The sequence below is a fragment of the Typopeltis vanoorti genome, chromosome 26 (genome assembly GCF_054136105.1).
Source record: "Typopeltis vanoorti isolate ZY-2024b chromosome 26, IOZ_Tvanoo_1.0, whole genome shotgun sequence".
Lineage (NCBI taxonomy): Eukaryota > Metazoa > Arthropoda > Arachnida > Uropygi > Thelyphonidae > Typopeltis > Typopeltis vanoorti.
The window spans coordinates 19,600,912-20,750,033 of NC_143574.1; the positions used below are offsets into that span (position 1 = coordinate 19,600,912).

The following is a 1,149,122-nucleotide window of genomic DNA, read 5'->3' on the forward strand; positions in this document are numbered from 1 at the left end:
TATTATCGGTATAATTATCTGGCCAATATTGTGTTACCGGCTGCTGCGATGTGTGTGTATGCATATGAACCTGAACATGGCAATGCCATAATACATATCACTGTATGGCCAGAATAGGGTGCACGTCGGTAACATAAGCATAATGCAATTTCCCGTAGAAGGAGTTATCAATTATTATTATACGGAGTCAGAATGATTCATAGTCTTTGAATTCCATGCAGTCAAAAGACTCATCGCTGGAGACCCTCGCCAGCCATTATTCGCAAAATACCTATTATACCTCTCCTTAAACTCATGCACTGTCGAATGACTCACAACTACCTCTGGCAATCCATTCCGTCCGTTCACCATTCTCCAAGCAAAAAAATCTTGTCCACACACCCTTAACTTCCAGGGAGTACTCACTATTTTCTCTCCCTATTCGTCATGTATTGTAAAATTTCTTTTGTGTGAATGTAAAGAATTCCTTTACTAACTCATAAATTTTTATCACGTCCCCTCTTTTCCGCCTTTTAACTAAATTCTTCAACCCACACACATTCAATTATCCTCATAGGGAGAATTCCATAGACTCACCAGCTTGGTTACTTGTATCTGGTTCCTTCCTCACCACCTCAAATAGTAAATGCTTTGTGTGTAGAATATACGGTCAAGTTTCAACAGTGCTAACTCTGGTACAGGATTATTAGTTACTGGCTTTAGTTACGTACATATATACGGATGTGATAGTAGCGCCAAGAGGAATCAAATGCATTGGCTATTTGGTAATTAATTTCTTCTGGCGTTATGTGCCGTTTTCAGAGGAAACTCGACTTCATAATCGGACGATGTGAAATGTTCGATGATTCGTCATAATATACTGTGCATAAATGTTTTGAATTTGAAGTGGGGATTTCGCTCGTTGACATTACAACCCCGACAGAAGAAACAAAATACCGCTCTACAATATATGTTTACGATACACTTATACGTAGATAGCTGACAACAATCTGCAAAATGTACCTCGCCAGTCATTTTGCACAGTAAACAAATAGCTTATCTTTTATAGTAAACTTAGTGTAAATTTTGATTTTTTCAAAGAGATATGTTTTAGCCGGTGAATGATGTGTTTTTAGAAACAGAGTGAAAAATAATAATTTACAAGCTGTGTAGTATGCGGACTTGGCACGAAGTAAAATATTCATTCTCTCATAATAATCAAAATTAGAGACCAAAAACTATATGTAGTCGCGCTGGAGTGTTGATTTTTTCATTCAAGAAAATGTAATTAGTGGTGTGGTAAGCGAGATTTTACCTTGCATTGATTCCCACTTTCCTCTTTTTACATCATGTAATGTGCAAAGCAAAGTATGTACATTTGACAGATAGCTCATGTTGATTTGAGGCATTAACTATAGGTTTGACACCGGGTGTAATAAAATCGGCGACCCCTAAATACGAGATGAGCATTCTTTTTAAAATACAAGTATTCTAAAATATGTATTTTTATCGGAATTTTGGCACCGTTTCTCTGCCCGTATATAATGCAGAAAGGCAATTACAAATATTTGCTAGATGATCATTAGTAAAATACGGGATAAGGTTAGCACAAAACGATATATAATATACATTTCATAATGTCGTATCTAAAATTCCTTGTTAACTGAAAATGCAATAAAAATAATTAAAATGAATATAATAATATCGTGAGAGGGCCAGATCGTGCCTTAAGGCACGGTTCACGTTTCTGTATTCACCACATTTTCAGGCAATGCATTCCACTCACCAATCACTCTGCATGCAAAGAATCTGCTTCTCACTGTACCCTTTCACACCATTTTTATAGCTCCAAGGGAGGGCCTCTTGTCCTACCCTTCTTTCCCTCTACTTTATGAAAAATACCTCCTCCACATTAAACTGGTAACAATCCTTCACCATCTTGTATGTCAAAATCAATTTTCCCTTTTCTTCTATTCACAAATCATTGCAAACTGCATTCCATAACCCGACAGAATAGAATTTTGAGAATGAAGGTATATGATACTAATACCATTATAACTTTATACCATATAACCAAAAATAATGAATTTTAAATAAACAATAGAAGCAAAATGGACAGCTTTTAATGATATTATATATAGAGTAGCAAAAGAAGCATTGGAAGAAAAATAGTATAAAAACTAATTAAAGATGATGCTGTGGTATAAAGAAGTAAAACAGCTTCATGGGAAAACAAATTTGCATTTAATAACTGTTTACAAGATCAAATCCATCAGTATATGAAGAATATGAAATGATACAACATAGATAAAGAATATTAAACAGTAATGCTGGAATAGCTTGCATGGTTGGCCAGTGAATAGCATTCTTTCTCTCTGACCCAAAAGGTGTGGGATCAAATCATACCAGGGGCATGGATTTTTATGATTCTCCTACTAATTCTGTGTGGAAAAGAAGTTGCAACTCTACCATGTTTTCTTCTAGCAGTGACTTCATTCCAAAAACACTAGGAGTGAACAAATGTCATCCAGAGGATAGATGTGTGACTTATCTACTGCGCACATATTCATTATGAATACTGGAATAACTACTCCAAGCACAAAGACCATTAAAATCATTAAAGTATATATTATTATAATATATATGGGTACCTCCAGTGCATTCTATGCTCATTGTGGAAGGCCCACTAACATCAACACCAACCATCATTTACACAATACCTTTGTGCAAATGATTTAACTACCATTTGGTTAGTTAAATCATTAACTCATTAACTAACACTTACAACTAACTCTGTCAACCAATTCCACTTATTCATCACTCTCCGAGCAAAAAAATAGTCTTGCACCCTTGCTGATTGCACTCTTGCTTAATTTTCAGGGATGACTCCTTGTTTTTCCCATGCTAGTCATGTCATGTACTGAAAAATATACTCTATATCATTCCTGTAAAACTCACTAACAACTTGTATATCTCTGTCCTCTCTCTCTCCCATTGTCTGCCTATCAACCAGCCTCTATAATCCACAAATCTTTAATCTTTCTTCATATGAGCCCTGCTACCATCTTGGTCACTTGGCCCTAAATCAATTCCAAGAAACCCAGCTGATCAGATCTGTGCACAATAGTCCATATGGGACCATATCAAGTCATTTTGAAGAAGTATAATAACCTCTTTATCTCTGCTCGTCGGTAATCTTATTAGCTACTTTAGCCACTTTTACAATATAACCTCTGAAAGTGGATTTTAACTAAAAATCCACTAGCATCCCACTAAATTCCTAGCTTTATTAATTTCATGCAGCCCAGTTCCATCAATGTTGTAAACTACTGGGAATCTTTTCATCCCAGAAGGCATAGTCTTACAATTTACTGCATTAAATTGGCAACTATTCTTCTTTGCCCTTACTGTCATTCTACCCAGATAATGTAAGACTGGGTAGAGACCGAGTTTTACATTATCAGTATATAACTGAATATTTCCTTTTAGATCTTTTACTGTACCATTAGTATAGAAATTAAATAGCAGTTGCCTGAATACAGAGCTATGTGATATATACTTTTTTTCTCCCAGACTCTGCTCCTCCATAAACTACTTTCTGATGTTTGTCTGTTAGCCACCCTCTTATTCATTTTACAAGTCTCATATCCAAACTCATTTGCTCCAATTTATTTAACAGAGTTCTATGTGATTATGCTGTGAAATGTAAGCAGTATCATCATGTAGCTATTTACCTTATCTAGTTCAGCTGTCACTTTATTATAAAAAGTGAGTAAATTACTGAGGCATTACATACACCAGCCTGGCTGGCTGAGTGGTTAGTGTATCCGCTCTCCAGCCAAAAGGCTGTGGGTTCAAATCCCGCCGTGGGCATGGATGTTTGTGATTGTCTGTGGAAATACTAGTGGTGATGGTCGGTAGTAGATGGCTTTGGTGTAGTTAGTGGATTGAGTGGTGGAGACAGAGTTGTACAGCAAGTGCCCTCCCTCGATGAGTCTTTGAACTCCCTGGAGGTGTCAAATAATAATAATAATAAAAAAAATACTCTACATAAAATCGCGCCCCACCTCCCATTCACACGGCATTCCATTCCTGAATTTTGTCTTTAACTGCCTTTACAATACCTTAACCGTGTGTTGAGGCTTAAGTGCTCTGAAGAATTCATTTTGGAGGTTTAATGGAATATTAACAGCACTGAGAAAGGATTAAAACTAATTTTAATACTTCCAATATTTCATCTGTGTCACAGAGACATCTTCAGGGATTACAAAAAACTTTTTGTAACAACACACACACACACACACACACACACACACACACACACACACACACACACACACACACACACACACAATACAATACACTAGTGAGTGAACCTATATGCACCTTCTTACATCTCTCCCAAGCTCTTCAAGGAAGACTGATGGTTTGTCAGGTAAGTGTCGATGTACTGACAGTAAAAAAAGAAAATATGATTGAAATCTGATGCCAAAGAACAAGAGAAAAGACTCATGATGGCTTGGACATTGCCAGTCAAACAAGGTCCACGTCCCCGATCGAGCAATCAGGGTTGGATCGAAAAATCATGTACTGAAAACAAAGAACTCAAACCTGTAAAGGATGTCAATATGGAATATCAATAGGTACATGAAATGTCCGTACACTATGGGCAACTGGAAAATTGCAGTTGCTTCAAGAAGAAATGAAGAAATACAGATGCGACATCTTGGGTATTTCAGGAATGAGATGAACAGGAGAAACAAATGGTGGAAGAGTTCTCTGGTCAGGAAATGAAACAAGGAGTTCTCTGGGCAGGAAATGAAAGTAAGCATGAAGCAGGCATAGATTTTCTGCTAAGTAACAAGGCCTGTCAGGCAATGATAGGATACAAACCAGTTAGGGAAGGAGTAATGGTTGCAAGATTCAGTGCCCAACCATTTAATATCACAACCATTCAAGTATATGCACTCACTGAAGAGAGTACGGATGAAGACATTGAGAGATTTTACAGAGATCTACAACTAGAAATTAATGAGTTGCCAAAGCAGGATATACTCATCATTGGAGGAGACTGGAATGCAAAGATTGGCAGAAATAACACAGGATGGGAAAAGGTTATGGGAAAATTTGGATATGGAGAAAGAAATGAACGTGGAGAGAATTTGCCATTGATAAATAACAACCTGATGATTTATAATACAAATTCCAACAAAAAGATTGTCATAAATGGACATGGCACTCCTTCGATGGCAGGTACAGGAATATGATTTACCTGATATTAATAGACCAGAAATAGAGAACATCAATTCAACTGTGCAGATCATTCCAAGGAGCTGATATTGATTTGGACCACAGCTTAGTGATTGCAAATATAAGACTAAAACTGAAACAGAAGTACAAAGGAAAGTTCCAAAAGCTAGAGGCATCTCAAGATTAAATGAAGACAGGCTAAGAACATCTTATCAGAACATACTGGAAACCAAGCTTAAGACCACAAGTGAAGAATAAAATATAAACACAAGAGCAGAATGACTAACTACAGTACTAAAAAAAGCGGTAGAGGAAATAATTCATGAAAGAAAAAAGATCAACAAGAAATGGATAACTCAGGAAGCCCTGAAATTAGTACAAGAGAAAAGAGAACTGAAACTTAAAAGACATAATTCAGAGGTAGCAGATTAGTTATACCGTCAAAAATGCAATGAAGTACAGAAAGCAGCAAGATCTGATAAAGCGAAATGGCTGGAGGACCAATGCAAAGATATTGAACAATTGCTATGGAGAATGCAAAAGTAGAGAGGTCTATAAACTTATAAGAAATGTCAATAGGAAGTGGCAAACACGATCAGTAGCAGTCAAAGATGAAGATGGTAAAGTATTGATAGACAAGACTGAAATCATATACAGATGGACAAGATATTACAGCGAACTATATAAAAATGAACTAAATAAATCAAAGAACTAAAAGCAATCTCTCCTCCAGAAGAGATCTTTGAAAATGACATCTTTGAAGAGGAGGTGAGTAAGGCTATAAAACATCTCAAGAACAACAAGAGTCGCGGAAATGACAGTATAATAGGCAAGATGCTAAAATATAGGATAAAATAAGGGAGGTCATGTTTTAGTAATCTACTTACTTATTACAATAAAGTGACTGCTTCCTTGGACAGAGGAGAAGGATACACAGTAATATACTTGGATTTCACAAAAGCTTTTGATACAGTACCTCATGATAAGTTGACAGTCAAACTAGAGCAGATGGGGTTGGATATTAGATTAGTGCATTGGATTGGAGACTGGCTATCTGATAGGTATCAACAAGTTGTGTATGGGGGTGCGATATCCAGGAAAAGGAAAGTCACTAGTGGAGTGCCTGAGGGGTCTGTTTTAGGGCCATTACTATTTAACTTGTATATTAATGATATTGGGGAAGATTTGGATGGAGATATTCAATTGTTTGCAGATGATGCAAAGTTGGGACAAACCATAAAGAGTAGTGAAGATGTTGTTGCCTTGCAAGAAGACTTGAATAGATTGAGTGATTGGGCACGGAAATGGGGATGAGTTCAATGTTGCAAAATGTAAGGTTTTAAATTTTGGAAAACAAAGATGGGATGCAGAATTTATGCTTGGTGAGATTATATTATTAGAGGTAAAGGAAATAAGAGATCTGGGGGTGATAGTGGATAAGGATCTAAAATTCAGGGGACACATTGCCAAAATTGTGAAGACAACACAAAGACTTCTGGGAATGATGAGGAGGACACTGACGTGTAGAAGTAGGGAGATTCTTGTTCTGTTGTATAAAGCTTTGATTAGGCCACACATCGACTATTGTGCCCAGATTTGGTCACCGGGTTTTCAGAAGGATGAAGAGATCTTGGAAAGGGTCCAAAGGCGACTGACTAAGGTAGTTTCTGACCTCTGGAATGTTGAGTATGAGGAAAGATTGAGAAAATGTAATTTGCAGAGTCTGGTGGAGAGGAGGTGGAGGGGAGATATGATAGAGACCTACAAGTGTTGGTAAGGGGTTGTTATAAGAACAATGGTGGAGAAGTTCTACAGAGAATAGTTGGAGATCAGAGGAGAACCAGAGGTCATCCCTAGAAACTGTATAAAGAGGGTGTGAGTAGGGGAGTGAGAGGTGGGTTTTTTCCGTGCAGAGTTGTGAATGATTGGAATGCCTTGCCTGAGAGTGTGGTGTCTGCAAGGAGTTTGAGTGTGTTTAAGGCTCGGTATGATGAGATGTGTGTGTGTGTGATAAAAGGACCTCCCAGATGAGTCTTTGACTCCATGAGGTCTTGGGGTAATAATAATAATAATAATATGGGGGGAGAACTGGTTGTAAAAGAAATGCATAAGCTATATAATGAAATATGGAGATCAGGGTATGCCCCTGAAGAGTGGGAAAAAAATCGGTCTTAGTTGTTCTTCATAAGAAAGGCAGTTCTTTAGAATGCACCAATTACAGAACTATTACACTAATGAGTCATCTTGGCAAAGTGCTGATGAAAATACTTACAGAATGCCCGAAGGGTCATATGGAGGCACACATCTTCCTGATGAGAAAACAGGATTTCGAAAAGATCGAGGTACAGTTCAACAAATACTCGCACTAAGACTAATAGCAGAGAAAGCTCGAAGAAAGAACAAAAGGATATACTGCTGTTTCATGGACTTCCAAAAAGCATTTGATAATATTGACCAAAATATAACATGGGCTGTCTTGGAATCCTATGGGTGGACAATAAATTGTTCTGCCTGTTTGAAAAAGATAAACAGCCAAGCACAAGGAAGAGTTCAGGATAGCTGGTGTGAATGGAGATTGGTTGCCACTAGTCAAGGCACAAGACAAGGGGACCTAATATCACCAGTCATCTTCATCACACATCTGGGAAGAACACTAGATAAGATTAAAGAAGAAGGTGGAGGCATTTCAATAAATTATTATTATTATTATTATTATTGTTCCGGGAAACTCCAAAGAGTCGACAGACTCATCGAGGGAGGCCCTAACATCATGTCAAGAACAACTATTCAACATTCACACAGTATCTATCATACCTTGCCTTGAACTCATTCACGGTCGTAGCAACCATAACAGACTCTGGAAGCTTATTCCACTCATTTACCACTCTCCAAGTAAAGAACCTAGCTCTAACACCCTTGTCAACCACGCTCTTGCCCAGCTTCCATGCATGGCCCCTAGTCCTCCCACCACCAGTCATATTTTCAAAAATATCTTCTGGATCAATCTTATAAAAACCCTTCAGTAATATGAATGTCTCAATCATATCACCCCTCCTTCGCCTATCATCCAATTTCTGCAACCCACAAATCTTCAACCTATTCTCATAAGGTTCATTCCACAGACCTGCTATCATCTTGGTCACTCGTCTCTGGACCCTCTCCACTTCCTACCCATCACAAAGAAACCCTGGTGCCCATAGCTGGGCACAGAAGTCCAGATGGGGTCTTATCAAGGCTTGATACAGAGGAACAACAACTTGTTCGTCTCTGCATGTTAAAGTATTTTTCAGAAGCCAAGTGATTTGGTGAGCTGTTTTAGTTACTTTTGCAATGTGCCCCCTAAACTTCAACTCCCTATCCACCAACACTCCCAAATCCCTGGCCTCATCAATCTCCTGGAGTATGGTTCCACCAATGCGATATACTGCTGCTATTCTTTTCACCCCAAAGTGCATAACCTTACACTTTGCCACATTAAATTGACATCCATTTTTCCTAGCCCAGTCCTCCAAACTATCCAAATCATCCTGTAAAATTTTGACATCCTGTGCACTCACAATTGCTCTACCCAACTTTGCATCATCAGCAAACAAGTGAACACTTCCTCTCAGATCCTTTCCAATATCATTGATGAACAAATTGAAAAGCAGTGGTTCAAGAACAGAGCCCTGTGGCACTCCACTAGTCACAAGACGTCTTTTAGACTCCACTCCTGAATAAACCACTCTTTGATATCTCTCCTTCAACCACCCTCTTATCCATCTCACCAACCCTATATCTATACCCATCTGCTCCAGTTTACTGATTAGGGTTCCATGTGGTATCCTATCAAAGGCGCCTTGGCAAGGTCCAGTAGTATCACTGTAAACCCATTACCCCTATCCAGTTCAGCCGTCACTGTGTTATAAAACGTGAGCAAGTTACTGAGGCATGATCTACCCTTCACAAAACCATGTTGTCCCCCATACAATATCCCATTTTCATCTATCCAATCCTGTATTCTTTTCTTGACTAATTTCTCTAAGACCTTGACAATGATTCCTGATATGCTAATCGGTCGGTAATTTACAACAGCAGTCTTGGAACCACCTTTACGCAGTGGAACTATTTTCTCCTCTTTCCACCCGCTCGGGACTAACCCAGACCCGAGACACAAATTAAACAAAATGGTCAAGGGTACTGACAATTCTTTAGCTGCTTCTCGTACAACACGAGCTAGTATACCATCCAATCCCACAGATGTATTGACATTGAGGTTATGCAATAGACTACTCACCTCCACTTCATTAACCACAATTCCCGTATAATCTACTGGTTTATTCCTTTCTGCAATGTTGCCACCTGGATGATATACTTTTGCAAAGTGCTCACTCAGTAACTCAACTATCTCAACTGATTCAGTTACCTCCCTACCATCGGCATTCTTTAAAATCATTCTGCCATGTACATTTTTCCTTTTACTTGCTACATATCTAAAAAACTGTTTAGGATTCTCTTTAGCTTGCATGGCCAATGTTCTTTCGTAATCCTTTTTTGCTTTTCTTACCACACTCGTCACCCTTCTGGCCTGCGCTTTATACCGTTCATGTGCCTGCCGGTCACCCTTCTCCTTAAATTCCCTCCATAGTTTTTTTTTTGCAACTCAAGCTTAATGGTATTATTCATCCATTTAACCCCTACTTGATTTATTATTCGGACTCTAGGTATACAGTCAGCCATTGCTTCATGCAAGCACTTCTTAACTACCTCCCATGCACTATCAACTTCTAGTCCTTGCAGTTGTACATGCCATGGCACTGAACCAATCAAACTCCTAAGCTTGTCATACTTTCCAGCCCGATAATTCCACATGTACCCTGTCTTAATTGAAAATTCTACACCTTTAGCCACCTCCCAAGTTAAGACTATGATCACTCTCACCGATTGGTGGCAATGTGGTCATATTTGTTACAGCCAAATCCTCAGATGTAATTACTAGGTCAAGCACTCTCTGACCCCTAGTATTTTCCATTACATGCTGTCGCAGATAGTTATCCCTTAATAACTGCATAAAATCCAGTTCCTTCCTCCCGTGTGTCCTCTCCTCACTCCAATCAATGCGACCATAGTTGAAATCTCCCATAATAATCACCCTCCTTCCACCCATTTCTTCTATTTGCTTGTGCATACTGTCACCACCATCTTTTCCATCACCTGGTCTATAGCAGCACCCAATTGTATATTTGAGTTCTGCTAGCCACAATCTCACACCAAATGGCCTCAAATGTGCTCTTTTCTCTATCCTGCAATTCAACTTCTATTCTCCTTGGCTGGAGCTCATTAGCTATCATCAACAATACTCCTCCCCCATTTTATTCTCTCTGTCATTCCTTAACACACTATACCCATCACATTCAATCCCACTAGTTATATCATCTACAGTCAGCCATGTTTCACTAATACCTATAACCTGTGGTCTGGAAGTGCCAACCATGGCCAAAAACTCTTCCTTCTTGTTCCTAATACTCTTAGTATTAGTGTACATGAATTTAAGACCCCCATTAGCCCCAACCCTACCTTGATGCCTTATACTAACTATCCCACTCAGATTTGTTGTCCTTATTTGCTCTGGCATATTATATTCATTCTTACATTCAACTGCCTCCATAAGGACTGTATCTCTACTCCCCCCTTAACAAATCTAGTTTCCCTGAATTTGCACATCCACTACATTCAGCAACACTTTCTCAAGTCTTCTTACACCGTAACCATTCAAATGCAAGCCATCCATCTTATATAGATCCTTTCGCCCATCAAACTCACTCCACACATCCACAGATTCCACACCACTCGTCATACATAACCCACGCATAAAGTCATTCGCAATTATAGCCCTCCTTTTAAACATTTCACTGTCATACCGTGGCAAAAGACTAATCATTCTAACTCTCTCACTCTTTTCTTTTGCTACCTCAAACAATTCATTCAGGTCTTCTATCATTTCCATTTTATCTCCTTTCAAATCATTCGTACCTGCCACAACAATCATTTCTTTCACCCTTTCCTTTTGCTCTCTAATAAACTCAGTTACGTCCTTTATGGTCGCACCAGGTTGGTACGATTTTGTCAAATCCTCTACTAACACACCTCGTACTAACGAGTCTCCATACAGCACTCTATCCTTCATTTTGTTCATGTTCACATTCATACATCTATTTTTCCTGTCATACCTTTTATTATTGGTTGGTTCATTCAGTCTACTTTTGTTCATGCACTCTAGCTGCTGTTTTGCTCTTTCTATCGCACTATTCAACAACGTGATCTCACTCAATGCATCTATCTCATCTTTTTTGTTCTCTGAGAAACCATTTATACTATCATTCACACTTTCTACATTCACACTCTCACAATTTTCATGTACAACCTTGCCGTTTCTTGTCATATCCCTATTTCCTTCATTCTGAAGGTTGACAAAAATATCACCCTCACGATCCGAAATACACTTCAATTCCTCATTCTCCCTACATTTTCTACACACATTCAATCCTTTATTATCATCTAACCACACTCCGACCGCACTCCGCAAAGCGTACATTTCACAGCTAGTACACTGACTCATTTCTTTTATGCTACCGTTCTTTGATAACGATGGCGAACCTTCATTACTGGCCGCCATTTTCCTTCGCACAGGTGCCATACTTATTTGCAACATGTTTTGTCAAATTATACGTTATAACACACCAAAAATAGACGCACTAAAATACGCAAGGCAAACAAAACAAAACTACACAATATTAAGTAATTTGTATCGATAACTGAAAATGATACTTATCTTATCTGGAGCTTGCACGAACATTACACATTACGAATTCATCTAGCGGCGACTTCCCGACATAGATTATGTTATAAAACACGTTAGTACACTAACCACGCTAATAAAGCTCCAATAATATACCAAAATTACACACTTAAGTCCATTAAATTGAATCCAAAACATCAATGCATGAGAATAAACTACCAAAAGAAATGGCATGAGAATAAACTACCTCTGCTTTGCAGATGACATCATCCTGATTGAAAGACAGAACAAGGCCGGAACAGACATTGCAAACACTATATGCAGAAGGAAAAAGATATGGACTAAATATCAATTTTGAAAAAATATATTCGGACAACAGAAGTTACTGAACAAAGTTGCCATAGACTGGAAAATGTGGAACACTTCACATATCTTGGATACCACAAGATGCATGACTTGGACCCAAAAAAAGAGGTAAAAATTAGAATAGCTAGAGCAACAACTATCTTAAAAGCCATGGAAAAAATATGGAAGAGCCGAGCTAAGGATACACACTGAACTGCATATTGTAGAAACCAGTATCTACAGCAGCATGCTCTATGGATGTGAGGCCTGAGTACTCCTGAAAGAATCTGAAAGGAGGATATTATCATTCGAGAGGAAGTACTATAGAAAGATTTTGAGAATAAGCTGGATCCAGAAAGTGAACAATGAGGAAATCTATAGATAAATACAACCAAAAGAAAACCTGATTATTTCTGATCCTTTTGATTATTTTCTGGATCAGAAAATAATCAAAAGGAAACTACGTCTATTTGGCCATATGTGTAGAATGAATGATGAGAGGAAACTAAAAATACTGCTGTTTGGGATAATTGAAGGAAAGAACAAAAGAGGAAGACCAAACAGAGAATGGGGCGATGACATTGTCAAATGGTGCCGAAACTCTGTACATAAACTGAGTCATCTTGCACAAATAGAATGCAATGGAAGAATCATATCAAGATGGCATCAGACACCTACTGGCATTGAACCCATGGTGGTTGATTGAATTTAGGACTCACAATTTTACAGGTTATAGCTAAATGAAAAAAAGGCAACATTTATATGAGAAATATTACATTAGCACATACGTTGAGTCTGAGACTGGAAATTTGTGCACAAATGTTTTTTCATGGGCACATGAGCAGCAAAAATTAGAGGTAACATTTCTGGGCATCTTTCCTATATCCAGACTCTCATTGAACAGCCGAGTCAACAGAGCTGTCAGTTCTTGAGCACATTCTCCCTAAAGAAGTGGCACTCATCCACACACTCTCCTCATGCACTTCTAAACTTTGAACCCTCTCCATTCTTCTAGTAATAAAACCTACATTTCCTGGATGAAATACCCTAATAAAGTGATAATGATGCAACTCTGTTATGAATTTTGCATCAGTCACTCCCATTTTCATCTAACAATGCTATTCTTCCACAATCATTTCTCTTCTCCTACTGACCACATAAAGAAAGAATCCTTTGGATTTTCTTTGGATCTCAGGGTTCTCTTCTCTCCCACCCCCTCATTTTTAAATATTGCCTTCTTTACCATGCTGTTTATATTCCTGGCCTGCTTATATTGTTCATGCATCTGCCCCCCCCCCCCCCCCCTCTTTCCTCATACTTCCATAATCCCATTTTCTTCTGCAGCTCCTGTTTGATATCATTTGCTATCGACTATACCAAATTTTGTTCTCCTTTTCATTCGAGATGTAAAAATAAGTATTTCTTCACTAATTACGTAATCAAAGTGGATATTAGATCTAGCATTATTTCAAAGCTTAATGTAGAAACTATGAAAGTTTTGTAAGTTGCGGGAATACATTCCTTGGCATCCCCGAGTTGCCTTAGTGTAGACTACTTAAAAGACGTAGGTGCTGCCCAAGCATATATATATTCACCTTTTATTAGTGTATTTTGGTAAAGTTTCACTTGCCTGACAGCTGTTTCGAACTGGGTGGTTCTCTTCAGAGACCACTCAGAAACCTTAAGAGAGCAAAACCTCTCTTTCAGTACTAAGGAATTTGAAATGTCTGAGAAATGAATTTTTCATAAGTGAACTCTTGGTTTGTGCTTAAAAGTGATTACTAAAATCAAGAACCAAAAAAAGCTTCACTTCAGCAATGCAAAATTACATAAGCAAAGCTTTGCATAAAATTACATAAGCTTTGCTTTTTAATTTTGTATTGCCGAACTGAAGCCTTTTGGCTTTTTATTTTAGTAATTTCTTCACTAATTTCCATGCATTGGTGTGATATCTTGCCCCTTCTAATTCTTCCGTTCATGGAACTTTCCAAGCTGATTGCTAAGATTATTATTTTCACCTGCCTTATAATCCTACATAAATTCCTGTCTCATTGATACTTCTGCATGTTGGTGAATGACCATGTAGTCAAGACTGCATGGTCACTCCAACTGGGGACAGAGATGACATTTAATTATAATCAGATCATCCGATGCTGAAACCAAATCCCAAACTCTTAATCCTTTTGTTCCTTCTACTATATGTTGCTTCTCAAGAATTCCAGAAATTCCATTCCTTTTGCTGTTTCCTCTTCCCAGTTGATATTGTGGTAGTTAAAATCTCGTTTTACACTTGCCAAACTCATCTGTCTAAACATTTTCTGCTCTTCACCCTTGCTCTTCACCCTGGCCTATAGCAACATCCCATTAAATATCCTGTCCTGCCTGCCCCTACCTCTCCCCATATACGTTCAAAACCATTAGTGCCATTTCCCTCAAAATCTTCCACTATGAGAGGACACAACTTCTCACTTATCATAAGGAATACTTCACCACTATGTTAGCCCTTTCTATTCTGCTGAAATATGCTATACCATGCTACTTCTACTCCTGTCAATATATCATCTTCAGTCAACTGATCCTAATAATTTTTGGGACAATTCATCTCTTTTGTTTCTAATACTCCTGGCATTCCTTTTGCCAAAAAACATTAGCAATGCATTTTCAGTGTTTCTATATCTGTTATTATTCCCTCCAGACTCCATTGGACTCTGCATTACACCATATATGTTTGCTCCTTGCTCCCAGTGAATATTCTCACAAGAGGCTGTCCCCTGCTACAGTCTACCCTGACAATTCTAGTTTCCCTTCATTAACATACTCACTTGCTCTGAGAACAATATTCTCTTCAGATACCCACATCTTTCCTCATTCAAATGTGGTCTGTCTCTTGCTTACAGATCTCTACTGTCCTCAAATATACTCCAGGTTTCCACATAATCCAAGCCTCTTGTTTGATACATTCTCGCTATTGTGCCATTCATTATTAATGCTCTTCTCCTCAGCTATGCATTATCGTATCTAGTAACACACACTATCTTCCCTCTCACACTTTCTGGTGTACAATCTCATAGCATAACCTCAGATCTTTTGCTACCTGATTCACACTACCTCTCAGATCACTCACACAATTGCAATCCACACTTTCACCTTTTTAATTGCTATAGTCACACTGTCTATTATTCCTCCAGGTAAGCTCTCCTTTGGCATTCTATTTTGCACTCCACAAATCATTAAATCTCTATACATCACACCTTTCATTTCTCCATTCATTCCTTGCTCACTTGCATCTCCCCCCCCCAATACTCTTTCTCCTTGCATTCCACTTACCTACTTTTGTCATCTCTCCATCTCTAGCTCCTGCACTGTCTTATTGCCTTCCTCTTATTTCCACTCTTCTGCTGGTTCTACTATGTCTCCCTCTCTCTCTCTCTCTCTCTCTCTCTCTTTTGTTCGCTTCTTCTTCTTTCACACAATTTCCTTCACTCCCTCTCTTGTTTGCTTCATACTAGTTAGCCTTCCAGGTCTCCACAACCTCCCAATCTCCAAGGAATCCAGGTGACCAGACCCGAGCACAGTAATCCAAATGTGGAAGTATCAACACCTTATAATGGGGAACAACTGCCTCTTTATCTCTGGATATTAGTGTGTTCTTCAATAACCAAGTAATCCTATGTGCAATCTTGGACACCTTAGCAATGTGCCCTCTGCTAAGGTACCAACACCCCCAAGTCCATAGCCTCATCAATCTCTTGGAGTGCCATTCCCTCAATGTAGTACACAGTTGGTAATCTTTTAATCCCAAAATGCATAACTTTACAGTTTTCCACATTTAACTGACATTCTTTACCATTTGCCCATTTTGCCAGCTTATTTAAATCATCAAACTCTCAACATCAGCTTAATTTTTTATTGCACTACCCAACTTTGCATCATCAGCAAACAACTGAATATCTCCCTTCAAGCCATTTCCTATATCATTTATGTACAAATTAAACAATAACTCCCAAGCACAGAGCCCCGAGGCACACACACACCACTGGTCACCTGCCTCATCCTGGACTCTGCTCCTCCATATACTTTCTGGTATCTCTCAAGGAGCGATTCTCTAATCCTTATCACCAGTTTAGTATTCATCCTCATCTGCTCTAATTTGAGAAACAGTATTTCATGGGATATCCTGTCAAAAGCCTTATCAAAATTATTATTATTATTATTGTTATTATTCCTGATATCTCCAAGGAGTCCGAAGACTCATCGAGGGAGGACACCTACAACTGTCTCAACCACTACACCGAACCTCTACTACGGATCATCTCCATCAATGCCATCTACCGCCCACCTCCACAACTAGTATTTTTTGTCTGTAAATTGCGTGTGTCTGAAGGGCCGATTTGTCTGTATGTGGGATGAAAAACCCGGGAGAAAAAACCCTGCTATCTCCATATCAGATCGGCTAACTCACCTTCAATTGAAATCGTCCAGATAAAGATTCCTCCCGTTGCGACGAGAATTGAACTTATGCCTATTCCAATTGAAAGGTGCAATATACCGTCATTCTTCCAACTGCACTACGGAGGCTGTGTAGCCATTACCCTTGTCCAACTCATATGCCATTTTATTGTAAAAAGTTAATAAATGATAAGGCAGGATCAACCTTTAATAAAACAATGTTGGCCCCTACAGAATATCATATTCTGATCCACCCATTCTTGAATTCTGTCCTTAACCAACTTTTTCAATACTCTTACCACCACTCCCGAGAGATGGTGATCGACCTATAATTAACTACCGCAGTCTTAGAGCCTCCTTTATGCAAAGGAACCCTTTGGCTTCCTTCCACTCCCTAGAGACCATGCCAGAGTTCAAACTTAAGTTAAATAACCAAGTAAGAGGTGTTGACAATTCCTTTGCACATTCAAGCAACATCTGAACTGATATTCCATCCAAACCAACAGCAGTGTTTGCATTTAAATTCTGCAATATACCGAGTACCTGTGATTTCTTAACTTCAATTCTCACATTAGTTATTGTTAGAGGTACAGAGATATCCTCACTTGGGTGATAGACTTTTGAAAAGAGATCACTCAGTAACTTTACTATACATCTGAATTGGTCACCTCAACACCATCAGCACCCACTATTGTTATCCTTTCGAAGTCGTTCTTCCTTTTACTTGCCACATAACAGAAGAACTCTTTGGGATTACCCTTGATCTCCTTGGCTCAGGTCTTCTCATAATCTGATTTAGCTTTTTTTACTATGCTGGTAACCTTCCTAGCTTGAGTCTTGTACTGCTCATGGGTGTACTGCTTGCCCTTCTCCTTGTAAATTCTCCATAACATTTTCTTTTTTTGCAGATCAAGCCTGATACTACTACTACTCATCCATCTAATGCCTATCTTGTTTGTCTTCCTGACCATGGGAATACATTCTGATATTGCCTTCCTCAGACATCCACTGATTATATCCCATCCACTGCTAACATCTTTCCCCTGCAATATGCTCTGCCATGGGATGGCTGTAAGCTCACTCTGAAGCTTGTTATAATTACCTAACATGTAGTTCTGCCCCTTAAGAGAGAAATCCAAAAATTTTGCTAACTCTCAAGTCAATACCACATGATCGCTTTCACCAGTTGGAGGTAACGAGGACACCATACTTATGCATATATCCTCTGAACCTATGACCAGATCTAACACTCTCACGCTACGAGTCCCTTCAGTTATGTGCTGTTTCAAGTAATTATCTCTTAGGTGTATGAATTCCATTTACTTTTTGCCACATGATATTTCCTCCTTCCAGTTGATATCACCATAATTAAAATCCCCCAAAATAATCACTAATCCTGCACTCATTGCACTAATTTGCTGATGTATGAATTCAATATCATCCCCTGTACTCCCTGGCCTATAGCAGCAACCAACTGTATATTTGGTTGCATTGGTCACTATTTCACACTGCCTCACATGAACCATCATTCAAACATCTATCCTATTGATATACTACTTTCTTTGGCTGCAACTCATCAGCTACCATCAACAGTACCCCCCCCCCCCCCCCCGTTCTATCTTCCCTGAAAATACTGTACCAATCACATTCAATTCTAGTAACCACATCTTCTGCTCACAGCCAAGTATCACTAATGCCTACTACTTTTGGTGAGATTGCACTGACTAATACCAAAAATTCTTCCTTCTTATTTTGAATGCTTCTTGCATTAGTATACAAAAATTGTAGATTTCCTTTAGTTCTTGTACCAGCTTTAGAACTGATATATATGTCACTAATTTCAGTAGTAACATGCTGATTTTTATTACCCAATCTTTTCGATTTTAGTTTCCCTGCCTAATTACTTCAACTTGTTCAGAAAACAGTAACTTCTTCAATCGCTTATGACCTTCCATGTTCAAATGCAGCCCATCTCTTGCATACAGCTGTCTTTTTCCTTCAAATACACTCCAGATATCAACAAATTCCAGACCTCTTTTCTTGCAGTTATATCATTCATTATCATCGTTCATCTCCTTACCTCATAACTGGCAAAATGAGGCAGCACAAACACACGATCCTCCCATTGACACTTTTCTTCTTCACGATATCTAACAATGTGGGGTGTTGCTACAGACCCAGGAGCACAGAGGGTGGGGACCAGGAAATGTTTAGACTGTTGATTTTGGCAAGTGCAAGAAGAGTGATTGTTATGGAAGATTTTAACTACAGTAGTATAAACTGGGGAGAGGAAAATGCATGTAGCAATTGGGGAATGGAATTTCTAGAATTCTTGAGGGACAAATGTCTTAGGCAACATGTAATAGAGGGAACAAGAGGTTCAAGAGTTTTGGATTTGGTTATAGCATCAGAAGAGTTGATAATAACTGAGATGACATCTCTCCCACCAGTTGGAGAGAGTGACCATATTGTTTTGACTTGGAAAATGAATAGGCATGCAGAAGTATCAAAGAGAAGGGAACATATGTGGAATTATAAGGCAGGTGATTATTATAGTCTAAGACGTCAACTTTGGGAAGTTTCATGGAGGGAGGAAATGGAAGGCCGGGATATCATTAGTGCATGGAAAATTATGAAAGAATATTTGTTAGCAGTAATGGTAAGTTGCATACCACAAGTAAACAAGAGAACACAATTTGGAGTAAAGTGGATGACAAACAATATTAAACAGGAACTGCATGCACAAAAAAGAGGCTATGGAAGAGATATAAGGAGACAGGTGAAGAGAAGATGCATGAAGAGTATAAGACACAGGCCAGAAGAGTGACTAGTATGGTAAGGAAGACGAAACTGGAATACGAGAGGAGATTGGTCCTAAGTTCCAAAGAAAATCCTAGGGAATTTTTTAGATATGTGGCCAGTAGGAGGAGAAATGACTGTGGAAGAATGATATTGTGTGATAAAAATGGGAATAGAGTGACTGATGCAGAGGACATTGTGGAATTGTTCAATGAACACTTTATTGGGTATTTCATCCTGGAGGAATCAGTTTTAATGCTAGAGGGATTGGGCAGGTTCGAGGTTTGGAGGTACAGGAGGAGAGTGTGTTTCAAATACTGAGTACTCTGGATATTATTTCACCATGAGTTTTGAGAGAATGTGCTAAGGAACTGACATTGCCTTTGACCTGACTTTTCAATAAAAGTCTGGCTATGGGAAAGGTGCCCATGGAATGGAAGGAAGGTGAGATAGTGTCATTGCATAAGGACGGTAGCAGACTGGAAGTGTCTAATTATAGGCCAGTTTGTGTGTCATCAGTAGTTGTTAAGATCTTGGAGAAAGTAATGAAAGACTGTATACAGCATTGGGCAGATGTGGGTAATGTTATCTATGAGAGTCAACATGGATTTGTGAAGGGGTGCTCTTGTTTTAGCAATATGCTAGCCTTTTATGATAAAGTTACAAGAGCATTAGATGAGGGAAAGGCATATACTGCCATTTTCTTAGACTTAGCGAAGGCATTTGACAGGGTGCCACATGATATGCTGATATTCAAGTTGCAGCACATGGGTCTGGATGTCAGATTGGTCAAGTGGATTCAGGATTGGCTGTCTGATTGGTATCAGAGAGTTGTGTATGGTGGAGCAGTTTCAAGGAAGCAGAGAGTTATAAGTGGGGTCCCACAGGGCTCAGTACTGGGCCCTATATTGTTAAACCTTTATATCAGTGACATTATCATGGATTGCAAGGGGATATTCAGTTGTTTGCAGATGATGCATAGCTGGGAAGGAATATTAGTAATATTGCAGTTGCGGCAGCCCTGCAAGAGTATTTGAATAAGCTAGACAGATGGGCAAATGAATGGGGATGTTGGTTTAATGCAGCAAAATGTAAGGGCTTGAGGTTTTGGACACATCAATGGGACACTGTACTCTATTGGAGAAGCTATACTGGAGAAAATAGGGGAGAGAAGAGAGCTGGGGTTGATGATTGGTAAAAACCTGAAATTTAGGGGACATATTGCAAAGGTGGTGAAGATAACACAGAGGATTGCTGTAATGAGAAGGACACTGACTTGGAGATAAAAGTGTTATCATTCCATTGTGTAAGACTCTGATCAGACCAAACGTAGACTGTTGTTCTCAGATTTGGTCCCCAGGATTTTAAAGGGATAAATTAACTGTGGCAAGTCTACAAAGGCAGATAAAAAGATGGTTTCATGACTGTACAATGTTAGTTATGAGGATTGGCTGAGGGAATGCGGACTGCAGAGTTTGGTGGATAGAAGAAGGAAGGTGATATGATTGAAACTTTTAAACTGTTGAGAGGTGGTTACAGGGTTGACACTGGGGAGTTCTTTCACTTGATTGAACAGTGGGAAGGAGTGATGACAAGGAGCCATCCCTGGAAGTGACGAAAGGAAACTGTGAGGTGAGCAAGAGGATAATAGTGGTTTCTTTGCATGGAGGGTGGTTGAATCATGGAATGCATTGTCTGATAGAGTGGTGAGAGTGAGAACGGTCAATTAGTTTAAGGAGTGGTATGATAGACATTGTGTTTCCTAGGAGGGACCTCCCACATGAGTCTTGGTAGACTTTATGTTTCTTAGGAAGGACCTCCCATGATGAGTCTTTTGACTCCATGGAGGCCTGAATTATAATAATAATAATAAAAGTCATTTTATGCTTACTAATATGATGTTAAAACCTAAAATGACTGTTTTTTGTAATTTTTTTATTTGCATTCCACATTTTTTCCACAGTGCTTTAATATATACAGAACAAAGATAGACTGAAGAAATTAAAGTAATTATCCATAGTGATTCATTAAATCCCATATTTAATAATGATAGATGAAATAATAAAAGAAGTAAACACGGTGGGAAAATGTTGAATACAAATAAAAAAAATGACAAGAAAAATCAGATATGATGATGATGATATCATTTTCTGCTTCCTCTTTGAGTGCTATCTCCTATTGGAGGTCAGCAATGATCTTGGCTAGTTTTGAGTGATCCTCAGCTACTCTCATATTGGATGATTTGGTGGCAAGAGCAGGTTTGGTGGGGAAATCACAACCAACAAGTGTCTTGGGTAGGACTGGTTATAGACCTAAACATGAACTGCTGTGTTTATTTACCAATGCCAGAAGTATCAGAAATAAGGGAGATGAAATTATTATTATTATTATTACGGGTATCTCCATTGAGTCAGTAGACTCATCGCAGGAGACCCAAACTAGCAAAACAATATCTGTCATATCTCTTCTTAATTCATTTACAGACGAAGAGCTCACAACTAAGTCAGGCAATGAATACCACTCATTCACCACCCTCCAAGCAAAAAACCTTGTTCTGACACCCTTGTTAACCACACTCTTCTTTAATTTCCAGGGATGACCTCTTGTTCTTCCATCACTATCACACAGCTGAAACATTTCCCCTGCATCAATCCTATAAAAACCTTTCAGTAATTTAAATGTTTCTATCATATCCCCTCTTCTTTGCCTATCAACCAATCTCTGCAATCCACAAGTTCTCAATCTATCAATGTAGAGAGCATTTTTTACATCACTCACCAACTTGGTCACTCTTCTCTGAACCCTCTCCACAGCCTCCTCATCTCCAAGGAATCCAGGTGACCAGACCTGAGCACAGTAATCCAAATGTGGAAGTATCAATGCTTTATACAGGGGAATAATAACCTCTTTATCTCTGGATGTCAGTGTGTTCCTCAACAACCAAGTAATCCTATGTGCAATCTTGGACACCTTAGCAATGTGTCCTCTGAACTTCATCTCCCTATCTACCAACACCCCCTAAGTCCCTAGCCTCATCAATCTCTTGGAGTACCTTTCCATCAATGTAGTACACAGCTGGTAATCTTTTAATCCCAAAATGCATGACTTTACACTTTTCCACATTGAACTGACATCCATTATCTTTTGTCCATTTTACCAGCTTATTTAAATCATCCTGCAAACTTTCAACATCAGCTTGATTTTTTATTGTGCTACCCAACTTTGCATCATCAGCAATCAACTGAATATCTCCCTTTAAGCCATTTCCTATAACATTTATATACAAATTAAACAACAATGGCCCAAGCACAGAGCAAATATATACAAATTGTTTCACTGATTGAGTTTATTTGCCCCAAAATCATTCGAATAAGTGAAATATATTTGAATGAAGATATCCTAATGGGAATAGAAATGGAAGGATAATTGAATATCTCAACAGTGTCTTCTGCAGCAGTTACCATTCTACCCTTTACATCCATTAACATCAGCAGGGGAATTATGTCAGCATGAAAGAGGGAAATAGTGTTAACAGTAATGAGGAGGTGTGGTATAAAGTGGAGTTGACAAGAAGACATATTTAGTTGGATGTTGCTATAGGCCAGGGAATGTGGAGGGTGGTAAGGAAGAAATGTATAAACAACTTTGATTAGTGAACAAAGGGAGGGTAATTATTATGGGCAATTTTAATTATGGAGGTATAAATTGGAGTGAAGACTGTCCATGGAAGCAGTCACCTTATTGTGATAAGTAAGTAGATTACTAAAACATGACATCCCTTTAGCAAATCCATGCTGTCCATCAAAGATAATACCATTGTTGTCAACCCAACTCTGGATCCTAGTTCTCACAAGCTTCTCCAACAATTTAACCACAATACCTGACCCACAGATAGACCTATAGTTTGATGCTTGAGTTCGATCACCTCCTTTATGAAGTGGCACAATCTTACCTTCCTTCCATTCCTTAGGAACTTGACCGAGTGCAAGACTCATATTAAAAAAATATGTCAAGGCAGGTGTCAACTCCCTGGCACATTCCTTCAGATTATGTGGTGATATATTATCAAGTCCCACAGCCTTATTAACATCTAGTTTACTCAACTCCCCATACACCTTTTGCTCACTTACAGTCAGTCTCTCCTCCCTATCATCAACTGCTCTCAATCTCTCCATGAAGTCACAATCACAAGATTGAAAGACCTTTATGAACTGCTCATTAAGTATCTCCACTACACCTTCTGCAACAGCTGTCTTTATACCATTTTCTCCAATCAATGTCATCCTTCCATAATCATTCTTTCTTTTGCTGGCTATATATCGAAAGAACTCCTTAGGATTCTTTTTGGCTTCATTAGCTAACTGCTGTTCATAACTCTCTTTAACTACCCTCACCAACCAAGCCACCCTCTTTGCCTGGTCATTGTAGACCTCATGGAATTGGTTATTTCTGCTTCTTCTGCTGCCTCCACAATGTCCTTTTTCTCTGTATCACATGCTTAATCTCTTTATTCATCCATCTCACACCTACCTTATTTAACCTTCTCATCCTTGGAATACATTTAGACATTGCATCTACTAGACCAGGTGTTCCCTACCCTATAGGCGCCCGTCAACCAATTTGTGTGTGCCCGCAGCTGTTCAACAGTATGCCATATAGTTTGAAATAATCACGTGCACATCACGCAACAATTCATGGCATGCTATATGACACATGTATTAATGACACATGACGAGTATTAAATGCATACAACGTAAGGTAGATGCGCATTCGACGTTGTTCATTATCTGTTGTTAGTTATATGCGCATAATTTTAACGGTGTTTGGTACTTAAATTTTTGAAATATTTTGATTTTTAATCCTAAAATGAGTGAATCAAGTAAAAGATAACGAACTTATAATTTTAACACTGACTGGGAGGAAACATTTTGTTTCATTAATTTTAAAGATAATTGTGTTTGTTTGTTGTGCAACAGTAGCATTGCAATTTTGAAAAAACATAATGTTGAATGTCACTTCCAGACAATGCATGCCACTTTCCACATAGCAAAAGAACAGAACTCTAGGATTTCTTTTGGCCTTATCAGCTAGCTTTCTGTCATAATTAGCTTTGGCCTTGCTTACCCTTCTTGCATGTGCCATGTACTTCTCATGGGCATGCGGATCACGTTTTCCTTTATATTCCATCCAAACTTTTTCTTTGTTTGCAACTCCTGCCTAATGATGCTATTCATTCATCTAACTTCTGCCCAATTTATCATCCAGACTCTGAGTATACATTCTGATACTGCTTTCTTTCTTCACACATCCCTTGACCACTTCTCATGCACTACCAACATCTCTGCTCTCCAAATTCTTATGCCAAGGCCCTTCTGAAAGCTGACTCAGTTTTTCATAATCACCTACTTTGTAATTCCACATATATCCCTTCTTAACAGAAAATTCTGCATGTTAGCAATCTCAGATGTCAAAATTACATTATCACTTTTGCCAAGCAGAGGCTGCATAACTAGATTGTTAATGTTAAGTTCTCAGATTCTCTGATCAGATTCAATATTCTTGAAATTCACCTGCAATTACATGCTGCCTCAGGTAATTATCTCTTGAAAGTCGTATAAATTCCTTCCCTGTGACCAATTGAAATTCCCTTTGACCTGCACTCATTGTGCTAATTTGCCAGTGCATACCATTTGCCTTTTTACTTATATCCTCTGGATTATAGCAGCAGTCAGTTACATATTTTGTGTTGTTAGCCTCTATCTCACAGCAGATAGCCTCAAATGAACTGTCCTCTGTATCCCTGTCCACCTGTTATGCTTCTGCTCTTTTTTGGTTTTGATTCTTCTGCTATCATTAGCAAAGCCCCCTCCCATACCCATCCCCATCCTGTTCCTTCTCTCTTCTCTGAACATACTATATCCTTTGCATTCTATTCTTATACCATTTTTGATAAACCAAGTCTCACTAATGCCTATAACATTTGGCCTAGTTGAGCTAAGCAATGCCAAAAACTCCTTGCCCTTATTTTGAATACTTCTAGTAATAGTATACATAAACTGCAATACCCCACTTCATCCTACCACCTCCCTTACATTTTGTGTCGCTTATCTCACTAAAGTTAAGAACCTGGGGTGCTACATTTAGCATCATGTGATCACTCTCCATTTACTAACCTCTTGATTTCCTGGACCCACATTCACCTACTTCTACTCTAAACATTCTATTTTTTCTGACTCTGTACTTCTGAACTTTCATTGAACAACACTTTCTCAAGACTCCTGACTCCAAAGCCATTCAAATGCAAGTGTCCACTTTATGTAAATTTTTTCTTCCATCAAACTCACATCTACACATCTACAAACTCCACTTATCATTGTGATTGAATATCATCAAGCTGATTTGCATTCTGTTATGTATTTTATAAATGATGTGGTGCAATATATATAAGGGAGACAAGTATTATGAAGAATTGAAAGTGAAAGAATCAGGTGTATCAGGTGTTGATTGGGTTAGACGTTAATAAGGATATGGGAATGGATGACACAATCACCACATATTCTTAAGGAATGTGCACCAGAGTTAGCTATGCTCTTGACCTGGTTATGTAATGAAAGTCTTGCAGTGGGTAGGGTTACTAAGGTGTGGAAAGAAGGCAAAATAGTACCACTCTACAAGCATGGTTCTAGGACAGATGTCTCCAATTATAGACCAGTCTGTAATGTAATGTAAAAAAGGTAACAAATGTGTTAGATAAGGAAAAATCATATACAGTGATATTCTTGGACTTTGCAAAAGCATTTGATAGATTACCACATGATAAGTTGGCATACAAGCTGCAAAAGATAGAAATAGATAGCACATTGGTTGGATAGGAGATTGGCTCTCTGAATGATACCAGCAGGTTGTGAATGATGGAGCAGTGTCTCAAAAAAAAGGAGGGTAACTAATGGTGTATCCCAGGGTTCTGTTCTTGGGCTCCTGCTGTTTAACTTGTTTGTAAATGATACACTGACTGGGGATCTTCGGTTGTTTGCTGATGATCCACAGTTGGGAGGAATTTTAAGTAGCACTGCTGATGTTAATTCCCTTCAGGAAATTTGAATAGACTCTTTACTTAAACAAAGGAGTAGGGTTGTAGTTTAATATCAATAAGTGCAAGGTGTTGCATTTTGGAGTGCAGAAATATGAGGCTGTGTACTATATCGATAGTGCCGTACTGCAGGAAGTGGACGAGATTAGAGATTTGGGAATGATGGTTGACAGTAGACTGAAGTTTAGAGGGCATATTGTTAGTGTTGCAAAGGTTGCACATCATAGTGCTGCTATGATAAGAAATACTCTAACATGTAGGGATAAGGAAGTGGTTGTGCCACTATATAAGGCACTGGTCAGACCACACTTGGACTATTGTGCTCAAAACTGGTCACCTGGTTATCAATGTGATGTGGAGACATTGGAGAGGTCCAGAGACGAGTGATTAAGACAATGTCGGGACTTTGGAAATGCTGGCTATGGAGAGAGGTTGAAGAAATGTGGATTGCAGAGTTTGGTGGATAGGAGGAAGAGAGGTGATATGATAGAGACGTCTAAGTTAGTGAGAGGATTTTATCAGATTAATCCCGAGAGGATTATAAAAAGAGTAGAAGGTGAGAGGGGAAGAACTAGAGGTCATTCCTGAAAGTTATGTAAGAGTATGGTGAAGAAGGGTGTGAGGAGTAGATTTTTTACATGGAGAATTGTCAGTGAATGGAATGCATTACCAGAATGTGATGTTAATGCAGGAGTGTTAAGGATTTTAAGATTCGGTATGATAAATATGTTGTCAGTTGAATGAACCTCCCACGATGAGTCTTCTGACTTCATGGAGGATGCAGTAATAATAATAATAATAAATGTGTTTTATATTGCCAGTAATAAGCTAGTGGGTCATTAATTTTATATATTTTCCTTTTCATCTTTTTCTGTACATAATTATTCACTCAAAAATAGTTGGAATAAGTGAAACATGGTTGGATAAGAATGATATTTTGATGAGGGATGATGAGGATAGGGAAGGCAAAGAGATAGGAGAGTGTTACCAATGATAGTAAGGAAATTATTATTATTATTATTACTACATAACACCTCCAAGGAGTCCAAAAACTCATCGAGCGAGGGCACCTACTCTACAACTCTCTGTCTTCACCACTTCATCCACTAAAACCACTACAACCATCATCATCATCTACACCAATGCCATCTACTGGCCACCTCCACCAGTATTTTCACAGACAATCACAAACACCCATGCCTATGGCAAGATCCGAACTTGTCTTACTATGGTCAGACAGGAAGATCTGTCAATAAATGTATCTCTGAACATCAGGACCACATCCAGCTAATCAAGTCTCACAAATCTGGCCTGGCACAACATGCGATTGAAAACAATAGCCGCAGGATCCAGTGGGAAAACACCAATCTGCTATATAAATCCACATATAAACATTAACGTTTATACAAAGAAAGTGCTGCAGCCCTACTTCATCGACCTAGTTTCAATTGTAATGACTGTCTTACTATTCCTAAAGTGTGGGAAATGGTCATCCTCAACTGTATGAATTTAATAAATTTGTAATATTAGGTTGTTGTTTTTTTAACTCATCTATTTTTATTTATTTTCAGCCCAATAGTTTTAACCTATGAACATGTGACTGTATGACTTAGAGGGTTTCTAATTTAAGGTATGTGCTCTGCTGTTTCTTTATTCAAATTCCTTATTGTTGTTCACTGTGTGTACTGATGATGTCCTATGATACAGAAGATGAAATACCTGTATAATAAATTTAATTTTTATTGTGGAACACGTGTGTTTCTATGGGTATAGGCAAATTGGCTTAGTTAGCAGGAGCAGGGTGATAATTATCGATGATTTTAATTATTGCAATATTGATTGAAAAGAAGAGATTTCATGAGGGAATAAGGAGACAGACTTTCTTGAGTTCTTAAGGACAGCTCTCTTAGGCAGTATTTAATAGGGAATATGCAAGGGTCGAGAGTTTAGATTTCATCATATTATCAGATGATGTGATTGTGAATGGAGTGTCTAGTCTTCCTCCAGTATAGCCTACTATATGAGAACTTCTGTGAGGAAGGGATATATGTGTTACTATAAGGCTGATGATTATGAAACCTTAGAAGACAGCGCTGGGAGTTATAGCATGGAAAGAAGACTTGAAAGGAGACAGTTGCTGCTTGGGCACTGATCAAGGTATATTTAGCAGTACTAACATCTGTGTGTATTCCAAATGTGAAGAGGCTAAATAAGACAAGAGTAAATCGAGTAAAATTGATTTCATGCTTAATTACTTCATAATTAAGGCCTGGTTGGACAAGTGGTTAGCATATCCACTCTCCAGCCAAAAGGCTGCGGGTTCGAATCCTGCCATGGGCAAGGATGTTTGTGATTGTCTGTGAAAATACTAGTGGTGGGCAGTAGATGGCATTGGTGTAGATGATGATTGTAGTTGCGGTTCATTGTTGGAGAATTGGGTGGAGATAGAGTTGTAAAGTAGGTACCCTCCCTTCCTCGATGAGTCTTTGGACTCCCTGGAAGTGTCACGTAATAATAATAATAATAATAATAATAATTAAGCATGAAATCTAGAAATAGAAGAAAGTACTGTGGAGGAAACACGAGATGATTATTGGTAATAATTAGTCATAGAGAGCACAAAGAGCAGCTCAGTGAGGTGCCTCAGTTTGTAAAGACAGCCTGTGAACAGAAATTAGCCAATTGAGCTAAGAAAAATCCCGTGAGTTATTTCAATATGTGACAAGTACAGGAAAGAATGACTATGGGAGGATGATATTAGTAGATGACAATGGTAGATTGGTAACTGTTGCAAAGGATATTGTTGAGGACGTGGGGTTTCTGAGTCTCGGCTCTTTTTTTGTTCCTGGACTCACGACAATTCTTTTCCTAGTCCCAGAAATTCCTGAGACTATACAATTTTTCTCATAAAAATATTTTAAAATATATTTATTATATATATTTTTTTAAATGTGTCGCAAATTGCTAAATGAATGGCAGAGTTAGTTTTCAATTGAGCGTTCGTCAAAATTTCTGCATTACCCTCACTTTATTTGTCATTATAGAAAAAAAGGTGTTTCAAAATTATTCCAAATTCTTACATTCTTAAGTTATTTTGAGTATCAGTTGGTAAACATTTTTTGCAGTAAAAAAAAAAAAAAATCAGCTAACGCCTTTTTATTCCCTATATATAGGGAATAAAAAATAAAATAAAGGGAATAAAAAATGATAAAATGGCAAGGCCATTTTAAGCCCTGTCTAACTTTTGGAGACTGAGTGGGCAGTTCAATCTCCACTGGTACCCAATCAGAGATAGCTGGCCCAAGGCTATCACTAATTAAGCGGCATGCAGTGAAGAGGGACGGCTCTACAGGTGCTGCCATCTCGTGGTCCCTAACTCTAACACTCGTATTTAATGTCTGAAATGATGTGGGTTCTATGGTCGATTTTCTTGAGTTTACGGGACGAAAAACCCGAGTTTCCGGGAGGAAAAATCCACTTGCCCATGCCAGAGATCGACTAACTTGGGAACCGGTCGAAAAAAGGCTTAGAAAAATTTTCTCTAGTCACCGACTAGACTCGAAACCAAGTCTTCCTTCGTGCGACCAAGCGCCGTGGTGTGCAAATGCCGCATCCACTGAGCTACACAGGCTTTTTTTTTGGGTATACATACTAATTCTAATTTTAAAAATATTGCATCATATGAATGAACACAATAATGAAATACCTTATTTTCAATACTGGTCCACTCATCCAAAGTGAGACTAAAATGGTGATCCAGTTCTGTTAATTCTTTAATTTTTAATATATGCTCTTCTTTTTTATGCCCATAGATGTTCAAAACTAAATTTAATATATCTGACTGGACTGGTTTTTGGTTATACATAATTCCATTTTGGAATTGAGTTGCATATAAAAGAACTAGTAGCAAGGCTTATACGTTGGTCATACATAACTGGTAATTAGCTTACGGAATTAACAACACATATAAAGGATATTAATTAAAGGCAACTTTAATGAATAACAACAAGATTGACAAGTTATTCATTAAAGTTGCCATTAATTAATAATCAACCTAGATACAATCTCACTTTATTACTTATTTTACTAAACTTGGACATTGACTGATCTGCTTTAACTTTCTTTTTGAGTTACTTGAAGGCTCTGTATTTTTATGATTCATGCTTTCTTCTTCTTCTTGTGCCTTATTCCCATCTATTTGGGATTGACTTTTTACATGATGCGACTTTACACACACGATCCCAACCAACTTGTCACAGAGCCTGACATTGGGGGAAGGGGAGTATCTGTAGAAGTATGTGTTCACAGGGCCTGTTTGCCTGTTCTGAGGGAAGAAAAACCTGAGTTTCTGGGAGAAAAAACCCTCCACCTCCATATGAGACCAGCTAACTCACGTCACGGATGGGAATCAAACCCAGGTATATCAACTGAGCTATGGAGGCTCATTGTCATGATTCATGCATGTGTTCTATATGTCTTATCAGTCCACTAGTGTTTGATCCCTCACATGAAATCTGCTTGTGCAGTAACTGCACTGAGCCACTTCCTCATTTTCCACATTTTGTTTCCAAACTTTGGATTGATTGATTTTCATTTGGAAGCCTTTTTGATAACTGTCTGTTAGCCATCAACTTATCCAAGTTGAGAGTTTATATTTCAAACTCATGTTTTCCACTTTATATAACAGCCTTTCATGTGGTATCCTATCAAATGCCTTGCATTTGATAGGATATACACAATGATGCTATCTAACAGCATCATTGTGTATCCATTTCCTTTATCCAAAATTATAAAATTAAGAAAATTAAAATTAACAGGTGCATGAGGCTCTAGCTGGGTCCCCCCCACAAATTTGGGCCCCAAACAATGAGGGGCCCTGGAGCACTCTAGCACTGTGGACCCTACCCATCTTGGGAAAAATGTAAGTACGGCCCTGAATATAAATAATAATTTTGATTTTACCAACAGGTTATCGAATATGATCCAAATTTAAAAAATAAACATGAAAAAAAAATTGACCATACATTAGAGCATGAAAGTCCATTGGTAACTAGTAATGGTCTTTTGTTTTTCTAACGAACTGACTTTGGCCTAGTTAAAATTTTTTTTTTCAATAGGCGAGGTTTGCATCCCACCATAGGAATGAGCATCGATGTTTATCATTGTTTTACTAATTTTATGTGAAATGGTAGCTGCGACCCTACCATTTATTCACTCCCAAAACTCTATGGGGTATGAGAGTCAGGTATCCAACAAAAGAGTGTCAAATGAAAATCTAACAAATAATCTGTTAAGAATGGTAATTTTGTGAACAAACTGAATTGAGCAGCTAAGTGTAATAAAAAATGTCTTATGTTTCTTTTATTGTATTTATAATGATATTATTGTATCATATTTAAAAGAAATACAACTAAAAATATAAAATAATGAATAACATATTTATTGCAGTTGTTAAATAGTTTCATTAATTAATGGAATTTTAATCATTGTCTCTATAATCTATATGATAAAATACTCATTTTACTAAAATTAAAAATGATAAAAATTTGTAATAAATTCAACACTTTTATGTTTCAGATTTGTACATTTAAATTTATAAAATATCTCGAGTCTCGAGCTGTATTTTCCAGGATTTGAGACAAGAAAGATTCAAAAATTTCCCTGAAATTTTGCCCCAGGTATTCTTAGGGACAGAAACCCAAGTTGTATATTCAATGAGCAATTTATCAGGGTATTTCATCCTCAGGAATGCGACCTCATGAGAAGCTTGAGTGCAGAGGGTGTTGGGGAGTTGAAACTGACAATGAGTGAGGAGGTATATGAAGAATTAAGTGAATTTGATTAATAAGGCAGTAAGAATTGACGATATATCATTGCATGTCTGGAAGAAATGCTCCAAAAAATTAACGGCACTCTTGGCACACCTTGCTAGCACCTTGTCTTGCAACAGGGCAAGTCCCAAAGGAGTGGAAAGAGGGTAAAATTATTCCACTTCCCAAATGAGGGGGCCTTATGGTGCTGCTGTGCAATCTTAAATCTTGTTGCTAAAATTAAATCTTTTAAATCAAAAATAATGATGATGGATGAAGTTCATTTTGAGCTATTGACCTTCTTAATAAGCAAAATTTCAGATTCTCAAGAATGGGAAACCCAGAAAAACTCCCAGAATAAGGGAGAGGAATTGGTGGTGCAGATAGCATCAGCCTGGCCAAAAATTATTGGGATCACTGAGACGTGGTTGACAGAAGGGGATATAATAACAGGAATAGAAGTCGCTGGGTACAGCATTTTTTGGCAGGATAGGAGGGGAAAGTGTGGTGGGGTACTGCTTATGATAAGTGATGACCTATGTCCTCTAAGAGTGGAGGCTTTGGAAGGAAGTGAGACAAATGATTTTGAGAGCATGTGGTATGAGGTAGAGGTAGGCAAGACAGGATATTTAGTGGGGTGTTGCTACAGACCCAGGAGCACAGAGGGTGGGGACCAGGATATATTTAGACAGTTGAGTTTGGCAAGTGCAAGAAGAATGATTGTTATGGGAGATTTTAACTACAGTAGTATAAATTGGAGAGAGGAAGATGCATGTAGCAATAGGGGAATGGAATTTCTAGAATTCTAGAGGAACAAATGTCTTAGGCAACATGTAACAGAGGGAACAAGAGGTTCAAGAGTTTTGGATTTGGTTATAGCATCAGAAGAGTTGATAATAACTGAGATGGCATCTCTCCCACCAGTTGGAGAGAGTGACCATATGGTTTTGACTTGGAAAATGAATAGACATTCAGGAGTATCAAAGAGATGGGAACTTATGTGGAATTATAAAGCAGGTGATTATAATAGTCTTAGATGTCAACTTCGGGAAGTTTCATGGAGGGAGGAATTGGAAGGCCGGGATATCATTAATGCGTGGGAAATTGTGAAAGAATATTTGTTAGCAGCAATGGTAAGTTGTATACCACGAGTAAAGAAGAGGACACAATTTGGAATAAAGTGGATGACAAACAATATTAAATAGGAATTGCATGCGAAAAAGAGGCTATGGAAGAGATATAAGGAGACAGGTGAAGAGAAGATGCATGAAGAATATAAGACACAGGCCAGAAGAGTGACTAGTGTGGTAAGGAAAGCGAAACTGGAATATGAAAGGAGATTGGCCCTAAGATCCAAAGAAAATCCTAGGGAATTTTTTAGCTATGTGGCCAGTAGGAGGAGAAATGACTGTGAAAGAATGATATTGTCGGATAAAAATGGGAATAGAGTGACTGATGCAGAGGACATAGTGGAAATGTTCAATGAACACTTTATTGGAGTATTTCATCTTAGAGGAGTCAGTTTTAATGCTAGAGGGATAGGGCAGGTTCGAGGTTTAGAGGTACAGGAGGAGAGTGTGTTTCAGATACTGAGTACTCTGGATGTCAGTAAAGCTTTGGGACTGGATGGTATTTCACCATGAGTTTTGAGAGAATGTGCTACGGAACTGACAGTGCCTTTAACCTGGCTTTTCAATGAAAGTCTGGCTGCGGGAAAGGTGCCCATGGAATGGAAGGAAGGTAAGATAGTGCCATTGCATAAGGGTGGTAACAGACTGGAAGTGTCTAATTATAGGCCAGTGTGTGTGTGTCATCAGTAGTTGTTAAGATCTTGGAGAAAGTAGTGAGGGACTGTATACGGTATTGGGCAGATGATGGTAATGTTATCTGAGAGAGTCAACATGGATTTGTGAAAGGGCGCTCTTGTTTTAGCAATATGCTAGCCTTTTATAATAAAGTTACAAGAACATTAGATGAGGGAAAGGCATATACGGCAATTTTTTTAGGCTTAGCGAAGGCATTTGACAGGGTGCCACATGATAAGCTAATATTTAAGTTGCAGCACATGGGTCTGGATGTCAGATTGGTCAACTGGATTCAGGATTGGCTGTCTGATAGGTATCAGAGAGTTGTGTATGGTGGAGCAGTTTCAAGGAGGCAGAGGGTTACTGTGGGGTCCCACAGGGCTCAGTACTAGGACCTATATTGTTTAACCTTTATATCAATGACATTGCAAGCGGATATTCAGTTGTTTGCAGATGATGCGAAGCTGGGAAGGATGATCAGTAATAGTGCAGCTGTGGTAGCCCTGCAAGAGGATTTGAATAAGCTAGATAGATGGGCAAATGAATGCGGGTGTCAGTTTAATGCAGCAAAATTTAAGGTCTTGAGGTTTGGGAAACATCGATGTGATGCTGCATACTCTGGGAGGAGTTATACTGGAGGAAGTAGGGGAGGCAAGAGGTTGATGATTGATATAAATCTGGGGGTTGATGATTGATATAAACCTGAAATTTAGGGGACATATTGCAAAGGTGGTGAAGGTAACACAGAGGATTGCTGCAATTATGAGAAGGACACTGACCTGCAGAAATAAAAGGGTTATCATTCCGTTGTATAAGTCTCTGATCAGACCACACTTAGACTATTGTTCTCAGATTTGGTCCCCAGGATTTGACGGGGATAAATTTACTGTGGAAAGGGTACAAAGATGGATGACAAAGATGGTTTCAGGACTGTACAATTTTGGTTATGAGGATCGGCTGAGGGAATGTGGACTGCAGAGATTGGTGGATAGAAGAAGAAGAGGTGATATGATTGAGACTTTTAAACTGTTGAGAGGTGGTTACAGGGTTGACACAGGCGAGTTCTTTTGCTTGATTGAACAGTGGGAAGGAGCGATGGCAAGGGGCCATCCCTGGAAGTGTCGAAAGGAAACTGTGAGGTGAGCAGGAGGGCGAGGAGTGGTTTCTTTGCATGGAGGGTGGTTGAAGCTTGGAATGCATTGCCTGATGGAGTGGTGAGAGCGAGAACAGTCAATGAGTTTAAGGAGTGGTATGATAGACTTTGTGTTTCTTAGGGGCAACCTCCCCTCGATGAGTCTTGATCGACTTTGTGTTTCTTAGGTAGGACCTCCCACGATGAGTCTTTTGACTCCATGGAGACCTGAATAATAATAATAATAATAATAATAATAATAATAAAAAATCTATTCTTGGCCACTGAATTCATAAAGGGGAAAAAAGTCATGATTAAAGTGTAGTGTGATGACTGAAAATGTGATTGAGTCATCTTTTTTAAAAATGATGAAGGAAATCTGTTACTTTAAGTGGTAATAACTACATAGCAATGATAGCAATGATTTTTTTTGGTGCCAGAGTTGGAGTAGTTAGGGCTAGAGATCATGTGGTTTCAACAGAATGGTACTATGGTATGCACACTACTTGAGAAATGATGACCATTTTGAGATAGATTTTTCCAAACTGCATAATCTCAAAATATAGAATTTGAGTTATCCTGTGTGCTCTTCTGATTTGCCAGTACCTTACTTTTTATTACTGTTATTATTATTTTTCTCAGGCATCTCCATGGAGGGAAACAATTCGTTGAGGGAGGCTCATACTAACATTATTTACACAATACTTATCATACTTCTCCTCGAACTCATTCACTGACAAAGCACTCACAACTTCCTGTAGCAGTCAGTTTCACCCATTCACAAAAAAGTCATGCTGAGACACTATAAGCAAAAAATCTAGTCCACACCCTTGTAAACTACACTCTTACGTAATTTACAACTTGTTCTCTCACTTCTTGCCATATATACTGAAAAAGAAAAGTTTTTTTTTTTTTCATTCCTATAAACTCCTTTAATAACTTACATGTTTCTATCATATCTCATCTTTTCTTCTTATTAACAAGCCTTTGTAATCCACAAATCTTCAGTCTATCCTCTCCACCATTCCCTACATTCAGTCACCTGTATTCACTAACCCATATGTGGCCTTATTAAAATCTTCTAAAGAGGAATAATAATCTCCCTTTCCCTACTTATTAAGTGTATTCTTCATCATCCAATTAACTTGATGAGTTACTTCAAAACCACACTAGCAAGCAAGGATAGAGAGATTACACTACTACTACACTGAAAGTTCAGTCAGTGCAGTGATCTCTTCTTCCAGAAGATGAAAACCATTTACTTGAAAAGAATTTCCTACATCATTGATGTACAAATTAAATAACTGCCCCATGTACAGAGACTTACATCATACCACTAAGTCTCCTGTCTTCTCATAGCATTCCTCTCATATCAGGAGAGTGATTAGTATGGTAAGGAAGGCAAAACTAGAATATGAGAAGAGATTGGCCCTAAGATCCAAAGAAAATTCTAGGGAATTTTTTAGCTATGTGGCCAGTAGGAGGAGAAATGACTGTGGAAGAATAACATTGTGGGATAAAAATGGGAATAGAGTGACTGATGCAGAGGACATATTGGAATTGTTCAATGAACAATTCCACTATGGAATTGTTCATTGAACCTGGAAACAACAATAGCCGGGCCTCAGTTAAAACTTCATTGTCTACAGTATTGCCACAACTACTTCTGCACAAAAGCACATCAGTGGGATCCAGACCCAGAGGTGGTGATACTAAGGCAGAAGTAATGGAGAAGTCATACTTCCATATACGAGTTGCCAAAAGGTGTCACACCTTATTATTAAAATTCTCTGGATTAGAGATAGTTGATGGAAGTTTTTTCAGTCCTCAAAATACTCCAGGTGCAAACTTTGTTTGCCTACACTTGTATAAAGGATTAAACCAAATATATAATTGGTAGCATATCCAAGTGAAAACCACCACCTCTGGGTCTGGCTCCCACTGATGAGACCTCAATAAAGGTCGAAACCGGTCTGGGTAGTGACCCCTTCCTTAATGCACAGCATTATACATGTCTGCAAGGAGATGTGCTTTGCATTATGAGATGCTAAGGCAAGTGATGAGAAGTTATATCACCTTTGCCATGACTTGCCCCAGTCTTGAAAATATTTCAGGTGCAAACTTTGTTTGTCTACACTTGGATGAAGGATTAAACTAATGAAAAAACTTCCATCAACTATCTCTAATCCAGAGAATTTTAATAATAAGGTGTGACACCTTTTGGCAACTCGTATATGGAGATATGACTTCTCCATTACTCCCACCTTAGTATCACCACCTCTGGGTCTGGATCCCACTGATGTGCTTTTGTGCAGAAGTGGTTGTGGCAATACTGTAGACAATGAAGTTTTAACTGAGGCTCAGCTATTGTTGTTTCCAGGTCTGGCTCTCTCATGGATGCACTTTTGTGCTGAAGTGGTTGTGACAATGCTGTAGCCAATGAAAGTTTTAGAGGCTTGGCTATTGCTGTTTCTGGGTCTGGCTCTCATGGATGTGCTTTTACGTAGAAGGGATGGTGCTTTGCCTGAGGTATGAGTGGCTCTGCGTGAGGGTAGGGTTTTGCCTGCAATCCGTAAGTGGGTCCACCACTGACATTATGGCTCTACTTAGTGGTGGGGTGAGCCAACTCTGAGTTAAATGATCACTCAGGTCGCTTGTTGTTGGGTGATCGCACGAGTTTTTGGAGAGGTAACCCTGCACTTAAACAGGGAAACCGGTCTGGGTAGTGACCCTTCTCTTAGTGCATAGCATTATACATGTCTGCAAGGAGAGATGTGCTTTGCATTATGGGATACTAAGGCAAGTAATGAGAAGTTATACCACCTTTGTCACGATTGCTCCAGTCCTGAAAATACTTTAGGTGCAAACCTTGCTTACCTACACTTGGATAAAGGATTAAACCAAATATATAATTGGTAGTATAGCCAAGTGAAAAAACTTCCATTTACCGAGTGGTAATTAAGGTATTGGATAAGTTGGTGAAAGATAGAATTGAGGACTGGGTCAATAGAAATATGATATTTTATAGAAGACAGAAGTCTTCAACTATAGGCCAGTCTGTATAACTGCAGTTGGTGTCAAGGTGTTGGAGAGATTGGTAAGAAATAGAATACAGGATTGGGTTGATGGACATAGCATTCTCTATGATGGTCAGCATGGATTTGTAAAGGGTCCTGTTTAGTAATTTACTTGCATTTTATGATAAGGTGACAAGTGTGTTAGATAAGGGAGAATCATATACAGTGATATTCTTAGACTTGGCAAAAGTATTTGCAGGCAGACAAGCTGCAGAGGATAGGAATACATAGTATATTGGTTAGATAGATCAGAGATTGGCTCTCTGAATGATACCAGCAGGTTGTGTATGATGGAGCAGTGTCTCAAAAAAAGGAGGGTAACCAGTGGCATGCCCCAGGGTTCTGTTCTTGGGCCCTTGCTATATGTTTGTAAACAATATATCATGTGGACTGATATCTTCAGTTATTTGCTGATGATGCAAAGTTAGGAAGAATTATAAATAGCACTGCTGATGTTAATTCTCTTCAGGAAGATTTGAATAGACTTTTTACTTGGACAAATGAGTGGGGTTGTAGTTTTAATATCAATAAGTGCAAGGTGTTGCATTTTGGAGGGCAGAAATATAAGGCTGTGTACTATATCAATGGTGCCATACTGCAGGAGGTGGATGAGATTTGAGATTTGGGAGTGATGGTTGACAGTAGCTGAAGTTTAGAGGACATTTGCTAGTGTTGCAAAAGCTGCACATCGTAGTGCTGTTATGATAAGAAGTACACTAACATGTAGGGATAAGGAAGTGGTTGTGCCACTGTATAAGGCACTGGTCAGACCACACTTGGACTATTGTGCTCAGATCTGGTCACCTGGTTTTCAATATGATGTGGAGACATTGGAGAGGGTCCAGAGATGAGTGACTAAGACAATATCGGGACTTTGGAAATGCTGGCTATGGAGAGAGGTTGAAGAAATGTGGATTGCAGAGTTTGGTGGATAGGAGGAAGAGAGGTGATATGATAGAGACGTTTAAGTTAGTGAGAGGATTTTATCAGATTAATCCCGAGAGGATTATAAAAAGAGTAGAAGGTGAGAGGGGAAGAACCAGAGGTCATTCCTGGAAGTTATGTAAGAGTGTGGTGAAGAAGAGTGTGAGGAGTAGATTTTTACATGGAGAATTGTCAGTGAATGGAATGCATTACCAGAATATGTTATTAATGCAAGGAGTGTTAAGGACTTTAAGATTCTATATGATAAATATGTTGTCAGTTGAATGAGCCTCCCATGATGAGTCTGTCGACTCCGTGGAGGGTGTAATAATAATAATAGGGAAATATTACGACATTATTTCTTTCAATTAATTTGTTTTTAATCTCGCAGCACACCTGAAGACCTTAGCATATGCCGTTTATAGTCTTTAAAACTTCATTATGCCGAAACATGACAATACAAAAGTAAATGACTGATTTCGCTTTTTTTAAATTAATTTTTTTTTTTTTATTGATTACTCATTTCGTTCTCAGTTGAAAATCGCTGGCTTAGAGTGTAAATATATGAAATGTAAAATATTTATATATGAAATATTTACACTTCCAGTGAAACATTAAAATGCAAAATCTGTTTTTTTTTTAAATCTATGAAAAAAAAAAATTTTTTATAATATGAAATATATGTAATGTATTTCTTCTTACTATCACTAGTCAGAAATCATTGAGTCAGAAAACTTGTGTGAGATTGTCACTATCAGATACCATATTTATCAAACTTGCTTGCTGTTTTTACAATTTTAGGCAATTTCATTTCACTCTCCGAGCAAAAAACCTACCCCTTGCTACTCCCTTCATGAAGATTTCTTGCTTTTCTCCCTATCTCCTCCAACTCTCTGAAAAATCTCTTCTGCATTGATATAATGTAAATAGCCCCAGACTAATATTTATCTGTCATTAAATTAAACACAATACTTCATTGTTAATTATTGTGTTTATTTCAATGTCTACACATGTTTCTCTTCTTTGCAATATGTCTCAATCATATCACCCTTTCTCCTCCTACCCACCAGATGAAATCTTAACTTAACATTTTTTTCTGGATAACCTGATTTAGTATATGTCTTAAATGATAAAATATGATTGAAAAAAATATTATCTTCTTCTTGTTTTGTTGTAGGCAGTTAAGAAATATACTTCAGTAAGTGAAAGTGTCAGAAAATATGGCAAAACGACCTGAAGATTTTAACTTTCCAAATACAGCAATTGAAAAAATTTTGAAAGATGCTGTAAGTAGCTGCTGGTTTTCATTATGTAATGTGAAGAAAAATAGCATGCAAATACAGGCATACCCTAGTCATACGATACATTATGTTCCAGACCACCATCATATAGCAAATCACTACTTTTTTTTTCACTTATAGATGCATGTAATAGTTTAATAACGTTTTTAAACAGTCACATGTGTGTGTAACTGCTATAAATAAAATTTATTAAAAAGTTTTTCCATTTCTATAATAAGATTGTCACATTAATGGATAACTGTGGTATTAACTGGCATTATGCTCTTTTCACTTCACTAAGAACTTTCTCTGTGTTTTAAACAACTGTAACAATAGTTGTTTAAAGTGAGGTCAGTTTAGCCTGTGGCCTATCTCTGTGTTTGATACACCATCATCACTAAATTTAATCATTTTAATTTTAGTAGCTAATATAATAAGTTTATGTATCTTCTTCTTTTCACTGGAGCAATAGCACCCTTACCTTTCAGTTTTATTTGGCATTATTAACAACAATAAAATAATAGTTAGAACCAGTATATAATTCACAGTGAAATGCTAAAACACAGAGAGGTAGCAAGCAATGACATTGTAAATAAACTAAGTGCTGAGTTCATGAATACTACACGTTGGATTCATGGCAGTGTCATGTTGCTAAAACCATCATATGAGTGAATGCTGCATCATACAAAATAAATAGGCACTGGTCATAATTGAAAAGTGTTATATGAGTTGATTGTCATAAAGCAAAGTGTCGTAAGGTGGGGTGTTACTGTATCTTTTTATTAATTGAATAGCAGTTTCAGTTTTCAATAGTTATTATTATTTGACTTAATAGCTGCACGATTAAAAAAGTATTGTGTCTTTTATTTGTTTGTATGTATGTTTACTATTATTACTATAGCAGGTGTTTTCAAAGAGTGGAGATTCTTCATTCTACAAACTTGCATTTTTTGCGAAGGGGTGGATGTCAGTCAATTAAGGGTAAGGGGACATAGCTATAGCTGAAAGAGGAGACTACACCATTTCTAAAATTTTGATTTGTCAAAAATAAATACAAAATTAACAGCTTCAACACAACTATACAAAATGTCACTGTATAATAATCAATAATGCCAGCCTGGTTGGCCGAGTGGTTAGTGTATCTGCTCTCCAGCCAAAAGGCTGCGGGTTTGAATCTCACTGTGGGCATGGATGTTTGTGATTGTGTGTGAAAATACTAGGGGGTGGTGGTCGGCAGCAGATGGCATTGGTATAGATGATAAAAGTAGTTTGTGGATGTGGTGGAAACGGAGAGGTGGTGTAGGTGCCCTCCCTCGATGAGTCTTTAGACTCCCTGGAGGTGTAATAATAATAATAACTATATTTGCCACAACTTTACGAGCTTAAGAATGTTAAATGTGGGGCTATACACACTTTTTTCTCTTCTACCCAATCATTGTTTCGAAAATTAAAGTCATCCATAATGATCACTCATTTGGTACCCATAAGGCTAAATTGGTAATGCATTTCTTCATCCCCTGCAACTGAGCTGCCAGGTCTGTAGCAACACCCTACCATATATTTCATTCTGTTAACCTCCACTTCACACAAGATAGACTCAAATTCACCATTACGTGGGACATTGTTACCATCGTTTTCTTTTGTTTCTACCCTAACTGGACTTAAGTCACCTGATATCATTAGTAGCACTCCTCCTTCTCTCTCTCTCTTATCTCTCTTGGCATTCCTAAAAATAGTATACCCATTGCGCTCAATCCCAGTTACCATTTCTGATTCTGATAGCCAGGTTTCACGAATACCAACAACCTATTCTTATAATTAGATATTAGATATGTAATCTATTTGGTCTTGTTCTAGAACTCTCTTTTCACTCCCCAGACATACTCAAAAGGTCCAAACCCAAAGCATATTTTTCCACCCCTTCGTCACATACATAACCATGTTTGAAGACATTCATATTGTTAAAATTTTTATATGTAGGTATTGTAAATTGTTTGATTTGTTAAACTTCTCTTATTGTACTTGTTAAGTGATTATACTTAATACTTAATATGTTTTCTCGAGCTTGTTTCTTCCTTTCCTATCTCTATCATTTCCAATTAACTTCTAACTACTTTGTGGCCACTACTATAATTGCTTGCGTGTGCAAACTCGGTAGACAAAGAAATTGCCCCAGGCTAGAACCAAATTTCTTTCTTACAATTCTGGAATTAACTCCGTATCAGAATTTGGAAACATTTATTTGTTGAAGCTGTGCCATCCAAATTCTTAGACAAGAGAAGCTTCTTTGCCAAGGAGTTAATTCTCAGAATGACACACTTATTGATAATCAAGCAATCAATATTTCCAATTACAAAACCTTATATGTCTTAATTTTTACCTTACGGCAGTCATAGCTATCCCTGACTATTGATTCGCTCAGGTTCTATTTTAATGAGTGGTGCATTGCAATTTCAGATCAGGCATTTTTTTAGGTAAAAAAAGGTTTATTCATCACACTACTACAATACATAATTACTAAAGGTTACTTAATTAAGCTGAATCTCTCCTACAAGTTAAATGGGTTAAACAGACATAACCTTAATATTCCTAATCTTTCTCAACATTAGACAATATCTACAACTAATATAAATTACTGACTCCTTCCTACAACATTTGACAATCCTATACAAGCATTTTCAAGATATACTAGGCTATGACATACATTAGTACATTAACTCTGCACTATACAATATCTCATTCTCAGACATGACACAATTTACAGATTGGTTAGATTCTAAAGTCCTGTTTCAATTCATGTAAGTCCAATCACTGAGCATATCCACACATTATTGCTTTCTAACTCTTTCTAGTATACAAACGAATTAAAAAAGTTCCTACATTACCGAGTAACTGGATCTCTCTGGTCCTTTCTCTCAATCTTTCATTAAATTCACACAGCTTGTTACCTTCTCCTACGGTTTGCAGTCTTCAGGACAAACTGGTGATTACGATCATGAATCACCTTCTCCGATGTGGGCGAAGCTGCTCTGCCGGGATCGGTCCACGCGGTTCCGCATGTTGTTTCAGTCTGCGCTGACTTTTCTGCTGTGCCGATGATTATGCTTGCACTGGATCGCTATCTGGCCACATAGTTGCCACTGAACATCGTTCTTCTCGACTGCACTCACGTACTCCTCCTCTGGGAACGACTGGAACAGGAATCCCAGGAAAAAAAAGAAAAAACCCCCTTGTTGGCGTTGCCAAGCTCTCTCTCTCTCTCTCTCTCTATATATATATATATAATGCTTCCTGAGCTGTTCTCCCTACTACATCACCTTTTTCGGCTGGCACCTAAATCTCTTGCACTCGGTACTATTCTTTCCTCGCTGAGTTCTCCATGCGCAACTTAGTCTTCGAGTATGTGACTGCCTCGGGTCATATTTATAAGACGATTATCTCGTTGTATATGTCGATCTAACTTTCTTATGCTAACATAATTTTCACTGAATTTTAAAACTGAAAAAAAAAAAAATTGAAATTAAAGTAAAGCTTTAATTTCAATTTTCTAAACTGCTATTTTTCTTGCTTTTCTATTAGCAAAATCGTCGATGACATTGGCGAAGTCTATTTCATAGTAATGTAGGTAATTTGTAATCAAATTTAATTTAAAACGCTTATAGCAATTGCGAGGAAAATTCGCAGTGGTATTACAATATTTGGAACTTAGTTCTCAAGACTGTATTTTAGAATTAACTACAAAGTTCAAAAAGGTTCAAAGTGCCGCCCGGGGCAGAGCACCCCCTCCGCACTCCCCCCGTAGCTACACCACTGGCTTCGTCTACACCAACTGAGCTACAAAGGCTCTTATTTACTTATTACAATAAGGTGACAACAACAATGGACATGGAAGATGGATACACAGTTATATATTTAGACTTTTGCAAAGGCTTCAGATAGAGTACTGCATGATAAGTTGATAGTCAAACTAGAGCAGATAGAATTGGATATTACACTAGCGCATTAAGTTGGAGACCAGCTGTCAGATAGGTATCAACAAGTTGTATGGGGAAGCAACATCCCAGAAGAGGAAGGTCACTAGTCGTGTACTTCAGGGGGTCTGTTTTAGGGCCATTGCTGTTTAATCTGTACGATATTGGAGAAGATTTGAATTGGGATATACAGTTGTTTGTAGATGATGCAAGGATGAACTATGAGGAGTAGAGTGGGTTGTGGCCTTACAAGAAGACTTGAATAGACTGAGTGAATGGGCACAGGAATGGGGATGCCAGTTCAATGTTGCAAAATGTAAGTTTTAAAATTTGGAAAGCAAAGATGGGATGTAGAATTTAATTTTGGTGGGGCTATATTGTTGGAGGTGAAGGAAATAGTTCTTAGGGTAATGGTGGATAAGGATCTGAAATTCAGAGGACATGCCAAAATTGTGAGGAAATACAATGAATCCTGGGAATGATGTGGAGGACACTGACTTGTAGAAGTAAGAAGATTTTGGTTCCATTGTATAATGCTCTGATTAGGTCACATATGGACTACTGTGCACAGTTTGGTCACCTGGTTTTCATAAGGATGAAGAGATGTTGGAAAGAGTCCAGAGGCGATTGACCAAAATAGTTTCTGATCTCTGGAATGTTGAATATGACTCCTTCACAACTCTCCATGCAGGTTTTTGCATGGAGAGTTTTGAAGGAGTGGAATTCACAACCTGAGATTAGCTCTGCTCACACACTCCAAAATGCTAACAATGAAGTGCCATCCTAATATCCTCATTTTTAATATGACTCTGCAATTGATGGCATCTGTTCACTCTCCCTAATCTTTCTCATAACTCTCATATCTGTCTCCAGTGTTTGAAAAAGTGTTTTATTTCTGACCCAGCATTCAGATCCATAAGTTAAAACTGATTTGAACATTGTTTTATATACAGCTAGTTTAGTGTTTTGATTAATTTCTCTTATTCCATATCAATTTATTCAGTTAATCTCTTACTATACCATATTTGCCAATTCAGTTGTCTATTTCTATATTAATTTGCCATCTTCGGTAAAAAGTGTACCTAAATTGCTTAACTTGATTCTAATTCAGAATACAGCTGATGTTTTTATTTCTAATTTTCATACCAAATTTATTACAGCATTTACTCAATTTAGTTAGATAATCATATAGACTGGTTCTGGATTTATTTAGGAGTATACCATCATCTGAATAAAGTAAAGAGATGTGATACTCATAAATGATGAATAACAGTGGTGATAATGTGCACCTTTGTCTCACATCAGCAAATTCCACTCTGAACTTGCTGACTATACTTTGGACACCCACTATGAGATACACTGGAAGAATGCCACTCTACAGCAAATACAAATATGAGAGTCTACTCTTTGAATCTGCCCTAAGAAACTTTCCAAACATCAACAAATTTGGGTGCATGAAACTGCTGAAAATTTGGAAAGCACTCATCCTCAGATCTTCAGACCAACAGCTAAGACCATCCAATTTAGTTCACTAGGGAATACCATTCAGGACAAGTTTGATTGCCTTTCTTCAGCATCATTTACCCAGTGTAAGTGCCATTCTGTGATCCCTGATGATGGCCATTTGACTTTGTGAAAATATCAAAAGTATTAATTAAAGTTATTTTAATCAATATTCAGCATATGTTGTAATTTCCTGAAAAACAATAGTTAAGAGTTTAATTAAGGTACATTTTAAGTTTGAATCCTTCAGAAATACAATACAGTATTACCTCAATGTGCAGTAATACATTGACAGTACACCATGCCTACAGGAAGAACAGCAAACTTTCTTGAAAGATGGAATACCTTTCAAGTATAGCAAATGTTTAGAACAACTCTTGAAGTCATCACTTATAGAATGAAAGCACTATGGTGAATATAATTTTATGGTCAACTCAAGATGGACTTGATTGACTTGTTTCTTGATAGTTGTATTCAACAAGGTAAAGGAAAGAAACACTTGCTGTTTGTTAATAATGATCATATCAAACAAATATATATCTCCGTTGTTGTTATATGCAATCCAGTCATTTTTGACTTATGATCTTGTAAACAAAAACTCTTCATTCAGCTTAGCCTCTTGTCTTTTCTTTTAGCAATTTTAAGTGCAAGTTGGTAAGTTCCTTTATGCTGTCCACCCAACTCTTTTGGGGTGTTCCTTTCTTTCACGTGCCCTCAATCTTCCCCAACATAACTGCCTTTTCCAATGAATCGTCTGCTCACATAATATGTCCAAAATACATTCACTTCAGTTTAGTGACCATTGCTTCCAAGGAGCATTCTGTCTTTATATATTCAATCTATATAAAACCTTCTTATTAGTCATTCAGTAGTCTCCTCCATGCCCAAAATTCAAACGAATCAATTCGCTTACAGTCTTTCTTCTTAATAATCCAGCTTTCACACCCATTCGTTATTACTGGAAATACCATTGATTTGACAATTCTAACTTTTGTGGCCTTACTCACACCTCTATCTTTCATAATTTTTGTCAGGTTTAACAAAGCCTTTTTTTCCCCCATGACTGTCCTTCTTTTAATTTCATTTTCACATTTACTCATTTCTTATTCTGGATTCCAGTAAATCATAACTTTCAATGATCTCTATTTTATCTCTCTCTATCATAAATTCATCTAAATAGCCACATGCCATCACTTTTGTTTTGGTAATGTTTAAAATAAGCCCAGCTTTGTTACTTTCCCTCTTAACCAATAGAATCAACTGCTTCAGATATTCCTTAGTTCTGCTATAATGGTTGTATCATCTGCATATTTTAATTATTTATTTTTTTGCACACCAATCTTAATTCCAGATGGGTCTCTGTCTAAGTTAATCATTCTCATAATGCATACTGTATCTCTAGCCATATATCATATATCTCTAGCCAGTGGCGTAGCTAGAGCAGTTGCTGCCCAGGGCAGTCCCTGAGTTTGTTGCCCCTTTCAATACACCAGAAATACTACAAAAAGTCAAAATGACGTATAGGGAAATAAATTAAAACACTATGTTTATTTTTGAAGTAAAACTTTAATTTCAACATTCTAAAATGTTATTTTTCTTGCTTTTCTGTTAGCAAAATCGTTGATGACATTTCATAGTAATGTAGGTAATTCTTAATCAAATTTATTTAAAAAACTCCTCTCACAACTAGCAACACTTACAGCAGTTGTGAGGAAAATTCGCAGTAGTATTACAATATTTGGAAATGAGTTCTCGAGACTGTATTTTAGAATTAACTGCAAAAGTTCAAAAAGGTTCAAAGTGCCGTCTGGGTCAGACCACCCCCTCCGCACCCCCCTAGCTACACCACTGCCTGACTCTCTGCATTAGGTCTCATACAAAGAAGTAATTTTTACAGGCTCCTGATGCCAAATGAATTTAAGTGCAGGCCATCCCTCTTATTCAAGTCTTTCCTTCCATCCTCACTCCACACATCCTAAACCTCGCATCCATTTCTTCTACACAGCCTGTATGTGAAATCATTTGCTATCATCACCCTCCTTCTTAACTTGGTACTGTCATATCTGGGTAGCAAAACCTACAAGGTCTGAAGTAGTAGCTTTAAAAAAGTTCCATATTTGGAGTTTAGAGAAGATTTTTTCCAGATTATCTAACCCTTAAATAATGAAATATAATTATTATATTCTATCATATTCAATAGAATATCATTATCTTCTATTGAATTATTATCTTTTATTAAATTCCATATTATATTAAATTCAATATAATTATTATCATAATAAACTTTATAGGGAGTCAACATGTGGATTGTGCAAGGTATCACTCAGTCAGCAACACATGTATTATGTTGAGCATTTAATGTTGGATAAAAAAAGCTAATCTGTTTTTGCAAATGAGCAGTTTCTTTTTTTTTCTTTTTTCAACTAAACTAAAAGAAATAAAATTAAGTGAAGTTTTGATTAAAGGATATTAATTTGACAACTTGTTTGAGTATTTTTTGAAGGTAAAGATAGTGAGTAACTTGGTACAAGACTTGATTATATCTGAGACAGTATATAATTAAATGTGGGAGAGCTTAAGATACAGGTAACTAAGTGTAGAAATACATTCAGATAGTTGAAAAACATGAATACAGCCAATAACGAAAATCAATACTGAAACAATGAATTATGCAAGCTATGAATTTAAAAGAACTAAAAAAAAAAATTGTTATATACATAGTAAGCCAGCGATATACATGACAGGTGCTGGCTATTTTGTTTAAAATGTGATCAGATGTAGATAGTAGAAAATTAACTGTGAGTAAGCTGCATAGTTTTTATAAAATGTATTAGGAGGAACTTTGTTGATCCAAGAGTATTTGGGCATTGAGCTAGTTTGAGAGCAGAGGGAAGTAATTTATAGGGTAATCATTATTAAAGTATTCCTGTTTAAGGCCTCTTGGAGCAACAAATTATCCAAATGCTGTGAAACTTTGCAGGAATATGTTGAGTGTCATGTGGAAGTGATATCTGAGAAAGAAAAAAAGTAGTTCCAAAATTCAACACCAGGAACATTGTAAACACCAACTATTAGAGATAGTTGTTGGCCATAACTATATCTCATCAGTAGCCCCCTCAGCTTCTAAAAAAACTTCTGATTTTTTTATTTATTTTCACATAATCTGGAAATCTTGCCTTAGAAACCAAACATGGAACTGTCTATAATCCAGAGTATTTTAATAATAAGGTGTGACACCTTTTGGTTACTTGTATATGAAAATATGACGTCTGCATTACTTCAACCTTAGTATCATACCTGGGTTTGGCAACCACTGAAGAGACCTCAATAAAGGTCGAAGCCCGGGTAGTGACCCTTCCCATAATGCATAGCATTATACATGTCTGCAAGGATATGTGCTTTGCATTATGGGACACTAAGGCAAGTGATGTTAAGTTATTATATTCTGTATACAAGTTGCCTCAGTCCTGAAATTACTTCAGGTGCAAACTTTGTTTGCTTACACTTGGATAAAGGATTAAACCAAGTATATAATTTCCTGGTAACTTTAATTTATAGTATAATCAAGTGGAAAAACTTCCAACAATAATTAAACATAGTGTTGCATAATAACTAACTGCGCAAGCTAAATATCACAATAAAAATGAATATGGTAAAGTTAAAATAGAACTGATTGAGACAAGATAAGCATATTTACTTTCATTTGTATTATTATTATTACCCAAGACCCCATGGAGTCAGAGACTCATCTAGGAGGTCCTTTTATCAAACACACAGCTCATCATACCATGCTTTAAACACACTTAAATTCTCTGCAGACATCACACTCTCAGGCAAGGTATTCCAATCATTCACAACTCTGCAATAAAAAATCTGCCTCTCACTTCCCTACTTACACCCTCTTTATATTGTTTACAGGGATGACCTCTGGTTCTCCCCTGATCTCTCTATTTTCTGTAGAACCTCTCCAGCATTGATCCTATAATAATCCCTTAATAACTTATAGGTCTCTATCATATCTCCCCTCCTCCTCTTGTCCACCAGACTCTGCAAATTACATCTTCTCAATCTTTCCTCATACTCAACATCCCAGAGATCAGAAACTGCCTTAGTCAGTTTCCTTTGGACCCTTTCCAACATCTCTTCATCATCCTTCTGAAAACCCGGTGACCAAATCTGGGCACAATAGTCCATGTGTGGCCTAATCAAAGCCTTATACAATGGAACAAGAATCGCCCTACTTCTACAAGTCAGTGTCCTCTGCATCATTCCCAGTAGCCTTTGTGTTGTCTTCACAATTTTGGCTATGTTCCCTAAATTTCAGATCCTTATCCACTATCACCCCCAGATCTCTTATTTCCTCTACTTCCAACAATATATCCTCACCAAGCATCTGTATTCTATCCCATTTTTGTTTTCCAAATTTTAAAACCTTACATTTTGCAACATTGAACTCACATCCCCATTCCCAATCACTCAATTTATTTAAGTCTTCTTGTAAGGCTACAACATACTCTCTGCTCTTCATGGTTTGTCCCAACTTTGCATCATCTGCAAACACCTGAATATCTCCATCCAAATCGTCACCAATATCATTAATGTACAAGTTAAATAGCAATGGCCCTAAACAGACCCCTGAGGCACACCACTAGTAACTTTTCTTTTCCTCTTTTCCTGGATATCGCTCCCCCATACTATCTGATAGGTGTGCCTGGCTGGCTGACTGACTGAGACTGGCTATCTGATAGGTATCAACAACTTGTTGATACCTATCAGATAGCCAGTCTCTAATCCAATCTAATATCCGACCAAATCCACTCCAGTTTGACTATCAACTTATCATGTGATAATCTATCAGAAGCCTTTGCAAAATCTAAGTATGTTACTGTGTATCCTTCTCATCTGTCCATGGAAGCAGTCACCTTATTGTAATAAGTAGATTACTAAAACATGACATCCCTTTAGCAAATCCATGCTGTCCATCAAAGATAATACTATTGTTGTCAACCTAATTCTGGATCCTAGTTCTCACAAATTTCTCCAACAACTTAACTACAACACCTGACACACAGATAGGCCTATAGTTTGATGCTTGAATTCAATCACCTCCTTTATGAAGTGGCACAATCTTGCCCTCCTTCCACTCCTTAGGAACTTGACCCAGTGCAAGATTCATATTAAAAAATATGTCAAGGCCGGCATCAACTCCCTGGCACATTCCTTCAGAATGCGTTGATATATTATCAAGTCCCACAGCCTTATTTACATCTAGTTTGCTCATCTCCCCATACACCTCTTGCTCACTTACAGTCAGTCTCTCCTCCCCATCATCAACTGCTCTCAATCTCTCCATGAAGTCACATTCACAAGATTGAAAGACCTTTATGAACTGCACATTAAGTATCTCCAACACACCTTCTGCAACAGCTGTCTTTATACCATTTTCTCCAATCAGTGTCATCCTTCCATAATCATTCTTTCTTTTGCTGGCTACATACTTAGGATTCTTTTTGGCTTCATTAGCTAACTGCTGTTCATAACTCTCTTTAGCTACCCTCATATTAAAGCAACTCACCAACCAAGTCACCTGCCTTGCCTGGTCTTTGTAGTCCTCATGGAATTGGTTATTTCCACTTCTCTTATGCTGTCTCCATAATGTCATTTTTCTCTGTATCACATGCTTAATCTCTTTATTCATCCATTTCACACCTACCTTATTTATTATTATTATTATTATTCAGGCCTCCATGGAGTCAAAAGACTCATCATGGGCGGTCCTTCCTAAGAACATAAAGTCTGTCAAGACTCATCGAGGGGAGGTCCCCCCCTAAGAAACACAAAGTCTATCATACCACTCTTTAAACTCATTGACCATTCTCACTCCCACCACTCCATCAGGCAATGCATTCCACAGTTCAACCACCCTCCACGCAAAGAAACCACTCCTTACCCTCTTGCTCACAGTTTCCTTTCATAACTTCCAGGGATGACCTGGAAGTAACAATAATAAATTTAGTTTAATCCTTTATCCAAGTGTAAGTAAACAAAGTTTGCCCCTGAAAATATCTTCAGGACTGAGGTAAGGTGGTACATCCCCTGGCAGCTCGGAGCAAAGGTGGATTAAGCTCTCAACACTCCTTGTCTTAGTATCTCCCATAATGCAAAGCACATCTCCTTGTGGACATGTATACTGCTATGCATTAAGGGAAGGGCATTAAGGCCACTACCCATTTAACCTTCTCACCCTTGGAATACATTTAGACATTGCATTTACTAGATAGTTTTTGAAAATCCCCCAAGCTGCATTGATCTCTTTTTCAGCTAATTCTTCATTCCATGCTACCTGCAAGCTGTCTCCTGAGCTCTTCATAATCACATCCCTTATATGATACTTCCAAGGAGTCCAAGAACTCATCATAGGAGGGCACTCTACTCTGCTCTGAGCACATCTCTCTAGTTCCCCCTACTGCTTAATTCTCTAAATACACACACAATAACAGTACTACTACTACTACTACTACCATCCCATCTACCACCCATCATCACCAACAACAGTATTTTTTGTCTGTAAATTATGAATTTCCTTTATGTGACTTCCACCCACAAAAAGTTGAAAACTTATATTAATTCTGTAGGAGGGCTAAAGTCTTCCCTTCCCCTAAGGAAAATGTAAACTTTTCTTAGATCATTTTGAAAATGTAAAGAAATGGCTAAAATTTGTTATACAACCTGAAATTTAATTTATTGATTAGTAAGTTTTATTCTTTTGTAATTATATCTATCAATTTTATATATTTTTTGTCCTTTTATTTAGTTTTTATAGGTTTAAAATTTTTTTTTTAAAGTGTGGTCCACTTTAGATGTTTAGCTGTAACTATATTGTCCACATACAGTACTGCTATGCTGTGGATATTGTAGCCTTTCTAATGTGGCGTGTAATTGAATTTAAAAAAAAAATTAAAATTCTGCAGTATTCTTATAAGATTACCATCTGCAGTCAATTTTCATAACAAATTCACTTACTATAACAAACTACTGAAAAGTCCATAAATTAAAGATGCCAAGAAATTATATTCATCGGTTCATCCTTTATCCAAGTGTAAGCAAACAAAGTTTGCACATGAAGTAACTTCATGACAGGGCAACTCGTATATAGAGACTAATGATTTCACATCAATTGCCTTAGTATCCCATAATGCAATGAACATATCCTTATAGGCATGTATAATGGTATGCATTATGGGAAGGGTCACTACCCAGACCAATTTCAATCTTTATTGAGGTCTCATTAGTGGGAGCCAGACCCAGAACAACCTGCATTACTTCAATCTTCAACAAGGTTGAAGTAATGCAGAAGTCATATTTCCATATGCAAGTAGCCAAAAGGTGTCACACTTTATTATTAAAATACGCTGGATTAGATATAGATATGGACAGTTTTTCCATTTGGTTAATCTTCATTAAGGATGCCAAGAAATTATATTCTTGGTTTCATCCTTTATGAAGTGTAAGCATTACTTCAACCTTGGTATCACTTCTGGGTCTGGCTCCCACTGATGAGACCTCAATAAAGTTTGAAATCAGTCTGGGTAGTGGCCCTCCCCTTAATGCATAGCATTATACATGTCTGTAAGGATGTGTGCATTGCATTATGGGATACTAAGGCAATTCATATGAAGTCATTAGTTTTTATATTTGAGTTGCCCTGTCATTAAGTTACTTCATGTGCAAACTTTGTTTGCTTACACTTGGATAAAGGATGAAATCATGAATATAATTTCTTGGCATCTTTAATTTATAATATAGCCAAGTGGAAAAACTTTGAACTTACTGAAAAGTCGCAACCAGAGACCTCCACCTCCATAGACACAATTCTAAAGGCAATTCACTATAACAAGTTATTTTTCTGGTTCCCATTGAGTTCTTTATAGTGATTGTTAACAGTTCACTCTACAGTCTGCCTCTCTGTAATGAGAGGTAACTGTGCTTTCATTATCTCCAACTTCCAGTTGAAAATGTAAAAAATGGCTAAAATTTGTTATGTCACTTGAATTTTCATGTATTGATTAGCAAAGTTATAATCTTCTGTAATTATTTTGCATAAAATTGTTATTTTGTTAAGAACAATGAAGTGCAATAAAATAGAGATATTCTTCTTCTTCTGTGGAAGGCATAAAAAGCCAAAGTATTCAAATTCATCCATCATTTTAGTCATTGGATATGTTAATTTTTTAGTGTTCAATTTTCATTTTTGCATTAAGGGAGCAGAGAAACACTGGAGAAGTTCCAGAACTAAGCAGAGCTTGTAATCAGAATAATATTGAAATTATGGAAAGTTAGCTATGATAATAGACTTGAGAGGAATATTAAGTTATAGAGTTGGATAAATAGGAGGACAAGAGGATATACAGGGTGTTCGGGATAAATTTGACATATTTATAATTAATTATATTTTTCTGTAAGTTACATGTATTAACACACACTTCTCTTCATTTAAAAGTTTGGACCCTTCTTCATTCATATACAAGATGTCAGAAAGGATGGATAGCTGGAACCCACCTGAATCATGGAAGAGAATAACTTGTATCATGATGATTCGTGCCCGCCATCAAAATAAGGATATTACGACTGCTGCCCAATGCTCCCTGAATACAGTAAAAACAATCAGGCATGAACTAGAGACTTGCAATGGTGACTACAAGGATGTAGCAAGAAGAAAGATCCCTAGCAGACGATCTGATTGCGTTCGTACAGCAGAATTCCTCGCAAATTTGCAGGAACAGGTGTTGAAGAACCCTGGCATTGGAATTCGGGCTTTGTTCGTGGAGTTGCTAACTGTAGTCAAGCCCTGGATAACAAGGGTAGCCAATGGTAGGCCGTATGTATGGCAGCAGGATTCGGCCCCTTGCCACACCTCTGGGAAAAGTCAAAAATGGTTGTCTGAAAATTTCTACGACTTCACCAGTCCAAATGTTTGGCCTCCAAACTCCCCAGACCTTAACCCCATGGATTATTTTGTATGGGGTGCAGTTGAAAAAGACACCAATCGCACTTCCAGTAATACAAAAGCCCAGTTAATGGATAAAATTAAAACAGTTTTTGCGGCCCTTCCCAGGGAGACTGTAGCATCAGCTTGTTCGAGGTTCCGAAGCAGAATTGAAGCTGTGATCGATGCTAATGGTGGTTATTTTGAGTAAATCTTGTTGATAGTATTGTAATTAACTCTGCCTGTAATGTTTTTTTGTCAATTCATTAAATTTAATAGATACAAAGAAGATTTTCTTTTTCCTTACGAAACTGTCAAATTTATCCTGAACACCCTGTATATAGCAGAGCGATAAGTTGGTGAGTAGTTATTATTGAATGGAAGCAAAGATTTTTCATAGTAGGAGGAAGGAGTGGGTGAAAGCAAAAATGTGGTAAACAAGGATAAGTTTTGCATACTTACTCTTTAAGCATACTTACTCTCCAACACCAAAAGCTGAGGATTCGACCACTGTAGGTATGGGTCTATGTGATTTTTTTTAGTTGGGAGATGAATTTCATTGTCTGGTGTGACCATCACCCTGCTTTTGAGGCTTGAAGGTGGCTTGAAAAAGTTTCATGTTTGGTCTCTACAGCAGAGTTTCTGGACTATGTAAAAAATTAATTTAAAATACAAAAAATATATAAAATTGATAAAAATAGAAAATAAATATCCTTAGCCCACCCACAGTACAAAATGCACTGTAGGTTTGCAAATACTTGTTCGTGGGTGAGAGCAACATTAAAAAAAAAAAGAAAGAAAGAAAGAAAAGTAGGAGAGTCCCTTTATATGGAAAGTGATGTGAGAATGGATATCTTTGCCAAAGAGGGCATTATTACTACTCTTTATTTCAATTACTTGATGGAGTTAAAGTGTCCGGTGATGCCAAAACAGCATTGCTCAAAGCAGTAAGTTTTTTTTTTTTTTAATTGTATCCCACCTCATAATAATATGAGGGGGGGGGGACTGGAAAGTTCTGATAAACACCTGGAACAAAAATGATATTAAAGCAGCCGATATAACCACAAGAACGAACATATGAGAATATATGAATATAGAACATAAGTTACCTTCATAACTCTGATACTGGTATGTTGTTTCTTATAGTTATATCAGTTGCTTTAATATCATTTTTGTTCTAGGTATTTATCAGAACCCCCCCCCCTTGTAATTGAATTGGATCTCTTGGCTTAAAGTCTTTGAGCTCCATGAAGGTATACCTGTACATTATTATTATTATTAATAATAATAATAAATATGAATGGTTGGGACAGTTGGAACAGACTTCTCATTAATCACAATAATTTAAGATTACTGTGATTCCATGGAAGGCAGGTGATATTGATAATCATAATAATTACTGCTACTCTTTATTTCAGTTACCTGATGGAGTTAAGGTGTCCACTGGAGCCAAAACAGCATTATCTAAAGCAGCAAGTGTTTTTGTATTGTATGCTACCTCATGGTAAGAATTTAATTGTATTAGAAAAGTGTATAAATAAATGCAAAACATTGAAGAATATTTATTACCAGTAAGGTGTATGACATGCCGTACCTGCATGCCATAAGATGGTTTGAATCATTATATGATTTTTTTTCATTATTACTTTCTTTAAACTAGCCTGTTGTCATGTTTTATGAGGATAGATTGCTTTCTTTCCAAAATATTCTTTCCAAAATATCTGACATTTAAATGATAGATAATACACTCAAATGGACAAAATATTAAAGATACCTATCTAGTAGCATGTCAGTTCTCCTCCTCTAGTGTGAATAACAGCTTGTACTCTCCAAGGCATTGACTCCACTAGATGCCAGATGATTGCTAGAGGTAATTCCAGCCATGCTTGTTGCCGTATTGTCCAAAACTGCACCTTAGATGTCAGTCCTGGATACATGGATCTGACTTGACTTGGTTTGACTTGCTCAACGGCATTCCAGAAAGATTCAGTTTGGGGACCTTGGGGACCTTGAGGCCACTGGATCATCCCAAACTCAGAAGAGTGTTCCTCAAGCCATGCCTGGGTGGTTGCAGCATATACTCTAATAACAGCTTGTACTCTCCGAGGCACTGACTCCACCAGATGCCAGAGGATTGCTAGAGGTAATTCCAGCTATACAGAGTCGACCTAGCATGACATGGCCTTATGCTGTCAATGCCAAACTTGCATCCTCTTGTCAGCTCAGTACAACTTATGGCAGGATTCTCTGACCACATAACTCTGGTCCACTCCGCAGAAGTCCAATTTTGATGGTCCTGACACCAGGTGAGGCACAGTGCCCGATGACGAGCCATTAACAGTGGTATACGATAAGAGCATTGGCTTCTGTAGCTCATGGTATGGCATACCATTCTCTCGCCGATGCTGCTTGGACTTTCAACATTGAAACTGAATATGATTTGTGATGCCATTGCCATGCAGTTGGTCTGTACAAGTCTGGGCAGTCTATGTTGACTCTGGTCATCAAAGGTATGTGGTCAGCCATTACTTGCTCACCGGACACTGGTACATCCGTTGAAGGCAAATTCACAGTAGATACTTGATATGGTTGTGCTCGAAAATCCTAGGGCTCTTACACTTGGACAATAGAATGATCCATCTGTCTTATACCAAGAATACATCCATGATCAAAGTTGCTAAGACCTCCACATGTACCCATGTTTGTTGATTGTGATACACTGTTGGGAAGCCCTGATGCATACCTGTTTACCATCTGCATTCAGTTTGGATATGTTTCACTCTGTGCAGGGGATGCAGTGTCAACTTCCCATAACCCCTATCTGTAATGTCTTGCCTATTGATTGTATTTTACTACAATCATATATGCATATATGATTGTACAAACATATGTGCATATGTTTCTATGTTCCTGTGAGGTTATTAAAGCATCCTTATAATTTGTGTTGTATTAGTATGCAGAAAGAGAGAGAGAGAAATTTTAGTGAGGTGCTTGGTGTGCACACAGCAGTTTGACTTTTTTACATATTGTTTCTTAATAGTAATATTTTGTAAAGATAGAAGATTGTTCGTACCATGAATGGGCTAGTGAGCCAGCCTTGCTCTCAAAACCAAAAGTGATCTTTTCATGTCACTTTAGATGGGTAAAATAGCTCTAATTTTTTTATGACTTATATATACAAGGGTGGTTTGAAAAGTTCTCAGCTTAACAATGAAAAAACGAATTTATAATTCAATCTTATTTTTATTTTTCAACATAATCTCCCTTAAGACTAATACATTTATTCCAGCAATGCTTCAGCGCCATTATATCATACCTATAATGGTTCTCAGTAAGATCTGCAAATACCCCTCTACAGCTGCAAACACCTCTTGATTTGAAGAAAAACACTGACCAGCAAGAAAGAGTTTTAGTTATGAGAAGGGATAGAAGTCAGAGGGAGCCAAATCTGGAGAATAAGGTAGATGTTCCAACAATTCATAGTGCAGATCCCTTAATTTTTCCATTGCCAAAATATCTTTGTGGGCAGGTGCATTGTCCTGATGAAAGATGTTTTTTTTTTTCCTGCAAACTGGGTCTTTTCTCACTAATTTTTTCATCTAGTCTGGTTAAAAGATCAGAATAATATTCCCCGGTTATTGTTTTACCCTTTTCAAGATAATTAATAAACAGAATTCCTTTAGCATCCCAAAACATCAATGCCATGACCTTTCCTGCTGATGGAACTGACTTTGTCTTCTTTGGCATTGAACAACCGGCTTCTGTCCACTGTTTTGACTTCTGTTTGGATTCTGGTGTGTAATGGTGAATCCAAGTCTCATCCATAGTAATAAATTGACACACAAAATCAGTTTTATTCTTGTTAAAATGCTCCAAGCAGTGTTCAGAGATTTTCATGTGAGTGTGTTTTTGATCTGCTGTGAGCAAGCATGGCACCCATCTTGTGCAAAGCTTTTTCATTTGCAATTCTTCATGCAAAATGTATCCTACATGTTCTTTTGAAATGCCTATAGTCTCAGCAATTTCACACACTTTGATTCGCCGGTCATCCAATACCATATCGTGCACTTGATCAATGATTGCTGGTGTTGTTACACTTTTGGACATCCTTCTCTTGGATCATCTTCAAGGCTGGTATGACCACGTTTAAACTCGGCAGTCCATTTTTTAATTGTCAAAAACAAAGGAGAAGAGTGCCCATAAACTTTTATGAACTTGGAATGAATTTCTTTTGCAGTTAAGCCTTCTTTTACAAAGAATTTTATAACTGCACGATACCTAATTTTATCCATTCAAGGGATACAGACACACTTTTGCTTCAGACAGCTATAAAAACAAACTAAACAAACTACTTGATAGAATGACTTGCAGTTTTACATGGATGCTTATGACAGATGTACCAACTTAGAAAAAAAAAAAATTTTGCCGATAGTGTTGCTATCTATGGTCGAGGCCAAGAACTTTTCAGACCACCCTCGTATGTCATATCAACATCATCATTTTAAGGTACAGTTCCTGTTGTTATGGAGTGAGTTCTCACCTCCAGGTCATCCTATTTCCAGCTTTCCTCTTTGTAGTTTACAACCCCTTCCAATTAATTTAAACACCTCCTTTAAGAATATATATTTCGACTATCTTTTTCTTCTTTTCTATGGAATTCAATTTATATTTCGACTATCCTTTTCTTCTTTTCTATGGAATTCAATTTATATTTCGACTATCCTTTTCTTCTTTTCTATGGATTTAGGGACACCAAACATATGTGTTGAAATGATTATTTTACTTATTATTAATAAAATAACACTTGTCGTTTCAATCCCTGTATTGAGGTCATCATCAGAAAGATACATGTATATAGGAAACCAAGCTATGCTCTTGCACTCTATAAAGGTAAATTAAATCTATGCTGTATATAAAGAATGCAATTAAATTAATAAAAGAAAGAATGAACAGAGTAACTCTAAGTGAAATGCAGATACGTATGATATGCTTTGCCGTAGTAGCTGAGAATGAACAGGATTTAAAACAAACAGACATTATCTATGATGGATGATGTTTTATCTAATTATAGACTTAAAATAAATGCGGCAAAAAATAAAATAATGGTGACAAGTTCAAAAGAATAAAATAAGATACATAAAACAGTAATCAGAGGTAAAAATAATGACACCAACTAAAATCGTTCATATATCTTGGGGTAACCATTCAAAAAGACAGAAGATATCCTGGTGTGGGCATGGATGTTTGTGATTGTCTGTGAAAATACTGGTGGTGGTGGTGAACAGTAGATGGCATTGGTGTAGTTGCAGTTCATTGGTGAAGATTGTGAATAGTCTATTACAAAACTTCAATGTCAATATATCTGTGGGATTGAATGGTATATAGTTCGCCCACCGATTAGAGGTCCCTCGACACTTCTGCGCATGTCAGAAAAAGGAGAATCCATTCCGATAATAGAGTAATCAGTCTGTCTTCTGGGATGTAATAATAATTTCCGACCTGTAATAATAAACAAACTGAGTTTGTTTATTATTACAAGTCAGAAAATTTAGCTTTTCTTTTATGAACATTGCTGTTTTTAAAGTGTAACTATTTTGCTTGTATAACAGTTGGAAAAATGTACGTAGAGTGTTAATAAAATTAAAAAAGGTATAGCATAAAACAAAAATGTAACTAAGTTTATTTTTAAAAAAGTTTTCTATAAAATAAAAATAATTATACAGAAAAACAGAAATTATTTCAAATGAACTTAGATATTCTAAACTTACAGTTGAGAGAACTGAGACACTTTAATGTCCTAAACTGATTAATTATTTATGACTTGTTGTGACTCTCACTAGCATGCAAAAAAAATGTTGGAAAAAATACCATTGTCAAATTCTTTTAATCTTCAGAGTCATCTGAATCGGTGTCCGAATCGCCATCACTTTCACTTAAACTGATCACCAAAGTTTCGCACAATTCTTCGATAATTCCGTCTATATCCCAATATATATTTTCCAATGAGGTAACATGAGAGCAATATTTTCCCCACTTTTGAACTGTAATACTTTCAATCGCCTGTTCTGAAAGCTTAAAAAGTTTCGACATGTCAATATCCCCAGTTACGTTGCGATGGCGAATGAAACTTTTCACTTCTGCCCAAACATACTCACTAGCATTAATATCACAATGATATGGTGGTAGCCTCAAAGCTAGAAATCCATGCTCTTTGAGCATCGTGTCGAATTTAAATAGTTTAGTTGTGGGCGAGTTTCTTTTGACTAAATTAAGCAATTTAATTTTTCGCATATCTGGGGAATGAGAAATGTTATTTGCAGAGAGCCAATCCATAAGAACTTGCTTCTTATTAGACCAATTTGGAACTTTGTTTAATCGAATAGAGTGATATGAAGTGTTATCAATTATAACAACAGCATTTTTAGGAAAGTTTGAAATCAGTTTTTCTTCTGCCCACTTTTCGAAGATCGTAGAATTCATTTGCCTATGGTAATCTCCAATAGTTGAATTGGCTTTGTATAGTAAGTTTGAATTCGCTAAAAAACCCATTTCTCCACCCACACACAAAATTATTATGCACTGCGAGGCATTTCCGTTTGTAGCACTCCACATTCTTTAGACTGCCAACATTTTCCATACGTTAAATTACTATCAATCCAAGTTTCATCTAGATACACAATCGGTCTTTTCACCTCCCTGAAACGTCTTATTGCTCTCAAATACTGCGTTCTACATAAAACAATGTCACTTCACTCCATGATAAGTTTCCTTTTATTCTGGGACTTTTTAAAACAAAATCGGATTTCATGAAGTATTTTCATTAAAGTTTCTCTTTTCCAAAGAAAATTAATTTTTTCTTTAGCACAGGAATCAATTTCGGAACAGTTGGCACTCTTTTCTCGACCACGTAAAAATCGTGAATAGTTCTTCTTATAACATCTACATCAAAATCATTCAAAGCTACGGTTTCGATGGTTTTCTTTCTCTGGCGCTTTCTTTTAGGAGATTTAAATTTTGGCTTACCTTCACCTTTTTGATTCCCTACGAATTCTTTTAACAGTTAACCCCGATACGCCCGCAATTGCACTTGCACATTTTATGACTCGAGAAAGGGGAACAAGAAGACGGCCTTCTGACGATTCTTTTTCGCAGAATGTCAGCACATTATTCAATATTCTTTTGCAAGAGCTACTGAAACGTGTAACGACAGAACTTGTTGACTGTACTGGATCCATCATACAAATTAATAATAAAAAAATAATGCAAAAAAGGAACAACAAAAATCAAGCTAGTACTAGTACAGCGACAGACAAGAAAGCACGTGATTTCATGTTTGCGACCAATTCGTACATCCTTCATTTCTTTCTCCCCTTCAGCATGAATTGACTATTCTTGGTACCAAGCCAAGAAGGGATCTATAAGAGCTTGTGTCGTACATGAAGCGACTAAAGAATTGTCAGTGCCCTTGACCATTTTGTTTAATTTGAGTCTCGGGTCTGGGTTAGTCCTGAGGGGGTGGAAAGAGGGGAAAATAGTTCCACTGCAAAAAGGAGGTTCCAAGACTGCTGTTGTAAATTACCGACTGATCAGCATATCAAGGTCGTGGAGAATATAATGAAGAGGAAAATACAGGATTGGATAGATGAAAATGGGATACTGTATGGGAGACAGCATGGTTTTGTGAAAGGCAGATCATGCCTCGGTAACTTGCTCACGTTTTATAACACAGTGACGGCTGAACTGGATAAGGGTAATGGGTTTACAGTGATTCTACTGGACCTTGCTAAGGCCTTTGACAGGATACCACATGGAACCCTAATCAGTAAACTGCAGCATATGGAGATGGATATAGGACTGGTGAGATGGATAGGAGGATGGATGATGGAGAGATATCAGAAAGTGGTTTATTCAGGAGTAGAGTCCAAAAGATGGCATGTGACTAGTAGTGTGCCACAGGGTTCTGTTCTTGGACCACTACTGTTCAATTTCTTCATTAATAATATAGGAAAGGATCTGAGAGGAACTGTTCACTTGTTTGCTGATGATGCAAAGTTGGGTAGAGCAATAGTGAGTACACAGGATGTCAAAATTTTGCAGGATGATTTGGATAGTTTGGAGGACTGGGCTAAGGAGAATAGATGTCAATTTAATGTGGCAAAATGTAAGGTTATGCATTTTAGGGTGAAAAGATTAGCAGCAGTATATTACATTGGTGGAATTGTACTCCAGGAGATTGACGAGGCCAGGGGATTTGGGAGTGTTGGTGGATAGGGAGTTAAAGTTTAGGGGCACATTGCAAAAGTGGCTAAATCAGCTCATCAAATCACTTAGTTGCTGAGAAATACTTTAACAAGCAGAGACAAGCAAGTTATTGTTCCTCTGTATCGAGCCTTGATGACCGCATCTAGACTACTGTGCCCAGATATGGGTGCCAGGGTTTCTTCTTGATGGGGAGGAGGCGGAGAGGATCCAGAGACGAGTGACCAAGATGATAGCAGGTCTATGGAATGAACCTTATGAGAACAGGTTGAAGATTTGTGGGTTGCAGAAATTGGTTGATAGGCAGAAAAGGGGTGATATGATTGAGACATTCAAATTACTGAAGGGTTTCTATAAGATTAATTCAGAAGATATTTTTGAGAATAGGACTGGTGGTGGGAGGACTAGAGGCCATACATGGAAGCTGGGCAAGAGTGTGGTTAGCAATGGTGTTAGAACTAGGTTTTTTACTTGGAGAGTGAATGAGTGGAATAAGCTGCCAGAGTCTGTTGTAAGGCGAAGTATGATAGATACTGTGTGAATGTCGAATAGTTGTCTTGACATGATGTTAGGGCCTCCTTCGATGAGTCTATGGACTCCTTGGAATTTCCCATAATAATAATAATAATAATAAATAAAAAGATATGTAGAGCAGGTGCCCTTCCTCAATGAGTCTCTGGACTCTCTGGAGGTAGTAATAATATAAGTTGGAAATATGAAGAATTACTATGGCAAAAGAAGTATTAAAGAAAAAGAGGTATTTTATTAAAAGTGAGATTATTAAAAACATATGGAAAAGATTTATAAAAACATTTGTTTGGAGGATATTCTTATATGATTAACTGAATCATTTGAAATGTACCAATGGAAACTATTGCTAGAAGTAAATTGGAGACAAAGAAAAACCAATTAAGAAGTCTTGCATGAAATAAAAGAGAACAGAACCAAGTATTGAAGAAGGCAACAATAGAAAGAAATATGAAATTTCTGCAATATAACAAATGGAGTAAAAATGTATTAGAAGGGAAGATACCATAGAAAATAACTCTTTCTTTTAAGGTTACACAGTGATCAGCATTCATATAACGAATTTAGGGACACCAAACACATGTGTTGAAATGATTATTTTATTTATTATTAATAAAATAACACTTGTCGTTTCAATCCCTGTATTGAGGTCATCATCAGAAAGATACATGTGTATAGGAAACCAAGCTGCATGCTTTTGCACTCTATAAAGGTAAATTAAATCTATGTTGTTAATTAATCTTTCTCTTTAGCCTGACCTCTAGTGATAAAAAAAATAAATAAAAATAATAAAAATAAAAAATAAATAATTAATAAATAAAACTAACAAAAAACTACAATAAACCTCTGCTAAAGTTCTCCTGCACTAAGATTCTTCTGGATTTGTACAGTTCAGATTGTTATACTACAATTTTCTTCTGGAAGTTCAAGTGGCTATTGAATGTTACGAGGGGAAAAAAAAACACTTCACCAAGTCTTCTTGTATTGGGATTTTTCTTTGGCTTGTTCTGGTTGCTATAAAGGATGCAAATGGGTCCTCCACATTCTTGGAATGATTAAGCCATCCTTTTTGTTCAGATTTGGATTATGTTTGAGCATTTCACATGCGTCTTTAAATTTCCTCTCAAACCAGGTTTTGGTGCAGTGTAGGGACTTGGTACCTTTCCAATCAATTCTGTGGTATGTTTGAGTGCGTGGTCAGAAAGGTCAGTTTTTCCAAAATGGAGGTATTTAATGTGTCGTTTGTGTTCGTCCTTCCTAATTGGGATGGTTCACCCTGTTTCCCCTATATATGGTAGGTTAGATGTGCATTGTATTTTTTAAACCCCTGGGTGAGCTAGGTGTTGAAGAGGATCTTTGGAAGAACTGAGTAGGTGTCTTAATTTTGTCGGGGGTTTAAAGGTGGTTTTGATGTTGTATTTGTGTAGTGTTCTGTCAATTTTTTTGGAAATGCCCCTAACATATGGTACGGCAATAGCATTCTTGAAATCTTTTTTGTTTTTACTAGTATCACTGTGGAGGATCTTGTGAATAGTTTTTTTATTGTATCCATTTTTTATAAATGTATGGTTGATGATCTTGTATTCCTGGTTTAGAGCTTGTTCATTTGAACAAATAGTTTGAGCTCTGTGTTTCAGGGTGATTATGACCCATTGTTTTTGTGTTGGGTGGTGATAAAATTTTTGTGTATGTACTGTCCTGTGTGTGTAAGTTTGCGGTAGACTGAGACAGAGAGACAGCCAGAGGGAAGACTTGTGATGAGTTTATCTAGGAATGGAAGAGAGTTGTTTTTTCCCATTTCAATGGTGAATTGGATGCGTTTTTTTTGGGATACATGTGTTGTTTGTTTAGGTGGCTAAGGAATGTATTTAGTGCTTCGTGGCTGTAGGGCCAAATTGCGAAAATATTGTCGACGTATCTGAGCCAAATTTTGGGCTTTAGCCACGCTGACTCTACAGCTCATTGCTCAAAGTCTTCCATATAAAAGTTAGCTATTGCGGGAGAGGAAAGTGGTGAGCCCATAGCTGTACCCTCTTTTTGAAGGTAAAAATTGTTTTGCCACACGAAATATCTGGAGCAGGGTATGTGGGCAAAGAGGGCCGTGATGTTGTGTGGAAATATGTTCTGTAGGGGCAAGATAGTATCATTGATTGAAACATTGGTGAAAAGGGAAGTTATGTCAAAGCTGACTAATAAATCTTGGTCGTTGAGTGTAATGTTTTTAATTTTGTTTATGAAATGTGTATTTTTTATGTAGGAAGGAGACTGACCTACCAATTCCTTGAGTGTGGCTGCTAATTTTTTGGCTAAGTGGTAATTTGAGCTGTCGATTCCTTCAACAATGGGACATAGTAGTGTGTCTGTTTTGTGTATTTTTTGCAGGCCATAAATTCTGGCACCGCGGGCATAATGAGGCATTATTTTTTTAATTGTTTCTTTTGGGCATGTGTTAACGGATTTAATTAATTTAGTTGTTTTCTTTTTGATGCATTTCGTGGGGTCGTAGTTTACCATTTGGTAGGTGTTGTGGTCTAATACAAAATGGTTCATTTTTTCTATGTAAGTTGTCCGATTTAAAACATCAGCATCTACCCAAGCCAAAGTTCTACAAATAAAATTAGAGCTATCCAGCTATGTTAATCCAGAAATTTGGGATATTTTAGACAGGATCACAGACGACTCGGCCAAGCACCTATTACTCAAAAATAAGGAAAAATTAATAATGAAGTTTCAAACACTACAGCATGAAAACACAAGACAATCAGGATGCCATAACGAAAGGAGCAGCCAATTACAAACCGACATCACAAGGAGCAGCCAATCAACCACAAACGAAGTTAGAAGCAACCACCATCAGACCACGGCTTGGTTATCAACCAATCAAACTACAATCCCACCCAAGTGAACTCTCACGGCTGGAGAAAGGTCTAAACTATGCCATTGCGCAGAGGTCGGTAAACAAACTTGATATCATTTATCACATCGAGAGAGGTTTAAGATAGATTCCTCCCCGCCAATCTAGCTGACAAAATACGCATGGAAACATCTTGTATACTAAATTCAAACAAAAAACTAACCTAAACAAAATGGAAAAACTGGGGGATTTAACCCTAAAAAATAACCAAGACATTATAATCACAAAAGCAGATAAAGGGAATGCCACTGTTGTTTTAGATCGGACAACTTGCATAGAAAAAATGAACCATTTGATATCGGACCACAACACATACCAAAAAAGAAAGCTGGATGCAAAGGATACACTTGGCAGGGAAACTTTAAAGGAGGTAGAGGAGATGAGAGATCTGGGTGTGGTGGTGGACAAGGACCTGAAATTCAGGGGCTACATTGCACCAGTTGTGAAGACAACACATTGGATAATGGCAGTGATGTGGAGACCCTTACATGCAGAAATAAGGAGGTTATAATGTCATTGTATAAGGCCTTGATCAGGCCTCATATGGATTATTGTGCACAGATTTGGTCACTGGGTGTTCATAGTGATGATGGTATGTTAGAAAGGGTCCAGAGAAGATTCACAAAGGTGGCCAGTGGTCCTTGGAATGTGGAGTATGAAAAAAGATTGAGAGAATGTAAATTGCAAATCCTCATGAATAAGAGAAGGAGGGGGATGCGATTGAGACAAATATGCTAGTCAGGGGTTTGTCGTGGAAGAGATTTTTCATAGAATGGGAGAGGGGAGGGGGTAGAACAAGAGGCTATCCATGGAAACTGTATAAGGACGGTGTGAGCAGAGGAAGCATGGAGAACATGCTTCACAGAACATGTGAAGCATGTTCTTCACATGTTCTCCATGTAAAGAACATGCCACTCTCCATGTTCTTTACATGGAGAGTGGCAATGCATTCCACTCACCACCATGGTGAGTGGAATGCATTGCCTGAGTGAGTTGTGAATGTAGATACATTGAATCAATTTAAGGCATGATTGAATGAGTGTTTTGTATGTGATAGTGTGTACCTCCCATGATGAGTATTTGACTCCTCTGACTCTATGGAGGACTGACATTCATAATAATAATAATATTTGCCACCTGTCAAATAATTATTTTCTATATTCTTACCAAAGTCTTCCGTTCACTTTTCTTTAGGTAGTTTTACAGGTGGCAAATATTATTATTATTATTTTTTATGAGTTTTCGATTTTTTATGTTTTTCTCTATATTCTCTAAGAGCACAAGCTGACTTACTTGACAGGAACTTTCAATATGCTTTCCTCTTTTTTGTGGACTGCTTCTTTAACTTCCTTCCCGAGTCCACCATGAGTTTCAGTTTTTCTACCCTTACAGACAACATGGAATGATTTAGCCACATGCCTCCTTGGCTAAATCGTTCAATTTTTTCTTCATGGTTTGTCACTAAATTCTCCAAGGTTTGGTTTTTGTTTTCAAACTGTTTCATTTTTTCTTCAATATTAGAGTATTAGAGTCTATAGTTCACTTCAGAAAGCTGCTCAGCTTTGATTCATTTTAAAACTTTCTTACACATCCTTCTTTTCAATATGACATTCATTATCCTGTTCAAAACTAAATAGTGATCACTTTCTTTTTCAAATCCTATGTAGGCAAACATTGCATCAACTATAACATAGTCAATGAAACTTTTCTTATTTCTTGCATCTTCTCTCCATGTGAATTTCTGCACATTTTTATGTTGAAACATGATGTTAGTAATAACTAATCCATGTCCAGAACAGAAATCCAGCAGGCACTTACCATTATCATCTTTCCTCTTTTTCTTCAAATTTTCCCAAAATATTTCTGTATATCTGGTAATATTTTCACTCTGCTGTTTAGATCTCTAACAAGGACCAACTTTTCATTTTTCATTGTGCTCCAGCTTCTTTCTCTAATGCCTCGAAAAAATTCCTCTATTTCTTCCTAGAACCTTCTGTGGACCCATAAGAAGCACAAGTAAGTCTCATTGTCCAGTTCCCCATTCTGATAATTGCCTACATCACGCTACTTGATGTTGCCTGCCATTCAAAAAATTTTCTTCATATTTAGTGTGGAATACTATAGCTACTCCCTTTTTTCCATGGTTGTTATTACTTGAATATATATAAACATTTTGTATTTGTTACTCAGAAAGATCTCACCTGTTTTTTTGAACAGCACAAAGTCACCAATAGCTGACTTTGTGCTGTTCACCCTAGTTTCCTGAAAAAAGCAATGGCAGCCTTGTTTAACTGGGTGACACCCTGGCTGGCATGAAATTCTGTCACGTTGTATCATCATTTTTCATCGTAGTTTAACCTCTCTACCGGCTGAGGTGGATGAAATAGTGAGACCAACTTGCATTTCTTATCCATGTTATTCAATAGGTGTTACAGAATCGTATCCAGATTTATCTGGATGTATATATATGTCCTGGGCGGGTTGGGGTTAAGTCAAAAGAATACAGTTTGGTTGGCTAAATAGCAAACTACCAGCCCATCAGTATCTGGGTAGATACTTAACAGGGTGGACCACAAAAAAAGGTGAGGATTGGATGTTAGGTCAGAAGCCCCGGTTAGAATGCTATGTGGAGATGTTGTCCTCCTAGTTATACAGCTTTGTATAACTAGGAGGACACCCTTAACACCCTTTTTCTTGTTCATAAGAGCAGAAAAACTCATTTCTAAAACTGAAACGTGATGATCCATAAAATGGTATTTTGCAAGGAAAGAAAAAAAAAAGTTCATATTTATTTCAGTAAAGTTATTTGAAAACGTTTATTAATATTTAAAATAATGATTTTATAAATAGCCTGGAAATACTTTTTGCAATATTGTCATCAGAATGAAAGAACATAAATTGTCTTATTCTATTTTATTCATGAAAAGAAGAGATGGAATGAGAGAGAGTTATGAGAATGATAGAAGAGGAAAGAATAGAGACAGTACAAGACAGGGAATGAGGGAGAGTTATGGGAATGATAGAAGAGGAGAGAATAGAAACAGTAGAAGAGGGGAAATGAGAGAGAGAGAGAGAGAGAGAGAGTTATGGGAATGATAGAAGAAGAGAGAGAGAAAGGAAACAGTTGGAGAGAGGGAATGAGAAGAATGCGAGAGAGTGCTGGAACCAGGGATAGAGTTATGTCAGGACCGCAAGTAAGTAAGGGAACACAGAGAGAAAGGATTAGAGGAGAGAAAGTGAGGGATGCAGGTGAGCAATCAAGGAACAGAGTGGTAGGAAGTATGATGTATGGAGACTCGATGATCTGTGATGTGCAAGATAGGATGCCAGAGGAGTGTTTGCCTGGTGGAATGATAGAAAGTGTGGCTATGACAATTAAACGGTGTGAAAGCATTGATGAGATGATTATGATGGTGGAGACAAATGACTTGAGAGGCAGTGTAAATCGGGTGGAGAGAGAGATCTGAGACTCATGCTTGAGGTTGTACAAAAGAAGCAGAGAGGACAGATAGTGTGTGTGTGTGTGTGTGTGTGTGTGTGTGTGTGTGTGTGTGTTACCCAGGTATGATAATGACAAGCTGAGCAGAAGATCAGTAATAATGAATAGCATAATAGATAGAATGTGTCAGAAGAGAGGATTGGAATATGTGGATGCTTGGAGGGCATTTGAGGACAGAAAGGAGCTGTATGTGAGAGACTGCTTGCATTTGAATGAGGTAGACATCTGGAGAGGTTGCTGTTTTCTGAATGAATCGGTGCGTCAATGCAAGGGCAACTGGAATTCCCAGGGTGGATGGTAGCAGGGGTGGCCTCTTGTTAGAATGGATACTTAGGAGAAGGGGGACAACATCAGGTAACACTGAGTCCATTGGAGTCTAGAGGGGATAATGATAGGTATAAAAGCAGTGACATTTTTCTGCGTTATACTAATGCCAGGAGCATCCGGAATAAAGGAGAGGAATTGGTGGCGTTGATAGTATCAGCCTGGCAAAAGATTGTTGGGATCTCTGAGACATGGCTGATGGAAGATGATGTAATAACAGGAATACAAGTAGCAGGGTATAGCATTTTTTGGCAGGATAGGAAGGGAAAACACAGTGGTGGAGTACTGCTTATGAAGTAATGAGTTATGTCCTCTAAGAGTAGATGCTTTGGAAAGCAGTGACACTAATGGTTTTGAAAGCATATGGTGTGAGGTAGAGGTGGTCAAGACAGTATATTTAGGGGGATGTTGCTACAAGGCAAGGAGCACAGAGGACGGGGAGCAGGAGATGTTTCGGCAGTTTAGCTTGGCAAGTGCAAGAAGAATGATTGTTATGGAAGGTTTTAACTACAGCAGTATAAGTTGGTAAGAGGAAAATTCATGTAGTAATACGGGAATGGAATTTATGGAATTCTTGAGGGACAGATGTCTTAGCCAACATGCAATAGAGGGAACAAGAGGTTCAAGAGTTTTGGATTTGGTCATTGTATCAGAAGAGCTGATAATAACCGAGATGACCTCTTTCCCCACTGTTGGAGAGAGAGAGAGAGAGAGAGAGAGTGTGACCATGTGGTTTTGACTTGGAAGATGAATAGATATGCAGGAGCATCAACGAAAAGGGAACATATGTGGAATTATAAGGCAGGTGATTATAATAGTCTTAGATATCAATTTGGGCAGTTCCATGGAATGCAGAATTGGTAGGCTGAGATATCATTAGTGCATGAGAAATTGTGAAGAAATATTTGTTGGCAGCAATAGTAAGCGGTATTCCACAAGTGAAGAAGAGGATACAATTTGGTGTAACGTGGATGACAAACAATATTAAACAGGAACTGCAGGTGAAAAAGAGTTTATGGAAGAGATATAAGGAGAGAGGCAGAGAGCAGATGCGTGAAGAATATAAGACTCAGGCCAGGAGCGTGACTAATATGGTAGAAGGCAAAACTAGAATATGAGAAGAGATTGGCACTAAGATCCAAATAGCAAATTTTTTAGCTATGTGGCCAGTAGGAGGAGAAATGATTGTGGAAGAATAACATTGTGGGTTAAAAATGGAAATAGAGTGACTGATGCAGAGGACATTGTGGAGTTGTTCAATAAACACTTTATTGGAGTATTTCATCCTGGAAAAGTAAATTTTAATACTAGAGGGATAAGGCAGGTTCGAGGTTTAGAGGAGCAGGAGGAGAGTGTGTTCCAAATTCTGAGTACTCTGGATGTCAGTAAAGCTGTGAGACTGGATGGTATTTCACCATGGGTTTTGAGAGAATGTGCTAAAGAACTGAAAGCTACGTTGACCTGGCTTTTTAATGAAAGTCTGGCCAATGGAAAGGTACCCAGGGGATGGAAGGAAGGTAAGATTGTTCCATTGCATAAGGGTGGTAGCAGACTGGATGTTTCTAACTATAGGCCAGTTTGTGTATCATCAGTAGTTGTTAAGATCTTGGAGAAATCAATACAAAATAAATAACGGAAAAAACTCACGTAGAAAGATTATTTAATAGTATAATTTTTGCCTGTGTGTCACAGGCATCTTCAGTACATTAAGCTCAAAATTAAACACTAACTGACAATTCCAAAAAGCGCCACCTAAGTAGCTGGTGTAAGATAACTAAAAAGGTCATGGAATTGGAATTGTCAGTTAGTGTTTAATTTTGAGCTTAATGTACTGAAGATGCCTGTGACACACAGGTGAAAATTATACTATTAAATAATCTTTCTACGTGAGTTTTTTCCGTTATTTATTTTGTATCGATATGTCTACTCACGGTATACCTCTTTTAAAACTTATTGGAGAAATCAAGTTACAAGAGCTGTTGATGAGGGAAAGGCATATACTGCCATTTTCTTGGATTTAGCGAATGCATTTGACAGGGTTCCACATGATAAGCTGATATTTAAGTTGCAGCACATGGGTTTGGATGGCAGGTTGGTCAACTGGACTCAAGATTGGCTGTCTGATAGGTATCAGAGAGTTGTGTATGGTAGGGCAGTTTCAAGGAGGCAGAAAGTTACAAGCAGGGTCCCACAGGGGTCAGTACTGGGACCTATATTGTTTAACCTTTATATCAATGACATTGTCAGTGGGTTGCAGGGGATATTCAGTTGTTTGCAGATGATATTAAGCTGGAAAAGGTTATTAGTAATAGTGCAGATGTGGTAGCCCTGTAAGATGATTTCAATAAACTAGACAGATGGGCAAATAAATGGGGTTTGGTTTTAGGCAGCAAAATGTAGTCTTGAAGTTTGGGATAATTGATGGGAGGCTGTACTTGATTGGAGGAGCTGTACTGGAGGAAGTAGAGGAGACAAGAGATCTGGGGGTGATGGTTGATAGAAAACTGAAATTCTGGGAGCATATTGCAAAGGTGGTGAAAGTAACCCAGAGGATGCTGACGTGCAGAGATAAAAGAGTTATCGTTCCATTGTATAAGACCCTGTTCAGACTACACTTAGACTATTGTTCTCAAATTTGGTCTCCAGGATTTGAAGGGGATAAATTAACTGTGGAAAGGGTAGAGAGACAGATAACAAAGATGGTTTCAGGACTGTACAATGTTAGTTATTAGGATCAGCTGCAGAGTTTGGTAGATAGAAGGAGAGGTGATATGATTGAGACTTTTGACACTTGGGAGGTCTTTTGCTTTGTGGAAACACAGGAAGGAGCAATGACGAGGGACCATCCCTGGAAGTTGCAAAAGGAAACTGGTTGAATCATGGAATGCATTGCCTGATGGAGTGGTGAGAGCAAGAACGGTCAATGAGTTCAAGGAGTGGTATGACAGACTTTGTGTTTCCTAGGAAGGACCTCCCACGATGAGTCTTTTGACTCCGTGGAGGCCTGAATAATAATAATAATAATGATAATAAAAAGAATAAAAGACAGCAAATTTACTGCTATTAAATAAATTCATTGCTAAAGTGATCTGTTGACACATTTCAATGTAATTTATTTATTTTGATATGTCAAATTCATTTTTATTTTGGGAATAGACACAATAAATAAATTGTGCATCAAGAATTTCAAATATCGAAGGACAGTGAAAGAAATTCCAAGTAACACAATGTACTTTTAAGTCAAGGGACACAAAGGTCACTCAGTTACAGATAATCCACTGATGACTCTACATTCACAGTTAAGAGATTAACAGCAGAGGAGCATAATTACACGATAAAAGACATAATGCCAATGATGTTTTGATCCATGAAAAATCCTAAAAGGGGGGGGGGGGGACTGAATATTTCTTCTACTTTGGCAGGCTGAAAGGTTAAAGCTGAATGACAATATGACTTTTAAGAATCATTTGTAGGTTATAGCTACCCCCACATATATGTATGCAGTTATGATAACTGACACAGTGCGGTCAGTCCTGCAGAAGTAGTTCCTTTAAGTGTTGCTTGAAAGACATATTCATGGCATTGTGAGACATATTGAAGATTGTCATTTACAGAACACTGAAACACAGTGTTCTGTCTTTACAGAACACTGTGCACTAATGCTGTCTTGAATGTTGCAATTTAGATGGTTAAGAATAAACTTTTGTAGACTCAATAAACTACTCGTTTTCATTTTGATTTGTGGATGAGCTTTGAGCTTGATACTTTTCCATTCGATGAGTGATATACTTCAATAGCATATCGAAATGTTTGATTTTAGAGATTCATGTCATGTGCAGAAATAGGTTTAAAAATGATTTAATTTGCAATAATGGCTCCACTGTTTTACTTGCATATTGCAAGCATCCTCCATGACCAACATATTTTTAAGTGATATTGACAAATAGTAACAAGAAGCAATTTTTCCATTTATCAGGCCTTGGACTGTTTTTGCAGACCAGGGCAGTTTAATTTCTGGTAGATTCCCAAACAGGTTAGCAAAATTTAATATCATGAGATTGAGGTATTGTAATCTGCAAAGCCTGTAAATAGGAGAAGAAGAAGAAGAAAATGTGATTTGAGAACATGTTTTTATTAAGATTTAACTGTTATGTAGGGATTTTTCAAAGGGCAAAAGGAGAGGCTGAAGATTAGTGAACGAATTCAAGATGCACTGTGTGGGCAAACATAATAAAAGGTTAAACTTATTAAAATTATTATTATTATTATTCCTGATACCTCCAAGGAGTCTGAGGACTCATCGCGGGAGGACACCTACAACTGTCTCAACCACTACACCGAGCCTCTACTACGAATCATCTCCATCAACACCATCTACCACCCACCTCCACCACAACTAGTATTTTTTGTCTGTAAATTGCGTGTGTTCTTAAGGGCCGATTTGTCTGTATGTGGGATGAAAAACCCGAGTTTCTGGGAGAAAAAACCCTGCTACCTCCATATGAGATTAACATGATGACTAATAAATAAGCAAATTGTAGCATTTTAAGAAAGTATTTTTTTATCTTTTTTTTCCAGTGCCAATAACTTTGCTATCAACAATAACAGAAGAACTTTGAAGGCTACAGATGTTTTAGAAGCAATAGAAGATTTAGAATTTCCTGAATTGGCTAAGACATTAATGCATATATTGTCTGGTAATTTGCTTTTATCCTTTCTTCTTATTTATTTATTTATTTTTTTGCTTTAGCACAATGTTTCAAAAGCTTATGTTATTTTCCATATTGCTTCAATTTGCACTGCCTTACATTTCCCTTATAGATACATAGAATATTCACAGAATATCAGATTCTTTCTTAAAGCATTTAGCGAGTGCACTGCATACACCTTGATTCCCCCCCCCCACACACATCTGAATTCATTGAATTTGGTTACCACTTTGTTTTTATCCTTTTTACTATTTTAATAGTTTTTTTCCCTTTGCTGAAATAGATTTTGTTACTGTGCTTTATATCAATATTAATACTTTAAATATATCAATAAGTAGGTTAAAGATTTCTAAATGAAACCAGCAGAATGTCTAAATGAAAGATTTCTAAATGGAAGCATTCCTTGAAAACATTCAAGGAATGCAATCATAAGTACTTATCAATACTATGAAAGAGCCATCAACAACCTGAAATGTGGAATGGTAGCTTGAATGAATGATATTCGACCAGAAATGCTCAAATATAGAAGTAAAAAATTTTTTCAGTAACTCTGCATAATTTAGAAGGCCTGGTCAGAGGATTGATTTCCAGAAGATTTGTGTAGATCTCTCATAGTATCCATATATAAAAAAAAAAAAAGATAAATAAAACTATATGTGAGAATTACAGAGAAATTTCTCTACTGTGAGTGTTCCTGGTGAGATTTATGCAAGCATACTTAGAAAAGGCTAAGAAAAATTGTGGAAGGGAAACTTGGAGAAGAACAAGCTGGGTCAGGCCCAATAAAAGTTGTCAAGATCAGATTTTCATTTTACAATAGATAAATAGTTGAGAAATCATGGGAATATAACAAGGATCTAGTTATATTAAGTGGTATTAAGTTTTGTAGATCTGGAAAAGTCATATGCCGAGAGAAAAGCTTACCAAAAAAAAAAAATAATAATAATATATATATATAGTTATATGAGGTATAAATAGAACATTATACAGAGCAATATACAATCTATATAATCTACAGTTATAAGTCAGCAGTTAGAACTGAAAAAGGTACAGGAAGATGGTTTGATGTAAAATTAGGTGTGAGACAAGAGTACTCATTATCTGTTATTCATCATCTATATGGATCACATTATGAAGGAAAGTGGTATTAGGCCTTATATCAAAATTGGAACTGTTTATCTAAGCTCTTTACTTTATGAAGATGATATTATACTCGTACAAGTTTGTTCAGCAATAGAAAGAACAAAACTCTGAAAATAGGCCAGAACATAAAAACTTCAACTACATTCTGCATGGAGAATATATAGAAAAAAAAGTAAAATATTTCAGCTATTTAGGCACAATTTTTAGTGGATGTTAAATTAAAATTTGAAATAGACAACAGAATTAGCAAAACCAGTATGATTGGGCAAAAATGAATAAATTTATATGGAATAACAGAGGAAATTAGGGCACTAAACTAGCAGAATATAAGACAATGTTCAAACCAGTTTTGACTTATGGATCTGAGATGTAGGTTAGAAATAAAACACTTGATCAAAGAATGGGAAGCAGAGATAATATTAAGAGTGAGAATATTAGGAAATAACTAGACATTGTTAGCATTCAAGAATGTGTGCACAGAGCTAATTTGAGTTGATATAGTCACTTAAACAGAATGGGAGAGGAACAGTTAACAAAACAATGATGATAGAAAAGACCTAAGTGAAGACCAAGATCTAGGTGGATTGATTCAGTAAAAATTGTCTTTGAAGTCTGAAATATAAAATCTTGACAATATTGGAAAGCAGATAGATAACAGATAAATTTGCAGGAAAATTATGAAAAGGAAGTTAGCAATGATGTAAATTTTTCATGCAGTACTATCATAAGATCCTGTACCCCTTCAGAGGGTACATATCAGGAATTTGATGGTGATGATGATAAGTAGGTTAAATCAGGTTCCTTTCTAATATCTTCATTTCTAATATGATTCTTTCATTGATGTCATCTGTATCAGTTGTATACAAGTATACAACTGATTTAATGTTTTCACTAATTTCTTTCATATTCCATATAAATTTATTCAGCTGACTTATCCATGTTATTCTTTGTTATTCTGTTGTCTATTTTACTTTACTATCTTCACTAAAATATGATGCTTAAATAGCTGAAATATTTCGCTTGTTCTGTAAGTTCTCCATTCACAATGCAGTTAATATTTTCACCGTCTTGCTGATTTTCATGCAGATTTGTTATAAATTTTTTCAGCAGTTATTCACTTTTAGTTAAGGAATCTGCAGACCTGTGCTAGAATTATTTAACAGGATAGTATTATTTGTATAATCAACAGCAGTATCGTTTAACAGCAGCAGTATCAGAGTGTATTCCAAAGGTGAAAAGGCTAAATGAGGTAGAAGTAATATTGATGTTGAGTAATTATTGGTTACACAAGAAGTACAAAGAGCAGTCCAAGAAGGTTGATTTAGTACATTATGAAAATTATGGATACAACTACCATGTTAGAGTAAAACTTTATTATAAGCCAAAATTTAATATAAGCTAAAATATACACTCGACGTTTCGACCTTCACATTAAGGTCATCTTCTGGAGTATATATACAAAGAAACAAGCTGCACTACAAAATACATGGCATGCTAAAGTTACTGATCAACCATTAAAATTATTTGCCTGACCTCTGGCTAAAAAAAAAAAAATGTCAACACTCAAGGAGTTGGTAAGTCATTCCCCCTCCTATATTATTATTATTATTATTACACGACACATACAGGGAGTCCAAAATCTACTGCTGACCACCACCACTACTATTTTCACAGACCATCACAAACATCCATGCCCACAACGGGATTTGAACCTGCAGCCTTTTGGCTGGAGAGCGGATACGCTAACCACTCGGCCAACCAGGCCGGCTTATAAAGAACACACACTTCATAAACAAAATTAAAAACATAACACTTGGCAAAGATGATTTATTAGTCAGTTTTGATGTTTCTGCCCTTTTCACAAATGTCCTAATCAATGACACAATTCTTCTTCTACAGAACAAATTTCTGCCTGATATTATGGCTCTCTTTGTCCATGTGCTATGTTCCGGTTACTTCATGTGGTAAAATAAAGTTTACCCCTACAAAAAGAAGGTACGGCCATAGGCTGATCACTAACCCCCCCCCAATTGCTAATTTTTATATGGAAGCTTTTGAGCAACGTGCTCTTGATTCCTTTACACTAAAACGTATAGTTTGGCTTAGATACGTTGAAGATGTTTTCTTTATCTGGCCACACAGCTGCCAAATGTTAAACACATTCCTTAGCCACCTGAACAAACAACATGAGCGCATATAATTTACTATTGAAATTGAAAATCAGAACTCGCTGCTGTTCCTGGATACATTAGTCACACATCTTCCCTCAGGCAGTCTATCCTTCACTGTTTACCATAAGCCTACACACACACACACCGGCCAATATATACATGCTTACTTATATCACCACCCTTCACAAAAATTTGGAGTCATCAACACCCTCAAAAACAAAGCTACAATAATTTGGTCTAATGAACAGTGGCGGCTCATGGCTTGAAATCGTGGGGGTGCTGCAACTTTCGAAATATACATACACGCTGTAAGTACAGTATATGCATGTTTGGATAAAATATCAAAATTATGATAAAATTAAAAAAAAATTAAACATGAAAATATATTGCTTATTATCAATAAAATTATACAGTTTGGTATAATTCAAAATTACTTAAAAATAAAATATATTCTTCTTGTTTTGTTTCATGAAAAAATATTGTTTATTATCGATAAAATTATATAGTTTAGTATAATTCAGAATTACTTAAAAATAAATAATATTGTTTATTATCGATAAAATTATATAGTTTAGTATAATTCAGAATTACTTAAAAATAAAATCCATTCCTTTAATTGTAATTAAAGGAATGGATTTACAATTTTTGGACATTACAATTAAGTCCTTTAATTGTAAGTATTTAAAATATTATCCAAATATTTAAAGAGACAGAGTAAACACGATAAGCACTACGAACACTCTACTACTGGTGCAAACTGCATATAAACAACAGCAGAACTGCGCGACAGACAGTGCCGCATTATGCTAATAGCTTGCATCTCACTATGACGTGCATATGCTTGCGTGCATAGTAATATGACACTGTAGTAAACACAGTGCTGCTAGCGTCCTTTGCCCTCCTAAGTGCTACTGCAAGATGGATTTTTATTATTTTTTATACAAAAATAAGAGAATTGTATAGGATTGTTGAGGATAAAATTAAATATTACAAGCAAATATAAATAAATTAATAAATATATTTATATATCGACAAAAATTGGTGATGCTGCAGTTCCGCTGTGCCTACGCACGAGCTGCCCCTGCTAATGAACAAGCTCTTAAACAAGAATTAAAAATTATTAGCAATACATTTATAAATAACAGATATAGCAAATATACTATTAATAAAATTCTTCATAAAACTTCATCAAAAAGTAATATATAGTACAGTAAAACCATTTATTTATTTATTTACGCATATGGCTTTGTTAAACTGGTAAGTGAAATGTACAATCACAATCTCCAGAAACAAATGATGAAAATCTTAACAATTAAAAGTTTTTATTTAAAAAAAAAAAAAGGAAAAGTAATTTGTTGTAATCAAGTCAGGAAAAATTGTCATCCTACTGCACTAAATATAACAAGACTGCATGTTCTCTCAACACATCACAATACAAATGTAGCTGTATCCAAGGTTTTATTAGAGAGCAGTTGTGACATGTGAAAATCTTGATCCATTAGAGAAAACCCATTTTACTTTGCATCATCATCATCATCTTCTACCATGAGGAGGAGTTCTGCCGATACCTCAACGAGGGCTGTGAGAGTGGCTACGAGAATAACGTCTTCGTGGTGAATGGGACCTTGATCTTCTATTTCCTCCATAACCACCACCATACCAACTACAGGTCAATGTCCAGACTGGAAAGCCAATCCAAGGCCTCATCTGTCACTTTGTGGATGTCCTGTAGGCCACCACCGTGAAATTGACGCCTTGGCAGTCGTTCACAATATGAGTAATCGTCTGAGCCATGGGAGAACAATCACAATAAGGGTGGTCCGACAGCCTCCCATTTATGTAGTAGGTAGCCACATCTGCCCTGGTTAGTTCTGATCCTGTTGATTGATGACCAAATCTTCCTAGGAAGAGCAAAACCAGGCTGCAGAGCACAGGGATCTTCTACGAGGAAGTCGTTTGTTGGGAGATTGTTGGACCAGTATTCTCTCCCCATGTCAGTTGTTGATGGCAGGGTAGCTGAAGAGAGTTCGTCCATGGCCCAGAGAGGCTGTCTAGATTTTAGACAAAGACTAGGTTGATTTATGAGTCTGGTGCAGGGTCAGGAGTGGGTTGCTCATTGCTTTATTAAATTCTTTAAATGGGGCTTGTCTTCTTCATATGTTTGGTGGGGCAATGTTAGATAGGACAGGCAGCCAGGAGAGAGGGTGCTTCTCATTGTCCCACTAATTGTGTGCATGGTAGAGTTTAGCTGAGTGTCTATAATGTTGGTGTGAGCACTTCTTTCCCAGACAGGGGCACAATATTCTGCTGCAGAGAATGCGAGGGCTAGTGCAGACAATCTTAGGACTTCTGCACCACAATCCCAGGTTGTTCCAGAAAGCCTTAAAATGATATTATTCCTTGTTTTAATTTTATTGGACAGGTTGGTGATGTGCCTTTTATAGGTTAGGCTTCTGTGCAGGCTCACTCCAAGATATTTCGGGTGAGGCTCGTGTTCTACCATTTTTCCACAGAAAGAAAGGTTGAGATGTCTATTCGCTTCTGCGTTGTTCAGATGAAATACCGTGGACACAGTTTTTGTCGGGTTTGGCTTCAAGTACCACTGCTTGAAGTACTCTTCCAGGATGTTCATGTCTGTATTCAAGGTTGATTCCACGTTGGCAAAGGAGGTAGATTGATGTAGGGTCACTAGGTCATCAGTGTGCATATGCTTGCTTGAGCTGGTGTGTGTGGTAAGTTGTACACATAGATGTTAAAAAGTAAAGGGGATAGCACAGAGCCCTGAGGGAGACCATTGTGAAGGAATCTGGGCTTGCTCTTTTTTCCGCCAATATGGACCCAGATCTTTCTGTTGGAGAGAATGGATTCAAAAAGCTGGAAAGTTTTTTGTACCTTATAATATTTCCTAGCTTCAGGAGAAGGCCCCTGATCCAGACTGTGTTATAAGCTGATGTTAGGTCAATGAAAGTGGCTCCAGATTTAAGTTTCTTCTGGAAGCCTGCTTCAATCTGTGTTGTCAGGGCCAGGACCTAGTCACAGCAACTTCTTCTTGGCCTGAAGCCAGCTTGTTCAATCAGAGTGCTCTTTCGATGAGTGGTGAAATTCTTTTAAGGAGAATTCTTTCAAAAAGCTTAAAGGTGGAGCAAAGCAAGGAGATAGGTCATAGATTTTTCACATCATTTGGATCTTTTCCTGGTTTGATCACGGCAATTATTTTGGTTTCCTGCCGCAGAATTGGTAGTTTACCAGTCATTATAATTTTTGAGAAAAGGGTGGCCAGCTATGTTTGGCCTTGTTGACCAAGATGTTTTAGAAACTCAGGGAGGATTCCATCCACTCCTGCAGCCTTGCCAGACTTAGTGAGTTTTAAGGCTACCTGTACCTCTTCCTGAGATATTGGGTGTACAAGTACAGGAAGCTTGGGTCCCATCTTCAGGATTTGTCTGATGGAAGATTGTACAGCAATTTTCCTGATAGGGCTGGGATGTATCTTGGAAGTTTTCAATAAATTATTAGCCATTTGATCAGGAGTTATCTCTGTCGTTTTGTGTATTGTTGGTTCTGCTCCACCTAATTTTTGCAGAAGTGACCAGCTTTTCTGGCTAGATGTAGTGAAATCGAGTTCATGGATGGTTGAGATCCATCTTTCCTTTCTATTTTTATCCAGGGTTGCTATGAGCTCCTTAGCAACAGTTGGGTCTTCTGTTTCCTCGTATTTGGCTAAAAGTTTTGCAGTTTCTCTACTCCAGCATGGAATGTATAGTTTTCTATAGCCTCTAGGAATAGAGGTGTTGTCTGCAGTTTTGATAAGTGTAACAAATCTAGGATAGCAATTAGGAGTGGGTGGAATTGCTCTAATGGTTTGCTCGATTTGTTTCTGAAATGCATTCCATTTGGATCTGCAAAGGTTCCATTTAACGATTGGTGTTCCATAAAAACCATAACACTCCCATACATTAAAGGGTTATCAGAAAAAATTAATAGAATCCTACATCATTATAATCTTAATGCCACTTTTAAACTAAAATTAAAAAACATATTCAACACCTCTATCCCCCATTGGTATACCCTGGAGTTTATTGCATCTATTGCACCTATAACTTACCTTATGTTGTGGAAACTGGATGTACAATCCCTATCCATAAAAAAAAGAACACAAACGACACATTAAATATAATAATTTTGGTGACACAGGCCTCTCAGATCATGCTCTTAACACCCTACATCGAATTGATTGAAAAGTACTTGTTCTTTGCATCATACAAAAACAACACTAAAACTTGGTATGAATGGAAATTTAAAGAAGCTTGTAAAATTTTTATTAATCACCCTAATCTTAATAATAATGGGGACTTAAAAATCCCAAGAATTTGGATGATACACATTCAGCCCATTTAGTTTCTAGCAAACTCTGACTTTAGGACTCTTAAGCAATTTTTCAGTTTTATTGGCCACTATCCATACCAGTTGCAATTTATATGTATACTTATATAAGTAATTTTATTTTCTGTTTATTTATTTATCTATTATTTTCTGTATGAACATGTTACTCTCCAGCTTAATTTAATTTTGTAACCTAATAGATAATAATAATAACAGAACTCTAGCTTTTATGTAGTGAGTTTTTTTTTTTTTTTTTTTAAGCACTAGAGGTTCAGGCAAATAGTTTTTTAACTGTTGGTCAGTAACTTGAGGCATGGCATGTAGATTGTAGTGCAGCTTGTTTCTTTGTATATATACGGATATTCCAAAAGATGACCTTAACGTTAAGGTTGAAACGTTGAGTGTATATTTTGGTTTATATTAAACTCAAGTTTTACTCTAACACAGTGGTTGTATCCATAATTTTCATAATGTATTCTGATCACAGTGTAAGCATGAAAGAAAGGTTGATTTAGTTGTTATGGACAGCAAAAGTGCAGTATGAGCAGAAATTAGCTAATCAAGCCAAAAAAAAAATCATGGTGTTCTTTTGACATGTTGCAAGTAGAAGAAAGAAAGAATGATTATAGGTAGATGTATGTTAGCAATGAAAATGGTAGATTGGTAACTGCTACAGAGGATGTAGTTGAGGTATTCAGTGAGCAGTTTATCGGGTATTTCATCCTCATGAAAGCATAACATCATGAGGATCTTGAATGTAGAGGATGTGATAGAGAAGAAAATGACAGTGAGCTAGCCAGAGGTATATGAGGAATTAAGTAAACTTGATGTTAATAAGGCTGTAGGACTTGAAGGAATTTGAAGGAATGCTGTGGGGTGGGTTAATAGCACTCTTGTCATGAGTCTTGCACCAGGGCAAGTCCCAAGGAGTCAAAAGAGGTTAAAATGTTCCACCTCACAAATGGGGAGGTAAGACTGAGACTACAAATTATATGTTAGTCTGTGTATCTGGGATTGTGGTTAAGGTGTTGGAGAAGCTGGTGAGTGCTAGGATTCAGAATTAAGTTTATAATAGCAGTAATCTCTGTGGTGTTCAGCATGGATTTGTTAAGAAGAGGTCATGTTTTAGCACTCTGCTTGTGCACTAAAACAGGGTGATGAATTCACTGGTTAAGGGAGATGCCTATATCGTGGTACATCTCCTCAAGGGCTCACTTTAATGAGTACGGGAGTGGCAAATCTAATGTACCTGATGCTATAACATGCTTTATTTCATGTAATATACATCTGTTATATTATTTGTACACTGGTCCCTGTCCCTGTTCCCAATACTATTAGAGTATTTATAGAGGATGAGAAGAGAATTAGAAGAACTAGATAGAAGTAAAGAAATAATAGAAGAAATAATAGAAGAAATAATAGAAGAAGTAAAGCTTTTTGCTTTCTTCTTGTTGCTTTACTTAGCATCTGCTAAGTAAAGCAACAAGAAAGAAATATTGTAAATGGCTGTTCAGAAGAAGCTATTCAAATAGCAGAAGAAAAAAGAATAATGAAACATCAGAAAGAGTTAGACAACTGAGTGCAGATTTCTAAAAACAGGCTAAGAATGATAAAGAAAAACATTTAAACAAAAGATGCAAGAAAATTGAAGAAAGTAACATTATAAGTAATACCAGGTTGTAAAGAGTTGTAAAAAGTAATTCTGGAAAAAGTTTGGAATAAAAAGAAGTGGTAAAAAAAAGTTGGAAAGAGTATCTAGAAGATTTACAAGAGAGATTAATATTGAAGGAAAATTTGGAAGGAGAGAATTTGTTGAAAACCCATGATAATGAAAATTGAAGTTATTTCTGTATATTTCTGTTCCACTAACACTCCTGGAGCTGATGGAGTGTTAGTGGAATTATTGAGAGCAACTGGAGATGAAGTAGTGAATATATTAACGGAAATTTGTCAACAGGTTTGGAAGAAAATATACCGGCCTAGCGATCGGAAAACATCAATATCCATCCTAATTCCAAAAAAAAAAGCAAAAAAAACAAAAATCAAAAAAAAAAATTTGAGAATTACAGACCCATTGCTTTAATTTCACATGCAAGTAAAGTTATGCTGAAATTATTGAAAGTTTTATCACTTGGTTATATTATAAATTAAAGATGCCAAGAAATTTTATTCTTGGTTTAATCCTCTATCCAAATGTAAGCAAACAATGTTTGAGTATGAAGTATCTTCACGACCCAGCTACTTGTATATGGAGCTACTTGTATGTGACTTCACATCAATTGCCCTAGTATTCCATAATGCAAAGCACACCTTTTCAGATGTATATAATGCAGTGCATTATGGGAAGGGCCACTACCCAGATGATTTATTTAGATCTAATGAAATTATTATTATTACATGACACCTCCAAGGAGTCCAAAGACTCATCGAGGGAGGGTACCTGCTCTACGACACTCTGTCTCTACCAATCAGTCCACCAACTATAGCAAACTGCATCATCTATACCAATGCCATCTACTGGCTACCACCACTATTACTGGTGTTTTTGCAGACAATCATGAACATCCATGCCCACGGTGGGATTCGACCCCGCAGCCTATTGGCTGGAGAGCGGATACGTTAACCACTCAGCCAACCAGGCCCAAATCAATGGTAAGATTAATGAATCCAAGAAAAACCCCTAGAGAAGACAGGATAACTATTGATATACCTCTAAGAACATTTCTGGAATTCCCAAATTTATAACAAGACATCCAGAAGAGATACCAAGGTTGAAGTAATAAGCTGTGACACCTTTTGAATACTTGTATATGGGTAAGGTACGACGTCTGCATTACTTCAACCTTGGTGTCTCTTCTGGGTCTGGCTTTGATTGCTGAGACCTCAATAAAGGTAAGCATATGAGGACTTCACAACTCAGTTAGGAGCTGTAGAGAAACTTATGCTGCACCACATCATCTTGCCACCATTCCTCCAAAAGGCAAAACAAATACTGTCCCTGCTGTATTGGATGTTTTTGAGACATAAATGGTTTAAGAAAGAATAAGAATAAGGTAGTTCTTATTCTTTCTAATATCAAGAGACTCAGAAGGTTGAATTTTGACAGTTTACTGGAAATATCAAGAAGCATTAAACAGTAAAACAGTTATTGGTATATTATTATTATTAATATTATTATTATTACATGACACCTCCAGGGAGTCCAAGGGACTCATCGAGGGAGGGCACCTACTCCATAACTCTGTCTCCACCACCCAATCCACCAACTACAATGAACTGCAACTATCATCATCATCATTCACACCAATACCATCTACTGACCACCACCACTGGTATTTTCACACTCACAAACATCCATGCCCATGGCAGGATTCAAACCTGCAGCCTTTTGGCTGGAAAGCTGACATACAATAACCACTCAGCCAACCAGGCTGGCATTTGTATGATGGACTGCCTCATCATCATTGCTGTTGAAGACTAGGGTACTGTATATTAAAAATACCTGCATTAGATAAAATAGGAAATGACCCTGGAAACAGAAAATCAGGATATACACAGTTAAAAATGTCTTAATATCAAGATTTAACCTTAACCTCCAGGCTTAAATTTACATGAATCAAGGTATTGGTTTCTGGCTTGAGTCAGTTTATATCTTCCCTTCTCTCGTAAAGAGAGTAATTCAGATCTTGACATCAATATGTCAGATTTTAAGCGAATCTTGCTTTATTTCTACTGTATTTTAAAAGTATTGATCAGTTCAGTCCTGTTGAGCTCCTGCCAGATTTCCCATTCATCTTTTCAGCCAGACTCCAGATATCTATTTATGTTTGAATATCACTTGGGATGAATGGTATATATGATCAGAATTCATTGAAGCAGTAAAGCAAAACCTTATTCAGTTAGGAGAAGAAATATACCTTCCTGAAAAGGAACAAGTTAAAAGACCTTTATGAAAAACAATTTTTTTCCTCCTAGAAACTGAAGTTTTTTTTATCCCACTAACAGGCAAATTGATCACAGAACTCACAATTTACTGACAAAAAATACTATTTGTGAGTGGTAGATGGTGTTGAGTGTAGATAAAGGATTAAATAGTGGCATGCCCTCTTGACAACCTACATATAATGAATACTTTCTTTCAACATCCAAAGTGCAGACTATTATTATTATTATTATTATTCAGGCCTCCATGGAATCAATGACCATTGTCCTTTACACCATGGTCATTGATTCTGAATCGAAGGACCATGGAGGTCCTTCCTAGGAAATACAAAGTCTATCAAGACTCATCGCGGAGGTCCATCCTAGGAAACACAAAGTCTATCATACTACTCCTTGAACTCCTTGATCGTTATTGCTCTCACTACTCTATCAGGCAATGCATTCAATGGCTCAACCACTGTCCATGCAAAGAAACCACTCCTCACCCTCTTGCTCACAGTTTCCTTCCGTAACTTCCAGGGATGGCCCCTTGTCATCACTCCTTCCTGCTGTTCAACCAAGCGAAAGAACTTCCCAGTGTCAACCCTGTAACCACCTCTCAACATTTAAAAGTCTCAATCATATCACCTCTCCTCCTTCTATCTACCAAACTCTGCAGTCCACATTCCCTCAGCCGATCCTCATAACTATCATTGTATAGTCCTGAACCATCTTTGTTATCCGCCTTTGTACCCTTTCCACAGTTAATTTATCCCCTTCAAATCCTGGGAACCAAATCTGAGAACAGTAGTCTAAGTATGGTCTGATCAGAGTTTTATACAATGGAATGATAACCATTTTATCTCTGCAGGTTAGCGTCTTCCTCAGAATCGCAGCAATCCTCTGTGTTACCTTCACCATCTTTGCAAGTCCCCTGAATTTCAGGTTTCTATCAGTCATCAACCCCAGATCTCTTGTCTCCCCTATTCCTCTAGTACGACTCCTCCAATAGAGTATGAAGTGTCCCATCGATGTGCCTGAAACCTCAAGACCTTACATTTTGCTGCATTAAACTGATACTCCCATTCATTTGCCCATCTGTCTAGTTTATTTTAATCTCTTGCAGAGCTACCACATCTGCACTATTACTAATAACCGTTTACAGCTTCACATCATCCACAAACAACTGAATATTCCCCACTTGTAACCTTCTGCCTCCTTGAAACTGCCCTACCATACACAACTCTCTCGGACAGCCAATCCTGAATCCAATTGACCAACCTGACATCCAAACCCATGTGCTGCAACTTAAATATCAGCTTATCATGTGGTACCCTGTGAAATGCGTTTGCTAAATTCAAGAAAATGGCAGTATATGCCTTTCCCTCATCAACTGCTCTTGTAACTTTATTATAAAAGGCTAGCAAATTACTAAAACAAGAGCACCCCCTTAACAAATCCATGTTGACTCTCACAGATAACATTACCCTCAACTGCCCAATGCTGTATATGGTCTCTCACTAATTTCTCCAAGATCTTAACAACTACTGATGACACACAAACTAGCCTATAATCTTACCTTCCTTCCATTCCAGGGGCACCTTTCCCCATAGCCAGACTTTCATTGAAAAGCCAGGTCAAAGGAGCTGTCAGTTCATTAGCACATTCTCTCAAAACTCATGGTGAAATACCATCCAGTCCCACAGCTTTACTAACATCCAGAGTACTCAGTATTTGGAACACACTCTCCTCCTTCACCTCTAAACCTCGAACCTGCCTTATCCCTCTAGTATTAAAATTTACTTTTCCAGGATGAAATACTCCAATAAAGTGTTTATTGAACAACTCCACAATGTCCTCTGCATCAGTCACTCTATTTCCATTTTTAACCCACAATGTCATTCTTCCACAATCATTTCTCCTCCTACTGGCCACATAGCTAAAAAATTCCCTAGGATTTTCTTTGTATCTTAGAACCAGTCTGTTCTCATATTCCAGTTCCTTACCATACTAGTCATTCTCCTGACCTGTGTCTTATATTCTTCGTGCATCTTCCATAGCCTGTTTTCATATGCAGTTCCTGTTTTATATTGTTTGTCATCCACTTTACACCAAATTTTGTCCTCTTCTTCACTTGTGGAATACAGCTTACTATTGCTGCTAACAAATATTCCTTTACAATTTCTCAAGCATTAATGATATCCTGGCCTTCCAATTCCTCCCTCCATGAAACTTCCCCAAGTTGACATCTTAGACTATTATAATCACCTGCCTTATAATTCCACATATGTTCCCTTCTCTTTGATACTTCTGCATGCCTATTCATTTTCCAAGTCAAAACTATATGGTCACTCTCTCCAACTGGGTGGGAGAGATGTCATCTCAGTTATTATCAACTCTTCTGATGCTATAACCAAATCCAAAACTCTTGAACCTCTTGTTCCCTCTATTACATGTTGCCTAAGACATTTGTCCCTCAAGAATTCTAGAAATTCCATTCCCCAATTGCTACATGCATCTTCCTCTCCCCAATTTACTGCTGTAGTTAAAATCTCCCATAACAATCATTCTTCTTACACTTGCCAAGCTCAACTGTCTAAACATCTCCTGGTCCCCACCCTCTGTGCTCCTTGGTTTGTAGCAACACCCCACTAAATATCCCGTCTTGCCTATCTCTACCTCACACCATATGCTTTCAAACTCATTAGTGTCACTGCCTTCCAAAGCCTCCACTCTTAGAGGACATAAGTCGTCACTTATCATAAGCAGTACTGCAACACCACACTTTTCCTTCCTATCCTGCTGAAAAATGGTGTACCCTGCTACTTCTATTCCTGTTATTATATCCTCTTCTGTCAACTATGTCTCAGTGATCTCAATAATTTTTGGGCAGGCTGATGCTATCAGCACCACCAATTCCTCTCCTTTATTCCAGATACTCCTGGCATTAGTATAAAGCATAAAAATGCCACTGTTTCTATACCTAGCATTATCCCCTCTAGACTCCACTGGGCTCAGTGTTACCTGATGTCATTCACTTTTTCCAAGCACCCATTCCCACAAAAGGCCACCCCTGCTACCATCCACCTTGGGTATTCTAGTTTCCCTACATCAACACATCGACTCGTTCAGAAAACAGCAATTTCTCCAGATGCCTATGTCCTTCCTCACTCAAACGCAAGTGGTCTCTCGCATACAATTCCTTTCTGTCCTCAAACATCCTCCTGTCATCCACATATTCCAATCCTCTCTTTTGATACATTCTAGCTATTATGTTATTCAGTATTATTGCTCTTCTGCTCAGCTAGTCACTATCATACCTAGGCAACACGTACACCATCTTTCTTCTCTGTGTTTTCTTTTGTACAACTTGGACAAACTCTATAAGAAATCTAATATATTTTATAATGATAAATAATAGATTCAAAAATAATATAACCAACATTAAAACATATCCAGGTGCTTCAGACCATAACCCTGTTGTCTCTACTTTAAAGATTAAACTCATGGTTTAATCTTTAAAGTATTAAAACTAAAAAAAAATTTCTAAAAACAATCATACTGAAAGACCTGACTTGACAGCTCTGAATATACCTGACAACATAATAGTGTTTAACTCAGAAATTAGAAAAAATTAGATCAAGTAGGCCAGTGGTGTTCAACCTTTTTTACTACGCGAGCTACTTTTCTATAAAAAGTTATTCGGCGATCTACTCTCTTATATATAAGTTATTCGGTGATCTACTCTCTTATATAGATCACGTTCCCCCAACCTGATATCTGATTACGCACAAATAAACAACTAAAAATACACAACTAAAAAACTTTATTTGTGTATTTAAAATTTTTTTATCATATTAATACAACATAATACAATATAATACAATATTTTAATACAACAAATATTTTAATACAACAAAAAAAAACCAAATATATTGGAATGAAATATTTATTTCTCTATTTTGGAAAACCAAACTTAGAAAAAACAACAGATTGATTACAAACTCACAAGTTACAGGAAATGCTGGTTGATTTAAAAAAAAAAAAGTTAATATGAAATTTGGCATTGTTTGGGCCTCGCAATATTTTCATAGTCAAGTTGATATGAAGAAGTGGCCAATCGCAGACAGTCATCCAAATGATCATTTGTAATTTGGTTTCTTAATTGATTTTTTATGACGGTCATATTTGAAAAAGCAGATTCTGACAAGTATGTCGATCCAAAACACGACCGAATTTTTCGCACAATATCAGTTAATATTGGGAATTTTTCACGTGCATACTTCCAAATGACTTCATTTTTTATTGATTTTAAATGTAAACTATTCTGAATGTTTATTATCTCAAGTTCTACTTCAGCTTGGTTTATATCAAACAGCCGACTGATTTTATTTGAAATTTCTGTGATGTTCAAGTTTTCTTGAAATGGATTATTGATAAAAGATACAATCATTTCCGTTTTATTAAATTCTTTAAATCTTGAATTTATTTCTTCCTCAACTAATTCTATTTCACAAATAAATTCTTTTAAGTCATAGCGAAGCATTTCTTGATTTTGTTCAAAAAATTTTAATAAATATGGGAGATATTCGTGGTCATTTATATTTTTCTTTAATAAAAGTAAGTATTGTTGGAAAGCTTTTATTGAACTTAATATGTCAATTAAATTTTTATCTCTACCTTGTAACTCCAAATTTAAATTGCTTAATTTCGTATAGAAATCTACTAAAAATGATAAGCGTAACAACCATCTTTTATCACTCAATTGTGGATAAATATCTCCTTTTTCATCAAGAAAATTTTTTATATCGTTAATTAATACAAGAAATCTTTCTAAAAATTGACTTCTGCTGAGCCAGCGAACATTATTGTACAACAGAAGTTCCCTATCATCATCTGCCTGTAATTTAAATAGCCACCGTTGCAGGGCTTTTCCTTGAACAGAATTTACAATTTTAAATTTTTTAAAATTATAAATTCTGTTTAATTTTTTACTACACAGTTCTTGTTGGTGAATAATACAGTGGTACGTTAAAAAATCTGGAATATTTGTCATCGTTTTTACATAATGAAATGAAGCCTGATTTATTACCTATCATTGCAGGAGCACCATCAGTAGTAATAGACACAAGTTTAAAAAGCGGAGGTTTGTGTTGTTTCATAAATTCATCAAATGCCGAAAAAATGTCTTCTCTCCTAGTCCTTCTCAATAATGGTATAATTTTCAAAAGTTCTTCTTTACTTGAATAATCTTGAAATACCATGTGAATAAATACCATTAACTGAGCAATATCAGTGAAGTCGTTTGATTCATCAAATTGTAATGAAAATCCAACACACTGGTGAATGTCTGACATTAACCTGGCCTGGAAACTTTTCTCCGGCAATTGGAACTCTTCCTTTCGGCAATTTGAAACCTTGTCTGCAACCTAAAGTAGTCTCTCTCTAGCGATGTCTCAAACCGAGACGCTCCTTTCTGGAAGTGGGAAACTCCTCTCTCAAGCAACGTGGATCCAGGCAGTCTCTCTGAACGGTGACTCTGGACTGGGCGGCCTCTTCTGACAGCAATTCTGGAACCGGAACCCCTCCTGCTTGCTTCAGTCCCTTTTTATTAGCCCTCCTTTGAGACCTCACATGAAGTTTGGCAACCCCCAAAGTTAATTCCTCTCCCTTATTCCACTCCACCAATTCCTCTCACTTATTCCGGATACTCCTGGCATTAGTATAAAAAGAATATAAATGCCGTTGTTTCTATACCCAGCATTATCTCCTCTAGACTCCACTGGGCTCAGTGTTACCCGATGTCGTCCCCCTTCTCTTAAGTATCCATTCCCACAAAAGGCCACCCCTGCTACCATCCTCCCTGGGACACACTGACTTGTTCAGAACAGTAATCTCTCCAGATGCCTACGTCCTTCCTCATTCAAATGTAAGCGGTCTCTCGCATACAATTCCTCACTGTCTTCAAACGCACTCCAAGCATCCACATATTACAGTCCTCTCTTGTCACACATTCTAGCTATTATGTCATTCACTATCACTGCTCTTCTGCTCAGTTTGTCATCATACCTAGGCAACAAACACACGATCTTTCCTCTCTGTGTCTGCTTTCGTACAACCTCAAGCAAGAATCTCATATCTCTCATTGCCCTATTTACACCATCACTCAAGTCATTTGTTCCCACCATCACAGTCATCTCATCCACCCCTTCATCTCTCTTAACTGCCAAAGCCACACTTTCTATCGTTCCTCCTGGCAAACACTTCTCACACATCCTATCTTGAACACCACGGATCATTGTGTCCCCATACATTATACCTCTTACCATTCCCTCTCTCCTATTGTTTCCATTTTCTCATCTTCTTTCATTCCCATACCTCTCTCTCATTCCCTCTCTCCTACTGTTTCCATTCTCTTCTCTTCTAGCACTCCCATACCTCTCTCTCCTACTGTTTCCATTCTCTCCTCTTCTAGTACTCCCAAACCTCTCTCTCATTCCCTCTCCTACTGTTTCCATTCTCTCCATTTCCATTTCCACATCCAATTCCCTTCTCTCCTCTCTTATCATTCCCAAATTTCTCTCCTCTCCTGTCATTCCCAAAACTCTCTCTCTCCCCTACTCCAATTTGCCTTGCATTTATCTCTTCCATTCTCCTAATCTCATCTTTCATACTTATCATACTTCTCCCAAGACATTCCACCTCCTCTTTCAGCTCCTCTATCTCCCTCTGCAGGTCAGTCACTCTTAATCGAAATTCACTCTCCCAAACAAAACCATCTCCTAAACTTTCATAGTCACTCATGCCTTCTACACTATTAACTATTATTTTCTCATTCATATTTTTTTCTTCGTTCTCTCCTATCACACTACTCATTTTCCTATATTCATTTCCCGTTCCTAGAGCAACAAGGTCGGTTATTGAGATATCTACCGCATTTATTTCCTCCCACTGCCTGCACTTTACGCACACACGCATCCCCCCCTCTCTCACAAGCCAGATATCCAATTCCCGAGATATGCATACATACCGCAAGTACTGCATGCCACAAACTCCCTTATTATATTGCTTATAATAGAGTTCTTAAATGGCAGAGGACTTGTCGATACGCCATTTGCGACTGCAGCTGAATCAGCCATCATTCGTTACTGCCGAGGGACTACTAGCGTAATCGTTAATTATTCAAAATAGTGTCGCTAATTAGTGTAAAAAATAAATGCTAAATAAGTATTAGGTGGTATAAATAAATAAGAAAAATACAAACAATTACAAGCAAAACAAAACATTAAGTACACTAAATAAAATGAAATAAAACTAAATACAGTAATGAAAACTTAGCTTCGTCTTGTCTTCCACCATTATGCATCCCCAATCTTATGTTATGTTATTATCATAAACATTTTACTTATTTCTATATACTTGAAAATAAAATTCTGCTTATTAAACCATGTGTTATGTACTTAATTTGCTGTTCATGTTCCAAAACCTATCACACTGTGAGATAACATACCAATAAATAATTTTTTAGTTTTCTTTTCATATCCCTTTAATTTTCAATTTTTCCTGCTAACAAAGAAATTTATAAATGAAACATTGAAAAACATCAAACCCTGCAACTTTCTTTTCTTCCAAAACCACCGCACTTAAAACCATAATCGTCCCTACTCAGCTATACATAATTGATATTTTATATATCACCAGAGCCAAAGCATATCAGTTGTACAATAAACCCTAGAGTTTATTTATTGGTCCATCTGATCCAAAGAAGTGGAAGGTAATTCCTTCAACTACCAAAGGAGGCTTTAGGTTGCTATATAAGTAACACAGCACAGCCTCAGAAATCTATAAAATATTATAAGTCATACATGTACAGACCTTCTCTAGTACTACCTAGAATTTAATTTCTCGCTCGTTTGAGTAGATGACTACAGTGAATCAAGGGCCAAGTTTGTTCTGAAACACAGCTTTCTGTGTCTAACCTCTGACACTGCTCCATCCAATATTCTATTCATTCATTCTATTCGTACCATCAGAAACTGGTATGTGAAAACATACTAGTTTCTGATGGTATGTGTTTCCATATTCCAACAGAACAATGGTGGAAAATGTTAAAACATTCGACCTTTCCCCCCACAAATTTCCACAATTGGCCACTAAAACTGATACTATTTTAACAGCTTAATGAAGTTTCATGTTTGCTGGTCAATTGTGTATTGGAGAATTATGAATGGTCACCTTTCAATAAATGCCATCAGATGAAGGTACAGTAAATTACTGTTTATTCAACCACATCAGGAAGGCATTTTGCCATTCTGATAATTGAAGTACAATGCTGGCCTGGTTGGTGAGTGGTTAGCATACCTGAACCTGATTTCCAACCAGCAAGCTGCAGATTCGAATCAAAACACAGACATGGATGTTTGTGATTGGCTTTAGGTGGGAGATGAATTTCATTATCCAGTGCAAGACCACTAGCCACTTATCAAAGGTCTAAATTTGCTTGAAAAAGTTCCATGTTTGGTCTCTAGAGCAGTGTTTCTGGACTATGTAAAAATAAGCAAAAATTCCAATATATATATATATATATATCATATATATATATATATATATATATATATCAGCTACTTAGGCACAATTTTTACTGAAGATGGTAAACTAAATATAGAAATAGACAACAGAATCAGCAAAGCTGGTATCGTGGGAAGTCAATTGAATAAATTCATATGGAATAAGAAAGAAATTAGTCGGAACACTAAATTAGCTGTATACAAGACTGTGTTCAAACCAATTTTAACTTATGGATCTGAGAGCTGGGTCAGAAGTAAAACACTTGACCAAAGACTAGAGACCGCAGATATGAGAGTCCTGAGAAAGATTAGAGGTGTGAACAGATGGCATCAATGGCAATATCATATTAAAAATGAGGATATTAGGAAAGAACTTGACATTGTAAGCATCCAGGAATGCGTTAGCAGAGCTAATCTCAGATGGTATGGTCACTTAAATAGAATGGGAGAGGAAAGATTAGCAAAACAAGTGTTCTCTGCCAGGTTGGCAGGAAAACGACCCAGAGGAAGACCAAGATATAGGTGGATTGATACGGTACAAAGTGCCTTAGACGATAGAAATATAAGATCTGATAATGTTGGAGTCTTGACAAGTAACAGACTGATTTGGAGGAAAATTGTAGATAGGAAGTTAGTAATGATGTAATTTTTTCATGTAGTACTGTCATATCCTGTACACCCCTTGAGGGTACATGGCAGGAATTTGATGATGATGATGATGATGATGATATATACACACATTGACTGACTGAGGCCGAGAAACAGACAACAAGTTAATTTTATGAAGCACAGGACATGTTTCATCAAAAATGAATTCTTCAGATGTGGGAACACTTAATGCAAATGAAATAACCATAAAAACACTGTGCCATTATAATAACAGACTTATAAACTGAAGTTAAGTTTGAATTGTATATATATATATATATGTGTGTGTGTGTGTGTGTAGAAAGTTTTTTTACCTTGGGTATACTATACGTTAACAATACTAAGCAGGTTTATAAACTTGGTTTTAATCCTTTTTCCCGAGTAAGCAAACAAGTAGGTAAGTCAAGTTTTTCCAAGTATTTTCAGGTTTGAGGCAACTCGTGGTAAAGGTGGAGTAAGCTCTGATCACTTTCCTTAGTATCTCCTCTAATGCAAAGCACATCTCCTTGCAGACATGTATGATGCTATGCATTAAGGGAAGAGTCACTACCCAGACCGGTTTCGACCTTTATTGAGGTCTCATCAGTGGGAACCTTGGCTTCTCAGGGTCTGGCTCCCACTGATGAGATCTCAATAAAGGTCAAAGTAATGGCCCTTCCTTAATGCATAGCATCATACATGTATGCAAGGAGATGTGCTTTGCATTAGGAGAGATACTAAGGAAAGTGATCAGAGCTTATTCCACCTTTACCATGAGCTGCCTCAGACCTGAAAATACTTCAGGTGCAAACTTGACTTACCTACTTGTTTGCTTACTTGGGAAAAAGGATTAAAACCAAGTTTATAATATTGCTTGATATCTTTATATATATATATATATATATATATATAACTGGAAAAAAAAATCCTTAACCATCCACAGTACAAAATGTACTATAGATTTGCAAATAACCTTTTATGGATGGGGGCAGCATAAAAAAAATTACATGGTACTGTACCAGAAGTTGGTTACCTTGCAACAGTAATTTAATTGAAGGTTCATTGTTTTGAAGGTTGGATAAAGGCTAGGTTATTGTACTTTAACATCAGAGATCAAATCTTTGACATATTTTATAGAGTGGAAATATAGAACGTATTCTACAGCTGTCCCATTGCACTGTGTCTTTGGAACAAACTAGATAATGTTCTGGGCATTTCATTACTCAAAGTAGAAGTCCTTATGCAACCTTTCATAATAGGACTAAGTATTCTGCCTATTTCTGTTATGAAAGGTTGCTCACATTGTTTCATCCCCTTCATTATGGTCTTATGGTCAACTGAGGGATGAATCCCAGGCAGTGAAGGCCAAGTTAAATATAAATGGTTAACTTATAAATACTTACCACCTGGGTACTAATCATTTCTGCATTTTGTTATTTTGGATGTCCAGCTGCCTGATTTTTTGGCTGTCTGATCTTATGATTCTGGAGAAAAGAAAAAGATATCCTTTGGCTTCATGATGCAATACAAAAAAGAAACTGAGGTATTTCTCTCTCGCACACAATTGATTTATTTTTTCTTATCCCTAATGCTATCAAATCCAATGCTACTTTCAGCTTATGATGGATACCTCTTCACTTTTTCACCTCAATGAAGATCACACTTGTCTTGGTAGTGATGAAAGGAAGTATAAAGCACAGCACACATCAGAAAAGAAGTGCTGTGCATTATAGGATATTGGCTTCATGATGTGATATAAAGGAGCTGAGGCCTTTTCTCTGTATGATAACTTTAGACTATTTCCATTGGATCCTGTAGCCACTATTTAATACACATGGTCGACCAAACTTGAATTTGACACGAATAAAATATCAATTTTTTACAAGGTTGGCAAAGAAACTTCTAAGTTTCAATAGATGATTCATAGAGCTATGCAACTTTATAGAGGATACACTTTCTTGTGGTTATTTTTAGTACTTTTGATTAATTTTTCATTGTGATAAATTCTTCAGAGATCTTGTCTTATGAGTAGTGCTGAGCCTCCATAGCTCAATCAGTATAGACAAAGTCCTTTGGTCAGAAAGACCTGTTCGATTTCTGTCCATGATGTAAGGAACCTTTATCTGGTCTCTTTCGATGAAAGGTGAGTTAGCCAGTCTCATATGGAGGTAGGGGATTTTGTCAACCAGAAACTCAGATTTTTCGTTCCCCAGAATAGGCAAACCGGCCCTGTGAACACACACAAATTACAGTCAGGAATACTTAAGACCCAGCCATAGGCCTATTCATCAGCTATGCTGGTCCTGAGCTCAGATAAAATTAGGGGGATTGAGATGGTGGTGCACCTCTCCATAAAAGGGGCTCACAGTCATTGTTATCATCATACGAAATAAATAAAAAATAATGAGTAGTGCAATATCAAGGTAACTCACACAGAATGTTATATAAGGTATCATTATGCCATTACTTTGAAACTTCTAAAATGTTTGAAAGTAATGGTACAGTATAATGACTGTTTAATACAACAAAAAGTGTAGAAGTTTTTAGTGCAAACATCATTTTGAATATTGAATGCAGAATATCTGCATTTTAACCTGTTGAAGAATTTCATCATCAAGATGAAGCTTTTGAAGGCACTTCCTTTCTTTAATAAAAATTTCTTTCTTTCTTTCTTTTAGAATATCCAAAAACATGTTGCTTTATATCATTTAAAGTTTTTTTTTTTTAAGTTTCTTCAATATAGCCTTGATGTCATCATTCCTAATATTTTCTTGTCTATCCATATTGCTGTTTATATTTTCTTTAATGTCATTTTAAACTCCTTGTGGATTTGGTAATTTATCAATATCAAATTTATGTCTATTAGCATAAAGATCTATTCATTTTGAAATAATAAACAGAGAGAAAGAGTTAAATGTTTTCTCCTCTTTATTTTTTTTACAATACATAGCTTCAATTATTAGATGATCTAATGCAGGAAAAACATCGTACTGCTATCAGTAGAAAATATCATCTAATGATATTTTCCTGCATTTGCAATATGATATTTTGATATTTGGTGACTTTCTGTAATCTTTTGTTTTTGAAGATCATGCCACCTGTTACCAAATTATATTTACCACATATTTCTACCAATAATTCAGCATTAATGTTTCCCTCTCTCAGACCATACTTATCCATGATATTCTCCAGCTTCCCTCATTATTTGTACTAACTTTACTATTACAGTTACCCACAAGAAGTGTACAGTGTTTATTATGTGCCATCATCAAAGTCTATCAACTAAACTAAAAACTTTTCTTTTTCTTCAGAAGATGCATTCTCAGTTGGAGCATGTCACTGGACAATTTGTAACCACCTACCTTCTTGACTAAATGCCAAATTACAGCTGCAACAAGTACAGTCCATCTCAACTTTCCAAATTACACCCTGTATGATTCCTTCTGCCCAAGGGTAGTATATGTGCTTTTGTATTGTTTGATATTCTTTTGGCAGAGGATTCAAAATCTTCTTCTCTGGCTTAAGGTTTCCTTGAATATACCTGGATATCTTGGAGTTAGGGATGAATCAAATATATAGTACTTAGTTTAAAAGTGTGCCAAAAAATAGTATGAGATTGGAAAAAAATATATGTGGAAGATAAGGACCATTAAGTATGCATGAAAATGTGAAAGAGCAGAAATGAAACAAATAAATGAACAAATTAAAAAACAAAGAATCAAACTATGAATTATGAAAAAAGTAAGAAATTAAAATTAAGAGCAAGTAATATACATTACAAGTCTAGTTATTCACTCTTCTCTTTAATCAAAGTATATTTTTAAATTTAATGTATATATGGATAATCTATCAAAGGGGCAAAAAAAAGACAACATATCATATGTGAAGGAATTGAATTATTATTAAAAAAAAGCCAAAGCATTAAACAAACTGTTGAACATTAAACAGACTGTTGTACAAAGGCATCTTGATCAATGCATCAGTGGTGAATAAAACTAGAATTAAGGCAGTTTTGGAGAACTTCTAATTCATCTGTAAGACATTATTAGTAATTCGACACTTCTTTAACTAATGAATATCTACACTGAGTGGCCACTTTATTAGAATTACCTCCAACTTTCATAAATGGAGTGGTATTCTTAATAAAGTGCCACTCAGTGTATTTATTTTTCTCTAATTGCTTATTGGTTAGTCCATTGTGTGCAGTGTCAAAGCTTTTTTTGTTCATGAGAAGGGAAGCCATATGGTTCAAATCCAAAACTGAGTTCGGTGGGGAGAAAGAAAGAAAGATATCCAAAGAAAGCCAGAAATAATCCCTTGATATCCAGTTGTATTGAAAAATCAGTTTCTTGCCCGATATTTATAATAAATATAATTAAATATATAATAATAATAATAATAATAAATATTTCAGTGTATAGTTAACTAAGGGTACAGTTCATTGTTAATTAGTTTTTCATGAAGTGCTACTATGATGTTTAGAATTACACAATATTTTCTTCTTTTTGAATAATCAGATTCCTGACATGTACCCTCAGGTGTTGTACCGGACATTATGATGATAATACTGCATGAAAAAGTTACATAATTACTAACTTTCTGTCTGTCAATAATTTCCCTCCAAATTAATCTGTTCTCTGTCAAGATTCCAATATTATCAGATTTTATTAGAAGGATAAAAGAGAATAGTGTGACAGGAAGGGTAGTTAGCATGTTGCCTAGGTATGACTGTTGTGAAATGAGACAGAGAGCAAGGATTATGAATGATATGCTGGCTGAAATGTGTGCGGAGACGGGAGTACAGTTTGTTCATGTGTGGAATGAGTGAGGGACGAAGTGAGCTGTATGGGAGCGATGGACTGCATTTGAGTGGTTATGGTGGGAGTTGCTTGGAGAGACTGCTGCTGGAAGGTAGAGAAGTGAATAGAGAGAATGAATCAGATCAAGTGGGAAGTGATGTGGAAGAGCGGGAGAGTAAGACAGGAGAGATTGAAGAGGTGGTTATGAATGGGGGAAGTGAGTGGTATGAGTATAGAAAATGAGAGAATGGGTGTGCAAGAGGAGTAAGGAAATGGGGAGGCTCAGGGTGGACAGGGGTACACAGCATGAGAAAGGCGGATGCTTCAAGAGGAGGTGAGCATGTGTATGCAGGAAAGGAATGACCAAGGATCAAGAGGAAATAGTTGGAATTAAAAAAGGTTTTAAAATGAAGAAGCAGAAAAGGAAATGGCCCCAGTCGAGCATGGAGAGATCATATCAAGTGAGTGGTAGTATCAGTGGAACTAGCTGCAGATCCAGAAATGAGCTGTTGTGTTTGTATACAAATGCTAGAAGTATAAGAAACAAGGCAGATGAAATGGTTGCACTAATTGCGTCTGTTCACCCAAAGATTGTCGGAATAAGTGAGGCATGGTTGGAAGAGGATGACATCCTGACAGGAATAGAGATGGAAGGGTACGATGTGTTTCGTGAGGACAGAGGGGGTAAAAAGGGAGGGGGAGTGCTATTGATGATAGAGAAAGGTTATATCAATATAAAGTGGAGATGCAAGAGGGAAATAGTGACAGCGGTTTTGAGGCAGTATGGTGTGAGATAGAGGTGAATGGAATCAAATACTTGGTGGAATGTTGTTATAGACCAGGTAATGTGGATGGTGGTGATAATGAAATGTACAATCAAATTAGCCAAGTAAATAAGAAAAGGGTGATCATTATGGCTAATTTTAATTATGGCAATATAGACTGGAATGATGAGATAGCAACTGGAAGTAAAGAAAATGAGTTTCTTGAGTTTTTGAGGGATAACTACCTCAGACAGTATCTAACAGGGGGCACATGAGGATTGAGGGTCTTGGATTTGGTCATCTCATCAGAGGATGTAATTGTAAATGAGGTGTCAAATCATCCACCAATTGGCTGGCAACCACCCAGGTAATCAACCATGAGTTGATTACCTGGGTGGTTGCCAGCAGTGTGAGGACCTCTGTGAGAAAAGGGTATATGTGGAACTACAAGGGGGATGAGTATGAAGAGCTCAGGAGACAGCTTGAGTGTGTAGCATGGAATGAGGAGTTAGCTGGAAAAGAGATCAATGCAGCTTGGGGGATTTTCAAAAACTGTTTAGTAGATGCAATGTCTAAATGTATTCCAAGGGTGAGAAGGTTAAATAAGGTAGGTGGATGGATGAATAAAGAGATTAAGCATGCGATACAGAGAAAAAGGGCATTGTGGAGGCAGCATAAGAGAAGTGGAAATAACAAATTCCATGAGGTCTACAAAGACCAAGCAAGGAGGGTGACTTGGTTGATGAGGATAGCCAAAGAGAGGTATGAACAGCAGTTGGCTAATGAAACCAAAATGAATCCTAAGGAATTCTTTCGATATGTATCCAGCAAAAGAAAGAATAATTATGGAAGGATGACATTGATTGGAGAAAATGGTATAATGACAGCTAATGCAGAATGTGTGGTGGAGATCCTTAATGAGTAGTTCATAAAGATCTTTCAATCTTGTGATTGTGACTTCATGGAGGCATTAAAAGCAGTTGATGATGGGGAGGAGAGACTGACTGTAAGTGAGCAAAAGGTGTATGGAGAGTTGAGTAAACTAGATGTTAATAAGTCTGTGGGACTTGATAGTATATCACCACATATTCTGAAAGAATGTGCCAGGGAGTTGACGCCTTCCTTGACATATTTTTTTAATATGAGTCTTGCACTCGGTGGAGTTCCTAAGGAGTGGAAGGAGGGCAAGATTGTGCCACTTCATAAAGGAGGTGATCGAACTCAAGCATCAAATTATAAGCCTATCTGTGCGTCAGGTGTTGTGGTTAAGTTGTTGGAGAAGCTTGTGAGAACTAGGATACAGAGTTGGGTTGACAACAATGGTATCATCTTTGATGGACAGCATGGATTTGCTAAAGGGAGGCAGTTAGTGATCTGCTTACTTATTACAATAAAGTGACTGCTTCCTTGGACATTGGAGAAGGATAGACAGTAATATACTTAAATTTTGCAAAGGCCTTTGAAAAAGTACCTCATGATAAATTGATAGTCAAACTAGAGCAGATGCGGTTGGATATTAGATTAGTACATTGGATTGGAGATTGGCTATGTGATAGGTATCAACGTTGTGTATTAGGGAGCGATATCCAGGAAAGTCACTAGTGGAGTGCCTCAGGGGTCTGTTTTAGGGCCATTTGTATATTAATGATATAGGTGAAGATTTGGATGGAGATATTCAGTTGTTTGCAGATGATGCAAAGTTGGGACAAACCATGAAGAGTAGTGAAGATGTGGCCTTGCAGGAAGACTTGAATAAATTGAGTGATTGGGCACGGAAATGGGGATGTGAGTTCAGTGTTGCAAAATGTAAGGTTTTAAAATTTGGAAAACAAAGATGGGATGCAGAATTTATGCTTGGTGAGAATATATTGTTGGAGGTAGAGGAAATAAGAGATCTGGGGGTGATAGTGGATAAGGATCTAAAATTTAGGGGATACATCACCAAAATTGTGAAGACAACACAAAGGCTTCTGGGAATGATTCAGAGGACACTGACGAGTAGAAGTAGAGAGATTCTTGTTCCTTTGTATAAGGCTTTGATTAGGCCACACATGGACTATTATGCCCAGATTTGGTCACTGGGTTTTCAGAAGGATGAATAGATGTTGGCAAATGTCCAAAGGCGACTGACTAAGGTAGTTTCTGACCTCTGGAATGTCGAGTATGAGGAAAGATTGAGAAGATGTAATTTGCAGAGTCTGGTGGACAGGAGGAAGAGGAGAGATATGATAGAGACCTACAAGTTGGTAAGGTGTTGTTATAGGATCAATGCTGGAGAAGTTTTACAGAGAATAGTGGGAGATCAGGGGAGAACCAGAGGTCATCCCTGGAAACTGCATAAAGAGGGTGTGAGTAGGGGAGTGAGAGGCAGGTTTTTTTCATGCAGAGTTGTGAATGATTGGAATGCCTTGCCTGAGAATGTGGTGTCTGCAAAGAGTTTGAATGTTTTTAAAACACGGTATGATGAGCTGTGTGTGTGTGTGTGATAAAAGAACTTACCGGATGAGTCTTTGACTCCATGAGGTCTTGGGGTGGTAATAATAATAATAATAATTATATTTCTGTCTTCTTTTTACTGTATCTTTTGTATTGAAGGAAAAAGATCTCTAGATCTTTTTTCCTGCCATTCTGGCAAAGAACACTTATTTTGCTAACCTTCTCTCTTCCACTCTGTTAAAGTGATTAGCTCTGCTAACACATTCCTAAATACTAACAATGTCAAGTTCTTTCCTAATTTCCTCGTTTTAAAAAAGATACTGTGATTGATGCCATATGTTCTTTCCCCTAATCTTTCTCAGAACTCTCGTATCTGTAGTCTCAAGTCTTTGATCAGGTGTTTTATTTCCAACCCAGCTATTTGATTTGAACACTGTCTTTGAACATGGCTAATTTAGTATTTTGACTAATTTTTCTCTTATTCCATATAAATTTATTTAGTTTATTTCCTGTCATACCATCTTTGTCAATTCTGTTGTCTATTTGGAGAAGCTGGTGAGAACTAGGATCCAGAATTGGGTTGACAACAATGGTATTATCTTTGATGGACAGCATGGATTTGCTAAAGGGAGGTCATATTTTAATAATCTCCTTATTTATTACAATAAGATGATGGTCTCCTTGGACAGAGGAGAGGGATATACAGTGCAAAGGCTTTTGATAGACGACCGCATGATAAGTTGATAGTCAAAGCAGATGGGGCTGGAAATTAGATTAATGCACTGGATCAGAGATTGGCTATTAAATAGCAAGTTGTGTATATGGGGGGGGGGGAGCAATATCCTGGAAGAGGAAAGTCACTAGTGGTGTGCCTCAGGGGTCTGTTTTAGGGCCATTGCTGTTTAACCTGTTTGTTAATGATGTTGGCAAAGATTTGGATGGGGATATTCAGTTGTTTGCATATGATGCAAAGTTAGGATGAACTATGGAGAGTAGAGAAGATGTTGTGGCCTCACAAGAAGACTTGAATAGATTGAGTGAATGGGCATGGGAATGACAGTTCAATATTGCAAAACGTAAGGTTTTAAAATTTGGAAAACAAAGATGGGATGTAAAACTTACACTTGGTGGGGATATATTGATGGATGTGGAGGAAATAGGAGATCTTGGGATGATGCTGGATGGGGATCTGAAATTTGGGGACACACTGCCAAAATTATGAAGACAACACAAAGAATTCTGGGAATGATGAGGAGGACTTATAGAGGTAAGGAGATTCTTGTTCCATTGTATAAGGCTCTGATTAGGCCACACATGCATGGACTACTGTGCACTAATTTGGTCACCTGGTTTTCAAAAGGACAAAGAGATGTTGGAAAGGGTCCAGAGGCAACTGACTAAGGCAGGTTCTGATCTCCAGAATGTCAAATATGAGGAAAGGTCGACAAGATGCAATTTACAGTCTAGCAGATAGGAGGAAGAGGGGGTGATATGATAGAGACCTACAAGTTAGTAAGGGGGGGTGTTGTTATAAGATCAATATTGAAGAGGTTTTACAGAAAATGGTGGGAGATCAGGGAAGAACCAGAGGTCATCCCTGGAAGCTGCATAAGAGGGTGTGAGCAGGGGAGCGAGAAGCAGGTTTTTTTGCATGCAGAGTTGTGGGTGATTGGAATGCCCTGCCTGATTGGGTGTTGTCTGCAGAGAATTTGAGTGTGTTTAAGGTGCAATATGATGAACTGTGCGTGTGTGACAAAAGGACCTCCTAGATGAGTCTTTGACTCCATGGGGTTTTAGAATAATAATAATAATAATTTCTATACTTAATTTGCCATCCACTTTTTAATTTGTCATCTTCATGTTTTACTTGTTCATCTATATTTAATTTGTCATCTTCATGTTTTACTTGTTCATCTATATTTAATTTGTCATCTTGTTTTACTTGTTCATCTATATTTGTGTCATCTTCGTGTTTTACTTGTTGTAGGCTCTCAATTCAGGATGCAGTCAACGTTTTCAATATTTCTTCCTAGTTTTATTGTCTTTGTCTTTCTATTGCTGACTTTTATACCAAATTTATTATAGCAGTTATTCAATTTAGTCAGAGAATCCTGCAGACTTATACTTGATTTATTCAGAAGTATAATATCATCTGCATAAAGTAAAGAGCTGAGATTAAAATATCCAATTTTGATATTAGGTTTAATACGAATTCCCTTCATATTGTGATCCATATAGGTTATGTGCACTCTTGTCTCACACCTGATTTAGCATCAAACCATCTTCCTATACTTCCTTCAGTTCTAACTGCTGATTTACACCTGATATATATGCTATCTACTCAATTTAATTTCCCATTGACATATAATTCTAGTATATTGAAGAGTTTCCTCTTGACACCTTGTCATATACATTTTTCAGATCTACAAAACTTAAATACAAATCCTTGCTATATTCCCAAGATTTTTTTAACTGTTTGTCTTAAAGTGAAAATTTGATCCTGACAACCCCTATTTAGCCTGAATCCAGCTTTTCTTATTCTTCATCCCCTTCACACTTTTTCTTGCTGTTTCTCAAATATACTTGCATAAATCTTACCAGGAATACTCAGTAGGAAACTTCCTCTGTAATTGTCACATTCAGTTTTATTTCCCTTTTTAAAGATGCATACTATGAGAGCTCTATTCCAATCCTCTGGAATTTGATCCTCTTGACGAGGCCCAAATTATTCAGTGGAGTCACTGTAAAAGCTTTATACCTCAAATTTTGAGCATTTCAGGTTGCATATCATTTACTTCAGTACTTTTCCACATTTCAGTCTTTTGATGGCTTTTTTTCTACTTCAAGCATTGATATGTATATATATATATATATTCCTGGTCAGTGTTTTTTTTTTCTCACACCTTACTATTACTTTTGTTTCGTTATTATTATTATTATTATTACGTGACACCTCCAGGGAGCACAAAGACTCATCGAAGGAGGGCACCCACTCCACAACTCTCTTCCTCCACCACTCAATCCACCAACTACAGCGAACCTCTTCATCTACACCAACGGCATCTACTGCGCTAGTATTTTCACAGACAATCGCAAACATCCATGCCCATCGTGGGATTTGAACCCGCAGCCTTTTGGCTGTAGAGCAGATATTCTAACCACTCGGATAACCAGGCTAGCTTTTATTATTATTATTAAATACCAGACCTTCATGGAGGCAAAGACTCATCACAGGATGCACGCAGTCTTACACACAAAACCTATCAAAATGTTCAAGTTCTTTGCATGGAGAGGAGTTCCTTATGCCCCTGCTCACATCTTCCTTACTCGACTTCCAGGGATATCACTTTGTTCTACCCCTTCCCCTATTCTATGAAAAAATCTATTCCACATTACCCTGGTAACAACCCTTTGCTAACTTAAATGTCTCAATCATATCCCCCTCTGTTTCTCTTATTTACAAAGCTTTGCAAACTGCATTCCCTCAATCTGACTTCATATTCCATTCCAAAGATCAGTTACTGCCTTAGTCAATCTCCTTTGGAGCCTTTCTAATATATTCTCATCATCATGGAAACCAGAGGACCAAATCTGTGCTCAATAATCCATATAAGGCCTGATCACAACCTTATATAATGGAACTAGAACCTCATTTTTTCTGCATGTTAAGGTTTTCTGAATCATTGCCATAATCTGATGTGATGACTTCATAACTTGTGCAATGTGACCGCTGAACTTCAGATCCTTGTTCACCACCACTTCAAGGTTTCTTCTATCCTTCATTTAGCAACCTTTCAAAGTAATTACTCCAGACATCTAGAATATCTTCAGTTTTCATCTCTGCTTCTTTTTATAATGCTCCTTCCTCTATTTCTGAGCTTTTTTTCAGTCTCCAGAATATTTTGCAGAAGCACATTTTTGAAGGATAATATTTTATACAATGGCATCTCACCAACAGACCCTATAGCAGTCTGCATTGCTGCACATCTAAGTGTTTTTTTTTTCTTTTCTTGAAATATCTTTTTCTGAAGATATTTCAAGAAAAGATATCAGAATGCCAGGTGCCCTATATTACTAGGAGGGTTTTATAGTGTAGATACAGAAAATATTTTTTGCTACCTGATAGGCTGGAGAGAACAAGGAATCACTTCTCCAAGTTTCATAAGAGTGTAGTTATCAAAGCTATGAAGGCTAGACATTTTTGCTCAGAGAGTGGTGAGTTTTCAGAATGGACTGCCAGAGATGGTCATGAGGCACAGCTGTTGCTGTTACCCCTCGGATGAGATATGAGCAAATGAGCGGCTCTGCTCAATGGTGGGGTGAGCCTGCCACGGTGTAGAGCCAACTGGTTCTGAGAGTTCTTCTCAGTGGCAGGGTGAGCCTGTTACTGAGGGGAACAACGCTGAGATTTTGGAGTTTGACCTGTACTTGAACAGTCAATAAAGGTCGAAACTGGGTAGTGGCCCTTCCCTTAATACATAGCATTATATATGTCCCCAAGGAGATGTGTTTTGCATTACGGAAGATACTAAGACAAGGAGTGATGAGAGCTAGGTTCACCTTTACCACGAGTTGCCTTAGTCCTGAAGATACTTCAGGTGCAAAGTTTGTTTGCTTACATTTGGATAACGGATTAAACTAAATTTATTATATCCAACTAGCAAGTCATGAATTTGAATTCTGTTTTGAGCTTGGATCTGATCTTGGATTCTGTTTTGAGCTTTGAAATTGATCTGTCTTCAGGTGACAGATCAATTTCATTGCCTAGTGTGAGACTACCACCTTTTTATCAATGACTCAAAGTGTCTGAAAAACTTCCATGTTTGATCTCTAGAACAGGAGTTTTATAATGATTACTGTATTATTTTTGGTATTCTACCAGAAGACAAATTCATCTTAGGTTGGCAACAGTGTGAACTGAAATTCATATTTATACCTGAATATAAATGTTAACTACTATTACTACTGAATATGATGAACAGTAAATATTTATGTCTGTGAGGGGAAATGCTGGAGCACCTGGTTGGTTTTCCTCTCACTCATTTTCATTCATTCATTCTTTCACTTTTTTAAAATATTTTCTTAATGTTTTCATTACATATGTATATAACAGACTCACAACAATACCATCTTGTTTAACACTACCAAATTCTTCTTCTTATTATTATTATGTGACATCTCCAAGTCTTCATCAAGGAAGAGCACTCTACAACTGCCCATCTTCACCATTTAATCCACCAACTACACAAAACTGCTACTACAATCATCGTCTACATACAGCGCTATCTATTACCCACCACCACCACTAGTATTTTTTGTCTGTAAATGGTGTGTGTTTTCAAGGCCAATTTTTCTGTAAAAATTAAATAATCATTATACATAAATATTAATTAGCCTATCCTCAAACTGTGACAAATATAACATCTAAGATGTATATGGCAAAGCTTCTTTAACTGGAGTGGAGTGGAATGGAGCTCCTCTTTTATGTTAAAATGGTAGGATGTTTATATATAAAGATAATAAAATAAAAATAAATGAAAAGTTGTCTGAAAAACAATCTATAAACCAAGGAGTAAGACAGGGATGCCCTCTGTCTCCAACACTTTTCAATATTTCTATTAATGAAATATTAATACAGTGGAACACCTTAAACAATCAAGGTATAGAAATTTCCTGGAATAATAAAATAAATACACTGTTATTTGCAGATGATCAGGTAATGATATCAGATAAGGAAGACAATTTACAAAGAGTGATATATAATTTAAACATTATAGTAGAACAGTTTGGAATGAAAATTTCCATAGATAAAACTAAAACAATGGCATTTTGTGGACAAATTCCAGTTAGAAGCAAAATAGTTATTAATAATAAAATAATAGAACAGATAAATACTTTCAGTTATCTTGGATGTGAAATATCATATGAAGGATAAAAAGACATATAATTAAAAACTTCAAAATTTTTACAGATTATAGGCCTGATAAAAGAAAACTCAACCCAAATATAGTACAAAAAGAAACACGCTTGAAAATATATAATACTTTAGCAGTGCCCACATTATTATATGGCAGTGAAATTTGGCAATAAATAAAGAATAAAAACAAGTGAAATGAGATTTATGAGAAGAACTGCAAAATACACATTATTAGATCAAAAAAGGAACAAAAGACATTTTAAAAGATCTAAAAACAAAATCAATAGAAGAAAAACTAAACAATTATAAACAAAGTGGATTGAACATGTAAACCGAATGGCCAACACCCAACATCCTAAACAAATACTAAAATATAAGCCAATTGGAAAGAGAAAGCAAGGTAGACCTCAAAAAAGGATATTGGATGGATAATGAGACAGGAACAGACCAATATGGTCTATACCTGTATTTAGTGTTATGATGATGATGATGTTTAAATGGGTTAATAAGTATAAATTACTAAAAAAAAAAGTAGTCATTCATGAAATAAATATTATATATACTCCTCCTATATATTATATATTGGAGGAGTATGAAAGTTTAGATACCTGGATTTTTTTGCAGACAGAGATGGTGATGTTAAATTCAGTATGGAATTTGATAATGGTGCTGAAAAACAATATTAAATTTGAAATAACATAAAAATATAGGACTAGTGAATAAGATGTAATGACACACTGAAGACACAAATGAATGAAAAAGATGACTTAAAAATTATGGATATAAAAAGATAAAGGGTAGAAAAAATAAATTTTGGTAATTTATAGCTCGATTCCAGTTAAATAAGCATTGCTACGTACATTTTAATATCTAATTTTGGAGCATCATGAAATAATTTCAGAACTCTTTTTGATATCTGCTGGATAGATATCAAAAAGTGGTATATGGAGGGGGGGGATCAAGGTGAAAACAGGTGACTAATGGTGTGCTACAAGGCTTACTGAGACCACTAATGTTAATTTGTACATAAATGATACAGGAAATAACCTGAAAGGAAATCTTCGGTTGTTTGCTGATGATGCTAAATTAGGTAGAGTAATAATTAATCAAGGTGATGTGAGAACTTGTAGGACGATTTAAATAGGCTGTCAGTATGGGCAAAAGATAATGGGTATCAGTTTAATGTGGAGAAATGTAAAGTTATGCATTTTAAGATAAATAGATTACAAGCTGTGTACCACACTGATGGAACTAGACTCCAGGAAATAGATGAAGCTAGAGATTTAGGGATGGTGGTAGACATTGAGATAAAGTTTAGAAGACATATTGCTAAGGTTGCTATAGTAGCTCATAAGACTACTTGGCTATTGAAGAACACACAAGTAGAGATAGGTAAGTTATTTCATTTATAAGGTCTTGATATATCCACATCTGTATTACTGTGCTCAAGTCTGGTCTCCTTGGTTTCTTAGGGATGAGGGAAGTGGTGGAGAAGACTCGATGTCAAGTGACCAAAATTGTGAGTGGTCTTTGGAATGTTTCCTATGAGGATAGATTGAGGGTGTCTGGATTGCAGAAGTTGATTGATAGAAGAAAAAGGAAGAATATGATAGAAACATTTAAGTTTCTTAAAGGATTTTATGGGATTGATGCAGGGGAAATGTTTCAGCACTTGGCTAGAGGAGTCAGAACAAGAGGTCATCCTTGGAAGTTGCATAAAGTTGTGGTTAGTAGGGGCATGAAGACTAAATTTTTTGCTTGGAGAGTTATGAGTGGAATGGATTGCCAGAATCATTTGTGAGTGCTTTGTCTGTTAATGGGTTCAAGGAGAGGTATGATAGATTGTGTAGATAGTTTGGGTCTCCCATGATGAGTCTTCAGACTCCATGGGGGTGTCTGTACAATAATAATAATAATAATATTCTTGAAATTGCTTAAACTTGCTGTTCAATAACCCATTGCTAAAGGTAATTCCATGTATTTTCTATCCTAATATGGACTCTGTATATATTTGTTCTCACTCTCTTTTTGTAATGCTCTCTGGTAGAGCATACTTCAGCCAAATGCAACCACTCCTACTTTCTATCTTATGTATGTCCTGAACTAACTTATAAACTTCAATTAAATTTTCCCCTCCATCTCCTATTAGATAAAATTAGATTATAACTAACCAACCAATTCTCTTAACTATCATGATAAGATCTTAAGTATAAAGAGCTAATAAGCTTCATTTCGGCAATGAAAACATTACTAAAATTAAGGGGATATTAAATCCCACATAGTTTTAAGACCGAATAAGAAACTCAAAGATAGGAATCAGAGAGTTTCTTGCCGAATAAGTAAACTATAAAGTATCGGCAAACACTAGCGTTAGCCAATGCAAGTGATCCTAGTACGTAGTACAATCTCGGGCAACTCATTGCAAAGGTGAGTAAAGTTCAGATCGCTATTCTTAGGTATTTTCAATAATGTAAAAACACATTTCCTAGGAAATGTATGCTGTTATTACATTATGGAGGGAGGTCACTACCCAGACCGGTTTCAGCCTTTTTTGAGGCTTCATCAGTGAGTAGTCCCATTCTCACCTTCAGCATGAGTTTATTATTATTATTTTTTATATGGGTACTCCATGGAGTCAAAAGACTCATCGCAGGAGACCCACACTATCCATTAACATGATATTTATCATACATCTCTTTAAACGTCTTCACTGTTGGAGCACTCACAACCACCTTTGGCAATTCATTCTATTCATTCATCACTCTCAAAGTAAAGAACTTGGAGAGTAAAGGGTGTCTGTACACCCTTAATAACCACACTCTTGGACAACTTCCAAGTGTTACCTTTTGTTTTCCTCCTACTCCCTATGTATTGAAAACTTTCTTTTGTGTCAATCTTGTAGCATTAAGTTACCTTTAGTAGCTTATAAGTTTCTATCATATCCCCTCTCCTCTGCCTGTCAGTTAAACTCTGCAACCCGCACATCTTCAATCTGTCCTCATAGGGAACATTTCACACACCTGTCATGAGCTTGGTCACTTGTCTCTGAATCCTCTCTACCACCTCCCTGTTTCCTAGAAACTCAGGTGACCCAAATCTGTACACAGTAGTCAACATGTTGCCAAATCATAGCCTCATAACATCCCTATCTTTACTTGTCAATGTGTTCTTCAACATCCAAGTAATCCTCTGAACTATTCTGCCAACTCTTGCAATATGTTCTCTGAATTTCAAATCTCTATTCACCATCACCCACAGATCCATAACTTCATCAATTTCCTGTAATCTGGTACCATCAAGATGATACAAAGTATATAACCCTTTCATTTCAAAGTGCAGCAAAAGTTTGCAACTCACACACCTTCAATCTGTCCTCACGTTTTTAATATATATGCTTCCATACATTTCACTGAGAACATGTAAATCACCATATGTTGCTTAAAAAAAAAATATATATATATATTTATATATATATATATATATATATATATATATATTTATTTATGTGTGTGTGTGTTTATACTTTGCATATTCCAGACTACCACCAAGAAAAGTCACAAAAGAATGCTAAAAAGAAAGCCAAAAAAGAAGAACCAGAAGTTATTGTGATTGATGATGAAGATGAAGAAAAGGATAACGAAGAAGAAGAAGAACCACCACCAGTAATAGAAATAGATGATACCGGCAGCAGTAGCAGTGATAACAGCAGCTGCAATGGTAGTAGTTGCATGGAATAATTATTTGATGTAATAGAAGTTTCATGAGGAAAGAATACAGAGAAGTTATGTTGTAATCTTAATTTTTATCTTGTAAATTTTATTCCACAGACTGATTTGCTATTGAACTCATTGAAATTTGTATTTTCTAATATAACTTTCATTACATGTTAATCATAATTTACTGTTCTTGTTACTACATTCTCTTAGTTTTTGTTGTGATCATGCTGGTTTACTTATATTTTATCTTCATATTTACCTTATGCAGTATAATTGGTATTGTTTTTGCAGTTCATTTATGTGTCTAGAGGAAAGAAAAGTTAATAGAAGTTTAGTTGAAATGTGAAAAGAATATTAAATATTCTTTTATCATTTTACAAAGTAAAATGTTAATGTGTTCCTAATTATAAATAAATTGGGATATTCATAAAAATCAGATGTAAAACAGTCGCATAATAATAATAATAAAGAAAATAAAAATACAGAATAACTAAACAGCTATAATACGTTTTTTTTTAATTATCATATTCCTGTAAAATTTATACTAACAGTGAAATAATTCATAACAAGGTGGTCTTAAATATAAACTACATAGTATTTTTTAATCAGTAAGAATAAAAAAAAAACTATATAGTTTATATTTATGAAATATTATTGCATCCAGAGAAACTGGCATAATGTGGTAATTTTAAATTATATATATATATATATATATATACACACACACACACACACACATACACACAGCAGATTCCAGTTAATTGAGCCATATTGGGAATAGCATAATTTGGGCCAATTAAGTGGCTGTCCAAATTTAACAAAGTTGCACATTATGAGTTTAAAAGATGTATGTACATAAGTAAAATACAAGCTTAGACAAATTTTTCGTTTATTGCGTAGCAAAGTTACTGACATATAGATAAACTTAAACATTTGGATTTAATTCAAGTAAAATATTTTCCGTAATAGCAGTTAATGACATAGGAACTGATTGAGCATAGCCTTTAATTTTTTTTTTTTTGATTAACAGCAATTAAACAAAATCAGTGCAGTTATTTAATGCACATGTATCATTGCCTTCCTGCATAAAATAAAGCGGTCGTAATAAATTTTCTGGCATCCTAGGTAGTCACTCGTTCAAGCTCAAGAGTGTTATTCACATTATGTTCTTTTTCTTCTAATGTCCTGTGATGTTTTGCTTCAGTTTCCTCCTCAAAATCTGCATCTTCATTGTAGTATTGAAGATGGCCATTAATGGATGCGAATGCTTCATAATTTCTGATGTAGTTCACGTCTAATGGGAAATGTCATTTACACTATTGGCCATATCCAGCATATTATTATTATTATTATTGTTCCGGGCAACTCCAAGGAGTTGACAGACTCATTGAGGGAGGCCCTAACATCATGTCAAGAAGAACTATTCGATATCCATGATTGAATACTTAAAACCAGTAAGCAAAATAGTTTTAAATCGTTTTGTTGCTTATTCCTCACCAGCTATTGGGTATAAACTGCACTGCTAGTAAAAGATTAACTTTTGTGCTTACCTCCTTAGCAAATGTCACGAACCAGTAAAATTTTTCTTGATTTCTGTTGTAATTCAATGTCCCAACTCATAAGCCAATTCTTAAAAAAATCTGATGTCATCCATACATTTTTATTAGCATGGTACTGAACTTGTACACTCTCCATTCTAATCCCGTTAAAGCATCAAGGCTTGGCACTTTTCTCAATAACTAACAGCTTTTATACATCAGTTCCTGACATGTTTGAATAGCATGACACTATTACATGATCCATAGTTTTCTTTGATTTGAACAGTATAGCATGTTCATAACACAGTGAACCATCTGAATGGGCACGATAAAATATCCATCTTTCGTCAGTATTGCAGGTGTCATCAGCACTAAATTTTTGAATCAAGATTATACAATTTTTCTACCACTCCAGGTGGTAGAGGTTACTGGATGGCTCAGTTAAATGCAGTATGTCTCCAATAAATAAAGCAAATTCTTACTATATTTTCATTTTGTTCTTCCAGACTTGTCCCAATAAAATGACTGTCCTAGTTAAGCGGTGGATCAATTAACCAGAATGTACTGTGCATGGTACTGTGTATGTGTGTGCACACATGCACACACACGAGCCCAAAACATTATGACTACCTACCTGGTGGTGTGTTGGGCCTTCTTTGGCTGAGATATCTCAGATAACTGAGATAACATAATAATGACTTGGGAGATTGCAAAACATGAGAAATATTCTGTCAAGAAGGGGCTATATGTTGAACTACAAGTCAGATGATTATGACAAGCTTAGAAAAAAGCTTGGAGCTGCACCATGGCATAAAGTCCTACAAGAAAAGGATGTTAAAAGTGCATGGGCGATAGTTAAGGGGTATCTAGAAGAAGCAATATTAAATTGTATAACTAAGGTGAGGAGGCTAAATCAGGTAGGATTTAGATGGATAAGCAGTATCATTAAGCATGAGCTGCAAAAAAAAAATAATAATAAATTGTTGTGTGAAGGGTATATAAGGAGAAAGGTGACCAGCAAGCTCATGAACAGTACACACGTCAGGCAAGAAAGGTGACCAGCATGGTAAGGAAGGCAAAATCAGATTATGAGAAGACATTAGCCTAAGTAGGCCAAAGGAAATCACAAAGTGTTCTTTCGTTACGTAGCAAGTAAGAGGGAGAATAACTAATGAGCACTGATGGTGACAAGGTGACAGAAGCAGATAAAATTGTTGAGTTGCTGAGTGACCACTTTGCACAGGTATATCATCCAAGTCAGGTTACTGCTGTGACATGTGACAGAGATTGAGGTGGGAACAGAGGCGAATGAATTAGAGATTCTTAGAATATTGCAGAATATCAATGTAAATACAGCTGTTTGATTAGATAGGATATCAGCTTGTGTTTTGCAAGACTGCCAATGCTTCTTACTAGGCTTTTTAATTTAAGTCTCAATTCTGGTAAAGTTCCAAGAGATTGGATAAAGGCCAAAATAATTCCTTTGCATAAGGAAGATTCTAAGATGGCAGTAGCAAATTATAGACCAAATCAATATCTCAGAAATGGTGGTACAAATATTGGAATAATTGGTCAAAAAGAGAATTCAAGAATAAGATACTCTGTGTGGGGACAACATGGCTTTTTGAAGGGTCGGTCATGCCTTAGTAATTACTAACTTTTTATTATAGTGTCAGCTGAGATAGATAAAGGAAATGGCTACACAACAATGATTCTGCTGGATTTTGCAAAGGCATTTGACAGAATACTACATGGATCTCTGTTACACAAATTAGAACAAATGTGGATGGGCATGGCTTTGTGAAGGGTCGGTCATGCCTTAGTAATTTACTAACTTTTTATTGGTTATTAGCCTAGTAGGCCAAAGAAAATCCCAAAGAGTTCTTTCTTTATTGGTTATTAGTTAGACACTGGTTATCCGGAAAACATGGTAGCTGCTGGACAGATATCAAAAAAGTGATATATGGAGGAGAAGAATCCAGGAGAAAGCAGGTGAACAGTGGTGTGCTGCAAAGTATAGTGCTAGTACCACTGCTGTTTAATTTGTACATAAATGATATAGAAAATAATTTGAGAGCATTTATGATTTAATGATGTGAGAGCTTACAGGATGATTTAAATAGGCTGTCAGTATAGGGAAAAGATAATAGGTGTCAGTTTAATGTGGAAAAATGTAACGTTATGCATTTTGGAATAAATCAGTTACACGCTGTGTACCACATTGATGGAACTGTACTCCAGGAAATAGATAATGCTAGGGATTTAGGGGTGAGGATAGACAGAGAAAGTTGAAGTTGAGAGGTCATTTTGCTAAGGTTAATAAAGTATCTCCTATTTGGCTATTGAAGGGCATACCAACAAGTAAAGATAAGGAAGTTGTTATTCCTCTGTATAAGGCCTTGTAATGATATGCCTGCAGTAATGTGGGCATATCAAAATTACTGTGCTCAGGTCTAGTCACCTGGGGATAAGGAAGTGGTGGACAGGATTCAGAGGGGGAGAAACTAGATGGTGAGTGGTGGTCTTTGGAATGTCCTATGAGGATAGATTGAGGGTGTGTGGATTGCAGAAGTTAGTTAATAGGAGAAACAGAGGGGTATATGAGAGAAACATTTAAGTTAAAGGATTTTATGAATGTAATAGGTTGCCAGTGTCAGTTATGAGCATTTGTCTGTTAATGGGTTGAAGGAGAGGTATGTGAGATTGTATGGATAGTTTAGGTCTTTCGCGATGAGTCTGGACTCTATAGAGGTGCTTGTATAATAATAATAACTGCTTGTTAACTGTCTTGGCATTGAATTCACTAGACGATGAGAGGTGTCCTGAGATATTCTGAACCAAGTAGACAGAATGACATCCCAGTTGGCAGCAATTGAGCGAGGCACTAGCATTGACTTGCATATGCTGCATTTTTACATGATCCAAAAATTGGATTCAAATAAGGAAGTTGTTATTCACACATTTACACAGTGCAAAGCAGTGTGTAAGCCTTGTGACTTAGGACAAAAGTTTATAGCAATGGGGATGAGTAGACCCACTGATTCCCATGAGAACAACAATTCTCATACTAGGATACTGCCCTGTTTCTTGCCAGTTGTGCATTATGGTTGGTCATAATGTTTTGGCTTTGTGTGTGTGTGTGTGTGTGTGTGTGTGTGAGAAGTATATATTTCATGTTTATTAACATGAACAGTTCTTTATAGCAAAATAGTTTAGTCTAAAGTAGTTTAAGTGTTTTATTTACTTTTTTGACTAAATTATTTTTGTATATATTTTTTCATTAAAACTTACTGCTTTAATGCCATTACTAAGCACTATTCTCTGTTTTGTTGCTGAAATTTATTATTCAACAGTGCATTATTTTTTTGCATAACGTTTGATTATTTCTTTTTCTCCTCCTCCCTCTTGTAATCAATTTGTAATCAATTTTTATGGAAGTTTCTAGTTCATATAGCTTTGTTGTATTATCTGTGTTAAGCAGTAATCTTGGTTTTCTACTCTAGGGTGCAGATAACACAATTTTTTTTGGACATGGTAGTCAGTATGATTTGGCAGCAGCAGTAATTAAATGCACTAGAAACTGTCTTAATAAAAAGTTAATGCTAATTCACATAAACTTCAGTGCCTGTGCAGTGGCATCATCAACACATTATGGTTGGAGGGTTGAAAAATCTTTTTGTATCACATATAATTATTTTAGTAGTGATGCCTATATTAAAATAAATATTTATTAGTATGTATTTCTCAGTAGGACATCGAGACTTTGCAAATACTACTCAGTCTTGGCGATGTCAGTGAGTTTGTGTGTGTGTGTTGTATGCTGGGTGGAAGTGATGATAAAGTTTGACGTGGAAACATTTAGGTAGGCAGGTTACTAAGAAGATGGAGTAATTTTTTTTCCATTGTAAGCAAAATATGTACTAAAGTGAATCTATACTATGTTGTCTAAGTACTTGAATGCCCAAACAGAAATGCACATAATGCAAAAACAAACAAACAAAAAAAAAAAAACATGCATATAGTTACTATGCAAATGATGATAGATGGTGGAGAAGTATAGGCACCATTCATGTGAACCAAATAGCACATGGATGGCTTAAGATTTCAAACATGATGAGTTCATGCTCAGCAATATTCTAGTGGTGTTTAAGCTTAAAACTTAAGTTGCAGTATTTCTCATGTGTTGCACATCTGGTTGTAGCTTACTTGACTTTATAAATGGGTCCATTCTGCTTTGGATGGGTGGGGACATCCTCATACACATTTGGCAATATGTAATGACACCAATTTCAGTTTATTTATTTTTTTTTTGGGAATTTTCATGTTAAACTAGTATTTGTGAACTATCTTTATGGTATTCCTATACTTTTAGAAATTTAAAAATACAAGTAATTATATAGTTCATGCATATTTAGCATTATGTATGAAACCAATTTCAATTTTTTTTTTTTTTTTTGGCAGAATTTTCATGTAAAAGCAGGACTATACTGTTCCAAATGTAAAGCATAATGTGCAAGTATTTTTCATGATATTGAATTGATCCACTGATTTTTTTTTATTGATATTACCATGATGAAAGGTATATCTCCTCATTCTGGATAATGCTGTGTATGTTCTCTTAGTTTTTATTGCTATTTCTGTATAACTTTTCTCAGTATTACTGTATTAAAAAAAAAGAGAGCATCCTTTTCTTTTTTAATCATACTGAGTTTGTATCATGTTTAGGAAATGCATAAACATGCAACTTATATTAGAATAAAAAAAAATTGTGAGTCTTGACTATTTAAATTTAAAAAATTAAATGATTTATTTACAAAATAATTAACATCACTGTGTGTGTGTGTGTGTGTGTGTGTGTGTGTGTGTGTGTGTGTGTGTGTGTGTGTGTGTGTGTGTTAGGAAGTAACATCTTAAACTTTTGAATGTACTCTAGGCAACAATATGTTTAAAGCAATGTTGATAAAAATCAACTAAGTAAAAAAAAATAGTATCATACAAAAGAATTCTTCTCTTCAAGAAATTTTCCTCAAGTAGGCAACTTCCATACAGTTAATAGCTAACAAAAAAAAAAAAAAATAGAGAAAATATATACTACTTCAGAAAAACAGCAAGAGGAATATATAAAAATATTTTGTTTTATTGTATAAGTGAAGACCTGCCAAAAATTCATCAGTAGAATATAAATTAATGCATATGCATGTTAGTAATGATTCATAATAATCTTCTAGGACTAAATTTGTACAGTTACTTAGTGTGTAGATATCTAGTGTTTCTTCCAGATCATGCCTGGGGGGGGCGGGGGAGACTGGGTCAGTGGTATGCTGGGAGCACTGTCCAAGACCACACTTGGACTGGAGTCTGGGCACTCCCTGTTGTATGTGTGTGTGTGTTTTCCCTCAAGATTTCCTTATCTCACTTTACAGCCTTCATTTGCTGCCTTTACTGCTCCTCTAACTCTGACACCCATGCTGCCTTTTTTGACTACCTATTACTAAAAATTAATTTCATACAAAGTAAGTACTCAAATTATGAGATTATCTTTCTGTGGGACTTGAATGCCCATAACACAAACTGGTTCCCCTACTCCCACTTCACAGATCAAGCCAGAAGGGAAGCTAAATCATTTGCCATCCGTCATGACATAACACAAACAGTTAATCTACCAATCAGAATATCAGACAATCCTCATTATTTTTCCAACACTCTGAATGTTTTCTTAACTAGCTATCCCTCCAAATACACTGTGGATGTCTTCTCTTCCCTTGGCAATTCTAACCACAATCTTATTAAAGTTTTCTTCTCTACAGTTTGTCCTCCTCCCAGCCAATCTCAGCCTCTTACCCTATGGCACTACAGTTCTGCTAACTGGGATGATCTCCAGAATTTTTATGCCTCTATTCAATGGTCAGATTACTACTTTAACTCTCCTGATCCAAATATCTATAGTGAATTAATAACTGAAATAATCACCTTCATTCCCCACTCCACTGCAAACCCCAACCCATATCCAAGCCCTGCTTCCTGAAAAAATGTGCCTCTGCAGTCTATGATAAAAATGCAGCTTATATTCAATGACTTAAATTAAAAGCTCCAGCTTCTCATTCAGCTTACACAACAGCCTGAAATAGGTTTAAGAAAGTTATCAATGATTCCAAAGCAGACTTCACAAGAGTGAAATGCAATAAACTTGCCTCCTGCTCAACTAGCAGTTGAGCCTTTTGTTTCCTTGCTAAGACTGTTGGGCATAACTTCTGTCCTTCCCTGTTTCCACTTCTCTTGCATCATGATGCAAGAGACTGGCCACTGCATGCCTCCTCCAAACTTTTGCCAGAATGACATTAAATAAACATTGATTAATCTCAATCCTAATAAGGCCCATGGCCCAGATGGTATTCCTCCAATTATGCTCAAAATGTGTGCTCCCAAATTATCGCCTATATAAGCTATTATATTTTACTGGAATCTACCCAACAGCATGGAATCAAGCCTACATCCAGCCTGTACCCAAACAAGGAAATATAAGAGTCAGCCATTTAATTATCAACCCAACCTATTGCTCTCACCTCAGTACTTTTAAAAGTGATGGAGAAGGTAACCAGCAATCAGTTTCTTCATTACCTGGAGACTCAGTTAATTAATAATCACCAATATGGATTCTGCCATTCTCGTTCTACCTAGCTAATTCCACCTACCTTTGGACACAGGCTGTAGAAAGATTTGGAGAAACCCATGCTATCACTTTCGATATTTCAAAGGCATTTGATCACATTTGGCATCGAGGCCTCCTGGACAAGCTACTATCTTATGGCCTCACTCCTGCACACTGTGATTGGATTGTCAGTTCCTCACTGGTCATTCATTGCATGTCATGGTGGATGGTTTTCTTTCATCAGATTTTTCCATCAATGATGAAGTACCCTGAGGTTCTGTATTCTCACCCATATTCCTCCTTTACATCAATGACCTTCATTTCTCTTCTCCATTTGAGAAATCCTGTAGTACTCTAATGATAGATGCCTCAAGATCTTCCATAACCAGTGACTTAAACACTGAACTCATCATCCTCAAATGGGGTTAAGACAACTTAGTAAATTTCAATGCCAAAAAAACCTCTCAAGCCTGCCTTTTACCTGCAAGAAAGAATTTACTTTCAAACAGTTTACTTTCAAAATTAATTTCTCTTCTTAGGTTGACTCTCACATCCAGTTTATCCTGGCATAAACATATTACATACAAGGTGGCCATAATTAAAGAGGTGTTCAGAGCCCTGTAGCAAAAAATGTATTGGACAAAATTCAACCAAACTTGGTGTAAATTTTGGAACATGCATTGCTAGCATGTTCTAGTAGCTAGTTAAGCTTTAGTATTGACAATGCGGTAAGGATAATTCCGTGCTTTGAGGTGTTTGAAGGATAGGAGAAAAGGTACAATGACAATAACAAATCTTAGAAAAATGATTTTATGATTTGAAAGTAGCAGATCTTTAGCAGTGAGGCCAGGATAAGGGCACAAACGCATTATTCCTCAACAAGTTGACGAAGTTGCAACTGCTGTCGTGGAACACGGAATGAATAATGCACAAGTGTCCAGCTGTGCTCAGGCAATATCAAGGCAACTGGACATGTCATACTCAAATATGTGGAAAATCCTGCATTAAATGCTGAGGTTTTTCCCCTAAAAGATCTACCATACTCAAGCCTTGTTTCATGGTAATGCAGAAACTCGACTGCAGTTTGCCCTGATGTTCTTAGCTGGAATGGAAGTGGATGATCTTGTGGAATGACAAGGTACATTTTTATCTAAATGGTAGTGTTACCTCATGCAATGGCCTCATTTGGGTTGTGAATAATCCTCATTTGTTCCATCAGACCCCTTTACACTCACTGAAAGTCACAATGTGGTGTGGTTTCACTGTATCATTTATTATCGGTCTGCACTTTTTTACGAAGAACTTCACCTGACAGGACCAGCAACTTGTACTGTTTCTGATGTTAGGTATTGAGAGATGCTGGGCAACTTTGTTGTTCTGCATCTGCAGCAGCAAAGATGCCTTGACTCTACCATATTCATGCAGGATGGAGCACCAGCTCACATTGGATTGTTGTACAGTGAATATTAAGAAAACACTTCACAGAACACAAGAGTGATCAGTCATGCATGGCCACCTTGTTCACCTGATCTCAACCCCTGTGCCTTTTGGTTTGGGAGCCATCTGAAACATGTGGTGTATGAAGGACATGTTCCTGATTTAGCAACCTTGAAAGACAGAATAACACAACATGTGAGGCAAATCAGTGCACATCTGTTGCGTTTTGCTGTAGAAAATGTCATTCACAGAATGCAGTTCTTAGAAAATCTGAAAGGAGAACATATTGAACCACATCTGTAAGCTATGTGAACACAAAAATTGATTTGTTGTGTCTCTTCTAGCCATTACTGTTTAATTAATTCCAAACTACATATAGTGCCAAATGTCTCCTAGTGGCAGAATATTGTACTATATTTTTTATCTTCTGTAAATCAAAACCCCATGTTCCAGAGCGTGCTTACATCAAGTTTGGTTGAATTTCGTCCAATACATTTTTTGCTACAGGACTCTGAACACCTCATTTTGAATTATAGCCATCCTGTACATAGCCTCCTCAGTGTTCTCTTCTGTTCAAAATGTTACTTCTCTTCCTCTCATCTCCTAACACTTTATAAGTATTAGATCCAACTAATCTTGGCATATTGTTATATTGTTCTTCCCACATTTGGGGTGGTGCGCCCAAGACCTCTCTAAGAATTCTTGATGATATTCAGAAGAGGATAATCTGCTGAATAGATGACTCTTTCCTTACAGACTCCCTTCAGTCACTTTCCCATAGGTTCTCTGTTTCTGCACTGTGCCTTTTCTATAGGTATTCTCATGGATCCTTCTCTGAATTGAGCACTACCATTCCTCTGCTTTCTTCTAACAATGAAAACAGAAGCCACTGGCCAACACTCATAGACTGTCCAACTCCAAATATACCAAACAAGTTTCTCATAATCTTTCTGTCTATCTCTATTCTTTGGAATAATCTCCCTCATACTGTTTTTCCCACTGAGTAAAATCTCTAACTCTTTAAGAAACATCTATAGGCATTTTTTTTTTTTTTTTTTTTAATATCCTTAACCACTTACATGCACATGACACTATAGTGTTTTATAGGTCCTGTGATGCTCATATATTCAGCTCACACACACAAAAAAAATTTTATGAGCTGAACATATGAGCACCTGGTATAGGAAGAAAGAAAAAATAGCACTAATAAGCACAGGCAAATCAATCTTCATTACATTTTATTATACCATATATGTTGACAAAATAATTTGATAGGCATCTCTAAACAAGGGGTGAACATATAGTAAGGAAACCTGGTTTCACAAAATTCATTTAATCCATCTTCACAAAAAATTGTGCCTAAATAGTTAACATGTTTAACCTGTTCTAATGCATTATTGAAAACTGTGTATTCTGCTTTTAGTACTGCAGTAAGAGAACTTAGCCAGTCATGCCAAGAACAATACTAGGTATTCTTTGGATTTTGGGGCAGTAAAAGAAATAATGAGGATTATGCATATTAGTTGATATAAATGAGGAAGATTATATTAGTTCATGGAAGCAGTAGATAAGTAGCCACTGCAGAGGATATAGTTGGAAGTATACTGATTTCCATAAAATAAAGAATAAGAGAAAAATCATGATAACTCTGGGGGAAAGAGTTTAAAATATATAAAAGTTGGATACAGTATGTAAAAAATTGATGCTATTGTAAAGAAATGAGTAGTGCTGTCAGTGATATATGCAAATGAGCCACGGCATAAAAGTCAGCATTTTGGAGTGGTTTTCCATTTCCTGTCTGTAGTGAGAACAAGATATTTATTATTATTATTATTATTACACCAAGACCTCATGGATTCAAAGACTCATCTGGGAGGTCCTTTTATCACACACACAGTTCATCATACCGTGCCTTGAACACATTCAAACTCCCTGCAGAAACCACACTCTCAGACAAGGCATTTTAATCATTTACAACTCTGCACGAAAAAAACCTGCCTCTCACTCCCCTACTCACACCTTCTTTATAGTTTCCAGGGATGACCTCTGGTTCTTCCCCGATCTCCCATATTTTCTGTAGAACTTCTCCAGCACTGATCCTATAACAACCCCTTACCAACTTGTAGGTCTCTATCATATATCCCCTCTTCCTCCTGTCCACCAGACTCTGCAAATTACATCTTCTCAATCTTTCCTCATACTCGACATTCCAGAGGTCAGAAACTACCTTAGTCAGTCACCTTTGGACCCTTTCCAACATATCGTCATCGTTCTGAAAACCAGGTGACCAAATCTGGGCACAATAATCCATGTGTAGCCTAATCAAAGCCTTATACAAAGGAACAAGAATCTCCCTACTTCTACATGTAGTGTCCTCCGCATCATTCCCAGAAGCCTTTGTGTTGTCTTCACAAGTTTGGCTATGTGTCCCCTAAACAGATCCTTATCCACTATCACCCCCAGATCTCTTATTTCTATCACCTCAACAATATATCCTCACCAAGCATAAATTCTGCATCCCATCTTTGTTTTCCTTTAAAACCTTACATTTTGCAACATTAAACTCACATCCCCATTTCCATGCCCAATCACTCAATCTATTCAAGTCTTCCTGCAAGGCCACAACATCTTCACTACACTTCATGGTTTGTCCCAACTTTGCATCATCTGCAAACAACTGAATATCTCCATCCAAATCTTCACCTATATCATTAATATACAAGTTAAACAGCACTGGACCTAAAACAGACTCCTGAGGCACTCCAGTAGTGACTTTCCTTTTCCTGGATATCACTCCCCCATACACAACTTGTTGATACCTATCAGATAGCCAATCTCCAATCCAATGCACTAATTATCCAACCCCATCTGCTCTAGTTTGACTATCAATTTATCATGAGGTACTTTTTCAAAAGCTTTTGCAAAATTTAAGTATATTACTGTGTATCCTTCTCCTCTGTCCAAGGAAGCAGTCACTTTTATTGTAATAAGTAAGTAGATCACTAACTGCCTCCCTGTAGCAAATCCATGCTGTCCATCAAAGATGATACCGTTGTTGTCAACCCAACTCTGGATCCTAGTTCTCACAAGCTTCAACAACTTAACCACAACACCTGACACACAGAAAGGCCTATAATTTGATGCTTGAGTTCGATCACCTCATTTATGAAGTGGCACAATCTTGCCCTCCTTCCACTCCTTAGGAACTTGACCCAGTGCAAGACTCGTATTAAAAAAATATGTCAAGGCAGGTGTCAACTCCCTGGCACATCCCTTCAGAATACGTGGTGATATATTATCAAGTCCCACAGCCTTATTAACACCTAGTTTACTCAACTGTCCATACACCTCTTGCTCACTTACAGTCAGTCTCTCCTTCCCATCATCTACTGCTCTCAATCTCTCCATGTATTCACATTCACAAGATTGAAAGATCTTTATGAACTGCTCATTAAGTATCTCCACCACACATTCTGCAACAGCTGTCTTTATACCATTTTCTCCTATCAGTGTCATCCTTCCATAATCATTCTTTCTTTTGCTGGCTACATATTGAAAGAACTCCTTAGCATTATTTTTGGCTTCATTAGCTAACTGCTGTTCATACCTCTCTTTAGCTACCCTTACCAACCAAGTCATCCTCCTTGCCTGGTCTTTGTAGATCTCATGGAATTGGTTATTTCCACTTCGCTTATGCTGCCTCCACAATGCCCTCTTTCTCTGAATCGCAGAATTAATATCTTTATTCATCCATCTCACACATAACTTATTTAACTTTCTCACCCTTGGAATACATTTATACATTGCATCTACTAGATAGTTTTTGAAAATTCCCCAAGCTGCATTGATCTCTTTTCCAGCTAACTCCTCATTCCACGCTACACTCACAAGCTGTCTCCTGAGCTCTTCATGATCAACCCCCTTGTAGTTCCACATATACCCTTTTCCCACAGAGGTCCTCGCACTGCTGGCAACCAACCAGGTAATCACCTCATGGTCACTCTCACCAATTGGTAGATGATTTGACACCCCATTTATAATTACATCCTCTGATGAGATGACCAAATCCAAGACCCTTAATCCTCATGTGCCCTCTGTTACATACTGTCTGAGGTAGTTATCCCTCAAAAACTCAAGAAACTCATTTTCTTTACTTCCAGTTGCTATCTCATCATTCCAGTCTATATTGCCATAATTAAAATCACCCATAATGATCACTCTTTTCTTATTTGTTTGGCTAATTTGACTATACATTTCACTATCACCACCATCCACATTACCTGGTCTATAACAACATTCCACCAAGTATTTGATTCCATTCACCTCTATCTCACACCATACTGCCTCAAAACCACTGGCACTATTTCCCTCTTGCATCTCTACTTTGTATGGACATAACTCTTTCTCTATCATCAATAGCACTCCCCCCCCATTCCTTTTTATCCTCACGAAACACATCATACCCTTCCATTTCTGTTCCTGTCAGGATGTCATCCTCTTTCAACCATGTCTCACTTATTCTGACAATCTTTGGGTGAGCAGACACAATTAGTGCAACCATTTCATCTGCCTTGTTTCTTATACTTCTAGCATTTGTATACAAACACAACAGCTCATTTCTGGATCTACAGCTAGTTCCACTGATACTACCACTCACTCGATGTGATCTCTCTATGCTCGACTGGGGCCATTTCCCTTTCTGCTTCTTCATTTTAAAACCCTTTTCAATTCTGTTTCTTCATGATACCTGGTCATGCCATTCCTTTCCTGCCTACACATGCTCACCTCCTCTTGGAGCATCACCCTTTCTCATGCTGTGTACCCTGTCCATCCTGAGCCTCCCCATTTCCCTGCTCCTGTTGCACACCCATTCTCTCATTTTCTATACTCATACACTCACTTCCCGATTCACAACTACCTTTTCAATCTGTCCTATCTTACTCTCCTGCTCTTCCACATCCCACTCGATCTGATTCATTCTCTCTATTCACTTCTCTACCTTCCAGCAGCAGTCTCTCCAAGCGACTCACACCATAACTACTCAAATGCAGTCCATCACCCCCATACAGCTCACTTCGTCCCTCAAACTCATTCCACACATTAACAAACTGTACTCCCATCTCCTCACACATTTCAGCCAGCATATCATTCATAATCTTTGCTCTCCACCTCATTTCACCACAGTCATACCTAGGCAACATGCTAACTACCCTTCCTGTCACACTGTTCTCTTTTATCCTTCCAAGCAGCCTCCTGATATCCATTCTGACATGCTCATTGTCCTCTTAAATCATTTGTACCAATTAATACTATTAACTCTTTTGCTCACTCCCGCCTCATATCCAATGCCTCAATCACTCTACTCATTTTACCGCCTGGAAAACATACCTTGTGCATTCTAACCTCTAGCACACATTTAATAATGGAGTCGCCATACAACGCCACTCACTCATCTCATTCATGCCATCATGATTTATTTTAATAGTTTTGACCTGAATTCTCTTAATTTCATTCCTCATCCAATCCAATTCAACTTCCGAATCTTGCGACACATCTCTCTATCATTCAATCTTTCTAACTCTCGACCCCCTCTTCTCACTTTCACTCTCATTCATCCTTCGTTTCCATACTTTCGGTCCAACATACATCCAACTTTCACTATCATTCTTCTCCCTTTCACTCTCATTCATCTTTCTTTGTTTCCGTACTTTCAGTCCAACATGCATCCAACTTTCACCATCATTCATTCTTTTTTTGCTATCATTCATTCTTTTGATTTTTTTCACTTTCAATTTCTGCGTCACACCATTTCTAGTTTCATTCGTTCTCTCAATTTCGTTTCCTTCCGCCACTCTCGCCTCACTTTCGTCCGCTTTGAAAAATTTGAAAAAAGCGATTTGAAAACCGTAACATCTGTTACGGTTTTCAAATCGCTCTTTTAAAGATTTATTTATAACATGGTTGTAAAGTCTATAATTTCTAAAATGAATGCTGATCACCGTGCAACACTAAAAGAACGATTACATACATGGGATTTAGCAGTTGTATTTAAATGGATATTTCCATATATAGAGCCTGCCCAAAGCCTAATACATGGAAACCTTTACCTCCTTATTATTTCAGTTCAATGTCCTGTATGTCATTGACATAATGTAAAGATTTTTCATTTGGTTAGAAACTATATTATACTTTATAAGAAATTATATATATATATGTTAAAGATACCAACCAATTTTTTAAACTTGGTTTTAATCCTTTTTTCCAAAGTAAGCAAACAGACAAGTAAGTCAAGTTTGTGTCTGAACATAGCTCAGGTCTGAGGCAACTCGTGAAGGTGGAGTAAGCTCTGATCACTTCCCTTAGTATTTCCCCTAACGCAAAGCACATTCGCTTGCAGAGATGTATGATGTTATGCATTAAAGGCAAGGGCCACTACCCGGACTGGTTTCGACCTTTATTGAGGTCTCGTCAGTGGGAGCCAGACCCCAAAATGCCAAGGTTGAAGTAATGCAGAGCTTATAAATTTTACCTAAACAAGTTGTTACAAGGTGCTTTGACCTTATTAAATGAAAATCTCAGGATGAGAGAAAGATGTGGAAAGTTTTTCACCTTGGGTATACTATATGTTAAATATACCAACAATTTTTTAAACTTGGTTTTAATCCTTTTTCCCAAGTAAGCAAACAGACAAGTAAGTCAAGTTTGCACCTGAACATAGTTCAGGTCTGAGGCAACTCGTGGTAAAGGTGGAGTAAACTCTGATCACTTTCTTTAGTATTTCCCCTAATGCAAAGCACATCCCCTTGTGGAGATGTATGATGCTATGCATTAAAGGCAAGGGCCACTACCCGGACTGGTTTCGACCTTTATTGAGGTCTCGTCAGTGGGAGCCAGACCCCAAAATGCCAAGGTTGAAGTAATGCAGAGCTTATAAATTTTACCTAAACAAGTTGTTACAAGGTGCTTTGACCTTATTAAATAAAGATTTGAGGATGATAGAAAGCTGTATAAAGATTTAGGTAAAATTTAAAGCTCTGCATTACTTCAACCTTGGCATTTTTGGGTCTGGCTCCCACTGACAAGACCTCAATAAAGGTCGAAACCGGTCTGGGTAGTGGCCCTTGTCTTTAATGCATAGCATCATACATCTCCGCAAGGGGATGAGCTTTGCATTAGGGGAAATACTAAGGAAAGTGATCAGAGCTTACTCTACCTTTACCACAAGTTGCCTCAGACATGAACCTAGTTCAAGTGCAAACTTGACTTACTTGTCTGTTTGCTTACTTGGGAAAAAGGATTAAAACCAAGTTAAAAAATTGCTTGTTATCTTTAACATACCGAGAATGAAAAAGAATAAGGTTTAATGTTAAAATACCAGTTTTGTTGAATAAATCAACTTCTTCAGGTATCACAGGCAAAGAATTATATAAAATAACAGAGATATGATAAAATTACATCAACAGATATAGTATAAAAGACAATAGTACATTTTAAAAACAGGAATGCGTGCTGGAGTTCCAATTGAAGTTGACTACGTGCTTGAGCTGTCACGAGCGCGCCAATACTAGACAGTGTGTGCATCAGAAAGATTGTAGCTAAGGATGTTGTTAATATGGGATGAATCAAGGGATATTTCTCTAGATTCAATAATCTTTCTATCGAGTTCATCATAACACACATGGATATTAGAAGTTTGTGGCCAATCTACGAGGTGTTGGCGGCCTTCATCCGAGTTAATAGAGAAGAGAATGTGGCTAGAGAGAGCACTGGCCTTGGTCCCATTGTAGGATATGTCTCTTCGGTGTTCTTCCATATGGCCGTAATATGGTTTGCCATATTCACACAAAATCTTGTAGACTCCTGGATACTGAATAGGGAGATGTTTCACTTTAGGTCTACTTCGTATGGAGCGAAGTTTTGGAAACGTAGTGAAGCAAGTTCTAATGTTGAATTTCTTTGGGGAGAGAGAGAGCTGATGTATGGCAATGATACAAAAGCTCTTGGGGGAGAAGAATCTTCAATAGCAGTTGAGCGATGGAAAGAGAAAAATTGATCAATCTTTTTAAGAGAGAAACCATTGTTCACAAAAGTCCCTTTTAGTAAATGGAGTTCATTTTCAATTTCTGTTTCATCTGTTAGTAAAGATCTGGCTCGATGTGCCAGGGTTGAAATAATACCAAATTTTTGTGGAGGGTAGTGATGGGAAGAAGCATGAAGGTATCTGTGTGTGTGTGGGTTTTCCAAAAATGGAGATTTTGATATTTTCAGTGCATCTTGTAAATTTTAAGTCCAGAAAAGGGAGGCAGTCATTGGATTCCAGTTCGTAGGTAAAATTGATTTTCTCATGAAACTTGTTGAGGTGGTCTAGAAAAAATTGAGGTTGTTGACACTGTGTTCCCAGATGAGGAATACATCGTCTATATAATGATACCATATTTTGGGTTTAAGAGTTGAGGAATTAATTGCTTTTTCTTCAAAATCCTTAAGAAATATATCTGCAAGAATCGGAGAGCAGACTGCCCATAGTCAATTCTGAGTTCTGTTTGTAAATCTTGTTTTTGAATTTGAAGTATCCTGAATTTACATAGTGAGAGAGTAAGGAAAAGAATTTCTTGGATAGTTTGTTCTGGAGAAGGTGGAGGACTTCTTGAGTAGATACATTCGTGAAGAGAGAAATTATATCGAAACTTGCCATTAAATCCGATTTGTTGAGTTTGATGTCTTTAATTTTGGACACAAAATCAGCTGAATTTTTCATATGAGAAAAGGAATTTCCAGATAGGCTTTTTAAAAAGGATGCGAGGTATTTAGATAGGTTGTAAGTAGGGGAGTTCATGCCTTCAACGATTAGTCTGAGTGGAGAGTTTAATTTATGGATCTTTGGGAGTCCATATAATCGTGAGATTAGCAGATGAATTGACCTGAGGGAAAGACAGATGTTTCTTGGTAACTCTGAGGTGGTTTTCAATAAATTGTTGGTCCAAAATTCTCGGTATATAGTCATTCAAACTAATTTTTTATAACATTATCTACAGTAAATATGAACGATATATATGTATAAAATCGGTTGCAGTGTTTTATTCCACAAATGGAGTAGTTAAGGCCATTTAGCTCTAACCAATCTCTGGAAAAGTTGGGGGGGAAGCCAATCACAAATAGCTGTCCCAAGACAATCTGTACTTGGCAGAAATTGCTGCTATTTCATGATCTCTAATCCTTTATTGTCTCAAATAGTGTGGGTTTTCTGTAGTTGGTTTTCTTGAGTTGCGAGTTTAAAAATTCGAGTTTCTGGTAGAGGAAATCCTACTTGTGCCAGAGATTTACTGACTCAGGACCCAGTTGAAGAAAGCATAGAAAAAGTTCCTCTAGTTGGCAACTAGAATCAAACTTAGAACAGCCTTTCTCCAGATAGCTGTTCTAAGCTTTCTCCTTATTGCTATGGATGCAAATGCCATTTCCACAGAGCTGCACAGGCCAAGAAATTTTATTCTTGTTTTAATTCTCACAGCTAATCTGCTTGTATATAGAGGCTATTGACTTCACATCAGTTCTCAATATTCAGTAATGCAAATGGTCACTACCCAGATCAGTTTTGACTTTTATTTTTGATCTCACCAGTGGGAGTTAGACCCAGGAAGATATGAAGGCTGTTGCAAGTTTTTCCACTTGGTTATACTATAAAATATATACTATACTATATCCTTTATCCAAGTGTAAGCAAACAAAGTTTGTGCATGAAGTAACTTCATGACTGGGTAACTTGTATATAGAGGCTAATGACTTCATATCACTTGCCTTGGTATCCCATAATGCAAGCACGCAGTCATTATCTTCTTTATATGAGTTACCCAGTCGTGAAGTAAAAAAAAAAATACAAAAATACTATTTTTTGGAAAGAGGCTTACCGCCTCTTTCCAAAAAAACTTATTCAGCAGCCCCCTGGAAACTACTTTCTAAGACCCGACTAGCTCTACCTGGTACATATAAAAGAAAATTGTATGAAAATCAGATTGGAAGTTCTCGAGTTTTAAGCAAACAAACAAATTGACACAAAAACAAATTTGTGTTTTATTATGCATCTAGTAGAGATTTTTTTGAAGTTTGGAAATAAGACACCCTGGAACTGAAATTTTAACACTATTTATTTATTGAAATCAACAAAAGAAACATGAACTGCATGTAAACATAGGACAAGTTGGGGCTAAAAAATAAATAACACTATTAAAATTAAGAAAACAAATATAAATTGCACATATAAAATAGTAAATAACGATCAGTAATATTAAAAACAATCCTAATGAGAAGGATAAGTCTGGTGTGCTGCTACCAATTTATTGATATTTGGCTCTATATTTGTCAGCAGCATTCTTAAATCACCATGATCAGCTATTTGCAGTTGGTTTCTTTTTTAGTTAAAAGATTTGTGTCTACACCGAACCCACCTTCCACTAAATATAATGATGGTAATGCAATTAAAAACTATTTTACTACAGTCCACAATCCAGGATAAAGTTTGGGCATCTGCTTTTGCAACCAGAACTGTTAGTACCTGTTTTTTTTTATTATTATTTTAATTTCAGTTCCCTAAGTTTCGTTTGAACAGGACAAGTTTTGACACAAACACAGAAATAATAGTTTTTGTTTTTATTAAATTCAGCTCATCTCCTTGGAACTGTAGATTTGTTTCATTACATTTGTTAAACAAGTTGGGGAAAATAAGCTATGTCACTTTTGAAATGAATCAAGTTGGCTCGTAAAGAATCATCGTTTTCTAAAAGCTGCAGCACTGAGTCAAAGAGTTTATAAAATCGATTCCAACAGGCACCCTTTGACAACCAACAAACTTCTGTATGGAGCAGCAAGTGATTGCATTCTTCATCATTTTCAATACAAAGTTGTCCAAACAATCTGTCATTCGATGAATGACATTTGATTTTGTTGGCTGCTGTAATTACATAACGTAATGATCTGTGTAGGTGATCACTCAGCTATTTGGCAACTAAATGTTGACGATGAATCACACAGTGTACAGTGAATACATCTGTCACTGCCTCTTTGAAATATGCAATAAAACTGCGATAGCACCCTACTATCGCTGAAGCACAGCACCATTAGTAGCAACTGACAAGATATTATTCAGAGGGATTTCTTTTTCTTTAAAACACTCTCCCAATGCATGAAATATCGATTCTCCTTTGGTGTCAGTTAGCAAATAATAATTCTTGGCAAATTTCTTCTTCTTCTTTTATGTATCATACATATGCTAAAAGTAAGGCTTCATTTCCTGGTAAAGCAGACTTATCAAGTTGCGTAGAGATCTGGGTTGTTTTAAATACCCACATAATGAGTCTTCAACATTCTGGGCCATTTCATCAATTCTTCGTTGCACTGTATTATTGCTCAAAGGAATTTTCTTGATAATATGAGAGGTTGGCTTGTGCAGTACAGTATGTATGACCTCGCTAACAGCTGGTAGGATTAGTTCTTCACCAACATTATGCAGTTTTTCCGATTTAGCAATCAGTAAGGAAATGTTGTAAGAGGCATGCAACCCATCATCATCTAGTTCGAATGCTGCTGAAAACTTACCTGCCAATGTTGGTTGTTTCAAAAATTTTCATTAAAGTGCTTGAAAATATAAATCCTTATCTTTTTTTATCAGCATGAACTTTTGTGAAATGTTCTGCTCTTGAAGGCTTCATACATTTATTTGAAAAAAAACTTTTGACAAATCAGGCATATTGGTAATGTTTTGTTTGTAGGCGACTGAATAAAGCCTTATTTCAAATATTCAATATTATATTGTCTACATTTCTTCTTGGGTTCAACCATGATATTATCTATTAAAAAAAAAAGTTAAATTTACAAAATTGCTAGAATGCAATTTCTCATGTACCTAAACCAAATTATTTTTACAAGAAAAGGTATAAAAATACTCATGTGAAACCTACTGTTTTATTGGAAAAACAATACTTTGCTTTGTGTGTAATCTGTGTAAGTAAGGTGCCGACTAGGTATCGAATATGCACTAAACTTTTTATGCACTACATCAAATTGCTAACTGCTTGTCACACAATTCAGAAACAATCTAAAACTGATTTCATGTCTCGTGTATTTATAGCATTATACAGTGAGCAAGTTATAACATGCACATGTTCCTGATGATGTGTACTGGACTTGTAAAATCCTGATCGCTTGAAAGTGCGCGCCTGCACCAACTTTGCTTGTTAAGACCTGTCATTGGACTTCAATGCCGATTGGCTGTAACAGGCATTTTGTACATTTCCCTGGAAAAATGAAGCAACCATTACAACCTTTACTTACGTTATAGAACAGTTATATCATCAAAATAAATTTTTGATGATAAATTTTTTTTCAGGTCTGCGTGGTTAGCCTAGTGGCTGTGCGCTTCGCAACCATATGCCTGGGGAAGGAGTGTCCTATTTTCAATTCTCCTTGGTGACGTGAGGAGCTGAAGGATCTTCCTCAGCCATAGCCAAGTTAGCCAGTCTTGAGCATGGACAGTAGGGTTTTTTCCCCAGTTTATCCTAGGGTTTTTCATCCTGCAAAGCAGGCAAACCGGCCTTGAGAACTCAACATTACCGACATAGGATACACTGGGATGTAGGGCTGACCACCTTATCCTGCGAACGGTTTTGAGGTTTTAGGTACTGAAAAAAGTACCTAAAAAATTAGGTACTTTTTTCAGTACTTAATTTTTGTCCTTTATGCTTTCACCACCCCTTGCTTCAATTCAATGCCCTCTTTTGCTCATGAGGTCACTACTGCCCCTCTGGATCATTCCAGCACCCCCAAGGGGGTGGTACTGTCCACTTTCGGAACCACTGGATTAAACCAAGAATATAATTTCTTTCTATCTTTAATTTATAGATATGAAGGCTGTTGGTAAATGGCGTATCACCATATTATTAAATACTCTGGATCAGAGATAGTTGTGGAAGGTCTGTGTATACAAGTAGACTAGTCATGAAGGGGTTTCATGTGCAAACTTTGCTTGCTTACACTTGAACATAAGATTAAAACCAGAATATAATTTCTTGTCAAGTAAAATATACTTTGCAACCAAGCAGAAAACTTTCTATGACTATTCTGCCATCATGAGTATTTAACAATATGGTGATGTATCATTTTATTACTTGTATATTGAAAATATGACTTATGCATTGATTTAACCTTGGTATCTTGCATTTTAAAACAAAACTAGTCTATGGAATGTTGTAACCTACCAATTACTAAATTATGACCCACTCACATGCAGATTACAACCATCCATAGACTACTAAAAATGTTACTTCCTGATCAGCAAGACATAACCAACAAACTAAAACCCTACAATTCCAGACCCTCCCAGATTTATGGACTTCCAAATATCCATAAAGAGGATGTACCTTTACACCCAATTGTAGATGGTATAGACTTACCCTCTTACAAACTAGCTAAACATTGAGCCAGAGTGCTTTCCTATACAACTGGTATTGCTTGTCATATATAAAAAATTCAGCCCATTTTAAGTCCAGTATACAAGACCTCACAGTCCAGCACACTGACTTAATGTCAGTTTCGATATCTCCTTATTCACAAATGTCCCACTTAAAGACACCTTGGCACTTATCCAAGCAGAATTTCTTCTCGATATCTCAGCCCTTTTATCAGTTCACTATGAAGGTAAAGCCGTGGGCTCCTTCTCCCCATTTCACCATTATCTCCCCTCCCCCAATAAAATAAAAAAAAAAAAGAGATTTTTCCTGTTTATACAACATAGACTATATCTTAAAAACTGAACAATGATCCTAAAACTGACTGTTGTTTTCTTCAATCATGCAATTATTATTAACAATCAAGATGTATGTAGTCTCTAAATTCCTGTTATTTAATTTCACCTCGTGTGCATAATGTTATTTTTAATTTAAAAAATTATCTATTTATCAGTATTCCATTCATAATAGTATTGATTCCTCCTTTTACTTGAAACATACCAAGAGGACTCTTTGGCCTGTACTGCTAATTTCTTTTCATACTCTGCTTTTGCCTTTCTTACCACACTGATTATCCTTCAGGCCTGTGCTTTGTACTGCTCATATGCCTGCTGGTCACCTTTCTTCTTGAATTCTCTCTACAATTTTTTCTTTTTTTGTAGCTCCAGCTTAATGTTGATATTCATCGATTTATCCATCTCCCACTTGATTTATTCTCCTGACTCTATGTATAGATTCTGCTATTACTTTCCTCAAACGTTCCTTACCACTTCCCATGTATTATCAACACTCATCCCTTGCAGTTTCACATGCTATGGCACTGATCAAAACAGTCTCCTACACTTGTCATACTTGCAATTCCACCTATGTATAGATTCTGCTATTACTTTCCTCAAACGTTTCTTTACCACTTCCCATGTATTATCAACACTCATCCCTTGCAGTTTCACATGCTATGGCACTGATCAAAACAGTCTCCTACACTTGTCATACTTGCAATTCCACATATATCCCCCCTTAACTGAAAATTCCATACATTTAGCCATCTTCCAGGTCAAGACCATGTGATCATTCTCGCCAGCTGATGAAAATACGGTCATATTTGTTAAAGACAAATTTCTCTGGTGCAATTACTAGTTCTAGCACTCTCAAACTGCTAGTATATCACATGCCGGCTCAGGTAATTTCTTAGTAACTGCATAAATTTCATTTTCTTTCACCAATGTATCCTCTCCTCCTTTCAATCTATGTTCCATAGTTGAAGCTCTCAATAATAATTACCTATTCTCCACTTATTGAGCTTATTTGCCAATGCACACTATCACCATCATCCTTTAGATCCCTGGTCTACAGAAGCATCCAACTGTATAATTTGTTCTGCTGGCCACTATCTCACACCAGATGGCCTCAAATGTGCTGTTTTCAATGGAATGCAATTGAATTTCTCTTTGATTGCAGTTCAGCCATTCTTTTCTCTCTATCCTCCCTGAATACACTATACCTTTCACATTCTATCCCACTAATTATATCATCATCTGTCAGCCAGCCATGTCTCACTAATGCCATTCACTTTTGGCATTAGTGAGACATGGCTGGCAATCACTTTTGGCAATGAACTAACCAACGTCAACCCCCCCCCCCCATTTCAAATGCTTCTGACATTAGTGTACATAAAATGCAAAAGTCTCTTAAGCCTAACACTGTCCTGATGCTTTATACTATCCCATTCTGGTTTGTTACCTGCAGTACTAACTTAGGCATCTTATGCATGTTCTTACATTCAACTGTTTCATTGCCATCTGTGTACCAGCTCAACAGTTTCCTCTCCTAAAAGCTCTACTTTCCCTGATTATGCACATCCACTTTCAGTCACTTCCATTCAACAACACTTTTCCAGACTCTGAACACCAAATCCATCCAGATGCAAACCATCCTTCTTGTATAAGTCCTTTTGACTCAAGTTGAAATATCCTAATACCATTGACATATATCGAAGTGCCAGTTCTGAGCACTGGAAATCCCAACTGCAACTATCCTTTTATTTGATACTGCTTCCTCATACACAACTCTGATATTTATCAGACAGCCAATTTCCAATCTAGTTCACTAACCTGAATGCAAACAGTTCCATTTGTTGCAACTTAAATATCAACTTTTCATGGGGCATCCTGTTAAATGAATTTTTCTCATCAACCACTCATTACTTTGTTATAAAAATAAAAAGCAAGCAAATTTCTGAAACAAGGGTGTTCCTTAACAAATACATGATGACTTTCACATAATATTGCTTTCATCTGCCCCATATTGTATACAATCTCTCACTAATTTCTCCAAAATCTTATTAACCACAGAAATACAAACTAGTCAATCTATAGTTTGATGCCTGTATTCTACCACTGTCTTTATGCAATGGCAATATTTACCCTCCTTCCACTCTTTTGGCATTTCTCCAGTAGTCAGACTCAATGAACAGCCAGATCAATGGAACTGTCAGTTCTTAGCACAGTCTCTTAAAACACAAAATCCCCAGTCTCATTACCTTATTGGCTCCAGAGACCTAGTGTTTGAAACACATTCTCCTCATTTCTAAACCTTCAATCCTTCTATTCCTCCAAGATTTTTAATCCTAAAGTGATCCTTAAATAGCTCCATTATGTCATCTGTATTGGTCACTTGACCACCCATTTCCATCTAAAAGGGTCATACATTCTTGCACCTCCTCATAATGAAATAATTCATTAGGATTTTCCTTGGACTGCTGTGCTAGTCACTTCTCGTATATCATTTATGTCTTCTTAACTATGCTAGTCATTTTTCTGGCTTGAACCTTATATTCCTTATGCAACTGCTCTTCACCTCTCTTTCTCCTTTTTTCCATAATCTCTTTTTCAGCTGCAATTCTTGTTTGATTTTATTAGTCGCTTTATACTAAACAATTTTTTTTTCACTTGAGGCATGCAATTTGCCATTGAGGTTGATAATTACTTTTTTTAACTAGCTCCTATGCATTGTTGATATCTCTCCTTTTCATATGAAACTGCACCTAGCTAATTTCTAAGATACTTATTGTCACCTGCCTTATAATTCCACATAAATGTCTTTCTCTTTGATACTTCATGTCTGTTCAGTCTCCAAACCAAGACTATATGGTCACTCTCACCATTCAGCAACACTACTGGAATCTCAATTACAATCAGGTCCTCCGTAGCATCTTCTGATACTAGAACTAAATCCAAAATTCCTGATTCTGTATTCTTCTACCACCTCACGTTGCATGAGACATTTATTCCTCAAGAATTTCAGAGGTTCCATTTCATTACTACTGTATGTGTTTCCTTTGTCCAATTTATACTTCTAGTTAAAATCTCACATAATGATCAATTTTTTTGCACTTGCCAAACTTACTTGGCCTATAGCAACATCCCACAAAATATCCCATCCTCTCCATCTCACACTATAAGCTGTTAAAACTATTAGTGTCTTCCTTTCAGATTCTCTACTCTGAGTAGAAACAACTCATCCCTTACCATAAGTAATGCTCCACCATCCCATATGCCTTTCTACTCTGCCAAAATATGGTATACATACCCTTCTACTATTCTCCATCTCTGGCAATCATTTACTTCGTATTATAGATGAAAAGAGAATTTTAACACTGTTCATTTAAACAAGAAGCATTTTGATCAATATTGTTTATTCATATAAATAACATAATTATGGTGTATAACAATCAATTTTATTGGTGTATAAAATACAGCATGTAAAGTTGACACAATTTTTTTAACGTGAATTACACAGGAAAAATTGCACATTAGGAACACATTAAAAAACCAGTATTATTGTGGCATTTCTTAAAGAGAACAGAAATAAGCAGCTATATTTCATATAAGTTACATAAATAAGATCATATGTATGTGTATATATATATATATATATATATATATACCCCAAAAAATGAAAATCAGTTTTTACATTCTCCTTATGTTACATGGGCTTTATCATTATTATTATCATCATCTGACCTCCATGGGGTCAGAGACTCATTGTGGGAATAATTTTAAAATCATTAAAATGTCTAAATTCCAGTGTTTACTGTCAGGTATTTATACTGTCAATTAGTATAAATACCTAATTGGTTTTATCTTCATATATACAATCCAAAACTTCATTTATATTTTGCAAGGAATGAAATTTTGGCATTATACCATAAAGCACTTTATAAGACACTAATAAGAAAATATGGTATTGCCTATATATATATATATTCCTTCAGAATATTTCATATGTTTACAACTTAAAATAATCACAATATTTCAATTAATTTAAATATTATGTAATTCAGTACTATACATGTGTATATAAAACATACAGGAGTAATAAAAAAGTATAAAGAGATGTCATTTCTTATTCATTAGACTGTTATGGATGCCATCATTGAAAATGTATAACAATACATGTTTTGAAAGATTACAGTTCAAAATAACTAAATGGAAGGAGAAAAATGGAATACAAAATGAAGCTGTCAAAGTAGATTGAGAACGTTCTTCAGGTTAGTAAAAGAAAGAATAAGCACATTGAACAGAGTGCTAGGTGACAAAATCAGAAGATATAGTGAAAATATTCAATTATTATTTAAAATTAGCAGGAAAAGATAGTAAATTGATAAGCATAGATTACACATTTTACTGTGTAGACAATTTTTAGTAAAGATTACAAAAATATTGGAATAAATAAGATTTATATGAAAATGTCAGAAAAAATCAGCCTAAAGTCTGTTAGTTGTATACTGCATAGCATTAAAACCAATTTTAACAGAGAAAGAGACTGGAGAGTTAAACTATAAATAAAACAGTTGATCAAAGATTGGAGAACAAAGAAGAAAGTTTAGAAAAACTGGAATGATGACATAGTAACTTAAACAGAATGGGCACTGAAAAATGAGCAAATATACGTGGGAGCACAAAGGCAGGCACGAATCAAAAATAGATTTACAAGGACGGGAATCTCTACAGAGGGTCAAACCAGTTTATTAACATTTCATAAGATAGCAACTGTACGGGATAGAAGAGGTGCACATATAGCAATTTTTATCTAATGCATTTGATAACATCCCACACAAATAGATACCGAAACTGAGAGGAACAGAAATTGATACGAGATTTGTTTGGATATATAGGGATGGTTGGCTAATAGATATTAACAAGTAGCATGTGGAGAGTAATATCTCAAAGGAAAAGTGACAATTTTTTTTTTTTTAAATATATATTATCCTCTCACACAGTAGGTTGTAAAATTAATAGCACATTGGTGTCATGCATCACGAAAGAGGCTAAGGGGAAAGAAGAAATCTGTTGATGTGTTTCTCAAATAGCTACAGGTATTTGGAGAAAACTGAATGAAAGAGATTTTATTATATTGTGACCTATAAATCAGGAAGGGAATTAAACATTTAATAAATTTTTTATTTATTATTTTTTTTTTATTCTTTGTTATAATGAAATACAGAACCTGGGGATTTTTTTAAATTAGATATGATAAACCACATCACAACATAAATGACTTCAATTTTTGGCTTCTCATAGTTGGGTCCTTTCTGCTGCTGTTCCATGACAGCGATTAATGTTTCTGGCTGCAGCACCCTAATTTCTGCACGAATGCTTTTATTATTATTATTATGTAACACCTCCAGGGAGTCCGAAGACTCATTGAGGGAGGGAACCTACTCTACAACTTTCCATTTCCACCACTCTGCCAACCCCAACTACCCTCATCATCTATGCCAATGCCATCTACTACTACCACTAGTATCTTCACAGACAATCACAAACATCCATGCTCATGGTGGGATCCGAACCTGCAGTCTTTTTGTTGGAGAGCGAATACACTAACCACTCGGCCAAACACACTGGCATGCTGGATTGTCTGGGACTTGTTCACATACACCTTTTCATTCAGGTAACTCCACAAAAAGAAGTGGAGAGTCATCAGATCTGGAGAATGTGATCAATTAATTGCAGATCTATGCAAAATTTTTGATATTAAAATGGTGGCATTATGCTCTTTGTATTAGAATAATCAAATGCAAAATTTTCAAAATAAAATTGCACAATTTTGTTTCGTTATTGGGTTAAAGTAAATAAATTTACTTTCCTGTATGTGTGTGTGTGTGTGTGTATATATATATATATATATATATATATAATGTGTCTGTGTGTATACACACACACTTTTTTTAGGGGGGAGATTTGGTTTTTAGTGTTATAGCTTTTGGCCTAATAAAGGCTACCAGGCACTGGTATAAGGCACACACACTGATCAGGACAATTGTCATAGATGTAGTCTCCTCAATATTTAGGAAATGCTGGAATTTCAAATCTATCCTAAGGATAGTGAGAAGAGCTGATTAGATTGATGTGCAGGCAGCTGATCATGGAAGAATAAGTTGAAAGCTGTATAATAGAAAGAAATCTGAAACTTTACTTGCACATATGTTTGTAAACTAAGAAATTTAATGTGTGAGAGAGAGGATAGCTCATATTGTTGGCAAGCTAGTTAGTTCAGTGCTGTACAATATTGTATATATTTTTATGGTTTATTTAAAAGTTTTTTTTGTGATAATTATGGTTCTCATCTCTTAAGTTTAGCAGTTAGTTGCCAAAGCCGCTGGGGTTATGAGATGAGTATTATTTCCGTAAATTACATATTGTTGGGCTTGTGTGAATGTTATGAAAAGCTCTTATTTTTCATTAAGACATGTTCAGTTAAACTGTAATTAATTAACTTGAATATATTTTAAGATAGAACTTGATGCAATGAATTTTAAAACATCATTAATTTATACATGTGGAGTGGGCATCATGAAGGCACAACAAAATGTGACATTGTAATGCATGGATTTATTATTAAAGTTATGGAAACAACCACTATGTTATAGTAAAACTTTAGTTTAATATAGACTAAAACAATCATGATCTACATTGTATATACTAAAGTTAAGTAATTTGGTCATTAAAACTACTGGCCTGACCTCTAGTGAAAAAAAGAAACCTTACTACATCAAAGCTAGAGAGCAACATACTTTCACATAATTACTTATAAATTAGAACAGAACAGGATGCCAATAAGAGCTGAAATTATCGCTTAGAGTCCTAAAGTAAGGATTTGAAAACTTTAACTTAAGTGGGCTGAATGTGTGCCATCCGAATTCTTAGGATTTTTATGCCACCATTATTGTTAAGATTAGGATGTTTTATCAAAATTTTGCAAGCTTCTTTAAATTTGCATTAATATCAGGCTTTTGTATGATGTAACAAACAGGTACTTTTCCAGTCAATTTGGTGTAGGGTATTAAGAGCGTGATCTGAGAGGCCTGCATCACCAAAATTACTAAATTTAATGTGTCATTTGTGTTCATTTAATGTGAGAGAGAAAGGGAAGCTCTTATTGTTGATAAGCTAGTTTGTTCAATTTGCTGTACAATATTGTATATATTTTTATGTATATTTGTATGTACAATTCCTATCCATAAAAAAACAATACATTAAATTTAACATTTTTGATGAAGCAGACCTCTCAGATCATGCTCTTAAAACACTACACCAAATTGATTGGAAAAGTACCTGTTCTTTACATCATACAAAACCTGGCATGAATACAAATTTAAAGAAGCCTGTGAAATTTTGATCAACCATTCTAATCTTAACAATAATGGTGGCATAAAAATACCAAGAATTTGTATGGAAGTAGCTCTAAGCAATAATTTCAGCTCTTATTGAAAGTTTATTTTTCACTTGGTTAGAGTATAATAAATTTAGTTTAATCCTTTATCCAAGTGTGAGCAAACAAAGTTTGCGCCTGAAAATATCTTCAGGACTGGGGTAAGGTGGTACAACACCAGGGCACTCCTTGCAAAGGCGGAGCAAGCTACCAACACTCCTATCTCAGTATCTCCCATAATGTAAAACACATCTCCTTGCGGATATGTCTAATGTTAATGCATTAAGGGAAGGGCCACAACTCAGACTAGTTTCGACCTTTATTTAGGTCTCTTCAGTGGGAGCCAGGCCCAAGTGGAGATACCAGGCAGAAGCATTAGCAGGTCATCTCCACCTATAGGAGTTGCCAAATGGTGTGCCACCCTTTTTTAATAAATTACTCTGGATCCCTTCCCTTAATGCATTAACATTAGACATATCTGCAAGGAGATGTGTTTTGCATTATGGGAGATACTGAGATAGAGAGTTGGTAGCTTGCTCCACCTTTGCAAGGAGTGCCCTGGTGCTGTACCACCTTACCCCAGTCCTGAAGATACTTTCAGGTGCAAACTTTGTTTGCTCACACTTGGATAAAGGATTAAACTAAATTTATTATACTCTAACCAAGTGAAAAATAAACTTTCAACATCTTTCTCTAAATCCAGAGTAATTTATTAAAAAAAGGGTGGCACACCATTTAGCAACTCCTATAGGTAGAAATGACCTGCTAATGCTTCTGCCTGGTATCTCCACTTGCACCTGGCTCCCACTGAAGAGACCTCAATAAAGGTCGAAACTAGTCTGGGTTGTGGCCCTTCCCTTAATGCATTAACATTAGACATATCTGCAAGGAGATGTGTTTTGCATTATGGGAGATACTGAGATAGGAGTGTTGGTATCTTGCTCCACCTTTGCAAGGAGTGCCCTAGTGTTGTACCACCTTACCCCAGTCCTGAAGATACTTTCAGGCGCAAACTTTGCTGACACTTGGATAAAGGATTAAACTAAATTTATTATTCAGCTCTTATTGGCCACCATCTATACTGTTTTGCTCTAATTCATATAAGTAATTATGTGAGAGCCTGTTGCTCTCTAGCTTAATATCTCCTAATGATTTATAACCAAACAGATAATAATAATAATAACAAAACTCTAGCTTTGATGTAATAAGCTTTTTATTTTTACTAGAAATCAGTCAAGCCAGTAGTTTAACGGTTGACCAAATTACTGTAACTTTAACATACCATGTAGATTATAATGTAGCTTGTTTCTTTGTATATACGTGTATACTCCAGATGATGACCTTGATATGAAGGTCAAAACATGACCTTCATATCAAGTGATTATTTTGTTTATATTAAAATGAAGTTTTAACATGGTAGTTGTTTCCATAATTTTAAGTAATGAATGCTGATCACCATGTAACCATGAAGGAAAGTAATGCATGGATGTTGTATAAAGTGGAGAAGAAAATGAAGTACAGGCTGGTGGAATTTCCCAATCATAGGTTGCTGACTAACTCACAGAGTAGAATATGGAGATGTGATGTCTAAAGAGAATCAGGGTGCCAAAAGTGTGCATAAGGCTCTGTCTCATTGCTGGAAGATAAATGATTCAATTTTGATGTGGGAAATGGTCAGATAGGACTGACTGGAATTAGAAATGAAACAATCAAAGCTGTCACTGTATGATATCTATTAAATGTGTCTGTTCTCTGTGCAGTTTGTCTGTTTATTGGGATGAAAACAGCACCAAGTTTCTAGGAGCAAAGCGCTGCAACTGCATGAGGCCATTTCAGTTGTTAATAATAGCACTTCATAATATAAACAACACCAGAAGAAATATAAATAAATCCAGCGAAATATTAAGTTCATAAATTATTTATTTTCTTTTGGTGTTTTTTCATACTGTGAAGTGCTGTTATGAATAACCCCAAACATTTAATACATATCTTCAGCTAAAAACTCTTTAGAAAGGTTTCTCACATCCTACACAAGATTCCAGTCCCAGTCTTTCTAGTTGAAGGTCATATGTTATTATATTCTTTTCTTATGGTTGCACTACAGAGATGCTGCCAGAGAGATAGAAGCGTAGTGAGAAGAGAGGGTATTGTGGAACTATATAGCAGAATCCTAGATCATCACAAAAGAGAGCAGATGTGAAGTGGATGAATAATGAAATCAGACAGGGAATATGGATGTAGCTGTTATTATTATGGTGATAACAGCTACATCCATATTCCCTCTCAACAGCCAATATATATATAAAGCACACTGATGTGTGTGTGATGAGGAAGGAGCAGAAATGGTAGTACTGAGCATGATCGAGTGATGATGGAATAGTTTCAACAATGTTGGAGTGATAGAGTGGACTTAGATAGCATGTTAATGAAGAAGACTATTATTACATAAAGAACTTAAACTAGAATGCGAATGCAACATAGTGAATGATGGCTTCAAAGTTTTAAAGACATCATGGAATTTGTATCCATAAAGTATATTGTGAAAAATGGTCTACAAATCATAGTAGATAATGAGATGTGAATGAATTTTCTAAACTTGTAGCTGATGAGCTTCTCATTTCCAAGCAAGTGTGTAATGCTGATGAAACTGCATTATACTGGCAATGGACACCATGAAGGACATTAACAGCAGAAAATGAAGAAAAGTCCATAGGATTCACATAATCTGAGGATAGAATTACTGTCCTAGGATGTTCAAATGCAGCAGGCATGCACATTTTATAAACTTCTGGTGATAGAAAAAATACACCATGCAAATCAAAATGACTATATAACCACTGATGTTGTATTAGATGGTTTGAAAAATTTTGTGCTTGAAACCTGAGCACATCTGTAAGGCCATTGGAAGACTGCAAAATTCTTCTCATTCTGGACAACTGTTCAGCTCATTCTAGAGTTGAACTCCTATGTAAGAAAAATGATTAAACTGTGTGTGTTTACTAGTGAACTATACATCCTTTGAGAACCTCCATAGCTCAGTTGGTATGGACGAAATTCTTTGGTCAGAAAGACCTGGGGTTTGATTGCCATCCATGGCATGAAGGACCTTTATCTGGTCTCTTTCGACTAAAGGTGAGTTAGCCAGTCTCATATGGTGGTAGAGGGTTTTTCACCCATAAACTTGAATTTTACATCCTTCAGAACAGGCAAACCGGTACGTGAACACACAGATATAACCATGAATACTTACAACAATGTGGAAAAGATAGGGTCCTTACCACATTCTCCTTACACCTGTAGTCAATCATGAGTCACATCATGCTAGTCAACCTCCTGGATGGAGACGACACATGATGATGATACATCCCTCATCCAGCTGCAAGATAAAGGAATATTATGCTCTTTAAAGACTGAGTGTTTCAAGAAATGTTTGTTAGACAATTGCTAGCAAACCTGTGGACATTTATTAAAGAATTTAACATGAAGTGGTTGGTTGTTTGCTAGTGCTGGAAAGAAGGTATAAACACCCAGACTTTAGGATGGCATATTGTCTGTCTTGATGTTTGATAATTCTCTCGATGAAAATATTGCAATGGCTTTATAAAGTTTAATGTATTAAAGAAGTTATTTATGAGTTGCACGAGTATGCCAGAAGTATTATGGAACCTGCTGCTGAGGGTAGAGCAGATAGGCTTAATTAAGAAAATCTGGCTGAATGATGAACTTTGACAAGAAATGCCTTCTCTTCTGACTCTAAAGTGATAAACATTATATTGTTCTGAATCATGATAAAAACACTGAGGGTCGTGAAGATGACAGTGATGAAAGCAAAACAGATGTAGGCTTGCTATTGATAAGTTGTGTTCATGGGTAGATTAATTAAAGGGCTAGAGCAATGCACCTTAGTGATGGAACAAGAGCTAATGAATTTTCATTTGATGTCTGAAAAATTACAGGGAAAGATCAAAGCTCAATAAACTATTTCTCTTCAAGATGTTCTGTTTGCCTTGTAACATCAAAGATGCATGATGAATTCATTAAGCTAAGCAGGGAAGTCCTCAACTTCAAGACTTTTGTGATCAGGTTTACAATCCTAGTAAACAAATCTAACTTTTGCCACTTTTAGAGCAATTATTGTAACATTCTTTGTAAGCATGGCAAATTAATAAATTTGTTTTTTTTTTAAACCATAACTGTAATCTGTTGATAAACCTATTTCATTTCTACCAGTTCTTATGTATCTCATTAAATTATTTAATTCACACTTAATTAATAATCCCATTTAATTGCCATTAACAAACTTGTACTTCATCATCATCCTTTCAGGGATTTAGGTCCAGTGGCCTGTTCCAGTCTCTTTCCACCTTTTCCTTGGTCATCCTGATTTATATACCCTCCAAATGGATGGTACTGGAGTATTATTATTTTTTTTTGAGTAGTCTTGAAATGCCCATTATTTCAGATGATCAAATAATCATAGCAAGAAGTGAAGATGAAATCCAAAAATCAATATATGCCTTCAACATAAGTGGGAAAAAAAATTGGAATGCAAATATCAGTAGACAAAACAAAAATCATGGCTTTTAAAGGACTGTTTCCAATCAGAAGTAAAATCATGATTGAAAATAAAATTTTAGAACAAATTAACTGTTTCAAATACCTTAGATGTGCTGTATCATATACATTGAAGCTGACAATGACATCAAAATTTCAAATTTTCTGAAGATAACAAGAATGATCAATAATATTTTGATCATTCTTGATAAGACTTTCTCTACTCTACAGAAGTGAATTATGGACCATAAAAACTGCAGAAGAAAAAAAGAACAGAAACTGGAGAAATGAAATTCCTGTGAAAGACAGCAGGCTATACTCTCTGGGATAAAAGAAGCCGCACAGAAATATGTAAAGAACTAAAAAAATAGACTTGTACTGTATCATTTATATAAACTAATGTATTTCATTTAATCACTTAATTTATATTTAATATTTAAGTTTTTAGTGACTCATGGTGCTTTAGAGAAATCAGAGGTGTACGGATGAAATATGTGACCTCTGTTGGTTCAGCAACATTTCTAATCCAGCAAGGATCTAGGACCAAGGGTGCTATTAAATTGGTGCTGTGCTTGTACCATAATTAAAATCATCCATGATTTTAATCACTAACCCAAGTTACTTATACATTTTTTCTTTAGGTACTTATTTTTCATTAGGTGAAAATAAATGACAGAATAAAAAGAAACTCGTGTTATGCTATATATCAGTAATAATAATAATAATAATAATAATAAGAATAATATATTTTTCTGCTCAAAATCCTAAGTTGAAAACAGCTTAGCAAATTTGTTATTATGACATGGGAATATTCATGGAATCCAAAGATTTATTGTAGGAGATCCACCCTATCAACACAATATCTATCATACACCATGTTGAATGCACTGACTAACAAATCACTCACAACAGAATCTGGAAATCCACTCCACAAAATTTTTTTTCACCAAATGAAAAAAATTTAATCCTCACTCCCATGCTAAGTAGTACACTCTTTACTCCATTTCCTGAAATGATCCCTTGTTCTTTCCTGTGTAGTCAAGTAATAATATATCCTCTACATCCATTCTATAAAACCTTTTTAGTAACTTAAATGTTTCTATTGCATCCTCTCTGTCTTCCATCTGTCAGTTAACTTTTGCAACTTACAATCCCTCAATTGTAATAAGGAGAATTCTAGACATCTGAACACTTGATCATTTGCCTCTGGATTTTCTCCACTTCCTCATCCCTCAGAAACTCTGGTGAGAAGACCTGTGCACATTAATCCAGATGTGACAGTGTGAAGAAATAAAAATTAATGATATAATGTTCTTATCTCTAGTTAGTGCATTCTTCCATAAGTAATGATCTCCCTTGGCCTTCTTTACAATATGTCCTTTGAACTTCAACTTCCTGTATTTGCAATTTTTTATATGACCTTTGAACTCCAACTTTCTATCCACCTTACTCCAAGATCTCCAGATTTGTCAGCTACTCCAAACATAATCCTACCAATATGATATACTGTTGGGTATCGCATCACGCTAAAGTGTAAGTAAGTAACTTTACACTTACTTAATAGCCGTTATTGTTTGTCCACACTTCTAGCCTATTCAAATCATCCTGTAAATGTATTAGCAGCATCTGGTTGCCCTGCCTATCTTTGTATCTTCAACAAACAGTAGATCTTCTGTCAGGCTCTTTCCAATATCATTAATGTACAAATAACAACAATGGTCCGAGGACCATTCCCTGGGGCACACCACTGGGCACCTTATATCTATCATATACCCACTTTCTGATACTTATCCATCAACCCACTTATCCAAGCCAATAGTTCATATTTCAATCCCATATCTTCTAGTTCATGCAAGAGCTTTCTCAAGTCGTATCCTATCAAATGCCTTAGCAAAGTCCAACAGTATCATAGTATATCCATTCCCTTTATCCAACTCAGCCATAACATTATAAAATATGAAAAAACTGCTCAGATTGGAAGAGATATAAGGAGACAGGTGAAGAGAAGATGCATGAAGAGTATAAGACACAGGCCAAAAGAGTGACTAGTGTGGTAAGGAAGACGAAACTGGAATATGAGACGAGATTGGCCCTAAGATCCAAAGAAAATCTTAGGGAATTTTTTAGATATGTGGCCAGTAGGAGGAGAAATGAGTGTGGAAGAATGATATTGTGGGATAAAAATGGGAATAGAGTGACTGATGCAGAGGACATAGTGGAATTGTTCCATGAACACTTTATATTAGTGTTTCATCCTGGAGGAGTCAGTTTTAATGCTAGAGGGATAGGGCAGGTTCGAGGTTTAGAGGTACATGAGGAGAGTGTGTTTCAAATACTGAGTACTCTGGATGTCAGTAAAGCTGAGGGACTGGATGGTATTTCACCACGAGTTTTGAGAGAATGTGCTAGGGAACTGACAGTGCTTTTGACCTGGCTTTTCAATGAAAGTCTGGCTGCAGGAAAGGTGCCCATGGAATGGAAGGTAGGTAAGATAGTGCCATTGTATAAGGGCAGTAGCAGACTGGAAGTGTCTAATTATAAGCCAGTTTGTGTATCAACAGTAGTTAGTAAGATCTTGGAGAAAGTATTCAAGGACTGTATATAGCATTGGGCAGATGAGGGTAATGTTATCTGTGAGAGTCAACATGGATTTGTGAAGGGGTGCTCTTTTAACAATATGCTAGCCTTTTATGATAAAGTTACAAGAGCATTAGATGAGGGAAAGGCATATACTGCCATTTTCTTAGACTTAGTTAATATATGTTAAGAGAGAGGCTTAGGTGTTGTTCATTATCCATAATAAAGTTTAATGGTATTACTAACACCAAAAGGAAAAAATACATTTATTAAACTCACTAATATTTTCAGCATCATCATCAGAGCACAACGATAACTATGACAGGCACATAACATTAAAGTAAGTAATTGTAGAAACAATTTACAAACTTAAACTTAAAAAAAAAATTAAACCTTATCATGTCCAACCACCCTGAATATACAGGGTTCCTAAAATTCACAAACCCAATACCCCACCTTCAGCCAATAGTAGACAGCATAGACAATCCCATCTACAAACTGGCTAAACATTTATCTAAATCACTTTCCTCTCTTACAGGCAACTCTCCCTCATCTATTAAATATTCTTTACACCTTAAAACATTAATAAAAAATTTAACTCTGACATATTCTGACATCATGGTTAGTTTTGATATCACCTCACTTTTCACTAATGTACCATTGACAGAGACCCTTGACCTTATTAAGCCACATTTCTCCCCTGATAAAATTGGATTATTCAGATTCACCATACATACAGGCTATTTCCTGTGGAAAGGAAAAATATACAAGCAGCTAGATGGGACTGCTATAGATTCCCTTCTCCCCCACCCACTTTACTAATTTCTATATGGATCATTTTGAAAAACACCAAGCTCTCAACACAGCCACACACACACACAAACCAACTATTTGGCTCCACTATGTTGATGATGTGTTTGGTCTCATGGTCCAGATGCATTAGATAGATTTTTGGCTCATCTTAACAGCCAACATCCTACAATAAACATCACCAGAGAAAAAGAAAATTACAATAGTCTCCCTTTTTTAGATACACTAGTGACACGCCTTCCCATTGGTTCATTATCTTTCTCTATCTACAGAAAACCTACTCACAGTGGTAGATATTTACATAAATAAACAATCACACCACCACCCTTTGCACCAGTATGACATCCTCAAAACTCTTACTAAGCCAGGACTATTTATTCAAATAGCACAGCCCTTGAAACTGAGCTTAAGGACCTTTGCAACACCTTTTCAGCTAGCAGCTAGAGTCCATATAAAACAGATGAAATATTACATGCACTCCTACACCCAACACACAGGATCATAGCAAACCATTCCATATGTTAAAAGTACATCAGAAAAAATAGCCCAAGTTCTTTGACTACTCACAAAATAATAATAATTATTATTATGGGTATCTCCATGGAGTCAGTAGACTCATCGCAGGAGACCCAAACTAGCAAAACAATATCTGTCATATCTCTTCTTGAATTCATTTATAGACGAAGAGCTCACAACTGAGTCAGGCAATGAATTCCACTCATTTACCACCCTCCAGGCAAAAAACCTTGTTCTGACACCTTTGTTAACCACACTCTTTAATTTCCAGAGATGACCTCTTGTTCTTCCATCACTTTCACACAGCTGAAACATTTCCCCTGCATCAATCCTATAAAAAACTTTCAGTAATTTAAATGTTTCTATCATATCCCCTCTTCTCCGCCTATCAACCAACCTCTACAATCCACAAGCTCCCAATCTATCAATGCAGAGAGCATTTTTTACATCACTCACCAACTTAGTCACTCTTCTCTGAACCCTCTCCACAGCCTCCTCATCTCTAAGGAATCCAGGTGACCAGACCTGAACACAGTAATCCAAATGTGGAAGTATCAATGCTTTATAAAGGGGAATAATAACCTATTTATCTCTGGATGTCAGTTTGTTCCTCAACAACCAAGTAATCCTATGTGCAATCTTGGACACTTTAGCAATGTGTCCCCCGAACTTCATCTCCCTAGCCTCATCAATCTCTTGGAGTACTGTTCCATCAATGTAGTACACAGCTGGTAATCTTTTAATCCCAAAATGCATGACTTTACACTTTTCCACATTGAACTGACATCCATTACCTTTTGTCCATTCTACCAGTTTATTTAAATCATCCTGCAAACTTTCAACATCAGCTTGATTTTTTATTGTGCTACCCAACTTTGCATCATCAGCAAACAACTGAACATCTCCCTGTAAGCCATTTCCTATATCATTTATATACAAATTAAACAACAATGGCCGAAGCACAAAGCCCTGAGGCACGCCACTGGTCACCCGCCTCATCCTGGACTCGGCTCCTCCATACGCCACCTTCTGGTATCTCTCCCTGAGCCATTCTCCTATCTATATCACCAATTTAGTATCCATTCCCATCTGCTCCAATTTGCATAACAGTGTTCCATGGGGTATCCTGTCAAAAGCCTTAGAAAAATTCAGAAGTACCACTCTGTAGCCAGTTCCTTTGTCCAACTCAGATGTCATTCTATTATGAAAAGTTAATAGATTGCTAAGGCAGGATCTATCTTTAACAAAACCATGTTGGCCTCTATAGAGTATCATATCCTGATCCACCCATTCTTGAATTTTGTCTTTAACCAACTTTTTCAATACTTTTACCACTACTCCTGAGATGGTGATTGGTCTGTAATTAACTACTGCAGTTTTAGAGCCACCCTTATGCAAAGGAACCACTTTGCCTAACTTCCACTCTCTAGGGACCATACCAGAGTATACCAGAGTTCAAACTTAAATTAAATATCCAAGTAAGAGGGGTTGACAATTCATTTGCACATTCATGCAACACCCGAGCTGATATTCCATCTAAGCCTACAGCAGTGTTTGCATTTAAATTTTGCAATATATTAAATACCTCTGATTTCTTAGCTTCAATTCTCACATTAGTTATTGCTACAGGTACAGAGATATCCTCATTTGGGTGATAAAAGTGATCACTCAGTAACTCGACTATTACATCTGATTTTGTCACCTCAATACCATCAGCACCTACTAATGTCATCATTCCGAAGTCATTCTTCCTTTTACTTGCCACATAGCGGAAGAACTCTTTGGGATTATTCTTGATCTCCTTGGCTAAGGTCTTCTCATAATCTGATTTAGCTTTTATTACTATGCTGGTAACCTTCCTAGCTTGAGCCTTGTACTGCTCATGGGTGTACTGATTACCTTTCTCCTTGTAAATTCTCTATAGCATTTTCTTTTTTTGCAGATCAAGCTTGATACTACTGCTCATCCATCTAACGCCTGCCTTGTTTGACTTCCTGACCATGGGGACACAATCTGATATTGCTTTCCTCAGATACCCACTGATTTTATCTCATGCACTGCTAACATCTATCCCCTGCAATATGTTCTGCCATGGGATGGCTGCAAGCTCACTCCGAAGCTTGTTATAATTGCCTAACCTGTAGTTCCATATATACCCCTTCTTAACAGAAAAATCCACAGATTTTGCAACCTCTCAAGTCAATACCACATTGATCGCTTTCACCAATTGAAGGTAACGAGGACACCTTACTTATGCATATATGCTCTGAACCAATAACCAGGTCCAACACTCTCACACCACGTGTCCCTTTAGTTATGTGCTGTTTCAAGTAATTATCTCGTAGAAGATGTATGAACTCTATTTCCTTTTTGCTACGTGATATTTCCTCCTTCCAGTTGATATCACCATAATTAAAATCCCCCATAATAATCACTAAACCTGCACTCATTGCACTAATTTGCTGATGCATGAATTCAATATCTCCCCCTGTACTCCCTGGCCTATAGCAGCATCCAACTGTATATTTGATTGCATTGGTCACTATTTCGCACCAGACTGCCTTAAATGAACTCTCGTTCACGTCTATCATCTTGATATACTACTTTCTTTGGCTGCAACACATCAGCTATCATCAACAGTACTCCCCCCCTGTTCTATCTTCTCTATCCTCCCTGAAAATACTGTACTCATCACATTCAATTCCAGTGACCACATCTTCTACTGACAGCCAAGTTTCACTAATGCCTACAACTTTTGGCGAGATTGCACTGACTAATGCCAAAAATTTTTCTCTCTTATTTCGAATGCTTCTTGCATTGGTATACAAAAATTGCAGAATCCCTCTAGATCTTGTACTGGCTTTAGAACTGATATATAAGTCACTAATTTCAGTAGTCCCATGCCGATTTTTATCCCCTCTCTTCTGCAATTTATTCTGCGAATAAGGATCAATAAATATACAATGAAATATTTATTTCAGAAATGTGATCTTTATACCACTTTCAAACCTTCTTTCATTCAGCTAGCTACTTTTATATGTTCTAAAGATTGACTATATCCTCTTAAACATCCGAGAGTATATAAAGTTCCTTGTGCCTAAAATTAGTCAACTTTGGACAGACTGAGATCAGTTAACATATGCCTTGAAGAATATAAAAATTACATCCAAGATCATCTGTATGGCAAGTTGGAATTGGCAGACCATGCTCTGGATACTCCTTTACATAGAATCAGATGGAGAAAAACATTTTTATTACACAGAAGTCATTACAAGTCTGAGAGGCTATTCTTAGAATCAGCATCAGTTATGAAGCACTCTCCCAACCTTAACAAGTATGGTTGCATTAATTTAGCAAATAGCTGGAATTCTCTGAATTAACTTTGTAGTTATCTGACAGTTAGAAGGCACCATGTAAGGATATTAGGTGTCAGTTACGATTTAAAATGTTTTTACAATTACTTAGTTTAGTGCTGTATACTTTTCACAGTTATCATTATGCTCTGATGATGCTAGATAGAAAAAAAATGAAATATTAGTGAGGAAAGTATTTTTAACTTGGGTATAGTTATGTTAAATGGAGTAAAACCAGGTTTAAAATTGCTTGGTATCTTTAACAGAAATATTAGTGAGTTTAATGAATGTATTTTTTCCTCTTAGTATTAGTAATACCGTTAAGCTTTATTATCGATGAGAAAAGTTATTCTGCATTGATTCTTTTCTTTTATAGAGCATAATGATAAAATTCTTTTGAGTTGCCATTAGCTTGTGTGGCCAATTTCTTTTCATATTAAAATAAGTTTCATGGCTTATACATGTAACAAAAATATGTAGATTTATTCAACCCTCCAATATATTTCATCCAACATTATATGGACATCGTCAGGGAGATTGACTATTAACTGCATTCAAAAGGTGACTCAAAATAATGAGTCATAAATAATGCATATATTAGCTTGTAACTTGGTTGCAGCTGAAGCATGTGATATTGCACTATTAAAGCTCAAGAAGCAGTTATAGCAAGTTGCATAGATTAAAAAAAAATTATGAATTAATAGTGATCACTTCAAAAAACTTGGATATTGGCATAGTCTGATCAATTCAGGTTTGGGTGATTTCTTAGCGTTTAACATGTTTCAAGGAAAACACAATTGAAATTGAACTTTCTATATCCTTGATCTTATCTATATTACATAATCCAGTCTAATTATTTCATTATTATCACTCTCTACATCTGCAAACCTTTAACATCATACTAATATCTCATCCTGTCTACCTCTGTTTCACATGAAGTAACATTCCTTATCACACCAAGTGTGATAAAGGTCCTTAAAACAATGTAATACAGAAATAGTAACATTAGTTACTATTTTCCTATTACATTCTGTTCCATTCTGAGCAGGTAATTCCTTTGCTATCATAACACACCTTTCTATTCTCATCAAAATAACATACTTCTCTGTTTCTATTTCTGTTGGTATGATGTCTGCAGCCAACCAAGTTTCATTTATATGAACAAGTTTTTTTGGGTATACAGGTAGAATTCCTTAATTTCCCTTTATTCCTTATACTCCTAGTGTTTATAAACAAACATAGTAATTTGTTTTGGGTTTTATATCTTCTGAGATATATCTCTTCACCAGACTTCAACCTCTCATGCTCTTTCCCAACCAAACTGCTTTATGCCTGCCAGGTTATCCCATCTCCTCTATGAGACCACTCTTCACATTCACTCCTGATTGAAATCTCTATTCTGTGTATGCCATATTTCCCTTTCACCACTGTTTCTTTCATTTCCTTGTTCCTCTTGCATACCTAGTCTTGTTTCTCACTCTCTCCTCATCATCTACACCTTTGGTTCCCTTATCCTTGCTTGTCTACTCTTATATATCCACTCTTACTTCTGCACATCTCAGGCACCTTTAATGTTCCTATTAATGGTTTTCTTAATAGCCCCTCTGGATGCATCACACTAAACACATTCGACTGCAAACCAATTCCTTATATGCAATTCCATATACTAATCAAATCTCACATATTTACAAGCTGCAGCCTCTTATCCCATAGCTCTGCCATGTAGCATTCAATATCTTTGCTTGCTGTTTCAACTCACTGTTATATTTGGATAGCACAATAATCACTAATCTTATTACATTATCATCTTTCATTCCTTCATGACATTTTACTTCTTGCAATTTAATCTCAGGTTCCCATTATCTCAGTCACTCTCCTCATCTTTTTTTCCTGGAAAGAAAAAACAAACCTTTTTGCACTCTCTCTCTCTCATTCAAAACAAATGATTCTCTATTCAATATGGGAATAATGAAGAATGACTCAATCTTGAGTCATTCTTCACTTTTTTGCCTCCATACTATCTTGCAGACGATTCATTTTTCACATGTTTACTTTGATCCACATCATATAATTTCATGATGTATGCAGTTCAATTCCTCTCTCAACCTCAATAACTATACTTTTAATTCTTGCAACTTGTTACTTGCAGGTTGCAAAAAAAAAGAACTAGTAAATACTTTATTTAACAGTTTATATTCCTTTTTTTTTGTTGAATTTTAAACAGTTTACAGTCTGTTAATATTGTGAGCATTTTTTTAATGCAATTCTGAGAGCCTATGACAAGCATGACATTTTTTTCATCCATTCAAGTGATAACCATATTGTATTTTTTTTTCAAATCATGAAGTACTACTAACTCTGCTGGGGGTTTAAATCCTACTATGGCATGGGTGTTTGTGGAGATGGTTTCATTGCCTGAAGTGGAGACCACTGATCAGTTTACTGGGGACCTAAAGTAGACCTTAAAACAATACTATGTTTGTAAATTAAAGATACCAAGAAATTACATACTTGGTTTAATCCCTTATCCAAGTGTAAGCAAGCAAAGTTTGCACCTGAACTATTTTCAGGACTGGGCAGCTTGTATAAAGAAGCTAATGACTTCACATCACTTGCCTTAGTATCCCATCATGCAAAGCACATATCCTTCAGACATGTATAATGCTGTGTATTATGGGAAGGGTCACTACCTAGACTGGTTTTGACCTTTATTGAGGTCTCATCAGAGGGAGCCAGACCCAGAGGTAGAGCATTATACATGTCTGCAAGGATATGTGCTTTGCATTATGGGATACTAAGGCAAGTGATGTGAAGTCATTAGCTTCTTTATACAAGCTGCCCAGTTCTGAAAATAGTTCAGGTGCAAACTTTGTTTGCTTAAACTTGGATAAAGGATTAAACCAAGTATGTAATTTCTTGTTTATCTTTAATTTATAGTATAACCAAGTGGAAAAACTTCCAACAAATGCAATGTTTGGCCAAAGCAGAATTTCCAGATTATCTAATCCTTAGCTCTTCTATGGTACAAATGTGCAGGTTTACAATTTTCATTGCTGAGATTGTTATACGATTCATGCAGTGAACAGTTTAGGACAAGGATGAACAACCTGCAGCTAATGAGTTACACGAGATTAACTATCTCTGAATGTGGAGTAATTTTGTGCAATTTGACTACCACAAGGGTTCAGATTCTGCAAATGTGCAACCGTTGATCTAGAGAAATGATACAGGTTTTAGTACTAAGGCATGAGCTACTTTTAAAAAAAAAATTTTTTTACCATAGCAGTACATTTGAAATCCTAATTATCCACGATATTCCCCAAGATTTCATTGAATGTAATAAATCTGAAAGATTCACAAATTTGGCACTTTATACTTACAATTTGGCTCACTTATATGGCATTAAATGTAGCTATCTGATATTGGCAATAGTATTTTGTTGATGCTTCATTATAATGATTATGTTCGTTACTAGTTTGTGCATCCCAACTTGCTGTTTATCTGCAGTCTGACAACTACGATGATGAGTATAATACCTTAGGCTCCCACTTTTCTATATTTTTAAACATCAATGTTGTGGTTTTTAAAGCCATGTTAGTGACAACAGTGTCTGAGAACAGGATGTGTAGTAATGTTTCTTTCTGTAGGAAACTTGCTATGGATATTAGTTTAACCACACTAATGGCCATACGGAGGAAATATACGAAATAATTTAACCTTCATTTTCATTTATCCTTCATGCTATTTCAATGTTATTTCCATTTCAATGGACACTTTGCATCCATGTATTTACTGACATGTAAATATGTCAAGGCTGGTAAGGCAGTTAAATGTAATCAAAGATAAGATTACATTTAATTGCCTCAGAGATAAGAGCAGATTAAATGTTCAGCTTAAATGTATGTCTTTATAGTGGACATATTGTGAATGCAGACAAACACTTCATAATTTAGTTCAGGATAAAGTGCTACTATTCTAGATAAATTCAAACCAGTCTTTTTAACCGCTTCTAAGAACAACATATTATGCATCCTAAGATAATTGTTAAGTATTAGCAAGGGCTGATTAATGTATTTCAAAATAAAGACAAACTAACATGACAGTTCTTCTTTATTATTCTGGCCAAGAGCTAGGATAATAAAGAACTCAGCACTAAAGAAGGATATATGGTTTTTTTTAGTTGAAGGTAAGTTAGCCAATCTCATACAGAGGTAGCAGGGTTTTTTTTTTAACCCAGAAAGTTTTTCATCCTGCATACAGACAAACCAGCCTTTAGGACACATGCAATTTACAGACAAAAAAAAAAAAAATTCTAGTGGTAGCTGTGGTGAGCAGTAGATGTATTGGTGTAGATGATGGAGACAGAGTTGTAGAGTAGGTGCCATGAAATAATAAATAATAATAAAAAAATCAGCACCAAAAATTGTAACTATTAATAAATAAATCCCTTGTTAAGCATAGATTTTGTTTTTCTAAACAAAAAAAAAAGTTGATTACAAAGTTTTTTGTATTTCCTAATCAGAAATGACGATGATACATGATTGTTGATTTTTTGTGTTTACGTAACTTTCATAGCTTACACATGTAACAAAAATTCAATCTATAGACTTCTTTCAAACCATCTTAGAAAATGTCTTCTTTTCTATCATCTACAAGGATACATTACGACTTCTTTCCTTACCAGGTGTCTATATCAAGTACCCTACTTGTGTCATTTTTGTTATTTTAGAAGACTGGCTGTTCTATCGTGATTAGAATTAAAGAACATTAAGACTATATTACATTTTTGGAATCTAACAAGTTTGGTCTTCCTTCTTACACTATTGACATTAGGCACAAAGTTCTTTGGAAACAGACAAAATTTCATTCCAGCAAGTTCAAATTTTATTGTCTCTTCCATGAAACATGTGGAATGCTACAAAATCATCCAAACCTCAACCGATTGGACTGCATGCCAATATCCAAATTTTGGGAAGTGATCACTATTAATTGTTCATAAGTTTTTAAAAAAAAATTATTTTTTTATCTACACAACTTTCTACAATTGTTCCTTTGAACTCTAATAGTGTATCATCATATACTTCAGCTGCAACTGAAACACAAAGTAATATATGCACGATTTATGACTCATTATTGTGATTCATGTTTTAAATGTAGTTAACAGTCTGTCTCCCTGATGACGTCCACATAATGTTGGATGAATATACTGGAGTTTTTTAATAAAATTCTATATTATTTTTGTTATACGTGCAAGCCATGAAAGCTATTTAAATATGTGTAGTGCACATGAGTGTTATTTTGTATGAAGTCATCAACAAACAAGAAGTTCACACATTGTAAATGGCTATACTTGATGAAGAAAAAAAAAAGTTGTTTTCAGATGTAGTGCACTTCGTTGAAAATGCAAATAAAAGCACAGCACACTGCTAAAGCCTAAACTTTTACTGAAATGAAGTAACATATAGTGTACACCAGCTCTTCCTCCTGCTTTCTCCATACTACAGGGGGATTTCAACTATGGGGATACAGACTGGGAAGAAGAATGTCCACAGGTAGGGAAGGAAATGGAATTTACACAACTGAGAGATAATTAACTGAGGAAACATGTAATGGAGGGGACACGAGTTTCAAGAGTGCTGGATATGATCATTGCATCAGAAAACTTAACTGACCAGTCTAGCTACACTGTCTCTGCTTGGAGAAAGTGATGCACTTTGGGAAGCAATCACAAGCTGTATACTATATTGATGGAAGTAAACTGTGCAGGAAACTGATGAGGCCAGGGACTTGGGTGTCATTGTGGACAGGAAGTTGAAGTTTAGTGAGAATGTTGCAGAAGTAGCCAAAACAGCACATCAGATTATGTGGTGGTTGAAGAATGGACTAACAGTCAGGGGATAGAGAAGTTATTGTTCTCCTATATAATGCTTTAATAAAGCCATATCTGGACTACTGCACACAGATCTGGGCTCCCAAAGTGATGAAGTTGTGGAGAGACTACAGAGACAAGTGACAAAGATTGTGGCAAGTCTGTGGAATGCACCTTATGAGAATAGATTGATGGTCTGAAGGCTTCAAAAAAAAAAAAAACAGCTGATGATAGATGAAAAAGGGGAGACATGATATGATAGAAGCATTTCAGTTATTAACGGGGTTTTATAGGATTAACACTGAAGACTTGTTTAAGTACATGACAGTAAGGGAGAGAACAAGGCTTTACCAGTGGAAATTGTATAAAAGTGTGGCTAGCAATGGTATTAGGACTAGGTTTTTTGCTTGGAGAGTGGTGAATGGGTGGAATGGGTTGCCAGAGGTGGTTGCAGGTGCTTCAACAGTGAATGAGTTTAGGGAGAAGTATGATACATATCCATAAAAACCCTTGCCAATTATCCAAGATAAAATTCAGTATGTTTCAAATTACTCGGGTTAAAAAAAAAAAAACAGCTTTGTATTCAGCCTACGCTACAGTGGAGCCCACAACATTTGATCAAAAAGAATTAGAAAATCCAAATTGGACTCAAAGGAGTAAATGCAGAAAACTTGCCTTCTGCTCAAATGGTAGTATGGCAGAAGCAGAATCACAGGATTTGTCATGATGTTCAATATAGGTTTGTAAAAAGCTGCTCTTGGTGGTCTGGATAAGAAAAAGGATTCATAAATGGTGATATTTTTGGACTTTGCAAACACATTTGACTGAGTATCACATGGCAAGTATCACTTTGTCAAAAAGTTGAGAGAAAAGGGGATGAATATTAGGTTAGCAAAATAAACAGGAGATTGGTTATCTGAAATATATTAGTAAGCAGTGTATTGTGGGGTGTGGTAATATATTATCATAAGACTAATGGAATGCCACAGAGTTCTGTGTTTTTAAGCAACAATAGCAGCAAATTAGTTATTAAATAATATTTCATCTAGGCTGACAGGGGATGTTTAGTTGTTTGCTGATGGTGTAAAGTTGGGAAGAACAGTTAAAAAGAGTGATGCTGATGTCAAGTCTCATCCTGAAGATTTTTAAAAATAGACTTCTGCAGTTGAGTGAGGTTGCTGTTTTAATATTAAGTGCAAAAATGCAAGGCTGTATACTGCATCAGCAGAAAGGAAGTGGATGAGAAGAATCATCTTGGAAAGAGTGGGGGGGGGGCAACAATCATACCTTAAGTTCAAAGAAAACACTGCATGAGTTGTGAAGACTATACAGGCCTTTGCTGCTATGATAAAGAAGGCAATGACAAGTAGCATTAAGGAGGTTGTACTAGTATATATAAGGATTCGATCAAACTAGAAATGAATTATTGTGTAAACTTTTGTTATGATAGAGATGGTTTAGAAACAAATAATTAAGGCAATATCAGGATTCTAGAACATAGAATATAAAGAGAAGTTGGGGGTAATGCAAATTGCTGAGCTTAAGGATAAGTGAAGAAGAGATGATATGATAGAAACTTAACTTTGTGAGGGAGAGGGTATTACCAGACTAAATAGAGGATCTTACATATATAGCCGCAATTGGAAGAACAGCCGAACATCGCACCCTTTGATTGGAAAAGACCTGGTTTGATTGTTGTTGTGACAATGGTATCCTTATATGGGCTTTTTCAATTGAAGGTAAGTTAGCTGATCTCATATGGTGGTAGTAGGTGTTTTTTCTCTCGGAAACTCTGGGTTTTTCATCCAGCATACAGACAAATTGGCCTTCAGAACACACAAACTTACAGACAAAAAATACTGTTGTTGGTGATGATGGGCAGTAGATGGCATTAATGGTAGTAGTGTCATAGTAGGAGAATTAAGTAGTAGTGGAGAGGATGAGATGTCTTTAGCAAAGTAGAATAGAGTATCCTCCCATGCTGGATCCTTGGACTACCTGGAGGTGTCATGTAAATAATATAGAGTGGATTTAGGGGGGAGGAACAAGAGGACATCCCTGGAAGTTGTATATGAGTGTGGTTAACAAGGGCGTGAGGAGCAGATTGTTTCCATGTGGAAATGGGATGCATTGCTGGTATGAATATGAGGAGACTGTGAATGAGTTTAAGGTATTGTATGGTGGATATTTTGCTGGTTCAGTGACACCTCCTGATAAGGTCATTGACTTTGTGGTAGCCTATTAACAAAAATAACAGTATATGCTCCACTACAGCGCTTTTCCTATATGAAAAACATTATAAATTAACACCATATCAACTGAAATAAAGGTATTATTTCAAGGTCTTTATGGAGTCACTAGAACTAGTTGCAGGAGGTCCCTATCTAAATGCAACAATGCCTATTATACTTTACTGTGTTTCATAATTTATTTAATGGCTAATTTAGGAATATATTAGATGTTGGATTGCCTATACATCTTATTATCATCATCACAGAACAGAACATTAAGTTTACAAAGCTCCATAATGAATATATAAACTTGTATTTCAAGTTCCATGAAGTAGATACATTGCAATAAAATATTTATGTGGTGAAATGAAACATCAAGTGTAAAGTTGTTCAAGAACATCTTTAGCAATAGTTTTTTTTCATTTTTAAAGATGCAATTTATTATAACTATAATATCTAATATATTTAAAATTAGCAAAAATGTTTACTAAGTAAACTGATACTACACCTCTTAAAAATGATTCTATAAACACTTCAGTAAATATTATTTTATTTAATATGTTTAAATCATCTCAAGTTATCATTCCTGAAAATGTTGAGAGAGAGAGAGAGAAATGAAGTATAATTCGATATCCTGCACTACAGAGACAATACTCCTATTATTAATATTTTGAACAGTTAAAAATAAGAAACATTTTTATTTCTTATTAAAAATGCTACAAAATAGTATTTTTTTAAATTTTTATTAAATATTTATGGCAATGTCTTTAATTACATTATACAAGATGCATAGTCTGGTTTTGTTTTACAAAATAATTTAAAATATGCTGTTATTTGAATTTTTACTTTTTGAAAAAAGGAATGACTTTCTTTTTGACAAAATGACATATAAATATAGGCATATGCTTATGCTTCACAAACAACTTGTTTCTTTTGTACACTGATTTACAGAAAGTTGTTCAAATAAATTATGTATCAAGATTGTATACTAATTACAAAGAAGTCATAATATATGATATATAAATCACAGCAAAACCGTAAGAAAATGTTGCTAAGGCGCAACCAATGCATAGGCATTAGTGCATGGACTTAGTAAAACTGGCAGAATGACTAGTGTTTACCAGAAAAAAAGCAGGTCACTAGGAGGACACTGCAAGAATGAATTTCGTTGAAACTGTAGAACGGCACATCGGACAAGAGGTTAGAGCCTGCCCACACGACCAACAGCAACATATATGTCCACAAGGAAGGAATACAGCAGAACTCTGGGAGGAAAAAAATATATATATTATCTACACTTTAGAATGAGTAATTTTTTTTTTTAAAATCAGAATTATTATTATTTTATTTTTTTTAAGAAACAGTTATCAGGTTGATTTTAATTTTTGGACTTTGTTACAGCTGCACACAAAAATTGCTAATACAGCTTATGCTTTATGCTTATAACAATAATATAATATCTTGTCTCATATAAATCACTTTGCAAATGAAGCAGAAAAAATTTTTAGAACTACTCTGATCCAGAGAATTTTAGTAATATGCTGATGCACTATTTTACTACTCATATTAAAATATTAAAAAAATATGCCTATTGCAATGATTTAACTTCAGTATTGATTATTATAGTTCGCCCACCGATTTGAGGTCCCTCGAAACTACTGTGCATGTCAGAAAAAGGAGAATCCATTCCGATAATAGGGTAATCAGTCTGTCTTCTGGGATGTAATAATAAACAAACTGAGTTTGTTTATTATTACAGGTCGGAAAATTTAGCTTTTCTTTTACGAACATTGTTGTTTTTAAAGTGTAACTATTTTGCTTGTATAACAGTTGGAAAAATGTACGTAGAGTGTTAATACGTGCAAATACTGCGTTCTACATAAAACAATGTCACTTCGCTCCATGATAAGTTTCCTTTTATTCTGGGACTTTTTAAAACAAAATCCGATTTTATGAAGTATTTTCCTTAAAGTTTCTCTTTTCCAAGGAAAGTTAATTTTTTCTTTAAGCACAGGAATCAATTTCGGAACAGTTGGCACTCTTTTCTCGAATACGTAAAACTCGTGCATAGCTCTTCTTATAACGTCTACATCAAAATCATTCAAAGCTACGGTTTCGATGGTTTTCTTTACTCTGGCGCTTTTTTTTTTTTTTAGGAGATTTAAATTTTGGCTTACCTTCACCTTTTGATTCCCTACGAATCTTTTAACAGTCGACCCCGATACGCCTGCAATTGCACTTGCACGTTTTATGACTTGAGAAAGGGGAACAAGAAGACGGCCTTCTGACGATTCTTTTTCGCAGAATGTCAGCACATTATTCAATATTCTTTTGCAAGAGCTACTGAAACGCGTAACAATAGAACTTGTTGACTGTACTGGATCCATCATACAAATTAATAATAAAAAAATAATGCAAAAAGAGAACAACAAAAATCAAGCAAGTACTAGTACAGCGACAGACAAGAAAGCACGTGATTTCGCATGTTGGCGACCAATTCGTACATCCTTCATTTCTTTCTCCCCTTCAGCATGAATCGACTATTCTTGGCACAAAGCCAAGAAGGGATCTAGAAATGGTGGGCGAACTATATCTTGGATTGACATTCTTAAGGTGACTCATCATCAGATGACTTACTGAGAATTATTCATCTTATCTTTAGTAACTTTGGATTTGAGGCTTCTCCAGAGGTAAGTACTAGCTAGTTGCTAGATTTATTTTGTTCTTTCTTTCTTTCTTTTTTTTTTTTTAATCTCTTCTCTTTACTTAGAATTTAAGATTGCTCTACGAATTTTAAATGGGCACTCCTCAGTGAGAAAGCCTACAGTTCGAGCAGGCATTTGCATAATTCAGATGTTTTTATGACTTCTTGCAAACAAAATGGCCTGATCGACTCTAGGTTGAGCTTGAGAAGCCAACAACCACTCCAATCATCACCAAAAGACCAGAGTCACAGTCTATATACTCACAATCTGGCTCATATTTAACTCAGGAAACTGCTGAGGAATAAGACAGGCTGCTCTGTGAAGAAAGAAGGAAAAACGATACAATAAACCAAATCAAATGAAACTGCAATCCTCCATGGAAGCAGAAACAAACTAATGTAAGGAAAGAGTTCTTCCTGTTATCCTGCGAGTCAAGGAACATGGATAGAAGTGGCCCCCCAGCCCTCAAAAACCATAAAATAAATTTTGCGAAAGCCAGGAACAGGGATGAAGGGATCCAAATATAGCCAGAGACAATAGCTGGTACGATGCACTCATTAAACTTTTAGACGATAAAAACATCCAATACCACACATTTACTTTCAAAAGTGAAAAAAAAAAAAAAAAAAAAAAAAAACCTTCAAAGTGGTACTATGTGGTATTACAACTCACAAGAAACCAAAATCTGCAGACTAAATTCTATTAAAGGTAGCCATATGCTCCTAGAGGATAAATGGTCATTGCCTCTTGTCCTAGTGGAAATCAGCAAAATACTGAGAAATCTACAACCTAAAAACAGTTTGCAACCTCACTATAAAACCAGAACTATTACAGCAGAAGGGATCAACTGGACAGTACCGCTGATGTCAAAAATTCAGCAATTCACAATGCTACTGCATTAAATGCAGAGAAAACCTCGCAGCAGCTTAAAAAAAAAAAACAGGCAACCGTGGCAGAGCACACCAACCAGAGGGTACAAACAATACTTAGACGCCAAAAAATCAAAAAGAAAACCTAAGAGCTCCATCAACAACTGCATGGGCACTCACAGCAAATGCAGATACCCCCCCCCCTCCAATGGCACAATAAACCACCCAAGCATGTGCCATGTACACAGAGGTGGTGGCTTCAAAACATGCAGGAAAAAATGAATCCCAATGCCCAACCAAATCCAGCAATGCTGCAGTCATAGCAGTCACTCTGGGTAAAACGTTGAGTTAGCAAAGCAAACCTCAGCCAGGACTTCACAAACAAGTTTCTGAGACATACACGAACTATCTTTACTGCACTAGTCATTGGCTAACAAGCATAGAAGGCCAAACTCTTACAGATTGTGTTCTGGAATGCCAATGGTCTAGGAAACAATATGTACAAACTACAAGAATTTACGATAGTTCACACTATAGTGCTGAGGTAATCCTTGTAAACAAAATGCACCTTTGACCAGCCAAAGCTCAGGAATTATGTTCTATACTGAAATGACAGACCCAATGCTGGAAAGTGGGAAGGAGGGTGGAACAGCCATATTTGTCAAGCTCAATACAGAACACAATGAAATTGTAAATCCTTCCACTACCAACATATAAATCATGGGAGTAGAGATCCAAACTGCAAATGTGGGTCACCTGAAAATATACTCTGTATACAACTCTCAAAACAAACAGTTACTGGAAGCAACTGTTTGTTTTGAGAACCCTCAAGGACTTTTCTGCCACCAGGAACACAGTGATCATAGGCCCCAGAACCCATGTCCTACAATGTGGCAGGACCTCCTGATGCCCTCGACATAGTGATACTACAAAATATCATGCATCAATACCAAATAAGTGTGATAGCACCTCAACTCAACCACAATCCAGTTTTACTCAAACTGGGCTTGCAAACTGGGCTTCCAGTTGACAGTTGAAACCCAGTTTGGGTCTCAACTGTCAACTGGACAAAAAATAATGACTGCCTTTACACAAATCTGTTGGTCCAGCTCCAGCATTGATTTGAAGAAAAAGAATTGATGACTCAATTTTGAGTCTAGAAAAGCAGATAACTGCACATTAACAGCTGCCACACACAAACTCCGACTTCTGGATGAGATTAAAAACCTGATCCATGAAAAGAACAGAGCCAAGTGCTAATAGCATAGCATGCTGGCCCCAAAACACTGACAAGCACTTAATAGGGCTATAAAGGAAATTCAATATGTGCTTAGAAACTATCAAAAATCAACACTGGGAGACAAAACTTCAGTCCCTAAAACAGAGAGGACTAGATGCTTTGGAAAATGAACAAAGCGCTATGCACAGACTGTAAACTTCTCCCACTACTACATAGTGAATGTGGTCTGGTTTATCATGACATACACAAAGTTGAAGCCTTAGCTGACAGCCTAGAGAAGCAATGTAGTCCAAACTACACCCATGTGGATCTGGACTTCATCAGTAAAGTATACAAAAAAGCTCACCCACATGGAGTTACACAATGGATTCAAATGTTAGGAATCTACAAACAATCATTTGTAAGAAACATACAGCTTCATTGAGAAGCTGGTATCCCTGAGATCAAAAAACTTTCCTGTGAAAATGCTACAAAATTCTTTGCAAATGCTGCTATCCACCCTAACCCACTAATCCACCAAGTGGTAGACTACAGTGAGCATGATCCTGCAAAACATAAACACCCCAAAACTAAACTGAAAAGGTAAGTTTTTTTTTTTTTTTTAAATCGACTGCCAGAAGCCGTTGTGTGAGACAAGGGCTCAATAATATTCGAAGCCCATTATGGCGGTTGACTAAAACAAATATTTCAGGACAAACATTCCAAAAACTCTACTGAACAAGTAGTTTTTTTGCTGTTTGTTTTCTTATAAAAAAGAAAAGAAAAAATATAAATAAAGACTCCCTGATAATTAATAGCCCACTATGGGTGAGCCATGTGTTCAATAATCCTTAATCCAGAAATTTCATTGCAAATCCAATAAAGGGATAAAGGACCACCAGTCCAATCAATCCATGCCAGAACAGTTAACTTCAGGAGGGCAAAGTCTGACTGTCACCTCCTCGTGGTGCCCTCTGGATGATCCAACGACAGCAGCATTTCTTTTTTCCCCATCATGGAGACAAATTCCAGTGATTTTATCTATGCTACGGCATATGGGGCAGCCAACACGACTCTTGATTTGGAAATGATGTCAGAATTGAGAAATGAGCAAATCATTCCACCCTTTACAAGAAATATTAATATCATTCAATGTAATTTAAATGGTATCGTTACTCCAGCAAGCAAAGAAAAAATAAATGAACTATTACTACTACCTGACAAACACAATGCTGATATTATCTGCATCCAGGAAACCAAACTTCAACAAACCAGCAGACTAAATATTAAAAACTATAATACGACAAGATAGGCCTACTGACCAAAATGGAGGAGGGCTTCTGACACTAATCCGAAACTTGTCATACAAAGTTGTTCAACTAGACATAGTAGCAGAAGGAACTGAAATACAAGGAATCCAAATACTGGAACCAAGTAAAAAGACATTAAACATATTCGATTGTTATCATCCTCCTGACAAACCTGGACCAAATATTTCCAGCCTATCCCATCTCATTGAGGAAAACTCCATTATCTTAGGAGACATGAATAGCAAAAACACCTGTTATGGGGTTCTGAGGAAATAAACCCAAGAGGAGAAAACCTGAGTAATTTCTTAGATGAAACAGGACTAATAACTTTTAACACTGGAGAACCCACTTATCTGTCTCATTCTTATGGCACAAAAGATTCCCTAGATATTACTGCAGTGTCTCCAGATCTTCACGACAAAGCTCTTTGGTCGGTTTTGGAACCAGTAGGAAAATGACCATACCCCAATATTAATCAATCTGAACCCAAAAATTACTAGACCCACCCAAAAATGAAAATATCATTGGAACTTCCAGAAGGCAAATTGGGAGAAATACAAGGATGAAGTAAGTCAAATGCTGAAAAATCACACATACCATGATGACTTAGACAAAGACTAGATAACTTGGAAGAATACTATCCTATATGCAGCAAAGAAAAGTATTCCAAAGGGCTAAGGAGAAAAGTTATTTCAAACTACACAAAGGTTCATCAAGAACTTGATAGTAAAATAACAAAATGAATTATTTATCATCTTAAAAATTGGAAGCACTCAAGAAACCAGGATCGAGTACAACAAGATAAATGCTGAAATTAAACAAAAATATAACATATTACAAAGAACTAGGTGGCAAGAATTTTGCCACAACTTAAATCCAAACACTTCTGATACAAAACTTTGGAAACTGACTGCTAATTTACAAAGAGGCCTACCAAAGGCAGGTGAGACTAACACACTAAAAGATCTGGATGGAAATATCAAAATTGGAGACAGGGAGATCGCAAATACCTTGGCCTTTCATTCTCAAAACATAAGCAAACTAGAGATGAATACTAGGAAAGACCACGAAATATCAAAACAGGCTCAACAGCAGAAAAACGCTGCAAATTCCCCAAAAATATAAAAACAAATTATTCTGGGATCCATTTACAATCTCTGAATTGAGTGATGCCTTGGAGAGACTAGATATAAATAAATGATGTGGACCAGATAACATACAAGGAATTATGATCAAACATCTTCCTTCCCTAGCCCTAGATTGGCTATTTCGCCTATACAACAATAGCCTAAAACAAGGAAAGCTCCAAAAGACTGGAAGACAGCCACAATCATACCAATCCCAAAGCCTAACAAACCTCAGGACCAACCCGGAAGTTATAGACCAATTTCACTGACTTCAATTCCAGGCAACCGATGGAAAAAACGATATTCCAACGTTTGAATTACTATCTAAACAAAAATAGTATAACTGATCAAGTTTTCTACTTAACCCAGATAATTCAAGATAACTTTCCAGACCAAACCCACCATTGCAGCTTTTATAGATTTTAGCAATGCCTTTGACAAGGTGTGGCAGCAGAAACTCTTTTCCAAACTTTGTGACATTGGAATAGAAGGGAAAGTTCTAAACTGGATTTATGACTTTCTAAGAAATAGAACAATTCAAGTTAGAATAAATAATACCTTTTCCAAGAAAGTGAAAATAAAACAGGGACTCCCTCAAGGCAGCATTTTGAGCCCACTCCTTTTTTCCATCTACTTACAAACGACTTAGAAAAAAATATAAATAAAGAAACAAAGATAGCTATGTTTGCTAATGATTTGGTCCTATTCTCAGCTCACAACAACCTAGAAACAGCAGAAGGTCACTTAAACAAAGCCATTGAAAGTTTATTTACATACCGTGAAAACCAAAAAATCAAAATTAATCCTATTAAATCAGAAATTTGTGTATTCACCATTAATAACCACCTTAGAAAGTGGAGACTGAAGATTAAGCTAAACAGTCAACTAATTACATTTAATGAATACCCCAAATACCTTGGAGTCACTCTGGATCCATCACTAAGCTTCAATAAACGTATCAACAATGTTGCAGTCAGAGCAAAAAGAAGACTAAATATCATGAAAAGTATCTCAGGTAAAGAGTGGGGAGCCGATGCTAAAACCTTAAAAGTCACATACACCTCTATTATTCGACCTGTAATGGAATATGCTTCACCTATCTGGATGCAAACATCACAAACCAGTTTAGACAAACTTATAAAAATTCAGAAAAATGCAGCTAGAATCATATGTGGACTAAGGAATACAACTCCTGGAAAAATAGCAGAATTCGAATCCAACTTTTATTCCCTTAAAAATTAGGTGGCAAGAAAATCTTACTAAATTTGTAGAAAAAAGAGCCAACCTTGCACATCATAGAACAAGTGAACTTTTTAAAAATTGGCAACCAACAAACAGAATAAAGAAAAAATCAACAATGCATGAAATCATGGAAATAAAATTCCCTTGGATTGTCCAAATAAAATAGCCAACTACCCAGAATTTCCCTCAAATCAAGACAGAAAAATATAGTTATCAATTTTGAAATAGGGAAACATGAGAAAAAAGCCTAGAAAATCCTGAAATCTTGAGATCATTAGCTCTTTTACAAAAAATGGAATATGGACCTTACTCAATAAAGAGCTACACAGATGGCTCCAAAAATCAAAATGGCAATTCTGGAAGAGGTGTGCTCATCTATGGCTCTCAAAATACAGAACTAAAAACAACTAACAGTATAAGATGCAATTCATACCATGCAGAATTAATAGACATTAACACAGCACTGCAACATTTGGATAAACAAAACCCAAAGGAATTTATATTCTTCACAGATTCCTTAGCAGCCCTTCAAGCTATTAAGAACTGTTATACTAGCCATCAAGAAATACTTAGACATAGCAAAAAACATAAATAAACTACACAAGGATCCCGAAATAATTTTCCAATGGATTCCATCTCACGTGGGATTAAAGGGAAATGAAACTGCAGATGAAGTAGCAAAAATGGCTGCAACATCAAGTGATACCACAGATTTTGATCTTTTTAAAACCACTCAAAAAGAAAACATAAAAAGAATGATTCTCCAGGACATGACTCACCACTGGTATTCAGCAGAAAAACCAGGAGCTACCATCAACTCCAAGTTTAATTGCTGTGCCACTACTATGATCTCCCACCTCAAGACTGGCCACACAAGACCAATCCAGTTTAACAATGACTTTTATGCCATTGTTAAACTTGATTGGTCTTGTCATCATTGCAAAATCTGTAACATCGAGGAAGCACTGCCAATGCATTTACTAAATTGTATGAATATTTCAAAATGTGAACTTTATAACAACCCAGAAATGGTGCTGTATGAAATACATGAATTTGACCTCTATTATCTGGTGTAATAATACCATGGGATAATAATAATTAAAAAACAGTTAACTTCAATATCTTCCTGAGTTACCTTCTCACTGATGTGAAAGTGTTTTCCTCCATCTGAAACTCTCTCTGTTCTTGTGGTTTTTATACCCATGGCAACTTAAATTTCCTGGCTTTCCATCTTGCGCTCTTGAAATATCTACTCTTGGCTTTGTAAGTTTTTTCTCACTTTATTGTTACTAGCCGGTTGGCTGAGTGGTTAGTGTATCCACTCTCCAGCCCAAAGGCTGTGGGTTCAAATTCCACTGTGGGTATGGATGTTTGTGATGGCCTGTGAAAATACTAGTGGTGCTGGTGGGCAGTAGATGGCGTTGGTATAAATGATGCAGTTCGCTGTAGTTGGTGGATTGAGTGGTGGAGACAGAGTTGTAGAGTAGGTGCCCTCCCTTGATATAAATCTTTGGACTCCTTGCAGGTGTCACGTAATAATAGTAATAATAATTGTGGGGTCACGAACTGAGTGCCTCATGAATGTTTTGTGGCCCATTGGCTTCAGCTAAGGCATCTCGCCCTCAAGGTTGTCTAATCATTGCACACTTACTTTCACTCTGGCTCACTTTGTGTGTGGAGTGGGTGAGCCATTCTTTCATTGTTAATTTTCTATCTATACTTACAGACTCGTTCTTTGTGCAGGATTTTTCTTCCTTTGTTGGCACTCATACTGCAATAAAAAAGATCCCACACTGTGCAGGATCTTTTTAGGCTTCACTACAGGATTTGTCATTAGACCAAGAGAAAATTTTTCCTTTATTCAAAGCAGATTAAAATTAACTCCCCACTCCCTCCCAATCTAAAAACCCTTGGATTTAATATCGATGAACATGAAATTAGAAATATTCTTTGGACTTTATAAGAAATAGCTGGAGTAGCAAATATATGTGCCTTGCTACCTTTTTGGTAGTGGTTGATGCCACTACCAAAAAGGTAGGTAGTTATTTACTCTTAATAATGTTTGGAAGTCAGGAACATTCAATAACAGCACAGTACTAGTACTGTATACTAATGGCAAATAGTACATAGCTAGCATTGTTGTTAGAGTACAGAGTGAATTCTGATAAGATTATTTATACAAAGTTTTCACAAAATGGGGTACAGATAAAGACATAAAAGAAGAATGTCAAAAAGCAGAAGAGTGGGAACAGGAAAGGCATTTTCTTTTCTATGCAAATGTAGCAGCAAGCCCTTAATTTGGTGTATATAGGGTCAGTCAGATTGGGAGTCAAACTCCAGAATTCACTGGCATTGTCTGTAACTGTTTAGGAGTATGCCATATTTCAGAACATTACCCTGCAGAGTCCAGTGGCAAACAGTATTACCTAAATATCCATCAGGAACCTACACAGAGAAGATTGGAGATACAATTGAATTAATCTGCACAGCTAAAGATGGTAGATGAGCTGTAGATGAATTTACTGACTTGTAGAAGTTAAAACTGCATCTATCTAAACATTGTAAGGCATCTGTTTATGACTATTATTAGAGAGGATTAATTTCCTTAACTCTGGTGTCAACCACCTATTCTCTGGGAACAGAACAACTAATAAAATTGTGATTTTTTATATGAATTCTTCTGTTAATAGTGCTATTCCCCCATCCATGTGATCTCAGGTTCCTGAGGGTTTTATTATTACTATTATTTTCATGTCAGAATAACTTTCAGTTAATCAACAAGGAAGCAGAAAAACTTTTCAATGAGGCTTGAGGTTAAAAGGGAAAGAGGTGATAACAGTTAAATGATTTACTATTAGGGGGGGAAGCCAGAGCCTAATGGTCAATAGTACATAGCAATATATGCACCAGAAAGAAAGCATGCTTTTGCATTATGGGATGCTGAGGCAGTTGATGTGAGTCAACAAACATCATAGTGCGAGGAATACAGCCCACCTTAATAAGATGGAGGACCTCCTTTCACTGAGATGACTGCAGCAATCCTATGGTGCATACTTTCCACAAGCGTATGATAGCGATCAATGGGAATTTTGGACCATTCTTCTGTAGGTAATGAGCTCCTGGACTGTTGTGTGGTAGACATCCCTTCACCTCACCTGATATTCAATAGGGTTGAGATCAGGGCTCTGTGGAGGCCAATCCAGTGTGGTGACGTTCATACCCACACACAGTACAGCAGAAGTCTTATGACATTGTGCATTGTTTTGCTGAAAGAGACAATGCTCAGTTCCGTAGAAATGCCACAAACTAGAAAACATTGTACTTCAGATGTTCAGCTTCCTCTCGGAGTTCAATGTTCATGGCATCACAAACAGCAGTCCACAGTCCTAGGTAGACCTAGCTATAACCTGAGTATTATCTAGGTCTACCTACTCACTGATGAGACCTCAATAAAGGTCGAAACTGGTCTGGGTAGTGACCTTCCACCATAATGTAAAACATCATGCATCTCCTAGGAGATGTGTTTTACATTATGAGAAATACTAAGAATAGTGATCAGAACTTTACCCATCTTCGTTACGAGTTGCCTTAGTGTTGAACTACGTGTTTTAGCTTACGCTACAATCCGCTGAAACTTTTATAGTTTGCTATACTCGGCATGAAACTCTTTGATTCCTATCTTTGAGTTTCTTATTCGGCTTTAAAATAATGTAGAATTTAATATCCCCTTAATTTAAATAATGTTACATCGCCAAAGTGAAGCCTATTGGCTGTTTATTTAAGTAATTAAAATTAGTTTTTAATCTTATTCTGGTGCTGTCAATACTCCATTAAATCTCTAACATGATGTCTTCCCACCACTTAAGCCTTAACACAAGGATTTGTCAAACAGATAGGCCTGCTAGGTGACATTCTATCACAATGCATCTTTCAAACTCCGTCAGTTGCCTTCTCACAGCCATTTTACTCAAACATAGTTGCACTGACTTGGAAGCATCATATTCCTCCAATTTGTACCAGCTACAAACCTCGCCCATGGGGGGGGGGGCCTCCAGTGACTTCTTTCCAATATATCTGAAAGGAAGCATGCTTTGCATTATGGGATGTTGAGGAAGTTTATGTAAGTCAGTAGTCTCTATATACAAATAGCCTAGTTGTCAGGATATCTCAATGCAAACTTTGTTTGCTCATGTTTGAATAAAGGATTAAAACAAAAATATAACTTGTTGTCTAGTATAATTTGCTTTGTAATCATGTAGAAAAACTTTCTACAGATATAGTGAGATTTGACTGATAGAGACAACATGGCCTTCACTTGAGTGATAATGTAGTCTTAATTTGGGAGGCAGCCAGGCACACAGGCAGAAGGAAAAGGAATTTATTTAGTACGGATAATTATCTCAAACAGCATGGGAAACAGTCAAGAAGTGTGAGAGGCAATGGTAGACTACAAGAGGAAGATACACTATTGGTCTACATTTGGATACAATTATGGATGCCAATTCTCCTGGGTGTAGCGACTTTTCACTAAATGCTTATAAATAGACAGATATTTTGGTTAATTCATCCAACAAAATGACAGTCAATTTCCATAATGAACTGCATGTGATAGAAGAAAGAATTCTTCTATCACAAGGCTATTCCAAAGAGGAGGTATATAGATCTTAAAGATCGAATTATTTGACCATGGTAAGAGTTTGCAAAATGAAGAAGAGGAATAGACGCTACTGCTATCAGTGAACCAAGGATAGGATATGAAAATATAGTGAGAAGGTTATTAATATATATATGAGAAAGAGTATGAGCAAAATCACAGGGTTTTGGAGTATTCCAAACATTGACAGATAAATCCAAAGAGGTGAATCATCGACCATGACATTCAGTGAATGACTAGAGAGGAGGCTGGCAACCAATTCCTGTTACAGGAGGCAAAGTTTTTGTAGTTTTGAAGTCTGATTTAGATTTGATGTTTAAGAGTACTGCACACTGTAGGCTGCAATTACAAGAACAGATAAAAGAAATATCATGGATATTCCAGAATCTACCACTTACAAATGTGAAGCAGATGATGTTCTCTGAGAATGTAATACCAATGTAGCCAGAGGAAGGAATCCCACTAACAATACACTTAAGTTAAATAATCTACTGCACAGCATCATCTCTCTCTCAACCATATACTATTCAAAAACTTAAAACTTATACAACCATTCAGAATTTGTGGTCTACCCAGACTACATAAATTTGGACATCCTCTTAGACCAACTCAAAATTAAAGAACTTGATTCTGATTACCTAATGGCTGTTTAATATCAATTCTCTCTCACTTCATTGTTCCTTTTATAACATCCTTGACTTTTCTATCTTCTAAATACCAATTAAAAATTTGTAGATATCTTTAAGTTGGCCGTGAATTCTGGATATTTTAATTGGAAAGGCAAACTCTAAAGACAAATAGAAGAACTGCAACAAGTTCTACACCATTTCCAATTCTGGCCAACTTTTATTTAAAACATTAGAAGAAGAAAAACTTCTCTTCAGATTTGATATATGGATCATATTTATAGTACAAAAAATAGAGACATAAGAATAAGACATAAATAATGACAAGATTAATTACATAATAACAACATCTATGTAAGGAAAATTTTTGTTTAATACATACAGAAATTTTGGCTAAGTTTCATAGCCATTGTTAATGCATACGTATAAAAAGAGATAATCAACTTCGAATAATATTTAACAACTAAGTGTGTGTGTCACTATATGATATTCACTACAGGATGATAACTTTATCTATAATTATTAGAATTCAAAGAAATAATTTTTTTAAAAAATAATTCATTAGACACAAGAATGAAGAGTATTAGTTAAAATGACTTCCCAAAATAGAGAAGTTTGAAATAGTTATTCTTGTTAAGATCTAGGAAGGAATTTTATTTCTAAACTTCGAGTTTCTTTCTAGGAAAGAAACTTGAAGGCTGATCTAGTGAAAAGTCTTATCAGTTCTTTCTGACACTCTCTTCACATGTTAAATTAAAATTCTAGAAGTTCTAAAGGAGGATTTGATTGAAAGCTATAATTGTTATTGATGATTTTGGTGTTGTACCCATTGGATATGAATGCAGCTCTGATAATGGACTGTTCCTTATTTAAAAGAGAACAAGCTGAACATAGTTTATGAGTATGATAAACTAAAGTTTTAATAATGCCATATTTCTGACAAAGGTGATGATATAATGCAAAATTGATGCACTTTCCAGTATGAGTTGCTTTTTTGTAAACAGGGAACTGTAGACCACCATGGCTGTTGAAAATAAGGCCATCTAGAAATGGGAGGCAATTGTTTTCTTCTACTCCAAGGGTCAATTCAAAAACTACTTGTTTTTGAATTGACCCTTGTCATTGAATTAACTAAACATTTACCACCTATATACTATATTTAGCAACAATTATGTAATTAGAGACACCTGGAATGACACATCATAACAAAAACACTCCTCTTCCACAAAAACACAGCACAGAACAGACACTGTGCTGCATGCATGCAAAACAGAAATTTATTGTTGCACTAAACACAGTATCTAACTAAACAAATTTGTCTTCAAATCCTCTTTCATATTTTTAGCTGTAGAAAATAGGTGTAACAGCTGTTAAAAATGCAGTCATTGGGTACAGAAAACACACAATTTATGTAAAGCAAAGATTCATATGTGTATCTAAGCATCTTTTTGTCAGTGGCTCTTCTGTCTTATTAATAACAGATATCTTGCATATTCTATTATTTTGTTGACGATAAACAGACATCAAATCTAACTTGAAATCATTTCAAATTGCATTTGAGATTTTCAATATCATTAAGACATTTCACAAATGCTAATTTTACATAAATTCTACTGAAGAAGTTGCAATGAACATGCTGTATGAGTTTTGTGAAAATGTGACTGCTCGATGTGGAAGCGACATATATACATACATTAAAGCTAGTTGCTACCCAGTTTCCATACATGCAGACACTGCCCAGCATGAACATGTTAATGTAACTAAAATGATCACTTCTCTGTAGTACGAATACAATGTACATTTTTAGTGTGTGAAACTATACTACTTCTGTTCCTTAGTCAGGTATTGGAGATCCAGTTAAACAAAATTTTTTGCACATGTAGTTTTCCTTCAACATTTGTAACAGCAGGCCTTCAAAAGGCTTTCACCCATCAAGCATTGGTTCTATTCCACAAACATATCTGGTTGCATTATGAATACAAGTCCAATTTTTATAAAAATTTAATTTTGTGAAAGTACTCCAGACTGCTATGGTAGTCTAGAGCAGTGTTTCCCAAACTGTGGTCTGCGGACCCCAGTATTGCATTGTCATAAACGACACATTTAGTGTTGTAGAATTGTAATTTATTTCTTCATCTTTATGATATGTAAAATATAAAAAATTTCCATTTTGGATTTTATGGGGGGCTGCAGTGAATTAACATTTGCTACGGGGGGGGATCCGCGACATATTAACATTCGCTACATGGGGATCTGCGACATCAAAAAGGTTGGGAAACACTGGTCTAGAGTATTATCTCAGGATCTGCACAGTCTTAAATGTCGGCATGTAATGTGACTTAGGAAGCACACTACTGCTATCATTAACAAGTCACATCTGGTTTCAAAACTGTTGACATTGGTGATTTATGGTGGTATTGCAAGAATTTTATAAAAATAATTTAAAAGAGCATTAATATCAGTAAAAATTTCTTGTGTTAATTTCACCTGTTTATCAAGGCATACAACACATTCAATTTGACACCACAATTTCACTTCAGAGTCTGGTGACAGTATTGGAGCAGATGGTGTTAACAATTCCACATGTCTGTCTTCTTCTTCTTCTTCCTCTTCTGGAGATGGTGCTGATGGTGTAGGCAGATCTTCTGGTGTCAGCACCTCTTTCATTAAACTGAAGAAGAAAGAAAATTTTCTTAAGCAATCTTGTATGTAAAAAATTACATGATTCGCTTGCGCACATGCACGCACGCACACACACACATCACGTCAGCAATTAAGTTGTCAAGCCTCTGTCAAAAGGGAATGGATGCTAATACAAAAATCTTTGTGAGTATGAAAATTTATCTCAGTTGTCCAAAAATGCAGTAAATGATTTTCCTAAGTTAGTATGACATTACAGATTTTCTTAATAAAGGCTTAAAGTTGTAATGATGGACAATCTATTATCACCTAGATCAATAATAAAAGGCATCAAGTATTAGGTACATTTCCTTAGGTACAATTCTGCAGGGCAATGAGTTCTAAAATATTCTGGATACTCAATATCTGGTTGTTTACAAACCAGTCATCTCTGTGACCAGTTACTTGATGCACTAATATCTAGAAGTTAGAGATCTTGTTAGTAGGTGTCAAGATATCAACTTCAGCTACCAGTAGAGATAAGAAGTATGTAGCATCCCAGATATTGAGTGGGTAGATAGTGCATGAATATTTATTATTATTATATGAGTATCTCCATGGAGTCAAAAGACTCATTGCAGGAGCCCCCCCCCCTCCCCACCAACCATTATTCCCACAACACTTATCATACCAGTCTTTAAACTTGTTCACTATTGGGGCTCATAACTATCTCAGGCAACCCATTCCACTCATTCACCACTCTCCAAACAAAAACCTAGTCTGACATACCTTTACTAATCACACTCTTTCACAACTTCCAGGGGTTGTGCTCATCCTACTACTCATGCATTGAAAAATTTCTTTGTATGAAGCTAATAGAATCTAGTAACTTATAAGTTTCTATCATGTGCCCTCTACTCTGTCCATTAACCTAATTCTATAACCTACATACCCTCAATCTTCAACCTACACAATTTCAATCCTAACAGGTCAGCATTCTACAGACCTGTCACTAGCTTGGTCACTCATCACTGAATTCTCTTCACCATTTCCTCCTGATCTCCAAGAAACCCAGGTGACCAAATCTGTGCACAGTAGTCAAGATATGGTCAAATCATGGCCTTCAAAGAGGGATGATAACCTCCTATCTTTGCTTGTCAATGTGTTCTTCAACATCCAAGTAATCCTCTGAGCTATTTTGCCAACCTTGCAATATATTACGCCTCCATAGCACAATTGGAAGAATGATGGTACATTGCGCCCTTCGATTGGAATAGGCCTAAGTTCAATTCTTATCGTGATGGGAGGAATCTTTACGTGGACTTTTTCAATCGAAGTTGAGTTAGCCGATCTCATACGGAGGTAGCAGGGTTTTTCCTCCTGGAAACTCGGGTTTTTCATCTTGCATACAGACAAATCAGACCTTCAGAGCACGCAATTTACAGACAAAAAATACTAGTTGTGGTGGGCGGTAAATGGCATTGATCAAAATGATTGGTAGTAGAGGTGGAGAGGTGTCCTTCCATGATGAGTCTTCGGACTCCTTGGAGGTGTAACGAATAATAATAATAATAATAATAAATCCTCTGAACTTCAAATGTCTATATACCATCACCCCTAGATCCCCAACCTCATCAATTTCCTATAATCTGGTATCATCAATATGATACAGATATGTAATTTTTTCATTCTGGACATGTATTATCTTACATTTTGCAACATTAAATTGAGAACCAATGTCCTTTGCCCACACTGCCAAATTTATTTAAATCATCTTATATGATATCTACATCACCTTATCAACTACTGTCCTTCCCAGTTTTGCATCACCAGCAAACAGCTGATAATGCTCTTAAATCTTCTGTTATATCATTAATATACATATTAAAGAGTAGCAGTCCTAGTACAGAGTCTTGGGGCACTCCACTAGTCATTTTGCATGAAAAACCAAATCATTCCTCTGAAAGACTCTGATAATAGAACTATGAACTAGAATCTCACATGGAATGTTTGCAAAAGTCTTTTAGTAAATCACCTTTCTCTTCTTCCTGGCAGTTTCTGGTACTTCCTTTAGGTGAGTAAGGTGACAAGATATATGACAGTTAAGGAATTCAACAAGATTCTTTAAAATTCATTACAGTAAAACGATGAAAACTGCTACCGTGTTATAAATAAATTCGATTTCCTGGTAATAGCTCCATAATTTTAAAGATTATTTACAACATTATTAATATTATTATATCAGTATTTCCATGGAGTCAGAAGACATCATAGGAGATTCAATATGAATAATAGTTAGTCACACAATACCTATCAAACTGCTCCTTTCATTCACCATCAGGACAATCAGAACTATCCCCCCCCAAGCAATCCATTTCAGCCATTCACCACTCTAGTCTGTACACCCTTACTAACCACACTCTTACACAACTTCCAGTGGTTGCCCTAGTTTTTCTCTCTCTCTCTCTCTCTCTCTCTCTACTTATCATGTATTGAAAAAATTTCTATCACATTACTTAGAAATTTCTATCACGTATTCTCTTTTCTACCTGTCAACTGAACTTTGCAACCTATACATCTTCAATTTATTTTCATAGGGAGTGTTCCACAGACCTCTCACCAGCTTGGTCATTCATCTCTGAATCCTTTTCACCACTTCTTCATTCACAAGAAATCCAGATGACCAAATCTGCACACAGTAGTCCATATGCAGCTTTATCGTAGGCTTATAAAGTGGGAGAATAATCTCTCTGTCTCTATTTGTCAGTGTTCTTTACTGCCAACTTCTGCAATATGGCTTCTGAACTTCAAATCTCTGTCCATCATCATCCCTAAATCCCGAGCCTAATCAATTTCCTGTAATCCATAATTGTAATACATAGTATGTAATATTTTCATCCCAAAGAGCATAACCTTTTGTATAATAATAAGCTGAGAACCATTATCCTTCATCCATTCTACTAGTTTATTAAAATCACACCTTTATCAACTATTGTTCTCCTCAAGTTTTGCATCTTCAGCAAACAGCTGAATATTTCCATATCATTAATATACAAAGTAAACAGTAGTGCCCTAGTACAAAAAAGTTCGACACTCTGCAAGTCAACCAAGAGTCCACACCACAATATATTCCTCTCTCATGCTTGTCTGTCTGTCAGCCACTCCCCCCCCCTCTCCCATCCATGCTACCAGCTTCATATCCATTCCTATATTTCATAGCGTATTCTGTCAAATGCCTTTACAAAGTCCAGCAGTAGCATGGTGAAACCATTTCCTTTATCTAATTCTACTGTCACTCTGTTATAAAATGTGAGTAAATTACTAATTCATAATAACCTTTTACAAAGCCATGCTGCCCACCAATGAGTATTGCATTCCTTTCCACCTGCTACTGGAATTTAACCAAATTTTCCAATACTGGAACTGTCTTACCCTCTTTCAATCCTTTGGAACCTTGCCAGGGCTAAGATTTAGATTGAGCCATCAGAGGCATTGTCAATTCTCTTGCACATTCGCATAGCACACAGCTGACATGCCATCAATCTCACTGCTGTATTCACATTGATATTTTTCAACTGTTCATCTACCTCATTTCTGACATCAGTCTCTATTGCATCAGCAACTGCAAAATCCCTACCTGGATGATGCACCTTTGCAAAATGATAACTTAGTAACAACTATTTTTTCTTAATTTCATTTTCCTCCTCCTTCATTGCAGGGATGAAGGAGGAGGAAAAGAAACTTGATTAAAGGTATTCTTCCATAGTCATTCTTCCTCTTACAAACTACACAGTGAAAAAAATTCTTTAGCCATGATCTAATCAACTGATTTTTCTCTCATAATTTTAGCCTTCCATACCATGATAATAATCCCTGTCTGTGCTATGTATTTCCTCATGAGCATGTTGATCTATTTTTTTTCCATAATTTTTTTTTTCAGCTTCTGCTTTATATTGCTACTCATTAATTTATATCTCACTTAATTTATCCTGCGGATCCTGGGTATGCAAGCTTGATGCCACTTCTCTCAAACAATCCCTAACAACTTCACATGCAATACTGACATTCTTTGCTTGTAGCTTCTTATGCCATGCCACATAGCTCCTCAGTTTGTCATAATCACCAGCTTTATAGGCCCACATAAACCTTTTTTGACTGAGAATTTTACATATTTAGCAACCTTGAAGAATAAGACTGCATGGTCATTTTCCCTGATTGAAGGCAGAGTGGCTACTGTGGTTATTGGCTGGCTCAACAAATATGCTTGTCCACTCACCCATGGTGAGTACATTGAGCAAAATCACGAATATTTACTACGAGCTGTGCAGAAAAGATGTTGGCAGTGCATGGAAATTCATAAAACAGTATCTGACACATGAAATGTATAACTGCATACCAAGGATTAGGCAAGTATATAGAGTAGGAGTGAAATGGATGAACAGTCAAATCAAGCAAGCTGTGTTGGAAAAAAAAGGTTATAGAGGTGGTACAAGACATTTGGTGGCAATCAGATACATGAAGAGTATAAACTACGGACTAAGAAAGTGAAGAGCTTGGTAAAGAAGGAAAATGTGCATATGAGAGGAGATTGGCTGGTCAGGCCAAGGTTAATTCAAGGGAACTGTTCTGCTATATGGCAAACAGAAGGAAAAATAATTATGGCAGGTTGACACTTTTTTTTTTTTAATGTTGAGCCCATACACGAGAATTTGGTTGATCAACCTATAGTACATTAGTACCGTGTATGGGTAGTGGGTTGGGAAAGGAGGTTTAAGCTTGACTTAAATGACTGTAAATTGTATTCCTTGGGAAACACAACAGGAGGGAGACTGTTCCACAATACAGCAATTGCAGGGATGAAGGAGGAGGAAAAGAAACTTGATCTGCTTGTTTCTAGGTGCACTGTGAAGGGATGTTGAGCAGCAGCCGCACATGTTCCAATGAGCTTAGCACTAAGTGGGGGAATTATTGATCCTATTTCAGACGAACATTTTCCATGGAAATATTTGTAGAATACACATAATGTAGAGACTGATCATCTGAGTTGATAAGAAATGGGTCATTAATAAGTGATTGCTCTCTTCTGTATTGAGTCAAGCATTTTGAGGGAGCTTTTGGGGCCCCACCCCATATGTGAGAGCAGTATTCAATGGTTGGGTGGATTTGTGATTTGTATAAGGTTAACAGCAGTTCAGGGGTGAAGTAACGTCTTGAGTGAAAGAGAAATCCTAGTTTTTTAGAAGCTGAGGATGCAATAGTTGTGACGTGTTTATGCCAGGAGAGGCTTGATGTCAAGGCAATTCTGAGAAGAGAAATATCAACTTCTTTGGAAATTTGGGTGTTGTCAAAAATAATACTGGGAAAAAATGGTTCTTTTTTTTATGGGAAATAGGACAGAACCGAGTTTTATTAGCACTGAAATTGATGAGGTTATCCGAACCCCATTGGAGGATGGCTTCGAGATTAGAATTGAGGGGGGGTTTGATGTCCTGTAGGTTGAGGCGAGTTGTGTAGGGTAATGTTTATCAAATGAAAGGGAAGAAAGGAATGTAATGTGCTGTCATCTGAAAAACTGCATATTGAGTTGGAGGTCAATTGAAGTAGCTCATTGATATATATAGCAGGAAAAGGGTTGGTGAGAGGACAGAACCTTGTGGAACCCCAGCATAAGTTGAATGGTGAGAGCATAGGGAACCATCTACCATCACACAGTGTGTGTCCAGATAGAAAGCTGGCAATCCAACTACAGAAGTCCTGGGACAGATCAAATGATGGCAGTTTGCTTAGTAAGCCTTTGTGCCAGTCCCGGTCAAACGTTTTGGAGATATTGAGTGTAACCACAAACTTCTCCATGGCATTTGTCCAGAGATGGTGACATATGTGAGCAGATCTCCTGTCGTTCAGCAGTGACGGAATCCATAATGGCAGTTGTTTATTAGGTGGGTACCTTCAAGGTAATGTAGTGTTAAATTGTGAATGAAGATATTTATAAGTAATAATACTTCATTCATAATTAACATCATCTACCATATCATAAGCAGGACTTATTTAAATTTATTTTGTTAGTTTCTTGCTTATAAAATGTTATTCATGTAATTCCTTTTTAGTTTTGTTAGTAAATTTTATTTATGTAATTTTTAAATATATTATAGACATGAAAAGCCTCTATATTAAAGTGTCATTTATTTTTTTTGCTTTATTCTTTTAATAATAATATTAGAAACTGTAATGTATGTAATTTTAATTTATCCAGAAGATTCTTTGTGATATCATTTGATTGGTTGTTGTGAGAAAACATGCAAATTTCTCCTAGTGCGTGTTGAAGCGTGAACTACTATAATAGTTCACGCTTCATATAATAGAACTACTATAATAGAACCAAACGAAATAGCCTGAGTTCACAATGAACTCAGGCTATTTCGTTTGGCAAGGAAAGTTCTACAAACAGATAGAGGGGACAGCCATGGGTTCACCACTTTCCCCGCCCTTGGCCAATTTCTTTATGGAGACATTGGAAGAGAAAGCCTTAAACTCCGCCCCACAAAAACCCACTACTTGGCTTCGTTATGTAGATGATGTGTTTGCTATTTGGCCACATGGCTCAGACACACTCCACTCCTTCCTAACACACTTAAACAACCAACATCCCAGAATCCAGTTCACCTTAGAAAAAGAGGAAAACAACACCCTCCCCTTCCTAGACACTTTAATCACCCACCAGCTTGATGGATCTTTGGGTTTCTCTGTTTACAGAAAACCCACCCACACTGGCAGATACATTCACCAGCAATCCCCCCCCCCTCACAACAATATGGGGTGATAAAAACACTATATAACAGGGCAAAATTAATCTGCTCAGATGACAAGGCCCTGACTATGGAACTAAACCACATCCTCAACACTTTCTTAGCCAATGGCTATAACCCCAAAAAAATCCCCAAAATACTAAAACCTGTAAACCACAACCCCCCTCCCCCCCTCCAGAATAAAGACTACACCAAGTCTATCACTATCCCCTACATCCAGGGCACCTCTGAAAAAATAACTAATATCCTCAAAAAATATGACCTTACTTCCTGTTACAGACCATATAAAAAGTTGGCATCCCTTATCCGCTCTACCAAAGACCAACCACTTCCCCTAGACCTACCTGGTGTATACCAGGTCCCTTGCAGCTGCAAATTGTCCTACTTTGGCCAAACAGGCAGAACAACAAATATCAGGATTTCAGAACACCAAGACTACATCCGATTTCACCAGTACAGCCGCTCTGGGTTGGCAGACCATGCCTTAGATACCCACCATAAAATTCGTTGGAAGAAAACAAAAATAATCCATCGCAGCAAGTTTAAATACGAAAGATTATTCAAAGAATCTTCAGCAGCTCTAAAAAACGTTCCTAACCTCAACAAATTTGGGTGCATGAAACTGCCCCAAATTTGGGAGACTTTCATTATGAGAACTTCAGCCCAACTGCCAAGACTACCAAATTAGCCCGCAAGAGGGCACTATTAGGACTTTAGGAACAAAATTAGTTTCTTACATTCTTCCTCATTTGCTTTGTTAGTTCCTTAGTGCACGTACCATATCTTTATGTTCCTAAAGATGGCAATGTGACATTGCTGAAATATAGAAGTGATTCATTAAAGTTATCTTTAATTAAATACTTCATATGCGTTGTTAATTCCGTAAATTAATTACCAGTTATGTCTAACCAACGTATAAGTCTTACTACTAGAATCAAGTGCATAAAGATTATATTCTCCCAAGTCTATAAATCATTTGCGGAAATGGAAGATTCTTTTAAGTTTGTGTTACTACATAGTGAAAGTCAGCAAGGACTTAAAAATTGTTGTTCGATCTACTTATGATGTGTTGAAGCTATATCCTGGTAAGATTATCTTTACTATACTTAGCGAGAAGTAACGAAAATTAATTCCTCCAAAAGTAAATTGTTCCTAGTTGCAGTATTCAGCGAGTCAAGATTTAATATGTGATGTGCTAAGACTTTTTCCTCTTCAAATGATAAATGCTATGTTATTTAATTAAATGTTCATTAAATGAATGAGAATACTGTGAAGCCTATTTGTTGTAATTTAGGAATCTCGAATTTACATGAACTAAAATTGATTAACTGAGCCTAGAGAATTACAAACGAATGTCTGAATGTTCATGAGTTGTATTCTTCTGAATATCTTGAACTGATTTGATATTTAAAAATGTTTTGAAATGTAACCTTAATCAGAGTAGAGTTATGATATAAGTTCTTTGTAATAAGAAGGATAAGATCTGTTAAATATAATCTTTAATTATAAAGTTTAAGCTCAGTTGAGTAGTATATTAGTGACTTAATGAGAGCTTTATATTTGTTCAATCATAATGTCCCTGTTGAAATACTGTGTTATGATGTAATATTTGTGACACTGCATTAAATAATTTTATTTGAATTGAATCTTGTATTTGCCTGATTGTTTCATTGCACCGCTCATTAAAATAATACGAATCTTAGCGGGAACCCTATGTAGTAAGAATAAAAACCTCGGCCTAAAATCAGCTTATGATAACCTAATACATTTGAGGGTTGATTTATCTAAATTGCTCTTGCAATTCAGAATATGTAGTGGCACAGTATAATATAAATTTTCTTCATATTCGATTGATATATCAGCCTACAACTAGTTAAATACTAAAGAGAGAGAATCGTAAGATGATAAAACGTGATTTAGAAGAAGTTGCGATCCAACAGTAGGAGTTGGGAATTGATGATTTTTTCCATTACTTTAGACAGGACTGAGGTAAGCGAGATAAGGCAGTAGTTGGATGGCAGTGACTTGTCACCCTTCTTGGGAATGGGTTGAATATACGCCAATTTCCAGGTTGTGGGATAGATTCTAGTGGAGTATATATAAGTGACATAGGATAGGAGTCAGTCCTGGTGCACAAACTTTCAGGACAACTAGGGGAATGCCATTAGGGCCAGGAGACTTTTTTGTGTTTAATTTGGACAATCTTTTTTTGTTTCTGATCTCATCCTGGCAAAAGGATATAGGGGCATTGTATATTGGATGTCTGGAATGGTTGGGGGACATTACCATTGTCAGTTATGCATGTTGGAAGCAAAGTGAGAAGCCAGAAGACTGGCTTTTTCTGTGGGTGATGATGCAATAGAGCCATCTGGGTATGATAAGGGTGGGAATAGTGTTGGGCAGAAGCTACGGCCAATTGCTTTGGTGAGAGAGACCAATATTTTTGGACTTTGCAAAAGCATTCGATGGACTACCACATGATAAGTGGCGTAAAGTTGCAGACAATGAGAACAGTGATAGAGCAATATCTCGAAAAAGGAGGGTAACTAGTGGTGCCCTAGGTTTCTGTTATTGAGCCTCTGCTGTCTGCTGCTCAACTGGTTTGTGAATAATATATCATGTGGACTGACTGGGGATCTTCAGATGTTTGCTGATGATGGAAAGTTGGAGAGAATTATAAGCAGCACTGCTGAAATTAATTTCCTTCAGGAAATTTTGAATAGATTTTGACCTGGACAAAGGATTGAGGATATAATTTTAATATTAATACATGCAACGTGTTGCATTTTGGAGTGCAGAAATATTGATAGTATCTCTGTCTATATTGATATATATCTCTGTACTATATTGATAGTGCTGTACCGCTGGAAATAGATGAGATTCAAGGCTGCACATCATAGTGCTGCTCTGATAAGAAGTACACTAACATGTAGGTATAAGAAGGCGGTTGTACCACTGTATAAAGCACTGATCAGACCATGCTTGAACTAATGTTATCACTTTTGGTCACCTGGTTTTCATTGTGATGCAGAAACATTGGAGAGGGTTCAGAGATGAGTAACTAAGAAAAATATCAGGACTCTGGAATGTTGGCTATGGAGAGAGAGGTTGAAGGAATGTGGATTGCAGAGTGTGATGGATAGGAGGAAAAGAGGTGATATGATAGAGGTGTTTTAGTTAATGAGTTGATTTTATCAGATTAATCCAGAGGGGATTATACAAAGAGTAGAAAGTGAGAAGGGAAGAACCAGAGGCTATCCCTAGAAGTTACATATGTAAGAGTGTGGTGAAGTAGTGTGTGTGCGAAGTAGATTTTTTACATAGAGAATTGTGAGTGAATGGAATGTACTACCGGAATATGTTGTTAATGCAAGGAGTGTTAAGGATTTTAAGATTCAGTATGATAAATTTGTTGTCAGTTGAATGAACCTCCCACAAAGGATCTGCCAACTTCCATGGAGGGTGTTATTAGTTAACTTTGGATATTTTTCACATAAAAGCATTTGTTAAAAAAAAAAGCATTTTGTATGTGTGTGTGTGTGTGTGTGTGTGTAAAGCATACTTTGACTCACTTTTCTTGATATACACCAAAATTTCTTCTGTCTTTGAATTACAATTGAATCAACTAAAGTTATGAAACTAGTCTATTATGTCTGTTAATTGTATGTGTTTGTCTGGCTAGTTTGTCTGTTGCAAGATTTATGAAAAATCTAAGTTTCAGGAAGGAAAAGTCCTACCACTTCCAAATCAGACACCTTTCTTAGTAAACTCTTCCGCATTATATGATAATATGAATAAAGTATTTTGGACTATTCTTCCTTTATTTTCTGGCCAGATGTTCTAATTTATCTCAAAGGTTCTGAGACTGGAAGTATGTATATACCAATCAAATTTTTTTCGGATAACTTTCTGTTTCATAAAACTGATGAAATATGGGAAGCACTGCATTATCCAGAAATGTCACATATCCTTAGCAGAATAATCAGCTCCAGATCATAATATCTTTATCACCAACTTTACAGCCGAGATACAGTAATCAATAAGATATTCATGACACTAACACTTATTGGTGTTCCAAAGCCTTTACTGTAAATGCATAAGCAATTAGAGCTACTGTGATAACAAAATTGACAGCACTTCAATTTTTTTTCCTTTTTTCATTACTTTGCTACAGGGTGGCCTATAAGTAACAAAGGAGTTACTTATACGCCTTGTAAATGAAGATCTGTAATTAACTGGTTATCATGCTCTCCAGATCTGATGGTTCCCAACTTCTTCCTATGGAGTTATCTGAATGAAAAAGTGTATGTGAACAAGCCTCAACAATCCAACAGTTGAAAGAGAAAATTCATGTAGAAATTAGAACGCTGCAGCCAGAAACATTAACAGTTGTCATGGAACATGCCATAGAAAGGGCCAAGTCTTTGTGAAGCCAAAAAATGGAAGGTATTTGCATGATGTGGTTTTTCATAACAAACAATCTCCAGGCTCTATATTTCATTATAAAAAAAAAAAAAATTAACAAATAAAAAAAGTGATAAAGTGTTTAAATCCCTTCATGACTTATGTACCACCCTGTAAAATACAGTAGTGGTATTCATTGCTTTCTAGTAAGCAGATTTGCTGGACTGCTAGAAGTTTTTTTTTTAAAGTACAATTATTTCTAGATTTTCTTAAACAATTTTTTGTGTAAAGTGTATAACAGGGAATGCATATGCAATAATGAAAAATGTAAATAAAGTTATTACTAAACTACTGGAGACTTTCATTTTATGAAAATGATTCCACAAAAATCATATGGCTTCATATACTTTAGCAAGAGGAATGGAGATGGGAAACTCCCGCTTATATTCACTAAATAAATGCATTACGTTAAATTCTACAATTAATGATGCCAAGAAATTATATTCTTAGTTTAATTCTTTATCCAAGTGTAAGCAAACAAAGTTTGCATGAAGTATATTCATGACAGGGGTACAAGTAGCCCTGTCATGAAGATACTTAATGTGTAAACTTTGTTTACTTACACTTAGATAAAGGATTTAACCAAGAATATCATTTCTTGGCATCTTTAATTTATATCATAACCAAGGGGGAAAACTTTCAACATCTGTTAAATTCACTAAACTACAAGATTCCAGTTTTATCATTTACCTTAAATTTAAAATGATACATAACTACCAAGTGTTTGCTAACATTTGGATAAAGGATAAAACCCGATATATAGTTAGTAGCATAGCCAAATGAAAAAACTTCCATAGATATAATTTTAAATTTGCTCCTAATTGAAATTAAATGGTTAATGGGAATGAATTTTGTGCATGAATTAGAAATTAAAATAAACCACTTTCTAAAAGTACCTATATGCAACTCATGATCATAATTCACTCAAGAATAATGCATCAGTGAATATTCTGTCCCCCTCTTCCCCCCCCTCATTTTAAGAGTGATGATGTCACATGCAGTCGGAAGTTAGCAGATATTCAGTTTACATTGATGTGCTGGAAATGATAGCTTACTCTGAAAATTTTTGAGATCAATCTCTGCAAGGTATAAAATGCTTTAATAGAAAATAATCAAGAAATATGTGTTTTCTGAGTAGTTCTGATGCTGTGAACTTTGAATTAATAGAAAAATAAACATTAACTGAGAAAGCACAATTTTTGTTCATATTAAGACTTACTCAGGAAGTCTCTTGTGACTTTTGTGAAAGACAGAGCTATATGCCCTGGAGGCATCTAACATAGCTACCAAGGTTTCTCCAAATTGCTCCATTACATTGGGCCTACAGCAGTGACATAAACAAGGTCATATGAAGAGCTACTGTGGTAGAATCCATACTCACATAACCTGAGAAGTGGGGAGGAGGAAGAAATACTTTGAAGTAGTTATAGAAGTTGATTGTCGATGGATTTCTCCATTATTTTATAATGGTCTGATCTGACATCATTATGTGTGTAAGTATGATACAGGTCCCCCCCCTTTTTTTTTATTGTGTAATAGGCTAAAAATGGACTAATTTGCTAGAGTAAATGATAGTGAATAGCAAAAAATCCAGGAGACCAAGGTTTGATTTGGATTGTAAAGCTATAAGAAGATGGCAGTGGAATACAAGAGTATAAACATGTAACATAAATGATCAGAGGACTTTCTGATCAAGATATTCCTGATCTCTCAACCAATGAAGGCACAAGGAAAAGCACTAGATGTGAAATATTGTCTAGTAGTAACAGAAAGGGTGGATTTTTCTTTGTTATTGATGTAAAAGTTTGGGATGAAATAATAGAAGTCTGCTTTGTCTTTTGGTATTGTTCCATCCATCTGTTCAATGGAGATCAACAGATGCTCAGTGATGTGCTACACCAGTACTCGCCATGTGGTCCTGTTGTATGCTTTTTTGGAGGCTTCAACTCTCTGAAAATCTAACTCCAGACACACCATCCATCCATCCATCTCATTGATGGTTTACCCCTTACTCTTTTCAGGAACTTTACCTTCTATTACTGTGTTGAGAAGTTCTCCTTCAATCCTTTCAATCTATCCAAAGTATTTCAACTTTCTTCAGTCAATATCCTTAAGGAGCCTTAAAGTTCTACTGATCCTTTCTAGCATCCATCCATTTGTCTGCCTTTAAAATGCTTGGCATCGTTATAGGAGATAAATATGGTATAGAAAACGTGGAGGGGAATCATAGCCAATGGACAGAAACTATATTATTGCATGTGCAAAATTACTATTATTATAAGAGAAAAATCCTTACCTTGCTTCAATATCAAGTTCAAGTGATTCTTTTCCAGTTTGTGTTGTATAATAATCCTTTGTTTTTTCAAGGATAGCAATACATGCTTCATCACAAATGACACCAATCTGTAAATATTTAAGTACACATTAATATGAGGTTGATGTTATGATCATCATCTTACTTAATTCAACAATTACTATACCAATTTTTTGACTAGCCTCACTTTTATCAGATATATCAAGGTTATTTATTAAAATAACAGCAAAGGGAGGAGGAAGAATAGGTTACACAATATAATTGTGTACTATTATTTATTTCTCATAAATTAAGGTTAGAGTTTAGGAAGAATACCTGAATACCAAAATCTGAACCCACATACATTTTAACCATATATCCACATAGTGAGTGTGAAACTTAACACTGTAATATATCAAATTAGACTCAAGCCATTTGTGAAAAATGACAATGCAAAAATTAATTTTTGTGACATCATGGAGAGTTTGAAGGCAATGGAATGATGATGATGATGAGGAGGAGAAACTGAATGAGTGAGCAAGAGAAATTGAGGAATATGGGGAATTGAGCAAACTTGATGTTACTAAGGCTGTAGGATTTGATGATACACTATCTACCAATAATTGTCCAGATGCTTTAGCAATTTACAATTGATACCAGTAGCCAGATACTAATATCAGGTATGTCTGCCTATGGCTTTGATCACCTCCTGCACCCTTTGAGGGAAAGTTTCCACCAATGTTTCCATTAAAGCAGCACTAAGTTCAGCAACAGATTGAGGATATGCTGCTCTGGACCTCAATTGCAGCTCCAATTCATCCCACAGGTGTTCAAAGGGGTTGATGTCAGGACTGCACAGGCCAGGGCAGTTGTCTTACACCCATCTCTTCATATCATTCCATAACAGCTGCAGCTTTGTGGCATGGAGCATTGTCGTCGTCATAGTAACATGGGTTCTTTCCATAAAAACTCTGCAGAGTAGGCAGCACCTGATTATCTAGAATATCAAGGTACTAAGCTGCAGTACCTTCATGGAACCACAGACAACAACCAGTGGTCTCACTCCAAACCAGCTGAATGCACCCCACACCATTACTCTTCTACCACTAAACTTTACTGTGGGTACAATACACTGTGGTAACAAGCATTCACCAGGCTGCCTCCACACCCTGCCATCAGACTGGAAACAGGTGAACCTTGATTCATCACTCCAGAGTACCATTTTCCACTGGTCAATTGTCAAGTTCACATGCTCATTGCAGCAGGCCAGATGTGCTGCCTTGTTTGCTGTTGTGATGTTCAGCTTGTGTGCCACTGCTCTTCTGTGAAAACCCAGTAAATGAAGTTCTTTTCATACAGTATTAGTGCTCATTATGGTGTTACTGGTGCTCTGGAACTCATCACTGATGGTCTGTGCTGATTATAGGCGGTTTTTGCATGCCACCCATTTTAAGACCATCCTGTCCCTAACAGTCATTTTTGGCAGTCACCCTAGGTGTTTCCTGCCCTAGTGATGTCAGAAGATCTCCGTTTGTTTATCACCTCACCAACCATTGAATTTAGATGCTCCAGTTGAGCAGCAATGGCATGTATGGACATGCCACCAATGTTACAGCCCACGATAACACCTCTCTCGAAGTCACTGAGTTCACATAGTGTTGCCATACTACCAGAATTCAACTGCTATGATGAAACACTGTTTCTTACCATCTGTACACTGGTTTTAATGTTAGTAACAAACCTGGAATGTTCTATAACTTCAAATAACAGGGTTGTCCCGACAATTATTGGTAGATAATATATATCAGCATGTATAAGATATAAGCTACATGACACCGCACTATACAAAAGTAAGATGAATTTAAATGCTTGTTAATCATTTAACCTAGCCTGACCTCTTGTGGAAAAAAAAATTTAAATAAAATAAAATAATATAATTTTATTTTATTTTTTTAAAATAAAAATAAACTATAAACGGAACTACATTAAACATTTCTAAAGTCCTCTCGTATTGAGATTTTCTTCTGTTTGGGCTTGTTCTGATTGCTATACGGATTGCCGATGGGTCCTCCAACATTCTTGGAATGATTAATCCATCATTTTTGTTCAGGTCTGGATAATGTTTCAGCATTTCACAAGCTTCTTTGAATTTTATTTCACACCAGGTTTTGGTGCGGTGTAGGGACTTGGTGCCTTTCCAGTCAATTCTGTGGCATGTTTGGAGTGCGTGGTTTGATAGGCCTGTTTTACGTAGCAGAGGTACTTAATGTGTCATTTGTGTTCATCTTTTCTGACTGGGATGGTTCATCCTGTTTCCCCTAGGAATGAATTTCATGTTTTGGCCACAAAACATTAAATTCATTCCTAAGCCACCTGAACAAACAACACAAACATATACAATTCACATCGAAATTGAAAGCAACCCTCTTCTTTTTCTAGACACAATCATCTTGTCTGCATTAATAGTTAATCCACTGTGTTTGCTGAATTTTTCCAAAATACCAAAAAATGTATATATCGCATCATTATCCTTCAAAGTTCCCACTACATCATTGGCACATGCTAATACCTTATTTTCCTTTATAGTTGAAGGAACTGTTATTCCTCACACAGCATGTGTATTGTCGACTTCCTGTAAGAAAGGTTCAAGAACCAATGCAAAGAACAGTGGACTAAGAGGGGAAACCTTGCTTGACTCCTTTTCAAATTTTTACAGGGTCTGACAGGAACCCATTAACTAGGAGGCAGGTAGATGAACTGGCATCGGCTCCTTTTATAACTGATAGCAGCTTTTTACCTACACCAATTTGCTGGAGGATGTGGAACAGAAAGGGATGCCAGACATTATGAAATGCTTGAGTGTGGTCTACTAATAGCACTGCCATTGACTGCTTTTTTGTATTAACTAACCAGATTAGATCACATAGCAGAAATAGATTAAATTCTACTGCTCAACCTGGTACTTCATATATCTCATTCCCACTTTGAGCCTGTTATTGATAACGTGAAAAAATACCTTGTAGTCAAGTATTAGAAAAATAGGTCTCCAGCTGCTGATTAAAGTGTGATCACTATTAAGTTTTGGAATGAGGACAGTATGGCTTGCTACAAATTCACTTGGTATGTATCCTGATGAGAGAAAAGAATTAAACAGTGTAACTACAATGGGAAGAATAAAATCCCAGGCCTTACGATAAAGTTCTATCCCTAGGGATTTTATTGTATGGCATTCTTTATAGGTTGTGGTAACTTCACATGCTGTAATGGGTCTGGCAAGCCCATCTTGGATATGAACAGGAAAGCCATTAATGTACCAAAAGTTATAATTTCCAACAGTACTATTGTCTTGAAACAGATTTTTATAGTTTTTGAAAGGAGTCAAGGATGTCTTGAGTGGTGGAAACAGTATTATTGTCTTCAAACAGACTTTTATAGTGTTTTTGAAAGGAGTCAAGGATGTCCTGAGTGGTGGACATGTCTTCTCCATCAATGCAGGTTTGAGTGATAGTCCTTTCTTTGCAAAATTTTGTGAATTGTCTATTGAAGAATGCAGCTGAAGGGCTATCTGCTAAGTGTTCCTGTATTTTTATCTTAAAATTTCTTTCTTCTATTTGTTTCTGCCTTTCCACTTCTATCTCTATGTTAATGTTTCTAATAATGTTGCTACATTCCATACCATTACGTTGGTTTGTTATGAACCAGCTTCTCTCTTTATACAGGTCTTTCAACTTTTTCCTTTTGAGGAAAGCCTGTTCAATAATAAATAATAATAATAAATTTATAAAATAAATAAATAAACTTAGATTATAATTACAGCTATTATGGTGAGTATAGAAGGCAATTAAGGTAGAATAAAAGAGGTGGAAAAATTTGGTACATACCTTTAATGATTCTATGATGTCTTCCACTTCCATGATCTTGCTGAGGGTTGTTTACAAGCGGGGGAAGAGAGGGGTGGAAGCATGAAGGTGTGTTTAGACGCGGGAAAAATAAGTTTGGATAACCGGGGTTAATATTAATAATAATCATCATCATCATCAAATTCCTGCCATGTACCCTCAAGGGGTGTACAGGATATGACAGTACTACATGAAAAAATTACATCATTACTAACTTCCTATCTACAATTTTCCTCCAAATCAGTCTGTTACTTGTCAAGACTCCAACATTATCAGATCTTATATTTCTATCGTCTAAGGCACTTTGTACCGTATCAATCCACCTATATCTTGGTCTTCCTCTGGGTCGTTTTCCTGCCAACCTGGCAGAGAACACTTGTTTTGCTAATCTTTCCTCTCCCATTCTATTTAAGTGACCATACCACCTGAGATTAGCTCTGCTAATGCATTCCTGGATGCTGACAATGTCAAGTTCTTTCCTAATATCCTCATTTTTAATATGATATTGCCATTGATGCCATCTGTTCACACCTCTAATCTTTCTCAGGACTCTCATATCTGCGGTCTCTAGTCTTTGGTCAAGTGTTTTACTTCTAACCCAGCTCTCAGATCCATAAGTTAAAACTGGTTTGAACACTGTCTTGTATACAGCTAATTTAGTGTTCCGACTAATTTCTTTCTTATTCCATATGAATTTATTCAATTGACTTCCCACCATACCAGCTTTGTTGATTCTGTTGTCTATTTCTATATTTAATTTACCATCTTCAGTAAAAATCATGCCTAAGTAGCTGAAATGTTTTATTTGTTCCACAGGTTCTCCATTCACAATGCAGTTGACATTTTCAATGATTCTGCCTATTTTCATTGTCTTTGTCTTTTTATTGCTGAACTTCATACCATATCTATTACAACAGCTATTCAATTTAGTCAGAGAATCTTGCAGACTTGTAGCGGATTTATTTAGAAGTATAACATCATCCGCATAAAGCAAAGAGCTGACATTAACATCTCCAATTTTGATATCAGGTTCAATACCACATTCCTTCATAATGTGATCCATATAGATAATGAATAACAGAGGGGATAATGTACATCCTTGTCTCACACCAGATTTAACATTAAACCATCTTCCTGTACTTCCTTCAATTCTAACTGCTGACTTACAACTCAAATAAAGACTAAGTATTGCTTGATATAATGCCCCATTGACACCACATAACTGCAGCGTATTGAATAGCTTCTCTCTTGGCACCTTGTCATATGCCTTTTCCAAATCGACAAAACTTAAATACAGATCTTTGTTATATTCCCATGCTTTCTCGACTATTTGTCGTAAAGTGAAGATCTGATCCTGACAGCCTCTATTTGGCCTGAATCCAGCTTGTTCTTCACCAAGCTTTTCTTCCACAATTCTTCTCAACTGTTTCTCAAGTATACTTGCATAGATCTTGCCAGGAACACTCAGTAGGGAAATACCTCTGTAATTCTCACATTTAGTTTTATTTCCCTTTTTATATATGGGTACTATGAGAGCTCTACTCCAATCATCGGGAATTCGTCCCTCTGTCCAGGCTTACTGAACTATGCAGTGCAGCCACTGTAAGACTCTTATACCACCATACTTCAGCATTTCTGGTCAAATATCATCTACTCCTGCTGCCTTTCCACATATCAAGCCTTTAATAGCTTTTTCTACTTCAAGTATGGATATGTATTCCTGCCTGCATGCCTGGTCAGTGTTTTTTTTATCACTGTGCTGTAATCACTGCTTGTTTCATTTAGCAGTTTTTCAAAGTAATTACTCCATACTTCAAGGATATCTTTTTCTCCTGTTTTCATGTCACCTTTATCATCTCTAATTCCTTTTACAGCACTCTTTCCTCTATTCCTAAGCTTCTTCAACAACCTCCAGAATATTTTGCCACCTTCTTGATATTTATTTTCTATATTCTTGCCAAAGTCCTCCCATGACTTTTGTTTAGCTAGTTTTACATACTGTTTAGCTTTCTTACATTTGTCTCTGTATTCTGTAAGAGTAAAAGCTGACTTATTTGCCAGGAACTTTTGATATGCTTTCTTCTTTTCCTTCACTGCCTCTTTAACTTCCTGTGTCCACCAGGGAGTTCTGATTTTTTTATCCTTGCACACAACCTCACCACATGCCTCTCTGGCAGAATCAATCAATGTTTTCTTCAGAGTTTGCCACTGAATCTCCAAGGTTTGATTCCTGTTCTCAAACTCTTTCATTTTCTTTTCAATAATATTTCTGTATTTTAGTCTACAGTTCACATCTGAGAGCTGCTCAACTTTTATTCGCTTTAAAACTTTCTTATATGTTATTCTTGTCAATATGAAATTCAATTTTATCCTGCTCAAGACTAAATAGTGATCACTCCCAATTTCAAATCCTCTGTACACTCTGGTGTCCTGCACCAGGGAGAAAACATCACTATCAACAATAACATAGTCAATGATACTTTTCTTATTCCTAGCCTCTTCTCTCCATGTGAATTTGTGCACATTTTTATGTTGGAACATGGTGTTAGTAATAACCAGTCCATGTCCTGAGCAGAAATCCAACAGGTATTTGCCATTATTATTAGCTTTGCTCTTTTCTCCAAATTTTCCCAAAATATTTTTGTATGTCTCACAATCATTTCCTACTCTGCTATTTAGATCCCCAACAAGGACCAACTTTTCCTTTTTCATTGTGTCAGTTGCTTTTTCTAAAGCCTCAAAAAATTCCTCCACTTCTACTTTAGTAGAAGTGGGACCATAGGCACAAATAAGTCTCATTGTCCAGTTCCCCATTCTCATATTTGCCCACATTACTCTGCTTGAGACTGACTGCCATTCAAGAAGATTAGCCTCGTATTTTGTGTTGAATACTATGGCTACTCCTTCTTTTCCTTGATTGTCATTGCCTGAATATAACATTTTGTATTTATTGCTCAGAAAGATCTCACCAGTTTTGGTCTTTTTTGTTTCAGTCACCCCTATTATGTCGATCTGGTACTTATCGAATTCCTCCGCTAGCTCCATTTCTTTGCCATTCAGGCTTCTTATGTTGATAGTACTGATCTTTAACTCTGGTGATGTTGAGTTGGGGTTTGTTTTCAGATTTGTTCCAGTAGCTGACTTTTCGCTGTTCGCCCTGGTTCCCTGGCGAAAACAACGGGGGCCTTGTTTAACCGGGTGACGCCCCAGCCAGCATGAAATTTTGTCATGTTGTACCATCACTTTTTATTTTGGTTTAACCAATAAGAATACAATTTGGTCGGCTAAATTCCAAATTGCCAGCCCATCCTCGTTTGTTCAGTATCAAAGTAGATACCCAACAGGGTGCACCACGAGAAGGTGAGGATTGGACATTAGGTCAGAAGCCCTGGTTGGTTCTCCGCATTCCTTTAAAGGCTATGTGGAGGGCTCCTCTCGGAAATGAGTGTAGGGCAAACCCTACACTCATTTCCGACAAAATTCCGAGGATGGTCACACGACCGAAACGGTTCCACACCCCGTTAACCCTGCCCCATTTGCCACAATAGTCTTTACCCTTCCTCCCCCCCACAAGAATGCGCCCTAATTCAAAATAATATATGTATAATTTATATATATATTATTAATATTAACCCAGGTTATCCAAACTTATTTTTCCCGCGTCTAAACACACCCCCACGCTTCCCCCCGCTTGTAAACAACCCTCAGCGAGATCATGGAAGTGGAAGACATCATAGAATCATTAAAGGTGTGTACCAAATTTTTCCACATCTTTTATTCTACCTTAATTGCCTTCTATACTCACTAATAATGCCCTAAATATATATACCCCTTTGAGTATTGATAGCCAATGTATTTAAATAAGGGTCACTCCTAAACAAAAACAGGCTATAATAGCCTTAATTATAATAATAGTATTTAAGAGGAGTAACATGGGATTTTTCCCAGAGATTATACTTAAACTTAGATTAATTTTTCCCCTATTAAAAACTGCCCGACACGTCAGCAACTCAATTTGTAAATTTTTGGCACGCGCACATAAAAAGGTTCGCCACCACTGGGCTAGATGTTAATAAGGTAGTAGAGCCAGATAAATCAGCACCATGTCATTATCTAAGACACTAAGGCATTAATAGTATCCTTGATGTGGTATTCAATGACAGTATTATAGCCATTACAATCCCAACCATGTAAAGGTTTGGGAAACAAGGGGACATCATGCAAAAGGACAGTGCAAAAATCAGACCACTTTATACTTATAGAGGGATGGCTCTAGATCAGAGAGGTTTGCTTTAATGAATGCAAGCAACTGGATAGTTAAAGGCATTGTTTTCTATGGAGGTTAGTAGGAACTGGGCATAAGCAATCTAGTTATATTTTATAATAATGGATAATTAATGATGGTGACCAAAGATAAAAGCTAAAGATAAAAATCATTAATTCAAAGAATTCTGAAATAATTTGGACACATAACAAGAAAAAGAAATAATAACAGTGAGAAAATCATCCCATGGTGGAAGGAAAACAGAAGAGGAAGATCTAAATTAAACTTGGATAAGAATTACTGATTAATTAATGACTGGAAGACGTCAGTTTTCATACCACTACACAAGAAAGGTGATATGAAGGCATGCAAGAATTATAGAACTATTAGTTTGATATCTCTTGCAAGCAAAATTTTATTAAAGATCATGCTAAATAGGATTGAGGCCAAAGTTGAGGCAGAGATGCCCGAGGAACAAGCAGGTTTTAGGAAAGGTAGGGGCACCAGAGATCAGATCCTTTGCCTTAGACAGATCATAGAAAAATATAAAGAATTCAGACTCCCTCTGGTAATGTGTTTCTTAGACTACTCTAAAGCTTTTGACTGTGTTGAGCATGTGAAACTGTGAGAAGTAATGAAAAGAATGGGTTTTCCTCAATACACTATCAGGTTGATAGCCAACTTGTATAAGGAGCAAGAAGCCAAGGTAAGAACAGGTGTTGGATTGACTGACTGGCTTCAAGTTGGAAAAGGAGTTAGACAAGGATGTTTACTTTCTCCTCACTTGTTTAGTATATATGCAGAGGACATCATGCGTGAAGCATTGGATGAGCTCAGGACAGGAATTACGATAGGAGGTAGATTGATCAGTAATCTGAGGTATGCTGATGATACAGTACTCCTTTGTAATGACATGGAAGAACTAAGACTAATTCTTGACAAAGTTAACAACATCAGTAATAACAGAGGACTTCAACTCAATTCTAGCAAGACAAAGATCATGGTTCTCAAAGGAAAAACAAACAGAGAAGCTCTTGAGAAACAAGTGTATCTTAATGGAGAAAGAATTGAGGAAGTCAGCAAGTTTGAGTACCTGGGATCCATTATTAATGTGAATAATTGCTGTTCAGAAGACGTCAGAAAAAGGTTAGGAATGGCTAAAACAACAGTCAGAGACCAGTCTAAAATCTGGAAGGATGGATCTATCTCCATGGAACAAAGTTGAGGATTTTAGATGCAGTTGTTTTTCCAACAGCGACTTATGGATGCGAGACTTGGAACCTAAAGAAGTCAGATAAGAAATGGATATCTGCTTTTGAGATGTGATGTTACAGAAGGCTGTTGAGGATATCATATACTGGGTGTTAGAAAAGATTTGTAGAATTTTAAGGCTCCTTAAGGATATTGACAGAAGAAAGTTAAAATATTTTGGACACATAGAAAGGATGGAAGTAGGACTTCTCAGAATAGTAATAGAAGGTAAAGTTCCTGGAAAAAGAGGCAGGGGTAGACCATCAACGAGATGGATGGATGGATGGATGGCATGTGTGGAGTGACTGATCTTCAGAGAGTTGAGGCTGCCAGAAAAGCAAACAACAGGACTACATGGCGAGGCCTGGTGTGGAACATCGCCGAGCATCGGAGTGACCATACGGCATCTGTAGATGCCCAGTGAACATAGAGAGAGAAGAATTATTCATAAAGTCATGACTCTTCAGCCATGAAGAGATCAAACAAGAAATGGCAACAAAAGGAAATGTATTATACTACGATATTTCCAGATTCTGAATTGTGCAAATGAGGTATTTCTTGTAGAAAGCCTTATATGTTGGTAACACATAACTATTAAATTATTTAAGGTATTTGCAACGTATACTGGAATATTAATTCCAGTATTCCGAAATATAGGAAGTATTCATTAAAGTTTCTTTTAATTAATATTCCAGTATATGTTGCAAATTCCTTAAATAATTTAATAGCAAATGAGGTATAATAACTGATTAGTAGATCTGCTGTGAGACTCGCCATCTCAAACAGCAGTTCTATTCAGAAGCAGTGTATAAAAGGAGGGAGGTGATAAGTGAGCTCTGTAGGGCTTTCAAATGAGACAACTAGTGATTGACATTATATGTTAATAATATCGTTTAGAGTGAAATATTTAGTAGCTTGGATGTAAATGAGGCAGGCAAAGTTGGAGAAGGTTAACAAGAATGATGTTAATGTTGTGATCCTTGAGGAGAATTTGAAAAGACTGGTATTGCAGGGTGAATAAAGTACTGTATATGTTAGTTCAACACAGCTGACATAAAGTTTTGCATTCTGCAATTCAGAAAGAGAAGGTTGGATATTATTATTATTATTCAGGCCTCCATGGAGTCGAAATACTCATCGTGGGAGGTCTTTTCTAAGAAACAGAAGTCTATCAAGACTCGTCGAGGGAGGTCCCTCCTAGGAAACACAGTCTATCATACCACTCCTTAAATGTATTGACCGTTCTCGCTCTCACCACTCCATCAGAATATGCATTCCATGGTTCAACCACCCTCCATGCAAAGAAACCACTCCTCACCCTCTTTCTCACAGTTTCCTTTCGTAACTTCCAGGGATGGCCCCTTGTAATGACTCCTTCACGCTGCTCAACCAAGCGAAAGAACTTCCCAGTGTCAACCCTGTAACCACCTCTTAACATTTAAAAGTCTCAATCATATTACCCCTCCTTCTTCTATCCACCAAACTCTACAGTCCACACTCCATCAGCCGATCCTCATAACTAACATTGTACAGTCCCGACACCATCTTTGTTATCCGCCTTTGTACCCTTTCCACAGTTAATTTATCCCCTTCAAATCCTGGGAACCAGATCTGAGAACAATAGTCTAAGTGTGGTCTGATCAGAGTCTTATATAAGGGAATGATAACCATTTTATCTCTGCAGATCAGTGTCCTTCTCATTATTGCAGCAATCCTCTGTGTTACCTTCACTACCTTTGCAATATGCCCCCTAAATTTCAGGTTTCTATCAATCATCAAACCCAGATCACGTCTCTCCTACTTCCTCCAGTTTAACTCCTCCCATAGAGTCAAACCTCAAACCTCATCAAACCCAGATCACGTCTCTCCTACTTCCTCCAGTTTAACTCCTCCCATAGAGTCAAACCTCAAAACCCTTACATTTTGCTGCATTAAACCGACACCCCCATTCATTTGCCCATCTATCTAGTTTATTCAAATCCTCTTGCAGAGCTACCGCATCTGCACTATTACTAATAAGGCATCATCCGCAAACAACCGAATATCCACTTGCAATCCATGGACAATGTCACTGATATAAAGGTTAAACAATATAGGTCCCGGTACTGAGCCCTGTGGAACCCCACTTGTAACCTTCTGCCTCTTTGATATTGCTCCACCATACACAACTCTCTGATTCCTATCGGACAGTCAATCCTGAATCCAGTTGACCAATCTGACATCCAGACCCATGTGCTGCAACTTGAATATCAGCTTATCATGTGGCACCCTGTCAAATGCCTTTGCTAAGTCAAGGAAAATGGCAGTATATGCCTTTCCCTCATCTAATGCTCTTGTAACTTTATCATAAAAGGCTAGCATATTGCTAAAACAAGAGCACCCCTTCACAAATCCATGTTGACTCTCACTGATGACATTACCCTCATCTGCCCAATGCTCTATATGGTCCGTCACTACTAAGATCTTGGACAAACATACGTTTACTTCAATATCAATTTCAGATAAATCATAACACTCAGTCTCTCTAATTCTATCTTAACAAGCTTAGGTATTAGTTCCACATGGCACTCGAACAAAGGCTAATGACTCAACACTATTAAGATTAACTCTGTCATGCACTAACTTCAATGTCAATCTCAGATAAAATATATGCACTCAATTTCTCTAATTCTATCTTAACAAGCATAGGTATCAAATCCACATAACACTCCAACAAATACAAAGATTAATGACACAATTCTATTAAAGTTATGCACTTCACAGATGTTCAGGACATACTCTAATTTATACATTCATGTCTTGGAATTTAGTCTGTCTTCTAAACTAGGTTTCTAGAGTCCTTACGTGAAATCACAATATTCTAGACTTAAACGTTCTATTAAAAGTTATAAACACTCTTTCTGTACATTTTCATTGAACAAAGAAAAGGTTTCTATGTTACCACCCAGTTGGGAACTGCTAGAAAATCATACACATCTGGATACAGCTTCACCTTCAGATTTGTTGCTGGTTCCATTCGACCTGCTGTTTCCTTCTCGTCAGATTCGGGCTAGATGAATCTCGGACACTGAAGACATGTGCTTGCTGTTCACTAGGTTTAAGCAAAGCTCGGCTGTCTATACTGCATACCAGACCTCAGCTCCGCTGGAAGAACTTTCTATCGGCAGATTCTCAAGGACTGCTTGGCATTCTTTCCTCACTTGTGGCTCGATGCTTCGTCCAAAAAACTGGGACGAACATCGGGGCACGAAGAGTATGACTCCCACAAGAGCAGACGACTGACTGTCAAGGGACTCTGGCAGATGATCCGACGAACGAGAGAAAAAGCCCCGGTCTGGCGCTGTGTTGCCTTTTTAAATTACGTGCCCCGACACTTCCATACTCTACGTCATATCCTTTTCCTTCCCTCCTCACTTCAAAGTACAACTCCCTTCACTAGCGCCACATTCTCCCTTAGTAATCTCTTTGGTGGTGGTGGTGGTGGTGGGGGGTTTAGTCACATGCCTTCCCTTCACAGTCAAGGCGTAATCTGCCGCACGTGCATTGCCTCTGGCAATTGATCTTTGATCTGTTAGACCTTCACTCAGTAGTGCACAAACACTCATGCTATTTTTAGCAAAGCTTAGGCAGTGGATTTAATCACAACAAAAGATATTATAATATTAAGGGATAAATAACAGAATTATAAAAATTTCTAATTTGTCTGGTACCTTTACATTTAATTTTACCTGCTTGACATATCAGTATGTGCAAAGATTTAAGATGCATGTTAAGCTCTGAAGAAATTATAAGTTAAACACTTTTAGTTTTATTCAGAACTTAACAATATGGAGGTAGGGTTTTTTTTTCACCTGGAAACTCTTTTTTTTTTCGTCTCCCAGAACAGGCAAACTGGCCCATGAACACACACATCTACAGACATAGGACACACTGGGAGGCATAGGGCTAAACAACACCTTATCCTTGAGTTATGGTTGCGAAGTCCAAGAATAACTGGAAAGGTCATGGGTGCTTAAGTGCCTGTTAATACCACTGATAGGATAAGGTAGGAATTTTACCACCATTTAAAGTGAATTTTACCTAAAGGTTAGTGCAGCAGTAGAAGGAAATGAAGATCTCAAGAAAACTGTAACTACAGTGAACTTTCCAATAAAAAGATGTTTTCCACTTTAATCATCAGTCAAGTGAGTGCTCATGCACTCACTTGGCTGATGATTAAATATGTGTAGATATGCCTGCAGCACTAAGCAAACATGTTAGCTACAAAGTCAAGTGCATTATCCTTCATCATCCTTCCAGACCGCTTATCTCCTCTATCTCCAGCAAGATTTCTCAACCAGTTCTATACTTCGCATCCCATCATTGTTTTCCAGTTTTAAAACCTTATGCCTTATAACATTAAACTAGTAATTCACTTGCCAGCTTTCTTTCATACTGTCTATTCAAAATTCTTCTGTAAAGTCAGTATCTGCTCTGCTCCTCATAGTTTTTCTCCCAGCTTGGAAATATCAAAACAACCAAATATTATTACTTCCAAGGCATCTCCATGGAGGCAAAGACTCATTTTGGGAGAGCAATATATCTTGCCATGTAAAATACCTATTTTACGCAAAATAGGTATTTGTATAAAGTATATACCCATATTGTTCATAAAATGCCTATCATACCTTTCAACCTCTCCTAAACTCTTTTCACCAATGAAGCACTCTCACAGCATCTTTGGCAAATCATTCCACCCATTTACTACCCTCCAAGCAAAAATCTAGTCCTAACACCCTTGCATGGTCTGGACTCAGTCACAGCGTGACTCGGTCACCAGAGTACCGTTTCGTTGGAACAGGCTGTACCACATGAAGGTGAGGATTGACATTTGGCTAGGAGAGGTGTTATACTTTACAACCAAAGTATAACAATATAGAAAAAACTATTTATTTTGAATACACAACTAAAAGGTTTCATCAAGTGCATATCATAGATGTGATAATAAAAGAGAAATACAAAATATACATTACTAGAGAACAACAGCTATAAATTAAGTTACAAATGGAGTGCTGCCATTGAAGACATTCTGGATCATTCCACAGAGCATGTTTGCATGGGCATGAACTCATATGCTACAGTTAAATGGCTGAGGAGTAACAATTAGAGGTTATAGCTTAGGTTAGTATTAAGGTGGACCAGATCGAGGGAAATTTCTGTTGATTCAACAGTTTTTCTTTCAAGCTCATCATAGCATCTAAAAATGTTTTCTGATTTGTCTTAGATCACAGGGTGAGTGCTAGAATCATCATTATCAGGGTTAACAGAATTAAGAATGTGATTAGATAGAGCAGTGGCTCTAGCTCTGCCATAGGTGATGTCTCTCACATTCCTCTATACGTAATCTAATACATTTTTCTATCTTACCAAAATATAGTATCTTACAGTTGTCATGTTTTGGTTTTTCAGTATGAAGCAAGGACCAAAGTTTGGTTAGAGGAATGAAAAAAGTATAGATCTTAAACTTTTTGAGAATTTTGGCTACCATTAGTCAAGCGGAGCTGATATATGGAAGATAAATAAAATCTTTTACATTATTATCATTATTATTTTACAGTGAGCAGGTGGATTAATAGGAGCTTATTAATAGTCTGCTTACACCATTCTTCTGATAGGCTGTCAGAAAAAAACTTTAGTTATTTGGTGATCTCTTCTTCTTCATTATTGAGGATGTGAGCATGTTTACCTAATGTAGAAATTATGCCAAACATTTGGGGGTGGAAATAAGATTTCTCATGAAGGTATCTGTTGGTATATGTGGATTTCCTGTAAATAGAAATCTCCAGTTTTTTTTTTTTTTTTTTTTTTTTTTACACATGTAAGTTTGATATCCAAGAATGAGAGAGGACCATTAACTTCCAACTCCACAGCAAATTGTTTTCTTGGGTGTTGCTTGTTGAAATGATCCAAAAACTCTTGGAACAAATATAGACTATAGCTCTGAATTAAGAAAGCACCATCTTTTCCATAATCTTGGTTTCCATGGGTAGTAACTGATTGAGGATTTAACCCTTCAGTCATGTCCGACTCTTGGTAACTTTGTAGGCAAGTGTTTTTGCCACAAAGTGTTTCCGGTGAGATTTTTACAGGGTAGTTTACCATGGCTTCTAAATATATATATTTGCCAATAAAGGATTGACCATGGCCAAGCCAAAGTTGAAAATAGTGCTTTTAAATAGGAAGTAACCATAATTTATGCAGTAGGTCGGGAGTGACATAAATTGTTTAGATAACCTATCTTTTAAAAGAACTAATACCTCTGTGGGCAGAGGTATTAGAGGTAATAATGTGCCCCAAATGTTTGGCACATTAATACAGAGGGACATCACACCAGAACCAGCCATAATTTCATCTCTGGTGGCTTTAATAATTAAAACAAAGTATTCGGAATTCTTGATGAAGGAGGTGGTCAAACCTGTTAAACCTTTTATAACTTTGGTTGATTGTTTTGAAAGCTTATGTGTAGGAAAATTAATACCTTCCACAGTAGAGTGTTTAAGATCTATGCTTTCTTAGTGGAGTATTTTCCTTGTGTATTTTAGTGGCACCACAAAATCGAGGAATGACAGGATGAAATGACCATAGAGATAATCTTATACATCTTATACTCTAGGAAATTCTATAGTAGTTGTGAGGAGATTGTTAGTACAATTGTGAAGTTAACAAGTTGGATCTCTTTCAAGAATCGAATAAGCATCTCTAAAAACACAAGTATTAACCACAGTGATAACTTTTAATATTTAAATATTTCATCCCAAGTATCTTGGGACATCATCGGTACAGTAATTCAAACAATACTAGGAATAACATACAGTTAGGGTGCATGATTACAATATGCGTGTAGTAGCATGTTATAGAAGTAAATTAAAATATAGTTGAACAAAAAAAAAAAAAAATATATATATATATATATATATATAAAGATTATTTTACACAATTTTGTATGACTTTAGGAATAGTAAGAAAGTGTTTAAATTTGGTCTGTGTAGTAGGGCTTCAGCACTTTCTTTATATAAACGTTCATGTTTATATAAAGATCTATGTAAAAGTTTCAACTTTTCCCAATGGATCCTATGGTTTGGATTTTCAACTCCATGTTGAGAGAGACCAGATTTCTGCAGTTTGAAAAGAAGAATGTAGTCTTGATGTTCCGAGATGCATTTCTGAACAGATCTACCTGTCTGTCCAAAGTAAGACAATTTGCAGGAGCATGGGATCTCATAAATGCCAGGTAACATCAGAGGTGAGAGGAGAAAGTAACAAGTTATAGATTTGGTTGATGAGTTTGTAAGTAGTGGCAAAATTGTATTTCTTCATAATTTTTGAAAGACGTTCGGAGATGCCTTTGACGTAAGGCATGGGAATGCTATGGACTTCTTGTCTGGGTTGATGTGTGAGGAAGTGACTGATGATTTTTTGAGTTGTTTTAAGATTACATCCATTTAGTATGGCTGTATTTTTGATTATTTCTAGTTCTTGGTTTAGAGATTCTTCAGAGGAGCAGAATTTGTGCGCTCCAGAAACTAGTGATTTAATGATGCCAAATTTCTGGGATGGATGGATGATGAGCGGAAGAATTGTGAATTAACGTATTTGATAAGCCTGTTTCTAGATTATTTGTTGCCAATTCATGCTTAGAAACTCTTAACTGATTAAGTAGTAAGGAATGGCTTGCTTTCTGATAGATTTTTTATCAGAAAGCAAGATAAAATTCATTAAATTTTTAACAAATATGTTAAATCAAGATCTGCTACAATTGATTATAAGTGTCTCAAAGAATTCAGGGATAAAAGCTTTTGATAAAAGCAATATTAATCTACATAATAAATATCTTAACCTGCTAAATCGATCTAAGAAGATCCCTAACAAATTACCGATGGAAAAATGGGTAGTCAACTTATCTAACCATCCACTAACAACAGACGAATTAAATGTTCTAGCAAGAAGTCAAATTTGCAATTTCACCTAAATGTTTCCCATATTTAGATTTCATACATAACATAGAGAGAAACATCGGCCATCTTTCCAGTACTAAAGCCAAAAGACTTCGTTTTGAGGTAGCAAAAGTAATCTATGATGCCAAACCTTCGGACTTAAATATCCCACCATCAGAATTGAAACCTCTCACCTCCTTAAAACATAATCATTACCAGAGCTGACAAAGGAAATAGCACTGTGGTTCTTGATACCAATTCATATGACCAAAAAATGAATTTATTACTCCAAGATCGTAATACTTACACCAAACTGGATTATGATCCTACAAAACGTCAACTCAGGAAATTAAATAAGTTACTTGATGGAACCTACTCCTTAGATGAAGAAACACTTAAAAAAACTCAAGACATACCATGCTAGACCGCCTAAAATTTATGGCTTACCTAAGCTTCACAAGATTAATGTTCCACTCAGACCCGTCGTAGATTCTATTAGTAATCCGACTTACAAGTTATCAAGATTCTTATCTAACCTTCTCCGTCTTCACATAGGCCATTCAGCCTCTTCAATCAAAAATTCCACAGAGTTTCATGCAAAAATAAGACATTCAACTGTTAAAAACTAACTTGTTAATTAGCTTCGACATTGTCTCCCTCTTCATGAACATTCCCCATAAAGAAACAGTAGAATTATTAACTCAAAAATTTCCATCTGATATAATTGAATTATTCAAATTTGTTATTACATCTGGTTACTTCACCTGGAAAGGTAAAATTTACAAGCAAGAAGGAACAGCAATGGGATCTCCTTTATCACCAAACTTAGCAAACCTGTTTCTAGAACATCTGGAAGAAAAATTTTCACTTTTGAACCTAAACCAAAAATTTGGCTACGATATGTTGATGACGTCTTTGCAGTTTGGGATCATCCCGAACAGGAATTATAACAGTTTCTAGATAAAATAAACCTTCTTTGCCCTCGCATCAACTTTACGCTAGAAAAAGAATCTCCACAGGATATCTCCTTTCTGGATTTACACATTCAAAGAAAAGAAGACAGTTCCATCGTAAGCCAACATTTTCAGGTCGCTACATTCACAATTCTTCCGTTCGTCATCCATCTCAGAAATTTGGCATCATGAAATCACTAGTTTCCAGAGCACACAAATTCTGCTCCTCTGAAGGATCTTTAAACCAAGAACTAGAAATAATCAAAAATACAGCCATACTAAATGGCTGTATTTTTGTTATTTTATATATTTTGTATATATGTTATTTTTTATTTTAATTTTTATTTTTTTGTTCAGCTATATTTTAATTTACTTCTATAACACGTTACTGCACGCATATTGAGATTCCATTGTAATTATGAACCCTAACTGTATGTTATCCCTAGTATTGTTTGAATTACTGTACTGATGATGTCCCAAGATACTTGGGATGAAATATTTAAGTATTAAAAGTTATCACTGTGGTTAGTACGTGTGTTTTTAGTGATGAATTCACCACAGGTCTCGTTATATAAGAATAAGTATCTGTCTGCAATAATTGTAGCATTTTGTTGTTGTTGTTGTTGTTGTATTCTTCAGTATCTAAGATAACAATTGCATTTCCTTTGTCTGCTGAGAGAATTATGATATCATTTCATAATATCATGATGTTCTGCCATAGTAGCATTATCTATTGGAGGTTTTGCATTGTTAATTGCAAAGAGGGATTCCTTTCAAAGTAAATTAGCTTCTTGATGGAAGGAATGAAGTTGCTTTTTCTGTTTTTTCAAGTTCTTTTGGAATTGACTGCAGAGATAGAGCAAAGTTAAATCCTTTACTTAATATCATTTTCAATGTTAGGTAGATGGTAATTAGATTTATTAATTATGATCTTATTGAGAGGAAGCCAATATTTAGGTTTGGACAATTTTTGTTGTTTTATTTTTAAAACCTTATATTTTCTAATTCATTTAAATTTACAAAAATAGAAAAAGCAACTTCATTCCTACTTGCTAATATCCTTTAAGACACCCTCAGAGAAGCAGAGGAAATTCTGAGAAAGGTTGGTGTGTAGAATTTTTTTAAAGATTTAAGCTTATTTAGTATATAACACTAAAAGCTTATTTAAGCTCTCAGTGTTTTTAGAAAACCTGAAATGGCAAGTTTCATTGCATTTTGCTTAGTGGTTATCATTCACAGAACCACTAAGGTTATACATATATATGGCCACATTATTCCATAAATTGTAGTTCTTTGTCTTTTAATGAATCGAATAACTTGGGGATGGGAGATAGATAAGTCACCTTTTCCTCATTTAAAAATTTTAACTTGCTAATCAAGCAGTCTGTTTCACATTCATTGTGTTAAACAGTTTAAGTTTCATTATTCTGTTATCCTTAGTTGTATTCTAAAAAATGCGCTTCTTCCTTTTTCCCTCTTTTACTTTGCAGTATCAAGGGTTTTCTATTCATTTAACCGCAACTGTACTCAAGGATAAGATGGTTAGTCCTATGCTTTCCAGTGTATCTTATGTCTGTAGCGTGTTGAGTTCTCAAGGCCGGTTTGCCTGCTTGAATGATGAAAACCCCCATAAAAACTGGTGAGAAAAACCCTGCACTCCACACCCAAGACTGGCTATGTCTAAGGAGTGGAAAGAAAGCCAAATAGTACCACTCCAAAAGCATTGTTCTAGAACAGATGTTTATTATTATACATCAGTCTGTATATCTGCAGTTGTGTAAGGTATTGGAGAAACTGGTTAGGAGTAGAATGTGTTGGATAAGGCAGATTTATATACAGCAGTATTCTTAAACTTTGCAAAGGTATTTGATAGATTATGACATGACAAGTTTGTGTGTAAGCTGCAGAAAATGGATTGGATAACAGGATGGTTAGATGAAGCAGTGTCTCAAAAAGAAAGTGCTAGTGGCATGCCTCCAGGTTCTGTTTTAGGTTCCTGCTGTTAAGCTTATTTGTTAATGATATCTTATATAGATTGACTGGGGATCTTCAAATGTTTGCTATCAATGCAAAGTCAGGTAGAATTCTCAGAAGTATTGCTGATGTTAATTCTCTACAGGAAGATTCGAGTAGACTTTTAGCTTGGACAAATCAGTGGGGGTTGTAATTTTAATATTAAAAGAATGCATGGTGCTGCACTTTGGGGTATAGAGATATAAGACTGCATACTGTATTGAGAGAGCTGTGCTTCAGGAAGTGGATGAGATTCAAGATCTTGGGTTGATAATAGACAGTAGACTAAAGTTCCAAGGGATCATTGCAGATGTTGCAAAGACTTCACATTGCTGCCTGATTGGCCGAGTGGTTAACTTATCTGCTCTCCAGCATAAAGGTTGCGAGTTTAAAGCCAGCCATGATCATGGATGTTTATGATCGTCTCTGAAAATACTAGTCGTCGTGGTGGGCAGTAGATAGCACTGGTGTAGATGATGATGGTAGCTGCTGTTTCTGTAGTTGTTGAACGTAGTTGGTGAAGATGGAGAGTTGTGGAGTAAGTGTCCTCCCTCGATGAGTCTTTGAACTCCCTGGAGGTGTCACATAATAATAATAATAATAATAATAATGAAAAATTATGGAGACAACTACCATGTTAGAGCAAAACTTTAGTTTAATATAAACCAAAATGAACACTCAATGTTTCGACCTTCATATCAAGGTCATCATCTGGAGCATACACATATATACAAAGAAATAAGCACTACAATCTACATGGTTTGCTAAAATTATTACTGACCAACCGTTACAACAATGATTGGCCTGACCTCTGGTGAGAAAAAAAACATTTACTACATCAAAGCTAGAGTCCTATTATTATTATCTATTAGGTTACAAAATTAATTTGGGCTGGCGAGCAACATGTTTACATGTATATATCTACCCTATAGATACAGGGTGTTCGGGATAAATTTGACAGTTTCGTAAGGAAAAAGAAAATCTTCTTTGTATCTATTAAATTTAATGAATTGACAAAAAAACATTACAGGCAGAGTTAATTACAATACTATCAACAAGATTTACTCAAAATAACCACCATTAGCATCGATCACAGCTTCAATTCTGCTTCGGAACCTCGAACAAGCTGATGCTACAGTCTCCCTGGGAAGGGCCGCAAAAACTGTTTTAATTTTATCCATTAACTGGGCTTTTGTATTACTATTACTAGAAGTGCGATTGGTGTCTTTTTCAACTGCGCCCCATACAAAATAATCCATGGGGTTAAGGTCTGGGGAGTTTGGAGGCCAAACATTTGGACTGGTGAAGTCGTAGAAATTTTCAGACAACCATTTTTGACTTTTCCCAGAGGTGTGGCAAGGGGCCGAATCCTGCTGCCATACATACGGCCTACCATTGGCTACCCTTGTTATCCAGGGCTTGACTACAGTTAGCAACTCCACGAACAAAGCCCGAATTCCAATGCCAGGGTTCTTCAACACCTGTTCCTGCAGATTTGCGAGGAATTCTGCTGTACGAACGCAATCAGATCGTCTGCTAGGGATCTTTCTTCTTGCTACATCCTCGTAGTCACCATTGCAAGTCTCTAGTTCATGCCTGATTGTTTTTACTGTATTCAGGGAGCATTGGGCAGCAGTCGTAATATCCTTATTTTGATGGCGGGCATGAATCATCATGATAAAAGTTATTCTCTTCCATGATTCAGGTGGGTTCCAGCTATCCATCCTTTCTGACATCTTGTATATGAATGAAGAAGGGTCCAAACTTTTAAATGAAGAGAAGTGTGTGTTAATACATGTAACTTACGGAAAAATATAATTAATTATAAATATGTCAAATTTATCCCGAACACCCTGTATAAAATGATAAGCATTTTTATGCAACATTTTTTGTCCAGCTTCTTAATATAATATATATTTAATAGTAATTAATAATAATTTGGTGTAGGTAGTGTAATTATTTTTATATAAAAAATTTGAGGAAAATAATACATTTGTTTTTTTTTAAATAGAAAAATATTAAAAGTTGCACTATTTTTATAGATATATAAGACAAAGCTAATACTGAACAAAAATGGCCGTTTTCAAGTCTTAGCAAGTAGTACAACAACAAGGTGACTCGGAAGTAGTGCAAGAGGCAACTCACGGCAAAGGTGGAGCAAGATCCGAGCATCTGATCCAAAAATAACCGGCTTACCAGCCCAGAACTGGGGGGTTGGGCGCTGCAGGCGCCAGGGAGGGGGGGGGGGGACGGAACTCCCCTTTTGAGTCATCAGAATTCAAGAAGAACCGGCCTACCAGTCCAGAATAAGGGGGGGGGTTGGGCACCGTAGGTGGCATAGCCCCCTAGTATATATATATATATATATATATATATATAAACTATGTGATTATACATATAAATTTCAAGCAATTGGTATGGAATCGTTTCCATAACAAGCTGAACATTGCTTAAAGTCCTAAAGTATGCCGGAAACTAAGCAGGCTGAATATGTGCCATCAAAATTCTTGGAATTTTTATGCCACCGTTATTGTTGAGATTAAGGTAGTTAATTAGAATTTCACAGGCTTCTTTAAATTTTCTTTCATACCAGGTTTTTGTATGACGTAAAGAGCAGGTACTTTTCCAATTAATTTGGTGTAGGGTGCTGAGAGTGTGATCTGAGAGGCCTGCTTCACCAAAATTGTTATATTTAATGTGTCTTTTGTGTTCTTTTTTTTTATGTATACAGATTGTAAGTCCAGTTTCACCAATATAAGGTAAGTTCCAAGTGCAGTAGATGCAATAAACTCCAGGATGTGCCAATGGGAGGAGAGGATCCTTAGAGGAGTTGAATATGTTTTTTAATTTTAAAGGTAGTTTAAAAGTGGTATTAAGATTATAATGGTGTAGGATTCTATTGATTTTTTCTGATAACCCTTTAATGTATGGGATGGCTATGGTTTTATTGTAATCTATATTCTTTTTTGATGAAGTTTTATGAAGAACTTTATTAATAGTATTTTTGTTATAGCCATTATTTATAAATGTGTTGCTAATAATCTTTAATTCTTGTTTAAGAGCTTGTTGATTAGAGCAAATTGTTATTTTTAAGGGTGTTAATGACTCCAAATTTTTTCAACAGGTAGTGATAATGAGTTAGCATGTATATATTGGCCAGTATATGTGTCGGTTTGCAGTAAACCGTGAAGGATAGATTGCCTGAGGGAAGATGTGTGACCAGTGTATCCAGGAATGGGAGCGAGTTCTGATTTTCAATTTCAATAGAAAATTGTATGCATTCATGTTGTTTGTTCAGGTGGCTAAGGAATGTGTTTAAAGTTTGTCGACCATGTGGCCAGATAACCAAAACATCGTCAACGTATCTAAGCCACACTGTAGGTTTTAGAGTAAAGGAATCAAGAGCACTTTGCTCAAAAGCTTCCATATAAAAGTTAAGCAATTGGGGGGGGGGGGGTATAGTGGTGAGCCCATAGCCGTACCTTCTTCTTGTAGGTAAAATTTAGGTAAAATGTAAGTAAAAATAAATTTTACCTACAAAAATTATAGTTGTAAGTATAGTATAGTTAATTAAAAAGTATAATTGATTATAAAAAGAAGGATGTTATTTGGTATGGTGACTATCATAAAACATGCTATTTACGAGCGGGTTATAAAGTCAAGTTTTCCAGAACAAACATTCAAAATATAATGCCAGCAAATCAAAAACAGAAAAGAAAAGTAAAAAAGACCATAATTGTAGTAGGTACTAATGACTTAACTAGTGGTAAGTTCAGAATGAGAGAAGACATGAAAGGATTGTTGGAAGAGGCAAGAGTGAAGAGTGAGAAAGTGAAAATAGTAAGTATATTACCTCAATATGATAAAAATGAATTAAGAAGGGCTATAATGGCAAATGATTTGATGCATAGCTGTGCAGAAGAAATGGATGCGAGTTTTTGGATGTCTGGAGTGAGTTTTGAGGGAAGATTGGATTTGTATAAGAGGGGACAGCCTATACTTGAATGCATTTGGCATCAGGAATCTTGAAAAATTATTAACAGATATAAGATCTAACACAGAGAGTCAAGAAAACTGAATTCTGATGGGAGGAACTGTGAGAATCCATGTGTAAAAGTGACAATGTTAGGCAGCTGTGTTAATGATGGGAATGGTTATTATTATAGAAATGATAATGAAGAGAGAATGATTCTGTTGTTAACAATTGTGTTCATCTGGTTTAAATCTATCAAGCATGTGTAACGATGTCTACACAGAAAGAATTAGAAACAAACTACATAAGATCAGAGATCTGCAAGTTGTCAAACTGTGTCATGCAGACCACAGACAAGTGTATGCAAAAAGGCATGCAGGTAATTTATTATATCTGTACACAAATGCTAGGAGAATTAGAAACAAAGAAGTAGTTTATTGCCTTGGTTAATATATTAGGACCTCATATTGTAGGTGTTAGTGAGACTTGGCAATCAGAAGCGCATATACTAATTGGCATTGAGTGCAGAGGATACAATATTTTTAGGAAGGATAGACAGGAGAGGAGAGGCATGCTACTAATGATATCAGATGTCTTGAATCCAGTTAGAGTTGTTGAAATCCATGACTGCAATACTAGTAACAATTTTTCATGTGGCAGTGAGTTCGAAACATCTGGTGTGAGGTGGAGTATAACAAGATTAAACACACAGTGGGGTGTTGTTAAAGACCTGGTGGACCTGATACTAGTGATGAAGAAATACATGAACAAATAAATATGATGGGTGGGAAAAGGGAAATCATAATGGGGGACTTTAATTATCCAAATATTGATAGGGTAGCTATGAAATCGCATGAGAAGAATGAAATTGAATTTATTCAGCTTTTGCGAGACAACTTCCTTAAGCAGCATATGACAGAAGGAAAAGGTCAAAAAGTGTTAGATCTGATTATAGTGTCAGAGGAGGTTTCAGTTAAAGATGTAATTATTCTGCCTCTGATTGGTGGCGGTGATCATGCATTACTCACTTGGGAAGTGGCTAAGATTATGAATGTTCCATTCAGAAAATGTTACATGCTGAACTACAAAGCAGGAAATTATGACCACCTGAGAGATATGCTGGGTTCTGTGCCATGGTATCAGTTATTAAATGGGAAAGATATCGACGGTGCATGGGAAGTGTTTAAAAAATATTTAAATGATGCGATATCAGAACGTGCCCATAGAGTTCAAAGAATAAATAGAGGAGTGAAATCGATGTGTAATCTAATTAAGCAAGAGGTTCGTAATAAAAAAATGATGTGGAAGGAATAGTATGTGCATAAGGATGATGTCAGTTATGACATCATCCTTATGTTCTAATTTCCATGCAACACTTGTGACTCAAATGTTGCATGGAATGCTGAATCCAAGTACAAAAAGAAACTGGCTCTGCAAGTTAAAGACAATCCAAAAGAATTTAATTGTTATGCTGCAAGTAAAAGAAAGAATGGATTTGAAAGAATAACTCTACTGAATGCAGATGGTATACAGATGACTGATGTAGAAGTGATTGTTGCCATTTTGCTAAAAGCTATCAACCAGGTATATGTAACATTGAACTCACAGGTACCTCTTTCTCATACTAGGAAACTCATGTGGATGAGGAGGAAGTACTAGAGCTGTTGCACAAATTTAATAAGAATTCTTCAATAGGAACTGAAGGGATATCAGCAAAGATGCTAAAAGAGCGTTAAGCTGAACTGGTTATTCCCTTGACCAAGCTATATAATTTGAGCCTCAGAACAGGGAAAATTTCACAGGAGTGGAAAGAATGTATGGTAATCCTATTGCACAAGGGTAGTGCAAAGAGTGATGTATCTAACTATCGACCAATCAGTATCTCAGGAGTGGTGATGAAGATTTTGGAAAAGTTGATTAGGGCTTGCATTCAGAAATGGGTTTGACAGAGAAACTCTACTTTGCAATGAACAGCATGAGTTTACTAAGGGAAGGTCATGTTTTAGCAACTTGCTCACATTCTATAATAATATTGTCACTGAGTTAGACAAGACAAATGGATACACCATGGTACTTTTGGATTTTGCTAAGGCTTTTGTTTTGACAGAATACAGCATGGAAGACTGTTTCATAAATTGGAGAATATGGGATTGGATTATAAACTATTGGCATGGATAAGAGGATGAATGACTGACAGATATCAAAAAGTTGTGTATGGAGTGGGGGGGGGTGAATCTGCAAAATTCAAGGTAACCAGTGGTGTGCCTCAAGGATCATTCGTTGGTCTATTGTTATTCAATCTGTACATTAATGACATTGGGAAGGATTTGACAGATGGCATACAGCTATAAACATAGGTAGGGAAATGAGGAGTACTGCTGATATGCAGTGCTTGTAGAATATTTAAATAGGCTGAAATTGTGGGCATGTGAAAGCGGCTGTCATTTCAATGTTAATAAATGTAAGGTTATGCACTTTGGTATGATTAGATATCCAATGTCGTATTATATTGGTGGGATTATGCTTGAAGAAACTGATGAGAGTCAGGAATCTTGAAGTTTTAGCAGGCATGAAGTTCAAGGGTCATATAGCAAAAATTGTAAATACAACTCAGAGAATAAAAGCTGAAATGTACCTTGACATGTAAAGATAGGAAGTCATTTTGCCTCTTTACAAAGCCTTGATAAGACCTCACTTGGACTACTGCATGCAGTTCTGGTCTCATCCAGCCAGATCTCACTTATGCATGGCAGAAAGAAATATGACAGAGTGGACTATTCAACCTATTCCTAAAAAGGAAAACAAATCAATACCCTCAAACTACTGCCCAATTTCTCTTACTCCAGTTCTTTCCAAAGTAATGGCAAGAGCAATCAACACTCAACTGCTATGCTATCTTAAACATGACTGCCAGTACAGGTTCTATCATTGTTGGTACATCTACTTACATACTTATGTCACCAACATCAAGACAAATGCCATTGAATATTGCTCCCATATCTGGGGATGGTGGCCCCAAGCATTCCCTAAAGATCACAGAAGAAATTTTTCCTCCTCTTTGCCATTCCCTTCCACTACTGCCTTCTGGAACAGTCTGGCATCTTATGTGTTTTGCAAGGAATACAAATCCACAGCTTTTCAAGATAAATGTGAATAAGTTCCTTCTTGTCCATCCATGGTACTAGTGTACTATAGGTTGACCAACCTTTCATAGATGGCTTCCCCATAAAAAAACAGACACTAATATCAATAAACTGAAAAGACTGGAATGAGAGTTTAATCATGAGTATCATTAGGCATGTTACATGTAATCTCTACATTGTTGTGTAAGCTCTGTATGTGATTACTGGCAAGGGAGAGGTCTTGAATGTTACACATAATAATTAACAACTTCCAAATGTCACTCACCTTAAAAATAATGGGAACAAAAAAATTAACTTGGTGCACATATCCTCAAAGAACATTGGAGGGCAAATCGACAAACATCCTTCATGCCCTACTTAGAAGAGAATTACTTTGGCAGGTTGTTCAAGATTATTCCTTGGTTTGTACTTAGCGTGCCTTTTGAGTGAATGACCTTGGAGGATTCCTTGAACAACCTGTCAAAGTAATTCTCTTTTACGTAGGGCATGGAGGATGCTTGTCAATTTGCCGTGCAATGGTCTTTAAGGATATGTGAGATGAGTCCATTTTTTTCTTCCCTCTTTAAATTTTTTTTTTTTGTGAAGATAAATTATATATGGAAATAGGTAATAATATAAAAATATAGCTCATGTGGTGAGACACCCCTCCTTTTTTTTTAATGCAAATTGCACCCACCTAAGATTGCAAACCTGTTGCACGTTTAGTACTGTGATGTGCAACAGGTTTGCAATCAGAGTACAAAATGTGCAAGATTGCAAGCCTGTTGCACATTTAGTACTGTGATGGGATAAGGATTAAATCATCTGGAAATTCTGCACAGAGATCAAATGCAGAACTTTTTAAACTCATCTTAACCAGGATGGTGGTCTCACATCAGGCAACAAAATGCATTTATCAACTAAAAACATTTTCAAATGTTCACTGCTCATAGTGGCGAATTTCCAGCCAGTTGGTTGGAGAGCAAATACACTATTTACTTAGCTAATCAGACCACCAATAGTTGAATAAGATAGAAATTAGTCAAAACACCTGATTTGATATTAATGACAGAATGATATTAAAAATGAAGCTATCACTAAAAGTTAACAGTGCACAGTAGAAATGATTATATATATATATATATATATATATTTTTTTTTTTTTATGAAGAATTGAATGACTAGAACCGAGATTTAAGTAAAAAAGGTTTTAATATAAAAACACGACTAGTTTCGGCCTGTAACGAAACTAGTCGTATCTTTCTTTTATAACGTCATCAGGTGACATTATAAAAGAAAGAAAAAACACTAAACACTGAAGGTTAAAAGACTATGAATACCATAGAGAGTCTCTATACATAATTAGCATGAAAACGTAGTAGTTGTATTTAAAACTGTTCTTTCGTTTGTTGCATTGTTGGGAGAGTGCGTGCTTGCAGCATCAAGTGAATGGCAGTACATGATTACAGCTGAATGACTATCTGGGAGGTTGTAGCTCAAGTTATTATTTAGATCAACAGGATTGAAGATGATTTCTCTAGATTCCACGATTTTTCTCTCTAGTTCATCACTGCAATGGAAGATGTTAGTAGATTTTTCCCAGCAGACTTTGTGACTTTGGATTTCATCATTAGGATTAGCCGAGAAAAGGATATGACTTGATAATGCACTCGCTCGCTGTCTCTTGTAAGTAATGTCCTTCATGTGGTCTTCTATACGCAATTCGACAGATTTGTCTGTCTGCCCAAAATAAGGAATATCACAATCACACAATATTTTATATACACCAGGGTATTTGAGTTGATGATGACAAGGTTTTGTGTGACTTATTAAGAAACGGATCTTTGGAAGTGGAGTGAACAAGGTTCTGATATTGTATTTTCTTAGAACTTTTGCTAATTTATGTGAAACTGTACTTGTGTAAGGAATAGATATATTGCCTTTGAATCTATTTGTTTCTTCTGAGTGCTGTCTAGGAGGATTAAGAAGGAATTTTTCAATGATTCTCTTGGAATATCCATTAACTTTGAAAAGTTTTCAGATGATTTATTTCTGTAAGAAGTTCATCCAGAAGAGAATGGGCTCTATGTCCCAAGGTGGAAATTATTCCAAGCTTATGAGGAGGGAAGTGATGGGACTGACTATGCAGATATCTGTTGGTATGTGTGGGCTTTCTATATATCGATATTTTGAGTTTACCAGAAGTACAATCTTTCAAAATATCTTGCCAAATACCTAGATTTTTCAGGCAAGTCACCATCCTTTATCAAGAACACTACAGAATTTGTTACATACATCAAGGATATTACAGTTAATGAAGATGACATCATGGCTAGCTTGGACATAACTTCTTTGTTCACTAACGTCCCAACAGATGAAGTCGTAATATTACTCAAGGACAAGTTATCCAAAAAAATGTTAGCCTTGCTTATACATTGCATCAGGTCCGGTTAATACTTCAAATTTCAAGATAATATATATATACAAACAAAATCATGGACTGGCTAAGGGTAATCCTTTATCCCCTGTACTCACAAATATTTACTTAGAGGATTTTGAAACCAAGGCTATCTCTTCCTTTATTTTAACACCTAAAGTTTGGAAACGCTATGTAGATGATGTCTTCATTATTTGGAGCCATGGACATGAATCCCTTATGGTTTTCCTCGAACATCTCAATAGCTGACATCAAAGTATTAAGTTTACTGCCGAGCTTGAAACGGATAATTCCTTGCCTTTTCTTGATGTCAAACTGACTCGCTCTTCTGGTAAACTCAAAATATCGATATATAGAAAGCCCACACACATACCAACAGATATCTGCATAGTCAGTCCCATCACTTTCCTCCTCATAAGCTTGGAATAATTTCCACCTTGGGACATAGCCCGTTCTCTTCTGGATGAACTTCTTACAGAAATAAACTATCTGAAAACTTCTTTCAAAGTTAATGGATATTCCAAGAGAAACAAGTACAGTTTCACATAAATTAGCAAAAGTTCTAAGAAAATATAATATCAGAACCTTGTTCACTTCCATTTCCAAAGATCCGTTTCTTAATAAGCCACTCAAAACCTTGTCATCATCAACTCAAATACCCTGCTGTATATAAAATATTGTGTGATTGCGATATTCCTTATTTTGGGCAGACAGACAAATCTGTCGAATTGCGTATGGAAGAACACGAGGGACATTACTTACAAGAGACAGCGAGCCAGTGCATTAACAAGTCATATCCTTTTCTCGGCTAATCCTAATGATGAAAACCAAAGTCACAAAGTCTGCTGGGAAAAATCTACTAACATCTTCTGTTGCGATGATGAACTAGAGAGAAAAATCGTGGAATCTAGAAAAATCATCTTCAATCCTGTTCATCTAAATAACAACTTGAGCTACAACCTCCCAGATAGTCATTCAGCTGTAATCATGTACTGGCATTCATGTGATGCTGCAAGCACGCACTCTCCCAACAATGCAACAAATGAAAGAACAGCTTTAAATACAACTACTACGTTTTCATGCTAATTATGTATAGAGACTCTCTATGTTTTTCAAAGTCTTTTAACCTTTGGTGTTTAGTGTTTTTTTTTTCTTTTATAATGTCACCTGATGAAGGCTGTTACAGGCCGAAACTAGTCGTGTTTTTATATTAAAACCTTTTTACTTAAATCTCGATTCTAGTCATTCAATTCTTCATAAAAATATGTATGTTAACCGAGTTAATGATCATTCTTTCATATATATATATATATATATATATATATATATATATATGATGCATGCCTAGACATACAGATATGGGAATGTAAATATATGCAAATACAAAATTTACCCTTTTTAAATCTTTCATTGTCATTGCTAACAACTGAGGCAGCATCACCATCTTGGCAGCAAATAATGGCAAGTATTCATCTGCGTTAGCCTCAAAAATAATTGCTCTTACTACTGGGTCCATAGTGAGTTCCTAAATAAGACAAATTCGTCCATATAAATACCTTTTAAAAATACTGTAATGCATTTACATAAGTCAACATCTAATCATTAATTAAAATAAAAGTAACTTTAAATGAATATCAATTGATGGTTGTAGTTTTAGAATCAGGAAAGCAAATTTTCTTTTAGCTTTTTCTTTCACCTAGAAACAGAATGCAGGAAAAAAATGCTATCCGATGATTCATAAATATATTAAAATTTATACCTGAAAACCTTTTCTGACTTTAAGATTTAAACTATTTTTATTATCATCATCACATGCATTCTATAAACATAAAAATATACATATCAATGGTGTGCAGCAAGAGGGAAAAACAATTCTAGACTATTTTATAACAAATGAGAAGCAGCAAGCCTCTTCTTAGAAATGTTAAAGTCAGAAAAGGACTAGAATTAGGTACAGATCATTATTTATGAAGGCAAAATTAAGGTTTTTTTTTTTTTGAAACCAAATCAGTTACAAAAAAAAAAAAGAAAGAAAGAAAGTTCTTCTTTGGAACTACAGACCCATGTAGGGCCTTGGCCTCCCATTTTTGAGTTTCATAACTCACTACGAGGTGGGGTCATTACCCCCATGCTCAACCATGTGAAATTGTTTGTGAAGCATTGTGTTCTTAAGACCGGTTTGCCTATTTTTCAGGAGGAAAACTTCCAGATAAACTGGGAAGAAAAACCCTGCAGTTCACGCCCAAGACGGGCTAACTTGGCTATGTCTGAGAAAGATCCTTAGCTCTTCATGTCAGCGACGAGAATTGAACGCAGGACACTCCTTTCCCGGGCATATGGTTGCAGAGACATAACCACTCAGCTAACTGCACGGACAAAGAAAGATAGAGAAACAAAATCTAATTATAAAGCAAGATTACTAAATGATTTAAGAAATTTATATGAACAGAGAATTAATAACTATTTAGAAAAAAAAATGGAAATAAAGACAGAGAAAGAATGGAATAATATGAATACAGTTATACAGTTGTTAAGGAGGCAACTTCATGAAATATGTTATAGAGGAGACAAGGGGTTTGAGAGTGTTGGATCTGATAGCCAACTGAGTTTCTACCTTGGTTATATCCATAACCAAGGTAAAAACTCTGCCTCCAACTGGGGGAAAGCGATCATGCAGTTTTGTTTTGGAAAGTTGCCAAACATGTAGAATTCTCTGTCAAAAAGGGTTTATGTTAAACTATAAAGATGGTAATTACAGCAGATTTAGGAGTCATCTTGGAGCAGTACCATGGCTTGAGAAGTTACAAGGAAAGAGTGTCAGTAATGCATGGGAAGTGGTCAGAGATTATTTGAGAGAAGCAGTATCAGAGCGCATACCCAAGGTCAAGAGAATAAACCAAGTGGGAATTAAGTGGATGAGTAGAGATAAAGCAAGAAGCATAAAAAAAAGAACACAATGTGGAGGGAATATTAAGAAAAAGGTGATCATACTCATGAGCAGTACAAAGTGCAGGAAAGAAAGATGACTAGTTTAATAAAAAAAAGCCAAATCAGATTATGAGAGAAAATTAGCTAAGCTGGCCAAAGTAAATGCAAAAGAGTTTTTTCATTATATAGCAAGTAAGAGAAAAAATGACTATAGCATGAAGGTGACAGAGGTGAAGGAAATAGTTGCATTGCTAAGTAATCATTTTGTAAAAGTGCATAAATCCAGGTGGAGATTTTACAGTTGCTGATGTGACAGAGACGCATATCAAAATTGAGGTAGACAGATAGGAAGTGTTCAGCATATTGAAAATTGTGAATCTCAACACAGCAGTGGGACTGAATGGCATGTCAGCCTTTGTAGTATGTGAATGTACAATAGATTGGCATTGCCTCTGATCAAGTTGTTCAATCTAAGTATCAGCTCTGAGCAGATTAGGAGAGTAGAGAGAGAGGGTAAGATAATTCCATAGTACAAAGATGGCTCCAAGATAGAGGTAGCAAACTACAGACCAATTAATATATCAGGAGTGGTTGTAAAGTATTTGAAAAGTTGATTAAAGGTAAAATTCAATAGTAGGTGGATAGTGATGCGATACTGTATAGTGGGGAGCATGGATTAGTCAAGTGTAGGTCACGTCTTGATAATTATTCACATTTTTTAATAAATGTGACAGTAGAATTGCATAAAGGAAATGGACACCATGATACTGCTGGACTTTGCAAAGGCATTTGACAAAATACCACACAGAAAATAATTACAAAAGTTGGAACAAATGGGAATGGATATGAAGTTAGTAGAATGGAAAGCAGAGTGGTTGAAGACAGACACTAGAGAGTAGTATATGGTGGAGTGGAATCTAGGAGAATAAGGGGAAGGGTGAGGGGGACAAGAGACCAGTAATTGGTGGTGAACAAGTATCTGAAGTTTAGAGGTCATATGAAGTCTTTTTTCTCCATGGAGGTCTGGTGTTAAAAATAATAAGAAAAGAATAAATAGATAATACACTCAAAATTATGGTGAGTGGGCCATTTTGAAAGTGGAACCATCTTCAGAATACAGGAAGAGCAGTCTCCTAAAGAAATCAATGAAAAAGTGAAATACTGGAGTACACTTAATAGTTTACATCAAATTCTAAGTCACCTAGTTATTCATTGGAACTTGGGCATAATTTTCTAAGTGTACGACAGGCAATGTATGTTTATAGAAAAGTTACTGGTCCTTATTGTTGCTTATTGCTTTGGTTTAGGAAATACAGAATTTAATTTTGTCAATTTGGAAATCTAGGGTGACAAGTTTTTTGGATCTGGGAGATGTGGTTTTTCTCTAAGTGTGTTTGCAATTTTAGTCCCCCCCCCCCCCCCAAGTCTTACATTTTGGTTTCGGATACTATTATTAAGGTGCCATGGAACGGGAATATTGCAATCACAAAAGTGTTCTTGTAGGTGCGATGACAGCAATTTATTGAAAACTTGTATAATGGACATCACAGTCTTGGGTGACAAGATAACCTGTATACAGTATTTGAATGTTTCCTTATTAATATGAATTTTGGTAGGTTTTAAGAAAGTGGCTTGTAGTATGTATGTTTAAATATACATTTAAATGTTTTGAGTATATTTTGGATATATGCCAGTTTTAATGTTTCATCCCAAATTCCACAAATTAAGGAAAACTGAAAATTCTCATTTCTAACTCTGGAATTCTTGCTTTGCACTCTTCTCAGCTTTGCTAATCTCAACATTTCTGAAATCTTTCAATTTTGGACTTTGTCCTGCGAAGGACTACACAAAAGCGCACCATTTCCCTATTGAGTTTTCTTTATTCTTCTGACCTTCGACCATGGCACATTCAACATTAATTCCAATGTTAAAATTTTTCAGTCTCATTCCCTTTCAAGATAATATACTTATTTCAAACTTGCTCACCAGTTTTTCTCTCCTTCCATAAATACTTCAACTTTCACAATGACTCTCTCCCACATATAATAAAAATTAAATCAACAGTAGTGAAATTTCTTAAATTAAACTGAAGTTTCAAGTGCATTTGCATTATTTTTCAACTTATTTAATGAATGCTCTATATAGTTACAATACATACCATATCAATCATTTCTTGTGGCTTTCGATCCATCAGTTTTTGATACTGTATTAACCAGAAATCTTTCATTTCTTCTAATCTATGTTGTTCCATTTCTTGCTGTGAACATGTAAATTAAAATGACAAAGGAAATTTCTCAGAAATTGCATAAAAACTTTTATTTGTTATCACTGTTATCTAAATAATAAAGAAAAAAAAATTAATCCTAAGAATAATTATTTGCTTGATAAGCAAATAAGAAAGTAGTTTAAATTTAATTATTATTATCATATTCAAGTGATTTGCATGAATTCTCTCAAAATCATTGTGATTTCATAAGAAAGCTTACACAATCTTCATATCGCAGTACTAATAGGCTAGGCCACTATTTTTAAATTCAGCAATTCTTGTATAATTGTGGCATTTGGTAGATCTAGTATATTTAGGGAATCAAAGATTTGTTTCCAAGTGATAAATTATGTATTGAAACATTTGTATTTGGAATTGATAAATGTTATATTTAAAGCCACCCAACACGGCTTTCTTAATTTATCAAAAATTTAGGAGATATCTGGTCACAATAAAACCACCTTCTATTCAACAGCAGTGTATTATTTCACAATCCTAGAGAATGCCTTTGATGAATATTCCAGAATTACTTAATTTTAGCAGATTTTCTTCTGTGACAAAGGATACTGGTTTAAAATCCAGCAAAATATCAGCAGCTTAATAAATTCTTTATGTTCTCACATATTATACATTTCACTTTTGAAGTAATTCATCCTGACCAGCACAATCATCTCTTCCACTTGCTCTAAGTGGTTGCATATACCATCAAGTCAGCATTGAAGTCTTCACACTAGCCAACACATTCATTACTCATCCTGCATACCCTTAATTCTGGAATCACCTTATCACTATATCAGTTTTTACTATCTGGAATTTCATTAAGGAATTTCTGGAATTTCATTCACAACTAGGTTATCACTTTATTTTCCTCTCACATTTCATAAAGAAAATTATATGTGACAAGAAATTGTATTTTTGCTTTTACCCTTTACCTAAGTGCAAACAAACCTAAATTAACACATGAAGTATCTTCATGATTACAATACTCGTACATAGAGGGAGTTGACTTCACATTAAATTGCTGCAGTATCCCATAATGCAATGACACTTCATTTTGGGAAGGGTCGCTATCCAGATAAGTTTCAACCTTTATCAAGGTCTCGTCAATGATAGCTAGACCTTTTGAGGTGATGAGAACAACATCATTGGTAAATCTATTTCCATATATATGAAACAAAATAGTGTGTCACCATATTATTAAAATACTCTGGAGGAGAGAGAGTTGGAAGAAGTTTTTTCACTGTCAGAAAGTAAATTATACTTGAAAAGAAAGTATATTCATGTTTTTTACCTTTACCCATGAGTGAATAAGCAGAATTTTGCACATGAAGTATCTTAACAACTAGGTTATTTGTATACAAATGCCACTGATTTCACATCACACTGTCCCAATATCCTAGGCTAAAACGCTCTCATATTTTATCTTCTTTCTTTTCAATTTCTTGTCTTTCATCAAGTGCTTTTCCAACTCATTTACTCATCTAAAGTTGAAATTTTGTTTGTCAATAATTAACATTCTACATTCTCTTTTAGCTCTTCTTCTTTCTTATCCTCTTTCACTTCATTGCTACTCTTTACCTTTTTCTTTCTTTTCCATATGTAAGGAGGCTGTTCAATAAGTTATAAGACTATATTTATACAGAAAACAGATTACCTTTAATCATCATCATTTACATGGTCTTTTTCAAAGTAACTACCATAAGACGTGATGCATTTGTCCCAACGTTGCGTCCACTTCTTAAACACATGTGAAGTGGCATCTTAGTGGTTTCTTGAGCTGAGGAAACAGCCAGAAATCGCACTGTGCGAGATCAGGACTGTATGGACGGTGTGGTAGGATATCTATGTTGTTGTTCTGCAAAACATCCACTACACCACCAGCAATATGTGGCCTTGCTTTATCATGGTGCAATAAGAAGCCATTCTTCAGCAATGGACGCTTCCTTTTGATGTACTGTGCCATTGTCCATAAAACATCCACATAGTATGAGCCGTTTACAGTATTCCCGGGTTCTACAGCGTGTTGGTAAACAATGCCTTTGTAGTCAAAAAACATTATGGTCATAACTTTACCAGCTGATTTTACAGTTTTTGCTTTCTTGGGGGTAGGCAAAGACAGATGCTTCCATTCACTGCTTTGTTGTTTCATTGTAGGGTCATAGTGATACAACCAAGCTTCATCTGCTGTAATGATGCATTTTAAGAAGTTGTCGCCTTCTTGTTCCAGTCTTTCTTTCCATTCTGTGCACACATCCATTCGATGCTGCATTTGCTCTGGTGTCAAGAGTTTGGGAATCCATCGGGTGCAAACACGTTTCAGTCCCAAATGTTCAGCCATGATTGAGCGAACACTTCTCACAGAAATATTCAGGACAACATGCAGCTGGGGTACTGTAATTCTGCGATCCTCCTTGATGATAATCGCTGCTGCTGCTGTGTTGATCATTGTCTCTGTGATGGACATTGGAGGTCTTCCCTCACGTTCAAGATCTTCCACATTTTGCCTTCCTTCCTTAAAAGTTTTATGCCAGCGAAAAACACTTGCCCTCGACATTGCTTCATCGTGGAAAGCTTCACGTATCATGTTAAAAGTGTCCGATGCCAATTTTTGCAAACGCACACAAAATTTAATCGCATAATGCTGTTCCAAGGACGTTTCCATTTCGACGACTGGTCGCAGCTCATAGGCGCACCGAAACAAGCTTGCGTTTAGTCACGTGACACTCTGGCACATCAGCTCATATACGCCATCTATCAACCTCTTTTGTTAATACAGACAACGACATTTCTTTATTCCACAGAAATTAATATTGTGATAAGTGGTTTTGCGACAGTAAAATTAGTCTTATTACTTATTGAACAGCCCTGGTATATAAATGCACCTCCATTGTATTCACATCCCCCCCCCCCAACTCATCCATATCTCAAAAGATAATAGCAAGAACCTTCCCTGCTGACTTTTGGTTTCGAAACTTCTTTGGGCATGGAGAACCTCTGTGTCTCCACTCCACTGACTGTTGTTTATTCTCTGGGTTATAGTAATAAAGCCAGGTTGTTTCATCAATAATCACAATACAAACCAAAACATTTGCATCCAATTAATCAACATGACACCCCAAATCCCTTGAGACGACAGTACACATTCTCTCTTTTGGTCGGCATTCAAACATTTGAGTACCCACTTTGCTGAGAGCCTCTGCATGTCCAGATGTTGGTGTGATTGTTGTGTAAGGCCTTCCTCACCTGGGGACATCTATTGTCTCATCCGCACGGTTAGCCTAGTGGCTTTGCGCTTCACAACCATGTGCCTGGGGAAGGAGTGTCCTAGGTTCACTTCCTGTCAATGATGTAAGGAGCTCAAGGATCTTCCTCAGCCATAGCCAAGTTAGCCGGTCTTGGGCGTGGACAGCAGGTTTTTTTCCACTAGTTTATCTGGCGTTTTTCATCCAGCAAGCAGGCAAACCAGTCCGAGGACACACACAGATTACAGTCAGGAATAGTGACCCATCAGCCTATGCCAGTTCCAGATCCCGGATAAAATTTGGGGGGACTAGATGGTACCGTGAACTCCCATATAAAGGGGGAACGCGCATCATCACACGGAATTTATTTATCTATTGTCTTTGGATGCCCAGCTTTAAACTTGGTCACATGCTTGGCAAATGTCGGATATGGTGGAGAACAGTTCCATAAAGTCTCACACAAAGTTTGGTGAATCTCAGTTGTGGACTTTTTTTGCAGCACAAAGAACTTGATGATGACCTACACCTCTGTGTCTTCGAATTTCTTCAAACCTCTGACAGGTCTTCTTATATATCCTCAAAGAAAAATAACAAATTATTACAATTTGATGAAATACATGGGTTAGAGAGCTTTAAGTTATGTTATTTCTTGTGGCTGTATCAGTTGCTTAAATATAATTTTTGTTCAAGGTGTTTATCAGAACTTTTCAGCCCTCCATCCCCCTCATAAGTGGAAGTACAAGGCTGGTGATTATAACAAGGTGATTATAGACAGCTTGGAGCTAGCATGGAAAGAGAAGTTGAGCTATGAGTACAAGGAAATAAATGTTGCTTGGGAATTGACAAAGAAATACATAACAGCATCAATGAGTGAATGTATTCTGAAGGCCAAAAGACTGAATAAAGTAGATGTAAAATGGATGAATGAGGGACTTAAGCATGAAATCTGGAAGAAGGCAGTATAAGATGGATAATGGTAATAATCAGTTACATGAAGAGTATAAAGAACAAGCAAGAAGAGCGACTCAGAACAACAGAAGTGTAGTATGAGCAGAAAATGGCAAACTAGGCGAAGAAAAATCCTAGACAGTTTGTGACAAGTAGAAGGAAGAATGATTATGTCAATACCTTCCATAATGCTATGCATTAAGGAAAGTATTGACCCTTTCCTTAATGCATAGCATTATACATGTCCACTAGGAGAGGTGCTTTGTATTATAGGATACTAAGGCAAGTGATGAGAAGTTATACCACCTTTGCCACGAGTTACCCCAGTCCTGAAAATACTTAAGGCAAAAACTTACACTTGGATAAAGGATTAAACCAAATATATAAATGATGTTAATGGTTGAAAAAGGGTAGAATGGGAAGTGCTGCAAAAGACATTGTTGGGGGATTCAGTGATCATCGGGGTGGAATCATGAGGAACTTAAATGTAGAGGATGGCTTAATTGTGAGTGAGCAGGAGGAGGTATCTGAGGAAATAAATAACCTTGATGTCAATAAGCAATGGGATTTGATGATGTATCACCATGTGTCTTAAGAGAATATTCCAGGGAATTGGCAGTAGTATTCGCATGCCTATTTAATAAGTCTTACAGCAGCACAGTTTCCAAGGGAGTGTAAGGGAGACAAAATTATACTGTATAAAGGTGGGTGATAAGGCTGTGGCTACAAATAGGCCAATCTGTATATCTGGAGGTATTAGAGACATTGTGAGAAGCAGGATAAATAAATGGGTTGATAACAGAAGAATTCTCTGTGGCTATCAGAATGGGTTTGTTAACCCCTTAATGCACTCAACCGAGTTAACTCGGGTCCAAGAAACTGAATTTTTTCTGCGCACCCAAGTTAATACATGTGACCGTGAATTTTGGTTTCACATATAAATACAACCGAATATGCATGCTAGACAATTTTTACGTTATATTTATTACCCTATTGTGGATAGTGATCAAGACTGGTTATTTAGTTCAGAAGATGAAAGCAGGAAATGTTTCGAGGACATAAAACAATTTCTACATTTTTCAAATAATGATGAATTTGATCCAGAAAATCACCCTTGCCCAAAGGAAACTGGCAGAAAAACGAACGCTTTCTGATTTTTAATTGGTGTGTTAAGGGGTGATAATGTATTACTAACTTATTTATGTATTATAACAAGGTGACAAATAACTTGGACAGGGGAGATGCATATACAATGGCGTCGCAAAAGCTTTTGATAGACTGCCAGAAAGAAGTGGTTAAATAAATTGAAATGGATGGGATTGGATAACAGACTTCTGAGTTGGATCAGTGACTGGCTGTCAGATAGGTATCAGAAAGTTGTATATGGGGGTGCTTGTTTTATTCTGAAAGAGGAAGGTCAATAGTGGTGTGTTGCAGGGGTCAGTTTAGGGATCATGGTTGTTCAATTTGTATATTAATGATATTGGGATGGGTTTAACTATAACTGATGTAAAACTGGGGAGAGCAATGCAGAGTCAAGCAGATGTTATGGCTTTACAGGAGGACTTAATAGATTGCAAGAATGAGCAAGTAAGTGGAACTGTCAGTTCAATGTTGCAAAGTACAAGGTTTTGAAATTTGGTAAGCAATGATGAGATGCAAAGTATACACTTGGTGGGACAACTTTAATGGAGATAGAGGAGATAAGTGGTCTGGGAGTGATGGTAGACAAGGACCTTAAATTCAGGGGCCACATTGCACCATTTGTGAAGACGGCACATCAATGATGCAGAGGACCCTGACATGCAGAAAGGAGGTTATAGGTTATTATGCCATTGTATAAGTCTTGAGCAGGCCTCATATGGATTATTGTGTGCATATTTGGTCATTGGATTTTCATGGTGATGAGGATATGGTGGAAAAGGTTCAGCGAAGATTCACAAAGGTGGTCAGTGGTCTTTGGAATGTGGAGTATGAAAATGGATTGAGAGAATGTAAATTGCAAAGCCTCGTGAATAGGAGAATGAGGGGGGGGGATATGATTGAGACAAATTAGTCAGGGGTTGTTGTTAGGTTGAAATGGAAGTGATTTTCAATAGAATGGGAGATGGGGGGGGATAGAACGAGAGGCCATTGCTGGAAACTGTATAAGGAGGGTGTAAGCAGAGGAGTAAGTAGCAGGTTCTTTGAAGAATGGTTGGTGAGTGGAATGCATTACTTGGGTGTGTTGTGAATGTAGGCACACTGAATCAGTTTAATGCATGGTTGGATGAGCATAGCATGCGATAGTGTGCACCTCCCATGATAAGTCGGTGATTCTGTGGAAGTCACATGTTAGTAAATAATAATAATGATAATTATGAATGGCATGATACTTTGGCTGTACAGGAAGACAGGCCTTCAGTATGTGGGTGTATGATATAATTTTGAAGGTAGAAAAGAGCTGTTTACTAGAGATGGTTGGCATTTGAGTGAGTGGAATAGTATGGAGTAGGGTAGACTGATGTCGAGAGAAGAAGAGTGCATGTTCATCAGGGAAATGACAATTAGATGGTGAGGTTTTGAGTAAACTATCTGGACAGGTATGAGACGTTGTTACCACTGAAGAAAATGGAAGGTGTAAAGTTAAATGTTTTGTCCAATGACAGGATGAGGAATGGTTGGAAGAACAGGAGACCAAAGGAAAGCTATTATGCTTATACACCAATGCAATAGAGTACTAGGAACAAAGGGAGGACAGAGTTTGAAGCACTGATAAAATTAGCAATTCCAGAAATCACTGGTGTAAGTGAGACATGATTGACAGAGAATGATATACTAAAAGGAACAGAACATGAAGAGCATTTTTTGGGAAGATAGAGTAAAAGAGGACAGAAGAGTTGTGAACTGTGGGACTTCAAGGAATCAGTGATAATGTCTCAGGCCATTTCATTTGAGGCTGAGGCAAGCAGCAATTCCAGACGTTTTGTTCAGTGATCCCAGAACACATTCAAACTCATTGTCAGCAGAGTTCAAAATTGGTACTATCAAAGTAAGAAGCATCAATGACAAAGTAATGAAACTAGCAGAAGAACTGGATAAGTACCAGATTGATGTAATAGGCACGACTGAAACAAAGAAGACAGAAGCAGGTGAGCTCTTTCTAAGCAACAAATATAAAATATTATATTCAGGCAATAACAATCAGGGAAAAGAGGGAGTAGCCACAGTATTCAACACTGTGGTGCACTATTACTATATGAGAATAATCTTAAATGACAGGCAATATCAAGTAGAGTGATGTGCCAAGGAAGAAATAGAGGAATTTTTTTGAGGCATTAGAGAAGGCAGCAGGCACAATGAAAAAGGAAGAGTTAGTCCTTGCAGGAGATCTAAACAGCGGAGTAGGAAATGATTACCAGACACATAGAAATGTTTTTGGGAAAATTTGGAGAAAAGCACAAACCTAATAATAATAGTAATTTACCATTATTATTAGTTTTGTGGATTTCTGATACCCCCATTCATTTGCCCATCTGTCCAGTTTATTCAAATCCTCTTGCAGGGCTACTACATCTGCACTATTACTAATAACTCTTCCAAGCTTCACAATCCATTGACAACGTCATTGATATAAAAGTTAAAGAAAACAGGTCCCAGTACTGAGTCCTTTCGGTCTCCACTTGTAACTTTCTGCCTCTTGATATTGCTCCCATACACAACTCCCTGATACCTATCAGATAGCCAATCCAGAATACAGTTCATTAACCTGACATCTAAATCCATGTGGTGCAACTTAAATATCAGCTTATCATGCAGTACCCTGTCGAATGACTTTTAACATCCAAAAAAAAAAAAAGGGGGGGTGGGGGCAGAATATGCTTTTTCCTCATTAACTGCTCTTGTGACTTTATTAAAAAAAAAAAAAAAGGCAATCGTATTACTAAAACAAGAGCATCCCCTTAACAAATCCATGCTGACTCTCACAGATAACATTATCCTCATCTACTCAATGCTGCAAATGATCCCTTACTAATTTCTCTAAGATCTTAACTACTGATGAAATACAAACTGGTCTATAGTTGGACACTTTCAACCTGCTACCACCCTTATGCAATGCCACTATCTTGCCCTCCTATTCCTTGGGTGCCTTTCCTATGGCCAAACTTTTATTGAAAAGTCAGTTCAATGGAGCTGTCAGTTCTTTAGCACATTCTCTCAAAACCAGTGGAAAAATATCATCCAGACCCATTGCTTTATTGACATGCAGAGTACTTAGTATTTGAATCACATCACACTCTCTTCTTGCAATTATAAACCTTGAACTTGCCCTATCCCTCTAGTGTTAAACCCTCCTTCTCCATGATGTAATACCCCAATAAAGTGTTCATGAATAACTCCACTATGTCCTCTGCATTTTTATCCAACAGTGTTATTCTTCCATTAACATTTCTTCTCTTACAGGCCACATTGCAAAAAATTCCTTAGGATCTCAGGGCCAATCTCTTCTCATATACCAGTGTTGCTTTCCTTACCACACTAGTTACTCTCCTGGCCTGAGTTGTATATTCTTCATGCATCTGCTCTCCACCCCTCTCCTTATATCTCTCTTCCATAACCTCTTTTTAACCTGCAGTTCCCATTTGATATTGTTTGCATCTACTTTACACCAAATTGTGCTCTTGTCTTCAATCACAGTATATAGCTTGATACTGATGCTAATAAATATTCCTTCATAAGCATTGATGATATCTTGCTCTTCCAATTCCTCCCTCCATAGAACTGCCCAAAGTTGATATCTAAGACTGTTATAATCACCTGCCTTATAATTCCACATACATTCCTTTTGTTTTGATACTCTTGCATGTCTATTCATCTTCCAAGTCAAAACCACATGGGCACCCCTACAAACTGGTGACAGAGATGCCATCTCAGTTATAATCAGCTCTTCTGATATTATGACTAAATTTAAAACTCTTGAACCTTGTGTTCCTTCTACTACATGTTGCCTAAGACATTATCTCCCTCAAGAATTCCAGAAATTCCATTCCTTTATTACTACATGTAATTTCCTCTTCCCAATTTATACTGCTGTTGTTAAAATCTCCCATATCATTATGCACTTGCCTAAACATTTCCTGCTCTTCATCTTCTGCTCCCTGGCTTGTCCTGGAAAATCCACCATGTCTCAGAGATCCCAATAATCTTTGGCCAGGATGATGCTATTAGCCTCCCAGCAATTCATCTCCTTTATTCCAGATACTCCTGGCATTAGTATAAAGAATAGAGGCAGTGTCACTGTTTCTATACCTATCATTATCCCCTGCAGAATCCACTGGATTCAGCATTATCTGATATATTCCCACTTCTTCCAAGCACCTATTCCTACAAGAGGTCAACCCTGCTACCATCCACCCTGATAATTCTAGCATCCCTGCATTGACACACTGACTTGTTCAGAGAAGTCTTCTCTCCAGATGCCTATGTCCTTCCTCATTCAAATACCAGCCATCTCTCATATACAGCTCCTCTCTGTCCTCAAATACCCTTCAAGCATCCACATATTCCAAGCCTCTCTTTCAACATATTCTGGCTATTATACTATTTATTATTGATGCTCTTCTCTGAAGTTCATACCTGGGGAACACATTCACTATCTTCCCTATCTGTCTTCTTCTATACAACCTCAGATTTCTTGCCATCCGATTCACACTGCCTCTCAAGTCATTTGTGCCAGCCATCATCTAATCAAATCCTTGCTTAATTGCCATGGTTCCACTATCATTCCTCCATCCAGGCAAACACTCCTCAGGCATTCTATCTTGTACATCATGGATCATTGAGTCTCCATACTTCATTTTACCACTCTATTTCTTCCTTGCTCACCTGCATCCTTTCCTCTCTCTCTCCTCTAACACTTTCTTTGTTCCCCCACTTACCTGTTGTCCTGTCATCTCTCCATCCTTGGTTCCAACACTGTCTCACATTTGTTTCATTCCTTCTCTTTTAATGGTTATTCTATTCTCTCCCCTTCCATCATTCCCATAACTCTCTCTCTCTCTCATTTCTACTCTGATTCACTTTGCATTTGTTTTTTGCAGTCACCTAATCTCTTCTTTCACACTTCTCACCTCATTCCCAAGACATTCCACTTCTTCTTTTAGCACATCTCTCTTTCTCTCTCTCTCTCTCTCTCTGCAAGCTACCTACTCTTACTTGCCATTAACACCATCCTCAAAAACTTCAAACATACCATGCTGCCTACTTTTATTTTTTCATCCACATTCTGCTCGTTATCCTCACCCTTGATCATGTTACTTGTCTCTCTTGGTTGACATTCTCCTGTTTCTGAAGTAATGCTTCCAAGGTCCGTTATACTAATCTCAAATCAAAATTCTTCCCATTTTCCACATATATGCACTCCTTGATCTCTCACCTGCCACATATCTAACTGTTGGGATGCATATATGCTGCAAGCATTGCATACCACAAAAACTGGTATGCTGCAATATGTAGTTCTTAAATGGGGAAGGGGAGAAATTGGTGATAAACTATTGGCAAACTGAGCTATGTCTGTCGCAATTATTCAAATAGTGCACAAGAACTAAAGCATTAAGAACTACTACAAACTATGTTAAAATATTACATAGTATTATTAACATAGTTAAAATAATAAGTACCAATTTGCTTAGTGCAAATTACCCACAGACTATATATTGTATCTAGCTAAGATTATGTGTACTTTAAAGTAAAAAACTAATAAAAATAACAAAAACTTATCCTTTTTTTTGCTGCTACCTCTTTACACGTGCGACTCTGACCTCGCCCTCTAGTAGACATTCTCGTAACACACAAGCTGGTATACCAGACAGACCCATTGCTGTATTTACACTGATATTTTTCAATCTACTGAGTACCTCAAATCTACCTCAAAGCTGATATCAGTCTCTGTCATTTCAATAATTGCAAAATCACTTGCCTTAATGATATATCCTTGAAAAGTGATCACAATGTAACTGAACTATTTCTTCTGCTTCTGTCATTTTCCTATCAACAGCATTGACTCAAGTTATCTTTCCATAATCATTCTTTCTCTTACTTGCTACATAGCAAAAAAACTTGTTTTGATTTACACTTTGGCCTGTTTAGCTAATTTTCTCTCAAAATCTGATTTAGCATTCCTTACCATACTTGTTACCTTCTTGCTTGTGCTTCATACTGCTCAATGGACATGCTGATCACCTAGTTGTTGTTTATATTCCTTCCATTATGCTTTTTTTTTTTTTTTTTGCAGCTCCTGCTTTATATTGCTAGTCATCCACTTAATCCCTACTCAGTTTATTCTCGTGACTCTGGGCACTGCCTCGCTCAAATAATCCTTGTCCACTTCCCATGCATTAATGACATTCATTTCATGTAGTTTTTTATCCCATGGCACTGCTTTAAGTTGCCTTCTTAGTTTGTCATAATTGTCTGCTTTGTAGTTCTGCATAAACCCTTTCTTGACTGAAATTTCCACATGTTGAGCAACCTCTACCCCTCCAAGACAAGACTGCATGGTTACATTCCATGATCATAGGTAGAGTTACTGTTGCAGTTATAGATAAATCTTCTGATGCTATTACCAGATCCAACACACTTAAACTCCTGGTCTTTGCCATCGCATACTGTTTCAGCTAATTATCCTCTGCAACTATAAATTCCATTTCCATTTGGCCTTCCAATCTATATCACCATTGTTGAAGTTTGCACAGCCTGCATTTTTTTTTGCTAATCTGCTGATGCATGTCATCCGTATTGTCTTCTGGACATCCCCCCCCCCAGGTCTATAACAATCAACAATATATTTTGTCCTACTGGCTTCTATCTCACACCATTTAGCCTTCTTTTTTAGTTGGTTGGAAGTTTTTCACCTATCATTAATAATACCCCTCCTCCTCCTGTCCTGTTTCTTCTATCCCTGTTAACTACTTCATTCTTTGAAAAACAGGTCTCGCTGATGCCAATAACGTTTGGCCAAGCTGAGCTGAACAATGCTAAAATCTCTTCTCCTTTATATTTCTGATACTTTGGGCATTTGTGTACATGCATTTCATCATCCCTTGGGTCCACACTTACCCAATATTGTCATTACCTGCCTATTCAGATTCAAAGCTGGGAAACTACACCCAGCTCTTTACGATCATTCCTTCACTCATACTTATATATCGCAGGGGTGGCTATTTCTGCACAGTCATTCCTGCACTCACATTTATTTGTCCCAGGTGCAGCTAGACATATGCTTCCCCCCCCCTCCTCCCAATATCTCTAGTTTCCTAGGATTTGAACTTGCATCCTCTCACTGAACAATGCTTTCTCTAAGCACCTAACTCAAAGTGCAGTCCATCAGGCATATACAGGTCATTCACGCCCATCAAATTCACTCCACACACCTATGAACTATATGCCATTTCTCCAGCACAATCTTCTCATTGACTCATTGCTAATCATGGCCCTTCTTCTCAATTCTGTCCTATCACACTGAGGTAGCAGACTTACAATCTTTACGTTGTTACTCTTTATTTTTACTTCTTTTAATAGCCCTTTTGTATCTTTTCTCATTGCATATTTCTCAACTTTCAAATCATTTGTGCCTGCCAAAACAAATAACTCATTCACTTCTTTCTTCTGCAAACTTAAAGCTTCACTAACTTCCTCTATCTTTGCACCTGGAAAACATGCTTTCATCACTTTTTCATTAAGTAAATCTCTTATCATAGAATCCCCATACAATGCTATGTTTTCTCCCAGTTTCTTGCACTTTTATGCTTTTCCATTTCACTCTTTCATTCTTTGTCCTAATGAACCACATACCAACTGTTTCTCCAGTCACTCAAGCTTATGTTTTGTCTTGTGAAGGAGTCTGCATTAGCATGCAATTTCTTTCCTCACTGGCATCTCATTATCTACATTATCACTTTCAACCACTTCCTTCAAACTCTCATTCATATTTCATTCACTGCTTCTGCTACATTCTCCACAACACTTTGGCAATCTTGCCTTATATCCAAAATATCAGTCCCTTCATTCTTTCACTCCTGACATGACTTGCATTTCTTATACTCACAAAACATTCCTAACAAATATTCTCTCCATTCTCACATTCAAACTACAAACCATTCACTCTCAGCAATGATGCTAAATTCTGCATGCTGATATCCGTCAGAATTTATGCCTTGGCTGCAATTTTTCTCGCACACATCGGTGCCACAATGAACACTGTTTTTAAAAGAATATTGCATAATAATAGTTGATTAAACACCACTACTTAACAACACAAAAGAAAATAAACAAAATACCACCAATTATATATCTCTTGACTGAATCCAGACAACTTTAGGATGTTAGCTTGAATATTTTACATTAATTCTGCACTGTGTGGGCCTTTGTGATCACATTACGAATGTTCTTAGCAACTGGAGATGAAATATTGGTAATCATGCATTTTCTTCTTTTATCTGTTGTCTTAAGCCTTTAATTTCTCATAGTAATATGAAATTTCTTTAGAAACAGTTTATAAACATCAATCACACAAACATCCACTGTATATGAATAAAAATTTACTCTGGATTTAGAGAAAGATGTTGAAAGTTTATTTTTCACTTGGTTAGAGTATAATAAATTTAGTTTAATCCTTTATCCAAGTGTGAGCAAATTTTTCTAAATTTCTCTATTTCTCTATTTCTAAATTTCTCTAAATCCAGAGTAAATTATTAAAAAAGGGTGGCACACCAATTGGCAATTCCTATAGGTAGAGATGTCCTGCTAATGCTTCTGCCTGATATCTCCACTTGGGCCTGGCTCCCACTGAAGAGACCTCAATAAAGGTCGAAACTAGTCTGGGTAGTGGCCCTTCCCTTAATGCATAACATTAGACATATCCGTAAGGAGATGTGTTTTGCATTATAGGAGATACTGAGATAGGAGTGTTGGTATCTTGCTCCACCTTTGCAATGAGTTGCCCTGGTGTGTACCACCTTAACCCAGTCCTGAAGATACTTTCAGGCGCAAACTTTGTTTGCTCACACTTGGATAAAGGATTAAACTAAATTTATTATGTATATGAATAATTTTACCTTTTGTGATTTTTTTCCCCAAAGGGAAATTAAAAAAAAAAAAAGTAACGTACTTATACATGAGGAAATCCATTTTCAAATTTAAAAACATCTACAAAATACTCTGCAAAGGTTATTATTGATGAACATATTTTACGGCGATAATCTGAATGGCTAAGCCAAATAAACTAATAATAAGTTACTTCCTCACTCATTTTTCACTTACCAACTCAGTCAAATCATGTTGACATAAATATAAAAATACACTGAATAGAGAAAAATAAAAGAAAGTAAATGATTCAGGCAGGTTTGCATTAGTAATTTTACAGAGAAAAAAATTCTAAATCTGAGTAAATGGTGTTCTCAATTTAGTCTATCTCCCTGAAATTTACTTGTTTATAGCATCACAAATTTCTTTTTCTTCTGAGGATAAACTTACCAGTCTTTTTTTTAATTCCTCTTCTCGATTTTCTTTTTCTTCTAACAAATCAGATAGGAGCAGAGCCAGTGCAGATCTCCTCTCTGCCAAAATATTCTGTGGAATACCAATAAATAAAAATAAAAATTTTTAAAAATGAATGAAGTCCTCTAACATGTTATGAAATATATATATTAAAAATGAAATGATTCAAATCAAAGTTGGATTTAGTGTTGAATATTATAGCGACCCTTTCCTTTTCCTGATAACTATTAATATTCAATAAAATCATCTCACAGATTAGAAGTATTCACAGTTTAGATTTCTTTGGTTCAGTAACAATAATTATGTCAATATAGTGCTTGTTAGTAAATTAATCATTTAAGAAGTGTATACTGGTTCAACACAGAATACATTTCTCACATCTCAGGTAATGTCCCTAAGAGAACCCTGAATATTCTATATTTAGTGCAGAAGAATGCTATTAGGCTGATTAATAACTTATTTCTTAACAAATCATTGAATTTGAGATGTATGCTAACCATCTATACCAAGCGGTGTTTGTGATTATTTGTAAGTAGAAGGTGAGTTTCATTGCCTGTGATATGATCTCCAAGCTTAGTGGAGACATGAAGTGGCTTGAAAAAGTTTCATGTCTGGTCTCTAGAGCAGGGTTTCTAGATTATGTAAAAATAAATAAAATAGAAAAGATATATAAAATATAAAATTTATTGACAAACTTTATGTCATGTATAGCACACCATCAAAAAATGACACAGAAATGAGTGTGCATAAACTCTATTCATACTGAAGTATTAAAAACTGGAAGAATTTTAAGCACACAATGAGTAACATGAATTTCAGTATGTTTTGGCTGTTGGAATAACTATGAGAGGTAAGTTCTTCAAGAGCAGACTTGAATGTGGACTTTTAGAAATGATAGATCTGTGCAGGGGGGGGGGGAGTTGTACACCTTTTTCATGAACAAAGAATATTGCATTCCCATACAAAATTGCAAAGATGCTGCCAAAAATCTATGATATGACATCTGGTGAGAGTGAAGCTGGAAAATGGTTAATTAAGCTTCAGTTAAATGGATTCATGGAGTCTGGAAATACCTAAATGAACAGATGGTTTCAGAAAAACTGGAACGTCTGATGAATACTCTGCGTATGATACTGATTTCACTAAGTGAATATGAATGAGGATTTTCACAAATGAAATTGACTGTCAGTCCAAAGAGATTTGTTAATAGCCAAAATTTCTTTGCCACTATCTCTATTAAAGCTGTAGGTCTACCACAGATAGGCTTTGATTGAGCAAAATATATTGAAAATCGTGGCTGCTTGGGAAACATGTTAGAAACTTAATGGAGTGAAAGAGCACTGAGAAAGGATTCAAATATTATTTATTTATTCCAACATTTCGTCTCAGTCACTGAGACATTGTTAGAGAATACAATATGAGACTTGTAGCATGCAAACAAAGGCGACACAAAACTAAGTGAAACATGTGGATGAAAAACTGGAGTCCTAACTAGGTGGAGTACCCTCTGCAGACACCTGTTGGCAGCCTAGGATGTAAACTGGGATCCTGAAGTATTAGTTGTTCCCTATATTTTGGGAAGAGCCTGTATAGCTCTTCCCAAAATATACGGAACAACTATAGTTGGTATAGATGAAGCCCTTTGGTTGGAAAGACTTGGGTTCGATACCTGTCCATGATTGTGCTCACTTCCAAAAACACACAACACTTCATAAACATCATCAAAGACATTACATTCGAAAAAGATGATTTATTAGTCAGTTTTGATGTCTCTGAAAGACGAATTTAAAGTGATCAGCAATACTTTCCAAAAAAAATGGGTACAGCCAAAACACTATTAACAAAATTCTCTACAAGACCTCAATAAAAAATAAAGACAAACCAGACTACAACAAAACTATAACCATTCCCTACATTAAAGGGACATCAGACAAAATAAACAGAGTACTACAAAAATACAACCTCAAAGCCACTTTTAAACCTCCTGCAAAATTAAAAAGCTTACTCAACTATTCCAAAGACCCACCATATTCATTGCACCTGTAACATACCACATATAGGAAAAACAGGACGTACAATTCCTATCAGACAAAAAGAACATAAACAACACATTAAATATAATAATTATGGTGAAGCTGGTCTTTCTGATCATGCCCTGAACACCTTACATAGAATTGACTGGAAAAGCACTAGTTGTCTACATCACACCAAAATGGTATGAATGCAAATTTAAGGAAGCCTGTAAGATCATTATCAACTGCCCACTGAACAATAATTAAGGTCTGAAAATCCCATACATATGGAAGGCATATATTCGACCCACGGAACCTTCCTCTCTAAGAACAACTATAAACAGGACTGTAGTAAATCCAGGATCCTAAATCAAAAATAACAATTGTAATACTAAAAATAGGAAATCATTGTTACTGAAAGAAAACTATCTATAAGAAAAAATGTTTATTCATATTATCTTAAATTAAATCTGGCTTGATGTAATTTATAATTTTTTTTTTTTTTTTTTTTTCACTAGAGGTCATGCCAGCAGAATAACATGTGATCAAATCATTGTTTTTCTAGCTTACGGTTTGTAATGTAACTCAGCTTATCTTGTATATTTGTGTATGCTCCAGATGATGATCTTGAGATGAAGATCGAAACGTCGGGATAATAAAAAGAGTTAGTTATAATACGGTTGCAAAATCCATAATTTCGAAAATGAATGCTGATCACCGTGTAACACTAAAAGAAAAGAAACGATGATGATTGTGTTCACAATCTATAATCATAAATATTTTCCCTTAGAGAATGCAGCAGAGGAGTGATGATTCGGCTACATTAATTCGTCTACCTCCCCCCTTATTAGGGGACTCAACCTGTCCTAAGGGATGGATGAGAAGGAAATGAAGGAAGGATATTTTGGGAAGTTTTATGCAACTATATTTATTTAAATTAGGCTGATTTCTGAAAGCAACTGCAGAATCCAAAAATAGTATTTCTCTTCTAAATTTACTGTGATGGAACATGATGGTCTTTTTCCAACTGAGTGGGTGAGTGTTAGAGCCGTATCTAAAGCATGTTCTGCAAGGCCAGATTGACCATGACTGTGGATGAATTTTTTGTATATACAGATGTTGGCTGATCTTCTTGACTGCCCATAGTAGGCCAACCTACAGGAACAGGGCACTTTATATACTCTAAGCACACAGAGAGAGAGAGAGAGAGAGAAGGGAATTCATCTTTAGTGGAAAATATAAGGTTAGCAAGCTTTCAGTCAGGTTTGAAAGCCGTGCAGAGATTGTATTTCATTAAGATTCTGGCTATTTTTTCTGAAATACCTCAGACACAGGGATGATGATGATAGCATTGTTAAAATATTTCTGAAAAGAAGGTAAAGGATTGAGAGGGGAAGGATTTATTAATTTTTTTGATACTGTGGGATTTGTAGCCATTAGATAAGAAAGTGTGGTGATATGATTAGGTTCTTCTGTAAGGGAGGACCCAGTGGAACCAATAAAGCATATAACCTTTATTATAGGCTCTAGTGGTTAGTGTTTTAATGATATCATATTGCTGAGATGGGGTTACAGGGGGTGATGGGAAAGTTTGTGAACAGACCTGCCTGTGTGGGTGGGCTTCCTGTATACTAAAAAAGGTTACCAATGGATGGGAGTGTTACCAAGGTGTTTAGAAAGGCTAAACTCTTATTAGTTTCTTTTTCCATGGTAAACTAGATTTAAGGTAAAGACTATAAGAGAGAAGCATCTAATGTGTCTGTGCCATGAAGCCAAATGGAGAACACATCAGCCATACATCTCAACCAGATAGAAGGTTTGAGAGGGGCTGAGTCAAGAGCCTGTTTTTCAAAATGTTTCATAAAAAACTGATGGGGGGGGGTGAGAGGGGAGAACCCATAGATGCATCCTCTATCTGTTTATAAATTTTGTGCTTTCAAGAGAAATATCCAGAATGGATAGCAAAGGAAAACGCATCAGTAATATCAGAAGGAACAACTTGATTTATGAGTGATAAGGTATCATTTAAGGGACTGTTGGTGAACAGCGAGGTGATATCAGAGCTAATCAAAATATCTGTATTATTTAAGTTAAATTCTCAATAGAAGTTTTAAAATGGATATAATTTTAATTTTGAATTTAGAATTTTAAAATGGGATGCTTAAGGGTCAAAGCTGTATAACTTAGATGAAACCTCCACATAGCCTTTAAAGGAATGCAGATAAATGACCAAGGCTTCTGACCTAATGTCCATTCTTCACCTTCTCATGTTACACCCTGTTAGGTATCGGCCTGGATACTGAACGAATGAGGATGGACTGACAATTTGGGATTTAGCTGACCAAATTGTATTCTTATTGGCTTAAACCACAATATAAAATGATGGTACAACATGACAGAATTTCATGCTTGGTTGGGGCGTCACCCAGTTATCCTAAAACACACCCCAACTCAACATCACCAGAGTTCAAGATTAGTACTATTAACATAAGAAGCCTGAATGGCAAAGAAATGGAGCTAGTTGAGGAATTGGATAAATACCAGATCAACATAATAGGGGAGACTAAAACAAAAAAGACAAAAGCTGGTTAGATCTTTCTGAGCAATAAATACAAAATGTTATATTCAGGCAATGACAATCAAGGAAAAGAAGGAGCAGCCAGTATTCAACACTAAATACAAGGCTAACCTTCTTGACTGGCAGGCAGTCTCGAGTAGAGTGATGTGGGCAAATATCAGAATGGGGAACTGGACAATGAGACTTATTTGTGCCTATGGTCCCATAGAAGGTTCTACTAAGGTAGAAGTGGAGGAATTTTTTGAGGCTTTAGAGAAAGCAACAGACACAATCAAAAAGGAAAAGTTGGTCCTTGTTGGGGATCTAAATAGCAGACTAGGATATGATTGTCAGACAAACAAGCATATTTTGGGAAAATTTGGAGAAAAGAGCAGATCTAATAATAAGAGCAAATACCTGTTGGATTTCTGCTCAGAACATAAACTGGTTATTACTAACACAATTTTCCAAGATAAAAATGTGCACAAGTTTGGAAAGAGGGGAAGATAGTTCCATTGCATAAACGAGGTTCCAAGACTGCTGTTGTAAATTACTGACCAATCAGGAATTGTTGTCAAGGTTTTGGAGATATTAGTCAAGAGCAAAATACAGGAATGGATAGATGAAAATGGGATACTGTATGGAGGACAGCATAGTTTTGTGAAGGGTAGATCATGCCTCAGTAACTTGCTCATGTTTTATAATACAGTGACAGCTGAACTGGATAAGGGTAATGGATTTACAGTGATAGTGTTGGAGTTTGCTAGGGCCTTTGAAAGGATACCACATGGAATATTCTAATCTGTAAACTGCAGCACATGGGAATGGATATAGGGTTGGTGAGATGGATAGGAGGGCAGATGATAGAGAGATATCAGAGAGTAGTTTATTCAGGAGTGGAGTCCAAAAGAAGGCCTGTTACTAGTACTGTGCTGCAGGGTTCTGTTCTTGTACCACTGCTATTTAATTTGTTCATTAATGATATAGGAAAGGATCTGCCTTTCCTATATCATTTTTGACACATGATGTCAAAATTTTGCAAGATGATTTGGATAGATTGGGGAACTGGGCTAAGGAGAATGGATGTCAATTTAATGTGGCAAAGTGTAAGGTTATGCATTTTGGGGTGAAAAGATTAGCAGCAGTATATCACATTGGTGGAACTATACTCCAGGAGGTTGACGAAGCCAGAGATTTGGGTGTGTTGGTGGACAGGGAGTTGAAGTTTAGGGGGCACATAGCAAAAGTGGCTAAATCAGCTCATCAGATCACTTGGTTACTGAAGAATACTTTGACGAACAGAGATAAGCAAGTTATTGTTCCTCTTTATCAAGCTTGATAAGACCCCATCTTGACTACTGTGCCCAGATCTGGGCCCTGGGTTTCTTCTTGATGTGGAGGAGGTAGAGAGGATGCAGAGGCGAGTGACCAAGATGATAGCTACCTATGGAATGAGCCTTACGAGAACAGGTTGAAGATCTGTGGGTTACAGAAATTGGTTGACAGGCAGAAAAGGGGTGATATGATTGAGACATTCAAATTACTGAAAGGTTTTTACAAGATTATTTTAGACTAAATTTTTCAGAATAGGTCTAGTGATGGGAAAACTAGGGGCCATCCTTGGAAACTGAGCAAAAATGTAGTTAGCAAGGGTGTTAGAACTAGGTTTTTTACTTGGAGAGAGGTGAATGAGTGGAATAAGCTGTCAGAGTTTGTTGTGGGTGCCATGACTGTAAATGAATTGAAAGCAAAGTATGATAGATACTGTGTGAATGCCGAATAGTTGTTCTTGATATAATGTTTAGGGCCTCCCTCAATGTGTCTAAGGACCTTTGGAGCTGCCCATAATAATAATATGCCTGTCTTCAATTCTGTTAAGTGAAAGTCACTTAACAGAATTGAATACCCTGTTGAAAACAGCAGGGCCTTATATAACTGGGCAATGTTTACTAGTTGGACACTTACTATCATGAATAAACTAATGGCTTGAATGAAAAGGTTCTATGTTTGGTCTCTAAAGTAGGATTTCTAGACTAGGTAAAAATATTTTAAAAAATAATAATAGAAAACCTCTTTACCTGCACTCAGTACTAATATACTATAGGTCTACAATCTTTTTGTGGGTGGAATTCACATAAAAAAAAAAAAAAAAATATGCAGCAGCCGATACAGAATATTATTCATCAGTTAAGTCGATAACTGCCAATTCAATCCATTGGTGTGTTCAGCATCCAGATGTTGCCAGGTAATGGAACATACCACAGAAACCCAAGGTTGATGGCACCTCACCTGGAAGTTCAGTTTCCATCCCTTTGGAATTTCTGATTCTTCCATTCATTGGAAGGAGCAGAAGAATTCTGTTTCTTAGCAATGCTGCTTCACAACAGTAATGCCAAGATACAGGTTTCAAATTATAAGCAGAAATCTGCAACTGTGGTAAAGGTACTAAAATACAAGACTGTGTCAATAGGCATAAGGTTTTCTATTAAAGTCAGCCTGGATCTGTAGAGCAAAGGTGTTTTTTTTTTTTTTTCAGCAATTTACATGCATTTAATAACAGTCTGAAAATGGGAGGTGGGGAAAATTATATGAATCTCACAATCTCACCCCATATTAATACAGTACATTATCATGGCAGATGAACTGAGGATTAGATAATGTGGAAACTGTTATTATTACCCCAAGACCTCATGGAGTCAAAGACTCATCTAGGAGGTCCTTTTATCACACACACACACAGCTCATCATACCATGCCTTGAACACATTCAAACTCCTTGCAGACACCACATTCTCGAGCAAGGCATTCCAATCATTTACAACTCTGCACGAGAAAAACCTGCCTTTCACTCCATTACTCACACCTTCTTTATACAGTTTCCAGGGATGACCTCTGATTCTCCCCCGATCTCCCACCATTTTCTGTAGAACTTCTCCATCATTGATCCTATAACAACCCCTTACCAACTTGCAGGTCTCTATCATATTTCCCCTCTTCCTCCTGTTCACCAGACTCTGCAAATTGCATCTTCTCAATCTTTCCTCATACTCGACATTCAATAGGTCAGAAACTACCTTAGTCAGTTGCCTTTGGACCCTTTCCAACATATCTTCATCCTTCTGAAAACCAGGTGACCAAATCTGGGCAAAATAATCCATGTGTGGCCTAATCAAAGCCTTATACAAAGGAACAAGAATCTCCCTACTTCTACATGCCAGTGTCCTCCGCATCATTCCCAGAAGTCTTTGTGTTGTTTTCACAATTTTGGCTATGTGTCCCCTAAATTTCAGATCCTTATCCACTATCACCCCCAGATCTCTTATTTCTTCCACCTCCAACAATATATCCTCACCAAGCATAAACTCTGCATCCTATCTTTGTTTACCAAATTTTAAAATCTTACATTTTGCAACATTGAAATCGCATCCCCATTTCCGTGCCCAATCACTCAATCTATTCAAGTCTTCCTGTAAGGCCACAACATCTTCACTACACTTCATGGTTCATCCCAACTTTGCATCATCTGCAAACAACTGAATATCTCCATCCAAATCTTCACCCATATCATTAATATACAAGTTAAACAGTAATGGCCCTAAAACAGACCCCTGAGGCACTCCACTAGTGACTTTCCTTTTCCTGGATATCGCTCACCCATACACAACTTGTTGATACCTATCAGATAGCCAGTCTCCAATCCAATCCACCAATCTAATATCCAACCCCATCTGCTCTAGTTTGACTGTCAACCTATCATGAGGTACTCTATCAAAAGCCTTTGCGAAATCCAAGTATATTACTACGTATCCTTTTCCTCTGTCCAAGGACGCAGTCACTTTATTGTAATAAGTAAGTAGATTACTAAAACATGACCTCCCTTTAGCAAATCCATGCTGTCCATCAAAGATAATACCATTGTTGTCAACTCAACTCTGGATCCTAGTTCTCACAAGCTTCTCCAACAACTTAGCCACAACACCTGACACACAGATAGGCCTATAGTTTGATGCTTGAGTTCGATCACCTCCTTTATGAAGTGGCACAATCTTGCCCACTCCTTAGGAACTGGACCGAGTGCAAGACTCATATTAAAAAAATATGTCAAGGCAGGTGTCGTGTCAACTCTCTGGAACATTCTTTCAGAATACGTAGTGATATATTATCAAGTCCCACAGCCTTATTAACATCTAGTTTACTCAACTCCCCATACACCTTTTGCTCACTTACAGTCAGTCTCTCCTCCCCATCATCTACTGCTCTCAATCTCTTCATGTAGTCACATTCACAAGATTGAAAGACCTTTATGAACTGATCATTAAGTATCTCCACCACACAAGTATCTCTGCAACAGTTGTCTTTATACCATTTTCTTCTATCAACATCATCCTTCCATAATCATTCTTTCTTTTGCTGGCTGCATATCGAAAGAACTCCTTAGGATTCTTTTTGGCTTCATTAGCTAACTGCTGTTCATACCTCTCTTTAGCTATCCTCACCAACAAAGTCACCCTCCTTGCCTGGTCTTTGTAGACCTCGTGGAATTGGTTATTTCCACTTCTCTTATGCTGCCTCCACAATGCCCTCTTTCTCTGTATCGCAGAATTAATATCTTTATTCATCCATCTCACACATAACTTATTTAACTTTCTCACCCTTGGAATACATTTATACATTGCATCTACTAGATAGTTTTTGAAAATCCCCCAAGCTGCATTGATCTCTTTTCCAGCTAACTCCTTATTCCATGTTATACCCACAAGCTGTCTCCTGAGCTTTTCATAAAGACCCTCAATCCTCATATGCCCTCTGTTACATACTGTCTGAGGTAGTTATCCCTCAAAAACTCAAGAAACTCATTTTCTTAACTTCCAGTTGCTATCTCATCATTTCAGTCTACATTGCCATAATTAAAATCGCCTATAATGATAACTCTTTTCTTAGTTGCTTGACTAATTTGATTATACATTTCATTATTCCCACCATCCATATTACCTGGTCTATAACAACATCCAACCAAGTATTTGATTCCATTCTCTTTTATCCTTCTAAGCAGTCTCCTGATATCCATTCTGATGCTCCTCTGTCAATTCATTCATACCAATCAAAACCATTAACTCCTTTGCTCGCATTCTCCTCATATCCAATGCATTATAGTGACAAACAGCCTTTTCACATCACTAAGCCTCTAATAAGTAGGGTGGTGGTCTCACACTAATTAATGAATATTATCTACAATAAAAAGACTTTCAGAAATGCCCACACCCATAGTGGAATTCAAAGACAGTCTGTTTGCCCAGAGAACAGGAGCATGTTAAACATTTAACATGCTAAGTTGGTGTATGAGTTGAGAAGACAGAAATAAATAATACACTAGTAAGATGGATAGGACAATGGCTGTTCTATCCATCTTACTAGTTGGTATAATGGACAGAAGCTGTTCAAGAGAAATAGTATCCCAAAGTAGGTAACTACAATGTATTTGTGGAATCAATACACTAAATGTAAAGAAGGACCACTGCATGAATCATGGGCAATGCAAAAATACTCCATTATGATTGGTGGTCATCCCAGCTATTAATGTGAAGGAAAGAAGCTGGTAACTCACATAAGAGCAATCACACCATTTTCTAAGTTAGTTTATTTTCAGCCACTGTCTCATCTAGGAAAATAGACTTACAGTGCTGTCATATGGTCCTATTTTCAGGCTTGTACTGCTTAACTTATTTGATAATATTTCATATAGTTTGAAAGGAAATATTCAGTAATTTGCTAATCATGCAGTGTGAGAAGGACTTATATGACACAATGCTAGTGTCAAAATTTCGTTAAGAGGATTTAAATAAAATTAGTGAACTAATAACATAGATAATTAGACTTCCTTTTAATGTTACAAAATGGGAATTATAGGTTTCGTACTCTAGAAAACTATCTCTTCAAGCCAAAGGGAGAGTTTGCTAGAGTCAGTAAGATTATACATATGCAATGAAGAATAAGGAGGTGGTTGTACCACTACAAGACACTGAGCAGACAATACCTGGACCATGTACCATTTCGCCTGATTTCTGTATGATCAAGAAATTCTGAAGAGGATCTGGAGAGGGGAACTAAGGAAATACAAGGACTTTGGAATGTTAGTTATAAGAAGAGGTTGAAGGAATGTAAATCGCAGAATTTGGTGGATAAGTGGAAAAGTGATATGACAGATATTTAAGTTGGTGAGGATGTTACTAATTAATATGAACTGGATTATTCATAGATAGAGAAGAAAAGTGAAGGAACAACATGCTATCACTGAAAGTTGTGCAAGAGCATGGTGAGGAAGGGAGTGAAGATTAGAGTTTTTTTTTTTTTTTTTAATATATGGAGAGTGATAGATGTTGGGGGTCCTACTCTCCCAAAAGGTAGGAAAGTAGGATCCCCAACTTTCCAATAACATTAATAACACAGTATATTTTAAAAAATGTAGCATCTTTCTCTCACCATTTCTAGGTTAATTTTCAGATCTTTCTTCTTTAATTCAGCAAATGTTAATTTGGAAAGTTCCTTTTCAATTAACTTGATCTGAAAAGATATCAATTTGATTCAGAGTTGTATAAAATTTAATTTGAAACAGACTATTATATATTATTATAGTAGATGTACCAATTTAAGATACAGTTAAGGATATACTGTGATTAAAATTAAAATAAGCTGATTAATTTTAATATATAAACACAATAATAAAAATTTACTTTTACCAATTTCGGAAGCTTGCAATGAATGAAGACAAAATGCAAAATGGAGGCACTAACAAAATTAGCACACAGCATAAAAATCAAATATAATGCTGTGAATTTTTTCAGACTGGTTCAATGTTGTGAGTGCAGCATATATATATATATATATATATATATATATATATATAGCATAATGTGAAGAATGCTGACAGTGTGATTTCTGTTGTACTACGAGTGACTGGTAAATGCAAAAATGAATGATGGAATGAAAGTAAGTGAGACTGGAAGTGAGAGAGAGTATAGATGATGAAACAAAAACAAATGATAATGGAAGTGAAGGAAAGTAAGAATGAGGAAGGAAAGGAAATTAAAGACAGACTGACAAAAAAGTGTAAGTGCCAGGATACAAGACTTGAAAGACAAGTTGATCAGAATGAGAAATGAGATGAAAAATATGCACACTGAGATTAGAAGCTTGATAAATAAGAATGAAAGAGTAAAAAATGATGATAGAATGAAGGAAAGCAGAAAAAAAGTGATGATGAATGACTTGAGAGTAGTGATGTATGGAGATTCTATTATTAGAGTTGTGGAAAATTAGCAGGATAACTGATACATTGGATATGAAAATTACACTAATAAGAGAGTGAAAGACAACAGTCTAGTAAGAAAAATAATCAGTGTGCTGCCAAGGTATGATAGTGACAAGTTGAGATGGAAAGCAAAAATCATGAATATCATCCTAGCAGACCAGTGTGAGGAGATGAGAGTGGAGCTTGTAAATCGGTGAGATGCATTTAAGAGAAGGATAGATTTGTACAAAAGTCACCACTTACATTTAAATGGATTTAGTATGAATCAGCTGGAGAATTTACTGCTAGAAGGAAGTGCAATGATGATTGAATGATGTGAGCAAGAGATCAGAGGAAGCAAAAGGTGAAATGAGAGATTGGGAGGGGAGGAAATGATGAGAGTGAGGTGTTTGCAAATTGGAATAGTAATAGTATGACAGATGATGATGAGAGAACAAGAGTGCAAGATGGGCAAGGAAACGGGGAGAAGAAGAGATATATAAAGTATGTGGTGATAGATGTGACTGGACATGGGCAGGTGTGGGGAAATCACATTCAACAATTTTTGGGTGAAGAAACTCATTCAGCGAAACTATTTCATCTCCCTTAATTTTACTAATACTCCCAGTATTAGTAAATAAACATAGTATTTCACTTTTAAGTCTATAACCAGTTCTACCTATGCATGTCAAGTAGATATTGTGGACTTACAGGAGGATATGAATAGATTGTATGAGTGGGCAGGTAAGTAGAACTATCAGTTCAATGTTGAAAGTGTTATGTTCTGAAATTGGTAAGTAGTGATGGGATGTGAAGTATACACTTGGTGGGGAAACTCTGAGGGAGGTACAGGGGGTGAGAGATCTAGGACTAGTGGTGGACAAGGACCTGAAATCAGGAGTCACAATGCATAAGTTGTGAAGTCGTCACATTGGATTATGGCAATGATGCAGAGGATTCTAACATGCAGAAATAAAGAGATTATGGTTTCACTGTATAAGGCCTGCTTATGGATTATTGTGCATAGATTTCATCACATGGTTTTCATGTTGATGAGGATATGTTAGAAAGGATCCAGAGATGCTTCTGAGAGGTGGTAATTAGTTTTTGGAATGTGGGATATGAAGACAGATTAAGGGAATGCAGTTTGAAAAGCCTCATGAATAGAAGGAGACATGACTTAGACATATAAGTTGGTCAGAAATTGTTACCAGGTTAATGTGGAAGAAATTTTTCATAAATTGGGAGAGAAGGGTAGAACTCGAAACCATTCCTGAAACTGTGCAAGGAGAGTGAGAGCATCACATCAAAGAGGTGAGGAGCAGGGTATTTGCATGAAGAGTGTGGCAAATTTGGATACATTGAATAAGTTTAAGGCACGTTTTGATGAGCTTTGTATGTAATAGTATGTACTTCGAGCAATGAGTCAGACTCCATGGAGGTCTAACAATAACAATAAAAACATTTCTTTAATTCTCTCAGGATTCTAAATATAAATGTGCTAGTATGGGATTTCCATGGCTAATCCAAAGTTCTGTTTGTAAATAGTGTCTTTAAACTGGAAATAACCAAAACAAATGCAATGAGTTAATAAAGAGATCACTTTTTTGATAATTTATCGATTATTCGATAATTAAAAGAGAGAGCTTCTTCTATAGGCACATTTGTAGGGAAATGACATCAAACCTAGCCATAATTTCCCCTTTTTGAATATGTAAGTCTTTGTCACTCAAAACAAAATCTATGGAATTCTTGAGGAAAGAGGAGGTTGAGCAAAATAAACATTTTAGAGTTTTGGCCAAACACTTTGAGAGCTTATATGTAGGAGAATCAATGCCTTCTGGCAATTTATATTTAGAATCTCTTGAGGAAAAAAAGCTATCTCTTCATTACCATTGAAACCTAGGTTGTGGAAAAGATATACAGATGACATCTTCTTAATCTGGAGTCATGGACCTGATTCCTTAAAGAATTTCCTAGACCATCTCAACAGTCAACACCTGAAAATTAAATTTACTTTGGAATTAGAGATTGATGGCTCTAAACTTACTCGTATATCTGAAAAATTGAGAATCTCCATTTCTAGAAAACCCACTCACACCAATAGATATCTCTATGCACAGTCCCATCACTATCTGCCTCAAAAACTTAGCATTATCACTATGCTAGGCAGATGTGCTCGCTTGCTCCCTCCTCTGTTAAGAAGATATCAACAAAGACCTTCAGTTTCTTCTTACAATCTTTCAGCAAAATGGTTATTCAAAACAAACAGAAAACTAAGTTTTTAATCCACCTCTTCACCATATTGAACAGAAATAATGAAAAAGACTACATATCTCTACCATATACCAGTTCTGTTTCACCTAAGTTAGCTAAAAGTCTACAAAAAAACTTTAACATCCAGACTTCTTTCACTTCTCTACCCAAGCTCAGTTCCTTACTCAGTATGCCAAAACAAAAGCATCATAAGTTAAAATATCATGGTGTTTACCAAGTTTGGTGCAACTGCAACATGCCTTATTTTGGCCAGAATGAAAAATCCATTGAGTTACATCTAGAAGAACATAAGAGAGACATCACATATGGCAGAAGTAGAACCAGAGCTCTTTCTAATCATGTCCAAAATTCTGCTGATGCTAACGACAAAAATTATCACTCACCCACTCATATGGAACAAATCAGAAAACATTGTTCGATGCTATGACAAACAGGAAAGAAAAATTGTGGAATCTAAAGAAATCATCCTCAATTCAGTACATCTCAACACTAACCTAAGTTATAATTTTTCAGATTGTTGCTATCCAACTTTGACATTCATGAGATTCTGAACACATGCATGCACCCAACAATGAAGTGATACACAGAAAGAATGCCTTCAATATGCTATATGTTAGTTTCTTAATGTTTAGATATTCTCTCGCAATGGTTGTTTGTAATTCTCCCATGTAATGCACTTAATGAAGTCTTCTAAGAATTATACGTTTGGTTTAATCCTTTATCCGAGTGTAAGCAAACGAAGTTCGTGCCTGAAGTATTTTCAGGACTGGGACAACTCATGGTAAAGGTGGTATAATTTCCGATCACTTGCCTTAGTAACCCATAAAGCAAAGCACATCTCCTTGCAGACATGTATAATGCTATGCATTAAGGGAAGGGTCACTACCCAGACTGGTTTCAACCTTTATCGAGGTCACATGAGTGGGAGCCAGACCCAGAGGTGGTGATACTAAGGTGGAAGTAATGCAGAAGTCATATCACCAGATTACTTCCACCTTAGTATCACCACCTCTGGGTCTGGCTCCCACTGATGAGACCTCAATAAAGGTCGAAACCGGTCTGACATTTGGGAAACAAAGATGGAATAGAAATTTGGGAAAAAAGATGCAGAATTTATGCTTGGTGGGTATATATATATATCGTCTGAGTTGGAGGAAATAAGAGATCTCGGGGTGATGGTGAATAACGATTTAAAATTTAGAGGACAAAGTTCCCAAACTGTGCGGAAAATACAATGAATTCTGGCAATGATGTGGAGGACACTGATTGTATAAGTAAAGAGATTCTGGTTCCATTGTGTACGACCTTAATTAGGCCACATATAGGCTACTGTGCACAGATTTGGTCACCTGGTTTTCAAAAGGATGAAGAGGTGTTTGAAAGGGTCTAGAAGCGATTACCTAGAGTAGTTTCTGATTTCCAGAATGTAGAATGTGAGGATGGGATTGAGGGGATGAAATTTGCAGTCTACTGGATAGGAGGAAGAGGAGTAATGTGATGAAGATGTATAGATTGGTAGAGGATTTTTATAGGTCATCCCTAGAAGCTGTATAGGGAGACTGTGAGCAGGGGAGTGAGAGACAGGTTTTTGCATGCAAAGCTGGGAATGGTTGGGGTGCCTTGCCTGAGAGTGTGGTATCTGCAGAGAATTTGAACGTGTTTAAGGCAAAGTATGATGAGCTGTGTGTGCATGACAAAGAGACCTCCTAGATGAGTATTTTACTCCATGGGGTCTTATGATAATAATATGGACCAAAGAAAGCAATAATGCAAAAAAAAAAAGTTAAAAATCATCATACCTCTGATTATCAGTCATGGAACTGTCAGATCAGAATTCTGGTAATAGGAATGGTTCTCAGATATTGAATCCAATATTGCAACTAATGTATAATACTGGTTCTGAACAGTGATGAATTACTGGAGAATATTTTTATGTGAAAGCATTGTTAACATATGATCTCTATATGTCCAATACCATTAACAGATATGGGCTACTGTTACAGAAAGTAAGGAAAATATGAAAATTTTCCTTATTCCTGTCTACTACTGATGGGAGATCTCATACTTGTTCCTTCTATCTGCTTGTACATTTTGTTTTGACAACTGCAGTATCCTTATTATTATTATTAAGGGCAACTCCAGGGAGTCCTTAGACTCATGTCCACGCAACTATATGACATTCTCACAGTATCTATCATACCTTGCCTTGAACTCAATCACTGTCATAGCACCCACAACAGACTCTGGCAGCTTATTCCACTCATTTACCACTCTAAAATTAAAGAACCCAGCTCTAACACCCATGCTAACCACACTCTTGCCCAGCTTCCATAGGTGTCCTCTAGTTCTCCCACCACCAGTCCTGATCTCAAAATTATCCTCTGAATTAATCCTATAGAATCCCTTTAGCAATTTGAATGTCTCAATCATATCTCCCCTCCTCCGCCTATCAACTAGTTTCTGCAACCCACAAATCTTCAACCTGTTCTCATAAGGTTCACAATCCTTAATTAATGAAAAAATCAGATAACTTTACAATTTCAAGAGGAAAATCATTATGTAGTAATTCAACTGTATTAACCAGAGGAATGTTTGTGAAGAGTGAAACTACATCAAAACTGATCAAAAGAGCTGGTGGGTTGTAAGGAAAATCCTGAAATTTTCATCTCTTGAAATCTACTGAATTTTTAATGAAAGAGGTAGAATTTCTTGTAAATACAGATAGAATATTAGATAGATGCCTTGAGAGTTTATAAGTTGGACAACCTATGATGTTCACTATAGGTCTTATCAGAATGTTTTCTTTATGCAACTCGGGACCATAAAGTCTGGGAGATAAAGTATGATGAATTCAGCTTTTTAATAGTTTATTCATTCCAGGAATGAATTTCATCCAGAGGTTAATGAGTTTATTAATTTGTGATTCAGTTGGGCCTTTGTCAATGCATCTGTAAGTGATATGATCTCTAAGTAGAAGACTTAGTTTCCAAAAGTAATTATTTTTATCATGAACAACAACTGCGTGAAACCTGCGTGATACTGATTTAACCAGGTGCTGGTGAGGTGGGAAAATGTAACAAAAGTGGTAAGGTGGGGTCCCATAGACCCACCCAAATAATGTAGTGTATTATAGAAATCCATATCTTTATAATCAATATTAGTGGATTCTCTGTGGATTCTTCCTCTGAAGATTATTCCTCACAGTTTTCTGTTCTATGTGACTCATGGTTACTGACTAATTCTAAATCAATTTCACTATCATCTCCGCTAAATAGCTCCTCATCTGTTAAAGCGTCATCTATAAGTTGACATAACCTCAGTTCTTCCTGCTCGTAACTCATATGGTAAAAAAAAGATATTATTCTCAAAATATCCGCTAAATATTTACAAAAACGTATTTGCTTATAGTTGGTATGTAAAAATATAGAAGACACAGCAGTAACGATAATATTTCAGTAGAATATACATGAAAACTACTTATGTTTTGGAAGTAAATATAGTCACACTTTTGGTAAGGTGGGGTCTGGTGGACCATAGCACACTTTACACCTCGGCACACTAAACTTGCTTGTGTGCAACAGCGTGTTGGGGAAGCTATACTGAAGCATGACTCACTGCCATGCGTTGTTAAAAAGTTATAGTCAATTTAAAATCTTTGGGATCTGTGACACCCCCACCTTATTAAATAAAAATTAAATAAAACCAGGTTAAATAAAACATACACTGCTAAAATCTAATTTTATTAGCTAAGGAATACAGGAGGTTGCAAAGCTGTTTATCTATACTAAACATAAAGTCCATAATAGGAACAGTTTTTGGAGCTACAGCATAATCTAACCCTTTTGAAAATATTGAGATTCATCATTGGATAAAGGATAGCCTGAAATTCTACTTATTCAAAAGAGGTTGAAATTTCTGAATATGATGTTGTTTAACTATCATGAAAACTTCTGTAGAAGAAAATATTTTCTGAGTCAGAAGAAATCTTATAAATGGTATCACATTCCTTAACAGATAAAACATTAGATAATTCTGTTGTAATGGAATCAACACTGTGATTGATAAAAAAACAGTTGCTTTTTTTTTGCTTCACAAATATGATTAATCAGTAAAGAAAATTTTGCATACTTTATATGCAATGTGCTTGGAGACAATGAAAAACTTTTTTAATTCTGCAGCAAGTTGGAATTAAATGTGCCCTCCAGCAGTGATTCAAAAAAAGGTTCTTCTAATACATTCAGTCCTTTTCAATAGTTCTTTTCCTAATGCAGATGTTTTTTGAAAATATGCTCTCCATAAAGCATACAAAGAGATTTGAAAATCAAGATGTACGTGATATAATACAAGTGACATAGAGATACCACTTACATGAATTTTCTTTTTGTAGAATTTTCAGCTATGTTTCTTAGCCATTTTCAATATAAGAAGAAAAGATAAACATAAAAACAAACAACAATTGAAAGCGCATGATATTAAATGCACTATCAACTCCAGGAAGATAACTTCATCTGCATTATTAGATTTCAAGTAATAAAATACAAATAAAATTTCAATTTCAAATACACATGAATGATGAGTAGTATTTTGCATATAATATCATGTACTTTAAATTTAATTGCTCATTTTTGTGTTTATCTTTTCTTACTGTAATGAAAATGGCTATGAAACAGCTGAAAATTCTACAATAATAATAATAATAATAATAAAAATAATAAAAAAAATAATAAATTAACATAAGTGACATTTGTATTTATCTATTGCTATTCTTATGTATGAAGACTATTCCATTATAGATTATCTTTAAAGACAACCAGATTCAAATCCAGGGAATACAGCTTATAATAAATTTAGTTTAATCCTTTATCCAAGTGTAAGCAAACAAAGTTTGCATCTGAAAATATCTTCAGGACTGAGGTAAGGTAGTGCAATAACAGGCAACTCCGAACAAAGGTGGACCAAACTCTCATCACTCCTTGTCTCAGTATCTCCCATAATGCAAAGCACACCTCCTTACGGACATGTATACTGCTATGCATTAAGGGAAGGGCCACTACCCAGACCAGTTTCAACCTTTATTGATGTCTCGTCGGTGGGAGGTAGACCCAAATGTGGAGATACTAAGGCAGAAGCAATAGGAGAGGTCATATTTACCTACAGGAGTTGCCAACCAGTGTACCATCTTATTATTGAATTACTCTGGATTTAGAGAAAGATGTTGGAATTTTATTTTGCACTTAGTTAGACTATAATAAATTTAGTTTAATCCTTTATCCAAGTGTAAGCAAACAAAATTTGTGCCTAAACTAAATTTATTATAGTCTAACCAAGTGAAAAATATACTTCCAACATCTTTCTCTAAATCCAGAGTAATTCAATAATAAGGGTACACTGGTTGGCAACTCCTATAGGTAAATATGACCTCTCCTATTGCTTCTGCCTTAGTATCTCCATGTTTGGGTCTGCCTTCCACTGACGAGACCTCAATAAAGGTTGAAACCGGTCTGGGTAGTGGCCCTTCCCTTAATGCATAGCAGTATACATGTCCGCAAGGAGATGTGCTTTGCATTATGGGAGATACTGAGACAAGGAGTGATGAGAGCTTGGTCCGCCTTCGCTCGGAGTTGCCTAGTGTTGAACTACCTTACCTGAGTTGCACTACCTTACTGAAGATATTTTCAGGCACAAACTTTGTTTGCTTACACTTGGATAAAGGATTGAACTAAATTTATTATAGTCTAACCAAGTGAAAAATAAACTTCCAACAGGATACAGCTTACTTAGAATGAAGATATGAAAATTCACAGGATACTAATTTGAGATGATTTATCACATAAAGGAGGGAGAAACAGTTAGTAAATAATAAAACACCAAGTAACAAATTTCTTATTAATTAGAAATTACAACTAGTAATATACACATATACCTGATAACTTATTTCTCTATGCCTCTGGTCTTTTTCTAACTGTAGGGCTTCAAAAGCTTCTCTTTGGTATGCTTCCTAAATAGAGAAGATTAGTTTCAAATTGGATATAACATGCCAAAGGAAAGCAAAATTAGTTCATAAAATTCCATAGGTCTATCCATAAACACTTGGCACATGTACTTTTATTTTATTGTTGTGTGTGTGTGTAGGGGGACATTTGTGAGGCTTTTGTGCAAACTTTAAAAATATAAAACAAGTGCATCAATATTTCCTCATATTTATTCATTTAACTTAATAATAAAAAAAGATATTTTATATAATTCTGAATAAAACTGAACCACGAAGCAAAAGAATAAAAAATATTACTTAGATATAAAAAAAAAATATTTAGAATCCCATATATTTTTTGAAGAAAATCTTTCTGATTTATCTTCTGATGACCATTTTCTTAATGATCACAAATGTATTCCAAAGGTGTCAGGAAATTAAATAAGATAGATATAATGTAGTCAGAAAAAGACATGATTATTAAAGAACATTCATTGATATGGCGCAGTAGCACACGTAGATGGATTCAACGAGTGATGTGAGCTGTTAAAAAAAAGATAAGTATTGGTAATAAGAAAAGATATGTGTTTATTTCATGATAATACTGGTATTTAAGTTTGCATTATTCAAATTGATGATTTATTTATTTATTTTTCTATAAGTGTATGGTATTTGTTTGGTATTTAGTTAGTATTGTCTCGACATGTAATGATTATATTCGACATGGTGGCTGCCAGTTTTGGTACCAGCCCAAGCCTTCCCCCATTTGAAAACTATGGTATTCATAAAATAATTGAAGAGTTTGTAGCTTGCTATGCATGTGGCATTTACGCTTCCTGTTGTTTAAGAATGTGGAAGATGGGAGACAGGAATATGTATGTGTACATGAAATTCAGGCAATGGAAGGCAACGGAAGACATAAGTGTATTTGATCTCTGAATTTAGCAGCGGAGTAGATAGTGCTTCGGAAATGGGCGATTTTCAGTTTGTGGATGCCAGTACTTTGGAGGATGGAAAGAATGTTAAAGATGTACATACTGATTTAGCCTTGTGTGGTTTAGTGGATGGAGATGGTTTGTATGATGACCACGATAGTGTGTGTGTGTGTGTGTGTGTGTGTGTGTGTGTGTGTGTGTGTGTGTGTGTGTGTGTGAATGGCAATTGAAAGCAGAATGTGTGGAGAAAGAAACAGAACTACTGAGAAAAGATGCAGAAGGAATTGAGGAGGGTGAATGAAGATCTTGGGAGGATAGATAGGTTGGCTAAGGTGAGAGGAATGAGAGTAGATATAACAGAACAGCATCAGAGAGTAAGGAAAGAGAAGGGTGAAAGAAGGGGAGAGACAGTAGAAGAGAGGAAATTGCAGAAAGATGAGAGGTGAGAGAGATTGGAAACTGCAAAAGTCAGGGATGCCAGTGACAGAAGGATGAATGAATCTATTCGGAGTGTCATATATGGAGTTTCAATGATTCAGGGGTGTGCAGAGTAGAGTAGAGTGCCAGAGAAGTGCTTTCCTGGTGGAATGATAGAGTATGATAATGGCAGTGAAGAGAAGTGAAAGTGTAGAGGAGATGATAGCAATGGTTGGGACGAATGACTTGAGAGGTAGCATGAATCGTATAGCTCAAGAGTTAGGTTGATGTGAACATTTTGCCTCATATGATAATGCGGAGTGGAGGAGAACAGCAGTGATGATGAATAAGATGATAGCGAGATTGTGCAGGAAAAGATATCTGGAATATGTGGATGCATGGAGTACTTTTGAGGATAAAAGGGAGTGGTGTGCAACAGATGGATTGTATTTGAATGCAGAAAGGTGCAGGCATTTGGAGACTGTTGCTTTCTGGGTGTGTTGGGACAGGGAAACTAGAAATGCACAGGTGGAATGTTGAAGGAATGGCCTCGTGGGATAGTTTATGGCTTGAGAAATGAGGGGTGTACACTATATTACAGAGCAAGGGAGTATGAAGGGATTAATAATGGCTATAAGAAGGCTGGCAACATACTGGTTTTTCTACATACAAATGCTAAGAGCATTAGGAATAAAACGAATGAATTTGTGGCATATTGACTCACTCTCTCTAAAGATTGTTAGTATCAGTGAAACTTGTTTAATGGAAAGGATGTTCTAACTGGGATAGAAATTGAAAGGTGTAGCAGATTTTGGCAGGACAGGGAAGGTAAGATTGGTGGTGGAGCGTTACTTATGATAAAAGATGAACTGTGTACTCTCAGGGTGGAGAATATCAGTGGAGATAACACTAATGGCTTTGAGAATATAGGATGTGAGATGGATATTTATAGGACAAGATATTTAGTAGGATGTTGCTACAGACCAGGGAATATAGATGGTGATTAGTAGGAAATGTTTAAACAAATTACTTTGGTAAGCACAAAGTGAGCAATTATTATGAGGGACTTCAACTATAGTGATATAAACTAGGCAGAGGAGATATCATACACTATTAAGGAAACTGAATTTTTGGATTTCTTGAGGGACAACTATCTTAGGCGGTATGTAGGTGGAGGGAACACAAGGAACGAGAGTTCTGGATTTGGTCATATCATCAGATGATCTGATTGTGACTGAGATGGTATACATGCTCCTCATTGGTTAGAGTGATCATGTAGTCCTGACTTGGAGGATGAATAGGCATGGGGGGGGGGTATCAAAACAGAAATAAGTTTTGTATAATTTTAAGGCAGGTGACTATCATAGACTTAGAAACAAGCATGCTGCAGTGCATCTAATGAAAGAATTTAAAGGAAGAGAATCGTTAGTGCATGGGAGATACTTAAGAAAAAATTGTTGACATCATTGGCAAATTGTATACCTCCAGTGAAGAAGATCAAGCAATTTTGAATTAAATGGATGATAAAAGGAATAAAAGGTGAAGTGCAGAAGAAAAAGAGATTATAAAAGGCATATAAAGAGAGAGGTGGAGAGCAGTTGAATGAGGAAAATATAAGGCTCAGGCTAGGAAAGTGACTAGTATTGTAAGGAGAGAAAAATTAGAATATGAAAGAAGACTGCCACTGCAATCCAAGAAGAATCCCATATGTGACAAGTAGGAGGAAAAATGATAGTGGACAGATTATCTTGCTGGGGGGGGAAACAGGTGGCCAAAGCTGATGACATAGTTGAGCTATTTAATGATCACTTCATGTGACTCATCTATCCTGGTGTTACAGGATTTATTCCTAGAAGGATAATGTGTGGTGAAGTATTAGAAGTGAATGATGATAATGATGATGTATTCCGAATACTGAGTACACTAAATGTCAATAAGGCAGGGGGACCAAATGGAATTTCACCATGTGCTTTACGGGAATATGCTATGGAACTGACTGTGCTGCTAACTTGGCTATTTAATGAGTCTTGCAATAAGGCAGGTTCCTAGAATGGGAGTGTCAAAATATAGGCCTGTTTATATTTCTTCTGTAGTTATTAAGATTTTGGAGAAATCAGTAAGGACACATATACAGAATTAGGCAGACGAGGGTAATATTTATGCAGGCCAGCATGGATTTGTTAAAGGATACTCTTGTTTTAGTAATCTGGTTATCTTTTACAATAGAGTAACAAGAGCAGTAGGCGAAGGTAAAGAATATAGTCATTTTTTATTTATATATATTTTTTTTCAAGGCATATGACAGGGTGCCACATCACAAGTTGATTTTTCAGTTGCATCATATGGGTTTGGATATCATGCTAGTGGAATGGTTTGGTGATTGGCTCACTGATGAATATGAAAGAATTGTATATGGGAGAGCAGTATCAAGGAGTAGGAAGGTTACAAGTGGAGTTTCACAGGTTTAGTCCTGGGACCATTGCTATTCAATCTTTATGTCAGTGATATTGTCACAGGACTACAGGGAGATGTTCAGTTGTTTCCAGATGATGTGAAGCTTGGGAGGGTTATTTATAATAGTGTTAATGTTTTGGCTCTTGAAAAGGATTTGAATAAGCTGGAAGGGTAGGCAAATGCATGGGGATGTCAATTTAATGCAACTAAATGTAAGGCTTTAAATTTGCAATCCACTTCATACTCACTTGGTGGAGTTATACTGGAAGAAGTGGAGAAAGCAAAGGAGATCTTTTGGTGATTGTGGATACAGATTTAAAATTCCAGGGACCTATTGCAAAGATAGTGAAAATATCTCAGAGAATTATAGCAATGTTGAGGAGAAAATTGTCCACAAGAGATAAAAGTGTGCTGGTCCCATTGTATAAAGCTTTGATCAAACAACATCAGGATTTCTATGCTCAGATCTAGTCACCGGGATTTGAAGGGAGATGAAGTAACCTTGGAAGGGTGAAGAGACGGTTTTAGCAATCCACTCAGGAATTTCCACAGGTGACAAATGTACAGGATAAGGGTGATGCATGTACAATTTCTACTTAAATTTAAAAAATGTCTTTGAGGGATTACTACATTACAAGATCTATTTAAATTTAGATGACTGGAGCCAGATAACTGATAAGTGAAATGGAAAAAAGTTTGGCAAGCTGATAAGTTCAGCACTTGTGCATGGGGTAGCAGTACTCTGAATGAGGTAAATTGAGGCTATGTGGATTGAAGCTATGCTAGATTGAGGGCATGTGGACTGCAAAGTTTGGTGGATAGAAGACAAAGGAGGAGATATGATCAAGACATTTAAGTTGTTGAAGAGTTATTATCATATTAACACTAAGGAGATTTTTCATTTTCTCTCATTCTACCATATGGTAGAATGAGAGAAAAGAAACAAGGACAAGAGGCCATAACTGGAAGTTGCAACAGGAGGTGGTGAGTAAAAAGGTAAGAAGCAAGTTTTTTTTGCATGGAGATTGATAGGTAAATGGAATGCATTTTCTAAGATGGTGGTGAACATGCAGACTGTGGATGATTTTAAGGAGTGGTATGATAGACTGTGTTCACTAGTACTGACCTGCTGCAATGAGTCTTATGACTCCATGGGGCCAAGAAAATAATAATAATAATAATAATAACAGAAGAATATTAATTGATATTATCATCAGCTAGTATTAATATTAGCTGATGAAAATATTATTATTATTTGACACCTCCAGGGAGTCCAAGACTCATCGAGGGAGAGTACCTACTCTACAACTCTCTGTCTCCACCAGTCAACCTCATCCACCAACCATATTGTTAAATTGTGAATGAAGAATTTTATGATTATTAATACTTCATACATGATTTAACATGAATTGCATTTCCTGAGCTAAGTTTGCTCCTAAGTAAATTGTAATTTAAAACACTTATTGTTTTTTGTTCATTGAAATAATAATTGTAATTTTTTTTATATAAATTCTTTATATTAACTTGTAAATGTATCCTAAGCGAAAAGTATTTCTAAGGGACTCTGTTAATGTGATTTGATTGGCTACTGTCAGAAAACTAAGTTATTTTGAGATAGCGCATGCCTTAGCGTTGGGAACTGTACAATGATCACGTGGGAATTTCGTTATAAACTGAAAGAGGGAGAAAAACAAGTCTGGGTGGGAAAGGGAGAGAGGATTTATGAGATATAGGAAGAAGGAACCAAAAGGAAATTGGAGAGAATGTGGGAAGGTCGTGAGATGTGATCTAACCTGGGATCGTACGATGTAACAAAGATTTGGAAACTTGTTTCGATTTTAATGAATCTTACTTCGAATTCATATTTATTTATAGTTTCCTGTCACCTTGTAAAGGAATTTACCCGAGTGAAAGGATAATAATATGATCAAGATTTATCGTAAGATAAGTTATTACGAGCAAGAAATTACATTTTCCAGTCTTAACAAATAAGTTATTGAACTCAGGGATACTATAAGTTTGTGTTGCCTATAGTGGAAAATTATCGAGTGCCTAGAAGTGTTGTAAGAGTTTTCCATAATGTGCAAGCTATGATGATCATACCGGTAAGAATATCTATTCTATTACTAACAAGTGGTAGTGTTGCTTGTGTCTGGAGAACTTGGTCAAATTTCGTGTTGCTGGAGCCAGCTAGTCAAGCTTGAATGAGTGATGTCATAAAACATTTTCCTTGTGAAACTAATGTTTCACAAGTCATTGAAGAATTAGTTCTGTTTGAATGTGTTATCTCACAACATATATGTAAATGCAAGACTGAGCCTTTTAAGAACTATTTTAATCCTCTGATAGATATTGATGATGCCAACTAAGTGTTTGATAAAATTGAAGTTTGTGATTATTCTATGAGACTAAAAAGAATTACTTTTTAAGTGTTTTGCTGAATATTGTTGTTGTTTAAGGTGAAACTAAGTTGAAATCCTAGCGGATGAGAATTGTGAAAGCCTTATATTTCCTAGTTCTAGCAGTAAATGATGCACTCAGCTGAGTAGAATCTAAATACTTTATAGAATGCATAAATTATTTTCTAATTGTATTGATCTTAATAGAGTACTTGTTTCTTATGTAAAAATAATTTTGTGAGAGAATTAAATATCTTGTTTAACTTGATTCTTGTGCTTGCCTAATTTCAGTTTCATTGCACAGCTCATTAAAATACAAATCTTGCAGGAAACCCTACGTATAAGAAAGAAAATTTAGGCCTATAGTAAGTTCACGTTGCTGTTGTGCTATTTGATGCTTGATTCCTTCACAATAATTGTGTGATTTCAAACATAGAGTGGCGCAGTATAATAAAAAATTTCTTTATGTTTGAATGTAGTCTCAACCATCAACTAGCAAATATAAGGTTGGATGAAAGACAAAACCAACAATATCATCTATACCAACGCCATCTACTGTCCACTGCAACCACTAGTATTTTCCCAGACAATCACAAACATCCGGTGGGATTCAAACCTGCAACCTTTTGGCTGGAGAGTGAATATGCTAACCACTCAGCCAGCCACAGCACAGGATATTGTTAAAATACTTAATAAACGATTCATTAAGATATTTCACCTATATAAACATGATAGCATGCCAAGTTTGAGTGAGAAACAAATGGAAGTGGAAGGACATGTAATGAGTGAGCAGGAGCTATGTGAGGAATTAAAATGAAATGTTAATATGGCAACAGAACTCAATAATACATCACCATCTGTTTTATGGGAATATCTGAGAGAATTAACAGCAGCTTTGACATATTTTTATAACAATAGCCTTTGAATGGACAGTCCCAAAGGAGTGAAGGGAATGAAAGAATTGTTCTGCTTTAGAAAGAGAGTGATAAGATATGGTTCTAATTACAGACCAACCTATGTGCATCTAGAGTTGTGGTTAATGTGTCAGCAAGGATGGTAAGGGCTAAGACAGAATTCAAGACAGGGTTTTTTCATGGAGAGTTATGAATGATTGTCTGAGAGTGTGGTATCTGCAGAGGATTCGAATGTGTTTAAGGCAGGTATGATGAGCTGTGTGTATGACAATGGCCTCCTTAGAATAAGTCTTTGATTCCATGGGGAGTCTTAGGGTAATAATAATTTGTAAAATAATAGTGCTATTTTCTAACTAATACAAAAAAGTCGAAAGCTAATATTTACCTCTTCAAGCAACTTATTAATCAACAACTGCTGGTCTTGTGCACGCCCACAAAGCACATTCAACAGTTTCTGGTCATTATCATTTGAGCTGCAAAGAAAGGTAATAAAATATATTTAGTTTTTTTAACACCATAAAAATCAAGAAATTTAATTATTATATTCATTAAAAAATCTTTTGACAAATATTACTGTTAGACCTCCACTTATTAGTATTATGTATAGAGAATGTGTACATAATACTAATAAGCGTTAGTATTGAAATATTGAGAAGTTGATAAAATGTGGGTACAAGGAAAAAAGAGATGAGAGAAGGGAGAGGGAGAAAGTATACGCGTGTGTGTGAGAAAGAGAGAAGCAGCAGCAGAAAAGATGTGATTAATGAAAGAGTAAATGGAGCTGTGAGGAGTGTGATGTATGAAGATTCAATGACTAGTGGTGTGTGCAGTGTAACGTTACACAGGTGCTTGCCTGGAGACACGACAGAATGTGGCAATGCAGTAAAATGAAAATGTGAAAACATGATAATGATGGCTGGTATGAATGACCTAAGAGGTAGTGTGAATCGCATAGCGAGAGATCTGAGACTAACATGAAGGACTCAGAAGCAGAAAAATGTGTTGCTTCAGCTCTATGATAATGAATGATGTGCTAGTGATGATGTGTAGGAAGAGTAGCTAGTCTAGAATACATGGATGCTTGGAGTACATTTGAAGACAGAAGGGAGCTATATATGCAAGAGATGGATTGCATCTGAACACAGAAAGAAGCAGGCATTTGGGGAAACTGCTGGGAGCAGTAAATGGTCTCATGTGGAGATAGAAGCTTGAAAATGAGAGTGTGTATACTATATTGCAGAGCCAAGTAAAATCTGCAGGAGTAAAAATAGCTTTGTGGAAAGCGACAATGAAATGGTCTCTATATAGAAATGCAAAGCATTACAAATGAAGGCAATGGGTTTGTGGCATTGACTGACTCAGTCTCTATGAGTCTCAGTCTCCTAACTATGGCTTCAGGTAGGGGCATATACCTAAATGACTGAGATCTCTTTGTTTATGAGTTTTGTTTTCAGGATTGCAATTCTTTCCAAGTATACTTGGAATTGTACTATATATTGTTTCCATTTATATTTTATTATGAATCCCACACCAGCGTTTCTTTCAAGAATCTGTTCAAATAGGCACCTGACTTCTGATATTCCAATTATATCCCATTTTATAAATTTAAGGGCTTCTTCCAGTTCTAAATTCATTGGTGGTTTCCTCAGAAAGGTATATGTTGGTGGTTTTCTCATTTTTTGAACAAAAGAAATTGTTTGCTTCATAACACCAGCAAATAGCACACATATTACAGCTTACTTGAAGAATTCTTTCACACTGGATGCTTTGATATTTAAACTTAAATATTTAAGGTGATTAAGGATCAAACTTGTATAACTGGGAGGAGACCTCCACATAGCTTTTTAAGGAATGCACAGAAGTCACCAATCTGGATTGGCTCAGCATGGGATAGAAACTAACCACAACATCATTTGGTCAAAAACTCACCTCTTACATAGATCCTGCTATAAATTTGAACATTTATTCAAAGAAAGCATATAGGCCTTACTCCATCGTCCTAACCTGAATCGGAATGACTGTATATCTGTATCAAAAATCTGGGAAAGTCTAATCAGGAAACTCATTAATTCATATTAATTTTATGTTATTTAAAATTATTGAAATTATTAATTAATATTTTTAATTCATTCATGTCTCTGCTTAAAAATATTTCTCTTTAATACTTAGTGATATAACATCATGCAGCTTGTTCTATTTATAAATCATCTATTGTTAGTATTCCACTTTGTATTTTAAAACCGTTCTCGTATTGCCACTGAAGATGGTCTGCAATTTTCAGACCAAAATATTTGGCTAATTAAATATCTTTCTTATGTGTATGTGCTTATATTATACAATTATTATTATTATCTCAAGACCTCATGGAGTCAAAGACTGTGTGTGTGTGTGTGTGTGTGTGATAAAAGGAGGTCCTTTTATCACACACACACACAGCTCATCATACCATGTCTTAAACACACTCAAACTCCTTGCAGACACCACACTCTCAGGCAAGGCATTCCAATCATTTACAACTCTGCACGAAAAAAACCTGCCTCTCACTCCCCTACTCACACCCTCTTTATACAGTTTCCATGGATGACCTCTGGTTCTCCCCGAACTCTCACTATTTCCTGTAGAACTTCTCCAGCATTGATCCTATAGCAACACCTTACAAATTTGTAGGTCTCTATCATATCTCCCCTCTTCCTCCTGTCCACCAGACTCTGCAAATTGCATCTTCTCAATCTTTCCTCGTACTTGACATTCGAGAGGTCAGAAACTACCTTAGTCAGTCTTCAGTTGGACCCTTTCCAACATCTCTTCATCCTTCTGAAAACCAGGTGACCAGATCTGAGCACAATAGTCCACATGTGGCCTAATCAAAGCCTTATACAAAGGAACAAGAATCTCCCTACTTCTACAAGTCAGTGTCCTCTGTATCATTCCCAGAAGCCTTTGTGTTTTCTTCACAATTTTGGCTGTCTCCCCCCTAAATTTCAGATCCTTATCCATTATCATCCCCAGATCTCTTATTTCCTCCACCTCTAACAATATATCCTCACCAAGCATAAATTCTGCATCCCATCTTTGTTTTCCAAATTATAAAACCTTACACTTTGCAACATTGAATATACAAACATCATTGAAGAAAAATGAAACAGGTTTAAAATAAGAACCAAACCTTGGAGATTCAGTGGCAAACCACCCTGAAGAAAACACTGACTAACTTAGCTAGAGAGGCATGTGGTGAAGTTGTGTGCAAGGATAGAATAATCACAACTCCATGCTGGGCTCACGAAGTTAAATAGGCAGTAAATGAAAAGAAGAAAGCATATCAAAAGTTCCAGACAAATAAGTCATCTTGTGCTCTTGGAGAATATAGAGAAAATGTAAGAAAGCAAAGCACTGTGTGACACTAGCACTCGGAGACATTCGTCCTGCATCTACTACCATCTATATTAACATAATTAAAGAGGCAAATAATTCCAACTAAGAGAACAAAACTGAGAAGGAATCTAGCTCATGTAAGGGGAAGACTAAAGATCAAGGGGACAGTAAGGGAGAAAGAGAAAGGTCAGTCAACACTAATAAAGTGACTGAAAATGAATTGAACATCACAAAACAAGTAGGGCTAACAAACATGGAAGTAAGTTCTATATGTTGTTTATTATTTTAACGGTATAATAGAACACAGAAACTAAGTAAATAATTGATTTATTAACTTGATGCTGATATTTCGCTGGTATTATAACCAGCATCTTCAGAGCACAAAAACACTGTTTGTCACAATACGCGAGACTAAAACAACATGGTGTACATTAACAAAATTGTAGCAGCAACACAAAGACTAGAGTCCTGATTTTGGCGCCCTCTATCTGAAAAAAAAAAAAAAAAGAAAAAAAAAAAAAAAAACGCTATCATATATTGCTAGAGTCCTAGAAAAGTGCTAGTTTTTCCTTAATATGACTGTCTCCCAGATCTTCGGCAAGTTAATACAGCCATATTTGTTGAGATTTGGAGTGTGTTTTAGGGCTTCTGTCGCCTCTAAGAACAATCTCTCTGATTTATATGGGTTTCTGTGTAGTACTTTTGTGTTTTTCCAGTTGATCCTGTGTGCAGGGGTATCCAGAGCATGGTCTGCTAGGCCCGACTTCCCATAATGATATTTCCGGACGTATCGTTTATGTTCGCTGATGCGGATATTCACAGTTCTTCCTGTTTGACCGTAGTAGGCTTGATTGCATGAGCAGGGTACTTGGTAGACTCCTGGATGTGATAAAGGAGGAATGCTGTCCTTGGGTGAGCGGATGAGGGTGGCTAATTTGCTACATGGTCTGAATGTAGTGCGTAGTTTATGTTTAATGAGAATTCTTGAGATCTTTTCGGATGTGCCTTTAATGTAAGGGATGGTGACTGTTTTGTTGTAGTTCTCTGTGGTGGATGGTGGGAGGGGTTTCTTAGGAGTGTTTAGTATTTTGTTTATTTTTTGTGGATTGTAGCCGTTGGCCAAGAAGGTGTGGCGTAAGTGAGTCAGTTCAGCAGTAAGAGCCTTGTCATTTGAACAGATTGCTCTCGCTCTATGGGTTAGCGTTTTTAATATGCCATATTGTTGAGAAGGATGATGGTGTGATTGTTTGTGTAAGTATCTGCCTGTATGTGTGGGTTTTCTGAAAACTGAAAATGATAAGGAACCATCTGGGAGACGTGTGATGAGTGTATCCAGGAAGGGCAGACAGTTGTTGGCTTCCGGTTCCATAGTAAAGTGGATTTTTGGGTGTTGGCTATTTAAATGTGCTAAGAATGTTTTCAATGTCTCAGGGCCATGTGGCCAAATGGCAAGCACATCATCAACATAGCATAGCCAAAGTGTTGGTTTGAGAGTGGCTGTATTGATTGCTTGTTTTTCCAGGTGTTCTATGTAAAAGTTGGCTAGGGGGGGAGAAAGGGGGGAGCCCATGGCTGTCCCATCAATTTGTTTGTATATTTTCCCTTTCCATGTGAAATATCCTGCATGTATTGTGAATTTGAATAGTTCAAATATATCAGGGGGGAAGTGTGACTTCAGTAGATTGAGGGTTTCTATTAGTGGTACATTTGTGAATAGTGAAGTGATGTCAAAGCTTACTATTAGGTCTGAGCTTTTTAGGGTGAGGTGTTGTAAGATGCTTTTTAGGTGTGCTGAATTTTTGATAAAGGAGGGAGAATTGTTAGTGAGAGTGGCTAGTAGCTTTGCTAAATGTCTAGCCAGTTTGTATGTGGGACTATTTATACTGTCCACAATTGGGCGTAGGGGTGTGCCTGGTTTGTGAATTTTTGGTGATCCATAGATCCTCGGTGTTCTAACATGGAAGGGTTTGAGTTTGTTAACTGTGTCTTTGGGCCAGGAAGTGACTTTTTTTAATAATTTTCGTGCCTTATTCTTTTGTGTGTTGGTGGGATTGCGATCTATAATTTTGTATGTTGACTGATCTTGTAATAGTGTGTGCATTTTGTTTTCATATTCAGTTGTGTCCATCACCACGGTTGCATTTCCTTTGTCTGCTTTTGTTATGGTAATCTGGCTGTTGTTGTGTAGCTCTTTTATAGCAATGAATTCCTTATGTGGGATATTACTTTTTGGAGGCTTGGACTTGATTAGGATGTTGGCCACATCTAAACGTATGTTGTTAGCTATTGTTGGAGGCAGGTCGTAAATTCCTCGTTCGATGGACGCCATTATTTCGGCTTTTGGAACTTGCTTGGGAGTTATGGCAAAGTTGTGCCCTCGACTTAAAACAGTTGTGGCTTCTTTGCTTAAGGTGAGTGACGATAGATTCACAACGACGAGGTCTTGTTGTAATTGCGGTCGTTGTATGGTGTTCCGTTGTTGTAGATTTTCGAACTTCTTTTGGTGCCGGTTTTTAACTCTGTCGAATTCTTTTTTTGCCGTTGCGTCGGTGATGTTCTCTAAGATCTGCCAAAGTTCAGTATTTAGAATATTATGCAGTGATTCTCGTAATGCGCTGATGGTTGTATTTGCTTGTGCTAATTCCCGGTGAGTGGTGTTAATTTGTTCGCGTAAAAGCGCTACACTCGCTCGTTTATAGATGCGTTGGGCTTTGGCCGAGTGGAACTTGTTTTTGATTTTAAAACAGTTCGGTATTAATTTGGTGTCTCGGCACCTCTTTAAGAAGGCTAACCTGTTTAGTTGCCGCGCCAATTTCAACTTCCACTTACAAGAAATATCAGCATCAAGTTAATAAATCAATTATTTACTTAGTTTCTGTGTTCTATTATACCGTTAAAATAATAAACAACATGTTCGACGAACACATAAGTCTGTCCACACGTTTAAGTTCTATAGTTAAACAAGAAGTTGAACTATTTCAACAGCCCATAATGGACCGTCTTGATGCTTTACTGAAACAGCTGGCGGCAGTCACAGATAAGACTTTGAAATCAGCTATCCCTCAACCAGACAAGACTAATGAATTAATCAGACTAGAAGTAGAAAGATTTCAACAGCCTATGTTGAACCATCTGAATGATGTAATGCAAAAGTTGGCGGCAGTGAGAGAATGGAAATCCGAGGAATAATGAGCAAGGAGACAAAAGGGAGCCTCCTAGATGTTTTAATTGTAACAAGACTGGGCATTTAGCTCGTAATTGTTTTAGTAATAGGAGACCCTCCATAAAAAATAATAGAAATGAATCGAAGTTTGGGCAAACTCCTCATAATTATGAAGGTAAACAAAGAAATCACAAACAACAAGGAAGGTCAAAAATGATAATTAAGGGTAAGATTCAAGGATGGCATTGTGACATATTGTTAGATACTAGTTCCAAGGCCTCTGTCATAACAGAAGATTATTTTCAAGGAATAAAATCCCGTGTATGGCGAGGGATTTCTAATCTAAGGAGACTGGTCAGATTATCGGGGTTATGGACATCTAAAGTTTGTGCAATAAAAAGGATTAGAGTAAAATTATACTTAACTGAGTTTAACATGTGTGTTTGGCAGGAGTTGTTGGTCCTCCCTAGGACATCTCACCCACACGTTCAGATAATTTTAGGAACTAACTTTCTAGAGAAAAACACGTTCTCTTGCAACTTCTCTAGAAATGAGATAATCCTAATGGGAAATAAACGGTTTAGTAGAGGGAACGAAAAATTTTAAAGTAGAAATAGAAATGAGAGATCTCGTGAAGAAAGAATGCAGAGAAAAGGGAATGTCGTGCCAACTGATAGAGTTAATGAAGTGTCTCAAGATATCCAGATTGATTCTGAATTAGCTTCAACTTCAGAATTGAACAGTCAATCTGAGACTTACCAAATATCAAGCGTAAAATTAGCAAATGACCAAGGTATTACAGAAGAAAATTTAGGGGAGGATTGTCCGAGAACAATCGTGGTAAACTACATTGAAATAATTAATAGATCTAGAAATTCCTATAACAGACCGAGACGGAACAAGTACAGAAAACATGAAGTTAGTATACAACATCAGCAGCAGTTTGATTATGCAAACTTCCTCTGTTTTCTTTTTATGCTTAGAAAAGCTATAAGTGCTTTATTGTGTGGGAATTTAGCAATTGCTACAAAGGGTGCACACTTACTAAATGATTGTGCAAGCTTTATAAATAAAAATAATGGAGAATTAAGTAGGTCCAAAACGTTAAAAGAAGCACCGAATATACATCATGGGAATGAGCAAACTCAGTCATATCATTAGGAAACAATCCAGTCACCTGAGCCGAGATACACACTGAGGCTTAGAAAGAATGGAAGGTTCATGCCCAGAGAATTGAGGGAGAAGCAAAAAGAGTTTTTCTAGAAAATTAGAAAAAGTTTTTTTATAAAGGGGGGGGGGGACTTTGTTAGATCCTGAATGAAGGAAAGCAAAGAAATCATTCATTCAGGATTTAACATACTAAATATCATTAATTAAGGAGATACCTGCACATCAACATATAATTATGAAGATTTTCTTGTGTTATGTGATAATGTGTAGTCCATATGTGTCATATATTGAAATTTATTCCTGTATAATTGAAATGAGAAGCAGAGAATTTTGTGTCCGAGTAGTAAGAATTATGTAAGGGAATTGTTAAGTTATTTGTAAATCCCATTAAGCTGTCTAGTACATTATGAAATTTCCAGAAAGATAATTAGTAGTAATCCGTGTATAATCTGTATGAGTCGAGCATAGCAATGGAGGCTGTACCTATGCAGAAAGTGACGTCGACTACCTGGAATAGGGTAACCTAACAAATTAGGGAGAGTGTAGGATCACCCAAGGGGCATGAACGATGGGGTTCGTGGGTAAAAAACACATCGAATAGAGGGCGCCTGAAAGGGTGAATAAATGACGATGTGCACCATATTATGGGACTTTTTCTTCTTTGGTTCCTGGATTCGCGTTTTAGGGATTTTGTCAAGGGATTCGTGAAAGAGCGGTGGGTTGACTACTGTGATGTCGGATGATAAGGCGTATTCTTGAGGTGAACGCTTGAGGATTTCCAAATGAAGCTGATCGTGTTACGACGGCCTATGCAGAATTGAGCCTTCGAATAAAGTCCCATCGATGAGAATGGAGAAAATTTCCTGCAGAGCGGTAGACAGCACGCCACAGTCCAGAAATGATTCAAAGAAAAGTGTAGTGCATCACCAGGTGCAAAGACGACAATACTATACAGTAAGGTAATCCAGATCTACATGAAATGGCGGCATGAAATCAGAAAGGATCCAGTAATGTAAAGAATTTCATTCTATGTTAAAAATCATTTAGAAGAATAAGAAATTTTTGTATATACTGTAAAAGTACTGTAAAACTAAGGACACTAATAGAGGATTTTTAAGTGAGAATTTGATTGAATTAGTTAAGACCACGTGGAACAAAGAAGAATTGTTGATAGACAGTATTTTGATTGAGAATGGCTAGGCTTGACTAATGGAATTTAGAATTAACATTAGAATTAACACCTAATGTTATCCTTTCATAATTGGATTTAGCTTACTCAAATTCACTGTTGTGATATAGTATGATCCTTAACTTAGAGTGAGTTTTGTTCTATTGAGTATTTGAATTTTCTTAACTGTAAATGTTTTATTCTTTTCCAATAAACATGTTTTGTACCTTATGCCTGATTATGAATTCAAACCACCACTTATGAAATAGAACCTTTTGGTGGGAAGGAATTAGATATTATTGGTTAAGTGAGATTCAGGTCATGACTGCTAACTGAATCTGCACAGTGCTAGCGTAAGATTAATGATTGTGCGTATCCCTTTAGAATTTAGAAATATTTCCCTGAACAAATCTCTTCTGTTATAGGATATTGGCTGTCACAGCATAAAAATAAATTCTGCCAGTATCCGAAAAGGAAATAGTACTGAATTAATATTTTAAGGGCACAACAGTAAATTAGAAAGCGGGCTATTTAGAGGTAGAACAAGGTATAATATAGAGAAAACAACGAAGTAACAATGTGTATATATTGGCCAGTATGTGTCAGCTTCCAGTACACAGTGTAGGAAAGACTGCCAGAAGGAAGACGTGTGACAAGTGTATTTAGAAACGGAAGTGTGTTTTGTTTTTCAATCTCAATTGTGAACTATATGCATTTGTGTTGTTTAGGTGGCTAAGGAAAGTGTTTATTGTCTGGCGGCCAGACAATAAACACCGTCAATGTATCTAAGCCAGACTTTGGGTTTTAAAGGAGAGGAATCTAGAGCATGTTGCTCAAAATGTTCCATATAAAAGTCAGCAATTGGGGGGGGGGGGAGAAGAATAATGGTTAATGGGAAGAATAATGGGAAGAATAATAGGTAGAAAGTGTTTTGCCAAACAAAATAACCCGAATGTAATACATGCACAAAGAGCGCTGTGATATCTGGAGGGAATTAGTTTTTAGGTGACAGTGGTGACTACCAATAAATTCTTGGGCTAAATTCTATAGTCTCAGAATGAGGAATATTTGGGTAAATGGGAAACAATGCCAAAATTCACCATCATATTTTAAGATGCCAGTTTTGTCTTATTTTTTGCAAGAAATTCTGTGGATATTTATTTATTTATTTAATGAAAAAACTAATTGACCAAAAGAGGACAAAGAAGATTAGACAAAAATTTTAAGATTTTATAAGTGTAACTCTATGAAATCCACAATAGGATTAAGTGGAGTACTATTTTTAGCTGCACTGTATATTCTAGGTCATGAATGATAGGTTCTGCATTTTTTAATATTTTCTTGATAAATGGATGTCATTTTATCCAATAACTTGTTAAGTTCATTAAATTAAATTGTGGTAGGGTTCCTACTAATTAGAGAGTGTATTCTGATCCCAAAGGAGCGATTTCATTTCATCATTAAGATTTTGAACCCAAAACTACATTGATGAGTTTGTAATCACTATGTTGTTACTGCATTTTAAGGACTTCAGGGCTTTTAATTGAGAAGTTAGAAAATCCAGTTCTGATGGTTGGGCATCATAAAGAAATGTGGCAATCTCAAAATGAAGTCTATCAGCCTCATCACTAGAAAAATAAAGTCCTAAATAAATTCCTTATCTAGACTTTCTGCGAAACATTGAAAAGAACATCAACCATCTTTCTCCCGTGGAATGACTGAAAATTTTTTACATCCATACATCTCATTGATTCCCAGCATAATCTGACATTTTTTAATCACAGCAATTTTAGTTCTTTAATTGCATCTCAAGCACACAGTCTGCTCTACTTCATCCACATTGGTTTATGACTATATAATTCTGAGATTCTTTTCATTTTGCTGTAGATCTGTCAGATTGACCATAATAATATGGAAGTTTACAGTGCAATGTGTCCAGTGATACTGGGTAAACTTTGTCTTTTGGAGGCTGAACACAGAACTATTTTCAAGTCATTTCGGGCCTCCAATAAGTGAGGCAATGGTCTGGCAAAGCAATGAAATTCATCTCACACCTAAACACACTCACAAACATCCATGCCCAATAATTTGAACCCAAAACCTGTTAGTTTCAGAGCATATACACTATCCACTTGGCCAACAAGCCCAATAATTCATATCTGTATTTTTTTTAAATTATTTTTCAGATACTCTTTTAATACAGGAAACTATAAACATTTTGGAGTGATTTTTAAATGATTCTATATTAGTTTGTCTCCTATCAGCTTCTCAGTAGTTCTGGTAAAAATACTAGAAGATGGTTAAATGAAAAATTTAGGAATGGGTGTATTGGAATAAGATACTATACTGGGGGAAGCATGGCTTTGTGAAGGGAAGGTCATGTCTCAGTAAATTACACATACTTTTTATAATGAAGTGAGAGCTGAGTTGATTTGACAGGATATAGCATGGAATCTTACATTTTAAATTGGAGCAAATGGCAATGGATATGAAGCTGACAATGTGCATAAGAGGGTGGCTGATGGAAAGACATCAGAAAGTGGAGGAGAGACTCCAAAGAAGGTCTGAGATCACCAGAGTGCAGGGGGACTCTATACTTGAGTCACTGCTATCTGATTTGTACATTAATGATATAGGAAATGGTCAGAGAGGAAATATTCTATCATTTGCTGATGATGCAAAACTGGGTAAATCAATAATTACTGATCTACCCAGTTTTCTATCCTGTCATCCTTATTAATTATAATTAACAAAGATGATAGGATGATTTAAATAGACTGACGGTATGGGCAAAGGAGAATGACTATCAGTTTATTGTGACAGTGTAACATTATGCATTTTGGAATGAAAAGATTGCCAGCTGCACTACATTAATGGAACTGGACTACAGGAAACTGATGAGGCTAAGAAATTCACAATTCTAGTGGACTATAAGTCCACCAGCACTAAAAAAGCATACTTGTTCAGAAGGCATACTGCAAAAGTGGCTTAAATAGCTCAGAGGATTACCTGGTTATTGAAGCACCCAGAGGTAAGGAAGTTATTACAAGGGTGTGCTGAAAGTTGAGATAATCACTATGAAGGAACTGCGGTAGAACTATATAACTTACACATTATTCTACATATTCCCCATGAAATGTCATACACTTGTTACAATGCCGCTGTATCACTTGCAATCTCTAAGACAAAGGTCTTTCCCTTGTTAAACAAACTAATCCGCAGCTGCAGATATGACTTCTTCGTATGTGGTAAATTTTGTTCCTTTCAAGTGTCTCTTTAAATTTGGGAATAGGAAATAGTCAGATTGAGGCAGGGCTGATGAATAGGGTGGGTGAGGCAGACATTGAAAGCTCAAGTTGTGTATTGTCTGTTGGATTTCATGAGCAGTGTGAGCAGGTGCATTGTCCTGCAAAAGCAACATGTCTCTGCTCAGCTTCCCATGGCATTTTTGCTTCAGTACCTTCTTCAATTCCTTTATAGCTGCTGGATAAACTGCTGCAAAAGTTTCACATTTTTTGAGGTACTTAGTAATGATTACACTATCCATATCCCAAAAGACGATGGCAAGAACCTTCCCTGATGACTTTTGGGTTTAGAACTTCTTTAGCTGTGGAAATCCTTTGAGTCTCCACTCCACTGACTGTGTTTGGTCTCTGGATCATAGTGATGAAGCCATATTTCATCAATAGTCACAATATAAACCAAAATATCTGCCTGATTTCTCAAAATGATCAAAATCCCTTGAGATGACAGAACACATTCTCTCTTTTGGTCGGCAATCAAACATTTAGAAACTCACTTCCATGAGAGCTTCTGCATTTCCACATCTGGAAATGCAGAATATGGATAATGACCACTGTTCCCTGGCTATCAGTCTTTGAAATGTTTTTGGCTGGTATTTGTCTATCATCAGGATCATGGCATGCACTGAATCAATATTTTCAAGTGTGATTGTTGTGGAAAGTCTTCCCTGACCTGGGGACATCGTTGTCTCTGGATACCCAGTTTTTAACTTGGACACCCATCGGATATGCTGGGACACAGTCCCCTAAAGTATCATACAAAGATTGGTGAATCTCAGTTGCAGAAGTTTTTTGCAGCATGCAAAACTTGTTGATGGCCAGCACCTCTGACATGTCTTCTTATATATCCCAAATGAAAAAGAACAAATTAATGAAACATGGAGGTTGAAGTGTTTTAAGTTATGTTCTTTCTTGTGGTTATATCAGTCACTTTAATATCATTTTTGCTCTAGGTGTTTATTAGAACTTTTCAGCCTCCCTTACTGCCATTATTGACTATGGGTGGGGGGGGGGGGAATGAGATATTCTTAAAATGGACAACTATACATGGGTCTGGTCATCTGAGTTTCTTGGAGATGACAAAGAGGTGGAGAGAATCCATCCAGATGCGAGTGCCTAAGATGGTGTAACAGGTCTATGGAATGCTCCTTATGTGGATAAGTTGAAGATACAGTATGTGGGTTACAGACTGCTTGTAGGAGGTAAAGGAGAGGTGTGATAGAGATAAGTAACTTAAAAGTTTTTATAGGATTAATATAGCGGAAACTACATGACTAATTGGGAAGGTGAAAGAACTAGCATTCATCCCTGTGAAACCAAGCAAGGGCACGAGGATCTTTTTTTGTTGTTGCATGTGGGGTAAGGGGGAAATGAATTTCTAAAGTTAGTTATGAGTGCTCGTTGGTGAATGAGTTCATTATAAAGTATGACAAGTATTCTGCAAATTGATGAAGTGTTTGACTTTAGACTCCATAGAGATTCTCATGTAATAATAATAAGAAGAAAATATACATTTCAAATGTGTATTTAGGCTATTTGTTCTTGCAACTTATCATATTATGGTCAAACTGGGAAATCTGCTAACATTATCACCACAACTATGGTCAGTCAGGTCTAGCTGACCACGCCTTGGATACCGTGCACAGGATCAGGTAGAATAAAAATATTATGCTTGATCACAGCAAATACAAGCTTGACTCTTTTTAGAATCAGCAGATTAAAAAAAAAAAAAAAAAAGGCCCCATATTAATTATTAATAAATATGTTAAAATTCCCAACATTTGGGAAACTTTAATTCTTAGGTATTGAGCTCAACAGGCTAGCCAACAGCACCCACAGAGGGTACCCCTCATAGGACTTAAGACTTTAAAAAGTCTAATTTCTTGTACTTATTGTTTTGTTTATGTGCATTGTATTCCTGAAGATGTTTCTGTGATTGACAAAATATCAGAATAATTAAACCAGCTATTTAATTATTTCTCCTTGTAATGTATTCATTCCATTAAATTTTTAGTATTAGCATATACATTTCACTATGAGTATAATATAAAAATAAACACAAATTTAATGTTACCTTTTCTTTTAAATTTCAACATTTGTAACTCTTGTTATGCTATAGGTGACAGACAATCTTTGTTAATTCGGTATCTAGATAAAAACAGTCTAAGGTGGTGCATGGTGATACAATGAAGATGGAACAATTGTGAACTTCCAAATGGATTTCAAACCTCTAATCAGTTTTTCTTTCCTTCATACTACTTATGCCAAAATATGAGTTGGGAAATTGAATTGCAACATAACTAGGGATATGTAAATTACAGAGTTACAGTCCAAAAGTTTTCTCAGTTACAAAGTCAGGATAAATTTCATTTCATAATTAAAACCTGAAATGAAATCATTAAGGAAAAGAATAATAATGTTCAATAAATACTTTCTAGGTTTGAGCTAATACTATGTTCAAATATTGCAGAAAACTTGAAAAGATAAGGTGCAGTTATATTTATTCAATCTGTCTCTTAAAACCACTTGTAGTTTATTGCATTTGTTATCCATATTATCAGGGAAAAAAAAATTACCTTTCTTGCAAATATTTTACAATTTCTCTGCGACCCGCCTCATATTCTCTTTGTCTTTCTTCTGCCTGTAACATTTCTTTCATTGCAGCTAAAGTTATAAATGGCAAAAAGCAGAAGTAAATCTTAATTCTTTCAGTCCAGCAAGGGTGAAAAATCATAATTAATATTCATTTAGAATTTTCTAAATGATAAGATTTTACTTCAATGAATTAAATTTCTTATTAAAAGAAAGTTATCAAAATATATAATTTCACCATATTTTATATCCTTGCATTGATGCAAAAACAATTTCACCAAAAGGAAAACAGATGGTTTTCACAAATTTTATAAGACTCCAAGTACTCAAGTTCAGTAAAATCCATTCATCTAGTGTCAGAAAAATAACTTGCATATTGGATTGGACAAAATAATTCTAATAGATAAGAGTACACATTTCACAAAACACATTTAACTGGCTGTAGTGTCAAAATATGTAAGTGCAATGTGTGATGCAAGCAAGACATCAGAAGTAAGAGGTGAAGTAAAAGATCAGGAAAATGGCATGGAAGAGATAGAAGTGCTTGGCAGTGGAAACAGTAGTGTGAGAGATGAAGAGAGAACAGCAATGCAAGAGGAACGGGAAAAGTGGGGGGGGGGCAGGAAACATGGCATAGGGAGAGTGGATGGTGGAAGTAGTAGTGAAAGTATGTATGGGGATGATCAGCATAGAAATGGAATAGATCAGGATGTGAGTGGAGAAGTTGAGAGTGAGCATATATATGTGGTAAGCGGTGATAAAGGTGTCATTGGGCAAGTGCAGTAGGGAAATCACAACCAGCAAGTGGCTTGGGTAGGACTGGTTATAGACCTAATAGTGAACTGCTGTGTTTATTTACAAATGCTGAAAGCATCAGAAATAAGGGAGATGAAATGGTTTTACTGATTGAGTTTATCTGTCCCAAAATTGGTGGAATAAGTGAACATTGGTTAAATGAAGATGATATCCTAATGGGAATAGAAATGGAAGGATACAGTGTTTTTCGTGAAGATAGAAAGGACAAGGGAAGGGGGGAAGATGCTGATGATAGCATTGGAATTATGTCCACATGAGGTAGATATGAAAGAGAGAAATAGTGGCGATGGTTATGAGGCAGTATGGTGTGAGGTGGAGAATGACAGGAAGACATATTTAGTTGGATGTTGCTATAGAGAGAATGTGGAAGGTGGTGATGAAGAAATGTATAAGCAACTAAGGTTAGTGAACAAGGGAAGGGCAATTATTATGGGAGATTTTAATTATGGCAGTATAGATTGGAATGAAGAGATAGCATTTGGGAATAATGAAAATGAATTTCTCAAGTTCTTGAGAGATGACTATCTCAGGCAGCATGTAAATTAAGAGCACGAGAAAATTGAGATTTTAGCTTGATCATTTCATCAGAGGATGTAATTTTGAGTGGGGGTTTCACACTTTCCTCCATTTGGTTAGAGTGATCACCTGGGTTTGCAGTTAGCCATATGCAGACTTCTGTGAAGAAAGGATATATGGAAGTTCAAGGCTGGTGATTATGACAAGCTTAAGAGAGAGCTTGGAGCTGAAGAATGGAATGAGGAATTGAGCAGTAAGGAAATAAATGTTACTTGGGAACTGATGAAGAAATACATAACAGTATCAATGTGTGAATGTATTTCTGAAGGAAAAGGGCGAAGCCTGCAGGAGCCAAATCTGGCAAGTAGGGTGGGTGTGGAAATGAGATCATATTGTTTCTGGCGAGAAACTCACGTGTGAGGCGAGCGCGGCGACAAGGTGCATTGTCATCGTGGAGCATCCGGTTTTTCGCGTGCCACAGATCTGGTCGCTTTTGCCAAATGTCCTCCCTCAGATGCCTTAAAACCTGGCAGTAAAACTCGCTATTGACGGTCTGGCCCCTGAGGATGAATTCTCGATGTATAATGTTGCAAATGTCGAAAAAGATGATGAGCATGCACTTGGTCGAGCTGCAGACCTGCCTCGCCTTTTTCGGTTCATGGAGATGATGGGCTCTTCTACTGTGAAGACTGTTGCTTCGTCTCAGAGCTGTACCAGTACACCCAAGTTTCGTCACAGGTAATGATCGTCGAATTTCACGTTTTTTCAAACGTGAATTTCACGTTTGCTCTTTGTTCTAACTTGCTGTTGATGATGAAATTGCAGATGTGGTAATGCAGGTGGTCAGAATAGCATCAGTTGCACAGCTCCCGATATACACAGGATGATGTCTTTTGGCACACTGACTTATGAAGGTAGGTGCTCCCTGTGACTGCGTGTGCACCCTTGTGCTGCCATCTGTTGGCGTGTTACAAACCTCGTCTCGAAACTTTTTGATACCACCTCGTATAATTTTTTTTTTATCCCTGATAATGGCAATGCAACATTGCCAAAATATAGGAAAGTAAAAATTATAAAGTCTTTTATAATTAATATTTTAGTATTTGTTATTTCCTGAAAAATTAATAGTTATTAGTTGGAATGGATTATGGAAGCGATGAGGAAAACTAAATAAGAAATAAAGTGGTTATCATCTGACTATATATCTATCACAATATCAATCTGTAAGCAATTTAGTCACCATTTTATTGAGGAGATAAAGAGATTTTAGAACTAAGGCAATGGCATGAAGATTTATGTAAAATTGAAAACTTTAATTCAGACTATTTCATTGCCATTTTCAGCACATAATACCACTGTAATGGTTAAAAAGAAAACAGAATTAAAACAGAAGGATATTACAAGCATGAAGAGAACTTCCTTCCCAAGGTATGCTTCTCATTTCTGCTTTCCTGAGTCCAACAGCTGCTCTTACCAAATACTGAAATAATTCTTGCTCAGAATGAAGGTTTTCATCAACTATTCCACTCGAGACCATCGACCATCCAGCTTTGGTGCTCCAGCAGATGTGCAAAGGCATTCTTAACAAGCATTTCAATATACTAGAATATGCTCAAGACAAAATGTCCTGATTCACACTCAGCTTATGATAAGTATACGACATATTAAAAAAAAAAAAAAAAAATTCAAAATCCAAATTGCAAAGCCAAGTACACAAAACTTGCCTCCTACTTTTTTTTTTTTTTTATGTTGCTCCCACCCATGAAACTATTTGCAAACCTATAATACATTTTGTACTGTGGGCAAGCTAGGGATATTTTTTTCATTTTCATAAATTCTATATATATTTTTTGTATTTTTCATTTCATTTTTGCATGGTCTGGAAACCCTGCTCTAGTGACTGAACATGGAACTTTTTCAAGTTACTTCATGCCTCCAATAAGCGGGTTGGTAGTCTCACACCAGGTGATGACATTTATCTCCCGCCTAATGACAATCACAAATATCAATACTCATGGCAGGATTTAAACCTACAGTCTGTTGGTTGGAGAGTAAGTATTGTAACCACTTGCCCAACCAAGCTCTCAAATAAAAATCAGGCATAGAGATCTACTTACTAACCAGCATCTTAGTATTTGATGGATCTAAAAATCAGTCATATATTTTACAAAAGTGTTTTGCTAATGAGGAAAAGACTTCTACCTATTTGCTCCTGCATTCCTTTAACATCTAAATGACACAAAATTGTAAAATTACCCAAACATAGTTTTATTTGTTTCCTCCAAGTCATGCATAAATAACTAAGGCAAATCACCTCCCATTATACCAGGAAGAAATCACTACATGCCCTCACTGATCTTTTGGATACAGCAAGTCTTCTGATGCAGTCCTGCTCCCAACTGTTTTCAAATCTTGTGCTCCAGAATTACCTCCACCACATATCATCTTTACAGGCTATCATACTCATTCAATAACTAACAAAAACATGGAAGCAAAGTTTCTTTTCAACCCATCTGAAAAATTGGATAAACTCAAATTTCATCAAACTTAATGGAAAGGACATCAGTAAACTTCTCCACCATCCAAAGGCCAGCCAATTAATTAGTATTACCAACATGAGAACATTTGGAGAAACATAGTTGCTGTTGATATTTCTAGGACATCCAATTGATTCAGGCAGAGAGGCCTACTTACTAAATCAGCATCTTAGTATTTGTTGGATCTAATGTAGGATTACTTCTCTGGTCTCACTAGAGCCATAGCTTCTTCTATGGTTTCCCAACAATGCCTGAATACTTCATAGCTCCAATATACGCTTCCTCCTATGGAAAAATGACCTTCTCTGACTGATTAACCTCAAATCCTCTTCATAATTCCATTCCATTCCTCTTCATTTGACAAATCTTTGTGTTCAAATATTGGCCACAGGAAATTCCAAATTAATATCTTAAATATTGATTTTCCTCTATTCTTCAGTGGTATGATAATTCTTCAACTTTTAAGACCTCACTTTACCTTCCTTCCTCAATAAAATCAGATTTCTCTTCTCACTTTCTCAGGTTCACTTACACCTCTATCTCCTTGATACAAAATAAATGCATCAGATCCATTGCTTGCTAAAACTTAACGTCCTTTTTTTTGGTAGCAACAAACTATTTAAAGGTTCAAAATCTTACTGCTTGTTTGAAAGCAAGACATGAAATTTCATTTTTTTTTTTGATACACGGCATTTCCTCGGAACAGACAATTACATCAACTGCTAGAAAGAAGGTTCTATCATTATTATTACTGCCAAATAACAATCACAGAGTGAAAGTTTCAATGAAAAAAATCCTGATTGTCACAAACAAAAGTCACTGAACAATGTCTTAAATATATTTACTGTTTAAGACTTTGCCAACTATTCCTTCAGCATGCAACAAACTAACTTTTTAATTAATTTTTAATAAATTAAAAATTAGCTTTCAGGGATGGAATTTTGTTCTATCCATCTCCCTTCAATCTATGAAATATATTGTTCACATTAATCTGGAAATAACTCCTTACATGTCTCACTCAACCAGCCTGGTTGGGTGAGGTAGTTACTATATGCTCTCTACCCCAACAGGCTGAGGATTTAAATCCCACCATGGGCATGAATGTTTGTGATTGTCTTTAAGTGAGAAAGAAATTTCATTGCCTGATGTGAGACTACTGTCCCATTTACTGATGGCCTAAGTCTCTTGAAAAAGTTCCGTGTTTCTGGCACATATACACTCATCTCCATCCACTAATAACTTTAATTTTTCCTGAGGAAGGTTTATAATTTTCATGGGTGTAAATCAAATGCACATTCTTTCTTCTACCAGATTCTGCAATGCATTTCCTCAATTTATCCTTAAACACAACATTCCAGAGATGTGATTTTTTTTTTCTAATATAATACATTTCCACACACAAGAGGTCACAAGGCTTATAGCAACACTTGCTCACCTCATGGATAACACATGCACACTCAGCTCCATCCAATCTAATAGCTTTAATTTGTTCATGACTGTGGAAGTGAACAAAGCACTCTAGACACATAACACTGAATCCATTTAAGTGGATTTAAATAAGTCAAAATATAAGTCCTTCCATCTCAAATTCAGTCCACAGGTCAACAAACTCTACACGATTCCTTCTGCATAACCTGCACATTGATTCATTTGCAATTATTTCCCTCCTCCTCAATTTGCCTCTATCATAGCATGGCAGCAAAATTATAATCTTCACCGTTTAACTCTTCTTTTTTGCTTCTTCCAACAATTCTTTCATATTTTCTCTCATACATTATTTTTCACCTTTCAAATCATTAGTGACAGCAAAAAACAATGAATTCTGGCATCCTCACAGCTTTGCTATTATTAATTTTTGCACCAGGGAAACAAGATTTAGTCATGCTTTCATTAAGTACTCCTCTTATCATAAAATTACATGAAAAATTTTTCTCTTTAACCTCTTTCTCTCATTTACTCATATGATCTTGTTACTAATCTCACACTTTCGCTTTTTTCTTTTCTCAGCTCTACTAATCTCTTGACATTTCTTCAATCTTTCAATTTTGCAACTTGTCTTGTGAAGGACTACATGTAAATGCACTATTTCCTCCTCAAGGTCCTCTTCATTCTCCTGATGTCCCACCACTGCACTTTTGATATTATCGCCAATATTAACATTTTCTGGACTTCTGTGAATATTATCTACTTGTTTTACTCTCTTCACCAAACTGTCATTCATTCTTAAAATGCTTTCCACATATTTGCTCATCTAGAGATGTACGGTCTCACTTTCCTTACAAACAAACATTTATCCCATACATGTTGCACTAAACAAAATCTTGCACATTCAACTCACCCAACAAAGACATCTTGGTTGTCTTGTTCTATTACTCATTTGGCACAATACAGGGCAATATCTATTTTAACACAATTATAAAAGTTTTTCTTAAATTTCTATAAGCATCTATCACAGATGCTTATGAAACAAACAGCTACAATAAATTAATTTAATATTATTACATAAAAATTTGTAAGATTTTACTTAACTTTCACTCAAGCCAACAAACCACTGAGGATAGTTTATTGTCTTTAGCACAGTATGTATGTGCAGAGAAATGTGGAGGATGTGTGTTGGTGGAGAGACTGAAGAGCGAGACAGAATGGATGAACAGAAAGTGTGACATTTTGAAGGACTGTGAGGCATCAGTAAATGAGAGCAGGGAACAAGGAGTGCATGTCATACAAAGATCAGATGGCAGTGAGAAACCTAAGGTTGTTGACTGGATTAACCAGAAGTGTGACATGTAATATCGAGTATGAAAGAAAACTTAACTATGGGAATGAAAGTGTATGATTGATGGAACAAAAGCAATCATGGCTGTATACCTAAGAGGAATGAAAGAGAGAGCAATTTCCAGAATGCAAGAGAGCAAGTGTGACGTGAAAGGAAGGCAAGATTGATGAATGAGTATGAAATGAGCATGATTTGAAGAATATGAATGAAAGGGTGTGAAAAAATAGAAGAAAATTCATTTTAGAAATTATGGACTTTACACCTGGGTTATAAATAACTATTTTAATTTCTTGACATTTCGACCTTCATATTGCGGTCATCATCTAGAGTATATACAAATATACAAGGACAAGCTGAGTTACATTTCACACAGTAAACTACAGAAATAATGATTTGATCACCGGTTATTCTACTGGCATAACCTCTAGTGAAAAAAATAAATAAATACAGATAAAATTACAGATTAATTAATTATTTAAAAACTACATCAAAGGTAAATTCTATTTAAGATAACTTGAGAGAAACATTCTTTCTTATAGATAGTTTTCTTACAGTAACAATGATGTCCTATTTTTAACATTACAATTGTTATATTAGATTTAGGATTCTGGATTATCTACAGTCTTGTTTATAGTTAACTCTTAGGGAGAAAGGTTTCGTGGGTAGAATATGTGCCTTCGATATACTTGGGATTTTTAGACCATCATTATTGTTCAGATTTGGGTGGTTCATAAGAATCTCACAGGCTTCCTTGAATTTGTGTTCATACCATGTTTTGGTGTGATGTAAACAACTGGTGCTTTTCCAGTCAATTCTATGTAAAGTGTTCAGGGCAGGATCAGAAAGGCCAGCTTCACCATAGTTATCATATTTAATGTCATTTATGTTCCTTTTGTCTGATAGGAATTGTGTGTCCTGTTTCCCCTATATGTGGTAGATTACAGGTGCAGTAAATACTGTATACTCCAGGGTGGGCCAGTGGAGAGAGTGGGTCTTTGGATGAGTTGAGTAAGATTTTTAATTTTACAGGAGGTTTAAAGATGGCTTTGAGGTTGTATTTCTGTAGTATTCTATTTATTTTATCTGATGTTCCTTTAATGTAAGGAATAGTTACAGTTTTATCGTAGTCTGGTTTATCTTTGTTTTTTATTGAGGTCTTGTAGAGAATTTTGTTAATAGTGTTTTGGCTGTAACCATTTTTCAGAAAAGTATTGCTGATAACTTTAAATTCGTTCTTTCAGCACTTGTTCAATAGAGCAGATCTTCAAAGCCCTGTTTTTTAGAGTATTAATAACATCTAGTTTTTGTGTTGGGTGGTGGTAGGAGTTTATGTGTATATGTTGGCCAGTATGTGTCACTTTCTGGTAAACAGTGAAGGAAAGACTGCCAGAAGGAAGACATGCGAGAAGTGTATCTAGAAACGGAAATGTATTCTGTTTTTTAATCACATTGTGAACTGAATGTGTTTGTGTTGTTTGTTTAGGTGGCTAAGGAAAATGCCTAGTGTCTGGCAGACATTAGGCCAGATTGCGAAAACATCATCAACGTATCTAAGCCAGACTTTGGGTTTTAAAGGAGAGGAATGTAGAGCATGTTGCTCAAAATGTTCCATATAAAAGTTAGCAATAGGGAAGAGGGAGATAATGGCGAGCCCATGGCTGTGCCTTCTTTTTGTGGGTAGAAAGCATTTTGCCATACAAAATAACCAGACCGTAATGCATGCGCAAAGAGTGCTGTGATAGCTGGAGGGGAATTTGTTCTGTAAAAGAAGGATTGTGTCATTGATTGGGACATTCGTAAAGAGGACAGAGACATCAAAACTGAATAATAAATCATCTCTGGCTAATATATACACAAACTCCTACCACAACCCAACCTAAAAACTAGGTGTTATTAATACTCTAAATAACAGGGCTTTGAAGATCTACTCCAATGAACAAGCGCTGAAAGATGAATTTAAAGTTATCAGCAATACTTTTCTAAAAAATGGTTACAGCCAAAACACTATTAACAAAATTCTCTACAAGACCTCAATAAAAAACAACGATAAGCCAGACTACGATAAAACTATAACCATTCCTTACATTAAAGGGACATCAGATAAAATAAACAGAATACTACAGAAATACAACCTCAAAGACACCTTTAAACCTCCTACAAAATTAAAAAGCTTACTCAACTCATCCAAAGACCCTCTCCTTCCACTGGACCACCCTGGAATATACGGTATTTACTGCACCTGTAATCTACCACATATAGGGGAAACAGGACACACAATTCCTATCAGACAAAAGGAACATAAACGACATTAAATATAATAACTATGGTGAAGCTGGCCTTTCTGATCATGCCCTGAACACTTTACATAGAATTGACTGGAAAAGCACCAGTTGTTTACATCACACCAAAAGACGGTATGAACGCAAATTTAAGGAAGCCTGTGAGATTTTTATCAACCACCCTAATCTGAACAATAATGATGGTCTAAAAATCCCAAGCATATGGAAGACATATTCTACTCACGGAACATTTCTCCCTAAGAGTTAACTATAAACAGGACTGTACATAATCCAGAATCTAATATAACAATTGTAATGTTAAAAATAGGACATCATTGTTACTGTAAGAAAACTATCTATAAGAAAGAATGTTTCTCTCAAGTTATCTTAAATAGAATTTAGCTTTGATGTAGTTTCTAAATAATTAATTAATTTGTAATTTTATCTGTATTTTTTTTTTCATTAGAGATCATGCCAGTAGAATTACAGGTGATCAAATCATTGTTTCTTTAGTTTACTGTATGATATGTAACTCTTTGAAATGTAGCTTGTCCTTGTATATTTGTATATACTCCAGATGACCTTAATATGAAGGTCGAAACATCGGGAAATTAAAATAGTTATTTATAACACGGGTGTAAAGTCCATAATTTTTAAAATGAATGCTGATCACCATGCAACACTAAAAGAAAGGGAACATAAAGAAAAGAAGTGGTGAATAATGGAGTTTCCATTATTAAAGGTATGGCGAATGAGGAGGAGCACAAGATAAACTTTTGAAGAGGGACGATGAACACAGTGATTGATGCTTTAGCAAGAGATTTTTTATTCTTATTCTTATTATTATTCAGACCTCAATGGAGTCAAAAGACTTATCACGGGAGGTCCTTCCTAGGAAACACAAAGTCTATCAAGACTCATCGCGGGAGGCCCTTTCTAGGAAATGCAAAGTCTATCAAACCACTCCTTAAACTCATTGACCGTTCTCGCCACTCTATCAGGCAATGCATTTAATGGTTTGACCATCCTCAATGCAAAGAAACCACTCCTCACCCTCTTGCTCACAGTTTTCTTTCGTAACTTTTAGAGATGGCCCTTGTCATCACTCCTTCCCACTGTTCAATCAAACTGAAAGAATTCCCCAGTGTCAACCCTGTAACCACCTCTCACACAGCTTACACATGCTGTCAGCTACTTCTTCATGTATGTATAGAATATATCATGATGCCTTATAATCCACACCACCCATTCTCAAAAAACACTTACACACTGAGAGAGGACAATTTGTTCAAAGTAGCCTATGAAACACAGCTCAGGTACTTTTGCAATACTTTTTAGCCAAGAGCTAAAACCTCTATAAAACATAATATACTGCATGCACCCCTGAAGTTCTATGTGAATATTATCTCTGTGCTACTTTCAAACCACTCATTCAGCTGGCTACCTTCATTCACTCTCTAAAGATAAACTTCATTCTGTGGCACATTCTGGAATGTGTAAAGTTCATTTTACCTGCAGTTTAGCCTACTTTAGACATATGGTAGATCAGTTAGCATCCATCTTGAAAAACACAAAAATTATGCAATCATCTGTATGGTAAGTCTGGACTAACAGACCATGCTCTGGATACTCCTTCACACAGGATTAAATGGAACAAGAAGACATTGGTATTACATAGAAATGTTACAGGTCTGAGAGACTATTTTTAGAATCAGCATCAGCTATAAGCACACTCTCTCAACCTCAAGTACCATTGCATTAATCTGCCAAGGATCTGAAAGACAGTCATTCTGAGACCATAGACTGGCATCTCCAAATTAGCTTTATGGTTATCTGGCCCATAGAGGACACTTGGCAGATTAATGCAATGGTACTTGAGGTTGAGGGAGTGTGCTTATAGCTGATGCTGATTCTAAAAATAGTCTCTCGGACCTGTAACATTTCTATGTAATACCAATGTCTTCTTGTTCCATTTAATCCTGTGTGAAGGAGTATCCAGAGCATGGTCTGTTAGTCCATGTTAGTCTGTTAGGACATAGTCTATTTCAGTTACAATTTTGTAGAAACAATTTCTTTAATTGTTTCTACAGAAGTTTAGTTGTGTGTGCACTTGTCCAAGCTGTAATTTTTGCTCTGAAGATATAATGGATAGAAAACCAGTGAAATATTAAGTTCAATAAATTAATTATATTTTTTCTTCTTTTGGTGTTGTTTATCCCATGAAGCATTATTATGAATACCTCTCTACATATTCAACCATTACATGCAAGTATTTGTCATATCTGAGCAAAAGTTTTTGTATCCCCTCATCAAAGTAGTTTGCTGCCAATGTTTTGATACAATCCTTCAAAAGCTATCTCCATACCATCATTGCTGTTCAAATGTTGAGCTGCTAAAAATCTCTACAATGAAGAAAAAGATGGCAGCCACTGGATGCAAAGGGTTATAGGTTCAGTGCTGAAGGATTCTGCAGTTGAGCTGTTCAAGGCAGTTGGGCATGTTTGAGGAGCAGTGTAGGGCCATGAATCAAACAACTCCATAGCCGAGGAGGCCTTGTCTTTTGTTTTGAATAGACAACCGCAATTTTTTTTAGTATCTCACAGTAAACATCGGTGTTTATTATCATTTCTTAAGGCATAAAATCAATCAGCAAAATTATGATGTTTATCCTAAAACGTGGCACATGTGATCTTCCAGAAGGGATGTATCTACTTGAATTTCTTTGCCTTTGGAAATCTGCTATGCTGCCATTGCAATGATTACTGCTTACTCTCTGGTGTTGTGTGAGAAATCCGGGTTTCATCTCCTGTCACAACATGGCTGAAAAATTCATCATCTTTATTGTGATACTGCTCCATAAAGTTTAGTGCAATTACTGTATGTTTTGTTTTGCAATCATCAGTGAGCATTTAAGGCATCCATCTCGAAAATAATTTGCAATATCGTAGGTCAAGAATTTGCAATTCTTGACCATGCAAAATGACAATTTTGCATGGTCAAGAACTAAAAATGTGCAGGAAATGTATGGTCAACTCAGAAATGATGAATCTTCCATTTTCTCAAATCTTATTCACCTGGTGGTTTCATTTCCCACCATTTATTTAGAGAGATGAATTTCATTGCCCAGTGTGAGACCACCACCCAGCTTATTGGAGGCCTGAAATGGCTTCAAAATGTTAAATGTTTAGTCTCTAGAGCAGGGCTTCTGGACTATGTAAAAATAAATTTTAATAGAAAAGATATATAAAAAATATTTTAAAAAATCCTTAACCAACCCACAGTACAAAGTGTACTTAGGTTAGCAAATAACCTTTTGTGATTGTGAGGAACATAAAAAAAAATAAATAAATAAAAAATAATAAAAACAAAAAAACAAAAACCTATGAATGTGAATGATGAATATCAAACAGGCCAGCTGGCATTAATCACTATTCATCATTCACATTCATCCTTCTTCACTGAACATCATACATCACCTCACCATTTCCTCGATCACAGCATTTTCTCTCTCTCTCTCTCTCTCTCTCTCTCTCTATATATATATATATATATTAGATGTGAGAAATACTTAGATCTTAGTTTCTGAGTATGTCTCACATTAAGTATTATTATTAAATTCAACAACATTATGTTGAACATTTTTAGAGTTAAGGAATCCATAATATACATACTAAGAACATCCTTTTTCCTCAGCTGTTCAAGTTCATCTTGTTTAATAGTAAACAATTCTTCACATTCTTGCCTTAAAAAATGAGAGTTTGTTAACATAAAAACCAAATATAACACAATAAAATATAAGTTAGCTAAGAGTCAGAATTAAAGCATATTCATAATAATAATCAGATAGTAAAGCACTTAAGGCTTTTTATTATGTCATTGAATTCATATTTTAATCCAATGAAAAAGCTATAATTAAATTATTTAATACCACTTTGACAGATTATTTCATATCATCATCATAAGACCTGGATGAAATTAAAAGATACATTGTGGAATGCCCCCCCCCCTCCCCACAGGTCATCAAACTATGCTTTAAATTCACTCACAGTTAATGACAAACTACTTAGACACTGCATTCCGCTCACCAGCCATGCAAAACGTGCTCCTCACTTCCCTGCTCAAACTCTCCTTATATAGCTTCCAGAGATGGCCCCTCATTTTACTCTTATTACTCTTCATTCTATGAAAAATCTCTTCCACATTAATCAAGCAATAATCCTTTATTAACTTATATGTCTCAATCACATTCCTCTCTCCTGCAATTTCTCAGTCTTTCTTCATACCACCATTCCAGAGACCATAAACCAGTTTAATCAACCATCTCTGTACCCCTTCCTATATCTTGTCTTGAAATACATCCTGTTGAAAACTAGATGATTGAATCTACACAGAGTAAATACATGTGTGACATGATAGTGACCTTATATCAAGGGCACCATAGCAATATTTCCATAATCTGTTGCAACGTTTTCACAATTTTAGCAATGCACTGTAACTTTTAAATACTTATTCTAGTATCCAAGATCCCCGATATCCCCACTAAATGTATAATCTGCATCATATCCTTACTCTATGACTTTTAAAACTTTATGCTGAACAACAGTGAACTGGAAACTCTCTCACTTGCTACTCATGAAGTCTATTCAAATCTTCTTGTAAAGTCACAAGAATGCAAGTAACTGAATATCCATATTTAAACCTCTACCAGTATCATGAAGCAGTAATCCCAAAACAAATAATCTCTAGGACACCACAAGTAACTATCTTCTTAGAATAGTCCTTCTACATACATAACTTACTGCTACCTACCAGACAGGTAATTACCTATATAACTCAGTAATGTGTTCTAGTTTAATAATGAAGGCCACCAGGTAGTAAGTAGAAGAAGACAGTAGTTGTGGGGGACTTAGTAAGATATGTTATATTCTTAAGATATGTTATATATGGTAAGATGTTATAATTATGTGTTATAATTTATATTTACTGAATGATAATACTGAATAGTTTTAGATTGGCTGCTGCTGTGTAATAGCTATGGTTAGCACATTGTGTAAGTAAATATGCAAGATTGACAGCGAAAAGAGTGCGACTGATGATAAGATAATGTGCAAGACTGATGGGAAGAAAAAAAGAGTGCAACTTGCAGTAAGATAACATGCAAGAATGATAGCAAAGAAAAAGAGTGTGACTGACAATAAGAAAGCATGTGTTACTGAAGGCAAGATAAGTGAAGGAAAGCAAGAAAGTGATTCAAGATTTGAAAGCAGAGTTGGCAAAGGTGATGCAAGAGATGAAGAGTATGAAGAGTGATATGAAGAGAATTGTAGCTATGCATGGAAGAGTGAAAAGGAATGAAATGAAAGATGAGCATATGAAAGACGTAACAAATGATTTGTGAGTAATAAAGTATGAAGATTCAATCATTAGAGGTGGGACAAATAATAATGACAATGCTGGTCTGGTTGGTCGAGTGGTTAGCATATCTGCTCTCCAGCCAAAAGGCTGCAGGTTCGAATCTCACCCTTCACATGAATGTTTGTGATTGTCTGTGAAAATACGAATGGTGGTGGTAGATGGTGTTGGTGGAGACTGAGAGCTGTAGAATGGGTGCCCTACCTTGATGAGTTTTTGGACTCCTTGGAATTATCGTAATAATAATAATAAAATTGGTTTTCCTGGAATAGAATGAGCAATAATTGAGACACTGGATATGAAAAGTAAATGAGCAAAGGAGTTGGTCAATGTAACAGAAATTAATGATTTGGTTGGAAACAAGAATTGGAGAATGGACATCAAGAGCATGCTTAGGAGTGTAAAGGATAATACAGTGGTAGTGTGTTGCCCAGGTATGACAGAAATGAGTTCAGATGGAGAATAAAGATCTTTATTCTCCAGAGACATGCGAGAAGAAAGAAGTGCAGTTAGTGAATGTGGAACAAGTTTAAGGGACAAATGGAACCATATAAGAGTTGCCATATATTGCATTGAGAGAACCATATATTGCATTTAAATGGTTTTGGGAAGTTGTTGCTGGAAGAGAAAGTAATGACTGCAGAGAATAGATATTAAGAGAATGTGGAAAGCAGAAAAGTAAAGCAGGAAAGATTAATGGAGGGCAGGGGCTCATCAATGAGAGATGAGTAGCATAAGCGAGAAGGATGGAGAACAGATGTGCAAGACAGACAGGGAAATGGGACAGGATCAGGATGCAGAGGAAGATATACCATGAGAAGGGTTGGTATGGTTTTTGGTTTAATGGTGCAAGGATAACTAGGGTCATGCTGCTCCAGTACATGTCTCAGCAGTACACTGGGAAATAAATACATAGTAAATACATAAAAGAGCATAAACTGGTATAAAAATCAGTCTATAAAAGCAAATTTTTAAAACAATTCATAAAAATACAAGTGTGTTAAATATAAAAACATAGGTGCTAAAAGCTTATAAATTACACTGAACTAATAAAACGGACATATACAATAGATACATAATTTATATATGGTGATAAAGATTAATGCTCTGCAAAAATTTAAAAACAGAAATAATACTTGATGAATCTAATAAAATCTGCCTGAGTATATAAGGCTAAGAGAGATTATGAATATATGTACAAATGTGACCGCATTCATTGACAAAATGTGAGAAGTCAATTAAAATAACTATGCAGTTAGTCTAGTACCACAAAACTCATATATAGGCATGTCATTACCCCTCAGTAGGATGGAATGTAGGATGAGTGACTTATGCAGAGCCAAGCAAGAACAACTTCCTCCTTTTGATCCTGTGCAGACTGAATTGGCCACATTTTGATTTCAGGCTTAATTTGATAGTTTATTGTTCGTTTCTCTATTCCATGATGACTGCCACTGGGATAAAAGTTTCTGTATGATGATCCTTTGCTCCACTGGTACAGTGCATTGATTAGATTGATACTTTATTGTGGATCAAAGTCAGTGCTTTTACCAGAAACTGCATGTTGCAATGGTTAGACCGAACTGTCATCAAGCCTTAAGAAATGCAACTGGAGCATTTCAAACTTCACTGATTCCTAGTCTCTATGTTGAGACAAATGAACCACCCTTATTGTGTGATGGCCAATATTCTGTTATACACTACCAAAATAAATCCCTGCCAGATCTTATTAGATGGCCAACTATTTTTTGTAGGGGATAGAAAGATCATGAAAGCTTGAGAAATAATCTGACCTACCTGCAGAGTCTTCAGTCTCATTTCCTTAATCCGATATGGAATGGTATTCAACAGAAGTGCAGAGATGTAGATCCAAATGTAGATTCCATAAATGAGAGAGGACATGCTGAATACAAGAGAGTCCTAGATGTATTTGCAACTCTATGCTTCTTATCATCTGTAAGGAGTTCTGTGAATCGAGATATATAAGGAACTTTGGTAATGTTACAATCTTATATAGTTTAAAGCAAGATCTATGGCATACAGCTCAGCAGTGAAGTTATATTCTAGTGGGATCTGATCAGAAGCAGATATTATGCTGTCTAGAAAGACAGCAGAAGATCTGAAGACAAAAAAATCAGAGCATTCCATTCTATGGGCTCGAAAGAGCTGCTGGCAGACAATAGGACAGATGGAATTTGGTTAGCTTGTTGGATAAAAAAGCTGCATTGTCACATATATGAATATGAATGCCATGGCAATAGTATATTTAAGAGCATCTGTGCAATACTGCCTGCCTGTTATAATATCTAGAGCTTCTAGGTGCTTTTGTTCCCAAACTTAGGGGCAGTATAGCAGTCTGATTAGCGTTGTACAGATTCTCCAAGTGTGGGCAAAAATTAGTTGGCCATGTAAGAAGATCTGGCAGGGATTTATTTTGGTAGTGTATAACAGAATATTGGCTGTCACAGCAATAAGGGTAGTTCATTTGCCTCAACACAGAGACAGTCTGTCTCTATAACAGTCTGTCCAAGTAATTACTCTAGACATCTAGGATATTCTTATCTTCAGTTTTCACATTGCCTTTATCATCATTGATTTCTTTTATTGTACTCTTTCCTCCATTTTTAAGTTTTTTTCAATAGCTTCCAGAACATTTTGCAACCTTCTAGATATTTATTTTCTAGGAGAGCAGCAAAATGTTCTGGAGGGAGAGCTTAGAAATGTAGGACAGAGAACTGTAAATAAATGAAGAAATACTGAAATAAGAGAGCCAAAAGGCTTCACTTTGGCATGCACAATTATTCAAATTAAGTGAATGAATCCAACATTATTTCAAAGTGGAATAGACAAACTACAAGAGTTTCGTGCCAAATATAGAAACTATAAAAGTTTTGGTGGATCCAAGATTAAGCAAACCTTTCATGACAGGGGCAACTCATAGTAAAGGTGGAGTTAGCTCCGATCATTATCCTTAGTATTTCCCATAATGTAAAACTGCTCTGGGTAGTGACCCTCCCCCCAATAATGTATAACATCATACATGTCTGGTAGGAGATGTGTTTTACATTATGGGAAATACTAAGGATAATGATCAGAGCTTACTCCACCTTTACTAAGAATTGCTCCTGTCATGAAAGGTTTGCTTATGCTTGTATCTGCCAAAACTTTTATAGTTTCTATATTCAGCTTTGAAATAATGATGGATTCAATATCTACTTAATTTGAATAATTGTGCATCACCGAAGTTAAGCCTTTCGGCTCTCTTATTTCAGTAATTCTTGGTGCCTTTTGTGATGTGACACCTTTTTTGGCAACTTGTATGGTAAAGTATATAAGTTCTGTATCACTACAACCAGAGTATTTACATTGAGACCTCAACAAAGGTCAAAACCAGATAGTGATCCCCCCCATAATGTATAACATTATACATGACCACAAGGAGATGTGTTTTTTACATTATGGGAAATATTAAGGATAGTGATCGAATCTTACTCCACCTTTACTACAAGTTGTCCCTGTCATGAAAGGTTTGCTTATGCTTGGATCCGCCAAAACTTTTATAGTTTCTATATTCGGCACAAAACTCTTGTAGTTTCTCTATTTGGCTTTGAAATAATGTTGGATTCAATATCCACTTAATTTGAATAAATGAAGAAAGAAAACTACCTCAACTTTACCTTTATTTTTTCATGAACGATTTGGCTAAATCATCCATGATAGTCATCATCATCATCAAATTCCTGCCATGTATCCTCAAGGGGTGTACAGGATATGATAGTACTACATGAAAAATTTACATCACTACTAACTTCCTATCTACAATTTTCCTCCAAATCAGTCTGTTACTTGTCAAGACTCCAACATTATCAGAACTTATATTTCTATCGTCTAAGGCACTTTGTACCATATGAATCCACCTATATCTTGGTCTTCCTCTGGGTCATTTTTCCAGCCAACCTGGCAGAGAACACTTGTTTTGCTAATCTTTCCTCTACCATTCTGTTTAAGTGACCATACCACATGAGATTAGCTCTGTTAACGCATTCCTGGATGCTGACAATGTCAAGTTCTTTCCTAACATCTTCATTTTTAATATCATATTGTCATTGATTACATTTGTTCATGCCCCTAATCTTTATCAGGACTCTCATATCTGTGATCTCTAGTCTTTAATCAAGTATTTTACTTTTGACCCAGCTCTCAGATCCATAAGTTAAACTTGGTTTGAACATTGTCTTGTATACAGCTAATTTAGTGATTTGATTAATTTCTCTCTTATTCCATATAAATTTATTTAGTTGACTTCCTACCATACCAGTTTTGTTGATTCTGTTGTCTATTTCCAGATTTAATGTACCGTCTTCACTAAATATCGTGCCTAAGTAGCTGAAATGTTCTACTTGTTCTCTAGGTTCTCCATTCACAATGCAGTTGATATTTCCAGTGCTTCTGCCTATTTTCATTGTCTTTGTCTTGTTATTGCTGACCTTTATACCATATCTATTACAACAGTTATTCAATTTAGTCAGGGAATCTTGCAGAATTGTAGCAAATTTATTTAAAAGTATAACATCATCTGCATAAAGCAAAGAGCTGAGATTAACATCTCCAATTTTGATATCAGGTTTAATACCACTTTCCTGCATAATGTGATTCATATAGATAATGTACATCCTTGTCTCACATCAAATTTAACATTAAACCATCTTCCTGTACTTGCTTCAATTCTAACTGCTGACTTATAACTCAAATAAAGACTAAGTATTGCTTGATATAATGCCCCATTGACACCATATAACTGTAGCGTACTGAATAGCTTCTCTCTTGACACCCTGTCATATGCCCTTTCCAGATCAACAAAACTTAAATACAGATCTTTGTTATGTTCCCATGATTTTTCAACTATTTGTCATAAAGTGAAGATCTGATCCTGACAGCCTCTATTTGGCCTGAATCCAGCTTGTTCTTCGCCAAGCTTTTTTTCTACAATTCTTCTCAACCGTTTCTCAAGTATGCCTGCATAAATCTTGAGAAACGGTTGAGAAGAATTGTAAGGAACACTCAGTAGGAAAATATTTCTGTAATTCTCACATTTCACATTTCAAGCCTTTGATGGCTTTTTCTACTTCAAGTATGCACATGTATTCCTGACTGTATGCCTGTTGAGTATTTTTTTAACACTGTGCTGTCATCACTGCTTGTTTCATTTAGCAATTTTTTGAAGTAATTACTTCATACTTCAAGAATATCTTTTTCTCCCATTTTCATGTCACCTTTATCATCTCTAACTCCTTTTATAGCACTCTTTCCTCCATGTATGCCTGCATAAATCTTGAGAAACGGTTGAGAAGAATTGTAAGGAACACTCAGTAGGAAAATATTTCTGTAATTCTCACATTTCACATTTTCACATTTCCACATTTCAAGCCTTTGATGGCTTTTTCTACTTCAAGTATGCACATGTATTCCTGACTGTATGCCTGTTGAGTATTTTTTTAACACTGTGCTGTCATCACTGCTTGTTTCATTTAGCAATTTTTTGAAGTAATTACTTCATACTTCAAGAATATCTTTTTCTCCCATTTTCATGTCACCTTTATCATCTCTAACTCCTTTTATAGCACTCTTTCCTCCATCAAAGAGTAGTTTATTCAGGAGTAGAGTCCAAAAAACGGCCTGTGACTAGTGGTGTGCCACAGGGTTCTGTTCTTGGACCACTGCTGTTTAATCTGTTCATTAACGATATAGGGAAGGGTCTAAGTGGGACAGTTCATTTGTTCGCTGATGATGCAAAGTTGGGTAGGGCGATAGTGAATGCAGAAGATGTCAAAGTCTTGCAAGATGACTTAGATAGATTGGAGTTCTGGACTAAGGAGAATGGATGTCAATTTAATGTGACAAAATGTAGGGTTATGCATTTCGGAGTGAAAAGATTAGCAGCAGTATACCACATTGGTGGAACTGTACTCCAAGAGATTGATGAGGCCAGGGACTTGGGAGTGTTGGTGGATAGGGAGATGAAGTTTAGGGGGCACATTGCGAACGTAGCTAAATCAGCTCATCAACTCACTTGATTGTTGAAAAATACCTTGACGAGCAGAGAAAAACAAGTTATTGTACCTCTGTACCGAGCCCTGATAAGACCTCATCTCGACTACTTTGACCAGATTTGGTCACCTCGGTTCCTTCTTGATGGGGAGGAGGTGAAGAGGATCCAGAGGCGAGTGACTAAGATGATAGCAGGTCTATGGAATGAACCATATGAGAACAGGTTGAAGATTTGTGGGTTGCAGAAACTAGTTGATAGGCGGAAAAGGGGAGACATGATTGAGACATTCAAATTGCTAAAAGGATTCTATAGGATTAATTCAGATGATATCTTTGAGATCAGGAGTGGTGGTGGGAGAACTAGGGGACACCCATGGAAGCTGGGCAAGAGCGTGGTTAGCAGGGGTGTTAGAGCTGGGTTCTTTACTTTTAGAGTGGTAAATGAGTGGAATAAGCTGCCAGAGTCTGTTGTGGGTGCTATGACAGTGAGCGAGTTCAAGGCAAGGTATGATAGATACTGTGAGAATGTTGAACAGCTGCGTGAACATGATGTTTAGGGCCTCCCTCGATGAGTCTAAGGACTCCTGGAGTAGCCCGTGGTAATAATAATAATAATAATAATTTCTAAAATTCCCCTTTCCTTAATTTCTCCATTTCCTACACTTCAACAACCTGCAGAATATTTTGCCACTTCTTGATATTTATTTTCTATGTTCTTGTCAAAGTCCTCCCATGACTTTTGTTTAGCTAGTTTTACACAGTGTTTAGCTTTCTTACATTTGTCTCTGTATTCTCTAAGAGCACAAGCTGACTTATTTGCCATGAACTTTTGACATGCTTTCTTCTTTTCCTTCACTGCCTCTTTAACTTCCTGTGTCCACCACCATGGCGTTCTGATTTTTCTATCTTTGCAGACAACCTCACCACATGCCTCTTTGGCTGATTCAATCAATGTTTTCTTCAGGGCTTTCCACTGAATCTCCAAGGTTTGGATCCTGTTCTCAAACTTTTTCATTTTTTCTTGAATAATGTTTGTGTATTTTAGTCTACACTTTACATCTGAGAGCTGTTTAAGTTTTATTCACTTTAAAACTTTCTTATATGTTCTTCTTTTCAATATAAAATTTAATTTTATCATGCTCAAGACTAAATAGTAATCACTTTCAATTTCAAATCCTCTCATTTTCTTATTCCTTGCGTCTTCTCTCCATGTGGATTTGTGCACATTTTTATGTTGGAACATGGTGTTAGTAATAACCAGTCCATATCCTGAGCAGAAATCCAACAGGTATTTGCCATTATTATTAGTTTTGCTCTTTTCTCCAAATTTTTTCGAAACATTTTTGTATGTCTGACAATCATTTCCTACTGTGCTATTTAGATCCCCAACAAGGACCAACTTTTCCTTTTTCACTGTATCAGTTGCTTTCTCTAAAGCCTCAAAAAATTCCTCCACTTCTACCTTAGTAGAACCTTCTGTGGAATCATAGGCACAAATAAATCTCATTGTCCAGTTTCCCATTCTCATATTTGCCCACATCACTCTACTTGAGACTGCCTGCCATTCAAGAAGATTAACCTCGTATTTGTTGAATACCATGGCTACTCCTTTTTCTTGATCGTCATTGGCTGAATATAGCATTTTGTATTTATTGCTCAGAAAGATCTCGCCGGTTTTTGTGTTTTTTGTTTCAGTCACCCCTATTATGTCGATCTGGTACTTATCTAATTCCTCAGCTAACTCCATTTTTTTGCTATTCAGGCTTCTTATGTTGATAGTACCGATCTTTAACTCTGGTGATGTTGAGTTGGGGTATGTTTCAGATTTGTTCCAGTAGCTGACTTTTCGCTGTTCACCCTGGTTCCCTGGTGAAAACAATGGAGACCTTGTTTAACTGGGCGACACCCCAGCCGGCATGAAATTTTGTCATGTTGTACCATCATTTTGCATTTTTGGTTGGCTAAATCCCAAATTGCCAGCCCATCCTTGTTCATTCAGTATCCAGGTAGATACCCAACAGGGCGTGCCACGAGAAGGTGAGGATTGGACATTAGGTCAGAAGCCCAGGTCGGTTCTCTGCATTCCTTTAAAGTATATGTGGAGGTCTCCTCTCAGTTATACAGCTTTGACCCTTAAGCACCCCATTCATGAAAGTTTATATTCATAATACTTAGACTAATTTTTCATATCTATATTCTTGTTTATGCTTTTACTTTTCACATATCACATGATTTAAAAACCTGAACAGAACAAAACAACATTATTTTATTTTTAAAGTTTTTTTTTTTTTGCTATATATTTACAAAACATTTAAATGTATTCCATTTACTATTTATTGTTTATGTTAAATCCTAATTTATTATTATTATATTACTATTATGCAGTTATCTACAAGGAGTCAAAAGATCATTGTGAGAGAATAACACTTATTATTATTCACACAATGCTCATCAATACCACTCTTGAAACTTGTTAGTGTTGGGGTAATTACAACTACCTTAGGCAACCCATTCCACTCATTCAGCACTGTCCAAGCAAGAACCTAGCCTGACACACCCTTACTATAAATTACAGATGCCAAGAAATTATAATTTTTGGTTTAATCCTTTATCCAAGTGTAAGCAAACAAAGTTTGTGTCTGAACTATTTTCAGGACTGGGCAATTCATACATAGAAGCTGAAGACTTCATATCACTTACCTTAGAGTCCCATAATGCAAAGCACATATCCTTGCAAACATGTATAATGCTATGTATTATGGGAAGGATCACTACCCAGACCAATTTCGACCCCTATTGATGTCTCATCAGTGGGAGCCAGACCCAGAAGTGATATCAAAGTTGAAGTAATGCAGAAGTCATATTTCCATATATGAGTAGCCAAAAGGTGTCACACCTTATTATTAAAATACTCTGGATTAGAGACAATTCTTGGAATAATATGTGCTTTGCATTATGGGATACTAAGGCAAGTGAAGTCATTAGCTTCTATATACGAGTTGCCCAGTCCTAAAAATAGTTCAGGCACAAACTTTGTTTGCTTACACTTGGATAAAGGATAATACCAAGAATATAATTTCTTGGCATCTACACAACTTTCAGGGGTGGCCTCTTGTGCTCGTTCTAATATTCATATATTGAAAAATTTCTTTTGTGTCAATTTTATATAATTCCTTTAGTAACTTATAATCAACATATCCACTCTACTCTGTCTGTCAACCAAACCCTGCAGTCCATACGCCCTTAATCTATCCTCACAGGAAACGTTTCACAGACCTGTCACCAGCTTGGTCAGTTGTCTCTTGAATCTTCTCCACCACCTGCTGATCTCCAAGAAACCCAGGTGACAAAATCTGTGCACGAAAGTCAAGATGGTGGTCAAATCATATGTGATGGAGATTCAGAGACAAGTAACAAAGCTGGTGACAGGTCTGTGGAACGTTTCCTGTGAGGATAAATTAAGGGTGTATGGGTTGCAGGGTTTGGTTGACAGAGTAGAGTGGATATGATAGAGACTTATAAGTTACTAAAGGGATTGTATAAAATTGACACAATAGTAATTTTTCAATACATGAATAGTAGAATGAGAACAAGAGGTCACCTCCTGAAAGATGTGTGACAGTGTGATTAATAAGGGTATGTCAGACTAGGTTCTTGTTTGGAGAGTGCTGAATGAGTGGAATGAGTTGCCTGAGGTAGTTGTAAGTACCCCCAACACTAAACAAGTTAAAGGAATGGTATTGTTGGACACTGTGTGAATAATGATTAATGTGGTTCTCTCAAGATGAGTCTTTGACTCCATGGAGATACCTGTATAATAGTAATATAATAATAATAAATTAGGAATTAGTAGTTAACAAACAATAAATAGTAAATGGAATTCATTTAAATGTGTTTTGTAAATATATAGCAAAAAAAAAACCTTAAAAAAATGTTCTTATTTTTTTAAGAAACATTAAAAAATAATGTTTTTTTTAATTCTTAAATTAATAGATAATTAATATTGGCCTCCCATTTTTGGGTTTCATAACTCACTACGAGCTGGGGTCGTTACCCCCACCCTCAACCACGTGTAATTGTCTGTGAAGCATTGTGTTCTTAAGACCGGTTTGCTTGCTTTGCAGGAGGAAAAAACCCAGATAAACTAGGGAGAAAAACCCTGCAGTTCATGCCCATGACCGGCTAACTTGGCTATGTCTAAGAAAGATCCTTTGATCGTCACGTCAGTGACGAGAATCAAACGCAGGACACTCCTTTCCCAGGCATATGGTTGCGGAGCATGTAACCACACAGCTAACTGCACGGACAGTCTAAGCATGTAAACTTTCATGAATGATTTAGCAAAATCATTCATGAAAAAAGTAAACTTGAGGTTCATTTCTTTATTTACAGTACTCTGTCCTACATTTCTAAGAATTTTCAACAGCCTCCAGAACATTCTGCTACTCTCATAGAAATTAAATATCTAGAAGATGGCAAATTGTTCTGGAAGCTATTGAAAAAAAACTTAGAAATGGAGGAAAGAGTACCATAAAGAGGGACAATAACCTCCCTATCTTTACTTATAAGTGAGTTCTTCAATGTCCAAATAATCCTCTGAACAATTTTGCAAATCCTTTCAGTATGTCCTCTGAACTTCAAATCTCTATCCACCATCACCTCCAGACAGCCAACCCCTAGCCTCATGAATATCATACAAAGTATATGTAATCTTTTCATCCTGAAGTGCATTACCTTACATTTTGCAACATTAAAATGATAGCCATTGTCCTTTTCTCACACTTCCAATTTATCTAAATCATCTTGTAGGATATGCACATCGCCTTTATCAACTATTGCCCTCGCAGTTTTTGCATCATCAGCAAACAACTGAATATCCCCTGTTAAATCTTCCACTACATCATTAATATATAAATTAAAGAGCAGTGGTCCTAGTACAGCCTTTGGGCACTCCACTACTCACTCTCATTTACCTTGATTTCACTCCATTATACACCATCCCTTGATGTCTGTCAGCCACACCTATACCACCAGATTCATATCCATTCCCATTTGCTCCAACTTATGGAATAGTTTTCCATGAAGTATTCTGTCAAATGCCTCGTATAGCTATTTTCCTTGATCTAATTCCACTGTCACTTTATTATCAGATGTGAATAAATTATTGAGGCAGGACCTATCTTTTACAAAAAGCCATGCTGTCCCTTATAGAGTTTCTTATTCCTCACCTATTCCTGAATTTTATTTTTAATGTTTTCCAATACTTGAACCACTACTCCAGAGATACTAATTGGTCTATAATTTGCTACTTCCATTTTTGAGCCACCTTTATTTTGATGCATGGCATCCATATCCTCCTCTGGATCCCCCAGATTGGTAAATGTATTGTCAATAGGACAAACATACAATCCTCCTTAACTTCTACTTTTATTGGTTAAAGTTATTCAGCTATTATTAATAATAATACTCCTCTTCCTGCCCTATTCCCTCCATCTTCTCTGAAAATACAATATCCCTTACCTATCACAGTAACTAAATCATTCACTGTCAACTAGGTCTCATTGATACTGATCATTTTTGATCAAGTCGAGCTGAAAATTCCAAAAACTCCCCTCCTTGATTTCTGATACTCATGTATTCATATACATGCATTTCAACATCCCCTTGACATTAAAGTTACCCTTGCATAATGTTATTACCAGCCCATTTAGATTCAAAAGCTGGGAAACTGCAGCCAGCTGTTCATGGTCATTTCGGCATCATATTCATTTATTCCAGGGGTGACTATTTCTGCATGATTATTCCTGCACTTACACTCATTTGCCCCATAGGTAAGCCAGACAAATGCTTGATTGCATGCCCACAATATGCCTAGTTTTGCACTTCTAAACTCAATAAACATTTTCTCCAAACATCTAACTCAAAGCCATTCAAAGGTAGTCCAGAGGCATATATCAATTCTTTGGCTCATCAAATTCACTCCACAGATCTATAAACTGCATGCCATTCCTCCTGCACAATCTTCTCATGACTCATTAGCAATCAATGCCCTGCTTCTCAACTCTGTACTATCATACTATTGGCAACAGACTCACAATATTTACTTCTTTCCTCTTCATTTTCACTTCTTTCAACAATGCTTTCATATCCTCTCTCTCATCATATATTTCTTACCTTTCAAACCATTTGTGCTTAGAAAAACAACCTTTTCAATGCTCCCTTCTGCAAACTAAAAGCTTCATTAACATCCTTGATCTCTACACCTGGGAAACATGCTTTCATCACTTTCTCATTAAATACACCTCTTATCATTGAATTTACATACAACACTTTCTCTTTACTCCTAGTTTCTTGCACTTCTATATATTTCCCATTCACTTTTTCTTTTATTCTCCCTCCTGCTGTACCACACGCCAATGGTTTCTCCAGTCGCTTGAGTTCATGTTTTGTCCTGTGAAGGAGTCTGTGTAAGGGTGCTATTTCTCTCCACACATTCACCTCATCACCTACATCATTACTTTCATTCACACTCTTTCTCATATTTTGCTTACTGCATCCACTGCATTCTCTGCAACACTTTCACAATCCTGCCTTACATCCATATCAGCTATTTCATTCTCTAGCTTTTAACACGACTAATTTCTTTCAATTACAAAACAATTCCGACACACACACACATATTCTCCACTTACGCTTGTACCACAAACCATTGACTCTTGGCTACAAATTTATACTTTGAAGTTCTCTTGCAATACCTCAAAACCAGTTCGATATTCCAATTTCTGCTTCTTTATCATTCCTCTAAACATTAATGTCTCCATGATTATTATATGATCAGTACTACATACGCTCTAGGACACCAGTATGTCTATTCTTAATTCCATTAAGATTATTATGAAATCCAAGATCTTCAAAGTCCCTAGTTTGTTCATATACATGTTGCTTTTAAAAATCAAAACTTGAATTAACTAAAACTATCTTCTGGTGTTGGAAGATAGTTTCAGTTACCTTTTTACATGTTACTTCAAACCACCATCCTGCTGAAATGCAATGTGTCATAATGATGCTAAAAATATAACACACACACACCATATCAAGTAACAACAATAACAAAAGGAAACAAGAAATTGATTACTTCAGGTTAGTACTCCTAAAGAATGGCTATTATCTTAAAACTGTCAATAAATTTTACAAAGGCCATCAAATATTTCATAAGAAAACATAGGCTGCAAAGATGGTTTCTTTACTTACAAAAAAAAAAAAAAAAAAAAAAAAAAAACCCGTCATGGATAAGACTGCTAATATGGCATAACTGAAAGTTACCTTCATGCTGATGGCAAAAGTATCAATGATGTTGAGGTCACTAAAATAACCTCAATACACTACTTAAGAGACCCGGTTCGGTTATATTGGACAGATATGAAGCTTGGAAGAGATTTATATGATGGAATGCATTAAAGATTTAAAGAAAAGGCAAGTGTACAAATCTGGCCTAGCTTTTCATACTGACAATGAAAAAGCATCAGATAATGTGGCACCTCACAAGAATGGCATATGCTGAATTCCATAGCTATGTTCACAAATTCAAAGTCAGTAAAATGGATCAAACATAGTACAACAAAAATCAAGGCATATTTTAAACCAACTATTGCCAGCATACATAAAAGACCTAAATTGAAAACTAGGTTATGGTAGACATACATGTTTGAAATCTCAGCATGATAACCATAGGCACCATGTATTTAATGACAATTCCATACACATCAGTTGATGTTTTAGGAATCAATCTGTTAATATAAGTTTTTTCAAATTAAAGTATTTTATTTCTGATGAAATATGCCACAGAGCATAAGAAACTTGTTGAATAAACAATTCTTACTTAGCTTTTCTTCTTGTGGTTCACATAACAAAAATAATACAATGGACAATATAATTATTCTGGTTTTGAGACCACATGTTTATTAAAGAAAACTGTTTTTAAAACTAAACAACTACTAAAAACAACACAACACCATACAAGTTTCGTCGTTAAACTAACATCTTCAGGGGTAAAAAGAACTAAGAGTTTAAGCACAAACTACTAGAAATTACGAAAATTAGTTCATTTGTTGTAGTTTGTGCTTTAAACTTTTAGTTCTCTTTACCCTTGAAGATGTTAGTCTGACGACTAAAGAAACTTGTTAGGCGTTGTTTTAAGTACTTGTTTAGTTTTAAAAACAGTTTTCTTTAATAAATGTGTGGTCACAAAACCAGAATAATTATATTGAACTTTTAAACACAGAAACCTCTGCAGGAATACTATGGACAATTCCAACCGCCAAAACTTAAATGTTTTGGTAGTTGGAATTTGGAGTTTTAAGGCAGAAATAGGCAGGAAGTGGGGGGCGGGGGGTGAAAACATTGGTTATATTTCTGAACTGAACCTATATTTATATCAAGTTCATTACAGAAATGTAACCACTATTTCCATTTTTTTTCTGCTTATTTACAGTTTTAGTCTTTTCATTGTTGATTTTTATATAATATTTTTCACAGTAAAGACTTAATTTGGCTAAAGGCTCATAGTAGATTAAATCTACTATAAAAATTCTATAAATTCTCCATAAATTTGGTGTCCTTCTTTTCAGATACTCCTTTTCACTTGTACAATTCTGAACACTATATAAATCCTAAATTAAATGAATGTTGGAATCCTGTTGTCACATTTGAGATGGTGTCTCAAAAATCTCTAAAAATGCTTGCTGCTATCCAGAAGGGAACAGCCAGCTTAATTGATGACGTCTTTCACAGACTAACTTCAATATCTTGCAAACTTTCCTAATAGATGCTATTTCTGCACACATTATCTCTTTCTGAGCACTATTTCACTGAACTGGTAGCCATGATTCCTCCACTTTTCTCTAAACATGTGTGGAAAACTACAAACAACTGCTGATCAATATTCATAAGCAATTCAGCTTCGAATTTTTTTGAATCACCTCTGATATTTCTTTTATTTCATCTACTCATGTTCTTTGAAAATAAGTGGATGGAATGAAAGAACACAAACAGATTGAATAAAAGAGGAATATCATCTACTTGTTTTCTTTGAAAGCCTTCTTCACACTGTTTTTTCTGAGGATTACAACCTTTAAGCAATGCATCGATGGCTTTCTTCTTTTGCCTTAACCATTTACTGACACTCAACACTCTTTATATTATAGGTGTGTGATCACTCATGTCTGGATTAATATTAAAAAAATGCATGTGCATTACATACCAAAATATCAGAATGTTTTAAAGTTATTACTCATTAGAAGATACTTTTCCATTTTGATGGATCCTAAAATTCTATAATGGTAGGTTAGATGGGAAGAATGAGAGGCCATCCACAAAAATTGTGTAAAGATGTTGTGAAGAAGGGTGTAAGGAATAGATTTTTTACCTGGAGAGTGAGTGGAATGCACTGGAATGTGGAATGTAAATGATGTCAAGGTTCAATATGATAAACAGGTTGCTAGTTAAGTGAACCTTCCACAAATACGTCTACCAATACCATGGAGATTACTATAACAATAATAATAAAGGAATATCTGAAGTTTTAATAGGATTTCAACATTAATTTTTTGTACAAAAATTTTAGCATACCTATATTACTTTCATTTGATGTTGAACACAACTATGTTTGTATTCTCTTCCTCCACAAAAATCTTCACAATTTTCCACAACTAGAGGCATAGGATGTACTTAAGCTTAAAGGCTAGTTAAAACTCACACTGCCCATTTGATGGAATGAGAAGAGTACAGAGGAATGAATTAAACATTTAAATTTTTAAAACATAAAAATTTAAAACCTCCAATATTTCATCACTGTCACAGAAAAACTTCTAGTGCTCACAGTGACTAGTTAGACCTCTAGAGATTAAGTCTATTTGATTCCATTTTATTTTGTGCTTTTGCTCAGTGAAGAAAGTTTGAAACAGCCGTAAGCAGCATTTTTCAAATCTTACACTGCTTCTTCTCACATGTACTGATTCCATGTAAACATGAAGCATTACATCACATCTGTCTCATATGAATATTGGAAAAACAACATATTGCCAGCTGTGCACAAGGCAAAATAAGCATTTTACCAATTTGCAGTTTTGCTCTTTGAGCAGTTTCAGTAGTTGTCCAGATAAAATTGACATGAAAATTAGAAACTCAACAAAATACTCCCTTTTTTTTTAAAATAAACTAAATAATATTGTAATTTCTCAAACTTGAAACTAGTAAAAATGGAATATAGTAAAATTAGCTTTTAAAAGACACACTTAAGACAAAAATTCCACGATGTTTGTCATACAAGAAAATGTTAAAAATTAAAGCAGTGAACTTACTTATCCTTTTCCATAGCTTCAAGAAGAGCATTTGTGTTCTTGATTTTTTCATTCAAATTCATAAGGTGCTCGATCAACTTGGCAGAATGATCTTCTACTACAAAAAATAAGAATAAAACTAATTAATGATTTATCAATTAATTCATAAACAAAAGTTAAATGAATTGATCTGGTAAGTTATATTACAAAACTGAAATTGGCTGAATTTTAAAATTACAAGCATTAATTAAAATGTTATATAACTAAAATCTGACCTTCAGGCAGAAGAAGTATGCAACAAATTACATCTACAGTGTTCATTATACACCTTTCGTTCAAGGCTGACACTCTCTAGGCGATGTATGTGCAAAAAGAATTGCATTATATTATTATTACATGACACCTCCAAGGACTTATTGTGGAAGGGGCACTCTACTCTACTCCACTACACTGCTAGTGGAGTAGAGTACACAAACACATCTCACTGTCTTCTCTACTATTTAATTCTTCAAATACACATGAAACTACTATTACCATCATCATCAACCACCCATCACCATCAAAAACAGTATTTTGTCTGTAAATTACGGGTGTTCTCATGGCCAGTTTGCTTGTAAGTGGGATGAAAAACCTGAGTTTCCAAGAGAGAAAAAAACCCTGCTACCTACATATGAGATAAGCTAGCTCATCTTCAATTGAAGAAGCCCATATAAAGATTCCTCTCATCATGACGAGAATTGAATGCAGGTCTTTTCCAATTAATGATATTGCGATAGTTTAACTAGTGATATACAACTGTTTGGAGAAAATGCAAACTGGTGAGAGTGATGAGGAATCAAGCAGATGTTGCAGCCTCACAGAAGGACTTGAACAGATTATATGAGTGGGACTGTTAATTCAATGTTGCAAAGTGAAGGTTCTAAAATTTGGTAGGGAAACAGCATTACACTAAGTATGCACTTAGCAGGGAAATTTTGAAGGACTTTGAAAAGATAAGACCTTAGAGTAGTTGTGGGGGACAAGGATCTGAAGTTCAGAGGTCACATTGCACAAGTTGTGAAGACAAGACATCAGATTATGGCAATGATGCAGAGGACCTTAACTTGTAGAAATAAAGAAATTCTTGTTCCATTGTATAAGGCCATGATCAGACCTCATATGGATTATTGTGCACAGATTTCGACCCCTGGTTTTCATGGTGATGAGGATATGTTGGAAAGGTTCCAGAGAAGACTGACTAAGTTCATAACTGGTTTTTGGGATATGAGGCCAGATTAAAGGAATACAGTTTACAAAGCCTTGTGAACAGGAGGAAAAGAGGGGGGATATGACTGAAACATTCAAGTTAGTAAAGGGGCATTACCAGGTAAATGTGGAAGAAATTTTTCATATATTAAGAGAACAGAGTAGAACAAGGAGACATACCTGGAAGCTGTATAAGGAGGGTGTGAGCAATGGCATACAAAGCAGGTTCTTTGCATGGAGAATGGCTGGTGAGTGGAATGCACTGCCTAACAATGTGGTGAATGTGGATATATTGAATGAATTTAAACCATGGTTTTGTAAAAATAATCCTAATTTATAATTAATCTTTTTACAACTGCTTCTGTAAATTAGAATTTTATTAGTTTTAACGATATAACACATACGATTGGCACATGCGATGTGCCTGATGAGAAATGATGATATTCATGTTAAAAAATGTAAAGTATTTTAGATTATTATCATCATCTGAGACTTACTAGAGTTAATAGAACTTACTAGTTATTTGACAGTTGTAATAATTATAATGGTTCTCTATTGTAGTGAAAAAAAAACTCCTTCACTTCCATATGAGACTGGCTAATTCACCTTTAGTTGTAAGAGACTAGATAAAGGTTTCTCACATCATGGATGGGAATCGAACCTGGGCTTTCCAACCAAAGGGCTTCATCTATACGAACTGAGCTACAGAGGCTCTTATAGTTCTGGTTGAAAGACAAAAAAATGTAATACTTGTAAACTTCTTCTGATTCTATTTCAACTTCTTAGTTAAATCCTTCTCATTACAAAGTACCTATATAGCTACATCTATCATTAAAGTTCTCTAAACTTGTTTTTTACACAGAGACAAAATGCATGAGTCATTGCTTATAGAGTTTAATCTTAATTGTGTAGTTGTTTGGTGAATGTCTAAGTATAAATATGGGAAGACAAAAGAAGACATTATTGTGCAAATTATAGACTTTTAACTCAAAAGACTCATTCAAAATTAAAATGCAAGCAACTGAAATGAAATGTTAAGCTAGTTGGAAGCAATGCAGGAAATATGAGACATCATTTACAAAGGTATCATCCATAAATTTTCAATAGCTTTTTAATAGAAGACAAGATAATGAAATGGACCATCTTATTGCGCATTCTACTGAGAAAAAGCAATTGATTCATATTGAAATGTGGTTAGTTGCTAATGAAGATGTGCCTTTCAAATTGTTAGATTCCTCTGAGTTTCAGATTCTAGCTCAACCTGTATGAGGCATTAAAATGCCTATTATTAATTCTCATAATATTGTCAAGTATTTAAATGATGCAGGTGCAAAAGATTGAAGAAATATAAATAAATAAATAAATATATATATATATATATATATATATATATATATATATATAAAGCTGTAGCTAAAACTTAACACTGAAAATCAACTGTGCCACTAGACAAGAAAGAGGCATTTTAGGAATAAACCAACAATATATGAAATTTGGCCATTGTTTAAATGAAGGAAGAGAATATGAATGACTATGTGAAATTGAAAATACTGGAAGTATTGTCAAATTACAACATTAACATTACACAAGTTTTTAGTATAAATAATAAATTACATGATAATCACAATAATTAACTTTAATGAAATGAAAGTACAGATATTTCGTACTGAAAATAACAGTACATCATCAGTGTGTGGAAACAAGCAACTTAAAGGAACCAGATTACAAAGTACATACAGTAGTCAGTGGTTTACCTATTAAAAACTGTTTTGCTGCATGCTAGAAATTAGTATTAATAAATAATATTATTAAACAACTATTTTTGATGGTTACATAAGATAAGAATCTCCCAAACTTTTGGGGGGGGAGAGAGAGGACAATCGTTCCAATTCAGATTTGGCTGATGTAAAAGGGCTTCACAACTTTCTTTGAAAAGATGTTCATATTTAAACCTGCATCTATGGAGAAGACAAACTTTATCCCACTGGATATTGTGTTTATTGTCAATACTATTTTGCGCCAGACCAGACTTTTGAGGTTTCATGTATTTGATATAATACTGATATTCTTTAATTCTTTTTTCTACAGAATGGCCTGTTTGTCCAAAGTATGTTAGATTACATTCACATGGTATCTGGTAAATGCCCAGCCAATGACAGAGGTTTTTCGGTTTGTCTTTTGTAGATGGCAACAGATAAGAAATTTTGTTGATTGGAAAATATGTGGGAATGAGATGATGATACTTCAAAATTCTACCAATCGGTTCCAAGATGCCAGAAATATAAGGGATTAGAATTCTGTGGTCTGTTGAAGACTCCTGAGGTGTTGGAACATAGGAGTCCATTATCTGCTGGATTTGATTATGGTATTAGCCATTAAATTTTTCATAGTGAGAATTTCTTGTTGTAAGCTTGAAGGAGAGGAGCACACCTTATGTGCTCTATTAATTAAGGACTTGATAACACCAATTTTTTGAGAGGTGCGATGAGCTGACTTTTGATGGATGTATCTGCCAGTGAAGGTAGATTGTCGATAAACACTGGTTTATAAATTACCAGAGGCTGTGCATGTTAGGCTGATGTCCAAGAATGGTAAACTGCCAGCCTTTTCTTTTTCCATGGTGAACTGAATGCATGGGTGAAGGCTATTGATCTATTGTAGGAAAGAGGTAAGTTCATTTTCAGAATGAGGCCAAATAGCAAAGACATCATCAACATAACAAAACCAATGAGAGGGTTGGGGATGAATGGATGAGAACAAGGTATCTTCTAGATGGTTCAAAAACTAGTTTGCCAAAGGTGGAGACAGAAGGCTACCCATGGCAGTACCTTCAACTTGTCTATAGATCTTGTTTTTCCAGCTGAAATATCCTGATTGTATAACAAATTCAGAAATCTTTGCAATATCAGGAGGGTAATCATTATATAGTAAATTATCCATTATCTGACACTATTAATTTACTATATGATGATTACCCTCCTAATATTGTAAAGATTTTTGTATTTGTTATACAATCAGGATATTTCAGATGGAAAAACAAGCTTATATCACAAGAGAATATCAAACTTTTTATTAAAAACAAGAGAATATCAAACTTTGCCAGCTTTGCTGGCAAGTGGTTAGTGTACCTGTTCTCCAACCAACAGGTTTGCCAGTTCTAATACTGCTGTGGGCATGGATGTTTATGATTGTCTCTAGGTGTGAGACCACATCCCCACTTATTGGAGACCTGAAGTGGCTTGAAAACGTTCTATGTTTGGTCTCAAGAACAGGGTTTCCAGCTCATGTAAAAATAAATAAAAATTATAAAAAATATATAAAATTGATAAAAATTGAAAAACAAAAATCCTTAGCCTACCCATGGTACACACAATGTACTATAAGTTTACTAATAACCTTTTGTGGTTAGGAACCACATTAAAAAAAGCTCCGGACTCCGATAGATAAGCAATACTAGATGTTCAAACAAGATAGAAATCATTGTATAACATGATTCAATGTATGACATCATGACAGGCTAAATGAGATAAGAATTTTTAACACAGAAACAAGAAAATCATATCATTTTGGGTATTATTTTTTTGAGGTTTTCAAGCCTGTAAGAAACACTACAGTTCTTCCCAAGACATCCATCATGACAGTTGGCAATTTATATAAACAGCAGATGGAAATGAAACAGACTTAATACTTTCAGTGAGGATAACATCTTGGCAAAAAGTTTAATCAATACTATGGAAAGATGCAAGTCTGATTCATTAGAAAATAAACTATTTTTGCATGGCTTATATTTAGACCCAAGGTTTAACTATTATCTTTCATGATTGTGAAGAGACACTGATAGCAAGAAAACATGCTGAGAGAAACTGCAGAAAAATTTGTGAGAATTCAGAATGATTCAGGCCAGATGACTGAAATGAATGGGAAAGCCTTGTCAGTCACTTCTGTCTTCCTGTGTATGTTCCCAGACCTTTACATAAATCAACCTTTGTTGCATCAATGTCTACTAAAAGCACCACTTCAACCCTGCTCAAAAGTTTTCTATCAGTTGAATTTAGTGAAACTTCATCTGCAGAATGTGAACTTGAACCATGTTTGGAAGAATTTTTTATAGAAAATACAAAACTACAGAGAACAAAGAGGATGGCATTACATACAAATGTTCTGAACATTTGGGATGGAAGAAGACAGATCCATGGTTATCAGATCCTTACTGTGATTGTAAATATAATTATTGCTGTTCCTGTAACACAAGGAAGCATTGAGAGGTGCTTTTCACCATTAGAACTAATTCCGACAGGCTAGAGAATAAAATTAACATAAGAAAATTTGGAAAACCTTTTACAGATTAAATAATGATCAATGATGTTAGGAGTGCTTAGAATATTTTTTTTTTTTTCAGAGGATATTTTTTTAATTTAATTATTATTATTATTAATCTGTGTGAGAAGTGCTTGGTTTTCAAAAAGTTTATAATAGTGGAAAACTATTCACCTCTGTACAATATCAATCAGAATAAGCTGTGCTTAAAATCCATGATTTTAAGTACAGCTTAAAACCACACAAACACACTGCTTCTATCTTCTCTATAAATAAAACTTTTCTTTTATTTCCATTCTGTATTTCACTAAATTTAAATTGTCAATATTCTTTTTCCTTGTTAACAGTAACAATAAATAAAGAAATACTATTTTTGCAGCATCGCATTTTTTTTACACTAGCATAATTCTTAAATTAATCCTGGATAGTCAATGAATGTAATAAGTGTGTGTATTTACATATATATATATGGGGGAGGGTTCCCCACATAGCATATTATTTTCTGTGAGTGAAATTTTTTTCCCCAAACTAGAGGGGAAAAAAAGTTTCTCTCCTCTGCATTAAATCCTCAAAGATAGATATCCTAGAAACAAATATCATTTGTTTCAGTAAAAAAGAAATATATTTCCAAAAAAATATTTTGTTCCTCTCCAGAATAACTGTCTCAGGATCAAAAAGGATTCATTCATTGGATATTTATTTCAAACCACTGATATATGGAATTGTTATGTGCAGAGCTTGTGTGTTTTACATAGTGAAAACCAAGGTAATTCCAATGTCAAAAGTTGTATTATCAAGCTCTGTGGTCTCCGTTTTTGAAACTTTCTAAGTGTCTACACATTCAGCTACGAAATAAGAATGGATTTATAGTATCCTCTATTTCTGTTCATTTCCATCACTAAAATGAAGCATTTTAAAGTATCTTTTTCAATAATCTATATTTGTTATTCCATTTAACTTGGGTATCTAGAACATCTTCAAAAAAAAATAAGGTTCTTATCATAACACTTCCTGTTTTATTTTGTACCTCACTCCCACATACTGACAGAAATAAACGAGTATGTACAGAAATGATAATGCAAAGGTGAATGCAATATCGTGGGTTTCAAATCTGAATGAGGAGTTTTGGGCATTGGTCAACTCGACTTAGCTAAAAATTATAGACATCAGAGAGACCTGGTAGTCAGAAAATTATATAGTTACTAGAATAGAATTTGAAGGGTACAGGAATATGAGAGTAGGTGGAGTATTGCTAATGATATATGAAGATCTTCAACTAGCAAAATTAGATGTTTAAGAGGATTTTAGGTCTGGGGAAGATGGTTCTTTTGGGGCTACCTGGTATAACCATTGTGACTACTGACCAATTCAGACAAGCTCATTAGTCAAGCGATCTTGGCCAGGCCATCCAAGAATTCCCATCTTAACAAAGAAGAAGCCAAAGTAATGCACAGTTACCAGATCCTCACTTTTCAGATGTCTACAGGTCACACACCTATGGTTAAACAGGGAGGCAGGATAGTAAATCCCAGTGATGGTAGTCTGATAACAGGATAGCAAAAAACACTCAGGAAATTGAGTAAGGATTATGGGAAGAAAAAAACCAAAGAAAAATTGGAACATTTAAAGGAACCATTACCAGTACCCCTCCACCACAAGCAGGCACACCACATAGAGAAGAAAAGTGACAGAAAATATTTAAAAGGAATACATTCAGGAGAATATACATCAATACTTGAGGTAGAAAAAGCCATCAAAATGAAAGGGCAGCTCAAGCAGATAATAATCAATGTCCAAATATTATTATTATTATTATTATTACTACTACTACGGGCAACTCCAGGGAGTCCGTAGACTCATCGAGGGAGGCCCTAAACATGTTCACACAACTGTTCAACATTCTCACAGTATCTATCATACCTTGCCTTGAACTCGCTCACTGTCATGGCACCCATAACAGACTCTGGCAGCTTATTCTACTCATTTACCACTCTAAAAGTAAAGAACCCAGCTCTAACACTCCTGCCCAGCTTCCATGGGTGTCCCCTAGTTCTCCCACCACCAGTCCTGATCTCAAAAATATCCTCTGAATTAATCCTATAGAATCCTTTTAGCAATTTGAATGTCTCAATCATATCTCCCCTTTTCCACCTATCAACTAGTTTCTGCAACCCACAAATCTTCAACCTGTTCTCATATGGTTCATTCCATAGACCTGCTATCATCTTAGTCACTCGCCTCTGGATCCTCTCCACCTCCTCCCCATCAAGAAGGAACCGAGGTGACCAAATCTGGGCACAGTAGTCGAGATGAGGTCTTATCAGGGCTCGGTACAGAGGTACAATAACTTGCTTGTCTCTGCTCGTCAAGGTATTTTTCAACAACCAAGTGAGTTGATGAGCTGATTTAACTACTTTCGCAATGTGCCCCCTAAACTTCATCTCCCTATCCACCAACACTCCCAAGTCCCTGGCCTCATCAATCTCTTGGAGTACAGTTCCACCAATGTGGTATACTGCTGCTAATCTTTTCACTCCGAAATGCATAACCTTACATTTTGTCACATTAAATTGACATCTATTCTCCTTAGTCCAGAACTCCAATCGATCTAAGTCATCTTGCAAGACTTTGACATCTTCTGCATTCACTATCGCCCTACCCAACTTTGCATCATTAGCGAACAAATGAACTGTCCCACTTAGACCCTTCCCCATATCGTTAATGAACAGATTAAACAGCAGTGGTCCAAGAACAGAACCCTGTGGCACACCACTAGTCACAGGCCATCTTTTGGACTCTACTCCTGAATAAACTACTCTTTGATATCTCTCCATCAACCACCCAGCTATCCATCTCACCAACCCTATATCCATTCCCATATGTTGTAGTTTACGGATTAGAATTCCATGTGGTATCCTGTCAAACGCCTTTGCCAGGTCCAGCAGTATCACTGTAAACCCATTTCCCTTATCCAGTTCAGCCGTCGCCTTGTTATAAAACTTGAGCAAGTTACTGAGGCATGATCTACCCTTCACAAAGCCATGCTGTCCTCTGTACAGTATCTCATTTTCATCAATCAATTCCTGTATTTTTCCCTTGACTACTTTCTCCAAGACCTTGACAACGACTCCTGATATGCTGATCGGTCGGTAATTTGCAACCGTAGTCTTGGATCCTCCTTTATGCAGTGAAACTATTTTCCCCCTCTTTCCACGCCTTCGGGACTAAGCCAGACCCGAGACTCAGATTAAACAACATGGTCAAGGGCACTGATAATTCCTTAGCCGCTTCATGCAAGACCCGTGCCGGTATACCATCCAATCCCACAGATGTATTCACATTAAGGTTCTGTAATAGACTATTCACCTCCACTTCATTCATCACAATTCCCATATAAACTAATGGTTCCTTCATTTTTTCAACGTCACCACTTGTATGATATACTTTTGCAAAGTGCGCGCTCAGTAACTCCAGTATATCGACTGGTTCAGCGAACTCTTTACCATCGTCATTCCTTAAAATCATTTTGCCATGTACAGTTTTTTTCTTGCTTGCAGCATATTGAAAGAACTGTTTGGGATTCTCTTTTGCTTGCATAGCTAGTTTCCTTTCATAATCGGCTTTTGCTGTTTTTACCACACTCGTTACCCTTCTGGCCTGCACTTTATACCGTTCGTGTGCCTGCAGGTCACCCCTTTCTTTAAATTGCCTCCATAGTTGTTTCTTTTTTTGCAGCTCAAGCTTAATGGTGTTATTCATCCATTTAACCCCTACTTGTTTCACTATTCGGACCTTAGGTATACAATCAGCCATAACCTCCTGTAAATGCTCTTTGACCACTTCCCATGCTCTAGCGACGTTCAGCCCTTGCAGTTGTACATGCCATGGCACTGATCCAAGCAATCTCCTAAGCTTGTCATACTTGCCAGCACGGTAATTCCACATATACCCTGTCTTAATCACAAATTGCCCACCTTTAGCCACCTCCCAGGTCAAGACCTTATGATCACTCTCACCAATAGGTGGCAACATGGTCATATTCATTACAGTCAAATTTTGAGATGCAATTACCAGGTCAAGCACTCTCACACCTTAGTTTTTTCAATTACATGCTGTTTCAGATAGTTATCCCTTAATAACTGAATAAAATCCATTTCCTTCCTCACATGTGTCCTCTCCTCCTTCCAATCAATGTTACCATAGTTGAAATCCCCCATAATAATTACCCTCCTTCCACTCATTTCATCAATTTGTTTATGCATACCATCTCCACCATCTATTCCATCACCTGGTCTATAGCAGCACCCAACTGTATATTTTATTCTGCCAGTGTCAATCTCACACCAAATAGCCTCAAATGAGCTCCTTTCACTATCCTGCAATACTTCAATTCTCCTTGGCTGCAGTTCATCAGCTATCATCAATAACACCCCTCCCCCAATTTTATTCTCTCTGTCCCTCCTAAACATACTATAACCTACACATTCTATCCCACTAACTATATCATCTTCCATCAGCCATGTTTCACTAATGCCAATAACCTGTGGCCAGGAAGAGCCAATCAAGGCCAAAAATTCTTCCTTCTTGTTCCTAATACTCCTGGCATTAGTATACATGAATTGCAGTGATCCCTTTGTCCCACCCCTATCTTGATGCGTTATTCTAAATGTCCCATTCCCATTTTTTGTCCTTAGTGTTGGCTCAGGTACATTATATACATTTTTACACTCTACTGTCTCACTGATGTCTGGATATCCACTTTCCCCCCTCCTTGGTAGTTCTAGTTTCCCTGGTTCTGCACATCCATTTTCACTTCATTCGGCAACACTTTTTCCAGTCTTCTGATTCCTCCAAACAAAGCAAGCAAAAATGCTTCTGCAATAACTTAAAAAAAAACAAAAAATAAAATAAATTATTTCAGATGAATTAAAAGGTGGAAAGCTAAAGTGCTTCCTGAAAATAAACTTGTGGATATTCATGCTTCAATAATCAACAATCTTACAAGTCTTACAAGTGTACAGAAATTTTATTAGAAAACAAGCCTTTCAAAAACATGGTTATAGCAAGACAACACGCTGATTCATGTGTCCTGCACCTCCATGAGTTACTTAAGAGTGTGTTTCATGGCAGCTGATTTCAAAGGAATTATAGCCACCAAAGTCTCCAGATCTTAGCCCACCTGATTTTTATGGAGCTTTTTAAGGAACACAGTATATTAAAAATCATCCTCATACACTGGAAGCACTCCTACACTTCTGCATACAGTAGACAGCATATCGTTGGGTCTTAAGAAATGTGTTTATTAACATGACTTATGTTCACTTGTATGCAAGTCATCTATGGAGAAAGAAAAACAATCCATGGGTGACGCATGTTTATTAGTAAATTACAAAAATTGTTGAATCTGTTGGGCATTGCTTCAAAAATATTTTCAACACTATGTGGGTGTTCAGAAAGAAACCCACACACTGAATGATCTCTATAGATGATGTTTCAGCTACAGGTATTAATCAAGTTAAATAAGGAACCTCTTATTCCATACTCCTCTAAAGCTCAAACTGGAGTGTATTAGAATGCAATTAAACATAAATGGGCAAAGTCTGACAGAAGGAATGTAAATAGCATGTGTTATTTATCTACATGCTAGCAAATAAGGCCTATTAGATATTGCACCATTATTTATATGGCTAAATTTTGTTTTGAGAAAAATTTAAGAGCAAGAGAAGCAATGCATAATTCTGATATATCCAGAATTTGGACTCTATACCATTGCCTAATAGATTTTCATGCACACACAACTCTAATCCTTCAAAAGTTAGACCTAAATCATCACTGCAATATATTTTGCAGACATGCTTATTTTTTTTTTTTTTTTAATGATGCAACCTTCCTGAGATGAATAAAAACATTTATTCAGGATTCAAGACAAATCCTCAGTAACCCAAGGTTTCTATCAAATAATTGAGAATTAATGTCAAGAATTGCAGCTTTTTAACTCACTGCTAATTTGCTGACTATAATTTTTAAGTTCAGGATTATGTATCTATTATTCACTTCATTCACATGGCAAAGTTTTGGGTATGTAATGTTGCCTATTTTTAGTGTAATGGCTTTATGTAGAGTTCTATGTAGGAAACAACTTTATAGTCTGTATATATAAATATGCAAAAGTATATTACTCACTAACTACATTACCAATAATTTAATTACATTCAATATAATGATATCATATTGCCTTGCTTACAGTTAAAAAGAATGGCTACAAGACTCTGATGTTCTTTATCTTTCTTATTTTGTATTTGCAATATTTCTCCATCCACCCGCAGCTGTTCCTAAAAAATTTAAAACACATTAAATGTATATTATGAAAATAAACTATGACTTTAATATAACAAGCCCAACACCAGAAAAATGCAGGAGCTAATAATCATACAGTATAATGCCAAATGATATTTTTCTTAGTCATTCTCCTATTCTGTGCATTTAAAATAAATATATCTACATGTGAATAACTCTTTGAAAATTGAGCTTTTGCATATTTGTCATTAAATTTATTATATTATCATAGGAATGTAAGCTTTAATTATAACTTACAATAACAAAATTTGTATGCAACAGAAATTACGATATTTCGATTTCTGATGAATACGTAGCTTTTTGACCAGTAAAATCAAATAAGAAGGAATACAGTGAGTTTATTTAGCTGTATTAATACAATTAAATGAACACAGACTAGTTCTACCACATATACTTGTGGTTTCTTCTGGGTTAGGATTAGGATGAACAAAAAATTACAATAAAGAGCTGACATGAACCATAACAATACTAAAATACTGAAACATATAGGAACTGTTATAATATGCTAGAACTGTTATAATATGGAAAAAATCAACAGAATCTTACAACATTATAATCTCAATGCCAACTTTCAACCATATTATATAGTATATCCATGGAGTCCAGAGACTAATCACAGAAGAGACCTGAACTAAATATTTTTACATATAAAACCTATCATACCTCTCCTTAAATGCATTCACTGTCAGGGAACTCAACTAATTCTGGCAATGCATTTCACTCATTCACCACTCTCCATGCATGAAATCTAGTTAGCACATCCTTACTAACCACTCTTATACAACTTCCACAGATAAACTCTTGTTCTCTGATTGTCATATATTGAAAATTTTCCTTTGCATCAATTTTTCATTAAGTATACTCCTTATCACCAAATTTCCATACAATATCCTCTCCTCATTTCCTGTTTCTCACATTTTAATATTTTCCCCATTCACTTTTTCTTTCATTCTCCCACCTGCTGCACCACACAACAATCATGTCTTGAGTTGCTCTAGCTCCAGTTTTGTCCTGTGAAGGACATTGTGTAAATGTGGTGTTTTTTACTCCATACCATCACCTCATTATCCACATTATTTTCAGCCATTTTTTTCATACACTAGTATTCACTACTTCCACATTCTCCTGAACACTTTCGCAATCTTTCCTTACATCGTTAATATTCATCACTCCATTTTCCTACTTTCCACACTATTCACTTTTCTTGCACATTAAACATTTATGACAGACTCTCTCCACTCTCGGTTTTGTGCCATAACTCATTTAATCTTGGCAATGAATACATAGAGAATGCACTACATTGTACAAAATCCCGGATGTTAAACTTAGTGAATAAGATAGCATTAGCAAGATGAAAAAACACTTTCTAAACAATATCCCATATTGAATTTCTAAAACAAATGCATGCATTCAACTTTACATATTAAAGTATATAAGATATAACCAATTCTGTCATGTTGCAACATCATTTGAAATTTTGGTGTTAAACCTGATATCAAAATTGGAGGTGTTAATCTCAGCTCTTTGCTTTATGCAGATGATGTTATACTTCTAAATAAATCTGCTACAAGTCTGCAAGATTCCCTGACTAAATTGAATAGCTGTTGTAATAGATATGGTATGAAGGTCAGCATTAAAAAGACAAAGACAATGAAAATAGGTAGAATTGTTGAAAATGTCAATTGTGTTGTGAACGGGGAACCTGTTGAACAAATAAAACGCTTCAGATACTTAGGCATGATTTTTACTGATGATGGTAAATTAAATATGGAAATAGACAACAGAATCAACAAAGCTGGTATGGTAGGAAGTCAATTAAATAAATCCATATGGAATAAGAGAGAAATTAGTAGGAACACTAAATTAGCTGTATATAAGACAGTGTTCAAACCAGTTTTAACTTATGGATCTGAGAGCTGGGTCAGAAGTAAAACACTTGACCAAAGACTAGAGACCGCAGATATGAGAGTCCTGAGAAAGATTAGAGGCGTGAACAGATGGCATCAATAACAATATCATATTAAAAACGAGGAGATTAGGAAAGAACTTGATATTGTCAGCATCCAGGAATGCATTAGAAGAGCTAATCTCAGGTGGTATGGTCACTTAAGCAGAATGGGAGAGGAAAGATTACCAAAACAAGTGTTTTCTACCAGGTTGGCAGGAAAAAGACTCAGAGGAAGACCAAGATATAGGTGGATTGATACAATAAAAAGTGCCTTAGAAGACAGAAATATAAGAGCTGATAATATTGAAGTCTTGACATTTAACAGACTGATCTGGAGGAAAATTGTAGATAGGAAGTTAGTAATGATGTAAATTTTTCATGTAGTACTATCATATCCTGTACATCCCTTGATATATATATCAGGAATTTGATGATGATGATGAGATATAACCAAAAATAATTACTAAAATCACTAAAATAAGATTTATCTAGAGGAATCGTGCAACACCTCTTCTACTTTAACACTATGCTAGATGGGGGACAGCAGGGTATTAATGTTGTTTGTGAATGGTACAAACACTTAAAATAAATAACTTACTTTATTTATTTTAGGATAAATAAAATAAAATAAAAATAAGAAGACAGTGCATTTAGGGTGCTAGTTGCTTTGCAGCTTTGCCTACACAACAATATTCCTGCAGTGACTGAGACAATTCACATTGGCCATCATCTCAATCAGCAGCTACAGATGAAACTAAATAACCAACTGAAAAATACAGGAAAACACACCATGAAAAGATGCTGATCAATTAAGGTTCAAAGTCAGAATACTGGGAGGAGACCAGTGTTGGATTCTGATTATATAGAGATTGGAGTAATTATTATTTGTTTCAGAATCCAACATGATCTCCCATCACATAGGCTAGACTTGTAAATATTATTTAATGTAAACAACTTATTTACAATCTAATATTCATATAACTACTTTAATTTTGTCTAATATTTAATTATTTAATCAAGATATATGTATTAATAATGAAAAGACTGTATTAAATATTATTAAGCTATTTTAATTATTACTATGTTAATATTATAAGAGTTTGTATTTGATAATTTAACTGCGCATTATTGAAATGTAAATATTCTCTATTTATTCCTGTTTGTAGAAATTTAATGTTACGTAATAGCTCAATTTTATTATATTTTGTTTTGTTGTCATGGAAACGTATGTAGGTGAGCGAGCACATTTTGGAACACCACGTGAGGTTTATTGAAAAGTGTTTTAGAAAGAAATGACGTGAGCAATTTAGGGGGAAAAACAGATATATAAGTGACGAATGCTGGAATTATTAATTAATTAGAGCATTAGAGATTTATTAGAGAAGGATTGGCATTAGGTTGGAATCGGGCATTCGGCAATCACAGTGCGATAATAGCGAGTCGGCAAGTCACTCAAGCAACTAAATAAAGTCTACAAGTTGAGAAGCAGTTAGCTAATAAGTTTCTGAATAGCAAATAAAGCAACGGAAGATAGCTGAGTGACTACTGAATGACTAGCGATATTTTAGTTGAGATTTATTTTCAGGGCTGACCTTTCAAGGACACACTGAAATGTGAAGCATAGTAAGAAGTAACTAGAGAATAAATAGAGGCAACAGGGTTGTGTTTAATGATAGCGGTGTTTAGAATTATAGTGCCTAAAGAATTATTTGCATGCCGGAGGAATGAACATCTGTACATATAAAACCCCAAGCTAAAGAATTATTGTGTATTGCCCTAATTCAAGAGTAATCAGTAGTGCTTCATACAAGAACATCTGATTATATGTATTGTGCCCGCAAATTAATTCAGTTAATGCTAGAAGATTTATTTTAATGAGTGCTGTTTATTGTTAAAAGTGTTTACAGTTATAAAAAGTGTTTGTGTGTATGTTGATGAAGGAAGAAGATTAACAGTAAGATTATTCCAACTTTAATATTTCTGTTCAGAGAAGTGTGCGAGTTTCATCTTAGAATTCCCTGATGTTAACAGTAACTATCACGGAGAATTAAAAGAAGCGTAAAATTAAAGGTGTCTGTTTATGAAGAGGTATTACTGCAATTTTTATTGTATTTGGAACTTAAGGAACTATGAAAAGACTGTGATATAGAGATAACAGATTTATCTTATCAGAGTTTGATTGTACTTATCGGAGAAGCTGAAGTGATTGTGATATCTTGATTACTGATTTGAAGTTAAGTGTAAAATTTATGATTTTAAAATTAAATGTTTGTTTTTGTTAATGAAAAGTTGTATTTTGCCTGAATCTCTTTTACTGCACCATTCATAAAATATTCGAACCAAAGCGGGAAAATTAAGTAAGTTAAATATACTCGGCCAGTATATATAATAACATCATATAAAAGAGGATAGTTGTGAGTTGATTTTTCTTCAATTCTTGAACTAATTCAGATATAGAGTGGCGCAGTCTATAAATATAAATTTTCTCTATATTGAATTAGAAATCAACTAGCAACTTATAATTTTGTTTAAGAACATCATAGTGACTAACATGTCGGATCCAAAGTATAAATTAAGAAGTAGGATACAACAAAATGGCGCAGCCGACAGGATTTGAATTCACTAATAAAGATTGTAATATTAAGTATTAAATTTTATTAAGAGTATCAAAAAAAAAAAAAAAAACGGTGATCCGAAGAACTTTTAAAGTAAATTGAGTGAATCAAGTGAATTGGTTGTAAACTAGAATCACGCAAACATAGAAGTTATTTTAGGATTCTGATTTCTTTTAAAGTTGTTGTTAATAGATTAATATGGCAGTTTCATCAAGTTCTAAAATGGAAGATAGTGAATTTTTTTCGTACAGTGAACCCACAACAGGTTTTTCCCCAGTTTTCAGGTGAAGAATCAGATAATGTACTGTTTTTTTTTACTTATGTTGAAAAACTTAGAAAAATAGCAAATTGGACGGATTTTCAACTTTTAATTTTACTCAGAAGTAAATTAGTAGGCAAAGCTAAAACATATTTTAACTCATCTCCAATTCTCAAGGATACATTTGATTATCAAATATTTAAGGACAATCTTATTTCTCAGTTCTCAAAATTAAGAAGTATTGGCCCAAATTTATGGAAGTTACAGAGAGTGTTACAAAGTGTGTGAGTTTCATCTTAGAATGCCCTGATACTAACAGTAACTATTGTGGAGAATTAGCCGAAGTATAAAATTAAAAGTGATTGTTTGTGGAGAAGTGTTACTGAAAATTTTATTGTATTTAGAACTTAAGGAACTGTGAGAAGACTGTAAAGTAGAGATAGCAGAATTACCATTGTCTGTATTGCCAGGAAGGCTGAAGTGTTTCTAATAACTTAATTAGTGATTTGAAGTTAAGTGTATAATTTGTGATTATAAAATTAAATGTTTGTTTTGTTAATCTAATGTTGTATTTTGCCTGAATCTCTTTTACTGCACCATTCATAAAATATTCGAACCAAAGCGGGAGAGATAAGTAAATCAAATATACTCGGCCAGTATTTATAATATTAACACCTAAAAGGAGAGATAGTTGTGAGTTGGTTTATCTTCAATTCTTGAACTAATTCAGATATAAAGTGGCGCAGTCTCTAAATATAAATTTTCTTTATATTTGAATTAGAAATCAACTAGCAACCTTCTATTTTTGTTAAGAACATCATAATAAATAACATGTCGGATCCAGAGTATAGATTAAGAAGAAGTAGGATATCCAAAACCAGTATTCTGGCTTTAAGAAAAACAAAGAACTGACTAGGGCTTCTGACCTAATGTCTTACTCTCTCCTTCACATCGTCTGCCTACTAATAGGTATCCACTGAATACTAAATGAATAAGGATAACCAACTAAATTGCATTCTGTATTGACTTAAATTAGAATTGACTTAAAATTAAACGTTTTAGTAACAGTGACCGAGGAAAGGCAGGAGTAGTCATAGTATTCAACATCACACAATTTAAACATGGTCCCTACATTTTTATCAGAAAATAGGGACGAAAAGTGTGAAGTCAGCTACAGTGACAAAGTCAACATCAGCAGAATCCAAGATAAGCACCATCGACTTAAGAAGTGTCAATGAAATAGAATTCAAACTGGCAGAAGAACTAAAGAAGTACTAAGTAGGCATAACAGCCTCTAAGAAAAGAGGCTAAAACAGGTGAGATCCTGCTAAAATAATATATTAAAGATGTCACGTTTTAGTAACAGTGACCGAGGAAAGGCAAGAGTAGTCATAGTATTCAACACTAAACATGAGATAAACTTTTGGACAGCAGGCAATTTCACGTAGAGTCATGTTTCAAAATGGGGAATTGCAAAATTAAACTTATCTGTACATATGGTCCTGTAGAAGGTTGTCAAAAGGAACAAGTGGAGGAATTTCTTAAGACATTAGAGAAGGTAGCAAACAAAGAAAATGGAAAAGCTAGTACTAATTGGAGATCTAAATGGAAGAGTGAGAAATTAATCCCATCAGGAATATAGAAATATTTTGGAAAAATTTTGAAGAAGGCAGAGATAATAATAATATTATCTCTGCCTCCTTCAAAGAATTCAGGTAATTGCCTGCTGGATTTCTGTTCAAGAAGCTGACTTGCCATCACTGAATACTAGATTTCAACATAAAAAGGTGCATAAATTAACATACAGAAAAGTTTAAGAAAAACGAAAAGTCTTAAGGAATGTATTATTGTCAATAGTAATAGCTTCACACTAGTGCAAAATAAATGTGTACAAAAGGTTTTAAATTGGAAGCGATCGTCATGTGGTTTTAAGCAAGATAAATACTGATATGAAAATATGTAAATATTTTAAAAAGAATTAAAGTATGACAGTTTTTTGCAGGCAAACCTGTAAGGCACAACTATATAAATATTATTGAAAAAAAAAAAGTTTGAAAACACTACCAAACCTTAGCATCTCAATGGCAAAATCTGAAAAAAACATTGACTGATTCCACTGTGGAGGGCATTGGTGAAGTATCTACAAGGATATCAAAATCTAAAATTCAATATAAACAAAAGAGGTTTAAGAATCAGTCCTGGAAAAGAAGACAGCATATCTAAAGTTCCCAGAAAGTATGCGAGCATGTGCTCTGGGAGAATAGAAAAAAATGTAAGAGAGTTAAGCTATGTGTAAAAGTTGCTAAACACATGTCATGGAAAGACATTGGTAAGAATATAGAATATCTGTATTTAAGTTTTGCAGGTATGTAAAAAGCATAAGGAAGGTGCCAAGAGAAATGCTTTTCAAAATGCTACAATTGGATAGTTGTAACATTATACAGAAGATATATATCCTCTATATTTAAAATGCAAGTCAGCAGTTAAAACAGAAGGAGGTACTGGAAGATGGTTTGATGTAAAATCATGTGTGAGGAAAATTTATCTTTCTTCACTCTTAAACATCATCTTTGTGGATCAAAATAAACTTGATTCCAGAAATGGCAATATCAAACTTAGTACTTAGTTTTATGCAGATAACATAAGCAAAAAAATCTCCTAAACAAATCCAGTGCAGGCCTCCATGATATTTTAACTAAACTCAATAATGATAGTAACAAAGTTGGCATGAAAATTAGCAATAAAAAAAAGGGCAAAAACTATGAAAACATTATTACATCTTGAATGGAAATCTACAAAACAAGTAAACCATTTCAGCTATTTAGTGAACTGCAATTTTTAGTGAAGGTGGCAAATTAAATATAGAAATAGACAACAACATTAGCAAAGCTGGTATAATGGGGATGCAGATGAATAATTTTTTTTGAAATAAGAGAAAAATTAGTCATAACACTAAACTAGTAGTATACAGAACAACGTTCAAACCAATTTTAACTTGTGGAGCTGAGAGTTGGGTTAGAAATAAAACTTGATCAAGGACTTAATCAAGGAGTTTGACAGTGTTAGCATTCAAGAAAGGTTAGACAACCATTTTTTTTTTTTTTTTTTTTTGCCAGGATGACACAGAGTAAGATCCAGATCTAGTTGGATTGATATAGTACAAAGTGCCATAGAAGATCAAAATATAAGATCTGACAGTTAACAAGGATATTATTATTATTACTAACAACAGACCTCCATGTAGCCAGAGACTTATTGTGGGAGATACACTCTGTTATACACACAAAACTCATCAAACCATGCTTTAAACTTATTCAATGTATCTGCATTCATCACAATTCAGGCAATACATTACACTTGTCACCCAATTTCCATGCAAAGAACCTAATCCTTATTACTTGCTCACACTCTCCTTATACAGTTTCCAGGGATACCTCCTCTTGTTCTGTCCCTTTCTTCCATTGTATGAAAAAAATTTTCTACATTAACAACCGTTTTCTAACTTAAATGTCTCAATTATGTTTAAAAACCTGATTTATTTCCACCAATATAAACATGAATTATACATTACCTGACAGGAAAACTGTCAGATATTCAGGCACTTTACTTTATGAATGCACTTCCTGTAATATGACATGCATCAAAACAATAGTGTATTTCTTGCCAGACTCCTTGTAACTAGTCAACAGTTACTGAATTCACTGCTGCTACCATTCAATGCCAAAGTGCTTGCAATGTGGTGGGTAGGGGTGGCATGTAAATGGTATCTTTAACGAATCCCCAAAAATAAAAATCACATGGGTTCAAGGTCTCGGATCCTGGGCGGCCACTTGCGCAGCCCAAGATCGTTTGTCTCACTTCTTCCCATCCAGCAGTTAGGAAGAATTGCATTCAGATAATTGTACATACAGTATGATGCAAAAAAAAATACTGAATGGAATAAATGGGTTTATTAACAAAGATTCTTGGTCAAATAGAGCATTAACGACAGTCAATTATGTGCTCAGAATAGGCACTTTGTCTTTGAAGACAGGTTTTGTATTGCATGTGAAAGTTCTCTGTCATATTGGAGAACAAGGGTTGGGACATCTGCTGGACATTGAATAATATAAGCATGTAAACACAAGAAAGATATTTAATTAGCCAAATATTTCAGTCTGAAAATTGCAAACCATCTTCAGTAGCACTACAAGAACAGTTTTAAAAAATACAAGGTGGAATACTAACAATAGATCGTTTAAAAATAGAACAAGCCACATGATGTTATATCACACGGCTTGTTCTATTTTTAAAGGGAATTTTATTAAGCAGAGACATGATTGAAATAAAGATATTAATTAATAATATTAAATAAAATTAATATGAATTAATGAGTTATCCTGATTAGACTTTCCCAGATTTTTGATACAGATATACAGTCATTCCGATTCAGGTTAGGACGATGGAGTAATGCCTCTACGCTTTCTTTGAATAAACATTCAAATTTATAGCGGGGTCTATGTAAGAGGCGAGTTTTTGACCAAAGGATGTTGTGGTTAGTTTCATGGACATATCAAGTAATTTTATCCCTTAGTTCATCAAGGTTTGAAGGCAGTTCATGGTGGAATATCCATTCCTTCAACATACCTCAAACGAAGGCACCAAGTGATGTGAGATCAGGAGAACATGAAGGATACAGGAATTCTGTGTATCTCGAAATGAGCCTCTCAGGGAAGTGTTCTGATAAATAGGCTCTAAAACTACATGATGTGTGACAGGTTGCTCCATCCTGTTGGAATACCTGTGCACAAAATGGCATGTTTTATGCATGATACATCCTAGGTGAACAGAACCAACACCTTCTCAATGTAGTGTTTGCTATTCAAGGTCATGATTACACCACCCTCCTGAATTAAGTACGGCACAATTATGCCATGACTGGAAATTGCACATCATGTGGTGACATTCTCGATGTGAAGAGGTTTCTCTTGGTCAACTTCAGGTCTTGAGAAACCTTGAAAATCTTAAGAAAACTTGAGAAGACCTGACTTAAATGCGCTTCGTCTGAGAACCAGAAATTATGGAGGAAGGATGGCTCTCCATAGACACTGGCCAGCATGCATGCAGAGTATTCTTACCATGCAGTTAATCTGTTGCTGTTAAACACTGATCCACCTAAATGATGTATAAAAAAGGCACCCAGCTGCTTAAGGATTCTCTGCAGTGACTGCTTCGGTATCCCAAGTTTTACCACTGTTTGACGTTGACTGCATTTTGGAGACTAACACTTGCTCCAGCACATGTCCATGATTCTCATTTGTGTTAACAGTTCTGGTTTCCCTGAATGCCTATGGCATTGTGGCAGAACACTCCTGATACATCAAAACCTCTCAATTAAGGCAATGATGACATTATTGCTTGGGCATGCTTGCAAAATTGGTGGACAAACTATTCACAAACATACATGATTAGATTATTTGCTCTAACAACTCCATATGAACAAAAATAAGGCTCAACAATAAACATCTTTTCTGTTAACACCATTGAGTTAGCTAAATATAATAGCACTGACTCTACACCTGCTCTTCTATTAATGTGCATGCAGTTGAACAAAATATCTCATAATGTGTATACTGAAAACGGATGCCAAAGTTCAGTATTGTTTTTTTTTTCCCCCATACCACATATTATGGTGAAAGTGAGGCAGCACCCCATCTTGCATGAAGTCAGAGTTGCCTTCAAGTTGAACAACCAGATTTGTAACATATTGTTAAACTGTGAATGAAATTATTTTGTATGTTTTGTTATTCATTCACATTTAACATAATCTACCATATACTAAGCAAGACTTGCTTATATATATTATTTGTTACCTTGCTTAAGAGTTATTATTCATGTATTTTTTCCTTGAAGTGCTAATAATAATTAATTAATTAATCAAAGATATATGTATTAATAATGAAAAGACTGTATTAAATATTATTAAGCTATTTTAATTATTACTATGTTAATATTATAAGAATTTGTATTTGATAATTTAACTGCGCATTAATTGAAATGTAAATATTCTCTATTTATTCCTACTTGTAGAAGTTTAATGTTATGCAATAGCTCAATTTTATTATATTTTGTTTTGTTGTCATGGAGACGTAAGTAAGTAAGTAAGCGAGCACGAGTTTGGAACAGTGCGTGGGGAGAATGTTAAAAAAGTTTATTGAAAAGAGTTTTAGAAAGAGATCACTTGAACAATTTAGGCGGGAAGAATGGATATAAAGAAATGCTGGAAAAAAGATAGCATTAGAGATTTATTAGAGAGAGATTGGCATTCGGTTGGAATCGGAATATTCAGCATTCGGGGAATCAGAGTGCGATATTAGAGAGTCGGCAAGTCACTCAAGCAGCTAATTTAAGTCTACTAGTGGAGAAGCAGTTAGCTAATAAGTTGTAGAATAACAATTATAGCTACGGAAAACAGCTGAGATACTATTATATAGACTAGCGATACTTGAGTTGAAATTTAATTTCAGCGCCGACTTTTCAAGGATATACGGAACCTTGAAGCAAAGCACGAAGTTACTAGAGAATAGTAGAGGCTGTAAGGTTGAAGTTTACCATTAGCTGTGTTTAGAATTATAGTGCCTAAAGAATTAATTGAATGCCGGAGGAATGAACAACTGTGCATATAAAACCTCAAGTTAAGAATTATTGTGTATTGCCTTAATTCATGAGTGATCAGTAGCGCTTCATGCAAGAACGTCTGATTATGTGTATTGTGACCGTGAATTAATTCAGTTATTGCTTAGAAGATTTATTTTAATGAGTGCCGTTTACTGTTAAAAGTGTTTAGAGTTATAAAAAGTGTTTGTGTGTAAGTTGATGAAGGAAGAAGATTATCGGTAAGAACATTCTAGCCATTAATATTCCTATACAGAGATGTGAGTGTGTTTCATCCTAGAATTTCCTTATGTTAACAGTAACTATTGCGAAGATTAACTGAAGTGTAAATTTAAAAGTGTTTGCTTGTAAAGAGGTGTTACTGCGATTTTATTGTATTTGGAACTTAAGGAACTGTGAGAAGATTGTATTAGAGATAACAAATTTACCATTGTCTGAGTTAGTATGACAGTATTAGGAGATTGGCTGAAGTGTTTATAATATCTTAATTAGTGATTTGATCTTAAGTGTAAAATTTGTGATTTTAAAATTAAATGTTTTTTTTGTTAATGAAAAGTTGTATTTTGCCTGAATCTCTTTTACTGCACCATTCATAAAATATTCGAACCAAAGCGGGTAAATTAAGTAAGTTAAATATACTCGACCAGTATATATATTAATAACATGTTAAAAGAGAATTAGTTGAGAACTGGTTTTTCTTCAATACTTGAACTAATACAAATATAGAGTGGCGCAGTCTATAAATATAAATTTTCTCTATATTCGGATTAGAAATCAACTTGCATTTTTAAGAATATCGTAATAACTATATATCGGATCCAAAGTATAAATTGAGAAGAAGTAGGATCCAACAATATCAAGGTATGACATCACAGTTACTGTTGGCTTGGCAAAGGAAAAAAGGCCCATAAATTTTCCTGCAAGAAATGGCACAAAACACATTCACTTTTGGTGAGTTTTCCTCGTTTTCAATGTTTGCACATGGATGTTCTGTCCCCCAAATTCTCATGTTATGATGATTCACTTCACCACTTAAGTGGCAAGTTGAATCATCAGTGAGTTGTGCTACAAAGGCATCATCCTCTATGTTATCCAACATTTTTAAACAAAAGTAACCTTTTTTCCCTTTGTCCCCAGGGTGAAGTGCCTACATAGCTGAAACTTGTAGCCTTTCATATGCAATTGTTTCCTGAGAACAGGCCATACTATTGTTTGAGGAATTTCTAATTCCTTGCTTTTGTGGCTTGTGGATTTTTTTGAGCTGCATATGAATGTTTGTTGAATTCTTTCAATATTAACTTCAGAAACATGTGGACAACAGACTTTTTCCTCTACAGATGCATTCCTCTTCAGGAAATTTTTTTGTACCATGAAGTGGCGGTTCTTTCTTAAACTAGTGTGGAATTTATGTTGAACTATAATTACGGAATTACATTTTGCAAATTCGATAATACAAAATGCTTTTTCCTGCAGAGATGATATTTTTGTTAACTCTTTGAGCAAGATATTGAAGGATCTTTTTTTTTTCTTCAAGTGCTTACAAGTGTACTCTAGCAGCAAGAGCCTGATACTAGAATGTATGGTACTGATAGAATGGTAGTTTGGTGAGTAGGCCCCTGTGCCAAAAGAGATCAAATGCCTATGAAATGTCAAAGAAAATCATATGAGTTTCTCTAAATTTCTTCATAGCCTGAGTCCATAGGTGGGTGGTGAAAGCAAGAATATCAGCTGTAGATTGCAAGTGGCAGAATCCACACTGCTGGTCACTGATTAGTTGGTATGTCTCTAGGTGGTTCAAGAGTTAAGAGTTTATTGTTGATGACCTTCTCCATAATTTTTGAGAGAACAGAAGTGAGAGCAATTAGACAGTAGTTCGTTGGTTGACTTTTATCGCCATTCTTTGGGATGGGCTGAATGTGGACATGTTTTTATGTTTTTGGGTAGATGCCAGTTGATTAGGATAGAATGAAGAGGCGATAGGTGTCAGTTCTAGGGCACAATTTCTCAAAATAATAGGTAGAAGACCATCAGGGCAGATGCCTTGTTTGTCTTCAGGTTATTAAGGATTCTTCGGATTTATTTTTGTTGTAAGACTATGGGAGACATGAAGGGAGCCATTCTCTGTGGAGTGGAGAAAACTTTGCCCAGGTAATCAATGCAGGAATTGGAAGAAAAGAGTGATGCAAGTAAGTTGGCCTTGTCTTTTGGTGAGGTGACTATGGCACCATATCGAAGTGAGAGTGATGGAAACTTGGGTGGGCAGAAGTTGCACCAATGGCTTTGGCAAAGGACCAGAAAGAGCAACTGCCATTGGGCAAGAGGCAAGTTTGCAGCATTTGGTTCTTTCAAAGTCAGACGTGGACTTGGTGATGATTCTTTTGCAACTGCTGCAAGCTGCAACAGGCAGAGCAGCTGCAGTTTTAGTCTTGAGCCACCATCCAAGCTTTGGTTCTCAAAGCTTGGATGGTGGATGAGAATTTGGAGTGGAATAGAGGATGAACGCCTTTATTCCTGTGAGAGTGATTTCCGTTATTTGGTCTGAGCAAGTGTTTTGATCAGTATTCAGACAGTGGAAAGGAGGAGCTATACAGGAGTCTCCCTGTAGTCTATACACCATTGTTAAAATCACCAACATACCATATTTCAGATTATGTATACTTTGTCATGTTAATACCTCTCAACTCAGTCTCAACTCATCTGCCGTATTACTCATTCAACTGCCACTGGAGATTTCTACTTTGGTGGGACTTAATTCTTCAGCAATCATTAATAGTACTCTCCCCCCTTTATGTTTTGTTCTTCTTAAATAAATTGAACCCATTACATTTTTTTCCCCTCTAAGAATATCACCCTGTCAACCAAGTCTCTCTAATGTCTATAATTTTGGTTTCATTACATCTATCGATGCTAATAACTCCAAGCATTTATTCATGGCAGCAAACTACTAGGCTAATGAATAGAATCTTGAACCAAATCCCTACCTATTTCCACATTTTTTTTTTTTTACTTTTCTTTAATGAAAAAACTATTCCTGAATTTCCTAGGATTATTACTAACAAGCTATCATACTCTTTCTCTCTCACTTTGCCATAATGCATTTCTCACTCAATTTAATAAATGTGTTCCCACTTTCATGTAATTAACCACCCAGATATATCTATCCTGAAAATTCACATCCACTCTTTCACTAAATGACAATTTCTCCATGCAGCCCTAAATTATTCAAGCTTGCAACCTTCTTGCAAGTACAAATCCTTTTAATTAAAAATGCTAAGAAGTTATACTCTTGGTTTAATCCTTTGTCCAAGTGTAAGCAACAAGTGTAAACAAACAAACTCTACATGTGGACAAAGGATTAAACCAAGAATATCATTTCTTTAATTTATAGTTTAACCAAGTGGAAAAACCGGGACAGAGCTGACTACTACCGGGTGCGTCCCCAGGTGGTGGATCGGGGAACAGCCTTCAGATATGGAGGCTAGCTGCGATATAAGCAGAGCAATCTGGCGAATAAGCAGCCGTGGACCAACAGCGACTGAGCTATCAGGGCGTGGGGGAGCAGAAGTGGCAATTCTGTCTCACTTAAAACCTCACAAAGCCCAATGACAACTCGGTGACATGGTGAGTAGTGCCGCCATTAAATAAGTACCTGCTGGGGTCACTGCCCCTGACATTGGGAAGCAGCATTGTCAGTACTGACACAAGGTTGAAGCCAAATGATGACGGAAAAGCTTGTGATAAGAGATTTGCAGATGGCAATATGATTATATTGTGTACGTCTGTAATACTGCGGAGCAGAAAGCAAACAGAGAAACTATTGCTCTACCATATCTCCAGAACAACCACCATGGCGAGCAAACCCTTACAATTGGCCCCAAGTTCCCGGCGTCCCTTAAATGGAACAGGGGTGCGAAGAATCTCCGGGATCAAAATGGTGTCCACTTTTAAAATTGCAACTTGGAATGTCAGAACTCTGTATGAAGCTGGCAAATTAAGAAATGCCACAAGAGAAATGAAGAGGCTGGGCATCCGGATTTTGGGAATTTGCGAGACAAGATGGCCAGGATCTGGAAAGTGTCAACAAGATAATACAACAATGTATTACTCTGGGAATGATGAGAACAAACATCGACATGGTGTAGCTGTAATAGTAGATGAAGAAATCAATAAATCAGTACTAAATTGGATTCCATTTTCTGAAAGGATAATGCTGTTACAACTTAAGGGAAACCCCATTAACATAAATATCATCCAAGCTTATGCACCCACAGCTGACAAAAGTGAAGAAGATGTTGAAGAGTTTTATGAACACCTAAAAGAGATTAAAAACCTAACAAAGAAAGATGATATAAACATAGTGATGGGTGACTTCAATGCAAAAGTAGGAAGAGGGGGTGATGGAGAAATTGTTGCCGAACATGGCTTAGGCACCAGAAATGACAGAGGAGATCGCCTAGTCCAGTTCTGTCAGGAAGAAGATCTAACAATAGCAAATACCTGGTTTAAACTTCCACCCAGAAGACTGTACACTTGGAAATTGCCTCAAGATAACCAACATAACATTGTCCGAAATCAAATTGATTATATACTGATAAATAAAAGATTCCACAGTAGTATAAAGAGTGCAAAGACTTATCCTGGAGCAGATATCTCATCAGACCAGAATCCCATAGTTGCAGAAGTACGTCTTAGATTAAAATCAGCTAAAAAATCACAAAAGAAGAAAAAGAAAATTGATGTAGAAAAACTGAAAGACCCGAACATAAATAAAAGTGCCAAGACACAGCTTAACCTGCGATTACAACAGATTAACATAGAAGAAAATAAAAGTGTGGAATCTCTTTGGAATAGCTTAAAGAATGCCATCGTAACAACAAGTATTGAAGAAGTAGGTTATGTGAATAATATAAAACAACAGGAATGGATGACAGATGAGATTCTTTCTCTTATTGATACAAGAAGAATGTACAAAAACAAAGACCTAGCCAGGTATACAGAAACACATAACGTCATCAAGAAAAAAATAAAAGAAGCCAAGGAAAATTGGATGAAAAATTTATGTACTGAGATTGAACTGCTTCAGAAGAAACATGATAATTTCAATCTGCATAAGAAAATCAACGAAATATCCAGAAAACTGAGGAAAAAGCAAATAGTGTCTCTAAGAGACAAAAATGGAAAAATAGTTCTAGAAGAAGAGAATAAAGCACAGATTTGGATAAAATATGTAACAGAACTTTTCAATGATACTAGAGAGAAGCCTATAAATATAAAAGATAACATTCAAGGACCAGCAATCATGAAATGCGAAATAGAGAATGCTATACGAACAAGTAAAACAGGAAAAGCCAGTGGACCAGATGGTGTGCAAACAGAATTTTTAAAATTAATAGAACCAGATAACATCAAACTTCTTGAAAAACTATTTAATGAAATATATGAAAGTGATGAATTTCCATCGGATTGGCTCAAATCTACATTTATCACTATCCCAAAGAAACCCAGAGCGAATTCCTGTGGTGACTTCCGACTTATTAGTCTAATGAGCCAAACATTAAAAATATTTTTGAAAGTAATCCAGAATCGCATTTATAGAAAAAGTGAAGAAACTCTAAGTGAAACACAATTCGGCTTTCGGAATGGTTTTGGTACTAGAGAGGCCCTTTTCTGTACCCAAATATTGATACAAAAATGCATAGAAAAACAGAAATCTGTCTTTATGTGTTTCATAGATTTTGAAAAAGCATTAGACAAAGTCAGACACACTAACTTAATAGAAGTCCTTCAACAAACAAGGCTTGACGAACAAGACATAAGACTAATAACAAATCTGTATTGGAATCAGTCAGCTACCGTTCAATTAGACAACATTACCACCAGTGATATTAACATCAAAAGAGGAGTGAGACAAGGATGTGTGCTCTCACCACTCCTGTTCAACATATACGCAGAGGTAATCTTTAAAAAAGCATTGGAAGAATGTCCAGAGGGAATCACAATAAATGGAAAGATTGTTAACAACCTACGATATGCAGATGATACCGTGCTAATTGCAGATAACATTATGGATCTCCAAAAACTCATTGACAGAGTATACATAGAAAGCCAAAGAATGGGAATAAATATAAAGATCAACAAGACAAAATACATGCTCATCAGCAAACATCCAGCCTCATCAATGAAACTGACACTCGATGGGAAAAATATTGATCAAGTGTCAAGATATAAATATCTTGGTTGTTGGCTTAATGAACAGTGGGATCCAGAAATAGATATAAAGACAAGGATTGAAGTTGCATGGCAGTCCTTCATGAAAATGAGAACACTATTCTGCAATAAAGACCTAAACATGGAAGTCAGATGCCGAATGCTGAAATGTTACGTGTGGTCTATTCTGCTCTATGGAGTTGAAACATGGACATTGAAGGCGACAACCATCAAGAAAATCGAAGCTTTTGAGATGTGGCTATACAGAAGAATGCTAAAGATATCATGGACAGAAAAAATTACCAATGAAAAGGTCTTAAAATCCATTGGCAAAGCTAAACATCTTGTACAAATAATCAAGAAACGAAAAACATCATATCTTGGCCACATCATGAGAAACAGCAAATACCAACTTCTACAAACTATTTTGGTAGGAAGAATTGATGGCAAAGGAACTAGAGGAAGAAAAAGAATATCATGGTTTGACAACATCAAGACGTGGACAGGAAAGAGCAGTGCACAACTGCTCAGATTAGCACAAGACCGCAGTTTGTTCGCCAAGATGGTCGCTGACCTTCGATAGAAGATAGCACAATAAGAAGAAGTGGAAAAAACTTTCAAGAAATCCTTTTGTCTAACACGGTGATCTCATACATCTATATACTGCAACAACATTTCTCCTAAACTAGCTACTCACTAAACATTTAAAAATCACAGCTCCTTAGCTCACTCCTGTCACATTGAGACAACAGATTGACAATCCTTACTCTTTTACTCTTATTTTTTTGCCTTACTCAACTTTTTCATATCTTCTCTAAAACAATATAACATGGATCATTATTCAGGCTTTCATTACACAAAAAGATACTCATAAAACTCATAATAATAGTTCTGTGAACTGCTAACTATAATATAAGTTTAGATAACTATCATAATATCATAAATAAATAAAGTATTTGATTTAATATGAGACATACATGGGCAACATCTTCCAGCAGTCTCTGCCTCCTAAGAAGAGCATCAGCTGCTACTTGTGCATGACTTTCTTGATTGTCTCTCAAAGCTTCTTCTAGCTGACACAGTTCTTGTCTTCTCCTTTCCTAAAAATAAACAGTTTACTGTTCACATCATTGGAAAGCAAGTACTTGACAAACCTGTAAGGAAGCAACACTGCTTGATAAAAATTATGTCGATAGTTCATCTGCTGATGAACATCAATAAAAATGATCTAATGATTGAATTATTATTCTTGAATGAGGATAATAAAAATAAATAGCTCTTGTAATCAAGCAATAAATCCACTAGGAGAGATCAAAAGAAAGAAAAGAAACTGCCTGAGAGAGGGTTATAAAATACTGAATGACTCATCTGATACTGCCAAGTAATTCAGGTTGTACAGTTCACTAATAAAAGATTACTATCAACTGACTGATTATTTTTTTAATGTAATTAGCCTCAAACAGATTCAGCAGACTTTACCATCTAAGGCAGTCACAGAATGTTCTACTGCATAAGACCTTTATCAGACCTACAGGAAACAGAATTGGTAACCAGATTTTCTTAACTGTTAGTTACATTAGTTTTATAAATCAAGAGGATATTAAATTCAGTATTATTTCAAAGCTGAATGCAGAAACTATAAACATTTCGTATGAAATTTGACCAGAGAGCTTACAGGAATACACTTGCCAGCATTTACAAGTTGCCCTAGTGCAGACCTTATAGGAGACATGATCGCTTGCCCAAGCATCCATATATTCACTGGCCAAATATATGGATGCTTGGGCAAAGTGATCATGTCTCCTATAAGGTCTGTGCTAGGGCAACTCGTAAATGCCAGCAAGTGTATTCCCATAAGCTCGCTGGTCAAATTTCATACAAAATGTTCATAGTTTCTGCATTCGGCTTTGAACTAATGCTGGATTTAATATCCACTTGATTTATATAATTTTGCATTGCCAGAATGAAGCCTTTTGGCTCTTTATTTTAGTAAATTTTAGTTATGAAGAAAGAACCAGAATGGTTTTTTCTTCAAACAACTTCAAAGAAACAGAATGGAAGGATATGCTGAGTTGTGCAGGGAAATCTCAACATTCTCAGTTGCTTGTCTCTACCAGTGAGGACAAGAGAAAGCATAGTCAATTTTTGTCACACTGATATTTAGGCATCAAACTTAAAAAATTATTCACTGCAAGAAAAAAACCAGTCACTGAATAAATATCCAAACAAAGAGATATATCCTCTAAATAAAAAAAAATTAAAAAAAAATAAATCCTATAAATGTCTTTTTTATTCCCCAAAAAGAATAGGCAGAGTTCCTTTGGCTCTAACTTTTTGAAGACAGAGGCAGTCACAGTTTCTATCCTTCAGACTCACTGATAGTGAATCCTAAGCCATAATGAACCAATTTCTTTATTTTTTTTTTTAGAGGAGGAGAGAGGAAAAAAAGACAAAGTGATCAAAAAAAAATAATAATAATAAAATAATAATATATATAAAAGCAACTACCATCATGCCATGGTCCTACATCTCAATATTCATATTACTGCCTCTAATAGTGTTATATAAAACTATTAATTCTAAATTTCTTAAGATCATTACTATGAATAATGCAAATTATTCATAACATGCAAATTAATTGCATATTAATATATACAATTAATTAATGTATGAATTGGGGTGAATTAATATACATTAGTTATATACACCAACCAACAATACAAAAATAGAAAAAAAATTAATTTCATAGCATGTTACAAAAAAGTAAGAGATGATACAAACCTAAAAGAGTAATGGGAGATATAAAAGAAAGGCAGAATACACATGGGAAATGGTCAGGGATTGTTTGAGAGAAGCAGTATATCAGACAACAAATTCACAGTTCAGGAGAATAAACAAAGTGGATGAGAAGATATATATACCAACTTCACTGCCTCCTCTTTCATTCCATCTACTTTTGTCCTCTGAAACAGTCTATATATATATATCTGATCCATACATGAAATGATCACAAGACCTACAGCACAGTGCCATGTGTGGGCAAGAGGAATAGAAGAGAGGAGGAATCTGTTCACATTTTCATTGAATAGCTGAAGGTTGTAACCTTTGGGGAAAGCACAGTGGAGGAGGCTGTTTCAGAGGACAAAAGTAGATGGAATGAAAGCGGAGGCAGTGAAGTTCACTCAGTGAGTTTCAAGATGGACTGTAAAAGGGTGTAGGTGAGCAGTGGCTCTTGTTTTAATTATTTTGAAGGAGAGTGGAGGAATAATAGTAGCCAATTCAGCAGCACTGTCCATGTATCTGTATAGAGGCACAAGGCAGAAACAAAATGGCTCAGAGAGGGATGAAATAGGTTTGTGAGAGAGGGACCATTAATTAGCTGCACTGCCCTCTTCTGGATAGAATCAAGCAATCTTAGAGAGGATTTTGGTGCACCACCCCAGATATGGGAGCCATATCTCTATCCTGAAGGATAGGGATGTGAAAAGAGAAAGGGTTTCTGTTAATGATTGCAGAGGAATTATGTCCACAAAGTGTGGACAGTGCATACACAGATTTTGAATCTGTGTGGTGTGAAGTTGAAATAAACAGATTAGTATATCTGATAGGAATTCCGTTATAGGCCAGGTAACGCAGCGAATACTGATTGTGAAAATTTAGGCAAATTAGAAAATTTAAGCATGTAAAAAGAAGGTGATTCTGATGGGAGACTTTAATTACAGGAATATAGACTGGAAGGAGGAGATAGTGTATGGGAACAAGGAGAGCGAGTTTGTGGAATTTCTGAGAGATAAGTATCTTAAGCAGCAATTGATTGTAGCAACTAGAGGCTTTAATGTTTTGGATTTGGTGATAATGTCACAAGATGTGGTTGTTAATGAAGCGTTGGCACTGATACTGGTTAGTGGGAGTGAACATGAGGTACTTATTTGGGAAGTAATGAAACAAGGAAAGATCACTGCCAAAAATGGATACATGTGGAAATATAAAGCAGCTAATTATAAGAAGCTCTGTAGTCAGTTAGCATCAGTATGTTGGGTAGATGAGCTGACCGAAAAAGATGTTGACAATGCATGGAACTCACAAGGCAGTATCTGACAAAAGCAATGTATGACTGCATACCAAAGGTTAAGCAAGTAAATAGAGTGGAAGTGAAATGGATGAACAGCAAAATCAAACAAGCTGTGCTGGAAAAGAAAATGTTATGGAGGAGGTACAAGAAAGTTGGTGGTGATGATCAGATCCATGAAGAGTATAAAGTGCATGCTAGAAAGGTGACAAGCATGGCAAAGAAAGAAAAAGTTCAGTATGAGAGGAGATTGGCTGGTCAGGCCAAGGTTAACTCAAGGAATTTTTCCACTACAAGCAAGCAAGAGAGAGAATAATTATGGCAGACTAACATTGGTGGATGGTCATGACAGCAGACTAAGTACTGCAAATGATATAGTGGAATTATTGAATGAGCACTTTATCAGCGTATTCCATACTGGTATAAATGATCCAGTAGAATATATAGTGTTAGGAGAAGTGGAAGTGAAAGAAACAGAATTGCATTTGCCGGTTGGGGTAGATGTGAATAAGGCTGTGGGAATGGATGACATATCTCTATGTATTCTTAAGGAATGTGCACCACAGTTGGTTATTCCATTGATCTGGTTATTTAATGAAAGACTTCCAGTGGTTAGGGTTCCTAAGGAGTGGAAAGAAGGTAAAATAGTATCACTCCAGAAGCATGGTTCTCAGACAGAAGTCTCCAAATATAGGCCAGTTTGTATAACTGCAGTTGTGGTTAAGGTGTTGGAGAGATTGGTAAGGAATAGAATACAGAATTGGGTTGATGGACATAGCATTCTTTATGATGATCAGCATGGATTTGTAAAGGATAGGTCCTGTAGGTCCTGTTTTAGTAATTTACTTGCATTTTATGATAAGGTGACGAGTGTGTTAGATAAGGGAGAATCATACAGTGATATTCTTAGACTTTGCAAAAGCATTTGATAGATTACCACATGATAAGTTGGTGTACAAGCTGCAGAGGATGGGAATAGATAGTATATTGGTTAGATGGATCAGAGATTGGCTCTCTGAATGATGGAGCAATGTCTCAAAAAAAGAAGTGTAACCAGTGGCATGCCCCAGGGTTCTGTTCATGGACCACTGCTGTTTAACTTGTTTGTAAATGATATATCACGTGGACTGAATGGGGATCTTCAGTTACTTACTGATGATGCAAAGTTGGGAAGAATTATAAGTAGCACTGCTGATGCTGACTCCCTTCAGGAAGATTTTAATAGACTTTTTACTTGAACAAAAAAGTGCAGTTGTAGTTTTAATATCAATAAATGCAAGGTGTTGCATTTTGGAGTGCAGAAATATAAGGCTGTGTACTATATCGATAGTGCTGTACTGCAGGAAGTGGATGAGATTAGAGATTTGGGAGTGATGGTTGACAGTAGACTGAAGTTTAGAAGGCATACTGTTAGTGTTGCAAAGGTTGCACATCACAGTGCTGCTATGATAAGAAATACTCTAACATGCAAGGATAAAGAAGTGATGTGCCACTGTATACAGCACTGGTCAGACCACACTTGGACTATTGTGCTCAGATCTGGTCACTTGGTTTTCAATTGTGATGTGGAGACATTGCAGAGGGTCCAGAGATGAGTGACTAAGACAATATCAGGAGTTTGGAATGTTGATTATGGAGAGAGGTTGAAGAAATGTGGATTACTGAGTTTGGTGGATAGGAGGAGGATATTTGATATGATAGAGATGTTTAAGTTAGTCAGAGGATTTCATCAGATTAATCCAGAGTGGATTATAAAAAGAGTAGAAGGCGAGAGGGGAAAAACCAGAGATCATTCCTGGAAGTTATGTAAAAGTGTGGTGAAGAAGGGTATAAGGAGCAGATATTTTACATGGAGAATCGTCAGTGAATGGACTGCATTACCAGAATGTGTTGTTAATGCAAGGAGTGTTAAGGACTTCAAGATTCTATATGATAAATATGTTGCCAGTTAAATGAACCTCCCACAATGAGGCTGTTGACTCCATGGAGGGTGTGTAATAATAATAATAAATATTCCATGGCAGGATGAATTTGGGCTTTGTATAGAGTTAGCAGGTGTGAAGTAGTGTCTTGTGCAAAAAAGTACACCAAATTTTTTAGCAGCTGCAGAGGCTATAGTTGAAATGTGTTGTTCCAGGAAAGATGGGAAGTGCAAGTCAGTCCAAGAAGAGAAATCTGATCATGTTTGGATATCACAGTATTACTGAAGGTAAGGAGAAGGGAAGTGAACTCTTTCTTGCAACAAACAAACAGAACTGAGTTTTGGAATGTTGTCCTTGCATCACTGAAATATAGCTAGGAGATCTGAGTTCAGGTTCCTGGTTGTGGTAGATCTTGAGGATTCTAATACTTGAGCACTACAAGGTTTGTCAAATGAAAAAGAGGAATGGAGTGTACTATCATCATCAAAGATATGGATAGGAATGGAAGTCTGTGAGAACAGGTCATTCATATACAAGAGGAAAAGAGCGGGTGAAAGAACAGACCCTGGGGCACTCCTGCATTGGCGACAGAATCTGAGGAGAAATCTTATAGGAGAAATGTCTGATTGTGTGTTAGGAATGTCAGCCACAAATACATTATTAGAGAGTGTGTTTTCTTTATTAAACACATTTTCGACCAATGAAAGGAACCAGTTGTCTGTTGAAACTGTACAGGCAATATTAACAACAAAAACATGTTGGAAGTTTAATGCAGTATACACAAGTGCTGGGTCTTTCCATTAAAATCTGCATCATGTCCTCCCAGCACTTAAGCCTCAATACATGAATAACGAATACTTTAATGACATTTCTGGTACAGACTTTTACAATTTCATAAATAGTTTGGAGGGCTGGGCTAAGGAGAATGGATGTAAATTTAATGTGGCAAAATGTAAGGTTATGCATTTTGGGGTGAAAAGATTAGCAGCAGTTTACCACATTGGTGGAACTGTACTCCAGGAGATTTGGGAATGTTAGTGGATAGGGAGTTGAAGTTTAGGGGAGCACATCGCAAAAGTGGCTAAATCAGCTCATCAAATCACTTGGTTGCTGAAAAATACTTTGACAAGCAGAGACAAATAGGTTATTGTTCCTCTGTATTGAGCCTTGATAAAACCCTATCTAGACTACTATGGCCAGGCACAGTAGTCTAGATAGGGCACCAGGGTTTCTTCTAATGGTGGGGAGGAGGCGGAGAGGATCCAGAGACGAGTGACCAAGATAATAGCAGGTCTATGGAATGAACCTTATGAGAACAGGGTGAAGATTTGTGGGTTGCAGAAATTGGCTGATAGGCAGAAAAGGGGTGATATGATTGAGACATTCAAATTACTAAAGGGTTTCTATAAGATTAATTCAGAAGATATTTTTGAGAATAGGACTGGTGGTGGGAGGACTAGGGGCCATCCATGGAAGCTGCGCAAGAGTATGGTTACCAAGGGTGTTAGAGTTAGAGCTAGGTTTTTTACTTGGAGAGTGGTGAATGAGTGAAATAAGCTGCCAGAGTCTGTTGTGGGTGCCATGACTGTAAATGAGTTCAAGGTGAAGTATGATAGATACTGTGTGAATGTTGAATAGTTGTCTTGACATGATGTTAGGACCTTCCTTGATGAGTCTAAGGACTCCTTGGAGTTGCCCGTTCTAATAATAATAATAAAGGAACAGCCAAATATTTTGGAAAAAATTCAGTCATCTAAAAAATACAAGGATATTACTAGTGTATGTCCTGGACCATCTGCTCAATAAAGATTAGTGCAATTTGATAATGCTAATGTGGAACTAAAACTGCAATAAATATGTAAGTAACCCATGTTAATTTTAATTCAGCTAAACAGTTATTGCTGGTTGGCATGAAACAAGTACAGGAGGATCGTTTTAATTAGTATGACAATTGATTCATGTCAACCTGCCAAGAGTGTCCTGTTTTGTAAATCTGGTCACCATAGCCTAGCCCCATTATACAAATTGTCCAGAATCACTAGACACTGTGGATCAGGATGATCTCTACTTCACTTCAAGCAGCATTTTATAAAATTTGCTCATTACAGTTGATGATAAAAATAAGTTCTTATCAATCTGTTATAATAATGAGCATTGGATCAATGGCAAGAAATGTTATACACAGCTTCTGTAGTTTATTCTGAACTCTTGAATTTGAGTAAAACATTTAAAACTAAATTCAACCAAGAGAATGAATATTCTTGCAACACTTAGATCATGCATGTCAAATTATAGGAACTTTGGAAGGAAAAATAAAATAAAAACCACTGTATTTCCAATATTCTGTAATATCAGGTGATCACCTATTTAGAAGTTTACAAACTGTTTCAGCAGAAAAGAACAGAAGTTTCAAAAAACAGTGAAAAGTGTCCTGTCTGCATTCTTTACTTCAGAGCCAAATGGATTTTACAAACATGACCTGCTCTGTAGGATGGTGGTAAAAATTAGCAAGATATAGCAACTGATTAAAACTTGATTTGAGGTGGCAGTATGTTTATATTTAAAAATTATAGAAAAAATTGTTATGGGATAATGAAGATATGACAAAAATTAGAAAAAAAATTAGTGAAAAGACCAAATATCATTAACATTTTTTCATCATATCTATCAGTTAAAAAAAAAAAAAAAAGGGGAGGGGGGAGATAATAAATAGGAAAGAATCATTCTGTTATATGTGAGATGACAGTAATATGACAAATACAGAGGAGAGAAGAAAATTTAATACCCACCAAAGCCAGAATATTTTATATTGGAGAAACAGATTGTATATTAGCAAGAGGAAGAAGTGAGAGAATGGAGCAATAAGGAACTGACTGACTTTGGTTAATGACAGATAAGCAAGTAAGAACATACCAAATTAGCTTCAAGATGACAGAGTATCACCATAAACAGTGGGCTGAAAGAAACACAAAAGCAAAGATCAATATGTATTTTTGTGTATGATCATTAAGGTTTTGGAAAAGTTATAAAATAGGATGTAAGCCTGGACAGATAAGGATATGATTTCCTATGAAAACCAGCACAGATTTGTTAAGCTGAATGTTATTTTCTATAGCAGTTTATTTTATTATTAAGTAACAACAGTAGTTAAAAAGGGAAAGTTCCTTTATATAAATTAATTCAGAATAAATAAAAACATTTTTTACAATATGACAAATTTTGAAATTTATTACCATAATATTACCTTTATGGCATAAAAGGGACTCATTTTAAGGAGTACACCTAATACCCATAAATATTTACATCAGTAAAGCATAACTTTTAATCAATCTCTCATCATCATCATAAATTTCCTGAAGTATAAACCTCCAAAGCTGTACAGAATACAATGACATACCACATGATTATGTTTACATTATTATTAATCCCCTATTAGCAATTTTCCTCCAAATAGTTGATCACTTGTCAGTACTCAAATATTCTCATATCTCATTCCTGTCTTTTAGTGCACTTTTGACTGAATCAATCCATCTAGAATCTTGGTCCTCCTCTGGGTATTTTTCCTGACAGCTTGGAATCAAACACCTGTCCTGCTAACCTTTTCTCTCCCATTCAGTTTAAGTGACCATACCATCTTAGATTAGCTCTGCTTACACATTCTTGAATGCTAACAAATTCAAGTTACTTTCTAATCGCTTCATTTTTAATATGATTATTCTGCCATTGATGCCATCTGTTCACTCCCCTAATTTTTCTCAGAACTCTCATATGTCGTCTCTAATTGTTGATCAAATACTTTATTTCTAACTCAACTCTCAGATGCATAACTTAAAACTGGTTTGAACACTGTCTTGCATTAGTTTGTTTTAGCTAATTTATTCAGCTGGCCCCCTCAGAATAACTGCTTTGATTATTTGTCTCTCTTATTAGAATCACAATTTTCAGGTATTAAATTGCTCCCAAAAAATTCAAAAATATGTTTTAATTCTACTTCTTCGTGAAAAAAATTCATTAGGAAATAGCAGGAATAAATTAAAAAAAAAAAACTATAGTATTTTTATTTATTTTGCTATTTTCTGATGACGTTTTTTCATGAAACCAGTAGAATTAAAAAAATTTCTTTTTCGACTTCTTAATACATGACCTTTCTCCACTATTTGGTTGTCTATTTTCATATTTAACTTGCCATCTCTTTAAAAATTATGACTAAATAGCTGAAGTATTTTACTTGTTCTGCATTCTCAAATTTGAGAATGCAGTTGAAGTTTTCTTTGTTCATATTGTTGCTATTGTTTGTTCATCATCATGCGTATCAAGGATTTAGGCCTAGCATAGCCTGTTCCTTAGAAGTCATCGTTGAATCTTTTAAGAGGACGTCCCGGTTTTCTTTTTCCTAATAGCTTGTACTTAAAGGCTTGTTTTGGTAATCTTTCTGTTTTCATTCTTTGAACGTGTTCCATCCATTTATGTTTATATTTTTTAATTTTTTCTATTACTGGTTATTGGCTTAATTCTTTCATAATATCTTCGTTTCTTTTGTGATCAAATAGGGTATACTTTGCAGTTTTTCTCATAAACTTCATTTCTGCTGTTAATCTTTGTCTTTTTGTTTTATTGTCCAGATTTCGCTTCCATACATTAAGACTGGTAGTGCTAATGTATTGTATCCTTTTAGCCTGGTTTGTTTTTAAACTAGGTTTGGTTTAAATAGAGTTAATTACATCTGTTATTTTTAAATATTTTGCAATTTTTATGTTTATATCTTTTTCATTTTCATATGTGATCGTACATCCTAGGTAGTTAAATGAATTCACCTGTTCTAAGATCTTGTTATCTATTACTATTTTAGTTCTTGCTGGATCTTGTCCTTTAAAGGCCATAGTTTTTGATTTTTCCATTGATATTATCATACCATAATCTTTGGATATCTCATTTAGATCTAAAATAGCTTTCTGTAAGTTATCTTCAGCATTTGTAATTATTATTTGGTCGCTGGCAAAGAGGAGAGTGTTTAAGTTAACTGTAGGTGAAAGTTTAATTCCTTGATGTAAATTTTTATTCTATTTTATTATTATTTCATTTAATAAGTGGATATCAAAAAGAGTTGCTGAGAGGGGGCATCCCTGTCGGACCCCTTGGTTTATCTCTCTCGTATATGATAGCTCGTGATTTAATCTTATTTGTATTTGATTATTTTCATATATACTTGTGATAGCTTTTAGGATATTATTTGGTATTTGTCTTTCTTTTAATATGTTAAATAATATGTTTCTTTTAACTTTGTCAAATGCTTTTTCAAAGTAATAAATGCAATATGTGTTTCTAAATTATATTCTCTTCTTTTCTCTATTATTTATTTTAGGCAAAAGGCCAGGTCTATACATGATCATCCTTTTCTAAATCCATTCTGTACTTCTAGAATAAAGAGTTTGGAATATTTCATTAATTTGTTATTTAAGATTCTGCTATATATTTTGTGACAGGAATTTAGTATACTGATACCTCTGTAGTTTTTAGTTTCATCTCTATTACCTTTCTTAAAGATAGGAATCACAATTGCTTTTTTCCATTCTATTGGGAGGATACCAGTTGAGTAAATTTTATTTAAAAATAATAAGAGTCTTTCTTTGAATCCTGTTCCTAGATATTTATATAGTTCTGAACCTAGCTTATCTTCTCCAGGTGATTTTCCGTTTCTTGTTTCTTTCAGGCTGATTTCTAATTCTTCTTCAGTTATTTCCTTTTCATTTTCGTTAATTGTTTGCCAGTTATCTTTTTTAAAATATTTGTCTGTCCACAGTTCTGTGTAGTAATTTAGAAATTCTTCTAATTTCAATTCAGTGTTTAATTTTATGTTTTCTTTGGTATCTGCATTTAAGTGTTTCAAAATCTTATATACATTGAATCTTATTTTATATAAATCATGTTCTAAATTAGAAACAAATTTATTCCATGATTCTCTATGTCTTTTTCTGACTTCTCTTTTAGCTATGGCTTTTATTCTTTTATATTCTATTTCATCTTCTAATCTTTTACTGCTTAACCATTTGTGATAGGCTTCTTTTTTCTTTTTGATTATTTCTTTGATTGTATCATCCCATTTTGATTGTACCATAGTTTGTTCATATTGTTGCTGTTGTTTGTTGCAGCAGTAATATAAAATTTGTTACAACTGTTATTCAATTTAGTTAAAGAATCCTGGAGATCTACACTGGATTTGTTTAGGAGTACATCATTTATTATATATCAATGCATATATCAAATAGCTAAGTTTGATTTCTCCCATTCTGATATAAGGATTAATGCCACTTTCATAATGGGATCCATATAGATGATGAATAAGAACAGAGATAATATGTATCTTTGTATAATGCTCCATTTACTCCATATAATTAGTGCATTTTGAAAACCTTTTCTCATAGAACACTGTTGTATACTTTTTCCAGATCTACAAAACTTTAGTAGAGATCCTTGTTATACTCTCATGATTTCTCAACCCTTTGTCAGAAAATGAAAATCTGATTCTGACCCCCTCTATTTGGCCCAAACCCAGCTTTTTTTTTTTTTTTTTTCATTTCTCATCAACTGTTTTTCTTAGTCTTTTTTCAAGTATTCTTTCTTTTAAAGTTACACGGTGATTAGCACTAATATTTGTAAATTTAGGGACACAAAAACACACATGTTGAACAGATTATTTTATTAATTACTAATAAAATAAAACTTGACATTTCGACCCCTGTATCGAGGTCATCATCGGAAGAATACGAGGGCTAATGGGGTCTTAAATTCATGTACACTAATGCTAGGAGTATTAGGAACAAGAAGGAAGAGTTTTTGGCCATGGTTGGCACTTCCAGACCACAGGTTATTGGTATTAGTGAATCATGGCTGACTGTAGATGATATAGCTAGTGGGATTGAATACGATGGATATAGTGCATTCAGGAATGACAGGGAGAATAAAATGGGGGGAGGAGTATTGTTGATGATAGCTGATGAGCTACAGCCAAGGAGAATAGAAGTTGAATTGCAGGATAAAGAAAAGAGCACATTTGAGGCCATTTGGTGTGAGATTGTGGCTAGCAGAACTAAATATACAATTGGGTGCTGCTATAGACCAGGTGATGGAAAAGATGGTGGTGACAGTATGCACAAGCAAATAGAGGAAATGAGTGGAAGGAGGGTAATTATTATGGGAGATTTCAACTATGGTCGCATTGATTGGAGTGAGGAGAGGACACACAGGAGGAAGGAACTGGATTTTATGTGGTTATTAAGGGATAACTATCTGCGACAGCATGTAATGGAAAATACTACGGGTCAGAGAGTGCTTGACCTAGTAATTACATCTGAGGATTTGGCTGTAACAAATATGGCCACATTGCCACCAATTGGTGAGAGTGATCATAGGGTCTTGACTTGGGAGGTGGCTAAAGGTGTGGAATTTTCAATTAAGACAGTGTACATGTGGAATTATCAGACTGGAAAGTATGACAAGCTTAGGAGTTTGATTGGTTCAGTGATATGGCATGTACAACTGCAAGGACTAGAAGTTGATAGTGCATGGGAGGTAGTTAAGAAGTGTTTGCATGAACAATGGCTGACTGTATATAGAGTCCGAATAGTAAATCAAGTAGGGGTTAAATGGATGAATAACACCATTAATCTTGAGCTGCAAAAAAAGAAACAACTATGGTGGGAATTTAAGGAGAAAGGTGACCGGCAGGCGCATGAATGGTATAAAGCGCAGGCCAGAAGGGTAACGAGTGTGGTAAGAAAAGCAAAAAAGGATTACGAAAGAACATTGGCCATGCAGGCTAAAGAGAATCCTAAACAGTTTTTTAGATATGTAGCAAGTAAAAGGAAAAATGTACATGGCAGAATGATTTTAAAGAATGCTGATGGTAGGGAGGTAATTGAATCAGTTGATATAGTTGAGTTACTGAGTGAGCACTTTGCAAGTATATATCAACCAGGTGATGACATTGCAGAAACGAATAAGCCAGTAGATTATACGGGAATTGTGGTGAATGAAGTGGAGGTGAGTAGTCTATTGCATAACCTCAATGTCAATACATCAGTGGGATTGGATGGTATACCAGCTCGTATCATACGAGAAGCAGCTAAAGAATTGTCAGTACCCTTGACCATTTTGTTTAATTTGAGTCTCGGGTCTGGGTTAGTCCCGAGGGGGGTGGAAAGAGGGGAAAATAGTTCCACTGCATAAAGGAAGTTCCAAGACTGCTGTTGTAAATTATCGACCGATTAGCATATCAGGAATCATTGTCAAGGTCTTAGAGAAATTAGTCAAGAAAAGAATACAGGATTGGATAGATGAAAATGGGATATTGTATGGGGGACAACATGGTTTTGTGAAGGGTAGATCATGCCTCAGTAACTTGCTCACGTTTTATAACACAGTGACGCTGAACTGGATAGGGGTAATGGGTTTACAGTGATACTACTGGACCTTGCCAAGGCCTTTGACAGGATACCACATGGAACCCTAATCAGTAAACTGGAGCAGATGGGGATAGATATAGGGTTGGTGAGATGGATAGGAGGGTGGTTGAAGGAGAGATACCAGAGAGTGGTTTATTCAGGAGTGGAGTCTAAAAGACGGCTTGTGACTAGTGGTGTGCAGCAGGGCTCTGTTCTTGGACCACTGCTTTTCAATTTGTTTGTCAATGATATAGGAAAGGATTTGAGAGGAAGTGTTCACTTGTTTGCTGATGATGCAAAGTTGGGTAGAGCAATTGTGTAGAACAACTTTGCTCTACCCAAAGTTGGGTAGAGCAAAGTTGGGTAGAGCAATTTGACATCCTGTGCAAAAGTGCACAGGATGTCAAAATTTTACAGGATGATTTGGATAATTTGGAGGACTGGGCTAGGAAAAATGGATGTCAATTTAATGTGGCAAAGTGTAAGGTTATGCACTTTGGGATGAAAAGAATAGCAGCAGTATATCGTATTGGTGGAACCGTACTCCAGGAGATTGATGAGGCCAGGGATTTGGGAGTTGGTGGATAAGGAATTGAAGTTTAGGGGGGGGGCACATTGCAAAAGTGACTAAATCAGCTCATCAAATCACTTGGATTTTGAAAAATACTTCAACATGCAGAGACAAACAAGTTGTTGTTCCTCTGTATTGAGCAGCCTTGATAAGACCCCAACTGGACTACTGTGCCCAGTTATGGTCACCAGGGTTTCTTCGTGATGGGGAGGAAGTGGAGAGGATCCAGAGACGAGTGACCAAGATGACAGCAGGTCTGTGAAATGATTGGATGATAGGCAGAGGAGGGATGATATGATTGAGACATTCAAATTACTGAAGGGTTTCTATAAGATTGATCCAGAAGATATTTTTGAAAATATGACTGGTGGTGGGAGGACTAGGGGCCATGCATGGAAGCTGGGCAAGAGCATGGTTGACAAGGGTGTTAGAGCTAGGTTTTTTACTTGGCGAGTGGTGAATGAGTGGAATAAGCTTCCAGAGTCTGTTGTGGGTGCTACGACCATGAATGAGTACAAGGCAAGGTATGATAGATACTGTGTCAATGTCGAATAGTTGTTCTTGACATGATGTTAGGGCCTCCCTCGATGAGTCTGTCAACTCCTTGGAGTTGCCCGGAACAACAATAATAATAATAATAATATGGAACCAAGCTACGTGCTCATGCCCTGTATACCGGTAAATTAAATCTACGTAGTTAATTAATCCTTTTCCCTAGCCTGACCTCTAGTGATTAAAAAAATAAATAAATAAATAAATAAAATAAAATAAAAAAATAAATTAAATAAAAAATAAATAAATAAAATAAAATATAAAAAAAAATAAATAAATACAACTACAATAAACTGCTAAAGTCCTCATGTATTAATATTCTTCTGGATAGTTCTGATTTTTATAATATGATTTCTTTCAATTGCTGTTGAATGTTACAAACACTTCACCAGGTTGTCTTCTTGTAGTGGGATTTTTCTATGGCTAGTTTATACAGGTTGTAGATGGGTCCTCCACATTCTTGAAATGGTTAGGCCATCATTTTTGTTGAGATTTGGGTTGTGTTTGAGCACTTCACATAACTCTTTAAATTTTCTCTCAAACCAGGTTTTGGTGCGGTGTAGGGACTTGGAATTTTTCCAATCAATTCTGTGGTATGTTTGGAGTGCATAGTCAGAAAGGCTGGTTTTTCCAAAATGGAGGTATTCAATGTGTCGTTTGTGTTCGTCTTGTCTGATTGGGATAATTCACCCTGTTTCCCCTATGTATGGTATGTTGCATGTGCATTGTATTTTGTATACCCCTGGGTGGGCTAGGTGTGGAAGGGGATCTTTAGAAGAACTGAGTAGGTGTCTTAACTTATTTGGGGGTTTAAAGGTGTTTTTTTAATCACTAGAGGTCAGGTTAGGGAAAAGGATTAATTAACTACGTAGATTACCGGTATACAGGGCATGAGCATGTAGCTTGGTTCCGTATACACTTCCGATGATGACCTCGATACAGGGGTCAAAACATCAAATTTTATTTTATTAGTAATTAATAAAATAATCTGTTCAATACGTGTGTTTTTGTGTCCCTAAATTTTTTCAAGTATGCTTCTATAAATCTTACCTGGAACTCTTAGGAGAGAAATTCCTCTGTAATTCTCATAAGTTTTATGAGAATTACAGAGGAATTGTAAAATTGTTTTTATAGGTGGGAATTATAACTCTACTCTAGCTGCCTTCCACATTTTAGGTTTCTGAGGATCTTTTCTGCCTCAAGTATTGATATGTACTCAAGTTTACATTCCCCTAAATATTTTCTACCACCATTCTATCACTGCTTGTTTCATTTAACAGCCTTTAAAAGTAATTACTCTTTCATAATTTCATCACTATGATCTGTTATAATTTCATTACTATGATATGACTTTAAATTCATTCACCATTCATATGCTCTCTTTCTCTAGCAACAGATTCCACATACTTGCAAATCTCCATTCAAAAAAATTGGACTCCTTATTTCCTTTCTTACCACTCTCTTATACAACTTCCATTGATGGCCCTTGTTCTATATTATTATTATTCAGGCCTCCAAGGAGTCAAAAGACTCATCGAGGGGAGGTCCCCCCTAAGAAACACAAAGTCTATCATACCACTCCTTAAACTCATTGACCGTTCTCACCCTCACCACTCTTTCAGGCAATGCATTCCACGGCTCAACCACCCTCCATGCAAAGAAACCACTCCTCACCTTCTTGCTCACAGTTTCCTTTCGCAACTTCCAGGGATGGCCTCTTGTCATTACTCCTTCCCACTGTACGACCAAGTGAAAGAACTCCCCAGTGTCAACCCTGTAACCACCTCTCAACAGTTTAAAAGTCTCAATTATATCACCTCTCCTTCTTCTATCCGCCAAACTCTGCAGTCCACATTCCCTCAGCCAAGGGAATCACTTCCATGATTCTTTATCTCTCACTCCATTTCCTGCAATACAGCCTATATCCATCCCTTCTTCTTCTGCTCTCTGGAGGAGCCCAGAAGTATTCATCCAGTGCTTCTTTCACAATGTGTGTCTCTCAATCCGATTACCTCTCTTCCCACTTTTTTTCTACTTATTAACTTTGTATACTACATTCTCTCACTCTATTCTCACTTATGACAGTCCATCAACCTGATAATCCCTCAGTTCCTATGATGCAAATGACTGAATATGTATCAAGTAGTCTAGATGTGGTCTGATTAACACATTATTCAATGGGACCACAACCTTCCTGTCTCAACATTTTTGTTACCAGTTTAGCAATTCTCTGTTGTGTGTAAATTATATCTACTGAAATTCTATCTAAAATTCCATCAGCTACAGCTATCACTTCCATGATTCTTTATCTCTCACTCCATTTCCTGCAATACAGCCCACCAATATAGCATGCAATGCTCTAACTCTAAATAATTCCAAAGTGAAAGGCTGTGCATGACACAGTGAACTAATATACCAAGTCATCTAGATGTATAACTATTCAGATCTCCTTCAAATTCTCTATACAACTCATCCAATTTTTGATGTCTACCAACAACGGAATAACTCTACACAAAACAATTCTAAATATCACACATATTTTTGCTACTTATATATGAAAAATACGACTTCTGAATTAATTCAGCCTTGCTATCTTCCAGGATCTGGCTCGCACAGTATTATTTAAGTAAGCATTAATAAGACTGCTGGTAGTGCAGATAGTTAATATCTGCACTAGGAGATTTCTTTCAGCACATCAAGGCCATAATTTTACAGTAGCTCAGCTATTTGCTCATACTAAATGGGTTCTATATCACAGGATTATTTTAATTTCAGTTTTATGATTTAGGGTTTTATTTATAATTAAATGCAGAGTTTTTAGTTTTTTCTGAGATAATGATACCAATTCCTCCATGGGTACTAAACTCTAGGAATTAGAATTCCAAGATGTGAAGACTATCTTAAAACTAGGAATTAGAGTTTTAAGATTAGAGACAGTAGGGTTAATAAGATTTACTCCTTCACATTGAATGCTAGAGGGAAATATTTAGTTGTAGTTAAAGATGGGGAAACCAGGGATAAACTATTATATCCCTGGTTTCCCCATCGGAAGCCAGGTTAGAACAGTAAAAATTAAGGAATTTCCAAAGAATTCCAATATATAGAAAAAATTAGATTTCCAATATAGTGATGAAATTCTTATCCAGTTATTCTCAAAATGGAGTAAAATCAGTAATGTAAAAGGGGATAGCTCAAGCAACGATTCCATAGATGTCAACTTCACAATGAACATGAAAGCAGCCATATCAAATTTTATCAATAATGATACAATTCAAATTATGGTGAACTATCTGCAGGTAAAGAGGCAGTGCCTGCAGGATCATGCTGCTGTGTTTTAACAGTGCAGAGATCAGATTTATTGCCAGTCAGTCCCAAACCTTGCCATTCCATTACTCCTTGTCACAAGACATATATATCCCACCACAGAATACATCCTTGACTCCTTTCAGATGGAGTCAAGGATGAACACTATGAACATCTGTATGAAGACAAACTCAAAAGACTCATGACAGCAGCTGAAGTTACTATAGCCTAAAAGGAATGCCTAACAAGAAAATTTCCAGGACCTGATGATATAAAGATAAAACTTTACCATGAGGGCTGGGATTCTCTTCCCATTCTAGTTATAATTCTATATAACTAGATTTATAATAACTTTTTTCTACTTATGATTCTAGTCTTTAATTCTTTTCACTCTACACATTAAAGATGCCAAGAAATTTTATTTTTGGCTTAATCCTTTATCCAAGCATAAGCAAACAAAGTTTGCACATGAAGTAATTCCATGTATAATGCTATGCATTCATGTCCATGTAGTTACGTGCTTTGCATTATGGGATACTAAGGCAAGTGATGTGAAGTCATTAGCTTCTATATACAAGTTGCCCAGTCCTGAAATTACTTCAGGCACAAACTTTGTTTGCTTACACTTGAATAAAGGATTAAACCAAGAATATAATTTCTTGGCATTTTTAATTTATAGTATAACCAAGTAGAAAAACTTCCAACATTTCTTTCTACAGGCCACATACCAAGTATATCTGTAGCCAGCCAAACCATTCTTATTTCAAAATCTAACAACTGGCCTATTTCTCTATCTACTTCAAACTACAAGATTTTTTTGGCAATATAAACAATAGGATCAAAGTAAGAATGAGATACATAATCAAAAGCACAGAGTTGTTTTAAGTTTCAGGATGATCAGTGGAATTTAATCTGATTCTGCTATGTGATCTACTCTGAATAGTTAATATGAAAAAGTAGCCAATGAAGTACTCTCAGTGGATTTTACTCAGGCATTTGATAATGTCTGTTATCCCTCTCTGGCAAATCCTCAAGCAAACTAAGGTGTGCAAAAGGCTACTATCCATCATTAAAGGGATTGCAAGGTTGACATCTTAGTCCCTTGTGTTTAGAAATTTCAAGTATGAAGGCAAATAAAGTATTAGTATATGAGGATGATGTAGGAGGCACTTTGAGAGATAATGATTCAACATACAGTTTTAGTATTTTAGAAAAATTCAGCAAAATCAGTGGACTAACTACCAATGTTGACAAGATGAAATTAAGTTTTTTCGGAAGATGGGAACATTCTTGCAGGCATTTCCTTTGACCAACTCTTAAGGGAGAACCTCTCACTACACTTGGAATTTTCTTCTCCACCTGACCAATATTACCAGTTCATGAATTTATACAAAAAACAATGAAACCTTAGAAGACTAGAAAATTGAGCCACTTTTCTTCTAATGCCATAGTACTTAAAACCACAATATTTCCTATCAGCTGAACATAATATCACAGATGTTACAGCAGCTGAAATACTATATTGTAAGTCTGTGCAATTTTTATGGTTCCAGCTGATACCAGGAAGTTAGAAAGGAATTTCTTCAACTACAAACAAGAATGGATGCTAAGGACCTCCAGTGTTAAAATTCTGCTATTTATAGCAATACAGCCTCAAAAATCCATAAGGTTTTTACAAACTAATCATACATGTGTAGAGTTCCTCCAGTATTTGAATCTTCAGCTATTTGGAATAAATTATTACAAGAGTTAAATTTTTTCCTAAATACTATACTACAGCAATCTGTGCATAACTCTAAGACTGCAACACAGTGGTGTAGCTAGAGCTTTTGCTGCCCAGGGTGGTCCCTGAGTTTGCCGCCCCTCTCATCACACACCAAAAATACTATGAAAAGTCAAAATGATGTACAGAGAAATAAATTAAAACACTATGTTTATTTTTGAAGTAAAGCTTTAATTTCAACATTCTAAAATGTTATTTTTCTTGCTTTTCTGTTAGCAAAATCGATGACATTGGCGAAGTCTATTTCATAGTAATGTAGGTAATTCTTAATCAATTATATTTAAAAAAAACTCCTCTCACAACTAGCAAACTTACAGCAATTGTGAGGAAAATTCGCAGTAATATTACAATATCTGGAAATGAGTTCTCGAGACTGTATTTTAGAATTAACTGCAAAAGTTCAAAAAGGTTTAAAGTGCCGCCCAGGGCAGACCGCTGTGCTAAACCCATGTGCTGCAACTTAAATATCAGCTTATCATGTGGTACTCTGTCAAATGCCTTTGTAAAATCAAAAAATAAAATAAAATTGCAGAATATGCCTTTCCCTCATCAACCGTGCTTGTCAATTTATTATAAAAGGCTTAACAAATCCATGCTGACTCTCACAGATAACATTACACTTTTGATTGGAAGTGTCAAATCTGCTACCACCCTTATGCAATGGCACTGCTTTACTCTCCTTCCACTCCTTATGTACCTTTCCCTTGAAAAATTGAAAATTAAAAGGCAATGAAAAAAGAAAAAAAAAACGGTATTTTTACTTCATAGTATGATAATGTTGTTTCCGTGCAGTTAGCCTAGTGGCTATACGCTTCGCAACCATATGCATGGGAAAGGCGTGTTCTAGGTTCGATTTCCGTCGATGACGTGAGGAGCTTAAGGATCTTCCTCAAGCATAGCCAAGTTAGCCGGTCTTGGGCGTGGGTAGCAGGGTTTTCCCCCCAGTTTATCTGGGGTTTTTCATCTCACAAGCAGGCAAACTGACCCCGTGAACACAGGCTGCTACAGTCAAAAATACATTTCCCCCTCAGTGGCAGGCTCGGCGACAGGCTGGCTGGGGGTTGTACTAACAAAAGTTGTATCTACGTAACACGCAGACCCTGCAATGGAAGCAGGAAAATGAGCAGCAGAAGAAGTGTGATAATGTTGTTGAAATAAGAACTGCATTAAGAATGTATACAATCAGCGCCAGCACCTAGTATTTTTCTTATGTGTGCGATTAATGTTCGGCACCTTTCCAAAAAAGTTTTTTTTTTGAATAAAGTGTGAATAAAACGAACAGGAAATGAAAAACAAATGAAAACCGCTTTACAATATAATGTTACCTACGGATTAGTCCTGCTTATACAATATTTTTTTACACAGAACTCAACAATTAATCATAAGTTGATTTATGATACATCAAAAAATAAAGCAGAACTATTTTAGGTATATTTTCGTAAATTTTAATCAAAAATTACAGTGATATAATTGGGTCCAGGATACAATTTCAGAATTTTATTTGTTCGTTTCCAGGAAGATCCGAAGGGGGCCCAAACGGAAGACGGCATAATTATATAATCATTATGTCGTCTTCCGTATTTACCATTCTGTAAATATAATTTATCGCTCACGAAACCAATGAAAATGTCCGAAAACTGATTGACTCAATAGATGGGAGAAAAAGGGAAAATATTCTGGCAGTCATCAGAAGAAGACAGATGAAATGGTTCGGACATGTGGAGAGGGCTAATGGCATTCCAAAGCAAACCCTAGAAGGAATCGTTCTGGGATCAAGGGTTAGGGGCCGACCTCGATTAAAATGGACTGATAACATCAAAAAATGGACAAATTCCTCCCTTTCTCAATTGACATCAAGAACAAGAGACCGAGACGATTGGAGGAGGCTAGCAAAGAGTATCGCCTACCAGCCATGAATGACCCAACGGTTCATTTAGGACTATGGGAGAAGAAGAAGAAGAAGAAATATAATTATGATTATATTTACAGAATGGTAAATATAATCATAATTATATGTACCATTCTGTACCATTCATTGTTCGTTTAAACTCTTATCTCATATTTTTTTTTTGACATCTTTTAGGCGCCTTTTCTTCTGCGGCGCCTGTGTATATTGCACACACCACCAGCCGGGTCTGTATACAATATGCAGTTTATTAAGCGTAAATTTATTGACCAAGTATATAAAAAAAATAAGTAAAATGTATACAATAATTTTGTATGTTATTTAATGAAAATGTAGTTTTCATTAAATAACTAAGTGGCCGAGTGGTTAGCATATCTGCTCTCCAGTCAAAGGCTGCAGGTTTGAATCCCGTCATGGGCATAGATGTTTGTGATTGTCTGTGAAAATATTAATGGTGGTGGTGGTCGGTTATCTCATATTTTTTTTTGACATCTTTTAGGTGCCTTTTCTTCTGCGGCGCCTGTGTATATTGCACACACCACCAGCCGGGTCTGTATACAATATGCAGTTTATTAAGCGTAAATTTATTGACCAAGTATATAAAAAAAATAAGTAAAATGTATACAATAATTTTTAATAAAAATTTTATACAGTAAATATCTTAACAATAAATGTAGTGAAAAATATAGTTTTCATTAAATAACTAAGTGGCCGAGTGGTTAGCATATCTGCTCTCCAGTCAAAGGCTGTAGGTTTGAATCCCATCATGGGCATAGATGTTTGTGATTGTCTGTGAAAATATTAATGGTGGTGGTCGGCAGTAGATAGTGTTAGTGTAGATGATGGAGGTAGTTGTGGGTGGTGGATTGGTGGAGATGGAGAGTTGTAGAGTAGGTGCCCTCCCTCGATGAGTCTTTGGACTCCCTGGAAATGTTACGTAATAATAATAATAATAATAATAATAATAAATATCTAAAAATATTACTCAATATAAAAATTTCTAAATATACTGCATTACATGTTACCATTAATAAAGGTGTCAATATGCTATACCATTGCATCCCATCACAAAAGCAGTGCCCTTATAAATATAATTTATCCTAATAAAGTGCACAAACAGCAAAATAAACACAGAATTCTACAAGAATAAACATACACATACAAAAAAAATAAAAAATTAAGTTAATCCCATTTTAGGTAAACAAATGCTAGATAACTCATATATGTTTTTCTTGTAATTAAAAATAAAATCATACATATCACTGAGATCCTATCTCATTCCTATAGTACTGTATATTTGGAATACGACAACAAATATCTTTTAATATATCTTTGAAACATATCTATATATGCAGTTCTTTTCTATTTGTACTATTTCTATTGATTCTAAGAAATATAGATCAAAGATAATTTTAAAGTTAATTTTTTTTTCCTGGAAACTCCATTATCCTTGAGCATAAAAATGCTCATTTACTGTTCTTGTTTAAAACATTAAACCAGAAAAAGTCTGCTGATCAATGTATTTTAAATTTATTTTAAGAAACCGTCCATTATTTTGAATAAACTGCATTATCTCTTCTTAAGAGTTTTATCCTCATTTTCAACTTAGCATTCCTTTGGAAGTAAATTCATCTCTCAATTCTGAAAAACTATTTGCTTTGCTCTTATGCTCCTCCTTGATTTAAAAAAATGTCCTTTCCTTATACTATATTTCTCCACAAAACTTCCATCTCCTCTTGAATCTATCCTATTTTTAATCAAGAACTGTTAAACAAGAACTTCCTGTTTGGAAAATTGTATAATCTTTGCACAAGTGAAAAGATTATGCAATTTTAAAAAGGTACCTCAAGGTGCAGAAAAATAACATGGCAGTAAAAATTAGTTTTTGGTGGTTGAAAACAGAATACAGTTCTTCAATTGTATAAAAAATAAAATCAGTTGGAAAATTGATTTTGTTCTTCTGTCAAGGTTTAAAGTTCAGAAATAAAAGGAATTCAGGTGATTTTTTTTCTTTCTTAACATCAATAAATATCATAATTGAATAGTTCATAATAGGCTATAGCTAGAAATAAAAATTGCTTTTAAGAACATTATAATATAATATTTGCATAAAAGTCTAAAATTTAATAAAAGTGCCTCTGTAGCATGATGGAAGAATGATAACATACTGTGCCCTTCAAGACCTGTTGATTTCCCATCATGACAAGATCTTTATATCGGCTTTATATATGTGTATGAGTTAGCCCATTCATCATTATTATTATTATTCTAAGATCCCATGGAGTCAAAGACTCATCTAGGAGGTCCTTTGTTATACACACACAACTCATCATACCATACTTTTAACACATTCAAATTCTCTTCTAACACCATGCTCTCAGGCAATGCATTCCAAACATTCACAACTCTCCATGCAAAAAAACATGCTTCTCAGTCCTTGCTCACACCCTTCTTATACATCTCTGAGGAATGACCTCTCTTTCATCCCTCCCCCCATCCTTCACCATTTTATGAAAAACCTCTTCAACAGTAATTCTATAACAATCCCTTACCAACTTGTACATCTCAATCATATCACTCCTCTTTCTCCTATCCACTAGACTACATGGAGAGAGAGCAGATGTTTTGATCCCAAAAACTAAGGCTTTTTCATCCCCAAATGCAGGCAAAATTGGGCCAGAGAAAACATACCATTTACAGATAAAACATAATTTAAGAATTTACAAAACAAAAAAAGAAATGTGTAATAATAATAATAAACACTGCTAAAGAAATACTAATTAAAAAGAATAAAGTACTGCATTTTTAGTGAAATGTTTATGTATAAAATATGACTTATGTATAAAATTTTTGCTTTAATTTTGTAAAAAAATTGGTCATCATTACTTTTAAATGATGTAAAAAAAATCTAATATTCCTAAATAGCAGATATTTTACAATGGACAAAGGAAGATTAGTACAGAGACCACCTCATTTTTCTCCTAATGTGGCCTTAATCATAAGATACAATTTTTTTTTAAAAATAGCCAAGGAAAGATTTTTTTAACTAGTTTTTGTTTTTTATATACCATAGAAGATTTTCTTGCTACTATAAATATAAATCAATATTTACATTAATATGTGTGTTTCAACCATGTTTCATAAAAGATGTACATAGATTCACACGGGGAGAGAAGACCTAGAAAAAGTCTTATTGACTATATTATTCTTGACATAGTTCATGACATAAGACTTGTTCATGATATAAGACTATAGAGGGAATTTAAAACTGGAAGACTTCACTTAGTTTTAATCATCAATTTCATGATATGTACCCTCCCCCAAAGGGTGTTTTCAGGTTACTATAATAGCACTACATGATTAAGTTTACATTATTATTAATCAACAATTTTCCTCCAAAACAATCCATTACCTGTAAGTAGGTTCAAATATAATTGTCTATTTTCTCGTTGTAAAACCGTGTGAAACTCCACAATACTCTCCTAATCTTAATCAAATGAACTGAATGCGTACCTGAAAATTTTGGGAAGTGATTACCGTTATCTGTTTATAACTTTTTTATTAATTAATTATACATTGTACCCACATCTCTAAACTCTAACAGTTTCCTCCTACTGTTAGAGTAGGAGGAAATTGTATACGTGATATTATATACATGCTGTATGACTCGTTCTTGAATTCAGAATTTAAATGTTATTGCCAGTACTTCTGCCTTCTCCTTGAATGAAGCTCATGACATACTGAGCAAAATATATAGAAGTAATAAATTCTATTTAGTTTTCTCTTACACATGTGAAGCCATTATTTAAAAATAATACTGTTTTTTTTTTAAAAAAAAGGGGGGGGAGAGAGAACACAGACAGAAAATAAAAGATGGAAAAGCTATAAAACCCTGAAAAGAGAGAGCTGGAGTCAATGATATTCAACCAAAAATGCTCAAATATGGTGGTATGAAAGTTTTACAGTGGCTAAACTGCATGATTCAGAAAGCCTGTTTTGAAGTTTGAATTCCAGATGACTGGAGTAGGGCACTAAGGTGCCCATATGTAAAAAGGGAAATAAAACAGAATGTAAGAATTACAGAGGAATTTCTCCAGTAAGTGTTTCAAGTAAGATTTATGCAAATATACTTGAGATGAAACTAAGAAAAATTGTGAAAGAGGAAATTGGAGAAGAAAAAAACTTGGTTTAGCCAAAAAATTATTGTCAAGATCAGATTTTCACACATTTGTTGGAATATACAGGAAATGGTATTTAAGTTTCACCATAAAAAAAAAAAAAAAAAAAATATATATATATATATATATATAACAATGCACAAAGAGAAATGCTCTTCAGAACATTGCAATTATTGGAATAAACGTAGGCTGTCAGTCAACTGTCAGTCAGTTGTCGGTTAGGATGGAAGGCAGTACAGAAAGGCAATTTGATGTAAAATCAGGTATTAGTCAAAAGCACACTATCTACACTCTTATTCATTATGGATCACATTGTGAAAAAAATAAAGTGGCATTACACCTGATATCAGAATTGGAGACACTGAACTACTACTACTTCTTTTCAGCCATTTTCTATCCACTGCTGGACAAAGGCCTCCTCCATTTCTCTGTTCTTTGCAGTGGTTGACCAATTTTCCCCAACAAAATTTGACAATTCATCACTCCACCTTCTTTAAGGACATCCTCGTTTTCCTTCTTTTGAAATCCAGTTGGTTAGTATGGTGGTCCATCACTCATCTTCTCTTCTGAATAGATGTCCAGCCCATTTCCATTTTAGTCGCTTATGGTGAAGAATGATGTCAGTGATATGAGTCTGGCTTCTTATCCAGGCCAGGTGTTTTGCTTCTAATCTTCTAACCTCTCCATTTTTCTTTGAGAGTTGCTAGTTTATTTGCCAGTGCTTTTGTTACAGACCAAGTTTCACAACCATATGTGATGAGTGGAAGTATATACTGGTTAAATGTCTTCCTTTTTAAACAGAGTGAGACATCATTGTTCCACACTGGTCATCTCATTGATCTAAACTGTGTAGTCCACAGTTTAGATCACTGAAATGACCTAAGTATGTATATGAAGAGACTCTTTCTAAGAAATTGTTTTCTACTATTATGTTTTTTGTTTAATCATGTTTAATCATTTTTACAAAATGATTAAACATGATTTTAGTTTTCTCTCTGTTTATTTTTAGACCGACTTTTCTGCTTTCATGATATAGCTCTTCTATCATTATATTAAGGTCTTCTGAAGTGTTTGCAAAAATTATATCATATGCATATCTTAAGTGTGTTAAGTTTCTGTTATTAATTTTTATACCAAGGTTTGTCCAGTTTATATTATTAAATATTTCTTGAAGGAGTGCTGTAAAGATTTTGGGTAATAGAGAGTCTCCTTGTCGGACACCTTTTTCAACTGATATTTTATTGCTACTCGTGTGAAGTTAGATTGTTGCTGTTGCAGTGTGGTATATTTAGTGGAGGAAATCCATATATTCTCCAGGAACTCTGTGATTCTGGAGTGCTTTGATTATTGCATTAGTTTTGATGGAATCAAATGCTTTTTCATGATCAATAAAGGCTAAACAGAGAGGCAATTGGTTTACTTCTGCTTTTTCTATTATCTGTTTTACTGCATGAATATGATCAATTGTGTTAAAGCCTTTATGGAATCCTGCTTGTTCTACTGGTTGATTGAACTTAGTTCTCTTTTTATGCAGCTATTGTGTTCCTATCTTTACAAGTCTCCAGAACTTTTTGACTAAATTAAATAACACTAACAAATTTGGCATGAAAATTAGTAATAAGAAGATCAAAACTGTGAAAACAGCAGGAACATTCTCAATAGAGAACCTACAGAAAAAGTAAAACATTGCAGCTATTTAGTATTCATATAACCTTCATTGTGTTGTACTGTCATAGTTTGCTGCATACCTGTCGAGGGTACATATCAGGCAACTGATGATGAATTAATATTTCACACATATTCAAATAAACTATGTATATTTAATATATACCTATATACAAACCAAGACCAACATTTTGCAATACTAACTACGCTGGTCATGCTCTTGCTCAATCCTCTCCTTCTCTCAGTTCCATGAAAAATTCTCCTCTGTGTTAGTTTTATATAGCTGTTTTTTTTTCAACATTTATTTTACACTGCACTTATTTCTTTGTGAAATAAAAATAATTTGTAAAATCAACATCACACAATTTCTGTGATTTCACATAATTTCACAATTCCACACAAACCAGATCATTTCTGGTTCGGTCTATAAAATATTTAAAATAAAAATATTTTATCTAAGAAAAATTTGATTTACAAAGATATGCAAATACACTAAAAATATGAATCTGAATATGTAACCATACCTACCTACACACACACACACTCAAAATTAAAAAAATTATAGTTTATTATGAAGTAACTACTTGAAAATATCAAAATATAATAAAGATCTAGCCAAAATAAAAAAGAACATGCCAAAGTATCAGAAATAAAAAAAAGATAAAAGGAAAAGAAAGAAGCATCTACATGCCTTTGTTGTCTGATAGGCGTTGTAGGAATCCTAGGACAACAATAAAAATATATTTAGTACAACAATTAAAAAAAATATCACAGCTAATTATCATGCAATGGTCTTTCAATATTGAAAATTGGTAAAAACTAAACTTCAGATTCTAAAGTGTGGGTGATATATGACTTCCCACTGTTATACTGTAGATAAATTTATAATTCAATAATTAATTACATACAATCCACAGGAGTGAGATATTACTGACATGCATAAAATATTAGGCTATATATATGAATATGCTATGACACACACGCACACACATCCATTTATGTATGTTATCATGCATACAAGATTTATGCTGTACATGCTTATGTGCAAACTACTGCTCATTCTAAACGTTGCATTGTAACCTCCCTATATAGCTGACTCTCACTATAGTGAACTTGTAGGGACTATAGGAAATATTAGTTATAGTGAATTTCTTTAAGCATCCCATTGTTATCTGTGGAGCCTCAGTCAGTAGGAAGTCTACCGTAATGTTTCCCCTCAATCATAAACATTAACAATATCTTGCATAAATGGCTAAATGGAAAAAAATGCAGTTCTTGAGACACAGTGAAGATAAGGAAAAAAGGATGTACCAGAATGTGATCTTTACAAATTAGTACTGTACATTTACACCACCTTTAATTTAAAAAATAATTTTTTTTCATGAAAATAGACTTTATCAAACAGAAGCCAATGTCAGCATTGCACATGTCTTGTGAAACCATTAAAATAAAAACTGAAGGTGCTTTCATTTATAAGTAATCTACTTAATAGTAATAGATATTATTTATTAAATATTCGTTCTAGTTTGGTAAACTATAAGATAATTTTGCAAAGCAAACCAACTTTCTGAAATTTATTTAAAATATGACTGACATACAATACTATTAAAGACAAATAGTGTATTAAATTATACTACCATAAAGTAGAGAATTTAGTTCATTTATTAATTATTTGAGGTTGCAGTTGACTATTCCTTAGAACTACAGACACATTTTATAAACAATATAATAAATTTAGTTTAATCCTTTATCCAAGTGTGAGCAAACAAAGTTTGCACCTGAAAATATCTTCAGGACTGAGGTAAGATAGTACAACACCGGGCAACTCGTAGCAAAGGTGAACCAAGATAACATCACTCCTATCTCAGTATCTCCCATAATGCAAAACACATCTCCTTGCAGATATGTATAATGTTATGCATTAAGGAAAGGGCCACTAACCAGACTAGTTTCGACCTTTATTGAGGTCTCTTCAGTGGGAGCAAGGCCCAAGTGGAGATACCAGCCAGAAGCATTAGCAGGTCATCTCTACCTATAGGAATTGCCAATTGGTGTGCCGCCTTTTTAAATTACTCTGGATTTAGAGAAAGATGTTGAAAGTTTATTTTTCACTTGGTTAGAATATAATAAATTTAGTTTAATCCTTTATCCAAGTGTGAGCAAACAAAGTTTGCGCCTGAAAGTATCTTCAGGACTGGGGTAAGGTGGTACAACACCAGGACAACTCCTTTCAAAGGTGGAGCAAGCTACCAAGATAGGAGATAGGAGTGTTGGTAGCTTGCTCCACCTTTGCAAGGAGTCGTCCTGGTGTTGTACCACCTTACCCCAGTCCTGAAGATACTTTCAGGTGCAAACTTTGTTTGCTCACACTTGGATAAAGGATTAAACTAAATTTATTATATTCTAACCATGTGAAAAAGAAACTTTCATTTTATAAACAAGTTTAAATAACATCAGTGTAACAAACAAAATATGAAAAAGAGATTCACAACTTCACTGAAAAATGTAAGCTTTCATCTGGTTGATGATGAATTGGAAGATCTAAAGAGGCTAATCGGTTATTTACTTCTTCTAAGGTGAATTGGATCTTAGGATAACGTGCATTTAATCTGTAAAGAAACTACTGTAACTCAGAGGAAGAGCCATTCCAAATTGCAAAAATATCATCCACAAATCTGTACCAATGTTCAGGTGAATTGGTGTAGGATCCAATTCATCTTAGAAGTAAATAATCAATAAACCTTTTTAGATCATCTAATTCTTCGTCAACCAGATGGAATCTTACATTTTTCAGAAGATTCGTACAGGCTGTTTTACCCATGCTGAATCTTACCATCATCCTAGTCAAAAGGCTGGAACTATTAAGACTTTAGTACATTGTACTTGTTCTTTATGTTCTTCAAGCAAACTTTTACAGAAAGAATGACCACATATTAAACCCACCTTTTTATCCAATAATTTTAAGGATTTTTTCATCAAAAAAAAAAGCTTTTAACAGTTATGGTATGTATGTCTATTTCTTCGACCACAGAAGAAATAACTCTCATTCTTATCCCTTATGTTCAATATTTCTGAAGGTATTTCTGAATGTGTGACGAAAGTTTTAAAACTACTGAATATTTTTGGTGCCTTTTACCCCATCAGAAAAATCTTTACCTTTCTTGTTTCTCCAAGGACAAGCTTCCAACTCCACCAAGTTTCCCAAGTGTCTATCAGATTCCTTGCTCTTGTGGGTTATATTATTTTGTCCAAAATAATATAACCCACAAACTGGAATATCTGCTTTTATTAGTCTAAAAGAACACGTCTTATATCAAATACCATGAACTTGAAAGTCTCAACTTGCTGAGAATGCTAATGACATGAACCATAGTAAATTGGAACGAGACAAGAGTCCTCTATAAAAGTTGTTTCCTCACAGAATGTCTTTATAAAGAAATGTGTGAAACTTTACTTCACTGTCCTAACTTAAACAGATCCGATGGTCTATGTCCTTATGGGAGATGGTACTTTTTTAAATCTGCTAATCTTTCCTAACTTTATGTATGTATGTATGTATATATATGTATATATATATATATATATATATAAAATATCCATATATATATATATATTTTTTTTTTTAAAGTTGTGTAATTATTGACCTTATTTAGTTATCTTACATTGGCTACTTAGGTGATGCTTTTTAGAACTGTCTGGTATTAATTCCCATTCTATGATCTACTGGTGATGCTTATGACACTTATGCAAAAATTTCACATCAAAAAAGTTTCTTTATGTGAGTTTTCCTCTCTTTATATATTTCTTTCGATTATGTAAGCTCATGGCATTCCATTATTGAAACAAATATATAGCAGCTAATGACTTCACATTAATTGCCTTTGTATTATATAGCCTGAAAAAAACATAACATAAATTAAAGATACCAAGAAATTATATACTTGCTTTAATCCATTATCCAAGTGTAAGCAAACAAAGTTTACACCCGAAGTATCTTTCAGGACTGGGGCGACTCGTAGCAAAGGTGGTATAACTTCTCATCACTTGCCTCAGTATCCCATAATGCAAAGCACATCTCTTTGCAGACATGTATAATGTTATACAAGTGTAATGATAACATACATTCTTTGGTGCACAGCTGATTTAACATCAAACCATCTTCCTGTAACTTTTTCAATTCTAATTGTCGACTTACAGCTAAAACATGAAGTATTGCTTGATATAATGTCCCATTTATGCAACATAACTGTAGCATTTTAAATAGCTTTATTCTTGGCACCTTGTTATAGGCCTGTTCCAGATCTATGAAACTTAAATACAGATCCTTGTTATATTATATGAACAACAACAACCAAGCAGAAACAAGAAATAACAGGAGCCACCAATCACCCACAGGTATCGATAACATAGTCAACCTATCTAACCACGCTCTAAACAAAGACGAAATCGCTATACTTAACAAAGGTTTAAATTTTGCTATAGCACCAAAATCGATAAACAAACTTGAATTTATGTGTAATATTGAAAGAGGCCTAAGATTCATCCCTAATAACATAGCAGACAAAATACGTTTAGAAACTGCCAACGTTTTAAATCATAGCAAAACAATAACAAGCTACATTACTAAACATGAATTAACAGCGATAAAATCACTTAAAACAAATCCGAACATAGTAATAACCAGAGCCAATAAAGGAAATGGCACCGTTATTTTAAACCATACCACTTATGTAGAAAAAAATGAATCTGCTGGTCTCTGACAATAACACATACAAATTAATTAACTACAACCCAACCAACCAACAGAATAAAAAACAAAACAGAGAAACTACTTAAGTCAATTACCACCTGGCCCAAAGATATGGTCAAAAAACAATTTCCTCACGACACATGCTCCCCAAGAATTTACGGGCTACCGAAAATTCACAAAGGAAACACACCGTTAATACTTATAGTTGAAAGAATTGATATAAAAAATTAGCAGCAACACTCAAGGAGTTAGTAGGTCATTCCCTCTCCTATATCAAAAACACACAACACCTCATAAACACCATCAAAGACATTACATTAGAAAAAGATGATTTATTAGTCAGTTTTTATGTCTCTGCCCTCTTCACGAATGTCGCAATCAATGACACAATCCTTCTCCTACAGAACAAATTCCCTCCAGCTATCATGATGCTCTTTGCGCATGTATTATGGTTGTTAAATTGTGAATGAAACTATGTTGTGTAATTTATTTTTTTTCATTCACATTTAACATTGCTTATTATGTATTAATCATAATTTGTATAAAGATTATTTATTGTTCCTTAATTAAGGATTACTATTTATATATTTATTGTAAACTTAACCTACTATTAATTTATTAAATAATAATATGTGTAGAAATTTATGATAACTAAAAATATATATGTAAAGTAACGAAAAGTGTTATTATAAATAATTGTATACGTAATGAAAGAGCTGATTAAGTAGCTCAAATATTCTGTTTATTCTTATTTGTAAAATTTAACGTTATGTAATCACTTATGTAGTAGTAGAGCGTTGTATTACATTAGCGAAATGTTTGCGTTCATGCGTTGTCATAGAGACGCATGAAATAAACAAGCACGAGTCGAAGAGTGCGTGACCTTGGAACAAAAGAAGGAGAAAGAAGAGGGCAATAAGAATTTTAATGGGAGAAAAGGGAAGAGTTTTGCGGAGCCTGAAGGAAAGTAGGATATAAGCAAGAAAGTGAAAAAAAATTGTAAATTCTTTAGGGCAGAAATTCAAGAGCATAGTGTTTAGAAGTAAGCAAGAAACGTAGTGAATCTTATACTCAGCTGCAAGTGAAATCAGCTGTTGTTATAGAAGAAAATTGATGTCGTAATCGGATAAATAAAGAACTGGACATTCAATGGGAAATTCTGATTAGTTCCAGTTAATTTAGGATTACGTCTTAATTCTATGTTGCCCTGAGAAGAATTATAATGAATTTAACTAGTTGCAGGAAAGTAAACAAGGATATCAGTACCTTATTGCTGTTTTTTTTAGAGTAGTGAAGCGCGATTAACAGTAGTTCAGTTAAAGCGTTGGAGAATTTTATTTAATGTGTTCCGCTAGCTCAAATAAGTTAATTCATAAGTGTGCTCGCAATAAATTGATGTATTGAAGATTGTATCTGGTAAGAGTAGTCATACATGTTTGTTTATTCTAACATTAACTATAGCGTATCTTCGAAGTTCAAGGTCCGAAATAAGTTTGCTTGGAATAATGTCTACCTTGATTAGTGCCTGCTGTGAATTTAAACATTAAGTACAACTGATAGATGTGTGCAGACTGATCAAATGAGAAGTTTTGTTTTATTAACTTGAATTAAGAAAATTTATAATTTTGAAGCAGTGAATTGTATGTTAAAGTTTAGAACATTGAATTGGAATGAGTGACTTAGCAAGATGTATTAAGTTATTTGTATTGTTTCATTTAAAAGTAGAATTCATGTATTTGCTATATATCGTATATTAAATGTTTTATTTTGTTAATCTAAATATTGTGTTTGCCTGAACTCCCTTTTATTGCACCGTTCATAAAAAATTCGAATCTTGCGGGTGCCCCAAGTAGAATAATAATAAATGATTCGGCCTAATGAGAAGACTGCTAACTTAATTAAGAATTGATCCTACTATTTTATATAGACTAATCTAAAAATAGGGTGGCGCAGTATAATTATAAATTTCCCTACTTTTGGATTGGTGATCAATTCACAATTAGTTATTTTATTTATAAGAGTGACTTGAAACTAGATGGTAAATTAGAACACAACATGAAAATAGAACGTCACGACATGGTCAGGTTATTTTGTATGGCAAAATGTCTTCTACTTACAAAAAGAAGGCACAGCCATGGGATCGCCATTATCCCCCCCCCCCATTGCTAACTTTTACATGGAACATTTTGAGCAACTTGCCTTAGGTTCCTCCCCTTTAAAACCCAAAGTCTGGCTTAGATACGTTGACTATGTTTTCGCGATCTGGTCCCACCTAAACAAACAACACAAACGCATACAATTTACAATTGAAATTGAAAAACAAAACATATTTCCATTTCTGGATACACTTGTCATACATCTTCCCTCTGGCAATCTTTCCTTCACTGTTTACTGGAAACCGACACATACAAGACAATATATACACATAAACTCCCACCACCACCCAACACAAAAACTAGGTGTCATCAACACGCTAAAAAACAGGATGCAGACAATCTTTTCCAACGAATAGGCACTAAAACATGAATTTAAAATTATCTTTAATACTTTCCAAAAAAACAGATACAGCCAAAACACTGTTAACAAAATTCTCTACAAAACCTCAATAAGAAACAAAGACAAACCAGACTACAGTAAAACTATAACCATTCCCTACATTAAAGGAACATCAGCCAAAATAAACAGAAGACTACGAAAATGCAACCTCAAAGCCACCTTTAAACCTCCTGCAAAATTTAAAAGCTTACTCAACTCATTCAAAGATCCACTCCCTCCACTAACCCACCCTGGAGTATACCAGATTTATTGTACTTGCAACATACCATATATAGGAGAAACAGGATGCACAATTCCTATCAGACAAAAAGAACATAAACGACACATTAAATTTAATAATTATGGTGTAGCTGGCCTTTCTGATCATGCCCTAAATTCCTTGCACAGAGTTGACTGGAAAAGCACTAGCTGTCTACATCGCACTAAAGCATGGTTATCTTAAAAGTAAAAATAAGAATTGTAATACTAATAGTAGGACATCATTGTTTCTGAAAGAATGTTTATAAAATTTAAGGAAGCATGTGAGATTATTATCAACCACCCAATCTGAACAATAATGATGGTCTAAAAATCCCAAACATATGGAAGGTATATATTCGACCCACGGAACGTTCCTCACCAAGAACAACTATAAACAGGACTATAGAAAATCCAGTATCTTAAAAGTAAAAATAAGAATTGTAATACTAATAGTAGGACATCATTGTTTCTGAAAGAAAACCATCTGAAAGAATGTTTATTCCTGTCATCGTAAATAGAATTTAGCTCGATGTAAAATTTTTTTTAATTTTTATTTTTATTTTTTTCAGTAGAGGTCATGCCAGTAGAATAAGATGTGATCAAATCATTGTTTCTTTAGCTTACAGTTAATAATGTAAGCTCAGCTTGTCTTGTATATTGATGTATGCTCCAGATGATTATCTTGATGTAAAGATCGAAACGAAACGTCTGGATAATAAAAAAGTTTTTTTTTTTAACACGGTTGTAAATTCCATAAATTTTTAAAATGAATGCTGATCACCGTGTAACTCTAAAAGAAAGTTTCCCAACATTGTGATTTGGCACTGCACTCATCATTTACACTTAGCATTAGACAATGCAATAAAAAACATTAAAGAAATAAATCATTTTGAAATATTTATGGATAAATTAAAATGCTTTTTATCATCAATCACCAAAAAATCAACAAGAATTAAATACGATTGCAAAAGAACTTGGTATCGAAATTTTAAAGATCGGCCATGTGTTTGGACCATGATGGGCAGCTTGCAGTTTACGAACGGCTCTTGCTGTATGGGGAAATTACCTAGCTTTATGCAAACATTTTGCATCAAAATAAATATGGCTTTTTAAACCGACTACTCAATTTGGAATTTTTTAAAGATCTAGCATTAACGATTGATATCCTACAGGAATTATTATATGTCAGAAGCTCTACAAAGTCGCAATATAAGTGTTATAAGGGCTGAGTTAGGTCTTTTTTTTTTTTTTTTTTTTTTTTGATCGACGATGTGAGCCCTTTGTTAAAATTTCTGTAGCTTACCACTGGCTATGACTCATAAGCAAACTGTGATTACTGTTTAAATTATATATTAATAACATTGGAAGGGCTTCAAATAAGAATACGTCTTTCTTTGACACAAAGTTTGGTGGGACTGTAATGAGTAGAGCACATGCGTTGGCCTTACAGGAGTATCTGAACAGGCTCTGAATGGACAAGTGATTGGGTCTACCTCAATGTTACAAATTGCTAGATTCTGAAATTTGGTAGGCAAAGATGGAATGCAGAGAATTCATCTAGTGAGATATCATGAAGGATAGCTCCCTAATGTAAGTCCTTGATCAAAATGCATGAGGATTATTGTACATAGATTTCATTACATGGGTTGCAGTGAGATGAGTATACTGGTGTAGAACTACAGAAGAGAACTAAAGTGGGCATCTATTCACTAAATTATTAGATATGAGTATGTATTGCAGGAGTGCCATTTATGGAGCCTCATAGGGTAAGAAGGGTGATGTGATTGAGACATACAAGTTAGTAAGGGCTGTTACAAGATTAATGTGGAGAAAATTTTCAGAGAATGGAGACAGAAGGGGGGGGGGGGGGTACCAAAACAGTGAACAAGTTTAAGGCATGATTCTATGCATCTGGTAAATGAAGCGAGGATCTGTCATGGTTAGTCATGACTGCAAGGAGGTCTAATAAATATAATAGCAGACTTAAATTTAAAAAATGAATTACTGATCTGTTAGACATTTTCTATTTAACTTTCTTTATCCAATCATTATCAGACTTGTGTCCACAGGCATTAAAATAGCATCAAATGGGATAAGCTTTAAAATTTATAATCTTTTTCTTGGGCTATCTACTGTTACTACAGATCACTCTCCAATCTGTGGTTTTCCAACAGGCATGCCAAGACAACAAAAGAAAAGAATGCTGCATATCACAAATTACTCAAAATCAAAACTCCAGCATCCTATTCAGCCTATATAAGAGGATGCTATAAAAAAAAAAAAAAAAAGACCATCAGCAAAACTATGTCAGACTTTGCAAGGGCCAAAGGCAAACAAAAAAAAACTTGCTTCCTACTCAAATGGCAGTCAAGCCTTCTGCCCCTCAATACTGTGCATAGATTTCCTCACGTGGGTTTCAGTGGGATGAGGATATACTGGAGTAGGCCTGCAGAAGATGACTAAGGTGGACATCTATTCAGAAAATAGATGTCCACCTTAGTCATCTTCTGCACTAGTCAGGAAACATCGAATCCAGAATAGCTTTGATACCAACAAGCCTTCCAAGTCTTGATGGCATTTCTCCAATTGTGCTCATGAATTAAAGTGCATCTTATATTGTCTTTACAAACTTTCACACTCTTCTGGCTATCCTACAGCATGGAAACAAGCCTATATTCAACCCATCCCAAAGAATGGAGATGAAAGCCAGCCATCACATTATTGTTCCATTGCATTCACATCAGTTCTATTGAAAATAATGTTAATGGTCAACTTCTCCACCACCTGGAAGATCACCCACAACAGAATTTCTTCCTAAACATCACTCATTTATGGAAATGTTAGTGAAACCCATGTGGTTAATGTTGACACTTTCAGGGCATTTGACTAAGTTCTGTGAAAGTCCTACTTGCCAAATTACCATCTTATGATTTATTGGACATACTCTGCAACTGGATTGAAACTTCCTCTGGTCATTCACATGTCATGGTGGATAGTTTCCTTTCTTCAGATTTTAAAAAACGCAGGAGTTAATTCTAAAAATGCAGGAGTTCCTCAATGCTCTGTACTTTCAGCCACGCTTTCTCCTATTCATAAATGACCTTCTGTAACAACCTCAAATCCTACCCATAATTTTTCTAAGGACACTACTCTCTCCACTCTTCTGCTTTCATTTGATAAACTTTGCAGTGCTCACGTATCCCAAGCTACAAGGATCTTCCATAATCAGTGCCTTAAACTCTGCTCTCCTAGCCATATTTCAACAGAGAGAGGACAACTTGGTCAATACCATAAAAATACAATCCTGTTGTATTTCATGAAGAAAAGCCACACTTTATCTCACCAGTGATAATACTGATGTCTCCAGTAATTTCTTCTTGGACTGGCTTATATTTTTAGCTCTCCTGGAATAAGGGTATTGCATCCATAATGTTCTCTGCCTCCAGAAAAAGTATCCTTTACATTCAAGATATTAGTTCTCACCACTTGTATGCCTCCAGGTACTGTATAAATCCGAAATCCATCCTACCTTAGAACTGCTGCCCAGAATATGGAGTAGTACACCAAAATCATTCTAAAATGCTTAATGCTAACTAGAAGAGGGCTATCTAGCTAATTTATGACCTTTTGCTTGGATACTCACGCCAGTCAGTCATCTGTTTTTGTTTTATACAGTTTTTTCATGGACACTGTTCAGCTGAACTGGCTGTCTTCCTTCTTCTTCTACATTTCCTAAGCTTGTAAATATAGGAGCAACTGCCAGTCAAATGTCCATTTATAGTACAGCTGCAAACATACTAAACCAACTTCTGCTTCACCTCTTTGCTTTGATACAGTCTTTCCATACCGATTTTCATCATACAACTTCCAGTTGTTCAAAAACCATATCAACAGGTTCCCTTCTTTTTTCTTGTCTACTTGCTAATACAGGTTAAGGGTTAGATAATCTGAAAACTCTGCTGTCGAAACTAAACATGGAACTTTTTTAAGTGACTTCATGTTTCCTATAAGCGAAGTGGTAGTCTCAACATAGATGACGAAATTCATTTTCCACTTAAAAGCATGCACATATCATCTGTGCCCATGATGGAACATGAACTCACAGCCTGTTGGCTGGAGAAAAAATATGCTAACCACTCAGCTGACCAAGTTGGCTTGTACATCAAAATATAATGACAATACCTGGAGTCAACTTAATCCATTAAATTAATATTTACATCTCTAAGCCATAGGCCTAAAAACTATTTTGGTTATCGGAAAATTTATTTTCTGTGCAATTTTCATTATTTTTATTTATTTTCTTTTTCAGAAAAGACCAGATTATGCATGGAATTTTCACATTTCTTTTATTAGGTAGAACATAAACAAAGATGTCTCAGAATGATGTCTGAAAATGTGAATCAAAAGACAATCCACTTGTAATCTTGAAGAAGACATATAGTACTACACATATCTTCTATAGACAGATTCTATTAGAAATGAAATTTAAGAATTAATAAGTATTAATAACATATAAGAAAATATACCACTGCCACATTTCTTTTTTAATTCAGGTGCAACATAAGCACAAATAATTGATTTTGTAAAGACTTGCTCAGATCTCACCTCACGTTTTGTGATGTTATACAGTTCAGTTTCTGAGATATCAAATTATCATCTACTAGGAAGACACATATACACACAAATATCAGAAATAAGAAGATTGCACTATATATAAATACAGATCTAAAAGTAAGATTTCATACCCATGGATCAGAAAATTAAAGAAAAAAAATCCTAGCAATAAACATGTTTATTTCAAATCCTTCATGTTTGTTCTTTAAGTTATTATGATACATGAATACAAATATATAAATATTACATCAAAAACAACTTATTAAATAAGTACAGAAATGATCTAAAAATCATAAAAATGATGCATTTTATAAGCATATTCTCGTATGGTATGTTAATCACTGCCACAAAAATTGATTTATTATAGTTTATGACTTAGGCATCTTAGATAGTACATTTTGTGATTTTACCATTATAGAATGTCCCGAATGGAACCAAAACCGAAGTGATTAATCGATTCTATATAATAAATATTACTATCATTCATCCTATTGCTATTCATTCAGCCAGAGAAGAAAGAATTACTGTACTTTAATCATTTTTGAAATGTCAAATTTTGATACTAAAATTGGATGATTGAAACTAAAATAGAGATAGCTTTCCCAAATTTTAGGGATCCATCCTAAACACTAAATTCCATTAAATTCATCCAGCTAGAGCTGCTGAATAAAATAAATATAGATAGACAAAATGAACCCAACTGATGTGCATTTTGTCAAATAATCTAAAAAGTCAGTGTTTAATTAGAAAATCGATTTTATTTTAATTTTTTTTTTTATTCTGAAGAGGATTTTTTCCATTTTGCCATATTTTTGATATAAATCAGAAAAATGCAGCAAGTATTTTTGTTTAAAAGTTATACTTAATTGCCAACTGCCATATTCATTTCAAGTTACAGAAAAGTTCTATATTAAAAGTATAAAAAAATTCAATTCATACGACATCTCTCAAGCTTTAAAAAGATGAAAAAATTACAGGAATGCCTGCATCTGCTAAAAGAGCAATATTGCTGTCATTAATGTCATCAACATCAAGCTGTCCATCAGATTCATTTGGAGCAATATATTCTTTTCCACATTCTGAAAAACAAAACATTTAATATGGAACAAACTGATAAAATATACATACTGAATATATAAAAGATAGCTTTATAATGTACATAAAATAGAGTAGTGGAGTGCCAGTCAGATTTACCCAGTAAGGTGGGGTGTCACATACCCCAAAGATATACAGGGTGTCCCAAAATTCATGCAAGATTTAAATTTAGTGCCATTTGTGCGGTAAAGTGTTGCCAACGAGAAAAAAAAGACAGCTGACAGTTCAGGGTTATTAAAAATGGAGCGCTACACGAAAGAACAACGCATTTTCATTGTTGAGCAATATTTTAAAAATAATGATGGTTTGGCAACTACAGTTTGCAATTTTCGTACAAAATATGGTCGGAATAGTGATTTAACTTCATCAACTGTGAAAAGATTAATTAAAAAATTCAAGGAAACTGGATCAATTAGTGATCTTATACACTCTGGCTGTCTTTCAAAAAGTCGTTCAGCAGAAAACATCGAAGCAGTTCGTGAGAGTGTTGCTGAGAGTCCAGGAACATCAATTCAGCAACATGGTCTTGAATTGGGTATTTTGAGAAGCTCTCTACAGCGTATTCTCACGAAAGATTTGCATCTTTATGCATACAAAGTTCAACTGACTCAAGAACTGAAGCCTACTAACCACACACAGCGAAGAGAGTTCGTTGAATCGATTATGGAACAACAACAAGTGGATGCTTATTTTTCGTACAAAATCATCTTCAACGATGAGGCTCATTTTCATCTTAATGGCTTCGAGAAAATTGTCGCATTTGGGGGTTCAAAAAATCCACGAGTGATTGTTGAGAAACCAATGCATCCACAACGTGTCACTGTTTGGTGCAAATTTTGAGCTGGAGGCATCATCGGTCCATTCTTCTTCTTCGAAATGCGGCTGGTAAGGCAATAACAGTTAATGGTGCTCGCTATCGCGACATGATAATCCAGTTTTTTGTGCCTAAATTGCAAGATATGGATGTGGACGACATGTGGTTTCAACAAGATGGTGCCACATGCCATACAGCCCGAGAAACAATTCAATTATTGCATGAGTCATTTCCTGGTCATGTAATTTCCCGCTTTGGTGATCAGAATTGGCCACCCAGATCACGTGACTTAACGGCGTTGGACTTTTTTCTTTGGGATTTTTTGAAGTCTAAGGTTTATGCCAAGAAGCCCACGACCACCCACGCCTTGAAGGAGAAAATTGAGCGCTGTATCAACAAAATTCAGCCACATTTATGCAAAACAGTCATGGAAAATTTCGACAAAAGAGTGCATATGTGCCAGCCGTGGAGGCCATTTACCTGATATGTCATTCCATGCATAACCCTATACTGTATACTTTATGAATCAATAAGAAATTACAATTTTTAATTAAAAACCTGTGTTTTCTATCAAAATTGCTTCTTGGGTGAATTTTGGGACACCCTTTAGAAAGAAACAACTGTGACACCCTACCTTACTAATGTCAGGTTAATAAATGCATATTTTAAAATTATTGAAAATAGCAATAGAATTTAATAGTAAAAACAGAAAATTACTGTAATACTTCACATGCTGAGAAATAATAATAGTATTAATACTTCTATGCCTCCGTGGAATCAGAAGGCCAATCTCTCTACAAATCACAATGCTTATCATATCTTGGCATTGTAGGATATCTCCTGCAAATCAAAAATCAATAAAAATATTAATAAGGCATTTTATAAAAGTAATTTAAAGGTTTATTTTTGCATGTTTTGAGCAAGATGTTTTGCAATGTCATTCTTTTTTTCAGTTACTGAAGTCTTGCTTAGATATAAGCTTGACTATATAAGCTGGATATCAGAGCTTAATTGTAATTTTGTATGAGTTGTCAAGTGTTTGTAATATTGGTACAGATTATAACTAGGCAAACATTGTTTACAAAATTATGAAGGCATTAGCCTCCTCAGTATTCCAAGTAAAGTTTTTACGAAAGTACTCCAAAAACAAATTAAGCCACATATAGAACTAGCATTAGGAGAAGAACAAGCAGGTTTCAGACCAGGATGAAGCACAAATGATCAATTATTCACCTTAAGACAACTAATAGAAAAGATGCTAGAGTACAACCAAAGTTGCTATATAAATTTCATAGACTTTGTCAGGCATTTAATTCAATCCATAGAAGAGAACTATGGGAAACTATGAAAGAATTTGGAATTCCCAACAAAACTATAAGAATAATAAAGAATCTATATGAGAAATCTGAAAGTGCAGTATGAGTGGAGGCCAACTTAACCAATGTTCCATACAGAGAGTGGAGTACGACAGGGATGCAATCTGTCACTAGACCTGTTCAATTTTACACTGGAAGAAACAACTAGTAAGGCCTTAAACAAAGACAACTCCAGAAACAAAATATATGGGAAAAATATAACAAACTTAAAATTTGCAGATGACATTGCATTACTTCAAGCATGGAAGAAGACCTACAATGAATTTTTGATAAAATGAAGAAAGAATGTATGAAATTTGGATTAAACCTAAATATAGACAAAATAAAAATTAGAAATAGGAAAAAGAAACACCAAACTGAAAATTGAAATTGAGAGTAACAATCTTGAGCAGGTAGAAAACTTCACCTACCTTGAAGGAGTAAATGAGTACAATGGTGAAATTACAAAAGATAAAAACAGATGAATTAGCCACACATCGCAAACTTTTGGATGACTAAATAAACTTTTGTTACTTGTTTGATGTCAAGAGACATCAAACAAGTAACAAAAGTAAGAATCTATGAGACAATGGTCCTCCCAATACTTCTCTACTGAAATGGGTTGGCTAAGATGATTACTTGGGGTATCTCTGCTGGATAGACTAAGAAACGAAGACATAAGAAAATTAATAAAACAAGAAATAACAATAATAGACAAAATTCAAGAAAGAAGACTGTGATGGTTTGGCCATGTGACCAGAATGGGAATAGATATTACCAACTAAACTCCTATATGCAATGATGGAAGGTAAAAGATCCAAAGGACGGCCCAGAATTAGATGGATAGACAAAATAAAAGAGGACCTGAAAACCAAATCACAACAAGCGACACCAAACTGCTGGACAGAATTGTTCGGACTCGAAAGGGATAGACAGAAGTGGAAAGAGTTCATTTGGCCTCATCATCATCTACACAGATGATGGAAAAGAGAAGAAGATAAGTGCAATAAATACAATAAACTCCAGGGTGAGCCCATGGAGAGAGAGGATCCTCAGAGGAGTTGAATATAATTTTTAGCTTTATAGGTGGTTTAAAAGTGGCATTAAGATTATAATGGTATAGAATTCTATTAACTGTTTTCTGATAACCCTTTAATGTATGGGATAGCTATAGTTTTACTGTAATCTGTATTATTTTTTGATGAAGTTTTATGAAGAATTTTATTAATAATATTTTTGCTATAGCCATTATTTATAAGTGTATTGCTAATAGTTTGTAATTCTTGTTTAAGAGATTGTTTATTGGAGTAAATTGTTATAGCTCTGTTTTTGAGGGTGTTAATGACTCCAAGTTTTTGTGAAGGGTGGTGATATGAGTCAGCATGTATATACTGGCCAGTATGTGTAGGCTTGCAGTAAACAGTGAAAGAAAGATTACCTGATGGAAGACGTTTCACCAGGATATCTAGGAAAGGAAGCGATTTTTGATTTTCAATTTCGGTGGTAAATTGTATGGGCTCATGTTGTTTGTTCAGGTGGCTATGGAATGTGTTTAATGTTTGGCAGCCATGTGGCCAAGTTCAAGTTTTCCAGCAAGCCCTGATGTGGATGGTGGCTTTTATTGGCCACCATCCACATACTGGTTTGTTCTAATTTATACGTATAGTTATATAAGTAAAATTTTTTTTTGTGTAATATATGATATTACACAAAATAATAACAGGACTAACAATATATAATGTATGATAATAACAGGACTAACAATATATAATGTATGATAATAACAGGACTCTAGCTTTGATGTAGCAAGTTTGTTTTTTTTTCACCAGAGGTCAGGCCAGTAGTTTTAATACCATGTAGATTGTAGTGTAGTGTAGCTTGTTTCTTTGTATATATGTGTATACTCCAGATGATGACCTTAATGTGAAAGTCGAACATCAAGTACTTATTTTGGTTTATGTTAAACTGAAGTTTTTACTCTAACACGGTAGTCATTTCCATAATTTTTGAAGATGTATTCTGATCACCGTGTAAATATGAAAGAAAGAATAATTAAATGAACTTAATGATTGAAATGAACTGTTATAAATTCTAGTTGTTTCATAATTAAATAAACTTTTCTGCAATGTGAAGAAAGAACTTCATTTCAAGTACAGAGCTGAAAGCAATCGTGATGCACAATACTGGAGTAGAGCAGAAGTTGCTCAGATGAATTTCTGATCACGGATGGAAGCAAAAAAGAATGTTATTGAAGTTTGCAAGTATTCACTATGAGGGAGTAAGAAAGGAACACAGCCGAAGAAAACTATGGATTTTCTGTGTCTTCAATAGTGAAGACAGGAAACAGCAAAGTAGAAGAAAAGTTAGAAAGATTAGACTGAAAGAGAATATTCTTGTTTGAAAGTTTATTTTTTACTTGGTTAGACTATAATAAATTTAGTTCAATCCTTTATCCAACTGTGAGCAAACAAAGTTTGCGCTTGAAAATATCTTCAAGACTGAGGTAAGGTAGTACAACACCAAGTAACTCGCAGCAAAGGTGGATCAAACTCTCGACTCCTTGTCTCAGTATCTCCCATAATGCACAGCGCATCTTCTTGCGGACATGTATACTGCTATGCATTAAAAGAAGGGCCACTACCCATACCGGTTTCAACCTTCATTGAGGTCTCGTCAGTGGGAGCCAGGCCCAGAGTGGAGATACTAAGGCAGAAGCAATAGGAGAGGTCATCCTTACCTATAGGAGTTGCCAAACGGTGTGCCACCTTATCATTAAATTACTCTGGATTTAGAGAAAGATGTTTGAAAGTTTATTTTTCACTTGGTTAGACTATAATAAATTTAGTTTAATCCTTTATCCAAGTGTGAGCAAACAAAGTTTGCACCTGAAAATATCTTCAGGACTGAGGTAAGGTAGTACAACACCAAGCAACTCGCAGCAAAGGTGGATCAAGCTCTCAACTCCTTGTCTCAGTATCTCCCATAATGCACAGCACATCTGATGAGACCTCAATAAAGGTCGAAACCGGTATGGGTAGTGGCCCTTCCCTTAATGCATAGCAGTATACATGTCCACAAGGAGATGTGCTGTGCATTATGGGAGATACTGAGACAAGGAGTTAAGAGCTTGATCCACCTTTGCTGTGAGTTGGTTGGTATTGTACTACATTTCCTCAGTCCTGAAGATATTTTCAGGTGCAAACTTTGTTTGCTCACACATGGATAAAGGATTAAACTAAATTTATTATAGGATACTCTTGTCATAAAGAGATAAGTGTAAAATTTGTTGCAATCATTAATCCATATAAGATTTATTTCAGTTAAAGCCGAAAAAAAAAAAAAAAACTATTGATTTTCAACTCACATAGAAATGGGTACAGTAAAATTTGTTTATTTAGAATTCTCAGTCTGATATGTGATTTCTAACAGTTGATATTATCATAGATAGTTATAAGTAACCAATATATTAGCCTATTATTTTTCCAGAAATAACAATGTATACCAAAATATTAATTCTAAAAAATTTAATTAATACTTTTCTATATTTGGGCAATTTATTTATTCATATGGAGTTTCCTCCCTTTTCTCTCCCGTCTCCATTGGGGCGAGTTGAACCCCCTCATGGGAGGTGAAGTATTTATGACTGTAGATCTGTCATAAATACTTAACCTCCCACGATGGAGGTTAAGTATTTATGACAGATCACGGGGCCGGTTTGCCTGCTTGCAGGATGAAAAACCAATATAAACTGGGGGGGGGGGGACCCTGCTGTCCACGCCCAAGACCGGCTAACTTGGCTATGGCTGAGGAAGATCCTTGAGCTCCTCACATTGGCAACGGGAATTGAACCCAGGACTCCCTACCCAGGCATATGGTTGCAAAGTGCATAGCCACTAGGCTAACCGTGCTGACATTTTAGTAATGTTACATTGCCATCATCAGGGATCACAAAAAACAATGATATGTGCATGCAGGTACTACCACAATTTAAGGTAGGATTCATCCTACCTTAAAAGTTATGAATTCACCAACACTGGTAGATGTCTTAAGCTTTGAGGGCATCAGAATAAAAGCAACTTTTTTTTTAATTAATTAATTACAGATTAGGCATGGTTTCATAGAAAATGTTATGCGCCATCCAGTTATTTTTGACTCTCGGTGATCTTGTGAACAAAAGCTCCATTCCCACTTGGTCTCTCGTCTTTTCTTTCAGCAATTGTAAGTTCAAGTTGGTATGTTCTTTTATGTTGTCCATCCAACTCTTTTGTGGTCTTCCTCTCCTCCTCATGCTCTCAATCTTCCCCAAAATATCTTCCTTTTCAATGATTCATCTGCTCACATAATATGTTCAAAGTACATCAACTTCTGTTTAGCAGTCACTGCCTCCAAGGAGCATGCTGTCTTTATATTCTCCAAAACCTTCTTATTAGTCATTCTTGCAGTTCATGTTATTCTTGAGTCTCCTCATCAATGTCCATAATTTAAAAAATGAATCAAGTCACTTTATGTCTTTCTTAATAATCTAGCTTTCACAACCACACATCATTATTGAAAATATCATTATTTTGATAATTCTAACTTTTGTGCCCTTACTCACCTCACTACAGGAAATACACAAAATTAAATAATTTGCACAACTTTTCTTTATAGATTTCATTAAAAAGGGTCAATCAATGCCTCAAAAGTTTCAGTATCATTTTTAACTGACACTTATCTCTCTATTTGATCATATATTCACAAGAAAACTCATAATTTTCTTTTTTCAAAAATAAACCTAATTCAGCATAAACTATATATTACAAAACCTATAGGTTTTGACTAATAAATAACACTAAATATATAACAGCTCAGTTGTCAAGCGATCGATATGTAAACTCATAAGCTCTATGGATAATGAGTGGGAATTAGATAGTGGATGATGAATTAAAGCTATTGCAAGATAATAATTCTATTAGAGAGATGGGATTTGATGGGATATCAGCATAGGTATAGATGGAATGGGTAAAAGAATTAATAACCCTGATTTGGTTTTTCAACTTGCCTCAGCATGAGCACTGTTGCAGAGAGTAGACGGATAATAATTCTATTACAAAAGGGTGGCCTTAGGCTTGATACAACTAATTACATGCCAATCAGTACCTTGAGAGTGGTCGTTAAAGTATTGAAGAGGCTGGTCCAGTGGTGGGTAGAATTTGACCATTTACAAAACTCTCTTCTATAAAGGAATGATCTTTATTGAAGGTTGAGCTTCCTTTTGTGGTCTGTTCACATTTCCATCATAGAGCAACAGAAGTGTTGGATAAGAGAAATGGATATACTATAATACTTCTGCATTCTGTCAAGGCATTTGACAAGATTTCATATCGAAGGTTTTTATATACACTCAGAGAGAGGTATATGCAATGCATGTGACATGGAATTGAAAATGGCTGACTAAGAAGTAATAGAAAATGATGTGGAGATGCTGAGTCTAAGAGAGGAGTAACTAAGTGTACTACAGTGATCTGTATGATTAACTTGCATAACTCAAAACCTTACAAGTTAAACAGCCATTGTTGTTAAACTTGTATATCAATCATATCTGGGATGATTGAGAGTGAGACCAGGAAAGCTCTGATTTGAAGAGACTTGTTCTATAGCAAAGGAAAATGAATATCAGTTCAATGTTGATAGAAGTAAAGTAATGCATTTCTAAGGAGTGATGATGGACAGAGTTAAGGTTTAAGGACCACATTAATAAGGCAGCTAAGCTATCATATGAGTAACTGCACACAGAGATAACTTATTATTTCTGTGTTAAGGCTTAAGTGCTGGATAAAAATAAATGTTACAGGCTTAATGGAGTGACACAGCACTTATAAAATATTAAAAGGGATATTTAATACTTCCAATATTTCACTACAGTCACAGAGACATCTTGAAGGAGTACAATATGAGATTTGTAACACACACACACACAAAACCAAGTGAAACACAGGGACAAAAGACTACTAACTAGTTGGAGTGCCCTATGCAGGTACCGGTAGGCAACTTAGGATGTAAGCCGAGAAGTATTAGTATTCCATAATCAATGAGTCTTTGGACTCCCTGGAGGTATCTAATAATAATAATAAAAATAATTTGGGAAGTTCTATACAACCATATTTATTCAAATTAGGTTGATTTTTGAGAGCAGCTACAGATTCTAAAAACATCTTTCTCTTCTAAATTTACTGCTATGGAGCATGGTGGTCTTTTTTCCAATTGATTCTATGAGCCATATCCAAAGCATGCTCTACAAGGCCTAACTGACCACATTCATGTCTGCAGATGTTTTTTTTTTTTTATGTTCTTCCATGCAGATGGTGGCTGATCTTCCTATCTGTCCATAGTAGGCCAACTTGCAGGGACAGTAAAGTCTATATAGACCAGGAAATGAGAAAGGAGGGAGTTGATCCTCAGTGTAATGGATAAGGGTAGCTATCCATTAGTATAGTTTCAAGTGGGGCTTGAATGCTATGCAGAGATTGTATAAGATTCTGATTATTTATTCTGATGTGCCTTGGACACAGTATTTAAAAAAACTATGGGAAATGCAGTTATTAGATAAAAAGGTGTGGTATATGATTAAGTTTTGCTGTGAGAGAGACCTCATTGGAACAAAAATTATAGGCTCTATTGGTTAGTGTTTCAATGCTACCATATTGTTCTTTTAGAAATATTCTTTCCATAAGGTTTTTTCAATTCACATGAAAACACAATGAAAAGAGTGAATAATATTTATTCAAATGCCATAGATTTATGACCTGATAATTACAGGTCATCATCAGTGGCTATCATCGTGTAATCTGTAATCCCCCCCCCCCGAGAAACACAAACTCTATCATACCACTCCATCAGGCAATGCATTCCATGATTCAACCACCCTCCATGCAAAGAAACCACTCCTCACCCTCTTGCAAACAGTTTCCTTTCGTAACTTCTAGGGATGGCCTCTTTGGCCTCTTGTCATCACTCCTTCCTGCTGTTCAACCAAGCGAATGAACTCCCCAGTGTCAACCCTGTAACAACCTCTCAACAGTTTAAAAGTCTCAATCATATCACCTCTCCTTCTCTATCCACCAAACTCTGCAGTCCACATTCCCTCAGCTGATCCTCATAACTAACATGTGTGGACAGACTTATGTGTTCGTCGAACATGTTGTTTATTATTTTAACGGTATAATAGAACACAGAAACTAAGTAAATAATTAATTTATTAACTTGATGCTGATATTTCGCTGGTATTATAACCAGCATCTTCAGAGCACAAAAACACTATTTGTCACAATACGCAAGACTAAAACAATATGGTGTACTTAAAATTGTAGCAGCAATACAAAGACGAGAGTCCTGATTTTGGCGCCCTCTATCTGAAAAAAAAAAAAAAAAAAAAAAAAACCGCTATCATATATTACTAGAGTCCTAGAAAAGTGCTAGTTTTTTCTTAATATGACTGTCTCCCAGATCTTCGGCAAGTTAATACAGCCATATTTGTTGAGATTTGGAGTATGCTTTAGGGTTTCTGTCGCCTCTAAGAACAATCTCTCTGATTTATATGGGTTTCTGTGTAGTACTTTTGTGTTTTTCCAGTTGATCCTGTGTGCAGGGGTATCCAGAGCATGGTCTGCTAGGCCCGACTTCCCATAATGATATTTCCGGACGTATCGTTTATGTTCGCTGATGCGGATATTCACAGTTCTTCCTGTTTGACCGTAGTAGGCTTGATTGCATGAGCAGGGTACTTGGTAGACTCCTGGATGTGATAAAGGAGGAATGCTGTCCTTGTTTTAACATGGAAGGGTTTGAGTTTGTTAACTGTGTCTTTGGGCCAGGAAGTGACTTTTTTTAATAATTTTCGGGCCTTATTCTTTTGTGTGTTGGTGGGATTGCGATCTATAATTTTTAATTATAATTTAATTTAATAATTTAATAATAATTTAATTTAATATAATTTATAATTATAATGCGATCTATAAAAAGAATAAGGCCCGAAAATTATTAAAAAAAGTCACTTCCTGGCCCAAAGACACAGTTAACAAACTCAAACCCTTCCATGTTAAAACACCGAGGATATATGGGTCACCAAAAATTCACAAACCAGGCACACCCCTACGCCCAATTGTGGACAGTATAAATAGTCCCACATACAAACTGGCTAGACATTTAGCGAAGCTACTAGCCACTCTCACTAACAATTCTCCCTCCTTTATCAAAAATTCAGCACACCTAAAAAGCATCTTACAACACCTCACCCTAAAAAGCTCAGACTTAATAGTAAGCTTTGACATCACTTCACTATTCACAAATGTACCACTAATAGAAACCCTCAATCTACTGAAGTCTCACTTCCCCCCTGATATATTTGAACTATTCAAATTCACAATACATGCAGGATATTTCACATGGAAAGGGAAAATATACAAACAAATTGATGGGACAGCCATGGGCTCCCCCCTTTCTCCCCCCCTAGCCAACTTTTACATAGAACACCTGGAAAAACAAGCAATCAATACAGCCACTCTCAAACCAACACTTTGGCTACGCTATGTTGATGATGTGCTTGCTATTTGGCCACATGGCCCTGAGACATTGAAAACATTCTTAGCACATTTAAATAGCCAACATCCAAAAATCCACTTTACTATGGAACTGGAAGCCAACAACTGTCTGCCCTTCCTGGATACACTCATCACACGTCTCCCAGATGGTTCCTTAGAATTTTCAGTTTTCAGAAAACCCACACATACAGGCAGATACTTACACAAACAATCACACCATCATCCTTCTCAACAATATGGCATATTAAAAACGCTAACCCATAGAGCGAGAGCAATCTGTTCAAATGACAAGGCTCTTACTGCTGAACTCACTCACTTACGCCACACCTTCTTGGCCAACGGCTACAATCCACAAAAAATAAACAAAATACTAAACACTCCCAAGAAACCCCTCCCACCATCCACCACAGAGAACTACAACAAAACAGTCACCATCCCCTACATTAAAGGCACATCCGAAAAGATCTCAAGAATTCTCAATAAACATAAACTATGCACTACATTCAGACCATATAGCAAATTAGCCACCCTCATCCGCTCACCCAAGGACAGCATTCCTCCTTTATCACATCCAGGAGTCTACCAATCCGCATCAGCGAACATAAACGATACGTCCGGAAATATCATTATGGGAAGTCGGGCCTAGCAGACCATGCTCTGGATACCCCTGCACACAGGATCAACTGGAAAAACACAAAAGTACTACACAGAAACCCATATAAATCAGAGAGATTGTTCTTAGAGGCGACAGAAACCCTAAAACATACTCCAAATCTCAACAAATATGGCTGTATTAACTTGCCGAAGATCTGGGAGACAGTCATATTAAGAAAAAACTAGCACTTTTCTAGGACTCTAGTAATATATGATAGCGGTTTTTTTTTTTTTTTTTTTTTTTTTTTTTCAGATAGAGGGCGCCAAAATCAGGACTCTAGTCTTTGTATTGCTGCTACAATTTTAAGTACATCATGTTGTTTTAGTCTTGCGTATTGTGACAAATAGTGTTTTTGTGCTCTGAAGATGCTGGTTATAATACCAGCGAAATATCAGCATCAAGTTAATAAATTAATTATTTACTTAGTTTCTGTGTTCTATTATACCGTTAAAATAATAAACAACATAACTAACATGGTACAGTCCTGAAACCATCTTTGTCATCCGCCTTTGTACCCTTTACACAATTAATTTATCCCCTTCAAATCCTGGGGAACAAATCTGAGAACAATAGTCTAAGTGTGGTTTGATCAGAGACTTATGCAACAAAATGATAACCCTTTTATCTCTGCAGGTCAGTGTCCTCATTATTGCAGCAATCCTCTATGTTATCTTCACCACCTTTGCAATATGTCCCCTAAATTTCAGGTTTCTATCAATCATCAACCCCTGATCTCATCTCCCCTACTTCCTCCAGTATAACTTCTCCCATAGAGTGTGCAGCATCCCATCGATGTTTCCCAAACCTCAAGACCTTACATTTTGCTGCATTAAACCGACACACCCATTCATTTGCCCATCTATCTAGCTTATTCAAATCCTCTTGCAGGGCTACCACATCTGCACTATTATTAATAATCCTTTCCAGCTTTGCATCATCCACAAACAACTGAATATCCCCTTGCAATCCACTGACAATGTCATTGATATAAAGGTTAAACAATATAGGTCCCAGTACTGAGCCTGGGGACCCCACTTGTACCCTCTGCCCCTTGAAACTGTTCCACCATACACAACTCTCTGATACCTATCGGACAGCCAATCCTGAATCCAGTTGACCAATCTGACATCCAGACCCATGTGCTGCAACTTAAATATCAGCTTATCATGTGGCACCGTCAAATGCTTTCGCTAAGTCTAAGAAAATGGCAGTACTGTATATGCCTTTCCCTCATCCAATGTTCATGTAACTTTATTATAAAAGGCTAGCATATTGCTAAAACAAGAGCACCCCTTCACAAATCCATGTTGACTCTCACGGATAACACCACCATCATCTGCCCAATGCTGTATATGATCCCTCACTACTTTTTCCAAGAACTTAACAACTACTGATGACATGCAAACTGGCCTATAATTAGACACTTCCAGTCTGCTACTACCCTTATGCAATGGCACTATCTTACCTTCCTTCCATTCCATGAGCACCTTTCCTGCAGCCAGACTTCCATTGAAAAGCCAGATCAAAGGCAATGGCAGTTCCCTAGCACATTCTTACAAAACTCATGGTGAAATACCATCCAGTCTCACACACACTCTCCTCCTGTACCTCACTCTCTAAACTTTGAACCTGCCCTATCCCTCCAGTATTAAAACCGACTCCTCCAGGATGAAATACTCCAATAAAGTGTTCATTGAGCAATTCGATTATGTCCTCTGCATCAGTCACTCTATTCCCATTTTTATCCCGCAATATCATTCTTCCACAGTCATTTCTCCTCCTACTGGCCACATAGCTAAAAAATTACCTAGGATTTTCTTTGGATCTTAGGGCCAATCTCTTCTCATATTCCAGTTTCGCCTTCCTTACCATACTATTCACTCTCCTGGATGTCTCTTATATTCTTCATGCATCTGCTCTTCACCTGTCTCCTTATATCTCTTTCATAGACTCTTTTTCACATGCAGTTCCTGTTTAACATTGTTTGTCATCCACTTTATACCAAATTGTGCCCTCTTCTTCACTTGTGGAATACAGCTGACTATTGCTGCTAACAAATATTCCTTCACAATTTCCCAAGCACTAATGATACCCCTGCCTTCCAATTCCTCCCTCCATGAAAATTCCCCAAGTTTATATCTAAGACTATTATAATCACCTGCCTTATAATTCCATATACGTTCCCATCTCTTTGATACTCCTGCATGTCTATTCATTTTCCAAGTCAAAGCCATATGGTCACTCTCTCCAACTAGTGGGAGAGATGTCATCTCAGTTATTATAAACTATTCTGATGCTATGACCAAATCCAAAACTCTTGAACCTCTTGTTCCCTCTATTACATGTTGCCTAAGACATTTGTCCCTCAAGAATTCTAGAAATTCCATTCCCTTATTGCTACATGCATCTTCCTCTCCCCAGTTTATACTATTGTAGTTAAAATCTCCCATAATAATCATTCTTCTTGCACTTGCCAAACTCAACTGTTTAAACATCTCCTGCTCCCCACCCTCTGTGCTCCTGGGTCTGTAGCAACACTCCACTAAATATCCTGTCTTGCCCACCTCTACCTCACACTATATGCTTTCAAAATCATTAGTGTCACTGTCTTCCAAAGCCTCCACTCTTAGAGGACATAGGTCGTCACTTATCATAAGCAGTACTCCACCACTATGCTTTCCCTTCATATCCTGCCGAAAAATGCTGTACCCAGCGACTTCTATTCCTGTTATTATATCCTCTTCTGTCAATCACATCTCAGTGATCCCAATAATTTTTAGCCAGGCTGATGCTATCTGCGCAACCAATTCCTCTCCCTTATTCCGGATACTCACGGTATTAATATAAAGCATATAAATGCCATTGTTTCTATACCCAGCATTATCCCCTCTAGACTCCACTGGGTTCAGTGTTACCTGATGTTGTTCCCCTTCTCCTAAGTACCCATTTCCACAAGAGGCCAACCGTGCTACTATCCTCCCTGGGACACACTGACTCGTTCAGAATAGCAATCTCTCCAGATACCTACATCCTTCCTCATTCAAATGTAAGCGATCTCTCTCTCTCTCTCTCGCATACAATTCCTCTCTGTCCTCAAATGCACTCCAATCCGCATATTCCAGTCCTCTCTTGTCACACATTCTAGCTATTATGTCATTCAATATTACTGCTCTTTTGCTCAGCTCGTCATTATCATACCGAGGCAACATGCACACTATCTTTTCTCTCTCTGTCTTCTTAGGTACAGCCTCGAGCAAAAATCTCATATCTCTCGCTGCCTGACTTACATTACCACTCAAGTCATTTGTTCCTGCCATCACAATCATCTGTTTCTATCGTTCCTCTTGGAAAACACTCCTCACGCATCCTATCTTGAACACCATGGATCATTGAGTCCCCATACATTATACCTCTTACCATTCCCTCTCTCCTGTTGTTTCCATTCTCTCCTCTTCTTTCATTCCCATACATCTCTCTCATCCCCTCTACATATTTCCAATTACAAAACCTTATATGTCTAAATTTTTCCCTCACTGCAGTCGTAGCTATCCCCAACTATTAATACGCTCAGGTTCTATTTTAATGAGTGGAGCATTGCGATTTCAGATAAGGCAATTTATGAGGTAAAGAAAATGGTTTATTCATCACACTAATACAATACACAATAAAATTAATTAAGCTAAATCTCTCCTACAAGTTAAATGGTTTAAACAGACATAACCTTAATATTCCTAATCTTTCTCAACATTAGACAATATCTGCAACTAATTTAAATTACTGACTCCTTCCTACAACATTTGACAATCCTATACAAGCATTTACCTTATTTAATTTCAAGAAATACTAATCTATGACATACATTAGTACATTAACTCTATACTATACAATATCTCATTCTCAGACATGACACAATTTACAGGTTGGTTAGATTTTAAAGTCCTGTTTCAAATCATGTAAGTCCAACCACTGAGCATATCCACACACTATTGCATTCTAACTCTTTCTAGTATACAAGGAATTAAAAAGTTCCTACATTACAGAGTAACTGGATCTCTCTGGTCCTTTCTCTCGATCTTTCATTAAATTCACATGGCTCGTTACCTTCTCCTACGGTTTTCTGACTTCAGGACAAACTGGCAATTACGATCATGAATTACCTTCTTCGATGTGGGCAAAGCTGCTCTGCCAGGATCGGTCCACGTGGTTCTGCATGTTGTTTCGGTCTGCGCTGACTTTTCCGCCATACTGATGATTATGCTTGCACTGGATTGCTATCTGGCAGCATAGCTGCCACCGGACATCGTTCTTCTCGACCGTGCTCACGTACTCTTCCTCTGGGAATGACTGGAACAGGAATCCAAGGGAGAAAAAGGCAAAAAGCCCTGAGTTGGCGTCGCCAAGCTCTATATATATCACTTCCTGAATTGTTCTCCCTACTACATAACCTTTTTCGGCCGGCACCTAAATCTCTTGCACTCAGTACCATCCTCTCCTCGCTGAGTTCTCCATGGGGACTTCCCATGTGCAACTTGGTCTTCGAGTACGTGACTGCCTCGGTCATATTTATAAGCCGATTATCTCGTTGTATATGTCGATCTAACTTTCTCATGCTAACATAATTTCAAACCCTTGTCGGTTTTACAAGGACACATAACAATATAATACATAGGAGAATTTGCAATTAAAAGACTATTTCGTTTTTTTATCAAATTTCACCTATACCTATATAGAAGTATTTATCCGGAAATTTTTGTTACCTGTTAGATCCGAATGAAATATTTTTACAATAAAATTAAACCTTTCATTCAGGATTTAACTACACAAATATATACTTAGCTTGTACCTATCCCATCTCATGGAAACTAATATATATCCAACCCATTCAAAAAAAAAGAGACAAGCCTACCATCCAACTACTGACCAACTGCCATCATCCCAATCCTCTCCACAATAATGGAGAAAGTTATCAGTAGTCAACTTCTTCACTAACTAAAAGCTTACCGTAATCAGAAACTACCAGTATTGGATTCTGCCAATCCAGATCTACAACTGATATCTTAGCCTACATCACTCACCACTGGAAATGTTCACAGAAACGTGTACTGTCACCTTTGACATTTCAAAGGCTTTCGACTGCAACTGGATAGCCAGCTTCATCTCTGGTCATTCATTACATGTCATGATGGACAGCATCCTCTCTATGAAATTTGCTGCTAATACAAGAGTGCTTCAGTGCTCCGTTCTCTCACCTACTCTCTTTCTCGTATACATAAATGACCTTCTCTCAATCACTACGAATCCTATCCATAGCTTTGCCAATGATAACACTTTCTGCTCATCCTATTCCTTTGACAAACCACACAGTTCCCAGATATCCCTTACATCAAAATCATCTACAAGAAGTGCTAAAACACTGATCTTCATATCATCCTTGATGGTATGAAAATCAGTGTTTAAGTCACTTTCAATGCCAACAAAATGAAGTCCTGCCTTTTCTCTTGCAAAAGGAATCTTAGCTCATCTTTCCTCATCTTCTGTGATACACACATTACCAGATAGGATGCTCTCTCTCTCTCTCTCTCTTCTTGGACTGACATTTCCCTCCAACCTCTCTTGGCACATACACATTACATTAATAGCTTTCTCAGCTTCTAAAAATTAGACATTTTTTTCTGCTTAAGCACTATTTTACACCTACCCAGCTGCTAATCTTATATGAATCCCAAATCTGCCCATACATAGAATACTGTTCACACATTTGGGATGGTGCACCTAAAACTTCCTTAAAATTTCTTGAGGCTGTCCAGAGGAGATCAATTTGGGTCATTAATGACCTTTCCCCTCACAGGTTCACTTCAACCTCTATCTCACAGATGCAGTGTTTCAACTCTCTCTCTTCTACAGATACTTTCATGGTCATTGCTCTAGTGAATTGGCAAACAACATTGCTCCACTTGCTGTTAGGGCTGTTAACCCTGCAGAGGTCATGGCTGATCTGACAGATACAAAGAAATTGTTTAATATAAATATTCTTATAGATATCCAGTGTATAGCTTGGAGGTTATGACTAGCTGCGATGCATATATTACGAGTGATATTCCACATTGTTTATGCAGTCAGTTTTGGTTTCACACAAGTTATGTAAAGGTTTGTGATATTTTATAGTAAATTCTATCTGAGAGATACTATGAATTCTGATGTCAGTATAGTATTGGTTTAGGTTTTTTATTTTGTTTATTTACTGTTGAAAATGGCTGGAAAATATATCGATTGGATAATCCATCAGATGTTGAAGAGATTCAGCGAATGTTACTCGAGTCCGATGATGAGAATGCTAGAGTCGAATGCAAAGATGAAAGTGATTTAAATGATGATGATTATGTGAAAGTTCATTCAGAAGATTTGGATACAAACAAGATATTTCTAGTGAAGAAAGTGAAGATGAATTAGACATGAATGAAGAGTATTTTCTTGGAAAGGATAAAGAATCAAAATGGAGGAAATATCAAATAAGAAGACAAATTAGAAGACAGCTGCAGAATATTGTGTGTCAAATTCAGTTAGTTCAGCCAAATGCAAAAAAATGCCAAAACAGAACTTGAAACTGCTTTATCAAAGATGATATTTTAGATCTAATCTTAGTATATACAAATAAATACATCGACGGGGTGCTTAAGGGTCAAAGCTGTTTAACTGAGAGGAGACCTCCACATAGCCTTTAAAGGAATGCGGAGAACCGACCAGGGCTTCTGACCAAATGTCCAATCCTCACCTTCTCGTGGTGCACCCTGTTGGGTATCTACTTTGATACTGAACGAACGAGGATGGGCTGGCAATTTGGGATTTAGCCGACCAAATTGTATTCTTATTGGTTAAACCAAAATAAAAAATGATGGTACAACATGACAAAATTTCATGCCGGCTGGGGCGTCGCCCGGTTAAACAAGGCCCCCGTTGTTTTCGCCAGGGAACCAGGGCGAACAGCGAAAAGTCAGCTACTGGAACAAATCTGAAAACAAACCCCAACTCAACATCACCAGAGTTAAAGATCGGTACTATCAACATAAGAAGCCTCAATGGCAAAGAAATGGAGCTAGCTGAGGAATTAGATAAGTACCAGATCGACATAATAGGGGTGACTGAAACAAAAAAGACCAAAACTGGTGAGATCTTTCTGAGCAATAAATACAAAATGTTATATTCAGGCAATAACAATCAAGGAAAAGAAGGAGTAGCCATAGTATTCAACACAAAATACGAGGCTAATCTTCTTGAATGGCAGTCAGTCTCAAGTAGAGTAATGTGGGCAAATATGAGAATGGGGAACTGGACAATGAGACTTATTTGTGCCTATGGTCCCACAGAAGGTTCTACTAAGGTAGAAGTGGAGGAATTTTTTGAGGCTTTAGAAAAAGCAACTGACACAATGAAAAAGGAAAAGTTGGTCCTTGTTGGGGATCTAAATAGTAGAGTAGGAAATGATTGTGAGACATACAAAAATATTTTGGGAAAATTTGGAGAAAAGAGCAAAGCTAATAATAATGGCAAATATCTGTTAGATTTCTGCTCAGGACATGGACTGGTTATTACTAACACCATGTTCCAACATAAAAATGTGCACAAATTCACATGGAGAGAAGAGGCTAGGAATAAGAAAAGTCTCATTGACTATGTTATTGTTGATAGTGATGTTTTCTCCCTGGTGCAGGACACCAGAGTGTACAGAGGATTTGAAATTGGAAGTGATCACTATTTAGTCTTGAGCAGGATAAAATTGAATTTCATATTGAAAAGAATAACATGTAAGAAAGTTTTAAAGCGAATAAAAGTTGAGCAGCTCTCAGATGTAAACTGTAGACTAAAATACAGAAATATTATTGAAAAGAAAATGAAAGAGTTTGAGAACAGGAATCAAACCTTGGAGATTCAGTGGCAAACTCTGAAGGAAACATTGATTGATTCTGCCAGAGAGGCATGTGGTGAGGTTGTCTGTAAGGATAAAAAAATCAGAACTCCCTGGTGGACATAGGAAGTTAAAGAGGCAGTGAAGGAAAAGAAGAAAGCATATCAAAAGTTCCTGGCAAATAAGTCAGCTTTTACTCTTACAGAATACAGAGACAAATGTAAGAAAGCTAAACAGTGTGTAAAACTAGCTAAACAAAAGTCATGGGAGGACGTTGGCAAGAATATAGAAAATAAATATCAAGAAGGTGGCAAAATATTCTGGAGGTTGTTGAAGAAGCTTAGGAATGGAGGAAAGAGTGCTGTAAAAGGAATTAGAGATGATAAAGGTGAAATGAAAACAGGAGAAAAAGATGTCCTTGAAGTATGGGGTAATTACTTTGAAAAACTGCTAAATGAAACAAGCAGTGATGACAGCACAGTGATAAAAAACACTGACCAGGCATGCAGTCAGGAATACATATCCATACTTGAAGTAGAAAAAGCCATCAAAGGCTTGAAATGTGGAAAGGCAGCAGGAGTAGATGATATTCGACCAGAAATGCTGAAGTATGGTGGTATAAGAGTCTTACAGTGGCTGCACTGCATAGTTCAGAAAGCCTGGACAGAGGGACGAATTCCCGATGATTGGAGTAGAGCTCTCATAGTACCCACATTTAAAAAGGGAAATAAAACTGAATGTGAGAATTACAGAGGTATTTCCCTACTAAGTGTTCCTGGCAAGATCTATGCAAGTATACTTGAGAAACGGTTGAGAAGAATTGTGGAAGAAAAGCTTGGTGAAGAACAAGCTGGATTCAGGCCAAATAGAGGCTGTCAGGATCAGATCTTCACTTTACGACAAATAGTCGAGAAAGCATGGGAATATAACAAAGATCTGTATTTAAGTTTTGTCGATTTGGAAAAGGCATATGACAAGGTTCCAAGAGAGAAGCTATTCAATACGCTGCAGTTATATGGTGTCAATGGGGCATTATATCAAGCAATACTTAGTCTTTATTTGAGTTGTGAGTCAGCAGTTAGAATTGAAGGAAGTACAGGAAGATGGTTTAATGTTAAATCTGGTGTGAGACAAGGATGTACATTATCCCCTCTGTTATTCATTATCTATATGGATCACATTATGAAGGAATGTGGTATTAAACCTGATATCAAAATTGGAGATGTTAATGTCAGCTCTTTGCTTTATGCGGATGATGTTATACTTCTAAATAAATCCGCTACAAGTCTGCAAGATTCACTGACTAAATTGAATAGCTGTTGTAATAGATATGGTATGAAGGTCAGCAATAAAAAGACAAAGACAATGAAAATAGGCAGAATCATTGAAAATGTCAACTGTGTTGTGAATGGAGAACCTGTGGAACAAGTAAAACATTTCAGCTACTTAGGCACAATTTTTACTGAAGATGGTAAACTAAATATAGAAATAGACAACAGAATCAGCAAAGCTGGTATCGTGGGAAGTCAATTGAATAAATTCATATGGAATAAGAAAGAAATTAGTTGGAACACTAAATTAGCTGTATACAAGACTGTGTTCAAACCAATTTTAACTTATGGATCTGAGAGCTGGGTCAGAAGTAAAACACTTGACCAAAGACTAGAGACCGCAGATATGAGAGTCCTGAGAAAGATTAGAGGCGTGAACAGATGGCATCAATGGCAATATCATATTAACAATGAGGATATTAGGAAAGAACTTGACATTGTCAGCATCCAGGAATGCGTTAGCAGAGCTAATCTCAGATGGTATGGTCACTTAAATAGAATGGGAGAGGAAAGATTAGCAAAACAAGTGTTCTCTGCCAGGTTGGCAGGAAAACGACCCAGAGGAAGACCAAGATATAGGTGGATTGATACGGTACAAAGTGCCTTAGACGACAGATATATAAGATCTGATAATGTTGGAGTCTTGACAAGTAACAGACTGATTTGGAGGAAAATTGTAGATAGGAAGTTAGTAATGATGTAATTTTTTCATGTAGTACTGTCATATCCTGTACACCCCTTGAGGGTACATGGCAGGAATTTGATGATGATGATGATGATGATGAAATACATCGATTCTACTTTGAACCAGTATTCAAGAGAAAGAGATGCTAAACGAATAGACAAAATAGAATGAAAGCATTTTTAGGCTTATTATATCTAGATGGTTCATTACATCACAACAACTGGCTAAATTTTTATTCTTCATTCGATAATTTCTAGATTGTAACTGAAAATAAATAAACCATCATGTATTATATTTGCAGTGTTTTTTTTTAAGTTTTATCGCATTTTAGCACACACTAGTAATGAATGTATTTCTCAGATACACGCGACCTGAGATGCAATTTTTTCGACTGCAACCTCTGCACTGTTAAAACAAGAGCAGCAGCTGTCCATCATCTCTTTACAGTACAATTGCAAACTCATTGAACTTAAGTCTTCTCTTCCTTATCTATTCCATCTACCTCTGTCTTCTGGAATACCTTCCCCAAGATGTGTTTCCCAACAAATTCAACATACAACGCTTTAAGAATGTCAACAGGATTCTTCTTTCTCAACTCTTATCTGCATCTCATGCTGATGTGCTTCAGGTTCTTGTACCTCTCACGTGTGGGATAAATATAAAAAAAAATTAAAAAATATAAAAGATATATGAGTTCCCTGTTTCTGAAAGTTGGCCTACTATGGAAAGATTAGTCACCATCTTTATGGAAAAACATAAAACATACATTTGCAGTGGTAACTGCCTAATTCATATGCACTGTTCATATGAATTAGGCAAACATATGACTGCAGATGAATTGGGCATTGCAGACCATATTTTTTATATGGTTCATAAAATCAATTGGAAGAAACTGCTATCCTTCATTGCAGTAAATTTAGTAAATTTACTGCAATGATTTAGTAAATGCAGTAAATTTGCTCTCAAAAATCAGCCTAATTTGAATAAATATGGTTGCATAAAACTTCTCAAATTATAGGAAACCAATATTTCAATATCCCGGTTTACATCCTAAGTCACCTACAGGTACTAACAGAGGGTACATTTACTGCACTGAAAAGTAATATTTATTTGAATAAATATGGTTGCATAAAACTTCTCAAATTATAGGAAATCAATATTTCAATATCCCGGTTTACATCCTAAGTCACCTACAGGTACTAACAGAGGGTACATTTACTGCACTGAAAAGTAATATTTAATACTTTAATATTTTGTCTCAGTTAGACATCTTCAGAGAGCACAATACGAGACTTGTAACACACACAACAAAATAAAACTAAGCATAACTTGTGAATAAAAGAGTACACACGTACTCACCTAGTCTTAACTAGGTGAGTACGTGTGTGTGTGTTACAAGTCTCATATTGTGCTGTCTGACTGAGACAAAATATTGATAGTATTAAATATTATTTTTCATCCTTTCTCAATGCTGCTTCACTCCATTAAGCTCTAACACGAACTGTTATTATTACATGACACCTCTGATGAGTTCAAGGACTCATTGAAGGTGGAATATGTCCTCCTGTGATGAATCCTTGAACTCTCCTCAGGAGTGTCATATAATAATAACAGTTATTCACATAATGTTTAGATACATTATTGAAGGTTAAGGATTGAAGTTTGATTGGTCATTAAGTTTTAACGCTATCCATCAGGACTCCCATCATAGAATATCACCAGTACTTAATCCACACAAAAGCACTATATACCACCTACAGCTCACCAATAGTATTTTTTGTCTGTACTATTTTCTGGCCAAGTTGCCTGTATTATGCAGAATAATAAACTCTATTTTCCTGAAGAAAAAAAAAAAAATTCTGCTATCTCTATACAAGGTCAGTGAACTCACCTTCCACTGAAAAAGCTCTTATAAAAATTCATCTCATCATAACAAGAATCAAACTGAGATATATATTTCAATTATGTCCCTTCTGTTATCCTTCCAACTGCATTATATCCTTCCAATTGCTTTGGTTAAGGAACTGTTGAAGGAAGCACTAAATTATAAGAATAAGGAAGGCATTCTGCAAATTTACAAGACAGATAAGACTACATTCTAATTTGCTCATATGCAGTCATCTGAGTTCCACCAGAATGAGAAAATAATTGATAAGCTCCAGTGGAGGATGACAAGAGGATATGTATCAATCCTCATCAGATATATGATTTGATATCTAGATTATCAAATGGAATTATGCATATGATGATAGACTGAAGAAATCTGTGTTCTTTAAGTTTAGGAAACAGCAAATGAGAGGGGACATCACTGAAATATAGGTATCCCTCGATTAAAGCAGTTAATTAATCCCTCGATGTTACCGCATATATCAAATGTAATAATCAATGGTAAAAAAGTACAATTCATCCATGATCAATTACTGTATTAATAGTTTATTTTACATGGTACTTTTTTTAGGAAAGATAAAAAATGAATGCAAAGTAAATGTTTAATCAATACTGCAATTTTTTTTTATCAAAAGAAGTTATCAAGAGTCGTTTGAGCAGTTTTAATTTTTTTCTTATTGGCATAAATTCTATGATAACAATCAAATTGTTTCTCTAGACTTCGGCAAACAAGCATTCTTCAATTAACATTTAGATCCATTACTTGCCTTAAGCGATTCTAAACTGCAAAATATTCCATCCAGTTCTTTGATTGTTATCTTCATATGTGCGTTGTTGTTGTTCAATTTCAAGAAGATTGTGATCACTGAAATCTTCTGAATTTGAATCTAATAATTCTTTAACATCTTCTGCATCAACACCATCAAAACCAATGTCTTCACCAACTGCAACAATTTCTTCGACCACATTAGTCACAGGATTTTGAAAACCACCTAAGCCATTAGTGCATTCTGGCAAAAGGTTTTTCCAAACAGCTTTCATGCAGCTAGAAGACACTTGCTCCCATGAGTCACGAATGTTTTCAATTTTCAATTGCGTGTTTAATGTTAAATTTTTTCCAAAATTCTTGGAGTGTAATAGCATTTTCTCCCATTGTTGTTTCTACTGCCTTTGAGAATGTCTTTTTAAAAAAATAGCTTTTGAAAGTTGCAATGAAGCCCATGTCCATAGTAGCAATGATGTTGTATTTGGTGGGAAAAATAAAACTTTCCCATTCTCAGACAGATCATTAAGAGAATTTAGATGACCATGTGCGTTATCTAAAAGCAAAAGAGCTTTGAAAGCTAAGTTATTTCTCTCAATAAGCTTCAACTGCAGGGGCAAAAATAAGACTTAAACCAATCTTCGAATAGATTTTGGGTAACCCAAGCCTTCTGATTCGCCCACCAAATTACATGTAAAGAGTTCTTGTTACATCATTTTAAAGTCCTTGGGTTCTGAGTTCGATAGACAAGCAGCAGCTTCAATTTAAAATCTCCATTAGCAATCCCTCTAAGCATAACAGTTAAGCGTTCTTTTGATACTTTATAGCCAAGGCTGCACTGCCTTCTTTTTTTGATATAAAAGTTCTAGATGGCAGTTTTTTCCAATAGAAGCCAGTTTCATCTACATTGAAAATTTGGTGGTAATCCTAATAATTTTCGTCGATAATTTTCTGCAACTTGGCAGGAAATGTGGATGCAGAAAATCTTCATCGGCACTTGCAGCTTCACCTGTTATTTTTACTTCTTTAATCCAGCCCTAGATTTAAAATTTTCAAGCCAGCCTTTGCTAGCTCCGAACTTTGAATTGTCTTCTTTATATTTAGTCTCTTTAAGTGTTGAAAACAGGCTTAGAACTTTGGCCGTGATATTATAAGCATTAAATGGAATTCTCTTTTGATTGAGGTCTTCAAGCCAAATAATCAACAGATCTTTCATTTCATCTATTATAGCACTCTGGTTATGTGTGCATTGCATACTTGCAGATGTAGACGCAACTTTTCCTTGCTCGCAATACTCATCAGCTTTGGATAAAATAGTCTGCATTGTAGACTAAATTCGCTTCCGATCTCACTTTTACCATGTTTAAACCTTTTAATTATATCAAGTTTTGTATCTAAGGTAATTACTTTCCTCTTCTTTTTTTTCACTTAATGACCCGGTTGTGAGATTGCTCTTATTCTTCGACATGATTAATGGCTGTAAAATTTATGCAAAACGTAACTTGTAAATACATACAGCAAAACAACTGGATCTTGTAATACACCCACTCTTAATGCTGGCTGTGAAGTAATTGGCTGCCACTCAGGTTCTGAGAGCATGAATGAGTGAGAGGAATGATGTCATCATGCTCATGCCATGCGGCTTACATGGTTTTGCATGGTAAATTTAAAGTGGTGTTAAAGAGCTAAGCAACTGATCACATCAGTACAATTCGTAAGTACCCATAGTCCATTAAATCTGCTATATTTTACAACTAAAAAACAGCCATGTGAAAGCACTATGCCTACCATGCAAAGTAAACATGGTGGCAAAAAACGCCAACAACGGAAGATTACCTCGAGTCCCGTCAGTGTAGTGTCACCGATCATCACCAACAAACCGAACGACATTATAAAGTGCCACAGGTGTGAAACCGAAGTCAAAGAAAAGAAAAAAGGTATATTAAGCGATTTCTGTTGCAACTGGCTACATATGCCCTGCGCAAAAATAAATGAATTGCCGCACAAGCTTTTCACCAATCTAAACCAGCCCTACTTCTTTACGACGTGCCTCCCTTCCATAAGACAAATACTAAACTTAGGCAAAAGAGTCAATAACCTCGAGCAACAGTTTAATACCATGATCGATATCTTCTCCTCCAAAATCGGAAAGTTGGAAACTAAGCTCAAGACGCTCAATGACTAGCACCCGACCACAAGTGCGCCCGTGCCTGCTAACAAACTTCATGAACTAATCACAGAATTGGTACACAAGTCGCTTGAGGCCGAAAATAGAAAATTCAACGCTGTTATCGTGAACTTTCTGACAGAAAATGGTAGAAGACGTCAGCAAACTTGCAGGAGAATGCAATTTTGATCCTAGAAACAACATCAAATGCCATCATATCGGACCCATAAACAAAAGAAAGGATGGAACAAACTTTCCACGTCTCGTGAAAGTGACGTGCGACTCACCAATAAACACAACCAAATTAATAACAGCAATAAACAACAAGCTAAAGGACAGTTACCCCCCCAGTCGCTCATATGTGCTCGACCTGATTTAACCTTTGCCCAGAGAGAAAAAAAGATGCCAACTCCGAAGACGACTAGAAGAAAAATGCCAAAATGGAGACAACAGTTGGGTGATAGACTACAAACAATCCAAACTAGTACAAAAACCAAGTGACGCCACTAGCAGCCACCAAGGACACCAGCATGCAGGCACTGCATAGGAAACGTGCAAGACCCCTTGAGGTCAAATCCATGCCTCACAGAACCTTGCATATCCACTTCACCAACATCTGTGGCCTCAACTCCAACCGTAATAGCATCCACTACCATCTACAGTCCACCAAACTCCACCTACTCTTTTTAACAGAAATTCAAATCTCACCTCCCCCCCCCCAGCACTATTCATCTCAATCTTTCTAACTATACACTATTTAACTCCTTTCAATCCAAGGGTGGCATCTGTGCATATATCTGCTCTGACATACCCTGCCAGAGAGCAACTAACTTAGAATTGCCCGACTTCGGCCTTCTTTGGCTGAAGATATCCCTTCCACACTCAGTCAGATTCATCTACTGTCTATCGCTCTCCTAATACCACCAATCATCACTCTGAGCTCTTTCATTTCCTCTCTTTAAAAGTTGATTTTCTCCAGCCCAACTCTCCTAACAGCAAAATCATCCTCCTGGGTGATTTCAACGTCCACAACACCAATTGGCTTCCACTTATACAGATCCTGCAGGCAGAGATGCTGAAACATTTGCAGTCACCAATGAACTCACACAAATTGTTCAAAAACCGACCAGAATACCAGATACCGACCAGAATACCACTCCCCAAATACCCTAGATCTCTTCCTTACTAATGACCCCTCAAAATATGCAGTAAATGTAGTGAGCCCCCTGGGCAATTCAGACCACAACTTAGTGCTCATCTCCTCCCCCATGCAACAATGCTTACACAGTCACTCTGACACAAGAGTAGTTTGGCATTATAACAGTACCAAATAGGACAGTCTCCGAGACTACCATGCTTCATTCCCAGGGTTGGACTATTGTTTCCAGTCTTCCAGTCCAAGCATATGCACTGAACGTATCACCAAAGTGCTCCTCACTGGCATGAAAACATATATTCTCCACACTACTCAGACCTGCCGTCTCCTAACTAAACCCTGGTTCTCCAAAAAATGTGCTAAGACTGTACAAATGAAAAATCAGGCATACCACAACTGGCTCTCAAATCAAGAATCCCCATCCTCATTCAATGCCTATACTGAAACCCGTAACAAATGCAAGAAAACTATCAATACTTCCAAAACACAATTTGAACGGGCCGAAAGCAGGAAGCTTGCAGCCTGTCCAAATGCCAGCCGTGCCTTTTGGTCTCTTGCCAAGGCAATTCGCTGTAACTTTTGCCCTACTATTCCCACCTCTATCATACCCAGATGGCTCAATTGCAATATTACCCATAGAAAAAGCTAATCTCCTGGCATCACACTTTGCCTTCAATGCACATAACTGACAATGGCAAATGCCTTCCAGTCATTCCAACTGCCCACCATACAATGCTCCCTGTATCTTTTTGTCAAAAAAGACATCACAAACCTGTTGTCTAAATTAGACACAAAAAAGTGTCCTGGCCCTGGTGTCATCCCTCCAATTATCCTGAAGGTCTGTGCATCAGAACTGACTCCTACCCCATGTCACCTGTACACACTCTCTTACTCCACCAGTATATATCCCAAAACCTTGAAACTGGCCTATATTCAACCCATTCCTAAAAAGGGTGACAAATCACTGCCATCTAACTACCGCGCTATCTCACTCACTCACTTCAGTCCCATCTAAACTAATGGAGAAAATTATCAACTCCCAACTCCTAATCTACCTTGAAGGTATCTGACCACCAGTACGGATTCCACCAAAGCCGTTCAACAGGAGATCTACTCTCATACATCACCCATCACTGGACAAATGCCACGGAGAAATTTGGTGAAACCCAAGTAGTTGCACTTGATATCTCCAAAACCTTTGATCGAGTCTGGCACAAAGGCTTACTAAGCAAACTACCATCATTTGGACTGCCTCGGGACTTCTGCAGATGGATTGCCAGCTTCCTGTCTGGACGCACACCATGTGTGATGGTAGGCGGCTCCCTATCCTCTCACCATCCAACTAATGCTGGGGTCCCAGAAGGTTCAGTTCTCTCACTGACCCTCTTCCTTCTATATATCAATGACCTACTTCAGTTGACTTCTAACCCAATACACAGTTTTGCAGATGACAGCACATTACATTCCTCCCTTTCATTTAACAAACCCTACTCTACACAACTCACCTCAACCCACAGAACATCAACCACCACTGCCCTTAATTCTGACTTCCAAGCCATCCGCCAATGGGGCTCAGATAACCTTGTCAACTTCAACGCTAGTAAAACACAGTTCTGTCTTATTTCTCACAAAAAAGAACCATTTTCCCCCAGCATTGTTTTCAATAACACTCATATTCTCAGACAAGATGAAATTTCTCTTCTCGGAATTACCTTGACATCAATCCTCTCCTGGCATAAACACATCACAACCATTGCATCCTCAGCTTCCAAAAAACTAGGTTTTCTCTTTCGCTCAAGATGCTACTTCACCTCTAAAGAGCTGTTAACACTATACAAGTCACAAATCAGCCCAGCTCTAGAATACATCTGGAGTGGGGCTCCAAAAAGCTCCCTCAAAATGCTTGACTCAATACAGAGGAGAGCAATTAGACTAATAAATGACCCATCCTTCACCAACTCACTCCCCCCACTTTCACATAGACGCTTGGTCTCTGCAATCTGTATATTCTATAAATATTTCCATGGGAAATGTTCATCTGAAACAGCATCAATAATTCCCCTACCCTGTAAGCCCATTTTAACACATACAGCTGCTGCCCAACATCCTTTCACATTACACCTCAAAACCCACAGAACAAGTTTCTTTTCCTCCTCATTCATCCCTGCTACTGCAGCACTGTGGAACAGTCTTCCCCCAGACGTATTTTCCAAGGAATACAACATACAGGCATTCAAATCAAATGTGAACAAGTTTCTCCTTTTGCAATGCACCACCCATATATGGTACTAACGCACTATGGGTTGACCAACAAACCTCCTGTATATGGGCCCAACACAAAAAAAAAAAAAAAAACTCTTACTCCATATATTAAGGATTGCAGCAATAAATTTCGCCGTGTTAATCAAATCCTGCGTTAAGCAAAGGATACTTGTATATATGTTGGTAGGAGGATTTTACAGTAGAGATATAAAGAAAAATTTAAAGCTCATGGCAGCTTATCTGCATATTTCATCCAGCTTATGACAAATGGGGAAAAAGTTAGTGTTATCTCTAGAAAATGAGTAAATATGGGGCCAGATTGCATAGGAGATAAAGGTCCATCTTATGGTGTGTATGTGTGAAATATGCTACCAATGAATGACGTAAATGTAATTAGGTCAACATTTTTAAGGAAAGATGCAAGATATTTAGGCTTATATTAACAGAAAAACCCTTCCTCAAAAAGTTTTTGAACTCCATGAAGAAACCTGCACAGCAATAATAAAAATGCAGAAAAACATAAAAAATATTCACATATGGAACTTAATTTTCCCACAAATGTACATTTTTTTCCTACATAACTTTTTCTTCCAGTTCCCAGCATCTTTTTATCTATTTTTTTATTTTAATCTTATGGGAGTTCACTGCAAAATTGCATCAAAAGTCATTTCCTTCGGCAGATATGGATAATTGTTGTGGTTTCTTTCTGCAATAGCTCTGCCTTATAAAACTTTACTTAGCAACATTATTTTAGTCATATTTTAACATAAGTTTCAGATGCATAAATACATTATGCTTACCTGAACATAAAAATCTCATTATGGCCTCAGTACTTTCAGAGCAAATTTCTAAAAAAAGAAAAAAAAACATCAATGTTTGGTTAGACATATGATACCAGAATAAAGTTTTAAAAACAAACTACAAATATTTCAATAAGATATTAGTGTAATTTCATAATGATGCCAGCTATATTGATAAAACACTGTAATACACATTTAACAAAATGAATATGAACAACGTTTCTGCAATATAATATCAAAAGAACTCTCCAGAGAATTCTGGAGAGTTCTTTTGATATATGATAAGATATATTGTATGTATATTTTGATATATGCTGGAAGCAAAATGATTATGAGAAGACAATGTTAATGAAAATTGTAGATTGGTAGCTGATTCATCAGGGTATTCAATCCTCATGAGAATAAAAAGCTTTAGTAGATGGACAGACTGTTAGTGAGTTAGAAGGAGATATAAGGAATAAGGCATCAGGTATACTTAATTCTTTGATGTTTCTTAAGACCAATGGTGCAATTGGTCTTAAGAGAATGTTCAGGGGAGTTAATGGCAAGCTTAGCATACCTGTTTAACAATAGTCTTGCAACAGGACAATTCTCAAAGGAGTGGAAAGAGAGTAAAATTGTTCCACTTTAGAAAGGGGATAAGATAGGCTACAAATTATAGGCCAATCTCTGCATCTAGAGTTAAAGTGTGGTTAAGATGATGTAGAAACTAGTGAGGGCTAGGATACAAAATTGTTGAGAACAGCAGTGTTCATTAATATGGTCAGCATAGTTTGTGAAAGGGACGTCATGTTTTTACCAATCTTACGTACTTATGTATTTCAACAGTGACAAATATATTGGACATAAGGCATATAAAGTGGTATACACAAATTTTGCAAAGGCTATTATTCATACATTTTTGTATGACAAGTTAGCAACTAAACTGGAATGACAGTAGATTATTGAGTTAGATAGGTGATTAGCTGTCATATAGGTATCAGCAAATTGTGTATGTGGAGAGCAGTATCCCAAAACAAGAACACCAGATGGGATGCAAAGTATAAAATTAATGGAGAAATTCTGAAGAAGGAAGAGAGATGAAAGATTTGAGAGCAGTCATGAACTGGGTCCTGAAGTTTAAGAGTCACTCTGCTAAAACTATGAAGTCATCACATTAGATAATGCAATGATGATGATGAAGACCTTGATATGCAAGAATAAAGAGGTGATGGTTCCTTTGTATAAGGACTTGATGAGGATGAATATGGGTCACTGTGAGAAGATTTGGTCACTTGATTTTCATAGGGAATGAGGATATATATTAGGAAGGGGCTAGAGACTATATTGACTAAGGTGGTTTTTAGTCTGTGGAATATGAAGATAGAATGAGAGAAAGTCATTTTCAGATTCTCATGAATAGGAGGATAAAGACATAAGTTGGTAAAAGTTATTACCATATTAATGTGGAAGTGGTTTTTTATAAAGCAGAGGATGTTCTTGAGGCCATTCCTGGCAGTTTATTATTCTTATTATTATTATGTGACACCTCCAAGGAGTCCTTGGACTCATCATGGGAGGACACATCGCTCCACTACTTAACAACTTACCATCTCAACTTGAGTTTTTTCATCCAACAAGGATGAAAAACTCTGCTGCATTCATATGAGATTTGCTAACTCACCTTCAACTGAAAAAGCCCCCATATAAAGATTCCTCTTGGCATGATGAGAGTCAAACTTGGGTCTTTTCCGTCAAAGGACACAATGTTCCATTTTTCTTCTAGTTGTATCATGGAGGTACTAAGGATGGCGTGAGAAGTAGGACAAAGAGCAGGTTCTTAGTGGGTAGAATGCATTGTTTGAGTGCTGAACCTGTAAAAATGGTGAATGAGTTTAAGGCAGAGTTCAATAAGGTGTGTGGGGTGTGTGTGTGTGTGTGCAGGGCCGTCGCCAGATTAGATTGTGCCATGAGGCAAAAAATTAAATATCACCCCTGATGGATTATAAGACAAAAATATAAGAAAATCTCTAATTGATATTTTCTTTTTATTACAAGAGAAACATTAATGCAAAACGATTACATAATAATATTAATGAAATGTTTGCTCTACTGGGATATCGCACAATAAAATTGTTTATAAACTATTTTAAATTTAAATTATAGCTACATCCACCTCTATTGATATAGTTGCTAGACCAACCAATCTTTCTTGGGTTCATTGCTTTTCACAAATAATTTTTAATCAGTTTAAGCTTCGAAAAACTTCTTTCCACACTTGCTAACAGAAATTGTTAGCGTGCTCTGCCGCCTACTGCAATATGGCTGAATGAGCGCCCTTATTAAGCCGCACAAAGAACCAGGCTGACTCTATGCTACACCCTGTCGATGGTACTGTATATGTGTGTGTGTGTGAGAGAGAGAGAGATGGATAATAATCATCAAAAATAATAATGGAAAGCATCTGATGGTTTTCTGCTCAAGATATGGACTAGTAATTACTAACACCATTTTCCAACAAAATGTGCAAACATTCACATGGAGAGAAGACATAAGAAGTAAGAAAAGCCTCAATGACTATGTCATGGATGATAGTGATATCTTTATGCTGGTTCAGGATCTTCTTTTAATCTTTTTATAGTCACTTCTGGCTATAGGTTTCTCCCAATTCCCTCCATCTGTTTATATCCTGGGCTTGTTAGTGCCAAAGATTTCCAATTGGTTTTCTTATATCATCTGACCATTCTTTCAGGTCTTCCAGCTGATCTTTTGCCTTCATGTGGCTGCCACTCCAGTAACACATTTGTCCATCTACTGTCCTTATGTCTTGTGATGCGACCCACCCATTTCCATTTCTTTCGAAGTATGTTTTCTCCAATATCTAAAAATTTTGTTTTAGCTCTTATTTCTTCATTTCTGAGTCTTATGTTTAACAGACATCTTTTCATTCTTCTTTCTGTTTTTTTGCATTTTATCTATAATTTTGTTTTCCTTTTTGGTTCAGGATACAAGAGTGTAAAGAGAATTTGAAACGAGGAGTGACCACAACTTAGTTTTAAGTAGGATAAAAATGAATATCCCATTGAAAAGAACAGTATGTAAGAAAGTTTTAAGAAGAATTAAAGTTGAGTAGTTTTTACATGTGAACTGTACACTCAGCCATACAAAGATTATTGAATTAAAAATAAAACAATTTGAAAACTAGAACAAAACCTTGGAAATTCAGTGGCAAACAGAAAATATTGAATAATCAGCTAGGAAGGAATACAGTGAAGTTGTCTGCAAGATAGTTGTCTTGCAGAAAAATATCTTGTGTCCACCATAGTGGACGCAAGATGCTAAAGAAGCAGTCCAAGAAGAAGAAAGCATACTGAAGGTTCTTAGCAAACAAGCTGGCAGATGTCCTAAAAGAATACAGAGGAAAATGTAAAACAACTAAGCTACATGTAAAAGTAGGTAAACAAAAGTCATGGGAAGACTTCAGGAAAGTACAGCAAAAAGAATCAAAGATGATAAAGGCAACATGAAAACTGAAGATAAGGATATCCTAGATGACTGGAGTAATTACTTCAAAAGACTTAAATGACAGAATAGTTCGTAAAAATTTTTCAAGAGGAATGCAAACAAGAGCATAACAATATTTGAGGTAGAAAAAGCTGTCGAAAACTTGAAAGGTGAAAAGGCAGTAAGGATAGATTACATTTGACCAGAATTATTCAAATATGGAGGCATAAAAGTTCTGCAGTGGATGCACTGCTTAATTCAGAAGGCCTGGTCAGGAGGTTGAATTCCAGATGACTAGAATAGAGCACTTATAGTTCTCATCTGTAAAAAAAGAAATAAAGCTGAATGTGAGAATTACAGAGGAATTTCTCTAAGTGTGTCAGGCAAGATTTATGCAAGCATAACTGAAAAAAAAAATATCTTAATGTAAAAAAAAAAAAAAACGAAAAAGAGATCTGAATGTAAACTTAGAAAAATTGTGGAATAGAAACTTGGGAAGAACAAACAGGGTTCACGTCAAACAGAGGTAATCAACTTCAGATTTTCACTTTACAAAACAGTTGAGAAATCATGAGAATATGACAAAGATCTGTAAAGACATATAGCAAGGAATCCAGAGAAAAGCTTTTCAAAACACAATTATGCAGGTAATCTCCATTTCACGCAGGGGATGTGTTCCAAGAAATCTGCAAAAAATATATTTCCACATTAAACAGGGAGATACTGTTATTTTCAATGTTTTTATTTATTGATTGATTTTCCTATTTTTTTTTTACAGACTGAGATAGTCTTGTTTGTTATTATTTGCATATGGTGTGGATTTTTTTTATTTAAATCTTCGATTCAAGCAATTAACAATTTTTTTAAGCGCTCAGACGGTTTCACTTTGAGAATGAGTGATTTTCTTTGCTGAGAAGGGAATGGCATTTTCATCTGTTTCTTTAATTTTATTCTTATCTTTAAAGACTTTCTTATTGCTGATTCAATTAATTTAAATTCATGCATGACCTCAACAACCTAAAAACTGGATTTGAGTTTTTTTTTATGATTTTTAACTTTGAATTCAAAGTGATATGCCTCTTTTTAAAAATCAGTGTATCCTCACTGTTGTGACTTTCCTTCACTGGCCTTAGTAACATGCTTAATAAGGGTACAAATTCAATCTGTAATAAATTAGATACATGTAAAAACAATAGTATCAGAAGTGTATTGAACCAACATTTATGAACTTCTGTTTTCAAAGTTCCTCTTCAAACCAGCAATGAATTTTGAATTTGCAGACATGGGATGACGTCCTAGGTAGTGTGCTGTGCACAAAGCAGATACACAGAAGTGCATAACAATGCAGACACAGCAACATAACATATAAGTATACAGTGGCAAGAAAACACCAAGTAAAAGCAAAGTTGAGTAAATCAGGGGTTATCTGTATGGGGTAAATGGAACATTATATACATAGTAATATATAGTCAATATTTAAGTTGTAAAGTCAGCAGTTAGAAATTAAGGAAATACAGAAAGATGGTTTGATGTAAAATTAGGTGTAAGACAAATGCACATTATCTCCACTCTAATTCATCATCTATGTGGATAGCATTATGAAAGAAAGCGGCATTAAATTTGATATTAAAACGGAAGATATCAAACTCAGTTCTTTGCTTTATGCAGTTGTTGTTGTTCTAATAAACACATCCAGTGCAAGTCTTGAGGATTCTCTAACTAAACTGAATAACAGCTGTAACAAATCTGGCATAAAAATCAGTAATAAAAAGACAATGAAAATAGACAAGAATGTTAAAAACATCAACTGTATCCTGAAAGGAGAACATATAGAACAAATAAAACATCTCAGCTATGCAATTTTTAGTGAAGATGGCAAATTAAATATGAAAGTAGATAACAGAATTAGCAGAGCTCATATGGTAGGAAGTTAACTAAATAAATTTATCTGGAATAAGAGAGAAATTAGTCAAAACACTAAATTAGCTGTATATGAGACAGTGTTCAAACCAATTTTAACTTATGGATAAAAATAAAACACTTGATCAAAAAGTGGAGACCTCTGAAATGCGAGTTCTCAGAAAGATTAGTGGAGTGAACAGATGGCATCAATGATGATATTAAAAAAGAACCTGACATTGTTAGCATTCAAGAATATGTTAGCAGAGCTAATCTCAGATGGAATGGTCAATTCCATTCAATGAAATGAATGGAAGAGGAAAGATTAGCTAAACTTACTTGCATAATTGATAATTGAAAGATTAGCATAATTTATGTCAATAAATTATGAATATTTAAGGATGTGTGCCAAGTGCGATCTGAATGTAAACTTGATTGGCAGCAAGGTATCGGTAACTGAAGGTGTAAGTAGCAAGAATGCCACGAGAAGGATGAGTGGAGTGCTCAATAGTGCTCCACCTCCATTTTTAGGGAGGTGGAGTGCTATTAATGATAGAGAAAGAGTTATGTTCATACAAGGTAGAGATGCAAGAGGGAAATAGTGCCAGTGGTTTTGAGGCAGTATGGTGTGAGACAGAGTCGAATAGAATGAAATACTTAGATGTTACTAGACCTGGTAATGTAGATGATAGTGACAATGAAATGTACATTAAAATTAGCTAAGCAAATAGCAAAAGGGTGATCATTACGGACAATTTAAATTATTGCAATATTATGAAAATTACAGTATTAACTATATCATCATCATCATCAAATTCCTGCCATGTACCCTCAAGGGGTGTAGAGGATATAATAGTACTACTTGAAAAAATTACATCATTACTAACTTCCTATCTACAATTTTCCTCCAAATCAGTCTGTTACTTGTCAAGACTCCAACACCATCAGATATCGTCTAAGGCACTTTGTACCGTATCACTCCATCTATATCTTGGTCTTCCTCTGGGTCGTTTTCCTGCCAACCTGGCAGAGAACACTTGTTTTCCTAATCTTTCTTCACCCATTCTTTTAGTGACCATACCACCTGAGATTAGCTCTGCTAACGCATTCCTGGATGCTGACAATGTCAAATTCTTTTCTAATATCCTCATTTTTAATATGATATTGCCATTGATGCCATCTGTTTACGCCCCTAATCTTTCTCAGGACTCTCATATCTGTGGTCTCTAGTCTTTGGTCAAGTGTTTTACTTCTGACCCAGCTCTCAGATCCATAAGTTAAAACTGGTTTGAACACTGTCTTGTATATAGCTAATTTAGTGTTCCGACTAATTTCTCTCATATTCTATATGAATTTATTCAACTGACTTCCCACCATACCAGCTTTGCTGACTCCGTTGTCTATTTCTATATTAAATTTACCATCTTCACTAAAAATCATGCCTAAGTAGCTGAAATATTTTACTTGTTCCACAGGTTCTCCAATCACAACACAATTGACATTTTTAATGATTCTGCCTATTTTCATTGTCTTTGTCTTTTTATTGATGACTTTCATACCATATCTATTACAACAGTCATTCAATTTAGTCAGAGAATCTTGCACACTTGTAGCAGATTTATTTAGAAGTATAACATCATCCGCATAAAGCAAAGAGCTGACATCAACATCTCCAATTTTGATATCATGTTTAATACCACTTTCCTTCAAGGACAAGGATATTGTACTCTTCTTTCCTTGAGTACTTCTTCTAATGTATTGTCCTTCAGGAAAGGATACTTACCTGAAGGAAATCTTCCTGTAATTCCTTCAATTCTAACTGCTGACTTACAACTCAAATAAAGACTAAATATTGCTTGATATAATGCCCCATTGACACCATATAACTGCAGCGTATTGAATAGCTTCTCTCTTGGCACCTTGTCATATGCCTTTTCCAAATCGACAAAACTTAAATACAGATCTTTGTTATATTCCCATGCTTTCTCGACTATTTGTCGTAAAGTGAAGATTTGATGCTGACAGCCTCTATTTGGCCTAAATCCAGCTTATTCTTCACCCAACTTTTCTTCCACAATTCTTCTCAATCATTTCTCAAATATACTTGCATAGATCTTGCCAGGAACACTTAGTAGGGAAATACCTCTGTAATTTTCACATTCAGTTTTATTTCCCTTTTTATATATGGGTACTATGAGAGCTCTACTCCAATCATTGGTAATTCGTCCCTCTGTCCAAGCTTTCTGACCTATGCAGTGCAGCCACCGTAAGACTTTTATACCACCATACTTCAGCATTTCTGGTCGAATATCATCTACTCCTGCTGCCTTTCCACATTTTAAGCCTTTGAAGTCTTTTTCTACTTCAAGTATGGATATGTATTCCTGACTGCATGCCTGGTCAGTGTTTTTAACTACTGTGCTGTCATCACTGCTTGTTTCATTTAGCAGTTTTTCAAAGTAATTACTCCATACCTCAAGGATATCTTTTTCTTCTGCTTTCATGTCACCTTTATCATCTCTAACCTCCTTTTACAGCATTCTTTCCTCCGTTCCTAAGCTTCTTCAACAACCTCCAGAATATTTTGCAAACTTCTTGATATTTATTTTTTATATTCTTGCCAAAGTCCTCCCATGACTTTTGTTTAGCTAGTTTTACAAAGTACTTAGCATTCTTGCATTTGTCTCTGTATTCTCTAAGAGCACAAGCTGACTTATTTGCCAGGAACTTTTAATATGCTTTCTTCTTTTCCTTCACTGCCTGTTTAACTTCCTGTGTCCACCACGGAGTTCTGATTTTTCTACCCTTGCAGACAACTTCACTACATGCCTCAATAGCTGAATCAATCAGGGATTTCTTCAAGGCTTGCCACTGAATCTCCAAGGTTTCATTCCTGTTCTCAAACTCTTTCATTTTTTCTTCAATAATCTTTGTGTATTTTAGTCTACAGTTCACATCTGAGAGCTGCTCAACTTTTATTCGCTTTAAAACTTTCTTACATGTTATTATTTTCAATATGAAATTCAGTTTTATCCTGCTCAAGACTAAATAGTGATCACTTCCAATTTCAAATCCTCTGTACACTCTAGTGTCCTGCATCAAGGAGAAAACATCACTATCAACAATAACATAGTCAATGAGACTTTTCTTATTCCTTGCCTCTTCTCTCCATGTGAATTTGTGCACATTTTTATGTTGGAACATGGTGTTAGTAGTAACTAGTCCATGTCTTGAGCAGAAATCCAACAGATATTTGCCATTATTATTAGCTTTGCTCTTTTCTCCAAATTTTCCCAAAATATTTTTGTATGTCTCACAATCATTTCCTACTCTGCTATTTAGATCCCCAACAAGGACCAACTTTTCCTTTTTCATTGTGTCAGTTGCTTTTTCTAAAGCATCAAAAAATTCCTCCACTTCTACCTTAGTAGAACTTTCTGTGGGACCATAGGCACAAATAGGTCTCATTGTCCAGTTCCCCATTCTCATATTTGCCCACATTACTCTACTTGAGACTGCCTGCCATTCAAGAAGATTAGCCTCGTATTTTGTGTTGAATACTATGGCTACTCCTTTTCCTTGATTGTCATTGCCTGAATATAATATTTTATATTTATTGCTCAGAAAGATCTCACCAGTTTTTGTCTTTTTTGTTTCAGTCACCCCTATTATGTCGATCTGGTACTTATCTAATTCCTCAGCTAGCTCCATTTCTTTGCTATTCAGGCTTCTTATGTTTATAGTACCGATCTTTAACTCTGGTGATGTTGAGTTGAGGTGTGTTTTCAGATTTGTTCCAGTAGTTGACTTTTCGCTGTGCACCCTGGTTCCCTGGCGAATACAACGGGGGCCTTGTTTAACCGAGCGACGCCCCAGCCGGCATGAAATTTTGTCATGTTGTACCATCATTTTTTATTTTGATTTACCAATAAGAATACAATTTGGTCGGCTAAATCCCAAATTGCCATCCCATCCTCGTTCGTTCAGTATCCAAATAGATACCCAACAGGGTGCACCACGAGAAGGTGAGGATTGGACATTAGGTCAGAAGCCCTGGTCAGTTCTCTGCATTCCTTTAAAGGTTATGTGGAGGTCTCCTCTCAGTTATACAGCTTTGTCCCTTAAGCACCCCTATTAACTATATTAGAGGATAAAATAATAAAAATCAATTGCTTAAATTTTTATTTAATGTCTAAACATTTGATTGAGCTACTTTTCTACAAAAAAAATTATGTAAGGATGTTTGAATGATGCTCAACTGTTTCATCTTGTCATGCAATTTGTGATAGCTGGTGATCACTTTATGAAGATTTCAGCAGACTTCAAAGCTTCATTCATATCAGGATCAGCATCGAACAAATATCATTAGCATACTCAATGCGATTGAAAACTAGCTCAAGTTCTTTTGCAGTTAGCTTCTTAGTCATAACATTCTCTTCTTGTTCGCACTTCTTATCTTCTTCTTCTTCATGTGCATGGCTGAACAGCACACACGTTTCTTTAGTCGATGTCCAGCTGAATCAAACTGAGGATAATCTCTGGAGCTTTCAGATCTACTACTGGCTACTGGCTCCCAACTCTCAGTAATATAGCCCCTCCCTTGCTCTGCAAGACTCAAGCCTCAAGCAAACTATGGACAAAAATAATTGGAAACAGTTCCTTGCCTATCCACCAAGACATTTCCTTCCATACGTCACAAAGACTGAAATCCAGGCACCCTGCATGGAGGAGTGCAATACAAACAAACGACCAGAACTTCGACCTATGCGAGTCATGTAGAGAGTATTGGTTTCAACATATCCAATCTTCAAACATCCATTTCAAATCCGATATCTCGTCTGGAGGGCCTCAATCTCCCCAGACATGTATGGACAACTTTAAATTGGATCAGAACAGGATATGGGAGATGTAAGCATCTCCTGCATAAATGGAACTGGTCCGATACTCCAAACTCTGAATGCGGAAGAGGGATCCAGCCTATCAATCACATTGTGCTTGAGTGCCCTATCTACTAATTCTCGGGACTTTTTTAAACTGATCCCAGAATCCCTGGAGTGGATCTGGGATTTAAGGATTAAGCTCTGACTCCTGATTCTTAATTTTGATGTTTAATCATTTCAGCCTAGTGTACCCCTTTTAATATGATTTTTACAATTGTTTATATGCTGTTTTATGGAATTTGTATATATTATTCTGAGACCTGTACATCATATGCTAAATAAAAATTCTCACTTAAATGTTCTGAATGGGAATCGAGAAAGTTTCTCACATCTTTATTATCTTCTTCGAGTATTCTGCAATTGAACAGGTTCTTCTCTTAGTAGCAAAAACTTTCCTTCCACTCTCTTCTGTTCTGAGCTTGTCTTTCAAGGATGTGTACCTGTCTCCATTCAGCATGTCATCTAGCATTGTTTTCCTTACTCTTCCTCTGGGTCTTTTTCCATATATTTTTCCTTCGATGGCATCTCTGATGATTCCATTCCCCTCTCAGAATATGTCCGATCCAATTTCCCTTTCTTCTTTTTATCCTCCTTAACAGACTTCTCTCTTCTTCTACTCTTTTTTAAGACCTCTTCATTAGTTATTTTATCTGTCCATTTGATTTTTTCCATCCTTCTCCAAATCCACATCTCAAAGCTTTCCAAAATCTTAATTTCTTCTTTCTTCAATGTCTAAGTTTCAGCTGCATAGAGGGCAACACTCCACACATAACATTATATTAGTCTTTTCTTTAGATTTCTATCCATTTTACTTCTGAATAAATTCCATTTTCTATTAAAGACATCTCTTCCCATCACTATTCTTGCTTTTATGTCACTTTTACATCTTCCATCACTGCTAATCACACTTCCTAGATATTTAAATGTCTCTTTACTTGATTCAATTTTCTCCCATTTATTCTGATATCCATATTTGCCTCTTTCCTTGCTATTTTCATTACCTTTGTTTTTCTTATGTTAATTTTCATTCCATAATACAGGATTCCAGTAATCTGTTCAACAGATGTTGTAGTCCTGTTTCAGTATTTGATAATAATGCCTTGTCATCTGCATATCTTATTGCAAATATTTGTCTATCTCCAATCTTTATTCCTTCTTTCGAATTCTCCAGTGCTTCTTTTAACATTGCTTCGGAATACATATTAAACAAAATTGGTGACAGAGAACAGCTTGGTCTTACTCCTCGTCCAATGTAACCTGGTTCTGTTGTATCATATATGTCTCTCACCATGGCAGTTTGTCCCATATATAGTGATATAATTACCCATCTGTCTTTCCAATCTATACCAATCTTTTCCATTACTTCCACCATCTTATCCATTTTTACAAAGTCAAAAGTTTTTGACTTTGTCGAAAAAAGGTAGTGATCACTACCCAGATCACTACCGGTCTGGGTAGTGATCCTTCCCTTAATGCGTAGCATTATACATGTCAGTAAGGAGTTGTGCTTTGCATTATGGGATACTAAGGCAAGTGATGAGAACTTATACCACCTTTGCCACAAGTTTCCCCAGTCCTGAAAATACTTCAGGTGCCAACTTTGTTTGCTTACACTTGGATAAAGGAGTAAACTAAATATATAATTGGTAGCATAGCCAAGTGAAAAAAACTTCCATCAATTCCAATGGTTTCTGATATTGGTTGGGGGATTGTTGAGGACCGTTGATGAACAAGAGGATGAAAAATTATTTTCTCTCAGGATGAAGTTGGTTGAGCACCAGAGCTCACCCACCCAGTATGAAGCCAAGCCACATATGGACACCACGCTCCAGCAAGCAATGACTGCACGCAGGTGTGAAACACTAGAGCTACCCTGGACACTATACTGGCATCACCTCTTCACCAAAAATCAGTATCTCACATGGGAAGGGGGGGGGGATAGAAGGCTTGAGAGCACATTTTTCAAAATCTTCTATAAGGGGTAAATGAGTGCAAGAATCCACATCAGTACTCTGTCTATAAATTATGTTCTTCCAAGAGAAATAGCCAGTGTACATGGCAAGGAAAAGAGATCAGTAACATTAAGAGGAAAAACATTTTTAAAAAAGTAATTAGGTGGCACTCAAGGGAATATTGGTCAACTGTGAAGTGATATCAAAGCTAACCAATATGTATCAGTATTATTTATAATTCAATTTTCAACAGAAATTTTAAAATGTTTTTATTTTAAGTAAGCTTTGGTATAGCCAGTGGAGGAGGAGAAGAGATTTCATTGTTTGACTAATTTACAGTAGGTGGTCAAGTCTAAAATGAAAACTGCATTTGTTGATTTAAGGTAAACCATATCTAGTCATTTTTCCATATGTCTCACTTCGTTTTGTGTTTCTTAAATATGTTGCTGGGATTGAGACAAAATATTTGAAATAAATAGTTTTTTTTTTTTTTTTTTAAATCCTTTCTCAGTGCTGTTTTTTACTCCATCCAGCATATAGTAGCTAATAAATTAATCCAAACAAGACAAATTTTTGCCAAGTTTTTGGTTTGGTTTTTGTTTCAGTTCACAATAATTCTGGATTTGGTTTTAGTTTATGATTTTGGTTGAGTGGTGTGTGTTTTAACTGTCTCTATAATGTTTAGTGATAGAGTTGTGTATTTTTAACAGTCTCTATAATGTTTAGTGATAGAGTTGTGTATTTTTAACAGTGTAAAGAAGTTGTGTTTTATTTTGTGTAGCTACAAGATGGATACATCTCCAAGAAAGCATTCAAAAATATGTACTCTTTCTCAGCACACATCCATAATTCAAAGACAAATTGCCATGTGGTGTGGTGTTGGTTTGGATGCTGTTAATGCGATCTTAAAGAGGTTTAGGGAGACAGGTTACCTTTTCTCCTCAAAAAAATGGAAAATTGGCAAAAAAGGAAAACTATACTTACTCAAGATCATTTACTAGTTAGGAAAAGCAACATGAATTTGGGAGGACTGCCCACAGACCAAAAAAGAAACAACTGTTGATGAAGGCTATGCAGAAAAGGTTGAGTGGGCAAAACTGTAAAATGGACTGGACTGTTGAGAAGTGGAAGAAGGTCATATTCTCAGATGAGTGCTATTTCTTTGTCAAAGGAGAGCAGCACCCCATGTTTGCAAATCAGCAGCGAGAAGATCTCCTACTATCTTCAACAAACTCCTAAACACCCAGCTAAAAGAGATTCTGGGGTTGTTTTACACATAATGATTCCAGGATACTTGTGCCTGTTGACAGTATGATGAAAAGTGACCAATACATAAAAATAGGAGAAAAGAGTGGTCCCACAGATCCAGAAAGATGAAGAACTCATCTTCTAACAGGGTCTTGCTCCATGCTTCACAAAAAAAAAAAATAGTGAAAGAGTTCCTCAAAAATCACAACATCCAACTGCTTCAGTGGCTGGGTAACTCTCCTGACATTAACCCAATAGAAAATTTACAGGCCACAGTAAAAAAAAAAAAAGAGAGACCGGAAAATTAAATTTTGATACAAAGGATAATTTCAAAAGATATATTATATATATAAAGATATATTATATATATATAGATATATTATTACAGATATAAAACGTTGAGTAACGTTTTATATCTGTATTCTGTTGTTTGAGTTTATGAATAGCCAGACGGTTATGATTTGTAGTTATTAATTTCTCTTGTTTAAACTTTAAGTTTTACTATTTACCCCCTGAAGATGTAAAATTCTACGATTTACGAAACTTGTCGAGAACTATTATTTCAGTATTTTGTATAACTGAATAATAAAAAATGTGGTGTAATCACTGGAATATATCTTTTGACCCAATTAGCCACAGAAGTCTACACCTGCAAAAGATAACTTATTACAATCCATTATGGTTTTGAGATGCAGAAAAAAGAAAAATGTGTTCTACATCGATAGAGTTCATACCTAAGTGAATTAATGAACTTATTAGGAAAAGAGGAGCACATAAATTATTAGGTACAGTTGGAGTTTAATTTTTGTACTTATTTTCTTGTGAAATTAAAACTTTTATTTAAAATGTGTTTGGATTAATTTTTTCACTATAAGTTCCTCTCAAGCACCTAAGCCTTAACACACAATTACTTACTTTGTACTAATCAAGCAAATAATCATTGATGGTTGATCTTTACTGCCCTCTGGCCTATAGCAGCAACCAACCATATATTTTGTCCTACTAGCTTCTATCTAACACTAGACAGACATAGATGTACTGACTCCCAACACCACTCATCCATATTCCTTTCCATACATCAAAAAATTAATGTATTGAAAGAAAGCTGAAATGAAAAGCTAAAAAGCATTTTTTTCTCTTACCTTTGGAGGGATAGTTGACTCTTTCTGAATCTAAGTTAAGATTCTGCAAAGATGTCATGTTGCACATATCTTTAGGCAGCTTAGCAATTTTTTCATTATCACTTATGTCTAGTGATTTTAATTTACTAAGTAAACAAAGTATAACGGGAAAATCTCGAAATCTGTTTCCTAAAAAAGAAAAAATTTCTTACAGTCTTAGAGTCAGCATGAATAACCATTTGTTAAGGGGACAATATCAATACATATATACATGCACACAAACTTTAAAAAAAGTTTTAACTAAGCTTTAATAAGTTTACTAACAACATTATGAATCATTATAAGATACATTAATTAACTACCAAAGTTCCATAGTATTACTACTAAATTTTTACCAAAGAAAGATAATTGGAGGTGGGGAGAAGAGAGATGTGAACTTCCCTTTGATGATAAAGCCAGTTTAAGTATTCACCTGGTTACTGACATATAAGAATGCACTACTAATCTGAAACTTGACCAACTTTTGCCATCCTGGCTGGCAAACTTTTCATACTAGCTCTCTCAGTACTGTGGGTTCAAATCCCACAATGACAGGAACGTTTGTGAAAGTCTTTAGATGGTAGACAATTTTTGTGACCCCAGGATGCACTCACCAACCTACCTATTAGGAGTCTAAACTGGCTCAAAAAAGTAATATGTTTATTCAATAAAATAGGATCCTGGATTATCTAAGATATTAAACAAGAATAAGGGAAAACACAAAAAAAGCTATTAGAATAACTTCAACAAAACTGAATTATTCAGGCAATAATGATCAAAGAAAGGAATACAAAGTACCTATTTTCAAGCATGAAATTAAATACTATATATTCACATTAGTCTTTTCAATTTGAAAAGACTAATGTGAATTGCATTTTGCATGATGCACCGTAAGGCTGAGATCTGTTTCTTCCAGATACCTATCTTATGCCACTAATTCTGTTTGTCTCCACTCTCCCAAGCCATTATTCTTTCCTTTTCTGTCATTCTCTGCAAAGTTTATTTAGGCCTTCCCCTTTTCTTTTTTCCCCTTCAAGGATCCATGTCAAAGTTATTCTTAGAATCTCCATACACATCCAATCTATTTCCATCTGCATTTTTACCCCTTCAGTGCATTTATATAGTTCAGCATTTGTTATAAGTTGGGGCCAAAATACTTCTAATTTATGCAAATATTTTTTTTGAAAGATATAAATGTTTTTTCTCATCTCATTTTTCTTTCTTTACCTTGAGGTAAAGAGGGTTTATTAATTATCCGTCCTCAAACTGTTCACAAGATAAGGTGGTCAGCCCTATGCCCCGGTGTATCCTATGTTCTGTAGTGTTGAGTTCCCAAGGCCAGTTTCCCTGCTTTGCAGGATGAAAAACCCTATTGTCCACGCCCAAGACCGGCTAACTTGGCTATGGCTAAGAAGATGTTTTAAATGTTTTTTCCTCCCATAATTTTACAGATTCTATCTCCAGGCGTATATATATCTGGTATTTTATGCTACATACTTGAAAACGAAGTTCTTTATATTTATTATACATATACAAGGGGAGGGGATCTGAAAAGTTCTGATAAATACCTAGAACACAAATGATATTAAAGAAACTGATATAACCACAAGAAAGAACATATCTTAAAACCTTTGAACTCCCATGCTCCATCAAATTGTAATAATTTGTTCTTTTTCTTTTAGGATATATAAGAAGACATAAAATTACTTTTTGTTTTAGGTGTTTATCAGAACTTTCCAGATTCCCTAGTATATAAAAGCAAAGAGAGAGAGAGAGAGAGAGTGTGAGTGAGAGAGAGAGAGAGAGAGAGAGAGAGTGTGTAAACCAAACATATTAAAGAAAATTACGGTGGTCCTTCTCATTCACATATGCATTCGAAACCTTAAAAACTGGATATTAATTACAAGATGCCTGCAAATGCAGAAGTTAACATATTTCTGTCAGAGAATCAAACAGACATGATAAAAATCAGGTGAGGGAAGAGCCCTGTGGCTAATTCTGCTCTTGAAACTCCGAACACATCTTCCACATAAATTCTTGATTATTTTGAGTTAATGAATAGTCTCAAAGGGAAATCTAAATCTCAGCAACAAATCTGCTTCCACACAATTACACAAGAAACTTCATTCTTCATCCTATAATGAAGATCCAGAGATTTCACCTGTTATATTTGAATAATTATTCATTTTCTGAATCATTTAAATATACCACTATTAAAAATTATTCTTAAGATTCAATTTCTTAAATACTTAATAAAGATTCTATTATTAACATTGTTGAGTGGTAACAACCTGGTACTAACCTCTCACCAACTTGTCTAAATAATACCCCCTACACCTATGAAAAACACTCTGCAAGTTGCATTCCCACAATATGTCCCCATATCCTGCATTTCATAGACCTGACTTGACTTAGTAAACCTACTCTCAACCCTCTCTAAGACATCTTCATCCCTCTTTGAAAACCAGACAAATCTTTGCACAGCAGTCCATCCTGATATAAGAATATTGTCAGCTGCTTTTAAAATCGTATACTCTGATCCACCAAACTTAACAACAACACATTACAGAAGAATATAAGTAAATAATGTTTTTGCTTTCACTTTTTAATCACTAATTTATTCAAATATAGAATAGCCAATTTTTCAAATTCACCACAAGGAATTAAAACTGCAATTCTGCTTACTATACTGCAAGCTTTTCACATCTCTAGTCTTTGCTGTGTGTGTGTGTGTGTGAGAGAGAGAGAAAATCTTTAGTAAATTAAAATTAATGCACAATTATTTATGATCAATTAAGTGATAAGAATGTTCAGCCAATTTCCATAATTTCAATATAATATGAAATGGCAAAATTTATTATGACGATATCATCGATGAATTTCCTGAAATGAAAGCAAAAAAATTACAATTAAAATTATTATGTTTATTTATTATTGAGAGAGACCACCAGGAAGTCAACAACTCATTAAGAGACCACATATTGCCTGAATCAGCTATCAAACTTGTTCTGAACATTCGCACTACTGCACTCACCACTCCCAATAGCAATTCATTCCAATCAAACACCACTCAATGAGAGAAAAATCAAGCTATAACCTACTTCTCAATAACATTCTCAAGTTCCAAGGATGCCCCCTGCCTCTCATCCCTTCCCTGCCCTCCAGAAAATGAAAAATTCCATCTACTGATATCCTGTATGACCCTTGAAGTTTGTGATCTCAATCATATCACCACCACCCTTTCTCCTGTTTGCTAGTGATCTTCATAATCTATATTCCACGATCCTGATATAATTTTTTACACACACTCTCTCTCCACTGTATCAGAATCACCGTGAAAATAGAGACCAGACCTGCGCACAATAGTCCAAGCAAGGTATAATGAAGGCCCTTTAAAGAGTCAAAATGATTTCTTTATCTTTACATATCAAGGTTCATCTCAGGATTGCAATTATTCTCTGAGTTGTATTTATATTAATCATATCAAGATGGCAGCAGACACCTACAGGCATTGGACTTATGGTTGTTGATGATGATGTATTTACAATCTTTGCTATATGATCCTTTCACTTTAACTTTCTATCTATTAACTCTCCAAGATCACTAGCCTAATATTTTCTTGTAGCATAATTCCACCGATATAACACAAAACTGGATATCTAATCACATCAAACTACGTTACATTTATCAGCACTGAAATGACGGCCATTTTCACATGCCCACAATTCCAGCCTATTCAAATCAATCTGCAAGTACTGCATATCAGTAATCAGTAGTGGAGTGCAATTCACCTGCCTATCTTTGCATCATCAGCAAATAGCTGTATGTCTCCTGTCAAATCCTTCCTAATGTCATTAATGTACAGATATTGAATAACAGTGGAACAAGGACTGATCCTTGTGATACACCACTAGTTACCTTAAATCTTGCAGATTCACATCCCCTTTATACCACTTTTTGTCAGCCATCCTCTTATTCATGCTAATATTTTATAATAAAAACTCATATTCTCCAATTTATGCAACAGTCTTCCAAGCTGTATTCTGTCAAAAGCCTTAGCAAAATCCCCAAGTATTATGGTGTATACTTGGGGATTTTGCTAAGGCTATCCCCAGTCTAGCTCAATAGTCACATTATTATAGAATGTGAGCAACTTGCTCAAACATGACATTCCCTTAGTAAACCCATGCTATTCATTGCAAAATATAGTTCCTCTGCCAACCCATTTCTGTATGCAAGATCTATTCTAAAATCTTCACCATCACTCCTCAGATACTGATTGGTCAACATCTGGATATATCAATCTTTGCACCCTTGTGCAATGAGATTACCATACATTCTTTCTTCTCCTGCAGAATCTTCCCTGTTCTCTGAGACTCAAATTATATAGCCTGATCAAAGGAATAGTCAGTTCAGCTGAACACTTTTTTAGCATCCATGCTGATATCCCATCAATCCCTACTGCAGAATTCTTATTCAGTTTGTGCAACAGTTCTGAGTTTCTTCATCCAGTGAAATGGCAGCAGTGAGCTGAAGTTGCACACACCAAGTTGATAACTTTTAGCAAAATAGGCACTCATTTGTTGAACAATCTCTTCTGCATTTGTCACCCTCATACCATCTGCATTCAGTAGTCATTCTTTCTTTTACTTGCAGTAACAGAATTATTTTGGGTTGTCTTTAGCTTGCAATGCAAGATTCTTTTCATACTCAGACTTTGTTTTCTGTACACAGCAGCTGTAACTCTTCTGGCTGGTCTGCTCCATATTGAATCATTCCAAATCTTAATGCTACTTAAAAATATTCCTCACTCTTCTGGTTTCAAATTATCTACATCATGTGAATTAAGTTTTAGTAAATCAAAATTAAAGAATTACATTTAATAATTTAATTCAATAACTGCATTTATTAATGCATTTAATATTTTTTATTTTCATTTAAAACTATTATATATCTGCAATATTAATAAACAAAATATTAATATATATATAATTTATTAATAAACTTTACTGCTATGGCATATTTTCATTATTTCAAAAAAAAAAAAAAAAAAAAAAAAAAGAGAGACCTAAAATCAAAACCTTGTGCAAAAGAAAGGTTAGTTATAGCTCTGCATCCTCCACATTCCCAAGCCCATAGCAACACTGAACTACCTTATCCTATCAACCTCCACAATAACATATTATACTGCTTCCAAACAATGGCCACTATCTTCTCATTGTATCTCAATCTTGTGTTAAACATATTTCTCTCACCATCATCATCAACACCCCCTCCTTCCTTGCCCTTTCTCTCCTGATGATTAACATCATATCTTACCATATCCATTCTCAATTAACCATGTTTGACTTATTCCAACTATTTTCAGGCAAATAAATTTAATCAAAGGAACAATTTCATCTCCCTTACTGCTGATACTCCTGGCATTCATAAATGAGCACAGCAATTCATTTCTTGGTCCATAACCAGCCTTAACAATGTCATCCCTCATTTCTGGCTTCTCCACACTTGCTCTTATCTGCTTACCTTTGTGCCATATATCTACTAAGATTCAACTGCTCACCATGCATCCCAGGCCATCCCATTCCTATGCTGACCATCCCTATAAATAGTTTCATTACTGCTTCCAGAATCCATTATACTGTATCTCCCTGGTTACTGCTATTTTTCCTTCAAAGATTGCATTCCTGTTTTCACACTCTGCTTCATCTCCATTCACAAATCCTTTGGTTTCACAAAGGTTTTGCGAGACCAAACCCTTTGATCTCATGCTTGACTTTCCAGCTTATTTAAATCGCTTCTAATTTCTGCTGATACCTTGTTCACACCATGCTTCTTTCTAGCAACAATCTCTCAGGATGATTCATAACAAATACATTTAAATGTAATTCATCTCTTTTATACAACTCCATTTGTCCCTCGTATGCATTTCGCACATCAATAAACTGCACCCCTTTTTCCTCACACAGCTTCGCTAGCATATTACTTGTGACTTTTGTTTGCTGTGTTAACTCATCATTGCTATATCTGGACAACACACCAACAACACATAACTTTCTATCCCACTGCCATCTTTCACTTCCCTCAATAAACTCCCTATGCATAATGATTCATTCCTACAACTCCCTTGCATGGCTACTTCTCATATTCAGGGCATCAATCACCCTGTTCATCCTCCCTTCTGGAAAATATCCTCTCATCAATTAATAACAGAATCACTGTTTGCCACTTCTTTTTTCTCCACTATCTTTAATTTAATTATTTCATACTCATCCATTCATATCCACTAAATGTCAAATCTAATTTTGCATATGCATCATCTTCATTTCTCATCTTAATCATTTCATTCTTGAACTCTTGCATTCCAGCAATCATTCTCACTTTCATATCAGTAATTGCTCCTGCTGTTGTTCTGTCAGTGAGGCTTTCTTCCATTCTACTGTCATGGTAGCTTTTGCTCCATCAGACTCACTTTTGTTCACTTCTATTCAATCGACCATGCTTGTTTTTGTTTATCCAGTAACTTCTGTATTCAGTCACATTCTGTGCATGCCTATTCCCTTACAGTTGATACTGTTCTCCATCTTACTCTTGACACTGCCTTCTGGCCTTTCATCTAACATTCACTTCAATAAATTTAGTTTAATCCTTTATCCAAGTGTAAGCAAACAAAGTTTGAACCTGAAGTATCTTCAGGACTGAGGCAACTCATGGCAAAGGTGGACCAAGCTCTCATCACTAATTGTCTTAGTATCTCCAATAATGCAAAGCACATCTCCTTGCAGACATGTATAATGCTATGCATTAAGGAAAGGGCCACTACGCAAATCATTATTGAAGGTTTTGACCATTATTGAAGTCTAGCCAGTGAGAGCCAGACCCAGAGGTGGTAATACTACGGTGGAAGCAATGGAGAAGTCATATTTACCTATACGAGTTGCCAAAAGGTGTCTCACCTTATTATTAAATTACTCTGGATTTAGAGAAAGATGTTGAAAGTTTTTTCCACTTGGTTAGACTATAATAAATTTAGTTTAATCCTTTATCCAAGTGTAAGCAAACAAAGTTTGCGTCCGAAGTATCTTCAGGACTGAGGCAACTTGTGGTAAAGGTGGACCAAGCTCTCATCACTAATTGTCTTAGTATCTCCCATAATGCAAAGCACATCTCCTTGCAGAAATGTATAATGCTATGCATTAAGGGAAGGGCCTTAATAAGGTGAGACACCTTTTGGCAACTATTATATGTAAATATGACTTTTCCATTGCTTCCACCTCAGTATCACCACCTCTGGGTCTGGCTCCCACTGACAAGACCTCAATAAAGGTCGAACCTGGTCTGGGTAGTGGCCTTTCCCTTAATGCATAGCGCTATACATGTCTGCAAGGAGATGTGCTTTGCATTATGGGAGATACTAAGATAATTAGTGATGAGAGCTTGGTCCACCTTTACCACTAGTTGCCTCAGTCCTGAAGATACTTCAGGTGCAAACTTTGTTTGCTTACACTTGGATAAAGGAGTAAACTAAATTTGTTAGTCTAACCAAGTGGGAAAAAACTTCTAACATTCACTTCCCATTTTCAAATTTCATTTAAATCACCACAGTAGATCCCTCTCACTTCTTTTGTTCAATCTCTCAAACAGATCTTCCACATTCTCCCATGCATACATATTATGCTACCAACAATAACAAACCATCTGAGAAAAATTCACAGTGCTCACCATGTTAGATTTTTGCAATGCATGTTTGGTTGTTTTAGTTCTAATACCATTTTACCTTAATCAAAAAGTAACTATATTACTCAAAATTCACTACAATACCTACTAACAACCTCGATAATTATTATGCATGCACTTAGACTCAGTTTCACTAATAAATAAATTTTGTGAAATACATACAATGTTTCAAAATATTATAAAAAATAAAATTTATCTATGCTTGAACCATTCTACTAACTTTTGTGAAGTAAAAAGACTTATATTGAATTGGTCTTTACACTATTATAGTGGAAGGACCAAAACTAACTACTATTATAATATCTATCATAACTGTCCTGCAACTTTTTAACTAACAAAATACTCACCGCTGGCTCAGGCAATCCACACCTGTTCACCATTCTTCAAGCCAAAAATCTAGTCCTCATATAGTTGCTTATCACACAGTACAAGAGCTGTCTCCAGCCCTTGTACTCTTCCTTCTTGTCATGTAAAAAAAAAAAACTCTTCTATTTCAAGATCTCCATCTTTTGTTTCAAGATCTCACATTCAGTCAGACCTCTCAATGAGAAAAAAACGTGCAATTATTGTCCATGATAAAAATAACTATTTTAGACGCCTTATCTTCTACTTCAGGATTGTTCATTTATAGACATCTGCAGCCATCCAATTCAACAAACTATGTTTTGGATGAAGTTCAATCGTGGAATGAAGACACTTAAAAAATCAAGAGTTCACTAAGATAGAGCTCCCTGCCTTTATGGCCTTCCTAAGATTCATAAAGAAAATGTTCTTTTAAGAGTGACTGTAAATTTTATAGGTTGCTGAATTACAAACTCATGAAGCATTTGTCTAAGTTTCTCTCCTCTTGTACTGGGAATTCCTCCTTTATTAAAAATTCTGAGGATTTCAAGAATAAAGTCTCAGATCTTTTAATTAGTTTTGATGTGGTTTCACTCTTCAGAAACATCGTTGTTGACAGACTACGAATTAATAAGTAATGACTTTCCTCTTGTTATAAGATTATTAGATTTTGTCATAAACAACAGTCATTTTTCTTGTCAAAACAAACTTTATAAACAGATAGAAAGAACTGCTATGTGTTCTCCTATTTCTCCAGCTCTTGCCATCTATTATGTGTACAAAATTCTGAACAAAAGATGATTAATAATTTTTCTCCAAAGTCTTTGATTTGCTATTTGAAACTGTTGTGAGAGCTTCATGAATTTCCAGCGAAAATTAATTTGGTACACTAAGAATTAAAATATCCTTGAAGTAGAAGAAAACAAGTGTCTCCCATTTCTGGATGTCCTCATTTTATAACAACCTGATGCCAGTTGTCTGTTTATAGTTCTACAGTTCTGTGTTTACAGAAAACCAATTCCTAATGATAAGTACATCAATGATAGATCACATCATCACCGGTTCTAGGAAAATTCACCGAAAACATTTACACGCCGTAAAACATTTTCAGCATAAGACATTTTGCATTAATTTTTTAACATTGATTATAAATAATCAATGGATGATAAAGGATGTTATAAAATCATTAAAAAGGCAAATCTTTATTAAGATGAATGCCAGTGATGCATAACATAATGAAATCATTTAAAGATTGTGGAAAGTAAAAGAGATGCTGCATAAATAATTAACTTTTTGCTGCGGATCGTAAATTCAACAAATCCATCAGTAACATTGCTCATTGGAAGAAATACTAATGCTGTGAAGCATTTAATTTTCCTGTTGAATTCAGCATCTGTTTGATAGTGTAACTTCAAACCAATGGCAACAATTTAGCGATAAAGATTTTGTGCCATATGAAATAAACAATCTATTATAGTTGTTGATGTAAATATGTTAGAAAAAGCACTGATAGTTGCTTTCTTGAAGTCAACCATTAATGTTTCAGGATCTAATGATGAACATAAGTCCTTTAAGGCACTGGATAATATGCTGTAAATTAATTCTGATTTGCCAGGAAGCAAAGCAAAAACCGCCATGGAATCCTTAGGGGTCTCATGTCAGTCCCAAGCCTGGATAAATGAAGAGGATTGATCAGATGAATGTCGATGCTCTGCCTGTAAAGAAAAAACACGACTGTTATCTGATGCCTATATGATCAACAGCTACAACATGCTGGCTTGGACGTCGCCCAGATCAACAAGGGCCGTGATACCAATCGAGCAATCAGGATTGGATTGAAAAGTGGGATACCGAAAAGAAACAGAAACTAACGGAACTATTATCAGCAGGAACATGGAATGTATGGACACTTTGAATGTCAGGAAAACTAGAATTACTTTGTGAGGAAATTAAGAGATATCAGTGTGATATACTAGGACTGCCGGAGATGCAATGGACATCATCAGGAGAGATAAATGAATGCAAAGTCATATGGTCAGGGCATGAAACAAAGCACAAAGCAGGAGTTGGCTTCCTTCTTAACAAAGGAGCCAGAGAGGCAGTTAGGCTACAAACCAGTCAATGAACGAATCATAGCAGCAAGATTTCAAGCAAACCATTGAACACATCAATAGTCCAGATATATGCACCCACATCTGACAGCACAGGTGAGGATAATGACTTATTTTACAAAGATCTGACAGAGACAACAGAAACAATACCAAAGCAAGATATACTAATTATTGAAGGAGACTGGAATGCCAAAGTCGGAATATGTAAATAATGATGGTTGGGAAAGAGTCATGGGAAAATATGGTTTCAGAGAAAGAAATGAACGAGTGAAAAAATGTTAGAATTTGCTGTGGATCACGAGATGATGATCTGTAACACAAGATTCCAGCAAAAGGAATGTAGAAAATGGACGTGGCAATCAAATGATGGGAAAACCAAGAACATTATTGATAGGATTAAGATTAAAAGAAAATGGATAACATCAGTACAGCAGTGTCGAACTTTTCAAGGAGCAGATATCTCAGATCATAGTTCAGTGATTGCAAACTCAAGTTGAAATTAAAAAGAAAATATAAACCCCATCATTAAAAATGAAGAGATACAGCAAGAATAAGTGAAGCAGAAATAGGAAGAGGATACAGAACAGTGTTAGAGGAGAAACTTAAAAGTGTGGACAAAGAAAAAAATTCAAATCTAAGAGTGAAAGGAGTAATGAAGGCGATAGAAGATGCAGTTGAAGAAACAGTACCAGAAGAAGAGAAGATCAAGAAGTATTGGATTAGACAAGAAACACTAAACAGTAGAGGAGAAAAGAATGTTGAAGATAAGAAGCGATACATCAGAACAAATAGAGGAGCAACATAGAAGAAAGCGATGAGATGAAAAAAGCAGTCAGAATGGATAAGATGAAATGGTTAGAAGCCCAATGCAATAATATAGAACAGTACTAAATACAAAATTAATGATGGAAAAACTCATGTAAAAAGATTCTTTAATAGTATAATTTTCGTCTGTGTCACAGGCATCTTCAGTACATTTTAAGCTCAAATTAAACAATAACTGACAATTCCAAAAAGAGCCACCTAAGGAGATAGTGTAAGATAACTAAAAAGGTCAATAAAATTTCCTAACAAAAAAAAAAAAAAACTATATATACAATAAAAAGTTAGGAAAGATTAGTTGATTTGTAAAGCACTATCTCCCATAAAGAGGATAGACATAAACCATCGGATCTGTTTAAGTTAGGAGAGTGAAGTAAAGTTTCACGTTTCTTTATAAAGCCGTTCTATGAGGAACTGACTTTTCTGAAGGACTCTTGCGTTTTTCCAATGAACTCTATGTCTGGTTAAGATGGCATGTTCTGCAAGTCCAGACTGTTCAGGTTTAAGGTACTGAAAATAAAACTGGTGTTCTTCTAGTTGAATAGACTAGAACACCAGGTTTTTTTTTTTTTTTTTTTTTTTTTGTTAGGAAATTTTATTGATCTTTTTAGATATCTTACACTAGATACTTAGGTGGTGATTTTTTGGAATTGTCAGTTATTGTTTAATTTGAGCTTAAAATGTACTGAAGATGCCTGTGACACACAAGCGAAAATTATACTATTAAAAAATCTTTTCACGTGAGTTTTACTGTCATTAATTTATTTATATGTCTACTCACGGTATTTCCTTATTAAAAGTTATTGCAAGACTTTACAGAGAGTCTATTTCCAAACAATCTGCTAGATACGGTTTTGGTAAAGAAGGCTAAATGCATTAACAGAATAATTTTCCTAAAGCGATGTAAGATGGCTCAGGTTATTCCTGCCTGCTGTAAAATAAAAGAAGTTTTCAGGTCCCCAAAAGCTCATTGGATCTATGTAAAAGCTAGTAAGTCTCTTTTAAATTATCAGCTACATGAAGCTAAAAAGTCTCTAGCCCTCTTAAATAGAGAAATTATGGACATCAAGAACACCCTAGAATCTGTTTTAATGGTTGAAACTATTAACACTATATTACGTATATCTTTGAATTCTTACCTAAAGGTCTTTAATGATTCTCGTGATAAGTTAAAAAGCAAGTCTGAATCTCTGGTCAGCCTACCTAGACCCAGTAATAATGTTATTGATACAGATAAAGTAGTTATCAATGTTTCTGGACGTCCTCTAACAGACAGTGAACGTTTTGTTTTATCAAAAGGTTATGATTTCGCCATTGTTCCTAATAAGGTTCCCCTTATGGATTTTTTTCACAACATAGACAAAGGTATTCGATCCTTATCCCAAAAAATAGCCAACAGGTTACGTTTTGAATGTGCGAAAATTCTCTTTAATACCAAGCCTCCTCGTCCTAATCTTTCTTACTCTGAATTGAAATCACTGAAGAATAACAATAATTTAATTATTACAAAATCTGATAAAGGGAAGGCTGTAGTTATTCAAGATAGGAAGGAATATGAGAGAAAAATGTCTCTTACTTTGTGACTATTCAACTTATATGCCTCTTACATCAGATCCAACTGGGAGTCAATTGAATAGACTTAATTCTCTTATAGATAATGTATCGACTTGGAATGAAGATCAAAAGAAAAAACTTAGCCTTCTTCGGTCATCCACCTAGATTGTATGGTCTTCCGAAAGTTCATAAACCAGGCATTCCATTTAAGCCAGTTGTAGATGTATAGGTTGTCCCACTTACAAAATTTCTATCAAATTTACTCACTTCCTCAACTAGAAGAACTGATACTTATATAAAAAATACTTTAGATTTCAAAAATAAAATTTCAGATCTTCATTTGGACGTTTCTGATATCATGATCAGTTTAGATGTTGTTTCTTTATTTACAAATGTTCCTTTATCTGATATTGAATTACTGCAACAGGAATTTCCTTCAGACATTGTAAAAGTATCTGATTAATTTTAATACATTCTGGCTATTTTTCCTTTAAAAATAAGTTGTATCAACAAATTGAAGGAACAGCAATGGGCAATCCTCTTTCTCCTGCTATCTCCAACTTCTTTATGGAACATTTTGAAAAATGTATCTTTGACAACATTTCTCCCAGACCAACTCATTGGTTTAGATATGGGGATGACATTTTTGCTATTTGGAATGGCTCTTCTGATGAACTTCAAGTTTCTCACTAAGTTAAATGCACTTCATCCAAGAATCCAGTTTACCCTAGAAATAGAATCAAATAAGCAGTTAGCCTTTTTAGATCTTCTAATTCTCTGCCAACCAGATGGTAACCTACATTTCTCAGTCTATAGAAAGAAGACTCATACTGGCCATGATATCCATACTGAATCTCATCACCATCCCAGTCAAAAGGCAGGAACTATTAAAAAACTGGTTCATCGGGCCCACTCCTTTTGTTCTTCAGACAATCTATTACAGAAAGAATTGCAATATATTACTTCTTCCTTTCTATCTAATGGATACAAGAATTCCTTCATCAAAAGAGCTTTGAGTAGTTTTAATATATCTTCCTCTTCAAATAAAGAAGAAATAACGTGCATTCCTATCCCTTATGTACACGGCATTAGTGAATGTATAGCAAAAGTTTTAAAACCACTGAATATTTTTGTTGCCTTTCGACCAGTCAGAAAAATCTCCACTTTCTCACTTCTCCCAAGGACAAGCTTCCACATCTTAATTATCCAGGTGTCTACCAGATTCCTTGCTCTTGTGAATTCTCTTATTTCAGACAAACAGGAAGATCTGCCTCTATTCGACTAGAAGAACACCAGTTTTATATTCAGTACCTTAAACCTGAACAGTCTGGACTTGCAGAACATGCCATCTTAACCAGGTATAGAGTTCATTGGAAAAAGACAAGAGTCCAGAAAAGTTGGTTTCTCATAGAATGGCTTTATAAAGAAACATGTGAAACTTTACTCCACTCTCCTAACTTAAACAGATCCGATGGTTTACATTTATCCCCTTTATGGGAGAAGCACTTTACAAATCAGCTAATCTTTCCTAACTTTTTATTGTATATATAGTTTTTTTTTTTTTTTTGTTAGGAAATTTTATTGACCTTTTCAGTTATCTTATGCTAGCTCCTTAGGTGGCACCTTTTGGAATTGTTAGTTATTGTTCAATTTGAGCTTAAAATGTACTTAAGATTCCTGTAACATAGGTGAAAATTATACTATTAAAAATCTTTTTAAGTGAGTTTTTCCATCATTAATTTTGTATTTATATGTCTACTCACGGTATTCCCTTATTAAAAGTTAGAGAACAGTACTATGGAGAGCATAAAACTAGGGAGACATAAAATTATTAGAACCATTAATAGAAGGTGGTAATACTTTGCCTTTTTCATTAATAAATGAAAAAGGCAAAGTATTGATGAAACTGTACAGCAATGGACAAGATACTGTAGTGAGTTATATGAAAAAAAAAATAGATTTAGATAATGTCGGGAAACTGACTGAGGAATTGAAGCAGATATCACCACCAGGTAATGAGTATGATATGGAATCGATCGATTGATATCACGGACTTCAATGATCTGGGCGCCATCCATGTTGGCATGTTGTAGCTGTTGATCATACAGACATCAGATAACAATCGTGTTTTTTCTTTATGGTCAGAGCACTGACACTTATCTGACCAACCCTCCTCATTTATCCAGGTTTGGGACTGGCATGAGACCCCTAAGGATTCCACGGCAGCTTTTTGCTTTGCTTCCTGGCAAATCAGAATTAATTTACAGCAGATTATTCAGTGCCTTAAAGGGCTTATGTTGATCATTAAATCCTGAAACATTAATGGTTGACTTCGAGAAAGCAACTATATTTACATCAACAACTATAACAGGTTGTTTATTTCATATGGCAGAAAATCTTTATCGCAAAATTGTTGCCATTGGTTTGAAGTTACACTATCAAACAGACGCTGAATTCAACAGGAAAATTAAATGCTTCACAGTATTAGCATTTCTTCCAATGAGCAATGTTACTGATGGATTTGTTGAATTTACAATCCACAGCAAAAAGTTAATTATCTATGCAGCATCTCTTTTAATTTCTTTTTAATTTTAATCTCTTTTAATTTTTAAATGATTTCATTATGTTATGCATCACTGGCATTCATCTTAATAAAGATTTGCCTTTTTAATGATTTTATAATATCCTTTATCATCCATTGATTATTTACAAAAGTTAATGCAAAATGTCTTGTGCTGAAAATCTCTTACGATGAAAATGTTTACGGCAAATTTTCCTACGCCAAAAATGTTTACCACAAATTTTTTAGCCATGATCATCACTCTTCCCAGAATTATGCTGTTATTAAAACTTTCTTTATGCTGTTATTAAAACTCTTCCCAGAATTATGCTGTTATTAAAATTTTCTTCCATCATGCACATAAACTTGACACCTGAATACCAAAAAATATAGGATGAATGATTACATTGACATAAAAACTGAAAAGAAGGATATTATGGATGTCTGGAGCAATTACTTGGAAAGAAGATTGTAGCAGACATGTAGCAGTTCTCAAGAGAAACGCTATTGGACATTTCAATGTTTGAAGTAAGAAACAACCATCAGAAACCTGAAATGTGGCAATTGATAACAATTTATAATTATCAGACTCCATGAAGTCAAAAAAAAAAAAAAAAAAAATTTCATTGTAGGTGGTTTTGCTATATCTCTCCACTCTATGCAAAAAAATCTGCTTCTCACTTCCATTCTCACACCCTTCTTTCATAAAATTTTATATTTCATAAAATGCTCTCATTTTATGAAAAAATTTCCTCCACATCAATCTAGTAACACCTCCCCCCCCTTCACAACTCATATTTCAAGCATATCTCAACATAATCCAAAAGACTCCCCAAATTATATTTCCTCAATCTTTCTTCATATCCAAAGTTCTGAAACTATATGACACCTAATTCAATCTTCGATAGACTATTTCCAATATGTTCTCATTCCCTTGAAAACTAGTGAGCAAATCTATTTGCAGTAATCCATAAGAAGACTAATCACAGCTTAATTCAAGTGACATAATCTGTAGAACAGCTACATATCAATGTTGTCTGCATAGCTGTCATAATTTGTTGTGATGTCCTCACAATTTTAGCAACTCCTAAATTTCAAGTTCTTGTCTGCCATCACTCTCATATCCCTTATTTGCTCCACTTCTTGCAAGATATCCAACCAACTGTATATTCTATATATCATCCATACCTTCCAAATTACAAAACCTTACACTTTTTTTGAAGTAAGAAATTACTTCAATATTTGAAGTAAGAAAAAGTCATTGGCAATTTGAAATATAGAAATTGAAGTATGTGATAATGTATAATTATCATCCAACTCCATGGAGCGAAAAGATTCGCTGTAAAAGGTTCTCATAGTTTTTTCCAACTTCACACCATCTACAAAGAATAGCATATTGGAAGAGATTCAAATTTCTCTCAATGGCTTACAAGGTATTATTACTAAACAAACACAGTGTAGTAATAACTTAGGTGACAAATATGGGATACCAGTATGAGTGGTGAAGGAATGTGTAAGAGAGTTAGCAATGTCCCTAACATGTTTTAACAACTTGAGTATTAGCACATGCATGATTCTGGATGTGTGGAATGAGAACAAAAAAATTTCATTATATAAGGGTCAAGCTAGGACCTATGTAACAAATTATAGACCAGTCAGTACATTTGGTGTGATCATTCAATTACAGGAGAGGACAGTTAGGAATCACATTCAAAGGTGGGTAGACAGCAATACGATCATCTACAGAGGAGACAGCATAGGATTCTTAAAGGCAGATTTGCTGCAATCTTCTCATGTTTTAAAACAGAAAAACAGGACAGTTGGATAAGGGAAATGGATATACCACAATACTTTTGGAATTTTGTGACATGGTTAGGATAGTGACTAATTGGAACGCATCAGAAAGTGATGTGTGGAGGGTGCTGAGGCTACAGAAAGAAAGGTGCCTAGTGCTGTACCACAGGGTTCTGTACTTTGACTACTGTTGATGATGGGATAGTATGGAGAGTGATATCCACTTCTTTACTGATGATATTACATTAGAGAGAATGATAAAGGAGACAAATGATACAGAATCCCTACAAAATGACTTCTATTCTTGTGAGACACTTGTGACATTAAATTAAAAATTATAAACATGTTAACACAAGAATATTTTAATGTTTGCTGAATATTTCAGTCTGAAACTAACAGACTATCCTCAGTGGCTTGATAGGAATAGTTTTTACAAGGTGGAATACAAACAATACAATACAAACATACATACATACAATACAAAAGGTCTCAGCACTCTCTTTGAATAGGCATTCGAATTTATAGTGACATCTGTGTAGAAGGCAGATCTTGGATCAGAGAATATTGTGGCTTGTCTCTATCCAGTGCTGTGCCAATTCAGACTTATCGGATTTGTTGTGAAGAATGTATGATTGATGTTCTTGTATTCTTTTTTTCTATAGAGCATCCTGTTTGTCCAAAGTACGACAGATTGCAGTTACAAGGAACTTGATATACACCAAGCAGAGACATAGTTGAGCGTTTATCTTTAGAAGAGGGGAAATAGGTGGATATTTTGTTAATAGGGATATAAGTGCCTGTTAAATCAAATTTCTTCAGAATTCTTGAAATTGGTTCTGAAATCATGGAAATATATGGAAGTGGAACTCGACATATTGAGTCTTTGTTGTTTTGGATTGGAATGTAGGAATCTAACAGATGTTATGTAATTTTTTTGGGAGAAGCCATTTAATTTCATATTTCAGACTGAACAGACTTGCTGTATGAAAATTTGAGGCTGCAAAGAAGTATGAAAAAGAAACTTAGGAAAGAATAAGCCAGGCTCAGGACAAATAATGGTTGTAAGGACCATATGAAATAGGAAAATATGGAAAAAAAGAAATCATGAAAATATTACAAGGATCTATACTGAAGTTTTGAAAAAAAAAAAAAAAAAAGTTCTGGAAAAGACATGTTAAGTTACCAAAAGAGCAGCTAATCAAACACTACAATTATATAGTGCAAATGGGAGATTATATTGCATAATATAGTTTACACCTAAGTTTTAATTCAGCTGTGAGAACTCAAGTAAGAGAAAATGGTTTCACATAAAATCAAATATAAGACAAAGATGCATTAAACCTATAATGTGATCATTCTACATATATCACATAATAATGAAGGAAAGTGGCATTAAACCTGATATTAAAATTGGAGAAATGATGTATGAAAATGTTGTATTTGTAAATAAATCCAGTACAAATTTTCAGGACTCTTTAAACGAATAACTGTAACAAATTTGGTATGAGAATCATTTTCAAACCAAAGGAAGAGGAGATCAAGTAAAACATTTCAGTTATTTAGGAACAATTTTTAGTTCCTAAATAACTGAAATTGGAACTAAATCTCAAATAGATCTCCTATCTACATCATTAGTGAGGTAGATAGGAGAATGACTGATTGAGAGATGTCAGAGAGTAGTTTATTCAGAAGTAGAGTCCAAAAGAAGGCCTGTGACTAATAGCGTGCCGCAGGGTTCAGTTCTTGGACCCTGTATACAAGACACTGTTCAAAGCGATTTAAAACTTATGAATCTGAAAGCTGGGTTAGAAATAAAACACTTGGTCAAAGACTGGAGCCAACAGATATGAGAGTTCAAAGAAAAATTAAAAGAAATGATGGCATCGATGGCAGAATGATATTAAAAATGACCTTGGCAATGTTAGTATTCAAGAATGTGTGAGCAGGGCTAATATAGGATGCATGATTACTTTAACAGAATGGGACTGGTTAGCAAAACAAGTGTTTCAGGCCTGGATGATAGGAAAAAGTCACATGAAGACCAAATTCTAGGTAGACTGATGCAGTAAGTGCAAGATCTGACAATATTGGAGACCTAACAAATAACAGACTGAACTAGAAGAAAATTATTGATAGGAAGATACTACTAATGTAAACTTCTTATACTATACCACCCCTTGAAAATACTCAAGAAATGATGAAGTTTGATAAACGGAAATACATAAGTTAGTGAGTGAAGAGTTGTAGTACGAGAGAGATTTTTCAATTCATTGTAGGTAAAAAGAGAACATGAGGTCATTAATAGAAGTGAAGTAGTGGAATGAGCAATAGTATGTGAGATCTGGGTTTATCTCATTGCATATAATAATGAATACAATAAGTTGCCAGTGGACATTGTACTTCTTCAACTATATTCAAGATGAAAACAGCTATTTCAGTATGCAAGTTAGAGGACATCCTTGTGAACATGCTTTGTATTTATAAAAAAAAATAGAAATAGTCATCAACTAACTTCTTCTCTAAACTATTCCTTTCTTTTAGTATTACACTGAGATCAGCATTCATTTTTGAAATTATGGATTCTACAACCGTGTTAAAATAACTCTTTTTATTATCCCGACGTTTCGATCTTCATATCAAGATCATCATCTGGAGCATACATTACATAAATATACAAGACAAGCTGCGTTACATTTCAAATTGTAAGCTAGAGAAAACAATGATTTATTGTCCCCAAATCATTGTTTCTCTAGCTTACGGTTTGAAATGTAATGCAGCTTGTCTTGTATATTTATGTATGCTCCAGATGATAATCTTGATATGAAGATCGAAATGTCGGGATAATAAAAAGAGTTATTTTAACACAGTTGTATAATCTGTAAACTACTGTTTGCATATGTCAGATTAGGAGTGAATTATAAGATGTATATGGGATAAAATAGAGAATTAAGAATATAATTCCTTGTGAAGTGAAATGCTAATTAATACAAGGAAGAAACTTTTCACATGAACAAAGCAACTCAGTTCTAACTTTTTTTTAAACTGTTTCCTATTTTCTGTATAACTATTTGATGTGTGTGATACATTAGTTAATTATATATCCTCTTTATACCCCATGCTACACATAGTCATGATCCATTTCTTCCAGATACCTCTATCTAGTGCCAATAATTCTGCTGCTCTCCACCTCTCCCAAAAAGCCATTCTTCTTTCCTTTTCTGTCATTCTCTGTCAAGTTAATTTAGGCCTTCACCTTTTTCTTTCTCTTTCCACAATCCACATCAAAGCCATTCTTGGAATCTCTCTCTCTCTACTATCCACTTCTGGTACATGTCCAATCTATTTCCATCTATTTTTCACTGGTGAAATTAAAAAAAAAAATGCAGACTTACATTTCATCGACTGTTATATATTGGGACCAAAATATTTTTAAGGTTATATGCAAACATACTGTTAGAAAACTGTTTAATTTAGCTTCCTGTTTTTTGGTCAATTTCCATGTCTCTGATCCATATAATATTACTATTGAAGATTTGATACATTAACACTTAAAAACTATATTTACAAATATGTAAAAAAAAATAGATAAAAGAATCCAGATGAAAGATTCATGCTTACCTTTCAGATTTAAAGTTTCCAATCTTGTGAGTTTATTAAAGGAATGTGGTAGCATTTTTAGTCTATTATTTTGTAAATTCAAAACCTGGAACATGCATGCAAATAAAAATAAAATCACGATGTATCACAATTTTGCATGAAGTTTAGTTTGTATATGCTTGAGTATAACATGCAATAAAAATATAATTTCCTATAAAATATAACATACTATTTAATGCTTTGATCCTTAAGCACCCTTAAGGGGTGCTTAAGGGTCAAAGCTGTATAACTGAGAGGAGACCTCCACATAGCCTTTAAAGGAATGTGGAGAACCGACCAGGGCTTCTGACCTAATGTCCAATCCTCACCTTCTCGTGGTGCACCCTGTTGGGTATCTATTTTGATACTGAATGAACGAGGATGGGCTGGCAATTTGGGATTTAGCCGACCAAATTGTATTATTATTGGTTAAACCAAAATAAAAAATGATAGTACAACATGACAAAATTTCATGCCGGCTGGGGCGTCGCCTGGATAAACAAGGCCCCCGTTGTTTTCGCCAGGTAACGAGGGCGAACAGCGAAAAGTCAGCTACTGGAACAAATCTGAAAACAAACCCCAACTCAACATCACCAGAGTTAAAGATCGGTACTATCAACGTAAGAAGCCTGAATGGCAAAGAAATGGAGCTAGCTGAGGAATTAGATAAGTACCAGATCGACATAATAGGGGTGACTGAAACAAAAAAAATCAAAACTGGTGAGATCTTTCTGAGCAATAAATACAAAATGTTATATTCAGGCAATGACAATCAAGGAAAAGAAGGAGTAGCCATAGTATTCAACACAAAATACGAGGCTAATTTTCTTGAATGGCAGTCAGTCTCAAGTAGAGTAATGTGGGCAAATATGAGAATGGGAAACTGGACAATGAGACTTATTTGTGCCTATGGTCCCACAAAAGGTTCTAAGGTAGAAGTGGAGGAATTTTTTGATGCTTTAGAAAAAGCAACTGACACAATGAAAAAGGAAAAGTTGGTCCTTATTGGGGATCTAAATAGCAGAGTAGGAAATGACTGTGAGACATACAAAAATATTTTGGGAAAATTTGGAGAAAAGAGCAAAGTTAATAATAATGGCAAATATCTGTTGGATTTCTGCTCAGGTCATGGACTGGTTATTACTAACACCATGTTCCAACATAAAAATGTGCACAAATTCACATGGAGAGAAGAGGCTAGGAATAAGAAAAGTCTCATTGACTATGTTATTGTTGATAGTGATGTTTTCTCCCTGGTGCAGGACACCAGAGTGTACAGAGGATTTGAAATTGGAAATGATCACTATTTGGTCTTGATCAGGATAAAATTAAATTTCATATTGAAAAGAATAACATGTAAGAAAGTACTAAAGCGAATAAAAGTTGAGCAGCTCTCAGATGTGAACTGTAGACTAAAATACACAAAGATTATTGAAAAGAAAATGAAAGAGTTTGAGAACAGGAATCAAACCTTGGAGATTCAGTGGCAAACTCTGAAGAAAACATTGATTGATTCTGCCAGAGAGGCATGTGGTGAGGTTGTGTGCAAGGATAGAAAAATCAGAACTCCTTGGTGGACACAGGAAGTTAAAGAGGCGGTGAAGGAAAAGAAGAAAGCATATCAAAAGTTCCTGGCAAATAAGTCAGCTTTTACTCTTACAGAATACAGAGACAAATGTAAGAAAGCTAAACAGTGTGTAAAACTGGCTAAACAAAAGTCATGAGAGGACTTTGGCAAGAATATAGAAAATAAATATCAAGAAGGTGGCAAAATATTCTGGAGGTTGTTGAAGAAGCTTAGGAATGGAGGAAAGAGTGCTGTAAGAGGAGTTAGAGATGATAAAGGTAACATGAAAACAAGAGAAAAAGATATCCTTCAAGTATGGAGTAATTACTTTGAAAAACTGCTAAATGTAACAAGCAGTGATGACAGCACAGTGGTAAAAAACACTGACCAGGCATGCAGTCAGGAATACATATCCATAATTGAAGTAGAAAAAGCCATCAAAGGCTTGAAATGTGGAAAGGCAGCAGGAGTAGATGATATTCGACCAGAAATGCTGAAGTATGGTGGTATAAAAGTCTTACAGTGGCTGCACTGCATAGTTCAAAAAGCCTGGACAGAGGGACGAATTCCTGATGATTGGAGTAGAGCTCTCATAGTACCCATATATAAAAAGGGAAATAAAACTGAATGTGAGAATTACAGAGGTATTTCCCTACTGAGTGTTCCTGGTAAGATATATGCAGGTATAGTATACTTGAGAAATGGTTGAGAAGAATTGTGGAAGAAAAGCTTGGGGAAGAACAAGCTGGATTCAGGCCAAATAGAGGCTGTCAGGATCAGATCTGCACTTTACGACAAACAGTCGAGAAAGCATGGGAATATAACAAAGATCTGTATTTAAGTTTTGTCAATTTGGAAAAGGCATATGACAAGGTGCCAAGATAGAAGCTATTCAATACGCTGCAGTTATATGGTGTCAATGGTATATTATATCAAGCAATACTTAGTCTTTATTTGAGTTGTAAGTCAGCAGTTAGAATTGAAGGAAGTACAGGAAGATGGTTTAATGTTAAATCTGGTGTGAGACAAGGATATACATTATCCCCTCTGTTATTCATATGGATCACATTATGAAGGAAAGTGGTATTAAACATGATATCAAAATTGGAGATGTTAATGTCAGTTCTTTGCTTTATGCGGATGATGTTATACTTCTAAATAAATCTGCTACAAGTCTTCAAGATTCTCTGACTAAATTGAATAGTTAATGAAAATTAATGACAATGAAAATAGGCAGAATCACTGAAAATGTCAACTGTGTTGTGAATGGAGAACCTGTGGAACAAGTAAAACATTTCAGCTATTTAGGCACGATTTTTACTGAAGATGGTAAATTAAATATAGAAATAGACAACAGAATCAGCAAAGCTGGTATGGTGGGAAGTCAATTGAATAAATTCATATGGAATAAGAGAGAAATTAGTCGGAACACTAAATTAGCTCTATACAAGACAGTGTTCAAACCAGTTTTAACTTATGGATCTGAGAGCTGGGTCAGAAGTAAAACACTTGACCAAAGACTAGAGACCACAGATATGAGAGTCCTGAGAAAGATTATAGGCATGAACAGATGGCATCAATGGCAATATCATATTAAAAACGAGGATATTAGGAAAGAACTTGACATTGTCAGCATCCAGGAATGTGTTAGCAGAGCTAATCTCAGGTGGTACGGTCACTTAAACAGAATGGGCGAGGAAAGATTAGCAAAACAATTGTTCTCTGCCAGGTTGGCAGCAAAACGACCCAGAGGAAGACCAAGATATAGGTGGATTGATATGGTACAAAGTGCTTTAGATGATAGAAATATAAGATCTGATAATGTTGGAGTCTTAACAAGTAACAGACTGATTTGGAGGAAAATTGTAGATAGGAAATTAATAATGATGTAATTTTTTTTTTCATGTAGTACTATCATATACTGTATACCCATTGAGGGTACATGGCAGGAATTTGATGATGATGATGATATTTGATTTGTCATCTTCACTAAAAATCACAGCTAAATAGTTAAATTGTGTAACCTGTTATATGAGTTCATTAAGTTCATTATAGTATTCAAAACTGGTTTTGAATTCTGAAAAATGGTTACCCTATTTTGGTTATCCTGTTGATTTTTTGTACTGACCCCTACATAGGGGAAACAGGGCACACCATACCAATAAGAAAAGAGAAACATAAACACTGTATTAAATTCCTCCACTATTGTAAAACAGGCCTGTTAGACCATGCACCTTCAAACATCTCACAGAATCAACTGGAAAGGCACCAAGTCCTTACACTGTCCCACAACCTAGTTTGAAAGAAAGTTCAAGGAAGCTTGTGAGATGCTCAAACATCATCCAAATATAAACAAGAATGATGGATTAGTAATTCCAAGAATCTAGAAGACCCATCTGCAACCCATCTAGCATCCAGAACATGATGGCAGAACCCTAACATAAGAAAATCTTAATATAACAGGACTGTAGAGATGTGCTTAATGTGGTTCCAATTTAAAACTTTATTTAAAAATTTTTTTCTATAATGATATATATATAAACAATTTATTTCATTTTGTTAATTAATTAATTTTTTTATGTATTTATTTATTTATTTATTTTTTTTTCCAGAGGACAGGCTAGGGTAAATGATTAACAAAGCATTTAAATTTATCTTACTTTAAATGTAGTCATGTAGCTTGTGTCCTGTGCATATGTATGTTTTCCTGATGATCGATGACCTGAGAGTAATTTTCATAATTATAATTACTCCAACATGTATGTGTTTGTCTCCATAAATTCTTCACTATGAATGCTTATTAGAAATCATTATATAATTTAGATGAACAGCTCAGTGGATAGTGTTTCTGCTTTCCAAACAATAGCCACAGTTCAAATTCCACTACAGGTATGTTTCTTTAACTTTTTTCTTTTTAATGTGAATTTCACCCACAAAAAAAGGCTGTTAGAATAAGGAACAATATTAGTCTCCCTTAGGCCCAGACAAGTGGATGTCATTATCCAGTGTGAAACTTCCAAATTGCTTATTAGAAATAAGCAAGTTGGAGGGTTCACACTGGATAATGATATCCAAAACATCTACCGAATGATACTGACAAAAGATCCACGATGTGATTCAAACCCATAAGCTGCTGGTTTAGAAAGCAGATATGCTAATCATTTTGTCAACTAGGCCAGTAATGTGTAAGTGAATTTCAACTATCTGATGTGAATCACCACAAAGTTCCATGTTTCTGAGAGTAATATACTTCCGGATTTTACCTACAGAATCCATGTTGCTGATGTATGATAAGATTCCATCTGTTTGTAGGGGTAAGATATGCATTAAAAAAGAAGATAGTGCTATCTGCATAGAATAAAAAACTAATCTTAATATCAAGTTCAATAACACTTTCCTTAACAAAACAGTTCATATAGAATATAAATAACAGTGGAGATAACATAAGACTGTTTTATGCCAGATGTAACATAATATCTTATAAAGTTTATATTCCTATGGATTGTAGTATTCATAATTATTAAATTAATACTGGCAAAATACCATATAAAAAAGTAAAACAATTGAACAAATTGATGACAACATTATTGTGTACATCTTCAGATTGATACAATAAACACAAATACAAGTGTACCACTGATTTTTTCAGCAACAGATGATTTGGCACACCTTAAGTCTGGACAAAATTATAACGGTTTACTTGAAATTTCTGCAATAACAGACTAGTTCACTGGACAGCCACAGATGCATTCAACTTGTGCACACACCTCTTTAATTATTTATATCTGCACTTAATGGAGATTGCTTGATTTTGAGTGATTCTTAGCTTATTTGCATACATTTAACCCTGGCAAAAGCTTCTGAGCAAGGAACAGTTTATAGTGGCAGTGATGTCAAGAGTAAGCATGAGTCCACATCGACTTTTATGATGCATATTGTTGAGAGAGAGATAATGGGAAAGTTTGTGAATGAATCTCCTATATATACTGAAAAGGACAGCTTACCGTTAGGTAGGCAGGTGACCAAGGCATCTAGAAAGGCTAGATCTTTTCCATCACTTTCCTCTCAACAATATGGTGTCATAAAAACATTAACCCATAGAGCTTATAACCTTTGTTCCAATTAGACCTCTCTTTTAAGAGAACTCAATCATATATGCCATACTTTTTTTAATCTAATGGCTACAGCTCTACAATATTAAAAATATATATAATAATAATTAAAAGAAACACATATTAACCACAGTGAAATTTATTTATGGTGTTTATTTATAAAATAAAGAAAATTAGAAGAGAAAGGCTGTTTATAGTTTCTCCTATTGCTGCTCTTAAAATTCAGCCTAATTTTAATAAATAATTTATAATTATTTATAAAATAATTTTCACTTTGGTTAATGTGTGTGTTTCTTTTAATTATGATCTCACCACAGGTTTCGTTATTTAAAAAAATAAATAATAAATAATAATCAATCCTTCCCCAATCCATGACGTTCACTTCAGAAAAAATTTAGTAATGCTATCACCATCCCTTATGTCTGAGACATATCAGAAAAAATATCCAGAATCTTAAAGAAATACAATCTTTGCACAACTTTCAAGCCCCATTTAAAACTAGCTATTCTTATTTGCTAAACTAAAGACTCCCTCCCCTTCTCAGTTCTAGTTGTATATAGAATTCCTTGTTCCAGAAAATTGGCCTACTATGGACAGACAGGAAGATCAGCTACCATCCAAATGGAAGAACATAAAATATGCCTGCAGTCATGACTACAGTCAGTCTGCCCTTGCAGACCATGCTTTGGATACAGCTCACAGAATCAACTGGAAAAAGACCATTATGCTCCATCACAGTAAATTTAGAAGAGAAAGGCTGTTTATAGAATCTGCTGTTGCTGTTCTTAAAATTCAGCCTAATTTTAATAAATATGGTTGCACAAAAAGTTCCCAAAATATGGGAAACACTAATACTTCAAGATCCCAGTTTACATCCTAGGTCACCGACAGATGTACAGAGAGGGTGCCCCACCTAGTTAGGACTAGTCTTTTATCTACATGTTTCAGTTATAGTTTTGTGCTATCTTTGTATGTGTTACAAGTCTCATTCTGTATTTCCTGATGATGTCTCTGTAACTGAGATGAAATAATGTAAGTATTAAATACTATTTTTAATCATTTCTTAATGCCGTTTTGCTTCATTAAGCTTTTATCATGAGTTTTCCCCAGCACTTAAGCCACTTAGAATGAAGAATCATTTCAGAACAAAAGAATCCAATACAATTTACAAAAGAAATTCTTTAACACTGCTGCAAGAAAGAATTTCCAACATCCAATTTGTATTATCAGAAACAGACAAAAAAAACTATATGAATATTATGTGCAACAGTGGATTCATTTGGCACCAGTATTACAGCGTAAACATAAGCTGACCTACTGGCATTTTTCTTACCCTCAAGTTCTTGCATAGATGAGCAAGGTAAATCACTTCCTACCATATCAGAAACAGTACATCATTTTTCTATGATCTTTCTGGAAAAAGACATCAGATTAATCTTAAATTTTTAATCAGTTCTTCTTCTGGGCACACTATTCAGGTGACCTCTTGCTCTTGGTAATTCAAATCATAACATTCTGTGGGAGAAGAGGAAGCTTGCATAAGATAATGACCTGATTTACAGAAAGATAAGACTTCTACAATATACTTGAATGGAGATCTGATTAAGAAAAGGTAAAGGGAATTTGGGCAAGTAGAGGATTATTTGGTATTTGGGCTGGTAGATGGATGATTTGTGTTAAATTATTACTTATAACAAATACTTAAAACATTGTTTCCAGATTGGGTGGCTGAAATGGAAGCCAGCTGGAGTTTGAACACTGAGGTTGCATAGGAAGATGACTTCACAATTTGGGTAATTGAACTGAAGAAAATCTAGTTTCATGGAAAACACATTGAAGAGGTCAAAATGATTTTCAGAATGTTGAGAGCAGTAAATACAACAGATGAAGATGACTGCATGGGACAATGAAAACCGTAAGTTAGAAGAAATCAAAAGCAGCAAATTCTAGACTGGGAATTCTCTGGTAAGAGAATGCCAAATCTAGAAAGCTTGTGACTATGATCTCACAAAATCATTTTTTTTTTTTTTTTAAGAGATGGAGGTCTTTGGGGAATACCTCATGAAGAAGGCTATTCCACAGACCAGAGATTAGATGGAATGAACGATAAATGGGATTAGTAGGTCTGATAAGTAGCAAATTCACCAGTAAATATACAATGGACAGCTGCTACTGGTGATATTCTGAGTTAGCAAAAGGGGGAAATACATTGGATGCCAGAACAGAGCACAACATTGAAATATATGTAGAAAAGATACACTACGGAAACCAACCATCTGTGAGTAGCAAGCGTGGCCATCAATTCACTAATCTCCTCTGTTCTGAATAGTATGAACAATTTTTAGATGCATCGCTCCAAATTCCAAGCTTTCAGTTTTGTAGCAGTATTCCAAGTTTGGGTGGATTTGGGATTTATACAGTCAGTAGCTAAACATCACAACAACAACAACAACAACAACAAAAAGACTATTTATTTGTAGCCAAGGCTTTTATAATGTGGTTATGTCAGGAAAATCTGAGATACATGTCAGTCAGAGAAGCAAGATCAAGTCTTGACTGTTGAAATGAGCATTATCAAAGATTGGAAAGGATGAATTAAGATCTGCTTTTTGCAATGAAAAGGCAAAATTGTGTTTTGGAAGCAGTGAAAGTGAGGTTTTTATCACACTGTTGAAGGTTGGTGTACAAATCAGTGTTTAGATTCCTTATTGTAGATCTTGAAATGTTTGAGCACCAGAAGGTTTGTCATATGAATAAGAGGAAAGGAGAGTGCAAAACTGTGGGTAGGATTTGAGGGTGGCAGGAGAAAGTAATTTATGTATATGAGGAAGAGAGTGGGTGAAATAACAGAGCCAGAAGGAATATATCCACCTCAGCACATTCCTGCCATGCTGTGGCAAAACAGATCTGCAATATAGATTCTCTTCTTCTTCTTTTTCACTCCACAAAAACTTTTCATATCATCTCTTATCCATACTTATCTCCTTTTAAATCAATTTCTGACAAGCAATCCTATCAATGACTCATTCTGCTTGTGACAGCCTTATAGCCTTAGTCACATTATGAATTTTTGCATCTGAAAACATGCTTTGGTTTCTCATTTCATTCAGTACCCTCCTAATTATAAAATCAAACATAGATAGATACATTTTTGGCCTATTCTAGTTATTATACCTTGTTCTCTTCAAGCATTTTTCTAGTCTAATTTCCTGTTGGCATGGCATGAATATTACATAGAAGATCATGTACTTAAGATTATAAAAATGATTTACACCAAACAGAAAATGCAGCTGTTTAACTCCGAGACTTCTTTAGTGAAAATAAAAAGAAGAGTTAGACAAGGTTGTATCCTTTCACCAAATCTATTTAATATCTTTAGTGATGAAAAAGATTGAAAAACAAAAAATAGGAATTAGTATGAATGGTACAAAATACAATAATCTTAGATATGCTGATGATACCATTCTAATAGCAGAAAACAGAAACAAATTAATCAAATTACTACAGCTACTAATTGAAGAAGGTAAAGAATTTGGATTAGATATAAATGCAAAAAAGACCAAATTAATGAAAATCTCAAAAGAAAACAGATCCAAGCCAGAAATATTCATGAACAATATGAAAATTGAACATACAACAGGATACAAATATTTAGGCATCTACTTTACTGCAGATGGAAAGCAAAATAAAGAAATAAAAAGAACAGCCATAGCTAAAGATGCACTCTGGAAAAATAAAGATCTGCTCAGAAGTTCTGTGAGTATCGAGACAAAGAAAAGAATGACAAGAACATTAGTGTGGCCAATTTTCACATATGGAAGTGAGACATGGATATTCAAGAATAGAGTAAGGCAACAGATAATAGCCTTTGGAATGTGGTGCTATAGGAGAACTCTGAAAATCTCATGGACAGAACATGTGACAAATACAGATTCCTACAGAGAATGAGAACACAGAGATCTTTATTACAAGAAATGATCTAGAGAAAGATGAGATTGGTGGGACATGTACTGAGAGGTTCAGCAGGATAGAGGATACTAACAGTTTTAGAAGGAAAAATTATAGGAAAAGGATCAAGAGGCAAAAACAAAGGAAATGGCTTGAAGATATAAGATCATGGACAGGATCACAAGGCTATACAGAAACAAAAAGGAAAGCCACCACCAGTGAGAGAACTAGAAAGAAATGTAGCTGCACTCTCTCACTGAGGAAGCTACATGAAGAATTCCTGTTGTGATGCAGCACTCATTGAAACCTCAAAATTTCGAGCATTACACTGAACAATATTCATGTCATTTACTCTCTCAAATTCTCTCACATTCAAAACTCCATGTTTTTGATTTGTCTCATCAGCACACATCCGCTTCCAATGTCATATCCATGTACACTTTATCAATATATATAAATAACTATAAAGTAAAAACTTAACTATGCACACAATTAATTTAAAATGCACTCAGGTTAATTATCAATTTAAAAACGCACTCAAAGAAAGCGAGTTATTTAAGAAAAACAGCTTCTGCAGCAACCACCAACTACAACACATAGCATTCAGCATCAAGCTTTCCAGCCATTAAAGAGTTGCTTATCATTTCCCGTGAAACATACATGTGGTTATCCATGCCTTGCAAGTGTAACACAGTGCAATCCTATACGATTGGTCCTGAAGATTTGAATTTTCAAAATCTCTCATACATTTAAACTTCTAGAATTTTGAGAAAAAACAATGTTTGCTTACTTGGCTATAAGTAAGCAAACATTGTTTGCTTACTTATAGCCATGTAAGCAAATTTTGTTTAATATTTAATTAAACAAGAATAACAACACTTGTTATTCTTCTTGTTTAATTAAGAATTCAGTATATGTTTTTCTAGAATAACAATCAATACAATGTTAAAGAATACCTTTAAATTCACTAAACATCCTAGTCCTTCGGGAAGAGTTGAAAATTTATTGGAGTGTAAATCAAGTACCTACAAAAAAGCAAATACATTTGTGGCTAAATATTATCTATAACAAATTTATGAAATCTAATTTACAAAAATTAATATTGCATATAATTATCTATTTCAGATGCCCACATTGTGACTAAAGAGGAAATTCCAACACTAAAAATAAGTGTTTGATAATGTTTGTTTAGGCTTAGGACATGATATTAAATTACACTGGACAATACACAATTTGCCTCTGAAATGAAAATAGTGATTCTTTACTAATTATGATGTGTGGAACATGAAAATGACAAAATCTGTCAACTGGCTGTTGTTTAGGAGAACTCAGTCTGCATTGCATACATAGGTATCATTTGGCAATGCTGTATTTCAATCTCCTGATTGCAATGTATTGCATCAGCCAATCATACACAACATCCCTAGGAACTATTGCATCATTGGCTGATGCAATGCAGCAGAGTCATGATACTGTTGTCGTAAGATGCAATCATTAGTATAAAGTGAAGTCTCATAGGGGGAGCAAGCGTTTGTGTAACTCCTGGGCTACACTCCCATTTACTCCTGGGTCATAAGTACTACACAAGTAATCCTGGCAGTGTAAATCCAGCAGTAGTGATGCCTCGTACTTGTGTTAATAGTGCAAATAACTTTTGTTACATGTGCAGGGAAGTGACGTTTGCAACCAGAAAAAGGCAGTAAAGTGTCAATGCTGTTCCTATGATTTGGAGGAAGCCAAGCAGTCATGCAAATGACTGCTACTTCTGCATGGTATCACCTGTTTTGGAAGGCATCATGAGGAAGAAAGATGATCAGGGATAATCCTGAACACCTATACAAGCGACAGGCAAAGTGACATTGGACATAGACGTAAACATTTACTGGTATATGTGAAAAGTACATATTGCTCTATTATAGAAATTATTGCAGATCTCTTACAAACCATAGCCAATTTTGCATTTTCATTGTCATATTTATGTTTAGCACCTCGAATTCTATAAAAAATTACTAAATTAATCGGGGCATGACTTTTGTAAAATTTTGTTGTCCAATGTTATCAGTCAATGCTCTAGCACTAATCCTAGAAGGTCTGCTTCATGACCTCAAAGTTGTGGAGGCAAGTGTTTCTTAAATAAAATAAATAACCATAATATAATTAGATATAAACTAGAAAATAAATTGCCTAAGTGATCAAAAAATAAACAACAGAATTAATACTTTTTAGCCAAAAACAGCTTAGCTTTTTCATTCATATTTTAAATAACAATATATTTTAAACAATATATTTAACTTAATAACCAGATTTTAACTTCTAGGTGTTTTTTTTTTTTTTTTATTAACACTCAATATAAACACTTATATAAAATAACTTCAGGAAGTTATTTTATATAAGCTAAAAACAACAACAAAAAATATCTAATATTTTCCAACAGTCATATTTATAAATTGACAAAGACTGGAATGATAGTTTAATCATGTGTATCATTAGGCATATTATGTGTAGTCTCTATTGTGTAAACTCTGAGTGTGATTGCTGGCATAAGAGAGGTCACAAATGTTATATTAATTAATGACTTCAAATGCCATGAAGCATCTAATCACCCAGCCAGCCAGCTGAGTGGTTAGATGCTTGAGCAGTTGGCACGTTTGAGCAGCAGTGTGCTGGTCAAGTGTTGTCATGAATCAAAACAACTTCTGAGGAAGTCTCATCTTTTGAAAAGATCACCAAAATTTTTAGTCTCATAATGAATGTGTGTTTACTGTTGTTCCTTGAAAAATAAAGTCAACGAGTAAAACATGGTACAATATGATCTTCCTGGAGGAAAGTGTCTGCTTTATCTGTGGAGCCACTATGCCACCACTGCATTGATTGCTACCTATTCTCTGGTGTCACATGAAAAATCCAGGTTCCATTTCCCTATTGCCAATGTGATGCTGTTCCAAAAAAATTCAGTGCTGCCATTATTGTTTGTGATCATCAGTGAGCATTTCTGAAACCAATATTGCACACTATTTGCAACACAATAAGAGTATTGTGGTGATTTTGTGTAATAAAGAATGAGAAATAAGTGGAAAATGTGTACTCAAACTTTGAAATAGTGAATCCTCTGTTTTTTTTGCATCTTCTCACAACCTGGTCAAACACAGACTGAGAAATGACAATATATATGTCATATACTCCTTGATTCCTGTGACAACAATGAATAGGTGCATTCCCAACTTCTACCACTTGCACTACCTACTAGTACCTCACAATCAGAACTCAGTTTCTGGAGATGCCTTTTATTCAAGCCTAAAAACATACATTTCAAAATTATATAAAAAACGTACACCAGTGTGTGTGCTTACATAATGACTTTTAAACATATTTTCTTATACATATTTTAGGGTTGGCTGAAACTCACTGGAAAGAACATGGTCATTTTACAACACAGGGAAACAAGGTGTTTTTTTCTCTGGTCGAGACCATAACAGTGAAAAGGGAGTTGCCATCATTGTTAATAAAAACATAAGCATAAAAACATATGTGCAATCTTTATATTGTTGTGTAAACTCTGAGTGTAAAGTAGTAAAAGAATACAACCCAGTCAGTGACAGAATCATAACAGTAAGATTAAACACCAACCCAATTCCAACAATGCTGATACAAGTTTATGCACCCACATAATGCAGAAGATGAAGTAAGTGAGGAATTCTACAAAGACCTAAATGAAACTATGGATACAATACCAAGAAAGGATATTCGAATAGTTCTAGGAGACTTCAATGCTAAGGTGGGATTCAATGCACACGATGATCACTTAAATGGAATCATTGGAAAATATGGACTGGGAATAAGAAACAAACAAGGAGAAAAAATATTGGAGTTCTGCATTGAAAGGGAATTAGCAATCACTAACACTATGCACAAACAGCACAATAGGAGACCATACATATGGGTAGCACCTGGGAATCGATATAAGAATCAAATTGACTACATTTTAATTGACAGAAGATGGAGGACACTAAATCAATACCAACAAAGTACTGCAAGGTGCATACTGTGGATTAGACCATCAATTATTAATCTCTAATTTAAAGATCCATCTGAAAGCAAACAATAACAACAGCAACAAAAGATATGACTTTTCACAAATGGACAACAAATTTACAATGGACATTGAATCAGAGCTCAAGAAACAAAAAAGCACACCTCAGGAACAAAGAATTGAATCATATTGGACACACCTAAAACAAACCATTGCAAAATCTGCAGCCAAAAACATCCCAATAAAAAAGAAGAATGATAGTCAATGGATTACAAAAGAAACCCCTAGAACTAATTGAAAAAACAAAACAACAGATTGGCAAAACCGAAATAACCTGAACAAAACTATTAAGAAATCTTGTCAAAAATATAAAAATAGCTATATCCAAAACATCTGTAAAGAAATAGAAAGACACTCCAACTCTAATGAAACAACAGATTTATTCAAGAAGATTAAGGATATAACCAAAAAATATTCAAACCAAAACTTAATATAATTGCAGAGGAAAACGGCAAGATCTTAAAATGACACTAATGACATAGCCAGAAGATGGAAAGAGTATTGCGCCGAGCTTTAAAAGGACACAGCTATTCAACAAGATGATGAAAGAGCTATGGAAAACATGGAAACAGAACCAGAGATCCTCAAAAGTGAAGCAGAACAAGTAATCAAAAAATTAAGGAAAAACAAAGCCCCAGGTCCTAATTCAATACTAGCTGAAATGCTGAAAAACCTTGGAGAGAATGCAGTCAACTGGATACATGATTTATGCAACAAAATCTGGAAGATGGCCAAATGACTGGACTAGTTCCACCATTATCCCAATCTACAAAAAAAGGCAATCACAACAACCAAAAACTACTGCACCATTGCCCTTATCTCACATACCAGTAAGATTTTACTACACATTATTAAGGAGAGATTACAAAGTTTTATAGACCATCAGATCCCAAAAGAACAAGCAGGATTCAGAAAAGGTTGAGGGACTAGAGATCATGTATCTAACATCAGACAAATAATTGAAAAAGCAAGGGAATTCAACTTAAGCCTTTATCTATACTTTATAGATTACTCCAAGGCCTTTGATTGCATGAGGTGGGATATCATGCAAGAATCAGGAATACCAAACCATTTAATAACCCTCATAAAAAACTTATATCAAGGAAATCAAGCAATAATAAGAATTAAAAACTCGTTGTCCCCTGCATTCCAATTTGAAAAAGGATCAAGACAAGGATGCATACTCTCACCATTACTATTCAACCTTCATAGCGAAACTATAATGAAAGGATCTCTATAAAAGTGGAATGGAGGCATTGAATTAGGTGGGCAAACAATTACTAACCTACGATATGCAGATGACACAGTGATAATAGCAATAAGTGAACAGGAATTGAAATCCATCCTAAATCAATTAGAATGAAAAAGCTTAAGCCACAGTTTATGAATAAATCAAGATAAAACCAAAATAATGATTTTTAACAATGCAGAAGAGATAGATGCAGAAGGAATTAAAATTGTCTACAATTTCAATTACCTTGGAGTGATAATAACAAAAAAAAGATGGATGCAAAAAAGAGATAAGAAGAAGAACAGCACTAGCTAAGAAAGTGATGACTGATTTAACTAAGATCTGGAAAGGCAGGCACATCTCCAAAAAGACCAAAATTAAGCTTGTGGAAACCTTAGTTTTTTTCAATCTTTCTCTATGCTTCTGAGTCTTGGACAATGACAAAAGATGATATAAGAAGAATTGAGGCGTTCGAACTCTGGTACTGGAGAAGATTGTTAAGAGTGTCTTGGACAAAAAAGTGAACAAACAAAAGTATTCTAGAACTGATTATTCACACAAGACTTATAAACATAATTGAAAAGAGAATGCTGCAATATTTTGGACACGCATATGTAGAAAAGAAGGCAACTGCCTGGAAAAAATAATCATCCAGGGTAAACCATGTGGGAAAAGAAAGAGAGGAAACCCTCCAACAGGTGGATTGACCAAATATCAAGAATCACTGGACTTAAACTAGAACAAGCAACAAGAGAAGCACGAAGGAGAAAGAAATAGCAAAGCATCATCAGGAAGGTCATCCCACTCATTATTATTAATTTCATGCTATTATCAACAATCTTAAGTGGATCACTCAGTACAAACAAAAGTTGTAATGCTTACTCCACTTTTGCTCCACTCTTGTTCCTGACAAATGCTCTAACACTTTCATTTCAGACAAATCATGGAGACTACAACCATGTTAGAAATAATTATTTTAATTTCCCAACATTTTGACCTTCATATTAAGGTATACACATACATACACACACACACACATATATATATATATATATATATATACAGAGACAAGCTATATTACATTTCACACAAGGTATACCAAAGAGACAATGATTAGATCAATGGTTATTCTACTAGACTGACCTCTAATGAAAAAAAAAAAAATTAAATAAAATAACTACATCAAAGCTATATTCTATTTATGACAACATCAGAGAACAATTTCATATTGCCAGCCTGGTTGGCCGAGTGGTTAGCATATCCGCTCTCCAGCCAAAAGGCTGTGGGTTCGAATCCCACTGTGGGCATGGATGTCTGTGGAAATACTAGTGGTGGTTGACGGTAGATGCTGTTGGTGTAGTCGCGGTTCATTGTAGTTGGTGGATTGAGCGGTGGAGACAGAGAGTTGTAGAGTAGGTGCCTTCCCTCGATGAGTCTTCGGACTCCCTGGAGGTGTCATGTAATAATAATGTAATAACATAGTTTTACTACAGCAAAAGAGATGTCCTAATTTAACATGAGAGTTGTTATATTAGAGTTAAGATCCTGGATTACCTATAATCATATTTATAATCGACTCTTAGGCACAAAGGTTATGTAGCTAGAATATGTGCCTTCCATATTCTTGGAATTTTTAGAATATTCATTATTGTTAAGATTAGGGTGATTGATAAGAATTTCACATGCCTCCTTAAATTTATGTTCATACCACGTTTTGGTGTGATGTAAAGTGCCTTTCCAGTTAATTCTATTTAGATTATTCTGGGCATGATCAGAAAGGTTCTTTTACTATAGTTATTAAATTTAATGTGCCGTTTATGTTCCTTTTTTTCAGATAGGAATTGTGTGTCCTGTTTCTCCTATATAGGGCAAATTACAGGTGCAATGAATACGGTAAACTCCACGGTGGGCCAGTGGAGGAAGTGGATCCTTGGATGAGTTGAGTAAGTTCTTTAATTTTGCAGGAGGGTTAAAGGTAGCTTTAAAGTTGTATTTCTGTAGTATATTCTGTTTATTTTACCTGATATCCCTTTATTGTATGGAATGGCTACAGTTTTATTGTAGTCTAGTTTATTTTTGTTTTTACATGAAGTCTTGTGAAGAATTTTGTTGTTGATAGTATTTTGGCTGTAGCCATTTTTAGGAAGGTATTGTTAATAACTTTTAATTCATCTTTAAGTGCTTGTTCATTGGGGCAAATCTTCAAAGCCCTGTTTTTTAGCGTGTTAATAACACCTAGTTTTTATGTTGGGGTGGTGCCCAAGGCACAGCCATAGGCTTACCATTACCCCCCCCCCCCCATTGCTAACTTTTACATGGAATATTCTGAGCAACATGCTCTCGATTCCTCTCCTTTAAAATCCAAATTCTGGCTTAGATACATTGACGATGTTTTCGCGATCTGGCCCGATGTCCGCCAGACACTTTCCTTAGCCACCTAAACAAACAACACAAACACATACAGTTCACAACTGAGATTGAAAAACAGAACACACTTCCATTTCCAGATACACTTCTCACACATCTTCCTTTTGGCAGTCTTTCCTTCACTGTTTACCAGAAACCGACACATAAACTCCTACCACCATCCAACACAAAAACTAGGTGTCATTAATACCCTAAAAAACAGGGCTTTGAAGATCTGCTCCAATGAACAAGTAATGAAACACGAATTTAAAGTTATCAGCAATACTTTTCTAAAAATGGTTACAGCCAAACACCATTAACAAAATTCTCCACAAGACCTCAATAAAAAACAAAATAAACCAGACTACAATAAAACTATAACCATTCCTTACATTAAAGGGACATCAGATAAAATAAACAGAATACTACAGAAATACAACTTTAAAGCCACCTTTAAATCTCCTGCAAAATTAAAAAGCTTACACAACTCATCCAAACACCCACTCCCTCTGCTGGCCTACCCTGGAGTATACCATATTTATTGCACCTGTAATCTACCATATATAGGGAAAAGATGCACAATTCCTATCAGACAAAAGGAACATAACACATTAAATATAATAACTATGGTGAAGCTGGCCTTTCTGATCATGCCCTGAACTTTACATAGAATTGACTGGAAAAGCACCAGTTGTTTACATCACACCAAAACATGGTATGAACGCAAAGTTAAGGAAGCCTGTGAGATTCTTATCAACCACCCCAATCTGAACAATAATGATGGTCTAAAAATCCCAAGCATCCCAGGACTGTAGATAATCCAGAATCTTAAATCTAGTGTCATGTTAAAAACAAGACATCATTGTTACTGTAAGAAAACTATCAATATGAAAGAATGTTTCTCCCATGTTATCTTAAATAGAATTTAGCATTGATATAGTTTCTAAATATTTAGAAATATTTCCTAAATTAAAATTAATTAAATAGATAAATTAAATTAATCTAAATAAAATTAATTTTTAATTTTATTTGTATAGTACGCTCACAGATTCGAGACCCTTCGACACTTCTGTGCATGTCAACATAAGGAGAATTCATTCCGATAATAGGGTAATCAATCCGTCTTGTGGAGCGAGTTGTTTATTATTACAGGAAAATTAACTTTTCTTTTATGATCATTGTAGTTTTTAAAGTGTTAACTATGTTGCTAGTATAACAGTTGGAAAATTTTACCTAAAAAGCACGTGATTTCACGTGTTAGCGACCAATTCGTATGTCCTTCATTTCTTTCTCCCCTTCAGCATGAATCGACTATTCTTGGCAAGGCTCCAAAGCGAAGCTCTCTAAAGTGTGGGCGTGCTTCTTTTTTTTTTTCCCTGCTAGAGGTCATGCCAGTAGAATAACTGGTGATCAAATCATTGTGTCTTTAACTTACTGTGTGAAATGTAACTCAGTTGGTCCTTTGTATATTTGTATATACTCCAGATGATACGAAGGTCGATAATGACCTTGATATGAAGGTCGAAACGTCGGGAAATTAAAAATAGTTGTTTATAACACGATTGTAAAGTCCATAATTTCCAAAATGAGTGAGATTAAGTGGTTGGAGAAATGCCTGGCAGATGGTGTGACACATGAGCAAAAGAAAGAGGAGAGAAAGCATAGCATGAAAGAGCAAAAGTGTGAAAATAAAGATCAAATTTCGTATGCTGATTCATTGATATGTGGAGTCCTTGAAGAGAGTGTGACAATCGTGTTTTCCTGGAACTAAGATAAAGAATGTCAGTGACGCTGTAAAGATGCAAAGAGTTAAGGTGAAAGATGTTTATATTGGCTGGTACAAATGATTTAGCAGGTGACAAGCAATATGTGAGAAGACATGAAAGAGTTGCTAGTGCATGAGAAAAAGAAGAGTGAGAAAGTAAAAGTTGCGAGTCTGTTGCCACTGTATGATAGAGGGGAGCTGAGATGGACAGCTATGATCATGAATGAGTTAGTGTGCAGATTGTATACAGGAGGAATGGTGTGGAGTTTGTGGAGTGAATTTGAAGGATTTTTATATGGTGGGTGGCCTGTATATAAAATGGATTTGGTGTCAGTAGTTTTGAGAAAATGTTGCTTAGTGAGAGTTTGAAAGTACAGTCTGGGAAACTAGGGGATGTTAGGGGGGGGGGGGGATGTAGGTGAGTGTGGATCTAGGCAACCTAGAGATTAGTAAGTGGGAGAGTGATCACATGATGCAAAATATAGCAACCCAGGTTAACTTTAGTCAGCTAAGTAATAGAAGGTGTAAGGGAGGTTGTGGAATGAAAGGGGGGGGGGGGGTACAGTTTACGTATACTAATGCCAGAAGTATTTGAAATAAGGTTGAGGAGTCTTTGGCATTGGTTGGCACAACTTATCCAAAAGTTACAGACATTAGTGAGATGTGGTTGACCGAGAATAAATCATAAAAATGGAATCAAGGGATATAGTGACTTAAGAAAGAACATGGGGAGGGGGTTTTGCTAATGATAGAAGAATTAAAGCCAAAAAGAGTAGAAGTACATCATGGGAACGAAGATTCAGAGGACAGTTCATTTGAGAGTATCTGGTATGAGACAGAGGCTAACAAGACTAAATATGTAATTGGCTGCTATAATCCAACAATGGCCACAGGCAGGGAAGGAAATGGAATTTATACAGCTGCTGAGAAATAATTACCTGAGGCAACAAGTAATGGAGGAGACACAAGGTTTAAGAGTACTGGATCTGATCACTGCACCAGAACTCAATATTAACAAAGCTAGCTATGCTGCCTCTGCTTGGAGAAAGTGATCGTGTAGTCTTGACCTGGAAGATTGTCAGACAAGCAGAATTCTCTGCTTGTCACCAACTACAAAGCAGGTGATTATGACAAGCCGAGGAGACTAGTTTCAGCAGAGAAATGGCATAAGAATTTTGAGGGGGAAATGATGATGTTGGTGCATGGGAGGTGGTCGCAAGGTGGTTCAAGAAAACAGCATCAGAATGTATACCTAGAGTCAGAAGGATAAATCATGTGAGAGTTAGATGTATGAGTAGTTTCAAAGGTTGTGGAGAGATTATAAAGAAAAAAGTGATCAGTATACCCATGAGCAGTATAAGGTGCAGGCAAGAAGGGTGACCGGTATGGCAAGGAAGGCCAAAGTCTTTTCTTTTGGCCTTCCTTGCTATACCAGTCTTTGGCCTGATGAGGCCAAAAGAAACCCTAAGGGATTCTTTTGCTATGTGCAAGAAAAGGGAGGAATGACTATGGAACAATGACTTTAAAAAGTGCTGATGGTGGGGAGGTAACAGAACTAACCCAAATAGTTGAATTACTGAGTGAGCATTTTGCATGGGAGTACCATTTAGGTGATGACATTGCAGTGCCAGATGTGACATTGACTGATAGGAGAATAGAGGCTGAAGAAATAGAGATGTTTAAAATATTGTAGAACCTCAATACAAACACAGCCATGGGATTACATATTGACACATGTATTCATAATACATATTGACACATGTATTATGGGAATGTTCAAAGGAATTATCAACTCCTCTGACCAAGCTGTTTAATTTAAGCTTCAGTAGTGAGAAGGTGCCAATGCAGTGGAAAGAAGGCTCCAAGAGTAACAAATAGAAGTAGCAAATTATAGATTGATCACCATCTCAGGAGTGGTGGTTAAGGTATTGGAGAAATTTGCGAAAGAGAGAATTGAGTTAGTAACCCGCTTATTTTTTTTTATAATCAAGTGACAATGGACTTGGATAAAGGAAATGGCTACTCAGTGATACTGCTAGACTTCACGAAAGCATCTGACAAGATTCCACATAGAACTCTATTGAACAAATTGAAGCAAATGGGGGATAGATATGAATCTGGTGATTTGCATTGGAGGGAGTGGCTGATGGACAGATATCAAAGAGTGGTTTATGAAGGAGTTAGTCCAGGAGAAGGCAAGTGCCCAATGGTATACTGCTGGACTCAGTTCTTGGTCTTCTGTTGTTTAATTTGTATATCAATGATAAAGGAAATGATTTGACAGGAAATATTCAGTTGTTTGCTGATGATATTAAACTAGGAAGAGCAATGGTAAATGAAGATGATGCAGAGATTCTGAAGGAAGACAAATAAACTAGAAGTATGTAAAAAGGTAAATATGTGTAAAAATGTGTACTATATTGATGGAACTGAACTGCAGGAAACTGATGAGGCCAAGAACTTGGGTGTGATTATGGATGGGGAATTGAAGTTTAGAAGGCATATTGCAAAAGTAACCACAAGAGCACAACAGATTATATGGTAGTTGAAGAATACTCTAAAAGCAGGGATGGAGAGGTTATTGTTCCTCTATATAAGGCTTTAATTTAATAAGGACTACTGTGCACAGATCCTGACTCCTGGATTCCATGGTGAGAAAGTTGTGGAGAGGATCCAGAGGTGAACGACAAAAATTATGGGAGGTCTGTGGAATGCTCCCTATGAGAATAGGTTGATGGTGCGTAAGGTTCAAAAATTAGCTGATAGAGGAAAAAGAGGAGACATGATAGAAGTATTTAAGTTATTAAAGCGGTTTTATAGGATTGACACTGAAGACAATTTTCAGTACATGGCAAGAGGGGAGGGGAACAGGGGGTCACCGGTGAAAGTTATGTAACAGTGTGGTTAGCAAAGGTGTTAAACTAGTTTTTTGCTTGGAGGGTGGTGAATGAATGGGTGGAATGGGTTGCTAGAGGTGGTTGTGGGTGCTTCATCAGTGAATGAATTTAGGGAAAGGTATGATAGGTATTGTGTGAATGATTACTTACTGTGTGAATGAGTGTTCCAACTCCATGGAGATACTTACATAATAATAATAAAAAATAGAAGGAACTCCATAGTGTCTCCATTGTCTCCAATCTCACGCCTTCATTTTGAATCCATTATGTGGATGATGCCGGTCTGGTTAGCCAAGTGGTTAGCATATCTGATCTCCAGCCAAGAGGCTACGGGTTCGAATCCCGCCTAGGCATGGATGCTTGTGATTGTCTTTCACTTTCATACATTCATTCACACAAATGAATAAATACTCTCCTTGGGTCTACTTCTCCCTCTATTGCAGAGGGGAGAAGTAGACCCAATCTCCCCTCTGCAATAGAGGGAGGCTTTCACCCTGTAGTGGGTAGAAAACAGGCTGAACATCATCATGAGGATGACATCTTGGCTATCTGGAATCACACACAGCAAGGTACTATATGTCTTCTTGGCAAAAAATTAATAACTCCCATAACCAAATTTATTTGCGAAGTCAAATGAATCTTTACCCTTTCTAAGCATTCTTATCAAGAGAGATGCAGATGGTGCTCATCAGTATACTGTAAGCTACCTTTTCAGGTCATTACATATAAGGGAGACCGGAAAGTAATCAGTTATTTTTAATAGGTCATTTTTAGCCAATTGTTTTTTCTTAAATAACACATAAATTATTAAATTTGATTTTTATTTAAATATTAGCATTACTTTTCTATTTAAAAAAATATGTTTTTTTTTTTTATTTTAGATTTTTTTTTTAATATGGCGGACTTTAAAGTTGAAGAGCACCATTTACATCATTGTATGCTGTTTTTGTTTCACCAAGGAAAGAATGCTACCGAGGCTACCAAAATCATTTGCTCAACTTATGGAGACGTATTGAAGGTTAACAAATGTCAGCGATGGTTTAGAAGATTTGCAGAAAAAAATTTTGATCTCTCTCTCTCTGATCATCCTCGATCTGGAAGACCTCTTACTCTAGATGATGATGCTCTTAAGACTCTCATTGAATCAGATCCAAAACAAACCATACAAGAATTAGCAGAGAAACTTAATTCATCATGGTTAACTGTCCAAGAGCACTTACATAAGAGTGGCAAGGTTCTTAAACAGGGTGTATGGGTTTTGCATGAACTGTCAGAAAACAATAAAGCACAGAGACGGGCGATTTGCAATTCATTGTTGACCAGACAACAAAATGACCCCTTTTTGGAACGAGTCGTAACTGGTGACGAAAAATGGGTGCTGCATAAGAATAATAAACGCAAAAAACAGTGGCTTTCTCCAAATCAAACTCCAATTCCAACACCAAAAGATGGACTTCGTCCACAAATGAAGTTTGTGGATGTGCGTTCGGTGGGATATTCATGGAATTATTCATTGCGAACTCATGGACAAAGTAAGACTATCACAGCAGCCATCTACTGTGAACAATTAGAGCAACTACATCAAGCATTGTTAATCAAATGTCCTGTGCTTGTCAATCGAAAAGGGGTAATTTTGCAACAAGATAATGCAAAACCACATTCTGCAAGAATGACTCAAGAAAAAATTAGGCAGTTAGGATGGGAACTTCTACCACATCCTCCATATTCGCCAGATATTGCCCCTCGTGACTATCATTTATTCAGGTCCTTAGAACACAACATAAGAAATAAAACCTTCCATTCACAAGATGATGTTCAAAGGAGTTTGATATCATTTTTTGCCTCCAAAGAAAAAACATTTTTCAAAAAAGGAATTCTAAACTCAGTAGATCATTGGAATAAAGTTATAATTAACGATGCTGATTATAGAATTGAATAATGTTAATTTGTTTTTTAATAAAATTTATATTAAAAATGTAGTTAAAAAAATTGATTACTTTCTGGTCCCCCTTATAGATCATATGGACATGTCATCCTTCTAAAAATATGGCATAATCAAATCTCTGTTGTCAACAGTCTATATCATCTCTTCAATAAGAAATTTGTATTATCAAGCAAGCCTCTGCTCTAAATGGTTTAGAACTCAAAAATCAAAAATCCAGTGGATTTGCGAATCCACTCTCCAGCCAAAAGGCTGTGGGTTCGAATCCTGCCATGGGCATGAATGTTTGCGATTGTCTGTGGAAATGTTAGAGATAGTGGTAGGTGGTAGATGCCGTTGATGGAAACAGAGTTGTAGAGTAGATGATCTCCCTTGATGAGTCTTTGGACTCCCTGGATGTGTCATGTAATAATAATAATAATAATAATTTCTCTCTTAATTCTACAAGAGGAGAGGATGTCTAAAGAATTCCAATCCCATATATTAAGAGTACTTCTGCAGATGCATCTCCCAATTCTCAAAATATTTCCACTTTTGCCATACATGTCAATAACCAAATCAGCCAAATTTTACCATCTTCTAAAGAAAAAAATTCTTCAGATGTTGCTACATTTCATCTATTCAATTCCAGGTAACTGCAGCTTATCCTATAGGACAAAAGGGACAATCATTTTAAAATGTATTTCAAGATACTGAATCTTATATTCAACTGATTAACCATAACAAATCTGGCACTGCAGAACATGGGATTAACAACCTCAGCCACAGAATCCTTTGAAAGGATGCAAAGCTGCTACAGAGAATCGTCTATAATTCAAACAACTCTTCAAAGCAGATGCTGAGGTTCTTGTATATTGTCCCACCTAAATCTTAATGACTGCCCATGCCCAAAATTTGGGAGACTGTTATTTAGCACTATGTTAATTTTTTAAAAGGATTCTAATAGCATAACAGTTTGCAACTAAGCACTATCAAAACACAGGTGAGAAGATAACCATTGTTTATTCTATGCTGATGACAGTTAATAATATACAAATTGAAAAACTGCATTATACAGTATAATCTTATTAAAATATCTTTACTGTGGTCACATGTATTTTCTTATATACTTGATCCATATATAACTTGCAAATTAACCAACAGTAATTCCAAAACAGAAACCTGTACTTCACTTGTCACATTTTTTTTTTTTTTTTTTTTTTTTTTTTTTTGGAATATTGCACTCCATACGCAACTTAATGGATCCTATCAACCAACCAGCCATGTAACTAGGCTACCATTTGATAATCCATCCCCATTCCACTTGCTTTCAGTATAGTAGCTTGTCATGTAGTATTTAGCAGATGTTTTAAAAAAATCACTATAAATATATATATGTAAAAAGTTTTTTACCTTGGGTATAATATACATTAAAAATACCAAGCTATTTTAAATATAAATAAACCTGGTTTTAATCCATTTCCCAAGTAAGCAAACAGACAAGTCAGTCAAGTTTGCTCCTGCAAGTAGGGGTGACCCTGTACGTAGTGCAACTCGTGGTAAAGGTGGAATAAGCTCTGATCACTATTCTTAATATTAAGAATAGTGATCTTATTCTTAATATTAAGAATAGTGATCAGAGCTTATTCGACCTTTACCATGAGTTGCACTACGTACGGGGTCACCCCTACTTGCAGGAGCAAACTTGACTGACTTGTCTGTTTGCTTACTCTTGGGAAATGGATTAAAACCAGGTTTATTTATATTTAAAATAGCTTGGTATCTTTAACATATATATATATATATATATATATATATATATTCACTCCTCTTCTCCAATATGTCTGTCACCTATTATAAAATGCAACCAAATTATTGAAGACTTGCAATTAACACAAGAGCTGCTCGCTCAAAAAATTTCTATTCATCAATCCAATGTGAATTATATTTCTAACCAGCCTTTCTAACCACCTTCAAACACTAATATACATAATGGCCTCTATAGCTGGACACTAATAACATAGATTTTCCACTGTACAGTGGCAGTACTTTCCAACCCTTCCCATTCTTGTCACTTGTGTGAAACTGTTCCCACTATAAAATCTTTCACGATAAATTTTTTAATTAAATTTCTAAGATGTACATGCCAATATCCTATCCAGTCCCATAACCATGCTGACATCATGCTAGCAAAATTCAAAACATATCACATCCCTAAACAGTCTTCTGTCCTCTTCCCCACTGCTATTCAACACTTCTCCAATCACTCAACATGAAATACACTGAAAAAAAAATAATCAATGAATATTTCCAATACATCTTTCATGGATGACCCATGTTCCACTTCCAGAAGCTAAAGTTAGCCCATATTCATCTTCTTCTATTAACCTGTAAAATTTCAGATTTTGCTTTACTACTGCAGCCAAACTCCTTTCATGCCAATTACTCCTCCCTTATTACATGCCACCTTAATGAATACAATCAGATAATGTCAGTAGTAACTGATCTTGAACAGAGTCCTAGGCATTAGTGATTTCACCTGATCAATCATAGCATGTCACTAGTCTGTTTCCTTATTCTTGTTTTGTAATCCACATATCTCTTTTATTCAGCAAGGCCAAATCTGCCTCAATTGTCATGTACTGAAAAATTTACGCTATATCAATCTTGAAAAAAAAAAAAAAAACTTCTACTTTGTATTACAGTAATACTCCACTGAAATATGATAGAGACATATCATCCTTTTTCCAACTATCAATCAATTTTTGTAACCTCAAATCTCAGACTTATCCTTATCCTCATGAGAAACATTAAATACACCTGCCACCATCTTGTTCACTTACCTATGGATCCTCTCCACTTTTTCCTCATCCCATAGGAAACCAAAGTGACTAGTCAGTGCAGAGTGGTCCAGATGGGGCTCTTATCAATAAGTGCAATAATCTCCTTATAACTCTGCTTGTCAGGCTGTTCTTCAATAACTGGGTAATCCAATGAACTATTGGGTTGTTGCAAATGAAATGGCCGTTGAATGACTGTCAGGTTTCTACTGGTTACAGAAGAAAGCAAGCGCTGAGGTATATGCAAATTTTTTATGTCATGTGACAGCGTCATGCGTGGGTGATGCAATTGTAGTATTTGTTTCGTTCAACGAACATTAAACATTGAATACTACCAACATCAAGTCAATCATGGAACCCAGCTTTATACCTTTACGTGTTCAAATTGGGAAATTCTGCAGTGGCTGAACAACTAATGAGAGATCCACTCGCCGTTGGTTTGCAAAATTTCGCTCAGGAGATTTGAGGCTACAAAACGAACCCCGTAGCCATCGTCTCCTTCCTCCATTGATTTAAATGAATTAAAGGATTTAATCGAATCAGATCCACGACAAACTGTACGAGAGATCGCCCAGACACTAAATGTACACTTCTCAACTGTTTCATGGCACTTGGCAATAATAGGAAATGTAAGGAAGCTCAACAAGTGGGTGCCTCACGAACTCACTGATGAAAACAAAGCATGGCGTTTGGAAGTGTGCTCTTCTCTCTTAAGTAAAGAAGAAAGGTTCCTACAATGAATTGTGACTGTGGATGAAAAGTGGATATTCTACAACAATCATACATGTTCGTTGCAGTGGTTGGGAGTGAAAGAAGCTCCAGGAAGGACTCCAAAGGCACCTCTGCATCCAATGAAGATGTTGTTTACTATATGGTGGTCTTCTGCTGGTGTTATTCACTACGCATTCCTTCCATGAGGTGAAACGATAAATGCAGCTCGATATTGTACAGATATTGGCAAATGCATGACAAATTGGGCCTTAAGCAACCAGCACCTGTGAATAGACATGGAGTCCTATTGTTTCAGGATAACACCCGACCACATATGGCAGTGTCAACCATACAGCAAATCAACAATTTGGGATATGAAATTGTGCCTCATCCTCCATACTCTCCTGACATTTCCACAACAGATTACCATTTTTTCAGGCACCTGAGCCATTTTTTGTCCAAGAAATGCTTTGCCAACGATGCATCAATTTATCGGGCAGTGGAGGACTTCATCACTTCCAGAGACACTGATTTTTACAAATGTGGTATGAATGACTTTGCCGCGTGTTGGCAACAATGCATTGATGCTGCTGGAGATTACTCTGATTAAACAGGAATTCTTCTTCTTTTTATTATCTTCTTTTTCATTGTCCTTCATTTCAGCCATTTCATTTGCAACAACCCAATATTTCCACTTTTGCAACAGGGCTGCTGATGGATAGAAACTTCAACTTCCTATCCATTAACCTCAAAATCTTTAGTTTTTTCATCAATTTTGTGGGGTACAGTTCCATCAATTAATGTAAAGATTAAAAATCAGTCTCGAATACAGAGTCACTGCTATAGACTTTCTATATTAATGGAGGACACCTCTAGTCACAGGTTTTCTGCTGGACTCTATGCCATTGCTCTCCAGCCACTCTCTTATCCACATCACCAGCTTCATATCAATATCCATTTGCTGTAATTTATGCAACATAATCCCAAGCATAATTCCGTCAAATAACACTGCAAAGTCTAGCATATCCACATGTAATCATTGTTTATTCAATTCAGCTGTCACTTGATTATATAAAAAAAAAGTAACTAAGTGACTGATGTTAATCTACTCTTCATAAAGCCATATAGAATCTATCCATTCATTCCTGGATTTTTCTCTACCAACTTCTCCAATACCTTGACCACCACTCTTAGATGCTAATCAGTTGGTTGCTACCTCAGTCTTATAGCCTTCTTTATGCAGTGGAACTAATTTTTTCTTTCCACTTCCTGAAGACCCACCCAGAGCTGAGACTTAAACAATCTGGTCAAAGTCACTGCCACTTCACTAACACATCATCATGATCAAATTCCTGCCATGTACCCTCAAGGGGGAGTGTACAGGATATGATAGTACTACATGAAAAATTTACATCATTACTATGCATGGATAGGCTTATGTGTTCGTCAGACATGTTGTAATAGATTTAACGGTATTGATAACACAGATGGATAAGAAAATAACTATTTATTATTAACTTAAAAGCTAATATTTCGCTGGTATTATATCCAGCATCTTCAGAGCACACTACACAAAGTTTGTTACAAATGCAAGACGACCACAATTCGGTGTAACAGTGGGGCTAGTATAAGTAATTGCAGCATGCAACACAAGACTAAAGTCCTAATAAGGCACCATCTAGGTTAAAAAAAAATATATAAAAAAAAGTAGTTCAAGGTTTTGAAATATTAGTCCAAATAATAGTCATAGAAAGTTTGAAAAAAATAAAAATAAAATAATTAAAGTAATAAATATTAATTTGGTCTTAGGATGACTGTCTCCCAAATCTTTGGTAGATTTATACAGCCATACTTGTTAAGGTTTGGAGTATGTTACAAGGCTTCTGTTGATTCCAGGAATAATCACTCTGACTTCTAGAAGCTTCTGTGCATTACTTTTGTTTTTTTTTCAATTGATCCTGTATGCTGGGGTATCCAAAGCATCGTCTGCCAGACTCGACTTGCCATAGCGAAAGTGTTGGATATATTTTTTGTGTTCACTGAGGCAGATGTCCATAGTTCTTCCTGTCTATCTATAGTAGGCTTGATGGCAAGAACAGGGCACTTCAAATATTAGCTTTTAAGTTAATAAATAGTTATTTTCTTATCCATCTGTGTTCATATCAATACCGTTAAATCTATTACAACATTACAATCATTACTAACTTCCAATCTACAATTTTCCTCAAAATCAGTCTGTTACTTGTCAAGACTCCAACATTATCAGATCTTATATTTCTATAGTCTAAGGCACATTGTACCGTATAAATCCACCTATATCTTGGTCTTCCTCTGGGTCGTTTTCCTGCAAACCTAGCAGAGAACACTTGTTTTGCTAATCTTTCCTCGAAATGACCATAAAACCTGAGATTAGCTCTCCTAACGCATTCCTGGATACTGAAAATATCAAGTTCTTTCCTAATATCCTTGTTTTTAATATGATATTGATGCCATCTATTTACACCTCTAATCTTTCTCAGGACTCTCATATCTGCAGCCTCTAGTCTTTGGTCAAGTGTTTACTTCTAAACCAGCTCTCAGATCCATAAGTTAAAATTGGTTTGAACACTGTCTTATATACAGCTAATTTAGTGTTCCGACTAATTTCTCTCTTATTCCATATGAATTTATTCAATTGACTTCCTACCATACCAACTTTGTTGATTCTGTTGTCTATTTCCATATATAATTTACCATCTTCACTAAAAAGGTAACTGCCTAAGTAACTGAAAAGTTTTACTTGTTCCACAGGTTCTCGGTTCACAAGGCAGTTGACATTTTCAACGATTCTGCCTATTTTCATTGTCTTTGTCTTTTTATTGATGACCTTCATACCATATCAATTACAACAGTTATTCAATTTAGTCAGAGAATCTTGCAGACTTGTAGCAGATTTATTTAGAAGTATAACATCATCTGCATAAAGCAAAGAGCTGCCATTAACATCTCCAATTTTGATATCATGTTTAAAACCACTTTCCATCATAATGTGATCCATATAGATAATGAATAACACAGGGGATAATGTACATCCTTGTCTCACACCAGATTTAACATTAAACTATCTTCCTGTACTTCCTTCAATTCTAACTGCTGACTTACAATTCAAATAAAGACTAAGTATTGCTTGATAAAGCCCCATTGACACCACATAACTGTAGCATGTTGAATAGCTTCTCTCTTGGCACCTTGTCATATGCCTTTTCTAGATCGAAAAAACTTAAATACAGATCTTTGTCATATTCCCATAATTTCTCCACTATTTGTTGTAAAGTGAAGATCTGATCCTGACAGCCTCTGTTTGGCCTGAATCCAGCTTGTCCTTAACCAAGCTTTTCTTTCACAATTCTTCTCTACCGTTTCTCAAGTATACTGGCATAAATCTTACCAGGAACACTCAGTAGAGAAATACCTCTGTAATTCTCACATTCAGTTTTATATATGGGTACTATGAGAGCTCTACTCCAATCATCAGGAATTTGCCCCTCTGTTCAGGCTTTCTGAACTATGCAGTGCAGCCACAGTAAGACTTTTATACCACCATACTTCAGCATTTCTGGTTGAATATCATCTACTCCTGCTGCCTTTCCACATTTCAAGCCTTTGATGACGTTTTCTACTTCAAGTATGGATATGTACTCCTAACTGTATGCCTGTTGAGCGTTTTTTACCATTGTACTACCACTTCTTGTTTCATTTAGCAATTTTTCGAAGTAATTACTCCACACTTCAAGAATATCTTTTTCTCCCATATTCATGTCACCTTTATCACCTCTAACTCCTTTTACAGTACTCTTTCCTCAATTTCTAAGCTTCTTCAATAACCTCCAGAATATTTTGCCACCTTCTTGATATTTATTTTCTATGTTCTTGCCAAAATCCTGTATGACTTTTGTTTAGCTAGTTTTACAAAGTGTTTAGCTTTCTTACATTTGTCTCTGTATTTTCTAAGAACACAAGCTGATTTATTTGCCAGGAACTTTTGATATGCTTTCTTCTTTTCCTTCACTGCCTCTTCAACTTCCTGTGTCCACCATGGAGTTCTGATTTTTCTATCCTTGCAGACAACCTCACCACATGCCTCTCTAGCTGAATCAACCAGGGTTTTCTTCAAGGACTGCCACTGAATATCCAAGGTTTCATTCCTGTTCTCAAACTCTTTCATTTTTTCTTCAATCATGTTTGTATATTTTAGTATGCAGTTCAGATCTGAGAGTTGCTCAATTTTTATTCATTTTGAAACTTTCTTACATGTCATTCTTTTCCATATGAAATTCAATTATATCCTGCTCAAGACTAAATGGTGATCAGTTCCAATTTCAAATCCTCTGTATACTCTGGTGTCCTGCACCAGTGGGAAAACACTATCAACAATAACATGGTCAATGAGACTTTTCTTATTCCTTACCTCTTCTCTCCATGTGAATTTGTGCATATTTTTATGTTGGAACATTATGTTAGTAATAACCAGTCCATGTCCTGAGCAGAAATCCAACAGGTATTTGCCATTATTATTAGATTTTCTCTTTTCTCCAAATTTTCACAAAGTATTTTTGTATGTCTCACAATCATTTCCTACTCTGCTATTTAGATCCCCAACAAGGACCAACTTTTCTTTTCTCATTGTGTCAGTTGCTTTATCTAAAGCCTCAAAAAATTCCTCCACTTCTACCTTAGTAGAACCTTCTGTGGGACAATATGCACAAATAATCTCATTGTCCAGTTCCCCATTCTCATATTTGCCTTTATCACGCTACTTGAGACTGCTGGCCATTCAAGAAGATTAGTCTCGTATTTATGTTGAATACTATGGCTACTCCTTCTTTTCCTTGATTATGACGTCATTGCCTGAATATAACATTTTGTATTTATTGCTCAAAAAGATCTAACCAGTTTTTGTCTTTTATGTTTCAGTCACCCCTATTATGTCGATCTGGTACTTATCTAATTCCTCAGCTAGCTCCATTTCTTTGCCATTCAGGTTTCTTATGTTGATAGTACCGATCTTTAACTCTGGTGATGTTGAGTTGGAGTGTGTTTTCAGATTTGTTCCAGTAGCTGACTTTTCGCTGTTTGCCCTGGTTCCCTGGCGAAAACAACGGGGGGCCTTGTTTAACCAGGCGACACCCCAGCCGGCATGAAATTTTGTCATGTTGTACCATAATTTTGTATTTTGGTTTAAGTCAATAAGAATACAATTTGGTCAGCTAAATCCCACATTGCCAGCCCATCCTTGTTCGTTCAGTATCCAGGTAGATACCCAACAGGGTGCATCTTCTTGTGGTGCACCATGTTGGTGAGGTGAGGATTGGACATTAGGTCAGAAGCTCTGGACAGTTCTCCGCATTCCTTTAAAGGCTATGTGGAGGTCTCCTCTCAGTTATACAGCTTTGACCCTTAAGCACCCCAACACATATTCTCATAATATAAGTTGATATACTATCTGATTCCATAGATGTATTCACATCAAGGGTCTGCAATATTCTATGCACCTCTGGTTCACCTATCTCTTTCCACTTCAGCCCCTGCCAACCTAGGTACTGTAATATCCCCATAACTGGATGATAGACCATTGTAAAGAGATTGCTCACAAATTCAAATATTTTGACTGCTTCAGTTCTCTCTCTCTTCCACTGACATGAACTAAAATTATTCAACTATAATTCTTTATTTTACTTGCCATACAACAAAAGAACTCTTTGGGAATGCCTATGACTTGCATGGCTAATATCCTCTCATACCCTGATTTTGTCTTCCTTATCACAGTGGTCATGATTGGATCAGGTGTGGAACTTCATCCTATTCGAGGGCCAATATATGATGAGTGGTAGCGTCACAGGCTGCACACTTTTAGACAGAACATAAATAAAAATAAACTCTGCTTTTTTTTTCAAGCAATAGTTATATGTACTTATTTATTTAATTATGCTTATGGCTACGTGAAACTGGTAAGTGAAAAGTACAATCACAATTTCCAGTGACAAATGATGAAAATCTTAATATATAAAAGTTCATTACATAAAAGGCACAACCAGCTTTCTAAGTCTTTCCTTTTTTTTTTTCTTTTTTTTTTTTTAAATAAAGCAAAAATAACTTGTCATAATCAAGCCAGGGACAATTATCGTCCTTCTGTAACAAATATGACAAGGCTGCATGTTCTCACAGCACTTCACAACATAAATGTATCTATATCCTAGGTTTAATTAGAGAGCAGTTGTGACTTGTGTGAGAAAACTTGATCCATTAGAGGGGGCCCATTTCACATTACATTATCATCTTCTAACATGAGGAGGAGTTCTGTTGATACCATGATGAGGACTATGAGAATAACGTTTTCGTGGTGAGACATGGCCGTGATCTTCTGTTTCCTCCATAACCACCACCACATGAGGCCTTGAATTGGCTGGAAAGCCAATTCAAGGCCTCATCTGTCACTTTGTGGATGTCCTGTAGACCACCACCATGAAATTGGCACCTTGGGCAGTCATACACAATATGAGTAATCGTCTGAGCCACAGGAGAACAATCACAATAAGGGTCTGATATAATAATCTGATAATCTGACAGCCCCCATTTATGTAGAAGGTAGCCACATCTGCCCTGACTAGTTCTGATCCTGTTTATTGATGACCAAGTCTTCCTAGGAAGATCAAAACCAGGCTGCAGAGCACAGGGCTCTTCTACCAGGAAGCCGTTTGTTGGTAGATTGTTGGACCAGTGTTCTCTCCATACGTCAGATATTGATGGCAGTGCAGCTGAACAGAGTTCATCCATGGACCAGAGAGGCTTTCTAGATTTGAGGCGTAGACTAGGTGGGTTTATGAGAGTCTGATGTAGGGGCAGGATTGGGTTGCTCGCCACTTTATTAAATTCCTTAATCAAGGCTTGTCTTCTCCGTATGTGTGTGGTGGAGCAATGTTAGATAGAACAGGCAGCCAGGAGAGAGAGGGGTGCTTCTCACTGTCCAACTAATTGTGTGCATGATAGAGTTTAGCTGGGTGTCAAAATTAGTGTGTGCATACTTCTTTCCCAGACAGGGGCACAATATTCTGCTGCAGAGAATGCGAGGGCTAGTGCAGACGACTTTAGGACTTCTGCATCACAACCGCAGGTTGTTCCAGCAAGCTTTGAAATGATATTATTTCTGGTTTTAATTTTATTGGAGAGGTTGATGATGTGCCTTTTATAGCTTCTGTCCAGGCTCACCCCAAGGTATTTTGGATAAGGCTCATGTTCTACCATTTTTCCACAGAAAGAAAGGTTGAATTGTCGATTCACATCTGCATTGTGCAGGTGGAATACTGAGGACACAGTTTTCGTTGGATTTGGCTTCAAGTACCACTGATTAAAGTACTCATCCAGGGTGTTCAGGTCTGTACTAAGGGTTGATTCTAGGATGGTAAAGGAGGTGGATCGATGTGATGTAAGATTGCTAGGTCATCAGCATACATATACTTGCTTGATCTGGTATGAGGTAGATCATACACATAGGTGTTAAAAAGTACAGTGGATAACACAGAGCCCTGAGGAAGACTGTTGTGAAGGAATCTGGGCCTGCTCTTTTTTCTGCCAATATGGACCCAGATCTTTCTGTTGGAGAGAATAGAATCAAAAAGTTGGAAAGTTTTTTACACTTTATAATATTTCCTAGTTTTAGGAGGAGGCCCCTGATTCAGACAGTGTCATAAGCAGATGTAAGGTCAATGAAAGTGGCTCAAGATTTAAGTTTCTTCTGGAAGCCTGCATCAATTTGCGTGGTCAGGGCCAGGACCTGGTTACAGCAACTTCTTCCTGGCCTGAAGCCAGCTTGTTCAGTCGGCAGTGCTCTTTCAATGAGGGGTGAAATTCTTTTAAGGAGAATTCTTTCAAAGATCTTAAAGGTGGTGCAAAGCAAGGAGACAGGTCACAGGTTTTTTACATAATTTGGGTCTTTCCCTGGTTTGGACATGACAATTATTTTGGCTTCCCACTACAGCATTGGTAGTTTACCAGTTATGATGATTTCTGAGAAAAGGGCAGCCAGCCATGTTTGGCCATATTGACCAAGATGTTTTAGGAACTCAGGGAGTATACCATCCACTCCTGCAGCTTTGCCATTCTTGGTAAGTTTTAAGGTTATTTGTACCTCTTCCCGAGATACTGGGTGTACGAATTCCATCTTCAGGATTTGTCTGGTGGAAGCTTGTACAGCAATTTTCCTGGTAGAACTGGGATGAATCTTGGAGGTTTCAATAAATGGTTAGCTATTTGATCAGGAGTTATCTCTGTTGTTTTGTGTGTTGTTGGCTCTGTATATGTTATATGTACTGAATTACTATATTTGTTAAATCTACTTGATTGAATGATTGATACTTGATTTATTTAAATATCATCATCATCATCAAATTTCTGCCATGTACCCTCAAGTGTACAGGATATGATAGTACTACACGAAAAAAATTACATCATTACTAACTTCCTATCTACAATTTTCCTCCAAATCAGTCTGTTACTTGTCAAGACTCCAACATTATCAGATCTTATATTTCTATTGTCTAAGACACTTTGTACCATATCAATCCACCTATATCTTGGTCTTCCTCTGGGTTGTTTTCCTGCCAACCTGGCAGAGAACACTTGTTTTGCTAATCTTTCTTCGCCCATTCTGTTTAAGTGACCATACCACCTGAGATTACCTCTGCTAACGCATTCCTGGATGCAGACAATGTCTAGTTCTTTCCTAATATCCTCGTTTTTAATATGATATTGCCATTGATGCCATCTGTTCACGCCTATAATCTTTCTCAGGACTCTCATACTGTGGTCTCTAGTCTTTGGTCAAGTGTTTTGCTTCTGACCCAGCTCTCAGATCCATAAGTTAAAACTGGTTTGAACACTGTCTTGTATACAGCTAATTTAGTGTTCCGACTAAATTTCTCTCTTATTCCATATGAATTTATTCAATTGACTTCCCACCATACCAGCTTTGCTGATTCTGTTGTCTATTTCTATATTTAATTTACCATCTTCAGTAAAAATCGTGCCTAAGTAGCTGAAATGTTTCACTTGTTCCACAGGTTCTCCATTCACAACACAGTTGACATTGTCAATGATTCTGCCTATTTTCATTGTCTTTGTCTTTTTATTGCTGACCTTCATACCATATCTATTACAACAGTTATTCAATTTAGTCAGAGAATCTTGCAGACTTGTAGCGGATTTATTTAGAAGTATAACATCGTCCGCATAAAGCAAAGAGCTGACATTAACATCTCCAATTTTGATATCGTGTTTAATACCATTTTCCTTCATAATGTGATCCATATAGATAATGAAGAACAGAGGGGATAATGTACATCCTTGTCTCACACCAGATTTAACATTAAAACATCTTCCTGTACTTTCATAATTAGAAGAAACACATGTATAAACCACAGTGAAATTTTTTTTTTTTTTTTTGTACTACTTTAGCACGTTATGCACGTTTTCATGAGATTCTATTGTAATCATGTGCCCTAACTGTATGTTATTCCTAATTTTTGTTTAAATACTGTACTGATGATGTCCTAAGATACTTAGGATGAAATATTTACAATTAAATAATTTTCACTGTGGTTTATACGTGTGTTTCTTCTAATTATAGCCTCTATTTGGCCTGAATCCAGCTCGTTCTTCACCAAGCTTTCCTTCCACAATTCTTCTCAACCGTTTGTCAAGTATACTTGCATAAATCTTACCAGGAACACTCAGTAGGAAAACACGTCTGTAATTCTCACATTCAGTTTTATTTCCCTTTTTTATATATGGGTACTATGTGAGCTCTACTCCAATCATCAGGAATTCATCCCTCTGTTCAGGCTTTCTGAGCTATGCTGTGCAGCCACTGTAAGACTTTTATACCACCATACTTCAGCATTTCTGGTTGAATATCATTTACTCCTGCTGCCTTTCCACATTTCAAACCTTTGATGGCTTTTTCTACTTCAAGTATGGATATGTATTCCTGACTGCATGCCTGGTCAGTGTTTTTTACCACTGTGCTGTCATCACAGCATGTTTTTCATTTAGCAGTTTTTCAAAGTAATTAATCCATACTTCAAGGATATCTTTTTCTCCCGTTTTGATGTCACCTTTATCATCTCTAACTCCTTTTACAGCATTCTTTCCTCCATTCCTAAGCTTCTTCAACAACCTCCAGAATATTTTGCCACCTTCTTGATATTTATTTTCTATATTCTTGCCAAAGTCCTCCCATGACTTTTGTTTAGCTAGTTTTACACTGTGTTTAGCATTCTTGCATTTGTCTCTATATTCTCTAAGAGCACAAGCTGACTTATTTGCCAGGAACTTTTGATATGCTTTCTTCTTTTCCTTCACTGCCTCTTTAACTTTTCTCCCTGGTGTCCTGCACCAGGGAGAAAACATCACTATCAACAATAACATAGTCAATGAGACTTTTCTTATTCCTTGACTCCTCTCTCCATGTGAATTTATGCACATTTTTATGTTGGAACATGGTGTTAGTAATAACCAGTCCATGTCCTGAGCAGAAATCCAACAGATATTTCCCATTATTAGCTTTGCTCTTTTCTTCAAATTTTCCCAAAATATTTTTGTATGTCTCACAATCATTTCCTACACTGCTATTTAGATCCCCAACTTTTCCTTTTTCATTGTGTCGACTGCTTTTTCTAAAGCATCAAAAAATTCCTCCACTTCTACCTTAGTAGAACCTTCTGTGGGACAATATGCACAAAGAAGTCTCATTGTCCAGTTCCCCATTCTCATATTTGCCCACATTATTCTACTTGAGACTGACTGCCATTCAAGAAGATTAACCTCGTATTTTGTGTTGAATACTATGGCTACTTCTCCTTTTCCTTGATTGTCATTGCCTGGATATAACATTTTGTATTTATTGCTCAGAAAGATCTCACCAGTTTTTGTCTTTTTTGTTTCAGTCATCCCTATTATGTCGATCTGGTACTTATCTAATTCCTCAGCTAGCTCCATTTCTTTGCCATTCAGGCTTCTTATGTTGATAGTACCGATCTTTAACTCTGGTGATGTTGAGTTGGGGTTTGTTTTCAGATTTGTTCCAGTAGTTGACTTTTTGCTATTCGCCCTGGTTCCCTGGCGAAAACAATGGGGGCCTTGTTTAACCGGGCGACGCCACAGCCAGCATGAAATTTTGTCGTGTAGTACCATCATTTTTTATTTTGGTTTAACCAATAAGAATACTATTTGGTTGGCTAAATTCCAAATTGCCAGCCCATCCTCGTTCATTCAGTATCCAAGTAGATATCCAACAGGGTGCACCACGAGAAGGTGAGGATTGGACATTAGGTCAGAAGCATGGTTGGTTCTCCGCATTCCTTTAAAGGCTATGTGGAGGTCTCCTCTCAGTTATACAGCTTTGACCCTTAAGCACCCCTGATTTAAATATTAGTTGTTAAATTAAATTTAATTACATATTTCTTTTTTTTTTTTTTTTTACATGTAACACAACTTAATGAGAACAGTGTGGGCATTCATGTGTGGCAACAAGTTCATCAAAGTCGATTTTCAATGATGATGATATTTGTAACAAATCCTGAAGGTGGTCATTCCGTGTTGAGAATATAAATTGTTTCCATCATCAGAAATAGTATATCGATCAGAAAATCTGCAGTCGAAACTAATAGCTAAATTGATGCATATAATTTAATATAGTTTTTATTAAATTTAATTTAATAAAAATTAAAATTAATTTTTAAAAAATTCTGCCACGGGCCACACAAAATCACATAATGGGCTGAATGCAGCCTGCAGGCCTACTGTTGGCCACCTATGATCTACATGATCACTCTCCCAGCTGATGGCATCATGGCAATATCTTCTACTATCAGTTGTATGAGATAACATTATTAAATTCAACATGCCTGTCCTACATGGTGCATCAACTACATGCTGTGTAAAGTCATTAGAATTGAATTAATTGAATTATCTCAATTAATTCAATCTCCTTTCTCTCAAATTCACATTATTTCCAACTTCAAGTCAATACCTCCATAGTTCAAGTCATCCATTATTATCATCTTCCTGTCATTTATCAGTCTCATTTGCCTCAACATTTCAGAATTCTCTATATTTTCTGGCCTGTACAAGAACTCCAAATATTTAAAATTCTTGATAACCTCAACCTCATAGCAAATGGCCTCAAAGTCATTATCACTACTGCTTCCTTGAAGTTACATGTGAAAGGGACAATTCTCCTGAGATTATTAGTAATACTCCACTTTTATCCTTTGTCCTTTTGGAAAATGCTATAACCATTATTCTAATTATTCTTTGTCAACTATGTCTCACTGAACAGGAATGATATGTGAACTGGCTAATGTTATCAAGAATATATAAGCTGACAAGAAACCACATTTTAAAGAAAGTCACTCTGTCTCATTAAGTACTCTGGCTTAACAACATACTTATTTCTTGCTGTCAATGGAGAATGTGCGGTGCATCATAAGGTATGAGCATACTCCAGTTAGGCATGTACAGTCAGTGACTATATTTTACATTTCATTTGCAAATACAAATTTACCTAAATAAAATTACATAAAAGAATATTGTGTACACATAAAAGGCTGGGTAAAATAAAGAAAGAGTGCAACATTTATCATGTCATTACTGTGATATCTATAAATAAATACTGTTACCTTAAGTAATGATAGGTCTTGTAAGGAACCCCCTCCTTTTAATGAAGAGAGATGATTTACTTGTAACAGCAATACCTAGGATTAAAAGAAATCACATATAACATTATAAGATAATTATAAATATTTTATTATATCATATAATTAATAACTTACTAGGAATTTAATGGGTGTTGAAAGTTTTTTCACTTGGTTATACTATATTAAAGATGCCAAGAAATTACATTCTTGGTCTAATCCTTTATCCAAGGGTAAGCAAACAAAGTTTGCATGTGAAGTAACTTCAGTGCAATACTTCAACCTTGGCATCAGGTTTCTGGGTCTGGCTCCCACTGATGAGACCTCAATAAAGGTAAAAACCAGTCTGGATAGTGGCCCTTCCCATAATGCATAGCATTATACATGCCCATAAGGATATATGCTTTGCATTATGGGATATTAAGGTAAGTGATGTGAAGTCATTGGCCTCTATATACAAGTAGCCCAGTCGTAAAGTTACTTCACACACAACTTCGTTTGCTTTCACTTGGATAAAGGATTAAACCAAGAATATAATTTCTTAGCATCTTTAATTCATAGAATTTAATGAATATCATAAATAGCACTATATGATTAATAAATGGTTTCCACAAAAGAATGACAGTATGTTAAATGCAAATATTTAAGGTTAGAGTTCAATAGTAATTAAGCAGGCAAACATAATTGGTAAAAAGTAACAATAATACTTGATTTTTAACAGAATCACTTCTGAAAATGAGAATGCATTAGAAACTTATTCTTTATTTAAATTTGATTTATGCAGCACAGACACACAGTTCTCTCTTCATAGTAGTCTTTCCATTAAGAATCAGCTTTTGTGAAAGACTTTGGTTTTATTATTTTTAACCTCAGACCTCAATGGAGTCAAAGATTCATCATGGGAGGTTTTTCTCTGTCATACACAACTTATAACATGCCTTAAATACATTCAAATTCTCTGCAGACAACACTCTCAAGCAATGCATTCCAATCATTCATCACTCTTCACATAGAAAACCTACTTCTCATTATTTTACTCAACCCCTCCTTAAACAGCTTCCAGGGAGGACTCTCACCATTCTATGAAAAACCCCGTTGATGCTAATCTTATAAGAATCCATTACCAACTTGTCCTCTCTATCAATATCATTCTCCTCCTATCCACTATATATGTAAATATCTTGAGTATGCATAGACTTTCTATAAATGGAAAAATATAATGAATCAATTGAAAGAATTGTGACTAATGAATCTATGAAGGAGGAGAGACAGTTATTTGATTTTTTTTTCACTATGAAGTGGATTTTAGAATGTTGGCTATTTAAATAGCCAAATCCTCAAATCCACTTCTCAATGGAAAAAAAAATCAAATAACTGTCTCATTCCCAGACACACTTCCTAAAATTTACTGATAGCTCTTCCATTATATACATGAGTTACAATTAGATTATTTCTTCAGAGAAAGAAACATGTTGACCTGGTCCTTCAATAAAAGTCTGGCTGCGGGAAAGGTACCCAAGGAATGGAAGGAAGATAAGATAGTGCCGCTGCACAAGGGCGGTAGCAGACTGGAAGTGTCTAATTATAGGCCAGTTTCTGTGTCATCATTAGTTGTTAAGGTCTTGGAGAAATTAGTGAGGGACTACATATAGCATTGGGCAGATGAGGGTAATGTTATCTGTGAGAATCCACATGGATTTGTTAAGGGGCACTCTTGCTTTAGTAATATGATTGCCTTTTATAATAAAGTGACAAGAGCAGTTGATGAGGGAAAGGGATATACTGACATTCTTTTTGAAATTTTCAAAGGCGTTTGACAGGGTGCCACATGATAAGCTGATATTTAAGTTGCAGCAAATGGGTTTAAATGACGGGTTAGTCAAATGGACTCAGGATTAGCTGTCTGATAGGTATCAGAGAGTTGTGTATGGTGGGGAAATATCTAGGAAGCAGAAGGTTACAAGTGGGGTTCCACAGGGCTCAGTACTGGAACATGTATTGGATTGCAAGGGGATATTCAGTTATTTGCAGATGATGATGCAAAGCTGGGAAGGGTTATCAGTAATAGTGCAGATGTGGCAGTCCTGTAAGAGGATTTGAATAAACTAGACAGATGGGCAAATGAATGGGGGTTGTTGGTTTAATTCAGCAAAATGTAAGATCTTGAAGTTTGGGACACATTAATGGGACACTTCATACTCTATTGGAGTATTAAGTATTTATTGGAGTCATACAAGAGGAAGTAGGGGAGACAAGAGATCTGGGGTTGATGATTGATAGAAACCTGAAATTCAGGGAACATATTGCAAAGGTGGTGAAGGTAACCCAGAGGATTGCTGCAATACTGAGAAGGATGCTGACCTGCAGAGATAAAAGAGTTATCATTCTGTTGTATAAGACCCTGATCAGACCACACTTGGACTACTGTTCTCAAATTTGGTTACCAGGATTTGAAGGAGATAAATTAACTGTGGAAAGGGGTACAGAGGCAGATAACAAAGATGGTTTCAGGACTGTACAATGTTAGTTATGAGGATCAACTGAGGGAATGTGGACTGCAGAGTTTGGTGGATACAAGAGGGAGAGGTGATATGATCGAGACTTTTAAACTGTTGAGAGGCAGTTACAGGGCAGACAATGGGGAGTTCTTTCACTTGGTGGAATGGCGGGAAGAAGTGGTGACAAGGGGCCATCCCTGGAGGTTGCGAAAGGAGGCTGTGAGCAGGAGGGTGAGAAGTGGTTTCTTTGTGTGGAGGGTGGTTGAGCCATGGAATGCATTGCCTGAGAGAGAGAGAGAGTGGTTAGAGCAAGAACAAGTCAATGAGTGGTATGACAGACTTTGTGTTTCCTAAGAACGCCCTTCCGCGATGAGTCTTTTGACTCCATGGAGGCCTGGATAATAATAATAATAATAATAAAAATTCACACTATACATAAAATATAACTTGAAAAGACATTTTGCTAGGAATATTATAATGTATGTTTTGCAATTCTCTTTGATGTTATAAAAGACCTCAGTAAGAGGAATCTGCTTTTAGTGAGCACAATTTTTTTTTCCTTCTTATGCAATTAGTTAATAAAAAGCTGTGCTAATATAGATCCAACGAGCTTTTTTAGACATCAAAATATGCTTATTTAAATAGAACAAAAAATAAAGACATGCAGACAACCTAATGATAAAAATGTAATGAAATAATAACATTTATGCAAGAAAAATTTAGCTGGCCTGGTTGGCCAAGTGGTTAGCATATCCACTCTTCAGCCAAAGCTGTGGGTTTGAATCCTGCCATGGGCAGGGATGTTTGTGATTGTCGGTGAAAAAACTAGTGGTGGTGGTGAGGCTCACTGTAGTTGGTGGAGACTGAGAGTTGTAGAGTAGGTCCCTCCCTGAATGAGTATTTGGACTACCTGATGGTGTCACGTAATAATAATAAGAAAATATTTCTTAATACATATAGAATTTTCAGCAAAGTTTCATAGCTATTGTCAGTACATACAAATGAAAAGAGATAAACAAATCAGAATAACACTTGAAGCTTGTGTGACAACAAACGTTTTTTTGGCTAACCAAAAAAAAGTTTGTTGTTTTTCATAACAAAAATTAAACTGTAGAAATTTTAATAAAATGTTTTATTCATTAAAAGCATCTTCACAATCTACAACTCTTTCCCAATGAGATACAAGTTTGTAAATTTTGCTTTGATAAAATGTTTTGTCTTTCGAAGTAATGAATCTAGCATACACTTCAATCTGTGGGTTTTATTGCAGAACTGTTTATCTCGCTTCTAGTGCCAAAAGGTGATCATCGCTTGGAGAAATGTCAGGCAAATATGGAGGATGAGAAATTATCTCCCACTCTAAAGCATAAAACTTCTCATTGATAAGTTTTGCAATATGAGGTTTTGCATTGTCCTGTAAGAATAGCACTTTCTTCTGATTAACTAGTGTCCTGGCTGTTTCTGCATACGAAGGAAGCAGCTGCCACATAGTCTCAACAGCTGCCTTGATGCTTCTGTTCTAGTGGCCTCATTGCCACTTGAATTAGCACCTCAATTTCTTTCTCAAATATTTGACCAAGCACACGATTTCTTGTTCCCAACTTAATCTAACTTACATACTACCTTAATTCTAGCTTACATTTAGCATCAAGATTCCCATCTACTCCTATCAGGGAACTTCAAAAATAACATATTCATTTCACAGAGTAACTCATTATTGGTCCTGTCGACTCAGTGAGTCCCACAATCTAAAAACCACTGAGAACACCAATGCTGGTGAGAAGAATAAACTTCCCTACGGTGTATGTGTGCATACGGCAGGAGCCTTTAAGGGCACTCCTACTTCCTTCCGACACTGAATTTTGGTCTTAATTCCCCGTGATGCACACAGGTACGCCAGGATGGGCGACCAACTCCACATTAAAGACAGCATGTAGGCCTGATCCTTCTCGGACCTGCAACTAGGCCCAGGCATATCTCTTCAGGTTCCTTGTAAGGCCCCCAAACCTAATATAACGAAAGTAGTCACTAGGAATTACTTTCAGTAGTTATCAACAAGCTCCTCTGATGATGTATTCTACTGATAAACTTATATAAATACTTATTATTATCCTGTTATATCCTCAGAAATTGCTCACAAAAGAGTTTCAAGAATTGTGCTTTCAGCACACATCAGGCTTCCCCTAATGAATTATACCAATAGAAATGTTTACTCCCGCCAATTACCCATGATCTTCATTGATATTCTTTCACTTAAACATTCAGATCACTGGGCAGAAATCCCATTGGCATCAATATCTCTCAAAAGAAATCACAATTTGCTTTGTTTTAATTAGACAGTCGGATTCCCTTGGTCCGTGCCAATTCTGAGTTGGCTATTAGTTGCTGACCGAAAGTAACTAGTATTAATGATTCTAAGGTAGTACAACACCATATTCAGTCCTGAAGATATTTTCAGGACTGAATATGGTGTTGATATTTTCAGGTGCAAACTTTGTTTGCTCACACTTGGATAAAGGATTAAACTAAATTTATTATAGTCTAACCAAGTGAAAAAATAAACTTTCAACATCTTTCTCGAAATCCAGAGTAATTTAATAAAAAAAGGTGGTACACCTTTTGGCAACTCCTATAGGTAAAGATGACCTCGCTATTGCCTCTGCCTGGTATCTCCACCTCTGGGCCTGGCTCCCACTGAAGAGACCTCAATAAAGGTCGAAACTAGTCTGGGTAGTGGCCAATCCATTAATGCATAACATTATACATATCTACAAGGAGATGTGTTTTGCATTATGGGAGATAATGGGATAGGAGTGTTATTAGCTTGGTCCACCTTTGCTACGAGTTGCCCGATGTTGTACTACCTTACCCCGGTAAGGTAGTACAACACCATATTCAGTCCTGAAGATATTTTCAGGTGCAAACTTTGTTTGCTCACACTTGGATAAAGGATTAAACTAAATTTATTATAATAATTCTAATCTTTAAAGGTACCTGTGGCATGACTGTAAATAATAATCGTGTAATTATCGGTTATTGTTTAATTTATTGTTTATAGTATTAATGATATAAGGCAGGATAATGAAAGTGTAGAATATGCAACATAAGGAGTGAGCAAGAGTGAATGAAACATGAATCAGAATATGAAAGAAGAAACTAAAGATAATGTGGATGATGAGATGACAGTGAAAAGAGAAATAGTGCACTTACATGAAGTCCTTCACAGGACTAAATGTAAGCTAGAACGACTGGAGAAACAGTACAATTAAAATAGAACGATGGAATTATGGTATTTTCTGAAGGGAGTGGACAGCATGGCTTTGTAAAGGTAGGTCCTGCCTTAATTTACTATTTCTATAATAAAGTGATAGCAGAAAGAGATAAAGGAAAGGCTCTACCATGATAATGCTGGACTTTGCAAAAGGCATTTGAAAGAATACAACATGGAAAATATGGCTTATTACATAAGTTGGAGCAAATGGGAATGAATATGAAACTGGTAGCATGGATAGCTTTTTTTTTGGGGGGGGGGGGGGGGTAACAGATATCAGAGAGTAACATATGGTGGGGTGGAATCTATGAGAATGAGAGTAACTAGTAGAGTGCTGGAAGGCTCTGCATTAGGCTCACTACTCTTTGCTTTGTATAATAGTGATGTTGGGAATGATTTAAGGGAATTTATTTGGGGGGGGGGAAGATATTCAGTTGTTTCTGATGATGCAGAACTGGGGAGAACTAGTTGATAAAAGTAATGTAGATATCCTGCAAGATGATTTAAATAAATAGGTACTGTGGATGAAGGATAATGGATATCAATTTAATGTTGCATAACCTTTTCAGAAATCCAGTATTACAGAGCACGAAGATAGATTTTTGGTTATAACAGCAAAACAAAATCGACACACCACAGCAGGTGAGCTTGCAAGTTGACTCCATTCAAACACAGGTATGCAGATATCTCAACAAATTGTAGCAAGACGTCTGGGGCAAGTAGGCCTAGTCTGCATCCCTTTATCCACTGCTCATCAAATAGCATGTTGCATGTTTTCATGGTGTTGTATCTGTAAAAATTGAACAAGACACCAATAGGCTAACGCACTCTTTACAGATGAGAGTCATTTTAGTTTATCCTCTGATTCTAGACGACACTTGATCTGCCATGAAAGTAGTACCATTGCAAGAATGTTCTTGAAGGGGATAGACATGATGGTGCTGAGGTCATTGTGTGAGGAGGCATTATGCTTAATAGATGCACTGAGCTACAAGTGCTGGAAAAAGAGACTGACAGGTGAACAATATAGCAACCGAAGTTCTTCAACATCATGTACGATTGTTCCATGGTGGAGTAGGCAAAGAATTCTTTTTTTTTTTTTATGGATGACAATGTCACACCACATTGCATACAAGCAGTGGAGATACTTCTGGAGACTGAGAATATTATTCAAATTAAGTGGCTAACATGCTCCCCAGATCTCAAACCCATAGAATATGTTTAGTACACAATAGGAAGATGCATAATTAGAAGAAACACACGTATAAACCACAGTGAAAATTATTTAATTGTGAATATTTCATCCTAAGTATCTTAGGACATCATCAGTACAGTATTTAAACAAAATTAGGAATAACATACAGTTAGGGCGCATGATTACAATAGAATCTCATGAAAACGTATTTCATGAGATTCTATTGTAATGATTAAATTTTTGTTAGGTTTTAAGGAAATAATAGCTTTCAATTCCGACGGTGAGATATTTAATTCTGAAGGTTTGGCATTGTAGATCACTTTAGCTACTTCGAAACGAAGTTTGTTGGCTTCAATACTGGAGAGATGCTTGATGTTTCTTTCTATATTATGTATAAAGTCTAAATATGGGAAACACTTCGGAGAAATCGCAAATTTATGGCCTCTTGCTAGAACATTTAATTCATCTTTTGTTAGTTGACTACCCATTTTTCCGTTGGTAATTTGTTAGTGATCTTTTTTGATCGATTTAATAGATTAAGGTATTTAATATGTAGAGCACTATTGCTTTTATCAAAAGCTTTTTTTCCCGAATTCTTTGAGACAGTTATAATTAATTGTAGCAATTCTTGATTTAACGTATTTGACAAATCTGTTTCTAGTTCTGTAATATTTAAATTGTTTGTTGCTAGTTCATGCTTAGACACTCGTAACTGATTGAGTAGTAAGGAATGACTTGCTTTTTGATAGATTTTATGGGCACCTGGAGATTTGATGTTTCTTTCAGTTTTGCAAAGGTTGGAATAAGATTATCACGTCTGCACTTTTTTAAAAAAGATATTCTAGCTCGTAGCTTACCCTGTTTTAATTGCAGTTTTCCTAGTAAGTTTGTCTTCTGCGCTGTCATTTCCCCGTGAAGGAATAAAACTTTATTAAATAACGAAACCTGTGGTGCGTTCATAATTAGAAGAAACACACATATAAACCACAGTGAAAATTATTTAATTGTAAATATTTCATCCTAAGTATCTTAGGATATCATTAGTACAATATTTAAACAAAATTAGGAATAACATACAGTTAGGGCGCATGATTACAATAGAATCTCATGAAAACGTGCATAACGTGCTAAAGTAGTACAAAAAAAAAAAAAAAAACGTTAATTATTTAACACAATTTTGTATGATAATTTCCCATACTTTAGGAATAGTAAGAACGTCGTTGCGGTTTAGGTTTGGTCTGTGTAGTAGGGCTTCAGAACTTTCTTTGTATAAACATTCATGTTTAAATAAAGATGGATGTAAAAGTTTAGCCTTTTCCCAATGGATCCTATGGTTTGGATTTTCAATTCCGTGTTGAGAGAGGCCAGATTTCTGCGGTTTAAGAAGACGAATGTGGTCTTGATGTTCCGAGCTGCGTTTCTGAACAGACCTACCTGTCTGTCCAAAGTAAGATAATTTGCATGAGCATGGAATCTCATAAACACCAGGTAACATCAAGGGTGAGAATTTGTCCTTAGGAGAAGGTAATAAGTTGTAAATTTGGTTGATAGGTTTGTAAGTAGTGGCAAAATTGTATTTCTTCATAATTTTAGAAAGACGTTCTGAGATGCCTTTAACGTAAGGTATGGGAATCCTATGCACTTCTTCCTGTCTGGTTTGATGTATGCAGAAGTGACTGATGATTTTTTGAGTTGTTTTGGGATTATATCCATTTAGGATCGCTGTATTTTTGATAACTTCTAATTCCTGGTTTAAAGATTCTTCAGAGGAGCAGAATTTGTGTGCTCTGGAAACTAGTGATTTAATAATGCCAGATTTCTGAGATGGATGATGAGCAGAAGAATTGCTAGCTTCAATCAAAAATTCTACTGAGTTTCACATAAAAATTAAAGACATTCAACTATCAAAAACTGACTTGTTAATCTGCTTCGACATTGTCTCCCTCTTCACAAACATTCCCCATAAAGAAACAATAGAATTACTAACTCAAAAATTTCCGTCTGATATAGTTGAATTGTTCAAGTTTGTTATTGCATCAGGTTTCTTCACCTGGAAAGGTCAAATTTACAAGCAAGAGGAAGGAACAGCAATGGGATCGCCTTTATCACCAAACCTAGTAAATTTGTTTCTAGAACACCTTGAGGAAAAAATATTCACTTTTGAACCCAAACCAAAAATTTGGCTAAGATATGTCGATGACGTATTTGCAGTCTGGAATCATCCCGAACCTGAATTACAACTGTTTCTAGATAAAATTAACCTTCTTCATCGTCGCATCAACTTTACGTTAGAAAAAGAATCTCCACAGGGTATCTCTTTTTTGGATTTACACATCCAAAGAAAAGAAGACGGTTCCATCGCCACGTCCGTCTTTCGCAAGCCTACATTCTCAGGTCGCTACATTCACAATTCTTCTGCTCATCATCCATCTCAGAAATCTGGCATTATTAAATCACTAGTTTCCAGAGCACACAAATTCTGCTCCTCTGAAGAATCTTTAAACCAGGAATTAGAAGTTATCAAAAATACAGCCATCCTAAATGGATATAATCCGAAAACAACTCAAAAAATTATCAGTCACTTCTGCATACATCAAACCAGACAGGAAGAAGTGCATAGGATTCCCATACCGTACGTTAAAGGCATCTCAGAACGTCTTTCTAAAATTATGAAGAAATACAATTTTGCCACTACTTACAAACCTATCAACCAAATTTACAACTTATTACCTTCTCCTAAGGACAAATTCTCACCCTTGATGTTACCTGGTGTTTATGAGATTCCATGCTCATGCAAATTATCTTACTTTGGACAGACAGGTAGGTCTGTTCAGAAACGCAGCTCGGAACATCAAGACCACATTCGTCTTCTTAAACCGCAGAAATCTGGCCTCTCTCAACATGGAATTGAAAATCCAAACCATAGGATCCATTGGGAAAAGGCTAAACTTTTACATCCATCTTTATTTAAACATGAATGTTTATACAAAGAAAGTTCTGAAGCCCTACTACACAGACCAAACCTAAACCGCAACGACGTTCTTACTATTCCTAAAGTATGGGAAATTATCATACAAAATTGTGTTAAATAATTAATGTTTTTTTTTTTTTTTGTACTACTTTAGCATGTTATGCACGTTTTCATGAGATTTTATTGTAATCATGCGCCCTAACTGTATGTTATTCCTAATTTTGTTTAAATACTGTACTGATGATGTCCTAAGATACTTAGGATGAAATATTTACAATTAAATAATTTTCACTGTGGTTTATACGTGTGTTTCTTCTAATTATGCATCTTCCTATTGTGTACTAAATATATTCTATGGGTTTGAGATCTGGGGAGCATGTTAGCCACTTAATTTGAATAATATTCTCAGTCTCCAGAAGTATCTCCACTGCTTGTATGCAATGTGGTGTGACATTGTCATCCATAAAAAAAAAAAGAATTCTTTGCCTACTCCACCATGGAACAATCGTACATGATGTTGAAGAACTTCGGTTGCTATATCGTTCACCTGTCAGTCTCTTTTTCCAGCACTTGTAGCTCAGTGCATCTATTAAGCATAATGCCTCCTCACACAATGACCCCAGCACCATCATGTCTATCCCCTTCAAGAACATTCTTGCAATGGTACGTGTGTTTCTTCTAATTATGCATTACTCAGGATGAAATATTTACAATTAAATAATTTCCACTGTGGTTTATACGTGTGTTTCTTCTAATTATGAATGCACCACAGGTTTCGTTATTTAAAAAAGGAAGATGCATTGCTGCTCGAAATTCCCCTCCAGAAAACAAACTTATTTTTGTTGGCATATAAATTTATGTCCATGTTTAGCTGTAAACATGAAATTTTTTTCATATACAGGTAAAAATGTAATTCATCCTTAGCTTTTGGACACCAGTGTAGATGTGTGAGCGAGAGAGCTAAGGGTCATCTCTAGAAGTCGTGTAAGAGCGAGTTTAGTATGATGTGCAGGCTCAATTTTTTGCTTGGAGAGTGGTGAATGAGGGAAATGGATTGCTAGCAGTAATAGCAGTAGTAGTGAGCATCCTGACAGTGAATGAGTTTAATGAGAGGTAACATAGGTATTGTGTATATAAAAGTTAGTGTGGGTCTCCTGCAATGGAGTCTTCTCACTCCATTGAGATATCCATATAATAACACAAAGGAGTCTACGATTGATGTTTCACATTATAGGCCAATTGATATCTATCTCAGTAGTGATGGTTACAGTACTGAAAAAATAGGTTTATAGCAGAATACAGGAATGGGTGAATAAGAATATAAGATAAATAATAAATTACATGATAACCACAGTAATTAACTTTAATGAAATAAAGTTAATTTCAGTACAAATATTTCATACTGAAATTAACAGTACATCATCAGTGTAAAAAACAAGCAGTTCAAAGGAATGGAATACAAAGTACATAACAGTCGGTGGAAAACCAATTAAAAACTATTGCCGTGTGCTAGAAATTAATATTAATAAAATATTATTAAATAATTCTTAAAAACTATTTCTTTGATAGTTACATAAGATAAGAACCTCCCAAACTTTTGGGAGCGAGAGACAATCATTTCGATTCAGACTTGGGCAATGTAAAAGTGCTTCACAACTTTCTTTGAAAAGGTCTTTGTATTTAAACTTGCATCTATGGAGAAGAAGAGCTTTATCCCACTGGATATTGTGTTTAGTGTCAATACTATGTTGTGCCAGACCAGACTTTTGAGGTTTCATGTATTCGATATAATACTGATGTTCATTCATTCTTTTTTCCACAAAACGGCCTGTTTGTCCAAAGTATATGTTAAATTACATTCACACGGTATCTGGAAAACACCAGCTAATGATAGAGCTGCCAGTTTGTCTCTTGTAGATGGCAAGAGATGAGAAATTTTGTTGATAGGAAAATATGTGGGAATGAGATGATACTTCTTCAAAATTCTGCCAATCGGTTCTGAGATCCCAGAAATATAAGAGATTAGAACCCTTCGGTCTGTTGAAGAATCCTGAGGTGTTGGAACATAGGAATCAATTATCTGCTGGATTTGATTAGGGTTGTAACCATTAAATTCCATTAACTAAAGATAAGAATATAAGAATTGGTCTTGTCATGGTAATTTACTTACTTTCTACAATCAAGTGACAACTGAGTTCAATAAGGAAAATGATTACACAGCGATACTGTTGCACTTTGCAAAGGTATTTGACAAGATACTTGAAGCCCATTTAAGTAAGGTGAAATGAATGGGAACATGAAGCTGGTGACTTGGATAAAAGGGTGGCTGATATAAGGACACCAGCGAACAGTATGTGGTCATATGGAAGAAATCTTTCAAATAATTTATGCTTCACATCCATCTTATTTTAGTAATATCCAAATATTATTTCAATTTCAATGGACACTTCACATTGATGTCTTACTAGTATGATAGTTGAAGAGAAGAGTCAAGTGCCTCAAGAATTTGAACTCTGGCCACAGCTGTTCATTTTGTCATCAGTGATACTGGAGGGAATTTGATGGGAATAAATATCCAGTTGTTTGCCAATGCTAAAATAGAAAGAGCAAGAGTTAATAAAACTTATATAGAGAGATTCTGCAGGGTGATTTAAGCAGAATGGTAGTTTGACACGTTGAATTGACTGCTATTATCCCCTCTCCAAAGTGTAAAATTAACACTTTGCAATGAAAAAAAAATTACAGGCTGTATTTTTAGGTGATTCACTAGAAGTAGATTTATATCAACTTCAATAATTAAACCAGGCTGGACTCATAAGATATACAACAAAAACAAAAAACTCAAACATTTCCCGCACAGTTGCTATTTCTTTAAATTGAAAAAATTCTGGATTAATAGTTTAATCAAGTGTATCATTACACATCATTCAGAGTCTATACATTGTTGCATAAACTCTGGCATAGGAGAGGTTGTGAATGTTACATATACTAATGAAGTACTGGTCTTTGGTTTCTATTTAGTGCGCTTTATGGCGAATGGCCTCGAAAACTCCTTGAACTATACCTGATGAAATTATGCTCTTCTACGTAAGGCATGGAGGAAGCTTGCCAATTTACTGTGTGACCTTCTGTGAGGATATGCACTGCATCTGCTTTTTCTTTTCTCTCTTGTTTTCAATATCATTTACATGTTCTTTAGTACAATACGTACCATGGGCAGGGCATTTTTATCAATTTTTATTCATTTTTGTTGTATTTTTTTAATTTTTATTTGGTCCAGAAATCCTGCTCTAGAGACCAGACATGAAAGTTTTTTAAAGCCACTTCAGGTGTCCCAATAAGCAGCCTGATGGTCTTACACTGATTGAGGAAATTCATCTACTATCTAAAGATAATCGCATACATCCATGGCAGGATTCAAACCCACAGCCTGTTGGTTGGAGAGCAGATATGCTAGCCAATCAACCAACCAGGCCAGCATGACTGATATGACTAAGTCTGGGCTATCATGTAGATTTGGTTGCCTGGGTTTCTTGGGAATGTGAAAGTAGTGAGCAGGATTCAGAAGCACATGAACAAAATGGTGACTGGATTTGTGAAGTGCTCTTTTGGAAGATAGGATGAACATTTGTGTGTTACAAATGTTTAGCTAATAGGTTGAAAAGAGGTGATACGATAGAAACACAAAAGTAGCTGAAGGAGTTTAAAGAGTAGATGCTAAGAAAAAAAAAATTCTCAATATACGACTAGACAACAGAGAATAAGGGGTCATCTCAGGGAAGTTTTGTAAGAATATGGTTAGCAAGGGTGTAGGACACAATTTATTTTGCTTGGAAAATGGTAAATCACTCAAGTAAATGAAAACGCATTCAAGAAAAGATATGACAGCTTTACGTGAAATAATTTAGTAAATTTTACATAAATTTTTAATTTACTAAATTTAGTAAAATTACCATATTTTACATAAAATAATATTTTATGCGAATTAATTCCATTATTATAATTTTAAGTAATATTTCCTTACTGAAATTTCCTTACAGTATTTCCTTACTGAAACTGACACAATGCCTGTCATATCTCTTCACTACATAAAAAGTCGTGACTTTAGCTACCTTCATGCTCTTAGCCACTCCCAAGAACTGAATTCTGCTCTTGAGCCACTACTGTTCAAAGCATGATGATCTGATAAATAATAGCCAACTGTTTGCTAATGATGCAAAGCTGAAATGCTAATACAATGATCGGTGAAGAATGATGAATATCATTTCAATGTCATCAGGTGCAAGGTACCCACTTTGGACCAAGCAGACTACAGACTGAATATTATACTGATGTGAATTTGCAACAATTGGCTGATGAGACTAGAGACCTAGTAGCAACAGTGAACAGGGAGTTGAAGTTTGCAGGTAATATTGTTAAAGTGGTAAGAGAATATAACTTGTAGAGAAAATAAAGTTACTCTCTCTCTCTCTCTTTCTCTCTCCTTTACTAAACTGATATGACCTCTGGACTGATATGAGCAGATGTACTAGGGACAATGAAGAATATTTAGAAGCAGGTATAAGATTCTCTTATGGAATATTGCACATGAGGGTTAACTGAGGGAATGTGGGGCTTCAAAGTTAAAATAAATAGAAAAGAGGAAATATGATAGAAACATGCAAGTTAGGAAGGATACTATATAATATTAAATAAACCTGAGATTTTTCAATTCAAGAGGAATATGGAGAAAACAAGATTTGTCAATAATGCTGAGTTGAAGTGTGGTCAAGAAGAATGAGACCAGGTTTCTCATATGGCATATGATAAGTAACTGAATGGAATAAGTTGCTCTAGGGAGCTGAGTGCTTCTTTGGTGAATGAGTATTTCAAGGAGAGTTATGCACATGAGAGCTAGGGAACCCCCTCCTTGAACATGACCAAGACCACATTGAGGAAGGTACCCTTGTCCCTGGAGGTACTGTGTAGGCTTAATATGAAATTAAAACACAGCCTAAGTCTTATAGAACCAATGCTATTTGAAACTCCCTATTACAAAAAAGTAAAGTTCAAACTTTCATAATAGTTAACGGAATTTCCTAGAAATTAATATCACAATCAGCAAACAGAGGAAATCACACATTGATTAAGAACAATGTTTATATGTGGCAGGAAATAGAATATAAGTAATTGTAGAAAATAGAACAAAAGAAATCATGGAAAAAATCATACATTACAGGAGAGAGAGATTGACTTCTATTTGGGTTTATATAGGTCAAATTTATTTCAAACTAAATTAGAAAATACCGACAGGTTTTGCCAACTTTAGCTGTTTGGCTTCATCAGGGTAAAGTTGGCGAAAAACTTGTCGGTATTTTCTAACTTACTTTGAAATAAATTTGACCTATATAAAGCCAAATAGAAGTTAATCTCTCCTATAGTTCTTGTGGTCAAAAATAACCTTTTTATCATTATAAAATCATACATTGTTAACAGAATACAAAATAAACAGTATAAACAATAATGGGACACATAAGAAAGAAAAGAGAATGAAATTATAAAAATTAAAATGCACAATTAATGTTTAAATTTTAAAATGTTATATTAGCAAATTAATATCATTTACCTGCAATCTTCATAATCAACTAAACATGTGCAGACTGGAGCATTAAAATCAAAAATTCTAATCCAGAATAGTTTTTTAACCTTATAATAAAGAATTTTTTAAACACAAAATGAGCTGTTACCCACAGAACAAACAGTTATCCAGGAGTTTTTCTTAGGATAACCGTCTCCCAAATTTTTGGCAAATTAATGCAACCATATTTGTTAAGGTTGGGAGAATTCTTCAAAGCCATTGCTGACTCAAAAAATAATCTTTCAGATCTATAACGACTCCTAAATAGCACATTCGTTTTCCTCCATCTAATCCTGTGTGAGGGAGTGTCCAAAGAGTGGTCTGCCAGTCCCGACTTGCCATAGTAATAGTAGCGAACGTATCTTTCATGTTCTTCCAGGCAGATGTTCACTGATCTTCCTGTTTGCCCATAATAGGCCAAGTCACAGTCACATAGAACTTCATACACTCCTGGGTGTGCTAAAAGGTGAAGTTTATCCTTAGGCGAGCGGATCAGAGTTGCCAGCTTGACATGAGGTTTGAAGGTGGTGCGAAGGCCATGTTTCAACAATACTTTGGCTATTTTTTCCGATGTACCTCTGATATAGGGAATAGAAATGGTCATGTTGTATTCTTGTGTATTAGGGGAGGGCAGAGTAATGGGCCTATGTAATACTTTATCTATTTTGTAGGGATTGTAGCTGTTGGCTAAGAATGTATGGCGCAGGTACTGGAGTTCGGTGGTCAGAGCTGTATCGTTAGAACAAATGGCTTTGGCTCTGTGTGTAAGTGTTTTTAAAATGCCGTATGTTGGACTGGATGATGATGTGATTGTTTATGTAGGTATCTTCCTGTGTGTGTAGGCTTTCTGTAAATAGAAAAAGATAGTGATCCATTTGAAAGGCGGGTGACTAATGTGTCAAGAAATGGTAAACAGTTATTTGATTCTTTTTCTACTGTGAAGTGAATTTTGAGGTGTTGGCTGTTTAGGTAGGTGACAAAAGCATCCAAAGTGTCTTGTCCATGGGGCCAGATGGCAAACACATCATCTACATAGCGCAACCACACTTGTGGCTTGTATGTAGCTGTGGTAAGTACTTTGTTTTCAAAGTGTTCCATGTAAAAATTTGCTAATGGGGAAGAGAGGGGGGAACCCATAGCAGTACCATTAATCTGTTTGTAGAATTCCCCCCCCCCCCATGTAAAGTTTTTTTCATTAGAGGGCGCCAAAAATAGGACTTTAGATCTTTTGTCTTTTGCAATTATATTGTTTCACTCACTCACTGTCGAGTTTACATGTGTGTTGTGCTCTGATGATGCTGAGTTGAAAATCAGCGAAATATAAGCATTAATAAAACATCTTTGTTGATAAAAGTGTTTGTGGTGTTGTTAATACCGTGAAAAATAAGTCATGAATAACCATCAACACCTAAGCTTATCTGTAAGACCCACAAAACAACGATAATACTGTGCCATATTTCTTTAATTTTTTGAATCTTTGCCCAGTTAGGAAGCTGACTTGTTTACATCACTTTTTCATGTCCCCTCTAGATAACAAATGAAGACTGACTACTGCTGAGTAATGTACTTGTCTTCATTTACCTTTCCGTATTGAGACCACGTGTTTCTCAACATAAAACAGGTTTATTCAAATAAATAATATAACCTAACAAGTTTCATAAGTCGTCAGGCCGGCATCAGGGGTACAAAACATGTATAAAAAAGACATGAAAATCCTTTTTATATTTAAATCCTTTATCTGTTCAATAAAATGAAAGCTATTCCTCACATATGATTCCATCTTTCCTGTGTGTGGAGCTGCTAGGCTTGACAAATTTGAGGTCTGGGAATCTCTTGTATACAATAGGATATAATGGAACATCAATGTTTGTGGATTTTTGGTGCACCATAAATTCTTGAAACTTAAGGATGCTTTGATGTTAGAGATTTTTTTTAAATTCTTCTGGCCAACTGAGTAACTTTTTAATTAAGTTAATTTTATTGTGTGTGTGTGTGTGCACGCGCGCGTGTGTGCCACATGGGATCCCAATCTAAGGCTATGTAGGTACTGGAATTTTATGTAGTCACAAGAAGAAAAAGACTGATCTTTTAAGTATACAGAAAACCAACCACAATTATAAGATTCTTACATTCCTCTTCTCACCACCATCCATTACAAAAGATAAAAAACATTAAAGGACAGAGCCTACATTTCCAGTAGGTCTAAAAAAAAAAAAGGAATACAACTGCATTAAACTGAGGCATACTCTTGTCCTCAATGAGTACAAATTGAAGACAATTACAAAATTCTTGATATATCTTCAACCGCTCCTTTAAATAAACATTTCAAAAATACAATTACATTAATTACCTTATATCAAGAATGTTTACAGACAAACTTGCAAAACTGATTCATGATTACAATGTTTGTAGTTTTTTTTTTTTTTTTTTCATGTACAAGACTGAGGTTCTTACATCCACCAAACCTCCACATCCTCTGGGACATTAAAATGCCAGTTGTATACAAAATTCATCGTTCTTGTGACATCTGCTATGCAGGCCAGAGAGGATGGTTTACAGATACACATTTGAGCATGTAAAAGATGTTGAGGAAAAAAGAAAGCACAGATCAGGATTAGTCTTCCACACAACAAATACATGCTGCTAAGTAGATTGGCAAGAAACAGATATGCCATACATTGATAATAATAACTGTTTTAAAATAAAATCACAAATGCTCTTTACCTCCACACAAGGTCTGATCCTACACCAAGTTTGGTTTGCAATTATCAAAAATCTAACAACCACGGAAGTGGAATATAATGTGTTATGGCACAGAATATAATACCAACAACTAGCATTGTTCCAATGTTTGCATATTAGTTAACAGAACAGGCATTTTTTCCCCACTTAATTTATATGTACTAGTGATGAAATTCTGATAACATCTTCTGTGTGTAATTAATTTTTTCTTGTCTTTTTTTTATATGTCTTGTACCCCCAGATGATGCAAGTTGGAAGACTTACAAAACTTATCATTATAATGTTTCTTTTAATAAACCTGTTTTATATTTAGAAACATGTGGTCTCGATACCACAAATTAAATCAAGGTTAGATTTAATTTAATTAAACCTTAGAAACATTCATGTTAATGCAGACAGATTCATCACTTGCATCCTCTCCCTCTTTGAAAGTGGAGATGACCAATTATAAAGTTGTACTGACTGCTGAAGCTGTTGGGTTATTTTTTGACTTAATGGTACAGATTGTGCATATTTAGTTTATGAAATTTCAAGTAAGAGCCATTAATTTAAGCTAATGGTATGGTAACATTTTAAAATACTCTTTCAGTTCTTACTTATATCTTTCCCGTTATTGTTTACATCTGTAGTTTATCATCCCCTACCTGATATTTGTATTCTATTATCAATATATGCTTTGATCATAGAATTTCCTGTCTGCTTTCCATGATTTCCCACCATTTCCTCTGTTCTGTGGAAATGGAGTGGAAGAGAAATTAATATTTTTTCCATAAATTCAGTATAGCAAACAATGTGCTATGGTGAACTATTTCTCTAGTCCTAGGGGTTCATTAAAGCAAATGCCTATAGCACCAGGTTATTATTATACAGATTTATAAGTTAGGAGTAATGTCAAATGAAGTCTTTTATAGATGTTTATTAATAACAAATTCAACTGCCAATTAAGTGCTTATTGTGAACTACATAACTTTTAGATATGAATTTCTAAAAGAGAAAATCTATTCTGAAGGTTACATACATTCCACATATAACAGTATGCCAGGAATTATTTTTCAAAACAATGATGTTTAACAGTATAAATCCCGGTTTGCCTATTTGGCTAAAATGCATATATAAATAATTTTCTCTCTCCTTAAAGAGACATTAAACTTTTAAGTTAAAAATCTTTTTTATTACTTATTTATTTTTATTATTTTTTTTTTGTGAAACATCATTTTCAACATATCACTACAACTCAATGTTCAATTGTTCACCTGAGAACATACAATTAAATTTTGTGTGTTTCAGGACTCGCACATTAGAAGTTATTATTTGGGGGGGGGGGGGGATGGTTAGACATGTGTAGTGGAGCAGAGTAGAGTAGAGTAGAGTGCCCTCCCATGATGAGTCCTTAGAGGTATCACATAATAATAAATTTTAACTATGTATTTATATACATAGCTGGCCTGGTTGGCCGAGTGGTTAGCGTATCTGCTCTCCAGCCAAAAGGCTGCGGGTTCGAATCCCGCCGTGGGCATGGATGTTTGTGATTGTATGTGGAAATGCTAGTGTTGGTCAGCAGTAGATGGCATTGGTGTAGTTGCGGTTAGTGCAGTGGATTGAGTAGTGGAGACGGAGCTGTAGAGCAAGTGTGCTCCCTCAATGAGTCTTTGAACTCCCTGGAGGCGTCAAATAATAATAATAATATATGATATTCATTGACCAATACAAGATATCAGTGCATTAAAAAACTGGTATTCATTAATTATGCTCACCTCTTTGCGAAAGACGCGACACATTGAAAATACGCCTGGTGGAACCTAGAGATTATAAGAAATATGACAGGTTACAAGTTAGAAAACAGGTGCAAAACATATCACATCAAATATTTTCCAATAAACAAAAATGCCAGTAGGCATAATGAAAAGAAATTAAAATAATAAAATGAATGTGAAATGATTATTATTACAATTAACATCAGATCCCCAAGGAGTCAAAAGACCATACCTTAAATCCATTCCATTTCTGTACTTGCCACACTCTCAGACAATGCATTCCAATCAACCATTCTCTTTGCTAAAAAAACCTGCTCTTAACCTGTTGTGCACACCCTCCTACAGTTCCTAAAGATGGCCTCTTGTTCTACCCTTCACTTGACCTATTCTAGGAAAAACTTCCTCTGCATTAATCTGGTAACAATCCCTTAGCAATTAGCACCATCTCCATTATATCCCTTCTCCTTCTATTCACAAGGATCTGCAAATTGCATTCCCTCAATCTGTCTTCATGTCAAACATTTCAGCAGCACAAACTGACTTAGTAAATCTTCTTTGGACCCTATCAGAAATATCCTCATTCCTCTCAAAAACTCACAATCAATCCTGTGCAAAGCAGTCCATATTCAGCCTGATCAATGTCACAGTCCATATTCAGCCTGATCACTGCAGTCTTATATAACAAATCCATAATCTCTTTGCTTCTGCATGCCAAAGTCTATGTCATCATTGCCATAATCCATTGTGATGTTCTCATTGTTTGAGCAATGTGACTCCTAAACTTCAAGTCTATCACCCTGACACAAAGCTCTGATTTCTTCTACCTCCTTTAAAATTTTCCCATTAATTACATACTTGCATCCAATCCTTGCCTAACAAATTTCAAAACCTTATACTTTGCAACAATAAATGGGCAGCTCCACTCCCTTGCCTACTCACAGTCTATTCAGATCCTCTAAGGACACAAAATCTGCCCTTTTTCCTCATAGTTCTTCCCAACTTTGCATCAAATTTATTTAATTCCTCATATGCCTCCTGCTCACTAACTATTCATTCCTCCTCTACACTGCAGCTTCTCATGATGTCACCTTCACATGGAAGAAATACCCTGATAAACTGCTCATTGTATATCTTCTGTATCAGTTACCAATCTACACTGTCATCAACTAACATCATCCTTCCACCGTCCTTTCTTCTACTTACATGTCAAAAGAACTCACTAGATTTTTTTTTTGCTTGAATGGCTAATTTCTGCTCAAAAGTCACTTTTGTTGTCTTTACCAATACTTACTTTCTTGGCCTGTTGTCTGCTCTTCGCAATCTTCATGTAACTGATTATTACCAACATTCATCTTGTGTTATCTGCACAGTGCCTGTTCCTATATTTCATGCTTAATTCCTTCCGTCATCTATTTTACTCCTACCTTAATTTACCCTTTTCACATTTGGAACACACTCAGACATTGCTACTGTTACATAGCTCTAGATCAGGAGTTGACAAAATTTTTTAGACCATCGACCCCTTCATGGAATCCTTGATTCCTCATTGACTCCAACCATGTTAAATAAATGAATAAATGTCACCAATAATAAATTTCTCAATTTAAAAATAAACTGTTTGTTTGTTCATTGTTTCATTAGTAAATGATGATATAAATCCAAATATTAAATACTTTTACAAATGCTGTTGGCACTTCTTACTATTATGGGCTGCCATTATGGACACTATAACTTTATAAAAAAAAAAAATCACACAGTAAATTCAAAGTTATCAGATCACTGAACACCACTCTGATAGCTATGGGTGATAAATGCGCACTAGCCCTGATTGTCTCTGTTCTAGATGTCTTAATCGGGGAGAGCATGCGCTTCTCCCTTGTTGGCTCAGCTAATCAACCAGTTGCCATTGCATGTTTACTAGATGTTACTCAAAATCGTTTTAGGTGTCTACTGACTCCCTTTTGACTCCTAGACCCCTTGGATAGCTGACATCGACCCACAGGGGTCGATACCAACCACTTTGCCAACCCCTGCTCTAGATCAATACCCAAGCAACATCTTTCCTTTTCACTCAACTCCTCTTTCCATGCTCTAGTTCCTAGTCGCCAAAGCTTTCCATAATCACCAGCCCTGTAATTCCACACATATTCCTTCTTCAGAGATGTTTTCATATGACTGATGAAAATGATTGATCACCTGGTGACAAACCAGGTGATCAATCATTGTTCAAGAGTCTTGAATCCCTTGCATGCCCTCTACTCTATATCACCTAAGTTAGCTGTCCCTTAAGAACTTAAAAAATGTATTTTCCTTGCTCTCTGATGCTGTCTCTTTGTTCTAATCAATATTGCCATAATTAAAATAGCCCATAATGATCACAATTTTTTTTTTTTTTTTTTTGGTCACTGGATCCAAAAACAAAGAAAAATGGAAAAATCATATAGAAAGAATGTAAGATAACAGATGAGCAAAGAAAGTAAAGAAATGAATACAAAGAGGAAGACCAAGAAAAAGCTGCCAGGATGGTCTTTGAAAACACAGGCACTACAAGCATTTGTGCACAATAGTGAAAAGAAGAAGATAATGATCATCCTTCTCTTACTTACTAAGCCAATTTGACTACACATTTGGTTCCATTCAAAACATTCTATGGCCTATAGTAACCTTTAACTAAATATCTCATCTTATCAACCTCCACCTCACACATACTGCTTCGGCCTTGTGTAGACAATTTCCTCACTATCAGTAGCAGCACTTCTGCCCTTCCCTTTTATTCTTCCTATCTTCATTAAAAACACCATATCCTTCCATTTTTATTCTCATCAGGATATCATTCTCATCCAACCATGTTTCACTTATTCCAAATATTTTTGGGTGAATAAACTTCAATCGACACCACAATTTCACCTCCCTTATTTCTGATTCTCCTGTTTGCCTCCTTTCCGATGCTGGCCTGGTTGGCCGAGTGGTTAGCATGTTTGCTCTCCAGCCAAGAGGCTGCAGGTTCAAAATCCTGCAGTGGGCATGGATGATTGTCCTACAAACTTTGTGTGGAAAGGGAATCTGTGACCCTTCCACTTATTTTCTAGCAGAAGACATCATTGCCAAAACTACGTGAGGTACGGCAGTGACCATACAGATTCTATGGACATCAAATGTGAAAAGAAAAAAAAAAAATTATTTCTGATAGTCTTAGCATTCATAAATAAGTACTACAATTCTATAACTACCAGCACTACAACTAATTTATAACTACCAATGTTACCTCTCACATGTGACTTCTTCACACTTACTCCTGTCTGCCCACCTTTACTATTTCTTCCACATATCTCCTCAGACTCAACTATTTACCATGAATCCCAGGCCATCCCATTCCTATGCTGACTATTCCCATATGTGTATTTGTAATTGCTTCTAGAATCCATTTTGTGCACACTCTCTCTCTGACAACACTAAAATCCCCCTCCCCTATTTCACTGTATCTTGTGTTTCTCTTCTCATGTTCTCATCTCTCACACTACTCTCCTCTCCATTCACAAACGCTTCGGTCTCACCTGTTCCACTCCCCTGCTCACTCACATTACCTATGACCTCGTGTCCACTTCATTCATACTTTCTTCTAAGAATAGGTCTTCAGGTGATTTACTCCAAATCCATTCTAATGTAATCCATCTTTTATACAATTCCATTTATCTCTAGAATGCACTGCACATCAGACTGCAATCCCATTCTCCTCATACAGCTGTTACTATATCATTCATGATTTTTTCTCTGTCCCAACTTATCATTGACATACCTGGGCAACACATCAACTACTTTCTACTATACTGTTACCTTTCACTCTACTCGATAATCACCTGATATCCATTCACATTCTTCCTCTATCATACATTCCATCAGCATTAAATTCCTTTCAGATTTACTTTTCATATTAAAAGCATTAATAACCCTGTTCATCCTCCTTTCTGAAAAATGTATCTTTTGCACACTCTCATTCACCACACCTTTAATAAAGAATCTTGACATAGTGCCTCTCTTGAATCATTTGTCACTTCTTTTTTTCCCCAATCTTTCATTTTGTTCCTCCATGCTATTACATTCATATCTATCAAATGTTTGATCTCCTTTGGCATTCTTCAATCTTGTATTCTGGAAATCATGCTATCTTTCAATATTAGCATTCACTCTCACTTTCATTCATATAATTTATCTTGTTTTTGCTCCATCCATCACACTCTCTTCCAATCCTGCAATCACACATGCCTTTATGTTCCTTCAGCCTCCGTCGGTATAGACGAAGCCCTTTGGTCGGAAAGACCTTGGTTTGATTCCTGTAATTGATGCGAGGGACCTTTATCAAATCTTTATGACTAAAGGTGTTAGCTTGTCTCATATGGAGATGGAAAGGTTTTTTACCTGGAAACTCAAGTTTTTCATCCCTCAAAACAGGGCAAACTGGCCTGTGAACATACACATATGCAGTCATAAAATACTTACTGGACAAGAAAGGCAACAGATCAACTTGTTGCAGAATTGTTTCCTTGGTTAAGTAGCATACTGCTACACTACCAACCAATAGGTTGATAATGACTACACAATAACGACTACACAACAACACAACGTGCTCTCTCTCTCTTCTGGTCTCACAGTTATATATTATACTTGGTTTTGCTCTTACAGTCTCATCCATATTCACAATACTCTCTTCATTACACACACATATATATATATATATATATATTTTTTTTTTTTTTTTTTTTTACAATCAAGATAAGTCCTATAAACTCAAAGAGCTATCATGCTCGTCTAGAGCAAGCTTTTACTAACATCCATGCTCAAGGTAGAATTCGAATCCGACCACATCTTGTTGGTTGGAGAGTGGGTATGCTATCCACTCAACCAACCAGGCCAGCCATTTTCTCACTCATCCTTCTGGCTGATACCATTATCAGTATTACACATCTCACTACCTTCTTGCTTTGTCTAATATTCACTTATCATTCTTGACTCTCATTTAATATCTCACAGTCCATTAAAAATCACATTTTCAATGGATCCATACCTCTCTTCTTTTGTTAAACACATCTTCCACATTTTCTAATGCATACATACTACACTCCCAACATAAACCATCCTTGAAAAATCTAAGTCACTCAACACATTTAATTTTTGGGCTACATCTCTCGTTTCTTTTCTAACCACCATTTTATCTTCATTTACCATAAGCTGTATTACACAAAAATCATGAATCAGAATAACAACCTTGACCTGCATCTCCAATACAGAATGGCAATCAAACAATATCAGCCAACTGTGTTACCCAATGGGATATACTGGAAGAAGGCCACTCTACTTCACTGCAGCAAATATAAATATGGAAAACTATTCCTTGAATCTGTTTCTGCCTTAAGAAACTATGCAAACCTCAACAAATTAGTTGCATCCTGAGGATGAGAACATAGGAAGTTCTCATCCTCAGGATTTCAGCCCAATAGCCCAGAGGCACCCATTTTAGCACACTGCTTAGGACGTTAGGCATATTTTTATGATTGCCATGCTTCAGCCTCATTGCTCAATGCAGTGCCTGCATGCACATATCATTGTATTGTGCTCCCTGATGATGTCAATTTAACTTTGCCAAATACTGAAAATATTATTTATCCTAATTAATATTAGTCTATGTTGTAATTTCTTTAAAAACTACATTTATGAATAGCAAATATATAAACTTATCACTAGACTAGTAGAAGAAAGGGTAAATATGGAAGACACTGGTTGCCAGATCATGGGTCACAGCTACAGAAGATATAGTGGAAATGTTCAATAAGTATTTTGCTAGTGGATTTCATGTAGGTGGGTGGGGGTAGTGTTGAAAAATAACAACATAAAAAAAAAAAAAAATAGAAGATGAATAGTTCAGGAATGTGAAGTGTTTAGAATTCAAAGCAAACTTTATATTAATAAAGTAATAGGGCTGTATAGATTTCACCACCTATATTGCAGGAATGTACAAAAGAACTGGTAGCCCATTGACTTGGTTGCAGGGGCCTGGGAAGCAGAAACAGTTCCAGAAGAATAGAAAGAAGGAAAAATAGTGCTAGTACATACAGGAAAATCCAAGTCAGTAGTGTTCAACTATAGGAAAGGGTGTATATCAAGTATAGTTGTGGAGGTGTCAGAGAGGCTGATTAGAGACAGAATACAAACTTGGATTGATGAGAATGGAAATCTTCTGTGTGTGCGTGTGTGTGAGAGAGAGAGCAGCAAGAGTTATTGGGAGGTCAAGCTTTAGTAATGTGGTTATATTTTATAATAGAGTTACTAGTGTATTGGACAGAGAAGATACTTTATACATTGATTATCTTGATTTTGCTAAAGCATTTGACAGAATACTACATGATAATTACTGTTGAAACTGAGCAAGTTGGTGATGGATAGTCATTTGATGGCTTGGTTAAGAAAATGGGTGACTGATAGAAGACAGTGAGCTGTGTGTTATTTCTTTAAAAACTACATTAATGAATAGCAAATATATAAACTTATCACTAGACTAGTAGAAGAAAGGGTAAATATGGAAGACACTGGTTGCCAGATCATGGGTCACAGCTACAGAAGATATAGTGGAAATGTTCAATAAGTATTTTGCTAGTGGATTTCATGTAGGTGGGTGGGGGTAGTGTTGAAAAATAACAACATAAAAAAAAAAAAAAATAGAAGATGAATAGTTCAGGAATGTGAAGTGTTTAGAATTCAAAGCAAACTTTATATTAATAAAGTAATAGGGCTGTATAGATTTCACCACCTATATTGCAGGAATGTACAAAAGAACTGGTAGCCCATTGACTTGGTTGCAGGGGCCTGGGAAGCAGAAACAGTTCCAGAAGAATAGAAAGAAGGAAAAATAGTGCTAGTACATACAGGAAAATCCAAGTCAGTAGTGTTCAACTATAGGAAAGGGTGTATATCAAGTATAGTTGTGGAGGTGTCAGAGAGGCTGATTAGAGACAGAATACAAACTTGGATTGATGAGAATGGAAATCTTCTGTGTGTGCGTGTGTGTGAGAGAGAGAGCAGCAAGAGTTATTGGGAGGTCAAGCTTTAGTAATGTGGTTATATTTTATAATAGAGTTACTAGTGTATTGGACAGAGAAGATACTTTATACATTGATTATCTTGATTTTGCTAAAGCATTTGACAGAATACTACATGATAATTACTGTTGAAACTGAGCAAGTTGGTGATGGATAGTCATTTGATGGCTTGGTTAAGAAAATGGGTGACTGATAGAAGACAGTGAGCTGTGTGTTGGATGCAGTGTCCTAAAAAAAAAAAAAGGAAGATAACAAGTGGGGGGTACCACAGGGTTTTGTTCTGGGATCACTATTGTTTACATATAAATGATATGGTTCAGGGTGTTAGAGGAGATATTCAGTTGTTTGCTGATTTTGCTAAATTAGGAAGAGTACTGTCAAGAAGTTCTTGAAGAAAACTTGAATAGGTTGGTGATTTGGGCTAAAGAATGGGATTTATCATATTGGAGGAACTTTGCTTCAGAAAGCAGAGGAGGTAAGGGATCTGAGGATCTTGATAGATAAGGAACTGATTCAGGAGGTTATAGCAGCAATTTTCTGGGTAACCCAGAAAATTTCTGGTATAATACAAAGAGCCCCTAACAAGTAATGATAAGGAGGTGATAGTTCCACTGTATAATGCTGATTTGGATTTTTTTGTGTACTGATTTAATCTTATATTGGCAATAAGGAAACAGAGATGGTGCAGAGGCACTACCTAGTAATGCCCTTGACAGAGGCGAATAACCATTTCAAGACTTTAGAATGTCTTGAGATGGTTATGAGGACAGATTGAGATGATGTGGTCTGCAGAGCTAGGTATATAGAAGGAGAGGCAATGTGATTTAGACATGTTGTTGGTGAGAGGAAACCTATCAATTAAATATAGTGGAATTACTGCACATGGTAATGTTTGATTGGAGAATGAGAGGTCATCCTTAAAACTTTACAAATGCCATATGAGTAAGAAAGTGAAAAAGACATTTTTTATTGCATGGCAGGTTATGAATAAGTGGAATGGACTGCCAGAGTGGGTGGTGAGTACTCCAATGCTTGATATCTTCAAAGCAAGATATGAGAGTTATTGTGGTCTGTGAGTGTGATGAGTCTTTGAACTCAGTGCAGGCATGGAAATAATATTAATACTACTAATAATGAAATTGCAAAGTGGGTTCTCTCTCTTTCTGTATATGTTTATATATACACTGCTTGACAAAATTAACAAAATTATTTTAATGAATATTTGATTTTTAACAGCAACTCCAAAGGCAAATCTGATATAACAGACATTCTGGAATGCAAATTACAAGTATTCAATAAAAACTGATCTACTACTCAATAGGTCTATGCAAAATTCAAATTACTCATGCTAATAAAACCACAGGTGGAGACTACTCCTCCCCACCTTTTTTTTTTTTGTAATTCTTTCAGTGGGTTAGCCACATCTAAAGTACCTACAAAATTATCATCGTTTGGATGATTCTTTGAAATTGGTAGGTGACTTGAAGCTGGGCAGTTGGTGGCAAAGCTGGCTTAATGTGACAAGGTTTCATCATGGCATCAGATGCAATTTCAAGAGACAGGAATCAAGAAGAACTGGCCAAGGTTGCCCAAGGGCTACATCACCCAAAACAAACTGCTACCTTGCTTTAATACCAAGATGGAACACTGCAAAGCTACACTGTTCTGGCACTGACTTTCTCTTGAGGTTGCAGTGGCCACAGGTGAAAACATTACAAACCAGACAATGCTAAGAAGGTTCAATTCAAGTGGGATCTATGCAATGAAGCCAGTGGTGTGTATCTCATTAACCACAAACTATTGCAGAGTTTATTGAACTAGTGGCATGAACATGTGACTTGGAGCCCTAATAAATGGAGATATTACAGTTCTGGTCTGTGATGAGTTCAGTTTTAGCTGTTAAACAGATTCCAAATGTTTTCTGGAGAGAACAAGGAATGCAGTACATTCCCTCCAACATCACAAAAAGGGAGACACAATGAAAGCAATGTTCCCATATGGGACAGAATACTGATCAACAACAACTGCACCTCTTCTTTTTGATAGGGATATCATAATGCAGAGATAGTGAGCACAGATCCTTGAACCCTATGTGTGGATTTGTAGGAGTGTGATTGTCCCAGATTTTTTGGTACAGTCATATCTCTACTTCATTATGTTTTCCTTATCATAGTAAATGTGTTGTGTGGTTTTCACAGCTGTTGCAAGGTACCCTGTGAAATTCATGCCCCTGTTTGACCATTACCCTCAGATATCAAATCTCATTCTCTTTTCCAGAGCACATCTGCATCACTTTTCAGTATATAGTCTTACGCTTCTTCACTTTGATGTGTAGCATCTTTCTTTTATCTTTTATTCACATTAAAGTAATAACTTCACTCATCCTTCTAAGATATTTAAATTTATTTATGTTGCAACTTATGTTGAGAAAACATATGTTGCAGAGTTTAAAAGTGACAAGCAGAAAAGGGTTGATATGATCAAGATGTTTAAGCTGGCAAGGCAATTTTATAGGATTAATATAGAAAGAATTAAACATAGAATGGATGGGAAGAGAATCAGATCAAGTCTATTGCAAAAAGTTGTATAAGAGTATGGAGAAGAAAGGAATGAGGAGCATATTATTTTTATATAGAAAGTGGTATGTGAGTTGAATGTTGGCTAAGTGTTTTGTGAATGCTAGGAGAATGAATGTGTTAAAAGCTAAAAATTATATAGTTATTATTATTATTACCCCAAGACCTCATGGAGTCAAAGACTCATCTGGGATATCCTTTTATCACACACACATCTCATCATACCGTGTTTTAAACACACTCAAACTCCTTGCAGACACCACACTCTCAGGCAAGGCATTCCAATCATTCACAACTCTGCACGAAAAAAACCTGCCTCTCACTCCCCTACTCACACCCCCTTTATACAATTTCCAGGGATGACCTCTGGTTCTCCCCTGATCTCCCACTATTCTCTGTAGAACTTCTCCACCATTGATCCTATAACAACCCCTTACCAACTTGTAGGTCTCTATCATATCTCCCCTCTTCCTCCTGTCCACCAGACACTGCAAATTACATCTTCTCAATCTTTCCTCATACTCGACATTCCAGAGGTCAGAAACTACCTTAGTCAGTTCGCCTTTGGACCCTTTCCAACATCTCTTCATCCTTCTGAAAATCCGGTGACCAAATCTGGGCACAATAGTCCATGTGTGGCCTAATCAAAGCCATATACAACGGAACAAGAATCTCCCTACTTCTACACGTCAGTGTCCTCTGCATCATTCCCTGAAGCCTTTGTGTTGTCTTCAAAATTTTGGCGATGTGTCCCCTACATTTTAGATCCTTATCCACTATCACCCCCAGATCTCTTATTTCCTCTACCTCCAACAATATATTCTCACCAAGCATAAATTCTGCATCCCATCTTTGTTTTCCAAATTTTAAAACCTCATATTTTGCAACATTGAACTCACATCCCCATTTCCGTGTCCAATCACTCAATTTATCAAGTCTTCTTGTAAGGCCACAACATCTTCACTACTCTTTATGGTTCGTCCCAACTTTGCATCATATGCAAACAACTAAATATCTCCATCCAAATCTTCGCCAATATCATTAATATACAAGTTAAACAGTAATGACCCTAAAACAGACCCCTGAGGCACTCCACTAGTGACTTTCCTTTTCCTGGATATTGCACCCCCATACACAACTTGTTGATATCTATCAGATAGCCAGACTCCAATCCAATGCACTAACCTAATATCCAACCCCATCTGCTCTAGTTTCACTGTCAACTTATCATGAGGTAAGTTGACAGTGAGATATCTATCAAAAGCCTTTGCGAAATCCAAGTATATTACTGTGTATCCTTCTCCTCTGTCCAAGGAAGCAGTCACTTTAGAATAATAAGTAAGTAGATTACTAAAACATGACCTCCCTTTATCAAATCCATGCTGTCCATCAAAGATAATACTATTGTTGTCAATCCAACTCTGGATCCTAGTTCTCACAAGCAGTGCCACGCCATGGGTAGGAGGCACCCTTGTGCAAAACGTTTTTCAGCGCCCCCATAAAATAAGTTTCCATGAAAAATTTTATTTTGTTAAAAGTACAAAACAGTTTATACACATTTATAAAAATAAATTTTATTTAACAGTAGCAGAACATTGTAATCACTGAAATTCATAAATAAGAAATTTTTAATAATAAACATTTTCAAAAATATTTATTCCTTAATATATAAATACAACAGAATATATATAAATAAACAAAAATTACTTTTATTTTAATATAAAGCGAAATATTACATAACGAAGATAATTTGGATTCATGCTTTTAACTATATAACAATTAGTATAAATATAGATTTATTTTACATTTTATCCATCTTGCTTTGGCCACCACAAAATTTTTAATATCTTTAATGTCTAATGAATCCATAATATTATTTTCAATTGATATAATTGATAAATCCATTAGACGCTCTCCAGACATTGTTGACCGCAAATAATTTTTTATTAGTTTCAGTTTTGAAAAACTTCTTTCCCCTGATGCTACGGATATTGGTAATGTTAAATAAATACGCATCACAATCTCAGTATTCGGAAACGTATCAGTTAATTTATTTTTGTATATATAATTTAAAACATCCTGAGGATTCGACTCTTTTTTAATAAAACATTGCAAAGTCTTTAATTCCTAAAATAAAGTCATACCATCAATATCGCGATTGTCGGGATCTTGATTGTCGCTCAGTTTTAAGTGCAAATCTTTACAATGTTTCATTAAATCTTCATTGCTCCAATCTTTTAATTTGCTAATGTCTCTTATAACTTTAAAGTCTTCGCTATGTTGTTTTAAGAGTATGAATCTTTCCGTGACTGAAATTATTGTCGTGTCTAAAATCGCAAAGAAAAAAATTATTTTAAAATTTTGTTTAGGATCATGCATTGTCTCATCTGATGCTTTGTAACCAAACATTTTTGTTTTTGTTCTTTTGCGAATGTCTGGAAAAATAGGATCAATATTAAGATTGCTTGCTACTTCTTTTGCAGTTCTAATAATATTTTCAAAATATTGGTCTGTTTGGCAAGTATTTAATTCTTGTATAACATAATCAAGATTTCTGTAATTTTTCCTATATCAAATGTCAGATTCTGCATTATTTTGCTTGCAACATTTACGAGACTTAAGATTTCATACCAAAACATGAACAGAGCAAATAAATTTAAACGAATAAATCTTTGAAATTGAGTTGTCTGCCTGAACTCTAGAATCGATATCTTTAGTTTCATCTTCTGTAATATCAAAAAGAGCCTGGTAAATTTCCTTGATATTATTTTTAAGTGGCTTTATTGCTTCTACTCTACTTTCCCACGTAGTAGCAGAAAGTGGTTTCAAATTTAAAACACAAATATGTTTTTTTAATATAGCCCAACGTTTCACAGATATTGAAAAATAATTATATAATTCCTGTATTACCCCAAAAAATTTACAGTTTCACAGGATATCTTAGCTGCATCATTAACTACCAAATTTAATGAATGAGCAGCACACGGAATAAAAAAAAAGCCCTTGAATTTATTTCAAGGATTTTTTTCTGCAGTCCATTATGTTTGCCTCGCATATTTGAACCGTTAATCCGAAATCTTAATATTCAATAATTTTAAATAATTTTTTATAAATTGAAATAGTCCTTTCCCAGTGATATCTTCTACAAATTGAAAGCCCAAAAAATGTTCATGAATTTCTGCTATATTTGTATCTTTATTATGATTAACAAATCTAATAACAATAGATAATTGTTCTGTGTGGCTTATATCCGGAGTAGTGTCAAGAATTAATGAATAATATTTCGCTTCTTTAACCATTTCTAAAATTTTTTGTTTTATAGCTTCAGAAATTATACAGATGATTTCATTTTGTATTTTATCACCTAAATAATGAGCAATGTTCTTTTTTGTGATGTTTGGATGCGATGCAAGTGTTCTGTCATTATCGAATCAAATTTAGCGACAGTTTCTACTAACTTTAAAAAATTGCCATTATCATTTTCAAAAAGTTTTTGTGAAGAACCGTTAAAAAGCTATATACTGTCTTGATAAATATTGTATTATGTAGATTAACTGTTCTATAACAGAGTGCCAATATTTTTTCTCAGTTTCGTATAATCTTTGTTGTGTGCAATCAATAGTGCATTTCTCAATCAATGACGTTTTAAGTTCGCTGTATTTTGAACAGTTTTTAATGTGCGCGGAACTTGTCTCGTGTATTTTTAGTATATGACTCAAATGTTGCCAATCGTTACAACCGTATTCATTAGTAAGTTGGGAATTTTGACTACCAAATATTTTACAATAATAACAGAAAACCGAATTTTGCGATTCTGAATAAACTAAATAACTTCATAAGTTTTTCTCCATTTGCTAAAGTTCGATAATAGTATGAATCGGAAAACTTGCGGCCCGATTCATCTTTGGGAAATTCTTTATTAACTACTTGACGCTGGCAATGCTCAACTAAACAATCACTAACTTTGGTAGTTATATGATTCGGCCAAGTATTAGATCATTAACATTAAAATTTGAAGTTTCATGTTTCTCTGAATCGGAATCCAATGTTTCTTCTGCTGCAACTTCTGTAGACAGTCCAGTTTTATTTTCGCATGTAACATTTGTTTCTTCATAGTTACCCTGTGTCCTCTCTTTTTCTGAAGTAGAGCTACACAAAGTACTTGCTTCATCAGAACTTTCTGTTCTTCGTTTTTTTATGTGGTCCTGAAGTTAAAAATTTATTCAGCGATCCAGCCAGTTTATGTTCCAGTTGTACTCGTTGCAATTGTCTTTTCCTTTTTGTGCACCAGATAACTTCTTTGGCTTTTTTTCCAACATCTAAGGGTTAACACACTTGGTTAGAGTTTAAAATAAGAAGAGTGTTAAAAGTTGTTCACCAAAATAAATAATTTCTGAAATTTTCCCTTCAACTTATTTTTTAACCCCTTAACCGACTATTATTTTTAAGGTGAATGACCCAAGACTGACTATTTTTTTTTAATTACAGAATTTGAATTTTCAGATGTTTTGAATAATAAATATGCTTACATTTTAGGCATTTTTTGAAAATTAACATGTAGAGATATTAGCCACTGATTGATTTCTCAGTGATATTTATTTAATATTTTTTACATTCTGGTAATTGTTTAATAATTAAGAAATTTCTAGAATATTAAAATTATTTATTAAAGAAATCAGTAAAAGGACCCCGACCCCAATGTCTTCCAACCAGAACAAGAACAAATATATAAATAAATCTTTTATTGAAAATTATTTATTTTCTAGACGTCTACCCAACATAACATAAAAATCTTTTGTTTTCAAAATAAGATAATTAAAATTAAACAATTTAACTGATTTTCAAACTTAGCAAAAATATAATAGATGTACTTACTTTACGTGAAAAATAATCCAAATTCACAAAAAATTTACTAAACAACCATAAATATATTTTATAAAACAAAAGGCAACTGCACAGTAACACTGTTAGTGTAACGCACAAAATGAAATGATGCAAAAATACACCAAAAATTATCAAGAAAGGGCCAATTGCAGTATGTGTAAACAAAGCTCATCTCAAGGGTTTTATAGCTCATAAATAACCTATGTTTATTAATTTAATTCGAGCCGCGTCAGCCTGATGCGCCGATAGTCTATCCCACATATACACGGGATTTTTAGCTAAAGTTCCTCAGCTGATTAATATGTTTATAATTTATAAACTATTATCTTTAAAATTTTATTTGTCTATCAAAAATCTAAAAATAAGTACACAATTAAATTCAAAGTCAAATTGTCCAAAGTCACTTAAACACAGAATACACAATACACTCCATATGTTTCACATTCAAAATTGAAATGACTCCAAAAAAAATGTAAGTGCATGTTTGGATAGATGCCATTTCGTCTATTCAAATTCAAAGCGGAATTTAAGAAAACGAACATCGTAATGTACATCTATGTTTCAGACTAAATATTTTTGGATAGATCAGTGTTTCTGAAACTTCAGATATCCGTGTACCCTTCTTTAATTTTCATTATTACCAAGTACCTTTTCAAAATACCCTTATCAAAATAATAATAATAATAATAATAATAAATAAATAAATAAATAAAAATATATTTCATTGTAACTGTGTTTTATTTGAATTTAGATGTACATTTAAACAAAAAAAACATGATTTATTTTTAATAGAACAAAATTTATAAAGATACTAATCATTTTTACTTAATATAAATAATTTATCATCAATGAGAGGAGTGAAATTGCTTATTTCTATATCTGCTATATTGCTCTCTTTTGTGCGTTTTATAAATCCAGTCTTTAACCAATGATCCATACTTAACAATTTGAAAGCTAAAAAAATTACCGTATTTACTCGACTATAACTCGCACTTTTTTCCCAAAATTAAAGCTAAAAAATCGTGCTGCAAGATATATGTGGGGATTTTCGGAAACTGAAGTTTTCAGAAAAAAAAACTGAAAATGGGTATGACTTACCAAGAATCTTCTATTCTCCATCACTTCTTCTGTCCTCAAGAGTGGTTTCCTTGTGTGCAATCAGTTATCTACCCAAATAGAGTCATCTTCTTTCCCATTATATCAAGCAAAAATTACCAGTAATTTAAGACTTGAGATATGTAATGAACAATCCTTGACAAATTACTAATGAGAAGTGAAAGATGTGCGCGATTGTAGGCCAGTATAATAGAGAAAAAGCCACTATTAAGAAGTGCATATGATTGGCGCGGTATTAACAAAAGATCGATCTACCCAAACAAAACAAGCTGACAATTGAATTGAAATACTAATTCTCTTAAACCGATTTCCATAATATCTGAAATGCATTCACTATATATTTCTTAGTTTTAACACGTTCATGACGGGGTACTGTCAAGCAAAACCATATATTGCACCTGCTGTATATAGCAGTTTCTGTAGGAGTGAAGATGTCATTCATTAGTTAGTGTTTATATTCCCAGTTGTCTGTAATTGCACTATTTGTTGAGAAATATATTTTGATAAATATATATTAGTCTGCAAATGATGTCTGTGAACCTTATCCAGTGACATGATAAAACTAATTGTTTTTAGTGTTTCTGCAGTATAATGGCTGTTGGGGATAGCGTATTGTTTATTGCAGGGAGCGAATTATCGCTCAAATGTGAAATTCGGGGAGATAGAAACCCGCAGTTTGAGTAGGAGAATTCATTCATAATATAATTTAATAGATATATATTTATATATAGACTATAAAAGTTTATGAAATTCACATCGTATGATACTTTATAGGTTGTTTATGGCACCACTATCTTCAAGCGCCCTTGTGCGGCACACAATCTGCACAACCGCATGGCTCAGCCCTGCTCACAAGCTTCTCCAACAACTTAACCACAACATCTGACACACAGATAGGCCTATAGCTTGATGCATGAGTTCGATCACCTCCTTTATGAAATGGCACAATCTTGCCCTCCTTAGGAACTTGACCAAGTGCAAGACTCGTATTAAAAAAATATGTCAAGGCAGGTGTCAACTCCCTGGCACATCCCTTCAGAATACATGGTGATATATTATCAAGTCCCACAGCCTTATTTACATCTAGTTTACTCAACTCCCCAAACACCTCTTGCTCACTTACAGTCAGTCAACAACTGCTCTCAATCTCTCCATGAAGTCACATTCACAAGATTGAAAGATCTTTATGAACTGCTCATTAAGTATCTCCACTGCACATTCTGCAACAGCTGTCTTTATACCATTTTCTCCAATCACTTTATTGTAATATGGTGCTTTTTAAGTCAGAACTTCCATGATGAGTATGATTATTAGCAAACCTCCATGTTGACTCCATGGAGGTTTGTTATAATTCAAAAATATAGAAAATAATTAGTTTTCTGTTTTATTTATTTTTTTTATGCGAGGACATTAGTACTGTGTGTGTGAGAGAGACTAATAGAAGTCACATAATCCAAAAACCATGTGCTAGAGCCAAACATGATATTTATCAAGCCACTTCATGACACTATAAGTCTCACTGGACAACAAAAATCATCTACAAACCTAAATTAATGTTTTATTGCTGCACATTTAATAGAAAATTCATGCCACTTTTCTTCTCTAATATTTCAGAACTCATTCAGATATACAGATCTAGATATATACATAGATAGATCATTCTACTTCTCAAAAAAACATGAACTATCTAATTTTTGTTATACTTGGGCCAAAATGGCAAACAGAACCTGCCCCTTCGTTCTCTTGTAAATAAGGAGAGTGGATGTTGCATATAGTGCAATAAAGGAAAACACTACAAATAACTTGACTCCCACTGGGTGAAATTTAATAAAACCATCTTATAATTCTGATAATGTTTTACACACACACACACACACACACACACACACTAGGTTTTCACGGTTATACATGTTTTAAGGACAATAACTGACTATAGAGCCGATTGTAAAATAGAAAATAATCTATTTTTAAAGGCACTACTAGTTTCATCTTTCTAGAAGACTTCATCATGTGCATAATACATAGAATAAAAAAAAAAGAGATACATAAAAAAACATTACTTTGGTACATCAAAGTTTTAAATTATTACCAGATCATTCACATTAGAATGAATTTGCAGACTAGCTACATTGTTGGTCTCGTGTACGAGGACGTGGTCTCAAGACCTCCTTAGCTGAATAGCAGAGGAGTAACAATCAGAAAGGCTGTAGCTGAGGTTGACATTAAGGTGAACAACATTAAGGTGTAATTTCTGTAGATTTTCCTTTCAAGTTCATCATAGCATTTGTAAATAATTTCAGATCTATTCCAGTTTACTGAATGTATAGTAGTGGACTGATGGTCATTAGGATCAGAAGAATTAAGCACATGATTGGATAAGGCTGTGGCTCTACCATAGGTGATATATCGCCTAGATGCTCTTCAATACGAAGCTTGATTGATTTTTCTGTTAGTCCATAATATGGAGAATTACAGCCACACTAAAGACAGTTCAATACTTCAAACTGTGATGCTTGGGTTTTACTAATCAAAGCCAGAATAGAAGCTTTCTTAAAGGGGGGGGGGGTATTAATCCTATATTTCTCAAGGATTTTTGCCAATTTGTTAGAAATAGAACTGATATATGAACCCTCTTCGATACTATGTAGGAGGATTAAAAAGAGTTTAGAAATTGACTGTTTAGAAAAACAATCAATTTCTTCTGAAAAACTGATAAAATTAGCTTTAATTCTTTGGCAATCTCTTCTTCATTGTACTAGTAAATATCTACTTAGAAGCTTTCAAAGAAAAAGCAATAAATTTCGTTACATTGAAACCAAGATTGTGGAAAAGATATATAGATGTTTTCTTTATTTGGAGCCTTAGTTTAGATTCACTCGAAGAGTACAAGCACAGGTTCCTAAAGTAGAAATAATACCAAACTTTTGAGGTGGATAATGATGGGACTGAACATGAAGATATCTGTTGGTATGTGTAGGCTTTCTGTAGATGAAATTTTGTTTTTCAAATGAACGAATAAGTTTTGCACCAAGAAAAGGAAGCGAACTGTTAACTTTTAGTTCTGCTGTAAATTTTATCCTAGGATGTTGGTTGTTAAGATGATTCAAAAACTCTTGGAGTGAATCTAAACTATTGCTCCAAATAAAGAAAACATCTATATATCTTTTCCACAATCTTGGTTTCAATGTAAAGAAGTTCATTGCTTTTTCTTTGAAAGCTTCTAAGTAGAGAGGATTATATATATATATATAAAATCCTCTCTACTTATATATATATATGTATATATATAAGTAGAGAGGATTTTATATATGTTAAATATATAAAATTATTATATATTTAACATATATATATATATATATATATATATATGTTAAAGATACCAAGCAATTTTATAAGCTTGGTATCTTTAACATAGTATATGACTAAGATAAAAAAACTTTCCACACACACACACACACACACACACACACACACACACATATATATATATATTCAGAATTCGTTTTTACTCGGTTGGAATATTATGAAAAAGCTTTAATGACTGATACTGAGAGAGAAAAAAAGATGACATGGTATATTTGAAAAGATACTACTAGTTTCGTTGAATAGATCAACATCTTCAGGTATCACAATCAAAGAAATATATAAAGAATTACACAGACTTAAAATTGTAATAACAGAACAAGTACAAAAAAGACAGTAACGTGTTTGAAAACAAAAAGTGAGCTTGAGTTCCAAACAAACGTATACTACGCGGTCACGAGTGCGCCAATACTGAACAGAGGCAACATGTGCATCAGAGAGATTGAAACTTAGGCTGTTATTGATATGAGAAGAATCTAGAGAAATTTCTCTAGATTCGACGATCTTTCTCTCGAATTCATCATAGCACACATGGATATTAGAAGTTTGAGTCCAGTTCACAATGTGTTGGTGGCCTTCATCTGAGTTAGCTGAAAAGAGAACATGGCTAGAGAGAGAGAGAGAGAGAGCGCTGGCTCTAGTCCTGTTATAGGAGATATCTTAACGGTGTTCTTCTAAACGTAGAAGGATGGATTTAGCAGTCTGGCCATACTATGGCTTTCCACAATCACATAAAATCTTGTACACTCCTGGAAACTGAGTTGGAAGATGTTTCTCTTTAGGTTTACTAAGTATTGAACGAAGTTTTGGGAGCATGGTGAAGCAAGTTTTGAAGTTAAACTTCTTGAGAATTTTTTCCAGTTTTGGTGAAAGAGAGCTGATGTAAGGCAAAGAGATGAAGGCTCTGGGATAAAGAGGGATCTTCAGAAGTAATTGAGTGACTGGGGGAAAGAAATTTGTCAATTTTCTTAGGAGAGAAACCAATATTAATAAATTTTTTTTTAAGATAAAGGAGTTCATTTTCAATTTCTGTTTCTTCTGTAAGTAAAGAATTTGCTCGGTGAGCTAAGGTGGAAATAATACCAAATTTTTGTGGGGGATAGTGATGGGAGGAAGCATGAAGGTATCTATCAGTATGAGTAGGCTTTCTAAAAATTGAGATTTTAATACTCTCAGCACATCTGGTAAGTTTCAGGTCTAAAAAGGGGAGGCAGTCATCGGATTCCAGTTCGAACGTAAAAGAGATTTTTTCATGACACTTGTTTAGGTAGTCTAAAAATAAATTGAGGTTATTGACACCATCTTCCCAGGTGAGGAAAATATCATCAATATACCAGAATTTTGGTTTAAGGTGGAAGGAGTTAATAGCTTTTTCTTCAAAATACTGTCTTTTTTGTACTTGTTCTGTTATTACAATTTTAAGTCTCTGTAATTCTTTATATATTTCTTTGATTGTGATACCTGAAGATGTTGATCTATTCAACGAAACTAGTAAACTAGTAGTATCTTTTCAAATATACCATGTCATCTTTTTTTCTCTCGGTATCAGCCATGATATGAGAATTAGGAGTGAACAGATGGCATCATTCGCAGAATCATATTAAATATGAAAATGTTAGTAAGGAACTTGACATTGTTAGCATTCAAGAAAGTGTGAGCATGACTAATCTAAGGTCACTTAAACAGAAATGGAGAGGAAAGATTAGCAAGACAAGTGTTTGATTCCAAGATGTCAGAAAAAGATCCAGATGAAGACCACAGTCTAAGGCGGATTGATTCAGTCAGAATGCCTTAGAAGAACAAAATGTTGTATACAACAGTGGCATGCTGACAAGTGACAGACTAATTTGGAAGAAAACTGTCGAAAGGAGATTATTGATAATGTAAACTTGTTCATGTAATGCTGTCATAGTAGCCTGAACACCCCCCTTGAAGGCATACATCAGGAAATTGATGGTAATTCGATAAACTGATGTTTATATATATATATATTCAGATGATAATTATGATAAAAAAGTTTCTTACAATAATTTTGTCATTGTATAATTATGTGCTGCAAAGACATCAGTATGTTTCAGTACATATTGGGTTATTATTTCTCAGGCATCTCAGACATCACAGGAGACCCACTCTAACCATTGTTCACACAATTATCATACCTCTCATTGAAGTCATTCACTGACAAAACACTCGCAACTGTTATGACCAGTTTTTATTTAGTGGTGTTTACATACCGTTTATTCTTATTACTTCCTTGTTAAACTTATCTCTTATTCCCGTATATAACTTTCAATTTTAAGACATACTACACATATTCCGTTCTTTATTTAAATCTCCCCCTTTTAATTAAGCAGTCCTATTGGCCTCTCTATAGTTTAACCACGTGTAGGTTACTTAGTGTTTAGGGCTTTGTCCTTGTGTGGGAGGTGACCATTTACACATCATTTTAAGACAGTCCACCCGATAAGCATTGACAAATTTATATTATAACTGCACCAGCCAATACCGAGGATAGATGGGATTTTTATCCAGGATGGCTCTCTCAGAATGATACACAATAATTAAACTATAATAAAATTTTATCCCAGTTCACTAATTTCTTATATGCAGTCGTGGCCCACTTTGTTAATCATACTCGTGGGTTCTTCTCGCTAAGTTCGTCAATATTTTTATGAGTGGCTGTTTGAATTCATATATTAACAACAAGTCAGGCAGGTACTAAGAAACATGTTTAATAAAATAGAGAAATCATACAAGTAAGCATTAGTACTAATTGATCTGAATTATTCTCAAGTAAGATCCTTGGTTCAATACTAACATACAAAACATATAAATAAACTTGCTTAGACCACCATTATAAGTAACTAAACATTATCTCATTAACACATCACACTTTCTACACTCAAGTGGTCATTGGTTATTTCATTCTACACATTTACTATTAATTCCTGCAGAATAACATGGCCTTGTTAGACAGACAATTCTCAAACAAATGGGCCTGTGCCAAGTTGTAGTCAGTTCTTAAAGTTCCATAAAATTAGTCCACTTCACAAAAGTTCTTAGGGAAACACACTCTTTCTTAACTGGAAATCACAATACAAAAGTCTACTTTACCGTCTCTGTATTGATACTATGTCCTTCTTCTTGCCTTGTCTGGGCATCAAGGCTTCTTCACTCTGCTTTTCGTCTGATCACCTTCGATAAACTATATGGTTAGAACCTCAGCGGGAAAGGCAATATGGCTCGGGAGCACGGCCAGAACGGACGGCATCTGCTTGGTTCCTCTGTCGCATGACATCGCACAGCTATCCTAGTCTTAGGAAATAGCTTGGCCCTTTTCAAACGTTGCGACAGATGAACCAATGCCTTCCACGGCCAGCCAGGAACTTCTCTGTCAGAGCGGACTGGACCTACGTCCGAGAGAGGTCAGGAAACAGGAACTCAAAAAAAGCCTTGATTGGGGGTCTGCTTGGCCTTTTTGTTTTCTTTCTCTTCTCGGTGTTTCTTGGCTATCACGATGGCCGCCAATGCAGTCACGTGTGTTTACGTCATGGCGTCCAGCTCCTGCTATTACATCGCATGTGAGCTTGTTGTGTTCTTCCTGGAAAGCGCTTTAGTTTCTCTTTCCTATAACTACCTTCCCCCTTTTTTTTTCTATGCATAACACAGGATGGTTAAAGGTGACCCTTGGACTCTGGCTTGCAGGCTTTGTCACTTTATAATACATGAAATGGGGTTCTTAAATAGATTTAACAGCACTTACTTAAATTAAGGGGATATTAAATCCCACATAGTTTTAAAACTGAATAAGAAACTCAAAGATTGGAATCAGAGAGTTTCTTGCCGAATATAGTAAACTATAAAGTATCGGCGAACACTTAGCGTGAGCTAATGCAAGTGACCCTAGTACGTAGTACAATACCGGACGACTCGTTGCAAAGGTGGGGAAAGTTCAGATCACTATTCTTAGGTATTTTCCATAATGTAAAAACACATTTCCTAGGAAATGTATGCTGTTATTACATTATGGAGGGAGGTCACTACCCAGACCGGTTTCAGCCTTTTTTGAGGCTTCATCAGTGAGTAGCTAGACCTAATACCAAAGTGTATAGCGAAAAGAACTTATATACTCTGCGAACGAGTTTTCCAAACAGGCGCAACCATTAAGTTACTTAAGTATAAAGAGCTAATAAGCTTCATTTCGGCACAAAAATTTATGCAATGCATTTTCATTATATACACATATGTACATTCAACACCGTCGCCAGATTAGATGGTGTTGAATGTACATATGTGTATATAATGAAAATGCATTGCATAAATTTTTGTAACTTTATGCATATGGTAACCTGGACGAGCTGTTGCTCTTAGGTTACATATATGATTGTTCAACATTTTGTACTATAATATGAAGCTTACAAAATAAAATGTCAAATGAAGACCTCAAGAGTCAGCAGTCAGAAGAACGGCTATTTGATTTGCAATTTTATAGATTTTAAAAAAATCCTAGAGCAAAATACAAAATCAAATCATTTTGTAAATCTCATAACCTAGCTAGGTTCAAAAACATGGAAATTTTCTAAACCGTTTATTCTAATACCCTGAAGCAAATAGTTAAATATCGCCCTGATGGATCATAAGACAAAAATATAAGAAAATATCCAAATGCTATATTGGTTTTATTACAAAAGAAACATTAATACAAAACAATTACATAATAATATTAATTAAATGTTTGCTCTATCACACAATAAAACTGTTTATAAACTCTTCTAAATTTAAAGTATAAGCTATGTCCGCCTCTGTCGATATAGTAATATGCGGTTTTCAGCTCAAATTACTATTAATTTTTAATCCCAAGTAAGTTATTACACTGACTTTTTCTATTTCCTCGCAGTTTCAATTTGAATTTGTCCTGCAATTCCAATCATGCAAAATTTATTGTGCAGTGTAGCTCTTTATACTTAAGTTAAGATTTAACAGCTTTAATTAATTTCTATATCTGACCCACATGCATTACAGGTTAGGTCTTACATATTTTCTTTCATTTTTATACAATTTCTTGCTCTTAATTTTGATTTATATATATAAAGTTATCTTTCTAATCTATAGCCAACCTGCCACATTCTCTGCCTATGTTTAAACAAATTTTTGTCCTGAATAATTCGTGTTAAAACATTTCTTAGTTTATTCAGGACACAGCACAACCACTTCTGGCAATCATCCAGTCACTCATTTACCAACCTCCAAGCAAAAAATCTAGTTTTAATACCCTTAATAACCACACTTTTCTGCAATTTCCATGGTGACCCATTTGTTCTCTCTCTTCCTGCCATGTATTGAAAAGTCTTCAATGTTAATTCTATAAAACCGCTTTAAGAAATTATGTTTCTATCATGTCTCCTCTTTTTTGCCTATTAGCTAGTTTTTGATATTCACAGCCTTATTCTCATAAGGGGCATTCTATACATCTCAAACAATCTTGGTTGCTCAACCTTTGGATCCTTTTGGTCACCTCTTCATCCTCACAGAATCCAGGCAACCAGACCTGCATACAGTAGTCCAAATATGGTAGTCCCATTAAAGCCTTATAAAAAGAAATAATAATCTTATCCCTAATTTAATCCTTGAAACTTCAACTCTCTGTCCATAATGACTTCCAAATCCAATCTCATCAACTTCTTACAGTTCAGTTCCATCAATATAAAACACAGCTTGTTATGTCTTCTTCACAAAGTAGATCACTTTACACTTGGCTATGTTAAACTGGCAGCTGTATGCTCACAATGCTAGTTTATTTAAGCCATCCTGCAGAATTTCTACATAATCATCACTTCCTAGGTTTCATCAGCAAACAACTGAATATTTCTAATTATATATGCCAAAGGGTGTCAACCTATTATTAAAATTCCATAAACTTTTCTTAAATTCTTAAACTTAAATTCCATAAACTTATCTCTAATCTCTGGATTAGAGATAAGTTTATGGAAGTTTTTTCACTTGGCTATGCTACTAATTACATATTGGATTTTATGCTTTATCCAAGTTATCTTTATCTTTATCCAAGTTAGCAAACAAAGTTTGCATGCTTTAAGTACTTTCAGGACTAGGGCAACTCGTGGTAAAGGTGGTATAAGTTCTCATCACAAAGGATAAAACCCAATATATAATTAGTAGCATAGCCAAGTAAAAAAACTTCCATAAACTTATCTCTAATCCAGAGAATTTTAATAATAGGGTGTGACACACTTTGGCAATTATTATATGTAAATATGACTTCTCCATTACTTCCACCTTAGTATCACCACCTCTGGGTCTGGCTCCCACTGATGAGACCTCAATAAAAGTTGAATCTGGTCTAGGTAGTGGCCCTTCCCTTAATGCATAGCATTATACATGTCTGCAAGGAGATGTATAATGGGAAATACTACAGCAAGTAATGAGAACCTATACCACCTTTACCACGGGTTGCCCCAGTCCTGAAAGTACTTCAGGCGCGAACTTTGTTTGCTAACACTTGGATAAAGGATAAAATCAAATATATAATTAGTAGCATAGCCAAGTGAAAAAACTTCCATAAACTGAATATTTCCTTTAAATCATTTCTTACTGATCCTTCTTTCCTTCCTAATATTACTGATACACAAATTAAACAGCAGAGGACCAAACACTGAGCTCTGCAATGCAACATTAATCACCTGCCTTCACCCAGACAACTTCCTCTCTCATACAATACTGATATTTGTCCATTAGCCTTTTTATCCAAATCACCAGCTTCATATCTATCCAATTTATTGCTCATCTAATTTACGCAACAGAGTTCCATGTTGGATCCTGTCAAATGTCTTTACAAAGTATAGTAGCATTACTGAGTAGCATTCCTGTTATCCAACTCAAATGTTACTTTATTATAAAAAGCAAACAAATTACTAAGGCAAGACCTGCCTTTTGTAAAACCATGTTTCTCCTATAAGGTATCACATTCCTCTCCATCCAGTTCTGAATGCTATCTTTTGCCAACTTACCCAATACCTTAACCACCACTCCTGAGATATTGACTGGCTTATAATTTGCTATTCTGTCTTGGAGCATCCTTTATGCAATGGAATTATTTTATTATTCTCTGTTAGCATCTTCCCAAAACTGAAGATTAAATTAAACAGCTTGGTCAGAGGATATACCAATTCCATTTCTCATTAAGGTTCTGCAATATCATACACATTTCCAATTCATCTACCTCTATTCTCACAACGGTCAATGTCACATCTGGCACCCAACTGGATGGTACACCATTGCAAAATTATCTCAATAACTCAACTATTCCATTTGTTTCTGTTTCCTGCCATCGGCTCTTAGTAATCTTCCTTCCATAGTCATTCTACCTTTTACTCATCACATAAAATAAATCTTTAGGATTTCTTTTGGCCTTATCAACTATCATTCTCTCATAATTAGCTTTAGTCTTCCTTACCAAACAAGTAATCCTTTTTGCTTGTGCCTTGTACTGCTCATGGACTTGCTGATCACCTTTATATTCTTTCCAAAATATTTTATTTTTTTGCAACTCCTGCTATTCATCCATCCAACTCCTACATGATTTATCCTTCTGAGTGTGTATGCAGTGTGATACTGCTTTCTTCAAATACTCCTTGCCCATCTCCCATGCACTGCTAACATCACTCCCCCTTCAAATTCTTATGCCATGGCATTGTTCTAACTTTATTCTCAAGAAGAACAGTGGTTCTTCTCAAAGTGGTATATGTGGAATATACCACTTCTATTGCTAGATATATATACAGAAACTTCTGAATATATATCTAGCAATCTCCCAGGCCAAGACCACATGACTACTTTCCTCAAATGGAGGTAGTGTGACTACATTGGTTAATGTTCTCTGATGTCATGACAAGATCTAGTACTCTCAAACCTTGAGTCCCCTCCATTATATGTCATCACATGTAATTATCTCTTAGCAGCTGTTTAAAGTGCATTTCCTTCCCTTCTCTCTGTGATCATTCCTCCTACCAACAAACAACCACATAGTTGAAGTCCTCTATAATAATTACTCATCCTACACTCATTTGTGCTAATTTACCAATGCATGCCATCGACATTCTCCCTTATACTATCTAGCCTATCGCAGCAACAGTGAAATATTTCATCCTTTGGCCTCTAATTTCACACCAGATAATGCAACTGAACTGCCCTCTGCAGCTCTGTCTTCCTTATGCACTTATACTTTCAATTATTCTGCTATAATTAGCAAACCCACCCCCTCTTCCCATTCTGTTCCCTCTGAAAATATCATACTCCTTGTATTTCATCCCTATGACTAATATCATCCTCTATCAACCTCAATAATGCCTATAGCTTTTGAATAAGTGAGAATTTTTGGTAACTCTTCTTCTCAGCTCATATCTATCATACCATGGCCCTCACAAGTTTTAGTTTCCCAATCTTCTTATTCACTTGTATCAGTAACTCTTCATACCATACTTGTCATCTGCTAGATCATCAGTAGCAGTCAAAATAATCATCTCTTGCACTTTCCTCCCTCCCTCTCTCTCTGCATCCTTACAGTATTGAAACCTCCCTAATCTTGTCCTCAGAGAAATATGATTATTCCTAGCACTACTCTTATCAATATGATTACATTTGAGGGTATCCTCGTTCTTATTTTCCATTTTCATTATTCTCCATTTATCACTCTTTGATACACTGCTTCCCTCTTCTCCTCACATCTCCCCTTCTTTTGCATCTCTGCCATACCACCCACCATGAATTTCTATTCTATCTCACATGTTGTTCTATGAAGAACTCTATATATATATATATATAAGTGCACGCTCTCTCTCTCATTTTCATCTGTTCATTTTCTTCACCTTCCATTGTTTCATTCTTGCTATCACTGATACCGCATGCACCTTCATTCATTTCCAACAACCAACACTTTACTTACAACAACAACACCGGTGACATTCCCACTTGCATTTTATCATCTTTAGTCATTCAGTTTCTGGCACTCGCTCTCAAAACACTTTTGGTTAAATGATAATTTCTAACAAGGTAGAATTAATGAATTTTGATATTTGTTAACAGATAATTAATGAAGACATAAAAGATAATACAATAACATAAAGAAACAGAACAGTTTATCATTATTACTATTTGTCATTCTGACATTCACAGTTAGCTATTTGTTTCTCCTACATTTTCTTTCCAATCCCTTCTCTTTCACATTAAAATTCACATTAAAGAGCACTTTTCATTAAAAAAAAAAAAACTTGATGCATATATAACAGCAGAAGAAAGTCATCCCTAGATATGCAAAGGTGATTCGAAAGAGAATGGCAAGTGAATGCAATAATGGTCAGAGAAGTACTAAGTACATTATGCTGAATAAATTTAAGGTACTGTATGTTGGATCCCTACAAATGAAATGTAGGACAGCTACTGTGACTCCCATCAATCAGTTGGACAAGAGGTGATGACAACACTTTTTTTTTTTAATAGCATAGCAATTACAAAAATAAGTAATACTTACTTCAGCCAGATTGCAATCTGCTAAATCAAAGGTAGGCTCAGGTATTTCTTTGGCCTATTTTAGAGAATATTTAAGAAAAAAAATAAGATTCCCATGAAACTATCAAACTATTACAACAAAATTATCTCAAAGAGAATTTAAACACAATGCCAAAATAATCTGCCATATACATATTATTTATTCTAGCTCTCAACATTTGTAAGAGATGTTAAATCAACTAATATGGAATTAATGAAAGATTTTTTTATGTGACTTCTACCCACAAAAGGTTGTAAACATGTAGCACATTAGTACCTTGGATGGGATAAAGATGTTTTTCTATTGTCATTAATTATATACGATGGGAATGGGAAGTGGGGTTGTCTGAAAGGTTCTAATAAAAACTTAGAACAAAAATTAATTAGTTTTATGTCTTCTTATATATCCTAAAAGAATCCCCAGTGTGCGTGTGTGTTTTTTTTGTATGATTATGTGAAAACCAAAAGCCCTGAGACCAAACATGAAACTTCAACAACTTCAGGCCTCAGTAAGGACAGCAGCCACACTGGTCAATAAAAAATTCTTCTCTCACCTAAAGACAATCACAGACATCTATGCCCATGGCAGGGTTCAAACCAACAGCCTGTTGGTTAGCGAAAAGATATACTAACCAGACAACTTGGCTATGTAAGCCAATTGTTGGCTTGCATAGCCAACAGGAGAGATACAGCCCGGCCTAAAGTCTTATGATTACACCACCTATAATTACATCACTGGCTTTGATCGTGTGTTCTTGGCTGTTGAGCTGAATGTTGGCAGATGAGGGTTTCCCCATATGAAAATATGGGAAAGAAAGGCAGTTTGAACAACCATATTTGTTTAGGTTGGGATAACTGGTAAGAGCTGCAGCAGATTCAAGTGAAAGCCTCTTAAATTTGCTTCAGTGGAGTAAGGCAACTTTTTTCCCAATGGATCCTGTCCTACAGGAAAATTAAAGTCTATTAAAAAACCATCTTCCTGGCCTCCTGACATTACAAGAAAAAAAAAAAAACTTACACCCTTCAGTTCTTCTTTACATCCTCTCCCCAAAATATGGTTTACCAAAAATCCACAAACTCAATTAACCCCCCCCACACACACACATACACACAAGACCTATGCCACTTATTCCCCATGCCATAAATTATCTAAACATTTAGCAAGTTCTCTTCTCTGTCCCCTTCACTGGGCATACCACATCCTACATTAAAACTCTACTTATTTTAAAACTTCAGATGAGAATTTTAATTGAAATAATACAGATATATTGTTTTAGCTTTGATGCCATCTCATTGTTTACCAATATTTCCTTGAATGATATCGTAACACTCTTAAAAAATGTCTTTCCTTCTGACATCATAGATCTCTTTTCCTTTGCCATCCATTCTGGATATTTTACTTGGAAGAACAAATTTACAGATAGAAGGAACTGCTATGGATTCCAACTCCCACTTGCCAATTTTCACTTGGGAAAATTTTGAAACAAACAAGCTCTTGACTCAACAATTTCATTGCTTCCATCTTCATTTGTTCTCACTATTTCCAAGTTATTCTTGCCCTTTTTTTTCACTTATATCACACTTTCTACATGAATAAATATAGCATCTGTTTTCTATATACACTCAACAACATCCAGTGTTAATTGCATGTGTTGCATGGAGATCTCGGTAATAAACATCACATTGTGCAAGATATTTATTATAGTGAGTTAACTTATAATTTAATTACTTGTTAATCTCACCCTTATATATCTTCACTGATCATTTTCTTTATGAAAATGATCAATGAAGCTAAACTGTGTAAAAAGACAAAACATCATGAATAATTTTTCATTAAACGAAAATTACACAAAACGGTTATTTAGGATCAAACAGAAGCAACTTAAGTTATAAGCTATGTTGCCTGATATCTGCACTTCTTCTCTGGGCAGTTTGTACTGCAGGAGGAAAAATACTTATCACCTTCACACAAAGTCTGCTAATTTATCTTCAGCTGAAAATATCTCATAAATGTTCTATGGGTCTTAGACAGAATAAAAATGCCTAAAAGAACATCCCATCTGCTATGATCGGCTATGCTATGAAACAGTTGCTGATCATAGCAGATTAGAAACATGCAAGAAACACTTGCATGTTTCTAATGCAAGTGTCAAGTTAGAAATGAATGAAGGAGCATTTAATTGACATGATAAGATTAGGAAACACTCATGGAAGGGTGCTTAAAGTGAAATGGAGTATTAAAAATGAATTATGCTTTTATAGGTAGTGCTATAGGTAGCGTAAAGTAGAGAGGTGTTGTCTGAGTAGGTGAATGCAGCTAAGTGCAGGAACTATGCAGTATACACTTTTCTGAAAGGAATTATCCTCGAGATCATAATAACTTATAGTAAAAAAAAAAAACGATGACACTTTACTATTAGAGCTGATTCTCACTATAGTAAGCATTGGAATAACAAAATACTGAAAAGTTTCATCAAAGCCCCACCACAGATACAGTATTATTCTAATGAAAATTTACTATAGCAAGCTATGCCTATGGTTCCTACAAGTCTGCTATAGCAAGAGCCAACTGTATAAAACATAAAATAATAAGTATACATAGTTGCTGATCTACACTTACCAAACACATTTTATGTTCTAGTCTTGCTCTATAATTTACCCCTTTGTTAGAAAACATCCAGTCAAAGAAAGGCATTCTAATTATGCTAGGACAAGTTGATATTTGCTGCTAGACCTATAAATACAATAAAACAATATTCAGTACTTTACTTTGTTTTTTCAATAGTTAATGTAATATGTTCTAATTATCAGTATTATTAAATGTATTTCTGTCTGTTAAATGCATACATTCAGAGAGCAGTTTACTACTGGATTAAGCTGAAGTTTCCAAGAGAAAAATTCCTGCTACCTCCATAAGAGACTAGCTAACTAATCGCTAAATAAAAAAACATTCATATAAATGTTTCTTTTGTCAAAACAATATTTAAACACAGGTACAAAGAGCACATACTAGATCACACACTTCAGGATGTGACACAGAGATACTTCTTGAGATAAGCCCTGAAGCTCTACAGAGAAGCAAAGGAATAATAATAATACTTGTTAATTTCTTTTTACACATTTTTTCAAAACAATCAGTAGTGATGATGCTCTCTTGTTGAAAATATTGGTTAAATGGAATTTGGTCTAAGAAGTGCAAACCTGGTTGGTCATATGGATACCACCTCTGCTCTCCAACCAACGGACTATGGGTAATGTCACCATTGCATGAATGATCGTGAATCATAGGTGGTAAATAATATTCGAAACTAGTGTGAAACCACTGCTCCTCACTCCCACATATACTGGAAGCTAGCAATGGTTGGAAAAAGCATGATGTTTAATTTCTAAGGTAGGCTTCCATCTAACCCTTACCCTGCCTACAGCACTTAATGTATAACAGGTTTAGAACACTTCCTGGATAAGATTCACATAAAAAAAAAATTCAGGAATTTTCAAATGAAGGTGAGTTAGCCCATCTGAAATAAATGTGGCAGGGTTGCTTCCCGAAAAGCATACATCCCTGACTTAAGACAAAGAAAAGTGGAATGATGAGTTTCATTTATTCACTACTATTTTCTTTTAGTAAATTATATTTGATATATTCAAATCCTCTTATGGTATCCAGATTCAGCACTCTCAACCACCCCTCCCACCAAATTCCTTTCATCATATGTCACCAGCTTCATATCCACAGGAGTCCACAGAGAGAAGCAACGTGGCACTTGCCCTCCCCCCCCAGGATTGAGTAAAAAATTCCACAAATTATAATCGTAAAAGTGATTGAGATATGTAACCTTACATCCTTGACCATGGGGACACTTTGTCCGTCTTGAAATTTTATTACAGGTTAGCTAGTTTCGGTCCTCAGCAGGGTAACCATAGTATTTGTGTTTCATCTATTGTTTAAATTAAATTAAAAACAGGAACACAATAAAAAATGTGTTCCTGTTTTTAATTCATCTTTTTCTGAATTGTGAAAAAAATATTCATTACTGTTGTGAACCGCGACCAGTTCATTTTCCCTCTGTGTCTAGTGAGTCACTGAGTGAAGTGTGAATTGTAAATTTACAGTGAAACAAATTTAAAAAGAAAAATACATTTTTAAAAGGTAAGTGTATGTAATTCTATAATCCACTTATAAAAAAAATTAAATAATTAAATAAAAATTGATTAATGAAATTATTTGTCTCCAAGCTTCCCCCCCCCCCCCCAGAAAATTTTCTGCAGATGTCCATGGCCTTCGGATACACAAGTTGATCTGATTCCTGGAACATTGATTCAAAATGACTCTGTCGAGTCAATTTCATCAAATAATTCATTAGAATATGATATTGGTTCTTACGTTGGAGTTTCCGTTATAACACCAACTTTAAAATTTGAAATCCTTTCTAATACTTATGTTCCCAACAAGGACTATGATTTCAAAAAAGATTCTTCTGGAAAGAGACAGTTTAGATTTGCTTGGTTAGAGAAATACTCACCATGGTTGTGTTATTCAAAACTGCAAAAATATGCATTTTGCAAATATTGCATTTTATTTATACCAAAAGTACACTGGGGCTGTCAAGGCACATTTATAAAAACTCCATTTATAAAATATAAAGATTTTAACCAAACCGCCAGAAATCACATGTTATCTCAATGCCACAAAGAAGCTGCTATTGATGCAAAGAATTTTATAATGATCCACAAACATCCAGAAAAAGCTAAAATTCGTCAAATTGATAAATCAATACAAAAAACTATAGAGTCCAATAGAATTAAATTAGGTTCTATTTTATCAGCCATTGTATTTTGTACCACACAATTTGCCATTACGGGGGAAAAGAAGTGATTCTGGAAATTTACATGATTTATTTCAATTTCAGATTGAAGTGGGAGACTTAATTTTAAAAGACCATTTGATGAAAGCTCCTGCAAATGGTCGGTACACTTCTGTAAGAACTGAACATCAACTAATAGAACTTTTTGAAATTGAAATACGAGAGAGCATTGTAACTGCTGCAAATACATCTATTGGATTTTCAATGTTAGCTGACGAAACTACAGATATTGCTAGGCCACAGCAGCTTTCATTGGTATTAGGTTTGTTGATGAAAATAAAAATATAAGGGAAGAATTTTTAGGATTTACAAAACTCAATGATATGGAGTTATTTTATTTTTTTTTAATTATTTATTTTTAATTTATTAATTTAGTTTAATTATTATTTATTGATGTAATTATTTGTCTTCAAGCTTTGTCTCCCCCCCCCCTGGAAAATTTAACATTTTCTGCAGGCACTCATATTCATACCCATTCACTCCAATTCATGAGTTTTATGCAATATCCTCTTAAGTGCCTTTGCAAAATTCAACAATGCAGTGCATCAACTAAACTGAGTATATATTACTAAGGCAAGGCATGACCTTTATAAAGACATGCTGTCTTTCATAAAGTATCATATTCCTATCTACCCATTCCTGAACTTGAGTCTTAGTTAACTTTTCCCCTACTTTAACCAAATTGTGAATGGTATACAATTTTTTTGTTTCTGTCTTGGATTCTACTTTATGTCATGGTACTATCTTGTATGCTTTTCTCTACCTGAAAAGCCTAAATAGTGCTGAGAATAAATTGAGCAAGCTTCTTCTTTGGCTTGCTGAACCTTAAGGCTCTTTGCTGCATGTACCAGCTTCTTCCATTCCAATTCCCATCTCAGCTGTCTTTCTGGATATTATCTCCCCACTACATCTGCAATCCACCTCTAGGTCTCTTTCCATCAGGCTTCATCTTGAATGCATGTTTAGCTATTCTGTTCTCACCCATTCTTTCCATGTCCAAGCCATCTCAATCTGCATGCACTAATTTCACCAGCTAGTAGTGAGGATATAGAGAGTTCATATAGTTCTTGTCCGTGTGGTTAGCCTAGTGGCTATGCACTTCGCAACCATATGGCTGGGGAAGGAGTGTCCTAGGTTTGATTCCTGTTGATGTCAGGAGCATAACGATCTTCCTCAGTCATAGCCAAGTTAGCCGGTCTTGCACGTGGACAGCAGGGTTTATCTCCCAATTTATCTGGGGGTTTTCATACCGCAAACCGGCCCCGTGAACACACATGGATAGTCAGGAATACTTAAGACAATCCCTCCAGCCATAGGTCTGAATTGTCATTTATGCCGATCTAGAGCCCGGATAAAAATAGGGGGGATTGAGGTGGTGCCGTACCTCCCTGTAAAAGGGGTTCACGGCCGTTGAATCACCATACGAAATGAATGAATATAGTTCTTCATTATGTCTTCTTCTCCATTCATCTATTCTGCTATCTCTTACAGGTCCATTGACTTTTCTGAGGATTTTCTTTTCAAAGATCTGCAACACTTTTGCATCATGGTCTGTTATTATGCTCCAGAACAATATGGTCTAATGATTTGCTTGTATATTTCTGTTTTAGCTTTGATTGATAGAATTTTGGAAGATAGTACATAAGGTAGTGAATGATCTCTTGGCAGCATGTATTCTAGCTTTTATTTCTGTACTAATTTCATTGATATAATGAAATTAGTACAAAATAACATTTTTTTTTTTTATCAATGGTAAACTGGTTATTTTCTGCTTGATTGTGATTTCTGCATATATTTAAATATTCAGTTTCATTTCAGAGAATGATCAATGAGTTCAAGGAGTTGTATGATAGACTTTGTGTTTCTTGGGGGGGGGGGGGGAGACCTCCCACGATGAGTCTTTTGACTCCATGGAGGCCTGAATAATAATAATCCTAGTTGAATTGTAATCCTGGTGTTTCAGCAGCAATTTTGATTTTTCTAAACATTTTTTTCAGCATCTTCTCCAACCAGGAATAAATCACCTGCATATCCTAATAATTACTATTCTCTTTGTGTTATCTTTTACGGTTTCTTGAATAAATTTTTTTAATGCTTTTTCTCTAATTTTTCTGCCATTAAAAAGGATGGGTGAAATGGCATCTCTTTGCTTCAATCCTGTCTTAATATCAAAAAAGGTTCTGATCTAATTGCATTAGCTAATATCATGCTTCAGCTGTCAGTAGTGCAAATTTTGATTAAATGTATTATCTTACAAGGCATTCCTAGTTGTTCTAATATTCCTCAAAGGTCCTCTCTATAAATGCTATCATATGCTTTTCTGAAATCTATAAATAAAATATAGACCTTAAGATTATATTCCCTTTTTTTTTTTCAGTATAAGTAAAAATTTGGTCTACTGCCAATCTATTTCTTGAGAATCCTGCTTGATGTTCACCTACATTTTCTTCAGCACAAGGCAAGATTCTTTTTAGTAAAATATTATATAATATTAGTCAAGTTTGTTCACAGTCAAGAAAGGGATAAGAGCTAGGTTTTTCTCTCACAGAGCAATGAGTGAGTGGAATTAGTTTGCCTTTAGAGGCAGTGAGTGCATCTAGTACGAATGAATTTAAGGGAAGGTATGACAACTGGTTTGGATTATGTATATCCATCCATGATGAGTCCTTGACTCCCTAGACGTCTCAGATGATGATTATAATAATAAAATTAGATAAAATTTTGTGGTCTGCTGACCAGCAATATCCTCCTGTAATTTTCAGATTTATTTTTGTTTCTCTTTTTATATATTGGAATGATTAGCAATCCTTTCCATTCTGCAGGTATCTATTCTTTTTCCCATATTAAATTTACCAGCTTATGTATAAGTGTGTTTAATTCATTGCCCATATGTATCTTGTGGTCTTTGAGCTATTCTATACTTACCTCTACTTCAGCTAGTGAAGATTTAAATATTACCGGGTGACAAGTAAGATAAGTATTCTGTTTAAAAGATTCAGCAGGTTCATCATAATTTAGGAGTTTGTTAAAGTACTTTCTGCACCTGTTTGGCTATTTCATCTCCAGTGGCTAGTGATTATCCACTACTGTTTTCCTATGCAGGCCAGTTTTTTTTTTGGTTCTTAATTTAAAAGAAAAAAATTTTTCTAGGGTTATTTACTGTAAAGTATTTCTGGATTTCTTCAATCTGTTCATGTAAAAATCTTTTCTGTTGTCTTATTATTTTATTGGCTTCCTTGCTGATCTTTTTGTATCTCTGAGCGGTATGCATATCAGTTGTTCTATTAAGCCAAATGCTTCTATCTTTTTTCTTTCTTTACTGACAATTCACATTCGTCATTAAACGATTTTTTATGCTGTATTTCACTTTGAATACTAACTGAATTTTCTGTTACTACTTTTATGCTATCCTTGATATGATTTCCAGATGTTTTCAATATTTTTATTCTCTTCCTGCTGCATATTTTTCAATTTCTCTTTTAATTCACGCTCATATTTTCTTCTCTCTTCTGTTATATCTAGTTTGTAAATATTGTATCTCAGTTGATTTGCATGTGCTGAAAAATATTTACTGCTGTTTTGCATATTTGCATGTGCTGTTTATTTTAGCCTTAAGAATAGTACCTTAAGAATTTTAACCTTAAGAATTAGAAAATGGTCACTATTACATTCAGCTCCTCTGAAGCTCTGGATATTTTGATATGGTCTATTTGAGAATGCTATGTCCATGAGGAGATTTCCATGTTTGTTTGTGTATATTCTTCCTCATAAACATAGTGCTGCTTATTATTAAATTTCTGGGTGCAGCCAAATTAATTAATCTTTCTCCATTAATATTTGTCTCTTCACGAAGACTTTGGTCTTCAATAATTTTTAATATATTTCTTCTTTTCCAATCTTTGCAATGAATCTCCTAATAAATCGATTATATCCTGTCTTGGAATTTTTCAAGGGTTAGTTCCAGTTTTTCACAGAATTACTTTTATTCCCTCCTCTGCAGCATGTGTGTGCATATACATTAATAAAAGTTATCTTGAATTATTTTGCTTGTACTCTTAGTTTGCTTATTCTTTCATTAAAAGCTTCAAATTCTATTAGAGATGACCACAATTTTTTCTAATAATGAAACCTGTTCCAAATTCATCTTTATCAGATTTGTTTCCACCATAAAGTAGCAAAAGGTTCTCTTTCTTCAAATTATCTTCTGCTCTCTATCATGTCTCTTATGTTGCTACTATATCCATTTATTTAATTCAGGCATGATTTCTTGAAATGCTCTAGCTCTGTACAAGCTTCTCACATTCCAAGAACCTATTCGAAAACTGTTATTCCAAGACTTAGGTTAATATCCATCTAAGTCTGTCCACCAAAGATTATTTGGTACATGTTTAGTGACTAGCAGATTTTTTTTATGAGAAGCCCTACTAGTAGCAATTTTTATATTATTAACAAAATGTTACCAACAACATACATGTGCTAATATTATCAAATCCTATTGCTGGATTCATACTGAGATTCTGCAATATCCTAAACACCCACAGTTTACATACCTCTATTCTCATCACATCAGTCACTGTATTATCTTCATCGTAATGACACACATACCGAGACAAAATGTTTGCATTTGTGCCCAAAACTCCTACCTTTAATTCCTGGTAGTACTGACATTATTTATGAACATTGAACCATCACTTTGTAACTGCTTTGCTCATTTTCATTCTCCGATATACTATCACTTAACTCAACTGTGTCTGTAATCAGCCTCTAATAATCCCAGTATAGCATCTCTCATATCCCTGACTGCTTTATTACAGATTAACAAGCTTTCAAAATGCTTAACTCCAAATCCATTTAAATATAATTCAAAATGCTGATAAAATTTCTTTCACTCATTCCATACATTGATATATCGCAGCGATTCTCACATTTATCATACCATACCACGACAAACTCGCAATCTTTCCTCTTAACTCTTCTTTTTCACTCGTGCAAGCAACTGTCTATCTTCCCCTCATTTACTGTTTTTCAAGTCATTCCATGAAATTTGGATGAATGACTAGTACAATACTAACACAATCACCTCCATCATATACTTTATTTCTTTCTCTCTGAGGTGTGTGTGTGTGTTCTCATAGCCTTGCAGTCACATCAGAAATTTTGTTGTTAGGAAAGAGATTTCATAACACAGAGCTAAAAGAAATTATCATTATTATTACTGCACCCTCCATGGAGTCAGCAGACTGATTGTGGGAGGTTCATTCAACTGACAACGTATTTATCATACCAAATATTAAAATCCTTAAAACTCCTTGCATTAACAACAGATTCTGGTAGCGCATTCCATTCACTGACAATAATCTATGTAAAAAATCTACTCCTCACACCCCTGACACTTTTCTGTCAACCATCACTCCCAAATTACTAATCTCATCCACTTCTTGAGGTATGGCACCATCGATATAGTATAATTCTTATATTTCTGCCTTATATATTTCTGCACTCCAAAATGCAACGCCTTGCACTTATTGATATTAAAACTACAACCTCACTCCATTGTCTAAGTAAAAAGTCTATTCACATCTTCCTGAAGAGAATTAACATCAGCAATGATACTTATAATTCTTCCCAACTTTGCATCACCAGCAAACAACTGAAGATCCCCCAGTCAGTCCACATGATATATCGTTTACAAACAAGTTAAACAGCAAGGGGGGGGGGGTGCAAGAATAGAACAGAAAACTGGGTCATGCCGCTGGTTACTCTCCTTTTTTGAGACAATGCTCCATCATACAAAACCTGCTAGTACTGTTCAGAAAGCCAATGGCATCCATCTAACCAATATACTATTCATTCCCATCCTCTCCTGCTCGTAAACTTATTTGGTTGAAATTTGGTAAGCAATGATGGGATGCAAAGTATACACTTGGTAGGGAAACTTTGAAAGAGGTAGAGGGAATGAGAGATCTGGGAGTGGTGGTGGACAAGGACCTGAAATTCAGGGGCTACATTGCACAAGAGGCCATCGCTGGAAACTGTATAAAGGAGGATGTGAGCAGAAGAGTGAGGAGTAGGTTCTTTGCACGGACAGTGGTTGATGAGCAGAATGTATTGCCTGAGTGTGTTGTGAATGTAGACACATTGAATCGTTTTAAGGCATGTTTGAATGAGCATTGTGTGCAATATTGTGTACCTCCCACAATGAGTCTCTGACTCCTTGGAGGTCAGATGTTGTTAATAATAATTTTAACTTTTAATGCTAACAATTCAAACCACGCAACTAGAATGAAATCATTACATGCCACGAGACATATTTTACTTAAAATTCCATAACACAGAGCTAAAAGAAATTATCATTATTATTATTGCTTATAATACTTCCTTTAGAAACTTTAAAAACTTCCTTTAGATTTTTTAGATATTGAAAAATTCAGAATAGACTGCACTTATCAACAGTATCGCAAGAAAAATATAAAAGTAAAAAAAAATAGTAAACAAAATTTTAAAAAGTGCCCTCAAAAGCACTAAAGACCTTTCATACCACACTTTGGAAAACACTGTTCTACAGGATAACCACAATATCCTATGCTCATTGTATAATATTTTGAGACTTTCTGGAGACCCATCTGACTGTTTTAACAGATTTTCTGACTCATTGTGAGTGGCCAAATTCTCTAGAGACATATCACATCTCAAAAACATTCAGCACTGAGCAGTTTTAACACTCACTCCAGCAATATATTTCACTCATTCCTCTCACCCAAAATGTCAAGGCTATATAGAGCATATTCCCCTAATTTTTCCTCACACTCAACAGTGCAGAATTCTGAAAAAGTCTCAATCCTTGCCTGTATACTCACAGTCTCTTTAATGTTTCCTTATCACCCAGATATATTGGTGACCAGATTGAATAAAAATCAGATGTATATTATGACCTTATATTGTAGTACTATCACCTCCTTACTTCTCTGATTTGATCTAGTGTGATTCTAAGGAACTCATATTCAGTGATGATGCAACAGTAAAAAGGTGAGATAGTTATGTTAATGTCCCTTTAATTTTTTTTTTTTTTTTACTGCTACCATTCAGTGTAAGAGGGATTTTCACTGAATGTTGTGGTATACTTCCTCAACTGTTGATAAGGAATGTTGTGCTCTGTCTTGATCTTTTTTATTCTCTTTCTCATCCAACCATCTTTAGCATTCTAGGGAATATGCTAAATATTCTCACTTGCAATTAGTATATTTGTGTGTTTCACAATCGTAATCTTTGTTTTCATGCTCTTACTAGCACATCAGACAAAGATAACAAAGCTATGATAAGCAACCTGAACATGACATTTTAGGCACTAAAAAGCAGTGCAAAGAATTTGGGATAGAGAGTAGAAGAGAGAAGTTGAGACACCTTGCTTTCACAGATGGAGGTTTTGCAGTATTAAATTGTAAGGATGATATATTCCTGGTTGATACCAGGAATATCCATAGACACGAGAATATTGTTATGGGGTTTTGCTCCTTGACCTTTTACTTCAAAGAAAATCTCCTCATCAGGAGCAGGAGGAGATCTCACTCTAATATTACATAGGAAAAGTTCAAAAAATTTTATGAAGAGGTTACCATAACTGGTATTCCTCCAAATAATGCTCTATGGAGTAGATGATGTCAATGCTTCTGATAAGATGCTTCAACTAAAACATCTCAAACAGAATTTAAGAGATTGTTCCCAACATTTTCCCCAATAGAACATTCACTGTTGAATGAATAATGTAGAAAGACAGGATATTAGCAACTGTCTCATATGTTCCTGCTTTTTGTTGCTGCTGTTGATTGATGTGGAAACTATTTCTAAAACTGGTTGACAACTGATATACTTATATGAATGACTCAATCAAAAGAATGATTCAGTGCCAGATCTCCCTATCTACCATAGATGCCTACTATCCAGCAAGCAATGACTACTTGTGAAGTGGAACACCATGGCTACTCTGGATGCTACACTGACATGGAAGCCGTAAACCCTTCCCCAGATCATAGGGAAAGGAAACTTACATCAACATTGCTGACTGTTGTAGCCAAGCTCACTAATCAAAGGATCCAGACTGAGACATCCAGGACCATCCCTCATGCCAAACCAGGGTACTGAAGGTCGAAATGGACAGCCAACATAGTAGAAGGGAATTGATTCCTTGTGATGGCAGTCTGCAAGTTAGAAAAAATTTTTATGGAGAAGACTACAGAGAAGTGGCATGAAAAATGTGGGAAGGAGAAAAAAAATGAAGCAGATGAAAAATGAAAAAGACCACTGACAGAAAGGCCCCTCCACCATGAATAGGTGCCCCAATTGGAGGAGATATAAGAGACAGTGGCTTCATTGTATAATTCACTGTTAGTTCATATGAATAAATTCATATGAACTAACAGTATACAACACAGCATTAAAAAAAGTTGATCAAGGACAAGGGACCTCAAGATATGAGATTTTTGGAAAAATTAAGAGAATGAACAGAAAGAATCAATGGCAGCATCATATTTAAAAACGAAGATGTTGGGAAGGAATATGGCATTATTAGTAATAAAGGTGTGAGCTGAGATAATCTAAGGTGGTAAGTCACTTAAACAGAATGGGAAAGGAAAGATTAGCATAATAGCTGTCTGATGCTAGGATAGGAGGGGAAAAGACTCAAAGGAAGACCAAGATCTACATGTGGACTGCATCAGGAGACCAAAACTTTAAGATCTGATAATAATGAAATCCTGACAAATGACTACATTGGAAGAGACTTGTAGATATGAAATTAATAATAATGTAAATTAATCACATAGTACTATCATAATAACTTGTTCATCCTTCAGAGTACATATCAGGAATCTGATGATGATGGTAGACAGCAGATGAAAGATTATATGAATGCAACATTTAAGTTGCTGAAAAGTATTTCTTGGGAGATTTTTTCAAATGACAGAGTAAAGGAAAGAGACAAGGGGGCCATCCCTGGAAGTTGTGATGTAGGAAGCATGGGAAGTAGTAATAGGTGACATACACTGACTAAAAGGATTCTGAAAGCAGAGAGTAAAGAATACGCAGTATAACAGACTTCCTGTAACAAGTTGAGTAGGGTAAGAGTTAGGTAAATGATTAGATATACATGCTGGATAGAAGAAATGAATCTGAATTTTTGGATATATAAAGCAAGTTGAGTAAAAAAAGATGTGTATAAGAGAAACCTACACTTAAATGGATTTGGCATCAGAAGGCTGGAGAAATTAATGGGGTTAGGCCTAATTCAGATTCAGGAAAACTAGATCATAATTGGAGAAATGAGTAAGTTCAGCTAAGATATGCAATATGATAATGATATGAATGTCGATAAGCATAGTTATCAATCACATGAAGGAGTGGGCTTGCATGCTTTGATTATGGATGTTTTGAAGTATATGTAAAGAATGCGAAAGAGAAAGTTGCCCAACTGAATGAAGTAGACTGCAGATGTAAGTATTCAATAAAGCCTGTAGGTAACTTATGTCTATACATAAATTCTAGAAACATCAGTAAAAAATAAGCAGAGTTTTTTGCCTTGGCAAATAAATTATGACCAAAGATTGTTGACATTAATGAAGTCTGACTGTCAGTCAGATGTAGCTGGAATTGTGTGTAATGGGAATGGTAATTTTAAGCACAAGAGAAGAAAGAAGGTGGAGTATCATTATTACTTTTACTGTTTTCATGAAATTCATGAAAGTAATAATGTTCCATGTAAGAGTAAGTTTGAGGCTACTAGTTTGTAGTGGAGTCTAACAAGATGAAATATACGGTGGAGTGCTGCTATAAACTTAGCAGCACTCCACACTCATCCTCAGCACTCAGTTGCTGAGGATGAAGAAATACATCACCAAATTACCAAAACAGTAATCATAATAGGAAACTTAAATTATCCAAACACTGATGGGGTAGAGGAGAAAAACTCATGTTAAGAAAATGAATGAGAATTGACTGAGCTGTTGTGCAACAACTTTCTCAAGTGGTATATGTGAAATCAAAAGCTTGAGGTCAAAGAGCATAAGATTGGATCATTGTATCATAAGGTATCTCAATAAAGGATGTGGCTGTTTTCTTCTTATTATTATCTGACCTCCATGGAGTCAAAGGACTCATTGTGGGAAGTCTATAATTGTTCATGCCAAAGATCATCTAACAATGCCTTCAACCCATTCACAGTTTCCACACTCACCACACTTTCAGGCAATGTATTCCACCACTCATCAATCACTCTCCACTCAAAAAACCTGCTCCACTCCCCCCCCCCCCCCCGCTCACATCCTCCTTATACAGCTTCCATTGATGACCTCTAGTTCTACCCTTGCCATCCTCTACTCTATGAAATATCTTAGAGCCTCTCACAAACCTATGTCTCAATCATAATCTCTCTTCTTCTATTCACAATACTAAGTTGCATTCTCTCAATCTCTCCTCATATCTGACATCCCACAGACATGAAACTAACTTAGTAAACCTTTTCTGGACCCTCTACAATATATCTTCATCCCATGAAAACTAGATGACCAAATATGTGCACAGTAATCCATATGTGGCCTGATCAAAGCCTTATACAGGGGAACCATAACCTCTTTGCCTCGGCATGTCAATGTCCTCCTCATTATTGCCATAATCCACTTTAGGATATTCTTTCAATTTTAGCAATATGACCATTAAACTTCAAGTCTCTGTCCACCATCACTCCCAGATCTCTCATCTCCTTCAAAATTTCTCCATTAATTGTATACTCTGCATCCCAACCTTGCCTACCAAATTTCAAGACCTCCCACTTTGCAACATTAAAGTGACAGCTCCAATCACTTGCCCACTCGCACTGTCTATTCAGTTTTGCTGGTCCCAATGTCATTAACATAATATCCATATTATGGATATTATTCTCCGAGATCACACTACCTACATCCTACTAGAGCACAATCCTACAAAAATGCAAGTTAAAATATTAAAAAACTTACTTTAAAAGTATCCTCCTGGCTGCCAGACATTACAAAAAAACTCAAATCTTTCAGTTCTCCTTCCCTCTGCAGGATATATGGTTTACCTAAAATCCACAAACCTACCCCCCCCCTTAAGACCTATAGTAGATGCCACTGATGCACTATGCTACAAACGGTCAAAGCAGCTGGCTAACTCTCTTACCCCAATCACTGGACTTACTACATCCTATACAAAAAACTCTACCCATTTAAAACCTTTATTGAAAATCTAACTTTAAATAATACACACACACACATATATATTGGTAAGCTTTAACATCACCTCACTGTTTACCAATATTCCCTTAAATGATACCTTAACACTCTTAAAAACGTTTTTCCTTTTGATATCTTAATTTCTTTTTCTTTGCCATCAATTCTGGTTATTTTTCTTGAAAGAACAAAATTTACAAACAGATAGAGGGGAACTGCTATGCCAATTATTACATGGAAAATTCTGAAAAATGAGCCATAGACTCAGTCCCTCTCAAACCTTCTATCTGACTAAGATATGTAGATATGTCTATTTGGCCTCATGGCCCAGTCATGAGGCCAAATAGACATATAGGCTATTTGGATGTAGGCTATTGAGTCACCTCAATAGCCTACATCCAAGAATCCAGTTTACGATGGAAAAGGAAAATAACAATAATTTACCCTTTCTAGACACCTTAGTAACATGCTTTCCTAATGGCAACATTTCCTTCACTGTATATAGAAAACCCACTCACACAGGCAGATACATTCACAAACTTTCTCACCACCACCCCTCTCAACAATATGGCATTATTAAAATTCAAACCAATAGAGCCCACAATCTTTGTTCCAGTGGAACCTCCCTTTCAACTGAACTCAACCACATACACAACACCTTCCTTTCAATGGTTACAGCGATTACAGAATTAAAAAAATAATCAGTTCCTCTCCCATTCTCTGGACATCTCTTCGGAAGGATTTCAGAAATGCCATCACCATCCTCTACATCCATGGCACATCAGAAAAAATAGCCAGTTCCTTAAAAAAGTACAACCTGTACACAGCTTTTAAGCCCCACCATAAACTTGTTATCCTTATCCGTTCTACCAAAGATCAGCTACCTCTTCTCTCAGTGCCTGGAGTATACAGTACCCTGTTCCTGCAAGCTGGCTTACTTTGGACAGGCAGGTCGATCAGCAATCATCCATTTAGAAGAACAGAAATCATACATCTGCAATTACAACTATAGCCAATTTGGCCTTGCAGACCATGTTTCAGATAGAATCCACTGGATCTCCTGGAGAAAAACCACCATGCACCACCACAGTACATTCAAAAAAGACTGTTTTTAGAATCTGTGGCAACTCTCAGAAATCAACCAAATTTAAATAAATACGGTTACATAAACCTTTCCAAAATTTTTGAAACATTAATTATCAAAGATCCCACTTTACATCCTAGGCCACCTACAAATGCCCAAAGAGGGTGCACCACCTAGATAGGACTTTAGAATCACCCATATGTTTCACTTAATATTGTGTTGTATTTGAGTGTGTGTTACAAGAGTTATTTGTAATCCCTGAAGATGTCTCAGTGACTGAGACAAAATATTGGAAGCATTTTAATCCTTTCCTAGTGCTGTAAATATTCCATTAAACCTCCAACTTGATGTCCTCCCAGTACTTAAGCCTCAACACATGTACAGGACAAACTAATAGGATTGGCTAGAACTTTGGGCAAATAATAATGGCAATCAATTCAATGTTAGCAAGTGTAAAGTAATGCACTTTGAAATGAGATTGCCAGTAGCATATTACATTAGTGGGATTATACTTAGAGAAACTGATGAGCCTAGAGAATTTGGAGTTATGGTGGATAGGAAGTTGAAGTGCAAAGGTCACATAACAGAAATTGAAAATTTAACTCTGTGGTTAATTGTGATACTGAAATGAGCATTGAAATACAAAGATAAGGAAGCTATTTTGCTTTTACGAGGCCATGATATGAACCATACTTGGACTACTGTGTACAGATTTGGTTCCTTAGGTTCTTAGATGATAAAGATGCTGTGGAAGGGCAATGAAGAAGAGTTGAAAAAGAGAATACAGGAATTAAGAATGTAGATTATGTGGACAGCAAACACTAGTAAACAAACGAAAGATGTGTGACTTGACAGACTACACACTTCTGAAAGGGCATTATAAGATATCATTTGACGAAATTTTTCAATATACAGAAGGTGGGGAAAAGACAAAAGCAACATCCCTGAAGGTTAAATTTGTGTGAAGTTTAGAAAGCAGTGAGAGCAAGAATTTTCTTTGAGAGCAGATAGTAAAGAGAACAGTTTGACTGTAGAAATGGTAAGTGAATCTAGCATGACTAAGTTTAAGAAAAGGTGTGACAGCTGGTGTGAGTGACTATGTTTTTCATCCCTCAATGAGTCCTTGATTTTGTGGTGATCTCTGAGGATAATAATGATAGTAATAATTCAGACATTGTGCTCTTACTTTATGATTAATAACAAATATGCTTCTGAAGATGGTCTCTCCACAGAGGCTGGGATGCAGTTTATCAATTTGAACTAAATTTACATTTTATTTGACAGAAAATTATATTCTTGTTTTTATCCATATTATGTATGCTTTACTTTGGGCAAGTATACCTAACAGTTTGCATATGAAATATTCTCACATTTGGTTAATTGCATAATGAGAGCACTGACTTTACTACTGGATGCCTGCATCCCATGATAAGGGTACATTTTCTAGGATGCATACAGCCTCTGTAAATTATTGTGGCATCTCCATAGCAATCATAGGAAATCACTCAACTATTCCACTTAAACTAATCTACTACTCTACACCTATCTACCGCATGTGGCTATTCCACCAATCTACATTATGACCTCTCCATACATTAATCTACCTACACGTGGTGTGAGAGTGTTGGACCTGGTTATTGGTTCAGAGGTTATATGCATAAGAAAGGTGTCCTCGTTATCTCCAATTGGTGAAAGCGATCATGTGGTATTGACTTGGGAGGTTGCAAAATCTGTGGATTTTTCTGTTAAAAGGGGTATATCCAGAACTACAGGTTAGGCAATTATTTTCCCCTGCAATATGTTCTGCCATGGGATGGCTGCAAGCTCCAGAGTGAGCTTGCAGCCATCCCATGGCAGAACATATTGTAGGGGAAAGATGTTAGCAGTGCATGGGATAAAATCAGTGGGTATCTGAGGAAAGCAATATCAGATTGTGTCCCCATGGTCAGGAGGTCACACAAGGCAGGTGTTAGATGGATGAGCAGTAGTATCAAGCTTGATCTGCAAAAAAAGAAAATGTTATGGAGAATTTACAAGGAGAAAGGCGATCAGTACACCCATGAGCAGTACAAGGCTCAAGCTAGGAAGGTTACCAGCATAGTAAGAAAATCTAAATCAGATTATGAGAAGACCTTAGCCAAAGAGATCAAGGGTAATCCCAAAGAGTTCTTCAGCTATGTAGCAAGTAAGAGGAAGAATGGCTTCGGAAGGATAACTTTAGTGGGTGCTGATGGTATTGAGGTGACAAAATCAGATGTAATAGTCGAGTTACTGAGTGATCACTTTTCAAGTCTATCACCCAAGTGAGGATATCTCTATACCTGTAGCAATAACTAATGTGAGAATTGAAGATAAAAAATCAGAGGTATTTAATATATTACAAAATTTAAATGCAAACACTGCTGTAGGCTAAGATGGAATATCAGCTCGGGTGTTGCGTGAATGTGCAAATGAATTGTCAACCCCTTTTACTTGGATATTTAATTTAAGTTTGAACTCTGGTATGGTCCCTAGGGAGCGGAAGTTAGGCAAAGTGGTTCCTTTGCATAAGGGTGGCTCTAAAACTGCAGTAGTTAATTACAGACCAATCACCATCTCAGGAGTAGTGGCAAAAGTATTGGAAAAGTTGGTTAAAGACAAAATTCAAGAATGGGTGGATCAGGATATGATACTCTATAGAAGCCAACATGGTATTGTTAAAGATAGATCCTGCCTTAGCAATCTATTAACTTTTCATAACAGAATATCTGAGTTGGACAAAGGAACTGGCTACACAGTGGCACTTCTGGATTTTGCTAAGGCTATTGACAGGATACCCCATAGAACACTGTTACGCAAATTGGAGCAGATGGGAATGGATACTAAATTGATGATATGGATAGGAGAATGGCTCAGGGAGAGATACCATAAGGTGGTGTATGGAGGAGCAGAGTCCAGAATGAGGCAGGTGACCAGTGGTGTGCCTCGGGGCTCTGTTCTTGGGCCATTGTTGTTTAATTTGTATATAAATGATATAGGAAATGAATTAAAGGGAGATGTTCAGTTGTTTGCTGATGATGCATTGGGTAGCACAATAAAAAATCAAGCTGATGTTGAAAGTTTGCAGGATGATTTAAATAAGTTGGTAAAATGGGCAAAAGATAATGGATGTTAGTTCAATGTGGAAAAGTGTAAAGTCATGCATTTTGGGATTAAAAGATTACCATCTGTGTACTACATTGATGGAAAGGTACTCCAAGAGATTGATGAGGTTATGGACTTAGGGGTGTTGATAGATAGGGAGAGGAAGTTCAGAGGACACATTGCTAAGGTGTCCAAGATTGCACATAGGATTACTTGGTTGTTGAGGAACACACTGACATCCAGAGATAAAGAGGTTATTATTCCCCTTTATAAAGCGTTGATACTTCCACATTTGGATTACTGTGCTCAGGTCTGGTCACCTGGATTCCTTGGAGATGAGGAGGCTGTGGAGAGGGTTCAGAGAAGAGTGACCAAGTTGGTGAGTGATGTAAAAAATGCTCCCTACATTGATAGATTGTGGATTGCAGAGATTGGTTGATAGGCAAAGAAGAGGGGATATGATAGAAACATTTAAATTACTGAAAGGTTTTTACAGGATTGATGCAGGGGAAATGTTTCAGCTGTGTGATAGTGATGGAAGAACAAAAGTTCATCCCTGGAAATTAAACAAGAGTGTGGTTAAGAAAGGTGTCAGAACAAGGTTTTTTGCCTGGAGGGTGGTGTATGAGTGGAATTCATTGCCTGACTTAGTTGTGAGCTCTTCATCCGTAAATGAATTCAAGAAGAGATATGACAGATATTGTTTTGCTAGTTTGGGTCTCCCACGATGAGTCTACTGACTCCATGGAGATACCCGTAATAATAATAATAATAACTTACAAATGTATTTCTAAAACTATAGGTAAATAACTTTTTTTATTATGTAGATATTTTGTCTTATGTATCATAAGACATCATCATCAAACAACAATCTAGAGTAAATTAAAAATAAGGTGGTACACCTTTTGGCAACTCGTATAAGTAAATATGACCTTTCCATTGCTTCTGCCTTAGTATCACCACTTCTGGGTCTGCCTCCCACTGACGAGACCTCAATAAAGGTCGAAACCGGTCTGGGTAATGGTCCATGTGTGATAGTGATGGAAGAACAAAAGGTCATCCCTGGAAATTAAAAAAGAGTGTGGTTAACAAAGGTGTCAGAACAAGGTTTTTTGCCTGGAGGGTGGTGTATGAGTGGAATTCATTGCCTGACTTAGTTGTGAGCTCTTCGTCTGTAAATGAATTCAAGAAGAGATATGACAGATATTGTTTTGCTAGTTTGGGTCTCCCACGATGAGTCTACTGACTCCATGGAGATACCCGTAATAATAATAATAACTCACAAATGTATTTCTAAAACTATAGGTAAATAACTTTTTTTATTATGTAGATATTTTGTCTTATGTATCATAAGACATCATCATCAAACAACAATCTAGAGTAAATTAAAAATAAGGTGGTACACCTTTTGGCAACTCATATAAGTAAATATGACCTCTCCATTGCTTCTGCCTTAGTATCACCACTTCTGGGTCTGCCTCCCACTGACGAGACCTCAATAAAGGTCGAAACCGGTCTGGGTAATGGTCCTTCCCTTAATGTATAGCTTTATACATGTCCGCAAGGAGATGTGCTTTGCATTATGGGAGATACTGAGACAAGACAAGGAGTGATGAGAGCTTGGTCCACCTTTACTACAAGTTGCCTCAGTCCTGAACTACTTCAGGCATAAACTTTGTTTGCCTACACTTGGGTAAAGGATTAAACTAAATTTATTATATCAAACAACAATAGGAATTGAATTTAAAAAAAAAAAAAACAGTGGTGCACATGCTTAAATTGGAATCCCTTTACATATTATTTTTCGAATCCCTCTATGCACTATGCCAACAAAATGAATTCCAACCAGCTAGCCTGGTTGGCCAAGTGGTTAGTGTATCCACTCCCCCTAGCCAAAAGGAAAGGCTGTTGGTTCGAATCCAAGTGCAGGCATAGATGTTTGTAATTGTCTGTGAAAATGCTAGTGGTGGTGGGCAGTAGATGGCATTGGTGTAGATGATGCATTCGCTGTATTTGGTGGAGTGAGTGGTGGAGATGGAGAGTTGTAGAGTAGGTGCCCTCCCTCGATGAGTCTTTGGACTCCTTGGAGGTGTCACATAATAATAATAGTAGTAGTATACAGTCACGTGTTCATGGATTAAAACTACTGGGCTGAAATTTATATTAATTAAATTAAATTAAAATAAAATTAAAATATAGCAGACAAATTATTGAATACAATTGAGAAAAACAATTTTCCACACTTTCAGAATAGTGAGACAGTCATTCCGATTAAGAATAGGTCTATGAAGAGGCTTCAGCGCTTTCTTTATATAAATGTTCATGTTTATATATGGATCTATGTTGTAGCTTAGCATTTTGCCATTCGATCCTGTGGTTAGCATTTTCAATTCCATGTTGTGCAAGGCCAGATTTATGGTTTGATAAGATGGATGTGGTCTTGATGTTCAGAGATACATTTATTTATAGATCTTAATGTTTGTCCATAGCAAGACAAGTTATATGAACATGATACTCCATATATGCCAGGTAGCATTATTGGTGACAGTTTGTCTTTTGGAAAAGGTGGCAAGTTGTGAATTTGGTTGATGGGTTTATTTGAATAATTCCACTATATCCGATAGAAATTTTTGGGTTAAAAATTTTATTGTTTCTTTGTGAGGGATATTAGTGAAGAGAGAGAGAGACACAATGTCAAAGCATACTAACATGTCTGTATCTGCTAGTTTAATATATTTTATTCCTGTATAAAAGAATATGGAATTTTTTTTATATTCCACTATGTCCTCATTGGCCACCAGAAGCTGAGTGGCCAATGAGGACATAGTGGAATTATTCAAATTTGCAATCACATCAGGTTATTACTTCACATGGAAAGATAAAATATATAAACAAGACGAAGGAACAGCAATGGGCTCACCCTTATCACCTTGAACACCTAGATGATAGAATTTTTGGTCTTGACCCAAAACCAACAATTTGGCTATGCTATGTTCATAATGTCTTTGCAGTTTGGAGTTACACAGAACCAGAACACTCATTTATACAAGAAATCAACACCCTGCATCCTCATATCAAGTTCACACTAGAAAAAGAATCATCAAAAGGTATTTCCTTTCTTGATGTATACATCCAGCATAAAAAAAAAAAAGATGGATCCATTTTCCAATTGTCTACCAAAAACCCACTTTTTTAGGTGGTTATATCCATAATACATCAGCTCACCATTCCTCTCACAAATATGAGATCATAAAATCTTTAGTATCCAGCGCACACAAGATTTTTTCTTCGGAAGAATCTCTAAAACAAGAATTGATAATTATCAAAAAAAACAGCCATACTAAATGAATATAATACAATAACAACCTAAAAAATAATTAACCACTCTCCTACAAATCAACCGAGACAAGAAGAAGCCCACAGGACTCCTATACCATACATTAAAGACATCTCTGATGTGTGGCAAATATTATGAGAAAATATCAACTCATTGTTACCTACAAACCCATCAACCAAATTCACAACTTGATACCTACTCCAAAAGAAACTCTCACCAATGATGCTACCTGGTGTATACGAAGTACCATGTTCGTGTAACTTGTCTTACTATGGCCAAACAGGAAGATCCATAAATAAACGCATCTCTGAATATCAAGACCACATCCACTTTATCAAACCTCAAATCTGGCCTTGCACAACATAGAATCGAAAATGCTAATCGCAGGATCCAATGGCAAAATGTTAAGCTACTGCATAGATCCATATATAAATATAAACATGAATGCTTATATAAAGAAAGTGCTGAAGCCTCTTCATAAACCTAATCTTAATCAGAATGGCTGTCTCACTATTCCAAAAGTTTGCGAAATTGTTATCCTCAATTCTATTGAATAATTTATCCACTATATTTTAATTTAATTTAAGTAATTTTAATATCAGAATAGAAGTTATTAATCTATGAACACACGACTATATACGTAGAGGGACTCCAATTTAAGCATGTGCACTATTGTTTTTTTGAACTCAATTCCTATTGTTCATTAGTTGTACTGATGATGTCTTATGATACATAAGATGAAATATTTACATAATAAAGTTATTTACTGTAGCAAATGTGTTATTCTATAGTTATGGATGCCTTTCACTATATTAAAAAAAAATGTATTTCTGGCCTTGCATTTGTTTTCAGATCAGTGCACCTGCACTGATCTGAAAACAAATAGCAGGAAAAAACTCTTTCACCTCCAAATGTGAGACCAAATAATTTATCTTCAAGTGAAAAGTCTTATAAAGATTCTTTACATCCTTGATAGAATTCAAACTATGTGTTTCCAACCGAAGGGCATTATTGTTATTGACTTAGCTACAATGGCTCTAATACTTATTACGAAGAGGGATTATTTATTTAATATGCTAGTAACATTCATTATTGATATCTTATGTGGGAAGCTGTGAACATATTGACACTAAGCCAATAGCAGAAGTCATATTTTAGCCATATAAGTTATAGCAAAATCGTATATTACCCAATTTTTTTCTACAATGGAGACATAACACAATATATAAATTTTTTCCACTGGAATGAACAATATATTAAACTTCCCAAGAAATTATACTCTTGTTTTCATCCAGATTTTATATTGTTTGCTTAAACTAAGATAAATTATGGAAGAAAACAGAAGGTAATTTCTTCTCAAACATAATATATTATCCAACATATCTAAACATAATATATTATCCAACATATCTTACATTCGCTGAGGGCCGAATTCCATTCAACATACGCAATGAAGGTACATTTCAGAAAATCATAATTAAATACATTTGAAAATATAAATGCCTTTTTCTAAAAAAATATCTAAGCATTCCATTTTAAAACAGTGTCTGCAGGCAACACACGAAGCTCGGGTCTAATTCTGAAAATAAAAAATCATTTAAAAAATATTATTTATTTATTTTGCCTTTTTTTCCCCACTAAAAACATTTCGATAGACAGGAAAATGTTATTATGCATATATTATATCACATTGTTAAGGCCTTTTTGGGAAAGTCGTCATCAGTTTATTTTGATGATGGGTTTCCTGAAATGGCCTTACTTCACCCTGTAAATTGATTTTATCTCTCATCATATATTTTTACTTCCATGACATTTAAATTCATCTTTTCTCATTCATTACAGTTTTTAAGTTCTAGATTTTAATCACTGAATATTTTTCACTTTTAATTTTTACAAGTTTTATAGCATGTTTACAATTAATATCACATCACTCATTACTGAACTCATTCTCATCTACATTCCATCATATTAATACTTTAAACTTATATCTCAGATTTTAAATTTTTTAAATTAATGGAGCTCCCTTTTACTATTCTGCTTATCATTAATATCATATTTGCTAATCACCATCTACAATCTCCACTCCAAGTTTCAAAGATCATAATTGCCAAAATACAGCAAAGGTAAATACCTACAGACAACCATTTCATTTTTTTTTTCTTTAAATTTAAAAAGAATTGCAGTTAAAAGACGCATTCTGATCCAAGGGTGCTCCATAAAAATAAAAGCTTTGCTTATCTCTTTATATCAAGATTACAAAAAGGAGCAACATGAACCATATATTCAGAGATAATATAAAGTCCTCAGAAGTGATATTTTATATATGCTATATATATTAACATAGTCACTTTTAGAAAATACAGAGAAAATGAAAAAAGCTATATGTACTATCATTTTATATTATAGTTACTGAAACAAAAAAGCCAAAAACTGGTGAGATCTTTCAGGCAATGACAATCAAGGAAAGAAGTAGTAGATACATTATTCAACACTAAATCTGAGGCTAATTTTCTTGAATGGCAGACGATATCAAGTAGAGTGATGTAGGCAATATCAGAATAGAGAACTGGACAACAAGACTTATTTTTGTCTATGGTCGCACAGAAGGTTCTACTATAGTAGAAGTGGAGGAATTTCTTGAGGCTTTAGAGAAAGCAACTGACACAATGAAAAATGAAAAGTTGGTCATTGTTGGGGATCTAAATAGTAGAGTAGGTTTGTAGTAGATTAGAGTAGAGTATGTTTCCCAAAAATATTTTGGGAAAATTTGAAGAAAGGAGCAAAGCTAATAATATGGCAAATACCTGTTGGATTTCTGCTAAGGACATGGACTGGTTATTACTAACACCATGTTCCAACATAAAAATGTGCATAAATTCACATGGAGAGAAGCAAGGAATAAGAAAAGTCTCATCGACTATGTTATTGCTGATAGTGATGTTTTCTCCCTGGTGCAGGATACCAGAGCGTACAGAGGATTTGAAATTGGAAGTGATCACTATTTAGTCTTGAGCAGGATAAAATTGAATTTTATATTCAAAAGAAGAACATCTAAGAAAGTTTTAAAGCAAATAAAAGTTAAGAAACTCTCAGATGTGAACTGCAGACTAAAATTGTTATGTTCCATCGAGTCATTTGACTCGTGGTGATTCTATGAACATACACACTCTGCATTAAGATCTGTCCCTGGCCATATCTTTCCAAATTTCCAAGCATATTCCAGTTGCTTCTTTAACTCCATCCACCCATCAAATTCTTGGTCTTCCTCTTCTCCTACTTCCATCAACTTTAGCAAGCATCATTATCTTCACCAGACTGTCATTTGCTCATATAATATGTCTTGATGATCATAGCTTCAAGGGAGCAATCTGGGTTTATTCTGTTGATCACTGATTTATTGGTTTGCTTTGCAATCCATGGTATTCTTAGTAAGCATCTCCAAACTCATAGTTAAAATGCATCTATCTTCCTTCTTTCGCTCTTTCTCAGAGTTCAACTTTCACATCCATACAGTACCACAGAAAATTCCATTGCTTTCACGATTCTGATCTAGTTGAGCAGCTCTCATATGTGAACTATAAACTAAAATTCTTGTTGTTGTTATGTTCCATCCAGTCGTTTTCGACTCCTGGTGATTCTATGAACACACACTCCATTCAGATCTGTCCCTGGTCATATAAGAATAAGAAAAGGAATAAGAAAAGTCTCAGTGACAATGTTATTGTTGATGTGATGTTTTCTCACAGGTGCAGGACACTAGAGTGTACAGAGGATTTGAAATTGGAAGTGATCACCATTCAGTCTTGAGTAGGATAAAATTGATATTGAAAAGATGAACATGTAAGAAAGTTTTAAAGTGAATAAAAGTTGAGCAGATCTCAGATGTGAACTGTACACTAAAATGCACAAACATTATTGAAGAAAAAATGAAAGAGTTTGAGAACAGGAACCAAACCTTGGAGATTCAGTGGCAAGCCCTGAAGAAAACATTGATCGATTCAGCCAAAGAGGCATGTGGTGAGGTTGTCTTCAAGGATAAAAAAAAATCAGAACTCCATAGTGGACACAGGAAGTTAAATAGGTAGTGAAGGAAAAGAAGAAAGCAAATCAAAAGTTGCTGGCAAATAAGTCAGCTGGTGCTCTTAGGGAATACAGAGACAAATGTAAAAAAGCTAAATACTGTGTAAAACTAGCTAAACAAAAGTCATGGGAAGACTTTGGTAAGAACATAGAAAATAAATATCAAGAAGGTGGCAAGATATTCTGGAGGCAACTGAAAAAGTTCAGAAATGGAGGAAAAAGTGCTGTAAAGGGCGTTAGAGATGATAAAGGTGACATGAAAACTGGAGAAAAAGATATCCATGATGTAGGATCAATTTTTTTGAAAAATTGCTAAATGAAACAAGCAGTGAGCACAGTGGTAAAAAACACTCAACAGACATGCAATCAGGAATACATATCCATACTTGAAGTAGAAAAAACCATCAAAAGCCCGAAATGTGGAAAGGCAGCAGGAGTAGATGATATTTGACCAGAAATACTAAGTATGGAGGTATAAATCTTATAGTAATTGCACTACATAGTTCAGAAGGCATGGACAGAGGGATGAATTCCAAATGATTTGAGTAGAGCTCGCACAGTACCTATATAAAGGGTGGTTCAAAATTCCACAAACAAACTTTGAAGGGAGATAGAGAACATCAAATTCAACCATATTCACACAGGAAAGCAGGACTGGAAATGCCACCCGAAAGTGATAGGTGGTGCTCCAGGTGAGCAATATGGGCTTCCTCATTCAAGCTTTTGACGTCGTACGAAGAACATGCGTCGTTTTACAAACACTAAGATGAGAGACATGCACTTCGTTTATGGGTTAGGTGACGTAACGGATGAGCCGCTGTACGAATGTATCACGAAAGGTACCCAAACAGATGTGTACTGCATCACCAAATGTTTGCGCATTTGCATCATAATTTTTGGGATTATGAATCATTCATGATTGACACGAAATCCCGCAATGGAAGAGGAAGTGTTCCATGCAATGGACAATAATCCAGAGACAAGCACATGTGCCATTACCTCTGCTATAGGAGTATCGTGATCAGGTGAAGATAATCCTTGACGTGTGGAATTCGTGCAGTGGTTTCTTCAGAAAAGTGCAACAGATCCAGATTTTCCAACTTGTGTTTTGTTCACGGATGAAGCTTCATTTACCTGCGAAGGGGTCTTCAATCACCACAATGCTCATGTGTGGGCCGATGAGAACCCACACGCTGTGCGATCACATTCTGCACAACAACACTTCGCCATTAATGTATGGGCAGGTATCGTCGCTGACTGTTTAGTCGGCCCATACCTGTTCCCACCCCGACTGGACTTCCAGAAGTATCAGACCTTTCTGGAAGAAGTTCTGCCGGATTTACTGAACAATGTTCCAATCACTGCGTGTTGGCAGATGTGGTTCCAACACGAATGGGCTCCAGTCCATTTTGGCATTTCTATGTGTCAGTATTTGGACAGGTCCTTTGGGAATCGATGGATTGGGCGTGGTGGACCCATCGCATGGCTCCCACGCTCATTTAATTTATTGCGTATTGATTTCTTTCTGTGGGGGACCCTTAAAGTCATGGTGTACAAAACACCTGTTGCCTCTGACATGGACCTCGTGGCAAGAATCGCCATCGCCGCTGCTAATATCCGGGAAACTCTAGGTATTTTCGAAAATGTGTGGCGGTGTCAGGCATACATCACTGCTAATGGTCGGAACTTTGAGCACCTGATGTGAAACCATATTATGTATCCAACTTTTATTGAACTGTTCAGTTAGCCTAATAAAGTTTTTTACACTACTTACTGCCTTGTGTTATTTCTGTATCTTTGAGTCCCTGTTAGTATCTTCCTTTGGGGATGAATATGTTTAATTTTGATGTTCTTTACATCCACTCAAAGTTTGTACATTGGAATTTTGAACCATCCTGTATAAAAATGGAAAAAAAACTGAATGTGAGAATAATGCAGGTATTTCCCTACTAAATGTTCCTGGTAAGAATTATTAAGAAGTATTATGGAAGGAAAGCTTGGTGAAGAACAATCTGGATTCATGGCAAATGGAGGCAGTCAGGAACAGATTTTCACTTTACAACAAATAGTTCAGAAATCGTGGGAATATAACAAAGATTTGTATTTAAGTTTTGTAGATCTGATAAAGGCATATGACAAGGTGCTAAGATAAAAGCTATTAAAATGCTACAGCTGCATGGTGTTAATGGGGCATTATATTAAGCAATATTTAGTCTTTATATGAGTTGTAAGTCAGAAGATAGAATTACACATGGAATTGAAGGAAGTAAGGGTCAAAGCTGTATAACTGAGAGGAGACCCCAACATAGCCTTTAAAGGAATGCGGAGAACCGACCAGGGCTTCTGACCTAATGTCCAATCCTCACCTTCTCGTGGTGCACCCTGTTGGGTATCTACTTGGATACTGAACGAATGAGGATGGGCTGGAAATTTGGCATTTAGCCGACCAAATTGTATTCTTATTGGTTAAACCAAAATAAAAAATGATGGTACAACATGACAAAATTACATGCCAGCTGGGGCGTCGCCCGGTTAAACAAGGCCCTCGTTGTTTTCGCCAGGGAACCAGGGCAAACAGCGATAAGTCAGCTACTGGAACAAATCTGAAAACAAACCCCAACTCAACATCACCAGAGTTAAAGATTGGTACTATCAACGAAAGAAGCCTGAATGACAAAGAAATGGAGCTAGCTGAGGAATTAGATAAGTACCAGATCGACATAATAGGGGTGACTGAAACAAAAAAGACCAAAACTGGTGAGATCTTTCTAAGCAATAAATACAAAATGTTATATTCAGGCAATGACAATCCAGGAAAAAAAGGAGTGGCCATAGTATTCAACACAAAATACGAGGCTAATCTTCTTGAATGGCAGCCAGTCTCAAGTGGAGTAATGTGGGCAAATATGAGAATGGGGAACTGGACAATGAGACTTATTTGTGCCTATGGTCCCAGAGAAGGTTCTACTAAGGTAGAAGTGGAGGAATTTTTTGATGCTTTAGAAAAAGCAACTGACACAATGAAAAAGGAAACGTTGGTCCTTGTTGGGGATCTAAATAGCAGTGTAGGAAATGATTGTGAGACATACAAAAATATTTTGGGAAAATTTGGAGAAAAGAGCAAAGCTAATAATAATGGCAAATATCTGTTGGATTTCTGCTCAGGACATGGACTGGTTATTATTAACACCATGTTCCAGCATAAAAATATGCACAAATTCACATGGAGAGAAGAGGCTAGGAATAAGAAAAGTCTCATTGACTATGTTATTGTTGATAGTGATGTTTTCTCCCTGGTGCAGGACACCAGAGTGTACAGAGGATTTGAAATTGGAAGTGATCACTATTTAGTCTTGAGCAGGATAAAATTGAATTTCATATTGAAAAGAATAACATGTAAGAAAGTTTTAAAGCGAATAAAAGTTGAGCAGCTCTCAGATGTGAACTGTAGACTAAAATACACAAAGATTATTGAAGAAAAAATGAAAGAGTTTGAGAACAGGAATCAAACCTTAGAGATTCTGTGGCAAACACTGCAGAAAACATTGATTGATTCTGCCAGAGAGGCATGTGGTGAGGTTGTCTGCAAGGACAAAAAAATCAGAACTCCCTGGTGGACACAGGAAGTTAGAGAGGTAGTGAAGGAGAAGAAGAAAGCATATCAATAGTTCCTGTCAAATAAGTCAGCTTGTGCTCTTAGAGAATATAGAGATAAATGCAAGAATGCTAAACGCTGTGTAAAGCATTCTTGTAAAGAATGCTTTACACAGTGTAAAGCATAAATGCACTGTGTAAAGCATAAATGCTAAACACTGTCTAGCTAAACAAAAGTCATTGGAGGACTTTGGCAAGAATATAGAAAATAAATATCAAGAAGGTGGCAAAATATTCTGGAGGTTGTTAAAGAAGCTTAGGAATGGAGGAAAGAGTGCTGTAAAAGGAGTTAGAGATGATAAAGGTGACATGAAAACTGGAGAAAAAGATATCATTGAAGTATGGAGTAATTACTTTGAAAAACTGCTAAATGAAACAAGCAGTGATGACAGCACAGTGGTAAAAAACACTGACCAGGCATGCAGTCAGGAATACATATCCATACTTGAAGTAGAAAAAGCCATCAAAGGCTTGAAATGTGGAAAGGCAGCTGGAGTAGATGATATTCGACGAGAAATGCTGAAGTATGGTGGTATAAGAGTCTTACAGAGGCTGCACTGCATAGTTCAGAAAGCCTGGACAGAGGGACGAATTCCCTCTGTCCAGGCTTTGAGACTATGAGAGCTCTACTCCAATCATTGGAGTAGAGCTCTCATAGTACCCATATATAAAAAGGAAAATAAAACTGAATGTGAAAATTACAGAGGTATTTCCCTACTGAGTGTTCCTGGCAAGATCTATGCAAGTATACTTGAGAAACGGTTGAGAAGAATTGTGGAAGACAAGCTTGGTGAAGAACAAGCTGGATTCAGGCCAAACAGAGGCTGTCAGGATCAGATCTTCACTTTACGACAAATAGTCGAGAAAGCATGGGAATATAACAAAGATCTGTATTTAAGTTTTGTCGATTTGGAAAAAGGCATATAAGGTGCCAGGAGAGAAGCTATTCAATACGCTGCAGTTATATGGTGTCAATGGGGCATTATATCAAGCAATACTTAGTCTTTATTTGAGTTGTAAGTCAGCAGTTAGAATTGAAAGAAGTACAGGAAGATGGTTTAATGTTAAATCTGGTGTGAGACAAGGATGTACGTTATCCCCTCTGTTATTCATTATCTATATGGATCATATTATGAAGGAAAGTGGTATTAAACATGATATCAAAATTGGAGATGTTAATGTCAGCTCTTTGCTTTATGCAGATGATGTTATACTTCTAAATAAATCTGCTACAAGTCTGCAAGATTGTCTGACTAAATTGAATAGTTGCTGTAATAGATATGGTATGAAGGTCAGCAATAAAAAGACAAAGACAATGAAAATAGGCAGAATCATTGAAAATGTCAGCTGTGTTGTGAATGGAGAACCTGTGGAACGAGTAAAACATTTCAGCTACTTAGGCACAATTTTTACTGAAGATGGTAAATTAAATATAGAAATAGACAACAGAATCAGCAAAGCTGATATGGTGGGAAGTCAATTGAATAAGTTGATATTGAATAAGAGAGAAATTAGTCGGAACACTAAATTAGCCGTATACAAGAAAGTGTTCAAACCAGTTTTAACTTATGGATCTGAGAGCTGGGTGAGAAGTAAAACAGTTGACCAAAGACTAGAGACCGCAGATATGAGAGTCCTGAGAAAGATTATAGGTGTGAACAGATGGCCTCAATGGCAATATCATATTAAAAACGAGGATATTAGGAAAGAACTTGACATTGTCAGCATCCAGGAATGTTTTAGCAGAGCTAATCTCAGGTGGTATGGTCACCTAAACAGAATGGGCAAGGAAAGATTAGCAAAACAAGCGTTCTCTGCCAGGTTGGAAGCAAAACGACCCAGAGGAAGACCAAGATATAGGTGGATTGATATGGTATAAAGTGCCTTAGACGATAAAATATATGATCTAATAATGTTGGAGTCTTGACAAGTAACAGACTGATTTGGAGGAAAATTGTAGATAGGAAGTTAGTAATGATATAATTTTTTCATGTAGTACTATCATATCCTGTACACCCCTTGTGGGTACATGGCAGGAATTTGATGATGATGATTGAAGGAAGTACAGGAAGATGGTTTAATGTTAAATCTGGTGTCAGACAAGGGTGCACATTATCCCCTCTGTTATTCATTATCTATATGGATCACATTATGAAGGAAAGTGGTATTTAACCTAATATCAAAATTGAAGATGTTAATCTCAGCTCTTTACTTTATGAAGATGATGTTATACTTCTAAATAAATCCAGTACAAGTCTGCAAAATTCCCTGACTAAATTGAATAACTGTTGTTATTAAATTTAAGATATGGTATTAAGGTCAGCAATAACAAAACAAAGAAAATGAAAATAGGCAGAAGCATTAAAAATATCAACTGCATTGTGAACGGAGAACCTATAGAACAAGTAAAACATTTCAGCTACTTAGGCACAATTTTTAGTGAAGATGGCAAATTAAATATGGAAATAGACAACAGAATCAACAAAGCTGGTATGGTAGGAAGTCAATTGAATAAATTTATATGGAATAGGAGAAAAATGAGTCAAAGCACTAAATGAGCTGTATACAGGAACACTTGACCAAAAACTAGAAACTGCAGATGAGTCATGAGAAAGATTAGGGGCATAAACAGATGGCATCAGTGGCAATATCATAATAAAAATGAGGATATTAGAAAAAACTTGCATTGTCAGCATCCAGGAATGTGTTAGTAGAGCTAATCTCAGATGGTATGGTCATTTACTCAGAATGGGAAAGCAAAGATTAGCAAACAAGAGTTTTCTGCCAGTCTGGCAGGAAAAAGACCCAGAGGAAGACCAAGATATAGGTAGACTGATACTGTAATAAGTGCCTTAGAAGATAAAAATATAGGATCTGATAATGTTCGAGGCTTGACAGGAAACAGACTGATTTGGAGGAAAATTGTAAATAGAAAGTTAGTAATGATGTAAATTTTTCATGTAGTACTATCATATCTTGTACACCCCTTGAGGTTACATGGCAGGAATTTGATGATGATGATGATCTAATTTTTTAATTTACTTGCTTTAAAGTAAAAACCTGATCTTCTCAATCCCTACCCAAAATGCAGCATGTTCTTTGCCAGTTTTCTCTACAATGATTTTTCCTTAGTCTTTGTTCATGTATGTTTGCAAAAAGCATTCCTGGAACATTTCATGAAGAAATCACTCTATAATTCTTATTGGTTTTTTTAATTGACAGAATAAGACCTCTACTCCATTCACCTGTGAATGGCTTTTCTGAATTGTGCTGCACAGCACTGTAGAACTTTTATATCGCCATTTGAACAGAGAGCATGCAGAACTTCTATACCTCTATTTGAGTATGGAAGTATAAAAGTACTATAGAATTGTGCTTCATAACTATATAACTACAGTTATGAAGCACAATTCAGAAAGATGAATCATGGGTGAATGAAGCAGAGTTATCATTCAGTTAATTTATAAAAATATAAATAAAACTAATAAGATTTAGTAATTTCTCTAAAAAATGTTCCAGGAAAGCTTTATGTAAGCATACTTGAAAAAATCATTGTAGGGAAAGCTGGTGAAGAACATGCTGCATTTTGTATAAGGGGTTGAAAAAAATCAGATTTTTACTTTAAAGCAAATAAATTTAAAAAATCAGGGAATTTAATTTGAATCTTTAATCTTTTTTATAAGCATATAATAAGGAACCCATGGCAGAAAAAAAAAAAAACATGTTCAAAGCATTAAATAAATATGGGGTAAAAGAACCCTTAACACAGTGATATGCATCTTACATATAAAATACAAATCTGCATAGTTGAAGGATATGCAGGACAGTTTAATGTTAAATCAGATATAAAGCTGAGTTATACCAAAGTGATACTGAATATGATGTGTAAAATGGGAGATAATGTAGATACCATTATTATAAGACATCTCCATGAAATTAATAGGTGCAACCTGGAGGGGTCTCACTCAGAGAGCAAACACTATCCACTAAAATAAATCTCCTTGCAAGGCCCTATAACCAAATTACTGTTAGAAATTTCATATGAAAATCAGCAAAAAATAAAATGAAGGAATGTTTGTTGATGGGATTTCATAAGATTTTAATTTACAGCTTGTAGATCAGAAAGCAGTTATGCTTTCGATTGGTCCACTTGGCCTTCAAATGTTTTTTGTGAAGATAAAAAAAAACTGAATGCACAAATAAATAACTAAATAAGGATTATATGGAATATTTCAGTTACAATGGGATAATTTTATCCCATTGTAACTGAAAAAAAAAAAAAAAAAACAGACCACTCTAGTAGTGTATAATGCTGTTCAAGGATGATATGTTTATCAGCTTATTATAACACACAAATTAGACAGGTGAGTTAGAAATTCAAGAACTGATTAAAAAACTGAATGCATCAGATATATAAGAAAGTTTAAGTCAGCAAACAGATGGTACCAATAGTAGAAACATGCTAGAAATGAAGATATCAAAAAAGAACTTGATATTAATATTCAAAAATAAGTAACAACAGCTAATCTAAGATTTTGTCACTTAAAAACCAGAGTGACAGAAATGCAATGACAATCATTTTCATGCTTCTACCTCTTCCACATTTGATACCTCTTATTGAAAGCCATATGGTCACTCCCATACCTTATAAGATAGATTCTTAGGTGCAAACTTTGTTTGCTTACACTTGGATAAAGGATTAAACTAAATTTATTATAGTCTAACCAAGTGGAAAATAAACTTCCAACATCTTTCTCTAAATCCAGAGTAATTTAATAATAAGGTGGTACACCTTTTGCCAACTCGTATATGTAAATATGACCTCTCCATTGCTTCTGCCTTAGTATCACCACTTCTGGGTCTGGCTCCCACCGATGAGACCTCAATAAAGGTCGAAACCGGTCTGGGTAGTGGCCCTTCCGTTAATGCATTATACATGTCCGCAAGGAGATGTGCTTTCATTATGGGAGATACTAAGACAAGGAGTGATGAGAGCTTGGTCCACCTTTACTACAAGTTGCCTTAGTCCTGAAGATACTTCAGGTGCAAACTTTGTTTGCTTACACTTGGATAAAGAATTAAACTAAATTTATTATAGTCTAACCAAGTGGAAAATAAACTTCCAATACCTCATAGGACTTTGGGAGTGAAGTCTCAGAATTATTAAACCTCCAGGGGGTCAAAGACTTTGAGAGAGGCCATACACATCAGCTTTCATATCTTATCTTAAACTCACTAATACTAGATGCACTAGCTACTTCAACAGGCAAACTGGTTCACTCATTCACGGTTCTGTGAGAGAAAAATCTAGCTCTTATGCCTTTCTTAACCACATACACACTTAACTTCCACAGATATCCCTTTGTCCTCTCCATAACTTCAATATAATGAAAAATTTTATCAACCAATATTCTATAATGTCCTCTCAAATGTTTATAGACCTCTATCATATTGCTCCGTTCTCCTGTCTACCAGTGTCTTCAGTCTATGTATTCTCAACTTATTCTTATAAAGAATTAGTAACGCAATTAGAAATTTCCAGACCCAGAGTTGGTTTTGAACCCACGACATATTGATTAATGAATGGGTATGCTATCAACTTGGTCAACCTGACCAAGTTCAAGCTTTAGATGAGAGAAAAATGAGAACTAATTAAAGCAGAGAGAGAGCTGCTAATTAACAGACCACTCTGGAACGAAATTACTGATAGGAAGCTAGTAACTAGAGACCACGACACTAGGGTAGTGTCTAAGACAATGAAAATCATTATCTTGCATGAGAAAAATAACAAATCCAAGCCATGAGATTCGGGAAACTGTACAGTGTGATAATATCACAAAAAGTACTGTATTATTCTGACTGGAAGATTGCCAGGTCTTGCTTTATCAGCCACAATTCTACTGTCCAGAGATGACAGGGAAACAAATGTTCCATAAGACAGAGCACACTTACCATATTAAAATAACATTTATTGTTAGTTTTCAAAACTTCATACGTATTCGGACTGCACCAGAATAACTTAAATAAACCCTTCTCGGTTTGTATTTCAGTATTCCATGTAGAATATTGCAAATCTAAAATGGAATTCTAAGGAACTGAATGGTGGAGGGAGGGATGTCGTATATCCAATCCTCTCAATTTTAAATTACGATATCAGAAATTACACCTTAACAACACCATTAATGAATCACCCAAACAAACAAACTCTATGACAACCCACAAAAACTATATTCATTACGTAAAGACCGATCAGGTGATACACCATATGATTTTCGCAACGCCCTGTAGTGGCAGCAATCTCAGCGAGAATTTTTCCATATCACTAATATCGATAATCCCTACACTATCTTTTTTTTTTTTTTTAAACCAAGAACTTCACAATTATACAGTATATAATACTTAATGGATACAGCAGTGCAGTATTAAATAAAAATAAGGTGCTTCTCCCCACCCTTCACTAGTGACATATCAAAAATTAAATAAATCCACTAACGCATTTCACTCTTGAAATGGAGAAAAGAGAAACCATTTAGCCTAACTAATTTTTGAAGACAAGACTGATATTTTAAATTGTTATGTTTAGATTTTGCTGAACTAACAAGTAACAGAATTAGGTTAGAAGAGTGAAGTGCAGATTTTATATTTTTTGAGAATTCTGTCTGACTTTAGTTAAACGCAGGTGATATACAGAACAGATATAAAAACCTTTTATTTTATATCATTATCTTCAATACGGTTGGTGAGATCTTATTAAAACAAGAGCTTATTAATAGCCAAAGAACGCCAACCGTTATTAGAAGAAACTTTAGTTCTTTTGTGGTCTCTTCTTCTTCACTGAGAAGGGAGCGAGCACGTTTACTTATGTAGACAACTTTTAGGCTTAAAAATGAAGAGAAAAAGATTTTAGGAAAATTTTCTAGTGTTTTTTCTTTTTCTTTGGGGGGGATCCAAGGCCCCTTGTCCCCCTCTGGGTGTACCACTGAGTGCCATAATACCACATCTTAATCTAGAAAAGCTGAAAAAAACTGGAGGTAGTGATGCGTGGTATTATTGAATTAGTGACAAGAAATGGCGTTTGATCTCCAGAATTACGGACGACAGCCCATCAAAATAAGTCAAATTCGGAGAGCTAACAATCGGCCAATGCTGCTTATGCTATTAGAAATGAGTAAAGAACGGCGCGAGATATTTGACCTCACGACTGTCTGCAACTGACCTTATTTCATTCACATCGTTTTTTAGAATGCAAATGGTCTTGGAAACAATGTGCAGGAGATACGTATTGTTTCCTAGACCGTATTATGCTTATCAAGAATTCATGATGCCAAATTAATGCTGTTAAACGAAACGGCTACTGCAACAGCCTCCAAAAATAATCCCATTCACAGGACTGCTGTAAGGCGAGTGTTTCATTGCGGCATGTTTGGCCAAGTGAATAGCGTATCCGCTCTCCAGCCAAAGGGCTGGGGGTTCGAATCCCGCCGTGGGCATGGGTGTTTGTGATTATCTGTGGAAATACCAGTGGTGGTAGGCGGTAGATGGCGTTGGTGTAGTTGTGGTCAGTTGTGATTGAATGGTGGAGACGGAGTTGTAGACCTGGTGCCCTCCCTCAATGAGTCCTTGGATTCCCTGGTGGTGTCAAATAATATTAATAATAATAATAATAATAATAATAATTTCCATAATGCAGAACTAACGCTGCTGAACGAAGGGCAGTTTTATTGAGTCGAGTGAAAGAATATGGAACGGTCTAGGAAACAAAATTCAAGAGCTTCAAGAATTCATGATGCCGACCAAATGCTGATAAAACGCATCTCTGTCAACCCACAATCCAATGCTTAGAAACTATATTTCATATCGTGATGACACGCCCAACGCCAGGTAAAGCAGAAAGGTTTTGTCATCAAATAGAACATTTAGTAAAGCCAGAAAATCATCAACTAGACACGAATTGAGCAGCATTAGTAGCACGCGACTTAAACGTCAAGCAATTAGCCTGAAATAGCAAGATCTTTAATCAGAACAATAGAATGCTGGACGATTTTTACCGTCATCACAAGGAATATTTCGATTGTGAGACCTCTAGAATAGCATGATAGGATGTCCAGAAATTTTAGATATTGCCATTTAACTAAAGGTCCATCAATATACACCTCACTTGTGTAAGCTGTATGCCTTGAATAACTTCACATCCTACTACAACCCAGTACTATTTCAGTTAGGCATAGAACAGGAACTTACTCTTGACCATCTATTAATAAACAACTAAGGAAAGCTACCTAACACTACTCGAATTTATAGGTCTACTCCTACTCTTAACTATCAAATCTGAAGAAAAAATTAACACCTTCAATAAATAACCTGGAAAAAAGAGATAACTACAGCACACCCCTATGTTACCTCCGAAATGCTATGCTCAAACACCGCCCGCCAGAATAAATCAAGAATCTCATTCGCGAGAATAGTATCACAGGACACAAGCCCCTGAAAACAGACCGACAAACCCTCAATAGAGTTACTTATTTAGTCCTAAAAGTGTATGTCCATTGGAACAAAAATGGGAAATGAAACTGCTGTTCCTAAACACGGCTGATCACTTACTATGAAAGATGACAAACGCTCTCAGAACCTGCCGCATATCTCACTCACAAATCCATTGTGAAACAGCTCTTGTCTACAATGATGAAGAGAAAGCAGATGCATTTATAGACATTTTAGAAAAACATTTCAGCCCAAACTACAAGCTTGCAGACCTAGATAGATTCCTTCACGAACGTTCACACCAACGTTCATTGCATCATAAAACACGCATCTATCCAAAAAGACACCCAACAAGGAAACCCACTGAAATATAAGAAATAGTCAAGAAAATTCCGGTGTCTTTGGCCGAGTGGTTAGCATATCCGCTCTCCAGCTAAAAGGCTGCAGGCTCGAATCCTGCAGTGGACATGGATATTATGATTGTCTGTGAAAATACTATTGGTGATGGTGGGCAGTTGATGGCGTTGGTGTAGTTGAGGTTCGTTGTAATTGGTGCATTGAGTGCTGGAGACAGAAATGTAGAGAAAGTGTCCTCCTCGCATAAGTCTTTGAACTCCCTGGAAGTGTCACATAGCAATATTAATAATAAATATAGAACAGAAAAGCAGTAATCCTAGTCATCATTTCGAACAAGATCATAAAACAACTACAAAGCCATTATGTACTTTGTGCAATCATTAATGCAATGCTAAGATTTCACTACTTTCCGACATGCTGGAAAGCAATTGATCTGTTCCTAATCCAGAAAATGGGGAAAGTAGAGTATTTTCCTCAGAACTACTGACCAATCATCCTGCTCTGTTGCATAGGAAAGAAAAATGCCGAACCAATGATACTGAAATCAAAAAAAAAAAAAAAAAAAAATCAGCTAACGCCTTTTTATTCCCGTATATACGGGAGTAGGCGAGGCCATTTAGCCCTATTGTCAAAAAACATTAGGGAAAAAAAAAAAACACATACCCGATTATCAGTTTTGCTTCTGGGAGTATCACTCCACTGTACAACTCATCATTAGAGTGGAACAAATCAGAGTAGGATACGAGTGAAGACAGCATGGTGGTGACACCTTTCTCGAGGTTGCAGAAGCTTCGACAAAGTCTATCATAGAGGAATTAATCTCTGTAAATTTATCGACGTTAAATTCCCTTTGGTCTTGATCATACTTATTGGTTTATTTGTTGAGGATTGGATCCTTTGTGTGAAACTGTAATGAATCAGATCATTCGAATTCGAACGCAAGATTACAAAAGGAGTACCAAGTGCTACCCCAATATCACCATTACTCTTCGTCAGGGCGATATTCCCACAAGGCCACCATAACAGTGACGACATTACAATACTGGTCCAATCGCTAAAGCTGACTTTAGTACCCGAAAACCTGAAGACCATTATCTCAGAATTAGGGCAGTGGTTCATGGGATGACACATCGATCTCAAAGCAGAGAAATCTGTCGATGTCCTCTTTACGAGGAAATTGTACGTCCCCAAAGTGACGTCATAATGTTTGATACCTGGCAGCCAGTCGGCAAATATTTAGGGATGCTGCTAGGCACCGAAAACAAGTTACGCTTATACGAAAGGATGATTAGATCTATATTGACGTACGGATCTCCAAGCTGCGAACTCAACACGAACGTCAAAAAAAAAATAAATAAAAAATAAGTGCATCTGCATGTTCAATGCTTCATGAGGAATGTACAGCTTCTTCATGCCAATCTATTCTTCCTCATCTTCCTATGCGAAACTGTACCCAAAGTTTTTAACGAATGCAGCCACGCACCCAGAACCTATTATATGCCAAGCAATGGACTTCGACAAAAACAAGTCTTGAAGACACAAACAGCACTGTGCAGATAAGGATGAAATACAATGCTATTCAGCCCAGAATGAGAGAGCAAAGTGTTCACTAAACAGATTTAATTTTCATTTTTTTAAAAAATTCGGATATCGATAAAGGATAAAATAAATCATATGTTGAGTCCATATTGCGAGAAGATATATCCCATAAAATAATACGAAAATATTTTTTTAAAAATAAATAAATATTTACTGATATTTTGCTTTATAGCGTGATGATGTTTCTTAAATAAGAACATCAAATTAAATACCAACAGCGTTTCTTAAGCATAAATGTATTGACCAAGTATATAAAAATCAAGGAAAATATATACGATAATTTTTAATGAAATTTGTAAGAAAAAAAATCAAAAATCAGCTAAAGCCTTTTTGTTCCCGTATAGGGAGTAGACGAGGCCGTTTTACCCCTATCTAATTTTTGGAGACTGAGTAGGCAGTTCACTCAGCATTGGTAGCCAATCTGAGATAGCTGGTCCAAGGCTATCACTAATTAATCGGTACACAGTGGAGAGGGCGGTTATCAAGTGTCGCCATCTCGTGGTCCCTAACCCTAACACAATATTTTTCATATTTGAAAATAGTGTGGGATCGACGGCACGTAGCAAATATTTTTTTAAAAATGCATTGAAAATGTATCTTTCCTTACTATTTAACTAGTAAATTGTTAATAAAAATAAAATAAAATAAATAAGCAGGCTAATGCCTTATATTCCCTTATATGGAGTAGGCAAGGCCTTTATACCCTATCTTGCCTTTGTACACTGAGTGGGCAGTTCAATCTCCACCGGTAACTAATCAGAAATTGCTGGCCTATGTCTAGGACTATTATAGGTGCATTGATGAAGAGGGGGGGGCAAACAAGTACTGCCATTTCTTGGTACCTAACTCCAACAGGATATGTTACTGTCTGAAATAATGTTGGTACTGCGGTCGATTTTCTTGAGTTTACAGGATAAAAAACCTGAGTTTCGGGTAGGAAAAATCCACTTGCCTTTGCCAGAGATCGACTAAATATCAAAGATTTCTAAATTTATAACATTTCTAAATGTTCTGCATTCGTCACGAGTTTCTGTTCATGAAGGTACTGGTACACCCTAGTGTTATATACTATAAAAAAATTCAGCATCGTATATATTAGGTTAATTCAGTAACAGCTCTTTCGATAGAAGCCGTCAGGTCAGGCGAATCAAATTTGCCTATTTCTTTCTGTCCTCCCAAATTCTTCCTTCATGAACACTATTCCAGTTCGGTTTCTCTTATCTGGTCTCTCCACCTTTTGTGTGGTCTTCGTCATGGTCTCTTGCGTTCAAATTTCATTTCATACATTCTTAATATTCTGAGTTCACTCTCGTTACATGTCCAAATCACTTCTGAACTACTCGAGTTCATAAACATTTTGAGCACTTTTTAACCGAAAATTATACGTAATGCACACAATTTTTATTTTGTTTTTCCTTCATTTTGTCAACATTGTCCTTAAAACTTCCATTTCCTTTTCATGTATTATAATCGTATCTCTTTTATTAATCTCTATATCTCTGCTGCATAATTCGGCAAAAAATTGAGTTTTATTAATAAAACGTTTGCACCTAACTGGGTAGCTCACTGTCCCAATGTAGACTATTTACGCTGTTTAAAAAATTTGATCTAGCGAAATCTTTTTCATTTTCACTTGGTCTAAATTTCGATTACTAGAATGTACACCTTAGTTTTTTTTTTTTTTTCAATAGTCAAATTTGTAGCTCAGTGGATGTGGCGTTTGTACACCACAACGCTTGACAGCACGAAGGAAGACTTCTTGATTTCGATTCTAGTCGGCGACAAGAGGAAATTTTTCTAAGCCTTTTTTCGACTAGTTCCCGAGTTAGGCGATCTCTGGCACGAGCAAGCGGGTTTTTTCTCCCCGAAAATGAAGAAAATCGACCGTAGAACCCACATTATTTCAGACATTAAATTCGGACATTAGGGACCACGAAATGGCAGTACTTGTTGAGCCGTCTCTCTTCACTGTGTGCTGCTTAATTAGTGATAGCCTTGGGCCAGCTATCTCTGATTGGCTACCGGTGGAGATTAAACTGCCCACTCAGGCTCCAAAAGTCAGATAGGGCTAAACGGCCTCGCCTCCTCCCTATATACGGAAACAAAAAGGCGTTAGCTGAATTTTTTTTTTTTGCTAAGCCAAATCTAACCCACTGAGTCTATCTTCACTGATGTTTTTATTTCCACTAGATTTTAAAACCATTCGCTCAGTTTTTCAACAAATAGTATGCAATCAATAGTTTCATTACACTGTTCCATTTGTCCAGTTCTTCTGTAGTGCTACTTCTGAATTTGCCCACATCACCTGCAAAGATAGCTATTTCTCCTTTCTGGTTATTTTCAATATATTGGACACGATTTATCACCGCAATGAACAGCATTGGAGATAACGCATTTTATTCTCTCAGTCAATTTTTAAGTGTAAAACACTGCGAATTATAAAAAATTTTCTTTTTTTATGCCTACCTTGGAAAAACTTTCCCGATCGTTGTCCCCGTTCAACTTAATCAAATGCAGTATCCAAAACAAGAAATACTATCGACAGGCTTTTTCCAATTTCCCAGTGTCTTTCTATAATTTCTCTTACAGCAAAAATCAGATCAACAATTCTTCACATAATCAAATAATAATTCTGTCGGTTCAAGTAACATCTCTTTTTTCAGTCAGTCTAAAGATGTCACATAACATTTGAACTCTGTACTACATAACTCTCTGATCAAGGCAAACCATCCGTCGAAGGTTTTCCTTTCTTTATCTTATTTAATGTTTCTTCAACCTCTGTCAGACTAATTTCTTTATTATCTCTCTCCCCACTGCGCTCCTTCCAGTTCACTTCAGTATGTCTCATTTCTTAACAGATTTCTAAAATAACTTTTGCACGTCATCCTAATATCTTTTCCAGTAGTCACTGAATTTCCATCTCCATTTATAAAAACCTGGCTTCTCATTTCTTCTTCTTTCATTGGTCCATATAACATTTATCTTTGTTCCCATTAACATCTACTTCCAACTTATGTGTAAATTCAGTCCAAGCTTTTACCTTTTCCTCTTCAATTATATATATATATATTTTTTTTTGGATCGCATTTCCTCTGATTATAAACAACAAAAAAAATCAGCTAATGCTTTTTGTTCTCCCTTATAGGGAGTAGGCGAGGCCTTTTAATCCGATTCAGCTTTTGCAGACTGAGAGAAGTCCAGTCTTCACTGGTACCAGTGCGGCTTGTGGCTTGAAATCGTGGGGGTGCTGTAACTTTCGAAATATACATACACACTGTAAGTATAGTGTATATGTGTTTGGAAAAAATATCAAAATTATGGTAAAAATTAAAAAAAAATTTAACATGAAAAAATATTGTTTATTATCGATAAAATTATACAGTTTAGTATAAATCAAAATTATTTAAAATAAAATTCATTCCTTTAACTGTAATTAAAGGAATGGATTTACAATCTTTGGACATTACTATTAAATCCTTTAATTATAATGTTCAAAAATTTAAAGAGACGGAGTAAACATGATAAGCACTACGAACACTCTACTACTGACGCAAACTGCTTATAAACAACGGTGGAAAACTCTGTGATGGACAGTGCTGCATTACGCTAATAGCTTGCATCTCATTATGATGTGCATGTGCTTGAGCGCGTAGCAATATGACACTATAAACACATTGCTGCTAGCGTCCTTCACCCTCCTAAGTGCTACAAGATGGATTTTTATTATTTTTTTATACAAAATAAGAGAATTGTATAGGATTGTTGATGATAAAATTAAACATTACAAGCAAATATAAATAAATTAATAAAATATTCATATATCGAGAAAAATTCATGGTGATGAAGTTCTGCAGTGCCAATGCACCAGCTGCCACTGACTGCTATGCAGTCAGAGATAGAGGATCCAAGACTATCACTTATTATAAGCGGCAACCAGGCAAATGAAGAGACGAGAAACAAGTGATGCCATAATCCTAACAAGATATATTTTTGTTTGAAATAATGTGGTTTCTATGGTCCATTATTTTAGTTTACAGGACGAAAACCCGAGTTTTTTTTTTCAAAAAAAAAACCTGTTTGCCGGTGGTAGTAATCGAATAACTCGAACACCAGTCGAAGAACGGCTTAGAACATACAGACAAATTGGCCTTCAGAACACACCTATACAGACAGACAAATCAGCCTTCAGAACACACCCAGTTTGCAGACAAATAATACTAGTGGTAATGGTGAACAGTAAATGGCATTGCTGTAGATGATGATGGTAGTAGAGATTTAATATAGTGGTAGAGAAGGAGAGTTGTAGAGTAGGTGGCCTCCCTCTATGAATCTTCGGACTCTTGGAGGTGTCACGAATAATAATAAGTTTCTCAATTCAGCGACTACACTTGAACTTGAGCCTATCTTCAAGCGTCTCAGTGCAGAGGATTCAAGCGCCTTTCATTCAGCTATATAGGCCTATCTATTATCATTTGATCTTGTCTTAACAAATTTCCAAAAAGCTTTATATTTTAACCCTCTAATTCCACTAGCCTGCTTGTTTTCCTTTTCTTCTTTCACAAACACGTTTTCTCCTGTTCTACCATTACATCACGAAATTTTTCTGATTCGCATTTACATTATCTGCATGTAAATCATGGACCTTGGATATGATCCGAGGCTCAAATTTTTGCTTTACTTCAGAATGTTTCAACATCCATACCTTTAGCCTGGTATCTCTTATTTTATTTCAACAAACTTGTTAACAGTGGCTACAAGCAGCCTGTGATTTCCATGTAAAGCAACCGAAGTCAAAAGTTTGATGACATCTTTCTCCATTCTTTATCAAGGATGAAATAATTTATAACTGATTTTTGCTCACAGTCTCAGCTATATGTTTTAATTCTGTGGCATTGCCTTTTCTGAAACCAGCTGATTTCGAGATACAAATATCTAATAACTATTGTTCTTCCTCATTTCTTTGACCCAAATTAATGGGCTCATTTCTTTTCTACACCTGTTCTTTATTATTTCAACCTCTGCATTGAAATCTTCTAAAAATCTGAATAACGTCCTCTAACTGTTCCTTAACTAATATGTGTTCTTCTATTCTAAACCTTGTTGTGGTGCCTATACCTAGATAATTGAGATTTGATTTCCATTACTTTCAAATAGAGGGCTCATTATTCTATCACTAATTTCTTCACATTTTATGAGTGTTATTTACTTCTTACTAATGATAAAATAGACACCAAGGTTTGTTTGGTCATATTCTCTTTTCCAAAGCAATACAGTCTTCTCTTAAATTCTTCCTCTCTTGTTTTTCCATTTTGTCTCGCTCAAATCAAAAACATCTAATTTTCTCTCAATCATAACATTCACTAATTCCTCCTATTTTCCTCAAGAGTTTATTTTACTGAGTTCAAGAGGTACGAAACCGAGGTACCTGATGCTGGTGTATACTTTACTTCATTTAGGTCCATACTCATGCACTGGCGCAAGAGAAGACCCAAAAATTAGTGATAATTTAAGGGCTTCCAAACAATGAAGGAATGGGGCCCTGGAGCACTATGGCACAACAGGAAAAGTGTAAGTTAACCGTGACTTCATGTAATATACATGCATTATATTATTTATAGACTGGTCTCTACAATTCTTTGTTTTCTTCTTTCCTATTTTCCTTTATTTTATTTATTTTTTCATCTCTTGCAGAGCGATTGTGTCTTCTTTCCTCTGGCTACAATATTACAATGTCCATCACCGTCTAAAAAAAAGCTGAACCATATTAGGATTGCAATAAACTTATTAAAGAATAATCTTTTTTATTCCATTTATCTACATCATTTATAACGTTTTTATGAAAACTAAATTCACTTTAACAAATGGTTTCGTGTCTGCTTCAAAATGCATTTTATCCTGTTCATCATTTGAATTGTGCAGTATCAGTTTTAAGTTTAAATGAAAATAATAATATTAAACAATAAACGTAAAATTATTATGCTATTAGAGTACTCGAGGGCCATGGGGTCTTTTCATTTCCGGTCTTATAACTATGTCCTCTCTATAATCCTTACTATAATTCTTCTATAATCTACTCTTCTCACCTTCAATAAACCCTATTCCTCCTATGGGTTTAAATTCGGAAGAAGGCTAGTTCAAAAGCCTTAAATTAGCAGTCCTACCACTGAACAATTCCATTCAGGCTAGTCCCCTGACATGGGGAACATTATTCTACTTGTAAGCTGACAGAAAAAGATAATCGGATTGAATCTGTGGAAAACGATCCTGGAATGGAAAAGGTGAAACAAAAATGGAAACGAAAAATATAATACACATAGCAAACTGGAATATAAGAGGAATAGCATATAAAGAAATAGAGTCAGATCAAATATTAAATGAAAGAAATTTTAAAATAGCAGTAATCACTGGAACAAAAAAAAAATTAAAAGGAACTATGAGAACCGAAATTTTTAATGATATACAGTGGAGTCGACAGAGACCAAAGAGCACAAGCAGCAGTCATGATTTGGATTCATAACTCCCTTTCAAAACAGTTAAAACATTATAATTTATGGAATGAAAGAACAATAGAAGCTAGAATAAAAATAAAAAGAGGCTATTTAACAACAATTGGTTTATATACCCCAGAAGAAGGAAGAGAACAGGGTAATAATGATTTTTATAATCAGTTACAAAACTTATATAATAAAATAAATAAAAATGATTACATAATTTTAGCAGGAGACTTAAATGCAAGAATTGGAAACACGAAAATTAATAATAATATAGGAATACCTGGAGAACATACTCTAAACAGGAATGGTAAAAAATTGATTGATTTTTTGTTCATAATAATAAAAATAGTGAATTCCTTCTATAAAATAAAGACATACAAAATATACTTGGGCAGCAAGAGGATGGAAATCAATATTAGATTATTTTATATTAAATGAAAAGACATCAGAATTTTTACTAGATGTTAGAGTTCACAGAGGATATGAAATAAGCAGTGACCACTTCCTTGTTAAAATAAAATTAAGATTACCACCTAAATGGCTACTAGTAACAAGAACACAAAGAAAATTTGAAACATTTGTTTATAAAACTAGACTATTGAATCACACAAATGTACAATGGCTATATGAACAAAGAATTAACCAATATCTAGACAAAATAAAACAAAATGAAGAAATAGGAATAGAATGGCTTAATATAAAAATGATGCTAAATTCAGCAGCAAATGAAAGCTTAGGAAAGACCAAAAAATTCAATAAAAGGAAAAAACTGAAAATTTGGGATGATACAATCAAAGAAATAGTCAAAAAGAAAAAAGAAGCCTATCACAAATGGTTAAGCAGTAAAAGATTAGAAGATGAAATAGAATATAAAAGAATAAGAGGTCATATGTTTGGTCATATTCTCTTTTCCAAAGCAATACAGTCTTCTCTTAAATTCTTCCTCCCTAGCTAAAAGAGAAGTCAGAAAAAGACATAGAGAATCATGAAACAAATTTGTTTCTAATTTAGAACATGATTTATATAAAATAAGACCCAATGTATATAAAATTTTGCAACACTTAAATGCATATACCAAAGAAAACATAAAATTAAACACTGAATTGAAATTAGAAGAATTTCTAAATTACTACACAGAATTGTGGACAGACAAATATTTTAAAGAAGACAACTGGCAAACAATTAACGAAAATGAAAAAGAAATAACTAAAGAAGAATTAGAAATCAGCCTGAAAGAAAGAACAAACGGAAAATCACCTGGAGAAGATAAGCTAGGTTGAGAACTATAAAAATACGCAGGAACAAGATTCAAAGAAAGACTCTTATTATTTTTAAATAAAATTTATTCAACTAGTATCCCCCCCCCCAATAGAATGGAAAAAAGCAATTGTGATTCCAATCTTTAAAAAAGGTAATAGAGATGACCCTAAAACTATATAGAGGTATCAGTATACTAAATTCCTGTTACAAAATATATAGCAGAATCATAAATAGCAAACTAATGAAATATTCCGAAAACTTTATTTTAGAAGTACAGAATGGATTTAGAAAAGGACGATCATGTATAGACCCGGCCTTTTGCCTAAAATTAATAATAGAGAAAAGAAGAGAATACAATTTAGAAACACATATTATTATTATTATTATTATTATTATTATTATTATTATTATTATTATTATTATTATTATTATTCCTGGAGCCTGTGTAGCTCAGTGGATGTGACGTTTGCACACCACGGCGCATGATGGCATGAAGGAAGACTTGGTTTCGAGTCTAGTCGGCGACTAGAGGAAATTTTTCTAAGCCTTTTTTCTACCGGTTCCCGAGTTAATCGACTCTGGCATGGGCAAGCGGGTTTTTCGTCCCATAAACTCAAGAAAATCGACCGTAGAACCCACATTATTTCAGACATTAAATATATTGTGTTAGGGTTAGGGACCACGAGATGGCTGCACATTTGAGCCGTCTCTCTTCACTGTGTACCGCTTAATTAGTGATAGCCTTGGGCCATCTATCTCTGATTGGTACCAGTGGAGATTGAACTGCCCACTCAGTCTCCAAAAAGTTAGATAGGGCTAAATGGCCTAGCCTACTCTCCGTATACGGGAATAAAAAGGCGTTAGCTGATTTTTTTATGATTTTTTATTATTCCTGACACCTCCAAGGAGTCCGAAGACTCATCATGGGAGGACACCTACAACTGTCTCAACCACTACACCGAACCTCTACTACGAATCATTTCCATCAACGCCATCTACCGCCCACCACCACACCTCGTTTTTTTGTCTGTAAATTGCGTGTGTTCTGAAGCGCCGATTTGTCTGTATACAGGATGAAAAAACAGACTTTCCATTTATATTGCATTTATTAACTTTGAAAAAGCATTTGACAAATTTAAAAGAAACTTATTATTTAACATATTAAAAGAAAGACAAATACCAAATAATATCCTAAAAGCTATCACAAGTGTATATGAAAATAATCAAACATATAATAAGATTAAATTACGAGCTATCATATACAAGAGAGATAAACCAAGGGGTCCGACAGGGATGTCCCCTCTCAACAACACTTTTTAATATTCACTTAAATGAAATAATAATAAAATGGAATAAAAATTTACATCAAGGAAATAAACTTTCTCCTACAGTAAACTTAAACACTCTCCTTTTTGCCGACGACCAAATAATAATTACAAATTCTGAAGATAACTTACAGTAAGCTATTTTAGATCTAAATGAGATTGCCAAAGATTATGGTATGATAATATCAACAGAAAAATCAAAAACTATGGCTTTTAAAGGACAAGATCCAGCAAGAACTAAAATAGTAATAGATAACAAGATCATAGAACAGGTGAATTCATTTAACTACCCAGGATGTACGATCACATATGAAAAAGATATAAACGTGAAAATTGCAAAATATTTAAAAATAACAGGTGTAATTAACTCTATATTTAAACCAAACCTAGTTCAAAAACAAATCTGACTAAAAGTATACAATACATTAGCCCTATTAGTCTTAATGTATGGAAGCGAAATCTGGATAATAAAACAAAAAGACAAACAAAGATTAATAAAGCAGAAATGAAGTTTATGAGAAAAACTGCAAAGTATACTCTATTTTATCACAAAAGAAACGAAGAAATTATGAAAGAATTAAACCAAGAACCAGTAATAAAAAAATTAAAATATAATCATAAATGGATGGAACACGTTCAAAGAATGAAAACAGAAAGATTACCAAAACAAGCCTTAAAGTACAAGCCATTAGGAAAAAGAAAACCAGGCCGTCCTCTTAAGCGATTCAACGATGACTTCTAAGGCCGGAACAGGCCAGGCTAGGCCTAAATCCTTGATACGCATGATGATGTTGAAACGTAAAATTTGAGCTTTTTTCAAAACTTGCACTTATAATTTATTTAAAATTTTTTTAAAGGTTTATTTTGGTTCAGTTCTCTTGACTAGGTACAGATAACGCATAACTAGAATCTCTCTGCTAACGGTACGGACTATACAGTAATATCCTATCGATGATTTCTTATTAATATATTTGTTTTATCTTTGAAACTGACAGTTGGTTTTGGCTTTCGTTTCTAATGTTATATTACAAAACAAGAATAAAAAAAAAAGAAATTGTACATTTGCCGATATTCGAATAAAAACCCATTTACTTAAGGTGAAGTGGTGCCATCGTAAACAATTTCCCTCTTACATCGGAATCAGCTGCTTTGATAACAAGCCAGTTGTTTTGTTCAGTATGTTCCATGACTACGATTCCGTAATGTCACATAGTTAGGAGTTATTGAGACCGAGAGTATCCTTTCCTTCAGTCCGGAAGAGAAAGTGTCAAGATGGCTGTCATTGGTTTTCATCGGTGAATGAATTCAGTGAATCATCATATGAATGTGAAATAAATGAATTGGAGAGGGATGTGGATATGAATAATTAAAATGAAGATAAGCTTTAAAATTTCAAAGCAGTTGAATCAATATAGCTAATGTGCAAGTACAAATTAGGCCTTGGCTGAGCCGTTGGTTAAGGCTTATGTGCGGAGGTAATGGGGGCCCAACAGGGCAAAGAAAATCGGGGTAGCAGTTCATCTGTAGGCAGTGGTAGTCATGGAGGCAAGGCAAGTAAACATAACAAGTCTAAAACTAAAGATTCGCGGATTTCTTCTGGACCTGGAAATATTTTTACCGAGCATAATGGTATGTTTTTTTTTCTTTCTTTCTTGATGGGCTAATTGTTTACATTTCGCATAACGTGTGTGTGCATATATATATCCACCCACCCTTTTAGGTCAAACTTTTTTGCATCATGATCGGTAAATATGTTATTACTGTTAATATTGTCATGATTTAAATACTGTCGGTAAACACATCGATAAATGCCATTAAGTATAACAGCTAGCGAAACGAACATTAGATTCAGAAAATTCTAAAATGAATTTGTGATTTAACTAAGTTATCAAGCAACGTATTACATATGGTTTAACCGAATGTTTCGAAAATCGCGAAGATTTTCTGCTTTGCTGAATTAAAGCAGATTTCCATTTTTGTTTTTCTTCAGCATTCTCATCCTCAACCGAACTTCAGATATGCTACCACAAATGACATGGACAAGTTCTCTTAAATGATTGTATAAATGATTCTCTTCTCTGTACCGGTATTAAATTTCAGATGCATTTTTACATTTTACTAATTTGCAAGCAGCTCACTACGAACTTCTGTGAGTAATAATTAAACTGATAATTGCCCTAGTCATCAAGCCATAATGATGACACCTCTTCATAAACCTTATGTTGAATGAGTGTTTATACCAAAGATCATAGTACCGTACTTATCCTCATCTCACAGTTGAGGATAATTGTTATGAACAGATTTGTATATGCACCATATATTATTTATCTACAAATATCTGGTGCATATGAATGGGAATTATGCAGCGACTATGAGCTGTTAAAGATAAATCTGGAAAACTTTGTATCATGCGTAGAGTTAAAATGCAGTACTTTTACTGCATTATATGTTACATGATTCGGTAGAAGTTACAAATATAAGAGCTGAGGAATTTTTAACCCCAGGAAGTGTCAGAATTGGAGAGAGTTTGGCATCTGACAATGTGCAGTCAAAGATTAAAAGAATAAATGCGATTTGGTCATATATAAACCTTTATATATATGTGTGTGTGTGTGTGTGTGTGTGTATAATTTTATCATATATTATTATTATATATAAAGGTGTTTTGAGTGGAGTATGGTAGCCATAGTACTTTTAGGGAGATATTTTGCTGATGCTGGAATGTTTAATCCATTGGAATGCATGAAAAGGATTTCCACCAGTAGTTTTGATATACTTCAGAAAGCCATAGTGGGTGGTAGTTTTGTAGTTGCCAGTTGAGGGGCTGTTTGGAAATTGAAAATGTAAGGCCAAATTTAGGTTTAAGAAATTGTGCACATCATGTAGGAGTTAAAACCACAGATGCCTGATGTTTAAATGTTTTGTTTGGTGGGATTTTTTTTTCTTATTAGAGTTTTGCTGTTTTTTATTTTTATTTTTTTATCTGCAGTATTATCAGAATTATGATGGCTTGAATGTTGCAGAGAAGTTAAAGACACTTATACCATGTAGGGTTTTGTTCTGTTAGTCTATATATGTTGTCAATGTTTAAGAAGATATGTGGAGTTGTTTACAGATGATAAATAAGGAAGCTGAATAGCAGAATGTTCTGATGTTATGGTGCTATAAAAGGATTTGTATAGATTGATTCTTTCAGCCCTATGATACTTCTCCTTTAACTCATTCACTATCAGGGCATCACTCACAACTACTGGAAATCTATTCCACTCATTCACCACTCTCCAAGCAAAAAAAGTTGAGTCCATACATACTAACTTTATGCATACTCTTACACAACTTCCAGAGGCAACTCATAGTTCTCTATTTGTTATTTATTGAAAATTTTCTTTTGTGTCCATCTTATAGAATTCCCTTAGTAACTTATAAGTTTCTATCATGTGCCCTATTTTCTGCCTATTAACTAAACTGCCCCCCCCCACACACACACTTTCAATCTATACTCATAGGGAATATTCCATAAACCTGTCACCGGCTTGGTCAACCATTTTGGATCCTCTGTACCACTATCTGATATTATTAACATACTTTGGATTAGAGATAGTTGTTGGAAGTTTTTCTGCTTGGTTATACTATGAATTAAAGATGCCAAGAAATTATATTTTTGGTTTAATCCTTTATCCTAGTGTAAGCAAACAAAGTTTGCACCTGAACTATTTTCAGGACTGGGCAACTCATATAAAGAAGCTAATGACTTCACATCACTTGCCTTAGTATCCCATAATGCATTGTATAAAAAAGCTAATGCATTGTGGAATACTAAGGCAAGTAATGTGAAGGCATAATATGAGTTGCCCAGTCTTGAAAATAGTTCAGGTGCAAACTTTGTTTGTTTATACTTGTATAAAGGATTAAACCAAGAATATAATTTCTTGGCAAAGCTTTGCACAGTATTCAGGATGTTGCTGAATCTGGCCTTATAAAGAAGGACAATAATCTTCCTATTGTGTTAGTATGTTTTTCATCATCTAAGTAACCGTTGAGCTGTTTTGCCAACTTTTGCAATATACCCTCTGAACTTCAACTCCATAGGCTCATCAACTTCCTGCAATCCAATACAACAGTATGATACAAAGTATGTAATTTTTTCATCCAGAAGTGCATAATCTTACATTTTGGAACATGAATTGACACCTATTATCTTTTTCCAACAATGCCAGTTTATTTTAATCATTCTGCAGGATATCTCCATTGCTTTTATCAACTATCCAGTTTTGCATCACCAGCAAACAACTGAATATCCCTTCTCAACACATTCCCTATATTACTCTTATACAAATTAAAGAGTAGTGGTCCTAGTACAGAGCATTGAGGCACTCTTCTAGTCACCTTCATTCTTCTAGATTCCATTCTGCTATATACTGTGGTGTCTGTCCATACCACTAGCTTGATATTTCCTATTAGCTCTAAATTATGTAATAGTTTTGCATTCAATATTCTGAATGGAAACTATTACACAATTTGGAGCTAATTCTGCTCCAAATTATAAAATGTGACTCTTATAAAATGTGAGTAAATTACCAAGGCTGTGTTTCGCCCCTCATAGGGTATCATATTCCTGCCTACTCATTTGTGGATTTTATCTTTAACCAATTTTTCCAGTACTTTAACTACCACCCTTGTTTTCTCTAATTGCTATTTCTATCTTTTATATAATTGGCCAGCTTTATGTAATGGAACTATCTATCTTCCCATTTTTTATACTCCCTTGGAACCTTGTCACAGCTGAGACTAAAACAGCTTCATCAGAAGCACTTCTGGTTCTTTTGCTCATTCTCATAGCACACATGGACTGACATGCCACCCATTCTCACTGGTTTTTTTCACATTTATATTTTTCAATATGCTGAGCACCTTTAGTTCATCTGCCTCAATTCACACATTAGTTTGTTACATCAGCAACTGCACAATCTCCACCTAGATGAAAACTTGACTATTTTTTCTGCTTCTGTTACCTTCCTATTATTGGAACTGATTAAAGTTTATCTTTCTATAATCATTCTTCCTCTTACTACATAAGAAAAAAACTCTTAGCTACTTTGTTCTGCTTAGCTAATTTTTTTCTCATATTCTGATTTAACCTTACCTACCATACTAATCACCCTTTCTTGCCTGCACTTTGTGCTGCTCATGAGTATACTGATCACTTTTTTCTTTATATACCGTCTACAATGTTTTGTTTTTCAGCCCCCCTGCTTTATATCAAGTATAAAGTGATCCATTGGCCAGAAGGGGGGAAAAAATTGCATTCTATTAGTGGAATTTCACTTGAGGAGGTGAAAGATTGGGGCAGATAGTCGCTCGTTGCAAAAGTTGTAAAGGTTACTCATAAAATCACTGATATAATGTGAAGAACATCAACAAGGAAGTGCAGCTGTTTATGGCACTGATCAGTACATTTGCAAACAACAGAAAAAATAATCCCAAAGGGTGAGCAATCAAGACTATCTTGGGATTGTGTTAATGTTGGGTATGAGAATAGACTGAAGACATATGCTCTGCAGGTAGAAGGAATGACATGATTGAGACATAAGTTGGAAGAGGAGCATATTAGGAAGATACAGGGAAATTATTACATAGAATAATAGGAAGTGGGGATGTAGAAAGAGAGAGACATCATCCCTGAAAGCTATATGAGATAGAAGTAGATAGAAAGATATACAGAGCATAGAGAGAGATAGACAAATGAGTGTAATGCATTGCCGGAATGGGTTGGTGCATTTAATATGACACCAAGTACAGCATATATTGTGATGGACATGACTCATCTTTTTGAATTATTAGCATTTCAAAATACATTTTAATTAATACTCATCCTCAGTTGTATATGAAGTGCCAATGAACTATCAAACAGCGATCTTTACTGCTTATACAACTACATAAGTCCCAAAGCCAGTACATAATAGTTGCTCTATAAGACATTATAAGGTGTATGTTACCATTCATACTGTTTCTTCTCTGTTAACAGAAAATATTCAAATACAGCAAACCTTGGGCAGCTGCATTTTGTAACTATTACATGTAAGCATCACTCTGTGCAGATTGATGCACATAACACAAGTAAATATAGTATTAGTATATGGTATATTCATGACCCCTTGCCCACTTAAAAGAATGATTAGTCTGCACTATCAGAGAGCACAGTGTGGTTTTTTTCCTTTTGATATGAAAACTCTGGAGAATGATCAAGAGAAGAATGTCTGAAACATTCCAGACTCTGAAGTTTAGGTTTATAGAGTGGCGATTGAAGAAATGTAAATTAGTTTGGTGGATAGGAAATATGTGACTAAAAAAGAGGTGATAAGATAGGCTTTAAGTTTTGGTTGAGGATAATTTTACAGGAGTTGATACAAAAGGGATTATGCATGGAATGGAGGATGAGAGAGAGAGAGAGAGAAAGACATAAAGATAGAAAATGAGTGGTCATCTGTGATTTGTGTAATGTTGTGAAGAGGACTTCTTACATGGAATATGGTTTGGTGAGTAGAATTCATTTCTGGAATGTGATAAAAGTGCTAGGAGTGTGAATGAGTTTATGACTCAGTGTGGATTAGTTATGTTGCTTGTTGAGTGAGTCCTCCCATGATGAGTCTGACTCACTGGTGATCTTTTAATAATAAAAATATTTTCCTAGTGTTGAATTCAAGCTCAATTTTCATACAAGTTAACTTTGAAGAAATAATGCCAGTTGTTCACAGAAAATTGTATCTAAGACATAACATGTTACGAGATCCATAAAATATTTTGGCATAGCAGTATAACAAAGACGATTGATATGTAAGGAAGTGATTGAAGACAGTCAGCAGAAAAGGTAATGACATTCATTATCCATAGTAATTAAATGTCAAGTAGTTTGAGCATATCCTACTATAGACAATTTCATTTTGCATAATTTTGCCATTAGAATCATTCATTTGAAATGCTAAATTTTAATTTAGCATTTTGCACTAAATTTTAAAGCCAAGGATCTCCTTGACTTATTTTTATTTTTTTTGAAAAAATAACTTATTTGACCAGTCCTGAAAATTTTGTTTATTGCTTAAACTCAGTTTCATTTCTCTCTCTTAATCCTACTTGCTACCTCAGTTTGGTGAGAGAGCGTGAATGGGCAATGTATACTGGTAGCATAAACTACCAGGATCATCATAGGTATTTTCATTTCACTCTCCTGATGAGGTGTATGTACATGATAATGTACATAATGCTAGTAGAGATTTAAACTCATTAAAGTAATTGGTCAACAAACAAAGATGTTTCTCTGTGGAATTTTTACCAAGCTTAAATTTCATCTAGCCAGAGCAAAGTTATTGCAGTATATAATTTCAACACGTTTTGTCTATCCCAAAACAGTCTGATTAAACAAAAATTGTAATAGCTGATTAAATTTTTGTTCATATCCAGATTAATTAATTAGCATATGATGATACCATGGTCATGAGTCCCATAAGGGCAATACCGCACCATCTTATGAAACCAGTTTCAAGAAGCTATTGGTTATAAATATATTTTTTTTGCATGTGTTCTCCTGACTGGTTTGCTGTTTTAGGAATGAAAAACTAGTTTCCAAGAAAATAAAACCCTCTTCCTCCTCTGCATGAGACTGGCTAACGACCATTTGATTGAAAACACTTGATGAAGGTTCTTCACATCATGGATGGGATTAGAACCCAAGTCCTCCCAACCAAAGAGCTCATCTATACCAACTGAGCTATATCAGATACCAGAATTCATTGAAATCCACCTAGCCAGAGTTCCAGAATAAATTGTATGCAAATAAACAGAGAAAATGAAGATAATATGTTCTTCTTGTACATTTTGAAGAGCCCATCTAGCTATGGGAACATTTTGATTTTGAGTATCTCTTCCATACTGTTAGTATCAGACAATAGATGTTAGATATAAGATAGGTAATAGAAAATTTTTCAGTTATTTTTATTTTATTGCTGATACCAGTGATAAAACAGGAATGTATAATTCTGAAGTATAATTTTCCAGTATTCATATGTAGAATAACTGGAATACATGTCCTACATGTTATGCAAAGAAATCTTGGCTCTTAAAGAAAAGCCGGAAACAGAACTCACAGCCTTCATTTTAACAGTTTTATCATAAAACATCGATAATTATTAATGTAAATTAATATTCATTTTGATGTGTATCACTTAATGTAAGTGAAGGTTCAGGGGTGGCTCGTGCATAGGCACTGCGGAACTGCATCATCCCCAATTTTTCTCGATATATAAATATATTTATTAATTTATTTATATTTGCTTGTAATATTTAATTTTATCATCAACAATTCTATACAATTCTCTTATTTTGTATAAAAATAATAAAAATCCATCTTGTAGCACTTAGGAGGGCGAAGGACGCTAGCAGCACTGTGTTTACCACAGTGTCATATTTCTACACGCGCAAACATATGCATGTCATAGTGAGATGCGAGCTATTAGTGTAATGCGGCACTGTCCGTTGCGCAGTTCCACTGTTGTTTATATGCAGTTTGTGCCGGTAGTAGAGTGTTCATAGTGCTTATTGTGTTTACTCCGTCTCTTTAAATATTTGGACATTACAATTAAAGGAATGGATTTTATTTTTAAGTAATTTTGAATTATACTAAACTGTATAATTTTATCAATAATAAACAATATTTTTTCATGTAAAATTTTTTACCATAATTTTGATATTTTATCCAAACACGTATACACTGTACTTACAGTTACATGTATATTTCGAAAGTTGCAGCACCCCATGATTTCATGCCACAAGCCACCACTACAAAGGTTTCTTTGGGTAAGCAGTTCTGGAGATAGTTTTCGGTATTGAGACCAAGTTTATTAAACAATAAAAAAGAAAAGTGTTAAAAAACCTGACAAGTTTCGTTCATCATAAGATTTATGTCATCAGGGGTAATGGTGTATAAAAGTTAAACACAACAACCAAATTAAATAGTCAATTTAATTTTGACTTCACAACTGTTCATTAATTGAGAACCCTAATACAAAATGATACATTCGTTACTGTATGCTAGTTGTTGCCACGTTCTGTGACTCATGCATGTTATATCCGAGGTCCAAGGCAGTTAAATTTTTGATAAAGGCAGACCAGACTTGATGTAAAATCAAGTCTTGCTTTTTATTGCATTGTGTAGGGATTCTAAGCATTTTTGCAGCTTCTTTAAATTTTCTTGTGAAACAATTCTTATCAACATATGACATGTTTGTCTGTTGCCAGAGTACTTGATGACCAGTAGTAGTTGTGTGGAATGCTAAGCCTGATTTGTGTTTCCTTCTTTTTTTTCGACGTCTTTTATATGCAATATATAATATATCATACGATATGTCCAGCACAGAGATGAAGCGAAATGAAAAATTACACTACCTGACACAGAACCTCACACTTAATAGTTTTGAACCAAAGACGATTAAAAAAAATTCTTAATACAGCTCTTGCAACTTACCTTTATCAAAACAAGATTTCAAGACTCAATCACGCTGCCGTACATCAAGAATGTCGTGGACAAATTGGCTATGTTGCTCCGCAAGTGCAGCATAAAATTGGCCTTTACAAAAAAATATCAAGATTCTTACATCCACCAAACCTCTGCATCATCCCATGAAAAAACCAGGCGTTTATCAGGTTCACTGTTCTTGTGGCATCTGTTACGTAGGTCAGATGGGAAGGTCAGGAGAGATATCCGCATGGCTGAACATGAATAAAAGATGATCTTGAAGCAAACCAGGCTTGATTTTACATCTAGTCTGGTTTGCCTTTATCAAAAATTTAACTACCTCGGATATGGCACGCATGAGCCACAGAATGTGGCAACAACTAGCATCGTTCCAAGAAGCATACAGTAACGAATGTATCATTTTGTATATTCAGGTTCTCAATTAATGAACAGTTGTGAAGTCAAAAAGACATCTAATTGACTATTTAATTTGGTTGTTGTGTTCATCTTTTAGTCACCATTACCCTTGATGATGTAAGTCTTATGACGAACGAAACTGGTCGAGTTTTTTACTCTTTTTTATTGTTTTTATTGAATGTGGCAACAACTAGCATCGTTCCAAGAAGCATACAGTAACGAATGTATCATTTTGTATATTCAGGTTCTCAATTAATGAACAGTTGTGAAGTCAAAAAGACATCTAATTGACTATTTAATTTGGTTGTTGTGTTCATCTTTTAGTCACCATTACCCTTGATGATGTAAGTCTTATGACGAACGAAACTGGTCGAGTTTTTTACTCTTTTTTATTGTTTAATAAATACGTGGTCTCAATACCAAAATATCTCCAGTGTATCACTTAAGTTCAATATGGTGTTACAGCAATAGATGACCAACAGTATTAATTTTATTATTCCTAAAATTCTTTCTCTCTTTTCTTCTCTAGTGAAGGAATACTGTGGCGATCACTGTTCAGGGGACTTATTACTGATGATCTTGAAACCTGATGTTTGAGCACTACAATCATCAGCAAAACTATTAATAGAGTTTGCATTTAATATGAGAGCAGTTATTTATATAAATCAGAAAGAAAGTGGATGAAATGACAGAGCCTTGAAGGACATCTACTTTAGCAGGAAAATCTGAAGACCTCTCCACCATTACGTTAGTGAATGACCAGAGAGAAAAGTGGCAATTTAATTACAAAAGGGAGGAGGGGAGACCATAAGATAGCAATTTGCCAAGAAGCTTTCAATGCTTGACCCTAATGAATGCCTCCAAACTTTTCTATGACGCATGTCCTGAAGTGTAGGTGAAGTAGGCTAGGAGATCCACTGTGGATCTAGATTTGCAAAATTCATACCAGTAGTCACTAATTAGCTGACAGTTTTCCAGCTTCAGAAGTTGACTGTTGTTAACCTTATTAGTTTTGGACCAAACTGAAGTGAGAACAATAGGTCAGTAGCTAAATGGGTAGATTTTTATCTAGTTTTAGGAATTGAGTTTGCTTCCATTCTGTAGAGTGGATGCCATTTGAGTACAGTGTATAGTTGATGAAGAAAACAAATGTTAGTTCAGGAGCACATTACTTGAGCACGGTAGGTGGGATTTCATCAGGACAAGTTGCCTTTTTTTTTCGGCAACCAGGATTTTCAAGATTCTTCTGACATCTTTTTGGCAGAAGGTCACAGGAGGCATGTGATGCAATGTTCTTGGTATAGGAGGAGTTGTTTTGCCTTTGTCATCATCTGTGGGGAAGTTGGAAGAGAATAATGAGGCCAGGACATCAACTTTATCTTTAGGTGATAGTATCCAGAGATCCAAAAGGTTGAGTAGTGAAAGGGATTGTTGGGAATTGTGGTAGGAGGATGAATGATTTATTTTAGATCTTTGCTTATAATAGAAATCCCTACTTTTCCTTTAGCTTGGTCAGGGAAAATGGAGAAAGGGAGCCAATTAGAGTTGTGAACATTAGTCATTATGAAAGATGACTTCACTGTTAAGGAATTTGGATTGAATGAAATTGAACTTCAAAGATAAGAAGTCAAAGAGGTCAGAATGACTTTCAGAAAATGGTAGCAAAGAGAGCAGAGAATGATACAAATGCAATGAAATTTAGCCACAGAATGTCAAAAAGGAGGAGATTCCAGATTAGGCTTCCTTTGGTAAGGAACATCCAACTGCACAAAGGCACAATCACCTCCTTTATGGCAGAAGGGAGTTCATCTTCAAACTTATATAACCAATCTCAAGGTTTTATATTCCTCAAAAAAAAGTATATATTAAGGTATCTGTGATCCAAACAGTTAAGGTATCATGGATCAGTGGTCAGAACACTAAATCTGTGATGTGTGACATGGGTTGGAAGTTGCTAATGTTGTTATAGTGTATATGGACTATATTATTAAGGAAAGTAATATCAAAACTGATTTCCAGATTTCTTACTCCGTGCAGATAATATATTAATTAAATATGCTACAAGTCTTCAAGAATGGTTGGCATATCTGCTCTCCAGCCAAAAGTCTGCCAGTTTGAATCCTGCCATGGGCATGGATGTTTGTGATTGTCTGTGAAAATACTAGTGGTGGGCAGTAGATGGCATTGGTGTAGATGATGCGGTTCACTGTAGTTGGTGGAGACGGAGAGTTGTAGAGTAAGTGTCCTCCCTTGACAAGTCTTTGGACTCCTTAGAGGTGTCATGTAATAATTAAATAAAATGCTGTGACAGTTTTAGCATGTGAAACTCCACCATGAAAAGATGAACTGTAAACACATAGGTAGAGATTAAAAAAAAAATCAGTTCATCAACTGCATTTTCAGTATTAAAATAGGTAGCACATTTTTAACAGTTTCAGCATGATTGCTGGCTTCTGTTGCTCATTTGTTATCAATGAATCCCTTTGGCTGGAAAGATCTGTGTTTGAATTCCATCTGCGATGTAACAAAAAATTTTTTATACAAAGGTGAGTTAGCTATTCTAACTCAGGCTGTGCAGGGTTTTTCAACTTTCAAAATAACCAAATTGGCCAGACAAACATGCAATTAACAGACAATATACTGGCTTTATAGGTTCAGTTGTTCTTCCAAACAGCTGCAACTACTTAAATAGATAATAGAATTTATATGGAACAAAGGAAATCACCCAAAGCTTCAAATAGATACTGTGAACAAATTGAAAGTGGCCTGGACAATTATAATTATATTAAAATAATAATTGTATATTAAATTTCCATTTACATACAATATTTTACTTGAAATAGTTGTTTTATTACATAGGCACAATGTAATATGTGAAGGTTGCTTTCATTACTTTATTATCATTATTTACAGCATCTCCATGGAGTCCGGAGACTCATCGTGAGAAACCCAAATCAACCAACATACACACACATTCTGTCATACCCCTCCTTGAATCCATTCACCATCAGGAAACTCGCAACCAATTCTGGCAATCCATTCCACCTCGTTTACCACTCTCCATTCAAAAAATCTGGTCTGCACACCCATACTAACCACACTCTTACACAACTTCCATGGATGGCCCTAGTTCTCTGTTTGTCATATATTGAAAATTTCACTTGCATCAATTTTATAAAAACCCTTTAATATCTTAAAAGTTTCTATCATGTCTCCCCTTTTCTGCCTGTGAACTAAGCTTTGTGGCCCATAAACCTTCAACCTATCTTCATAGGTGGCATTCCACAGACCATCTTGCTCACTCATCTTTGAATCTTTTAGACCTCCTCCTGGTCCCCAAGAAACCCAAATGATTAAATCTGGGCACAGAGTCAAGATATGGCTGAATCATAGCCTTATAAAGAGAGATAATAACTTCCTTATCTTTATTTGTTAGTGTTTTTCAACATTCAAGTAATTCGTTGAGCAATTTCATCAACTTTTACAATACCATCAATATGATACATCATATGCAACCTTTTCAACCTAAAGTGCATAACCTTACATTTTGCAACATTAAATTGACAATCATTATCCTTTGCCCACAATGCCAATTTATTTAAATCATTCTGCAGGATATCTACATCACCTATTGCTGTTTATCAACTATTGCTCTCCCCAGCTTTTTCATCATCAGCAAACAACTGAATACTCCCTCTTAAATCTTCCCCTTCCCTGTCATTGATATACAAATTAAAGAGTAGTCGCCCTGGTACTGAACCCTGAGGTACTCCACTAGTCACCATTCTTCTACACTCCACCCCACCATATAGTACTCTCTGGTGTTTCTCCATCAGCCATCCTCATATCCATCCTATCTTCTCCAGTTTTTGTAATAGTTTCCTCATGTAATATTTTGTCAAATGCCTTGGCAACGTCGAGCGGTATCTTAGTGTTGCGATTACCTTTATCCAGTTCTGCTGTCACTTTATTATAAAATGTGAGTAAGTTACTAAGACAGAGCCTACCCTTTACAAAGCCCAGGGTCAGCCCTAGGAATTTTGCCCCCCCCCCCCCTCCAGGTTAGGCTTCCACATGTCTGATCATAAATTCTAAATAGTAGCATTAGCTAATGAAAAATTATCATAAACTATATTTTTTACAGAAAGAGAGATAATTAACGGTGGAATTTTGTTCTGAAGATGTGCATCTGCATGGATAATTAAAATCAAGCGAAGAAGAGTATACTCATCAAATGCAGAGTAAATGCACCTGCTAAATTTTAATTTAATTATAACAAAGTGGAAATTATTAAAAGTTAGTTTATTTGAAAAATCCATAATTTTATTGCTCCAGAATTCATTAATATCAAAAAATACTATCAACACAGCCTAAAAAATATTGTTTTTATAATGTATTACTATTAACTTACATGTAAGTAATGCTCATCACATCATGGAATGAAGAACTGCTAAATCACGAACATGTAACTATGGTAAATATAATTTTTTTAGATTTTAGAACACGTGTCATGTCTTAACATAAGCTAATTTAACATTCTTATTGTTAAAATGTAATGTAAACCTACTGTTTAAAACCAAATGTTTCTCTTGCTTTCATATTTGCAAAATCACAGATAAGGCCAGCTTAGTCTAATTTGACTGATTTCATTCAATTGAAATCATGGCACGACCTTGCAATTGAGTTTTGGCCATTGTAGAACGTAAATAAGTTTTAATTAACTTTAGTTTTGAGAGACTATGCTCACTGCTTGCAACTGTTACTGCAAATGACAGTAATATTCTTAAGGCTACTGCAACATTAGGAGCAAAGTTAATTTCAACTATATGATGTAGCACTTCAGTTGGTGGCATATTTTCTGGTACTAAGTGGGAAACTAACTTTCATTTTCATCAAATAGCTCAATGTCTATTTTCTTGATGCGTTAGAATACTTTCTAGATTTTTGCATTTGTTTGAAAACTCATTTGTCCCCTTAGATTTCAATTTAGGGATATTATATAAAAGCGAAAAATGTGAACTTTGGTATTCCAGTTGCCCAAATATTTTGTGAATAGAACTTGTTGCTGCATTAATAATAAGAAAGAAAAACTCAATTTTAAATTTAGTTTTGGGATCACAAATAGGTTCATCTTTTGCTTCATAATCATGTTGTTTTTTCTGCCAATGCACTCTAGTATTTACAAATGTTGCTACTTTCAAATTAGGATCAGCGGCAACTTTTTCAGCTAATGTTGTATTATCTACAAGAAAATTTTGAAATGATTCATCATTTCAGATATTCTCAAGGCTTTGGAGAACATTTCTTAAAATAGATATGGCAGTAAACAATTCCATTTTTATGCTTTGCAATAATTTACTATCAACATTAATTTCATTTAAAACATAGTGCCATATAACCAAACAACGTAAAAATTTAAAATCTCTGAGCTTAAGGACAAGAGTTTGAGTTTTGTGTCCTGCCATTTTGTCCACTGACTCGTCATCAGCAATTTCTATCCAAGCATCATAAAATTTGTAATATATCTTAAAGGATGAATGGTTTCGCTTGGGAGTTAGAGTTGTAATATGTTTTATTAAGGATTCTTCAATGCAAGTTGATGCTGAGAAAAACACATATAATGTCCGAACTGTTTCAAAGAATGAAATCCCTTCACTAGATAACATCGCAGCATCATTGACAACTGAGTTCAGAGAATGAGAAGAGCAAGGTATAAAAAAAGCTCTCGAGTTCAAATCCCTAATGCGTTGTTGAACTCCTAAATGTTTTCCTTTCAAGTTTGATCCCTTGTCATAACCCTGGCCATACATGTTTGTGGTAGGAATATTCATATCTGACAATTTTTTTAAGAATACATTCAGTTAAAACTGAGCCTGTAGTGGCTTCTACAGGAATGAAACCAACAAATGCTCATGGATATTGATATCTATATTAACAAATCTTACAGTAAGTGTTAATTATTCAATATGACTTACTTCGGGAGTACAGTCTGCAACTTGTAATATTCAGCATTCTTCGCCATAGAAATTATTTTCCTTTTTTATGGTCCCAGAGAGGAGAGAAATCAATTCATTTTGAATGTTTTTCCGGAGATAATGTTGGGGCCGATCCACAAGATACTCTCAGTAAATGTTCAGACATAGCATTATCGAATCTGGCAATTAATTCAACAATCTTCAAAAAATTGCAGTTATTATGAATATACAATTTATCAGATGTTCCTCCGAAAGGGCAAACATTGAGCTAAAAATTGAACAGTGGCAATTAGGCTTTCTATTATGTTACTCCAGTGCCAAGCCTCTGCATTTAACAATTTTTGTTGTGTTGAATCAATTGTCTTCTAATTTAAGCCTAGACAACAACTCAGCCCACTTCTTATGGGACTCCAAGTGGTTTTTAGATTTTTCGTGTTCATTAAAATACAGATGTAAATGCCCCCAGTTGTTACATCTGTCAGCGGGGAGAGAAATTTTATTACTGGAAAACAACTTGCAACAGAAACAAAATACAGGTAACCATCATATAACGCGGATGTTAGGTTCCATAGAAATGCCATTATATAAATCACGTTATGCGAGACTCAGATCACATAGAAAAAGTAGGGTTATGTTCTGAAATAGTTTTTTTTTTTTAATTATACAAACAACAATGACAACCAACAAAAATATATTTTTATTTAATTCAGATAATTCATGTAAATTAAGAAAACATATAAACTATGCAACAAATGCATAGTATAAAATTATAAAAATTACAAATTGTATGTAAACTTCATTGCACATAATGCAATAAATGTTTTAGGCAAAATAAAATAAAGTGCATATTTTAATCGTTATCACTATCTTCAAAACTAACATTTCGTAGATGTTGTTTATTTACGAGTGGCCGGACGTCGTCATCACTTGAAATCTCTTGGTCATCATTTGTATAATTCTCATTGCATACTTTGGCTGGTTTAGTTATCAAGAAGTCAGTAATAGGATCTTGCTTACCACTATGCTGCAATTTTTTTATTAAGTTCATAATATGGCGCTAAACAAATATCCAAATGTCTCGTGAATTTTCCGGTGCGCTCCACTGAGGGATCATTATCCGTAAAATAACTTCCTAACTTTCTTGCCAAGTCTAATCCTTCTACTAATTTCTTTCAAACTGAATTCTTTACCGATTCATCACAATCAGAGTCTTCGGCAGAACTTCCCACGCCATTTGGTTTGACATCATCATCTATTAATTGTACCAGTTCCTCCTCATTTAAATCTGTTTCCCTATCAAGTAATTCACTAATTTCGTTTTCAAAAGTCCTCTTCACCAAAAATGTGTATGACGTTTATTATATGACTTAGCTCTTCATCCACTGGAGGCACTAAATTTTGTTCAAGAACACTTCAGGCCATATTTCTTTCCAGCAGGCATTCAGTGTAGAGGGTTGTAATTCCTTAATGGACAGAGAAATAATTTTCACACAATTCAATATTGAAAACTCTTTCCACGCTTGAAGCAGTGCCATGTTTGGATTAGATTTCATTTTTTCCAAAATTAATTAGAATGTTCGACGAATATGACTTAAATGTTGATATTATTCCTTGGTTGAGTGGGTGAATACGTGAAGTAGTATTAGGTGGCAAAAAACTTATTTTGATATTCGGATGGCTTAATTTTGATAGGTGGTGCGTTATCTAAAATTAGTAGAATTTTGATGTCGATATTCTTTTTCTTTGTGTAACTTTCTATGTCGGCTACAAAACACTTGAAAAACCAAATATAAATTCCTAATATAAATTTGCTACTTATAACTACGTGCGCAATACGGGCAGACAAAAATTCACTGAAGATAAAATTTGATTTTTAAGTCACATGGTGAAAAATATATGAAAATATAAAGGGTCACTACAATTTGTAGACTGTGTTATATCGAGACCGCGTTTTGATATAACACGGTCTACGAGGGTTACCTGTACAGAATCGTTTTCTTTAGAATACACTAACCATGACTGATTAATGTTCTCCATTGCTTAGTTCCCTAGTGTAATGATGTAATGAAAATTTCCAACCATTAGAGCTGCATGTAAAAACGAAATCTCTTTTTTGGTCTTGCAGGCAGACCTTTCATTACAATTTCCAGTCTTTCAGCATCACTTAAAGAGGGATTCATTCCATCTTGCTAGATCAATGTCCATTATAAGTTCATCACTTAATTTTTTTTGAAGAGGAAAATGTTAAATCAGTTTCATTTTTGCACTAATTGTTATTAATATTGACATTAATGGGATCGCAATTAGAAATACCGTGTATAAGACTAACCCTACTTTTTCGAACCCAAAATTAAGAAATCAATATTTTAAACATAAAACAGTACACATTTGATATTTTTTTAAATATTGAAAATATATTTAGTAATTAGGTAATATTTTTAAGATACATAATAAGATGCATTTTATGGGCTAACTTGGTTTGTTTTCTCATGGCCAACCCTTCTCTCTTAGAACTTGAAAGTGGAATAAAATTACCTTTTCTAGACATATTAATAACAAAACAAATGGATGGCAATATTGATTTAAAGGTTTTAACTGCAAGTTGGCCAACACTGGCTGTTACCTACATTTTTCTTCATACTATATTTCACAAAAGTACTATTCATATGCTGAAAAACAGGGTAGTTTGTATCATAAGAGATGACAAAGTTTTAACTGACAAATTAGATCTCATCTTCAAAACTTTAACAAACAATGGTTATCTGAAAAAATTGGTAAATAAGATTCTTTTCTCCAACCCCTCCCTACAGCAAACTCAAGAAACTACTACAGGTCTTCCATTTCCATTCTTTTTGCTGGCACAGTTTCACAGAATATTGCAAACCTGCTAAGACCTTATGAGATCCGAGTGGCCTTCAAACCAATAAAGACAGTTCACAACTTGTTACGGTTACCTAAGGACAAGATTGCTTTCTATTAACATCCTGGAGTATACAACATCCCCTGCTCTTGCAGTTTAAATTACATAGGACAAACATCTAGAAGTTTAGAGATAAGAAGAAAAAAAAACACGTCAGGGACGTCAACAACAGAACAAACAATTCCAGTTTAGATCTCCATTTTTCTAATACCAATCTCAACATTGAATGGGATAAAAATACTATGTCGTACTTAGAAGAAGACTTTCATACCCATAACATCAAAGAAGCTGCAGTAGTGATCCATTCAAGAGGCAACCTTAACAGAAACCAAAGAATGGTTCTTGGTGACATCTGGAAAACACTCGTAAGATCACTCAACACATCGGAGTTCAACTTTGCAACCAATTAGAGAATGCACCTGCATAACAATGACTGCTAACATACACACCCCATGCGTCTGATGTAACGTTTCATTTGAATTTTGATAATATTTAGCATTCGGTTATGTTTTAATCTGATACTTTAGCTCGTTTGTGTTTTAAGTTGTTTTCGTTGCTTTTTTGTGTGCCCAGACGAAGCCAACAGTAAAGTCGGCAAAACTAGTAGGCTATATCTCCAACCAATTAAAACATCTAAAACCCAGTTTTATATGTTTACTTGTTTTTTTGTCCTATTTGTGTCTATCCAACACCAAACAGCCTCAAATGAACCATCTCCCTCAGACCTTAATATCCTCTTTAATGTCTGATTTTGTTGATTGTAATTCTGTAGCTATCATCAGCAATACCCCACGTCCTCTCTTGTTTCTTCTATTCTCCCTGAAAATACAGTACCCTTTACATTCTATCTCTGTAACGATATCATTTTTAGTCAACTAGGTCTCAGTGATGCCTATATTTTTATATAATATTTTTATTGTTAATAGTCATATGAAACTATCAAGGACATTTTACTTTTGAGGATTCAGTTTGTATTCTGACATTGATACTATATAAACCTTTGCTTTTTTTTGTATTGAATTTCATATTTCTTGATTTCTTGTAGTGGATTGCATTTTAGTAGCCTTGGTTGGCCAAATAGTTAGCATATCTGGCAGGCTGCCAGTTTGAATTCCCCTACAGATATGCATTTTTTGTGATTGTCTTCAAGTGGAAGATGAATTTTATTGCCAGGTGAGGCCACTGCCCTGCTTATCGGAAGCATCAAGAAGCTTCAGAAAGTTCCATGCTGAGTTTCTAGAGCTGGACATCCAGAATTATGTAAAAATAAATAAAACAGAATAAAAAAAAATCCTTAGCTACCCATCACACTGATATACTATAGGTTTACTACCTTTTGTGGGTTGGAGTCACATAAAAAAAAAGAATACTAACTAATTCAGGGTGTTGGTTTTAAGTGGCGTTAAGAAACTATCAGCCATGAGGCAAACAAAATACCTCAGATGTCAGCAGTGGTATACTTGAGCTAGACTTCTGATTATAAAGAGTGGGAATTTAGAAGTATCTGCTTAAATAATTCCATAATAATTATCCTTTCCTTCATGCTTACACATGTTTCCATGTGTAAGCATGAAGCAAATCATGGATCTTCATGTGTAAGCATGAAGCGAAGCAAATCATAAACATCTGCAAATCAAGGAAACAACTACCATGTTAGAGTAAAACTTAAGTTTAATATAAAGCAAAATAAACACTCGACGTTTCGACCTCCATATTAAGGTCATCGTCTGGAGTATACACATATACAAAGAAACAAGCTGCACTACAATCTACATGGCATGCTAAACTGACCAACCATTACAACTATTGGCCTGACCTCTGGTGGAAAAAAAACCTTACTTCATCAAAGCTAGAGTAGTAAGGTTTTTTTTTTTTTTTCACGAGAGGTCAGGCCAATAGTTGTAACAGTTGGTCAGTAACTTTAGCATGCCATGTAGATTGTAGTGCAGCTTGTTTCTCTATATATTTTGTGTATACTCCAGATGATGACCTTAATGTGAAGGTCAAAATGTCAAGTGTCTATTTTGGTTTATATTAAACTAAACTAAAGTTTTACTCTAACACGGTAGTTGTTTGCATAATGTATCCATAATAATTAATGTATGCATCAATGTACCCTTGTTTTGCAAGTAAAATTCATCTTCATTTTAAGGACTATGAAAAAAAAAAAAAAAGTCACATTTGATGCCATATGGTCACTCCCGTACCTCACAGGGGTTTTGGGAGTGAAGTCTTCTGCTAGAATAAATGGTAGGATTCCCTTTCCACACAGAGTTTGTAGGACAATCACAAACATCCGTGCCCATGGCAGATTCCAACCTGCAGCCTCTTGACTGGAGAGCAGGCACGCTAACCACTCGGCCAACCTGACCAGCTTAAGGATTATGTACAGAATATATATAGTGTAAGAACTCATGAAGAAAGTTTATTAAATGAAGGTGAACCAAGTTGCTTTGTTATGTGTCAAATGGTAAATGTCAGATAGCACCCAGGCCTCATCTTCAAAAAGAATTTTGCTCATATATCACCAAATTTCCTTTCCTTCATGGCTACATGGTGATCAGAATCATTATAAAAATTATGGAAACAACTACCATGTTAGAGTAAATTATTTTGGTTTATTATATTATATATAGTAATTATATTAAACTAAAGTTTTACTTTAACACAGTAGTTGTTTCCATAATTTTTGTAATATCATCAAATTTGTTTTATTGGCTTTCCTGTGTGTCCATGTGCTGGTCTGTAAGTAGCAAGAGTACTGAACATAGATGAGTGGGGGGGGTCTAAGTTGGTGTCCCAACATCTCATTTGACTCTTCTTAATTGTTTCTATTAGAGGTCTAAAGATCTGTGACAGCATTCTGGAGTCCTAATATTACTATATTTCACCTGTCTCTGGACTTTCTTCAAAGCACAAATCTGGTTATCATGATGAAAATTGGCTATTATATTTGCTCGATAGTTCGTTTGTAGTCCTTGTGTAGCAATACAGCCACAACGCTGCTTCTTGTCAGTGTATTTTTGTCATATAGGGGAAATGGATGTGCAACCTTATTAAGTAAGCGATCCATAAGAAGATGACATGGAAGGAATATCACGAGAATAAGTGAAAAGACTTAAGAAATATATAGAGTGCATGCCAGAAAAGTGTATTATTGTATAGAAAGCTAAATTGGAGTATGAAAAGAAATTGGCTGTGCAGGCTAAATTAATCTAGAAGAATTTTATTGTTATGCTGCAGGTGAAATAAAGAATGAATGTGGAAGAATAATTTTGCTGAATGCAGATGGCACCCTTGTGTCAGAAGCAAATGCGGTTGTTCAAATAATGAATGAGCACTTTACTAAGATCTGTCGACCAGATTTATGTAACATAGCACTGTGTGCCATGTTGCATACATATGTCAATCACATGTATGTAACATGGTATACAGTGCTACCACTGCATTGGATGAAGAGATAGGGGTGCATGAGAAGGAGATTCAACAGTTGTTGCATAAGAATTTAGTAATAGGGAAAGATGGGATATCGGCATTTTCTTGTATAACAAAACCTGTGGGATGGGATATCCATTATTATAGAATCATGTAAAAAAATGAGTGTGGACAGATAAATGCAGATAACAAATAAAAGTTGTTGTGGGCAGATGAATGGAGATCTTTCATCCACAGTAATCTGCCCAAGACAAACTACGGCTACACTCTGGTTCGACATGCGACATATGGTTAGTTTATAATGATTTCTGATTTCATTGAGTGCAAAAGAAGTACTTTCCTTACTTTTTTTCATTATAAACTAACCTAACCTAAGCTGTTATAATTTCTATGGAGAATGAAAACCTATATATAAAACCTATAAACATGTTTTTATTACATTTACCAGACTCCTCTAGGAATTATTCACTTTAACCAGGAATTATTAATAATAACCGGATTTATCACTTTAACCATAACATATATATATGTATATATATACATACACACACAGTTACATGTACGTTGTTTACAAACTACTGGGCTGAAAATAAAATTAAATTGGATCATTTTGAGTTTAAAAAACCTTAAGAATACAATTCTTTAATATAGTTAAGGATGAAATTTTCCTACACTTTAGGAATGGTGAGGCAGTCAATGGAAAAATGTGGCTGGGGTTTTCAATCCCATGTTGTGTTAGGTCAGATTTATAAGGTTTGATGAGCCAGATGTGGGCTTAATGTTTATGGATGTTTATTATTGCATTTTAAGGAACTCTGAGTTATCAGCCTCGTTTCTCACATCAGACACTACTCCCCCCCTTCCCCATCATTTCTGCCATAACAATATCTTCATTTAGATGATGATGTATCCTTGCGAAATGGTCACTCTATCTCAACAATCTTCTCATAATCTGATTTTGTCTTCCTTGCTATGCTGGTCACCTTTTTTGCCTGATCCTCGTACTGTTCATTAGGTTTCTGATCATCTTTCTCCTTATATACCCTCCACATCATTTTCTTTTTCTTCGCCTCATGCTTAATGTTACTATTCATCTATCTGACTCCTACCTGATTTACCTTCCTGACAGTGTGATATTGCTTCCTCCAGATAGATAACCTTTGACTATTCCTCCCCCTTCTCCATGCACTGTGAAACATCATTCCCTTGCAGATCTCTGTTTCAAGCTGCCTCCTAAGTGTATCATGATCACCTACCTTATAGTTCCACATATATCTCTTAACTAGAATTTGCACGTTTTGCTACCTTCCGAGTCAGTAACACATGATCACTTCCCCCAATTGGGGACAGTGTAGCAATCTTATGGACAGTTCTTCTAACTGTATATCAAGATCTAATGCTCGTACCCCAAGTTCCCTCAGTCACATTCTGCTTTAAGTAATTATTTATCGGTAAGTGTATAAATTCCATTTCCTTCTACTATGTGATCTTTTTGCTTTCCAACCTGTCTCCATAGTTGAACTTCCTATAATAATTACAACTTGCACTCATTGTAGTAATGTTCTCATGCATGTCTTCATCATCACCCCCTCGCTTATGGCAACAACTAATTTTATATTTTGTCCTATTGATCTCAATTTCAAACCAGATCGACTCAAAGATCTGCCATTTGCCTGACTGACTCCTAATCTTGTTAGCTGCAATTCATCTGTTATGATCAGCAGTACCCCCCACCACCTGTCCTGTCTACTCTACTATCCTCTGAAAATGCTGAATTCATCACATCATATAAGCATTAGTCTCACTAATGCCTATTACTTTATAACGGTTGCACTAATATGCCCCAAACTCTTTTCTCTTATTCCTGATGCTTCTAGAATTCTAGTTCCAAAATGCCTCCTAATAGTAAGTAATACCAGCACAACGATTGTTTGTCAAGATAACATGGGATTCTAAGGTTGTGGAACTGCACACAAGACCAACATCAGCAAGGGCAATGCCTAGCTTTGGGTGGAGTAGTGTAAAGCTCACTGTCATAGGGCTCTAAAGTGATGCATCGTGCTTCACCTTCTGGCAATTTGATTGACAAATCTGAGTTAGGCAGATGCCAGGAGAATTCTACCTGCCTGAATGTGTTGTGCAAACGATGAAGTTGATGCAGGCGGTATCATTGTTAGGGAAGGTTTATCATATTCAGGCTTCCCCCTAGTTTCAGCGATGGGAAATCTTGACAATGCCGTAGCATATAATGACATAGAAAATTCTAGAAGGCCCTTTCATTGTGGATGAGAGACAATGCTCTCATCTAAATGCTAAACCTGAACGGTAGAATTTTAGAAAACTTATTAACAACGCATTTTTTTTATCCTAATTAGTGTTATAACAGTAGTTTGCAATCTTACATCCTCATGATTGCGCGTTAAAAGATAATACGTGTTTATATCACGTAGTTTTAACTTGTACTTGAATTTTTCATTCTTATTCTATATAGGAATTATGATGTGTGAACCGAAATATTTGTGTTTTACAGTTTAATCTTATTAAAATATCTTTAGTGTAGTTTACGTGAAGCGAAGTTTTCATACGGCATCTTATGACGCCTAGTGAATTATAGATGAGTTGTTGCGTGTGTTTTGCTAGTTATACCGAGATTAAAGTATCCTTTGGATGTCTTTTTTTTATTATTATAGATAGGTAATCTATAATTATATAATAGGTAATCTAAAAACAGCGCATGCTGCGCTAACAGGTGTTTCACGGCTTAGCCATTATAGTAGCTCTAAAAGCATTAGAACCGAATTTATTGTAGAAGTTATAGACCGTAAATTATTATTACCTGTGTGATGGGACAAAAACGTAAAAATACATATACTATAGCAAATATGAGATAATTTTTAAGTCCCTTTGCTATGGAATTAAAATTATCGAATGAACATAAACGAATTTCTTAGCAAGTGTTAAACATATGTTTTTTTTTCTTTATAAAAATTTTGCTATTTCAAGATTGAGATATTAAGCCAGATTCCAGGATTTTAGACCCTCCCTGTTGCCGTATATTCATTTAAACAGGGACATACTGCAAATACATTCCACTGGATGGATTTACAACCGAGTGATGATATGTCAAGTTCAGATCCGTGCTCTGTTTTAGCCACTGTAATGTGAAGAGAATAACGCTATTTTCTTCAAACCGCGTATTTATAGTTATTGCTTTGAGACATGAAGCGTTATTACTGGAATGTGTAATAAATGGTCAGTAGCATTCATTACACATTGAATTGCCACAAGCAGCAGGCACACAGTTGTCCAGGACGCTGTTGGATCTAGCAGCATCATTTCTTGCTCCGCACTTCATTATACGGTCATCTCCATTTAGGATAGATACTGCTTATGCTTTTTTTTTTTTTTTTAAATTCTCCTGATAGTCCTTATTCATACACGCCTGTGTAGGAGAAGCGGTCATTCTGGTTTGTCACTCCACAGGACCCATTTGCGTCGCTCTGCAGTTCTGTTTTGTTGAACCATGTCAATCGATGTATATTCGTTGTTGTTAAAGGCTTCTGGGCATGCCTTCCTTGAAAATTCTTGGCATAATAGTTGTGCGTCTAGTGGACACACAGTTTATAATTGTCTGTTGCTGCTAACATTCAGTAAATTCATCTTGCTAAGAAATTGTTCTTATTTATCCCTTTATCCAATTGTAAGCAAACAAACTTTTGCTCATGTTAACACTCTTAAATTTACTCATTTCCCTTCACTGGTTTATAATATGCTACAGTCCTATTCTATCTCTGTTTAAGTCCTCAGATCTTGAATTACTCACAATTCATTCACATTAATTAACAAGAAAGCCTTAGTGATCCATAATGCAAAACGCACACTTCTGAAAGCCAAATGTTGTGAAGTCATTAGCGTGTGTGTATATATATTTATATATATATACACACACATACGCGCGCGCGAGGGTGGGTGGTCTGAAAAGTTCTCGGCCTAACAATGATAAAACGAATTTATAAATTCAAAATTATTTTTATTTTTCAACATAATCTCCCTTAAGACTAATACAGCCGGCAAAGGTTGGTTGATTGGTAGAGCCTCTGCTACTAATGGCTCAGTTAAGTAAGTTTGAGCGCGGTTAGTAGTTGGAGGGGACCAATCGTTCGATGCTGTTGGCACACTCTCCCTCGATAAGTCTTTGGACTCCACGGAGGTGTCAAATATTAATAATAATAACATTTGTTCCAGCGCCATTATCTCGTCCCTGTAGTGGTTCTCGGTAAGATCTTCAAATTCCCCTCTACAGCTGCAATCACCTCTTGATTCGAAGAAAAATGCTGACCAACGAGGAAGAGTTTTTAGTTTTGGGAAGAGATAGAAGTCAGAGGGAGCCAAATCTGGGGAATAGGGTGGATGTTCCAACAATTCATAGTGCAGATCCCTTAATTTTGCTATTGTCAAAACATCTTTGTGGGTAGGTGCTGATGAAAGGTGATTTTTTTTCCCTGCAAACTGGGTCTTTTCTCACGAATTTTTTCATCTAGTTTGGTTAAAATTTCGGAATAATATTCCCCGATTATTGTTTTACCCTTTTCAAGATAATTAATAAACAAAAATGCCTTTAGCATCCCAAAACACCGATGCCATGAACTTTCCTGCTGATGGAACAGACTTTGTCTTCTTTGGCGCTGAACAACCGGCTTCTCTCCATTGTTTTGACTGCTATTTGGATTCTGGTGGGTAATGGTGAATCCAAGCCTCATCCATAGTAATAAATCGATGCACAGAATCCGTTTTATTCTTGTTAAAACGCTCCAACCACTGTTTAGAGATTTTCATGCGAGTGCGCTTTTGATCTGCTGTGAGCAAGCGCGGCGCCCATCTTGTGCAAAGCTTTTTCATTTGCAATCCTTCATGCAAAATATATGTTACATGTTTTTGCCTATAGTCTCAGCAAATTCAACACTTTGGCTCGCCGGTCATCCAGTATCATATCGTGCACTTGATCCATGATTTCTGGTGTTGTTACTTTTTCGACGTCCTTCACATGGATCATCTTCAAGGCTGTTACGGCCACGTTTAAACTCGACAGCCCATTTCTTAATTGTTGAAAACGAAGGAGAAGAGTGCCCATAAACTTTTATGAATTTCTTTTGGCGTTAAACCTTCTTTTACAAAGAATTTTATAACCACACGATACTCAATTTTATCCATTTCAAGGGATACAGACAACACTTTGCTTCAGAAATTTCTTTGGCAATTTCACACGGATGCTTATGACTAGCATCCATTACCAACTTAGAAAAAAAAAATGTTGCCGATAGTGTTGCCATCTAGGGTTGAGACCGAGATCTTTTCAGACCATCCTCGTACAAGTATTCTAGACGTGAAAATGATTCATTAGCAAACTTTGTTTGCTTATAATTTGATTAAAAGGATTAAACAAGAGTATAACTTCTTGGCAAGTTTAAGTTACTTTCTAACCAAATGTGTGTGGGAGGGGGACATTCTGTATTTTAAGCCTGCCTATTAATCATGGGCTCACTGTTACTGGTGAGGATTTTTTCATCATGTTGCTAGTTATAGACTTAGGAATGCTTAACCGCATTATATACCACGAACAGCCATTTCTTCCTAAATGTCGTCTGACTGGCATTCTTCTCCTGAAGTCTTTCTGTGCTGGAACTCTCGTTTCCGTTATAGACCACAAAAAGTTGTACTGTGTTCGTATTCATTTCCGTACAGTCGGAGAGACGTCCCAGAACTTTTGGTAGGATCAAGTAATGCATTTCTTTAGTTCAATCCACAGTATGACTATCCTGTATATAATAATTAACTTTGGTAAACCATCTTATTACCAAAGTTAATTATTGACAGTATATTTTGACATTTGTTGTATTACGGATTGTATACAATATTTGTCACTTTGAACCTTTATGCTTAATTGCTATTAGTTAAATCCCTTACAGTCTCTTGAAGAGGAAACATTTGGAAGTTATTTCCTGATTATAATAGATAATTAGACTTTCAGGGGCATAGCTACTTGGGAAACCTTTTGGAAGTTAGTACGCAGGAGCATCATTTGTCTCGTATTGTAGATCGCATGATAAGCTCTAACGGAGGAAGTGAAGGAAGGTCTGATTAGTTACTTCCTGATACTCCGTTCCTTTCCCTTTTTGTACAAGGTCATGGCCTAATGCGATGCGGTTCGGTTGTATTAATAATGGACGGTGGTTAGACCTGTAAATGTATGGTTTTCACTTCATTCAGCATTGATTTGGTGAACTCTAATTTAATGTAATTACTGGACGCAGTTTTTAAATTAAATCCTGGGTTTTACTGCACTAAATCGGAAAACACGTAATCATTAATATTATGGAAGTTGCACGCCTTTTTCTTTTCTTTTAATTACTAATTATTATTATTTTTGTGAAAAATTATAGGTTTTTCGTATGCAGCTTTTATTAGTATACCTCATGTTGTCTCATTTGTATATCTGTTTTTATGGTGGCATTTTATGTGACGGTAGCAAGCTTTTATTAGGTGAGTAGGTTGACTGAAGTTCTAATTTGCAGTACTGTTTTTTAGTTGTTCGTTTTATTGTCCAACTTGCGCGAAAGTTATTCCTGGTTGGGGTTGAGCCATCTCAATTTTTGTTTCATTTTGTTAAAACTTTACAAAATGTGTTAATTTTTATTGCAATAACTCCGTTCGGTTTTGGTGGAATCTAATATTTAGGATGTACACTAGAACATGTCCAAATGGATGGATTTAGTTTTCAGATGGATAATTTTTTTATCAGCAAATTTTTATAAAAACATTTGAAATAGTAATAGTTTCTCACTGAATGGCTGGATTTTTTAATGCAAATCTCACCCACGAAAAGTTGCGAACCTTACTGAGAGGAGAATATGGTTAGATAATTCTAAAATCCTGCTTTTAGAAACTAAATGCGGAACGTTTTCAAGCCACTCCATGTTTTCAGGATTCCAGTATGCGAGGTCTCGCACCGGAAGCGGCAATTCATCTTCTATCTTGAAGACATTCTATTCGACTTTGGATTTGCACCTATGACCAGTTCCTGGTGATTGGAGTAGCAGAAGCTCTATCCACTTGGCCAACCCAGCAGTACTAAATTTAATGAAATTGAGTATTTAAAACCTCTTTGAAATGACGTGATTATTTATAGTGGCGAAATTAAGTAAAACAGAATTGTCCATTTATTTTATCCACAATCAATCGAGTTTCACGAAGCTCCAACTTTTTGATACACTCGTCGATGTTCACAAATGTAAGACCCTCCATGAATATTATAATGCTTTCAACTGATATCATGGTAGTTCTAAGTAATATGACCAAAGATGTTTATGAAGAAAATAACATTATGTTTTTAATAACAACAACAACAAAAAAGATATTGGATAAAAAAAAAACTTAAAAAAAGAAAAAAAAATCGGTGGAATAGATACAAAGTGGACTATTAAAATATGGGTGGAAAAATTAACAGTGATGTTATATCATTAAGGAAAGAAAAATACCAAATGAATGGCGAAAGAGCATTGCAAAGCCACTTAAAAATAAAAAGGAGGGGGAAAATCCAGAAAACTATAGAGGAATAAGTTTGCTTTTTCCAATATTAAAATTATGTACAAAATAGTTTAACTAAATTATCTCGCAAGAATTTTTGTAAATACTTTTGGATAAATCTAATATGGATTTAGAGAAAAAAAATACGATACATGCAATAGTTTGAAGCAAATAACAATGAAATCAATTTCTCTGCTGCATCCCTCTAGGAGTAAGTATTTTATGTCTGTAGAACTGTAAGTGTTCATGGAACATTTGTTCTGAGGAACGAAAAAGGGGTTGTGAAGAGCAGGTGGGGGTAAAAAAAAAAGGCTCTCACCATTTGATTGAAATGACCTGAAAGAGGTTCATCACCTCGTAAACGGAATCGAACCCGGGATAAGCAAATATGCTTTTACAGTGATTACTCTGTGTTAAATAAGCAGAAATGAAAAAATATGAAGATATTGAAGTGTGGAAATCAAAGAGAAAATAATTAAAACATTAGTATAAGATAAAATATTTAGGAATAGATATATACGGCATCACACAAGAGAAAAATAATAAGCGTTAAAAGCTAGTAGAATATTTGGTTGTCTTAACAACTATATCTGAAAAAAATTATAATAAGAATCTGTAAAGCAGTTGTCAGACCAGTACATACTCGTATACACCATAAATTATAAAAATGAGACCAATAAGCGAAACATTAAGAAAAAGCATAAGCTTAACAGTATTAAATAAAATTGGAACACAACCAATCAGAGAATATTGTAATATATACAGTCAATAAATGATAGGATCCGAAAAGGAGAAGAGTGGAAAAACCATTTAGAGAGAGAGAGAGAGAAAATGCAGGATGATTGATTAAAAAAACAAACTGGATATCGAAGAGAAAGAGTTCGATGAAAGGGGGGGGAACTGTCTAGAAAATACCAACACCATAACGATCTAAGCTAAACAGTGAAAATAAAATCATGCCAACTCTTGCGAAAACAGCATATACAGTATCTGAAAAATTGAACTCTGAATTCAATGAAATTTGGTCCTCTATTTAAGATTTCCGTTAAAATTTGATGAATTCGTTCTCTTGGCCCATTTTAATAATTAAGCAAAATAAACGTATGTCTAAAATACATGTACCAAGAAGTTTTAGGTTCATTATATAATGAATGTTGTGTTACTCTGTAGAACGCTGTTCTGAAATTCACATTGTTTATGATTGACCTGTTAAAATGATAAGAACATTTTAAAATGCTTAATTAGTTATCTGTGCACTTTGAATTAGTTGACTAAGTTAGTAAGTACACATGTTCACTTAATTAAAAAAAGGTTCGCATATTAAAAATATATCCCCCATTCAAAAATTTTGAACTCGTTCCTCATCCATAGACGTCTCCAAAGAACTTATATAGATGGGGAGAGTTGAATGAGTAACTTATCATTCATTATAAAGCATCTCTAGTAATGCAGGGAAAAACTGATTATAATTAATAAAGTAAAACAAAAAAAATGCTAGAGTACAACTTACAGCTTCGCAAAGAAACCGATAGACAATTACAACAAGATGATAGAGGAACGGCATCTCCCCCTTACAATCCATCATAGATCTCTAAGATCCGTGGTGGATCAGTAGTCTCAAAATATTGCGACAATAAGGAAAAAAGCGATATTCTCCCGGTTAAAATCAAGTTTTCGTTCTTCGAAGCCTCCCCATTCACGATTTGGTATACCATAAAAGACTAGGGATAACAAAATCAATTTTTCGTGTGGAATTTCGCTATCGGAACATACACTGCTTGGAAAGAAGTCAATGGAATCCATAGTGTGAGAAACAAACGGTCATGGCACCCGCCTTAATAAGTTGAAGGACCTCCTTTGCTATGATAACTGTAGCAGTCTTACGAGGCGTACTTTCCACAAACAGAACAGTGATCAATGGGAATTTTGGACCATTCTTCCTGTACGCACGTAACGAGGTAGTGGAACCGATGTCCCATAACCCCACACGGCCTTCTAGTTCAGTGCTTCCCAAACTTCTGGATGTCAAGGCCCCCTTTGAAAAAATTAAAATATTTCACGCCCCCCCCCCCACTCGAAAAAAAATCGTAATAGAGAGATATATTATTATAATATTTATTGTATTTATATTCAATACAAAACATACACAGCGAATATTGCAAAAATCAAATGCATATATTCCATTTTTTGCCTCTTACCGTTTGGTTCTGAAGACGATGCGGGCTGTTCTGGTAAAATATGAAATACTGTCCTTTTTTTTTTTTTTTTTTTTTAATCTGTTTCTGATTGTTCGCGGGAATTTTTTATTTTTTATCAGCCACTTATCCATCTCAGGGTTAAATTTTTTAACGTAGAATAGATCAAATAATATCGCCGCTTATCGATACTGGCACACCACAGACTGATAACATGAAATTAGGGAATATTACCTGAATAAGGGAATCCCGGACCAGGAACATTTTTCTCTTTTGTGACTTTTCTCCCTTTACGGTAATTAAGCCTAACGCGAAACAGACAGCAAAGGCAGGTTATTAAAACGTGCATATGCTTGGTGTGGTATTAACAAAAGATCGTGCAACCGAAAGATAATATAGCTGACAATTGAGTTGAAATGCTAACTCTCTTCTACCGAATTCCATATGTGAACATTCATTATATATATATATATATATTAATTAGTTTTAACAATTTTACGAATTTTAACACGTTCGGTTGAATTTTATTGCTGCCTTGGGAAATCGAACTCACACACACATCTAATTAATAACAATAGTTTTTAGTTAGATACTGTGTTTGCCCATGCAACATATGGTTTTGTTTCAGTCTATACAGCATATTTTCTGTATGGGGGGGGGACATGTGATTCATTAATTAGTGTGTATTTATCCCAGTTGTCTATAATTGCACTATTTGTTGAGAAATATATTACACAGACTCCTCATACCTTATTCACTGGCATAATAAAAGTACTTGATTTTATTGCCTCTGCAGTATAGTGGCTGTTAGGAAGGGCGTATTGTTTGCAGTTACTATCTCCCCACATGAACTTGTTTAAGCTTTTTTTTTTTTTTTTTTTTTTTTTTTTTTTTTGTGTGTGTGTGTGTGTGTGTGTGTGAAGTATATGCGAAACTTTTATTGGTAACAGAAAACCTAGCTCGGATGACAGTGATAATATAAAACGAGTTTCGATATGTATATAAAGTCAATATCAACAGTCCTTGATTACGAACGCGTGATGAAAGGGACAGGAAGATTTGGAGCTTCCCTGGAGATCATTCGAAGTAAATACAATTAACCATTGCTTTGAAATGAAGCATATGAATAAGCAATATTTACTAATATTCATTAAGCGCCCAAATACGCAGGAAACAAAGTTTGTGAACCAACAGCAATGTGTGAATTTTTCCATTAAAATATAAAAAAATAACAAAAAAAAGAAATAATAAAAGTTAAATACGTTTCTTTTAAAATAAAAAAATCTACTTAGTCTTAAAACATTTTAAATTTGTTTTCATTATTTCACGCGCCCCCTCAACAAAACCTACGGCCCCCAAGGGGGTCGCGGCCAACAGTTTGGGAAGCGCTGTTCTAGTTCATCCCACAGATGTTCAGTAGGGTTGAGATCAGGGCTCCGTGGAAGCCAGTGCAGTGTGGTGACGTTTATGTCCACAAAGCACGCAGTTACAGCAACAGCCTTATGACGTGGTACATTGTCTCGCTGTAAGAGACAATGGTCATTTCCATAGAAACGCCACAAAGTAGGAATCATTGCATTGTCCAGAATATGCCTCACGTCCCAAGTTATCATGAATCATGCACCCGCAACAGTTTTGGTCTGCTTTTAAATGTTACCGTTTGCTTGTTAAACATAATTATTCTAATAACAAGTCATTTTCTTTGTCTTGAAGAAGTGTGCTATAATACACACAAAATTAATTCAGGTTATACATAATAAATTGTAATTAATTTTTACGACAGAAGTAATTTTGTTCCAGATATGGGGTACAACTCTGTCAGACATTAAAGTTCTCTGACATCCAAATTCAAAGTATAAGATATTCCAACTGATAATTCATCACTTCAAGTAATAACTTGTGTTGTGAAAAACAAGATTAATTGTAAAAAAGACACTTTTTTTTTAGTATAAAAAAAAATCCATCTATCGCCTTTTATTCCCTTATAGGAAGTGGGCGAGGCCATTTTAGCTCTACAGTATTTCATGTAAATGGCGACATTGTGTTCAGTACACCTGAAATTGCGAAATTGTAAAAAAAAAAAAAAAAAAAAAAAAAAAAAAAAAAAAAAAACCACTCCTGTTGCGAAAGATGATGGTACTATTTCCGGAAACAATTGATAAGCAGTTTTCGGTCTTCAACACTACCATAACTGAGTTAATGTTGAAAATATTATCAAAGGTAAATGAAAAATTTGGAAAATAGCATTGGATGTATATGCTCTTGCATATCTGTGGAAATATCAAATAGTCAAATATCACTTAGTACGTTTTTCATTTCCTGCTAGAGCTGAAGCTGTTCAAAAAATTTTTTTCTGCGACACTAGTGATTCATCGACTTCCACCCATGGGCTTCCAGTAATTTACTCCCCAAGCTCATAAATAAATAAAATTCTGCAGTGCATAGCAAATAGCGACCAAACTACATTTGTGGAAAAGCCAACTCGTGATTATTTATATCTTTCCTCGATGCTATGACAGTGTTGATTGTACACATATTGATACAGTGTATCTACAGGCTCAAGTTATAAGCAAATCTGGCAAAACCGGAGAATATATTCCTAGAGCAAAACAGCCAATCTGTCGCTAAGAGCTAAGTGCTGAAAGTTGCAGCCAAACAGCAAGTAAAGATACTGCTAACTATATTTTCACATTTGATAGTTCCTCACAGACAGCTTCATTAAGTAAGTACTAGTGAAAAACAGAATTGTGGAAACATTTTCAGTCAAAATTTAGAGGCGGTTGTGCATATGGCCAATCGGGCATAGAAGTCGGCAAATAAGTCCTTTGTTAACCGTTATTTTAATTCTTCAGGGTTGCGAACTAGAGAACTCTGAGACTTCGCCAAAGAAAATGGTTGAAACCTTTCTTTACCACGGTTTGAAGTGCGATGGATGGAATTTTCCTTTGATCTCGCAAATGCTGTATTTCATTCTCTGGGGCTTTTTATATATGCACTGTTGTCAAGAAGCGCGTGGTTATGTTTCTCCTTAGTCTAGACCAGGGGGCGGGACCGGCGGCTCTTTTATATTGAATTAACAGATACATAATTAATACAAACAACTAAATATTGTTTTTTGATACGGTCTGTTCGTGGCGCTAGATACTATGCATGTGACGTGTGTTACGCAAATATGTTACATTTGAAATACCGCTAAATGTTAACCCTGCCTAAGGTAACTAGCTCCACTGCAAAAATTTGAACTAATTGATCAGCTGTCCTGTCAAACACCACGGTTTTTAGATACATATGAATTTTAACTGTCAAAATAAATATTCTATTAGTTAAATTATTTATTGTGGTACTAAGCTTGCGTTTAATTTAGTGTTAGGTAATATTATGCACAAATTAATTTTTATTATGTTGAATTTGTGTTTTTTCTTTCTGGTAAATTTGTGATAATAACCCTCCTAATATGAATTCAAGAAAAAAATAATAATAGAAGAAAACAGAGGATTCAATGAAATGTGGATAGAGAAATTTGCATATATAGAAGTAAATGGAAATCTACAATGTTTAATTTGCCATCTACGACTTCAAAATAACTAATCAAGTAATGTCGAACGACATTTTCGAGGAAAACATTTAGACTTCAGTAAAAAATATCCTGAGGGTGATAATAGAAAAAAAGCTATTGAAGAATTACAAAAGAAAACAAAGAAATTTGTCAACTTGGACGAAATCTTCGTCGAATACTACTGAAGCAAGTTTTTTGTTATCACTTGAAATAGCAAAAGCGGGAAAACCTTTTACCGATGGTGAATTTCTAAAAAATTGCATGTATAATGTCTCTGAAACTCTATTTAAGAATATGAAAAATAAGGACGAGATACGTAAAAAAAAATTAAAGATTTACCTCTTTCGGCTAGAACTGTCAAGGAACGGATTGTAACAATTTCTGCAGAAGTTTCAAATATGCAAATTATGGATATTAATTCTGCCGATTTTATATCTATTGGGGTTGATGAATCAAATGATATTTCCGATATGACACAATGCTGCGTGATGGTTAAATATATCACATCTTCCGGTATTCGAGAAGAACTTCTTGATTTGCTGACACTTAAAGACACACTACAGGTCAAGATATTTGAGAAAAACCTTCTAACAAGTTTACAGAATAAAAATATAAATATTAATAATATAGTATGCATTGCGACCGATGGCGCGCCTTCTATGATTGCGAAAAATAAGGGGTTTATTAAATTATTCTCCACTGCATTTTGCATCAAGAAGCTTTAGTTGCAAATTCTTTGGGATTATTACCACAACTAAAAGGAGTGATGGATGTTGTGCCAGTGATCAATTTCAGGCGTTGAATCACAGACTTTTGGACACATTTTAGAGGAACTAGGTAGTCAACATAAAGATTTAGTGACATTTACATCTGTACGATGGTTATCAAGAGGAAAAACATTAAAACGTTTTTTTCAGTGCTTAAAAGAAGTAACAGTTTTCTTAATCACTAAAAATAATAATGTAAATCATGTGGACCTTCTCAGTAATCCCGAATGGATACAAAATTTTTGTTTTTGCTTGATATGACAGAACATTTTAATAAGCTAAATTTAAAGTTGCAAGGGAAGGGAAACACAGCCTTGCAATTACTAGAGGAAGTCCTTACCTTTGAACAGAAACTAAGAGTGTTTTTCGAAGATGTTACTGAAGAAAAATTTATATATTTTGAAAATCTAAAAAATTATAGATTGAATTTAAATCAAGAAAAAGTTGATTGCAAAATATTCGCTGAAATGATTACTGTAATTTTAGATTCATTTACTAGCAGATTTCAGGATTTTAAAAAACATCAGGAGATGATGAAATTTATATTACATCCGTTAAATTGCAATTTAAAATTAATAGATATTGAAGCTTTTCCCGGAATATCAATTGCAGAACTACAAATGGAGCTTCTGGAAATTCAGAATAAAAGTATCTGGGTACAAAAACTTCAGGAAAAACACCACAGGAAATTATATTTAAATGTTGGAATTCTTTCCCAACTAATTATTCAAATGCCAGGCGACTTGCGTTTGGGGTTTTGACTCTTTTCGGTTCAACGTATAATTGCGAACAATTTTTTCTCTTTCATGAATTTCATTAAAAATAAGTATGAGAACAAATTGACTGATGAAAGTTTAAAAGCCGAATTACTATTATAGTGCACTACATACAATCCAGATTTAAGTAAATTGGCTGAGATGATGATGATGCAAAATCAAAAGCCTCATTAGTGAGTTTTAAATTAAAACAATCAAATATCTATTAAAATACATAATATTGTGTTTTTGTTCGGACTAATTCTTTTTGCAATACAAATTCGGACTTTTTTTGCAATATTATACTTAAACATGTGTTGTGATTAAAAACTTAATCAAACTTAATGTTGTTTTATTTATTGAACATATGAAAAATTTATATGCAAAAACATAAAAGTGGTATTTGATATCTGGAAGTACTGAATTAAAAACAAATTTACCTAAGTTTGAACTAAGTCACCAGGAAAAATCTAATTGAAGTTGCGGCTCCCAAACTTTTAATTAATTTTTTGGTGGAATGGCTCTTTGGTTCAAAAAGGTTCCCGACCCTTGGTCTAGACAATCTTCGCCTGCTTGCTTTTGGCTGATGTCCTAACTATAACAGATTGTGGAAGGGGTTACAATACGGCACTCATAAAGAATTTCTGTAAAGTCAAAACTTCACATTTTAAGAGAATAGCTTTTTTTTGCAAGGATGGATTAAAGCCCTTAACGAACTCGTTGGGCAGCTAGATGGAAATTTTTTTTTTAGAAATATTAGAAAGCTGTTTCATCGGAGCGACTTAAAAAAAAATCACATATATCTCAAAAGCGATTAATTTCGCTAATGTTATACACAGAATTAGTCAATTCGTTTGTGAATTTTTAAAACAAAAACTAAAAAAATTTCATTACGATTAAGAATTTGTACGAAAGTTAAAAAAAGAAGTGAGGCAACTGTCTGAAATGAGTACTGTAGACCCAATTATTAAGTAAAAAAAAATGAAAGTCCGAAAACAAGAATCAAACCTTGCAGGTGGGTGGGGAAATTTAAACAAAATTGAATTTTTTTTTTTTTTTTTTTTTTTTTTTTTTTTTTTTTTTGCGACCTGGGATCATTTAATTGCGCTTTATGCAGAATGCAAATACGCGGTCCGCTGCTGTTTACATTGTCTAGCAAATGGTGTATTTTACAATGCTGTAAAGTACACTATCTGGAAATAATCCTACAAGCGATGGTTCTTGGTAAGATTAAAAGGAAAAGTATTTGCTTGGATGTGAGACCTAAGTCTTAAGGTGTTTGGGAGCTGTGAGCGTCCGTTGATGTGGGTCTTTCTTGCAGTGTCCACGATAACAATTATAAACAAATGACAAGCTCCTGCATCTGCGACATCGAAATTGTCAGCAACAACAGTGTAGTTTAAGAAGAATCTTCAACATACTCAAGAATAAAAAGGAGAATAGGTCAGAAACGTTTACAGAGTTCGGTTTGATAGAAAAGCCCACTAACCTACATTGACCCACTAATGTACATATCACTAGTGCGGATACAAAGACAACTCAGAAATTTCCTGTACCTCTGTCACGAGTGAAGCAACTCTCCTCCTAAATTGTCCTTAACGTGAATGAAGCGGACTGCCGCTAAAGAGAGGATGCATTCTGCTATTTTTATCTCCAGCGAAGAAAATATGCAAGAGGAAACAACACTGAATGTGATCACGTAAATTGTGGACAGTTATTGGATAACGATCCTGATTATGAGAGAAGCTCAGTAAAGAGAACTGTTCTTGAAAAGAAATACAAGTTTTAGCATCCACATAATCGAGAACAGGTTCGGGGAAGACCCACAGTCCCGTTCATCATCCAAAACATAATACGTAGGGGTAGCATAAAGTAATACCTCAGGTTAGTGCATAGGATACGTACCTAAAATCCATGGGTTCGAATCCATGCCTGCAGCAAGATTCGAACCCGCGACCTGTGGGTTGGAGAGCGGGTACGCCAAATAGGCCGGTCAGATTTGGCCAAACTAACGATATTGGTATGGGGCCGGTAGATTCAGGACACAGACTAGTCATCACTAGCACCATGTTTCAACATATGCACAAATTCACGTGGAGATAAAACACAAAAAAAAAGTTTTTATTGGTGTATTATTGTCGATATTTTCAATCCGGTTCAGGACGTAAGGAGTAATTTTGGATTTGAAATAGGACGGGATCACCATTTAGTTTTGAGCAGATAAAAGATGAATATCATATTGAAAAGAAGAATTTGTACGAAAGTTAAAAAAAAAAAAGGAAGTGAAGCAGCTGTCAGAGATGAGCACTGTAGACCCAAATATTAATCAAAAAAATGAGAGTACGAAAACAAGAATCAAACCTTGCAGTCTTTGTGGCAAATTCATGGAAACATTAATTCAACTCGAGAGGCATAGTGAAATCTTCAAGGAGACAGAAAACTCAGAACTTCTGTTTAACTTCTTGCATCCATGGTGGATGCAAGAAGTTAAACAGGCAGTCCTGGAAAAGAAGAAAGCATATTAACATTCCCAATAAGTCGGCAGATGCCCTTAGATAATACAGAGGGGGAAAAAAAGTCATGGCTGGAATACAGATGTATGGAAGAGTACCATGAAAGGAATCACAAATAATAAAGGTGACATGAAATGTGATTGAAGATTAAGATATTCTAGATGTATAGTAGTAATTACTTGAAAAGATAAGCAGTGGCAGAAGCTATTTAAGAGGAATGCCGTCGTGAGATAGCGTATCAATATTTGTGGCAGATAAAGGTATCAAAAGACAAATGTGAAAGGGAGTTGGAATAAATGATATTCGACCGGAAATGCAAAAATATGGAGGTATAAAAGTTTTACAGTGGTTGCAGCATAATTGGGTTATTTTGTGTTCCCGGTAAGATTTATTCAAGTATACTTCAGAAAAATTGTGGATTCGCTTTGATCCTGAATGATATTCTATGAGGGCACTCTATCTCCTTTACTTAATCATCCAGCTACTACCTCAACGTAACACCTCCACGTTAAAAGGTTTTTTGGAAAAGATAAGCGCATTTCCTTTAAAAAAATAAAACGACTTTAAAACTATTTTAGATCACCATTTCTCTTTACTCGTATATTGAAAATCACTTACTTCATTCTCATTGCTAATATATTAGCATTAAGAATATTGTTGATATTTGCATCATACGTACCGATGTTCGATGTTTTGCTGGGAGACGAGCACTTGAGGTAACCAAGCATTCATCTCTGCATTTACAGGTTACTTATATATTAAACCACGCTGGAAATGACGTTGTAAATTTAGTTTCTTTTTCATCCACAATATATGTCATTATCATCTTCAATCATTTTCTATCCACTGCTGGACGAAGGCCTCTATTCAGTCCTATTCTGAGCTCTCCTGTGCCACTGAGTTTTAGCCATCTCTTTAACTTCATCCTCCCACCGTGTCTTTGGTCTCTATGTAGCTCTTTCCATCTGTGAGGTATTATTCAGATGTCAACCTTGTCCATTTTTGAGTATTTTGGTCAGAGCTCTTAGTCTGAGCGCTGACCCAATCTGCACATTCTCTCTAGAATGGTAATATCGAGTAATGATCGTACTATTTTCCTCTGGGTAATACTAAAATTTGCTAGCCAATTTTTTTATATACAGTCATCCCACGACTTACGTCTGGATTACGTTCCATCCTGCTGGACGTAAATCGGTACATTAAATCAACAGAGTGATAGGGGTTAGGGACTTAACAATAATAATAAGAATACTGTCATTTTAATTTTTAAACACCCAAATATTCATTTTATAATCACCCAAATCTTCCTCCACAATCGCATCAAAAAACAAAACAACGTTTTGTTTTTTGATGAAAATGTTCGATGTGCTTTGCTTATTCCTCTTCTTCTTTTTATCATAAATTTGTTTATAGCAAACAAATTTATGATAAAAAGTATCATGTACTTTCCTTTCTACTAATAATTAGCGTTCAACATTGGGGTCCATGTTTTCAGCTATTTTGAGAACATTGCAAACTTTAGAGAACATTTCTGCAAGACCCTTCACTGTGAATTGTTTAACTACTACTTCTTGTTTCTCTTCCTCTTCCTTTTCTCGTTCTTCCTCTTCTGCAACATGTTTCCCCCAGTTCGACCAATTCTTCGTTGGTCAACTCTTCACGGGCACTTTCTATGAGTTGATAGATAATAAGCCTTGCACGCGGCAAGAACTCCCTGATCCATCGGTGGAATCAATGAAGTAGTGTTTGGAGGGAGGAACATGACCTTGAACTTGGTGAAGATCACCGATATAAGACATGACCTGGAGCATTATCTAGAATTAATAAAATTTTTAATTCTACATTTTCTTTCACACAATAGTTTTCCATTTCAATCGCATAACAGTTGATTAAGGCATCCTCAAACAATTTTTCATCATCCTCAACTTACCCAGTCCCATTACCCCCTAAGAGAATTAAGATGGTCTTTAAGAGCTTTAACACCAGGCATAGATTTTAGCTTTATTGTGGATGAATTGTCTGCTTGGGCAGTTTTTTTTCCGAAACAAGGTGGTGTCATCCATATTAAATGTTTGCTGTGGCAAATAATTTTCCTCCGTAATAATTTTATCCAATTTCTCCACAAACTCTTCGGCAGCCTTCTCATCGGAACTTGCAGATTCACCATACATTTTCACATTATGCAGCGCAAAACGCTGCTTGAATCTCATGAATCAACCGGAAGAAACGTTGAATTCGTAGTCATAATCGGTCCCTGCTTTCTCCTTCAGCATATTGAAGAGACTTAGTGCCTTAGCGGTTATGAGCATAGTGCTAAGGGGCATGCTCTTTTGGTTCAGGTCCTCTATCCATGATGCAAGTAATTTTTGCATATCGGCGATATGCAAAATCGTCAGTATCGTATGTAATGGAAGCAGATCCTTTCCCAGCCTCTACGATTTTATTCTTATTTTACAAACTGGCCGTCACTGTAGAATGAAAGTATCCGAAGCCATGTGCAGTCACATTGACGGGCTTACCAGCTTCATGTTGCTTTATAACTTGCAAACTTCATTTCAAGATCAATGGGCGTGTAGAGGCCATGTTGAACAAAATTTCGCTACATATTTAACCCTAAACACACAGATAACCTATTTCTCAAAACAAAAATCAACAGAGGAACTGTTGAAGATATGTGCCGATTGAACTTGCCGCTGAATGCGCCGTTGTCACTGCGCATGATGCATTGTTGCTAACTAGAATTTTTTTACTTTACGCTCGCTTACATCGTGTTCGAAAGTATAGTCGAAAATGTTATTTATTCCTTTATGGGATCACGGGCGTAAGTCGAGGGATGACTGTGTGTGTATATGTTCAAATATTCAAACAGTGGTGCACTCAAGATTTAATCTTAGGAGTAAGCGAGTTGAGTAGACAATTTGAGAATTGACACATTGCATACGACCTATGACTGAGCATCTGCAGTGATCGCCAATACATGATACCCGTGATCTCCACTGCTCCGGTTCGGGTAAACGAAGTAGCGCTTGGTCCGCCCGAGCACTACTTCGTTTTGTTTTCACAGTGGCCGTGATTCCCGAGAGCTATAGGGTATTCCCACCTTATGTAACCGCTAATTCATAAGTAGTATAGAAATAGAAGACACGACACAATATAAATTTAAAAAAAAAAAATGAATTTTAATTAGGAAAAGATTTTTGGAAATTTTTCTAGTGTTTTTTTTTTTTTTTTCTTTTTTTTGGGGGTCACGGCCACTGGTCTTCCCCCCCCCCCCGGGAATTTTCTAGTGTTTTTTTTTTTTTTTTTTTTTTTTTTTTTTTTTTTTTTCCCCCCTCGGGGTCACGACCCCTGGGTGCGCCACTGTATTCAAACTCCACGTTCTGCTTCCATATGTCATGACTGAAAATATACACCTCTATCGAATGTATGTCGAGTTTTTTTTTTCCTTTCTTTCTCCTTTGCATCTCTTTCTGCGTATTTGCTTTTAATTCTAAATTTATCTGAACTTCGTATTATGCTTCAAGATTTCGAATAATCATACGTGTAACCCAAGAGCAACAGCTCGTCCAGGTTACTATATACATATAGTTACATTTATGTAATGTATCATCATTAGATACACATATTCACACAGACAGGGGGGGGGTAACATGCTAATACAGAAAGAAAATTGAATGCAACATTGTTTTATTTTGTTCCAAAACCTAATTGAAGTAGTTAAATACCATTGAAATTTTACACGCGAGCCCGGATCTTTGAACATAGATTATACAGAAATTATTACCTAAAACCTAATTTACACATTAATTTTGAACAGAGATTCCTTATTTCTGTAGAAAAATATTCTTTGATGAGCATTTTGTATTTGTTTGGGTTGGTTTCATTTCTTATTGATGAAGGTAGTGTGTTGAATATTTTTTGCGCTAAATAAGTATAATGTTTGTGTATTATTTCTTCTTTTTATGTCTACTAAAGAAAATATCTTGTTTGATATTTAGGTGTTCGTTATCGTTTATTATGAATCACAGTGACCTATAAATATCTAAGGGGTTGTTCCATATTTCGCCGTTCTCTATGGAATCTGTCAAATATACTTTTATCTTTCAACAAGGATGGAACATTGTGCCCCTTGATTGGAAAAGACCTGGGTTTGGTTCTTTATATGGGAATCTTCAATTGAAGGTGAGCTAGCTGATTTCATATGGACAGGGTTTTTTCTCCTTCAAACTAAGTTTTTTTATCCCGCATAAAGACATCGGCCAGAGAACACATGCAATTTACAGGCAAAAAAATAAATTTGCTATTGGTAAAAATAAATTTACCATTGTGCGTATGCGGTGAATTACTGCATTTACTTGAATATAACTCGCCCTCGCATATATCTCGCACCCCGGATTTTACTTTACGAAAAAAAAAAATGAAAACGTTTCACATATAGTTGGCACACCAAAAAAAGTTTAAAACTTTAAGAAATAGATAGTGAATGTTGTTATGGCAATGTTAGATATTTTGGAATTCGGTTGAAGAGAATCAACATTTCCACTCAACAATCGTGGGCTTGCCAATCATATCAATCTCTATGCATATGAAACACTTTAGTTTCCAAAAATCCTCACATATATCTCGCACCACATTTTTGGGAAAAAAATTGCGAATTATATTCGAGTAAATGCGGTAAGTAGTAGAGATGGTGTGGAATTCCCCTCCCCCCCAGCTACGCCACTGGGGGGGGTGTCCTCCCCGGGCGGCACTTTGAACTTTTGCAGTTAATTCTAAAATGCAGTCTCGATAACTCATTTCCAAATATTGTAATACTACTGCGAATTTTCCTCACAATTGCTGTAAGTTTTGCTAGTTGTGAGAGGAGTTTTTCTAAATAAAATTGATTAAGAATTACTTACTTTACTATGAAACAGACTTCGCCAATGTCATCGACGATTTCGCTAACAGAAAAGCAAGAAAAATAACATTTTAGAATGTTGAAATTAAAATTTTATTTAAAAAATAAACAGTGTTTTAATTTATTTCCCTATACATCGTTTTGACTTTTTGTCGTGTATTGAGAGGGGCGACAAAAACTCTTGCTATACCACTGCCCCTCCCCCACAATAAGTCCTTAGAAGTGTTACTCAACAATAATAAGAATGACATTATACACAAATAACTATCTCACCATATTGTTGATAAAGATATATATTCCCTGTATTTGAAAGATACTATCTTTTAGAAAACAGAAGTGTATGAGATTTTGTGATTGTATTTGGTAATTTTGAGCATGTAATGTTAGTCCCATCATTTAGAGTACTCCTATGCAGAGTTCATCACTGAAAATAATGGATCGAAACACAATCATTGACTGTCAAAAACGTTTCAGGAATGAAATTTCCAAGTTTTTTTCAGAACTTCGTTTTTTTGTGCTTTTCCAAATTCATCTTCTCATTAACCGATCTCATTCTATCTTTTCCAGTTCATTAGATTCACAAAAATTTCCCTCCAATTGAGCTGTTATAAAAATCAATTATTTACTCAAAATTATTCAAATCAGCCTATTGCAACATGTTTGAATCTAAATCTTTCTTGTCTTATGTTACACAGCCTGTACAATTTTTCAGTTTGTTCAAATGACATACTTCAGTGAAATCTGAATAAAACTTGCTCGAAAATTGCATTTGAAGGCTCTGAATGTTAAGCACGAACTTTAAGTGGTGTTTTAAATAGAAAATATTGAAAAGTACCGGTGTCGATATCACGTTTAAATATATTTAATATGGTTACAAAGACTTTTACGTTATTACCCATCGACTGCTAGACTGCAGTAATTTAGTATTAAAGTTATTTAAATGTGACCGGGGAGAAAGTATACAATATCATTTAATTCTTGACAAGAAATTTTTCATTCATCAGAAGCAGACGAGTTTCATCCATACAGATTGCTTGAGAATGGAACCTCGACTAAGCCAGCGAACATTATTGTATATTAAGTGGTTCATTGTACACTGAGTTCACGTTTCTATTAAATTATAAATTGTTTTTTGTTCAATGCTATCATCATCAATTATATATTAATAGGAAAATATATAAAGAAATATTCATATAATAACTCATGCAGAGAGTGTTGAATGAAAGCGAGTCAAGTTCTGTTTTTGTACCGATGATAAATGTCAAATGGTTCATGAGTTTCATCTTCAAAAAGAAGTTTGCTTATGTAATTCCAGAACTTTTTTGTCTTCAATTTCCTTGTGTCCATTAGTTGGTCTGTAGTGACCAAAAGCACTGAGCGTAGGTGAAGGTGGATTTGTAAGTCGGTATCCCAACTACTTCAAGCTGACTTTTATGAATTGTTTGTTTTATTAAGGATCTTTACTGGCCTTTTATGTATTTTTAAATTAAGAATAACAGTATTTGGGATGTGAACTTGCCATGTTTATCCTAGGATTGATCGAAGGCATATTGTCCCAAAGCTATAGGGACAATATGCCTTCGTAAAATGATCACTTGTTGAGTAGTGATGTTCCATCTCTGGAAACCATATATACACCCTCTGTCCAAAAGGAAACCGAACTTTTCGAAAATAGAAGAAACTAGTGGCGCCACCGTTGTATGTTTTTGTTGTCGCAAGCGGCAGCCTTCATTAGTGTTGTGTCAACTGTTTATGACATTTGTTTCATTAGAAGCCGAGTTATAGTGCCAAGAGGGACGGTATGTTTTGATGAACGGTCGATCGTCACGATATTCATGCCGTACGCGACGAATTCTCGTTATCAATCGCTTCAAAACTTCGAGATAAAACTCATCATTGACTGTTTGGCAAGGCGGAACAAATTCTTTGTGAAGCCCTTTGAATCGTATAAAACAAATCAGCATTGTCTTTACTTTTGACTTCTCGAAGCGACTTTTTTTCGGATGCCCCTCTTCTGGTGGTCTCCACTCAGCACTCTGGCGCTTTGTTTCGGGCTCATACTCAAAACACCACGTTTCGTCACCAGTAACGATCGTTTCAAGGAAGTTTGAATCCTTGCAGTGTTCAATTCGATACATTTTTTGGTCATCGTCAACTTGTGGGGAACAAATCGTGAATTCAGTTTACGAAGGCCCAAACTCTTGGTCAAAATGTTGTGCACGGCTGATTTTGAAATCCCTAATTCATCTTCAATCAATCTCACTGACGATTTCGGGTTTTCTTTGAAATCATGCACTATTTGAATAAGTCTTTTGTACGGCCCAGCTTTTCGTCGTCCTCACAACCACTTTGAAATCGCTTAAACCACTCGTAAACTTGAGTACAGGATAAGCATTCATCGCTGTATGCTTTTTGAAGCATTTGATGCGTTTCGGTAAAACTTTTACCAAGTTTAACACAAAAGTCAATCGCAGATCTCTGTTTGAATCTCATTTTCCGACCGTTTGTCAAAACACACTGTCACTATAACTCGGCTTCTAACGAAACAAATGTCATGAACAGTTGACACGACACTAATGAAGGTTGCCGTTTTCGACAACAAAAGATGCAACAGGTGGCGCCACTAGTTTCTTTTTGGACAGAGGGTGTAAATTGATAATTTTAGTAGCTTTTGTCACATCTTCAAGTTGAGGCCAACTTTAGCACACGATTTGTAAATAAATTTACAGATCTCCCATTATAACAATTTTGTTTACCTTCATTTACCAGAAACTATTTTTTTTTTTTTTGTTGAAGTCACTTTGTTTATTAGATAGTTAATTTACTATTACTTTGCATATTTTAGACCCTATGCGTTGTTATGCAGGGTGTCCCATAAGTCATGGAACATGCCACGGACCGTCTTTGGGTAGCAATTGCATAAGTTTTTTTTTTTTTTAACATCAATTTTTTTAAAAAAAAATTAGTTATGAAAAGCTACATCAAGTAACTTCCTTTCATTTTTAGCTTTACAAAGACGCTTTATACGTAATGTTCTATGACTTATGAGCCATCCTGTAGTTACGAGATTAATGAATTGTTAGCATATTTCACCATGCTTACAAAATCCAGGAATAATGGCTAGCCCAACTATTGAAAAAGCTCATCAGAACAAATAGAAAGGAATATTAACGATCCACTATCTTTTATCTGCTCTTCTGCATTTGTTTCAATGTTTAATATTTTGTATTGTACAGTTTTTCTACGAATTGACCAATTATTAAAACAATGAATATCCCCTCTCCTTTCCTGAAAAAAAAACTATCAGAAACTGGCAGCCACTATGTTAGAATTACCTGAAATAAATTTCTGCTAAATATTCCAGTTCATTTTTTGATTGTTGAGTTTTCAAGAAACATGTCATAAAATACTATTTCATAATACCGTTTTTCGGAAGTTCTACAGAGACCACTGATTCTGAACAAACGAATACATAATTCATTATAATCATGTTTGATCATACTTTATTCATCTCTTTCGTTCCACTATTCTTGGAAATCTCTACTGCTGCTTCCTTCGTACGAACGAAAACATTTGCTTCGTAGTTCTCGATTAATCAGCCGCTGTAATTGAATTGGAAATATTTTTGCCAGGCCAGGTTTTTTTTTACCGAAGCAGAGTGGATTACTATATTTTACAAAAGACTGCCAACAAATACAGTTGCTTCGGTCATTGGAACCGATACCATGATTATTGATTCATAAATATGATTCAAGACGGCATACAAAACTATATACACCCTTTGTCCAAAAAGAAACCGAACTTTTCGAAAATAGAAGAAACTAGTGGCGCCACCTGTTGTATCTTTTTGTTGTCGAAAGCGGCAACCTTCATTGGTGTTGTGTCAACTGTTTATGACATTTATTTCATTAGAAGTCAAGTTATAGTGCCAAGAGTGACTGTGTTTTGACGAACGGTCAGTCGTCACGATATTCATGCCGTACGCGACGAATTCTCGCTATCAATCACTTCGAAATAAAACTCACTGTGGACCTTTTGGCCGAGCGGAACGAATTAAATTTGTGGATTATGCCCTTGGAATCGTAGAAACAAATCAGCATTGTTTTTACTTTTGACTTCTCGAAACGACTTTTTTTCGTATGCCCCTTTTCTGGTGGTCTCCAATCAGCACTCTGGAGCTTTGTTTCGGGCTCATACCCAAAACGCCACGTTTCGTCAACAGTAACGATCGTTTCAAGGGGGTTTGAGTCCTCAGCGGTTTTAATGAGGTCCTTGCAGTGTTCAATTCGATACATTTTTTGGTCGTCGGTCAACTTGTGGGGAACAAATCGCGAATTCAATTTACGAAGGCCCAAACTCTCGATCAAAATGTTGTGCACAGTTGATTTTGGAATCCCCAGTTCATCTTCGATCAATCTCACGGACGATTTCGGGTTTTCTTTAATGAAATCATGCACTTTTTGGATGTTAACTTCGTTCAGATCAGTTTTTGGACGGCCCGGCTTTTCGTCGTTCTCAAGCGTCTCACGACCACTTTGAAATCGCTTAAACCACTCGTAAACTTGAGCATGGGATAAGCATTCATCACTGTATACTTTTTACGCGTTTCGGTAATACTTTTACCAAGTTTAACACAAAATTCAATCCCAGCTTGAAACTCATTTTCCGACCGTTCGTGAAAACACGGTGTCACGCTTGGCACTATAATTCGGCTTCTAATGAAATAAATGTCATAAACAGTTGACACAACACTAATGAATGTGCCGCTTTCGACAACAGAAAGATACAACAGGTGGCACTACTAGTTTCTTCTACTTTCGAATAGTTCAGTTTCTTTTTGGACAGAGGGTGTATTTAAACACAGATTTGCCATTTATTAATTATTTAACACATTTAAAACATTTTTAAATATCACATTGTAAGTATCAATTCTAGTATACATTATTATAATATTCTTTGAACCTTTAAAGTACTGTGTAATTTTTTTTTTGTTTGTTTATGTTTAAAAGCATCACTCACAACAACATGCAAGTCGGCGCTTAACACACACACACACACACAAATTGACTACTGCTCATTCCTGTTACTAGTTAAATACTAATGCTTTTAGCTATGCATGCTGCTTGCTTAGTATAAAAGAAACTAAGTTTCTTTTTTACCAGGTTAAAAAGTGTACTCTAAATTCCCATAGGTTTGCCAGTCCTGTAGTAGGCGCATCATAGGCCAGCAGTTGAGAAGAATAAAAATAATAAAAACACATTGCATTTCTTAGAAACCATTTAGAAACACAACACGTTCCAAATGCTGGGTTTTCTTAGTTTAGTTATAAAGCATGAATTAATTTTCTTTAAGAATATGAAATTTTTAAATTTAATTTGAAGTATCCCATACCAGAATGCTTGAAATTTACTAATCTGAAGTCTTTTCATCCTTCAGATCAGTAAATGGAATTTTCCCTCTTATATAATTGGATTGAGTGGATGGTGAATTTTTTTAAAAAAAATTAAACTTTAATTAAAAAAATTAATGTGAACAAATGGAAGTATATATAGTAAGATGCTAGCGTTTCAGAAATATAACTTCGAAAGGGTCAGAATTTACAGTTAATGAATACCAGTATTTGAAGATTTGGGTTGATAAGTAGTTTAAGTTGAGGAATCCTATTGGTAAAGTTTAGTCGACTATGCTTAATGGAAAGAAACTTCAATATACAGGAGAAAGAAATTATGATACCCGTGATGCAAGTGTAGTCAGACTAGTATTGGATTACCGCCCCTCATCTAGGTCGACAGTTCCAGAGCCTCTCCTCTTGGTCGAAGAAAGCCTGACTAAATATAGTTGGTAGTGCTTGGCTTCCTCGACCAGTTCGTTTTCTTTCCCTGTCAGAGAAAAGATATTCCAGTTGCCTAAAGCTATAGTCTGGTGCCGTTTCCATCCTTTTGCAGAACCATTTCTTTCTGCTGCCCCTAAACACTTCCCCAAACAGGTAGTGGGCCCATTGATGGAGTTTCGTCTAGCAGAGTGCTGAGGAATGGTGTCTAAGGGAGACTGTATCATATTTTTCGAACGGGTCCCTCTGCTTAAAACCCAAACGCTTCCCTTAGTAACCCGCGCGACGGACGATGCGGTATGACCATTATATGATGACCTGATCATGTTACAGTGTTTGGTAGTGCCTTATTAGCACTAACGCCTCAGTTCGGGTAATAAAGATATATTTTTCAAAAATATCAACAGTATCATCAATGGCAAAATAATCCTCAAATCTAATATTTCATTCTTTCTCTCACAAGCCATAAAAAAATCTAGAAAATAATCTAAGTATTAATATAATTTTTAAATATTAATGTTAAATGTTAGAGAAAACTAAATATAATTTATCACTCCTATATATTTCACTCAATATGTTATAAGCTTCTTTCTAGGAGAAGGCAAAAGAACTGGTAATAAGATTTAAATTCTGAATATCAGAACAAGTCATACAACTTGCGTATAATATCACTTGTATCAATCGCAGCTGTCCAGTAGCAGGAAACACTATTAGAGTTCAGAGACATGGGAATAGATGCATAATTAATTTTTTTTAACAATAATAATATTATAAACAATTACAGCGATCATTTCCCAAAATTTAGAGATAGGCATATAGTCAATTAAGATTAGGATGGTGGTATAAGGCTTCACCCAGCTTAAAATAAATAAATTAATTAAATGCATGAAATTAAATTAAATAGACAATAATCAAATTTGAACCTACTGTAGTGTACCATCTTGGTATTGTTCCAGTGAAATTCTTATGTCTACTGTCTATGGCATGAGAAGCAAGACTTGAACCTTCAAATTCCAAAAATCTTATGTACTTTCGATGGGCTTCGATTCCAATAGTAACTTCAATTCCAACGGCCAGTGTGCCCAAAGTAGCAAAAATGACAAGAATAGGGTATTCGATAAGCACCAGGCAAAGATAGAGGTGATAATGTATTTTTGATAGATGGTAAGAAAAATGGCAACTTCCAGGCTGGTTTGAAGGTGGTATACAAATCTGCAAAGTGGCCTTGCTATTTGTTCAGATGTTCCTTTAATGTAGGGTATTATTATTATTATGTGACGGAGTCCAAAGACTCATCGAGGAGAGTGTGCCAACAGCATCGAACGATTTATTTCTTCCAACTCCTAACCGCTCAAACTTGTATAACTTTTTGAACGAGCCATTAGTAACAGAAGCGCTACCAATCAACCAACCTTTTTGGCTGATCCTTTTAACATCAAATTGCAATCTGGACGAGTGATGATAATTATCAAATATTTTCTGTATTAAGGTCTCGCTGTATGCATTCTAATAGAAGTGACCCGGAAGGAAACAAATTGTGCGTATTCGGTGTACAAGGCTTTTGATAATAACTATCTTTTGTGAAGGATGATGATATCAAGATATCTGCCTCTAAAGGTTTGCTTCCTGTAAACGGAAAATTTAATACTACTAGCAGAGTTACGATGTATTAAACTATCCAAATTTCATAACACCCCAACTCAACCACCAGAGTTAAAGATCGGTACTATCTGAGGAATTAGATAAGTACCAGATCGACATAATAGGGATGACTGAAACATAAAAGACAGGTGAGATCTTTCTGAGCAATAAATACAAAATGTTATATTCAGGCAATGAAAATCAAGGAAAAGAATTTAGTGTTGAATACTATGTGGCCATAGTATTCAACACTAAATATGAGGCTAATATTCTTGAATGGCAGGCACTCTCAAGTAGAGTTATTAAATCGATGTCTTTCGTTATTTATTCTTTCTTCTCTTACTTGAATCTTATTTTTATATCTAGGATTGTTTCCTCTTCGGATACTGGCAAATTTATATTTTGCTGCACCAGCCAGTATCCTATAGCAGAAAAGATCCTTGCTCAGGGATACAATACTAGATTCTTAGCTTTCTTACACAATATCTTATTTAAACTGCCGTATAGATTCAGATTATTGCAGTCTTGACCTAAATCTATATTTTATATTCACTCTATAAATCCTTTCCGCCAAAATAGGTTCTATTTTTTATAAGTGGTAATTTGGAATCGTAATCAGGCATGACTCAGTTTCAGGTAAATATGACATGTTTATTGGAATATCTAATACACAATTCAAACTCATGCACTTAATTATGCTCAATACTAAATAAAACTCGAACTAAGAGATTAACACATTCGAACTAATTAAAACTTATAAGGCTAACTAAACACAGTAATTACACATTGGGATATAAAGTAAACAATGTTAAGTTAAGCACATTCCTTTCAGTAGTATTACTCATAAGAACAAAACTAACAACTATTCAAATGTTACTGAGATACTAAATTCTACTTTTCTTGTCGCATCCAGTTAATCCTATCACATACAAAATTACAAAAAGATCTCTTCTAACAATTCTTCTTACTCACAAACAAGGTTAACTTTCTGATTAGAGACTGTTCACAGAGTTCCTTAGAATAAAGTTCTAAATTTCACAGTCGTAAACAATCTTCTTTCTTCTAATGAACATTCACACAAAATTAGAGCAATTACACCTTACTGATTTTTTCCGCATTGTTCTGCACCAAGTGTTTGTCTGGATATTTCTCATCTATTTTGGCTGTCTATACACCAACGTAGGGGTTATGCTATCTTCATTCTTTCTGCTAGAAACGGACTCAAAATCTTTGCGTTTTAGGAACAACTCGATGGGGCTTTTCACTGATGGCTTGATTCCGTTAGGACTGGAATTTTTACCCTCAACTTTGCATAGAATCCAGCTTCATTTCTTTATGAACGCTCGCAGCCCGACATCACAGACTTCACCCCCCTATGCGAAACCGCCCGCCAACTTCCGAATCACTCAACAGGAAAACGATACGACAAGAGATCAAGAGAATGCCCGATGTTCCAGGCTTAATCCCCTTTTATACTCCTATAGAGTGCCCTCTTTTTCAGCCCCTTTATGCACACAATCCTTACTAATTTCACCCTTTGGCTTATCCTTTGTTTCTACGACGCTGATATACTCGGATTCATGGAATACATGTTTACGTGATTTTCCGAATAAGCTATACCCGCCAGTGTTACGCTGTACACGTGTAGCTTTAGGCCTTCCAGGAATTAATACTTAACAGCTTTATGATGACTCGCAATAGATTTTACATAGCTTAAGTAAGGCTTAAATTTAATTCACATTATCCCTCTTTTTTAAGACATACATAATGAAATCTCAAATTAATCACAGTAGCTTAAATATAAGGTGCTTAAATAAAGAATACAGATTTTTACATAAAGTGAGGAAATTTCACTTTTAATTACAACTGATGTGCAGGTATTTCTCTGTGTTTGCAATTTTTATATATTAGCCCCTAAATGAATGATTTCTTTCCAAGATTCCTAAATGAATTTTTTGAGACTTTAGAGAAAGCAACTGACACAATGAAAAAGGAAACGTTGGTCCTTGTTGGGGGATCTAAATAGCAGACTAGAAAATGGTTGTCAGACATATATAGAAATATTTTGGAAAATTCGGAGAAAAGTGCAAAGCTAATAATGATGGCAAATACCTGTTGGATTTCTGCTCAGGACATGGCCTGGTTATTACTAACACCATGTTCCAACATAAAAACGTGCACAAATTCACATGGAGAGAACAGGCTAGAAATAAGAAAAGTCTTATTGACTATGTTATTGTTGATAGTGATGTTCTCTCCCTGGTGCAGGACACCAGAGTGTACAGAGGATTTGAAATTGGAAGTGATCACTATTTAGTCTTGAGCAGGATAAAATTGAATTTCATATCGAAAAGAAAAACATGTAAGAAAGTTTTAAAGCGAATAAAAGTTGAGCAGCTCTCAGATGTGAACTGTAGACTAAAATACACAAAGATTATTGAAGAAAAAATGAAAGAGTTTGAGAACAGGAATCAAACCTTGGAGATTCAGTGGCAAACTCTGAAGAAAACATTGATTGATTCTGCCAGAGGGGCATGTGGTGAGGTTGTCTGCAAGGATAAAAAAATCAGAACTCCCTGGTAGACACAGGAAGTTAAAGAGGCAGTGAAGGAAAAGAAGAAAGCACATCAAAAGTTCCTGTCAAATAAGTCAGCTTGTGCTCTTAGAGAATACAGAGACAAATGTAAGAAAGCTAAACACTGTGTAAAACTAGCTAAACAAAAGTCATGGGAGGACTTTGGCAAGAACATAGAAAATAAATATCAAGATGGTGGCAAAATATTCTGGAGGTTGTTGAAGAAGCTTAGAAATGGAGGACAGAGTGTGTAAAAGGAGTTAGAGATGATAAAGGTGACATGAAAACAGGAAAAAAAGATATCCTTGAAGTATGGAGTAATTACTTCAAAAAATTGCTAAATGAAACAAACATTGATAGCACAGTGGTAAAAAACACTCAATAGGCATACAGTCAGGAATACATATCCGTACTTGTAGTAGAAAAAGCTATCAAAGGCTTGAAATGTGAAAAGGCAGCAGGAGTAGATGATATTCGACCAGAAATGCTGAGGTGTGGTGGTATAAAAGTCATACAGTGGCTGCACTGCATAGTTGAGAAGGCCTGGATAGAAGAACGAATTCCTGATGAGTTGAGTAGAGCACTAATAGTACCCATATACAAAAAAGGAAATAAAACTGAATGCGAGTATTATAGAGGTATTTCCGTACTGAGTGTTCTGGGCAAGATTTATGCCAGTATACTTGAGAAACGGTTGAGAAGAATTGTGGAAGAAAAGCTTGGTGAAGAACAAGGTGGATTTAGCCCAAATAGAGGCTGTCAGGATCAGATTTTCACTTTATGACAAATAGTTGAGAAAGCATGGGAATATAACAAAGATCTGTATTTAAGTTTTCTCGATCTGGAAAAGGCATATGACAAGGTGCCAAGAGAGAAGCTATTCAATACATTACAGTTATGTGGTGTCAATGGGGCATTATATCAAGCAATACTTAGTCTTTATTTGAGTTGCAAGTCATCATCAAATTCCTGACATGTACCCTCAAGGGGTGTACAGGATATGACAGTACTTCATGAAAAATTTACCTCATTACTAACTTCCTATCTACAAATTATATCCCAGTATACAAAATGATGGAGTTGCAAATGAGCAGTTAGAATTGAAGGAAGTACAGGAAGATGGTTTAATGTTATATCTGGTGTGAGACAAGGATGTTTAATATCTGCTCTGTTATTCATTATCTCCATGGATCACATTGTGAAGGAAAGTAGTATTAAACATGATATTAGAATTGGAGATGTTAATGTTAACTCTTTGCTTTATGTGGACAATGTTATACTTCTAAATAAATTTGCTACAAGTTTGCAAGATTCCCTGACTAATTTGAATAACTGTTGTAATAGATATGGTATGAAGGTCAGCAATAAAAAGGCAAAGACAATGAAAATAGGTAGAATCATTGAAAATCTCAACTGTGTTTTGAACGGAGAACCTGTGGAACAAGTAAAACTTTTCAGCTACTTAAGCACGATTTTTAGTTAAGATGGTAAATTAAATATGGAAATAGACAACAGAATCAACAAAGCTGGTATGGTAGGAAGTCAATTGAATAAATTCATATGGAATAAGAGAGGAATTAGTTGGAACACTAAGCTTGCTGTATACAAGCCAGTGTTCAAACCAGTTTTAACTTATGGATCTGAGAGCTGGGTCAGAAGTAAAACACCTGACTAAAGACTAGAGACCGCAGATATGAGAGTCCTGAGAAAGATTAGAGGTGTGAACAGATAGCGTCAATGGCAATATCATATTAAAAACGAGGATATTAGGAAACAACTTGACATTGTCAGCATCCAGGAATGCATTAGCAGAACTAATCTCAGGTGGTATGGTCACTTAAACAGAATGGGCAAGGAAAGATTAGCAAAACAAGTGCTCTCTACCAGTTTGGCAGGAAAACAACCCAGAGGAAAACCAAGATATAGGTGGATTGATACTGTACAAAGCACCTTAGACTATAGAAATATAAGATCTGATAATGTTGGAACGTGACAAGTAACGGACTGATTTGGAGGAAAATTGTAGATAAGAAGTTAGTAACGACGTAAATTTTTCATGTCGTACTATCATATCCTGTACACCCCTTGAGGGTACATGTCAGTAATTTGATGATGAATTTCATAACAAAATGGTAGATGTCCTCAATGATTCCAATATATACTTAAATACTAAATATATAAGTGGTAGCCACAAGACTGTAACTCATGCAACAAATTGCACGTTAATTTGATAGTATGATTGTATTTTTATTGATGTATGAAAGTTTTGAGTGTATAGCGCTTCAGTGCTCATCTTAATTGATCCAATGCAATTAATTGTAGGATAACTTTGACTACTTTAATTTTTAATTTTTCAGTTAATATGATTTTAAATATGGAAAGCATAAAGCTCAAATAAACAATATCTATGCTTTATGAGTGCCATTTATGTGAGAAGTATAAATAGTTTATGCTTCGTGGTGAGATTATATGATCATTGGCAAATACTAGAGTGAGACACGAATAATTTTAATTTTGATATGATTTTTAAATACAACCATATCGGAAAAAAGTAATCACTTGAGAAATTATAATTTTTCCAGATTGAACCAAAGAAAAGGTGAAATGACTCGTTTTATTTACCATATTTACTTGAATATGACTTGCATTTTTTTCTTCAAAATTAAAGTTAAAAAATCGTGGTACAAGATATATGCAGAGATTTTTGGAAACTAAAGTTTTTCAGGAAAAAGTTAAATTGACGTTTATCAAATTCTCAGTATTCATAATTTATAATTGCTCACATTATTTATAAAATGAATGTATTTAAATTTTAATTATCAACATTACGTACATGATCGGCCGCTCATCTTCATCACACGACATAGTTGAATCTTTGGTGACAATGCTTCTATAATTAAATTAAAATAAACAGTGTCATTATTGCTTGACCTTTTATCATTTAGCAATCATAAGATAACCATGATTTAAAAAAAAAACTGAAAATGGGTATTACTTATCACGAATCTACTATTCGCTATCGCTACTACCGGTCTCGCATGTGATTGGTGCGATATTAACAAAAGATCGCGTGACTCAACAACAAATGGAAGCTGCCGATTGTAGAATTGAAATGCTAATGCTCTTCAAGTGAATTCCAAAATATCTAAAACTGTCATAATAACATTCACTATTTCATAAAGTTTTAAACTCTTTTCATATGCGAGATATATGCAAAACTTTTTAATTTCTTTTTTCATAAAGTAAAATTAGGAGAACGAGTGTTCGAACTTGTGTACAGTACTTTTACACAAGTTCCATCCTCTTTTGACTATAATCATACAATCCACAATGCTTTGGCAGAAAACGGGACATTCAGTACATTGTCAACACTTTCCCATTGTAAATATGTAAATATTGGGAGAAAAATTATTTATAGAATTATAAATATATATTAATAACTTGTCTATATCACTGTCATAAACACGTCAGCTCACATTTCATGCATGCAAAACAGATGAAACTCAGAAAACAAAAACAGCAACTCATGACAAATGACAACGCTCAATTGTTTATTGAACAATAGCCAATCACAGCCACTAACAACTTCTGGGTGCTAGTGTCTCAACAACCACCCTGCCTCACCTTCTGGCCTATTTAAAACCACTGAAACACTAAGAATTCGACACTTCACCATCTGCATGTCTGTTTAAGTGGCTCAGAGGTTTCAATATTTATGACCATATATACGACATAAGGAAATCTATTACATAGTTAAATAAGATATTCTTATTACATAAAGATAATTGGAATGGATTATCGGAAAGCAAATCGAAATGGATATGAAGCTGGCAGCATAGGTAGGAGGTGACTAATAGATATCAGAGGGTAGTGTATGGCAGAGTGGAGTCTAGGAGAATGAAGGTGACTAGTGGAGTGCCTCGGAGCTTTTCTAGGGCCATTTCTCTTCACGTGTATATTAATGATATAGGGCATGATTTAAGTGGAGTTTTCAGTTTGCTGATAATGCTAAGCTGGACAGGAAAATGGTTGCTAAGGGTGATGTAGTTATTTTGCAAAATGATTTAAATAGATTGGCATTGTGGGCACAGGATAATGGTTGTCAATTTAATTTTGCAAGATATAACATAATGTACTTGGGAATAAAGAGAAATTTCCTGCAATCCAGTTGTGTCGATGGTTGTATTGCAGGAAATTGGTGAAGCTAGGGATCTGGGTACTATGGGGGACAGAGAGTTGGAAGTCAGAGGTCATATTACAAATGTTAACAGATAGCTTATAAAATCACTTGGTTGTTGAAGAACATACTGATAAGTAAAGATAGGAAAGTCATTTTACCTCTTTATAAGGCAATGATTTGGCTGTATCTTGATAACTGTGTCCAGATTTGGTCACTTGGATTTCTCGTGGATCAGAAGGTGGTGAAGAGGAACCAGGGATGAGTGACCAAGTTTGTGACAGGTCTGTAGACCCCATGATGATAGACTCAAGGTTGCCAGGGTGCAAAGTCACATTGATAGGCACATTAAAGAGAGGATAGGATAGACTTTTAAGTTATTAAAGGGGTTCTATAAGATTGAAACAAAAGAGTTCAATACAAGTAGATCAAACTGGGTCACCCTTTGAAGTTGTTGTGGTTAGTAAGGGTGTATAGACTAGATTTTTTGCTTGAAGAGTGTGAATGATTGGAATGTATTGCTAGAGGCATTTGTGAATGCCCTTGCATTGAATGAGTTTAATGCAGGGTATGGTAGGTCTTATGTGAATATCAGTTGGTGTAGGGTCTCCCATGATTAGTCCTCTGACTCTATGGTGACACCTGGAATAATAATTAGCTTCATGCCAGCAATTTTCTTTTAAATTAATACGTTGTTTTTTTAAGTCTTCAATGTTTACTATTTGCATTATTAACTGCATCAGTTCACCTAGATTTTCCTCCTCTGGGTCTTTTTACTGCCATCCTATAATCAGCACCTGTTTTGCTAACATTTCCTTGCTTTGCTCACACAAAATTTCATTTAATATCTTTATGATTCTGCCATTGAGGCCATCTCTTTTTGCTGACCAATTTATTTCACTACTCTCATATCTCTAGTCATTAATCAACTGTTTCATTTCTGAACAAACTCTCAGATCCCAAAGTGAAAACTAGTTTCAATACTGTATACTGCTACTTTAGTGTTTTGGATAATTTCTCTCTTCACTATGAATCTGTTCTATATCAGTTTATTAGCTGGCAAGTTTTGCTTATTCTATTAACTTTTTATATTTAATTTACCATACTTAGTAAAAAATTGTGCCTAAATAGCCGATATATTTTACTTGTTCTGTAGGTTCTCTGTTGGGAATACTATTGATATTTTCTGTGTTGCTGCATATTTTCATAGTTTTTTTTTTTTTTTTTTTTAATTGCTAATTTTCATGCCAAATTGTTAAAGAAGTTATTCTCTTAACTTAGCCCAGATGACTTGTAGTGGATTATTTAGGAGTGTAGCATTATCTGCATAAAAATAAAGAGCTGAATTTAATATCTTCGATTATTACCAACCGAAAACAGTCGAAGAAATCAGATTGAATGCCATTTTCATGCATGTGATGAATAACAATCGAAATAATGTGCACCCTTGTCTAACATCTAATTTTGCATTATACTTTCTTTATGTATGGGGTGGGGGGGCTGAAAAGTTCTGATAAACACCTAGAACAAAAATTATATTTTATGATATGTTCTTCTTTCTTGTAGTTGTACAGGAGTACCTCGCTTAATGCGAATTCGATATTCTTGATAATCAGTTAGTGTGATTGAGTGAAATGATACTATTTCCCACTTTAAGCATGTGATTTTTCAGTTAACGCAATTTTTTTATGTTATGTGATATTTTACATTGCGCAAAGTTTTTTGACTCCAATCTGCAGCAAGTGGAAAAACTGGAAGTCATTAAGAGACATGAAAGTGGCGCTAGTAATACAATGCTTGTGCAAGACCTAGGATACAGCGAGTATACATTTCTAGTTTGGACTGTATACAAATAAGAGCAAAGAACACAATGATCAAGGAAAAGTTGCTACTACTACTTAAAGCATGCAGATCACCCGAAATAGAAGCCATTTAGGATTGAGATGGAGCATTTTCTATTGCTGTGGATTGAGGATTTATAACCAAGAAAGAATACCTCTTAATACAGGGAATATTCAAGCAAAAGCTCTCAATATTTTTACCTCATTGAAAGAGACCAAATTTCAAGAGGAATGTGAAAGCTTTACTACGAGTTTAGGATGGTTTTGGTGTTTTAAAAATTGAACTAAACTGCATAATGTAAGAATAACTGGGGAATCTGCTAGTGCTGATAAAGATCCTGCAGCCAAGTTTCCTGAAGAACTGCAAATGATAATTCAGGAGGGTGATTATGACGAACAGCAAATATTCAATGTCGAGAAATTGGTCTCTTTTGGAAGCGTATGGCAACAAAAACTTTCCTAGCTAAAATCGAAGCATCTCAACTAGGATACTAAGTATATAAAGATCGTCTTAGGCTTTTATTAGAGGGCAATGCAGATTACTTTAGGTTATTTTAGGCACAATAAACAATTAGGTTAGTTTATTGTGCACAAAATCCAAGATCTGACTTTATTGAAGAAATCAGCACAAATGGAAAGGAACTTGGATATAATGAACTGGATAATGAAAATGTAAGAAACTTGCTCGATTCCCACTCAGAACATTATGCGAGAATGATCTTCAACTAGAAGAACAGCCTGCATATGAAGAAAATAAGGAGTACGAACAAGAAGAGAATGTTATGACTAAGAAGCTAACTGCAAAAGAACTTGAGCTAGTTTTCAAACACATTCAGTATACTAAGGAAATTTTGTTTGATGCTGATCCTGATATGGTACGAATGTTCGAAGTCTGCTGAAATCTTGATAAAGTGATCGCCAGCTATCGCAAATTGCATGACAAGATGAAAAAGTCGAGCGTGATTCAAACATCTTTATTTAATTTTTTTTAGAAAAGTAGCTCGATCAGATGTTTAGACATAAATAAAAATTTAAGCAATTGATTTTTATCCTCTAATATAGCTTATACTGTAATTTTTTCCCCCAAATTAAACTGATGGATGAATTATAATTATCCCTATTGTTTATTGCATTTGCTTAATGCGAATTTGCTTAGCGCACATTAATTGATAGATTAATTAATCGCGTTAAGTGAGCTTTTCCTGTATCAGTTGCTTTAATATAATTTTTGTTCTAGGTGTTTATCAGAACTCCCCCCCCCCCCCCCCCAACTCTTATAAATCCTTCACTTCTAATGGCTGATCTATAGGCTGTATGCTGCTCAGTGTAATGTACACCATACAATTCTAGTATTTTGAACAGCTGTCTTGTAACTTTATCATATGCCTATAGATCCCTGTTATATTCCCATTGATTTCTTGGCAATTTGTTTTAATGTGAAACTGGTCTTGGCATCCTCTTCTTGGTATGAACACAACTTGCTCTTCCCTCCCTTTCTCTTTCAAATATGCTTGCATAAATGCTATTTGAAATGCCCAGGAAATTACTGTATAATTCTCATATTTTTTTATTTCCCTTTTTTATAGATTGGCACTCGACATCAATCATCTGGCATTCAGCTGTCTGACCAGGCATTTTGAGTTATGTATTGTAGCATAAAACGTTTATATCTCCATATTGAAATACTTCAGTTCGATTATCATCCACACCAGTTGCCTTTCAAATGTATTACTACTAATAATATACTAATTTAAATATACTAATATTACTTCAGGGTAATATTAGTATATTACCATATACTAATATTACCCTTCCTTCTGATGGAGCTCAAAAAAACAACAACAAAAAAAAATAATCTGAAAACTAGAACCAAACCTTAGAGATCCTATGGTAAATGTGAAGAAAACATTGATTAATATAGGGAGGGAAGCATGTGAGTCTGCATAGGCAAAAAAATCAGAAATTAATGGTGAACCAAAAAAATTCAGAGGGAGTGTTGAAAAAGAAATCATATTGCCCATTACTTGTAAGCAAATCAGCATTGTGCCCTAAAAGTAAGGTATGTGTCATGGGAAGACTAGTAAGAATACAGAAAATAAATATCATGAGGGTGTTATGAAAAGGAATAAGAGATGATAAAGGCTATATAAAATTGAAGATGTTCTCAAGAGAAATGTATATCATGATTCATATACATTTTTGTTGAATTATTTATTGTTTAACTACAGAAATGCATATGAATTATGATATACATTTCTCTTGAGTATTTTCTGTGATACCCCTGTCCTCCCTGTTATCTAGCAAACAAACCTCCACATATTATCTTACCTTAAAATTTTAAAGTAGGTATAATTGATTTCATTTCATAATCATTTTTTATTACTATCAATATGAATTGAATTAATTTTATGTTATCATACTGGGGAGCAATGTATAGCCCAGTTTTATGGGAAAGAGCTTATTTATAAATAATGAAATAAATAATAATACAAAAATAAAAGTTTTATAGTTTTCAGTGCACACTCATTGATTCTATCCTGTTGTTTATTGCGAAGTCTCATTTACATTTCCATTTGGGTTATTTATTAGTCTGCAATCTCACAAGTGGCTATCTGTTAACACTAAACTTTGAATGGACTACGAATCATAAGTTTGGAATGTGATTTGAGTAATATGAATTTTTTATACATATCCTGTCTAGTTTTAGATCCAGACTCATTCCTGTTATCTAATAAACAATATAAACATTTCTCAGTGGGATGTAAACATTTGCACTTTAATGTATTTGCAGTGAGTGATTGATGAGGACTTGTAAATGTGTTAAATACTGCGGAGTAGGCATTGAAGTTTATACGGTGGTCAGTAAAGAAAAAATATGGTCACATTTTTCATTCATAATGGATGGTAGTTGAGTGTTTAAAAATCATATTGTTGGAGAAACATACTTTCATTTTGCAGACTAAAGAAATGATCCTTTCTTTTAAGGTTACACGGTGATCAGCACTCATATTTGTAAATTTAGGGACACAAAAACACACGTGTTGAACAGATTATTTTATTAATTACTAACAAAATAAAACTTGACGTTTCGGCCCCTGTATCGAGATCATCTTCGGAAGAATACAAGTGTATAAGGAACCAAGCTACATGCTCATGCCCTGTGTACCGGTAAACTAAATCTACGTAGTTAATTAATCCTTTTCCCTAGCCTGACCTCTAGTGATAAAAAAAAAAAAAAAAATTAATACATAAAAAATAAAATAAAATAAATAAAAAATAATTAAATAACTAATTAAATACAACTACAATAAACTGCTAACGTCCCCATGTATTAATAATATTCTTCTGGATAGTTCTGATTGTTATATGATTTCTTTCAGTTGTTGTAGGATGTTACAAACACTTCACCAGGTTGTCTTCTTGTAGTGGGATTTTTTATGGCTAGTTTAGGTTGTTATACAGATTGTAGCTGAGTCCTCCACATTCTTGAAATGGTTAGGCCATCATTTTTGTTGAGATTTGGGTTGTGTTTGAGCATTTCACATGACTCTTTAAATTTTCTCTCAAACCAGGTTTTGGTGCATAGTAGGGACTTAGCATTTTTTCAATCAATTCTGTGGCATGTTTGGAGTGTGTGGTCAGAAAGACTGGCTTTTCCAAAATGGAGGTATTTAATGTGTCGTTTGTGTTCGTCTTGTCTGATTGAGATAGTTTGCCCTGTTTCCCCTATGTATGGTATGTTACATGTGCATTGTATTTTGTATACCTCTGGGTGGGCTAGGTGTGGAAGAGGATCTTTAGAAGAACTGAGTAGGTGTCTTAACTTATTTGGGATTTTAAAGGTGGTTTTAATGTTGTATTTGCGTAGTGTTCTGTCTTTTTCAGAAATGCCTCTAACATAAGGAATGGCAATCACATTCCTGAAATCTTTTTTGCTGTTACTGGTATCTTTAAGGAGGATCTTGTGAATAATTTTTTTACTGTATCCATTTTTTATAAATATTTGGTTGATGATTTTGTATTCCTGGTTTAGAGCTTGTTCATTAGAACAAATGACACCCTAGTTTTTGTGTTGGGTGGTGGTAAGAATTTTTGTGTATGTATTGGCCTGTGTGTGTAGGTTTGCAGTAAACTGAGTAGGAGAGACAGCCAGAGGGAAGACGTGTGACAAGTGTGTCTAGGAAAGGATGAGAGTTGTTTTTTCCCATTTCAATGGTGAATTGGATACGTTCGTGTTTGTTTAGGTAGCTAAGGAATGTATTTAGAGCTTCTTGGCCGTGGGGCCAAATGGTGAAAATACGTTATTCCAGAAATTTGGGAGATTTTAGATAGGATCACAGACGACTCGGCCAAGCACTTATTTCTGAAAAACAAAGAAAAATTAGTAATGAAATTTAAATCAAGCCCTACAACAACAGAAAAGCACAAGACCATCAAGATGCCATAACGAACGGAACAGCTAATCACAAACCGACATCATAAGGAGTAGCCAATCGCCCACAAGCGAAGTTAGGAGCAGCCAACCACCATCGGACCACTGCCTGGTTATCAACCAATCAAACCACAATCTCATCCAAGGTGAACTCTTGCATGTAAAAAAAAGTTTGAACTACTCCATTGCTCCGAGGTCAGTGAACAAACTTGATATTGTGTATCATATCGAGAGAGGTTTAAGATCCCTCCCCACCATTTTGGCTGATAAAATACGAATGGAAACATCGTGTATACTAAATTCAAACAAAAATCTAAGCACTAACTTAAACAAAACCGAAAATCTAGCCCTTAAATCCTTAAAAAAATAACCAAGACATTATAATCACGAAAGCAGATAAAGGCAATGCCACTGTCCTTTTAGACCGTACAACATACATCGTAAAAATGTACCATTTGATATCGGACCACAACACCTACCAAATGTTAAACTACAACCCCACAAAACGTAACAAAAAGAAAACAACTGAATTAATCAAATCTGTCCAAACTTGGCCCGAAGAAACAACAAAAAAATTAATACCTCATTATGCCCGTGCACCCAGAATTTATGGCCTGCCAAAATTACACAAACCAGGCACACCACTACATCTGATTGTTGAAGGAATTGACAGCCCAAATTATCACTTAGCCAAAAAATTAGTGGCCACGCTGAAGGAATTGGTAGGTCAGTCCCCCTTCCTACATAAAAAATACACAACATTTCATTAATAAAATTAAAAACATTACACTCAATGACCAATATTTATTAGTCAGCTTTGACATAACTTCCCTTTTCACCAATGTCCCAATCAATGACACTATCTTGCTTCTACAGAACATATTTCCACACAACATCACGGTCCTCCTTGCCCACGTACTCCGCTCCGGATATTTTGTGTGGCAAAACAATTTTTACCTTCAAAAAGAAGGTACTGCCATGCCCCCCCCCCCCCTCCAATAGCTAACTTTTATATGGAAGACTGAGCAATGTGCTCTTGAGACAGCATGTCTAAAGCCCAAAATTTGGCTCAGATATGTCGACGATATTTTCACCATTTGGCCCCACTGCCGCGAAGCTCTAAATACATTCCTTAGCCACCTAAGCAAACAACACAAACATATCCAATTCACCATTGAAATGGAAAAAAACAACTCTCTTCTTTTCCTAGACACACTTGTCACACTTCTTCCCTCTGGCTGTCTCTCCTTCTCAGTTTACCGCAAACCTACACACACACACAGGCCAATACATACACAAAAATTCTTACCACCACCCAACACAAAAACTAGGTGTCATAAACACCCTTAAACACAGAGCTCTAACTATTTGTTCTAATGAATAGGCTTTAAACCAGAAATACAAAATCATCAACCAAACATTTATAAAAAATTGATACAGTAAAAAAACTATTCACAAGATCCTCCTTAAAGATACCAGTAACAGCAAAAAAGATTTCAGGAATGCGATTGCCATTCCTTATGTTAGAGGCATTTCTGAAAAAATAGACAGAACACTACGCAAATACAACATTAAAACCACCTTTAAACCCCCAAATAAGTTAAGACACCTACTCAGTTCTTTTAAAGATCCTCTTCCACATCTCGCCCACCCAGGGGTATACAAAATACAATGCACATGTAACATACCATACATAGGGGAAACAGGGCGAACTATCTCAATCAGACAAGATGAACACAAACGACACATTAATAACACAATACCACAGAATTGATTGGAAAAATACCAAGTCCCTACGCCGCACCAGAACCTGGTTTGAGAGAAAATTTAAAGAGTCATGTGAAATGCTCAAACACAACCCAAATCTCAACAAAATTGATGGCCTAACCATTTCAAGAATGTGGAGGACCCATCTACATAAAAAATCCCACTACAAGAAGACATCGTGGTGAAGTGTTTGTAACATCCTACAACAACTGAAAGAAATCATATAACAATCAGAACTATCCAGAAGAATATTAATACATGGGGACGTTAGCAGTTTATGTTCTTCAAGTTGGATATTAACATTTTGACTTGACTGTCCAATAGTAGCCCATATTGCAGTCACAGCACTTTATACACTCCTAAATGTGTTAAAGAATGGAGTTTAACTTTATCTGAATGGATGAAGGCATGGTTACGACCACCAGATTATACTGTGAGCAAGAGGGTAAGGAGTGGTTTCTTTGCGTGGAGGGTGGTTGAACTGTGGAATGCATTGCCTGATGGAGTGGTGGGAGTGAGAACGGTCAATGAGTTTAAAGAGTGGCATGATAGACTTTGTGTTTCTTAGGGGGGGACCTCCCCTCGATGAGTCTTGACAGACTTTATGTTCTTAGGAAGGACTTCCACGATGAGTCTTTTGACTCCATGGAGGCCTGAATAATATAATAATAATAATGTGTTCTCTAAAAGATGCTGATTTAAAATCCAACAAAATTTTATTAGTTTAATATGCAATCTTATTTATTTTGTTCTTTTGGCATTTACACCTTTAAACAGCAAGACAAATCATTTTCAAGCCTTACATTATGCAGGCATGATATCACACAACAGATGCCTTTCTTAAAAAAGGGAGGGGAGTGTGAGAGATAGAGAGAGATGCCAAAATAGTTGTGTAAAATTTAAGTAAACTTTTCTATTAAAGTCCATTGTATTTACAAACAAACACATAATATGAAAGGAAATTGGTGCTACTAGCGTAAAAGTTAACAAAGCACATTAAAACTATCAGCACTGTACATAAAGTTTGAAAGTTGAAAGCTGCAAATAATGGGTTACCCTTTATAACAACTCCGAAGCTGCAGTGACTGAAAATTTGTATAAGTAAAGAGCTGTTATATCAAAAAATAAATAAAAATAAAATAAAATGAAATCTCCCAACATATTTTTCAACCCAAAATTCCGACAGCATCGGGTAATTGTGAATTTTTCGTCCTATCAAAACTGACAGAAGTCTTCAACACTGTTGAAATTTATGTTGATTTACTTTCCATAATGACCAATAATATTTGTTTGAATGTAGCAGACAGCCCAGGTCAAATCTAATCCTGAAAAAATATTCCACAGAAGGAAATAACAGCCTTAAAAAAATTCTGTACAACAAGATTAGTTTATAATCAAAGCTGATAAGGGTAATACTTTTGCATAACAAACAGAATCAAAAGAATAAAATTTGTTTTGATTTAATTTTTTTTTTAACCATTAAAAGTGCATACTATTCTGAACTATTATGCACAATCACTCTAATGCATAAAGGAAAAAAAAATCCTAAATTATTTAACAAAGTTGCATCTACAAAACTAAGTTCATCCCACATTTTTGGTACTCCATAGATTCATAAAACCATTATCCCCCCCCCCTCACCCCACAGTAGCTATAGAATAGATTGTCCAACATATAAAGTAGTTTGCCAAATAGTGAGTGAAATGACTCCTGTCTCATCCAGATGTAACTTTTCCTCCTTTAGAAAACATTCTATTCATTTGAAAACAGCATCAAGAACCTCATCTTCAAATTTCATGATTAGCTTTGATATTTCATTTCTGTTTACTACTGTACCACTAACAGAGATACTGATTTATTTAAGTCTACTTCCCAATTGCAGCCCTCCTTATAGTTTTTAAGCACAATGCAATTGATTCCTCCTTTAGTCAGTTTCTGTATGTAACACTTAGAGAACAGTGCACTTGATAGTGGCTCACACCTAAATGTGTGGTCTGTATTTGCTATTTGGTTCTGTGGCTAGACACATTAAATTAATTTTTAATGCATTTTCAATAGACACCATCCTTAAATATACTTCAATAGAAAAAGAATCAGCCATTTCCTATCCTGAAATCATTAGTGACATCTACTGACATATCAGACCACAGCAGTTTGTTCCAGTAACTCAGCTCTTGCCACAGACTCAGCTATTCTTTTTACACATTTTTAGCTAATGTGTAAAAAGAATAGCTTTTTATACATGTAAGCTGTACAGCTTACATGTATCTTAGGTAGTTCTTACCAAATTGTGGTGTATCTGAATGGCACAGAGTATAACAGAGTAATGGCAGTCAGGACATCATTTGCACTGCTCACCATTTGTGATTTTAATGTATTATGTGTGCAATGCATTCATTTGCAAATGTAGGAGATTTAATGGTGGACACTGTAAGTGGTGCAAGAGTGCTAAAAGAGCGTTCTAGAAGTGTAGTTTGTGAAGTAAGACAGTGTAGTTGAGAATGATAATAGTGGAGCATACAAAAACATGACTGCCTGTGTACAAGAAGTAAGAACACAGTTGAAGTTTTGAATGTAGGTGAGCAAAATGCAAGTGATGAATAGTGCATTATAATAAGAAGCAGTGGTAGTTGAGAAGGATCGGGGAGCCATAATGCAAGAAATAGTGCACTTATTTACACGAGACAAAACTTCAGACTTAGAGACTGGAGAAAAATCTGATGATTTTGCTACAGAAAGAGAAAGAAAAGAGAGGTTCAGTAGAAGGGACAGGAGAGTATGAAAGTGTGAGAGAAAGAGCAAATATTTAGCATTATTATGATGATTCCATTTTCAGTGTGTACTCAATGAGAATGACAAATTCATGTTTTCCTGGAGTGAAGATTAAAGGTGAGTAAAGTTGTTAGAATACAAAAATGGAAATGAAGAGTGATAGTTTAGGTTTGACAGGATAGTATCAACAGTCTTAGTCCTTAATTAGTCGCACTTTTTTGTTACATAATTAGTTGCACTTTTTTGTTACATAATTAGTTGCATGGGGTAAGAATGTCAGAAATCAACAACAATTGTTGATTTCTGATTGCACTGATGGCCAGCACATGACTGATTCGGTGTGGGGGACAGCAGTAAACTCAGCTACTCAAAATCACAACCAAAATCCATCATTGGTTTTTGTCAGAAATCAAACTTGAATGACAACTGTGGTCAAATAGATCTCTTGTGACTAATTAAAGTTGAAGATGACAGTATGGAATGAGAGGAGAAGTAGACAAGTCATTTGATTTAAACAGATTTATAACTGGGGTTTGGAGAATATTCCGTTCATTGACAAAGTGCAAAATCAGGTAAACAAGAGCTGTTATGGTGAAAACAAATAAGCATGTGCACAGACAACTTTGAGGTGAATGAGCAGAAAATGCTGGATTTAATTTTTCATGTTTTAAATTAAAAGATGCAGAGATACTCATAGCCTACTGGGATATTGAAATTTATGTCTGTTACTGCCAAGTAAAAAAAAGGTAAATGGAACAAATCATGGAACATAGAGCGGCTGAAGATACCAAGTACGGTGAATGAATTCTCAAAGAAAGTAGAGGAAGAAATGAACGAGAGAAATATACAAGAAAAAAAATGATGATGCAAGTGAAAAATGGAAGATTCTGAAGGAAAGCATAATTACTGCTACAGAATTACATTTAACAAAAAAAAGGAGGAAAGAGAGAAAAGAAAGAAACCATGGATGACGGAAAATATTGTGAGGAAAATAACACAAAGAAGAATGTTAGTTAATAGTAAAACAGAGGAGAAAAAAAAGCAGTATATAGACTTGAGTAGGGAGATACAAAGAGAGATAAGAAGGAAAAAGGAAAAGTGGTTAGATGAAATAAGTAAAGATACAACAGCAAAGGCAGAAAGAAAGGACATAAAAGGTGTTTATAAAAACATTAATATGATGACAGGAAGGAGAAAGATGCTAAGGACTGGAGCAATCAAGCATGAAAGAGGTGAAATTCTGATAGAAAAAGAGAAGATATTACAGAGATGGGAAGAATATGTAAGTAAGCTTTACGAAGACAGGGAAAGAGGAGAAAATCAAAGGAAAGAACATAGTGGGCAGAGACTGTGCATCATGAGGGAGGAATTGAATCTTGCAATTCAAAAGATGAAAGAAGGAAAATCCCCTGGAATAGATGGTATACAGATAGAACTTATAAGGAATATGGGTGAAAAGGGTATGGAAGTGTTATGGCAAATTATTAATGGAATTTATGAAGGACAAGAATTACCAGAGGAGTTTAGAAGATCAATTTTTATCCCCATTCCACAAAAGACGGGAGTTTTAGACTTAAACAATTTTAGAACGATAAGTCTTATAACTCACACAGCAAAAATTCTGGTGCAAATAATTTTAGAGAGAATTAGGAATAAAATAGAAAAAGAAATGAATGAGGAACAGTTTTGATTCAGAACCAACAGAGGAACTAGAAAGGCTATAACTTGTCTAAGAATTATTGGGGAGAAAACACTAAACCATGGTGGAAAGTTGTTTTTGGGATTTCTAGATTTTGAAAAGGCATTTGATACAGTGAAACATGAAAGGCTTTTTGACATTCTAGAAAATACTGATATTGACTCTTATGACTTGGAAATTTTAAAGAGATTATATTGGTCACAAATAGCATCAGTATGTGTAAATGGAGAGGAAACAGGAGAATTCCCGGTGGAGAGAGGAGTCAGACAAGGATGCAAGTTATCACCATTATTGTTTAACTTTCATAGTGAACAAATGTTTAGAGAGGCACTTGAGGATGTTGAAGAAGGAATAAAAATAAACGGAAGAATCATTAATAACTTAAGATATGCGGATGATGTAGTAGTGATGGCAGAAAGTGAAAATGGGTTACAACAAATTATTCAAAGAATTGAAAACTCTTGTAAAGAGTGTGGACTAAGAATTAACACAAAAAAGACTAAGATAATGATAATGGGTAGAAAAATAGGAGATAATGTTAAAATAAAATGTGGAGGAAAGATTTTAGAAGAAGTGGAAAGATTTCAATATTTAGGTAGCTGGATCTCAGAGAAAGGAACTTTAGAGTTGGACACTAGAAATAGAATAGGCAAAGCTAAATCGGCATTTATGGAAATGAAGAGAATTTTAATAAACAAGAACACTGAAATAGGCGTTAGAATTGGAATAGTTAAAGCAACAGTTTGGAGTGTTGCAAGTTATGGAAGTGAGTCATGGACACTAAGAAAGAGAGATATGGAAAGAATTAATGCATTGGAAATGTGGTGTTATAGAAAGATGGAAAAGATTAGCTATACAGAAAGAATATCAAATCAAGAAGTTTTAAGATGCGTTGGGATGGAAAGAACACTGTTAAAGAATATTATGCAAAGAAAGACTAGATTTGCAGGACATCTTCTGAGAGGTTCTTCAGGACACCTGACAAGAATTATATTACAAGGGAAAGTTGAGGGGGAAGAGAAGACGTGGAAGAACAACTAGAGAGTGGTTTAATGACATCGTGGAATGGACTGATTTAAGAATGATGGAAGCGACAGACAGAGAGAAATGGAGAAGAGCTGCTCATCTGCTGAAAACCTCTTGCTAGAGGATGCTACCGGACGATGACGGCTGCCAAGTATCAGAAATAATAACTACCAAACTGCCTATAGAGTCCGTCATTCGACAACAGATCAATTATTCCACTTCTGCCAAACAATAATAGACTCATTTCAGGAAAAACCAACAAAAAAGACAACTGCCATATTCCTTGATATGATTGCTGCTTTCGATCATGTTTGGATCAAAAAATTAATATAAACAGTACATGATATTGGAATTAGAGGAAACACTTTGATCTGGATTGCTGATTTCATTAGAGGAAGAAAGATCAAAGTCAGAATCAATGCAGCAATATCAAGAGAGCAGAGAACATGGGTTGGTGTTCTCCACGGTTCAGTACTCAGTCCCTTACTATTCCTTTTATATGTCAATAACATTCATCCCTACCTTAAAGAAGACACAAAAGTAGCTTTCTATGCAGATGATATAGCCATCTGGCACACGTGCTAAAATCAGAGAATCAGAGGAGATTCTAAACAAATCCATGAGAGGATTAGAAAAATGGTCAGATGAACTTAAACTCAAAATCAACCCAGACAAAACAAAACTTAAGCACCTTTTGTACAGACAGGAAAAATAGACATTCCCACAATCCCAAAGTCATGATCAACAACAAGCTAATTAAAAAAGTCACAAATCCAAAATACTTGGTATTACGCTTGATCAGGAATTATGTTTTCCCCAACACATCTCTAACGCTTCCAACAGAGCTCTAAAAAAAAAAAAAATATACTAAAAAGGCTTTGTGGAACAAATTTGGGCGCAAAGCCAAAAATCCTCCACGGTTTACACTACACTAATAAGGCCAATAATGGAATATGCAGCACCTATCTGGTCACCTTCGGCCTCATCAGTAAAGGAAAAATACAAAATACAAGCAAAAGCATCCAAGATTATCATTGGTGCAGTCTTCTCCACTAACAACATCAGAGCCCAACAGGAATGTGGGCTTGACCTGCTGGAGGACAGATGAAAATTTGCCACCATAAAATTCATAAATAATATCAGAAGCTACCAAAGCGATCATATCTCCCTAAAAACTTATGAACATTGGAATCAAAAATGCAGACTTCAGATCATCAACTTTACAATATGATGACACTATTAGGAAGGAAATAGGTCTTGATCAGCTAAATGCCCACATAAACAAAGAACCTCTATTTTCAAGTCCTTTACCTTGAAATACTTCAAATACCTCCATAAATATAAACCTTATCAAACTCTGTACAAAAAAAGAACGAAAAGAAATGCTCAAAGAAAAAAACCTAAATGCTATCAACCTTCTTTCATCCTCAAAACAGGTTATTTGTTATACCGATGGATCGTCAGACACCAATATGATTAATGGAGGCGCTGTTGTTCTCCTTCTACTCCCGAAAGGTGAAAAACTTTCAATAAAAGTTGGATCTGGAAGAATCGCTTCCAATTTTACCAGCGAACTTTACGCAATAAATAAAGCACTTGAAGCCTACTTAAACTTGTCATCTCAACAATCTAAGGGAATTATAATTTACAGTGACTCAAGATCAGCTATGGAGGCAATCAGAAATGTCAATACCAAGCTCACACAAGACACCCATAAACTCTTAAATCAACTAAAGTGTTTAGGAAAAAGTTGCATTTTACAATGGATTCCTGCTCATGTAGGCATTGATTACAATGAAGCAGCTGATAAATTAGCAAAAGAGGCCAGAGAACTCAGCCAAGAAACTCACATGATAACTCTTGCTGATACTAGCAAAAGCTAAACTAATTCCACTGAAATCAGTGATACAACATCAAATTCCTAAAATCAATGCTGACAGAATGACCTCCACCACGATAGCAAGACTACGAACAGGACATTATAGAGGAATGAGGATCAATACAGATGATATGAGAACATATAGAAACTGCAACAACTGACCCAATACTACTGAACTGACACCCACTCACATCTTTACCTGTCCAGCAATTACAGCAGCCTTGCAAGAAATAGATCCTAATCCTGAACAACAGCTCTATGCAAACAAAATCATTGACATAGCCACAGCAGTTCAAGGAGCACACGGAAACATCTAAGACTCTTCAAAGGACAAGACAGCAACATCAGAAATAAGGGTTAGGTTTTTTTTTTTTTTTTTTTTGTATTAGTTATTTTGACTTAGCCAAATTATAGGTGTGAGCAATAATTGATAATAATTATTGACAATGAGGAATATAGTTGCAGGGATCAAATATAAAACATATCATATCTTTAAGAAAGAGAGAGAGAGAAAAAAAACAGGAACGGAGAAGTATGTGTATTGATGATAGTAGAAGTTCAGCAGGATTATAGAAAGAAGTTCATTTGAGGCTATCTGGTGTTTTTTAGAGATTAGCTAGACAAACTATACAGGATGATTCCACATCCCTATCATAAACTTTAAAGGCATATTCTACACCTCAAAACGAATAAAAATATTGCAATAAAAAACAGTTGATGTCACATAGAACTATGGAAACCTTGCATTTTGTCAGCTTTGTGCTACAACAGTAAAGGAATTATCCTGGAAGTGAGGTTTCTGAATTAATGTAATCACATGCAATATCTACCTAGAGTTGCATTCAGTCTAATAGGTTTGTTATGATAAAGTGACAGTTGTTTGTTATAGTGTCTAAGTCAGCCTTCATTGTTTTGTAATGTAGGGTGGGTCCACTTTTACTGAATTTACTGACAAGCACTTATTATGGACATGCCAATGGAAATGCACAATGAAGCATATTAGCTTTATCAAGAGGCTTTCCATGGTTGTTGAATTCCATGCTGTCAAATTTCATTCGGGCTTTCTTCATTGCCTTTTTGTGTGTCGACACAGTTTCTGCATCACAGACTGAAGGAGCGAGATAAAGAATTGTGAGGATATCTGAAAATGAGAAAACAATATCTAGTGGAACAGAATCCAAGCACTAGCACACAGAGGATTGCTCTGAAATAATCTCTCAAGCAGTTGTATGGAATGGAGGGGATTCCTCCATGATTATTGGCTTTATCCATGCCATTTATAGTCAGATTCCAGCACTTTTAGCACCATTAGTTTCTACAACAGGGTAGGTATATGGGATCGGTGATCTCATATACTTACCCAGTTGTTTACTCGAGATGGTATTTTTTAATTATTACAACAAGCCACATGTGACCAATCAAAATCTGCAGGTAGTTATTTGGGGAAAGACATCAGCAACGATTCCCCAACATGTCAATACATATCTTTAGAAACAGATTAATAGGACCATATGTTTTTTATACCTTAGTGTTTTCGAAACCTAGATGACATCTTCCATAATGTGTTCAGTGATGTTTTCTGTGCATGTAGAAGAAACATAGCTCATGTATGAAAATCTCTACTACATCTTAATGATAGGTTTTCTGAAAGATGGATTGATCAGAGTGAACGAATTACATTGCTTCCATGATTACCTGATCTAAATGCTGCAGATTTTGATTAGTGTGGTCATTTGAAATTATTACTGTACTCTTCCTCAATGGGATTGTGATGAACTTCAGGAATGTGTTGAACATTCATGCATTTCCATTTGACTTCCATTGGATTGTTAATGGGCTAGTGATGCACAACATATAGCCTTTCCCAGTCAAACTACTGCCTTCCCATGTTATGGTTTCTTTCCCAAAACAGAGGCTCTGGCAAGGTGACTATTGCAGCTTATATGCGTATCTTCTCTAGTTGGAGGAAATTCCAGCTTGAACTCAAGATGTCTTTGAAACACCACTGTTCTGCTTATTTTGAATGTGAAAGTGGCCATGCTATGTTTTGTTTCCAGAGCAGAGTTTTTCTCTCCCACACCCTTTCTTCTCACGTGCATTGTGGGGTGATTGTCTTGATAGGCATGCTCAACACATTGTTATTAATAAATGAGGGAACCGGCATCTCTTCCATTTGAGGATACAGCAGTAAAGTAGTTTCTACAGACTTGCCACTAGATAATACATGGAACTGAACTTGATGATAATGTGTCTGGAGGCTTGCTAATCAGTTGGCAAATAATTCTGCTGCTTCTTACTCTAAGAGTACATGCCTGGAGGAAGCCTGAGGGAGCATTGTTGAGGCTATGCGAATAGGAATTTGTGTGTGAAAGGCCAAGTGGATAGCATACCTACTCTGCAGAGTTTGTAGCATCGGGATTTTTTGCTTTTACTTCCTTCATACGTGGGTACAACAGGAAGGTGGTTCCACAGGCCAGGCAGCACTACACAGTACATGGGATGAAATGCTGCCTGTCCTGTGGAACCACCTTCCTGTTGTACCCACGTATGAAGGAAGTACTTGCTCCCTTCATGGGCATGCTTGATGCACCCTATTTATCTTGAGAGTCTCCTATGGAGACAAACACAGCAATAATCATTTGGTCCCTTGTAAATTACTTAACTGGTGATAAGTAATATACAATATAGGGTTCAATTTCTTTTTGGCATTTTCTCCAACTTGGGGAAAGTATGCTTGCCTTGAAGCACTAGACCCTCCCATTTTGGAAACATGCCATGCAATACGGTGTGAATGGCTTAGCTGGGAGCAACTAAATATTGCGCATTACTAGTCCTATGGCTGTTAATTATCTTTTCTGTTAATAAGAGCTGATTTCATTTCCAAGAATCTGAACAGAACAACTTATTTGCAATGGAATTGAGTGGTTAATTAATTTAATTAACTGAAAAGTTTTTATCAGCTCTTTATTAATATTATTAAGATATACAAAAACTCTGGATGGATGTGGCACTCACTTTTTTTTTTTCCCCAGTGATTTTCTGGATTAATGTATTCTTTAATTTTTGGCTTGCTAATCTCTAGTCTTTCACTTTGTCATAATGGAAAGGGGGGGATGTAAACAACTAATATGTTTTGAGACCTTACCCCCCCCCCCCTCAAGTATTATGCCAGGGAATTCCAAATATAGACAATACACTTGAGGAAAATTATTAGTAACAAATGTCTAAGAACTCACAAACTCAACATGGTAAATCTCATTCACAACACATCTCTCTTCACCACACCTTTATAGTTTCCAGAAATGGCCCCTTGTTCTCATCCTCTGCTTTATGTATAATTTCTTCTATATTCTTCTCTTTAAGTGATGTCTCCAATTTGAAGGTTATCAATCATGGTACACCAGAAGGTCTGTTCCTCTGCCATTTTTTTAATCTCAGTAGTAATTTAGTAAAATCCCCCAGCATTTAAATGTGTATCATCTGTTTTCTATCTATCCATTAAATTCTACAATTCGTAGTTTCCCATCCTCTTTCCATTGTATATCTGTTCTCGATATTAGTTTATTTCTGGATCCTCTTCAGAGTTTTCTTATTACATTGAAAACCAGGTGACATATTTGCAGACAACAGTATATGTTTGTCTAATCATTGCTTTCTTTAGTGGTGCATCCACCTCTGTATTTCTCTTCTTGACACTGTCCTCCATATCATAGCAGCAGTGCACTATGTGGCCTTTGCAATGCTTGTAGTGTGCTCTCTGTCAGCCATCATCTCCAGAACTCAAATCTTGTGTCTCCTGGAGCACAGTTCCAGTACAGTACACAGCCCTTTATCTCTTCACTGTAAAATGCAGTAACTTCTTGCACTTATTTGCATTAAAATGGCAATTCCTCTATTTAAATATTATTGGAAGGACTTGTATTCTTGATAAGTCCTCCCAGTCCTACTTGACATCACCATTTCATCTTATAACTATCCTCAACTTTGCATGATCAACAAGCCACTGATTATCCCTTGTTATTCTTCTAAATTATTTTTTTTTATATTAGACCTTCCTACTTAAAAAAAAATAGCAGACAGTGGACATGCTCAGCACATATTGTGTGCCGAGGTTATGTTTCTAAACATATTTCCGCATGATATACAAATAATATTCATTGCATTGGTATAGGTAAATATATCAAATAATTATACTTGACTTGTAGTTAATGAAAAATGTTTTATCCTTAACCAATCTTATATCAAAATTATCAGAAAGTGATGCAGCTGTTGATTTGATTTTAAGAGTTCGAAAATTTTTAAATAAAAAAAATTATCTGAACTTAATTACTGTTTAATGTACAAAGTACGAGAAATCTTATTTTTATACAGGTATCTCCATGGAGTCACAAGACTCACCATAGGAGATCCATTTATTCACACAAAACCTATCATTCGTCTATCTTTAAACAAATTCACTGATGCAGCACCCACAACCACCTCTGGCAACCCATTCACCACCCTCCAAGCAAAAAAACATAGTCCTAACTCCATTGCTAGCCACCTTTTATACAACTTCTACCCACTGGTGATCCCTTGTTCTCTCCCTCCTTGTCATGCACTACAATTATTCAGCGTCAATCCTATAACACCCCTATAATAATTTAAATTCTTGTTAACTCTTTTTCATCTGTCAGCTAATTTTAAAGCCTACAGACCATCAGTCTATTCTTATAGAGAGCATTCTACAGACCTGTTACAATATTTGCCACTTGCCTCTGGATCCTCTCCACAACTTCTTCACCACCATGGAATCCTGGAGTCCAGATCTGTGTGCAGTAGTCCAGATGTGGCCTTATTAAAGCCTTATATAGGTGAACAATAACCTCTATCCCTGCTTGTTAACGTGTTCTCTAACAACCATGTAATCTGATGTGCAGTTTTAGTTATCTTTGCAATATGCCCCCTAAACTCTAAATTCCCTGTCCACAATCATACCAAAGTCCCTGACCTCATCATTTTCCTGTAGTTCAATTTCATCAGTATACAGTCATCCCTTAACTTACGTCCGTTCAAAGATACGTCCATGATCCCATAATGGAATAACATTTCGACTATACTTTCGAACAAGACGCAAGCGAGCGTAAAGTAAAAAGGTTTTTATTTAGTAACAATGCAGTGGCAACAGTGCATTCAGCGACAACCACTCTCAGCATTCAGCACATGGCTTTAACAGTTCCTCTGTTGATTTTCTGTTTGAAAAATAGGTTATTTGGGTATTTATCGTTAAATATTTTGCAATATTTTGTGCAACATGGCCCCTACATACCCCACCCAGTTAAGAAACCTAGTGAAGAATCACAGAAAAAAAAAAGCGGCAATTGATCTTGAAACGAAGTTGCAAGTTCAATGATAGTGACGAAGCAATGACAAGGTCCTATCGGTGATTGGAAAAGCTACTTCAATCATGCATAGAGGACCTGAACTAAAAGTGCATACCTCTTAGCACTATGACCATAACCACTAAGGCACTAAGTCTCTTCAAGATGTTGAAGGAGAAAGCAGGAACCGATTGCAACTACGAATTCAATGCTTCTTCGGGTTGGTTTATGAGATTCGAGCAGCGTTTTGCACTGCATAATGTGAAAATGTATGGTGAATCTGCAAATTCCGATGAGAAGGCTGCCGAGGAGTTTGTGGAGAAATTGGATAAAATTATTACGGAGGAAAATTCTTTGCCACAGCAAACATTTAATATGGATGAGACCTCCTTGTTTCGGAAAAAAAAATGTCCAAGCAGACAATTCATCCTAAGCTAAAATCTATGCCTGGTTTCAAAGCTCTTGAAAACCGTGTTACAATTCTGTTAGGGGGGGGTAATGTGGCTAGATATAAACTGAAAGCCATTTGTGATATGGCACAGTGAGAATCCACGAGCCTTCAAAAACATTATGAAGCATACACTTCCAGTTAATTAGCAGAGAGAGAGATATAAGAAGTCGTGGATGACTGAAAAATTGTTTGCGGATGCCTTAATAAACTATTATACCAGTGAAATAGAAAGCTATTGTGTGGAAGAAAATGTAGAATTTAATATTTTGTTAATTCTAGTTAATGCTCCAGGTCATCCACCTTATATTGATGATGTTCAAGGTCATGTTTCTCCCTTCAAACACTTCTTCATTGAACAATCGACGGATCATGGAGTTCTTGTAGTGTTTAAGGTTTATTATCTATGGAGAACTTTTTTCACAAGCCCATTTCTGCTACTGAAGGAAATGACCAGACTCTCATGCAATTCCGGAAGGCATTCAATATTTATCATGCTATTAAAAATATTTCTGTGGCTTCGGACAAAGTGACCTCTCAGTGTATGAGTGGCATATAGAAAAAGACATTGAAAAGGTTTGTGCACGAGTTTGGAAGTTTTGAAAAAAAATGAAGACGTTTGTAAATTGAGTAAAGAAATAGTGTGCCTAGCAAACAATCTGAATCTCAAAGTGAATAGTGACGACATAGTTCAACTCATAGAAAGTGTCCTTGAAGAGTTGACCAACGAAGAATTGGTCGAACTGGAGGAACAACATATTGCAGAAGAGGAAGAATGAGAAATGGAAGAGGGAAAAGAGAAACAGGAAGAGGTAGTCAAACAATTCACAGTGAAGGGTTTTGCAGAAATGTTCTCTGCAGTTAGCGATGTTCTCAAAATGGTTGAAGACATGGACCCCAATGTTGAACGCAACTTATTAGTAGAAACGAAAGTACATAATGGGTTGCTTGCTATAAACAAATTTATGATGAAAAGAAGAAGAGGAATAAGCAATGCACATTGGACATTTTCATCAAAAAAATCAAAGATTACACCAGAACAGCTGCAGCCTGGTCCTTCACATAGGGAAAGTAATGAAGATGTAATTGTGGAGGAAGTTTTGGGTGATTATTCTCTCATTTTATAGTGGCATTAAGTACAGTACAGTTTTATAATAAGATTTAAAAATTAAAATGACAGTATACTTATTACTGTTAAGTCGCTAACTCATATAACTCTGTTGATTTAATGTATCAACCTACGTCCTGCTAGATGGAATGAAACTCCAGTGTTAGTCGAGGGATGACTGTAGTACACAACTTCTGATCTCTTCTCTTCCAAAGTGTATTACCTTACATTTGGCCATATTAAACTGGCAGCCATTTACTTTTGCCAATACTGCTAGTCTGTTTAAGTCTTCCTTCAGGATCTCTGCATCAACTTCATTTTTTATTGCCCTTCCGAGTTTAGTATTCTCAGCAAACAACTGAATATTTCCTATCAAATCATTTCCTATATTGATATACAAATTAAACAGAGGACCAAGTACACTGAGCCCTGTGATACACCACTGGTCACTTGCTTTTTCCTGTACTCAACTTCTTCATAAACCACTCTTTGATATCTGTCCATCAGCCACCGTCTATTTCAAATCACCATATCTATATTCATCCCCATTTGTTCCAAATTATACAATAAGAGTTCTATGTGGAATTTTGTCAAATGCTTTTGCATAGTCTAGCAATATCACTGAGTTGCCATTTTTATCCAACTCCATTGTCACTTTATTATAAAAAGTAAGCAAATTACTAAGGCAAGATCTGCCCTTGACAAAACCATGTTGTTGTTGTCTCTTATAGAGTATCCTCTTCCTATCCATGCATGTCCTGAATTTTGTCTTTCACGAGTTTCTCTAATACCCTAACCACCACTCCTGATATGCTGACGGGTTTATAATTTGCATCTTTTGTCTTGGAACTTCCTTTATGCAATGGGATTATTTTGTCCTCTTTCCACTCCAGTGGCACCTTCCCACTAATGAGGCTTAAATTAAACATTTTGGTCAGAGGATCTGATAATTCCCGTGCATATTCTCATAATATATGGGCGATATGCCACCTAATCTCATGGCTGTGTTTATCGAGGTAGGTTCTACAATATTTTAAGCACCTCCATTTCTTCAACCTCTATTCTCCTATCAGTTAGAGTCACACGACACTGCAATGTCATCACCTAGACACTACTCCCTTGCAAAATGCTCACTTAGTAATTCAACTATTTAGTTTGTTTCTGTTATCTCCCCACCATCAACACTTTTTAAAGTCATCCTTCCATAGTCATTCCCTCCTTTTACTTGCCACATATTACTCCTTAGGGTTTCTTTTGGTGTCAGTTACTGCTTGGAAAGAAGTCATCAAGAACCATACTGTGAGATAAAAACAGCCATGGCACCCACTTGAATAAGATGTAGGACCTCCTTTCATTGCAGTGATTGCAGCAATCCTATGAGGGCATACTTTCCACAAGTGTACAATAACAGTCAATGAGAATTTTGGACCATTCTTCCTGTAGGCATGTAATGAAATCCTGAACTGTTGTGAGGCAGATGTCCTTTGACCTCACCTGACACTCCATTTCATCCCACAGGTGTAAAATAGGGTTAAGATCAGCGCTCTGTGGAGGTCAGTCAGATGTGTTCAGATTCATGTCCACAAATCACGAAGTTACAGCAGCAGTTACAGTAGGAAGCATTGCATTGTGCAGAATGTTCAGATACTGCTAGTGTTCACTGATTGTGGCAGCAGAAACAGAGGTCTGAGGCCAAACCAGGAAAAACAGGACCATATACCAACACACTGCTACCTCTGAATTTCGTAGTTGGGGTTACGCACTCTGGTAAGAGATGTTCACAGTCATTTGCAACATCTACACCTGTCCTTCTGCTCGGTATTGGGTATAGAATGATTCACCACTCCATAACACAGCTTTTCAAGCTTCCACATCCCACTGTACATACTCTTTGCACCACTGAAGACAACACTGCATGTTGATTTGGATGATGTGGGGCTCGCATATTCCTGTCCTACCATGGAAACCCATATTGTGAGCCTGTTCTGTGTTTTTGTGCACATTCGTGTTCCATTCAATGCCTGGAACTCCTCATTCAACCTGTTGGCCAATGAATGATGGTTTTTACATATTATCTTTCTTAGCACCTTACAGTCACATTCAGTGAGTGTGGTTGGTTAACCATTGCAGGTAGCACTTGCAGTTGATTCTCTGGCAATATAGCATCATTGATTGTTGACCTGGAATGGCCCAATTTGTCAACAATTTGCCAAATAGATATGCCTACAACATGACACCCTCTCACAATGCCTGTTTTAAACTCTCTCAGTTCCCTTCTCGCAGCCATTTCACCCAGATACAGTTACAATGACTTCTGAGCATCATATTCTTTCAGTTCATACTGACTGCAAACACGACTCATTACACGGCATGTACCTTGCCCATGGGGATGTTTGTTGACTTCTTTCCAAGGTGTGTGTGTGTGAGAGAGAGAGAGGTGCATTGAGAAAGTAAAGCAGGTCCATTTAGAATTTACTGTCAATAAGATAATGGAGAGCGGTTGTGCATACATGATAGTATAAAGTGAGTCATTAGGTAGCTGTTGCCACTTTACTTTCATTTCATAATCATTTGTTTTTTTCTATGAGTATTTTATAATAATTGCTCTGATAAAAAATCCCACCAGTTGCAAGATTCATGGTGTGATATGGATTTTGTTGGTGGAAAACAATAGTGCTGCAGAAATTCACTGACAACTGTGTAAAGCTTACATGCTGAATGTAATGAGTGGCAATAAGGTTAGGCAATGATGTTGTTTATTTAAAAAAGGGCACAAGAATCTTGGCACAGCCAGGTGTACTGACAGTTATTTTGATGTATCACATGGTGACTCTTCCTGTAATGTGTAACATTGTACATATCCATTCAGATGTGTTTTGCATTATTAGAATACTAAAGCAATTGATGTGAAGTAATCAGGTCTTATATACAAGTAGCCTAGTCGTGAAAATAGCTTCATGACTATTTGCTTACATTTGGATAAAGGATTTGACAATAATATAATGCTTTGGCAAGTTTAACTTAATCAGGTTTGGTGTATTTGCAGTTGTGCTGAAAAGTGATGCTGGGCAGCTGTTGCTCTCATATTAACAGACCCAACAGAAAGTTGAGGAATGATGATTGCCATTTCTGTGAAGTAATGACTATGGAGATACCTATAGAATAGGCAGAGTGCTGAAACAGTGCATTTGTGAGATACAGATTGAAGTGGGTCTGTAAGGGAGGGATCACTTATGAGCTGAATTCTCTCCTTGCGACAGGAGTGAGAATTTGTAGGAAGGTTTTAGGTCCATCACCTGAAATGTGAGCAGTATTCTAAGGATGAGCAGGTGTTGGATTTGTATTGAGTAAGTAGCTGGGTGGGTATAAAATAGTAGAAATGAATGCCCCTAGTTTTTTGGATGCCGAGGAAGTTATTGATCTGTTTAAGGCAGGAAAGGCTAGAAGGAAATGTCAGTCCGTGCAGAAAGAGATTTGATCCTGCCCGGTGATTTGTGTGCTGCTGAGGGCAAGGGTAGGTGAGCTAGGATCTGTTTTGCAAGAGAAAAGGCAAGGCTCCATATCACACCAGTTGCAAGATTCATGGTGTGATATGGATTTTGTTGGTGGAAAACAATAGTGCTGCAGAAATTCACTGACAACTGTGTAAAGCTTACATGCTGAATGTAATGAGTGGCAATAAGGTTAGGCAATGATGTTGTTTATTTAAAAAAGGGCACAAGAATCTTGGCACAGCCAGGTGTACTGACAGTTATTTTGATGTATCACATGGTGACTCTTCCTGTAATGTGTAACATTGTACATATCCATTCAGATGTGTTTTGCATTATTAGAATACTAAAGCAATTGATGTGAAGTAATCAGGTCTTATATACAAGTAGCCTAGTCGTGAAAATAGCTTCATGACTATTTGCTTACATTTGGATAAAGGATTTGACAATAATATAATGCTTTGGCAAGTTTAACTTAATCAGGTTTGGTGTATTTGCAGTTGTGCTGAAAAGTGATGCTGGGCAGCTGTTGCTCTCATATTAACAGACCCAACAGAAAGTTGAGGAATGATGATTGCCATTTCTGTGAAGTAATGACTATGGAGATACCTATAGAATAGGCAGAGTGCTGAAACAGTGCATTTGTGAGATACAGATTGAAGTGGGTCTGTAAGGGAGGGATCACTTATGAGCTGAATTCTCTCCTTGCGACAGGAGTGAGAATTTGTAGGAAGGTTTTAGGTCCATCACCTGAAATGTGAGCAGTATTCTAAGGATGAGCAGGTGTTGGATTTGTATTGAGTAAGTAGCTGGGTGGGTATAAAATAGTAGAAATGAATGCCCCTAGTTTTTTGGATGCCGAGGAAGTTATTGATCTGTTTAAGGCAGGAAAGGCTAGAAGGAAATGTCAGTCCGTGCAGAAAGAGATTTGATCCTGCCCGGTGATTTGTGTGCTGCTGAGGGCAAGGGTAGGTGAGCTAGGATCTGTTTTGCAAGAGAAAAGGCAAGGCTCGCTATAAGTCTTGCTATGTTTGTTTTTGTACCTGTGATCTACATAAGAAATAGCAAAGTTTATTAATTATTTTATCTTTTTCTTTTATTATTAATGCACATTTACTTCTAACACTAATTGTATTTTGTTACTTACTATGGTTAAAAAAAAAAAAAAAAAGAAGTTAATTTTAAATGTTCTCACGTGTTATGATGAGTCATCTGTATGTACATCAAATATGGTCATTTGTTGAATAAAAAGAAAGAATTTTGTTACATAATATCAACATACTTTCTATATTCCAGAAGCTCTTCTTCAAAGTAGGCCTCTTCCAGAAATTCCTGGTCTTGCAGATGACAGCTCTGGCTTGGGCCTTTCTGTTGAGACAGCATCACGTTGGATGTCAAAAGAGAATCTTCTGGCACAAGAAGATGCTGATCCCCAGGTGTTTGTGGCCCTCTATGATTTTCAGTCAGGTGGAGAAAATCAGCTTTCTCTTAAGAAAGGTAAGATGACTCATGTCATTGTAAGCAGGTCTGCTGTTATAATTCTCATATCTGTTTAAGTCTGCAAAAAAAAGGGGTAGGGGGATGGGAGAGAGGGAATGAGGCTATAGAGGCTTTTAATTATATATTGACTTATTCAAGTATCTTCAGATTATTTCTGTGCAAATGCTACACCCATATGAACATTTAAACACACACATACACCCATATGAACATGTATGTGTGTGTGTGTGCGTGCGCGCGCACACACGTTCATGTCAGATACAGTCTCACTCATTTATGGAATGTATTCTTTGTTTTCTTGAACCACAATGTTTATTTGTATAATATAAAACTTTATTCTTATAAAAAATAGCCACCACCTGTTTATTTTATATGCATGATATAATACATATAAATTTGAAAATAATATATTATTTAAACCAAGTAATCTCTATACCAGTGCCCTCACTAATTCTAAATTTATGTACTTTGGTGTGGTGTTTAGTTATACGAAAAAATAATCCATTCTTTATCTAAACTTTGATTCTCCAATTAGTGCACAAAGTCTGGATAAAATATAAATCATATCAAAATTGGATTTCTTATACTAAACCGTTAGCAGTTGTAAGTAAATTATCAGTGTATCAAAATCTGTTTTTGTCTGTTTTGTGAATTATCACATCTGAATAGCAGGCATGTGGTTCTAGTCCCTTGCAAAAGCTATTGTTCATAAATTTTCTCCAGGCCTTGTTTCATCATCTTTTGCATTCGGATAGTTCCCTTGTATCATGAAAACAAATCTGTCCCTGCCCCCTTTAATTGATGCATTGAGGACCTAGCTGAGTTTTCTACCATTCCCATTGCAGCAACCTGCAATGATTCTTTTGATTTTGTGAGTTGCCCTTTGCCTTTCTCATTTTTTTTTATTTAGCTGTTCTGTAACTTTTTGAGAAAAATATATGACGTCTTTCCCTTCCTGTCACTTTCTGTTATAAATTTAGTTTATAGGGAGGAGCAAAGAAGAAAAATCTCATAGACATCTTCATTTGTACATTCTAAATTCCAAATTTTACTTAAATTCAATTTAGCTTAGAGCATAACTATGATACTGTTTAATTTCAGCACATTGTGTCCCTGCAAATAGTTGGAAACAAAAATTAAAATGACTCAAGAAATTTTTGTATTTTCCAAACACCAAATTATGATAAAATCCTCAACAAAGTTATAGATTAATAATAATTTGTGCATTCAGACAGATTGATGATTGAATCAAATAGGTATGTAAGACATTTTGTGGAACACACCTAAAAGTGCAATCTGTAGATTTTTCAAGTCTGATGAAAATATCGAATCTTATCTAGAATCAGGAGGATAAATAAAATAGGTATTATTATTATTATATATGATCATGTGCCTCCATAAGCCTTTCTTTTTCAAACAAAGAGTAAAGTTTGCACATACCTACAACTCAACATAAACTTTTTTGTTTTGTTTTGTTCTTTTTTTTATTAAAATGATCACATAGAAAACATAACTTATTGAGATGAAGATAACCTATATGTGAGCTAATTTTTGTACTCTAGAAGTGGAAAAAGCTCTGAGATTCAATGCTTGTTGGTTGACTGATCATTAGACAATCAAAAGCCATTTTTAACTATTTTCCTGTTATTTTTTCTTCTAAATATGTCAATTATTTTCTTGTGCTAGGTCTTCAGCACTTTTTTTTTTTTTTGCTTTGTAGTTGGATTTTCAGTGCTATTTCATTTCCCCCCCCTTGTCACTAATTGAAATGTTTCCTTAATTGATAACTCAGCTGATGTAGAAGGAACTGAATCCGAAGTTGCAACACATCCTCGATGGAATTGCTAACTGTATTTGAATTTTCTATTTCTTTTTTTTTTTTTTTTTTTATTATAAAGGCATTCCACTACTCCAGTTATCTTTGTTTTGTTTATTCATCATAATCATGCTTCCAGAGATTAAGACCCTGTTTGAGTCTCCTTCCATTTTTTTTTTAGTAATCCCCGACTTTTACCTCCAACTAGGTGGTATCGGAGTAATTTTTTGGATAGTCTTGAACTGTTCATTCTTTCAATATGCACAATCAACTTCTTTTTATGTTTATATACTTCATCCAATATTGAGTCTATTTTAAGTCCTTTATGTATTTCTGTGCTTATTATTATTATTATTATTATTATTTTTTTTTTTTTTGTCCCTGAGAGTATAGCCTATGGTCCTTTGCAGAAATTTCATTTCTCCAGTTTCCATTCTTTTTTCTTCTTCAGTTTATGTTGTCCATAATTCACTTCCATACAGTAGAGAAGGTCCTGCAAAAATTTTATAAACTGTATGCTTTTAAACTTGGTTATGTTTGAAAATATCATTGATTATTCCTGTTATGTTTAGAAAGTTTGAAAGTTTAATATCAATGTCAGCTTTTATTGTATATGATACAGCACATCCAAGGTACACTGTCACCAATAATTCTCTGGACCCTTTTATTATTTGTTATGGAACATTCCAGGTTTGTTAATAACATAAAAACTGTGACAGTAGCTAGCAGCATTTCATCGTAATAGTTGAATACAGGTTGTATGGCAACATGACATGAATTCAGTGACTTTGACAGAAGTATCATCTTGTGCTGTCACATTGGTGGCATGTCCATACGTGCCATTGCCGCTGAACTGGAGCATCCAAAATCAATGGTTGGTGATGTGATCAATAAATGTAAACGTTCTGGCATCATTAGTGCAGGAAAACACCCAGGACAATTGTCAAAAATAACTGACAGGGACAGGAGGATGTTAAAACGGGTGGCACACAAAAACAGGCTACATTTGGCACAGACCATCCGTGACGAGTTCCAGAGCACCATTAACACCATCATGATGAGCACTAATACTGTACAAAAAGAACTCCATTTACTGACTTTCCACGGAAGAGCAGTGGCACACAAGCCGAACATCACAACAGCGAACAAGGTGGCTCGTCTGGCCTGGTGCAAAGAGCATGTGAGCTGGACAATTGGCCAGTGGAAAATGGTACTCTGGAAGGATGAATCAAAGTTCATCTGTTTCAAGCCTGATGGCAGGGTGTGGGTATGGAGGCAGCCTGGTGAATGCTTGTTACTACAGTGTGTTGTACCCACAGTCAAGTTTGGGGGAGAAGGAGTAATGGTGTGGGACCGCTGGTCATTGTCCATGGTTCCATGAAGGCATCTCAGTACCTTGATATTCTGGATAATCAGTGCTGCCTACCTTGTGGAGTTTTTATGGAATGACCCATGTTACTATCAAGATAACAATGCCCCATGCCACAAAGCTGCAGCTGTTATGGAATGCTACGAAGAGATGGGTGTTGAACAACTACCTTGGCCTGTGCAGAGTCCTGACCTCAACCAAATTGAACACCTGTGGGACAAATTGGAATGGCGATTGAGGTCCAGCAATTCAGCAACAGCAAGTCCTCGATCTGTTGCTGAACTCAGTGCTGCTTTGATGGAGAAATGGAGACAAATTCCACCTGATGTCTGCCGCACATTGGTGGATAGCCTCCCTCAAGAGTGCAGGAGGTGATCAAAGCCAAAGGTGGACATACCCAATATTAAGATTTGTGTATGGTATTTATCAATTTTAAATTGCTAAAGTATCTGGTAAAGTACCATAATACCAACCAAAAAAGAATAATGCAAACAAACACAGCCAATTTAGAACAATAGCTTTAATCCCACATGTTAGCAAAATTCTACTAACAATTATTCAAAATAGAATTTATTCACAAATAGATTGTCTATTGGATGAAGACCAATTTGGATTCAGAAAGAATAAAGGAACAAGAGAGGCAATACCCTGTTTAAGAACAATAATAGAGAGAAGATTAGACCTTAGTCAAAATACTTACATTTGCTTCCTTGATTTAGAGAAAGCGTTTGATAAAGTAAACCAGCAAATACTCCTAAATTGTCTAACTAATATCGGCATAGATTTGAGGGATAGGAAAATAATTTATCAAATTTACAAAAATCAAAATGGACGGATTAAAATCAATGATAAGGAGAAAATAATAAATATCAGGAGTGGAGTAAGACAAGGATGTATACTTTCACCACTTTTATTTAATTTATATATTGAAAAGGCCATTCAGGAAACTAAAGATAAATGGTGAGCAAGTCATGTGTATAAGATTTGCTGATGACATAGCCCTTGTAGCAGAAAACAGAAGAACATTAAAAACAATGCTAGAATTACTAAATAATAACCTTGAAAAATATAAAATGAAAATCAACACAGATAAGACTAAAATCATTGTTACAGTAAAATCCCTATCAATACAGAACATATAGACATCAGCGGGGAACAAATAAAACAAGTGAAAAGCTTTTAATATTTAGGAAGCCTAATGACAGAACAAGAGAAGACATAAGATCAAGAATAAACAACGCAAAAACCCAATTCTCTAAGATGAAAAGCATTTTAACAGGAAACCTCAACCTACAATTGAAAAAAAATTAGTAAAGACATTGATATGGAGCATTGCACTGTATGGATGTGAAACCTGGATTCTAGGCAGAGAAGATGTAAGAAGATTGGAGGCTTTTGAAATGTGGTGCTGGCATTGCATGAACAAAATAAAATGGACAGAAAAAAAATCAAACCAACAAGTCCTGAGAGAGATAAACGAAACAAGAACTCTAATAAAATCGATCAAAATTAGAAGGGATAGGTGGTTTGGACATATACTTCGACATGATGGACTTTTGAAAAAAATAACTGAAGGCAAAATAGAGGAGGTAAAGAAGAAGAGGCAGACCAAGGAAAAGCTTTCTTTACCAAGTCAAAGACAGCACGGGTTTGAGGAGTTACCAGGAGGTTAAGAAGAAAGCCAATGACAGAGCGGAATGGAGGAAATTGCTGCTGAGCTACTAGTCCCAAGATTAATGCAACTGATGATGAAAGTATCTGGACAATTATATTGTGCATTTGAAGCAGTTAATTTGTTCTAAAATTTTATTTACAATTATGATTTTATTTCTGACCGAAGATGGTCCTTTAAAACCCATGATTTTTGTTTTCTCTGTTGATATTTGCATTCAAAATTTTTTAGCAATTATGTTTAAAGAGTATATTGATCTTTCTTTTTGCTATGACTATCTGATCATGTGCAAACAAATGGATATTGAATATAGTTCCACAATCTATTTTAAAAGCTGATTTTATATTTCTCCTCCATTTCTTTAATATTTCATCTATGTAGATATTAAATGAGGGTGGTGACATTAGGCATCCTTGATGCACCCCCTCTGTTTATTGGTTTACATTGTGTAACCTTTTCATTGATTCTTACAGCTATTTGATTGTTTTGAGATGTTAATTATTATTATTATTATCCAATTATTGCAACAAGCAGCTGATTTGGAATGTTTAGATTCTTTAGTTTTTTTTTGTGAGACTGTCAAAGGCTTTCTGGTAATCTTCAAGTGCTCTGTGTGTTTCAATATTGAATTCATAATTTTTATTTTCCATTAAGATTTTTAAGGTAAAAGCTGGGTCAATGCACCATCATCCTTTTCAGAAGCCATTTTGTTCTTCACAAAATTTACCTTCTACATATGATTAAAGTTTTGAAGTTAGTATTCACATATACTGTATTTACTCAAATATAACTCACCCTCGCGTATATCTCGCACCCCCGATTCTATTTTACGAAAAATGAAATTAAAAAGTTTTACCTCACACACGAAAAAAGTTTGAACAGCAATGCACAATCGTGCTCACAATTACTGCAGAAAGTTTTCCCATTATGTAATATTCAAAAGGAAAACAATAACGAAGGATAAATTTCCCTCTGGAATTCATGTAAGACTTCAAGAAAAAGGGTGGGTGGATACTATAATGGTTCAAGATTGGATTTGAACACTTTGAAATCACTCTCGCGACTGGAAGTAGCAATAGTAAATAGCAGATTCTCGGTAAGTCATAATCATTTCTATTTTTTTTAAATCATGGTAATCTTATAATTGCTAAATGATAAAAGGGCAAGCAATAATGAAACTGTTTGTTTTAATTTAATTGTAGAAGCATTGTCACTAAAGATGCAAATATGTGGATGAGCGGCTGATCACTTAAATAATGTTGATAATTAAAATTTAAATGCATTCATTTTATAAATAATGTGAGCAATTATAAATTATAATGAATACCGAGGATTTAATTATAAATGTCAGTTTAGTTTTTTCCTGGAAAACTTTAGTTTGTGAAAATCCCTGCATATATCTCACACCACAATTTTTGGGAAAAAAGTGCGAGTTATATTTGATTAAGTGCGGTAAATATACAAAAGAAACAATGGATAGAACTTTGTAAGAAAATATGGATGACCCAAGTTTGTTAACAGAAAATAATAATGAAGAAATCAGTACTGATATAGAACTGATTAGATTGGAAGAACTAAAAGAAGCAATAAAGATATAAAAACTATAACTTCAACTTGATTTTAGATGCCATAAATAGAACTTACGAAGTATTGTGGAGATCGGGACTCCTACATTCCCCAGGGAGAAATTATAAGAATACTGAGGATTTAATTATAAATGTCAGTTTAGTTTTTTTCCGAAAAACTTGAGTTTCCGAAAATCCCTGCATATGTCTTGCGCCACGATTTTTTAACTTTCATTTTGGGGGAAAAAAGTGCAAGTTATATTCGAGTAAACACTGTAACTTATAACCATTATTTAGAAGACTTAATCCTCTGTAGTTTTCACAGTTGCACTTATTGCCTCTTTTTATATATTGGAATGATAATTGTCTTATTTCACTTTCTGTGATTTTTCCTGTTGCCAAATATTGTTAAATAATTTTAAAAGTCATTTCATGTATAGCATGCTTGCATATTTATTAAGTTCTATATTTATACCATCTTCTCCAGGAGATTTTGTTGTTGGATTTCTTGTAATGTTATTTCTTCCACTGTATAATTAGTAGTTAGCATTATATCTTTATTATTATTATTATTTCAATAAGGAATTACCATGAGTAGGCATATTTAAATAATTATAATACCAGAATTAACTTACCGAAATTATTATTTATTAATATAATTTTCACTTGAGTATCACAGGCATCTTCAGTACAAAGCTGATGGAATGATACTGACAATTCCAAAAGGTGCCCCTTAAGTAGCTAATGTAAGATAACTAAAAAAAAGGTCATTAAATTTTCTAGCTTATTAAAAAATAATAAAATAAATAAAAATAAATAATTAAATAAAATAATATATGCATACCCCCCACACACACAACATTCTCGTCATGAAAGTGATCAGAGCTTACTCCACCTTTACCACGGGTTGCATCATACCTGAAAATACTTCAGGTGAAACTTGACTTACCTGCTTGTTTGTTTACTTGGGAAAAATTATTAAAACCAATTTTATAAAATTGCTTGGTATCTTTAACATATATATATATATATATACAGCAATCCCTCAATTAGTGTGCCTAATGTGTTCTTTAAAACAGGCGCATTAATCGAAAACGCACTAATCGAATATAATAACCTATGGAAAAAAGTATAATTCGTTCCTCAAATTTCTTTTTTGAACCTTAATTTTTTTAAATAAAAGAATTAAGGAATGTCTCAGGGCCTAGTTAAAGGAAAACCATGAAGCTGAAAGACAATAAAACATATTCAGAATATAAATTTTATTATTCTACTTCTTAACAAAGAATTGAGCTGATGTAGTTTGGCAGGCATTTTTTTTTTTTTTTTTTTTTTTTTTTTTTTTTTTTTTTTTTTTTCCATACAACCGACGGTATGGCCCTATTGCCTCTTCTACTCTTCTGCAAATTTTACTGCTTCTCTCTTCATCAGGGTCAGCATCTAAGCATTGCTGCTTATAAACTTCAATTGTACGAAAAATATTTTCAAATTGTTTCTGTGAAATCTCTTTTGGCTGACTATCAGTGGCTAAATTTTCTTTATATTCTTCGGAATCTTCCCGCTGTGCATCTAAATTTAGCAGGTCAGAATCACTCAATTCTTCAGAATGAGATTTAATTAACTCTCGATTGTTATCATTGAAGCGGAGAAAGAAATGAAGGATGTACGAATTGGTAGCCAACACGCGAAATCACGTGCTTTATAGATAAAAATTCCCAACTGTTATACAAGCAAAATAGTTACCACTTTTAAAACTACAATGATCATAAAAAAGAAGTTAATTTTCCGACATGTAATAATAAACAACTCATCCCAGAAGACGGATTGATTACCCTATTATTGGAATGGATTCTCCTTTTTGTGACATGCATAGAAGTGTTGAAGGGTCTCGAATCTATGGGCATACTATAGCAGACGGCATAAATTTTGGCGGTAAAAATTTGGAACATAGTATACGTAGTGTACATGGAAGTAGTGTAGTAGTATGCCATTAAAAATAACTTAGTAAAATGTTTTAAATCGGTAACTAAATTATTTCATTCTGGTGAGTGATTTTTTAAAATAGTTAGCCATAAAAATGTATAGATAGAAAATTTTTAAAATCTGTAACATTTATTTTTAAGATGTATATAGGTGCACTAATCGAATTTGGGTATTGAAAGAAAATGATGCACTAATCAGGGGATTAATGTACACACACACACACACACAATTTTTAAAAAAATTTAGTACTTTTTAGATCAGCTAATCTTTCCTATCTCCCACAAAATGGATAGACGTAGACCATTGGATCTGTTTTAGTTAGGAGAGTGTAGTAAAGTTTCACAATTTTCTTTGTAATTATTTAAATATGCCTACTCACTGTAATTCCTTATTGAAACACGTATCGACACTTTACGGAGAGTCTATTTTCAAGCAGTCTGCTAGATATGGTAAAGTATTAGTAAAGAAAGCTAAATGCATTAATAGAATAATATTCCTAAAGCGCTGTGAGATAGCTCAGGTTCCTACCTGCTGTAAATTAAAAGAAGTTTTTAGGTCTCAGAAAGCTCATCTGATTTATTTAAAGGATAGTAGGTCACTTCTAAATTATCAACTATACAAAGCTAAAAAATTTCTAACCCTGTTAAATAGAGAAGTTGTTAATATCAAGAACGCCTTAGAATCTGTATTAGTGGCTGAAACTTTTAACACTGTTTTGCACATATCATCGACTTCATACCTAAAGGTTTTTAATGCTTCTCGTGATTAATTAAAGCGTAAGTTTGGTGCACTGGTGAGCCGCTCTAGAACCAGTACTAATATCTGTGATACAGATAGACTAGTTATCAATGTTTTCGGCTGTCCACTAACAGACAATGAACGTTTTGTTTTATCAAAAGGACATAATTTCACCACTGCTCCGAATAAGGTACCCCCTGATGGATTTTTTTCACAGCATAGATAGAAGTGTTTGATCCTTATCTAAAAATGGCTAACAGTATGCATTTTGAATGTGCAAAAATTCTTTTTCATGCCACGCCTCCTCATCCTAATCTCTCTCTTATTCAGAATTTAAAGCACTGAAATCGCTGAAGAATAATAATAATTTAATTATTACAAAAGCTGACAAAGGAAAGGCTGTGGTTATTCAAGATAGAAGAGAATATGAGAGAAAAATGTCTCTATTACTCTGAGCCTATTCAACTTACAGACCCTTCACATCAGATCCTACCAGTAGTTAATTGAAAAGAATTAATTCTCTTATAGATAATGTGTCTACATGGGATGAAGATCAAAAGAAAAAACTTGAAACCTTCTTTGGTCGTCCACCTAGATTGTATGGTCTTCCTAAAGTTCTTAAACCAGGTATTCCATTAAGACCAGTTGTAGACTGTATAGGTTGTCCCACTTACAAAATTTTTATCAAATTTACTCACTTCTTCAACTAGAAGAACTGCTACTTATATAAAAAATACTTTGGATTTCAAAAATAAAATTTCATCTAAACTAATCATTTGATATGATTAGTTTAGATGTTATTTCATTATTTACTAATTTTCCTTTATCTGACAGCATTGAATTACTACAACAAAAATTTCCTTCAGACATTGTTAAAATATTTGATTTTGAATACATTCTGGTTATTTTCCCTTTAAAAACAAGTTATATCAACAAATTGAAATAACAGCAATGGGCAATCCTCTTTCTCTTGCTATCACCGACTTCTTTATGGAGCACTTTGAACAATGTATTTTTGACAACATTTCACCTAGACCTACTCATTGGTTCAGATTATGTAGATGACATTTTTGCTATTTGGAATGGCTATTTTTATGAATTATAACAGTTTCTTTCTAAATTAAATGAGTTTCATCCAAGGATCAAATTCACCATAGGGGAAGAAGTAAATAAACAGTTAGCCTTTTTAGATCTTTTAATCTTTGCCAACCAGATGGTAGCCTACATTTCTCTGTTTTTAGGATGAAGACACATACAGGCCATTATATCCATGCTGAATCTCATGACCATCCCAGTCAAAAGGCTGGAACTATTAAAACAATGGTTCATTGGGCCCACTCCTTATGTTCTTCAAATCAGTTATTAAAGAAAGAATTGCAACATATTTTTTCAACTTTTTTATCTAATGGTTATAAGAATTCATTCATCAAAAGAGTTTTTAGTAGTTTTGGCATCTCTGCCTCTTCAAATATTGAAGAAATAATTCTTATTTCCATTCCTTATGTGTTACGCATAGCAAAAGTTTTAAAACCACTAATATTTTCGTTGCCTTTTGCCCAATTAGAAAAATCTCCCACCTTTCTCACTTCTCCACATCTCAATCATCCAGGTGTCTACCAGATTCCTTGCTCATGTGGGTTATCTTATTTTGGACAAACAGGAAGATCTGCTTTTGTTCGGCTAGAAGAACATGTCTTATATTGAATACCTTGAATCTGAATGGTCTCGACTTGCAGAGCATGCCATCAACACTAGACATAGAGTTCATTGGAACAAGACAACAGTCATTCACAAAAGTAGGTTCGTCATGGAATGGCTCGTCATGGTAAAGAAACATGTGAAACTTTACTTCACTCTTCTAACTTAAACAGATCTGATGGTCTAGGTCTATTCCCTTTGTGAGAGATAGTACTTTTTAAATCAGCTAATCTTTCCTAACTTTTTTTTTTGTATATATATATATATATTATGCATATATTATTTATTCATTTATTTTATAGTCATCCCTTGACTTATGTCCAGTTTCCATTCATTCCAGCAGGACGTAAGTCGATACATTAAATGAACAGAGTTATAGGGGTTAGGGACTTAACTGCAATAAGTATACTGTCGTTTTAATTTTTAAATCTTATCATAAAACTGTACTGTTACTGCCACTATAAAAGAGTAGAATAATTACCCAAATCTTCCTCCACAATCACATCTTCATTACCTTTCCTGTGTGACCAATCAGGCTGTGGCTCTTCTGGTGTAACCTTTGTTTTTTCTGATGAAAATTTCCAATGTGCTTTGCTTATTCTTCTTCTTCTTTTCATCATAAATTTGTTCATAGCAAGCAAACGCATCATGTACTTTCCTTTCTACTAATAAGTAGCGTTCAACATTGGGGTCCATGTCTTCAGCCATTTTGAGAACATCACTAACTGCAAGAACGTTTCTGCAAGATCCTCCACTGTAAATTGTTTAACTACCTCTTCCTTTTTCTCTTTTCCCTCTTCCTTTTCTGCAACAGTTGTTCCTCCAGTTCGACAAATTCTTCGTTGGTCAACTCTTCAGGGGAACTTTGTATGAGTTGAATTATGTCATCATCATTCACTTCGAGATTCAGATTGTTTGCTAGGCCCACTCAATTTACAAAGGTCTTCATTTTTTTCAATACTTCTAAAATCTTGCACAAACCTTTTTAATGTCTTTTTCCATATGCCACTCATACACTGAGAGGTACTTCGTTCCAAGCCACAGCAATATTTTTAATAGCATGATAAATATTGAATGTCTTCCAGAATTGTATGAGAGAGTGATCGTTTCCTTCAGTGGCAGAAATGGCGTGTGAAAAAGTTCTCCGTAGATAATAAGCCTTAATATTTACTAACGTTCCCCTTTAGTAAATATATAATATTTACTAAAGGGGAACTCATTCCTTGCTGTTATGTGTGCTACTACAGCAGCAAAAAAAAAGTCAATCGTGCTGATCTCCTCACTCTAGACACTCTGGCGACCAACATTAGGTTCTTACATGGCAGTGAACCCAGGGAAGAAAAGACTAAAAGCTCCAAGATGCTCTCCTTCCTGATGCCCATCTGACCTCCATCGAGCGAGAGACTCATCATGGGATCTACACATTATTGTACACAATGCTCATCCAACCATGCTTAAAACTGATTCAATGCGTCTACATTCACAACACACTCAGGCAATACATTCCACTCACCAGCCATTCTCCGTGCAAAGAACCTACTCCTTATAGTGTGAGGAAAAAACAGCCATGACACCCACCTTAATAAGATGGAGGTCCTCCTTTTGCTGTGATGAATGCCTACGGGGCATATTTTCCAAGCATACGATAGCAATCGATGGAAATTTTGGACCATTTTTCCTGTAGGCGTGCAATGAGGTCATGGACGTGTGTGCTGATGTCCCTTGACCTCACCCGATGCTTTGGTTCATCCCACAGATGTTCAGTAGAGTTGAGATTAGAGCTTTATGGATGCCAGTCAAGTGTATACAGCAGTCTTATGACACAGTGTATTGTCTTGTTGAAAGAGACAATTGTGAGTTCCATAGAACGCCAAAGTAGGAAGCATTGCTCTGTCCAGAATGTTCAAATACCTCTTGGAATTCATTGTTAATGGCATCGCAAACAAAGGTCCGAGGCCAAACTAGGAAAAACAGTACCACACTACCTCCAAATTTCATAGTTCAGGTTACGCACTCTGGTAAGAGACGTTCACTGGGCATCCACGTCCACACCTGTTCATCTGTTAAGAAGAGGGTGTAGTGGGATTCATCACTCCATTGCACAGCTTTTCAAGCTTCCATGTCCTACTGTACATGCCTTTTGCACCACTGAAGACAATGCAGCTTCAGTTCTGAATATTTTTGCACAGATTTGTGTTCTAGTCAATGCTCACAACTTCACATTCAGAATGTTGGCTGATGAGTAGCAGTTTTTACATATTATCTGTCATAGTAATCTATGGTCATGTTCAGCAAGTGTGGTGGGTCGTCCAATGTGGGTAGCACTTGCTGTTGACTCCCTTCGCATCCATCTCAGTATGGTATCACTGATTGTTGACCTGGGATAGCCCAATTTGTCAACAGTTTGTCAAACAGATAAGCCTTGAAGTCTTATGAGAATGCCTTTTTTTTTAAAAACTCTGTAGTTCTCTTCTCACAATAGTTTCACCTTGAAACAGTTGTACTAACTTGGGAGCATCATATTCCTCCCATTTATACTTCCTGCAAACATGTGACTCTCATGGAAAGGCTTAGACATTGGTTATGCATTTTTTACTAAGTAATTTAAGGAAATTACAACGTCACTAGGATATACATTAAAATAAATTTTAATATACTTCAATATTTCGGCAACGTCACGTTGCCGTTTTCAAGAAACTTAAGAACAAGACACGTGCACGCAGGCACAACAAACAGTAAAATGTAAAACAGTAAAACATTTTACTGTTTGTTGTGCCTGCGTGCACGTGTCTTGTTCTTAAGTTTCTTGAAAATGGCAACGTGATGTTGCCAAAATATTGAAGTATATTAAAATTTATTTTAATTTATATCCTAGTGACGTTGTAATTTCCTTAAATTACTTAGTAAAAAAAAACATGCGACTCGTTATATGGCATAATGCACTTTGCCCATTGGGTGTCCATTTACATCTTTCCAAGTAGTGTATCTTGTTTACTGCTGTAGCCTTTGCTATGGTACAGTATGGCCTTTTCTGTTCTTGTGTTGGTAAACCTTAAATCAGCCAACCAGCCAAGCTACTACAACTGGAGTTAATTATTTTTTAAAATCATTTTTTTAAAAATTAAATATCAAGTTTTCTCATCTGATGGATTCCAAAATTTCCAGGAAATTTTTCTTTGTCATTTAACATGACATTATTCTAGATATATCACCACTTTCACTTCTCCTATCACAGTTTTATTCTTTTCTTTCCTTTTCCCCTCTGAAGAGTGACATCAATTAATCAAGAGTCTTACTGGTTATCCTTTGGTTCAGTCCTATATATACTGGTTTTTTCCTCTGAATATGATTGTGGCATCTTGTTAGTGAATTTTTGAAATAGTTTTTATTGCATATTACATTTTTTTAAAAATATGAATCCTTCCCATAATAAAAGGTGTAAGCCTGTCATTCATTAGGTTCTGCAGGTGAGCTTCATTTAGAGTATTCAAATTTTTTATGAAGACTAACCTTTATGTTTCAGTTTATCATCATTATTATGATATGGATATGACCACTGCAGATGTAGCAACAGATTAAGATGCAGAGATGTTTTAAATGGGTGCATAGCATATTTTAATATTTTACAGTATATTGATAATAAGCTTATTTTCAATGATTTTATTGAGGAGGGAGTATGAGTTTTCATCATTGACTCCTTGCCTATTTCTTTTAGATATTTGAAAGTGAATATTTATTGATATTTTAATAATTATATACAGTGGTGAGCTATGGAAATATTAACAAAGAGCTCGCATCGTCGAGCAAAAAAAAAAAAGAAAAAAAAAAGCCGTATTTCACACAAAAACTTTTATTAATACAGCTTGTGTACAAATTCCAATCAAAACGTGTGAGAGGACAATCAACCTCTAAAGGCTATCATTTTTAAACAAATATTTCATGATCTAAACATGAAATATTTGCACACAATCAACTGTGTTAATTTATCTTACATAAGAAAAACATTTTTTAACTATAACAAGAATGAAATCTTTTATAAAACATTTGATTGGCTACTGGTTTTACCATACAATTGGCTACCAGAAGAGAGAAGGGTGAAGACAGCACATGCATTTATATTATTTTCAAACTTGGGTGCATTTGTTATAGATTAGTTGAAACAATAATTCCAAATAATCTATACACTGCCGAATAGGCTAATTTTTATACTGATTATATATATATATATATATTAGGATTAATTTTTGTTACTTGTTCTGCAGTTATATTTAAAAGACTTCACAGGTATTTCATTAATATCTTACTGTTGAAGATCAATTTATTTATCAAACACAAAGTTTGATAAATAAAGTATAACAGTTAGTACTAGAGTGCAGTTTTATAATCTGCTACACTATTTCGCAAGATATATGGGAGGAAGTACAGTGACAGCTTACAGTATATGTATTTATAATGCACATGACTAGAAAAATAACACTGTCATGTGTGTGTGTGTGTGTGTGTGTGTGTGTGTATATATATATATATATGAAAAAGCTTTAATGACTGATACTGAGAGATAAAAAGATGACATGATATATTTGAAAAGATACTACTAGTACACTAGTTTCGTTGAATTGATCAACATCTTCAGGTATCACAATCAAAGAAGTATATAAAGAATTACAGAGACTTAAAATTGTAATAACAGAACAAGTACAATTATGATATGGATATGACCACTGCAGATGTAGCAACAGATTAAGATGCCAAGTATGCAGAGATGTTTAAATGAGTGCATAGCAAAGACAGTAACGTGTTTGAAAACAAAATGCAATCTTGAGTTCCAAACAAACGTATACTATGCACTGTCACTAGTGCGCCAGTACTGAACAGAGGCAACGTGTGCATCAGAGAAATTGAAACTCAGGCTGTTGTTGATATGAGAGGAATCTAGAGAAATTTCCCTAGATTCGACAATCTTTCTCTCAAGTTCATCATAGCACACATGGATGTTAGAAGTTTGAGTCCAGTTCACAATGTGTTGGCAGCCTTTGCCTAAGTTAGCTGAAAAGAGAACGTGGCTAGAGAGAGCATTAGCTCTAGTCTTGTTATAGGAGATATCTCTACGGTGTTCTTCCAAACGTAGAAGGATGGATTTAGCAGTCTGGCCATAGTATGGCTTTCCACAAGCACATAAAATCTTGTACACTCCTGGAAACTGAGTTGGAAGATGTTTCTCTAGCCATACTGTGGCCAAACTGATAAATCCATCCTTCTACGTTTGGAAGAACACCGTACAGATATCTCCTATAACAGGACTAGAGCTAGCGCTCTCTCTAGCCATGTTCTCTTTTCAGCTAACTCAGACAAAGGCCGCCAACACATTGTGAACTGGACTCAAACTTCTAACATCCATGTGTGCTATGATGAACTCGAGAGAAAGATTGTCGAATCTAGGCAAATTTCTCTAGATTCCTCTCATATCAACAACAGCCTGAGTTTCAATCTCTCTTACGTACACATTGCCTCTGTTCAGTATTGGCGCACTCACGACAGCACGTAGTATATGTTTGTTTGGAACTCAAGCTCGCATTTTGTTTTCAAACACGCTACTGTCTTTTTGTACTTGTTCTGTTATTACAATTTTAAGTCTCTGTAATTCTTTATATACTACTTTGATTGTGATACCTGAAGATGTTGATCAATTGAACGAAACTAGTGTACTAGTAGTATCTTTTCAAATATATCATGTCATCTTTTTATCTCTCGGTATCAGTCATTAAAGCTTTTTCATAATATTCAAACTGAGTAAAAATGAATTCTGAAAATATATATAATAAAGAGAAATTTTATTTATTCAGGGGAGCAGGTGAGAGTCCTCTCTTACAACAGGACAGGTGAATGGTGTGAAGCCCAGTCACGAACAGGTCAAGTAGGATGGGTGCCTAGTAATTACATCACTCCAGTAAACAGTTTGGAAAAGCACTCCTGGTATCATGGACCAATATCTAGGAATGCAGCAGAATATCTACTTAGTAGCGGCATTAATGGCAGCTTTCTAGTAAGGGAGAGTGAAAGCAGTCCTGGTCAGAGGTCAATCTCATTACGATATGAAGGTCGTGTTTATCATTATAGGATTAGTGAAGATCCAGAAGGGAAGGTGAGTTTTCTTATGATACTATTAATAAATTCATTAGGAAACAAATAGAAAGTTTGTTAAGTTAAAGTTGAACCATTAAATAGTAGTCATTAGTTTTACTACAGAAGCAGCATCATGTGAAAACTACATCAATGAAGAAAAGAGTGATCTGCAAATCTTAATAGATGTTTTATAAATTTTTTACGTTATATAAAACTCTGAAACAGTTATATTTAATATATTACTTTCCTTAACATGTATGTGTCATATACAAGGTCTGACTCAAAAAAACGAGCTGTGCCTATATTTCTTTTTATTTAACAAATTGAGAAAATCAACTATGATCTTCAAGATAGTTCCCTTCTGAGTTGGCACACAGCTGCATACTATGCTGCCAGTGTTCAAAGCAATTCTGCAGATCATTTTCTGAAATGCCTTTGAGGATCTCCGTCATTTTTGCTTTCACATCTTCTACTGACAAAAAAGGATTCCTTTGAACACCGACTTGATCTTTGGAAAGAGGTAGAAGTCACAGAGAGCCAGGTATGGTGAATAGGGTGGGTGCTCAAGCACAGTGATGTTGTGATTAGCTAAAACTACTTCACAGACAAAGCATTATGGGCTGGCACATTGTCTTGGTGCAAAATCCAAGTTTCTCTACAATTCTGGTTGTTTCCTTCTCACGTGTTCACGCAGTTTTGTCAGGACTTCAAGGTAATACTGCTGATTTACCGTCTGACTGCTGGAAACCCATTCTGCCATTAAAATACCCTGGATGTCTAAGAAAATAATGAACATTACCTTGAACATCGAATGACTCATACGTGCTTTTTTGGTCTTGGAGATGTTGCTGACTTCTACTGCATTGATTGTCACTTGGTTTCCGGATCATATGCAAATATCCAAATTTCATCACAAGTAATTACCGAATTCAACAAATCTGATTCATCCTTAATGCATTGCGAAAGATCCAAACACAGTTCCTTGTGACATTCTTTTTATTTGTCTGATCAAAAATTTTTGGAACCATTTTTGCACAAACCTTTTTCATGTTCAATTCTTCCATTAAAATGCATCGAACACTTTACCTGTCCAAATGAACTTTCTACAGCACGAACCCCCAACCTTCTATCTTTTCAAATCACTTCTCGCACTTTTTTAATGTTGTCATCAGTAACTGCTGTGCATGGGTGGCCTGGGCAATCATCATCATCATCTTTCATGCTTTCTCTGCCTTCTATAAATCGTTTATGCCATTCAAAAATGCGTGCCTGAGGCATGCACTCTTCACTCTAAGCTTCAGTCAATAATTGAAAAGTTTCCATCACAGATTTCTTCAGTTTCACAAGCAATTTGATGTTAACTTACTGTTCACTCTTACACTCTAACATTTTCTGACTGAGGGTAAGAAAACGTCTATATTTGAATGCTCATCCACTTGTACTGAGTAAAGCGATGGAGTTGAGTCTTGCCTCACAGTGACAGGTTAGAACATGCTCTATAATTCTCAAGCTATAGGGTTAATCTCATGTTTTTTTTTTTGTGTCAGACCTTGTATATAATTTTGATGTTCAGGTTGTTCATGATGTTTGATGTTTTTCTTTTCTCATAGCCACTTTCTCTCTCTCTCTCATATAACACATAGAGAGAGAGTGAGAGAGATAGCACTACCTATGGTAATGTTGTTGCTGTATCGTTGACACATAGCCAACTTAGTGGACCTCAAGACCAGCATTACATACCATATCCACAACACTGTGAGTGAAACTCTGTTCTGTGGTTGAGCATGCGATTTCAGAATGTTGCCAACAATGGAGAACAGCATATCGAACATGTTGTTGTATAATCACACAATGCGGCATGTGTACGCTATTTTGTGTTGAATTGCCCACTACAGTGTTGCAGCCCCATGTATTGCCCTAGTGGCAACTTTTAGAACTAACATTGATTTTTACACAAAAATAAAATTCCATTGCAATACACATCATCATGTTAAATATTAAATCGTTCTGCTGAGTAATTATCCAGTTACAGCCTTTCAAAATGTGAACTTTAATTATAATCAATCTGTATATTTGGTTGGAGAGTTATAAAAAGGTTCAGTGTTGGGAGGATGCTGAGGATGATATAACAAATGGACAATTCATACTAAGATCATTACCACTACCAATACTTCATCAATTTCTTATCACTCGATTGAAATTATAGAAGAAAATCACAGTTTGAATTGTGAGTACTGAAGTCCAAAAACAAAAAAACTCACAATTTAAATATTCAAACTGCAGACAATGAAGCTTTAGGAATAAATAATCACAGAAGTCAGTAGTATCACAATTTGGAGCACAGTAAATGTAACAATCTGTGGCAAGGGAATTTTGTTTCAGATTGCACATAGGAGATCTTAGGTTTGGATATTCAATGACAAGGATGTTAGGATGAAAATATAGCTGCCATCCTCATAATGGAAGAAACCATTCAGTGTAGTTTGGATAGTTGAGGTGTACAGGAGTTGATGATTCATCTTATGTTTGACAGTATTAACAAGGAGTAAATATATTTATTAAGTAGCTGATAGTTTTCTATACTTCAGAATAGTCTCATCAGAGTACAAACAACTTGTAACAGTCAAAATATTGTTAAAAACAGTTCAAATTATGATAGAGATAAAGAACTAGTCTTAATTTGGTGCCCTGTAATATAATAAGATTTTTTTACAGTTGTTGAGTTAGAGTTGATCTTAAAATGACTGTCTCCCAAATTTTTGGTAAATTGATGTTGTTACACTCATTGAAGTTACGAATGTGTTTCATTGCTGCTGTTAATGCCAAAAATGGGCCCTCCAACTTGGAATGACTTCTCTGTAGTACTGTATTTTTCCTCCCATAAAATCCTGTGTGGAGAGATGTTAAGAGCATGGTCTGCCAGTTCCAATCACATAATGATAATAGTAAATGTATGTCTTGTGTTCTCTGAGATACATGTTAAGATATCTTCCTTTCTGCTCACAAAAGGCAAAGTCACAAGGACAGAGCACTTCATATATACTCTTGGGTTTGATAGAGAATTGACTTTGTTCTTCAATAATTGTTTCCCTTTTCATGTAAAATACGCTGCATGTTCAGTAAATTTTAATAATTCAAATATATCTAAGGAACATGGGACTTGAATTAAATCAAGGGTCTTTGTTAGTGATACATTACTTTTGACATTACTTCAGATTTTTAATTATGATTATCAAAACTAATCAAACTACAATAGATTCTTTCCTTTTGCAAATTTACATATTGAATATATAGTGTCCAAAGCACTCAACACAGCTATATCCAATCTTTAGTTTGGCTGTGGTAGATGTATCTACCATTTGGTCCCATAATCTAAATACATTAGATTTATTTTTAATGTATTTAAAAAGTCCTCTTCCTAAAATACACTTTACAATTGAAAAAAATAAAATGATTCTGCTTTTTATTCTTCTAGTCACATTAATCACAAATATGTTTTTTGAGTGATTCATCATCTTTGTCTATTTATAAAAAAAATCAAACACATTGGAAGATACTGAAACAATAACATCATCATCCAACTCGAAAATAGAGTATAATTAAAACAATAACTCCGAGCAGGGCTACTTGTTCTAATAACACAGCTCTTGCCACAGAATTTAACCACTATTTACATGTTTTGTCAGTTGTTACAACCCCTATAAATAGATAAAATGCAACATGTCCTTCCCCATCCTCTCCTAATGCACAAGGCTAAAGCACGACTTATCCCTTATATCTGGGATACATCTGAAAAAGATAGTTAAAGAACTAAAATATTAACTCCACATTAAACTAGCAGTTCTCACCTGCTTCCCAATAATACCCTTTGACTGGAAAAACACCTGTTCAAATCACATCTAGGACCCAAACAATTTCATAAGGCTCCTTTCCTTCAGGGTTACATGGTGATCAGCATTATTTCAGACAAATTATGGAGACTACAACTATGTTAGAAATAATTACTTGAATTTCCCAACATTTTGACTTTCATATTAAGGTCATCATCTGGAGTATACACACACACATATATATATACAGAGACAAGCTATATTACATTTCAGACTGTATGCCAAAGAGACAATGAAAAAAAAAAAAAACAAATTCATATAGATAGTTTTATTACAGCAAAAGTGGTGTCCTAATTTAACATGAATGTTGTTATATTAGAGTTAAGATTCTAGATTACTTACATTCCTATTTATAATTAACTCTTAGACGATAAGGTTATGTGGGTAGAATATGTGTCTTCCATATTCCTGGGATTTTTAGACCATTATTAAGATTAGGGTGATCGATAAGAATTTCACAGGCCTCCTTAAATTTACATTCATAAGGTGCCTTTCCAATCAATTCTATGTAGAATATTCTGGGCATGATCAGAAAGGCTGTATTTACTATAGTTATTAAATTTAATGTGCCGTTTGTTACTTTTTTTGGATAGGAATTGTGCATCCTGTTTCACCTATATAGGGCAAATTACAGATGCAGTGAATATGGTATACTCCAGGGCCATTGGAGAAAGAGGATCCTTGAATGAATATGTTCTTTAATTTTGCAGGAGGTTTAAAGGTGGCATTAAGGTTGTATTTCTGTAGTATTCTGTTTATTTTATCTGATTTCCCTTTAATGGCTGGAATGACTACAGTTTTATTGTAATTTAGTTTGTTTTATTTATTTTTTTTTTTTTTGGCCTATTTTCTTTAGGAGTACCACATTTTATGATGTCAATAGCTTTTTACTCAATTTTTGGACATTACTGTTGTTTTAAAGACATGGATACACGAAGAAATAATTTTGGACATACCTTTATAGGATGTTCTTGGTTGTCTTCTTATTGAGCAGCATGTGATGTATGGCGATAAACATTTATATTTCTGCTGAAGCATGACTGAAAGGAGGAGTGGGGGTTAAAAATGTGGAGATAGAGAGATGTGGGAGAATTGTGGGTAAGACAAAGTTATGCGATTTAAAATCTGGGTTTCAAGGGTGAGCTCTGAATTCTTTGGAAAGAAGGTGAAAGATAGAAATTTTGAGAAATGGAGAAGGATAGAATATGATGAAACAAGATTAGGGGTGGGAGTAATGGAGTGTGAGCCATTTTGACTGTGTGTCATCGAAATGCCACCTTTAAACCTTCTGCAGAATTAAAGAACTTATTCAACTCATCCAAGAATCCTCTTCCTCTGCTAGCCCACCCTGTAGTATACCATGTTCATTGCACCTGTAATTTGCACTATATAGGTGAAACAGGACACACAATTCCTATCCAAATAGAGAAAGGAACATAAACGGTATTAAATTTAATAACTATGGTAAATCTGGCTTTTCTGATCATGTTCTGAATACTCGACATAGAATTGACTTGAAATGCACCTGTTGTTTACACCACACCAAAACGTGGTAAGAATGTAAATTTAAGGAGACCTGTGAAATTCTTATCAACCACCCTAATCTTAACAATAATGATGGTCTAAAAATCCCAAGAATATGGAAGATACATATTCTACCCACCTGACCTTTTCGTCTAAGAGTTATTTATAAATAGGGCTGTAAGTAATCCAGGATCTTAACTCTAATATAACAACTCTCATGTTAAATTAGGACATCGCTTTTGCTACAATAAAACTATCTATATGAATTTGTTCTCTGATGATGGTGATTTTATAAATAGAATATAGCTTTGATGTAGTTTATTTCACTAGAGGTCAAGCCAGGAGAATAATAGTTGATCAAATCACTTTGTCTTTTTGGCATACTGTTTGAAATGTAATATAGCTTGTCTCCATGTATATACATATACAGGGTGTTCGGGATAAATTTGACATATTTATAATTAATTATATTTTTCCGTAAGTTACATGTATTAACACACACTTCTCTTCATTTAAAAGTTTGGACCCTTCTTCATTCATATACAAGATGTCAGAAAGGATGGATAGCTGGAACCCACCTGAATCATGGAAGAGAATAACTTGTATCATGATGATTCGTGCCCGCCATCAAAATAAGGATATTACGACTTCTGCCCAATGCTCCCTGAATACAGTAAAAACAATCAGGCATGAACTAGAGACTTGCAATGGTGACTACGAGGATGTAGCAAGAAGAAAGATCCCTAGCAGACGATCTGATTGCGTTCGTACAGCAGAATTCCTCGCAAATCTGCAGGAACAGGTGTTGAAGAACCCTGGCATTGGAATTCGGGCTTTGTTCGTGGAGTTGCTAACTGTAGTCAAGCTCTGGATAACAAGGGTAGCCAATGGTAGGCCGTATGTATGGCAGCAGGATTCGGCCCCTTGCCACACCTCTGGGAAAAGTCAAAAATGGTTGTCTGAAAATTTCTACGACTTCACCAGTCCAAATGTTTGGCCTCCAAACTCCCCAGACCTTAACCCCATGGATTATTTTGTATGGGGCGCAGTTGAAAAAGACACCAATCGCACTTCCAGTAATACAAAAGCCCAGTTAATGGATAAAATTAAAACAGTTTTTGCGGCCCTTCCCAGGGAGACTGTAGCATCAGCTTGTTCGAGGTTCCGAAGCAGAATTGAAGCTGTGATCGATGCTAATGGTGGTTATTTTGAGTAAATCTTGTTGATAGTATTGTAATTAACTCTGCCTGTAATGTTTTTTTGTCAATTCATTAAATTTAATAGATACAAAGAAGATTTTCTTTTTCCTTACGAAACTGTCAAATTTATCCCGAACACCCTGTATGTGTGTGTGCTACTATATTTCAACCTTAATATAAAGGTTGAAATATCGGGAAATTAAAGTAATTTTTTCTAACAATATAATTTGTCTGAAATCGCCTTCATAAGGCTTTTTCAGTTGAAGGTCAGTGAGCTCATCTCATACAGAGGTGGCAGGGTTTTATCCCACAAACCAGGCAAATATGGCCAGAGAATACATGTAATGAACAGACAATAAACTGGCTGTAATTCCAAATAACCAATAACCATTCACTGCAAGTTAAACTTGGTTCACTATCACATCCAGGAATGTGAAGTGTCCTGTGCCTGTAACTTCACCTATTACGGACAGGAAGATCTGTTTAAAATCTGACTTAGGGAACTCAACAAGTACCATCAGTTTGGCATGCTTTGCACATCTCTTCACACAGGATTAGATAAAAACTACAGTGCTGCATAGTTGTTATAAATTGTAGAGACAGTTTGGAGTCAGCAGTCAATGAAACACTCCTTAATCTCACCAAGTATGGGGGCATTGATTTACCAAAAATTTGGAAAAACAATCATTTTGAGACCAACTCAACAGTTGTAAACTTTTATTCACCATTAGAGGATGCCAAATTAGGGCTTTAGTTTATTTATATCTTACGGTTTGAATTGTTTCTAATGTTTCTGATCTTTGAATTGTTAGTGCCTGTATATTGCAACAAGTTGTTTGTGCTCTGAAGATGCTGGTTTGAAATACTACTTAATATATTGACAGTTGCAGTAGACATACATTGCCAAACCTACAAGTAAGTTACATTTACTGTATTATAGTTACTAATATAACGTTAAAACTTTGATGGTCACCGGTGACCTATATAGCCTAAACTTGATATGTCTAAGCAGTTGCAAGTGATATACATCATTGGAAGACAAAGGGAGTGATTAAATGGCAGGAAGAAGTTTTGTTAAGGTAAATGTCTGATTATCAATGTGTTAATAAATATCTTATTTCCTTTTTGCAAATTTGTTTAATACTGTTAAGCATAAGGTGAATAATTTCTGACACCCAAGCTAATCTTCATTGTTATTGTTGTTCAGGCTATAAGTTCTATCGGAAATAACAGGTGTAACATTGATGCCCATGGATGTTGGTGCATGTTTTGTTTTTTTAATGTAATAAATGTTCATGTCTTTAATGCAGTTTTTTGATTTGTATTTTGTATATTTTTTAAATTTTGTTTGATGTTTTTTTTTATGATCTTTTTTGCTATTATTTTTGATGCAAGAAATTTTCTCATCTGCTAGATAAGTGTATTTATTTATGATGACTTTCATTGGTTAACACTATTAGAAAGTTAATTGTATACAGTACAGGAATGAAAGACTCACAGATATGTCTTTCACAACACCTAGTCAGTTTTCTGCGAATACTCAGCAGTGTATTCTTACATACTGCTAAACTGAACCCCTCAAGACATGATCTATCAGAGTAACTGGCAGTAGGGTTATCCACTAGCTAGGAAGCCTTCTAGTGCATTATTATAAGATTGTCTAGTGTATCATCTGTTGGCTGGTCTGGAAAACAGCTTTGCTGTTGTACCCTCAGATGGAGCGATACTAGCACTGTAACAGTGTTTGTCATGCCTTGATGGATGTCGCTTAAATTGCCACTAAGAAGAGATTGAGGTGGGGTGGCAGAAATTGCAGATCTTGTTCTGGAGACCAAACTTAATAACCACTAGTAATGAAAACAATTTACTGTCTCTGTCTTCCAGCTAGTAAGTGTGTTTATTAGATGGTTACACATACCTGGATGCCAGAGCTCTGTTTGTGGCAGGTAACATGGGATTGGCATCGCCAGTCAATTAACAGTCTGCTGTATTCCTTAGCCACTCAGTAAAGTTACTCACTTCACTGAGCAGCTAAGGAATCTTACTTTGCCAGCGCTTATTCACTGGCAAAGTGAAACATTAGCTTAATTAGTTATATTGGTTGGCCAAGTGCCTACTATCACCTCCACTCTGCAAATTATATATTATGAGTTCAGATCCAACTGTTGCTTAGATGTTTCTGAATGTCCTTAGGTGGTGGATGATTTTCACTGCCTGTATAAAACCACCACCACCCTGCTTATACTGGAGGCTTGAACTGACATGAGAATCCTCCATAATTGGTTTGTAAAGTAGAGATGCCTTGATTTCCTAAACTTTACCCACTCATGTTATTAATGTGTGATAGATTATAACCTTTCATGAACAGAGTTTACATGAAAAAAAAATTGTAAATTGATTATTATTATTCTCTTCTTTTAACAGAAATGATTTCTCAACAACAGGTCTTAAATTAATCCTCATCATAATCAATTCATCCATTTTTGAGTTGTTACATGTATAGAAATGTATGGATGAAGAGAATGCAGTTGATATGGCTCATTGACTTGTGGATATACTTGAAAAATATATGAGTTGATGAAATCGATTGACATTGAAGAAGGATTTAAATTACTTTATTTAATTTTTTTTCTCCCATTTCTGATGAGAGTGGAATTATCAGGTTGTATTAACGAAGAAGCAGAATTTCATGATACGTTGAATTAATCATTAGCAAGTTATGTTATACATGGTATAAGTGAATAAGAATATAAAGTTAAGAAGCAAAATGTCAACATCATGAGGGTGTTGGGGAAATTACATCTTTAGTTTCAGATATTTCACATGGAGAGAAGAGGCAAGGAATAAGAAAAGTCTCATTGACAATGTTATTGTTGATAGTGATGTTTTCCCACTGGCGCAGGACACCAGGGTGTACAGAGGGTATGAAATTGGAAGTGATCACCATTTAGTCTTGAGCAGGATAAAGTTGAATTTCATACTGAAGAAAAAGAACATATAAGAAAGTTTTAAAGCGAATAAAAGTTGAGCAGCTCTCAGATGTGAACTGTAGACTAAAATACACAAAGATTATTGAAGAAAAAATGAAAGAGTTTGAGAACAGGAACCAAACCTTGGAGATTCAGTGGCAAGCCTTGAAGAAAACCCTGATTGATTCAGCCAGAGAGGCATATGGTGAGGTTTTCTGCGAGGATAGAAAAATCAGAACTCCATGGTGGACACAGGAAGTTAAAGAGGCAGTGAAGGAAAAGAAGAAAGCATATCAAAAGTTCCTGGCAAATAAGTCAGCTTGTGCTCTTAGAGAATACAGAGACAAATGGAAGAAAGCTAAACACTGTGTAAAATTAGCTAAACAAAAGTCATGGGAAGACTTTGGTAAGAACATAGAAAATAAATATCAGAAGGTGGCAAGGTATTCTGGAGGTTGTTGAAGCAGCTCAGAAATGGAGGAAAGAGTGCTGTAAAAGGAATTAGAGATGATAAAAGTGACATGAAAACTGGAGGAAAAGACAACCTTGAAATATGGAGTAATTACTTCGAAAAATTGCTAAATAAAACAAGCAGTGATAGCACAGTGGAAAAAAAAAACACTGACAGGCATGCAGTCATGAATACATATCCATACATGAAGTAAAAAAAACCCATCAAAGGACTGAAATGTGGAAAGGCAGCGTGAATAGATGATGTTAGACCAGAAATGCTCAAGTATGGAGGTATAAAGGTCTTGCAGTAGCTGCACTGCATAGTAGTTCAGAAGGCCTGGACAGAGGGACGAATTCTAGATATTGGAGTAGAGCCATCATAGTACCCATTTATAAAATGGGTAGTAAAACTGAATGGGAGAATTAGAGATATTTCTCTTCTGAGTATTCCTGGTAAGATTTATGCAAGTATACTTGAGAAATGGTTGAGAAGGATTGTGAAAGAAAAGCTTGATGAAGAACAAGCTGGGGATTCAGGCCAAATAGAGGCTGTCAGGATCAGATTTCACTTTACGACAAGTAGTTGAGAAGTCATGGGAATATAACAGAGATCTGTATTTAAGTTTTGTTGATCTGGAAAAGGCATATGATAAGGAGCCAAGAAAGCTATTCAAAATACTACAGTTATATGGTGTCAATATTATATCAAGCAATGCTTAGCCTTTATTTGAGTTGTAAGTTATCAGTTAGAATTGAAGGAAGTACAGTAAGATGGTTTAATGTTAAATCTGGTGTCAAACAAGGATGTACATTATCCCCTCTGTTATTCATTAACTATATGGATCACATTATGAAGCAAGGTGGTGTTAAACCTGATATCAAAATTCATCATCATCGTCATCATCAAATTCCTGCCATGTACCCTCAAGGGGTGTACAGGATATGAAAGTACTACATGAAAAAATTACATCATTACTAACTTCCTATCTACAATTTTCCTCCAAATCAGTCTGTTACTTGTCAAGACTCCAACATTATCAGATCGTATATTTCTATCGTCCAAGGCACTTTGTACCATATCAATCCACCTATATCTTGGTCTTCCCCTGGGTCGTTTTTCTGCCAACCTGGCAGAGAACACTTGTTTTGCTAGTCTTTCCTCTCCCATTCTATTTAAGTGACCATACCACCTGAGATTAGCTCTGCTAACGCATTCCTGGATGAGGACAATGTCAAGTTCTTTCCTAATATCCTCATTTTTAATATGATATTGCCATTGATGCCATCTGTTCACACCTCTAATCTTTCTCAGGACTCTCATATCTGCGGTCTCTAGTCTTTGGTCAAGTGTTTTACTTCTGACCCAGCTCTCAGATCCATAAGTTAAAACTGGTTTGAACACTGTCTTGTATACAGCTAATTTAGTGTTCCGACTAATTTCTCTCTTATTCCATATGAATTTATTCAATTGACTTCCCACCATACCAGGTTTGCTGATTCTGTTGTCTATTTCTATATTTAATTTACCCTCTCCAGTAAAAATCGTGCCTAAGTAGCTGAAATGTTTTACTTGTTCCACAGGTTCTCCATTCACAGCAGAGTTGACATTTTCAATGATTCTGCCTATTTTCATTGTCTTTGTCTTTTTATTGCTGACCTTCATACCATACCTATTACAACAGCTATTCAATTTAGTCAGAGAATCTTGCAGACTTGTAGCGGATTTATATAGAAGTATAACATCATCCGCATAAAGCAAAGAGCTGACATTAATATCTCCAATTTTGATATCAGTTTTAATACCACTTTGCTTCATAATGTGATCCATATAGATAATGAATAATAGAAGGGATAATGTACATCCTTGTCTCACACCAGATTTAACATTAAACCATCTTCCTGTACTTCCTTCAATTCTAACTGCTGACTTACAACTCAAATAAAGACTAAGTATTGCTTGATATAATGCCCCATCGACACCATATAACTGCAGCGTATTGAATAGCTTCTTTGCACCTTGTCATATGCCTTTTCCAAATCGACAAAACTTAAATACAGATCTTTGTTATATTCCCATGCTTTCTCGACTATTTGTCATAAAGTGAAGATCTGATCCTGACAGCCTCTATTTGACTTGAATCCAGCTTGGTCGATTGGTAGAGCCTCTGCTACTAATGGCTCAGTTAAGTAAGTTTGAGCGCGGTTAGTAGTTGGAAGGGGGCCAATCGTTCGATGCTGTCGGCACACTCTCCCTCGATGAGTCTTTGGACTCCCTGGAGGTGTCGAAATAATAATATCAATAATAATAATATACTTGCATAGATCTTGCCAGGAACACTCAGTAGGGAAATACCTCTGTAATTCTCGCATTCAGTTTTATTTCCCTTTTTATATATGGGTACTATGAGAGCTCTACTCCAATCATCGGGAATTCGTCCCTCTGTCCAGGCTTTCTGAACTATGCAGTGCAGCCACTGTAAGACTTTTATACCACCATACTTCAGCATTTCTGGTCGAATATCATCTACTCCTGCTGCCTTTCCACATTTCAAGCCTTTGATGGCTTTTTCTACTTCGAGTATGGATATGTATTCCTGACTGCATGTGTAGTCAGTGTTTTTACCACTGTGCTGTCATCACTGCTTGTTTCATTTAGCAGTTTTTCAAAGTAATTACTCGATACTTCAAGGATATCTTTTTCTCCTGTTTTCATGTCACCTTTATTTACAGCACTCTTTCCTCCATTCCTAAGCTTCTTCAACAACCTCCAGAATATTTTGCCACCTTCTTGATATTTATTTTCTATATTCTTGCCAAAGTCCTCCCATGACTTTTGTTTAGCTAGTTTTACACACTGTTTAGCTTTCTTACATTTGTCTCTGTATTCTGTAAGAGTAAAAGCTGTCTTATTTGCCAGGAACTTTTGATATGCTTTCTTCTTTTCCTTCACTGCCTCTTTAATTTCCTGTGTCCACCAGGGAGTTCTGATTTTTTTATCCTTGCACACAACCTCACCACATGCCTCTCTGGCTGAATCAATCAGGGTTTTCTTCAGAGTTTGCCACTGAATCTCCAAAGTTTGATTCCTGTTCTCAAACTCTTTCATTTTCTTTTCAATAATCTTTCTGTATTTTAGTCTACAGTTCACATGTGAGAGCTGCTCAATTTTTATTTGCTTTAAAACTTTCTTACATGTTATTCTTTTCAATATGAAATTCAATTTTATCCTGCTCAAGACTAAATAGTGATCACTTCCAATTTCAGATCCTCTGTACACTCTGGTGTGCTGCACCAGGGAGAAAACATCACTATCAACAATAACATAGTCAATGAGACTTTTTTATTCCTAGCCTGTTCTCTCCATGTGAATTTGTGCACGTTTTTATGTTGGAACATGGTGTTAGTAATAACCAGTCCATGTCCTGAGCAGAAATCCCACAGATATATCGTTATTATTATTGGCTTTGCTCTTTTCTCCAAATTTTCCCAAAATATTTTTGTATATCTCGCAATCATTTCCTACTCTGCTATTTAGATCCCCAACAAGGACCAACTTTTCATTTTTCATTGTGTCAGTTGCTTTTTCTAAAGCGTCAAAAAATTCCTCCACTTCTACCTTAGTAGAACCTTCTGTGGGACCATAGGCACAAATAAGTCTCATTGTCCAGTTCCCCATTCTCATATTTGCCCACATTACTCTTCTTGAGACTGACTGCCATTCAAGAAGATTAGCCTCGTATTTTGTGTTGAATACTATCGCTACTCCTTCTTTTCCTTGATTGTCATTGCCTGAATATAACATTTGTATTTATTGCTCAGAAAGATCTCACCAGTTTTGGTTTTTTTTGTTTCAGTCACCCCTATTATGTCGATCTGGTACTTATCTAATTCCTCAGCTAGCTCCATTTCTTTGCCATTCAGGCTTCTTACGTTGATAGTACCGATCTTTGTACCATCATTTTTTATTTTGGTTTAACCAATAAGAATACAATTTGGTCGGCTAAATCCCAAAATGCCAGCCCATTCAGTATCAAAGTGGATACCCAACAGGGTGCACCACGAGAAGGTGAGGATTGGACATTAGGTCAGAAGCCCTGGTCGGTTCTCCGCATTCCTTTAAAGGCTATGTGGAGGTCTCCTCTCAGTTATACAGCTTTGACCCTCAGCTCTTTACTTTATGCAGATGATGTTATACTTTTAAATTAATCCAGCACAAGTCTGCAATATTCCCTGATTAAATTGAATAACTGTTATAATAAATTTGGTATGAAAACCAGCAATAACAAGACAAAGACACTGAATATAGGAAGAAGCATTGAAAATATGAAGTGCATTGTGAATGGAGAAATTATAGAACAAGTAAAACATTTCAGCTACTTAGGCACGATTTTTAGTGAAGATGGTAATTTAAATATGGAAGTAGACAACAGAATCAACAAAGCTGGTATGGTAGGAAGTCAACTGAATAAATTTATATGCATTAAGAGAGAGATTAGTCAAAACACTAAATTAGCTATATAAAAGACAGTGTTCAAACTAATTATTACTTATGGATCCTAGAGCTGGGTCAGTAGTAAAACACTTGACTAAAGACCGCAAATATGAGAGTCCTGAGAAAGATTAGGCGCATGAACAGATGGCATCAATGGCAATATCATGTTAAAAATGAGGATATTAGGAAAGAACTTGACGTTGTCAGCCTCCAGGAATGCATTAGCAAAGGTGGTTTGGTCACTTAAACAGAATGGGCAAAGAAAGATTAGAATAAACGACCCAGAGGAAGACCAAGATATAGGTGGATTGATACGGTACAAAGTGCCTTAGACGATAGAAATATAAGATCTGGAAATGTTGGAATCTTGACAAGTAACAGACTGATTTGGAGGAAAATTGTAGATATGAAGTTAGTAATGATGTAATTTTTTCATGTAGTACTGTCATATCCTATACACCCCTTGAGGGTACATGGTAGGAATTTCAGATGTGACTAATTGGAGTTATATTGGGCAGGTTATCTTGTTAAACTGTGTGAGATAGAACGATGACCACCAGCTGAAAATCCATTTGGAATTAGAGAATAACATTTTCAACCATTTATTCCATCAAAAGATGAGAACAGATTCTTCACTATAATTCAGATCATGTTCTATTAAAATATATGAAAAGAAAGGCGTTACGAATGGCCAGTGCAAAGTAGCATTTTGTATTTTTTTTAAACCGGAATACTATTTTGTGTATATTTTAAGTTTATGCTCTATTAATTATCTTTGTGAGAGGAAGAAGGAATTTTACTTAACTTTGGGAAAGGGGGGGGGTGCCACTTTGCACTTAGCATTATGATTTACTAAGTGCAAAGTGGCATTTGTGTGTGTGTGTGTGTTTTAAAATTAAAATGATTTTTTATGTTTCATTATTTCTGTGAGAGAGGGAGATGCCTTAACTTTGGGAAAAGGAAAAAATCCTGAAACTCCACATCAGAATTAAAAAAAAAACATCTGTCACTTTGCTGGTTTGAATGTAGTAACATAACTTAATAACATAAAATTCCTCTATTTACTAATATTGTTTTAAATTTGCAAAAAAAAAAAAAAATCAATTTCAGGTATTTGTTACTTCTGAGTGCAGATTCAATACATTGGCAGAATTGGTCCATCACCATTCCATGCATGCAGATGGACTCATCACCTTACTTCTTTATCCTGCACCAAAGAGAAATAAACCAACAGTTTTTGCCTTGAGTCCTGAACCAGATGAATGGGAAATAGACAGGACAGACATTGTTATGAAACACAAACTAGGTGGAGGACAGTATGGTGATGTGTATGAAGCTGTATGGAAACGATATAACATGACAGTTGCTGTAAAAACTCTAAAGGTGAGCTGTTTTATATATTGTTTTATGAAGAAAACAATACCACTCTAGGTTTTTTTGCTGAAATTTATAGCATAATATATTTTATGAAACAGTAAAATATATTAATATATTTAAAAATATATATTGATGTTTATTCTTTAAAATATCCTTTTTATTTTTTACTATGTATTGCTATTACATTGTTGAAATAGCATAGTCGATTCTCGGTGACTGAAAAATTGTTAACCAGCCTGTTTTTATTTTCTGTGGATAAAATGTATCATTGTATATTGTAATTTCTATTTTTACTATTAGATAAAATAGAAATTGGCAGTTTTCTGTTCATGCATGTGTACTCAAACGTGTCAAAGCTTAAGAGGAATAGTAGTCATATATATACAATCAGTGGACAAAACATTAGAGTAGGGTGATGGGAAGTTGACACTGGCATCCCCTGTGCAGAGTGAAACATACCCAAACTGAATGCAGACAGTAAATAGACAGACATCGCGGCTTTCCAATAGTGTATCACAATCAATGAACATAGGTAAATTTGGCAATCTTAGCAATTTTGATTGTGGATGTATTATCGTCGCAAGACAGATGGGTCATTCTATCGCCCAAGTGTTAAGAATCCTAGGGTTCTCGAGGGCAACCGTATAAGGGTCTACCATGAGCATATCATCAATGGATGTTGGAAGTTTATTTTCCACTTGGTTAGACTATAATAAATTTAGTTTAATCCTTTACCCAAGTGTAGGCAAACAAAGTTTGCGCCTGAAGTAGTTCAGGACTGAGGCATCTTGTAGCAAAGGGTCCACCTTTGCTACAAGTTGCCTCAGTCCTGAACTACTTCAGGCGCAAACTTTGTTTGCCTACACTTGGGTAGGATTAAACTAAATTTATTATGAACATCAATGGATGTACCAGCATCTACAAGCAAGTGGTGGCCGATCACACGCCATTGATGACCAGTGTTGACATAGACTGTCCAGGCTCGTACAGACCGACAGCAGCGCCACAAATCACATCCAGTTTCAAGTCGGAGGTTTAAGCAGCATTAGCAAGCGAATGGTACAACGTATTTCTGCATACCATGGACTATGGGAGCTGTGCCCTAATTATGGGCCACTGTTGACAGCGTGTCATCGGTCATTGTGCCTCACCTTGTGTTGGGACCATCAAAACTAGACCTCTGCAGAGTGGACCAGAGTTGTGTGGTTTGAGGAATCCTGTTATCAGTTGTACCGAGCTGATGAGAGGGTGTGGTGTCGACAGCATGAGGCCATGACTCTCTCTCGTGTCAGGTCAACTCTGTTCAAGGAGGTGGTGGCTCTGTGATGGGTTTGGGAGCCTTCCCATGTGACACGTTAGGTCTGGAGAGGTCCTTAAATGCTGCAAGCTACCAGAATGTGCTGGTAGCTTGCAGCATTTAAGGACATCAAAATTAACCACTTTGATTTCGCCCTTACTGTCTGGAAAAGGTTCTGAAGTGATTGATGTTGTTGAGTTATCTTCGTCTAACTTTACATATTTCAGTATGGATCCTCGTAATTTTTCCTTTTCCTTATCACTTTCATTCTTTCTTTCTTTTGCGATAAAAAGCACCAGACAGATGTTTAGTTTTCCTATCCGACATATCTAAACGTATAATAAAAAACATTAATAATAATGGTAATAATTCTTCTTCTTTCACTCTGCCTTATCCCATGTTAAACGGGGTCGGCACACCAATCTTTAACCTTCCTCTTCCAAGTTCTCCAGTCCAGAGCATCCTTCGGACTCCATCCTTTCTCCCTAAAATCCTCTGTCATCTTATCCCTCCATCTGAGCTTGGGCCTGCCTCTTTTCCTCCTTCCCTCCAACTCCATATACTCCACTCGTTTACCAACATACTCCTCACCCTTCCTCTCAACATGTCCAAACCACCTCAGCCTACTTTCTTGTATCTTCTTGCCAATTGGTCCCACCTTAACCGTACCTCTGATGTAGTCATTCCTTATCCTGTCCTTCTTTGTCACACCACTCATCCATCTCAACATCCGCATCTCCGCTACCTCCATCTTCCTCTCCTGTGCCTTGGTTATAGGCCACGTCTCTGCACCATGGAGCATCGCCGGCCTCACCTCCATCTTATAGAGCTTTCCTTTCATCTTACAACTCACTCTCTTGTCGCACAGGACCCCGCTCATCTTTCTCCAATTCACCAACTGCATGTTATTCGGTGCTGTATTTCCTCATCCAGGTCACCATTCCTCTCGACAACCGACCCAAGGTACTTGAATTTCTTCCCTGAAATTAGCCTTTCACCCTGGAGTCGTATGACGATATCCTCGTCACTCCCCGTTGACATATATTCAGTCTTCACCTGGTTAATTCTCATGCCGCTCTCCTCCAATGCCTTTCTCCACTCTTCCAGGGTATTTTCAAGCTTCTCTCAGGATGATTCGCATAGAACAGTGTCATCGGCAAATAGCATGCTCCATGGTGCCTCCTTCTTGACATCCTCCACTAGTACATCCATGATCAGGTCAAAGAGATAGGGGCTCAGAGCTGACCCTTGGTGTAGCCCTACGACAACAGGGAACCCTTCTGTCATGCCGACACTAGACCTGACCTGAGTTTCTGTTCCCTCATACATCTCCTTCACCAACCTCACGTACTTCTCCGACACCCCCTTCTTCCTCATACACCTCCATACCTGGAAAAGGTATACGACAGAGTGGCCTGGCCACTCTGTCGTATGCCTTTTCCAGGTCTATAAACACATGCAGATCCACTTGCATCTCTCTATATTTCTCCATCAATCGCCTTAGTGCAAATATTGCATCCGTTGTCCCTCTTCCTGGCATAAATCCAAACTGCTCCTCACCAATTTTCGTTTCCTGCCGTAACCTTGCTTCAATTACTCTTTCCCATATTTTTAATGTGTGTGACATCAGCTTGATTCCTCTCTAGTTGCCACAGTCTTGAACATCTCCTCTTCCTTTGTAGATTGGGACGAGAATACTTTTCCCCCATTCCTCTGGTATCTTTTCCTTTTGGGCTATTTTACACATCAGATCCCATAACATATCCACGCCCTCACTGCCCAAACTTTTCCACACTTCCCTAGATATCTGGTCTGCTCCCACAGCCTTTCCATTCTTCATTTTTCTCAGTACCCAAACCACTTCCTCTCTACTTATGTCTTGCACCGGTCTCTCATTTACCTCTCCATCCTCGCACCTCTCTCTTGGTAATAATGGTAATAATAATAATAATAAGCACAAATAATTTTTCTCTTTTTGAATGAATAAATAAATGTTGTAATGACCCAAACTGATGTAAGCCTTTCTGTACAGATTCCAAAAAAAAAAAAATTCCGATCTGTCTGTCTGTCTGTCAGGTCTATCTGAAAGACAGTGGTATATTTTATAACAGGTACTAGAAAAAAAAAACAAAATATTGTAATTCCATTTTTTCCCAATTATGTATTTTTAATAGCAAAAAACTAGGCCAAAACTATGGTTTGCTTGGATGAACATTCCTTGTTGAGTGAGGTTTTTAAAGAGAGAGAGAATGAAACCCAAAGAAGATATTTCGAAGTTAGCACTGCTATAAGTTTTAACAATGTTACATTCCTATTTCATTGCCAATATTTTAAAATTAACTATAGGCTATATCGAATTTATTCCATTGGCCTCCCTAGAGATTTGGCTGCCGGGCATGCACGCATGCTCTGCACACTTATTAGAACCAGCCCTGAGTGTTGATATTGATGATATTATAACCTTAGAATACTTTCTTTTTATTTTTTCATATCATTTTGTGTTTCAATAAAATTTTTGTTTATTAATATTAGTGATTGCTTTCAGTATACCTTTTTTGAAAATGTAAAAAATTACCAGTAATTTATCAATAAAATGAAAATTACCAGTAATTTATCAATAAAATGAAAATTACCAGTAATTTATCAATAAAATGAAAATTACCAGTAATTGAAAAAGTTGTAAATTTTTAATCCCTAGTTTTTATAAAAACATAGGGTCACTATTACCTAAGATTTTCAACTTATATAAAAAAAAAAAATCTTGATAGTATTGCTTTTTTTTTTTTATTTGTCACTTTTCATTCATGTCGCTGTTAATGCCTTTGCATATTTCTACTTTTCTTCCACTGCTGTTGAACCAAGCATCAATTTGACAAATGACTTTATATGATAGTAAAATCAGTTTTTCTTTTAACTAAAATTTTGAACACAACTACTTTTTCTTCAATGTGATTTTCATCTTTGCTACATTATAGGAATCTGAACTTTAAACAGATGTCAGTTGTACACTAAGAGAGTCATGCCTTTCAGAGGTAGGAAAGGAAAAAAGAAGAAAAAAAAAAGGGGAAGGGATGATAGGCTATTCAACTTTGGGAAATGCTAATTTTTAAATTTAAAAATACTGCATTTTTTAATTAATTCATTTGTATGTCTACCATTTACAAAATAGTTTTATTTAGGGCATTATTATTATTATTATTATTTGTACACCTCCATGGAATCCTTAGAATCATCATGAGAGGCCTACTAACATTTCACCAATCACTCACCTTCATTTGTACAATACTTACTATATTTCACTTTGAACTTGTCACTAACAAAGCATTTACAATTAGATCCAACACCCTATCCCAATCATTCATCACTCTCCTAGCAAAAAATCTAGTATTCATGCACTTGCTAACTACACTCTTACTCACTTTCCAGGGATGACACCCCTAATTTTTCACACACTTGTCATGATTGATTCTCTTCCATCAGGATGGGTTGAGTACTTCACGAGCCAATGGTCTCTACTCTTCTCTTAATAAAGTCTTTCTCGAAAGATCTTGGATGGATGCTGTTGATCTTAGCAGCTTTCTTATCACTTATTTCTTGACACTTGTCATATATTGAAAAATTTCCTTTGTATCAATTCTATAAAACTCTTTAAGTAACTTTTATGTCTTGTTCATATCTCCCCTTTTCCACCTCAGCCAATTTCTGTAATCCATATCACTTTAATCTGGCCTCATAAATCATAATGGTAAGGAAATTACTGAAGCTAATCAAATAGTTGAGTTGCTTAGTGATCATTTCGCAAAAGTGTACCATCTTCGTAGTGATAGTGCAGTGTCAGATGTGCCATTGACAGATGAGAGTATAGAGATAGATGAAATTGAGGTGCTTAATATATTAAAGAACCTTCATGCTAACACTGCCATTGGGTTAGATGGCATATCGGCCCATGTGTTACGAGAATGTGCAAGAGAATTAGCAACTCCTCTAACCAGGATGTTTAATTTAAGCCTCAGTTCTGGTAAAGTGCCAATAGAGTGGAAAGAGGGGAAAATAGTTCCATTGCACAAGGGAGGCTCTAAGACTGATGTTGCAAATTATAGACCAATCAATATATCTGGAGTGGTGGTTAAGATTTTGGAGAAATTAGTTAAAATTAGAATTCAGGACTGGGTGGACAGCAATATGATACTTTATAAGGGGCAACATGGTTTTGTGAAAGGTAGGTCTTGCCTAAGTAATTTGCTTACGTTCTATAATAAAGTAACAGTGGAGTTGGATAAAGGAAATCCTTACTCAGTGATACTGCTTGACTTTGCAAAGGCTTTTGACAGGATTCCACATGGAACTCTGTTACATAAATTAGAGCAAATGGGTTTGGATCCGAAGATGGTGATTTGGATTAAAGGATGGCTGGCGGACAGATATCAAAGAGTGGTTTATGGAGGAGCTGAGTCCAGGAAAAGGCAAGTGACTAGTGGTGTACCTCAGGGCTCAGTTCTTGGTCCTCTATTGTTTAATTTGTACATCAATGATATTGGAAATACCTTGAATGGAAATATCCACTTGTTTGCTGATGATGCAAAATTGGGAAGAGCGATAATCAATTCAAATGATGTGGATATTTTACAGGATGACTTAAATAGGCTGACGCTATGGACTGAGGTAAATGGCTGTCAGTTCAACGTGGCTAAGTGTAAGGTGATGCACTTCGGGAGGATGAAATCGCATGCTGTTTACTATATAAACGGAACTGAACTGCATGAAGTTGATGAGATAAGAGACTTGGGAGTTATTGTGGACAGAGAACTTAAGTTTAAAGGGCATATTGCTAAGATTGCCAAAACATCACATCAAATTACTTGGTTGTTGAGGAACACACTAACAAGCAGGGATAGGGAAGTTATTATTCCACTCTATAAGGCATTAATAAGGCCGCATTTGGACTATTGTGCACAGATCTGGTCGCCAGGATTTCTTGGTGATGCGGAAGTGGTAGAAAGGATTCAGAGGAGGGTTACAAAGATTGTTGCAGGTCTGTGGGATGTTCCCTATGAGGATAGATTGATGATCTGTGGGCTCCAAAAACTAGCTGATAGACGTAGGAGAGGAGATATGATAGAGGTATTTAAATTGTTAAAGGGATTTTACAGGATTGATACTGATGATATTCTTAAGACCAATGCAGGATGTGAGAGAACGAGGGGTCATCCCTGGAGATTGTGTAAGAGTGTGGTTAACAAGGGTGTTAGGACTAGATTTTTTACTTGGAGGGTTGTGAATGGGTGGAATGCTTTGCCAGAACTGGTTGTGAATGCTTCAACTGTGAATAAATTTAAGGAGAGGTATGACAGGTATTGTGTAAATAATGGTTAGTGTGTCAATGTCGGGTCTCCCGCGATGAGTCTTTTGACTCCATGGAGACACCGTTAAAATAATAATAATAATAATAATAAGTAGAACCTTGGTCATTTGCTTCTGGATCCACTCTACCTCTTTCACATCTTCAAGAAACTCAGTTGACCATATCTGTCCACAGTAGTTCAGATGGAATCTTATAAAATCCTTATAAAGAGATATAATAATTTCCTTATCTTTGCTCATCAGTGTGTTTTTCAGTAAGCTGCATTTGCAATATTGATATCTGAACTTTAATCAGTCCCATCAACCATAATTTCTTGCAGTCCAGTTCCATCAGTGTAGTACACAGCTGGCAATCTCTTCATCTCTTACACTTTGCCACATTATAGTGATAGTTATTCTCCCTTATCCATATAACCAGTGTATTTAAATCAGCCAGCATGATCTTTACATCAGCTCTGTTCAGTTTTACATCATCAGCACACACCATGAATATTTCTTCTTGTTTTTTTCCTATATCATTAATATAAAAGTTAAATAGTGGTGGTCTGAGTAAAGAGCTTTGTGGCACACTCCTAATAACAGGCCTTCTCCTGGATTCCTCCATAAACTACTGCTGGTCTGTACATCAGTTCTCTCTTATCCACATCACCAGCTTCACATTCATCCCCATTTATTCTGGTTTATTATAAGGGTTCTTTGTGGTATCGTATCAAATATCTTAGCAAAGTCCAGCAGTATCATCATGTAGCTATTCTCTCTATCCATCTCATTTGTCTGTTTATTATACAAAGTGAGTAAATTGGTGAGATAGGATCTATCCTTCACAAAACCATGCTGCCCTCATATAGCATTCCATTCTTATCCACTCATTCCTGAATTTTCCCTACCAACTTCCCAACTTCTTCATTAACCAGATCAACTACCATTCTCGAGATGCTGATCAGTCATTAATTTGCTACCTCTGCATTGAAGTCTCCGTTATGCAGTAGAACTATTTTCACTCTCTTGATATCTTACCAGAGCTGAGACTCATTCTGACCATTTCCCTAGTACATTATTCAGCTTATAACCCATCGATTCCCATTACTGTATTTGCATTAAGGTTATATAAAATCCTCTACTTCATTTTCTTCTTCTGTTTCCACATCAGCTCTTGTCACATCTGTTATTGTAGTATCTTCACCTGAATGATATACTTTTCAGAAAGTGATTGCTTAGTAATTCAACTGTTTTTTGTTTAGCTCCCACCTCCCTACCATCAGCCTTCGTCGTATGTGTATTCTTGATGATAGTGAATCCTCTGGGTGGATATTACACACACATACAAAAAAAAAAAAAAAAAATCCATAATTCCTTTGGTTACCAGGCACTGCATTGTTGTATTTTTCTGTCTGCAGAAAACAGAAATGGAAATTTATTAAAAAATTCATTTTATTCTGCATAATATAGAAATAATACAATGCATTAATTTAAACCATAAATATTGTTTCTTCTATTTGGTAATGCATTAAATTTCTGGAATTGTGTTTCAATTTATATTTGATACTGCCCAACAGATTTAATTTGAGTTTTGAATTTGGAATCTCCAACTGAAACAGGACATCAATGTGCTTTGAAACCTTATCACTGATGTTTTATATGTCTGATATTTGCTTATTGCAGATGATAGACCTACCACTCTAGGCAAGATTTTTTTATTCAAGGTTGACTTTGAAAGTAGTTGCTTCCCAAAATCTTGGAACAGCAACCATATTATATACATGAATATACTCTCTATTCTATACTTTATACCATATCTCTATTACTCTTATAATGCTTTCTTTCCTATTCATTCTTTCTTATGATATCAAGCAGTAGCTTTGTCTTTCTTCCTTCTATTAAGTGAACTACAATTAAATGTCAGTGCAAAATGACTGGTAGCTGTCATTTTGCATTGATAGTCACCTGAAATAGAAGTTAAAAGTTAATCTCTGTGATAATCATCATAAATAATCATAGTATTGTACTTACATGGTGTATAATTTGAATTAATATGGTATGAAACATGAAAAGTATTGCTTATAATATTTCTATTATTCATTTTAAATAACACTGTTTTGGGCATAATTATTCAAAAGACTGTATTTTATTTTAAATTGTATTGAAATACATATCTGATCCTCTTGGTTTGGATAGATCGGAGGTGGAACTAAGTTAAATCCATCACATAAGTTGGAAAGTCAGATAACTGGAAAATTTGTTGTTAAAGGTCAGATGTCACATAACTTGCTGTATAGCGACCCCCCACACACACACACATTTATTTGACTAAACTTTTATATTATAATATCATTTTCATATATAGATTTTTTTTTTTAAATTACAAATAGAAGAAAGCTTATTTAGAAAAGTTTTATGGTTTTTCTAATGCCACTCTTATATCTTAGGAAGATACAATGGCACTGAAAGATTTTTTGGAAGAAGCATCCATCATGAAAGAAATGAAACATCCAAATCTAGTACAGCTGCTTGGTAATACTTTTAATATTATTTAGTTTTTTTTTTTTTTCTTTCTCCACTCATGAGGGAATTGATGATTGTCAAATGCTGAATATATATTTTATTTCAGATTGCAGTTTGATGGATGGTATTTATTCTTATTCTAACAGACATATCAATGTCTTTAAATATCATATGTTAACTTATATATGTTAACTTACCTTTTCTTAAGAGAAGAAGGTAAACTGGTAAATAAAGTGATCGCTGACTTCATGCTAGTACATGGTATGATCAACACCAGAGGAAACAAAATAAAAATACATAATTTATTTGCTAATATTTTGTAGTATTTTAAACCAGCATCTTCAGAGCAAAGACATACACTTTTTACAAAATGCAGATCATTCAATTAGATACTAAAAAAAATAACTATTGGCTTCTCATGGTGCCTTCTCTCTATGTATATTAAAATGACTTTCTCCCAGATCTTTGGTAAATTAATACAGCCATACTTATTGAAGTTTGGGGGTGGGGGGGATGATTAACTGTCAATGCTGATTCTAAAAATAGTTTCTCAGACTTGTAACATTTTTGTTTGTAGTATAGTAGTCTTCTTCCATTTAATTGTATATGAGAGTAATCCAGAGTGTGATCTATCAATCCTAGTGTGCTATATTGATGATGATAACACATGTAGTTTTATGTTCTTCAAAGTTAACAGACCTGCCAGTCTTTGTTTAATTCTCATCTGGAATTCATAGCACCTCATCATCAAATTTCTGACATATACCTTCATGGGGCTTACAGGATATCATGATGGTACTACATGAAAAAGCTACATCATTACTAATTGCCTATTGACAATTTTTCCTTCAAATTAATCTGTTATCTGTTAAGACTTCAATATAATCAGAACTTGTATTTCTGTCTCCTAAGGCACAGTTTACTGTATCGATCCACCTAGATCTTGGTCTTCCTCTGGAAAATTTTCCTGCCATCCTGACAAAGAACACTTGCTTTGCTACCCATTCTTCTTCTATTCTGTTTAAGTGACCATACCACCTGAGATTAACAATGCTGACACATTCACGAATGCTAGCAATGTCGTGTTCTTTCCTGATATCCCCCATTTTTAATATGTTACTGCCATTAATGCCACCTGTTCACTTCCTTGATATTTTTTAGAACTCTCATATCTGTGGTTTCTAGTCTTTGATCAAGTGTTTTATTTCTAATCCAGTTCTCACATCCATAAGATAAAATGGTTTGAACACTTTCTTATATGTAGCTAGTTTTGTGTTTTGACTGATTTCTCTCATATCCCATATAAATTAATTCACAGATATTATTTCCAGAAAATTTTTCATGTTACTCCTCTAAATAAATATTAATTTTTATGGTTCCACCCCTAATCTTGTTTTCATCATATTCTATCCTTTTCCTTTCCCCAAAAAATCTTTCATCTTCCCAAAGAATTTACCGCCCACACTTTAAAACCCGGGTTTTAAATTTCACATACCTTGTGTCTGACCCACATTTCTCCCACATCTCTCTCCATTTCCAACCCCCCCCCATTTCAGTCATACTCCAGTACTATACATCAGTAAGATGACAACCAGGAACATCCCACAAAAGTATGTCCAAAATTATTCCTTCCTTATAATTCTTCATATATCTATATCTTTAAAACATCAGTAATGCCCTGAAAATTGAGTAAAAAGCCGATGACATCATAAAAATGGGTACTCCATAAATAAAAATAGGCAAAATAGCCATAAAAATTAAATTAATTCACTTGACTTTGTACTATACCAGCTTTGTTAATTCTGTTATTTCCATATTTAATCTGCAATCGTTTCAAGATTTTGCATAAATAGCAAAATTTACTTGTTGTATGTTTTACTTGTTCTGTAGGTTCGCCATTCAGAATGCAGTTGATGTTTTCAGTGTTTCTGCCTATTTTCTTTGTGTTATTCTTTTTATTGCTGATTTTTATACCAGATTTATTATAACAGTTACTCAGATTAGTCAGGGAATCCTGCAGACTTGTACTGGATTTAAGTAGAAGTATAACATCATCTGATGAAGTTAAGCTCTGAGAGTTTAGCATCTTCAGTTTTGAAATCAAGTTTAATACCACGTTTCCTTCATAATATGATCCATATAGATTGAGATAACATGCACCTGATGTAACATCAAACCATCTTCCTAACTGCTGACTTACAATTCAAATATAGACTAAGTATTTCTTGATAAAATGTTCCATTTCACTGTATAACTGTAATATTTTGACTAGGTTTTCTTTTGCCGCTTTGTCATGTGCCTTTCCAGGTGTACAAAGCTTGTTGATCTTTGTATATGCCCATGATTTTTCAACTATTTATCTTAAAGTGAAACTCTGATCCTGACAACCTCTATTTGCCATGAATCCTGCTTGTTTTTCTCCATGCTTCCCTTTGACAATTTTTTTTTTGCTATTTCTCAAGAATCTTACATGAACATTGATGAATATTGATGAAGAATCTTACATGAATATTGACTTACATGAATCTTACCAAGAACATTCAGTAGGGAAATTCCTCTGTAATTTTCATATTCAGTTTTATTTCCCTTTTTACAGATGTACGATAAGCTCTACTCCAATTGTCCAGAATTTGACCCTCTGACCAGGCCCTCTGAATTATGCAGTGTAGCCACTGTAATTTAAAAAAAAATTTTTTTTTTAACTTCTATATTTAAGCTTTCTGGTCAAATATCATATACTTCAGCAGCCTTACCACATTTCAGTTTTTTATGGCTTTTCTGCTTCAAGTATTGGTATGTATTCCTAATTTTGCATTTTTGTTGAGTATTTCTACCACTGTGCTGTCAGTGCTTGTTTGTTTTAGACCATTTCAAGATATGTAGAATATCTTTTTCTTCTGTTTTCATGTCACTTGTATCTCCCTGATTTCTCTCCCATTTCTAAGCTCTTTCAATAGCCCCAAAATATTAGACTACCTTTCTGATAATGAAATAAAGAGCCAAAAGGCTTCACTTTGGCGATGTAAAAATGTTTAAATTAAGGGGATATTTAATGCCACATTATTTCAAAGCCGAATAAGAAACTCTAAGACAGAAATCAAAGAGTTCCATGCCAAATACAGCAAGCTACAAAAGTTCGGCGAGTCCAAGCGTAAGCAAACACCTGGGTAGTACAATACCGGGCTTTACTACGAGTTGCCCGGTATTGTACTACCCAGGTGTTTGCTTACGCTTGGACTCGCTGAATTTTTGTAGCTTGCTGTATTCGGCATGGAACTCTTCGATTTCTCTCTTGGAGTTTCTTATTCGGCTTTGAAATAATGGGGGATTCAATATCCCCTTAATTTAAATAACCTTTCTGATATTTATTTTCTAAGTTCTTACCAAAGTCTTCCTATGAGTTTTGTGTTGCTAGTTTTAGACAGTGCTTTACTTTCTTACATTTTTCTCTGTATTCACTATGAGCACAAGCTGACTTGCTTAGCAGGAACTTTTGATGTGCGTTCTTGCTTTCCTTCACTAAGTCTTCCTGAGTCTGCTATGGAGTTCTGATTTTTCTATTTTTACAGACACTTACTAAACACTTCTCTGGCTGACTTAGAGTTTGCCAGTGAATCTCAAGGTTTGGCTCTTGTTTTTAAACTTTCTCATTTTTACTCGAATAATGTTTGTGTATTTTAGTCTACAGCTCACCTCCAAAAAGTGCTCAGCTTTGATTCATTTTAAACTTTCTTACACACTCTTCTTTTCAGTATGAAATTCAGTTTATCTTGCTCAAAACTAAGTGATCACTTGAAGGTCCATTGTGAATTTGTTCACATTTTTATATTGAAACAGTATTAATGACTAGTTGCATGTCCTGAATAGAAATCCAGCAGGTACTTACTTTTTTTTAACTTTTGCTCTTTTCTCTAAATTTTCCCGAAACATTTCTGTATATGTGGTAATTATATCCTATTGTGCTGTTTAAATCTTCATTAGGGCCTAACATTTCCTTTTTTTTTTTTTTTATGCCAACTGGCTTCTCTAATGTCTTGAAAAATTCCCTCCATGTCTTCCTTATTAGAACCTTCTGTGTGACCATGGACACTAGTAAGTCTCATTGTCCAGTTCTCCATTCTTTTATTATCCACATTTGATATTACCTACCATTCAAGAAGATTATCCTTATATTTAGGCTTTGAATAATATTACTGCTTTCTTTTTCTTGATTGTTATTACTAAATATAACATCTTGTATTTGTCGCTCAGAAAGATGTCACTTGTTTTTGTATTTTTCATTTCAGTGATGCCTATTCATGTTGATCTGATAATTAACCAACAATTCTGCTAGTTCCATTTCTTTTCATTGATGCTTCTTATGTTGATGGTGCCGATCTTGAACACTACAGATGTTGAGTTTGGATTTGTTTCAGTATTTGATTTTTCACCCATTCCTAATGAAAACAACTGGGGGCCTTCTTTAACTGGGCTACACCCCAACTGGCATGAAATTTTATCATGTTGTACCATTATTTTGCATTTTGATTCAACCAGTTGGAATATGATTTGGTCAGCTAAATCCCAAATTTCTAGTCCACCCTTGTTTGTACAGTATCCAGGTAGATACCTAATGCTGGTGTGCTATGAGAAGGTGAGAATTGGACATTAGGTCAGAAGTCCTGGTATTTCTCCCTATTCCTTAAAAGGCTACATGGAGGTTTCTTCACAGTTATCCAGCTTTGACCCTTAAGTGATCCCTGCATAGAACCTCTATAAGGTTTTTTTCATCAGAAGGTGAGTTTGCTAGTCTTATATGGACATGGGGAGGTTTTCTTCCTGGAAATTCTGGTTTGTCATTCTGCAAAACAGCACCAGACATAAGATATGATATGCAGTCTGTCTAGGCTAATTTGCAAGCACACTTTATACGTTGCAGGAAATATAAGTGGAATAAGCATGTCCTTGAGAGAATGAATGAATGTTGTGAGTTGGATTTGCAGTTTTAAAGTAGAATGAAGGTTATATTTATGAAGAACTTAGTCCTTCAGATGTATCCTAGAAGGTGAGGGAGAAATAGAAAACAGGTTGCATTTTGATTGTTTCATAAGAATTGTAGCCATTGCCTTAAAAAAAAAAGCTTGGTAAAGATAACTGAATTCTGCAGCAAGGGCCGCATTATTACAACTATTCCTGGCTCTGTGTGTATGTGTTTTGCGAATGCTGTACTGTTGAGATAGATGATGGTGAAATGAATGCTTATATGAACTTCCTAATGTGTATTAGTTTTCTATAAAGAAAAAGATAATGAACCATTTGGAAGATGTTTAACTAGTGTGTGTGTGTGTGTGTGGGAAGAAATGACAATTGTTAGTTTCTTTTTGTGTTGTGAAGTGTATTTTGGATGTTGACTGTTTTAATGCAATAAAAATATTGAATGTGTCATAGTCAGATGGCAAACACATTATCAACGTAACATAACAAGACTTTTGGTGTTCTGTATAAAAATTATCTGCAAGAGAGAGACACAGAGAGAGGGATTCTACTTGTAGATTAATCTAGTTATTTGTATATTTTTCCTTTGTGTACATAATCTGTCTAGTGAATTTGAATAATTCAGATGGTAAGTGATTTTGTTAGCTGTTGGAAAGTTTGTTATTGGTGCTTTCTATATTGTCAGCTGCAAGGTGAAGAGAGTATTGATGTATGAATTGTTGGGCTCCAAAATATATCTGGAGGTGTTTAACAGGATGTGGTTTTAATTTTTTTAATAATTTCTTTGGGACAAGAGTGTTGATACAATTGCATACTTGCTAAACATTTAGCAAAACCACTTACATGTTAGATTATTCAAATTCATTCACCTGGAGAACAAAGCTCTCAGATCAGTATTCTGGTTACACTATGTAGATGGTGAGTTTAGCCAGGACATGTTTATCAAGAATTTTAATGAATGCAGAAGTAAAAAATTGAATAGTTTTATCTGAGACATTTTCAAGGATAAAGATAGCATGGTAAAATAATCTGAATAAGAATATCAAGCAAGCATTTGAATATTTTGACTATGCCTTCTGGCATTAGTCAAAGATGACCAGCATTTTTTGTTGATCTAAATTCAGAATTACAGTCTCCCAGATTTTGGATTTGCTAATAATTGATTTACATTTATTGCATGCTTCTGCATAGGCTGAGTATGATGCAAGCCACTTAGAGTAAGCTGAGTTTTTTAATTTGACTGCTTTCATGCATCTTCTGTTGAATCAGGGCTTCTGTTGAAAGTGGACAGGAATTTTGGATGGAATGAGGGATGAATGTCTTCATGCCACTGAAGATGATTTCTATGACTTTCTCAATGCAAGTGTCTAGGTCAGAAGAGCAGAAACAATAGTCATGTCAAGGGAAAGAAGAGTAGTAGTTCTGGAGAACTACTACTCTTCATTCATCCCACTTTGTACCTTTATAGTGCCAAAGGACACAAGGTTGTGTGTGGTCAGAGGAGGAGCATTCTGTGAGACTAGAAACTTACCCTAGATAGTCTGAGTTGCTGAGAGGAGAGGTAACTTCTAAAGTGTCTGAAATGAGAACTAGTTAAAAATAGATTAAGAGTATTGGGAAAGTGGAGGGGATTATCTGGAATTTGGGTAGGTAACTGCATGATTTGCGTTACATCATTGCTTATAGCAAAAACTTCTGCATTACACCCGGCTTGATCTGTAGTGTTGGAGAAGGGGGCCCAGTTAGAGTAGTGAACATTCAGGTCATCTAGAATGATGACTTCACTGTTTGGGTATCTGGATTGTAGATGGTCAAGATTCATGGAGAGGTCTATGGTGTTCAGAGTTTTGAGACCAGTAAATTCAGCAGGTGAATCTTATTAAGTGGGGCAAGGTAATCTTATCAGCCAGAGGAGGTCAGAAGCAGTTGATTCTAAATTTGGCATTCTCTGGCAAGCACTTTTCGAACCTACCAAAGGCACAAGTGCCACCTTTGTGTCAAAATGAATCATGAAGATTGTAATTTGGGCATTAAAGGTGAATTGTAGTTAATATAGCTGTAATTTGGGTTTCTGTTAAGAGGTCTGGTTTGGATGTCCATAAGTGATGATGAACATCATTTATGTTGGAATTTATGCCATGGACATTTGTGAAGAGTATGTGGAAATGATTTTTTTTTTTTTTTTTGGTAAGGAACTAATCAGGATCCCTTTCTTGAATTACTTGATCATGTTTGCAGTGTTTCTGTTTTTGTTTGTCTATTTCATTTTTGGTTTGTTGTTGCATGAAAGAGTGGTGACATGCAGTGGAAGATACTCATGAACATGACATCCATACAGAGAGTGACAGGTCTCCTTGCCATTCAAATCCCACCTGCGGCATGGATGTTGTATCCTCGAAACGGAGTAGGGTCCAGCTCTCGAAGTATGTTAGGCAGATACTCTTACTCACACTGCATGGAAGATGGAAACTAGAAAGTGGCAAATGCAAAGGTTGGCCTCCAGAGTAGGGGTTCTGGAGGCCAACCTTTGCATTTGCCACTTGAGGCCCCTGATAAACAGGGTGGTAGTGTTTCACTGGGCAATGAAGGTCATCTACCATGTAGTCTAGTAGTTGACATTTCCTCCAACTAGGAAGAGGAAGATATCCTTTTGAAGTAGAAATGCTTGCTGCAAACACCAGAGCCCCTTTTGTGGAAACAGGCCACACCACAGGAAGAAGGAATTAATTTGACATGGAGAGGTGGTTTATTGCACATCCGTGCCCATTACTGGCCCATTAATTATTTTGAAAGACTACTAAATGAAACCAGAAATAACAAGACAATGATTGAAAATATTGAAGAGGATTGCCAGCCTGGTTGGCCAAGTGGTTAGCATATCTGCTCTCCAGCCAAAAGGCTGTGGGTTCGAATCCTGCCATGGGAATGGATGTTTGTGATTGTCTGTGAAAACACTAGTGGTGGTGGTGGGTGGTAGATGGCATTGGTAGTTAGTGATAGATGGTGATGGTAGTTGCGGTTCATGATAGTAATTGCAGTTTATTATAATAATTATTATTATTATTCTCAAGCTGCTAAGCTTCTCTTGAGATATGCTTAACACAAGCATCAAGGAAGATAGCAGGAATGTCATCAGAACAAAAGGTAAAAAAGAAGGTGCATTGCAGTACTGACAAAAAAACAAACATGGATATTTATCAAAAACGAATGTTTTCAGTATTTTGTATTGAACAATAAATCAATAATAAAGTTTTAACTGTACATATGTAAATACTGTCTAAGATATTAATATAATATATGCATGTTATTATTAATCTATATACTCCTTGTAACAAAATGGGATCTTTACTCAGCACTCAAAAAAAAAAAAACATTATTGCATGAGAACTTCCACAGAGTTGGAAGACTCATCACAGAAGACCTAAACTGTCTGCTTGATATATGTCATACCTTTCCTTGAATCTACTAACTGACAAACCACTCATAGCTGATTCTACCAATCCATTCCATTCTTTAACCAGTCTCTCCAAGCAAAAAATCTAGTTCTAATACCTTGCTAACTACTCTTACCCAACTTCCAAGGGAACTTCTTGTCCTGTCTCCTCTAGCCAAGCGCACGTGCCTATTTCAGATTCCATTCTTTTTGGGTACTCCCCCCCCCCCCATAGACTGTTTTGCTCAATATAATATCAAATTTGCACCATATAAGTGTTGTGATTTGAACAACGTTTTTTAGCATCTTGGTATATGCCTTTTCCAGATCTGGAAATGTTTTCTAGATCGTATATGGATACTGACCAGCAGATCCAAGTGTCTGCTGGTCAGTACCCATATACGATTCAACTCCAAACTCAGTGAACTTCTCATCCTTTGCCTTCATTCCCTACACCTCTTTCATTTGGAATATTCTTTCTCATACTATTTTCCCCAATATTACAACCTTTAGGTCTTCAAAAACTCCAATAACAAATTCCTTTCTTCCTTCTAACCACTTATTTGTCTGTACATGGCACTGTCATGTCATATGTGTTGGACCTCTTTGTGTGAGACTGATATTTAAAAAAAGGATGCACACACACACAGTAAGTCCTTGACTGACACAAATTCATAGATATGCAATTGTGGTACTTCAGCTTATGTCCAGCAATGCATCTATCAAGCAGCACTTTGTGAGCATTTCTGCATTTTAGCCATCTATTAGATGACTAAAAGATAGAGCCGAAAGGTCTGTTCAGTTCTGGAACTTGCATGTTCACCCAATAAAAGGTGGATATACAGGCTCCTGAGCAGCATTTGTATCTTTTAAGTAGGACAAACTAAGTCAACTCTCATGCCAAAGTTTATATTCTCATAATCTCTCTCTCTCTCTGGTAAATTTTCAAAATGAAGTTGTTTTTTTTATATTTGTATATGAAATATGACTGCATCCATAATATCCTTCATTTTATTATAATAGTTAGCTTTCATAGTAAGGTGCCTTGAACACAAGTTGTCTCTTGTTAGTGAACCTAAGTAGGTACTTATTGTAACCAAAATTAAAAGTCCTAAATATGTCTGAAAAATGTAAAAGTGATAATACATTCATTCACGATGTAGCATTAAGACTTAAAACTAGAAATTAAATGACATGGAAAAAAGGTAATAAGTTCATAGGTATCTTATGTCTTATGATCCTGTCTAGGGTGGGTGGGGGGCATGCTGCTTAGAGTTGTGAGTGAAGTTGGAACGAACATATAGTTCACATCCTGATTATAATAAGTTACTCTTTTAACAAGATTCTGACTATTGGCTTTTAGTACATAGTTGTGAAGTTACTTCACGTGCATACTTTGTTTGCTTACACTTGGATGAAAGAACAAACAAAGAATATAATTCTTGGCATCGTTAATTTTTAATGCATATTATTACTTTAGTATCGTATGTATGAAGTGTTTTCAGGAAACACAACCTTTAACATAAGAGTTTTAATTAACATCTCTTTATGTTTTACACATAGAGTATAACTAATATTATCATAATTTCATATATTTACATGGAATTTCTTATGACAATACTGCATGTATTATTTGAATAAGTTCTATACTTATTTACATATATGCATATGTAAATAATTGGTATCTGTAATAAAAAGTATCTGCTCTCCAGCCAAAAGGCTGTGGGTTCAAATCCCGCTGTGGGCATGGGTGTTTGTGATAGTCTGTGAAAATAATAGTGGTGATGGTGAACAGTTGATGGCGTTGGTGTAGATGAGGCAGTTTGTGGATTGTTGAGTGGTGGAAGCAGAGTTTGAGTAGATGCCCTCCCTCGATGAGTCTTAGGACTCCCTGGAGGTGTCAAATAATAATAATAATAATAATATACTGCCCAATAATTAACATTGTTATAATAAAACACTTTCATTGTTAGACACTTTGCTTTTATATCTTCTATAAACATCTGTGGTACTGTCTTTAGGATTACATCTAAAACTACACACAGGATGCTTACTATCTTCTTAAAAGAAGGTAGTGAACAGCATTAATTTCACAGACTATAAAATGTGTATCACTACAGATTTATGTAATTTATACTTATCAATAACAGTGGTTTCTAAACTGGCCTTCCCTTTTGTCACACTTCGATGAAGCTATCCAGAGTGAACCCCCCCCCTCCCCCTCAATACCTCTCTAACAAGGGTGGTCTGAAAAGTTCTCGGCCTCGATCATAGATGGCAACACTATCGGTAAGATTTTTTTTTTTTCTAGGTTGGTACATCTGTCATAAGCATCCATGTGAAATTGCAAGTCATTCTATCAAGTAGTTTGTTTTATACAGCTGTCTGACGTGCGATTATAAAATTCTTTGTAACAGAAGGTTTAATGCCAAAAGAAGTTCATAAAAGTTTATGAGTAGTCTTCTCCTTCAACAATTTGCGACAATTAAGAAATGAACTGCGAAGTTTAAACGTGGCTGTACCAGCCTTGAAGATGATCCACGTGTAGGGCGTCCAAAAAGTGTAACAACACCAGAAATCATTGATCAGGTGCACGATATGGTATTGGATGACCAGTGAGTCAAAGTGTTTGAAATTGCTGAGACTATAGGCATTTCAAAAGAATGTGTAGGATATATTTTGCATGAAGAATTTCAAATGAAAAAGCTTTGCGCAAGATGGGTGCCACACTAGCTCACAGCAGGTCAAAAATGCATTCGCATGAAAATCTCTGAACAGTGCTTGGAGCGTTTTAACAAGAATAAAACTGATTTTGTGCATCGATTTATTACTATGGATGAGACTTAGATTCATCATTACACACCAGAATCCAAACAGCAGTCAAAACAATGGACAGAAGCCAGTTGTTCAGCAACAAAGAAGACAAAATCTGTTCCATCAGCAGGAAAGGTCATGGCATCGGTGTTTTGGGATGCTAAAGAATGAATTTAGAATGCTAAAGAATTCTAAATAATTAATGTTTATTAATTATCTTGAAGAGGGTAAAACAATAATCAGGGAATATTTATCATCTTTTAACCAGATTAGACGAAAAAATTCGTGAGAAAAGACCCAGTTTGCTGAAGAAAAAATCAATTTTCATCAGGCTAATTCACCTTCCCACAATGGCAGTGGGAAAATTAAGGGATGGATCTGCACTATGAATTGTTGGAACATCCACCCTATTCCCCAGATTTGGCTCACATTGACTTCTATCTCTTCCCAAAACTAAAACTCTGCCTTGCTGGTCAGTGTGTTTCTTCGAATCAAGAGGTGATTGTAGCTGTATCATAGCTTTTTATCCACCTCCCCCTTTTTTTTAATTTTGTTGAAATAAAGAGTTCTGGTAATACTTCATAACTGCTCGTTTAATTTTGGTAGGACCTCAGTCTCGGTCATAATAAAAGATAATGCATATGGCTGGGTCCTGACATACTTCAAAATGAATGAATCAACTGTTAAAACTATTATAAAAGTATGAAGGGAACCACCTTTTTATATTATTACAGAATTTATGCCTTGCAGTAATCTCTTGGATTATTCACATTCAGTACTATAAATGTTAGTGCAATCCATGATCACTTCCAAGAAAAATAGACATATTAATAGAAGAAATGGAAAAATTATTGATGATTTTGATTGAAGACATGCAATAACAAGTGCCAATAAGTCTTATGCTTATAGAAAAGAAAATCAAAGATACTATTGCATACTATAAACTTATTTACGACAAAGGATGTAGAGAGAGAGATCTGCAGTAGTATGGAGTGTATATCCATTATTACACATCTATAATGAATATGTAATACTGTTTATATTAGTTTTCTTACAATTACATATGCTTTAATATTTATGTACTTGATAGGATACTGATTGAACTCATTTTCTCAAAGGTTTCTTTTTCATAAGCAGAACCTATTGAAGCTTTATCTTTTGAAACAAACATAATGTCAAAAACGCATCTATTTAAGCACCATTCAACTTATGTCGATTTTTCAACTTGCAAAAGCTTTTGGAACAAACATAACTTGAGGACATACTGTGAAATAATTTTGGAGGGGGAAAAAAGTTCAGTTCTTAATTTCGTTATCCATTCATATTGATAAGTCTTATGTGTATTCCATTCTAAGGCTATTTTTATTTACAGGTGTATGTACTAGGGAACCACCTTTTTATATTATTACAGAATTTATGCCTTGTGGTAATCTCTTGGATTATTTGAGAAATGCAAATAGAGAAGAAATTAATGCAGTCGTTCTCATGTATATGGCTACCCAGATTGCTTCAGCTATGTCTTATTTGGAATCTCATAGTTTTATTCACAGGTTTGTTTTATATGCTATATTTTTAAACTTTAAATATTCCTTAGATTAAATAAATATAAAAATGATATTCTGAATTACTTTTTAATACAGTATTGAGAAAGGAATTTGCACTTTAAACTTTACTTCAGCCATTAAATATATTCTTAGCGAGTTGCAATCATCATATCTTAAATATCATGATAATCAAATCTACCAAAGTAGGTCTTTATTACTTGCTTATAGTGGTTGTCTGATGTTATGGACAAAAATGATGCCTATCAAATATGTTTTAGTAATACTTAGATAGTTCTATATCATTAGTGCATAGCAGATTATGTTTTACAGATGGCATTGTTTTGTTAGCAAAACATAAGGAGGAAGAAGTTTAGAAAATGCCAAATGACCTAGACAGAGAAAGCAGGAAAAAAAAGGGGATTAAAAATTGACATAAACAAATTTTGTAACAAATTCAGATCAATTCAAACTAAAATTAGCAGATAATCATAATGAAATTGTGGATTGACTATATCTGCCTGTGACAGTTAGTTATGAAGTACAAAGAAAACAAGGTAAAGAAATAAATAGAAGAATCGCACTAGGAAATGAAGCATTCTGGTTGCATAAAGATTATCTGTTAAGAGATTTATCTCCATGTCCATTATTCCATTGTTTACCTATGGAAACAAGACATGGGCAATTACTACAGAACAGGAAGACAGGTTGCATGTGGCCCAAAAGGAAAAAAAAAGGGGGGGGATACAATTAAAAATAATAGAATTAGAGAGAGATCAAGGTATTGTTGTTAGATTGTGATATAGTGGAAAATTATGTATTCCTATCTTATCACAGTCTAACATGCTTTTCCAAACAAAAGAATGAGATAAATACAGTAAATTGCCTCTAAGTGTAAAATAAGTAATGTGTATATATGTGTCAAGTGTGTTCTGTTATGAAAAGGTTAAATAAGTATGTATTGTGTGCCATTCGCGAATGTGGTTAATTTAGTATTGAAAATGTAAGACATTACCAGAGCTTTAGAAATTAACCTGTGCAAAAGAATTATAAAATGTAAGCACAAATTCAACGGTTGAGGGGAGTCAAGTCCAAAGGTTACGCGAGGGAGCGGATCGCCCCGAGTAAACAATGACGTCATTGTACGTGCGATTAGCGGCGGAGACGATGGACGCCGTGACGTAGTAGTTCGCTGGACATCGAAAGGGGCGAGAAACGCCGAGAAAGAGGAGGGTAATATAAGGGTCATGCGACCCTGTAGCAAAGCTTTTTTTCTCCTGGATCTCTGGTGTGTTCCCCTCTTGTAGTGGAGGAAGGGTGCCAGTGCCCGGTACCGGCAGTCGCGGGTTTCGGCGACAGTATCTCCGCGGAAAAGTCCGGCTGTCCACAGAAGGCCAGTTTCCTGTGAACTTATGATGCCATAAAGAGCCATAAAGGAAGATAAGTAGACTTTGTTTGTGTTTCACTCAATATGAATGAAAGATTTGTGCCACGTTAACATGTTATAAAAGGGAACATTAATGATATAGGATAAGGTTGTATTGCTAGGACTTTAGAAGGATATTGAATTTATGTTTATTATCTGTCGTTGTGTTAAAGTTTGCCATTATATTGAATAAAATTAAGGATATGTTTAGAGTAAAGAATTGGCATAATATAAAGAGATTGTGAAAGGTATGAATGTTATCTTGTGTAGTCTGACAGAGCTACGGAGTTTTAGATTGATTGTGATAATAGTACATGTCTAATGCATTAGCGAAGGTTAATATAATTCATACTTTAGGAAGCTACTGTATAATAGTTTATAAGTGTAATAGTAGTGTTTGAATTTTATATACCTTGTCTGAAACTCCCTTAAGATGGGATTTGATTTAGTGTTATTATGTGTATCAACTTTTGAATATAATAAACCTTGCTTTTGATTCTAACAAAGAGTTTCTGTAATTTCTGGAATCCGATGCACCGCTTATAAAATATTAATGCGAACCTATGCAGGATATTAAAAGAGATATTAAAAAGGGTATATTTTGGCCACGTCTGCAGAGTTGATAGGTATCATTAAGTACTGTCCAGAGATTACCTCTTGGTTGTTTATGTTTAATAATCTAATAGCGCTAAGTGGCGCAGCAAAACAAATAAATTTCTTGGCGTTTTACGAGAGGTAAATCTTAGACGCTCTGATACTCTGGTACTGTCTCGATCTCGAGGAAAATCCATTGTCCCTCAGAGGTACCACGTGCTACCCGATAGCGTATTACAGAGATAAAGCAACAAAGGTTTAAAATAAGTGTGAATAAGAGGAAGCGACACAACATAAATGGCGCAGCAGTAGGATATTTATAATAAGGAAGAAAAGGTTACAACATAAATAGCGCAGCCGATAAGGTTAATATAGAAGGAGGTTTAGGTAGAAAAGATTGAAAAAAAAAATACAACCGTTCTACAATATAAGAGAAGAAATCGTTACAACAATTGTCAAGTATGTAAATTGACATGGATTGTTATACATTGTTTTTCTCGCAGAAATTTCTTCAGCAAAACAGACAATATACGCTGAGAATGCAAACATGTCATAAATAGTAATAACTGTTACTATTAAGTTAAAACTCCTAGTTTATTTGTGTGTGGGAGTATATATATATATATATATATATCAATATAAATTATGAAAATGGAAAAATATTTCATTGTACATCTTATGTTGGTGTATGTAAAATGGAAGAAAGTAAACATTTGCATGTATTCCATATGTGAAAGTTGCAAACCTATGGTACGTTAGTACCATGAGTACCAACGTACCATAGGTTTGTATTTTTTCTTTATTTTTATCTAGTCATGAAATTCGTATGTAGAGACCAAATATGAAATTTTGTCAAGCCACTTCATGCCTTCACTAAGTAAGATGGTTGCATTGGGCAGTGAATTTCATCTCTCACTTAGAGACAATTACAAACATTCATGTCCACGGAGGATTTCTAACTCACAGTGTATTGATTGGAAAGTGGGCATGTTAACAATATAAACAACCAGGCTGGCATAGTTAGAAGAAATCTCATATAACAATGACTATCATCTGGATCCCACTCCATGTTGTGTGCCAGAGAATAAAGTAATTCATTATTACTAAACATCATCATCATCATCGTCATCAAATTCCTGACATGTACCCTCAAGGGGTGTACAGGATATGATAGTACTACATGAAAAATTTACATCATTACTAACTTCCTATCTACAATTTTCCTCCAAATCAGTCTGCTACTTGTCAAGACTCCAATATTATCATTATCAGAGCTTATATTTCTATCGTCTAAGGCACATTGTACCGTATCAATCCACCTATATCTTGGCCTTCCTCTGGGTCGTTTTCCTGGCAGAGAACACTTCTTTTGCTAATCTTTCCTCACCCATTCTGTTTAAGTGACCATACCACCTGAGATTAGCTCTGCTAACGCATTTCTAGATGCCAACAATGTCAAGTTCTTTCCTAATATCCTCATTTTTAATATGATATTGCCATTGATGCCATCTGTTCACACCTCTAATCTTTCTCAGGACTCTCATATCTGCAGTCTCTAGTCTTTGGTCAAGTGTTTTACTTCTGACCCAGCTCTCAGATCCATAAGTTAAAACTGGTTTGAACACTGTCTTATATACAGCTAATTTAGTGTTCCGACTAATTTCTCTCTTATTCCATATGATTGACTTCCTACCATACCAGCTTTGTTGATTCTTTTGTCTATTTCCATATTTAATTTACCATCATCAGTAAAAATCGTGCCTAAGTAGCTGAAACGTTTTACTTGTTCAACAGGTTCCCCGTTCACAACATAGTTGACATTTTCAACAATTCTACCTATTTTCATTGTCTTTGTCTTTTTAATGCTGACCTTCATACCATATCTATTACAACAGTTATTCAATTTAGTCAGGGAATCATCCTAACTTGTAGTGGATTTATTTAGAAGTATAACATCGTCTGCATAAAGCAAAGAGCTGACATTAACATCTCCAGTTTTGTTATTATGTTTAATATGATTCATATAGATAATAACAGAGGGGATAATGTACATCCTTGTCTCACACCAGATTTAACATTAAACCATCTTCGTGTACTTCCTTCAATTCTGACTGCCGACTTACAACTCAAATACAGACTAAGTATTGCTTGATATAATGCCCCATTGACACCATATAACTGTAGCGTATTGAATAGCTTCTCTCTTGGCACCTTGTCACATGCCTTTTCCAGATCGACAAAACTTAAATACAGATCTTTGTTATATTCCCATGCTTTCTCAACTATTTGTCATAAAGTGAAAATCTGATCCTGACAGCCTCTATTTGGCCTGAATCCCGCTTGTTCTTCATCAAGCTTTTCTTCCACAATTCTTCTCAAGTATACTTGCATAGATCTTGCCAGGAACACTCAGTAGGGAAATATCTCTGTAATTCTCACATTCAGTTTTATTTTTCTTTTTATATATGGGTACTATGAGAGCTCTAGTCCAATCATCGGGAATTCGTCCCTCTGTCCAGGCTTTCTGAACTGCAGTGCAGCCACTTTAAGACTTTTATACCACCATACTTCAGCATTTCTGGTCGAATATCATCTATTCCTGCTGCCTTTCCACATTTCAAGCTTTTAATGGCTTTTTCTACTTCAAGTATGGATATATATTCCTGGCTGTATGCCTGGTGAGTGTTTTTTTACCACTGTGCTGTCATTGCTTGTTTCATTTAGCAATTTTTCGGAGTAATTACTCCATACTTCAAGGATATCTTTTTCCCCTATTTTCATGTCACCTTTATCATCTCTAACTCCTTTTACAGTGCTCTTTCCTTCATTTCTGAGCTACTTCAACAACCCCTTGAATATTTTGCCACCTTCTTGATATTTATTTTCTATGTTCTTGACAAAGTCCTCCCATGACTTTCGATTAGCTAGTTATACACAGTGTTTTGCTTTCTTACATTTGTCTCTGTATTCTCTAAGAGCATAAGCTGACTTATTTGCCAGGAACTTTTGATATGCTTTCTTCTTTTCCTTAACTGCCTCTTTAACTTCCTGTGTCCACCATGGAGTTCTGATTTTTCTATCCTTGCAGACAACCTCACCACATGCCTGTCTGGCTGAATCAACCAGGGTTTTCTTCAAAACCTGCCACTGAATCTCCAAGGTTTGGTTGCTGTTCTCAAACTCTTTCATTTTTTCTTCAATAATCTTTGTGTATTTTAGTCTACAGTTCACGTCTGAGAGACCAAACATAATGAGTTCAATTGTAGCATATGAAACACACACACACACATCAATAGCACTGCATGCCCATTTAGGCTGGGTGTGCTGTTGCGTGGCTTTTGCAAACCCCCCCCGCTACAAAATTCACATCAGTTTGACTGTATGATTGCATTTTTATCGATGTACAAATGTTTTAAGAGTGTGTACCATATCAGCACTCATCTTAATTGGCCCAATGCATTTCATTGTAGGATAACTTTGAGTAGTTTAATTTTATCAGTTAATTGTAACCAAATCTGCATAGAGTGGGGGACGATGTGTTTCTTTTAAGATATATTAGAAAACAGTAATGAAGGAGAATGCTATATTTGGCCAGTATTTTTTAATTACTGAAAGGTGTAAATATAATAGTAAATTTGGAAGTGGAGGACGATGCTTACCTCCTTTGACTACACTCATACAATCTGCAAAAACTCTGTCAGAAAACAGGACATTCAGTAGATTGTCAACACTGTTTCCTATAGTAAACATGGGCAAAAAAGTTATAAATTATTTAAAGAAAATTATATATTAAAAACTTGTTTATATCAGTGTCCTAAACATGCCAGTTTACACGCAAAACAGATGAAACAAAAACAGCAACTCATGACAACATTCAATTAGACTGGTTGACAGAATAACCAATCATAACTACTGATTTCTGGGTGCTGTTTTTTTCAGCGCATGCTCTGTCTCACCTTCTGGGTGGTTTAAAACCACTGCAACACTAAGAATTTGCCCTGCTGCAACATCTGTACATTTGTTCAAAAGGCTCAAAGGTGTATTTGTGTCTGTATTTGTGACTGAACACCTGGGCTATTAACATGAATGTGATGCAATGTTTACATGTTGAAAAGTGTCCGCTTTATGAAACACGAGTATATTGTGTTTAATTTTAGCAAAAGCCAGGAAATAATTAGGGGAGTCTTAAACAGGAATACAGCAAAAATATAATATCAGTGATATTGCTATTCCATTGGTGTGCACTTTACACCTAGCACACCTGGAATATACATTCCTGATGTGTGTGTACAAACTCGTGGTTGCTCTCGACATTTCAAAAGCATTTGATTGGTTTGGCATGGGGGCCTACTTAACAAGCTGCCATCCTATGGTCTTCCATGCTCTGCAACTGGATCACCAGCTTTCTCACTGGTTGCTCACTGCATGTCATTGTGAACAGTTTCCTCTCCTCATATTTCACAACCAATGCAGGAGCAAACCAGTGTTCTATTCTTTCACTCACTCTCCCTCTTGTATATAAATGACCTGCTCTCACAAACTTCCAGTTCTATCCATATCTTTGCTAATGACAATACACTCCATTCCTCCTTTTCATTTGACAAACTTAGTATAAGAATCCTCAAAATCCATCATGAACAATGGCCTGAACTCTGATCTCCTAGCTATGTGTCAGTGGGGCAGAGACAACCTTGTACATTTCAAAACTCTGTCCTCTTCTCTGACAAGAAAGTGCTCTCATCCATCCCCATGCTTTCACTAATACCCAGATATTCAAACATGATCAGATTTCCCTTCTTGGACTGACCTTTCCTGGAACAAACACATTTCAACTATAGCTTCTGTAGCCACAAAAAAACTTGGTGTACTTTTTCAGACAAGTCCAGCTGCTATCTCTGTACAAATCCCAAATCTGCCCAACCATGGAATATTTCTCTCATATTTGGGATGGTGCACCAGAAATCCTCTCTAAGATCGCTCAGTTCTATCCAGAAGAGCAGTCCAGTTTAATGATCCCCCTCTCACAGACATTCAGTTTCTGTCTTGTGTCTCTTCTACAGATACTTTGACAGACAGTGTGCTGCTGAATTGGCCACTATCCTACCTCAACTTTTCTCCAAAATCATTGTTCAAACAAAACGTGATCAGAATCCTATTTTATTCTTATTCTCTTGCCCACAAACATTATTAATCTGCTATAGTTTTTGTGACTTCATGTCAGTCAAATAAAAAATAAAAAATAAAAATAAATAAAAAAACCCTAGATAGATAGATGTAGACAGAGAGGTCCTGTATGCTGCTTTAGCATTAATGATACTGCTCTTTGGGTTTGAAAGACCCGGGTTCAAATCTCATCAGGTTGCAAAGAATATTTATAAGGACTTTTCAATTGACAATTAGCCATCTCATACAGGCAAGGCTTTTTCTCCCATACACTTGATTTTCATATCTCAGACAAAGACCAATGAGCCAGAGGTACACAGTTCATGCATACAAACTTTGCAGATGGCATTAACTGTAATACTATAGCAGCAGCAAGTAGGTTTCTGTAAAGCAAAGTTTGGTAGCTGTGACAGTCAGTTGAACTTAATGCATAGGTATTACAAAAGTATGTAATTATAAATAAATTATGTAATTTATAAATATAAATTAATATATACGAAATTATACAGTTCTATTAATTTTGTCTCACCAACCCTGTATCCATCCACATGTGCGGCAGTTTATTGATTAGAATTCTATGTGATATCCTGTCAAAGGCTTTTGCAAAGTCAAGCAGCATCACTGTAAACCCATACCTTTATCCAGCTCAGCTGTCACTGTATTATTAAACATGAGCAAGTTACTGAGGCATAACTTATCCTTCACAAAACCATGTTGTCCCCCATACAGTATCCTATTTCCATCTATCCATTTTTGTATTTTGCTCTTGACCCACTTCTCCAGTACCTTTACAAAAACTTCTGATATGCTGATCGGTCAGTAATTTGCTGCATCAGATTTGGAGCCTCTTTTGTACAATGGAACTATTTTCCCCCTCTTTCCACCCCTCTTAACTAATATAGAGATGAGACTTAGATTAAACAGTGTGGTCAAGGGCACTCTGGCAATTCCCTGGCACCTTCACATAAAACTCAAGCTGGTATACCATCTAATCCCATGGCTGTATTCACATTAAAGTTCTGTAATATGCTATACCTCCATTTCATTTACCTTAGTTCCCATGTAAGCCTTTGCCTCTTTCATTCCTGCAATATCACCACTTGGATGATATACTCTTGCAAAGTGTTCACCTAGTAATTCTGCTATTTTGACTGATTAGTTTACCTCCCTACCATCATCATTCATTAAAATCATTCTGCAACGACCATTTTTCCTTTTATTTGCAGCATATCAAAAGAATGTTTGGGATTATCTTTGGCCTGCACTGCTAATTTCTTTCATACTCTGCTTTTGCCTTTCTTGCCACACTGGTTACCCTTCTGTCCTGTGCTTTGTACTGCCATGTGCCTGCTGGTCACCTTTCTCCTTGAATTCTCTCCTCAATTTTTTCTTTCTTTTTTTTTTTTTTTTTTTCCAGCTATAACTTAATGATGATATTTATCCATTTAACTCCCACTTGATTTACTCTCCTGACTCTAGGCATGCAGTCTGTCATTACTTCCCTCAAACACTCCTTTATCCCTTCCCATGCACTATCAACCTCCAGCCTTTGCAGTTTCACAAACCATGGCACTGATCCAAGAAATCTCCTAAGCTTATCATTCTTACCAGCCCCCCCCCCTAATAATTTCATTTAACTGAAAATTTCACACATTTAGCCACCTCCCAGGTCATGACCATATAATCAACTTAGTCATGTTGTTCATTGACAGATTATCAGATGCAATTACTAGAACGAATACTCTCGGAACCCTAGTATATTCCATCACATGCTGTCTCAGGCAATTATTCCTTAGTAACTGCATAAATTCCATTTCCTTGTTCTCGTGTGTCGTCTCTTCCTTCCAATCTATATTCCCATAGTTGAAATTCTTATAATAATTACCCATCCTTCACTTATTGAGCCTATTTGCCGATGCATACTATCCCCATCATCTTTTCCATACCCTGGTTTATAGCAGCATCCAACTGAATATCTTGTTCTGTTGGCCTCTATCTTCACTGGCTTGCAGTTGAACTTCTACTCTCTTTGGTTGCAGTTAATTGGCTATCATCAATAGCACTCCTCCCTGCATTCTTTTCTCTCTTTCCTCCCTCAACACACTATATCTTTCACGTTCTATCCCACTAACTCTGTCATCTTCTGCCAGCCATGTCTCACTAATGCCAGTAACCTTTGGCCAGGACGAACTAACTAATGTCAAAAATTCCTCTTCCTTGTTTCAAATGCTCCTGGCATTAGTGTACATAAAGTGCAAAAGCTCCTTTTGCCCATTGCTATCCTAATGCTTTATACTAACTATCCCATTCTGGTTTGTTACCAGCGGTACTAACTTAGGTATTTTATACACCTTCTTAGACTCAACTGCCTCACTAATGTCTACATATCTCCACTCAATAGCTCTCCCAAAAGCTTTAGTTTCCCTGATTTTGCACATCTGCTTTCACTTCATTCAACAACACTTTTTCCAGACCCTGAACACCAAATCCATTCAGATATAAATTATCCTTCTTGTCTAAGTCCTTTCGCAGTCAAATTCACTCTACACATCCACAAACTCCACACCACTCCTCCTGCATAACCTATGCATCTAGTGATTTGCTATTATGATCCTCCTCATCTCTATATATCATGGCAATAGACTGACTGTCTTAATTCTCTCACTCTTTTCTTTTGCTACTTCCAGTAAATCTTTCATGTCCTCTCTCATGCCATACTTTTCTTCTTTCACTTTACCTTTTTGTGTTTTAATTAGCTTCACTAACATCGTTAATTTTGCACCCAGAAAGCACGATCTTGTCAACCTCTTGCCAGTTACACCTCTTATGATAGAATCCCCATACAAGACTTGCTCCTTGATTTTTCCTTCTCTCTCTCTCTCTGTCAAGCACTCATTTCTCTTTCCTCGCACTTCTTTCTGATATCAGCTGACCCATTCACTAGGCATTTCTGTATTTGTTGCAGCTACTGCTTTGTCCTGTGTAGCACTCTGTGTAACCGAGCTATCTCCTTCATTACAGCCAATCCTTCATTCTTTACATCTGTCATACTACTATTCTTTCGATCAATATGTTTACTCTCTCTCTCACTCAGTCGTGTCACTTTTAACTTCTCTTTCAATCCTATTTGCCATTACATCACATACGTTTTTACACATATACTCAGTTCCATCCAACATTTCAATCTGGCGACCTGACACACACACTTTTTCATTTGCCTTAATGCATACATCTCATAGATGTTCTACTGTACGAAGTCCCTTTGATTAAATTCTTTAAACAATGATGATTTGGATGCCCTTGTTCTGCTTCACATCAGTGCATTGCGCTATGCTACGTAACTTGCTGTTCAAAAAGACTATATTGACTATTGGAAACAAAACTTTTAACTTAAATCTAATTAACACCACAATACAGTCTAATTCTAACACAAATTTTAACTAATATTGACATTTTTTTAAAACTAAATGATTTATATTTTGGAACTCTCCAAACACGTCCTACCACCATATGCCACCTGACAGTGTACAATGGTATTATTATTGTAAAAGGTATGAGATTCATTAAATATATCTATTATTCTTGTAATTTGTAAGCATGAATATATTAGCACTAAAAGCATGTTCTTATTGCCTATTGTTTGTTACCAATTTTAAACACATTGCTTGATAAGCAATATGTTTAAAATTGGTTAGCAAACACTACAGAGCTTTTAATAGTGGAATCATTACAAATTGGCTTAAAGTCAAGTTCATTCTGAATCTGCTTAAACTCATTAATATGAGAACTTGGAAATCATTATTTCTGCATTTTTAGTGTATTTTGAAAAATTAACTTAAAATCCTTTTATATTTATCAATTGATTCTCATTAAAATATTATTAATTTACAAATTTTGATCTTTTAATGTTTATATTTTGTTCACCTGCACTGTCACTTTTTATAAAGCTAAATATTTTTTTGTCTTAAATGTCACAGAGATCTGGCAGCAAGGAATTGTCTTGTTGGTGAAAATCATCTTGTTAAAGTTGCTGACTTTGGATTAGCTCGACTTATGAGAGATGATACTTACACTGCTCATGCTGGTGCCAAGTTCCCAATTAAGTGGACTGCTCCTGAGGGTTTAGCATATAACAAATTCTCCACCAAATCTGATGTTTGGGGTATGATATGTTAATTATCCTTAAAGATTTTGATTATTTTTAGTGAAATAGCCAATTATTACCAGAAATTGACAGCTCCGCTCCATTATGTTTCTTACAAGAAACATAATGGAGCTGTCTGGAGAATGTTTGTTTTTTCAGCTACACTTTTCTCCTCAAATTTATTCTTCTTCTGTAGAAGATCATTCACTATAACAAACCTTGCATTATAAAATTTCTCTTATTCCTAGGAGTTCAATGTAGTGAGCTTCTATATTTGTTCATATATGTTGCGGGAAATGTACAAGGAAATGTGTCAACTAAAGCAATATGAGATTGATATTCAGCTCCAGGAGGATAAATCAGGTGAGATACAGATGGATAAGTAGCATCATTAAGCTGGATGCATGAAAAAGACATGTTAGTTGGATATATAATGGACAAAGTAATCGGTACACTCAATACCAATACAAGCAAGAAGTGTTGACCAGCTTAGTGAGGAAGGCAAAATCATATTCATAATCAAAATCTAGAGTTATAAGGTTTTTAGTCTGTTTGTAACTTCCACAGCCCAAGAGATAACCTTTTTAAGGCGCCTATGGAGTTGTTGTTTTTTTTAATTAAAAATCAATCAAAAATCAGCTAACACCTTTTTATTCCCATATATAGGGAGTAGGCGGGGCCGATTTTAGCCCTATCTAACGTTTGGAGACTGAGTGGGCAGTTCAATCTCTACTGGTACCCATCAGAGATAGCTGGCCCAAGGCTATCACTAATTAAGTGGCATGCAGTGAAGAGAGACGACTCAACAAGTGCTGCCATCTCATAATCCCTAACACTCATATTTAATGTCTGAAATAATGTAGGTTCTATGGCCATTCTTGAGTTTACGGGACGAAAAACCCGAGTTTACGGGAGAAAAAACCCCCTTGCCCATGCCGGAGATCGACTAACTCGGGAAAACCAGTCGAAAAAAGGCTTGAAAATTTTTCTTCTAGTCGCCGACTAGATTAAACCAAGAGGTCTTCCTTCGTGCGGTTAAGCGCCGTGGTGTGCAAACGCTACATCCACTGAGCTACACAGGCTCCCTTTTTTAAATTAAGGGGATATTAAATCCCACATTATTTCAAAGCCGAATAAGAAACTCAAAGATAGGAATCAAAGAGTTTCATGCCGAATATAGCAAACTATAAAAGTTTCGGCAGATTGTAGCATAAGCTAAAGCACATAGTTCAACACTAGGGCAACTCGTTGCAAAGGTGGGTAAAGTTCTGATTATCCTTAGTATTTCCCATCATATAAAACACATCCCCTGGGAGATATTTTATACGTTATGGTGGAAGGTCACTACCCAGACCCTACCCAGATGAGACCTCAATAAAGGTTTCGACCTTTATTGAGGTCTCATCAGTGAGTAGATAGACCTAGATAATACTGAGGTTATAATGAAGAGAACTTATATATACTTTGCTATACGAGTTGTCAAAAAGGTGCACCCATAAATAACTTGAATAAAGAGCCAATAGGCTTCATCGCCGAAGTGAAGCCTATTGGCTCTTTATTTAAGTGGCCTATGGAGTGTTCAGAAGTAAAGAGGCAAGCTTACCTGAGTAATCTGATTGGTTTAAAATGACACTGGCATTTCCCTTATCAGCTTTGGTAATTATTCTATTGCTTTTCATCTTTTGCAGAGCTTCAAATTCTTTTTTGATAGGTTGCTTTCTGGTGGTTTAGCTTGGGTGAGAACACTGACTACATCCATTCTGATGTTGTTGGGAAGGTTATGGATACCTTGTTCTATTTGTATCATTATTTCCTTTTCTTAGGTGCTATTGCAAAGTTATGGCCTCGTGTGAGTGTGCCAATTGCTTCAGGGTAAGGGAAGATAGGTTTGTGTTTCAATATGGAAATACCATGAGTAGGCATATTTAAATAAGTTATAATACCAGAATAAACTCACATAAAATATTATTTTATTAGTATAATTTTCACCTAAGTATCAAAGGCATCTTCAGTACAAAGCTAATCAAATAATAACTTACAATTCCAAAAGATGCTACCTAAGTAGCTAATGTAAAATAACTAAAAAAAGGTCATTAAATTTCCTAATTTATTAAAAGATAATAATAAAATAAATAAACACACATAATTAAAAATAAAATAAAATAAAGTTAGGAAAGATTAGCTGATTTAAAAAGTACTATCTCCCTCTAAGGGGATAGGCATAGACCATCAGATCTGTTTAAGTTAGGAGAGTGAAGTAAAGCTTCACATAAAGTGTTTCTTTATAAAGCTGTTCCATGAAAAACCGATTTTTGTGAAGGACTCTTGTCTTGTTCCAGTGAACTCTGTCTCGTGTTGATAGCATGCTCCACAAGTCCAGACTGTTCAGGTTCAGGGTAATGAATATAAGATTTGTGTTCTTCTAGCTAAATAAAAGCAGATCTGCCTCTTTGTCTGAAATAAGATAATCCACAAGAGCATGGAATCTGGTACACACCTGGATAATTGAGATGTGGAAGCTTGTCCTGTGGAGAGCTGAGAAAGGTCTAGATTTTACAGAAGAAATAACTTGTATTCCTTTCCCTTATGTGCAAGGCATTAATGAACGTATAGCGAAAGTTTTAAAACCACTAAATATTTTTGTTGCCTTTTTCCCCAATCAGAAAAATCTTAGAAACATTATTGCCTACAGAAAGAAATATCATTGATTTTACAGAGTCTCCATCATGGCTTTAGATTTATGAAGAGAAATGATTTATGTATGCATGTAAAAATGAAAATATCACAAAAAATGACAGATGAAATCGAAAATAAAATTATGAGTTTCATAGATTCATCATAAATGCTAGAAAAAAGACGGTTTTGAACTTTCACAGATAGCTAATATGGATGAAATGCCTCTGATTTTGATGTGCCCTCAAACAAGACTGTTGACTTCAAAGGTAAAAAAAATGTTAAAACTTCTGGTGACAAACAGTGCCCAAAGAAAGACTTTGGGTATTGGATTTTACACCATCATATTCATCCAAAAGGACAGATAGATGAGAAAGGGAGGAAGTTATGGATAAAGAAGGTGTGTTCTGGACATCCTGGCAATTTATGTCAGAAACCTGCTTTGTTAGTATGAGATCAGTTTAGATGCCATAAAACCAAAGAATGAACTTCGCAAAATTAACACAAAGTGGCTGTAACCTCAGGAGGACTCACCTCTATGCTTCAACCTTTTTAGATGTATCAATAAAAAACCATTTAAAATATTTATGAGGGAAAAATGGATCTATAGGATGCGATCTCCAAATTTTGAGGAAACATCTACACGTAGGAGAAAGAAGGCTACAATTTTGCAGGTGTACAAATGGGTAAAGAGTTCATGGAATGAAGTGAAACTGAAATTATTATAAAATCTTTTCAAAAGTGTGGCATTAGTAATTCTCTTGATGGTACAGATGATGACTTATTTCAAGACAGCGATGACTCAGTTTCTGATGAAGAATCAAGTTCAAAAAATTTGAGAGTGAAGATGAAGATTAATAAAGATTTGAAAAGAACATTAATCAAATTTATAAAAATTATTTTGTTTATATTTTATATATATATATATATATATATATATATATATTATTATTATATGTTAGATTTTGCAATGGTTTACTGATTATTTTTAAGAATAATTGTTTTTTTATCTAATAAACAGATAATATGTATTAATATTTTCATAAAAAATTTGATAATTTGTGTGTCTTATACTGCAAAGAATTTTTTTTTTCAAAAAATTTCACATGAAATATGTGATGTGTCCAATACAAGATGGTGCGTCTTATAAGACGAAAACTAAGAACAACGGGCACAAACATAAACTTATATTGAAATTATTATCCATCTATCAGACTACAATCCAGCATGAAAAGAATTTCAATGAAGAATGAATGAAATAGCATAGTCTTCACAGATTCAATCTATACACTTCTTTCAAACCACCTAGGAAACTGTCTTCTTTCTTACTATATACAAAGAATGCATTACAACCTCTCTCCTTACCAATGTCAACTACCCTGCTCATGTCTTTACTATTTTTGACAGACTGGCCACTCTGCTTTGATTAGAATCTAATAACATCACGACATGATAGTAGAGTAGAGATTATTGATAAAAGACCAGAAAATATAAATATCACTGATAATACTGAAAATGTAGTAGTGAAAGTTTAGAAGGACATAGAAGACTTGAATAAAGAAATAGCATTCTTGCAGTCCTTCACAGGACAAAGCACAAGATCGTAAGGCTGCAAAAACAGCAAGAAATCAGTCGAACTGAGAACAGAAAAAACAACAGGTCCTAAGCCAAAAGGAAAGTTGTAAGAATAAATGAGTGAGAGAGAGAGAGCATAAGCAGATAATTTTTATGGTGATTCTATGATATGTGAAGTACTTCACAAAAGCACTACAAAATCTTATTTCCTTGGTGTGAAAATTAATATTATTAGTAATGCTAGAAGAATGCAAAAAGGGAAGGTGAAAGAATAGATTGTTTTGACTGGAACCATTGACCTGAGAGGTGAGAAGTATTGTATGAGGGAGGATGTGAAAGAGTTAATGGAAGAAGCAAAAAAAAAAAAAAAAGAAGAGCAAGAGGGTGAAGTTTGTGAAGTCTGCTTCCAAGCTATGATCAAGGCAAACTGAGGAGGAGGATAGCTAATAATTCAATATGCAGGTTTTACAGAAGGAATGATGTAGAGTTTGTGGACCTATAGCCTAAGTTTCATAGACAGAAAGATTTGTACAATGCTGATGGACTGCATTAAATGAATTAGGAATTAGGTGTCTAGAGAAGCTTTATTGAGAGTGGAAGTGCAAAGTTAGGAAAACTACAGAAATTAGGGAAGATTGTGTGTGTGAACAAAAAAAAAAGCAGAATCTATTCTCTCAGGCAACAATATTGAATGGCGTAATCAATTCAGGATGTAAAGGTGGTTGGAGGCCCAAGGAGATGCTGCAGTTTCTGTATACTGATGCTAGAAGCATAGCATCAAGAATAACAGAGAAGAGGTTTTGCATTGGTTAGTGCAACCTCACTATAGGCATTAGTGAGGTTGCACTCTATCCCTGTAACAGCAGATGACATAGTTACAGGAATAGAGTGTGATGGAATTAGTGTTTTCAGGAAGGATAGTGTAGACAGAACAGGGATGGGGTAATGCTGATGATAGCAAATGAATTACAGCCAACAAGATTAGGAGTCAGTCCAGCAGATGGCAGTTCTTTCATTTAGTCTGATGTGAAATCAAAACCAATAGGACAAAATATAAAATTGGTTATTGCTATAGGCGAGGAGGTTTCCACGGATGATTTCAAAAACATGCATCAACACATTATTACAATGAGTGCAAGTCGAGTAGTTATTATGGGAGTTCAACTTTGGAGACATAGCTTGGAAGGGAAAAAGATCACATGGCAGGAAGGAAATGGAATTTATACACTTACTGAAAGATAATTACTTTAAGCAGAATGTCATGGAGAAGACTCATGGTATGAGAGTGTTGGATCTTGTTATAGGGCCAGAAGACCTGTCTAAGGTAGCTATTACCTCCAATTGGGGAAAGTTATCATGTGTTCTTGAAGCAGTACATTGTCATAAAGATCAGCAAAGGAAGGATGCTCTTGACCAAAAAAAAAAACGACTGCATTAAGAAAGTTGTGCAGCATTACTACATTGCAATGTGAGTAGATCTAGTGGAGTCTATTTACCCCCCCCCCCCCCCCCCAAAAAAAAAGGTTTTTAATCCTTTTTCCAAAGTAAGCAAACAGACAAGTAAGTCAAGTTTGCGGCTGCACGTAGGGCAACATTAGGCAACTCATGGTAAAGGTGGAGTAAGTTCTGATCAATTTCCTTAGAATTTTCCCCTAATGCAAAGCACATTTCCTTGCGGAGATGTATGATGCTATGCATAAGGGTCAAAGCTGTATAACTGAGAGGAGACCTCCACATAGCCTTTAAAGGAATACGGAGAACTGACCAGGGCTTCTGACCTAATGTCCAATCCTCACCTTCTCGTGGTGCACCCTGTTGGGTATCTACCTGGATACTGAACGAACGAGGATGGGCTGGCAATTTGGGATTTAGCCGACCAAATTGTATTCTTATTGGCTTAAACCAATATACAAAATGATAGTACAACATGACAAAATTTTATGCTGGCTGGGGCATCACCTGGTTAAACAAGGCCTCCCCCTGTTTTTGCCAGGGAACCAGGGCGAACAGCGAAAAGTCAGCTACTGGAACAAATCTGAAAGCACTCCCCAACTCAACATCACCAGAGTTAAAGACCGGTACTATCAACATAAGAAGTCTGAATAACAAAGAAATGGAGCTAGCTGAAGAATTAGATAAGTACCAGATCGACATAATATGGGTGACTGAAACAAAAAAGACAAAAACTGGTGAGATCTTTCTGAGCAATAAATACAAAATGTTCTATTCAGGCAATGACAATCAAGGAAAAGAAGGAGTAGCCATAGTATTCAACACTAAATACGAGGCTAATCTTCTTGAATGGCAGGCAGTCTCAAGTAGAGTGATATGGGCAAATATCAGAATGGGGAATTGGACAATGACTTATTTGTGCCTATGGTCCCACAGATGGTTCTACTAAGGTAGAAGTGGAGGAATTTTTTGATGCTTTAGAGCAAGCATGGCCTTGCTATATTGGCCCTCATATAGAACTTCATTCTATATGAGGGCCAATATATGATGAGTGGTAGCATCACGGGCCGCACACTTTTAGTTAGAAATTAAATAAAAATAAACTGCTTTTTTTTTTTTCAAGGCAATAGTTATATGTATTGAATTACTATATTTGTTAAATCATTTTACTACTGGGAGAACAATATATTTGTTCTCCCAGTAGTAAAATGTGCACAAATTGATTGATTTAAATATAAGTTGTTAAATTAAATTTAATTACATATTACTGTTTTTTTTTACATGTAACACAACTTAATGAGAACACTGTGGGCGTTCATGTGCGGCAACAAGTTCATCAAAGTCGATTTTCAACGATGATGACGATATTCTTAACAAATCCTGAAGGTGGTCATTCCGTGTTGAGAATATAAATTGTTTCCGTCATCAGAAATAATGAATATAACTAGTATATCAATCAGAAAATCTGCATTCAAAACTAATAACTAAATTGACACATATAATTTAATATAGTTTTTATCCTGTTGCAGGCCTGCTGTTGGCCACCTATGCTTTAGAGAAAGCATCTGACGCAATGAAACAGGAAAAGTTGGTCCTTGTTGGGGATTTCAATAGTAGAGTAGGAAATGATTGTCAGACATACAAAAATATTTTGGGAAAATTTGTAGAAAAGAGCAAAGCTAATAATATGGCAAATACCTGTTGGATTTCTGCTAAGAACATGGACTGGTTATTACTAACACCATGTTCCAACATAAAAATGTGCACAAATTCACATGGAGAGAAGAGGAAAGGAGTAAGAAAAGTCTCATTGATTATGTTATTGTTGATAGCGATGTTTCCTCCCTGGTGCAGGACACCAGAGTGTACAGAGGATTTAAATTGGAAGTGATCACTATTTAGTCTTGAGCAGAATAAAATTGAATTTCATGTTGAAAAGAATAACATGTAAAAAAGTTTTAAAGTGAATAAAAGTTGAGCAGCTCTCAGATGTGAACTGTAGACTAAAATACACAAAGATTATTGAAGAAAAAATGAAAGAATTTGAGAACAGGAACCAAAACTTGGAGATTCAGTGGCAAGCCTTGAAAAAAAAACCCTGATTGACACAGCGAGAGAGGCATGTGATGCGGTTGTCTGCAAGGATAAAAAAAATCAGGACTCCATGGTGGACACAAGAAGTGAAAGAGGCAGTGAAGGAAAAGAAGAAAGCATATCAAAAGTTCCTGTCAAATAAGTCAGCTTTTGCTCTTAGAGAATACAGAGAAAAATGTAAGAAAACGAAACACTGTATAAAACTAGCTAAACAAAAGTCATGGGAGGACTTTGGCAAGAACATTAAAAATAAATATTAATCAGATGGCAAAATATTCTGAAGGTTGTTGAAGTAACTTAGAAATGAAGGAAAGAGCACTGTAAAAGGAGTTAGAGATGATAATGGTAACATGAAAAAGGGGAGAAAAAGATATCCTCGAAGTATGGAGTAATTACTTTGAAAAATTGCTAAATGAAACAAGCAGTGATAGCACAGTGGTAAAAAACACTCAACAGGCATACAGTCAGGAATACATATTCATACTTGAAGTAGAAAAAGCCATCAAAGGCTTGAAATGTGGAACGGCAGCAGGAGTAGATGATATTCGACCAGAAATGCTGAAATGGTGGTATAAAAGTCTTACAGTGGCTGCACTGCATAGTTCAGAATGTTCAGAGGGACGAATTCCTGATGATTGGAGTAGAGTTCTCATAGTATCCATATATAAAAAGGAAGCTGGATTCAGGCCAAATAGAGGCTTTCAGGATCAGATCTTCACTTTACAACAAATTGTGGAGAAAGCATGGGAATATAAAGAAGATCTGTATTTAAGTTTTGTCGATCTGGAAAAGGCATATGACAAGGTGCCAAGAGAGAAGCTATTCAATACGCTACAGTTATATGGTATCAATGGGGCATTATATCAAGCAATACTTAGTCTTTATTTGAGTTGTAAGTCAGCAATTAGAATTGAAGGAAGTACACGAAGATGGTTTAATGTTAAATCTAGTGTGAGACATGGATGTACATTATCCCCTCTGTTATTCATTATCTATATGGATCACATTATGAAGTAAAGTGGTATTAAATATGATATCAGAATTGTAGATGATAATGTCAGCTCTTTGCTTTATGCAGACGATGTTAAACCATATCCACGAGTGTTTCATCATCAACTCAGTGTAACACTTCAGATTTTTATATCAGGTTTAATGTCACAGTCCTTCATAATGTGATAGATATGACAGTGGAGATACTATGCATCTTTCCTTGGTTTTTACACCTGATTTTACACGAGATAATCTTCCTGTACGTTCTTTAACTCTAACTGCTGATTGACATGCTACTCTATGTTGTTCCTTTCCATCCATCTATTCATTGGATATCATCAGATACCATATGGTCACTCTGTTGCTTGGTGATGTGCCACACCATGTCTCACTAGGTAGTCCTGTTGTATGCTCTTCTGGAGGCTTCATCTCTTCTCTCTGAAGATCAGTCATTCCAGATACACCATCCATTCATCTCATTAAGGGTCTGTCCCTTCCTCTTTTTTCCAGGAACTGTTTGGCAGAACACTTTCATAGTTTAATGGGGAAAAAAAATAAAAAAAAATAAAATATATGTATATATATAGATAGAGAGAAAGAGATGGTACAGAAAATGAAATTGAAAATAGTTTTCAACACAAAGAATAACAAGTCCCCAGATTACGTTGGGCTATAACAGAACTTTTTAAGCTTTGGAGGAAGAGACTGCTTAAAAAGTTGGTTATGTTTATAAAAGAAATTAATCATGATTTGGATAGTAGAGAAAATCTCCCAGGAATGGTGTAGCACAGCAGTCTAATCTGCCATTTGCATGAAAAAAGTGATTCATTAATGTACTCTTAATTATCTAGGAATTTCTTTACCAGCTATTCCATATAGGATAGTCTGTAATATAATTACATCAAAGACTGCTTACTTATGCTGAAAGAGAAATTGGCCTATATCAATGTAGCTTTAGAAAAAAGTCCCTTGTCAATGAAATTTTCACTATTAGGCAGATTCTTGATGGGTAATATTGCAGTGGAACCATCCGAATGCAAAAGATTATGAATGTTATGGTGAATAGTTTTGCAAAGAGATCAGAAAGTATGACTGCCATTTGGACACAATGCAAGCTTCTGCTTTTAGCCATTTCAGAGTCAGTTTTGGATGTGCTGTTTTTTTACAGCTGTTTCTGGCTTTGATAAATAGAAAAGGATGATGGAAATTTCAATGAAAGCTGATTGCAATATGCCTAGGGATCCCATTTTTTGAAAACAAAAAACCGGGACGCAATAAATTTTGTAGAATTAAGGGTTAAGAGAAATAAATTTTATTCGTTAACATTATGTATTTTAAAATAAAAAAATTAAATATTTATTTGAATTTGAATTTGATTTATTAATGTAGATCACATAAATGTTTATACATATGTCAAATAAATAGAATTCTAATAAGAACACGTAAACACAGATGACAATACTTAAACACGTAACACTTAAATTAATTAGTATATGAAAATATAAAGACATAGAATAAAGATATAAAATGTTAATATGTCAATAAAACAGAACTACAATGTAAATACTATAAAATATAAACAACACGAGCCTTATGCGTATTGTGTCGATGCATAATATCTGAAATTATATGAAAAATAAATTAATTTAATTTATTAACTTTATCAACAGTAAATACATCACATTGATAGGTACAATCTTAAAATCAATATGATTAGATGCATCCATGGATATGCAACAATATTTTACATTCCTCAGATCTTCCAATATTTCACATTTTACATGTAGTGATAAGACATTGGTAATAATAGCCTTGCACTTCGTTTGTGCACGTGAAAATTTCTTATTCAAGAATTTTTTTAAAATAGAGGATGTACAATCCATAGATTGGAAACTGTGATTGTGTTTAACTGCATGAAAAACAAATGTAGCCTCTTGTGCAACCAACTCCATTTCTTGGCTACCTAACTTTTGATACCCAAAAAATGATGTCAATGATTCACTTGAACTTTTTGTAGACACAGCAGACGTGTGCTTTTTTGTATTGACATGGTCAGTTATATCTGCCTTATCTCCGTGGCCAATGTTAAATTCTGCATGGCACGGTAGGTTTCACTCTTGAGCTATCATCACAATCACTGCTTTTTGTTATAAAAATGAAAGGAAGAAGATCCATTTTTCATTGAAATTACACTTTCTTTTGGGCATTTTGTAACAAATGGTATAACTTTATTAATTTAAAAAATACAATATTCACAATTAATACGAGAATGCAAGAATACAATATGAACAGTTCAAAACTAAGTTATATCTCATACCCTGTAGCAATATAAAAACAATTTAGTGCCTGAAATGTGAAGCTTGGTTCACATAGCTTACGATATCCGACGTTCCAAAATGTTTCTCATTGGTTGAAAGAAAATGAACTATCATGGCGCGTTAATATTCAAAAACATGTCGACCAATGAGAAACATTTCAGACCATCGGATATCGTACGCTATGCGAACTAAGCGCGAGACAAAAGATTGCTAAAAATTTACGGCCGACCAGACGAACGAAATAGATGCCGTGGTTGTGATTAGTTAAACATACAATTGTGCTTAAGGGTCAAAGCTGTATAACTGAGAGGAGACCTCCACATGGCCTTTAAAGGAATGCAGAGAACTGACCAGGGATTCTGACCTAATGTCCAATCCTCACCTTCTCGTGGTGCACCCTGTTGGGTATCTACCTGGATACTGAACGAACGAGGATGGGCTGGCAATTTGGGATTGAGCCAACCGAATTGTATTCTTATTGGCTTAAACCAATATAGAAAATTATGGTACTACATGACAAAATTTCATGCCGGCTGGGGCGTCGCCTGGTTAAACAAGGCCCCCGTTGTTTTCGCCAGGGAACCAGGGTGAACAGCGAAAAGTCAGCTACTGGAACAAATCTGAAAGCACACCCCAACTCAACATCACCAGAGTTAAAGACCGGTACTATCAACATAAGTCTGAATAACAAAGAAATGGAGCTAGCTGAAGAATTAGATAAATACCAGATTGACATAATATGGGTGACTGAAACAAAAAAGGCAAAAATTGGTGAGATCTTTTTGAGCAATAAATACAAAATATTATACTCAGGAAATGACATCAAGGAAAAGGAGTAGCCAAAGTATTCAACACAAAATAAGAGGCTAATCTTCTTGAATGGCAGGCAGTCTCAAGTAGAGTGATGTGGGCAAATATCAGAATGGGGAATTGGACAATGAGACTTATTTGCGCCTATGGTCCCACAGAAGGTTCTACTAAGGTAGAAGTGGAGGAATTTTTCGATGCTTTAGAAAAAGCAACTGACACAATGAAAAAGGAAAAGTTGGTCCTTGTTGAAGATCTAAATAGCAGAGTAGGAAATGATTGTCAGACATACAAAAATATTTTGGGAAAATTTGGAGAAAAGAGCAAAGCTAATAATAATGGCATATACCTGTTGGATTTCTACTCAGGACATGGACTGGTTATTACTAACACCATGTTCTAACATAAAAATGTGCACAAATTCACATGGAGAGAAGAGGAAAGGAGTAAGAAAAGTCTCATTGATTATGTTATTGTTGATAGTGATGTTTCCTCCCTGGTGCAGGACACCAGAGTGTACAGAGGATTTGAAATTGGAAGTGATCACTATTTAGTCTTGAGCAGGATAAAATTGAATTTCATATTGAAAAGAATAACATGTAAGAAAGTTTTAAAGTGAATAAAAGTTAAGCAGCTCTCGGATGTGACACAAAGATTATTGAAGAAAAAATGAAAGAATTTGAGAACAGGAACCAAACCTTGTTAGATTCAGTGGCAAGCCTTGAAGAAAACCCTGATTGAATCAGCCAGATAGGCATGTGGTGCGGTTGTCTGCAAGGATAAAAAAATCAGGACTCCATGGTTGGCACAGGAAGTTTGAGAGGCAGTGAAGGAAAAGACGAAAGCATATCAAAATTCCTGTCAAATAAGTCAGCTTTTGCTCTTAGAGAATACAGAGAAAAATGTAAGAAAACGAAACACTGTATAAAACTAGCTAAACAAAAGTCATGGGAGGACTTTGGCAAGAACATTAAAAATAAATATTAATCAGATGGCAAAATATTCTGGAGGTTGTTGAAGTAGCTTAGAAATGAAGGAAAGAGCACTGTAAAAGGAGTTAGAGATGATAATGGTAACATGAAATAGGTGAGAAAAAGATATCCTTGAAGTATGGAGTAATTACTTTGAAAAATTGCTAAATGAAACAAGCAGTGATAGCACAGTGGTAAAAAACACTCAACAGGCATACAGTCAGGAATACATATCCATACTTGAAGTAGAAAAAGCCATCAAAGGCTTGAAATGTGGAAAGGCAGCAGGAGTAGATGATATTCAACCAGAAATGCTGAAATATGGTGCTATAAAAGTCTTTCAGTGGCTGCACAGAAGGGCGAATTCCTGATGATTGGAGTAGAGCTCTCATAGTACCCATATATAAAAAGTGAAATAAAACTGAATGTGAGAATTACAGAGGTATTTCCCTACTGAGCGTTCCTGGTAAGATCTATGTAAGTAAACTTGAGAAATGGTTGAGAAGAATTGTGGAAGAAAAGCTTAGTGAAGAACAAGCTGGATTCAGGCCAAATAGAGGCTGTCAGGATCAGATCTTCTTTTTAAGAAATAGTCGAGAAAGCATGGGAATATAATAAAGATCTGTATTTAAGTTTTGTGGATCTGGAAAAGGCATATGACAAGGTGCCAAGAGAGAAGCTATTCAGTACTACAGTTATTATATGGTGTCAATGGGGCATTATATTAAGCAGTACTTAGTCTTTATTTGAGTTGTAAGTCAGCAGTTAAAATTGAAGGAAGTACATGAAGATGGTTTAATGTTAAATCAGGTGTGAGACAAGGTACATTATCCCCTCTGTTATTCATTATCTATATGGATCACATTATGAAGGAAAGTGGTATTAAACATGTTATCAGAATTGGAGATATTAATGTCAGCTCTTTGCTTTATGCAGACGATGTTATACTTCTAAATAAATCCGCTACAAGTTTGGAAGATTCCCTGACTAAATTGAATAACTGTTGTAATAGATATGGTATGAAGCATTAAAAAGACAAAGACAATGAAAATAGGTAGAATTGTTGAAAATGTTAACTGTGTTGTGAACGGAGAACCTGTTGAACAAGTAAAACGTTTCAGCTACTTAGGCACGATTTATAGTGAAGATGGTAAATTAAATATTGAAATAGACAACAGAATCAACAAAGCTGGTATGGTAGGAAGTCAATTGAATAAATTCATATGGAATAAGAGAGAAATTAGTCGGAACACTAAATTAGCTGTATACGAGACAGTGTTCAAACCAGTTTTAACTTATGGATCTGAGAGCTGGGTCAGAAGTAAAACACTTGACCAAAGACTAGAGACCGCAGATATGAGAGTCCTGAGAAAGATTAGAGGTGTGAACAGATGGCATCAATGGCAATATCATATTAAAAATGAGGATATTAGGAAAGAACTTGACATTGTCAGCATCCAGGAATGCGTTAGCAGAGCTAATCTCAGGTGGTATGGTCACCTAAATAGAATGGGAGAGGAAAGATTAGCAAAACAAGTGTTCTCTGCCAGGTTGGCAGGAAAATGACCCAGAGGAAGACCAAGATATAGGTGGATTGATACGGTACAAAATGCCTTAGACGATAGAAATATAAGATCTGATAATGTTGGAGTCTTAACAAGTAACAGACTGATTTGGAGGAAAATTGTAGATAGGCAGTTAGTAATGATGTAAATTTTTCATGTAGTACTATCATATCCTGTACACCCCTTGAGGGTACATGTCAGGAAATTGATGATGATGACTGTTGGACGACTGTCTCCCTTATTTTGACATTCTTTTCTCTGGCTGAATGAAATGTATGGAACTAAATTGTTTTCCCAAAATTCTAACATTTGTAATTCACTGAACTACAAAATAAATGTCTCTGCTTTTTGTTTTTTAAACTTACATTTTTAGAAGCACCCAAATATTTTACGACTTGTACTTATTCTTATTAGAAATGTTAATATTTTTATTTTCTAAAAAATCCGGGACATTTAGCATCCTGAACTAAAATATCGGGACAGAAGTAATAAAACTGGGACGTATGGGATCCCTAAATATGCCCAACTCTTCTCCTATATAGTTTTGGCCCACTTATTGGAAAACCAAAGCTTGGATGAGGGATGAGAATTTAAAGCTGAATGGGGAATAAATGTTTCCATACCAGTATGAATTGCTGCAGTGATATATTATTCAATGTAGTTGTTTAAACCAGAAGACCTGAAACAATAATCGATCCAAGGAAACGAGTCATCATGAAGATTATTCCACTTGACTTTATTAATGCTATACAACGTGCATGACTGTGCAAGTGTAGCTCCATGGGAGAAGAATTCAATACTGACTGAATTGCCTAGAACACAAACGGCACCCTTGTGTTCTGGTAGGTAAATGAACAATATGTATAAGGTCACAGGCAACAGCAAATGTTTCAGCATCCTGCTTGGTTAGTGCCCCCCCCCCTCTATTAGGAAAGGTCGACTGGAGAAAATCAACATTTAAGGAAGGAAATCGAAAGAGTTCAAAATTGGTTAGTTGCATTAAGAGAGTGATAGTGACTAAAAGTGAAATTTCTTAGTTTCATTCTATGAATCTTATAGAATGGGACCAAGAAATTTTTAGATAAAAATGTTCAATAAGAGCAGATTTTATATTGGAAACTTTCTGATGTGATATATCACCGTGAACATATACAGAAATGTTACCAGATATTTAAAGTAAAATATTTAAATATCTAGCCAGATATTTCCTCAAATCAATCATTTAACTTCCTACTGTCCATATCATGTTTTCACATCTATCAAAATGTTGATGTGAAGCATACAATAGAATTGGAGAAATGGATAAGAAATGCTGTCCATCAGTTATCTCTATTAAGAGTTATGATAATCCTTCACGCTCAGGAGAACCCTTAACTAGATTAACTTGAATTCATTGTTGCATCTAAGAGCTACCAAACAGCATGAAATGCTTAGTTCCTTACAGTATATGCAGTGTAACTGAAATTTCAAATAGAGATACAAACTAAGCATATACAATATATTTTTAGTGCTTTTATCATATTATAATTTGTTATTAATGGCATGGCAAAATAAAAGAAGTCCCCATTCTGGAATTTTTTTTTTTATCTTGGGAAAAAATTACCATTGATGCATATGGAAAAGCCTCATTGACTATTTCATTGTTAATAGGGATAGCTTCATGCTAGTTCAGGATATTAATGTTGAGAGGATTTGAAACTGAAAGTGACTATCACTGAGTGCTAATTAGGATTTAATGAATGAATATCACATTGAAAAGAACAGTATGTAAAAAAGCTTTAAGAAGAAAACATTGATTCTGATTCAGCTAGGGATATGTGACTGTAATTTCAGTTACACTGCATTACTACAGTTTTGCAAAATATAGCGAAGTTGACCGCAAGGATAGAAAAATAAGAACACCATGGTAGACAAAAGAGGTTAAAGAATCAGTCCTGGAAAAGAAGAGAGCATATTGAAAATTCTTGGTAAATAAGTTAACAGATGCCCTATAAGAATATACAGAAAAATGTAGGACAGCTAAGCTATGTGTAAAAGTAGCTAAACAAAGGTCTTGGGGAGACTTTGGTAAGAATATAGGAGATAAATATGAGGAAAGTGACAAAATGTTGTCACTGGAGGCCATTGAAAAAATCTTAGAAATGGAGGAAGAACTACTGTAAAAGGAATCAAAGATGATAAAGGTGACATGAAAACTGAAGATAAAGATATTTTAAATGTCTGGAGTAATTACTTTGCAAGACTGTTAAATGAAACAATCAGTGACAAGAACAGTAGTAGAAAATTTTCATGTGAACATATCAGTACTTGAGTGAGAAAAAGCCATCAAAAACTGCATTGTGGAAAGGCAGCTGGAGTATTTGACTAGAAATGATCAAATATGGAGGTATAAAGGTTTCACATTATTTCACATTTCCATCACAGTATTAGTGGCAATACTGCCTAATTCAGAGGGCTTGGTCAGAAGGTTGAATTCCAGATGATTGAAGTAAAGCTCTCATAATTCCCACCTATAAAAAGGGGAATAAAGCTGAATGTGAGAATTACAGAAAAATTTCTGTTCTAAGTGTTCCAGTTAAGATTTATGCAAGCATACTCGAGAAGAGGCTGAGAGAAATTGTGGAAGAGAAACTTGGAGATCAAGCTGGGTTCAGACCAAAGTTCAGTTGTCGAAATCAGATTTTCACTTTACAACAAATAGTTTGGAAATCACAGGTATATAACAAGTATCTATATTTAAGTTTTGTAAATCTGGAAAAAAGCATACAACAGTGTATCCCAAGATAAGCTTTTCAAAATGCTACAATTATATGGAGTAAATAAAGCATATAGAGCAATACATGTCTCTATTTAAGTTGTAAGTTAGCTAGTTAGGATTGAAGGAAATGTAGGAAGATGATTTGTAAAATCATGTGTAAGACAATGCTACATGTTATCTCCACTCGTATTCATCTTTTATATGCATCACATTATGAAAAAAAAATGGCTTTATACCTGATATTAGAATCAGAGATATCAAACTTAAGCTCTTGGCTTTATCCAGATGATGATGTTCTCGTAAACATATTCAATGCAAGTCTCCAGGTTCTAACTAAATTGCATAACACCTGAAATAAATCTGGTATGAAAATCAATAAAAAGATCAAACCTGTCAAAATATGTTAGGAACACGGAAAACTTCAGCTATATTCTCAACATGGAACCTAACAAGTAAAATATTTCAATTATTTAGGCACATTTCATAGTGAGATGGCAAATTTAATTTAAAAATATACAGCTGAATTAGCAAAACTAGTGTGACAGAGAACCAGTTGAATAAATATATATGGTATAAGAGAGAAATTAGGCAATACGCTAAACTAGCTGTATACAAGACAGCCTTCAAATCAGTTTTACATTATGATCTTGGAGTTGGGTTAGAAATAAAACACTTGATCAAAGACTAGAGACCACAGATATTGGTATTATGAGGAAAATTGGGGCTTGAACAGATGGCATCAATGGTAGAAACATATTAAAGTTAGAGACATTAGGAAGGAACCTGTCATTGTCACCATTCAAGAATGTGTAAGCAGGGTTAATGTGACTTTTTATGGCACTTTAACAGAATGGGAGAGGAAATGTTACAAATGTTTGTTGCCAGAATTGCAGGAAAAAAGATCTTGAAGAAAATCAAGATCTGGGTGGATTGATTCAGTCAGAAGTGCTTTAAAAGACCAAAATTTTAGATATGATGATATTGGAGTACTTACAAGTAATAGACTAATTTGGAGAATTTTTTTTTTTCCGAAGGAAGATAATTATTTTCATGAAACAATTATTTTATAAAATAATCGCAAAAGTATTTAATAAACATGTCATTGTTGTTTCTTCTAAATTAAATCTTGTTTTTTCATAATACTAGTTGTAAATCACTTCGCTTAATGCTGACAGTTTCTGCACTTGTATTGTTTTGATTTACAGAAAACAAATTTGTAGTAATGAATAATGTTATATGCAACACTTTGAGCTATGGTTCACTTCTCCCATTTCCAAGAAGTGTGCATTACAAACTGAATCCAACAGTTCTGAAACAAATTATGTATTATTAATAAGAAAATAATCTTGTACACTTTGTTTTGGAAATAAAAATTTTCAAATTATAAAATGTAAATAAAATTAGGTTCTGAAATAGTCATGCCAAATGAAGAAGAAAATAGTACATATTATTATACAAGTATCTCCATGGAGTCAGAAAACTCATCGCTATAGACCTACACTAACCTTTATACATATAATACCTACCATACCATACCTCTTCTTTAACTCATTTACTGTCGGGACACTCGCAACTAATTCTGGCAAATCATTCACCACTCTCTAAGCATAAAATCTAATTTGCATGGCCTTGCTAATTACTACACATTTGAAAAGAAATACATTTACTACTAGTTTTGATACGTGTATTTTTGAAGTAAATGTACTTTTACTACTGTTTTAGGAAGAACTTGCTACAACTAACCACTTCCAAATATTCCTTAGTCTTATTCCTAATCTTATTCCCAATAATAATAATTCTTATTAAACGATATTTTTTCTTGACCACAGAAGCTATGTAAAATTGACTATTTGGGAAATGTTGATCAAGTATCTGAGAAAAAACTATTTTAATGCCAACTAGTTTCACCAACTTAAGCTGTTGGCATCTTCAGGGTACAGGACTGATAATAAGAACTAAAGCTAACAAAACATGTTACAGATTAGACATTAACAGAATTCTAATTATAAATTACAAAACAACACTGAACGTGTAAAATACACGTGTGGCACGTACATGATCTCACTTGTTATTTAGGAATGTTTTATAGTTGGTACTAAAGTTCATTTCTTGTGTGTTTAAAGATCTAATTAGAGTCTTCCAGATCTCGGATAAGATTAAACCATGGTTCCTCTTAAGATTTTCTACAGAACGGGCGACTGTTGTGGCTTCTTTAAAAATACGAGAGCGGTTAATCCTCTTCTATGTAAGGGATACAGCTTTTATCCCACTCAGTGACATGGTTGGTTCTGGAGAAATGGAAAGATAAGCCCGATATATCTTGTCTGTTGTTTTTGACATATCCGATGTGTTCTCTCTGCCTTATCTCAAGGCTTTTTGAAGTTTGGCTGATGTAACTTAAACCGCACGAGCATGGGATATTGTAAACTCCAGCATATTTAAAGAAAGGATGGAAGTCTTTTGGAGATCTTAAGAGTTTACGAATTGTATCTTTAGGTTTAAAGGTCACTCTTATTTTTTGTGGCTCATCTTGAATGGCTACCCCCTGGAGACTTGTTAACAAGATTCTGTTCTCTGATCCACCACAAAGACAACAAGAAGACACTCAATATATTACCACAATTGTCATTCCATACGTGGGGACAGCCTCTAACAAGGTTGCTAAACTCCTCAAACCACATAAAATAAGAGTGATCTTTAAACCTAAAGATACAATTCGTAAACTCTTAAGATCTTCAAAAGACTTCCATCCTTTCTTTAAATATGCTGGAGTTTACAATATCCCATGCTCGTGCGGTTTAAGTTACATTGGCCAAACTTCAAGAAGCCTTGAGATAAGACAGAAAGAACACATTGGATATGTCAAAAACAACAGACAAGATATATATCGGGCTTATCTTTCCATTTCTCCAGAACCAACCATGTCATTGAGTGGGATAAAAGCTGTATCCCTTACATAGAAGAGGATTACTGCTCTCGTATTTTTAAAGAAACCACAACAGTCGCCCGTTCTGTAGAAAATCTTAATAGGAACCAAGGTTTAATCTTATCCGAGATCTGGAAGATCCTAATTAGATCTTTTTGGTATTCATACATATGAATTGCAATGTCCATCCCATTCAGATTTGAAAACTGAGAAACTACATTCATCATTCCCATTCTCACATTCCTTTTGCCTCATAGGTGCTTATAAAAATTTTTTAAACATTCCTGTTTTTACATTCCCTTGGTCAATACCCTGTAGCTCATGATTTTCACTTTCACTCACTCACTCACATATAAATCCTCTTGCACAATCTCCTCCATTATCTGTGATGGTTCCTATCATTCTGTACTTGTCATTTTTTATTTATCCACACAAGGTTTGAAACCTATAGTCCACCACTACCATGAGGAATTTTAAAAATTTTTTTGTATTAAATTTATTTTTAAATTGCTCTAGAGACCAAACATGGAACTATTTATTACTTTTCTGTAATTTAAGTTATATATTTTCAAAACTCTTTTTATCTGTTAAATCTCCATGCATGCAAGTTGTTTGCTATTTGCCAATAAATCAAAGAGTGATGATCATTAATGGTTGAAGTGATAGCCAAAGACTAATTAAAAAAAAAAAATACTTGAATTGAATTTATTAATACGTAGTACCAATGCAATAAATAAAGTACAATACTCCATCCATCTATTCATTAGATATCATCAGATGCCTTATAGTCACTAAGATACTTGGTGATCTGCCACACCAGTCCTTGCCAGCTGGTCCTGTTGTTTTTCATGAGGCTTCAGCTCTCTGAAGATCAATCACTCCAGACACACTATCTATCCATCTCATATGGTCTGTTCCTTCCTCTTGTTCCAGGAACTTGACCTTCTATTACTGTTAATGTGTCCAAAGTTCAACTTTCTTCTGTTAATATCCTTAAGAAACCTTTAAGTTCTACTGATCCTTTCTAGCACCCATTCTCTTGTCCACCTTTCAGTATATGATATCCTCAGTAGTCTTCTGTAATATCACATCTCAAAAGCAGCTATCCTTTTCCTATCAGACTTCTTTAGGTTCTAAGTATCATATCCCTAAGTCACTGTTGGGAAAAGCTGCATCCAAAATCCTCAATTTTATTCCTGTGGAGATAAATCTTTCCTTCCAGATTTTAGACAAGCTTCTGACTGTTGTTTTAGCCATTCCTGATCATCTTCTGAACAGCAATTCTTCACATTAATAATGAATCCCAGGTATTTGAACTTGCTGACTTTGTCAATTCTTTCTCCTTTAAGGTACACTTGATTCTCAGGAGGTTTTCTGTATTTCCTTTGAGAATCATAATCTTTGTCTAGCTGGGATTGAGCTGGAATCCCCTGTTGTTACTGATCTCATTAACTTTGTCAAGGATTTGTCATAATTCTTCCTTGTCGTTACAAAGGAGTACTGTATCATCAACATACCTCAGATTACCTAATTCCTGTCTTAAGGGAATTAGGAAGAATAGGTGGGAATATCACTGGGAGTGATATTCTTCCATATCACTCCCAGTGCTATATGTGATGTCCTCAGCATAGATATTAAACAGGTGAAGAGAAATTAGGCATCCTTGCCTAACTTCCTTTCCAACCTGAAGTCAATCAGTTAATCCAACACCTGTTCTTACCATAGCTTCTTGCTCACTGTACAAGTTAGCTATCAACCTTATTGTGTGTTGAGGAAAACCCATTATTTTCATTACTCCCACAGTTTGACATGTTGACACAGTCAGAGTCTATGAAACACATTACCATAGGGAGTCTAAATACTTTATACTTTTCCATGATCTGTCTAGCGCAAAGGATCTTATCTCAGGTACTCTTACCTTCCCTAAAACCTGCTTTTTCTCAGGCATCTCTGCCTCATCTTTTGCCTTGATCCTATTTAGAATGAACTTTAATGAAATCTTGCTTGCATGAGAGATTAAACTATTTCTTGCAATCCTTCATAATCTCCCTTCTTATGTAGTGGTGTGAAAACCAACTTCTTTCAATCTCTAGGCCATGATCCTGTCTCCCAATTTTATCTCATTTAGTACAATACTGGATGAGATAAAATACTAGATAAGTAATTACAGTATGTCTTATTAACATTAATACTTAGTGCAAATGCAAGAAGTAAATAAATTACTAGGGAGGCAGGGGTGCAAGTGACTTAGCTAACTATTGAGCAAGTTTATAAGTTGGGCTATCCATACTATTCAACTTTGGAGCATACAGGGATATTGTATTTATGAATTTTAGGTATCCCATAAATACAGAGTGGTTTCACATGAACAGGTTTATACCTGTTCATTAATTAATGATTTTTTTTGGCCCAATAAGTAACTTTTTTTCTCTTGAGACATAGTGAGGGTTTTAATCTATGATTTGATAAGTAAACATTGTCATCTAGGAGATCACATGTTTTTAAAAAAAATGTTATTTTATTTTTTGTTTGTTGTAATCCTCTTGATTCATGATAGTAGTAACATTTCCCTTATCAACTTTAGTAATCACAATATATTTATTCTCATATAAGTTTTTTAAAGCAGCTATTTTTCTCCTTGGTATATTACTTTTAGGTGGTTTAGATTTTGTTACCAATAATGCTTGCTTTGTCTAAACAAACATTATTGGCTATTGAAGGTTGAAGATTGATACAGTGTTCTGTGATGAACATAGAACCTAAAAGAATAAGCATTAGTATCTAAATTTTCATTAATAATAAATTAATACCATTCATTAAAATCTAAAAAATTAGCATTTTGTATATTTGTGTTTTTGTTCATTTATTCACCTTTTTTTATTATAAATTTCCAAATATAGCTTTTGGCATTCTTCTTTGGGAGATAGCGACGTATGGAATGTCTCCTTATCCAGGGGTAGATCTCACTGATGTGTATCACATGTTGGAATCTGGCTATCGCATGGAATGTCCACCTGGCTGCCCTCCTAGAGTGTATGAGCTAATGAGACAGTGTATGTAGACATGAGTGGTTATTAAAATATTTTATATATGTATATATATATTAAAAATATTTTACTTTATTTTTGAAGAATAGCATTATTTTCACTGTGGTCAGTTAAATAAATTAAATGGTTAGGTTTTATAAAAATCTAGTTTGCATATTAGATTCTGTAAAGAAAAGTGTTTGCCTGCTTGGTTGAATGGGTGGCCTCTCTGTTTCTTGACTTACAAATTGTTAGTTTGAATCTCACTGTGATAGGGAGATTGATGAATGTCTTTATGTGGTAGATGAATTTTATTGCTCAGTGTGAGACTACTACTACCACCCTGCTTATTTCAGGCAAAGACAATTTTCTGCATTTTTTTGCCAGGAAGATGGTTTTTTTTCACTGCAAAGAATTTAGAAGTGGTGTCATTGTTATAATTATTTTATTATTATTAACATCCAACCTCTATCAATTTATAAGATTCATCATGAGAAGTCCCACACTCTCATGCAAAAAAGATCATCAAACTGTACCTTAACACTTTGTGTCCTATCGATGTAAATATACATCGACAGGACTTTAAGTCACAGTAGGTCTAGGACTCAAAGTGTTAAACTTTATTTTAGAAATTATGAACTTTACAACCATGTTAAGTCCATAATTTCTAAAATGAATGCTGATCACCGTGCAACACTAAAAGAAAGGATTCAAAGTGTTAAACCTATTCATAGTTTCTGCACTCACCACACTTTCAGTTAATGTATTCTACTCACATATCCCTCTCCATGCAAAGAACCTGCTCCTCACCTCCCTGCTCACAGTCTCTTTATACTGTTTCCAGGGATGGCCTCTTGGTTTACCCATATCTCCCTCTACTCTGTGAAAAATATCTTCCACATAAATTTGGGTAACATCCATTCATTAAATTGTACACCTCAATCATAGCCTCTTCCATAAATCTCTCATTGCACCCCATATTCCATAAATGTGTCATTGACTTAGTGAACCTTTTCTACACCTGTAAAATATCTTCATATCAATTTGAAAACAGGTGACCAAATCTGTACACAGTTGTCCATATGCAGCTTGATCAATACCTTATCCCAACACATTGTAACGTTTTTGTATCTGCATGTGAATGTTCTCCTCATCATTGTTGTAATCCATTATGATGTTCTTACACTTTTAACAGTGTGATCCCTTAACTTAAAGTTTCTGTTCACTATCACTCCCAGATCTCTCATACTTCAACATTTCTCAGTTGCATTCTCTACATCTCAACCCTACCTACCAAATTTCAAGACCTTACTTTTGCAACATTAAATTGACAGCTCCTCTCATTTGTCCAATCACATAGTCTATTGAGATCCTCCTGTAAGGCCACATCATCTGTTCTTATTATTCTTCCCATCTTTTCATCATTGGTAAATACAGTTGCTGTATATTTCCAGGGTTTTTTTATAGGGAGCCCATCCACGATAAGTTGGTCAACCTATAGTATGTTAGTACCATGGATGGGAACAGTTAAACCTCTCCAAATATCATTAATATATAGGTTAAAGAACAATGGCCCCAAAGCAGATGCCTGCAGCACTGCTAGTGACTTTCCTCTTTTAGGATACTACCTGCTGATGCCTATTCGACAGCCAGTCACTTATCCAACTCACTGGTCTCTTGTTGATCATGTATGCTTAAATTTAATTACCATCTGGCAGTCTGCAGTCGTCAAAGTCCTTTGAAAAATTCAAGTGTGCTATTATATACACACACACACACACACACACACACACACACTGGTTTCTATAAATTAAGGAACAAAGAGAAGAATCATGATAACTCAAAATCTATGTGATGAATTTTTATGCAGTTCAGTGAGAAACATTATGAAATGAGATGTGAAAGAAACATCCACAAAAATTATAAGTGAATAGTTTAATTTTACCTTGTGTGTTTGACTATTATTTTCATGTACCCACATGTTACTGAATTAAACTATTCACTTATAATTTTTGTGGATGTTTCTTTCACATCTCATATCCTTACAAACCTTACCACATTCCTTACAAAGTGGCTTAGTAAGGAATGTGGTGACCCTCCACACACACACACACACACACACAGTGTACAGCTCACAATGATGTTTTATACCATTTATAATGGTGTTCAGTAGCTGAGTTGGTAATAACAACCATTGCCCCCTGCAGAGCTCTCTAAGTTCCTCAAGGTTTTGATTTGCTGCTCTTATTCTCCCCACCCCTTCAAGGGGGTTTTTGGAGCAGCATCACATCTACCTAGAGCATCCTAGGCATGCTCAGTAGAATTAAGGTCAGGAGACCTGACCGAACAGTCCATATGTACAATAGTCTCTTTTTGAAGATATTGTTACATGAACTTTGCTTGATGAGGATAAGTATTATTGTCTTATAGGATAAATGTCTCCCCTATTGCATCTCTGCATATGGACTAACACAGGTCTAGGACCTTGTCTCTATAAGATGCAGCATTCATGGTTCCACTAAGAAACACATATAGGTCAGTGCATCTATCTAATGAGTTGCCTCCCCAAACCATCATGTTACCTCCACCATAAGTGTATCTTTCATGAATATTAAAAGGATGATAACATGTTTCTGGTTCTCTCCAGATCAGATCACGCTTGGTATTGCTTTGTAAATCAGAACTCATCTGTAAACAATACCGATCCCCCATTAGTCTTTGATCCAGTTGACATGGAGATAGGTACATACAGACCACCTTTGTGAAGTTTTCTGTGAACAGTGGAAGCAGATGCCAATGTTCCTGTAGCCAAGGTGAGATCAAATTATAGCTAATTCAGAGATATTGGTCACCCACTGCAGTTGTAGTCAGTGGCCTTCCTTCACTGTATTTCCAGGATGCTTTTTGTGACTGTGAACCACAACAACTTGCATGCAATTGTCTGGCTACCTCTGCTTTTGGCCTGCCTCTAGTCTTAGGATGGCTTGCCACCTGAATTCAGTTAATTAATGTGCTGCAGCCATGTCCAAGAATTTTGTTATCAGCAATGTCTCATTCTCATTCCAGACATGAAACAGAAAATCATTCTAAAACACCTGCTTTTATGCTGTGGCTCATTTGTATATATCACTGACAGTGCTACTCGTTTGTATAATGATAACCAGACTTGGCATCACTTTTTATATAACGTACTTAGCTTTCCAATGTTTTTTTCCTTTCCCCCCTGAATTATTGTGATTTTTCTCTTTGTTCATTTAATTTATGGAAACTAATGTATCTCCCTTATTCAGTGAATTTATCACTATGTTGTAGTATACATAAGCAGATTGCTAAAACATGACCTTCCGTTAACAAACTCATAACAAACCTGACTATCATAGAGAATAATAGAAAATATTGTATTATCAACCCAATTCTGAATCCTAGTCCTCTTCAACACCTTAACAACTCTCCCAGACACTCAGACTGGCCTATAATTGTAGCCTGAGTCTTATTTTTCTTCCCCTCTCCCTGTGAAGTGAAACAATATTTCCACACTTGCCCTGCTGCAAGACTCGTGTTAAACATGTATGCCAATGGTGGTGGTAGTGTCGATTCCCTGGAGCAATCCAGATGTGGTAATATACATATAGTCAAATTCAGCTGCTTTTATTAACCACGTTTACTTTAATTCCTCATATTCCTGTTGCTCACTCACTATCAGTACCCTCTACATTCCAGCTTCTCATGACGTTGCGTTCATGAAGATGAAATATCCTATAAACTGCTCATTGAATACTTCAGCTGCATATTTTCTTTGCATCAGTTATCAATTTACCATTGTTATCAACTAACATTATCCCATATTTGTTCTTTCTTGTATTTACTACATATCGAAAGAAGTCACTAGGATTTTTCTTCTTGGCTTGATTGGCTAATTTCTGCTCATACTACACTTTTGCTGTCTTTACCAACCAAGTCACATTCCTAGCCTGCTTTTTTTACTCTTCATGCAATTGATTATTATAACATTCATCCTGTGTTGCCTCCACAGTGCATTCTTCTAGATTTCATGCTTAATCCCTTCATTCATTCCATTCCTTATTTAGTCTCAGCTTTGGAATACACTCAGACATTGCTTTTGTTAAATATTTCGTGATCAGTACCCAAGCAACATCTATCTCCTTTTCATTCAGGTCCTTTTTCCATACTATTGATCTCAGTTGTCTCATATGTTTTTTTATGGTCATCAACCCTGTAGTTCCATGTGCATACATAGTGAATCATCTTAGAAAAAATTCACAATATGCACTTCATTTGAATTTTGCACTACTACATATCTGGTTATTCTAGTTTGAACTGCTATTTTGCTTTTGTTAACTATTGCTGTATTATACAAAATTTTCTACAAAATGCAATAATTAACATTGCTATAATGAATACAGAACCTCCCAACCTTAGTCTCATAGATAGAATGCTATTTTAAACTCACACTAAAAATTGAAAATCTTCACAATAGCCAAATAAATTTCCTAACAAATGAGATCACAAGCAGGAGACAAAGGAAATGGTGGAAAATCATACATTCAAGCAGAACACAAAGGAAGATCAAGGGAAACAGAACCAAGGAAATTGTGGGAAATAAAAGAAACTTGCAAGAAATTTAAAAAATCAACGTCACAGGAAATGTAACAAAAGAGAGCCATAGAAAATAAAACTGGAAGAGTATGAATTATAAAATCTAGAATTAACGTTTAAATTCAAAAGGTTACATTAGCTTAAGTTAATGTCACTTACCTGAAATCTTGATAATAACTAAACATGCATAGAGTGTAAAAATTACGGTGTTTCCAAATAAAATCAAAAATTTAGGTCAAAAATTGTAAATGAGAAAGTTAGAATTTATATTGTAGATAGACACAAATGAGCTGTTAACCAAAACAAATTTCATCACTTTTACTTAAACTTTGAATTAAAGAATACTGTACATTGTGCAATATCTCTTTAATTTACGGTTCTAAGAGAATATTATCAGTTTATGCTAGCTGTACATTATTGGATCTCTGTCCAATCAGGAAATTGACATTCATACCAGCTGTGTCTATCACTTTTTCCTCTCCTCAGGCTGACTAATGCAAATGAATGTTCATTACTTTTGTTCTCTTCCTCTTTGTAATTGGAGGTGACCAAATTAACTGGCTGCTGAAGTTTTCAGGTTATTTTTGATTTCTGTGTACAGACTGAACATATTTAGTTTATTGTGAAGATTTTGGGTAAGTGACATGAACATACACAATTTCCTTTGTTTTTCACAATTTCTTTTGTTCTGTTTCCAGTGATTTCTTTTCTTTTATCACAATCTCCTTTGTTCTTTTTTCCCCACAATTTCCCATGTTATGTTTCCCACATTTCTTTTTCTTTGTTTTTTTTTGTGAGTTCTTGTGTATTATTTTCTCTGATTTCTTTTATTTCTCTTTTTTTTCTTCTTCTTCTATTTCCCATGATTTCCTTTGGACAATTTCTGGCACTTTTCACAATTTCTGTTGCGTTGTTTTCTCACGAATTTCTTTCTTATGTTATTCATGATTTCTTTTATGTTATCTTTCACAATTTCTTCCATTTCATGGGAAAGTAAGAGGGAGGTTAGTATTTTTATCCTTGTGTTATAACAAAATGTTTCTGGTCCTGAGGGGTTTGTTGTATTGATCTTTTACTGTATATCTGTGCATAATAATGCTTGAGATGGTTCTTATTAAATTAGCCATTTATTATTTCAGCAGTTTTGAGCAATATAATATTTTTATAGCAAACTTACAAATTACTTGGAACATTAACTCAGTTACTTGTTTTAATCATTTGAAATTTTTTTTCTTCTTCCCTGAGTATAGTCTGTAGTTATCTTCTTCTTCCTTTACGTATTAGGCTTTGTGGCCTATTATGAATTTGAACCAAAAATCTTATGGAATAGTTCGGTCAATCCTATCCATAAGAAAGATGTCAGCTTTCGTCAAAAGGTGAGTTAGCCGGAGAAAAGACCAGATAAAGGTTCCTCGTATCACTGACGGGAATTGAACCCAGGGCTTTCCGACCAAAGGGTTTCGTTTATACTTACTGAACTACAGAGACTCGTCTGTAATTGTTGTTATTATTATTACTATTACTACGTGACACCTCCAAGGAGTCCAAAGACTCATCGAGGGAGGACACCTATTCTACAGCTTTTCATTTCCACCGCTCAATCCACAAACTACAGTGAACCACATCATCTACGCCAACCCCATCTACTGCCCACCTCCACCACCACTAGTATTTTCACAGACAGTCACAAACATCCATGCCGGCTGTGGAATTTGAACCCACAGCCTCTTGGCAGGAGAGCAGATATGCTAATCATTCGGCCAACCAGACCAGCTTGTAGTTTCTTGTAATTAAATATCCACATAAAATTTTGGGAGCTGTGAGGATCCAGTAGTCTTATAATAAATTATCCAGTAAAGAGATGTGTATCTTTATACAGTATGTGTGCCTTCTGATAACTGCAAAATAGTTATTCCAATTCAGGCAACTAGAAACTGTTAATTTCTGGCATATAGAATTTACACATTGTTATTGCTAATGCAACTTTATCTTTTTAACTGTTTACAGTTATGTCTGCACATTTACCCTATATTGTTTTCCCAATATGTCCATCTTTTTTATTCATTAATTTTTCTTTTCTGATTGTTATAACATTTAATTCTATGCAGAATTAAACATCCAAGTATCAGTTATTTATATAGAATTTCAAAGCTTTAGTTATTTGCATACGTAAATAACTGAAACTTTATTTACATTTAAGCTTGCCTAAGCTTCATCATTAATTAAATAATATCTTTAATGGTATTACTTAAGGAAATTAAAAACATATACTATATATTAATTATAAAAACTTAAGTAATGCTTCCAGTATTTTGGCAAAGTCAAATAGTCATCATCAGGAAACAAAGAACAAACTGAGATGGAAATTTTTCCACTTGGTTATACTATAAATTAAAGATACCAAGAAATTATATACTTGGTTTATTCCTTAAGCCATGTGTAAGTAAACAAGTTTGCACCTGAAAACTATTTTCAGGACTGAGGCAACTTGTATATAGAAGCTTATGACTTCACACCACTTGCCTTAGTATCTCATAGTGCAAAACACATATCCTTATGGGTATGTATAATGCCTATGTATTATGGGAAAGGTCACCACCCAGACTTCGACCTTTATTGAGGTCTCATTAGTGGGTGCCAAGACCCAGAGGTGATACCAAGGTTGAAGTAAAGCAGAAGTCATATTTTCACATACGAGTTGCCAAGAGGTGTCACACATGGGTATAATACCTGTAAGGATGCACGAATACCCTTATGGGATACTAAGGCAAGTGATGTGAAATCATAAGCTTCTATATACGAGTTGCCCCAGTCCTCAAAATAGTTCAGCCGCAAACTTATTGCTTATTGCTTAGATAAAGGATTAAACCAAGTATATAATTTCGTGGTATCTTTAACAAATTGAGATGTGCAGGCAGTCACTAAATTGGACTTAACTATGTAGTGAAGATATCAATTTGCTTGCTATTCCTTGATGATGGTAATTTGACTTTGCTAAAATAATATTGGAAGTATTAATTAAGTTTTTTCTAATTAATACATAGTATATGTTCTGAATTCCCTTAAGTAATACCATTATGTAGGAGTCTTTCAGTGTTCTCTTTCCATCTTGTCTTTATATTATCACCATTCTGTTTTCATTTTTCATCTGATATGGATGATATCCTTCATTGCCATATTTTTTGCTTTCACAAGTTTGAATAACTTCTTTTGCTTTTCACTTATGTTCAGTTCTTCATGCATCTTGTATAGCTGTTGCCACTTTACTGTCTGCTTTGTCCATTTTTCAATCTTGCTCGTGTTTGTAGTATTGGGATTCTGTCCATACGCTCTTTGCTTTTTTTTGTCCCATCATAAAGTTTTTTTTTTTTTTTTTTTTTTCTGGATTTTCTTGAGGCCATTATCATGATTTCTGAACCACTTTAACTGCTCTTCCAACTTTCACCATTCATTTGTTCTTACTTCTTGAAATAATTTATTTTTTAACACAGACATACATTGTTATTTGTTCACTAATCTGGTATGGATGCTTAGACATTCATTATCACTCATGGCAATGTTTAGTGGAGAAAACACTCATCTGAAGCAAATAATTAACTAACTAGATTTATTTAGCTAATTAAATTAATAAGCCAATATTTCACCTTGATCACTAAGTCATCTTCATGGGCACAAAGAAATACATTGAGAACATGCAGGCGCACTAATAGTAAGTAACATTGTAAAAGACAGGCTCCTGAATGTTTTCAAAATGATGGTTTCCCAGATTTTTGAAAGCGATGCAGCCAAATGTATGTAAGTTTGCAGAATGTTCTAGTGCTGTGACAAATTCCAGAAAGTCTCCCTGAATTAAATCTGTTTCTTTATATAATTTTTCCGTTGGATTCAGTGGTCTGCATCCATGGCATTATCTGCCATCTCAGAATGGAATGTAGATGATAGACATAGTTTATGTTCTTCTAGATCAGTGTTTCCCATACTTTTGATACCTGTGTATCTCTTTTAAAATTTTAGTAATACCTGCATACCCCCCCCCCCCACTCTAAGACAAAGGCAGGTTGTCTATTTCATTCAGTTATGTTTTATTTCAAGTAATATTTCATTCAAACACGAATAATTATAAAGGTATTCATTTTTTGAGTTGTGTATTATAATAAATTACAAGCATGTGAAACATTTTTAGTTATACAAATCTAATATACATATGAAACAAAATACATACGTTAGAAACAAAAATTATGAAATTGAAATGTTTAGTAATAAAAAATAGTTTAATGAGACAAATGAAGTTTTGTGAGAATTCTGACCACATGATTTGAACTATGCTAATTTAAACTTTTCATGCAGCTGAAATGTGATCATGCCATCATCTAGATGCATCCCTAACAGAGGTCAATAAATACATGTGAATTTTGTTTAAAACTTCCCTTAGATTTTTTTTTTTTAGCTATCAAAAAGTTAACTATAGAATAGACCTGCACTTACCTACAACAGTTCAGTGACTGTATATAGATAATCAATATTAAAAAAAAAAAAATGCCATGTTTTCCCGTTAAGACATTTTGTACCCCCCCCCCCCCCCAGGTATGCCTACCACAGATTGGGAAACACTGTTCTAGATGAGTATTAGCAGCTTTCTCCACTAAACATCAACATAAGAAATATTTGTTCAGTCTCTACTATTTGATCTTTATTTTCTGCTTAAGGTCTCTTATTTTCCTTATCTCAGTTATTCCAGAACTATAATAAGTGCTTGGTGTTGTGGTCTAACCTTGTCTTTTCAAATTAGTTCATGATTTTTAACTTCCTGCTATTGGAAACTTTTGTACAAATAAAGATCTGTCTGTATTCTTTCTCCACTCTCATAAGGGATAAGGTCTCTTTTGTTTGTCAAAGCAGAAAGGACAATATCAAATTATTACTTGGTGCATATCAAATATCATAGAAAAAATCTATTCTTCTATTCCCCATTCCTGGTTCTTATCACCAAAACCATTGCTTCCATGTACTGCTTTGTATATCTTTATTTCTTTTTCTACAAGTGCATTATGATTTCCTCCACAAAGCAGTCTGTTGCACTTTGGGACTTGTTTTTCCATTGACTTTTAGAAATCATCTTTAACCTCCCATTCTCATCACTTTATGGTTCATAACCAGTGGATACATTCATTGTTGTGCCATTTATTTCAAATTGCATCTTATAAAGGTTGTAGCAAATGTTTCATAACTGGATACCATTCTTCTCATCAACCTTTTTTTGCAGACTTGACTAGTTATTTATAGGCCAGTTTATTCATTTTTTTTTTTTAAATCCAGAGTCCCTTTTCTGAAAGTAGAGTGCAACATATGAAGGCATAACACAAACCAAGTGAAAGTTCACAATGCTGTTAATTTATATATATCAATTTCTGCACATGAGAGGTAAACTTTTGACATATTACCATCATATGAGGGCAAGACTTTTTTAAGGAAGATTGTTTCAAAAAACAGAAATAAATTACTAGGGGAGGGGAACAAGAAGTTAGCTTGGTAGAGTTGAAGCTGGACAGTTAACTGATGTTGACCAGTGGCTAGGTGTGTTTACAGGCTTAAAAGAAAGTAGAAGAATGGAGATAATGAATTCAGTGGAACATTGCCCATGAAAATACATAGCATATGACCATAAGGTTATAAAGAGAGAACATGTATGAGAAAGTGACAGGGAGTGAGTGAGTGGGGGTAGGGGGGAGGAAGCATCACTTAATCAGAATACCTTCATCTGGAGTATCAAGGATTTCTAGGGAGATTATTAGGTGCACTTTCCCAGATGTGAAAAGTGTAATTCCATTGTAGTATACATCTGGGATTTATAGAGTGATAGTTCTACAACTGAGAAGTAGTGTCTTGAATGGAAAAGGCCACACATTTTTTAGAAGCAGAGAGGAGGCTTATGCCTGAAAAGGTTAAAGGTGTATACTGGCTCAAGAAGACAGATCTAATCTTTCAGTTGGCTGAGTGGTTAGTGCACCCACTCTCCAACCAACAGGTTGCCGGTTTCAATCCTGCTGTGTGCATGGATGCTTGTGATTGTCTTACTTTGTGTACTGCTATAGCCTTTGATATAGCACAGTATGACTTTTGCTGTCCTTGTGCCCTTAAAACCATAAATCATTATCTAATCTTTCATAGATATCCTGGATATTATCAAAGATGAAGGGAGGTGAAGTGTGATCTTTCTTGCATGAAATATGAGATGACTGTATTTTGGTAATATTGAAGTTGACAAGATTGTCTTCATGCAATGAAATAGGCAAGACTACTGTTTAAGACAGTTATGGAGGATTTTGTATCTACAATATTTGAGCACTCCAAGACCTGTCATATGAAAATAAGAAATGAACTCTACAGTCATCATCAACGCTGCGCATAGTATTTGAGGTGAAGGAGAGAGTGAATCATTTCTGAATACATGGATAAAAATGCAGAAAGCCCTGATGATGTTACAGTAGCCAAAGATAAATCAAACCTCTTGGCATCGCTCTTTTCTTCCAACTCCTGCATAGATGACTAAGGCAAGTTGCTTCCTACCATATCAGAATCTTAGCATTTTATGCCTTCTGTGGTTTTTTTGGCAAGATGGCATCAGAAGAATACTAAATAACTTAGTATAACTAAATAACTTAACACTAAAAAAGATTTCTGCTTTTGATGACACCTCTACAGTTTCTGTAGAGATGAGACAGGACAGGTTCCAAAAAAGGGAGAGAGAAGTCTGTTATCAATATTCCACTTCACTACCTAGAGGCCCACCAGTTAATCAATAACTCCCAATATTTATTTTACCTTTCAAGGTCCACAGCTGACCTCTTAGCCTAAACACTCACATATGAACACATGAAATATCAAGAATGTGCTGTCGTTCTTGATATTTCTAGTGCTTTTGATTGCATCTGGTCAAGGCCTGCTAAGCAAATGACCATCCTATGGTCTGCCTGCCACCCTCTATAATTGGGTAGCCAGTTTTCTCTTAGAAGTGCCTCAGGAATCACCTACATATGATTTCTGAGGGTCATATACACAAATGACCCACTCTTAATCACCACTAACCTTATTCACTACTTGCCAATGATAGTACTCTCTATTCATCCTACTTATTTGCCAAACCATTCAGTGCTCAGGCACTCCAAGCTTCAAGATCATCTTTGACCAGTACCTTAAACAGATGAAGGCAGTCTAGTCACCTTCAGTTCCATCAAAATGTAGTCTTGCCTTTTGTCTCGCAAAAGGCATCTTAGCTTAATCTACCCTTAATCTCAGTAATACACAAATCACCAGACAGGATCAGATTCTTAATACTTGGACTAACAATTGCCTCCAACCTCTCCTGGCATAAAGACATCATATTAATCACTTCCTCAGCATCTAAAATACTAGGCATGGACTTCTGCTTGAGATGCTCTTTTTCACCCAACCAACTACTGACACCATACAAATCACAAATTTGTTCATTCTTAGAGTATTTCTCACATTTATGGTGGTGGTGCACCTGAAACCCTCCCTAAAAACTCTCAGTGCCGTCCAGAGGAAAACAATTCAGAATGGTGTCTGTTCTACAGTATGTTCATGGTTATGCCCCATTGAACTTGCAGTCATTATTTGTGTGATGTATAATGACTGCAAGTTCAATGCCCCATTGAACTTGCAGTCATTATACAAGAGCAGCAGCTGCCCAGCATCTCTTTTCAGTGCAACTGCAAGCCCACCAAATGCATTTCTCCTCTTCTTTTATTCCATCTATCTCTGTCCTCTGGAACAGCTTTCCTAATGAAGTATTCCCAAACTACTACAACTTGCAACTCTTCAAGAAAAATGTCACTCAACTTCTTTCTCAGTCCTCATCTGTACCGTACATATAGCAGTGATGTGCTTATATGTTCTTTGACCTCTTGTGTATAGAATCATTATAAAATTAAAGAAAAAAAAAGTTGGAGCAGTTGTTTGGATGAAAAGAGTGAAAACAGTAATCAGCTAAACGAAACAAGGAATAGAAATTGCAGATGTCATCCCATATGTTAACATGCTGGTACCAAAAGACATGTGAGACTGGTGGGTGGGTGAAGGATGTTCTGTTTTGTAGAAAAGGAAACTTGGATAAGGTTATGGTCTGATTTACCAGGAACAAACCTGAAATCCACAGTATATATGGAAGAAGGACTACTTGAAATGAGTCAGAGTTGTTAGGAAAGTGAAGAGGATTATCTGGCATTCTAATGGGTAGATGGACAATTTTTGAAAGATCTGGAATTATTGCTCACAGCAAATATTCGGACATATCTTCCAGCTTGGAGAAGGGAGGGAAGTTTGAGTTGTGAACATTGAATTCTCCAAGAAAGAAGACTTCACTGTTCGAGTATTTATACCAAAATCAAGAAAAAAAAGATTAGAGTAGAGATTGATAGACACAGTAATTTGGGACAAGGAAATTTTGAACCTGAGAAGACAAGAAAGATGGAATTCAAGATTTGGCCTTCTCTAACTTAGGATTTAGGAGTAATGATTATTAGCCAACCAAACGAGATGGTGGAAGTGAAGAATCGAATAAATAGAAAGGTAATCAGTCTTTCTATTCTCTTTCATGTACTCAGCTCAAAAGATATTCATTGGAGGACTAAAGTAAAAATCTATAAATCGATAATTCATCCAGTTGTTACCTATAGATATGAAACCTGGATAGTTATGGCAAGAATGGAGAATTTGATTTCAATTTTTGAAAAGAAAAATCTGTAGAAAAAATTGGAACCAGTAGTTCCAATGATAATGGTTTTGGAGAATTAGATATAACCATGAGTTATATCAACTTTATAAAGAACACACAATATCCAGTGTAATCTAGTTCAAAAAGTTGCTGTGAGCAGGACATGTATTTCATATAAAAAATGACAGCACTCTTACGACGACAGTAAATAGTAAAATCATTGGTAATAGGCCAAAAGGAAAACCTAGAACAAGATAGATAGACACCATTAGTCAAGACAATGACATCATACTACAATGTCCAAACTGGATGAGTAAGATCCTGGACAGGTAAGTCGGAGCCTCTAGAAAGTTGGCTTCCTAGAAGCCAACTTCTTCCAAAGAAGTTGGCTTCCTAGATTTAGTCTGTGGAGCCATAATCTTATGGCTCTACAGCCATAAGAAGAAGAAGAACTTAGGATGTCAGATCTGACAAATAAATGGGTTCCTACTTGTAGCTGGAGTTATTCAAGATATAGTTTGGAAAGCTGAGGTGGACATTAGTGCTGAGGCTGTTGTGTCTAAAGTGATGGTAGTGCATGTTATTTTTGTTAGTGGTAAGATCACAAATAGTAACTTAATAAGAACATTTCCATTTCAATAAAATTATGAAGGTCAAAACTTCAGGAAATTAAAGTAATTATTCCTAACACGGTTGTATTAATTTAATTTTACTGAAATTGATGCTGATCACCATGTAATACTAAAGGAAAAGATTAATGAGAAATTATTATGGGTTAGTTTTTTTTTTAATTTTATTTCTTTATTTTTGGTTTTGTTTTCTGACGGAAATTGTTTTGCTATTCAGTGTTCTCAAAATCACTTGCAATGACTTAGTTAAATGTTGGGAATAAGTTAAATAAAGAGTTGAAGCATGCAGTGTGAGGTGAAAGATTCACAAACATGTCGTCTTTCACAACAGAGCATCCAGTTTCCTGTCCACTGTGTGGCCTCAACATTGCCACCTTCATTATTGCTGTCTGGACTCCTTTCAGACACATTATGGAAGAATAAGTCACAGCTGGATTATTCACAAGCTCATCAGGAGGCATCCTAATGTATTACATCAGATGCTATCTAGGTAAGCTAGTGAAACCACTTGACTGTCGTATTCTCAACTGAAAGAAGTTTAAGATTCCTACAGTGCGTTTTCATGTTTGGGAAAGTCATCACTCACAATGTCCGCACAGCTAGCCTAGTGGCTATGCGCTTCGCAACCATATGCCTGGGGAAGGAGTGTCCTAGGTTCGATTCCTATCAGTGATGTGAGGAATTTAAGGATCTTCCTCAGCCATTGCCATGTTAGCCGGTCTTGGGCGTGGACAGCAGGAACAGGGTTTTTCCCCCAAGTTTATCTGGGATTTTTTATCCTCCAAGCAGGTAAACTGGCCCCATGAACCATGGTCAAACCAGATGTTAAGTCCCCCCCCATGGGGGGGGACTTAACATCTGGTTTGACCATGGCTGGGATGGAGGTTTGTAGAAATTGTGGATTTTAAGATAATCCACCTTCATTCCATTGGCATATTCCAGGTCAAGTAATGACTGAGTTGAGTTAAGCAGGTATGGGTGCACATAAGTGGCCAAACCATGACTGGGATGGAAAATCTAGGCCACTAAGATGAGGCCTTGATCTTGAATCTATTTGAGACAATGTCAGGCACACAGGTCTCTTGAAGTAACAGGACATCATTGTTCTTATTCTGGGATATTTTCCCATTGACATTGGATCTTGAGAGACCTTCAGTGTTCAATGAGCAATTCCTATGGTTTGGTTGATGTGGAGACTGTAGTACACTTTTCATAGTCTGCTCTTCTCCCAACCAGGCCACGTGACCCTTGTTCTTCCAGCTAATGGTCGAGGCATGAGGCTGGGTAGTGGGACAATACACAGCTGAGTTAAAAGAAGTCTAGGAGGGATGATACCTTTTGGATGCCAACTGCTCATCCTAATGTTGTCCCCAATAGTATTTTCCCACACTATCAGCCAACAGTGATGACTGATGGTGTAGGAGAATATTACTTTGGACAACATTAGGATTCTCCCACATCATCAGCCAGCAGTGTTGCCACCTCCAGTGATTTGTGCCATCACTATACTGTGTTCTAGCATATAACAGCTAGAACACAGATTCATTGAACCAGGTGGCTTTTTTCCATTCAGCAGGTCTCCATTGTTGCTATTCTTGTGCCTACTGTACCTATAGCTGCTTGTTTTTAGTTGACAGAAGTAGAATGCATTGAGATTATCAGCTTCAATAGACATTTCACTATGCTTCTTTTCCAGATTTACTTTTAGATTGCACTGCAATTTGACTACTTGTAACCTGTCTGTTAAACTGCATGCTTTTTGTTACTCTCTGTTCACCTTGCTTGTCAACAAGTAGTTTCTGAACTACAGGATATTTTTTATAATCCTTTGATCATTCTTGGTAAATTCAAGATGCTGTTATCGATGAAACCCAGCACATTGGTCCTTCTGTCACCAAATGTCATACCCTACTCGGTCACACCACAGTGCTAGTTCGTTATTGCAAAGAATTGCATGTACATACAAACACACGTAGTCCTCAATATCTGACTAGTTGCCACCTCCACGGAGTTAAATTTGGCACAGCACGTACATTTCTCAAAATCCATAATGGGCAAGAGATGTGTTGTTATCTGTGTAATTTTCATTCTAATAGATCAGAGTTGGCTAATACCATGATGTATTTTTGTTGCATAGTTATTTTTCCATCTACTCACCAGGGATGTATATGTGTTCTTAAGGCCATTTTGCCTGTTTTGCACCTTGACTGTCCTACGAAATCTCAGTTTTTGGGAGGAAAGATTTTCTTATCACTACTGCTATTATATAGAGTAATTCTGTTAAAATTTCTTTAAACCTGTTTTGATTGTCTTTTCCTTTTAATTAGGTTGGCAGTGGGAACCTTCAGATAGGCCAACATTCAAGGATATCCATCATACCTTGGAAAATATGTTTCAAAATTCAAGTATTACAGAAGGTAAGCATGAGATCATGTTCTTTCTGTCTGTCTTTATCAGTCTTTTCTGATCAGATTAGGTCACCTGTCACTGTATATGAGTCCATGTAGCAAGTTTTTTCATTTTGTTACAAATTAAATTAAACTAGCCAAGAAATTATATTCTTGTTTAATCTTTTATCTAAGTGTAAGCCAACAGTTTGCAAAAGTATCTTCACGACCAGGCTACTTGTATGTAGAGTCCAATGGCTTCACATCAATTGCCTTTCTATTGCAAAGCACACATCCTTTTGAATGTGTATAATGCTATGCATTATGGGAAGGGCATGTGAAGATACTTCATGTGCAAACTTTGCTTGCACTTGAATGAAGATTGAACAGGAATATAATTTCTTGACAAGTTCAATTTAATTAAAGTATATGAATCCATCCAGTTAGCTCTAGCTGCTGTTCTATTATATACTATGAGATGTCCATAATTTTACACTAATCATATTAGCCTGCTTACAAAAAAGAAAGCAGAAGTTCCTTTAAACAAAAAAAAAAATAATAATAAATGAATAAAATTGCCTTTCTCATACAGGCTAACTTCCATTTGCTTAAAAACTAGAAATTATATCCTATATAATTTGGCAAATTTACTTCCATTCACATTTGAGTTTTTGTCTTTAATTTCTACAAACATGATAGCTTACATATCTATTTTGAAGCATAAGTTATTCTAACCAAGAGATTATATATATATATCATATTATTATCTGTATCCTGTCAGCATCTTAAGAAGATAAGAAAAGTGAAATCATTTAAAGTAATTAGTTTCTGAGTGTAGAAAGACACCATCCAGTACGAAGTCTTCTAAGTGTTGTCTCTTTTAGAGAGAGAGAGAGAGTTGAAAATTAAACATTGTGTAGTAGTTTTGATGAATGAATCGGAGGATTAAAATCATCTGTACAGTACGAGGGTGATCTGAGAAGTTCTGGCCTAACAATGAAAAAATGAATTTATAATTACAAACTTATTTTTATTTTTCAACATAATCTCCCTTAAGACTAATACATTTATTCCAGCGATGCTTCAGCACCATTAACCCGTCCCTGTAGTGGTTCTCAGAAAGATCTGCAAAATACCCCTCTACAGCTGCAATCACCTTTTGATTTGAAGAAAAATGCTGACCAGCAAGGAAGAGTTTTAGTTTTGGGAAGAGATAGAAGTCAGAGGGAGCCAAATCTGGGGAATAGAGTGGATGTTCCAACAATTCATAGTGCAGATCTATCCCTTAATTTTCTCATTGCCAAAACACCTCTGTGGGCAGGTGCATTCTTCTGATGAAAATTGATTTTTTTCGTCTGCAAACCAGGAGAAAAAAATTCTTTTCTCACGAATTTTTTCATCAAGTCTGGTTAAAAGATTGGAATAATATTCCCTAGTTATTGTTTTACCCTCTTCAAGATAATTAATAAACAAAATATGCCTTTAGCATCCCAAAACACCGATGCCATGACCTTTCCTGCTAATGGAACCAACTTTGTCTTCTTTGGCACTGAACAACTGGCTTCTGTCCACTGTTTTGATTGCTGTTTGGATTCTGGTGTGTATTGGTGAATCCAAGTCTCATCCATAGTAATAAATCGGCGTACAAAATCAGTTTTATTCTTGTTAAGATGCTCCAAGCACTGTTCAGAGGTTTTCATTTGAGTATGTTTTTGATCTGCTGTGAGCAAATCAAAAACATCAAATCAAAAATTTGCTGCACCCATCTTGTGCAAAGCCTTTTCATTTGCAATTCTTCATGCAAATTATATCCTACACATTCTTTTGAAATGCCTAATAGTCTCAGCAATTTCACGCACTTTGACTCACCAGTCATCCAATACCATTTCGTGCACTTGATCAATGATTTCTGGTGTTGTTACACTTTTTATACGTCCTTCGCGTGGATCATCTTCAAGGCTGGTACAGCCACGTTTAAACTCGGCAGCCCATTTCTTAATTGTCAAAAACGAAGGAGAAGAGTGCCCATAAACTTTTATGAACTTCGAATGAATTTCTTTTGGCATTAAACCTTCTTTTACAAATAATTTTATAACCTCATGATACTCAGTTTTATCCATTTCAAGTGATACAGACAACACTTTTGCTTCAGACAGTTATATAAAACAAATTGCTTGATAGAATGACTTGCAATTTCACATGGATTGCTTATGACAGATGTACCAACTTTGGAAAAAAAATCTTGCTGATAGTGTTGCCATCTGTGGTCGAGGCCAGAACTTTTCAGACCACCCTCGTATATACTAAAGTTTTCCTCCATTGAATGCTGTCAGCTGGACAAAAGCAATTTACCCTATCCCAGTAACAAAACAGTAATATAATATAATGACTAACCCTGCAAGTTATGTACACTATGCTAAAACTGAGATCGAGTTCATTTTTTGGGCAGCGTTTACTGCTTCTCAGTGTTTACTTGCTAATAGAAAAAACTTAATGAAGAATCACAGAAAAAAAGAGGTGAGCAATTGATCTTGAAATTATGTTGCAAGTTATAAAGCAAAGTGAAGCTGGTAAGCTCGTTGATGTGATTGCATATGACTTCGAATGGTCTCATTTTACAGTGACGGCCATTTTGAAAAATGAGGATAAAATCGTAGAGGCTGTGGATGGATCTGCTTCCATTAAATTGGCAATAGTGATGAAGCAATAACAAGATCCTATCAGTGATATTGAAAAGCTACTTGCATCATGGATCGAGGACCTGAACCAAAAGCGCATGCCCCTTAGCACTATGATCATTACCGCTAAGGCACTGAGTCTCTTAAGCATGTTGAAGGAGAAAGTCCGATTACGAATACGAATTCAGTGCTTCTTCCGATTGGTTCATGAGATTCAAGCAGTGTTTTGCACTGCATAATGTGAAAATATATAATGAATCTGCAAGTGCCGATGAGAAGCTTGCCAAGGAGTTTGTGGAGAAATTGGGTAAAATTATTACTGAAAAAAATTATTTGCCACACCAAATATTTAATATGGATGAGACCTCCTTGTTTTTGGGGAAACAATGTCCGAGCAGACATTCATCCACCTGAAGCTAAAATCTATGCCTGGTCTCAAAGCTCTTAAAGACCGTATTATGATTCTGTTATGGGTAATATGGCTAGATAAAAACTGAAACCATTTGTAATATGGCACAGTGAGAATCCATGAGCCTTCAAAAACATTAGGAAGCATACTCTTCCAGTTCATTATTGGAGCAATAAGAAGTCGTGTATGACTCAAAAATTATTTGAGATTACCTTAATCAACTGTTATGTGAGTGAAATGGAAAGCTATTGTGTGAAAGAAAATGTAAAATTGAAAATTTCATTTATTATAGATAATGCTCCAGGTCATCCACCTTACATCAGTGATCTTCACCCCCAAGATCAAGGTCATGTTTCTTCCTCCAAACACTACTTCATTGATCCAACCAATGGATCAGGGGGTTCTTTCAGTGTTTAAGACTTATTATCTACGGAGAACTTTTTCACAAATTATTTCTGCCACTGCAGGGAATAATCAGGCTCTCATGCAATTCTGCAAAGCATTGAATATTTATCACGCTATTAGAAATATTGCTGTGGCTTGCGACGAAGTGACCTCTCAGTGTATGAGTGGCATATGGAAAAAAACATTAAAGAGGTTTATGCACAATATTGGAAGTTTTGAAAAAAAAAAACGAAGAGCTTTTTAAATTGAGTGAAGAAATAGTGTGCCTAACAAACAATCTGAATCTCGAAGTGAATGATGACGACATACTTCAACATAGAAAATGCCCGTGAAGAGTTAACCAACAAAGAATTGGTTAAACTGGAGGAACGTGTTGCAGAAGAGGAAGAATGAGAAAAAGGAAGAGGAAAAAGAGAACAGGAAGAGGTAGTTAAACAATTCACAGTATAGGGTCTTGCAGAAATGTTCTCTGAAGTTAACAATGTTCTCAAAATGGCTGAAAACATTCGTTCATTTCATATGATGATTCAGTGGCTGTGAGCCCCTTTTTATAGGCACCACCTCAATCCTCCCTATTTTTATCCGGGCTCGGGTCTGGCATAGCTTACAATTCAGACCTATGGCTGGAGGGATTGTCTTAAGTATTCCTGACTATATCCGTGTGTGTTCACGGGGCCGGTTTGCCTGCTTGCAGGATGAAAACCCCAGATAAACTGGGAGAAAAACCCTGCTGTCCATGCCTAAGGCCAGCTAACTTGGCTTTGGCTGAGTAAGATCCTTAAGCTCCTCACGTTGTCAACAGGAATCGAACCTAGGACACTCCTTCCTCAGGCATATGGTTGCGAAGCACATAGCCACTAGGCTAACCATGCAGACGCTGAAGACATTGACCCCATTGTTGAATGCTACTGATTAGTAGAAAGGAAAGTACATGATGCGTTTGTTTGCTATAAACAAATTTATGATGAAAAGAAGAAGAGGAATAGGTAAAGCACATTGGATGTTTTCATCAAAAAACAAAAGATTACATCAGAAGAGCTGCAGCCTTGTCTTTCACATAGGGAAGGTAATGATGATGTGATTGTGGAGGAGGATTTCAGTGATTATTCTCCTGTTTTATAGTGGTTGTAATACACAGTACAGTTTTATGAGGTTTAAAAATTAAAATGACTATACTTATTACGGTTTAGTCCCTAACCCCTATAACTTTGTTGATTTAATGTATCAACTTATGTCCTGCCAGATGGAACGGAACCCCGATGTAAGTCATGGGATGACTGTATATACGCGCGCGCGCACACACACACACACATGGAGTTAGCTTTGCATTAGGAACACCCACTTAAGAATGTGTTGGTCTACCTCTCTGTGCAATCAGCTCACAGATGCCCAGGAACAGATTCATAAGGTGTCGAACACTCATTCCATGGAGGAAGATTAGCAGTTCTCATACTCCGTTCTTACATATCCCACACATGTTCAATTGGGTGACAGTCAGGGGAGTTTAGGAACCAAGCAATGTAGTGAATTCATTTTTATGTTCCTCCAACTGCTCAGTAGTGGCACAAGCCCGATGACAAGGTGCATTGTCTTGTTGAAAGATGACACTGTGGTCTGGGTAGACATCCTGCAGATATGGGAGATGGCCAGCTGACAGGTCCCTGTAGCATTCACCATTCAGTGTTTGTAGGATGATAACCAACAGACCTAGGGTGTGCCAAGAAAAAGCTTCCCAGACCATAACATCACCTCCACAGGCCTGTTGAATCCCAACTGTGAACCCGGCCATCAGCATGCAGCAGGAAATGGGACTCATCACTCCACACCACCTTCTTCCGAAAGTCTGTTACTAAGGGTACCCATCATCATCATGGGTACCCTTGTTGGTCTCCAGCTGTGGAACCCCAGGCAAAGCCAAAGTATAGCACATGGTCAGTGGCGTATTCAGGTATAGGCCCGGGCTTAGAGAGGCAAATTTTGAGGGGGCAGCGGAAATTTCCAGGTTCTCATTTTTGTAATTATAAAATGTAACTTATATGCCGCATATACTCGGTAACTGGACACAAAGACAATAGGAATCGCCGTCGGGAGAGATTGATGCATTGGCAGCTCGTGACTTGAAATCGTAGGGGTGCTGCAACTTTCAAAATATATATACACACTGTAAGTCCAGTGTATATGTTTTTGGATAAAATATCAAAATTACGGTAAAAATTAAAAAAAAAAAAATTAGACATGAAAAAATATTGTTTATTATCGATAAAATTATACAGTTTAGTATAATTCAAAATTACTTAAAAATAAAATCAAGATAATAAGAGAATTGTATAGGATTGTTGATGATAAAATTAAATATTACAAACAAATATAAATAAATTAATAAATATATTTATATATTGAGAAAAATGAGGAGCGCTGCAGTTCTGTAGTGCCTATGCACGAGCTGTCCCTGGATTGAGGCTAATTAATTTTGTGTCAGTATTGTTCTTACTAACTGTAACAACTTTTCCTTCTTTATTATTTCGAGAATTCAAATTAAGATTGTTAAGTGTTGCATTTCCTTCAACTATTTAGTTCAGTATCCTGATATATTTGTGGCAGTTAAGACATGCTAAATCTGAAATTATTTTTAGAGTTTTCAGTGCGCTTGTCATATGTTGGCATCAGATTGGAGGTAATACTGTTTTATTGTTTTGCTTTTAAAAAATCATTCTGATACTTCCTGCATGTTTTAAATTACTGTTTAAATTTTAAAACATGAGTGACGGTAGAAAGCGACTTAGTGGTAGTGAATATAAGAAGAGGAGAAAAGAAAAGGAAGCGAAAATTAATGAAGTAGTATCAAAGACAAGAAAACTGGACAGTTTTTTTGCATCGGTATCTGCTAATAGTAATTGTGATTTGGAAAAAGAACAAGAAGTGGTTGAGGAGACAGAAATTGAATCTGTTTCAAATGATGTGCCTACAACAAATCCCAACAATTTGGCAGCACAGGTGATAGTGAGTAATGACCCAGCTGAGTGGATTCTAAATGACGTAACACGCGAGTATATCGCACTTAACGGGTTTCCACAAAATTTAGACAGTGATCTTTCAAAATCACAAAGAGCTTATCCTGACAAAGTAAGACATGTTTCTAAGAAACTCATTGAGAGGAATCTGATTAATGGCAAAATAATAATAAGAGATTTTCTTGTTTACTCTCCTAGTACCGGAAAGATCTTCTGTGCGCCTTGTTGCCTTTTTGGTGGAAGGGAGCTGACGATAGTCACTTTGTCAGTGGATTTAATGACTGGAAAAATGCAGAAGCACGAGTGAGTCATCACGAGAAAGCAACTAGTCATATGAACTGTCTGATAGCTCTGAAACAAAGAGCAAATCTTGCAGGGAGAATTGACTTACAAATAATTCAGCAACCGGAAGAAGAAATTAAGTACTGGAAGGCAGTTAAAACGAGTAGTTGCAGTTGTAAAAATATTGGCTGGTAGAGGACTTGCTTTGAGGGGAAAGGATGACATTTTCGGTTCTGTGCATAATGGAAATGTAATGATGTGTCTAGAGTTAATTAGTGAAGTTGATCCCTTTCTTGCTGAGCACATTGCCAAAAGCGGGAAAAAAGGAAAAGGTTTCGTTTCCTATCTTTCCTTTGCCACGTATGAGGAATTTATTAAAATAATGGGCAAGAAAGTAATCAAATTTATTGTGGAAGAACTTAAAATAGCTGAGTACTATTCCATAAGTGTTGACTCAACACCAGACTTGTCTCATGTTGATCAGCTGTCCTTCATTGTACGATATGTGAAAGAACATGGAACTCCTGTGGAGCGTTTCATTCCTAACGTAAGTCACAAATCTGAAGAGTTAAAAGAGGCAGTTTTGACTTCACTAAACGAGCTTGGAATTGATGTAGCAAATTGCAGAAGGCTGGCATATGATAATGCTAGTAACATGTCAGGCAAGTACGCAGGACTGCAAGCAAGAATTCTTGAAATAAATCCATTGTCAGAATTCACACCATGCACTGGACATTCTCTGTCTCTAATTGGTACTTGCGCTGCTGAATCCTGTCGATACTCTTCCACATTTTTTGATGTCCTTCAGAAAATGTACGTATTTTTCACATCTTCAACACATCGGTGGAGTGTTCTAAGAAAACACCTGGAGACTTCTGCAAAAGTAATCAAACATCCTTCACCTACTCGTTGGTCAGCTCATGATGATGCCTGTCGGAGTCTTCGTGAGGGATGAAAGGAAATCATTTCCACTTTGTCCGAAATTGAAAATGACACCACCCAGAAGAAAGTTACGCGATGTGAAGCAAGTGGGATTCTACAGCAACTTTAGTCACTGGAGGTTGGGATCATGACCTGCCTATGGGGTGATATTCTCGCAAGATTGAATGCCACAAGCAAGAAATTACAAAGTGTAAACATTGATATAGGAAAGGTGTGTGGACTGTACAGGCCCCTTGAAAAATATTTCAAAGAACTAGAGTTACTCTATGAATCCTATGAAGAACAGGGCAAGAAGCTTAGTGGAGTTGACTTGTATGAGGAAGAGAAAAAGAGGACGAAAAAGCCCACGAGGTTTTTTGACAACAGCACAGATGAAAGTAACGAAAATGAAGACGAGTACAATCCATCAGTCAGTTGCAAAACTGATACTTATGACACAATTTTGCACAGGCTCTCATTCGAAATAAATCGAAGAAAAGTGTCATATGAAAACCTCTCGAAGTTCCGGTTTCTCACAACAATGCATGTAATATGTGAAAAGGACATCATAAAAGGGGCAAAAAAACTTCAAGAACACTTTTCGACTGATATTGAACCTGAATTTGTAAACGAATGTCTGCGCTTCAGAGTGCACCTAAAATCAAATGGCCTAGAAATAAATACATTTCTACAACTTTCACAGAAAATTCGACAGGAAGCCCTACAGTGTATATATCTCATTCTGGACACTGCTGTTACGATTTTTCTGTGTAAGATGGCAACAAATTGCTCAGCTGAATGATCATTTGCCGCCCTCAAAAGGTTGAAGGACTACCATAGAACAACTATTGACAGAAGAAAGGCTCAGCAACTTGGCAGTTCTACAAATTGAGAGCGATATTACAAGGGCACTGGACTACGAGGACCTGATAAATACCTTCACCGAGCGAGCAGCAAGATGTAGAATATTTTAGGACATTTTGTGGGAGTCATAATATATATATATATATATATATATATATATATATAGATATAGTTATTTATATTACGAATTTACAATATGTAAATCACCATGTTCATTAAATATGAGAGGCGGCACTTTCTGTGGACCTACGGGCGGCAAATACCTAAATATGCCACTGCACATGGTGCATGTGAAAATGGTCAGAGTGCCCCACTTTTGTACGCATGGGTGAGCTGTGTGACTGTTGCATGTCATTGTCAAGATACTACTCATGACATCCGATGTTCACCTCTGGGATCAACCATGCGTCGCTGTCCAATGTGATCAGTTCCATCAATACAGTACGCAGCTTCTGATCTCTTTATCTAAGTGCATCACCTTACATTTGGCCACATTAAACTGACAGTCATTTACTTTAGTCCATACTGCCAGTTTTATTGTGGGATCTCTAACCCCCCCCCCCCCTTTCATTTACCATAGCAAACAACTGATTATTTCCTGTCAATAGCATTGATATACAAATTATACAACAGATGACTAAGTACCGAGTCCTGTGATTTGCCACCGATAACTTGCCTTCTCCTGGACTTAACTCCTTCATAAACTATTCTTTATCTATCCATCAGCCACCCTCTACTCCAGATCACCAGATTCATACCCATTCCCATTTGCTCCAATTTATGCAGTAGAGTTCAGTGTGGAATCTTATCAAAATAGTATAAATAGGTAATAATTTTTACAAAAAGAAAGAAAGCCTGTGTACAATGTGCAAAAAAAAAGAATAAACTCATGTAACTTATAAAAAATAAAACAGAAAAAATATACTGTTAATTGTTTATAACATGAACAATTAATTTTTAATCGGATTTTTGTTTCCTACTTTTCTTTCTGTGCAACTATCAAAATTTATGTTGTCTAGTGAATATTTATGTATAAAAAAAAAGCTGAAGCATTCAATCTGTCATCATTCATAGAACTTTTTTGACACCTTAAAGCAGAGAATGATCTCTTTTTGCCTGATGAATTAGATAATGACATTGTAAGAAATTTACATAGGATGCATTCAACATTTGGGAGTGTGTATTTCACTTCAGCAGCTAATTTGTATAAAATTTGAATGCAGTCAGTATTTTCTTCTTTGACAGATATTAAAAATTTCAATTCTGCTTTAAAATTTTTAGCCAAATAATTTTTATAAAATCCATTAAATTTTTAATAAATTTGTTTTTCTTTTTTCTTCTAAATTAAAATTTACTAAAATATTTCAAAATTGTGATGCATTTTATTATAAGTTTTTCACTTCCTTAACATTATTTCTGAATATAAAGGAGCACATATGTTAAAAAAAGGTATTAACCTGAAAATTTTCCTTTGCTGTAAATGGAGTTCTTGGAGTTATTTTCTGGAGGGGGGGGGTAATTTTTTTAATTGTTTCTCTTATTGATAATGAATATCTTTCTTGATGAAAGTTCAAAAGCTTCAAATTCAAATCGATCAAATTCTTAATTTTTTTTTATACATCTTCTGCAATGGATTTCAGAGATTACATCCTGTAAGAATTGAATTCAACTGGTTGTACAATTAAATACTTGAATACAATTAATAATTGTATTAATACAATTAATAATTGTATTAATACAATTATTGTATTAATTATTAATTAATACAACCCCACTTTGAGTGTACATGTCAGGAATTTGATGAAGATGATCAATTTTTTTTTTTTTTTTTAGTTTTTTAGGAAGTTACTTTTTTTCATTATTATCATTTGCAATTTCAGTTAGTTTTTTTTGTGTACTTGTAGCCTTTTCTAAAATAATTCAACTGATTTAGTGGATCACCTTTTATTTGATATTCTCCCTAACACTAAGCCACCACATGAAGTTTGTTTTTTTAAAATATTCCATCTATGAATAGACACAGAAAAAAATTAAAACAGATTGTTATTATTATTGTTACTACATAACACCTCCAGGGAGTCCAAAGACTCATCGAGGGAGGGTACCTACCCTACAACTCTCTGTCACCACCACCAACCCACCAGCAGCAACTACCTTCATCATCTACACTACCACCATCTACTGCCGACCACTAGCATTTTCACAAACAAACATCCATGCCCACGGCGGGATTCAAATCTGCAGCCTTTTGGCTGGAGAGCAGATACGCTAACTACTCGGCTAACCAGGCTGGCCCTAACAGATGTTGACAAAATCAAAATAACTTAATGCATGACTACAGCTTTTGGCAGCAAAATTACAACTTAATTGAGAGAATGATATCATGGACTGTAGTGGGACTTTATTTCTTTAACCAAGCACAAAGACCTGTATATTTGCCAGTCACGTTAGCAGCATTATCATAAGTTTTTACTGTGCATTTTTTAATATCAGTGTTCATATCTGTCAACATTTTAATTACCTTTTTATCAATATATTGACTGTCATACTGTTCGACTGGGATGAAGCACAAAATTCTGTTTTCCCCACTGGGCAGTGAATACCTTACAGTCAACAAATTTGGTTTAATCCTTTATCCAAGTGTGAGCAAACAAAGTTTGCGCTTGAAAGTATCTTCAGGACTGGGGTAAGGTGGTACAACACCAGGGCACTCCTTGCAAAGGTGGAGCAAGCTACCAACACTCCTATCTCAGTATCTCCCATAATGCAAAACACATCTCCTTGCAGATATGTCTAATGTTATGCATTAAGGGAAGGGCCACAACCCAGACTAGTTTCAACCTTTATTGAGGTCTCTTCAGTGGGAGCCAGGCCCAAGTGGAGATACCAGGCAAAAGCATTAGCAGGTCATCTCTACCTATAGGAGTTGCCAAATGGTGTGCTACCCTTTTTTAATAAATTACTCTGGATTTAGAGAAAGATGTTGAAAGTTTATTTTTCACTTGGTTAGAGTATAATAAATTTAGTTTAATCCTTTATCCAAGTGTGAGCAAACAAAGTTTGCGCCTGAAAGTATCTTCAGGACTGGGGTAAGGTGGTACAACACCAGGGCACTCCTTGCAAAGGTGGAGCAAGCTACCAACACTCCTATCTCAGTATCTCCCATAATGCAAAACACATCTCCTTGCGGATATGTTTAATGTTATGCATTCCCATCTGCAAGGAGATGTTTTTGCATTATGGGAGATACTGAGATAGGAGTGTTGGTAGCTTGCTCCACCTTTGCAACGAGTGCCCTGGTGTTGTACCACCTTACCCCAGTCCTGAAGATACTTTCAGGCGCAAACTTTGTTTGCTCACACTTGGATAAAGGATTAAACTAAATTTATTATACTCTAACCAAGTGAAAAATAAACTTTCAACATCTTTCTCTAAATCCAGAGTAATTTATTAAAAAAGGGTAGCACACCATTTGGCAACTCCTATAGGTAGAGATGACCTGCTAATGCTTTTGCCTGGTATCTCCACTTGGGCCTGGCTCCCACTGAAGAGACCTCAATAAAGGTTGAAACTAGTCTGGGTTGTGGCCCTTCCCTTAATGCATAACATTAGACATATCTGCAAGGAGATGTGTTTTGCATTATGGGAGATACTGAGATAGGAGTGTTGGTAGCTTGCTCCACCTTTGCAAGGAGTGCCCTGGTGTTGTACCACCTTACCCCAGTCCTGAAGATACTTTCAGGCGCAAACTTTGTTTGCTCACACTTGGATAAAGGATTAAACTAAATTTATTATACTCTAACCAAGTGAAAAATAAACTTTCAGCATCTTTCTCTAAATCCAGAGTAATTTATTAAAAAAGGGTGGCACACCATTTGGCAACTCCTATAGGTAGAGATGAACTGCTAATGCTTTTGCTTGGTATCTCCACTTGGGCCTGGCTCCCACTGAAGAGACTTTCTTCTTTCGTTCTTTGTGTTCCCCCGGTACCTAAGTGTAACAGGTTTTTCTTATCTGCAAACAGGGAAAGCTTGGCCTTTTCTACAGGTCTGTCTTTTTGTGGACTTGGATCGTACAAGGGTCTACTTTTTCCCCTCTTTTTTTTTTTTTTTTTTTTTTTTTGGAAGTATGTCTTTGGCTCTACCGAGAGTAAGAACCCTCAGGTTCGAAATCGACGCAAGTGTACACAAGAGGACGTTTGCGAAAGCGCTAATTGACTGCGTAGGGGCAGATAATATTTCTGGCTTTACCCCCTATGGGGGTGGCAGATATCAAGTAGTTTGTAAAAATACAACAACAAGGGGGAAACTTTGCCATCCTTTTGTCATTGGTAGCATCTCTAAAAAGATGAGAATAGAGCGATTCCCTCTGGAATACCTAGAAGGAGGCAACGACATAATTAATCAAGTCTTTTCGAAATGGGCAACCGTATGAGATGTCCAAGTAGGCAAAGACGCTGACTACCCTGAATGGATGTCGGGGGAAGTCACGTTCTCGTTAACGATGAAAACAGAAGTTCCGAATTTGTAATGATTGGGTCGGCCAGAGTAATGGTGAGTTACCCGGGAGTAAAGAGGCAATGTTTTAAATGTGGAGCCCTGACTCATCTCGGGGCCCAGTGCCTGAAGTTAAAGTGTAAGAACTGCCTAACGGCAGATCATACACTAGCACAGTGCCAATCGGCATGCCTAGAATGCGGCACTAACCACCATAAAATAGACACCTGTCCGGACAGAAATCTGGCCGAAAAATTGGGAGGCACTATTACGCCCACCACGGAAACAACAGCCAAAAATGTCATTGGTTCAGAATCGAATGATTTCCCCATCCTGAAGGCCGCGCATGAGGGAACAACAAAGAATCATGCCGCCATCTTCGAAACACTGCCAAGTACACCAGTGGAGAAGCCTGCAACCAGGAGAGATGAAGGGCAGGAGGAACCGGCCACCGATCAAACTGCCACTACAGACGTAGCAATCGAAAATAACCAACAGCACCAACAAAACAGAACTATCACTGCAGTCACAATAGACGAGGACACGGAGGCAGTAGATATGGAAATCAACAATGCAGAAACTACACAAAAGAGGCCAGCCAGCCCTGAAGAAGTAAATATTAAAAAATCGAAACAAGGAAGTCCAGCACAAGTTGGAAAAATAAAGGCAACTTCAGAACCCACAAAGTTCCCTCACGTGAAAGCCAATGCACCGATACTGCATCTCTTAAAGGACTTCCCCGAGCATATGAAGCTATTAAGAACAGCAATAGAAACATTCGGAGACATTGAACTCATACTCACAGGAAAAAACGGGCCTAAAGTTGTCAGCGCAGAATGGAACGATATGTTTGTCGAGGACATAAATGAAATCACTCCTGAACAGATTAACGATTTTATCGATGCAGGGGACGACGTGGGACTAGCATTGTACAGAGGCCTTTGCATGCTAAACTACGTCCTCGGAGATAAATTAGCCGATCACATAATTAGAACCCACAAAAATAGACAGCAGGAGGATTTAAACCTCGCCTAACATGCTGGCAAGTCAGTCCATTCCTAGTATAGATCTGCCAGACGAAAAAAAAAAAAAAATCTGGTTTTTTTTTTTTTTCTTCTTTTTGTCCTCTTTCAGATTAGAATTTTTGTTGTAAAGAAGGTCTATGTCTATTCCACACAGGAGGGGTATCCTGAGAACCTGGGCTGCGAAGGCTTACACCGAGGTGGTGCAGCTCCTTGTGGGCTGCATCACCCAGGCCAGGCTCTGCCCCCGCTCTTCTCAGTATTAAACTGGTCATTCAGGTTGAAATTTCAGAATTCACCTAGTTTCTTATTTCTTTGGTTCTGTCTTACAAATTGTTATATGTAATTTTTAATGTTATTTACCAGTTCCTCTTTTTCATATGGTGCTTTCATTTGTTTTTCCCCACTTTCCTCGGGCAGACACCTGAAGAAGTGACTGGCCAGGAAAGCTGAAAAGAATGGATGGAGGGAGATAATGTCGGAGATCTGCTTGGTGCTGACATTTAAGTCAGGCCAAGTAGATTGACTGAGGCCTCTTTTAACTATCTACTACTATCCACTCTTTCTCCTCCTCTCTCACTATCAAGCTGACTCTCGGCACAACTTTTTGACTCTAAAGAGGCCAATGATGAGGAGATATGAACTCCCATTCTACCTCAATAAAGGTCGAAACCAGTCTGGGTTGTGGCCCTTCCCTTAATGCATAACATTAGACATATTCGCAAGGAGATGTGCTTTGCATTATGGGAGATACTGAGATAGGAGTGTTGGTAGCTTGCTCCACCTTTGCAAGGAGTGTCCTGGTGTTGTACCACCTTACCCCAGTCCTGAAGATACTTTCAGGCACAAATTTTGTTTGTTCACACTTGGATAAAGGATTAAACTAAATTTATTATACTCTAACCAAGTGAGAAATAAACTTTCAACATCTTACAGTCAACATTGGAAATATCTAGGGTTAAATCAAAAATTATACTAAAATAAGTTGCATTCTTAATTTGTTATTATATGATTTTGAATAAGTAATATAAATTCATCACAAATGGAATGAGATAATTTGTTTTTCCTGAACCACAAGAACTATATTTACCTAAATGTAATTTTAAAAGAATTATCATACTTGCTGAGATAAGTTAAACATTCCCTTGTTTTTAGATTTCTCACTTGCATTGTGACCCCTAAAAGGCCAAAGCTAAACTACCTAATAATTTTATTGTTTCAATTACACTGTGTAATAATTTTATCAAGTTTTCATCAATTTCTAATTGAAGAATTATTTTAATTTTAGATGTTTTATTTTTAATTATTTTGCTAGGCCTAAGTCTTTGTAGAGTACCCTGCACTCAGTTCCCTTAAAGTTGGATCTGGATTGGTTGGTGGGATTTTACAGATACTGCAGCTTGCTGGATAGGCTAAGTGTGACGTTGGAGTTTTTGGCTTGCATTGCCTGAATTTTTATCTTGAACTTCTTTGCACTTTTTTTTTTTTGGGGGGGGGGGGAATCAATGCTTGGATACTAGCCCAGGAGGGATGGGGGGGGGTTGAGTGAAATGGAATGTGCAATCAGACCATGCAAAATGGTAAAAATTGCAGAAGTTTGGTACCATTGTAATGTTAAAAGTCAATACCTGAATTTAACTGGGTGAGAGATGTTTTGTTATTGTTGTTATTGAAAAGGTTTTGTTGAGGCTGGTGAGGATTAACTGGTATTCTGGACAGTTGGTTCCATCTCATCATTCACAGCAAATCCTTTCACATCTGTTCTAGTCTGTTTAGTGAAGTTAGAGAATGGAGACCAACATAAAGTGTAAGTTGGACAACTGAGGTAAGTGGTAGTTGTTGAAGTTCTGTTAAGTATAACACGTCTGGTTTTGATTGGCAGTGGGTGGTGGTACACATCATTTTAATTGCTGAATGGATATGGATTATTATTGTTAATGTTATTGGATTTTATGTTTCTTGGGATTGTTTTTTATTGGATATTTTTTGTAATCCATTGCAAAACTAAATTTAACTATGTTGTCTTTCATTATTAGTTTGGAGGAAGAGATAAATATGAGTAGGGCATTTAGTGTGAGGTGAAAAACTAAGGTATTCTTCCCACATTGCCTAGACTTCCGTTCCATATGCAGACAAAAGATATTCTGTTTTCTCTTGCATTGCACACACACACACACGGTTGAAATTTCACTGTAAGAAATTCAAATAACCAACATTTTGAATTATTTGGTGTAAGATTTGCCAATTTTTACTGTAATTTTCTAGATTATTTTGTAGGAACTGATTAATACAGTCAGTCAGTCAGTTCTTTCTATAGCATACTCTGTTATAACAAACTATACCTAATCTATCTGTGGGTTTGATATAATGAGTCAGCTGTATTAATTATCCATATAATCCACTTTAATAGCGTGTTGGTTATTGGCTAGTATGCATTGTGTGCGTGGGGAGGGGGGGCAGAATGGATACCATCTTTACTAACAACAGGCTGTGAATTCAGATTCTACTGCTATGTGAATTTTTGTGAAAGTCTTCAGCTTTTTCAATTATTTTCTTTTCTAGGTGTGATATTATCACCTTCCATATTGGAGTCTTGAACTGGCTTGCAAAAAATAAAAAATAATATAAATAAATAATGTAATAATAATGATTACTAAAGCAGGAGCAAGTTATCTGGCTTTATCAGATTGATGTAATATAGGTTTCCAACTTTCACTGAGTTTTATCAACTGAGAGAAGTTTATCTACATCTGTAATTGTATACATATGTTGTTGAAATCAACAGCACTTACCATATTTTCCAGTGTATAAGATGCACTTTTTTTACCTTAAAAATTCATCTTAAAAATGGGGTGCATCTTATATAATGAAGGTAAAGATTGTTTCCTCTTTTCAAAGTCATATGCACTCCCTTTTATGTTCCAAGATCTTTGTAGGCGGTTAATGGTGCAATCAAATTGATGCATGACCTTCACGTGACTTCTAGCGCGTCATTGGCTAAGAACGGGGAATCCCTATTCAAGTTTCATAATATCTTATCCGAGTAATCAGTTACTGATGTTTATCAGTATTGAGTTGACATGTTGAGATATTTTGTGTTCAGTTTGATATTTCCCCATAGATTTTAGTGATGGAAAAAAACAGGCGACATTCATATACTTCAAATTGCAGGTTGTAAAATATGCGGAAGAACACGGGAATAGGGAAGCTGAAAGACATTTTGGATCTCCGCCTACAGAAAAAATGATTATAACTTGGCGTGGTCAGAAGGAGATTTTGTACAATTTGCATAATGAAAAGCGCACGGAATGTGGAAAAATTGCGAACTGGCCAGAACTAGAGACCGAAGTTTTGAAATGGGTGCAAGAAAATCGGCAAAATGGCATTGCCATTTCAACAAAAATGATTTGTACACATGCAGTCAAAGTAGCCTGTGAGGTTTTTTCTAGAAAATTGTATTAAATTTCTTGGGTGCGTCTTATACACCGGAAAATACGGTAATTATGATTCAAAGGTACTTTTCAACGTGTCCTCTAAATTTGACATGTTATTCACCATCACCCCAAGATAACTTATTTCCTCTCCCTCCAACAATATATCTTCACCAACGGTAAATTCTACATCCCATCGGTGTTTTCTAAATTTTAAGGCCTTTTTGGGATAAGAACAATCCCATTTCACTCAATCATTATCATCCTACTGTGCTCTTTTCCTGTCTACATATCGAAAAACTTCCTAGTTTTTTTTTTTCCCATTTTGTTAGTTAACTGCTGCTCATAATGCACTTTTGCTGCTCTTACCAACCGAGTCACTCTCCTTGCCTGTTCTTTGTGCTCCTCATGAAATTGACTATTACCACTTAGCTTATGTTGCCTCCATAATGCTTTCTTTCTCTGTATTACATGCTCAATCTCTTCATTCATCCATTTCACACCTACTTTATTTAACCTTCTGACCCTTGGAATACATTTATTATTATTATTATTTGACACCTCCAGGGAGTCCAAGGACTCATCGAGGAAGGGCACCTGCTCTAAAACTCCTTCTGCACCATTCAATCACCAATGCCATCTACTGCTGACCAGCACTGGTGTTTCCACAGGCAATCACAAACATCCATGCCCACGGCGGGATTCGAACCCGCAGCCTTTTGGCTGGAGAGCGGATACGATATCCATTTGGCCAACCAGGCCGACAATTTAGACATTGTTTCTACTAGATAGTTCTTGAATATCATACAAGCTATACTGTGATCTCCTTTCCACCCAACTCCTCATTCCATGCTACAGTTGCCAGCTGTCTCCTGAGCTTATTATAATCACTAGTATTGTAATTCCACATATATCCTTTTCTCATAGAAGTCCTCACATGGCTGATTACCCAAGTAATCAGGTATGAGGTGTGACAATTTAATTCCCGGAATGGCCATGGAGTGTCGCCTGTGTGATGATTTGGTTGGAGTCACATGCGTAAACCTCAAGCTGATATAGCCATTTTCTAGTTGGCTATTGCAAAAACAGTAGAGATCTGTGTGTAAATTTTGGCATACAAATGTATGATCGAAATTTGGAGCAGTGTGTTAACATTCAATTTTGTGTGAAAATCAGCAAAACTGCTGCTGAAACTTTGGAGCTATTGAAAGTTGCATGTGGTGTGGATACTCTGAAAACGTCAAGTGTCTTTGAGTGGCATCAGAGATTCAAAGCTGGGCGATAAGATATGAATGACGACCCCAGAAGTGGGCAGCCAAAAACAAAAATGATGGACGCAACTGTGAACAGTGTGCGATTAATGGCTGATGAATTGCAAATGAATCAAGATACAGGGTAATTTTAACTGAAGAATTGGATATGCAAAATATTTCTGTGAAGTTTGCACCTGGGATCTTGATGGACAAACAGAATCAGCAGTAGCTTCAAGTTGTGATTGATCTTTCTGCAAATAAGCACATATTCCCAAGAGTAATTATGTACTGGTGCTTCCAGTACAATTCTGAAACAAAACACCAGAGCATGTAGTGGAAAACCCTGAATTCGCCCATGTCCAAAAAAAGTATACATGACGTTTGCAGTTCAAGACCATGCTGGCGTGTTTCTTTGATCACAAGGGGATATTCCACTATGAATTCATTGAACAGGGAAAACAGTCAACCAACAATACTATTTAGAGGTGCCTAAAAGATTACAAGATTCTGCTAAGAGAAAAAGACCTGAATTGTGGCCTGATGAGCAGATCATCTATTGCGACAATACGCCAAACCATAGTGTGCTCATCATGAGAGAGTTTCTGGCCAAAAAATCGATTACCAAATTAGGTAATCCTGCTTATTCACCCAACTTAGCTCCTCGTGATTTCTGGCTGTTTCCAAAAAAAGACCGCTAAAAGGACAAAGATTTTCCAACATCACTGATATCCAGCATAATGTGATAAAGGAACTCAAGAGTGTTCCGGAAAAAGAGTTCCAGGCCTGTTTCCAAAAATGGGAACACCATCTAAACCAGTGTATAAATGCACAAGGGGACTACTTCGAAAGCGACAGTAGCCACTAATGTATAGTTCCGAAAGTAGGTTTTTTATAGGTGCATTCTAAGAATTGAATTGTCACACCTCGTACATATGATTCCTTTATAATTATTTCCTCTTTATATATAATTACCACAGTGAAGTGATTTTAATTTATTAGGTAGTACACTGTTCATATGTAAAAAAACATCAAAATTCCTACAACTCTAAAAATAAAATTACATGAAAGTATAATACTACCAACAGCTCTCTACGGGACAGAAACTTGGACCTTAAAAAGAAGAAGCAGAGATGGAAACTGTTGGCTTTTGAAATGAAATGCTTCAGGAAAATCAACAGAATTCATTGGACAGAACATAAGACGAATGCACAAGTGCTGCAAGATTTGATATCCCTAACTCAACTATTCTTAACATAGTTAAAAAGCATAAACTCCATTGGTTTCGTCACATTGTGCAAATGCAACCAGACAGACTTCCTCACCTATTATTGGAGGACACTATGGAAGTTACAAGACCCAGGGAAAGGCCAAGATCAACATAGCATTATGTCCTTAGAACTGCATTAGACTTTCAAACTGTTGGCATATAAAATAGCTTGCTTTGGACAGAGAACGGTGGAAGATTTTTATCCACATGGGACTTAACCTGTCTTGAGGGCAGAGAAGAAGAAGAGAAGAGACTGTTCATTGCTGTTTTTATTTATTTTTATTTTATTATTTATTTACTTTTTTATGTGAATCCTACATGGAAGGTTGTTAAGTTATCATGCATTGGTTAGTACTGAGGATTGGCCATGGGTGAGTAATTTGAATATCATACTTCAGTAAGTAGGATATATCAGTGTTTTATGTAGAGCAGAAGAGCTGTCTGCTAATGAACAGGCCAGTACTAAGATATCTTTAACATATCTTTGATTATTTGATTAAATGTTCAATATTTTTTGTTCATAAAAATTGTGTACAGTCTTGTTCACGAGGTATTGAGATAACTCATATGGTATGTGTAAAATGAACCTGTTTTACAATAATAATATTGCAGGTGAGATTAGGCCTTTTTACTGTAATTAGATGAAGTTAATAAAAATCTAAATTTTTAAAACTTTTTCCAGAGGTTGAAAAACAATTAGAACAACAGAGTCCAGGAATTGGTTTTAAAAAGCATGGGGGTAGCTCTCCAAATGTTCATGCAATGGCTGAGGATGCAGAGCAAAAGATAGCACAAGAACAAAGTAAGTTTAATTGTTAATCATTTTAATCAAAATCCTCATGTTAATTGCGAATTCATTACTTTGAAAGTGCAAAGAAGTGCATATCCTTGCATTTAACAACACTCATCTGCACATGAAAAATCATATTTTGTCCTTTTAGGTAAAATTCCGATTTTCCTTTTTTTATTTTAGATTCTATGTGCACATTCCTAATAAGATATAGCAAAGTTTATGAACATTTATTTATGATTAAAAAGTCCATAAATTTATATGGACTGCAAATATTGCCTCCCAGTTTGATTATTTTCCAACATTTATTTAATAAAATATATTTTGAATATATCAACTGGTTCAATGGCTATACATAGCACACTGTACAGTGTTTTGTAATTTTATTGTGTAGAACAAATAAAATAATGCCTATTAATCATAGAATTCTTTTTAAGTGCAAGAAAAGTATTTTAAAAAATTGCAAATGTTGTAGTTAGATGGTTTGGAAATTTCTTTGCATGGTTTAGTATTATAGTTTCCAAGAATTTTATTGTATTTTTTAATTCATATTATACCCAAGCATATGCAAACAATAGTTTGTATGCAAAATTACTTTGTTGGTGTGCTTCTTATGTAACTAAGCGCAGTTGATTTCACTACAGGCATCTCTCTCTATATATATATTTTTTCACCTTATATTGGGGGAGCCAATATTGTTAAGTGGATAAAATCTTGATGATTCTGAACCAGAACTTTTCAATCAGAAACTCATTGACTACAGGATGTTGCAGAGTTTGCCCTCCCAGAAATGTTTTTTACCCCACATAATCAAATTGGCCAGAGAATACATTCAGTTAATAGACATATACTGACCTCATGAGCTTAGTTGCTTTTCCACCCAATCTAATATCTCAAAGTTACTATGACTTAATTTCTAGAAGTGAGAGTACTTTAGTTCAACTTTTTCATCACTTAAAAGGATTTAAGAAATAAGAATTAAAACATGAGAGACTTTTGATCTCCTTAGTAAGATAATTTAACTTCAAAACTTTAGAGAAGAAGCAGGGCCATATTTAAGATTGCCGTGTCACCACTCCTCTTCTGTCGAGTAAATTTTAGTATTAACAACTTTTCATAGTTCCTTCTAACAGTGATATGAGGCCCTAATCTGTAGTTTGTCTAGCAAATGTGTAAATCCAGCAATGAGAGGAAAGCTATAACAAAGTGCAAAATAAATAAGCCAATTAAAAAACTTCATTAATAAAGTAATTTTTATTCCTTTCAGTGCCAACACCTGAAAATGCTCAGAGTAAGTGAGCCTTTTCAGCGTGACACTTAAGTTTATGGATTTGATATTTGATACTCTGAACAGTGTTATATGCTCTAAACATATATGATATAAATATAGCAAAGGGAGAAAAAGTACTATGATGTTTTGAAAGAGGGGAATTCTACTCTGAATCGTGTCTTTTAAAAATACTGACATATGAAGAATGTGACAATGCTTAAAAATAGCATATAGATTAGTGCTTGAAAAGTCATTAGAATTAGAGATATATAGTTAATGACAGATTAGTTCATTTCAGCAGAAACTGATTTACTAAGCTACTTATAATGAATGGTGGTAAGTCTTTTAGTTTGAAAGAACCAGCTTTAGCACTTTTTACCTGAAAGTCACAATTTCTCTCCTAGGAACTTGGTCTGTTCCCACATTCAACTGACAGAAAAATTGCACTCTTAGGATTTAGCTGCCCAACTCTGTTAGTAAACATCGAAACTAAATAGGCGAAATGCTCAAGAGCAGTTTATGTATATATTCCTAAAAATAAAAAATCAAAGTAGTATACTCATATTTTGTATGCCACAAAAAAAAAATTGCACCAGCAAAGTGTTCCTTCAATCTAAGGCATTACACTTGCTGTATATCATTTTTCAAATTCTGATAATCATGCATAACTTTTTGAATCCTTTCCTTTAGCATTACATGGTGATCAACATTCATTTCATAAAATTATGGAGACTACAACCGTGTTAGGAATAATTAATTTAATTTCCCAACATTTACCTTCATATTATCTGTCATCATCTGGAATATACATGTATAGATACAAATACAAGCTATATTACATTTCAAACAGTATGCTAAAGTGACAACGATTTGATCAACTGTTATTCTATTGGCCTAACCTCTAGTGGAAAAAAAACTACTACCAACAAAATTCTTTACAAGACTCCACTTAAAAATAAAAATAAACTAAATTACAATAAAACTCTAGCCATTCTGTACATTAAAGGGATATCAGACAAAATAAACAGAATATTACAGAAATACTTAATGCCACCTTTAAACCTCCTGCAAAATTAAAGAACTTATTCAACTCATCCAAGGATCCACTTTCTCTGCTGGCCTACCCTGGCGTATACCGTACAAATTACAATGCACCTGTAATTTGCCCTATATAGGTAAAACAGGACACACATTTCCTATCAGAAAAAAAAAAAGGAACATAGAACATTAAATTTAACAACTATGGTTAATCTGGCCTTTCTGATCATGCCCTGAATATTCTACATAGAACTGGAAAGGCACCTGTTGTTTACACCAAAACATGGTATGAGTGTAAATTTAAGGAGGTCTCTGAAATTCTTATCAACCACCCTAATCTTAACAATGATGGTGGTCTAAAAATCCCAAGAATATGGAAGACATATTCTACTCACATAACCTTTTGGTCTAAGAGTTAATTATAATTAGGACTGTAAGTAATCGAGGATCTTAACTCAAATATAACAACACTCATGTTAAATTATGGATTAGGCCACCACTTTTTGCTGTATTAAAACTATCTATATGAAATTGATCTCAGATGATGTTAATAAATAGAACATAGCTTTAATGTGTTTTTTTTTCCCCACTAGAGGTAAGGCCAGTAGAATAACGGTTGATCAAATCATTGTCACTTTAGCATACTGTTTTGAAATGTAATATAGCTTGTCTTTGTGTGTGTATATATATACATTCCAGATGATGATGATGATCTTAATATGAAGGTTGAAATGTTGGGAAATTAAAGTAATTATTCTTAACACAGTTGTAGTCTCCATAATTTTACTGAAACGTATAACTTTTTGAAGTTTTATCTGAATTGCTTGACCCCCCCCCCAGTCTATACAGCAAAGTTTCCTTCCTTGGTGACTTCATCAATATTCCATTGCTTGAGCTGAAAAAAGATGCTGAGGTATTTGCTGTAACCCCCCCCTCTCTCTCTCTCTCTCTCTCTCTCCAGTTGACAATACTCTTAATCTTTTCTTGACCAGTTTTCTGATGTTTATAAACACAGTCACAAGAGCATTTTCATTTGCTTTTTTGGTGAAAAAGATATCATCATCACCACCATCATCAGTGGAAAAAAATATGAGTTCAAATCTTGTCTGGGGTGTGAGAAACCTTTATAAAGGATTTTCAGATGAAGATGAGTTGACCATTCTTATATAGAATCAGGATTTTTCCTCATAGAAGTTATTATTATTGTAAGAGACCTCTAGGGAGTCAGGGACTCGTCAAGGGAGGCCACATATTACTCACACTACATGTCATACCTTCTCTTGAGTTCCTTCGCAACATCTGCAGTCACAACCTCCAAAGGCAAGCCATTCCAGTCTCACACCACTATATGAGAAAAATCTAGTGCTTACCCCTTTCTTGATTGCATTCATTCTCAGCATCCATGGATGCCCTCTCATCATCTCCCCACCCCTCCATAACAAAAAATTTCAATCTACTGGTATCCTATATCATCCTTTCAGAAGTTTGTAGGTCTCTATCACATCATTCCTCTTTCTCCTGTTTGACAGCATCTGCCATCCATTAATTCTCAGTCTCTCTCTCTCTCTTTATATTCTACATTTCATAGTCCTGATATCATCTTTAACACTCTGTTTTAACCCTCTCCACTGTATCTGCATCACCTCAGGAACCAAGAGACCAGACCTGCACACAGGAATCCAGATGAGGTCTTATCAAAGCTTTGTAAAGAGGCAAAAATGACATCCTTATTTGTATATGTCACTGTTCATTTCAACATGGCAGTTATCTTCTGAATTGTATTCACAATCTTTGCAATATCTCCCCTGAGTTTCATTTTCCTGTCTACTAAAACTCCTCTCTAGCCTAGTCAGTTTTTTCTAGCATATAATATGCCATTGAATATCTCATTACACTAAAGCGCATAACTTTACACTTACTACCATTGCACTGACAACCATTTTCACCTGCCCACAATTCTAGCTTATCCAAATCATTCCTGTATGTTTCTTGTTAAGTTCTGCCCATTGTTATATCATTAACAATGGACCAAGGAGTGATCTCTGGGGTACACCACTGGTCACCTTGAAATCTTGCAAACTCACATCTCCCATACATCACTTTTTGATATCTGTCAATCAGCCATCCTCTTTTCCATAATCTAGTAGCTTATAATCCATCCCATATTCTCCAACTTTTACATAACAGCCTTCTATGATGAATCCTGACAAAAGCTTTAGCAAAGTCCAAAAGTATCATGTTTTATACTTTCCCCTTTTCTAACTCAACCATCACATTATGGGCAAGTTACTCAAATGTGACCTTCCCTTAGTAAGTCCATGCTGTTCATTACAAAGCATAGATTCTCTGTCAACTCATTTTTGCTTGCAATTTCTTACCAACTTTTCCAAAATCTTCATCACTCCAGAAATACTGATGGATCAGTAGTTAGACACATCAGTCTTTGCACTACCCTTGTGCAATGGAATTATCATACATTCTTTCCACCCCTGATAGCATCTTCCCTGTGTTGAGACTCACATTGTACAGCCTAGTTAAAGGTACAGCTGAATACTCTTTTAGCATCCATGCTGATATCCCATCAGTCCCTATTGCCGAATTCATATTCAGTTTATGCAGTAGCTATAATACCTCCTCCTCATGCTGCTGAGTTTCTTCCTTCAGTGTAAAAGGTAGCATTGAGCTCAACATTGTATACACAAGATTTGATAGCTTATAGCAAAATGGGCATTCGTTAATTAAACACTCTCTTCTGCATCTGCCCCCAACATGCTGTTTCATTGACAATAATTATTCTTTCATATTCATTCTTTATTATGTTTGCAACATAACGATAGAATTCTTTTTTTTAGTTGCTTGCAGAGCCAGTTTCATTTCAGACTTTGCTTTCCATATAATAGTTGTAACTCTTCTGGCCTGCAACGTATACTTTTCATAACTGACATCATCCTTATGCACATGATATCAAAACATTTTTTCATTCAGCAGAACTAATATAATTAACAGATTGTGAGGGCAGTTAATAATTAATAATAACTGGCCTGATAGGAACTGGAACATTATTAAAATTCACCAGATTTTCCTGAGAATTCTGAAGAGATCAGTGTTTTAGACATTGGTTATAGAAGATCTTAAAGATTCAGTCATTTGAATACTACAGGATTTCTTGAATGAAGAAGACATTAGCAAAGCTATGAATAAGATTTGAAGTTAGAAAGAGAGAGAGAGAGAGAGATGTCATTAATGTATAATGATGTTTAAGGGTGTGTAGGTATCTCTTCAGTTGTATCATTAGTATAAAGACTAACGAAGATTTTCTGATATCCTCCTGGTGAAAGATCAGAGGAGGCATGCAGTGAGTAGTTCATGGTAGCAAAAGGTGATTTGTCTTGGTTGTATATACAAGAGTTGGAGGAACTAATACCAAGAGCTCTGCATTATCTGTGATATCCTTAACATTGATAATATCTTTACCATATACACCACCGCCCACTGAATTAGAATTCTTTATGCAGATGTACGTAAACACCATTTATGCAGCGTATATGCAAAATACTTTGTCACATAGAATACTACATATTCTAGCTAACTATATATTAATTTGCTGGTCATTAATAGTGAATAGTGTTCATCACAATGGGATATCTTTCAGAGTTCAATAAAGGGCTTGTTATTGCTGCTCCCCTGGCTGGAGTCATGATTTTGAAAACAGAAGAGCTGACTGGTTTCTCAAAAGGTGAGATATCCCCTGTGTTTAATCAGTGGAAAAATAATCCACATTGCTTGTCTAAGAGGCATAACTATGGTCCTGAGACAGTCTGTCAGGAACAAGATTGACATCATCTGTTGAAGGCTTGTATTTCAGTAATTGACCGAAGCATTCAATGAAAGTTCTTCCCCACTCATATCTCACAAAACTATGCACAGCGATTTGAAGAGGATTGGTATTGGCAGTCGCATGCATATAAGGAAACCATTGATTTCTGTGAAGCTTCTAATTCAGTGGCTGGTACGTGTAGCATCAAGATGTGAGAGAAGTGGAAACTAGGAAGGGTAGACATTATACCTAACAGCCTTTGGGGGAAAAAAAGAGGAAAGAAAGGGGGGAAAGAAAAAAATAAACTAGGAGGACTTAACTTACTTGGATTTGTTGATAATTCTCTTACACTTGTTTTGGACTGTAGTGTAGGCTGGGTGAGAAGATGGTGTTTTTGACTCAAACCATTGAAAAGGTTTGAGTCAAAGTGTAATTTTATCTCAGATTGCAAAGGCACATTTTTTAGAGAACCAATGCATAGGTATAGGTCATAGCTTTGCACTGGTGTAGGGAATGAAGGCCCTCATCCAGTAAGAATTATTTCAGTTATATAGTCAGAGCAGGTGTTTGGATCAGGATGTTTGAAATGATCAAGATGAGACTTTCATTTATATATAAAATGTGGACTACTAACATCATTTGCATGTTAGATCTTGTTTCATGAACATATGTCTTTATCATATTTAAAGTGGCACAATAAAAAAAAAAAAAAACAGCAAATCTATAAATAGAAGTGCAACTAGTTTTTTTGTATTTTTGAAATGGCAAATAGAGATAATGCATGTTGCGTTCAAGTAATGTTCAGTTATATCATTAGAACACAACATGTATTTCATTAAAACACCACTTCATATTCTTTATGATCGTTAGATAGATATCCATTAAAAGAATTTAATGTTTTAACAAATTAAAAAACTCTGTAAGTTATAGCTCACTGTTTTGTCCACTACACTGTGATCAACCTCATAAGCTCATAATGCTTGAGTAGACTGGCACATAAAGCAACTAAAGCATTTTGAATTAATTAACCATATATTGTTTGACACCAGTGAGGAGGAGGAGGGATATTAAACATCAGAGATTGTATTGATGAAGTTAGAAAAACTTCTAACACTTTTTCAAACTTCAGATAAGTTGGATTTGAGAGGAGGGGGAAGCAACTATAATGAATTCAGAATGCCTTATTGATGAAAACTGGTTACAAAAGCCTAGAGTTTGTAAGCAGAACTTGCAATCTTGAGTAAAACAAGGAAAACTGTTGAGTAACTAAGTTTGCATAATTATAATGATAACTCATAATACAGTAGATAACTTAATATTGGTTGTAGCTGTGGCTTGATGTTGATCTCGATGATCCAATTATAATGAACATTATGATTGAGAGGAAAATAGTAATGGATCAGGAAGATTAGAGACCCCTTAATGCAAATCTTAGCGATCTCTATGATGTTAATTTATTTTCATGGTATTGATTACAACACAGAATGATAAGAAAATAATTAATATTTATTCATTTATTGGCTGATATTTTGCTGGTATATACAGTATATTCAGAGCACAAGAACAGTTTGTCACAGTATGTGAAACAACACCAATTTGGTATAACAGTGGGACTAGTTTAACAAAAAAAATTGTAATGGGCAACAAAAGGAACTAAAGCACCCAAAGTCCTGATTAGGTGCTATTTTGGAAAAAGAGAGAAAACAAGTATTAATTTGATCTTAAAATAACTGTCTCCCAGATTTTTGGTAAATTTATACAGCCATATTTGCTAAGATTTGGAGTATGCTTAAAATTTGCTGTTGACTCCAAAAACAATCTTTCTGACTTATAGTGATTTTTGTGTAGCACCTTTGTTTTCTTCTATTTGATCCTGTGTGAAGGGTTATCCTAGGCTAAACCCGACTTGCCATAACAATAGTGATGGATGCATTTTTTATGTTCACCAAGGCAGATGTTGACAGTTCTTCCTGTCTGTCCATAGTAAGCTAGGTTACAAGAACAAGCTTTTCCAACTGTTCTATGTAGAAATTGGCTAAAGGAGGAGAAAGAGGGGAACCCATTGCTGTCCCAAATAGTAGTTTGTATATCTTCCCTTTCCATGCAAAATAGCCTGCATGTACTATAAATTTAAATAGTTCAAATATATCTGGAGGGAAATGCGATTTTAGCAATTCAAATGTTTCAATTAACAGTACATTTGTAATGAGTGAAGTAATATCAAAATTAATCATTATGTCTAGACTTTTTAAGATATGATTTCTAAAATACTTTTTAGGTGAACAGAATTTTTAACAAAGGAGGAAGAATTATTTGTGAGGGTGGCTAGTAATTTATCTAAATGTTTAGCAAGTTTGTATATGGGCCTGTTTATACTATCCACAATAAATAGGTCTTAGGGATGTACCTTGTTTGTGAATTTTAGGTTAGGTTAAACTGTTACCATCCCATATATATATTCTGGGTGTTTTAACATGAAAAGGCTCGAGTTTGTTAACTTTTTTTCTTTTTTTTTTTTTTTTTTTTTTTTTTTTTGCCAGGAAGTAACTGTTTTTCAATAATTTTCAATCTTTATTCTTTTGAGAATTAGTGGGATCATGATCTATGATTTGGTATGTAGATTGATCATGTAAAAGGATGTGCATTTTGCTTTCATATTCTGTTAAATTCATCACCACAGTTGTATTACCTTTGTCTGCTCTAGTTATAGCAATATACACTATATAACACAGCTTCCAGGTGGTTCCTTATCTTTTTCTGTTTATAGAAAACCCACAGGGAGATATTTACACAAACAGTCACATCATCATCGTCCATCTCAGCATAGTATCCTAAAAACACTTATCTAAATGTTTAGCAAGAGCTATCTGTTCCAATAACAATGCTCTTACCGCTGAACTTACTCACCTGCATCACACTTTCTTAGCCAGTGTCTATAATCCTCATAGGATAGAAAATATACTAAATGTTCCTCAGAAATCCCCTCCATTGCCTATCTCACAAAACTACAGCAAAACTGTTACCATCCCATACATTCAAGGCACAACTGAACAGATATCTAGAGTGCTTAATAAATATCAGCTATGCACCATTTTTAAACTATATGTAATTGGCAACTCTCATCCATTCGCCTAAGGATACACTCCCTTCTTTATCACATCCAGGAGTTTATGAAGTGCCCTGTTCTTGTGACCTGGCTTATTATGGACAGATGGAAAGTACTGTTGACATCCGTCTTGGTGAACATTAAAAATTACATCCGGCACTATTGTTACGGCAAGTCTGATTTACCAGACCATGGCTTGGATACCCCCTTCACACAAGAAGAAATGGAAGAAAACAAAAGTGCTACATAGAAATCATAAGTCAGAGAGATTGTTTTTTGGTGTCAACAGCAGCTTTAAAACATATTCCAAACCTCAACAAATATGACTGTATAAATTTACCAAAAATCTGGGAGACAGTCATTTTAAGATCTAATTAATACTTGTTTTCTCTTTTCAGGCATAGATGGCAACTAATTAGGACTTTAGTTCCTCGTGTTGTCTGTTACAATTTTTTTTTTTAAAACTAGTCCCACTGTTATATCAAATTGTTGTTGTTTCACGTACTCTGACACACTGTTCTTGTTGTCTGAATATGCTGTATATAATACTACCAGCGAAATATCAGATAATAAGTTAATAAATATTAATTGTTTTCTTATCATTTTGTGTTATAATCAGTACCCTGAAAATAAATTAACATGTACTGCCAACACATAAGCCTTTCTACGTAATCTGTATGATGTTATTGTTCTTAAGACTGTGTTTGCAGGTGGTGTCCTCGCATACCTCCTTGAACTTCTATATCATACTAAGGCTTATACCCTTAGTATGATATAGAAGTTGAGTGGCACCAGTAATTCCTGTGAAAGGTCTCCATGGTATGATTAGAAAAGTCTGATTTTCCATGAAGCAAGAATCTAATGTGGTGTGTATATTCTTCTTTACTAATTAATAGTGTAACCTGTATTCAGGAAACTGAAAGTGTGATTAATTTGATAGGCTCCTTGTTTGATTATGGTAGGGCTCATTAGATGATAATTTAATTTAGTAGGTTTTTCAAGTGGTTTTGATTAGATGCGTTTCTTAGCAGTGTATAAGCACCTAGTTTTTCATCCATCCAGTAGGCAAATCTAATGTTCAAGTGAATATAAAAAAAGATAAGCACTGTTGGATCTTAGACAGCTATATTAATATGATATCATCTATATAACTGAGTTTTCAAATAGAGGAATTCATGATGGTTGATAAGAAAAAGAGAGAAAAATCCACGCAATCACTCTTTTTATTATCAGCTTTTGTGAATTGCTTCTGATTTTCATTCATTGAAGATAATCACATGCATCTCTGAGTTAAGCAGTGTTTTCTTCAGATTTTGCCATTTAATCTATAAAATTTTTAGTTCTTGTTTTCAAACTAACTTCTTCTCCAATAATATTTGTGTATCTGAGGCATAGTATATCTCTGAAAATTATTCATCCTTGGTTGTTTGCAAAACTTTTATATCCACACATTTTTATCCTGCTCAAAACTAGACAGTGGTCACTTCCTATTTCATATCTCATGTATTCTGCACCTGAAGACACAGTCAAGTCTCACTATAATATTTTATAATAGGCTCACTTGCTATAACAACTAAACAAACTATCAAAAAGCTCAGCCAAAGCCTTATAGGCAGATGTTATTCCAAAGCAAAATCACTATAGAAGCTACTTCTGTGATTTTGCCTTACTGAAATTTATTTGAATCAGTGTCAATAATAATGTAATCAGTAAGATCTTCATGTAAATTTGTGCATACTTTATGATGAAATATGATATAAATAATGACTAGTCCTTGTTCTTAGAAGAAAAATCTGAGTAATTGACATTATTATTAGCCCTAGAGCAGGGGTGTTCAACCCGTCGATCACGGAGCGATTTTTGGTCGATCTCTTGTGTATTCCTCCTTACTAATTTAATTAAAACTTAAAACATAATATTTTATTTATCATTATTTTGTATTATTTTTAATTCGCTTTAAGTGTATTGTTATTGTTTATTTATTTTTCGTTAAAATTGTCAAATCAGTAATTTTCTTATAAGTCCAGGTAAATGAATTAATTTGGATAAGTGGAAATAAAACAGCGAGCCGAATGAATATGGTTATAAGCAAAGTGTAACAACTCGATTGTAGCTTAAATATTAAATATTCCAAAGCATATTACATCTATTTTTTACTTAGGTTAAGTCCCATGTGAATATTGTAAAAAAATAAACTTTGTTTGTCTCGGTATAGTTTGTATTAGGTGTTTTTGTAAATAACTCTTTTGAAGCTGACTGTATATACTGCTTTAATAAGAATATGTTAGAGTGTTAAAAACAAAGGCCATGTTTTTGTCGCTGAAGCTGTACATGGCGGCATTAGAAAGATTGTCGTTGAAACTTGTATGTGTGAGAAAGGCTCTAAGTGTAAACATCTCCAAAGTCAGTCGGAAAGAGTTCAAACAACTTTCCGATGGCCGGCAATTTACAATCAAAAGAAAGCAGAGCAGAACAAAAGGCGTGCCGAACTTGAAACTTAAGATGAAAGACTCATACCGATTCTTTGGGGGTTGCCAAACTTCATGCGAGGTCTCAGAGGAAGCCTAATAAAAAGGGACTGAAGCAAGCAGAAGGGGTCAGAATTGTTGTCAGAGAGAGGCCGCCTGGTTTAGAGTCGCTGTCAGAGAGACTGCCCGGATCCACGTTGCTTGAGAGAGGAGTTTCCTGCTTCCAGAAAGGAGCTTCTCGGTTTGAGACGTTGAGAGAGACTACTTTTAGGCCGCAGGCAAGGTTTCATATTGTCAAAAGGAAGAGTTCCAATTGCTGCAAAAAAGTTTCCAGGCCAGGTTAATGTCAGACATTCACCAGTGTGTTGCGTTGTCATTACAATTTGATGAATCAAATGACTTCACTGATATTGCTCAGTTAATGGTATTTATTCGCATGGTATTTCAAGATTATTCAAGTAAAGAACTTTTGAAAATTATACCGTTATTGGGAAGGACTAGGGGAGAAGACATTTTTTCAGCATTTGATGAATTTGTGAAACAACACAAACATCCGCTTTTTAAACTTGTGTCTATTACTACTGATGGTGCTCCTGCAATGATGGGTAATAAATCAGGCTTCATTCCATTATGTAAAAACGATGACAAACATCCAGATTTTTTAACGTACCACTCTATTATTCACCAACAAGTACCGTGTAGTAAAAGATTTTACTGTGTAGTAAAAGCATGGTATTTCAAGATTATTCAAGTAAAGAACTTTTGAAAATTATACCGTTATTGGGAGGGACTAGGAGAGAAGACATTTTTTCAGCATTTGATGAATTTGTGAAACAACACAAACATCCGCTTTTTAAACTTGTCTATTACTACTGATGGTGCTCCTGCAATGATAGGTAATAAATCAGGCTTCATTCCATTATGTAAAAACGATGACAAACATCCAGATTTTTTAACGTGCCACTCTATTATTCATCAACAATTACTGTGTAGTAAAAGATTAAACACAAAAGATGTTTTGGATATTACATTTAAAATTGTAAATTCTGTTCAAGGAAAAGCCCTGCAATAGTGGTTATTTAAATTACAGGCAGATGATGATAGGGAACTTCTGTTGTACAATAATGTTCGCAGGCTCAGCAGAAGTCAATTTTTAGAAAGATTTCTTGTATTAATTAACGATATAAAAATTTTCTTGATGAAAAAGGAGCTATTTATTCACAATTGAGTGATAAAAGATGGTTGTTACACTTATCATTTTTAGTAAGATTTCTGTCCGAAATTAAGCAATTTAAATTTAGAGTTGCAAGGTAGAGGTAAAACTTTAATTGACATGTTAAGTTCAATAAAAACTTTCCAACAATACTTACTTTTATTAAAGAAAAATATAAATGACTGCAAATTTAGACATCTCCCATATTTATTAAAATTTTTTGAACAAAATCAAGAAATGCTTCACTATGATTTAAAAGAATTTATTCGTGAAATAGAATTAGTTGAGGAAGAAATAAATTCAAGATTTAAAGATTTTAATATAACTGAAATAATTGTATCTTTTATCAATAATCCATTTCAAGAAAACTTGAACATCACAGAAATTTCAAATAAAATCAGTGGGCTGTTTGATATAAACCAAGCTGAAGTAGAACTTGAGATAATAAACATTCAGAATAGTTTACATTTAAAATCAATAAACAATGAAGTCATTTGGAAGTATGCACATGAAAAATTCCCAATATTAACTGATATTGTGCAAAAAATTCTGTCGTGTTTCGGATCGACATACTTGTCAGAATCCTCTTTTTCAAATATGACCGTCATAAAAAATCAATTAAGAAACTAAATGTGATTGGCCACTTCTTCATATCAACTTGACTATAAAAATATTGCGAGGTCCAAACAATGCCAAATTTCACATTAACTTTTTTTTTTTTTAATCAACCAGCATTTCCTGTAACTTGTGAGATTGTAATTAATGTGTTGTTTTTTCCAAAATAGAGAAATAAATATTTTATTCCAGTATATATATATATATATATATATATATTTTTTTTTTTTTGTTGTTGTTGTTGTTGTTGTTGTATTAAAATAATTAAAAGTGATAAATAAAGTTTTTAGTTGTGTATTTTTTTTTAATTGTTTATTTGTGCATAATCAGATATCAGGTTGGGGGAACGTGATCTATATAAGAGAGTAGATCGCCGAATAACTTATTATAGAAAAGTAGTTCACATAGTAAAAAAGGTTGAACACCACTGCCCTAGAGTCCCCGTAGCTCAGTTGGTATAGATGAAGCCCTTTGGTTGGAAAGACCTGTGTTCAATTCCCATCCAAGACATGAACTGTTATCTGGTCTCTTTCAACTAAAAGTGAGTTAGCCAGTCTCATACAGAGGTAGGGAGTTTTTTCACGTGGAAACTCAGGTTTTTCATCCCCCACAACAGGTAAACCACAAACACACACACAGATGTACAGTCATAAAATACATATTTAATCCCTCATTAGGAGGGCTCAACCTATCCTAAGGTATGGGGAGGAAAGGGGGAACCCCATATGAAATAAATGATTAGCCTTGCCTTTATTTCAAAATTTTCCAAAAAAATTTGCCGGCCTGGTTGTCCGAGTGGTTAGCGTATTCACTCTCCAGCCAAAATGCTGCAGGTTCGAATCCTGCCGTAGGCATGGATGTTTATAATTGGCTGTGAAAGTGGTGGTTGTGGGCAGTAGATGGCGTTGGTGGAGTTGTGATTCATTGTGGTTGGTGGATTGAATGAGTGGTGGAGAGGGAGAGTTGTAGAGTAGGTACCTTCCCTCGATGAATCTTTGGACTCCCTGGAGATGTCACATAATAATAATAATTTAATAATTTGAGTTCAGGATTTATTTCCTACTCTGTTGTTTGTCTACAAACAAAATCAGCTTTTTCTTTAAGTCAGCTGCCCTTTTTATAATAACAATAATCTCAAAATATCTATTTTGTCCTTTCCCTAATTCACAGTAAGAAATCATTTGATTCTTGCTATTTAGAAAAATTTCACCTGTGTCTTCTCCATATCACCATCTATTTCTGTAATTTCTTCTCTAATTCCACTTCTTTTCTATTGATGGTGCCAGTCTTCAATTTTGTCAAAAGTTGTTCTAGCTTTTCACTGATTGTCCCCATTCCCTGACAAAGCATCATAAACCATATATAACAGGGCATTACACCAGCTGACATGGCATCTGCTTATGTTGAACCCTCATAATATAATATAAGTTTGTCGTATTAGATAAGCTTATAAAATATAAATTTATATAATATCTGCTTATGTTGAACTCTCATAATATAGTTTCAGCCAGTGTAGAATGTCAGGCCGCATTCTTTCCAGCATTCGGGTAGATGCCTCTAATAGGACACACACACCTCTTCTGTGTTAGGATTAACTATTAAGTAGAAGTTGCAGCAGGTTCTACACATATTTCTGATAGACTTTGCAGCAATCTTCTGCCAATGTTTATAGTGTATGTCAAGCAGTAGTGGTAATGGAACTTGTGCCATCTACTCTCCCTCTCTTCACAAGATAATAGTGTGTCATTTAATTACATTCTGTGATGTGACTTCAGGATAATCATAGTAAGCATCATCTCATGAAATATTGATAGTCATGTGCCATCTTTCAAGAATGTGGCAACTATAAAATAGTCCACCATTGATTCCATTCCTTGGCAGCACTTCCAGTAACAATGTTATGGCTTCTTAAAGATAGAAATAATGTCTCAGAGAAGATAAATATTCATTCCAGTTATTGTTTGTATTATGCATAAACCAATATACTTTTTTAAGCAAAAGATGAACAAGTTATATAACTTCTTGGTAAACATGGGTTTTCATCAAGCTCTCCTACTTCATTAAGAATCACAGGGTGAATGAAGGAGAAAATGAACAGAATCACCCATCAGTTCATGCATTAAATTCAGTATAAAGTGCCTCCCTCTAACTTTTGATTGCATAGCAGGTCAATCATTTTGCATGTTAGCCGTGCTGGTGGGTGCAAATTATAAACCAAGGCTGGCCTGGTTGGATGAGTGGTTAACATATCCACTCTCCATCTAACAGGATGCATGTCTGGATCCTAACATGGATATTTGCAATTGCCTTTAGATGGAAAATATATTTCATTGCTTGGTGTGAGATTACCATCCTGCTTGTCAGAGGTCTAAAGTGGCTTGACGTTCCATGTTTGGTCTCTGGAGCAGGGCTTCTGGACCAAGTAAAAAAGAGATCATTTTTTTTTTTTTATGGTGGTTCCATAAAAAACTTGTACGAGGATGGTTCCATAAGTTTCCAGCCTGATTAACTTTTAGGGGTGATAGAAAGAAAACAACTGTCACTTTTCAAATAATCTCCCTTTACTTCAACACGCTTTTCACATCTTCGAATTAACATCTCTATGCCCTTGAAAAATGAGTTTGTACTTTTGTCTGCAAAATGGCCTAAAATTGCATTTTTCACCTCATTGTCATCTGCAAATTTTCTTCCTTGAAGGTCTTCCTTCAGTTTTGAGATGAAATAGGTTACAGGGTGCTAGATCTGGGCTGTAGTGTGGGTGTTCAATCTCCTGGAAGCCATAGTCCTTCACTGCAGCCTTTCCAACAATTCCCCATCAATCCCAAAAGATTGTTGCGATGACCTTCTTGATGGACTCCCCTTTGGAAAAAGGATCATAATAAAGGACCATGGTTTCATCCCTGGTGACATTGTGTTCTAATTTTCTCTGATTCCCTTGGCAAAACTCTAAAAACTTGCAGAAACAGGTCACACGATGCTCCTGAATTGAAGAGAGAAGTCAGGGCATCTCCCTTGCATTGACCTTTTGTATTGATCCTCACATACGGCATTGCAAAAGACAGTTGTTATAGAAAGTCCCAACTTTGCTGAGATTTCTTTGAGCTTCACCTGTCTGTCATTGAGCAGTTCCTCCTCAACAAGACAGACATTTTCCTCAGTTATCACTTCCACAGGCCGACCATCATGAGGATCATCTTTGGTGCTCTTTCTTCCTAGGCGAAACTGTTTAGCCCATTCCTTCACAGTGGAATATGAAGGAGAAGCTTTCCTATAAACACTATCCAATCACTGTTTGATAGCACTTGGAGAAAGCCATTCTTTGGTGAAAAACTTTATCAGAGTGCAGTACTCAATTTTTAACATTACAGTCACTTAGCATGACACGTATTAGTTAAATGAGTGCCTCCAACTGAATGACGCAGGTAGAGAGTTGAAACCGGTACATTAACCTCCCCATAGATGGTTCTATTTGTCACATACGGCATTGTAAAATTGGCATGAAATTTGTATTTCAGGCTGGAAACTTTTGGAACCTACTTCATATATATATATATATATATATATATATATATATGGGCTGTTCAATAAGTAATAAGACTAATTTTACTGTGGCGAAACCACTCATCACAATATTAATTTCTGTGGAATAAAGAAAGGTTGCTGTATGTATTAACAAAAGAGGTTGATAGATGGCATATACAGGCTGATGTGCCAGAGTGTCACGTGACTAAATGCAAGTACTCATCGGCGCACCTACAAGGCGCGACCAGTCTTTGAAATGGAAGCGTCCTTGGAACAGCGTTATGTGATTAAATTTTGTGTGCGTTTGCAAAAATCGGCATCGGACACTTTTAACATGATATGCGAAGCTTTCCACGATGAAGCAATGTCGAGGGCAAGTGTTTTTCGCTGGCATAAAACTTTTAAGGAAGGAAGGCAAAATGTGGAAGATCTTGAACGTGAGGAAAGACCTTCAACGTCCATCACATAGACAATGATCAACACAGCAGCGATTATCATCAAGCACATCAAAAGGAAGCGTCCATTGCTGAAGAATGGCTTCTTATTGCACCACGATAATGCAAGGCCACATATTGCTGGTTGTATAGTGGACGTTTTGCAGAAGAACAACACAGATATCCTACCACACCCTCCATACAGTCCTGATCTCACACCATGTGATTTCTGGCTGTTTCCTCAGCTCAAGAAACCACTAAGAGGCCGCCATTTTGAAAGCAACAAAGCATGTGTAAAAGCTGTGGAGGTGGCTTTGAAAGAACTCTCAAAAAACGGACTCTCACATGTGTTTAAGAAGTGGACACAACGTTGGGACAACTGCATCGCGTCTCACAGTAGTTACTTCGAAAAAGACCATGTAAATGATGACGATTAAAAGTAATCTGTTTTCTGTATAAACATAGTCTTATTACTTATTGAACAGCCTACTATGTGTAGAAAATTTATTTTTTTTTTTACCTTGGGTATACTATATGTTAAAGATACCAAATAATTTTTTAAACTTGATTTTAATCCTTTTTCCCAAGTAAGCAAACAGACGATTAAGTCAAGTTTGTACCAGAACATAGTTCAGGTCTGAGGCAACTCGTGGTAAAGGTGGAGTAAGCTCTGATCACTTTCCCATAGTATCTCCCTTAATGCAAAGCACATCCCTTGCAGAGATGTATGATGCTATGCATTAAAGGAAAAGGCCACTACCCAGACTAGTTTCGACCTTTATTGAGGTCTCATCAGTGGGAGCCAGACCCAGAGATGCCAAGGTTGAAGTAATGCAGAGCTTATAAATTTTACCTAAACAAGTTGCCACAAGGTGCTTTGACCTTATTAAATTAAAATCTCAGGATGAGAGAAAGATGTAGAAAGTTTTTTTTTTACCTTGGGTATACTATACATTAAAGATACCAAGTAATTTTATAAACTTGATTTTAAGTTTTTGTTTTTTTATAAGCTTACTCCACCTTTACCATGAGTTGCCTCAGACCCGAGCTATGTTCAGGTGCAAACTTGACTTACTTGTCTGTTTGCTTACTTGGGAAAAAGGATTAAAACCAAGTTTATAAAATTACTTGGTATCTTTAACATATAGTATACCCAAGGTAAAAAAACTTTCTACATCTTTCTATCATCCTGAGATTTTTATTTAATAAGGTCAAAGCACCTTGTGGCAACTTGTTTAGGTAAAATTTATAAGCTCTGCATTACTTCAGCCTTGGCATCTCTGGGTAGTGGCTCTTTCCTTTAATGCATAGCATCATACATCTCCACAAGGGGATGTGCTTTGCATTGTGGCAACTTGTTTAGGTAAAATTTATAAGCTCTGCATTACTTCAACCTTGGCGTCTCTGGATCTGGGTAATGAAGCACATCTCTGCAAGGGGATATGCTTTGCAATAAGGAAGATACTAAGGGAAAGTGATCAGAGGCTAGTCTACCTTTACCACAAGTTGCCTCAGACCCGAAATATGTTCAGGTGCAAACTTGACTTACTTGTCTGTTTGCTTACTTGGAAAAAAGGATTAAAACCAAGTTTATAAAATTACTTGGTATCTTTAAGTCAAGTTTGTGCCTGAGGCAACTCGTGGTAAAGGTGGAGTAAGCTCTGATCACTTTCCCTTAGTCCCAACCTCCTTCCATCAGTCTGGCGAAGTCCCAAGACTGATGGAAGGAGAGCAAAATAATTCTTTTGCATAAAGGAGGATCTAATTCTGTGGTAGCAAATTACAGACTAATCAGTATCTCAGGAGAGGTGATAAAAGTACTGGAAAAGTTCGTCAGAAAGATAATTCAGAAAATTCAAATGTATATATATATATGTATATATATATATATATAAAATTAATAATAGAAAAAATTCTTAGTCCACAATGTTACAAATATACTATAGGTTTAAAAATACTTTTTGTGGAAGGAACCACATAAAATGATCATTCCACATAGCCTCTAATTGTATTTAATCGGGTACGAATTAGATGGATGAATAGTATCATTAAGCATGAGCTGCAAAAAAAGAAAAGAATATGGTGTTGAAGGTATTTAAATAGAAAGATGACCAGCATGGTGAGGAAGGCAATAAAAAATATCAAAAGAAATTACCCGACGGATAACTTTAATGACTACAGATGGTAGAGAGGTAACAGAGGTAGACGGAATTGTTGAGCTACTGAGTGATCATTTTTCAATATGTGACAGGGACTGATGTGAGAACGGAGGTTGATAAATTGGGGTACTTAGGACATTGCAGAATCTGAATGCAAATACAGCTGTGGGATTGGATGGGATATCAGCTTATATTTTAAGAGAATGTTTAGGGAAACTGGTGATGCCTTTGACTAAGCTGTTTAATTTAAATCTCAGTTCTGGCAAAGTCCCAAGACTGATTGAAGGAGGGCAAAATAATTCCTTTGCATAAAGGAGGATCTAATTCTGTGGTAGCAAATTATAGACTAATCAGTATCTCAGGAGGGGTGATAAAAGTACTGGAAAAGTTGGTCAGAACGATAATTCAGAAATGGGTGGATAAGAATATAATACTCTGAGGGGTAGCATGGCTTTGTGAAGGGTAATTCATGCTTTAGTAATATATTAACTTTATATAATAGGATGACAGTTGAGTCGGATAAAGGGAATGGCGATGATACTGCTGGATTTTGTGAAGGCATTTGACAGAATATGACATGGAACTCTGTCACACCATCTGCAACAAATGGGGATATGAAATTGGTGATTTGGATAAAAGGATGGCTGATGGACAGATACCAAAAAATAGTATGTGAAGGTGCAAAATCCAGGAGAAGGTAGGTAAGTAGTGGTGTGCCACAGGTCTCTATGCTTGGACCATTGCTGTTTAATTTGTACATAAATGATATAGGAAATAATTTAAGGGAATATATTCAGTTGTTTGATGATGCAAAATTGGGTAGAGTAATAGTTAATCAAGGTGATATAGAGAGCTTGCAGGATGATTTGAATAGGCTGACAGTATGGGCAAAACATAATTAATGTCAATTTAATGTGGAAAGTGAAAAGTTATGCACATTTTAGGATACAAAGATAAGCTATGTACCACATTGAGGGAACTGTACTCCAGGAAATTGATGAAGCCAGGGATTTGGGAGTAGTAGTAGTAGAGAGAGAGAGAGAGAGAGACAGTTATAGTTTAGAGGGTATATTGCTAAAGTAGCCAGGGTAGCTCATAGAATACGTTCAGAAGCAGAGATCAGGAATTATCATTCCTATTTATAAAGCTAATATGACCACATCTGAACTACTGTGCTTAGCTCTGGTCACCTGTTTCTTGGGGATGTGGAAGTGGTGAAGAGGGGCCAGAAGCAAGTGACCAAGTGGTGAGTGGTCTGTGGAATGCTACCTGTGAGGAGAGAGAGAGATTGAGGATTTGTGGATTGCAAAAGTTGGTTGATAGGCAAAGCAGGGTCTGAATATGATTGAAACATTTAAGTTACTTAAAGGATTTTATAGTATTGATGCATGGGAAATGTTTCGGCAATTGGCTAGAGGGAGCAGAACAAGAGGTCATCAATGGAAGTTGGGTAAGAATGTGGTTAGCAAGGGCATGAGGACTAGAATTTTTTACTTGGAGAATGATGAATTAATGGAATGGGTTGCCTGAGTCAGTTGTAAGTGCTTTGTCTGTTAATGGTTTTAAGGAGAGGTATGAAAGAATAAGGGTGTGCATAATAATATGGTTGTATAAATAAAAAACATCAAGGAGAGAATGACTACTATTTGGGTTTTTTTGGTCAAATGTATTTATTTTAAACTAAGTTATACCAACTAGTTTCGCCAATTGTGACTGTTGTTCATCAGGGTTAAAATTATATAAATGTAAGAACACTTAAATGCTAAAAAAACTGTTTGCACCGAAACCATAAATGGACCGAATATAATTGCATTTTTATAAAAGTAGAAGAATGCGTACATCACATGTATAGCACGTGTATGATCTACTAGTTGTTATGTAGGAACCTTCTGTAGGTGGTAGCAAAATTTAATTCTGGCATGTTGAAAGATCTAATGAGGGTCTTCCAGATCTCGGGTAGAATTAATCCTTGGTTTCTATATAGGTTTTCTTCTGGACAGAGAACTGTTGTGGCTTCTTTTATCATTCGGGAGCAGAAATCCTCCTCTAAGTAGGGCATGGAGCTTTTATCCCATTTTATAACATGGTTAGTCCTAGCAAAATGAAAGGTTAACCTGATTTGTCTTCTCTATTATTATTGATGTCTCCTATGTGTTCCCTTTTTCTGATTTAAAAACTTCTTGAAGTCTGGCCAATATAGTTTTAAGCTGTACGAGCAGGGGATGTTGTAAACTCCGGCATATTTGAAAAAAGGATGACTATCATTTGGAGATCTTAAGAATTGGCGAATGGTCTGTGAAGGTTGAAAAGCTGCTCGTATTCCATGTGGCTTGAGGAGTTTAGCTATCTTATTATAAACAGTCCCTATAAACAGAATCAAAATAGTAGAATTGTAATGTATATCTTCTGGTCGTCTTTTAGGGGGTCACAGAAAATAATCTTGTGGATCAATTTTCTAGGATAACCATTCTTTGTAAGATTATTTGATATCAGGGATAGTTCAGCTTGGAGGTCTTTATCATCAGTTGTAATGAGAGAGGCTATATTTTTTAACACGTGTATAATGCTAAGTTTCTGAGAAATATGGTGTGAAGAAGTGAAGTGTAAGTATCTACCTGTATTAGTAGGTTTGCGATAAACTAAGGCTGATGCGTCCATTTATTTGTTTCTTAATTAAAATGTCCAGAAATGTTAATTGGTTATCTTTCTCTAGTTCTAGAGTGAATTTAATTTTGTGATGTAAAGAGTTGATTATTGTTTGGAAAAATACGGAAAAGGATTTGTTCGATTTCCTAAGCAAGATCATCTGGAAAGACCCTAATTAGATCTTTCAACATGCCAGAATTAAATTTTGCTGCCAACTACAGAATGTTCCTACATAACTAGTAGATCATACACGTGCAATAGGTGGTATGTACGTGTTCTTCTGCTTTTATAAAAATGCAATTGTATTCGGTCCATTTATGGTTTCAGTGCAAACAGTTTTTTTAGCATTTAAGTGTTCTTACATTTATATAATTTTAACCCCGATGAAGCCACAGTTGGCGAAACTAGTTGGTATAACTTAGTTTAAAATAAATAAAAACATCTTTTAATATAGTCCACTGATTTTATTGTTATATTGTATTTACAGACACATTTTTATTATGCTACACAAATAGAATATTAAAAATGTGTGTGTGTTTTAGTAGTACAGATTTATTCCTAAATTGTAATTTTGTTATGGTGTGGAAACATATCAAAATTATAAAATTCTTCTTGCTACTGTTGTGTGGTATTTTAATTTTTGTATTATTTTCTTCACTCTCTGATTACACTGCTGCAATCCATAATGCTAAACCATGAGAAGAAAGACCCTTTTAGGTTCAATTCTGTTTATCAACTAGGAATTTTTTTTAGGCCTTCTTTCACCCATTTCCTGTGATAGTCAATATTTGGCACAGGCAGATATGGCCTTTTATCCAGGAAATTGAGTTTGTAACCCCCAACTCAGAAAATTTGACAATAGAACTTCCACTATTTTAGGCAATAATATAGTTAGGGTTTAGGAATATGCAATGCATTAACTCAACTGCCAGTGACGACTAGTGCTGGAGAGCTGCCTTCTAATTTCCAGAGTTAAGTTAGGACTGAAGGAGTTCTGTCAACTCTCTTTGAGTAATAAATGACAATACAATGGAGTTTTTTTTTTTTTTTTTTTAAACTGATTACTCTGAGGTAAGTTTAATGAGAAAACTTCACTTCTGTTATATTTTTTTAACCATAATTTAAAATACCAAGTAACTTTTTTATCTACAAATAAATTTTACATTCAGCAATCTGTAAATTTTAAATTAGCATAATAATTAATACAGAATTACATGTCTGCATTGATTAATATTAGGATTTGGAATATTTATCAAGATATAGATATATTTACTTTATAACAGGGAGGCGGTTAATCTTCAAAATCTCCATTGTTCCAGTAGGATGTGCAAATTAGGGGAGGTATTTAAAAAAAAAAAAAGAATGAAACCTTTGTGCTAGATGTTATATCCTTTAGACCAGTGGTTCTCAAACTGTGGGGCACAACCCCCTGCAGGGGGAATACCTAAATCAGTTTTAAAAATAACAACAAATAAAAATACAGAAAGAAAAACTTTTGATGATACAGATTTTAATTATCATCATCATCGACAAATTCCTGACATGTACCCTAAAGGGGTGTACAGGATATGATACTACTATATGAAAAATTTACATCATTACTAACTTCCTATCTACAATTTTCCTCCAAATCAATCTGTTACTTGTCAAGACTACAACATTATCAGATCTTATATTTCAATTGTCTAAGGCACTTTTCCTGCCAACCTGGCAGAGAACACTTGTTTTGCTATTCTTTCCTCACCCATTCTGTATGCATTAGCTCTGCTAATGCATTCCTGGATGCTGACAATGTCAAGTTCTTTCCTAATATCCTCATTTTTAATATGATATTGCCATTGATGCCATCTGTTCACGCTTCTAATCTTTCTCAGGACTCTCATATCTGCGGTCTCTAGTCTTTGGTCAAGTGTTTTACTTCTGATCCAGCTCTCAGATCCATAAGTTAAAACTGGTTTGAACACTGTCTTGTATACAGCTGACTTAGTGTTCCGACTAATTTCTCTCTTATTCCATATGAATTTATTCAATTAACTTCCTACCATACCAGCTTTGTTGATTCTGTTGTCTATTTCCATATTTAATTTACCATCTTCACTAAAAATCGTGCCTAAGTAATTGAAAAGCTTTACTTGTTCCATAGGTTCTCCGTTCAAAACACAGTTGACATTTTCAACGATTCTACCTATTTTCATTGTCTTTTTTATTGCTGACCTTCATACCATATCTATTACAACAGTTATTCAATTTAGTCAGGATATTTTGCAAACTTGTAGCAGATTTATTTAGAAGTATAACATCGTCCGCATAAAGCAAAGAGCTTACATTAACATCTCCAATTCTGATATCATGTTTAATACCACTTTCCTTCATAATGTGATCCATATAGATAATAACAGAGGGGATAATGTACATACTCGTCTCACACCAGATTTAACATTAAACCATCTTCCTGTACTTCCTTCAATTCTAACTGCTGACTTGCAATTCAAATAATGACTTAGTATTGCTTGATATAATCCCCATTGACATCACATAACTGTAGCATATTGAATAGCATCTCTCTTGGCACCTTGTCATATGCCTTTTCCAGATCGACAAAACTTAAATACAGATCTTTGTTATATTCCCATGCTTTTTCAACTATTTGTCATAAAGTGAAGATCTGATCCTGACAGCCTCTATGTGGTCTGAATCCAGCTTGTTCTTCACCAGGATTTTCTTCCACAATTCTTCTCAACCGTTTTTAAGTATACTTGCATAAATCTTACCAGGAACACTCAGTAGGGAAATACCTCTGTAATTCTCACATTCAGTTTTATTTCCCTTTTTATATATGGGTACTATGAGAGCTCTACTCCAATCATCAGGAATTCTTTCCTCTATCCAGGCCTTGTGAACTATGCAGTGCAGCCACTGTAAGACTTTTATAACCACCATACTTCAGCATTTCTGGTCGAATATCATCTACTCCTGCTGCCTTTCCACATTTCAAGCCTTTGATGGCTTTTTCTACTTCAAGTATGGATATGTATTCCTGACTGAATGCTTTTTGAGTGTTTTTTACCACTGTGCTATCACTGCTTGTTTCATTTAGCAATTTTTCGAAGTAATTACTCCATACTTCAAGGATATCTTTTTCTCCTGTTTTCATGTCACCTTTATCATCTCTAACTCCTTTTACAGCACTCTTTCCTCCATTTCTAAGCTTCATCAACAATCTCCAGAATATTTTGCCACCTTCTTGATATGTATTTTCTATGTTCTTGCCAAAGTCCTCCCATGACTTTTGTTTAGCTAGTTTTACACAGTGTTTCACTTTCTTACATTTGTCTCTGTATTCTCTAAGAGCACAAGCTGACTTATTTGCCAGGAACTTTTGATATGCCTTCTTCTTTTCCTTCACTGCCTCTCTAACTTCTTGTGTCCACCATGGAGTTCTGATTTTTCTATCCTTGAAGACAATCACACCACATGCCTCTCTGGCTGAATCAGTCAATGTTTTCTTCAGGGCTTGCCACCGAATCTCTAAGGTTTGGTTCCTGTTCTCAAACTCTTTCTTCATTTTATCTTGAATAATGTTTGTGCATTTTAGTCTACAGTTCACATCTGAGAACTGCTCAACTTTTATTCGCTTTAAAACTTTCTTACATGTTATTCTTTTCAATATGAAATTTCATTTTATCCTGCTCAAGACTAAATAGTGATCGCTTCCAATTTCAAATCCTCTGTACACTCTGGTGTCCTGCACCAGGAAGAAAACATCACTATCAACAATAACTTAGTCAATGAGACTTTTCTTATTCCTTACCTCTTCTCTCCAAGTGAATTTGTGCACATTTTTATGTTGGAGCATGGTGTTAGTAATAACCAGTCCATGTCCTGAGCAGAAATCCAACAGTTATTATTATTAGCTATTATTATTATTATTTGCCATTATTATTAGGTTTACTCTTTTCTCCAAATTTTCCCAAAATATTATTGTATATCTGACAATCACTTCCTACTCTGCTATTTAGATCCCCAACAAGGACCAACTTTTCCTTTTTCATTGTGTGAGTAACTTTCTCTAGAGCCTCAAAAAATTCCTCCACTTCTACTTTAGTAGAACCTTCTGTGGGACCATAGGCACAAATAAGTCTCATTGTCCAGTTCCCCATTCTGATATTTGCCCCCATCACTCTACTTGAGACTGTTTGCCATTCAAGAAGATTAGCCTCGTATTTAGTGTTGAATAGTATGGCTACCCCTTCTTTTCCTTGATTTTCATTGCCTGAATATAACATTTTGTATTTATTGCTCAGAAAGATCTCGCCAATTTTTGTCTTTTTTGTTTCAGTCATCCCTATTATGTCGATCTGGTACTTATCTAATTCCTCAGCTAGCTTCATTTCTTTGCCATTCAGGCTTCTTATGTTGATATTACAGATCTTTAACTGTGGTGATGTTGAGTTGGGGTGTGATTTCAGATTCGTTCCAGTAGCTGACTTTTCGCTGTTCACCCTGGTTCCCTGGCAAAAACAACGGGCCCTTGTTTAACCAGGCGATGCCCCATCCGGGATGAAATTTTTTTCATGTTGTACCATCATTTTTTATATTGGTTTATGAATTTCAAAATAACTAATAATTATTTTCTTCACTCACACTTATGAAACGCGTGCGCCAGAGGCAGTGTTGATAGTTCGGCAGTGGCTGCATGCTCTTCCAGGCAGAACTATACATGCACAGCTGTAAGCAACGACTTAATGACATTAGGCCTAATGTTGTGATGCTTTAATTGTTTTGTGTCAAAAACTGTTAAATAGTATGTAAAAAAACACAAAATAAACTGAATAAAATGTGTAACTTAGTATGACTTCTATTTTGATAAATAAAACCTAAAACCCGCAGGAGGAGGAGCTGAATAGTGTTTTCTCTTGTCAGGTGGGACTCAGAGGTAAATAGTTTGAGAATCACTGCCTTAGACAATTATATAAGAAGGGTGGCTCATAGAATGCATCTTCCCTGGTTGTGCTCAGGAGACTACTATGAGATATTTGTTTTATTTATCAAGATTTAGATATATTATTTTTTAACAGGGAGGGAGTTAATCTTCAAAATCTCTGTTGTTCCAGTAGGATGTGTAAATTGAAAAAAAAAAAAAAAAACAACAAAAGAGCAAAACCTTGGTGCTATATATTACATATCCCTTAGACAATTAAATCAAAACTTGATAGAATTGCTGTCCCATAGAATGCATCTTCCTTGATCATGCTCTTGATCTTGACTGTTATAGAGCCATTTTATCTGACTCTATAACACTACCAAATGAGATGATTATTATTATCATCATTACTATGGAGTCATGCATCTATTGTGGGAGGTCCTTGCTGTCATTACATACAGAGCACATCAAGGTGAGCCTTAAACTTATTCAATGTTTTCACACTCCATACAATCGTGAACAATGCATTCCACTCATTAATCACATCTTTATCAAAAGCTGCTATGGAAGAAACTGCTAGGTCTAAAGTCTCCATTTCTTTTTATCCTCCCATATTTGTTTTTCATGAGCACCGTTTTAGCTACTGAAGTTTATTTATTTATTTATTTTTAATCTGCTCTCTCCACTGCTTTCATGGTATTCCTCTTGGTCTTTTCGCTTCAATTTTTATTTGATGAATTGTCTTTCATGTTCTTTTTAATTTGTTCTCATTAAACGTCCAGGCCACTTTAAGCAAATGTTAACAAGCATTTCTTCACTTTCTAGTACCAAGACATTACTGATGGCCACATTTCTTATTCTGTCTTTCCCTGGTTTTTCCAACATTGTTCTTAAAACTTTATGTTCATTGCTTGCACTCTACTTGTCTCATTTTGTTTATGCTAATCAGAAGTTTTTTTGGGATCCCACTGTTCTAGAGTAGACTACTTACTTTCAGAAAATCTTTGGCCAGGAAAGTCCTTCTCGATATATCAAACTAAATTTCCATCACTGGAAAATACATTTCACAATTTTCACTCTCTCTTCAGGATGTGCTCATTGAGTCCGACACTGTTCAGTTATAGATTTTCTCTGTGATTAAAACCATTATCTCACTCTCCTTGCTATTAATATGTAACCCATAGTTCTATATCACATTATACCATTAGTCCAGCTTCTTCTGAATGTGCCCAAATCACTACATATCATCTGCAAATACAGCTCTTTATCCTCTCTGGTCATTAACACCATTTATCAGTGAACAGCAACAGACATAAGATGCTTTCTTGTTGTGCTCCATTATTAAGTGCAAACCACTCCGAATTACCAAATTTAGTTTTTACACAGCTTTTATTTGACACATGTAATGCTGATCATATTTGTTTCTTACTTTCTTGTGCCTATCTTTTTCCAGTTTCTTGCTTTGGAAAAATCAAAGGATTTTTCCAAAGCAAGAAATGCCATAGGCTTTTTTTTCCAAATTTCCAATGTCTCTCTGCCATTTCCCTTACAGCAAAAATCAAATTAACAGTTGATTGCCCTTTTCTATAACCATACTGCTCTTCTCTTTGATCTTCCTCTATTTTGTGCCTTATTCTTGTAACCATTATGTTTTCATAGATTTTTTCACAGACACAATGTTATTCCTCCATAGTTGCTATATTCCTTCCTGAGTCCTTTATATGTTGGAACAGTAATCCCTCAGTCTAGTCATTAGATATCACCTTCTTTCTCCAGATTAATCTAAAGATGTTGCATAACCATTTTGGTCCTAAACTACCAGAAGCTTTGATCAGTTCAATAGGCCAAATAATCACTCCCAATGGATTTTCCACTCCTCGTCTTCCTTAATGTTTTCTCGATCTCTGCTAGCCCTGTTTCCTGTTCTCTTTCACTCTCATCACTCTGTTCATTTCAGCTTAGTTCATTATGACTTTCATCTTTGTTTAACAGATCTTTAACTGCTACGATCGAGTGAACTCGATTGAAGTTTATTTGACTTGGGTTTCTGTCCTTGTATGACATCTAAAGAGAAAAATTGGAACTGGTGCAACTAATCATATTAAGCACCTCCGTAGTGCAATTGGAAGAATGTCGGTACATAGCGCCCTTCGATTGGAAAAGGCCTAAGTTCGATTCTCGTCATGACGGGAGGAATCTTTATTTATGGACTTTTTCAATCGAAGGTGAGTTGGCCGATCTCATGCGGAGGTAGCAGGGTTTTTTCTCCTGGAACCTTGGGTTTTTCATCCTGCATACAGACAAATTGGCCCTTCAGAACACATGCAATTTACAGACAAAAAATACTAGTTGTGGTGGAGGGTGGTAGATGGCGTTAATTGTGTACTTCAGATGAAGAAGATTCTGGTGATTCTACATAAATTAATGTATGTAATTTGCTTAATCCCTTGATTATGCAAATTTTATAAAACACTATTATTGCCATTTTTGTGAGTGAACAAGTGTATATCAAGAATGTATGATGCTGTCCGGACTTCTTACTTCAGTAAGAATTTTAATTGATTTTATTTATAAATTTTTTGCAAAATTAATTCAGCACATGGGACAATGTCAGTAGAATATAAAATCAGCAGTTAAAGGGTTAATGTTGCTATGTTATCCTAATCTGTCTCTTCTTTTTAAAGAACCTGATTCTTCATTGCTGCTGCTGCTTCTATTCTTCATTAATCCATATAACATTTTATTGTTGCCATTATCTTACTCTAACTTTGTTTTTTGTTTCATTCTTTTTTGCATGGCTCTTTCTCTGATTAACAATTCTATCATTTGATCTGGTCTTTATGAACTTCCAAAAAGCTTTATATTTTTTTTTAGTTTAAGCAATTACTCTTCATGCAAAAACATATTTACTCCTTACTCTCCTGCTGACACTTATACACCTTCTAGTGAGCTTCTTGTTCTAACCACAATTAGATAACAACCTCTTACCAGATTATACGTCTTAATCATATCACTCGCCTATTCTCTGAATCCTTTCCAGTATAGCCAGATCTCCTTAAAAGCCAAGTGACCATATCTGTGCACAGAATACATATGCATCTTTATCAAGATCTTATATAGTTTAGTCCTAATCTTTACTTCTTCATGTAAATAGCCTCATCATTGACATAATCCATTGTGATGCTCTCATAATTCTATCAGTGTAGCCCTAAATTTCAGGTCTGTATTTACCATCACCAAATTCCTTATTTCCTCCATTTCCTTCAAGATATTCCCACCAACTGTATATATCCTGCAGCCTATCTTTGACTTCCAAATTTCAAAACTTTATAGTTCATGATACTGAATTGGAAATTCTACTGACTTTAAACTTGGTCTTCAAATCGGTCAAAGCCATATGTGCTCTGCTCCTGACAGTTCTTCCTCTCTTTCATCCTGTGCATACAACTACATATTCCCATTTAAGCCTCTTTCAATCTCATCTTGTTGATTTCGTAATGCTTTAAGTCTTGCACAAGTTTTAAGTGAATCAAAGGCTTTCTCATAGTCAACAAAACCAAGACATAATGGTAATTGATATTTTACACCATTCAATAATCTGCTATACAACTTGAATATGGTCCATTGTACTAAAGCCCCTTCGAAGCCTTCCTTATCTTTTGGTTGTGTTAGGTCTAGAGTTGCACAAAGCCTATGAGCTAAGACTTTTGTAAACACTTTGTAAACCACTGATAGTAGACTGATAGGTCGGTAGTTCATCAAGTCTTCTATCTTTTTTATGTATCAGAATTAGGGTAGCCTTCTTCCATGTCTTGGTACATCATTTTTCTTCAGGCATAAAGTAAATAGTTTTGCTAAGAGTTTGTAGAATATTTTTCCACCTATTTTTAGAAGTTCAGCTATAACTTCATCATCACCTGCAGCTTTCCCATTTTGGAAGCTTTGGATGCTCCACATAACTTCTTCTGGTAGAATCTGTGGTACTTCAGCTGTGTCGTAGTTGTCTTCTTCATTTAATTCATCCTGATATAATATTGAATGGAATTCTTCAACTCTTTTTGTTATAGCATATCTATCTCTGGTGATGGTCCCGTCTTGTAGTTTGACTGCAACCATCTGTTTGTTGCTGTTCATCAATTGCTGTTTGGCTTTTTTGGGACTATGGTTGTTTTCAATTGTTTGTTGTATGAATTTACAATTGAATTTTCTTATTTCTTCTGTGATATGTTTTCTGATTGTTTAATTTCTCTTCATTTCTTCATAAACTTTTTGTTTCTTCAGAAATTTTGTCTTGTTTCTGTTCTGTGGTACCAGCTATTTCAAGTGAGCATTGTAAAAGGTTTTGGATAATAATGTCATTACTTTCTGATAGATCAGCATTGTCATCTATAATAAGATTTTAGTTGCTTTAGCTCTTCAGTTAGTTCAGTTAGCCTTGCTTCACTGCTCAGAGTCCTACAATTTAATGTTGCAAGGTCTAGTTTCCAATGGCAGCATGATCTGGTTACCCAGGGATTCTTAGCACCCTCTGCCTCTTGCTGCCATAGGTAATAACAATCCGGCCTCTGGGAAATGAGGGCCATTTTATTTCTGTCAGATTCATCTTGGAAGGTTAGGCCATAAATTCACCATGCTGGCCAAATGTAGATTGGTGAATGGCAATATTTTCACGTCAGATCACCAGTCCCTAAACCTTTTTTAGCTCTTTATTCAATAAATTCAGAGCTGCCCTGATATCCATCAGATGGTAGTCAGGGTCCCCCCCCCATCTGCCACCTAGGGGATGCGCTTGGTAGCCTGTTGGAGCCCCCAAGATATATATATAGAGAGAGAGAGAGAGGGAGAGATCAGAAAAATTCTGGATATCCCAAAGCCTCTTAGTTTTGATGACACATTTCCAGTTACTTATAGAATTTATTCAAAAGTCAACATTACTTTCTACAATATTTTTATACCTAGAGGAAGTCTAAGTAATAGTATGCAAAAGGAACTGTCAAGGCTGTGTGTGAACAGGAGATTGGATTCCCTCCATGTGTACAATATATTTGAAAATCTCCCTCTATTTCATGTTGCTATTCTTTGTTTAATTCAATCTTCCTACGTATAGAGAACAACCTAATCAAACACAGTTTTGCTGTGAATCACTCACTCACTCACTCACTCACTCACACACACACACACACACAGGCATGTGTTTGGCCTTCTACCCTTGGCAGTGGAGTTGCCAACTTCCCCCTCTGGTCACTTATTAGATCTTGTGGTAGATGGTTTTTGCCCCTTTGATTTTTGTACTAATGCTCCTGCATTTGTAGGGAAAGCTAAGATTAAAGGTAGTATCCTTTCATCCTGTGATGAAGATTTCTACCTTTCTTTCCTCTCCTAAAAACAAGCCACCACTCAACTTTCCAGGTATCCACTAGATTCCTTGCTCCTATGGCTGTCTGTCATAAGAGACATAATTCTTATATCCAGTACCATGAACCTGAGCAATCTGGTCTAGCTGATCATGCCATCTCAACTAAACATAGAGTACTTTGGAAAAAATCAAACGTTTACACAAAAGTAGATTCTTTGATGAACGGTTATCCAAAGAGAGCTATGAGAACCTTCTGTTATCCCCTTAATGAGAATATTATTGTACAAATATTCTGTAAATTCCTAATTATTGTCTTATTATAATTAGAAATTTGTTGACTGTTATCTTACTTTTGCTATGGTGACATTTTTCAAAATACTTTTATTTGCATTTTAATTTGTGTTCCATGTCAATGTACTGAAGATACTCTAGATACTAAGGCAAAAATTTTACATCTAGTAAATTCAGTTTAACATAGGTTTTAGCTTTATCTTATTTTTGGTTTCACAAAAATATAACATCTATTTTGAAAAAATTGGTAACCTTTCTGTTCCCATTCTGTTTAAGTGAGTAGACCTAATCATACTACCCAAGATTAGGTCTACTCACACATTTCTGAATGCTAACCCTGTCAGGTTCCTTACTAATATCTTAATGTGATTATGCCACTGATGCCATATATTCACTCTCGTAATTTTTTTTCTCAGAACTAATATCTGTGTTTCCCAGTCTTTGATCAAGTGTTTTATTTCTAAGTTTACTCTCAGATCCATAAGTTGAAATAGGTTCGAACAATGTCTTGTATACAGCTAATTTATGTTTTGACTAATTTTTCTCTTATTCCATATAAATTTATTCATTTGACTCCTTGCTATACTAGCTTTGCTAATTCTGTTGTCTATTTGCATATTTAATTTGCCATTGCAGTTATTTGTTAAGTGTCTGATTTGTCTACCTCATACTTTTCAATCTTCTACACCATTTCTAAACATCAACTCGGTTATATCTTTGTCTTCCTCTAGTTCTTTTTTCCTGCCATTTTTGCTGAAACACCTCTTGATATCCTTTTATCCCCCATTCTATTTAAGAGCCCATACCATATTAGATTAACTCTTCTTACACATTTTGAATATTAATAATGTCATGATCTTTTCTAATATCTTCATTTTTAAAGTGGTTCTGCCACTGATACTATCTGTTTACTCCTTTAATTTTCCTCAAAACTCTCATATATCTACAGTGTTTCCAATGTTTGCTTAAGTTTTTTCTTTTAATACTTGTTTTAAAGTAGTGTCTGTATTTATTTATTTATTTATTCTTATGGCAAAAGCAGCTACAGGTCAATGTCCAGACCAGAAAGCCAATCCAGGGCTTCATCTGTCACCGCGTGGATGTCCTGGAAGCCACTACCACCATGAAATTGGTGCCTTGGGCAATCATTCACAATATGAGTCATCATCTGTGTCACAGGGGAACAGTCACAATAAGGGTGGTCTGATAGTCTCCATTTATGTAGTAGGTAGCCACATCTGCCCTGGTTAGTTCTGATTCTGTTGATAGATGACCAGATCTTCCTAGGAAGGGCAAAACCAGGCTGTGGAGCACAGGAATCTTCAACCAGGAAACCATTTGTTGGAAGATTGTTGGACCATTGTTCTCTCCACATGGTAGGTGTTGATGATAAGGCAGCTGAAGAGAGTTTGTCCATGGACCAGAAAGGGTTTCATGATTGTAGGTGAATAATAGGTGGATTTATGAGACTCTGGTGCAGGGGCAGGAGCGGGTTGCTCATTACTTTATTAAATGCTTAATTGAGGCTTATCGTCTCCGTATATTTGGTAAAGCAATGTTAGATAAGACAGGCAGCCAGGGTAGAGGGGGTGCTTCTCAGTATCCCACTAATCGTGCTCATGGTAGAGTTTAGCTGGGTGTCTATAATGTTAGTGTGTGTGCACTTCTTTCCCAGACAGGGGCACAGTATTCTGCTGCAGAGAATGCGAGGGCTAGTGCAGATGACCTTAAGACATCATCACAACCCCAGGTTGTTCCAGCAAGCTGTGAGATGATATTATTTCTCATTTTAATTTTGTTAGACAGGTTGGTGATATGCATTTTATAGGTTAGGCTTCAGTCCAGGCTCACTCTAAGGTATTTCGAGTGAGCCTGGACTGAAGCTCATGTTCTACCATTTTGTCACAGAAAGAGAGGTTGAGGTGTCGATTTAACTCTGCATTGTTTAGGTGGAATGCTGTGGACACAGTTTTTGTTGGGTTTGGCTTCAGGTACCACTGCTTAAAGTACACCTCCAGGATGTTCAGGGTTGTTTCCAGGTTGGCAAAGGAGGTAGACTGGTGTAGGATAGCAAGATCATTGGCATATACATATTTGCTTGAGCTGGTATGTGGTAAGTCAGACATGTTGATGTTAAATAGTAAAGGGGGGATAACACAGAGTCCTGTGGAGGAATCTGGGACTGCTCTTTTTTCCACCAATATGGACCTGGATCTTTCTGTTGGAGAGAATGGATTCAAAAAACTGGAAAGTTGTTTTGCACCTTATATTGCTTAACTTTAGGAGGAGGCCCCTGATCCAGACTGTGTCATAAGCTGATGTTAGATTGATGAAAGTAACTCTGGATTTAAGTTTCTTCTGGAAGCCTGCTTCAATCTGTGCTGTCAGGGCTAGGACCATCACATCAACTTCTTCCCGGCCTGAAGCCAGCTTTCAATCAGGAGTGCTCTTTCGATGAGTGGTAAAATTCTTTTAAGGAGATAGGTCATAGATTTTTGACATTATCATTATTTGGATCTTTCCCTGGTTTGGACACAGCAATTAGTTTGGCTCCCCACAACAGTTTTAGTAGTTTTCCAGTTGTTATAATATTTGAGAAAAGGGCGGCCAGCCATGTTTGACCTTGCTGGCCGAGATGTTTTAGAAACTCGGGAAGGATATCATCCACTCCTGCAGCTTTGCCATTATTTGTGAGTCTTCAAGGGAAACTGGCTGTACAAGTTCAGGAAGCTCGGAGGCCCTCTTCAGATTTTTCCTGATGGAAGATTGCACAGTTATTTTCCTAGTAGAGCTGGGACTTATCTTGGAGTTTTATTGTAATCATTTAAGTAAATTATTTGCCATTTGATCAGGAGTTAATACTGTCTGTATTATTAAGGCTATCCTACCATTATCATTCTTTTCACGATCCAGTTTCATCTTCCTTGCCATGGATGTCATCACTTGGTCATTTTTTTTTTTTATGTGGCTCATGCTTTAAAATTTTATTTATTCATTTAATTCCCACATGATTAATTCTCTTGACTGGAAATGCAGGAGAATTAATCTTCCTTCAAACATCTCTGACAAACCACTTCCTATGCATTGATTCTTCCACAATGCAGCATCTCATTCCATGGCACTACAAGTTGTCTGTTTTCTTCATAGTTTATCAAAATCACTTGCTTTATAGTTATACATATATCTACTTTTAAATAAAACTCCCATCTGCTGTGCTACCACTCAATACTGTATGATCACTTTTACCAATTGAGGAAAAAGTTACCTCATTTACAGTCAGGTTTTCAGATGTTATTACCAGATTTAATATTCTTGCAACACAGGTCCCTTTCATAATATGCTGCTTAAGAAAGTTGTCCCTCAGTAACTAAATTATTTTCCCTCTTGATGCCTTCTCTCTCTCCAGTCTATGTCCCTGTAGTTGAAATCACCCATAATGATAGCTCTTCTTGTATCCATAAGGTTAAGTTCTCTTCAGTTGACCCCGGTCTATAGTGGCACCCAACAATGTATTTTCTCTGCAGTTAGATTTAAACCAAAGAGTTTAAACAGTCTCAAAACCCTTTGGTTTAACCACTTCATGCTATCACTGTCATTCCCTCTTTTTCTACTGTACTTGACTGCAGTTTATCAATGATTATTAGCAATACGCCCCCCCCCCCTTTTATCCTGCCCATCTTCCCTCAAATACACTATGCCCTTCACATTCCATTCCTGTTAAGGACATCATCTTTTGTCAGCCAAGTCTGTCACTAATGCCAGTAATTTTTGATTCATTTGTATTTACTAATGCTAAGAATTCCTCACATTTATTCCTGATACTCCTGATGGTGAACATGCACAATAACCAATGCCTGTCTGGTGGAAATTCAAACAACTCTATAAACCTGATCTATTCATAAGTAACCACAGTTGATTCTTGAACTAAACTTCCATTCCTGGCTGTTGTTACTACTTCTCCTGTGAGAAAACAACAGACAAAAACTAGACGTGTTGTTTTTGGGGGTTATCCCTTACATTATCACTTCCGAAATTGTGGGCCACAGCCCCCTTGGGGGCCGTTAGTTTTGTTGAGGGGCTGTGAAATAATGAAAACAAATTTAAAATGTTTTAAGACTAAGTAGATTTTTTTATCTTAAACGAAATGTATTTAATTTTTATTTTTTATTATTTTTTTTAAATTTTTTTTGTTATTTTTTATATTTTAATTGATAAAATCACACATTGGTGTTGGTTCACAAATTTTGCTTCCTGCATATTTCTGCGCTCAATGAATATTAATAAATATATGCTTATTCATATAAGTTTCATTTCAAAGGTAATGATGAGAAGCCTAAAAAAGCTTACAACCTCAAAATCTTGCACTTATTTAAAACAGCCAAGTTTCTTGCACTTTAATTAATGCTTCATTGCTATTCTACACAGGTGCGGGCAATGTGCGGTAAAAAATACTCTTGGGGTGCAGGGCGACTGCACTGATAGCACAGATCACATGCATCAGAACTATAAACGCCGTGGATTCCTTTATTTATGTAATTCACTAATTTCATCTTGTTGGTCTGTGGTGTGCCGATATCATTTTTTTTTTTTTTTTCCCCGATGAGGGGGGCCTTGAAATATTTTAATTTTTCCAAAGGGGCCTTTACATCCATAAGTTTGGGAAGCACTGCCTTACATGAGACCTGTTCCAGGCTACTCCAGACAAAATCCAACGGATTAGAGAAAATTTGAACTTAAATTTATGATTTTTAGGATATAGTTTTAGTGTGTGTGTGTATATATATATATATATATATATAATAAATTTATTTTAATCCTTTATCCAAGTGTAAGCAAACAAACTTTGCACCTGAAAATATCTTCAGGACTGAGTTAAGGTAGTACAACACCAGGCAACTTTGAGCAAAGGTGGACCAAACTCTCATCACTCCTTGTCTCAGTATCTCCTATAATGCAAAGCACATATCCTTGTGGACATGTATACTGCTATGCATTAAGGGAAGGGCCACTACCCAGACCGGTTTCGAGACCTTTATTGAGGTCTCATCAGTGGGAGACAGACCCAAACGTGGAGATACTAAGGCATAAGCAATAGGAGAGGTCATATTTACCTATAGGAGTTGCCAACAGATGTACCACCTTATTATTGAATTACTCTGGATTTAGAGAAAGATGTTGGAAGTTTATTTTTCACTTGGTTAGACTATAATAAATTTAGTTTAATCCTTTATCCAAGCGTAAGCAAACAAAGTTTGTGCCTGAAAATATCTTCAGGACTGAGGTAAGGTAGTGCAACACCAGGCTTTTCTCTAAATCCAGAGTAATTCAATAATAAGGTGGTACACTTATTATTGGTGGTACCCTTCCCTTAATGCATAGCAGTATACATGTCTGCAAGGCTTTGCATTATGGGAGATACTGAGACAAAGAGTGATGAGAGCTTGGTCCACCTTTGCTCGGAGTTGCCTGGTGTTGTACTACCTTAACTCAGTCCTGAAGATATTTTCAGGCACAAAGTTTGTTTGCTTACACTTGGATAAAGGATTAAACTAAATTTATTATAGTTTAACCAAGTGAAAAATAAACTTCAAAAAAAAAAAAAAAAATATATATATATATATATATATATATATATTTTTTTTTTTTCACTTTTTTCTATTTTTATCTTTCTATTTGCACAAACCCAACCCCATACAAAAAGTATGTATCCCTTACATACTATTATTCCTTCTGTCACTTCTATCATCAACTTAATGTTCGAGTAATTGTGAACCCCCCCCCCCATCCTATCCCCAATTCCTTATCCTCTCGTGGAACTAGACACTTAACTCAGCTATGCCCTTCACAGCCATCTCTGCTGTCCTATCATGAATCCCACTCCTCCCACCCATTCTGATAGAGCCACATTTAAAAACCCATTATCTAATTTTTATTTTCCTGCCTGGACAAACTTTCTCCTTCACTCAGATGTAGACCATCCTCAGCAAACAGCTCTCTTAATCATCTCTAATAATACTCTCAAACACTGTGGTACCTCATTTACACTTCCTTGCAGATCATTTGCTCCAACCAGCACAGTCAACTTATCTGCACTGCCTCTTTTCTTGCAGCCTCAGTTACTCTATCAATTGCCCATTCTCTCAAACCACATGTTCAGCATTCAGATTTTATATTCTTGCAACTAAATCTCTTCACTCCCCCAAATTCGCATTCCATATCTACCATAATCTAATTTTTCTCTTAAAGCCTTTAGAATTCTGTGCTGAAAAGCTTTAATATAAATATATAGTTATAGTCATAAAACTTATTATACTCTGTGCCTCATTTTTTTTAAGTAAAGAAAACAGAAAATGATAAAATATATTTACCTTTAAAAAAATTTAAAATTTTACCACTCTTTTGAGTGTAGTATATAAGACCATTATTGGGATCATCTGATGAAAGCAAATGTCAAAGAAAAGAAAAGACTATTGGAGCAAAGAGCAAAATAGATATATATATTTTTTTTTTAAATAAAAAGTCCATAATTCATTATTGTAAACAGCTAAGTCTGATATTAATTTAGTGCTTGGGGCTGTACAGCATTAGGAACACATTTTGTTCCTTTCCAATAGTATTTGCAAAAAAATAAATAAATAAACATAAACAAAATAAAGTTTTTTGGAATCTTTTCATATGATACTTGGTAGATTTCCATTATTTCATACATAAGAGAAAATTTCTCATCATTTCTTTTTAATGATGTGATGCTGGTACACCATCTTCTGAAGTAAGAATTAATAGAATCATTCAAATGTTTTCAAACAATAAACTATTTTTTATCATTATTCCAGTAATCCTGAAGGTATTTAGTCTACAATGTATAAGAAACCACCCAGGAACTAAGAAACCTAGAAACATGGGTACTAAGGTAAACAGGCCAGAATGCCTTCAGTGGTGGAGTGTCGTGTTGTTGCCATAAAACTATGAAAAATGACTGGGTACTCTGAATCATTTACTTTGAGTTGAGCAGAATACAGACATATTCCAGTCATATGACATGTTAGATTCCAGGCCATCGTAGTATAGCAAATCACTGTTTTTTGTAAATGTATATAATGGTTTAATAACATTTTAAGTAGTTATATATGTGCATAAATGATGGAAATAAATGCTTTATTTACTTCATTTATGGAAACAAAAATTTAGAATAATTTTTGCAGATGAAAAATCATTCTGAATAGCTTAGCTTAAGGGAACACACCCAGTTTGGTCATCAGTCTACACCAGTGGTTCTCAACCTTTGTGTAGGGTTACCATACGTCAGCATTTATGAGGACATGTCCGCATTTTGATAATGAAAATATCTGCCAGTGTTGTCACAATGCCAGTGTTGAAAGCTCTTTTCATTAATACAAGCTCAGTGGACCAAGGAAAGAAATAGACTTACTATAGAAACTGTGAAAGGACTTGCTATAGTTAAATTTAATTACAGACATTTTACATGTAAAAATATGTTCGATTATTTGTGTCGAAACAAAGAACTGCTAAAGAAAATTAGGTCTAGTGAAAAATATGCATGGGCTGCAAAGTAATGTATGTAGTGTGATAAGTCTAATTCTTTTTCATGTAGGCCTACTCTTGTTTCATAAGACTTATGATGACACTTAAAATCTCATATTTTTGTGTGTTCTAATAAGCATACTCATCACATCTAATTAATGAAAAGCTTACAAAGGTAAAAATTTCAAACATATGTATTTATTTTTGTGTTAGATGTTTGTGTCTGGAACGAGTTGGTCAGGCAATGGGGTGTCAGCATTTTGGCATTTTAGAATACGGTAACCCTACCTTTGTGAGATCATTGTATGGTAAATTCTTTTTTTGTAAGGGCTTGGTCCCAACAAATTTACTTGTAAAAATACCTTTCCAATTTTTTTTTTTAAAGTTCATACATTAAACTAACATAAGTATTAATAATTAATTATGACATAATCATAGAGTATTACTACACTTATGCATACAGTGTGGCATGTTGACAAATATAAAATTGCATTTAAATTAGTTATCAATCACTGGACTAATGAAATCTTGTAGCATATTGTAGTTTCCTTAGGCCATCATCATTAAATTAATTTGTGCTGATTTTAATTGACATATCCCATTCTGATCACCAAAAATGTATAATATTATTCAGTGTAAAATTGATTATTGTATTATTAAATTAATTTTAATGATGTTGGTTTAAAAAAAAAAAAAACAGTAGTGAGAAAAATATTTATGCATCGTAACTCACCATAGAGGTCAGCTGAACAGGGGAAGCAGCAGAAGGATGTCAACTTGTCGGCAAATAACTTATTATCACATATACATGCCAAATATTTATATATGTAAAATATGTAATTTAATAAATAAAAATGTATATATCTCTCAATTCTAAACATTAATTAATATTTTGAATTTAAAAATGCAGCACTTTAACACAGCAATTATAAGTTATTGAAAAAGTTAAACTTATTTTTTTTTTTTTAATTACAACTGAGTTTTTGAAGGTTTTAATTAAGCTAGCGAGACTTTTTGTTGCTGTTTTCTGTCCGTTAAATTATTAATTCTGGGATGAATTGAAGCGATAGCCAAGGGGTGACAGTCAGAAAATTGCATGCAGTTCCTCTGTTTTGTTTTAAGCACAGTCACGGCAGAAAATGCAGTTTCACAAAGATATGTGGTGGAAAAACAAAGAAGAAATCTCATTGCTATTTCATGTAAATTTAGATATTTATTTTTCATTCTTATCCAGAATTTCAAATTACTCATAGAATTAAAAGTACTTTCCAGTCCTTTGTCCGATGATTATTCAATAAGTTGAAGGGTTTCTTCATGGGAAAGGGCTGTCTCTTTGTGTTCAACAATGGGGTTCACAATCCACATATTTTGCCCACGGGGATCCTCATGTTCAGGATAATACTTTTCAAAATGATGACAACGACATCTTCAAGTGGGCTGCGATAATATCTGAAACTGGATTCTATGAATAGAAATCATCTGCTTCCATAATATAATCTGAGTATGACTGAAACATTTCATTATTTCTTTCTGCAATCATATTAAGCCAGAGTTTGAGTTTCTTTTTGAATGATTCGATCTTGTTCCAAGCATTAAATATTGTATCTGGTCCTTGAAGTTTTGAATTCAACTTGTTTATGTAAGAAAATACGTCTGAGATATGCCAGCTTGGCTACCCATTTCTATCCTGGAATTAATGGGACAGTAGAAACAGCTCAACTTCTTTTCAGAGTTCATATTACTTATTGAGAACTTTACCGCAGGACAGCCAACGAACCTCCGAATGGAAAAGAAGATTTTGATGATCAGAGCCCATTTCATCTCACAATGCTTTTAACAGTCTTGTATTTAAAGCACTGTTTTTTATATAATTAATAACTTTAACAAATTGAGACAGGACTTCATTAAGCTCAGGTGCCTTTTTTTTGGAAGCCAGGTTTTGCCTATGAATGTAGCAATGCGATGACAATAAGTTATTACCTGCCATGTCCTTAATTTTGGTGAGTAAACCTGAATTTTTGCCTGGTTGACAGGCAGTGGCATCAGTGCAAACTCCAACTCAATTTTTCCATTTGAGGCCTCTCTCTTCAATGAAACCATTTAAAACTTGAAATCACTGCTAGTAGTGTGTGTGTGTAGGTAATTCAGAAATACTTAAAATGTCTTCCTTCATGTCACTTTCATCATGGTCAATATATCATACATACATAAGTAAAATGCTGTTGTTCTGTAGATTAGTCATTTAGTCCAGTTGTAATGCAAACAATTTTGATGATTTTTTAATTTTTTCAATGAGTTGCATTTCTGTATCTTCTGCCATATCAGATATCTGCCTTTCAACTGTATCATTCAACGATGGGATGTCTTTCATTTTACTTGCCGCAGGCAGGCCTAATACTTCATTACAAGCAGCAATCAAAGAAGGCTTAATGAATTCTTCGCCAATGGAATACAGTTTTTTACACATTTAGCTATCTATAATGATATTAAATAGGATGCCATCAGAAGTGAAAGTGTCAGTTGTTCAAGCTTGGGAAATAATTTTCTTTTCTATTTTAAGTGCATCTCTTTTACGCATAAAAAAAACTTCAATGGACTTGTTGACTAGATCGGAATGTTTTTGTGTTGAGATGTCGGGTAAGTCGCGATAGCTTCATTTCCCAGAACAGTAGCACAAATGACACATTGAAGTCGTGGCAATTGGTCAGTGTGAGGGCATTGTATGAAACCAAAAATTTTAAATAGCTATCCATATACTTATGATTGAATGCAGACTTTTTCTTCTCTGTGCTGGTAGTTTTCCCCTCCTTTTGTACATCCTGGAGATCGCTCTGTAGGCTTGAGGTGGACCAATCACTATTTGTTGCATCACAAACACCTTCAATAAGAGATTTCTTAACACCAAAATTAAACAACTTCCCTTGTTTCTTATTCATATTAAAATTTAAATCTGTAGGCCTATTACTTTTAAAAAAAATCACGGCACTCAGATTTCAAAACAAGCACTTACACACTGTAATGCGAACTTGCGAAGAAACAGTATTCAGTATTACTAGATTTGAGAACCGGATACAGACCGCCTTGATCTTCAGTTTCAGTGGAAAAATTTTCTTTATGCTTCCTTGCTGATTGGTCACTGACATTTGTAATACAGATATTATTTCATTCAGTTTTGAGAACAGAGGATACATAACCCATTGTTGTAATCGGCTTGCAGACAATTTTTATGACCTGTCATTAAGAGCGGTATTCCCTTTCCCGAATATTGAAAGTTTCTGAAAATTCCGGATCATTCATGAATACTTCCATGTTTAAAAATATGTGGCTCGGTCACTAACATTTGCTATATAGATGTTATTTCGGCATTCTGGGTCTGAACTTTTTGACACATTCACAAATATTATTCTCCTCAGAATATTTCCACTATAAAATATTTATTCATGAAAAATGCTTAGAAAACTAAAATGACAAATTCCAGGAGAACCTCTCACTGCCCAATATAACTGATGCCAGGGCCCAGTAGTTGAGAAACACTGGTCTACGCCATTAAAAGGTTTTCCATTTTGTAAATAAGATTGTCATGCTTATGGATAACAATAATATAAACTAGCGTAACACTTTTTACTCCACTTAAGAACTATTTGTTTTTAACAACTGTAGCCTATCCCAGTGTTCGATACACCATCGTCCCTTAATTTAAGAATTTTAATCTTAGTGCATAAAGTAATCAACAGATAGTTCTAAACAGCTAATAAGTCACAGCAAAACATAGTGATGTAGTGAGCATCGACATCATAAACAATCAATTTGCTTAAACCATCGTATGAGTAGATCGTAAAGTGAAGTTCTGTAAAGCACGGTATTACTATATATACCGTCCAGCCCATACTGCCAAGAGATTATTGGACTGAGACCATCAGTATTGAACATGGATAGTCATTGTCTGTCTTGAACCCTGCTAAATTTCCTGAATGCAGGTATTTCAGAGAATTCTCTGCATTGAAAGATATATGCAAAAATAATAATAATAATAATACAATCCTTATCAAAGTGAATAAGTGTAATGCCTAATCATCTTCATCAGTTCAGATTGGCCATGGTAGACTAACCTAATTAAATGATTGTAGATTGGTCATTTATCATGCATAGAAAGAAATGATATTTACCAAGAAATGAAAAAAAATAAAATAAATGATTACTTTTTGGCCATTTAAAATTATTGATAGATAAACCTTGATTACTCCTACTTTTTCAAAACTATGGATTATACAAGACTCAGAAAATGAACATGTTGCTGAGGTATAGCCAGGGCTCAACAAATTATGTAACATCTTACTTGCCATTGAATAAAATGTATTTGCCAGAATGTCCTATTTTAATAATGTGTCCCACATTATGATTAATAGAACTGTACTATTAATCATAAGCTTTTTGATTAATTTTGAAGGTTTGATTAATTTTTGATTAATTAATTTTGATTACTTTTTGAAGGTTTTTTCCCTTCATTAAATAAAAAGTATTCTATTCTTTCTAGTCTGCAGTTGCTTGCCAGCTAGCAAAGTCTACTCACTATGGGTGAGTGGGTGAGCATATTTGTCGAGCCCTAGCTAATGGCATCAATAGCTGAAGCTTATGTAACATTTAGATGAAGCAAGTTTTTTCACTTAGCTATGCTACCAATTATATATTTGGTTTAATCCTTTATCCAAGTGTTAGCAAACAAAGTTTGCGCCTGAAGTATTTTCAGGACTGGGACAACTCGTGGTAAAGGTGGTATAAGTTCTCATCACTTGCCTTAGTATCCCATAATGCAAAGCACATCTCCTTGCGGATATGTATAATGCTATGCATTAAGGGAAGGTCACTATCCAGACCGGTTTCGACCTTTATTAATGTTTAAGTAAAGACCTCTCTAAAAATTAGGTGGTCCCCCAGACCACTCCCTACGAGTGACCGAAGGACCTTCCAACTCAGCAGTGGCTCCACCCCGTGACAAGCTCACCCGACCACCAAGCAGAACCATAATCTCAGCGGTGTCCCAACTCAGAGACAGACAAAAACCTATCCCCGAGCAGAGCCATAATCTCAGCAGTGGCCCCACTCAGAAACAGGCAAAAACCTACCCCTAAGCAGGGCCTCTCACATCTCAGAGAAAGCATCCACTTCTGTGCAAAAGTACATCAGTGGGACCCAGATCCAGAGGTGGTGATAGTAAGGTGGAAGTAATTGAGAAGTTATATTTCCATATGCAAGTTGCCAAAAGGTGTCACACCTTATTATTAAAATTCTCTGGATTAGAGATAAGTTGATGGAAGTTTTTTCACTTGACTATGCTACCAATTATATATTTGGTTTAATCCTTTTAAAAGCTTCCATCAACGTATCTCTAATCCAGAGAATTTTACCAATAAGGTGCGACGCCTTTTGGTGACTGGCATATGAAAATATGACTTCTCCATTACTTCCACCTTAGTATCACCACCTCTGGGTCTGGCTCCCACCGATGAGACCTCAATAAAGGTCGAAACTGGTCAGGGTAGTGACCCTTCCCTTAATGCATAGCATTATACATGTCTGCAAGGAGATGTGCTTTGCATTATGGGATACTAAGGTAAGTAATGAGAACTTATACCACCTTTGCCACGAGTTGTCCCAGTCCTGAAAATACTTCAGTTGCAAACTTTGTTTGCTTAAACTTGGATAAAGGATTAAACCAAATATATAATTGGTATTTAGATGAAGCACTTTACCTTATCACTAGTAATAAGGTAAAGTGCCTAATTAAAATTGCTTTTTTTTTCAACTAGCATTAAAGATTTCATCCTTAAAAATTCCAACACATACATTTCGTGGTTAGTGATTATAACATCACTCTTTACTGATATGCTCTTTAAAGAAATCTTAGATTATTCAAATACAGTTACTACATGATATCACCACCAGGAAGTTAGCTAGGGAGGGACAGTCACACACTGCTAGCAGAGATGCCTCTCTTTCATAAACAGCAGTGATTGGGTTCTAATTTCATTTATAAGGCCTTTTCAGCTGACGGTTCTTCTGGTCTTATACAAAGGATTTTCTATCCCCCCCCCCTCCTCCCACACACACACCTTTCCAGAAACTCAGATCTTGCCTGGGACCTTTTTCACACAAATACAATAATACAGTGGTAGAGATATAAATGTGAGAAGCTATTCCTTGGTCCACCTTCAGCATTAAAAAATTCATCCAATGCCAATAAGTATGGTTGCCTCCTAGTTGATTTCTTAAAATCGGTAGACCGTAATTATGAGTCTTTCAGTCAAGAACTCCTAGCTGTACCTTCATAATATTATGCTAAATTCAGGACTCTGGATATATAAAATTTCTTATTAATTATGCTTATACTTTTTAATGTATTTTAATTACATGGTATGAATATATTCCTTTAACATCCTTTTAGCAATAATGTTGGTCTGTTTGCAAAAAAATATATCTGATAATGTTATATATATATATATATATATAAACAAATATTTTTTTTAATAGTTGCAGGTTCATTTGTTTATTTGAGCCAAATATTTTATCCTGTAGGTATACGTCCAAGCAGTCAGCCACAGAAACAGACAGCCCTAACATCAAAATTAACTGTTCAATTAAGACGTGGAGGCCCTCGTAGTAAACAAGCTCCAGTGCCTCCAAAGAGGACTAGTTCTTTCCGAGATAGCACATACCAGGATAAACCGTATGGTAGTGAAGAAGTTGCAGAAATAGTGAAAGAAACAACTAATGGCTTAGAGAAAATGTTTGAAACTATAAATAAAGAAATACATGATTTAAATGGTAGTACTGGAGAGAATGAAAGCGATATGCAGGAACGAACTCCTGACACAGAAGATTCAGAAAGCCATACTGCTGTTTCTATTGCAAGTGTTCCTAATCCTAATAATCCTTCTCAGCAACAACAGAAGCTAAAGAAGGCACGGACTTATCCTCCTAACATTCAGCAGCGTACCAAAGAAAATGCTCAAGGTAATAAGACCCAGCCAAAGAAGGTACAAATTGCTGCTCTTGAGGTACAGAATGTTAAAAGGGCAATTAATCGGTATGGAACATTACCTAAAGGTGCCCGTATTGGAGCTTATCTTGAGTCTCTTCGCCAGCATGGTCTACATGCTGGTGCTACTCCTCCAGAATCTGTTGTGGAATCTGAAATTGATTCTTTTCATGATAACGAGGCTGATGCAGCCACCAGTCACCCAGTGGAGTTGATGAAAAATAAACAAATTAATAATACAGCCTTAATTAGTACAAATCAGTTTGATAGTAGTTCTGTTTCTCGTACTAGTCACATGCTAACTCTCAGACAGAGACAAGATTCTGAAAATTCTATGCAGTTTCCACATGGTCTCTTGCGACAGAAATCAGATCTTACATATACTAAAGCAGCAGATGTTTTTGAAACAGGATCAATTCCAGAAACACATCAGATAGTAGTGAAGCCAGTGCCATCACCTCGACTTCCTCGTTCCAAAAAATTGGAAAAAAAATCATCTAAAGAAACTATTAAATTGGATTCGATGCAGGATTATAAAACAGGACGAGATGCAGTGAGCGAGAGTGCTGCTCATTTCGGAGTTAGTCTAAAACATAGAGAGCAACCTGAAGAATCTTTATATCCATCCACACAGTCTCCACCTCCTTTTGGCTGTGGACTTGTGAGGCGTACCTTAAAGAAGAGGCCTAAAGATAGGCCTCCAAGTCCACCTAAACATCCTCTTATTAAAAGTGGTTCTCTGGATGAACAGCTTAGTAGGAATTCAGAAAAGATATCACTTTCTAATTCTGCATCTGACAGGGTTCAGAGTCCAACTCCATCTTCTTTGGGATCCATTGCAAATAGTCCACAACAAGCCAAAGAAATCAAAGATGGTGTGAGTATTGCACAAGTTTGGCTGACAGAAAACAATCAGTCAACTGTATCCCGTCCTGAATATTCATCTGTTTCTAATTCTATACAACCTCCTCCACCTCCTCCTGAAATATGTAATGAAGATAAACCAGTTCTCAAACCTGTTGTAGCAACTAAATTTAAAAATCCTGAACCTACTCATAAAAATCCAGCAGCACAACTTGTATCTGAATTATTTGAAAGTTTGAAATTAAAAGCAAGAAAGAGAGCAGTAAAAATGGGAGATGCTTCTGCACAAACTTCTGAGATGGCCTCTTCTTGCACTGCTTCACAGAAATCATTAAAAGAATCTCCTACTCAGGAACATCATGAAAACATAAGTATGGAAAATCAGAATGATGAGGTAATGACTGCCATTCATGATGAGTCCAAGCAGGAAATAGTGTTAAATGAATTAGAAATGCAAGAGAAACCATTAGAACAAAAGGAAGACAAGAAAAATTCACAGAGAGCTACTTTTGAAAGGATGTGTACCTCTTTGGAAGAGGATAAACTTAAAGAACAGAATTCACCTCCATTGCAGAGGGTTAGTGTTCTATCTGATGGAGAAATCAAACATGAAACTAGTGATCTTACATATGTAGAAAAAACAGGTATTTCTCAAGATGAAGAAGAGAACAAACGACATAGTTCAGGCAGTATCAGTAGTTTAAAAAAACTCTGGGAAAGAGAAACCGGTGGTCACAATGTTGAAAAATCAGTGCCCTCAGACATGAAGAGGAGGGTTAGTCCAAAAATTTTAGCCCAACATATTGAATCTCGTCTTAAAAAAAGTCATGAAACAGATATCTGTGATGCCAAATTAAAATTTGATAGTACAGAACCAGAAAAGGGACCTAGAGCAGGAACTTGTTCATGGAAAGGTTCACCCCCTCTCCCTAATAAAATAACTCCTACTAAAGATGAGATCCCCTCTCAACCAGTTGATGCTGTTGAAAAAGCAGAGGATCCAAAGCAAGATGGTGAAGTGGAAACAACAACACTTTTAAATAAAGTAGAGACACCCGAAGGAGTGGACTCAACTTCTCAGTCAGTGTGTTATCAGTCAAAGCCTCAGGTGCCATTAAAGCCCCCACTAAAGGGCTCTCGTACAGTTCTTCCATCAGGTGCTGCTTTAAAGTTAGGTAAACTAGGAACAAAACCTCAAGTTCTTCCGAAAGGTGCATTACCTAAAGGTCCAGATAGCCCTACATCTTTGCAGACACTGGACCAAGGAGCTAAAGAAAAACTTGGTGATAAAACTGAGGAAGATGAGGATAAAAGTTTAGATCTTGCAAGTACAAAGACATCTATTCTAGAAATATCTTCTGCTTTAGAAAATAGCATCATAGGACTGAAGAATGTCTCTGTAATTAGTAGCATGAGTGTAATTCAGCTTTCCGATAAAGTCCAACTCTTCCGCACTTCTTGCTGCAGCTATGCAGAAAACATTCCTCCTCATGGACGTTTTCGATTCCGCGAGCTCTTGTCCCGCTTAGAAAACCAAGGAGAGCAACTTCGGACATGTAGTAGTAATAACAGCAATGACAGCAGCAGTAAGTTGTTATCAGATTTGGAAAATACCATTAGGGACCTTGTTAATGTTGTACAGCGATGAATGCCAGTGAAAATATGTATAGAGGTCACAAGCTCGTGTGCAGTCTGTCTCCTAGCTGGCATTAAGAATGCATAATGAAGTGTTGATGGTATCTAGTCTAATTTAATTGTATGTTGTAGTGGGAAAGATTTATTGTAGAGGTTGCTTTTTTGGACCAGTTGCCTAATAATCAGCTGAGCTATAACCTATTCAAAGCCATAAGTGTTTTTCAAAGAAAGCAGTGCCATTTTGTTTTGGTGGATGAATAGTAATTATGTGCTCTTGATAGATTAGCATCATGAAAACAAATCAGGGATAAGACTTTGCAGAAAAGCTTTATTGCCTGAATGTGCATTGGAATGTGATGGCATCTTTAGTATTTAATACCTTTTTACAGAGTTCATGTTGCAAACAACACAGTAACTTTTTTTAAATCCAATGCTTCTTATATAGACAACACAAGATGAAATATTCAGGCAGCATTTAAATACAGTTTTATAATATAGTATTGAGTGATAACCAGAGAAAAGATTCTATACATATAAAATTAAAATGACAATCACTCATAAATGTATGTCTGCAAGAGGTCTGTTATCGGTTATATTGATGTAGTGGCTATACTAGATATATGAAAATGTAAAAGAAAAAATTGAAAAATCATTTGATAATGCAGAAGGTAGTCTTTTTGACATTACTTTCGCATCTGCTGAAAGATAATAGTTTTTATTCTCAACATAAAAATGCATTTTTTCCTCGCAGAAATGACAGCATTTTCCTATATGTTTTTTGAAAATATCATCTGGACTGCAAAAACAAAATTTGTTAATAATTGATTAGTCAAGGAAGTGTGGGGGGGGGGGAGTACATTTTGTATAGCATGGCATAGTAGTGCTCACATAAAAATAGTTATTGATAATTGTTATAATTATTGTGGTAATCATGTTTAAAAGAAATCAATTCTCCTTCCTAGTCAACTTTTTTTTTTTTTTTTTTTTGTTATTGTTTAGTTTTTCATAACTATCAATGTCAACTACTATTTTAGATGCATACACTCGAAAAACAGCATTTTTGAACTTTGCTTTCAAAGACTGAAATCCAGTTTCCTAAATCAAAGGCTCAATGTACTGATGTCCATACTGTAAATATTGACTGTGATACAGTTAGGACATTTAAATCTCTCACTGTTTCTAACTTTGTATAAGTATTTGATAAGCAAGCACAAATTTCTTTATTTTATAGAGTTAGGACAAATTTTATTTTATTTTATTTAAGATTTGTAATTGGTAACATTTTGTAGAGAGAAAGAAATGAAATGGTGATGATATGGTCAGGTGGAAAATTGGCTTCCATTTGTACTGCAAAAGTATGCATTATTATTGCAGACGTGGCTGAAATTATTATTGAAAAATGGGAGTGAGCTGTATGAGATTATAATACAAATACGGGTAAACATTATCTTGCTAAGGTTTTGAAGATTGCTAATCTTTCAGTAGTATTCAAAGTCCAAATTTGAATTCAAAGTGACTGAAGAAACTAATGTGTTATTTGCATTGTTAAAAGTACTAGTGATTATATATGTCATATTCAATTTTCTTTTTATTTTCTGTTGAATCAAATTTTATTGTACCTTGATTCTTTTTTCTTTTTCATAACATTTGCAAAACACAAGAAAAATATTTTATATTGTAATGCCTACTGTCTATTCATTCCGTGCTACTGATAGTCAGGCTCCTTGTTTATTTTGGAATATAAATTTGTGAATGAAGATTAGAACTGTTTTACTATTAATGTTTTTAATAGCTTTATTTTGGGATTTTTTCTTTTTTCTTTTTCGATTCCTTTCATTTCTTCCCCCCCTTTCCCCAGTAGGTTCAAATCATTGTTTCTCACATAGAATCTTAAGTGAAATTAGGTAGGGTGGAATACTTTAGAAAGGATACCTGTGATAAAAATTTGCACATCTTTAGATAATTATTTATATAAATTATTAGAAAATAATAATTGCATAAGAAATTTAGCCAGAACTAATAACTATCATTTGAATACCTGACATTAAAAAAAAAAAAAAAAAACATATTTATGATGTTGCAAAATTCAAATCATGCATAAAAATTAATTTATGTAATTGACATTTCATTTCTTGCTGTTTCTTGTTTATATTTAAGCACAGTTTCACTTTACTTGTATCAGATGCTACTCTATAGTTACTCTATACCATATACTTAAAATACAATTTTTTTATATTTCGTCTTATATAATTTTTTTTTTGTTTGTTTGTTTTTCTTTGCAAGAAGAAAAGCAACTGGTGTCTTAAATTTATTTTTATTTACTGAGTATTTACATAGTTATATTGTACAGAAATTAACAAAGATCTTTTTCCTATACTCATAATCAAAAGACTGATTAATAAAAATAAAAATTATTTGTGCACAAATAATATAGCAGTTGTGTTTGGAAGAACTCTGCATTCAATTTTAGGTTTTTTGAATAAAAAATTAGTCATGTCATGTTAATGTAAAGAATGCTAGTCTTAGAAACATTTATGAGAGTCGAGTCTGTAAATGGCTGTACTTTGTATATGCTTTCTTTATAGTGCTTTAATTTACTTTCTTGTTTGAAAAAAAGAAAAAATCATTTCATCATAGTATTTCATTCTAAGAATCATATTTTAGATTGGGAGAATTATATCATATTTTCTAGCTTTCCTGAATGAACTGGTTAACAAAAATCCAAAAAAGTTGTATGCTCTCTAAAAAAATTCAGTTTTAAAGCCTTTTAGGGATTTCATTCACATTTTTTTATGAAATCTGCTATCCCTTCTTTCATTTCATTTCAGTTATTTTTTTTTTCCTCAACATATTATCAAAATCTTTATTACCCCTTTCCTTTCCCCACACGTCTTCCTCATTGCCACTTCTAATAACCATAAAAACTGCTTACCACAAAGCTTCTTTGTATTATGTTAAATGAAAACAGTGTAAATACAATGCATTACAAATTTTTTTTGAATAGATCTATATAGCACTGTGCCATCTAAAAAAACAAATATTCTTTGTTTTTTTCCCTAAATATCTTGAAACAATACAAAGCATGTCTTAAATTGATATTCCATTTAGAGTTTTATGAATTGCAAAGTAGTAAAATAAAGGAATAAAAAGTTTTTATGTTCACGATATGTAAGGATAATATGAGTATAATTAAAGAATAGAAAATGTTGTACAATGTTAATGTCAAGCAAAAATCTTTTAACATCTAACTATAAATTTAATTTGCTACTAAAATATATATAGCCTCTCAATTTTCCAGAATATTTTATATTTCAGAAATTTGTGTGATATTTCAAAGCTTAAATTTTGTTTCTGTTCTCCTTTCTTTGCTACATATATACACTGAGATTCTGCGAGACTAGCAAACTTAAAGTGAAAGGAGTACATTTTTTTTAATGAATGTGTTCTGACAATTAGAAATTTTTAATATAATTTATTAAAAACTTCATTTTTTATCATTCAACTTTTTTTAGCAGAACTTTTTTGATTAGAAATATGAATTTCATTCAGCTTTTTATATACCGAATAATCTATCCTTACATACAGAAGCATTTAACAGGCATGTAAAAGATTTTGAAAAAGCTGTTGACGAGAGAATTACTCCTGAGAATTAATAATCTGTGCAACAGATACCATCTATAAGTACTTCTCTCCTGTATTTTCAAACATATCTTTGAGTTGTAACAAGGAGTATATCTGTGAAAAGAACTTCATCAATTGTCTGAGTCTGTTATTGCATTTATGCATAATATGTAATTTCCAAGGTTGGAAAAGCTGTACCTTAATAGAATTTGTACTTCAGGTTTTTCATTATTTGAGACATTAACATTATCAATTTTTGCAAGTTTTTCCACTATGGAAAGTATATTATACAAGAAATCATATTCTTGTTTTTATTCTTATTTCATCAAGTGTAAGCAAATAAGTTTGCATATGAAATACCTTCGCAATTAGGCTACTTGTATATAAAGAGAGCAACTGACTTCACATCAAGTTTCTCTGTATTCCCTAACGCTCACGCCACAGCCCATTGAATTTAAACCAGTTAATGTGAAATTATTTGCTCTCTGTATAAGATGCCAAATCATGAAGATATTTCATATTGAAACTTATTGCTTACACTTGGTGAAATATGTATAAAAACAAATATATAATTTTTTGTCAAAGTATAATATACTTTCCAGTTGCAGCCAAAACCTTGCTACAGCCCTCTGTAATACAGATCATTGTAATAATATGGTGACACTATTTTGTTACATGCATATGGAAAAATGACTTCTACTTTCAAGATTGCTCTTGATATTTCCATGGGTCTAGTTCCTCCTGTTGATACCTCAATAAAGGTTGGAATCACTTTGTTTACTTATTTATTATGCGTGAAAGGGAGGGTGTTGTGCAATATGAGATGCAGAGCAACTTGATGTGAAGTCATTTGTTTTCTATATATAAAAAGAATAGTTATGAAGATATTTCACATGAAACTTTTGTTTGCGTACGCTTGGGTAAAATAAGGTTGAAAACAAGAACATATAATTTCTTAATAAATTTAACATATATTCATTAGTTGTGCTCTTTGTCTGTGGCAGCTATTCTGTATAGACATCTAGTAGCCTGCAAATTGTCGTGGTTATATTTTGAGAAAAGGCTAGCAAGGTCAGCTATTTTTTTCATCCTAGGAGGTTAAAAAAAAAAAAAAAAAAAAAAAAAAAAAAAACAGCAGCTAGATAAAGTTTATATTCCATGCCCATGCATGTAGTCAGTAAAAATTTAACAACTTTAAAATTTAAACTGGAAATAAATATTGTGTATTTGTAAGATTCAAAGATCAGTAATAAATTCTAGACATTCAATGAAACATAATATTGGACATCAGAAAGATATGGAGGGAGCAACTTGCCCTTTTCCTTCCTCAAAGGAGAGAGGGGGGGGGGGGATGCTTTCAGCATCTTATGTTTCAGAGTCTAGTGGTCTCTTCATGTAGTGAATGAATTTGGATCCTTTCTTGAGCATCTTTAGTGAGTATCAAATGTTCTCTGATTTTTAAAGCTCAGTTAAAGCCTGATGCTGATATAAAATTTGATATAGAAATATCATGCTACTGTGCATTGAGAAAACAAACTTTTATATAATGCATCTCTTTTTTAATAACAAAATTGCCAATAACAAGACAAGACTTGGAGATAGTGTGGGGACATGATCAACATACTTCATTTTGTAGGTGGGAGAAAAGAAGCATGTAATTGTTTCATTTCCAAAACCTTAAGTTAGCTCCAGAAGTACTTCCTGACTGAATTGACTGGCTGTGCTATCACATCTTGTATGCATGTTTACTTTCTTTTTCAGCACTTTTGTGCTGTTGAAACTGGAATTATACAAAGTTTTTAATGCTTGTTAATATTGCATTATTGATGCCAATGTTAGTCTTGTCATCAACTATGTAAATGAAAATGCAAGAAATCTGCATTAATATGCAGATTTTAATAGCTCTATAAAAACAGTTATGGCTGAATTATGGTAATAGCAAAGCAACTAAGGCTATCAGGCCAATGTATTGTGTGTCTTAATTTGTGTACTCATCTGGCCAAATAAATGTCTTGTTTTGTTGATGAAAAATCTGAGTTTTCAGGAGGGAAAACTCTGCCTCCTCTATATGAGACTGGCTAGCTCATATTCACCTGAAAAAGCCCTTAGTTTTATATATATATATATATATATATATATTATTTTTTATTTTTATTTTTATTTTTATTTTTTTTAAGTATCCTAGACTGGAATCAAACACAAGTCTCTTTCCATACAAAGTGCAGCATCAATACTGACTGAGCTACTAGAAACAAGAGTTCATGCTGCAATTAGGACTGTAGTCAGTTACATTTAGTATTATTTTTATATTTTACAGCAATAGCTTGTTAAATTTAGCATTATCTTGGGCTCCTTAAATATTGTTAAGCACCAAAAATTCCAGAATTATGCCTGAATTCAAGAATTTAATGTGATTAATCACTTAGGCAAAGTAGACTGTATATAACGGATAGAGCATGCAAACTTACTTTTAAATAATTACACTGGTAACAAATGTTTACTTTTGTCAATAACATGGACAAAATAAGCTTTACTGTGTAGCATTAGAAACAAGCTTCCATGATAGAGGAAATAATGTGCTTAAACACCAATCTACCAATCGACCAACCTTTGCCGGCAAAGGTTGGTCGATTGGTAGAGCCTCTGCTACTAATAGCTCAGTTAAGTAAGTTTCAGCGTGGTTAGTAGTTGGAAGGGGACCGATCGTTCGATGCTGTCGGTACACTCTCCCTCGACGAGTCTTTGGACTCCCTGGAGGTGTCAAATAATAATAATAAAACAACACTATGTTTTTGACTTTTATATCAAGGTCATCATCAGGAATATACACACACACACACAAGCTATATCACAATACCCTTTAGTATACTACAGTATAACTGATCTGTATACTTCTGGTGAGGGAAAAAGAAAGTGGAAGATCACAATTTAAAAAATAATAGAAACCTTAATTAAACACTTCAAATATGGGTGAAACTGCATTATTTGCCTCTAGTTGAATTCTCTACAGTCTGGTTATTTTTAGATCCTGTTTATTATTCATTGATCTTTGGTTATAAACTGATCTGTATTGTTGTGTTCTCTGTGTGTGTGTGTGTGTTTGGAGGTTTTGGACCTTTCACCTTTCTATTCTGTTGTTCTATTCCTGCTAGATGCTATGTGGATTGTAGGATCATCTAACAATACAAGAACAGGAAGGTGGAACTCCAAACCCACAAAAAAACAGAACATTACAGATCAATAATTGTTCTTCCTCTTTAAATTATACTGTAACTTACTAAAGCAGATTGTGATGTTGTGTGTTTGCGTGCATGCGCGCGCGTGTGTGATGACCTTAATATAAAGGCTGAAACATCAAGTGTTTAAATTTCAAGTAAAGATCTGGCTCTGTAGTTCTAGACCAGTGGTTCTTAACTGGTGTTTCCCGGAACACTTGTGTTTCGTGAACTGGTTACAAGTGTTCCACCAATGAAAGATATCACATGACACAGTTCTGAGTGTAATTGACTACTGTGAATAAAAATATCGAGGGAATTATTTCCGTTATAATAGAACAATTAACAATATTGGAAGAAAAGATTTCAAGTTACTTTCCTTTCTTAAATACACAATTATGACTGGATACGAAATCCATTTGGCACAGTTAATACATCGAGTCGAATTTTCGTTATAAAAAGAACAATTAGTTACCTTGTCAACGAATCATACGCTAAAAATGAAATTCTCTGAAATAACTCTTCAGGAATTTTAGATTTTTGTCCAAGCCAAATACCCAGCTCTCTCCACAAGAGCACTGAAAATTTTGTTACAGTTTTCAACATCATATTTGTGTGAGCTCGGTTTCTCAATATTAACCCATATAAAAACTGAAAAGCGTGAAAGACTTACTAATATAGACAAAGAGATGAGGATAGCTATATCACATGTTAAACCTCATATTGCTGAAATCTGCAAAAGCTGACAAGCTCAAGTATTGCATTAAAATAAGTTCCATTTTTATAAAAGGCAAGTCCATGCATATTTTTATTGTTAGTTTTATAACCCTAATGCTTTTGGTGTTTCCCAAATTTTTCTTATAATCAAAAGTGTTCCATGACTTTGAAAAGGTTAAAAACTACTGTTCTAGACAATGTGTTGACCAGAATGAACGAACAAAATTTTTTTACTAAATTAGTTAAAAATTGTAACTTGTAATGTGTAACTTTTTAAACTTAGTTTGATTTTCATTTAAAAGATACAGACTTGCATATGACTAATAAATACTATATATAAGTTCATATCTTTTGAGCATTTAGCATTTCCAAAAGATATGAACTTATATGAAAAGATATCAAAAGCTTGCATACATTATGGTTCCAAATACAACAAAAACATTAAGAAAGATACATAAAAAAATATTGAAATAAAAATAATATTAAAACATGATACTAAAGCAACTATTGCCCTTCAGAGGTTACAGCCACTTTGGAAGGAAATAAAAATACAGCTAGCTATATGCCTATCTCATCGATACCCTTGGTAACACTGTCTTACTATATGGATGTGAAAGTTGGACGTTGCTAAAGGAAGATGAGAAAAGACTATTGGCCTTTGAGATGAAGTGCTACAGAAACTTTTGAAAATACCATATGCTGCACACATAACAAGTGACGAGTTAGAAAGAACATATGTCAGAAACAGCTCCAGTAGTTAGGCCATGTGGGTAGATCAAATAGTTTACCGTAGTTTACCTAAAATTGCACTAGATATTTTGACTTCTGGTTTAAAAAAAAAAAAAAACTGGGCACAACTTAGAATCACCTGAATAGATAATGTCAGAAAATGGACTAATTCGTTGTTCTCCACCTTGTTAAGGAGATCCCAAGACCAAAACACCTGGAGAGAGTATATTAGGACTGTTACCTTTATAGTGACTTAAAAGTCTATACATAGACTATGGGCAAAGAAGAAAACATAAACATCCTCTTCTTGGCTTTACAAAAAACATGCAATAATGATCAGTCATGGCGAAGTTCCCATCTATAATACCTTGATAGTATTATTCCTTATTTATTAGATCTTGGTGGAATCTTTGTTCAGATAAAGTTACCTAACATTGTCTGGTGAGAAGTTCAAAGGAGAACGCCAAGATTTATTTTTAGTAACTTCTTAAAAAAAAAAAAAAAAAAAACTTTGAACACATAGACTCATGGTTTATTAAAAAAAATTATAAAATCATGCATTTCAGTCTGAAATTTGCACATCATCTTCAATGAATTAACAGTTCAAAAAGGTAGAATAATTTCTTACTTAAAATTTCCCAAATTTTAAGTAAGGAAACACAGTTATTCCAGGTCATTACATAATTTCATAATTATAAAATTTTTAATTTTATTAATACAGTCTGTGTTCACAGATCTTTTTGCTATGCTACAAGTCTCTCTAAAATCTCGTTTAGTCTCTTTTTTTTCCGTGTTTTTAACTTTCCATTCTGAACTTTTCTGTTCTAACCAAGACATATTTAAAAGATTTTCATCCAGATAATTCATTAGAGTTTAATTTGCACTTGAAAGTGCTATTATACAAAACTAATTTGTGGAACAACAAAGATACCTTCTTTGAAGTTTTGAAACTTAGCTGTTTAAGTAAGGAAAAACTTTTCTCCCAAAATCTTGAAAAAATTCTTTACTCATTTCAGCTTTATGTGTAAATGAGGGGGGGGGGAGACTATCAACTGATTTACTAATGGTATATATTGAACACTGTATTTCTCAGGAACATCTTCTCTTTTATTGACCAGTCTTCTGAAATATAGCATTTTCTTGCAGCTATACCATAAACAAAGGAAATAGTACTTCGTAAAACCACCTTGTGATGTATGCATAGTATAATGTTTAAATCACCTGTCAGTAGTGTTTCCTGTAATTTTTTTTTTCCACATAAGCACCAAAGATTATACTCTTTCTTCACTTCAGGCCTCCAGAGATATGTTTAATCCAAATTCTTCCATCTTCTTTTATGTCTGGGTGCTTGCAAAGGAAATATGCTTATCATAAAACTGCTAGGTTATAGTAAGATCTGAATCTCAAAGATCCTACTTGTTCCTTTGGTAAATAGCAGATTTGGATCATGTACTTCATTGCTGAGCAGCTCACTTTTGTCATTTAGATGTGGCTCTTGGCTCTGCTGTGTAATGTAACTTGAATCAGTAAATGTTGATAGATTTTCCATGCAGTTTTCGAATAGTAACTTCCTCCTGATAAGATGATGAAATAGAAGCAGGAAGATCTTTCCAAACAGCACTGACTTCATTGTAGATGGGATATTTCAATAATCTTTTATTTTCTGCTTCATCACAAAACCCGCAACTTTCAAAGAGAGAAATAACAATCTGTAAAATGGTTGGTTGATTCATGCTGAGTCATAGGAATGGTAAATGACATACTGTTCTCCCTTTCTGTCAGGTTTATGTACAACATACCTGCACTCAGTGGCATAGCTGGGGTGGGGTGGGGTCTGCCCCGGACAGCACTTTGAACCCCTTACCCTATACATGGTTTGACTTTCTGTGGTATTTTCGGTGTGTACTGAGAGGGGCGGCAAACTCAGGGACCGTCCCTGGTGACAAAAGCTCTAGCAACGGCACTACCAACTTGTCTTGATCTTCCAAATGAAATCAAATACAAATAGTAGGCTTGTTGTTTCCTTTCATGTTTATCTCTTTCTTAATAGATTGATATTGTGATTTCGTTCTAAACTATCCACACATGTTGAAAGTTTGCTCACACTTGGATAAAGGATTAAACTAAATTTATTATATCCTCACATGCACGGAATCAAAATGTTGTCCTTTTTTCCATCTCACAAATTCACAATAAAACAAATGCAACTGGAACACAGCTAGACATAACCTGATCTAATCTGCAATTGAAATTCCTACTTTCCTCCCTCTCTTCTTTGTTTTGCCAATAGTCACATTCTATTTAATGGGTTTGCCAACATTACTAATTAATGATTATTATTTCCAAATGATTGAAGAAATGATTATTATGATTATTATTAAAATTAGATCTCCATGAATTTAAAAGATTGATTGGGTGATATTAGCACTGCCAGAAGATCATCAAACTGTGCCTGACTCATTCCAATATTTCCACACTCACCACACACTCAAAAGTGCATTTCTTTCACCAACCACTGTCTGCGCAGAGAACCTGTCCTCACCCACTCCCTAATCTTGCTCACACCATCTTTATACACCTTCCCGGGATGGTCCCTTATTTTAAGAAAAAATTATTTTGACCGAGGACTTAAGTTTGGGGATTTAAATTTTGGGCCAGTAAATTCATTCAGTTTTAACACTTTCATCCCCTTATTTCTGATACCCCTGACATTTGTAAAGAAATGCAGCAGTTGATTTTTGGGTCTTGAACCAGTCCTATGCATACCGCTTCTCAGCCATGACTTCATACCTGCCCATCATTATCACCACTTACTCTTTGTACCTCGTCTGACTCAACTACTCCTTACATTCCAGGCAATTCTTATGCTTACCATTTACCCCCACACACACACACACACACACACACACACACACACACATTTACCACTGCTTCCAACATCTACTCTCCTTATCCTCTCTCTCACTATATTCCCTCATCATCAAATTTCTAATATGATCTGGTGTGCAGAATAATTATATAGTGCTACATGAAAAATTACACCATTACTAGCTTCAATCAACAATTTTCCTCCAAATTAATCTGTTATCTGTCAAGATTCCAAGATTATCAGATTTTATATTTCTGTCTTTTAAGGCACTTTTTACTGTATCAATCCATCTACATCTTGGTCATCCTCTGGGTCTTTTTCTTGCCAGCCTGACAAAGAACACGTGTTGTGCTAATCTTTCTTCTCCCATTCTGTTAGCTTTATTAACACATTCCTGAATTCTAACAATGGTAGGTTCTTTCCTAATATCCTCATTTTTAATATGATACTGCCATTGATGTAATCTGTTCACTTCACTATCTGTCATATAATTCTCATATTTGAGGTCTCCAGTCTTTAATCAAGTCTTTTATTTCTAACCTAGCTCCCAGATCCATAAGTTAAAATTGGTTTGAACATCGTCTTGTATAGCTAATTTAGTGTTTCGACTAATTTATTTCTTATTCGTATAAAGTTATTCAGCTGACTTCCTACCATACCAGCTTTACTAATTCTGTTGCCTATTTCCATATTTAATTTACCATCTTCACTAAAAATTGTGACTAAATAGATGAAATGTTTTATGTGTTGTATAGTTTCAGTATTCAAGATATAGTTGATGTTTTCAATGTTTCTGCTTATTTTCACTGTCTTTGTCTTTTTATTGCTGATTTTCATACCAAATTTATTACTACAGTTATTCAATTTACTGAGAGAATCTTTCAGACTTGTTCTGGATTTATTCAGAAGTATAACAGTATCTGCATAAAGTAAAGAGCTAAGATTAACATCACCAATTTTGATATCAGATTTAATACCACTTTCCTTTATAATGTGATCCATATAGATAATGAATAACAATGGAGATAATGTGCACCCTTATTGCACACCTGATTTAACATCAAATTATCTTCCTGTATCCCCTTCAGTTCTAACTACTGACTAACAGCTTAGAGACTATGTATTGCCCAGCATAAAGTCCCACTTACACCATATAACTATAACGTTTTGACAAGCTTTCCTCTTGGCAAAACTCCTCTTTCCTTTTCCAGATCTACAAAACTTAAATACAAATCCTTGTTATATTCCCATGATTTCTCAACAATTTGTCTTAAAGTGAAAATCTGATCCTGACAACTTCTATTTGGGCTGAATCCAGCTTGTTGTTCACCAAGCTTCCCTTCCACAATTTTTGTTAAATCTTTCTCAAGTATACTTGCATAAATATTACCAAGAACACTTAGTAGGGAAATTCCTCTGTAATTCTCACATTCAGTTTTATTTCTTTTTTTATAGATGAAATTCATCTGGAATTCGACCCACTGATCAGACCTTCTGAATTATGCAGTGCAGCCATTGTAAAACTTTTATACCTCTGTATTTGGCATTTCTGGTCAATTATGGAGGTATATTCCAGCTGCTTTTTCACATTTCAGGTTTTTGTTCTTACCAAAGTCATGGGAAGACTTTCATAAAAACATAGAAAATAAATATCAGGAAGGTGGCAAAATATTCTGGACGATATTAGAAAATCTTAGAAATGGGGGAAAGAGTACTGTAAAAAGAATCAGAGATGATAAAGGTGACATGATAAAGATATTCTAGAAATTTGGAGTAATTACTTTGAAAGACTGCTAAATGAAACAAGCAGTGTCATACATTGTGGTAGATAACTCCCAACAGGAATGCAGTCAGGATTACATATCCATACTTGAGAAGTAGAAAAGTATGGTTTAGTGGAACCGTTTCTGGCTTAGTGGAACGTTCTGTTGGACCATAGGTACAAATAAGTCCCATTGTCCCGTTCCCCATTCTTATATTTGCCCAAATCAGCCTACTTGATATTGCCTGCAATTCAACAAGATTATCCTCATATTTACTGTTGAATACTACAGCTACTATACTCTCTTCTAGCAACAATCACTCCAATGGACTCGCACCAAATTTATTTAAAACCATTCATCACTTTCATCCAATGTCATCTGTCTTTCTATTATATCCCAGACCACACTCCTTTCTCGTAATATAACTTTTGCCAATATATGCATGATTTTGGCTTGCTGTCTCAACTCACTGTCATACTGGCAGTCATTCTGACTGCCTTTCCTGTAATGCAGTCTATTCACTCTCCTCACTACCTCCATATATATCCTCTCCTCCTTCTGTTTGGCATATCATTTGTTCTCCTCACCAATAACTTGCTTGTTTATTTTTCATATCCAAACCATCAGTCATCACCCCTTTCCTTCTCCATCCTGTTTTACAGGATGGAGAAGGATATCAGACTAGACAAAAAAATTTTAAGTCTAGTGTGATAATAAGAATGAAAATTAATGTAAGACATTAGTTTCGGTCATGTCCAAGACCTTGTTAACTTATTAATTAATTTATTTTTACTGAGAGTTGCATAATGAAATCATAATCATCTGCAAATTTTCCATTCTTATCAAGGAATTATTACTTAGGACTCAATGAAATCACATTTTCATGAATGTTATTTTTGTTGCATGTCCTTTTTTGTCTTATATCGCATTGCTTCAACTGACTCTTCACTACAAAATGCCCAGTACAATAGTATCTATGTAGAAAATTTTTTCACTTGGTTACAAATGATAAATTTTCCAAGAAATTATATTCATGTTTAATCCATTGTCCAAGTGTGTTATGCAAACAATGTGTATGTGTGAAGTATCTTCACGAATAGGCTGCTTGTATATAGAGGCTGATGATTTCATAATATTTGCCTCAATATTCCTTCAATTCTCATCAAGGATGTGTGGTTTGTATTATGAATACTGAGGCAGTTGATATAAAGTCATCAACCTCTATATACAGAAACAAAGTTTCTGTGTGAAGTAGCTTAGTCGTGAAGTTACTTCATACAGAAACTTTGTCTGCTTACACTTGGATAAATGACTACACAAGAATACATTAAATTTTCCAAAAAATTATAATTTATCAATAACATCATGAAGTAATTTTACACTTCTGATTCACCTTGCTTAAACCCTTAGTCCGATGCTTTGTGTGACTGGTTTTGTTCCAGTTGAGAAAGGATGAACAGCAAATTTTCTGTAATACCTGAAAAACTTTTTTTTTTTATGTTAGTCATGAAGACTAACATCAAGATCACTATTGGAATGAATGCAATAGTGATCTTACATCACTCTCAAAATAACTGGTAAAAATCCCAATTTTTAAAGAAATAAATACATTTATTGGTTTTTTAATCATTTTTTACAGTTTTTCCAAAATATGATGCTCAGTGTTGATGTACATGCATTTACATCAAAGACACATTTCAGTCTTAAGAGTACTCGCTTATAGCAAGAAAATGCATCAATATTATTTATATGCATGAAGATGGAATATGAAATATAATTTGCAATATGCGACATCAAATATAATGAATGTAACAGGAAAAATACTGTAAATATTGGAATTACAGTTGGTGGGAGGGGAAAAAAAATCAATAACCTTAAATTCACCAATGACATTGATCTAAACTGCAGAGAATAAACATCTGTTAAGGAATTAACAGAGTTTCTAAGGCACTTTGTGATTATGAATTAAATCAGCATTCACAAATGAGAAACAATGTCTTCAAGCAACAGGAAAAATACTGTAAATTTCAAGACAGGGTTGTATTAAGAAAGTTAATTTATACATGTGCTGATAATAATTATTTCATTTATTTACAATACATCTCATTGGAGAAAAAATATATTGAACATAATAAAAGACTGTATCATAATTTTATAGATATACAAAAGGTTTTTGATTCAGTATAGCACGAGACATTGTGGAGAATACTGAACCAGTATGGAATAGATAATAAAACAGTACGCTACTTAAAACTCTTGACTGTTCCTCAGACATGTTAATAAAAATCAGTGACAACTATAGCAAGCCTTTCAGAATAGAAAGAGGTGTGTGTCAAGGCTGCATACTGTCACCAATGCTTTTTTAACCTATATTTAGAATATATAATAAACTTGGAAAACACTGATATTGGAATTACAGTTGGTGGGAGAGAAAAAAAAAAATCAATAACCTTAAATTCACCAATGACATTGATCTAACTGCAAAGAATGAACATCTGTTACAGGAATTAGCAGAGTTTCTAAGGCACTTTGTGATTATGAATTAAATCAGATTGACAAATGAGAAACAGTGTCTTCAAGCAAAAACAGCCTATAAAAATTTTAGTTAATGATGATGAAAAATTGGAAGAAGTAGAAAGATTTACTTACTTCAAAAGTGTACAACACAGAGATGGCCAGTTTAAACACAATTAACCCATGCATTGCTAAAGCAACTGTTGTGCTTTGGAGGTTACAATCATTTTGGAAGGATAAAATACAGCTAACTACAAGACTGTCTCATCGATACCTTTTGTTAACTGTCTTACTAGACAGATGTGAGAGTTGGACATTGCTGAAGAAAAATGAGAAAAGTCTATTGAAGTGCTACAGAAAACTTTTTTGAAGATACCGTACATGGCACACACAACAAACGAAGAGGTCAGAAGAAAAAACTGCTCTGTTTCCAGACTACAAGAAAATGTCATCACTTAACATCTCAAACAGCTCTGGTGGCTGAGCCTCTTGGCTATATCTAATAGTTTACTAAAATAGCACTAGAGGGTTTGACTTCTGGTAAAAAAAAAAAAAAAAAATACCACTGCAGAGATGATATTAAAAAATGGACTAATTCTTTGTTCTCCACCTTGTTAAGGAGATCCCAGAACAGAAACACAGCTGTCTACATAGACTGTGGGTGAATAAGAAGATCAATGCTTTGGTGCTCGTTTACAAGAGTTACTAAGACATGAACATATTACTTAATCACTGTATTTAATATTCACTGGTTAAAGAATGCTGATCTACACTAAACTCTTGCTGCTGTCTTTTATGTTCTCTATTATTTTAATGTGTCCTTTCATAATTTTCAATTGTTGGTACAAATATCACTTGATGGAGAGGAGCATATACAGCATGGCCCATAAGTCACAAAGGGGTTTAAACATTTAATAACGATTATATCTATTAATTATTTTTATTCTTTTTTTTTTTGTTATAATGAAATACAGAATGCAGAGGTTTTTTATTATTATTATTATCCCTGGCACCTCCAAGGAGTCCGAAGACTCATCGCGGGAGGACACCTACAACTGTCTCAACCATTACACCGAACTTCTACTACGAATCATCTCCATCAATGCCATCTACCGCCCAACTCCACCACCACCACAACTAGTATTTTTTATCTGTAAATTGCATGTGTTCTGAATGGCTGATTTGTCTGTATGCGGGATGAAAAACCCGAGTTTCCGGGAGAAAAACCCTGCTACCTCCGTATGAGATCAGCTAACTCACCTTCGATTAAAATCATCCAGATAAAGATTCCTCCCATCGCGATGAGAATCGAACTTAGGCCTATTCCAATTGGAAGAACAACAATGTACTGTTGTTCTTCCAATTGCGCTATGGAGGCAGTATTAGTTATGAAAAACCACATAATGTAGATGCCTTCCATTTTCAGCTTCACAAAGACAGGCCCTTTCTCTGGCATGTTCCATGGCAGCTGCTATTGTTTTTGGCTGCAGTGCTCTAATTTCTGCACAAATGTTCTCCTTCAGCTGTTGGATTGTCTGGGGCTTTTTCACATACCTTTTCCTTCAGTAACCCCATAGGAAGAAGTCAGATCTGGAGAATGTGATGGCCAATTAATTGCAGATCGCAAAATTATTCACTGTTTGCATTAGAATAATCACATGCTGATTTTCAAACTAAATTGCATGATTTTGGTTTGTTCTTGGGTTGTGAACTTTTCCATGATTAATTTCTCCAATGTTCCTTAGAATACCTGAAAAAAATAAAATGAAAAAAAATTATAATCAAAGAAGTTATTCACATTTTAAACCCCTTCATGACTTATGGACCAATATATAGTTTAAGAAAATCATTCAGACATATGCATACATTAAAATTACCCTATTCTTCAAAAAAAATGGAATCTTCTCAGCAAGTGACATGATCGAATTGTAGGCCTTAATTCTTATATAGTATTTTGTTAATGCAACATTACATGTGGAAAAAATTAATAAAATAAAAATCTGACCATAATTTCCATTTCTCTCTCTCTCTCTCTCAAACATCAGGTTTCTGTGAACTAGAAAGTTTGCAGTCATCCAAAATATCTGAACAAAACTTCAGTATCTCTTGAGTTACATTTTATTAGCTGTTGTATTGCTGGGCTGAAGAGTTGTGACAGCACGCAGTAAATATGAGATGACATCATAGGTGAGGGAATGGTGAGAACACCAACTACTGTTTATTGTTGACAGTATACTTTCATAAGCACCCATTCCTTTTGTGAATCGCACTTTGTCACTGCAAAACTTAAGTAGTGGATGATAAGAAGTTCATGACAACACTTATCGAAAGGCAAAAACAGTATTCAAATAGATCTGGCAGTGGAACATGGACTGTCAACCAAGTCAGTGCGGGATGGACTTATATTTGTAGACTTATTGAAATAATTTTACCCTAACGAAAAAACTATTTTTTTTAGTTAATTTTTTTTTTATAAATTAAAGCACAACTCCATCCTTATCAAATCAAAAGAAAATATATGAACTTATAATGAAAGTTTTTATTTTGAATAAAAAAAGAAGGCTACAATGCCAGAGCTCAAGGAACCTACCCCCATATTTTGCACATTTACAGATTTGTCCATCACATGCTTTTTCAGTAAGATGCCTAAGATGCCACCCCCTTGAGTTGCAAGGCAGCACTGTATTTTGCAGAATTACTTGATACAGGAAATATTCATTTGCTTGTTATGAGATCTGTCATTTCTAATTTTAAAGAAGTATTTTAGAGAATGCATATCAGATTTGTGTGTGTGTGTTAAACATATCTTTCCCTGAGGTTAGAGAAGAATATCTTAAAATTTAACTGACATGTTGCTACTACTGTGAATGTTTGAATATTAATTGTATTACTGAAGTAAAGTTATCAGTTAAGTTGAATTTTATTAAGCAGAATTTATGAACTATAGTATGTTCTTGGTAGATAAAAATCATTCAAATATTTTTTCATGCAAAATATTCATGACTGAATCTTACAACTGGTATTCTTTTCCATGTTTTTTGCATAAACCTAAATAATACTATGATAAGCTGGTTAATCCTGTATACATAGTCTACTCAACTTCAGATGAAAAACTTACAAATATTCCTTGAATTTTTTTTTTAATTACATTTGTTTAAAACAATTCCAATTGGCTTTCCTTTTCCAACTACATGATTCAGCAGGCAGAGATGCTGAAGCATTTATTATCACTAAATTGTTCACATGCATAGCAGACTAACAGATAATTCAGACCATGTTCCAACTACTCTTGACCTCTTCCCCACAAATGATTCATCTAAATGTACTGTGGATGGTGGTTTCAGATCACAGTTGGCCAGTGTGGATTTGTTAAAAGGTCAAATTTTAGCAGCCTGTACAACATAGTGATAAATGCATTTGACCAGGAAGTGAGAGTCAGGGACTCATTGAAGATGGCCACATATTACCCCCACCAGCTGTCATACCTGCTTTTTAATTAATTCATGCAATTGGCAATCTATTCCAATCGAGCACCACACTATAAGTGAAAAATCTATCTCTTGCTCCCTTCTTGTCAGTATTCATTCTCAACTTCTTCCAGGGATTCTCATCCTTTCCCCACTCTCCATAAAATGAAAAATTCCATCTACTGAAATTCTGTGTGACCCTTTCAGAAGTTTGTAAGTTTCAGTCATATCACCCATATTTCTCATGTTTGCTAGTGTCTGCAATCCATAAATTCTTAACTTATGTCTTCCAATCTATTCCCAATCCTGGTATCATTTGTAATGCTCTCCTTTACACTCTCTTTTCCACAGTATCAGAATCATCAGAGAAACCATAAGAACAGACAATAGTCCATGTGAGGGCTTATCAACGCCTCATAAACAGGCAAAATGACTTCCTTATCTTTACATGTCAAGGTTTGTTGCAGCATTCCAATTATCCTCTGAGTTATATTTGCAATCTTTGCTATATGGCCTTTGAACTTCAACTTACTGTCTACTAAAACTCCAAGATCCATAGCCTGATCAATTTCATCTAGATAATCCTACCAATATATATGACATTGCATATCTCATCTCATTTAGTTAGCCTAAATCATGCAGACTCGCATCTCCTGTATACCATTTTTTGTTGAAAGTTTTTCCACTAGTTGATATTATAAATTAAAGATGCCAAGAAATTATATTCTTGGTTTCATCCTTTATCCGAGGGTAAGCAAACAAAGTTTGCACATGAACTAACCTTCATGTGCAAACTTTCATATCCTTACTGATATATATATAATGCTATGCATTATGGAAAGGGCCACTGTCCAGACTGGGCAGTGGCCCTTTCTATTGAGGGGAAAAAGTAAAGTTGCACTCATCATAGGCCTAGAGTAGTTAGTATAAGGGTGCAAGAGCGCCTGATAGTATTAGGAGAAAGAAAAGACAGAAAGATAGATTGTATGAGAGATAGAGAAAGGCCTCAGCTTTTTTATCATGATATAGCCAAAGGCTATTAGTTTGCCTTCTCACCAATCTCATATAGGATGAGCAATCAAAAGACCAATTGAAATTGCTGGTTTTCAAATATTTCAGATAAACCTAAAGCATAAAGATGACTGATACCCAGCTGGTTAACATTATCTGAGTTAACCACCTCGAGTTGGCCTTCTCTGCCTGGGATTGCTCTCCAGTCATACCTGCAATTGACTATAAGACCACATTGAATTAAGAGGATGGAACTATTTAAAAAAAAATTAAATAGACATAATTTTATCTCCTGGTGAATATTGCATAATGTGGGTGGTCTACCATCCAGTCAAAAATTTGATATCTCCGAGAATGCATCTTTCTAAATACAAAAATCGTCTGACTGAATAATAAAATTTCCAGAATACAATATTATAAAGCATTTGGATGTCATATTGCTGGTTTTCAAATCCATGTTTCTTTCTAACCTTCCAGAAATAGTATTTTAATTCATTAATTATAAAAATCAAAATTCTCTTCCCATTGCTAACAGGTGGTGGGTACTGCAAAAAAAAAAAAAAAAAGAACCTGTTCTGTTGTAACCGAATGCCTAACACATAACATAAACGGTTCCAGATTCATAGGGCAAGAGGGCAGCTGTAGAATGCATGTTCTACTATTTCCAATTGGTAACAGATGTCACAGATTGGATCTGCAATGTTAAAGTCCCTCCATTTGATGGTATTGACTAGAAGGCAGCCATATGCAATTTTCCAAGCAAGATCCCTTCTGTTAGGGTATCCTTGGAACTCCAATACATGAAACAAAGTGTTATCAGTACTGAACTGTGGAAGTTCATGGCAGAAGAGATTAAAGATTTCTTTATACCAAATTTACTTTTTTTAATGGAAAGAATGTCAATGCCAGAGTGTTTTAGCAGTCTTAGAGTTAAGCAAAGAGTGTTGTAGTAGTATTCAGGAACAATCTCATTTTTTGGACCTTTATAATCATTTACTCCAAACAGGCAAAGATGAAACCTTAGATAGTACAGGAGATGATCTTAAATATTTTATGGATTTTTGAAGCTGTATTGCTTAAATAGGAGAATTTTAATACTGGAAGCCCAAGTCCTCCATGCTTCTTTGATAATTGAAGAAATTCGTTTTTAACTTCTTGGTATTGGCTGGACCAAAAATATTTGCACAAGCTTACTATATAATTGCTTTTCTTCAGCTGCTGTGATGTCTGTAATATTTATTATGTACAACTAGGCAGGAAGATTATGGTTTTGAGTGCTATGGCTTTAGAAGAAAAGAAAAGTGGCTGTATTTTCCAGTCCTCTAAGGTTTCAAAGTTCTTGAACTGATAATATTAGGTAAGTGGAGAAGGGAATTCCAAGTGTAATGAAAGGTTCTCTCTTAGGGATTAGGTTAGTCCAAAACGAATGTCTCCAAGATCACACTTTCCAAAAACTTAATTTTGTCTTGTCACTGATTTTGCTGAATTTTTCCAAAATACCAAAAATATATACAATATGGAATCATTATCCTTCAAAGTGCCCACTACGTTATCGACATATTCAGGTCTCACCAGTGGGAGCCAGACCCAGAAGTGATACAAAGGTTGAAGTAATGCAGAAGTCATATTTCCATATACAAATAGCCAAAAGGTGTCACACATTATTAATATATAATATACTCTAGATTAGAGATAGATGTTGAAAATTTTCCACCACTTGGTTATATTATAAATTAAAGATGCTAAGAAATTTATATTCTCGATTTCATCCTTTATCCAATTGTAAGCAAACAAAGGTTTGCATATGGAGTAACTTTATGACTTTATAAACTTTCCACATCTATCCTTTAAATTAGAATGGAATGGGATTAGTGAATTGGATAGGTAGTTGGTGCTCAAATTTGTGTTACCAAGTCATGGAAGGGGACTTGTAACCAGGATACTGCTAAGATCAGTTAAGCAATCAGGGCCCTAAAATAGACCAAAACATAAGGTTTTGACTTTATATTTTATACTTTATATTCTCTCTGAACCTATGGTTCATGTATCTCCTTTTATTATCTTAGGTATAAAGAGGTAAGAAAAACTTGTTTTATGGAGTACCCTTGAATCAGAACATGTTTTTGACTGCAGCTCTTTTAAATTAAATTAATGAAATTATCATATAAGAGGTGTTACTGCTTACCTTTTGTTGTATTTTTAGCAGTTATGATCTCTGAAACCTGAAGTTGCAATTGTAGATTTTTTTTTTTTTATGTTGGGCCCATATACAGGAGGTTGGCTGGTCAACCTGTAGTATGTTAGTACCGTATATATGGGTTATGAAAGGAGAAACTTGTTTACATTTGATTTGAACGCCTGTATATTGTATTCCTTGGGAAATACGTCAGGTGGAAGACTGTTCCACAGTACTGCAGTAGCAGGGATGAATGAGGAGGAGAAACTTGTTCTGTGGGTTTCGAGGTGTACTGTAAAAGAATGTTGGGCGGCAGCTGTACGTGTTCCAACGGGCTTGGTACAGGGTGGGGAAATTATTGATGCTGTTTTAGATAAACCTTTCCCATGAAAGTATTTATAGAATATACAGATTGCAGAGACCAAGTGTCTATTAGTCTAGTTGCTCTCCTCTGTATTGAGTCAAGCATTTTGAGGGAACTTTTTGGAGCCCCACTCCAAATGTGAGAGCACTATTCCAGAGCTGGGCAGATTTGTGACTTGTATAGTGTTAACAGCTGTTTAGAGGTGAAGTAGCGTCTTGAGCGAAAGAGAAAACCTAGTTTTTTGGAAGCTGAGGATGCAATGGTTTTGATGTGTTTATGCCAGGAGAGGCTTGATGTCAAGGTAATTCCGAGAAGAGAAATTTCATCTTGTCTGAGAATTTGAGTGTTATCGAAAACAATGCTGGGGGGGAAATGGTTCTTTTTTGTGAGAAATAAGACAGAACTGGGTTTTACTAGCGTTGAAGTTGACAAGATTGTCTGAGCCCCATCGGAGGATGGCTTGGAGGTCGGAATTAAGGGCAGTGGTGGTTGAAGTGAGTTGTGTAGGGTAGGGTTTGTCAAATGAAAGGGAGGAATGTAGTGTGCTGTCATCTGCAAAACTGTGTATTGGGTTAGAGGTCAACTGAAGTAGGTCATTGATATATATATATATATATATAGAAGGAAGAGGATCGGTGAGAGAACTGAGCCTTGAGGGACCCTTGGGGGAGCAACACATGATACAGCTATAAATCATGTACAAAAAAGGCAATGGCAAAACAAAAGGAAACAAGTTAATACTCAAATGTTCAGGCTGATGTAATTAATTCACTTACTCCCTCTTACATACTAATGCAGTGAGAGGATAGGGAGCCATCTACCATCACACATGGTGTGTGTCCAGACAGGAAGCTGGCAATCCATCTGCAGAAGTCCTGAGGCAGTCCAAATGATGGGAATTTGCTTAGTAAGCCTTTGTGCCAGACTCGGTCAAAGGCTTTGGAGATATCATGTGCAACTACTTGGGATTCACCGAATTTCTCCATGGCGTTTGTCCAGTGATGGGTGATGTATGAGAGTAGATCTCCTGTTGAACGGCTTTGGCGGAATCCATACTGGTGGTCGCTTAATAGCCAGGTACTAGGACTGAAGTGAGTGAGATAGGGCAGTAGTTAGATGGCAGTGATTTGTCACCCTTTTTGGGATTGGGTTGAATATAGGCCAGTTTCCAGGTGTTGGGATATATATATACCAGTGGAGTAAGAGTGTACAGGTGACATAGGATAGGAGTCAGTTCCGATGCACAGACCTTCAGGATAATTGGAGGAATGCCGACTGGGCCAGGAGACTTTTTTGTGTCTAATTTAGACAACAGGTTTGTGATGTCTTTTTGGCAAAAGGATACAGGGAGCATTGTATGTTGTATTGCAGTTGGAATGAAGTTGGAGGGCATTTGCCATTGTCAGTTATGTGTGCATTGGAGACACAGTGTGAAGCCAGGAGATTTTTCTATGGGTGATGTTGCAATTGAGCCATCTGGGTATGATAGAGGTGGGAATAGTCTAGGGCAAAAGTTACAGCCAATTGCTTTGGCAAGAGACCAAAAGGCATGCCTGCCATTTGGACAGGCTGCAAGCTTCCTGCTTTTGGCCCATTCAAATTCTGTTTTGGAAGTATTGATAATTTTCTTGCATTTGTTATGGACTTCAGTATAGGCATTGAATGAGGATGGGGTTCTTGATTTGAGCCAGTTGTGGTATGCCTGATTTTTCATTTGTACAGCCTTGGCACATTTTTTGGAAAATGTGCCACACTACTTAGACCTGTCATCCCCTAACTAAACTAGGGTTTAGTTAGGGGACGGCAGGTCTGAGTGGTGTGGGGAATATATGTTTTCGTGCCAGCGAGGATCACTTTGGTGATGCGTTCAGTACATATGTTTGGACTGGAAGACCGGAAACAGTAGTCTAACCATGGGAATGAAGCATAGTAGTCTCGGAGACTGTCCCATTTGGCACTGTTATAATGCCAAACTATTGTGTGGGAGTAACTGTGTAGGCGTTGTTGCATGGGGGGGGTGGAGATAAGCACTAAGTTGTGGTCAGAATTACCCAGGGGGCTTACTACATTCACTGCATATTTGAAGGGGTCATTAGTAAGGAAGAGATCTAGGGTATTTGGGGAGTGATTTGGGTTATCTGGTATTCTGGTCAGTTTTTGAACAGTTTGCATGAGGTCATTAGTGACTTTAAATGTTTCAGCATCTCTGCCTGCAAGATCTGTATGACTGGAAGAGGAAAGCCAATTGGTGTTATGGGTGGTGAAATCACCCAGGAGGATGATTTCGTTGTTTGGGGAGTGGGACTGGAGAAAATCAACTTTTAAGGAGAGGAAATGAAAGAGCTCTGAGTGATTGGTGGTGTTAGGAGAGTGATGGAGACAGCAGATGAATTTGACTGAGTGTATGAGGGATATCTTCTGCCAAAGAAGGTTGAAGTCGGGTGATTCCAAGCTAGTTGTTCTCTGACGGGGTATATCGGAGCGGATATATGCACAGATGCCACCCTTGGGTCGAAAGGAGTTAAATAGTGAGTTAGGAAGGTCGAAGTGATAGTGCTGGGGGAGGTGAGATTTGAGTTTCGGTTAAAAAGAGTAGGTGGGGGTTTGGTGGACTGCAGGTGGTAGTGGATGCTGTTGAGGTTAGAGTTGAGGCCACGGATGTTGAAGTGGATATGCAAGGGTCTGTGAGGCATGGATTTGACCCCAAGGGTTCTGCACGTTTCCTATGCAGTGCCTGCATGCTGGTGTTCTTGGTGTCTACTGGTGTCACTTGGTTTTTGTACTAGTTTGGATTGTGTGTAGTCTATTACCTAACTGTTGTCTCCATTTTGGCGTTTTTCTTCTAGTTGTTTTCGGAGTTGGCATCTTTGTTCTCTCTGGGCAAAGGTTAAATCAGGTCGAGCACGTATGAGCGACTGGGGACAAGTGTCCTTTAGCTTGTTGTTTATCGCTGTTATAAATTTCGTTGTGTTTATTGGTGAGTCGCAGGTCACTTTCACGAGACTTGGATAGTTCGTTCTGTCCTTTTTTAGTTTTTGGGTCCGATACAGTGGCATTTGACGATGTTTCTGGGATCGAAATTGCATTCTCCTGCGAGTTTGCCGATGTCTTATTTTAGGGATTTACCGTTTTCTGTCGGAAAGTTCAGGATAACAGCGTTGAGTTTCCTATTTTTGGCCTCGAGCGACTCATGTACCGATGATGCGATTAGTTCATAAAGTTCGTTAGCAGGCATGGGTGCTGATCGCTGATCATCTTGAGCTTAGTTTCCAACTTTCCGATTTTGGAGGAGAAGGTATCGATCACGATATTAGATAGTGAGTAGATAGTGATGAATGAATATGGTATTAATGATAATAAAATGGCAAGATAGAGCTCCATTTAATCTTAAAGATTTAAAACCTGAGATATAAATAAGAAAGTCTAAAAGCATAAGAAATAATAGGATGTGATAAAAGATACAATATGAACAAAGAATAGATTCAGTAATGACTGATGAATATCACCATATAACTTGAAAAGATTAAAAGTCAGGGTACATTAAATTATAAATAGTCTGATTAAAACTGTAGATTAAAAAACAAAAGTGATATAAAAGCCTCAGAACTGAAAATATTCAAAATATATGATGAAAGAACAAAATTTGATATTGCATGTTATATAGACTGTGTCAATGATCTAAAGGTATTTTAATTGATAGAAAGTTTCCCATTAGGGAGCTACCAAACCTCAGATATATATGTAGGTCGGTGGACATTGACAGTGTTGCAATGTTTTTATTGCTATGGCTTCTGATATTCTTAATTTTCTTTCATTTTTTGGAAAGTAAAGATTGGTTACTTTGCTATTTCTGTGGTGGTTGTATTTTTTTTGGTTTTTTTTTTTTCCTTTTAGAAAAAATTAGATAATATTTTTACACTTTTAGACTTTCTTATTTATATCTCGGGTTTTAAATCTTTAAGATTGCATTTATATCTTGCTAGTTTATTTATCATTAATATCATATTCATAACTATCTAATTAATGCCAGAAATGTAACAAAGGCAGGCAATAACATCTATATAAAATCATTTCATTCTTCTTTTTTTTTTTAAATTTAAAAGAGATGCAGTCAAAAAAAGATATTCTTATTTTCAAAAATGCTCCGTAAAAAAAGCTTTGCTTATCTCTTTATACATCAGGTTTTGAAATTTAGAAGTTGGGAATGGTTGCAGAATATACAGTTGTTGGGAAAAGGGACAGAGGAAACAAGAAAGCTGAGATAATAGTCAAGAACCTGAACATTTAGGTCCATATTACTAGAATTGTGAGGGCAACAATGGACTAGGGTGATAATAAGAAAGATATTGACATAGAAGTAAAGGAGGTTATGTTTCTCTAGTACAAAGCTCCATAAAAATCGCTGTATGCAGATTTGGTCACTTGGTTTTTTAACAGTATTCAGTTCTTCTGGAATGCCTTGAAGGAATGATGTGCAGAGTTTGGTGGATAGGAAATGATGTGACATATGGTGGGGAATCATCACCAGAATAATGTGGAAAATATTTTTCCTAGAACTGAGAAAGACAGAAGAAGAGCAGCAGGCCATTGCTATTTCTGTAAGCTGTATCAAGGAGAATGTATTGCTCACATGGAGAGTAGTTGGTGAGTGGAATGCACCCTTTAGGAATGTGGTAAGTGCAGAAACCATGAATAAGTTTAAGGCATAGTTCAGTGAGCTTTATGTAGGACTGTGACGGCCTCCTATTATGAGTCATTGACTCCATGTAAGTATAACAATAACATATAGTATATTGTGAAATATAGATTTGCCAAACACATTGTGGAGAAATCAGTATACTCATTTTCCATTATTGAATGTAAAATCATCATTTTATAAATTGGTATTGTATTAAAATTACAATTGATCAGAACTAAGTTCTGATTAATATGTCAGATGTATTAATATCTATCTGGGTTACATTCAGGTTAAATACTTGAAGCTATAAATTTTTGTTTTCGTCTGTTTCATTAGTGGGCTGTGACAATATTTTGATTAGACTGTTATGAACTTTATTCTTCAAACTGTAGCTTAGTGATTTACGAGAAATTGTTGTTTCAGTATGGAATATGTCCACCCTGAACTGCAATGCAGATCTCACATCATTGTACCGTGTGTAGCACCAAGTGATTCAGGAGTGCTTGAGGCAAACTGGCCCACTTCTCCTTCAGACCAAGGATAAGGTCTAGTTTGTTTTCATGGGTTGAGAACTATCTTACTGCTCATTTACAATGTGGTGTGGCACTCACATCCATAAAAATGAATTCTTCACATACAGCACCATGGAACAATTAAACATGATGTTGAAGAACTTTTACAATATCATGCACCATTCATAATCCCTTTTTCTAGTACTTGTAGCTTTGTGCATCCATTAAGCATAATGCCTCCTCACATAATGATTCCAGTACTGCCATATCTATCCCTTTCAAGAACATTTTCACGATGGTAAGCAGTACTACTTGCACGCTAGATCAAATGTTGTCTAGAATTGGAGGAAAGACCAAAAACGACTGTAATCTGTAAATAGTACATTACTCCATTGGTGCCTTGTCCAATTTTTATCGATACAACACCACTGAAAACATGCTCTACAATGAGCGTTGGATAAAGATTATAGGCCTTCGGGCCTATAATCTTTATCCAAGATTACAGACTACAGGCCTTTGGGCATATAGGCCTACTTATTGCAAACATCTCAATAGACTCCACAGTTTGTTGAGATGTCTGCATACCTGTGCCTTGAATGGAGCTGACCTGCCATGGTGCTTTGATTATGTTTGGCTATTATAAAAAAAAAAAAAATCTGTCTTCATGCTCCATGGTAGAGTGAGGGCGATCTCTTAACAAATGCCTAGAACACATTCCATTGGTTTGAAATGCTGCCCAGCGCCTGTGATTATTCCAAACTCTGGCAATATCGGTAATTCTCTGGCCTTCAAGTTTTCCAATAATTCTTCCCCACATGAAATCATTTAGTCTTTGAAACATTACAAGACATCCAAGTTTGCAACTTGATTCCTTCACGAAAAGAACTTCCTTCAAATACAATTCACTTAGTGTAGCCTTTTGTCTTCTATACTGTTGAGTGCTACCATGTTACCCCTTTGAGCACAGTTCGGAAATTTGAATATTTACCTATTTTCAATTCAAAATCATCAGTAATACAAATTACCACAAGCTTGATCCATCTGAATTTGAGGTTGTAATCTTCAGAAAAATTGTGTTCATCCTTAGGTTTTGGACACCAGTGTAAATTGTTTTACCTCTTCAAATATATAATTTTATAAGTTTATTGAAATTTTTTCCTTAATATTTTCCTATTTTCATTGTTTTTTGTTCTGTGCTTATTGCTTATCTAAAAAAGTTAGTTAATGTTTTTCAGTTGGTAAGTCCTCGCTGAAATTTATTGGTATAGCATTATTAAGTTGATCCTGTGGTAAATCTTTAAACCTTTAAACTATCATAATCACAGAGGGTGGGGACCAGGAGATGTTTAGACAGTTGAGCTTGGCAAGTGCAAGAAGAATGATTGTTATGGGAGATTTTAACTGCAGCAGTATAAATTGGGAAGAGGAAGATGCCTGTAGCAATAAGGGAATGGAATTTCTAGAATTCTTCAGGGACAAATGTCTTATGCAACATGCAGTAGAGGGAACAAGAGGTTCAAGACTTTTGGATTTGGTCATATCATCAGAAGAGTTGATAATAACTTAGATGCCATCTCTCCCACCAGTTGGAGAGAGTGCAAGTGGTTTTGACTTGGAAGATGAATACACATGCAGGAGTATCAAAGAGACAGGAACATATGTGGAATTATAAGTCAGGTGATTATAATAGTCTTAGATATCAACTTGGGGAAATTTCATGGAGGGAGGAATTGGAAAGCAGGGGGTATCATTAGTGCTTGGGAAATTGTGAAGGAATATTTGTTAGCAGCAATAGTAAGCTGTATTCCACAAGTGAAGAAGAAGATGGCACAATTTGGTATAAAGTGGATGACAAACAATGTTAAACAGGAACTGCATGTGAAAAAGAGTCTATGGAAGAGATATAAGGAGACAGGTGAAGAGCAGATGTGAAGAATATAAGAGACACCCAGGAGAGTGACTAGTATGGTAAGGAAGGCGAAACTGGAATATGAGAAGAAATTGGCCCTAAGATCCAAAGAAAATCCAAGGGAATTTTTTAGCTATGTGGCCAGTAGAAGGAGAAATGATTGTGGAAGAATGACATCGTGGGATAAAAATGGGAATAGAGTGACTGATGCAGAGGACATAGTGGAATTGTTCAATGAACACTTTATCAGAGTAGTTCATCCTGGAGGAGTAAATTTCAATACTAGAGGGATAAGGCAGGTTTAGAGGTGCAGGAAGTGAGTGTGTTCCAAATATGGAGTACTCTGGATGTCAGTAAAACTGTGGGACTGGACGGTATTTCCCCACGAGTTTTGAGAGAATGTGCTAAAGAACTGACAGCTCCTTTGACCTGGCTTTTCAATGAAAGTCTGGCTATGGGAAAGATGCCCAGGGAATGGAAGGAAGGTAAGATAGTGCCATTGCATAAGGGTGGTAGCAGACTGGAAATGTCTAATTATAGGCCAGTTTGTGTGTCATCAGTAGTTGTTAATATCTTGGAGAAATTAGTTAGGGACCGTATACAGCATTGGGCAGATGAGGGTAATGTTATCTGTGAGAGTCAACATGGATTTTTAATGGGTGCGCTTGTTTTAGTAATATGCTAGCCTTTTATAATAAAGTTACAAGAGTAGTAGATGAGGGAAAGGCATATACTGGCATTTTTTTGGATATAGCGAAGGCATTTGACAGATTGCCATATAAGCTGATATTTAAGTTGCAGCACATGGGTTCGGATGTCAGGTTGGTCGACTGGATTCAGGATTGGTGGCTGTCTGATAGGTATCGGAGAGTTGTGTATGGTGGGGCAGTTTCAAGGAGGCAGAGGGTTACAAGTGGGGTCCCACAGGGCTCAGTACTGGGACCTATATTGTTTAACCTTTATATCAATGACATTGTCAGTGGATTACAAGGGGATATTCAGTTGTTTGCGGATGATGCGAAGCTGGGAAGGATTATTAGTAATAGTGCAGATGCGGCAGCCCTGCAAGAGGATTTGAATAAGCTAGATAGATGGGAAAATGAATGGGGGTGTCGGTTTAATGCAGCAAAATGTAAGGTCTTGAGGTTTGGGACACATTGAGGGGACACTGCATACTTTATTGGCAGAGTTGTACTGGAGGAAGTAGGGGATCTGGGTGGATGATTGATAGAAACCTGAAATTCAGGGGACATGTTGCAAAGGTGGTGAAGGTAACACAGAGGATTGCTGCAATAATGAGAAGGATACTGACCTGCAGAGATAAAAGAGTTATCATTCCATTGTATAAGACCCTGATCAGATCACACTTAGACTATTGTTCTCAGATTTGGTCCCAGGATTCGAAGGGGATAAATTAATTATTCAAAGGGTACAGAGGTGGATAACAAAGATGGTTTCAGGACTGTACAATGTTAGTTATTAGGATGGGCTGAGGAAATGTGAACTGCAGAGTTTGGTTGATAGAAGAAGGAGAGGTGGTTACAGGGTTGACACCGGGGAGTTCTTTCGCTTGGTTGAACAGTGGGAAGGAGTGATGACAAGGGGCCATCCCTGAAAGTTACGAAAGGAAGCTGTGAGCAAGAGAGTGGTGAGTGGTTTCTTTGCATGGAGAGTGGTTGAACTGTGGGATGCATTACCTGATAGAGTGGTGAGGCCGAGAACAGTTAATGAGTTTAAGGAGTGGTATGATAGACTTTGTGTTTCCTAGGAGGGACCTCCCGCGATGAGTCTTGATAGACTTTGTGTTTCCTAGGAAGGATCTCCTGCGATGAGTCTTTTGACTCCATGGAGGCCTGAATAATAATAATTATAATAATTCATAAGTATTCTGTCCTGCATCCAGCACACTATTTACCCCGGAACCCATTCTGGGATAAATAAGTGTGTATCAACAGTACATCTTGATCTTATCACAGCATTTATCTCTCTCTTAAAGTGGAATTCTAATAGACTATTATATTCTTATTTTTGACATAAACAGATATTAGCATCTCTTCCCACATGTGTGTGCACACACACAGGTAATATCTCTGATACATTTTTCAGAATGTGAATGTGTATATATTGGGAGAGAAAGAGAAACATGACCTCCTAATGTTGTTGTGGCAAGTGAAAAAGTTTTGAGCTCAATCAGATCAGTCTAGAGAGTACTTTCTTTTTTTCTATTAATACAGTAGCTGCAGAAAAACTGTAGTTTCTCCATGATATCAAAATATTTGCCCTTTCAGTTGAAGAGATCTTTTACAATGTGATGAACCTTTATAAGGGCTTTTCAAGCAAAGGTGAGATAGCCAGTATCATACAGAAGTGGCAGGTTTTCCATCTCAGAAAGTTGGGTTTATCTCTCTGTGAAATTAGCAAGCAAGAACACAAACACAATGCACACACAATAAAGACAAGACGTGCTAGCCTCATAGCTTTAGTTGCATTGGCTGTAATTCCATCCAGTCAAACCCATAAAAATTATGCAAAGTAAGTGCAGATATAGTTGATATATGAATTGTAGAAATTAAATGATTCCTCTCCGTCCTACATCAGCTGCAACATGCCTACGTAGTAGAGGAGCAATCACACAGTTTTTCTTCTGTGAATGTGTTAAATACAATTTCCCATAAAACAAGTAATAGAATGTTGAGATATTCAGAAAATCTAAAGAGATGACTGACAGTTGCCAGCCTGGTTGGCCAAGTGGTTAGCGTATCAGCTCTCCAGCAAAAGGCTGCAGGGTTGACACTGGGGAGTTCGAATCCCGCTGTGGGCATGGATGTTTGTGATTGTCTGTGGAAATACTAGTGCTGGTGGTGGGCAGTAGATGGTGTTGGTGTAGTTGCAGTTAGTTGTAGTTGGTGAATTGAGTGGTGGAGACAGAGAGATGTAGCGTATATGTCCTCCCTCGATGAGTCTTTGGACTCCATGGAGGTGTCATATAATAATAAATTGAATAAAAGCTATATTGTGGTAATGTCACATGCTGCCAAAATCTTAATTAATCTAGCAATCATATTTTTCAAGCATTCATGACTAGACATCACCCTCAAACTGTAGGAGGCATGCATAAATGAATAAAAGCATATACCACAGTTTGAACTACTTAGAAACAGGATTAGAATTATAGCATCTCCAAGGCAAAACACATTAAAGCTTTAATCTGTCTACATGATAATGTATCCATGCAAGAACTAAAATAAATCATCCATTATCAAACCCTTCCATTGGCCTGAGCTCCACTAATTAAGTTGATTCAAAAATGTTATCTTGTATTGTTAACCTTGTAATTCACGAGTCAGAAAAGTTCATGTCTGATCATTAATTATGATGTCTTTATCTAAAAAGCTTTAAAAAAAGATGTACATGTTTATAGTTGCTAATTATAGAAAAATAGCACAGTATATTTTATTCATTTATTAAAATGATATTTATTAGAATTTCCATTGCACTAATATCTTCTCGGCATCTTTGGATATTATAGTCAATATAGCACTCTCTGTTGATAACCCATTCACTATAGACCTGATTTGAAAAATTAAAAAAGAATAGCATTTTGTATTACTTAAATTAAGGGGATATTAAATCCCACATAGTTTTAAAACCAAATAAGAAACTCAAAGATCGGAATCAGAGAGTTTCTTGCGAATATAGTAAACTATAAAGTATCGGCAACACTAGCGTTAGCCAATGCAAGTGATCCTAGTACGTAGTACAATACCGGGCAACTCGTTGCAAAGGTGGGGGAAGTTCAGATCGCTATTCTTAGGTATTTTCCATAATGTAAAAACACATTTCCTAGGAAATGTATGCTGTTATTACATTATGGAGGGAGGTCACTACCCAGACCGGTTTCAGCCTTTTTTGAGGCTTCATCAGTGAGTAGCTAGACCTAATACCAAAGTGTATGGGATTTAATATCCTCTTAATTTAAGTAATGTTTTCATTGCCGAAATGAAGCTTATTAGCTCTTTATACTTAAGTAACTTAATGGTTGCACCTGTTTGGAAAACTCGTTCGCAGAGTACATAAGTTCTTTTCGCTATACACTTTGGTATTAGGTCTAGCTACTCACTGATGAAGCCTCAAAAAAGGCTGAAACCAGTCTGGGTAGTGACCTCCCTCCATAATGTAATAACAGCATACATTTCCTAGGAAATGTGTTTTTACATTATGGAAAATACCTAAGAATAGCGATCTGAACTTCCCCCACCTTTGCAACGAGTTGCACGGTATTGTACCACGTACTAGGATCACTTGTATTGGCTAACGCTAGTGTCGCCGATACTTTATAGTTTACTATATTCGGCAAGAAACTCTCTGATTCCGATCTTTGAGTTTCTTATTCGGTTTTAAAACTATGTGGGATTTAATATCCCCTTAATTTAAGTAATGTTTTCATTGCCGAAATGAAGCTTATTAGCTCTTTTTACTTAAGTAGCATTTTGTATGAAAATTAAGCACACAAAATGCCAGACTTTTTTAATATGAATTCTAACCACAGTAGATACTATACATCATACAACAAATACCATCCTGTGTTTTTGCATAAAACAGAAATGCCATACATGGATCATAACTGTTTTGTCAGAAAATTGAAGAAAGCTTTAAACATATTACATGCTATGCCTTAATTCTTTATTATCTTAGTTATTGCATCCACTCAGTGCATTAAAAAATAACAATCTTACATTGTCGTTATCATTTATCAAGACAGACCTTGGATTTAATTATTATTATTATTGTACAGGCAGCTCCATGGAATCCGAAGACTCATCACAGGAGACCCAAACTTTGCACACAATCTGTCATACCTCCCCACGAACCCATTAACAGACAAAGCACACACACACAATTGACTCTGGTAACCTATTCCACTCATTCACAATTCTCCAAGCAAAAAATCTAATACTCACACTTCTACTAAACACACGCTTATTCAACTTCCAGGGATGACCTCTTGTTCTTGCCCCTGTAGCCAAGTGTTGAAACGTTTCTCTGCATCAATTCTATAAAACCCTTTAAGCAACTGAAATGTTTCTATCATATCCCCTCTTTTTCTCTTATCAATTAACTTCTGCATTCCACAGACCACTCATGATCTTGGTCACTTGCCTCTGAATCTTCTTCACTGCTTCCTCATCCCAAAGAAACCCAGGTGATCAGACTTGAGTACAGTAATCCAGATGTGGGCATATCATGGCCTTATAAAGAGGAATAATAACTTCTTCATCTTTACTTGTTAATGTGTTCTTCAATAGCCAAGTAATCTTATGGGCTATCTTAGCAAATATGTCCTCTAAACTTTAACTCTTTGTCTACCATCCCCCCCTAAATCTCTAGCTTCATCTATTTCCTGGAGTACAGATCCATCAATGTGGCATGCAGCTTGTAACTTTACATTTGTCCACATTAAACTGACACCCATTATGTTTCACACATACTGCCAGCCTATTTAAATCATCCTGGCAAGCTCTCCACATCACCTTGATTAACTATTACTCTACCTAATTTTTCATCATCAGCAAGCAACTGAATATCTCCCATTTGTATCATTTATGTACAAATTAAACGGCACTGGTCCAAGCACAGAGACTGTTGCACACCACTAATCACCTGTTTTTGCCTTGATTCTGACTCTCCCCAATACCACTTTTTGATATCTGTCCAGCGGCTATCCTCTTATCCGCATAACCAGTGTCATATCCATTCCTATTTGTTTTAATTTGCATAACAGAGTTCCATGTGGCATTCTGTCAAATGGCTTTGCAAAATCCAGCAGAATCATTGTGTAGTCACTTCCTTTATCCAACTCAGCTGTTACTCTATTATAAAAAGTTAGTCAATTATTAAGGCATGACCCACCCTTTACAAAGCCATGTTGCTCCTCATAGAGTATCACATTCCTATCCATCCATTACTGAATTCTCTTTTTGACCAACTTTTACCACCACTCCTGAGATACTGATTGGTTTATAATTTGCTATTGCAGTCTTAGAACCGTTGCTCTCTTTCCTCTCCCTTAGAACGCTACCAGAGCTGAGACTTAAATTAAAGAGCCTGTCAGAGTAATTGCCAATTCCCTTGCAGATTCTTGCAAACCCTGGCTGATTTCCTATCTAATCCCACAGCTGTATTTAAATTGAGTGATGCACATTATGTTTTGAAAGATAATAATTCTAACTCATACATGTACTATTATGCATCCATTGTTAAAACATTTTTTGATCATTGATTCCATTCCAGCTTTGATATAGTTAAAGCCTTACATAATGAACTTCCCTGTGTACAGAACAGCATACAAAACTAGTAGGAAATTGTAGAACTAATAAAGTTTTATATAGAATTAGTTATGTAGTATTGATACCAGAATTGTTAAGAATTTCAAGGTTATGTTGAAATTAACCACAGAAATCTAAAAAAAAAAAGGTAAGTTCTAAATTTATTCTATTTAGTATCATGGGTAAGCTAAGGGCTAAAAAAATCTGGAAACCCTGCTTTTAGAGTTTGATTTGTTTTTTATGGTGCAAAAACATCAAACGTCATACTGACACAGGTTACAGCACTGCATATAGTAAATGGTTAGTAGGACAATTACAAACATCCATGCCCTTGGTGGGATTTGAACCTGCAGCCTCTTTTGGTTGGAAAGCAGATACACTAACCCATCGGCCAACCTTCTTTAGAGACCATGCATGTAGCATTTTCAAGCCACTTCAGGTTTCCTAAGCTAGGATGGTGGTTTCATACTGCATGACAAGAGTCATTTGTCACTTAAAGACATTCACAAACATCTGTACTGCAATGGAATTCAATTCTGTAGCCTATTGAATGGAAATGCTATCCTTCCACCTAACCAGGCTAGCATTTTAATGGTGTACATCAATTTTGAGATTTATTTTTCCAATAAATACAGAGCTACATAATAACCATCTTTTCTAAACTTTGATCCTAGATCTAAAAATCAATCATTCTTGTTTGTTATTTGCAGATTTCTGGTTATCTGGATATCAAACCCACATCACAAAAAAAAAAAATCTCCATAACTGATCATTCCATTTTATTATAAAAGTGCATTATTTGCAGTTTTACGGGGATGGTCTGAAAAGTTCTCTGCCTAACAATGAAAAAAAAACGAATGTATAATTTCAAAATTATTTTTATTTTTCAACATAATCTCCTTTACGACTAATACATTTATTTCAGCGATGCTCCAGCACCATTATCCCATCCTTGTAGTATTTCTGTAAGACCTGCAAAATACTCCTCTACAGCTGCAATCACCTCTTGATTCGAAAAAAAAAACGCTGACCAGCAAGGAAGATTTTTAGTTTTGGGAAGAGATAGAAGTCAGAGAGAGCCAAATCTGGGAACAGGGTGGATGTTCCAACAATCCATAGTACAGATCCCTTAATTTTTCTATTTGCCAAAACACCTTTGTGGGCGGGTTCATTGTCGTGATGAAAGATGATTTTTTTATTCTGCAAACCAGGTCCTTTCTTACGAATTTTTCCGTCTGGTCTGGTTAAAAGATCGGAATAATATTCTCTGGTTATTGTTTTACCCTTTTCAAGATAATTAATAAAAAAATGCCTTTATCATCCCAAAACACTGATGTCATGATCTTTCCTGCTGATGGAACCGACTTTGTCTTCTTTGGCGCTGAACAACCAGCTTCTGTGCACTGTTTTGATTTTGGTGTGTAATGGTGAATCCAAGTCTCATCCATAGTAATAAATCAACACAAAATCAGTTTTATTCTTGTTAAAATGCTGAAAGCACTGTTCAGAGATTTTCATGTGAGTGCGTTTTAGATCTGCTGTGAGCAAGCACAGCACTCATCTTGTGCAAAGCTTTTACATTTGCAAAATATATCCTTCATGTTCTTTTGAAATGCCTATATAGTCTCATCAATTTCATGCACTTTGACTCACCGATCATGCAATACCATATCATGCACTTGATCAATGATTTCTGGTGTTGTTACACTTTTTGGACATCCTTCACATGGATCATCTTCAAGGCTCGTACAGCCACATTTAAAGGAGCCCATTTCTTAATTGTAGAAAATGCATAGGAGAAGAGTGCCTGTAAATTTTTATGAACTTTGAAGGAATTTCTTTTGGCGTTGAACCTTCTTTTACAAAAAATTATATAACTGCACGATGCTCAATTTTATCCATTTCAAGGGATACAGACAACACTTTTATACAGACAGCTGTATAAAACAAACTATTTGATAGAATGACTTGCAATTTGATATGGATGCTTACAACAGATGTACCAACTCAGGGGGGGGGGGGGAATCTTGCTGATAGATAGTTTTACCTTCTACGGTCGAGGCCGAGAACTTTTCAGACCACCTTCGTGCATACAATGTGAACAATGAAGCCTCCTACATCCTGAATATCAATTATAAAAATAAAATAACTCCACACATGTACATCTCAGAGGAGCTAGATGCAAGATTTACCAGTTTTCTTCTCTTCAGCAGTAATCTTAAAATAATAAAAATTAAGTTACTGCAATTATAAGTACTGTAATATCAAAACATACACAAAAGATTATTCAACTTATAGCATGTTTGTTCTGTGGATGGTCAGAAAGTTCCAGAGAAAGAAGAAACTTGTTAACGTTAGATTTGAAGACCTGTAAATCGGATTCTTTAGGAAATACATTAGAAGGGAGTTCATTCCAAAAATAAAGCAGTGGAAGAAATGAATGAAGAGTAGGAAAATTTGTTCTATGAGTCAGAGTTGAACTGCAAAGGTGAGTGTTGCATGCATTTTAACAGAAGAGAAGAATGGGGAATTACCGGTGCCATTTCTGATGATAGCAACCATGAAAATAACATGTAGAAAATATAAGTTGCAGAAATTGAAAGAGAATGGAGTGAAGTAATGAAAGATAAATCATTCATCAATTTAATTTCTCCTCTTTTGCACAGAGTCAAGTATTTTTAGTGAGCTCTCAGAATGTTACACCAAACATGAGACCACATTCAGTACTGTTCTCACATCAAATGTGAGAACAGTATTGAATTGTTGGAAAGATTTGGGATTTGTATAGAGTTAATAACCATTGAGAGTAACACCATGATTGAAAGGGAAAACATTTTTAATATGCTAATGAGGCAATATTTATAATATGTTTATGCCAAGAGAGATTTGAGATTAAGATAATCCCAAGAAGAGAGAACTTATCTGGAGATATATATATATATAATCAGTGTTGTTTTTTTGAAAGTAAGACTGGAAGACAGTGTCATGATTCTTTCAAAATTTTTGGAAATAAATATGACAGGATTCAACTTTATTAGCATTGAATGTAGCAATATTCTTAGAATCTCAGAAAGAAAAAATAGTTTTGAAAATCAGAATTTAAGAATTGCAGAAGTTGATATGAAAACCTTGTGAGTTGAGTATTACAAATTTTATCCAATCATAAATTGAACCAGTGTATATTGTCATTAGCAAAACTTTCAGTTGGATTTACCATCAATCAGAGAAGGTTGTTGATAAGAAAGGAGAGAGGTGAAAGAACAGTCTTATTGGACCCCCCAACATTAATTGCAGAGTTTGAGGACAAAGATCTATCTTCACGACCATGAAGGAAAGGGTCCATCTTCACAAGTAAGAAAGTGGAAAAGCCAATTAGAGAAGACAGAAGCCATACAGACCACATAATCAGCCTTTGTAACAAACTGATCAAATGCCTCCAAATGACATATGAAAAGCAGTACCTGATAGTCCCAAACCTTTCTATGACAATTCTTCATAGATTGGTTGATATAGACCTGTAGTTTCACAGGCCTCAAATGTAATGAGGTAGTCACTAAAAGATGCATAGTCATTTGTAGGTCCAAGAGATATTAAAATTTATGGATACTAATGCTATACTGAAAATTAGGTATTAGTAACACTTGATTGATAGTGCATGATACATATTTGTAGAAAATATGTGGAGTGTAAAGAATAACTATTTTCAGAGAGAACAGGATGAAAGGGGAGAGGTATTGTTAATGACAGCAGAAGAATTGCGGCTAACAAAACGTATAGGTCTGTCAAGAGTGTAGTAGTGTGATCATGGAAAGTAGGTGCATTTAAGGAGATCTGGTATGCGATAAAGCTGAACAAGTCAAAATATATAGTCAGTTGCTATTATAGCAACTGACTATATATTTTGACAAGGGAAGACCTAGATGATATGCATCATCATATTCGTTCAATGAGCACAAGAAGTTTAATCATAATGAGAGGCTTTAATTTTGGGAATATAAACTGAAAGGAAGAAAGCACATATGGGAGAGGAGAAAATGGAATGTATGCCGTTATTAATACCTGACTTCCATGGAGGTCAAAAGACTCATCACAGAGTGACATTTTTTGTTGATACCTAGTGATAATTACCTAAAACTGCATGTGGAGGCAGGAAGTTCTACATGCTTGATCACTCTTTCCATCTAGAAGATTAGTCCATATTTAAGGTGGCCATTTTTGCCTCTGACTGGAAAGAGTGATTAAGCATGTAGAAGTTTCATTTTATTTAAGGATGGATTATACAACCAGCGATTATGACAAACTTAAGGGTAGCTTGTAACAGTGCTATGACATAAGAACATTACTGAAATCTGATGCTGCTTTCCTCAAGCTGGACTTGATCATTTTGGTGCTCTACTCACATCCTTCCCTTGCAGTACATGGAAATGGTCAAGCACTGTTTGAGGAAAACTGTATTAGGCCACATACATTTAGGAGAATAAATCAGACAGGAATTAAATGGATGAGTAGAATCATTAAGCTGCAAAAAAAGAAAATGTTGTATAGAGAAAACACATGAATAGTACAACATGTAGGCAAGAATAGTGACCAGCTTAGTGAGGAAGGAAATTTTAAGTTATGAGAGAAAAATAGCTAAGCTTGCCAAAGGAAATCCCATAATGTAATTGGTAGAATGACAGTACGTTGCGCCCTTCGACTGGAAAAGGCATAAGTTCAATTCTCGTCCTGACAGGAGGAATCTTTATATGGACTTTTTTAATTGAAGGTGAGTTAGCCAATCTCATACAGGGGTAGCAGGGTTTTTTCTCCCAGAAACTCAGGTTTTTCATCCCGCATAGAGACAAATTGGCCTTCAGGACACACTCAATTTACAGACCAAAAAAAAAATACTAGTGGTGGTGGGCAGTGGTGTAGATGGAAGTATTGTTTAGTGGGTGCCCTCCCTCGATGAGTCTTTGGACTCCTTGGAGGTGTCATGAAATAATAATAATAATAAAAAGAGTTCTTTTGCTATGTGGTGAATAAATGGAAGAATAATTATGGAGGGATATCTTTAATAAATGTATATGGTATGGTACAACCGGAAGAAATAGATGAATTTCTGAGTGATCATTTTGCAAGTGCATATCACCCAAGTGGAGATAATGCAGTGACTTTGCAGGACTGGAAGTGCTTAGGGTATTATGTTAAGCTGTATACAGAGGTTTCTACAGAACTGTATATATAGCAAATTATTAGTTTCAAAATCAGTATTAAAAAAAAAAAATCTTAGCATAGACAAAATAATCTGGCCTCACTGTACATGTATCTATTTTACTTATCATAAAATAGAATGGAATACAGTTACCATGCTTTATTTAAAGAAAACCTTTGTTGTTGTCGAGTCTATTGAAGAGCTTCTAGATATCTTATGGAAGGATATCTTTAATAAATGCATATGGTATGGTATGGTACAACCAGAAGAAATAGATGAATTCCTGAGTGATCATTTTGCAAGTGCATATCATACAAGTGGAGATAATGCAGTGACTTTGCAGGACTGGAAGTGCTTATGATATTAGCAGAAGTCCAACCCCACATCTGAGACATTTGCCCACATGCAAGGCAGAAGTGTCAAGAAGCAGGGGATTGCTTTGTAGGGTGAAGCTCCAATATGGTAGCATGAAAAACTTTCTTCCTGCCTAATTCTGCTTCCATTTCCCTCCCTCCCTTCCACTTTCTGGTTTGGTATCTTACCAAAGTTTTCTTTTGTCTAATCCTGCTACCACTCTTTCCCCCCTCCCACACACACTTGGATTGCTACATCAAACCTTGCAGAGAACTCCTGAAATTGCTGGCTAATGGGGCTCTGGCACACCCAATTCCATGAAAGAGCATCTGTTCTGATCAGGAAAACTTTTATCACAACAAATAAAAGAATCTACTAAAATTATCCACCATGGTTCTCTCAAAAGGAACCAAGATTGAGTTTGAATCATATTCAGAAGTGCTTAAAACAAGCTCTTAACATGACTTCAACTTTTCTAGCAATTGTTTACAAAGTATCAGAGAAAGAGAGGGAGAGAATAGATGATATGGGCTCTTTGTATGTCCATATTTGACTGTTTTTTAGTGTAACCTTATGTTTGTTCTTTCTGTAGATATTCATGCTCTGAAGAAACATTCAGTTATTTGTGTTTTGCAAAATTAGTCATTTTAACCTGTATACTAGTGCAACAATATAAAACTAATTAAATATGCCAGTTTTTTAATTTTTTTCTTTAAATTAAATTAAGTCACTTTAATTAAAAGAAAAAGCAAAATGCTAAACTGGCAGTGTAGGAGACAGTGTTTAAACTGATTTTTTCTTATGTATCAGATTTCTGTAGCAATTTATTTTTTAGTTACAAAGTTAATTATACTTGACATATTATATTATTGTTTTCATACTTTATCCAAGTAGCATCCAAGTTTGTGGAAGAATTACCTTCACAATTTTAATATAATTTCTGGTCAAATATAATTTACTTTGTAATTAAGCAAAAGAAACTGGCTACAACTATCCCTTATCCAGATTATTTTAATAATATAATCACATTTTGTTATTTATGCATAGAAAATCATTTCCTCGATTAAGCATCTCAGTTTCTCCACAGGTCTAGCTCCCACTGATGAGACTCAATGACGAACAACATACTGCCTTGCATTATGAGAAGGCTAGTGACCCTTCCCATAATGCAAGGCAATATACATATTAGGAAGGGGAGATGCTGTGCATCATGGATACTGAGACAATTTGAATATACACACATAGCATAGTCCTTAAGATACTTCACTTGCAAACTTCTGTTTGCTCATGAGTGGATAAAGAATTTAAAAAAAATTATTGTTTCTTGTTAAGTATAATTTATCAGGAATTTGGATCAAAAATAGTTGATCAAAGATTAGAGATTGCAGTTTTTTTTTTTTTTTTTTTGTAAAAAAATAAGGAGGGTAGGGGAGCATTATTACCAGAATCATATTAAAATAAAGATACTCAAAAGGAACCATGATATTATTAGTATCCAAGGATATGTGAGCAGAGTTATCTGAAGTGGCACAGTCAGTTAAACAGAATGGGAGAGGAAAGGTGAGCAAACCAGATGTTTGTTGGCAGTAAAAAAAGATCAAGAAGAAGAAGAAGATCAGGATCTGGTGGACTGGTATAGATCGTGCCTTTAGAATATTGAATTTAAGATTTGACACTAGTAAAGACTGGTGATAGGACATATTACAATGATAACTGTATCTTGTACAATTGTATCTGTAAATGATGATGATAATAAATTTGTGAACATAGAACATATAATTAGGTAATAATAGCTTTTAATGCATAATCCAAACTTTAACGTTCATTTGCAACTGTTTGGTACCTTTAATGGAACATGTGCACTGGACATATTAAAGTAAGTTTCACGGCTTACATATGTAGCAAAAATCATATAGAATTTATTAAAAAACTCCGATAATATTAATGTTGGATGAAATATATTGGAATTTTTGAATAAATTCTGTATGATTTGCTACATGTGTAAGCTGCGAAACTTACTTTAATAAGTCCATTAGTATATTTAGATTATATTTCTATCAGTACTTCATATGAACAGATAGGTAATGAAGATTGTATAATTCAAATCTTTGTAATAATATAGCCCTGAAATTTAACCTGAAAAAATTAGTTATTTATCTTAGTGTTTTGTATCTTTGTGCCATATTCTCTGTCAGCATCATTATAATACAAAAGAGCATCGCACAACAAGAAGAGAGAGGAAAAAAAGTTCTCTATATTACTCAGAAAAGAAATATACCTGTATTGTTTCCAACTCGAGTGTTGTTCTATTCTGCCTTGGTTTTTGAAAAAAACTTAAATCACAAACAAGATCATTTAGTTTTTTTTGGCTGATTACATGAAGCTATCTTTTGAATTTGAAATATGAATCTAGGTCCTCTTTGCTTCTCTGTGTTCACTTTCATCTGGTGTCCAAAAAAAAAAATATATATATATATATATATATATATGACACACTACATCCAAAATGTAGTTTAGATGTAGTGTGTCATACTTAATTTATAGCTGTTGTTCCTGATGTACAGTTTGTATTTTCTTTTCATATTATGCACCCAATGAAGTCTTCTTAGGAAGACAAAACTAGTTGTGTATTCATGGTATCGTTTTTTTTTTTCTATATTGTTATCCCTCAGTTTTAGTCATTTAAGTTTCTTCTGTTTTATATATATATATTTCATGTAATGCAGAAAAAAATATACAAAAAATTACATTACATTAAAAAAGATCGCTTAAGGATATGAGAGTTGAATTAGAAATAAAACAGATCACAGATATGAGAGTTCTGAAAAAAAATTAGTAATGAGTATATGCCATCAATGACAGAATCATGTGAAAAATAAAGGATATTAGGAGGGAACTTGACATTGTTTGCATTCAAGAATGTATGAACAGAGCTAATCTAAGACGTGCTAAGCAATATGGTCGCTTAAACTGTGTGTTGAGCTTAAGTGCTATGAGGTGGAGGCTTAAAGGATTGTATTCAGCAAATTGAAATATAGGAAGTATTAAAATCTGTTTTAATCCTTTCTGAGTGCTGGATACAATCCATTAAGCCTCCAACATGATGGTCCCTTAAACAGAATAGGAGCAGAAGGTTAACAGAATTAGTGTTTGATGCTAGGATGACAAGACCCTAAGAAAGACCAAAATCTTGTGAATTGATGTCGTTAGAAGTTCATAGGAACGCTAAAATATAAGATCCGACAATATTTGCAGTCCTAACAAACAACAGACTAATATGGAAGAAAATTGTTGATAGGAAGTTAATAATAATGTAATGTGAATTTAATCATGTAGAACTATCAGTATCCTCTACATCCCTTAATTAATAGAATTCTGTGTAATATTTGTTGTCCCTTTGAAATCATACTCTGAAAGTGAAATTTTCATTTTCTTCAATTTATAGAAACATCTGTATCTTTTCCCATCTTTTATCTCTGGTTCTCTCTTTTACATCCAAAATGTTATTTATGAACTTTTTTTTTTGGTATGAGCAGTAATGGATTTCTTTTGTGGCATGAAAGCTTAATTTTCACAGACGTAATGGAATATTTTAGCATCTTGACAACATAATTATAAAATAAGTTCCTGAATACTGTTTCTTTATTCTATAAATATTTCCATTATGTCATGAATAGAAACATTTACTGAACCAGTCATACCAATAAACCTTGACTGTTGCCACTGAAACCAAGGATAAGATAGTTATTCCCTCTTCATCGCACACATTAAAAGGTTCGAATATTAGTCCCAGCTACATGTTATTTTGCTTTAAACATTAAATAAACCTGGAAATTTACTGGAAAAAAATATTGTATTAAAATAAGGCACAGTCCATAATGTAATAAAATAAAAATTTAAAACAGGTGATTTATGAATTCACTATTCAAAATGTACATTTAGTATACCCTATTTTATTTAGAAAATAAATTTATTAGTTATCAGTATAATCAAAGGCTCCATAATAATAATTTGTAGGATTATTATTTTTTTTAAGGCTATTTAGCCTATTTTTGTTAAGGAGTACCCCCCTTTTTATAATGTCATTGGCTTTTTACTTAATTTTTAGGGCATTACTGATGTTTTAAAGACAGATATATAAAGAATATGTAGGAAGAATAATTCGGGCATACCTTTGTAGGATGTTGCTGATTGTTTTCTTATTCACCGGCATATGGCAATATGCATATATCTGCTGTTAAAGTATGACTGAAAGGAAGGGGGGGTGGAAATGTGGGAATAGAGAGAGAGATGTGGGAGAATTATCGGTGGGGCAAGAGGTGTGTGAATTTTAAGCCTGGGTTTTTTAAGGGTGGGCAGAGAATTCTTTGGGAAGGAGGTGAAAGATAGAAATTTTTGGGAAGGAGAAGGATATGATGGGATAAAATCAGAGGTGGGACTAATGGGGTGCAAGCCGTTTCAACTTTGCATCATCTTCAGAGCTTGTTGGGAAAGTGGAGGCTATGTCATGCCGGCTTGTTGTTTTTGTCTTTGGTGTATCTGTGTTGTATTCTATTGGTTGGAATTGTGACCTAATTTTTATGTTTTGGAGCTTCCAACTCTCGGAGATTATGTAGGGACAGTGGATGTTTATTGAGTTTTTGTCACATTTTATGGCTCAATAAATGTCCACCGCCCCTACATAATCTCCAAGAATTGGAAGCTCCAAAACATAAAAATTAGGTCACGACCTTGACCAATAGAATACAGTATAGATGCACCAAGCCGGCATGACATAGCCTCCACTTCCAGTTTCGACATTGCACTCACATCTCATTACTCTCATCCCTGATCTTATCCTATCATATCCTTCTCCTTCCCTAAAGAATTCTCTGCCCACCCTTAAAAACCTGGTTTAAAATTCGCACACTTCTTGCCTCACCGATAATTCTCCCACATCCCTCTATCCTCACATTTCCAACCCTTCCTTTCAGTCAGACTTTAACAGCAAATATATGTATATCGCCATGCACCGGATGCTGCTGAATATGAAGACAACCAGCAACACCCTACAAAGGTATGTCCAAATTATTCTTCCTATATATATATTCTTCATATATCTGTCTTTAAAACATCAGTAATGCCTTAAAAATTGAGTAAAAAACCAATGACATAAAAAAGGGGTACTCCTAAACAAAAATAGGCTAAATAGCCATAAAAATAATATGTACTTAGAAGAGTAACATGGAAATTTTTTCAGAAATAATACCTACAATTTGTCGTATTTACCAAGGCCCATGACCTACCCAGAATGGCCTTCATAACCATATTGCATGTATTCTTCTGTTCAGTTTGCCTGGCTGTGGGATGAAAAATACCCAAGTTTCCAAGAGCTCTTTCACCTCAGTATGAGACCATCTAACTTATCTTCTGTTGAAATACTTTGATAAAAGATTTTTACATCCTAGATAGGATTCAGACCCACTTCTTTCACCTAAAGTGACTCATCAAACTAACTGAGCTACAGAAGCTCTAAAAGTCCATTAGCTTTTTTTTTATTTTAATTTTTTAATAAACTACTTGCAGTTTATAAGTTTTATAAGTAGAAGGAGAGCAAGATTGTGCCACTTCATAAAGGAGGTGATAGAACTCAAGCATCAAACTACAACACCTGTGTGTCAGGTGTTGTAGTTAATTTGTTGGAGAAGCTTGTGAGAACTAGGATCCAGAATTGGGTTGACAACAATGGTATTATTTTTGATGGATAGCATGAATTTGCTAAAGGGAGGTAATGTTTTAGTAATCTACTTATTATAATAAGGTGACTGCTTCCTCAGACAGAAGAGAAGGCTATACAGTAATATACTTAGATTCTTGTTCCATTATATAAGGCTTTGATTAGGCCACACATGGACTATTGTGCCCAGATTTGGTCACCTGGTTTTCAGAAGGATGAAGAGATGTTGGAAAGGGTCCAGAGGCGACTGACTAAGGTAATTTCTAACTTGTGGAATGTCGAGTATGAGGAAAGATTGAGAATATGCAACTTACAGAGTCTGGTGGACAGGAGGAGGAGGGGGAGATATAATAGAGACCTACAAGTTATTAAGGGGTTGTTATAAGATCAATACTGGAGAGGTTCTACAGAAAATAGTGGGAGATCAGGGGAGAACCAGAAGTCATCCCTGGAAGCTGTATAAGGAGGGTGTGAGTAGGGAAAGCAGGGTTTTTTTTTCATGCAGAGTTGTGAATGATTGGAATGCCTTGCCTAAGAGTGTGGTGTCTGCAGAGAATTTGAGTGTGTTTGAAAAAGGGCATCCTAGATAAATCTTGGACTCCATAGGGTCTTGGATAATAATAATAAGAATGTGAAGTTGTTCTGTTTTTTAATTTAAAGCTGTGTCTGTCATATTATTCAATAATATGCATAAATGTTTATATTGCTATCAATAGTTTTTTTGTGGGAAATGAATTTCATTTCCCACATCATCTTCAACTGAGTTGGTTGATGTATGAAGTGGTTTGAAAAGTTCCATATTTGGTCTTTAAAGCAGGTCTGGAAACTAGCCCACCCATGAACGTGTGATAGGTTTACAGTTTTTCACGAGTGGTATTCGTATTTACAAAAAAGAAGAAAAAAAAAAAAGGCAATAAGCCAACATACTGCATTGTTTCTGATATTAAATCCATATGCAAAACTTTTAAAGGCCTTCTTATGTCTTCTAATCTTTCTCGTATAGTATTTTATATTTAATCTAGTGTTTATAGAACTAATATTTACTTTGTTAGTCGTGACTTAATTATTCATTATGCTGTAGCCTGACATGCTGTGATGTAAATTATGTTCTGTTACTTAGGTCAGTTTTTGAAATTGTTTTGTATGTGATCTTCTTTCTGGCAGATGATTTTCCATACTTTCTTGGGATCCACCCACAGTGAGTGAAATTGAGTTTAAAGGTTACCAACCAGAAGTCATGGAAATAGTGCTAATCTAACTTTCTCTCTGTCTGTTTGTTAAGGAGGAAGACCAACCAGAAAAATCCTGAAGGAAACCCTCAGGACCATAACTTGGGTCCAGCTAATTGAAGACTAGTATAAAATGCCCAGAAGGCTCTTTCATTAGTCAGTAGTGGTAACCGAAAGTGCCTTCTTTGCCATTTAGTAGGCAGGGCAAGTACACTGATGAACCTATAGCGATGGGAGATATATATTTATTTATTTTGTATGTAAATTACTTTTATGCTGTGTATGTAGTTGTGATGTGTCAAAATTATTGTGATGCAGGAATATTATTTTGATGATAATGAGTATTTCTTAAATATATGGTGTTTTCTTAACTTTTATATAATGCTTTATTACTAGTTTTAAATATTAATATACAATATTATTATTATTGGCTTTAATCAGGCAGCGTAAGTCCCTCTAGAACAGGAATTCCACAAATTACCCAAATTCATACATTATACTTTATAACCTAATAAACAAACCAATTTTTAAAACAATATTATGATTAGTTTTAAATGCACGTTTGCATATGTTATGTATAATTGTTTTTTTTTATCACCTTTTTTCTGTATGTTTCTGTTACTGATTATTATGCTTATCCTAGTATAAAATGTGGTGTTAAAACACTATATTAATGCATTTATTTAAAAATGCAGCAGTATTAATTGGAGGAGAGGCTTTTGAACCTTGGAATGAGCGATTCGTTTGAGTCACTTTTTGCATATATGTTTTCAGAACACACTACTTGAATACTTACTTTTGTCCTTATGTGGAAATATCTTAATTGAAATATGAATTAATACAAATAAGATTATCTGAAATTTCTGACAGAACTACTAATATTTTGTGTTTAGGGGAGAGATTATATATGTATATTAGTGATTATAATTCACACCTATTTCAAGAAACTGAAACACAAGTAGAGATTTAAAGCATTATTATCTCTGTTAGTGAAACAAGCCAAGTTCATTAACCGAATTTGATTACTGAGTCAGTGCAGAGCAGCCCAGGTAATTCTTACCAGCTATAAAAAAGATTAAAGAAACTTTTTTTTTAGTTTCCCCAAAGCCCATCATATTTACTTACAAGCTAGCGAGCCCTTGTTTTGTCTACTCAATGAGGCCGTAACATCCCTAGCCTTCACAAAATAGAAATATCTGCTTAACTCATGATATATTGGTTACAATATTGTCTCATGAATTATTAAATGTTATAGAACTATATCTACAGTTTTTTTTTGCTGCTGTTATACAAAATAAATTTATTATTATTCGTGACACCTCCAAGGAGTCCGAAGACTCATACAGAGGTTTAATCTTCTAGTTCATCTTTCCTCACCTTTTTCAACTATTGGAGACTGATGAAATTGTTATTAATATTTCTAGGTAACCCTTATTCCAGAGAAAATTAATGTCCTATTATCCAAAGATCTTGATTTTGCCATTATTCCTAAAACAGTTCCAGTTGTGGATTATTTTCTTTGCAATAGATAAATGTCTGTGTAATAATCAGACAACTAAGCATCTTTGTTTCGAAATGGTATAAATTCTCTATAAAAGTCTAAACTTTCATAACCTAATCTACTTTATCCAGATCTTAAAACATTCCCATCCCTAAAAAGAAATACAAATTTATAATTACAAAGGCTGATAAGAGAAAAGCGAGTATGGTTCAAAACATTTACCATAGAAAATTTATTTTAATGCTATGTGACTTATTGGCTTCTTTCTGATTATTCAACCTCTGGTCAGCTAAATAAACTAAACTGAACAAACTCAGTGATGGTATTTTCAGCTGGGAATGAAGAAACCAAGAAGACTGTCAAAACCTGTTATAGCCACTCTCCTAAATTGTATGGCCTTCCCAAAATCCATAAAACAGATGGTCTGTTGTTATTATTATTATTAAGACAGACTTCCTGGGTGTCAGAGACTCATCAAGTGAGGCCACATGCTACACACGCCAGCTATCATATTCTTGAATTCATTCACACTGTTTGCACTCACAACATCCAATGGCAATCCATTCCAATTACGCACAACCCTCAGAGAAAAATCTAGCCCTCATCCCCTTCTTAGCAGCCTTCATTCTCAGCTTCCAAGGATACCCTCATGTCCTTTCCCCACCCTCCATAAATTAAAAAATTCCATCAATTGAAATTCTGTATGACTTTCAGAAGTTTGTAAGTCTCAATCATATCACCCCTGTTTGCTAGTGTCTGCAGTCTACAAATTCTCAATCTATATATATATATATATCAGAATCACAATGGAAACCAGGAGACCAGGCCTGTGCACAATAGTCCAAGTGAGGTCTTATAAAGAGGCAAAATGACATCCTTATCTTTACATGTGAATGTTTGTTTCAGATTGCTATGATCTTTTGAATTGTATTTGCAATCTTTGCCACATGGCTACCCTGAACTTCAACTTCCTGTCTACTAACACTCCAAGATCCCTAGCCTCATGGGTTTCTTCTAGCATAATCCTACCAATATAATACAACATTGGATATCTAATCACGTCGAAGTGATTGACTTCACATTTACTAACATTGGACTGACACCCATGCCCATAATTCCAGCCTATTCAAATCATTCTGCAAGTACTTCTTTTTAGGTGAACCTTTACAGGTCATAACCTGTAAACTGCAAGGTTTACCTTATAACATCATGAAGCATTTCTCTCTAATTTAGGAATATCCTTTTCAGATAAATTTACATCTCTTATCAAAAGGTTTTTTAATTTTAAAGAAAAAAACCTCAGGATTCCAGCTTAGTTCGGAATGACCTCTTAGTCAGTCTTGCTATTGTGTCTCTCTTCGCAAATGTTCTGTTGGACAAATATTAGTTACTCTGACAAGACATTACAGATATTATTCATCTGATTTTATCATCCACTTCCACCTACTTCACTTAACAAGGATAGGAGAAAGTCCTTATTCTTTCTATAGAACATCAATAGATCTATAACATCCATCCTAGACCCTCACTATTCTACAGATATGTGGATGATATCATTGCAGTATGGTAAGGTTCTTCTCAGTATGAACTGTCTGAATTTTTAAATAAAAGGCACCATTCATCCTTTTGATATACATTCAGAATTGAAAAGGATAAACACATTTCCTTCCTAGACTTGCTAATTCTTCTTCAGCTAAACTGTTCGTTTTCTGTCTTTAGAAAGAAAACCCACACCAGACTTTACATTCATACTTGGTCACACAACCATCCTAGTCAAAAATCCATTAAAATTCTTGTTAATTGAATTTGCTCACTGTGATCTATTGATGCATTACTAATACAAGAAATATGTGTTATCAAATCATCTTCTTGTGTAATGGCTTCACTGAGTCTTTTGTAAATAAAGTCATTAACAGTTACGGGGTTTCTCTGTTGCCAGTCTTCCAAGAAGTTATCGACCATATTGCAATTCTATATGTTAATGATGTCTCTGAACCAATGTTCAAATTATTTAAATCCATTAGTCTCAAAATGACTTTTCACTGATTAATAAACTCACCCTTTCTAAGCTCTGCAAAGGGAAAACTTCCCTCTTTTTGCCTATCCTGTTGTATATCAAATTCCCTGTGCTTGTGGTTTACCATGCTTTGATCAGACCAGCAGATCTGCAGCTGTTCATGATGAACATATAGAATGAGTCAGAACAATCTGAACTTGCAGTACATGCCACCTTCTTCAAACATGATTCTTTGGAAAAAAAGCTAAGTCTTACATAAGTCATTTCTTATGGAGTAGCTATATAAAGAAATCTTGAAACCTTGCTACCCCCCCCCCCCCCCCCAATCTAAATAAATCTCATGGACTTAAGATATCTCTTCCCTGGGAAATTGTCTTTCACACAGCTCTTCCTAGTTTATATATATGTTATTAGGACTTCAGAGCAGTTTGGTTGCTACTGTATTTTATTCTTCTATGGCTGGCATGTTCTCGTTGTTGAGTCTTTGTTATATTACTTGTGCCTTCTTTAATTTCAATTTCATCCTGACAATACACTTGATACTCAGGCAAAAATCGTGTAATCAAAATTCTAATATATGTGTTCCATTTTATATAATTTAGGCCTATATTTATTCACAATGAAGTTTAAAACAATGAAATGAAATTAAAAAGGAGATAGTTTCACTCTTCTTGCTTATTTGTTGATATGAATCCCATGTGTTCTCCTTCTACTAATATATATATATATATATATACAGTGGAACCTCGGTTGTCGAACTTAATTCGTTCCCGAAGGCTGTTTGGGAACTGAACTGTTCGAAAACTGAAACCCATTTTCCCATAAGAATTAATGTAAATTGGATTAATCCGTTCCCGAACCCCAGATGATTGTTTATTTAAACCTTTACAACAGTAGCTGTACAATAGTCACTGATGAGATCTCAATAACGATCGAAACTGGTCTGGGTAGTGACCTCCCACCATAATGTGTAACATCATACATCTCCTAGGAGATGGGTTTTACATTATGAGAAATACTAAGAATAGCGATCAGAACTTTCCCCACCTTTGCTAAGAGTTGCCCTAGTTTGTACTACGTGCTTTAGCTTATGCTAGTAGTCGCCGATACTTTTATAGTTACTATATTTGGCATGAAACTCTTTGATTCTGATCTTTGAATTTCTTATTCGGTTTTGAAACAATGTGGGATTTAATATTCCCTTAATTTAAATAATCTTTACAACAGTACTTCATGCATAAGATCGTATACAAACATAATGAAAATACATAAAATCTTACATAAAAAGAATAAACACAATAAATAGATAAAATATAGACGATAATTGGTCGCCTCTTTATTTTTGAGTATCGTACAGATCGTTGATTTCATCATACCGAACTGCATAGCAAGATCCGAGACACGAACGCCATTTTTATGTTTGGATATGATTTCTTTTTTCATCTCTATCGTGGTTCTAACAACTTTTCTTTTCGCTTTGCTGCTATCACTATTCTCCTTCATGTGGTGGCTTAATTAATAATAATTTATGAAAAAAAAAACAACAAAACACAAAGAAAATCAAGAAACTCACTGCAAATTCAAGCAAGTGTGTGTGCACTGAACGAAGGCTGCCATGTAACTGAAGCTTTCCCTCCTTACGGCTCGGCACGTGGTTGCTGTTTACCTGTTTGGAAACCGGGGTGTTTTTTGTTCCGAAAATATGTTTGGGAACCGAATTGTTCGACAACCGAGTTTCCACTCTATATATATACGTATCAGTGGCTTTATGCATGATTTTCTTGACATGCACAGATCAGTTTTTCTTAGAAAGAGGATCAAAACTTGTTATCTATGAATTTATTGCTTGTATGAGACAATTTCTTTGCATCCCCTCCCCCCAAATACTGGAGACCTGAAGCAGCTTGAAAAAGTTCCATGTTTGGACTCTAGAGCAGGATTTCTTAATTATGTGAAACAAATAAAAGAAAATGTGATTGGGCAATCCTGTGCAAATAGCATTTGCTTCCATAGCACTAGGTTGAATAAAGAAAGGCAATTATAGGTTCAATCCTAGTTGCCAGCTAGAGGAACTTTTTATAGGCTTTTCTTCAGCCAGTTCACAAGTTAATCAATCTCCCCAAAACTTGGAATTTTAACCACACATCTCAAAATTTGACTGCAGGACCCACATTATTACAGACACCAATATGAATGTTAAACTTAGGGTCAAGAAATGGTAGCAGTTGTCTTCCGTTTTCTTTTTTTCTCTCCTCTCCTGAAAAGTTGTGATTCAGTGATAGTTTGAGGTTACCATCAGTGAAGACTTCACAGACAGAGACCAGCTACCACCTGCCTTCAAAAGGTTAGTTAGGGCTAAAGGAGCTCTGCCTACCTCCTTTGGTGAATAAAAGCCAGGCTGTTTTTTTTTGATGAAAAATGCAGTGTACTGTCAGCTGGTAACAAGTTCACTAAAAATTACAGTAGGCAGAGGTTTAAATGATTCTTATGGGGATCCAGATTCCTTTAATACCTCTTCCCCTGCATACACCACTCATATTGAGATTACAGAGGGGGGGGGGCTGAGAAGTTCTGATAAACACCTAGAACAAAAATAATATTAAAGAAAATGATATAACCACAAGAATTTCTGAAGATATTGAAGATATGTTCCTTCTTGTAGTTATATCAGTTATTACTTTAATATCAGTTTTGTTCTAGGTGTTTATCAGAACTTTCCAGCGACCCCCATATATATATTATCCACTCATGCCTTTTTTAAATAACTTTCACAGCTTACACATATAACAAAAATTATATAGAATTTTATTCAAAAACTTCAATATATATTTTATCCAATGTCACGTGCACATCATCAGGTAGACAGACTCATGTTTCAGTGGCAGTTGAAGTATATGATATTACACTATTAAAGTTCAAAGAAACAATTGTTCCTTTGAACTTTATATGCATCATTTATTTCTCATTATTCTAATTTGTGCTTTGAATGTAGTTAACACTGTCTCCCTGATGATGTCTGTGTGTAACATTGGAAGAATATACTGGAGTTTATGAATAAAATTCTATATAATTTTTATTACATGTGTAAGCTGTGAAGTTATTTAAATCTGTCTAATGTACATGTTCCATTAAAACTATTTACTGGTGCCTTTCATTCTCTTATAGGGAGTAGGTGAGGCCATTTTAGGTGTATCTAACTTTTGGAACTAAGTGGGCAGTTCAACCTCCATTGGTAGCCAATCAGAGATAGTGGGCCCAAGACTATCACCAATTTTAAGCAACATCCAGTGAAAAGACTGGCAAACAAGTGCTACTATCTTATGGTCCCTAACTTAATATGTTATTGTTTGAAATTGTGTTGGTTCTACAGTTGATTTTCTTGAGTTTATGTGACAAAAAAAAAAAAAAAAAAAAAAAGTGTCCAGGAGAAAAAACGCACTTGCCCATATCAGAGATCAACTAATTCTGGAACTGGTCAAAGAAAAGCTTAGAAAAAGTTATTCTAGTCAGCAACTAGAACTGAACTTAAATCTTTCTTCAAGTAGTAACAAACACTAGTTGTTTCAAAATGGTTATAAAATATGCATTTTTATAGGAATGCTTTTGCAAGGGATATTCAGTTTTTGTATATTAATCCAGTCTATACAATTAACGATTTCTATATAAGCCATTCAAAAAAAAAAACCAAACAAAAAAAGCACTTTCATATTTTAACAGTTTAGTTTTAGAATTTAATATCCATTCTGTAAAATACATGGAGATTTTGTATGCATATCTATGGTTATCTTTTTCCCCTGTATATCAAACAGAAATAAAATAATGACTTATATAAGCCGGTCAGTATTCATGTAGATAGTTACTGAGTGGCTTACTTCGTAGTCATTCTTAATTCCATACATTAAAATGTACTATATCTCATTATTGCCATTAATAGATATTTTCCACTGTTCGTTATTATCGATAGCTTATAGAAATTTTTCATTCCTATTAGTTCTACAGATATTGACTTTATATCTATTTATATCTCATCATTAGTATTTTTGTAATTCTCACCCAAAATTCTAAACCTATCATCTATTAGTACATTCATATGTCATGAAATTCATCTACAGCATAAAGCCAAACATCTATGTTCACAATGAGATTTGAATCCATTGGTTGGAGAGTAGATGTGCTAACGCCCCCCCCCCCTCTCTTGTATACATGCATCATCGCCTCCACAACCAAATTCCTGATTTGTATCCTCAAGGTACTGTACAAGATCCTGAGATAGTATTACACTAAGAGTTTACAGAATTGCTAACTTCCTATTAGCAGTCTTCCTCCAAACTAATCTGTTATCTTCAGGACCCATTATTATCAGATCTTATATCTCGGTCTTCTAAGGCACGTCTTACTACATCAGTTCACCGATCTTGATCTTCCTCTGATGATTATACCATCTGCTCACACATTCCTGAATGCTGACAATGTCAAGTTCCTTTCTAATATCTAATTTTTAATTATCAATTTTACACACTTTCTTAGCATTTGCATAATCTTCCTTCGAAACAACCATTTCAGTTATGACACCATGTTCCCTACTCTGCTTTAAACCAGTCTCATGGTGCATCAGAATATTGCACTTCCTGCATACCCACACTCACTTTTTTCTCTTATTCAGCCTCTCCACATATACATTTCGCAACATATTCCCACACATATATACCACATTCACGGTATTGTAACATTCTTGAAAAATCCCTGGCATTCTCATTATTTGTCTTTCATGTTAACATAGAAAATGGTCTACTTTTACCACCATTTTGTACCAAAGTGCTAAGAAGAAACAATGAATTTGAAGTAATACTAAGAATTTACTTAAACACTACATTTCACACTCAACTATCACATAGCAACACTCAAACTAAAAATTAGACAAAATCATCTCACAATAAATATAAAATTAACTTATCTTGTTACAGCACACAGTGTCTGGGGTGTGGGTGTAGTTGTTTCCTAAGGATGTGGTTCTGCTAGAAACTCTTGTTTTTTAATCCTGCAAGCAGGCAAACTGGATGTTGGCATGTGATTGCTAGGCTTCATAGTCTTAGTTCCTTTTAGTCATAATTCCACACAACAGTGTGCTGTTCCACTTAACATACTATTTAGTGATACTTTCTCGCCTTTGCCTTGCATAATGTGATATTACGCTGTAACATGACTTTCCTAAATCCTAACTGGTGGTTTTGTTTTCAGATTTTTCCTCTTAGTATTTCATCACGTGTCTTAAATCTCTACTAGACAAACTGAATATTCTTCAGTGACCTTTATGGATATTCCATATTTCTTTTGACTCTTATTTCAAAGTAAACTGAAGTTCTGACAAGCTACATTTGATCTAATCTTGTCTGTCTGTCCATCACCTACTTTGATCTTTAACATTTCTTTTTAACCTTTTCTGAAATATTCTTTCATAAATCTTTCCATGTAGAAATTCTTTTGTAATTCTCATATTCAGTTATGTTTCCCTTTTTTATGTACTGGTATAAAGCAGCTCTTTTCCAATCTCCTTCTCACGAAGAAATATGCAGGATAATCATCATATTTTTTTTTTTTTTTTTATATACTTCAATATTTAAGCATTTCAGTTTTCTAATTGCTTCAATGTTGAAACATACTCTTGACTGCTTACCATCTGAAATTTCCTGTTGCTGTTTTATTGTTTATCTTCAGATTTTGTATTACCTCTTTCATTTTTGATTCCATTTGTTGGTACTCTTTCTTATGTTTCTAAATTTTTCCAATAACCTCAAAATCATTTTTACTATTTTTAACAATATTTATCATCTATATTTTATTAGTCCTTTAGAAACACCTGCTGCCCCTTAGCTCAATCTAACAGTGTTTTATGAGAATTTGCACCACACTGTGTATATTTCCTTTTTGATTCTTAAGCTGTTTCACTTTGTTTCAATAATACCTATATATCCGAGCCTGCAAATCACATCTGAAAGATTACATCTTGGATATTTTATAAACTTTCTTTACACATTTTTCATAATGTCATTCATTTTTATCCTGCTCAGAACTAAATGGAATATTTCCTATTTCATAGTTACTACAGATACTTATATTCTGGATCCTTTTCATTGTAATGAATCAAGCTGATAGAATGCAAGGAACTGATCCAAGATTGATTATTATATTTCTTGCACTTTATTGGACCATAAACACATTAGTCAAACCATGCAATTTTCTTTTTTCAATTTGTGAAGTGCATTCCAATTGGATGTAGGCTACTTGGTTGTAGGAGATTCTGTAACCTCGTGTGTATGTGAGAGAGAGAGAAACTGACATTAAAAAAAGTTGAGATTGCCTTGGCATTCAGAACATTTGACTAAAGCTAATAACATAGGCTTATTGAATATAATAAGGTTTTTAGAATGTGTGAATAGAATGAGCAATTCAGCTATAGTGTTGACATTTATTACAATAATATATGACTTATTTGATCATGATATTATTAAAGTAATCTTTTAATTATCTGACCTTCAAATGAATGAACCTTTAATTAATTGAGTCTTGATTGGATTAGTGTGTCAACTGACCTTCTGGTATAACACTATGTAATTATAACTTCAGTTATCTGACCAGCAAATTGCTCTACTACTACGATTGAGGAATTACTGTAACACTCATCTCCATGGTGTCAAAAAAAAAAAAAAAAAATTGTGGGAAAGATCTTAAATGATATAATGCCTCTCAATAATGCACCATAAATTCATTCTCAGTTCTTGCATTCCACATTTTCTGACAATTCATTAAAATCATCAGCAAAAAAACCTGCTCCTTGCACCTTTACTATACCTTTATCCAGTGGTGCCTATCCTTTCAAAATTGAGTGTGTCTTTGTATGTGGGGGGGGGGGGTTTCCTGGTAAAAAAAACCTTGCACTAAAATGCACAATTATAGAGGGAGGGGAAAATATCCTTGGAATCATTAAAAGATTTTATTATGATTTTATCATTTAACTCTGTAATAACAAGAGCCTCTATGGACATCGACAATACTATTTGGTAGAAAGACCACGGCTCAAATCCAGCCCAAAATCCAAAGAACCTTTATTGGGGCTTTTCAAGTGAAGGTGAGTTAGTTGATCTCACATGAGATGGCAGGGTATTTCATCATGCAAACTGAGACCAGAGCAACATGTGCAATTTACAGACGTATCAGACAATGCAGACAGGATTAATAACCCTATCATCAGCAGTCCTGTACACCTCATGAGGTTTTATGTCAGGAATTTGATGATGATCATCATCATCAACAGTAATTACGTTTATAAGAAACCAAGTTACTTAGCCATGACAAGCCATTGGGCTTAACAAAAAAGGAAAGATGGGATGGACACTATGACTATCCACTACTATTGTATTACAGAAAAATACGCTTGTCAGTGATATGATTAAAATTATATATTTCACCATTTACAAAGATGATATAGCATTTCATTGTAAATAATTGATGGTGATCATCTGATTATCCTAGTTTTAGATTTCTTTCGTTTTGTGTAAGAACAAATTTGATCATGAATGCTTTAATGACAATACAACAGAAATTAAAATAGAAATCAGAAGTAACAAACAATTGAACAGCTAACCATACTAAATTCTTTTGGATGAGTGGTAAACAATTGCATAATTTGTGGTTCTAGATGGCTGAATAAGTGCATGCACATACACTCATACAGTTTGACTTTATATAGATTTTTAAATAAATTTCTGAATATGTTGCAGGCTAAATTAAAATTGTTAGCAGGGGCTGCATCTGGCCATTGGTTGGACAGCTAAGCTTTATAAAACAATTTTTAACAATGACTTCTGTATATGAATATTAAATTCATATTTAGCATTCATCTCATTATCAGTTTGTTGCATGTGAACTGTGGCACAAGACCTGAAGAAGGAAGCAGTGCATGCTATTTTCCTCAAGATCACAAAGAAAAAGGAATGAATTTGGCATTATATCATAATTCTTGATCAAAAAATAATAGCTTTAAAAGGCTAAATTATTATTTTTATGCAGTGTTGTTGTATGTATAAACTGCTGTTCCTTGTAAATTCAGAATCATTTGTTAGTATTTTTCATTCCATTTTCAGCTCTAAGAAATGTTAATTTCTTAATTGGAAATAGGTCTATAATGTGACAAAAAAACAAAACAAAAAAGTTATTTCTAAATAAGAAATGTTAAGAAATCACATATATACACACAAGGCATGTTTAAAAAAGACGAACTGTTTAAATAGCAGGCCAACCAGCACAGAGGGTGCGCTGTGCTCACCTAGCAGCAGGTTTTGAGCCAGGCAGACAACAAACTGCCATTTGTCCCATTCTGGTATGAGCATTAGTTGTCAAGTTGCATCTGCTGGAGTGAGCATGTGCACAAGCTGTTCATCGGATTAGTGACAATGAAAGAGCTTGAAGAATGTGTGTGTATGTGTGTGTGAAATTTTGCTGAAAACTTGGTAAAAATTTTATGGTCACATTTCAGTTGCTTAACCAAGCATATGGGGAGGATTGTATGAGCTGAATACAGTGCCATGAGTGGTTTAAGCATTTTAAAAAGGGTAGAACGTCAGTCAGTAAAGATCACTGACTGACGATCTTCCACATCAACAGATGATGACCATGTCGAGAGAGTTCGTGCTGTGATTTGTGGAAATCGTCATTTAACTGTCAGAGAAGTTGCTAACGAAGCGGGTATCAGCATGGGATCTTGCAATCAAATTTTGACTGGGAATGTTGTATCGCCAGTAGAGGGAGACTACTTTGAAGGGAACAGTGCTTAAAATGTTGTAAAAATGAGCAATAAAGTCTTTGTACCAAAAGTTTGGTCTTGTTTTGAACATGTCTTGTATGTGTGTATGTTTTTTTTTGTGTGTGTTTTTTTTTTTTTTTTCTCTGAAAAGATATCTGCCATATGGAAAGTTTTTTTTTTTTTTTTCTTGGTTACAAATAAAATTAAACCTACCAAGAAATTATATTCTTCTTTAATCTTTTAACCAAGTGTAAGCAAACAAGTTTTGAAAACATGAAGTATCTTCATGACTAGGCTACTTGTATACAAGGCTGGTGACTTCACATCAGTTGCCTTAGTATCCCATAATGCAAAGCAACATTTCTGGCGTGTATAATGTTATGCATTATTGGAAGATATTATAATGCATTATACGTGTCTGAAAGGATGTGTGTTTTGCATTATTTGATACTAAGGCAATCAATGTGAAGTCACCAGCCTCCATATACAAGTAGCCTAGTCATGAAGATACTTCACATGCAAATTACACTTAGTTAAAGGATTAAACAAGAATATAATTTCTTGGCAAGTTTAATTTAAATATCTGTAATGATTTGGCATTTTTCTATTAGCACATAAATATTTTAGGATAAATGTTTTGAGTTCATTCAATAAACACTGAAGCAAATTTCATTTTGGGAAATATAACTGACATAATATTAGTTAGAAATTGCATTGTAAATCGTATTATTGAGATTAATTTATATGTAAAAATAATGTATTTGTTTAAATTAATTTAAAAAAAAATATGAATATCTTTATGTTTTGATGCAGAAAAATGCCTTATGACAGTAATGAGGTATGCATTTTCAGTTTACTTACTTAAAGGGTGGCCTTACAAATATCCACATCCATGCCCAAGATCAATTGGCAGATGTTTAGATCTGTTTTATTTTATGTGATTCTTGTTACTAATAAAGGTTGTTTAACATTCCTACATCTAGTTCAGCTTAGCTCAGTCCTTGTAACTACTTAATGAAGTCATTCTAGACATTTCATTAATAATAATTTGTTTTTTAAGTTACAGGTCTTGTAATGATGAAATGAGACGATCTAGATTATCAGATTAAGAATTTCTATACCAAAAATGTGGATTTTTTTCATATTATTAATGAAAAATATTTTAAAATTCTGTTTAATGTCCTATTTCTCTATCATAACAAAAAAGGGATATAGGGAACGAAATTTGATTTGTATTCAGAGAGGAGAAGATTTACTGCAAGTAGTGAATAGATATAGTCAGTATTTATGCTGTACATTCACCAAATAATTTTAAATAGTACTGAAAACTGCCTTAATTGTACAAAAAAATGCGTAATAGTAATGTATTAATACTTTGGTATCTCTTAATTACAATTTAATATGAATTAAAAGATGAGAGAGAATTTCTAATATCATACAATTATTCATAAAACAGAAAGTAATAGAAATAACTAAACTGCAGTTGATTTAAATATTTCATATCAGTCATTTGCATACACGTGTACAGGTATAAATTTGGTTTATTATAAAGGATTGTTATACGTAATGTCTAGAATAAAATGAGGAGAATATTAATAATAATCACTGAGTAAATAGATTAGGTTGAAACCATTGTGCCTTTCTTCTCTTGGTTGCTTTCAAACTTGTAGATAGAAATTGCCACCATTCTAAATACAGGTTTTAGTATTTAGTATGGTTGATTTCTCCATTGTATGGCTATCTGCTCATGTGATCAGTTAACTCTTCATTTTTGTATTCAGTTAGAAAATGGTAAATATATATATATGTAATAATAATAGTGATAACAATAACAGATAAAATTAGTTTCCTTTAATTTGAGCCTGAAATTTAAGACACTCCATATTCAAATAAAACTTTTATATTACTTTAATATCCGTATTGGTGGGTGGGGGTGGGAATTGTTAAGTCCAGTATAAATCGTAAACATATATTAGAGAGCTTCTATTTAAGATTCCTCACTGTACTTTTGGTTATCTGTCCACATGGCAAATCCTGTGGAAGAAGAAAAGGGAAGGAAGAGAAGAAAATTTACATGTATACATGCATGCATTTATGTACATACAAATTTATATGCATATACATGTATGTGTTTGTGTGTGTATATATATAATATCTGTGCTTGTGTTATGAAGGACATATGGTTTTAAAATAATTTTCTTTTGAAAGTTTTGAAAAATTATCTATGTGACTTATTTATTTTCACAATACTTGTGTTCATTAGTAGCAATTCTGAAATGTCAGAGTGACAAAAATGTTATAAGTTTTGTCTGTTTCATTGCAATAAAAAATTGTGAAATATGCAGAATAAAGGCTTAAGAATTTACCATTACTGATATTTTTCATTCTTCAGTCTATATAGATTTCAATTATAAGTCAGATAACATCTTTAATGTGTTCTGTAGTTCCATAAAGAAATATTAAAAGAATTTTAGTAAGTTTCAGCATTTTGCTGATGTTATTACAAATATCTATTATTGTAATCAGTATTGTCTACATTTTTACTTGCTCCACAGAACATTTGACAGACACAGAACACTTGTGTTTCAATTTTTTATTTTTTATTCATTTATTTTTTTTTATTTACAAATTTCCTACTTGTGCAGATAATGAATGACTGAATCCTCCAGACAGTTTTGTAAAACTTGGGATGATTTAAAAAATATGTCAAACTTAGTAGCTTGTTATTGGGTTACCTAGTTAGGAGTTTGGGGCAATTTAATGCAGTGATTCTTAACTGGTGGGCTGCGGAAATTTATGGAACATTTTTAAAAATTTTGAAATCTCTTAATATAATTATTTTTTGGTCTTTATTTTACTTTGTTTCAAACTTGTATCGTTTTGTATTAGTAATCTGAATTATGCAGTTTAATGCAGTAGTTTCTTTTGTGGTGGCGCCACAAGTCGACTTGTCGCTACTGGCAACACTGTCAGTAGTGATATCTGCCTACTGAACGTGTGATAGAAGTGATTCTCCGAAGGTTTAAACAATACTAGTATGAATGCATAGAACTTGACGTTAAGTGCAATTATTATTATTATAAAAAAACCTCCATGGAGTCAAAGACTTATCATGAAAAGTCCACTATTATACACACAGTTTATCATACTGCGGCTCAAATATATTTACTGTCTCTGCGTTCACCACACTCGGGAAATGCATTCCAATCACTCTCCGTATACAAAACTGCTCCTCACACCCTCTTTATACTGCTTCCAGGGATGACCTTGTTCTCTTCCTATCTTCGCCCATTCTGAAAAACCTCCCCAACATTAATCTGGTAATAACCTCTTAACAGCTTATATGTCTCGATCATATCCCTTCTCCTCCTATTGATTAATTTCTGCAAATTGCATCTTATCAATTTGTCTTCATACTCAACATTCCAGAGACCAGAAACCACCTTAAATTTGGTCACCTGAAAAGCAGGTGACCAATTCTGTGCACAGTAATCCATATGTGGCCTGATCTAAGCCTTGTATAAAGGAACCATAACATCCTTACTTCTAAAAGTCAGTGCCCTCCACATTATCCGCTGTGTTTTCCCCACAATTTTAGTAACATGTCCCCAAAATTTCAGGTCCTTGTCTACAATCACTCCCAAATCTCATTTCCTCTACCACTTCCAAGATATTTCCACCGATTGTGTACTCTGCATCCCATTTCTGGTTCCCAAATTTCAAAACCTTACACTTTGCAACACTGAATTGATATTCCCACTCATTTATCCATTCAGCCAGTGTATTCAAGTCTTCTTGCAAAGCTACGGCATCCGCTCTACTCCTGATAGCTCTCCCGAACTTTGCATCATCTGCAAACAACTGCATGTCACGATTCAGACCTTTCCAAATATACACATACAAATTAAACAGCAACTGACCCTTGGGGTACACCACTAGTAACTTTCCTCTTCTGGGATATTGTTCCTCCATAGACAACTCGTTGATACCTATCAGACAGCCAATCTCCAATCCAGCAAACTAATGGTTCAGTACCATTTGTTCCAATTTAATTACCAGCTTGTCATGTGGCAATTTATCAAATGCCTTGCAAAATCTAAATATACCACTGTATATGCAACACCCTTATCCAACACATTTGTCACTTTATTATGAAAAGTAAGCAGATTGCTAAAGCACTGTCTTCCTTTAATAAATCCATGCTGGCTGCCGCCAAAGAGTATTTTTCTGTTGTCAACCCAATTCTGAATCTTAGTCCTAACTAACTTTGCCAATACCTTAACCACCACCACTCCAGACACACAGACTGGTCTATAATTCAAAGCCCTACCCTTTTCACCTCCCTTATGAATTGGAACAATTTTACCCTCTTTTCACTCTTTTGGAACTTGACCCAGTGAGAGACTCATGTTAAAAAGATATGCAAAAGCTGTTAACTTTCTGGAACACTCCCTCAAAACACGTGAAATAGCATCAAGTCTCACAGCTTTATTTACATCAAGTCTATTCAATTCCTGATATACCTCCTGTTCACTTACTAACAGTTCCTCTTTCCAATTTATTATCGCAAGCTGTTTCCTCAGCTTTTCTTAATTACCACTGTTTCTATGTACAGACATCCTCAAATGACTAGTCACTCTCACCAACTGGTGGAAGATTTGACACCTCATTTATAATAACATCATCTATAAGATGATCAAATCCAATACTCATGATCATCGTGTACCCTCCGTTACGTACTGCCTAAGATAATTGTCTTTCAAAAACTAGAAAACTTCATTTTCTTTAACCCCAGATGTAGTCTCTTGATTCCAGTCTATATTACCATAATTAAAGTCTCTCATAATGATTACTTGTTTCTTGCTAGCTAAGCCAATTTGCCTATACATTTCCTTCTCATTACCCTCCATATTACCAGGTCTTTAGCAACACCTAACTAAATATTTCATCCTGTTTACTTCCACTTCACACCATACTACCTCAAAACCGTGACCACTATTTGCACCTTGCAAATCCACCTTAAATGGGCACAACTCATCTGCTACCATCAACAGTACCTCTCATCCTTTTGTTCCCTGTCTGTCTTCACGAAAAATATCATATCCGTTCATCTCTATTCCTGCCAGAATGTCATCGTCATCTAACCATGTCTCGCTTATATAACAACTATTTTGGGGCGAATAAGCTTAAGCAAAATAATTTTGAATACTTGTAGCATTAGTATATAAACATAAGAAACCATTATTGCTTCTACCAGTCCTACGAATGTCACTTTTCCAATGTGACTTCAATACCTTTCTCAGTCACTTCCTCTATATTACCACCAATTCTACAACTTTCCTCACACTCAAATTCTTCCAACCCATCCCAGGTCATCTCGTGTTTTCCAGCTCACATATTCACCTCTGAATCCAGCATCTGCATGTTTCATAAAGTGTGTCTCCATCCACCTTGACTCCCCCCATTTCCCTGTTTGTGTTGTGCTTTCATTCTCTCATTTACTTCATTCATGATATTCGCCTTTCCATTTGCAAGTGAGCAAATACCTCTCCCTACCCTACTTTTTTGCTTTTTCATATCACCTCAGATCTATTTTTTACAGTCATTACCTCTCCTGCCAGTAACATTCTCTCCAGCAAACTCACACCAAAACCATTTAAATGCAGCCGATCTTCTTTATACAATTCCATCTGTCCCTCAAATTCCTCCCACTCATTTACAAAATATACTTCATTCTCACATAACTGCGATAGCATATTCATAATCCTTGCTTGCCTCCTCAATTCATCATTATCATACCTTGGCACCACACTGACGACCTTTCCTACCATGCTGTTATCTTTTACTCTCTTTATATCCAATCTGGCGTTTTCCTTGTTCCCATCCAAATCATTTGTCCCTACTACAACCACCAACTCTTGTGCTCTCTTATTCCTCATGTCCAACGCTTCAATCGCTCTCTCCATTCTAACGCCAGGAAAACAAACCCTATGCACCTTCTCATTCACCACACCTCTAATAATGGAATCTCCATAGAGAGCCACTCTCAAATCATTCGTTACATCTTTCCTTCTACTCTTTTTCACTCTTCCATGTATGTCCGTAATTCATTTCATTTCGAATGCAGTTCATCTCTTGCCTCATCATCATCAACTCTGCTTTCATGTCGGATCTACTTTTTGAAACTTTCAGTGCTGTAATACTGATTTATTTCTTAAAATTTACCCACTTGTAAAATGAGCAAACATTATTTGATTTTCTAAATATAAATACATTAAACGTTTTACAGTAATATTTAAGTAAATTTGATTTCTGTTTCCAGATTTTTTTTTGTCATTCTAATCAGTAAGTAAAACCACTATTTAAAAAAGTTTAATTATTATGTTACTACAAACCAAAAATATTTTAGGATACTTAAGGGTCCACGACTAATAAAAGGTTAAGAACCACTGATTTAATGCAGCTGGTTTGACATTTGTGTTTAAGGCTTAAGTGCTTGGAGGACATCATGTTATTAGAGTTTAATGGGATATTTATAGCACTAGGAAAGGATTAAAAACTAATTTTAATGCTTCCAATATTTCATCTTAGTCACTGAGACATCTTCAGGGATTACAAATAACTTGTAACACACAAAGACAGCACAATACTACATGAAACAATTGGCGACTCCATACTTCTGTCTAGATGGTGTGCCCTGTAGGGATTTCTAGGTGGCCTAGGATGTAAAGTGGGACCTCTGACATTGTTTCCCAAATTTTGTAAGTGTTATGCATCGATATTTATTTAAATTGGGTTGATTTCTGAGTGTAGCTGCAGATTCTAAAAACAGTTTCCTTTTTCCAATATAATATAGTGGAGCAATGTGCTTTTCTTCAAGGAGATCCTGTGGGTTGTATCTAATACAACCCACAGGATCTGCATGGTCTGCAAGACCAGATTGACCTTAGTCGTGATTGCAGATGTACGATTTGTATTCTTGTAAACAGATGGTTGCTGATCTACCTGTCTGTCTGAAGTAAATCAACTTGCAGGAACAGAGTACTTTATATACTCCAGGCACAGAGAGAGAGGAGGGAGCCGATCTTGGGTGAAACAGATAAGTTTTGCAAGTTTTCAGTGGGGTTTAAGAGATGTGTAGCGGTTGTACTTTTTTAAAGACCTGGCTATTTTTTCTGATGTGCCACGGATGTAGGGTATGGTGATGACATTTCTGAAGTCCTGAATAGATGGCTATGGAATAAGGGAGGAACTGATTTTTTTTTTAATTCTGTAATCACTGTAGCAATCGGAAAGGAAAGTTGTGTATGTGGTTGAATTCAGTTGAAATAGCAGTTTCCACTAGAACAAAGATTATAGTCTCTATTGGTTAGTATTTTAATAATGCTGTATTGTTGAGAGTGGTGGTGGGAAAGTTTGTGAATGTATCTATTTGCCTTGTGAGTAAATTTTCCATATACAATAAAGGAAAGGTTACCATTAGGAAGGCATGTTAATGTGATGTCTAAGAAGGGCAAACTATTGTTATTTTCCTTTTCCATTGTAAACTAGATTTTTGGATGTAGACTATCGAGGTGCCTGAAGGAGTCTAATGTGTCTGAGCCATGAGGCCAAATAAAGAACACATCATTTACATATCTTAGCCAGATAGGGTTGAGTCTATGACTCATTTCAAAATTTTCCATGTAAAATTTGGCGAGAGGGGGAACCCATAGCAGTTCCCTCTGTCTGTTTGTAAATTTTGTTCTTCCAAGAAGAATAACCAGAATTGATGGCAAAGGAAAAGAGATATAAGAAGGAAAAACGTTTAAGTCTTAAGGTATCATTTAAGAGAATATTGGTAAACAGTGAGGTGATGTCAAAGCTTACCAATATATCTGTATTATTTCAAGTTAGATTTTCAATCAAAGCTTTAAAATGAGTAGAATTTTTTACATAGGATGTGGTAAGTCCAGTGAGGAGGGGGGGGGGGGGTAAGAGAGTTAGCCAGCCGTTTTGACAATTTGTAGCATGGAGCATCAGTGGCATCTACTATAGGTCTTACGAGGAGAATCCCCCTAAGACTGATAGTAGTCTTGGGGGAATTCTAGTGAATGTAGTTAGGTGCTACAAGATGTTCATCATCCTACTTACTAGAGGTTTGAAAAAGGATTGTATCGGTTCTAGAGTAGGGTGGATTATTCAACCTGTGTAATAATGTACTACAGGTTTTCAACCTTTTATGAGTAGGATTATCATTAAAAATAAATAAATTTACAAAAAAAAAAACATTGGGTGTTTTGTAATATGTCTGGCATGCCACCACATCTACTATAGGTCTTCATTCCACCACATCTACAGCTTCACTAGATGTGGTGGAATTGCTCATTTAGGAAGGTTTTTGCTGGCTGACATATTCGTGACACCTTCAAGGAGTCCGAAGACTCATCATGGGAGGACACCTATTCTAAACTCTCTCTGCCCCCCCCAGCTACATCTCTGGCCCCTATTGGATTACGCAAACTACTATCAACTAAGAACAAACGAAACTTAGTCATGGTTGATCTGACACGTTAAAAGGAAGACAAAGATGAGGATAATTATAACAATATGTAATAATATTTGTTCATGTTGCTAGGATTTCCGTAAACTGGAAAAAAAGATAAAGAATCGGACAACTCTTTAAGAACCATTCAAAAATCTCAGTCATTTGGTTTGGTTCTTTACACCAAATCCACGAATAGCTCAGAAAAAAAAATCAGCTAACGCCTGTTGTTCCCGTATATAGGGAGTAGGCGGGGCCATTTACCCTATCTAACATTTTGGTGACTGAGTGGGTAGTTCAATCTCCACTGGTAGCCAATTAGAGAGATAGCTGGCCCAGGGTTATCACTGATTCATTGGTACGCAGTGAGGAAGGCGGCAAGCTAGTGCCGCCATCCCACGGTCTCTAACCCTATCACAATATTTTTAATGTCTGAAAATAGTGTGGGTTCGACGGTCGATTTTCTTCAGTTTACGGGACGATAAACCCGAGTTTCCGGGAGAAAAAAACCCGCTTGCCCGTGCCAGAGATCGACTAACTCGGAAACTGGTCGAAAAAAAGCTTCCTCTAGACTCGAAACCAAGTCTTCCTTTGTGCGGCCAAGCGCCGTGGTATGCAAACGCCACATCCGCTGAGCTTGGCCCACAAAACAATAGTTGAAGTTAATAACGAAGAGTTAAAGCAAATTACAGCGACTGCACAGAAAATTAAAAAAATATGAAGCAAGAATCAACTAATATGTAAAAAATATGCAATTTCGACTGAACAACATCACTTCTTTCAGTCTCTGCTGAGAAATATTTATTGAACAAGATGTCTTGTAGCTAAGGAAATAGAATCAGAAATGAAACAAAAACAAATGCATAATATCACTATTACTAAAGAAATGGTCAGTGCACATGCTAGAAAAAAGCTGGAACGCACCTAGTAAAAACCAGTCTACATGATCGAATGGCAAACAATTTTATTATTTATTCAGTTAGGCTCAGTGGAAGACTGAATTGTATTTGGGCATACTTTGACAGTTAAGGATAACGATACGGAAGCAAGTAACCATCGTCCAATAACATGCCTACCAACTATGCTTAAGTTGTTCACTGCAATCATAGCAAATTCCATATTCCACTACTTATCAGATAATGACATTTATCAAATTGAATAACACTTCAATTTTCAAAAATGTAGTGGAACAAAAGATTGATCTTTATGGATCAAAAGGACGAAAAACTCACTTAAACATGGCACGGATAGGCTATAAGAAATCGTTCAATTTCCTTCTACACGCCTGGATAGTAAAATCACTGGATATACGAGTTAGCAAAAACAGCTGTTCGTTTCTTGCTGCTGCTATGAAATCATGCAAAACAACTTTAATAGTGAATAATGAACGATTCCGAGATATTAGCATTAAACGTGGAATGTTTCAAGGTGATTCCTTGTCGTCATCAACATTTTTTCGATACCTTTGTCTATGATTTTCAAGAAAACAAAACTTGGATTTGAAATTCCTAAATATAATATTATAATCTGCCATCTGTCGTATATGGATGACTTGAAGTTACATGGAAAATCGGCACAGCAAATACTCTTTACTGAACACAGTTCGTATTTTCAGTCAGGACATCAAAATGGAATTTGGTTTGGATTAATGTGCAACTTTATCTATTAAACGAGGAAAAATTAATAGCGCTAATAATTTTAATTTTGATCAGGAAAAATAATATATAAAAGCAATTTAAGCTAGCAATTACACAAGAGGGCGTTCTAAAAGTAACAGGAAACTAATCCGATTACAAAAAGGAACTGCAAAATAACCGATATGTGCGCTGGAAAAATAAACCCTTGCATGACCAATTTATTCGAGATACTGAGAATTATATTAAAGTGACCAAGATTTAGCAATGACTACAATATGCGTATATTAAAAAAGAAACAGAAAGATTTATTCTAGCCGCTCAAGAACAGGCATTACAAACTAATGCAATCAAAGCAAACATTTTGAACATCAATAATAACAGCGAATGCAGATTATGCGATCAGAAAGATGAGACTGTAGAACATCTAATCATTGCCTGCAGCAAGATAGCTCAAACTGACATAAATACCATCATGATCAAGTAGCCAAAATAATCCATTGGCATGTATGCAAAAAAATATGCCTTTCCTACTTCTGATAACTGGTGGCAGCATAAAATAGAGACTGTATTGGAAAACGAAACAGCAAAAATTCTCTGGGACTTTAGATTACAAACTGATCAGCCTTACCTCCATGAACATTATGGCACATGGACAGGGTTGGATTATTGATATCGCAGTACCCACCAATAACAACATCAACAAAGAAGTTTGTCAAGTCACCAATATTCGTGTAACTTCAAAGAAACTATCCAACTATATACAAGAATTAAATATCAACGAAGTGACCACATATGATCTACAAAAAAAAAAAAAACATTACTTGGAACAGTCCATATTTTACTACGTTACCTCACGGACTATTCTTAAAATCTTTGGTAGAATCTGAATTATCAATCAAAATTTTGTTTGAATGATATTTTGTTGTGACTATGTTTCAGTTGTGTTATTGATGATGATTAAAGGACTGGGATGTGAACGATTTTTAAGAAATACAGGCATCCCTCGATTTAGGCCTCACTTCCGTTCCTGAAAAAACGGGCGTAAACCGAACCCAATTTTAATGGGAGCTACAAAGTTATATTCTTCGCAGTCAAAAAATATGCACATGAAGTATGTGTAACATTATTATATTTAAAGCTTTGATAATACATACATAAAAAAAAAAAAAATCATCTAACGCCTTTTTATTCCCCGTATATGGGGAGTAGACGAGGCCATTTAGCCCTATCTAACTTTTGGAGACTGAGTGGGCAGTTCAATCTCCACTGGTACCAATCAGAGATAGATGGCCCAAGGCTATCACTAATTAAGCGGTACTCAGTGAAGAGAGACGACTCAAATGTGCCGCCATCTCGTGGTCCCTAACCTTAACACAATATATTTAATGTCTGAAATAATGTGGGTTCTACGGTCGATTTTCTTGAGTTTACAGGACGAAAAACCCGAGTTTCCGGGAGGAAAAACCTGCTTGCCCGTGCCAGAGATCGACTAACTCGGGAACCGGTCGAAAAAAGGCTTAGAAAAATTTCCTCTAGTCGCCGACTAGACTCGAAACCAAGTCTTCCTTCGTGCGGCCAAGCGCGGTGATTGGCTACATAAATACATATATTTTGTTAAAATAAAATTATTAACGAAAACAAAATTATATACAAAAAATATGAAACTTCGAAAAGATATTACATATTTCTATGTTGAAGTTCATGGTTTCGAATCCTGCATTTTTTTTTTAAAAAAAAGTATCCAGTGTTAACCGCCTAGATTTTCTTTTTCTTTCTTTAAGGAGTTCAGTGTACGGTCGAATAGATGCGATTACACTCCTTTTTGCGTTCGCACTCCGTTCCCAATCGTGGTCCATTTCGCAGAGTTCATCAGCCAATGTCTCTATGCTTGCAAGGATAGGCTGTAAATTGGCCGTTTTTATATCTGTTTCTTCGTTTTCTTTCTCCTCCTTTGGATGGTGATTTAATAGTTCGACTAATTCTTTTAAGTCTTCATTGGAAAGCGGTTTATCATGAGCTCTCTAAGACTTCTGTCACATCTTCAACTGTAATATCGTACAATCCTACCTCTCGCTCAAGCTTGGTAACTTCTTCAATAACATTGTTCTCTTGCTATAATTCCTCGAAGTCGTGCATAAATGCTGGAAGAAATTTTCGCTATGCTCCTTTTAAACACTTTACTGACACTTCGTTCCAAGCTGCCTTGATGTTGTTAATGTCCTTCAAAATATCGAATGACCACCTTTAATAGTTTTTTCTGAAGTGTCCAAGACTCTTACCATTTCCATAAATGTTACACAGCTTTGAAGATTGATATAATCCCCTGATCCATTGGTTGCAAAAGCGATGTTGTGTTTGGAGCATGTAAACAACCTTGACACCATTGGTGCACCCAGGGATGGGGCAAAGGGGCCCTGTCCCCCCCCCAAAAAAAGGAAAAAAAAAACACTAGAAAAATTTCCAAAAATCTATTCCTAATTAAAATTCACTTTTTTTTTTAAATTTATGTTGTGTCATGTCTTCTATTTCTCTACTAGTTATGAATTAGCAGTAACATAAGGTGGAAATATCCTATAGAGCTCGGGAATCCTGGCTGCTGTGAATGCAAGGTAGTCAAAGTAGTGCTCGGGGGCTACTTTGTTTGCCCGAGCAGGACCAGAGGAGATGACGGGTTTCATGTATTGACAATCACTGCAGATGCTGTCATAGCTCGTATGCAATGCGTAGTGTATTCTCAAATCGTCTATTGAACTCCCCCCCTACCCAGATTAAATCTTTAGTGCTCGGCCCCTGTCAATATTAAATAAATCCTGAGTGTGCAACTGCTGCACCAGATCTCCTGGTAAGAAACGCTATCGAGATACTGCAAAAAAAACTTCAGCTCATTGTTAGTGATTATGAAAATCGTGAAACTCTTGATTACTTAAGAAGAATTGCCTATAATTTTTTATTTTGAAAACTTTGTGGCTGTGTATTCACCTTTTTTGTTTCATATGTTTTTTCCATACTGTTCAGTTTTGAATAGTATGATATAAAAAGTGATCCTTTCCATGATCATCAAAACAGTTCTTTTCAGGACTACAAATATTGATAGGGAGATGCCGATCGTACTGATTTCAGTTCCTCTTGAAGATAAATTTTTAAGTTGTTTTAATAACAGAACAGTAATTGTTCCTTAGAAGTGGCTAATAGTACAATTTTGAAGGAATAAAATAAAAACAGAACATCACAACATTCATGCCTTCTAGGTGCACACTTGTATTATCGTGTTTTAGCAGATAACAGTTTAAATAATTTTAATTTTCACTAATATATTTCATGTATAACATCGTTTACGATATTCTTTTACCTCCTAAAAATAAGTTTCGATTATTACAGAAATCTGACAACAATCGGCAGTTAGTTGGATATAACTATTCTCCCTATATATATAAAAAAAATCAGCTAACGCCTTTTTGTTCCCATATAGGGAGTAGGTGAGGCCATTTAGCCCTAACTTTTTGGAGACTGAGTGGGCAGTTCAATCTCCACTGGTAGCCAATTAGAGACAGATGGCCCAAGGCTATCACTAATTAAACAGCACGCAGTGAAGAGTAGGCTCAACACGTGCCGCCATCTCGTGGTCCCTAACCCTAACAATATTTTTAATGTCTGAAAATAGTGTGGGTTCTACGGTCGATTTTCTTCAGTTTACGGGAGGAAAAACCCGAGTTTCTGGGAGAAAAAACCTCTTGCCCACGCCAGAGATCGACTAACTCGGGAACCGGTCGAAAAAAGCTTAGAAAAATTTCCTCTAGTCGCCGACTAGATTCAAAAGCAAGTCTTCCTTCATGCAGTTAAGCACTGTGGTGTGCAAATGCCACAACCACTGAGCTACACAGGCTCCACTGTTCTCCCTAAATATTCTTAAATATGGTGTCTTCCTCACCATCCTATCTCCCAGTTCTGTAACAATTAATATTCCATCTACAGAGCCTGTAGTAAGAAAGAATATGAATAACTTTATACGTAAATTAAAAAAAAAAATTTTTTTTTCAAATATATCCACGAATTTTCATGCGATTAACTTTCCACACAATTAAATTTCCAGCGATGAATGGTCTCCGCAATAAATTTTCCTCGCGGTGAAAATAGTCTCCGTGATGAACTGTTCGGACACACGTTGATTTTCATGTTCAATCCACTGGGCCAACATCCTTTGCGTTATCTTAGTTGTTGACATTCTTGTTGCACTTTTACAACTTTGTTTTTTTCTCTGCTTGATTTCATATTGTTCTTAAAGTTGATTCCCAAATTCCTATATCTCTATGTCGATTGTGTGCGCATCACGTTCATACCTCTTTATAACTTCTAATTTTTCCTCCAGTGTTATAGCTTTTTTGTTTTTTACTCTTGGAAGTATTTTGATCACAATTACCTTTTTTTTTTTTTCCCATGTTTGCATTGTAGAAGACTCCAACAATGGAGCCTACTAGTTCTACACCTTCTGTGAGACTGACATGCAGGATGCTGTCTTGTCAAAGCAGTGCACACACAGGGTGACTGTGTTGTAAAGAAGTACTTGCCTGACATCTGGAAGCAGCATTGGTACGCGCGAAAGGAGACAGGTGAAGCTCAGTGAGCAACTAAACAAAGATATAAAGTGCATATATTTAGATGCAAAATAGTTCATAGCAAGGACATGATATTGTTGGGTCACTACATGTGTAACGGGTCTTGCAGAGTTGAAGATCATGGTAGGCAGTATGAATGCTGGTATCATTGAATAAATGCAGTATGCTAAGTAATAAAAACAGCTGAATTGTGGAAGGAAAAATACTGTAATTGTTCAGGAAGAGATTTCCACACTATTATGAAACCTTCAGACACTATGAGAAGCATGAATTGGAAGTGTATAGTACCAGAGATCTTACCACATAAAGATCTGGTATCAAAATGATAACCCAAAGCTGAATTTATTTCAATATTGATTTAGTAAGTGAAGAAAACAGCTAAAGATACTGACCGTGCAAGCATATCAAAGTGTTTTGATTATTCAGGAGTGTTTTGCTCATGAATCTTTACACTAACAAATATATAAGCTGGGGTAAAAACCTTTTTCTGTTTTTCTCTTGCATTGCAATAACCATTTAATAAATGTTAAGTTCACAGCTGAATTTCCACATTATTTTGTTGGATGCAATTCTACTAATAAGCAGCATCTTGTTATGTGGTCGTTCCACCTACTGATGAGCTCTGATTGGAGATCTTATATGTTGTAAAGCAGTACTTGCTAACATGCTATTTGCTTCACCAGTCAGTCAAGTGGTAAACATACTTGCTCTCTTAGACCATCCACAATGCTAATGTACTACAGCTTTAGAACCTTTTATGGGTGGGATCACATCAAAGAAAAAAGAAATCCATGCACAGCAAGGTTTACCACATTTATTAACATTCTTAATAAAATACATGCTATTATCACGCATGTCAACAACAACAAATATAAAAGGGCCAAATTTCGAAGCAAACAGTTGATGCAATGGCTAAGCAAAACAGAAGGAAATGAACAAATTACTGTTTTCACAATTTCAAATGGGACGAGTCTTACCCTCAAGTTAATACGTGCTACCAAATGATATCAATAAGATACTTCAAAACAATGATAGTGTACAGTACAGGATGATAAGATTAATAGGATAATTAATCCTATAGTACAGTACAGGATGATAAGATAATTCAGCCTTGTATCTATAATAAATAAATAATTATACGATATTTTAACAAAATAAAATAAGATTTACAAAAAATAGTTCACCATGCACCAATAATAAATGTTTGATACATTGCCCAGACGGCAGTGTATCTAATGATGTAACGTGCAATGACAAGAGCAAACGAATATCGGCGTTAGATCGCAGTGCATTTGTTTTGTAATCTAAAGCGTTAATAGAACAATTCCAATTAACTATTCAATCAATGTCGAAATATAAGCTGTAACCTTTAACATGTTGTATTGCCTTTATATAATGTAAGCATTGTTATTATTTATAAACACAAACAAAATTTATTTATTTTTATTTTTTCCTTGGAGGTGCTGTAGTGTTTATGTACGGTACACCACTGGACACAACACAAACAAGATCACGTCTGTCTGTACCATACAAACAGAAGTGATCCTGTGGTATTTCAGCATAGGTTTTGAGAGAATGCACTAGAGAAAGGACAGCTCTGGCTTTTCAATTAGTCTGGCCATGGGAAAGGTACCCAAGGAGTGGGAGGGTAAGATAGTGCAATTGCATAAGGGTGGGTAGTAGAATGAACCGGTTTGTATTTCATCAGTATTTATTAAGATTTTGGAGAAGGGGTCATTTACAATATTGGGCAGATTTCAGTAGTGTAATCTGTAAGTCAGCATGGATTTGTTAGGGAGCGTTCTTATTTTAGTAATCTGACTGCCTTTTATAATAAATTAATGAGAGTGGTAGATGATTCTGTCTTTTTTTTTTTTTACATAAGTTCCAGTGCTGGGACCTGTATTATTCAACATTTATATCAATGACATTGTCAATGGACTGCAGGGGGATATTCAATAGTTTGTAGATGATGTGAAGCTGGGAACAGTTATTGGGAATAGTGCAGATGTTGTTAGTTCAAATCCCTGCAAGAGGATTTGAATAAACTGGACAAATGAATGGGGATGTCAGTTTAATTCAGCTAAATGCAAAGTCCTGAAGTTTGGGATACATCAATGGAAAGCTGCATACTCTGTTGGAGGAAATAGGGAAGGGATCTTGGGGGGGGGGATTGTATTGCAAAGGTAACACAGAGAGATTGCTGCAATACTGAGGATGCTGACCAGCAGAGATAAAAGAGTGGTCATTTCATTGTATATATAACACTCTGATCTGGACTACTGTGCTCAAATTTGGTCTCCAGGATTTAAAGGAGATAAGTTAATCTCGGAAAGAGTGCAGAGGTGGATAACAAAAATTACACCAGGACTGTACAAGGTTAGTTATGAGGATAGACTGAGAGAATGTGGATTGCAAACTTTGGTAGATAGGAGAGGTGATATTATCGAGACATTTAAGCTGTTATAAGGTTGATACTGGGGATTCTTTTGTTTGGTGGAACAGGAGGAAAGAGCAAGGACAAGAGGCCATCCTTGGACGTTGTGAAAGGGTTCTGAGGAAGATGGTGAAGAGTGGTATCTTTGCTTAGAGGGTGGCTGAACCACAGAATATCTTGCCTGATAGGGTGGTGAGAGCACAAACGGTGAGTGAGTTCAAGGAGTGGTATGATACTCCGTTTTCTCGGGTGGACTTCCCATGATGAGTCTTGTGACTCTGTGGAGATCCGGTATCATCATCATAATAATAATAATATGATCGTGATACTTCAAAACAATGACAGTTCTGTAAATAATCTGACAAGATTAATTAAGTAAAGATCTAGTAAAGCCAACAAGTTATAACTGCATTTTTATAAAAACAGATATACCATTATAATTTGTATGTTCCAAAATACAAGAAACAGAAATCTGTGCATAGCAACTGGACATTTTGGTGGTGTCCAGTTGGTCTTCCAATTGTCTTCATTCGGATCACACTTAGTACCAACAAATAATTTGTTGATACTAAAGTATTTTGAGTATTTTTTTGGTATAGCAGGATCTTTATCTTACACAAGAAAGTGAAGGAATAAAACAGAGGTGTTCATGATTGAAATGCAAGCAGAAATACCCATGTGGCGTTGAAACATCTTTGTTGATGATCAATAGCACATCCATATTGAAGTTGATAGTACATGTGCAGATTTTGAATGTGTGTGGCGTGAAGTTGAAATTAACAGGCTGATAGGATACTGTTATAGGCCGGGGAATGTAGAGAATACTGATTGTGAAATGTTTAGGCAAACTAGTTGGGCATGTAAAATGGTGATCTTGATAGGAAACTTTAATTACAGAAATACAGAATGGATAGAAGAGATAATATATACAGGAACAAAAAGAATGAGTTTGTTGAATTTCTGAGGGATAAATATCATAAGTAGCATGTGACTGAAGCAACTAGAGGCTTTAGTATTTTGAATTTGGTGATAATTTCACAAGATGTAGTCCTTAATGAGCTATTGACACTGCTGCTAGTTGGTGAGAGTGATCATGAGGCACTTATTTGGGAAGTGATGAAACAAGAAAAGGTTACTGCCAAAAATGAATACATGTGGAAGTATAAGGCGGGTGATTATAAGAAGCTCTGAAGTCAACAAGCATCAATACGTTGGGTAGATGAACTGAGTGGAAAAGATGTTGAGACTGTGTGGAAATTCATAAGGCAACATCTAACACAAGTAATGTATAACAGCATACCAGGGGTAAAGCAAGTAAATAGAGGAGGAGTGAAATGGATGAGTAGTGTAATCAAGCAGGTTGTGTTGGAAAAGCAAATGCTGTGGAGGAGGTACAAGATAGTTGGTGGAAATCGGATCCATGAAGAGTATAAAGTTCAAGCATAGTAAAGAAAGAAAAGATGCAGTATGAAAGGAGATTGGTGGGTCAGGCCAAGAGAATTCTTTTACTGTATGGCAAGCAAGACACAGAATAATTATGGCAGGTTGACATTGGTGAATAGTCATGACAGAGTGACTGTTGCCAAGGGTATAGTGAAATTACTGAATGAGCACTTTATCAGCATATATATATATATATATATATATATATATAATACTGGTCTAAATGATGCCATGCAATATGCAGAGGGAGGCAAGTATTAGGAGAATTGGAAGTGAAAGAATCAGAGGTGTTGATTGGGTTAGATGTTAATAAGACTGTGAGAATGGGTGACATATCACCATGTATTCTTAAGGAATGTCCACAACAATTAGCTATGCTCTTGATGTCTTGCAGTGGCTAAGATTCCTAAGGAGTAAGGAGTAGAACGAATTTGAAATTACAATTTGAATTGTTTTCACTTACTCATTGTCAATATGCAAACTGACATTTGGCTCTGAAGATGCTCGTTTGAAATCCAGCAAAATATAAACTACTTAATAAACATCCTTTTATAATTTAGTGTTGTAATACTGTTAAAATAACTCATGTTAAAGGCTTAATGGAGTGAAACAGCACTAAGAAAGAATTTAAAAAACATTTAATTCTTCCAATATTTCATCTGTCACTGAGACATCAGGGAGTACAATATCAAACTTATAACACACAAATGCAACACAAAACTATGTGAAATGTGGATGATAAACCCTTTATAGGCACCTGTCAGCAGCCCAGGATGTAAACCGATATCTCAAAGTATTAGTGTTTCCCATATTTTGGGAAGTTTTATGCAATCATATTTATTCAAATTAGGCAGATTTCTGAGAGTAGCTAGAGATTCTAAAAACATTCCCTCTTCTAAATTTACCGCCATGGAGTCTGCAAGACATACGTGATATAGTCATGGCTACAGATGTATTTTTTTATGTTCTTACATGTGGATGGTGGCTGATTTTCCTGTTTGTCCATAGTAGGCCAACTTGCAGGAACAGCGAACTCTATATATACATCAGGAACTGAAAGAGGAGGGATTTGGTCCTTAGTGGAGTGGATAAAGATAACTAGTTTCAAATGGGACTTGAAAACCATCCAGAAATTACATTTCTTTAAGATTCTAGATTTCCCGTCCCCCCCCTCCTTCTGAACTGCCTCAGACATAGGGAATGATGACCCTTCTGAAGAGAAGGTTGGGGATAGGACTGATTATTTTTCTGATACTGCAGGAAATGTAACCATTACATGTGGTGTTTATAATTAAGCTCTACTGCAAGAGAGGCTTCATTAAAACAAAGGTTAATGAAGAAATGTATGTGAATTTGTGCAAACAGGTTTCCTGTATACTGAAAAGGACAGGTTACCATTACATAGGCATGTTATCAAGGTATCTATTAGTTTATTTTCCCACAGTAAATTGGATTCTAGGATGAAGACTATTGAGGTGAGAGAGAAAAGAATCTACTGTGTCTGGACAGTGAAGCCAAATAGAAAACCCATTATCCACATATCTTAATGGGATAGAAGGGTTGAGAGGGGCTGAGTCAAGAGCTTGTTTTACAAGATATTCCATAAAAGAAAAAAATTGACAAGGGAATGAGGGTAAGAAGGGAGCACCCATACAGGTATCCTATGTCTATAAAATTTCTTAGAGAAATATCTAGAATGGACAGCAAAGGAAAAGAGATCTGTGATATCAGATAACACATGGACTGTTAAAAATAAGTTATGTATAAAGAATATTTTCCCACATCATACCAAAACTGATGACCCAGCATATACTGTTGCACATAATGCATGAAGATAAAGGGATTTCGAGAGTTTATTTTTCACTTGGTTAGACTATAATAAGTTTAGTTTGATCCTTTATCCAAGTGTGAGCAAACAAAGTTTGCACCTGAAAGTATCTTCAGGACTGGGGTAAGGTAGTGCAACACCAGGAAACTTGTTGCAAAGGTGGAGAAAGATTTCATCACTCCTATCTCAGTATCTCCCATAATGCAAAGCACATCTCCTTGCAGATATGTGTAATGCTATGCATTAAGGCAAGGGCCCTGGCTCCCACTATCGAGACCTCAATAAAGGTTGAAACTGGTATGAGTAGTAGCCCTTGCCTTAATGCATAGCATTACACATATCTGCAAGGAGATGTGTTTTGCATTATGGGAGATACTGAGATAGGAGTGATGAGAGCTTTCTCCACCTTTACCACGAGTTGCACTACCTTACCCCAGTCCTGAAGATACTTTCAGGCACAAACTTTGTTTGCTCACACTTGGATAAAGGATTAAACTAAACTTATTATAGTCTGACCAAGTGAAAAATAAACTCTCAAAATCTTTCTCTGAATCCAGAGTAATTTAATAATAAGGTTGCATACTCTTTGGCAAGGTAGTGCAACACCAGGATGACCTCTCATTGCTTCTGCCTTTGTATCTCCACTACTGGGCCTGGCCCCCACTGACAAGACCTCAATTAAGGTCGAAACCAGTATGGGTAGTGGCCCTTGCCTTAATGCATAGCATTACACATATCTGCAAGGAGATGTGCTTTGCATTATGGGAGATACTGAGATAGGAGTGATGAGAGCTTTCTCCACCTTTGCCACGAGTTTCCTGGTGTTGCACTACCTTACCCCAGTCCTGAAGATACTTTCAGGCGCAAACTTTGTTTGCTCACACTTGGATAAAGGATTAAACTAAACTTATTATAAAGGGATTTCATTTACTGCAGTAACCCCATGAATCAGCTTGCTTTCTTTTTAAAAAAGTTTTTAAAGTAAAGCAAGCAAATATTTTTCATTCGCTATGATAAATGACTTATCTTCCACCAAGTAAACTTATATTAAAAAAATAAAGTGTCTGAGGAGGTGTAACTAAATACACTGTGCAAATCTTTATTAATATATCAAAAATTGCATGTGTACATATACTTATAATTTTTTTTCTTCTACAAATATTAAAACACAATAGATTTACAAGATATACAGATTATGCATTTCACATGGAATATTAAAATATAGTAACATATGTGCACATAGTTTCTGCAGAAAAAAAAAGTGTACATTAGCTTAACTGCCAGGAAATGAAGCTTCTAAGAAACTTTTCAAGGAATATATGACTAAAATTTTTCTTCAGATATATCAACTAGTGTCTATAAAAACTGAGTAGTATGGAACAGTACAATGTATGTACCATAAATGCCACAGTTTGATATGGTACTAAAAGAAAAGTACTAAAAACTGCAATTCTCTTTAAGATACTACCAAGAACTCCAGATGAAATATGATGGTGGAGCAGATTGTTGATTAAATAAGAATTATCAGTGTCCTATTATTAAGAGTAGAACTGATTTTATATTTTAAATGAAAATAAAAAAACAACTGGTCCCAAAAATGTGGGGACTTAAAAAAAAAAAAAAAATATTATCTGCCATGGAAAAACGAATGGTGAATGATTTCCTATTTAGACAGTTTCCACATTAAACTATATATATTTACAATTCATTTGGCAATAGTATTTACTTTTCTCTCATATCTTCAATCTAAATATTATACAAATCATTCTTTTATTATGTTTGTGATACTATGGTACAATTATTTAGTCTTGTCGCAATAGCTTAACACATTTGAAGCTATCAGAGAACCAATTGCCCAGCTGGACTAAATGTACAACATATTTAATGTAAATACATTTTCTGTAAAACTTTATACAGTTAATTTTACTATCAGGTCTTTTTTGCATAATCATAAGATATAGCAGACTGCATTTATTTATTTAAACGCATAATGACAAATGGATCATAATATGATTTACTTAAAATCAGAGTATATGATGAAATGTTAAAGGGAAAAATTAATGGAAACAGTGATTCTTATGTGATGAGCTCTCCAATAAAAACATGATTAACTTTTCACAACTAAATAATAAAGAATGTACAAAACTGATGACAGCACCACACGAAATATGCATTCCATGTACAATTGTAACAAGGTATAAAAATACATACAGGATGTAGTAAATATATAAACAATGTTCAACAATTCAAAACCCCAAAATTTGGGTTCTACAAAAACAATCTTTTTTGTGAATTTTCTCTAATTTGTTTTTTTTTTTTAAATATTACTAGACATAATTTAAACCAAATGATTTGAAGTTAAGCAATACTAAGACCGATACCATTGCATTTTGTCCACAATATCCTGCAATTTTCTATTCCCCCCCCCCCCACTATATAGCACATCATTGTCCAAGAGATTACTGTAAAGGCTCTGGCACGTAAGAATTTCCACCGGAAAACTACAAAGAATGGAATTAAAAATGCATTTTAATTATATACTGTTTTTTTTTTTTTTTCCTTTTTAACATTGAAAGCTACTAAAACTTGATTAAATTTATAATTAAACATACATTCAATTCTGCAAGTATAAAAGTATTATATTCTATTTTATCATCATCAAATTCCTGCCATGTACTCTCAAGAGGTGTACAGGATATGACAGTACTACATGAAAAATTTACATCATTACTAACTTCCTATCTACAATTTTCCTTCAAATCAGTCTATTACTTGTCAAGACTCCAACATTATCAGATCTTATATTTGTATTGTCTAAGGCACTTTGTACCGTATCAATCCACCTATATCTTGGTCTTCCTCTGGATCGTTTTCCTGGCAGAGAACACTTGTTTTGCTAATCTTCCTCGCCCATTCTGTTTAAGTGACCATACCACCTGAGATTAGCTCTGCTAATGCATTCCTGGATGCTGACAATGTCTAATTCTTTCCTAATATCCTCGTTTTTAATATGATATTGCCATTGATGCCATCTGTTCACGCCTATAATCTTTCTCAGGACTCTCATATCTGCAGTCTCTAGTCTTTGGTCAAGTGTTTTACTTCTGACCCAGCTTTCAGATCCATAAGTTAAAACTGCTTTGAACACTGTCTTGTATACAGCTAATTTAGTGTTCCAACTAATTTCTCTCTTATTCCATATGAATTTATTCAATTGACTTCCTACCATACCAGCTTTGTTGATTCTGTTGTATATTTCCATATTTAATTTACCATCTTCACTAAAAATCGTGCGCAAGTAGCTGAAATGTTTTACTTGTTCCACAGGTTCACCATTCACAACACTGTTGACATTTTCAATGATTCTGCTTACTTTCATTGTCTTTTTATTGCTGACCTTCATACCATATCTATTACAACAGTTATTCAATTTAGTCAAGGAATCTTGCAGACTTGTCGCGGATTTATTTAGAAGTATAACATCGTCCACATAAAGCAAAGAGCTGACATTAACATCTCCAATTTTGATATCATGTTTAATACCACTTTATTTATATTGTGAAAACGGCATGATTTATTGTTTGTTTTTATATGTATATGTAGTTGTGCATTGTTTACGTATTACATTTATAGAGCATTAATTTTAAACTAAGTGATTCGCTTGTTAGTCGTCTGACTAAAATTAGTATTATAGTTTAATATTTGTGTATGCTAAAATATAAGATGAAAAAGATTTACTTAGTTCACTAAAAACGTGAGTTTTTACTGCTTTCAAGCAAAGTGCCATGAAGATAATGTGTAATGATGGCAGTTTCCCTTACTACACAACTGAAGTAAAACTGGAACTGTGTGCGCTACAGCATGTGCAAGTGAAAAGAACTTGGTAACTAGTCAACAGCTGGATAGAGCTGTGTACAGATATGGTCAGATATGGAAGGATTTTTTGGAACTAGTGAGAGAAAGTTCCATGAATATTAGTCTCTAAGAAAGAAAGATAGATGTTTTGAAAACTATGTTACAAAAGTAACTGAAATAACATTTATAGAAGAAAATTACGTGAACTTTGGAGCTTGATAAATTAAGTTTCTCATATCATCGTCATCTTAGGTGGCATCTTTGTATTGAAAGTTTGCAATTATGGATCTATCCATAATAAGAACACTAGGGCTAATACTGCACAAGGGCCCCTAGAACCAAATGCAGGAGAAAAGTTCTCTCTATATATTTTGGATTGTAGATTTGTGTGTGTTCACAGGGCCAGTTTGCTTGTTCCGAGGGATAAAAACCCCAGAGTTTCCAGGTGAAAAAAAACCCCCCTCTACCTCTGTATGAGACCAGATAAAAGTTCCTCATGTCATGTACAGGAATTGAACCCAGGTCTTTCTGACCATAGGGCTTCGTCTATACCAACTGAGCTATGGAGACTCTAGAAGTTTCTCATATAGGAAAATTTCTCTATATGAGAAAATTTTTATTTGATATTAAAGTGGTGCATTTAGTAGTGGATATTCCAGTAGTGCAGTAATGTTTTGTCGGCTCTTTCAGAGGATACAGCAGTTGATTTTTAAATGTTTGATCATTTTACTGTCTCTGATAAGGATTTCTACAGTTATTTCCAAGATAAAGTGGTTTTCAGAAGAACTGTTTCTGGCAAAAGACAATGTTCTTTTTAAAAACATTGTCTCTTAGCTGGTACATTTTTGGCCCAAAAAACAAATAAGATGTTACTTCCTTGTCTTATTTTTTTTATATTTTAACAAAAGTTTCTATTATTGAAGTAAAGTTCAAAATATTATATATTTTTAAAAAATGTGTCTTAATATTATTAAACTGTTTTTTTCTTTTATTTATACATAGAGGTGTAACTCATTTTACTTTATTATTGAATTTTGCATTTTAAGATTGCATTTTGAGAATAATGGAAAATTATCACAGCAAAATTGCATATATTTAGGATCTTACTTGCAGGGCCAGTTTTATCATTAGGCGAACCTAGGCAATCGCTTAGGGACGCTAAGACTTAAGCGTACGTGTGCTTGTGTGAGTATGACAAAATATATATGGAGAGAGACGATATATAGGGGTGCCTAAATTTTCTTTGCCTAGGTGCATTGGATGCTCTCGGACCAGCCCTGCTTACAAGTAAAATATTTTAAAACCTTCAACTGTAATATAGGGCTGGATTGTGCAGTGGGCTCCTATAAATGAATCCTCATACTCCATAGTGTCAAATAGTAATAACAACATTAATATTACAAGACAATGGCATAACAGTTAGGAAAATCCAAACCACACAAACAATTATTTTCCAAAACACTACCTCCAGATTATGTGAAAAAATTTCAATTTTTTTCCTACTCTTTTCTTATTTGTATAAGAATTGCATTTGTTTACATAAACAAACATAGAGGCAAGTGTTCCTCATTATTTTTTTCTCCTTCTGGAAACAATTTAACATTATGTCCTGAAACTAAGAATGCATGTTATTTTTTCTTTTGAATTTTTTTTTTCTTCCAAAAAGTATTACCCATTCAGCACTTATGTTCTCTCCCACCTAACTATAACGAAAGCAGAAGAACAAGGGAGGAAAGTTCATAACTTATTTTAACGTTCATTTGGTGTTATCACGACAAATGAATTAAATTATTAAAAAAAAAATGTGTATTAAACTTTAGGACTTCAGATCTTTTTTCTGTTACAGTTTGAATTGTTTCACTTGCTCGTTTGTTGCATGTTAACTATAACATGTAGTGTGCTCTACATGTTACAGTTAACATGCAGAGGATGAATGCCAGTCATAATTTAAAATAAGCTTGTCCAATTGAAGGGAGGAAAGTTTATCATTATCAGGAATGAAGCGGTAAATGAGTTAAAAGGGTTTGACCCAAGATTTAGTGATTAAGAAACGCATTCCACTTTCCTTTGAATGATAAAAATCATTGTATCATTAATCACATGAAATGAAACCAAAAAATAATTTAAAAATTAAAAAAAAAAAAAAAGGGCATAATATCCCATAATGCCATCATTCAGAATTATGTTAGTAAAGATGTATAACAAAATGTGTATATTTTGATTTACTGATGTATCATTTATCTATTAGAATTTACTCATTTCCTATGAATAAACAAAAATTGTAAACATTTATTATTAATATTATTTCTAGGCCTTCATGCATTCAAAAGAAAATATGAGAGTCAAAACTAATCTCTCTCACACACACATGCACCACATGCCTTGAAAACATTCAGTAGTGGAGCATTCACTACTACCTATAATGTACCCTCAAGGGGTGTGATATTGTGATAGTAATGATGTAAATTTTTCATGTAGTACTAACTTCCTCTCTACAATTTTCCTCCAAATCAGTCTGTTACTTGTCAAGACTCCAACATTATCAGATCTTATGTTTCTATCTTCTAAGGCACTTTTTACTGAATCAATCCACCAAATCTTGGTCTTCCTCTGGGTCTTTTTCCTGCCAACCTGGCAGAGAACACTTGTTTTGATAATCTTTCCTCTTCCATTCTATTTCAGTGACCATACCATCTGAGATTAGCTCTGCTAACGCATTCCTGGATGCTGACAATGTCAAATTATTTCTTAATATCCTTGTTTTTAATATGATATTGTCATTGATTCAATCTGTTCATGCCCCTAATCTTTCTCAGGACTCTCATATTTGTGGTCTCTAGTCTTTGGTTAAGTGTTATATTTCTGACCCAGCTCTCAGATCAATCAAGTTAAAATTGGTTTGAACACTGTCTTGTATACAGCTAATTTAGCGTTTTGACTAATTTCTCTCTTATTCCATATAAATTTATTCAGTTCACTTCCTACCACACCAGCTTTGTTGATTCTGTTGTCTATTTCCATATTTAATTTACCATCTTCACTAAAAATTGTGCCTTAGTAGCTGAAATGTTTTACTTGTTTCTATTGGTTCTCCATTCACAATGCAGTTGTTATTTTCATTATCTTTGTCTTGTTATTGCTGACCTTCATACCATATCTATTACAGCAGTTATTCAATTTAGTCAGGGAATCTTGCAAACTTCTAGTGGATTTATTTAGAAATATAACATCGTCTGCATAAAGCAAAGAGCTGACATTAACATTCCCAATTTTGATATCAGGTTTAATACCACATTCCTACATAATGTATATCCTTGGAAGATGCTGAGACGAGTGATGAGAGCTTGGTCCACCTTTGCTCAGAGTTTCCTGGTGTTGCACCACCTTACCTCAGTCCTGAAGATATTTTCAGGCGTAAACTTTGTTTGCTTACACTTGGATAAAGGATTAAACTAAATTTCTTATTGATATTTATTTTGTATGTTCTTACCAAAGTCCTCCCATGACTTTTATTTAGCTAGTTTCACACAGTGTTTAGTTTTCTTACATTTGTCTCTGTATTCTCTAAGAGCACAAGCTGACTTATTTGCCAGGAACTTTTGATATGCTTTCTTCTTTTCCTTCACTGCCTCTCTGGCTGAATCAGTCAGTGGTTTCTTCAGGACTTGCCAATGAATCTCCAAGGTTTGGGTCCACTTTTCAAATGCTTTCATTTTTTCTTGAATAATGTTTGTGTATTTTAGTCTATAGTTCACATCTGAGAGCCGCTGAACTTTTATTCACTTTAAAACTTTCTTACATGTTCTTCTTTTCAATACAAAATTCAATTTTACTCTGCTCAAGACTAAATAGCGATCACTTTCAATTTCAAATCCTCTGCACCAGGGAGAAAACATCACTATTGACAAAGTCAACGAGACTTTTCTTATTCCTTGCCTCTTCTCTTCATCTGAATTTGTGCACATTTTTATGTTGGAACATTGTATTAGTAATAACCAGTCTGTGTGCTGAGCAGAAATCCAACAGGTATTTGCCATTATTATTATTAGCTTTGCTCTTTTCTCCAAATTTTCCCGAAATATTTTTTATGTCAGACAATCATTTCCTACTCTACTATTCAGATCCCCATTTGTGCCTATGGTCCAACAGAAGGTTCTACCTTAGTAGAACCTTCTGTTGGACCATAGGCACAAATAAGTCCCATTGTCCAGTTCTCCATTCTGATATTTGCCCACATCACTGTACTTGAGACTGCGTACCATTCAAGATTAGCCTGGTATTTAGTATTGAATACTATGGCTATTCCTTTCCTTGATTGTCATTGCCTGAATATAACATTTTGTATTTATTGCTCAGAAAGATCTTACCAGTTTTTGTCTTTTTTGTTTCAGTCATCCCATTATATCGATCTGGTACTTATCCAATTCCTCAGCTATCTCCATTTCTTTGCCATTCAGGCTTCGTATGTTGACAGTATCAATCTTGAACTCTGGTGATGTTGAGTTGGGGTGTGTTTTAGGATTTGTTCCAGTAGCTGACTTTTCGTTGTTCGCCCTGGATCCCTGGCGAAAACAAAGGATGCCTTGTTTAACCGGGCAACGTCCCAGCTGGCATGAAATTCTCTCATGTGGTACCATCATTTTATATTCTGGTTTAAGCCAATAAGAATACAATTTGGTGAGCTAAATCCCAAATTAATAACCCAACCTCGTTCGTTCAGTGTCCAGGTAGATACCTAACAGGGTGTACCATGAGAAGGTGAGGATTGGACATTAGGTCAGAAGTCATGGTCGGTTCTTTGCATTCCTTTAAAGGCGATGTGGAGGTCTCCTCTCAGTTATACAACTTTGACCCTTTCACTCCTGTTCACTTTCTTATTCACATGGCTCTTACAGTTTCCTACGACGATGTCTTGTTCCTCCACCTATTATCATATCTTCCCTACATTAATCTGATAGGTTCCTCTCACCAATTTGTTATGTCTCAATCATATCACCTCTTTTTCTCCTATCTCCCAAATTCTGCACAGCACATTCCCTTAATCAGTCTGTGTACTCAACATTCCAAAGTTCGAGGCAATCACTTGCTTCTGCATTCACTAGCACTTATCACACATATCTGGATTACTAGATTTGTGCACAGAAATCCAGTTATCACCTGATTAATTCCTTATACTATGGAATTATCACTTCCTTATCCCTAGTCATCTTCTAGAATAAGACAAATCCTCCATACGAGCAGATCCCTTATGAAATATATTTATAAGGAAACTGGTGAAACTACTTCACTGTACAAACACAAATAGATCTGATGGGCTGTGTTTATTTCTTTTATGGCAAATAGCACTTTTTTTTGATCTGCTAACCTTTCTTATTTTACACACACTTTATATTAGAAATTGGATGAAAGTTTTGTTAGATGCTGGAAGCTATCTTTGACACAGGCAAAAATTCTACCATTAAAGGTTAAGTTAATTAACAATGAATCATCCATTACTTTTATTTCTAGTAGTCCATGTATATTATTTCCAAAATTTTTGCGACTTTAGTTTAGCTACTTTTATAGATAACTTACTGCTCTTATATTTTGCTCCATTTTCCCAAGAGCGCATCCTGACTTATTAGCTAGGAACCGTTTACATAATTTCTCCTTTTCATAGACTGCTTCTTGTGTTTAGCATGGAGTTCATATTTTTCCACTTTTGCAGACCACTTCACATATTTCTTTCGAGTTGATTAAATTAGTACTTTCTACTACAAATGTCAACTTGTTTACACTATTAATAAAGATCATGGAGACAGTTAAAACATGCAGCACTCAATCAAAATAGTGAACTTAAATCAAAACCGAAAATAGTAAACCAAACCAAAATTGTTGTGAACAGAAACCAAAACCTGACAAAGATTCAGCATGTTCAGATTAATTTGTTTGCTATTGTAACTGTGTGTGTTCTATAATACAGTTTGGTCAGCTAGGCCCAAAATTGCCATATGGAATGAATTCTCATTCATTCAGTATCCAAGTAAATCCCTAATAACAGGGTATGCCATAGAAAGTTGAAGACTAAACAGTGAATCAGAAGAAATAGTCTGTTCTCTGCATTACTTACAGGCTATGTGAATGTTTCCTCCCATTTATCTAGCTTGAACTTTTAATCCCATCCCATTCAATATCTTCTTCAAAGATTAAATGTCACTAATAATAAAACAAACACTGACCACTGTAGAATCCCTCCAATTACAGCAGTGCAATCAAAAGTATGACTATCTGAATAATACATCTTTTCACCCTCACAGTTATCCTTCTACTCACTTCAGCCCTTAGCATTCAGTATTGCTGATTACTTTTGGATGAAAAGACCTGGAGTTTGAATTCTGTTTTAGGATACAAAGAACCTTTATATGGATTATTTCATTTGAAGGCAAGTTAGCCAATCTCTCTCTCTCATGGAAAATGGTATGTTTTTCCTCCTGCAAACTTTGTTTTACATCGAAGAAAACAGGTAAACTAGCCAGAAGAACATATGCAATTTACAGACGTAATACATTAGCCTCCCAGACCTAGTTGCTTTGGCTGTAAGTCCTAATAATAGTAACCTCACCTTTGCTGAGTAAGTTCTCCAGTTGGTAAAGACAATTTGTGGAGTATGGCATGAAATACTTAAATCCAAATATATGATGTATTATCAAGTTGCAATAATTAACCTAGATCTCAATTAGCAGAAACAACCAACCAAAGACATCTATGCAGAAGTATTTAACATTAATGAACTATATACCCACACACGGTACTAATGTACTATAGGTTGATCAACCAACCTCTCGTGTATGGGCTCAACATTAAAAAAAAAAATTCAACTTCAGTGTTTTACTTACATGGAGTATAACTTTTACTAATACAGCACAGGCAAATCCAAAGAAGAATACAACTAGATGGATACTATAGGAAGGCAACAGATTCTGGCGTTTTCTTAACATTCGCTTCAAGTATTTGATTTTGCTTTCACTATAAGGTGGATATCGAGCCCTGGAAAGAAAAATAAATGTAAACTTGTACAATCAGGAAAAAAAAAATAAATAAATAAATAAAATTAAGATGAAAAAGTGTCAAAAGAGTATGCAACACACACACAAAAAAAAATAGAATTATAAAAGTAAAAAGTGTTGGTGCACTTCTATATCAACTGATTAAGTACAACAATAATCATTATGAACAAAGCTTTTTTTTTTTCTATTTTTATCAGTTTTATATATATACTAAGGAGGCTGTGTCGGGGGGGGGTATAAAAAAAATAATACTGAACCCTAAAAGAACACATGGATTTAGAACCAACAGGTCATGTACAAATCAAATAGCAACATTCAGAATAATAACAGAATGGTCAATATAATGGTAGTCAAATCTTTATATCAACTTTGATTAAAAAAAAAAATTGACAGAAGACATTAATGTCATATTATCATGCAAAATTATCAACATAGTTAAAAAAAAATTATGAAAAATAGAAAATACAAATCATACACAATAGAGAACTTTTAGAACAGGAGTTAGACAGGGGTGAATTCTCTTTGCAACAATATTTCTTATTGGGGTTATGCCATGAAAAACACAAACGGAATACAGTGTAATTTAATAAAACAACTACATGACCTGGATTTTGTAGATGATATATGTTTACTAGCACACACAACAACAGATGAAGACAAAAACAATAAACCTTAATGAAGAAGCTCTGACTGTTGGATTAAGAATAAATGAAATGAAAATAAATAATACACAAAAAGGAGACAGTACTGGATGGTCAAATTTTAGAAGCAGTGGAGAACTTTAATTGCCTAGGATCAATAATACTGTAAATAAACAAGGAGCAGAGGAAGAGATAAAAACTAAGATTGGTTATACATAGTAATTAATATTCTAGTATATGTTTTCAGTAAATGAAAACATATACTAGAATATTAATTACAAAAAAATTTAATTAATACTATTTAAATTAAGGGGATATTAAATCCCACATTATTTCAAAGCCGAATAAGAAACTCAAAGATCGGAATGAAAGAGTTTCATGCCGAATATGGTAAACTATAAAAGTTCCGGCAGATTGTAGTGTAAGCTAAAGCACATAGTTCAACACTAAGGCAACTCGTTGCAAAGATGGGTAAAGTTCTGATCACTATTCTTAGTATTACCCATAATGTAAAACACATCTCCTAGGAAATGTATGATGTTATACATTATGGTGGAAGGTCACTACCCAGACCGGTTCCAACCTTTATTGAGGTCTCATCAGTGAGTATGTAGACCAGGTAATACTGATGTTATAGCGAAAATAACTTATGTACTTTGCTATACGAGTTGTCAAAAACTTATGCTACAATCCGCCAGAACTTTTATAGTTTACTATATTCGGCATGAAACTCTTCGATTCTGATCTTTGAGTTTCTTATTTGGCTTTGAGATAATGTGGGATTTAATATCCCCTTAATTTTGGCAATGTTACATTGCCATCATCAGGGATCACAAAAAACAGTTATAAGTGCACTCAGACATTAACACTGAGCAAATGAGGTTGAATAAAGGCAACAGAAGTCAGGCCTAGAGTCCTAAACAGTGCTGCCTAATGAATTAATTGTCTTGGCTGTTGGCCCAATGGCCAAGACAACCCAATATGTATGCTTACCAGATTTGGAGTAGTTTCATGCACCCACATTTGTTGAAGTTTGGAAAGTTTTTTTTAAGGCTAAAGCAGATTCAATGAATAGTCAGTCTTTCATACTTGTATTTGTTGCAGTGTAACAGAGTAGCCTTCTGCCAGTGTATTCTGTGGTGGGTGTCCAAAGCATGGTCAGCAAGTCCTGAGTGGCTGTACTGGTGGAACCAGATGTAGTCCTTGTATTCAGATATCCTATGCTTGCCAGACGTCCCGTATATACGGGACTGTCCTGTATCGTACTTGTAGGGACAGCCTAATGTCCTGTACTTTTAATGAAAAGATAAAATTATAAATATTATGTTAAGCAATTATAATTTTCAGTATTCTTTTCAAATAATCCAACTTAAATTGATTTGTAAGTTATAAAAACGGACAATTTGAGGAAATTAACTGTGTTTACAGTGGCAGCATGGCAGTGACGGTCCTTTTCACTGGGCGCTTTTTATTTAGTATGAGCGTTTCATTTATAATTCTGTACAGATATACTGCATTTGCTTATTTTCAACCAGTTATTTGGACATCGTGTGGTGCAGAATTGGTACAGTACATGGATGTTATTTCAATAATTATTAAAAAATAATATCTCGAATGTGCGATATTTGGTTAATACACAAAATATATAATTAAAGGTAAATCAATTTTCTTTATTAATTACACAAAGGTAAATTAAATTTTGTTTCTTTCCTTAAGCCCTTAACAATGGCAAAGCGAAATTGTGTTTTTAACAATGATTATTCGAAAGAATGGAACTTTATTGCAAAAGGAAAACATAACGATGAAGTTGAATGCAAAATCTGTAGACAAATGTTTAGTACTGCACATGGGGGGGGGGGAATCGAATATTACCAAACATATTAATACTCAGAAACACAAATTAAGCATTTCCAGTTCCAGTTCCAAAAGTATTGATACTTATTTTGTAAAACCAAATACTAGCAATGAAAGAAAAGTTGTTGCTGATGAAATAACTATGGCATTTCATGGCATAAAGCATCATCATTCTATTGGTCAACCATGTCCCATATTTGGTTTCCCAAAATCTAGCAACCCTAAGATATCCTGATATTGACTGTTCTGCGTGTTTGGCCATAGCAGGACAGTTTACAACTTCAAGTGACCTGGTATACTCCTGGTAGGACTAAGGGATGTGGTCGATAAGAGATGCCGATTTTTTATATGGTCCGTAACTGGTTGTAAGGTCATATTTATTTAGGATTTTTGTTAATTTTTCAGATGTACCCCAGATATATATGGAATGGTCACAGGTTTTGAGTAATCTCTGCTTTGAAGGGGAAGGGAGTTGCTGTTACATGATTTTATTATTTTTTTTTGGGTGGGATGTAGCTATTGGTTAAGCATGTGTTAAGGATATGGTTAAGGATATACCTTCAAGCAACAGAGCTAGGGGCCTTGCTTTGTGAGCAGCTGCATTATCATGATGATACAGGAAAGGGCCTATTCCAAACTGTTGCCACAGTGTGGGAAGAATGGAAGTGTCCAAAATGTCATGCTAGGCATTGGCATTTAAAGATCCGGATATAGAAACCAATGGACCAGTTCAAACCAGGAAAAACAGTCCCAGACCATTATGCTGCCCTCCCTCCAAATTTCACGGTCAATACAAGACATTCCTGTAAGTATCATTTACCAGGCACCCGGCAGGTCCAGACATGACCAGCAGATTGCCAGATTGTATACCACACATTTAGCTCCACATCTTCTATTGATTCAAATGACAGTGTTTAATAAATTTAGTTTAATCCTTTATCCAAGTGTAAGCAAACAAAGTTTGCACTGAAGTATCTTCAGGACTGAGGCAACTCGTGGTAAAGGTGGACCAAGCTCTTATCACTACTCATCTTAGTATCTCCCACAATGCAAAGCATATCTCCTTGCAGACATGTATAATGCTATGCATTAAGGGAATGGCCACCACCCAGACCAGTTTCGACCTTTATTGAGGTCTCGTCAGTGGGAGCCAGACCCAGAGGTGGTGATACCAAGGTGGAAGCAATGGTGAAGTTATATTTACCTATATGAGTTGCCAAAAGGTGTCTCACCTTATTATTAAATTACTCTGGATTTAGAGAAAGATGTTGGAAGTTTTTTCCCACTTGGTTAGACTCTACAATAAATTTAGTTTAATCTTTTATCCAGACACCTGAAGTATCTTCAGGACAAACTATAATAAATTTAGCTTTGCTTACACTTGGATAAAGGATTAAACTAAATTTATTATAGTCTAATCAAATGGGAAAAAATTGTCAGTCAGTCTGTTGTTAGTCTGGAGAATTTAATGGAGAAATCTAAATGGAGAATTTAACAAAAAATTGTTAGTCTATTGCATAACCTCAATGTCAATACATCTGTGGGATTGGATGGTATACCAGCTCATGTAGTACGAGAAGCAGCTAAAGAATTGTCAGTACCCTTGACCATTTTGTTTAATTTGAGTCTCAGGTCTGGGTTAGTCCCGAGCGGGTGGAAGGAGAGGAAAATAGTTCCACTGCATAAAGGTGGTTCCAAGACTGCTGTTTTAAATTACCGACCGATTAGCATATCAGGAATCATTGTCAAGGTCTTAGAGAAATTAGTCAAGAAAAGAATACAGGATTGGATAGATGAAAATGGGATATTGTATGGGGGACAACATGGTTTTGTGAAGGGTAGATCATGCCTTAGTAACTTGCTCACGTTTTATAACACAGTGACAGCTGAACTGGATAGGGGTAATGGGTTTACAGTGATACTACTGGACTTTGCCAAGGCCTTTGACAGGATACCACTTGGAACCCTAATCAGTAAACTGGAGCAGATGGGGATAGATATAGGGTTGGTAAGATGGATAGAAGGGTGGTTGAAGGAGAGATACCAGAGAGTGGTTTATTCAGGAGTGAAGTCAAAAAGACATCTTGTGACTAGTGGAGTGCCGCAGGGCTCTGTTCTTGGACCACTGCTTTTCAATTTGTTCATCAATGATATTGGAAAGGATTTGAGAGGAAGTGTTCACTTGTTTGCTGATGATGCAAAGTTGGGTAGAGCAATTGTGAGTGCACAGGATGTCAAAATTTTACAGGATGATTTGGATAGTTTGGAGGACTGGGCTAGGAAAAATGGATGTCAGTTTAATGTGGCAAAGTGTAAGGTTATGCACTTTGGGGTGAAAAGAATAGCAGCAGTATATCACATAGGTGGAACCGTACTCCAGGAGATTGATGAGGCCAGGGATTTGTGAGTGCTGGTGGATAGGGAGTTGAAGTTTAGGGGGGCACATTGCAAAAGTAACTAAAACAGCTCACCAAATCACTTGGCTTATGAAAAATACTTTAACATGCAGAGAGAAACAAGTTGTTGTTCCTCTGTATTGAGCCTTGATAAGACCCCATCTGGACTTCTGTGCCCAGTTATGAGCACCAGGGTTTCTTCGTGATGGGGAGGAAGTGGAGAGAGTCCAGAGACGAGTGACCAAGATGATAGCATGTCTGTGGAATGAACCTTATGAGAATAGGTTGAGGATTTGTGGGTTGCAGAAATTGGACGATAGGCGAAGGAGGGGTGATATGATTGAGACATTCAAATTACTGAAGGGTTTTTATAAGATTGATCCAGAAGATATTTTTGAAAATATGACTGGTGGTGGGAGGACTAGGGGCCATGCATGGAAGCTGGGCAAGAGCGTGGTTGACAAGGGTGTTAGAGCTAGGTTTTTTACTTGGAGAGTGGTGAATGAGTGGAATAAGCTTCCAGAGTCTATTGTGGGTGCTACGACTGAGTTCAAGGCAAGATATGATAGATACTGTGTGAATGTTGAATAGTTGTTCCAAACATGATGTTAGGGCCTCCCTCGATGAGTCTGTCGACTCCTTGGAGTTTCCTGGAACAATAATAATAATAATAATAAAGGATTAAACTAAATTTATTATAGTCTAACCAAGTGGGAAAAAACTTCCAACAAATGAGTGTTGTTTGAACCATTCCAGATGATGCCTGGCATTGACAGGTGTAATCAAGGGCTTGTGATTCACAGCACAATCATGAAAACCAAGGGCAAACACCTTTTGGTGAATAGTTCTGTCACTGGCATCTGCTCCAGAGCACAATCAGAAGTCGTTTGTGAAGGTTGCTAAGGTTGACTGACAATTTACTGTGACAACATGCTTTAGAGTTCACTGGTCTCAATTTGTCCATTTCTTGGGCTTACCAGTTCAGGGGAGAGGCTTGGTGATTCCATCATATTTCCACTTCATAATAACTTCACTGACAGAAGACAGGTGCACATGCTATGTGGCAGAAATCTCTAAGCCCAAATGACTGAACTTGTGGGCTCCAACTATCATACCATATTTGAATGGACTCAACTCTTTTCATCCACTCATCCTGATGGCAAAGAATGTCTGCACTGCTAATGTCCAAGTGCCTATGCATCATATGGGTGAGGCAACATAGTATGCCTCCTCTGAAATTTCACCAGAAGGAAATCAGAAAAATCCTTAACAGCCTTGATAACAGTAAGTCTTCTGGCCTTGATGGTATTCCTCCAGTTCTACTAAATGCTTCAGCTCCAGAACTCGCACTCATCCTGCATCGCCTCTTCAAGCTGTCATACTCATCTGCCATCCATCTCACAACCTGAAAGCAAGCTTCTGTCCATTCTATTCCTGAAAATGGAGAAGATAAAAGTCACCCATCAAACTATTGTCCCATTGCCCTGACCTCACTCTCAAAAAATAATGGAAGAGGTCATTAATAGCCAACTGCTTCACTACTTGAAGACCTGCTGGTTACTTAATGACTGATCATCGATATGGATTCCGCAATTCTGGTTCCACAGCAGATCTTGCTAACTTCACCCACCTTTGGATGTAAGCCATGGAAAAGTTTGGAGAAGCTCAAGTGGTTGTTCTTGATATTTCCTAGACATTTGATTGAGTCTGATATCATAGCCTCCTTACCAAGTTACCATCCTATGGTATTCCTCGCTACCTATATGAATGTACTGCCAGCTTCCTTTCTGGACTTTCACTACAGGTTATTGTATATGGTTTCCTTTCATCACATTTCTCAATGAATGCTGGTGTACCCCACGACTCAGTACTGTAACCTATGTTCTTCCTCCTATACATTAATGATCTTCTCTGCCTGTCATCCAACCCTATTCTGCTACCAATTTGTAACTGCAAGTATTAGTAATGTACCAGTACTGCTTGCACGTAAAGGCAGTACGCATATCAAAATGATGGGTGGCAAGCTATTCCATAATGCATGGCAATATACACACATCTAAAATGGAGCACACTGTGCATTAGTAGGATGTGAAGCAATCTGATGTAAAGTCAACAGTGTCCACATACAAGTAACCAAGGCCTGAAAATATTTCATGTGAAATTTTTTTTTGCTTACAATGGCAAGGATTAAAGCAAGACAATTTCTTGTCTAGTCTAATTTACTGTATGGAGATGGATATGATACACTGGAATAAGCTAACGAAAAGAAAGAGCATCTTTATTTCCATATTTTGCCTTTCTATAATTCTATATTAGTATTCATTAAAACTGAGAACACATTAACTAACTACATGAATATTTCATTTTGTGATAGTTATGCTCAATACATTATAAATACTTACTCTCCTAGTTTTTCTCCTACTGCACGGAAATTCCGTACAAGAACAGCCTTCTTATGAGAAAAAGTATCAAAAGAAAACTTTCCATGGTACCTTCCCATACCACTATGTCCTACACCTCCGAAAGGAAGAGCATCAACTAAAAGATAATGACAATTTTGAAGTTATACTTTTTTTTTTTAAAAGGATTGAAATTTCAAGAAACCAAGTCTTCTATCATTCAATAAGCAAAGTTCATTTATGAACATCACATTTTAATAATAACGAAAGAAATATTTTATCTACCAATGTGCTGCCTTTACATGCAAGCAGTGCTGGCACATTGCAAACCAATTTGTAACTGCAAGTAGCAACACACATTGGCAGGGAAAAAAACATTTCATTTATTATTATTATATACTTTAATATGATTTATTTGGTATACAGTATGTTTCTAACATTCTCAACTGTCTAGTTAAAACTAGATGGTAGCATTTAATATTTTGGTACTTAATTGTGTATCAGTAGTGCTTACACACACACACACACACACACACACACACACACACACACACACACACACACACACACACACACACACACACACAGGGTGTCCCAAAATTCACACAAGATTTAAATTTAACGCCATTTGTGCGGTAAAGTGTTGCCAACGAGAAAAAAAAAGACAGCGTGACAGCTGACAGTTCAGGGTTATTAAAAATGACCACACACAGCGAAGAGAGTTCTTTGAATGGATTATGGAACACAACAAGTGGATGCTTATTTTTTGAACAAAATCATCTTCAGTGATGAGGCTCATTTTCATCTTGATGGCTTCGTTAAGCGACAATATTGTCACATTTGGGGTTCAGAAAATCCACGAGTGATTGTTGAGAAACAAATGCATCCACAACGTGTCACTGTTTGGTGCAGATTTTGGGCTGGAGGCATCATCGGTCCATTCTTCTTCGAAAATGCGGCTGGAAAAGCAATAACAGTTAATGGTGCTCGCTATCGCGACATGATAATCCAGTTTTTTGTGCCTAAATTGCAAGATATGGATGTGGACGACATGTGGTTTCAACAAGACAGTACCACATGCCGTACAGCCCGAGAAACAATTCAATTACTGCACGAGTCATTTCCTGGTCATGTAATTTCCCGTTTTGGTGATCAGAATTAGCCGCCCAGATCATGTGACTTAACGCTGTTGGACTTTTTTCTTTGGGGTTTTTTTGAAGTTTAAGGTTTATGCCAACAAGCCCACGACCACCCATGCCTTGAAGGAGGAAATTGAGTGCTGTATCAACGAAATTCAGCCACATTTATGCAAAACGGTCATGGAAAATTTCGACAAAAGAGTGCATATGTGCCAGCAAAGCTGTGGAGGCCATTTACCCGATATGCTATTCCATGCATAATCCTATACTGTATACTTTATGAATCAATAAGAAATTAAAATTTTTAATTAAAATCCTGTGTTTTCTATCAAAATTACTTCTTGAGTGAATTTTGGGACACCCTGTATATATATATATGTGTGTGTATATATATATATATATATATATATATATATACACATATATATATGTGTGTGTGTGTGTGTGTGCGCACACACTCAATCCTTGACTTATGACTACTCTTATGACAGACATCCTATTAACGTGTTCACAGACTGCTACCTCATATCTGCAACTCATGGACCAGAGTGTTATTGCTGCTTTCAAGGCATTTATTTAAGAAATACTTTTGCTCAGGCTATTGTTAATACTGAAGCCGAGAAAACTTTCAGAAAGAATATATCTTAAATTGTACAAAGAATGTACATGCAGTATAAAGAGAGGCAACGTCAAGGTGTATGAATCATGTTTCAAAGAAATTGTTAAAAATGCATGTTCATGCATTCACAGGATTCAACAAAGCCTTGCAAGAGATCAGTGATAAGACAGAGCTGCTAGTTTAAAGAGTTAAATATTGACAATGAAGTAGAGCAGTTAGTGGAAGCTGTGAAAGAAGATCTCTCTGATGAAGATCTTACAGAGCTTGAAGTGGAGAAAGATGGAGAGAAAAATACAGATGAACAAGAAGCCGACTCCCCCATCCCAAAACAAAATGTACACGGAAAGATTGGCAGAGGCACCTCTGTCAATAAGGCAATTTGGTTATTTGATAAAACGGACAGATTTAGCATAGTATGATGCAAGCTGTAGTTGCTTGCAGAAAAATGTATGCAAAAAAGAAAAGAAACTGTGCACACTTACTTTGAACGTAACGTACATATTTTTAAAGGAGCCTTCTTCTGCAGTCACCTCATCTCCTGAAGATGAGCCTAAACCTTCCACAATTTATACATATGGCAAACATCATGAAACGTTTTGTTCCAATTCCTGAATTTCAAGAATTTGTTGTTGATTACCAAGTCTCTCTTCCCTTCTCCAATAAATTGTAGAATTAACAAAGCATTAATTTTGAAGAATTACTTTTGAGCCATGTGTTTCCAACTGATTATTTTATTTGCAAGTGCAGAGAAGCACCGTAAACTCATGTTTATTACAGAACAACACAGTACTGAACATGGTAATTTTATGTTATAATTTGTAAACTGTATTATTTCACTATAAGCAAAGAGTAAAATTAGCTAAAAAATAACAAAAGCAGAACTATACGTTTTAGCATTTTGGACATGTTAATTGTTAACATATCCATATGGTTCATATAGTGATTTCTGACTTTTGATGGAATCAGAATGGAAACCTGTTGTGTGTTAAGGACTGACTACAGACACAGAAATGGATTCTCATTTAGAGTCTTTTATAAGACAAAAATATTTACTTTTTTTTTAAATGCTAATTCCTATCTATGAAGAACAAAACCTTAGCATACACCAGATGGGGTAGAGATTAAATAATCCAGGAACTCTGAGATACCACTTGAAGACTTTCATGAGTTGAATGGTTTCATCATTATTGTTGAGGCCATTCAACTCATGGAAGTCTTCAAGTGGTCTCTCAGAGTTCCTGGATTATTTAATCTCTACTCCATCTGGTCTATCATCTATCAACTTGGACACCCACAAAAAATCGATGTCGCAGTTGGATCTGAACCCATAGTCCATATATTAGCATAAAGGCCAATCAGGGAGGAAAATTTCTGCTTAATTTATAATTATTTTTTTTATCACATTTATATACTTTTATTTACCTATTTACCACATTAAGTTTAGGTGGCAGATGATTTTTATCACCTGCATGATATCACTGCCACTTTTCTTACTGAAGACCTGTAGACATATAAAAACAACATTTCTTAAGTATAGTGTTCTCAGCTTATCTAACCCTCAATGAAGAAGTATACTATAATGTGCTAGAGATTTTCAACCTTTTGAGTTGAGTATCATAAAATAAAATGCACACTTTATCCACAAAAGTCTTTCAAAATATATTGAAATTCTTTGAAGAAATCTATTATTATTAACCATAATGTGAACAGTATTTATTTTTCAACTTCAGAAACTTACACCTGTTTAAAAGGTGTAGCGGTAATGGATTGGTGAAATATGATATCAATGTGATCTAGAATTATCCTTGAGTAAACATATTAGAAATACTTTCACAGGATTATTGTAAGAAATTCAGGAGAAAATGGTGGGCAATCTGACTTAAGAAGGAAGAAGCAATTAACTGCTTGTGAGTAAATAATTTTTATTTAACCTGAAGAACCTGTATTTAACCATGGTAAGTAAAACTCTCTCACACACACAGAGAGAAAGACCTTTCATGTGGTTGCAGTTTGCTATATAAGTCAGGCAGACAGGCACTCGACAGTTCTCTTTTTTGATGTGTATTTGATGCATCAGAGTGGGTGAAAGGCATGACTTAAGTGACTTTGAGCATGGCCTCTTGTTCTACCGCCCCCATTCTATGAAAAACTCTTCCATGTCAACCTGATAACAACTCCTGACTAGCTTATATGTCTCAATCATATTCTCCCCTCTTCGTGAGGCTCTGCAACTTACATTCTCTCAATCTACCCTCATACTCCCCATTCCAAAGACTACCTTTGTGAATCTTCTCTCGTCCCTTTCCAATATATTCTCGTCACCATGAAAACCTGACAACCAAATCTGTGCACAATAATCCATGTGAGGCCTGATTAAGGCCTTATAAAATGGCATCATAACCTCTCTATTTCTGCATGTCAGTGTGCTCTGCACCATTGCCAGTATCCGATGTGACATCTTCACAATTGTGCAATGTGGCTCCTGAATTTTAGGTCCTTGTCCACCATCACTCCTATATCTCTCATCTCCAACCAAATCTGTGCACAATAATCCATGTGAGGCCTGATTAAGGCCTTATAAAATGGCATCATAACCTCTCTATTTCTGCATGTCAGTGTGCTCTGCACCATTGCCAGTATCCGATGTGACATCTTCACAATTGTGCAATGTGGCTCCTGAATTTTAGGTCCTTGTCCACCATCACTCCTATATCTCTCATCTCCTCTACTTCCTTTTAAGTTTCCCCACCAAGTGTATACTTTGCATCCCATTGTTGCTTACCAAATTTCAAAACCTTACAGTTTGCAACGTTGAACTGAAAGTTCCACTTACTTGCCCATTCATACAATCCATTCAAGTCCTCTTGTAAGGCCATAACATCCACTTTATTCTGCATTGCTCTCCCCAGTTTTGCATCATCTGCATACCACTAGTTAAACTCATCCCAATATCATTCTCATACCTGAACAACAATGGCTCCAAAACTGACCCCTGTGGCACACCACTAGTGACTTTTCTCTTTCAGTATATTGCACCCCCATATACAACTTTCTGATACCTATTCAAAAGCCAGTCACTGATCCAACTCGGAAGTCTGTTATCCAATCCCATCTGTTTCAATTTATTTAATAGCTTGTCATGTGGCAGTCTATCAAAAGCCTTTGCAAAATCCAAGTACACCACTGTATATACATCTCCCCTGTCCAAGGTATTTGTCACCTTGTTATAGTGCATAAGTAAGTTAGTGAAACATGATCTCTCCTTAACAAACTCATGCTGATAACCACAGAGAATATTGCTGTTATCAACCCATTTCTGTATTCTAGCTCTCACCAATCTCTCCAGCACCTTCACCACAACTCCAGATATACAGAACCAGCCTATAATTTGACGCTACAGCCTTATTCACCAACTTTATGCAATGGAACAATTTTACCCTCCTTCCACTCCCTTGGAACCTGTGCTGTTGTAAGATTCATTAAACAGGCATGTCAATGCTACTGCCAATTCCATGGAACATTCTCTTAAGATGTATGATGATATGTCATCAAATCCTATTGCCTTATTGATATCAAGTTTATTTAATTCCTCAAATACCTCTTGCTCACTCACAATTAAGCCATCCTCTCCTATGTCCTCTACACTTAAGTTCCCCATAATTCCATCCCAATCAGGATGAAATACCCTTATAAAATGATCACTGAATATAGTGATCAACGTCTTCTGCAGCAGTTACCATTCTACCACTTTCATCCATTAACATCTTACCGTGCCTGATTTTACTTATATCTTACTTTGCCTGATTTGCCTATTTCTGATCATACTTTTCTTTTACTCTCCAGGTAATAATCAGTTACCTGGAGAGTGACTCTAATTGAGTCACTCTCCAGGTAACTGATTATTACCATTCTTCATCTTGTACTTCCTCCGAACTACTTTCTTTTTCTAGATGTCATGCATAAGCTCCACATTCAATTTTACACCTATCTTATATATATATATATATATATATATATATATTATACATATAATTTATGTACAATTAAAAAAGTTATGGGTGGAATTTATTTAAATTAAATATTTGTTTCAAACAATAATCAGCAGATAAAGAAACTAACCTGATAGATGCATGATGGTATCATTAACACATACACCTCCACATGATGTTTTCTTCAGAAATTTCTCAATTATACTACTTTTTTTGGAGAAGATATACATTGCAAGTGGTTTATCTCTTTAAAAAAAAAGTATATTTACTGATTAGATAAATAAAACTGTACCTGATTTGTGTCATTCCTCCATTTATACAACATTAAAAAGGTTAAGTATGACTTTTAGAATTATAAATTGCAAAAAACATTACTGAATGATTAAAGCTGAAATGCTTAAGGCTCACCAACATTTGGGTGTTTAGTAGAAATGTTCACAATATTCAGAGTCATTCCCTATGAACAGGATTAAATTTTCCTAGCCACAATTAAAAAAAAAAAAAAAACTTGTATATACAGTGTTCTGTGGATTTATTTGTGAATGAACACCAATTATGCCTGCTTTGTTCATATTCTTCAGCTACTCTTTCTTATACATTAGTAATGAAAAACATTTATGAGCCATTCGTTCATTCATATAAGATAAGAGGTTTAAATTTTTAACTTTTTTTTTTTTCATGTAAGGAAAACTATTTAGCATAAAATATTTCTTCCTATAACACACACACAACTTAATCACCAACAAATTTAATTTTTGAATAAGAAAAAAAAAATCCTGGAAAAGTGAAACATAAGTGAAAGAAATGTCAAAAATTAAATTATAAAATAACTTATGACTTATGCAGGGTAAAGTAATGGCCATTCTGAATGCATACAGGAAAAGAGATAAAGAAAATAAGAATAACAATTGAAAATTAAAGCACATGTTAATATACATGATATTAATTGGCAAGAGGAGAATGCTAGTACACAATGCACACATCTTATGTTCTGCTGATTCTCTTTTGAACAATTTTTTTTTATCAGAGCTACTTTTATCTACAATGGTCATTTTCAATTTCCTGATATATATCCTCAAGGGATGTTCAGGCTACAATGACAGCACTACATGATTAAGTTTACATTATTATTAATTTCCTATCTACAATTTCCCTCCAAATTAGTCTATTACTTGTCAGCACTCCAATACTGTCATATCTAACATTTCTGCACTTCTGACTGAATCAATCCACCTAGACCTTGGCCTTCCTCTGGGTCTTTTCCCTGCCATCTTAGATTAGACCCTTAGATTAGCTCTGCTTACACATTCTTGAATGCTAACAATAGCAAGTCCCTTTCTAATATCTTCATTTTTAATATACCATATTTTTCGAGAGATAATGCGCACCCCCAACATTTTCATCACTCCTTTTGATGTATAGATAACGCGCATGTGCCAACTAGTGGTAGAGTTAGAAAGTACAGACGGAAGACTGAGGAATTCTTTAAAAGCACGTGCGTTGCTAGTAGCAGTGGTAGATTTTTTTAATTCAAAATTTTACAATTTTCACATTATTGGGGGAGCACTGTGACATTACTATGACTTTTTGTGTGACCATTGGGCTTGAAAGATAACTTGCATGGGCTGCATCGTTCTCGTTGCATCAACAATTGAAAGGTAGGTGTACATTTTTTGTATTTTATGAAGTTACATTATTCCGTACATCCTGTTTTAAAATATTTCATAAAGTAAATCGTTATTTGTTTATATTTTCTTATTAGATCTGAATTACCCATGGAAGACAGAAGTACTTTTCGGAGAAAATCCCACACAGCACAGTTCAAGCTTGAAGTGGTAGAAGTAACAAAGGAAAAAGGGAACAGGGAAGCTGGTAGATTGTTCAGTGTTGGAGAAAGTAGTGTTCATGAATGGTGAAAGGCTGAAACAGTCCTGAAATGTTTACATAAGAGGAAATGTGTTACGAGGTTTAGAAGGTGCTTGTGGCCAACCATAGGAAAAAAACTGTTTGATTGGGTTGTTAGTGAAAGAGCTAAAGCTAAGAGAATATCTACTGTCCATGTTGCAGGAATCTAAAAGAATTGCGCAAAATGATAATAAAAAGATTTCAAGGCCTATCCATCTTGGGTTTTTGGATTTATGAATAGAAACAATTTAAGTGTGTGCTCCTCCACTAGTGTTGGACAAAATTTGCCATGCGACTGGGAAGTGAAAGTAGCTAAATTTCGTTTGTTTCTGAGAGAAAACTTGTGTGGGGTCGATGCTTGTCACTTTGGGAATATGGATGAGGTTCCCGTAAGTTTCGACAGGCCTAGTTCTAGGACTGTGAATCTGAAGGAAGCAAAAGAGGTTTCGGTTGCTACAACAGAGCACGAAATCTCTAACTTTACTGTGGTTCTCTGCGTAACTGCAGATGGTTCCAAACTGCCACTGATGGTGATTTTCAAAAGAAAGACTGTTCCAAAAGGTTGCGATTCCAAAGATATTATTGTTACTGCTAATGATAAAGGTTGGATAAATTCAAGGTTATGAAATTTTGGTTGGAGAATGTGTGGCGAAAGAGAAAAAATGCATTTTTCAACCCAAAATCTTTGTTAATGTTGGATTCGTGTAGGACAAACATGACAGCAGAAGTTAAAACAATTGTAAGTATTCCAAATTGGCCGTCATTCCTGGAGGTTTAACAAAAAAACTCCAACCCCTTAATCTTGCAAGTAAATAAACCATTCAAAGACAATTTGCAGGCTAAGTGGGAAGATTGGATGATGAGTGACATCCATGAATATAACAAAACAGGGCAGATGAAAAGAATGTCATATAAAGATATAGTTAAGTGGATTGTAGAAAGTTCGGCTGCTGTAAGTGAAAACTGTTAGAAATGGTTTCATTAAAGCACAAGAGAATGCAGTGGTGTCTGGTGACAATGATTATGAAGCTGAAAAAATACCAAACGAAATTTTTAACGCAACTTATTCTTTTAATATTGAGTCTGATGAAGAATTTTTTGGATTTGATAGTGTAACATTCAATAAATATTAAGTACCACTTCTACCTTAGTTTTGTTATTACATTTGATTTAACTCTCATACTTTTCAAACGTATACCATGTGCATGTTCATTTTTAATGAATTTAGACTTTTTTGTATAGATAACGCGCGCGTTATCTATCAAAAATATGGTAATTCTGCCCATCGATGTAATCTATTCACTTCCCTAATTCTTCTCAGAATCCTCATATCTGTTGGTCTGCAGTCTATGATCAAATGCTTTACTTCTAACCCAACCATCAGATCCATAACTCAAAACTGGTTTTAACAGTCTTGTATACTGCTAGTTTGTTATTTTGCCACTGAGACTCCAAGATTTGGTTCTTGTTTTCAAACTGCTTCAAATTTTCTTCAATAACGTTTGTATAGTTGAGTCTACAGTTTACCTGTAAAAGCTGCTCAACTTTAATTCTTTTTAAAACTTTCTTATATACTGTTCTTTTCAATGAAATATTCATTTTTAACCTGCTTAGCACTAAATGGTCATGTCCAATTTCAAATCCTTTGTACACTCTTCTATCTTAAATCAGCATGAAGATATCAATCAACATCATTATTATTATTATTGGCTACTCCAGAGTTTCCCAAACTGTTTCCGTGGAAGGTGAATAAGTGTTCTGCAAGAAGTACTGGAATTTGTCATTTTAGTTTTCTAAGTATTTTTCATGAATAAATATTTTATAGTGGAAGTATTCTGAGGAGAATAATATTCGTGAATATGTTAAAAAAACTCAGACCCAGAACGCCTAATAACATCCGTGTATCATTAATTTTCACACATTGAAACCTTTCAACATTTGGGAAAGGGAATACCACTGTTTATAACCGGTCATAAAAATTGCCTGCAAGCGGATTATAACAATGGGGGGGGGGTATCCTCTGTTCTCAAAACTGAAAGAAATAACATCTGGTTGCAAATGTTAGCGACCAATCAGGATGAAATACCCTTATAAAATGATCACTGAATACAGTGATCAACAATGTTTTCTGCAGCAGTTACCATTCTACCACTTTCGTCCATTAAGTATAAAGAAAATTTTTCCACTAAAATTGAAGATCAAGGTGGTCTGTATCCAGTTCTCAAATCTAGTAATGCTGAATACTTTCATCACAAGTTCGTATTGTAGGGTGAAAGTTTTGAAACCGTAGTGCCGTGATTTTTTAAAAGTAATAGGCCTGCAGATTTAAATTTTAATATGAATAAGAGACAAGGGACTTTGTTTAATTTTGGTATTAAGAAATCTCTTATTGAAGGTGTTTGTGATACAACAGACAGTAAGTCATCCACCACCAGCCTATAAAGCGATCTCCAGGATGTACAAAAGGAGGGGAAAACTACCAGCACGCAGGAGAAAAGTCTGCATTCACTCGTAAGTACTTATAATATTATAAATTTTTCGTGATCAGAATGGGATATATCAATGAAAATCAGCAAATTAATTTAATGTTTATGTTTAATTAATAATTATTGTTTAATTAATTAATAATTAATGATCAATTATTAATTGCTAATAAAAAATCAGCTAAATTGCCAATTAATTATTAATTAATATATTACAAAATAACCTTAAGGGTCAGGGGTGCTTAAGGGTCAAAGCTGTATAACTGAGAGGAGACCTTCACATAGCCTTAAAGGAATGCGGAGAACCGACCAGAGCTTCTGACCTAATGTCCAATCCTCACCTTCTCGTGGTGCACCCTGTTGGGTATCTACTTTGATACTGAACGAACGAGGATGGGCTGGCAATTTGGGATTTAGTCGACCAAATTGTATTCTTATTGGTTAAACCAAAATAAAAAATGATGGTACAACATGACAAAATTTCATGCCGGCTGGGGCGTCGCCCGGTTAAACAAGGCCCCTGTTGTTTTCGCCAGGGAACCAGAGCAAACAGCAAAAAGTCAGCTACTGGAACAAATCTGAAAACAAACCCCAACTCAACATCACCAGAGTTAAAGATCGGTACTATCAACGTAAGAAGCCTGAATGGCAAAGAAATGGAGCTAGCTGAGAAATTAGATAAGTACCAGATCGACATAATAGGGGTGACTGAAACAAAAAAAACCAAAACTGGTGAGATCTTTCTGAGCAATAAATACAAAATGTTATATTCAGGCAATGACAATCAAGGAAAAGAAGGAGTAGCCATAGCATTCAACACAAAATACGAGGCTAATCTTCTTGAATGGCAGTCAGTCTCAAGTCGAGTAATGTGGGCAAATATGAGAATGGGGAACGGGACAATGAGACTTATTTGTGCCTATGGTCCCACAGAAGGTTCTACTAAGGTAGAAGTGGAGGAATAATTTTTTGACGCTTTAGAAAAAGCAACTGACACAATGAAAAAGGAAAAGTTGGTCCTTGTCGGGGATCTAAATAGCAGAGTAGGAAATGATTGTGAGACATACAAAAATATTTTGGGAAAATTTGGAGAAAAGAGCAAAGCTAATAATAATGGCAAATGTCTGTTGGATTTCTGCTCAGGACATGGACTGGTTATTACTAACACCATGTTCTAACATAAAAATGTGCACAAATTCACATGGAGAGAAGAGGCTAGGAATAAGAAAAGTCTCATTGACTATGTTATTGTTGATAGTGATGTTTTCTCCCTGGTGCAGGACACCAGAGTGTACAGAGGATTTGAAATTGGAAGTGATCACTATTTAGTCTTGAGCAGGATAAAATTGAATTTCATATTGAAAAGAATAACATGTAAGAAAGTTTTAAAGCGAATAAAAGTTGAGCAGCTCTCAGATGTGAACTGTAGACTAAAATACACAAAGATTACTGAAAAGAAAATGAAAGAGTTTGAGAACAGGAATCAAACCTTGGAGATTCAGTGGCAAACTCTGAAGAAAACATTGATTGATTCTGCCAGAGAGGCATGTGGTGAGGTTGTGTGCAAGGATAAAAAAATCAGAACTCCCTGGTGGACACAGGAAGTTAAAGAGGCAGTGAAGGAAAAGAAGAAAGCATATCAAAAGTTCCTGGCAAATAAGTCAGCTTTTACTCTTACAGAATACAGAGACAAATGTAAGAAAGCTAAACAGTTTGTAAAACTAGCTAAACAAAAGTCATGGGAGGACTTTGGCAAGAATATAGAAAATAAATATCAAGAAGGTGGCAAAATATTCTGGAGGTTGTTGAAGAAGCTTAGGAATGGAGGAAAGAGTGCTGTAAAAGGAGTTAGAGATGATAAAGGTGAAATGAAAACAGGAGAAAAAGATATCCTTGAAGTATGGAGTAATTACTTTGAAAAACTGCTAAATGAAACAAGCAGTGATGACAGCACAGTGATAAAAAACGCTGACCAGGCATGCAGTCAGGAATACATATCCATACTTGAAGTAGAAAAAGCCATCAAAGGCTTGAAATGTGGAAAGGCAGCAGGAGTAGATGATATTCAACCAGAAATGCTGAAGTATGGTGGTATAAAAGTCTTACAATAGCTGCACTGCATAGTTTAGAAAGCCTGGACAGAGGGACGAATCAACGCCATCTACCGCCCACCTCCAACACCACCACAACTAGTAATTTTTGTCTGTAAATCGCGTGTGTTCTGAAGGGCCGATTTGTATGTATGCGGGATGAAAAACCCGAGTTTCCGGGAGAAAAAACCCTGCTACCTCTGTATGAGATCGGCTAACTCACCATCGATTGAAATCGACCAGATAAAGATTCCTCCCGTCGCGACGAGAATCGAACCTAGGCCTATTCCAATCGAAGGGCACAATGTACCGTCGTTCTTCCAATTGTTCGTCGTTCAAAGCAAAGTATATATCATACTTTGCTTTGAACTCATTCAGTAATGACACCCACAACAGACTTGATTAGCCTATTCCACTCATTCACCACTCTCCAAGCAAAAAATCTAGTTCTAACACCCTTGCTAACTACTCTTGCTGTTTCCAAGGATGGCCCCTCTAGTTCTCCTACATACAAGACCTGTTCTGAAAAATTTCCTCTGTATTAATCTTGTAAAATTTCTCTATGTCTCAATCATATCATCCCTTTTTTGTCTTAAAGCTAGGAGAATGTTTCCATGAAACATTCTCCTAGCTTTAAGAAGTTTAACTGCATTTATCTGCTTAAAATTTGGTAGACAATTAAGTTCCACTCCTACACAACTGTAATACTTCTTTTATACAACATTAGGTCACCAAATTAGGACTTAAGATCTTTTGTTCATCATAATTTGAATTATTTCACTGATGTTAAGCTGCAGCATGTTTTGCTCAGAGAATGCTGGTTTGAAATCCAGTAAAATATAAGTCAGTTAATAAACAATTTTATAATTTAGCATTTGTTTGGTCTTGTAATACTATTAAAATTAGGTTATGAACAATATGTTTGTGCTAAAACTCCCCAGATATTGGTGAGGTCTATATAAATGTTTTCACATGGAGTTTTGTGAAGTGTGTTTTTATTTATTTTTTTTTTGCAAATGTTTGCGAATTTTTTTTATTTTTTTAATTCCAGTGCCATTACTTTTTATGTTGTCTTTCATGTCAGAATATTGTTAAATGTTATAGAGCAGTAGGTGTAAAGGACTTGGGGATGTCACTCCTGCACAGGACAAGCCTAAATCCAAATTTAACCATGGACTCAATGCCCCTTGCAAACTGCTATACTTTGACTCCCTCAGCCACATGGCAGAGTCTGCAACAAGATTATGCTTCCAAAATGTTACTAACAGGTTTGGTCCTATGTACTATCCTATGGCTGGTCAGTAGAAACTGCTTTTCCACTGTATCCACTCATCATCTTCATCAAATTCCTGCCATGTACCCTCAAGGGGTGTACAGGATATGATAGTACTACATGAAAAAAATTACATCATTACTAACTTCCTATCTACAATTTTCCTCCAAATCAGTCTGTTACTTGTCAAGACTCCAACATTATCAGATCATATATTTCTATCGTCTAAGGCACTTTGTACCATATCAATCCACCTATATCTTGGTCTTCCTCTGGAGCGTTTTGCTGCCAACCTGGCAGAGAACACTTGCTTTGCTAATCTTTCCTCGATCATTCTGTTTAAGTGACCATACCACCTGAGATCAGCTCTGCTAACGCATTCCTGGATGTTGACAATGTCAAGTTCTTTCCTAATATCCTCGTTTTTAATATGATATTGCCATTGATGCCATCTGTTTACACCTATAATCTTTCTCAGGACTCTCATATCTGCTGTCTCTAGTCTTCGGTCAAGTGTTTTACTTCTGACCTAGCTCTCTCAGATCCATAAGTTTAAACTGGTTTGAACACTGTCTTGTATACAGCTAATTTAGTGTTCCGACTAATTTCTCTCTTATTCCATATGAATTTATTCAATTGACTTCCCACCATACCAGCTTTGCTGATTCTGTTGTCTATTTCTATATTTAATTTATCATCTTCAATAAAAATCGTGCCTAAGTAGCTGAAATGTTTTACTTGTTCCACAGGTTCTCCATTCACAACACAGTTGACATTTTCAATGATTCTGCCTATTTTCATTGTCTTTGTCTTTTTATTGCTGACCTTCATACCATATCTATTACAACAGTTATTCAATTTAGTCAGAGAATCTTGCAAACTTGTAACGGATTTATTTAGAAGTCTAACATCATCCGCATAAAGCAAAGTGCTGACATTAACATCTCCAATTTTGATATCAGGTTTAATACCACTTTCCTACATAATGTGATCCATATAGATAATGAATAACAGAGGGGATAATGTACATCCTTGTCTCACACCAGATTTAACATTAAACGATCTTCCTGTACTTCCTTCAATTCTAACTGCTGACTTACAATTCAAATAAAGACAAAGTATTGCTTGGTATAATGCCCCACTGACACCATATAACTGTAGCGTATTGAATAGCTTCTCTCTTGGCACCTTGTCATATTCCTTTTCCAAATCGACAAAACTTAAATACAGATCTTTGTTATATTCCCATGCTTTCTCGACTAACTGTCGTAAAGTGAAGATCTGATCCTGACAGCCTCTATTTGGCCTGAATCCAGCTTGTTCTTCACCAAGCTTTTCTTCCACAATTCTTCTCAACCGTTTCTCAAGTATACTTGCATAGATCTTGCCAGGAACACTCAGTAGGGAAATACCTCTGTAATTCTCACATTCAGTTTTATTTCCCTTTTTATATATGGGTGCTATGAGAGCTCTACTCCAATCATCGGGAATTAGTCCCTCTGTCCAGGCTTTCTGAACTATGCAGTGCAGCCACTGTAAGACTCTTATACCACCATACTTCAGCATTTCTGGTCGAATATCATCTACTCCTGCTGCCTTTCCACATTTCAAGCCTTTGATGGCTTTTTCTACTTCAAGTATGGATATGTATTCCTGACTGCATGCCTGGTCAGTGTTTTTTACCACTTTGCTGTCATCACTGCTTGTTTCATTTAGCAGTTTTTCAAAATAATTACTCCATACTTCAAGGATATCTTTTTCTTCCATTTTCATGTCACCTTTATCATCTCTTTATCATCACTATTTACCATTCCTAAGGTTCTTCAACAACCTCCAGAATATTTTGCCGCCACCTTGATATTTATTTTCTATGTTTTTGCCAAACTCCTCCCATGACTTTTGTTTAGCTAGTTTCACACTGTTTAGCTTTCTTACATTTGTCTCTGTATTCTCTAAGAGCAAAAGCTGACTTATTTGCCAGGAACTTTTGATATGCCTTCTTCTTTTCCTTCACTGCCTCTTTAACTTCCTGTGTCCACCAGGGAGTTCTGATTTTTTTATCCTTGCACACAACCTCACCACATGCCTCTCTGGCAGAATCAATCAATGTTTTCTTCAGAGTTTGCCACTGAATCTCCAAGGTTTGATTCCTGTTCTCAAAACTCTTTCATTTTTTCTTCAATAATCTTTGTGTATTTTAGTCTACAGTTCACATCTGAGAGCTGCTCAACTTTTATTTGCTTTAAAACTTTCTTACATGTTATTCTTTTTCAATATGAAATTCAATTTTATCCTGCTCAAGACTAAATAGTGATCACTTCCAATTTCAAATCCTCTGTACACTCTGGTGTTCTGCACCCGGGAGAAAACATCACTATCAACAATAACATAGTCAGTGAGACTTTTCTTATTCCTTGCCTCTTCTCTCCATGTGAATTTGTGCACATTTTTATGTTGGAACATGGTGTTAGTAATAACCAGTCCATGTCCTGAGCAGAAATCCAACAGACATTTGCCATTATTATTAGCTTTGCTCTTTTCTCCAAATTTTCCCAAAATATTTTTGTATGTCTCACAATCATTTCCTACTCTGCTATTTAGATCCCCAACAAGGACCAACTTTTCCTTTTTCATTGTGTCAGTTGCTTTTTCTAAAGCGTCAAAAAATTCCTCCACTTCTACCTGAGTAGAACCTTCTGTGGGTCAATAGGCACAAATAAGTCTCATTGTCCAGTTCCCCATTCTCATATTTGCCCACATTACTCGACTTGAGACTGACTGCCATTCAAGAAGATTAGCCTCGTATTTTGTGTTGAATACTATGGCTACTCCTCCTTTTCCTTGATTGTCATTGCCTGAATATAACATTTTGTATTTATTGCTCAGAAAGATCTCACCAGTTTTGGTCTTTTTTGTTTCAGTCACCCCTATTATGTCGATCTGGTACTTATCTAATTCCTCTGTATCCACTCAAATGGAGGAAATGCTGACTTCCAAGTTCGATAATTATGGTGTGAAGAGCATGCCTAAATAAGGCCACCAGCCTACTGCATATAAGAAAATTGGGGGGGGGGGGAGACAGAAACCAGAAATCCTCCTCTAGAGACAAAATGTGGTAATATCCACTTTGTGCCTCTAATAAGCAGGACTATGATGCTTCTCCAGGGAGTGACTAGCATCTACCATTTGGAGTCCAGGTGGCATTTTCTCCAACTAGGGGAAAGTATACTTAAACAGAACAGAAGAGGAAAAGTTAACAAAGAAGGTGTTTTATGCCTGGAAAAAGTTGCAGAGGAAGACTGAGATCTACCTGAATTGATATAGTTACTGCCTTAGCAGACCAAAATGTAGGCTTGATAGTATTGGAGACCTGACAAATAACAGATCAATTTGGTGGAAAATTGTTAACAGGAAGCTAGAAATAATGTAAACTTAATTATGTAGTACTATTAGCATCTTGAATACTCAATGAGGGTACATATACGAAAATCAGGATCATCATTAACACAGGAAACATATCTTTCTACTAAAAATTAGTAATAAAATATTTTAATTTACAACATACATACCAAGATATATAATTTTAAGATTAGATACTACAAATGTGGCAGCATTTTTATCTTTTTAATGTCAATCCTATCCATGCGAAGTTAGAATACTATAGCATATTTTAATGTCATAGGTTGTTAAGGGGTTAGATTATCCATGAAATCTTGTCCTAAAGACCAAATATAGAATTTCTTTCAAACTATTTCAGTCTCCCAATAAGTAGGATATTCTCAGACTTCATATGAATCCATTCCACAGCAGAATTCAAATCAATAATCTGCTGACTGAAGGGCAGAGACTTGGCCAACCAGGCTATGCAGATATTTTGCAATCCTTAGAGATTTTAGTAGTTATAATATAAGTGATTAAAAAAAAAAAAAGATACAAGGAGATTTAAAAATACTTACTTAGAATTAATGATCTTAATAGCTTCATCTGGTCCACTTACAGTAACAATAGGTAGAATAGGTCCAAATATCTAAATTTGCAAATAAAGATTTATAACTATTAAATAAAATCAAATTGTCAATATTAAAATGTAATAATTCCCAAATTATAAAATATTGTACAGCCTCTTTAGGATTTTTTCTCATATTAATTGAATTTCAATTTTAATCAGATAACAATCACAGTCATACATGAAGTGAAACTACATGCATTTGTTCACAAGAAATCTTAATAATCAATATCCATCTTACCTCTTCTTGCATTATAGGATCAGAAGGCTTTACATTGACTAATACTGAAGGTTCAATGTAGTTATCTTTTTCACATGTTTCACCTCCAATTTCAAGTGAACCTGAAGTTAGAAGTTTTTCCAGTCGTCTGAAAATAAGTTAAATAAATAAACATACAGGTGATTCTAAATTATTATTGGGGTTTCCGTGGCCTATAATTTTCAAATCAGAAAAAACAAAATAAAATGGCTTATATGAAATATGAAAGTGTAACTCAAAAAGTTTTATTACTTATAGATTCAATACTGCAGAATGTTAACAACTTCAATATGCATTTTAAATATAATTTGAATAGTGTTCAATATGCATCCCTTTCATGGCACATAAGATGTCCAAGCGATAATCAATTTCCCTCCAAGTGTTCCCCATCATTTGTGGTGTAAGTTTCTATCGCAGCAACAATTCTGGTCTTCAGTTCATCAAAGGAGGTAACATAGGGGATCTTGTAAGCAATGTCCTTCATGTATTCCCACAGGAAGAAATTAAACAGCATAATATCAGGTGAGTGCGGAGGCCACGGAATAAGCCCACTGCACCCACCCCAGCGCCCAGAAAAATGCATGTCAAGAAATTCTTGGACAATAAGAGCCCAATGTGGCAGTGCTCCATCTTCCTGGAACACCACATTTGACTTATGATTTTCTAACTGGAGTAACAGATACAGCTTAGCATGTCCAAATAGTTCACCACTGTCACTGTTTTTTTCTGCAAAGAAAAAAGCCCCAGAACTTCTGAACATAAAGCACACCAGACATTCACCTTTGGACTATCTCTTTTGAATACTCGAATGGCGTGAGGGTTTTTGTGATCCCCATATTCTGCAGTCATGATGATTTATCCTCCCTGATACAAAAATTGTTGTTTCATCACTAAATATCCATCTCCAAAGGTAATTTTCATCAGTTTCGACTTTTGACAAAATATCTTGGGCAAATTGGAAATGGCGGGGTTTATCATCCTGCTGTAAAGCCTGCAATATCTGCAGTTTATATGCATGGAGTTGAAGGCAGTTATGAACAACCCTCCAAACAGTCATTTGTGGTATAACTAACTGCAAAGAAGCTCGCCTAGTTGATTTTTGTGGGCTTCGATAAAATGTTTCCTGCTTTTTGATGCTGAACATTACCATTCTCTTGAAATTGCTTTAACCAATGTCAAATAGCATTATCTGAAAGTGGATATTTCGATACTCAGTTCTGTAATGGCATTGCATTGTGATAACAGACTTTGTTTCACAAAACCAAAGTATGCACATTGCTTTCTCTTGAACAGTCACCATTTTGAAGTATGATGTCATATTATCTCCCAGACATCAGCAGCAAGTACAGGCCAAATAAAAATTTTTGAGTTACACTTTCATATCTGTAAATAGTTTTTTGTTGTTTCCAGTTTGAAAATTATAGGCCACAGATATCCTCCCCCCATATATATATATATATATATATATATATATATATATATATATATATATATATATATATTTTTTTTTTTTTTTCCTGGTCATTGTAGTATAGTAATAATGCAATCATGTTATATCAAATAAGCGTAAGCATGTACATATACACAACATACAAACACCCAAATATGTAGCCACAAAACGCAATGAGGCACTAAGCACAACAGCAGTTCAACACATAAAATTAGTAAACATGAGCTGGAAGTGTCAATTTTCAATGCAATGTTACTACTATGCAACCTTCTTACTTTCTTGGAAAAAAGTCTGTACTGTATATCAGCAATTTGTAAATTTGAATGAAACTTTAGTCTTCATTTTCTCAAATGTAAAAGTATGGCATTAGCCCACAATTACACTTGCTATCTTGAATTGTATGTATTCATAATACAGAATTTATAAACGGCTCAACCATGCAATTTTGCTCACATTTATGAGGTGGTGCAACAAAATCCACTAAGATTGCTTGATGCCATTTAAAAGAGGGCAATTCAGTTAATGATTCCTCTCTCTCATGGATCCACTTCAATCCCTCTCCCATGATGTCCAAGTTCTGCCTGTTCTACAGTTACTTCCACAGATGATACTATGCCGAACTGGCCACTTTGATTCCTCCAAAAATCATAAAAACAAGAGCTACTGCTAACCAATATCTATTTCCAGTCCAGCTTGAAACTTGCCGAACCAACTTCTTTGTCTCATCTTCCATTCCATCTACTTCTATGGAAGAGCCTTCTCCAGAGAATACAACCTTCAGCAGTTAAAGGTCTACAGGTCTTGCACCCTTTCATGTGTATAAAAAATAAATTAGTGATTGTGTGATTGTTGTTCTATGGAGAAAGATCAGAACTTGATTCTGAATTGTGCAGAGGACAAAAAACAACAACAATATAATTATAGAAGGGTTAATAGTACAAAAGGAAGGAAATTTAGGATATTTGGAAAGAGGGAATTTTGATCTGGAATTTTGGCAGGTATGCGAACAATTTGTGTAAAATCACTGGTGAGGCAAATTTCAGCATCTACAACTGCTTGATCTGTGCCATTGAAAGAGGAATATCAGCTGATGTTGTGAATATTAAAATCTTCAAGAAAGATAACCTCACTGTTGAGGAAGAAGTGAAGAAAATTAAAAAATTCAGAATGGTTGAATTCAGAATCCTGTCCTGGTTTCCTGTTAAAAACCAGGACCGGAAGTTCATTCAGCTCTCCATGTGATCATGGGTCCAAAAGTTTTCAGGGGTCAAAGGTACATTTTGCAGAGCTTGCTATTGTTGTCCAGTATTGTATCTATTTCTGAGTGGAAGTTGAGGATTAATGATAGCATTTCTTATATTTGTTGCATCAAGCAAGTCATGAACTATTGATACAAAGCTTGTTAGTACTTTCAGTAGGAAGTAAGTTATCATCAATGTTGCTGATTGTGAATCACTTGGCTTTTTTTTTTCCTTATTATTATTATTATTATTATGTGACACCTCCAGGGAGTCCAAAGACTCATCAAGGGAGAATGTGCCAACACCATCGAACAATTGTCCCCTTCTAACTACTAACCATGCTCAAACTTGCTTAACTTTTTTTGCGAGCCATTAGTAGCAGAGACTCTACCAATCAACCAACCTTTGCTGGCCTTGATTCAATTTTGCAAGCGAAAATCTCATCAAGAGTGATAAGGTGCTGTTCCTGATTGTTATTGCCTTTTTCAAGGAGGACAAAGAAATGGTTGAGGTTGGCTAGAAACATGTTTGCCAATTCATCAATCTTTGCACAGCTAACACTATTTAGTTTCTGTAACATCCAGCATGCAGCTATGTCACTCTACAGCTTCAATGTAATAGCAGATGCCCATTCAATAATAATTATAAGCCTACTAAATTCCAAAGGAGATGATGGGATGATCTATAAAGGTGGGGGGGGGGCTATGGGGCTATATTCAGTAGTGAAATGAAAGAGGCAGAAAAAGAACCACTTAAACAGGCTGTGATGGAAGGAACTTGTGGATCAAAACTATCTAGTATTTTGCAAAACTGAAACATAAGTAAGCATTTAAATCAAAAGTAATACAAAAGAACACTTATGTTAGAATTTTAATTACACAAAATTTTTGCCCAAGTATCAAAGACATCTTTAGTAGGAATTCAAAATAAAGTTCAAATAACATAACAAAAACTCAAACAATGAGAATGTGCCAGCTACAAGCGAATAAAGTAGCATGGTCTGGACTGCTCTAAAGTCCTAACAACAGTTTATATATATGTGTATATATATATATATATATATACAGGGTGTTCGGGATAAATTTGACATATTTATAATTAATTATATTTTTCCGTAAGTTACATGTATTAACACACACTTCTCTTCATTTAAAAGTTTGGACCCTTCTTCATTCATATACAAGATGTCAGAAAGGATGGATAGCTGGAACCCACCTGAATCATGGAAGAGAATAACTTGTATCATGATGATTTGTGCCCGCCATCAAAATAAGGATATTACGACTGCTGCCCAATGCTCCCTGAATACAGTAAAAACAATCAGGCATGAACTAGAGACTTGCAATGGTGACTACGAGGATGTAGCAAGAAGAAAGATCCCTAGCAGACGATCTGATTGCGTTCGTACAGCAGAATTCCTCGCAAATCTGCAGGAACAGGTGTTGAAGAACCCTGGCATTGGAATTCGGGCTTTGTTCGTGGAGTTGCTAACTGTAGTCAAGCCCTGGATAACAAGGGTAGCCAATGGTAGGCCGTATGTATGGCAGCAGGATTCGGCCCCTTGCCACACCTCTGGGAAAAGTCAAAAATGGTTGTCTGAAAATTTCTATGACTTCACCAGTCCAAATGTTTGGCCTCCAAACTCCCCAGACCTTAACCCCATGGATTATTTTGTATGGGGCGCAGTTGAAAAAGACACCAATCGCACTTCCAGTAATACAAAAGCCCAGTTAATGGATAAAATTAAAACAGTTTTTGCGGCCCTTCCCAGGGAGACTGTAGCATCAGCTTGTTCGAGGTTCCGAAGCAGAATTGAAGCTGTGATCGATGCTAATGGTGGTTATTTTGAGTAAATCTTGTTGATAGTATTGTAATTAACTCTGCCTGTAATGTTTTTTTGTCAATTCATTAAATTTAATAGATACAAAGAAGATTTTCTTTTTCCTTACGAAACTGTCAAATTTATCCCGAACACCCTGTATATTAAAAATAGATAAATAACTACAGAACTATATGAAGAGCAGCAATTTCTTATAAAAGGGATAACGTAAGTCCATCAGATCTATTCAGATTGGGTGATGTAACATTTTGCAGCTTTCTTTATACAACTGTCCCTTTAAGAAATAGCTTTTATGTAGGAGTTTAGTCTTTTTTCCAAGGAACCTATGTTTGGAAGAAATGGAATGTTAATCAAGATAGACAGTCATAGATACTTTGGCCAAAGTATGATAAACCATAGGACATGCAATTTAAGATATCCAAAGGAGGAATATTAATCAGGTAAAAAGCCACTTTGAGATCAATAGATTAAGTAATTTGGAGTTTAGAAATGCCATTGATATATGGGATGGCAATGGGGTTGACAACTTCTTGGGAGAATGGTGATGGAAAAACTCCATAAAAATTTTTTTTTTAAAAAAGAAAAAAAATTTTTAAAAATTTTAGGACATGAGAATATTTGTGTCATGCAACTCCACTCTATTGACATATGACTGACGAGTTATCAGTCGTTGAATCTTTATGTCTTGTGCTTTGTTTAATTTTGAATTCATACCAAAAGATATGCTTGATAATTTGACAAAAAAATTTATGTAGTTATCATTATAAAATAAATAAGAGTTCCATTGTATTAATTGTATTTTTAATGAATCTGGTAATAGCATCTGAAAACCAATACATAAATGAGGTGGCGTTTTGCTTCCAAATGAAGAGTGCAATCATGCAAGAGCTTTGAATATAAAAGGATATATGTGGAACTGTAAAACAGATTATGATACTGAGAAGGCAGCCTGAAGCAGTAGCTTAGCAGAGAAACCTGCATAGTAGAGCAATTAGTAGTGGTCAGTGGTTCAAGGATCTGAAAGAAGCTACATCTCACTACATCTCTAGAGTCAGGAGAATAGTTAAATAGATGAATAACTCTTTAGAGCAACAGCTGCATAAAAATAGATGGATGATGACCAGGCCTAGGAGCAGTATAAAAATCTTCCTAGAAGAGAGGCACATGGTGAAGAATGTAAAAAAAGACCTTGGCTTTACAGGCAAAAGGAAAACCAACAGAATTTTTTCAGTGTGCATCAAGTACAAAGGAAGAATGACCATGGAAGAACATAACCTTAGTGAACATGAAAGGTAGAAAAGTATGAGCTGAGCTTAAGTAATCACTTTAGTATTTCAGGCTGACCCATAAGCTGTCAAGGATGATGAAGTGATGAAAGGTTAGCAGTGGTGAGGTGAAATTATTAAAATTACTGCAGGAGCTAGATTCAAACACAGCAGTGGAATTCGATGGGATATCAGCAAGGGTGCTGAAGGAATGTGCAAGATGATTAGCACTGCCTCTAACTTGAGTGCAACATAAGCACAGTTGTTCATAACGAATGGAAGATAATTCCATTATCCAAGGGAGGATTTACAATACAAATGAAATTTATTGCTTGTGGCTGGTGTGCGTGTATGAGAGAGAGAAGAGGAAACTTTGTCATCTCTGGAAACCGAGTAAGGGTGTGATGAGTCACAATGGGCTACCAACAGACGTTTTGAGTGCATCTTCAGTGAATGCTCTTGCAAGAGTGATATGATAGGTATTTAGGCATTGTGATCTGCAAGAGGCTCTATCTCAATGCATCCTCTATTCTTTGGAGGATGCCTGCATAGTAATAACAGTAATAATCACCACAGAAAATGACTTCATTTAGGGAAATTGCACCCAGAAGGAAAGTTGTGAGATTCAAATTTACTTATCAAAATGATTTTTATATGTAATATAGTGTCAAGAAAGAAAGATTTTATTCAATAGATGTAAATTAGTTAAAAATATATTAGATATATTAGTTAAAAAACTTACTTGAAGTGTTTGTCATTTAATATTCTTCCTAAACAGCTAGACTCCTTTATATTATCACCATAGAAACTTTCCAAGACATGCTTGATATTCTCAACAAGTTGCTCTTGTACCTCTGCAGTACACAGGACATAATCTGGTGCAACACAAGTTTGTCCGGCATTAATTAGCTTTCCCCACATGAGTCGCCGTGAAGTCACCAACATGTTTGCAGAAGCATCGACATATACAGGGCTGTTTTTAAAAACAACAAAAATGAGAAAGAGAAAAAAAAAGTGAAGAAGCATTTTAGTGTACTAGATACAGTAAATTACATAACACCTAGTCTTCAAAGAATGGACTTCTCCAGGATGCTGGCTTTTGGATAATTTATATCATTCCTGCAGTTGGTCACCAGAAATAGAATGATAACTGCCATTGTCTTTTATTTCACATTATGGCAGTAAAAATTTAAAAAAACATTGATAACATCTTAACTTAAAACACCAATTAAACTTCATTCCAATTCATTTTGTTGGGATTTTGATATTAAATGTCAGAATATTTTAATGTTTTTAGTTGCACAGTTTTTTCATATACTGATCAATGTATTAATTCTTTTTTTTTCTTGTCTCATACTACTTTTTGTTTTGTGGGTGAATGCAGCAATTAATCTTAATCAATATGCCTTGTCAGATCCTCCTGTTTATGTTATTTATGTTTTTTATTTTATGTTCAACTTCTTTACATATTTCTTCTATTCAGTTCTCCTTTGCTTTCACCTCCCACACTCATATAAGGACATCATGTTTTGCTATTTTGGATGTGAAATAAGGTAGTGTTGTGTCGTCCTATTCGGTTTTTATTTGTCAGATGTTGATTAATACTGATCCAAATATAAAGAAATTTATATTATCCTGCGCCACTTTATATTCAGATTAGTCTATGTATTGTAGAGGAATCAATCATCAACTAATGTTTGCAATCTCACTTTTCTACAAGCCGAGGTTATTAATATCTTTTAAGGTTTCCGCAAGGTCCGATAAATTTTTATGAGTGGTGCAATGAATAAAGGTCAGGCAAACAACAAATTGAATTCATTAAAACAAGACATTTAATGCAGGATTATATAATATGTACATCCAAGTATAACTTTCTAAACAAGATAATGCAATTGAACAAATCCAAAATATCTCTGAGATACAAGTAACTTTTCAGTTAGGTTTCAAGTTTAAAGCCAAAAGTCTTAGATCTTATTATTCAAGAGATAAGTATTTCTATCAATTTGTCTCTATTCTATGAGACTAATCATATCATCTACACATCAATTTAGTTCTAGTGCTCAGAATAGATACGATGCGCTAGGTATCAAACATTCAACTCTCAGTTCACTATATTCTGTTGATTAATAGAAAATAGTTCTCACAGTTCAAAGTTCCAAAACTAACAACAAATATTGTTATAAATGGCTTCTCTAATTCACTTCTAGTCTATAAACACTTAATTGAATCACAAGGCAGTTAACAATTCAAGGAAGGAACACTTTAGTGCTTTATTCCTTGACTATTTATAGTTAAATGCCACAGCTAGGGTTAAGATAATTTAGGCAGAACTAACTTTCATTTGCTTCACACTGGATGTAAAAAGGATAAGTCTTACTGGGTTTTAACTTCAACACACTGAATTTACTTAGGCACATTTTCAAAATTCCTGTTAACTAATTATCGTGAGGAAACACAATTCAAAGAAATCTTCACTATGTTAACTGAAATATTAAAATTAATTAAACACAAAGCTACTACATAAATCTTGACACATTGGATTTACATCATGTACTAATTTCTTATTTTCCACTATGTATTGACTTCAGCACTGCAGTATTCTTCCTCTAATCATTAAGAATCTATAGTAATATTAGAATTCCATAGAGGTAGTTTTTAATGCCTTTTTATTCCCGGTTCTTTCCTTGTTGACTTTTTCGCATATCTCAATCCGCCTTTCGTTACACACAACCGTCTTTTCGTTGTCCCTAAGCTTTCTCCTCGGTTACTTTCGTTTTCCAATTAACTACATTTATTCTTCCTGGTTATAGCCAAAATCTGGTTTTAGCCAGTTCAGCTTACATCTACAGGTTTCTCTCCATATCATAGCCAGTCACGTTCTAAGCACACGCTAACTAAATACAACTCCATTTCTCCTTTACTAGCCAATCAAATTCAATCAGAAGAATTACCTAAAATCATATCAACAGAATTCCACATATTTACATTCTCTTTCAGAAATAACAAATAAAGAAATAATCTATAGTTCACATAAAATGCATTTAAATATGATAAATACAAATTCTTACAATATATATATGCACAGCTTCTTATAATGTTTAGGAGGAATAAATAAAATAAATTTAATGACATTTTAATACAGAGTCCTTTTGGTACTAACACCTCGAAACCCACAGAACAAGTTTCTTTTCCTCCTCATTCATCCCTGCTACTGCAGAACTGTGGAACAGTCTTCCCCCAGATGTATTTCCCAAGGAATACAACATACAGGCATTCAAATCAAATGTAAACAAGTTTCTCCTTTCGCAACCCACCATCCATATACGGTACTAATGTACTATAGGTTGACCAACCAACCTCCTGTATATGGCCCAACATAAAAAAAAAATATAAAAATATAAAAAAAAAAACCCTTCATATTTGATATTATTTATGTTTAAACCATTGACATTGATTCCAATCTCATTGTCTATTGCCTTCTTTACGACTCGATATATGTTGAACAGGCAAGAGGATAATGGGCATCCTTGCATTACTCCTTTTTGGATCTCTATGGGTTCTGTTGTGTGTCCTTTTTAATTATTGCATGTCTTAGAGTAATATTTTATCCAAAACTGTCTTATATATTTGTCTACTGCTTTTTCTAGTAGAACTTCAAGAAGGATTTCTCTGTTGATGCTATTGAAAGCTTGTTTAAAGTCCACAAAACAACAATATAGTTCTTTATGGTCTTCCCAGCTGAGCTCTGCTAGTTGGTGCAATGTGAAAATCTGGTCTATTGTTGAATAGTTTCCTCAGAAAATAGCTTGTTCTATGCCTATCAGTTCTTCATAGGTATTTTTTAATCTATTTTGTATAATTCTTACAAATATTTTATAGGTGGGATAGTAAATTGATTGGTCTGTAATTTCTGCAGTCTCTTTTGTCTCCTTTCTTGTATATTGGGAGGATCTTTCCAGTTCTCCAGTCATCTGGGATCTCTCCTGTTTGCAGTATTTTATTGAATAGGGTTGTTAAATATTCTATTGATGTGCTACCTCCATATCACCACAGTTCAGTAGGGACAGTATCAATGCCTGGTGCTTTATTGCTTTTCATCTGTTTTATTGCATATCTAACTCCTTGTAAAATTTTTGGGTGGTCGTTATTTTCTTCTATTGTTGCCATTGTAGTTTTGTTTCCTTGGTGAAAGATGGTCTTAAAATGGTTTGACCAGATTTTTCTTATATCTTCAATATTCCCGGTTTCGGTCATCTTCAGTGGTGAGGTATGGTAATTTTAACAAAGGGCTCGCATCGTCAAGCAAAAAAAAAAAAAAAAAAGCCTAACTTAGCCCTTATAATATTTATATTGCGACTTTGTAGAGCTTCTGACAGATATGATTCCTGTAGGATATCAATCATTAATGCTAGATCTTTTAAAAATTCCAAATTGAGAAGTCAGTTTAAAAAGCCATTATATTTATCGTTCGATGCAAAATGCTTTCATAAAGCTGGGTAATTTCTCCACACAGCAAGAGCCGTTCGTAAACTGCCCATCGTGGTCCAAACACACAGCCGGTCTTTAAAATTTCGATACCAAGGCTTTTACAATCTTATTTAATTCTCGTTGATTTTTTTGGTGATTGATGATACAAAAGCATATAATTTATCCATAAATATTTCAAAATGATTTATTTCTTTAATGTTTTTTATCGAATCATCTAATGCTAAGTGTAAAAGATGAGCGCAATGCTAACTCACAACGTTGGGAAATTTTTGTAGAAGTTTGATTGCAACACCTGATTTGTTTCCTAAAATTACACTAGCTCCATCAGAACAAAATGCAATGAAATGATTTTTTATATAGTCATCAGAAAATCCATATGAATTTAAAATAGAATTATAGTAGCATGTATACATTCCACGGTGGTATTGTCTAGTTCTACAAGATTATTAAACAAGAACAAGGGGCTCACAAATTTGAGAAAATTTTGACAAAGGGCTCACATGAGCCCCTTATAGCTCACCACTGGTCATCTTGTTTATCATTGTTACTGCTTTTGCTGAGAATTCCTTTGTAATTTCTCTTATAGTGTCATGGAAGACTTTTAGGTTGTTTTGTTGGTATGCTTCTAGGCATTTCTTAACTTTTTCTTCTAACCATTTTTCTTTCGCTTTTTAGCATAGGTTATCAACTTTATTTTTTAGTGCTCTGTATTTTTCTCTATTCTCTTTTGAATGTGTCTTAAACTTTTTCTTGTGAATATGTGTGTCTTAAGCTTTATTATGCCACAAGTGCCATTAAAAATTTGTATCACTTAAAAAAAATTTTTTTTTAAATAAAGATTTTACATTGCTGCTATCAACTGTAAAAATTTTAATTTTTATATTTTTTTTATAAAAAAATTGTTTTTTTTTACTATATAAAAAATCATTACAAAAAATTGTTTGAGTTTCTTTCTCCATATATTTGAAGCATAAAACTCCATGCACCATTAAATTATGAAATACATGTCTTAATATTAAACAATATTTTTCCTTACATAATTTACAGGTTGAGTCAGTTCATTATGACTTTTAAATACTAATATAATTAGTATTAATAAGATTCTCTTCTTTCCTGTCGATCATTTTCTAAGATTGGACAATTACTATGGTAAGTTATATTTCAAGCCAACAAGCTTGCATACAATGAATGATATTTCCTAAATATTGTCACAACTGATTTATTCCAATTTTTCCAAAATTAAAGAAAATCATATCTCCAGGAGTGAAATTGATGTTTTAATTGCTACAATCCTTGCTTGCTAACCAACTCCTTTGTGCAAAACATAACTTGCCCCAAATTAACAGTATACCATTAGTAATTCAAAGACATTTTTAAGAGAAACTTCAAAGTCAGAATTATACACTATTGTCATATATTATAGCAGATTATGGCAATGATGTGGAGGACACTGAAATGTAGAAGTTAGGCTGTTATGTTCTATTGTACTGGTCACCTAGTTTCAAAAGGATGAAGAGATATTGGAAAAAGTCCAACAAGATGGATTAAGGTGGTTTCTTCTCTTCAAAGTTGAGTATGAAGGCAGATTAAGGAAATGTAAATGGCAGAAACTGGTGGAAAGGAGGAGGGGAGGATATGACTGGGACATAAGTTATGTAAGGGGTTATTAACAAATTATGTGGATGAGGTTTTACATAGAATGGAGAGAAAACAAGAGGTTATCCCCTGAAAACTTTATAAGGAGGGTGCGAGCAGGTTTATTTGCATGGAGAGTGGTGAATGATTAGAATATTTTGCCTGAAAGTGTGGAGATGAATATATTTAAGGCACAGTATAATGTAGTGTGTGTGTGTGTGTGTGTGTGTGAGAGAGAGAAAAAGAGAGAGAGCGATAGCAGGACCTACAATGAGTCATGATTCCAGGAAAGCATTTCTGAGATTCAATCAGAAAGAAATTTATTACATAGTCTAAAAAATCTTAAAGACAGTATAATTCTTCTGCATTTCACATGCATTCAGACAAGATTCTTCATTCCAATAAAGATCTTCCTCACTTTACATATTGTGGAATTTAACAGATTCTTGTTCATGTACATGAAATTTTAAATCATGCTAAACAAGAAATTATATTCTTGTTTTAATCCTTTACCCAAACATAAGCAAACAAAATTTGCAAGTGAAGTGTCTTCATGACTAGGCTAAATGTATATAAATGCAGCTGACTTTATATCAATTGCCTCAGTATCCTATAATGCACAACATCTTTTCAGACATATTGCTGTGCATTATGGGAAAGGCCAGTAGCCAAATCAGTTTCAAAACCATTATTATAGTAAATCATTTTCTATTTTCCTTTTAAATTTTGCAAAAAAAGTTCTTCCCACTTCTCACAGATTAACTGAAAGCTATACAGATATGAATTCGAATGAAAACCTGAGATTAATTATATAAACGGATAAAACTACTGACAAGAATCAAGATGGGGAAGGATTTTATTTATGTTCTTCTTATAATACATGGTCAACACCAGAGCCACTGAAATCAATCATAATCTAAAAGGCTTCTTGCTAGGTGCAGTAATCCGATAATAGAGATGAGCACATGCTTTGCAACACTTCTATGTTAGTTAATTGCTTTTCCCCCCTCCAAACTTTCCACAAATTTGATTTATATTTGATTTTGTTAATCAGAAATATGTAAATTCTGTTTTCTCTAATGACTAAAATTGCACAGTGAGTGGAAAAACAGGAACTTGTAAGGCATAGCCAGAAGTAATGGGCTGATGGACAGGAGTAGAAAAGGTGTTTGACTGTTTTGAAACAGTTTCACACATTTTAGAATGGACCATCAAAATTGCAGCATTGGCATTTTACCTAGTTAATTGAGAGCAAACCAAGTAAGCCATGCCAAGTCATGGCATATCAGATATCCCTTGCTGTTATTAAGATCTATAAATGTGATTTGAATATTACTTCTTAGAGTGTTTGATGGAATATGTTAAGAAAAATGCAATAAATCTTCTGTGGATTGTGCATTTATATTATTAATACTCCTATGGGAGTACAAGTGTCTGATGAGATATGAAAGATGATAACACACTGGTACAACTTCTGTGCAGCCTTATGTGCCAGTAGGCATGGAAAGACTTGATGATGATAACTTCTGCAGTTGGGACTCTGTGGTTAATGAATGCAAACAGGGGCAGATAGAAGACAGAAAAATATGAAATATTGGATTAGAATGTCAAAGATAATCCTGTGTAGCTCAGTGGAGGTGGCATTTGTTTCTACAGCACCAGGCTGCCTAAAGTTTAATTCTAGTCATTGACTAGAGGAACTTTTTCTAAGTCTTATTTCAACTGGTTACCGAGTTAATCTATATATGTCATGGTCAAGTGGGTTTTTTGTCTCAAAGAAAATTAATCACAGAATTCACACTATTTCAGACAAATAACATATTGTGCTATGCTTAGGGACAATGAGATGGCAGCACTTCTCTGCCATCTCCTCACCGAATGTCATTTAAAATTAGCATAAAAGACATTAATGGATTTATATTTTCTACCAAAAGATGTGAGTAGACACTAGCATCTTGCGATGACTTGAATGTATTGACAAAGCTTTTCACATTAAGAACTGGGCATGGTAAACTGCCTTGAATTGTAAGTAGAAATAGATGATCCTCATCTATTTTCTTCTTTGAAAGTTCTAGAAATAATTCAAGCAACTTTTGTACAGTACTGCTTCCTGTTCTTCTTCAATATCAGTGATAAATACATACAATACTGTAGAAAGGATAAGAATGTGACTGGATGTAGGTTCTACTCCTCAAGGTCTTAGAGAGTCACAACTCTCTCAAATGATCGTTTGTAGCTTACTTTTTTTTTTTTTTAATGGGTATTCCTAGAATTGTTACAGGACCTTCTGCTAGTGTTAGCCCAAAGAGCAGATGTAACAGTGACACCTTGAGCACAAACTACTAATGTTGCTAAACAAAAAGTGCTAGAACACTAAGAGGCTATATTCACACACCCTGCTAACCTCACTTTCTGGCCTTCATTGGTGAGATTAAAAAGAAATTAATAATTTTATAGTATAGTGCCTTCCATAAAAAGGGAGACCATGTGCTTCTGTCAAACTCAGCCATTAACTTGGAATCCCTGTTTTTCAATTCAATCAACATTTTCTTATCTCACTTCATAGCTTTCATTTGCTAACATCACAGATCAAATCAGAATAAAAGCCAAATCATTTGCTACCAATCAAGATCTAAACAGTATTTTGGTTATTAGCTTAGACGATCCTCATCATTTTTCCAACACTGGATGTTTTTTTTTTTTTAACTAGATCTTGTTTATAAAGTTATTAATTTGTGTATGAAATAAACAACAGAATTAGAAAAACTAGAGGTTAGGGATTGACTAAATAACTTTGGGGAATATTTACAATGACAGTTATAATATACAAAGTTAAAATATACAAAGACTATATACAACACGGTATTCAAACCAATTTTAAACTTACGGATATGAGAACTGGATTAAAAACAAAACAGTTGATATAGTGTTAGTTAATTGCTCTTTGTCTATCTCCAAACTTTCCACAATTTCGATTTATATTTGATTTTGTTAATCAGACCTCAAGACCATAGATATGACAGTTCTGAGGAAAACTATGTGAAAGCATTAACAGCAGAATTCTATTAAAAATGAAGATATTATGAAGGAACTTGATATTGTTAGCATTTAGCAATGTGCTAGCAGAGTTAATCTCAGGTAGAATGGTCACTTAAACAGAATGGGAAAGGAAAGTTAGTTCAAAGAAAATTTGAAACAGAATACCAAGATCTCAGGAAAAAGATCCAGAAGAAGACCAAGAAGTAAGTGGATTTCTAAGTGCCTTAGAAGACCAAAACATAACAGATAACACTGAATTTCTGACAGATAAGACTAATTTTGAGGAAAACTGATGATAACAAACTTTTCATATAGTGTTCTATGCATCCTTGACAGCCCAAATCAGGAATCTGATGAAGTGATTTTTTTTTTAATGTTTAGCATTAAGAAAAGCAACCAAATTCAATTAACATACCTCATTCAAATTGTTGCACATTTATCTACATAAGCTCAGATTTTAAGTTTATTTATTTTTTGTTAGGAAGACTTACGATTTTCCTCCCATTTCTAAAGTAACTGGAGTTAAATATTTATTAGCAGCATCACGAACAATTCTTCCCACAGCTGATGAGCCAGTATAAAAGATGTAATCAAATCTTTCCTTTAACAATTCTGTTGTTTCAGATATCCCTCCCGTTATGACATGGTAACATTCCTAAAAATAAATTTAATTATAGATGTAAATTCTTAAATAATTCATTCTGTTTTTTAATAAATAACTTTTTCTGTTTTTCTTTTCTACTCTAATTTAGATGTATACATAATAAGTTAGCGTAAATGAGCATGATGTTCCATAAAACAGCGCTACATTCAAGTTCAGCTTAATCTTAAAAAAATGCATGTCACATAACTTAGTGTAAAATTCACCAAGTTATGTGACATGCATTTTTCACTCATGCCAGCATGTTAACTGAAATCCCCAAAAGTTTCAAATAACATGTACATAGATTTGATATGGTCAAATTTGTAAGTATTCCAGCTTTTTTTTTTTTTTTTTTTAACTTTTGCAACAGACAGGCCTAGTAGTGTTTATTCAAGTTTGAGATATATATACAATATTTCTCAGATGCATGACTAAAAGAAGCTTCAAATGGCACCGTAACATCACCATGCAACACGAACAAAATAATGGGCAAAAGAGTGCATCAATATCAAAATAACAATCACTCATTACCAATTTAGATTTATAAATATGTACCTGAAATGAAAATAATACAAATTAATAAGTGGAAGATTCGAAAAAAATAAAAATAAAAAATCTGCATGACATGACTTTATAATAGTAATTGTAATCAAGCACTACCCTTTAATGTTGAAAGTTTATTTTTCACTTGGTTAGACTATAATAAATTTAGTTTAATCCTTTATCCAAGTGTGAGCAAACAAAGTTTGCGCCTGAAAATATCTTCAGGACTGAATATGGTGTTGTACTACCTTACTGGGGTAAGGTAGTACAACACCAGGAAACTCATAGCAAAGGTGGACCAAGCTAACATCACTCTTATCCCAGTATCTCCCATAATGCAAAACACATCTCCTTGCGGATATGTATAATGTTATGCATTAAGGGATTGGCCACTACCCAGATTAATTTCAACCTTTATTGAGGTCTCTTCAGTGTAAGCCAGGCCCAGAGATGGAGATACCAGGCAGAAGCAATGCCAAAGTCATCTTTACCTATAGGAGTTGCCAAAAGGTGGCACACCTTTTGGCAACTCCTATTTCAAAAAATAAAATTTTTTGAAAGTTTCTTTGTGAAAAGTTCCAATTGTTTAGAATTTTGTAACAGAAAGTTAACATAAATATAAGATCAGAGCTAATAATCAGTGAAATAATAATAATAATAAATAACTATTTATTTGTGGTGCCATATGAAGTAATGTAAGAAGAAGAAGAATGAAGGAAAACGAATATGAAAAATCTAGAGTGGGTGAAAAATACGAATTTTCAGTTATCATTAGTATAATTGATGTACAATTTCTTTTGAATAAGAGTTCAAATTTATTTCCTAAAGAAATTTGTATTTCTGATGGAATTATTGTAAGATATGCATTGACAAAATCACCAGTTGGAATAAATTACCTGAAAGAGTTAAAAAACAGAATTCTTGGGTAATAAAATATAATCATCAGCTGAAGTGGGAAATTGGTTCACTATCTCTGGACAAACTAAGAAATTGGATAACAGAATCAACATGCTAATATCATATATTGCTCGCCAAATGAAGAGAAAAATCAAAATTATTAACGAATTTAATAGCCAGACCTGTTGTAGATTTAAATGAAATTGGATGCCCAAAACGTGAAAACATACCATGTACTTTTATATGTTTTTGGAAACATAGCCAAAGATTCTGTGCTTATATCAATGCTCAAAAATGTATGTATTGGTTTAAAAAAATAAAAATGTAACCATCAATTTTACTACAGTAACAAATTCCCAACAGTCACAAAGGAATAAACTTTCAGACGAGAGTCACATTGTCAAAAACCACATGATGGCAATTCCGCAACCATGGGAAGAACCTTTGAACAACAGTGCAAATTTAACAATAAGATAATTAAGGAACAAAAAATAGATTGTATTTTTCACTTTATTTATTTTCTGTATGTTAGATTCAGTAAATACAATTTGTAAATAATATTTCACACAAATAAATGTGTAAATTTAAATGAACAAATGGGTGTCGTTGATGTTTTATGCAATTTAAGTAAGACCATATATCCATATATATATATATATATATATATATATGGTCTTACTTAAATTTTTTTTTTTTTCTTGTTCTTGCCACAAACTAACCAGACTTTTTTTTTTTTTTTGAAAATCCACTCAGTCAATTAAAAGTTATTTGTTCATGCAAGCCCTCAAATATTTCAAGAAACTGTATCAACTCTTGGAAGCAAAAGGAATCAGGTATTAAATTAATAGCCAGAATTTCAGTGGAGAAAATTTCACCTGAAAAGTGACAATTTTGTTACTATATCTATAGATACCTCCACCAGACCAGAAAAAAAAAAAAAAAACAGTTGTGGTTAAAGTACGACTGCTAGAATTTGGTTATTTTACAGAGAGACTGTAGATATTTTAACCCATTACATTACCAAACTCTTAAAAAAAGCTTGGTGTAGAAAAGAAGGTACATTTTTCTTTTCTTTTCAAACATTTGTACATGATAAAAGTTTAAAAACATGACTGGCAGTCGAAACTTTTTTTTTTTTTCAAAACTTGACAACACATACTATTCCATTAGGAGAATGAAAAAAAAAAAAAAAGACAGATGTGATAGCTAAGAATGTAATTGTGTCTTTTGAAATGAATGAAGTACAAATGAATTTTTTTTTCTTGTGAAATTTCTTGTCACAAACTAACTAGACTCTTTTTTTTTTGAAAATCCATTCAGTGAATTAAAAGTCTTATTTGTTCATGCAAGCCCTCAATATTTCAAGAAACTGTGTCAACTCTTGGAAGCAAAAGGAATCAGGTATTAAATTAATAGCCAGAATTTTAGTGGAGAAGATTTCACCTGAAAAGAAACAAATTTGTTACTATATCTATAGATACCTTCACCAGACTAGGAAAAAAAACAGTTGTACCAAATTCTAACAATATGACTGTTAAAATTTGATTATTTTACAGAGAGACAGCAGATATTTTAGCCCATCACATTACTTAAACTCTTAGAAAGATTGCTATAGAAAATAAAAAGGCATCGTAGTGTGCAGATAACAAGTGAATCAACATGCAAATATCAAATATTGCTCGCCATAGGAAGAGAAAAATCAAAAGCATTAACTTACTTTATAGTCAGACCTGCTCTTGGTTTAAATGATGCCAAATGATGAAAACAATATGGGTATGAATTTTAAAACTTTGAAAAGCTGATGAATTTCGTGCTTACTGTGATCATAAATATTTATTTGAAGGTAAACCTTTTATTTTTCTTTACAATTTTTCTTTCTTTCTTCCTTTATTTATTTTTTATTTTATTTATTATTATTTTTTGATGGTTGACATTTGTTGCATATTGTTTTCAAAAAATATATGGTAGCCCTATTTACAGAAGAAATATATATATATAAATTTCCCTACTGTGAAATAAATGTCGGGCTGAGAGGACAACAGTCAATTGGTACTAACGGAAATGAGTCAAACAAGGATTTGATGGTAAATTGTTGCCTCTCCTGTAAAAACCATAGTTCAACTTGTTTGGAAATGTCACATGGAGAAAAATCACTTGAATTACACGTACTGTCTAAAGTTCCCATAGTCTGAAAGAGGATCGCCGAAAACTAAGCGAGTGGAAATTAATGAGCAATCTTCAAGAAAGACTAATGAAAAAATCTACAGTGTGGGGAAATGTGCAAGTCTGTGGGAACAAGCAACCATGGGAAATGATACCTTTTGAACAATACTGCAAGTCATCTAATACTGAATGTGATTAGTTATTTACAAAATGACTAACTAAAGTTCTCTCAGATTGAAAGAGGACCGAAAACTAAGACTGGAAATTAATGAGTAATCTTCAAGAAAGACTAATGAAAAAATCAACTGTGTGGGGGAAAAAAAATCATGCACATTTATTTATTTATTGCTCAGTTATTCTGGCTAGAAAATGTAGTTAACTGATTTTTAAAGTAAAATAGAGAAAAAAAAATTACTATTCCTAATACCAAATCTACCAGAATTCCAAAAACAGGAAGTGTGACAAAACATAGCATGAGGCACCGTGCAAAGGAATTAACATTACCAAACAGATGGAAATCTAAAGGATGTAGTCAACTAGATTTTCTGGTTATTTACAGAAATATCGTTCTTTCAACTCATATGTTTGTGTGTGTGTGTGTGTGTGTGTGTGTGTGTGTGTGTGTGTGTGTGTGTGTGTGTGTGTGTGTTGTGGATATAAAATTCAACTATTTTGGAATATCTATTCGCATTAAGAAGAGCCATTGTGGAAAGACCAAGTAATTTAAATTATCTAGACTACATACAAAAGTTGTTGTAATCCATTTAAGTCTCCATTTATTTTAATTTATTATTTTTTTAAATGCTGTTTGGTTTTTCTCTTGACTGTAAACTAAAAATACCAATAGCCAAACATTTTGTAAAAAAGATAATGTTAATTAGAAAAGTAATCAAGTTTAAGATCTTAAATGTAGACAAATCAAAATATTCAGATGAGTTATGTATATGAGAGAAAAAAAAAAGTGTTTGAGGGGACATCACCATATAATTAATTATTCTGAAAAGGTCGAAACGCTGCCACTATCTCGAGTCTACTCTAAGAATTCCCATAGTATTTAACAGGAAAGAAATAACTCAAACTATATTGGAAATTGGTACTGCCATCTATAGACAACCAAACACAAAACTTGATGACAATGACGGATGTTTGTCACCCTGAGAAATTCCAAGATATCTTATCTCGAAACATCGCCCACAATTCCATAGGCAAACCAAAACATCAAATGATGTCAGAGAGACATATGTTCCCCAGAAATTTCCAAACACATAACATCACAACTCCTTATCTCTAATAACACCCACAATGCTATATGGGAACCAAACACACCACGTGATGTCCCTGACAGAAGGGCCCTCCCCCAGCGAAATTTCAAACTCTATCTTATCAATATCCATCACCCATAATGCTATATGCAAGCCATTTACATATCTACATCTCATAACACACACATTCCATGACACTGACATCGCTTCCCCCATTCACCCTACCCCTATTTGGTTCATAGTTTCCCACCAATCACAACACGAATCCTTATCCACTAATATATCTTCCTTTTCCATTCAAAACAATAACGTCACTTATTTACAACTAACAAATGACGTCACACATCTTTATCTGATAACATACATCCAGGGCATGAACGTCGCTTCCCCCATTCACCCTGCCCCTATTTGGTTCAGAGTGTCCCACCAATCACGACACGATTCCTTATCTCTAAACATTACCCACAATTCCATACGCAAACCAAACAAACAACGTGACTTCACACACGTTCCCCAGAAAAATTCCAAACTCATGACGTCACACACACACAATGACGTCATCATCTGAACAACCAATCACGTCAAGATTCCTTATCTTATCTTGATCAGAGTCGCTACCCTACTACTAACATAATACTTTTTAAAAGTAGCAATTATGCCTTGATCTAATGGCTGAATGATGCTTGTTGTATTGGGTGTCAAAAACACTACCTGCACATTTGGATGTTCTAAATGCAGATGACTTGGTGCATTGTCAACAAATAATAAAACTTTAAAATCGGGGTTTTTTTGCTTCGTATATGTTTCCACTTCTGGTACAAAGGAATTATTGAACCACTGAGTAAATACAGCAGTTGTTACTCAGGCCTTTGTATTAGCCATCCAATGTACCGGCAGCTGTTTTAGATCTTTGCCTTTTGTCTTAGAGATCAATTTTACTAGGAGGCGGGGTTTCAACATTCGGTCCCTTGATGCATTGCTACAAAGTAACATCATTACTCGATCTTTGCTTGCTGTAAACCCACTTGCTTTTTTCTCAGACTTTGCGATGTAAGTTCGACTAGGCATTTTCTTCCAAAACAATATCCTGTTTCACCAGCATTAAACACTTGATCGGGACAATATCCACCATCTTCAATAATTTTGGCTAACTTCTATTGAAAAGTTTTGGCTGCTTCTTTATCTGCTGCTGCAACCTCTCCTGTAATCTTCACTTTATGAAGTGCATTCCTTTTTAAAAACTCTGTTAGCTATCCTTTGCTAGCCGAAAATTCTTTATTGGCCTGGGAAGCGGAAGTAGATGGCTCCAATTGCTTTATCTTTTCATAAAACCGAAGAGCTTTTTGTTTAAATAAATAACCATTTAAAGGAATTTTTCTTTGAGTTAATTCTTCAATCCAAATTACGAGCGCTCGTTTCATTTTTTCTAATAAAGCATCTCTTGAGTACGATGATAATTTGACACTTAGTTTTGTACTAGAAATTACAGCTTTTCTTATTGCAACTTCATTCTTTTTAATTGCTCTTTATAATAGATTCGCCTAAATTAAAATGTTTACCAATCGCTGTAGATCCCTCTCCTTTTGCTAAGCGATCTAAAATTGCAATTTTCATTTCCAAAGAAATTGCTTTTCTTTGGTGCCTTTTTTTTCTCCATTGGGCCAAATTAAATCTTTAAAATAAAAATTAGCAAAATTTAGACTTTCGATAATGAAAAGACAAACACATACTCTCATGCTAAATTATACTTCATGGACACTCACTGCTTACACGTCACCCATGTTATGCCAGAATGTGCTGCAACACGCTGTTCATTATGTACAGTGGTACATAAGTTTTGAAGCAACGCATCGCATAACTTCAAAACCGCATAAAAAGAGACCCGAGTGTATATAATTTCTTGGTATCTGAAATTTATAGGTTTGTATTTCGTCATAGAATCAGAGGATCTCATTGTAACTGAGATGGCATACCTGCCGTCAGCTGGAGAGAGTAATCAAAGCTTTATACAATAGGACCACTAACCTTTTATCTCTCATGGTGAAAGTTCTCTTCAGTATTGCAACGATTATCTAAGATATCTTCACAATCCTTGCAAGGGTTGCGAAGATATCTTAGATGAGCTGTCTTCACAACCCAATATGACTTCTGAACTTCAAATTTCTATCTATATCACCCCAAGATTCCATGCTTCCTCTACCTTTTCCAATATAACTCCACCAAGTCAGTATGAAGCATCCCATCTGTGGATCTCAAATTTCAAAATCTTATATATTCCCTCCTTTCCAGCTTATTTAAATCCAATTGAAAGGCTAAAACATCAGCACTATCATTAATAACCCATGCAAGCTTCACATCATCTAGCTACAAGCAACTGAATATCTCCCTGTAGTCCTATGACAATATCATTGAAGTAAGGATTGATGGTCACAGTACTGAACCCTATGAAACTCCATTTCCAACCCTCCTACTCCCTGATGCTGCACCCGGAAACTGCTTCTCAAAAAACAACTGATATCATATAGCAAGTTACTAATCCAATCCGCTAATCTAATATCCAAACCAATATGTTACAACTTAAAAACCAATTTGTCATGTGGCATTCTGTCAGATACCTTTGCAAAATCCAAAAAAAAAAAGACACCATATGCTTTACCCTCACTACTGCTCTTGTTTCTCTGTTGTAAAAGGTAACTAGATCACTAAAACAAGAGTGCCGCTTATCAAATTCATGGTGACTTGCAACAAGACTAAAGTCTGATACTGCATTCTACTGCCACCTTTGTCCCGTTGCAGGCCTTTCGTTAAACAGCCAAGTTAATGGCACTGTCAGTTCCACACATCATACTGCCTTTAAACATGTGGCAAAATTCCATCCAGCTCCCCCCACCCATCCCACAAACTGACATTTAGTGGTATTCTGAATACATCCTCTTCATTCAATTCTAAGGTTTCGCCATTCCTTATCCCTCTAAGAATAAAGCCTGCTATAACATAATGTAACATGAATAAAGTGACGAATAAAAAGTCCAATTATGACATCTGCATTGGTCACCCAAGTCCCATCTCTATTCAGCAAGGAAATCCAAATCCATCCATCATTTCTCTCCTGCTTGTCACATAGGTAAAAAACTTCTTGGGATTCTCCTTGGATTGCAGCTCTAGTTTCCTCTCATATTATAATTTTTCTCTTCTTACAATAATAATTGAGGAGGTTGAACAAGCTGAGAAATTTTGAGCAGAATAAAATTGAATTTCATATTGAAAAGAACACAAAGTTTTAAAGCAAATAAAAGTTGAGCAGCTTTCAGATGTGAACTGTAGACTAAAATACACAAAGATTATTCAAGAAAAAATAAAAGAATTTGAGAACAGGAACCAAACATTAAAGATTCAGTGGCAAATCCTGAAGAAAAAGCTGACTCATTCAGCCAGAGAGGCATGTGGTGAGGTTGTCTGCAAGGATAGAAAAATCAGAACTCCATGGTGGACACTGGAAGTTAAAGAGGCATGTCGAAAGTTCCTGGCAAATAAGTCAGCTTGTGCTCTTAGAGAATACAGAGATAAATGTAAGAAAGCTAAACACTGTGTAAAACTAGCTAAATAAAAGCCATGGGAAGACTTTGGTAAGGATACAGGAAATAAATATCAAGAAAGTGTCAAGTTATGCTGGAGTCTGTTGAAAAAGCTCAGAAATGGAGAAAAGAGTGCTGTAGAAGGAATTATAGATGATAAAGGTGACATGAAAACTGGTGAAAAAGATATCCTTAATGTATGGAGTAATTTTTTCGAAAAATTGCTAAATAAAACAAGTAGTGACAGCACAGTAGTAAAAAAACACTCAGTCAGGAATACATATCCATACTTGTAGTAGAAAAAGACATCAAAAGCCTAAATGTGGAAAGGCAGCAGGAGTAGATGATGTTCGAACAGAAATGCTTGAGTATGGAGGTATAAAAGTTTTACAGTGGCTGCACTGCATAGTTCAGAAGACCTGGACAGAGGGACAAATTCCAGATGATTGGAGTAGAGCTCTCATAGCCTCTATATATAAAAAGGGAAAGAAAACTGTATGTGAGAATTACAGAGGTATTTCCCTACTGTGTGCTCCTGGTAAGATTTATGCAAGTATACTTGAGAAACAGTTGAGAAGAATCGTGGAAGGGAAGCTTGGTAAAGAACAAGCTGGATTCAGGCCAAATAGAGGCTGTCAGGATTAGATCTTCACTTTACGACAAATAGCTGAGAAATTATGGGAATATAACAAAGATCTGTATTTAAGTTTTGTAGATCTGGAAAAGGCATATGACAAAGTGCCAAGAGAAAGGCTATTCAAAACGCTGGAGTGGTATGGTGTCAATGGAGCACTATATCAAGCAATAGTTAGTCTTTATTTGAGTTGTAAATCAGCAGTTAGAATTGAAGGAAGTTCAGGAAGATGGTTTAATGTTAAATCTGGTATCAGACGAGGTGTACATTATCCTCTCTGTTACTTATTATCTATATGGATCACATCATGAAGCAAAGTGGTATTAAACCTGATATCAAAATTGGAGATGTTAATCTCAGCTCTTTACTTTATGTGGATGATGTTACACTTCTAAATAAATCCAGTACAATTCTGCAAGATTCTCTGACTAAATTGAATAACTGTTGCAATAGATTTGGTATGAAGGTCAGCAATAACAAATTAATGACAATGAAAATAGGCAGAAGCATTGAAAATATCAACTGCATTGTGAATGGAGAACCTATAGAACAAGTAAAATATTTCAGCTACTAAGGCATGATTTTTAGTGAAAATGGTAAATTAAATATAGAAATAGACAACATCAATAAAGCTGGTAAGCTAAGAAGTCAACTGAATAAATTTATATGGACTAAGAGAGAAATTAGTCAAAACTAAATTAGCAGTACATTTGGCTAAAATTGGTTTGAACACCAATTTTAACTTATGGATCCGAGAGCTAGGTTAGAAATAAAACACTTGACCAAAGACTAGAAAATACAGATATGAGAGTCCTGAGAAAGATTACAGGATGAACAGATAGCATCGATGGCAATATACTATTAACAATGAGGATATTAGGTAAGAACTTAACGGTGTTAGCAGAGCTAATCTCAGGTGGTATGGTCACTTAAACAGAATGGGAGAGGAAAGATTAGCAAAACAAGTGTTCTCTGCCAGGTTGGCAGGAAAACAACCCAGAGGAAGACCAAGATATAGGTGGATTGATACGGTACAAAATGCCTTAGACGATAGAAATAAAAGATCTGATAATATTGGAGTCTTGACAGGTAACAGACTGATTTGGAGGAAAATTGTAGATAGGAAGTTAGTAATGATGTAAGTTTTTTTATGTAGTACTATCATATCATGTACACCCCTTGAGGATACATATCAGGAATTTGATGATGAATTCCTGTTTAATTTCTCTGGTCACTTATTTGATTCCAAATCATTTTATCTTCTTCACTCAAAGTATATGCAGTCTGCCATTGCCATAATCAATTTTTTCTTAAATATCTCCCATGCACTACTGACCTCTCTTCCTTCAAATTCTTTCATCCACTGTAATTAGAATTCCACATAAATGCAATTTATGTGAAATTAAAAGGCATTATGTGGAATGGAATATGCCTTGATACTTCTACATGCCTATTTGTCCTCCAACTCAGGACAATATAGATACTCTCACCAATTGGGGGGAAGCATGATATCTCAGTTCACAATAAGAATCCTCTGATGCTATGACCAAATCAAAGATCTTGATCCTTGTGTTCCTTACACTACATGCTGCCTAAGACAGTTTATTTGAATAATGAAACACTGTGAGTTAGCATATTGAAAAGAATCATAAAACCAGAGGAAAACTCACATAAAAAAACTTTATAAGCATAGAATTTTTGCCTAAGTACCATAGACATTGTCTGTACAAGATCACAGAATTGCAATTAAACATTAACAGACAATTCTAAAAAGAACCAGTAGCTAATGCAAAATATCTATAAAATGTCAATAATTCCCTAACTTATTTAAAAAAATTATACCTATTTAGAAAAATAAAGTCAGGAAAGATTAGCTGATTTAGAGAGTACTAGCTCCCACAAATGGAATAGATGTAGACCATTGGATCTGTTTAAGTTAGGACAGCTTTCCTGTTTGTCTGAAATAAGATAACCCACAAGAGCAGTGAATCTGGTAGATGCCTGGATAATTGAGAGGTGGAAGCTTGTCCTTAGGAAAAGAAGGTAAGGTGAGATCTTTTTAATGGGGCAAAAGGCAACAAAAATATTCAGTGGTTTTAAAACTTTCACTATACGTTCACTAATGCCATGCACATAAGGGATTAATTCCACCTTTTTTTTGTCTAATAGTTTTAAGGATTCTATCATCAAAACAGTTTTTAATAGTTATGGTATCTCTAGCTCTTCAAATACAGAAGAAATAACTCTCATTCCTGTCTCTTATGTGCATGGCATTAGTGAAATTTTCCTCTATCCCTTACTTCCACAATCTTTTGACTTTCTCCAATTTCAACTCCCCCCGATGTCTTTCATTCTCCCACCTTCTCTCACTCACACTACACCACCTCTCAAGCCTCCTAATTTCTTCAATCATCATCATCCTCAACTCAGTCTTCATGCCTTTTGTCTCCTTTCTCAGTAGTTCTATTTCTCTGACAAACTTGCTTTCAAATGACATTCATATACACAATCATGGCTATCAGCTAAGCCATCCCTCTCCGTCACAATGGATTGGCAGGCAGCTTGATTGTAGTTGTGTATAGTGGGAGAACTAAGTAGTAGGGAAGATGATGAGATTTGTGTAGCGAAATGGAGTAGTGCCTATCCGCAATGACTAATTCGAGGTGTCATGAAATAATAATATGCTAACACTACACTTAGATGTAATTCTAATAACATACTAACCATAAAAATAAGTAAACAGAAATATACAAATAGGAAAAATACTAATATTTCAAGGAACTGGAAAATCCATCCAATTACTACAAAAGGAATAGTGATTCACTTTAAAACAAAAGACAGAAATCAAAGTAACATCCAAGTAACAAGGAATAAAAATTAAGGTTTGACATGTTACCAACAAGAGCAGTTAACTATGTAAGAGACATTAAAAAAAAACATATAGAATTGTGTTTCAAGTTACTTAGTACTGAAAGTTTTTGCTCTCTTAAGGTTTCTGCCTAGTCTCTGACAAAAACCAACCAGTTTGAAACAGCTGTCAGGCTAGTGAAACCTTTGATCATCTCTCCTATAAGGTCCGGCTAGGGCAGCTCGTAAATATCGCCGAATGTATTCCAGTAAGCTCTCTGGTCAATTTCATACGAAACTTTTATAGTTTCTATATTTGGCTTTAAAATAACACTGGATTTAATATCCACTTAATTTTTATAAATTTGCATCGCTGAATTGAAGCCTTTTTGGCTCTTTATTTTAGTAAACATATAAAATTGTTATTAATAGAGATATGTGAATGTGTATTCACACACAGCATCAATCATACATAGCACTCAACACTCTCTGTTCTTGTGGAGGGAGGAGATCAGTTATTTGGAATAATAACTTCATTCTTTAACTGGAATTTGATATTCAGATATCAAACTGGCAAACTGCAAAACAAACATCAGAAAAATAGATTTTTAACTTATGGATCTGAGAGCTGGGTCAGAAGTAAAACACTTGACGAAAGACTAGAGACCGCAGATATGAGAGTCCTGAGAAAGATTAGAGGCATGAACAGATGGCATCAATGGAAATATCATATTAAAAATGAGGATATTAGGAAAGAACTTGACATTGTCAGCATCCAGGAATGCGTTAGCAGAGCTAATCTCAGGTGGTATGGTCACTTAAACAGAATGGGCGAAGAAAGATTAGCAAAACAAGTGTTCTCTGCCAGGTTGGCAGGAAAACAATCCAGAGGAAGACCAAGATATAGGTGGATTGATACGGTACAAAGTGCCTTAGACGATAGATATATAAGATCTGATAATGTTGGAGTCTTGACAAGTAAGAGACTGATTTGGAGGAAAATTGTAGATAGGAAGTTAGTAATGATGTAAATTTTTTTCATGTAGTACTATCATATCCTGTACACCCCCTTGAGGGTACATGGCAGGAATTTGATGATGATGATGAGATTTGAATCTCAGGAAAGGTTGATTAACTGGAAGGTGAAATATTAAGTCAGATGACTTAACTTGTTATGTATAGAATACAGAGTCCAGGAAACTTCTTGAAGATGTCACACAAAAGACATTAAAACCATAAAAATTTCTGACCATTTAATTTATAACGAATAAGTTTATATATATATATGTGTATATATATATATATATATATATATATATATATATATATATATATACGGTCCACGCGGTTAGCCTAGTGGCTATGCGCTTCGCAACCATATGCCTGGGGAAGGAGTGTCCTAGGTTCAATTCCCGTCGGTGACCTGAGGAGCTGACGGATCTTCCTCAGCCATAGCCAAGTTAGCCAGTCTTGGGCGTGGACAGCAGGTTTTTTTCCCCAGTTTATTCTGGGGTTTTTCATCCCGCAAAGCAGGCAAACTGGCCTTGAGAACTCAACACTACAGGCCATAGGATACACCGGGGCATAAGGCTGACCACCTTATCCTGTAAACGGAGTGAGGTCCGATGATCAATGGACCCTCGACACCACAAGGTAAAAGAGGGTATAAGGAAGATGAGATGAGATATATATATATATGAGCATACTAAGGATTTTGTACTACATATTGTCATTAATTTTATATAATTTTTTGCACTTTTTAGAAATTTTTTAATGCGATCCAGATTTTATTTTTACATAACCTTCTCACTGTCCTGTTCCTTCAGCATGCTAAGTAACATAAGATGTAAAGGCAGTTGTAGGATGAAAAAGGCATTGCAGTTTATGTACACTAACCAGAAGTATTCAAAATAAGATTGAGGAGTTTTTGGTATTGGTTAGCACAATTTGACCAAAAAAGTTAGGCATTAGTGAGACATGGTTGACTGAGGATGATATTCTCAGTCAACCTGAAGACATATCCTTTGCATTCTATCATTCATCAAATTCCTGACATGAACCCTTAAGGGGTGTACAGGATATTATGATAGTACTCAGGGCTGGATTAACCATTAAGCAAAATAAGCACATGCTTAGGGCATCATGGAAAGGGGGCACCACAGAATTTCTGCTTTAGTGAGATGACGAATTTAATTTAAATTAACTTTTAATTAGTTTTTCATTGTTTTTATCTTTTCTTACTGTTACCTACTTTGTTTCAATTAATAACTATGTGTAGAAGGCCTAATAAAACTCTAACTATGTGCATGACGGTTCGTTTACACTGTATTATCGCTCATGACGCTTTCTGGCACTACCATTGCATCAAATGTGGTAATTTTTTATAATTAACGTAATCATTTTATTTTTTATTTTGCTGTCTGTTTTAGGTCTTGTTTTAATAAATCATGTCTTATAAAAGACTCCAGAAGCAAATATAAAACAAATCACGTGGTTGTCTCAGAAACGCCCCTCCAGTAAAAGGCCTGGTTGTCGCAGAAGTGTGACTCCGGTAAAATAAGAGTTAATTAAAGCACAAAAGCACAAGATTCAGCTGTAAGCTGAAAATTAAATTGTTCGTATGATTTTGCCTGTGATATGTTTAACTGTGTTGATTGCCACCTAATATTCAACAAAATAATCTTTTTATTTCTGTATTTAACAGATCCCAAGAACCAAGATGAAACGTGTTCAGTTAAGTGGTGCACAAAAGCAAAAACTATCAAAAAAGAAACAAGAGGAGACTTTGGAATTAGATTCCAAGACTGCAAAGCCGACTGATTTCTTCACACAAGTTCCACAACATTATATACCAATTCCTGATCAGAGCCAATCTCCGTCATCAGAAGTGGACACAAATACCACTTTGATCACTTCAAAATCAAAATATGATGATGTTGGAATCATCAAGGTGTCACAAGCAGGTTCATCTAGCACATGTCTCACTACTGACCTCACTGTCTGTAAATTCTCTTGATATCTCTACTGCAAATGTTGATGCAAGTTGCTTTATAAAACATTCTGAGGTTGAAATAATTGCTGAAAATGAAAGTTTAGTGGGCCATGGTAAAGTTTGTCAGCTAAACTTTTCAAAATGTAGGGGTTAATCTTATGACAACGCTGCTAACATGTCTGGGAATTATAAGGGGATGCAGCAAAAAATTTTAGAAACAAACAAGTTTGCTATATATGTGCCCTGTGCAGCTCATTCACTAAATTCAGTAGGCCGAAATGCTGTTGACTGCTGTCAAGAGGCAGTTAATTTCTTTTCTACTGTTGTTTCTTCTCTGCGGTTACTCTATACCTTTTTTTCAGCCTCAACTAGCCAGTGGACAATTCTTAAAGGTTGTATTGGAAATGAAAATATCTTAAAATCCCTCTCTGATACCAGATGGGAGGCACATGCTATGGCAACAGCAGCAATTTTGAAATCTTTCCTTCAAATTTTAGAAGCGTTAGACTGTATAGCCGAAGACCAGTCACAAAAGGGAGACACTAGAAGAGAAGTAGATAATATTGCAAATAAGATGCAAGAGCTAGAATTTGTTTTTATGTTGAATTTTTGGGATGAGATTTTCATAGAGTAAGCCAAGTTCTACAGAATGAGGATGTCAACTTAAAAACATGTGCAGATCCGTATGGATCATTAGCTGACTAATTGTGCACTTCACGAAACGAATTTGAAAGATATGAAGCAGCTACAAAGAAAGTGCTACCAGATGTTGATTACAAGGCAGCTCAAATGCGCAAATGTATCAGAAAGAAGGTACCCAATGATGGAGATGCTCCAGAAGTATATCTGAATGCCAGAGATAAATTTCGTATCACCAACTTTTACACAATTGTTGACAAACTTGAAACTGAGATGAGAAGAGGAGGAGAGATATACAAAGAAATATCAGAGAGATTTTCTTTTCTAAGTTATGTGCCACATAATGCTACTTCAGTGACTTCATCATCTACTGAAATTGAAAGGTATTCTCAGTGTTGTCAAAAGCTGATTGATGCTTACCCAGAGGACTTGAACACTAATTTCTCAGCTGAGCTTCAGTTTCACTCATATGTGCGCCATAAGTTCTGTGCAACAAAAAACGTAAAAACAAGATTCAGTCATGCTGAACTTTATAAAATAATTGTAGAAGACAATATTGAGTGTGCCTTTCCAAATGTAGACATTGCCCTTCATATATTGTTAACATTAATGGTCACAAATTGCTCAGCTGAACTTTCATTTTCTCAGTTGAAGTATATTAAAAATCCCATCAGAACAACTATGCAACAAGGCAGGTTAAATGCCTTATCTCTACTAAGTATAGAAGCAGATGTGTTACGTAAGATATTTTGAGGATCTGATCAAAGACTCTGCAATTAAAAAAAGTAGGAGAAAACTTTTCAAATCTAAATAAAGTTGAAGTATACAAAAATAAACATTATTTTCCATCTTACTATAAGTTTTGTTTCAATTTGAAAAATAAAAATTTATTTTATGGTTTATTATTATTGTTTATATTTTAAATTACATATATATGGGGCACCAAAATCTTTTAAGTGCCTAGGGCCTCTATGGGTCTTAATCCAGCCCTGATGGTACTACATGAACTTACATCATTACTAAGTTCCTACCAACAATTTTCCTCTAAATTAATCTGTTATCTGTCAAGAGTCTAACATTATCAGATCTTATATTTCTGTCTTCTAAGGCAATTTTTACTGTATGAATCCACCTATATCTTGGTCTCCCTCTGGGTCTTTACCCTACCAACCTGGCAAGAACACTTGTTTTGCCAATCTTTCCCTCTCCCATTCTGTTTAAATGACCATACCACCTTTTATACCTCCACACAAGAGCATTTCTGGTCAAATATCATCTTCATTTAGCAATTTTTCAAAGTAATTACTCCATACATCAAGGATATCTTTTGCTCCAGTTTTCATGTCATCTTTATCATATCTCTATTCGTTTTACAGCACTCTTTCCTCCATTTCAGACTCCAGCATATCTTGTCACCTTCTTGATATTTATTTTCTACGTCCTTACTAAAATCTTCTCATGACTTTTTTTTTAGCTAGTTTTCACAAAATGTTTAACTTTCTTACCTTTGTCTCTGTATTCTCTAAGAGCACAAGCTGACTTATTCACCAGGAACTTTCGATATGCTTTCTTCTTTTCCTTCACTGCCTCTTTAACTTCCTGTGTCAACCATGGAGTTCTGATATTTCTATCCTTGCAAACAACCTCACCACATGACTCTATGGCTGAATCAATCACTGTTTTCTTCAGGGCTTGCCACTGAATCTCCAATGTTTGGTTCTTGATCTCAAACTCTTTCATTTTTTCTTGAATAATGTTTGTGTATTTTAGTCTACAGTTCACATCTGAGATCTGCTCAACTTTTCTTCGCTTTAAAATTTTTTTTTACAATTTTTCTTTTCAATATGAAATTCAACAAAAGAGATTTTCCTTGCATTCTACTCCTATGACAATATCATCCTCAGTCAACCATGTCTCACTAATATCTCTAATGCTTAGCCAAGTTGTGCTAACCAATACCAAAAAACTCCTCAATCTTATTTTGAATACTTCTGGTATTAGTGTACATAAACTGCAATACCTCCTTCATCTCATAACTTCCTGTACATCTTGTGTTACTTAGCATGCTAAAGTTAAGAATCTGGAGTACATCTTCTTCAGACTTCTGGCATTCACTATGAAACACTTTCTTTTGACAAACAATCTCCAGTTTCATTCTCCTTCCATAAATCTCTTGTTCCATGAAGGCCATATATTTTGCACATGTTGCAGCAAATGTAATCACACATGCCGTGTTTGGTGCATCGGCACCATGATGCACAATACAGTGTATACAAAAAATAAATAAAAAATATTAAACCTTTAAAAATCAGAAAATTAAGCATACTACCCTTATAGATAATCAAACAAGATATAATGATGTAAAAAGAATGACTAAATTTTTATAAATGAATTCTAAATTCGGTATTGGAATTCACTACTTACACTAACTTCAGCCCTTTGGCAGTTAATTATAATGATAGTCCTTGTACCCAGAAAATTTGTTTATGCAGTTCAGTTCTCCATAGATGATCCTGATCTATAGATGCAATTATGTAATTTTGTCCTGTTTACCATCTCTTACATCAAACAGTTTTATAACCATTGCCTATATTCACAGTACCACTACTACCACCACTAAAGACTTCTAAATCTTGTTTAATTTGTAATCATCCAACTACATCTACAAATGCTAACCCTTCATTTCTATTCCTTATGTCTGGAAACTCTAAAAGATGAACTAATTCAAATGGGATGCTGAAATTAATTCCAATTCCACAACAAATCCTCACTGAACTTTCACAGTTTTCACTTTTATTTCTTGATAAAACTAGCCCCACATATCACTGCCAGACAGAAGATTTCTGGTTGGCTTTTTTTGTTCACAGTTTTCCAGAAAGAGAGGATAATGAACTCCCCATAACCAGGCCAAAAAAAAAGTAATTTGTAAAAATGTTTGTTCTATTTGAAGAAACTGAATAGAGGTAATGCTTGAGAGGCTTTGTAACATTTAGTAAAAAAAAAGTATTGGACCAGTTGATAATGGTCCAATACTTCATTTATGGGTACGTTATATGTAAAGAGAGACTGCATCTAAGCTTGAAAAAAAAAAAAATCAAATGGAAATTGATAGTTGTTAGACAAAGTGAGCTGAATTCCTGATGAAGGAATATTAAAACAAGATCACTGCTCTGCTTAGACAAAGTTCCACATCTGGACTCAAGAGCAGGGTTTCTAATGAGTATACAACTCTTTAGCCTCCCCCATATATTAATATACAATAAGTCCATCATTTGTGGGTTGGATTCATGTTTATCTTAAAAAAATAATAAAATTATAGCATTTAATAAAATTAACACAGAAAACCAAAAACTTGGTTAGTGTTATATTGATATTTTCATTGTTTGGTCAAGAACAGATGATTTAAAGATTATCTGAACAGCTTGCACCCAAACATAAAATTCACTCTTGAACTGGAAGATCACAGAAAATTACCATTCCTTGACATCCTTCGCAAGGTATCTGAGAAAGAAAAAAGATTAATCTTTTCAGTATACAGAAAACCAGCTGCATTTGGATGATTCTTATATGCTGCCTCACACCACCATCTATTACAAAAGATAGGCATGATAAAAACATTATGTGATTGAGCTTACATTTCCAATACATCTGGAAAAAAAAGAAAAAATGAGCAACTGCATAACCTGAGGCATGCTCTTTCCCTCAATGGGTACGAGCTGAAGACGATGAACAAAATTCTTGATGCATCTCTGACAGCTCCTTCAAATAAAGAGATTTCAAAAATGCAGTGACCTTACATCATGAATGTTACAAACAAAGTTGTAATGTTGCTTCATGATTACAATGTTAAAGAGGCTCTTTTGCCAATGTTTAAGATTTTGAGGTTCTTACAGCCACCAAGCACTTCTCATCCTCCTCCAAAAAAGCAGGTGTATACAAAATTCACTGCTCTTGTGGCATTTACTATGTAGGCCAGATGAGAAAGCCTAGAGAGATAGGCATGTCTAACCACATAAGACATTGAGAAAAAAAAATATCAGGAATGGACTTCCACACAACAAATACAGGCCACCAAGTAGTTTGGCAAGAAACAGAAATGCCATATATTGATCATAACTGTTTTAGAAGAAAATTTAAAGAAGACTCAGAAATGTTCCATATCCCCACTTTAATCCTACACCAAGTTTGGTTTGCATTAATCAAAAATCCATCAACTGGGAAATGATATGCATTATGACAAAGAATGTGACTGCAACAATTAGCATTGTTCCAATGCTTGCATATTAGTTTATACAACTTTTTTTTTTTTTCATATGTACTAGCTGAAGTTCTAATAACATCTGCTGTGTGTAATTTATTTCTTTTCCCTAGTCTTATAAAAAGTCTTGTAATCCTAGTGATGCAAGTCTAATGACTTACTAAACTTGTCAGGTTATTTGTTTGTTTTAATAAACTTGTTTTATGTTTAGAAACATGTGGTTTCAATACTGGAAATTAAATGAAGATCGAGTCTCATCACTTGTAATAAAGAAAAAAAAGATTAAAATAAAATACAGGATGAATTTTTATAACTTCACATAAAAAAATAAAATGAAATAAAAAATATATATGCCATTAATGCTTACTGTATCTAGGTATTTTGGAATGAGTTCATTCAGAACTTCAGCAGTCTTTGGAGATAGTTCAGATGGTTTCAAAATAACACAATTCCCTGCTGCAATGGCACCAACCATAGGCGAAACACTAAGTTGAAAAGGATAATTCCAAGCTCCCATGACAAGAACTACACCATATGGATCATTCTGAATGAAAACATCATCTAGCAACAGAACCAAGCTTTTCTCAGTCTGCAATAAAAACAAGAAATGTGATTTTTATTATTACTAGAAATTTTTAATAGACATTAGAAGCAAGAAAATATAGATATTATAGATATTATTTCTGGAAAATTTTCCATGTTACTACTCTAAATAAATATTAATTTTTATGGTGATTTTGTCTATTTTTGTTTAGGAGTACCCCTTTTATGATATCATTGGCTTTTTACCCATGGGAAAAGTCTTTTCCACGAGCTCCGAAGATGACACGCAGTTGAAATGGCTCACATCTAAAGCTGGATAGCTTTAGGCCATATGCAGGTAGTTAAAAGATAAGCAATTACATTTTTAATGCTCGCATGTTTTTTTTTTTTTTTTTTTTTTTTTTTTTAAATACCCTCCCCAACACATACACTTAAATCTGATGTAAGACTAACCTCAAATACATTTGAGAGTAAGATCTGTGATCAGTTCGCAATCCTATATGGATTTTCTGCTAGTGCAAAGATGATGATAAATAACAAAAGATTATAACAACAGAGAGATATGTCTTTTTTATATTATTTAAAGTATAAAAATAACAAAACACAGATATAAATTCAATGCAGACCTAAATACACATTGAATTTCTGACTCAATCTTTATGCATATTTTAAGTTGTTAAGTGCTGTTATTTTTAACCCAATCTATCATTTTCTCAAGAAAATATAGCACATACAACAAAATTTAAGTATACCAAGACACATAATACAAAATACCAAACCAGCTCTTAGTCAATATATACAGAAAATAAAATAGCAGTCAAATTAGAACAAATATCAGAATGGAAAGATAGATAGAGGAGTGGTAAGGGCATACCCTATCACTTCTACTTTTTAATATATCATCATCATCAAATTCCTGATGTGTACTCTCAGGGGTGTACAAGTACTTTTTAATAAATAAGTAAAATTATAAACTGTAAAGAGCATAATCAATTTGGTATACAAATAAACCAGTAAATACCACAGATACTATTATTTGCAAAAATATCAAATTGTATTAGCTACATCACAAGATGATTTACAAAGATCAGTGAATTCATTAAATGAAATTTCAGAACAATATAATATGAGAATATCAAAAGTAAAGACAAACTTTACTTTTGATACTTCGGTACAACTTTCAAACGAGAAAACTTAATAAGTAAAACAGTGAAAGATAATAAACAATTACAACAAGTAAATTTCTTAATTTCTTGCCAGGTGTTAACAAAGAAAGTTTGCACATGAAGTATCTTCACGACTAGACTACTTGTATATGGAGACTAATGACTTCACATTATGTGCTTTGCATTATGAAATACATCATCGTCATCAAATTCCTGAGAAGTACCCTCAAGGAGTATACAGGATATGATACCAACATGAAAAACTTACTAACTTACTTACTAACTTATTAAAAAATCATTACTAACTTCCTATCTACAATTTTCCTCCAAAGTAATCTGTTACCTGTCAAGACTCCAACATTAGGATCTTATATTTCTATCTTCTAAGGTACTTTTTACTGTATCAATCCACCCATATCTTGGTCTTCCTCTGAGTCTTTTCCTAACAACCTGGCAGAGAACACTTGTTTTGCTAATCTTTCCTTTCCCATTCTGTTTAAATGACCATACACCTGAGATTAGCTCTGCTAACACATTCCTGGATGCTAAGTTAAGTTCTTTCCTAATATCCTCATTTTTAACATGATATTGCCACTGAAGGCAATTAATGTGAAGTCATTAGGCTCCATATACAAGTAGACTAGTAGTGAAGATACTTCATACACAAACTATGTTTGCTTACACTTGGATAAAAAAAAAGATTAAATAAGAATATAACTTGGCTATTTTTCTGGCGACCTTAATTAAAATTAAGGGGATAAAAATCCCTTGTTGTTTTACAGCCAGTAAGCGAAACTCTAAGATCTTGAACTACGATCTATGAGTTTCATGCCGAAGAACTATCGACGAATCCAAGCGTAAGTGACCACTCATAATGTAATTCTCATAATGTAAACACAGCTCCTAGGAGATGTAATACTGCCTTACATTATGAGGAGAGGTCACTACCCAGACCAGTTTCAACCTTTTCTTGAGGTCTCATCAGCGAGTAGGTAGACCTGGATATATCAAAGTTCAAGTGAAAAGAACTTACATACCTTTCCTATACGAATGCAATAAAGGTGTACCTAATATATTATAACTAAGATGAAAAGCCAAATGGCTATTTTTCTGGCGACTTTAATTAAATTACCTTAACTTGTTTTACATTGTGAGAAAATATCAAGGGTGGTGAGGGAGCTTGCTCCACCTTTGCTTCGAGTTGCCTTGGTGTTGTACTACCAAGTGGTCATTTACGCTTGGATTTGCCGATAGTTCTTCGGCATGAAACTCATAGATCGTAGTTCTCGATCTTAGAGTTTTGCTTACTGGCTATAAAACAACAAGGGATTTTTATCCCCTGAATTTTAATTAAGGTTGCCAGAAAAATAGCAGTTTGGCTTTTCATCTTAGTTATAATATATAGGCACAAATTTATGGCATTCGTATAGTGAAGGTATGCAAGTTCTTTTCACTTAAACTTTGATATCATTCAGGTCTACCTACTCACTGATGAGACCTCAAAAAAGGTTGAAACCGGTGTGGGTAGTGACCTCTCCTCATAATGTAAGGCAGTATTACATCTCCTAGGAGCTGTGCTTTACATTACAAGAATATAACTTCTTGCGAAGTTTAATTTAACTAAACCAAGTGAAAAAAAAAACTTTCATTAACATATACAATATGCTAATATCATAGCTTCAGTTTTAAATCTTCTCATAAGGGGGTGCCATCATTACATCATCTGCATCCATTTGTAAAAGCCTTGTTTTTTTGCCATAGCAAACCTTCCAATAAAGACTTGCAGTGAAACAATTCATGTTGTATCACAAATAAGTGATACGTCACCTTCAGGTAGAAAATATCGATGAAGAAGTAAGGCAAGTTGAAAAGAGAAAATCTTTAGTATTTTTAGTAAAAATTTCCTATTACACCAGAAAATAAATGTTGCAGTCTGTCTAATGGCACTAAGTTTAAGGAAATTTCATCCACAACTGTTTAAATTTTCAAATAATTATTGGTGCTACTTAAAGAAGAGCACCAGGAATCCATTGGATGCTTTTGATACCCCATACTGCTTAAGTGTCATCTCTATGATAATGCTTAACAAATTTAATTAAATTTGCCAAGAAATTATAATCTTGCTTAATCTTTGATCAAGTGTAAGCAAACTAAGTTTGGGCATGTAATTTCTGCAACTCATGACAAATCCCAACAATATGTATGTGAATCTAGATCCATTTCTTCCTCAAAGTGTTCACATGTATGGACAATTTTATGTGCTGCAGTACTGACAGTTTAGCATGTAGAAAGGTCATTATCATTAATTACATGATGTGAACAAGGGGTGTACAGCCTACTATGACAGCAGTGAATGATTAAGTTTACAACAGCAGTCATTCCCTTTATGGGTTAAATTTCCACCAAAATTGAGATTGTTAAAAGCCCATAACATCAGGGTTGTATTTAAACCAACTACTAGCATCGGACAGGTTCTAAGATCTCCTAAAGACAGTGTTCCATTTTATAAATATCCAGGTCTGTATAATATTCCATGCACATGCAGTCTTTCCTACATTGGACAAACTTCGAGAAGCCTGGAAATATGACAGAAAGAACATGTTGGCGATGTAAATCACAACAGAACGATCACCTCCAGGTTAGCACATCACTTTTCAACTTCGAACCACACTATAGACTGGGATAACAGCTCTATGCCCTACGCAGTTGATGATTACAGACATCGATTATTCAAAGAAGCAGCAGTAGTGCTACATACAGGCAGCAACCTAAACAGAAATCAAGGGATCATACTGAACGATACTTGGAGAAATCTAATTAATTCTTCCAGTTCAACAGAACTACAGTACGCGAATAATCATATTAAGCGTTTGCATGTAACACGTGTTCGCGATACTTAGTAGAAAGTCACAATTCATGCAGACATGTCACGCAAACGTGTTATCTTAGCTACCTAACAGGTACTAACGTTTTTTGTATTCTTAAACCTTTTTTGCATTTACCATTTTTTTCTACTATGCAAGCCTTGAAAAAGCTAGTCAGTTACTAGCGAAACTAGTAGGCAATATTGTATGAATATACGTACAAATTAAATATCTATGCTCAGTTTATCAATAAGTCTTATATTTTTTAACATTTTATGACCAAAAATATGTACGAGGGCTGTTCAATAAGTAATAAGACTAATTTTACTGTCGCGAAACCACTCATCACAATATTAATTTCTGTGGAATAAAGAAATGTTGCTGTCTGTATTTAACAAAAGAGGTTGATAGATGGCGTATACGGGATGATGTGCCAGAGTGTCACGTGACTAAACGCAAGCTTGTTTCGGCGTGCCTATGAGCTGCGACCAGTCATCAAAATGGAAGCGTCCTTGGAACAGCGTTATGCGATTAAATTTTGTGTGCTTTTGCAAAAATCAGCATCGGACACTTTTAACATGATACGCGAAGCTTTCCATGATGAAGCAATGTCAAGGGCAAGTATTTTTTGCTGGCATAAAACTTTTAAGGAAGGAAGGCAAAATGTGGAAGATCTTGAACGTGAGGGAAGACCTTCAACGTCCATCACAGAGACAATGATCAACACAGCAGCGATTATCATCAAAGAGGATCGCAGAATTACAGGAAGCCAGTTGCATGTTGTCCTGAATATTTCTGTGGGAAGTGTTCACTCAATCATGGCTGAACATTTGGGACTGAAACGCGTTTGTGCCCGATGGATTCCCAAACTCTTGACACCGGAGCAAATGCAGCATCGAGTGGATGTGTGCACAGAATGGAAAGAAAGACTGGAACAAGAAGGCGACAACTTCTTAAAACGCATCATTACAGCAAATGAAGCTTGGTTGTATCACTATGACCCTAATGAAACAAAAAAGCAGTGAATGGAAGCATCCGTCTTCGCCTACCCCCAAGAAAGCAAAAACTGTAAAATTGGCTGGTAAAATTATGACCATAACGTTTTTTTACTACAAAGGCATTGTTTACCAACATGCTGTAGAACCCGGGAATACTGTAAACGGCTCATACTATGCAGATGTTTTACGGACAATGGTACAGCACGTCAAAAGGAAGCGTCGATTGCTGAAGAATGTCTTATTGCACCACGATAATGCAAGGTCACATACTGCTGGTTGTGTAGTGGACATTTTGCAGAAGAACAACATAGATATCCTACCACTCTACACACAGTCCTGATCTCGCACCGTGCGATTTCTGGCTGTTTCCTCAGCTCAAGAAACCACCAAAAGGCCACCATTTCGAAAGCAACAAAGCATGTGTAAAAGCTGCAGAGGTGGTTTTGAAAGAACTCTCAAAAAAAGGACTTTCACATGTGTTTAAGAAGTGGATGCAACGTTGGGACAAATGCATCGTGTCTCATGGTAGTTACTTTGAAAAAGACCAAGTAAATAATGACGATTAAAGGTAATCTGTTTTCTGTATAAATATAGTTTTATAACTTATTGAACAGCCTACGTATAATTTAAATAGGCTAATGAAACACAAAGTACAGTGCCTAGAAAAGGAAAAATGCAGAAAGGCCAAGCTACTGAACCACTTAACATTCCTAAAAAGGTGTAGGGATTTCTCTATCATCCCTAAATTCCTTATCATCAAAGGACTTAATTGGCACTACTCAGAGAAAGAATCCAACACATCAGGTACGAATTGAATATAAGTAATGTTAATTGCCGCAACTATTTTGATGACATGACAATAGTCTAGATTACACGACCTGGAATAATATAGACCACATGATAGAACAGAGCTACGAAAAAACTTTCCAGTTAAATAAAGTCAAACAAATTAGAAAATTTGAAGAACTTTATAAGGAAAAATACCAGACACACAAAGGCCTCCCAGATAAAGTGATTTTCAACATGTCGAATCACTGCCTTTCCAAACATGAATCAGATATCCTAAAGAAAGGTTTTAACTTTTTCAATCACTCCAAATTACATTCCTAAAATGAACTTTATGTGTGGAATTGAAAAAAAAGTCTCTACCTGCTACCACAAGCTGTAGCCAACGATATTAGATTCCAAAGCACAATTATCTTAGCAACAGCAAAACAACTAAAACTTAATACCACTCCATATGATAGGAAAATTATTTGGAACTTGAGGAAGAACAAAGAAATAATAATAACTAAAGCAGACAAGGGGAATGCCACCATTATCCTTAACTCAAAAGACTACATGAAGAAGTTAAACGACTTACTATCTGATAGTACCACGTACAAAATCCTCACCAGAGATCCCACAATGAAGAACCACAATGAGACAAACTTCCTGATCCGTAACATGAATACTTGGCCTGAAGAACTAAAAAGAAAACTTAAATCCTCACATGCCATCACTCCTAGCTGTATGGGGCGCCTAAAGTGCATAAGGAAGAGGTGTCACTTCATCCGATTGTAGATGGCAGGTCCTCCCCCAACTTACCTATTGGCTAAGCACCTAGCTTACTTACTTAAGGGAAAAATCAGACAAACAGAATCCTACATTTGTTGACAAATACAAAAACATGAAGATAATACAAACAGACATAATGGCTAGTCTAGACGTAGTATCCTTATTCACGAATGTACCAGTAGAATAAGTCATGAACATTATCAAAGATCTCTTTCCTGCTGATATTACAAAGATGTTCAAGCACTGGCTGCAATCAAATTTCTTCAAAGTTAACAACAAGATATGCCAACAATTAGAAGGCCTAGCCATGGCCAGCACTCTGTCACCACCATGTGCAGACCTTTTCAAGGAGAAATTTGAAAATGAAATCTTCACCAACATTACTCCTAAACCATCAATATGGTGGAGATATGTGGATGATATCTTCGTCATATGGCAGGACAACATGGAAAACCTACATATGTTTGTCAATAGAATCAATTCACTCCACAATAAAATCAAATTTACTCTAGAAGTAGAAAACAACGAACAACTACACTTCTTGGACATACTAGTTAAAAGACAACATAACAATTTCAAATTGTCCATTTACAAAAAACCTACAGACACTGGACGATATCTACATTACTCTTCAAACCATCATAGGTCATATAAACAGAGCATCATCCACATATTGAGAAATTGAGTCAGAAACTTTATCTCTGACGATGAAGTTCTGATAGAACCATCCCAAATCGCTATAACACTATCGCAAAATGGTTATACTCGAAACATCATCAACAAATTTCTATACAGAGATAACCAACAAGAAAGAACAGTCTCCCAGCATATTTCAACAGCAGTCATCCCCTTTATGGGTTAAATTTCCACCAAAATTGCAAGATTGTTAAAAGCCCATAACATCAGGGTTATATTTAAACCAACTACTAGCATCAGACAGGTTCTAAGATTTCACATGTATGGACAATTTTATGTGCTGCAGTACTGACAGTTTAGCATGTAGAAAAGTCATTATCATTAATTACATGATGTGAACAAGGGGTGAACAGCCTACTATGACAGCAGTGAATGATTAAGTTTACAACAGCAGTCATTCCCTTTATGGGTTAAATTTCCACCAAAATTGAGATTGTTAAAAGCCCATAACATCAGGGTTGTATTTAAACCAACTACTAGCATCAGACAGGTTCTAAGATCTCCAAAGGACAGTGTTCCATTTTATAAATATCCAGGTCTGTATAATATTCCATGCACGTGCGGTCTTTCCTACATTGGACAAACTTCGAGAAGCCTGAAAATAAGACAGAAAGAACATATTGGTGATGTAAATCACAACAGAATGATCACCTCCGGTTTAGCACATCACTTTTCAACTTCGAACCACACTATAGACTGGGATAACAGCTCTATGCCCTACACAGTTGATGATTACAGACATCAATTATTCAAAGAAGCAGCAGTAGTGCTATGAAACTGAACAATACTTGGAAAAATCTAATTAATTCTCTCAGTTCAATAGAACTACAGTACACGAATAATCATATTATGCGTTTGCATGTTCATGTTACTTAGTAGAAAGTCACAATTCATACAGACATGTCATGCGAACATGTTACTTTAGCTACCTAACAGGTACTAACGTTTTTTGTATTCTTAAAACTTTTTTGCATTTACCATTTTTTTTGTACTGAGCTAAGTTTACATTAATAATAATCTCCTGTCAACAAATTTTCTCCAAATTAGTCTTACTTCTCTGCACTCCAATATTGTTATTATATTCTTCTGATTGAACCAATTCACCTAGATATTGGTCTTCCTCTGGTCTTTTTCCTGCCATCTTGGCATCAAATACCTATTTTGCTATCCTTTCCTATCTCATTCTGTTTAAGTAACCATAGATCAGCTTTGTTCACATATTTATGAATGCATGATGTTAATTCCTTGCTAATGGCTACATTTTTAATATGATTCTGCACTGATGTCATCTGTTAAGGTCCCTGATTTTTCTCAGAACTCTCATATCTGGTCTCTAATCCTTGAATAAGTGCTTTACTTCTAACTCAACTATCAACAATTATTAACTTAAAACTGGTTTGAAAACTTAGTCTTTTTTGGCTACTTTCTCTCTATTTCCATATAAAATTATTCAATTGGCTCCCCACCATATAAGCTTTGCTTATTGTTGTCTACATGTAAACTCAGTTTTGCACGGGAGATGTATTCCAAGACACGTAAAACAAATTTCCATAAATGAGAGATACTGTTTCTTTGACATCTTCTGGCTGTTTTATCTATTTTTTTTAAGGACTGAAAGCATTATTTGTCATCATGTGTGTGTTTGTGTTTTGGGTATCTATTTTGATTTAAATCTTTGATGTACATAATTAACAATGTTTCCAACTTTCAACTCAGATAGTTTAACTCTGAGAATGGGCAATTTTCTTTGACAAAAAGGAAGTAACATATCATCTACTTATTTAATTTTATCCTTATTTTTAAAGATTGTTCTTATGGTTGACTCGATTAATTTAACTTCATGTGAAAAGTCAATAATCTTAAAACAAGACTTGAGTTTTTGTATGATTTTTTTAACTCTGAATCTAAACTTTTAACAGCAATGCCTCTTTGTATGTGTGCTAGAGTATCCTTATTGTGATGAGGATATTCACTGATATCATCATCAAATTCCTGACATGTACCTTCACAGGGTGTACAGGATATTATGATAGCACTACATGAAAAACTTACATCATTACTAACTTCAAATCAACAATTTTCCTCCAAATCAATCTGTTACCTGTCAAGACTCAAACATTATCAGATCTCATATTTCTGTTTTCTAAAGCACTTTTTAATGTATCAATCCACCTATATCTTGGTCCTCCTCTGGGTCTTTTTCCAGCCAAACCTGGTAAAGAACACTTGTTTTGTTAATCTTTCCTCTCCCATTCTGTTTAAGTGACCATACCACCTGAGATTAGCTCTGCTAACGCATTCCTGGATGCTAACAATGTCAAGTTTTTTTCCTAATATCCTCGTTTTTAATATGATATTGCCATTGATGCCATCTGTTCACACCCCTAATCTTTCTCAGGATCTCTTATCTGTGGTTTCTAGTCTTTCGTCAATTTTTTTTTTTAACCCAGTTCTCAGATCCATAAGTTAAAATGGCTTGAACACTGTCTTGTATACAGCTAATTTAGTGTTTGACTAATTTCTCTCTTATTCCATATAAAATGTATTTCGTTTACTTCCTTACCATACTACTGGCTTTGTTGATTCTGTTGTCTATTTCCATATTTAACTTATCATCTTCACTAAAAATTGTGCCTAAATAGCTGAAATGTTTTACTTGTTCTATAGGTTCTCCATTCACAATGCAGCTTAAGGGTCAGAGCTGTATAACTGAGAGGAGACCTCCACATAGCCTTTAAAAGAATGCAGAGAATAGACCAGGGTTCTGACCTAATGTCCAATCCTCACTTTCTCATGGTGCACCCTGTTAGGTATCTACCTGGATACTGAACGAGTGAAAATGGGCTGGCAATTTGGGATTTAGCCAACCAAACTGTATTCTTATTGGCTTAAACCACAATGTTTGCTGGTATTACTGAAATGTTTAATAAGGGTGCAAAATAAATCTGCAATTAATTATGCATGTGTGGAAATAACAGCATTTGAAGCATATCAAATAGATGTTTGCATACCTCAGTTCTTAATATCTTCAAATCAACAACAAATTTTGACCTCATCGATATGAGGTGATGTGTACGAGGCACATGCAAGCAGGTGCATAGCAATATATAGACAGTGGTATAACATATATGTATACAGTGTCAGAAAAAAAATGTGTAAAAGCAAATCAGCATAAAATAGGAATTACTTGTATTTCCAAATTAAATTTGGTATTTTCACTAAAAACTGTGCCTAAATAGCCCAAAGATTTTACTTGTTCTGTATATACTCCATTAAGAATAGGTGAAGTTTTCTTAATTCATGCCAAATTTGTTAGAGCTGTTATTCAATTTAGTTAAAGAATCTTGGAGACTTGCACTGGATGTGTATATGAGTACACCATATCTACATAAAGCAAACAGCAAAATTTGATATCTCCAGCACTTCCTTCCAATCTAACTGCTGACTTACAACTTAAGTACTATATATCGCTCTATATAAATGTTCCATTTGCTCTATATAATTGTAGTGTTTTGAAAAGAGCAGTTTCATATGCCATTTCCAGATCTACAAACTTAAGTACAGAACCTTGTCACTTTCCTATGATTTCTCAACTACACTGTTGTCCAAAAGCTAAGGACGAACTACATTTTTACCTGTATATGAAAATTTTTTTCATGACTACAGGTGAAATGTGGACACACATTTATTGCCAGCATACTAATAAATTATGTTACACATTGTGCATAAATTAAATTCCAATATTTTTTGGCCAAAGTTACAAATTTCCTTAAGACATAGTTAAGGAATTAATGTACCGCCTACAGAAATCTATGCAGAGAGACATTTCAGTATGGAATATATCCATCCTGAACTGTGATACAGCTCTTAAAATGTCGTATCATGCTTAGCACCAAGTCATTCAAGAATTCTTGAGTGGGTCAGTTCCACACTGGCCCACTCCTTCAGAGCAAGAATAAGGTTTTGTTTGTTTTCTGGAGAGGAATTTTGAGCAGCAATATGTCCCCCTTTTGCACCCCAAATGTGTTCTATGGGACTGAGATCTGGGGAGCATGCTGGCTACTTGTTTTGATTAACATCCTCAGTCTCCAGAAGTATCTTCACTGCTCATGTACAATGTGGTGTGGCACTGTCATCCATAAAAATTAATTCTTTGCCTATGGCACCACGGTTAAAGTGAGGTTATTGCTTTAACCTATGTTAAAGCAACAACCTCACTAGGATGATATACCCTTGTGAAGTGGTCACTCAGTAACTCAACTATTTTATCTGCTTCTGTCTCCTAGTGACAATCATCATTCATTAAGGTTAATCTTCCATAGTCATTCTTCCTCTTACTTGCCACATAACAAAAGAACTCTTTGGGATTTCCTTTGGTCTGCTTGGCAGGATTCTTCTTAAAATCTGATTTTGCCTTCTTGTCATGCTGGTCACCTTTCTTGCCTTTTGGGAATGTTTTAAAGCTGCATCTGATTCCAAAAACAATCTTCCTACTTTATACAATCTTCTGACTTGTAATGATTTCTGTGCAGCATTTTACACAGGATCAAATTGAAGAAAATAAAAGTGCTACACAGAAGTCATTATAAATCAGCAGCAGGTTTAAAACATTCCTCAAACTTCAAATAGTATGATTATATCAATTTATCAAAAATCTGGAAGACATTAATTTGATCATTTTAAGATCAAATTAATACTTGTGTTTTTCTCTTTTTATCGAACAATAGATGGTGCCAATTAGGACTTTAGTTCCTTGTGTTGTCCGTTACAATTTTTTAAAGTGGTCCCACTAGTAACTAGACTGTTGCTGTTTGTATACTGTAACAAACTGTTTTTGTGCTCTGAAGATGTTGGATATAATATCAGCGAAATAAGTTAAATAAATATTAATTATTTTATTATTCTTGTGTTGTGAATTAATACTGTTAAATAAATTATCATAAATTTAGGAATGAAAAACAATTACTCAAACACTTTCTTTTAAGGTTACACTGTGATCAGCACTCATATTTATGAATTATGAATTATTATAATTAATCAGTAAAACAATCTTTTCAATACGTGTGTTTTGTGTCCCTAAATTCATACATGTATCCTTCTGATGATGACCTCAATACAGGGGTTGAAACATCAAATTATTATTTTATTATTAATCAGTAAAACAATCTTTTCAACACATGTGTTTTGTGTCCCTAAATTCATAAATATGAATTTAGGGACACAAAACATATATATCTACTCAAACAGTAGATATATATGTTAAAAATTACAAATGTGAAATTAACTTACAGCTTCTGACTTTGCCCATTTGCGAATATTATATAGCATGCAGCGTATGTCATTTCTAATAAATTCCACTTCCAGAAGTAAACTTTCTTGCCTGGGCTATTTAATAAAACACACAATAAAATGTTTACTATCCATGCACTTAGAGAAGTCCATTGAATAACTCTCATATTAAGAATTATAACTGGAAATTATATTTCTTTTAACACAGTAAGTATAATTTGTAATTAAATATCCAAAAATTACTAAAACATTTTTAAATGAGACATAAGTGACTATAAAATGGAGAAGCATTTTAACTATCTTTATTTGCATATAAAATACTAATTACAGTGTCTCTCCTCAATGAAAACATTTCGTATTCAAACTTTCTCAGTTAAGATGGAAGTGGGCATGACAGGATATTTAGTGGAGTGTAGCTATAAACCAGGTAGCATAGAGAATGAAGAGCAAGAGATATTCAAGCAGTTGAGCTTGACTAATGCAGAAAAAATCCTCGATTCTGAAGAATATCATAATAAGATGCTTCTACTACTTGAAAGTGACACATATTCCATATTACAGGATGATCCAACTCAGGAACTACAAAAATGTACTAACAATTTACTACAAAATACTAGTAAACTTCCTCGTGATGTACGTTTCTCTCTACACTTCTTTCATCCACTTATACCACGCATCTATGAATTTCCAAAAATACATAAGGAAAACACTACTCTTTGCCCTATTGTCGAGGGTGTTGACTCGCCAACCTACAACTATCAAAATACCTTGCAAAATAGCTCGTCTTTTTCTAATAAATCTTCATTGTTCATCAACAACACCTTAAATTTTGTATCTAGTATTAAAGATTTATCCATCAATGAGGATGATGTTATAGCCAGTTTAGATATTATTTCATTATTCACAAATGTACCAACTGAAGAAGTATTAATATTATTAAAGGATAAATTATCCAAAAAAATGTTTAGTTTATTAAAGCATTGCGTTCAATCTGGCTACTTCCGATATCAAGATACAATCTATAAACAGAACCAGGGCTTGGCGATGGGAAACCCTTTATCCCCCATTCTGGCAAATATTTTCCTAGAGGACTTTGAAACAAGAGCTATATCTTCCTCTTCATTTAAACTTAAAGTTTGGAAACGTTATGTAGATGACGTTTTTATTATATGGAGTCATGGTGAAAACTCTCTCACGAATTTTCTTCATCGTCTAATAACCAGCATCCAAATATAAAATTCACAGCAGAACTAGAACATAACTCCCTTCCTTTCTTGGATATAAAACTCTCACGCTGTTCTGGAAAATTTAGAATCTCTATGTACAGAAAACCAACGCATACTAATAGATATCTTCACAGTCTTTCTCATTATTTTCCACCACAGAAAATCTGAACTATTTCCACTTTAGGACACAGATCTCGTTCTATTTTAAATGATCCAGATGAGCTTCAAAAAGAAATTAATCACCTCTCACATATTTTTGGGGAAAATGGATATCATAAAAGAACAATTAAGAAATTTCTTATAGATCCTCCTAGGCACAACAATACAGAAACTACCAATTTTAAAGGTAACATCTCAATCCCATACATCAGTTCAGTCTCCCAAAAATTGGCAAAAGTCCTTCAAAAGTACAACATCAGGACGTTATTCACCACTCTTCCAAAAATCAGATATCTTATAAGCCATCCTAAACATCATAATCTAAAATATCTTGGCATATATAAACTATGGTGTGACTGTAATGTTCCTTATTACGGTCAAACTAATAAATCTGTTGAATTTCGCATGGAGGAGCATAAAAGAGACATCTCCTATAAACGATCAAATGCTAGTGCCTTATCCAGCTATGTTCTCTTCTCTAACAATCCTCATGATAATTTTCAAGGTCACTCAGTTTCCTGGGATAGATCTGAAAACATTTTCCGTCGCAAGGATGAATTTGAAAGAAATATAGTGGAATCCAGGGAGATCGTCCTTAATCCTGAACATTTCAACAGTAATTTGAGCTATAACATCCCTGAGAGCCATACTGCTGTTGTTCAATACTGGCGTTCTTGAGAGAACGCCAGTATTGAACAATGGCACATAAATAGAACAACTGGAACTTTAATACAACGTTTTTTATATTTATTTATCTAATACAATTAACCTGTGCTTCTCGGTTTCTTAATATCTTCAGTCTTTTATTATTGTTTCTTCTACCTACAAAGATACCTGATGAAGGCCATAATAAGCCGAAACTAGATGTATCATTAAAGTTTTCTAACTTATTCTCGGTTTGAAAAGCCAAACGGCTATTTTTTTCTGGCAAGGTTGATATAGGTTAAGGGGATAAAAATCCCTTATTGTTTTTCAGCCAGTAAGCGAAACTAAGATCGAAAACTACGATCTGTAACGTTTCATGCCGACGAACTGTCAGCGTATCCAAGCGTAAGTGACCACTTGGTAGTGCCACACCACGGCAACTCGTTGCAAAGGTGGAGCAAGCTCCCTCACTGTTCTTGATATTTTCTCATAATGTAAAACACACAGCTCTTAAGAGATGTAGTACTGTTTTACATTATGAGGAGAGGTCACTATATTAACCTATATCAACCTCGCCAGAAAAAAATAGCCGTTTGGCTTTTCATCTTAGTTATACTATGTTATAATATAATATAATTATTGACACACCTTTTGGGCAATCGTATAGCAAAAGTATGTAAGTTTTCTTCACTTAAACTCTGATATTCTAGGTCTAGCTACTCACTGATGAGACCTCAAAAAAGGTTGAAACCGGTCTGGGTAGTGACCTCTCCTCATAATGTAAAACAGTACTACATCTCTTAAGAGCTGTGTGTTTTACATTATGAGAAAATATCAAGAACAGTGAGGGAGCTTGCTCCACCTTTGCAACGAGTTGCCGTGGTGTGGCACTACCAAGCGGTCACTTACGCTTGGATACGCTGACAGTTCGTCGGCATGAAACGTTACAGATCGTAGTTTTCGATCTTAGTTTCGATCTCTTAAGAGCTGTGTGTTTTACATTATGAGAAAATATCAAGAACAGTGAGGGAGCTTGCTCCACCTTTGCAACGAGTTGCCGTGGTGTGGCACTACCAAGCGGTCACTTACGCTTGGATACGCTGACAGTTCGTCGGCATGAAACGCTACAGATTGTAGTTTTCGATCTTAGTTTCGCTTACTGGCTGAAAAACAATAAGGGATTTTTATCCCCTTAACCTTTATTCTCGGTTTGTTAGTCATTAAATATTTTTTTAAATGTATCACTGTAACCGAGTCAATGCTCATGAATACATATATCTCCAGAAAGGAGATGTTTTATGGACTGTGGAGATTCTGATAATCTTTCTGAATAAAGAAAGGTGACATTTTTCCAGGAATCAGTACCCCAATTTCCAAGAAAAGTGGGGTACTGATTGCAACTTCTGATGTTTGCTGTCTCTTATTCTGATTTTCAGTTGATGTTTCTATGGTTTCATGACATGATTGGGGCTTACTGAGGGACCCTGAACAAGAGGATGAAGTATTCATTCTCAAGAGAAGTGGGATTTAGAATTCCCTACCCACCAAAAGGCACACACATGGACATCTACTCTCCAGCAAGCAATAACTGTGCAATAAATGGAATGCTAGAGGCTACACTGGACACAGGAGGGCTTGGGCTATGGACCATGTAAAAGGATACTGCGGCAGCCTTCACTGTTGCAGGCAAACTCACTAGCTGAATGATCCTGGCCAAGGCATCCAGTTCTGCTTGTCTTGAAGAAGCAGAGGTCAAAGTAATGTGAGATTACCAAGATTCCCCCCCCCCTTTCTGGATGCCTAAGGGTTGCACTGCATGATAAAGACATTAGATCCAAGTAATGGTAGTTTGGAAGACAGAAAAGTAAAAAAAAAAGACAGGAGATGTAGATTGAAGCAAAAGGAAGAAAGCATAGAAAAAGAATTAGGATGAAAAAGACCAGTTATCACTGGGAGTTCTCATCCACCATGAACAGGTACCTCACATGGAGAAGGACAAGGGGCCTTCCCTGATGGTTGATCATGAACAATACAGTGAAGAGTGGTTTCTTCACATGGAGGAGGGCTGAAGCGTGGAATGAATACCTGATAGGGTGAGAGCACAAACAGTGAATTAGTTTAAGGAATAATAAGATAGACTGTGTTGTCTAAGATGAAGATAACCCAAATGTGTCCTGTGACTTCGTGGATATACTGAATAATAATAATACTCTGACAATCTTGCAATATGCATCCCTATCTGAATATGATTATCTGCATCACAATTTTTTGAACCAACCACACACACACACCCGAATTCCAATAATCATAGTAAAACCACTCTAATTCCATTAAATCTGGATACTTAAAAAAAATTAGCAAAAGACACTATAAAGAGAACCCACATGTTTAAACTAAATCCAAAACGGGAAATCCTTCGTTCTTCTAAAGATCTTCTGGCATACAAAAGCATGTTTAGGATATTTGTAATTGCAAATTCTCTTATTTTGGCTATGATGAAAATTTCTTTGCATCTTAGGCAAAGCTGGGGGACGAAGAAATGCATTGCTAATTTAGTCTTATGGATATCAAATGAGTGATCATATTATGGACGACTTTAATTTTCCAAACAATGATAGAGTAGATGAGAAATCTCATAAGAAAGAAGAGGAATTTATTGAATTATTGCAAGACAACTTTCTCAAGCAGCATGTGAAAAAAGAAACTCTAGGTCAAAGAGTTTCTGAACATACTGTGCTTTCTTGAGAAGTATTGAATTGTACTGATGCTCTGATTAGAACAGGTTGCATATTGATCTACAAGGAAAATACTATCTTTGGTCCCATGGTATCAGTTACTGAATGGGAAAAAAATGTCAACAATGCATGGGAATCTTTGAAAAAGTGCTTAAATGAAGCAGTATCTGAATGTAACCCTAATGTTCGAAGAATAAGTTGGGAGTGAAATGGATGTGCAACCTTATTAAGCAAGAGATCCACAAGAAGAAGAAGATGTGAAAAGAAGAATAAGAGTGAGAGCAGTTATGAAATATTATTATGTGACACCTCCGGGGAGTCCAAAGACTCATCTAGGAAAAGTGTGCTAACAGCATCGAACGATTTCACCTTCCAACTACTAACCATGCTCAAACTTGCTTAACTTTTTGCGTGAGCCATTAGTAGCAGAGGCTCTACCAATCGACCAACCTTTGCTGGCAATATATAAAGCTGCGGACAGAAAAGTAATGAGTATTGTGTGGAAAGCTAAGTCCGAGTATGCAAAGAAATTGGCCACGCATGCTAAAGGCAATCCAAAAGAATTTTATAATTATGCTGCAAGCAAAAGAAAGAATGAATGTGAAAGAATAACTTTATTGAATGCAGATGGTACTCTAGTATTGGAAGCTAATGAGATTGTTCAGTTAACAAGTGCTCACTTTGCTAAAATATATCAACCAGGTGTATGTAACATGGTGCACAGTGCTACTGCTACATTGGATGAAGAGTTAGAGGTGCATGAAAATGAGGTTGAAGAGCTGTTGCATAACCTGGATAAGAATTGGTCAATAGCAACAGATGGAATATTAGCCAGTTTGCTAAAGGAATGTTCAGCTGAATTGGTTAAGTCTTTCACATGTTTGTATAACTTGAGTCTCAACTCAGGAATCGAAGGAATGTATGATAGTTCTATTGTACAAGGGTGGTGCAAACACTGATCTGTCTAACTACCGACCTATCAGTATCTCTGGTGTGGTAGTGAAGATTTTTAGAGAAGTTGGTAAGAACTTGCATACGAAAATGGGTAGATAAACAAGTTATACTCTGCAAGGAGCAATATGGGTTTACTAAAGGAAGGTCACATTTTAGCAATTTGCTCCTATTTTATAACAATGTTATGGCTGAGTTGGATAAAGGCAATGGATATATTATGATAATGTTGGATTTTTCTAAGGCATTTGATGACTTCTAAGGCCGGAACAGGCCATGCTAGGCCTAAATCCTTGATACGCATGATGATGATTTGACAGGATACCAAACAAAAGGCTGTTGCATAAACTGGATAATATGGGATTGAAATATAAACTCTTGACTTGGCATAGTGGTGGATGAGGGAATGGTTGACAGACATATCAAAAAGTGGTATACAGTGAGTGTACTACTGTATAGATGTCATTAATGTATAGATTGAAGAATAATGGCCCAAGGACTGAACCTTGAGGTACTCCACCAGAAAGGGCCTAACATGTGCAATTGTTTGCTGATGATGAAAGAATAGACAGGACAATCAGGGATGCTACTGATATTCAGCACTTACAAAATTATTTGAATAAGCTGGAAATTTGGGCAAATGAAAATGGCTATCAGTTTAATGTTAGTAAGCGTAAAGTTATGCACTTTGGCGTGATGAGATTTCCAGCAGCATATTATATTAATAGGATAATGCAACAAGAAACTGAGGAGGCAAGGGATCTCGGCATATTGATGGATAGCAATTTGAAGTTCAAAGGTCACACAGCAAAAGTTGCAAATACAGCTCAGAAGATAATTACGATGTTGAAGCGAACCTTGACATCTAAGGATAAGAAAGTCATTTTGCCTCTTTATAAGGCTTTGATAAGACTGATAAGACCATACCTGGTCTTATCAGTCTTACTGTGTAGAGATCTGGTCTCCTGGATTCCAAGGGGATAAAGAAGGAGAACAGATTGTGAGTATGTGGATTACAGACTCTGGTTAACAGGAGAAAGAGGGGGTGATATGATAGAGGTCTATAAACTTTTGAATCGGTGTTATAGGATATCGTCAGATGTAATTTTTTGTTGTATGGAAGGTGGGGAGAGAACATAGAGGCATCCATGGAAGTTAAATTTGTTCACAGTGAAGAAAGGGATGAGCTAGGTTTTTCTCTCACAAAGTAGTGAGTGAGTGGAATAGTTTGCCTTTACAGGTAGTGAGTGCATCTAGCGTGAACAAATTTAAGGGAAGATATGACAGCTGGTTTGGATGATTTATAGCCACCCTTGATGAGTCCTTCACCCTATGGAGGTTTCAAATAATAATAATAATTTTTAAAAAAAATTCTTCAACATATTCATTATTTCTTCAAATCATCAACATATCTGAGCCTGACTTGGGGGCTTTCGGCTTGATGAATATAGAGCTTGTTGCTCAAAGTCTTCCATGTAAAACTTAGCTATTGTGGGGGAAAGTTACGAGCCTATGACCATACCTTTATTTTGGAAAAAACTATGTTGAGAGAATAAATCCATGAGGCAAGCAAAAATCTAGCAATTACCCAAAACATTTTACAACTAAAATTAGAGCTATCGAGCTACATAAATCCCAATATTTGGGATATTCACTCTGCAAGGCATGTGTTATGTAAAAACAAAGTTCCAAAGACTGAAAGAACAAGAAAGCAACAGACAATCCAGATGCCATGCCCAGAGGAGCAGGCAATCACAAACAAGCAAAGTAAGGAGCAACCAACCACCAACGAACCACGGCCAAGTTATTACCACATCCAGTTACAACCTGGAGAATTCTTGCTTCTGCAAAAAAAGGCTTAACCTTAAAAAGGTAAAACTTTTTTTTGCACCAAGGTCAGTAAACAAACTAGACTTTATGTACCAATTGAAAGAGGTCTAAAATCCCTCCCCTCCAATGTAGCTGATAAAACATATGGAAACATACTAACTAATAAAAAGTTAAGTTGCAATTTAACCAAAGCAGAAAAATTAGTCCTTAAAGGAATAACCAAGACATCATTATCAAGGCAGACAAAGGCAATGCTACCATCATTCTTGATCAGACAGCATACCTTGAATACATGAACTGACTGATATCTGACCACAACATGTACCAATTGGTTAACTACAATTCTACAAACTGCATCAAAAAGAAAATAACAGAATTAATCAAGTAAGTGATCACATTACCAGAGGAAAACAATTCAAAACCTATTACCTCATTATGCCTGTGCATCCAGAATTTATGGCCTGCCTAAATTACATAAAACAAACACAACACTATGATCGATAGTTGAAGAAATCGACAGTACCAATTATCACTTAGCCAAGAAACCAGTGGCTACACTCAAGGAATTGGTAGGACATTCCATCTCCTACATAAAAAATAGATAACACATCATCTACAAAATTAAAAACATCACGCTCAACAAAAATCTATTAGTCAGCTTTGACAACTGCCCTTTTCACTAATGTCCTGATCAATACTATTCTTCTCATACAGAAGATATTTCCACCTGATATCACAGCCCTCTTCACCCATGTGTTTTGCTCTGGGGATTCAATGTGGCACACAATAATTTCTACCTGCAAAAATAAGGTAGAGCCATGGGTTCACCACTCCCACCCCCTTTACTATAGTTAACTTTTACAGGGAATATTTTGAGCAATGAGCTCTATATTCAGCAAGCCAAATGTCCAAGGTCTGACTCAAATATGTTGATGATATTTTTGCCATTTGGCCCCATGGTGGCAAAACATTAAATACATTCCTAAGCCACCTGAACCAACTACACAAACATATCCAAATTTCCCATCAAGATTGAAAACAATAACTCTCTTCTTTTTAGACTCTTGTCACGCATCTTCCCTCATGCGGCCTTCATTCACAGTTTACTGTAAACATACAGCCTATAAAATTCATACTACCATCCAACACAAAAATAGAGGGACATCAGCTCCCAACCAGAGCCTTAACAATTTGCTCCAATGAGCAGGCACTGAAAAAGGAATATGAAATTATTAGCCAAATGTTTATAAAAAATGACAACAACAAAAAACAGTTCACAAGATTCTCCACAATAACACCATTAAACAAAAAAAGATTATATAAGAATGCCATAGTCATACCATATACATTAAGGGAATATCAGAAAAAATAGATAGAACGCTACATAAATACAACATTAAGGTAATATGAACCTTCAAACCTCTTGCAAAATTAAAAAGTGCAATTACCTCATCCAAAAATCCTCTTCGTTACCTTGCCCACCTAGGGTTTACAAAATTCACTGCACCTGCAACCTACCTCCATAAAGAAAACTGGGTGCACCATTCAAATAAGAGAAGACAAACAAACGCCACATTAAATTCCTCCACTATGGTAAAACAGGTAAAACCTGTTAGACCATGTACTTCAACATGCCACAGAATCAACTGGAAAGGCACCAAGTCGCTACACTCCACCAAACCTGGTCTGAAATAAAGTTCAAGGAAGCTTGCAAGATGCTGAAGCATCATCCGAATCTAAACAAGAATGACGCATTAGTATTGTGAAGACTCTGGAGGACTCATCTGCAACCTATATGGCTTCCAGAACATGATGGCAGAACCCCCCTCAACACAAGAAAACCTTAATATAAGAGGATGGTAGAGATGTGTGTAATGTAATTCCACTATAAAACTGCATGATAAAGACATTATCATGTATTTTACGCTATAAAATATGATAAAGACATTAGATCCAAGTAATGGTAGTTTGGAAGACAGAAAAGTAAAAAAAAAAGACTTAGGAGATGTAGACTGAAGCAAAAGGAAGAAAGCATAGAAAAAGAATTAGGATGAAATAATGTTTTTATTTGTGTAGTTTTTTTTATCATCTATATATTATTATACTTATATGTAAAAACTTATTATAGTTATATATACATATAAGTATAAACATATTATACTTATATACGTACGATAGTCTCTGACTCCATAGAGATCGGGTGTTGATAATAATAATAATAAATTTATTTTGTTAATTAATTTATATTTATGTATAATTTTTATTATTTTCACTAGAGGTCAGGCTAGGATTAATAAAGTAAATGATTAACAAAGCATTTAGATTTATCTTACTTTTGTGTAGTGTCATGTAGCTTCTATCCTGGGCATATGTATGTTTTCGTGATGATGACCTCGATACAGATGTCAAAACAATGAGTGTTATTTTCATAATTAGAAGTAAAGTGATTATAACTAACATGTGTTTCTGTCTCCATAAATTCTTCACAAATGTATACATAATGTATACACTATCCTACTGAAAGGTCAGAGGATACTTCTCTGATTATAGGAAAATGAATGCAACCATTGGCACACCCAGGGAGAAAGCCAACGGGCCCTGCCCCCTCCTCCCCCCCCCCCAAAAAAGGAAAAAACACTAGAAAAATTCCAAAAATCTTTGCCTAATCAAAATTCTTTTTTTTTTAAATTTATGTTGTGTCATGTCTTCTATTTCTATGCTACTTATGAATTAGTGGTCACATAAGGTGGGAATACTTTATAGCGCTCGGGAATCATGGCAGCTGTGAACGCAAGGTGAACAAAGTAGTGCTCGGGCACTACTTCGTTTGCCCGAGCCATGCCAGAGGAAATCATGGGTATCATGTATTGGCGATCAATGCAGATGCTCAGTCATAGCTCGTATGCAATGCATAGTGCATATTCTCAAATCATCTACTCAATCACCCTCCCCCTCCTCCCCAAGATGAAATCTTGAGTGCTCAGCCCCCTCCAAGATTAAATCCTGAGTGCACCACTGGATGTAACTGTGCAATATGTTTGTTTGGAGATGCAAACAATTATGAAATATGAAATTTTGTGGCCTATAAACATCAGTAGTTCACTCAAAATTCTGTTCAATGTTGTATATCAAAAAAAACTACACAGAATGAGTGAACAGCAGCATTTGAGGTAAATAACATATTATTAGGGAAAATTGTCTGTTCATGAAATTAAGCAGTCTAAGTCTTTGCTCAAAATATGCTGAAGAAGAAGTGGATATATACAAGTAACTTGAGCCTAAAATACTGACTGATCCCTAAACACTTTGAATTTTGAGACACAGACAGCACTACAAGTAATGCTGTATCCCCACAATACATGAATTTTCGTGGAAGAGCTAAATCCAAAGCTTTGTTAATAATGCCAAATACACACTATCAATTGCCATGCAAGGAACACAGAAACCTGGACCATGGAATAATGAAAATTAGTTGTGTGGAATTATAAGTCATGTTACATGCTCTTAGTTCTAATGGATCCATTTTAATATGGAAGATGAATAGAGTGACATGGGGTTGGTTCTCTGATACCAAACATCTTTGTTGCAATTTTATGGAAATGGTCCTCATCCTTCAAATATGGCAAAAAAATTAGTGTTAACACAGTGATCTATTTGGGATATCTTACTTTTACAACAGGCAATGGCTTTTAACAAATGATACCATATGTATATATACAGGGTGTTCGGGATAAATTTGACATATTTATAATTAATTATATTTTTCCGTAAGTTACATGTATTAACACACACTTCTCTTCATTTAAAAGTTTGGACCCTTCTTCATTCATATACAAGATGTCAGAAAGGATGGATAGCTGGAACCCACCTGAATCATGGAAGAGAATAACTTGTATCATGATGATTCGTGCCCGCCATCAAAATAAGGATATTACGACTGCTGCCCAATGCTTCCTGAATACAGTAAAAACAATCAGGCATGAACTAGAGACTTGCAATGGTGACTACGAGGATGTAGCAAGAAGAAAGATCCCTAGCAGACGATCTGATTGCGTTCGTACAGCAGAATTCCTCGCAAATCTGCAGGAACAGGTGTTGAAGAACCCTGGCATTGGAATTCGGGCTTTGTTCGTGGAGTTGCTAACTGTAGTCAAGCCCTGGATAACAAGGGTAGCCAATGGTAGGCCGTATGTATGGCAGCAGGATTCGGCCCCTTGCCACACCTCTGGGAAAAGTCAAAAATGGTTGTCTGAAAATTTCTACGACTTCACCAGTCCAAATGTTTGGCCTCCAAACTCCCCAGACCTTAACCCCATGGATTATTTTGTATGGGGCGCAGTTGAAAAAGACACCAATCGCACTTCCAGTAATACAAAAGCCCAGTTAATGGATAAAATTAAAACAGTTTTTGCGGCCCTTCCCAGGGAGACTGTAGCATCAGCTTGTTCGAGGTTCCGAAGCAGAATTGAAGCTGTGATCGATGCTAATGGTGGTTATTTTGAGTAAATCTTGTTGATAGTATTGTAATTAACTCTGCCTGTAATGTTTTTTTGTCAATTCATTAAATTTAATAGATACAAAGAAGATTTTCTTTTTCCTTACGAAACTGTCAAATTTATCCCGAACACCCTGTATATATATATATTTTTTTTTTTTCAAAATTCATTTTTACTCGGTTGGAATATTATAAAAAAGGTTTAATGACTGTTACCGAGAGATAAAAAGATGACAAGATATATTTAAAAAGATACTACTAGTTTACTAGTTTCGTTACATGAACATCCTCAGGTATCACAATCAAAGAAGTGTATAAAAAAAATTACAGAGACTTAAAATTGTACTAACAGAACAAGTATAAAAAGACAGTAGCGTGTTTGAAAAAAATGCAAGTATGAGTTCCAAACAAACGAATACTATGCGCTGTCGCGAGTGCGCCAGTACTGAACAGAAGCAACGTGTGCATCAGAGAGATTGTAACTCAGGCTGTTGTTGATATGAGAGGAATCTAGAGAAATTTCTCTAGATTCAACAATCTTTCTTTCGAGTTCATCGTAGCACACATGGATGTTAGAAGTTTGAGTCCAGTTTACAATGTGCTGGTGGCCTTCGTCTGAGTTAGCTGAAAAGAGAACATGGCTAGAGAGAGCGCTAGCTCTAGTCCTGTTATAGGAGATATCTCTACGGTGTTCATTCAAACGTAGAAGGATGGATTTAGCAGTCTGTCCATAGTATGGCTTTCCGCAATCACACAAAATCTTGTACACTCCTGGGAACTGAGTAGGAAGATGTTTATGTTTGCTAAGTAATGAACGAAGTTTTGGAAGCGTAGTGAAGCACGTTTTGAAGTTAAATTTCTTGAGAATCTTGGCCAGTTTTGGTGAAAGAGAGCTGATGTAATGCAAGGAGATGAAGGCTCTTGGGGAAGAGGGATCTTCAGAAGTAGTTGAGTGCCTGGGGGAAAGAAATTTGTCAATTTTCTTTGGAGAGAAACTATTGTTAATAAACGTTTTTTTAAGAAAACGGAGTTCATTTTCAATTTCTGTTTCTTCTGTAAGTAATGATTTGGCTCGGTGAGCTAAAGTGGAAATAATACCACATTTTTGTGGGGGATAGTGATGGGAGGAAGCATGAAGGTATCTGTCAGTGTGAGTAGGCTTTCTAAAAATTGAGATTTTAATGCTCTCAGCACATCTGGTCAGTTTGAGGTCTAAAAAGGGAAGGCAGTCATCTGATTCCAGTTCGAAGGTGAAAGAGATTTCTTCATGGCACTTGTTTAGGTGGTCTAAAAATAAATAGAGGTTATTGACACCGTCTTCCCAGATGAGGAAAATATCATCAATATAGCAGTACCAGACTTTTGGTTTCAAGTGAAAGGAGTTAATAGCTTTTTCTTCAAAATCGTTGAGAAATATATCCGCAAGAATCAGAGAGAATGGGCTGCCCATAGCCAGACCTGAGTTTTGTAAGTAGATCTTGTTATCATATTTGAAGTATCCTGACTTTATGCAATGGGAGAGAAGAGCAAATCTCTCTCCAAATATCTAGCGAGTTTTCTAAGAAATCTTTCTGGAATTTCCTCTTCACATATTAAAAACTCTGCAGATTTTGTTTCTAAAATCAAGGACATCAAACTTAAAAAAACAGATTTAATGGCCAGTTTTGATATTGTTTCTCTCTTTACAAATGTACCTGCTCAAGAAGTCCTCGATCTTCTCAAGAACAAATTATCAAAAAAACTCTTTGCTCTTCTCTCCCATTACATAAAGTCAGGATACTTCAAATATGATAACAAGATCTACTTACAAAACTCAGGTCTAGCTATGGGCAGTCCACTCTCTCCGATTCTTGCGGATATATTTCTCAACGATTTTGAAGAAAAAGCTATTAACTCCTTTCGCTTTAAACCAAAAGTCTGGTACCGCTATATTGATGATATTTTCCTCATCTGGGACGACAGTGTCAATAACCTCTATTTATTTTTAGACCACCTAAACAAGTGCCATGAAAAAATCTCTTTCACCTTCGAACTGGAATCAGATGACTGCCTTCCCTTTTTAGACTTCAAACTTACCAGATGTGCTGAGAGCATTAAAATCTCAATTTTTAGAAAGCCTACTCACACTGACAGATACCTTAATGCTTCCTCCCATCACTATCCCCCACAAAAATGTGGTATTATTTCCACTTTAGCTCACCGAGCCAAATCATTACTTACAGAAGAAACAGAAATTGAAAATGAACTCTGTTTTCTTAAAAAAACGTTTATTAACAATGGTTTCTCTCCAAAGAAAATTGACAAATTTCTTTCCCCCAGGCACTCAACTACTTCTGAAGATCTCTCTTCCCCAAGAGCCTTCATCTCCTTGCCTTACATCAGCTCTCTTTCACCAAAACTGGCCAAGATTCTCAAGAAATTTAACTTCAAAACATGCTTCACTACGCTTCCAAAACTTCATTCATTACTTAGCAAACATAAACAGAAACATCTTCCTACTCAGTTCCCAGGAGTGTACAAGATTTTGTGTGATTGCGGAAAGCCATACTATGGACAGACTGCTAAATCCATCCTTCTACGTTTGGATTAACACCGTAGAGATATCTCCTATAACAGGACTAGAGCTAGCGCTCTCTCTAGCCACGTTCTCTTTTCAGCTAACTCAGACGAAGGCCGCCAGCACATTGTAAACTGGACTCAAGCTTCTAACATCCATGTGTGCTACAATGAACTCAAAAGAAAGATTGTTGAATCTAGAGAAATTTCTCTAGATTCCTCTCATATCAACAACAGCCTGAGTTACAATCTCTCTGATGCACACGTTGCTTCTGTTCAGTACTGGCGAACTCGCAACAGCGCATAGTATTCGTTTGTTTTGAACTCATACTTGCATTTTTTTCAAACACGCTACTGTCTTTTTATACTTGTTCTGTTAGTACAATTTTAAGTCTCTGTAATTTTTTTATACACTTCTTTGATTGTGATACCTGAGTATGTTCATGTAACGAAACTAGTAAACTAGTAGTATCTTTTTAAATATATCTTGTCATCTTTTTATCTCTCGGTAACAGTCATTAAACCTTATATATATATATATATATATATATATATATATATATATATTATGAAAAAGCTTTAATGACTGATACCGAGAGATAAAAAGATGTCATCTTTTTATCTCTCGGTAACAGTTATTAAACCTTTTATATATATATATATATATATATATTATGAAAAAGCTTTAATGACTGATACCGAGAGATAAAAAGATGACATGATATATTTGAAAAGATACTACTAGTACACTAGTTTCATTGAATTGATCAACATCTTCAGGTATCACAATCAAAGAAGTATATAAAGAATTACAGAGACTTAAAATTGTAATAACTGAACAAGTAAAAAAAGACAGTAGTCACTACTGTCTTTCTGTACTTGTTCTGTTACTGTAAACTTGTTCTGTTACTTGTTCTGTTACAAGTAAAAAAAGACAGTAGTCACTACTGTCTTTTTGTACTTGTTCTGTTATTACAATTTTAAGTCTCTGTAATTCTTTATATACTTCTTTGATTGTGATACCTGAAGATGTTGATCAATTCAACGAAACTAGTGTACTAGTAGTATCTTTTCAAATATATCATGTCACCTTTTTATCTCTCGGTATCAGTCATTAAAGCTTTTTCATATTCCAACGGAGTAAAAATGAATTCTGAAAAAATATATGTGTGTGTGTGTGTGTGTATGTGGTTCCCATTAATGAAGGAATATTAGTAAACCTATAGCATATTTGTACTGTGGGTGGGCTAAGGATTTTTTCCTATTTTTTATCGATTTTTTGTAATTTTTTTTTTACATAGTTTGGAAACTGCTCTAGAGACTAAACATGACTTTTTCAAGCCACTTCAGGCTCCCAATAAGCTGGGTGGTGACATTCCATCTGAACTGTCCTCATATAATTTATACTAAGATTCAGAACAACTCAGCCATATCTTAACAGCATTTAGAGATGGCATGAAAAAATGAGGGCTATACTAACCTTCAAATATTTATAGCAGAGGAGAAAAAAAAAAAAAAATCAGAAAGTACAAATGTAAGGTAAAACACGAAATGGGTATTGCAGAATGATAATGAAGAAACTGTTTCTTCAAACGCATGACATCTGAAAATTAACATTCTTTCATTAAGATTGAGAATTTTTTTAAAAAAGATTATCATGCTATAAAGATATTTAAAAATTAAAGCTTAACTAGTTGACCACAAAATTCTTGCCTTTCTCAAATCTTCATACAATGCTTTTGTTATCTTCTCCTCATTTTCATCACACATGCGACAAAGATTCTTCAGCTGTTCGATACGAAAATCTAAAGATCTTGTAGAACCTCTAGTAAAAGCAGCTCGTACACTGGCTATCACCTGTAAATGCATAACACTTGTTCCATATATAATTGCTACTCTACACATAAAAGAATTTGCCTCTCACATCTAGCATGCACATGAATACACATAGCATGAGCATGCACATTTATAAATTTATATCAGTTTCTCAAACAAAAACCTTTCAATACTATGATGAATTATATATATACATAATTTATAGTGCTGACTTTTTTTAAAAAATCAAAAGTGATTATAATGATACATCAGAAGATTTAAGGAAGGAGATATTCAGTTGTTTGCGATAATGCATAACTAGGGAGGGGAACAGTTGATAAAGGTGATCAGATATCCTACAGGACGATTTATATAAATTAGCAGTGTGGCCAAAGGATTGATAATTGATATCAATTATCAATCCTTTGCCTACATTAAATTGAAAATATCAACATTAAATTGATAATTGTTATCAATTTAATTGAAAAATGTAAGGTTAATGAATCAGGATGAAAAGATGACATACTTTATATCATTGATAATAGCAAATTATAGGAAATTGACAAGGCTAGAGATATGGGGGTGATGATGGATAGAGATCTGAAGTTCAGAGGAAATGTTGCAAGGGATGACAAAATAGCTAAGAGAATTATTTGGATGTTGAACACACTAACAAAGAAAGATAGGGAGGTTATTATCATTCTTTATAAAGTTTTGATTTGGCCACATCTTGACTACTGTGCACAGATTTGGTCACTTGGGTTTCTTGGAGACCAGGAGGTAATGGAGAGGATTCAGAAACAAATGACCAAGCTAGTGACAGGTCTGTGGAATGCTCTCTACGAGGATAGATTGAGGTTGCAGAATTTGGCTGATGGGAAAAGGAGATGAAAGAAGCTTTATAAGTTACTGAAGGGATTCTATAAGATTGATACAAAAGGAATTTTTCAATACATGAGTAGTAAGGGTGAGAACAAAGGGCGAATACTGAAAGTTGTGTAAGAGTGTGGTTGATAAGGATGTGTAGGCTAGGTTTTTTGCTTGGAGAATGGTGAATGAGTGGAATGGATTGCCAAAGATAATTGTGACTACCACAGTAGCGAACAAGTTTAAGGAGATGCATGATAGGTATCGTGTGAATAAGGTTAGTGTGGGTCTCCCACAATGAGTCTTGGCTCCATGGAGATAACCATATAATAATAATATAATTATAGGGAAGAGATTTACTATTTTATTTTTAACTATTTCCATGAATGCCTCAATAGATGTGATTATCTAGAATATTGCATGTGTTGTCCTTTTACAATGGTACATTGCACTTTGATTGGAAAAGGCCTAAGTTTGATTCATGTCATGGTGAGAGGAATCTTTATATGTTTTTTTTTCAGTTGAAAGCAAGTTAGCCAATCTTATATGGAGGTAGCAGGATTTTTTCTCCCAGAAACTCAGGTTTTTCATCTCATGTACAGATAAATCAGCCTTCAGAACACACACAATTTGCAGACAAAAATACTAATGAGGTGGTGGGCAGTAGATGGCATTGGTGTAGGTGATGATGATGGTGGTGGTGGTGGTTCACTATGGTTGGTGGATTATGTAGAGGAGACAGAACTGTAGAGTAGGTAAGTTTTAAAAGAGGTATACTGTGAGTAGACATATCGATACAAAATTAATAACTGAAAAAACTCACGTACAACGATTATTTAATAGTATAATTTTCACCTGTATGTCACAGGCATCTTCAGTACATTAAGCTCAAATTAAACAATAACTGACAATTCCAAAAAACGCCATCTAAGTAGCTTACGTCTATCCACTTTATGGGAGATAGTACTTTACAAATCAGCTAATCTTTCCTAACTTTTTATTGCATTGATTTTTTTTTTTTTTTTTTTTTTTTTTTTTTTTTTTTTTTTTTTTTTAAGGAAAGTTATTGACCTTTTTTTAGTTATCTTACATCAGCTACTTAGGTGGCACTTTTTGGAATTGTCAGTTAGTGTTTAATTTGAGCTTACTGTACTGAAGATGCCTGTGACACACAGGTGAAAATTATACTATTAAATAATCTTTGTACGTGAGTTTTTTTCCGTTATTAATTTTGTATCAATTGTAGAGTAGGTGCCCTCCCTCAATGAGTCTTTGGACTACTTGAAAGCATCACATAATAATAATAATAATGACAATGAAAAAAAGAAACAAAATGCCATGGTGTAGATTTTCATTGGTGGTGCAATTTTAAACTGTAGTCTCAACATAAGGTTGCTAGTATGTAAGTACGATGAAATGAAGGATATGTACAGTTCAAGTGGAGGGACAGGCAAGCAAATGACTACTGAGCCTTTGGCTTTTTATTTTTATGCCGTCTTTAACTAGAAGAATCAATGTTAAGAATCCAAGTACAATGTGTTTACTAATGGTGACTATTGGGACTAACTGAGCATCACAAAAAATTACTTGCAGAATCACTGTGTAACGGAGATCATTTAAAAAAGAAAAAATGAATTGTTTCTTTAAGTTGCTATTATAAAGATATTATTAATATTCGTGACACCTTCAAGGAGTCCGAAGATTCATTGCAGGAGGACACCTACTATACAACACTCCATCTCCACTATTGCACCGACCCTCTACTACCAATCACCTACATCAACGCCATCTACTGCCCACATCCACCACCACCATAGCTAGTATTTTTGTCTGTAAATTGCATGTGTTCTAAAGGGCCGATTTGTCTGTATGTGGGATGAAAAATCCGAGTTTCCGGGAGAAAAAAAACTCTGCTACCTCCGTATGAGATTGGCTAACTCACCTTCAAGATATACATGAAATTTCCTTTTTCAAGAAAACATGTATATAAAAATAACAGTAAATTATATTATACTTTAATGTGCCTGTAGTATATCTCGGTGGAAATGGTGTTTGCATCCATAGCAGTATGCCAAACGAAAAAAAAAAAAAAAGACTTGCAAGTTTGATTCTAGTTGCTGACTAGAAGAACTTTTTCAAAATCTTTCTCTGATTACTTCCTAAGTTAGTCAGTCACACTCTCAGAAACTAAGGTTTTAAAGCAATGAGATGGTGGTAACTGTTCACCATACTCCACTCCACTAATAAAAAACTGATTCAATGATTATGTTTACAAATGTTGAATTTTTTTTTTGTTTTTGAACAGACTTCCAAAAAAATTAAACACATTTTTCATTTGCATTTTTGTTTAAGTTCTTAAAAATAAATCCTGTAAAGCCTTTTATATTTTAAAGGATAGACAGAGCTCCATTAGCCTTAACTATTTGAAGGCTTGTTCAAAATTACATTTTTCAAGGATTTTTATAAATATAAAAGTATATATTTTTATATTAATTGTTCATTTTTTTTTGCTGACTAGAATTCATTAATTTCATTTCACTTTTTTCTTTTTTTTTCTTTCCTCCAGGAAGCCTCTTTAAGTTCAAAATAAATGCAACTAACAATGTCATGGAAATTTTGCTTGCCCATTCTGGAAAAATATGAAGTGCGGAAGACAGTTTATAGCAGGAAAATACAGTAACTGCAAGATGCATTATCTCTGCCTCATAAAGACAAATATAAGCAATGCAAGGGAAAAGAATCATCCAAATGAAAGGGAGGGAAGAGAAAAAATTATTCATATTTACTACTGGAAGAAAGTTGCAAAAGAGTTAAAGCTAGATAACCAGGAAGGGAATACCCAATGAACTAAAAGGAACATGGAGAACTATCCAGAGTTCTAACCTAATATACAGTGCTCACTTTTGCAAAGTGACCCTCCAGCTGACAATTTGAATTCAACCAGTGCTTTCTTTATTGGCTGAAACCAAAAAATACTCTATATATGAAAATTCATGCGTGGATCATCATAGCACATTCACATCACCCAGTTTAACAAGACTCCTGCTGCTTTCATCCAGAAACCACAATAAAAGTCAACAGTAAACTACTGCAACATCAACGCAACAGTACAAAAATAAGAGGACTTAATATATAAAGCATTGATGTAAAAGTGATGGGGCTAGAGAGGAGCCACAGAAATAACATTGGATTAAATAAAAAAAGCATGAGGGTCACTTTGCAAAAGTGAGGTATGAAAATGCCCACAGTATTATGCATATCCAACTAAAATAAATTCCCATGATTTTCATGAATATGCTTTAATTTTATGTATGTTAGGGTGGTATGTTTCATATATGTTAAGGGACAGAACAAGTTAAACATTCCAACTATTTAGGCACAATTTTGAGTAAAGAAGACAAATTAAATAGGGAAATACACAATAGAATAGCAAAAGGTAGTATGGCAGGGAGTCAACTAAATAAATTTATATGGAATAAGAGAGAAATTAGTCAAACACTAAACTTAATTATCTACGATGGTACGGTCCATTAAACAGAAGAAAGGTTAGCAAAAATAGGTCTTTTACCTATCATCTTGGTAGTCTGATGCTAAGATCCAGAGAAAGACCATAATTAAGGTAGACTAATGAAGTTAAAAGTGACTTACAAGACCCAAAATGCAGGATCTGACAATATTAATCCAGACAGAAAATGGACCAATTTGAAGGAAAATTGTCAACAGGAAGTTAGTAATGATGAAATTCTCATATAGTACCATCATAGTATCCTGTACACCTCTTGATGGTATATCAGGAATTTGTTGATGACAAACGCTAGCATGTAATGATATATACAGATGTGATGCACATGCATACAGGCGTGCACGCATGCACACACACACATATATTTTAGTTTTTAAGTTAAATGGTCATGTAATTTTTATATATATATTGATTGATTGATTGATTAATTGCAAATATATTTATATATTTGCAATTTAAAGTAGATGGATTCCTGATAATGACTTGTAATTAAGGAAAATTTTGCAGCGGGGGGGGGGGGAGTAAATAAATGTAATTTAAAATACTGGAAATAATGAATAATATTAGCATGCTTTACAGTAGTGAGGAAAACAATAAAGAATAGACTACCAATGTTACTGTTTTCAATACATCTAACAATAAAAAACAGAGAGAGAGAGAGAGAGAGAAAAAAACAGTTAAGTTTATTTTAATATCAATATTACTAGTTCTCACTTAAATTAATGATTACAGCAGAACTTGATGACTCATTAATAATAAACAACCAACTATAACAGAGGAATGCTAGTAATGTAAAATATAAATTTTAACATGGATCATTCAATGAAGATGCCTTTTGCAGGGCATCTTCATTGAACAACTTATGTTACTGGACTGAATGAAGTAATAAACATCCCATAAAATCTATTTTACAGAAGCATTCTATAGTTCTTCAATTTAATCAAATGCATAAAGTATTCTATGAAAATAACATACCTCCGAAAACATTTCTAAGGATATTCTACAAAATCTGAAGATGCTATTCAAAAAAACTTATCAACAGCTTCTTTTACTGGAATCACTCCTGGAAAGTAATAAGTAATTAGAAAGAGGCAATAAATAACAAAACAAAACAATTAATATAAAAGTTCTCCTTCATCAGAAATATTTCAAATTATTGACCAACTGAAATGATGGAGCAAAGTATTTTATCACTCACTCTTAAATCTTCAGAAAGCTTCCTCCAATCCCATATTTCAATCTGAACTGAAATATGGGATTGGAGGGGAGAGGGGTTTAAATCTAAAAAGAAAATGAATGAATAATATAGTTGGCAGAAAGGACATCATTTCTGATAATGTTTGTTGACAAGTTTTGCAGAGTTTTTGCTTTGATACCATATTAGGTATTTTACCATATCAAAACCCTGTAAACACAAATGTTCAGTAAAAATACAGAATTAGTTAATGCTAATTAAATAGAGAAATTCTGCACAAAAGCAATTAAATAGAAGGCATCTGTATTTTTACAAAAAAAAGTATTCATGTAATCAGAGCTTTTTTCCTAGAAAAAAAGGTGCCGGAACTCACATTTTGTTAAGCTTTTTATTAAAGAAAATGATATTCAAATCTTAATTTAAATGAAATATAAAGCAGCTGTTGCTGTCACAGAGTCGCATAAATGAATTAAATATAATTTATCTTCAGTATTTTTTATTTTAGACATGATCAAATGTAAAATTAAACAAACAAATTAAAATATACAACCAAAGACCAAATATAAAAGTAAATTTGTAAAAATATTATATAATTTAAGAGAAGTTCATAGTGTTTTCCAAAGTTTTGTCCAGTTTTCGTCGAACAAGTCATCTCGACTCTTTTCTTTGCTCTTAATATCTAAGGCCGAATGTCGTCCTCTAAGTAACCACAGATCAACATACTTTGAAGATTGAAAAGTCTTAAAGGTGGTGCAACGAGTTTGATGAATAAAAGTGCCGAAACTGTTTTAGTCTTCAATGAAGCTCTTGTTGGGGGTGATAATTAAATTCATCTGCGAAAATCCATGTTCACATTCACTTGATGAAATGGGAATGGTATTCAGAGCATGTACCAAATGCAACAGTTTTTCTGAGTATGTCTTATCAAGAATGTATTCACGGAATCCACGAATCATTTCTTTTTCATTTAGTTGCAGTCTGATTGACAAATTTCTAATTTCCACCTCTCCAAATGTTAGCTGAGCATCAATATCTTCAGGCCAATGTTTTTGGTCAAACATGCGAGCCCAAAGTGCTAGCTCAACATCTTCACTATCAAGCAACCTTTTTTCAATTGACTCTTTCAATTTGGTATAAAATGTTTTTGGGTCAATAGGAGGATTATTTTTTGGAGCTTTTTTTTTTGTGAAGTAAAACTCCACAAAAGCACAGATCACATACAACAGCTGCAGCACATCTATATAGGATCCAAAATTCTGTCTTGCAGGTCCAAACTTAATTCAGACAATTCTTGGAGAGCGGCACACATCAATCCTAGATCCAATAAAAAGTCTGTAGATGTTATTTTTCTTCTTAAGCCATAATAAGTACATTTATCATTTTTATCTCTCCTAGGATCATGCATCGCATCTTCAAAATGATGCACTAGAGATTGAAAATTATTCCACACAGCCAAAACTGAATGGAAACTAGATGACACCCATTGAGTACTTAAAATTCTTCCAATTTTCAGCAGCTCAACCTCTAGTGATTCTGCACATAAATGCAACTCTCTACTGTTTTTTGGCAAAGCATGGTATAGGACATAAAGTTTATCAATAAGTGATATGAATCTATTGATTCCTGAAATTTTCTTTACAGCATCCCATACTGATAATTCTCGTCTGTGATTAGCACAATGCCAAACTATAATAGAAGGAAATTTTTCTGATAGCAATTTTTTCACTCCACTTTTACACCCTAACATTACAGTAGCACCATCACATGCTAGAGAAACTAAATATTTTTAAAAATAATCTTCTGTCATTCCATAATAGTTAAGACATTGGAGTAAGGAATCAAATACACTTTTTGCCATTATGTTTTCAAGTTCGATCAAGTCCAAAAATAAATTTATCGGTGAATTAATTCCAACATCTTCGATACAGCATTGAATATACACTATGAGAGTGGGTTTATTGCTTATTGTTGTTGATTCTTCAATTATCAATGAAATTATATTTTTTGATTGAACGATTTCTTTAAACACATTTTTTCTGATTTCTTCACTTACATGATTCACAATATTAATACATGCATATGTTGAATGAAGAATATGACCCATTTCAATTCCAATCAGTGCTTGCAGATATATTTCACTTTCAAAATTATGGAATGATTGGTTTCCTTTGCTACTTTATAAGCAGTTCGAAAAATTTTTGTGCTTATTTCTTTTTCACGAGATAATGATTTTACAAAACCTTTTCAAGGGTCTTTTTTTTAGGCTTCAGAAACAATTTTTTTAACGCTGTTTTGTGTGCAGCAGATTCTCTGTGATCGAACTTTTTCTTTCGAAGTGAACTCATCTGTAGCTTCCTATCTTTGCCAGAATATGTAATCTCATTGTTGGTCCATTCTTTGGAAATTTTCATTCCCATCTTTGTTTCAATTCCAAGAGTTCTAACTTTTCTGCAAGGCATTCATTCATTCATTTTTCAAGCAAAAATCATTTTTTTGTCCACAATTCAGCCAGTCATTTTCAGTTTGGTCTTGCTCCTCGAGATTAGCTTGAGACAATTCGAAAACATCAAGAGGCACCATTCTTTCCATATTTTTGACATCGTGTCTGTTATTATTCTGGGCGTTTTATTAATGGGACCGGTGGTTGAGAAGTAATTAGAAATCTTTTTCATTTTCAAACCTGGGGACAGACTTTTACACTAAAAAGTAAAAAAAAAATGCTAAAAGGATATGTAAATCATCATCAAATTCCTGCCATGTACCCTCAAGGGGTGTACAGGATATGATAGTACTACATGAAAAATTTACATCATTACTAACTTCCTATCTACAATTTTCCTCCAGATCAGTCTCTTACTTGTTAAGACTCCGATATTATCAGATCTTATATTTCTGTCGCCTATGGTACTTTATACCATATCAATCCACCTATATCTTGGTCTTCCTCTGGGTCGTTTTCCTGCCAACCTAGCAGAAAATACTTGTTTTGCCAATCTTTCCTCGCCCATTCTGTTTAAATGACCATACCACCTGAGATTAGCTCTGCTAACGCATTCCTGGATGCCAATAATGTCAAGTTCTTTCCTAATATCCTCGTTTTTAATATGATATTGCCATTGATGCCATCTATTCATGCCTCTAATCTTTCTCAGGACTCTCATATCTGTGGTCTCTAGTCTTTGGTCAAGTGTTTTACTTCTGACCCAGATCTCAGATCCGTAAGTTAAAACTGGTTTGAACACTGTCTTGTATACAGGACAGTGTTCAAACTGGTGATGATAGCAGGGGAATTATGTCCCCCTTGTATATAGACATGCAAGAGGGAAATAGTGGCAATGGTTATGAGGAAGACATATTTAGTTGGATGTTGCTATAGGCCTGGGAATGTAGAGTGTCGTGATGAAGAAATGTATAAACAACTTGGATTAGTGAACAAACAAAAAGTAATTATTATGGGAGATTTTAATTATAGCATTATAGATTGGAATGAAGAGATAGCATTTGGGAATAAGGAAAATTAATTTCTCAAGTTCTTGAGAGATAACTATCTCAGGCAGGACGGAAAAGAGGGCATGTGAAGATCGAGAGTTTTAGAACTGATCATTTCATCAGAGGATGTAATTGTGAGTGGGTTACACACTTTCCTCTAGTTGGTGAGTGATAATGAAGTGATCACCTGGGTTGTGGTTAGCCATATACAGAATTCTGTGAGGAAAGGATATATGTGGAATTATAAGACTGGTGATTATGACAAGCTTAGAGTTAAACAAACCTTGGAGTTATGGAATGGAAAGAGGAATTGAGCAGTAAGGAAATAAATGCTGCTTGGGAACTGATGAAGAAATACATAACAGTCAATGTGTGAATGTATTCCAAAGGCCAAAAGGCTGAATGTGTAAAATGGATGAATGAGGGGCTTAAGCATGAAATCTGGAAGAAGAAGGTATTTTGGAGACAGCACAAGATGAATAATGTTAATAATCAGTTACATGAAGAGTATAAAAAACAAGATAGAAGAGAGACTCAGTAAAAGTGCAGTATGAGCAGAAATTGGCAAATCGAGTAAAAAAAAAAAACCTAGAGTTTTTAGATATGTTTGTATATCTGGAGTTGTGGTAAGTAGAAGTTAGAATGATCATGGTAAGATGATGTTAATAAATGAAATATGTAGAATGGTAACTGCTGCAGAAGACATTGTTGAGGTATTCAGTGATCAATTTATAAGGGCGTTTCATCCTGATCACGTCTGCACAGTTAGCCTAGTGGCTTTGCACTTTGCAACCATATGCCTGGGGAAGGAGTGTCCTAGGTTCGATTCCCGTCAACGACGTGAGGAGCTCAAGGATCTTCTTCAGCCATAGCCAAATTAGCTGGTCTTGGGCGTGGACAGCAGGTTTTTTTCCACCAGTTTATCTGGTGTTTTTCATCCTGCAAGCAGGCAAACTGGTCCGAGGACACACACAGATTACGGTCAGGAATACTGACCCAGCCATAGGTCTGATTCGTCAGCCTATGCCAGTTTTCCAGAGCCCGGATAAAATTTGGGGGGACTAGATGGTACCGTGAACTCCTGTAAAAAGGGGGAAAGTTGTATCATCAGTCGGAATTTATTTATTTATCCTGATCACGATGGAATCATGAAAAACTTAAGCGTAGAGGACGTAGGAGAGGATGGCTTAATTATGAATGAGCAGGAGGTATTTGAGGAAATAATTACACTTGATGTCAATTTGAGGAAATAATTACACTTGATGTCAATAAGGTGATAGGATTTGATGACATATCACCATGCATTTTAAGGGAACTTTCCAGGGAAATGGCAGTAGCATTGACATGCCTGTTTAATAAAATCTTGCAACAGCACAGTTTCCGAGGGAGTGGAAGGAGGGTAAAATTGTTCCACTGCCAAGAGTCCGAATAATAAATCAAGTAGGAGTTAAATGGATGAATAACACTATTAAGCTTGAGCTGCAAAAAAAAGAAACAGTTGCGGAGTGAATTTAAGGAGAAAGGTGACCAGCAGGCGCAGGAACATTATAAAGCTCAGGCCAGGATGGTAACAAGAGTGGTAAGAAAAGCAAAAGCGGATTACGAAAGAAAATTGGCCATGCAGGCTAAAGAGAATCCCAAACAGTTTTTTCAATATGTTGCAAAGTAAAAGGAGAAATGTTCATGGTAGAATGATTTGAGGAAATAATTACACTTGATGTCAATAAGGTGATAGGATTTGATGACATATCACCATGCATTTTAAGGGAACTTTCCAGGGAAATGGCAGTAGCATTGACATGCCTGTTTAATAAAATCTTGCAACAGCACAGTTTCCGAGGGAGTGGAAGGAGGGTAAAATTGTTCCACTGCCAAGAGTCCGAATAATAAATTAAGTAGGGGTTAAATGGATGAATAACACTATTAAGCTTGAGCTGCAAAAAAAAGAAACAGTTGCGGAGGGAATTTAAGGAGAAAGGTGACCAGCAGGTGCAGGAACATTATAAAGCTCAGGCCAGGATGGTAACAAGAGTGGTAAGAAAAGCAAAAGCGGATTACGAAAGAAAATTGGCCATGCAGGCTAAAGAGAATCCCAAACAGTTTTTTCAATATGTTGCAAAGTAAAAGGAGAAATGTTCATGGTAGAATGATCTTAAAAAATGCTGATGGTAGGGAGGTAACCGAATCAGCAGATATAGTGGAATTACTGAGCGAGCACTTTGCAAGAGTATATCATCCAGGTGGTGACATTGCAGGAATGGAAGAACCAACAGCATATACTGGAATTGTGATGAATGAAGTAGAGGTAACTTCTATTACAGAACCTCAATGTCAATACATCTGTGGGATTGGATGGTATACCAGCTCGTGTCATACGTGAAGCGGCTAAAGAATTGTCAGTGCCCTTGACCATTTTGTTTAATCTGAGCCTCGGGTCTGGGTCAGTCCCAAGGGGATGGAAAGAGGGAAAAATAGTTCCGCTGCATAAAGGTGGTTCCAAGGCTGCTGTGGAAAATTACCGGCCAATCAGCATAACAGGAATCGTTATCAAGGTCTTGGAGAAAATAGTCAAGAGGAAAATACAAGATTGGATAGAAGAAAATGGGATACTGTATCGGGGACAGCATGGTTTTGTGAAGGGTAGGTCATGCCTCAGTAACTTGCTCACGTATTATAACACAGTAACGGCTGAACTGGATAAGGGTAATGGGTTTGCAGTGATTCTACTGGACCTTGCTAAGGCCTTTGACAGAATACCACATGGAATTCTAATCAGTAAATTGCAGCATATGGGGATGGATATAGGGTTGGTGAGATGGATAGGAGGGTGGTTGACGGAGAGATATCAGAGAGTGGTTTATTCAGGAGTAGAGTCCACAAGACGGCCTGTGACTAGTGGTGTGCCACAAGGATCTGTTCTTGGACTACTGCTGTTTAATTTGTTCATTAATGATATAGGAAAGGATCTGAGAGGAACAGTTCATTTGTTTGCGGATGATGCAAAGTTGGGTAGGGCAATAGTCAATGCAGATGACGTCAAAATTTTGCAAGATGATTTGGATAGATTGGAGGTCTGGGCTAAGGAGAATGGATGTCAATTTAATGTGGCAAAATGTAAGATTATACATTTTGGGGTGAAAAGATTAGCAGCAGTTTTCAACATTTGTGGAACTGTACTCCAGGAAATTGATGAGGCACGAGATTTAGGAGTGTTAGTGGATAAGCAGTTGAAGTTTAGGGGGCACATCGCAAAAGTGGCCAAATCAGCTCATCAAATCACTTGGTTGCTAATCTGGGCACAGTAGTCGACAAGCAGAGACAAGCAGGTTATTATTCCTCTGTATCGAGCCTTGATAAGACCCCATCTCGACTACTGTGCCCAGATTTGGTCACCTAGGTTTCATCTTGATGGGGAAGAGGTGGAGAGGATCCAGAGGTGAGTGACCAAGATCATAGCAGGTCTGTGGAATGAACCTTATGAGAACAGGTTGAGGATTTGTGGGTTGCAAAAACTGGTTGATAGGTGGAGGAGGGGAGATGTGATTGAGACATTCAAATTACTGAAGGGTTTCTATAAAGTTAATTCAGAAGATATTTTTGAGAACAGGGCTGGTTGTGGGAGGACTAGGGAACATCCATGGAAACTGGGCAAAAGTGTGGTTAGTAAAGGTGTTAGAGCTGGGTTCTTTACCTTTAGAGTGGTGAATGAGTGGAATGTGCTCCCTGAGTCTGTGGTAGATGCTGTGACAGTGAATGAGTTTAAGGCAAGGTATGATAGATACTGTATGAATGTCGAATAGTTGTGATGAATATGATTTGGGGATGGATATAGGGTTGGTGAGATGGATAGGAGGGTGGTTGACAGAGAGATATCAGAGAGTGGCCTCCCTCGATGAATCTAATGACTCCCTGGAGTTGCCCATAATAATAGTAATAATAATAAAGGTGGTGACAAGGCTATAGCTTCAAATTATAGGCTAGTCAGTATATCTAGAGTTGTGAATCTAATGGAGAGATGCCGGAGACAGAAATGGGTTGATAACAACAGTATTCTCTGTGGTTATCAGCATGGATTTATTAAGGGGAGATCATGTTTTACTAACTTATGTACCATAACAAGGTGATAAATACCTTGGGGAGATGCATATACTTGGATTTTACAAAAGCTTTTGATAGACTGCCACATGAGAAGCTGTTAAATGAATTGAAACAGATGGGAATGGATAACAGACTTTTGAATTGGATCAGTGACTGGCTGTCAGATAGGTATCAGAAAGTTGTATCAGAATGTTGGAGCGCAGTATCCCGAAAGAGGAAGGTCACTAGTGGCATACTACATGGGGACAGTTGTTGGAAGTTTTTCCACTTGGTTATAAATAAATTAAAGATACCATGAAATTATATACTTGGTTTAATCCTTTATCCAAGTGAAGCAAACAAACTTTGCACCTGAAGTATTTTCAGGACTGGGGCAACTTGTATATAGAGTCTAATGACTTCACATCACTTGCCTTAGTATCCCATAATGCAAAGCATATATCCTTATGAACATGTATAATGCTATGCATTATTGGAAGGATCACTACCCAGACCGGTTTCAACCTTTATCGAGGTCGGAGCCAGTTGAATCAGTGATGTGAAGTCATTAGCCTCTAAGTTGCCTAACTTCACCTCTGGGTCTGCTTCCACTGCTCCCTCAATAGGTCAAAACCGGTCTGGATAGTAATCCTCCCCAAAATGCATAGCATTATACATGTCCATAAGGATATGTGGTTTATGTGTATTATGGGATACTTAGGCAAGTGATGTGAAGTCATTAGCCTCTATACATGAGTTGCCCAAGTCCAAATACTTCAGGCGAAAACTTTGTTTGCTTAGAATTGGATAAAAGATTAAACCAGGTATATAATTTCATATCTTTAATTTGGAGGGGTCAGTTTTGGGACCACTGTTGTTCAATTTTATGTTAATGATATTAGGATAGGTTTGACTAGTGATGTGCAGATGATGAAAAATTGAGGAGAGAAATGCAGAGTCAAGTAGATGTCAGGAGGACTTGAATAGATGGCATGAATGGGCAGGTAAGTGGAACTTTCAGTTCAATGTTGCAAAGTATAAGGTTTTTGAGATGTGGTAAGTAATGATGAGGTGCAAAGTATACACTTGGTGGGGACACTTTAAAGGAAGGAGAGGAAATGAGAGATCTAGGAGTGATGGTGGACAAGGACCTGAAATTCAGGGGTCACATTGCACAAGTTGTGAAGAGATCATATTGGATAATGGCAATGATGCAGAGAATCCTGACATGCAGAAATAAAAAGATTATGATGCTTGATCAGACTTCATATGGATTACTGGACACAGATTTGGTCGCTGGGTTTCATGGTGAAGAGTATATGTTGGAAAGGTCCAGAGAAGATTCATAACAGTAGTCGGTGGTCTTTGGAATGTGGAGTACAAGAACAGATTGAGAGGATAAGTTGCAAAGCCTCACGAATAGGAGGAAGGGGGGGGGGAGATATGGTTGAGACATTAGCTCACAGATTGTTATCAGGTTGACAAGGAAGAGATTTTTCATATAATTGGAGGGGGGTAGAACAAGAGGCCATCACTGGAACCTGTATAAGGAGGGTGTGAGCAGAACTGTGAGGAACAGGTTCTTTGCATGGAGAGTGGAATGCATTACTTGAGTGTTTTGTGAATGTAGACACATTGACTAAATTTAAAGCATGGTTGGATGACACTGTGTACAATAGTGTGTACCTCCCACGATGAGTCTCTGACTCCATGGAGGTCAGATGTTAATAATAATAAAACTTGAATGTTTGAGTTACATAAAAAGAAAATGTTATGAAATATTATGAGTAGTTATATGAGCAGTGCAAAGAACAGGCCAAGCAAGAATGAAAATGGTAGAAAGTGTCAAATGTACTGGAAATAGCTGAGTTATTAAATCGCTCACTCACTTTGGAAAGGTATATGTTCTTGAGAGATCCATTAGTTCTCTGAAAATGAGATGGAACTAAATCAACAGACAAAAAGCAGTGGAAGTTTATGTATTAAAATATTGCAAGAGCTTGATGTAAACATAGTAGTTAGTTTGGATAAGATATAGCATGTATGCTAAAGGAATGTGATGGACAATTAGCTATGCCCTTAGCCTGGTTTGCTTAATTTGAGTTACAACACAAACACAGTTCTCAACAAGTGGAAGGGCAGGTTAATTCCATTATAACGAAGTGGAGCTAGGATTGATGCAGTCCAATACAGATCAATCTGTATCAAAGATAGGAAGATAACACTTTAGTCTTTCATAGTGGGCAGCATGGGTTTGTGAAAAGTAAGTATTGTTTGACTACCAATCCACTTATGTTTCAGAGTAGAGCGACTGTAGAGATGGATAAAGAGAATATATGATATATCATGATAATTTTAGATTTCAGAAAGGCATATGACAGGATTCCACACAAAACGTTATTATACAAACACAAAAGGGATTGGTATGACAAAATAGGCTTGACATTTATTGGTGGTTATCTTCTGAGAGTATCAGTGATGCATGAAGGAGCTGAACCCAAAAGAATGAGGGAGACTAATGAGATACCACAGGGCTCTGTCCTTGGACCACTCCTGTTTAACTTGCATATTAATGACAACACAGATAGTCTGGAAGAAAACATTCAATTATATGTATAATTATAGAATAACACGTATGCCACAGTAAATAACTTTTTATTATGTAAATATTTCATCTTATGTATCATAAGACATCACCAGTACAACTAATGAACGACAATAGGAATTGAATTCAACTGTAACTACTATGTAACATAGTAACTATGTAGTTACTGTATAGTAACATAATAGTAATAGTATATAATATAGTATATAATAATAGTAACATAATATAATACTATATAGTAATATAATTATAGAATAACACGTATGCCACAGTAAATAACTTTTTATTAAATATTTCATCTTATGTATCATAAGACATCACCAGTACAACTAATGAACGACAATAGGAATTGAATTCAACTGTAACTACTATGTAACATAGTAACTATGTAGTTACTATATAGTAACATCGGGTTTTTCATCCCGCATAAAGACAAATCAGCATTTCAGAACACAAGCAATTTACAGACAAAAAATTACTAACTGTGGTGGTAGTGGGCAGTAGATGGCGCTGATGTTGATGATTGGTGGTAGAGGTTCAGTGTAGTGGTGGAGACGAAGAGTTGTACAATAGGCATCCTCCCGCGATGAGTCTTCGGACTCCTTGGAGGTGTCACGAATAATAATAATAATAGATCCACATATGAACACACATGACTATATACGTAGAGGGATTCCAATTTAAACACGTGCAATAAGTTTTTTGAATTTAATTCCTATTGTTGTTCGTTAGTTGTACTGATGATGTCTTATGATACATAAGATGAAATATTTACAATAAAAAAGTTAATTACTGTGGCATATGTGTTATTCTATAGCTATGGATACCCCACAGGTTTCACTATATATATATATATATTATTATTATTATTATTATTATTATTATGACACTTCCAGGGAATCCAAAGACTCATCGAGGGAGAGTGTGCCAACAGTATTGAATGATTAACACCTTCCAACTACTAACCATGCTCAAACTTGCTTAACTTTTAGCATGAACCATTAGTAGCAGAGGCTCTACTAATCGACCAACCTTTGCTGGCCATATATTTGCTTAACTTTTTGCGTGAGCCATTAGTAGCAGAGGCTACCAATCGATCAAACTTTGCTGGCCATATATAAAATCAATTATATGTAGATAAGAGATTCAAGATGAAGAACACATAAGAGACATATCTGACATGAAATGCTTGCACCCTGACTCAAACAGATCAATTCTATGGAGCAAATGTTAATGAATATCAGTTTAATATTGCTAAATGCAAGGTTATGCATGCTGGTCTGAAATATTATGTTAATAATATTTAATGGAAATTTGCTGCGAGTGCATTATTTCAATATGGTCAATCCATTTCTTTTGGTATTCATATATTTTGTCCAATACCAAGTCTATTTTTAGTTTTCTTTACGTGTTTCTGTACCTCTTTTTTTTTTTTTTTTGTCCCAGACAATATAGTCTGCTGTCCTTCACAGGAATTTCATTTCCCCAGTTTCTATTCTTTTTTCTTCTGCAGTTTTTATAGTCCATAATTCACTTCCATACAGGAGAGAACTATTACTGATTATTCCTGTTATCTTCAGAAAGTTTGAAATTTTGATAGTCAATGTCAGCTTCTTTTGTATATGATGCAGTTAATTTGTTCTAAAATTTTATTTTCAATCATGATTTTACTTCTGACTGGAGATGGCCCTTTAAAAGACATGATTTTGTTTTGTCTGTTGATATGTACACTTGCGTTTTAAGGCGTATACTAATCCATGATCCAGTTTAAATGCTGGTTTTATATTTTTCTTTCATTTCTTTACTATTTTATCTATATTGATATTAAATACATGGTGATACTGGACATTCTTGAAGGATCCCCTCTACTTACTGATTTCCATTCTGGAACTTTTCCATTGATTCTTAAAGCTATTTGGTTGTTCTGATAAATGTTAGTTATTGCAGCAAACAGCTGATTTGGAATGTTTAGATTCTTGAGTATGGCCCACAGTTTGTTCCTTAAGACTCTATCAAAGGCTTTCTGGTAGTCTACAAATGTTTTGTGTTTCTATGCTGTATTTCTAATGTTTTTCCATTAATATTTTTAATGTAAAAGCTGATCAATACACAGTTGACCTTTTCAGAAGCCATTTTGTTCTTGACAAAGTTTATCTTCTAAAACTTTGACTATAGACAGTTATAAAGAGTACAATTTACAACAGGATTTTTGTAATAATGAAACTGTTATCACTGCATCTTAACTGTAATCCATTTTTGGCCAATTTTATTGTACACTAATGTCATTTTGTAATATGCGGTTTTTTTTTTTTTTTTTTTTTTTTTTTTTTTTTTTTTAATCACTTAGAATCATCATGTTCCTTCTCATGTATTAAGTTCAATGGCCTGACAGGACCAGATGACTTCATAAAAACAACCTAAGTAACAATATGATGAGGTTAATCTTGTCTTCTATCTGCTAATTACGTGCATTCTCATTTAAAAGAACATTTCAACTAAAATGTTCCTTTAAAGGTTTATCAAGTCATACTCGTAATCAGATCGTTCCAACCAAAGGAAAACGTCGTTACCAACTGTGATACGGAGACTACTCACTTTGACTTATTTAATTCAATTCTGCCACTAAAAACGGTCCGAGTTAAAGCAAAACTGAAATAACCAAGTTTAGTAAATGTTGCAACTATATCAAACTGCAATGAAACCCTTCAAGCCAGTGGGTTTTATATATAAGTGTTTGGTTGGACAAAATTAATCAAACAGTATGCACTTGAACACCACACAGATGCAGTTACGATATATATTAACATAGATCTAAACATGCTGCCCATTCGCGATGAGCATAAAACACCAGACTTCTAAGGATGAGTCTTCGAACTCCTTGGAGGTGTCACGAATAATAATCTTAAATAATAATAATAAAACGGAAGTAATTTCATTACCGATGAGTGGGGAGAAAGTATCATTTAATATCTCAAGGTCAAGGAATTCTTTTCGGGAGGATAATAGTAGTACTTGTCTGTATATAGCACAAAAACAAACCCTGAGCGAAAAGTAAGAAACACAGAACAGATAAATGTGCTGTGACTGAAGAACTGGGGATAAAGGCAAAAATCTGCGATAGAATTATTCTACAAACATCCGCTTTTATGGCGAGCAGTCCTTTATCGACTGATAAGGGACTGCCCGCCACTGAATGTGTGTGTGAATAATTGAATTAATTCAGAGAACTAAGTAAATATAATTAAACTAATTGTTTATATGTTATTTGAAGAAACAATATTTCAAACAATTTTAGTCTGACCGCTCCAAAAATACTCAAATTAAATTTTCTAACTTGAACAAAAAAAAAAAAAAAAAAAAACCGAATAAGCACGACAAATGATTTTAGTCATTTGAATTTAATAATCACTAAGCTGAGATTAATATTAAATTCAGATAAAATACTGCCATACCTTTTTTTTTTAGGCAATAGGCTCCTCTGTTGCGGCTAACCAACTTAAAACGGACTATGTAACGAGTAACATTTCAATTGTTTTCAACATAAACACCAAGCAAGGTTTTACCACATTTAAAGCCCACATATAAAAGACCAGTTCAAGTACCCTAAACAATCCTTGAATTCAGACAACCACGACAACAAATTACACGAAACACACATGACACACACACACACTGCTTTACCTGCCCTCTGGTGCCTACATTTAGCAGCAGTTTTTTTTTTTCCTTTCATATCAAGGTCATTGATACAACGATAAATGATATTTTCCGATTTTTTCACAGTTTAATATTAAATTTTAATATTTTAAAAAGGAAAAAACCTTTTTTTAAAAAACTTAAAATGGAAGTTTCTTGCTTAAAAGAGTGTATCTTACTGCCCATAATGTTTGCAAAGAACTTCAATAGTTGTGCAAACTCGAACCCTATATAAATTTATGCAGCACGTAAGGAATTTTAATGTTAAATGAAACAAGGCTATTTAACTTTTCTAATCTAGTTGCTATTGTGTGTGTGTGTGTGTGTGTGTGTGTGTGTGTGTGTGTGTGTGTGTGTGTGTGTGTGTGTGTGTTTCATTTCTAATTTATTTGTGTTGTAAGAAAAGTAATATCGAGTCATCTCAATTTTGGCTTAAATCTTCCAGCATGCAGTTAAAAAATTGGCAAAACATTTCGAAAATATAAAATAATTCTGCTCTGACTGGGCGAAATTTTATGAATTCTTGCATTTATGTGCCTATATGAATTTAGGCACATAAGTGGGGGAAAAAATAATAATAAAAACTGAACATCAAGTGTCGGTGGAGGGGAGATTTCTTGAAAGCATTAAAAAATATTTTCCACGGCTAAAATTCACAATTTTGACTATGAAAAGCGTTAATGCAAATTGGTAATAATAATAAAAAAAAAAAAGATATTTAAAAACGTACTCTTTTTCGTCTGTTACGAATATTTTAATTCAACGCAGTTGTGTTTTTGTAACAGATAATTAGGTAATAATAATTAATTAAGGGGTAAATAAAAAAAAAACAAATAATTAGATTGGTATTTTTTTTAATTATAAGACAGTAAAATTTTTAACAAGTACCGTATTTGAAATTCCGGCAGTTTTTGTTTTTTGCTGTAGTGGCAGATATATCTGGCGTAGTCTTGTCTCTTATGCACTTTTCAAAAAATGTATTTATCTTTTTAATAGTATATATATATATTTATTCACTTATTTATGCGCAAACTATATATATATATATATATATATATATATATATATATAAATTATTAATCATGTTAGGCCGGAATGACTTTTCAACAGTGGAAGGTAAATATTCTTCATTTTGTTTTATTTTAATTTTATCAATAAAGATTTCCATCTCAGCTCTAACTTCAAATTTCACTGCGTCTTTTCTTTCAGATAAGCAAAAGCGGGGGGGGGGGGATCATAATATGGTTGGCATTTATGAATTGAAAAATATGATTTAAGATCTATAAAAACAATCTGTTACTCTTTCCGATTTTCACTTGTTGGCTCTTACACTTAAAGAAAATAAAAAAGACAAACATTTTGATAATAGAAATAAATAATACTCTATATTTCTGCAACAATTGCTTGTTTTATGAATGTTACATGAAAGCATTTAATTTTTTTTTTAAATCGGATATTCAAATACGGAACATATTGACATTCAGTTAATAGCATGTCTAGAGATGCGGAGACAATTTTCGTTAAAACGAGAGGAATAGGAATCCTAATTTAGGTTCCTTGTTAAATTTTTTTTTTTCACATTCATCTTAAATCTGGCCTTATTACTGACAAACAGATTTACAGCTATCCATAACCATATGCTAACAACTACAGTAAATAAAACGTTTACAACCACATAATACCCAAACTTGCTCAATTGCTGAAGTAATGAACGAAGCCTATATGGATACGAAGTTAACTTTGCATATTTCGAAATCATTTGCCTATATTTTCTCCTTTTTGTTCTCTTACGATGGATCTTGTAAAATTTCGTTCTCCCAGAGCATGAATATTACCATTAGAGATATCATTTTGAAACGTTCTTCTCATTTCTTCGGCCGTTAGTCTAATTTTAACTAAGTGAGATCGCAAGAAACTTTCATAACTATCCAAGTAGAAAATTTTATCAAAATTCATCCAGTCGACTATACTGTAAATGACAATTAATTATATTATTGTTTCAATTCTTTAACCAAGCATATGCAAACCAAAGTTTGATAGACTAGTCGTGAAGTATATTCAAGACTAGGCAACAAGTCTATATACAAGTCTATCTACTTATACATAACTTCACATCAATTTCCTCACAATACTATCAAAGCAAGCTTCCTTTCTAACGTATGTATTGCTACAAATTATGGGAAGGGTCATTATCCAGACCAGCATTGACCTTCATTGATGTATGTTAAAGCTCGGAGATACCTCTCCCAAAAATTCTGAATGATCTACAAGATCACTCTAAATGATCTGAATCACTCCATGACAGAAAACTCAGCTGTGGCTCCACCCATTGAAAGGCAAAAACCAGCCATCGAGCAGAACCTCTCTCCTTGGAAGCAAGCGAACCCATAGAAGAACATTATAAATGTCCTCAGTGGGAGCCAGACCCAGGAAGATGCCAAGATTAACTTAGCTGCTCTGGCAAGATAGATTGATCGGATCTGTGGTCCAAAATGAGCGAGCCGAAGAAACTACTCGTTTGAGCCTTTGGCTCATTTTGGGCTTCGGTTTTAAAAACTTATCTGTTCAATATGGTTTTGGGACGTTTGTGTTTTGTAGATCACGCTCACTGTACTCTACTGCTTGGCGGATTAGTGGGTTAGGGTAGATAGCAAGCATTTGCAAAGACTTTTTCAGCCTTTTCGAGTAGGAAATTTTGATCTCAAGGATATCGGCTTCTCGGTGAAGCCATGTTTCTTACGACCCATGGTGCGTTAAACGCTATTCGTAAATACTTGTTTTGGATTCTCTATAGTTTGCAACGCTTGAATCTGCTGTATGACTCAACGCAGGTGAGCTCAGGACTGTCCTGATCAGCATATAGCAGCATTTTGAGTTCTATGTTTTAGCGGCTACGACGATTCGGTAACGGGTATAACTTGGGCTGACCATACGTACCGTTTTGAACGGGACAATACCGTTTTTCTTTCATATTTCCCTGACGTACCGTCGTTATAATAAAATGTCAGTTTTGTCCCGTTTTTAATAAAAACAATAAATATATATTAATATTGGTCAATCATAAATTATTTATTCATAATCTATAATCGTTTGTGGATCAGTTGACCCTCATAAAATCTATAATTGTAAGGCAGACGGATACATGGAATAAAGAAAACCTTCCTGTATCTGATAGATGGGTACAGATTTTTTTTCTGAAATGAGCGAAAACCGCCTAGACTTTCGTAATATTGTAGAGTTTATTCTTTGTCTTCCTGGAAGTACAGCACCTGTTGAGAGAATATTTTCTGTTATGAACAGTATGTGGTCAAAGTAGAAATCTAGATTAAGTGTTGAGACAATGAGGGCTATGTTAGTTGTCAGACAAAAGTATGTGATGGAGTGTGAGAAGTTTTATGATAAGGTGTTGAAAAACAGAAATTTGCTGCGTAAGATCACTTCATCGGAGAAATAATCGTGGTGAGATACAGTTCCCCTTTACGTCTACCTAAAGTTTTGTACAGGTTCTGTCACTTAAGAATAATGGTAAGCTCAATATGTTTATGTAATAAAACTTTTTTAAACCGTGTTACTTTTTCATGAATACATAATATTACATAATCCCCATCCCGTTTTTGTCTCAAGGAAATATGGTCAGCCTAGTATAACTGCCCCCCACTGCCTTTTTGCTTTTGAGCAGTGTGACATGAACGATATGAGTTGTAAAAGTATTTGGGTAGAAGAGGAAATATTCCTAGGTATTTTCGCTACTGATTAATTAGGGTGACCTGCAGGCACACGAACGGTATAAAGCCCAGACCAGAAAGATAACGAGTGTGGTAAGAAAAGCAAAAGCGGATTATGAAAGGATAATAGCTATGCAAGCTAAAGAGAATCCCAAACAGTTCTTTAAACAACATGCTGCAAGCAAAAAAAACTGTACACGGCAGAATGATTTTAAGGAATGCCGATGGTAAGGAGGTCACTGAATCAGTCGATATAGTGTAATTACGGAGTGAGCACTTTGCAAGAGTATATCATCCAGGTGGTGACATTGAAAGAATGAAGGAACCATTAGTTTATACGGGAATTGTGATGAATGAAGTGAAGGTGAACAGTCTATTACAGAACCTTAATGTGAATACATCTGTGGGATTGGATGGTATACCGGCACGGGTCTTACATGAAGCGGCTAAAGAATTATCAGTGCCCTTGACCATGTTGTTTAATCTGAGTCTCGGGTCTGGTTTAGTCCCGAAGGTGTGGAAAGAGGAGGAAATAGTTCCACTGCATACAGGAGGATCCAAGACTACTGTTGCAAATTACCGAACGATCAGCATATTAGGAGTCGTTGTCAAGGTCTTGGGGAAAGTAGTCAAGGGGAAAATACAGGAATGGATTGATGAAAATGATATACTGTATGGGGGACAGCATGGCGTTTTGAAGGGTAGATCGTGCCTCAGTAACTTGCTCAAGTTTTATAACACAGTGATGGTTGAACTGGATAAGGGTAATGGGTTTACAGTGATACTGCTGGACCTGGCTAAGGCCTTTGCAGGATACAACATGGAATTCTAATCCGTAAACTGCACAGGTGGGTGGTTGATGGAGAGATATCACAGAGTAATTTATTCAGGAGTAGAATCCAAAAGATGGCCTGTGACTAGTGGTGTTCTGCAGGGTTCTGTTCTTGGACGACTGCTGTTTAATTTGTTCATTAACGATATAGGGAAGGATCTAAGAGGAACGGGTCATTTGTTCGCTGATGATGCAAAGTTGGGTAGGGCAATAGTGAATGCAGATGTCAAAATCTTGCAGGCTGATTTGGATAGATCGGAGTTGTGGGCTAAGGGGAATGGATGTCAATTTAATGTGACAAAATGTAAGGTTATGCATTTTGCAGTGAAAAGATTAGCAGCGGTATACCACATTGGTGGAACTGTACTCGAGGAAATTGATGAGGCCAGGGACTTGGGAGTGTTGGTGGATAGGGAGATGAAGTTTAGGGGACACATTGCAAAAGTGGCTAAATCAGCTCATCAAATCACTTGGTTGCTGAAAAATACTTTGACGAGCAGAGACAAGCAAGTTATTGTTCCTCTGTACCGAGCTTTGATAAGACCTCATCTCGACTACTGTGCCCAGATTTGGTCACCTAGGTTTCTTCTTGATGGGGAGGAGGTGGAGAGGATCCAGAGGCGAGTGACTAAGATGATAACAGGTCTATGTAATGAACTTTATGAGAACAGGTTGAGGATTTGTGGTTTGCAGAAATTGGTTGACAGGCGAAAAAGGGGAGATATGATTGAGACATTCACATTTGCTGAAGGATTTCGATAGGATTAATTCAGAGGATATTTTTAAGATCAGGACTGGTGGTGGGAGAACTATTGGACATCTATGGAAGCTGGGAAAGAGTGTGGTTGGCAGGGGTGTTAGAGCTGGGTTGTTTACTTTTAGTGTGGTAAATGAGTGGAATAAGCTGCCAAAGGCTGTTGTGGGTGCTATGACAGTGAATGAGTTCAAGTTAAGGTATGATGCATACTGTGAGAATGTCGAATAGTTGTTTGGACATGATGTTTAGGGCCTCCCTCGATGAGTCTAATGACTCCCCGGAGTCGCCCAGAATAATAATAATAATAATAATAATAATAATAATAATAATAATAATAATGTGTGGGATGCCAAACATGACAACTTCAACCTCTGGGGGACTCCATAGACACCAAGGTTGAATCTATAACTTTGTGCTATAACTTTGTTGTAGCACAGTATATATTTTCCATATACAAGTACTAAAAAAGTGTATTAACTTATTACTAAAATACTCTGGAATAGAGAAAGATATAGAAAGTTTTTCATTGGATTATAAATTAAATTAAGCTTGCTAAGAAATTATATTCTTGTTTAATCCTTTATCCAAGTGTAAGCAAACAAAGTTTGCACATGAAGTATCTACACGACTTGTATATACACTCTTCTTCTTCTTCTTCAACCTTCTGGTTCTGTCCACTCCTGGACGAAGGTCTCCCCTATGATTTCCCAGACCACTCAGTTTTCTGCCTCTCCCATCCATCTCACTCCTGCAACTTGTTCCAGTTCATCCCTCCACCTTCTTCTCGGTCTTCCTCTTTGTCTTGCTCCATCCATTAGTCTCCACTCTGTTGTTTTCCTAGTCCATCTCCGGTCACTGCATCTGGCAATATGGCCAGCCCATCTCCACTTAGCCTGTTTAATGTATTTTACAGTATTCATGACACCTATTTGAGATCTTATACGTATTTGTCTTCCTATCTCTTAATGTTATTTTTAGCATGATAGTGCTAAAAACCGGCCTCGCCAACTCCCTATACGGGAACAAAAAAAAAAAAAAAAAAAAAAAGGCGTTAGCTGATTTTTTTTTTTTTTTCGCCCCGTGCGATGTTGTGTTGTTCTCAGCTTTTTGTTTAGGGCTTCTGTTAAAGTCCATGTTTCTCCTCCTGTTAGGACAGGAAGTATGCATTGGTCGAAAGCGTTCCTTTTTAGACTCATAGGGATGTCACTTCTGAATATGCCTCTCATTTTCCCATAAGTCCATTCAAGGTGAGTTCTTCATTCAATCTCTTTTCTTTGGCAATCCTCAAAGGATAATAATTTTCCCAAATATACATATGAAGTAACTTGTTCTATTTCATGGTTTTCAACTCTGACAGTTCTATAATTTATATACTTATTCATCATTATTTTTCGTTTTTTCTCTATTTATTTTTAATCCACAATTGTATATACACAATCTACCAATAATTGTCGGGAACACTTTAGCAATTTACAATTGATACCAACAGTCAAACTCAAATATCGGCTATGTCCACCTTTGGCTTTGATCACCTCCTGCACCCTTTGAGGGAGGCTTTCCACTAATGTGCGGCAGACATCAGGTGAAATTTGTCTCCATCCTCCATCATAGCAGCATTATGTTCAGCAATAGATCGATGACTTGCTGCTCTGAATCTCAGCTCCATTCTCCTACAGGTGTTCCATGGGGTTGAGGTCAGGTCAAGACTCTGCACAAGGCACAGCAGTTATTTAACACCCATCTCTTCATACCATTCCATAACAGCTGCAGCTTTGTCGTCTTGATGGCAATGTGGGTCGTTCCATAAAACTCCACAGTATAGGCAGCACCTGATTATCCAGAATATCAAAATACTGAGCTGCCTTCATGGAACTATGGACAACGACCAGTGGTCCCACTCCAAACAAGCTGAATGCATCCCACACCATTACTCCTCCACCACCAAACTTTACTGTGGATACAACACATTGTGGTAACAAGCGTTCACCAGGCTGCCTCCACACTCACACTCTGCCATCAGACTGGAAATAGGTGAACCTCGATTCATCGCTCTAGAATACCGTTTTCCATGGCCAATTGTCCAGTTCACACGCTCTTTGCACTAGGCCAGACGAGCCGCCTTGTTCGTTGTTGTGATGTTCAGCTTCAGTGCCGCTGCCCTTTCGTAGAAACCCACTAAATGGAATTGTTTTCGTACTGCATTAGTGCTCACCATGACTCTGTACTCCGGAACTCATCATGGATGGTCTGTGCTGATTGTAAACGGTTTTTGGATGTCACCCGTTTTAACACCCTCTTGTCCCTGTCAATCATTTTCGGCGGCTGCCCTAGGTGTTTTCCTGCACGAGCAATGCGTCTTCATTTGTTGATCACATCGCCAACCGTTGATTTTGGATGCTCCAGTTAGCGGCAATGGCATGTATGGACATGCCACCAATGTGACACCCCACGATGGCAACTCTCTCGAAGTCACCGAGTTCATGTTGTGTTGACATACCACCTGCATTCAACTGCTACGATGAAATACTGCTTCCTACTATCTGCACACCGGTTTTTATATTAACAAACCTGGAATGTTCCATAACTTCAAATAACAAGGGTATCCAGACAATCATTGGTAGACAGTGTAGATGCAGTTGACTTAACATCAATTACCTCAGTATCCTATAATGCACGGCACACTTCCTTTCGGACGTGTATACTGTTGCTCATATTGAGGGGTGGGTTACTACTCAGATTGGTTTAGATCTTTATTGAGGTCTCAGCAATGGAAGCCAGACCCAGGAGGCTGCCAAGTTTGAATTAATGCAGAAGTTATATTTCCTATATACAAACAGTAGTAGTAACTTTCTACAAATATCTGCTATCCGAAGTACTTACTCATATATTTTATATATCCCTTTATATTTACTCAAGTAGTCGTATATTTCACTTATAAACAAGTAGTAAAATCGGGTATCAATGTATTAATAAACATTCCCGATTAGAGATAGCGATAGAAAGTTAATACTACTAGTGCCTCTATGTAGGAAACATTACTTCTGAAATGACTTAACCCTAGGATCTTTCTGAGTCTGGCTCACAGAGATGACACCTAAATAAAGGAAAAAACTAGCATCTAATATGGATAACATTTTGAAGCTACTGGTTAAAATTATTACTAATTATGGTCGCTTTAAGAAAGGATGCGTATTTCAAGATCATCCATATCAGGCGAAAATTCTGTGTTTGTAGTGTCACAAAGTTCGCAAAAAGCTCTTGATTTGCGAATAAACAAAAAATAATAAAATAAAGATATAAAAGAAATGAGGGGTCATGACAAGTAAAGTTATAGATAATGATTGGTTCGATATTCGGCATCCCAAACTGAAGTGGCCGGCGGTTCAAGTGAAGCTGTTAGTGTTAAAATTGCTCTGAAAAAAATAAATTGTACATAGCAAAGGTTCAAGCAGACAAGTTCAAGAGGATCGATTCTTCGCATACATATATACACACACAGCGCTAAAAGTAGAATCATCAGCCTATTACGATTAAATTTGGAACACAACTTTTCATAATATTGTTTAAGATCCTGTGGGAAAAAAAAAAAAAAAAAAAAAAAAAAAAAAAAAAAAAAAAAAAACCTCCACAAGTCGGATAGTTGAACTAAATTCAACCATTTATTCATTGCCTGTTTTACCTTCCTACTAACAAATAAGAAAAAACGCATAAAAATACATTTCATTTGTTAGAGTGAAGCATGAAAACAGGAAGTCGGCTGCAATTTAGAATTACTTTGCTGGCATTAATGTTTCCACTGTTAAAAATGTACGCCCTCTTCTGAAATGACAATAGAAAAAATAATACCGGTAATTATTAAATAAATGTCATCGAAGCCTTGTTTGCGAGTGAAATATTTTTCATGAGATATTATTAACTCTTAGAACGTTTAGTAGAAATGAGAACTTTTGCTGCAGGAACATTAGCAATCTTTGACAGTAGAGTTATGTGTGTATACATACATATAAAGAAAACTAAGTTGTGTCATGTCTTTTTATTACCCAAAAGAAAAAGGCTAAACTCTTTTAACCCTAACTTTTAACTTTCCAAATCTGCAGGCAGCCCTTTCCATCCTTGCCCACTAATAATCGAAGCTACGGCTGTCGATAACCTATAAGACTTCAGCGTTAGAACATGGCAGAAAACTGCCATTATATCATGATTACATACCTTAACACTAGTATTAAGATGAGATTCGTAGTGATGTGTGTTCCCGTATTTTGTTTTCACTGTTTTACTGAGTGCTGTAGTCCTGTGATATACCAATCACATTAAGAAAACTACAGTTAAAATATTCTGCTGTGATCTTCAGACAGGCTATGCCAAAAGCTTTTCGTTACTAGATATGGAATGCAGCCTTTGAGGATGATTTGAATTTGAAATCCCCTGAACTAGTCGCAAGGTATGCAAGCATTATGTTGATAAAATGTTTATATTCTTAGACCGGTTTTCTGTGTGTAGAAGGAAAATCTAATATTTTCGTATTGATTGGAAAAGATCCAAAAACGTTTCCCACTTCCTTGATAGATTCAAATCGCACTCTTTCTAAGTGGGAAGCAAGCGTTCTACTGACGGGACACAACTCTTCAATTTAAATGCTTTAAAGTAAAGGATTTAAAGAAATTAAAGAACGTTTGTTTCGCCAATTCTCGAATTACTACTAGTTAAAAGTGTATGTAATTGTGTTATTCTTTTGTTTACATAAATTAATTTAACATTTAAAAAATAATAATACTAATTAGTTTTTTTTAAAAAAAAAAACATTATAAATTTATTACTAAAGAGGCAGAAATAATGGAGAGAGAATTTTGGAAAACAGATTGAAAATCAAGATGATTATTATCGACCTGTGGAAATGGCATCCGCTTTTCCAGAGCTAAGCTGCCAGAAGTAAGACTTGATATTTTAAGGATACTTGTGACATAAAGATTGAATAATATAAGCACGTAAAAACAAGAAAGATATTTAATTAGCCAAATATTTCAGTCTGGAAATAGTAGACCATCTTCAGTGGCACTACAAGAACAGTTTTAAAAAATACAAGGTGGAATACTAACAATAGATCATTTAAAAATAGAACAAGCCGCGTGATGTTATATCACTAAGTATTAAAGGGAATATTATTGAGCAGAGACGTGATTGAAATAAAGATATTAATTAATAATATTAAATAACATAAAATTAATATGAATAAATGAGTTATCCTGATTAGACTTTCCCAGATTTTTGATACAGATATACAGTCATTCCGATTCAGGTTAGGACGATCGAGTAAGGCCTCTACGCTTTCTTTGAATAAACGTTCAAATTTATAGCGGGATCTATGTAAGAGGCGAGTTTTTGACCAAAGGATGTTGTGGTTAGTTTCAATCCCGTGCTGAGCCAATCCAGATTTTTTCAGGTTTGTTGTGATGAATGGAGGATTGTTGTTCTTGGATTCTTTTTTCAAGAGAGCGTCCAGTTTGTCCAAAATAGGAGAGATCACAGTTGCATGGAATTTGATAAACTCCAGGCAGAGACATAGTTGAGCGTTTGTCTTTAGGAGAAGAAAATGGGAAGATAATTTGTTAATGGGTGAATACGTAGCTGTTAACTCATATTTCTTCAGAATTCTTGAGATAGGTTCAGAAATCCCGGAGATGTATGGAATTGGAACTCGACGTATTGAAGTTTTGTTGATTATTGGTGGATTATAAGAATCGAGAAGATGTTGTGTACTCTTTCGTCTACTCAAATCGTCTACTCAACTCGGCCAAGATTAAATCCTGACGCTTTCAACATGGCTTCTTACAACAACGCCTGTTTTAAATTCCGTGTTTCTTTCTCGCATCCATTTCACCCGGACACGGTTGCACTGACTTGAGAGCATTATATTATTCAAATTAATACCGGCTACAAACACTTGACTTGCTACATAGCAAGTCAAGTGTTTGTAGACTTCTTTCGTTGTCCGTTGACTTCTTTCCAAGCAGTGTATATTATAACGGCTTTGTAATTGAAGGTGATGTACCTGGCCTCATAAAGTGGTGGCAGAGTATTTTTCACAGAGTGATACAAGTATGGCAGTATGACTTATGCAGTATTCATCTACCGTTTCTCAAGCTACAATTATCTTTATTCATATATATTCGAAATATATCTCAACCTTCTACTTGCTTTGTATAGAACTTCAGATCATTAAATATTAGTCATTAAACTGCCCACTCAGTCTGCAAACGCTAGATAAGGTTAAAATGCCTAGCCTACTCCGTATAAGGGAATAAAAGGCGTTAGTTGATTTTTTTATTTCAATTAAATTCCAAATTTGATTATACTCTTTGTTTATTTACCTCATATTTAAAAAGTAAACCAACGAGGAAACAAAAAGTTGGCTGTACTTTCGAAGCAGCAACTTTATGAAATTTTTTTTTAATAAACGATAATGTCGTTGCTCTTAAGAAATTGACTTTTTTTCAGAGGGAGTTACATTCTTAACACATAAAACAATAACGTCAGCCAAGTAGCCGTTTCTAGATTACAGTAAACCTGCCTCAGTATTTGGATCACGTTTATACAGATGGTTTTTTTTTAAACGTGGTGCCTGTATTGTCTTGCTGGAATGACATTTTGCTTAGATATGCTCTAGCCTACCTGAAAAAGGTCTGTTATAGGTTTGACTCTAACCTCTGAAAAGAGAAACTTCTATTAGGCCTGTCGTCTAGTAGATCTTTGCTATGGAAAGTAGAAATCCCCCCCCTCCTGCAGAAATTCGATTTTTATAAAAATGACAACAGAATCCGACTATCACAGACGATAATACATACGTTAAAGCTTACAACCATGCCGATGGCGGCATTTGTCTCCCCTAAACGCCTTGATTCAACTCGGTTGAACAACACTCTATCTGGGAAGGCTGATGAATGGAGACTGGCTGCCACCTGTCTCAACCTACGGCTAAAGAAATTCCACCTACTTTCGGGAATAAAATGCGTTAGCTGATTTCACTTATTTAAATGAGATGTCACTTATTTTGAAGATAAAGTGAGTAAAGAAGTCGAAGAATCAGTGGTCGAAATCGGATTGAACGATGTGAGTTCTAGCGGTGGTATTTTACTTTCATCTCATTTATTCTCCATTTTGGTCCAATTGTGCCAAAACTATAAAAAGGCACTTAAGCAACTTAAGAAACAACCATATTCCTAATTTCGTCGAAAACATTTCCAGTATTCAGTGACTCTCCACAATACTTGATGCTGAAGTCAAGTATTGTAGCGAATAAACTAATTAAGTCATGCCCTGATTCTTGACAATGAGTACCAATAGTCATGGCAATGACTCATACAGTATGTGATGTGGCGAAGTCTCGACTAACTCTACGGTAGATTCTGCTGGTCTCCTGAGGAAGGCAGCTTAAATGGACAAAAAAGGGGTATTAAAAAGATAGTCTTTTTTAAAATATATATATACATTTTATTAATCGACAAAATTGTCGCATTTGGGGTTCAGAATATCCACGAGTGATTGTTGAGAAACAAATGCATCCACAACGTGTCACTGTTTGGTGCGGATTTTGGGCTGGAGGCATCATCGGTCCATTCTTCTTCGAAAATGCAGCTGGTAAGGCAACAACAGTTAATGGTGCTCGCTATAGCGACATGATAATCCAGTTTTTTGTGCCTAAATTGCAAGATATAGATGTGGACGACATGTAGTTTCAACAAGACGGTGCCACATGCCATACAGCCCGAGAAACAATTCAAAACAATTCATGAGTCATTTCCTGGTGGTGTAATTTCCCGTTTTGGTGATCAGAATTGGCCGCTCAGATCATGTGACTTAACGCCGTTGGACTTTTTTCTTTGGGGTTTTTTGAAGTCTAAGATTTATGCCAACAAACCCACGACCACCCACGCCTTGAAGGAGGAAATTGAGCGCCGTATCAACGAAATTCAGCCACATTTATGCAAAACGGTCATGGAAAATTTCGACAAAAGAGTGCGTATGTGCCAGCAAAGCCGTGGAGGCCATTTACCCGATATGCTATTCCATGCATAACCCTAGACTGTATACTTTATAAATCAATCAGAAATTACAATTTTTAATTAAAAACCTGTGTTTTCTAGCAAAATTACTTCTTGCGTGAATTTTGGAACACCCTGTATATATATATATATATATATTTATTTACAGATGCTTGTACTTACCACATCGTTCAAGGTTTTCGTTACAATTAAGAGCGTGCGTGCGTGCGTGCGTGCGTGTGTGTGTGTGTGTGTGTACGGATCGAAAATATATTACAATAACTCTTCTCTGGCTGGATGAAATTTAATAAAATTTAGATCGCGCGCGCACACACACACACACACATACATAAAACAAGAGAAAATCACGGAATTTTCTTTTTAAGTTACTTCAACTCTCCAATAAGCAGGATGTAGGTCTCACCCCATCAATGATAATCATCTACCATCAACAAGCGTGTTCCAACATCCATGCTAACGGTGAGCCTGAAACCTACAGCCAATTGTTCGAGTCACTAAGAGGTCTTTCGATTTTAAATAAAATTATACGTCTGAAAAGAACAAAATGAATTTTTCTTCCACGAACTCGGATTTTTCGCTGCAAACAAAATATTTTTAATAGACATCAAGGCTAACGGCCTTATCTTAATCAAATTAAGCCTAAAGCCAAGAATACTCAACAAGCGAATAAAACTAACAGATGCTTGGAATTTGCGTCGTTTTAATTTCATTATTTTAATTGCAAAATTAAGATATACAAAACTTTATCTATAAGAACATAGCAGAAGCTTGCCAGGTTTAGTTACTGTGATATTAAATAGTATCATGACACAATGAGCCTATTACAAAACACATTTTCTTCACGTGTTTTGATTATTCATAAATGTAAATTCCTATTTGAAATGCGTACATCACTAATCAGTAGCAGCCAATTGAAACGCGCCTTCTGGTGTCTGGAAACTTGGCCCCGTTTTTATTTACTTATTTAGTATTTAATACATATCATTACGGTGGCTTACTGTGAAATATATTTACATCACTTAAGTTCAAGATTTGGGATCACGTTTCTATTAAATTTATCAATAAGATATTTTATTACTTTACTGATAAACTCTCAGTAAAACGTTTTTTGTATTTCATAAAGTATTTCCCAAAGTTACGAAATGAAAATACTTGGGAATCTAGAGATACAAACAGGAAATATTTCTGCAGTTGCTGTCAGTTTCTTGATAGTTTATGACACATACATACATAGCAAAGGAAAAGAATTGCAACAGCACTCGCAACTGTTTATACAAAGTGTCCAAGTAAATTGACAATGATAATGGGGGAAAAAAAAAAGTCGGAAGTTTTGTACAATTTTCCCCTCAAATTCAAAGAATATCAGTGCAAAGCTGCAGATGAATGCAGTTTTATGACTCAGCCGACTACAACGAATTTTAACAGACGACCTTTCCTGGAAATTTTCAACATTGATGTTTCCGGTTATTCAGGAAATATTCGCCAAAAGGCGAAAGCAGCAACTATCTATTAAAAATAAAAATAAAATAAAAAACGAAAGTGTTAAGTTTACTATACGTTCCGAATTTTAACGCTTTTTTTGCGCATCACATTATTATTATTATTATTAGACATAGTTCCCATACGCCTAAAAACACTAATATACAAAGCACTATTGCCAAAATATACTAAGATACGCTATAACAACGTATGCTTTCTGCGCACCCTACAAATTAAATAGATTAATATCGCTACAGTACAAAATGATAAAACTGATCTTTTGGGAATAAAGAGAAAATAACGACTTTATATACACTGCGATGTCAGAACACAAAATACTGACAGTAAAACATTTATGTCACTATGCAGCTTTGCAGAAACATTATTTCGATGCCAACTACAGGACAGTTAGAAATACATACCGTATAACAAGACCTCAGACTACTAATAATATCACATATAAATACAATAATCACTACGGAAAGGCCACGCGAAACTTCTACATCCCAGACATGATAAACAAATTACCTTTTGAATACAGAAACCTTACAAACTACAATAGCCTGAAAAGAGCTCTAAGGACATACTAGGAACAAGAAAAACGCACCCAAAATGTCATACAAACTTAATGAAACACAATATATTCGTTCAGGCTTCCAGTTCAGAGACGCATCAATACATTCTAATTTATCGCACACGCGCGCGCGCGCGCGTGTGTGTGTGTGTGTGTGTGTGTGTGTGTGTGTGTGTGTGTGTGCGCGCGTGCGTGCGTGCGTGCGCGCGTGCGCGCGCGAATTTCTCAATAATAGATTTCGTAGCTTCCGAATACAGCAAAAAAAAAAACAATACATAATAACCCACACACACACACACACATACATAAAACAAGAGAAAATCACGGAATTTTCTTTTTAAGTTACTTCAACTCTCCAATAAGCAGGATGTAGGTCTCACCCCATCAATGATAATCATCTACCATCAACAAGCGTGTTCCAACATCCATGCTAACGGTGAGCCTGAAACCTACAGCCAATTGTTCGAGTCACTAAGAGGTCTTTCGATTTTAAATAAAATTATACGTCTGAAAAGAACAAAATGAATTTTTCTTCCACGAACTCGGATTTTTCGCTGCAAACAAAATATTTTTAATAGACATCAAGGCTAACGGCCTTATCTTAATCAAATTAAGCCTAAAGCCAAGAATACTCAACAAGCGAATAAAACTAACAGATGCTTGGAATTTGCGTCGTTTTAATTTCATTATTTTAATTGCAAAATTAAGATATACAAAACTTTATCTATAAGAACATAGCAGAAGCTTGCCAGGTTTAGTTACTGTGATATTAAATAGTATCATGACACAATGAGCCTATTACAAAACACATTTTCTTCACGTGTTTTGATTATTCATAAATGTAAATTCCTATTTGAAATGCGTACATCACTAATCAGTAGCAGCCAATTGAAACGCGCCTTCTGGTGTCTGGAAACTTGGCCCCGTTTTTATTTACTTATTTAGTATTTAATACATATCATTACGGTGGCTTACTGTGAAATATATTTACATCACTTAAGTTCAAGATTTGGGATCACGTTTCTATTAAATTTATCAATAAGATATTTTATTACTTTACTGATAAACTCTCAGTAAAACGTTTTTTGTATTTCATAAAGTATTTCCCAAAGTTACGAAATGAAAATACTTGGGAATCTAGAGATACAAACAGGAAATATTTCTGCAGTTGCTGTCAGTTTCTTGATAGTTTATGACACATACATACATAGCAAAGGAAAAGAATTGCAACAGCACTCGCAACTGTTTATACAAAGTGTCCAAGTAAATTGACAATGATAATGGGGGAAAAAAAAAAGTCGGAAGTTTTGTACAATTTTCCCCTCAAATTCAAAGAATATCAGTGCAAAGCTGCAGATGAATGCAGTTTTATGACTCAGCCGACTACAACGAATTTTAACAGACGACCTTTCCTGGAAATTTTCAACATTGATGTTTCCGGTTATTCAGGAAATATTCGCCAAAAGGCGAAAGCAGCAACTATCTATTAAAAATAAAAATAAAATAAAAAACGAAAGTGTTAAGTTTACTATACGTTCCGAATTTTAACGCTTTTTTTGCGCATCACATTATTATTATTATTATTAGACATAGTTCCCATACGCCTAAAAACACTAATATACAAAGCACTATTGCCAAAATATACTAAGATACGCTATAACAACGTATGCTTTCTGCGCACCCTACAAATTAAATAGATTAATATCGCTACAGTACAAAATGATAAAACTGATCTTTTGGGAATAAAGAGAAAATAACGACTTTATATACACTGCGATGTCAGAACACAAAATACTGACAGTAAAACATTTATGTCACTATGCAGCTTTGCAGAAACATTATTTCGATGCCAACTACAGGACAGTTAGAAATACATACCGTATAACAAGACCTCAGACTACTAATAATATCACATATAAATACAATAATCACTACGGAAAGGCCACGCGAAACTTCTACATCCCAGACATGATAAACAAATTACCTTTTGAATACAGAAACCTTACAAACTACAATAGCCTGAAAAGAGCTCTAAGGACATACTAGGAACAAGAAAAACGCACCCAAAATGTCATACAAACTTAATGAAACACAATATATTCGTTCAGGCTTCCAGTTCAGAGACGCATCAATACATTCTAATTTATCGCACACGCGCGCGCGCGCGCGTGTGTGTGTGTGTGTGTGTGTGTGTGTGTGTGTGTGTGTGCGCGCGTGCGTGCGTGCGTGCGCGCGTGCGCGCGCGAATTTCTCAATAATAGATTTCGTAGCTTCCGAATACAGCAAAAAAAAAAACAATACATAATAACCAACTGGTGTCATCCTCAGATAGGCTTACATATAAGCTTCGAGGATGAAAGCAGAGAAATTAGTTCTCATCCAAGATGTATCATATGTAACCAAATGCATGTAATGTACGTATCACACGTAAACCAAATATTTAATGTATGTATTATATGTAAACAAATGTATGTAAAGTAAGTATCATATGTAAACAAAGGTAAGTAATGTATCATATGTAATCAAATGTAATAACTGTAAAAAAAATATACTAAATACCTTATTAAAAAATTATTATTATTATTATTATTATTATTATTATTATTATTATTAAAAAATATACATATAAATATATATATATATAAAACATATAAAAAAAATTCAGCCACGAAAGTAGGCACCTCAAAATACTTGATAATAATAGGAGACATTAATATAAACATTAGGAGCATAAATAACAACACAGAACAATACCTAGACCTATTATCAGCATATAACATAACCCCATCCATACAGTCGTATACACGAGAAGAGATAGTCGGAAACACAACAACCTCAACCTGCATTGATCATATAAATATAAGGGCCCCTCCAAACAGCCACACAGCAGCCGTCATAACATGCAAACTAGCAGACCATTATTTCACAGCATTGCAGTTACACACTGAACCAGAACCCATAAAAATCACTGAGACTACAAAACAGTATCATAGCATTGTAAACGAAGCAATAGTGAACGATGAAATCAGAAAAACAGACTGGATGCAGATAGCATCTTTAGAGTCTGCTGAAGCTGTAATAATAATCTTAAACTTGCATTTAACAAAATATATAACAAAGCATTAACAAAAATAAAAATACGCCCCCAAACGAAACAAAATCCATGGATAACAGACAACATACTAACAGACATACAAAGAAAAGATGCCCTATGGAAACAACTTAAGAAGTCGCCGAACAATATCGCTTTAAAAGCTGAATACAAAAGAAAACGGAATCTCCTAACAACCCAGATTCGAACGGCAAAAAGAAACTATTACAGCAACAAATTAACAACAGCGCAGAATGACATAAAGGAAACCTGGCACCTGATTAATGAAATGCTGGACAATATACACAGAACCACTGCCACAGAAACAATAAAACACAGCTTTGTCTGCGACCCCAAATCCCTCAAACAGTTGGCAAACAACTTTAATCAGCACTTCGTGAACTCTGTCCAAAAGCTACAAGAAACAACCTTTCCTCACACAAACGAACATTCTCCACTAGGTCCACTAGCAACCCAGTCGATGTGGTTCCCCACAGTAACAAAAGAAGAGCTATCACCAGAAATTCAACAAATTAATCCTAACAAAGGACCGGGGATAGACGGAATCAGACCAAAAGACATCAAAAAACACTCAACCGACCTACTTCCAGTTATACAAAAACTGTTAAATAAAATCTTCGAAACGGGACACATACCTGAAACACTGAAGACTGCATTAATCACACCCATACACAAACAGAGAAAAAGAAACATAATAAGTAATTACAGACCTATCGCCACGCTGCCTGTAATCAATCAAATCATGGAGCGCATTGTACATCAGAAACTCTCCACATACGTTGAAAAATTTCAAATCATACCCAAAACACAATATGGCTTTCAAAAAAATAAAGGAACAGCAACACTCCTGGAAGATTTCACAGATCTAATAAACGCTGCATTGGATAAAAACAGAATAACATTAGTGGTATTCATTGACCTAACAAAAGCATTTGACACACTAACACATAAAACCTTGTTAACGAAACTTACCCATATCGGAATTGGCAGTCGCCTACTCCAGTGGTATAAAGCATACACGAAAAACAGAAAGCACATCACACGTATAGGATCAGCACACAGCAAAGAGGTACATGTAACCTGTGGGGTACCGCAAGGAGCTGTCCTATCTCCCATTCTATTTAACATATACACACACGACATAAGCCAACTCCCCCTAAAAAGTAAAATCTTCCAGTATGCAGACGACACTGCCATAGTATCCATTCACAACAATGCAAATATCGCTTACAAAAATATGCAACACGACATCAATCAAATCACTAACTGGTTAACCGAAAACGGCATATATATAAACCCTGGAAAAACAATGCTAATGATATTCAAAAACCCCAAACCCTGCCCACAGAAACTAAATATCTCACTATCAAACATTCATCCTCCTATGCACAAAGTGCAGAACCTAAAACCACAACCATCTCACAGGTGAAAACAACACGCTACCTTGGACTTCACTTCGATGCTGATCAAAGTTGGAATAGCCATACAAACTACCTACATACCAAACTTAGGATAATAGCAAGCAAACTATATCAATTAAAAGACATTGCCCCAACCCACATAAAAATACTAATCTATAAAGCATTACGTGAAAACATTTTAAGATATGCAATCACATTATATGCATTCTGCGCAGACTACAGACTTAACAGGTTACAATGGTTGCAAGATAAAATGGTAAAACTGATATTCTGGGAACAACCCACTCTTATGCAGGAAGCACGGACAAAACACAAAATATTTAAGGTGAAACACTTATGCCACTACACAGTCATGTTAAAACACTACTACAGCCCAACATACAACATATCAAATAACAAGACCACAGTCAACAAACTACATAACATATAAGTACAACAATCACCACAGCAAAGCCACCCAAAACTTCTACGTACCTGACATGATAAACAAACTGCCGTTCGACAACAGAAACCTAGGAACATACAGAGAGCTGAAACAGGCACTATATAAATATTATAGCGAGAATGAAAATTAGAGCAATTCCTGTTTCTCTCTCCCCCACCACACATACACACAAACCTATGACAACCCTCCCCTCTCAAAAACTATTACTACAAGAACACAAAGAAACAAACACACCACGTCTAAATCCAACCCTATTTGCACAAAAAAAAAAGTTAAACTGTAATAGCAGTTGAAGTCTTTCAAGCACGTACCAACAAACAGTAAAATCAACACCTGGCTTGTGACCACTATAGGAACACAACCATGAAACCACCACCCTCTGTCATATATTATCTTCCTGAGATAAACTCTGCTAAGCTTCGAGGAAGAGAATTACTAACTTGCAAGTATCTGTTATACACACTTGTAATGCGTTATAAATATTATATACATATAATTACTACAGCAACTATGTATGCAATTCATCTGAGACATGAAAAAAAAAATTCTGTATAATCCTTATTGTAAATACTGTAAATATTATTATTGTATGTAACTTATACTGAGACATAATAAAATGTTTTTTAAAAAAAAATTATTATTATTATTATTATTATTATTATTATTATTATTATTATTATATTAAGCATACCAGCAACTGAATTGGAAATTTCTATTTAATACCATGTTGGACTTCTTTTAACCCGAATTATAGCAAATATACGGTTTTGGCATAGAATCCACAGGGTGTTAGATTTTGACTACAGATGCGAGACCACTCGACACTTCTGTGCATGGCAGAAGAAGGAGAATCTATTCCGATAATGGGATAGGATAATCAATGCGTTTCGTGGGATGAGTGTTTATTATTACATGTCGGAAAATTATCTTTTCTTTTATGAACATTCTAGTTTTTAAAGTGGTAACTATTTTGCTTATATAACAGTCGCAAAACTTTAAGTATAAAGCACGTGATATCGCGTTTTGGTGACGAAGTCGTACATACATGAACTGACTTTTCTTGGTACTTGTCAGCTAAGGTTCTCTGAACTGTGGACAGACTACATCTACAACATATTGGGCGTTCACCAGACAATCTTTTAACTGGCTCATAGTTGACAGAAAAGGATTTTGCTCCGGGATCAGTTTTTCTAACATGTCCTATATATTCTCAATGGGAGTTCAGATCTGGGTTTTGTGGTTGGATAGGAAGTAACTTTTATACTCGCTGAACCACTGCTGAACAATTCTTGCGCGATGGACAGCAGCACTGTCGTACATAAAACAACTCTCACCTGCTGGATATAAAAAAAAAGACAATATTGCAAGATCGACAACAATGTTCAGATATTCCTTTGAGGACATCGAACCTTCCAGCAATATCAGGAGACCCGTTTCGTACCTACAGAACACGCCTCACACCATGACACCACCTTCAGAAACTTGAGATGTAGTCACAATGCAAGCTGGATTCATTGCTTCATGGGACTCCCACCAAATTCCCTGCCTACCGTCGATACAGAACAAGGTGTACCGTGACTCATCAGACCACATAACTTTTTTTACAGTTTTCCAGACTCCAGTTACGGTATTCCTGACACCACTGTAAACGAAATTTCCGGTTCTTCGCAGAAATCAGTGGGTTTCATGTCAGAGCTTATTATTAGTTATTAGTTAAATTTTCATGGAAATAAAGTGCTATGTGCTTTCTCTTCATTATGCCAGAGTATCGTTGTAGGAACCAAGATAGTGAAACTGACTGCCAAACCCATCAGTGCTGATTTTTAACATAAATTATGAAGATGGTTTTGGAAGCCTGAATGTTAGTCAATCAGCACAACAGCATCTGCAAAACAGACTACGTATGTAGGTTTGCCCTGCTGAACCAATCCTCGAGAGTTATTCAGTACCCATTTCCCGTGAGCCTGAATATACAATCAAGGTAATAAATAATATGGTGCCAAGGAGTCTCACTGAAGAACTTCAGTAGAAATAGGAAAGCTCCTGTCATTTCTCCATTTTTCAAGGGTAGGCCTAATTACTGAGAATGTTGAACATCCTTTGTCTATTGATTGAATCGAAGATTTTTTGAGAAATCTCTGAAGTTTAAGATTAAGGAAAGGATTTTATCTCTTAATCCTTCTAGCAACCGTCTAAGGCAGTGGATGTGTTCAACAGGGCTTCTGTTTTTCAAGAAAACTGCTTGGTTTTTCAGTAGAAGAGTCCAGATTCACTTCAAGAGTTCTTTAATAATCTTAACAACCAACATCCTAGAATAAAATTAACAAGAGAACTAAAATTTAACAGTTCGCTTCCTACAAAAAAACGTTTTAACACGTTCGTCTGAAAAACGAAAAATCTCCATCTACAGAAAACGTACACATACCAACAGATTTCGCCATGCTCACTCCCATCATTACCCACATCGAAAGTTTGGTATTATTTCTACTTTAGGAACTCGTGCGGGTACTCTCATCGGCGATGAAAAAGAGATCGCCAAAGAATTGAAGCTGCTTTTATAAATTTTTCAGCAGAATGGTTATCCTAACAGTCGATTTCTCAGTGCCGAAAAGAGTAATAATGTGAAAGGTTATATTATCATTCCTTATATTTTTAACAAATTGACAAAAAATCATCTAGAAATATACGATTCGCACCTTGTTCACTCCCTTAAGATTCGATCCTGGCTTCGACCAGTAAAACCTAAACATAACAATTTCAAGTGTCCAGGTGTACCATCTTTGATATGCTGTAAATTCCCATATTATGAACAAACAGAAAAATCAATTGAGCTTCACATCCCAGAGATATCACCTATGATAGAACCATGGCCAAAGCCTTATCCAGCCATCTGCTTAGTTCTTCTGATCCCAATGACCATCAGTCCACTATACACTCAGTAAACTGGGATAGATCCGAAATTATTCACAAATGCTATGACTTGAAAGAAAAATCTTGGAATCATCAAAAATTGCACTAATCCTGATCATCTTAATGTCAACTTCAGCCACAACCTTTCTGATTATATATGTATACATTTATATATATATTATTAATATTAACCCCGGTTATCCAAACTTATTTTCCCGCGTCTAAACACCCCCCCCCCGCTTGTAAACAACCTTCAGCGAGATCATGGAAGTGGAAGACATCGTAGAATCAATAAACGTATGTACCAAATTTTTCCACCTCTTTTATTCTACCTTAATTGCCTTATATACTCACCAATAATGCCCTAAATATATATACCCCTCTGAGTATTGATAGCCAATGTATTTAAACAAGGGTCACTCCTAAACAAAAACAGGCTATAATAGCCGTAATTATAATATATATATATATATATATATATATATGATGAGATGATGAACAGCCTATTTTTCTACCCACTGAAAGGTGAAGGCCTCTCCCATTGAGGGAGGTTTGGGTCTGCTACTCCCACGGTGAACCAGTCCATATTGGGAAAGTGTATCTATACTTGGGTGAATGAATGTAGAGGACAATCACAAACACCCATGCCTACGCTGGATTCGAACCCGCAGCCTCATGGCTGGAGATTGGATACGCTAAGGCTACATATATATATAGCGCCTCCGTGGCGCAATTGGAAGAACGACGGTACATTGCGCCCTTCGATTGGAATAGGCCTAAGTTCGATTCTCGTCGCAACGGGAGGAATCTTTATCTGGACGATTTCAATCGAAGGTGAGTTAGCCGATCTCATACGGAGGTAGCAGGGTTTTTTCTCCCGCATACAGACAAATCGGCCCTTTAGAACACGCAATTTACAGATAAAAAATACTAGTTGTGGTGCCGGTGGGTGGTAGATGGCATTGATGGAGATGACTCGTAGTAGAGGTTCGGTGTAGTGGTTGAGACAGTTGTAGGTGTCCTCCCGCGATGAGTGTCTTCGAACTCCTTGGAGGTTTCACGAATAATAATAATAATAATAATAATAATAATATACAGTAAAACCCCGTTTTTACATTCCGGCAATTTACGTTTTCCTGCCATTTACGTCATTTTTCGTTGGTCCCGTCTTAAGGCTTATTCTTACGATGTATTGTTTTCCCGCCATTAACAACTTGACGTGGACGCTTTTTCCCGTGATTTGCGTTTTTTTCTCGGGTGGCAATACCGATTTTCGAATCAATTTCTGCCGAAATCTGTGCATTTCTGTTCTCAGGTGGCGTTGCTTTCGGCTGTAGTTTCCGTTTTCGCCATCATGGTGACTTGCACGCATGCAGCAATAATGTAGTGATGAGCGATGCCGTGATTTTTTTAATCACAGTACGAATATTGCAGAATTTCTGCTACGTAATTTAGCATGTGAAAGTTGCTTTCATGTTGTGGTGGTGGATTATCCATGTTACTAACATGGATAATCCATGGATAATCCACCATGGAGAAAAAAAGGAAAATGTATTTCGGTAGAAGAAAAGATGGCAATTCTGCGACGTGTGAATTGGCATGCCAGAACAGGTGCGCATTTATCAAAAGATCTTGGACTCTCCGTGTCCACTTTGAACACGATAGTAAGAAACAGGTCAAGCATTGAACTCAATGCAAAGCAATATGGCGCTATGTCAAAAAAAAAAAAAAAAAAAAAAAAACGAAAAGCAAAAACAATCAACAATTAAAGATTTTTTTAAATAGATAAATGTAAGCAATTGTAAAGTCATTTATTTTCAGTTATTAAATTTTGTAATCTAGTATGTAGACTCGCATACTAGCAGTAAGTCATCTTTTAGCCATTTTTTAAATGTTTTTTATTATTATTTTTTTTTTTTACATTTCCTGATATTTACACTTTCCTGCTATTTATACTTTTTTCCATCAGTCCCCTGAAAAGTGTAAAAAAGGGGTTTTACTATATATATATATATATATATGATCACAAAGCCTCAGTTTTGTGATAACACACACACACACACACACACACACACACACACACACACACACACACACACACGTTGCTGAAGCTTCTCGCTACAGGAGTTGCTAGTGCTTCGTTACGTCTCTGATTATTAGTTATTATCAAGGACGAGCTAACAAATAGAACGTGAAAGATAAAAAAGGGTATTTTCAAAATCTAATTAAATTGTAAATTTCTCATTAAGAAAATTATATTCCTTTATTTATTATTATTAAAGTGAATTAAACATATTTAAAGTGATAACCATTTTTATATTTCATGGAATTCAATAATAGCGCACATAAATATTATAGAACAGACGTTACCACTTTTCCTTGAGATTATACATTAGTTTAATCATTAATACTAAGCCTCAAAGTATGAGTTTCATTTTCCTACTGCGCAGTAATACAACTAACTACCTGATCTACCTCCGCTCTGCGGTAAGCAAGCATTATGGAGTTTCACAGCAGGTGGAAGAGAGGCTCAAAAGATATTAATAATAATAATAATAATAAAAACTCCTCTACAGCTCAAAGAAACTAATTGAGGCAGAGGCCCCTTTCACTCTAGTTTTGATATTGCTCTTGGCAGCATGGTTTATAAACTAGACTATTTTATCAAGCTATTAAAGCGCCCTCTTCTATGTATTAAAATCCCTCAGACGATTAGCCGTCACAGTCCAGCCACGTGCTTGCGTAAAACGAAATGAAAAAAAAAAAAAAAAAAAAAGCTGAAAATGCAGCCTTAGGCTTTTGGATGACCTTGATGCTACTGACATCCTGAACGCATATCCTTCTACAGTAGTGTATACGGGTGTGTGCGTGCGTGTCCTTTAAATAATAACAAGGAAATTTAATTTTCGTTTGGTAGCTAAAAGAAAAATCAAAACAAAAGAACAGGTATTATATTAGATTCCATAAATATAATTTTAAGAGAAGGAAAGACATGTTGAAAGCAGGTTTCTTTTTTTTTTTTTTTCCTGAAATCATTTTTGAAACAGTGAAAAATAATACCAAGCGATAGCCATTTTGTAATAAGAAAAATAAACACATTTCTTAGATAAAATAGATGGCGCGTATACACACACATTACGGAGTTTCACAGCAGGTATATATATATATATATATATATATATATATATATATACTTCATGAGTGAACTAAAATTTTTCGATGTTGGAAAATGTATCAAGGAGAGTCATGTAGGTTATTTTTCCTTTCTCATTCCCTTTATCAATGACAACAAGCACTACAATGTTAGAAATAGGGAATAAACGCATGTTTATTCCCTATTTCTATTTTTCTATTCCCTATTTATCAGTCATGAAGCAAGGTAAGTTCATCATTGAAACTGCGCAAGCGCAAATATGTATGCATATTTTGTGTCGTTTACAAAACAAGGATAAGGAAGGTTTAAATAATTTTAACAAAAATGCAGCTATATAAAGCATCCGGATTTATGCTCAGCGAGCAGTGGCGTTAGATCCCTATGGCACTGGGGCAGTTGCCGAGAGGCTAATAATGATATTTTGCCAATTATCAAAATTGTCACACTAAAAAAAGGGAGTGTAGCTAAACCTTGATACGCTTCTGTAGGTAGGTGTGTGTGTGTGTGGTAATTTGACTAGGGTGACCACATCTAGTACTTTCGTACTAGATCTAGTACTTTTTATAAATTTTTAGTGTTCTAGTACGTTCACCAATAGACCTAGTATTTTCTTTTTTATTGATGCACAGCGTAATTTGGATTCCATTATGTAAAAATTTTGCTCCACGTTTAAAACCTAGCACACAACACTGTTAACTATTATGACAAGATGAATGACATTCCTGTGTATTTTTATCCCTTCATCGCTTAGAAATTAATTATGTGGAGCAGTGTTTCTCAACCTGTGGTCGGCGGACCACAGTGGTCCGGGCAGATGGGACAGGTGGTTCGAAGGCAGACTTAAATACTGGCGATTTATATATTTTTCGGAAACGTTTTTTAATAATGGAGAATGGTTTAGAAGTAGGACTTTGAAAAGAAGAGCAAGTGAAATAGGTGATGCTAACCCTAATTGTGATACACTTGTTGTAACGGCGAGTAAATTTGATAGTATTAAAGTAGAAGAAACAGGCAGTTCAAAGAAAAAAAATACAGCAGGAAATATAGCAGTTCATATTTGGAATTCGGGTTTACTTGGTGTGGAGATGAAAGTGAACAGAAACCTCAATGTGTTTTGTGTTATGAAGTGTTATCGGACGAGTGCATGAAACCTGTGAAACTGGCATTTAGAAACTAAATTTCAGCGATGCTTAGCGACATTAAATCATGGGAAAGATGTAGTTTCTGCTATGGGTTCGATTAATAGCAAGGCACTGGAAGCATCCCATCTTTTAAGTTTGCGCATAGCGAAAACAGGGGAACCAAATTCTATCGCAGAAAATTTACTACTTCCAGCTATAAAAGATGTGGTAAAAACTATGTTTGGCAACAAATTACTAAAAGATGATTCTTTCAATGAGACTGTCGGTCGCAGAATTAATGATATGGCAGGTGACGTGGGATCTCAGTTAATCGAAAGAGTTAAGAAGAGCCCTTATTATGCGTTACAAATAGACGAGACTACTGATGTTACGTGATGCTCAGTTAATATGCTACGTAAGATATGCGCATGATAACAACATTTATGATGATATTCTGTTTTGTAGAACTTTGTCATCCCGAAAAACTGGAGAAGAAATATTTTACACTCTCAATAATTACATAATTCACAAAGGGATCCACTGGGGAAAATGCATGGGCTTCTGTTCAGATGAAGCTTGCACCCTTACAGGCAGGCATACTGGGGTTGTTTCTATGGTCAAGGAAGTGGCTCTCTGAATTGGAAACAATATACCCGATTCTGGATATGAATCGGGTATATTGTTTCATACATAGGGAAAGGTTGGTCTCCAAAGGATTGCCACCAGAATTTAAAACTGTGCTATACAACATTGTAAAGACAATGCTGTAAGAAGAGCCTCTGTAGCTCAGTGGATGTGGCGTTTGCGCACCATGGCGCTTGACTGCAGGAAGGAAGACTGTTTGGTTTCGAATCTAGTCGGCGATTAGACAAACTTTTTCTAAGCCTTTTTTATTTCCGGCATGCTTCCGAGTTAGTCGATCTTTGGGACAGGCAAACGGATTTTTTCTCCCTGAAACTCGGGTTTTTCGTCCAGTAAACTGAAGAAAATCTAACGTAGAACTCACAATATTTCAGGCATTAAATATATTGTATTAGGTTTTGGGGACCACGATATGGGGGCACGTTGAATTGTCTCTCTTCACTGCGTGCTGCTTAATTAGTGATGGCCATGGGTCAGCTATCTCTGATTGGCTATCAGTGGAGATTGAACTGCCCACTCAGTCTCCAGAAGTTAGAAAGGGCTAAAACGACCTCACCTACTCCCTATATGGGAATAAAACGCATTAGCTGTTTTTTTTTTTGACAACGCTGTAAAGCTAGTTAATTTTATTAATGCTCGACGACTAAATAACAGGTTATTTTCAGTATTCTGCGATGAAATGGATAGTGAATATATATACAACTTTTGCTTCATTCTGAAATTTGCTGGACTTCCAGGAACAAAGTACTAACAAGCTCATTTCAATTAAGGCAAGAAGTTTTATTGTTTGTAAATAAAATTAATTCAAATTTTGCATCACTCCTTGTTGAAAAGCATAGTTATCAACACTATCATATCTTTCAGACATTTTTTATGAATCTTCCAGATTTTCGATGATCACTGCTTTGTCTCTGGATAAAACAGCACGGATATAATTAAAACCACCATCATAACAACACGATGAGTACAAATCACATGCGTAAGGTACCGGGTCATTATTAAATAATGTCAAGTGTTCAGAGCCCTCTAGCGAGTAATGCATTGGACGAAACACACCAATATTCGGTAGGCGTATACAGTGGAACATGGGGATTCGATTTAACGAAAAACAATAGTGTCGAAACTCGCCAACAGGGGAAATTTTGGCGCTGTTTATTTACTGAGTAAAATGTATTAATTTGCATTATCGCGTTTCTTGTGAGCGATCATGCAATAAAAGGAAAGCCTGTGAGATTTCTTATCATTCGTAGACGAACTGCTTTTCGATGCCTCTTACCTTACGTGAGCGTGCTTTGTTAGTCAAACTCTATTATCAGTGGAACAATAATGCCAGTGCTTGTCTTCGTGATTTTCGGCGTATGAAAAATTTACGAAAAGGACTGATTAGCGTAGCAAACTTACGAAAACTGATTCGGCGATTTGAAACTATGGGAACTCTGCAGTGCAGGTAGGCAGGGGATGCAAACTAATCAATCACCAACAAGTTAAACAAGTTGCAACAGCTATTGTGGAACAGAAGATGACGAATGTGCAGGGTACCAGCAGTGCACGAGCAATATCCCGGTAAATGGATATCGCATACACAACGGTGTGGAAAATCCTACATCAGATGTTGAAGTTTTACCCCTATAAAATCAGTCACGATCAAGACTTGCACCCTGGTGATGCGACCACACAAATCGACTTATCTTTGAGATTCTTAGCATGCATGGAAGTGGATGATGCATGGCCGTCGGAGATTTTATGGAGTGACGAAGCGCACTTTTATTTGAACGGCGATATTAACACACGCAACTGTCGCATTTGGGCTGCAACTAATCCGCACGTGTGTGTCTGCAGATGCCTATCCAATCTCCCAAAGTCACAGTGTGGTGCGGATTTATGGCATCTTTTATCATCGGTCCATACTTTTACGAGGAAAATCGCCAAAATGGACCCGTGACCTGTTCCGTCAATGCTAACAGGTATGCAAATATGTTACAGAACTTTGTGGTTCCACAACTGCAGCAAAGAGGATATCTCGATTCGACCATCTTCATGCAGGATTGTGCACCACCCCACATCGGACTTCAGGTACAGCATGTTTTGCGACAACATTTCTCTAACAGAAGAATCATTAGTCGTGCATTTCCCACGCTGTGGCCACCGAGATCGCCTGATCTCAATCCTTGTGACTTTTGGCTGTGGGGATTTCTTAAAAGCATTGTGTATCAATGACATGTACCTGATATATCAGCTTTGAAAGATCGAATAACGTTACACGTGAGACAAATCAATTCCGATATGTTGCGCGCCACTGTGGAAAATGTCGTGCACCATATGTAGTTCCTGGAACATCAGAATGGTGGTCATATTGAACCTCATTTGTAATTAACAATAAACGTCATGAAATTGATGGGTGCTGTCTCTCATTTGCCATTCATTAGTCACACCTACAAAAATTAATTTGGCAGCGACTAAATTTCCTCTGTTGGGGACTTTTGGTACTATTTTTTTTCGTTAAATCGAATCCTCATGTTCCACTGTGTACGTCTACACAGTGGAACATGAGGTGTGCTTTGTCCAATACATTACTCGCTAGAGTGCTTTGAACACTTGACGTTATTTTATAATCACCCAGTATATATATGGCATACAGTCGCTGGCGGGAAAATGCGCCATACCTCGTGGATGGCACTTTGCGACTGACATCGTGGGCTAGACTGTTTATATATATCGGGAATGACCTCACATAACAGGATGTTTTAAATTTTTTTGGTCATTGAAAACTCCTCAGGGAAATAAGGCAATTCGTATCGGACGGAAGTGTGTGTGTGTGTGTATGTGTGTGTGTGTGTGTGTGTGTGTGTGTGTGTGTGTGTGTGTGTGTGTGTGTGTGTGTGTGTGTGTGTGTGTGTGTGGATAGATGGGGTAAATTAATGGCTTTGGGATGTTCTGAGTGAAATTTTGGGTATATGCAGAGGATGGTTTGGACAGGACAAGAGATGTCATCCATGATGGAATCCATGGATGTTAACTTCGTATTCAGTATTATGATGAATGGAGTAAGATAAGAACAACATTTTTCCGTCGTCTCAAAACGCAATTAGTGAATGGAACAGTTTACATGTCTCAGGTCGAATCAGAAAGTGTGTGAACATAAAAGTTGTTTTCGGGCAGATGAGTGGGGATTACAGATAAAATATAAAAGTTGCTGTGGGTAGATGAATGGGGATTAAAGATAAACGTCGTTGTGGGCAGATAAATGAAGGTATCAGTGGGACAGCGCTGACATTCCCCGTTCACTTGTCCATGGTACCAACGCGCGAAAAATGTTGTTGGGTGAGCATAATGAGTGTGGGCAGATGAATGGGGTTTCAGCGAGATGGCATTGACATACCCATTAATATGCCAACAGCAAATCAGAAACTGATATTTTTATTTGTTTAATAAAAATTAAACTTTGTTCAGTGACGATACACTTTTAATCGTTTACTTCCAACTTAATTGTTTCCATATGTATTTGTAAATGTTTATGTATGTGTAAAATGTTGTAAATGTATATGTAAATGTTGGTAATCCCCCCATACATATAACTTAGTGGTCCGTAGAATTGTTTAAGGCATTTTTACTGGTCCTTGGGCTTAGAAAGGTTGAGAAACGCTGATGTAGAGAAAAGTTTATCGAGGGCTGTGTGAGAGCGAGTACCGACAGATGGGAACTTCGGGAGCTTGTGTTTCCATCTGTCGTTTGGATGTAATTGGATGACTCTTGAACGAATTGATTTGGATGAAGAGCTGCCTGCACAAAATATTTGGAGGCAATATCATGAAGAAACTTAGAGATATTTGGAATGGCTGCATCTCAATGGAGGAGAACATTTCTGACAAACCACAGGGCATCAAAGATCATTCGGAGGCATTTGTTTTGTAGAACTTGCAGTTTTTTTTATGTTACAGGGAGAAGTGTGACTCCAAGGTTGATCCATAACTTAAAGTGGGTCTGATAATTGTTTTATAGATGAGCAGCTTTCTCTGCGCTAACTTGGCTTGATGAGAAGATAGAGCTGGGAAATTGCTAAAGTGGTTTTATTGCAGGCATATAAAATGTGGGGAATTAAAGCTGAGGCGACTGTCTAGTTGTATCCCTAGGTATCTGACTTTGGTTTGCCATGGGATAGCAACATTGAACATTTAAATTACTCCCGTGATGCGATGTTTCTCTTGTAAAAAGTATAGCAGAGCTTTGGTCAACAATGATGTCTATTCTCAATTTCCTGAACCATTTTTCAAGGTTTGTTGCTGCGTTTTGCAATCGATGCGTTGCTATGTACGGCCTGAGTGATCGGGTCATAATTGCCATGTTGTCTGCATCGAAAGCCATTGTGGTTGATACTACTTGGGACATCCGCAATATAGATGTTGTTAAATAGCAGGAGCTTTGTGGGAAACCTCCTGTGATTCTTCTCAAAGAGGATCGGAGCCCATGCAATTTAATTTGGAATTTCTGGTTTTTCAGGTAGGAATCAATGATCTTGGTGAGATATAATGGAAAATTAGCAGTTATTTGTAAATGAGGCCTGTGCCAAATCATATCAAAGGCTTTTTCCACTCAAGAAAGATTGCTACTGTATGCTATTTCCAGTTTAACCCAGTTGTAATGCATTCTATTAATCTGTGGACCTGTTGAATTGTGCTTTGACCTGTACGAAATCCGAATTGCTCTTCAGGGAAAAGGTTGGTTTTGTTTTCGCCTCTTACAGACGGTTAAGAATTATTTTTCCGACAATTTTTCCCAGGCATGATAGGAGGCTGATGGGTCTGTAGTTCTGAGGGAGCTGAGGTGCTTTCCCAGGTTTGTGAACGAGGATTATGTCTGCCAGTTTCCAACAAGTGGGGAAGTAACTGAACCTTAGCATTGCGTTAACAATGACTACTGCATGCATGACAGCTTTATGAGGGAGCAATTTCATTACTTTGTTGGGAATCTCGTTAAATCCTGGGCATTTTTGTTATTAAGTTTCCTGATAACAGAATATACTTCCTTAGGGGGAAGTATGACATATTTTCACAGCAGCTGGAGTGGGGAAGTGCGCAACGAACGTGCCGGTGAATTTTTTCAATGAATAGTAAGTCCGCCTGCGTGTAGTTAGAGCTGAATCGTTATATAGCACACACAATGGAATTGTCGGAATATTTAAACTGTCAAATGTTTAAAAAATTTCAAACTTCACCGGAGTCACAGTTTGATTTGAAGTACTCGTAGGTGTCTGTTCAGTGCAGTGGTTTTGAAGTCCAGTGTTTTTATTAATTTTATTAAAAAAAAACGTGTTCATCATAAATATCATTATTTAGATTTTCCCTTTAAACATGGACAAGTGGCAAGAAAAACTTTAAATTTAAATTTGATTCTAAATCTCAGGGAAAAAAGTGCACTGCATCAGTTAGGAAAGTACATAAACGAGCCGTTGAAAGTGAAGATCTCAATGCTGGCCCTTCCCACTCACAAGAAACCACTTCTTCTTCTTCTTCTGCAGCTTCTCCCACTTAAGTGGGGTCACTGTTTGTAATGAGTCTCCTCCTTACCTTCCTGTCTTGGGCTGTCACCACATCCAAGTTCTTCATCTTCAAGTCCTCTTCTACCAGCTCCCTCCATCTCTTCTTTGGCCGCCCACGCTTCCGCCTTCCTTGCACATCCATCTGCATGACCTTTCTTCCCACTTCTGACACAGGCAATTCAGATAAAAGAGAAAGTGATGCTAGTTATGATTGAAATTCAGATTCAGCTTTACAAGATTCTTCAAAAAGATCAAAAAATCATATAAGCAAAAAATTCAAAGGCTGGTTGGGGGATCCCATTCTTAAATCATGGATCATTTCAGGTAAAAGTAAAGGACAAACTGCTTATTGTAAATTTTGTGAAAAAAAGCATTAATGGCAGCGAAGTCTAATGATTTGTCATGCAAACACTCCGAAACACAAGCAGAATGTAGAATCTAAAAGAAGTACACCAGGTATAATGGTCAGTTTTTAGACATAGAAAATGTATATCTAGGTGCGAGAGTAGAGGCAATTCTAATAAGTTTAGATAAGAGTAAAGGTCCAGAAAGAGACATAAGATCTCAACTTCCATGTTGAGTTCTGTAGTCAAGTTTTCAAACGAATACATTTCAAAGATCTTGTATTAAAATGTTTAGCGATACTAAATCCTGAAATGTGCAAATCAGACTGTTTTTAGTTACAGTACAAGGCCACTTGCTCTAAATGAAGACCTCGATAGAGAATGGCAACTATTAAAGATTGGAGAAGTATTGGGAAAAAAGGAATTCACGAATTCATGGTTTTTTGGAATAAAGTTTTTGAAATGAAAAATGCGGTAGGAGAAAAAATGTTTCCTGATTTAACATTAGTTAAACTTATATGCCTCTCTCGTTCATCAGCAGCAACTGAAAGAATAATTTCAGCAGTGACAATAAATAAAACTAAAATAAGAAATCAACTACAAACTCCCTTGATGAATAAGCTCCTTTTGACAAAAGAACAAATGAAATATTCATCAGCTATAGATTTTACTATTTCCGGAGAGTTAATTAATTTAGCAAAATCTGTTAAAAATAATGAATAAATACTTCCAGTGTTATTCTTGTGAGTTTAACCCCCGTATATATGTAAATAGCATATTGAATAACTGAAAATTTAATGTTACATTATTTACATAAAATGTTACATAAATGTCGCCCGTTTTTATTAACTAACTGGCGATGAATGATTTCGTGATTATAGAAATAGTACTAGCGGAAAAAAAAATGAAGGAGTTTTTTCTCGATACATAAATATATTTATTAATTTATTTATATTTGCTTGTAATATTTAATTTCATCATCAACAATCCTATACAATTCTCTTATTTTGCATAAAAACTAATGAAAATCCATCTTGTAGCACTTAGGAGGGCGCTAGCAGTACTGTGTTTACCACAGTGTCATATTGCTACGCGCGCAAGCATATGCACGTCATAGTGAGATGCGAGCTATTAGCACGATGCGGCACTGTCCGTCGCGTACTTCCACTGTTGTTTATATACAGTTTGCGCCAGTAGTGGTGTTCGAAGTGCTTATCGTGTTTACTCCGTCTCTTTAAATATTTGGACATTACAATTAAAGACATAACATTTGTTATAGTTTTTATTTTAGAACATTATTGGGGTTACGATGATGGATTTTATTTTTAAGTAATTTTGAATTATACCAAACTGTATAATTTTATCGATAATAAACAATATTTTTTCATGTTTAATTTTTTTTAATTTTTACCATAATTTTGATATCTTATCCAAACACGTATACACTGTACTTACAGTGTGTGTATATATATTTCGAAAGTCGCAGCCCCCACGATTTCAAGCCACGAGCCATTAACTTAAGTTTTGCAGATCTTCAGTTTGAACAGATGGACATACTGGAAGAAGGCTTAACGTCAAATCAGATAAATGGCAGAGCGTACGAGGTCTTTGCTGTTAGTTATTGTCTAACAGAGAATTATACTCCACATTCGAATAGGAGGTTTCAAACTCACTTCTTTACTCTACACTGGTATCATTATCCTGTTAAATAAACTTGCACTTTTCAAGAATATTTATTCCAATTGATCAATTGCCATAACAAATTTCGTATGAAAACGAGCAATAAAAAGACTAAGAAAAAATGTCAGGAAAACAGAAAATAACTGCATTCTTAATAATTAACCTATAGAACATATTGCAAATTTTAACTATTTGGACAATTTTTAATGAAGATGTCAAATTAAATATTGAAACAGATAACAGAATAAGCAGGCCAAGTATGGTCGGATCCAACTGAATAAATTTTTACGGAACAAAACCAAATGAAGTAAGTGGAGAATGCCAGATGGTATGTGAACTAAGTTTAACATAAGGATTTGAGAACTGGGTTAGAAATAAAACAGTTGATCAAAGACTGGAGGCCGCAGATATGAGTTTTGATTAAAATTAGGAGAGTGAACCGAAGGTATCAATGGGAGAGTCGTATTATAAAGGACATTAGGGCGAAATTTGACATTATCATTCAGGAATGTGAGTAAGCTCACCTATGATGGCAAGGTCGTTTAAATAGAATGAGAGATCATCAAAACAAGTGTTTAAAGTAAAAATGGATGGCAAAAGCCAGAAGAAGACCAAATAAAAGTGGATTGATACATTTAGGAGTGTATTTAAAATGAAAAGTTCATCAAATACAGGGTGACCATAATTTAGTACCAAATTTAGTACCAAAAATCGCCGATAGGGGAAATCTTGGCGCTGGCGGAGCCGAAAAAAGCGGATAATTACATTAAAGGCAGACAAAATGGAATAATAACATTTCGACGGTGTAAGCCGTGTCACTCATTCCAGCTAGATATGTGGCGCGTTACAATGATAATAAGAATAAGAATAATTCAACTAAAACAACTTGCAAGAGACACAGAAATTAATGTAGCGATTGAACTCACAGGAAATGTTTTATCCATCAGAATCAGGGTTACCTGGGCCACACACGCGATTTTCAATGTGCTGACCTTTCTTGTGTACAACAAATTGCATCTGGTGTGCGACATGCTAAAGGTAGGACGCATGTTGAGCACAATTCGTAGTCTTCGAATAACTGCCTGAGTGTTCCCAATCCCTTTTTAAGTGGAATTGGTGGTGCTGCTGTCAAGTATGCACAGTAAAATTTGCATAATCCTTTTTTAACTGCGTTTACTGCAAATATTTGACTGCTTTCGTCTCCTCCAGCGTCCAAATTTCCCCTATCGACGACTTTTGGTAATAAATCTTTTTTTTGTGGAAATCATCTCCCCATGCCTTCAGAAGTCTCCATATAAAATTTGGTCTCATTCCGTTTATTGGTTGCTACAGATGCCTCCAAAGAGACAAAGTTATTTTATGATCACCCTGTATGAAACGTGATAAATAATAAAAACGTTTGGAGAAGGTTTGATACGAACTAGACATGAAATATTAATTGCGTTGGACTGCCGTCGTATCTGAGACAAATCCATACTAATATATCTCGGGAACTGATGGTAATTATTCGGTACAGCACTGTTATTATACACCTTGTTCAAAATAAACATAATAATTACTATTTCATACGGTTCAGAACTTAGTGAAGAACTTATCTAGCAATATGAGTCTTTTGGATCGAGGATACAATAATGGAATAAATTTGTTGGCTAAAAAAACATATTTTGTGATTTACAGGACTGTAGCCCAATTTCGTTTAATTTCTTTACCACGTAGTTTATTCATAGATTATTCGAGATTTTTATCCACGAAAGAGGACCCTACAGTACATTATTGCCGTGGATGGACTAAAGAATTTTTTTCATTAATTAATTTTTTTTATTTATAGTCTCCGTAGCTCAGTCAGTTTCGACAATACTCTTTAGATGGAAAGTCCTAGATTAGGATCTTGTCTACGATGCGAAGGACCTTTATAAAGGCGTTTCAACGGAAGGTCAAGCTACCTGACCATAATAAGCCATGGAGCAGATGCGTAGCTAGGGAGGGGCGGAGGGTGCGGTCCGCCCCGGGCAGCACTTTGAACCTTTTTGAACTTTTGTAGTTAATTCTAAAATACAGTCTCGAGAACTCACTTCCAGTTATTGTAATACTACTGCGAATTTTCCTCAATTGCTGTAAGTGTTGATAGTTGTGAGAGGAGGTTTTCTAAATAAAACTGATTAAGAATTACCTACATTACTATGAAATAGACTTCGCCAATGTCATCGATGATTTTACTAACAGAAAAGCAAGAAAAACAACATTTTAGAATGTTGAAATTAAAGTTTTACTTCAAAAATAAACATGGCGTTTTAATTTATTTCCCGATACGTCGTTTTGACTTTTTGTAGTATTTTTGGTGTGTATTGAGAGGGGCGGCGAACTCAGGAATCGCCCCGAGCGGCAAAATTCCTAACTACACCACTGCCATGGAGCCTAAAACGCAAAGGAAGATGGGATGGGAAACCACGCTCTAGAGAACCGAACATGGATCCTTTTCAACTCACTTTAATTCTCCAATAAACGGAGGCTTAAAGTGAGTAGTAGTCTGACACTGGATCATTCACCTCCCACTTAAACACAATCACAAATAGAAAAGCGTCCCTGAAGTGCTTTCAAATGCAGTACTGTACGCATATTTGAGAGATGTGCGAAAAAGGATTTAAAAGCAACTTTGGATCGAATAGCAAGCAAGTTCATAAATCGGATCGTAAGGAAATTAGTATGAGACCAACTAACTAAACGTTTGTAAAGATCATATAAAATTTTATTTGCTCTGCATAGGAACAACCTCGATAATCGATCTAGATGATTCCATAATAAGCCAACAGATTTCAAGCATTATAAGCAATAGTTATTGCATTATAATCAATCTTTCTATCAGGGGCGAATGCTGGTCTTGAAATTCACGCTTGCTCTTGTTATCATTCAGAGAGTGAGAGGTGTGATTGAAGTCTGATTAGCGGAATAATGAATTACTGACCATTTAAAACTATATATTTAGAATTTTATGTACATTTAATCATACAAACACAACATTCATTTTACAAATGATATTCTATCTTTTTCAATTTAGCTACTTGACTACAAATTCTACCTTACGGTTCTTCTTTATGAACTGGTCAATAACATCGTCATAAAAAGTTGGTTGTAACTTAATTTTCCCAAGCAACACGCTCACTGGCTAGAGCTATTGACTGCATAAGGCCTGTGTTTAAGTAACATAGTGAGACGACGTGAAATGGCTATGCGCGCGCATGAAATCACAGTGCTGCTGCGAGGACCCGGAAGCTTCTACAACCGAGCAAGCCAAGGCAGCTTTGACTAGACAAGCAAGCATCTGCCTTCGATACACAACGCAAAGCTCAATTGCCGCGCAAGCTTAAGACGTCTTCTGTCTACAAAAATAAAAGCCTAAATGGAATGCTTATAAATGCATACATTTATTAACGAATAAATATTACTTCTTTCTCAATTAATGAGCTTGCGCAGCAAGCATAGCAATCATGGAGAATTCGCTCCTGCTTTCTATTCTTACATTAATAACACAAATCATCTGTAAATAGCTTGTGGTTTATCAGTTAGTTGATTTATAATTCATGGCTTTTACTATGTATCCCTCAAAGGGCCTCCTTCAGTTCATTCAAAAACGACAATGGTTGGAAATAAGCGAATTCGAATTCCTTCTTAACCTTGAAGAATGTTGACGAGGACAATAACTCATTTTCGATTGTAAAGTCCTTACTAAATGTTCTCGCATCTTAGACGTGATTCTAACTTTTTCAAACAAAGGGAACTGTCGCTACCGACTACACTACAGAGAGATGATATTAATTATTAGCTACGTGATTTAATTATTAATACTTTCTCTCTCTCCACGTCCTTCAGCTTATCTCTCCACCCACCCATTCCCCTACAAGCCTATTATCAGTATGCATTTCTCCATTCGTTCTTGGTTCCTTCTTCCGTGTTGCTCTACTTGTCAAATACCAACCGATTAAGATCTGGGTCATTACCAAGCAATGCTAACATGCTGATGCTTTGATTTTACAGGTACTGGAAATACGAAAATAACCTGTACTTTTAGTAGCGATCAGTGAAAATGCGTTACGTTTCCATTGATTACTTATTTGTTTATTTGATGTGACCTTACGAATTTGTAGGATAGTTGATTCAAGTAACAGTTTTGCTGCTTCGTTGATTATCTATATTTGTCGAGAAAATGACTAAGTAACGCCCATCATAATTTGTCTGTTATTGCTCGAAACTACTGTAAACAACTAAGCCTTAAAGGATAGTGCGTATTGCCTAACTGTGTGTATGTTCGGGTGCCAGTTTGTTTTGTTTTGCAGAATAAAAACCTGAGTTTCTAGGGAAAAAAAAAAAAAGCATGCCAAGTTTTTGCTCAAATCTCGCACTGAATAATCCTTATCTCGAAAAGAAAGCGCCACACTGTGTCGCAAAATGTTAACAGCGCTATTGTAGCAAAATAAATCCGCAATAATATTAACAACTAGTCTTTATACTGTTAAATGATTCAACTGAAGCTTGTAAATGACGCAATATCAGATTACTATGATGACAGAAATAAAAAAATAAAATAAAATAAAATAAAAACTAAAAGTGAGCTACTCAGTCACATACGAATGTAGCGTGGTGTTTCCCAAATCAAAATAATATGGATTAACAGATTCTGGAGAATGTATTAACATTTTCTAAGTAACAAAGATGCAGGTGGATCGATGCTCGGTGTCTTAAAAGAAATAAATGTTAGCTGTGATCATATTGGACACTTGATAGATGAAACTTTTGGTGCATTTTGTAATGTGACACCTTTTTTTAGAAACTCGTATCGTAAAGTACAAGTTCTGTATCACTTCATCCTAAGTATTCTTGGTCTAGCTCCCATTGACGAGACCTCAAAAAAAGGTCGAAATCGATCTAGTAGTGACTCTCCCTCCATAATATATAACATCATACATCTCCTAGGAGATGTGTTTTACATTATGGGAAAATACTAAGGACAGTGATCGGTGCTTGCTCCACCTTTACTACGCGTTACCAGTCATGAAAGGTTGGCGTGCGCTTGAATCCGCCGAAACTTTTATAGTTTCTATATTCGACACGAAACTCTTGTAGTTTCTATATTTGGTTATAAAATAATGTTGGATTCAATATCCACTTAATTTGAATAATTTTGCATTGGCGAAGTGAAGCCTTTTGGCTCTCTTTTTCAGTAGCCTTTTATTGTGGTTATTTTTTGTATTTCACCCAAGACACCGACATGCAACATATGATACATTGGTTTTATATTCTTAGCTTCTTCAGCTGTAATTGAAAACAACTCAATCCAATCTACTTATAATATACCGTGCTTATTTTTTTAACAAACTGTAATACCACAGGATAATTTTCAGAGTCCAACAATATTGCCTTCGACATAAAAACCTTGGACACTTTGAACTCGACGTAATGACTACATAAACAAGGAAAGCCTCTACTTCAATTTCTTTCCTGGAGCGGTCTTGTCTCTTGCATTCATCTAGTTAGGATGATGTGGATGAATACTGAAACCAAAAGCAACGTAAAGTGAACTCACTCGAGAAAGAAAACAACCCATGCAAACACATATGCATATAGAAATCAAAAATTATACAGAGATGACACAGCGCGCAGGCTCAAGTGATATTATTCTTACCATTAATGAAACACAATTTCAACATACAATTATGTGAATCACATCAGAGCATTTTAATTTTTAAATATCCTGCATATCCTTGAAATGAAAAAAGAAGGCTAATACGCGCAAGGAGAGCAAAGTAGCCTCTTAGGCATCCATAGTAGAACTTTGACAAGGACGTTCACATAAACAACTACTGTGAGAAATCAGTTTTCTTATTTTCCTCATCTCCTTTCAAGACAAGGACATTAAACATTGTCAGCAAATAACGTGTATGAAGAATGTTGAAGTCTGAAACAAATAGCTACATGGAACTGAAATGAAAATAAAGATGACTTAGATTACTAACCACATTACTTAGAGAATGAAAAGACCTCGATAAAAAGGGCATATATTGGGGTAGGGTAGAGATATAATGCATGTATAATCTGGTTGTGGGGATTTGAGGGCTTTAATGTACTTTTAAAAGTACTTCCAGTGTCTTTCATCTGTGGTACTGCAATAGGCTGGAGAATCTGCATTTGCCACGAGCATCGGTGAGGTGTGAGTACCCACCATTGGCCCGGTGACTACTGTTCTGCTCTGCGAACGGCCTACGACAAGGTTTCCCAAACCTTTTTTTCCGTGGCCCAGAAAAAAAAGGTTTGGGAACGGGTCACGAAGATGACCCAAACCCTTTTTTTTATGTGCCCCCAAAAAAAAGGTTTGAGCGAGTCACGAAGATGAAGTTTAATACTTCATCTTCGTGACCCACTAAACTTTTTATGGCCAATAAGTAAAATAAAACAGATTTAAATGTTCATAGAGTTTTCATTTATTATTATTATTATAAAGAAGCATTTACTCTCACAAAAATCTAAAGAAATCAAACTAAAGCCAAGTAATTTATTAATGAGAAGTGTGATGCTGTTAACTAGAAACTCAGGTATAATAACGGCTCAAAAATTATTTCTTCATGAATTTTCCGTTAGAGGGCGCACACCTGGAATATACGCCCTTGCTATGTATATGATGAAGTAGATGGTTAATGCAGTTTTATCATTTTTAACCTTTAAGCAGATGCTTTACGGCAGTTCCGCCCGCAAAAGGGTGGACTAAAGGTCAGATAAGCAGTTATATAAGTGATTTTATAGTGCTGTTAAAAATAAATACAGATAAAATATATGTACTTCAGCCTAAGAGATAAGCCCCACGGAATCTATCTATAAAAACTATAAGAAAAAAGCAAAAAACTAATTGGAGATTCAAAACTGTAGTTTTACATTAATAAAAAAAAATCGGTAGAATATTTGGACTTCTACTTTCACAATAATAACCTAAAGTGGAACTACCATGCTTTATTTTTTGACCAAATATTCTAATACATTTCTAACTCTATTATCATTTGTAAACTGTAGTATTTAGAGCATTGTTTGAATGACTATAATATTTGTATTGCATTCACTCGTGTATTGTACTGTTTTCACGTGTATTACTTATTGAGTAGAATACATTTTGAATTTTAATTTAAAAAGTCTGGCTAGTTCTCATGATTATTTATCACGAAGTGGTAAATGATCTATCACGTAATTAAAGTGGATGCTGTAACTGATCAAATGTGTCACGGCCAAGTAACGTTCCTTTTCTTTAACCTAATTTATGCTATAAGAAAGAAGCAATCCTCTTTCTAAATCATGTTTCAGGAACTTTTTCTCTGGATTTGTCTATTTTATGGTAAGGGGAAGATTTGCAAATTTCTATCCCATATCCCTAATAAACAGACGTTCCGTACATGTGAAGGGAAAAAAAAAAACCAAGCTGACATCAAATATTTCATAAATAAATGCAACAAATGATATATATATATATCCTTTTAGTACATATCGCTGTTCTATCTCTATCTTTGTTATTATATAATATCGTGTCTCTAACACTGTATTTATTCCGGTGTACTGTTGCGGTAAGGAGGCAATGCACACATCAAACGATGAATGAGAAGAATATTAAGTTAGCAAATAGAGTGCCACACAACAAAACTGCATTAGGTATTCTTATCAGTATCATACTATTATTATTACGATGTGGACAAGCACTAACACATACATTGTTCAATGTATTATTAGCGTTGGAGATGTAGGGATGATATAAATATCTATTGTATTAATTCGAAGAAATTTCAGGCATTGTAGAGATAAAAAGATCATTTGGATTTGAGTTACAGCTGACTCTTACTGTAGGTCATTTGCACAACTTTCTTTCATCACCTCCAATATTTTTATTTTATTTTTATTTTTTAAATCTCTTTGACCTATAAATGTGCAATTCAACTAATCTTTGAGTGGGCTGAAAGAAATATAGTGCATTTTCTTAAAGGCATATTTCTTCAGACTACTACAAAACTAGTATTGGTGGCCTTGTATATGGAGAACGTTTTTAAATTAACAAGCCGAGCTATTCATTGGGTATGGACAGTTCGTTTGTATGGTGCACTAGATGTGCACCATACAAACGTTTATTAACGTTTATTAACTATGGATGAGTGTTAGGAAGGCAGAAAAGTCTAGAAAATAAGGGTTCAAACGAAGCTGAATCTATCGTGAAGGACAGCCAGCGATGTTAATAAGTGAGAACGCGCAGAACGAGCATGGAAGCCGCTTTGCTCTGACCCCATTCCATAACGTCGCTTTAATTGCCGAAAGAACAGACAGACTCCATTGACAAATAGAGGCACGGATGCAATAAGACCCTAGGAGGTCACTCGTTTGTCCAAGGTTAACAAGTGTTGCTACCGTCATTTGTAGCGTTTTAACACCATAAGTAATGCACGAGGGTGATAAGGGAGGTCAGTGAATACAACTTAAAAATAGTTTAATAAAAATAACTCCTAATTATAAATAAGAGTCGCCGTATTTTGCAACTTGCGAATAGTAGGCCACCATTTCTTAAGTTACTAACAATAAAGATTAATAGACTGCCCTTACGATTTGGTTCGAAACGACAAGTTCAGTTTTGATTCATTACTGCAGGTGCATGACGTGCATGGATATATCTTTAATATCATTAAGTTAATTGCTTCTTTCAGAGCCCGAGAACACAGCGTGAAACAATGGAACATTAAACACTTTTGGATTCATATCTTCAACTACGACTTTTAATGAGGAAAAAAATAAGTTACCATTTTACAGTTAATTCACATACGTACTACGGAGCCATTTCAGCCAGGTAGGGGATCTGAATACAAATATGTTTGATCCCAAATGTATCACAACCCACAGATGTCTAATAACTGTTTTGCATCTGTTTCGCGTTTGAGTAATTTCCTATAAACCTGCTTTAATTAACTAAAAATAGTATTATGATCAGTGGCAGCTCGTGGCTTGAAATCGTGGGGGCGCTGCAACTTTCGAAATATACATACACGCTGTAAGTACAGTGTATACGTGTTTGGATAAAAAAAATCAAAATTATGGTGAAAATTAAAAAAAAAATGAAACATAAAAAATATTGTTTATTATCGATAAAATTATACAGTTTAGTATAATTCAAAATTACTTAAAAATAAAATCCATCATCTTAACCCCAATAATGTTTTAAAATAAAAACTACAACAAATGTTGTCTTTAATTGTAATGTCCAAATATTTAAAGAGACGCAGTAAACACGATAAGCACTACGAACACTCTGCAAACTGCATATAAACAACAGTGGAACTACGCCACGGACAGTGTCTCATTACGCTAATAGCTCGCATCTCACTATGACGTGCATTTGCTTGCGCGAGTAGCAATAGGACGCTGTGGTAAACACGTTCTTAATATGAATATTTACTAATATCCTACATGTTTTTCTTGTGTGGAATGCCTTTACACTACATTTGGCACAGGAAACAATAGATTAAAGAGCATTTTGCAATTAAGTCTTATATTTCCAATACCTGATTAAGTCTTCGGCTTCGACTGGCGTCTAGAATACGTTTTAAACCTAAATCATCTGGCAGTACTCTTAAAATTATTCCACACGGACACTGTTGTCTTCAATGACCTGCTACCACTTCTATAACTTATTGAAGATATGGTTCGATGACGTCACTTGAGATTTTATGTGATCATTAATCAGTGCAGGAGATATCAAGAGTGTTCATCGCACATTGTTTGAAATAGATTATACGACATTTTTTTTTTTTTTTGAAGTTTCTGTCCGAGTTTTTTGTTGCATATCTTACAATGGTCTGAAAACTTAATTATTTTTTTAAATTAAGAATAAGATGCTTATTTTTGTTTCTTTACTATGTTATTTTTCTCGATAAAGCTGTTAAGACATTCAAAGACACTGTTATAGAACTGTTATGTGTAGGCATATAAAGGGTGGTTCAAAATTCCACGTACAAACTTTGAGGGGAGGTAGAGAACATCAAAATCAACCCTATTCACATAGGAAGGCATAAACCGGAAACGCCACCCGAAAGTGATAGGTGGCGCTGTTTGCCAGCGCTCCAGGTGAGCAATTGGGGCTTCCTCATTCAAGCTTTCGACGTCGTACGAAGAACATAAGTCTTTTTAGGAACCCCGAGATGGCAGACATGCACCTCGTTTACCATATCCAACTACTATTGAACTGTTCAGTTAGGCCTAATAAAGTTTTTTACGCTGCTTACTGCCTTGCGTTATTTCTGTATCTTTGTGTCCCTGTTAGTATCTTTTTAATGTATTCTATTATTGCCAGCAAAGGTTGGTGCATTGCCAACAAAGGTTGGTCGATTGGTAGGGCCTCTGTTACTAATGGCTCAGTTAAGTAAGTTTGAGCGCGGTTAGTAGTTGGAAGGGGGTCAATCGTTCGATGCTGCTGGCCCACGCTCCCTGGAGGTATCAAATCATAATAATATAGTTTAGTTAAATCAATAGAACGCATGTCAAGAGGTCTTGTAATGATTCCAACACGATCAAGTGCAGTCTGATGTTTGTTAGGATTTTGTCTTTTGATTTAGTTGTTTGTTTTGAGTTCATTATTTTCAAATTTTTCTCTGAATAGTTTTTCCAGTATTTTTCCAGATTTTACTTTATATATATAATATATATTTTTACTAAAATGCATGTATTCGTTTCTTTGTTCATTGCATGGTTCATTTTTTATTAAAACCTCATTCTAAATTTTATTAGAATGAGGTTTTGTTATTAGAATAAGTGAACTGTTAGAACACGACGCCAACTTTCTAAATACTTGATCTTTAAACTTTACTAATTAGATAAAGAATAGATTTTATCTAATAAAGTTACGAAAATAATAAAATTCTTGGTAGCAACAAAACACATATCAGGAACTTCATGATAAAGTTATCAAATTAAACGCGCGTCAAGGTTTGAATTCTTCGTGGTTTAAATGAAGAATGTCGTGCAGTGATCGATATTTTTTAAAGAGAGAATAACAGTTCTAACTCTTACAGGAATAATGTGAGAAATAATAATAGATAAATGGTAAATCAATAACTTCGACGTTGACCTTTAGTTAGATAAGCCACTCAAAACTGACAAAAGAATTAAAAGTATTGACGTGTGATTTTCGGCTTGTCATTATGTTGTTTATGTAGAAGGACGTGTGATTGTGTTTGCAAAGTGCAAGATCATCTCTGGTTAGTGTCCTTACTGTGATCTTTTAATCGACGATGTAGATGACGCTGATAAAGTTTGTTATATTTGTAATACTACAAAAAAGGGAGCAGGATGATGTAAGTTGAAAAAATCGGATTACTGTCAAAACCATTAGATAAAAATCACGTATAAGAAGGAGTGTTTACAGCCAGTGCTCATTCTAGCGAAGCCACAATCTTAAATTTAAGAATTAAAGATAGATTAACATCTCGGTAAGCTAAAATGAGACTAAACAAATAACGTCATGTGCTTATTTGCAAGAACAGTTGTTTCCAAAGTGTGATGACTATGTCAGGTGGGATACGTGAATAGCAGCTTCAGTTACGTCGAATTTCACAATGCTGAAGCTATATGTATAGATATAAACCCTCTGTCCAAAAAAAACAAAAACAAAAAAAACGAACTTTTCGAAAATAGAAGAAACTAGTGGCGCCCCCAGTTGCATCTTTTTGTTGTCGAGAGCAGCAACCTTCATTAGTGTTGTGTCAACTGTTTATGACATTTGTTTCGTTAGAGGCCGAGTTATAGTGCCAAGAGTGACGGTGTGTTTTGACGAACGGTCGGAAAATGAGTTTCAAACAGAGCTGCGATTGACTTTTGTGGTAAACTTGGTAAAAGTTGTACCGAAACGCATCAAATGCTTCAAAAAGCATACGGTGATGAATGCTTATCCCGTACTCAAGTTTACGAGTGGTTCAACCGATTTGAAAGTGGTCGCGAGACGTTTGAGGACGACGAAAAGCCGGGCCGTCCAAATACAGGACCGAGAGAAGTTGACATCCAAAAAGTGCGTGATTTCATCAAAGAAGACCCGAAATCGTCCGTGAGCTTGATTGAAGATGAATTGGGGATTCCAAAATCAACTGTGCACAACATTTAGAACGAGGGTTTGGGCCTTCGTAAATTGAATTCGCGATTTGTTCCCCACAAGTTGACCGACGACCAAAAAATGAATCAAATTGAACAATGCAAGGACCTCATTAAAAACCACTAGTAAGGACTCAAACTTCCTTGAAACGATCGTTTCTGGTGATGAAACGTCTAGTTTTGAGTATGAGCCCGAAACAAAGCGCCAGAGTGCTGAGTGGAGACCACAAGAAGAGGAGCATCCGAAAAAAGTCGCTTGGAGAAGTCAAAAGTAAAGACAATGCTGATTTGTTTCTAAGATTCCAAGGGCATTATCCACAAATTCATTCTTACTGGCAAAACGGTCAATGGTGAATTTTATCTCGAAGTTTTGAAGCGATTGATAGCGAGAATTCATCGCGTAGGGCATGAATATCGTGACGACACAGTTCGTCAAAACACTCTGTCACTCTTGGCAGTATAACTCGGCTTCTAATGAAAGAAATGTCATAAACAGTGGACACAACACTAATGACGGCTGTCGCTTTCGACAACAAAAAGATACAACAGGCGGCGCCACTAGTTTTTACTATTTTGAAAAAATTCGGTTTCTTTTTGGACAGAGGGTGTATAATGCCACTTGCCATAATGCTTTTAAATAGCAGTGTATTTTAAAATTGTATAAATTACAAATTTGATTTGTCTTAAAATTATTAGTGGTCTATGATTCTAAATGCACGATGATTTACTTTAGCTTTAAAATAACTTATTTCCATACTACAGCATAGAAACACTGCTTGGACAGAAGCCAACAGACACCATAGTGTGAGGAGCAAACAACCATGACACCCACCTTAATAAGATATCGGATCTCCTTCTTCTGCGATGACTGCAGCAACCTACTGGGCATACTTTTCATAAACATACGATAGCGATCAATGGAAATTTGGGACCATTCTTCCTGTAGGGATGTAATGGGGTCCTGAATTGTTGTGGGGAAGACGTCCCTTGCTCTCACCCGATGCTCCAGTTCATCCCTCAGATGTCCAGTAGGGTTGACAGGGCTGCGTGGAGGCCAGTCAAGTGTGGTGACGTCATTTCCACAAACCACGCAGTTACAGCAGTAGCCTGATGACATGATGCAGTCATGCTGAAAGAGACCATGGCCAGTTCCCTAGAAACGCCACAAAGTAGAACGCATTGTATTGTCCAAATGCCTATCAGAGTTCAATGTTCATGACACTACAAACAGGTCCAAGGGCCAACCAGGAAAAAGAGGACAATGCCACCACATCGCCACCTCCGAATATCATAGTTAGGGTTACTATCTTTGGCAAGAGACGTTCACCAGACATTCACCACACCCATCCATCTGCTCGGCGAGAGTGTAGCATGATTCGTCGCTCCATAACACAGATTTCTAAGCTTCTACGTTCCACTGTACATGTTCTTTGCACCACTGATGACGTGGCACGTTGGTTTGGATAATGTGAGGCTCGCACATTGCGGTCCTGCCATTGAAACCCATGTTGTGAGCCTCGGTGCAGAATGTTTTTGTGCATATTCGTGTTCCAGTCGATGCCCGAAACTCCCCATTTAACAAGTTGGCCCACGAATTTGCGGTTTTTACATATTATCCTTCATAGCATCTTGTGGCCACGTTTGGCGAGCGTGGTTGGTGGTCCATTGTGGACAGCACTTGCAGTTGACTCCCTGCGCTTCCATCTCAGTATGGTATCACTGATTGTTGATCTGGGATGGCCCAATTTGTCAGCAATTTGCCGAAAATATAGGCTTTCAACATGGCATCCTATAAGCATGCTGTTTCAGACTCCGTGAGTTGCAAATAAAGTTTTAAGTTTGATAAAACATTGATAAAAAAAGTAATCAAAGTTAACCGAAACATTACTCAAATATATAATTAATGTACAATTCGCCTTTATTTTAAAACCTAATTCAAAACAAGAAAATAATTTTCAATTCGGAAGATGAATAAAACAGCTTGAATTAAAAGAAATAAATTTAACGAAACAAAAATAAAACCAAGAAAAGTTCAAACCACTTGAAAACAAAGAAAGAGTATCTATAATAACGATATTTTTTTAAACTGAAGTCCTAAACTGCGACAGAATATTATAAACAAACACAATTATTTATTGAAATGATTTTCGTTGTCCTAATGGAAGGCAAAAGTGATTTAAAAAAGAAAAGTATAGGTGCTGCAGAGTCAGATGGATTTCGCAAGCAGCACAGGGTATACTTAAATCCATTTTATTACTCGTAAAACTTCAGGCAACATGCTTGGACAATTCATTTTAAATAATAACATTCCGTTTCAAAGAGAAGCCTTGAACCATAATTACAGGAAAAAAAAAGTCGCCGAAGGTGTACTTAATATCTTAATATTTGACAAAATTTCCTGATTATTCTTTAGTTAAAAAATAAAACTTTACATGCTTTTTATTTCTCTTCATTGTCATTAATTTTGCCTGAATTGTACATGCTTTATAATGGAATATCAAACAGCAAGCAAACAGGGAATCCTAACGTACTTATAGACATGCGCATGAAATACAACAAAATGAATTCTGTTTTTTCTTTCATGCTGTGATAGAAGGTTGAAAGTTATCGTTTCCAGTAAAGTCTAGGCATTATACTTCGTAGAAATATTATAGCGGATCTGACGTCATTAGCAATCACGGAACAAAGCAGAGAAATATACAAATGCCACTCAAAAGTTGGCGAACCAACCACCAGAGGGACATACAGTTAGTAATACAACACGTTGCCAGGTATTGTTTATAGATGAGTCAGCGAATTTTGATCACCATTATTCTTGCAGTGTTTTCGTATAAATGCGGGTTGATAACTTTTTTTTTTTATTTTCTGTGGCTCGCATACACTATACATTATTGCAACGGCACAGCTAAGTCCATGTTTAGTGGCTGATTTCCTTGTAATTTCATTTAAAAAATTGAGTTTCTAGCTGGGAAAAATCCTATTGAATGAGAGACCTACTGATTTTTCTTAAAGTGAAAATTTCCTTATCATTATTATTACGTGACATCTTCAAGGAAGTCCAAAAAATCATCATGAGAGGGCGCTCCATTCTACAACCCGCAGCCGTCTACCGTACTTAATCTTAAATTAAGTACAGACAAGCCACTAATATGTAATTAATATTTATTACTTTTTGAAAGCATTCTAAAGTTTTTTTTTATTATTTTACTGGGAAGTGAGAACATGTGACTCAGATTATTTTCAATTTTGGAAAGTTTAAAAGTAAAGACGACTTTGATCTTAAAGATACGTAATAGCTTTATGATGAACGAAGTACAAGGATGCCTTATACACTTCTTGTTTTTCCTTTATTTATAAACTAAATTTATTTTTGTATGCGATGTGACGCATTCAGATCTTTATATGATCAAATTCTCGGATATGCCACCTTTCACTCACCCCCCCCCCCCTCCATCAAATACGAGATTAATTCCATTTAAAAAGTACCAACAGACGAAGAATAGACACACAGTTATGGAACATTGAAATAATAATAGTTATTAGTATCTATGTTTATTGATAGATGTCGCCACGTATCAATCAGTTTTACATTTATAAGTGTTAACCTAACAAAAATGTTTACTGACATGTATCCAGTGTGAAATCAGAAGGTAAAAAAAAAAAAAAAAAAAAAAAAAAAACTGCCACCGAATTTTAAGTACAAATAAATACTGAGTAGACTTACCATAATTTTTTTATCAAACCGGGACATTTTTGAGCGTTTGCTCAAAACAGAAAATAACGCCTTCTACGCTAAGTACTTATGATTGAAAAGGCTAAATAACGGAGTGGTTAACAAAAAAAAAAACATTTCGTAGTAATAATTTTTAATTACTCTTAACTGAACATAACTTATTATTAAAAAGTTATTAATATTTATCACTAGCGTGAACTTTCTTTAAAAATTCTTTGTTATTTTTAATCGCGTCGAAAAATTCACTACAATTTAGTTCACTATTAAGTTTGCAGCGCAATACGGCTTTTACTGTTGATTCAGCCATTCTACCTCTTTCTTCAACCATATGTTATTGATTATTGAAAATATCCTTTCAACAGGTGATGTGTCTGGCAGGCTGAAAATGTATTCTATAATTTAGATAAGATTGGGCAATGAAATGTTCTTTTATTTGAAATGACTGAATAGTTGTATCCATTTTTCTTTGCAACTTGTATTTTTCAAAATGTCATAGTTTACCGACCAAAAAGCTTTTGCAATCACCACTTCATCAAACAGTTCATCATGTTTATTGCATTATTTGCAAGAGTTCATTGTTGTTGTCAAATTCATTGTTGTTTATCCAAGTAAAAGATTCTGCTCCACTAAAACTGTTTTCAGCTCAATGTAAGAAAGACATCGGTCATAAAATTTTGTAAGCTCTTGTAGTATTGTATTAATATTAATACTTCCATTATTTCCAGTATTCTAAAAAGCTTTTTTGATTTTTGAGGTATAAATTTATTATCACGCCTTTCCTCAAGATTTGTTTTTGTTATATTATGAGTTTTCATAACTGACATTAAATGGTTTGTTAGTATTTCTGCAGTTTCACCAGGAACTGATTGAAAGTCTAAAAGTTTAACTTTTACTCCACAATCTGGTGCAAAATACCGCACAACACATGGCACAGTTTTAATTTCTTTCCTGTTGGAAGACTCAATTGATATCGTCACAAAATTTGTTTTGTTTAAATCTTCACAGAGCCATTGTTAATGTAAGCTCAATCACATTGTTAATGACAGCTTCCCATTTCGTTCTACTGAGTCTAAACTTTGTTTCAAAAAGCTTTGATAACAATTTAGATGATCAATCGGCAGACTTAAAGCTGAGATTGTGAATAGCAACATGAAATGAAAAAGTTGCTTCTTTAGCAGCTATTAAAAATTCTTTGTCATTTGGATCGGCACCTTTAAAATATGACAGTATCTTTGAGGAAGTTTGCGGCTGCTAGACTAGCCTTATGTTTCGCACATGTCAAGTGATTTTTTATGTACGAACGTCCACCATGAGCCACAGAAAATTCCGAAGAGCACTGTTCACATTTCACTTTGCTAATATGACCACAAACGTGTTTCAAAAACGGATAATCCCTTTTTAATTCATCCGTAAACACACAGTTTCTTTTTGGCATTTTGGGGTTAAATTAATTTAATGAAGTAAAAAAATCACAAACAACATACCGTAAAGAAACACCGACTCGGAATCTAAACTCAACTGAGATTTGCGCATGCTCAACAATGACTTGCGACGCAGCGTACAGGCCAGAGTCAAAGTGGGGTTTTCGTGTTGCCTAATCGCCATTTTCCGAGGCTGTACTTTTGGTACTGCGTGTATATTCTGGACTTTTAAATTTTTACCAAATAACCGGGACAAAATGACAAACTGGCCGAGACGACGGGACCCCATACCTTCAAACCGGGAGGTATGGTAAGCCTAATACTGAGGATGTCCATAAAGTATTCATTCCATTATAAGTCTTAAAAATTCACTATCTGGTATTAGTTAGGAGCCATTTGGGAAATTAATAACTAAAGGCTGTTGATTTAATTAAGTAGATTACCGCAAGCAATACAGGCCTGGTTTGCCGAGTGGTTAGCTTATCGGCTCCAGCTTCAAATCAAACAATCAAGACAATCAAACATCCCGCCTAGGCAGGGATGTTTGATTGTCTTCCACCTTCATACATTCATTCATACAAGTGAATAAACACTCTCCCGAGATGGACTGGGTCACCATGGGAGAAGTAGACCCAACCCTCCCACAATGGGGGAGGCCTTCATTAAATTTAAAACAAAATGGTGTTTGCATCTATAGCGCATGCTACCTGAAGGAAAGACCGTTCTAAGTTCGATTCTAGAACGTGAGTTTGACTAATTAAACTACCACCTTTTTTTTTTGGGACCGATTCCCGAGTTAGTCGATCTCTGGCATGGGAAAGTAGGGATTTTTCTCCTGAAAACTCGGTTTTGTCATTCTGCAAACTTAAGAGAATTGATCGTAGAACCCACGCTATATCAGAGTTTGAATAGTATATAGTGATAGGGAGCATCAAATGGAGGTTATACTTTCCTCCCGGCCTGCCAATTAAAATCATAATAACCTTACGCCAACTATTCTGTAATTCAGTGTTTCTCAAAGTGTGGTACGCATACCCGGGTGGTACGCAAAAGGTCTTCAGGGGGTACGTGGCAATTTTCCGCTATGCATAATTAAAGGAATCGTTATATTTCTCAACAAATAGTGCAATTAGAGACAATAGGATAAAAACGGCACTAATAATGAATCACATCTCCCCTCCAACAGAAACTGCTGTGCAACATATGATTTTGCTTGACACCACCCCCGTCGTTAACGTGTCTAAACTAAGAAATATATAGCGAATGTGTTTCAGATATGGAATTCGGTTGAAGGGAATTAGCATTTCAACTCAACTGTTGAAATGCTAATTTGTCTTTGGTTCGCGCGATCTTTTGTTAATACCGCACCAATCATATGCAGTTCTTCGCTGCTCTACGTATCTCAAGTCTTGTAAATTACTGGTAATTTTTGCTTGAAATAATGGGAAAGAAGATGACGATATTTGGGTAGATGACTTTGACGATGAACACAAGCAAACTGTTCTCGATGCCAAAAGTAGCTATGGCGAATAGGAGCTTCTTGGTAGGTCGGACCATTTTCAGTTTCAAATGGTGTTTCTGAAAATCCTTGCATATATCTCGCACCACGATTTTTAGCTTTAATTTTGGGATAAAAGTTCGAGTTATATTCGAGTACATAAGGTAATTTTTTTTAGCTTTCAAATTCTTAAGTATGGATCATTGGTTAAAGACTGCAATATAGTAGTTACAGGTTAATGAAAGCAATATAGCAAACACAAGTAGCTGTAAGCAACAAGAAAACGTTGATATTGTATCTCGATGAAATGAAATTGATAAGGGTGTGTCGTCTGACATCTCTAGAGAACCAACTAGGAAGAAGATGAAAAACCTTCGTATGATATGAATTACTTGAAATGTGGATTTTCATGGACGGGAAATGAAGAGGAACCAATTGCACATTTTGTTCTATTAAAAATAAATCATTTTTTGGTTTACATGAACATATATATTCAAATAACATAGAAATTTACAATTAAATATACTTTATTCATTTATTATTATTTTGATAAGGGAGTACTTGGTAATAATGAAAATTTAAGAAGGGGTACGCGGATATCTGAAGTTTTAGAAACTGCTGTAATTGGCTAAGGGTGGAAGCTAGCTGCCAAGCAGTCTTCAAAACTTAGGGAAAGAGTCACGCCTACTCCGGGAATTTTTTTTTCAGACCACTACAAATAATTCCGTAAACCAGAATTAATAAAATTAATAATTCAATAATAATTAAAATCAACTCAAGACATGTTTTATTTCACAGACTAATCCGCGAAGGATGCAATGACAATAGTGAAGGATAAAACAGTGTGTGTGCGTGCGTGCTGTAGGAAACCAACTATCTATTTGCCGAGCAAACAGAGAATTGCAAATACTGCGTGGTTCGCAAAAGGTTGCAACTTTGGGCATACAAATTGTAAACCTGCAGAAACCTCTACTAAATGCATCCCAAATGGTACGATGCGATTTAAAATATGCATTATACTGTCAGAATTTGATCACAAATCTTGCCCCAGTGAAAAGAGAACTAACGAAAAGTTTTTACCTGAAAAATTCCACACAATTATACAGTGATCACCAGAAAAGTCAGAAGAACAATAGATGTAACACTTGAATAGCAGAGCTGGCATCTCTTCGAAGAAAGTTCTATATGTGGCGGATTAAGAAAGACTGTTATGTTAACCTATTGTGTTTTTTCGTCTGAGTAATGAGCAACGTGAATTTTGGACAGGGATATCCTGTCACCATGAGGTGTCACTGGCAAACTCTCCTCATTGCGATTAAGGTTTTCTAAATAGCATTTGACCTGAGGTCTTTGTAATCAAATTGCATCGTGATTACTAAGCTATGAAAGCTCGCTATGATAAAGTTTTTTTTGCGTGTCTACTTGGAACTTTTACAAAATATCAGAATTTCTCCCACACACATATACCATACTTTTCTCCCATCCATCCATCCATCTGTTCATTGAACATCATCAGATGCCGTATGGTCACACAGTTGCTCCGTGATGTGCCACACTAGCCCTCGCCAGGTTGTCCTTTACACGAACTTTACCTTCTATTACCGTTTTGAGAAATCTTCTTTCCATCCTTTCAATGTGTCCAGAATATTTCATCTTTCTTCTGCAAATATCCTTAAGGAGCCTTAAAGTTCTACCAATCCTTTCTAGCAAGCATCCGTTTGTTTTCCTTTCAGTATATGACATCCTCAACAACCCCTGTAATACAATATCTCAAAAGCAGCTATTTTCGTGAGGTTTCAAGTCTCACATCCATAAGTCGCTGTTGGAAAAAAAACTGCATCCAAAATTCTCAATTTTGTTCTCCTGGAGATAAATCCATCCTTCTAGATTTTAGACAAGTTTCTGAGTGTTGTTTTAGCTACTCTTAATGGTCTTCTGAACAGTAATTCTTCGCATTAATAATGGATCCCAGGCACTCAAACTTGCTGGCTTCCTCAATTCTTTCTCCATTAAGGTACACTTGTTTCTCAAGAGCCTTTCTGTTTGTATTTCCTTTGAGAACCATAATCTTTGTCTTTCTGGGATTGAACTGAAGTCACCTGTTCTTACTGATTTCATTAACTTTGTCAAGAACTTGTCCTAGTTCTTGCTTGTCATTACAAAGAAGCACCTGTACCATCAGCGTACCTCAGATCACTGATCAATCAACCTATCCTAATACTTTTTTCCCTCTTGAAGATAAATATGCATCAACCCGCATCCCAGCCATACGGCTATATGAGGGGACCATCCAGAAGTCTTAAATAAAATTATTTTGGAAATAGGGAGGTATTATCGAACAGCATAAATTTGGAACTTCTACTAAGACCATCAATGAAGTACTGAGGGGAACAACAAAAAAAATGTACAAGAACTAGAATCCACATCTAAAAAACACTTCTGTTTCAAATGCTGTTGCTCTTATTTAGAATTACGGCCGAAGCTACTAAGACTATGAGACGAGTGTATTCTGTCAGTTAAGTGCATGCATGTGTGTGTTCTTTTGGTCCATTTGCCTGTTTTACTAGTCGAAAGACTCGAGTCATCCAGACGAAAAACATCGCCAATCCTTCTGAAACCCGCTAACTAGCCTTTCATTAAAAAGCTCTTAATGACTTTTGGATGAGTTGTTAGTGTTCTAAATGGGATTCGAAGTCAAGCAAAGGCGAATTGGAATTAAAAATTGAAGATTTCCTAACTCAGAATAATGAAAAACTTATACGAGAATGGTCTGAAAAGTTCTCGGCCTCGACCATAGATGGCAAAGCTATCGGCACGATGTTTTTTCTAAGTTGGTACATCTGTCATAAGCATCCGCGTGAACTTGCAAGTCATTCTATCAAGTAGTTTGTTTTATGCAGTTGTCTGAAGCAAAAGAGTTGTCTGTATCCCTTGAAATGGATAAAACTGAGCGTCGTGCGGTTATAAATTTCTTTGTAAAAGAAGGTTTAACGCCAAAAGAAATTCATTCGAAGTTCATAAAGGTTTATGGGTATTCTTCTCCTTCGTTTTCGACAATTAAGAAATGGGCTGCTGAGTTTAAACGTGGCCGTACTAGCCTTGAAGATGATCCACGTGAAGGACGTCCAAAAAGTGTAACAACACCAGAAATCATTGATCAAGTGCACGATATGGTATTGGATGACCGGCGAGTCAAAGTGCGTGAAATTGCTAAGACTGTAGGCATTTCGAAAGAACGTGTAGGATATATTTTGCATGAAGAATTGCAAATGAAAAAGCTTTATGCAAGATGGTGCCGCGCTTGCTTACAGCAAATCAAAAATGCACTCGCATGAAAATCTCTGAACAGTGCTTGAAGCGTTTTAACAAGAATAAAATTGATTTTATGTGTGTCAATTTATTACCATGGATGAGACTTGGATTCTCCATTACACATCAGAATCCAAACAGCAGTCAAAACAGTGGACAGAAGCCGGTTGCTCAGCGCCAAAGAAGACAAAGTCGGTTCCATCAGCAAGAAAGGTCATGGCATCGGTGTTTTGGGATGCTAAAGGCATTTTGTTTATTAATTATCTTGAGAAGGGTAAAACAATAACCGGGAATATTATTCCGATCTTTTAACCACACTAGACAAAAAACTTCGTGAGAAAAGATGATTTTTTTCTTCTGCAAAATCATCTTTCATCAGGAAAATGAACCTGCCCACAAAGGTGTGGGCAGGTTCATGGGAAATGGAAAAATTAAAGGATCTGCATTATGAATTGTTGGAACATCCACCCTATTCCCCAGATTTGGCTCCCTCTGACTTCCATCTCTTCCCAAAACAAAAACTCTTCCTCGCTGGTCAGCGTTTTTCTTTGAATCAAGAGGTGATTGCAGCTGTAAAAGGGTATTTTTGCAGATCTTACTGAGAACCACTACAGGGACGGGATAATGACGCTGGAATAACTGTATTAGTCTTAAGGGAGATTATGTTGAAAAATAAAAATAATTTTGAAATTATAAATTCGTTTTTGTTTTTTTTTTCATTGTTAAGCCGAGAACTTTTCGGATCACCCTCGTAAAACGATAGCGTTAGAAAAGTTTAAAAGCAAAACCAACAATACCCGAAGGTGCAGTGAACCATCATAAGTGTGTTGAGATATTATCATTCAGACATTCAATTTTCGAACAGTTCAGTTTTATACAGAGTGGCTCTCGTAAAAAAAAGAGAAAAAAAAAGAAAAAAGCTGATAATGTTAAACAACATATGCAGTTGCTTCCCAGAGATCCTTTCTATAGCATGTTCCATGACTTATGGGCCACCCTGTATATACAGTGATGATGTCCAGCATGCATTATAATCCACATTCGATGAATGAATCCACAGATTTTTGAGTGCAGCACTAACACACTATTTGTAGGCTACAATCAGCTCACTCACTCTCTCGAGAGGGCAGTGGATAGCTCGTCAGAGACCAGGGAGTTCGAATCACCCCCAGTGAGGGCTATTTATAAATGGTTTTCAGACTGAAGGTAAGTTAGCCCTTTTCATACGAAGTTTTCTTCTTAAACAAATAAGCATCTGTTACATGTATTTTATCTTAACAGAAATCTTTCAACGAGGAAAATATATTTAACTTTTTTTTCATAATATTTGAAAATTTATATACAAACCACTTGTAGAGTTCGAAAATTAAACTTACACGTGTTTAGAAAGGCAGAAAATCTTCATGAACAGTCGTCTTTGAAAACTGTGCTTATCATAAAAAGAAAGTAGAGAGAGACAGTCATTTATAACCGAACGGCAAACTTTTATTCATCCAAATGATCGATCTTAACCCCGGTAAGGAAACAAACTGACCCCGAGAACATATGCTACTGACAGACAGAATCATGCGAATAACTCACAGCGTTAAGCACTATTCAACCAATCGCCTCCACAGCTATGAATATAAATCATGTCTTTTCGTTACAAAACGTACCGAAAATGCAAATTCATTTTATAGAAACTTTCTATATTGTAAAAGATGCCAAAAATAATCTAGAACAGATAACATAGTAAAACTTAACTTTATTATTGATTACGAAATACCAAATAGTATCCCATCAATAAAACGCCCTCTATGAGACAATTTGAGTGAAGACGTAATGCCGGAAGCTTAGTAGAAGATCTTTTATTCTATGTGCGTCTGCGCAGTTGTTATTAAAGATCCTGGAAATGTAACGTTAGAGATAAAGCAGCAAAATTTAGGTGGAACAGGATACCTAATATTGATATTAGCAGTGCTCAATTTCAAGTTATTTCATGCGTGATCTTAATAACTTTTCATATAAAAAATGAACGTTTGGTGCTATACAAAATTAAAATCACTAAATAAAAACAAGACAAAGGTTTAATTCTCCCTTTCTTTTGACTAGGAAGTTGTGAACGAATTAGTTAGAAATGTTTTTTAGAGTAGCAAAGAAAAAGTAAGCTATTTTTGGCAATGGAGCAGATCCTTTGTAAACAACCAGACTTATACGTTAATTTTAATAGGGTTTAAAATGATGATATTAATTACCAATTGAAAAATAAAGCGAGAGAAAAAAATAGAATTTCACAACTTCGAAGTCTGCTTTAAAATTTTTTTATTTAACTGCGTTAATGGAGAGAGACAACGAAGAAAAAATTTTTTTAGATGTTCGGTCAGGTGATGTTTTTCTGACATTTCTGCACTGAGTTCTGTCAAATATTCAAAGCGTATCGTCTGCTTCATCAATGAGCACCTAAATATCAAAATTACAATCACTACCTATAAAAATTTTCTACGTAACTCTGATTGTTGGGTTTCATTGCAACAAGCCCTGAATGAGTCAATTGAGGCTTTGAAAATTTGATGGATTAAACTCATTGGCTTCTCTTTTTTATGAGAATCCAACCCACGAAAATTTATAAACCTATAGAACGGTGTTATGGATGCATTAATGATTACGTAATCCATAAACCTCCACTCGAGACTAAATCCACTTCGAGCCTCCAGTAAGCAAGATAGTAGCATCTTAGCAGGCGGTGAAAATCATCTACCACCTAAAGAAATTCACAAACACTAAGTGGAATTCTAACCGACAACCTAAGGTTGGAGATGGAATGCTGTCCACTCGGCCAGTTAGTTTGTATTTACAGTAATTAGGCTTCCGTTACCATATTAAAAAAAGGCCAGCTGCAGTCTATTTGTGGCTGTTCCATCATCCAGATATCGTCACATATGGGTATTCTCGCTTCCATTTGAAATTCGATCTAATTTCCCCCCAATAGAATGGATAATGTACAACGAAACGCTTCTTAGTGTTTCAGTAATTGCATCTCGTGTCTCTGTAATCAGTGAGCAGTGTAGTGTACATTTTCATTTACTTTTGCATGTCCCGATAGAGACATAGCCAAGTTTCGTTCTAATAACCCCAATAGTTAGCACCACGGACAGCTCCACGTACATACAGTTTAGTCGTGCTAGTCCTATATAAGTTTATTAAGAAACAAGCTCTAAAAAATAATTATTAACCAAGTTCTGTGTAACCATTTATCAAAGGTCATAAAAGATTTAGTGTGGGGGATAAGGAAGGGGGGGGGTTATGGAAATAAAAAAGGAAGGGGGGGGGGTTTATGGAAATAAAAAAGGGTGACCCAGGTAGAAGCTGACAAACTAATCCATTTTCTAGGTAATATGGATGTTTCCGTACAAAATTCATTAGTTCCAAACAAGAGACTTTTATCTATAGAGGAACGTTACATGATCATGGGTCAGATATAACACACACGCACTTGTGCGTGCCTTGTTTCTTAGCTGACCTGCTTTTCTTTTCTAAATCGAAAGTGAAAGATCAAAATAGGCATGAAACGAATTCGATTAAAGGCAGCATGAAACTTCAGTAGAAAAGAAAGATCATTATTCAAGAAATGTAGATAAATATTCAGGGTTACAAGGTGCTCGTTTTATACTTTTCTGAAATATATAGATTGAACACATTGTGAACCGTTTCTTGAGGAGTGAATAGCAATAAGAATCAGGTACATAATTTTAATTTTTACTCCCTTCATTGTTGGTTTTAGGTGGGGAATATCTTTTCCTTCTCTAGGCCTGATTTGCAAAAACATTTAATAACAGTAACGGTTCTTTTACATGCAAGTGTGCATGTAAAAGAACCCACACGGAATACAGCCAGGAACACTGACCCAGCCACAAGCCTGATTCGTCAGCCTGTGCCGGTTCCAGAGCCCGTATAAAATTTGGGGGGACTAGCTAGTGCCGTATCCACCCCCCCCCGTAAAAAGGGGACTCACAGCTACTGTACCATCACACGGTAAGGAAGGAATAGAAATTTTGGAAACACCACTTGCAAGCGTATTGTTAGGTTCTGCGACTTCTCGATGATCTCCACTGGGTCAAATCATTTTCCCTTGAATTTCGTTTTCAAATTCGGAAACACAAGAAGTTCCACCAGTGCCAAATTCGGCGAATATTCGGGCACTGTGACAGATTTGAAAGTAGGACAGTGTCCAAATGCACCATAGTGTTTGAATACCTACCGTTTCGGCACCTTTGACGCACAATGTGCAGGCGCATTGTCGTGCAGTAAATTTTCCATAAACATTTCATGGGATACTTCTTTTCTGATATTTAATTTCTATGCAATCATTCGAGCGGTGATTCGACTATCGCTCTGGACGAGCTTACGAACTTTTTCCACATTTTCATCAGCCCAGAGAACATTCAGATTATTTTCTCCACCCAAAATGAGATTACCACCATGCCTGGTGGGGGAGAGTATATGTTGTAGTAGCTCGAAAAAGTCATGTTGGTCTCTAGATTAGAGCCTTATAATTATCCACTCGTTAGCCTTCCACATTATTATCCAAGTCTACCACGGATTTTATTTTATCCAAGTAGACGCCTCTTAATAGGCCCTAATTAGTAACTTTTTCCCCCCAGTCTTCGGACTATGCAGTTTATTGCAGAGAACCTATTGTGGAAGAAGAAAAAATTATATTTATTTTAAGTGCCCTCATAATGAATTATCTTTAGCAATAGTCTTCTACCCCTATGCCTTTAATTTGCTGTTTTATCATTTTGATTTCTTCTATATTTGTCTTTGTTCCCTCATTATCTGTATTTATATTTCACCTGTTTTAAATACAGTATTAATGTTATTGTAAAGCTTTACGCCCTAGTACGGTAAGTGAATTTTGAAATTGCACAATTCAAATTGAAATAGGAAAGCATATAACAAAACAAAAATAATAATAATAAAAATAAAAAGCAGTCACAGATGATGGAAATTAGTAAGGATATAGGTGAAGGAAATTGACGACATTTTGAAGAATCACGGCGCCTATAGAGGTAATTAGCGCATGAAAATAAAAATAAAATAAAAACAGATCGGGTTTGAAAATTAAAGATGTATTTACATATAAATGTCAACGGTAAGATTATGCGTGCTGATACTTGTCAATAGAATCGTCTGCGTATTGCATTATGAAAGAAACATCAAAATGAAATGCGCAGGTCATGACGTCATTATATTAGAAGTAATCAGCGCCAGATTTTTAGCAGTTGTGCGTTAATATCGAGAAAACTTTATTATCTGGGTTTATTCGATTTATAGACTCAATGAAAAAAAAATATATTTAAAGCAAAACTAAAAATAATATTAAAACTATCAAAATCATATTTATAAGATCTTAAAAACGGTGACATTCTACACAACGCAATCTATTTTTTTTTCTCGTTAACCCTGCAGAGGTCGCGCTGATCGGACAGATACAAACAAACGGTTTTATGTAATCTTACACATATCCAGCGTATAGCTTGGAGGTCATGAGTAGCTGCGCATGCGCATATATTACTATTTTTTTTTGTTTTTATCTTTATTTTATTTATTTTATTATATCTTTATCAATAATTTCTAGATTGTAACTGGAAATAAATAAACCATCATGTATTATATTTGCAGTGTTTTTTTTTTTACAACTTTATTTGTTTCTATTACGGAGTGTTGTATAGCTTTTACTACAGCCGTATGAATAATCAAGAAGGAAACATGGATATTCTGGGAAGAAAACTCAATTTTACCAATGACCAAAATGGCTCTTTTCTTTTTATTTATTAATAGGGATAATCCATTCGACAAAAGATTGGTAAACGGCATCACATTTAGTATCGTGAGAGGACTGAGGTACTTTTTTTAGAGCTACCTCAACTTCTAAGCACTATGCTGACTTCACATCAGGCGATAAAAATCATTTACTCTCTGACATTTATGTAACCAATGAAACCTAATACGTTGTAATAAAAGAGAGATATGAAAGCTCCATTTGAGGATTGTGTCTAATTATACAACGAGTAAGTCGAATTTTTCTAAGTTGTAGGATTACAAACCTCAGATTCCGGGAGAACAACCCTACTGCAGCAAAGATCGAACTAACAAGGAAGCCGGCTGAGACCTAAGGGAAAAAAAAAAAAAATAGCCAAGGACTAGAATGTTTACTGGTCTTTCTTCTGACGCTTAGTGCTACGGTCTAGATGGGGAACCTATGGCACGCGCTGTTGTTTTACACAAGAGAGCAGCTATGAAGACGTGCATATGATTGACATGGTACTAACAAAAGATTGCCAACCGAAAGACAAAGGCAACCTACAATTGTTGAGTTGAAATGCTAATTCTCTTCAACCGAATTCCATAACATCTGAAACTGTCATAACAACATTCGCTATATATTTCTTTTTTAAACACATTCATGACGGGGTGTGGTTTATCGTTCCGACGGCACTTCTCAATACTGGCGAGCTCAACTCACACAAAGTTTCAACCTTTGGTTGTATTGCTACTTGTTTCCGTTTGACTGGCAGACGAACTCACACACGCATTATATGGCATATCTCAATTGGTGGTAGAATTTTATTTGAAGTTAGCCTTTGTGATCTGTCATAATGACATCGAGAATTTCAAATGTAAGCAAACAAACACTTATTTCATAATTAAAAAATTGGACAAGAGTTTTAGTTAGATACTGTGTTTCCGGTGTAACATATGGTTTTGCTTGAGTCTATCAGCATAGTTTCTGTGAGAGGGAACATCTGATTCATTAGTTGGCGCCGTTTTTATTCCAGCTGTCTCTAATGTTGCACTATTTGTTGAGAAATATCTTACACAGACTGCAAAAGCCTCTGTACCTTATTCAGAGATACAATAAAAGTACAGTACTTGTTTTTCTTGCATCTGCAATATAATGGATGATGGGGAGGGTGTGTTGTTAACGGTGAGGAGCGAGTTACCATCGCCTCGACGTTAACGTGTTCAAACATTTTTCGTGTGCGAGGTATATACATAACGTTTTAATGTCCAAAGGCGAATTCTCCATGCTTGCTGCACAAGCTTTAATTGAAAAATAAGTAATATTTATTTGTTAATAACTGCATGCATTTATAAGCATTCCATTTAGTCTTTTATTTTTGTAGACAGAAGACGTCTTAAGCTTGCGCGGCAATAATTGAGCTTTACGTTATGTATCGAAGGCCGATGCTTGCTCGGTTGTGTGAGCTTCCAGGTCCTCGCTGCAGCGCTGTGATTTCATACACGCGCATAGCCATTTCCGCTCCCTTCACGTCGTCTTAAACACCGGCCATATGCAGTCAAAGTAGCTCTAGCCAGTGAGCTTCAGCCTGTCTTTACAAGTGCGCGTGTTGCTTGAGAAAATGAAGTTACAATCAACTTTTTATGACGATGTTATTGACCAGTTCATAAAGAAGAACCGTAGGGTAGAATTTGTATTCAAGTAGCTAAATTGAAAAAGACAGAATATTTATTTTACAAATGATATTCTATTTGTATGATTAAATGTACATAAATTTTTAAATATATAGTTTTAAATGGTCAGTAATTCATTATTCCGCTAATCAGACTTCAATCACACCTCACTCCCTGAATGATAACAAGAGCAAGCGTGAATTTCAAGACCAGCATACTCCCCTGTTAATGTCTTTTTTCGTAAAGTAAAATTAGGGGTGCGAATTATATGCGAGGGGAAGTTATATTCGGCTAAATACGGTAAGCTTTTCACCGACAAGTTGACATCCTTCTGCTGCTTCTCTGCTCAACAGATTTCTATGGTGAGTTACAATGCATTAATATTTTTCTCATTACCTTTTTTTTTTCAAACCAACATCATTAAAATCAATTTAATAATATAATAATCAGTTTTACACTGAATAATATAAATTTATATATAAATAAATATTATAAATAAAATAAAATATTATTTATAAAATTATAAATACTTTTTTTTTATAAAATTATAAATAATTATTTATAAAATATTATAAATAATAAGCTTATATAGCTCAGTGGATGTGGCATTTGCACACCATACCGCTTAACCGCACGCAGGAAGGCTTGGTGTTTCGAATCTAATCGGCGACTAGAGAAAATTCTTCTAAGCCTTTTTTTTGACCGATTCTCGAGTTAGTAAATCTCTGGCACGGGCATGCGGTTTTTTCCTCCCGGAAACTCGGATTTTTCCTCCCGTAAACTCAAGAAATTCGACCGTAGCACCCACACTATTTCAGGGTTAGGGACCACAAGATGGCGGCACTTGTTGAGCTGCCTCTTCACTGCGTGCCACTTACTTAGTGATAGCCTTGGGCCAACTATCTCTAATTGGCTGCCAGTGGAGATTCAACTACCCACTCAGTCTCCAAAAGTTAGATAGGGCAAAACGGCCTCGTCTACTCGCTATACGTGTATAAAAAGGAGTTAGCTGATTTATATATATATATATATATATATATATATATATATATATATATATATACAGGGTGTTCGGGATAAATTTGACAGTTTCGTAAGGAAAAAGAAAATCTTCTTTGTATCTATTAAATTTAATGAATTGACAAAAAAACATTACAGGCAGAGTTAATTACAATACTATCAACAAGATTTACTCAAAATAACCACCATTAGCATCGATCACAGCTTCAATTCTGCTTCGGAACCTCGAACAAGCTGATGCTACAGTCTCCCTGGGAAGGGCCGCAAAAACTGTTTTAATTTTATCCATTAACTGGGCTTTTGTATTACTGGAAGTGCGATTGGTGTCTTTTTCAACTACACCCCATACAAAATAATCCATGGGGTTAAGGTCTGGGGAGTTTGGAGGCCAAACATTTGGACTGGTGAAGTCGTAGAAATTTTCAGACAACCATTTTTGACTTTTCCCAGAGGTGTGGCAAGGGGCCGAATCCTGCTGCCATACATACGGCCTACCATTGGCTACCCTTGTTATCCAGGGCTTGACTACAGTTAGCAACTCCACGAACAAAGCCCGAATTCCAATGCCAGGGTTCTTCAACACCTGTTCCTGCAGATTTGCGAGGAATTCTGCTGTACGAACGCAATCAGATCGTCTGCTAGGGATCTTTCTTCTTGCTACATCCTCGTAGTCACCATTGCAAGTCTCTAGTTCATGCCTGATTGTTTTTACTGTATTCAGGGAGCATTGGGCAGCAGTCGTAATATCCTTATTTTGATGGCGGGCACGAATCATCATGATACAAGTTATTCTCTTCCATGATTCAGGTGGGTTCCAGCTATCCATCCTTTCTGACATCTTGTATATGAATGAAGAAGGGTCCAAACTTTTAAATGAAGAGAAGTGTGTGTTAATACATGTAACTTACGGAAAAATATAATTAATTATAAATATGTCAAATTTATCCCGAACACCCTGTATATATATATATATATATATAGGAAGTTTTTTACCTTGGGTATACTATATGTTAAAGATACCTAGCAACTTTATCAACTTGGTTTTAATCCTTTTTCCCAAGTAAGCAAACAGACAAGTAAGTCAAGTTTGCGCCTGCACGTATTACTTCAACTTGGCGTTTTTAGGTCTGGCGCCCACTGACGAGACTCAATAAAGGTCGAAACCGGTCTGGGTAGTGGCACTTGACTTTAATTCATAGCATCATATATCTCTGCAAGGGGATGTGCTCTGCATTAGGGGAAAATACTAAGGAAAGTGATCGGCTCTTACTCCACCTTTATCACGAGTTGACTCAGACTTGCACTATGTGCAGGCGCAAACTTCACTTACTTGTCTGTTTGCTTACTTGGGAAAAAGGATTAAAACCTAGCTTATGATATTGCTTGGTATCTTTAACATTGTGTGTGTGTGTGTGTGTGCGTGTTAAAGATATGTTAAAAAAGATACCAAGCTATTTTATATGCATATAAATATAAACTTGGTTTTAATGCATTTCCCAAGTAAGTAAACAGACAAGTAAGTCAAGTTTGCCTGCAAGTAGTGCAAGTCTGGGCGACTCCGTACGTAGTGTAAGTCTTAGGCAACTCGTGGTAAAGGTGGAATAGGCTCTGATCACTATTCTTAGCATTTACCCTTAATGCAAAGCATTAAGGGTAAATACTAAGAATAAGAATCCTCAAGGAGATGTATGATGCAATGCATTAAAGGAAAGGGGCCACTACCCAGACCGGTTTCGACCATTGTTGAGGTCTCATCAGTTGGGGCCAGGCTTAGAAATACCAAGGTTTAAGTAATACAGAACAAGTTACCAAACAGGTTACCTTTTGGTAACTTGTTTTGGTAAAATTTTATAAGCTCTGTATTACTTAAACCTTGGTATTTCTAAGCCTGGCTCCCACTGATGAGACCTCAATAAAGGTCGAACGTTTGGGTCTGCCTCCCATGCTGGATATGAGAGGCTCTGCTTGGAGTAGGCTTTTGCCTGTCTCTGAGTAGAGTCACCACTGAGATTATGGCTCTGTCTGGTGGTGGTGGGGTGAGCCTGCCACTGGGTAGAGCCAACGCTGAGAAGTTCTTCTTGGTGACGGGGTGAGCCTGTCACTGAGTAGAACAAAGCTGAGTTGGGCGATTTTTCGGGATCGTCTAATTTTTAGAGAGGTCTTTACTTAAATACATCTTAATAAAGGTCGAAACTGGTCTGGGTAGTGGCCCCTTTCCTTTAATGTAGCATCATCCATCTCTTCAAAGAGATGTGCTTTGCATTAAGGGTAAATACTAAGAATAGTGATCAGAGCCTATTCCACTTTTACCAGGAGTTGCCTAAGACGTGCACTACGTACGGAGTCGCCCAGACTTGCAGGCGCAAACTTGATTTACTTGGGAAATCGATTAAAACCAAATTTATATTTATACATATAAAATAGCTTGGTATCTTTAACGTATATTTTACTCACATAAAAAGATTCGCCACCACTGGTCTAGTCTACAGACGCGGAGACTTACCTCAAGGCATCTTAGATCAGTATTATAACTTTTTATCTGCTTTATAATTTAAATATTTATTTAAAGCTAAGTAGTTTTCGTTGGCTTGTTGAATTAAATCAATTACTTAAAGTGCAATATTGAAGTGTATTCACATTCGCTTTAACTACCATTTCGACTTATGGGATATTAATGATGATACGCTGATAAATTGCCACTTCATGGCTTCTGTATATTGCTTGATAATAGGCCTGGACGAAAACATAACCGACAGGATTACTAATGCATCCATTCTATTTATAAGACTTCGATTATTTCTAAATGGTACTGCGTTGTTGTCCATTGAAAGGATTATCAGCATTAATCAAAATAGCAATTCGTGCATTGAGGCGTTGTTCATGATCATAGTTGCACGCTGAATTCGTTCGTTAGTTAAACACGATCTCATTAACTACAAAACGTTTCTGATTTCAAGGAAATCTGAAATGACTCGATATTAAATCAAATACCAAATCTATATAAAATAGGCTGTACGTAATAGTTTCGTTAGGAGAAAGGTGGCCCATCCATCTGTTTTCAGTTTAAAAATGAGGAGTTGAACACTTGTTTGCAAGCAATCGCATTCTAGCTTGTGCTTTCTCCTAATGGTAGTCAAAATAAGTCGTACTCCTGTGAAATTTCCTAATTTGCAGAAAAAACACAATCGGGATAATTTAAACTGTGTCAACAGTTTAAATTATCATTGATGTCGGTCAAACGTTTTCCCAGTAATTGGCACATGTAGGACTATATTGTAATATCCCTGTAAGTTGATGAGAACGCTTTTATTTTACATAAAGATCATCTTTATATGAATTGAGAGGTCAAGCTTTTTAGTTCAAAGCAGAGTCTGTTGTGGAATATTTCAACCCTTTTCTCCCCACGAGGTGGATTATTTACCGTGGTCCCTAATTAGTTCTGAGGAGCTCAAACCTTGTTCTAACTCTCAGCAGCTCCAAGTTAGCCACAGTTAACTGTAAATAGTACGTTCTATATCAGCTAAGCAATGCTAATTAGAGTTATGGCCGAAGCAAAGTTTTGCGGGATGCAAAACCCATGTTTCCTGGAGGAAAAAAAAAAACAACCTCAAAAGCTCAAAAGAAAGACGCGTAAGTTATATGCGTACGGACGAACCGATAAAAATAGATACTCATAGGTACTGCGAAATGCATCTTGAGACAGAGATAGTTTAACCTAAAATAAAATTTTAGAACAAGCAACTATATCATAATAATAAACAACAAAGTAATTAAAAACATTTCTATTTTTTAAGGTTGTCCTCAGTCAAGAAAGGGATAAGAGCTAGTTTTTCTCCCGGAGAGCAGTGGGTGAGTGAAAAAATTGGGTGAGTGGGTGAGTGAAAAAATTTGCGCTTAGGGGTAGTGAGTGCATCTAGTGTAAATGAATTTAAGGGAAGGTATGATAGTTGGTTTGGGTGATTTGTAGCCTCCCTTGATGAGTCCTTGACTCACTGGAGGTCTCAGATAATAATAACAATAATATTTCTATCCTGAAGGAGTTGTTGCAGGATACAATGATAGTACTGCATGCTTAGGTTTACGTCATTACAATCTTAATCCCAAACTATTAAATATTTCAGCCATCACAAAATTATTACTATCTAATTTCGAAACGTCCTGGAAAATTTTGCACCTGTAAATGGTTCGAACAAAATGAAAATTGAGATGGATTCACAAATTTTTGTAAGGATTTCAAATGCCAAATTTTAATAAGATCCTTCCAGCCAGAGACGAACAACTTTCATACAACCCCCCCCCCCCCAAAAAAATCTAATAGGTACTTAGATTTTGCAAACCGTACCTTAAAAATGTAGCTTTTTGATGAGCAGAGAGAACCGGAAGTTTAGATGTTCCCTAGTCACAATGGCGTAGCTGGGGGGGGGAGGTCTTCCCTGGGGGAACTTTGAACCTCACCCTATACATCGTTTTGACTTTTTGTAATATTTTTTGTGTGTATTGAGAGGGGCGGCAAACTCAGGGATCGCCCCAGGCGGCAAAAGCTCTAGCAACGCCACTGCCTAGTCACTATTGACTTTGCATATCCTGGTTAGTTCATGGTAATGATTCTCATCTACAATAATGCCACTAGTATTTACTCACTTTAGACGTGAAGTGGATTAACATCAAGTTTGATATCAAGACCTGGAGTTCTATCAAACCCTTCGGTCCTCCCACCCACGGTACCGATGTGTTATAGATACTCAACCCTTCGTGAGTGAAATGGCAATAAAAAAGTTACAGCTTGAAAATATTTTTGCACTTATTCGGTTTTTACTGCATGCGTGTGTACATCCAAATCTCTAGAGGAAGGCGTGTTTGGATTATTTCTTTTATTTCATTTTTTTTTTATTTTTTTATGCATGCTTGTATTTGTACCTCCGACAAAGTGTCTGCTGCCTGTTTGCGGGCTATCATTAACAGGGCGAATATCACTCACTGTCGTGTCGAACGAGGCACACCCTTGCTCCAAACAAAACGGGGAGAGGGGGACAGTGAGAGCAATTCTCATTATAAACAAACAGTTTGAAGACCCATTAACACGAGCGATGTCAGTTGGGTCGACACTGTTAGGGGACTCAAGGCGGCTTGCCATCCGTGATGCCTTGTTATCAGCATGTGCGCCACAACGAGTGTACTAATCTTTGGTTAGCGCTGCTTGAATCCAGATGCCAATTATCAGTGACATTCGTACACATTTCTTTTCCATCAGATTTTGAATGTGACTTTTCACCTTGGAGGTGCCAACGTTTCTTAAGAACGGTACCGACAATCTGTCGCATACTTGCAACTACTTAGGCTTGCTCAGTGTGCAGAGGGTCACACTGTTTTTGCGTGTACCTTCTGGCTTCGACTTTTTATTATTTATTTATTATTTTTTAATTTTTTTTATATTTATTACTTGTGTCACAGGTGTTAAAAGGATATGTAAGATGTAATCAGTTAGAAAGTGGATATTAAACTTAATAAATAATGCGCACATATTTAAAAACAAAAACGACACATTACACACATTTATACTAGGCTGAAATAATAATATTTAGCTGACTCATTGTTCATTAGCGCCTCTGCAGGAAGTCGCAGATTTGGGCTTCGGTGGTAAAGATCTAGGGTTTGCGATCCATTCCAGGATGAGAATTATAAGGAGATTTTCAATAGAAAGTGGAATAACTAATTTCATATTATTATTATTATTGTTATTATTATTATTAATTTGGGCTCCTTGAACAACTCCAAGTAGTCCAAAGACTCATCGAGGGAAGGCACCTAATTGATCAAACTCAGGAGTATCAAACTCAATTGGACTGCGGCCCATTTGCTATAAAAGTGTATCTGAAGTGGGCCGCAAAAAATTTTAGACTAAAAAAACCTTCACTAATTAGAATCGAAGGGAAGTGAAAGAATGAGTATAAATAAATTGGAAAATTAATAAAAATTTTATTTATTCTGAGTCATTACAAGACATAAAATAATAGTATAATGATTATGACAACTAAAAAAAAATAAAGAATATTTTTATCATATTTATATTACGGGAATAAAAGGCGTTAGCTGAATTGTTTTTTATTAATATTTACAATAGATGGCATTTAAACCAAATTAAATCGAAATTAATTTTATTGTTGCTTTGTGTTTGAGTTAGAGGGCGCACTCACACACATATCTAACTGAAAACAATAGTTTTTAGTTAGATACAGTGTTTGCCGGTGCAACATATGGTTTTTCTCGAGTCTAAACAGCATGGTTGATGTGGGAGAAGACATGTAATTCATTAGTTAAGGCCCCGTTTATCCCAGTTGTCTCTAATTGCACTAAAGAAATATATTACAAAGATGCCAAACGTCTCTTGACTTTATTCAGTGATACAATAAAACTACTTGTTTTCCTTAAGTTTTATTGTATCACTGTTGTTGGGGAGGGCATGTATCACTTATAAGTATCACTTATTGTTGGGGAGGGCATGTTGTTTACCGCAGGGAGCGCGTTATCGCCCCGGCTTGAAAGTGGTTAAACTTTATTTTCGTGTGCGATGTATATGCAAAACTTTTAAATTTATTTTTTCGTAAAGCAAAATCAGGGGTGCGAGTGATACGCGAGGGCGAGTTATATTGGAGTAAATACGGTATTTCTGTTTTATTATAAAAGGCAACCATCCTTTTTTTTTTTTCATCTTTCCTTGAGGCGTAGTGAGCCGCAAGAAATGGCTTTGGGGGCCGCATTCGGTCCGCGGGCCGCCAGTTTGACACCTCTGACCTAAACCATCCTGCCTGGTGGCGGGTTACTATAAACTCTTCAATAATACGGATAAATTCTATATTATCTTATATTTAACATTTTTTTTTTTACAAAAAGGAACATCATTATTACTAAGACCATTTTCCCAAGCTAATCAGCACAAGCTTATATAAAAACAATTGTAGAAGACGTCTTTATAGACTAATCAAACACATTCGACACGCTCATGCGAAAAAAAAAAAAAAAAAAAAAAAAAATTGAAATAAGTTTGAATAGCTCGATCTCTACTTATGAGAGTCTGAAGTACATGTATATCGGCTTTTATTCATACTTCCAATACGCAGACATCCAGGTATGGTGTCTATAGCTGATGATATAGTACTGCCCATTCATACATCCATTCAACATTGTTCTGTATGTTTTTGCATAGGGCTAATCATTAAATGGCTTATAATAAAACGCATACAATTTAATTCTAACTTGAAATCCGACTCAATGGTATTATGAACTGGAACACCAATCGACAAAGCAACCCGGAGATGACAGAAAGCAAAATATGTAATTTTAAGAAACAGCGTCGCATATATATAAAAGTAGAAGTCCATGTGTTTTGCATAAAGACTTGTTGGGAAGTACAAGTCTTCACGCAAATCATTCTAAGCTATTTGTCGAATAAAAACAGCACGTTTTATTCGACAAAGCAAACAGGTTAATATCGCCACAGTACCAAGTAACAAAACTGATCTAGGATCAAAGAGATGATGATGCATAACGTACAGCTGTATTAGTGCTACAAAACACCATACACGGGCAATGAAACTCCTTTGAACTGTGTTCAATTATCGCTCGATGCTGTTGGCACACTCTCCCTCGATGAGTCTTTGGACTCCCTGGAGGTTTCACATAATAATTAAGCTCTGATCCTTGATTTTTGAGACATAATAGTTACACCGTGACTGATAATTTTTTGCACTAAAAGCAGTGTGACTACATCCTATGAGCTGACGTGTTGTCCTCAATCAAATTCAATTGTTTGAGGACAACACGTCAGACAACACTTTAGAAATTTAAAGGCACGTTTAATCTTTTTGCTAATAATCTTCTTAGGTCTTTTCAACCTGCAAAGGAAATAACATACCCAAGACTCTTTAACCCCCCACTTTTTTTGGGGGAAAAATCGACTGGCATTCGGTCTCCACCCTCGCCTTCACCGCAGATAAATGCGTTTCAAGTCGGCGTATACAGAGGACATTTATTACTATTATTATTATTATTACCCAAGAGCACATGGAGTCAAAGACTCATCTCGGAGGTCCTTTTATCAAACACACAGCCCATCATACCGTGCTTTAAACACACTCAAATTCTCTGCAGACACCACACTTTCAGGCAAAGCATATTATCTACAGTTTCTTTAGTTGCTTTCATGACAGTCATTTTTGACCGATTATAAGATAGTAATAAAATACTAACTAGGCATAACCGACTGTCGAATTATTTTTTCCAAATGATGTTTTGTAACCATTTTAATTATCGAAGTTTACTTCCATTAGCTCAGCAACGAAATCCTCGGTCTCCCACCTTTATGGACCCATAGATCTTGAAACGTTGTGCTGGTCTTCAAAGTCCTCTTCAGTTCTTTCTTCCAGTATTTCAATGGGAGTAACATGGCTACGACTTAGAAGGGCTTAAGACGGTAACAGGCTCTGTAACAGACCAGTAGGCCTAACACGTAGCAGGGAGAAGAAGAAGAAGCATATAATAAAATATAAAAGCTATATTATCATATTAAAACATGAATACGAGATGAGGGAGTTACTCATCTGTTTGTTTCGAGGTCGCATAAAAATAAATAAATAAATAAAAATTCCCAGGACTAATAGTATGCCTTGCTAAACAAAGATTTCGTAGGCTAATAGCTTGTCTTAGCATACAAAGAGTTGTATGCCTTTTCTTGAAATGTTATTTTAGGACTGTGGTTCCTAATTGACTGAAATGAAAAATAATGTGAATAAATACCTTACAAATCGATGTTCGCTAGCTGTTCTTGGCGAAGAGAAATATGTCACTGGAATGAAAAACAAAACAAAATGACATCGACGAAGGAAAGCCATAAAAATATTTGTTACCAGTTAAGTTAAGCAAACAAACCGGCATGATGATGATAGTTGCGCGACAAGTTGAGATAGGGGAGGTGCTAAGATAACAATCTACTTCTATGGCGTGTGATTTCTAGCTTGTCCACACATTGGATTTGTGTACTAAGCGCTCTGCCTCGAGAGTGGAATGGTATTTAACTCCTTAAGTTCCATTTGGTGACAGCTACATAAACAGAGTTTAGGGCTAAGCAAAGTGACCGCATCTGGGCATGCTTTTAATGTGCTTTTCTAAAAGTCATTCACGGTGAGTCCGCAGAGAAAAGAAGCAGTCACGACACCTGGTATTAAGTCCAAAAACTAATGGAAACTAATGTTTGCAGAGCAGTTGAATATGGAGTCAAGTGTCAGTTGAAAGTTAGTAGATAAGAACGGCATATAAATTTGCTGATCGTGCTAGAAGAACGGCTACTGCTCCAACAAACAGTAAATGGGAACCGAGAAGGCGAAAGACCACTAAAGATCAAATAGAATAACACAAGGACGGAGGCTAAGTGATTTATTCTGTCTTCTTACGCATCGACAAAACTGGTTTTGAAGACGAGTGCTTCAGTAGGAGCACAAATTTCTTTTTTTTTTTTTTAACTTTTCTTCCCATTAGTCAGTAAATAAACGTGATTGTCGTTTCTAAAATTTGCTTCAAGTGCCACAACACTTGCAGACATAAAAAATAAAAATTGACAGTACTGTATAATGCCTAAGAACAGTACCAGATTTCGTGTAATTGAAAACTTAATTTCGTCAAGGGCAACAATATCGATGCGCCACTATAACTGAGGAAGCAAATTTACCATCTTCAATTTAAATAAACATTAAGAAAAAAAAAAACCCTTAGATGCTATTGATTTACAGCCCCCCTCCCTCACACACACACTTGTAGATGGTAGGTTTTTTTTCCTAGAAATTTAGGCTCCCCCATTCCTCCCAAAAAAGCAAATCGATCGGAGAACTAACATAAGATACTATTCTCGTGGCGCCACCCTATATACACCTTGTATTGGGGTTATCTTAAAAGAACACCAACCTTATACTAAACACAAGAACACAGACAAGTCCAAAAATCATTCAATGAGCGATTTCACAAATAGCTCAATGAATGATATTATCACGTATTAAATATTCAAATAAACTTGGAATATGGACTCAAGAAGAGATAAAGACACTCGCGTTACAAAGGGATTTCTATCGAAATCTCGTGCTAAATAAGGAAGAAAAAAATATCAGGCAGGGGCTCATATTCTTTTCCCTCAAAACATGAGACATGCATAATATTTTTAAAGTTTTTTTCTTAAAAAAAAACATAAAACTTATCGACAGTACAGAATTTTCAGAATCCTGTAAACTTGATGTACAGGGTAGTCCGGAAGGGTTTAAACATTAAATAACTTTATTATTTTTATGCTTTTTTGTCATAATGAAGTACAGAACTTGGAGATTTTTTATTAGTTATAAAAAATCATAACTAGTAAAAAATTTCCATTTTTGGATTCACAAAGACGGGCCCTTACTACGGCATGTTCCGATAGCTGTTAATGCTTCTTGCTGCAGCGCCCTAGTTCTCCTTCAGCTGTTGGACTGTCTAGGATCTGTTCACATACACCTTTTTCTTCAGGTAAAAATTCGAAAAGAAGTTGGGAGCCGTCAGATCTGGAAAATGTAATGGCCAATTTAATTCGCAAAATGATTCGCTTGCCAAAAATCTGCCTTGGGAGTTCCATGCTGATTTTCAAAACAAAATTGCACAATTTTGGTCCGTTGTTGGGTTGTGAACTTCCATGATTAATTTCCCAAATTTCCTTGGAATACCTAAAAATAGAAAATGAAAAAAATTAATAATAAAAAAAAGCTACTTATATTTTAAACTCCATCATGACTGTACTAGTGATGTCGCTAGATTAAGATATAGATTGAGAAGAAAAGTAGATAGTCAGAAAATTCAAATGAAATTTGGGTCGCGTAATAATTCTTCATAACTACAAAAACAGGAAGGAGTTGGGAAAATAAGAAAAAGGTTATCTCAGACGATGCTATATACTGCACATATAAAGAATACCCTTCTCGCAGGACAAAAAGCGATATCTAGATGCACCCATAGCAGCAAATTGGAAAAGGCAAAGAAAAATGATGTTTTCATAAGTGGTTCGATGTGCACTAGAAGATTTAAGAGAAAGATACTTTTAGGCACAAGGGCATAGAGTATGGAGGGAGCTCAAAAGAAAAAAAAAAATGCGCTGAGATCAATAAACGAAAAATAATTAAAATAAATTTAAAAAGATGGCATTTTTTAAAATTAAAGATGTGTTGATTTATATTTAACTTATACTTTTTTTTTGTTCTCTATAAACAGGTTGCTGTAAATTCTCTTTAGTGTTTTTTTTTTGTAATTTTAATGAAGAACACAAATGATTTTGTTGTTGTTGTTTATCTTGATGTTCCCAAAGTTGACATTCTTCTGGAGCCAAAAGAAAGTAAGATGAAACAGCGAAAATTAGCTTCTGAGAGGAGGAGTCTTAGATGGAATTACCAGTAAAGCAGTTAAAGCTGTGAGGTTAGTATACTACCGTCTTTTAATTGTGTGTTCTGCGGCTAGTTTTGCGTATTTCGAAGAATGAAAATCCAAGTTTCCCAAGTGCTGCCATTCCTGTATGAGATATTTTCAATTGAAAAAGTGTAAGAATTTCTCGTGTTCTAGACGGAATGCGAACCTAAGGCATTCCAACAAAAGGGCAAATATCGCGTTTTCCTCGCGAGTGCTCTACGGAGACGCTGAGGGAAAAGGGGGTAGGTTGGCGTCAGTGGCGGACGCGTACATAAGCACTGCGACACTGCAGCACCCCCAAGGCAAAAATGAAGAAATTAAATTTTGTTTGTGTTTATAAATAATAACAATGCTTACAGCATTATATAAATGCAATACAACATGTTAAAGGTTACAGCTTATATTTCGACATTGATTGTGAGATAATCTGTTATTCTCGTGGAATCCTCGTTTTTCTCGTGGTAAAATATTTTTAATAAAGCAATTTTTTAACATGTAAATTTGTTTATTAATAAATTAGTTACCGATTAGGAAAAAAGAATTTTTTAAATTTTTTTTTATTTTTTTTTATTTTGTATATGCAGCACCCCCACCTAAAATTTTCATCGGCTGCCATTGGTGGGCGTAGTAGTCGATTTTCTCTTTTAAATGTAAACTGTTGTGCTGTTTGCTTAATACTAGAACGTGACAAAAGATCTGTTTAATGTTTTTGATATTCGCAGATATAAACACGATAATTTGGTACAGTTTTAATGTTGATGTTATCATACTAAGATTATTTACGCTCCTAAATCCACACACACACACACACACAACAGCCTATATCCGTACTTAACAGAACGCAAAACAGCAATCAATAATACACTTGAAAGAGGAATGAGACAACTTTAAATTAAATTAAAAATCAATTACGAACCTGCGTTGCTTTGTCTTAGTGATCAACAGAATGGCTTTACGCGTAGGAAAAGTAGGCGTATGCGTAGAAAGATTGTTGAACTTGGGTGGGGTGACTCACAAAACGGGTGAATGCAGTCATCAAAGCGGGAGTGGAAAATTCAATTTAGTTCAGAGAAGTTTGAGTACTCCTACATACATAGATCTGTCACTCCAAATAAAATTTATAAATATTTGAAGATTAGTCCATTTACTGCGTTTTCTTATGAAAATCTAATTTATTTATCCGCTAAGAGGTCCTAGATCAATATTTTTGCGATATTTCTATTGGAAATATTGCAAAATATTGATCTCGGATCCCACCTTCAATGGCAAAATTCTTTTACGATATCAGAACCATTTTATAGTGATCAGTTGAAGATTTCTTCTGCTATTATCACTATGATGTGTGTGTGTGTGAAACCTGTTCTACGAATTGACTGTTCATATTAATATGAAATGTGTCTGCGCTACGAACAAATCCCTAAAGACTTCAAATCGTATAGTTGATTTGTTCCCACTGCAAATGGAATTTTCGAAATGCAAAAAAGTACTCTGCAATGAAAAAAAAAAAAAAGGAAAAAAAAAACGCCATAATAAAAACTCATTGTAATAAATTTATCTTCGGAATTAGAAGAAAAATTTGAAGGATTTGAAGATCTTAACGAAACTTTCAAATCCTGCAAACCTTACAGATATATATATATATATCTTTCTTCCTTTTTTTATGACATAATCCGTTCGCTGCTTTTAATAGGAAAAAAAAATCAAATTCACTTAATATTCTTTGTTACTCATATATAGATCCTTCTAATTTTATTCATTTTAGTGTTTGTCGCTTCCAGTGTAGAACGTATTCGTGTGACGCTTTGGATATCAGCAGGGCAGGCCCTAGTACTGTCTGCTAAATCACAGTATCGATGGATGTGCAGATCACTTAACAAATTTGATGCCGGAGGAAGCAGAACGAACTTGCACACTAAAGTTAATTAGTCATGTAATATGTCTGTTGTCATAGGTGACAACAGACATATTACTGTTATGAAAGTAAACACAATAGTAATAAATTTTGCACTGCGTGAATCAGCATTTTTTGAGAATATACTTTCATGACAAACATGCTTACCTTAATCGACAAATATCTTAGGAATATGTTGCATACTTGAAGAGTAAATATGAGACTACATTTTAATAATTATTTTTGAAAAAAAAAAAGTTTCTTATACTAATCTCACCCACGAAAATTTGCTAACCTATTAGCACACAATGTAGCATTTGCTAACCTGGCACACTGTTTGTAGCATACGCATAACGTTTATTTTCATGCAAACGACAAAAAAATTAAAAAAAAAAAAAACAGTGTAACGCCCGCCCTCTATGTGAAAACTCCCATTTAACTGGTTTACAAAAATAATATCTGCTTTCAAAGTCACGCCCAAAGAAGGAAAAATATTCAAAGCCAATGCTGGATTGTTCTGGTTTCCTTCAAGATGCGTTTGTTTTTATTTTTCTTTTAGATTTTTGCGTATATTTATTTGTTTATCATTCAGAGTAGCGATAAAATGTGTCGAAATTATATGGCAATAACTCCGCTGTAGAATTCAATAAAATTTGATCGACATTATTTTGAATGCAGTAAGCCAAAACTTAAAAATAAAATTAACATATCTGATTGTTTTCTAAGAAAAAATCTTTGAAAAAAGTGTCGGTTATAATCTAAGAATATATATACATTCTCAACCAGTATTAAGCTTATTTTTGACGTTTAATACCAAGTTCGTGTTATTTTCCGATGTAAAACATTCCCTCCGCCATTTTGAATTATAACTTAGTCCTGTCGTAAAGGTATCCCAATTATTTATGAAACCAATTAATTCATCTTATATAAACAACTCGTTTTAGAGTGTCCGCTGCACCAGATAAATATATAAATGCATTCACTCCTTTGCTTATAAAGTAAATATAACTTAGAGCAGCTCTGAAATCAATGAAGTAATACATCTATACAGTGTGGTATGCCCAGATCATAAGTTCAGCTGTGGTAGCCAATTAACTCCATGGTTTTCGTGTAACTTCTTAATTTCACCTGGGAATAGCAAGGAGCAAATCTACAGTATGGGCCTTTGTTCGCATTGCGCTATACTGGCAATATCGGTTGGTCTTGAGCCTTGTTCCATTGGTGAGGAAGATAAGAAAAATAATAATATGTCATGAAGCAGTTGCAGAACTCTAGTAAAAGTGGCCACTTAAGGTTTTTTAATTCTTTTTTTTTTTTTTTACAAGTAGCACTTATGAATAATAATAATGATAAAAAACTAAAATCAACTGCCTCGTCCATGTTCAGCAGAATTAAATTTAGTTATAAATACAACTTTGTTGTTCATAGCCATCTTTATAAATGGGACTCATACTGTCTGCAACTCCCCCCCCCCCCTTGTAGAGCATGCCTATGGGTATAAAGTTATCTGAATTCGTTAATAAGGATTTATAAGGCGATGCTAGAAATGAAAAACATCAACAAGGGAAAGAAAATTCAAAACGAAACGATAGTTTCGTTTTGATATTCAGTGCGGCCACCCAGCAACAAGAAAGTCCTTGTGGGTTTGTGAAAGTATCAAAGAACAGATGCCTCCTTTTTGTGTTTCTTGAGTTCAAAAGCGGCAAAGTCTTTTGGGATGGTCTGTTTACTCAGTAACCTGTCGAGTTCAAGTACTAATCATGGCGGAAGCAGATTAAGCAGATGTTTATTTTTATCTCCCCCCCCCCTTTGCCTTAGGCGTGCTTCTAGAAGGAATTCAGTGAATGGAAGGGGATGTTAAAAACTGCTCCATTTTATAATAAGATCCTTAAAAGGAAATGAATGTTTTGACAAATATTAAGGAAGCTTTCTCTCGAGAATTTTAGTGGAATGTTTCATAATGCAACATATATTTTGAAATTAGAACAAACCACCAGATTAATCAGCCATTACACTCAATAAAATTTATTGTATTTTAAGAAAAATATTATATCTCTCATTTTCCAACTATTTAGACTTTTCAGTAGTTCGAACCACAACCATATGGAACGCAGCGTTAGATAAATTAGGATTTTTTTGTTATCGATTTCTGTAAGAACTCGGTGTTACTCTGTATTTTGTATCCTCCGAAACTGCCATAAGGACAGCATACATTCATTTCCAGTGAATGTCAGTTATCTCCTCTCAAACCGAGATGAACAGTTGTTCCTCGTAAATTCTCATCATGCAAGCCTGAGAATACACACAGTTGTTGTTGTTTCTTGGAGGAGTTTATTGTCCGGACACAAATTCTGAATAATTAGACCCAATAACATTTGTTGGCGATGACTATGCTTTTGTATCAATTTGGATATGTGAAGATTGTCCATTTAATTTTACAAACCATTTTTTCTTTTCTTTGTTTCTTATTTATTTCGATGTAATACAAACAAAAATGATCTCAGACACTCATAAAAACAAGATGCGTTTTAGATTTGTTTCGCCTCGATCAGAATTTTCGACCATTCTTCCTGTAAGCATGCAATGAGGTCCTGGACTGTTGTTGGGTGGAGGTACCTTGACCTCACCCGACGTTACAATTCATCCCGTAGGTGTTCAATAGGGTTGAGATCAGGGATCTGTGGTGACGTCAAGTGTGTGACATTCATGTCAACAAACTACGCAGTTACAGCAGCAAGCTTATGACCCAGTGCAGTGTCTTGTTGAAAGAGACAATGGTCAGTTCCGTAGAAATGCCATAAAGTAGGAAGCACTGCACTGCATTTGTCCAGAATGTTCAAAATACTTCTCGGACTCCAGTGTTCGTGGTACCACAAAGAGAGGTCCGATACCAAACCAGGAAAAACAGAACCATACCACAACACCGCTACCTCCGAATTCATAGTTGGAGTTAAGCACTCTGGTAAGAGACGTTCACCTGGTTGATTTCTTTCCAAGCAGTATAGGTGCTTATGCATCGTTTTGAAAGGCACCTCAAATGCATTACTTTAATATTAACGAAATTTACGAATCTTCCTCCAGACAATCTAGTTTGGTCGGCCGGATGGTTAGTGTATCAACTAACGTACAGGCTTTGGGTATAAATATCACCAAGTTCATGGATGTTTTGTGAACGTCTTTAAGGTGATAATGGAATTTCTTCAACCACGTAATTCCCAATGTGAGACAACCATCACTCTGTTTACTGGAAGCCTGGATTGGCTTGAAAAAAAGATGCACGTTACGTTATTTTGTGATATTGTGCTTTAAAATGATCCACTTTAACAATACAAAATCTATCGCTCATCCTGACCACATTCAATGATTCTGAGTATAATAATAATAATAATAATAATAATAATAATAATAATAATAATAAATTAATTTATCTGAATTAATTGCTTTATTTTTCCCTCTTTTGTCTCAATCTGTTAAGACGCATATAGCAACTCAGAACAAAATTTTCTTCATCTTCGTATTTTCCTTTTCTGTCTATGGAACAGCTTTCTTTCAACTATATCCTAAAGAGTACAATTCGCAGATCTTCACTCACTCAATATTAATAACTTACTTGTTTCTCCTCATCTTCTGTCCATCCACGGTATGGGTTGAATAACCTCTCATGTGTTGGATTACCATAATAGTAAATAAATAAAATATTAGATAAGTAAGTATTCATAGCGAGTCGCAGCTACGATTTAGACACACCCAGAATCTGTTTACATGTACGATATATTATTTATTCATTTTTAGTTAAGTAGTTTCTTTCCTATTAGACGCAAAGCCGTAAAAGTGGAGGAGGTCACAGCCCAACCTTCCCGAAAACAAGTAAAAAATGATAACACTATCACAGAATCAATCACATTCAAAAGCAGTGCATTTGTTATTACAATTTTGTGATTTCTTATTACAATAGTACAAAACAAGTTATTGGAAGCACTCCTGTTTTGTATTGTATTGTAATAAAAATAAACTATTAATATAATATGCAACTGAATCAGATAGTCAATACTGAAATGTGCTGACATTCTATGTTCCGTTTTGCTTTATGAGGCAAAATGGAAATGTTCAAAATCTAACAAAGACGTAACTGACACAATTTATTTTTTTTTAATATTTAGCTCCATTTGCAGTAACCCTGCCTTACAGAATGATTGTAAAAGTACTAGTGAATGCAGAATACATATGTGTATATATATAAAACAGTGGCGGCTCGTGACTTGAAATCGTGGGGGCGCTGCAACTTTCGAAATATACATACACACTGTAAGTATAGTGTATACGTGTTTGAATAAAATATCAAAATTATGGTAAAATTAAAAAAAATAAACATGAAAAAAATTGTTTATTATCGATAAAATTATAGTTTAGTATAATTCAAAATTACTTAAAAATAAAATCCATTATCATAACCCCAATAATGTTCTAAAATAAAAACTATAACAAATGCTGTGTCTTTAATTGTAATGGCCAAATATTTAAAGAGACAGAGTAAACACGATAAGCACTACGAACACTCTACTACTGGCGCCTGCATATAAACAACAGTGGAACTGCGTGACGGACAGTGCCGCATTACGCTAATAGCTCGCATCTCACTATGACGTGCATATGCTTGCGAGCGTAGCAATATGGCTTAGTGCTGCATATACACATTGCTCCTAGCGTCCTTCGCTAAGTGCTACAAGATGGATTTTTATTATTTTTTTATACAAAATAAGAGAATTGTATAGGATTGTTGATGATAAAATTAAATATTACAAGCAAACATAAATAAAATAATAAATATACTTATGTATCGAGAAAAATTAGGGTGCTGCAGTTCCACAGTGCCTATGCACGAACCGCCCCTGATATATAATTATATGTGTATGTGTATAAATTCCCTCGACGTGCAATTTTGTTCTTGTTCTAGGTAACATGATTAAAATCGAGCAATTTAGAATGACATCCAGCATTAAAAAAATACACGTTCAATAGATGAACCGTTTCTCATTGTTAGCATTGCACTACTGCAATCGAATATGCATTTTCCGAGCGCAAAATAAAGTCTTTTTGGACATTTGTGATTTATAAATCCATCACAAATGAAGGATGGCAATCTTTGACACCACCCCGCCCTTTTATATGAGCTGTACCATGCGAACAAAGAAACTGCCTCTGTATTTTCCGTTTTTACTATACAATCGCGTGTAATTCTTTTATCAGAGGAATTAATATTTACTTTCTACGTGTCTAGAGGTTTAAAGTGAACATTAAATTCTGATACAAGTTAATGAGCTACTGGCTCATTTCCAAAAGCACAGGTGTCGAAATACTTGGTCAGATGACAGCCTGTCTACTCCCATGCATTACATTCTTGTGTCCTTACAAGCAACTACTAGACGCTCTTGTAGTATGGAAGAACATTATCCTGCCAAAATTATCGGAACACACACACACACACACACACACACACACACACACACACACACACACACACACACACACACACACACACACACACACACACACACACACACACGCACGCACGCACGCACGCACGCACACACAGGTGTGCATATAATGTAAAGAACAAATAGAAAAGAGGCAAATGATGCAGAAAAAACTTTTCATCGTTTGCATAGGGGATAAACCTGGCATAAGTAAGCATCACATTCAGTTCGAACGAAATTGGCTCGCAGAGTAGAATTTAACAACCCCCCAACCTGGGTACAAGAGTTCACGCCTAGCCATGGGTGATGCTTAACCGCGAAACTGATTCTGGATGACTGCGAACAGATAAACCTGGAACTATTTATCCCGCTACAGTTTGCGTCATAGGTTGGGAGAATCTGGATCTAGCAGCAGCTTCCGTGAACGCTGGGATCAGAACTGCGTTGGTCTAATTCTAAAGCATGGCAGTGTGATGTGTTTGGGGAAGAGAGTTGGTACAGAAAGGATCCATTGGTTTGTATCCATACCATTGTGAGTTGAAAGGTTAACCTCCACGTTCTAGATAACACTATACATCCTGCAATTTTAACATTCTACAGTGAAGGCCCATACCTGTTTCAACGACACACTGCTATTGTCACGTTAGCAGGTCTACTAATGGCTAGATTGAGGTGTATCGTGTCCAGAGCTTGATGAGCACATCCGGGAAGAGCGAGAAATTTTAGTTGACCAGTAAAAAAAATAATAAGAAGAGTTTAACTGTCAATTTTAATTACGTAAAAACATGCCATAGAATGGGCGTGTTTTATGTCGTAAATATTTTGTATTTTTCTTATCGTGCCTATTGACGCATGGCCGGTTATTGTAAACTATTTTGTTTTGTGAGATTGTTTTGTTGATTATAACTGATTTTATCGCAATTGAAGCATCATAGAAATATTTAAAGAGCACTCAAGCATAACATAAAGTAATAAGCTATTCGCGACACGGCAGAATTATGCAAAATTTCAATGGATATCAAAATTTGGAAAGATGAGAAAGAAATATTAAAGTTTCTTACATTTTCTCCAAATATATCATTTCTTTATATTGATTCTAAAAACGTAATCTAAATGTTTTTGGAATGTTTTCTCGGTTGCCTCGGCATGATGTATTTGCAACTACAGTTGTAAATAAATAAATATTTAATAAATCATTAATAAATAAATAATAATAAATCGTTACGTGTTGTTACTGATAAACAACACGTATATTAGTGTTTAAATGTTTCTATTAACATTGAAACACTATTAGTGTAACACTGTGTATAATGTGACTTAATGTATTATTGTAACTTCATTTTCATAATGATTATAGATTCTTTCTACTCTTTAAGTGCATGCTTTTGTAGTTCCCCCATAATGCTGTGCGGACTCGCCTTTATGCGCCAGACTTTCTTTTGCAATAATTACAATGCCAAAAAAGATCAACAAATTAGTTGCTACTCCCATCTTCTCGCATCCCTCTCAACACGCATACTATAGTAATGTTCCTTATATCCGGGCATCTCAAAAAAATAGCGAGAACTCTAAAAAAAGTACAATCTCTGCATTGAATTCAAATCTCATCCATACCTGCCCTCTTCGGATCTCCTATGGATCCTCTACCTTCTTTCACAAAGTTCCCTGTTCTTGTAGCTTATTATTAAGGTCAAACTCAGAGATCTTCTAACAAATGCCTAGAAGAACATAAGAAATACATCTTCTGTTATAAGTATGGTTAGTCGTAACTAGCTGAACGTTGCCTTGGACCATGCGCAGAATCAAATGGAAGAAAACTATGTTTCACCGCAACAGATACAAACTTGAAATACTTATTTATTTATTTTTTTTTTAGGATCAGTAGACGGGGACATTTTGTTCCCTCTGTGCATTAACTCATAAAAGTAAATTACGATAACACAGAATAACTTGGAAGGTAAAAGAGAATGGGTGACTTTGCCGCAACTGTAGTTGCAAATACATCTACTGGGTTGCTTGTCCAGTTCTCATCTATCGTCTTTACTGTAATGGGGAACTGCAAAGGATTCTTATTTTTCTTGACATCGACAGAAATTTAAGTCTTAACATGGGTAAGACTTAAATCAATATACATCAATGATCAATCAATAATCAATGATGGAAAAACATTTTTCTCCATCATTTGGGAAAGCATACACTTACAATAAACTGATAAAGCAGCATGTCATCTAATATTGTTATGAAATGCTACGAAATATAAACAGCTTCCAAATAATAACTCCTCTAAAATCATAAATTTGATTGTTAATAATAAATAGCTTTTTCTTAGTATTTCACATAATGTAAAACCTATCTCGTTGGTGATGTATGATGTTATACATTATGTTATGGTGGGAGGTCGCTACCCAGACCGGTTTCGATCTTTATTGAGATCTCATCAGTGGTAGCTAGACCAAATATAATACTAAGGGTATAGCGAAAAGAACTTATATACTCTGCTATACGAGTTGTCAAAAAGGCGCACGCATAAATTATTTAAAATAAAGAGCCAATAGGCTTCATTTCAGCGATGTAAACATTATTTAAATTAAGGGGATATTAAATCCCACATTGTTTTAAAACCGAATAAGAAACTCAAAGATCGGAATCAAAGAGTTTCATGCCGAATATAGTAACTATAAAAGTAGGCTCTTTATTTTAAATAATTTATGGGTGCACCTTTTTGACAACTCGTATAGCAGAGTATATAAGTTCTTTTCGCTATACCCTTAGTATTATATTTGGTCTAGCTACCACTGATGAGATCTCAATAAAAATCGAAACCGGTCTGGGTAGTGACCTTCCACCATAACATAACATATAACATCATACATCTCCTAGCGATCAGAACTTTCTCCACCTTTGCTGCGATTTGTACTACGTACTTGAACTACGTGCTTTAGCTTACGCTAGTAGTCGCCGATACTTTTATAGTTAATATATTCGGCATGAAACTCTTTGATTCCAATCTTTTGAGTTTCTTATTCGGTTTTAAAGCAATGTGGGATCTAATATCCCCTTAATTTAAATAATGTTTACATCGCCGAAATGAAGCCTATTGGCTCTTTATTTTAAATAATAAATAGCATTTTACAGATCTAAAATTACTTAATCAATTCCCGCAAATGTATAACACACAAATTTGCATGTCTACAATTGCAGAGTGCTATAAATGTTATGTTTACAATACTCAAGAGCTCAAATAGACAGCTTCACATGCAAATATATTTACATATTCAGTTAAACTATATATGAGCATTGATAATAGGGTATATTATCAGTTCATATGCAAACACTTGAACTGATAATATACCCGAAAGCTAAACAAAATCTGAATATTTAAAACGCACATCCATATAACCAGCAATATTTCAATTTATGCCAAGTATTAAACCTACCGATCTGATGGCATAGTTTCGTTAAATTGACTGCTAAATATTATTTAGTTTAGACTAAATACTCCCCCGTCCTTCAAAAAATAGGTAGTGTATAAATAATACCTTTTTTTTGGAGGGGAGTGGGGGGGATTATTATTCGGTTAAACTTGAAATAGGTTCTACAGGACGTTATTCTAAATTAAATTAAGGGGATAAAAATCCCTTATTATTTTACAGCCCGTATGCGAAACTAAGATCGAAAACTACGATCTAAGAGTTTCATGCCGAAGAACTATCGGCGAATAAGCGTAAGTGACCACCTGGTCGTTTGGCTTTTCATCTTAGGACGTTATTCTTTCAAAATTCGAATAAAAGGTAACCTGTAATAAACATATTACAGCATTCATATGTGCTTATTCTACAGCGTAATGTTGTTAATGTCTTTTTGTTTATTCTTAGCCTCCGATAGCCGATCTACTATTTATTCCGATACGCGTCAGGGTTGTACGTTTTCTACACGGCCTTGAAATAACAAACTATAATAACTGGCACATAAAAATTCAAAAATTTTACTTCAAACTCTCACAAAGTTAATTTCCTATTTGAGATCAGATGTCAATTATTAGCACCACACTTAAAGGTGCCAGCGCCGCCTGCCATGAGGTACAGAATATATGTAGCATCGATCTATTTATTTAAATTCTGTTTTATTTTTATTTTTTATCTGATTCGAGAAGAGTAAAACTTTGGCTGTTTGGAATTAATCAGAAGCAGCTAACGCTATGAGAACAGTATAATATACCTGTTAATTGCGGGCAGTGGAGGTTGAGTTAGCCAATTTTATAAGATCTGCTGAACACAACTTCCTTTCAAGTCCTTTATTTATTTATTTAGCGTACGGAGCACACATGGAAAGTTACATCACATTAATCCTTATTATATATGAACATAATAATAGACATATGTACAATAATAAGATATAATACAGTCATAAAAGACAGACACTCAAGAGTGGGCTACAACTGAATGTTCCCGGTCGACTACACTTAGTGTAGCATGGATGAAGTCCATCAGGTTTCTATTGTATGCACGTTGGGCACATTCTACTGTAATATGATTAATTGTCTGGCAGGGTGATCCACAGTCGCACCGGAGTGAGGCAATCATGCCCCATTTGTAAAGATTGGAAATTAAAGATGGTCTGCTCATCTGCCATGATTGGTACGGATTCGGTTGAGGGTAGACCAAGTTTTCCGAGGTAGGTCAAAACCCGAAGGCATCTGTGTCGGGTCCACCAGTTCATGGAAGTCCCCTGTTGAAGTGTTACACCAGGACTCTTTCCACTTCTCTTTCATGTTGAAACTTCTCTCTGCAAGATTTTTCGCTGTTAAGATTGAAGGATGCCTTGACTTTAGCCTGTTTATTTCTAGGGGTAGGATGTCTGCGTGGATTGGAAGATTTTGGATTTCCATGATTTTGCTGTATTCATGTAGAATAAAGTTGGATGTGTGGAGGTGGGATGTTGCTTAGTACTGGGGACCAGCAGGTTGGGGTTGATTTTACAGTTCCAGAATAAGGCGTATAGTAGTGTTAAGCTGAGCATCAACCAAGTGCACATGGGCGCTGTTCAGCCATACGGGTGACCGGTATTCAGCTGCAGAGTAAACGAGACCAAGGACAGTGCAGCGAAACGTTGTTGCTGAGGTACCCTAAGTTGTTCCGCATAGTTTTTGCAGTATATTGTTTCGTGTTTTTAGCTTGGATGCTTTGTTAATGAGATGGTTTAAAAGATAAAGTTCTATCCAAAGTGACGTCCAGGTATTTCGGGAATCTGTTGTAGCGTAGCAGTTTGTGGTTGAAGTAGACCATGAGTTCTTTGTTGGCCGGTTATTGTTCAGGTGGAAGCATGAAACTTCTGTTTTGCTAGGATTTGGGCATAATCTCCATTAGGGTGCAATTCGATATAGTCTGAGATCCCCAAATGCGTATGCATGCGTTGCTCTTGAGATATTTTATAAATTTCATATTCCTTTCCAGAACAACTGCAAATAATCCCATTTGATATGAATATTAGCTATGAGTATACGTAAATTTTAAAGATACATTTGAAGTGTTTATAAGAACGTACGCTGTCGTTCATGTAAAAGTCAGAGTTTGAATTTTACAGTACTGTATGACACCTAGATTACTTCGCTCACAAGCAAAGGTTTTAAAAATGTTTTTCCGTATGTCGTTAAAAAAAGTGTTTCCTATTAACATCACCTTCCCCAGAAAACTACCGGTTTCTCAAGGGGAACGTCACATTTTGTGGAACCGCTAGTTAAATATAGAGAAATACATATTTTATGCTCACTTCATATCCAGCTTATCCAACTTTATTTTAATGGCATTATAAAACTGCATTTCTAATCATTTTCCAATAAAAAAAATCTATACTTTCATATTAGAAACATAGAACTATATTTATAATTCATAGAACACTACCATCATCATCAAAAATGCTGAATATTGAAGTTACAAGGTAGAAATAAATTTATTATTATTATTATTATTATTATTATTATTATTATTATTATTATTATTATTATTATTATTATTATTATTATTATTATCATGTGATCTCAAGAAGTCAAAGGACTTACCGGCGGAGGCATTTTATTATATGCAACCACTGTCTACACTACCCAATTTATCTGACACTTTTTATAGACAAAACTGGAAAAACGTTATATTACTTTATTTATTTTTCACATTACATGGAGATTGTAGGTCTCCAAACGGCTATCATTTTATCAGACGAAGTGCGAGGATTCAAAATTTTTACATTTTTAATAATAATAATGTGCGCCCTCTCACGATGAGTTAAGATAAA

The 1,149,122-nt window shown here is 35.6% G+C and overlaps 4 protein-coding genes across 16 annotated transcripts; 2 read left to right on the forward strand and 2 right to left on the reverse strand.

Moving 5' to 3' along the window:
• Window positions 1-626: 626 nt before the first annotated feature.
• LOC150092385 (DNA polymerase epsilon subunit 3-like) lies at window positions 627-120,173 on the forward strand. 6 transcript variants are annotated; one of them, XM_090414986.1, is made up of 6 exons: window positions 647-764; window positions 28,262-28,320; window positions 40,616-40,724; window positions 56,597-56,682; window positions 75,281-75,399; window positions 113,677-120,173. In XM_090414986.1, exons 3-6 carry the CDS (start codon window positions 40,659-40,661, stop codon window positions 113,874-113,876), a joined length of 471 nt encoding a protein of 156 aa, XP_090271112.1. In that variant the 5' UTR covers window positions 647-764; window positions 28,262-28,320; window positions 40,616-40,658; the 3' UTR covers window positions 113,877-120,173. The 6 variants fall into 6 exon arrangements, with proteins under 6 accessions (XP_090271114.1, XP_090271112.1, XP_090271111.1 ...); XM_090414985.1 differs by lacking the exon at window positions 647-764 and adding an exon at window positions 967-1,278; XM_090414988.1 differs by lacking the exon at window positions 28,262-28,320 and having other exon boundaries at window positions 627-764.
• A 45,184-nt stretch (window positions 120,174-165,357) lies between these two features.
• Window positions 165,358-580,340, reverse strand: LOC150092386 (E3 ubiquitin-protein ligase LRSAM1-like). 5 transcript variants are annotated; one of them, XM_090415005.1, is made up of 25 exons: window positions 580,081-580,340; window positions 545,369-545,482; window positions 542,732-542,785; window positions 514,158-514,202; window positions 494,095-494,169; window positions 464,477-464,545; window positions 453,876-453,960; window positions 433,320-433,487; window positions 418,656-418,703; window positions 388,179-388,282; window positions 375,735-375,764; window positions 347,631-347,753; window positions 328,858-328,945; window positions 317,073-317,169; window positions 298,926-298,996; window positions 286,315-286,402; window positions 271,949-272,036; window positions 264,397-264,471; window positions 255,389-255,469; window positions 244,317-244,412; window positions 229,507-229,605; window positions 225,814-225,945; window positions 194,539-194,645; window positions 180,841-181,024; window positions 165,358-165,866 (listed from the first exon to the last, which is right to left on the reverse strand). In XM_090415005.1, exons 2-25 carry the CDS (start codon window positions 545,441-545,443, stop codon window positions 165,741-165,743), a joined length of 2,208 nt encoding a protein of 735 aa, XP_090271131.1. In that variant the 5' UTR covers window positions 545,444-545,482; window positions 580,081-580,340; the 3' UTR covers window positions 165,358-165,740. The 5 variants fall into 5 exon arrangements, with proteins under 5 accessions (XP_090271131.1, XP_090271134.1, XP_090271133.1 ...); XM_090415008.1 differs by lacking the exon at window positions 580,081-580,340 and adding an exon at window positions 578,039-578,057; XM_090415007.1 differs by lacking the exon at window positions 580,081-580,340 and adding an exon at window positions 572,249-572,281.
• A 14,570-nt stretch (window positions 580,341-594,910) lies between these two features.
• Window positions 594,911-860,512, forward strand: LOC150092387 (uncharacterized). Its single transcript, XM_090415087.1, has 11 exons — window positions 594,911-595,273; window positions 679,512-679,712; window positions 696,400-696,698; window positions 712,317-712,589; window positions 721,668-721,752; window positions 734,337-734,514; window positions 745,666-745,850; window positions 768,862-769,014; window positions 785,295-785,384; window positions 806,076-806,195; window positions 853,158-860,512. The coding sequence occupies exons 1-11, from the start codon at window positions 595,123-595,125 to the stop codon at window positions 856,130-856,132; spliced, it is 4,710 nt and encodes a 1,569-aa protein (XP_090271213.1). The 5' UTR covers window positions 594,911-595,122; the 3' UTR covers window positions 856,133-860,512.
• Window positions 860,513-938,366: 77,854 nt separating this feature from the next.
• On the reverse strand, window positions 938,367-1,137,668 carry Aldh-III (Aldehyde dehydrogenase type III). 4 transcript variants are annotated; one of them, XM_090415160.1, is made up of 13 exons: window positions 1,137,529-1,137,668; window positions 1,043,539-1,043,626; window positions 1,038,072-1,038,215; window positions 1,021,762-1,021,857; window positions 1,009,016-1,009,237; window positions 988,687-988,850; window positions 979,776-980,006; window positions 973,220-973,346; window positions 972,929-972,999; window positions 961,352-961,467; window positions 955,478-955,613; window positions 948,014-948,164; window positions 938,367-939,784 (listed from the first exon to the last, which is right to left on the reverse strand). In XM_090415160.1, exons 2-13 carry the CDS (start codon window positions 1,043,548-1,043,550, stop codon window positions 939,743-939,745), a joined length of 1,512 nt encoding a protein of 503 aa, XP_090271286.1. In that variant the 5' UTR covers window positions 1,043,551-1,043,626; window positions 1,137,529-1,137,668; the 3' UTR covers window positions 938,367-939,742. The 4 variants fall into 4 exon arrangements, with proteins under 4 accessions (XP_090271286.1, XP_090271287.1, XP_090271289.1 ...); XM_090415161.1 differs by lacking the exon at window positions 1,137,529-1,137,668 and adding an exon at window positions 1,102,987-1,103,038; XM_090415163.1 differs by lacking the exon at window positions 1,137,529-1,137,668 and adding an exon at window positions 1,057,383-1,057,561 and having other exon boundaries at window positions 1,043,539-1,043,628.
• Between the last annotated feature and the right edge of the window lie 11,454 nt (window positions 1,137,669-1,149,122).

Coding starts and splice junctions, on each gene's coding strand:
- Aldh-III (XM_090415160.1), bottom strand. Junction 955,614..961,351: donor TACCATCATGCATCTATCAG/GTTAGTTTCTTT, acceptor ATTATCTTTTAG/TTGATGCTCTTCCTTTCGGA. Junction 948,165..955,477: donor GTAGGAGAAAAACTAGGAGA/GTAAGTATTTAT, acceptor TTTTCTTTCCAG/GGCTCGATATCCACCTTATA.
- LOC150092386 (XM_090415005.1), bottom strand. CDS start 545,443: ATGCCTTTCTTTGACTGGATGTTTTCTAACAAAGGGGTAAATTATAGA. Junction 298,997..317,072: donor GAAGCTATGGAAAAGGATAA/GTAAGTTCACTG, acceptor TCATTTTTTAAG/GCAAGAATGTGAAGAATTGT. Junction 194,646..225,813: donor CAATGAAAGATTTAAAAAGG/GTAAATTTTGTA, acceptor AAATATTTACAG/ATTGGTGTCATTTGTGATGA.
- LOC150092385 (XM_090414988.1), top strand. CDS start 40,659: ATGGCAAAACGACCTGAAGATTTTAACTTTCCAAATACAGCAATTGAA. Junction 40,725..56,596: donor AAAAAATTTTGAAAGATGCT/GTAAGTAGCTGC, acceptor TCTTTATTTCAG/TTACCTGATGGAGTTAAGGT. Junction 75,400..113,676: donor ATTAATGCATATATTGTCTG/GTAATTTGCTTT, acceptor TGCATATTCCAG/ACTACCACCAAGAAAAGTCA.
- LOC150092387 (XM_090415087.1), top strand. CDS start 595,123: ATGGGGGCCCAACAGGGCAAAGAAAATCGGGGTAGCAGTTCATCTGTA. Junction 679,713..696,399: donor TCAGCTTTCTCTTAAGAAAG/GTAAGATGACTC, acceptor TTATTTATTCAG/GGGAGCAGGTGAGAGTCCTC. Junction 769,015..785,294: donor GTATGAGCTAATGAGACAGT/GTATGTAGACAT, acceptor CCTTTTAATTAG/GTTGGCAGTGGGAACCTTCA.